General features: G+C 43.3%; 4 protein-coding genes across 21 annotated transcripts; 3 read left to right on the top strand and 1 right to left on the bottom strand.

Annotated features, from left to right (window-relative positions):
• The first annotated feature begins 30,784 nt into the window (after window positions 1-30,784).
• PTGR2 (prostaglandin reductase 2) lies at window positions 30,785-93,517 on the top strand. Of its 7 annotated transcripts, none has more exons than XM_033953122.1 (11): window positions 30,785-30,894; window positions 40,060-40,146; window positions 44,407-44,525; window positions 50,718-50,909; window positions 62,969-63,139; window positions 63,619-63,828; window positions 65,880-66,001; window positions 68,088-68,175; window positions 76,086-76,125; window positions 82,128-82,227; window positions 92,918-93,513. In XM_033953122.1, exons 2-10 carry the CDS (start codon window positions 40,107-40,109, stop codon window positions 82,193-82,195), a joined length of 1,050 nt encoding a protein of 349 aa, XP_033809013.1. In that variant the 5' UTR covers window positions 30,785-30,894; window positions 40,060-40,106; the 3' UTR covers window positions 82,196-82,227; window positions 92,918-93,513. The 7 variants fall into 7 exon arrangements, with proteins under 7 accessions (XP_033809013.1, XP_033809011.1, XP_033809012.1 ...); XM_033953120.1 differs by lacking the exon at window positions 30,785-30,894 and adding an exon at window positions 30,919-31,021 and having other exon boundaries at window positions 63,619-63,804; window positions 92,918-93,517; XM_033953118.1 differs by lacking the exon at window positions 30,785-30,894 and adding an exon at window positions 30,925-31,021 and having other exon boundaries at window positions 92,918-93,512.
• An 11,329-nt stretch (window positions 93,518-104,846) lies between these two features.
• On the bottom strand, window positions 104,847-216,553 carry TMEM62 (transmembrane protein 62). Of its 5 annotated transcripts, none has more exons than XM_033952839.1 (14): window positions 216,365-216,553; window positions 196,288-196,399; window positions 188,900-189,037; window positions 182,384-182,429; window positions 167,984-168,125; window positions 157,977-158,101; window positions 153,699-153,821; window positions 143,787-143,942; window positions 143,348-143,507; window positions 140,494-140,607; window positions 139,280-139,364; window positions 129,062-129,166; window positions 114,298-114,416; window positions 104,847-105,723 (listed from the first exon to the last, which is right to left on the bottom strand). In XM_033952839.1, the coding sequence occupies exons 2-14, from the start codon at window positions 196,331-196,333 to the stop codon at window positions 105,397-105,399; spliced, it is 1,686 nt and encodes a 561-aa protein (XP_033808730.1). In that variant the 5' UTR covers window positions 196,334-196,399; window positions 216,365-216,553; the 3' UTR covers window positions 104,847-105,396. The 5 variants fall into 5 exon arrangements, with proteins under 5 accessions (XP_033808730.1, XP_033808729.1, XP_033808732.1 ...); XM_033952838.1 differs by lacking the exon at window positions 216,365-216,553 and adding an exon at window positions 211,262-211,478; XM_033952841.1 differs by lacking the exons at window positions 196,288-196,399; window positions 216,365-216,553 and adding an exon at window positions 211,262-211,478.
• UBR1 (ubiquitin protein ligase E3 component n-recognin 1) lies at window positions 209,670-741,590 on the top strand. Of its 4 annotated transcripts, none has more exons than XM_033952836.1 (47): window positions 209,670-209,688; window positions 223,183-223,439; window positions 225,604-225,682; window positions 238,718-238,828; window positions 261,982-262,103; window positions 272,937-273,078; window positions 283,419-283,481; window positions 303,629-303,752; window positions 304,788-304,895; window positions 305,031-305,119; window positions 332,026-332,124; window positions 339,368-339,525; window positions 350,516-350,615; window positions 363,823-363,951; window positions 386,040-386,220; window positions 423,668-423,729; window positions 449,471-449,581; window positions 454,203-454,268; window positions 459,950-460,051; window positions 473,567-473,630; window positions 479,233-479,357; window positions 493,042-493,094; window positions 495,403-495,505; window positions 531,279-531,327; window positions 536,747-536,901; window positions 569,785-569,884; window positions 592,801-592,910; window positions 595,650-595,739; window positions 615,205-615,386; window positions 616,071-616,276; window positions 617,733-617,826; window positions 619,924-620,076; window positions 621,072-621,169; window positions 621,956-622,049; window positions 637,388-637,536; window positions 643,401-643,456; window positions 654,174-654,270; window positions 657,283-657,350; window positions 677,502-677,652; window positions 680,860-680,947; window positions 698,247-698,380; window positions 698,808-698,916; window positions 701,291-701,347; window positions 709,432-709,509; window positions 720,022-720,192; window positions 729,347-729,448; window positions 739,815-741,590. In XM_033952836.1, exons 2-47 carry the CDS (start codon window positions 223,264-223,266, stop codon window positions 739,954-739,956), a joined length of 5,100 nt encoding a protein of 1,699 aa, XP_033808727.1. In that variant the 5' UTR covers window positions 209,670-209,688; window positions 223,183-223,263; the 3' UTR covers window positions 739,957-741,590. The 4 variants fall into 4 exon arrangements, with proteins under 4 accessions (XP_033808727.1, XP_033808726.1, XP_033808725.1 ...); XM_033952835.1 differs by lacking the exon at window positions 209,670-209,688 and adding an exon at window positions 216,572-216,709; XM_033952834.1 differs by lacking the exon at window positions 209,670-209,688 and adding an exon at window positions 216,702-216,814 and having other exon boundaries at window positions 615,211-615,386.
• Window positions 741,591-769,950: 28,360 nt separating this feature from the next.
• TTBK2 (tau tubulin kinase 2) lies at window positions 769,951-962,002 on the top strand. Of its 5 annotated transcripts, none has more exons than XM_033952139.1 (15): window positions 769,952-770,153; window positions 788,094-788,253; window positions 794,785-794,932; window positions 823,832-823,905; window positions 833,015-833,155; window positions 840,109-840,213; window positions 843,877-843,942; window positions 849,007-849,099; window positions 876,912-877,037; window positions 906,457-906,614; window positions 918,595-918,811; window positions 931,083-931,294; window positions 935,346-935,925; window positions 944,969-946,233; window positions 959,629-962,002. In XM_033952139.1, the coding sequence occupies exons 2-15, from the start codon at window positions 788,185-788,187 to the stop codon at window positions 960,101-960,103; spliced, it is 3,729 nt and encodes a 1,242-aa protein (XP_033808030.1). In that variant the 5' UTR covers window positions 769,952-770,153; window positions 788,094-788,184; the 3' UTR covers window positions 960,104-962,002. The 5 variants fall into 5 exon arrangements, with proteins under 5 accessions (XP_033808032.1, XP_033808030.1, XP_033808028.1 ...); XM_033952137.1 differs by having other exon boundaries at window positions 769,952-770,385; XM_033952140.1 differs by lacking the exon at window positions 769,952-770,153 and adding an exon at window positions 770,965-771,215.
• The last annotated feature ends 363 nt before the right edge of the window (window positions 962,003-962,365 follow it).

Below are 962,365 nucleotides of genomic sequence, written 5' to 3'. Positions count from 1 at the left end.
CTCTGTGAAATTATTATAGACCTGGGGTAGGGAACTCTGGTTCTCGAGAGCCGTATTCCAGTCAGGATTTCCCCAATGAATATGCATTGAAAGCAGTGCATGCAAATAGATCTCATGCATATTCATTGGGGAAATCCTGACTAGAATACAGCTCTCGAGGACCGGAGTTCCCTACCCCTGTTTATAGACAATCTTGTAAGGTTTTTCCCAAAGTTATGGCAAATAGCTGATGCTAAAATAAAGCAATATAAGGGCAATACTATAATCTAAGTGCCTGCTTTTTGCATCCTTTGCAGGCATAAATGTATAGATTAGTAGCAGTTATGCACATAACACTTAACTACCAGCAGGGTACCAAAGCACTATCCTATAACAGTCCATGTAAGTGACATCGCACATAAATTCATGGAGGGTACATTTATGGGCAGGGCTTCCAGTTAAACATGTAAACATACAGGATAGGTGATCATGGGCAGGGCAGGATTAATTCGTCGAGGGCCCCTAGGCACACAAGTCGAGGGCCCCCCTGCCCTGCCCCACCCCATCATGCGCCCAGGCAGAAACAGGAAGCTGCGTCAGAGGGAAGCTTTGTACAAGCAGCACCGCTTGCACAATTACAGTTTCCGTTGCCTTTCTTACCCACGTTGCTTGCTTGTCTTACTTTCCGTCGATGGGGGGGGGGGGGGCTGCATTGCCGATCGATGCTGGAGGGGTTCATCGCCGTTTGGAAAAAACAATGTTGATGCCCTCCTTCATCGGACCTCCTGATCATTTCGGGCCTTAGGCACATACCTACTTGGCCTATTGATTAATCCTGCCCTGATCTTGGGAGATAAATTTGCGTTTGGGCCCCTGGTTGGCAGGGGTCCCCGTGCCCCACCAGCAGAAGTGTTGCTTCACTGGTAACCACTGCACCGGGCTTCCCCTCATCACATGTTCACTTTTTGTGCTCTCCCACACATGCTCAGTTTTGTGGAAACTTAGCATGTACTGGGGGGCGGTGGCCACAGGTGACAGGTGCACTTCTGCCAGTGGGGTTGGGGACTCTCACAGTTCAAATATGTGAGGGGACAAAGAGTGATAGCAGGACAAGGCAAAGCTTTGTGCCCATCCCCCTCCACCTTATGCTCTGGCTCTCCAAAATTTGAGTTCTGCCTACATAATGCCTATACACATCCCTGCTGCACTTATGCTCCCTCAGTTACGCCTGGCTGGTGTTAATGTAGGCGCATACGTATTAGGCATACCGATGCTGTTTTATGCTAGTATTCTACAGGCTCATCCAGCCAGCAGACACTGCCAAAGGCCGCCAGCAGCAGGTCATGCATGCTGCCAGCAGCTGACCCAGAAGCCTTCCCTCTCCTGCCTACCTTCTTTCTCCTCCCACAAAGGACAAACAATAGCTTTCCCTTTGCCCTCCCCTAATCTGTATTTATTTGCAATGCTGCTTATCTAACAGTACAGCAATTTAGCCTGCCAGCTAACCTGCCTCCAGGACTTTGCCAGGCCACACCTCCACCTCAGGTAGCCTAGAGATCTTGGAGACAGGGAAGCGGCTGGCTGAATCTCTGCACTGTTAGGCTGGCAGCATTGCAGGCAAGTAAACAGATTAGGGGAAGGACAGAAAGTGAGAGAAGCTGCTGTTGGTTGGGGAGGGGCAGAAGAGATGAGCTTCTTCCTTTGGGAGCTGGAAGGGTAATTTAAAGAGATGTTCTGCTGGACTGGGGAAGAGTAGGAAGAAGGGAGGTACTTCTGGATTGGGTGGAAAAGGTGAGAAGGGCAGGTGATGATGGAAGGAAGGAGGAAAAGGTGCTGCTGGACTGGGGGTGAAGAAGAAATTAGGTGCTGCTGGACCTGAGAGGGAGAGGTGCTGCTGGCAAGGGGCAGGGAATGGAGGGTGGGAGAGAGGTGCTGCTGGACCAGGGGGAGGAAGAAGAAGGGAGGTGCTACTGGACCTGGGTGGAGGGAGCTGAGAGGAAGAAGTGCTGCTAGACTGGAGAGGGGAGGGAGGGAGGGATAGGTGCTACTGGATTCAAAGTGGGAGAGAGAAAGGTGCTGCTGGATTGACGGCAAGAGAGAGAGAGGGATCACAGGGGAAGGGATAGGGGTCCAGAGAGCAGATGTTGAATATAGGGGAAGCAAAGAGACTAGGTCTACGACACGAAGGGTAGATGCTGGACAGGATAGATAGAGATGCAGAGGGAAGATGGATGGTGGACTTGGAGAGAGAAGATAAGTTAAATGGACAGGACACCCTGCAAAGTCAGTAAACCCTCCCCCCCCTCCCCCTGAGAAAACATAGGGGATGCAGACCAAATTAAATGGAAAAATAAAATGCTCAGACTACAAAATAAGAAAAAATATTTTATTTTGGAATGTTTTATTTTGAATGCATCAATTGGATCATGTCATCTTTGATATCTTGCATTCCATTTCTGTTTCTCTGGTACTGCTGTATATGTGGAGTCTGACTCCTTGAGGTTTCCATTTCAAGTTTATTTGTTTTTTGTCTTGTTATCTCTATTACTGATCTGTGGACCTGTTTCATATTTGTTGAGGGTCTGTCTGTGTGACCAGGGTGTGGTCTTCCACTAGCATGTAGTTTCTGTGTTGAGATCTTGTAGCAGTTCCATTTGTTCTGTTTTCTCACTAGGTGGTATATTAGTGTTTTAGGATCTGGTGTAATGTGTACGATGCTATTTTTTCCATGTACAAGGTTGCTGCTCTTTGAGTCCTGGAAGTTAACACTGTTATGGCATAGTAAGAATCTAACTCCTGACTGGCTAGAAGATGGCAAGGGAGAGAAACAGAGAGGTCCGCCCAAAATTGGCTGTCTAGATACACCACTGGTGCCATTATAGGATGCTCTATGAACATCCTCAGGGTGCCTAAATGGAGGTTTCAGCTGTAGAATTGCATCCTTTCTGTTTCTCTTGAGGAAGTGGAGTGGGAAGAGAAGGAAATAGCAGACAAAAATAATACTGGATTAGATTTTATTTATTTATTTTAAAAATTTCTATACCATTTACAATTAAACTGTTAACAGAATATACATACATAATTTTAAGAACATAATAAAATAGACATACAAGAAAACCTTAAAAATTCATAGCTAAAAATGATAACATAACTTTACATAAGAATAAAACTTGCAAAAAATTAATAGCATATCATAGCTAAAATTAATAACGTAAGGCCAAAGGTATGCCTAAAAAAAAGCATCAACAAATAACTGCATTTTGAATAATTTTCTAAATATATCCTTCTCACAATAATTCCGTATCTGCCCTACCAAGGAGTTCCAAAACTTAACTCCTGCACAACAAAAGCTCTTTTTACCAGTATCAACCAACCTTGATTTCACAGTCGTCTTCAGTAGGCCCAAATTCTCAGAACCAAATATCTTTTTGGAATATAACTAGATATGTTATTTTTAAATAGTTCTGGAATATTTCCATACAGAAATTGATGACAAATCATTAAGGCTTTGTACTGTATTCTGAAGGCGACTGGTAGCCAATGCAATTTATGGAGAGAAGACAAAATGTGATCATATTTCAGGTTAAAGCTGATCAAAGTACATGGAAATAAAACAGAAAAATATTTGTGAAACAAATGCATCCAACTTTATTTTACAACCACAAGTACAATAGTATTGTCTCTGTAGGTAAACAGGCTCAAGGTACTCATTCTGTTTTGCCCCTTTGAAGGCTAAATACTAAGGGCTCATAATAATAATTAAAAAAAAAAAAAAAAAAAAAAGTCTAAAAAGTGTCCTAAATGGGTACTTAGATGATCAAAAAGCCTGATCGTCCAAGTACCCATAATCAAAGCTGGCTTTAGACGTATCTAAAACCAGCATAGGCCTTTCCCCTGCCTCTAAACGCATAGAGTGAAAAGAGGCATTTTTAGAAGAGGGGAAAGGGCGTGCGGTGGGCCAAACTACACCTAGGCGTACAGCAGGTATAACCAAAACATTTGATAGGTTGCCTAGTCGGCACTTATACGTTTTGACTTAAATCAAGTCAAAACAGGTATAAGTGCCGAAAAAGGGGCTGCTGAGTTGATGGCGGCTGGTGCGATCAACTCAGTGGCCCGGCAACCTACCCACCCCCCATGGCTAATCTCCCCTGCTGCGATGTGATCACTCCTCTACCCGAACTGCCGCAACCCGCGGCAGGAGAGATGTCCAATCTCTCCTGCCACATGTTGTGGCAGTTCAGGTAGAGGAGTGATCGCATCGCGGCAGGGGAGATGGCCAATCTGTCCTGCCGTGATGCATCACCCCCCGACAACGATCTGGGCAGGAGCCTCCTGCCCTGGCAAGCCGCAACACCCCCCTGACATCGGGGCAAGAGGGAGCCCAAGACCAACCCAGCCCATGTGCCTAAGTTCCCACCCACAGGAGGGGCCTAAGGCTACTGGGCCTATTTCGGTTGGCCCAGGCGCCTCAGGCCCCACCTGTGGACAGGCTTTGAGACGCCTGGGCCAATCAGATCTTAAGGCCAGCCATTCCGGGGATGGCTGGCCTGTCGGACGGACGGGCTTGGCACCTGTCCGTCTGACTAATGATTTTCAGATACGGGGAGGGGGGCTGTTCGGAGGGGCGGTCGTGGGGGCATGTGTCAAGGGCAGGAGGGCTTGGGCTCCCTCCTGCCCGGATTGTTGTAAGGGGGGGATTCTGTAACCGGTGTTGTTTTTGACAGACACCGGTTACAGAATCCAGCTTTTAGGCGAAGGACTGGCTCCTCCTGCGCCCAAAAGCTCTTGTTTTGTGAGTTAGGTTTTTTTAAGGTTGATTATATGGTGGTGGTCTGGGCGTTTAAACAGCTGAACGTAAAGGCAGGCCATTATAAAAAAAAAAACCTCCTTTTGGACATTTTTTTTGATAATGGACATTTTCCCTGCTTCTACTTTCAACGTTTAAGGCCTTAGGCCAAAAGGGGACTTAGACGTTTTTTTTTATTATGCCCCCTCCATGTACATACCAATTTCAGTCCTGGACTACACTGTAAGAAAATGGACTCTAAGTGGACCACCAGGGATAGGGTGCACATTTGCATACTGAATTATGTATGAGCTTAATTTCCTTTATTAAAATTAAGCTATCTAGGACATTTCTTCTGTGCCAATTAATTTACTTGGGCCTTTATGGGGGAGGGTTAAGGGAAAGATTTTGGGAATGGAAGTAAGGAAAGGAAGTAAAAGAGAAGATAAGAAAATCAGGGAACAAAGGAGAGAAAAGGAAGTGGGGGAAGGAATGGGATCCTGGATTGAAGAACAGAATCAGGAGAGAAGGAGGATCCACACAGTCCCACAGCTCTCTGATCTCTTCACTAATTCCCTCCCACTCTTTTGCACCTCTCTTAATCCTCTCAATTTCTCCCCACCTCCCCACCTCCTCTTTTTCTCACCTGCAACATTTCAGATCCCTTAACTCAACATTTTTACACATATGGACGCCGGGGGAAAAAAAAACATTATTTTGTGGACAGGCAAACTACTAGGACTGAAATTTAAAAACCCAGTTTCCGCCCCGTCTCCGCAAGCTTGGTCCTCGCAAACCATCTGATCCCATCCGCACAAGCCTCAGTTATGATTTTATATTGAATGTATTTTATTAAAGTATAAAAAGAAACAATATTCTGTACAATTGTCATTTTATAAATACAAATAATACAGAGCAAGGATCAACAAAACCCCTGTCTCCCCTCCCCTTCACATATATCCCCTCTACTATCAAGAAAACTGAATAAGCCAAATTATTACAGAATGCTACACAGAAATATCATGCTAACAGAATACCGCAGTCACAAATAGCAGGAATAGGGTTAGGGGAGTGCAACTAGGTCAGAGAGAGCCCTAAGCCACTGCCTGGACTTTGCAGTCCACAGTTATGTCTAACACCAGCTCTAGCAGGATATATATTTCAAATCTGATATATTCTAATCACAAAATAGAAATAAAATTATTTGTTTCTACATTTTGTTGTCTCTGGTTTCTGCTTTCATCTTCTTTTCACTCTCTTCCTTCCAGCGTCTGCCCTCTCTGTCTCTTCAATCCAGCATCTGCCCCTTCCATCTACTGTCTGCCCTCTCCCCCTTCCATATGGTATTTGTCTTCTTTCTATGCCCCTCTCCTCTTTCCATCCAGCCTGTGCCCCCTCTCTCCTTTTTACATGATTTATTCCAGCTTTACTGTTCTCTTCATTTTTATCTCTCCTACACCAGATCTAGCATCTTTGTCCCTCTCTATTTCTCTGCTGACCCCCTTACCATCTCATTCCTGTCTCTCCCCTTCCCCTCCTCTAATCTCCCTGCCAGCTGTTTCCTTCCTTTTTCCTTCTCCCTTCCCTCCTCCCCCGTCCAGCAGTAACTCTCTTCCCTTTCCCTCCTTCTCTCTCAGCAGCATCTCTCCTTCTCCTTCTCTCCAGGTCCAGTAGCAGCTGTCCCTTTTATCCCTTGTCCAGCAGCTTGCCAGACTCCTTTCCCTCCTCCCCTCCCACCAGCATCTCTCCTTCTCCCTCTCTCCAGGTCCAGTAGCAACTATCCCTTATTTTCCCTTGCCCAGCACCTTTCCAGACTCCTTTCCTTCCTCCCCTCCCAGCAGCAGTTCTCCTTATCCTTCCCTCCAGGTCCAGTAGCAGCTGTCCCTTTTTTTCCCTTGCCCAGCAGCTTCCCAGATTCCTTTCCCTCCTCCCCTCCCAGCAGCATCTCTCCTTATCCTTCCTTCCAGGTCCAGTAGCAGCTGTCCCTTTTTTTTTTTTTTACCATGAGCAGCAGCTTCCCAGCCTCTAACAGTGGTTTTCTCCCCTCCCAGTAGCTCTCCTTACTTGCCAGCGCAGCGATTCAGGAAGGCAGCCTCGGGTCCTTTGATGGGTCATGCCGCCTCTGAGGAAAGAGGAAGTTGTATCATCAGAGGCGGCTGCAACTCAGCAAAAGCCCCAAGGCTGCCTTCCTGAATCGCTGCGCTGGTACGTAAGGAGAGCTGCTGGGAGGGGAGAAAGCCATTGTCGGAGGCTCCCCATGATCTCTCCGGCCCTGCGCAGACTTCAGCTCGTTGATCTTGCCAGCCCTGTGCGGACCAGTAGGAAATTGCAGATGTCGATCTCGCCGGTCCTGCGTGGACCGGCAGGAATTTTCTGCAGACCGGCACCAGTTGGCGGACCGGCGGTTGAAGAACAGTACCTTAATTTACCTCCACCTGACCTCTCCTTATTCATTCTCCTCCTCCAGGCTCCTCACAACATAAATAAAAACAAAAACTTGTTTCCTCAGCAATTTTTTTTTCACTGCATAACTAAATTTTCTTTCAGTAACCCCATTTAATCCCTCTTTTACAAAACTGCAAAAGCAGTTTTTAGCGCAGGCTGGCACATTGAATGCTCTGTACTGCTTTCGACACTCATAGAGTTCCTATGAGTGTTGGGAGCGTTCAGCACATTGGCTTGCCCTAAAAAATGCTTCCATGGTTTTGTAAAAGGTGTGAGGGGTTAATGTTAAAAACAACAACAAAACACACTCACAAAACAGCTGCCTGCTTTTGTACTGCTTCCATGCTGGCTTTTAGGGGAGGTTTGCTATTCCTCTTTAGGTGCAACAGTGCCTTCTTCATGATGGCTTGACTCTTCCAGATCCCTGCTCACTTCCCTGGCACCATTGCCCCTTTGCCATTGCGACTTTTAATCACGCGCTAACCCCTGCACTAGCCGAAAAACTACCGCCTGCTCAAGAGGAAGCGGTAGTGGCTAGCACAGCCGGCAGTTTAGCGTGCGCAATTATGTGCGTTAAACTGCTACCGCAGCTTCGTAAAAGGAGCCCTATGTCTTTTTTTCCTCTCATGGTACCACACTTTCAAAGTTCTTTAAATCTCACTCTGCTACAAGGCTTTGTGAGATGTGGGTAGGGGGCCTCAGGGCTGGATACTTTAAAATTGCCATTGAAATCCTGTGGGTCATTGTGGTGCTGGTAAATTATCTGATTTGAAAACAGTGATCATTGTTGAAATTTTTCAAGCAAATTATTTTTGCAGAGGTCATTAGAGAAAGCAACTGACACATGTGCAGAGCCGGCAGGGGAAGCCCCAAACAGCTGAGCAGCAGGGGAAGACCTGAAGCAGCCTCCTGCTGCTTTGATGTTTGGGGCAGAAAGAGTATTTTATGGGCACAGATGTTGGGGCAGATTCTGTATAGGACACCGGTCTCAGCAGCCAATTATGAAGCAGCTAAGAATCGCACACATATCCTATACAGAATCATGTCTGCCCTAACGGACAGACACCTAACCTCCCCTTCCCAATTCTCTAACTGTCGCCCATGTCACAGGCACCAGTTACAGAATCACACCTGCCTTATTGAGGGATCCCTTGCCATCAGCTGATCATGGCAAGGGAATCCCCGACCAACTGATCTGGCAGGCTTCAGGGAGTCCTGCTGGCTCAGATGAGTGGGAGGAAAATACCCCTGCCATGATCAGCTGAGTGGTTGTGGCAGAGGATCCCTTGAAACCCCGACACCCGCCTGAAATGTCTGGCAGGAGGGATGCCCAATCCCTCCTGCTGCCCCTCCCCCCCCCCCCCCCCCCCCCGGTAGCTGCTGAGCCCACCTGAAGTTTCCTAGCAGGAGCGGTGCAAACTCCTTCCTGCTGCCACTCCCCTGGAGCTCCTGAACCCTCCCCCGGAAACCCCAACATCCCCCAACTAGCGACACCCCCCCGAAGCTCAACCCTCCTGACACCTCCCAACACCCCCAAACATCCAGACACCTACCCATCCCCCTAAGACCACCCTGACATCCCCTCACCCCCCCATACCTTTGACAAAAGAAGATCAGCCAGAGAGATGCTTATTTCCTCCGGCCAGCAGGCCTGCCTCTTCAAAATGGCAGGCCTTCCCCTTCCCAGTGCCTAAGGTCCCTCTCATAGGCCTCCTTCCCGGTGTATCCTGATGAGCTGAGCCTGAATGGAAGGGTTTGGAAGGGACTTCCTAAAGATAACCCTTTTGTTTCCAGATTGCAAGTAATGATTTCAAAAGGGAAAGAAATAAGCAAACAGTGTGTCTCAGTTAGGCTCCTCTCTAGACCCTAAATTTTAGCATTTCCACTTTGTGCTGTTATAAGGGCTAGATGAATTCATCAGTTATTGTCTTATTCATGCCACATGCTAAAGCTAGAAATTACAACATATTTATGCATTAAAAAAACCTTCCACTTAACCAAAGTACAGGATTGCATTTACAACACTTTCATGAATGAGAGGCAGAGCACAGGTCACTTGTTATACATGACTGAATGACTGTCACCTGGATCTGCTGCATTCTACTACTGGTGAATGCTGCAGCTAGTCACAGAGTACGAGGGGGTGATGAAATGTTCTCAGCCCAACCAACTTCTTAAATTCTGAGTGTTATTTTGCCACTGTAGCTGAAAAGAGTATTTTATTTTGCAAAGTGCCAATTTGCAGAATCGTAATGCTATGTTTTGACATTGTTTCAGATCATTGATTGAACCATGTCAAAGAAAAGTGTTGAATTTTCAAATGTGGAACTCTGAGCAGTCATGAAGTTCCTATTCCTGCAGAAGAAAACTGCAAAAGAAATCCATGAATGTTTGATAAAACCATTGATTGACAAATGCCCAAAGTGGTGTGCAAACTTTAAGCATGGAGATATCAAGGCCAAAGATACAAGGTCTGGGAGGGCGCAAACAGTGTCAACTCCTGAAATTGTTGACCATGTATATCACCTGATTATGGCAAATTGGCGAATATCGACTAAAACAATTGCTGAGACACTACAGATTTCCAGGGGATGTGTTGGGTGTATAATCCACGAGTTGCTAGGTATGCAGAAGCTGCATAGTGGGTGCCCAAATGTTTGAATGCCAACGAGAAATGTTGGCGAATGGACACTTCCAAGTAGATTTTGCAGCATTTTTTAGCAAGCTGGTGCCAACATTTTGGAATGACTAGCTACTGTTGAGGAAATATTATTACACCACAATGATCCTGAGACACAGTCCATAACATGGCAGCACTCAGATTCTCCAAAGCCAAAGAAATTCAAGACCCAAAACTCAGCACGAAAGGTCATGGTCACAGTGGTTTGGATTCAGGAAGGTATTGTAATGACTGATTATTTTCCAAGGGGCCAAACAGTTAATGCAAAATACTACTGTAACTTGCTGTGCCAATTAAAGGAGGCATTGAAAGAAAAAAGGAGAGGGAAGCTGTGGAAAGGAGTTTTCTTTTTGCAAGGCAATGCACCTGCTCACAAGACTGGCAAAATGATGGATGTTTTGACACAGTTGGGGTTTCAGTGCATAGACCATCCACCCTACTCACCAGATCTTGCTCCATCTGACTATTTTCTGTCTCCAAACCTTAAAAAGAGTTTGAAAGGGTGACAATTTTCGAGTGATTTGAAGGTGATTGCAGCAGCGGAGCAGTATTTCAGTGACCAGACATCAGAGAATTTTTGGGAAGGGTTGCAGAAACTTCAGATGTGATGTGCCAAGTGTGTTGAACTTAGGGGTGAATATGTGGAATGACTTGTAAGTTTCATGGCTCCATGTCATTCCCTTCTTGGTTGGGCCGAGAACTTTTACAGCATCCTCTCATAATTGGGCTCCAGTAACGCTTCATCACAACCAGCTCTCCATGACCAGCCCAGTTACCAGAAGGGAAATCACTGCCTCTCAAGGAAAACTGTAGCCACACCCTGTGGAAGGGGAACACAGAAGCAAAAGGAGAGGGCAGAATTAGTCATTACTCTTCAATCATAGTGAATAATAATAATCTGCATCAACATTCTTTGGGTCTGGGTTAGTAGAAGAAAAAGCACCTGAAGGGGACAGTTACTGAGTGAGGACTTGAGGCGTACACCCAAAAGAATAGTTTTCTCAGAATCTATGGTGCACCCTTGGTGGAAGCAGACTCTCCTTTTGTTATTTATTTATTTCAAACATTTAGGGCTCTTTTTACTAAGGTGCGCTAGCGTTTTTAGCGCACGCACAAGATTAATGCGCGCTAGCTGAAAAATTACTGCCTGCTTAAAAGGAGGCGGTAGCGGCTAGTGTGCACGCCAATTTAGCGCATGCTATTCTGCGCGTTAAGGCCCTAACGCACCTTTGTAAAAGGAACCCTTAAAATGTGCCTAAAAATAATTTCTTAGGCAAAATAACCCCAATGGAACCAGAAATATCTAACTATGCATCAACTGCGACTCACGAGATCATACTTCCAGCCACACCACTTTGCTCTGATTGTTCAGATGATGGGCCTACCTCAACTGGACTACTGCAACTCCGCCTACCTTGGCATCAACACCTCTCTCATCCACAAACTACAACTCATCCAGAACACAGCAGTTAGACTAATCTACAAATTAAAGAAATGTGACTCAATCACAACCTTCATCAGGCAATTACATTGGCTCCCAATATCATTCTGAATAATTTTCAAATCATCTTGTATCCTAAACCAGATCCCATATGGAAGCTCAGTAGCCCCTCTCATCCAATTATTCTCTAATGTTTGGTCGACATGCGGTGCTATTTGGCACGGTATTAATGGCTAAAAGCCCAATAACTTCCCATAACAACAAACTTCTCTTTGGACTCCTTTTACTAAGGTGCGCTAGCGTTTTTAGCGCATGCACAAAATTACCGTGTGCTAAACCGCTGGTGTTAAGGTCTAGCGCACGTGGCAATTTAGCATGCGCTATTCCACGCGTTAAGGCCCCAACGCACCTTAGTATAAGGAGCCCTTTATCATGACAAGAGTTGCCATTCAACTTATCTTGAAGAACTGGAAAAACTGGGAACGGTTAAATTATAATTTCTGGTGGGAATCTTTATGCCACACTTTTAAACTGGAACGTATGATTGCCTTACAACTGGGACATTATAGGAAATTTAAGGATGTTTGGGAACCATTGACAAAATTCTGTAAGGAGTGATCATTGATTTTGCCCTTTGATTATACACGTCCAGGGTGGGAGGGGGGTAGGGAAATACCTTTAATTTAATTTATTGTTGTTTGCAATTTTGTGTGTATAAAAGGGAGGGGGAAGAGACATGTATTTGTTATGAAATATAATTTGATTGAATTTAAGTGCTGTTTAAAGTGTAAAATGTCTGTATAATATGTTATACTTATTGTTAGCTTTAAAATGAATAAAGATATTTAGGGCTCTTTTTACAAAGCCGCGCTAGGGCCTTAATGCGCAGAATAGCACGCGCTAGCTGCTACCACCTCCTTTTGAGCAGGTGGTAGATTTTCGGCTAGCACACACTATAGCGCGCACTAATCCGGTGTGTGCGCTAAAACGCTGAGCGCACCTTCATAAAAGGAGCCCTTAATGTTTGGTCGACATAAAAAAGAATCCTTAACAGAATCCAACTAAATCTACCATCCACAAAAAAACTCCACTACAAGCGAATTTTCCACTCTATGCTAAAACTTATCTGGGTGTAAAAACCTGGAATGACCTACCAGAAGTTATCAGGACAGAGACAAATTACACTACATTCAGCTCTAGACTCACCTCTTTGCCAGCTAACAGTCTTAGTTTCTATGTAACTCCCCCTTCTTCTGGGTCCCCTCTCTTATTTCTCCATACCCCATTCCCTACTACTTTCCTCCTTCCTCCTTGATCTGTCGCCTTGAGCCTCTATAGATATGTAATGTAATGTAATGTAATGTAATTTATTTCTTATATACCGCTACATCCGTTAGGTTCTAAGCGGTTTACAGAAAATATACATTAAGATTAAAAATAAGAAAGGTACTTGAAAAATTCCCTTACTGTCCCGAAGGCTCACAATCTAACTAAAGTACCTGGAGGGTAATAGAGAAGTGAAAAGTAGAGATAGAGGAAAAATAAAATAAAAATAAACATTTTAACAAGACAGCATTGATCTAGATACTTTGGAAGGTAGAAGAGAGGAGAGAAGGAATAGATGCAGAAGGGAGAACCGTTGAACAGTAGAATTCTGGAGAAATTTAAATGATAGAAATAGAACAAAACAAAGACAAAAGGCAAAACAATAGATAAGATTAAAGATAGATCATAAGCTGGAAAGAAAAATAAAAATTTTTTTAAAAAACTTTGTCTTCAATCCACGGTTTCAGCGTCATTGATGAAGTGGACCAAGTAAGTTTAGGTGGAGGGATAACGTTTCCAGAAAAAGGGCTTACAGTCCCAAGATGCCTATGTCTTCTCCCCTGCGATGGTCTCCTATCCATGTATTCCTTCCCAGACACACTGCCCGTGTCTCAGCCGCTCCAAGGAGGCTGCCCCAGATGAGGCTCACGGTGATTGCAGGATTTTCTCCTCTGCGGGAAAGCCGCCCGGATCTGATTGTCGGTGTGTGCTGACGCCGCTGGAAGCTTGGTAGGTGACTCTCGGTGTGTTTCAGAAAGATTTTGGTTGTGTTTTGCAGATAGGCAACGGCAGTTATCGACATGAGAGGTTCCAGAGCATTGAGACATTTGCCAAAAATAGGGACCCAGAGTGGGACCTCCGAAGAGGGATGTCCGGATGAGACCAGTGAGGCCAAGTAGGCCTAAGACAGCAGGCCAAAATGATGCACAATTGGAAGATTAGATTAGAATAAAAAGTCTGTAGAGATAACTAAAGTGCTGGAACCTTTAGTTGCTTCACAAGATTAAGATTACAAATTAAAACCGAACTCAAAGTAATCAGAGACTTGGAAAAACTGTCTGATAGGCATCATAGGCATTGCAATCCAGAACAGGAGGAATGGGTCCATCTTGGTGTTCTAGTAGCCGAGAGGGAAGGAGAAGGTAGTTGAAAGTGGGGGATCAATGGCAAAGCCATGGTGTTTGCACCCAAGTTGCATTATTTGCTGTTTGGTTACAGGATGGGGGGAGGCATGGGGGGAGGGAGACATAGGTGAGGGCATTTAGAAAGGGGGTATGTTATCTTTTTCTAGAGATTGTTTTTGGTGGTTATTTATATGTGCTCTATTTTTTACTGTTTGGATTTCTGTTACTCAGAAATTAATTGAATAACAAAATTTATTGAAAAACCAAAACAAAACACCATACTAACATGCCAACAAAAACTGAAATGGTAATACCCCCTCATCCTAAAAAATAGATTTGATAAGCAGTGCAATTGTGGAACAGGAGAAACAGAATTACAAAAAAATAAGAACAGAAGAGACGCATATTTCACAAAGCTGATTTAAAATATGTTGTTATTTTCTACATTTGTTATCTGGCATTTTGTTTTATTTTGCTTTGCCTTTTTTCATTTTCTAATTGGAACTAGATTTCAATCTCTCTGTTCCACATTCCTGTTTTAATCTTTTTTTTCTGTTATTTTCCTGGGTCTCCTTGTAATTTCTCCATATCTGTCTCTGACATTGTCCCTGTCATCTATTTTTCTTCATTAATCTCTTCTGTGCCTTTCTACTCATGTGATTTAACCCTCATTCCCCCCTTCTCTCACTTTTCAGTTCTTATTCTTTCTTTGCACTTATCACCTATTTACCAGCTTTCTATCATCTACTTTCCAACCCTCCCACTGCCCCATCTCTCTTTCCCTAACCTCCCCCTCTGTCTTTCACCTATTTCCTAGTTCCCCATTTCTGGTGTCCATACTGACATTCCTACCAACTTCAAGCCCACTTTTACTTTCCTCTGACTCTCTTGTTCCTTCACCAGCTACAGCTCATTCCCTGTTACATAATCCTCCTAGCAAACAGCCCCTTTCTTCTCTCTTACTCCATAACCAGCTTCCCATATCTCCTGTGTCAGTTCCTCCCCAGACCTATTTCCCCCACTTCTCCATCTCTTTATAATGCCTCTCAACCCCTTTCCAGTCCAATTGGACATTCCTCCCTCTTGCTCACCCCTTTTCGTTATAAACAGCCCTCTTTACTCTCTCTATAGAGGGCATTCCCCAATTTCTAAAGCGTTCTAGAATCTAGATATTTTCCCCTTCTCAGTTCTTTCAGATGCTTTTCCTTTCTCCTCTAATCCTCTCAATGTTATTCCCCCTCCCCTCCACTCTCTCCCAGAGCTTTCTCCTAACTCTTGTGCTCCGGATTATTACAGCCTCAAAATGACCTGCTCTTCAGTGCTCCAGTACTCTTCACTGTGTATCCTTCCCATAGATGGATGTCATCTGCTGCTGTTAGGCCAGTCTTGTGATAAAAGCTACAAGATTTAGCAGCTTTCAGCATGAAAGGCCCTGCAGCATCAGGAGATGACATCCAATTAATTGTATCACCTTGGCTGATTGGAGGGGAGAGTGTTAAACAGATTGTGTACTGAGGAAGAGATCAGAGTCTGGCCCCAAGACTGAATGGATTTGACAGGGTTTGGGTCACCCTGAGGCTGATGTGATATCTAGAACCGGATTGGCAAAATATTTTATTGGGATGGAGCCTGACACCATATGGGGCAGCTATGCATCCCCCCTCAACCCCCAACAGCAGCTGGAGAAGTTCCTGTTGCCCGGGCTAATAAGTCTTGTGATAAGAGCCTCCTGATTTTGCAGCTTATGGTAAGACAATTTTACTCTGGTAATAGGAGATTATTCTTTTTTATTTTCTTTGTCTGCCAGGGGTGGGGAGAATAAATAAAGAACAGAATTGGGGGAAGTTGCATCAGGTAAATACAGTGCCTTGCTTTGTCTCTGTCCCTACAGTGGGGAGGGGGAGATGGGGGGAGAGGTTTAACTGGACCCTTCCCTGCACTACAGGGACTGCTTTGATAGTATTTATAAAACCACTTCTATTTATATACCATCTTTCTTAGACTTAGTCCAACTCAAAAGTAATTCATAAATCAAAATAATACATTCACAACAACATATGAAAACATAACACAGCAAAATTCAAATATATAGAATAGAAATATAGAATATTACCGGAATACTTTTCTATACAAAATACCAACAAACTACAAACATTTATGCATATTTTGTAAATACTCTTAATTTCTTGTCTGTCTTATTGTATATTACTAGACACATGTTGTAACATGCTCAAACCTGTGTGTGTGTGCCATGCATATTTGTTTTATAGGAGGGTGTTGGGGGTGGGGCAGGGCTGCCAACATTCTTCATCTCATAATTCCCACAGAAAAGCAGATTTTTAAATAAACACAATTTCAGCAATACGACTAAAACAATTGCAATATAAGGTTGGTTGTATGTGTGTGCTGAGAGTCGATGGTGCTTGTGTGGGTGTAGGCATTGGGCTATGTGGAGTTGTTTTTACATGTCAGTGTGTATTTAAATGGGCAAGGGGATCTAGCAAGGTACTTGGGACCTGGGTTGGCCACTGTTAGAAACAGGAAACTGGGCTTGATGGATCTTCAGTCTGTCCCAGTATGGCGATTCTTGTGTTCTAATGTATTTAGGGTGGCCATTTAAAATAAACACTTGCTTGAAGGCACCAATGTTCCAACACTAGACTGAAGTGTCCCAGAATCCAAAAGATATACATTTTGTTGTTTAACAGCGGTTACACTAAAGGAAGAGAAGCAGTGATATCAAAGCAGGTCTACTATATGCAGAAACCAAAACAAAAGAAACTGTGGAAAAAGATGTTCTTGATGCTTCTACGGAACAGTTTATTTCCATCTGGCACTTTTATCCACGTATCTTTACCATAGGACTTCAGAAGAAGACATTCTGTCGAAACACAGACCATGTTGGGTCCAGGGTCCAAAGCTTTTCAGCGGACTGCGTCCTAGAGGTCTTTATGTGGTTTGCCAAGTTTTAATATTATTTTAATATTAATAAAGTCCATCTCGGGAGCATCATTTCTCCACTTTGGTTTTTGTTTCTTCTTGAAAATATAGAAACAATCCACGTATGCATAATGTGAAGGGGCCCCAACACGGTCCGTGTTTTGACGAACACGCCTTCTCAGGGGTCCTATGAATATGAATGTTGATCTTTTCTTATGCTGCTTGACTTTGTCTTTGTTGACTTTTTCTTTTGCTTCTATATGCAGAACAATGCTGGATTTTTATAACAATTTCAGCTCAGCAATCAACTTCAAGCAGCCCTTTTACTACAGTGTGGTAAATGTTGCACTTCTCACTCAGTTATCACAGAATTTACTGTGCAGTAAGTGCAAAGGCTGTGTTGTAAATGCAGGGGGTTTGGCCACTCTCTGCCCTGTATTTAAAGGGTAAAGGGCATGGGACTTGATATACTGCATTTCTGTGTGGTTACATACAAAGCAGTTTACATATTTTAGACAGATACTTATTTTGTACCTGGGGCAATGAAGTGTTAAGTGACTTGCCCACAGTCACAAGGAGCTGCAGTGGGAATCAAATTCACAACCTTAGTGTGCCGAGGCAGCTGCTCTAACCACTAGGCCACTACTTCACCACACAGGGCAGAAGGTTACCACAGGGGCACCATGTTACATGTAGTGCATCCCACTCCCCTAACCCATTTCCCCACATATCTCCCTGACCCCCAACACAAGCCATGACCCCTCACCCATCAATCACTCCAGTCCTTCCAATGCTGGCAGTAGTTCCTCCTATCTTCACAATGTTGTAAGTGGACCTTGCTAGTGCAAACTCTGCAACCATGCCCTTTGTGCTGCCACTTGGGTCAGCATCTCCTCCAAAACAGAGACTACTGTTATGGTCTGATGCCAATTTGGAGGAGGTGCTGAAGCCATTTTGGAGGAGATCTGACCCAAAACAGCAGTGGATAGGGACTGTTGCCACTGGTAGGTTCATGTTTGGATTTCTAGACCCCCTAGGTAGGTCTTGGGAAGGGTAGGGAGAGGGTAGAGCACAGGAGGTGGGATTTTAGTGGCAGGGGTGGTCCTTTTCTGGAAGTGGAAAGGGTTTGCACTGGCAGGATCCACTGACATAATTGTGAGGATTGGGGAAGGCTAATGCCGGTTAGGGGAATTGGGGGTAGGAGGGGAGTTAGACTTGGGGGGGGGGCTGGAAGTCAGGCAGGCCCAGGGTGTGCTGCACAGCCACGGAAATTGGCAGTTGCACTGCTAAACTGCCAGTAGTTGGGTGTTGGGGTGGGGCAGGGCTGCCAGAAGTGCAGCTACACATACATCCTCTTCATGAAGTGGCAGTAAGTTTGGCTGCACTACTGGCAATCCTGACAACTGACACATGAACAGCCACACTCCCACCTGACTATGTCACACACAAATTTGGCCCACTCCCACATTAGGCAGCTAACAGACGGGTTTTATTGTAGCGGCTACCTTTTATTTTATTTTATTTTTCAATATCTTTATTAACAATTGCAAAGGAACATACATCCATGGGCAAACAGCCGGAACATAGCCATCGACAACAGTCGGGAACAACATAAAAGAGAAGGCCAATCAGAGAAATACACGGTACAAAGAAAAACCCCAGTAGTGCACGTCCATCACAATTGACATTTTGTGTTAAAACCCCCCCAATCAACCACACATCTGCCATCCCACGCCCACACCACAAACCTCACCAAGCACCCCCCTCACAGTCCATCCAGCATCCCAACAGCACCCACCCAGGCACACACATCCACACTTTTTATTTCTCTTTCGTTTCTCTTCTGTCTTTTCGCCCTGGTCCCTGGAGTTGCTGCATCTGCGGTGGTGCGGCTACCTTTTAAATGCAGGAGACAGTAGTAGAGGTCCACACTATTGTCTACCACATAGTAACACAGTAAATGACGGCAGATGAAGACCTGAACAGTCCAGCCAGTCTGCCCATCAGTTATTCTCATTAAAAATACATGATTAAATTAACTTGTCTCTTCTTTGATATTTCTGGGCCATAGAATAAAGTCCACCTGGTATTGCCTAAGGTTCCAACTGATGAAGTTGTCATCCAAGCTCACTCCAGCCTATCCAACCATGCTATTGTTTGCAGGATATCTGCTGTAAAGTCTGGCCTGTAACGTCCTCATGTTTCAAGTTAGTGGAGTTCCTATTGATGCCCTCCCCAGCTCATCCTACACCAAGTCACCATATATGGGACACAAACTGTACAAGTCTGTCCAATACTGACCTTAGTTCTTTAATTTATACCATTTGTTTTCTAATTAGAGATCCTTTGTGTTTATCCCATGTTTTTAAAATTCCATCACCGCTTTCCTCTCCACTTAGAGAAGATGGCTAGACAGGGGGGAGCATAAGAAAGCAGAAGGAAGATGCTGGGCATGGGGGGGCATAGGGATATAGAGGAATGATACTGTACACAGTATGAGATGAATAGATTAAAGCATTCCAGCAGGCTTTATTACATATGACATATGAGTCAGCAGAAATATTGTGTCTGTAACATGCAGAAAAAATGCTATAGGCTGAATATTTCTGGATATACAATTGTTTGCATTATGTAAGTCAGAATTTTTGCAGGGTGCTGTTTCCATATGGAAGAGATTCTCAAACACTGTACAATTGTGACACCTACTGGTCTGATGCAGGATGCACACATATCATATTTCAAGGTGAGTTACCCTCTGTGGTCCCTGTTCAAGGATGCCACTGAAACAGCAGTTGGGTGAAGATAGGAGGGGTGTAAAAGTTGGCTCCAGCTGGACAGGAAATTCTTTAAAAGAGCAGAAATAACAGCCTAGCACAGCATGGTTCCTTTTCCTGCAACGCTTAGCAACACAACCACCAGTGCGACTCCTGCTTTGCCCAGACCTCATCACAAAGGATCAGGGATGCACACTGCACCCCAGTCTAGGAACCCTATCCCTCTCAGGATGGATGTTGAAAATCTAACCCTGGTCCTCTTCCACATGCTGCCAGAAGTGACTGAAGTCCTGCTAACAGCTAGCCACTTGGCAACAAGAAAGGCCTACACTCTCAAATGGAAAAGATTTGACACTTGGTGCACCTCACCAGGGAAAGACCCCTTCACCTGCCCAATCCTGGCAGTCATCCAATACCTACTCAGCCTATCCACTATCGGACTGAGAACAAACTCCATAAAGTTACACCTGAGCACCATCTCAGCTTTCCACAATGAAACCAGAGGCAGGCTTCTCTCAGCACACGCACTTATGACCAAGTTCAAGAAAGGTCTGGCGAACTTCTACCCACCAGCTCGCCACTCCCTCCAGCTCAGGACCTCAGCATTATACTTCACAGTCTAACAGAACAACCCTTCAAGCCCATGAAGGACGCACATGTAAAATTCCTCACCTGGAATACAGTTTTTCTCATTGCTATCATGTCAGTGAGGTGCATCAGCGAACTGCAAGCCTTACTGACATACCCACCATACATGCAGTTCCTCCATGATCATGCGGTGCTGAGAACGCACCCAAAATTCCTCCCGAAGGTTGCCTCACGTTTCCGCATCGTCCGATTCCAAATGATTGTGCTCCCCTCCTTTTTCCCAGAACCACATGCTAGCAGCCCGAAACAGCTACTGTATACCCTTAACTGCACCTGAGACCTGCACATCTACATCCACAGCATATAACCATGGCAAAAAAGCAGCTCAGCTGTTAATCTCTTTTGACGCAAACAGCATCAAGGTACATTAGGTAGAGTGTGAATCCACCAGGACAGATAGGAAAAAATGCTTGAGTATCTGAATGTAAACCACTTAGGCTATAAGTGGTATATAAATACTAAAAATAAATAAATAAAATTGGGCAGGGTCATGAAAATAATTCCTCAATTATATTTCAGCAGAAAACAAATGAGTTGATGGAAAGTTAAAACATTGCAGATTCCTGGCTTGCAGTTGATTTTTCGCATCTTTGAACTCCCTATATAACACCAGCCTGTCTTTAATCCCTGAAACCCCAATAGAATTTAGGGCTTCTTTTACGAAGCTGTGTACGCAGCTTTATTGCACACACAATTTTAGCACGCGCTAACCCCCGCGCTAGCCGAAAAACTACCGCCTGCTCAAGAGGAGGCAGCAGCGGCTAGCGTTGCCAGCAAATTAGCACACGCTATTACGTGCATTAAACCACTAACGCGGCTTCATAAAAGGAGCCCTTAGTTCTGACACCTAGGATTTCAACCTCTGGGTTTTCATCTCAATAGAATTGATCCTCTGCTTAAAATCATCAAATTTTTATGTAGCAGAAAAGGAAAATTTACATAACTGGGTCACTGTGCTTTCAATCAATTCCTTGGTTCACAAGCTATACCTTTTTTTTTTATTCTTTATTTAAACTTTTGACATAATCATCAGTCAAATAAGAAAAAAATACAGTGTTAACAGAAATATTCCTTACAAGAATAACTTCTTACTGGAAATTTAAACAATGAAATAATAAGTCACAAAGTATAATTAGTTCTCAAAAAGTGATGGAGGAGTTGTAAATAGACTGAAAATTTAAAAGGAAACGTTAACAAAAGAAAAATAAGATGGAGCTAGTAGGTGTCAGAACATATCCTCTCTGAGCTTATACTTAAACAGGTTCACGTTGTAGTTACAGATTGCCCGTGGGCAGATATAAATCTAGAGAGCTGTGGTGGTTCATAGAAAAGATATCGGCTATCTTTATAGACCATAACACATTTACAGGGGTACCTCGAGACAAATGTTGCGTCCAACTGCAATGCCTGGGGTCTCAGAATGAGACATTGTTTCCTTCTCTTTTGTGTAGTACGAGATACATCAGGGAATATCCTTATGACATTAGACATAAAGGGAACATCTTTATATTTGAAAAATAATTTTAACATCCATTCCCTGTCTGAATCTATAGCGAACTGTACCAGCAACGTAGCTGTATCTTGCGCTTCAGTTTCTGACCTCTCTAAGAAATTTGTTAAATCCAAACAATCAGCAGATAAATTCTGCTGGTTAGGATTTTGAGATTGAAGTCTCTTAGGAAGGTAATAAATTTTTGAGAGAGGTGGATATGAAATTTCTGGAACCTTAAGAACTTCAGTTAAATATTTTTTAAACATGTCATGTGCTGATAAAGGAAACTTTTTTTGGAAAGTTTATAATCCAAAGATTACATTTCTTGGTGGCATTCTCCAGCATTTCTATCTTGAAATGAAGATTCCCACTGTCCTTAATCCAAGTTAAGCCTGGGTCTCAACTACTTTTACTCTGGAGCCATGTTCATCCACTTTGCTCTCAAGACATGAAACTTTATTATTTATATCCAAATTTTCAGATAAAACTGCTGTATAATGTTGTGAATGTTGCTGGAATTGAGTTCCCAAAGTGAGTTGCAAATTTTTAATTGCCTCCCAAAGCGTTTCCATATTGAATTCCTTCAGCCTTTGCATAGGAATAATACTGCTCCCCAAGCCCTCTGTAGGAAATAATGTACCTGTAGTCTCAGCAGCTTTCTTTTCTGTCAGGAGGAAAGCTCTAGTAGCCTGCTCCATCTCACTCTCCGAACGCTGCAACATTGTTGAAACAGCCTCCTCAGCCCTCCATGCAGAGCCATTATCCACACTCTGCTGGGTCAGGCAAGGAGCATCCCGGGCCGGTTCCTCCTCCATCTGTCATCCTGTTGCCTCGGGGTGAACCATAGGACTATGCTCCTCCGGGGACAAGGTGGTGCCCTCGAGAGAGAGATCACATGTTTCAGTCTGTGTGTCACTCATTGCTAAGGATCCTTCTGGTTGCTGAGTTCAGACTCCTCGTGCCACAAACGCGTCCATTGGCCCTGCCGTTACAGCAGATTCATCCGGGAAAACCCGGATCTTTGGTGTTCTTTTGACCATAAATTCCAGTCAAGGAAAATTATCTGCAGAACTCTGATGGCGTCTCCACGGCTGCGTTCAAGCCGCCATCTTGGGTAAGCTCCTCACAACAGCCTATATCTCTTTGAGGGACTCCTCACCTGACTCCTTACCTTCAGATGGCATCAGGTATCACATCTTTAACACAGCAGGAGAACCAGTTGATGCTGCTTGACCCAAAGCATTAATAGCTTGGAGATGGGGGAATCAACCTGATAAAACAGTTTTCCAAGGTCTAAACAGAAAGCTCCAGGTATAGGAGGAGTAAGGACACTCCTTGTACTAACTAAGGCTCCTGACAGACAACTGTGATGAATTAGCTGGAATGACAGGGGAGGAAGTACTAACAGCTCTTTTAGCCATGCCAAACATTTATATTTCCACAAGACACTTGTGAACCCAGTAAAAAGGCCCTATTCTTGATTTTCAACTTACCCATAAGGAATAAGAAAAAAAAAATACCATATGAAAAAGAACATCATAAGAAAACCCAAAGCTCTTTTAAATGCTGATTAAATCTATGATGATATCAGGGGTTACTTTCTGTGTTTCCCAACTGCTGTTTCAAATGCCATTCCAAGTTTAGCAGCTTTTCCACCTTCTCTCTACTGGAAACAGCCTTTGGCAAAAGCAACTGAAATCACAAAAATGTTCTTCTTTTGAAAATTTTATGCAAAATAAGAATTGGGGAATATTAAATTTTCCTTATCTTTCCAATGTAACTCCAGTTGCAATGTTTAAAAACTATTTGGATGAAGTTTTAGAGGTTTCAGATGCTGCCTTTCCACATATTAGTACGGCATATTTTATTGATAACTAAAAGCGCGGTCATATGCTTAGAGAATTTGACTATGGATGAAAATTGGACTTCAAAAGTCAGTTTCAAATCCAAATGACAGTCAAGTACTTTTAATATGAATACTAATAGAATGGGTTGGCCAGTGATTAGTGGATGACAGTTTTGAATAACAGTGGAGCTTGTGGGAGACCTGTGTGAAGAAAAGCTAAATACTGTCCAAGACCTGCATACGGGGATATCAGGTAACCCCCATCCTTGATTCCAATATTCCCTCCCAGATCCCACCACCATGACAAACCCTCCCCTAACATGACCATACCTCCCCTCCCAGAATCCCCAACAACAGAAGCCCACCCCCCATCTCAGTAGGCTTCCTTGGGCATACTTTAACTTCAGTGGTGGTCCAGTGGGTCTTTGGGGCAGAAGCAAAGCCCATTTGCTCCTGTCCCTGGCAGCTCTGGTTTAAAAATGGTGGCTGTGACCTCTAGCTTTGAATATTTACCCGCCATTCAAATTTCCCATCTAATGATATACTTTCTCAGTAGAAGTTTGTATATTTCATCTAGATCTTAGTTCCAAACCTAGAAGTTATTCCATGATTGTTTTAATGTTGTTGTTTTTTTAAATCTGTGTCACTCTTGTCATAGTTGGGAGCCTTTTCTGCTGAAATGAGCTCTTCCATATTATAAACTCCTATATTAGTATTTTTAAGTTCTGCTTTACATCTACCACTGGTCTGACTGCTACATCTCTTATAGATTAGCATTTGAGGTCTTCTGACAGTAGTCTTATCAGGCAAAGTAACACTATCTTGTTCCTCTGTATCTGAAGTCACCATTTCCGCATGGGCCCTTTTGCAGCCTGGGATTTTCTGCATTAGTTTTTGTTGTTTGTGGAGAGGCAGTAGGTTTGACAGCTCTTCTCAGTTTATTTCCTAAAGCTTCTTGAAATAGTTTAATTATCTTGTTCTACCAAACTGACCACAGAAATTATTTAGATGGGAGTACATAAGAAGATGGAGGAAGCTTCTGTCTCACACATCCTCTCTTCAAAATATCCTCATGACCCTTCCCTTGTCACTGTGCTTTCATCATGGAATGGAAATTACCGTACTTTCACAATTTGCCAGATTTACCCAAGTAACTAAGACCTAACCAAAGATCCCTTGGATTAAATGAATTCTCCTTTATATTTTAAAGTGGTCCCATGATATATTTACAATTAAATCTTTGTCTTCTAGATTTAGGTCTCCTATAGTTCCAACATCTTTACTCAGAGAATTCATCATAATGTTTTTATACCTTATTATAATCCAAACAGAAGAAATTGATAATAAATAATCAGGCTTCAGACTTCTTACCCATGACATCACTAAGCACATGTTTGAGTGACAAAAGCATAGTTTGAGTTTCAGAAGTAATATTCAATGTACAGTTGCACAGACCTTCGTTAATTTCTCCACACACTGTGTCTTTGGGAGATCTCTATTGTCTAAGGGCCAAATAATAATGATAATTCATAAGTAAATACATCTAAAAATCAATTTTCGAGACAAGCATAAATATTTATTGAAAGTCTAACAAAATATTCTGAACGTTTATTCTTCTTTTACTTCCCTTTAATAGTTACTTAATAAAAAGAATTATCTAAGAGCTTTTTCTCCTTGATTCTCATCAGTTCATCCTGCTGGTTCCTACAAAGGAACTGTAGATATTTTTACAGTATCACAATTCCTTCAACAACTGGTTGGATGTCATTTGCAGATCAGCAAAGCATTGAACCTTTTGTTGTTATCTTTATTTCCCATAATGCATTTTATGATTTTGTTTGGCTTTTATTTCAGTGACATGGGAAAATGATTTGAGCTCAGACAGATGCATTCAGTGCATTATTATTAGGGAGTTAAGGCAGAATCCTCAGTACGTTTAAATCAATATGCTTTTCACAGGTGGAAAGGCCTTATACATAGGGAGTGCTGTTCCTAGAAAACATTGAATAGAAGACCTACATTGGTTTTGCTTCAAAACTTGTCAATATGTTATGTTGTCTTTTTTTAAATTCATGCTCCTTTTCAGACAAGTTTGAGGATCAAAAACAGACCATATAATTAGGCTCCTGGGCAACCTCCCTTATTGTGCTCTTCAATGTCTTTTATCACTTCTAATTTGAAACCATCCGATGGCTGAGATAGCTTTAAAGCAAGTGAAAATTATTCACTAACATCCCACCAAGCAAGGACCCCAGGTGGGAAGTGCCATTCTGAATGTGAAGGACACATCATGCCAACCACAGATGTTATGCTATCAGTGTACAGAATACTCAACGGTTCATAGTCAGATGTGCGCAAGAGAAAAGCGCGCGGACAAATGCGCTTATCTGTCATTGAGCTGAATTGTCCTGCATGGAGTTGTCCTTGCACGCAATTGTCTTGCGCTCACTTGTCTTCGCGCATTTGTCCGCACGCTTTTGTCTAGTGCGCTTTTGACTTGCCACCTACTCAACTGCAGTACTACACTGCTTCACAATTTGGAAGAGTGTCAGTTTCACCACATAAGGCCCACTTATAGCATGACTCTGTGCATCAAGCTTCACAAAAGATCTTACATGACCAATCAGATGAGGAAAAGTCATAGATACCGGGACCCTTTTTAAAAAAAAAAAAAATCTTTATTCATTTTTAAACTTTCAATAAGTGTAACATAAGATACAGTTAATTTCTACTTTAACATCACTTCATATATCATCAAATTATTGGGACCCTTTTTAAAAAAAAATATCAATTTTATTATATTTCATCTTGAGTCAGCATTACTTAGGTCTGTACAAATAATCCCAAATAAGAACATCATCCTCCTGCCCCAGTCCCTAAGACATTCTTCAGCCATAACATTCTCAACAATTCAATGCAAACAAACTCATGCAACATGTCTTATTGAACAACTCATTGGTTTCATTCCCCCTTCCCTTGCCCCACTCCTCTTCATTCACCACTTTGCATCACTGTGAGGGTATAACCTTCTATATGCCCATTACTCTGCCAACAGAAATAACAATACCAGATACTTTGTTAATTCAGGGTTTAATCACATATTTTGCTGTTTCTGATTCTCTAACCATTTGATGTAAGGTGTCCAAATTTGCTAGAACTTCTCCATTCTCTCTAACCTTAGAGCTGTAAGAAAGAACCATTGCCACAGGAGGTTGTTCTACTTGTTTCCATGCTAACAAAATTGTTAGCTGTGCTGCAATTACCTCCATTTCAATCAGAATGGATTCTTTCTGGGTTACTGTGCTCAGGGGTGCATTTATTATACACAAAAAAACAAAGGAAGGAGAAAACTCCTATGTAGCAAACCTTGTCCCTCTCCTGCGCTGCACAACACGGGGAACACAACTGTTTTGCTGGACACCGCAAAAGGGCATAAATCTGAAGTATCCTGCCCTGAGTCCATATGAGTGGATTTTTTGCAAAAACGAAGCTTATCAAGGCAAAATATAACTTTAAATTCAAATCGGGAAAAACCAAGATGGCCATCGTAGGTGCAATTTAGAAAGAAAACCAGCCTGGGAAAAGCACAGGAACCCCCATAATGTGGTGATATCAGGGACTAGGGTAATCACCAAACTGCCCAAAAACCATCTTTAAGACTCCCCCTCAAATCATTGTAATAGGCTGTCAGTCACAGGACTCATTGTACTCATTATTATACTGTTGCCCAGTTTGCCAGCTTTCCTAATCTCTGTAAACATTTCTTCGTCTGTCTGCTTATTCTGTCCTGGGGGACAGCAGTACAGCCCTACCTATATATTTCTTCCCTTCAAACATTATATTTCTATCTATGTCATGAAGAATGCTTATTTTTGTTTGATTCAATTCCCTTTTTAACATCTAGTGCAACCCCCCTTCAATTTTATCTACTCCATCATCGCAATATAATTTGTACATTTCTATTTTTATTTCTCCAGTGTTGCAGTACATGCCAAGTTTAACTTCTTGGGGTTTCCAGTTCAATTTTTGTGTACATAATTTTATCTCTAATTTGTTCTCTATTTGGTGAGGATCTGTCAATGTATTAATAATGAAAGGTGGGGAGATTGGATGGGGAAGGGCCCTCCTCCTTTATTTTCTGATCTGGGCCTTAGCATATCTGACACTGGCCCTGACCCTTGTAGTAGCTGGTGGGGATACCCAAGCATCACCAGTTGAGGACCTCCTTTAAAGGCACTCAAAACTCTTTTCTACTAAGCTCTACAGTTAGTGGCAGCATCCTTGAGCTACTGATAACTAAGCATGTGTGGGGTGTTGGCATCTGTGGCTCAGGGACATTGCTGCTACCTGCCAAACTTGGTAAAAGGGAATTTTGGCCACCTTCGGAAGATTTTTGGCCACCTTCGGAAGCTTAGGGAACCTCATTAGCTAAAGTATTTATATTTTGAAGAGGAGCAGAGAAAAATTTGCCCACCCAAAATAGGCTAACTACACTACTGGCTGGGACATGTAATCTGTCCTGTCTGATCTGAAACCAAGAATCCTAAGTATCTCATCCCTAAAGGGGATTTATTATGTTCTATTTAATACAGTGCATGCTGGAAATGAAGAACCACTTTTGATGATGGATACAAGTATAGCCCACTAAATCCCCAAACAAGGTTTGAGGGGAGTTTACATATCAAGAAACTAATTAATTAATCAAGAAATTGAACAAAATTAAACAGTTATATACCAAAAGATCATAAAATAAAAAAACCTCACATATAAAGTTTATAGTAAAAATTTAGAAAAAAAATGTTTTAATATCTTGTAAAACTAAAAATAATTTTAACAAATCTGAATATTCAATGGTAATGTATTCCAACTTTTGACCAGCTGATATTTAAAAGACTTTTTAGAGAAATAACTTCTTTATCCCTTTAAGAATAAGATATTGCAAAGCACGCTTATAAGTTCCTAACATTTGTACAGTAAATATTGGATCAACTGGGTCAATGCCTTCCAATACTTTAAAAGCTAAACAGAATTATTTAAAAACTATTTGTGCTCCAACAGGAAGATCAACAAGCAGAGTGGTCACATGATCAAATTTTGACCTATAAAAGATTATTCTAGCAGCTGTATTTTTAATAAGCTGTATTTGGGTATTACTCACATATACTGTAATGAATTACAATAGTCTAATTGAGACATAGGCCCCCTTTTATCAAGCCATGTTAGAGTTTTTTTTATTGCTGGCCACTGCAGTAAAAGCTCCTACACTCCTATAAGAAGTTGAGTTGTATCATGACAACTTGAGCTGGAATAGTGTCAATATTCAGGTTAAATCAGAACACCTTGGATTTAGCCAACAAACTAATTTTTGTTATGCAGCTATTTATCTTGAGAAATGTAAGATCTATAACCTTACTCACTGGAATAAGTATAAAGATATCATCTGCTTAGGAATATACCTTCATCTGTTTCCAGTATAGCTCCAAATTAGCTCATATAGGTGTTGTAAAGTAATGAAGAACCCTGTGGAACACCACAGGGAGGTTAAAAAAAAAAAAAAAGAAAATTACGTCATCTTTGAACACCGAATAAAGTCTATTAAACCAGTGTATTGCAAACTGTGTGTTATGGCAGATCCCAGTGTGCCACGATACACGTGAGGATCTCGCAGTGAGAGGTACATCCTAGTCAGCTGGCACCTCTCCCTCTCCAGCACCCCCTTCCCACACACAGGCAGTAATAGGAGGCTCAGGGCCATGGCTGGAGAATATCCGCAGATTTCGATGTGATGATGCGCGTGACATCATTGCATCGATGTCCATGCACTTCCAGAAGATGCCCTCCAACCATGGCCCCACATTTAGTGTGCCACGGTTTCAAAACGTTTGTGGTATATTGTATTAAAAACTAACACTGAAATCAAGCTCAGATAAATTGAGAGAGTAACATATTATGATTAACCCTATCAACATGTCAAAATGGCCAACATGTCAAAATGAAGCAATACCATTTCTTTACCCTTAGACAACATATATCGAATTTCAATTGTTAAAGCCAGCAAAAGTGCTTCTATGTTGTAATAATTTCTAAATCCATATTGAGAATCATGGAGTAAATTAAATATTTGTATATACTCAGATAATTAAGAATGCATCACAAACTCTGTGTTTTGTGAAGAAAGGTATATGAGAGCAGTTTGAAAAGTTCAGTAAAAAAACAAGTTAAACAAATATATATTTTTTAAATTCGGCAAAACCTATTTTTCCAATGAGATTGAAAAACCATGAACTTTGGGATGGGTGTCAAAATAATATTTAAACATATAAAAATGACACTTTTCTTCAAGCCCAACAGGGCTACGCTAGAAATCTACAATAAAAGATCCCCCCCCCCCAAACACACCAAAAAATCCTATTATCTCATGGTATCCCTAAATAAGAAAGAGCACATCTTTGGCTTCATTTACATAAAATTGGAGGCAAAATTAATATTAATGATGCTCTGGCATTTATAAATAATTATCAAAGGCAGTTCCAGAAAATTGCTTTTAATATCTATTCATACCATGACAAACTAGTTTTCTTTTTTAGTTTAAGTAGTTTTTTTTTTTTTACAATTTCAGCATCTATTCCCCAAAATATTTTGAACCTACCCTATCCAGGGTTTAATTTGTAGATTAAACGGAAGTGGAACTATGATGACAGAAGGGCTTAATCAGGGCAGGGGCAGAAGCAACAGAAGAGGAACTGGATTATAGAGCAGGGTATTTGTTCTCTGTTCCATTTCAGGCACAGCTTTTCCTTCTTCATTTTGAATGCAAGCTGCCGGGAGCATAACCTTAATGCTCCTCTGGAGTCTGAAATGAAGTAGTGGAACTGCATATTCCAGGCAGGTCCCCCCCACCCCAACATAGGAACCAACTCTGGGGGAGCTTGAGCACCTCCCTCCCCATCAAATATTGAACAAATTCATTGATAGTGTTCAGAAAGGGATAATTTCCAATTAGATTTAGCACCTCCAGTCATTTAGAAAAATTGGATGTTAAGCCCTGACCCTAGTTCCTCAAACCATGTCTTTCGAACAATCATTCCACCATTCTTTCACCCCGAGTTCCTTATAGGCTTTATTTATTTTTATTTATTTATTTATTCAATTTTCTATACCGTTCTCCCAGGGGAGCTCAGAACGGTTTACATGCATTTATTCAGGTACTCGAGCAGTTTTCCCTCTCTGTCCCGGCGGGCTCACACTCTATCTAACATACCTGGGGCAATGGGGGGATTAAGTGACTTGCCCAAGGTCACAAGGAGCAGCGTGGGTTTATTCAGCTGTGCGCCTGCGCAGGCTGTACCAGTTCCTCTTCTTCAGCTCCATTACTTAGTTTACAACATCTGCGTTTCAACACACGTACTGGTAGGTAGAAAGATCCTGCCTCCCTTTCTCCTCTGCCCTGTGCCAGTTTGGTTTGTTTGTTTTTTTTCGACCTAAATGACGATACTATGGAAAGTTTTAAATAACTACTTGGAGAAGGAACTATTCGGTGAATAATAGAAATTTATCCTCAGCTAATTCAGAGCCTGTACTTTATTCGCACACGCAGCCGTCCGATACTTTTCTCGAGCAAAGAGGCCAAAGGGAGGGGCGCCGGAAGCGTGTTCACGTAGAGCGAAGCACCGCCTATTCCCGGGGCAGAAACTACTTGTGTGACGGGTGGCTATTTGCAAGTACAGTACTAAATCGGGTAGTTTATTAAAACATGACTAGTTATAATTTTGGTGTGCTGTGTTTTTGGAAATGTTCATGCAGTCCGTAGAAGGCGGTAGTTCGGCGAGAGGGGCTTGGGAAAAGCAAAGACACTATTGCTTGGCAGGGCAGGATTAATTCTTCGAGGGCAAAGTACACTGGGCCCCCCTGGCCTCATCTTCTTGTCACTCTCTTCCTTTCATCTTCTGTCCTGTTCCTCATCCAGAAATTGTCTGCCTCTCCCTTCCATCTCTTCTTCCCCCCCCCCCTTGGTGTGGCATCCATCATCTTCTCTTCCCTCCTCCAATGGTCTGGCATCTCTCTCCTCTCCCACACCCCCATGGTCGGGCATTTCACTCTCTCCTCTTCCTCCATCAGCATCTGCCCCCTTTCTCTCCCTCCAACCCAATTCCATCCAGGATCCTTCCGCCTTATGTCTCTCTCCTTTCCTTGTACCCCAATTCCATCAGCATCTGCCCCCTTTCTTTCCCTTCAACCCAATTCCATCCAGTATCCTTCCCCTTATGTCTCTCCCCTTCCCCTGCACACCAATTCCATCAGACCCTTTCTCTCCTTCCACCACCCTGCTCCCTTTCTCTTCCTCCACCACCCTTCCATGCTCCTTTCTCCCTCCCCCTCCAAACATTGCAGCTGACGGCTCTGCCCGCTGACGGCAGTGGGTTACCCCCCCCTGGCAACAACCCTCCCCTACGGCAACGGGCCCCCCCCTACTGCAACAGGCCCCCCCTGCAGCAACAGCAACGCGGCCGAATCTATTACAGGAAAGTTCCACGATGACTGCTTCTGAGCAAGTAAGTGACGTTGGAGGGGGATAGACCGGCAGAAGCAGTCATCACGGACCTTCCAGTAACAGATCCAGCCGTGTTGCTGTTGTTGTTTGTTGTTGCTGCGGGGGGGGGGGGGGGCATTGCTGTTTAAAAAAATAGCAAGGTGAGTTGTCCTCCTTCAGCGGGCCCCCTCACAGTTTTGGGCCCTAGGCACATGCCTACTGGGTCTATTGATTAATCTGGCCCTGATGCTTGGTGAAAGAAAATTTTTACCGCAGTCTTTGACTTAAGTTTCAAAGATTCAGCTATATAGTACCTGAGAATTGAAGGATAGCTAATATACTATTCGTATTTAAAAATGGACTCAGAGGGTCATATGAGATCACTGAAGCAAGTTCAGCAAAATGGTAGAAGCTATTCTGAAAAACAAAATTACTTGTCATTTGGAAAAATTAATAGATCCAGAACTATTTTTTTTGGGGTGGGGATGTTGTAAGGAGAGTGTGTACAGTAGTGCTGCCCGATTCAGGAAAAAAATTTTTGATTCAATTCAGCCTATTGAATTGGTTTTTCGATTCGATTTTCCTGCCCAATTTGGTGTTTTTTGTTTTGTTTTTTTCAAACATCCTGGTGGGCCTCTTCATCCCCTTTGCCTTCTCCTAACCACACTGGCGCTGTGGTGTAAACAAAAAAGACTTCCTCTCTCTGTTAAATCCTAGCTCATGTTTGTGGTCTAACACCAGCTCTGGCAGGATACACGTTTCAAATATGACATATTGTACTCACAAAACAGAAAATAAAATTATTTTTTCTACCTTATGGTGTCTGGTCATTATTCAAATTTGTTGGTCCCAGGCTCTGGTTGTCTTCTGATAACTTGCTTGCCAGGGTCTCGTTCTTTCTTCTTTCTCCGTGCTAACCATCTAACTGCCATCTCTGTCCTCCCCTTCCATTTCCCTTCCCTGCCCAGGAGGTCTGGCATCTTTCCTTTTTTTTTTTTTGTCTCCCTCCCCAGATCCACCTTTTCTTAACTACCCTTTCATCCAGCATCTCTCCCTCCTTCACCACCACCCCAGGGTCCACCATCTCTCCCTTTCTTTTCCCAACTACCTTCCTATCCAGTATCTCTATCCCCCCCTCCACACCATCCCTTGTGTCCAACTTCTCTCCCTAAATCCCAATACATAGTAACATAGTAGATGATGGCAGATAAAGACCCGAATGGTCCATCCAGTCTGTCCAACCTGCTTCAATTTAAATTTTTTATTTTTTTCTTCTTAGCTATTTCTGGACAAGAATCCAAAGCTTTACCCGGTACTGTGCTTGGGTTCCAACTGCCGAAATCTCTGTTAAGACTTACTCCAGCCCATCTACACCCTCCCAGCCATTGAAGCCCTCCCCAGCCCATCCTCCACCAAACGGCCATATACAGACATAGACCGTGCAAGTCTGCCCAGTACTGGCCTTAGTTCAATATTTAATATTATTTTCTGATTCTAAATCCTCTGTGTTCATCCCACACTTCTTTGAACTCAGTCACTGTTTTACTCTCCACCACCTGTCTCGGGAACGCATTCCAGGCATCCACTACCCTCTCCGTAAAGTAGAATTTCCTAACATTGCCCCTGAATCTACCACCCCTCAACCTCAAATTATGTCCTCTGGTTTTACCATTTTCCTTTCTCTGGAAAATATTTTGTTCTATGTTAATACTCTTCAAGTATTTGAATGTCTGAATCATATCTCCCCTGTCTCTCCTTTCCTCTAGGGTATACATATTCAGGGCTTCCAGTCTCTCCTCATACGTCTTCTGGCGCAAGCCTCCTATCATTTTCGTCGCCCTCCTCTGGACCGCCTCAAGTCTTCTTACGTCCTTCGCCATACTTTTTGGGTTCCTTTGTTATACTCAAGCACCTCTCTTTATCATATCTTTTGAAACTCCAGGACTTGAAGGATATTCCCAAGCATTGGGCGTAAGACATGGGGCCATTCAGTCTATTGGCAGACATTCCCAGTGGTCAGATTGTACAATATAATATCCCAGGAGCTTTTGCTGACACTGGATATGCCAGCACAATATAATGCTGAATGTTACTGACAGTTGACCTGCCAGTAGCTGTTGTGTGTGTGTGTGTGTGTTGTGTGAGTGTACGAGAGTTAAGTGAAAAGTTTCCAGCCTGACCAAGAAAGGGAGCAAGAGTAGCATCACAGTTCTATGGCTGTCCAATAGATGGTGTTGACAAACATCTATAGCTAGAATTTCAAGTCAGTCGGATGTATAATTTTGTCTTGTCAGCCCTTTGAAGTGAACAACTGCTTCACTTTATAAAAAATGGACAAAATTGATATTGCATTGTAATAAAATTCCTTCATTTGAAGGGAAAATCGACTACTAAAATGAAATTTGAGTTAGATGCAGTGTATGGTGATGTCTTCTTCATTTTCAATGGTGAAAGCATGGGTTGCTGAATTTAAATATGGCCGGATAAGTGTTGTTGATGAATGCTTCAGACATCCTAAAACAGCAACAACCGATGAAATGGTTGATGAAGATCACCAAATCGTTATGGAAGATCACTGATTGACCCTAAACTAGATAGCAGAGGCTGCTGGCATTTCATCAGAACATGTACACACCATCCTGTGCAATTATTTAGACATGAGAAGTTGAGTGTGTGATAGGTGTCGCGTTCGCTAACTATTGACAAAAAACAAGTTTGATTAGAAAGTTTGAAAATGTGTTTTGAGCATTTTAAGCGCAATTAGAATGACCTTTTGTGGAGTTTTGTGACTGTGAATGACACTTGGATTCATCACTATACTCCTGAAACAAAACAACAAGCCAAACAATGGAGTACAAGAGATGAACCGACTCCGAAGAAAGTGAAAATGGCTCCATCATCTGGGAAGGTGGTTGCGACCGTCTTTTGAGATTTCCACGTGATAATTTCATTGACTATGTGGGAAAGAGAAAACCATTAATGGCAAATACTATGCTGGCTTATTACAATATCTAAGCACCAAAATCAAGATGAAATGTCCTCATTTGGATCAAGAAGAAAGTTCTCTTCCACTAGGATAGTGCATCGTCTCACACATTAACAATCCCAATGACAAATTTGCATGAATTGCGGTTTGAATTAATTTGCTTTCCATCTACCATACTCTTTGGATTTGGTCCCGTGTGACTTCTGTTTCCAAACCTGAAAAAATGGCTGTCTGGGAAGAAAATTTCTTTGGATTCTGTAGTCACAGATGCTGCAAACTTTTTTTTTCCAGTTTAGATATTTTGTATTTTACTGAAGGCATGAAAGGTCTGGAAAAATGTTGGAGCAAACAAATATTTTGAGTTAAAAGGAGACTGTTGAAAAATAAATGTAATTTTCCCCCCAAAATGTTGTTTTCTTGATTAGACCAGAAATTTTTCAATTGACCCTCGTATGTCTTATGCCTATGTGCGGGACACACACACAACATACGCACAATAGCTGAATCCATTTTTTTACCTTTTTTATTAAAAAAAAAAAGATTCATATACTTCTTCTCTCCTGCCCGCGATCAGCTGAGCAGACAGGGGAGAAGAGAAGAGCTGCAATCAACTCCTTTCAGTTTTGCCCACTGTTGTTCTACTTTGTTGAGCTGTTCCCATCCAACTAACTCCTCCTTGAGTTATTCTTCCATCTTGACAGTTAGATCTTTTGAAGTCTAGACTAGCGATGGCGAACCTATGGCACGCGAAGGCCTTGCAGCTGGCACGCGCAGGGCCGCCATCAGGGCAGTACTACCAGGGGGTGCACAGGAGAGAGAGCTGAACGGGGACGATGGGGGACTCGCGGGGTTAAATATAACTCGAGCCGCGAGGCTCGTCTTCTACTCCGACTGCCCTGCCGCTCACACAGCCGATCGGAAATCTTCCCCGACGTCAGCGCTAACGTCGGAGGGAGGGCTTAAGCAAAGCCCGCCCTCCGACGTCAGGGCTGAAGTCGGGGAAGATTTCCGATCGGCTATGTGTGCGCGGCGGGACAGGCAGAAAATAGAAGACAAGCCTACGCGGCTCGAGCTACATTTTGCTGAGAAAGTTGCTCAGATGGGCTGGGAGACAAACGGGGAACACAAAAGGGGGAGGGAGTGCGTTTTGGACACAAGGCATGAACTTGGGAGAAAGGAAGGGAGGGAAAGAGATGCTGAGGTGGGGGAGGGAATGGGTTTTTGGACACAGAAGGCATGGACTTGGGAGAGAGGAAGGGAGGGAAAGAGATGCTGAGGTGGGGGAGGGAATGGGTTTTTGGACACAGAAGGCATGGACTTGGGAGAGAGGAAGGGAGGGAAAGAGATGCTGAGGTGGGGGAGGGAATGGGTTTTTGGACACAGAAGGCATGGACTTGGGAGAGAGGAAGGGAGGGAAAGATGCTGAGGTGGGGGAGGGAATGGGTTTTTGGACACAGAAGGCATGGACTTGGGAGAGAGGAAAGGAGGGAAAGATGCTAAGGTGGGGGAGGGAATGGGTTTTTGGACACAGAAGGCATGGACTTGGGAGAGAGGAAGGGAGGGAAAGAGATGCTGAGGTGGGGGAAGGAATGTGTTTTTGGACACAGAAGGCAAGGACTTGGGAGAGAGGAAGGGAGGGAAAGAGATGGTTGTGTACACGGGGAATAGAAGAAAGAAGAATATTTGGTCATAGTTGAGGGAGTGAGGTACAGACAGTGGCATACCAAGATGGGGGTAGGAGCGGTCTGCCCCGGTTTTACGCCCCAAGGGGGTGCACAGCTGGCCACCCTTCAGTGTTCTCCCTAGGCTGGCAAACTGCGTCTCTTTAGCCACTTGAGTGCCACCGCCGCCATTGGGAACAGGCCGGTGCCAAGTTCTCCCTGCTTTTCCCTGTGGGGCCGACCAACTCTCGCCACCCGCGTCAATTCTGATGTCGGAGAGGACGTTCTGGGCCAGCCAATCGCTGCCTGGCTGGCCCAGAACGTCCTCCGATGTTAGAATTGACGTCGAGTGGCGAGAGTTGGTCGGCCCCGTGGGGAAGAGAAGCAGGGCGAACTCGGCGCCGGCCTGTTCCCGATAGCGGCAGTAGCAGCCTATTCCCCAGTGGCGGTGGCAGCATTTTCCCAATGGTGGTGGCATAGGGGAGGGCAATTAGAAAGAAAGAAAGGGGGGACAGGGAGCCAAAAAAAAAAAAAAGAAAGAGGGCTGGATGAAACAAAGAAAAATGGGGCACGGAGAGAGAGAGAAAGACAGACATACAGAATGAAAGGGGGTATGGAGAGAGAGAAAAAGAAAGAAGGGGGCAGGGTGAAACAAAGAAAAAGTTTGGGGAGGGAATGAGGTCTGGAGGAGAGGAAGCATACAGGAGGCTGAAAAAAAGGGAAGAAATATTGGATGCACAGTCAGAAGAATAAAGTGCAACCAGAGACTGATGAAATTACCAAAGGTAGGAAAATGATTTTATTTTTAATTTAGTGATCAAAATGTGTCCGTTTTGAGAATTTATATATGCTGTCTATATTTTGCACTATGACCCCCTTTTACTAAACCGCAATAGCATTTTTTAGCGCAGGGAGCCTATGAGCTTCAAGAGCAGCGTGGGGCATTCAGCGCAGGTCCCTGTGCTAAAAACCGCTATCGCGGTTTAGTAAAAAGGGAGGGGGAATATTTGTCTATTTTTGTATAGTTGTTACTGAGGTGACATTGCATAAAGTCATCTGCCTTGACCTCTTTGAAAACCCGCGGAATATAAATGATAATTAACATTTTCTCTGCGTACAGCGTGCTTTGTGTTTTTAAAATTTTATTGTTGGTAGATCATTTTGACTTGGCCATAAAGGTAAGGGGGAGGGAGGGGAGCTGCTGAAAGAGTCTACCTTGACGTGGTTGCAGGCTTACAAATCTTTTGGTCAAAGAGTGCGGCGACAGAGAAAAGTATGTGTGTATTCGGCCCATGAATGAAATCATTAAAACATTATAAATTGCCAATAAATTGAAATGAAAACCAAAGGATTGTGAATCAAATTGATTCTCTGACAATACAAAGATTCCAACCTTTAAAAATGATGTTACATAGTTCAGGCAACTTTATAAAGAGTTTTTAGATACTAAAATCTTGTTATTAAGGTTTAATTGACGTGCTGGCACTTTGAGGAAATTCTTTGGTTTTGTGCGGCAGTTTGGGCACTCGGGCTCAAAAAGGTTAGCCATCACTGGTCTAGACCATTGTCTTGAATAAGTCCTTTCCTCCTGCATCATAATATGGAACCACGCCATTCTATGATCACTAGATGCCAAATGATTGCCACCGTGACATCAGAAACACTTTCCCCATTTGTAAGCACCAGGTCCAGAATAGTTCTATCCTGCATGAGTTTCATTACTAACTGCTGGAAATTTGAAAATTCCATACTTTTTGTTGACATGGTTCAATCGATGATATGAAACAATGTCAAAACAGCATTGTGATTCTGCAGATTGGCACTTTGCAAAATAAAATAACTCTTTTCAGCTACAGTGGTAAAATAATCCTCGGAATTTAGGAAATTGGTTGGGCTGAGAACTTTTCAGCACCCTCTTTTATTACATGTCTTACATTTCTGAGTTATTAACGACCTTGGGGCATTTCTTACCCATCCCCAGCGAGTTTAACTTAAAGCCCTCTTCTGTATATTAGTCAGTCTGTTAGGAAAGATGATTTATCCCTTCTTTGATAGATGGACACCATTTCTGCTCAGTGGCTCTTGGAAAATCATCCCACGAGCTAAAAAAACCAAAGCGTTCACGTTGACACCATCCACACAGCCACACATAGATGCAACTTTCCTCATTTGTCCTTCACCTATGACAAGAAGGATCAAAGCAAGCACTGCCTGTGCACCGAACTGCTTCATCCTTTGTCCTAGAGCCATTAAGTCACTTTTGATATGTTCAGTGAGATGTCTAGCCATATCATTTGTGCCAACATGGATGAGCAGCATAGGATAATAGTCCTTAGGCTTGGTGAGTCTCAGCAAGCTTTCTGCTGCATCTCAAATCTTCGCACCAATTTTAGACCAGAAATAAGATTGCTCTCTGTTAAAAAGTAATAAGTGACTTGGTGACTTCTTTAAGCTTTCAAGCAATACTAATGCTGCTGTGTGAATAGGGTTAGGTCTGTATACAGTCCACCTAAAGAGTGTAACTCGTTTTCCTATTATGGAGTGGGGATAAGAAGAAAAGCCTAGGTTAGGGTGATAATCAAGTTCTGTAAGGGAAGACAGATATCAGGTCTCCTATGAAAGATATATGAACTAAATTTATTTATTTAAAATTTTATATACCATACATTACTTATACGGTTTACATAATAACAGGCATATAATGTTAAATAAAACATATTTCAAACATTACAAATCACCATACTTTAAAAAGCAGTCAGCAGGAATCAATCACTTGGCTATTTTGCATGGGGTTTTACTAATGTGCATGGGTTGGATCGGATCAGATAGGAGATTGATAGGGCAGCAGTTTAGTGAATCGGGTCTGGAAACGATCGCAAAATCAGTAAAACTGGTTTTGTGACTGTTGGTACAAAATCGGAAGGTTTAGTGAATCTAGCTCTTTCTATCTCAAAGTAATCCCTTACTGTAAATCAAAAGGCAGGGGCAATGTCCATGTGCTGTGATCAGCCATGGGTGGACTCAACACATTATGGGCCCACTTATTCCTGCCTCCTTACTGCCGTCTTCCAACTTAAAGACACACGGGGAGCAAGGTGGAAAGGTCTAGGAGGAGTTCACATCCTGTCTTAGGACCGGCACAAAAAAGTGTACTATTCACTTATTATTTAGTTACTGCATTTGGACACTAAAGTTTTGTGCTAGGAAGCAGTGTGTTAAGCAGTAATGCATGGCTCTAATACTGACTTATTGCATTGGCCCTTCTGTGATTTTCTGATGTAAACAGGGTACAAAGCCAGCAGCTATTTAACTGTTGTTGGGATTATGTCACTTTTTCATATACCGTACTGTGATAGAATTGATCACTCACCATATGGTTTTGTGTTTGTTTATTCTAGGCCTTTTTTTAAAGTGGGCGGAGTGGAGGTCTGCTGCTGTAGTTGTAATGGGAATCATTCAAAGAGCTGTACTGCATTCACGGCCTGGTATGTATGTGTCAATAAAACCCCAAATACTCTGTGAGGCTAAAATTAAGTACTCGGCTTTGTGAAAAACAGACAGCTAGCTTTAGGGCCTTGAGACTCAATTGTCAGAATTTAAATTTATAGTATTACTCGCTTTTTTAACTTTAGTTGCCTAGCACCAGAAATCAGTGAACATTACGTCTTACTGTATTTTATTCCCATGACCTGAACCCTCCTTTGGTCTTGTCTACTCTTTATGCACCTACTTTGAGAGGCCTAGTAAGAATAGAAACTTAACCTTAGGAACTTGGTGAAAAATTTAAATTTTGCTAGATCTAGAGCTAGGTCTTTTTGAATATTGTGATTGTGTTAAGAGAGAGGGCTAGTAGTAATAGTTGGAATGACATTCTGCTTCTAGAAAAATTTGCCTAAGGTATAATAAGGAAGTGTTTTTGGATTGATTTAATTGTACAACATGCTTGAATTCTACCTCTCTCTCCATTTCCCCAACCCATGGATCCAGCTTTTCTTCTCATCTTTTCCTGCCATTCTCCTGTGGTCTGGCATCTCTTTCCCTTCCCCCCCTTCTATACTGCCATTTTGAAGTCCAGCATCTCCCTACCTTTCCCTACATTTCCCATGGTCTACCACAGGGGTCTCCAGCATGTGGCCCCTGGAGACCGAGCCAACTTTCATTTTTGGTTCACTCCACTGGAAGTGAAAGTGTATAATGAGTACAAAAACAGAGCATTTGTTTGCTCTGCAATTATTCTCTGCGGCTCGTTTGGAACTCACAGCTCACTGGAAAGGCATGCTGCTGCTGGACATGCAGAGAGTGCTTGCTCGGTTGGACTATTTATACCTTATGTCCAAGTTGACTGCCATTAGACATCATACTCTGCACCATTATCATAAAATGTGGGATTCTTATTTGAAATGGCATGGATTCCTGGGGAACATGGTGGTATAGTGGGGGCAATTTTATTTCTATATGTAACACCCACCTGCTAGCACTAACTGAAACCTGGATCTGCCCTGAATCTTAAAATCAACAAACTATTCTCAATATTAGATAACCTAACCTACATGAAGAAGATCACAAATGGTGACAACCCCTCTATTCCAACAGTCCCAGAACTAGCCAACTATTTTAAAACAAAGATCCAGGGGTCACGTGATGCAGTGCTAGTGTGCAGATTTGTCTACTCTGTGCTCTTGACCTCCGACCCTTATTTTGTTTTATTTTAAGGGAGTTTTTATGCAGATTGTGTTTTCATCACACTGCTACTGTGGGAACGCCTGCTGTTATATCCCTGGGAGTTCCATATTTGTATTATGTCGGTACAAGCTTCGAGAATAGAAAAAGACAAATCGAAGCACATGGAGGCCAAAATGGTGTCACGGGAGTTGATGGAGCCCTCTGTAAGCTCAGCTTGGTTCTCTGAGATTGTAACCAAAGTAAAGAATGCCATGTACTCTTCTTTGGATAAAAGCCTGCAAACCATTTCGGACAAACTTGAAGTAATGATTGGAATCTCTTACAAGATAATTTTCTGTCTGTTGCCAGAGAATTTTGGATTTGGAAGATAATATGATGCACCTTACCTCGCAGACTACTGACCTTTAAGCTCAAGAGCATGCATTGGAATCCAAGCTTGATGATCTGGAAAATCGCTCCAGGAGTGAAAACCTGCGTATGGTGGGGATCCCAGAGACTATTACAAACTCTGAACTGCGTGGCTTCTTGGAAACCTGGTTGGTGGACTCTGGCCTTACAGACGCAACAGAGCCGCTTCACATAGAGAGGGCCCATAGGCTAGGCCCGAGTTGCAAGCAGGCATGGAAGTCTCATGTAGTTATCTTCAAATTATTGAATTATGTCCACAAAATGGACGTTCTCAAGGCTATACGGACTCGAAGACCTCTCACTTGTGACAACAAAACGGTGTTGTGCTTCCAGGACTATTCCACACATTTTTTTTCTACTATGGAAAGCTTATGCATCTATCTGTGCTGAACTTTACAACAAACCTGTTGCTCTCTTATATCCAGCAAAACTGAAGATCTTCTATGATGGCACGAGCCATTTTTTCAACTCGCTGGATGTGGCTAAACTTTTCTTGCAACAAATGGCGTACCTTCTACATCTGCTATATGAGCAGCTACAGTCTGGACATTGGCTTTTCACTCTGCGATTCTTCCAGGGATGATGATCTTGGCAGGTTTGGGATGGTGTGTGTGGGGGAATGTGTGAATGAGACTGGATGTGTATATAGGGGGTGGGTTGAGAACTCTGCTTGATGTAACCTAGGAGCCTTGGGCTTCATTGTTGGACTATCATACAGGGGCCGGAAAGATTGCTTTGGCGGACTTGAAGGAATTACATCTACTCTTTCACAGAGTGGTTTATGGACCTTCTGCCTGTCCTGTACAAGTTCTACAGACCGCTTGCATGGGGTATATACTTTTCTGATGGATTGCTCTGACCCCCAGGGTTCATCTTTGATATCTGTCATGGACTTTGAGACTCACTGGTCATTTTTGGGGTTTCTAGATTTGGATCACTTGCTTCAGATATCCAACGGTACATCTGACAGTGTGTGCTTTTTCTTTTAGTTGTGTTTAAGCAATTATTCAGGAACTGTTAAATTGGTTCTACTGTGGGCGCTTGGGAAGGGGAGGAATGTTTGATGATTTGTGTGTGACTGGGTAGTTGAATGGATGGTTTTGAGAGAGTGTATTATTTACTTTTTGAGGCTGACGGAATTTGAGTTTGATAGATTGTGTAGTGGTGTGTTCTGCATAATGCTCCTGTATATTACCTATGTATAAAAGCCGGGGTGGGGGGGGAGGGACTGCACTAGAGTGCCTCCACAGGTCCTTTTATCAACATTGGTCCTGAGGGGAGGGTTTTACTAAGGGGTATGAGCTGTGGGATTGCAGTGGAGGCTACTGGTTTAGATTAGAGGGGGTTGTTTTTTCTTTTCTGATTTTGGGACTTTCTTCTGTTTCCACTGCTCTCAGACTTTGTTTGTCCATGAAAGGTTCCATTGGCAGAGCGGAAGGGGCTGGAGGCTGGGATAGCCCTCTTCCTGGTTGTATTCTTGAACTTTGTTTTTTCAACTGTTTTCCACCCCTATTATGTGATGCCTTTGAAATGTTTGTCTTGGAATGTTAATGGGATAAACACCTATAAAAAGGCAAAAAATTTGCAAGCTTTAAATCATCAACATGCGATGATTGCTTTTCTCCAGGAGACTCATTTGCCCGCTAGTAAACATGCCAAGTTTCAGCGCTGGTGGGTCATCAATTGGGGGCCCCTGCGGTGGGGTGGAAAGCAGGGGTCTTGATTTTATGATTCGTCAACAATGGGTTGATCCATATGGTCGTTTTGTAATCGCCAAAGTTACCCTTCATAGACAGCAGCTGATCCTGGGTAATATCTATGCTCCCAACACACATAACCAAAAATATTTTAATAAGCTTCCTCCAACATCAAAGGAAAGGCTTCCGGCTCAGCCGCAGCCCGCGGCTTTAAGCAGAGTAACGACTGCAGTTGAAAGGAGGAGGAAGCCGGTCAGAAGGTAAACACCCGCCGGAGGGAGGCACTTACTTTGGACATAGAACAGAGAGAGAGAGAGAAAAGGGAGCGTTGGGACACATGAGGGAGAGGGGCATGTTCAAATTCAAGATGGAGAGAGCACTAACTTCGGACAAAGGATTGAAGGAAGGAGGGAGGAGCATGAACCTGGGACACAGAATGGAGGGAGAGAGGAGAGCATGAGCCATAGGATGGAAGAATGGAGGGAGTGAGGGAAAGAGATGCTGAGGTGGTGAGGGATTAGAAAAGGAAAATTTGGTGTCTGAGAGAGAAAGAGAGATGGTGCACATGGGGAGATAAAGAAAGAGAATTGTTGGGCATAGGGAGGGCGAGAGAATTATTATACATGGTGGTAGGAGAGGAGTGAGGTAGAGATGCATGGGGAAGAGAGAGAGATGAGAGGGAGTAGTGTTGAATGTGATGGTGGAGAGGGAACAGTGGGATGGATGGAAAGGGAGGCAAGAGGGCCCTCAAGGAGGTGGAGAAGATGGGAAGAATACTAAGATGGGAAGAATACTAAGAATTCAACTTAAGAACAGTTTAAAAAAATGGAACCTGTTCTTAACCCGGGGACTGCCTGTAAATGTTAATATCAAATAATATGAGTAAATGACAGATAATGCTGGTGAAGAAAAAGAGGAGGAATACAAGACATCTACTGTTTGCTTTTACTTTTTCAGGCAAAAACAGTGAGCCGGTGGCAGAGAACTTCTGTGTGGAAGAGGCCAGCTTAGCAGATGGAATCACAGATGGACAGGTGAAAGTTCGGACTCTCTACCTTTCTGTGGATCCGTACATGGTATGTAAGGACTGTGAAAGAAGATTAGGATACTTTGTATCCAGGTTCATCCTGTCTGGTGGTAGAATGTATGGTATGGAGAGTGTCCCAGCCGTACTTAGTAGCTTCCTCCTCCTTTAAGTATCTAACTTAGCTGGAACCAGGGCAGTAGTATCTCATCGTGTCCTTTCCTTACCAGCTATCCAAAGATTTCTCCCTTCTCCCCATTTTATAATCCTTTCCAGAACTCTGTATTTATAGGTCCTTAGTCTGGTTGCTAGATGTTGCCGTTGCACAATGAATAGGACTCCCTCCCCCACTGGACAGTGAACATCCTTAACTGACCCAGGAAGTAATCCTTAGCTGTCCCTAAATCAAATTCAGGTCCTCTGCATGGCAGTGCACAGCCACTGGAAATAAAGAAGTAAAATTTAATTTAAGATGTAATTTACAGGCCGATGCTCGGAACTCCTGTGCTGTTATATACTCGTACAGCACTGGAGAATATTGCTGAAACAGCACTAAAAAATAACTTCTTAATGTTCAGAAATAATAGCATGCAAATCATATGCATGCTGTTAGTGCTGAGCATTTGGATGTTATTTTTTAGAACCTGCCTTACTCACGCACACAAGAGCTGCATGGTAAGCAAGGCTTGTGTGCATGCCCAGGCAGCGCCACAGGCTTGATTTGCATAATCTCAATATTTGTCCCTGTTAGGAGGGAAATGACTTCTCTCCCATAATCTCAACATTTGTCCCCACTAGGAGGGAAATGACTTCTCTTCCCCTGCTAAAAATAAACAGGCGAGTGAGAGCTGAATCTTCCCTTAGCCTTTGCAAATTGTAGCCATCTCCTGCAGCGAAAGGAAAGGGAAGAGGTCTTTACGCTGGCATACTAAATCATGAGCTTGCTAGCTACAACAGAGACAAATTCTTCAAATTATAGACCGGACACAATCTACCAAAATCCAATGCCAGGAGAGTGTGATATAGTGGTTAGAGCTACAGCCTCAGCACTGCTTGTGACCCTGGGTAAATCACTTAATCCTCCATTGCCCTGGGTACATTAGATAGATTGTGAGCCTGCTGGGGCAGATAGGGAAAATGCTTGAAGTACCTATATGTAAACCACTTTGAATGTGGTTGTAAAACTACAAAAAGGCACACATGTTGGTGAAGTTCTCTGAGTGAGCCTGCATGCTGGTACTATCCCCTAGGTATAGATCGTTTTTGTTTTTATAAACTACTGAGCATATGCGGACACCTTGTCTCCTGAGCTCCACCCCCTGGTTATTCCGTTGTATTTTTTTCTTTGACCGGTGCCTCACAGGTTGCAGCTCTCTCCTCTCCTTGCCTTTTCAGTCAAGAAAAAGAGGAAATCTGATTTATTAGCAAAAAATCAATTTAATTATTTCTTTAAAAAAAAAAAAGGAAGAGGAGATAGCCTTTCTCGTAGCTCTTACTTTGGCAAGAAGAGTTAGTGAATTGCAAGTGCTAGCCATCTATTCCCCATACTTTCAATTTTTCCCCATTAAAGTATTCATGCAGACTCATTCAAAATTTCTTTCAAAAGTTGTTATGGATTTTCATATTAATCAGTCATGGTGCATCTTTGTATACACAATAAAGCTCCGAAACATTTGATGGCTAGCATTCTGCCATATGAACCATAGCGTATGTTGCGCTCGGTGACTCACAATGACCTTCATATTCCGACAGTGAAACAGCTGTGGCTAGCCGTGTCTAGAGCTAGCCTATTTTTATGTGTGGGTCCTCGCGAGTGGAATAAACTTATGGGATATTTAGAACAGCAGTCTAGTTTGAGTAGTTTTAAGAAAATGTTGAAGAAACATCTCTTGTGTAAGATGAAATACGGTACTTGATTTATAGCTGGTAGTTTCTTTGTAATTTTAGGAGGCTTTACATATTATTATGTTACAAGAATATATAGACAACTAGTCATTAAGCCCATTAAATTAACGGGTGCTAAAATATATGTCTGTCTGTCTTTCTCCCTCCCACTGTCTCTCTCTCTCTCCGTGGCCCCCTTTCTCTGTCTTTCTGTCCCTATCCCTGCCCCTGTGTCTTTCTTCCTTTCTTTCTGTCTCCCTCCCTCCTGCTGTCTGTCTGTCATTCTTTCCCTGCATTTCCCTGTGCAGCTGCAACAGCATTTCCCTCTCCCTCCAGGTCCCTGTGCAGTAGTAGCAGCATTTTCCCCCCACCCCCCCTTCCCTACTCTTACCACGATGTGGCCTGCTCCTTTTGGCCCCTTCCCCTTCCCTTCCCACGGTCTAGCCTGCTCCAAGGGCCCCCTTTCCCTTATTGCGTTCCCCGCAGGCAGGCCCAACTTCTCCCTGCACGTTACCTTTTTTTTCATTCTGTTGCCCTCCCTCGCATGGCTGCTTGCCTGGTCCCATTGAGCGGCTCGCGGCTGGAGTCTTTTTTGTTGGCGCTTCTCTGCCCACCCCACGGTCTGGCCTGCTCCGGGCGAGTGTTGCATCGGCTCCTCTCGATCCCCGCCAGTGTCGGAAGCCTTCTCCGACACTGGTGCGGCTCATGAGAGGAGCCGACACCGCGATCTTGTGGAGAGCAGGGAGTCCAGCGCTGGCGGCCAGTCCTGCCGGCGAGTGTAGGTAGGTGCTGGGAAGCAATAAGGCTTGGGACTCGCGCATGTGCACTCCTACGGCCACGGACCTACATCTCACGGATCAGGGAAAATGGAACACGCAAGTAGGAGTGCGCATGCACGGCTAGGGTTTTATTATATAGGATATTGATGTTTGATTTGTTGTATTTTATGTGATTTTGTTTGTGTATATACTTTACTGCGACCCGCCTTGGGAAAGGCGGGGTATAAATAAAGAAATACAAATACAAACACCTGTTAGAAGTAAGTAACTTTGCTATCTCATACTCATACTCAAGGGAAAAGTCTTTGACAAACCATGACCCTTGTGTTTATAACTTAGTAAGCTTCAGGATATGTTTACAGAAGCCTGGATTTGGAGGCCGCCTTTGAAGGAGAGCAGTAAGACTCCCTAAAAAGTTGGTAGTGTTTCTCTTGTCACCTCTGTCCTATGCAATCCATCAGAAGCTTGAAGATGCCTCATTCACAAGCTGTGGTCTTTTAAGACCCATGGAATACTATCTGGGTCACACTTTCACATAGTAACATAGTAGATGACAGCAGCTAACGACCCGAATGGTCCATCCAGTCTGCCCAACCTGATTCAATTAAATTTTTTTTTCATCTTCTTAGCTATTTCTGGGCAAGAATCCAAAGCTCTGCCTGATACTGTGTTTAGGTTCCAACTACTGAAGTCTCCGTCAAAGCTCACTCCAGCCCATCTACACACTCCCAGCCATTGAAACCCTCCCCAGCCCATCCTCAACCAAACGGCCATATACTGACACAGACCATGCAAGTCTGCCAGTACTGGCCTTAGTTCTTCAATATTTACTATTATTTTCTGATGCTAGATCCTCTGTGTTCATCCCACACTTTTTTGAACTCCGTCACCGTTTTCCTCTCCACCACTGGGGTGGTGCTCTAGTTGCATGGTTACTACACTGCAGAAGTTTGTTGCTGGGTCAGTATGTAAATATCAGATGTGGTTACTAGCACCTGTTGGCTTAGGACAGGGGTAGGAAATTCTGGTCCTCGAGAGCCAGAGCCAGGTTCGGTTTTCAGGATATCCACAATAAATATGCATGAGATAGATTTGCATCTCAAGGAGGCAGTGCAAGCAAATCCATCTCATACATATTCATGGTGGAGATCCTGAAAACCTGACCTTGCTCCGGCTCTCGAAGACCGGAATTGCCTATCCCTGGCTTAGGATACAGGCTGCACTTTTTTGTTGATAAATGATATATTTTTATAAATGATATAGGGGCTGGGAGGCAGAAGCTTTACTAGGTGCAGATTACTTGGTTCAGTTCTTACCAGTCACATAGTCCAATTGGAAACTACCCAGAGCAGTTCATATGCAGTTGTAAGCCCTATAAATAGAGGCTTAAGACACTCAAAGTATACTTGATGGAAAGAAGAGATGGGGGGACTTGATAGATTCATTCAAATATTTGGCAGGCTTCAGTAAAGAAATATTTGAACTTTCATAGAAAGGGAAATTCAAGGGCAAGGGTTTATGAGAGATTTGTAGGGAAACATACGAAAACATGTTATTGATATGGTAATAAGTGCCTGAAATAATCTACCAGCAGAGGTAGTGATGAAAAAAACTTTTTTTTTTTTTTTTTTATTTTTATTTTTTTTATTTTCGCCAATCGCATGTCAATCATGCGACGGCACTGTTTGCAGAATTGCAACTTGTGTGAAAGGTAGGTGCTGGAAATATAGGCCAGGATTTTGAACGCCTACATTTCTGGCACCTACCTTTCACGTGAATCACATCTACAGATGTGCCTGCCAGTGCCTAATGGCATTTCTCGTGTTGGCCATACCTAATTTGGGCATAGGTTCCGGTAGGTGCCTTAATAGCTGCGATTACAGTGCCATCTTGGGAGGTGCAGGTAGGTGGCTACATTTTTGTTTTAAATGGGCTTTTAAGTAGGTTTTAAGGATGTGGGTCCTTAAAGGTGGCAGTACAACACCTACCGCCACCTAGCTTAAAGTGCTGTTTGTAGAATTGGCCCCCAAATACCTGCACTAAACAGGAACCTGAGTGCACTTGCTTTCGTACTCCTTCCAACTGCTCTGATTGTGCCTATGGCTGCCACCATCTTAAATTTAACCCTGTTGCTTAATCTTATGGAACTTTAGAGGGCCAAAGAGCAAAGAATACCAACCAATGGACAAAAAACAAACCCCTTCACTCTAAGGGCCTGGAAGACTATCTCATTGTATCCCATAATGCTCCTCCTTTCTGTTGTCTCCCAAAGGACAACTCCCTTTGATTTGTCCCTTTGGTGGCCACAAGTCTTCCCAATTTCTTCCTGTAGTTATCTTTTTGTTGAGGATGACATTGCAGGAAAGGGTAGAGCCAGAAGCAAATACAACAGCAGGTAAAGCAGCGTTTGCAGGAGGTACTGATGTTGAGGGAGACCTGATAGTTGGGAAACGAGACTTCTCCCCCCCCCCTATTGTTCTTTCCTTTTATGTCTTAACATACATACATACATAGTAAATGACGGCAGATAAAGACTTGAACGGTTCATCCTTCTCTTATATTCTAATACACTTCCCCCTCCCCATTCGCGGTTTCTGCACTCGCGATTTCACATAATCGCAATTTTTTTGGGGTTGGGGGAAAATTAAAAAACCCATATTTTTTACCTCCCTGCCGCCTTCCCGGCCTTACCTGGTGGTCTAGCGGGCTTTCGGGACAGGAGGATCTTCCTACGCTCCTGCCCCGTGCAGATCACCATGAGGAAATGGCTGTAGGGAGTTCCCGTCGTAGTCTCGAGAGACTACGGGAACTCACAGCAGCCATTTCCTCATGGCGATCTGCACGGGGCAGGAGCGTAGGAAGATCGATCCTGTCCCGAAAGCCCTCTAGACCACCAGGTAAGGCTGGGAAGGCGGCAGGGAGGTGGGGGTGGGTCAGAGCCGGATAATCACGGTTTTTCACCATTTGCGGTCCGGCTCTGCCCGTATCCCCTGCGAATAACGAGGGAGAAGTGTAAATACAATTGTAGTTCTGCCCTTCTTACCTTATGTATCTGTTAGTCTGTAAGTCTGTCAGTTAAACCCATTGTATTTAATGACTAAATTGGTATATGCTTATACCTTTTTTAAAATTTGTAAATCGCTTAGTAAAGTAAATAAGCGATCCACCAAGAAAAAATAAAACTTGAAACTTGAAACCTCTGTTTATAGTCTACTGTGAATGATATCACAGGAGGGGGGCAGAGCCAGCAGGTCCAAGTTTGATATAACAGTTGGTAAATCAAGCAATTACAGCTGCAGAATGGGGGCATCTAATGGAGAATTCAGATGGAGTTCTGTGCTGCAACTACATCAAGGATGGAGTGGCTTGAATAAATAACAGCAGCCCTAGTTTGGGGGCTACTTGGATTATACAAAATTTGTTTCATACCCTACAATAACACAGCATAATGTAGCATAAAATGGGAATTAGAGAATAAAGTTATTCCCAGAAAGTTTCTCTTTCTATTTTTTAATTATTTGAAAAATAAATTTTGAAGATATAGGTGCTCGCTATAGAATAATTATATCCTTATCCCACAGCGTTGTCGCATGAATGAAGACACAGGTGCTGATTACCTGCTACCATGGAAGCTGGGTGAAGCGGCTGATGGTGGAGGCATTGGGGTTGTAGAGGAGAGTAAATATGGAAGCTTTACTGCTGGAGATACCGTGTGTTCATTCAACTGGCCTTGGCAAACCAGGGCTATTGTAGAAGGAAAAATTCTTCAAAAGGTAAATATAAAAATTGATTTTCTATCCATATAATGTCATATATTTTTAAATCTCAGAATTTATTTAACTGGACTTGGCTGATACTTACAACCACCCTTTTCCAAAGCCGTGCAGCAATGACACCAAAACCCATTAATTCCCAATGGGCTTCAGTGCGATTACCATGGGCTGCCGCAGTAATAGGCTTAGTAAAAGAGGACCTTAGCAATGAGAGTTGCACACTGCCCTACGGAGACTTGGACATTACTTCTCCTTTTGTCAACAGGGACTGGGGGAGTTGGCACTTTTCATAGAGAAGGGAGTCTTTTATTTCAGCCCCTGACCAAGGACTGTTGCTGGGATAGTTGGATTGATAGGGGAGAAGAATATAAAAATTAGGGGGAAAATACTGGGTAGTTGTGAATGAAGGTACACGTGTCGAAGTGGAAGATGATATTTTCTTTCTCAAGGGACCCTCGGCCACAAGAGGGCACCCGCTCAAACTCAGGGGCAGAAAATTTCATGGCGACACCAGAAAGTATTTCTTCACAGAGAGAGTGGTTGATCATTGGAACAAGCTTCCAGTGCAGGTGATCGAGGCAGACAGCGTGCCAGACTTTAAGAATAAATGGGATACCCATGTGGGATCCTTACGAGGGTCAAGATAAGGAAATTGGGTCATTAGGGCATAGACAGGGGGTGGGTAAGCAGAGTGGGCAGACTTGATGGGCTGTAGCCCTTTTCTGCCGTCATCTTCTATGTTTCTAATGCGGTAGCCCAACAGGGATTAGCATAATGATAATAATAATAACTTTATTCTTTTATACCGCCATTACCAGAAGTTCTAGGCGGTTTACAATAAGAGAACTGGACAATCAGCAAAGTACAATCATGGTCATTACCCTGTTTAACCCTTTATTTGGCATTGTTGCTTAGAAGCAACATGTATCTTATATGGCTCTTATGGGAGATCTGCATCGTCAAATGCCTATTACTTGGCATTATTACACTCGTTCTGCATCAAATTACATGAAGCAGCCATTTCATCATCTGCCAATTAAAGGATTAATATGGCATTGCTGCCCTCGAGTTTCCAGTAACTCCAGTAAGTCACCATTTTGTGTTTCTTTTTATGTAACTTTAAATGTTTGGGCCCAGATGCACTAAACAATATTGGTAAGACTTTGTGGGTCCACTCCAATCCAATTTTTGACCGATTCTAAAAGAGCTATTGATGTACTAAAAATTTTGCATTCAAATGATTTGTATGGAGGTTCGTCATAATCCCTGTCTCTCCTGTCCGATTGATTGCTGTGAAAGCAATTCTCATACATGCACAGAGCCGGCAGGGTAAGTTCCGAAGCAGCCTTTTGCCACTCAGTGGTTCGGGACAGGAAACATTTTTTGTTTTTTCGTTTTTTAATGGGCACAGATGCTGTGTGTGTATGTGTGGGTTACACACGCACAATATCTGCTCCATAAAAAGGAAAAAAGGCCCGCTCCTCTGATGATAGCCCTCCCTGATATCCCCCCGACAAATAGGCACCGGATCCGACACCCTCTCTGCGGCTGCGAAAACAGCAGGAGGGATGCCCACTCCCCCCCCCGCGTAAGAAAAAATTGGAAGGAGGGATGCCTACTTCCTCCAGCCATGCTGATTTCCCTCCTCCGCATGAGAGAAAATTGACAGGAGGGATACCCACTCTTTCCTGCCATTGGTTGCTCCTCCGAACCGACCCCCCCCCCCCCGTACCTTTTTGTGAAGAGAGCAGGAGGGAGGCTTGGTCCCTCCCAGCTCTGAGGTCCACCGATCCAAGATGGTAGGCCTTCCCTGCCTTGGTGCATCATGTGATGTATGGGGAGGGGCCTAAGGCCCTGATTGGCTCAGATGCCGAAGGCCCCTAACAAGGGGCAGGACCTTAGGTATCTGAGTCAATCAGGGCCTTAGGCTTCTCCCTCTGTAGTGCCTGATTAAAGGGAAAATTTAAAAGGGCAGGATCAGTGCATGGTGACTCATCCAGGAGGTGTAGCTGACATCACTTTCACTTCTGAAGCACAGCTAACAAAAAAGGTAACCTAGTCCTCAAGTGCTCCTTATCCTGGAGAGGTGCTGAGTAGTGATGCCCAATGCGCCGATTTGAATTGATTCACTTCGGTAAATTGATTTGTTCCCTCCCAAACTTGCTGATTCAGTTAACAGCTCTCCCCCCCCCACTCCCCACCTCCCTTTAGGCATGACATACCTCCAGGGCTTCCTAAAGCAGCTGCAGCAGCAGCGGTGGTGGATGGCTAGCAGATGTAGGCTCTGAACAGGCTTGTTCATGGCCTTTCCCGTCAGGACTTCCCTCTGACGCGTCATCAATCTCCTTAGGAGCTCTGGACAGAGATAACTGGTTCAAATCCATTAAAATTTCATTTCTTGTGAGGGCTCCCTTTATGCCTTTGTTAAATGATCTGAGTAAACGTGCAGAACCCATTATTGTTGAACAGAGTATTATGCTGAGCCATTGTGTGTATGTACATTTATAAATTGTATACATAGAAACATGATGGCAGATAAAGGCCAAATGGCCTATCTAGTCTGCCCATCCACAGTAACCATTATCTCTTTCTCTCTCCGAGAGATCCCACGTGCCTATCCCAGGCCCTCTTGAATTCAGACACAGTCACTGTTTCCACCACCTCTTCCAGGAGACTGTTTCATGCATCTACCACCCTTTCCGTAAAAAAGTATTTCCTCAGATTACTCCGGAGCCTATCACCTCTTAGCTTCATCCTATGCCCTCTCATTGCAGTTTCCTTTCAAATGAAAGAGACTCGACTCATGCACATTTATATTATGTAGGTATTTAAATGATTCTATCATATCTCCCCTCTCCCGCCTTTCCTCCAAAGTATATAGATTGAGATCTTTAAGTCTGTCCCCATACGCCTTATCACAAAGACCACACACCATTTTATAAGCCTTCCTTTGGACCGACTCCATCCTTTTTATATCTCTTTGAAGATGCGGCCTTTAGAATTGTGCACAATATTATAAATGAGGTCTCACCGGAGTCTTATACAGAGGCATCAATACCTCCTTTTATCCCAGGACAAGCAGGCAGCTATTCTGAACCTGTGGGCGACGTCATCCAAGGAGCCCGGATGTGGACAGCTTCGCAAGCTGATTTGCTTGCAGAACTTGAAAGTTCGCGACTGCTGCACCGCGCATGCGCGAGTGCCTTCCCGTCCATGCAAAGGCGCGTGACTCCTCATTTCTCTCTTTTCCGCAGAGCCGAGAAGTTGTGTTTTCGACGCTCTGCGCTAGACTCAGTTCTAAATTTGGTGCCTTCTCTCACTGCGGCTCGTGTTTTCTTATTTTAAATTAGGGTCACTGTGTTTATTGCATGTTTTTTCTTTATTTTAAAAACAGTGGGGCCTGCTTTGCGGCCCCCGCCACCGGGTTTTGATTTTGCTGAGGCCATCTTTCCACCTTTGTCCAGGCCGGTTACAGGCTTCAAAAAGTGTAGTCGTTGCCAGCGCGTGATCTCCCTCACTGACCCACATAGATGTTGTATTCAGTGTCTCGGACATGACCATCATCCAGGTTGCGCTACTCTTCAACCTCAAGCTTGCAAACGTTGTCGAGTTCAAGTAGAGAAGCTTTTTGGCAGTATGGATCCCCTTGCCCTGGTCTCGACCTCGACCTCACATCCAGTCAAGCCTCTCACGGGGATTCCGCCTTCTGCCTCGACCTCGCCTTTGATCAAGCCTGCCTCGTTCGGGATGTCCTTGTCCTCGAGCAAATCTGCTAAGTCTTCTTCTGACGAGACACTTGCCTCGCTGCCTCCCTCAGGTCAGGTGCCAGTAGTAGTTATTAGAGAATGACACGGTGACGGTTTACCCGCGGCCACCGCATTTAAGCCGCGGGTCACCGCCGAAAACGGGGAAGAAAACTAGCAGTCGCTGCGGTGACGGGGACAAGGCCATTCACCGACCGCGGAAACGGTGAACAGGTTTGTCCCCGCGGGCCAATGTACCCCCTTCTAGGAACCGCTATTTACCGCCCGACGCCCGATTCACCCCCCCAGCAGGACCGCTCGCACCCCCACCCCGAACGACCGCTTGCACGCGCTCCCACCCGCACCCGCGATCGGAGCAAGAGGGAGCCCAAGCCCTCTTGCCCGGCCGACTCCCCGACGTCCGATACATCCCCCCCCCCGGCAGGACCACTCGCACCCCCACCCCGAAGGACCGCCGACTTCCCGACAATATCGGGCCAGAAGGGAGCCCAAACCCTCCTGGCCACGGCGACCCCCTAACCCCACCCCGCACTACATTACGGGCAGGAGGGATCCCAGGCCCTCCTGCCCTCGACGCAAACCCCCCTTCCCCCCCAACGACCGCCCCCCCCAAGAACCTCCGACCGCCCCCCCAGCCGACCCGCGACCCCCCTGGCGACCCCCACGGCCCCCCCACCCCCCTTCCCCGTACCTTTGGTAGTTGGCCGGACAGACGGGAGCCAAACCCGCCTGTCCGGCAGGCAGCCAACGAAGGAATGAGGCCGGATTGGCCCATCCATCCTAAAGCTCCGCCTACTGGTGGGGCCTAAGGCGCGTGGGCCAATCAGAATAGGCCCTGGAGCCTTAGGTCCCACCTGGGGGCGCGGCCTGAGGCACATGGGCCCAACCCGACCATGTGCCTCAGGCCGCGCCCCCAGGTGGGACCTAAGGCTCCAGGGCCTATTCTGATTGGCCCACGCGCCTTAGGCCCCACCAGTAGGCGGAGCTTTAGGATGGATGGGCCAATCCGGCCTCATTCCTTCGTTGGCTGCCTGCCGGACAGGCGGTTTTGGCTCCCGTCTGTCCGGCCAACTACCAAAGGTACGGGGAAGGGGGGTGGGGGGGTCGTGGGGGTCGCCAGGGGGGTCGCGGGTCGGCTGGGGGGGGCGGTCGTTGGGGGGAGGGGGGTTTGCGTCGAGGGCAGGAGGGCTGCAGTGCAAACATAAGCCTTTCATTAAGACAATCCTGGTTCGCTTTTCCAAGTTAAAACAATTAGAAAAATATTTCTGGAGTGCTGTAATAAATTAAAATTAATAGTGCTCAGAACCCCCAAGGTAACTTCAGGCATCATTTTGAAGCTGGGGGGGGCGGTCGTTGGGGGGAGGGGGGTTTGCGTCGAGGGCAGGAGGGCCTGGGATCCCTCCTGCTCGTAATGTAGTGCGGGGTGGGGTTAGGGGGTCGCCGTGGCCAGGAGGATTTGGGCTCCCTCCTGGCCCGATATTGTTGGGGAGTCGGCGGTCCTTCGGGGGGAGGGATGTATCGGACGTCGGGGGGGGGGGCATCAGGCTTTCAGGATGGGGACAGACCTTCAAGGGGGGACAGTGCAGGGAAGTCAGGGAATTTATATTAATTAATTTTTTCTCTGCGTGTTTTGTTTTTGTATAGTTATTAACTAATATTTAACTAAGTTTTAAAGTTTTATAGAATGTTTCCTTTATACGTAAATAAAGAAAAGTGAATGGGATTGCAGTGGCGGTGACGGGGCGGTGAATGGGGTGGCAGTGGCGGTGACGGGGCGGTGAAGAGGATGGTGAGACGGGGACGGGGCGGTGACGGGGATGGTGAGACGGGGACGGGGCGGTGACGGGGATGGTGAGACGGGGACGGGGCGGTGAAGGGGACCAATTTTTTCACCGTGTCATTCTCTAGTAGTTATCAAGCTACCGAAGAAGCATGTCTCCAAGCCAGAGAGTCGTTCTTCCTCGGAGACCGTTCCTCCACCAAAAGTCCCAGACCCTTCAGTCTCGGCGTCAAATTTGGAGGCCAGATCATTTTTGATTGTCAGTTGGGCAATATACTTGCCAAACTTCCATCTGCCTCAACTCTGCTTCCTGCAGTCCATCCTGAGTACTCAGCAGTTACACCTGCCGTCGAGTCCTTGGCTGGGTCTCGACCTGAATCTACTCACTCTATACAAGGAGTTGAGTCCTTGGGAGTGCCTCGAGAGGATTCCACACTCTGTATGCAAGGAGTCGATTCTTTGCGAGTGTCTCATCTGGAGCATGAGCACGCTATTCAAGGAGCCAAGTCCATGTCAGTGCCTCAAGATACCTCAACACCAGGAGTTCAATCTCTTGTGGTGTCTCGATCTTGATCTCCATCCTCTAGCCCTCGTTCCTCGCATAAGGCATTTCCCTTCCTGAGGCATAGGGCAAAGACTACTCGACAGTCGAGGCATCCATCGAGGCACGGATCCTCTTCTTGAGACACATTTCACCTCTCTATACCTCGGGCCTGTTCGAGGCTTTCTACTCTGAAGTCGAGGTCGCCTCCTCTATTGAGGGATTCTTCTCCTACTGAGTCGTCTCTTCCTGCATATTCAGGCCTAAGGTGTGAGTACTCCAGGGAAGCTTTACCTTCGTTATCTGCTCTTCGAGGTGCTTCGAGGTCACCTTCCCCTCAAGGCCAACCTACCTTGGAACAGATCTCCTTCTCGACTTTTCTATGTCAAATGAGTAAGGAGCTCTAGATTAATTTGGGCTCTGATTCCAAATACACTACTGAATATTTGGAGGAGATGGGTATGTCTTGACCTCCTCCAGAGTCTCTCAAAATACCCATTAATAGACTCCTCTCAAACTTTCAAGAGGAACCTTGAAACACCTTATTCCATTCCTGCTGTTCCGAGCAAGCTGGAATCCTGTTATAGAATGATCCATTGCAAGGGCTTCGAGAAGTCTCAATTATCACATCAGTTCCTTCTCGTGGAGTCCTCTTTGAAAAGGAACAATCCTTCCAAGGTTTATGCCACTGTCCCGCCTGGAAGAGAGGGCAGGACCATGGACAAGTTTGAACACCGTCTTTATCAGAATTCTCTGATGGCAACCAGAGTTTTGAATTACAACTTTATATTCATCTCCTACTTCAAACATTTGGTTGACACACTGCCTGCATATTTCAAGTATGTTCCTCAACACTGTCTTAACAGGTTTTCAGAATACCATTACTACTCTGAACCAACTCCGCATGCATCTCCTCCAGTCTTCCTATGATGCATTTGAGTTTTCCTTGAGGGTCACCACCTTCTCAATGGCCATGTACAGGCTTGCCTGGCTTCACACTGTTGATATGGATCCTAATCTACAGGATCGTCTCACCAACATTCCTTGTCAAGGCAATGACTTATTTGATGATTCTATCGAGGAAGTCACTAAGAAGTTGTCTGAACACGAGAAGTCATTTGCTTCCATTATTTGCCCTAAGCCTAAGCCTTCCACCTCTAAGGGTTTCAGGCCTATATCATCTTATCAGTGGCGTTTCCCACAGAGAGCAGTTCTTTAATCCACTGCGCCTACTAAGAAACCCCAACAGCAACAGAGGCAACAGAAACCTCAGACTTCTGCTGCACCTAAGGCCTCAGGCTTTTTGACCACCTACTACAGAGCATAACCTCCATCGTTCTGCCTCTGTCCTCTCCCCTTCCCATTGGAGGTCGTCTCCATCATTTTTACCAATGATGGGAGATCATTAGATCAGACCTCTGGGTGCTGTCCATTATCCGGGAAGGATACTCTTTTCGCTTCATCCAGGTTCCTCCAGATCTGCCTTCAAGAGAGTATCTTTCCAATCCATCCCAGACCGCCCTTCTTCTTCAGGAAGCTCAAGCTCTGCTTCGTCTCTGTGCCATCGAGGAAGTTCCACTGGAACAGCAGAGCCGGGGTTTTTACTCCCGTTACTTCTTAGTTCCGAAGAATATGGGCGAACTGCGACCCATTTTGGATCTCAGAGCCCTCAACAAATTTCTTGGCAGGGAGAAATTTTGCATGCTGTCTCTAGCATCATTATACCACCTTCTGGATCAGAACGATTGGTTATGCTCTCTAGATCTCAAAGAGGCTTGCCCTCACATTCCCATTCATCCAGCCTCTCGACAGTTCTTCAGATTTTGGGTGGGTAATCTGCATTTTCAGTACAGAGTGCTGCCTTTCGGCCTGGCTTCATCTCCAAGAGGCTCACCAAGTGCCTAGTGGTAGTGGCAGCAGCTCTGCGGAACCATGGCCTCCAGGTGTTCCCATACCTGGACGACTGGTTCATCAAGGATTCAACATCTCAAGGGGTTATTGTAGCGACCCAATGGACTACGTGGTTCCTACAAAATTTGGGGTTCGAAATCAACTTTCCCAAATCCCAGCTACAGCCCTCTCAGAATTTACAGTTCATCGGAGCTGTCCTGGACACTTTCTGACTCAGAGCATTTCTTTCTCAACAATGTCAGGATGCTGTCATTCGTCTCTGCCACAAGGTGTCTTCCTTGACTACAATTTCAGCAAGACACATGATGGTTCTCCTAGGTCACTTGACTCCTTTTGCCAGACTTCACCTCAGAATTCCTCAGTGGACCCTGGCATCTCAGTGGGTGCAAGCTTGCGACCCACTCTCTCAATACATTACAGTAACTCCTTCGCTGAGACAGTCTCTCCACTGGTGGATGCTCTCTTCCAATCTCTCCAGAGGTTTACTGTCTCAGACACCCCCCCATCAGAAGGTCCTCACGACAGATTCCTTGGCCTATGCTTGGGGGGGCTCATCTCGATAGTCTTTGTACTCAAGGCTATTGGTCCAGCACAGATTGTCAGTGTCATATTAATCTGTTGGAACTCAGAGCGATCTTCAGTGCTCTCAAAGCTTTTCAGCATCTTCTGCATGACCAGATAGTCCTCATTCGAATAGACAACCAAGTAGCCATGTACTATGTCAACCAAGCAGGGAGGAACAGGATCTCTACCTCTTTGTCAGGAAGCTCAAAGGTGTGGCACTGGGCAATCCATCACAACACCTTCATGAAAGCAGTCTACATTCAAGGAGAGAAAAACTGTCTGGTGGACAAATTGAATCGTCTTCTGCAACCTCACGAATGGACATTCAATTCCTCGCCTCTCCATCACATTATTTATCAGTGGGAAACTCCTCAGATAGATCTCTTTGTGTCTCCCCACAACCTCAAACTGCCTCAGTTCTGCTCCAAGATATACTCTTCTCATCGCCTCGAGGCAGATGCTTTCCTTCTGGAATGGATGAATCAGTTTCTCTATGCATTCTCTCAATTCCTGATTCTCAAGACTCTTGTCAAACTCAAACAGGAGCATTCCACCATGATTCTGATTGCTCCTCGGTGGCCCAGGCAACCTTTTACTTCAGCTCAGCAGCAGGGAACCAGTGCTTCTACCAGTTTTTCCCTCTCTGATTACACAGAGTCTGGGGTCTCTGCTTCATCCCATCCTGCATGATCTACACCTGACAGCTTGGTACCTCTCAACTTAACTGCCACTCTACAGTTTTCTCAATCTATATAGGACATTTTAGAGGCTTCTAGAAAGCCTACCACTAGACAATCAGAAATGGACTAGATTTTCTGCTTGGTGCACCATTCATCACAAGGAGCCTCAATCTACCTCCTTGTCTTCAGTTTTGGATTACCTGTTCCACTTAACACAATCAGGCCTCAAATCCACATCCATTCAAGTCCATCTCAGTGCAATTGCTGCTTTTCATCAGCCGATCGAAGGGAAACCCCTCTCTGCTCATCCTGTGGTTTCCAGATTTATGAAAGGACTTTTCAATGTCAAACCACCTCTCAAACTGCCTCCAGTAGTTTGGGATCTCAATGTTGTTTTTGCTCAATTGATGAAGCCCCCTTTTGAACCAATGGCTTTGGCTCATCTCAAATATCTCACTTGGAAAGTGGTTTTTCTCATTGCTCTCACATCTGCTCGCAGAATCAGTGAGCTACAAGCTTTAGTAGCGGACCCACCTTTCACAGTATTCCATCACAACAAGGTGGTCCTCCATACTCATCCTAAATTCTTACCTAAAGTGGTTTCAGAATTTCATCTCAACCATCTATTGTACTTCCAATGTTTTTTCCAAAGCCTCATTCTCATCCTGGAGAAACAGCTCTTCATACTCTGGACTGTAAGCGTGCTTTGGCTTTCTACTTGCAACGCACTCAACCACATAGATCTTCACCTCAACTTTTTGTCTCCTTCAATCCAAACAAGTTGGGACATCCGATTTCCAAGTGCACCATCTCCAACTGGTTAGTGGTTTTCATCTCTTTCTGCTGTGCTCAGGCTGGATTACATCTATAGTCGAGTCAAAGCCCATAAAGTCAGAGCCATGGCGGCATCAGTAGCTTTCCTTAGATTTACTCCTATTGAGGAAATCTGCAAAGCTGCCACTTGGTCCTCGGTTCATACTTTCACCTTTCATTATTGTCTGGATACTTTTTCCTGAAGGGATGGTCATTTCAGCCAGGCAGTATTACAAAATTTATTCTCCTGAATTGCCAACACTCCCACCATCCCCTTATATTTAGCTTGGAGGTCACCCACAGGTTGAGAATAGGCTGCCTGCTTGTCCTGGGATAAAGCACAGTTACTTACCATAACAGGGGTTATCCAGGGACAGCAGGCAGCTATTCTCACAACCCACACACCTCCCCTGGTTGGCTTCTCTGCTAGCTATCTAAACTGACGAGACGCGCGCCTTGCGTGGGCGGGAAGGCACTTGTGCATGCGCGGTGCGGCAGTCGTGAACTTTCTAAGTTCTGCAAGCAAATCAGCTTGCGAAGCTGTCCGCATCCAGGCTCCGTGGACGACATCACCCACAGGTTGAGAATAGCTGCCTGCTATCCCTGGATAACACCTGTTACGGTAAGTAACTGTGCTTTTTCTACTGGCCATACCTCTCCCTATGCAACCTAGCATCCTTCTAACTTTTGCTGTCATCTTTTCAACCTGTTTTGCCACCTTAAGATCATCACATACAATGACACCAAAGTCCCGCTCTTCTGTCATGCATATACATCTGTTTAGTGTAAATACATGTAACTGTATATTCACAGAAGGCTAATATAAATGCATTTAAATGAGTTCTTGAGAGTGCAAAAACTTTTTTTTTCTGGTTTTGTTTGTTTTTTCCTTTTCCCAGGGCTGGCCCAAAGGATATCTGACTCCCTAGGTGAACCTGAGCACTTATTCTTCCCTCAATATTGCTTCCTCAAAGCCCTGTTTCTAGCCCAGTAGCCTCCACAAACCTCCAATCCCTAGCTCCAGCAAACCTCCTCAGACTCAGCTTACCCACTTCTTTAACATAACAATTGCCATAAGGTTTATCAAGCCCATTATCCTGTTTCTCACAGTGGCCAATCCATGTCACAAGTACCTGGCAAGATCCCAAGGAATAAACAGATTTTATGCTGCTTATCCTAGAAATAAGCAGTGAATTTCCCCAAGTCATCTTAATAATGGCTTATGGACTTTTTGTTTTAGGAAATTATCCAAACCTTTTTTAAACCCTGCTATGCTAATTGCTGTCACAACATTCTCTGGCAACAAATTCCAGAGTTTAATTACACATTTTCTCCAGTATATATTAAATCTGTTACTTAGATTCATGAAATGCTTCCTTGGTCCACTCAGTATTTTATAGACCTCTATCATATCTTCCCTAAGCCATCTCTTCTCCATGCTGAAGAGCCCTAGTTGCTTTTGCCTTTCCTTATAGGGAAGTCGCTCCATCCCTTTTATCATTTTTGATCCCCTTCTCTGTACCTTTTCTAATTCCATTATCTCTTTTTTGAGATGTGGCGACCAGAATTGCATACGGTATCCGAAGTGAGGCTGCACCATAGAGAGATACAAAGGCATTATAATATTTTCTCTTTGTTTTCTATTACTTTCCTAATAATTCACACTCCCCTAGGGCAGGGATAGGCAATTCTAGTCCTCGAGAGCCGGAGCCAGGTCAGGTTTTCAGGATATCCACAATGAATATGTATGAGATAGATTTGCATGCACTGCCTCCTTGAGATGCAAATCTATCTCATGCATATTTATTGAGGATATCTTGAAATCCTGACCTGGCTCCGGCTCTCGAGGACTGGAATTGCCTACCCCTGCACTAGGGCTGTACTACAATCCCAACATCATGTGACTCTTCCTCAGAGTCAGTGAATATGGGCCTCCAGTGCTGCAATGCATTGTAGTAATATCACAGAGCCAGCCTTCCACTGAATGTTCTTATTTTTATTTTTAGCTTCATCCGGAACTTGTAGGTGGACATCTCTCTTACTTCCTGGGTGCAGTGGGGATGCCTGGGCTGACAGCCTTGTTTGGAGTAAAGGAGAAAGGGCATGTGACTCTGGGTGCTGGTCAGACAATGGTGGTCAGTGGAGCTGCTGGTGCTTGTGGCTCTTTGGCTGGACAGGTAAGCATTGTTCCAAGAGTTTGAATATCGATGATACAGGATTAATTCTCTGATGTACCCTTTAGGTGAATCTCTAAGAATGTTTATGAATTGGGTGTTCTGACTTTGATTCTTGAGCCCAGCTTCATCTGTTTGGCTGACATATCAATGATGGAGAAGAGACAAACATCAGTAAAACAGAAATATTTGTCCTTCATTAGCTACTGAAGAAAATGCTCCGTAAGGTGCAAGCACATACACAAGGCCCTGAATGTACCTTGTGTTATGTAAAGACATTTCCTTATGCTATCATTAGGTTGCAGCATCTCCAGATTAAATGCTATTACTGAACCATTGAATGTCAAATTCTTTCAGCTACTTCTCTTGAACCTATGAGACCATTGCCCTAACCATATTATGTTTTGCTTAGTTATAGAAGTGTAAATGTGAATAAATTGTATTGGAAATAAATATTTATTTGATGCTTTGTGTTCCTGTAGATTGGACGTCTTGAGGGCTGTTCCAGAGTGGTGGGAATCAGTGGCTCGGATGAAAAATGTTCCATTTTGGTGTCAGAGCTAGGATTTGATGCTGCTGTGAATTACAAGGGGGGAAACCTGGCACAGAAGCTACATGAGTGCTGCCCAGCTGGCGTGGATGTTTACTTTGACAACGTTGGAGGAGATGTCAGTGATATAGTAATAAGTCAGGTGACTTATTCTTCTGCCTTTTAAATAGGCCTGAGACAATAACTGGTATATTAACAGCTTGTGCAAAAATTGACTACTATTTCAGCCCCAGAATGTATTTTTCCAGTGCAATAGGGATAGTATGTTGAACCAAGGGTCTTGCATCTGCTCCTGAGAGTCTTGCAGGAGATACTGATTACTGTTTTCAGTACCTCCTCCTTCTCCCGGCTCTCTGCTTCCCCCAGTTAGTTATTATGCAAGTGAGCCTTCAGGAGCAACTTTGAACCGCTCGGTCTTTGTTTTTGTTTTTCAAGAATTTTTTTGTGGTTTTTTTCATGGGATTTGTGTTCCTGTTCAGCTTATGTAACCTCCTAGCCTGTTTGATCGCTTCTGTGTTCCACACGGAGAGACAACAACCAACATGTAATTTATAACACAAGACATTTTTTCACCAGGTTCCAATCCTTTTCTAGCTCTCCCAAACCCCTTATTGCAAAAATTCAAATTTATGGAACATACTTCTCCCTGGTCAGCCCGCTCAGAGTACATTTTTTTTTTAACATATTCTTGCTCATTTAGGGCAAGGGCATAGTTGGTTCTGTAGAATCAGTGTTGGGATACCAACTGCTGTAAAAGCAATAAGGTCTGTTTAAAAGTGCTTTTGCCAATAAGGAAGTGTAGCAAATACAATTTTTTTTTGAGAGGAAAAGGTTTTATTTCCCTTTCTCTGCATGTAATAGAGTAAATGGTACGGCTTGCTTCAATATTGCAACTATCTGCTATAATGAACTGCACTGAGCAGGAATTTGGATTTTTAAAGTCAAAGCAGCAAATTTTGAAAGGGTGTATGTGAGAGAACTATATGGCTAATAAAAGATTTGTACAGCATTACAGTTTGAACAGTGAATGAGGCGAGAGAGATCAGTAGAGACAGATGTATTGGCTAGAGCATTGTTTTTCAACCTTTTTACACCTATGGACCGGCAGAAATAAAATAATTATTCTGTGGACCGGCATCAGTCCGTGGACCAGCAGTTGAAGAACACTGGGCTAAGTTGTGGGTCAGATCCTGTCCACCTCTACCCAAAGTCCACCCCAGACCCTACCCTCATAATAGTACTAATTGCACCTTGCACGTCCCTTGCCTCATCTGGAAGCCTTCCTTCTGACATTGCAACATCAGACAGAAGGCTTCCGGTTCAGGCTTAGGATGCCCATAGGAGCCACTGCCCGTGGCTTTGTGCACTGAATCAGTTAGGAAGAGGGAGCTGGCTCAAAGATAACGCCGCATCGATCGTACCGTGGACCGGTGGTTGAAGAACACTGTTGTGGGCCTGATGCACATGCTGGCCCTGTGGACCGGCAGGAAATTCCTGTGGACCGGCACTGGTCCATGGACCGGTGGTTGAAGAACACTGTGCTAGAGAACTACCTTTGTGAACCCATTCAGGAATGGAGGGCATTAACTACTATTACTACTTATCACTTATATAGCGCTGAAAGGCATACGCAGCGCTGTACATTTTGACATTTACAGAAGGTTCCTGCTCAGAAGAGCTTACAATCTAACTTGGACAGACAGACATGACATATAGGGATTTGGTCAGCTTGTTCCAAGCATATGGCACAGCAAGGCAGAATGGATGGAGTCTGGAGTTGGCAGCTGAAGAGAAGGGCACAGAAAGGAGGGACTTATCAGCTGAATGGGGTGTTCAGGTGGTTCTCTCTCATAGATATCTGAAATTTTCTTTTTTGTGTTTGTGTTAGGCTAAATATTTTTGGGCCACTCAACATATCTCTCAAATAGCCCCTTTTATGGCCCTTGCAATATGACATAACCTGAATTTCCTTAGATGTTTGCATTTCAGAACCTCAAACAGTAGTAGGTGATTTGACTTCAATATTTTTAACATCTGCAAGCATCTCATTTAATGATCTAATTACTGCTTCACATTGAGAGTGATCTATCAGAGAAAAGCCAAGACCACCCATTGAATCTGGCAGCCTTTGCATATAGGTTTTTAATACATAATAGTTTTTGTTGTAACTTGTAGTTGTTAATTGATTAACAGATGAATCAAAATAGTCATGTCATCCTATGTGGCCAGATTTCCCAGTATAATAAAGATGTGCCTTATCCTCCACCTCTGCCATCTCGAACAGAAGCAGCACTGAGAGACAAGAACATCACAAGGTACAGTATCTTCCTGTACTCTTTCCTCTTATTTCTTTCTTGTCACCTGAGGGAATTAAATGGCAATTGTCAGCACACAATAAATAGCTTATGGTGCAGGGCAGGTGACAGTGCTTGCCTTACTAGGCAATGCATTTTTGGTACAAGCGGTTCTCCTGTAGTTTAACGTTTAAGAGTAGACTTTTTTCTGCTGCTGGGAATGTCTATTTTGCATATGTCTTTGTGATACTAGCTTGTCCTGCTTTCTTCAGCCTAGTGTACATGATTGATCTGATAACTTTCAGTTCATAACCCCATTCCCCACTGCCCACCAACCTAGCCAGCAATTAACCATTCCCCTTAACTGTTTCCATTGCATCCTATTTGTTTGTCTTGTATATTTAGATTGTAAGCTCATTTGAGCAGGGACTATCTTCTTCGTGACACGGTACAGTACTGTGTACGTCTGTTAGCGCTATAGAAATAATTATTATTAGTAGTAACTCAGCATTAAGACACAGTTGCTAAAGATACAGCTTATACAATGGCACATCTCCTTTAATTTACCTCTGACAAATAACAGCTTACAGCTTCAACACTGGACTGTCATTGTCAGTCCTCTCCCTGACCTCTGTGCCAGAAAACGTCTGGCCCATGTAATTCAAATATATGATATTTAGCCATGGCATACGGAAAGCAGGAAGAGTCGATCCTTGAGGGCTGCAATCCAGTCGGGTTTTCAGGATTTCTCCAATGAATATGCATGAGATCTATTTGCATGCACCACTTTCAATGCATATTCATTGGGGAGATCTTGAAAACCCGACTGGATTGCGGCCCCCAAGGATCGACTTTGACACCTGTGATGTAGAGGAAGAGTGAAAGAGATACTTGAAGAGAGAACTGTTGGGAAGAGAAAGGGAGAAATGGTGGACCTGGGGGGAGGCAGGGAAGCAGGCAGGCAGGGGGAGAGATGGGATGGGGGCAGAAGGGGAGATAAGTTGGATCTGGGGATGGAAGGGAAGGAGAAATGTTAGGCCTGGGGGTGGAAGGGAGAGAGAGATGCAGCATCTTTTTTTTTCCTTTCATATTATTATTCAGCATCAAGGGGGGAAGAAAGAAGAACAGAAAAGAAAGGGAGCAAAATGTTGGACTCATGGGGAGAGAGGAAGAGAAATGTGGTAATGGGGAGTAGATAGAAGGAAACAGGCTGGGAAAGGAGTGAGATGGGAAATGGGAGAGCTACAGGCTGAGAGAAGATGGAGAATTGAGAGGTAGCTGAATATTTTAAAAAAGAAGGGTGAGAGAGGGCGAGATTTGAGTGAACAGAGGCAAAAAAAAAAAGAAAACGCTAAGAAAGCTGAATGGGAAAAATCAATGTATTGGAGACAGGCATAAGGAGGGGATGGAACAAGAAAGAAGAGGAGAAAAAATGGACAGCAGACACTGGAAAGAGAATTAGTAGAAGATATACAAAAAGCAGAAAGAGAAACTGAGACCAAGATGATGGAAAACCAAAATGACCAGACAACAAAAGGTAGGAAAAATAATTTTATTTTCTGTTTTGTGATTATAATATGTCAGATTTGAAATGTGTATCCTGTCAGAGCTGGTGTTAGACAGCAAGCGTGAACTAGGACCTAAAAGAGTGGAAAAGTATTTTTTATTTATTTTGTTTACACCACAGAGCAGGCGTGGGGTTGGAGAGGTTGTAACCCAATACTTCTACTAAGACTAACCCCCTGTTCTATTAAACTGCGCTAGCAGTTTTTAGTGCAGAGAGCCGCGTTGAATGGCTTGTACTGCTCCCGACACTCATAGGAACTCTGAGCATTGGGAGCAGTACGGGCCATTCAGCGCGGCTCACCGCACTAAAAATGGCTAGCGCAGTTTTATAGAAAAGGCCCTAAGTACCTTAATAAAAAATTTGGCCCACAACTTAGCCTGTGTTTTAGATTTTAGCTCCTTATGTGATTGAGTTTGACACCCCTGTTTTAGAAGCTCCTCAAAACTAGAACACAGGAGACAAATTAAAGAGAATCTTGTTTTTGGTTACGAACAATGTTTGTGATATCCTTCTATTTTTTTACATGGTCTTTTATTCTAGGGACAGATTTCTGGTGCTGTGGTATGCAGATAAACATGAAGCTGGTATTCTGCAGCTCAGTCAGTGGGTGAGAGAGGGGAAACTAAAGGTACCAAAGACTATTTAATCTATAGGCCTTAATGATATTTTTTTCTTTCATGGTTTCTTGAATTTTCACAATGGCTGTGTATGACTAATGAAAAGCCAAAAAGGTCTGCCAGCTGAAGGACCTGAGTTCAATATCTGGCTCAGGTCTCCCATCCCCTGGTTGGTCAGAACTGACAATGCTGTGGAGGAATGCTTAGGAATATTCCCACTGGGAGAAAAGAATCGGTCATTGTACAATGGTGACACCTAGTAGTTCAATTTAGGAACTCTGATTGTAGAGGGTCTGAAAGAAGCTTCAGTTTATAACCCTCAATCAAGGGCCATTGCTGCATGACTGGGCTAGGTAAATTGAGATGGGATTAAAAAAAAAAATCACTCAAAATCATATTCAGGAGTGAGAAAGGAACAATCAAATTTCTAATCCAATACCTTTCTCATATTGTTTTAAATTCTTGAAATAGACACAAATTCATTGGAGAGCTTCTTCCTGCGAGGACTGGTGGGGATGCAGTGACATTCTTTAACCATTAATGAACCCTGCCCTGCAGCTAAGTAGCTTGATTTTTTTGTAACGTTTTAAAATCATCACGTTTAAAGCTGGTTTTTGAAGAAGCAAAGTTGTGTTTAGCGGGACAGGAGGGGGACCAAGAGCCGGTAAGGATTTATTCCCTTTCCAGTGCTGTTGTAAAATCTAGCAACGCATGGGGATCTGAGGCTCTCCCCTTAGCATAGTTTAAAGTGCTTTAAAAGAGCAGGAAGATGTTCTCCAATGAATTTGTGTCTATTTCAAGAATTTAAAACAATTTGAGAAAGGTATTGGATAAAAAAAAAATCCCCAGGTAGTTGTAGATCAGCGGTCTCAAACACGCGGCCCGCGGGCCGCATGTGGCTCTCCAGGTTTTATTTGCGGCCTGAGGTCTGGACGCGATCAACAGCATTTCTCTTCCCCTTTCCCTTCCTTTTAGAGCAGCAGCTTGTCTGGCTGTGGCTTGTTCCGTTCAAAGCCACGGGTTGGCGGCGCCTCGCACTATCCACTCCAGCATCGGAAGCCTCTGACGTCACAACATCAGAGAGGCTTCAGACGCAGATGTGGATCTCGCAAGGAGCCGCCACCTGTGGCTTTGAATGGAACGAGCTGGCCAGACACGCTGCTGCTCCACAAGGAAGAGAACGGAAGGGGAGGGGAAAGAGAAATGCTTCTGCTACATAGGAAAGGGAGAGGGAGGGAAAGGGGAAGAGAAATGCCTCTCCTGCACAACTATCTGAAATAGGCATAAGTTCCACAGTCCTAGACTGGTTCTCGAAATTCCTACGGTTACGCTCCTACACCGTTAACATAAACGGTACTTCATCCCCTCCCTGGAAGCCGATATGTGGAGTCCCGCAAGGCTTACCCCTCTCTCCTATCCTTTTCAATATTTACATGTCCTCTTTGAAACTCCTTCATCTATCCCCCCTGGAAACTCTCTACACCTATGCTAATGATATCCTCATCCTCCTTGAGACCGACTCGAACCTCACTAACCTCGCTGAGAACATATCCGCATGTATAATGAACCTTCAATCCTGGGCACATTCTGTACAAATGAAATTGAACGAGTCCAAAACAAAACTACTTTGGCTCGGCCCAATATTAGGTCATTTACCCACCTCCATCCCATTATCTTCCGGCTCCACTCTTCAGCTTGAGTTTTCAAGCAAAGTCCTTGGCATCATCATAGACTCCTCTCTCTCCTTCAATGACCACCTCAACTTCTTGGTAAAAAAATGCTTCTTTAGTCTTCATATGCTGAGGAAAGTGAGATCGTACTTTCATCATTCTCACTTTGTCGTCCTTGTTCAATTCACCATCCTCTCTAGACTGGATTATTCCAACTCCATCTATTTAAGCCTAACTAAAAAAAAACTCCATAGACTTCAGCTAATCCAGAACGCCACGGCCAAGCTTATTTTCGCTAAAGGCAAGTTCGACCACGTCTCCCCACTCCTGTCCAAACTTCACTGGCTCCCAGTTCACTCCAGAGTCCTCTTTAAATGTGCCTGTTTAGCTTTCAAGATCCTACATGGCATCCTCCCTCCCGTTATCCCACTCTTCTGGAACTCCTCTAACCCTAATTCCACTAGATCCTCCCAAAAACTGAAACTATCATTCCCCTCTGCAAAAGGTATATCCCGCGTAGGAAAACAAGGAACATCCCTCCCCTTTAGAACCACAGAACTCTGGAACAACCTCACATCCCCGCTCAGAATTTCAAGCTCCCTCCAATCCTTCTGCAAACACCTGAAAACTTGGCTCTTTTCAAAAATCTAACACCTCCCGCTCTTTGGTACCCTGTTCCTCTTTATCTTCCTAGCTCCTTTCCTATAACCCTTCATTGTAGCTCCTTTTCAACCTAACCCTGTAAACCGTGCCGAGCTCTACATTTGTGGAGATGTTGCGGTATACAAACCTAAAGTTTAGTTTAGTTTAGTTTTAGAAAGGGAGAAGGGAAATGCTGCTTCTGTTGCTGCTGCACCCAATTGAGGAAAGAGAGGGAAGGAAGGAGAAGGGAGAGGAGAGGAACAAGAGAAGAAGCCAAGTTCATGGGAGGGAGGGAAGGAAAGGAGATATCAGACCATGGAGGGGGAGGGAGAGATGCCAGGGCATGGGGGAAGGGAAGGAGACAGATGCCAGACCAGGGGAAAGGAAGGAAGGAGGGAGGGAGAGAAAGGAAGGAAAGAGATTCCAGACCATGGAAATAGGACGGAAGAAGAGAGAGATAGGAAGGAAAGGTAAGACATGGAAACGTAGATTTTGAAAAGAAAGCAGAAAAATTGAACATTAAGTTAATGCCAAAGATGGATGCAAGGCAGAAAGTGAAGACGTAGAGAAAAACAGTCAAAGGACAAGAAGGCCCTGGAAACATAGTTGAAAGCACAGAAAAATAAAGTCACCAGACAACAAAGGTAGGGAAAATGATTTTATTTTCAATATAGTGATTGAAATGTGCCAGTTTTGAGAAAGAAAAGATATTAAACTTTAAATGTGAGGGCTGCAGAAAAAATAAAGTACTTGGAGGGCCGCAGAAAAAAATAGTTAATGTCTTATTAAAGAAATGACAATTTTGCATGAGGTAAAACTCTTTATAGTTTATATATCTTTCCTTTTAACTGTTAAAGGAAAGTTTTATAAACTATAAAGAGTTTTACCTCATGCAAAATTGTCATCTAATATAATAAAACGCTAGGCCGCGCATGCGCACTCCCATCGCGTGGGTCCATTTTCCGTGAGCTGTAGCGACCCATAGGAAGTGCGCATGCGCGGCTTACGGTTCTTTGAAAGACACAGCGGTGGCTACTCTCACGATCCCCGCCTGCGTCGGACTTTCGACGCAGGTGGGGATCATGAGAGGAGCCACCGCCGCGTCTTTCAACTAAAAAAAAAAATACGGCAAGGCTGATGTCGGCCGCAGCGGCTGTCGGCGGCTGCAGGCCGCGGCAACTGTAGCCCGCCGCAGCCGAGCATAGAGACGGGACAAAGTTTTTTTCAACTTCTCAGAGACGCTGCAGCGGCTCCTCTCAAGAGCCGCTCCTGCGTTGGAGAAGGCGGCAATCGTGAGAGGAGCCGCCGGGAAGTTACACTGCTGGGGGCTCGGGCTGTTAGGTCCGTGCAGGCTCCTCTCGCGGTAAATAGAGGAAGAGGGAATGCTGCGGCTGCTGGACAGGGAAGTAGGGAAGGAGATAGGAAGAAAGACACAGGGGCAGGGAGAGAGACAGAAAGACAGACAGACAAAGGGGGCCAGGGAGAGAGACAGACAGAAAGACAGCGGGAGGAAGAGAGACAGAAAGAAAAAGATAGGGGTATGGAGAGAAACAGAAAGAAAGACAGACATATATTCTACCACCAGGGGGAGGAAGGGAGACAGAAAGAAAAGAAGAAAGACACAGGGAGAGACACAGAAAGACAGACAGACAAAGGGGGCCAGGGAGAGAGACAGACAGAAAAAGACAGCAGGACAGAGAGAGAGAGAGAGACGGAAATAAAGACAGACAGACAGACATATATTCTAGCACCTGGGCTAAAATACTAGTTTCTTTAATAAGAAATTAACTATTTTTTCTGCAGCCCTCCAAGTACCTACAAATCCAAAATAAGGCCCCGCAAAGGGTTTGAGTTTGAGACCACTGTTGTAGATGAAGGCTTATGGCAATAGATTCTAGTCTGGTTCTAGTTGTACTAAAAGATGAATAGATCAATTAAAGAACTTTCAGGTCAAAAAAAAAAAGTTGAAAAGTGCACACTTAAAAGGCATTTCTGTAACTCCATAATAAATCTTTTGGTTTCTTTTTTGGAACATTTGGTGGGAGCATACCAGGATTTTTCAGTTAGGGTTTCTCCTAAGTTCAGCAACTAATACACATATTGTCAGGTTATGCACTATTACCTATCCTTAGATACCAGTAAATCTAATTTAGATTTTCATCTAGAGGGTGAAGCTAAGGGGTGGGTTTTTTTTTCACTCCATATCCCCAGATGGGATATTCATTGCAGGTGCCCATAAAGCTTTGTTTTTACAGGGACAAAAGAAAAATATTTTTATTGAGACACGAGTGGAACAAGATCTGGGGATATTTGGGATGTGGGAGTAAACATTCAGGGTATCCCCCGGGTGGTTCACAGTGCTCTACTGCAGGAATGCGGCTTTAGAGCTTTACACAGGTCATATGTGACTGCTTCTTAGTTGCATAAAATAGGCCATTTACAGACAAATCTTAGCCTCAGGTGTAATTTGGAAAGTGCCACTTATGTAAATGCCTTTTGACTCTGCCTAGTCATTTTGGAAGAAGATTTGTGACTATATAAGACGGTTTCTGGGTCAACCAATAACCTTTTGTCCTGCAACTCTGTTGTTAAACCTACTGGGTTCTCATGGGATAAAAGGGAAAAGGCCTAGGCTTTTAAATTGGAAGCTTAGCTTGCTGGTAAGGAAGCCTATTTTGCAGGAATGGACATCAGCAAGGTGGAGAGCAAGTATTCATCAGTTGGGAGGCTCTGAATGCTAGCTTCTCTTTCAAATAAATGAACCATCTTGTTAATTTGGAATCTATACATACAATCCCTTTCCCGTAGGGCTCGTAGCTTGATTTTGAACAACTTGTGAGGGGCATCTAGATGCCCTAAGGGCTATGTATGCATCACCCACACCATTGAAGAAGGAAATTGTGAGGGGATGGGGGGAGGTGGTTTGGGAGTTTAAGTTAGGTTTTGTGAACTGTATTGTAGGGTTTTCTTAGAAGATGACTAGGGGCCCCAAGAGTAAGGGCTTCTGTTCCTCAAGGACATGAGATGTCAGGATATTTGTTTTATGTAACTTTTTGTGGAGATGAACCCTTATATACTTTCCATAGTCTGGTTAAAATAAAACATAGACTAAAGTTTTGAGGTAGAGAGGAGGCAGGTAGGTGGGGGGTTCAGTTCTATTGGAGTATAAAAAAATAAAAATGTAACCATTGCATTGTTTGTATATTTGTTTACTGAAACGTCAATAAAACAGTTTAAAAAAAAATAAAGACAGTTATATAAAATTCATGCCAATGGGTAGGTACCAGATACACCCAGTGCTGCAGTACCAGAGTGCACAACCTTAACACTGTCAGAACCCTGAGAATGGAAGCAACAAATCAAAAACCAAATCTACCTTCAATTTTTGGCCAGCCACATGCAGGTGGAAGGCTTCAGTTCTTCAGAGGCATGACTTTCAGTCACCAAGGACAAATGGATACTTGAAATCATATCTCAAAAGTACAGAATAAAAATCTCTAGCTTTCTCCCAATTAAACTTTTCAACAAGTCTTCCTTCCAGTATGTCAAGATTGTATCCTTGAAACAAGGATCTCTCACAAGAGTTCATGTGGTTGTTTCAGTATCTCTGCAACAACATGGCTCCATGTTCTATTCCCAGTTCTTATCCCCAAAACTTGGGGAGGGGTTCTCCAATCCATTCTAGAATTAAGAGAGCTCAACAAATTTGTTTGTCAGATGTTCAAGATGAACTTATTGGCCACCATTATTTCTTATCTCAACATCATGGCTTGGCATGGCAAGTCATAAGGTTCACATTCCTAAACCACCACTATCAATACAAGGTTCTTCCCTTTGGACTGTCTTTCATTCCTTAGATATTCACTGCTTTTGTTGAAAAAATTGAGACAATCTGAGCTCGATTTCTATAAATGACCATTTCTGTTACTCTTGTAGACCCAGTAATCTCCTTGAGAAAACCCGATATGCAAGGCGAAACGGGTCCTGTTGGATCGGATTGAGGAATCGTGTAACAGACAAAAAATACCACATGCTTCATAAAAACTAAGGGGCTTATAATAAGAAACAAAAAAAACCCCCATGTTCAAAAAGTGGCCTAAATCGGTACTTGGACAATCAAAAAGACAGATCGTCCAAGTACCGATAATCAAAGCTGGTTTTAGACGTATCTAAAACCAGCTTAGGCCTTTACCCTGCCTCTGAATGCTTAGAGTAAAAATACGCATTTTTAGAGGAGGGGAAAGGGCAGGAGATGGGCCGACCTGGACTTGGTCTAGGAAGATGGCCCAGTTGGAACTTATATGTTTTGACTAAGACCAAGTCAAAACGGGTTGTCCGAATAGGGGCCGCTGCCCAACTGAAGGCATCTCTCCTGCTGCGATCATTGCGGGGGGATTTTGTAACCGGTGTTGTTTTTGACAGACTCTGGTTACAGAATCCAACTTTTAGGCAAAGGACTGGCCCCTCCTTCACCTAAAAGGTCTGGGTTTGTGTGTTTGGTACTTGTGCGATTTTTTAGTTGGGAATGTGGTGTAGAGATAAATGTAGTGGCAGTCTGGGCCAGTAGATTGCTGAACGTAGGCCATTCTAAAAAACAAAACCAAACCCTGAATTTGGACATTTTTTTGAGAATGGACATTTCCCTGTCAGCATCTACTGATTTAGGCCAAAAGGGGACTTAGACCCTTTTTTTTTTTAATGCCCCTCTAAGTGTTCTTCTATTTACTTTACTGCACATGCATATTTTGCACATTAATATATTCTTGAAAAAATCGGGGACATATTAGCATTATAAATTTTTGTAATGACTAAGAAAAATTTGAAGAAGATAGCAATTTGAATATGCTATTTAGGTATTCTGAAAGTTTTTCTGGATCGTTGAATTAAATCCCCATCCACGAATAAGCCTATGAGATTGAAATGATCTTTGGTGTGGATTTCTGAGATCCTTTTCCTTCAGTTTTTGAGCTTTTTTCCTTTAAGTAAACCTTAATAGAGTATCTAGTGGAAGTGTTGGTTTACTCCACTTTCGCCTTTTTTGTGATATTTTTGAGACCTGAACCAGTGGACCATCCCAAATGTAACTGAAATTAAATCAGTAGAGTCAGGGAATAATGAAGAGCTCTCTACTATAGTACCTGAGGTCAGGAGTCTGAGGGTGGACTACGTTTGATGATCAGGAAAGGGGGAGGGGAGTTGAATTGGTTTTCTCACTCCAGAGAAGAACTGGCTTGGATTGTGTGATACAGTTGATGTTGATGAATAAAGTGTGTGTGTTGGATGGGGGTTGGATTCCTGTATAGCTGGTAATAAGGAAAAATAGTTTGTTACAGTGGTGTACTGGGTTTATTTGGAACTCCTCATAAAAGTAAAGAAAAACAAGCCATTGTTTTAGAAAGAAAGATAATGGATTTTGAGGTTACATATCTACACTGGGCATACATGGACCAAGGTCTCCATCATTGTCTGAGGATCCATTTCCTTTTCCACTGTTCCTTCTCTGCAGAAGCAGTAGGAGAGGCCCTTGAAATTGTTAGATCTGGATAGGTGACTTTCAGCAAACATATTAATATTAAATTCTTATTAATCAGATTTCATTTCACCAACAGGTTCGAGAGACTGTGACAAAAGGCCTGGAAAATATTGGTGGTAAGCTGCTTTATGGCTACTGTATTTTTTGCTCTATAAGACGCACCTGACCATAAGACACATCCTAGATTTAGAGGAGGAAAAAAACATTCTGAACCAAATTGTATACTAATATATACCAGGTTCTGCACCCAACCCCCCTCACTCCCTGCCAGGCTCTGCACCAAACCCCACACTCCTTGCCAGGCTTTGTACCCTGTCCCCCCTCCCCTCTACATCATTTTGCTAACTGAAATCTATTCAAAATAAACATGATGTTGGACCTTACAAAGGCTACTGAGGTCTATTTCGTAAAAATATATGAAAGAGCTTGTCTTACTGGAATATTTGATGGAGTGCCGAGCTTCTCTTGGGTGGGGGGAGGGGAAGGAGCAAGGCAGGGGCTGCTACCGACTTGGCCATTAGCTGTAGAGGCTGAAAGAGGGAAGGAAGGAGCTGCGGGAGCCTAAGTCAGAACCAGTTCAGGATTCAAGCACGGTCTCCCCCCAGATCAGATCCGAGCCAGCACTAATTGCAAGCCAGGCAGTGTCCCCCGACCTGGATTGGAGCCAGAGTCTGGCGTGGTCTCCTCTGATCTGGATCCTCCCTCCAAAACTGGTCCTGAGTCAGGTGTTGTCTCCTCCAGATCGGAGCGCTGCCTCTCTCCCTCCCCGATGAGCGGATCATGGGGCACTGTGGGCCAGTCCCGGCTACTTCCTGATTGTGCTGGTTGCTGGATGGTAGCCTCCTCATTATGTCGGGGCTAGTGGCACACAAGCGCGCTCCTGCATGGGCCCGCGCCACTTCCTGAATGGCTGCCGTCAGTTCTTGCGTGATTCACGAGAACTGATGGCAGCCATTTAGGAAGTGGCGCGGGCCCATGCAGGAGCGTGCTTGTATGCCGCTAACCCCGACATAATGAAGAGGCAGCTGTTCAGTGACTAGCACAATTTAAAGGTACTGCCAGGGTGTGTGTGTGTGTGTATATTCGCTCCATAAGACACATCCTTATGTCCACCCACTTTTTGGGGGAAGAAAAAGTGCATCATAGAGCAAAAAATACGGTAAATGACTTATTTGAGTTCACCTATAGCAATACAGGAAGCCCCCGGGTTAAGAACGAGTTGCGTTTCTAAAGCTGCTGTTAGGCCAGATTTGTATATAACTTGGAACATGTGAGAATCTGTATGTATTTGTGTGTATACTGTATATACAGTATGCAATCTGTAAAAAACATTAAAAAATAGTCCTTACAATAGTTTAAATGAAAAGATAGGAGGTTTTCACTTAACTTTCATTTCATCATCATCTTGCATACGTACTACTCCCCCCACTTTGGGCCAGCATCTCTATTCCTGACATGCTGAATTATCTTCCTTCCCCACCCTCCATAGTCTAGCACAGGGGTGCCCAAAAGGTCGATCACAAGGGCAACGCGAGTCATTCGCTGCCTGGTTGGCCCGGAATTTCCTTTCCGACATCAGAATTTATGTCTATGGGGGGGGAAGCTTGTGGGCCTGGTGCAGGCCTGGCTTTTGTGGCGTCGGTAAAGCAGGGAGAAATCGGTGGCAGTGGCTGCTGTGAAGCTGATCTTTGGAAAATGTAAATTTGATCATGTGACTCCTTTGCTTCAGAGTCTTCATTGGCTCCTGGTTTATTTTAGAATTCAATTTAAATGCACTTGTATTTCTTTTAAAATTCTACATGGTATCTTTAATCCTCTTATTCCTTTATTTTGGAATGTTTACCAATTCTCCTTTGCAAGAGGTATCCAACAATTTAAACTTCTGCGCTCCTGCCTGTCTCCTTTGCCGGACGGCTCTTCAGAGACTCGCAAGAACTGGCTGCAGCCAATCAGGGATCAGCGCCGGACCAGACAGGAACATGGACAGCATGCGCCTGCCTTCTGCGCTGCTCTGCCCGAACTGAAGAAGAGCCGTCCAGCGATGGAGACAGGCAGGAGCGCGGAAAGGGGACCTTAAAAAAAGGTACGGGGGGGTGGAAGGTATTCGTTCCATAAGACGCACCCTTATTTCCACTCCCTTTTTGGGTACTTCTAGTGCTGCAAACTCCCTTTTCCAAATGCTTGTATGATTCATAAATGATGAAGAATCCAATCTCATAATCCAACTCAGTTTCTCCAATTTATGGAGCCACTTGAATATCCATGTAACCAGAATGTACTTGTCAAAGGACAGACTCCAAGTTGTGATCACGCTTGTACAATAATCCTCCATGAAACAACCACTACTACCAGAAATATATTGCCCCTACTAGGGCACATTACAGTGGCAGTATATGTTGTTGCCTTACCAGACTACACGTGTGTCTACTTCCACTACATTTCAAGTTTCACTGAAATCAAAGGTAGCACTTCTTTTCGACAAAATCCATCTGCCTAGACACATCATGCTCTCTCTTCTTTGGTGGATCTAATCGACCAATTTCTCCAATGGGTGTCTTCTCCAAGTCTTCAGATCATTCTTACAACAGATGCCTTCCCAATGAATTAGGAGCTTACCTTTTGCAGTACAAAATGCAAGGCAGTGGCATCTCTAGATAGAAATAGTTGGAGTGGCAATGGGGGTGGGGGAAGCTAGTGACATTTCTGTATATCATAACCCTCTTTTCTCCCTCTTTTAAATTAGCAATAAAACACCACAGTCATCTATACATAAAAGAAACCCACCCTCCTCCAGCCAGTTTCAATTATTTAGCAAAACTGTCATAATTTTTGTTAGCTTCAGGTCTGTCACAAACTCTGTATTCACTTAACTGTGACGTTATGATTATAGTCTCAGGAACAGTACATGTTCTCCGGAGACAAGCAGGGGATATGCAGGCACACTTGTTGGTGATGTCTGCTGTCTGAGCCTGAATGCCGGTGCTCTCCCCTAGCTAGGTAAGCTTTAAGCTTACTGGGCATGTGCAGAAGTCCCTACATCTACAGCCCCTCCCCTCAGCTTGTTAGTTTTGTCTCTAGCAAGTAAAGAAATGAGATGAGGGGATGGAAGGCAGGCAAGTGTGGCTGCATTCACCTGTTGTCTATGGAGAACACCTGTTAACAGGTAAGCAATTTTGCTTTCCTTCCACTGCCAGACACTTTATGTGGTGACTGTACTGGATGTAGAGATCACTAGGCCTGAGCATTTTAAATTTTCAAATAGACCAGATACCCTTCAAAAAGACACTCAAAGCCTATATAGGAAACTTATCAAACCATAATAGTCCTATCCCACCTATGAAAGACAGTGCTATAAATGTTACACTTGGCCCTAGAGTACCAATATACCTGCTTTTGGGAAAGTACATTGTTACATTACATCACATTTCTAAACCGCATAACCTCTCAGATCAATGCGGTTTACAAGAAACAAGAGACTGGACAACCCCAGTGATCAACAGAACAATCATAAACACATTTAATTTCCAAGAAACCTCACAAATAGAGTTGATAGTTTTCTAAAGTGGGTATATGAACATGAGTGTGCAAACAGAGTACGTAGCTCCCTACCCCAACTGGCAATCTGATAAGCAAGCAAGCACTCCAACAACTTTTTATAAATACAACCTCAGACAGGAGGAAACATGAATAAAGATGTCAAACGCAATGGACTATCCACTCAAAAAAAAAAAAAAAGAATAAATCCAATAAATACTCAGGCGCTTGCCATATACAGCTTTATAACAGATGGTCTCAACTTTGAATAATACCAGGGCCTCAAATGGAGGCCAGTGGAGCTCTCTGTAAAATGGTGTAACATGATTAGACTTCCGCAAATCAAAAATCAAACGAACTGTCACGTTCTGAATTTTATGTAATCTAACTAAATTTATACATTGCCCAGCAAGGTGTACTGAATTATAATAATCCAGGGTGCTAAGAATCAAGGATTGAACCAAAATTCTAAATTAGCTAGGGTCAAAAATAGATTTAATAGTGCATAATTTCCACAGGATGAAAAAAACATTTTTTGACCAAGACAGAAGTAAGTACCTTCATAGATAAGTTTATATCTAGATGCACACCTAATATTCTAATTTCCGGCTCAATAAGGTATGTAGCTCCACCTAATGTTAAGCTACTCTCCAACATTCTATTTGAAGGAGAGGAAAAAAAAATTGGAACAAGATAGACTGTTACAGATTCCTACACAGACACTACATGCTAGCAAAATCCTTCCTCAGTTGCAGATGCAGAACATGACTCTTTCCTGATACAAAATAGGGGATCACAAAAAAACAGGCAGAGAGAAACTGAAGCCAGAGATATTCTGCATGTCATGCAACACCACAGAAATAGAAAGACATGCATGTCCTTCTGAACAGTGCAGATCGGTAGAAGAACACACTAGCAAGCAAAAAAGGCAAGGGAGGTGTCTTTTTTCAACCAACGATATAGTCTTTTATCTTCTCAATAAAGACTATATTGTTGGTTGAAAAAAGACACCTCCCTTGCCTTTTTTGCTTGCTTCTGAATAGTACAAAATAAAGACAACAAATATAAATTCTCAACATTGACATAATTCAGTCACTAAAATTAAAATAACAGCATTTTTCCTGCCTTTGTTGTCTGGTGATTTTATTTTTCTAATCGTTTTGTTCTCAGTCTCTGGTTTTACTTCCCTCTTAATGTTTCCAGGGCCTCCTATTCATTTGCTATTTCTTTTCTCAACTCCTTTCTTCTTCACTTCCTGTTCTATATCTGTTTGGCACTGATTTTTTGCATTTAATTTATTTCCATTTTTCTGTCTCAATGCTATCTAGTTTTCAGTTTCCCTTCTCCTTTCCCTTCATTTCATGTAAAACATATCTCCCCCTTTCCCTTCAGGTGCAGTGCCTTTTCCTCTCCTCCCACCCCCATTCCCTACCATGGGTCCAATCTCTTTCCCTACTTTTTTCCTCCTTTGTGATCTGGTTTCTCATCTTCATTTCATCTTTCCCCATTCTTTTTTGCCAGCACTGATCATTAAAATCTCCCTCCCCCCAAAAATGAACCAAATAAATTTACTTAGACCCACAAGATGTCAGAAAACTTTATAAATTTAAGTAAAATTTAAGTAAAATATAAAGTTGAATGAAAATTAACTCAAATTTTACAATTATACCAATTGCTGCTGAAATTTCAAAATCTTACAGCAGAATCTATTCTTGAGCTGCTTCAGAAAACTTAGGACTATGGCCCAGATTCACTAAAGATAGCGATTCAATCACTGTTGGCCGATTTCTGGCCAAGTTTGAAACAGTGATTGATTCACTATCTTTATTTCATGCAAATGATTTGCATGAGTTGCAAATCATTTGCATGTAAACTCCCCGACTCAATCACTCAGTGACCGATTGAGTTGGTGCAGCTCTGACAGTAGTGACAGGAGATGCAGCTTCCTGTAACTGCTGTCAGGGCTTCTGCTGTTTTTTTTCTGGTTTTTTTTAATGACAGAATATCTGGCCATTGGAAAAAAAAAGTAAAAATAAGCAGAGCCCCTCTGACTTGACAAACGTGGTGGCCCTGCGCCCCCAACAAAGAAAAAGGGAGGAAGGATACTCACTCCATCCTGCCATCGCCTGGCTTCCCGACAAAAAATCCCCACCCGAAAACGGCAGGAGGGATGCCGACTCCCTCCTGACGGCAAACACTTCCCCCCAACCCTGAAAAACCCAGCAGGAGGGGTGCCCACTCTATCCTGCCACTGACCCTGGACCCCCGCCCCCCCTCCCTGTACCTCAGAAAGTTGGGAGCAGGAGGGATGCTCAGTCCCTCCTGTTCCGTAGGCTTCCTGCGCTGCAATGTGGGCCTTAGGACCCACCCAGTGTATCATGTGATGCACGGGCAGGGGCCTAAGGTCCTGATTAGCTCAGGTGCCTTGGGCTCCTCCCTTGGGAGGCACCTGAGCCAATCAAGGACTTCCTTAGGGAGTAGCATAAGGATGTCCCTGATTGGCCAAAGCAATAGCTGTAAAGTCTGGACTTCAAACTGGAAGAGTGTGAAATGGATTTAAAAGCAACGTTTTTTCTCTTTTCAGCTGCTTTTCAATCAATGATGAAAGGAGGGAACATTGGTAAACAGATAGTGTTGGTTTCTGAAGAATGAATAGTGAGAATCTTGCTGCCTTAGCTCTGGAGGTATTTTCATCTGAAATTTTTTACCTTTTAATCAAAGAAGCCTCAACTAACTACCTGAAAATCTCCCTAATGTGGAGCTGCTAAGCTGGTGGTGTAGATGTGCAGATGAATTGCTTTTTCCTGTAGCACTGGATGATCCTTTTACAACAGTATTGAAACCAGATAACATGTCTTCCCAGCTGGCATACCTTACTGTGCTAGCCATAGGAGCCTGTTCTGTAGATGCTCCAGCACCCCCAATATTGAACAAACACCTTGACCGTGTACAGAGAGAGGTAATTTCCATAGGGTTTAGCACTCCAAGATAATTTTGAAAAGTTGGCTCCTATGATGCCAGCAATATGGGGTATAGAAATATGGTCCGTTCTTGTTATTTGTGGTAGTATGGCTACTGGAAAAATTCACGAACAACAAAATGCTGCTTGTATGGGAAAATAGAGGTTACGTTCAAGCAGTATATTTTGCACCTCAAAACTGCTTAAAGTGAATAATGGATCCTATGGGGAAAATAGGGTTAGTTTCCTGCATGGGATAAAACAATAGTAGAACACTTAGAATGTTGCAAATGTAATTTTTTATTTGCAGTACTGCTTATGCAATATAAGTAACATTCATAAACAAAATAAAAACTAATCTGGCATGATTTACCATTTTTAATTAGATCAGAAGTTCATTGTATGTTTTTTAGGAAGCTTTTAAAAACATTTTTATTTAAGAAATTTCTATCTTGAATTTGATTATTTTTGTTTATTGTATTTTAAGGAATTTGGTATTATATTATGTTTAACTGGGTCTGTTTCCAATAGTTGCATTTATTATGATTCGCCATGAACTTATAAGGGCAATGGCAGAATATATAGAAACATGATGGCAGATAAAGGCTAAATGGCCCATCTAGTCTGCCCATCCACAGTAACCATTATCTCTTTCTCTCTCTGAGAGATCCCACATGCCTATGCCAGGCCCTCTTGAATTCAGACACAGTCTCTGTTTTCACCACTTTTTCCGGGAGACTGTTCCACGCATCTACCACCCTTTCTGTAAAAAAAGTATTTCCTCAGATTACTCTGGAGCCTAACACCTCTTAACTTCATCATATGCCCTCTCATTGCAGAGTTTCCTTTCAAATGAAAGAGACTCGACTCATGCACATTTATATTATGTAGGTATTTAAACGACTCTATCATATCTCCCCTCTCCCGCCTTTCCTCCAAAGTATACAGATTAAGATCTTTAAATCTGTCCCCATACGCCTTATCACGAAGACCACACACCATTTTAGTAGCCTTCCTCTGGACTGACTCCATCCTTTTTATATCTTTTTGAAGGTGCAGCCTTCAAAATTGTACACAATATTCTAAATGAGGTCTCACCAAAGTCTTATACAGGGGCATCAATACCTCCTTTTTCCTACTAGCCATACCTCTCCCTATGCAACCTAGCATCCTTCTAGCTTTTGCCGTCACCTTTTCAACCTATTTGGCCACCTTAAGATCATCACATACAATCACACCCAAGTCTTGCTCTTCTGTTGTGCACATAAGCTCTTCACTCCCTAATCTGTACCATTCCCTCGGGATTTTGCAGCCCAAATGCATGACCTTACATTTCTTAGCATTAAATTTTAGCTGCCAAATTTCAGACCATTCTTCAAGCTTCGCCAGGTCTTTCTTCATGTTATTCTCACCATCTGACATGTCTACTCTATTGCAGATTTTGGTATCATCCGCAAAGAGGCAAATCTTACCCGACAACCCTTCAACAATATCGTTTATAAAAATGTTAAAAAGAGCAAGCCTAAGAACAGAACCTTGGGGCACACCACTGGTAACATCCTGAAATTCGCAGGGGTTTCGCAGTGTTCTCCCCAGAAATTTTTTCCAGCTGGGTGGCATGAAAAAGTAGCCGGGTGGGGCGGGGCAGGGCGGGGCGGGGAAATTTGGTAGTGGGGAAAATTAAATGTATACTATTTTTATTAGTTAATTATTATTATTTTCCAATGCTCGATATGACTTCCTTTTTTAAGGTTTGTCACTTGTGCCAGAATATTTTTACTAAATTTAAGAAGTATCCAATTCTAGAAGTGAATAATTAGATATTCACCCTCTTTCAAATAGTATAGAAGTTTAAAAAAGGGAAATGAGTTAATGAAGTCATTAGGTTCAATCTAACCATTTATTTCTGCATGAATTTAAACAACTAAAAAAAAAAGATAAATATAGCTCATCCAGTCATACAAGAAATGGCTGTACAACACCTCTAATAATGTTTTGATCACTAGGTTCCTTCCTGAGGTCTCACTGAGGATATGAAATAGATGCTATCCCCACTTCCAGACCTCTTCCACATAATTTATGGAGAGGTGTTACTGAGCCTTGAAGGACACCTGTGTGATTGATCTTTATCTGCTTCTTTTTTATTTTGCTGTAGTGCAAAGTAAGAGCTAGGGCAAAACAGTATAGGTAAAGATGCAGGTAATAATTAGCAATGTATTAAAAATATTTTATTTTTATTTGCTTATAATGTCATTTGAAAGCTGCTTGATGATAATACAACTTTAATTTAATTCTTTATAATGTGTGTGTCTATGTGTTGGGGGGGGACAACACCTACGTTAACAGTAAAGTTAGAATAGGATCATTAAATCCAGTGGTGTACCTAGTATATATGACAACCAGTGCCAATCATTTTTTTAACAACCCCCTCCTCTACATAAAAAAAGATATTTTTAGTAATAATCCATGAGTCACACAATAAAGGTGCATCTATGAAAAGGCAGCATCTTAAACACTGCAGTGAGCATTAGAACACCAACACACGCATTGTAAAACTAAACAAACCAGATCCTACACAGTCAATTGATCCTGTAGTCGATGCTAACAGAAAGCCATGTCCTTTTCATACACACAGAACACAGATACACCCTTGCCCAATATGGAATATTCACAAACTAAAAATAGAAATATGTAGACATAAGTTAAACTGAACCAAGAAACCAGACTCTGCATACAATGCAACACCACAGAAACAGTGACACATGTCCCCTAATGCTGTGCAAAATATAAAGACAGTAGATGTAAATTTGAAAAAAACTTCTACATAACAGTCACCACTTTACAAATTAACAAATTAACAAATAGAAATAAAATAATGAGAAATATGAAAATTCCATTTTATTGGACTAATCCATTTTTCAATTAGCTTTCAGAGGCCAAATCTTTCTTCAAGACAGTACAGTATACAGCTGTTATGGTATCCTGTCCTGACCTGAGGAAAGTGTTTATTCCCCCCCAAAATTGCCTTATTTCCATTTCCTATTGATAAATTTTAATCAATACAGTTACAATACTACTTGATTCTACCTAAAGCAACAACAATATTTTTTTTCTACCTTTTGTCGTTTCTGCTTTAGTCATCTTCTCTTCACTCTCTTCTTTCTATTCAGCATTTGTCCTCGCTCCCTTCCATGCAACATCTGTCCTCTCTCTTTGCCCCTTCCATCCAGCCTCTACCCTCTCTCTACCCCTTCCATCTACTGTCCACCCTATCTCTGCCCCTTGCATCCACTGTCCACCCTTTCTGCCTTTTCCATCCAGTGTCTGCCCTCTCTCTGTTCCATATGGTATCTTCCCTCTTTCTATGTCCCTTCAATAAACTCTATATCCTGTGCCCTTTCTCTCCTTTGTACATGATTTATTTAAGCTTCAACCCCTCTCCATTTTTTGTCTCCACCCCTCCCCTATGCTTTGGCATCTCTCTCTTCTCCCTTCCTTCCTTCCCACTCCACCCCATGGTCTGTCATCTCTGTCTCCTTCCCTTCTCTCCCCCCCCCTCTCCAGTATCTGCCTCCTGTCTTTCCCCTTTGATCCAGGCCTCTCTCTTTCTCTCCGTCTTTCTTCTGTGAGTGATCATGTTGATCATGAACACTGAATAATTCTTCCACATTCTCCATATCACTATAGTTTCAAGTTTCAAGTTTATTCAAAATTTGTTGAATCGCTTATTTAAATTTACTAAGCGATTTACAAAAACAAGAAAAATAGTACAAATACGAGGTTAGTTAAAATTTAATACAATGTTAAAAACATAAAATTGAAATTATACAGACTAACGGACATATAAGGAAAGAAGGGTAAAATTACATATGTATAAAAAAAAACAAAAAGGTGTAAGGTAAAAAAAACATGAGGTAAGGGAAGGTAATGAGGAGAAATATATAAGTTAAGAAAGGAATAGGAAAATTGGTTTCATATGTTAAATGCGTCCTTAAAAAGGAAACTTTTTAAGCTACTTTTAAACTGCTTTAAATCTTTTTCAGTTCTAAGATACAGGGGCAGGTTATTCCACAATTGTGGGGCTATGACAGAAAAGATATCAGCTTTCCACACAGAATGCCACAAGTCTCTATTTCTTGTGCTGTGTTTACATCTGCCAGCAGTAGAAACTTGTGAGACAGATCCCTTGGCAATACTACACTTTGGAGCCCTTTGACCATCTGGTTCTGTATGGCTGCAGGCTTTAAAGTTCTGTTTAATGGAGGAGACTGTCCAGCATACATAGTTGCATCACTCTTAAGGATCTGATCAGAGATTACATTAGACAAGGTGGTATTTTTAGGCATAGAAAAACAGGACATGTTCTCTTCAATCTGCTCTGATGCCTTCAAATGCCCTTTAATGTTCGTCTGATCTCGGGCTAAATCTTGCCTCCTGAGCTGATCTTCAAAGGAGAGTGGAGTGAGAGCCATATCGGCAGTGAAATCCGTTTTGGGCCGCATGTTGTGTAGGGCTGGACTAAGGCAAGTTGTAAGCTTCCTTCCATCGCTGACCTATCTTCCTTCCATAAGTCAGCAACGGAGGGAAGCTTACAACTCACTGCTCTTGCTTGCTTCGGGCCTTCCTCGTTGCCGTGTCCTGCCTTCACGAAAACAGAAAGTAGGCAGGACCCGGCAGCGAGGAAAGCCCGAAGCAAGCAAGAGCAAGTTGTAAGCTGACCTGTCTCCGATAGCGAACCCATGCTCCGGGGCGTGTGCATGCCCGACTTCCCTTCTCTTCCCCCCTCGGGACGTGACTTCCGGTTTCGGAGAGAAGCGGCATGCACATGTTAGAGCCCCGGAGCATGGGTTCAAGTCGCTTGCTGGCGTTAAAAACTTTAAAAAAAAAAAAAGTCAGGCTCCTGCGATTCAGGCTGTGCCGAGTCAGCCCGGTAAATCTCCAAGCCGGTGAGAAGGGTTTTTTAAAAAAATGTTGAGCAGAAGGCGGCAGCAGCAGCAGGATTGCGATCGAGATTACAGCCGGGCGCTCATCTAAATTAGCTGGGCGGAGCGCCCGGCTGAAAGGCCCTGGGGAGAACACTGGTTTCGTTCTCAGAGTGACCGCGAATGTTGAAAAACTGCGAATATTGGATGAGTACTGTAATCAGTGCGTGGAAGACAAAACACCTAAAACCCCTCATTGCCTGCTTGCCCCTAAACCTCATGCTCTCAGCACTCCCCCTCCTCCTCCTCTCTTGCTCTGGCCCCGTCCTCTCACCGGCACCAAACAGCTTCAACCAAATGAATGCAGTTCTTTCTCCTCTTCAGCTGAAGTGCCTACCTTCGGATATTATTGCGAGGCTCTCTCCTCTCTGTCCCACACATGCACGCCTGCCCATAGAATTGCTTGTCCTTAGCTGTCACTTCCATTCAGCAGCAATTTTACCTTCAGGGAAAATCCGCGAATTAGTGAGTCAGTGAATTTGGAGCCACAAATTCACGAGGGTATAATGCATAATGTAAAACTATACATAACAGTGCTGAAAAATAAATACAGTAATGTACTGTAAATACACCAAGGTTCTCTCACTATTAGAAGGTACAGTAACTCTGTTAAAAAAAATTGCACACAAAAGTACTGAATAATAAATACAGTTCTAGTGCAGTTATTCACCTCTAGTCGCAAATTGTGTATAAAGCATCATGTAACTTTTTTCGGCTCTGCCTCCTGTATCACTGGGCTGTGCTGCAGTTCCTCAAGGCCAAATGTACTAAACAGGATTGGTAAGATCACGTGGGTCCGCTCCGATCCTATTTTTAGCCGATTCTAAAAGAGCTATTGATGTACAAAGAGGTGCCTAGTACCCAATCACTAATATGGCGCAATAAACATGCCTGATTATACACTAAGATGTTAGGCACTCCAAAGCCACCCACCGAAGCAGGCCCCACTAACAGAGACCAACGCAATTTAGGTCTTCTTCCCCCCCAACAAAACCTGGACAACAGATAGTACAAGGCTTTCACATCACGTTTCAATAAAAACAGGGGGAGGCTCTGGAACACATAGAGCCATTTTGGGAACAAGATCAGTCAAAAAAGGTGAATTCTACCCAACAAAGAGAGCGGGAGATCCTGCCACTTAACCAGGAGCCGTTTTGTATTCGCCAGAAGTTTATCAATATTTAGACGACAAAGGCATGTGAGATCCATAGTCAGCCAGATCCCCAGATATTTAAAGGAAGGTCCAGCTTATCGCAACGGAAATTCACCCCTCCAGTGCTCCTGAAGATGCGCCGAAGAAGCCAAAGCCTTTGACAGCCAGATTCAGGGTAGAACCAGAAAAATCCCCATACTCATGTACACTCTCCAACAACATGGGCAATGAGCTCTGGGGGTCAGTCAAAAACACCAGGAGATCATCAGCAAACGCTACAAGTTTAAAGTGAGCCGCTCCCAGAGGTAACTCACGAATATCAGTATTCAACTGGATTTCATGCAGTACAGGATCTAGAGATAGGAAAAACAAGAGTGGTGACAGAGGGCACCCCTTCCTAGTACCACGGCGGATCCAGAAAGAGTCCGATAGTTCCCCATTGACCTGGATCTGTGCTACAGGATCACTATACAGTGTCCGGATCGCGTTAAAAAAGAAGGGACCCATGCCATATGTGCGAAGCACCACAAAGAGGTAGCCCCACCGCACCCGGTCAAATGCCTTCTCGGCATCAAAGCTAATAAGCAGAGAAGGGCTACCCTCCACTTGCACCCTTTCCAACACCAGCAATATTCGCCGGATATTCTTTGCCACCGGCCGGTCCCTGACAAATCCCACCTGTTGCTCTGAGACCACTTAGGGCAACACCCGTGCCAAGCGGTTAGCAAGAATTTTAGCCATTAATTTAGCCTCATAATTCAAAAGGGAGATTGGTCTATATGATTCTGGTAAGTGAGGATCCTTACCGGGTTTCAAGAGAACAATGATTTGTGCTAAATTCAAATACCGAGGGAGGAAGCCCTTGACAACACTAAGGTTGTAAACCTCTGCCAATACTGGTACGATCTCTTAACATAAGAGCATAAGAATTGCCGCTGCTGGGTCAGACCAGTGGTCCATCATGCCCAGCAGTCCGCTCACGCGGTAGCCCTCTAGTCAAAGACCAGCGCCCTAACAGACTAGCCCTACCAGCGTATGTTCTTGTTCAGCAGGAACTTGTCTAACTTTGTTTTGAATCCCTGGAGGGTGTTTTCCCCTATGACAGACTCCGGAAGAGCGTTCCAGTTTTCTACCACTCTCTGGGTGAAGAAGAACTTCCTTATGTTCGTATGGAATCTATCCCCTTTCAACTTTAGAGAGTGCCCTCTTGTTCTCCCTACCTTGGAGAGAGTGAACAACCTGTCCTTATCTACTAAGTCTATTCCCTTCAGTACCTTGAATGTTTCGATCATGTCCCCTAGAAAGCAGTGACGCAGGTTGTCCATCTGCTGCAGAACCTGGGGTGGATCATCAATTTTTGGAAAAGCCACCTGAAGCCAACACAATCCCTAGAATATTTGAGGTTCACTTCAACATGTTAGAAGGCCATTTTTCTTCCAGAGCCACACATACTGAAGCTAAGACAACAGATTTTGAAGATCTTGGCAGTTCCTGCTCCTTCAGCTTAGCACTATCCATAGGTCCTGGGGTTGATGGTAACAACTATAGAGGGTGTGCCGTGGTTGAAAGCTCATCTATGACCTTTCCAGGATGCATTATTGTACCGATGGTCTCCGCAGGATTCTCCCCAAATACCGTTGACCTGGAAGGCAGAAACACGTCAAAGTTTGCTTTGGTGGCTCTTGCTGAAGTTGTTGTCCATAGGCTTGCCTCTCTGCATATCTTCATGGATGATTCTGACAATAGATGCCAGTCTTTATGGCTGGGGGGTCATTGCAAGGGGCATCCAATTCAGTGCCAATGTTTACCCTCTCAAAGTAAATGGCCCATCAACAGATTAGAACTGAGAGCCATTTGTATGGCGCTGTGGACTTTGGAGAGCACCCTGGAAGGCAAAGCAGTCAGGATTTTCTCGGATAATGCCACAGCTGTGGCATATGTCAACAAGATAGGGAGGCACCAAAAGTGCCCTGTTGAAAATGGAGGCCCAGTTATTTTGCTGGGCAGAAGCTCTATCAGCAGCACATATAGTGGGCATGGACAATGTGCAGTTTGACTATCTCAGCTGGTAGACTCTCGACCCGACAGAATGACCTTTGTCCCAGCAGGCCTTCGATAGTGTTGAGTTGTTGGGAGCATCTGATGATTGATCTTTTGGCATTGGCAACCAACAAAAAAGTGTCTCGGTTTTCAGCTGAAAATTTAAGCCCAGTAGCATTAGCACGGACATTCTAGTACAGCCTTGGCCAAAGACAAAGCTGTTGTATGTGTTTCCCCCATGGCCCATGATAAGCTGGGTCATTTGCAGAATAGCAACCCACATGGGATTGGTAATTCTGATTGCTCCAGATTGGCTGTGTTAGCTATGGTATGCGATTCTGGTGTGGCTACAAAGGGACAAGTTTTTTAAGCTGCCACTTCAACCAACTCTTCTCTCACAGGGTCCAGTTGCCCTGGAGGTTCTGAAATGCTTTGGTCTTATGGCATGGTTCTCGAGCGCACAGCCTTAGCATGGTAGGGCTACTCAGAGGTGGTCATAGCTACTCTCCCAAGGTCTAAGAAACCAGTGACTGTCCCAAGCCTTTGCACAGGCTGCAGAATGTTTCAGCACTAATGTGCTAAGCTGAATGTGAAGCCCTTTAAGGCATTTCCCCAGATGGGCTTAAGGGCCTAGCAGTTGGTTCTCTCAAAGTACAGGTTGCAGACCTCTCGGGATCTAGAACTTTGAGAAAGTTTCTTTGGCCTCTCCTCTGGATGTGACCAGGTTTTTGAAGGGAGCGTTGCAGCTGCATCCTCCTGTGTGACAGCCATTTACAACATGGAACCTTAACATTATTCTGCATACTCACAGTAAGGCAAAATTTTGGTGGTGCTAGATGTTAGGAGAGTTCTCCATTACCTTGAGATGACAAATGATTTTCATCTCTCAGATCATCTCTTTCTTTTTTTTTTAACTTTCTATTTCAAATATTAAATTTAAACAATCACATTGCAATATAATTCTTAGAAATACAGAAACATGGTAACAATAATTCAGCAAAGGAAAATAATATTCAGATCATCTTTCTTCTAACAGGTACTAGTTGCCTGGGGAAGCCAGCTTCTAAGGCTTTAATTTTCAGATAGAGCCATGCAAATCTTTCTTCAGCGTATATTGGGTGTGGTAAAGAATCACCGATTTCTTTGAGAGCACACTCTACTAGGAGTGTATCGTCTTCATGGTGGAGTCCTGGGTAGTTCCACCCAAAGAGATTTGTAGGGCAGCTACATGGTCTATCCTCCATACTTTCATGAAATTTTACAGGATGGATAAAGCAGCATGACTGGCCGCTTTTGGGTCTTCAGTGCTAGCAGAGGCTCATCTGTCCTGCCCTAGACTCAGGGGAATGCTTTGGTATGTACCACTGGGTCAAGACTCATATGCCTTTTGCAGTAGAAAAGATTAGGTTAACTCGATAATCTTTCTACTAGAAAGGCATATGAGTCTTGAAGGCCTTGTGAGATTTCAATTAGCCTACTTACTGTTTCAGACATGTATGTCTTTAGTGCTGGTTGCAGTCAAGTAGGTGGCTTGTTCAGTTCCACCTTGTTATTTTGTTATGGTCCAATTGGTTCAATTGTAATCCGGTAATAACCATGCCCCTCCATGGTCCAATTGGTTTAATTGTAATCGGTTAATAACCATTCCCCTCCATTTTTATTTCTCCTCTTAAAAGTGCTTTGGTATGAACTGAGGAGCTACAGCACAGCCCAGTGATACAGGTGGAGCCAAAAAAAGTTATGATACCTTCTATATAACTTGTGATTAGAGGTGAATAACCACCCACAGGTTCATGACTCATGCCTTTATACTAGAAAGATGTAAGAACCTAATCTTCCCTAATGTACTGTACAGTATTGCATTACCACAGTTAGCAATTAGTCTGCTCATTAATCAACACAATGCATCATGGTTTTCTCACCTTTAAAAGTACAATTAGGGCTCCTTTTACAAAGCCTGGTAACAATTCTCCTGTGACAAATGCGCCAAAGTCTATGAAAATTGAATGGGTTTTGGTGCATTAGCTGTGCTGGGTCAAGTTATTGGGCTTTCTAAAAGGGGCCCTTATTGTGATCCCCATTAAGACAAAATAGTTCAGAGGTACTGTAGGATGCTACAGCGCAAATTGGGAAATGGATATATATGCTGACCTCTGTTTTTTGTTTCTAGTTCACCATTTGCATTATCCATAAATTTAACCACTTCTCCATCTTTTCCTTTGACTGATCATTAACCACAGATGTTTTGGAACTTTCCGGTGCAGCTTTGTGAACAGACAGATGAGTATCTTCCTCTTTTTGCTGTAGATGGCTTGGATTGTGGATTCATTCACATTGAACTCACGGCTATCAGTCGAAACAGACTTGCCAGAATGAAGCCTATCTAAAACACTTATATTCAGAGCCGTGACATGCTTCTTTCTCTTTGGAGCTGTACCTGCAGATGCTTGGTGGCCATTCTCTTTTGTGCTGTACCTGCAGATGCTTGTAACTCACTCTCCTTATTTGACACTACTTAAAAATTAAACAACATAAATCTTACAAATTTACCATTATTAAACTTTACTTTCACCGTTGGAAACTCTCAATACATTTCTTTTATCTCATTGGCACAAATATTGATTGCTTCATTTACAGTCACACATTTCACTCACTTTAGCTCTCCTATATATATTTCCTTTTACAATTATCTACACCAGACATGGGCAAACTATAGCCTGTGGGCCATATCCGGCCCATTTAGTTTTTTTAATCCGGCCTGCCAACCATCTGAACCCCGCCGACCATGAGCCCTACATACCTCCCTCCAGAGCAGTGTCGGGCCGGCAGCACTCTAAACAGGCTGCTTTGTGGTCTTCTCTCGGGAAATTCCCTCTGCCGCATCACTGATGATGTCATTAGTAACGCGGCACATGGAAGGCCTCGACGAGAGAAGGCTGTGAAGTAGCCTGTTTAGAGTGCTGTAAGCCCAGTAGGGCTTGCGGTCGGTGGGGTTCGGATGGGAGGGAAGGATAGAGGGTCAGCGAGGGTTCGGCTGTGCGCCGGGGGCTTTTCTGCTGCACAAGGGATGGGAGGGAAGGATAGAAGTTGGGCAAGGGTTCTCTTGCACAGGGGGATGGCAGAGATAGAAATATGCTTATCCAAGGAGCCCCGATGCGGACAGCCTCGCAAGTAGACTTCCTTGTAGAACTTTAGAAAGTTTGTGACTGCCGCATTGCGCATGCGCGAGTGCCTTCTCGCCCAACCTAGGGCACGTCTCCTTAGCATCTCCTCAGTTCTCAGTTTTCCGCGGAGCTGGGAAGTCCTCTATTCAATGCTCTGCATTAGACTTAGTCTTTTGTGCCTTCTCTCACTGTGGCTCATGTATTGTTTTTCTTACAGGGTCGCTGTGTTTTCTTTTTTTGCGTCTTTTATTAAAAAAACAAAAAGATTTAAATTTAACTTTTCTTTCATGTCACGGCAGGGCCTTCCCTGTGGCCTCAGCCTGCGGACTTCGACTTGGCCGTGGCTATTTTGCCTTCTATGTCCGACCGCCACAGGCTTTAAGAAGTGTAGCCGTTGTCAGCGCGCAATATCCCTTATTAACTCACATAGGTGGTGTGTTCAGTGTTTAGGGCCTGATCATTGTCTAGAGTTGTGTACTCGCTGTGCTACTCTTCAACCTCGAGCCATTAAACGTCGTCGAGTTCAGGTAGAGAAGATTTTTGGCGGTATGGATACTCCAACCCCGGCTTTGACTTCGACCTCGACTCCGAATCCAGTCAAATCTTCTACGGGGCTCCCGAGGACTACCTAGTCCTCGGCCTTAATTAATCCTTTCTTGTTTGGAAAGTCCTCGTCTTCGAGCAAATCATCTCCTGAGGAGCAGCTCTCCTCACTGTCTCCCTCAGGTAAGGTAGTTCAGCAGCCTCCTTCGGACATGCCACCCTTAGAACGGGTAGTCATGAAGCTGCCCAAGCACCATGTCTCCAAATCGAAGTGTCATTCTTCATCATTTTCCTTGGAGATTATAGCCACTGCAAACGTACCAGATCCTCAAGTCTCGTTGCCCCATTTGCAGGCTATGATTCAAGCTATTATGCATCAGGAGTTTGGTAGCATGCTTGCCAAATATACTCCTGCCTTGACTCTGCTTCCTGCAGTTCAGCCTGAGCATTCAGCAGTATCACAAGGAGTTGAGTCCTTGCCAGTGCCTCGATCTGAAACTATTCACTCTGTACAAGGAGCCGAGTCCTCAAGATGAACCTCCACACTCTCTATACAAGGAGCCGAGTCCTTAAGGGTGCCTCGATCTGAAACTACACACTCTATGCAAGGAGCTGAGTCCTTGTGAGTGCCTCGAGATACCTTGACACAAGGAGATGAGTCCTTTTTGGAGTCTCGATGTCTATCTCCAACTTCCAGCTCTCCATCCTCACATAAGGCCTTGCCCTTTTTGAGGCACAGGGCAAAGACGCCTTGATATCCATTGAATCGGGATCTGACTAGAGGCACATTTCTCCTCTTCATCTGCCAACATCGAGGCACAGGTCCTCGTCTTGAGACAGGTCTCGTTTATCCACACATAGAGACTCTTCAAGGCTTTCATCTCCTCCTGCAGAGCCTTTACACTCTTGCCGCTCAAGTCCTTCTCCTGCAAAGTACTCTACCCATTCTCTCAATGAGTCATCTATACCTGCATATTCAGAACTCAGGTATCAATACTCCCGAGAAGCTTCACCTTCGTTCTCTGCCATACTAAGTGCCTCGAGGTCACCTTCTCCCTCACGAGGCCATCCTTCTTTAGAGCAAGTATCTTTGTCTACATTCCTCCGCCAGATGAGTAAAGATCTGAACATCACTTTGGAATCTGACGTCAAGTACTCTACGGAGTATTTGGAAGAAATGGGTATTCCTCATCCTCCTAGGGAATCTCTCAGATTACCCATTAACGGACTTCTTTCTCAAACATTCAAACAAAACCTTGACACCATATTCCATTCCTGCTGTGCCTGTGAAATTGGAATCTCACTACAGGATGGTCCATTGCAAGGGTTTTGATAAGTCTCAATTATCCCATATGTCCCTTTTAGTGGAGTCTTCTTTTAAAAGAACCAACCCTGTCAAGATTTATGCCACTGTCCCTCCGGAAGAGAGGGCAGGACTATGGACAAGTTTGGCCGTCGTTTCTATCAAAATTCCCAGGGTCTTGAATTACAACTTTGTCTTTACTTCCTATCTCAAGCATCTGGTCAACAGCTTGCCTGATTTTATCAATATATTCCACAACATCGTATTCCAGAATTTCAACAGCTGACTCACACTCTGGCTCAACTACGCATGCATCTTCTTCAATCTTCATATGATGCATTTAAACTTTCCTTGAGGGTCACTGCTTTCTCGGTGGCTATGCATCGTCTTGCCTGGCTTCGCACTGTAGACATGGACCCGAATCTTCTGGCCAATATTCCTTGTCAGGGCAATGAGCTCTTTGATGACTCTATCAAGGCAGCTACCAAACGCTTGTCTGAACATGAGAAATCATTTGCTTCCATCATCAGACCAAAGCCTAAGCCTTCTACTGCTAAGAATTCCAAACCTCTTCCATCCTACCAGAGGCGTTTTCCTCAATGGGAAGCTCCTTATTCAAGAGTGCCCCCTAAGAAACAACAGCAGCAACAGAAAAGGCAACAAAAATCTCAGCCTTCTGCTGCACCTTCTCAGTCATTTTGAATACGTAGCACAGAGCATAACCTTAATCGTTCTGCCTCTTTCCTTTCCTTTACCTATTGGAGGTCATCTCCATCATTTTTACCAACGATGAGAACTAATCACATCCAACCTCTGGGTCCTCTCAATCATCAGGGAAGGATACTCTCTTCATTCTCCCTCAAGTAAGTTTTAATTGTTTTTATGTTATGTTAATATAACTATTATGTTAAGTTTCTTATTTCTTTTTATTATATTATGTACATCGCTTAGAAATTGTAATAGGCGTTCCATCAAAAGATTGAATAAACTTGAAACTTGAATTTCACCCAGATTCCTTCAGATCTACCTCCAAGAGAGTATCCTTCAAATCCATTGCAGACCACCCTTCTTCTCAAGGAAGCCCAGGTTCTTTTTCATCTCCGTGCCATTGAGGAGGTTCCTCTGGAACAGCAGAGCAGGGTTTTTTACTCCCGTTACTTCCTAGTGCTGAAGAATACGGGCGATCTGTGACCGATCTTGGACCTCAGAGTACTCAACTAATTTCTTGACAAAGAAAAATTTTGCATGTTGTCTCTGGCATCCCTTTATCCCCTTCTAGATCAGTACGATTGGTTATGTTCTCTAGATCTCAAAGAGGCTTACATTCCCATTCATCCAGCCTCTTGCCAGTTCCTCAGATTTCGGGTGGGAAATCTTCATTTTCAATTTACAGAGTGCTACCATTCGGCCTGGCATCACATCCCAGAGTGTTCACCAAGTGCCTCGTTGTGGTAGCAGCAGCTCTGCGCAAACATGGGCTCCAGGTGTTTCCTTACCTGGACGACTGGCTAATCAATGATTCAACATCTCAGGGGGTTATTGTAGCGACCCAACAGATTACGTGGTTCTTACAAAGTTTGGGCTTCAAAATCAACTTTCTCAAATCCAAGCTACAACCCTCTTAGACTTTGCAGTTCATCGGAGCTGTACTGGATACTGTGCAACTCAGAGCATCCCTTCCTCAACATCGTCAAGATGCTCTCATTCAACTCCGCCGGAAATTGTCTTCCCTATCTTCAATATCAGCCAGACACATGGTTCTCCTCAGTCACATAGCCTCTACAGTTAACGTGACTCCTTTTGCCAGATTTCATCTCAGAATTCCTCAGTGGACCCTGGCATCACTCTCTCAACACATTACAGTGACTCCCTCATTGAGACAGTCTCTCCACTGGTGGATGTTCTCTTCCAATCTCTCCAGAGGTTTACTGTTTCAAACGCCCCTTCATCAGAAGGTCCTCACGACAAATTCCTTGACCTAAGTTTGGGGGGCTCATCTCGATGGTCTCCGTAATCAAGGCCATTAGTCCAGCATGGATCGTTGCTGTCACATCAGTCTGTTGGAACTCAGACTGATCTTCAATGCTCTCAAAGCTTTTCATCATCTTCTCCATGATCAAATCGTCGTTATTCGGACAGACAATCAAGTTGCCATGTACTACGTCAACAAGCATGGAGGTACAGGATTTCTCCCTCTTTGTCAGAAAGCTCAAAAGATGTGGAACTGGGCAATCAATCACAACACCTTTCTGAAAGCAGTCTACATTCAAGGGGAGAAAAACTGGCAGACAAACTGAGTTGTCTTCTCCAACCTCACAAATGGACATTCAATTCCTCGCCTCTACATCACATTTTTTATCAGTGGGGAACCCCTCAGATAGATCTCTTTGTGTCTCCCCACAACCATAAACTGCCTCTCCTCACAGCCTCGAGGCAGATGCTTTTCTTGTGGAATGGATGAATCAATTCCTCTCTGCGTTCCATCCATTCCCTCTCATTCTCAAAATCTGCAAAGCTACCACTTGGTCCTCGGTTCATACCTTCACCTCTCATTATTGTTTGTATTCCTTTTCCAGATGGGATTGCCAACACTCCCACCAATCCCATTATGGTTAGCTTGGAGGTCACCCACATGTGAGAATATGCTGCCTGCTTGTCCTGGGATAAAGCACACTTTCTTACCGTAACAGGTGTTATCCAGGGACAGCAGGCAGATATTCTCACAACCCACCCACCTCCCCTGGTTGGCTTTTTAGCTAGCTATCTGAACTGAGGAGATGCGCCCTAGGTTGGGTGGGAAGGCACTTGCATATGCGCGGTGCGGCAGTCATGAACTTTCTAAAGATCTACAAGCAAGTCTGCTTGCGAAGCTGTCCACATTGGGGCTCTGGAGATGATGTCACCAATATGTGAGAATATCTGCCTGCTGTCCCCGGATAACACCTGTTACAGTAAGTTTATAGTTTAGTTTTATAGTTTATTTAAAATTTGATAAAACACTTTACAATATATTTTAAAGCGTTGTACAATTAAAATAAAAAATAAATAATGGGTAAAGACAATACAAGGACAGACATACTAAGGTGGGAAGGAGGAATAAAACAAAAGGGAAGTATGGAAGAAAATTACAATAAAAAAAAAATTAAAAACAGAGGGAAGAAATGAAGGGAAAAGATAGGGGAGAATTTTAAAATTGATAAGAAATAAAGGTGAATTAAGATTGTATAAGATCCCGAACGTACTGTGGGGCACTTGCTACATATTTTTGAGGACTATGGGAGCACTTCGGGGTTTAAGATCAATTTAGAGAAGACTGAAATGATGAATCTTACTTTAGGGGAGCCCCAGGTTCTGGGTCTCCAGCGCAAGTTTCCATTTAAATGGGCATCCAAGGGTATTAAGTACTTGGGTATTTACTTGCCCATGGATTGGATAAGCTATATGAGGCTAATTACGGGTTGGTTCTCCGGAAGATTCGTTCGGACCTCCAATGCTGGCATGGGCTTTGGCTCTCATGGGGGGGGGGGGTGCGTATCGCCGTCCTCCAGATGAATGTGTTACCCCGGTTATTTATTTTTTTCCCCAGACGCTTCCAATCCCTTTATCTACTCAGATGTTTAAGATCTTACAGGCAGAGTTTAAGAAGTTTATTTGGGTGAATAGAGCGCCTCGAATTTCCCAGCGGGTGATGTGGGCTGATAAGAGCTTGGGGAGGGAAAGGGGTTCCAAATCTTCACTGGTACTACCAGGCTGCGCAGCTAAGGATGTTATTGGAATGGGAATTGAGTCCCCACAAGTGGGGTGTGCTGTTGGAACAGTCCTTTGTACCTCAGCATAGACTGTCCACTGGGCTTTGGTCTTTACAGACGGTTCGCCAGTGAGAATTGGAGAATGACAATCCTTATATTTTACAACTTGATCAAACTGTGGGATAACCTGAAAAGGGAGTGTAATAATGGGGTGATAATTTCTACTTTGGCTTCTTTGCAGGATGAACCCCAATTCTTAGTAGGTAAAACCAACCCAGTTTTTGAGCGGTGGGGATAGCTCGGGCTGACCCACTTTCGGGACATTCTGCGTACCGGGACTATAATATTGTTTGAAACTCTGCTACGCATTCCAGGGGTGAGGGCAGAAGACTATTTGGCTTATCTTCAAGTGAAACATTACCTGTGGTTGGGATAAAACATCTCCTATTGCGAATGAACATCTAGAACATTTATGGGAGACTTTGCAGAAGGTGCCCAGGCCTATCTCCATTATATATAAATACCTCAGGGGGAGAGTCGTCCCTAATTTGGGTTTCTGACAACATTGGGAGAGGGACTTGCACTGTATTTTTACAGCTAAAGAGTGGGATGATATTTGTGCTGAGGTGGGTAGAGCGTCTGTTTGTGCATTGATACAAGAGAATGCATATAAAATGTTGAGTTGCTGGTATTATACTCCAGAACGACTTCATAAGATGTATCCTCAGACGTCGTCTGACAGTTGCTGGCGCTGTCATAATGCAGTGGGAACTTTTCTTCATATATGGTGGGATTGTCCCGTGTTGGTTCCTTGTTGGACGACAGTGGCGCAAACTTTGTCCCAATTGTTGGGGGGTCCTTGTACCAATTACTCCTCAAAGCTGTTTATTAGGGTTATCTACTACTTGTGTGACCAGATGGAAAACCCGCTTATTGAGAATGGGGCTGGCAGCAATTAAATGTCTCATAGCTGCCTATTGGAAACAGTCCCGGGTGCCTGATGTGAGTGAATGGAGGGTAAAGTTATCTTTGATGCAGAAGATGGAACTCTATGTGGCTAAACGCAGAGGTTATTATCAGCAACCATTACATACCTGGACTGTTATTGCTCAGAAATTGGATATTTAGGTGTATGATCCTATAGTACTTTTTACCTGGGGGGGTGGGTTGGTCTGCTTATATGGTTGTTAACATTGCTAATGATGTTTAGGAACTTTGTGTATGGCGGTGATGGTTCGCCACAGTTTCCTATGTGTTCCTTTGGTTGTTTCATTTTGCTAACTTCAATATTAAAAAAAAAGATTGTATAAGATACACCAAATATGAGTCAGATATATTAATCATATGCATCTTTAAAAAGGAAGCATTTTAAGTTGCTCTTAAATTTAGCCAAGTAACTGTGCTTTTTGGTCCGGCCCCTCTGTCAAATTTAAGAACCCATTGTAGCCCACGAGTCAAAAAGTTTGCCCATCCCTGCTCTACACTCCTACAAATTCATGATTGTAGGACCCCTGGGAAAGGTGTGTTCACCGCAACACAGACCATGTTGGTTCTTCAAGTCATATGTGGATTGTTATTGACTGCTTTTGATTTGAATAAATAAACCAACATCAAGAACATCATTTTCCACAGCCTCTTTTGTTGTGGTTTTTGGACTTTATTACTGTTGTGAAAGGAGTGGGTCTTCTTTTGTTGTGAACTAAATTTTCTAAAATCCTAAACAATGGCAGATGATGGCTTGGCCCAGGACAATTTATGGTGGAGTCTTCTATCAAGTAGTTTATTGGATTAGGTATACTACCTTTTGACTATAATATAGAGGATCACATGGGGACAATTTTTTCCCCATCCCCGCAGGAACTCAATTTCCCATAAGATTTGTCACTGTCCCATTCCTGTAAGCTCTACCTTAACCGCACAAGCCTCAAACAGTTATGATTTTAAAGTGTTTGAGGCTTGTGCAGATGAGGACAGGGCTTGAAGGGATTGGAAAATGAGTTCCCACGGAAAAAAAAATTGTTCCTGTGTCATTCTCTACTATAATGCTCAGCAAAGTGGTTTACATCATTGTAAATATGGTGGCTGGGTTGTTGATGAATCTAAAATCTTTTATTCACCACCATCCTTGTCTTGGTGAAACTCCATTGGTTGCCTGTGTGATTTCAAATTAAATTTCACTTGTATTTGAGTTTCAGGTTTTGTTTTGTGATGGTCCAGTATAATATTTGAGATCTCTCATGCAAGTACATGTACCCAAAAGTACATTTTGCTTTAACTTCTTAGTAAGCTCAGGGTGCAAGCTACTTGTCAATGATCTTTTTCAGTGATAGGTCCTAAATTATGGAATAATATACTACTGTATCTGTAGTTGGAGAGAGTACATTCCACTTTTAGGAAGAAGTTGAAAATTAGTTTGTTTTTTCCAAAGGTTTTTGACTCTTTAAGATTTATGCCATGCTTACTTAGTCTTTTGCTGGTGAAGCAAGTCATCCAATATGATTAAAAATTCTTTATTGATTTTCCAAACATCCATAATGTAAGACACAAATATATAACATATAATAAGTCAATAAAAGCACAACTTACAAATGTACAGAACCAATCATTTTATCCCCCCCACCCAATGCTTAATCAATAAAACACAGAAACATAGACTTTTCCAATAACCTTACCCTAGTCAGATTAATACTATCCTCCCATCCTCCTCCCACCTACCCAAATACTGAAAGGTCAAAATTAGGACAGTAATAGCCCCCCCTTCCCCGGATGTGTATGAAAACGGCATTATATCGATCCATAGGGGGCTTAACATCTAATAATGTTCCATATATTACCGCCTCATATGTCAGTGGAATTGATGATTCCAATATGTTGTTAATCTTACCCCATATTGACCTCAAAAAGTTAAGTATCAAAGGACAATAGAACAACAGATTCTCCAGTGTCCCAATGTCTAGATGACAGTACCAGCATCTATTAGATTTAAAACCGTCCAACTTTTGTAACCTAACCAGGGTCCAAAACGATCTATGTAACAAACCCCCCCCCCCACCATGTTTGTCTCAAAGATGCTGACGCTGTACATCTCATCCTCCCCCCAAATTTGTGGCCATCGAGATGCAGAAATATACTGCTTTATCTCAGTGCTCCAAATTTCTCAAAGACTATATTTTGGTTTCTTATTCAAGAATTCAGAAATTTATACCATTGGGCGGCCTGATGTCCTAGCAAATCTGTCTGGAAGCATAGGATCTGCAAGCTATAATGATCTTTAAGAGTTTGCCAATCAGGGAACCCCTTCTGAATGGCTTGCTTCAACTGCAACCACTTATAATTTTGTAACTTTGCAATACCAAATGCTTGTTGCAGTCGTGAAAAATCAAGCATTTTCCCATTTGATAGAACATCATCTAGTGTATGTATTTCTGCCTGCATCCAGTGCTTCCATGCGATCCCAGATCCGCCTATTTGAATCTTGGAGTTTAACCACAAGGATTGATAAGTGGATTTCTCTATTGGAACATCTGTTAATTTATTAATAAATTTCAAAGTTTTCCAGGTGTCCAATACTATTGTCCTTAACCCATCTGGGCAACTTAATACTCAACACATGAAACAATCGTAATGGGGATATAAGTTGCAACTCTACAACCAATCGGGAAGATTTTCCATGAGTTCGGGGAGGATCCAATACATACCCTGACGCAGTAAATAAGCCTGATATCTATGAAAATTGGGAACATTTACCCCACCTGCCACAATTGGTTTTTGTAAAGATACTAAAGCAATTCGAGCAGTTTTACCCAGCCAAATAAAATTTAGCAAGAATACTATTTAATTTCTTATAAAAGGACCCCTGAAAAAACACTGGCAACATTCCCATTTGGTAGCAAAATCATCATCTTAACCGTTTGTACTCTCCCCCACCAAGACATATGCAATGGGTTCCATTGCTCACACATTTCTGTGACCTTCAGCAATAAAAATATTTCATTTACTTTCATTGTCTCTTCCAACATTTTCTGAATCCAGATACCTAAATATTTTATACCCTCTTCCTTCCAAAGAAAAGAGAATGTATTAAATAATCCTTTTGGACAGTGTACATTTAGCAGAAGAACCTCTGATTTACTCCAATTTATTTTATATCCAGAAAATTTTCTGAATCAATCAAATCTAGTAAATGTGGAATGGTAGTGTCAGGATTCCTCCAATGAAGCAAAATATCATCTGCATATGCAGAGACTTTATATTTCCGACCTGCATAAGGAATACCCTGAATCTCTTTTGCCTGCTGAATAGCCAAAAGCAAGGGTTCCATAACAATATCAAACAGCAAAGGAGATAATGGACATCCTTGTCTAAGCAATAGCAAACCAATCTATTGCTTGATACATGAAGGCCTGATCTTCATGGCTTTTGTTAAATTTAACATGTGAAAAGCCAGCCTGGTGTTATTTGAAGGATGCCTTTGAGCAACAAACCCCGTTTGGTGCATACCTATAATATAAGCGAGAGCATTGGCCAAGCGCTATGCCAATAACTTGGCCAACAATTTCCCATCTACATTGATCAAAGAAATAGGCCTGTCATTTGAAACCAGCATGGGATCTTTATTTGGCTTCAGCAAAACAATAGTTAAAGATTCTGCCATAGTACCAGAAATGCAACCTTTAGTTAGTTGAGCCTGATATAAATTTAAAAGATGAGGCAAAAGGGTAATTTGAAATGATTTATAAAACTCTACAGTGAAACCATCACCACCTGGAGCTGATCCAACTCTCATGTGACATATGAATTTCAGTGTCTCTGCAGACATATGGGCTTACTTGAATTGTGATCCTGTCAAGTAAATGAAGCTAACAGCAGCAGATGAATCCAGAGCCCCACCCTTTCGGAATATCTGTGTTTGACTTCCCTCTCGAAAGGGGTTATAGTTGCAAGTTATGGTTGGTAGTAGTTTTAGGTTGCAATGTTTTTCACTTTTATATTGTTTATGGAATGCTTGGGCAAGGAACAATGCTAATTGGACAAGAGAAGTTCCATCCAGGATGAGCACCTGCAAATCAGTTCTCTATCTCCAGCTGCTAGGAATCACTTATCCATTTTCACCCTGGCCTTGGTGGAAATGGTGGAAAATTCTATTATAAATATATATATTTTTTCATAAACATTCAAACACAACCATGTCACATAATTATAATATCTTCTACCAAAACAATCCTTCTATTATATACACTGTCCTCCAATATTCCAGAACTTATCTCTAACTTCCTAAATGGTGGAATATACTAACCAGGCTTTGCCCACATACAGTACAGAATAATTTTAAGGAAGAAATTTACTAACTACAGAGCTACTGCTGTCAAGCTATCAGCAAACATTGAATGGTATATACACATTGTTGTAATCATTTTAAATTACTCTCAGGTTTATTCTTACCAGCATATAATACAGGCTAGCTGTGCAAAATCAATGTGTCAACTTATGCCATCTTATCTTCATTCTAACAGTGCAATACTGAGGACTTAATTTGTAGATTAAAAAAAAAAAAAGGAGTAGGATTGTGGAGCTGGGAAAGGCTTGGGTGGGCTAGGAGCAATAGGAGAAAAGGACTGCATTAGGGAGTAGTGACTGTTCTTTGCTTCCGCTTCACCACCTCCTGTTCTCTTGCTTCAGGCTGCTGGGAAAGAGCAGAATGTCCCTACTGCATTCCAGGCTGCATCCCATAAAATTAAGGCCCTGATGATACAAAAATTGAATTTCATAACTCAACCTTTTTGATAACTGGCAGCTAAAATAAAGTTATCAGAGTGTGGAAGGCCCACATTGGTGCAGCTATCAATAGAGTGTAACACAAATGCAGATGCAAGTATTGAAATAAAAATCCACAAAAACCTCACTGGACTCCATCCCACAAAAATGAGCCAGAAGTTCTTATAACATTAGTGAAATAGTTGTCAAGAACTCCGACAAGTTTTCATTTCCACAATATATATTTTCAGCTCTGATGAGCCAAGTGTCCAGGTCCTTTGGGTTAGAAATAGAGTCATCAGCACAAGCCAGGTTCTCATTGGGGACAAAAAGAAAGAGAGAATACCGTAAGTCTGTAGTAGAAAGTAACAGGAAAAGACCTGCCAGATCAGGAGTAAAAACATGAAGATGTGAATTGGTACTGATGAGAGTCGCCTCCCACTGCGGACATGGGAGCAAAAACTGTGACCCTGGCAACGAAGCAACAGGCACCAGCACAGGTAAGCCATCAAGGGCAGGTTAAAGAATGCCAGCTGAAAAGGAAAGAATAAGACATTAGCATGGAATTGCTTTAAAATATAAACAGTACCATCTAGAGTTTCATAATAAATACCACTTATCCTTATTAGCGAGATCAGTTAAGAATAGTCTATCTTGCTATGTCATAATAACTGACTTCATGTAGTACATAGTCCAATCAAATCTCACTCTATGAGGCCCTCTGTGACACTTCTGAAGCAGGCTGCTTCCATGGGTTCAAGGGATAGTATAAGAAGTTTTGAAAATAACAATGGCATTAAATCTGACATCAATCGACAAAATGAGGAAAAAATCAATTTGTTAAATAAACTGATATATCCAATGGTAGAGAACAAACTTGAATCAAGTATATTTAATTACCAGACCTCAAACACCCAATGCACTACTTTTTTACTTTTTTGTGCCCTTGCTGGGGTGATGTATTAATTATCGGTCTTGGTAAAGTGACAAATGCTTAATATTTTTTTGCTTTTAAATTAATTTCTTCTTTAATCACAGGCTCTATAGAATATAAATATACAGTGCTTAATCACTGTACCATTGGATTAAATCTGACATGTCTAATTTAGAAATACTAGACAATCCATAAAGTACAGATTTCATTTCAACTATTACTTTGTGGACTTGTGGGTTTTACTTGCACAAGTAAAAACAGCTGAGTATTAGGAAGCTTGAATAGTTATAAGAAGGATAAAAGGCAAGCAAGGAAATCAAAATAGAAGTTCTGTATCAAATGCTTGATAGCTGGTGAGAGAGGAATGCTGGTTTTCAAGGACAATATTTAAGTCGAGGTCAACTAAATTAGGTGGAAGCACGAATTCTGCAGCATTTATCTGGATCTGTGTATTTATATGAACAGTCATTTCTTGCACAATCTCTCTGGATGCTGAATGGATGGGATCTTGTATCTTATTAGCTTCAGCTGCAGGCAACTAAAAGATGATCCCTCCCCTTTGGGCTACCTGCCCGGGAGCTTCCTGTCTTGCCCAGTTTATTCTGCAGCTTCTCTGCATGCTATCATCTCAGTTAATTCTGCTCGTGATTTGTTTTATCTTCCTAGTCCTTTTTGATTTTTTTTTTCGCGGGTTTGTCCATGTGCTGCGGATCAACTCAGTGTGAATGATCCTTCGGCGGGAGATCGCAGACATTTTAAAGTTGTCTGCTTCTAGAGGAAGCTCTGTAAGCCTGAAACTACAGTAAGCCCTGTGGACAGCATGCAGATTGGATCAGGTCTCCAGGTTCGGGAGCCATCTACCACAAATGGGTAGAGTGCAGGCTCTTTCACACGATCTCCTGACTCAAGGCCCCATTCCATGTTCGATCCGAGTCCCTTTTGTCTTATGGCTTGGCACTTTAAAGGACTCACCTAGGTAAGAAGGGGTATTAAGACAAAGTGATCTCCACTCTCTTGGGGTCCCGCAGACTTTCCACTTCTCAGGCTTATGTGCGAGTTTGGTGTATCTTTGAGGGGTGGTGTATGGTGCGAGGAGTGGTTACTTTTTGTGCTTCCCTACCTAACATCTTAGAGTTCTTGCAGGATGGCCTGGACAGGGGCCTGGCTTGGTCTTCTCTCCGGGTTCAGCTTGTGGCCCTTTCAGCCTTTCATGGGTTATTATGGGGTCAATGTCTAACTGCCATTCCTGATGTCGTTCGCTTATTGCAGGCGGCCAAATTGCTCAAGCCTCCTGTGCGACTGTCTGTTCCCTCTTGGGACTTGAATCTGGTCCTGTCCGGGCTTGTGCGCCCACCCGTTTGAGCCTTTGGGTGCCTGTACGTTGAAGGACCTTACTCTTAAGGCGGTCTTCATGGTGGCTATTACTTATTTATTTATTTGTTCAATTTTTTAGCCCGTCCTCTCAAAGGAACCCAGAACGGGTTACAAGGGTTACAAAGTACATTCATAATAATTGAGACAGGACTGAGATGACATATTTTATATAAATTACAATAAAGACATGACAATAATATACAGTAGATAATTTACTTCTGCTAGACGTGTTTTGGAGCTGCAGGCTCTCTCTTCCTGGAGTTTTTCTAGGGAGCGGGTAGTGTTGAGGCCCGTTCCTTCCCTTCTGCCAAAGGTAGTTTCTCCTTTTCATGTCAATCAGTCTATGGTCCTCCTGGTCCTGGGTAGTCGGGCAGGTAGCGCAAATTGGATGTTGATCGAGTCCTTCGCGCCTACTTGCAGAAGACCCAGAAGATCAGGAAATCATATCATCTTTTTTCTCCTTATAGCGGGTCCTCGTAGGGGGGATGGTGCTTTCAAGGCTACCATTGCACCCTGGATCAAGGAGACTATTGCTTCTGCTTATCTTCTTCAGAAAAAGACTGTTCTGGAATTTCTCAAGACTCATTGCGGGCAGGCAGCTTCTTGGGCTGAGTCTTCGCTGGTGCCTCCTCTGGGTATTTGTAAGACGGCGTTCTGCTCTTCTCTACATTCTTTTGTCATACACTACCGTGTGGACGTTCAGGCGCGTCAGGACACGGTGTTCAGTGTGCATGTTCTGGTGTCGGCCCTTCAGGGGTCCCATCCATGATGGGGACTGCTTTGGTATTGTGACAGGGAAGCTCCTGTCCCAGTGAAAAGGACTGTTAAACCTCCCCAGCATGCATCAATGGGCTCTGGAAAACCCGACATGGACCCAGGACAACTGGCTCAGCCAGGAGTGAGAGAGAAAAGGCAAGTCACAGCACCACCCAAGAGCCAGATAGGGAGGGTACTGAAAACTAATAATTTCCCCTATCACTCCTTTCCCCAAGTCAGGGAGAAACCTGAGACCAATTTGGAGAGGGGTGGAGTCAGACCCCGGAGTTTGCAGGCTGGAAAGCCTCAAATGGGAAACAAGCAGAGGCTGCAGGAGAGAGGCTCAGCTCTCTGATTGGGAAAGCCAAACAACCCACAGTGATCCTAGCTTCCACTCATTGCCCAAGCCCCAGCAGGGACGTTTTGCAGGAGGCCAGCCCACAAGGAGAGGAGTATAACCTAATGGAAATGTTGCAGGGGAGCTGGCAGACATGCAGAGACGGGGATGAGATGTAAAGCCTGGAATGAATGTGGAAATGGAAAGCCAGGGTTCCCAAGAGTGTGAGTGGGAAATGTATAGTGACCCTGGGGGTAGTGTGTTTGGTGAGGACATGGACCTAGAAGAATATAGTGTGTGAGGGTCCTGTATTGTCCTGTGGAAAGAGTTTTCTTTAAACTTGAGCCAGAGCAGGGCTGAGGCAGCACTGCTTAATTAAGTGAGAAGGTGTCTGTAAATAACCCCGTATTCAGACTCCCTAGGAGCCGGAGATAAAGAAGACAAGGGTCACATCGGGTGGGCCTGGAGACCTCAAACTAAAAGGGAGGCATGGCCCTCACAGCCTGTCAGGCAGGGCTTGGGAGAACAGCAGAAGCAAAGTTAAGTTTGTTTATACTGGGACTGTGAAGTAGCTGAAACGTGAGAAAGCTGGCACGGGACGTGCTCAGATGTAAAGCAAGGAACTGTGGTCAGGAGAAACTGATAAACCCCAAAGGGGATATGGGACAGTGAAGGTACTGAACTACTGGGGGAATTTTGAGTTTTGGAATTTTGATTATTGTAGTGAAAATGGGCTATCCAGTCCCTGAGTTAAACCCAATATGACTCTCCTGGACTGAACTATATGAGAGTACGGGAAGCACCTGAGAGCGTCTAAGACAGTGATTCCCAACCCTGTCCTGGAGGAACACCAGGCCAATCGGGTTTTCAGGCTAGCCCTAATGAATATGCATGAGAGAGATTTGCATATGATGGAAGTGATAGGCATGCAAATTTGCTTCATGCATATTCATTAGGGCTAGCCTGAAAACCCAATTGGCCTGGTGTTCCTCCAGGACAGGGTTGGGAACCACTGGTCTAAGAAACCAAATTTGAATGTTTTTTTTCTTATTTTCATTTGGGAACACTAATAAACCTGATGCTGTTTTCAGAAATCCGGTATCCGGGTTTTTCCTGCACTTAACCACATAAAAGGCGTTACAAAATTCTTGCTTGCGGTCCGAGCCAGGTTTTCCTATTCACTTGGGGATTGGCCCGGCCACAGTATGTTCTGCTTGTAAGATTAACCCTATGATGGTCTGGAGAGTTGCTAAAGAAGGAGAAATTAGGTTCTTACCTGTTAATTTACTTTCTTTTAGCCTCTCCAGACCAGCATAGGACCCCACCCTTTCTATTGTGTTCTTGCGTGCAGATTTTCATTTTTCGATCGGTTTCTAGTATTTTTCTAGGGCTGGGGAAATTAAGAACAGCGGCTGTGGCTAGCGAGCTGTCGGGACCTTTGATATTTGCATGTGTTCCTTTGCATTTTTATTTGTGGATACTCCTGTTCGGAGTCTTGTTTGTTTTTCTGTATATAGTTCTTAGTTCTGCTTGGCTATTTGGCAGATTGAGGTAATTAGGGAGGGGTCACATGATATGTACAGTTCCAAAGTTTTGTCTCAATCTCCACCTGCTGGTCATGATGAGATATATGCCCGCTTGTAAGATTAACCCTATGCTGGTCTAGAGAGGATAAAAGAAAGTAAATTAGCAGGTAAGAACCTAATTTCTCCTTACCCTCTGCAGACCTTTATAAAAACTAAGGAACAAAATGCAGGGGGGAAAAAAAAAAAGGTAAAATGCTGTCCAAAAGGGATTTAAAACCTTAACTTGGTGTACTCCCTCCCTTCTGGGAGGTCAAACTAGAGTAATGATTGTCAGTTTGGTGCCCTTATAGCCAGGGAATCAGACATCCTACAAAGGCTCTAAAGCCATAACGCTTTCCTGCAAGTAGAGAAAAACATTGGCCCTAATCCCAGGCCCACAGATGAAAGCCAATCAAGTGTCCTGAGAGGGTTGAATTGTGGCGATATAGGGCTAGATTTACTAACCTGTTTTTCCAGGGCGATCCTAGCAGGCCCAACGAATTCTCCACTCTTGGCGTTCGGAGGAATGCCTTTAATCTGGCCGCACGGATCGCAAGTGTGCGATCCTGCGCATGCACAGACCATCTGTAGATGGTCTGCGTATGTGTCAAGACACTTCTGAGACGTGACTTTTTTTTAACTTTTTGTAGTCCAGCGAGTCCGTGGTTTTAACACACTTTAACCCGCGGGTTAAAACCACAGGCTCGCAGTGCAGGGAAGAGCAGGAGAGATTCAGGGCGGCAGGCAGGAGAAAACCGGGCCAGAGCAGGGCAGCGATATCGGGGCAGAGCAGGCAGGAAAGATGGGGATGAGCAGGATGGCAATTCGGGGCAGAGCAGGCAGGAGACATAGGGGAAGAGCATTGGGGCTGCAGGCAGGAGAGATTCGGGCAGCAGAGAGCAGGGCTTCAATGGAGCTGGAGAGTCGGAAAGACGTTTTCGACTGGTCCCCAGCAATCGCTTCTTGGGTTGATCGGCCAGCCCAAAAATTCTTTGGTGAATCGCATCCCTGTCTACTTTGCATGCACGGATTCGAAGCGGATCGCAGGAGAGGTTAGTGAATAGTGCAAGAGGGAAATCTGGTCGCAAAGGGGTCGCAAACCGATCGGTACATGATTAGTTTGCTTTGTGAATCTAGCCCATAATCCCTTGCAGCTTGCACAGATTCAAAAAGTTTAGGGGTGTGATTTCTGGAAATCTGCAACTTAGCTGGGTAAAGCAAGCTGAATTGCACATTAAGTTTAATTAGCTGTTCACATAGGGATGAAAAAGCACGATTGATACTATAGTGGAATAGTCCTGGAAACATAGAATTTTGGAGGATTGATACTCCAAGTGCTTGCCTGCAAGAAGAGCTTGTAAGATTTCCACTTTATGGTGGTAATTAAGTAGTTTCAAAATCGCTGCATGGGGACAGTCTCCCTTCTCCCTATGCGGGCCAAGGGTCCCGCTGTTGTAGAAAGTGCCAGGGATTTCACCAACCATATTTCCAAGAAGGACTGGAAATCTTTATCAGTGACAGATTCTGGCAAGCCAATTAGTCTCAAGTTATTTCTGTGTGAATGATTTTCCAAATTGTCTACTTTCACTTCTACTGCGTCCACATGTTTGCAGTCCTCCAACAATGGATGCAGTTTGACTTCCATAGCGCCTAACTATTCCTGCACCATCTTCATGTCCAAGGTTAGCGTGATATAAAGCACCGATCCATTACTTCTAATTTATCTATGATTAGTTGCAATTGCCGGCCAATTGTGAGCTCCACTACAGATTTCACCTCTGCTGTTATTTCTGCCGCCTGTTCCGAGCTTGGGGAAGGAGACAAAAGGAAAGCCTCCGTCATCTTCTATTCTCCAGACCCCTGTTTAGAAAGTCCTTTGAGGATTTTGCTGCCATCCGAGCCCCGTTTTCATCTAAGACCTCCACTTAGATGGTAACTAGTGTCCTCAGCCGCTGATAGCGGGTCAGTGTGAAAATATCTGGTGTGTAAAAATGTCAATTTTTCTGAGAGCGTCGGGAGCAGTCAGAACTGCATCCTCACCGCTTCATGTCCTCACCGGAAGTCTATGGGTGTGGGAGTTTAAAATGTTATTGTATTGGTTTATCATTATATGGTATTGTATTGTATATTTAACTTGCCTCTGTTTAGTGGGAAGTGTGAAATCAAATGGAAATTTCACCTAATGATGAATCAAGGTTGCGGTACACTTTTATATACGTATGGAAAGAGTTCAGAGTTTAAGTCCTGGGCAAGTAGGTGGGAAGGGAAGGAAGGGTGTTCAGAGATGTTTGGGGGTTGCATAGAAGAAAAATCGTTGTTGTTTGTTTTGAATTTTAAAATAAAAGAAAAAAGAAATAGAAGTGGTCTAGCCCCTAAATATATTACAGACCTTTTCTCATTCCCAACCAACAAACATAAAAGGAAAACACACCTGAAATTTATCTCCCCTCCGGCTAGAGGGTGTAAATATAAGAGATACCATCAACAACTGCTATCGTACCAGGCAGCCACATGAGGTAAAGACTTAGAAAAACTAATTGCTCACACAAACAACTATGGTGAATTCAGGAAACACCTAAAAACCTACCTGTTCTTGAAATACCTAGGTAACGAACCAGAACATCAGCCCCCCTCATAATACCACCACATACCCGACCCTGTAAATTGTAAACCCCAACCCTAATCACTAACCATGAACACACCATTCAATTCACACAAACTGTTGTTAATATTATTAATGTTGGAATTACCAGATGTACAATGCTATACCCTTTAATTCGCTGTATGTACAGTTTCTCTTTATTGTATTTACAGTTTCTCTTTATTGTAAACCACTTCTCTATATTGTAAACCGCCTAGAAGTCACAAGATTGTTGGCGGTATATAAGAATAAAGTTATTATTATTATTATTATTATAAATAAGAAAACAGGTAAATAAATGGGGGTGGGGTAGGGCATGGAATGGGGCAAGACCTGGGGGCCCAGTGTACTTGTGTGTCTAGGGGCCCTCGAAGAATTAATCTTGCCCTGCTTGTGAGGGGGACTTTAGCCCCTCAATAGCTACTTTATCAAAATAGCTCTTTAAGAGTCAGCCCAGGAGATTATGGCACCTCAGCCCATGATCTGCTCTGCCTTGGACCATGCCTTGCCTTCCAGCCAATTCCCTCCTCCCATCCTACTGCACCATCCTGCAAGATGAGGCTTCATATGCCAGCTGTCGCAAGGAGGGAGGACCAGAGTCAGTGTCAAGCAGCAGCATCATCGGAGGAGGGTTATGCTGCATTTCCCTCCTTTGATGCTAACGCTGGCCCTCCTCACTAGTGGCAGCTGGTCTATAAAATTGTACCCTATGGGGGCCAGGATCAGGCAGCAGTGTCAGAAAAGGAAGAAGGAGGCAACTTAACTTATGGGCTGGTGATGTCGCAGTCTGGATATTTGGTACCTTTTAGCGCCAGCACCCTTGTCCAGAGCCTCACCTGGTCCATAGGTTAAGCCAACCCTGCTTCAAAGGCTACTACGTATAAACTCTCAGTTTGGTTCCAACACACTGTGGCCTGGACAACCCCCGAGATACTCCTCCCCCTTCCCAAACCACAAAGTTTGGCGCATCTAGGCCTAGCCATTCCAAACTGATGTGGGAAACTCACACAAACAAAAACATTTGACCATATAATAAGCTTCTTTGCTCTAATGAAATGAGGCTAAAATAATCCATGGGTTATGCAATTTAAATGTTATCAATAAAAATATCAACAAAACTTCATCACTTAAAATATCTACAAAAGACTCTTGTACTTTTACTTTTTTCTTTTTAATATTTAAATGCATAATCCAAAAATTAGTGAAGTGAAAAGCTCAGACCCAACAACCAAACTCTAGTGAAGGAACAAGGAGCCAGTTGTTAAAGAGACCATCACAGCTGATCATCTCATTCCACCGCACACAAGCTACTCTTTAAAAAGCTGAACAGCGGTGGAGTTGCTAGGAACTGTCCCACAACTGCTCCGGTTTGATGAACAAAGAGAAATAAAAGTATCCCACATTTTGAAGGCTCTTTTTTTTTTATGTCTGAGGAACACTAAGCTATTTCAACTGCACTATTCAGAATCTGGTAGTTAAAAAGGAGGAAATAATTCTTACCTGTAGTACTCCTACAAAATATGTCACACTGCCTTGAAAGTACTGGCCGTTAACAATCACTCCAAATGCAAAACAGGCCCCAACGTGGCCATCTATTATCTCGCCAACAAACCAAGGTCCTGTAAAGGCAATTTAAAAACATGAAAAGCAGCAAGAATATTTATGGCATGAAGTGTCCTAAACATTACAGGTCTATGTAGAAAAGCCATGTCTTTTCATATGAAGATAAACATAACACTTGCCAAAACTCATTTTGGTGCCTCAAATGTTAGACCTGTTTCTGGGTATATCTGACCTGCTGATTCCAAAAATGGCACCAGTTTTCTCCTATCAGCTCTAGCTTTTGAGATTCATAACATGTGCCATATACCACTCTTCACTCTGCTCGCCCATTAAAAAATCTGGATATTCTAATATAGTGTTTATATCTTTTAAGTATGAAGAAAACATATTCAAAATTAAAAGAAAAGTGTACAACATAAAAATCTACCATTTCATACCAAAAGCACAAGTTTGATACATCTTGACACACAAGAAGCTCCTTTTGTAAGACTTCCAGGAGTGGGATCTACAAGGACAATCCCACATAAGATTCCAACAATAGTCTGCCATCATGTGTGCATCCCATCTTCCTTGGTATCTGGGCTTCCATTGTTTTTATGTCTTAGTAAAATCTTTTACCTTGCTCTTCACTTAAGTCACCAAGGTTCTCTGGCAAGCAATCTAAGTGACTGTGTAGTTAATGGATTTTAACACTCATTTTACAGCCAAGCCAGTGAAGTTTGCCTTCTTGCCAAGGGAGTTTTTCACAAGGACAAATGAAGACCAGGCACATGATTTGATTTATTTCATTGATGTTATGAAATGTGAGTCATTTATAAGTTGTCTGATCTGTAGACCATCAAAAATTTCTGCCTTCAGTTTTTCCATGGTAAGTCCAGGTAACATATGTGCTTATGTAGTCAATGCACGAACCATTTTTATTCAAAGCCTTTACAAATTGTTTCATCAGGCCTAGCTTTATATGTAGTAATGGCAGTACGATTCTCTTTTGCCCTACCAAAGGTTCACTGATTACATTTTGCCCTCCAACCACCATATATTCCATTTGAGGCCAATCTTTTTTGCCCAATATTCATGTTTGACTCTACTATCCCAAAGGCATAAAAAGCAATGTTACTTACCGTAACAGTTGTTATCCAGGGACAGCAGGCAGCTATTCTCACTAGTGGGTGATGTCATCCGACAAAGCCCCAATACGGACGTCTCACAAGCATGTCTTGCTTGAAGAAACTCAGAAGTTTCGAGATGCCCGCACCGCGCATGCGCCAGTGCCTTCCCGCCCGATGGTCCGGGTGTGTCTCCTCAGTTCAGGTAGCTAGCAGAGAAGCCAACCCAGGGGAGGTGGGTGGGATGTGAGAATAGCTGCCTGCTGTCCCTGGATAACAACTGTTACGGTAAGTAACATTACTTTATCCCAGGACAAGCAGGCAGGTATTCTCACTAGTGGGTGACCTCCAAGCTAACCTCAATGGGATGGTGGGAGAGTTGGCAACTTAGGAAAATAAATTTTGTAACACTGTTTGGCCAAACTGTCCATCCTGTCTGGAGAAAGTATCCAGACAGTAATGAGAGGTGAATGTATGAACCGAGGACCAAGTGGCAGTCTTACAAATCTCCTCAATCGGTGTTGATCTGAGGAAGGCTACAGAGGCCGCCATTGCTCTGACCTTATGGGCTGTGACCTTACAGGGAAGGGGGAATCCAGCCTGGGCATAGCAGAAAGAGATACAAGCCGCCATCCAGTTGGAGATGGTGCACTTCGAGACAGGGCGTCCCAACTTGTTTGGATCAAAGGAGACGAACAGTTGAGCAGTTCTGTGTGGGTTGGTGCGATCCAGGTAGAAAGCCAAAGCATGTTTACAGTCCAGAGTGTGAAGAGCTGATTCTCCAGGATGAGAATGAGGCTTTGGGAAAAACACTGGAAGTACAATGGATTGGTTGAGATGAAAATCAGAAACCACTTTAGGCAGGAATTTAGGATGAGTGCGGAGGACCACCTTGTCATGATGGAATACTGTGACAGGCGGGTCCACCACCAAGGCCTGAAGCTCACTGACCCTGCGAGCAGAAGTGAGGGCTACCAGAAAAACCACTTTCCAAGTGAGAAACTTCAGTGAAGCCTTTCTCAGAGGTTCAAAAGGAGGTTTCATCAGCTGAGAAAGGACAACATTGAGATCCCAAACCACTGGAGGCGGTTTGAGAGGAGGATTGACATGAAAAAGGCCTTTCATAAATCTGGAAACCACAGGATGAGCAGAGAGAGGTTTCCCTTGCAGAGGCTGATGGAAAGCCGCAATAGCGCTCAGGTGGACTCGAATAGAGGTCGACTTGAGACCAGACTGAGACAAGTGTAGAAGATAGTCCAACACAGAGGATAGGGAGGCTCGCTGAATCTCTTTAGAATTGGAAATACACCATGAAGAAAATCTAGTCCATTTTTGGGAGTAGCATTGACGAGTAGTAGGCTTCCTGGAAGCCTCCAAGACGTCCCTCACCGCCTAGGAAAACTGGTGAGGAGTTATGTTGAGAGGAACCAAGCTGTCAGGTGGAGAGACTGCAGGTTGGGATGAAGCAGTGATCCCTGATGTTGAGTAAGTAGTGAAGGAAACACTGGAAGAAGGACCGGCTCCCTGCTGCTGAGTTGAAGTAGAAGGGAGAACCAAGGTTGACGGGGCCACCGAGGAGCAATCAGAATCATGGTGGCACGGTCGGCCCTCAGCTTGACCCCAGAGTCTTTTGAATGAGGGGAAATGGAGGAAACGCATACAGAAAGCGATTCCCCCAATCCAGCAGAAAAGCATCTGCCTCGAGGCGATGAGGAGTGTAGATCCTGGAGCAAAATTGAGGCAGCTTGAAATTGTGGGGAGCCGCAAAGAGGTCTATCTGAGGCGTCCCCCACTGAGCAAAGATCTGATGAAGGGGCGAGGAATGTAGCGTCCATTCGTGAGGCTGGAGCAGACGACTCAAGTTGTCCGCCAAGACATTGTCCTTCCCCTGAATGTAGACAGCTTTGAGGAAGGCGTTGTGGCGAACTGCCCAATCCCAGACTCTGAGAGCTTCCTGGCAGAGGGAGGCCAAGCCCGTGCCCCCCTGCTTGTTGACATAATACATGGCCACCTGATTGTCTGTGCGAATGAGGACCACCATGTCGTGAAGCAGATGTTGAAATGCCTGAAGAGCATTGAAAATGGCTCTGAGCTCCAGAAGATTGATTTGATGGAGTCGGTCCGCACTGGTCCAGAATCCCTGAGTGCGAAGTCCATCCAGATGCGCTCCCCAGGCTTAGGTCGAGGAATCGGTTGTGAGGACCTTCTGGTGGGGAGGAGAGTGAAACAGCAAACCTCTGGATAGATTCGAAGAGGTCATCCACCAAAGTAGAGACTGCCGAAGAGCAGGAGTGACGATGATGTGTCGAGTTAACGGATCCGACACCTGAGTCCACTGAGATGCCAGGGTCCACTGAGGAATTCTGAGATGGAGTCTGGCTAATGGTGTCACATGAACTGTAGAGGCCATGTGGCCCAGGAGGACCATCGTGTGTCTCGCTGAGATGGACTGGCGAGAAGACACAGACTGGCAGAGATGAAGAAGAGCATCCATGCGCTGAGGAGGAAGGAATGCTCTGAGACGTATGGTATCCAAGACCGCCCCGATGAAGGGGAGCGACTGTGTAGGCTGTAGATGAGATTTGGGAAAGTTGATCTCGAATCCCAAACTCTGCAGGAACAGAATCATGGACAGGGTCGCCGAGATGACCCCCGATGCTGAGGGGGCCTTGATGAGCCAGTCGTCGAGGTAGGGAAATACCTGAAGACCCTGGTTCCGGAGTGCAGCAGCCACCACTACCAGACACTTCGTGAAGACTCTGGGAGACGACGACAGACCGAATGGAAGCACTCGATACTGCAGATGCAGATGTCCCACCTGAAATCTGAGGAATTTGCGAGAGGCCGGATGAATGGGAATGTGAGTGTAGGCCTCCTTGAGATCCAGAGAGCATAACCAGTCGTTCTGCTCGAGGAGGAGGTAGAGAGAAGCAAGTGTCAGCATGCGAAACCTCTCCTTGACTAGGAATTTGTTGAGGACCCTGAGGTCCAAAATGGGTCACAGGTCGCCCGTCTTCTTCGGAACAAGGAAGTACCGGGAGTAAAACCCCTGGTTGCGTTGGTCCACAGGGACCGGCTCGACGGCCCGGAGCCGGAGCAAAGCCTGGGCTTCCTGAAGAAGAAGAGCGGCCTATGTCAAGTTGGAAGGATACTCTCTTGGAGGGTGGTCTGGAGGGACCCGATGGAATTGAAGAGAGTATCCCTCCCTGATGATAGTAAGGACCCAGAGGTCGGTGGTTACGGCCTCCCATCGATGGTAAAAATGATGGAGGCGCCCTCCGATGGGATAAACAGGGGGAGGCAGAACGAGACTGGTTATGCCCTCGACAAGACAGTCAAAAAGGCTGAGGAGCCTTAGGGACAGCAGACGGTTGAGACTTTTGTTGAGCCTTCTGAGGAGGCTGCCGCTTCGCAGGTTGCCTCGCAGGAGGAGCTTGCCTCGGCTGATAACGCCGCTGATAGATCAATGGCGGTCAAGAGTGTCGAGACTGCTGAGGCTTAGGCTTCGGCCTAAGAATGGACTGGAAGGACTTCTCATGATCAGACAGCTTCTTCGTGACTGTCTCGATGGATTCATCGAAAAGATCCGCCCCAGCACACGGGACGTTTGCCAGACGGTCCTGAAGATTCGGGTCCATATCAATGGTCCGCAACCAGGCCAAACGGCACATCGCCACAGAGCAGGCCGCCGCTCGGGCCGAGAGCTCGAAAGCATCATAGGCAGATTGCATCAATTGAAGACGAAGCTGGGACAGCGAAGCAACCACCTCCTCAAACTCAAACCGAGCCTGGGACTCAATGTAGGGCGTGAATTTCCGAAGCACAGGTAGAAAAAATTCCAAGTAGGTGGCAAAGTGGAAATTATAATTCAGGACTCGAGACACCATCATAGAATTCTGATAGATGCGACGTCCGAACTTATCCATGGTCCTGCCCTCGCGGCCCGGAGGCACCGAAGCGTAGACCTGGCCAGGATGAGACCGCTTGAGTGAGGATTCGAACAAGAGGGATTGATGAGAAAGCTGAGGTCCCTCAAAGCCCTTATGATGCACCGTGCGGTACCGAGCATCCAATTTTCCAGGGACCGCAGGGATAGAGTAAGGAGACTCAAAGCACCTCATGAAGGTCTGGTCGAGGAGCTTGTGTAGAGGCAAGCGTAAGGACTCGGCCGGAGGACGAGGCAGGTGCATGGTATCGAGGTACTCCTTGGAGTATAGAGACCCCGCATCGAGAGTAATGTCCATGTCATCCGCCATCTGTCGGAGAGGAAAAGGATAGCTGCTCCGCCAGCGCCTGTCTTCGAGAAGGACTCGAAGAAGTCGAGGCTTCGGGCTCCACAGAAGCCTGTGAGCAACAAGGCGAGTAAAACACCTCGGGGTCCTCGAACTCTGGGCCCGGAGGAGGAGACCCAGCCGAAGCAGAATACCCCATCCAAGGCAATTTCTTCTGAGGCGAGACGGTCGAGTGTCGAGAGGAATGCCTCGAAGAGTGTCTGGATCGATACCCTTCACGATGCCTGGAAGGGAATCGAGCTCTCCTGTGAGCATACTGGTCCCCAGAAGCCTCCAAGGAGCAGATAGGACTCGAGGCCGTCGATCGCAGAGGCGGAAGAGTAGGGGCCTCCCCAGAAGCCGCCCAGGCTTGATAGGGGGTTCGGAAGAACTCGTCCTGCTTCCTGCTATGCCCAGGACTGGGAGGCCTCGAAGGTGGATGCCACACAGTGTCATGGGGCGGAGTAATAGGTTCCAAAGGAGGCAAGTCGCCAAGGGAAGCTCTCCTCGAGGGAATAGGCTCCAAGGGAGGCATATCACTGAGGGAGGCCTTTCTCGAAGGAATCGGTTCCAAGGGAGGCATGGCACTACCCGAGGATCGCCTCGACGAGCCGGACACCGCCCGCCGCTCCTCCTCGCCAAGCAACGAGGTCGAGCGGCGCGGGGGAGGAGGGGGGGCGGGCCGCCCCTCAGAGCCGGAACTGGGAGGTCACCCTGGATCGAGGCAATCAGCCGGGGACCCATGGTGGTCATGAGTTCCACAAACTGAGCCTCCAGAATGGACCTCAACGAAGCCGATATGGAGGGATCCGCACCAAAAGGGGGCCCTTCCGCACGGTCTCCGCGTTCTTTAGGTGCCGCGTGCTTTTGCTTGCCCGCCTTCGGCACTTTAAGCACCACCGGTGGAACTATAGGGGTCGATACCTGTTCCGAGGAGACGGAGGAAGGCACCGGCGCCGAGGTCGAGGCCGAAACCGGCGTGAACGAGGCAGGTTTCAGAAGGCCCGAAGCAGCCGGGGAGGCAGAGGGCTTCGCCGAAGGAGTCGAGGCACCAGTCGATGTCGAAGCTGAAGGATCCAACGAAGCTTCCATCTTGAACATGGACTCCCACAGCAGAAAGCGGCGCTTAAACGCTCGCGCCGTCAGAGTGGAGCAAGGCCGGCACGATTTCGGAAAGTGGTCCGGGCCCAGACACTGTAAGCAGCGTCGATGAGGGTCCGTGAGCGAAATTGCGCGCTGGCACTTGCTGCACTTTTTAAAACCGGTGATCGGCCGGGACATAGGCCGGAAAAGTTCCGCCGCAAGGTCGAAGGCGCGGGGCCCCAGCCACGCGGCCGACCCGGTATCGGAAGTAAAAAAATTTTTTTTTATAAAAGAAATCAAAGAAAGAAATAAATGCACGGGAGAGCCAAAAGAACCCAACCCGTGGCAATAAGAAGGCAAAAAAACAGATTCAATGGACACAGAATTGAAGTGAACTTCTCAGCTCCGCGGAAGAAAAAGAACTGAGGAGACACGCCCAGACCATCGGGCGGGAAGGCACTGGCGCATGCGCGGTGCGGGCATCTCGAAACTTCTGAGTTTCTTCAAGCAAGACATGCTTGTGAGACGTCCGTATCGGGGCTCTGTCGGATGACATCACCCACTAGTGAGAATACCTGCCTGCTTGTCCTGGGATAAAACAAGGATACCATATTTTTTGCTCCATAAAATGCACTTTTTCCCCACCCAAAAGTGAATGTAAATCTCAGTCTGTCTTATGTAGCGAAGATACAAAATTTGTACCCCCCTTAACGTTGTAAAACACCCTCCCACTGCCGCCCCTTTTCAAAACATCCCCCCTCCACCTCTCAGCACCGCCGCTGCACCTTTTCAAAATAACCCCCCTCCCAGCACCGCCACCACCATCTTCGCCGGTATCTTTTTTTAAACAGCCCAGTGGTATCCCTCGCTAGACGGCTCTCGTACTCAGGTCAGGAGCATGGATGTCAGGAGCAAGCGTTAATACGCTCCCGCTTGGGACTGCCGCTGCTTTCTGAATGGTGGCGTTAGTTCTCACGGGACTCACGAGAACTGTCAGCCATTCAGAATGCAAAGGCAGGCCCAAGCGGGATCCCGTAATGCTTGCTCCTGACATCTGCGCTCCTAACCTGAATATGAGAGCCGTCGAGGGAGGGAGGGATTTAAAAGGTACAGGTTTCCCTATATTTATTCCTTGCTTCCTAGAACCCACAGTTTGATTGTTAATACTTTGCCTGTTTGATTTGTTCCGAGTGGTGCAGGGTTTGTGGCCTTGAGGTGGCTTCTCCTCCCTTTTTTTTTTTTTTTTTCTTTCTTCTTTGGGAGGTCTTCTACATGATCCTTTGGAGCTCATCAGAGTACAAGGCCCTGAAGGTTCCGCTTCCTTCTTATTCTGACCTCCTTCTTTAGCTGAGTGGGGCAGCCTGCTCTTTTTTCTGTTGTCTTGTCAGTGGTATCTCTTTTGTTCTACTGACAGCATTTTCTATTGGGTTGGGTTTCTTTAGCAGCTTCTTCCGCTTTTGTATATTATGATCACTGTTGTGTGGGGGTTAGGAGGTGGGGGGACTATTGGGCTTGGGGGTTTTATTGCTGTATAGTTCTGTTGAACCCTAATGGCATCTGTATTCATTGTGCTTTTTTTTCTCTCTTTGGTGTGTTCAATCATAATAAAAATTGTTGTACGTTAAAGAATATGTAAATAAAAGGTACATGTTAAAAAAAAAAAAGGTACGGGGTGGGTATTTAAAAGGGTATGGGGGATGATTTAAGGTACTAGGGAACTACTTGAGGGGCATGGGGGATGATTTAAGGTACTGGGGGATACATGGGGGGTATGGGACCTGCCTGCCTATCACTAGGCCCAGGGCCGCCATCAGGGCAGTACTACCAGTCCTGCATTCAGGGGCCCGGAGCTGACAGGGGGCCCGGGCTCCCCCAGGGTCCTAGGCCACAGTCTAGAGAGGGGGCGGGCCGCCCCAGGTACACAGGAGAGAGCTGGACGGTGAACCCGCAGAGTTCAATACATCTCGAGCCGCGAGGCTCGTCTTCTATTCCTACCTGCCCTGCAGCTCACATATAGCCGATCGGAAGTGTTCCCCGATGTCAGCGCTGACGTCGGAGGGAGGGCTTAAGTAAAGCCTGCCCTCCGACGTCAGCGCTGATGTCGGGAATACTTCCGGTCGGCAATTTGTGCGCGATAGGGCAGGCAGGAAACAGAAGACAAGCCTTGCGGCTCGAGCTCCGTTTTGCTGAGAAAATTGCAAAGATGGGCTGGGAGGCAAACGCGGAACAAAAAAGGGGGGAGGGAGTGCGTTTTTGGATACAGAAGGCATGGACTTGGGAGAGAGGAAGGGAGGGAAAGAGATGCTGAGGTGGGGGAGGGAATGGGTTTTTGGACACAGAAGGCATGGACTTGGGAGAGAGGAAGGGAGGGAAAGAGATGCTGAGGTGGGAGAGGGAATGGGTTTTTGGCACAGAAGGCATCGACTTGGGAGAGAGGAAGGGAGGGAAAGAGATGATAGTGTACACGGGGAATAGAAGAAAGGAGAATTTTTGGTCATAGGGAGGGAGTGAGGTACAGATAGTGGCATACCAAGGTGGGGGAGGGTGGGGGGGCGGCCCACCCTGCCCACCCTGCCCCGGGTTTATGTCCCAAGGGGGTGCAGAGCTGGCCACCCTCCAGTGTTCTCCCTAGGCCGGAAAACTGCGGCTCTTTAGCCACTTGAGTGCCACCACCGCCATCGGGAACAGGCCGGCGCTGAGTTCTCCCTGCTTTTCCCTGTGGGGCCGACCAACTCTCGCCACTCGCGTCAATTCTGACGTCGGAGAGGACGTTCTGGGCCAGCCAATCGCTGCCTGGATGGCGTAGAACGTCCTCTCCGACGTTAGAATTGACGTCGGGTGGCGAGAGTTGGTCGGCCCCGCAGGGAAGAGAAGCATGGCAAACTTGGCGCCGGCCTGTTCCCGATGGCGGCAGTGGCAGCCTATTCCCCAGTGGCGGTGGCAGCATTTTCCCAATGGTGGTGACATAGGGGAGGGCAGGGAGAAAGAAAGAAAGGGGGGGACATTAGGATTGCTCAGTAAGGGGCCCAGAAATTTCTGATGGCGGCCCTGACTAGGCCTGCCAGCCTGCCTGTCACTAGGCTACTAGGTCTGCCTTGGCCTACCACTAGACCATCAGAGAAGGGACAGGGTACAGAGCTTTGCAGGGAGTGTGGGGTTGGGTGCAGAGCCTGGCAGGGAGAATTTGGTTCAGAATGTTTTTTTTCTTATACAATCTATTGTATGCTAATAGATCTCATGCATATTCATTGGGGAAATCCTGAAAACCCGACTGGATTGCGGCCCTCGAGGACCGACATTGGACACCCCTGATCTAGATATACTACATCAGGGGTGCCCACACTTTTTGGGCTTGCGAGCTACTTTTTAAATGACCAAGTCAAAATGATCTACCAACAATAAAATTTTTTTAAAAACACAAAGCACACTGTATGCATAGAAAATGTTCATCATCATTCCTATTCCAGGGTTTTTCAAAGAGGTCAAAGTAGATGACTCTAAGCACTATCACCTCAGTAACAACCATACAAAAATAGACAAATATACCCCCTCCCTTTTTACTAAACCACGATAGCAGTTTTTAGCGCAGGGAGCTGCGCTGAATGCCCAGCGCTGCTCTCGACACTCATAGGCTCCCTGCGCTAAAAACCTCTATTGCGGTTTAGTAAAAGGGGACCTTAGTGTAAAATATAGACAGCAGATATAAATTCAGACACATTTTGATCACTAAATTTAAAATAAAATCATTTTCCCTACCTTGTCTGGTGATTTCATGAGTCTCTGGTTGCACTTTCTTCTTCTGACTGTGCATACAATCTTTCTTCCCTTCTTTTAGCCTGTATGCTTCTTCTCCTCCAGACCTCATTCCTTCCCCCCAACTTTTCCTTCCTCTTCCCTGCCCTTTCTTTCTCTCTGCCTCCCTTTCATTTTTTTCTGTTTCTCTTCTTTCCTTCTGTATCCCTGCCTGCCCTTTTTCTTTCTTTCTCCCTGCCCTTCCCCAAGCCACTGCCACTGCCATTACCATCGGGGACCAGGACCCAAACATCACCAATAACAGGCCCCAAGCCCTCCCTGCTTCGGCCAACCAGCATTCCTCTCCCCGACGTCAATTCTGCCGTCGGGAAGAGGAAGGCTGATCAGCCCAAGATCGTGATCAACCTATTGGGGGAAATGCTGCCGGGTCCTGCCTTCGCGGAAACAGAAAGTAGGCAGGACCCGGCAGGAACAAGAACAAATGCTTCACTAACCTGTCTCCCGCATTAGCCCGTAGCGAACGCTTGCTTCAGGGCTCTCAACATGTGCATGCCGGCTTCCCTTCTACCCCCCCCCCCCCCGGACATAACTTCCAGTTTCGGAGGGAAGAGAACAGAAGCCGGCACACACACGTTAGAGCCCGGAGCATAAGTTTGCTAGGGGCTGAAATCTCCAAGCCGGTTTTTTGGTTTTTTTTTTTAATGTTCAGCAGCGGCAGATGACAGCTGGGCGGACCGCCCAGCTAAAAGGCCCTAGGGAGAACACTGGAGAGGAAGGCTGATAGGCCCGTAGATCAGGACGGCAACACGAGTGCGATCGACTCGAGTTGCCTTCCTGAGCTACTGGTCGATCGCGATCGACGCGTTGGGCACCCCTGTACTACATCAACAGGCTCACCTTTATGCACATGTTTATTCACACCTTCAAAGTCAAGCAAATTGTGACCAAAATCTCCCTCGGCTGAACCCATGCTGACTGCCTCATTAATCATGTTTGTCTAAGTGTTTCACAATGTTATTTTTTATAATCGTTTTCACCATTTTGACCAGCATTGAAGTGAGGCTTACCGGTCTGTAATTTCCTTGGATTTCCCCTGGAACCCTTTTTAAAAATTGGGGTAACATTGGCCACCCTCCAGTCTCCAGGTACTACAGACGATTTTAGCGACAGGTTACAGATCACTAACAGTAGGTAAACAATTTCATATTTGAATTCTTTTAGTACCCTAGGATGTATACCATCTGGTCCAGGCAATTTATCACTTTTTAACTTGTCAATCTGATATCTTAAATACACAGCTTTTTGTGAGCTTATGATAATTGTATTGAGGTTATTTTTTTTTTTTTTTTAATCAAGATCATCAGGGATCAGTGATATGTTTCTGCATCTATAAGAGTCCTCTTTCCCTTTGAGTTGAGCCTTCTGGTACTCAGAGGCTGCCAGGACTTCAAGCAAAGGTCCAAGGTGCTCCCCACAGGGAGAAGTAGACATAGGATATTTGGCTGAAGGAGGCAGGAAAAGAACCAGAGAGGAAACAAATCCTAAAATCAGCAGGCAGATCAGGTTCATTACATTGGACAACAAAGTCTTTGCTTCTTCAACACTCTTAGGTGTATCTTACAGATTTTTGGCTGCTGATCACAAAAATCACATTTAAAATTACGTATCACATATCGTTTTAACAAAAAAAAAAAGTAAATTTTTACAATTTCTTGTTATACTTTCAGGCTAATGCAATTAATTCTTAATATAGGCTTACTGCTCAATTGCTCACATTATACCTTGCTGGATATAGTGTGGGCATGTCCAGGCATACATTCAGGGCAGGTTGCATAACGTCCATGGAAATGATGCAGTCTGGGCATGCTTGTACATGGGCTCGATGGATGCTGCCTGAAAAGGCTATATTAAAGCAGTTTGCATACAGGGATAATCTTTATTACGTGTCTTGTCAGTTCAGATGTATTTGATGCTTCAAGGCATATATTGTCTATGTAAATAACTTAATTAGTAATCCAGTTAATTATTATTTACTATAGGATGATTTGTAACAGCAGAAATGTCTCACCAATGTTGCGATAGCTGCGATACATTCTGCTACATTTGTGGAGAGTACACGCTTAAGCCTCAAAGTACACCATGACTCGACTTGTTAAGAAAGCATACGAGTTGTATTTCGGTTGCAAGATTGATGATCAAGACAAACCATGAGCTCCTCACATTTTTTGTGCAAGATGTGCTGTCAGTCTTAGAGCTTGGCTCTGAAGCACTTGGAAGTCAATGCCATTTGTTATTCCAATGATATGGCAAGAACAGAAGGCTCACTGGATAGACTTACTTCTGTCTGACAAATGTATCTGGTTTCTCTGCTAAAAATAAGAAATCAATTGAATACCCCAATCTTTCTTCAGCCATGAGACCAGTGCCTTATGATGACAAGTCTTCCAGTACCAAAGTCACCAGAGAAATGGAACTTGAAACCAATGAAGAATCTGTAACGCACAAGTCAAGCACTGACGGTGACATTGATCCTGAATTTGAACCATGTACATCTGGTGAGCCTCATCTTATAACACAGTCAGAATTAAACGACCTGGTCAGGGACTTAGGTTTGTCAAAAGCAAAAGCAGAATTATTGGGTTCAAGACTGCAGGGATGGTGTTTGCTCTTACCAGGTATGAAAATTTCTGTCTTTCGAAGCCACCAAGACGATTTAACAAATTTCTTTGCACAGGTTGAAAACCTTTGTATCTACACTGACATCGAAGGGTTGTACACATGACCCACAGGAGTAGCATCTTTTTATTGATTCATCAGTGTTAAGCCTTAAGGCTGTTTTGTTACACAATGACAATATCTACCTGAGGATACCTACTGGCTATGCTGCACACATGAAAGAAACATATGAAAACATGGAACTGCTGTTAAAGCATATCCAGTGCACAAAGTACAACTGGAACATCTGCGATGATCTTAAAATAGTAGTTCTGTTACTTGGAATGCAGCTCGGATATACCAAGTACTGGTGTTTTATTTGTGAATGGGACAGCTGTGCTAATGCATTGCATTACATTAAGAAAAACAAACTGGCCACTCCATAAGAATTTGGTTCTAGGACAGAAAATGTCATACATGAACCACTTGTTGACCCGACAAAGATATTTTTGCCTCCTCTTCACATAAAACTTAGAGTGATGAAAAATTTTGTAACAGTGAGGAAACAAGGAAGGCAAAGGTTTTCTTTATCTAAGACAGATGTTTCCAAGAATAATTGACGCCAAGATTAAGGAAGGTATTTTTGTTGGTCCACAGATCAAACATGTCATTGATGACGAGAGATTTGAAGATTTGTTAGTTGACCAGAGAAAGTCACCTGGAAAGCATTCAAAGATGTTGTTGAGAATTTTCCTGGCTATTACAGACCACCAAACTATATTCAACTGGTTGACAAACTTCTTAGAGCAGGGCTGCCCAAGTCCGGTCCTCGAGATCTACTGTCAGGCCAGATTTTCAAGATAACCACATGAATGGATACCAAGAAGGCAGTGCAGGCAAATCTCTCATGCATATTCGTTGTGGTTATCCTGAAAACCTGGCCTGCCAGTAGATCTCGAGGACCGAACTTGGGCAGCCCTGTCTTAGAGCATACAAAACCATGAAGTGCAACATGTGACTGAAGATGCACTTTCTACATTCACACTTGAACTTCTTCCCTGAAAATCTTGGTGCATTCAGCAATGAACATGGCAAAAGGTTTCACCAGGACCTTGCCACTATGGAAAAAGATATCAGGGCAACTGGAATCCCTCAATGCTAGCTATTGTTGGATTCTGCAACAAGATGCACCAGACACTGAGTACAAACAAATCAGCAGAAAACCACTTTTAGCCACTATTAGAGCGTATCAGAAACTTTGTGCATTAAAACATGTTATAGTCAATTAAAGATACCATCGTGTTTTTCAAAATTCCTATGTGATACAGTCAGTGGGAAATTAGATTTATGTTTATTTTAAAGGGGTCTATCATAATCAAGTTTGTTTTAAGGAAGCAAAACTTTTGGAAAAATTTGTTTTCCAGTATTATCAGGAAACTAGCAGAGGTTAACCACTTATGTGCACTCTTATAGAATATTGCACTTATGCACACAAGGCCCATGTAACTGTATATGTGCAGTTATAGAATTTGCTTATTGATTTTTTTTTTTCTCTTTGTGAACAACTTTGGTGTTCCATGTATGAAAAGCAGTATATCAAATAATAACTGTGCATTTCCCTCCTCCAAAGGTAGCAGAGGGCATGAATCCAAGAATTAAAACTAGCTGAGATTTCTGCTAGACTATCATTTTCAAATGAAAATCACTTTCAGCATTTGGCAAACTGGAAAGAGGGGTGATGGAATGGATGCAGTTACAGCCTGTATCTTCATATTTGACTGCTTACCTAGAGCATGGCTTGCAAGCCCAGTACCAAAATTCTGAGCTTCTTACCTACAGCTGTGTATAAGCTGAGCAGAAGAAGTGGGTAGTATACACAGTTTGTCTTACTCATGACATGAAAAGAGAAGAAAGTCAAGGACACGAACCCTGGATTTCCTGAAAGATGAATAAAGCATTTAGAAACTTGTATATATAAAATGCATTCTCCTGTTCTTATATATTCATTTACACCAGTGTTTATGCAATCCAAGCATTGCATGCAGAAGCGTTAACACAAGACAAGCTGTAAATGCAGAACATATATTAGAATCACTGTTCAGCTCAGCATCGTAAACGTCTCCATTAAAGGAAAATTTTCAGCCCATTTCCATGGAAATGTTAAGCACTTTCTCCCTCCCACAGTTATAAATAGAACAATAAATATTAAGGTTCCTACTTATTCATGCTTAGCAGGCTCCATGGCAGGTAGCAATGATATGTATTAAGCCTTAGTAAATGGGTTCCTAAATATATATGTATTTATTGATATACTATTGTACTGCGTTTTGATTACATTTTTTTAAACATGCATGGAGTACTGGTTGACCAGTAGAAAGGTGTGACCCAAATGTAACAAGGTTTTTGAATTAGTCAAATTCTTGATTTCCCATAAAGACTCCTCTGAAGAGCAAAATCTAACACAATATTCAGCACTTTAAAGGCTATGTTCTCTCTTTGTTTCCGAGTATGTGGTGCATTGGTTAGAGCTACAGCTCCAGCATCCTGGGGTTGTGGGTTCAAATCCCGCACTGCTCCTTGTGACTCTAGGCAAGTCACTTAAGGACAAATTCTATAAGAAGCGCCCAAAAATTCGGCACCTAATTAGGCACTTCAGCGCAATTCAAGAAAAATTGGGTGCTGTTTAATGAATCACGTTGAGGGAACCTATTTTGGAGGCGCCCAAGAAATAGGCCAACTCTAGGCACAGCCAAAAGCTAGGCCCCTAGCTGGGCACTTAAGCACACTCATGAGCAACGATTCTGCAACAAGGCGCCTAACATGTAGCCATGCCCACGCCTAATGCACATAGCACCTTTTTTTTTTTTTTAAGGCTGCCTAAAGTTTTTAGAGGCGCCTTGTTGCAGAATCACTCTTTCATGATAGGGGCATATGTTTCGATTATTACTGATTAAAAAGCTTAATTGAGCTTGTCACTCAATTTAGATAGGCGCCTATCTAGATGGGCAGCTCCAAAATAGGTGCCTAACATTAGGTACCGGTTACAGAATTTGGGCCTTAATCCCCCAGTGCCCCAGGTACAGATAGGGAAAAATGCTTTTTTTTTTTAAATTTGAAATATTTTATTAGAATTTTGAAAACTAGTACAAGCAGAAAATGTGGATATCAACTCAAGCAAACTCCATATACAGTAGCGAAACATAATAATGTCTCAGTCAAAAATCACAAAAGAGCAACAACAAACTACAATAGAAAGAAATAGATATCCTCTCCAACTGAACTCCACATCCCCCACCCCAACACAGTAAACTGAAACAGCCCACAATGAAGACCCCCCTGTTGTTCCTTCAGGAAGTCGTCTCCACAGAACCAGTCCCCCTGGTGCCCCCTCACCTCCAGTAAACTTAAAGCAAAGTGTCCACCTTGTCCATAATTACAGTCCAGGTCCGAACAGAAGAGAAATAATGTCCGTTTTGCTTAGCAATCGAAAGCTCCATTGCACACATAGTGCGAAGCTTTAGAGATCATTCCAGAATAGTAGGGGGCTCTATCTGCTTCCAATGGCTAGCAATTAAACATTTGGCGGCCGCCAGTCCCCAGCAGCGAAGTTTAGTTTGCCAAGAAAAATCACACACACACTGTTTAAACTCAATAAACATTCCTGTGGTGCCGAAGGGATCACAAGTTGTAACAATTGTGATAAACAACCTACCACCCGTCTCCAAAAAAGCTGCAAAGGAGTGCAGTCCCACCAAACATGAAGAAAGGTTCCCAAAGCCACCCCACACCTCCAGCACATTGCAGAAGTCCCAGAATACATTTTATGCAACCAAGCTGGCGTATAATACCACCTAGTAAACATCTTATAAGCATTTTCCTGGATAAGAACACAAGATGAGGCCTTTCCCACCTCTATGCAAAGCTGGGTCCATTCCTGTTCTGAAAAGGAACATCCCAAATCCTGTCCCCACACTGCTTTATATCGAGGGTGGAAGGGAACAGAACCTCTAAAATATTGGTAAAGAACTGAAATGGGCCTAGGCAAACTCCTAAGCTTGATCCACAAATTTTCTAAAGGAGCGGAGGAGTGAAAAGACTCCCCCCCCCCCCGTCCATCCCTGAGAATGAATAAAATGTCGGGTCTGGGTGCTGTCCTCATTCTCAATCCTCGTGGGATCCTATTCAAACGACAATATTCTGTCAACGTGGCCGCATGTAAATCGGCGCGTACAACCCGTTTTTGTAAAGTCTCTATATGGTCCCAATCTGTGGGAATGGTTGCTGTATCTTCTGACGTAAATAAGTGAAAAGAAGCCAATAATTCATTAGCCTGTTGGCCATTGCATGAATGCGCTTCCCATACCATAGAAGCCATAAAGCGTGAAGTTGTTTAAACACTATGGTAGGAACCGGAATGGGTAACGTTTGAAATAAAAACAGTAAACGGGGCAGAATGTTCAATTTAATAACAGCTATGCGTCCCCACCAAGACAGCTACAACCCATTCCACCGCTGAAGGTCTCCCTGAACCTGTCTAACAATAGGAGCATAATTCAAAGCATACAGCTGAGACAGATCGCTCGAGATATGGATTCCTAGATATTTAATTGCCCTCGAGACCCACCAAAATGGAAACATCCCCGATAAACGAATGACATTATCTGCATTCAGAGCAACTCCCCAACAACTCAGATTTATCCTTATTAACAGTAAACCCAGACACTGATCCATATTCCCCAAAAAGTTTTATCAAAATAGGGAGTGAAAATTCTGGATCTCACACATACAAGAGCACATCATCTGCAAATAAGGTAATACGATGTTCCTGATCTCCAACCCAAACCCCTCTCAGCTCCATATGTTCCCAAATATGAATTGCCAGGGGCTCAATCGACAAGGCGAACAAGAGTGGAGAGAGAGAGGGCAGCCCTGGTGTGTTCCCCTTTCAATCGGAAAAAAGGCTGTATATCCCCCATTAACCCTAACAGTCGCCCGCGGGGCCCGATAAAACGCTTGTACCCAGATTAAAAAGGAAGCTCCCAACCCCATCCGCGCCATCACCTACCATAAAAATTCCCAACCCACTTGGTCGAAAGCCTTTTCAGGGAAAAATGCTTGAGTACCTGAATAACTTGTAATCCGCATAGAATTGTAGGATATGCGGAATATAAATAAATAAAACCTTAAAATCTCATACACAGGTCTGTGGCAAGTTCAGAATTACTTATGCAAAAATAAGAACAGGACATTAGTAATAGATCATCATTCTGCACATTTTTCAGAGATTAAAGCATATATCCATCAAGCTAAAAGTAAATTGTACAGAACACTGTATATTTATGCCTATTTGGGGGCAGGGGGGTTGGGAATATTTTGCTACTCATTCAGAATGAGTCTGGGACACTGCACCATGAATCTTGATGCATAACTAGCAGGAGATGATTTATCCCCTCACCTTATATGTTCTCCCAAAGTCACTTTAACTAGCACTGTAGCAACAGTCCTCAACTGAAGCCCTGCACCAAGGCTCCTTCCAAAACAACTAAGGGGCTCATAATAAAAAAACTTCAAAATTGGCCTAAATTGGTACTTGGATCATTGCAGTAGGGTGGGGGGAGGCAGTTACAGGATTCTGTAATTGGTGTTGTTTATTGACAGACGCCAGTTACAGAATCCTGCTTTTAGGCGAAGGACTGGCCCCTGCTTCACCTAAAAGGTCTGGGTTTGGGCGTTTGGGACTTGGGCGATTTTTTTGATCGGGAATGTGGTGTAGGGATAGATGTGGTAGTAGTCTGGGTCAGTAGATTGCTGAACATGCAGATAGGCCATTCTCCCCCCAAAATCCTCAATTTGGAATTTTTTTTTTTTTAGAATGGACATTTCCTTGCTGCCAACTTCAGCATCTACTAACTTAGGCCAAAAGGGGACTTAGATTTTTTTTTTTAAATTATGCCTCTCTAAGTATGATTTATATTGAATTGCTTTTAGGGGTGGATGAATCCATTTTGAACAGCGTGCTTTCCAGTCCATACAAAAAAAACAATGGCAATTCAAGACTATGAACTTAGGCCTAGCTTCACTAACAATAGCGACTCAATCACTGTTTGCCGATTTTCCAATATGCATGCAAACTCCCTGACTCAATTGCTCAGTGAGTGATTGAGTCGGGGCAGAGCCCTGACAGTAGTGACAGATGATGCATCGGGGCAGGGCCTAAGGCCATCACTGCTGCACAGGAGGGACTGAGCACCCCTCCTGCTTCCAACTTTTTAAGTGGGAGTGGGTGTCCGCTGGCAGGAGGGAATAGGCATCCCTCCTGCCGTTTGTTTTGGATGGGGGGGGAAGGAGCGCCGATGGCAGGAGGGAGTCAGCATTCCTCCTGCTATATTTTTAAGCATGGGTCGGGTGTTCGGTGGACCGGTGGGTGAGGGGTTGTTCGGTGGGTGGGCAGGGGTGTTCAGCCGGCCGCGGCATGTGGGGCCCATGGCAGGAATGACTGGGGGGGTTGACAGGTTGACCTGTCTTTTTTTTTATGGGGCAGATATTTTGCTTAACACATACAAAATATCTGTGCCATGGAAAAAATATGAATAAAAAAAAGACAGGCAGACCTGTCAAAAAACTGGCAGACCTGTCAATAACACAGTTACCGACAGGTCTGCAGCAATCGGATTTGACAATAATAAAACCCAATTCAAAATAGCCAAGCAATTGTTAGTGAATCAATCGCTTAGCTATTTTGCATGGGGTTTTACTAATTTGTATGGGAGGATCGGGTAGGAGATTGATTGGGCAGCAATTTAGTGAATCTGGTATGGGGTCAGGAATGATTGCAAAACCAGTAAAACTGGTTTTGCGATTGTCGCTAAGTTTAGTGAATTTAGGCCTAAACGACTAGAACAGCATCCATATAAATATTTTAAAACTAAGCAGGCGAGTTACTTATTCTAGAGTCAACAGAAAGCCATTGTAATGTAATCAACAATGGGGAGACCCTCTCAAATCTTCCCAACCAAATAATCAGCCTCGCAGCTTATTCTGCAAATAATAATAAAAAAAGGAACAAAATAGTGTGTGCTATACTTCAAAAGCTTTGAGGACTTAAAACTGACTGCCTTAACCTAAAAAAGAATTTCTTAGTTAATACTTTTGTTTGGGATTCAAAGGATAATTTAGAATCCAAAATGACTCTTAAAAACTTTGGAGCAATCCTTTATTGCCAGTGTCTCTCTCGACACCAAATCAAGGTCTTTTTTAAGGTAGGAGTTCATAAGCACCAAATCACATTATTTTAGTCTTCAGTCTATTCATTCTAAAAAAATTGTCCTGAGCCTGTACCTGATGTATGCTAAAGAAATAGTCTTAGAAATCCATCTTGAAATGACCAAGATTCTTTAGCACAAAAAGCTGATCTGAAAGACAGAAATCCATTGTCACCTCAAGGTAATGAAGACTTTTAACACCCAACAACGCCAAAGTTTTGTCCTTTTTCTTCAAACAAATGGTCTCCATGCGGAACCGGGGCACTTTCAGTGCCTTGTTGACAGACTTCAGATCCAGAATTGGTCTCCAGCTGTCTGATTCTTTCTTGGGCATGATCAAGTATTGAGGCTACCTGCCCAAGCCCAATTCTTCTGTTGGAACCAACTGGGGGTAGGCATCCTCTTGTTTTGGAGACTGACACAAGCACATGCAACAAAGGAAACCACTGTTGCCACCTTCAGCCCCAAAGCCAAGGTCTCAGTCTTTCTAGGACCAAATCCACCCTCCAATCTTGCGAATCCTTTAGAATTACTCCTCCATCACTAGACAGAGAAGTCCATTTGGTAACCTGTACTACCAGCAAACCCACTTTAGGCGGGACAAACTCCTCCTGAAAATCCGGAGCTAGCGGATACAACTTTGCCATAGTCCTGGCCATCCACATGGGACCCTTCGGGGCCTCCCAATGCTCCGTTAGTAATCTGTATTCTAAGGAAAAAAATGTGGTCTGGGATTTAAAACTGCTTATAACAAAATGTTAAGTAGTGGAGGGCTGCGGGGAGCTCCTGCTGAAGTGACCCATAAGAATTCTTTAATGACCTCTAAAAAAACCCACCAGTTTAAAAAGGCAGCACACCACTGGGACCTCCCCCTCGTCCAGGGCTATCACAGACTCCTGACCAGTGGCCCCTGCCAGAGATCCCAAATCTCCCAAAATTGAAGATTCATCTTGAGAGAGTAAAGACATTGATCCTGATTCCGTCATCCCATTCCTTTTCCAACTGGCCCTCTGGTTCCTGAAGAGGAACTTTCAGGGGGGAAGCCATGTGTTCCAAGGGAAAATCCCCATACTTGACAACCAACATTACCCCAGAAGGTACAAATGGGTCCCAATAGTCCATATAGGCAGCAAATAAATCCCTGAACAGCAAATAAATCCCTGAACAGGATGCCCTGGGGACACCTGCAAGGGATTCCCCTTGTCTCCCCATGGGCCCAAAAGCACCCAAGCTTTGCTGAAGACACTGAGTCACTGACCAAGAGCTGCAGGATGGAGATTTTCCCCATAAAATGAGTCACCTGCCACTCCATTTCCCGAGAGGAACCAAAGGGAGCTAAGCTCATGACTCCACCCCCCCCCTCACATACTCTGTGGTACATAGAATAAGAATACTCCTCATCCGGCCAACCAGTGCAAATCTGGTGTGAATCAAGGTAAAACAGCCTGAAAAGACCATATCTATCGATTGTAATCAAAATTGAGGTGTTTTTGAGGCAAATAGATGCTTTTAAAAATGGATCTAAAAATCCAAGATGGCTGCTACAGCAGTTTTTTAGCACCAAAAAAATAGCCCGGGGATCTAAATAAAAGTCCAAAAAATATGGCAAAGGGTTTTTGTTTGGAGGTGGGGAACCTGAATACAAGCCTCAGAAAACCCCTGAAACAGCAATTTAAGGATCCCTCCCCTCCCAATTTGCCCCATACACAATAATGGGCAATACTCACTGTACCTGCTTTAGCTCACAGAAAGGCTGGAAAGTGGTGGAGAATTACTGCAAATAAAGCCCAAAAAGGCCTCGATGACAACAGAAGCACAGTCATGAGTCATGGAGGATACAATGTCAATAATTCAACCACGAGTATACAGTTCAAAGTATGGTTTATTGATAGTAGCACTTTTTTACTCGTGCCCATCAACATTGCTTAGGACACCGTTTTTTGTCTCTGCTTGTTCTAAACATTTACCAGCGCCCAATGCACTATTCATGTGCTAGAGAAATTATCCTTCGAGACTCTTGACAAAGGTATTGATTCCAAAACACTGTTAGTTTTGAGTCTTCGCAGTGTTTTCCTGCTATGTCCAGTACTGGTTTGACATAGAGGTTGAAGAGGAGAGGTGATAGTAAGGCTTCCTGAGGCACTTCATAGTGGAGTGGTTTGGGTTCAGATAAGGATTTTCCTAGTAGGACTCTCTGCGATCTGTCGGTCAGGAATGAAGAGAACCATTGAAGTGCGTTGTCACGGATTCCAATGGACTTTGGCCTGGACAAGAGGAGAGAGTGGTTGATGGTGTCGAAGGCAGCACTGAGGTATAATAGTACCAGCAATGTGTCGTTTCTGTCATCTAGGATTTTCCAACAGTCATCTAGGATGTCCAAAAGCAGTTTCTGTGCTGTGGTTTTTCCTGAAGCCCGATTGGAAATTGGAGAGGGTGGCATTTGTCTCCATGAAGTCTTGCAATTGCATGATACTGTCTTTTCCAATATTTTTGAGATGAATGGGAGGTTTGAGACAGGTCTGAAGCTGCTTGAGTTGTCTGGGTCCATGGTTGTTTTTTCAGGAGTGGTTTTACTATGGCCGATTTCCAGCTCCATGGAACTACACCTGTCGTAAGGGACTCATTTATTAGAGATAGGATGGATTACAGGAATACCTCATTTGTGTTCAGGAGTGTAGTGGAGGGACAGGGACATGGGTCCAGGATCGAGGTTGCGGGGCATACGGAGTTGATTATGGTTTTGAGGTCGTTGTGGGAGATCGGTTTGAAACTGTTCAGGTTTTCAGTCTTGAGTGGATTGTCATCTTGGGCGGTCTCTGGGATGTATGGGAGTGCTTTGGGCTCCGAGTCCAGATCTGCGCGTATTTTTGATATTTTTTCATGGAAGAAGGTGGAGAGGGATTCGCAGTCTAGGTTCGTTTGCAGGGAATGCATTGGACCTTGGGATGAGGATAATAGGTTTTTTTTGTTATTGAGAAGATGGCCTTCAATCTGCTTGGGACCTTGGATCTGGCATTCACTAGGGCTGCTGCGACGTTGTGTGCAATGGGAGTGTATGTGTCAGTTTTGCTCATTATGAGGTTGTGGGTATTGACTGTCTTGGGCTTTGCGCGGTAGCAGCTTCTTAGGTCTCCATATTGGTCCTGGCCAGTGATGGTGGGTATGTGGTATACCATCACGGGGCGTATGAGTATGATGGCTAGAAGGGGGCACGGTGTATTGGCTTGATTGTGAGTGACATGGTCGAGTCTGAGCATGGTTTTTGGGCTGGTCCTCCTTGGGCCACACGAGGCCACGCAGATGGCCTTTGGAGGCAATTCACTTGCTTAGCTGCCCTTTATAGGGCTGAAGGGGAAAGCACTGTGAGTTCTGGGGAAGAAGCAGAGAGAAGGATGTCAGAAAGATGGAGTCTCGGTGCAGTGAGGGGGACGATTGACTTCCTTCCTCTCAATGTGTTGAAGAAGAAGGTGACTGCATGCTGCCACAGGAGCCCCTAAGGGCTGAAGAGGAATGTACTGTGAGCTCTGGAGAGAAGGGGTGGGGCTTCCCAGGATACTTACAGCTTTGAGCACCTCCCTCATGGAGGTGAACCCAAAGTCCCCTTTCAGTTACGTCCCAAAGCAATCTAGTTCCACTGGAATAGAAAACAAAGAAGGAGGGGGAACGACCCTACATACATTACACAATTCTGTTCTGCTCTGTAACTTAGAAACAAGAATTAGAACAATGAATTTGTACAGAACCACCTTAGAGAACCAACCTGCTGAGTGCAACTAGCACTAACAAATAAGGAGCCAGATGCTGAAGAATACACTTACATATACAGGATGTCTTCATATACAGTTATCTGTCTGACAGGAGAAGAGCTTCAGGCCTAGAATCTAAAAGTATCTGTATCAGAAAAGCAGGTGGAACACTATATACTGAGGGCAGGCTATACAGACTACTGAGAGGATTAACAGAAAGAAGATTATTTAGTTTAGAACCTAATCTTTGATTCTGTTACATCCACTCAGGAGCCCATACGTATGGTGACATACCAAAGCAATGGTTGACATTTAGGGAGGGACAGAAGATCCTGCCTGCATGACCGAGGAGCCAAAAGCAGTGTCCTCTCGAGCCGCCACATCCACTCTGTAAAATCTGGAAAAAGTATGCCGAGTAGACCAGGTAGCTGCTCTACAAATCTCTGTGAAAGGAACTGCCCAAGCCTCTGTCTATGAAGAGGTGATGCTCCTAGTGGAATATGCCTTGAGAGAGACCGGTGGCTGTTTACCACAAGCAATGTATGCTGAAGAGATGGTCATGCGAATCCATCCAGCTATAGAGGCCTTGTCTGCTACACTGGGACTGGCTGGTAAGCATGAACAGATGGTTGGAAAGGTGAAAGTCTTTGGTCCTTTCCAAGTACTGCATAAAATAAATGCATAATAATGGCATTAGCATGCATGGTTAGTATATGACTTCCAGAATTTGACCACAAATGTTTTAAATTTCCATTCCTTTGAGATGTTCCACATGACTTTGGTCACTTGTCGTTAATGCATTTGTAAGTGAGAGATTTAGGGGCTCATTTTCAAAGCACTTAGACACACAAAGTACCATAGAAACCTATGGTACTTTGTATGTTTAAGTGCTTTGAAAATGTACACAAAGTACATGTACATGTAGGGGCTCATTTTTAAAAGCACACAAAGTACCATAGGAACCTATATGTATCATACAAAATCATCATAAAGAACACGTCCTTTAAGGTGTTCTAAGAGAAAAATGAAATAGCCCATCTTACTTTTGAGCGCTGGCTTTCTCAGGTACCGAAAAGCAACAAGCACACCGACCTGGACTACCACCATCAGTACAAAAAATACTTGGCCCTGTGAACAACACATTTTAATTTGCTATTATTTATTCATTCATTATTAACTTGGAGATCAGTCAAACTTTGTTGTGCTAAAGTGGATCTTTTCATAAGGATTTTATATACATATGTATTTGTGTATGTATATAATCTATCTATATATTATATATCTATATCTCTATCTCTCTATATCTCTCACACACACATACATATATTAGGGCCGCACATTGTGATTAATAATTAATCACTTGTAGCTCACCTTCTGCTTCCCACACCCACCCATATTTTGGAATCCCTTCTCGGACCGTGGCTCTCTCCCCTCCACCCAGCATACCTCTGAAGCCAGTCTTCAGCCCTGCAGTAGATGTACCATAGAAAGCCTTTCACCTTTGACCCACCCCACTACTTCTGAAAACCAGAAGCTGCATCAGAAGGGGCAGGCTGGGTCAGAGGGAAAGTCTTTTCTATGGTACAGTTACTGCTGGCGCTGCAGGGTCAAAGGCTTCAAAGATACACTAGAAGCTAGGTGTGGAGAGAGTGAGCCATGATTGGGTCAGAGCAGGAGACATGTTGGATGGTGCAGGGGAGGGGGAAAGAGGTAAGAGAGACAAGAGAGAACCAGGGTAGGGCCAAGAGGGGAAGAGGAAACAGGGAGTAAAGCCCTTGGGAGGGGAAAGATAATGGACCTGGGATAGAGAGAGAGAGGGGGGAAAGAGAGAGAGAGGAAGAGAGAGAGAAGAGAGAAGAAGAGAGGAGAGAGAGAAGAAGAGAGGAGAGAGAGAGGAAGAGAGGAGAGAGAGAGGAAGAGAGGAGAGAGAGAGGGAGAGAGGAAGAGAGGAGGGAGAGAGAGAATATGGGAGAAGGGGAGGGAGAAAGGTGAACCTGGGAGTAGAAGGGGAGGGAGAGAGAGCTGAACCTGGGAGTGGCCCTTGGAGACCTGGGACCCTCCTTAGGGCTCAGGTCTCCCTGAAGCTGCAGTAGCAGAAAGGGAGGTGGCTTTGGTATCTCCACTAGCAAAAAAGTATGATACCTAATGTGAAGAAGAAATACATGACCCCCCAGTACCCACCAAAAGACTGCTGGTTATGCTCCATCTTTAATCATATAGGAAAAATAGATCAAAATATTTGTGTGAAGGTACCCACCATGATGTACAAATCAGAAAGGAGAATGAGGGATGACAGGAAGTCAAAGCTGAGAGACACATTATCATCCAAGGTAAACATGTGGCTTCTAGTATTTATTTTCCCACTTGCATCCTGAGGAGAAAAAAGAAGCCTGTCAGAGCAGCCAAAGGATTTCTTGTAAAGAAAGAGACATCAGAAGCAGCTCAATAGTTTTCAGGCCAAGATTAAGTTCTGCTAAAAGACCATGGGCTGACTCACAATCTTAAAACCATTATCAGCCAAAGCTTCAGGCTGCAAGGCATGATTTGAAAACAAAGGCTAGTGTATGAAAAGAAATATTTTTGTCTTCACCAGAGCTATTTTAAACATACCAATATTAAAAAGAACCCCCCCCCCAAAAAAAAAGGGAGAACAAAACCGAGGTTATTATAATGCCTTTCTTTATATCATTCCACAGTGCAACTGCACCTCAAATACTGCTTGCAATTTTGATCACTGCAACTCAGAAAAGATGTGGAAGGACATTTTCAATCTGATGTCTGTCCGAGTTTGGGTGTTGAGACACAGCCATACAAATCAAGTGGTGATAGACAAATGTTCAATATATAGAACATGTATCAAAAATGGGAGAAATATCTAAAAAAAAGAATGTCCAAATGCTGCATCACTGTTCATCACAAAACGTCTCCACATATGTGAAGATTCCCTACACAAAACATCCACTCTAATCTACTACAGAGAATGTTGTCAGTGACGTTAGGACATCCCCACAATATTTTTGTGTGTGTGTGTATCTATATATCTATATAGCGTAGCATGTGGAAAATGTTTCTTTCTGGGAGTGAGGAGATAAAGAGAAGCAGTGAGGAGAGAGAGAGAGTGTGAAAGAGAGGTGTTAGAGAATGACACATTGTCCGTTCCAGCCACAAACCGCAGTAAAACTGCAGGAACAGGTAAAAATTTATTCTGTTTACCACCGGAATAAGAACAAATCTTTTTTCTGTGGTAAAAAGCTTTGATCCTATGGATAACCCCACCCATTATCACAGCTCCCCCCCTTGAGGCTCCAGGCATCCCTACCCCCCTTGTGGCTCCAGAGCAAAATAATCGCGGCTCCAGGAAGCTACAGCCCCACCCACTCTCACTCGCTGGTCTAGCAGCTCCAGCTGGCTTCCCTCCCTCTCTGCCACTGGCATACACCTCATAGAAGAACAAACCGATCTCCACACAGGCCTGTTCAATGATGCTCATAGCCTTCCCTCTGCCAGGCCTCTCCTTATGATGCAACTTCCTCTTTTTGCATAGAAAGGAAATTGCATCATAAAGAGGAGCCCGGCAGAGGGAAGGCTGTGAACACTGTCAAGCAGGCCTGTGTGGAGATTGCCTTGCTCTTGCTCCTCGACAAGTCATTGCACCAATGAAAACAGTAAAACCAAAGAAGAAAGCTAACCCGTGGTTATCAGACTCTCTACAGACACTGAGACCAGGAGTGAGAAAGCTAGAAAGAGCTTAGAGGAAATCACAAACCCACGACAACATCTGATGGAGAGAAGTGAATCTGTATAAAAAAAGCCTTAGCTGATTAACCTCTTAGAAAACTCCACTAAAAGCCTCTTTAAAGTTTTCATGTCCTTCATATCCACAAAAGAACTAACAGCTGACCCCCAGATGCAACAACCAGACGCCAACAGTCTGGCCACCTACTTCCAACACAAGTTAAAAAGAGTCAGGGACTCTTTTAAACAAAGTTTGGATCAAAATGATGACCTGGATCACCAAGCAGTAGACATCTACGCAGGCATCCCAGCAGACAGAGGCTGGGATGAATTCCAACCGACCACCCTAAGCACAGTCTCAGATCTGCTGAACAGACTATCAAAGAAACGATGCTGCCTAGATGTCTGCCCATCACATTTGCTAGCTCATGTACCAACCACATTCACCTAATGGCTCACTGACCTCTCCATCCTCAGTTTAACACAGGGCAAATACCCAAATTCCTTATCTGCCCTGACATCAATCCTGAAAACAACAGTAACAGATTGCACTAAACATGAACATTTTAGGCCAGTAGTGGGAATCCTGTGGCCTGCGAAACTGATTGAGTTCTGTGTCAACACCCAGAATTTCTACAGAGAATGGAAGTGCCACACCAAACATGGCTTCAGATCCTTGCATAGCACAGAATCACTTCTACTGGAGCTGACTTCGAAGGCTAAGGCATATCTAAGCAAGGGCACATAGTCAATTCTTTTACAGTTCGACATTTCGGCAGCATTCGATGCTGAGGACCATTTGCTTCTATTATACAAACTTGGTGAGCTAGGCATAAGAGGCATGATACTGAAGTGGTTCACAGAACTCCTCTCCACCAGAACCTACGAGGTGAGAAAGGACAACGACAGGTCAAACATGGAAGGATACCTGTGGTGTCCCACAAAGCTCACCATTGTCCCCCTCTCTCTTCAATATATACCTAAATGCCCTAGGCAGGAAATTCGCAGACCCCCCCTAATCCATGTGCTCTTTATACCGACTCCTGTTAAAAAAAGCCTTCACCGAAACCACAATGCACATAGGACTAGTCACCCACAGAATTACATTCAAAATTATTTTCCTCACTTTCACAGTCCAGACCAATCACATCCCTTTATTCATCAATAGGCTGTTGATCCTATTTGAATCTTCATGTTCTCTTTGTTCATCACAGCAGCATCTTCTAGTAGTGCCCTCGGTTCGACAATTATTTTACAATACCACACGCAAGACTATTTATTCAATGGTTGCGCCTACTCTGTGGAATGCCAGATGATGCAGCACACTCATGATTTGGGAATTGTCAGGAATGGCCTCAGTGCTTAAGTGAACATACCTGAACCAGAGCCTCGATCCGATGTAATCCTGTGCTATAGTTGCTTGGATTCCACTTCAGCACATAGAGGGGGCCGGAGACATGAACAGCTCTCTCTGAAAACACTCCGTCAAGTTCGACATCCACAGATGTGATCGGAAATCGTGAGAAGGCTAGGATTCTAAAGGATGAGGGGAAACAAGAGATCTTCATAGCCCTTATAAAACTTAAATCTTGCAAGTAGTAGGGTACCTTAAACTAAACTAAACTTTAGGTTTATATACCGCACCATCTCCACAAGCGTAGAGCTAAGAAGTAGCATGTGATTTTGGATGCACACAGAACTGGAAGCTATGTCACAAAACCATACCATCCCATCCTCATTCAACAAGCTGATCAAATCACTATGCAAAATATTGTACATCCTGACCACAGATCTCATATATGAAGTTTTAAAGACCTGATGTGGGTGGAGTACTTCATTCTCCCCAAGGGCTCATGGGCAGAGCTTCTGTAGAGAGCTGACTTGGGATTGGTAATGAGAACCACAGGCCACTCATCATACTTTACATCTGCGAAGCTAAGAAGGTCATGGTCAAAGGCAAGGATTCGGTACCTAGATGCGAGAGGATGGAAAGACAATTGTATTAACTGTTAGGAGGATGGTTGAATTTCACCCTGAACTAGCTTAATGTATTCTCTTCTCTCCCCAACCATTTCTGAAGAAAGGAGTAAAGAAGCAAGAGGACCAATAAATGTAAAAAAACATTGCTCATAATAGAAAGACACTGGATTAAAGCAAGCATAGTGCAAAGTATTCCCGTCAGACAGACCTGCCTATGCACCTTACACTGACAGTTATAGCAGACCGCAGAGTAGCTATTGTAAAATTATTGCACTGGTTTCAAGTATCTTGAAAGTTTGCTAGAGCGGCAAGTTTTATCTGAGTGACCAAGCTCAGGCTAGCAGGCTTTATCTAAAATGACCCGTTGTCTGTTTTATATGTATTAAAGGAAGTCTCAGCCCCACCACTCAACCACTATGTTAATTCTTCATTGCGGGAAGAATTACGTGGCACCTCATCATTGGCTGCCTATATGCATTTTTTATCAAAAATTATTAATGTTATTTATATCTCCATGGTTCTAATATCATCTAATAAATATTTTTATTATTTGCAAAAAGCCTGTGTACTTAGCTTATTCATTCAGCCAACATCTGGGAGTCTGACCCGACATGACATGTTTCGCACTAAAGAGTGCTGTATCAAGGGTCTCCCGAGAACGCTCGTGTCATCCGACTCCACAATGTTTAAGAGAGAAAGATGAGGCTTCCTTTAATACATATAAAACAGACAACGGGACCTTTCTATACATAGCCTAAGTCCAATTGTATTTGATTGATGTATATGTGAGTGGACTCAGGTTAAAGAGACACTGAGTGCATATGCCATTGATTCTTGAAGGTTTATCTAAAATGAGGCATTATGTCTCCACACAAGCCTGCTATCAATACTATAAAAATATTTTTAACTCCCATTCAACATAAAATTACCTATGTCCATCCTATTATTGTCTCTGGCTCTTCTATGCAAGGACCATCTATTGCATGTTGAATGTAAAGCGCTATGTATGGTTTTCAGCACTACAGAAATCATAAATAGTAGCAGTAATAGTAGTAAATGACTTAGTTTGAATTATTTTAAATGAGCAGTCTGCTGAATCTGGCTTCTAACAGGCTGATATCAACCTTCCTCTTCTAAATAAAATTAAGATCTTTGACCGCCACATGAGCAGACTGCTGGGCACGATGGATCACTGGTCTGACCCAGCAGTGGCAATTCTTATGTTCTTATGTCCACATAAGGGAAGTATGTTCAAGAACTTTGTATCAATGCCAGAATCCACCAATCACAAGAAGGCTTAAGAAGTGGGTATATTTTTGCTACTCCTCCACTGAAGCAACAGATTATGGTGCTTCACTCTGTGGTCTCTAGTCTAGGTTTCATTTAGCTGTAACCATGACAATGGCATAAAATAAATTCCTTCTAATAAATAGTTTTGTTATTTGTTTAGACTTAGTTATTCTATTGTCCTTTGATACTCAATTTTTGGAAATCAATATGGGAGCAGATTAATGCAATACTTGAGTCATCATTTCCGTTAACATATGAGATAGTCATATGTGGTACATTGTTACATATTAAACCCCCCATAGATCGCTTTAAAAAAAGGTCGTCTCCTCATAATTATGACTGGAGTAGCAATGCAGATAACACAAAATTGGAAGAATTATGATCGTCTTAACTTCTCTTTTTGGTGGGCAAATTTATGTTCCACATATAGGAATGAGAAGATAAATGCAGATATATTGGGGCATGGTAATATATTTAAATTGGTTTGGGGCCCATTGGCATCTTATATTACATCAGGATAGTTTAATTTGGTTATTTCTATTCACATCCAAGGTGGGTGGAAGGGTGGGTGGAAATGTTTGTTATTTATGATGCTTATTTATTGGAAGGGAGGGTGGGATAAATGATTGTGCATAATTAATTGTAAGTTGTATGTGCTTTCACGCTTTATTGTCTGTTATTAACATATACATTGCACTGTTAAATTTTTGAAACTTAATAAAAATATTTAACATAGACTTAGTTCAAGCCTTTTCACTAGTAGTTTAGCTTGTGTGGATATTGAAAAATGCCATCAAATTTGTCAGTTAATAAGTAAAATCTGGCATTTAAAACTAAGCAAATTCCTAAAGATGTGATATTCTATACTGTGTCAGACAAAAGATGCATCAAGCCCAACATGCTATCTTTGATGTGAAGTAAAGGCTGTTTTGTTTACCTCTAATCTAATCTAAACCTTAAGTTTATATACCGCATCATCTCCATGAGTATGGAGCTCGACACGGTTTACAAGAACTTAAATAGTAGGTAGAGAAGAAAAAAAAGGTTTACATAAATTTATGTGTAGAAGGGAGGAGAAAAAGGGGGGGGAGGATAGAGTTACAATTTGATGAAAAGCCAGGTTTTCAATTGTTTGCGGAATAATTGGAATGACTATGAGACAGCATTGTATGTTCCAAAAACAGACAATATTTGTTTATTGTTAGCATAAAAACTTACAGAATTACAGCAGCAAAGGCATAGCAGAAAAATATATTGTCAGTTCAGAATATACAATGGAGAGAAGAACTTACATCCATATGCCTAGCAGGGGGCTAGCATGTCCCTGCTGGCATACCCAAGTGAATTTCTCTCTGGCTCTACCTGTGATGCACGTGTTTTTTATACAGAGAAATTCTTTCTTTATTCCAAAAAGTACATCCCTGAATTTTGGTCATGTAATTCCCTATTGGTACAAAAATATATACCTAACTATTCCTCCTCCCAGTCCACGCCTCTCTCTCTCACTCCCCCCCAGTAGGGGGCCCTTGCAAAAACAGAGAATTCTTGGTTAACTTTCTTCCTCCAGCTCTGAAATCCTTATCACCTTTCTGAGACTGATTTGTGGTTTTACAACTCTGTATATCTTCAGGATGGTGTCCTTGCAGACAGTCTTATGCAGAAAGTTGAAACAAAGATGCAAGGGTGACCTTCCAGCAGCCCAGTCGCTGGTTCCCATAGGCAAATGTCCAGCATGTTTTTAAAAAAATTCTGTCTTGGTATCGTCTTCTGCAGAGGATGTTGCTCATTATAAATGGTTTATGGCTTTCCAGGGTGCCTTGCATCTGTGAAATCATACAGCTCAGCAGAGCCTTAGAGAAGTATCCTCCCAGCAGGGAATGGAGACAAAAACTTTGTAGCAGAGGTCAGCTGGGTTAGCATTTCAAAGGATACATATGTTCACAAATAGCAAAGTCCAGGCTGTTCCATCTGGTTAGCTTGTAAAGGAAGGCTGCTTTAGGCTGTGGGAAAATATGTGTTAAAATGTCTGTAGTGTCCAGCATACACAAGTGAGGCCTGTATGTCCAGGTTATCCATCTCAGATGGTGGCCAGTTGAGAATCCAGCAAGATCCCAAAGAGTTGGGGAGGGGGGGAGATCAAAAGTCCAGTTGTGTTTTCAACATTTCTACAATAGTTATGCATGACATCTGTTTGTATATTCAATGCAAGCAGTACATACAAAATCAAATCTCATACATATGCCATTGTGGAAATCTTGAAAAGCAAACTGGATTATGGCCCTCAAGGACAATAGTTGCCCACCCCTGCCACAGAGTGACTTCATTCTTTCACTGCAGGAGCTAAGATTAACTTTCCCAAGTCTACTTTGCTAATAATGGTCTACTCTTCCTCCAAGAAGTAAACTTTGTTTTATTCTTTCCAAGCTAATTGTGTGTTTGTAAAAAATTAAACATAATGGGTAGAGAGTAAAAAAAACTTTTTGAAAATTTAGTGCCATGGGGCCAAAATTTGGCATGAGGAAAAACTGGTGAAAATGAAATGGTATAGGCTATGAATTTAATTATGTTGAAAACTTTGTACTAGAATAGACATTTTTAAATTATTTATTTTAGGTATTTATATACCATCTATCAAAATTATCTAAGCAATTTACAATTACCGTATTTTCACGTAGATAACGCGCACCCGTGTAAAACACGCACACGGGTATAGCGCGCGGAAAACACACATTTATGTACAGAAATTTTTATATACTGCGCATGCTGCCCGACTCTCCCGTCGCTGCCCGACTCTCCTTTCGCCCGCCCCGACTCTCCTCTGGCCACCCCGACTCTCCTTTCGCCCGCCCCGACTCTCCTCTCCCCCTTAGTCCTGTCCCCACCCTGAAAACCTGATGCCCCCCCCCCCACGTCCGATTCACCCCAACGCAGGACCTCTCGCACCCCCACCCCGAAGGACCACTCGCACGCACTTCCACCCGCACCCGCACCCCCACCCTGAAGGACCGCTCACACCCCCACAGCCTCCCGACCCCCCCCCCCATCATGTAGAAGCTCCTACCGGTGTCCTGCTGCTTTCTCTTGGCGGTCCCGGCCCTTCCGTGAGCCCTGCGCCTGCGCTGCTTCCTCTTCTAGCGGTCGCCCTTTTTCTAACTTCAAGCACTCTTGCCCCGCCGACTCCCCGACACGATCGGGGCAAGAGGGAGCTCAAGCCCTCTTGCCCCCCCCCGACACGATCGGGCAAAAGGGAGCCCAAGCCCTCTTACCCCACCAACTCCCCAACTCCCTGACAATATCGGGCCAGGAGGGAGCCCAAACCCTCCTGGCCACGGTGACCCCCTACCCCCACCCCGCACTACATTACGGGCAGGAGGGATCCCAGGCCCTCCTGCCCTCGATGCAAACCCCCCTCCCCCCCAACGACCGCCCCCCTCAAGAACCTCCGACCGCCCCCCAGCCGACCCGTGACCCCCCTGGCCGACCCCCACGACACCCCCACCCCCCTTCCCCGTACCTTTATGTAGTTGGCCGGACAGACGGGAACCAAACCTGCCTGTCCGGCAGGCAGCCAATGACGGAATGAGGCCGGATTGGCCCATCCGTCCCAAAGCTCCGCCTACTGGTGGGGCCTAAGGCACCTGGGCCAATCAGAATAGGCCTGGGAGCCTTAGGTCCCTCCTGGGGGCGGGGCCTGAGGCACATGGGCCCAACCCGACCATGTGCCCAAGGTTCCGCCCCCAGGAGGGACCTAAGGCTCCTGGGCCTATTCTGATTGGCCCAGGCGCCTTAGGCCCCACCAGTAGGCGGAGCTTTGGGACGGATGGGCCAATCCGGCCTCATTCCGCCAAGTGGGTTTGGCTCCCGTCTGTCCGGCCAACTACACAAAGGTAAGGGGAAGGGGGGTGGGGGTGTCGTGGGGGTCGGCCAGGGGGGGTCGTGGGTCAGCTGGGGGGGGCGGTCGGAGGTTCTTGGGGGGGTGGTCATTGGGGGGAAGGGGGTTTGCGTCGAGGGCAGGAGGGCCTGGGATCCCTCCTGCCCGTAATGTAGTGCGGGGTGGGGGTAGGGGGTCGCCGTGGCCAGGAGGGTTTGGGCTCCCTCCTGGCCCGATATTGTCTGGGAGTTGGGGAGTCGGCGGGGCAAGAGAGCTTGGGCTCCCTTTTGCCCCGATCGTGTCGGGGAAGGGCAAGAGGGCTTGAGCTCCCTCTTGCCCCGATCGTGTCGGGGGTGCCGCGGTTGGCTGGGGCAAGAGGGCGGGAGTGCGTGCGAGTGGTCCTTCAGGGTGGGGGTACGGATGCGGGTGGGAGTGCGTGCGAGCGGTCCTTCAGGGTGGGGGTACGGATGCGGGTGGGAGTGCGTGCGAGCGGTCCTTCAGGGTGGGGGTACGGGTGCGGGTGGGAGTGCGTGCGAGCGGTCCTTCAGGGTGGGGATGCGGGTACGGGTGGGAGCGCGTGCGAGCGGTCCTTCAGGGTGGGGGTACGGGTGCGAGTGCGTGCGAGCGGTCCTTCAGGGTGGGGGTACGGGTGCGGGTGGGAGTGCATGCGAGCGGTCCTTCAGGGTGGGGGTATGGGTGCGGGTGGGAGTGCGTGCGAGTGGTCCTTCAGGGTGGGGATGCGGGTATGGGTGGGAGCGCGTGCAAGCGGTCCTTCGGGGTGGGGGTGCGGGTGCGTGCGAGCAGTCCTTCGGGGTGGGGGTGCGAGCGGTCCTGCGGGGGGAAGGTGAATCGGACGTCGAGGGGGGGGACTATGTAAAAAAATTTTTGTACAACGCGCTCACACGTATATCGCGCAAGGTTATGCACGGTTTGTAAAAACACGTATAACGTGCGCGTTATATGCGTGAAAATACGGTAGGTACTCTAGCATTACCTTTATCTGTCTGTCCCAGTGGGCTCACAACCTATCTAAAGTACTAGGGTCCTTAATTTAATTATTTTAAACATTCATATCCTGCAAAACCAAAAATCTATGCAGGTTACAAAAGAAACAAACATACTGTAGTATTTTAATATCCGAGTGTGTTTGTTCACCTAACATACAATTCTTAAACTTCCTCAAAATACACAATCTCACAATTTAGAAAAAAAAGAAGTTAAATGTGGCATTTGAACCAGGGCTAGATAATGCCACTTTTACAGGTTGGAAGCAGGAAGGAAAATTGTTTTTAGAGTGCTATTTAAAACAGGGAGGGAGGACTAATTGCTTTTGAAGAACTTCAACCGCTATTAGGATCTAGATGGAATGGGGGAGGAACTGGTTTACCTATTGTCATCAAGTAAAACATTACACTGCATCCCTTGATATGGAGCAGTTAAAATAAAATATGGGGACACAGGTTAGAGAATTTTTAATAATATTTCTGAATAGGAGATGACTATATCCGAATTACATAAAGCCTTAACTAAATTTGAACCAAAGATTTGGGAGAGCAATGTAAAAAAATGGACAGGTGACCTGAGCAGTGATTTGGAGGATTGGGATGTGTTAGTTTTTAGAAATTGAGTTTTGCTCCAAAACAGCTGCATATTGCAGGGGGAATATAGAGTTCTATTATTCTTAAATGCGACAAGGAAGTCCATACATTCTGCCATGCCTTCTGGAGTTGCCAGAAGATAAAACAATTTTAAACAAGCGAGCTCTATGGGTACTATACTGGACACTAGGCCAATAGGCTCAGTTGAACAATTGTTATTGGACAAGCCAGGTGCTTTTCGGGGAAAAGATAGAAGGAGGCATAAACATGTACATTTCAGAGTTGGACATCTTTTGAGCCTCCAGCTTACTGCCATTGGCAGAACCAATTACATTAACATTTTTGTAAATGACATTGCTAAAGGGCTGTCTGGTAAGATTTGCCTCTTTGCAGATGACACTAAAATCTGCAATAGAATAAGACATCCCTAATGATGTAGATAACATGACTTGAGTGTGATAGTATGTAATGATCTTAAGGTGTCCAAACAGATTTTGTTGGAATCATTGTAAACCGAAGGTCTGCTATATTTATTTAGTGGGTGACTAGAGGCAGGGGGGCCTTGGCCTCCCCAATTTTGAACTTTATAATGACGCCTGTTTATTACGGCATTTAAAAGATTGGTTGTTGGGGGGAAGTCAATACACCCTTCTGGATTATGAGACAGCTTTTTATGCTCCTCAAGCTTTATATAGCCTATTACATATGCCTAGTAGAGATCTACCTGCACCTTTTTGGAGCAGTGTTCTTTTGAAATCTATGAGGGCAGTGTGGGGGAATCTAATTTGTAAATTGGGAGGTGATCCTAGAGTGACCAATCAGAAAACCATCAGGAAACTGAAATTGATTCAGAATACTGCCATCCGCCTCATCTTTGGCTTGAACAAATGGGAACACGTCAGCCCTTTCTACCATAAACTTCACTGGTTACCATTCGAATCCAGAGTCCTGTTCAAGTTCTCCTGTATCTGCTACAAAACAGTATTTGGAATGTCACCGAGTTACCTTAATCCACACTTCAATTTAAATTACAACAATAAGAGCTCCCGCAGAATACACCTGTTTGCCTTTCCCTCATTAAAATTATGTCATTTCAAAAGGTTCCTTGATAAAACTTTCTCCTTTCGGGCGGCTAAACTGAATCCATGGCTCGCCCAAATTGCATTTGATGCCCCCTCCTATCTTGACTTCAGAAAACAGCTCAAAACGTACCTATTTCACAGACTGAACTCCTAATGCATTGTACCACTACTATCTTTTTATTACCTTCCCTCATCACTCCTACCTTATGACCTACAACCCTTCCTGCCCTCTCTTATTTTGTTCCCCTTCTAACTGTTAACTGCAATGACTTCACTGTATGTATTTTTGATTAACTGCTGTGAACCGCCTTGAACTCTCTGGGTATGGCGGTATACAAAATAAATTATTATTATTAAGATGGAATATGGCTTTTCCTCCCAGTAATAACCCTGTATTTTTAGACTGGGATCGCTGAGGTGTTAAGTTTGGTGGAACATTTGTTGACTTTGGAGGGACAATGATTCTGTGAAGATCTATGAAATCTTGGTTTTAAGATGTAACTATTCTTTTGTATTTTAACATATGTGTATAAGTCGTGTTTGTTTTACTTTATGTATGTTACTTTTGTAATGCTGCTTAGGAATAGGAGGTTGACAAATTAAAAAAAAGACCTTACCAGTGTTTGGAGATAAGTTAGGAAGCTGCTGGGGAGATACTTTTGCTTATTGCCAGGTTAAGCCTTTCTTTCTCTTTCCCTCAATCAGAGGTTCCCAGGGGGTGTAGATTGGTTGAGGTAGAGATTGGGTGGGGAGAGGAGAGGAGATCTATATACAATGTTGAATCTTGGTTACCATAGACATTGTTCTTGTTTCCGCTTATCTTTGCTGCGCCTTGAACATACAGCTTTAATTAGAAGACACAGGGAAGTTAGGGATCCAATCCAGGCTCTTTACTAGGGGTGTCAGGGTTTCTGGATATAGCATTCCATGACCCTGCGAAGGGTCAGTTTGCTAACTCTGGAATGGAGTTCTCTTTCTGGGAGTTTGTTTCAATGCTTGTTTCAAATGTGGATAACTAACTGGCTCCCAGCTAATGATGATGATTAGTGTTGTTTCTTTGAGTTATATTGGTTTTTTTATGTTGATCTGCATTGCTTCTATTCTCCTGGGTGGGAGGGATGGGGTGTGGTGGGTTTAAGTTAGGATGAGGAATTATGTGTTTACTGAGATACAAAATATTGTTGGATTTTATCTGTTTTGAATTGCCTATTGTGTGTTGTACTTCAATAAAAAAGATTGAAACATAGATGTGTGGGGTGTAGGTTGTGGGACCCCTTTTCTATAAATGATGCCGGTAGCCTTTCCTACTGTGGTTACGATATGACAGCTTTATATTACCATCATTTACCATTGTTGTTTCTACAGATAAGAGACTATAACAACCAAGGTCCCTGGATAACTAGCTTGTGGGAAACATGAATTCTACCTTTCCTCTGGCAGAATGTAGGGGGTGGGGTTGAAGGGAGGGGGTGTGATGTTGGGATGTGATGTGATGCTGTTCAAAAATGTTTGATAGCTAGGTATTAACAGACATGTTGCTGCAATCAGGCAGTAATGCAAACTGGATGTCATGTGTGCAGTTATGTTGACATAATTTGTCATCAATAAAATTGTTTGAAAGTAAATCCAATCCAAAACGTTGAGTGAAAAAAACATACTTTGTTCATTGTATTTTAAATGTGCTGTTACTTTCATGAGTGTCCCTTGATTTCAATCCTATATATGCTCTGAGACTTAGGGTCCCCCCCTCTAGCAGAAACTTAGTTCTATGGGATTCTGACTAGGGTATCAGAAGATCTGGGCCTTCTAATGCGGGAAGAAAGCCCCTTCCCCTACAGCAGGAAAATGAAGATGTTTTAACAAGTACCATCATTGTCTAGCTTTTTGCAACTTTAAAATCACATACCTTCTATTGTCCATCCAGTCTCCCAATTCCAGTTCTAGAGTACCCTGTGAATGCCGGCTGTAGATAGTTGGTAAAATTCCTCCCAAAGTGTGTAGATGTCCACACAAATAGGCAGTAGCAGAGCTAGAGAGAAAACAGATAAAAATATATGCAAAATATACAAATTTATAAATATATACAAATAAATAAATATATGCAAAATATACACATACATACACATAAACACACTGAACCGAAACCCCCCCCACACTAAAACATTTATTGTATTTTCCACAGAACTCGGCCGATTCTTATGAAATTTAGTGCGTTGTGTCCTGAATGTAAATATTTCCCACTGTGCCATAACACTACCTTGTGAAAATGAATTGTTGCTATGGGATACATGTAGAAGCAGACAATGGTTCGTAAACAGTCTCTGTATCAAAATGGTTTTCACTGCAGAAGACTGAATTCTGATAAAGAATTTGGTACTGCTAAAAGGTTACAGCAGTTGACTATTGTTGAAAGAGTTCCCATAGAAGGGTTGGAACAAAAATGGCCTTGATGTACTGCTATGCAAGATCTGAGCAATGGGCACTGTGAATCGTTATCCAGGCAGTGGATGACCGCACTCATTTCATACACAAGAGCACATTGACGTTGGACATGTTCTCGTACTGAGCCAGGACATGCTGCAAACACACTGAACAACTTGCTAAATAGCAAGAGAAGCAGGAATAAGCTAGACAATTGCGATTAGGATAATTCATGACAATCTGAAATTGAAGTGTTTTAAAAAGCATCATGCCCCAGAGTTAACTTTATATAACAAAGACAAATGCCTGAAATGGTGCAAGCAGTCAGCTTCATCTGGTTTACAGACGAAAAGATATTTACAGTAGCTCCACTGATTAACACACAGAATGATCTCCTGTACGTGCATTCAACATCACTAAAGTGTGAGGCTAATGCCAAATGTCTACTATGGACCTGTTTGACCTTCAGCCAGTCAGTTATGATCTGTCGCAATCATGAAACTCAGATTCACAGATCTGTTCTTCATCAATCCTGGCATTACGATCAATTGCACGTACTACCAGGACATCCTCTTGACACAGAAGCTGTTGCCAGTGATCCGTCGCATGTCAGGAGACTACTTTATCTTCCAACAGGACAATTCCCCAGCACATCGGGCAAAGGACACCATAGAACTGCTACATTGGGAGACCCCAGACTTCATTGGTCCAAACTTCTGATCTGCAAATTCACCAGACCTAAACCCAGTTGACTACCGGATTTTGGGGCTGATACAGAAACGTGCAGTGGTGTACCAAGGGTGGGGCGGGGGGTGGTCCGCCCCGGGTGCACGCCTTAGGGGAGTGCACAGCCGGCCAGGTCCAGGTCATCCAGTGCCGGTCCACACAGGGCCAGCAAGATCACATTGGGGCCATCGGCAGCATCTGGGCTGCAACGGTGTTGAGCGGCATCGGTGGCCCTCCCTCCGTGACGCAATTCATGATTGGCAAACCCCCCCCCGCGTTGACACTTAAGATCGGCAATGGGCCTTCTTCTACCCCCGGCATCAACAGCCCTTCAGATCGGCAATGCGGTGCTCAGTCAAAAGCTTCCCTCTAACTGAACTGCCTGGTGGAAACCAGGAAGCTGAGTCAGAGGGAAGCTTTTGACTGAGCACCGCGTTGCCAATCTGAAGTCATGTTGATGCTGGGGGTAGAAGGAGGCCTGTTGCCGATCTTAAGTGTCATCGGGGGGGAGGGGGGGGGCATTGCCGATCTTGTTGCCAAAATCGGAAAGGTGAGAGGAAGGGAGTGGAGAGTAGGGTGAGAGAGAAGAGGGCAGATGAGGATGAAGTGGAGAGAAGGGTGAGAGAGAAGAGGGCAGATGAGGATGAAGTGGAGAGAAGGGTGAGAGAGAAGAGGGCAGATGAGGATGAAGTGGAGAGAAGGGTGAGAGAGAAGAGGGCAGATGAGGATGAAGTGGAGAGAAGGGTGAAAGAGAAGAGGGCAGATGAGGATGAAGTGGAGAGAAGGGTGAGAGAGAAGAGGACAGATGTAAGTGGGGAGAGAGAAGAGGGCAGATGATGGAAGTGAGGAGAAGGGAGAGCAAATGCTGAATGGAAGTGGAGAAAGAACACATACTGGATGGAAGGAGGGATAAAGAAAAAGGACATATGCTGGATGGGGTAAAAAAAATAGAGTTAGTGAGATAGTGGAGGGGTGAAGAAAAGGGGTGGCATTCTGTGGGTAGACACAGTGAAAAGAGGGAACTGAGGACTGCATAGTAAGAAATAATTTAATTTAGACGGAGGCAGAAAATAAAGAAGGAAGACCAGAGAAGGAAAGGGAAGAAAGAGAGATGCCAGAGAACAGGGAAGGAGACAGAAATATCAGATCTGAGCGGAGGAAATGAGAAGAGAGAGATGCTAAAAACCACAGGGGGGAGAGAAAGAGAGATGAAAGGAGAAAGATGCCAGACCATGAGGAAACAGAGGGAAGATGATGGATGCCAGACCAAAAGGGGGGGTCTAGAGGAGAGATGGCAGGGGGAGACAGACAGTTTCTGGAAGGGGCAGACAGTGGATGGAACGGGCAGATGCTGGATTGAAGAGATAGGGCAGACACTGGAAAGAAAAGAGTGAAAAGAAGATAAAAGCAGAAACCAGAGACAACAAAAGGTAGAAAAAAATCATTTTATTTCTATTTTGTCATTAGAATATATCAGATTTGAAATATATATCCTGCTAGAGACATAACTGGGGACTGCAAAGCCCAGGCAGTACTTTTTTAGCTAGATGGAAGGGGTAGAGAAAGAGGGCACATAATGGAAGGAGGGGATAAATAAAACGAGGGCACATGATGGGGGGAAAAGGATTGAGTTAAGGAAATACTGGAGGGGTGAGGGAAAGAGGTGGCGAGCTGTAGGTAGACAGTAAAAAAGGAAATTGATGAGAGGATAGTAAGAACATAATCTAGATGGATGGAGAGAATAAACTGAAAAGGAAAATGAGGGACAAAAGGGATTGCAGAAGAGAGGTGTGGGAGAAGGAAGGAGAGGAGAGAGATGCCAGACCAATGGGGGGAAAGGAGAGATGGAAGGGGGAGGCATACAGTTTCTGGAAGGGGCATAGAAGGAGAGAAGATGCCATATAGGGGCAGAGAGACAGCAGACAGTGGATGGAAGGAAGAGAGTAACAAGATGATGAGGAAAGCAGAAACCAGAGAAGACAAAGGTAGAACAAAAATTTTCTATTTATTTATTGCTTTAGGAGACATGTGTCACTGTTTCTTTGGTGTTGCATTGTATGCAGAGTCCAGCTTCTTGCTGGTTCAATTTAACCTTTGTCTATGTATTTCTGTTTTATCCCCCTTTTTACAAAACTGTGGAGCGTTTTTTAGCGCCAGCCGTGGTGGTAGCAGCTCTGATGCTCAGAATTCTATGAGCATCAGAGCTGTTACCACCATGAATAAAATCCACACTACAGTTTTGTAAAAAGGGGGAGGGGTTAGTTTGTGATGACATATTCCATACTAGGCGAAGGTGTTTTCTGTGTTCTGTGTTTTCGAAAGACATGGTTTTCTGTTAGGATTGATCTGTACTAGTCTGGCTTTAGTTTTACAATGGGTGTATTGATGTTGTACTGCTCAATGCAGTATGTAAGATGCTGCCTTTTCCTAGGTACTCAGGTAATCATGGTTTTTCATACAGATGGGGGAGGGTGTCAAAAAAATGATGGGCCCCGGGTGTCACAAATGCTAGGTACGCCACTGGAAACGTATCTACTAGTCAGCGTTATCTGACGTTGAACACCTTAAACAGCGCCTCATCTTTGGGCTGAGCTGAAGCAGTGTCATTGACAAGTTCATAGATCAGTGACGGCCAAATCTTCACGCAAAGGAAGTGCACTTCGAACATCTGCTTAATTGAAATATTTCTTTTTGACTACATTTTTCTGCAAGAAATACCACAACACTTTTTGTTGCGATTTATTCAGTTTACAATTCATTTTCACAAGGTAGTGTGGTGGTGCAGTGGGAAATATTTACAAAATTTTATATCAGCTTTATTCAGGACAAGACAAACTAAACTTCATAAGAATCGACGGGATTCTATGGAAGATAGGACAAAAATACATTTTGGTGTGTTTTAATAGAAGGGATACCACTTTGTTGCTGGATACTCAAGCACATCAGGAAAAATGGAGAACAGAACAAGAGCCAGATTATAAGGAAGATGAGAACAGAACTGCTTTTGTGCCAGTTATTGAGGGAATCAAGGTTTTACCTCATCACTGCTCGGATTCCTGGGGATGAGGACATGATAGTTGATGTTGGGTAGTGGCCAAACCAGACTGATTGGTTGCTGTGTTGACTTTCTTTCTCTAACAATGAAAGTTCATCCATTTGTCTCTGAAAAAGCAGCAACAAGTGAATATAGCATAATAATCAAAGCCTTTATCTTAAAAAGTAAAACATCCAAACCACACATTATACAGCTAATAAAAAATACAAATATATTTTCCTTGCATCTTGCCTTCAAAAGGGATGTTTTAAATTCTGTAGAAGTAAGAGGAGGAAGTGATATCACCGATGTGGCAAGTCGCTTGGCAGTGAAGCTCTGTCGGGGATGTGGTGAAATCAGTAAGAACTGAGTGATCGCAACACACTTTTTCCCTCTTTATACCTCCCCCAAGTGTGGAAAACTACCATGTTCACACGATGCCGCAGGGCTCGGTCCTGGGCCCGATTCTATTTAACTTATTCATAAGAGATATGACACAAGGACTTAGAGGAAACTTTGCAACATAGTAGGCAAAAGCTTATTACCTGATAATATGACACACGACCTACTGTTGCTGGAACAATGGTCAACTACTTGGCAGCTAGGCTTCAATGCTAAAAAATGCAAGATATTGCACCTGGGTAAGAGAAACCCGCGTAGAACTTATGTACTAAATGGTGAGACCTTGGTTAGGACCACGGCGGAACGCGACCTAGGGGTGATCATTAGTGAGGACATGAAGGTTGCCAATCAAGTGGAGAAGGCTTCCTCCAGGGCAAGACAAATGATGGGGGTGTATCCGCAGAGGTTTCGTCAGCAGGAGACCTGAAGTTATGATGCCATTGTACAGAGCCATGGTGAGGCCTCACTTGGAGTACTGTGTTCAGTTTTGGAGACCACACTACCGAAAGGACGTGCTGAGGATCGAGTCGGTTCAGCGAATGGCCACCAGGATGGTCTTGGGGCTCAAGGATCTCACGTATGAAGAAAGATTAAAAAAATTGCGGCTGTACTCACTTGAGGAAAGAAGAGAACGGGGAGATATGATTGAAACATATAAGTACATCACGGGACGCATCGAGTCAGAAGATGATATCTTCTGGCTCATGGGACCCTCGACCACCAGAGGGCATCCGCTGAAAATCAGGGGAGGGAAGTTTCATGGCGACTCCAGGAAGTACTTCTTCACCGAAAGAGTAGTGGATCATTGGAACAGACTCCCACTCCAGGTGATAAAGGCCAGCAGCGTGACGGATTTTAAGAGAAAATGGGATACTCACGTGGGATCTTTAAGGGAGTAAATTCAGGGGAGGGGATACTTGGAATGGGCAGACTTGGTGGGCTATAGCCCTTTTCTGCTGCTTTTTTCTATGTTTCTATGTTTCTATGATGCAAGCTTGATGCCTACTGGTTTGCTAATACCAGAACGGAAGCTGGGGTTGAGAAATCCGGTGATTCCCCTAGCACTTCTAAGATGCGGCAACCCCAGAGACGTAGGACCACATGGCACACACTGTGATCGATGAGCAGGCAACCAGTACTGAATTTATAGAACTCTTGGCTGGTCTTAAAGAGGACATATTTGCAATATGAAATACATGCCAATATTCGGCAAGCGGTGGTTGATACAAGACATACAAACACTCAATAAGAGAGACAGGAGGATGTGAAGGCTTAGGTCGATGAGATAGCAGAGGAGCTGGTGGATGTTCATTCTGACATTGAGATGCTTTTAAGTGGAATGGGTGGATCTATGGGAGAAAATAGAGGATCTGGAAAACCGGTCCAGGAGATGTAATTTGTGTTTGAGAGGCATCCTGGAAGAGGATAAATACAAAGATGTGTGGCAGGTGGCGAAAGACATTTGTGGTGAGCTGCTTAAGTTAGCAGATGGAGACCCAAATTGTCAGGAAGTGGGCATAAAATGAACTCATAGAGCCTTGGAAAGGCCACAGGTCAATCTGTCACAGGACACTGTGATTTGCTTAACTTTCTTCGGTGTGAAGGTGATTTTACAAACGAAGAGATGCCACAATAATTTTCAATGGAATGGACATATTACAATATATCAGGATTTAGCGGCAGCCACCTTGCATAAAAGTAAAATTCCAGGGGGGGGGGAAGGGGGAGGTTGCAAAATTTTTACGACAGGAGGGCTACAAATAATCAATGGTTGTACCCTTTCGCTATGCAGCTGATGGTTTGGATCCACTATCAAAAAAGTGAAAACCCCTGAGGAGGCCTGGAACGTGCTAACTGCTCTTTCACAAGAGAATCTGCCTGAGGTGGCCTGAAGAAGTGGTGGGATGTCCAAAGGAGGCACCTGAGCTACAACATGGCAGAGTGTGTGACCTGGGAAAAATGAGACAACCCGGCTGGGGGGCGCTGTACCGGACTGGCCTGGCTGAGACCGCCTTGTAAGAGTATGGTTTTCATATGGAAAATTACGTGACCATCTAAACTGGTGGACTTAATACAGCCAATATGGACATGGTTTGCTCAAGTATAAATGTTGGGGGGGGGGCATGAGTGGAGGTTGTGGATGATGTATTAGAGGGGAGAGCGTGGGGAGGTATGGGGGTTAACGTTGAAAAGGGATGATCTTTTTGGGTGGCCTTGTTACTGGGTGAGCCTTTCTCTGTTTGGGACTCTGATGCCTTTGATGGTAGTTGGAGTGTGGTATGGGATGGGTAAAGAAAATACACGAACATTTTGCTTCCATCAGTATGAGGAGATACAGGGAAGGAGGGAGATTTATAGTATAGTAGTTGGAAGGTGGCTGGGACAGCTGTGCTTTGAAAAAGATGTGTTGCTGGTGAACTGTGCGTGCTTCAACTCTAGATCCACTGGTGAAAGTGGTTACTTGGAATGTGGCGGGCATAAACTTGCCCATCAAGCGCTCTAAGATATTGCAGCACCTGCAGCGCAATAAAGCAGATGTTGTAATGTTGTAGGAGACTCATTTAGATTAGATCTCTACAACAAGTGTTACTACCACTGGCTGCTTCTAATTTAGTTGTGGCTGGGGATTTTAATGCTGTTATAGATCCTTTAATGGATAAAAAACCTAGCAAAATTATGAAATCATTAGGATTAGAGAATTTGGTACAAAATTGTGATTTGAAAGATATATGGCGTTGGGAATTTTCTTTTTGCTCCCAAGTTCATAAATCTTTTTCAAGAATAGATTATATATTCGTTTCAAATACCTTAGTTCAACAAGTAACACAAGCCTCCATTGATCCAATTAGTCTGTCTGATCATGGAGGGTGTGGATTAAAATTAAAATAAGTGATCAAGATAATAGTAGACCTGTATGGAGATTTGATAATACACTGCTTGCGGAACCAACTTCATTGAGGAGATTCAGTTAAAAATAAATTATATTTTCAAATTAATAATACAGAAGATATCTCTATGGAAACTTTATGGGATGCTTTTAAGGCAACCATGAGAGGTCAAATTATTTCATTTTCGGCACATATTAGGAAACAAGTTAAGACAATTTTCCAATTTGGAACAAGACATAAGGATTTTAGAATCAAAATTGATTGATAAATGGGAATACTCTACACTACAGGATCTCTTGAAAGCTAAAGGGAAATATAATGATATCTCTTCTAAACTGATAAGAAATGACATATTCTCAACAAGCTTTGTATTATGGAAATTCAAATAAGGCGGGAAGATTATTGGCAAACTATCTGAAAGCAAAAAAACAAAAATAGTGGTGGTAAAAGTTGAAAAAGGGAATACTCATTCTCAAATTGGATCAATTTTAAAACAATTTTTAAATTTTTATAAAGACCTGTATTCTTCTGAGCCTTATTTAGATAAAGAAAAGGATGGTTTAGAATTTTTAAATTAATTAAAGGACCATAAATTTCTGAGCATATAGAAGAAAAGCTTAGAAATGAGTTGCAAATAGCGTTGAAGTCCCTTAGAGTTGGATCCGCTTCAGGTGGTGATGGTTTCATAGTAGAGTTTTATAAATCATTTCAAAATATCTTATTACCTTATTTGTTAAATTTATATCAGGTCCAACTAACTAATGATTGCCTCATAGGTACTATGGCAAAATCCGTTACTATAGTTTTGCCAAAACCATAGTAAAGATCCCGCATTGGTTTCAAATTACAGGCCTATTTCCTTAATTAATGTAGATGGCAGACTTCTAGCTAAAACATTGGCTGGGCAAAAACTCTAGAATTGCTTTAGTATCTCTACAAAAACCAATTACAGAAGGAGGGGTAAATTTTCCCAACTTTTATAGGTATCATCAATCCTATATTATGCACCAGGGTATGTATTGGATCCTCCCAGAGCCTGTTGATAATATCCCAGATTGGTTATGGTTGGAATGGCGCCTCATGTTTCCTTTGCGATTATGCCATGTACTTAGTATCAAAATGCCTAGATTATATAAAGAAAATAGAAAATTTGTAGACACATGGAAAACAATAAGATATGTGAGTAATTTGTCACCTATTCCAATTCATAAATCAACAAATCAAACTATATGACTGAACTCCAAGATTCAAATTGGTGGATTTAAGGTCATCTGGAAGCATTGGTTGATTGCAGGAATACGTGTATTAGAAGATGTTATTTCTAATGTTAAACTACTGGAGTTTTCACAGTTGCAACATAAATATGGCCTTAATAATTAAACTCTCGCAGAATTCATCTGTTTGCCTTCCCCCCCCCCTAAAATTGTGTCACCTCAAAAGGTTCCTCGATAAAACCTTCTCCTTCCAGGCAGCCAAACTAAACTCATGGCTTGCCCAAATTGTACTTGACGCCCCCTCCTACCTTGACTTCAGAAAAAAACTCAAAACTCACTTATTCCACGAACAGAACCCCTAACACACCCTCACCTCCTTAATACCCCTCAATCCACCTGAACCTCCACCGTCCCCTCTTATTGTGCCCACCAAACCAATTTAACTGTCAACGACCGGTTTTTCCTGTAAATAAACTTTTTTACCTTACTATTGTACACTTATAGTATTGTAATTCCAATGCTTTTTTTCACTGTTTGTAATCTTAGTTAATTGTTGTGAACCGCCTAGAACTCTCTGGGAATGGCAGTATACAAAAATAAAGTTATTATTATTATTTGGTATGTCTATGAGGGTTAAGAGCCAAATATCTTTCAAAAATAATAAACTCTTACTTATTTTAACAGGAGTCACCCTACAACAAATAACATGTAATTGGAAAAATTGGAATAGACTAAATTATAGTTTTTGGTGGAATTCAGTGCGTCATATATATAAAATGGAGAGAACATTAGCTATTCAGAAAGGGAATTTTCAAAGATTCCAAGATGTGTGGGGGCCATTAACAAATTTTTGCAATGAATAGGTATTATTTTCCCTGATTTGTACAAATGAAAGAATGGGGTGGGGGGGGGGACGACTTTATTTTATGGTATATATATTATGAGGTATTGAAGGAATGGGAGGGAAAGGGATAATTATTTGTAATTTAAAGAATTGTAGAATTTCAAGTAATTTATTTAAGTCAAAATGGTATTATTTTTTATGCAATTGATGTAAGTTATAAAAATGAATAAAGAATTAAAAAAAAAAAAAGAAAGTGGTTACTTGGAATGTGGCGGGCATAAACTTGCCCATCAAGCGCTCTAAGATATTGCAGCACCTGCAGCGCAATAAAGCAGATGTTGTAATTTTGTAGGAAACTCATTTAGATGGGTGGAGCATGGGAAATTAAAATGCTGGTGGATGGGGGATTGTGTGGCAGCAGATGCGATAGGAAAGAAATGGGGGGTGGCAATCTTGTTTTGGAAAGGGGTAGTGAATAATATTAAACTATTGGAGTGGGATGGAGATAAGAGATATGTTTTATGCCAAGGGGAGGTGGACTGGAAGCCCATTCTATTTTGTTGCGTATATGCTCCCAATGATTATGATGTCGAGTTTTACTCGACTGACATAGCTTCTCATAAGATACTCCGATATGCTACGGATTGGGGGGGGGCACTTCAATGCAGTCTGGGATCCCCAAATGGATTGCACAGTGAAGTCAGGATATAGATTACTAGTGAGTACTAAAGGGCTAAAGAATATTTGGTTATTTGAATAACTTAGTGGATGTCTAGAGGGCGCTTTACCTGGAAGACAAAGCATACACACACATCTTCTGAGCCCATAACTCACAGTCTAGAATAGACTACTTGCTGGTCTCCAGATCTCTGTTTGGTCAGATTAGTAGTGCAGATATTGGAGAGAGATAGTGATCTCAGATCATTCCCTTCTAATACCAGCCACATCCAAGCATGAAGTAGGACTTCGCCCTAGCTGTGGGGTCTTTCCTTTAGCACTATATAAGAATGTTAAATTTCAAGAAAAAACTTAAGGCTACCTGGACATTGAGACCCCCCAGTGCTTTTCTGGGAAATGGCTAAAGCAATCCTGTGTGGTGAGATCATTAGCTATACAAGCCATATCCGCAAGATAAGAGATAATGAAATCTTGAGACTGGAAAAAGCTATGAGACAGGCACATGTAGCCTATGGACGAACCCATACAGTGGAAGATAGAGAGAGATATTTGGAGCTATTACATCAAAGGGTCCAAGAAGTATTTCACAAATACAGATTATATAGATATGGGCAGAAGGGAGGTAAAATGTTGGCACATCTGGTTGCCTCTGAACGGGGACATAGGAACATACTGTTGATAAGAAAGGAGGATGGTAAAACAGTTGCTGCGGATCAAGAAGAAGTAGTTCTCCATGTTATAAAAAGTACGCCCAAAGGTAAAGCTCCCAGGAATGAAGGTTTAAATATAGAATTTTACCAAACATTCTCAGATCTTTTAATTCCAAAATTACTGTATTTGTATGATGCAATGATCTTGGACGAATCCTGTAGAGGTTCTTTCTTGGAATCAACTATAATAGTGATCTCTAGGCCAGATAGAGATCATTCCAAAGTAGAAAACTATAGACCTATATCCTTAATTAACATAGATAATAAAATTTATGCAAAAATATTGGCTACTAGGTCACAGGAAGTACTTCCCATCTTTATTACATAGGGATCAGAATGGGTTTACTATTAATAGATTTCCCAGTGATAACTTATGTCTCTTCTGGAATATAATATCTCAGGTTGCACATTCTAGGGACTCTTTAATAGCACTTTCACTAGATGCTGAAAAATCCTGACAGGATTAACTGGGACAATCTTTTTAAAGACTCAGTATGGTTCGGCTTTAGCAAAAATTTTATTCGTATGATTAGGGTTTTGTACAATAGCCCCCCAAGCCTCCATTTTAGTTAACGATTTGCTATCCAAATTCTTTCCTCTTCAGAGAGGTACTAAACAAGGCTGTCCACTCTCCCCTCTTTTGTTCAATTTGGCTCTCGAACCCTTAGCTATTACTATTAAGTATAATAATGCCATTAGAGGTATTTCCATTAATGATTCCTCCTTTAAACTTTCAATATATGCTGGTGACATGCTATATACCTCTAGACTAAATCTCATATTTATTATCTTGCATTAATGAGTTTTCAATTTTTTCAGGGTATAAAATTAACTGAAGTCATCGTTATTGCCCTCAACTTCTTCTGTACTATAGCACCATACTTCTCATTTTGCTTTTAAATGGGAGCCTGATAAGATCAAATACCTGGGGATATAATAGAGCTAACGATAAACATTCTAGAATCCTGGTCCCCCCTTTTTCTTTCTTGGTGGGGAGAGCCGAAGCCATTAAAATGGTATTAGCTCCAAAGCTTAATTATATTTTTAGTATGATACAACTTCCACTTTCAGCTGGATTATACAAGAAAATAGATTAATAAATAGGTTTCTTTGGAGATCAAAACCACCCAGGAGGCTAAAGACACGAGAGGTACTAGGAAAGGTTGTATATACTTTTTGGAGACCTGGGATCCCTATCTTAGAAGTTTGAATCTGAAGGGCTGCAGTCTTCTGTTGAATGAATTGGGTTCATGGGATGGGTAGGGCAAGGTTGGGAGGGTTATGAGGAGAGCTGCTGTAGTACTGCATCTGCATCTGCTGGGGAGGATTTGGTAGATAACACACCATGTATGCAGGTAAATTAGGGAAATCCCTTTTCTTCAAATTCACTGAGCTTTGGAATAACCTCCCTGCCCCGCTGCGGAACCTAGGCTCATTCCAATTATTCCCAAAGCATCTGAAAACCTGGCTTTTCTCCAAAATGTAAAGCTATCTATTTAAAATGTAAAACTAGCTATCCTCTTCATAACCAAATTTCTTATTATGTCCTTCCCTCATTTATTGAATTACCTGTAAACCGTGCCGAGCTCTATCTTTAAGGTTTAGTTTTGTTTAGAGGTGTAGGATGACTGCTATCGGTGGTTCCATACTTTTGTGTTTGGGGGGAGGGTCTTTAATGGTTAGTGGTTTAGCATTATCATTGTTCCTCTTTTCTTGGGGGGAGGGGAGGTTGGATAGACTATTATAGGATATATATTTTGGAAGAGGGGAGATAATGGATGGGGAAGTTATAAGAAGTTGGGGAGTAATATGGAAATTCATTTAATGACTGGTCTGTTGTGCACTGCTAGCTATTGACTGATTGTAATTTATAATAGTTGACTTATTTGTTGCTGACTTGCACCTTTGTCATCAATAAAATTGTTTGAAAGATAAATTCTGCAGAAGTAAACAAATTATTTTTCACACTCCTGCCAACAATCTTACAAAGCTGCGCTGCACACTAAGGGGGGGGGGATATTCTATAAACCTACCAGCACCTAAATTGAAAAACACAGTTTAAAATGGTGAAAAACGATAAAAATAAAGCACTTATGAACACCTAAATAAAAGGCACTGTAATACTGTCCATGTAGGCACTTTAGGCCGAACACCAAAGTAGGCATGGCCAATGCCAGAAGTGGCGTTAGATGGCCTAAGCGCCTACATAGTTGCAATTCACGCAAAGATATGCACCAGAAATGTAGACCCAGAAAACCCTGGCCTACATTTCCAGTACCCATCTTTGCTGGGAGATCCTGAAAACAGTGCACAGCTTGCCATTAGCTGATTGCGGCAGGGGAATCCCCAGTCAGCTGAGTCAACAGAACTTCCCAAAGCCTGCTGACTCAGCCGATCATGGATTCCCCTGCTGCAATTAGGGCCTTATGCCCCTCCCAGTGCATCCCAAGATGGACTGAGAGGGGAAGGGCCACCATTTTGAAGAAGTGGCCCTATTGGCAGGAGTGAGTGGGCATCCCTCCTGCTGATGTTTCATCCAAAGGTACAGGGGTGTGTGTATGGGGTGTTGAGGAGTGTGTGGGTTGTCAGGCCTGGAGGGAAGGAGAGACGAAATGGGGATCTCCCTGCCAGTTCAATCGCAGCAGGAGAATTCCCGATCAGCTGAGCCGGAAGAACTCCCCAAAGCCACAGCATCAGGGAGTCCAGCGATCAGCTGATGGCAAGACCTGGACTATTTAGATTTTGAGGTGCAATTCTCTAACAGGTGCCATCATGTGATTGACATCCACTTTTAAAGTGGCAGCCAACTTTGGCACTGGTTAGACAATCCAGGCATAAATGCCAAGCCGCTCATTCTATTCCTATGGGTGGCTCAGCAATAAGCATGCACTGCTTGGTAGCGCAGCTTTGTAAAAGCCCACCAATATTAGGTACTATGTTGTGACAGGCGGAAGAAGAGATATGAAATACAAAGCAATGGGATATAAAACAGAGGGAAAATCCCTAGGTACATGCAAATGAAAGCTTATTATTATTATTGAGTGGAAGTATAAAGAAGCTAGCAAAAATATCTACATTTTGTAGCGTATTAATGGTGTTGGCACAGGACATGTATCAGTTCTCGCAGCATCAAAAGATTTGCGATCCTGTAGTTTACATCCATCCACTTTTCTAGTTACTGGGTGCTTTTTCCACTTGCTAATGAAACAGTTTTTGGTAAACAGACAGAGAGAAAACATTTTTTATTACTTTTCTAAGGAACCTTTTATGTTACCTTGTTCAAAATCCCAAAGAAATTGAAGGGTCTCTTGGGGCCTGGTGTCAGTGTGGCATCCACACAGATAAAAGAGTAATTTCCAAAAGGGGTTCTGTGAATATAGTGGAAAGAACCCTCTTTGCGCAGAGCGGAATATTTCCTGCCAAAACAATGGATACACTGAGAAACCTATGCAAGAGAAATGTGCTCCCTTCATGCCCCTTTTGAAGATATAACTTAGCTGTACTTATTCCCACACACATACAATTTGTGGTACCCATTGCTGATTATTTCTAAACCTCTTTATATCTAAATTTTAATTGTCTTTAAAATATTCTTCAAGAAAAATGGGAAACACTGACATTTGATTTCAGTCTGAGAACAGAAGTGAAATACATTTAGACACTCAAAGGCAGATGCTCAAAACTCCAGCTCTGTAAAGCTAAAGTGCTAGATCCAAACCAGTCTAATTTTAGTGACAGATGCTCAACACTACCGGCATGCAAATTATATGCATACTGTTGGTTTTGAGCAATTGTTGCTAAAGGATTAGAATTTTCTTGGACATGCCCACAAGAGCTGTGTGGCTCTCCTGCCACCAAGCCCTCCAGGAATGCCTCAATCGCCCCGCCCAAACCGATCCCCTCCACAAGAAAAATTCCTGGTGGTCTAATGGGCCGGTCTCTCAAGCTCAAGGACCTGACACTCCTCCCCCCCCCCCATACACACACACTTGCATCTGGCGGTTGGTGCAAACACTTCTGCAACCACAGTATGGCTGGGAAACATTGTGTCACTAAAGCTGTTACTCAGCTTCTGTCTCTGAGCAGACAGAAAATGTTACCCAAGCAGAGAAAGTTCCATGTGGAAGCTGTCTTCAGCTTGAATCTCTCATAAAGGCAGTAAAGGAACTGACAGAGGATGGGGGCAAGGCTGAGAAGCATCCATGAAAATGAGAGGTACATTGATGAAATGCTTCACGAGGCATCAACGATTTCCAGCAGTTTGAAAGAGCCGGCTGTGCTGAGGGAGGACAGCTGGACTCTGCACAATTGATACTGTGACTTCACCTGCCCTTGAATTGAAGAACCGATATGCAGCCCTGGAAATGAAAGAGAATGCTCTTTCCTCTCCCTGGGATGCTCCAAAGTTTGAAATCTCCATAGGAGGTGTAAGGTAGTGGTAGTTGGCGATTCCCTTCCGAGGGGTACAGAGGCATCCATCTGTAGACCATACATAATACCCCAGGAGGTATGCTGTCTGCCTGGTGCCAAAAACCAAGATGTTATGGAGAGCTTCCTGAGACTCATCAAGCCTAATGACTATTATCCAATGCTGCTCATCCATGTTGGCACTAAATTATACTGCTAGGTACCCCTCCAAATGTATCAAAAGTGACTTTGTGGCTCTGGGAGAGAAGGTGAAACAATCAGGTACACACAGGTGGTATTCTTGTTGATCCTTCCTATCAAGGGTACAGATCAGGGCAGAGAAGCTCACATCCTTGAGATGAATACATGAATGGTGTCGGAGAGAATTTTGGCTTCCTGGACCATGGGATGATTTTCCAAGGGCTGCTGAGCATGGATGATGTGCATCTATCAAAGAAGGGAAGAAGTGTCTACAACAGCAGACTGGCTAACCTACTGAGGAGGGCTTTAAACAAGAATTGTTGGGGCAGGGAGATCAAAGCTCCCAGGTGAATTTAAGCCATCACATAAATGAATCACTAAATACCTCTGCACAAATGGGAAAAGCGGGCAGTGTTTGGAAAGCAATATACAGTACTTTATACTAATGCTCAAAGTATGGGAAACAAGGTTCTGGATCTAGAGGCTCTGATAGAAGAGGCTGAGTTGGATTTAGTAGCTATCACAGAGATGTGATTCACGGAGAACCATGCCTAGGATATAATTATACCAGGATATAATCTGTTCAGGAAATACAGGTTAGGAAGAAAAGGAGGGGGGGAGTAGTGTTATATGTTAAGGATCATATTAAAGCCACACAACTGTAGGATCTGCAGGGTAAGGAAGAGGCACTGTGGGTCAATCTGGAAAGAGGGAATGGAAAATGTATTTACATTGTTGTGGTATTCAGGCCTCCTTCACAGACAGAACTGAAAAAAGATTTAATAGTAGACATTCAGAATATAGCTGTAAAAGGGGAAGTATTACTAACAGGTGATTTTTAACATGCCAGATGTTGATTGGGGTATCCTTATTGCGTGGTCTTCTAGAAGTAGGGAAATTCTGGATTCTCTACAAGGAGAACTGTTCTAGTAGGTGGTAATGGAACCCAAGTGGGATGGGGCTACACTGGACTTAGTGCTTACAAATGGGGAAAGTGTTTCTGATGTTACAGTCGGTGATCATCTGGCATCCAATGATCACTGAAGAGAGTGGTTTAATATTAAGACAGGTGTAAAGTGGGCTCATCAAAAGTAAAGATTCTAGACTTAAAAAAAAAAAAAACAACCCCAACTTTGTTCAGATAGGGGATTATGTCATGGAATTGTTATCTGGAAGATGCAGGAAAGCAGAGGGAAAAACTGAAAGGAGCTATTGTAAGGGCAACAAACCATTTTGTAGGAAAAGTAAGTAAAAGTAAGAGGAAAAGAAGACTGCTTTCGTTCTTAAAAGTAGTAGCTGAGAAGGTAAGGAAAAAGAGATTAACTTTCATAAACTACAAAAGATCACAGAGAGAGGAAGAAAGACAAAAATATCTGGAAAAGATAAGAGGTTGGACAGTAAAATTGGGAGGCAAGACATTTTTTTAGATATATTAGTGATAAGAAAAAGTGCAAAAGTGGCATTATGAGACTCAAAGGTGAAAGGGAGAAATATGTAGAAGCTGATAAAGATAAAGCTGAATTGCTTAACAAATATTTCTGTTCTGTGTTCACAGCTGAAGCACTAGGATTAGGAATAGGACCGAAGAAGACAAACACAAATAGGGATGGAGGTGTGGTAGATCCTGATCGATTTTCTGAGGATTGTGCTCATGAGGAGCTAGCTAAACTAAAGGTGGGCAAAGCGATGGGGCCAGATGGTGTACATCCGAGGGTACTAAAGGGACTTACATAGTAACATAGTAGATGACGGCAGATAAAGACCCGAATGGTCCATCCAGTCTGCCCAACCCGATTCAATTTAAATTTTTAATTTTTTCTTCTTAGCTATTTATGGGCAAGAATCCAAAGCTTTACCCTGTACTGTGCTTGGGTTCCAACTGCCGAAATCTCTGTTAAGACTTACTCCAGCCCATCTACACCCTCCCAGCCATTGAAGCCCTCCCCAGCCCATCCTCCACCAAACGGCCATATACAGTGTACACAGACCGTGTAAGTCTGCCCAGTACTGGCCTTAGTTCAGTATTTAATCTTATTTTCTGATTCTAGATCCTTTGTGTTCATCCCACGCTTCTTTGAACTCAGTCACAGTTTTACTCTCCACCACCTCTCTCGGGAGTGCATTCCAGGCATCCACCACCCTCTCCGTAAAGTAGAATTTCCTAACATTGCCTTTGAATCTACCACCCTCAACCTCAAATTATGTCCTCTGGTTTTACCATTTTCCTTTCTCTGAAAAAGATTTTGTTCTACGTTAATATCCTTCAAGTATTTGAACGTCTGAATCATATCTCCCCTGTCCCTCCTGTCCTCTAGGGTATACATATTCAGAGCTTCCAGTCTCTCCTCATACATCTTCTGGCGCAAGCCTCCTATCATTTTCGTCCCCCTCCTCTGGACCGCCTCAAGTCTTCTTACATCCTTCGCCAGATACGGTCTCCAAAATTGAACACAATACTCCAAGTGGGGCCTTACCAATGACCTGTACAGGGGCATCAACACCTTCTTCCTTCTTAGGGAAGTTATGGTGACTATGCTGGCTCTCTAGAGTTGGGAGTGGTACTGGAAGACTGGAGAGATTTTTACTTTATATGGCATTTCGGCTCCTCCCACTACACCCCAGGATGCAATGGGTAGGGGGAGGGCTGCCATTTTGAAGAAGCGGGCCCTGAGGCAGGAGTGAGAGGGCATCCCATTTGCCAGTATTCAATGCAAGGTACCAGGGGGGGGGTCAAAGGTTCCTGGTCCATAGGGTCAGGTGTCAAGAGGGGGAAGTTTCTTAAATGGGGGGGCTGGCCCAGCCCACTAGGGTTTTTTTTTTGAGGGATTGGCAGGAAGGGGGGGGATCAGCAGCATTGGGGGGGTTGGGTGTGGCTGAAGAGATTAGATCCACCACCGGACCAAAAGGGCCACCTATGGAGGGCTTGGGGGGAGGAGATCAGAGGCATTTTTAAGGGGTTCTGGAGGGGGTCCACTGGATCTCTGGAAATTTTTAGCGGGTCTGAGCTCTAGTCTTACTTTCCTGTCCATGCCTCAGCCAATCAGTGCTCAGGCACTGACAGCAAAGCAAGGCTACAAGAGCTCAGACCTGCTCTAAAAGTTTGCATACTCAATACTACCAGGTACCCCTGCGAACGTGTCAAAAGTGACTTTGTGGCTCTGGGAGAGAGGGTGAAGCAGTCAAGTGTGCAGGTGGTATTCTCGTCCATCCTCCGTGTCGAGTGTAAAGGCCAGGGCAGAGAAGCTCGAATCCTGGAGATGAATGCTTGGCTATGTGGATGGTGTCGTCAAGAGTGTTTTAACTTCTTAGACCATGGGATGATCTTCCATGGGCTGCTGAGAAGGGATGGTGTACATCTATCAAAGAAGGGAAGAAGTGTCTTTGCCAGCAGGCTGGCTAATCTACTAAAGAGGGCTTTAAACTAGAAGTGATGGGGCAGGCTGATCAACGCTCCTGGGTGAGTATAAGCCCTCAGGTAAGTAAATCACTTAATACCTCTACACTAGGGGTCTCAAAGTCCCTCCTTCAGGGCCGCAATCCAGTCTGGTTTTCTGGATTTCCCCAATGAATATGCATGAGATCTATGTGCATGCATTGCTTTCAATGCATATTCATTGGGGAAATCCTGAAAACCTGACTGGATTGCGGTCCTCAAGGAGGAACTTTGAGATCCCTGCTCTACACGGATGGGAAAAGGGGGCAATGTCTGGAAAGCAGTTTATACTAATGCTCTAAGTATGGGAAACAAGATTATGGATCTAGAAGCTGTGATGGAAGAAGAGGAGTTGGATATAATGGCAATCACAGAGACATGGTTCACAGAGAACCATGACTGGGATGTAGTTATACCGGCTATAATCTGTTCAGGAAAGACATGGTAGGAAGAAAAGGAGGAGTAGCGTTATATGTTAAAGAATATATTAAAGCCACACAATTGCAGGATCTGCAGGGCAAGGAAGAAGAACTGTGGATTAATTTAGAAAGAGGAAATGGTGAATATATTTACATTGGTGTGATATACAGGCTTCCTTCACAGATGGAAGAAGTAGATGGAGATTTAATAGTAGACATTCAGAATACAGTGGTGCCTCACACAACGAACTTAATTCATTCCAGGAGCAAGTTTGTTATGCGAAAAGTTCGTTATGTGAAACGCATTTTCCCATAACAATACATGTTAAAAAAAATAATTCGTTCTGCAGCATAAAATATGCTAAGATGACATAAAAAAAGATAAATTTGTCAAAATGGTGGTCTTGCTGAGGCCAAACTCTTTGACGAGGTCACACTGTTTTACCCCACATTCACTCCTTCTAATTATTTCCAGTTTCATTTCAACAGAAATCACCTTCCTGCTTTTTTTAGAAGCCATGATATATAAAAAATATTGAGTTTATCTTAAAAGGACGACTGTATACAGTGAGAGAGGGCAGTTAAGCGCAGTGACTAACGACTGCCTGCAGTGCCTGCGCGGAAGGATGCAATACATCGGCAGCTCGGGCGACTTCGTTGTGTGAAACGAAGTTCGTTGTGTGAAACGAAGTTCGTTGTGTGAAACGAAGTTCGTTGTGTGAAGTTCGTTGTGTGAAACGAAGTTCGTTGTGTGAAACGAAGTTCGTTGTGTGAAGTTCGTTGTGTGAAACGAAGTTCGTTGTGTGAATCAAGACATGAAGTTCGTTGTGTGCAGCGTTCGTTGTGCGAGGCGTTCGTTATGCGAGGCACCACTGTATATCTAAAAAATGGGAAGTCTTGCTATTAGGTGATTTTAACATGCCGGATGTTGATTGGGGTATCCTTATTGTAGGGTCTTCTAGAAGAAGGGAGATTCTAGATTCTCTACAAGAACTGTTCCAGCAGTTGGTAATGGAACCCACACGGGATGGGGTTATACGGGACTTAGTACTTACAAACAGGGAAAGTGTTTCTGAGATTACAGTAGGTGATCATCTGGCATCCAGTGATCACTGCATGGTACGGTTTAATATTAAGATGGGTATAGAGGGGGCTCATTGAAAAGCAAAGGTTCTAGACTTTTAAAAAAACTAACTTTGTTCGGATGGGGGTTTAAGTCAAGGAATTATTGTCTGGATGGGAACGTCTGGAAGGAGTGGAAATGCGGTGGGCAAAACTGAAAGGGCGATTGTAAGGGCGACAAACCTTTTTGTGAGACAAGTAAGTAAAAGTAAGAGGAAAAGAAGGCCATTTTGATTCTCAAAAGTAATAGCTGAGAAGTTAAGGAATAAGAGGTTAGCTTTCATAACAAAAGATTGCAGAAAGAGGAAGACTGGCAAAAATATCTGGAAAAGTTAAGAGAGGATGGTCTTGTAGTCAGGAAAGCAAAGATGCAAATGGAAGAAAAAATAGCTGACACGGTAAAACGGGGAGACAAGACATTTTTTAGATATATTAGTGATAGGAAGAAGTGCAAAAGTGGCATTGTGAGACTCAAAGGTGAAGGGGAGGAATATGTAGAAGCTGATAAAGAAAAGGCCAAATTGCTTAACAGATATTTCTGTTCTGTGTTCATGGCTGAAGCGCTGGAAGCGGGACCGCAGAAGACAAACGTGAATAGGTATGGAGGAGTAATAGACCCTGATCGATTTTCAGAGGATTGTGCTCGTGAGGAGCTAGCTAAAATAAAGGTAGACAAAGCAATGGGACCAGATGGTGTACATCCTAGGGTGCTGAAGGAACTTAGGGAAGTTCTGGTAGCTCCGCTGACTGACCTTTTCAATGAGTCTCTAGAGTCAGGAGTGGTACCGGAGGACTGGCAAAGGGCAAATGTGGTCCCTCTCCACAAAAGTGGAAGTAAGGAAGAAACAGGGAATTACAGGCCGGTAAGTCTGACTTTTGTGGTAAGCAAATTAATAGAAACACTTTTAAAAACAGAATGGTCAAGATTCTGAAATCCTGTGGATTACAGGACTGGAGGCAACATGGATTCACTAGAGGTAGGTCTTGTCAGACAAATCTGATCAATTTCTTTGACTGGGTGACCAGAGAATTCGATAGAGGATGTGTGCTAGAAGTGGTGTATTTAGATTTCAACAAAGCCTTTGACAGTGTTCCACACAGATATCTAATAAATAAACTGAGTGCCCTTGGGATGGGTCCCAAAGTAACAGACTGGGTCAAGAACTGGTTGAGTGGAAGGCAACAGAGGGTAGTGATCAATGGAGATCGCTCTGAGGAAAGGGATGTTGCCAGTGGTGTGCCTCAAGGTTCTGTTCTTGGGCTTGTTCTTTTTAACATTTTTATAACCGATATTGCTGAAGGGTTGTTGAGTAAGATTTGCCTCTTTGTGTATTGAATGTATAACCGACAGTTTTACAACACTGCCTAAATGGAACTTGGATGTTGTGACTTAGGCCATCTAAAACCAGGTCTAAGTCCACAGAAGGTATCCAAAGTGAACAGATAACCACTGCAGACACAAAGTACAGAACCCCACACACACTGCCCCAGTGATCACTGACCCCACCTGCACTCCCATAAAAATTGTAACAACAACTTTACATATCTGCCTCCAGAACATCAGCACCTGGAATAGGAAAACCTAGTAGAGCGGCACAAAGGTGGCTTAAGTGGTCTTGGGGTCAGGTTAGTGAACCATGGAGAGGAGGACCCAGGCCCATAAGCCACTCTAATCACTGCATTCATGGTGAAACATGTGCACCCCCCAAAACCCCCCAAACCCTTTTAGATAGGTGGGCCTAGTAGATTCTGGGGGTGTTTTGGGGGGCTCACCATGACCTATAAGGGAGTTGTGGCGAGATGTTTATGTGGAACTCTTTTTGTGAAATTCACCGCAGTGCCCTGTAAGGTACCCCACTACTCTGGTGCCATGTCTGGGTGTCCAGTCCTTCACTTTTCTGGACCCTCCCATGTCCAAAAGTTCTTTTTCTAGGCGTTTTTGACTTGGACGAATTTTTGGTCGAAAATGGGGTATAAAGATAGACGAATTAGTGGTCTGGATGATCAAATGGCTGGACGTACAATTAGACAATTTTCAGGAAAAAAAAATATTTTGGACTTATTTTTCGAAAATGGGCTTTTTACATGTCTGTCTTTGGGTGACTAGCGACTTAGGCCCAAAATGGACTTAGACATTTTTTTTTATTATGCCCCCCTCCATGGATTCAGAAAGAGAACTGTCATAACTTTCAAAAACTAAACTATGCATATGAGCCAAAGAATTAAGCTATTACAATGAACAGGAATGTTGGAATATTTGGAACGAAATCTATCAAATTTGGAGCACTTTCAATTACGCTTAGCTAGTAAAGGATTCAGATAAATATCTTCATATTTTCTATATCATAAGACAATATTCTATCATAAGAAAATAGAGCTGTTTTTCCAATGTTGAATGATCGATTTTAATGCTACAGAAATTTAAAAAATTAAACAGAGCAGTATTCTCATGTAAACGACATTTGAAAGTGTCAATGATTTACACGATAATGATTCTTTAATTTGTAAAATATTTACTATCTTGGACCAACATATGTTGAGGATAACTAAACATCAACACATTCAAAAATCGTATTCTAGAATCCCTTTTGTACTGTTGCAAGACCAACAAAGATCACATTGAGAGAAAAAAAAAAAGGATCAGTCAGATTCTCTAAAGCATAGTTACTTAACGTAACAGGTGTTATCCAGGGACAGCAGGCAGATATTCTCACGTATAGGTGACATCATTGACAGAGCTCCGGTACGGACCATTTTAAAAGTGCATTTCCACTTTAAGATCTTAGAAAGTTCACGACAGCCTGAACCGCACATGTGTGAGTGCCTTCCCGCCCGACGCAGAGCGTGTGGTCCCTCAGATAAGATAAGCCAGCTAAGAAGCCAACCCAGGGAGGCAGGTGGGTTGTGAGAATAAATGCCTGCTGTTCCTGGATAACATCTGTTATGGTAAGTAACTGTGCTTTATCCCAGGACATGCAGGCAGCATATTCTCACGTATGGGTGACCTCTAAGCTAACAGAAATGGGATGGTGGGAGAGTTGGCTGTAAGAAAAGAAATTTTTACAATATAGATTGGCCGAAGTGCCCATCCTGTCTGGAAAAAGAGACTCCAGACAATAGTGAGAAGTGAAGGTATGAACTGAGGACCAGATGGCAGCTGTACAGAGTTCCTCAATAGGAGTAGATCTGAGGAAAACCACAGAAGCTGCCATAGCTCTAATTTGTGGGCTGTGATACGACTCTCCAGTGCCAGTCCAGTCTGAGCATAACAGAATGAGATGCAGGCAGCCCAGCCAGTGGGAAATCGTTCTTTTATAAACAAGATGCCCCAGCTTATTAGGATCAAAAGAGATGAACAGTTGGGGAGATGTTCGATGTGGCTTTGTCCGGTCAATGTAAGAGGGCAAAGCTTGTGTACAGTCAAAAGTATGCAAAGCGAGTACTCCAGCATGAGAAAGAAGCTTAGGGAAAAACACTGATAAAACAATGGACTGATTAAGAGGGAATTCAGTGACAACTTTTGGAAGAAACTTTGGACGTGTACGCAGAACCACCTTGCTATGATGAAAAACTGTAAAGGGTGAATCTGCTACTAATTCTTGTAACTCACTAACCCTCCTGGCAGAAGTGAGAGCAATAAGGAAAACCACTTTCCAAATAAGAAACTAAAAATGAGTTGTGGCCATTGGTTCAAATGGGGACTTCATCAAACTGGAAAGGACCACATTAAGGTCCCAGGTGACAGGTGGAGGCTTGAGAGGTGGTTTCACATTGAAAAGTCTTGTCATGAATCTGGAGACCAAAGGATGAGCAGTAAGAGGTTTACCCTCGACTGGCGAGTGAAAAGCTGTAAGAGCGTTGACACAAACTAACAGATGTAGATTTGAGGCCAGAAACATACAGAAGAAGCAGATAATCCAACACCAAATCTACTGATAATGAAGTTGGATCATGATGATGAAGAAGACACCAGGAAGAGAACCTAGCCCACTTTTGTTGATAACATAGCTGAGTGGCTGGTTTCCTGGATGCATAAAGAATTTGACAAATAGGCTGAGAAAGATACAAATGAGATGGATTCAGCACGAGAGAAACCAAGCGGTCAGGTGTAGTGATTGCAGGTTGGATGTAGAAGTAATTCCTGATTCTACGTAAGCAGAGCAGGAAAAACTGGAAGAGAAATGGGCTCCCTGGAGCTGAAATGAAGTAGAAAGGAGAACTAATGTTGCCGGGGCCACCGTGGAGCAAAGAGAGTCGTGGTGGCTGGTTCTCTCTTGAGCTTGAACAGAGTTCTCAACATGAGAGGAAATGGAGGGAATGCTTATAGAAAAACAAACTCGTCCCAGCCAGGAGAAAGGCCTCTGCTTCTAGACGGAGAGGAGAGGAAAGGCTGGAGCAAAACTGGGGCAACCAGTGATTGTGAGGAGTCGCAAACAAGACCACTTGAGGAGTGCCCCATTGAACAAAGATGGACTGGAGAATTGCAGAGTAGAGAGTTGCGCGGGGACAGAAATCCCACCCGTCCCCACCCGTCCCCGCCAAAGTCCCACCCGTCCCCGTGAGGAATCCCTCCGTCCCCACCCGTCCCCGCGAGGAATCCCCTCCGTCCCCACCCGTCCCCGCGAGGAATCCCCTCCGTCCCCGCCCATCCCTATAAACTTCAGAAATAGTTATTTCATTTAATTATGCTACTGAATTAAAGGCTCTGGTAGAAACCCATTTACAAATAAGCAAAAAGACTTTATTAATTTGAAAATATTAATTGGGAAGAATACATACTTTGCAAACGGGTTTCTACCAGAGCCTCTAATGTTTATAAATTTTTATCAACACAACTAATATACTACTTTATCCTGAAGCAAAATAAAAAAAAAGAAATATAATTCTTTTCCTACCTTTGTTGCCTGGTTTCTGCTTTCCTCATGTTCTCATTCAATTCCTTCCATCCACTGTCTCTCTTCCTTCTGCATCTTCCATTTGCTCTGTTACTGTGCCTCTCCCTTTCTTCCCCCTTCCAAATTGGTCTGGCACCCATCTTCTTCTCTCCGCTCCCCCCATAGTCTGGCATCTGTCTTCTTCCCTGCCAGCGTCTTCTCCCAACTCTCTCTTCCCCATTTCCTTTCAGCGTCCTTCTCCCCCCTCTGTCTTCCACATGTGCTTTCAGTGTCCTTCTCCCCCCTCTGCTTCCCCATGTCCTTTCAGCGTCCTTCTCCCTCTCTGTCTTCCCCATGGCCTTTCAGCATCCTTCTCCACCCCCCCGTCTTCCCCATGTCCTTTCAGCATCCTTCTCCCCCCTCTGTCTTCCACAAGTGCTTTCAGAGTCCTTCCCCCCCTTCCCATGGCCTTTCAGCGTCCTTCTCCACCCCTTTGTATTCCCCATGTGCTTTCAGCGTCCTTCTCCCTCCTCAGTCTTCAAGTGCTTTCAAAGTGCTTTCAGAGTCCTTCCCCCCCCTCCCTTCTTCCCCATGGCCTTTCAGCGTCCTTCTCCCCCCTCCTTCTCTACCGCCCCGGGTGCAGCACAGCCGGCCAGGTCCCCTTACTTTTGTGGCACTTCCCCGACCGACCGACAACAGCCCCGGTCCGATAAACCTCCCTGCCCTTAACCGCGAATCTAAATTACCTTCTTACAGCTGCTATAAGAAGATAATTTAGATTCGCGGCTACAGGGCAGGGAGGATTGTCGGACCGGGGCTGTTGTCGGTCGGTCGGGGAAGTGCCACAAAAGTAAGGGGACCTGGCCGGCTGTGCTGCACCCGGGGCGGTAGAGAAGGAGGGGGGAAAAGGACGCTGAAAGGCCATGGGGAAGAAGGGAGGGGGGGGAAGGGGGCGGGGTGTGGCGGGGTGGACCGCCCCCTCCCTTGGTAGCCACTCGAACCGCGAGGCTACTCTCCTCCTTACCTGCACTGCCTGCAGCACAGAGCCAAACGGAAGTCTTCCCGACGTCAGCGCTGACGTCGGAGGGAGGGAGGGCTTTGTTTAAGCCCTTTGTTTAAGCCCTCCCTCCCCTCCGACGTCAGCGCTGACGTCAGGAAGACTTCCGTTCGGCTCTGTGCTGCAAGCAGAGAAGGTAGGGAGAAGAGCCACGCGACTGAGTACATCCAGCCCCGCAGGAACCCCGCGACCCTCGGAGGCGTCCCCACGGGATCCCCGCGACCCTAGGGGGCGTCCCCACGGGATCCCCGTGACCCTAGGGGCGTCCCCACGGGATCCCCGCGACCCAAAGGGGGAACCCGCGGGTCCCGCGGGATTCCCGTCGTCCCCGTTCCCGTGCAGCTCTGTATTGCAGAGTTGAGAGTCCATTTATGAAGCTGAAGAATTCTATTGAGGTTGACTACTAGGGAATTTGTCTCCCCTTCAATGTAGACAGCTTTCAAGAAAGATTGCAAGCTGTCGCCCAAGTCCAGATTTTTTTTGGGCCTCCTGACACAACAGGAGAGAGCTCGTGCCTCCTTGCTCGTTTATGTAGTACATAGCTACTTGATTATCTGTGCGAAGGAGGACTTGAGGGGAGAGTAGATGATGGAAGGCCTTGAGGTCATAAAATCATTGCTGAGTTCCAGGAAATTGACGTGAAATTTCCGCTCCAGTACCCATACATGAGAATATGCTGCCTCCTTGTCCTGGGATAACATCATTTCCCCAAGCTTTTTGGGAAGTCAAGCAAAATTTTTAGAATGGCTTTGGAAGAATTTATAGAACAAGGATGCAGCATTTATGAGAAGGATAAGCATTTAAAGAAAAGATTCCACAAGGAGATTTGGAGAGAGGTTGCTTTTTTTGTTGTTTTTAGTTCTACACAGTATTCTTTCAAAGCCTGACAAATGAAACCAATTAAAAAATTGGTAATCTAGTGAAAATTAGTGCTGCAATAGAGATAAAGGATTTTAATTCCTCATCGGTTGTGAATTAAGAAATTAGCCAAAGGCCATTATCAGCATGCTAATTATGACAAATCAAAATTTCTGATAACAATCTTATTCCAAACTGGTAAATCACAGAAAGCCTCAATTTTTACTGTTTTACTAAGGTACGATTTAAGATCAATTACAAATGTCTATGGTGGCAACAAATACTGAATAAGAATTAATTTTTTAAATTGGTATCATCTCATGGATCAACCAAATGGGATTTGTTTCTAGAATCAGCCATATAGGGTTATGAAGCTATGTTGAAGAGACTAAGGGCTCCTTTTGCTAAGGTGCGCTAGTGTTTTTAGTGCGCGCTAACCACGCGCTAAACAAAAAATACTAACGCAAGCTCTATGGAGGTGTTAGCGTTTAGCACATGCACTAAAAATGCTAGCGCACCTTAGTAAAAGGAGCCCTAAAAGTTCATTAGAGGAGGAATAAAACCACTTGAAGTCCCGATTAAGAATGAAAGCATTGTGAAACTGAACAAAATTTTAAAAAATTAACTTTCCCTGCATCTTTAGGAATTTTAAAGTCCTAGATACTATATGGGAAGTTTTTTTAATTCCATAAGAAATGTACTACTACTACCAAACACCCTTTTAACTGCTTATTGCCACTCCAACCAGCTTGCAACTGGAAACTGCAAGGGGCAACATATCCCGCATACTGTTAACTACAGGGTCTGGAACAGTTTCAAAAGCAAGATGACTGGAGTGACACTGAGTGGCTAAAAGATATGTTTATGGTTTGCAATGTTATTCACAAACCGTACTTACATTACATTAATGACTTCTATTCCGCTTATACCTTGCAGTTCTAGGCGGATTACAGAGGAAGATAACTGGACATTTCCAGGAAAGGTTACAGGAAACAGTGCTAATTACATTGGCTGAGAGTTTGCTTGGAAAACTACAAAATTGTGAATACATAGTTGAGAAATTTCTTGGAAAATTACAAGATTGGGAACAATTAGGAGATGCTTTAGTTTTTCTTGATAAGTTTTCTGAATAGCTGAAAGGACATATAGTCTTTCAGTTTTAATAGCCGTTTTTATTTTAAGAGAAAAAAAAACAGTCTTGTGCCTCTCTGCTTCCTAATTCACGTTGTCAAGACAATATCCCAGACAACCTTTTTTCCCCATTGCAGAAAGTTGTTCTTTCAGATACAGTGCAACAATTTACCTGTAGTAATTCCGAAAACTCTGTAGGTCTGGAATATTGAATGAATCTACAAGAAAAAAAAAAAAAAAAAAGATGTGATCTTAAAAGCATTATTCAAATAAATGGTTGATTTGCTGAATACATTCATGGATAAAGCACAGTTACTTACCACAACGGGTGTTATCCGAGGACAGCAGGCAGATATTCTCACATATGGGTGACGTTATCCACGGAGACCAGCATGGGCAATCTGACAAGTGAACTGCCACTTTAAGTTTGAAAAACTTTGCAAGTGCCTTCCCGCCCACAGAGGCGCAAGGTACCTCAGTTCCATAAGCATGCTAAGAAGCCAACCAGTGGAGGAGGGTGGGATGTGAGAATATGTGCCTGCTGTCCCCGGATAACACCCTTTATGGTAAGTAACTGTGCTTTATCCTAGGACAAGCAGGCAGCATATTTTCACATATGGGACTCCTTAGCTTACAGAAATGGGATGGAGGGAGAATTGGCCAATTAAAAGAATAAATTTTGTAAAACTGCTTGGCCAAAGTGCTCGTCTTGTCTGGAATATGATTCCAGACAATAGTGAGATGTGAACTTGAGGACCAAGTAGCTGCTCTGCATATTTCATCTATGAGAGTGAACACAAAAATGCAACTGAAACTGACATACCTCGGACTTTATGTGCATGACACGACCCCCAAGCTGCAGCCCAGCCTGAGCATAGCATAAAGAAATACAAGCTGCAAGCCATGTGGAAACAGTCCTCTTGGTGATGGGCTTGCCCAGTCTGTTTGGATTAAAGGAGATGAACAGTTGAGGAGATGTCCTATGAGACTGAGTCCGTTATAAGTAGTATGATCCGTTATAAGTCCGTTATAAGTAGTATGATCATTTGCAATTCAAAGTATAAAGGGCCGTCTCACAAGGGTGTGAATGAGGTTTCGGAAAGAAAACTGGTTACACAATAGACTGGTTTAAATAAAACTCTGCAACCACTTTTGGTAAAGGTGGGTCTGACACCAATGCTTAAAGCTCACTCAACGTGCTGAAGTGATGGAAATTAAAAATACCACTTTCCAAGTGAGATGTGTCCGGAGACCATCCAGGTGAGCTACCCACGCATACATGGACGAGTCTGTGGTCAGAAATTTCTGATGTGGCAGTATTTGAAATAACAGCCTTTTGGAAAGATTGGAAGAATTCATCCACCACTGAAGAGACTGATGCAATGATGATGTGTCAGTAATCTGCTGGGAAAAAGGATCGAGAGCCTGAGACCATTGAGACGCTAGAGACCACTGAGCTGTTCTGAGATGAAGCCTCGCAAAAGGGGTAACATGAACTGCAGAGGCCATGTGACCTAAAAGCCTCATCATTTGCCTGGCTGAGATGGTTGGAAGATGAGAAACTTTATTGTAAAGTTGTATGAGGTTGTTTTGCTTTTGCTGTGGTAGGAATGCCCCGAGTTGTATGGTGTCGAGCAGGGCTTTTATGAACTGAAGAGTTTGAGAAGACTAAAATTGAGATTTTGGGAAATTGACTTCAAACCCCAAATGTTGAAGGAAAAGAATTGTTGACTGAGTCACCAAGCGCACCCTTTGGGGAGAAGTGTCTTTTTTCAGCCAATCGTCAAGATAAGGGAAAACTTGAAATCCTCGATCTCTTAGAAATGCTGCTACAATGACAAGGCACTTGGTTAAAACCCTTGGAGAGGAGGCCAAACCGAAGGGTAGAACCTTGTATTGGTAATGTTGATGAGCAATTCAAAATCGCAGAAATTTTCTGTGAGCTGGATGAATTGGAATGTGGGTATAAGCCAATCATTTTGGTCTAACAGGGGATATAAAGCTCCTCGAGACAAAATTTTAAATTTTAATTTTGATAGGAACTTGTTGAGGCTGTGAAGGTCGAGGATGGGGTGCAGACCTCCCGATTTCTTTAGCACGAGAAAATACATGGCATAGAACCCTTGATTCCTCTGAGAGGGGAGCACTACCTCTATGGCATTTAAGAGAAGCAAGGCCTCTATTTCCCAAAGAAGTAGGGACTTCTGCTGATGGTTGACAGTTGACTCTCTCAGTGGATGATTGGGAGGGATGGAAAGAAAATGGAGAGAGTAACAATCCTTGAATACTTTGAGAACCCAGGAATCTGTTGTTATCAAAGTCCAATGCAGGTAATAGATTTGCAAACGACCTCCAATGGAAGAAGAGGCTGTGAAAAAGGAACAGCAGCTATGCTCTCAAGAAGTGCGTAAAAAGACTGAGTAGGCTTCTGACAAGCTGCTGATTGAGGCTTTTGAGAGCGTTGCTGTCTTTTCTTTCTTCTTAGAGGCTGTCTAGAAACAGATTGTTTAGCAGTGTAACACCTCTGATATGAATAAGAAGGCTTGGTTGATTACCTTGAAATGGAAGGTTTAGGTTTAGCTTTTGGTTTAACTAGAGTCCCAACTAGTTTCATGCAATGTTAACTTTTGTTTAGCTGCTTCAATGAAATCCCCAACAGCTCATCTCCCAAACATGAAATATTGGCTAATCGATCTTGAAGAATAATATCCATGTTAGAAACTCTTAGCCAAGCCAGGCATCTCAAACCAACTGACATCGCCGATGCTCTGGAAAACTTCAGTACTGAGCAAAATGGTGGAAATAATTATAAAAAATAAAAAATTGTGGAACACATAGACAAACATGATTTAATGAGACAGAGTCAGCATGGTTCAGCCAAGAGAGATCTTGCCTCACCAATTTGCTTGATTTCTTTGAAGGTGTGAATACATATGTGGATAAAGGTGAGCCAGTTAAAGTGTATCTAAATTTTCAGAAAGCTTTTAACAAAGTTCCTCATGAGAAGCTCCTGAGAAAATTAAAGAGTCATGGGATAGAAGGCAAAGTTCAGTTGTGGATTAGGAATTGGATATCAGATAGAAAACAGAGGTTAAATGATCATTTTTCTCAGTGGAGGAGAGTAAACAGTGGAGTACCACAGGGATCTGTACTGGGACCGGTGCTATTTATCTTATTTATACACAATCTGGAAATTGGAACGATGAGTGAGGTGATTAAATTTGAAGATGACTGTTATTAAAACGCAAGTTGTTATAATGCATGTGCATTGTGAAACATTGCAGGCAGACCTTAGGAAATTGGAAAACTTGGCATCCAAGTGGCAGATGAAATTTAATGTGGACAAATGCAAAGTGGGAAGAAAAACTTAAATCACAGTTACAGGATGCTAGGGTCCACCTTGGGGATTAGTGCCCAAGAAGGGATCTGGGTGTCATTGTAGACAATACGATGAAACCTTCTGCCTAATGTGTGGCGGTGGCCAAAAAAGCAAACAAGATGCTAGGAATTATTTAAAAAAGGAATGGTTAACAAGACTAAAGATATTATAATGCCTCTGTATTGCTCCATGGTGCAATCTCATCTGGAGTATTGCATTCATTTCTGGTCTCCTTATCTCAAGAGAGGTATAGTGGTGCTAGAAAAGGTTCAAAGAAGAAATGGTAAAGAGGATGGAACTCCTCTCATATGAGGAAAGACTAAAACGGTTAGGGCTCTTCAGCTTGGAAAAGAGAAGGCTGAGGGGAGATGTGATTGAAGACTACAAAATCCTGAGTGGAGTAGAATGGATACAAGTGGATCGACTTTTCACTCAATCAAAAATTACAAAGTCTAGGAGACATTTTATGAAACTGCAGGGAAAAACCAATAGGAGGAAATATTTTCTCACTCAGAATAGTTAAGCTCTGGAACGCTTAGTGGCAGAGGTTGTGGTAAAAGCGAATAGTGTAGTTGGTTTTAAGAAAGGTTTGGACAAATTCCTAGAGGAAAAGTCCATAGTCTGTTATTAAGACATGGGGGAAGTCTCTGCTTGCTCTGGATCGATAGCATGGAATGTTGCTACTCTTTGGATTTTGGCCAGGAACTAGTGACCTGGATTGGCCACCGTGAGAACGGGCTACTGGGCTTGACGGACCATTGGTCTGATCCAGTAAGGCTATTCTTATATTCTTATGGAAGGCTGACCTTGCTATATATTGTCTAGTTTGTTTCAGAGTAGATATAATTTGCTGATATTGTGCAAGATGTTGCGAAGGAATAAATTGCTCACGATTAGGCACCTGTTTGACCAGCTGTTTCAAACAACAGGAAAAATTAAAATTGGAATTAAGTATCCTGTTAGCCAGCATGGTATTTTGGCAGAGTCTACGTCCAAATCTGTCCATAGTCTGGCCCTCACGTCCTGGAGGTGCCGAAGCATAAACCTTAGTCGTAGAAGATTTTATAAGGGTCAATACTACCACCAATGACCGACATTGAAGCTGTGGCCTATTAAATCCTGGACAAGCAAGAATCAAGCTTTTCCAGAGCCACCGCAATGATTAAAGGCATTTCCTAATTCTTAACCAAAGTCTCTTTGCGAATGCCATGAAGTGGTAGCTTAAGGAGTTCTTTAGGAGGTTCATCATAATCCACAGCCTCCAGTTAGTCCACACTATAGGCAATGTCAGCTTCCAGACTAACAGGCAGAGCTTTGCTTAACTGCCCGATGTACCTTGTAAAGGATAGTCTTTTATGAAGGAGATTTTCTCCTAGGAGGTAATTTCTGTGGAGACTGTTGTGAAGAAAGGCTACATGACTCAGGATCAAACAATGCAGGCGAACAGTCTGAGAAATAAGTCTGAATCATAAAGAAGGTTTGGAGATGGAGAACGTCGAACGGTGTCCATGAGAAGTCTTCCGACGTCGTCAGTACTGATCTCTCGAAAATGAGGATCAACGCATATCTCGTTTATGCTTCAATGCTTGGGAAAGACGAGAATACCTTGATGAGAAATGTCGATGCCTTGAAGGTGAACATCGATGAGATCTGGAACAACGATGCAATGAACAATGACTGGATGGTGAACGTTGAGAAGAGGAGTGACGATGCCCCACAGATCGATCGATGCTCTACTGTACAGCTGGCAGTGGTACCTTCAGGCCTCATAACGCTATGCTCAAGCTGGGCTGGTACCAAGTGAGTAGACTGTGTCATCGGCAGCAGCTTAAACACATGACCAAATGCCTTCTGGAAAAACTCATTTTCCCCAAAATGAAGGCACCAATACTAAAGGCTGAACAGCTGGTACAAATGGTGCAGCAGGTTGCCGCGGAGTGGGTGACCTCGACAAGGAAGCACACCTTGGAGGAGACACAACCTGTGAAGCAGTGGCGTCATTGTTTGGTCTGCATCGACTGACCTGATGCTGTAGAGACCTGTGACACTGATTGGGAAGCAGAAGACTTCTTAGTAGGCTTCCCTAAAGCTGAAATGTCCTGTGATGCCGATGTCTTCGACGTTGATGGCTGCAAAGACTTGGCGGCATCCATGGATACACTGAACAATCTGCTTTGGAGAAAAACAAAGTGTGAATGAAAAAATGATGTGAAACGAAAAGCTACCAACCTTAAGAAAAGTCGATAACAAAACGAAAACACTGTAAGCCTCCTGCCATGAAGACGGGAAAGGACCTCAATGGAAAATATTGAGAAATTCAGGAAAAAAAAAAAAGTCAAAATGACAGTAACTGAATATAAATGAAAAACAAAAGCGAAAAACTAGAAGAAAAAACAAACAAACAAACAAAAAAAAAAACAACCCGCAAAGCGGGAAGGCAAGGAAAACAACTGAACGGAGTTTAGCTGATGCGAACTTCTTGGCTCTGCGGAAAACAAAGAACTGAGGTACTTCATGCCTCTGCGGATGGGAAGGCACTCGTGCATATGCGGTGTGGGCAGTTGCAAAGTTTTTCAAACTTAAAGTAAGTTTGCTTGTCAGACTGTCCATGCCGGGCATCACCCATATGTAAGAATATGCTGCCTGCTTGTCCTAGGATAAGATGACCTTTTTCTGCTTCTTAAAAGCAAGTCAGTCAAAAGAGCAGAAAAGTCAGGGAAAGGATGGTGGAATGTGGCCAATCCAGGTCACTAATACCTGTCCAAAACCCAATGAGTGGCGCCACTAGGTGTACCCTCTAACCAAGAGGTTGACCTCAGCCAACCCCACCCCACACCCAGCTCAACTGCAACCTTACAGAGCAGAACAGGAGCCAGCACCACCAGAAGCTGTACAGGTTATGTTCATACATCTGCTGAGATAGAGAGAATACTGAAAGCAGGCTGCTCTGCCATTCTCTCTAGCTTCACTTGGGCATAACCCGCAAGTCTCTGGAATGATATGTGGAACAAAATGGAATTGTGTAAATGTTTTCATGTACTCTACACATTTACCTGAGCAGTTTACAAAAAAGATATAGACATCCACCTCTGCTCTGCCTGAACTACACTTTCTGTGCAACTAGTTTTTACACACATCATGAGGTCATGTAATTTTTTTAAAGTCCTTTTCTACATTCAAAACAGACTTTCCATGTGGAAAACATTTTATAAAATACGTCTTAAATGCTTTTGTTATTCAAACCAGAATCAGCTAAAATCATCAAGGACCAAATACAAAGAACACTCTCTCTAAATGTAATGTTTTTACCATGATTCCCTCGGATGTCTAGCCACTTCCACTTTTCCATAGCCTTTGACTTCTTTAGGATGGTTTGGTACATTTGCCATTCCATCTCAAATTGATCAGAGCCCAATTTATCCTTTGTTTTTGAATCTGTCAGGTCCCCTGGAAACAAATCAAATTTATAAATTATAATGCATACTAACTCTTATAATTATGTTTTTATTCTTTTTCCATTTATCAAACAGATACAAGTATCCTAATTATTCAATACAAATACGAACAGCATCATGAGGGTAAGTACTAAAATTATCTACATCAAGTCTGCAAAATAGTGCCATCCCTCCGCTGGCTAATTACAGAGGATCAGGCCATCACAACATTCATGTATTCTTTTATGTTTGATTAACTTATGCCATGTTCTTTGCAATTCTCTTCTCACTCCCATCTCCTTGCTTTTCTATACACACATTCTCTGTATATCTCTTTCCATTCACACTTATTTACATCTTTTTTCAAATACTTATGTCGCTATGACGCAATTGAAACTCTTGCATATGCATTACAGCACATGTCATTAATCTTCCTATCATGCATGCCCACTACTTTCTCATGTTTAGTGGTTACAAGAGATTCTCATCCGTAAATCCTTCACTGACTTAGTGTAGTTCTTTATATTCTGATTTTCTTTTCTAGCACTGCTGTTGTCAATTCTAGCTTTGCCATTTATATTTTACACTTCACATCTAGTAATAACAATAATAATAATAGCTTTATTTATATCCCGTCATAGCTTTTCAGTTCAAGACGGTATACAATAAAGGAGAGGTACAATGTGGATACATGTGTGGGAAATAAGGTACATGAGAACAGTGAAGTTACAGGGTTGGCTTAGAGAGGGAGAGGGTGGGCAATAGAGTGGCGAGATGTAGGGGGAGTAAGAGGAGGGGAAGAATGGTGAATTGGTCTGGAAGGTGAGGTTGGAAGGTCAGACAAACTTCTCGAATAAGTGGGTTTTCATGTTTTTTTCTGAAAGATTGGTATGATGGCAAATCTAGGAGAAGGTTGCTTAGGGTATTGTTCCAAATGCCTGCTTGGAAGGGCAGGGTCCTATCCAGGAATCTTTTGTAGTGGCATCTCTTGGGTGTTGGGAACGAAACATAATGAATATAAAATTCCTTTTAATTTCTTCTTCAAAAATGATTCTGCCACAAAATGTTGGAAAATCTATTTGCAACTGCAAAAACAAAGCTTGGCATAAGAAGAAACCACAGCTTCATCCCACTCAACAAAAGTGAGCTTAAAATGGCAGAATATCTGCAGATGATGCAGCAATAACAGTAAAAGTGAAAGAAAAGAGTGGAATTTCTATACAACAACTTATGTGTGATCAATACATTGCTGCTGTTTATGTTTGGGAAGGGTATTTAGGAACCATCTTGGAACTCTCTCAAGAAAATGCAGATATATCAGTTAACTTTATGCAACTGAAAGGTCCTGCGGGGTCATTTTCCTGACCAAGTCACAAAGACGAATGGTGGGTACCTGTTATCCATGTGCTCGTGATTGTTGATGTTTTGACTGCAACCAGTCATCAGAACTAGAGCAATGAATGACACAGTGGCTATCCGCGGGTAACCCGCCGAAACGGTGGAGGGGAAAAAGTACTCACTGCGAGCACGGGGACAAGGCCATCCACTGCCCCATGGAGCGGTGAATGGCCTTGTCCCCGCAGTTAAGGGAGGGAAGGCGTGCAGTCACTGATCACGCGTGGCCCCCTTCCTACCTACCTACCTACGGCCAAATCTATCTCCCTCCCTCCCCCTTACCGTCATGGCACTTTCGTAAAAAACTTCCTGAAGCCTGCCTGCCTGCAGTCGTGTGTGTGTGTGTGGGCGGAAGCTTCTCCTCTGACGCAACCGGAAGTTGTGTCAGAGGAAAAGCTTCCGCCCACGCGACTCCAACTGCAGGCAGGCAGGCTTTGCCGGCTTCAGGAAGTTTGCTGTCTTTACAAAGAATATTTTTGCTTGCTTCCAGTTTTGCAAGCCAAGCTAACTGATGGAGTAGTTAGATAGAGCATGTTTCTTCTTTAATACATCATCACAAAGGGCTCATTTAGCATTCTGCAACCATAGCTGCGCTGTCCTCTGTTTGAAAGGGAAAGAGCAAAGCTTTGATTTTTGGCTAGAGCCGTCCTGCCTGCCATAATACTCTGAGTGACTTACAAGAAATGCAGGTATGAAACATGGTCATGGCGGTAGCGTATTGATGCCGTACCATTTGGAATCATTTTCAAGGACAAATTGTTTTATAAGGTGAATGAAGGTTTGAACCTACTACAGAACAGTTGGCTGCAAGTAAATAGGATACTTAGATAGATTTAGAAACAAGACATCAGATGGCAAACCCCTTCGACGCAATTGTAGGCAGGCAGGCTTCGCCGGCTTCAGGAAGTTTTTTACAAAAGCGCCATGAAGGTAAGGGGGAGGGAGGGAGATAGATTTGGCAGTAGTTAGGGAGGGAGGGGGCCGCGCGTGCAATCGGTGACCACGTGCCTTCCCTTCCTTAAATTTCAATTGTCTGCCAATGTGCCACGAAGGTAAGGGGGAGGGATGGAGATTCTCGGGCTGCTGAAGGGCGGTGAGGTGGTGAGAGGGAAGGGTGGATGCTGAGGGGACAGGGCGGTGAAGGGGCCGGTGGCCGGTGATAGGGCGGTGATGGGGACAGATTTTTTCCCTGTGTCATTCTCTAATCAGAACCATCTGAACAAAGGAGATAAAAAAACTTTTTTGAACTTTAAATAGCTCTTATTGGACTCCTGAACTGATGCAGTTGCTCATGATGTCTATTAAAATAAACCCAGACGACAATTTTTCAGAATTAGGAATTTTTGCTTTTATCTTTTTTATGGATAGCTTGGGAGAAGGAAAATTAAACTGGCATCAAATTAAAAGGATTTTTTTGCACTTTGTATCGATGTTAAGCTTATTTTTGTACTTTCACATGATGAAAATTGCCTCCAATATGGACTCAGAGTATGCAATTTTCAGTGAGGTATATCAAGAAAACTGCATAAAATTCCAGCTGCATAAAATAAACATATAGTGCTAACTTTTTTTTTTTTTTTTACTAGTAGCACTACTTAAAAAAGTGCTACTAACAAATAAATGGGACTCGATAGCCCATCTCGACAGGCGAAGGTAACGTGGTGAGGGAAGGCCCGCGTGCGTGTCTGGCAGCAGGTTTGTGATGGTTCCTGGGGTAGTGGCGGTGCACTATTGGTTGGTAGGGCTTTTCCCGCCTAAGAGGAGTGCGGCAATTGGGAGCTCAGAGGACTCAGGGCTTACCTGGTCCTCTGAGGTAGCTTATCCCGCCCGCACTCCCTTTAGGTTTGCCCGATGGGCTGGTTAGGGTAGGACTTGGGGGATGAGTTGCGGGCCAGCAGAGGAGCCTTACCCGGGGGTCGGGTGACCATGGAGAATGGGGCATGTTTAGGACGTGCCACCCCTCAGATCCTTGCTGACATGGCTTGGTCAAGGGGCTATATTTTGAAATTCTACTGTACCACGGGATAATTGTTATGCTTGTTGTTTTGTTTGAACTATTAAAAATAAATAAACAGGGCTTTGGCTAAGTTTCCTCTAATAAGTGTCTATGTGGTAATATTATAAGGATTGGAGGGTGGAAATGGGGTGAAGCGTGCCTATCCAGATTCCGCTGTTATATATGAAAGCTTTTCTTTAATATTTTTTGGCACAATGGTTTGCTGAAAGTGGCATTTTGTTATGCGAGACTGAATAAAATCCCATTTTTGAGAACTAATATCTCAGAAACCACATGTCCCAGCTCAAAATGGATTGCAATTTTTGTATCTACATAAAATTCTGAATAATTGGTGCATATGTCACAGCTGTAAGACTCTTTTAACAACAGTTGCTCGTGAACTGTGCCACCCCATCCCTCCCACCTTGGATAAAAAACCAATTTCTCGAAAACCATTGAAGCTAAAAGTCTGACATTTTGCAGTTTTTCATCTTATATGCTGGTCTTAATTCTGGTAAATTATTAGCAATTTCTGAAATGGTGAGGTTTCCAAATTTTGGGTGTACCAACATGGAATGACTCCAAATGTTTGATTTGCTTAGGTAACATCAGATATGGTTTTTTATGACTAACAATGGGGTCCTTTTACTATGGTGTGCTAGCCAATTTAGTAAAAGGACCCCACTATTTGGAGAGTGGCAATTTATTGTATAACAGCCTTTTGCCCATTTTTTGTATTATCTGTTTGTTTATGCATTTGTTTCCAAGTTCTATTTGTTCTCTTGCATTGGGGGGGCCTAAAGCAAGGGAATTTCTGTTTTGGTATTTCTGGATATATTGCTTAAATTTGATTGTTATATTGCAAACAAGTTTCAAGTTTAATAATTGTTTTGATTAATCGCTTTGTCGAATTTCAAAGCGATGAACAAATTAAAATTACAATTTCTGGGGAATAATACAAACAGAACAATACATATTAACTTACAATATTAATAAAAAAAAAAAATTACGAAAACAAACTTAAAAACACAAGGAAGGAAGGGAGATGAAATACAAATCATTATAGGAAAGAACAAAAAAAAGGGAGAATACAAAATGAATAACAAAAAAACAGTGTAATATAATACAATAAAATATTCTAGACTGCAGTAAGTTTCATCAATTATCAAAAGCGTCTTTGAAGAGAAATGTTTTTAAGTTACTTTTGAATTTCTCAAGATTCTTCTCTTCCCTTAAATAAATTGGAAGGGCGTTCCATAACTGAGGTGCCGTAACAGAAAAAATAAATTGTCGTCTTGTATTGATGACCTTAAGGGATGGAATAGTTAATAAATTCTGTTCATTAGATCTAAGGGTTCTGATTGGGGAATATGGTATCAGTAATTTGTAAATAAACGCTGGGGTTTTATTAAGAAGAGTTTTGAAGGTGAGTATGCATAGTTTATATGTTATCCAGTGGGAGACTGGGAGCCAGTGTGCGTCTTTTAAAAGAGGTGTTACATGATCAAATTTCTTAGTTTTGGTTATAAGTTTTATGGAAGCGTTTTGAATGATCTGTAATTGTTTTATTTCATTTAAGGAGATTCCTTTGAAAAGGGCATTACAGTAGTCAATCCTGGAGATCACCAATGAATGAATTAGGATGTTAAGTGATTTAGAACATAAGAATTTTGAGATTGATCGAATTTGTCTTAATCTGTAAAAGGTTGTTTTAATAATATTACTAATGTGATCATGAAAATTTAGTTTGTGATCAAAGGTCACCCCTAAAATTTTGGTATTACTAACTAATTGTAGGGGAACATTTTTTATAGAAATTGGAGCAGTGAGGGAGAAATCGTCTTTCCAGGGGAAAAGCATTACATTAGTTTTTTTTGTATTGAGTGCTAATCTATTTAGGTCTAGCCAACGATAAATTTGATCAAGTTTTTCGTTGATCGCTATGATATCTGATGTTTTGTTAGCGTCCAGTGGATGTAGAAGCTGGATGTCGTCAGCGTAGGCAAAGACCTGGAAACCAACTGATTGACATAAAGTAAGCAGAGGGGCAAGGAAAATATTAAATAATAAAGGAGAAAGAATAGATCCTTGAGGGACACCATGTGTAGACTGTGAAGATTTGGACATTGAATCATTAAAAGAAACAGAGGAAGTACGATTTGTAAAATATGATATAAACCAGGTAAGTACTTGGTCTGTAATGCCTATTGATTGAAGTCTATCCAGAAGAAGTTGGTGGTCAATTGTGTCGAAGGCTGCTGAGAGGTCAATGGAAATCAATAGAACTGACTGGTGGTGATCTAAAAAGTATTGGATGGAAGTAGTCATACCAATCAAAGAATGCTCTGTGCTATGGTGATTTCTAAAACCGGTTTGGTTCGGGTGTAGGACATTGTTTTTTTCCACAAATTCTGAAACTTGATTAAACACGACTTTTTCAGTCAGTTTAGCCAAAAAAGGAATATTTGCTATTGGTCTGAAGTTAGATAAATCTCCTGAGCTAATTTTCTTATCTTTAATGATAGGACGGATGATTGATTTTTTCCATGTAGTTGGTACGATGTTTTGACTTAGACTTTCATAAATTAGCTTATGGATGAAAGGACCAAAAATATTAAAGTGACATTTGAGAATGAAGGGAGGGATTAGATCAGCCTTTGAGCCCTTAATGTTTATGGATTTGAGAATGGTTTCAATTTCGTATAGGCTTGGCATATTAAATTTTGAGCATTTTGAGTACAGTGAATCTGAATCGTATTGTTGAATTGCAAACGTTTTACATTGATTTACTGTAAAAGTATTTCTGATTTTACTAATTTTTTCAATGAAATAGTCAGCGAGTTCCTGAGCAGTTGGTGGAGGTGTAACAGTTTCTGATTGCTGTTTATTTATGTTTGATATTGAATTGAGAATGGTATAGAGAATTGATGGATTTTTAGCTTTCAAAATTTTGTTAGAATAAAATTTCATTTTTGCTTGGTTTATTTTTTGTTTGTAGAATTTGGATTGCTCAGTGAAACATTGAAAATTTATTTTAGTTTTTGCTTTTCTCCTCTTTCGTTCTGATGACCTTAGTTGTTTCTTAATAAGAGAAAGTTCAGCCGTGAACCATGGGTTCTGAATTTTGTGAGCTGGAATAATCTTTGTTTGCACTGGGGCTAGTTTGTCTAGTAATAATTTAATAGCAGCGTTCTAGTGATTAATTAAATCATCTATGGAATAAGTCGAAGATTCAGAAAAATCTAATTTAAATGTAGAATGAATTGAGTCAGAGGAGAGATCATTGAAGTCTCTAAAGTTTATTGATTGTTGTTTAATGTGGGGTTGTTTATGTGAGATAGTGTGTTTGATTGTTATTAAGAAATGGTCTGACCATGGAACTGGTAGACAACAATTTACTGAAAAATTGTTTCTTGCGGATGTAGTTATTAGAGCCATATCAATTGTGTGTCCTGCCTGGTGGGTCGGCGTTGTTAAAAGTGGATAAAGGTCTAATTGATTTATGTAAGAAAGAATAGTTTTAGTGTAATTGTTATTGGGATCATCAAAGTGGATGTTGAAGTCACCCAAAATTAATGGATTCAATGTAGAGCTACCAAAGTCAAACATTAAGGATTGAAGTTGAGTAGAATTATCAGTGTTAATTGGGGGTGGCAAACACATTATTATCTCACTTGTTCTTTCAAAATTCCAAAACTAGAAAGTTATATATATAAAAAAAGGATGTGAACCTGATTAACTTTTATAGACTACAAAAAATATAAAGTAAATGCAAAATGAAAGATAGCTCCCTGCTTTGCAAATTTTTTATATTTACAATCTAACAGCCATCAAAAGGGAAGAAACAAACATTGTGTTTCTAAATTCTATACCTGTCACCAGAATAAGGGATGGTTTGATAAAATCAATGCTTTCCATGCAGAACTTCTCAAAGTCTGAGGCTCGCTCGGGATGAAGAAACTTACTGATGTGCAAATCTGTAACCTGTGACCACAAAGAAGAAAAACTGAGAAGGAAGAAAAAAAGTTGCATATTATACAGGTTCACCTTTAAGAGTTACCACCTACACCACTTGTTTGGGTTCTTGTTTCATAGCTGGGAAAAGTGCAGCTTTTACTGCTTTGATATGAGATGAGCATATTTTGATTAGACAATGAGATTGTGTTACATACTTGTTAATACATTACATTAGTGATTTCTATTCCGCCATTACCTTGCGTTTCAAGGCAGATTACATAAGGAGTTATTTGTACATTTAGGATATTTTACTGAATTCTGGAAGTTATTCAATAAAAAATAATTTACACTATGAAGTTTTCCCAACCATTTGCTCCAGTGGGTGGCAGCGGTAGGTCAAAATAACTGCCCCCCCCAAGTTATGATAAGTACAGTTGTCATTGCCCCTCATCCCATTCTTTATGCTATGCCTGCCTTTTCTCTTTCATTGGCCTTCCTTCCATCTCTCTGGCCTCCATTTGTCTCCTGGTGTCATCATCTGTCTCCCTTTTTAAAGTAGCTAGTTTACTTTTTTTTGTTGTTGGCGAGGTCATACAACTTAATATTGCTTACTCCAAACCAGTAGGGAAGAGGAGGAAGGGAGCCAGCGAACATGTTCGCTGGCTCCATTCCTCCTCTCCCTACTGGTCATCAAACCACACGGCTACTACAAGGAAGCCCCGCCTACCATCCCCTGAGACCCAGCCAAGCGGCTCTTTACATTTTAAACCTAGCTGAGCAGCAGCCTCCTCTATCCCAGCAGGGAGAGGAGGGAGCCAGCAAACAAATCCCTGTAGAAACTAGAAGTTTCGAGTCAGCCGCACCGCGCATGCGCAAGTGTCTTCCCACCCAGCACAGGGCACGTCTCCTCAGTTCAGATAGCTAGCAGAGAAGCCAACCAAGGGAGGTGGGTGGGTTGTGAGAATAGCTACCTGCTGTCCTTGGACACCTGTTACGGTAAGTAACTGTGCTTTATCCCAGGACAAGCAGGCAGCCTATTCTCACATATGGGTGACCTCCAAGCTAACCAGAATGGAATGGTGGGAGTGCTGGCAATTTAGGAGAATAAATTTTGTAATACTGTCTGGCCAAAATGGCCATCCTGTCTGGAGAAAATATCCAGACAATAGTGAGAAGTGAAAGTATGAACCGAGGACCAAGTAGCAGCCTTGCAAATTCCTCAATAGGTGTAGATCTGAGGAAAGCTACTGAAGCTGCCATTGGTCTTACCCTATGGGCTGCGACTCTACTCTGTATGGGTAATCCAGCCTGGGCATAGCAGGAGATAAAAGCAGCCATCCAGTTGGAGATGGTACACTTAGAGATAGGATGTCCCAACTTATTTGGATCGAAGGAGACAAAAAGTTGAGGAGCAGTTCTGTGTGATTTGGTACATTCCAAATAGAAGGCCAAGCACATTTATAGTCCAGAGTATAAGGATTGAAGGATTGAAGTTGAGGATTGAAGTTAATGTATAATCCTTAGAGTATAATGATTCTCCAGGATGAGAATGAGGCTTTGGAAAGAACACTGGAAGAATAATGGATTGGTTGAGATGAAATTCCAAAACCACTTTAGGTAGGAATTTAGGATGAGTACGGAGAACCACCTTGTCATGATGGAACACAGTGAAAGGTGGATCAGCAACTAAAGCTTGCAGCTCACTGACTCTTCGAGCAGAAGTGAGGGCAATGAGAAACACCACTTTCCAAGTGAGATACTTCAGATAAGCCATAGACATTGGTTCAAATAGAGGCTTCATCAATTGAGTAAGAACAACATTGAGGTCCCAAACCACTGGAAGTGGTTTGAGAGGAGGTTTGACATTGAAAAGTCCTTTCATGAATCTGGAAACCACCAGATGAGCAGAAAGGGGTTTTCCTTCAATAGGCTGATGGAAAGCAGCAATTGCACCGAGATGGACTCGGATCGATGTAGACTTGAGGCCAAAGGTGGATAAGTGCAAAAGGTAGTCTAAGAAGATAAGGACGAATATTGAGGCTCCTTATCGTGAGAACAACACCACGTAGAAAATCTAGTCCATTTCTGGTGATAGCATTGTCTAGTGGTAGGCTTCCTAGAAACCTCTAAAATGTCTCTTACACATTGTGAAGAGGAGTTATGTTGAGAGGTACTAATATGTCAGGTGTAGAGACTGCAGGTTGGGATGAAGCAGAGATCCCTGACTCTGTGTAATCAGAGAGGGAAAAACTGTTAGAAGGTAAGGCTCCCTGCTGCTGAGTTGAAGGAGAAAGGAGAACCAAGGTTGTCTCGGCCACTAAGAAGCAGTCAGAATCATGGAGGGAATGCATACAGGAAGAGATTCGTCCATTCTAGAAGAAAAGCATCTGCCTCAAGGCAATGAGCAGAATAGATCCTGGAGCAGAACTGAGGCAGTTTGTGGTTGTGGGGAGCTGCAAAGAGATCTATCTGAGGCGTTCCCCACTGTGAAAAAATGTGATGAAGAGGTGAGGAATGGAGTGTCCATGCGTGAGGTTGCAGAAGACGACTCAAGTTGTCCGCCAAGCAATTTTTTGCCCCTTAGATGTAGACAGCTTTGAGGAAGGTGTTTCGGCAGATTGCCCAGTCCCAAACCTTCAGAGCTTCTTGACAAAGGGAGGAAGATCCCGTCCCTCCCTGTTTGTTGACATAATACATGGTGACTTGGTTGTTCGTCTGAATTAGGACTACCTGATCTTGAAGAAGATGTTGAAAAGCTTTGAGAGCCTTGAAAATCGCTCTGAGTTCCAACAGATTGATGACACACTAACAATCCGTACTGGTCCAGTGGCCTTGAGTACAGAGGCCTTGAGTACCGAGATGAGCACCCCAAGCGTAGGTCGAGGAATCTGTTGTGAGGACCTTCTGATGAGGGGGTGTTTGAAACAGCAAGCCTCTGGAGAGATTGGAAGAGAGCATCTACCAGCAGAGAGAGACTGTCTCAATGAAGGAGTGACTGCAATGTGTCGAGAAAGTGGGTCGCAAACCTGCATCCACTGAGATGCCAATGTCCGAGGAATTCCGAGGTGAAGTCTGGCAAAAGGAGTCACGTCTACTGTGAAGGCCATGTGACCCAGGAGTACCATCATGTGTCTCACTGATATGGAGCAGCAGGAAGACACTGTATGACAGAGTTGAAGGAGGACTTCCAGAGTCCAGATGCTGTTGTGGAAGGAATGCTCCGAGTTGGATAGTATCCAGAACAGCTCCAATGGATTGTAGATTCTGAGAGGGTTGAAGTTGGGATTTGGGAAAGTTGATTTCGAATCCCAAACTCTGTAGGAACCACATAGTCTGTTGGATCGCTACAATAACCCCTTGAGATGTTGAATCTTTGATGAGCCAGTCATCCCGGTAGGGAAATACCTGAAGACCATGGTTTCTGAGAGCTGCGGCTACCACTACCAGGCACTTGGTGAACACTCTGGGAGATGAAACCAGGCCAAAGGGCAGCACTCTGTATTGATAATGCAGATTACCCACCCAAAATCTGAGATATTGGCGGGAGGCCGGATGAATGGGAATATGAGTATAAGCCTCCTTGAGATCGAGAGCATAACCAGTCGTTCTGATCTAGGAGGGGATAAAGGGATGCCAGGGATAACATGCAAAATTTTTCTTTGACTAAAAATTTGTTGAGAACCCTGAGATCCAGAATGGGCCGCAGATCGCCTGTCTTCTTCGGAACAAGGAAGTAACGGGAGTAAAACCCCCCTGTTCTGCTGTTCCAAAGGAACTGGTTTGATGGCATGGAGGCGAAGCAGACCTTGAGCTTCCTGAAGAAGAAGGGCGGTCTGGGATGGATTGGAAGGATACTCTCTTGGAGGAAGCTCTGGTGGAACCTGAGTGAAATGAAGAGAGTATCCTTCTCTGATGATTGACAGCACCCAGAGGTCAGATGTGATTGTCTCCCATCAGTGATAAAAATGATGGAGACGACCTCCAATAGGGGGAAGATAGTTCAGAGACAGAACGGTGGAGGTTATGCTCTGTTTTAAACAGTCAAAAAGGCTGTGTAGCCTTAGGTGCAGCAGAAGGTTGAGATTTCTGTTGCTTCTGATTCTGCTGTTTCTTGGAAGGAGGGCAAGTATAAGGAGCTGCTCTCTGAGCAAAACGCCTCTAGTAAATAGGAGGAGGGCGTGCAGGCTTGGCAGGAGCTGGCTTTGGCTTAGGTCTGACAATAGAAGCAAAGGATTTTTCATGCTCAGACAATTTCTTAGTGGCTGCCTCAATAGATTCATCGAAGAGGTCATTACCTGCACAAGGAATATTAGCCATGCGGTCCTGAAGATTAGGATCCATGTCAATGGTACGAAGCCAGGCAAGGCGGCGCATTGCTACAGAACAAGCAGCCGCCCTGGCAGACAACTCAAAGGCATTGTAAGAAGACTGAAGTAGATGTGATAGAGAAGCTATGACTTCTTGAAATTCAAAGTGCTTTTGAGTATCTAAATAACTGAGAAATTTAGGCAAAAGAGCAATGAGGAACTCAAAATAAGTGATAAAATGGAAATTGTAATTAAGGACTTTAGAGAACATCATGGCATTTTGATAGATGCGATGTCCAAATTTGTCTATAGTTTCCCCTTCCTTTCTAGGAGGAACGGTAGCATAAACCTTGGAAGGATGGGACCTTTTCAAGGAAGACTCCACAAGTAGGGATTGGTGAGATAACTGTGAATTCTCAAATCCTTTGCAATGGAGAGTTTTATATCTAGAGTCTAATTTGCCTGGAACAGCTGAAATTGCATAAGGAGTCTCCAGGCATCTGGTAAAAGTAAGACAAAAGCTTGTGAAGAGGAAGCTTAAGTGACTCTGCTGGAGGCTGAGGAAGATGCATGACTGAGATACTCCTTAGACTATTTGGAACCAGAATCCAATTGAAGGTCCAAGTCAATTGCCATCTGACGAAGAAAAGAGGAGAAAGATGCTGATCCGCCAATGCCTTGCCTTGAGAAGGACTCGAGGTCGTCAAGGCAGCCTGGGTCAAAGATGAAGCTTCGGCAGGAAAAAAGGCATAAAAAAATAGGGAGACTTGGACAAAGCAATCGAAACCGCTGAGTCCTCGAGGTGTGGAAGTAGAGACCTCAATCAAGGAGTCAGTTGGCTAGTAGAACTGGAAGGTGTAGATCGAGGCTTCGTTGAAGAAGGAGGCTCTTTGGAAGAAGAGCTATGCCTGGAAGTATGCCTCGAGGAAGGCCTCGATCGTCGGTGAGAATGGTGTTTGGAAGCAGATCTTGAGGATCGAGGAGACTTCGCCCCGGAGATGGAAGCAGTCAATGCCACCAAAGAATGGATAAGGCTGGAAGCTGTGGATCGAAGCTCCAGAAGCTTGATGGAGGAACCTTGATGCACTTCCAAAGATTCTGCTCCTTGTATGGAGTGTGAGGATTTCTGTCGAGGAACTTGCAAAGAATCTGCTCCTTGCTTCACGTGCATAGATGCCAGACCAGACACTCGCAGAGACTCTACTCTCTGCATAGAGTGTGTAGGCTCAGACTGAGGAATAGGAAGAGGCTCGACCTCACGGGAGTCTGCAGAATGCTCAGGCTGGATTAGAGTAACAAGCTTCAGTCCCATATTAGTGAATTGCTTCTCTAACATGGTCTGGAAAGAAGTCGGCAAGGATGGATCCGCATCTGAAACCGGACCACCTGCTTTGGCTGGAGGTTCCACAGAGGCAGTGGAAATGTGCTTCAACTTGGAAGTCTTAGGCACCTTAAGCACCACCACTGGAACTTTCTGCTGAGCTATCTGACCTGAGGATATGGGGGAAGATACAGCAGATGTCGTCGAGGAAAGAGCCACTGCAAACGAAGAAGGTCTGATGAGGCTCAAGGTCGAAGCAGTGGAGGCAGGAGGACCCTTGGTCGAAGGCGAGACCGAGGTTGGCTTCGGAGTCGAGGAAGTGGTCGAATCCATCCCGAAGAGCTTCTCCACTGAAAGTAGATGACGTTTAAGGGCTCGAGGTTGAAGAATAGCACACTTGCTCGCATGACTTCGGGTGATGGTCTGGCCCAAGGCACTTGAGGCACCTACTGTGTGGGTCCATGAGAGAAATCGCATGTTGACATTGGCTATACTTCTTGAAGCCTGTTGCTGGCCGGGACATAGGAGGAAAAACAGCCGCCGCAAAGTTGAAGCCCCTGGGCTGCGGCCGAGCGGCCTGTCCCGGCAGCCGAATGGAAGAAATAAATTTTTTTTTTTTTAACTAGAAATAAAAGAAATACAGTGATTTGTGAAGAAAAAGAACACAAACCGTGGTGAGAGAAGGCACGAAGTAAGTAAGGTAAACGCAGAGAGTCAAAGAGGGACTTCTCGGCTCTATGGAAAACTGAGAACTGAGGAGATGCGCCCTGTGCTGGGCGGGAAAGCACTTGCGCATGCGCGGTGCAGCTGACTCGAAACTTCTAGTTTCTAAAAGCAAGCCTGCTTGTAAGGCTTCCGCAATGGGGCTCCGTCGATGACATCACCCATATGTAAAAATAGGCTGCCTGCTTATCCTGGGATAACATATTTGCATACCCAAGGATCACTGGCTGCAAATACAAGTCCTTTTTGGACAGGTCCTTCATGTTCCAAGCAAGCAAACAGCAGTTCTGGCTTGGTAATTTCATCAATGGAGCCAGGCTGACCTAAGGTGCCTTTCGGAGAGAAATTAAAACTGTACTGTTTGACAGATTCATCTCCTAAACAGAAGCCTCACCAAACTTCCTAAGTTTAATTTTCCCTCTGTCTATTTCTTGTGTAATATGTTGTTCCCTCATTTTCCACATTCTGCAACTCGTTGATTGTTCAGCTTCTATTCCCTGGTTGCATACATGAGAACCATATTTCTTACTCAAGTTTCTTATTTTCCTTTTATCTATTTCTTGTGTAATAAGTTGTACCCTCACTTCTTGCATTCTGTAATTCGCTGATTGTCCAGCCCTCTTCGATGTGAACCGCCTAGAAGTCATCTGACTATGGCGTTATAGAAGAATAAAGTTATTATTATTACCACCCTCCAGGTCCCGGCCAAGTAGCTCTTTAAAGGGTCATGTGACAGGCGGGCCACTGCCAAAGGGCCACATGTGGACCTTTGTGCGGACCAAGGCAGGACAAAAAGCCCTACCAAAATTCTACCTAAAGTAGAAGCAGCTCCTGAAGCTCTCTGCCTAACTCCAACCCCAGATCAGTATCAAACAAATTCTTGCTGCTAAATGAACTGAATAGACTTCGCCTTCTTCACTGAAACATGGCTCAAAGAAGCAAACTGCCCAGAACTCTGCCCCTTAAACTACAGTATCCTACATACTCCAAGACCTGGCAAAAGAGGAGGTGGCATAGCTCTAATCTACAAGAGTTCTTTTAATATATCCATAATTGACTCGGCCACCCTACCAGGCTTGGAATACAGGCAGTCCCTGGTTTAAGAATGCCCAACTTGCATCAGACTCATACTTATGAACCACGGTCCTGTTTTTCCCTTCCGTATCCCAACATGCCCCTCTTCCTCCCTTCCGTGTTCCAACGCGCTCTATTCTCACTTGTTTTTCTTCCGTGGACATTACCTCCTCTGGACAACTCCCTACCATACTTCTCAAAGCCATGGCCTGCATGCAGCCCACAGCTGACCCGGAAGCCTTCCCAGAGGCAGAACCCACGGCCCTGGCTTTGAGGAGAGAAGTACAGCATCTTAAAGATCAGTATCTCGCAAATTTTCCAGCTGGTGGCACACTAAATTCAGTGCCCCAGCTGGAAGGTATCCATCAATGTCCATGCATGGGCGGAGACTCATCTGGCCGCGATCCCACCGGTGGAGAGATCTGGGAGGTGCAGGGAGAAGAGGAGAGACGCTGGCCAGGAGGAAAGTCATCTGTGCTGGCTGACTTCCTACAGGATGTGCTTCTCGCTGCGAGAGGCATGTCCTGTAGGCAGGCAGCTGGCGTGGACGACTCTCCTCCTCGCCAGTGTGTCACGGCACACCAGAAATCTCAGGAGGCACACTGGTGTGCTGCGGCACACAGTTTGCGATATACTATTGTAGATGATCATAAGAACAGAACTGAACTATCACATCTTCAGGAAAAAACTGAAAACAAAACCTATTCTTTCCTTTCAACTCAGGGACCTCACCCTCTCTCCGAGACAATGTAGCAGTCATCTTCAAAACATTATATCTACTGTCTCACTTGCAACAATGTAACCTTTCCCTTATTGCAATAGTGTAACCTTCCTCTATCATGTGATGTAGCCTTTTTCCCTTAATGCTGCAAAGGCTTCTTTTCCAGGCCAGTCTTCAATCATTCGTCCATATGTAGTGAAAGCAACCCCCCCCCCACCACCACCAATGCATTTCCTTTCCAAAATAGCACATCAGGGAAGGAAGGCATTCCAGAACCTTTTAGTTCTCATTAATATTGAGAAATTACTACAAATAATTTTGGGTCAGATTCTCAAAACTTTATGCGATTTAAACTTTAATGTGGTGGTGATGGTTTCACTGTAGAGTTTTACAAATCATTTCAGATTACCCTATTACCTCATCTATTAAATTTATATCAGGATCAACTAACTAATGTTGCATCTCAGGTACTATGGCAGAATCTTTAACAATAAACTGGAATAAATCTGAGGTTCTTCCGCTAAATATTCACTGTCCAAAAGGATTATTTGACACATTACCTTTTCTTTGGAAAGAAGAGGGTATAAAATATTTAGGCATTTGGATTCAGAAAACGCTAGAAGAAACAATGAAAGTAAATTAAAGATCCTTATTGCTGAAGGTCACAGAAATGTGTGAGCAATGGAACCCCTTACATCTCTAATCTAATCTAATCCTTAGGTTTGTATACCGCATCATCTCCATGGTCGTATCTCTCTTGGTGGGTGAGAGTTCAAACAGTTAAGATGATGATTTTGCCTGTGGTTTACTACCAAATGGGCATGCAGCCAGTTTTCTTTCAGGGGTCCTTTTATAAGAAATTTATTTGGCTGGGTAAAGTTTATTTGGCTGGGTAAAACTACTCGAATTGCTTTAGTATCATTACAAAAACCAATTGCAGCGGTGGGGTAAATTTTCCCAACTTTTATAGGTATCCCCAAGCTCATGGAAAATCTCCCAGATTGGTTATACTTAGAATGGCAATTGATGTCCCCATTGAGACTGTTCCATGTGTTGAGTATCAAATCACCTAGTTATGTAAAAGACAATAGTATTCTAATTGACACCTGAAAAACCTTGAAATTTATTAACAAATTAATAGATACTCCAGTAGAGAAATCCACATATCAGTCCATATGGTTAAACTCCAAGATTCAAATTGGCAAGTCTGGGATATTCTGGAAGCAATGGATGCAAGCAGGGATTCGAACACTTGGAGACCCAGGAAACTACAGACCGGTGAGTCTGACCTCGGTACCGGGAAAGATGGTAGAGGCGCTGATAAAGGACTGCATCATTAATCACCTTGACGGACACAGTCTGAAGAGGACCAGCCAGCACGGTTTCAGCAAAGGCAGATTTTGTCTGACAAACTTGCTGCACTTCTTCGAGGGAGTAAACAGGCAGATAGACAAGGGCGACCCGGTCGACACTGTATATGTGGACTTTCAGAAGGCGTTTGACAAGGTTCCACATGAACGACTACTTCGAAAAATTGCGAGCCATGAAATCGAGGGTGAAATACTCATGTGGATTAAAAATTGGCTGGAGCATAGGAAACAGAGAGTGGGGGTAAATGGAAAATACTTGGACTGGAAGAGCGTCACCATTGGGGTGCCACAGGGCTCGGTGCTTGGACCCGTGCTCAACATCTTTATAAATGATCTGGACATAGATACAATGAGCGAGGCGATTAAATTTGTGGACGATTCAAAGTTATTCAGAGCAGTGAAGACGTAGGGGGATTGCGAAGATCTGCAACGTGACATAATCAGGCTCGAGGAATGGGCATCAACATGGCAGATGAGATTCAATGTAATAAGTGTAAAGTGATGCATGTCGGTAACAAAAATATCATGCACGAATAAAGGATGTCTGGGGCAGTACTTGAAGAGACCTCCCAGGAAAGGGACTTGGGAGTTCTGATTGACAAGTCGATGAAGCCGTCGGTGCAATATGCGGTGGGTGAACAGGGTGAACAGAATGCTAGGAATGATAAAGAAGGGGATCACGAACAGATCGGAGGTTATCATGCCACTGTACTGGGCAATGGTGCACCCTCACCTGGAGTACTGTGTACAGCATTGATCGCCGTACATGAAGAAGGACATGGTACTACTCAAAAGGGTCCAGAGAAGAGCGAACAAGATGGTTAAGGGGTTGGAGGAGCTGCCGTACAGCGAAAGATTAGAGAAACTGGGCCTCTTCTCCCTCGAACAGAGGAGATTGAGAGGGGACATGATCGAAACATTCAAGGTACTGAAGGGGATAGACTTAGTAGATAAGGACAGGTTGTTCACCCTCTTCAAGGTAGGGAGAACGAGAGGGCACTCTCTAAAGTTGAAAGGGGATAGATTCCGTACGAACGTAAGGAAGTTCTTCTTCACCCAGAGAGTGGTGGAAAACTGGAATGCTCTTCTGGAGTCTGTCATAGGGGAAACACCCTCCAGGGATTCAAGACAAAGTTATACAAGTTCCTGCTGAAAAAGAACGTGTGCTGGTAGGGCTAGTCTCAGTCAGAGCACTGGTCTTTGACCAGAGGGCCGCCGCGTGAGTGGACTGCTTGTTATGATGGACCGCTGGTCTGACCCAGCAGCGGCAATTCTTATGATGTTATCTCAAATGGAAAAATGCTTGAGTTTTCACAACTGCAATAAAAATTTGGTATAGCTAACTCTCAAAATTATAAGTGGTTGCAGTTGAAGCAAGCCATTCAGAAGGGGTTCCCTAATTGGCAAAATCTAAAAAATTATTGTAGTCTGCAGATTCTTTTCTTCTAGACAGATTCATTAGGACATCAGGCTGCCAGGTGGTATAAATTAATATCTGAGTTCTTGAAAAAAACAAAAAACCAAAAAAATGGTCTTCGTGACATTTGGAGCATTGAGATAAAGCAGTATATTTCTGTGTCTCGATGGCCACGAATTTGGACTTGGAGGATGAAATATACAGCGTCAGCATCTATAAGACAAACATGTTTTTTTCTGTTACACAGATCTTTTTGGACCCCTGTTAGGTTGCACAAGTTAGATAATTCTAAATCTAATAGATGCTGGCACTGTCATTTAGAGTAGTCGCAAAACCCAAAAATAAATGGGAGGTAGAAAAATCACAAAAAAGGAAAAAACCTCCCAAACCCCAAGAAATAAAACTAGATAAGGGGGAGAGTCAAGAGCAAGAATGGTAAAACTACTCAAAGCAATCTGCAATAAATTTTGTGTGCACGGAAGAGCCCTCAGTCACACAGCCACCCGCTGGAAACACCCAGGGGAAAAGGCTGTCACTGGCTTACACCCAGAAGAGTGTTAACTGTGAAACATCCCCGGGCTCTACTCCATGCTAATTTAAGTGATTACAATGCACCCAACAGTGCTGAGTGTGAAAAAATATATATAAAGAAATAAAAAAACCACACTCTACCATTCACTGCAATTGTCTCTACCCCTTATCCAGGGGGCCAAAGTACAGTATCAAGCGTCCATATCCAGCAAAGCTCAAAAAACCAACGGGAAGTACTTAGCTTCTCCGTGGAAACAAACAGCCAGCAGATGTAAATACGTCCAACGGGACTCCGTTTCGGGGGTGAAAACCCCCTTCTTCAGGAACGGCTGGACTGCGCTGTGAACCTCCAAATCATCCGGCACAGCTTAGATTGACAGAGCGGAAAATGGCATTTAGACATCGGGACACTGGATCATCTGTTGTTCTATTGTCATTTGTGGTACAATATTACATGTTAAGGCAAGCCCTCTATAGATCAATATAAAGGCCGTCTTTTCCTTATAATGACTGGGACAGCCATCCAGATGATCACCCAAAAATTGAAAAACTTTGATCGTTTAAATTTTTCATTCTGGTGGGCAAGTCTTTGCTCCAGTTATAGACTTGAAAGGATAAACGCTGATAATTTGGGACATGGAAATATATTTAATTTGATATGGGGCCCATTGACATCTTATGTTACATCTTTGTAATTGATTATTGATGTGAATTAGTTTTGGTTTATTTAGGTACATATCCAGGGTAGGGAGGGGGGGGGATTATTTTGGTCTTAGATTAGTTCTAGGGTACTTACATTTGGGGGTGGGTGACTGGATGGGAGATATTAGTAATTAGATTTGGGTATGGTTTCTTTGTGGTAATCTATGTTATTGTGTTTTATTGAATAATCATTGGGTGGGGGAAAATGGTTGATTAAAAAACATGTGTAAGTTGAATGTGCTTTTATTGTATTTTTATATGTTACATTTGTTGTATTGCACTATTTAAGTTTTAAAAATCAATAAAGAATTTAAAAACAAACAAACAAACAAAAAAAATTTAATGTGATTGGTAAACTGGTTTCCGATGGTTTAGCATGCACACATTTTAGCGGCGGATTATCAAAACAGCTTATTGTGGTCTCGAGCTTTCTAGCAGTCTCTAACACTGCCATGCAAATAGGCTCTTCAATACTGAAATGAGCACTCTGGTGGATTCTTCAATATCACTGAGCCATTCTCCAAGAGCAGCGTAGGCTTCTGGCAACAAAAATCAGCGACTGGTCTAGGGGTGCTGGTACAGTGACAGCATTGTTTATAACCCCAGCAGCGAGAGAGTTGCCACTTTTTCCTGCTGCCAAGCAACCCCCCCCCCCTTCCAGCAGCGGGAGAAATACCCAGTCTCTCCTGCTGCCTTACAACACTCCCCATGCCTCCGACGACCCGCACCCTTTCCCCCTTACCTTGATTTTAATCGCTGACCGGAGGGATGCCTACTCCCTCTGGCCAGCTAGTTCACTTCTTCAAATGGGCTTTCCCCTCGTTAGTGCTTCCTGGGATGCACCAAGAAGGGGCCTTAGGCTCTGATTGGCCCAGGTTGTTTAAGGCCCCTCCTATAGGAGGGATCTTATGTGTCTGGGCCAATCAGGGCCTTAGGCTCCTCCCCAGATGCATCAGCGAGGAGCCTAATGCTCTGATTGGCATAGACATCTAAGGTCCCACCCATAGGAGGGGCCTTAAACAACCTGCGCCAATCAGAACCTTAGGCCCCTTACTAGAGATGCACGAGGTAGTGGAAGGCCCATTTTGAAGAGGCAGGCCAGCTGGCCGGAGGGAGTAGGCATCCCTCTGGTCAGTGATCTAAAATCAAGGTAAGAGGGAGAGGATACAGGTTATTGGAGGCACGGGAGGGGGGGTGTTGTGTGGCAGCAGGAGAAATTGGGCATCTCTCCTGCTGCTTGGGGGGGGGGGGGAGTGTCACTAGGCAGTGGGAGAGAGTGGCCATCTCTCCTCATTCGGGGTGGGGTGGTGTTTGTGGCAGGAGAGAATAGGCATCTCTCCCACTACACGAGGGGGGGGGGAGTTGGCAGTGGGAGAGACTGGACATCTCTCCTGCTGTTGTGTTTTTGCATTTATTCTGCCCATGTGCTCATCATTATCACCAGTGATGGACACATGCAAATTTAGTGAGTCTTTGCTATTCTCTGCCAACCTCATTTGAATGAGCGTTTTTTGGAGAATGACTCGCTTTATTAAATCACCACCAGAACCGCTGCGATGGCAGTCATTTTTTAATGTGGATTTTTTGAGAATCTATGCCTTTGTTCAGCGACAAGTTTAATTTTTTACATGCATGCTGAACTCATAGGCGTCGGGAGGGGGGGTGGACTACAGGGGCTGTGGCCTCCCAAAAAATTGCAAATGCTTCAGTTCCTCCTTTTCCTTCCTTCCTTCCTCCCTCTCCTCAGTGGGACCCTGTGGCACCATCAACTCCAGACTTCCCCACACCTGCCTGCCTGCCTGTCCCCCTGGATCGCTATTATTTTAAATGTTATGGCAGCCGCAGCGCTATATCCACCAGATGAAACTTCTAACCTCGGCCTGCCCCAGAACTCTTCATTCAGCAGCGACTTCATGTTCCCGCCTAGGCGGGTGGCTGCTGCATGAATTGTTCCGGGGCAGGCCGAGGTAAGAAGTTTCATCTGGTGGATACAGCGCCAGGGCTGCCATAACATTTAAAATAATAGTGACCCGGGGTGGGGGGGACGGGGAAGGTGTGGGGAGCCTTCAACACCGCCTCTGAAATGCACCCTGCGGCCTCCCTACCTAATGATGCAACTTCCTTTTTCAGCCTGGACAGACCGCTGCACGAGGAAGGCCGCAGGCTGCGTTTCAAAGTCACTGCCGCAGCCGGCATTCCCCTATACCAAAAACGTGAGTGGAGGTGAAGGGGGAGGACATGCCGGGCCCGGATGCCCTCAGAGGATAGGGAAGAACAGAGGCTGCATAGGTTGGGGGTTAGGAAGGGAGGGAAAGAGATGCTGCTGGTGGGCGAGGGAAGAGAAAAAGAAAATTCTTGGACACAGGTGTGTGGAGTGGGAGATCCCAGCCAGTTGGTGGGAGGGAAATTAGATACTAGTCATTACATGCAACATGGTAAACCCAGGACTAGATCCAGTTGACAGCCTTAAAATAAATAAAAGAGAAAGCTTGGAACTGGCAACTCCTGCAAAGTACATCTCACTTCCAGTCAGGGGCATCAGGTGACCTCCGCTGCTCCTTGTGACTCTGGGCAGGTCACTCAGTCCTCCATAGCCCCAGGTACTTTAGATAGATTGTGAGCTCACAGGGACAGATAGGGAAAATGTTCGAGTACCTGATTGTAAAACCGCTTAGATAACCTTGATAGGCGGTATATAAAAACCTAATAAACTTGAAACTTACCTGTACCACCCAGAAGACATTAAAAGCCTCTGCACCAGGTGCCGGGAACTGCGACTGCCACCTCTGATGCTGTTTTGGCACCTCCGCAGTGTTGTAAAGGTCCAGTAATATCGCCATTACAGCCGCAACTAACAGCCCCGCTAAGATCTTCAACAACATTGTCCTGCGCTAAACCGGCATCGATCCAAATTAAAGAGCAGCAACTTCCTGCTTTATGACGTCGTCCGGGTCTACAGGACACGCGTATTCCATTACCAATGACCCCCTCTATGTCCTCATCTCTATGATCCAATTGGAGGATTCTGACCAGTCTGAATCAATGCAAAAACGTCTGCGATATTTGATATAACCTGGAGAGACAGCGCCACGAAACAGTAGCTTCTAGTGAAGGACTCCGAAGGAGACAAACTGCGTCTCTGTCTGCCTAGGAATTTTATTTTGCTTTCTGACTGTATCATTTGCATGTGGATGGATGTCTATAATTCATATTCTGAAGTAGAGCGCACAAAACGTGCTACAGTATGAAGGAAAGATGTAAGGGTATACAGTACTGTAGTCAAGAAACTTTCAGGAATGTCTAAGGAGGTGGGGGGATCACAAAAAAATCTGATCTGAATTACAGAGCTTCCAATTTAACCAGTTCCAAGAGAGATTTTTTTTTAAAGCTAGTCCTAGCCTTCTGTCAGATCTATCCGGATACATTATGGGACATACAGCCTAGAATTCAGTGGGTAGGAGACTATAAATCGGAGGTCACCTGATGCCCCTGACTGTGGAAGTGAGATGCACTTTGCAGGAGTTGCCAGTTCCAAGCTTTCTCTTTTTTTTTTTTAGGCTGTCAACTGGATCCAGTCCTGGGTTTACCATGTTGCATGTAATAACTTGTATCTAATTTCCCTTCCACCAACTGGCTGGGATCTCCCATTCCACACACCTATGTCTAAGATTTTTTTTTTCTCTTCCCTCACCCACCAGCAGCGTCTCTTTCCCTCCCTTCCTAACCCCCATCCCATGCAGCCTCTGTCCTTCCCTACCCCCTCCCAGCTTGTGCAGCATCTGTCCTTGCTCCCTTATAGTGTGACCATATGGCTCCAGAAAAAGGGGACGGATTGAGACATCCGGGTTTTACTTCCATTGAAAGCAACCAAGATGTCTCAATCTGTTCTCCTTACTTCCATTGCTTTCAATGGAAGTAAAACCCAGATGTCTCAATCCGTCCCCTTTTTTCTGGAGCCATATGGTTGTAGCATGTCCTTCCCTCATTCCCAACCCCAGCCCTCCCCTCTCAGCTGGATCCTACGGTATGACAGTCCCTGACTCCCCCACCTACCACCTCCCCGCTGCTGAAATTTAAAATCTTCGGGCAGTTGACGTGAAGCCAGCCTTCTGCCGTTGGCCTGCCCGAGAAGTGTTCTTTCTGCAGCACATCCTCTTTCCATGTAGGCAGGACGCTGCAGAAAGAAAATTTCCAGGGCAGGCGGGAGGCTGGCTTCGCGTTGGCTGCCTGAAAATTTTAAATTTCAGCGGCAGGGAGGTGGTAGGTGGGGAGTCGGGACTCAAGGAGGTTCTGGAGAGGGTTTCACCATAGTGTCAGGTGCACAGTCACTGCGGGCTGCATAAAACTAGAAATGCATTTCCTTTTCTGTTTAATAGAATACAAAGATGTCTGCAAAACTAACACATTTCAGACAATACTTTTTTTTTTTTAAAACTTTTGTTGTCTAGGGATTTATTTTTCCATCAAGTTGGTTCCAGTTTCTGTTTTTCTTGGCTTTTTCTGCGTTTCTTCCTCTTTCTCCCATTTCCCCCCTTGCTGCACAGGGAGTGGGAAAGGAGAGAGAGAAGGGGGGGATCCAGAGTGCATCTTTTCCAACCCCCTCTCCTGCCAAATGCAACATTTCTCCATCTCATCCTTTGGCTCCTGTAAAGCCTCCTTTGTCCCTCCCCACGGCCCAAATTTCTCCTTCCATCAACCCTCTCCACCACCATGTTCAACATTGCTCCCTCTTACATCCCTTTCCATCTCCCACCCTTCCCTTTCAACATCCAATATTTTTCCCTCCTTCCTCTCCACCACTATCATGTCCAACAATTCTCCCTCTACACATCTATGTCCAACAATTCTCCATTCCTTTTCCCTCCCCCTCTGACAGCATTTCTTTCTCTCCCTTCCCACTACCCCACCTGTGTAGCATCTCTCTTCTCCTTCTTTCCTAACCCCTCCCCCCAGCCCATGCATTTGTCCTTCCCAACCCTCTCCCAGTACGTGCAGTATTTGCCTTTCCCAACCTCGTCAAGCCCCTGAGCATCTGTCCTCCCTGCTTTCCCAACTCCCTATCCCCAGCCCGTGGCATGTATCAGTTATTTCCTTCCTTCCCCCCTAGCGGGACCGTGCCGCACGACTGCTTTCTGGCTTTTGACTTTAGACTCTAAACTCCTGACTTCCCCACTCCTACCTCCTCACTGGTGGGGTTTTTTTAAAAATCTCGGGCAACATCAAGATCAGCGTGCTGCCATCGGCCTGCTTTGGAATCCTTTATTCAGCAGCAGCCCACTTATGTGGAAACATGTAATCACTGCTGAATGACGACTTCTGGGGCAGCTGATCTTGTTGACGCAGCCCGGATTAAAAAAAACAAAACAAACACCGGTGAGGAGGCAGGTGTGGGGAAGTGAAAGTCAAAAGTTAGAAAGCAGTTGTGCAGCAGGGTCCCACTAGGGGGAAGAAAGGAAATAACTAATACACACCAACCAGTGGGGGAGCAGAGCCACTGCCAATTTTTGGGGAGACCACGGCCCCTGTGTCCCCCTTCCGCCTATGTTATAACCTATCCAATCTTACTCTTCCCTCATGTATTCTATTTTGTCTTGTCGTTTGAATTTGTTTTTTTTGTTCCCTTCCCCATGTTATATACAATAACAATATACAATTTGTTCCTTACCCCATGTTATATACAATTACAATTCCCTATGTTATATACAATTACAGTTTTTACTGTAAACTGCTTAGATTAACTTTGGTTTTATTATTAGTGGTATATGAAATAAATTGAAACTTGAAACTTTGCATTAGCATTTAAGAGCTAGCTGCCATACCCCAAACTTCCAGGTAAAGGGAAAGTTTCCTGAGCTCTCCTTCCTCCCACCCTGGTGGTTGGTGGAATAGGTCTTAGAGCAGAGGTGTCAAAATCTAGCCTGGAATGTAATTAGATTTGGCCTGTGAGAAAATACCCTTTCTGTTCCTTCCCTTTCTCCATCCCATTGTTCACCATCTCTCTCCCGGCTTCCCGGTCTCACCTTCAAAGCTGCCTGCAGAGGATCGCCGGTCAGCTGTAGGGATCCTAGCAGACTGCTGTCAGCCTTCGCAGCACGCTCCCTCTGCGGAGACTGATGGCAGCCTGCTAGGATCGCTACAGCTGACCGTCGATCCTCTGCAGGCTGCTTTGAAGGCGAGACTGGGAAGCCAGAGGACATTAGAAAGAAAGGGGAAAACATGCAGGCCTTCGGGGGGGGGGGGGGCAGGTGTAGAAATACACGAAGGGAGGGAAGGGGAGGAGTCCAAAGTGATGTGCATATGCCTGACTAAGGGTGGAGGGAGGAGAAGAAATAATAGGTCTAAAAACAGAGCAGAGGGAGAGAGATGGTGGACAATGGAATGGAGGGAGGGAAGGAACAGAAAGGGAGAGAAGTTGGATACAAGGGATGGTATGTAGGGGGGATAGAGATACTGGATAAGAGGATAGTTGGGAAGAGAAAGGGAGAGATGGTGGACCCTGGGGTGGTCAGGAAGGAGGGAGAGATGCTGGATGAAAGGGTAGTTGAGAAAAGGAGAGATGGTTGGATCTGGGGATGGTGGGGTACATCGCTGCAGCTGTGGGGATGGAGAAAAAAAAAGGAAAGGTGCCAGATATCTGGGGGAGGGAAGGGAAATGGAAGGGGATGACAGAGATGGAAGATGGATGGATAGCATCGAGAAAGAAGAAAATGACAAATGGGCAGGAGACCCTGGCAAGCGATTTATCAGAAGACAAAGAAAAACTAGAGCCTGGGACCAACATGATTTGAATAATGACCAGACAACAAAAGGTAGAAAAAATAATTTTATTTTCTATTTTGTGATTACAATATTTCAGATTTGAAATGTGTATCCTGTCAGAGCTGGTGTTAGACAGCAAGTGTGAACTAGGTTCTAAAAGAAAGGAAAAGTTTTTTTAATTCATTTTGTTTACATCACAGAGCTGGGGTGGGGTTGGAGAGATTGTAACCCTATACTTCTACTAAGCCAGTGTTTTAGATTTTGGCCCCTTATGTGATTGAGGGCTCCTTTTATTAAGCCACACTAGCGGGGTTAACGCACATGACTTTTCATCACGCGCTAACCCCTGCGCTGGCATAAAAACTACCGCCTGCTCAAGAGGAGGAGGTAGCGGCTTGCGCGCCGGCAGTTTAGCGCGCAGTATTATGCGCGTTAAACCACTAGCGCGCCTTTGTAAAAGGAGCCCTGAGTTTGACACCCCTGTAAAGAGGGTTATGTGTTGCTTTCTGGGAGAAAGCCTGCTCTCCCGATCCCTCTAATGGATTTAAGTGAAATGACCTGAGTTTGGGAAATGTGTGCTTTTCGCTGCAGGAACTGAATGTAAATTGTAACCCGTTCTACTACTAGTATTATTTATATAGCGCTACCAGACTCCACAGCGCTGTAATGTCACAAAGAAGAAGAAACAATCCCTGCTTGAAAGAGTTTACAATCTAAACAGCCAAGACAAACATACAGGATGTTATGGATACAGTTAAGGGGAACCGTTAATCAGCTGGCTGGGTTGGAGGGCAGAGGAGTAGGGTTAAGGATTGAAGGCTATATAAAAAAGGTGGGTTCTGAGCTCTTTGGGGAGGACAGGATATAAAACTAAACTAACTAAATGCATACATGCTAAGATTCACAGCTAGAACTCCTTTTCAAACAAATGCAGTTGTTTTTGGAAAAGGGAGATTACTTTCTCTGGAACCCAGATTCAATGTGGTCCATTTTGGAACGCATGTCTATTTACTGTCTCTCCACCGCATGTCACGACATGTCATTTTTGATCCCATTATTCTATGTACCTTATTGAATTCTGCCCATTCTTGAATAGTTGTGGGTTTTCTCCCCGCGACGTGCCAAGTTTAATCCTATTCCATGTAATTTCTGAAGTTATTTTGCCTGAAAAGTTATTCCTGAGCAAAAAAAGAGCTCTTTGGCCACAGAAAGCTATGCACACTTTCCTCCTCAGTTAAAAGAGCCTAGTAACCAGGCGCTTCAGATAAAAGCCACGCTGCCGTTAAGCACTTAGCTTCCCACAACTCTTTCCTGCCTTCTCTTCTGAAGACTGCCACTCTGCCGTGAACGAGCCGGAAGGCGTGATTGTCTCGCGCTGTCTCCTCGGCAACGGGTTTCCGGTTAGCTTGCAGGTAGGGGGGCAAGTATTAGTGATTTTCAAAATGGCGGACGAAGGGGATAGTAGGGATGGAGTGGAGAACAGTGGTGCTCCCGTCAACCTGCAGTCTATGGCTATGGTGAGTCTCGATAACGGACTGCAGGAGCTCCTGGATTCCAGTACTCTCTGTGTGAACTCTTTGTCGTAGGTTTAGAAATCCGTTAGACGTATTGCCTGGCTAAGAGAACTTGGCACGTCTGATTTCCTAGGCGGCATGATACTTATGAAGGGGTTACAAATATTTTTCGTCTTCTGCATGTCACGGATTCTCTTGGGGCATACGTTGCGACAGGGACTAGATTGAAAGCAGGAGTGTCCGGGTTGTTTTCGTCTCTTGTTTACGTTGTAGCAGCTGCTTGGAGAGGCTGTGGACGTAAGGTGTGAGAAGTTCTGGATTCTACTTTAATCTCCGTCTGCCCAAGCGCTTTATCATTGTTTTTTTTTTTCCTGGTAGCTTTGGAGGTGAGGCAAGCAAATGCTTTTATTGCAGCAGGTTATCTCCCCAGGATTGGCACTGGCAGTTTAACATCTGTGTAGGGCAGGACCGACCAATTACACTCCTTCTCCTGGCTCAAATATAAATACGTGGTTAAACCCTACACACACTTACCATAGTCTCTAAATCTAATAATGTTACATTAATATATAAGTGCAACCTTCCTCTCCTTCTGTTTTCATCAATTGCCCAATAGGAACTGTCCCTAATAACTTCCACAACTCCTAGCACCAGTTTGGCTGATAATTGCTTCCTGCCCCTAGGGCTGGTATTAGAAATGCAGATGTTTAGGGCTGAAACCTCAGATGGCCTCCCAACCCATGTCAGGCTATTCCTCCTTCAGCCTGAGGCAGGCTTGGAGTCCCCTATGTAGGGTTCAAGGCCCTTGCTCTGCCTTGTCTATTACTACTACTACTACTGTCGTTTTTATAGCGCTGCCAGACATATACAGCGCTGTACATTAAACATGTAAGAGACAATCCCTGCTTGAGAGAGTTTACAATCTAATCAAAACAGACAAATGGGATAAATAGGGATTAGGGAATTTCTCACAGAGGGAATGATAAAACAGACATTGGTAAGAGTTAGGAGTTAAAAGCAGCCTTGAGAAAGTGGGCTTTTAGCCTAGATTTTTGAACACTGCCAGAGAGAGAGCTTGATGTTTTGACTCAGGCAGTCTATTCCAAGCATATGGTGCAGCAAGATAGAAGGAATGGCGTCTGGAGTTGGCAGTAGAGGAGAAGGGTACAGATAAGGGACATTTTACCTGATGAACAGAGTTCCTGGTAGTGATGTAGTAAGAGGGGCCGGGAGGCGGACCGCCCCAGGTGCCCTCTTCATGGGGAGGGGAGGTGTTGGTGCCTCTCCCCCTCCCGGTGTACCTCTTTAAATGTTCGCTGGTGCGAGCAATATCTTCCCCTTGCTGCTCGCACTGACCTTGGCTCCCTTGATACAATGTCAGCACTATACAAATGAAATACATTTAAAAGGCATGCATTAAATCATTCAGTTAACATGGATATGATGCTCACAATAGCTGTGCAATAACAGTGAAGTATCTTAATAGGCATCCAAGGGCAAGTGCAGTTGAGATATGTAGGCAGATAAGATGGGTAGGACAAAGTCATTGTGATAAATGTTTGGCTAAATTGAAGGCAAATTATATGTGCAGTTTAATACAGTATGTGGAACTGGTCTAAAGAGCCAGGCTTTCACTTGTTTCTTGAAGTAGCGGTAGTCTTCAGTTAATTGTAGCCCTTCTTGGACTGAGTTACAGAGTGTTGGGGCTGCTTATGAGAAGACTTCCTTTGATGAGGGTACAGATAGTGATACTCCTTGACAGGACCTTAGAGGCCTCATAGTATGTAGAAGGCTAACTTATTTTGTAGGTAATCTGGCCCATTTTGTATGTTGACCTTGAGTATCAAAGATATTTAAATATGTCCTGTAGTGTACTAGTAGCTAGTATGGTTTTTGTAGAAAGCTGTGATGTGGCTATGCTGCTTGGTGTTGCAGCATTATAAATTAGTTGGAGCTGATGGAAGATTTTTGGTTTGACCAATAATATAGGGCTAAGATTATCATTCATTTGGGTTTCCCTGGACAAATCTTCTTTTTAGAGGACTGTGTAAGTGTCTACGCATTTTTTTAAAATTAGGGGAATTTGTGTTTGTCCAGGTTTTAAAACAACAAACTGCCCACCCCGCAATCCCACTTAGCATATTAATGCATCTTACCTCCCCTCTGAAATCTGGATGTCTTCCTCTCCTCTAGGCACTTCCTCTCTAGTCTCTCCCTCCTCCCGCGGTCTTCTAAGCCTCGGATTCGTTGCTGGTAATGCCAGTAATTGAGACACCTGCTGCTGGCTGGCTCCTGAACTCTTCTCTTTGCTGTGTCCGACTTACTTTGTTGCATTCTCCTGTTCCTGCGCAGGCGAGATGCAACAGAGAGAAGAGTTCAGGAATCAGCCTGCAGCAGGTGTCTCAATTACTACTCTTCCAGCAGTGTGCCTAGGAGTGAAAGCAAGCAAGCGGGGGCGCAGTAGAGAGAAATACTGGACTGCATGGCAGGAAAGAAGATGCTGCTCAGAGTGGAAGGAAGGAAACTGGCTTGAAGATCAGAATAGAGGGGAGGGGGCATAGTGGAGTGGAGAGATCAGATGAGGGAGAGGGGAAGGATATTAGGGGCATGAGAGAGAGAGTTTGCTGGGAAGGGGGTCAGCAGAGAAAGATGGAGAGAGAGAGACAGAGAGATACTGGCTCTAGTATAGATGAGAGAGAGAACAAATGCCATATAGAAGTGGGAGAGGGCAGACAGTGGATGGAAGGAGCAGAGAGAGAGGGCAGATGCTGGAAGGAAGAGAAGATTAGGAAAGCAAAAACCAGAGGAGATAAAGGCAAAATATGCTAGGTATGCCACTGTGGTCACCTGATCTACTGCCATGTACATATGGCTCAGTTTGTGGGGGTGGGGTCATGTGTCCTCTTTTTTAATTTTTTTGTCTTCACAATATAGTAGTCTAGATATGAGTTATCATGGTATGGATCACGATGGTCAGACTCATCTTTTTGACAGAGGGAGAAAAATTTTGAAATTTCTGCAGGTGATAGAAACAATTTGTAACGATTGTTTGAATTTGCAAAAAGATTCACCACTTAATTATCAATCAGTATCCCAGGATGCCTGACCTGTGATTTTACAGGGAGTTCATACTGTATGTCCCAAATGGTAGATGAAGTCATATCTCACTTGTGTTAGGAGCACACAATCTGTTTTACTTGAATAAAAGCAGAGCATTATTGTGTGTGTGTGAGGGGAGATTCCTTAGTTGCCCTGAGACAGGCAGTCAGTTTATTTAACGCTGTGAGTAAATCTGATTAAGTGATTCTGTTGCAGATACACAGGAATTCGTACTGTAGCTGTTGATTCCCATTTCCTGTGAATTGCAGAAGGGTATTGCTTTAAGAACTTGAAACTCTTCCCCTTCTGCAATGGAGCACAGCACCCTCCTCAGTTTTCCCTTCTGCAATCAAACTCGGAAGGAGTCTTTGGCTCTGTTCTGCTTTTCTTTGTCATTTTTGGGTATTTTCCGTCAGAACAGATCTCGTCCAACCACTGGGTTCTGGATGTTATCAGGAAGGGGCACAGGATTGTTTTCTCGGGCCCTTCCAGATCTATTCCTCGACTCCCCAGCCATTTGGCAGAAGAAGCAGGTGAGAGTCCAAGTGACAGTACAACAACTCTTAGACATTCATCATACCATAGAACCAGTTCCCAAAGAAGAATCGGGCTTGGAAAGTATCCCACTTTCACATGGAATGGTCTGTTCCGTCATAGCGGTGGTGGTTTTGTGAGAATTCCTTGCCTCTCTGGATTTGACAGAAGCATATTTTCACATCCCCATCTTTCCAGCTCACAAGAAATATCTGAGATTTCATGTACTCCAGCACCATTTCCAGTTTGTGGTGCTCCCTTTCGGTTTAGCCATGGTGCCACGCACCTTTACCAAGGTGACGGTGGTTGTAGTGGCCCACCTTCACTGGATGGGTGTCCAGGTGCATCCTTATCTAGACGATTGGCTGATCAGGGCCCCTTCTCTAGAGGACAGCAAGTGTGTGGCCCAGCAAGTGATGAGCCTCTTACAGGATCTGGACTGGATAGTCAACTTCTGAAAAAGTAATCTACAAACGACTCAGTACTTGGATTATCTGGGAGTCCACTTGGACACAGCACAGGGTCTTGCCTTTCTTCCCGAGCCATGCAAACAGAAGCTCAGGAAGCAAATCCTAGAAATTTTAGCCCTTTCGAGCCCCATGGCCTGGCAGTATCTGCAATAGAAGGAAAATTTTTTCCACTCAGAGAATAGTTAAGCTTTGGAACGCGTTGCCAGAGGATGTGGTAAGAGCAGATAGCGTAGCTGGTTTTAAGAACAAGTTCCTGGAGGAAAAGTCCATAGTTTGTTATTGAGAAAGACATGGGGGAAGCCACTGCTTGAGTTTTGGCCAGTTACTAGTGACCTGGATTGGCCACCATGAGAACGAGCTTGATGGACCATTGGTCTGACCCAGTAGGGATATTCTTATGTTCTTATGGCGGCATCCTTGGAAGTGCAGCCCTGGGCAAGGGCACTTTATTTATGTATTTTTTTAAATTTATGCATTTATTTATTTTATTTTATATCCTGTCCTCCCCAGAGAGCTCAGAACGGGTTACAAGGTACCATACATAATATTTGGACAAACGAGTTACATAATGACAATTAGTGAAAAGGGTTACAGTGACAATTGTACAGTATAGTTTAACTTCCTAGATTAACACTCACATATCCTAAATTAACATTCATAGATAACATGGTTTGATCATTCTAGATTAACATTACAGTTATATAATAATTAGTCCACAGATGCCTGACATTTATATAATACAGTTTGTTCATCCTAAAATAACATTCACAAATAATATGGTTTGTTCATTCCAATTTACATTTACAGGGGGAAATTGTGTCTGGGATACATGCTAAGGAATTAGGCATAAAGGTGCGTTTTTATTGCTTTCCTAAAGCTTACAAGCCCTTTGATGGATCTGATATGTATTCCAATAGTTTAGTAGGAAATAGGAGTAAGATCTATTTCTGGCACTTTGGAGTTGGAGGCCATGACCAGCGGATAGTTGTAGACGTGTTTCTACTTGGGAGCGGATCAGACTTCTTGGGAGTCTGTTCGTGACTTAAGCTGGAAGTTTGGCTGATATGTAGTTGGACGCCATTCTTTGTAAGGACTTATATACTAGTACTAAGCCTTTAAAGATGCAGCGTTTGGCTATGGGTAGCCAGTGTGCCACTGATAGTTCTTGGGATATAGGATCATAGCTGCGAAGGTTCTTTAGAAGTCTAATTCTGGCTGTCAAGTCCCTTGAATAGTGCAACTGTGTTCCTCCACCTGTTAGCGAGCGTGGATTCCAGGAGGGGCGGAGGCCTCCGGCTGGCATGTTGGGCCCAAGAAGCAGTCAGAAGAAACTGATTAGTCCAGGTTCCAGGCTTCTTGAGGTGGAGGCTTTTGCAATGGCATAGTGAATAACAGACTACCAGCCTGAGAGATCGATTTGGGGGGGCTCTCCAAAATTGAGTTTTGGGATGCTTGGAGGTTAGTCCTAGGTCCCCCTACCCCCCAAATCCTAAATTCACCCTTTTAATTTTTTCAGTGTTTCCCTAGTTGTTTTAGGTTTCCCTGGCTGTTTTAGGGCTAAAATCGCTCCCGTGGTGTCCATCTTGTATTTCCAAATTTGGATTTAAAAGCTTTTATCTGCCTCAAAACACCTTTATTTAAAAATGGGTAAGATGGACTCCTCAGGGCAGGATACTTCGGATTCGTGTCCTATTTGCAGTGGATGGCTATCTGAGCAGCATCCATGTTTCATGTACCATGTGGCACATAATGGGGGAGGCAGTAGCACCTACTTTAGCCCCCACTGCCCCTTCGGGGAGTTCTGGTTCCTATTCCATTTTGAGGATTGATTTTGTAAGAAAGTAAAGGCTATATTTAAGGACTTCTGCATGATATAGAATGGATTGAGGGAAATCTAGATTGTAAGGTTGGATCAGGAGGTGACTTGTAGGGTGAGTTTGTATTATTTTTATTGTTTTTACTATTTTAGTGTACCTTGCTTCAAAAGTGTTTGAGGAAGCACAGGATTTTACTAAACTGCAGCAGAGCTTCTTACTGTGGGCTGTCAAGGTAAATGCTCCGATGCTCATATGAATTGAATGAGTGTCGGAGCATTTACCTAGCCGGTTTGCAGTAAGAAAATCTTCCGTGGTTTAATAAAAGGAGCCCTAAATGTAGTAGTAGTAATAATTGGATGTTTTACTGTCTCTACTCACCTTGCCTCTTGTTCTTTCACTTTTGTCTTTTAAACTTTATTCTTCTTTGTGTTTGTTTTTGTTTTTTTCATAGTGGTCTGATGAAAGGATAGATTTTCATACAGCATTTTACCAACACTTGGCAAAATTTGTGCCAGGTATTTACCATGATGAAATGCATCCTGTGGCAGAGAAAGAAGAAGAGGTGGCTCAGATGCTGATTTTCACCCCTTTGGAATGGTACCTATTTAGAGAGGACCCTGCTATCTGTTTGGAGAAGATACAGCAGTGTGGAACACCCCAGCTTTGTGGAAAAGTTTTCAAAGGTGGTGAGACAACTTACTCTTGCAGGTGAGATGTAGGGCTCTGAGTTGAGTTTAAAAGTTGAGGGACATGTTCCTTGTACATAGTATCTACTGGTATGATACCACTTAATTCAGAAATAATTGATGTCATTACTTTGCATAGAGGCATACTTGCTGATGATTCATTGTTTTATAGACATTATGAAATAGGCACTTGATAAATGTATTTTGTCTTATTGTCCCTTTATATGAAAGAAAAATGCTGAAGTACTATTGCTTGACATTTTCATTTTTAAAAGAGAAATTATGATAACTTCCTCTCTCTCTCTCAATTTCCTTATTTTATCAATTTGGGCTGCTATTAGCATAGGTCCCATTTCATGCAATGAAATCTAATTACTAATCTATTGTAGCACCATTTAATTTTTGCAAGGGCGACTATGATAAAATGAGGAAAATGGTTAAAAAGAAGCTAAAAGGGTCTGTGGCGAAGGTTAGAAGTTTAAACTAGGTGTGTATGTTGTTTAAAAATACCATCGTGTATTTCATGTGTTAAAGGTGGAAATTAGAGAAAACGAGAACCGGTGTGGTTTAAAATGTGAAGGGAGTTACATGATGTCAAGCTGGTGAGCAGACATCACTGAAGTGAGCTCCCACAACTTCTCTCTATTTAACAAGTAATTTCCTCTCCTTTGCTACTTTCACCCATCTCATCTTATTGGGCACAGAGCTCTGACCCCACAGGTGACCTCCAAACTGCCACTACAAGAGAGAGTGACCGGGCCCGTGCTGGGGACACTAAGATGGCATAGGATGAGAAGGCCCCACCAATATCGGTTAGCTCAGCACGGGTAGCGGAGAAGGCCACTGAAGTTAAATTGATTCTGGTGGGGTCGTTGACCACTAAGCTGCAACCCATTTTGATAAATTAGATATGGTGGACACTAGACTGGAGGCTTTACAAGGTGAGTTTTCTTCGTACCAGCAGTGCCTCACCACCTTAGAGGACCATGTGCAGCAGCAGGCATTCTAAGAAAATATTGAGAATGTCGAAAACTGGTCTCGTCGGGGCAACTTGCGGTTGATTGGCCTTCCCAAAAGCATGAAGGATGGTGAGCTCCAATCTTTTTTGGAATCATGGCTTTCTCGCTCCCTGAATCTCCTGACTACCCATGAGCTGCTCCACATCGAAAGGACCCACCAGCTAGGCCCCTTGGGAGCTCCAGGCTCTCGAGACCACACAGTCATATTTTAAGTTGTTAAATTCAGCCCACAAACAAGATATTCTGAGGGTGATAAGGGCATCTGGGCCTCTTACCCATGAGAATGCCAGAGTATTGTTCTTTCAAGACTATTTGGCTGCCCTTCAAGCTAAGCGTAAGGCATTCATCCCTTCCTGCTCGATGCTATATTGGAAAAATATCCAATTTACGCTGTTGTATTCAGCGTGGTTGTGAGTATGGCATGAGGGGAACTCAATATTTTACCACAGCACCAGATGTGTTCCAGTTTGCCCAGCAGATTTCAGCCCCTGACCCAGCGTCTTGAGGTGGTGGGTATGGTGATCTGGTTGTCCATCGCCGGCTGAGGGAAGTGCAGTAATCTGGACCTGGACCGAATGTTATTTCCTTTTGGATTTGTTGAACTCTGGACATCGCATGTATACTGCCAAGTTCGTTAGATAGTCAGCACTTCACGGCACACAAAGAGATACCCACACACACAAGTTAAGGCTAATTATGCTGCTTTATTGGCTACATAAATTGCAGGGCAGTAAAATACTGAGCACAGCTGATATAGATTTAAATTGCGAGGCAAATATACAAAGCACTAATCTATTCAAAATAACATCACCATGATTGATTTATGACATCACCGTTTCTCACAGCTGACTGGGGAATCCTTTCCAGGCAGTGATAGACTGGATCAGCCAACCGTGGGAATCCAGCATGCTGACAACTGTTTTATTGAAAGGTTTTTGTTCTAGTATCTCTATTCTAAAGATGAATAGGAAGAAGTTGTTAAAATTGGCTGCTTTGAGCAACACGCTTGGACACTCTGTTAACAAAAAAAAAGATTTGATAGTAAAATGTGCTTCATCTGATTCTTGTTGATAGTATGAAGCTTAATATAATATTTAGCAATATGATTGCAAAATATTATTCTAAGGTCTAAATGTCTCATGCAAAATCTTTTTTTTCATTCTGCAGGGACTGTGCAATAGATCCAACATGTGTCTTTTGTATGGACTGTTTCCAGAGCAGCATTCACAAGAACCACCGCTACAAGGTACAAGTATCTTTTTCACAGTGTGAAATTTCAATGTGGCTTGTAATAAAAAATATGACACTGTAGAAGAAACTGGAAAGAAACCTCTACGATGAGAACACACAAGAAGTCAAAAAGAAGTCGTAGGACAGATGTCCACAGCTAAACTCAGGATCATCCAAAACAATCTTTATTGATAACAGCAATTGTAGATTTGACACCGACAGTGTTCAGCCAAAAAAGCCTTTGTCAAGAGTCTTAGCAAACCAAAATATAAATATATAAAACATAAATTAAAATAAAACATAAAATTAAAACATATGCATAGAACATGAATTAGAAATTATTATGGTATATTAAAAAATAATAAACACTACAAAGCTAAAAAAATTTTGCTTCTTGTCATAAAAAATAAAATGTAAAAATGAAAGGAAGCAGCCCAGCAGAAGTGCTGAAATCCAGATAATGTTTGTTTATGTTTATTAAAAACTTTATATACCACATAACGGCCTAAAAGGATCCAAGCGGTTTATAATGCATAAAATCACATTCATCAAGAAAAGGAAAGATTTCATACTTGGATTTAGTAGACTGAGAATGGTCCAGAGTTAGGCATTCTTGCGACTGTATAACAGCATTAGATAGGGATGGAATTCAGGATAGGTATGTATTAAATCTGAAGGTAACCTTGATTTTGTCTTGTGTGTAGTTTTGGGTGGTATTGAGAGGAAACTGTCAAAGTAATTGTATATAAGCTAACTATTGCCAAATGCTCAGTTGTGGAATAGCCCATGGTAGGATCAGTGTTAGGAGGAGGCAAACAGGGCAGTTGTTCTGGACCCCACAGCCTCAGAGAGCTCCATGATTCGGCATCTCTACTCCTTCTCCCCGATCTACTTTGAAAAGTATGCTGCCTGTGGCTGCCCTAAAGTTTTTTCTCTGCCATATTCTCTCAAAGTAGAAACAGGAAGTTGCAGCAGAGGGAAAGCTTTGGGACAGTAACAAACAATATATCAGAATAACTGCTGTACCAGTGACTCCCCCCCCCATCAAAGGAAATGATTTTCCAAAGTAGATTGGAAGGAAGGGAGATGTTGGACCATGAACTGTGGTAAAGAGAAGGGGGAAGAAATGCTGGGCTGGGTGGGGCAGTTTTAAGTTAGCTGGGGGGTGGACCTTAGGATGGGAGGGAGGGAAACATGCTGGCCAATGGGAGGGAGGAGAGAGTATAACTGTTGAACCTGGTGGGGGAGAGATGCTGGATCATGGGACAGGAGTAGGAAAGAATGGCAAGGAAGAGGGAGTAATGTCGGGTCTTGGGGGAAGGAGAGAGTAGGAGCAATGATGGACTTTGGGGGACAAGAGGAAGAAAGATGGGACCAGTGTCTCCACCCCCCTTTCCTCCTGCCCCCATTTTCTGACAAGAGTAGAGGGAGGGAAAATGCTGAATCATGTGGAAGAAGCCAAGGTGGCAAAGAGATGAATGAGAGGAGGGTAGTGAGTTATGGTGGTAAAATGTGGTAATGAGGAGTAGATGAAAGATAAAAGGGAATAAGACAACCTGTTCTTCTACAGTTTGATATATCATCTACATTTGATGCAACTGACCATTCTCTGCTCTTGTATAGTTTGAGCAAACTTGGTTTAGAGGTCATTGTATTAAAGTGGCTTGCCAAATTTCTGCAGATAAAGTAAGAAGGGGTGGTTGCAATTTTCCGGAGAAAAGCAGGGGAGATGCAGCCACACTTGTTGGTGAAGTCCTCAGACTGAGCCTGTGTATTGGTGCTTTCCCATAGCTACAGTAATATTAAGAAGATAAGAATAGCCTTACTGGGTAAGACCAATGGTCCATCAAGCTCAGTAGCCAGTTCTCACAGTGGCCAATCCAGGTCACTAGTACCTGACCAAAACCCAAGGAGTAGCAATATTCCATGCTACCGATACAGGGCAAGCAGTGGCTTCCCCCATGTCTTTCTCAATAACAGACTATGGATTTTTCCTCCAGGAACTTATCCAAACCTTAAAACCAGCTATGCTATCCGCTCTTACAACATCCTCTGGCAACATGTTCCAGAGCTTAACTATTCTCTGAATGAAAAAATATTTCCTCCTATTGGTTTAAAAAGTATTTTCCTTTAACTTCATCGAGTCTTTCTTTTTGATGGAGTGAAAAATCGATCCACTAGTACCCAGTCTACTCCACTCAGGATTTTGTAAACTTTAATCATGTCTCCCCTCAGCTGTCTCTTTTCCAAGCTGAAGATCCCTACCTGTTTTAGTCTTTCCTCATATGAGAGGCGTTCCATCCCCTTTACCATCTTGGTCATAGAAACATAAAAAGATGACGGCAGATAAGGGCCATAGCCCATCAAGTCTGCCCACACTATTTACCCACCCTCTTAAGTCTACTGACTCCCTAAAGTATAATTGTGATTATACTGTCACTCTACTGACCCGCTCATTCAGTCCTAGTGACCCTATCCCTTGGCATGACCTCGCAGGGATCCCACATAAGTATCCCATTTGTTCTTGAAGTCTGGGATGCTGCGTGCCTCGACCACCTGCACTGGAAGCTTGTTCAAGTGCTCAATCACTCTCTCCGTGAAGAAGTACTTCCTAGCGTCTCCACGAAACTTCCCTCCCCTGAGCTTGAGCGGATGTCCTCTTGTGGTCGAGGGTCCCTTGAGAAGAAAGATATCATCTTCCACCTCGACCCGTCCCGTGATGTACTTAAATGTCTCAATCATGTCTCCCCTCTCCCTACGCTCCTCGAGAGTGTAGAGCTGCAATTAACATAAGAACATAAGAACATAAGAACTGCCATCTCCGGATCAGACCCATGGTCCATCGAGTCCGGCGATCCGCACACGCGGAGGCCCAGTCAGGTATACACCTGATGTAGTTTTACCACCCATATCCCTCTATGCCTCTCATAAGGAGATGTGCATCTAATTTGCCTTTGAATCCTAGCACAGTGGATTCCTTAATAACCTCCTGTGGAAGAGCATTCCAGGCGTTCACCACTCGCTGCGTAAAGCAGAACCTCCTGACATTTGTCCTGGACTTGTCCCCCCTTAGCTTTAAACCATGTCCTCTTGTCCGTGTCACGTTGGACAGTGTAAATAATTTGTTTTTCTGCTCTATTTTATCGATGTCTTTCAGTATTTTGAACGTCTCTATCATGTCCCCTCGCAGCCTCCTCTTCTCAAGGGAGAACAGTCCTAGTTTCTTGAGTCGTTCCTCATATTCCAAGTTCTCCATACCTCTTATTAGCTTCGTTGCTCGTCTCTGCACCCTCTCCAGCAGTTTTATATCCCTCTTTAGTTTGGGAGACCAATGTTGGACACAGTATTCCAAGTGTGGTCTGACCATTGCTCTATAAAGCGGCATTATGACTTTCTCCGATCTGCTCATGATTCCTTTCTTTATCATTCCTAACATTCTGTTCGCTTTCTTTGCCGCTGCTGCGCATTGTGCCGACGGCTTCAGGGTCCTATCTATCAGTACACCCAGGTCCCTTTCTTGTTCGCTCTTACCAAGAGTTGCTCCTGACATTCTATACTCATGTTCCTTATTCTTACTGCCTAAATGCATTACTTTGCATTTCTCCACGTTGAACTTCATCTGCCATTGCTCTGCCCATTTCTCTAACTGATACAAGTCGCTCTGGAGTTCTTCGCTATCTTTCTGCGTTCTGATTGTCCGGCATAGCTTTGTGTCGTCTGCAAACTTAATGATCTCACTGGATATTCCGTCTTCAAGGTCATTGATATAAATGTTAAATAGGATCGGCCCAAGTACCGAGCCCTGGGGCACACCACTAGTCACTTTCTCCCAGTCTGAGAACTTCCCATTTATGCCCACTCTCTGCTTCCTGTTTTCCAGCCATTTGCCTATCCACCTGTGTATATCTCCCTCTATTCCATGGCATTGTAGTTTCCTGAGAAGTCTTTCATGCGGAACTTTGTCGAATGCCTTCTGGAAGTCCAAATATATTATGTCCACCGGCATTCCACTATCAATTTGCTTGTTCACGGTCTCAAAAAATTGAAGCAAATTCGTTAAACATGATTTCCCTTTCCTGAACCCATGTTGACTGGGTTTCAGCAATTCGTGTATATCTAAGTGCCGGACTATGCTATCCTTGATCAGTGCTTCAACCATCTTTCCAGGGACAGACGTAAGGCTCACAGGTCTGTAGTTGCCCGGTTCTCCTCTTGATCCCTTTTTGAAAATTGGCGTGACGTTCGCTATCTTCCAGTCATCTGGTATCTGTCCAGTTCTGATTGTCAGATTGGCGAGTTTTTGCAATAACTCTCCGATTTCAACCTTCAATTCCTTTAAGACTCTCGGGTGAATTCCATCCGGTCCAGGGTATTTGTCACTTTTAAGTTTGTCGATCTGGTAGTATATCTGGTCCAAATCTACTTCAACTGTGGTGAGGCTGTCTTCTATTACTCCACTAAACACTTTCACAGTTTCTGGTATTTTTGCGGTATCCTCCTCCGTAAAGACGGACGCAAAGAAGGAATTTAGTTTGTCCGCAATTTGTTTATCTTCCTTAATGTACCCTTTTCTTCCCTGATCGTCCAGGGGTCCCACCGCCTCTTTTGCGGGTTTTTTCCCTTTCACGTATCTAAAGAAGGGCTTGAAGTTTTTGGCCTCTTGCGCTATTTTTTCTTCATAGTCCTTTTTGGCATCCCTCACCGCTCTGTGACATTTCTTCTGATCGTCTTTATGTTTGTTCCATGCTTCGGTTGTTTTCATGTGTTTCCATTTTTTGAAAGAGTCCTTCTTTTCTTGTATGGTTTCCCTCACCTGTCTGGTAAGCCATGCTGGTTCTCCTTTACCCTTTGTTCTCCTTTCTTTGGAGATCCTCGGAATGTATAGGTTTTGTGCTTCTGTGATAGTAGTTTTCAGTAGGGACCATGCCTGCTCTACTGTTTCAAGTTTATCCACCTTTTTTTTGAGTCGTTGTTTCACCATGGCTCTCATACAATCGTATTTGCCCTTTTTAAAGTTAAAGGTTTTGGTTAAGGTTTTGGCACTTTTTCTATTCCCGATGTCAAGCTTAAAGATGATCACATTGTGATCGCTCGTCCCCAGCGGTGCCGTAACTTCTACTTCTTTTGTCGGTCCCGTGAGGCCATTTAGCACCAAGTCCAGGGTGGCGTTGCCTCTTGTCGGCTCTTTTACCATTTGTTCCAGGAAGCAATCCCCTAGCGCCTCCAGGAACTTGACCTCATTGCCGCAGTTGGAGGTTCCTAGTTTCCAGTCTATCCTCGGGAAATTGAAGTCTCCCAATATTATTACATTGCCCGTCTTGCATTCTCGTTTGATTTCCTCTATCATTTCAGAGTCAGTTTCATCCGCCTGTCCCGGGGGACGATAGAAAAGGCCAATTTTCGTGTCTGCACTGTTTTGGCCAGGAATCTTGACCCAGAGGGACTCTAGCTTCTCTTTCGTTTCCGTCGTAGCCACTTCAACAGATTCTACTCCTTCCTGAACATATAGGGCAATACCTCCACCTTTCTGCCCTACTCGATCTCTTCTATATAGTTTGTATCCCTGAAGTACTGTGTCCCATTTGTTTTCTTCATTCCACCATGTTTCTGTTATGCCAATGATTTCCAACTTATCATTTCTTGCTATTGTCTCTAGTTCCCCCATTTTGTTTCCTAGACTTCTAGCATTGGTATACATACATTTGAGTTCTCTTCGAGTTACTTTTTTGGACTTTCTGCTCTTTGCTGTCCCTACTGTTTCTTTCACGGTCTCCTTAACCGCTCCAGTGTTGTCTCCCTTATTTGCTGTGCGGTCATCCCCTCCTGTGTCTGAGTTGTCCCTTCCTGCTTTGTCATCCTTATTTGCTGTGAGTTCGTCCTCTCCTGTGTATGAGTAGTAGCCCATTGATCCTTCATCGGGGCATCCTGTTGTCCGTACCATCGACTGGTGGTCGACTGTCGGCTTTCCCCTATTTATTAGTTTAAAGCCTTCTCGATGGCCCTCTTCAAGTTGCTCGCCAATACTCTTGCTCCTTCCTTGTTGAGGTGTAGTCCGTCCTTTCTGTAGTACTTGCTTTTTCCCCAGAACGCCGTCCAGTTGCGCACGAAGTCAAAGCCTTCTTCTTCGCACCATCGTCTCATCCAGGCGTTAATAGCTTGCAATTCCCCTTGTCTCTTTCCATCCGCTCTTGGTACTGGGAGGATCTCGGAGAAGGCCACCCTCACCTCCCTGATCTTCAGCAATCTTCCAAGTGAGCGGAGCTGGCCCTTCATCTCTTCCCTGTCATACTTCCGTCCGCTCACATCATTTGTTCCCACGTGGATGAGCACAGCAGTATCCTCTCCCCCTGCGCTGTCTATGATCCTGGAGATCCTGTTGGCCACATCCTTGACTCTTGCTCCAGGCAGACAGGTGACGATTCTGTCCTCTCTTCCTCCTGCGGTGTGGCTGTCCACGTGACGTATAATGGAGTCACCTACGATGATCCCCATCTTCTTTATTCGAGGGTTCCTTGGGGGTCGTAAGTCAACGTCTACGGTATAGGGCCAGTCTTCTTCTTCCGGAGCTACTCTTGAATTTGGTTTCGTCTCTTCAGATGGGACCTCTCCCTGTGTTTTCTCTCTTCCTTCTTGTGTGTGGATGTCTCCTACCTCATCTTCGGTTTTTTCTGGATTTGCATGTGTGTCTTCTCTCCTCTCTTCCAGTCCGTCTTTCTGGGTATCCAGGGTACAGCTTTCCAGACCTGGGATTTCTACGTGTTGCTGATGGGCTTCCTCGATGAATCTTTCCAGTTCCACGATCCCTTCGCCGGTGTCGGGCTCCCCTAGCAACTTCTCCTGTATGCAGTTTTCCTCCTTCCTGGCAAGGAGTTCTTCGAGTTCCATCACAGTTCCCTCCAGCAGCCGAACTTGCAGTTTCAGGCTGTCCAGCTCCTCACATCGGCTGCAAATGTATGCCCTAGTCCCCGAGGGGAGGTAGTCATACATACTGCAGCCGGTGCAGAATACTGGAAAGCTCATCTTCTGGCTTCCGTGGGCGCTCATGTCTTGCTCTCCTTCTCAGTTGTGTGTGTCCTGCCCTCTTTATAGCAGTCCTCTTGTTGATCGCTGGTCTTGGTTGTGTTGGTGCTGTTGAGCTGTTTGAGAGTGCTTGTCTCTCGGTGTGCTGTGTGACTAGGTAATAATAAACAACAAACAAAAGATCAGTAGAACAATAACTGGATGTTACTTACGCATTGGGGCTCCCTGTTAGTCGGCCCTGCTTCCTGGCTCCTTCTGCAGGCTCCTTTGCAAAGGCGCTCTTGCTAAGGCGAGCGCCTTTGCCGCACGCCTTCGCCTGGCGCCGAACGGCTAGGCGCCGTTGGCTCCTCCCCTTTCAAGGGGGAGTCCGGCGCTGGCTCTGACGCGTTGGGGAGGGCGGAGCGAACTCTCGCCGCTTCCCCGAGCTCTGTCTCCTCTTCCCTCCGCTTGCTTTTCTGGTGCTCGGCACCAAACGCTGCCCCTCTCTTACCTGAAGCAAATCTTCAGGTTCGCTGCTCTTTTCTCCCTCAAAGCTCAGTCTTTCCTCGTACGGGAGACCCTTTAGCCCCGAGACCATCCTGGTGGCCATCCGCTGAACCGATTCAACTCTGAGCACATCCTTATGGTAATGTGGCCTCCAGAATTGCACACAGTATTCCAGATGCGATCTCACCATGGCTCTGTACAATGGCATCATGACTTCAGGTTTCCTGTTGACGAAGCTTCTCTTGATACAACCTATCATTTGCCGTGCTTTAGATGAAGCCTTCTCCACTTGAGTGGCTGCTTTCATGTCAGCACTGATGATTACTCCTAAGTCTCGTTCTGCCGTAGTCCTGGCTAAAGTTTCTCCATTCAGGGTGTAAGTTCTGCAAGGATTTCCGTTACCGAGATGCATGACCTTACATTTCTTGGCGTTGAAGCCCAGCTGCCAGATCAAGGACCAACTTTCTAAAGTACACAGGTCTTGCTCCATAGCATCCTGAAGATTATAGCCGTTTACTATATTGCATAGTTTGGCGTCATCAGCGAATAAGGTTACCTTGCCTTGAAGCCCTTGAGTTAGATCCCCAATGAATATGTTGAAGAGGAGTGGGCCCAGGACCGAATCCTGTGGCACTCCGCTGGTCACCTCCGACATTTTAGAGAGGGTACCGTTGACCACCACCCTCTGAAGTCTGCCACTAAGCCAATCTTTAACCCATGCAGTTAGAGTCTCTCCTAATCCCATCGATTTCATCTTGTTCAGCAGCCTGCGGTGTGGGACGCTGTCAAACGCTTTGCTGAAGTCCAGGTACACGACGTCCAAGGACTCTCCTGAGTCCAGTCTTCTTGTTACCCAGTCAAAGAAGCTGATTAGATTGGACTGACATGGTCGCTCTTCTTTGAACCTTTTCTAGCACCACTATACCTCTCTTGAGATAAGGAGAGCAAAATTGAACACAATACCCCAGATGAGGTTGCACCATGGAGTGAGATAGGGGCATTATAATATTCTTAGTCTTATTATCCATCCCTTTTTTAATAATTCCTGTTTGATTTTTTGGCCACCATCGCACATTGGGTGGAAGGTTTTATCGTATTGTCTACGATGATACCCAGATCCTTTTCTTGGGCGCTAATCCCCAAGGTGGACCCTAGCATCCGGTAACTGTGATTCAGGTTATTCTTTCCAATGTGCATCACTTTGCATTTGTCCACATTAAATTTCATCTGCCATTTGGACGCACAGTCTTCCAATTTCTTAAGATCTGCCTGCAATTTTTCACAATCTGCATGGCTGTAGTCTTAAATAGTCACTATAAGCAGGACGGGATTACTGCCTTGAGAAAACCGTAATAGATGAAACATGTTGGCTTAATATCCCTGCACTTCGAGCACTAAGCTAAGTACTTCTATACTTTATATATAGTTGAACAAATAAAATTAAAATAAAAAAGTAAAAAATACAGTTTATAAGAGTCCGATGAAGAGAGGACACTTAAAGCCATGGACTTTGAAAGTATTGAGTCCCTGGTGATGTCGCTGAGGACTGTTAGTCATTGGTATTGAGAAACATAATTCATAAACAGTTGCTTATTATCAATTTCTTTATGGCAAGATTCCCAAATTTTTTAGAGTTTGATGTCTGGTTACCAACCACCAAAATCATTGCATTCTAAAAATGCAGCACTGTTGAAAACAAAGGCAAATCCCAAGTATGTGGAAGCGAATGCTATGACCTTCTCATGTGCAGGAGTAAAATTATGGAATAGCCTTGTTGGCCAAATTTGGAAATGTGGTGATAGGAGTTCATTCAGGAAACTGCTGAAAACGTAATTATTTGTTGATGCATTTCTTTGAGCATTTGACCTATTGTAAGGATTGAATCTTTCTGCTTTTGCTTTTATCTGTTCTGACCTGTTTCAATATTTTATGTTTGCAACTCTATTGTAAACTGTTTTGGAATAAAACGGTATAGAAATTTTAAAAATAAATAAAAAAAAATCTTCCATCACAGCTTCTAGATCCAGAATGTTGTTTCTCATACTTCGAGCATTAGTATATCCAGAATCTTGTTTACCATACTTCGAGCATTAGTATATCCAGAATCTTGTTTACCATACTTCGAGCATTAGTATATACTGGTTTCCAGACATTATCTCCTTTTCCCATCTGTGTAGAGGATTTCAGTGATTTACTTACATGAGGACTTTGATCACCCTGCCCCATCACTTCTAATTTAAAGCACTCTTCAGTAGATTAGCCAGCTTGCTGCCAAAGACACTTCTTCCCTTCTTTGATAGATGCATACCATCCCTACTCAGCAGCCTTGAAAAATCATCCTATGGTCCAGGTAGCCAAAATGCTCTCGATGACACCATCCACTTAGCCATGCATTCATCTCCAGGATGTGAGCTTCTCTACCCTGGTCTTTACACTCAACAGAGAGGATGGACGAGAATACCACCTGCACACCTGTCTGCTTCACCTTCTCTCCCAGAGCCACAAAGTCGCTTTTGATATGTTCGCAGGGGTATCTGGCTGTATCATTAGTGTCAACATGGATGAGCAGCATCGGATAATAGTCATCAGGCTTGATGAGTCTCAGCAAGCTTTCCTTAACATCTTGGATTTTGGCACCAGGCAGATAGCATACCTCTTGCGACATCATGTCTGGTCTGCAGATGGATGCTTCTGTACCCCTCAGAAGGGAATTGCCACTACCTTATGCCTCCTAGCGGTCTCAGATCCAGTAATTTTTGGGATTTCAAGCTTTGGTTCTTCCTCTCCTTGGGATGCTCTCATATTCTCCACTTCCAGGACAGCATACCAGTTCTTCAGTTCAAGAGATGGGAGGGAGGGAGTCACAGTACCAATCTTGCAGTGTTCCATAATCTGAGTCCAGGTATCTTCCCTCAGCATAGCCTCTTCTTCCCCACTGGTAGAATCTTTGATGCCTCATGAACCATTTCATCGATGTACCTCTCATTCTCACGGATGCTTCTCGGTCTTGCCACCTCCTCTCTGTTCCTTTACTTCTTTCATGAGAGATTCAAGCTGAAGACAGCTTGCACATGGAACTACTCCATCTTTCTGTCTGCACCAAGACAGAAGTTGTAACCGGGGCAGCAGCTTTGGTGATAACGATGTTTCCCAGCTATACTGTGGTGCAGAAATACTTACACCTGGAAGAATAAAGAAAGGGCAGAAAAATCCTACCAAAGTAATGCCCTATTCTTGTACAAGATCCTCTGGAAGCTTCACCTGAGGGTAATGCATCTATTCCAGCCTTGGCTACAGAAGTTACAAATAAATAAATCCCCCTATGCTAGGTCATCTCTCTGGACACTCTCCTCTAAGCTCAGTTTGTTTCTGCAGCCTTGCTGTGAACTTCTAGTTTATTCTGCTCGTTATTTTATTTCTTGATTCCTAGTCTTTTATTTTGTTCTGTGTCGCGGGTATTGCCCAAGTGCTATGGATTCATTCTGGGGGAGTGATCCTTCAGTGGGAGATCGCAGACTTTTCCTTAAAGATTGTCTGCTTCTGGGGGTGCCCTGTTAGCAGAACCTGCAGTAAGCCCTCCAGACAGCTTGCAGATCAGATCGTGTCTTCATATCGGGAGCCATCTCCACCCAGGTTCGTCTGCTAAGGGGTAGAGTTCAGGCTGCTGCGGTTCTGTGGAGATACGCCAGGATCGGTACCGGACTGTGTGTCTTCCCTAAATCACCTGAGGGGTCCTGGTGGTTGTGATCTGAGGTGGCAGGGAAGGTGAGGGGGTCAGAAGACCTGAAAATCCAGCTTTATCAGCTCCTGAGGTACTGATCTCCCTTTGCTTGCACGGTGTATTGCTGGATGCCATTGAAATGCATTGCAATGGCAGCCAGCAATACACCGTGCAAGCAAAGGGAGATCAGTACCTCAGGAGCTGATAAAGCTGGATTTTCAGGTCTTCTGACCCCCTCACCTTCCCTGCAACCTCAGATCACAACCACCAGGACCCCTCATGTGATTTGCAGCACATGTCTCTGAGGTGTCTGTATGCCTCTGAGTTTGGCGATTTTGGGGGGTGCTGAAATCAAGGTTTTGGGTGGTTTCCTGCTTGCTCTGGTCACCCCACCTGTAAAATCACCATTTTTCACACTTCCCTGTGTTTTTCCTGGGCCGTTTTAATGCAAAATCAGAACCCACAGTGACCATCTTGGATTTTCATTAAAGTTTTTAAAAGTATATTTTTGGACTTAGAAGCTTCGTTTTTGCTCCAAACTTCACATATGGCCTCCTCAGAACAGAATGGCATGGATTCATGCCGTAAATGTGGCGGATGGCTGACAGATTCACAGCCGTGTATCACGTGCGCCATGGCCCATGAGGGGTGTGAACCGTGCGCGAGTCCTGCACTACCCCCCTCTGTAGAGGCTCTACCTTCCTCCGATTCCACCGGAGACACAATTGCAGCATCTGGGATGCCTAATTTGGGCGCGAAAGGCACTTCCATGAAATGCAAGCGCAGTTTCGGGGAAGAGTCTCATAAATCTGCTAAGCATTCCAAGTCTGAGTCTGGAAAAGAGAACTACAATGATATAACCTACTGAAACACAAGTTTACCTTTCCCAGACAGTAGTTCACAGGTTGCTGTGAAAAGCCATCTTTGCTAATATCTTTTCTAGTAGGTAGTTGTGTCATTCTGGAGCCCCACCCTATCTGTTTTCTCTTGCGCCTGCCTACTGTCTCAATCAGAAGATTTGAGTCCAAACTGAGATTTGGATGTCAGTCAAACCTTAAGGGTATAAAGAATAATCTATTGCTGTATTGCCCTGGGGTAATACTTGAGCTCCATAAATGTTTCTGTTTGGCATGTCTGTTTTGATATTTCGCCTGTTCAATGGCAATGTTTAACATGTTTATTATATTTTCAGAGCAGTACAGAATTATAGTTCAAGGAGTTTCCCTGTACCCCTTCTTCACATGTGTTTCTATATTAGGCTATCACCTGTTTTGGTATGAACTGAAGGGGGCAGCATAGCTCTCTAATAAAAAAGGAGGGATTAAAAAACTGGAGTAGATTACTTCTGCATGGCTCATGAGCATGGGGATATTACCTTGTCTACTAGAAAAGATATTAGCAAGGTAAGAACCTAATCTCTTTATATGGGTTAAATTCTCATAGATTGTTTTTTGCTTTGAATATCTGTCATTTGTTTTTGCTAGAAATGCGCAACATTGTAAACTAAACTTCCCTTTTGCTTTACATATACAATGTAGATTAATCATTTTAGAAAAGCATTGAAAACCCATCTTTTTTTTAATAATGTTTAACTGTTGTATTTATTTTTAATTTCTTTATAATTGTAGTTCCCTAGGATGAGGGATAACTGTTTTGTGAATCCTTGTTGAAATTTGTTGGTTAAAAGAAACAGTATAGAATAGATAAACATACAGTTTTTACTTTAAAATTAGATTAGACAATGCATTGGATTATATCAAATCCTGTACCAGTGATACACAACATTCATGAATTTTTCATACATAAGTGTATGTAATTTTTCAGATGCATACTTCTGCTGGAGGAGGTTTCTGTGATTGTGGGGACACAGAAGCTTGGAAGACAGGACCATTGTGTAAAATCCATGAGCCTGCCACTGGAATAGCTACAAAAGGGGTAAGAACATAACATGAAGAAATGATTTTAGAACTTCTTCCTCATTCTAATTTTTGTTGATAAGGATACTCTGACTTGACTTTAGGATAGGTGATCAATTAGTACATTTTTAAAATATAGATAATATACCGTGGCGTTTGTTTTCAAAGCATATGGATGTCTTAAAAAGCCAAAATGGATGTTCATGTGCTTGATTTTGAAGATCTGCAACGTGACATAATCAAGCTTGAGAAATGGGCATCGACATGGCAAATGAGGTTCAACGTGGATAAGTGTAAAGTGATGCATGTCGGTAACAAATCTCAGACTGAGTCAAAAATAATTGGGAGTGAGGAAAATACTCTCAAAAATATACAGAAGTGAGAGGTCAAAGTCAATGACAAAAATATAACTAGAAACAAGACTTCTCAATATATAAATCAAATAATAAGGCTTGAATATAAATGTTGAAAATATAATGCAATTTTTCACATACACTCAGATTTGTGTAATCCGACCAAGAGCCGTAGCTCCTATAGTCGAACTCACCGTCCCATCACTGTGTATGACTTTGATGTGAAAGATAGTAAGTGAGGCTACATGCTCTACTGATTAATAACTTTGTTCTCAATGCAATGAGAGGAGAAAACAACACCTCCACTTAGCTTTAAGGTGAATTAGCAGGTCCCGACATGGGCCATGTTTCGAGGGTCTGTTTCAAGGAACCCAAAGGAGAAATATTAGACTTCAAATGCCAGAGAAATGGGTGCTTGTGTGAATCGGACGACAACTTGTATTCTAAAAATAAAAATATAAATAACAGTCCTTAAAACATGCACTTCATAATGCTATAATATATTTGTGGTAAAACTCTAAACAGGCTGCACAGAAGAAGGGTACTTGCCATAAGTTGAAACGATCTCTTCTAATTGTTCATTACTATGGCGGCAAACAGATGCCGGTTTAAATGTCAGAGTGGAGTGTGCCCATGTCGGGACCTGCTAATTCACCTTAAAGCTAAGTGGAGGGGTCGTTTTCTCCTCTCATTGCCATTGAGAACAAAGTTATTAATCAGTAGAGCATGTAGCCTCACTTACTATCTTTCACATCAAAGTCATACACAGTGATGGGACGGTGGGTTTCACTATAGGAGCTACGGCTCTTGGTCGGGTAACATCTCGAGCACAAATACAGGATGTCCGGGGCGGTACTTGGAGAGACCTCCCAGGAAAGAGACTTGGGAGTTCTAATCGACAAATCGATGAAGCCGTTTGTGCAATGTGCGGCAGCGGCGAAAAGAACGAACAGAATGCTAGGAATGATTAAAAAGGGTATCATGAACAGATCAGAGAAGGTTATCATGCTGCTGTACTGGGCCATGGTGCACCCTCACCTGAAGTACTGCATCCAGCACTGGTCACCGTACATGAAGGACACGGTACTACTCGAAAGGGTCCAGAGAAGAGCAACTAAGATGGTTAAGGGACTGGAGGAGTGAAAGATTGGAGAAACTGGGCCTTTTCTCTCTCGAGCAGAGGAGATTGAGAGGGGACATGATCTAAACATTCAAGGTACTGAAGGGAATAGACTTAATAATAATAATAATTTTATTCTTATATACCGCCAAAGCCATGAAAATTTGAGGCAGTTTACAACAAGAAGTGCTGGACAATCAGTGAAGTGGTCACAGTATAAAGTCATCGAATACAAGCCATGGTAGTTCAAGGCAGTTAACAATAGGAGGAGCTGGAAATCAGCACCATACAAAGACATCGGATAACAAGCTTACAGAGTGAAAGAAGTGAAAACAACAAATTTCTTGGGATATCATCACCATACAAAGACATCGGATAACAAGCTTACAGAGTGAAAGAAGTGAAAACAACAAATTTCTTGGGATATCAGCACCATACAAAGACATCGGATAACAAGCTTACAGAGTGAAAGAAGTGAAAACAACAAATTTCTTGGGATATCGGCACCATACAAAGACATCGGATAACAAGCTTACAGAGTGAAAGAAGTGAAAACTAGCAAATTTCTTAGAATACAAATTGGTTAAACAAATTTGTTTTTACTGATTTTCTAAAATTAAAGTCGGATGAGGAATGCGGGATGATGTTACCCAGCCAGTCGTTCCATTTGCCTGCCTGGAAGGCGAGAGTTCTGTCCAGAAATCTTTTGTAGTGACAGTCCTTTATTGTTGGATAGGTGAACAGATGAATTTTACGAGTGGGCCTAATAGAACTAGCCAGATTAAATTGAGACACCAAGTATGTGGGGGCCAGGCCAAATGTTGATTTAAAACAGAGGGCAAAAAAATTTAAACAAAACTAGTAGATAAGGACAGGTTGTTCACCCTCTCCAAGGTAGAGAGAACGAGAGGGCACTTTCTAAAGTTGAAAGGGGATAGATTCCATACAAACGTAAGGAAATTCTTCTTCACCCAGAGAGTGGTAGAAAACTGGAATGCTCTTCCAGAGTATGTTATAGGGGAAAACACTCTCCAAGGTTTCAAGACAAAGTTGGACAAGTTCCTGCTAAACTGGAATGTACGCAGGTGAGGCTGGATTCATTTAGAGCACCAGTCTTTGACTTGAGGGCCGCCACGTGAGCGGACTGCTGGGCAGGATGGACCACTGGTCTGACCCAGCAGCGGCAATTCTTATGTTCTTATGAAATCTCCAAATTCTGATTTTACAAAGGCAGAATAAGGACTCAAAACACTGTGGTACATCCAAATAGTAAGGGGATGTTGTTTTGGGTGGGACTAGAGAGGGCCTGAAATCTGGATTTGAAACAGCAATTACCGAAGTGGAAGAAAAGTTCATGTCTAAAAAGGGGAGAGTGTGGCGTAGTGGTTAGAGCTACAGCCTCGGCACCCTGAGATTGTAGATTCAAACCCCATGCTGCTCCTTGTGACTCTGAGGAAATCACTTAATCCTCTACTGCCCCAGGTACATTAGATAGACTGTGAGCCCACTGGGACAGATAGGGAACATGCTTGATTACCTATTTATAACCCATTTGGAGCTCCTTTGGGAGGGTGGGCTAAAAAACTGAAAGAATGATTTAGCTCTGGCACACATACAAGTTACAGAAAGGTTCTCCGAGCAGCTTGTCCATTGAAAGGATTATGTCAGTGGTCTCCAATCCATGGTCCCCAGGCTTCATGTGGCCACAATCCATTCATGCTTCCCTAATATCCAGTGATTGCTACTGAGGGTAGAGAAAAGACCCCATGCTTCACTGGGTCGTATATGCTTGAATGATCACATCGATGTGCTTGTGCTCATGCACAAACGATAGTCAACTTGCTTCTCCTCAAGTGTGCATGCCTGGGTGTGATCATGCACATCAATGTGACCATGCAGTCGCACACAACCTAGTGGAGCTTTGTGGGGCCTTTTCTCTACCCGCTGTAGCAGCAAAACCTTCAGATGGTTCAACTCTGCTTCAGCTTAGCCTTGATTTGAAAGATTTGAAAATGCCATCGTCAGCAAACATAAACATGCTCTTCATCAGCAAACATAAACGTGCTCTTGATCACCTCCTATCAACTTCATTAAACATTCTCATGTTGTGATGTCCAACTTTCAGATAATACTTTACCCACATAATTCACTTTGAAAATGGTGGTCTCCTGAAGCCCATACAACCATATCCATCAGGTATGACTCAAAAAATGAGTAAGTGGGGCATTAAGAACAAATCAACTGGCAGCCTGAAGGGAAAGTTTGCAATCAACTTAACAAAATCCCAAAGATTAAATTGGTTGGATGATGTATGCTACCAATCAACTTAAATGAATGTCCCAAAACAGTGACATAAAGTGCTCATAAATCCAAAAGAACAATCATGAGTACAAAAAAGGTTATAGTCTTAACATCCTGTTATAGTCTTATCATCCAGCTCTAATCACAGCACACTCTTCAAATGTGATTTATTTCAATACACTGGTGAAACATATCACCATCATTTTATATTTAATATGTGATCATCAAAAATATTTATTTATTGGTTTGTGTGTAATAAACAGCCCTGACATGGACTGTTTTGCAGTAGCTGTTTTAGGAACCCAAAAATGCATTTCCAAAAATAACTTCTCAAAGAGCATTCCTCACTGCTGAACTTGATGCTACCTGGCTTCCTGTTAATGATTTCTGAAATTGACACAATTCTAATAAAATCCTTCAGCAGTGGTGCACCAAGGGGGAGGGGGATGTCCGCCCTGGGTGCACTCGGACCTCCCGCCCAACTCTGCTGATGCTTTCCCAAACCAACAGCAGAAAACTTTAAATTTGGCCATTATGAGACCTTCCTGCACCTCTCCGTGGCTGCTGGTCTACCCTTCCGACCTCGCGTCCTTGTTCCAGAGCAGAGTTGACAGCTGCGGGGAGGTGCAGGAAGGTCTCGCGATGACTGCATTTAAGTTAACATCCACTGCTGCTGGTTCAAGAAGCATACAGCAGCAGTGGGGAGATGAGGGGGCAGGATACTGGATGGTATTGGGGTGGAGGGAGAGAGCAGGATGCTGTATGGAAGGGTGGTGGAGGGAGAGAGGGCAGATGCTGATGGGAGTGAGGTGATGGGAGAGAGAGAAGGGGGCTGACGCTAGATGGAAGTGGGATGACGGGGGAGAAAGAAGGAGGCCTGACACTGGATTGAAGTAGGGTGACGGGGGTGCAAGGAGAATATGCTAGATGGAAGGGATAGAGAAAGAAAGCACTTGCTAGATGCGAGTAAGAAGATAGTGAGATACTGGAGTGTGAGGGAAAGAGGTGGCAAGCTGTAGGTAGACACAGTGAAAAGAGGGAACTTGAGGACTGAATAGTAAGAAAGTTTTTAATCTAGACAGATAATGAAAATAAATTGAGAAGGAAGATGAGTGAAGAAAAGGGAAGGGAGAGGAAAGTGAAATGCGAGACCATGGTGGGAGGAAAGTGAAGTGAAGCAGAGAAGAGAGATGCTAGACCATTGGAGGAGGAAAAAGAAGATGGATTCCAGACCAATGCAGATGGAAGGAGGAAGCAGACAGTTTCTGGAAGTGGCTTAGAAGGAAAGGAGGTGCCATATGGAAAGGGCAGAGAAAGCAGGCATTGGATGGAAGGAAGAGGGCGACAAGAAGATGAGAAAAGCAGAAACCAGAGACGGCAGAAGTAGAAAACTATTTTCTATTTCTTTTTTTGCTGTAGGATAGAGTAGTATTGTAACTATGTTGATAAACATTTATAAATAGAAAATGGAAATAAAGTGATCCTTTTATTGGACTAATTTCAATACAACATGTGGATTTTTACTAAAAATCATGTTTTTCATATGGAAGAGGGGGTGTTAAAAAAAGGGCTCCGGGTATCGCATATGCTAAATAAGCCATTGTCCTTCAAGACCCCATTAAAGCTTTAGAAAGCAGTGTCTCTTAATTCTGCACTTCAAGACCCCATTAAAGCTTTAGAAAGCAGAGTGTCTTAATTCTGCCCTTCAGGACCCCATTAAAGCTTTAGAAAGCAGAGTGTCTTTTAATTCTGCAACAGTGATGGCAATCTGATATGTTTCTTTTTGAAAATGCTAACCTGAATGAATCAAATTAAATTACAACCTTTTTTTGTGTCTGATATGTAATTATTGCTCTGTTTCTTATCTTTTGGGAAAGGAGCAGTCTTTAAAGGCAGCTAATTTGATTTTGCATGACATTGTGTACATCTGTTTAGTCTTTGTGGATTGATTTTCCGTTTTAACCATACTAATGATGCTCCTTGATAGTGGTTAATGGTAAAATTGTGTCTTGATATCATTTTTGAAAGGCAGTTTTATATCCTGCATTTTAGGTCGCTGGTTGCAGTGTTCCCTCTAAGCTGTGTGCATGTGTGCATGCACATAGATCATGAACCCTGCACACACAGAAAAACAAAGCATGCAGAAGAAAATATAATACCGAGGACATTTAATTAGTTATTAGCAGTTCAGAGAAACTGAATTTCCCTCAGTGTACATACTAAACTAGCCCAGAACTTTGTGACACAGAGAAAAAGTAGTTCTATCTGATTTGCTATTTAAGGGCATTATGCTGCCTCAGAGCACTAAATATTTCTCTGTCTCCAGCAATTTTCTTAGGATGTGAACTAGACATTCTTATACTGGATGATATAAAATAAAGCAAATGAAAATGGACCTTTTAGTAGCTGCTTTAATCACTGGTTACCATGTGATATTATCCCAACTTCTTTCAGCATATGCCAGTGATATGCTGAAATGAAAAAAGGGCAAAAATTGCTGTCTGGGTTTCATTTGAGAGATCACACTTTCAGTGACTAGTTGTCAAAACCTTTGAAGAAACTGTGTCAAAAATGGAAATGTTAGAGAGGCATCAATCATGTCGGGAAAGGAGAGGTATGATAAAGATGTTTAAATACCTGTGTGGCATAAATGCACATTGGGCGAGTCCCTTTCAATTGAGAGGAAGCTCGGGAAAAGAGTGGTGAATGCTTGGAATGGCCTCTCGGTGGAGGTGGTGTATCTGAATTCAAGCTAGCTTAGGATAAGTATGTTGGATCTCTAAGGGAGAGGATGGCGTGGTTGGGCAGACTAGATAGGCCATATGGTCTTTATGTCCCTCGTTTTTCTATGTCCTCTTTGATAGAGCTCCACACATCACTAAATAATAGTACCTAAAGTGCACCCTCATATTGGGCTCTTTATGGGGCTGCAGTATGTTTCAACTGTGGGATCATTATATTAATTCTCACCCCCCCCAATCTCAGATGCTAATGGTACAGCAACTGACATGTAAAATGGTTATTGGTATCTCATTTGTCAGTTTAGTAGGATGAAAGTAGAGCAGGTTTCAGAAAGCTGAAAGCCTATGAATTGAATGTTCTTATACAATTCTGGTAGTCTTAACTAGTGGATAAAACCCTCATTAACTGCAAGAATTGTAGAGAGCCCACTACAATATTTTCTAGGATGAACTCCACCCCTCTCACTCTCTACAAATGAGTAGTTATAATAATAATAGACTTTATTCTTATATAGAGCCCTGCCATAAGTTCTGAGCAGTTTACATAAAAGAATACTGAACATTCAGTGATACATACAGACAATTAAAAAACCCATCAAATTTACATAAGAATGAACGCTATACATTCAGTGAAGCATACAAACAGTTTATCAAGTTTCACATTTTTTTCAAATAATTTAGTTTTTAATACCTTCCTAAAAGAGTAATAAGATTCAGCTAAGGGAATAAGAGAGCTCAACCAAGCGTTCATTTTCCCTGCCTGGAAAGCAAACATTCGTTCATGAAGTCTCTTATATCGAACAGATTTTAAAGATGGATACATAAACATGTTGTTATTTCGAGTATTCCTGTTAGAATTGTATATTTTAAACTGAGAGGAAAGATATTCAGGAGCTAAGCCAAATAATGCTATGAAACAGATACATCCAAATTTAAACAAAATTCTTGCCTCAAAAGGCAACCAATGTAGCTTTTGTTTAAAAGGACTCACGTGATAGAACTTTCTTTGACCGGAAATCAAACAGACTGCAAAGGTTGTTCAGACCTTCCAAATTGCAAGGTTTAATTGCATAAGTGCTCCAGAAATTGAAGCTGGAGCCACCTCAAGCCTCCATGGCCCAGTGCTCGGTCATGAGCAACACTAAGGAGCAGAATACCTGTTTTTCCTTGCATCCATAGAAATTGACGGCAGATAAGGGCCACGGCCCATCCAGTCTGCCCACCCTAATGACCCTCCCCTGCCTTTACCCTGCGAATAGATCCCACGTGTTGATCCCATTTGGTCTTAAAATCAGGTACGCTGCTGGCCTCAATCACCTGAAGTGGAAGACCATTCCAGCGATCAACTACCCTTTCGGTGAAAAAGAATTTCCTGGTGTCACCGCGCAGTTTTCCGCCTCTGATTTTCCACGGATGTCCTCTTGTTGCCGTGGGACCCTTGAAAAAGAAGATATCCTCCTGTGCATCGATGCGGCCCATGAGATACTTGAACGTCTCGATCATGTCTCCCCTCTCTCTGCGCTCCTCGAGCGAGTATAGCTGTAATTTATCTAACCGTTCTTCGTACGGGAGATCCTTCAGTCCCGAGACCATCCGGGTGGCCATTCTCTGGACCGATTCCAGCCTCAGCACATCCTTACGGTAATGCGGCCTCCAGAATTGCACACAGTATTCCAGGTGGGGTCTCACCATGGATCTATACAAAGGCATAATGACTTCAGGCTTATGGCTGACGAAACCCCTGCGTATGCAACCTATGATTTGTCTTGCCTTGGAAGAAGCTTGCTCCACTTGATTGGCAGCCTTCATGTCCTCACTGACGATCACCCCTAAGTCCCGTTCTGCTATCGTTCTTGTTAGGATCTCGCCATTAAGGGTATAAGTCCTGCATGGATTTTGGGTACCCAGGTGCATAACTTTGCATTTTTTGGCATTGAAGCTGAGCTGCCATGTCTTAGACCAGTTCTCTAGTAAGAGTAGATCGTGCATCATATTGTCGGGCATTGAATTTTTATCTATTGTGCTTTTGCCCACTACATTGCTTAGTCATCGGCAAATAATGTTATCTTACCTCGGAGCCCTTCTATCAAGTCCCTTATAAAGATATTGAATAGTATCGGGCCCAAGACAGAGCCCTGGGGCACTCCGCTGATCACCTCCGTCATTTCAGAGGGGGTGCCATTCACCATTACCCTTTGAACCCTACCTCTAAGCCAGTTACCAACACACTTCGTCAATGTGTCGCCCAATCCTATGGAACTCATCTTGCTTAGCAACCTGCGTTGAGGTACGCTATCAAATGCTTTGCTAAAGTCCAGGTATATGATGTCCAGGGACTCTCCAACATCTAGCTTCCCTGTCACCCAGTCAAAGAAGCTGATCAGGTTGGATTGGCAGGATCTCCCCTTAGTAAATCCATGTTGATGGGGATCCCGTAGGTTCTCTTCACTCAGGATCGTATCTAATTGGTGTTTGATAAGAGTTTCCATTAGTTTGCTCACTATTGATGTGAGACTCACTGGTCTGTAGTTTGCCGCTTCTGTCTTGGAGCCTTTCTTGTGGAGTGGAATGACGCTAGCCTTCTTCCAGTCCGACGGGACGCTACCTGAACTAAGGGAGAGGTTGAAGAGCGCTGACAGCGGTTCCGCCAAGACATCACTCAGCTCCCTGAGCACCCTGGGGTGCAGGTTGTCCGGTTCCATTGCCTTGTAAACCTTGAGCTTTGACAGCTCAATGTAGATACTGTTGGGTGTAAATTTGAAATCGCTAAATGGGTCAACTGAGTCAGCCCTTGTCTGTAGCTGAGGGCCATGCCCCAGTGCTTCTCGGGTGAAGACAGAGCAGAAGTATTCATTTAACATCTAACGCAGCTGGAAAAGTGGGCCGAAAAATGGCAGATGAGCTTCAACGTGGGGAAATGCAAGGTCATGCACGTGGGGAAAAAGAACCCGATGTTCACATACAAAATGGGGGGGAACACCACTAGGGGTTAGTAACCTGGAGAGAGACCTGGGAGTGATGGTAGACGCAACACTGAAGGCATCGGCGCAATGCGCCACAGCCTCTAGGAAAGCAAACAGAATGCTGGGTATCATTAAGAAGGGTATTACGACCAGGACGAAGGAAGTTATCATGCCGCTGTATCGTGCAATGGTACGGCCGCATCTGGAGTACTGTGTCCAGTACTGGTCACCGTACCTCAAGAAAGACATGGCGGTACTTGAGGGAGTACAAAGAAGAGCAACCAAACTGATAAAGGGAATGGAAAATCTCCCATATACCGACAGATTGAAGCAGTTGGGACTTTTCTCCCTGGAGAAGCGAAGACTTAGAGGAGACATGATAGAAACCTTCAAGATCCTGAAGGGCATAGAAAAAGTAGACAGGGACAGATTTTTCAAATTAAGGGGCACCACAAGCACAAGGGGGCATTGGGGGAAATTGAAAGGGGACAGGTTTAGAACAAACGCTAGGAAGTACTTTTTCACTCAGAGGATGGTAGATACATGGAACGCGCTTCCAGAGGATGTTGTAGACAAGAAAACACTAAATGGTTTCAAAGAAGGTTTGGATAGATTCCTAGAAGAAAAAGGGATTGGGGGGTATAGATAGGTATAGACCATTGCTCAGGCAATGGGCCTGATGGGCCGCCGCGGGAGCGGACCGCTGAGCAGGATGGACCTATGGTCTGCCTCAGCGTAGGCAACTTCTTATGTTCTTAACAGTTGGGCTTTTTCTGAGTCCTTTTCCACATAGTCTCCGTCTGGTTTCCTAAGACGTACTATTCCCCCTGAGTTTTTACTTCTGTCACTGATATACCTGAAGAATGATTTATCTCCCTTGTGGATGTTCTTTGCTAGAGATTCCTCCATGTTGAATTTAGCCTCCCTGACTGCTGTTTTGACAGCTTTTGACTTGGTCAGGTATTCTGCTCTGGAGTCCTGTTCCCTTGATTGTTTGTAAGAGATGAATGCTTTTTTCTTTTCTTTGATGAGGTCTGAGATCTCCGCAGTGAACCACTGTGGTTTATTGTTTCTACGGCGTTTACTTACTAACTTAACATAACGGTTTGTCGCTTCCTGTATGGTAGCTTTCAAAGTCGACCACATTTCTTCCACACTATCGGTTTCTGCTTGGCTTTGTAGCATCTGGTGAACAAAGTCACCCATCTCTTGGAAGTTTGTGTCCTTGAATTTGAGGACCTTGGTCAGTGTGGCAGATTTAGTGAAGCCTTTCCCAAGATTGAACCATATCATGTTGTGGTCGCTGGAGGCCAATGTGTCTCCCACCGAGACCTCTGTGACACTTTCACCATTGGTAAGCAACAGGTCCAGTATTGCCTGATCCCTTGTTGGGTCCAACACCAGTTGCCTGAGACGTGCTCCCTTCAAAGAGTTTAATAGCCTCCTGCTGCTGCCGGAAGCAGCGGTAAGTGTGCCCCAATCCACATCAGGCATGTTGAAGTCACCTAACAATACTGTGTCCCCACGCAAGGTGATATTCTCTATATCTCCAATCAATTCCATATCCAGGTCATCCTGTTGTCTTGGGGGTCTGTAAACGCCAAGATACAGGCATTTGTCCTTCCCTCTGGCCAAATTAACCCAAAGGGATTCCCCAGTGTACTGGACATCTGTGATTCTTGTGACCTTAATGTCATCCTTTGTATATAATGCTACACCTCCTCCCAATCTGCCCTCCCTGTCCGGGCGAAGCAGGTTGTAACCTGGTATGACCATGTTCCACCCATGGGAGTCTGTGAGCCAGGTCTCAAATATTGCCGCCACATCCAGGTCGGCATTCCTTATTTCTGTTTCCAGATCCAGTATCTTGTTTCCCAAGCTGTGTGCGTTAACGTACATAGTCTTCCATGTTGCGTTTTTTATTACGTCTTAGTGGGGATATTCCTGTTTGAGTTATTTGGACACTTTTAGCATTATTCACATATTTTGTATTCTCCCTAGACCCAGAGCTATATCTTGTACCTGACCTGGACTCCCCAGACCCAGAGTTACAGTGTGTACCTATCCCAAATACGGAAATGTGTGTATCCTGTGGGGGAGTTCCCGCATGGGCTACTTGAACTCCTTTCACACAATTTGCAATGTGTGTACCCCCGCTGGACCCAGGATTACAATGTGTACTGCCCTTAGTCCCGGAATTACAGTGTGTACACTCCCCCGACCCAGAATTGCAATGTGTACACCTCCTAGATCCAGAATTACAATGTGACCCAGAATTATAATGTGAACATTCCCTAGACTCGAAAGTGTGTATACTACTTAGCTCATCCTCAAAAAAGTATTGACAGTTTAGCACACCAGGTAGGTAATTTGTGCCCGTACCGTCCCCCAACTTACCTAGTTTAAAGCCATGTGAAGTAGGTGGGCTAGACGGTGTCCAAGGACGTTCTTCCCTCTTCTGGTCAGGTGTAACCCGTCTTGTCCCAGTAGTCCTTGCAATGCTTCTCCATGGTGCAGGAACCCGAAGTTCATCTCCTTGCACCATCCCTGCATCCAGTCGTTTGCCCTCTGGATGCGATCCTCCCTGGCACTTCCCTTGCCCCTTACCGGGAGGATCAAGGAGAAGACCACCTGCGCATCCATCCTCCTCAGCTTCTCACCTCAGGTAAGCTGTTCCAGAGATCAATAAGATGTTAACAGATCACTGAGATGTCCCCAAGGGCTGTTAGGGAAGCTAAGACCATGGCTAAGCTCTACCCAATGATACTGAGTTCCAGCAGCGATTTTCTATGTCTAAAGTGGATTCTCTAGTGGCGCAGGTTACAAAATGAACTTCACTCCGTAGCGAAGGGGGAGTAGTCCTCAAGGATACAAAGGACCATAGCATAGACTTTGTCATCAAAAGACAATTTGAGGCTGCTGTGCTTGGGCTGAAAGCAGCAGTGACAGCATCTTATATTGCCCGGGCATGCCATTCTTGGCTTAGCCAGGCTGCGGATCCGGAGAGCAACATAAATCCCTACTTCTTATGGGAGGGAGGTTGATTATTCTGTGGATGCTCTTTATGACCTTTTTAGGATGTTTGGTAAGGTCTCTGCTTATGCCATTTCCGCCTGCAGAATGCTGTGGATTAGGCAGTGGTCAGAAGACTTGGCCTCCAAGGCAGTGGGCTGGAGACTTGGTCTCTAAGCCTACTGAGCAAACTACCCTGAGCAAACTACCCTTTAAAGAACAGTAGCTGTTTGGCAAGGGCCTGGATGATCTCATTGTGAAAGTAATTGATGATGTTCTTCCAGTAAAGTCTATGACCATTCTAAATGTAAGGCTTGATTCTGGTCTTACAATGAAGTTGCAAGTAACCCAAGACAATATAAGCATGTTTTGCACAAATGTATTTGTTATACCGATTAAAACCCATGCTATTACCATATGATTTTCGTACAGTAGTCCAGGCAATGGTTCTGTCAAGACTTGATTACTGCAATGCCCTGTACCTTGGAATAACAAAGACAAGGTGCAGGGCATTACAGGTTGCACAAAACACAGCAGCAAGATCGATAATGGGATTGTCAAAATATCATGAAAGACCATAAACTAAAACTGAACCCAGAAAAAACAAAATTCATTCTTCTCGAAAAAAATAAAACCCTAACCATAACAAACCTAGTAATAAACTCAATCACATACCCCATTCAACCCACTCTAAAACTTCTGAGAATGATGATAGACAGATGCTGCACCATGCAACCACAAAACAATACAGAAATCATTCGCGGTCATGAGAAACCTAAGGCAAGTTTGAAAATTCTTCGTCAGAAAACAGCTTATGGTCCAGTCCCTAGTCCTAGGTCTCCTTGACTACTGCAACATCCTATATCTCCCCTGTCCCGCAACAACGATAATACAATTACAAACAGTACAAAACACATTAAGAAAACATGGCCATGTCACCGAGGCATACCTCGACTCATACTGGCTTCCAATTCAAGCAAGAATGCTATTTAAATTCTACTGTCTATTATTTCAATCCATAAATGGTGACAACCCAGCCTACTTGAACAACCGCCTAATCCAAACTACCACAACCAGACACAGGAGAACCCAGACACCATTCACATACCCTCCAATCAGAGGCATCAAATGGAAAAATCTGTACAATGGCCTTCTAGCCACACAGGCAGAAAAACTAGACCACAAACTCTCCAATCTACTAATCACAACACCAGACTACAAAGCTTTCAGAAAATAAATAAAAACCCTGCTATTCAAGAAATCCATGAAGAATAACACCGTATGAAACATTTCAATCCTCTGAAACAACCCGCTCTACTCTATTATACCTCTGGACATGTCCAGAAATCCTCTTCTGTAATTCGCCTTGAACCGCAAGGTAATGGTGGAATAAAAATCACTAATGTAATTTAATTTTGCCTCATCTCCAACAATTGCACTGGTTACCAGTTGTTTTCAGAGTACAATATAAAGCAGTAATGATTTATCATCAATTCTTGTATGGAATCATACCAGAATTGTTTAAAAATAACATGCTTAGTTATTTATCAAACAGATCATTATCCCAGGACAAGCAGGCAGGTATTCTCACTAGTGAGTGATGTCATCCGACAGAGCCCCGATGCGGACGTCTCACAAGCATACTTGCTTGAAGAAACTTCAGAAGTTTCGAGATGTCCGCACCGCGCATGCGCGTGTGCCTTCCCGCCCGATGCACCGGGCGCGTCTCCTCAGTTCTTTTCTTTCCGCGGAGCTGAGAAGTTTTGCTTCAACTCTCTGCGCTGAATGAACCCTTGTTCTTGCCTTCTAGTGCTCGCGGTTTTGAGTTTATTTCTCTTATTGTGTGTTCTATTCTGTCGTTTTCTTGTTTAAAAAAAATATATATATTTTTTTCCACAGATTCGACCGGATCGGCAGCGTGGCTGGGGCCCCGCTGCTTCGATCTAGCGGCGGAGCTTTTTCGGCCTATGTCCCGGCCTATTACCGGTTTTAAAAAGTGTATCAAGTGCCAGCGCGCGATTTCGTTGACGGACCCGCATCGACGCTGTTTACAGTGTCTCGGGCCTCAACACCTTCCGAAATCGTGCCGGCCTTGTTCCACTCTAACAGCACGTGCTTTCAAGCGTCGCTGTTTCCTGTGGGAGTCGATGTTCGCTATGGAGGCTTCCAAGGAACCTTCAGCTTCGACCAGCGCTTCGCCTTCGACGTCTGCATCTGCTCCTGCTGCATCAGGTCTTTTGAAACCGGCTTGCTTCGTTCCGGTTTCGACCCCACCTCCTGCTCTGGTGCCTTCTTCGGTCTCCTCAGGTCAGGTAACTCAGGAGACCGTTCCCCCGGTGGTTCTTAAAGTGCCTAAGGCTTCTAAGGCCAAGCACTCGATCACCCAGGACCGCGAAGACCGTGCAGGGGGTCCCACTTCAGATGCGGCTCCCCCCTTGTAGGCTTTGATGCGGTTGCTCCTGGAAGCCCACTTCCTCGAGCTCATGACTACCATGGGCCCCAAGTGGCTTGCCACAATCCAGCATGGGCATGCGGAACCCCCTCGTGGGGTCGAGCCACCTCCGCCTCGCCGCTCGCTCTCACTGCTAGGCTCGGAGGCTCGGTGTTTGGCTGCCAGTTCATTGAAGCGCGCTTCGCTTGGTGAGATGCCGCCTCTCGAACCCATCCCCGCCTCGGATGGAGATAATTGGGATTTGCCTCCGAGTAGCCAAAGCCCTGTGCGTCATCAGGAGGATTTCTTCCGGAGTCCCTTGCGTGCCAAGCCGTCTCTCAACCCGTGGAATGCTGCTCGAGAGGTGTCGACCCATCCTCCTCTTCGCTCTACAACCTCCAGCCCCATCTACTCGTTGGAGGCCTCTGCGGAGCCATCTTCGCGTCGTCGTTCCAGATCTCCTTCGAGACGGAGTGAGTGGTGCCGCTCCAGGCATTCTTCAAGGTATTCGTCCAGACATTCTACCGTCTCGTCTCAGAAGAAGCTTCCTCGTATGGTGTATTCATCTTCGGATGTCTCGCCTCCTCCGGGCCCGGAGTTCGAGGATATCATCAGGTCGTTCTCTCCTTGTAGATCCCATGTCTCCTTGGATCAGGAGGCCTCGACTTCATCGAGTCTGTCTCAGTGTCCTGTGTTGGCGGACCAGCTGTCTTTTTCATCTTTTCTGCGGCAGATGGCGGATGATCTCGACATCACCTTGGACTCGGGTTCCCGCTACTCCAAGGAGTACCTTGATACCATGCATCTGCCTCATCCTCCTGCTAAGTCTTTTTGCCTGCCTCTACACAAGCACCTCAACCAGACGTTCATGCGCTGTTTTGAAACACCATACTCCATTCCTGCCATTCCTGGCAAACTGGATGACAGGTATCGCACAGTGCACCATAAGGGGTTTGAGGGTTCCCAGCTCTCCCATCAGTCACTGTTGGTCGAGTCCTCCCTCAAGCGATCTCATCCATCCCAGGTGTATGCCTCGGTGCCTCCGGGCCGAGAGGGGAGGACCATGGATAAGTTCGGGAGGCGCATCTACCAGAACTCGATGATGGCTTCCCGAGTTCTCAATTACACCTTCCATTTTGCCACCTATTTGAAGTTCTTCCTTCCAGTGCTTCGGAAGTTTATGCCTTACATTGACTCTCAAGCTCGTTTTGAATACGAGGAGGTCATCGCCTCGCTGTCCCAGCTGCGTCTTCAATTGATGCAATCCTCATATGATGCGTTCGAGCTCTTGGCACGGGTTGCCGCCTGTTCCGTTGCCATGCATCGCTTGCCATGGCTTCGGACCATTGATATAGGCCCGAACCTCCAGGACAGGCTTGCCAACGTCCCGTGTGCAGGTGCGGATTTGTTTGATGAGTCCATCGAGACGGTGATGAAGAAGCTGTTGGACCATGAGAAGTCATTCCAGTCCATCCTTCGTCCGAAGCCTAAACCTACTCAGTCTCGACCTTCTCGACCACCCTTGATATACCAACGGCGTTACACTCCCAGGCAGGCTCCTGCTGCGAGGCAACCGGCGAAGAGACAGCCTCTGCAGGATGTCTCAACAAAAACCTCAGCCTTCTGCTGTTCCCAAGGCTCCTCAGCCTATTTGACTTTGCTATCCCCTGTCTTTTCAATTGGGGGTCGCCTCATCATTTTTACCATCGATGGATGGCTATAACCACCGACCTTTGGGTCCTTACCATCATCAGGGAAGGATATTCTCTTCAGTTCCATCGGGTCCCCCCGGACCATCCTCCAAGAGAGTATCCTTCCAAGTTGACCCAGACCGCCCTTCTTCTTCAGGAAGCTCAGGCTTTGCTCCGGCTTTGGGCCGTCGAGCCGGTCCCTGTGGACCAACACAACCGGGGGTTCTACTCCCTGTACTTTCTTGTTCCGAAGAAGACGGGCGACCTGCGTCCCATTCTGGACCTCAGGGTACTCAACAAGTTCCTGGTCAAGGAGAGATTTCGCATGCTGACCCTAGCTTCTCTCTACCCCCTCCTCGAGCAGAATGACTGGTTATGCTCTCTGGATCTAAAAGAGGCCTACACTCACATTTCCATTCATCCGGCCTCTCGCAAATTCCTCAGATTTCGGGTGGGACATCTTCATCTGCAATATCGAGTGCTCCCTTTTGGCCTGTCCTCGTCTCCCAGAGTTTTCACCAAGTGTCTGGTGGTGGTGGCTGCTGCACTCCGGAACCATGGTCTTCAGGTGTTTCCCTACCTCGACGACTGGCTCATCAAAGCTGCCTCGGCTCCAGGGGTCATCTCGGTGACCCAAAGGACTATTTGGTTCCTGCAGAGTCTGGGGTTCGAGATCAACTTCCCAAAATCTCCTCTGCAACCGACCCAGTCTCTCCCCTTTATTGGGGCGGTTCTGGATACTATCCAACTCAGAGCATTCCTTCCTCCACAGCGCCTGGCAGCTCTTCTTCATCTCTGTCAGTCAGTGTCTTCTCGCCAGTCCATCTCAGCGAGACACATGATGGTTCTCCTGGGCCACATGGCCTCTACGGTTCATGTGACTCCTTTTGCCAGACTTCACCTCAGAATTCCTCAGTGGACCCTGGCTTCTCAATGGACACAGGTGTCAGATTCTTTGACTCGTCACATCCTGGTCACTCCTGCTCTTCAGCAGTCTCTACGTTGGTGGATGATCGCTTCCATTCTATCCAGAAGTTTGCTGTTTCACACTCCTCCCCACCAGAAGGTTCTCACGACCGATTCTTCGACCTATGCATGGGGGGGGCTCATCTGGACGGTCTTCGCACTCAGGGCTTCTGGACCAGTGCGGACCGGCTGTGCCATATCAATCTTCTGGAACTCAGGGCAATTTTCAATGCTCTTCAAGCTTTTCAACATCTGCTTCACGACCTGGTGGTCCTCATTCGCACGGACAATCAGGTCGCCATGTATTATGTCAACAAGCAGGAGGGCACGGGATCGGCCTCCCTCTGCCAGGAAGCTCTCAGAGTCTGGGATTGGGCGATTCGCCACAACACCTTCCTCAAAGCTGTCTACATTCAGGGGGCGGACAATGCCTTGGCGGACAACTTAAGTCGTCTCCTCCAGTCTCACGAATGGACCCTCCATTCCAAGCCCCTTCATCAGATCTTCTCTCAGTGGGGGGACACCTCAGATAGACCTCTTTGTGGCTCCCCACAACTTCAAACTGCCTCAATTCTGCTCCAGGATCTACACTCCTCATCGCCTCGAGGCAGATGCCTTTCTTCTGGACTGGAGAAATCTCTTTCTATATGCGTTTCCTCCATTTCCTCTCATTCAAAAGACTCTGGTCAAGCTGAAGTCCGACCATGCCACCATGATTCTGATAGCTCCTCGGTGGCCCAGACAGCCTTGGTACTCCCTTCTACTTCAACTCAGCAGCAGGGAGCCATTCATTCTTCCAGTGTTTCTTTCACTGCTTACTCAGCATCAAGGATCTCTGCTCCCAGGGAGCCATTCATTCTTCCAGTGTTTCTTTCACTGCTTACTCAGCATCAAGGATCTCTGCTCCATCCCAACCTGCAGTCTCTCCACCTGACAGCTTGGTTCCTCTCAACGTAACTCCTCTCCAGTTTTCCAGAGCGGTGAGGGATGTGTTGGAGGCTTCCCGGAAGCCTGCTACTAGACAATGCTCTCTATGTGAAGATCAATATCCAAGCGACCAAAATGCAAGGGACCTGGGGAGAGGAAGAAGCGATATGGATCACTCTGAAAAGAGAAGATGCAACTTCTATCTATGTGGGTGTAGTCTACAGACCACCGACTCAATCGCAGCAAATTGATAAGGATTTTATTGTGGATATCCAAAAGTTTGTAAGGAAAGAGGAAGTTCTGCTGTTGGCAGATTTCAATCTGCCGGATGCGGACTGGAATGTTCCATCTGCGGAATCGGAAAGAAGTAGGGAGATTGTGGATGCCTTTCAAGAGGCTCTGCTCAGACAAATGGTGACGGGACCCACAAGGGAAAAAGCGATATTGGATCTGGTCCTCACAAATGGAGAGAGTATCTCTAATGTTCGAGTGGGTGCTCATCTGGGAAGTAGCGATCATCAAACGGTTTGGTTTGATATAACGGCTAAAGTGGAGAGCAGCCGCACGTTACTTAAAGTCCTAGATTTCAAACGTACGGACTTTAATACAATGGGAGAGTATCTGAAGAAAGAGCTGTTAGGATGGGAGGACATAAGAGAAGTGGAAAGACAGTGGTCTAAGCTGAAAGGAGCGATAAAAATGGCTACGGACCTTTATGTGAAGAAAATCAATAAAAACAAGAGAAAAAGGAAGCCGATATGGTTCTCCAAAATAGTGGCGGAGAAAATAAAGGCGAAAGAGTTGGCGATCGTGAAATATAAAAAAACACAAGAAGAGGAGTGCAGAAAGGACTACAGGGTGAAACTGAAAGAAGCCAAAAGAGAGATATGTCTGGCGAAAGCACAAGCGGAAGAACAAATGGCTAAAAATGTAAAAAAGGGAGACAAAAATTTTTTCAGATATATTAGTGAAAGGAGGAAGGTGAAAAATGGAATTGCTAAACTAAAAGATGCTGGGAACCGATATGTGGAGAGTGATAAGGAAAAAGCAAATGTGCTAAACAAATACTTCTGCTCTGTGTTCACAGAAGAAAATCCTGGAGAAGGACTGAGATTGTCTGGCAAAGTTACATGAGAAAATGGAGTAGATTCAGCGCCATTCACTGAGGAGAGTGTTTATGAGCAACTTGAAAAACTGAAGGTGGACAAAGCGATGGGACCAGAGGGATCCATCCCAGGATACTAAGGGAGCTCAGAGAGGTTCTGGCCAGTCCTATTAAAGACTTGTTCAACAAATCTCTGGAGATGGGAGTGATTCCTGGGGATTGGAGGAGAGCGGATGTGGTCCCTATTCATAAAAGTGGTCACAGGGATGAAGCAGGAAACTACAAGCCGGTGAGCCTCACTTCAGTTGTTGGAAAAATACTGGAAGTGTTGCTGAAAGAAAGGATAGTGTACTTCCTTGAATCTAATGGGTTACAGGATCCGAGGCAACATGGCTTTACAAAAGCTAAATCATGCCAAATGAACCTGATTGAATTTTTTGATTGGGTGACCAGAAAGCTGGATCGAGGACATATGCTAGATGTAATTTACTTAGATTTCAGCAAAGCCTTTGATCCAGTTCCTCATAGGAGGCTGTTGAACAAACTTGAAGGGCTGAAGTTAGGACCCAAAGTGGTGAAGTGGGTTAGAAACTGGCTGTCGGACAGACGCCAGATGGTGGTGGTTAATGGAAGTCGCTCGGAGGAAGGAAAGGTGAGTAGTGGAGTCCCTCAGGGTTCGGTGCTGAGGCCAATCCTGTTCAATATGTTTGTGAGTGACATTGCTGAAGGGTTAGAAGGGAAAGTGTGCCTTTTTGCAGATGATACCAAGATTTGTAACAGAGAAGACACCAAAGAGGGAGTGGAAAATATGAAAAAGGATCTGCAAAAGTTAGAAGGATGGTCTAATGCCTGGCAACTAAAATTCAATGCAAAGAAATGCAGAGTAATGCATTTGGGGATTAATAATCAGAAGGAACCGTATATGCTGGGAGGAGAGAAGCTGATATGCACGGACGGGGAGAGGGACCTTGGGGTGATAGTGTCTGAAGATTTAAAGGCGAAAAAACAGTGTGACAAGGCAGTGACTGCTGCCAGAAGGATGCTGGGCTGTATAAAGAGAGGCGTAGCCAGTAGAAGGAAGAAGGTGTTGATGCTCCTGTACAGGTCATTGGTAAGGCCCCACTTGGAGTATTGTGTTTAGTTTTGGAGACCGTATCTGGCAAAGGACGTAAGAAGACTTGAAGCTGTCCAGAGGAGGGCGACGAAAATGATAGGAGGCTTGCACCAGAAGACGTATGAGGAGAGACTGGAAGTCCTGAATATGTATACTCTAGAGGAAAGGAGAGACAGGGGAGATATGATTCAGACGTTCAAACACTTGAAGGGTATTAACGTAGAACATAATCTTTTCCAGAGAAAGGAAAATGGTAAAACCAGAGGACATAATTTGAGGTTGAGGGGTGGTAGATTCAGGGGCAATGTTAGGAAATTCTACTTTACGGAGAGGGTGATGGATGCCTGGAAAGTGCTCCCGAGAGAGGTGGTGGAGAGTAAAACTGTGACTGAGTTCAAAGAAGTGTGGAATGAACACAGAAGATCTAGAATCAGAAAATAATATTAAAAATTGAACTAAGGCCAGTACTGGGCAGATTTGCATGGTCTGTGTCTGTATATGGCCATTTGGAGGAGGATGGGCTGGGGAGGGCTTCAATGACTGGGAGGGTGTAGATGGGCTGGAGTAGGTTTTAATGGAGATTTCGGCAGTAGGAACCCAAGCACAGTACCGGGTAGAGCTTTGGATTCTTGCTCAGAAATAGCTAGAAGAAAAAATTAAAAAAATTTAAATTGAAACAGGTTGGGCAGACTGGATGGACCATTTGTGTCTTTATCTGCCGTCATCTGCTATGTTACTATGTAGTTTCCGCAGAGCTAGAAAGACGCATTTTCAACAACCGTTGAAAGTTTTTTCTCACTTGCCTTCCTGCTCTCGTGGATTGTGACTTTTTGTCACAGTTTATTTTTCTTTTCTTTTTTCCTTCAATATTAAAAAAAAAATCCCTTTTTTTCTTTTACTTTGCCGTTGCGGCCTTTTGGCCCAGGGGACCTTCTGGACCCATTTCGCCATCGAGTTCGATTTTTCTAAGGCATTCATCCCATCCATGTCCCGTCTGCCAACGGGTTTCAAAAAGTGCGGTTGCCTTGCTCGGGCCATTTCTGTCACTGATCCTCACCGCTGGTGCCTTCAGTGCTTGGGGCCCAAGCACCGTCCCAAATCCTGCTCTCGTTGCTCTTCCCTTCAGAAGCACACGTTCAAGAACAGGCTGCTTTAACAGCTCTTCGGTTTTTCTCATCTCACTCACTTCTGTCAGGAGAGTCAGTGAGTTACAGGCGTTGGTCACAGATCCACTCTTCACAGTTTTCCACCATGATAAAGTGGTTCTATGCACGCATCCTAAGTTTCTACCGAAAAGTTGTCACAAAGTTTCATTTCAATCAATCGATTGTTCTTCCAGTTTTTTTCCCTAAGCCTCATTCTCATGCAGGAGAAACAGCGCTACACACTGTCGACTGTAAACTCGCTTTTGCCTACTACATCGAAGGGACAAAGCCTCATAGAACATCTCCCTAACTCTTCATCTCATTTGATCCTAACAAGTTGGGTCATCCTGTATCCAAAAGGACAATTTCCAACTGGTTGGCTGCCTGTATATCATTCTGCTATACTCAGAATGGACTGCCTCTGGAGAGTCGTGTCACTGCTCACAAAGTCCAAGCTATGGCAGCTTCTGTTCCTTTCCTCAGATTCACTCCTATTGAGGAAATCTGCAAGGCTGCCACCTGGTCCTCAATTCATACATTCACTTCACACTACTGTCTGGAAACTTTTTCCAGATGGGATGGGCACTTCAGCCAGTCAGTTTTGCAAAATTGGTTTTCTTAAAGTGGCTAACTCTCCCTCCATCCCTTTTTAGTTAGCTTGGAGGTCACCCATGTGTGAGAATATGCTGCCTGCTATCCCTGGATAAGAGAGGGGTGTGGGGAAATTCCCCAAAACCATATAGCACAGTTACTTACTGTAACAGGTGTTATCCAGGGACAGCAGGCAGATATTCTCACAACCCTCCCACATCTCCTGGTTGGCTTCTTAGCTGGTTTATCTTAACTGAAGGGACCGCACGCCTCCATTGGGCGGGAAGGCACTCGCATATGCGTGGTGCGGGCTGATCGCAAACTTTCTAAATTTAAAGTTGTGTTCACTTTCAAGTGTCCGTACCAGGGCTCCGTTGGTAACGTCACCCATGTGTGAGAATATCTTCCTGTTGTCCCTGGATAACACCTGTTACAGTAAGTAACTGTGCCATATGGTTTTGGGGAATTTCCCCACATCCCTCTCTTATGTTGGCACTATAGGTCTTGCTAGAAGCTTTGGTACTGACTGAGGGAGTGGAGCTCATCCCAGAGTGATGAGAGATGAAGCATGAGAAGAAAATAGTGGGCTCTCTACAGTTATCGTGGCTAATGAGGGTTTTACCCGCTGGTCAAGACTACCATTCCTGTTTACAAGAAAAAAGATTAGCAAGGTAAGAACCTAATCTTTCTGTTGTGTTATGTTTTCTTCTAGTGTCATCTCAGTGAAGAAATTATAGCCCAGGCCAGAAAGGTGTTTCCATCTGTGATAAAGTACATTGTGGATATGACAATTTGGGAAGAGGAGATGGATCTTCCTTTAGGACTCCAGACCAGGTAAACAATACATGTAGTTAGAGTCCTACTGTTTGGTTTGATTTGTATATAAATCACTATTTCTATATTTGAGCTCTTAGAAACAAGGGAAAGAAGGAATCACTTCTACCTAGTTGCATTTCTGCCTTGTTGGGTTAACTTTTGAAGGAAGGTACTACAAAAAAGGTATACAATGCAAAAAAGTATTTACAATATAGATAACATCATTCCTCTGCAAAAGAGTTTGTGTGTGGATGGTGTAATTTTTTCATAGAACACTTTAAACCAGCTCTTGCCATTTCAATTATGGTTTATGGCTTTAGTTTATTTAATATACCGTCCTTCCTTAAACAGTAACAGTGATTTGCAATAATAAAATAATAACAGAACAAAACCACACAGAGAAAATGTTAAATGAACTCCAGCTATAATAGGAAAGAAAATTTTAAAAAAGTATATCACAGACTGTGGCTCTGGTAGACCCTCACGGAGCCAGAACAATTGTGCTCCACAGAAAAGGCCTTTTCAAAAAGTTATGTCTCTTAAAGATCTAAATTTAAGATAAACTGGCTCTAAATGGATTAAACTGTGAAGAGAATTCCACAAAAAAAAGTGCAACACAAAAAAAAGCTCTGTTTTCTGGCGAGTTCATAATGGACTGAATAAAGTGGAAGAATGTGAAATTGTCAGTCATTCAATGAATGTAAGGCTCTGGAAGGACAAGAATAGATAAGGTAAATAAACTGGATATTACAATAAATTGATTTGGAAGGTAGGATTTAATATTTTAGAAACATGATGGCAGATAAAGGCCAAATGGCCCATCTAGTCTGCCCATCTACAGTAACCATTATCTCTTCCTTTCTCTAAGAGATCCCACATGCCTATCCCATGCTTTCTTGAATTCAGACAGTCTGTGTCTTCACCATCTCTTCCGAGAGACTGTTCCACCCATCTACCACCCTTTCTGTAAAAAAAATATTTCCTTAGATTACTCCTGAGCCTATTGCCTCTTAGCTTCATCCTGTGCCCTCTCATTCCAGATCTTTCTAAAGAGATTCAACTCATGCACATGTACGCCATGTAGGTATTTAAATGTCTCTATCGTATCTTCCCTCTCCTGCCTTTCCTCTAAAGTATACATGTTGAGATCTTTAAGTCTGTCACCTTATGCCTTATGATGAAGATTACGCACCATTTTAGTAGCCTTCCTCTGGACCGACTCCATCCTTTTATATCTTTTTGAAGGTGCGGTCTTCAGAAATGTACAAATGTAATATTCTAAATGAGGTCTCGCCAGAGTCTTATACAGGGGCATCAGTACCTCCTTTTTCCTACTGGCCATACTGCTTCCTTTGCACCCTAGCATCTTTCTAGCTTTTGCCATCACCTTTTCAACCTATTTGGCCACCTTAGGAACTTCACATACAGTCACACTCAAGTCCCGCTCTTCTGTCATGCACATAAGTTCTTCACCATCTAAACTATATCGTTCCTTCAGGTTTTTGCAGTCGAAATGCATTTCTTAGCTGCCAAGTTTCATACCATTCTTTTTTTTTTTTTTTATTATTTATTTATCATTTTGTAAATAATTATCAAGTATAACTTGTACAGAAAGCAAAAATTTAAGTTTAAGGATACATAGCCATAATCATCATATTAAAGTCCAAAAATCAAAGAAACAAACGAATAATACATATCCATATTTTCAAAGAAAGACAAAAAGAAAACTCCATTATGTTACTTAAATTTTTAACTCAAGTCCGCTTTGAAGATCAAGATGTACAAAGGACAGTTTAAATTAAAAGAAAAAAAAAAAACAAATAATACTGAGATTAATCTAAGTTGAGCTCAAAGTTCCCTAGTAACTTCCCATCTAGGGCTAGATCTTATTATCCTTTTTCTTTTTCCAAGCGAGATAGTGACAGGAAGGTCACCAGCTGTGAAGGATCAAAAAAGACAAATTTCTGAGAAGAATAATACACTATGCATTTACATGGGTGACGTAAATAAAAAGTTGCCCCAATGGCCAACACCCCTGGCTTTAATAATAGAAATTCTTTACGACGCCTCTGGGTTTCTCTGGCAAGATCAGGATACATTTGTATCTGCATTCCTAAAAAGGTTTTCATTTTATTTTTAAAGAAAAGTCTCAGTAACCAGTTTTTGTCCGGGGCCAATGCCACTGTTAATATTAAGGTTGCTGGGACTGCGTTTTCAGTATTCGAGGATTCCAATATAGTAGACACATCCAAATTTTCCTGTTCAACCTCTTGCTGTTGTTTCCGTTGATTAGTAGGAAGATAATAAACTTGTGTAAATGGTGGTATCATATTTTCAGACAAACTCAAAATTTCCATTAAGTATCTTTTCAGCATCTCCCGAGGTGTAATCATCAAGACCTTAGGAAAATTTACCAATCTTAAATTATTTCCACGGGAAAAATTTTCCAAAGATTCTAACTTTCTTCTAAGATTGGTATTGTCCTTAATTATTGTTTCATAAATTTGTTTGGTCTTAATTGATTCCTGGTTAATGCTGACAATCTCTTTTCTAAGGTCTATTGTTTCCTTTTTTATTTCTTTGTCATGATGTTTTATTTCCCCTTCTATTTGATTTAATTGAGGTTTTAACAAATTAGGAATATTAGCAACCAGGTCCCAGATAGTTTCAAGTGTTACCTCTTGGGGTCTCTGAAGATGAAAGGAATAAGTTGTAGACTCTTCTCCCATTTCATACCATTCTTCAAGCTTCGCTAGGTCTTTCTTCATGCAATTCACACCATTCGGGGTGCCTACTCTATTGCAGATTTTGGTATTATCCACAAAAAGGCAAATCTTACCCAACAGCCCTTCAGCAAAATTGGTTATAAAAATATTAAAAAGAACAGACTCAAGAACAGAACCTTGAGGCACACCACTGGTAACATCCCTTTCCTCACAATATCCATTGTCCACTACCCTCTGTCATCTTCCACTGAGCCATTTCTTGATCCAGCCCGCCACTTTGTGGCCCATCCTGAGGGCATTCAGTTTATTTATTAATCATTTATGTTGAACACTGTTAAAGGCTTTGCTAAAATCTAAATACACCACATCTAGTGCACTCCCTCTACCCAATTCTCTGGTCACCCAGTCAAAGAAATTGATCAGATTTGTCTGACAAGAGCTACCTCTAGTAAATCCATGTTGCGTTCAGTCCTGTAATCCACCGGATTCCAGAAACTTCACCATTCTCTGTTTTAGAAGCATTTCCATTAATTTGCTTAACAGAAGTCAAACTTACTGGCCTGTAATTCCCTACTTCTATCTTACTTCCTCTTTTGTGTAGAGGGACCACATCCACCCTTCTCCAGTACCACTCCCGACTCTAGAGAGGCATTGAAAAGGTCAGTCAGCATAGCCACCAGAACTTCCCTAAGTTCCTTCAGCACCCTTAGATGTACACCATCCAGCTCTGTCGCTTTGTCTAACTTTAATTTTGCTAGCTCCTCACGAATACAACCCTTTGTAAATTGATCAGGGTCTACCACTCCACATTCCTATTCGCATTTGTCTTCTGCGGTCCCGCTCCTTTCTCTTCAGCCATGAACACAGAACTGAAATATTTGTTAAGCAATTCAGCCTTTTCTTTATCAGCTTCTACATATTCCTCCTCTTCACCTTTGTGTCTCACAATGCCACTTTGCATTTCTTGCTATCACTGATATATATTTAAAAAAAAAAAAAAAAGTATTGTCTGCCTGTTTTACTATCAGCCATTTTTTCTTCCATTTGTATCTTTTTTTTTCCCGACTTCTCGACCACTCTCTCTTAACTTTTCCAGATATATTTGCCTGTCTTCCTCTTTCTGCGATCTTTAGTAGTTTATGAAAGCTAACCTCTTATTCCTTACCTTCTCAGCCACTACTTCTGAGAACCAAAGTGACCTTCTTTTCCTCTTTCTTGCCTCACAAAAAGGTTTGTCACCCTTACAATAACTCCCATCCAGACAATTCCTTGACATAATCCCCCATCCGAACAAAGTTAGTTGTTTTTTGGTTTTTTTTTAAAGTCTAGAACAGAGATGGGGAGCCAGTGATGCTGTATGAAAAGAGGAGTTATTCGGTTAAAACATGAAGCATAAGAAAGAAGATGAATGGCCATATTCTGAAAGTCTGCAGTCTATGAAGCTGTTATTGTGGAAGTCCTGACAAAACACTATTGCAATTCTGAACTTTACCCATTCTGGTTTGCTAGTACCTCTTTATCCAAAAGGTGATGTCCACTGTTCCTCTTTGTTTTCACTGGGTAATTTGCTTTTAACTGGAACTGTCATTTACTGTTGTTTACTGCTGGTAAATTGTATAGTCTCTATCTGCATAAAAAAACACCCCAATTTGAGGAGTTATTCGGTTAAAACATGAAGCATAAGAAAGAAGATGAATGGCCATATTCTGAAAGTCTGCAGTCTATGAAGCTGTTATTGTGGAAGTCCTGACAAAACACTATTGCAATTCTGAACTTTACCCATTCTGGTTTGCTAGTACCTCTTTATCCAAAAGGTGATGTCCACTGTTCCTCTTTGTTTTTCACTGGGTAATTTGCTTTTAACTGGAACTGTCATTTACTGTTGTTTACTGTTGGTAAATTGTATAGTCTCTATCTGCATAAAAAAAACACCCCAATTTTGATTAAAATTGATAGAGATGGACTCCTTATTCTGTTTTACCCCTGATTTATGGCAGATTTGTGCTGGATGGCCAACTGAGGAGCATCTGTGTTTCACATACTGTTGGGCACATGAGGGGTTGGAACCGCAGGGCTTAGTCCCCTCTGGTCCCTCTAGGGCAATGCAGTCACAGATTGTTCATTTTTCAGGTCAAAAATCCCCCCTAAGCTGCCGAATAGCGACTCTGCCTCTTTGGTGAAATGCAGATATGCAGACTTCTTTGAGCCCACAGGAGATCAGGGGAGTCCCTGCAGGGGCCCTTAGGGCATCCTGTTCAGGGCTTTACCCCTCATTTTGTGAGTCTAATATCTGACATATTGGGGGTCTGCCTGCACTGTTTGGGGTCACGCAGGAGAGTTTACCCTCGCATAATGTGGTTCCCCCAACGAAGGTTCATCCACAGGTAGGCTGTGGCTGCCCTGGACCATGAGGAGGACCCGATGGTCGCTGCCTTTTCAAACCAGTAGTTCCCCTGGAGGTCATTACAGATTCCTTGCAGGAATTAAAATAGGAACCCCTACAGACCTATGCTGCTCAGCTTTCTGTCTTGAGCAGCTGTAAGTCTCAGACCACATTTTTTTTCTTTCACATCCAGATATTACAAATTATTGGGAGACTTTGGAATGCCCCTTGCAGGTTGCCAGTACTATGACAAAGTTGTATGCGATGGCTCCTGATTATCAACAGCTGTATGTCCCGCCTAAGGTGGATTCATTGGTAGCAGAGGTTACCAAACGTACCAGGCTGGATAGTGAAGGTAGAATGATTTTAAAGAAAGTGCAAGACCGCAGAGTGGATTTAATCCTCAGAAGGCAGTGTGAGGCCTTGGCTTTGGGCTTGAAGGCAGCACCTGCAGCTTCCTTTGTTACACATGCCTGTCATACTAGATTGCATCAAACTCTGTTGATAGAGAATGATGCCTATCCCCAGTTGCTTATCTTGGGGTTGGATTATATAACAGATGCTCTATATGATGTGTTTAGGCTCATGAGCAAGGTTTCTGCTTATTCTATCACCACCTGTAGAATGATCTGGATCAGATAATGGGCAGGAGATTTTGTTTCCAAAGGCACTTCTAGCCTTGGCTGCAGAACTTACAAACAAATCTAACCCCTCTCCAAGGACACATCCCTGGACACTCCCCTCAAAGCTCAGTTTGTTTCTGCAGCCTTGTTTCTAACTTCTAGTCTCTTCTGCTCATGATTTTTTTTCTCAATTTCTAGTATTTTATTTTATTCTGTGCTGCAGGTGTTGCTCAAGTGCTTTGGATTCACTCTGGGGGAGTGATCCTTCGGCGGGAGATCACAGACTTTTACTTAAAAATTGCCTGCTTCTGGGGAGTGCCCTATTAGCAGAAACTGAAGTAAGCCCCGTGGACAGCTTGCAGATCACATTGGGCCTCAGGGATCGGGAGCCATCTCACCCCAGGTTTGTCCACTAAGAGGTAGAGTGCAGGCTGCTGCGGTTCCATGGAGGTATGCCGGGATCGGAACCGGACTGCGTGTCTTCCCTGAGAGGTCCTGATGGTCGTTGTCTGAGGTGACAGGGAAGGTGAGGCGGTCAGAAGACCTGAAATCCAGTTTATCAGCTCCTGAGGTACTGATCTCCTTTGCTTGCACTGTGTTTTGCTGGCTTGCCATTGATCTTTATTGCAGCACATGTTTCTGTGGTGTCTGTGTGCCCCAGCGTTTGGCAATTTTGGGGGGTGCTAAAATTGGGCTTTTGGGTGGTTTCCTTGCATGCCCTGGCCCCCCCACCTGTAAATTTGTAAAATCGACATTTTTCACAGGCCATTTTAGGGCAAAATTGGCACCCACGGCAGCCATTTTGGATTTTCTTTAAAGTTTTTAAAAGAGTATTTTTTGGCTTAGAAGCTTCGTTTGTGCTCTAAACTTCACATATGGCCTCCTCAGGACAGGATGGCATGGATTCATGCCGAAAATGCGGCGGATGGCTGACGGATTCGCAGCCATACATCACGTGTGCTGTGGCCCGTGGAGGATATGAACCGTGCGTGGGTTCCGCACTACCCTCCTCTGGAGAGGCCTTTCCTTCCTCCAGTTCCACTGGAGATGTGATTGCGTCCGGGATGCCTGAAGTTAGCGCGAAAGGCTCTTCTGTAAAACGTAAGCGCAGTTCCGGAGAAAAGTCTCATAAATCTTCCAAGTCTGAGTCCTGCAGAGCGGCTCTTGCCGCCGGTGACTATTTTCCGCTGGAATTTGTGCATTTGATGTATCGGGCTTTTATGAGATAAGGGCTATGCCTGTCTCTCCCACTCAGACTCCTGTGCAGCAGTCTGTTCCACCTTTGGATTACAGCATGTCGATTTGTTCCTTTGCTGGAGCACCGGAAAGCCGGCGGCCAGTTCTCGTCATTGCTTTAGTTTCGGCTTCAGTCTGTTTGCCTTTGCTGATGCATATTTCATCAGCGGATATAGCTAACTTAGTAGATCTTGGGATACCCAGAACATAAGAATTGCCGCTGCTGGGTCAGACCAGTGGTCCATCGTGCCCAGCAGTCTGCTCATACGGTGGCCCTTAAGTCTCTAGGACCATATTTTGAGGTCTCTAGATGTGCGGTGTCTCCTTTTGAGATACCGGAAGGCCACAAATGACTTTCTGACTATATTTTTGCTCTGGCAAGCTCCGCGCGCCAGGGTCAACCTGGTCCAATGCTTCCATCTCTGGATGGATCTGTGCGGCCATTTCCGCTGCCTAAGTATCGCTGCAGCACCAGCAATCCTCTGCAGGTTGTTTGAAGGTGAGACCGTGCTAGAAAGAGGATGCAGGCCTTTGGGATGGCAGGGAGGGAAGTTGCGGTGGGCCCTGGTGTAGCAGTATGCTGAACTGAGGGTGAGAAGAAATAGTGGGCCTAAAAACAGAGGAGAGGAAAGAGCTATGGTGGACAATGGGATGGAGGGAGGAGAGGAACAGAAAGAGAGAGAAGTTGGACACAAGGGATGGTGTGGGGGGGATAGAGATACTGGATAGGAGGGTAGTTGGAAAGAGAAAGGGAGAGCTGGTGGACCCTGGGGTGGTGGGGAAGGAGGGAGAGATGCTGGATGAAAGGGTAGTTGAGAAAAGGAGAGATAGGTCCATCGCTGCAGCTTCGGGGATGGAGACAAAAAAAGGGACGATGCCAGACCTCTGGGGGAGGGAAGGAAAACGAAAGGGGAGGACAGAGATGGAAGATGGATGGTTCACATGGAGAAAGAAGAAAACGATAATGGGAAGGAGTCCCTGGCAAGCGAGTTATGAGAAGACAACTAGAGCCTGGGACCAACATGATTTGAATAATGACCAGACAACAAAAGGTAGAAAAAATAATTTTACTTTCTGTTTTGTGATTACAATATGTCAGATTTGAAATGTGTATCCTGCCAGAGCTGGTGTTAGACAGCAAGTGTGAACTAGGACATAAAAGAGAGAGGAAAAGTCTTTTTTATTTATTTTGTTTACATCAAAGAGCCAGCGTGGGGTTGGAGAGGTTGTAACCCTATACTTCTACTAAGACTAAGGGGTCCTTTTATTAAGGTGCACATTTTGCGTGCGCTAAATCGGTTAGCTTACCTTAATAAAAGGACCCCTAAGTATCTTAATAAAAAATTTGGCCTGAGACTTAGCTTATGTTTTAGATTTTGGCCTCTTATATGATTCAGTTTGACATCCCTGATTTAGATGGATTAATTATTAATTTATTTTGGGCGAGCCAATTTGTTAAGTATTTTAGTTTACCTTTTAATGTTGGAATGGACAAGAGGATCAATGATTGGGATTTGGTGAATTCTAAAGATTGAAGAAGAGTTAATAATGGAGAAAGGAAGATATTAAATAGAGTAGGAGAAAGAGTTGAGCCCTGAGGGACACCTGAAGGAAGATTGAAATTTTGAGAAGTATTTCCACTGAAAGAGACATTGTAAATTTGATCTTTAAGAAACGATTGGAACCATTTCAATACAGTATTGGTGATCCCAATATCTTGCAATCTGGTTAAAAAGATGGAATGATCTACTAAATCGAAGGATGCTGAGAGATCTAACGATAGAAGAAATACTGATTTACCTTGAGCTAAGTGCTATATAGGTTGTAATACCTAACAGTGTAGTCTCAATGCTATAATTTTTCCTAAAACTGTATTGATTAGGGTGTAAAACATTGGTTTTATCTAAAAAATCTTATCTGTGAACAATATTTTCAGTGATTTTTGCAACAAATGAAATGTTTGCAATTGGTTGATTGGAATATAAATTTGGTGTGTTTGCAGTGCCTTTGATCTTAGGATGGATGGTTGCTGATTTACGTGGAGATGGAACTTCACCTAGAGTTAAATGTTCTGTAATCAAAGAAGATAAAAAAGGCATAAGTTGTGTAATGGTGTGCTTTAAAATCAATGTTGGTATAGCATCTTGTGGAGATGTTTTTGGATTTATTGATTTAATAGTTGCATAGATCTAATGTGGTAAAGGAATGTTAAATGACCTCATTCTACTTAATGGCAGAGTCTCAAGGTTTTGAACAATAGGAGATAGAGAAATAGCCAGGTTTAGCATTTGATTGTGATAATTTATGACCTTATCTGTGAAATACTGAGCTAATTCTTGAGCAATAGGTCCTACTGGTTGAGTAGCTGGAATTTCTTTATTTGAAGTAAGATTTTTAAAATTTTTATATAATGCTGCTGACATGTATATATTTCCAGATGTTTGGTTGTCTCCTGTCAGACAGGTCTGAAGAGTGATAAGATACCTCCTCTATTGCGAGGAGGCAAATGAGAGACTTTGAGAGCTACATAAGTGTTAGTGCTGATTGCTCTCAGGTAGGTGGCTTGGTTGTTTCTATCTTGTTTAGTTTATGTTCCTATTTGCATTGATTTGTTGCATTTTTATCATTGCAGAACAGAGCAGAAGTGGTTGTTTGGGCAGTTCCCAGTGTCCTGCCACCTCATTTTTCCTCTTAGAGTGATGGCCAACTGCTTTGATATGAACTGAGGATCTACAACATAGCCCAGTGAGGTAGGAGATGGAGCAGAGAGAGAGAAAACAAGTAGATGATTCCTTCTACACAACTTGTGATTAGAGGTGAATAACACTGGTTCAAGACTCATACACCTTTCTACTAGAAAGAAGATTATCGAGGTAAGAATCTAATCTTCCCTTTGGTGGGGGAGGGGCTTGAGACCAAAGTGTGGGGGACACAACAATTTGTCCTGCCTCCGTCCTGCTTTCCTCCCCTCTCCTCTTCATGCCCCCTGCAACCCTCAAATTCCTAAAATGACGAGGGTCCCTAAGCCCCACCAGTGAAAGAGGTCCTCTAATGATAGCCTGGCAGTCAGTGGCACTTTCCATGGACCCTCAATAGAAGAGCAGAGCAGTCCTGGTCTTCAAACCAATGGAAATTTAATGTTAAACATACAAATCAATATGAAGACTTGACCCAACACTGGTTGTGTTTCGGTTACATTTTTCTTTTAACTGCACATATTTTCCCATATGTGAATTATTTCAGCTTATGAGCTTTTTTAGTGTGTGAATTGTTTCTACTTATGAGACTTTAAGACTCCTGAGGCAGACTTTGTATCCGCAACACGGCCATAGTCGAATCTTGATATTGATTTGCATGTTTATCATTAAATTCCCATTGGTTTGAAGACCAGGACTGCTCTGCTCTTTTATGGATTGCTTATTGTACATATGCAGAGGCTGACTTTCCCTATTTCTTGGTGGATTGCAACTTTTCACGGGCCACCTCTGTTGCATCACCTGACCCCTTAGAGCAATCATTGGGAAGGGGGCTGCAGTGGCCCATGGAAAGAGCCACCATCGAAGGACCTCTTCCATTGGAGGTGCTTGAGGAGACCTTTACCAGCCATAGCAGCAGATGGTACTGCAGTTTTGAGAGGCCTGAAACCAAAGTGAGGAGGCCAAGGTGCCCCCTCACCCTCCAGATCCTCCCCCAGCTATACAACTGTCGTTGGTCTTCTTGCAAAAAGTAAATCTATAGTAAATATCCCAGTTTCTCAAGTAGATTAATTTTTTATTCCAGAGGGAGGGAATTGCAAAGAGGAGTTTTGCAGGTCATCTACCTGCCAACCAGCTGTTTCAAAGGCATTCCTAGCTGATTTGATAAATATGAATTCTTTTTCCAGTACTGAGAAGACAGACAGTTACTACTGTGTCCTGTTCAATGATGAGCATCATTCTTATGATCATGTGATCTACAGTCTTCAGAGGTCATTGGCTTGTGATGTGAGAGAAGCTCAGTCACATACCGTAGCAATAGATAAAGAGGTATGTGTGTTGTATGAAATTTATTTCAGTCTCGTAGTGTGCTTCTGATTCATAGTTTGCTTCAGATAACTATTTTGGTATGAAATATGTTGGCTTTCTGATTTTAGGTTTTAGTTGATTAAACATCAATAAAACACCTTGAAGTTTAAAAAAAAAAAAAAAAAAAAGTTGTAAAATAATTGTTTATTGAAAGAACACTGGAAACTCCAAGTTCCCTTGGGGTTATTTCAGTATTTTCCTTCCTCTTTCCTTGGATTATTCACTCTATTATTGTGCCTTTTTAACACTGATCGGCTATACAAATGTATGTGATTCCACATTGCAAAGAACCAAGCAATGGCATTTGTGCTATAAAAACGCCAATAAATACTGATATTTTTAAACTTTCACATAATTCCTCAATATTTGGAAAAAATACCTAAATTTACAATTCTTGATCATCCTGCTAGACCCTACTAGTAGTGGTAACAAGCTTAACGTCCCTGGACACAGCTATGGCCTGTATCTAGTGGTTTGAGGTTGGCTGATGTAGACTCCTAGGAATCCTTCTAGTTGATTCTGGGGGGAGGGGTGGGTGGGAGGTGTTACTATTCTGAGCCTTGGCCCAAGGGCCTTCAGTCAGAAAAACTATCTGGCATAAGTTCTTGCAGGGTCTTGCCAGAAAGGATGTGCCTCTCCTCCTTTCCTTCCTCTGTAGAATTTTATTTTGGCCTTCCTTAATTTCTAAGGGAATAAAGTTTCTTAAAAAAATAAGTGTATCAGACATGTTAGGCCATAGGGATTAAATTACAGCAGAATCTTTCTCTCCCTAAACAAGAACTGGAACATTTCCTGGCTCTCTTGAAGCATAAGGGGACAGTCACACAAAGTAATGACTGCTTTTAGAAACATCTTTTTACTGTGACTGGAGTCATCTTCTCAACGTTCAGGGTAGGTTTACCAGATGATTCTAGGTCATGGAGGACAGGCTGAGCCAGTATTGGCTTTTGCTCCCAGTGAGTGCATTGGAAGCAAAACCAGGAATGGTTCAACTTGTCTTCCCATGACCTGGAGCCATCTGATAACCTTAATGTGGAAGAGGCCTCTGTTCTGCCGCAGTACCTCAGTTTTTGGTAGGAACAGCAGCCATTTTATTGGTGGGCTGCAATTCTTTCACTGGGTCCAAAGAGGACCATGCTCCTTTACTGCAGTGCTTGGGATTGGCCCCGTGCTGTAAGAGTTTTTGGTTTTGTTGAATTGGGAGAGGTAGGCACACAGGGGTCTTATAATCATTCTAGGACAACAATTCTTGCCTAGTTTTAGGTAGGCTGTGACTGGGCTCCAGGTCCCTGCTCTTTGTGGAAAGTATCTTAGGGTCTGGCTGAGTCCCTGGATCTTCTTGAGGTACCTTCTGATTGTTATAAGAACCCCAGGTCCATTGTTTGGGGGTCCGGACACTGAATAATGCTAGTCCAACCATCATCCTCTATGGGATAATGTTGGGGTTGGAGAGGATATGTTTGTGGTGATCTTTTCCTTAGAGACTGCTTGCTGAATGAAGTCTGGAGAACTGTCCCTAGTGGAAAGGGACAATTCCCCAGTAGTTTATTTCACTGGGAAGACCTAGTCGCTTATTGATCAAGTTGTTTTTGCTATCTTTATCTCCACAGATTCACGGTATTCTTCTGATTGTGATCCTATCCTGGAGGGTAGGAGAAAACCTGCTAAGGTTTTCTGTTTCTGTGTAGAATGGAAAGTCTTGGATTTGGTCATCAGGGGTTCTAAATTGAGTAATAAAATTGTACCCTTCTCTCTATGCAGATCTGGACCAGCTTTCTTGTGTCCTGAAAGTGGATGCCCTGGTGATGGCAGAGCCATAAGGATCCACAGTTTTAGTTGAAGGAGGTTCTTCTTTTAGGGATGCTCATTGCTGGAAAGTTGAGCTGCATTTTAAACAGGCATTTAGTTCAGTGGCTGTTGAGATCCAGGCAGCAGTTTATTGAGATTGTGTAGTTTAGGCGTTGGTATACTGGATTCAGCAGCTTCTGGTTTCATCAGAGGTAGCCAATTTGGAATTAAAGGTGGTTTTCGAAGCTGTTTCTGCCTCTTAAGACTTCATTTAAGTAAATTTATTTTCTGAAGTGACCTGCTTTTAGGGAAGATCTCAAAGTTAAGGATTTGGGCGAGTCCTAGCACCATCAAGAAGACAGGTCCTGTTTCAGTAAGGCATCCACTAGTAGATCTTGTGCCAGGGATGGGGGATGTCCTCGAATCTCTAACAAGGATTCTTATTCTGCTGCAGGCACACAGTGGTGGCATTCATTTTTCAAGACTAAGAGATTGGGAAGCACTGTACACTTCCTCAAAAAGTTCCCAGTAAAGGTCAGTGGGATCTCTTTACAGGTGGAGAGAGGGAGCAAACTTCTGTACCTTTGGAAGAAGACTATTCTTTCAGTTCAGTGGGTGATGGCTTTGATTCAGAATGGTTATGCTTTCAACTATAAATGTGCATGAGTCGAGTCTCTTTCATTTAAAAGGAAATTGTGCAATGAGAGGGCATGGGATGAAGTTAAGAGGTGATAGGCTCTGGAGTAATCTAAGGAAATACTTTTTTTTACGGAAAGGGTGGTAGATGCTTAGAACAGTCTCCCGGAAGAGGTGGTGAAACAGAGACTGTGTCTAAATTCAAGAGGGTCAGGGATAGGCACGTGGGATCTCTCAGAGAGAGAAAGAGATAATGGTTACTGTAGATGAGCAGACTAGATGGGCCATTTGGCCTTTATCTGCCATCATGTTTCTATGTTTCAAGTTTGCTAGTCCCATTTTAGATGCCTTTATAAGAACATAAGAACAGCCTTACTAGGTCAGACCAATGGTCCATCTAGCCTAGGAGCCCATCCTCATGCTGGCCAATCCAGGTCACTAGTACCTGACAAAACCCCAACATTCCATGCTACCGATCTAGGGAAGGAGTGGCTTACCCCATGTCTGTCTCAATAACGGACTTTGGACTATGAACAGTTAGTGTCATCTGCAAATTTAGTCACTTCATTTGTCGTCCCAATTTCTAGATCATTTATAAATAAGTTAAATAGCACCAATCGCAGTACAAATCCCTGCGGCTCTCCACTATTTACCATCCTTCATGGAGAAAAACAGCCATTTAACCCTACTCTCTGTTTTCTACCTGATAACTAATTCCTAATCCACAACTGAATATTGCCTCCTATCCATGACCCTTTAATGTTCTCAGGAGCCTCTCATAAGAAACTTTTGGCAAAAGCTTTCTGAAAATCTAGATGCACTTCATCAACTGGCTCACCTTTATCCATATGTTTATTCATACCTTCAAAGAAGGCAAGGCAAGATCTCCTTCCTCAGTTGAACCCATACTGACCCGGTCCCATTAAATCATGTTTGTCTACAATTTTATTTTTTATAATTGTTTCTAATATTTTGCCTCTTCTTGGTTTTAAAAGTATTTTCCTGAAGAGGGCTTTAAGCTAGAAGTGATGGGTCAGGGTGATCAAAGCCACCGGATGAGTATAAGCCCTCTGGTAAGTAAATCACTGAATACCTCTAAATGGATGAGAACATAACAGCAAATTTCTAGACCGTATAGCCATGAGTTCAACGCGGTTAAGAAAAGATTATGCTAAAGGAAAATAAAGAGAATGTTATGAAAAAATGCAAGAATATCTAGTTGATCAAAAATTTGGAGAAGAAGAAGGTTGTCAACAACTTTCTAAATGTTCATATGAAATAGATCTAGATAACAGTAGTTGGAAATATTTATCATAATACGCCGCCTGATAGGCAAGAATATGCCGTGATATTTCTTACTTTTACAGCCCTTAACTGAAGGAAACGTAAATAAAGCATGTGATTTCCTGCTATTCTTCTGTGACACTATATCAAACCTGTCAACAAGTTATCTTGGAGCAAGTCCGAAGGCTACTTTATAGTATAAACATCCCAACTTAAAGATTACCCGAGCCTCCACCAGAAGCCAATGCAGCTCACGGTATCAAGGTGTCACATGATCAAATTTCCTCAGACCACAAATCAATCTTACCGCCGTATTCTGAACCAAGGTCAGTCTAGCCATATTTTTCTTGGTGCTTTTCAGATAAACAATATTACAGTAGTCCAATAGGCTTAAGAGTAGTGACCGAACAAGGATTTTGAAAGCAGCAGCCTTAAAGTAAGGTTTAACGGTGTGTAGTTTTCATAAAGTATAATATCTTTTTTGGACTACTGTATCAATCTGATTCTTCTTGTCTGGCACTGATCAAGATCATCTCCCAGTATTTTAATTGTTGGACTTAATGTATATCATACTGAATTAATCTTGATTATTGGTTCAAAAGGGATCTTTTGAGACAAAAAAAAAATTTTTTTTAGTTTTGTCCTGATTTAATTTCAATTTAAATTCCTGCATGCAGGACTCCTTCAGAAGCAATACTGGCTCAATAAGAACATAAGCAGTGCCTCCGCCGGGTCAGACCGTAGGTCCATCCTGCCCGGCAGTCTGCTCCCGCAGCGGCCCAAACAGGTCACGACCTGTCTGAATCACCAGAAGGGGCTCCCTTGCCATCTTGATTTCTCATTGAAGTCCTATCTTCCCATCGAAGTCCTAACCCTCCGGTCTTGCACATGCACGACCTGGTTGGGTTTCTGTACTTATTACCTGGTTAGCTTTCTATACTTGTGTTACATCCCAGCTCCTCCCTCAGTATCCCACGATCCCTTTATCCCTCAGGAATCCGTCCAATCCCTGTTTGAATCCCTGTACCGTACTCTGCTTGATCACTTCCTCCGGTAGCGCATTCCAAGTGTCCACGACCCTTTGGGTGAAAAAAAACTTCCTTGCATTTGTTTTGAACCTATCTCCCTTCAGTTTCTCCGAATGCCCCCTCGTACTTGTTGTCCCCTTCAGTCTGAAGAATCTGTCCCTATCCACCCTCTCTATGCCCCTCATGATCTTGAAGGTCTCTATCATATCTCCCCTGAGCCTCCTTTTTTCCAGAGAGAAGAGCCCCAGCCTATCCAACCTCTCGGCGTATGGGCAGTGTTCCAGCCCTTTTACCAGTTTCGTTGCTCTCCTTTGGACTCTCTCAAGTACCTCCATGTCCTTCTTGAGGTGCGGCGACCAATACTGAACGCAGTATTCCAGATGTGGACGCACCAATAAGTTGGATACTATTGGGTAAAGCTCCACAACATGGGATGACTATTGTGATAGCATCCGCATAGCTGAAGAACTTTAAACCTGGATTACTCAATGAATGGCCCAGTGGAGAAAGATACACATGGGAAAGTGGGGAGCTCTGTGGAACTCTTCAGGGATTTTCCAGATAACAGAAGATGTATCATTGAATCTGACCTGATAAAGTCTTGATTTGAGAAAACTTTAAACCATGTGAGGACTTTACCCTGAATTCCCAAGGTGTCCAACAATTCCAACAATTTGAGATAGTCTACAAGGTGCTAGTCAAATCAAATTGAAGTACTAGAGCACTACTACTCCAACTTAAAAGACTGTTCAAATAATCAAGTAAAGTAGCTAAAGGGGGATCTGAAACTTGATTGAGAATCATGTAACAAGAAATGATGATCCAAATATTTTGTTAATTCTATTTGCACCAACCCCTCCATGATGGATGCTATTGGTCGATAATTTGATGGTTCCTTGTTATTTTTAATGATTGGGGTAATAATTATATTACCCTCTTGAGGGAAAATACCATAATCTAAGGAATCAGTTATCCATTCTAACACTTTTATTTGAAATCCTGGAGGAGCACAAGACATAAGATTAGCAGGACAGGAATCTAAGATTTAGAATATCTGCAAAAAAGTTTGGTAAAATCTACCCACTCTGGGTTGTCAAAAGTGGACCATATTAGATCTACATGAACTTCATCTCGAACTCATCCCAAACAATCTCTCGTATTCCCCGGGCATGGCAAGCATGAAGCTTGTAAACCCGTAATTTTAGAGCTGAAGAATGTAGCCAGGTCATTTGCGGTGGGTAGTGGCTGTTGGGATACTTGTAGGTTTTTTGTTGTATTAAACACCTTATTCACCAAATTGAATAGTTTTTTTATATTAATGTTGGTAGTGCCTACCTGAGTTGAAAAGTAAGCCTTTCATTTTTCTTTTCTTTTTAATTTATAAATTCCAACCTCTGTCCGCCATCTTTCTTTATCTGTAATTAGTTTAGATTTTAACCATTTTCTTTCAAATCATCGCACTGTCCGTTTCTTTCTAATAATTCAATTCTTGTTTATTCAGTTTTGCTTTCGGAATGAGTTTTTTAGCCCATCCTAGAGTAAAGTAACAAATAAAATGGTCTGACTAAGGTGTAGGTTGCCATCTTATCATCCTTCAGATAGATTTTTCCTGTTACTTTAGATTTAGTATTAAGTGAGACTGAGGGCCTGTTTTACAAAGCTGCACTAGCGGCTGCAGTGCGGTAACAGCCCCGAAGCCCATAGAGATTTAAAGGGCTTTGGGGCTGTTGCCGCGTGGCAGCTGCTAGCACGGTTTTGTAAAACAGGCCCTAAATCTAGGTGGTGACCTCCTATATGAGATTTAGAGAATTGTGGCAATGCGTAATCTAAGGAGGACAGAAAAACTTTGAAATCAGTCACTTCCTGATTATCTTCTGATTCCAGAGAAAGATTGATGTCGCCTAATAGCAAGCTTTGGGCGGTAACTAGAGAGTTATCCTCTATAATAAAATCATAAGTGTGCATGCGCACTTAGGACGGCGTGTTTCCTGACAGTGTGCTGTGTCCCTCCGTGCTGAATTCCATTTTCGAACATGGAGGCAGGAAACACGCTGGCGACTCCCACCTCCCGCCCTCACTCACCGCCACAGTGCCTCCTCACTACCGCCACTGATTCGGAACGGGGAGTTGGGGGGGCTCAGTTGCACTGCCAGCATCTTCTTCTCCCCCCTCCTCCCTCTCGCCTGCTCACCCGCCCGCAAAGTGCTGTGCCGTGCTGCCGCTGGCCTCGCCGTCTTCTCTCCACTGTGGCCCGCCCTCTTACAACTTCCTGTTTCTGCTAGGGCTGGCCGCAGTGGACAGAAGATACCTTCACAGCCGGTTTCCTGCAGATGTGCGTCGCCCCCGACAGCATAGCAAGCAAGCAGGAAATAAAACTACCGTGCCATTTCCTGTGCTCGCACTGCTGGCCCTCTTGCTCTACACTGCCAGCTCCCAGCACACACGTTGCACCTCCAGAGCCGACCTATAGAGCAAGGAAAAAGACGCGCGGTGCCGAATGTCTCCTCACAGAGGGCCTATCACGGTGGCTCCTATCAGACGCACATCACCCCGTTCAAAGCTGCAGAAGCCAGGAAAACAAACACACATCACCGAAGCCGTCCCTCACACTTCAGGCAGTGCCGGCTCCATGAACACGCACCTCTCCGGTTCCAGCAACAAAACTACCACAGCAGGCCTAGGAGCAGTGCAGGCGAGGGGGAGAAGCAGATGCCGGCAGGGAAGTGGGGGGGGGGAGGGAGGGAAATGCTGCTGGTGAGAAAAGGGGGCTGGGACTGGAAGCTGAAAGGGAAAAGGTGGGAAAAGGGGGCTGAGGGCGGAGTAAAAATGAATTTGGAGCTCGGGCTGAAAATAGGGGACATGTGAGGGAAGGAGGCTTTACTAGCACCCGTTAATGTAATGGGCTTAATAAACACTAGTTAAATATAAAATCATAGAAAAACTTTGACCGAGGTCCACTGACCAGGTGGAATATAACAAAGCATGCAATTAAGGCAGTCTTGCAAATCCTTTCTGTTCAAGTTTCAAGTTTATTGAAATTTTGATATACCACCATATCAATTTATATCAAGGTGGTTATACATTTTAAAATAAGATAAAATAGGGTAAAATTAACATAACATAATTTTAACAAAAAAAAACCCATACACGACAAAACAATAACATACTCGACTGGACAAACGGGTACGAGTGGGAAAAAATGGGGAGAACTACAATGATTAAAGAAAAGTAAGGTATAAAGCAGGGCTGCCCAAGTCCGGTCCTCGAGATCTACTGGCAGGCCAGGTTTTCTGGATATCCACAATGAATATGCATGAGAGAGATTTGCCTGCACTGCCTTCTTGGTATGCAAATCTCTCTCGTGCATGTTCATTGTGGATATCCAGAAAACCTGGCCTGCCAGTAGATCTTGAGGACCGGACTTGGGCAGCCCTGGTATAAAGGTATAAACAAAAGGAAGGGGTTAAAAACAAGTAAGTCCAATACAAGCGGACTCATAAAAGATAAAAAAAAATTTTTAATCCTTAAAAGGACATTTATACTTGAAAGGCATATTTAAAAAGGAATGTCTTAAGAAAAGATTTAAATTTCTCAAGATTAATTATCTCTCTTAGAGCATTTGGTGCCGAATTCCAGAGAGTTGGGGCAACTACTGAAAAGATAGTGTTTCTTCTAGTATTAATATGGTTCAAGGTTGGGATTGCTAATAAATTTTGCTCCAAAGAATGAAGAAAACGCGATGTAGTGTACGGAATCAAAAATTTATTAATGAATTCTTGCTGTACAGAGTTTCTTGTTTTAAAAGTCAATAATAGAGTTTTATAAATGACACGGTGATGGATGGGAAGCCAATGGGCTTTTATCAGAAGAGGTCGAATTTTTTGGCCTTGTAAATGACTTTTACTGCTGTATTCTGGATTATTTGTAGACATTTTAACTCTTTTTTGGTAATACCATGGTATAAGGCATTGCCATAATCCTGACAAGAAATGACTAATGAATGGATTAAAGTATTTAAAACCGATATGTCAAGAAATTTAGTTAGTTTTCCATTTTTTTTCCCTACAGCATTTTGTAGGGGTTTTCCTCCCAGTCGGGTGATTTTTGGCTGAGTGAGGTTAAATGATGGCTAAATGGCTTTGAACCATCAGCCTGCATAGCTGAATCTTTCCTGATGAAGCTCGCATTCGAGTGAAACCAGCTGAGAGCTGTTTATATCAGCTGAGTTACCTTTTAAGCCACTCTGTATAGCTAAGAGCTGTTAGTACCGTTACTACAAAAAAAGCTAAGTATTCAGTTTTTTAAGAAGCAAAAAAAACCCCCAAATATAGAAAAATTGAACCATTAATGAAAAATACTTTATTGTGACAAGTGCCAAAACATAAAATACAAGAAGGGTATATGAGACCAATGATAGTTCACTAAGTGACCGTTTTGACTGGACTTGTTCCAAAGGCATATAGCTGTGAACACTTGAGGTCTTCCCACCTTTCAAAAAGATACATACAATTCAAAACAAAATATATATATATATATATATATATATATATATATATATATATATATAAATTGTTAAAGTCTATGGTCTTCTGATAAAGATTCCTTCCTATTTTCATCTTAAATGTAGATACATAGCTGATATCTAAATTTGCAGTCGATTGAGACACCATTATCCGTCAGTGTTCTCTAATTAAGGCATCTGCCCTGTCAATGTCTATTTGTCTTTGATGTTGAAGAGCGACCAGAACAACCTTTGTTGGTTACACCTGTTCTTCCTGCTTGAAATCTTTTTACCCATTCATGCACCTTTCATTGATTCATGGTGCTATGTCCATACTGAGTCAATATCCGAAAGTGAATTTCCACAGGTTTCAATTCCTCTGCCCAAAAAAAGCACACTACTACATGTTCTTTGATGGTGCAATCTTGCAATGGAGCATCCATGTTTCTGACCTTGTGGTTACAACACGACTAAAGGCTAAGAGCTCCTTTTACTAAGGTGCACTAGCATTTTTAGCGCACGCAGCAGATTAGCGCGCACTAATCTCACGCTACGCGGCTAGAACTAAAGCCAGCTCAATGCTAGCATTAGCGTCTAGCGCGCGTGGCATTGAAGTGTGCGCTATTCCGCGCATTAATGCCCTAACGCAGCTTAGTAAAAGGAGCCCTAATTGCTGCACTGTGCATGGATGAACTATCCAACAGGCCATGACATGTGTTGCATTTCTCTAGCTCTTTTCTGGTTATCGCATAATTTAACAGTTGCCTTTAATTTTCAATTCACCCTTGTATATATGTAGGGATATTTTAGATTCTTTCCTTTACAAATTGAGTACTGATTTTGGAGTAGGAATCCTCTCTTAAAAGACTGATTTTTTAAAAATGGATTATCCGATTATATTCTTTTCTCTTCTACACATTAAAAAAATGTAATTGTTTCCTTTTATTTCATTGTATAATTTGATGCCTTTGCCTTAACTTGACTTTTCCTTTAGAAAATAAGACTACTGTTTAGAAGAATTTCATGTTTTCAAAGTTTATAGTATTATTTTTCTTTTAAAAAAGGGACGGAGGGCTGTTAAAGGAGGTAACTTTATGGATTGTCAAGAAGTGGAAGATGACATCAAGGTAACATTTATTGTGTCATGCTTTCAGTTTAACACTGTTTTATTCAGCTCTCTACTTAATATATGTTACTGACATTTTAGAAATACTACAGGAAAAAAAATGTTATGAGGCTGATTACTTGCCAGATGTTGATTGGGGGTATCCCTATTGTGGGGCCTTCTAGAAGTAGGAAGGTCTTGGATTTTCTACAAGAAGATCTATTCCAGCAGTTGGTAATTGAACCCACGCAGGTTGGAGTTATACTGGACTTAGTGCTTACAAATGGGGAAAGTTTTCTGATGTTACAGTGGGTGATCATCTGGCATGTGGTGATCACTGCATGGTACTGTTTAATATTAAGATGGGTATAGAGCAGGGGTGCCCAAACATTTTGGGTTTGTGAGCTACTTTTAAAATGACCAAGTCAAAATGATCTACCAACAATAAAATTTTAAAAAAACTCAAAGCACATTGTACACAGAGAAAATGTTAATTATCATTTATATTCCGGGGTTTTTTCAGAGGTCAAGGCAGATGACTTTATGCAATGTCACCTCAGTAACAGCTATACAAAAATAGATAAATATACCCCCTCCCTTTTTACTAAACCGCAATAGCGGTTTTTAACGCAGGGAGCTGTGCTGAATGCCCTGCGCTGCTCTCAATGCTCATAAGCTCCCTGCGCTAAAAACTGCTATTGCGGTTTAGTAAAAGGGGGCCATAGTACAAAATATAGACAACAGATATAAATTATCAAAATGGACACATTTTGATCACTAAATTGAAAATAAAATCATTTTTCCTACCTTTGTTGTCTGTGATTTCATGAGTCTCGGTTGCATTTTATTCTGCTGACTGTGCATCCAATATTTCTTCCCTTCTTTCAGCCTGCTGTATGCTTCCAGACCTCATTCCCCCCTTCAACTTTTTCTTCCACTCTCCCTGCCCCCCTCCCCTTTCTTTCTTTCTGTCTCTCTGTCCCCCTTTCTTTCTGTCTATCTTTCTCCATGCCCCTTTCTTTCTGTCTTCCTGTCCCCCCTTTCTTTCTGTCTTTCTTTCTTTGTCTCCCTGCCCCTCTTTCTTTCTGTCTGTCTTTCTCTCTCCTTTCCCCCTTTCTTTCTGTCTCCCTGCTCCCCCTTCTTTCTGTCTCCCTGCCTGCTCCCAAGCCATTGCCGCCGCCATCGGGGAACAGGCCTCCAAACCGCCGCCACCATCGGGGCACAGGCCTCCAAACCACCACCTCCCCTTCTTCCCCTAGGAGCCACAAACACTACCTGTCACAAACTGCTGCACAGAACGGGAGTTTCTGCATGTATTTCTAAGGATGGTCCCCCCCGAGGACATCAATGAAGCGAAAAGGCGTTCGATCGGTTCTCTCCCCCCCCCCCCCCGAATCCTTCCTTCCTCCCACTTCTACCCTCTGCACCGCCGTCTCCGAGGGTGCTCGTGACTGATCCCCCGGAGCTTGCGCTCTCTGCCGCTTCCTGCCCCTCTGCAACTTCCTACTTCCGGTGGGGCGGCCCGTGGCAGAGGGGAAAGCTCTATGGCTGGCCTGGGAATCCCTGAGAGAAGGTAGGACGGTGGGGGGAGTGGGAGAGAGGCTGACTGAGTGACTGGCACCGTTCCGTGCAGATAGTGAGTGGAGCTGCTGGGCGTGCGAGGACCGCCAGGATGCTTCGGGTCCATCTGCCTCTTGGGAAGCAAGTAAAATGCAAAGGCAACGCGATCGACTTGTGTTGCCTTTGCGATCTGCCGGTTGATTGCGATCGACTTTTTGGGCACTCCTGGTATAGAGAGTGGGCAAAACTGAAAGGAGATATTCTAAGGGTGTTAAACCTTTCTGTGAGGCAAATAAGTAAAAGGAAAAGAAGGCTGCTTTGGTTCTCAAAAGTAGTAGCTGAGAAGGTAAGGAATAGAGAATGACACGGTGGTTGTTACCCGCGGCTAGCCGCAAGTAGCCGCGGGTAACCTGCCGAAATGGGGAAAGAAAAAATAGTGGTTGTTGCAGGGACGGGGACAAGGCCATTCACCGCCCCGTGGAGTTGTGAATGGTCTTGTCTCCGCAGTGAGGCAATCAAGGATTGCGCGGTCCAGCAGCCCCCACCCACCCAATCGTAGCGTTCCGCCATCTCCCTCCCTCCACCTCACCCTATATGCAGAGTTTGCCGGCTTTCTTTTTTGCCCAGCCGCACGCTTTCAAAAAGCCACGCATGCGCGGCTGCTCGAGTTGTTCAATCTTCTCCTCTGCAACTTCCTGTTTCCGGTTGCGTCAGGAGAAGATTGAACAACTGAGCAGCCGTGCGTGCGGCTGGGCGAAAAAGAAAGCCGGCAAACTTGACATCTAAGGTGAGGTGGAGGGAGGGAGCTGACGGAACGCTGCAATCGGGCGGGAGGGGGCTGCTGGACCACGCAATCGCATGTGTTCCCGGCTCACACTAGGAAGGAGGGAGTGAAAGGGAAAGAGATAACCGCTTTGAACCTCACGGTATAGCGGTATACAAGAAATAAAATTATTATTATTATTATTCTGGGCCAAGGGGATGAAGAGGGAGAGAAAGAAACCCAAAGCAGGAAAGAAAGGAGAGGACAGGCAGGTGAGCCAGATGCTGGAAGCAGTGGGGGGGGGGGGGGAGAGAAAGAGGGAAAGAAGCTAGATAGGGTTGAAGAGAAGAGACACATTGGTGTGGAAGAGGAAGAGAGGGGAAATCTGGACACAGGAAGGTAACAGAAACAGAGGGGAAATTATGTGCATGGGGGCATAGGGACAGAGACATAAAGGGGACATACATGCCATGGGGATGGTATATGGACACATAAAGGAGACATACATGCCATGGGGATGGTATATGGACACAGATACATAGGGGAGATATTAGAAATGGGGAAAATAGGAACACAGAAGTGAGATTGTTTGGGGACTGAGCTCGCAAGCTCCAGCAGCTTGCACAAATTACATTGTAATGTGCCACAAAAGTAAGAGGGAGGGAGGTAGATAGATAGGCCGTTCGAGAGGAGCTGAAGGGTAGTAGAAAGGAACTGATGGTGAAGGAGGGAGGGAAGGGTGGTGGTGGAAAGGAATAGAACAGACATTGAAGGAGGGTGGAGAGGAACAGACCCTGAAGGGAAATGTGGAAGACAGAGTGGGGAGAAGACGCTGGAAGGGAAGAAGACAGATGCCAGACTATGGGGGAGCGGAGGGAAGAAGATGGATGCCAGACTAATTGGGGGGGGGGGTGAAGGGAGAGGCACAGTAACAGAGCAAATGGAAGACGCAGAGAGAAGACACACAGTGTATGGAAGGAATTGAATGAGAAGATGAGGAAAGCAGAAACCAGACAACAAAGGTAGAAAAAAAAAATTCTATTTATTTTTATTTTTTGCTTTAGGATAAAGTAGTATATTAGTTATGTTGATAAAAATTTATAAACAAAGCCCCGCCAGCTGAACATCTCTTTCTCTAGTTCAGCAACCAGAATTTTGATTTATAAGGAAGGAATAAGCTAAATATTGCAGTACTGAGGCTTATATGGATGCTGCGGGGACGGTGATGGGGCAGTGAATGGGATGGCAGTGACGGTGACGGGACGGTGAAGGGGATGGCGGTGACGGTGAAGGGGACAGTGGGCTGGGGACGGGGCAGTGATGGGGACAGATTTTTTCCCCGTGTCATTCTCTAGTAAGGAATAAGAGGCTAGCTTTTATAAACTACAAAAGATTGCACAAAGAGGAAGATAGGCAAAAATATCTTGAAAAGTTAAGAGAGGCTGGTTGAGTAGTCAGGAAAGCAAAGATACAAATGGAAGAAAAAATAGATGACACAGTAAAACAGAGAGATTACATCTTTTAGATATATCATTGATTGATAGGCAGAAGTGCAAAAGTGGCATTATAAGACTCAGTAGTGAAGGGGAGGAATATGTAGAAGCTGATTTTAAAAAAAGGCTGAATTGCTAAACAAATATTTCAGTTCTGTGTTCACGACTGAAGAGCCAGGAGCAGGACCCCCAGAAGATAAATGCAAATAGGGATGGAGGAGTTGTAGACCCTGATTGATTTTCAGAGGGCTGTGTTCATGAGGAGCTAGCTAAATTAAATGTAGACAAAGTGATGGGGCCATATGGTGTACATCTGAGGTTGCTGAAGGAACTTAGGTTCCGCTGACTGATTTTTTTCAATGCTTTTCTAGAATTGGGAGTGGTACTGGAGGACTGGAGAAAGGTGGATGTGGTCCCTCTACATAAAAGTGGAAGTAAGGAAGAAGTAGGGAATTACAGGCCAGTAAGTCTGACTTCTGTGATAAGCAAATCAATGGAAATGCTTTTAAAATAGAGAATGGTGAAGTTTCTGGAATCCTGTGGATTACAGGATCAGAGGCAGCATGGATTCACTAAAGATAGGTGTTGTCAGACAAATCTGATTAATTTCTTTGACTAGGTGACCAGAGAATTGGATAGAGGCAGTGCGCTAGATGTGGTGTATTTAGATTTTAGCAAAGCCTTTGACAGTGTTCCACACATAACATAAGAACATAAGAACTGCCTTCTCCGGATCAGACCTTCGGTCTATCAAGTCCGGCGATCCGCACATGCGGAGGCCCTGCCAGGTGTACACCTGGCTTAATTTATAGTCCACCATATCCTTATATGCCTCTCTTAAGGAGATATGCATCTAGTTTGCTCTTGAAGCCTAGGACGGTCGATTCCGTCATAATCTCCTCTGGGAGGGCATTCCAGGTGTCAACCACTCTCTGAGTGAAGCAGAACTTCCTGACATTAGTCCTGAACCTGTCCCCCCTTAGCTTCATTACATGTCCTCTAGTCCGTGTCAAATTGGACAATGTAAATAATCTTCTCTGCTCTATTTTGTCGATTCCTTTCAGTATTTTGAAGGTCTCGATCATATCCCCACGCAGTCTCCTTTTCTCAAGGGAGAACAATCCTAGTGTTATAAGTCTGTCCTCGTATTCCAGTTTCTCCATACCCTTCACCAGTTTTGTTGCTCGTCTCTGCACCCTCTCCAGCAGTTTTATATCCTTCTTTAGGTAGGGAGACCAATGTTGGACGCAGTATTCCAAGTGTGGTCTGACCATTGCCCTATAAAGCGGCATTATAACTTTCTCCGATCTACTCGAGATTCCTTTCTTTATCATGCCCAACATTCTATTTGCCTTCTTTGCCGCTGCCGCGCATTGTGCCGACGGCTTCAGGGTCCTATCTATCAGTACACCCAGGTCCTTTTCTTGTTCACTCTTCTCCAGAGTTGCACCTGACATTGTATACTCGTATTCCTTATTTTTATTGCCTAAATGCATTACCTTGCATTTCTCCACATTGAACTTCATCTGCCATTTCTCCGCCCATGTTTCTAACCGACACAAGTCGCTCTGGAGTTTCTCTCTATCATCCTGCGATCTGATTGCCCGGCATAGTTTTGTATCGTCTGCAAACTTGATGATCTCACTGGATGTTCCTTCCTCCAGGTCATTGATATAAATATTAAAAAGGATCGGCCCAAGTACCGAGCCCTGGGGTACACCACTAGTCACTTTCTCCCAGTCGGAGAACTTCCCATTTATGCCCACTCTCTGCTTTCGGTTTTCCAGCCATTTGCCTATCCACCTTTGTATATCCCCCTCTATGCCATGGCTTTGTAGTTTCCTGAGAAGTCTTTCGTGTGGAACTTTGTCGAACGCTTTCTGGAAGTCCAAGTATATTATGTCCACCGGCTTCCCACTATCAATTTGCTCGTTCACGGTCTCAAAAAATTGGAGTAAATTCGTCAAACATGATTTCCCTTTCCTGAATCCATGTTGATTGGGTTTCATCAAGTCGTGTGCGTCCAAGTGCCGGACTATGCTATCCTTGATCAGTGCTTCAACCATCTTGCCAGGGACAGACGTAAGACTCACAGGTCTATAGTTGTCCGGTTCCCCTCTCGATCCTTTTTTGAAAATTGGGGTGACGTTCGCTATCCTCCAGTCGTCCGGTATCTGTCCAGTTCTGATTGTCAGGTTTGCAAGTTTTTGCAATAACTCTCCGATTTCAACCTTCAATTCCTTTAAGACTCTCGGATGAATCCCATCCGGTCCAGGGGATTTGTCACTTTTAAGTTTGTCGATCTGATAGTATATCTGGTCTAAGTCCACTTCAACTGTGGTGTTTAATAAATAAACTGAGTTCCCTCGGGATGGGCCCCAGAGTGACGGACTTGGTCAAGAACTGGTTGAGTGGAAGACGACAGAGGGTAGTGGTTAATGGAGATTGCTCTGAGGAAAGGGATGTTACTAATGGTGTGCCTCAAGGTTCTGTTCTTTGGCCTGTTTTTTTAAAACATTTTTATAAGTGATATTGTTGAAGGGCTGTCTAGTAAGATTTGCGTCTTTACGGTTGATACGAAAATCTGCAATAGAGTAGACACCCTGATGGTGTGAATAACATGAAGAAAGACCTAATAAAATTTTGGAACAAGAGGTCATAGAATGAAGGAGAAAGAGAATAGTCACATGAATACAGTAATCTTCGAAAAGAGTAATGGATGCATGAAAGTCCCCCCCTCCCCCGTTGTAAAAAAGTATGCTGAATAAGAAATCAATACATATTCAAAAGCTTAGATGGCACTTTTGTGATTTATAAAGGATGTACCGTTACCTCAATAATGTAAAGATATCCAAATACTCTGGATTTTTAGAAATTGTTAGTTCTTGTACAATCCCACTCTGTTCCTGGACAATAGGATATGCATCACTTGTCGCAAGACTGCTTGTAGGAAGCCTCATTTACATAATTTTTAAGATCTTCCCCATCGGCCATCCACATATTCTTGGACAATGCCACAGTAGTAGCTTACGTCAACCTGCAAGAAGGGGAGGGGGCACTAGGAATGTCTCCCTGAGCATTGTCGCAGGTCAGGCCCCTGATATGTGCATCAGGCCATGCTAGCTACGACGAGTAATGGAATAGTGTGTCCCCTATGACCAGGGAACCCCTCAGGACTAGTATTTCTAGGCAACTGCCTAGGGTTATTGTCTCTGGTAAGTATTCCTTACCCCAAAGGAGAATACAAACAAAAAGGGCAAATTTTAAGTTTTATTCTGATCACCGGTCAGTCAGTAGTCATAGTGTTCACCTCTCTTCTGCACAAGCAGGATTGCACAACTTGGCAGTTTCCAAAACAGTAAACGAGGCAAATAAAAAAATACAAACTTTTATACTTGTCAGAATGGCTCAAAGTCTAGCAGCTGCTTCTGGACTTTGGAGCTATACTACACAAGTCCTTTTCACCAGAGCAGTCTACAACTTGAACCAATTAGCCCATGTTTGTAATCCACACCAAAAAAGCAAAAATTAAGCAGTAACTTCAAAAGGAAAAATATCTGGCAGTACAACTTGGCTTTTCCCTTTTATGCACAGAATAAAGTGCTGCTTGTTTGTGGGTAGAGCTGAGCTCCATGGAACTCAGGATGGGAGAACTCCAAACTTGCAAATATTTATTTTGCTTATACAGCAAAGACTACAGAATAATTGCTCACCCGGATTATATTTATGCAGGTTTTTTCCCCCAAGCATGGAGTTTCCCACCAGTGTCTTGAGCAAAGTAGCTCATACACACACCCTTACTCAATAAGGTGCACATAAATCAAAACATGTTTAAAAACTTGAATCAAAAAGAAAGGTATGTTAAACATGTTCTTACAGTCTGCTCTAGCTGCTTCAGCTTTTGGAAACAGCCCTCACCCAGCTGTTGCTGTGCTGACCAATTTCCAGCTGGTTCAGCCAAAAACTCAGCAGTGAAAACAAAATACAGAATGCAAATGAGGCTTCTCACAGTTCCGTTTGAAAGCACTCTTAACACTCCTAGCTTTAACAGCCTGGTTTCTCAATAGCAGTAAAAACCCCAAAATGGAAAAACAAAATAAAAGTTCCCTGGCAAACAAACAGTGTCAGTTCAAACCTCACATTCCTCAGCATCTTGTGTCCATAACCTCTGTGCATGTTCAGGTTTCATTACTAACTCCAGAGTGTCCATAGCTTCCTCTCCTTTTGCCTGCACCATGGTGGGAAAGAAGACAGCTCCTCCTCTTCCACCATCTCCCAATCCTCACTCCTGTTCTGGTCTGGCTAGAGTGAAGGAAACCGGTTCTCCCTATATGTCTGCATCCTTTCCTGTCTCACTAGCCTCTCATTAAGCTGCTCATAGCCCCCCCTCCCTCAGCTTGGAAAGGGGGATGGGACTAAGCTGTCTAGGAAACTGTGTGTGTCTTTCTCTAGCTCCCTTGTCCTGTGTCTGTCTTAAAGGGACAGACTGTGGTTTAGGCACTAACCCTCTAACTGGGTTTAAATCAACTCTGGGATGGCAACATCCTTTCTGCCTTTCCTTATCCTGCCAGTCCCTTTCTGATTCCTCCTCACTGGTGAAGGGGTAGTCAGATTCTGGATCTTGGTGAGTGGTCTCTGTCCTGACGAGCATAGTGGATAGGTGGGGTCTCTCTACATTTGATCTCATGGCATTGACGACCAAGAAGAAAGCAGATTGGTTCTTCAGTTGACTTTTCGAGATTGGCAGCAACGGCCTGGATGCTATCGTTCAGCCTTGGCCCTGGGAAGATCTCCAGTATGTCTTTTCTCCATGGCCCATGATTGGGCATCTGCTGAGAAGGATAGCTGCTCACAAGGGTTCGGTGATCCTTGTCGTGCCCAACTGGCTGAGGAATCATGGTATGTTGATCTGGTTCAGCTCCAATGTTTATTGACCTGTGTCCACTGTTTAAATTGTTGATGTTTATTCTACATTTCTTATGATGAGCAAATTAGACTTATTTGTCGGGGAGTGTCCCCATGGGAACAGGGGTTTCGGCTTCCGTGTCATTCTTGTCTCTTCACACAGGGTCCGATTGTGCTACAGGATCTGAACCGCTTTGGTCTTATGGCGTAGCTGTTGAGTGCACAGCCTTAGTTTGTAGGAGCTATTCTTCAGCAGTTGTAGCTATCCTCCTGTGCAGCAAGTAGAAGTCCAAGGAGATGTTATCAGGTGTGGTGCAGCTGCAGGCATGTGGATCCATCTGTTCTGTCAGTTCCTCGTATTCTGGAGTTACTTCAGGATGGCCTCACGAAAGGCCTGGCAGTGGCTTCCCTCGTGTCTAGATTGCCATTCTTTCTTGTCTGGACCCTGTGGCCCTGAGGGGCTCTCTAGTCTCTCATCCGGATGTCATACATTTTCTGAGGGGTGCCCTGAGGCTTCCGTCCCCGAGGCAGCTTCACTGTCTGGCTTGGAATCTAATCCTGGTTCTCCGCACTCTGGCTCTTCTGCCTTATGAGCCTTTGGAGCAGGCGTCCTTAATGGATATTACAATCAAGACTTTGTTTTTCTGGTGGCCATTACCTCTTCCCACAGTGTTTTGGAGCTTTAGGCTCTTTCCTGCCAGGATTGCTTTATGCATATTATGTATTCCAGCATGGTGCTGCGCACAGTTCCCTTCTTTCTTCCGAAAGTGGTCTTGGGTTTCCACATTAATTAGGAAGTTCTGCTTCCTGCCTTTAATTCCTTGGGTTTGAGAGAGCAGGATTGGGTGTTGCGGTCCCTGGATGTGCGCAAAATCTTGTTGTGGTACTTGGAGGTTACAAACGGGTTTTGTCTCTTTGACCATCTCTTTGTTCTGGCTGATCCTGCCCACAAGGGTAAGCCAGCTTCCAAGGCTACTATTTCCAGATGGATCCATATGGCCATTTCCATTATTTACCTAGTGGCCGAAAAAAGCCCCCCTTCGTGGTGAGAGCTCATTTTACCAGAGGCATGTTTGGCTCTTTGACTGAGTAGTTGATGATCTATTTGGAAAATAAACCACTAGTTCTAGAATACAGTGTGGATTTGTAAGAAAGATTAGCAAAGGTAAGAACCAAATCTTTTGTTCTAAAATCACCATGGAACTAAAAATAAACAAACCCCAAACCTAAAAAAAACTGTCCAAACATGCTGTAGCAAAAGAGGCTGTAGCTGGAAGTTTTGTGGAATTTTTTCCCCTCCCTCCTCCTTTTTTGCCTATTCTGCTGCTTACCTCTTTGGAACCCTGGAGATCACAGCCCTGCAGTCTCCTGGGCCTTTGTACAGGAGCAGCACCTACTGTTCAACTCTTGTGTGCAGGGCTTTCATTATGATACTTAACACAAATAGCTTGCATATAATTTGCATGCTGTTTGTGCTGAGCATCACTGAAAAATGAAAATTGCTCTCAACCCAGTGTTTTTCACTGGGTTGCCAAAGTTCTGTGCATCTAGCCCTATGAGTTTATCTTGTTGGTCAGACTGGACGGACATACAGGTCTTTAATGCCATTATCTAATATGTGTTTTAGGAGAGGACAGGAGTGATTAGGGATCACTTTCATCCTTAGCCCCTAGAAACCGGAGAATAACCCCAGTAGGTCAAAGGGAAGGTAGCTGATGTGCTTGAGGGTGGGGGATAATTTTTGATGTGATTTGGAGTGGGAGGGAGAGTTGATAATCAATAGAAAGAAGATTGACTGTGTTTTTGTGACTACCTTTTGAGGCTGTTCTTGCATCAGCAGGTAGGATGAGTGCATTGACATTATCTGTCAATGCCTTTATCATAGGCTAATTGTCCTGTGTGATAAATGCAGGGCAGATGTCTTTGCACTCACTGCATTTTAAGTTTTGTGACTAATGTGTAGACAGTGCAAAATCTTATCACACTTCAATAAAAAGTCCCTACGTTACTAGGCTGAAACTAGTTTATTTAAAGCAGGGGTGTCCAACCTTTTGGCTTCCCTGGGCTGCATTGACTGAAAAAAATGTTTCTGGGGCTGCACAAATGCGCAAATGCTGCAGCAAGACAGAGGAGGGATCCGGCAAGATGGTAAACACCCGGGGGCAGCAGAGGAAAACACTGCATCGCCCTCGACCGGGGCCGTACAAAATACTTCACGGGGCCACATGCGGCCTTTGGGCCGCAGTTTGGACACCCCTGATTTAAAGAATATCTCATTGTTATCCCAGGACAAGCAGGCAGGTATTCTCACTAATGGGTGAAGTGATCCAACGGAGCACCGATGCGGACGCCTCACAAGCAGTCTTGCTTGAAGAAACTCGAAGTTTCGTGTTGCTTGCACCGCGCATGCGCGAATGCCTTCCCGCCCAGCATAGGGCGCGTCTCCTCAGTTCTTACTTTTCCGCGGAGCCGAGAAGTCAATCTTCGACTCTCTGTGTGAAGTTTTTTCACTTGTGCCTTCTAAAGTCCGCAGTTTTGGGTTATTTTTCTCTTAATCGCTGATTTTCGTCATTCTTTATTGTTTAAAAAAAAAAAAAAATTCTTCCATCCATTCGACTGGTCAGGCCATGTGGCCGCAGCCCCGCGGCTTCGATCTTGCGGCAGAGCTTTTCCGGCCTATGTCCCGGCCTATCACCGGTTTTAAAAAGTGTGCCAAATGCCAGTGCGCGATTTCGCTTACGGACCCTCATTGACACTGTATTCGGTGTCTCGGGCCTGAACACCTTCCGAAATCGTGCCGGCCTTGCTCCACACTCACCGCACGTGCTTTCAAGCAACGTTGCGTCTTGTGGGAGTCGCTGTTCATGGAGTCCTCGACGGAGCCGTCCTCATCGAAGGGGCCTTCACCTCTAACATCATCCATGGCTCTCCAGCCTCCCGCCTCTGCGGCCCCGAGTCTCCTCAAGCCTGCGTTGCTTGTGCCGGCTCAGACTCCAGCGCCCGCTGCGATGCCTTCCTCTGTCTCTCCAGGTCAGGTAGCACAGCAGCCCATTCCACCGGTAGTACTAAAAGTGCCCAAGGCTTCTAAGCCCAAGCACTCACACACTGCCCCTAAGGAGCGCGAGGCCCGTGCAGGTGGTCCCATTGCTGATGCAGATCCATCCTTGCCGGCCTCGTTCCAGACTTTACTGGAGAAGCAATTCATTGAGCTCTTCACCACTATGGGGCCTAAGCTTCTCTCCCAAATCCAGCCTGGGCACACGGAGGCCTCCGGTGCCTCAGCGGTACACACACTCTCTAGAGGGAGCAGAGTCTCTGCGAGTGTCTGGTCTGGCATCGATGCATGCATCGCAAGGAGAAGAGTCTTTGCCCATGCCTCCGTTGGAACCGATTCACTCGATGCAAGGAGAGTCTTTGCGAGTGCCTCCATTGGAACCGATCCACTCGATGCAAGGAGCAGAGTCTTTGTGAGTGCCTCTGTTGGAGCCGATTCACCCGATACAGGGACTCGAGCCTCTACGAGTACCTCGGGGCAATCCCAGCCAACCACCTCTGCTTCGATCAAACGGTTCCAGCCCCATCCACTGGGGGCCTCAGCGAAGATCCACTCGCCTCATCCATCGAGGCCGGTTTCCAAGCTCAGTTCGCATCATCGATCGAGGCATTCATCCAGGCACTCGTCCAGTCATGCCTTGCCTCATCGGAAGCAGACTTTTCTGGAGTATTCCCCACCGGCTACTTCACCTCCTCCGATGCCGGAGCTTGAGGACACGCTGGGATCTTTATCACCACCTCATTGGATCCAGAGGCCTCGATGTCCTCGAGTCCTTCTCGAAGCCCTGCTTTGGCCGACCAGCTGTCCTTCTCCTTGTTCCTCCGGCAGATGCCAGCTGATTTGGACATCCAACTGGACACAGGGTCTAAATTTTCGAAGGAATATCTGGAGACTATGCACCTTCCTCAACTACCTGCTGAATCCCTCAAGCTTCCTTTACACAAGTTGCTGGATCAGACCTTTGTGCAGTGCCTTGAAATACCTTATTCCATCCCCGCCATGCCGGGCAAGTTGGATGCCAGGTACTGCACGGTGCACCATAAAGGGTTTGATGGTTCCCAACTCTCCCATCAATCCCTTTTGGTGGAATCCTCACTGAAGTGGTCTCACCCCTCCCAGGTCTATGCCACCGTTCCACCTGGTAGGGAGGGCAAGACCATGGACCGATTTGGCAGGAGAATTTACCAGAACTCCATAATGACTTCCAGAGTTCTGAATTACAACTTCCATTTTGAATTCTTCCTGTCTGTACTCCAGAAGTTCATGCCCTATCTGGACCCCAGAGCACAGTTTGAGTACCAGGAGGTTCTGGTCTCATTGTCCCAGCTCCGGCTACAATTCATGCAGTCCTCCTACTATCGGCTCGGGCTACAGCATGCTCGGTGGCCATGCGCCGACTGGCGTGGCTCAGGACCATCGACATGGACTCCAGTCTCCAGGACAGGCTCGCCAATGTGCCATGCGATGGTACCGGCCTCTTCAATGAGTCCATCGAGGTGGCGACCAAGAAGCTCTTGGACCACGAGAAGTCTTTCCAGTCCATCCTACATCCGAAGCCTAAGCCTGCTCCTCCTCGTCCATCACATCCACCGTTGATCTATCAGCAGCGTTACCCACCTAAACAGGCTCCACCCATTCGACAGCCTGTGAAGAGGCAGCATCCCCAAAAGCAGCATCAGAAGCCTCAACCATCTACGGTCCCTAAGGCTCCTCAGCCCTTTTGACTGTCTCATAGAGGGCATAACATCTGCCGTTTTCAGTTGCTCCACCGATTGGAGGTCGTCTCCATCACTTTTACCACTGATGGACGACTATTACCACCGACCTCTGGGTCCTTTTCATCGTCAAGAGGGATACTCTCTTCAGTTCCATCAAGTTCCTCCAGAACACCCTCCAAGAGAGTATCCTTCCAACTTGACCCAGACCGCCCTTCTTCTTCAGGAAACTCAGGCTTTGTTGCAGCTCGGGGCTGTTGAGCCGGTTCCTTTGTCTCAATAGAACAAGGGTTTTTGCTCCCGGTACTTCCTTGTTCCGAAGAAGATGGGCGATCTGCGCCCCATTTTGGATCTCAGGGTGCTCAACAAGTTTCTGGTCAAAAGAAAAATTTTGCATGTTGACCCCCTCATTGAGAAGAATGACTGGTTATGCTCTCTGGATCTCAAGGAGGCCTACACTCACATTCCCATTCATCCGGCCTCACGTCAATACCTCAGATTCAGGGTGGGACATCTTCATCTTCAATACCGAGTGCTTCCTTTCGGCCTGGCTTCGTCACCCAGAGTCTTCACCAAGTGCCTGGTAGTAGTGGCCGCAGCACTCAGGAACCATGGTCTCCAGGTGTTCCCCTACCTGGACGACTGGCTCATCAGGGTTTCAACGTCTCAGGGAGTCGTCCTCGTGACCCAGAAGACGATTTGGTTGCTGCAGCACCTGGGATTCGAGATAAACTTCCCAAAATCCCATCTCCAGCCTTCCCAGACTCTCCCCTTCATCGGAGCTGTCCTGGATACAACCCAACTCAGAGCGTTCCTCCCTCCTCCATGCCTGGAAGCTCTCCTCAACCTTTGTCACTCAGTGTCCTCTCGCCCGTCCATCTCAGCGAGACACATGATGGTTCTTCTAGGCCACATGGCCTCCATAGTTCACGTGACTCCTTTTGCCAGACTTCACCTTAGGATTCCTCAGTGGACGCAGGTGTCCGACCCTCTGTCTCAACACATCCAGGTCACTCCTGCTCTGCAACAGTCTCTTTGTTGGTGGAATCTATCCAGAGGTTTGCTGTTTCACACACCTCATCATCAGAAAGTCCTCACGACCGACTCGTCGACTTATGCTTGGGGGGCTCATCTGGACGGTCTCCGCACCCACGGTTACTGGACCAGTACGGACCGCCAGTACCATATCAATCTCCTGGAACTCAGGGCGATTTTCAATGCTCTCAATGCCTTTCAACATCTGCTTTGTGACATTCGAACAGACAACCAAGTCGCCATATATTATATCAACAAACAGGGAGGAACGGGATCGGCCTCCCTCTGCCAGGAAGCTCTGAAAATGTGGGATTGGGCGATTCGCCACAACACCTTCCTCAAAGCTGTCTACATTCAAGGGGCGGACAATGCCTTAGCGGACAACTTGAGTCGTCTTCTACAACCGCACTAGTGGACTCTCCACTCCATGCCCCTTCATCAGATCTTCTCCACGCCTCAGATAGACCTCTTTGCTGCCCCCCACAACTTCAAACTGCCTCAGTTCTGCTCCCGGATCTACACTCCTCATCGCCTCGAGGCTTTTCTTATGGACTGGACAAATCTCTTCCTATATGTGTTTCCTCCATTCCCTCTCATTCAAAGACTCTAGTCAAGCTGAAGTCAGACCATGCCACCATGATTCTGATTGCCCCACAGTGACCCAGATAACCTTGGTACTCCCTTCTACTTCAACTCAGCACCAGGGAGCCTTACCATCTACCAGTTTTTCCCTCGCTACTTACACAGCATCAGGGATCTCTGCTTCATCCCAACCTGCAGTCTCTACACCTGACAGCTTGGTTCCTCTCAACATAGCTCCTCTCCAGTTTTCTCAACCTGTGCGAGATGTCTTGGAAGCTTCACGATAGCCTGCCACTCGACGATGCTACCACCAAAAGTGGACCAGATTTTCTACTTGGTGTTTTTCTCATCATCATGAGCCACAACACTCCTCCTTGTCTTCAGTTTTGGACTATCTTTTGCACATCTCTCATTCTGGCCTCAAGTCAACTTCAATACGGGTCCATATCAGTGCAATTGCTGCTTTCCATCAGCCTCTTCAGGGGGAACCCCTCTCTGCTCATCATGTGGTTTCCAGATTCATGAAAGGACTTTTCCATGTCAATCCTCCCCTCAAACCGCCTCCAGTGGTTTGGGACCTCAATGTTGTTCTCTCTCAGCTTATGAATCCTCCATTTGAACCTCTTAACAAGGCTCACCTGAAGTATTTCACTTGGAAAGTGGTCTTCCTCATTGGCCTCACTTCTGCTAGATGAGTCAGTGAGCTTCAGGCCTTAGTGGCGGATCCGCCTTTCACAGTATTCCATCATGACAAAGTGGTCCTTCGCATTCATCCGAAATTCCTGCCTAAAGTGGTCTCTGAATTTCATCTCAACCAATCCATAGTTCTTCCTGTGTTTTTTCCGAAGCCTCTTTCTCATTCTGGAGAATCATCTATTCACACTCTGGACTGTAAACGTGCTTTGGCTTTCTACCTGGATCGCACCAAACCACACAGAACTGCTCCTCAACTTTTCGTCTCCTTTGATCCGAACAAGCTGGGACGACTTGTATCGAAGCGTACCATCTCCAACTGGATGGCGGCTTGCATCTCTTTTTGCTATGCCCAGGCTGGATTACCCCTTCCCTGTAAAGTCACAGCCCATAAGGTCAGAGCAATGGCGGCCTCTGTAGCCTTCCTCAGATCGACACCGATTGAGGAGATTTGTAAGGCTGCCACTTGGTCCTCGGTTCATACCTTCACCTCACACTATTGTCTGGATACTTTCTCCAGACGGGATGGACAGTTTGGCCAAACAGTATTACAAAATTTATTCTCCTAAGTTGCCAACTTTCCCACCATCCCATTGAGGTTAGCTTGGAGGTCACCCACTAGTGAGAATACCTGCCTGCTTGTCCTGGGATAAAGCAATGTTACTTACCGTAACAGTTGTTATCCAGGGACAGCAGGCAGCTATTCTCACGTCCCACCCACCTTCCCTGGGTTGGCTTCTCTGCTAGTTATCTGAACTGAGGAGACACGCCCGGTGCATCGGGTGGGAAGGCACTCGCGCATGCGCAGTGCGGGCATCTCGAAACTTCTGAAGTTTCTTCAAGCAAGTATGCTTGTGAGACGTCAGCATCGGGGCTCTGTCGGATGACATCACCCACTAGTGAGAATAGATGCCTGCTGTCCCTGGATAGCAACTGTTATGGTAAGTAACATTGCTTTTTGGATTAAGTGGACATCTAAGGCCAGATATGTGCCTATTGGAATAAGAACAGAATTTAAGAATAGCCATACTGAGTCAGATCAGTGGTCTATCTAGCCAAGTATCCTATTTCCACAGTGGCCAATCCAGGTCAGAAACTCAAATAGTGCATAAGAATATAAGAATTGCCGCTGGCGGGTCAGACAATGGTCCATTGTGCCCAGCAGTCCGCTCACCGCAGCAACCCTTAGGTCAAAGACCAATGCCCTATTTGAGTATAGCCTTACCTGCGTACATTCTGGTTCAGCAGGAACTTATCTAACCCTTTCTTGAATCCCTAGAGGATACTTTCCCCTATAACAGCCTTTGGAAGAGCGTTCCAGATTTCTACCACTCTCTGGGTGAAGAAGAACTTCCTTACGTTGAATAACACAGTGGATGTTTCCTCCAGGAACTTGTCCAAACTCTTTTTGAAACCCAGCTACACTAACTGCTGTTATTGATCCCAAATAGTAGCAACATTCCATGCTACCGAATCCAGGGTTGAATTAGGAAATTTTTGTTTGAAATTTTTTTTGGCCACTGTATGCTCTGGCAAGAATAGCTTTTGAGTATAGAACTCTGTGAATTAATAAAAATGAGGTAGATGGTGACAGAGAATGACACGGGGAAAAAAATTTGTTCTTGTCTCTGTGAGCTCGTCCTCGCCCTGTTCCTGTGAGCTCGGTCCCCGTCCCCGCGAGCTTGGTCCTTGTCCCCGCAAACCATCTGATCCCATCCGCAAAAACCATCTCCCTTCTGTGTTCCTATTTTCCCCATTTCTAATATCTCACCTCTGTATCTGTATACTCCCTCCTGTGTCCGACATTGCCCCCCTGTGTCCAGATACCATCCCCATGTATCTTCCCTTTATGTCTCTGTCCCTATGCCCCCATGCACATAATCCCCTCCATATATCTCCCCTTTATGTCTCTGTCCCTATGCCCCCATTCACATTTCTCCCCCATGTATCTCCCCTTGATGTCTCTGTTCCTATGCCCCCATGCACATAATTTTCCTTCTGTTATCTTCCTGTGTCCAGATTTCCCCTCTCTTCTTCACCAATGTGTCTCTCTCCTTTCCAACCCCATCTTGCTTCTTTCCCTCTTTCTCCCCCCATTTCCAGTATCTGGCTCACCTGCCTGTCCTCCTCCCTTTTCTCTTTCCTGCTGTGGGTTCAATATTTGTCTCCCTCTTCATCTACTTGGCCCATCATCTCTTTCCCTTTCACTCTCTCCTCTCCTTCCTACTGTGAGAGAACATGCGCGGTCACCTTATGTGCTGAATTTAATTTTTTTTCTCCCAGCAAGTTGCGCACGCAGCTGCTTCAGTTGAATCTTCTCTTCTGACACAACTTCCTGTTTCCGGTTGTGTCGGAGGAGAAAATTCATCTGAAGCAGCCACGCGCGCGACTTGTTGAAAGCGTGCCACTGGGAGAAGAAAAATTAAATTTGGCGCATTAGGTAAGAGTGAGAGAAGGAGGGAGGGAGATGGCGGAGCGCGGCAATCGCACAGGAGGGGGCTGCTGGATCGCGTGATCCATGACCGCGTGTTCCCTTCACTGCAGAGACAAGACCACCGCTCCACGGGGCAATGACTGGCCTTGTCCCCGTCTCCATGCCGACCACTATTTTTTCGCTCCCCGCTTCGGCAGGTTACCAGCGGCTAGCCGCAGGTAACAGCTACTGTGTCATTCTCTGGTGACAGATAAAGATGAAAAGAGCCCATCCAGATGAGTTTGGCTCACTTTGAGTAGAAGTGTGTACAATTGGTATTCTTCCTCTTTGTCTTCTACCAAATATCTCAAACCTTTATTACATTGCCTTCTACTTTCAGCCCAAGCATGGCCAAAATCTGCTGAAATGATAGCCTCTACCACCTTTGTTAATGGACCATCTGATGTCTGACCATTCAGAAGAACCCATGCAAACCCATGCCATGTCCTATTAAGTATTATAATCCCACAGACACCAAGCTTGGAGAGGCTGCTATAAACAAAAATCTAGCCTCCCTATGTTCATATTAGTTCTGATACTAACCTTAATATTTGTTCAAAGAATGGCTTATATTTAGAACAATTAAATGCTTATGCAAATGAAGTTGTTGGTCTTAGTTGGCATAGGTGCTTTCCAAATTGCCTGTTTCTTTTTTCCAGGGTGGCACTTTGTGTTATGTGACCCTTTATATATAAAGATATGATAAAATTCCTTATCCAATACTTAATACTATATTTGGTTACTAGTCTTTAAGCCCATTACATTAACGGGTGCTAGAATATATGTCTGTCTGTCTTTCTTTCTGTCTCTCTCCCTCCCGCTGTCTATCTTTCTGTCTGTCTCTCTCCCTGGCCCCCTTTGTTTGTCTGTCTTTCTTTCTGTCTCTCCCTCTGTGTCTTTATTCCTTTCTTTCTGTCTTCCTCCCTTCTGCTGTCTGTCTTTCTATCTGTCTCTCTCCGTGCCCCCTATGCAGCAGCAGCATTTCTTTCCCCCCCTTCCCTGTGCAGCAGCCATAGCAGCATTCCCTCCCCCTCCATTTCCCTATGCAGCAGCATTTCCCCCTCACCCCACTTCCCTGTGCAGCAGCAGCATTACCTCCCCCTCCATTTTCCTGTGCAGCAGCATTTCCCTCCCCCCACCCCACTTCCCTGTGCAGCAGCAACAGCATTTTCGTCCCCCCACTTCCCTGTGCAGCAGCTACAGCAGCATTCCCTCCCCCTCCATTTCCCTGTGCAGCAGCATTTCTCTCCCCCCACCCCACTTACCTGTGCAGCAGCAGCAGCGGTATTTCCCTTCCCCTCCATGTCCCTGTGCAGCAGCAGCAGCGGTATTTCCCTTCCCCTCCATGTCCCTGTGCAGCAGCAGCAGCAGCATCATTTCCCCCAACCCCCCTCTTTCCCTTCCTACAGTCTGGCCTGCACCCTTAGTCCCTTGCCAACCCCCTTCCCTTCCCGCGGTCTAGCCTGCAAGATTAATTTGAGCCTTGATGTGGCGGCTTCTCTCACGATCGCAGCCTGTGTCAGAAGCCTTCTCCGACGCAGGTGCGGCTCGTGAGAGGAACTACCGCAGCGGCTTTTAACTTAAAAATAAACTTCGGCCGGTAGAGCCGTATTTACCGGATGGAGGACTGCATGAGGTGGGGAGCAGGGAGGCGGGCATAGCTAAGCGTGCATGCGCACTCCTGCTGGCCAGGGACCTAAGGATCATGGCTCATGCAGGTAAGAGTGCGAATGCGTGCTTAGCATTTTATTATAGTAGATATTTCAGTCTTAATGTTCAACTGCCAACCAAATTTTTCTTTGAGTGAGCAGTGTACTATTTCATCTTCCAGAACTTGCATTCTGGTTCAAGATTGATCACACACATTATTTTAAACACAAATGGTTCTTTTCCAGGCTCATTCAGAGAATGTGTCTTTACGCCAGCTTCATACTGAGGTATTGCATACAGATGTTATGGGTCATCAGAAATTTGCATTACGGTTTGGTTGCTGGTTGAACAAGCTAATGAGTTATTCAAGTAAGTACATATTAAGTTTGACCCATAAAATGCTTCCATACTGGATAATGTGCCCATTTTCTCTTGCCACCCTATATGTTGATGATATTTAAACGTTCTTTATTCATTTTCAAATTGAACAGCAAGTGCACAAAAGAATATACTATACAAGTTATTTCACAATAGCACATTACTCTCTACCACATAATATTCTAGTGATATAATAACCCCCCAACCACCCTTTATCACATTTTCAGTAAGAATAAACACACATATTATATATCATATTTTAACATATTATGTTTAAATTATTCCCAACACCCCCCCTTTAGTGTGCTAACAAGAAAAACAAAACAAAAAGAAAAGGAAGAGAGAAGAATCGATGACTATTCACCACAATATGTTGCCAATTGCCCCCATATTTTTATAAAGTTAGTATATGTCCCTCTTTGTACTGCTATTGCTCATTCCATTTTAAATATATGGCATAATGAATTCCACCAAAATGTATAACTAAGGTTTCTGTGATTTTTCCAATTATTGGTTATATGTTGGATGGCAACCCCTATCATAACTAATAAAAGCTTGTTGTTATATGATGATATTTGACTCTTTTTCCTCATCATCATGCCAAATAACACTGTATCGTAAGATAGTGCAAAATGATTTTCCAATAATAAGTTCACTTGAGACCAGATTGAATTCCAAAATATCTTAATATAGGGACAATAATAAAGTAGATGATCTAATGTCCCAGGTTCCAGATTACAGTGCCAGCATTTATTGGATTTAGAACTATCTATTTTTTGTAAACGAACAGGGGTCCAAAACGCTCTATGTAATAAAAAAAACCAAGTTTGTCTCATAGATGCTGACACTGTACATCTCATTCTCCAAGACCAAATTCGTGGCCATTGAGCTGCAGAAATTTGATGCTTGATAATGATATTTAAATCCAGTTAAAATTAAGGTTGCTGCTGCTTTGGAATGACAAAAGCAAAACACTGAAATTACAAATTAAAGCAAAATATATTTAATTGTAAGTTTCATCTTTAGGTGACTTCCGCCAGATCTTCTGTCAAGCTTGCCTCAAACAAGAGGCTGGTTCTGATGAGCCCTGTCCCATCAGTAGGTTAATGCTTTGGGATGCAAAGCTTTATAAAGGTGAGAATGTATATGAGGCTACAGTATGACTGAACTGTAGCACAAAGTTTGTCATTAATATTGATGTTAGAGTTCATTCACTTATTGGTGATAATTGATAGACATTAAAAAAAGATTTTCTTTTTAACTTCCCAGGAGCTCGAAAGATTGTACACGAACTGATCTTCAGTAGCTTTTTCATGGAAATGGAATACAAGAAGCTATTTGCTATGGAATTTGTAAAGGTAACTGAAATATCAGTTGTGTGTGTGTGTGTGTATATATATATATATATATATATATATATATATATATATATATATGTGTGTATGTGTATGTATGTGTGTGTATTTCCAGTGCAATAGGGATGGTAGGCTAAATGATAGTTATCCATACCTGCTCTTGAGCATTCTGCAGAAGATGTCAATCACAGCTTTTCAGCTCCTTCTCCTTCTCCCCAGTCTCTGCTGCCCCTACAGTTCTTTCTTTTGCAGGCGAGTATGAAGATGTGCTGATTTGCTACTTTTATTTCTTTATTATTTAGGAGTTGTTTTTTGGGGGGGTTTATTTAGGGGTTGTTTTTTTTAGTTGTTCACGGTTTTTACGCAACTCAAGCAACTGCTGTACCTGTTTGGAGCAGACTAGTTTGCAGCTGGCAGGTGAATCCTTCGGGAACTTATACAGACAGCAAGCTGAAGATTTGTGGAGCTCAAGGTATTGGGCCCTAAGCATTTGCTTACTTCCTTGACTCGGTCAAGAGCTTGAGCGCAGGCTGTTGGGCATCAGTACTGTTCCTTGAGGTGCTCACAGTTCTTTCTGCGGTTTTACCCTCATTTCTTTTGGTGTTCATTGCAACCTGAGGTACAGGATCAGTTCGACTGGCAGCCCGAAGATCTTGACATGACAGCTGACCAGTGGCTTGAGGCAGAAAATCCCTCCACATTCAGCTTCTCTTTCAGGGAACTGAAGCAGGCTGCAGCACCATTTTCCTAGCACATGGTCTGTGAGTACAGACTGTGATAACCTATAGGAAAATCAGAGAGGGGGGTCTGAAAAACTGTGTTTTGACTGTTTCTGCACCTAGTGCTTTGTTCCCCCTTCTCTAAAATCCAATTTTTGTGGTTTTTGGTCAGCTCTAAAGCATTTTTAAACCAATTTTGGTGCCAAAATGGTGCTGCGATGGCCATATTGGATTTCTCAATTTTTTTCTAAGTTCTCCAATTTTTGTAAAACATGTAGTTTTGCCTCAAAATCGACCGAGATGTAATCTAATATAATCTAATCTTCCATTTGTGTGTCGCACAAACCTGTGCAGACTCTATGCAACTTACAGTGAAAGGAGAGAGAGGGGAAAAGGCAGGGGGGGGGATTGAAGGAAAGGCTTGAGAGAAGAGGGAAGATAGAGGGGCATAAAGATTTAATTGTCGAAGAGAAGAGTTTTAAACTTCTTCCATAATAAGGTGTAGCTAGTTTCCAATCTGATTGCATCTGAGAGGTTATTCCAAGTATTTATTCCAGGGAGGTAAACATGGAATGGAAGATTCTCCTGTAGTGAAGATTTTTTTTGTAGATGGCTTGTTTAGTTGCATTCTATTGAGGATTCTCCTAGAGGTAAACCAAGCCGTTGTGAATAGTTGGATGAGGAGGCGGCTGAGTTTCCATGAAGTATGTTGTGAAGGATACATGATACTTTGAAGTTTATCCGCGATGGTATGGGTAGCCAGTGTAATTGTTTGATGTGGGCTATAATCGACTCATTTATTAAGATTGAATATGAGTCTTGCAGCTTTGTTCTGTATGAGCTGGAGTCTGTGGATTAGAGTAGTGTTAATTCCCGAGTAAGCGGAGTTATGGTAGTCTAGTTGAGGCAGGACCATCATCTGGATGATCAGAGCAAAATGATGTGGGTGGAAGTATGGCTTGGTGAGTCTTGGTTGTCGCATGGTGAAGATGGTCTTTTTTCGGAGGTTAGAGATTTGTGGTTACATCGTAAGAGTGTCATCTAGGATGCAGCCTAGTACTTTGGAGGATTTCTCCATTGTGAGGGTGATGCTAGATTGAAGGGTGATACTTATCAATGCGTTTTGCTGAGTGGTGTGGAAGCAGATGGCTTTGGTTTTGGTGCGTTTAGTTTTAGTTTGTTGATAGTTGCCCAAGTTTGGATTTTTGCTACGTTGTTTGAGATTTTTTCTGTGATGTTTGATTGGTTACAGGTTATGGAAATGAGGAGAAAAATGTAATCTGCATAAGACAGTATGTTTTCATCTTCTAGCTTGATGTGTCCATGTGAGCTCATAAACAGGTTAAATAGGATAGGGGATAGCAGGGAGCCCTGTGGGATCCCACAGAATGCCTTCCTTGGGTTGGAGAACTCTCCATCCTTTTTGACTGTATATTCCCGGTTCTGTAAGAAATCGGTGAACCATTTCAGTATTGTCCCTGTTATTCCAATTTCTGATATTTTGGTCAGGAGCAATTGGTGGTCAATAGAGTTAAAAGCTGCGGAGATATCAAACAAAACATAATAGAAAATTTCTAGACAGCATAACCCTTAGTTTAATGCGGTTAACAAAAGATTATGCTTTGGAAAAATACAAGAATAGTGTGATATACAGAAATTTAGTTAACCAAGAATTTGGAAAAAAGCAGAAGTCTTCAAAAGTTTTCTGTAATGTTCATAAGTTGTGGATTCAATCAATAATGGACGGAAATCTTTATTGTAATAAGCTTGATAGGAAAGACAATGCCCATAATGTTTCTTACTTTTACAACCCTTAACTGAAGGGGAGCGTAAATAGGGCATGAGATTTTCTACTCTTCTCATGTGCCATGATAACGAATCTATCAACAAGATATAATGGGCAACACCAAAAGCGACTTTATAATATAAGCATCCCAACTTAAAGATCACACTGGATTCCACCGGTAGCCAATGCAGCTCAAAATATTAAGGGGTCACGAGGAGTAATGCTTGTCCATTCGTGCTTAGCAGTTGTTTGATTTTAGTGATTCGGGTGATGATGAGGAGCTCAGTGCTGTGTTGTTTTCTGAAGCCATATTGGGATGGGTGAAGGCAGGAGTGTTGTTCTATGTATGAGGTTAGCTGTTTACTTACATGGGTTTCTAGGATTTTGCTGAGTATCGGAATGCCAGCGATGGGCCTGTAGTTTGAGGCAATGGTGAGATCGGCTTGGATTATTTTTGGTATAAGGGTGAGAGCTATTTTTCTCATTTCTTTGGGTAGATGACCGTGGTTCAGGGAACTGTTTAGAAGATTAGTGAATATAACCTCAATACTATATAATCCACTCAAATGGAGGGGTCTAGAATCAATACTCCTCTAACTATTGATGTGGTTAATTTAGTTAATTCAGGAAAAGGCCTCAGAGTTTAGGAGCACTACACTATATCATATCATTGACTCGTATTGTCAGCGTAGTTAGGGTCCACACAGATACTCCACAATTCAATCATTGGCCAAAAACCTGCTTTTGTACTTTTTTATATCTATTTTTAATATTTTTTTAATTTATCAATTTTACATTTTAACAAAATCAAACATTTTGTACAGAAAGATTATATAAATATAACGCCTTATAAAGACAAATAAGAAAAATACATTTTCAGTAAACTTCACTCTATTCACACATTCTCAAGTCCTCAATTGATCCAAGCTTCTATGAGTGAATTCAAAGGAATAAACTTTAAACCAAATAAGAAAGACGGTATCTGATGACTGATTCAAGAGGCTTATATTTCTACTAGTGTTTAAGCCCGTTACATTAACGGGTGCTAGAGTAGATGTCTGTCTATCTTTTTTTTTTCTTTTTCTCTCTCTCTCCATGTACGCTGTCTGTCATTCTTTCTGTCTGTGTTTCTCCCTGGCCCCCTGTCTGTCTTTCTGTCTCTGTCTCCCTGGCCCTCTGTCTGCCTGTATTTCTCTGTTATGCCATGCCTGCCTGACTCTCTGTGACCCCTTTCCTATGTCCTTAGTGCCCCCAGTGCCACCTTCCTATGTCCTTAGTGTCCCATCCTATGTCCTTAGTGACCTCAGTGCCTCCTTCCTATGTCCTTAGTGCCTCCTTCCTATGTCTTTAATGTCCCTTCCTATGTCCTTAGTGCCCTCAGTGCCTCCTATGTCCTCAGTGCCCCCAGTACCACCTTCCTATGTCCTTAGTGTCCCATCCTATGTCCTTAGTGCCTTCAGTGCCTCCTTCCTATGTCCTTAATGCCCCTTCCTATGTCTTTAGTGTCCCTTCCTATGTCCTTAATGCCCTCAGTGCCTCCTATGTCCTCAGTGCCCCCAGTGCCACCTTCCTAAGTCCTTAGTGACCCCTCCTATGTCCTTAGTGCCTTCAGTGCCTCCTTCCTATGTCCTTAGTGCCCTTTCCTATGTCCTTAGTGCTCTCAGTGCCTCCTATGTCCTTAGTGCCTCCTATATCCTTAGTGCCCTCAGTGCCCCCCCACCCCCAAAGCCAGCCAGCCTGCCTGCCTCCCTCCCAACCCCCCTGTACAGTAGAACCTATCATTTTTCTAACCCTCCCTCCCATTCCCCTGTGCAGTAGAACCCTTGAAAGCAGCATGTTTCCATCTTCCCCCCCACCACTACCGCCGAAGTGCAGCCGACCTCACTTACCCTCCCATCCGACCCTCCCACCGCGAGGCGAACAGAAACCTCCTGACTCGAGCAGCAGCCGCAGCACTCTAAACAGGCTGCTTCGCGACCTTCTACTGCCCGTGATTCCCTCTGCCGCGTCACCGGCAGAGTAAATCAGGGCAGTAGGCCGCGAAGCAGCGTGTTTAGAGTGCTGCGGCCGCTGCTAGTCAAGAGGTTTGTTGGGACCTTGGGAAGGGAAGGGGGCGGCCAGACCGCGGTTGGAGGGTCGGATGGGAGGCTCAACGGGGGTTCGGATGCGCCGGGGAGGGGGGGAGGGGGGGCGAAGATGACGACATTGGAAAGGCTCTGGACCCGAGCTGGGAGGAAGACCGGCGTTTGCTGAGGCTGCAGCTTCCTGGAGACTGCGTTCAGCTGCCCAGGAACCCCGTTGGCCTGCACTGAACACTCCAAAGAGGGGAGCAGAAGGAACTGCGGTGGCGACAGCGGTTTCTTTCACAGTGAGCGAGGGGGTAAGCTCCAGAGTGTTCCCTGCCGCTGCGTTCTAAAATAGAATCCGGCCACAGATCACACACCACAGCGGCAGGGAACACGAAACTCTAAGTGCGCATGCGGCGCTTAGAGTTTTATTATATAGGATTTTAGCAAGGTATTATTGTTCTTGTTCCTTCCTTTTCCAGGCACTTCAGAGTCAGGAAAGTTGTAAGTTGGGCCAGTTCATAAAACATATATTTATTATCTCGATACCTTATTACACATTTACATGGAAAACGTAGGAAGAAAATAGCACCTAACTGAGCTATACCAGGTTTCAATAGAAGAAATTGACGTCTACGATTTTGAGTTTCTTTACTAACATCAGGGAAAACTTGGATTTTCAAAACTAGAAACTCTTTAGATTTATTTTTAAAGTTTAATATTTTTATTAACGGTTTTCAACAAAAATACAATATATATTAGAACAATCAAGTAGATACATATCCAGTAATGAGATATAGTTGTTGAACAGATACAATCACTAGTGTCAAAACAACACAGAACAAGAAGAAAAGAGAAAACACAACAGACAACATCCACTTTTCTTTTTTTTAAAAAAATCTTTATTCATTTTCAGAAATTACAACAAGTGTACAATAATCACTCAGAAATATATTAATTAATCACTTGACAATCTTATTTGTAATCCTCCAAATATATAAATATAAAAGAATCCCATCCCTCCCACCCATATATTAATAATTAACAATTATCAATTATTGTCATTAGCTTCCTTAGCTTCAAGAACGCCAACTTTGAGGGTATGGGGGATTTCATCCATCAAGCACTACAAAACCGAGCAGGAACAGATAACGTAGAGGAACTGTGGTCGACTCTGAAAGCTACCATTCAGGAGGCAACCAATCGCTATATAAAATCAGTGAGTAAACGGCGCAGGAACAATAAGCCACAATGGTTCTCTGTGGAGATCTCGGACCTCATAAAAGAGAAGAAAAAAGCGTTCATCTCCTAAAGCATACAGGATCTCAGGACTCTAGAGAAGTTTATTTGACTAGGGCAAGAGCCGTCAAAACAGCAGTTAGAGATGCCAAATTCCGAATGGAGAAAACTTTAGCAAAGAACATCAAGAAGGGCGATAAATCCTTCTTCAGGTATATTAGCGACAGGAACCGCAGCACAAGCGGGATAGTACGCCTTAGGAAACCAGACGGGAACTATGTAGAAGCAGACTCGGAAAAAGCTGAACTGTTAAACGAATACTTCTGTTCGGTCTTCACCCGCGAGGCGCCGGGTTCCGGCCCTCAGCTACAAAAAAAGGATGGCTCAGTAGACCTGTTTAGTAATTTTAAGTTTACAACAAGCAGTGTCTACTGTGAGCTGTCAAAACTCAAGGTTAACAAAGCAATGGGGCCAGACAATTTACACCCCAGGGTGCTCAGGGAGTTAAGGGACGTCCTGGCGGAACCACTATCCGCGCTCTACAATCTGTCCCTTAGTACAGGTAGAGTCCCGTTGGACTGGAAAACAGCTAACGTCATTCCACTCCACAAAAAAGGTTGCAGGACAGAGGCTGAGAACTACAGACCAGTAAATCTCACATCAATAGTGAGCAAACTAATGGAAACTCTAATCAAATACCAATTAGATAAGATCCTGGATGTGGAGAATCTACGGGATTCCCGTCAACATGGATTTACCAAGGGGAAATCCTGCCAATCCAACTTGATCAGCTTCTTTAAATGGGTGATGGGAAAGCTCGATGTTGGAGAGTCTTTGGACATTGTATACTTGGACTTCAGCAAAGCATTTGATAGTGTCCCACACCGCAGGTTGTTGTGCAAAATGAGTTCTATAGGATTAGGTGACACTTTGACAAAATGGGTTGGGGACTGGCTTGGTGGTAGGCTTCAGAGGGTGGTGGTGAACGGCACCCCCTCCGCAACGACGGCAGTGATCAGCGGAGTGCCGCAGGGCTCGGTCTTGGGCCCGATCCTTTTCAATATCTTTATAAGGGACTTGGCTGAGGGGCTTTGCGGTAAAATAACGTTATTCGCCGATGACGCCAAGCACACAACGGACAATATGAAACACGACCTACTCCTATTGGAGCAATGGTCTAGGACCTGGCAACTGAGTTTCAATGCCAAGAAATGCAAAGTCATGCACCTTGGCAGTCAAAATCCATGCGAGACTTACACCCTAAATGGCGAGATCCTAGCAAGGACTGTTGCAGAACGGGACTTAGGGGTAATCATCAGTGAAGACATGAAGACTGCCAATCAAGTGGAGCGGGCTTCATCTAAGGCTAGGCAGATCATAGGATGTATACGTAGGAGTTTCGTCAGCCGCAAGCCTGAAGTCATTATGCCGTTGTATAGATCCATGGTGAGGCCCCATCTGGAATACTGCGTACAATTCTGGAGGCCTCATTACCACAAGGATGTACTGAGGCTTGAGTCAGTCCAGCGAATGGCTACCCGAATGGTCTCGGGACTCAAGGATCTCCCGTACGAGGAACGGCTGGATAAATTACGGCTATACTCACTCGAGGAGCGCAGAGAGAGGGGAGACATGATCGAGACGTTCAAATACCTCACAGGCCGTATCGAGGTAGAAGAAGATATTTTCTTTTTCAAAGGTCCGACGGCAACAAGAGGACATCCATGGAAAATCAGGGGCGGGAAATTGCACGGCGACACCAGGAAATACTTTTTCACCGAAAGAGTGGTTGATCGCTGGAATAGACTTCCACTTCAGGTGATTGAGGCAAGCAGCGTGCCTGATTTTAAGAAGAAATGGGATCGTCACGTGGGATCTCTGCACAGAGCTAAATAGGGGAGGGTCATTAGGGTGGGCAGACTAGATGGGCCGTCTTTTTCTATGTTTCTATATTCCCACCCCCCCTTTATCTTAACCAATACTGAGGTGTTTAAGATGTCTGATCATTAGAATAAATAATCAATGGTCCCCAAATCTTTTAAAACGTATTATAATCCAGCAGGGGAGAACACTTTGAAAGAAGCGGTGCTAACGGCTCACCGAGACCAGCAGCAGTATCGGGAGCCCCTCTCCAGCAGGGCACCTGATCAGTTACACCCCTCCCCCAATCCAGCAGGGGAGAACACTTTGAAAGAAGCGGTGCTATCGGCTCACCGAGACCAGCAGCAGTATCGGGAGCCCATCTCCAGCAGGGCACCTGATCAGTTACATCTCTCCCCCGATCCAGCAGAGGAGAACACTTTGAAAGAAGCGGTGCTAACAGCTCACCGAGACCAGCAGCAGTATCGGGAGCCCTTCTCCAGCAGGGCACCTGATCAGTTACACCCCTCCCCCGATCCAGCAGGGGAGAACACTTTGAAAGAAGCGGTGCTAACGGCTCACCGAGACCAGCAGCAGTATCGGGAGCCCCTCTCCAGCAGGGCACCTGATCAGTTACACCCCTCCCCCAATCCAGCAGGGGAGAACACTTTGAAAGAAGCGGTGCTATCGGCTCACCGAGACCAGCAGCAGTATCGGGAGCCCATCTCCAGCAGGGCACCTGATCAGTTACATCTCTCCCCCGATCCAGCAGAGGAGAACACTTTGAAAGAAGCGGTGCTAACAGCTCACGGAGACCAGCAGCAGTATCGGGAGCCCTTCTCCAGCAGGGCACCTGATCATTTACACCCCTCCCCCGATCCAGCAGGGGAGAACACTTTAAATATATATATTTTTATTTCTTTTGATACTTATTTCTTATCTCTATTTTTTTATTTATTTTACTTATTTATTTATAATTCTATCTTTAAATTTATTTATTCATTACTTGGTGGAATATTCATTTCTATCTCTATCTCTGTCTTTATATTTTATCTTTATTTTTCATAAATTGTCTCTTCAGGTACTTTAGTTAGATTGTGAACCATTGGGACAGTTAGGGAATTTCCAAGTACCTATCTTATTTATTTTTATTTATTGTATCTTTTAATGCATTCATTTTTGTAAACCGCTTAGAAACCTCACTGTTATTAGCGGTATATAAGAATTAAATTAAAAATTAAAATTAAAAATTAAAATTAAATAATTACCTTGTTGCATAGCAAGCACCCTTTCCATTTTATAAATATGGCATACTGAATTCCACCAGAAAGTATAATTTAGTTTAGTATAATCTTTCCAATTTCCTGTAATCTGCTGAATGGCAACCCCTGTTAATATTAATAGAAGTTTATTACTATTCGCTGAAATTTGGCTTTTAAATCTCATTGATGTACCAAATAGTACAGTATCATATGAAAGGCCAACATGATTTTCTAACAATGAATTAATTTGGGGCCAAATTAACTTCCAAAAGGCATTTATATAGGGACAGAAAAATATCAAATGATCTAATGTCCCAGCTTCTAAACCACAATGCCAACATCTATTGGACCTTGAACTATCCAACTTCTGTAAACGAACTGGGGTCCATAAAGCTTTGTGCAACAAAAAAAATCAAGTCTGTCTCATAGATGCTGCCCTTGTAGTTTTTATTCTCCAAGACCAAAAATGTGGCCATCCACTTTTCAATAATACTCTCCATAATATGCCAGTATAGAATGACCCGTACAAATATGGGGTAACACAATCAATAATCCCTAAATTAGACGGATTGGAATGAGTCACAAAATGTCAGTGGTTTCCAGATCTTATCGAACTTCGAAATATGCCTAAATTTTACAGCATAATACCTCTCATATCTCGCCACCATATATGTCATTCCACCACATATTGTAAGATAGATTAGAAGGATTTTTCCAGTTCACTAAGATAGACTTAATAGTGAGTAGAATCAAACAATGCAACAGTTTACCAATATCATCATCTATTGGCGAAAGGAGACCATGTCTTCCATACACGACTATAGCTAGAGTGATATTTTCCTCAATTCCAGTTATCTTTTTGATGGTAGTCCAGGTAGAAATCCAAAACGTATGAGTTATGGGGCAGTGGAAAATCATATGATCAGGAGTTCCGATATCGGTGTGGCAAGGCCAACACCTATTCTGGTTCATATTTGGCAATTTTGACAATTTATACGGTGTCCAGAATGCTCTGTGCAGCAAAAAGAAAGCAGTCTGAGAATTAGAAGCGGCATGTAACGAGTGAGTGGACTCAGACCATATTTGCTCCCATGTCACAGTGTCAAGTTGTCTTCCAGTGTCTACACCCCAAACATCACGTATCGCTGCCGATTGCGTATATTTCTCATGAATAAGGAATGTGTAACAAGCAGACACTTTGCCAATTCTGCTTAGTGCAATACAATTCGACAACTGTGACAAGGTTGACATTTTGAGGTTAAGCGAGGTCATGTCAAAGGCCGCTTTAATAGAATGACATAATTGGAGCCATCTAAAATGTTGCGTGCTCGGTAAGTGGTAAAAATCCTATAATTGCTGAAAGGATAGCCAATGTTGATCAACATATAATTGGTTAAGTGACCAAATACCAGCTTTACTCCATAAGGGCCAATTAATCGGTTTCCCATTAATTAGTATTTTTGGATATTCCAGATGCATAAGTGTAGTGAGTCATTAGTTCAATTTCAGATAGTGCGATTTTAGTGGAGTGTGCAGGTTCACTTTTACTTCCTGGTGTGATGACAGCATTACGCAAATCCATATTTTACATCTGAAGTACTTCAATCGCCATCCATGATGGCAGATTTGCTCTATCTTGATTATGTAGCCACACTGCACCTTGTCATATGAATGAAGTATGGTAGTCATAAAAATTGGGAAATTTCACCCCACTATCCATGAAATCACCTTTCAATTTTTTAAGACTTATTTGAGGCGTGGTATTGTTCCATAGGAACATAGTGAGTACAGAGTCAATTTTCTTGTAAGTAGCATCCTTCAGATAAACTGGTAACATGCTGAGTATATAATTTAATTTAATTTTTAATTTAATTTAATTCTTATATACCGCTAATAACCTACAGCTGCCTAAAATCGGGACGCACTTTTAGAGAATCAGGGCCCTAGAGTCTAAATTGATAAATAAATGGGAACACTGTACTCTATAGGCTCTATTAAAAGCAAAAGGTAAATATAATGAAATATCTTCAAAATTGGTAAGGAAAGATTTGTTTTCCCAACAGACTCTGTATTATGGAAACTCAAATAAGGCGGGAAGATTATTGGCAAACTATCTTAAAGCGAAGAAGAGCAGAACAAAAATTATTGCAATTAAGGATGAGAAAGGGTATACACATACTCAAATTGGTAATATTTTAAGTCAATTTCTAAATTTTTATAATGACTTATATTCTTCCAAACCTTATGATAATAGGAAAAGGGATGGAATAGAATTTTTGAGGTTAATTAATGGACCGAAGATTCCTGATCATATTAAAAGAAGTTTAGAGGAGCCTATATCATTAAAAGAATTTGAAACAGCGTTGAAGTCTCTTAGAGTTGGATCAGCTCCAGGTGGTGATAGTTTCACAGTAGAGTTTTATAAATCATTTAAAAGTACCCTATTTATTAAATTTGTATCAGACTCGACTAACTAATGGTTGCATTATAGGTACTATGGCAGAGTCATTAACTATAGTTTTGCCAAAGCCAAATAAAGATCCCACTTTGGTTTCAAACTACAGGCCTATCTCATTAATCAATGTAGATGGAAAACTTTTGGCTAAGATATTGACTTTACGCTTAGCCAAGGCTCTCCCTTTTATTATCGATATGTACCAAACTGGGTTTGTTGCTAACAGACATTCATCTAATAACACCAGATTTGCTCTTCATATGTTGAACTTAACTGATCCAGCCTTTTCTGTGTTCTTGGATGCAGAAAAGGCCTTTGATCAGGAGGAATGGACCTTCCTGTATCAATCTATGGAATGGTTTGGAATAGGTTCAGGATTTATACAAATGATTCAAACATTGTATAGCTCCCCTGCTGCTAGATTGTATATTAATAATAATTTTTCAAAACGTTTTAGTTTGCAGAGGGAGGTTAGGCAAGGCTGTCCCCCTGTCTCCATTGCTTTTTGATATTGTATTAGAACCCTTGTTATTAGCTATTCAACAAATAAAGGAAATACAGGGTATTCCTTATTCAGATTGGGAATACAAGGTCTCTGCGTATGCAGATGATATATTGCTTCATTTGAGAAATCCTGAAACAACCATTCCATGCTTACTTGAATTGATTGAGAAATTTGGAAAATTCTCAGGTTATAAGATAAATTGGAGTAAATCAGAAGTTCTTCCACTAAACGTGCATTGCCCAAAAGGATTGTTTGATTCATTTTCTTTTGTATGGAAATAAGATGGTTTAAAGTATTTAGGAATTTGGATTAAAAATACGCTGGAAGACACAATGAAAGAGAACGAAAAATCTTTATTGCAGAAGGTAACTGAAATGTGCGAGCAGTGGAATCCTTTACATCTTTCTTGGTGGGGGAGAGTCCAAATAATTACAATGTCTATGGTTTGTTATCAAATGAGTATGTTACCAGTTTTTTTAAGAGGGTCCTTTTATAAAAAGTTAAACAGCATTCTTACCAAATTTATTTGGTAAGAATCGCTCTAGTATCTTTACAAAGAATCGCTCTAGTATCTTTACAAAAACCAATTACAGAGGGTGGGGTAAATTTTCCCAATTTTTATAGGTATCATCAAGCCTATATTTTGTGCCTGGGTATGTATTGGGTCCTCCCAGAGCTCATAGATAATACCTCAAACTGGCTATGGTTGTAATGGTGACTCATGTTTCCTATGTCATGTTCTCAGTATTAAAATGCCTAGATTGTATAAGGAAAACAGAATATTCATGGATACATGGAAAACATTACGATATATTAGTAATTTAACATCTGTTCCAATACATAAATCAACAAATCAAACTATATGGCTAAACTCCAAGATTCAAATTGGTGGATTTAAGGTCATCTGGAAGCATTGGATGATAGCAGGGATACGTATTTTGGATGATGTTATTTCAAATGGTAAACTGCTTGATTTTTCACAATTGCAATATAAATATGGTCTCAATAAATCGCAAAATTATAGATGGATGCAACTGAAGCAGGCCATTCAGGCGGGGTTCCCTAAATGGAAAACTCTTAACAATCAATATAGCCTGGTGTTCTTATGCTTTCAGGTGGACTTCCTGGGACACCAGGCTGTACAGTGGTATAAATTGATAAATGGATTAGTTAAAAAGAAGCCTAAAAATGGTCTTAGAGATATTTGGAGCATTAAGATTAAGCATCAGATTACTGCATCTCAATGGCCACGAATTTGGTCTTGGAGGATGAGATCTACAGTGTCCACATCTATGAGACAAACTTGTTTTTTTCTCTTACATAAAGCTTTTTGGACCCCAGTTATATTGCAAAACTTGAATAGCTCTAAGTCTATTAGATGCTGGCATTGTAATCTCGAAGTTGGGACTCTAGATCATTTTGTTATTCTACTGTCCCTTCATTTTAGCCTTTTGGAAATCAATTTGGGGCCAAATAAACTGTTTATTGGAGAATCCTGTGGCTCTATCTTATGATACAATTCTATTTGGTATGTCAATGAGAACACAGAGTCAAATTTCATAAAAAAATAATCAGCTTTTATTGATTATGACAGGGGTCGCCATACAACATATTACATCTAACTGGAAAAATTGGAGTAGACTCAACTATTGTTTCTGGTGGAACTCATTATGTCATGTCTATAAGATGGAAAGAACAATTGTGTTACAAAAAGGAAATTATAATAAATTCAAAAGAGATCTGGGGGCCATTGACAAAATTTTGTAATGAGTAAATACCATTTTTCCAATACAAGTATAAATGCAGATGAACGGTGGGGGGAGGGGGTTTGGGTAAATTTTGTTTTTTTGGTTAAGATTTCTTCTTGGATATATTTGGTTTGACATAATGTGTAAGGGGAGGGGGAGTGATCAATTCAATTCTTATATATTAAGGTTAAATGATAAGAAACTTAAGTGATGTATACATTTCAATATGTCAATTAATTATACACTTGTAAGAGGAAAAATGAATAAAGAATAAAAAAAAAAGAATTACAAAGGGATCTGAACAAACTAGAGGAGTGGGCGACGAGATGGCAGATGAAGTTCAATGTAGAGAAATGTAAAGTCTTACATGTAGGAAGCAGAAACCTGAGGTACAGCTATACGATGGGAGGGACTTGGGCATAATTGTGGACAAAACAATGAAGCCGACGGCACAGTGCGCAGCGGCCGCTAAGAGAGCGAATAGAATGCTAGGTATAATCAAGAAGAGTATTACAACCAGAACGAAAGAAGTTATCCTGCTGTTGTATCGGGCGATGATGCGTCCGCATCTGGAGTACTGCGTCCAATATTGGTCGCCATACTTTAAAAAGGATAATACTTGAGAGGGTTCTGAGGAGAGCAGCACGTTTGATAAAGGGTATGGAAAACCTTTCATACCCTGAGAGACTGGAGAAAATGGGGCTCTTTTCCCTGGAGAAGAGGAGAATTAGAGGGGATATGATAGAGACTTACAAGATCATGAAGGGCATAGAGAAAGTAGAGAGGGACAGATTCTTCAAACTTTCGAAAACTATAAGAACGAGAGGGCATTCGGAAAAGTTGAAAGGGGACAGATTCAAAACCAATGCTAGGAAGTTTTTCTTCACCCAACGGGTGGTGGACGCCTGGAATGCGCTTCCAGAGGGTGTGATAGGACAGAGTACGGTATTAGGGTTCAAGAAGGGATTGGACAATTTTCTGAAGGAAAAGGGGATAGAGGGTATAGATAGAGGACTACTACACAGGTCCTGGACCTGTTGGGTCGCCGTGCGAGCAGACTGCTGGGCACGATGGACCTCTGGTCTGACCCAGCAGAGGCACTTCTTATGTTCTTAAGTGACTCTATATTCTGGTTTTTCTCTTGTTTTCTATCTGTGCCATGTCAAACTGCCGGAACCAGGACCGGAAACCATCCAAACTGCCGGGACCAGGACTTTAAGATTTTGCATAGTTAGTTACACTTAGAAGATTAGTGAGCCAGGCATTGATTTGGTGAGGGGCATTTGAATGAAGGTATGCCGGGCAGTTGTCTAGATAGTTTTGATATCAGTTTTTTAGTATCAGGGATAGATCTCTCTAGTGAAGGAGGTCCAGATTTGGTTAGCTTTAATGGGTTCAGAGTGCTCAGGAGAGTTAAGTTGGGGAGTGTTTGGGATGTTTGAATTTGCAACCTCTGTTTAGACCAATTTGATTTTATTGAGGAAGAAGTCCGCTAGATCCTGTGCTGACAATTTGTTTGTGTGGTTTGCAGATTCTTGGTTCAGTGAGGATATTAATTGTACCAGGAGGAATAGTTTTTTGCTGTCAGTTGTTTTGTTTCCTAGTTTGTTGGCGTAGTGTTTTTTCTTGGCCTTGGAAATATTAAACTTATATTTATTTATTGCTGGTCTTAGGGGTCTTTTGGTCCTTAAAACTAATAAATTTTGCCCTATTGGAAATCATAGGAGGGACCTACCTAGACACTACCAGGTCTACCCACTGCACTCATACAAAGACCCACTCATTCACTTAACACACAAAAACCAAGAAAGAAAGAAAGAAAGGAAAAAAAGTGGAGAAAAAGCCTCAGTTCATCTTCATATGGCAAAAAACTCTCCACTTATAAACAACTATTAAGCAAGGTCCAAAATGTATCAGTTCACTCAGCAGTGAGAAACACTATGGTAGCCCTCGTAGGAACCACCTCAAAAAAACTTTAGCGCGCCAAATTACAAAACTTCCAAAAAATGTGAGTAAAGCAAGCACCACATATTTGAGTCTCAAACACAGTCAATGGTAAGCAGGAAAAAACAAACAAAACACATAGCTGCAGACGGTGTCCAGGCTGTCTTCCATGCATCCAAAAAGTGCAAGCTTGCCTGGCCCCACAGCCACTCTTTCCAGAAAAGAGTGGCTTCAGGGCCAGGCTGGCTTGCACTTTTTGGATGCATGGAAGACAGCCTGGACACCGTCTGCAGCTAAGCCCTTAGCTATTAAAATTCGTACTAGCTCTGAGCTACGAGGTATCCTCATTGGGAACAAGGAGTACCGTATTACCTTGTTTGCAGATGATATCTTGCTCTTTCTGGACCAGGCTCCTCGCCACCTTCCAGTGGCGTTGCGTCTGGTGGCTGAATCTGGTGCCATTTCAGGTCTTAATGTGAACTGCATCTGTTATAAACTGCATCTATAGCCTGTTATAATCTGCATCTGTTATATCAGGGGTGTCCAATGTCGGTCCTCGAGGGCCGCAGTACAGACGGATTTTCAGGATTTCCCCAATGAATATACATGAGGTCTATTTGCATGCACTGCTTTCATTGTATGCTAATAGATCTCATGCTTATTCATTGGGGAAATCCTGAAAACCCGACTGGATTGCGGCCCTCGAGGACCGACATTGGACACCCCTGTGTTATATTCTGCATCTATAGCCTGCTAAAACATGCACTGACTGCATCTAAAACCAGCCACTGCATGTACAACCTGTTACTACATGTTATATGTATAGCCGCATGTACAACCGGCTATTGCATATTTAGCCTGCCACTGCATATATATCCTGTGCTACTCCATTACTGTTACCGCATGTATAGCCAGCTACTGCACGTCTAGTCTGCCACCACTTACATAGCCTGCTCTGCCCATCACTATTACCGCATATATAGCCTAGCACCTCCTCAGTCTGCATCTCACTATCAGCACTAAACTCTCCTCCCTCCTGCCTGACAAGCTTTGCCCAAACCCTCTCTCACTAGCTTTCCTTGCTCCCACCATGAAGCCTCCCTCTTGGCTCCTCCTTCTACTTCTCTGCTCTTTCACCAATACTTCCCACTGCCAAAAACCTCTCCCCACCAACCTCCCCGACTCCACAAACTCAAACAACACCTGCCCAGGCCTCAGAATCCCCACACTAGTACGCACTAGAACCCACCATTTCAAAAAACACCGAGGAATCAATCACACCTCTTTAAAGCCTGTTCCTCCAGCCAACCTACCCAACCTTACCTCTGACTCTCTCACCCCTGTCCCCACACTCTACTGTAATGCCAGATCAGTCCGCAATAAGACCCAAATAATAAAAGGCCTACTCGGTGACTCCGATCCGGGTTTCATGTGCATCACAGAATCATGGATCGAAAAAGATGATTCATTCACACAAAACGAACTCTGCCCCCCCTGGCTACTATGGCTTCTTCTCACCCAGAATCAACCGGAAAGGAGGAGGCCTGGCTCTGCTTTACAAATCATTCTTCAATGTTCAGCTCCTTGAAAGGGCAGCCATACCTCATTAGAATTCATGTTAGCTTCAGTTAATGATGAACTTCATCTCTAGGTATCTTGTTACTTTAACGCCCTCCTACCCCCTGGAATAAATCCTCAGAACTCGTTCTCGAGACTATAACAAGAGCCTTCCTAAAATTCCAGAGACTACTGATCATTGAAGATATTAACCTCCACCTAGATGATAACACCAGCAAGGACACAACTGAATTCAAAGACTTCCTCACCTCCCTAGGCTTCACTGCTCCTTCGCCCACCCCTACCCACGATAAAGGACATACGCTAGAAATCATCAGTTTCCTCGACCTGACTGAGCACAAAACTTCTGCCAAAGAGGCCCGTTGGGAACATGTCCCATGGTCTGACCACCTTCTAGGCTCTTTCTGCCTCCCCATTTTCATGTCTCATCTAGGCATTCCATCCGGGCCCACAAACTATATCACCTACCGCAAAAAAATCACGAGTGAACTGTTCTGGACCCAATTTCTTAATCAATTAACCCCTTTTCCTAAACATGCTGACCCAGAGTCCAACTGGCATAACTGGGTAACCCTTTCCGGGACTACCTACCGCGCTCTTGCCCTTTTATCTACAAAACCTATCTCCCACTCCCACAAGGCTCCCTGGTATCTTCCATACCACAGGGAATTAAAGCAGAAATGTCGAGTCCTGGAACGTAAATGGAAAAAAATCGAAATCCCTCAGACAGACAATCCTGGAGAGATAACATCAAGTTCTATAACACAGTATTAAAAAAAAGCAAGAAAGAATTTCTATGGAGATAAAATCACCAGATCAAAAAATCAAAATAGTACACTGTTCTACATCTGGCAAAACCTAACCTCAAAAAATGACTCCACTTTTCCCCCTTACCCCCCATCCGCAAACAACTTAGCCAAATTTTTCAATGAAAAGATTTCCACCATAAAGAGTTCTTTCCCCCCTAGTAGTCTCTTACAAATCTCTACCTCCCAACAACTCCAACCCTATCCCCGCTGATAGATCCTGGACTACCTTTGAACTCGTATTTGATCTCCAGATCTCTAAACTCTGTCTCAAACTGAAATCCTGCAAATGCATCCTAGATCCTTTCTCCTCCCACCTTTACGAAAACATTCCTGCGCAGGTCATCTCCCTTACTAGACTTATTAATTCTGCTTTACTATCAGGCCTGTTCTCCACAGAAATGGGACACATTGCCTTGTTACCCAGACCTATTCTGAGAAAAGCCGATCTCGACCCTTCCTTACCATCTAACTACCGCCCCAAAGCAAATATCCCTCTACTTACTAAACTTCTAGAAGCCATAGTCGCTACCCAGCTCTCTTCCTACCTCGAAAGATTCTCCATTCTCCATCCCTACCAATATGGCTTCAGACCCAGCTTCAGCAACGAATCCCTCCTAGTTTCCCTAATTTCAAAGGTGCAACAACTACATTCGCGTAACAAATTCGCTGTCCTATTACAGTTCGATCTTTCTGCTGCTTTCGATGTCGTCCACCACAACATACTACTTTACCAACTTTCCGAGATAGGAATTGACTCCATTGTCCTAAAGTGATTCTCAAACTTCTTACGCTCTCGCTCCTACACCGTCAACACAAATGGCACCATGTCCACTCCTTGGACACCAACTTGCGTGTCCCTCAGGGATCACCCCTATCCCCTATTCTCTTTAACATTTATATGTCCTCCCTGAAATTCCTTCAACTATCCCCCCTTGAAACAATCTACACATACGCGGATGACATCCTTGTCCTCCTCGAGACAGACCAGAACCTCACCAACCTCCACGAGAACATTACAGCTTGCATAATGAGACTCCGCTCCTGGTCCCTCTCGGTACAGATGAAACTAAATGAATCAAAAACAAAATTACTCTGGCTCGGCCCAAAATTAGAACACCTTCGCATTACCCTCAGGCGATGCACTGCAGCTTGAATTCTCATGCAAGGTCCTTGGCATCATTATTGATTCTTCTCTCTCCCTCAACGACCACCTCAACTCCTTGGCAAAATCGTGCTTTTTCAGCCTCCACATGCTGAGAAAAGTAAGATCCTACTTCCGCCAACAACATTTTGCCGTCCTTGTCCAATCCATCATCCTCTCCAAACTAGATTACTGCAATGCAATTTACTTAAGCCTATCAAAAAAAAGTCTTCAAAGACTCCAGCTAATCCAGAATACTGCAGCCAAATTGATCTTTACAAAATGCAAATCTGACCATGTCTCCCCACTCCTTGCCAAACTTCATTGGCTCCCAATGATCTCCAGAATTCATTTCAAATGTTCCTGCCTGGCTTTTAAGATCATTCATGGCATCCTTCCTCCCCTTTTCCCACTATCTTACAACTCCTCAAGTCCCGACTCCTCCAGAACCGCTCAAAGGTATAAACTAGCCTTCCCCTCTCTACTCGGCATTCACTATGCAGGTAAACTGGGAAAATCCCTTCTTTTCAAAATCACAGGACTTTGGAACGACCTCATCATCCCGCTTCGGAACTTGGGCTCCCTCCAATTATTCCGCAAACAACTGAAAACTTGGCTTTTCACCAAATTGTAATTCTATCCTCCCCCCCTTTTCTTCCCTTCTACATATAAGTTCATGTCAACCTTTTCCTTCTCTACCTATATTTTTAAGTTCTTGTAAACCGTGTCGAGCTTCATATTCGTGGAGATGATGCGGTATATAAACTTAAGGTTTAGATTAGATTAGATTAGAACTGCGTGAAATCTGAACGGCTACCTCGGATGGGATGGGAGCCTTGGCACGATACGCTGCAGATTCCTCCTGTGTGTAAGCCAATGCGTTACCTGGGCATCTACCTACACACGAATCCTAGGGTTATGTATCAAAGTAACTTTGTGGCTGCTATAGATAAAATTGGAACCTGCTGTACCGCTTGGCGAGATCTTCCATTGTCCTTGCTGGGGAGGGCAGCCTTGGTTAAAATGATGCTACTACCCAAACTTTTATACCCTCTTCAGACGGTACCTTTTTGGGTTTGCAATGGGACATCAGCAAAGTGCGATCTCTTTTCACTACCTTTCTTTGGCGCCACCGCTCGGCACGTATTGCTTACACAAAGTTGACCCTTCCCAAGAGGGAGGGGGGTCTGGGTCTTCCCGGTATTCACGCATATAATGTAGCGGCCCTTATGCATTTCATCCACAAGGGTGTGACGGGCACCGCCCAGTTCTCTCCTAGAGGATGGCTGGCAGGTTGGTGTGCGCCCTTTACCTTCCTCAACCTCCTGCACTCTCCTCGCGGTCAGGGGGGTGACCTGTCATCCAAATTGCGATTTCTGCACCTTTTCATCATGGCATGGTGGCGCAGGGTGCAGGATCCGTCTCCTCTTGCCTCTCCCTTCCTGCAACTGCAGGGTAACCCTGGTTTCTCCCCGGGCCTTGGCAACTCTCTTTTCGTGGCGTGAGCATATTGGAGAACCTCTCTCCTCTCCTACCTGATTGATCGGGATACTGGCATTTTTTCCTCCTTTGCTCAAATCCAGGCTCGATGGGTTGTCCCTCGTCAGCAATTTTTTGCCTATCTGCAAGCCCGGCATTATTTTCAAAATCTCCACCTACAGTATGGCACGGGGTGGATGGGCGGTTCTCTCGATGAGTATCTCCTCTCTGTCCCGGCCTCTCAAAATTCCCTCTCCGTGTGGTACAGGGTGGCCCGTTCTTCTACCCCTCCGGGACACCTCACTCATCTTCAGGATCTGTGGAACTGGGATTTGGCGACCTCCTATACACCCGATACCTTTGTAGAGCTTTTTTCCACCTTACATGCTTATGTGAAATCTGCGGCTTGGCAGGAGACTCAATTCAAGATTCTTCATAGGGCTTACATCACTAAGGAGAGGGGTGCTCTCATGGGTCTATGGGACTCATCTTTGTGCACTAAGTGCAACCAGGCACCTGGGACGTTTCTGCATTCCTTCTTGGAGCGTCCCGAACTCTCCTTATGGAACTTTTCCTTTACACAGCTTCACTTGGTCTTGCAGTGTGACTTGGAGTGGGATTACGAGACGCTCCTCTTGGCCGATCAAACCTTGCTAGAAGCACAGGGCCTCACTGTACCTCAGTGGCGCTTTATTTATTTGACCCTGTTAACGGTTAAACGAACCATTTTACAGTATTGGACCCAAGACGGGGCTATTTCCCTGGATTGTTGGCTCACTAGGATGTCTGAGTTGGCCCGGTTTGATTTTTGTTATCAAACGCTCTACCAGTCTGGAGGTTCGGACGTATCTGGCTTTATGGAGAGCGTTCCTGCGGCTACCTCTAATCTCCCGACATGTGGGGGGTAGGGGGCGGTGGTCTGAAAGGGGGAATGTGTGTGACATACTTGATGGGCTGATTGTTTGTTTGTATGGTTGAGTTGGATGGTGTGGATGTTGCCCCACGTTTTGGGGATTCGTAGGGAAGTGACTTACATACAGAAAAATTTATGGGGTCACTGGGGGAGCCGGGATGCTTTGCTACTAGATTATGCGGCAACAACGGTTTGGAGCTTTCTATCCATCGCTGATTTTTCTCTTAGCAAGAAGAGGGAGCTCAGCTATGTGATTTCTTACCCTTTTTTCAACCTGTATCACTGATTTTATGGTTTACTCTGGGTGGGAGATCTTGGACATCTCTTCTCTTTCTCTTTCTTTATTGCCTATGGATGCTATGTTGTTCATAATTCCTATGTTGCTGGTGCTTGCTTTGCCTTACTCGGAGCCGCTTCTGTTATACATTTGTTATGCTTTTGTTTATCCTGTATCCTGTTTGTTCCTCTGGTTGACTTTAATAAAAATAATTTGCAAAAAAAAAAAAAAGATTCAGAATAAAACAATTTTTTCTACCTTGTTGTCTGGATATTTTGTTTTTCCATCATCTTGGTCCCAGTTTCTCTTTCCAGTGTCTGCAGTCTATTTTCTCTCCTCTTCTCTCTTGTTCCATTCCCTCCTTATGCCTGTCTCCAACATATTGATTTTTTCCCTTTCAGCTTTCTTTAACTTTTTCTTTTCTTTTTTGTCTTTGTCCACTCAAATCTTGCCTTTGTTCTCACCCTTTTTTAAATTTTCAGCTACCTCTTAACACTCCATCTTCTCTCAGTCCCTAGCTCTCCCATTTCCCATCTCACTCCTTTCCCAGCCTCCTATTTCCTCTATCTACTCTCCATTACTACTCATCTTGTCATTTCCCTCTTGACCTCATCCACATGGCTCACACTTTCAGAATCCCTCTCTCAACTGATCAGGCTATATTTCCCTGTTCCTTTCTTTCCATCCCCTAGCATCTTCTAATCCCAACTTTCTTTCCTCCTGCCCTCCCATGGGTCTATCTCTCTTCCTCTATCCCCTCTATGGTCAACATTTTGCTCCCTTTCTTTTCTGGGGTTTTTTTTCCTCCCTCCTTGATGCTGAACAGTGAAATGGAGGGGGGAAAATAGAGATGCTGCATCTCTCTCTGCCTTCTTTCCACAGGCCTAACATTTTTCCCTCCCTCCCATCCCCAGATCCAACTTCTCTCCCTTTCTCTTCCCATCCCATCTCTCTCCCTGCCTGCCTTCCCCGGGTCCACCATTTCTCCCTTTTTCTTCCCAACAGTTCTCCCTTCAAATATCTCTTTCCCTCTTCCTCCACACCAACCCAGTTCCAGCTCTCTCTCGCTCCTCTATTTCTAGCCCCATAGGCTCTCCCCCCTACGCCCAATCTGGCACTTCTTTTAATACCCTCCTCCTTTGTACTTAAAAAAAAGAAACAGTCCAGGAGGCTTCCTTGGCCCAGCATGTTTTCCCCCTTCTCTCCGCACCCAGTTTGTCCTCCCCCTTCTCTCCACACCCAGCATGCTTTCCTTCTCTCCGTGCCGATGTTAACCTCACTTTCTTGCAGGCTGAAAAATCTGCCGTTACCCGTGGCTCCCCTTCCTGCTTTCTATCTGCCGCGGTCCACCCGGGCGGAAAGAGGAAGTTGCATCATTGGAGACAGACCACGGCAGATTGAAAGCAGGAAGAAGAGCTGCGGTTAATGTTGCTAAATTACTGCCAAGGCGGGTAAGGGTGACATCGGACTGGCGCGGAAAGAAGAGGGAATTCATGCTGGGCTACAGGGACAACCCAGAGCCTTGGAGATGGGCCGTGAGAAGGGGAAGCTCCTGGACCATGACTCCAAGGCTTTGGAGCATCAGTTGGGCCGCACGAAACACCTTGCTGGGCCGTGGGTTGGACACCCCTGATCTAAACAGATAATTGATTCTTGAATAGGAATCATGAACATGTGAATAATAAGTAAAGTAAAGTCCTTTTCCCCTATGATGCGCCTGCCAACTATCTATTAGATTCAGCACATCTAAAAATTTGTGAAACTTCTGCATTGAGTTCCACCAAGGATCTAAAGTCAAATTCCCTGCCTGTTAAGAGCAATCCACCTTTTACTTCCAATATCAGACTCGGCAGAATATACAAAAATGCCCCCTGATTAGAATTAGGGGCATACACTGTCACCAAAGTTACCAACTCCCCATTAATGGTACCTTTCTAAATTAACCATCACCCCTATCATCTCTCCAAATATGTTCTGGAACCACCTTCAAATGCTGAGCAAATAATAAACCCACCCCCGCCTTCTTTTTCTCCGTGCAGTTGGAAACACACACTCTGGGGCATTCCTTAAAATTAACAAAATTTTCCCCTGTTTAAAAAAATAAATGTGTTTTCTGCAAAAATCATATATCAACATGTAACCATTTAAGTTCCTTAAGCAATAACTGCTGTTTCCTCAGAATGTTCAGACCATTCACATTGAAGCTATAACACCTCAATGAGGCAGCATCACTTCCCATCATAGCCCCAGAAAGATAAGATACCCATGACATTGATGAATAACAAACATAGTACAGTATGGTATAAGACCTGCCCAAAAAGAATGAACCCCAAACCTCCCAATACCCAGAGCTCCTCCCCCTCTCCCCAGATACTCCCTCTCAACCCCATCACATAAACCAACCCTCCCACCCCATTCACCCAGCCATCCCCTACCAGATACCACCAGCTCCTCCTAGACTTCAGGCAATGGCCCAGGCCCTTAATGGCTCATACATCCATCCATTCGCACACAACACTCAACCTCAACACCCAGCACCTCTCATACAGCATTCAGGAACAATCAAACACTGTACTAAGAACTAGAGAATGACACAGGGAAAAAATCTGTCACCGCCCCGTCACCGGCCCACCATCCTCTGCACCGCCCCGTCACCGCCGTTCCCTTCACCGCCCCGTCACCGCCATCCCTTTCACCGCCCCGTCACCGCCACTGCCATCCCATTCACCGCCCCGTCACCGTCCCCGCTGCATCCATATAAGCCTTAGTACTGTAATATTTAGCGTATTCCTTTCTTATAAATCAAAGTTCCTGCTGCTGAACTAGAGAAAGAGATGTTCAGCTGGCAGGGCTTTGTTTATAAATTTTTATCAACACAACTAATATACTATTTTATCCTAAAGCAAAAAATAAATAAATAAATATAATTTTTTTTTCTACCTTTGTTGTCTGGTTTCTGCTTTCCACATCTTCTCATTGAATTCCATCCATCCACTGTGCGTCTTCTCTCTGCGTCTTCCATTTGCTGTTATTGTGCCTCTCCCTTAACCCCCCCCCCCCCCAATTGGTCTAGCACCCATCTTCTTCCCTCCGCTCCCGCATAGTCTGGCATCTGTCTTCTTCCCACTCTGTCTTCCACATTTCCCTTGGGGGTCTGTTCCTCTCCACCCTCCTTCAGTGTCTGTTCTATTCCTTTCCACCACCACCCTTCCCTCCCTCCTTTACCATCTGTTCCTTTCTACTACCCTTCAGCTCCTCTCGCGTGGCCTATCTACCTTCCTTCCTCTTATTTTCATGGCACGTTACAATGTAATTTGTGCAAGCCACTGGAGCCTGCAAGCTCGGTCCCTGTCCCATCCCCACAAACCATCTCGCTTCTGTGCTCCTATTTTCTCCATTTCTAATATCTCCCCTATGTATCTGTCATTGCCCCCCCTGTGTCCATATACCATCCCCATGGCATGTCCCCTTTATGTCTCTGTCCCTATGCCCCATGCACATAATTTCCCCTCTTTCTGTTACCTTCCTGTGTCCAGATTTCCCCTATCTTCCTCTTCCATACCAGTGTGTCTCTTCTTTTCAACCCCATCTAGCTTTTTTCCCTCTTTCTTCCCCCCCCCCCCTGCTTCTAGCATCTGGCTCACCTGCCAGTCCTTCCCTTTCTTTCCTGCTGTGGGTTTTTCTTTCCGACTTCATCCCCTTGGCCCAGAATCCTTTTCCCTTTCACTCCCTCCTTCCAATTTGAGCCGGGAACACTAGCGATCGCACGGTCCCCGCAGCCACTACCTGCCTGCCCAATCGATCCTAGTGTTTAGCCAGCTCTCTCCCTTCTCCTCACCTTAGTTTATAGGTTTTCTTTTTCGGCGACCTGCACGCTTTCCCAAAGAGCCGCGCACGCGCGGCTGCTCAGTGTTCAATCTTCTGCTCTGCTGCAACTTCCTGTTTCCGGTTGCGTCAGAGCAGAAGATCGAAACTGAGCAGCAGCGGCTCTCTGATAGCGTGCGGGTCGCCGAAAAAGAAAATCTACAAACTAAGGTGAGGAGAAGGGAGAGAGCTGGCTAAACACTAGAATCGATTGGGCAGGCGGGTGTGAGCTGCGGGGACCGCGCGATCCTTCATGCCTCACTGCGGGGACAAGACCATTCACCGCCCCGCGGGCGACTGCTAGTTTTCTTCCCCGTTTTCACCGAACACTCAATACAAAGCTTATGAGGGATGAAATTTGATGCGTACAGGGGCCAGATCTCAAGCTTCAGCCGTCCATTCGGTCTGGTAATGTCACCGGAAGTCCCTTATCAATTTTTCTAAGCGATGTACAATACTCAAAAATGGGGGGGGGGGGGACACAATTACATGTATGGACAAACTCAGACAAAACAAACACAAGACTGACTCAGTGATCAGGAAAAAAGGGGAAGGAACTGCAATGGTTAAAGAACAGAAGAACATGTAAGGGAAGTACAATTAGGAGGTGTTTGGATAAAATCAAAGCAAAGCTGAGGATTAAAATTGATCATGGTTAAGGCAAAGGAGAAAAAAGATGTTTGACGTTGACCGTGTTTGGTTCTTAGGTTTCAAAAGCATCCCTAAAAAGAAAACTTTTCAAGGTTCTTTTGAATCTATCTAGTACTGTTTCCTCCCTAAGGTAGGCTGGTAAGGAGTTCCAGAGTTGGGGGGCTGTAACAAAGAACATTTTGGTGTGCCGCATATTAATAACTTTCAAGGATGGGATGGATAGAAGGTGTTGTTTGTAAGCTCTTAGCAAGGACCATTTATTACATGTTAAATATACAGTGCTGCATAAGCCTTTCAGCACTATAGAAATAGTAGTAGTAGGTATAAAATTAGATGGTAAGCCATCAAGGGACAGGAAAATATTTATTGTACTGGAATGTAAGTCATCATGAGCTATTGAAGAAGGTTTAATGTTTCAGTATACAGTTTTACATATTTATTTTTGTAGTTTTAAAGCAAAGGCTTGGAATTGTTAGATTTTGGGTATTTTAAAATTATTTTATTTCAGTTTTTAGATGTAGTATTCACAAATTCATGAATTTAATGCCAGCTAAATACAGAGTATTTTCAAATTGTATTCAATTGATGTAATTTACATAAATTTTTTTTACAGTATTATAAGCAACTGCAGAAAGAATATATTGATGATGACCATGATAGAAGTATCTCTGTTACTGCTTTCTCTGTTCAGATGTTTACCGTTCCTACATTGGTATGTACTGTATATTTAATCAAAAATTGTCTATAAAATTCTAGAATAAATGTTTTCTCAAGAATATGCTGAAAATATGGATAGGTTCAACAAAATACATAACTGAGATACCTTTTTTATTTTCTGTTAGAATTTAAATTGGATTTTCTCTTTATTTGTTCTCATTCAGACCCTTTTGGGAACCATATTGCATTATTTTTTCAATAGGGTCTGAATGGCATGTTTTAATCTTTGTGGAGAGTTAGCTCATGTGATCTTTTTTTGTTGTTGCTATTTCATGAATGTCATCTTGGTGTTCTTCTCTTCGTATCTTAGAAAACCCTTGGTAGGATTTTTTGACTATTTCTTAATTTTTGGATGACTATGATTTGCACTGTCCCCAGCATAACAAATGATATTAATCTGATTTTGCTGTGACCATTTTTACTCGGTATCTCAGAAATAGAGGAAAAAGTGAGAAATAGTAGAAAGTGTAGAAAGTGAGAAATGATGCCCTTTTGTGTGCTTCTGCCAAAAGATGACCTCTTTTGGCAGATGAGCACTGGAGGGTTGTGCTTTTGACAGGCTCCAGCAGAGCATAGCCAAAATCAAAATAACTGTCCTGGATGATCTACCTGTAGGAGGGAGGCTGAATATTTTCCAAGAAAGGTTGCCCATTGTAACATCAGACTGGTGAGTTTTGCAGATAGTCCAGGTAGGTAGTCTCAATTGGGATTAATGCCCTCCAAATTGCCTAGTTTTAGCTTTAACTCTCAGCATTGGGATGATTTTCCAAGGGCTGCTGAACAGAAATGGTGTGCATCTATCAAAGAAGGGAAGAAGTGTCTTCAGCACCAGACCGGCTAACCTACTGAAGAGGGCTTTAAACTAGAATCGTTGGGACAGGGTGATCAAAACCATAAGGTGAGTATAAGCTCTCAGGTAAATGAATCATTAAATACCTCTACACAAATAGGAAAAAGGAGCAATGTCTGGAAAGCAGTATATAGTATATACTAATACTTGACGTATGGGGAAAAAAGTTCTGGATCTAGAGGCTTTGATGGAAGAGGATGAGTTGGTTTAGTGGCTATCACAGAGATGTGGTTTATGGAGAACCAGGACTGGGATATACCGGGCTATAATCTGTTCAGGAAAGACAACGTAGGAAGAAAAGGAGCGGGAGTAGCATAATATGTTAAAGATCATATTAAAGCCACACAATTGCAGGATCTACAGGGTAAGTAAGAGGCACTGTGGTTCAATCAGGAAAAAGTGAATGGAAAATGTATTTACATTGGTGTAATATACAGGCCTCCTTCATAGACAGAAGTGGACAGAGATTTAATAGTAGACATTCAAAATATAGCTGTAAAAGGGGAAGTATTATGCTGTATATTGATTGGGGAATTCCTATTGTGGGTCTTCTAGAATCAGGGATAACCTGGATTCTCCACAAGGAGAATTGTTCCAACAGTTGGTAATGGAACCCATGTGGGATGGGGCCATACTGGACTTGATGCTTACAAATGGGGAATGCGAGTGATCATCTGACATCCAGTGATCACCACATGATGTGGTTTAGTATTAAGACAGGTGTAGAAGGGGCTCATTCAAAAGTAAAGGTTCTAGACTTTAAAAAAAAAAAATTTATTTTGTTGATGGGTGATTGCATCAAGGAATTTTCTGGATGGGAACATCTGGAAGACGTAGGAAAGCAGTGGGCAAAACTGAAAGGAGCTATTGTAAGGACAACCTACCATTTTGAAAGGAAAGTAAATAAAAGTAAGAGGAAAAGAAGGCCGCTCTAGTTCTCAAAAGTAGTAGCTGAGAAGGTAAAGAAAAAGAGGTTAGTTTTCATAAACTGTAAAAGATCACAGAAAGAGGAAAATAGGTAAAAAAATATCTGGAAAAATTAAGAGAGGCTGAATTGCTTAATAAATAGAGATGGAGGTGTGATAGACACTGATCGATTTTCAGAGGATTGTGTTTGTGAGTTGCTAGCTAAACTAAAAGTAGACAAACGATGGGGTCAGATGGTGTACATCTGAGGGTACTGAAGGAATTTAGGGATGTTCTGATGGCTCCACTTGCTGATCTTTTCAATGCTTCTTTAGAGTCGGGATTGCTACCGGAGAAATGGAGAAAAGCGGATGTGGTCCTTCTCCACAAAAGTGGAAGTAAGGAAGAAGTAGGGAACTACAGGCCGGTAAGTCTGACTTCTGTGGTAAGTAAATTAATGGTAACACTTTTTAAACAGAGAATAGTAGTTTCTGGAATCCAGTGAATTAGAGCAGTGTTTCACAACTTCTTTAAGCCAAGTACCCCCTAAGCCTAACAAATGCCAACTGAGTACCCCAGCCCAAGCTCCGCCCTTGACCTGCCCAAGCTCTGCCCCTGACTCCACCCCCATAATAATAGTACTAATTTTAATGCAATTTCTTCCATCCATTTTTCATATACACACAATATAATCTTATTAATTAATTAATACGTAATGGTAATCACAAAAATAAAAAACCACAAAGCACACTGTATGTAGAGAAAATGTTAATTAGCATTTATATTTGGTTTTTTCCTAGAGGTCAAGGCAGATGACTTTAAGATATGTATGTCACCTCAATAACTATAGAAAAATAGATAAATCAGTGCAAAATATAGACAGCAGATATAAATTCTCAAAACTTGACACATTTTGATCACTAAATTAAAAATAAAATCATTTTTCCTACCTTTGTTGTCTGGTGATTTCATGAGACTCTGGTTGCACTTCCTTCTGACTGTGCATCCAGTTTTTCTTTCTTTCTTCTCCTGCACGCTTCTTCTCCTCCAGACCTCATTCCCTTCCCCAACCAACATCTCTCTCTCCTCCATGAGTCCAACTTTTCTTCCTCTCTCCTCCACCCCTATTGGAAACAAATCTTCCTCTCTCTATCTCACTGTCCATCTGTCTTGAGAGATCCAGGCATCTCTCCCATTTCCTCTACTGCCACATCCAACATTTCTCCCTCTTATCCCTCGGATCATGTGCAGCATTTTTCACCACTGCCCCATGCCCATTTTCTCCTTTTATCAACCCTCTGCAGCACCATGCCACATCTTTCCCTCTATTTCTTATGTCCAACATTCCTTCCCCCTATCATCCCCTTCAATCTGTCCTTCTGTTCCCTCTCCACCACCATATCCAACATTTCTCCTCTCATCCTTCTCTCTCTATGGATCTCTACCTCTCTCCTCTTTCTCTCTATGCCCAATTTTCCTCTTTCTTCCTTTCCCTCTCACTCACACACTGATGTCCAACAATTTCCCCTTCCTCCCTCTCTTTTGTGCTCCATGTTCAAGCCCCCCCTTCCTTGTGTTGAGTTCGTACCCCCTCCCCTTCCCTGCCTTCCAGCTGTTGTCCAAGAATCGTACCCCTCCAGTGTCCCCAACATGCTCCTTCTCCCTCCCCCCCACTCCTTTCTCCTTTTGTCCTCTTACTTATTTGAACCGCACTGCTCCTTCTGCCTTTAGCGGCTTTTTCGTGGGATGCACAGCAGACAGCAATTTACATACTGCACGTGGCTGATCCACAAGCCTTACCTCCGATGCCTTACCCTGACATTGGAGAGATTTCCAGGTCATCTACATGCAGCGTGTGAACCGCAGCTTACTGCATGTCCCCCCAACAAGCCGCTGAAGGCAGAACGAGTGAGGAGGTTAACTAGGAACGCCACCCCCCCCACCCCCCCCTACCGCTGACCCAGAAGGCTTTCCTCTTTCCTCTGACATCAACTCGGCTTCAGGAGGGAGAGAGGAGCAGCGAACCCTAGTAGTGGGTAGAGCGGGAAGCAAGGAGGGATCGGCTTCGATAGGCAGGGAGGGAGGGCAGACAGGGATCTCCGAAAGCGGCTTCAGTGAGCTGTAAGGTGGTGGTGGTTGCAGCTTTGATGGGTGGGCAGGGAATATCCTCTGCAGTGGCCAGACTGTATACCCCCAGCAAGCGGCCCGTGTACACCTAAGGGTATGCATACTGCGTGTTAAGAGACAATGGATTACAGGACCTGAGGCAACCTGGATTCACTAGATGCAGGTCTTATCAGACAAATCTGATCAATTTATTTGACTGGGTGACCAGAGAATTGGATAGAGGTAGTATGCTAGATGTGGTGTATTTAGATATTAGCCAAGTCTTCAACAGTGTTCCACGCAGGCGTCTAATAAATAAGCTGAGTGCCTCAGTATGGGCTCCAAAGTGATGGACTGGGTCAGGAACTGGTTGAGTGGAAGACAATAGAGAGTAGTGGTCAATGAAGATCACTCTGAGGAAAGGGATGTTGGGTCTGTTCTTTTTAACATTTTTGTAAGTGATATTACTGAAGGGCTGTTTGATAAGATTTGCCTCTTTGCAGATGATACCTAAAACTGCAATAGAGTATACGAGTACCCTTGATTCTGTGAATAACATAAGGAAGGACCTAGCGAAGCTGGAAGAATGGTCTGAAATTTGGCAGCCAAGATTTAATGCTAAGAAATGAAAAGTCATGCATTTGAGCTGTAAAAACCTGAGGGAACTGTACAGTTGAGGGGGGTAAAGACCTTTTGTGTACAAAAGAAGATCAGGACTTGGATGTGATAGTATGTGATGAGTCAGGTGGCCAAACAGGTTGAAAGACGACTGCGAAAGCTAGAAGGATGTTAGGGTGCATAGGGAGAGGTATTGATACCCCTATAAAACTCTCGTGTGCAATTCTGGAGATCACACCTTCAAATAGATACAAGCAGGATGGAGTTGGTCCAGAGGAAGGCTACTAAATGGTCTATGGCCTTCATCACAAGGCATATGGTGTAGTGTCCTGCTTTTGCATCCGTAATTGACCACTGAGAAAATGAGTGCGTGGACAAATCTGATCTTCATGCTTAGATGTCTTTTGAATCCTGATTGGGATTGGTCCAGCTTGGATGAGTTTCCCAGGAAATCTGATATTTTTCGGCATGCTAGTTTGTCTACTAGTTTTGATATCCACGGCTGGTTAGCTACCGACTTGTAACTGGAGAAATTTTCTTGATCTTTTTCTCTATTCTTCAGTATGAGCTTGATGACGGAGAGTTTCCATTTAAGTGGAACTTGTCCGGACTGTAATGAGTTGTTGACGAGGTCAATGAGGTAGGAGAGTCCTAGTCCTTGGATGAATCAGGGAGGTGTTGAGGGATGGTCTGGATTCAATCTTCTCAGTAGTTTCTTCACTTGGATTTCTGTGATGGTTACGGACTCTTCCATTTTATCTTAGTCCGTTGTCTTTCTGTAGATTTCTTATTTTCTCAGTGAAAAAGTTGCTAAATTCTTTACTGGTTAGGGAGCATTTGGTGTAATGTTTGGTTCCCCAAATATGATGAAAAGGTGTCTGTCAAATTCTCTTGGCTTCTAGGAGGGATTCTTCTAGAATTTTCTATGATTTTTAACAGCCAGTCCATAGATCCATTTTCCTGTCCCATACAAGAACTGCCCGGATATCTTCGTTCACCTGGATATCTTCGTTCAAAGTGGTTTTGAGCTTAATAAACAATTTTAAGGTTCATCTCTGTGCATCTTCCATTTGTCAGCAGCAAGCAGAAAGGAAAAGCACCTTTGTACAACATTTAGTTTGTTTTTACATGAAGCTTGCTTTTATTGAAACTCCAATCAAGCCATCTTCATTGACTTAGAACCTCAACATGCAACTGTGAACTGGAATACCTAACCAGTAGGGTTATAATTTCGGTGGATGGTATGGACGGGCAGACTAGATAGGCTGTTTGGCCTTTATCTGCCATTATGTTTCTATGAAACCATCACATGTATGCAGCTCATGGCTCTTTAAAGTTCTGAGCTTTTGAGAACTTATCTCAGGTTTTTCTGTCCAGGGCGCCATTGGTTAAGAAAATAGCTAAGTAACTTGCATAACACCACTGGTGTAAATATGAGCATGTATATTAATACATTCTTGTTGAGACTTTCATTTTTCCAGAGAAAATATTTTAAGAATGTATGCTAATTTACTGATTACTGTGAATATTATTTTTGTATATCATCACTTCAAGATGTAAACTCAAAGTGCAGCATATTTCTGGTCACACAGGATAACAAGAATTAGGACGAGTATTATGGCTATGATAACAGTGTAACAGAGCCATGTTACTTGCCTTGCAACTATAATATGGAGGTACATCAGAAATGACCATTTGCTGTTTAATTCTATGTATTGGTTTCTAGTGTTTCAGCAATGTTTATTGATGAACTGTTGCACAATAAAAGTTATCATAGCTTAACCATTTATCAATTCTGTGTCGTCATTATTCAACCTGGTCTTTACCTCCCCCTACCAACTATCTTATGACAAGGCATAGAGTATTCAAATATCTATTGAACTTGTAACACATCATGCTAACTTATTTTAACAGTAAACTATGATCTCTCGTATGCAGCTGTTGAATATACAGCTCCCATATCTTCAGATACTGGCACTTCTTTTCATGAGTTCTTTTATTAATAATAATAATTTTATTCTTATATGCTGCCACATAGTTCTAGGCGGTTCACATCAAGAAGAACTGTACAATCAGTGAAAAAATACAATTAACATAAAAATATGTTAAAATCAAAGTTGATTATGCCAGTGCTAATAATCTGGTGAGCTACAAGCAGTCCAGTATTAGAGCACACATGTGCCACCAAGCATGTTTTGCGGCTCAGCATCCTTGCCGCATTCCTCATAGGCCCACGGGTGCCTGGTAGGTCCAGCATCATCTGAGTCGCAGTATCAATGAAAGGCTTGCCTCTATGTATTTCTCAACACAGGTCCAGAACCCTCGGACCACAGGACAAATGTATGGGTTTTTAAAAAACATGAAAAAATTAAAAAGAAAAGAAAATTTGTAGCACCCCAGCTGGTATTTATAGCACTTATAGGAAGAGAGCAATATACTGTAGCTAAAATTTAGTAGTATAAACTTTTTGTGAAATTTTAGTGCCTAACGTTTAGATATAAAATAGTGGGAGATAATTTTAACTCAGTTAACGTTGGAATCAATAATGTTGAATAGATTTAAAGGTGAATTCAGGGTATCCAAAAGGGTAAATGTAGATTTCTAGCTAGCTGAAAAAGGATATAGGTCTCTAACTATGGAATTCTACATTCTGTACCATCTTCACACATTTCTCTCCCCCACAATTGCTAGTATAAGGCTCAGAGAGATATTGTTTAAACAAAGCAGATTTACCTAATAAAAAGTTTCAACTATCTAGGCCCGCCATCTCATTGAAGAACAGAGTGTCCTAACTGTCATTGCTGAGACACTGCTTGAAGTGCTTCCAGAGTACCTGGATGGGAACAACAAGTTCAACTTTCAAGGTTACAGCCAGGACAAGCTGGGCAGGATAAATGCAGTCATCTCTGACCTCAAGTAAGTGAATATTATATAGATACACAGAAAAATGAAAGCCGGTAAGGAATATATAGCTTATTCAGTCTTCCCATCCATGTCCTCTACTCTTCCCTTCACTCCCTTAGAGAATGTAGTTGGTGAGGCCCCATTTGGAGTATTATGTTCTTTTTAGAAGCTGTATCTTGTTAAGGAAGTAAAATGGCGCAAAGAAGTTCAGAGAGAGGCAACGGAAATGGTACAGTATAAGTCCAGAAATCCGGATGGCAGAAATCCGGACTGCCTGAGAATCCGGACCATTAAATTACAACATCCAAATTGCTTAAGAATCTGGACTAAAGTACTGCATACAATCTTCTTCCCTCCCAGCATCTCTCCCTCCCTTACTTGCTCTGCCTGTGGCTCCCCCTGCCCCCCATATACCTTTTCAGACCTAAGCAAGATTTCTGTGCTGTATCATCATCAGCAGACTTACAGGCTGCCTCTGGCCTGCACCAGGCTTTTCTCTCTGACCTATCCACTCCTTCTGATGGGGCCCCCCCTCCTTTGGGCTCTGGCATTTTCCTAAGCTTCAGAGACAGAGGTGAGATTATGCTGGCTGATGAAGAGAGATGAAGAGAGAGAGAGAGATGCTGAATTTTTAAGGTACTGCCTAAGATTTCAGAAAATCCCCAAATCTTGACTTACCCAATTCCCAAGCAGTCTAGATATTTGGACTCGTAATGTGTGGGGTTTGTGCCACAAAACGTATGAGGATCGAATTGATGACTTGAAGATGTACATTCTGAAGGAAAGGAGAGATAGATGATATGATACAGACATTCAAATTTTTGAAAAGTATTAAATATATAAACAAACCTTTTCCAGAGGAGGAAAGGTGATAGAACCCCAGAGGACATGAGTTTTGATTGAAGGGAGCCAACTTAGGAATAACGTCAGGAAGTACTATTCCACACTATCCCACACGTTTTTTAATTCTGTTACCATTTTCATCTCCATCACCTCCAAGAAGGGCATTCCAGGCATCTATAACCCTTATAGATGCCTGGAATGCCCTTCTTGGAGGTGATGGAGATGAAAATGGTAACAGAATTAAAAAAATGTGTGGGATAAACAGAAAAGAATCCTGTATGGAAGGCTTGGAACCAAACAAGCTTAGCTGTGATTAGATGGCAACACCAGTAATTGAGAAGCAAAGCCAGTGCTTTGCAGACTTCTACAATCCTGATTATGACTAGAGAAATTTGGAAATCACATAAGGGCTGAAATCTAAAACAAAGGCTAAGTCGTAGAAATGCTGGCCAATACCCATTTTACGCAAATACAAAATTTTTATTAAGATACTTAGTCTTAGTAGAAGTGTAGATCCTCCCTCACTCTGAGACACCATTCCAGCGATCCACCTGGTTATTTTCACCTCATAGATGTTACCATACTTAATCCCAACTTTATTCAAATAGTCATTCTAGGCATAGGCAGTGGAACTTTTTTGTTTGGGGGGGCCCCCTAAAGCTCCACCCCAGACCCATCCCATCTCAGTTCCAGACCCCGCCTCCAAAACAGTACTAATTGTAATACCATTTTTCCATTCATTTTTCAAATATACAGTACTCACAATATAATCTTATTAACACCACATAATGGTTAACCACAAAATTAAACTACACAAAGCACACTGTATGCTTCTCAACATTTGTTCCTACCAGAACACCTGACCTTGGTCATACATTTAGAACACAGATAACCCCCTATGCAAATACGGGACCGCAAACTAAAAGTACTAATATACTGTGTACAAATGAAGCCCTAAGATGCATGCAGTACAACCTCAGAGAAATAGAAACAAATGCGTTTCTTCCTGAACAGTGCAAAATATAAACAGCAGATGTATATTCTCAAAACTAACACAATTCAATCAATAAATTGAAAATAAAATAATTTCCCCTACCTTTGTTGTCTGGTGAGTTTTATTTTTGAAACCATCTTTTCCCAGTCCCTGGCTGCACTTTCTTCTGTCTGTTTCTCTTAACTGTGTATCCAGGGCCACCTTATCCATTTACTGTTTTCCTCTCCTTCACTTTCTGCCCTATGTCCATCTTTAGCATTAACTTTTTTTTTTTTTTTTTATAATCATTTTTATTAAATTTTTTGGGTATATACGTTTAAGTATATCACTGGTCTTATTGAGGTAGAAGATGATATTTTCTTTCTTAGAGGACCCTCGGCCACAAGAGGGCACCTGCTGAAAATAAAGGGCGAGAAGTTTCATGGCGACACCAGGAAGTACTTCTTCACCGAAAGAGTGGTTGACAATTGGAATGAGCTTCCAGCACTGGTGATCGAGGCCAGTAGCATGCCAGATTTTAAGAACAGATGGGATGCTCATGTCGGATCTCTAAGAGGGAATGGGACATCAGAGTGCGATCTCTCAAAGGGTAGCTAGGAGGGTGGGTGGGTCAATAGAGTGGGCAGACTTGATGGGCCTTGGCCCTTTTCTGCCGTCACTTTTCTGTGTTTCTAAGTTTAAATTCAAACAATACAACAACATACCAACAACAACTAACAAGAGAAAGAGCAGGAACAGTCAGGTCATTTGCGTTGTTCCTGCACGAAGACCCACAGAAACCAACCCCCCTCCCACCAGAACTCCAGTGTCAAAAGTTCAATAAAGAACTTCGAGCTCTAGGGGACAATCCCTCCCAAATGGGAGCCCATATTCTCCTGAATTTCCTCCATGGCCCAGGATCATCCCTCCGAACATCCAGATATTCAAATTTCAACAAAGTAACAATTCATTTCTCCACATAGTAACTTTTAACATTCAACTTTCTTCCATTTTTCTGCTTTCTTCTCAAAATCTATCTACTTTTCTATGCCTTCTCTTATCCCAGGACAAGCAGTTTGCAAACTTTCTCAAGTTCTTAAAGTGGCGATGCGCTTTTAAACCTGTCCATACTAGAGCGCCATGGATGACATCATGTAGGTGATGATTCCAGGTAGTGATTCCAGGTCTATATCAAAACGCTGGTCTACTTCCTATCGGCATTTTTCATGTAGAAATTGATGCTCTCCATTGAGGCATCGATCCTCTTCATCGAAGTATCGATGCTCTCCATCAAGGCATAGATGCTCTACATGGAAGCATCAACATTCATCCCATGCTTCTAGATCCAAAAGATCTTTGCGTCGTTCATCCTCATCAGATCAGTACCGATGACATCAAGGAAGCTCTTCTCGACGCTCACCGGTCTCTTAAAGCTTCATCTTACAGAGACTCACCTGGGGTTCACGAAGTTGATTCTGATCTCTCTTGTCACCATACTGACACTGAGTGTGAGCCTACATTATCTGCTCCTCTATAATATGGTATACCTTCAGATCCATCGCCCCTCCTCCTCCTAGAAGGTGGTCTCCTTCTGAAGGACTTTCCTTTACTAAGTATATTAGGCCTGCAGCACAACTTGCCAACAGGATAGGCAGTCCTGCAGCCAACCACGCTCCTGTCAGCTGGAGAAAGGGTCCTTTTCGGGCTCTTTAAATTGCTGGGGAAGCCGTGGAGGAGATTTGCTGCCAGTGCTGCCTGCAGCACAACTTACCCACGGGACAGGCAGTCCTGTAGCCAACCGCGCCCCAGTCAGCTGGAGAAAGGGTCCTTTAAGGGCTCCTTAAATTGCTGGGGAAGCCGTGGTACACGGCCCACGGTCATGAGTCCAGGGCTGTGAGTCCGAAGGTGCGTGGTGTCCCTTTTGAGCCCCTTCGGAGCCCAAGAGGAGCAGTTAGTGGGCCAATATCGAATCCTACCACTATGGGCAAAAGGAAAGCAAAAGTTACACCATCTATTTCAGTGGCGGGTCCTATGGATTGCCATCTTTTGGTTCCTTCTTTGCCACATGTGGAAGAGCAGGTAACTTTAGATATTAAGGCCTCCTCATTATCCTCTGGGTTACCATTACCACCTCCTTAACCATCACATCTTGTTGGGAGAGTGGAGTCTTCCCCCTTGCAGGAGGAAGCGGCTTCTTCCCTACAATTATCTATATTGTCTGGACTGGAGATTTCAGGTCAATCTTTACCCGGAACAAAGGATCTGACTCCTGTGCAGATGGTTATGGATCCAGACTCTAATGTTCTCCCTAAAGATAAAGTTATCATTTTAAACGATGTATGGATGAGTGTTGACCGAATTGAGTCTTCTTTACAGAATACTGTTTTGAATATGTCAATTTTCATCTAATATTACTGTTAATGAGCATGAAGTTCAATTGGCTGAAACAGGTAGCAAGCTAGTAAAACTAGATCAAGCAGTGAGCAATTTGCAGAGTAATGCTACTTCTAATATTAAAGATTCATGCTAAAATAGAAAAATTGGAGAATTCCTTAAGAGCTAAAAACCTTTGTTTTAAAATTTTCACGTTACACATCTTTCTCCATTAGAGCTCCTAAGAATGTATATGAGGGAGATATTGCAGTATGCTAATGTGGAAACTTTTGAACCTGATAACCTCTATTACATTCCAAGAGCTGCTAAGGAAATAGCAGAGAAAGGTGAAATGGTTAAATTAGTTTCACCAGATAGCTTGAACATATCACAATTTCTTGAATCATCAAAGGACATAATAACCAAACGGGCAACACTCCTGGTGGCTTTCAAAACAGAGATAGAGAAATAGGCTATTTTGAAGCAAGATCTGTTTTATGGCCAACGGATAATAATTTTCCCTGATGTCTCTAGACAGACTCAGTTCAAGAGGAAGCAGTTCCTACTGTTTAAGCCAAAAGTCTTAGCAGTGGGTGCGACCTTTTTCTTAAAATTTCCTTGCAAGTTCCTTATCTCATATACAAGTGATAAATATATGTTCCTAGATCCGGCCCAATTAGAAGATTTTATTAAAGATAAACTTTTGTTGAAAGTTTAAAGCTTTTATTTTTTCAGTGTAGGAGGGTGTTTAGTGACATAGTATAAAGTAAACCACAAATTATGCATGTTAATGATGGTAATACATAAATAAATTTAAATTTCCTAGATTGGGGACTGGCAACCAGTATAATGCGGACTAGATCATTGATGATGATTATTTTTCCTTATTTTCTTTAAGTGTATTTACATAAGAACATAAGAAGTTGCCTCCGCTGAGGCAGACCATAGGTCCATCCTGCCCAGCGGTCCGCTCACGCGGCGGCCCATCAGGCCCATTGCCTGAGTAGTGGTCTATACCTATCTATACCCTTCAATCCCTTTTTCTTCTTGGAATCTATCCAAACCTTCTTTGAAACCATTTAATGTTTTCTTGTCTACAACAGCCTCTGGAAGCGCATTCCATGTATCCACCACCCTCTGAGTGAAAAAGAACTTCCTAGTGTTTGTTCTAAACCTGTCCCCCTTTCAATTTCTCCGAGTGCCCCCTTGTACTTGTGGTGCCCCATAATTTGAAAAATCTGTCCCTGTCTACTTTTTCTATGCCCTTCAGGATCTTGAAGGTTTCTATCATGTCTCCTCTAAGTCTCCGCTTTTCCAGTGAGAAAAGTCCCAACTGCTTCAATCTGTCGGTATATGGGAGATTTTCCATTCCCTTTATCAGTTTAGTTGCTCTTCTCTGTACTCCCTCAAGTACTGCCATGTCCTTCTTGAGGTACGGCGACCAGTACTGAACACAGTACTCCAGATGCGGCCGCACCATTGCACGATACAGCGGCATGATGACTTCCTTCGTCCTGGTCGTAATACCCTTCTTAATGATACCCAACATTCTGTTTGCTTTCTTTGAGGCTATGGCGCACTGCGCCGATGCCTTCAGTGTTGCGTCTACCATCACTCCCAGGTCTCTCTCCAGGTTACTGACCCCTAGTGGTGTTCCCCCCATTTTGTATGTGAACATCGGGTTCTTTTTCCCCACGTGCATGACCTTGCATTTTCCTATGTTGAAGCTCATTTGCCATTTTTCGGCCCACTTTTCCAGCTGTGTTAGATCCTTTTGGAGATCTTCGCAGTCTTCCCTGGTTTGAGCCCTGCTGTATAGTTTGGTGTCATCTGCAAATTTAATGACCTCACACTTGGTACCCGCCTCTAGGTCGTTTATGTAGATATTGAACAGGAGCGGTCCTAGCACCGACCCCTGCGGAACTCCACTCGTGACCCCTTTCCAGTCTGAGTAATGGCCCTTTATGCCAACCCTCTGCTTCCTGTTTGCCAGCCAGTTTTTGATCCATCGGTGGACCTCACCTTGCACCCCGTGGATCCATATCTTCTTAAGCAGTCTCTCGTGTGGTACCTTGTCGAAGGCTTTTTGGAAGTCAAGGTAAATGATGTCTATAGATTCCCCTTTATCCACCTGGCTGTTCACCCCCTCAAAGAAGTACAATAAGTTTGTGAGGCATGACCTGCCCTTGCAGAAGCCATGTTGACTCGGTTTTAGCTGCCCATTTTTTTCGGTGTGTTCACAGATGCTGTCTTTAATCAGTGCCTCCATCATCTTTCCCGGGACTGAGGTCAGGCTCACCGGCCTGTAGTTTCCTGGGTCACCCCTTGAGCCCTTCTTGAAGATGGGCGTAACATTTGCTATTTTCCAATCCTCCGGGATCTCTCCGGTTTTTAAGGATAGGTTGTATATCTGTCGAAGTGGCTCCGCTATTTCGTTTTTTAGTTCCTTGAATACCCTTGGGTGAATGCCGTCCGGACCTGGCGATTTGTCGCTCTTTAGTCTATCTATCTGCCTGAGTACATCTTCTTGGCTTACCTCTAAATTGACCAGCTTATCATCTTGGTCTCCTATTGCGATCTCCTCGGGTTCCAGAATGTTGGTTGTATTCTCCATCGTGAAGACTGACGTGAAGAACTCATTTAACCTGTCAGCTATCTCTTTCTCTTCTTTTACTACTCCCTTTCTGTCTCCATCATCCAATGGTCCCACTTCTTCTCTTGCCGGTTGCTTCCCCTTGACGTATCTGAAGAACGACTTGAAGTTTGTTGCTTCCTCTGCCAGTCTCTCTTCATATTCTCTTTTTGCTTTTCTAACCACTCGGTGTTTTCTAACCACTCGGTGTTTATGCTGAAGTTTGTTGATATTCACAAATATTTGTTATTTAATTGTAACAAATAAGATAAACACATTTTTTTTTTTTTTAAAAAGAGACTTTCCTTTACTAAGTATATTAGGCAGTTGGGAAAGGCTCTTCCAGTCAAATTGGAAGCTGGCACTGAGTCCAGAGCAGAGCTCCTTGATGCCTTAGATTCTCCCGAACTACCCTCCAAGAGAATCCTCTTTCATATCTCCACAGACATCCCTTCTTCTTCAGGAAATCGAAGCTATACTTTAACTAAATGCCATAGTAGTAGTTCCCCCTTCTCAGAAAAATTAGGGGTTCTAATCCAGGTATTTCTTAATTCCAAAGAAGACAGGAGGTCTTTTTCCAATTCTTGACCTCCAAGACTTAAACAAATATCTTGTCAGAGAGAAGTTTCTCATGCTATCTTTAGGGACACTGTACCCTCTTCTAGAATGAAATGATTGGCTATGCTCTGTAGACCTCAAAGAGGCCTACACACACACATATCCATACATCATGATCATAGAAAAGTTCTGCATTTTTGAATAGCTCATCAACACTTCCAGTACAAAGACCTGCCATTCAGCCTAGCTTCTTCTTCAAGAGTATTCACCAAGTGGCAGCAACCTTACTTACTCACGGGTTTCAAGTGTTTCCTTATCTGGACGATTGGCTGATAAAAGCTACATCTCCTTAAGCAATATACTCGGAAACACAGTTGACGATAAACTTTTCTGCAGCTTCTAGGGTTCGAAGTCAACTTTCCAAAGTCACAGCTTCAACCCTCTCAATTATTGCAATTCATAGGAGCACTACTTGACACTATTAGTCTGTGGGCATTTCTACCTCTACAAAGACAAGACACCTTACTTCATCTTTGCAATCAGATCTCCAATCTGCAAATCATCTCCTCAAGACAAATGATCTGTCTCATAGGCCACATGGCATCCACAGTTCATGTTACCCCCTTCATATGAGTTCATCTCAGATCAGCTCGGTGGACTCTAGCATCTCATTGGTCTCAAGCTCTCAATCCCTTATTCCAAAGGATCACAGTCACCTCACCTCTTTTGTCAATATCTTCCGTCAAATCTTTCCAGGGGTCTGCTATTTCATGTACCCCCACATCAGAAATAACTTATCACAGATGCATCCATGTATGCTTGGGGAACTCACCTGGACAATCTCAGGACACAAGGTCAGTGGTCTGCTCAAGAAAAGATATTCCACATCAACCTGTTAGAGCTGTGGGCAATTCAAAATGCTCAAGAGAGTCTTTCCAACCAAGTCCTCTTTGTTCGAATGGACAGTCAAGTAGCAACTTACTACATGAACAAACAGGGAGGAACAGGCTCTCCCCCTCTGTGTCAAGAAGCCAAGCACTTTTGGAACTGGGAAATTCCTCGAAACGTATTTCTCAAAGCCATATATGTGCAAGGCAAACAATACTCTAGCTGACAAGCTCAGCAGATTTCAACAACCATATGAGTGGACTCTCAACTCCAAAGTATTGTACCACATCTTCTCACTATGGGGGACTCTTCAGATAGATTTGTTTGCGTCTCCTCTCAACAACATATTGCCTCAATTCTGCTCCAGACAGTACTCTCCTCATCGTCTCGAAGCAGATGCATTTCTTCTGGATTGGACAAACAAGTTCCTTTATACATTTCTGCCAATCTCTCTCATTCTCAAGGTCTTAAGCTCAAGCATGAATCAACCACCATGATCCTGATAGATCTTGGCCCAGACCTTGGTTTTCCCTTCTACTTTAGATAAGTGTCAAGAATCCAATTCCTTTACAGATCGTTCCATCTCTGCTCACTCAGAGTCAAGGATCTCTTTTATATCCTAATCTGCAATCTCTGCACGTGACAGTTTGGTACCTCTGGATCTGACTTCATCAGATTTCAATCTTTCTGAATCATTACAAACCATTATAGCTGCTTCTAGAAAGCCTTCTACCCAGCAATGCTGTCAACAGAAGTGGACACACCAAGAAGCTTCCTCCTGTTCTCTTCCTTTAGTGTTGGATGACCTTCTCCATTTATCCAATTCTGGACTGAAAACAACTTCGGTCAGAGTTATCTCTGTGCTTTCCATGTTGCTGTCAACAATAAACCTCTGTCCACTCATCCTCTTGTTTCCAGGTTTACGAAAGGACTTTTCAACTCCAAGCCTCTGCTCTAGTCACCTCCAGTTGTCTGGGATCTTGATGTAGTCCTAGCAGTTTGATGAAATCACCATTTGAACCACTGGCATCTACTCATTTTAAGTTTCTCACTTGAAAAGTAGTCTTCCTGATTTCTGTCACGTCTGCCCGAATAGTGAATGAACTTCAAGCGTTGGTTCCTGACCCACCATACACAGTATTTCATCATGACAAGGTGGTTCTTTGGACACATTCTAAATTTCTTCCAAAAGTAGGCATGGAATTTCACCTAAATCCATTCATTGTGCTTCCAGTTTTCTTCCCAAAGCCTCATTCTCATCCTGGAAAAACAGCTCTTCATTCATTGGACTGTTAGCGTGCCTTGGCGTACTACATACAAAGGACTAAGCCACACAGGACTTAACCTCAACTGATCATCTCCTTTGATCCAAACAGACTGGGCCAGCCTGTAACCAAGAGAGCTATTTCAACATGGCTAGCGGCCTGTATTTCCTTTTGCTATACTCAGACTGGGCTGCAGCTTGAGGGACGTGTTACAGCACACAAAGTCTGAGCTATGGCAGCCTCACTAGCTTTCTTACGTTCCTCACCCATTGATGAAATTTGCCAAACAGCTACTTGGTCCTCAATTCACACATTCACATCTCACTACTGTTGAGAATCCTATTCCAGATGAGATGGACGTTTGTCTCCTTTCCATCGCAGTAAGCTAGGGAGTCCCACATGTGAAAATATGCTATCTGCTTGTCCTAGAATAAAGCACAGTTTCTTACCATAACAGGTGTTATCCGGGGACAACAGACAGGTATTCACAACCCTGTCACCTCCCCTGGTTGGCTTCTTAGCTTGCTTACAGAGCTGAGGTACAGTGAGCCAACGTTGGGCAGGAAGGCACCCGCGCATGTATTGGTGCGGGCAGTCGTGAAGTTTCTGAAAACTTAAAGTGCAAATACACTTTCACCACTGTCTGTACCAGGCGCCATGGATGACGTCGCCCACATGTGAGAATATGTGCCTGCTGTTCCCGAATAACACCTGTTAAGGTAAGTAACTGTGCTATCTCTCTCCCTGTGGCAGGCAGACATCTTGACCATTAGTTATTCTCATTAAAAATACATGATTGAATTAACTTGTCTCTTCTTTGATATTTTTGGGCCATAGACTAAAGTCCACCTGGTATTGTGCTAGGTTCCTAGGTAGACTACCCTGTGACAAATAGACTAAGTTCAGTGATATGTAGCATATATTTTTGTGTGAAGAGAGAAAGACCTCACACCAAACCCCACAAAAACATTAGTACTGTGGGTCCCTTTTTTCTCCTCACACAATATATGTGAGGTTTACCGTTGAGCTCGATCTCTTGATTAGATTTTCTTTTCCTTTATAATCACTCAATTTATATTTTGATTGAATTTAGATTGCTTTGCTATTCCTCTTTGAAAGAATCTTTAAGACGAGAGGGACATGATTAGAAAAAAGATGAATGATTTAGGCATCTATAGACTGGATGAGTCAAAATGTCTCACTCCCCCCTGCATAGTCAGTTCATTCTAGATTCCTTAATAACACAATGACATAAAAGCTAAATTGGTTTCTCTATAAGGCTACTGATGTGGTCTCCATATATGCTGTTCCATTCTTACATCTGTGTGCTTAGATGTATTTTTCCTTTGATTTTTGAGGGTTCTTATGATAAGATAAATCCTAAGCATAGGAAAAGTTCTAGGCTTGTGGCCTATCTATTATAGTAATGTGTGAAAATAAACTTCTCTGTGATCGATGTTTCTGGGACAGGTATATTTTAATAACCAGACCTACTACGTGGACAGATATATTGAGGTCCCGGTTTTTAGAAGGGTTTCGTTCTTTCCTGAAGATTCTGTCCTGCATGCAGGTATGTTTTCAGCTTTTTCTTCCAAAGTCTAGCAAATTTAAAACATGCTCTCATAACTGCAATATATACCTCCTGTTTTAATGTACTGCCTTCTCTCTGAATTTGCCATATCCATATTGTTAAATGTGATAAAAGACTGGTATGATTGTAGCTTTTGTTGAGTTATAGGAATTAGTGATGCAGTGTTTCATTTCTATTTTTGTGAACAGTATGCTTGCAATAAGTCAGCCAACAGCATTTGAAAAGAGTGAATTCTGCCGTGGATAGATGTACTTTATTTACTGATGTGACAACATGTTTATGCATCTTGAGGGGAACACTGGGCCCTGTCAAAGTTAACATGTTTCTGTTGCGGATATACACGAGTCCATACTTGAGCTGTTGATTCTCATTTCCCACGAACTGCAGAAGGATATCCCTTTAAGAACTTGATAACTTCACTTCTGCAGTAGAGCACAGCACCCTCTTCAGTTATTCCTTCTGCAAGCAAACTCAGAAGGTGTGTTTTTCTCTGCTCGGTTTTTTCTTCATTATTTTCATTTTTTTCCGCTGAATTTTTTAAGTTCCTTGTGGCTTTGGTGCTTGGAGGTCCCCTGCTCAGGTATACTCTGCAAACAACAGTCCATTAAAACACAACAATGTTTCTGTAATATGTGAACTAAAATACAACCCACCCGCTGCCAATACAAATGGACTTCCCTACAGGTCCACCATATGTGTAGGAAATCCCCCCTGCCTACAGTTGCACCAACAACGATCAGAGCCCACCTGAAAAATAGAAAACAGCCGCTCAGAGGTATAATATCACCTGTAATACATTTTATAGCAATTTTCTATAAAATTAATGGATAAAATCAATTTCAACAACTTTTGATACAAATCATCCCCACTAGGCAAACTAAGCCCGACAGGCAAATCTTGTTCCCAGGCCAATTTATAAGGGTCAATAGGGGATTCCCTTTTCAACAAAGCCCGATACAAGCGAGAGAGTCACCCCCTCCCAGCCCCATCCCGGAGAGCTTGCTCAAGCCAAGTGTCGCCCAACGAGATCTCCCAAAAAGCCCACTTGTAAAGATAAGTAGATAGAATCGGGAAAGATCCCAGAGGACTGGAAGGTGGCGAATGTTACACCAATCTTCAAAAAAGGTTTGAAGGGAGATCCGGGAAACTACAGACTGTGAGTCTGACCTCAGTACCGGGAAAGATGGTAGAGGTGCTGATAAAGGACCGCATCATTAATCACCTTGATGGACATGGGCTGATGAGGACCAGCCAGCACGGTTTCAGCAAAAGCAGATCTTTTTTAACAAACCTGCTGCACTTCTTTGAGGGAGTAAACAGATAGATAGACAAGGGCGAACCGATCGACATTGTATATTTTGACTTTCAGAAGGCATTCGACAAGGTTCCGCATGAACGGCTACTTTGGAAAATTGTGAGCCATGGAATCGAAGGTGAAATACTCACGTGGATTAAAAACTGGCTGGAGCATAGGAGAGTTGGGGGTAAGTGGACAATACTCGGACTGGAAGAGCGTCATCAGTGGGGTGCCGCAGGGCTCGGTGCTTGGACCCATGCTCTTCAACATCTTTATAAACGATCTGGACATAGGTACGAAGAGCGAGGTGATAAAATTTGCAGACGATACGAAGTTATTCAGAGTAGTGAAGGTGCAGGGGGATTGTGAAGATCTACAACATGACATAATCAGGCTCGAAGAATGGGCATCGACATGGCAGATGAGATTCAACGTGGACAAGTGTAAGGTGATGCATGTCGGTAAGAAAAATCTCATGCATGAATACAGGATGTTCGGGGCAGTACTTGGAGAGACCTCCCAGGAAAGGGATTTGGGAGTTCTGATCGACAAGTCGATGAAGCCGTCCGCGCAATGTGTATCGGCGGCAAAAAGGGCGAACAAAATGCTTGGAATGATAAGGGGATCACGAACAGATCGGAGAAGGTTATCATGCCGCTGTACCGGGCCATGGTGCGCCCTCACCTGGAGTACTGCGTCCAGCACTGGTCACCGTATATGAAGAAGGACATGGTACTACTCAAAAGGGTCCAGAGAAGAGCGACTAAGATGGTTAAGAGGCTGGAGGAGTTGCCATACAGTGAAAGATTGGAGAAACTGGGCCTTTTTTCCCTCGAGCAGAGGAGATTGAGAGGGGACATGATCGAAACATTCAAGGTACTGAAGGGGATAGACTTAGTAGATAAGGACAGGTTGTTCACCCTCTCCAAGTAGGGAGAGCGAGAGGACACTCTACAAAGTTGAAAGGGGATAGATTCCGTACAAATGTAAGGAAGCTGTTCTTCACCCAGAGAGTGGTAGAATACTGGAACGCTCTTCCGGAGTCTGTCATAGGGGAAAACACCCTCCAGGGATTCAAGACAAAGTTAGACAAGTTCCTGCTGTACAAGGACCTATGCTGGTAGGGCTAGTCTCAGTTAGGGCGCTGGTCTTTGACTAGAGGGCCGCCGCGTGAGCGGACTGCTGGGCATGATGGACCACTGGTCTGACCCAGCAGCGGCAATTCTTATTTTCATATGAATCCCTATCCGCTAAGCCATATTCCTCCTGCAGAGTATGAAAAGAACGCATAGACTGATTTTCCCAAAGTTGTCCTAACATGTGGAGACCTGCCGGAATCCAGGAATGGCGAACAGAGTCCTCCTGACCTGGTGAACCGGCAGGCAAAGCTACTATAGCCATAAGAGAAAAAAAAAACTTATGCTCCGGAAACATCCGTCTGTGAACCGCATATCAACATTGTAGAACAGCCTGCAAATATGGATTAGGTGTTTTCAAGGCCAAACACAGACGAGCACTCGGCACCCAAGGTAATATACATAAAGACACCTGCAGAAGAAAGTTCTGTTCAAGATGGATCCAAGGCCTATTTTCATATGTGACCCACATGACCACTTCCTGCAGTAAAGCTGCCTGATGGTAAAGCCGAAAGTTGGGGATCCCCATACCCCCTTCCAATTTAGGCTTATATAAAATACTCCGGTAAACTCGTGGCGGCTTCTTCTGCCAGATATATGCAAAAACCTTATGCGATAAGAGACGAAAAAACCATCAGGTAAGAGAATGGGAAGAGCCAGAAAAACATAAGTTGAGGCAAAAGCATAATTTTAATAAACGAAATGCGGCCAATCCAGCTAAGGTTCAAGCCCTCCCAACACTCAAGATCAGCAAACAAGGCATGCAAGCGCTTTGGAAAATTATATCTATACAAATGGGTATGATCTCAGCAGTAAGATTTACTCCTGAATAAGTAATAAAATGGGCAGCCCAAGTAAAAGGAAAGGCAGACACTAGGCGCCGTCTGCAAAGTGATATTTAAAATTTCCGACATGGCCATATTTACCTTAACCACAACAGGCAAGGACCGTTCCGGGTCACGCAAAAAAAGCAAGATATCATCTGCATATAATAAAATTTTATGTTGATAGGCACCTAAACAAATCCCCTGAATCTCCTCCTGATGACGAATCCGACTCGCAAAAGGTTCCATAGAGAGCGCAAAGAGCAGGGGGGAGAGAGGGCACAGTCTTGGCGTGTCCTACGTGCCAAAGTGATAGCTGGTAATAAAGTCCCATTAAGTTTGAATCGGGAGAGAGGGGCGTCATACAGCAATTGAAGTCAGCCATAGAAACGCAGGCCAATACCCATTTTACGCAAATACACCCAACTCACCCGGTCAAATGCTTTTTCAGCGTCAAGGGATAAGATGAAAGCAGGGAACCCTCCCGACGAACATGCCACATCAAGTGTAAAGCTGATTTAATTTTATCAAACGGTTGTCATCGGAAAACAGAACCCGCTTGATTGAAATGAACTAATTGTGGCATATAGGCCTGTAATCTCAAGGCCAAAACCTTAGAAAAGATTTTATAATCAACGTTGAGCAGCGAGATTGGCCTATATGCTGCACAAGAGGATGGATCTTTACCCTTCTTATAAATCAACGTCACTGCTGCAGTACACTAAGTGGAAGGTAATGGATGGGTCGCATCAAAATGATTAAATACGCAAACCAAAACTGGTACCAGCAACGCTCGGAAAGCTTTGTAAAATTTATTAGAAAACTCATCTAAACCTGGAGCAGTATGCAAGAAGAGAGAATGTACAATGTCCTCCAATTTAGCTGCAATGATAGGTCTAGATAGTCAAGCTGCTTCCCCCTCAGAAAGAGCCTCTTAGGGGATCTGATCTAAATATTCCTCAATCTCTGGCTCCCAAGAAGCCGGGTTCTCCTGATAAAACTCAGTATAAAACTGCAAAAAGGCATTCCCCATATCCCATATGGAAGTACAGCGGGCCTCCTTGGAATCAATGATATGGGAAATATTGTTGCTGGTGGCTCGAATTGTCAATTTATGGGCCAAAAGCTTACTGCCTGTATCATTATATTCAAAATGTTCTTGATGTGTCTGCCGCAAGGCTACCTCAGTGCTAGCCAATTCCAGAGCCTTCAAATCCAGATGTAATTTAGCTAATTGAGCATTATCCTGGGCTGATCTACGGTGCCCCTTGACCCGCAACTCAAGATCATAAAGCTCCTGTCTTTTGGCCAATTCAGCTTTCATTTTTTCCTTGTTAACATGGGCCTGCAAAGCAATTATTTTCCCCGAAGTACAGCTTTTAATGCTTCCCATAATAAAATGGGATCAATATCGTTAAAATCATTCAGTTCAAGATAGTCTGTAATATCTTTAGTCAGTTGAGTCACAGCAGAGGGGTCCGCCAATAAACTTATCATTAAAGCATCAGTAAGCAGCTGGACGGGACCCCCTATCTCCCACTAACTCAAACTTATCTGCCAAAATAGTAGGATGGATCTCACAGCGCTGTATGGAACGACAAAAAGTCCCATCCCCAACCCAGTAGTCAATGCGAGAATCGGTATTATGCACAACAGAATGATATGTATAATCGCATTCCCTAGGATGTTTAAGACGCCAAAGATCCTGGAGTCGCCAATGTAAAAGCAGAGTTTGCAAGCCTTTACGAGCAGCTGGCGCAACTGAGGACTTACAAGAGAAGCTATCATAGAGAGGATAAAACACCAGATTACAATCTCCCCCCAATAGCAATAAACCCTCTACATATGGTTGAAGGGTTTCATCAAGATGGGTGAAAAACTCCCCCTTTCCTGAATTAGAGGCATAGAGATTACAAAAAGTATATACCTGACCAGCAATAGACACACAGAGCAAGATATAACGCCCCTCCATGTCTCGTATCTTTTTCAACACTTGTATCTGTAAACTATTGTGTAGAAGAATAGCAACCCCCCTAATTTTTTTAGTCTGTTGATTGGAGGCAAAATAAATAAAAAAAAACCCTCGGGGGACGCAACAATTTGAGCTGTTTGGCATGCCAGCTCCTTATAAAGGAGATGACACTTCATTAGGACATTAAGCCTCATTACATTAATGGACACAAATTTCAATGCGCACATATGATCACACACAAAACGAAACCCCAGCCATAAACTCTATCAACCTCCCCCCCCAAATACCACAAGATTATCCCCCCTCCAACCCCAACCCTTAAAACTCCCCACCCATCTCAAAGTCCCACACAAGAGAGCACTAACACAAAGGACAAAAAAAAGCACACTCCTGTGATCTTAGAAGTAGAGAGCTGCACGGGAACGGGGACGACTGGAATCCCATGGGACCCGCGGGGATCCTGCGGGTTCCCCCTTTGGGTCACGGGGATCCCATTGGGACATCCCCTAGGGTCGTAGGGATCCTGTGGGGATGCCCCCTAGGGTCATGAGAATCCCATGGAGACCCCCCTCGTGGTCTCAGGGACCCCGCGGGGTTCAATGCAACTCGAGCCCCGAGGCTTGTCTTCTTTTCCTATCTGCCCTGCACAGCACACATAGCCTACCGGAAGTCTTCCCCGATGTTAGCGCTGATGTTGGAGGGAGGGCTTACGCAAAGACTGCCCTCCGACGTCAGCGCTGACATCGGGGAAGACTTCCGGTTGGCTATGTGTGCTGCAGCAGGGCAGGCAGGAAATAAAAGACGAGCCTCACGGCTCGAACTCTATTTGGATGAGAAAGTTGGTAATTTGTTGACAGATATGGGACAGAAGGAGATCAAACTTGGGAGGCAAACGCGGAACACAAAAAGGGGGGAGGGAGTGCGTTTTTGGACACAAGGCATGAACTTGGAAGAGAGGAAGGGAGGGAAAGATGCTGAGGTGGGGGAGGGAATGTGTTTTTGGACACAAGGCATGAACTTGGGAGAGAGGAAGGGAGGAAAAGAGATGCTGAGGTGGGAGAGGGAGTGCGTTTTTGGATACAAGGCATGAACTTGGGAGAGAGGATGGAGGAAGGGAGGGAAAGAAGTGGGGGAGGGGAGTGCGTTTTTGGACACAAGGCATGAACTTGGGAGAGAGGATGGAGGAAGGGAGGGAAAGAAGTAGAGGAGGGAGTGCGTTTTTGGACACAAGGCATGAACTTGGGAGAGAGGATGGAGGAAGGGAGGGAAAGAGGTGGAGGAGGGAGTGCGTTTTTGGACACAAGGCATAAACTTGGGAGAGAGGATGGAGGAAGGGAGGGAAAGAGGTGGAGGAGGGCGTGCGTTTTTGGACACAAGGCATGAACTTGGGAGAGAATATGGAGGAAGAGAGGGAAAGAGGTGGGGGAGGGAATGCCTTTTTGGACACAGAAGGCATGAACTTGGGAGAGAGAAAGGGAGGGAAAGAGATGGTTATGTACACGGGGAATGGAAGAAAGGAGAATTTTTGGTCATAGGGAGGGAGTGAGGTACAGATGAGAGGGAGAAATATTGTGGTGGAATGGACAGATTGAAATGGATGCAAGAGGGAGGAATGTTGGACATAGTGGTGAAGGGAATGTAGTGAGAGATGCGGCATGGTGCTGGAGAGGGGTGATAGAAGGAGAAATGTTGGGCATGGGACTGGTGGGCAGGGGCGAAAGATGAGAAAGGTATAAATGCTGGACCATGGTAGGAGGAACCAATGGACAGCAACAGAAGAATTTACAGAAGATGGGAAAGCGGAAAAAAGAAACTGGGACCAACTTTATGGAAAAATAAGTCTCCAGACAACAAAGGTAAAAAACGGAATTTATTGACTAAAATATGTTAGCTTTGGGAAATGTATATACCAGATGTCTTTGTATTGTGTTCAAAAGAAAAAGAAATGCATTTCTGGTTTTATTTCTACAGTGTTGAAGTACTTGCTGACCCTTGCTGTGACTGGTAGGGATCCCCAAGCACCGCCAGCAGAGGACCTCCTCTAGAGACGGCCAGAACTCCCCTCCACCAAGCACAGCAGTCGCTGGCAACATCCATGAGCCACCGAGGTGCCAGCATCTGTGACTCAGGGACGCCACTACTGCCTGCCAAGCTTGACAAAAGGGACCCCCGGCCAACTGCAAAGGAAGTCCTCAGCTGACAGTTTGTGGGTTCTTATCAGCTGAGTATTTATATTTTATATTTACATTAGAGGCTCTGGTAGAAACCCATTTACAAAGTATGTATTCTTCCCAATTAATATTTCCAAATTAATAAAGTGTCTTTGCTTATTTGTAAATGGGTCTCTACCAGAGCCTTTAATTCAGTAGCATAATTAAATGAAATAACTATTTCTGAAGTTTATAGGGGCAGGCGGGGACGAAGGGATTCCTCGCGGGGACGGGTGGGATTTTGGTGGGGATGGGTGGGGACAGGTGGAATTTCTGTCCCCGCGCAACTCTCTACTTAGAAGGTAAGGGCCCTTCTCCATGCGCCCTCCCACGACTAGCAAGTAGAGAATGATACGGGGACCGCTTACCGTGATAAACCGCAGGTCACCACAGTAAATTCGCAGGAATGAAGACATTTACAACTGGTTTACCGCAGGAATGGGGACAAGACCTTTCACCGCCCCGTGGGAATGGGGACAAGACCTTGTACCGCCCCGTGGGAGCGGTGAAAAGTCTTACTCCTGTGTTAAAAAAATTGTGCCCGTGTCAGACTCGGCATCTTCTCCCCAGCTCCCCTTGCGCCTATTTTACCTTCAGGAGCCAGCCATGCCACAATGAAGACAGAAGGAACCTAAAACCAAAGCCTGTAACCAATGTGATTTGAAGAATAAAATTACCAGACAATAAAAAGAAAAAAATAAATTTATTTTACATTTTGTGATTAGAATATTTCAGATTTGAAATATATATCATGCTAGAGCTGGTATTAGACATAACTGGAGACCGCAAAGTCTAGGCTGTGCTTCTTTAGTTTCCAGCTGGCTTAGGATTCTCTCTCTGACCAGGGAGCAGTTGCCCTTGTTGCACTCCCCTAACATTATTCCTGCCATGTGTGACTAAAGTATTCTGTTAGCTTGATTTTTCTATGTGGACCTGTTCAAAGTATTATATGGATGATATAACAGAGTTCACAGGCTTGCTCAGAATCATGGAGGGGAAAACTGGGGCGAACCCCAGAGGAAAAACCACCTCACAGTCCAATCATCGCATGGACAAGTAAACCAGAGGTTATATCAATTCATATATGTTTTTACGTTGTGAAAACACTACGGTTTACTATAGCTTATAGTCAAAGAACCCGTTCAAAGCTGTTAAACTGCGCGTTGCGCGCTTCTCTATGTGAGACAACAGTCCTCTGTCGGAATCTCCCTTCGCATGAGTCTTTCTTTTAAGATTTTTCCTGTGTGTTCCCTGAGGCAGGACCAAAACATGCATGTCGGAACTCGCAAGCTGCAAGCTAAGTTTGCCTAAGTCCTTTGACTATAAGCTATAGTAAACCGTAGTGTTTTCACAACGTAAAAACATATATGAATTGATATAACCTCTGGTTTACTTGTCCATGCGATGATTGGACTGTGATGTGGTTTTTCCTCTGGGATTCGCCCCAGTTTTCCCCTCCATGATTCTGAGCAAGCCTGTGAACTCTGTTATATCATCCATATAATACTTTGAACAGGTCCACGGAGTGATTTTTCTTCAGTTCAACACTTGTATTTTTTTACTCCTGTTACATTGTCTGTAACTGGTCCCCTTTCCCGTATTTGATTTTTCTATGTAGCATTCTGTAGTAATTTGGTTTGTTCAGTTTTCACAATAGTGAAGGGGATATTTGTGAAAGGGAGGGGAGATGGGTTTGTTGAACCTTGCTCTGTTTTATTTGTGTTTATAAAATGACAATTGTCAGAGGAGAAGCTTCCGCCCACACACACGTGATTGCAGGGCAGCACAGGCAGGCTTCGCTGGCATCAGTTTCTTTTCTAAAGTGCCACGAAGGTAGATTTGGCTGGAGGTAGGGAGGGGAAGGAAAGTTTCTTTACGCCTCGAAGGTAAGGGGGAGGAAGGGAGATTCTCAGGCCACTGAAGGGCAGTGAGGTGGCGAGAGGGAAGGGTGGATGCTGCGGGACAGGGCGGTGAAAGGGACGGCGGGAACGGGGTGGTGAAGAGGACAGCGGGTTCGGGGATGGGGCAGTGAAGGGGACGGTGGTCCGGTGACGGGGCAGTGACGGAGACAGATTTTTCTCCTGTGTCATTCTCTACTAGCAAGCCAACCATCCAACTGAATGGAGGTTCAATATGTAACTCTCTCTGAGCCACTAAATAAGGCATAAAATAAACCCTAGTGCAAAATGAAGCATCTCAAACCCAGGCCATACAGTTAACAAGTTGTGCACAAGTGGCACAGCACAAGAACTGCAGCACACAGTGTTAAAAGATCAGGCCAACATTAGACCATTCTGTTCAGGTGCCAGGCTGTAGACTCAGCTCCAGATCCAGCGAGTGACGTATCAGTTGTGCACCCTCCCGGCAGGTACACTGCCAACGAGGTTACGATAGCCAAGGCCTACGAAGACGACCACCAGCCAACCGATCCGGGGAAGATGGAGTGGACTCCTGGAAAGATCTGAGAAGCCTCTGATAAGGCTTTCACTGTACGCAGAGAGCCCTCCAAGTAGAAAAGAAGAGCAAAAGGATGACGCCATCAATACTTTATTTTGTTATGAACCAAATAGCGTAGTAGAAGTTTCAACTCTGCCCTCCATCTCAGGGTCACAGCAGACAAGTCTTGATAAATCTCAAACTCCATTGAGTCCCATTTAAGCACAGGGAGAGATCGGGCCTTCTGTAGTATAGCTTTTTTGGTTTTGAAATCTTTAAAACAAACCACTATATCTCGTGGCTTATAGCCCCGGGGGGTAGCTGAAGCTCTGTGAGCACGGGGCTCTGGATCTGTAGCCAAAAGTAATAAAGCTATTTGTTGAGCCACGTTTTCACAGTTCATATAATCTGCGGATTCCGGTATTCCCCGGATTCTTAAATTGGCCCGCCTGCTCCTATTCTCAAGATCTTCTAGTTTGTCATAAACATATACTTGCTGTGCTTGCATATCTTTTGTGTGGGAATCCACCACAGTCAACACTTCCTGCTGTACCTCCAAGGAAGATTCCACATCCCCCACTCGATTACCAAGATCCGCCATTTCCGATCTGAGGTTCCGCGCCAGCATGTTAAATTTGACACGCTGTCTCTTCATATCAGTGCAGATTTCTTAGAATAAGTGCCAAACTTCAGCCAGGGGATCAGTTGGGAGAGGAGAAGAATCCTCCCCCGTAGCTGTTTCAGGCCCCAGCGGCGGAGCAGCCACACTTTCTCTCTTCAGCGCCATCTTAGAGGGGTCAGCGTTCCAAATGCAAAATCTTTTAGTGTTTTGCGTGCAGAATGAGCCATAAAGTCAGCTGTAGTCTCCACAAAGTTGAAAAGGCTAACTAGAGAGGGTTAGCCGCATACGGAGGCATACGGAGCCGAGCAGTCACCCGTCCATTCAGCCCAGTGACGTCACTTCCCCCCCGACTGACCTTTTCAATGAGTCTCTAGGGTCAGGAGTGGTACCAGATGACTAGTGAAGGGCGGATGTGGTCCCTCTCCACAAAAGTGGAAGTAAGGAAGAAGTAGGGAATTACAGGTAAGTCTGACTTCTGTGGTAAGCAAATTAGTGGAAACACTGTTAAAACAGAGAATGGTCAAGTTTCTGGAATCCTGTGAATTACAGGACCAGAGGTAACATGGATTCACTAGAGATAGGTCTTATCAGACAAATCTGATCAATTTCTTTGACTGGGTGACCAGAGGATAGAGGATGTGTGCTAGATGTTGTGTATTTAGATTTTAGCAAAGCCTTTGACAGTGTTCCACACAGACGTCTAATAAATAAGATGGGTCCCAAAGTGACGGACTGGGTCAAGAACTAGTTGTGTGGAAGGCGACAGAGGGTAGTGATCAATGTAGATTGCTCTGAGGAAAGGGATGCTACCAGTGGTGTGCCTCAAGGTTCTGTTCCTGAGCCTCTTCTTTTTAACATTTTTATAAACAATATTGCCGAAGGGTTGTCAGGTAAGATTTTCCTCTTTTCGGATGATATGAAAATCTGCAATAGAGTAGACACGCCGGATGTTGTGAATAACATGAAGAAAGAAAGACCTTGAAGCTTGAAGAATGGTCTGAAATTTGGCAGCTAAAATTTAATGCTAAGAAATGCAAGGTCACACATTTGGGCTGCAAAAACCTGAGGGTAGAGTACAAATTAGGGAGTGAAGAGCTTATGTGCAAGACAAGGGCTGAACTTGGGTGTAATTCTATGTGATGATCTTGGGGTGGCCAAACAGGTTGAAAAGTTGATGACGAAAGCTAAAAGGATGCTAGGTTGCATAGGGAGAGAGGTATGGTTAGAAGGAAAAAGGAAGTATTGATGCCCCTTTATAAGACTTTGGTGAGACCTCATTTAGAATACTGTACAATTCTGGAGGCCGCACCTACAAAAAGTTATAAAAAGGATGGAGTCGGTCCAAAGCAAGGCTACTAAAATGGTATGTAGTCTTCATTATAAGACGCATGGGGACAGACTTTAAGATCTCAATCTGTATACTTTGGAGGAAGGGCGGGAGAGGGGAGATATGATAGAGATGGTTAAATACCTACGTAATGTAAATGCGCATGAGTCGAGTCTCTTTAATTTGAAAGGAAACTCTGTAATGAGAGGGCATAGATGAAGTTAAGAGTAATCTAAGGAAATACTTTTTTACAGAAAGTGTATAGATGCATGGTACAGTCTACCAGAAGAGGTGGTGGAGACAGAGACTGTGTTTGAATTCAAAAGGGCCTGGGAAAGACACGTGGGATCTCTTGGAGAGAGAAAGAGCTAATGGTTACTGGGATGGGCAGACTAGATGACATTTGACCTTTATCTGCCTTATAGCTAAAAGTTTTGTAAAAATTTTGTAGCCCATGTCTAAGAGGGAAATTGGTCTGTAAAAGCTACATTTGTCTAGATTTTTCCCAGGTTTAGATATCAGGGTCACATAAGAACATAAGAATTGCCGCTGCTGGGTCAGACCAGTGGTCCATCATGCCCAGCAATCTGCTCACGCGGCGGCCCTTTGGTGAAAGACCAGCGCCCTAACTGAGACCAGCCCTACCTGTGTACGTTCCAGTTCAGTAGGAAGTTGTCTAACTTTGTCTTGAATCCTTGGAGGGTGTTTTCTCCTATGACAGACTCCAGAAGAGCGTTCCAGTTTTCTACCACTCTCTGGGTGAAGAAGAGCTTCCTTACGTTTGTACGGAATCTATCCCCTTTCAACTTTAGAGAGTGCCCTCTCATTCTCCCTACCTTGGAGAGGGTGAACAACCTGTCCTTATCTACTAAGTCTATCCCCTTCACTACCTTGAATGTTTCGATCATGTCCCCTCTCAATCTCCTCTACTTGAGGGAGGAAATAAAACAGTTACCATTATGAAGGAAGGGATGGTTAGGGCTCTATAATCTTAATAAGTAACATTTTTTAAAGAAATTGGAGAACATTTATTTTTATCATTCATTCCAGTTTTAACTGGAATTTGTTGCCAGAGTACATGGTGAAGCTGGTTACCAAAGCTGGGTTTAAAATGTTTGGACAAGTCCCTGCAGGAAAAGTCCATAAAACATTATTAGCCGGATAAACTTGAGAAAGTCACTGCTTATTTTTAGATATGAGCAAAAAGGACTTGCAAATATGTAGGATCATGCAGATACGTTTTGACCTGAATTGGCCACTTTTGGAAATAGGAGTTGGGGCTTGATGGACCTTTGGTTTGACCCAGTATGACATTTATTCTTACTGAACAACAAATATGTTTTGTGTTGGTTTCCTTTGCAGGGTATGGAGGAAATAAAAAGACAAGTTGGTCAGCACATTGAGGTGGATCCTGATTGGGAAGCAGCCATTGCAATCCAAATGCAGCTAAAAAACATTCTTGTGATGTTCCAAGAGTGGTGTGCCAGTGATGTGAGTAAAATTTAACAAATTTTAATCAGTTCTTGTTCTTTTACTGATAGTATAGTTATTTATTTATATACCCGCTGCAAAACTTATTTCTGATTTGACTCTAGAAACTTTTATTACTATACTGTACATAATGAATTGTTCGGTCTTCTGGTTTCCCATTGCTGTTCGCATTCCCAAAAATCATTTAGATCAGATTAGAGAATGACATGGTGACAAAATTCATCACTGTTCCCGTCCCCACGGATAACCGTGGGAAATAATCCCTTATCATTTTCTAGTGTCTATTTCAACCTCAGTCCTTCTACACCAGCATTCTTCAGAGCAAAACTTGCAGGTCAGTGGTTGTGGACATTCATACTCTGATTCTTCCCTCTCTCCTTAAAGAATGACATGAAGATGGTTTCCCGCGGTTATCCGCGGGGAAGGGAACGGTGATGAATTTTGTCACCGTGTCATTCTCTAGATCAGATCTCTTCTAATTTTTTAGGGAAACACTCTGAATGATAGACTACATAGTCATAAAAGATTTGGTTTTATAACCACACACCTACCGTATTTTTCGCTCTATAAGATATACTTTTTCCTCCCCCAAAAAGGAGGTGAAAATAAGGGTGCGTCTTAAGAAGCGAATGTAAAAAACCCCCAAAACAAAACCTGTACCTTTTTTTGCCATCCCGGTGGTTCAGCGCGCTTTCCACGCTCCTGCCTCGGTGCTCCTGCTCTCTTCCGGCACTGTCAGTGGCACAGAGGTGCATGAGGCAGGTGCATGCTTTTTGCTTGCCTGCTTGGTCCCGCACTGCATTCCGAAAGGCTGCCTGTCAGTTTTCGCTGGATGAGAACTGACAGGCAGCCATTCGGAATGCAGTGCGGGACCAAGCAGGCACGCAAAAAGCGCTCGTGTGCCGCTGCCGGAAGAGAGCAGGGGAACCGAGGCAGGAGCGCAGAAAGCGTGCTGGACTGCCAGGATGGCAAAAAAAAGTACCCAGGGAGGACTGCCTTTGGACTGGCTGGCTGGCTGGCTTGGCTAGTTGGCTGGCTGGCTTGAGGCTGGCTGGCTGGCTTGAGGTTGGCTGGAGGCTGTCTGATTGGCTGGCTTGGGGTGGGGTGGGTTGGCTGGTTGCCTTGGGATTGGCTGGCTTGGGGGTGGGTTGGCTGGCTGCCTTGGGGCTGGCTGGCTGGCTGGCTGGTTTGGCATGGCTGGGGGCTGGGAGCTGACTGGCTGGCTGGCTTGGGGTTGGGTTGGCTGGCTGGCTTGACACTGGCTGGCTGGCTTGACACTGGCTGGGAGCTGGCTGTCTGGCTGCCACTATATGTGTCTACCATTAGATGTGCCCACCACTAGACGTGCCCTATTCCCTGTCCCAGCCTACTACTAGACACCAGAGGGGGGACAGGGCACAAGGCACACCATTTGGTTCAGAATTTTTTTTTCTTGGTTTTTCCTCCTCTACAGGTGGATGCGTCTTATGGTCAGCTGTGTCTTATGGAGCAAAAAATACGGTATATGAGAAATTAAAAAAGTGCCTGGTTTATAAGAGCATCATAGGCACCTATGTGCCTTTATAAAATAGGTTCCCAGATTCACTGCCAATAGTGAACAAAAGCTAGTGTACAAATTTGAATTTGTTTCAAAAATGGTATAAATCAGGGGTCTCAAAGTCCCTCCTTGAGGGCTGCAATCCAGTCGGGTTTTCATGATTTCCCCAGTGAATATGCATGAGATCTATGTGCATGCACTGCTTTCATGCATATTCATTGGGGAAATCCTGAAAACCCGATTGGATTGCGGTCCTCAAGGAGGGACTTTGAGATCCCTGGTATAAATAGACTTTTTTATTTTCTGTTCTTATAATATTGGTGTTCCTTTCTTACTTTGTTTTGTAAACTGCACTGATGTTAAAGCGAAGAGCGATATATAAATAATAATAAAAATAAACATATATTGTAATTCCACATCCATTTCACCCAAACGTTACCCTGGGAATGCCTAAATGTTTACACCATAAATATCTTTATTACTGGTTGTATAGGTGCAAAGTTTTTAGATACCTTTTACTTTGAAGATTTTGTCTGGAAAATTACTTGCATGTGTTGCTTTCTTCCATAAGAACATAAGAACATAAGCAGTGCCACCGCTGGGTCAGACCACAGGTCCATCCCGCCCAGCAGTCCGCTCCCGCGGCGGCCCAACAGGTCACGACCTGTCTGAATCACCCCTTGGTTTCAGTACCCTACGATCCCTTTGTCCCTCAGGAATCCGTCCAATCCCTGTTTGAATCCCTGTACTGTATTCTGCCTGATCACTTCCTCCGGGAGCGCATTCCATGTGTTCACGACCCTTTGGGTGAAGAAAAACTTCCTAGCATTTGTCTTGAACCTATCCCCCTTCAGTTTTTGTAGTTACTTTTTTTGGGGAGGGGGAGGAGGTATTTGCAGGCAGGAGGGAGTAGGCATCCCTCCTGCCGTTTTTTTGGAGGGGAGGGGGGAGTTATTTGCGGGCAGGAGGGAGTGGGCATTCCTCCTGCTGTTTTTTTCAGGGGAGGGGGGGAGGTATTTGCAGGCAGGAGGGAGTAAGCATCCGATTGTGCCACATTTGCAACCAAAATTTGCCGACAGGTCTGAGCTGTCATATCATTACTTTCTGATCATTGCCTGAGTGCTGATAGGCTCAGGCACTACCATGCAAATGTAGTATAACGAGGTAAAATCTGAGTCCTAATCAGCAGAATCTTTCTGCTGACAGTTTGGACTTGACTAATTTCCTGGAGAGGTCGGATATGGATGCCCAGGTCCCTGCAACATTACTAGTTTCTCTTGTTATTGACTCAGATAGGGACTGGTTGCTAAAACTGTTTTTTAGATACAAAGAGGTTTCCCCCCACACTTCATCCAAGCTCCGCACTATAAAACAACGATCACTAAAAAAAACTAGCCTACTCTCACTACTCCCCAAACGAACTCCCCACCCACCAGAACTTACGAGGTTTCTACCTAAACATAAGATCCATGAGAAACAAATCCATCCTGATCAAAGATTGGCTGAACAAAACCAAACCAGACTTTTTTCTACTCACAGAAAACTGGCTACTATCTGACAACGACATCATTATCAAAGACTGTCTTCCCCCAGGCTTCAAGATTCTAACGCTAGCCAGAACCAGGGGAAGAGGATTAGCAATAATCTTCAGAGACCACCTAAATTGCGCTGTTCGTAACTCCAAATCGTCGCCCTACTTAGAGATATTAGCAATATCGCTCACTTCAAAATCCCTAACAGCCTCTCTAACAACTATTCTGTTTTATGTCCCACCAAAAAAATGGAACCTAGCCAAGGAGGACTTTGTGGAATTTTTAATAACCAACTCATTATCAGGCCCATACAACTTACTATGTGGAGATATCAACATTCACCTAGAGCAGGGGTGTCCAATGTCGGTCCTCGAGGGCCGCAATCCAGTCGGGTTTTCAGGATTTCCCCAATGAATATGCATGAGATCTATTAGCATACGATGAAAGCAGTGCATGCAAATAGACCTCATGTATATTCATTGGGGAAATCCTGAAAACCCGACTGGACTGCGGCCCTCGAGGACCGACATTGGACACCCCTGACCTAGAGCAATCAGACTAACTAGAAATATCAGATCTCTGGTTACTTATCTCCCAATTAGGCTACTTCATACCACCCCCAACCAAAACCCATCAAAAAGGTCATCAGCTAGACCTGGTGACTTTCTCCTCCAATGAACCAACCAACCCCAAATTCTACTGGAAAGAAGACAATTGGTCAGACTCCCTATGGTCCGACCATAGACTATGTAATTTCACTATTGACTGTCAACAAAAAACCAGCAAAAACAATAACACAAGAAATAACGAAACTCAAACCTCTAGAGGTAAGATCGACCCGACAGAATTCTGGTCCCACTATGAGAATATCATAAATCAGAACGCAGAATCAGATCAATTCATGTCCTCCTGGACTGAAGACAGCACTAACATTCTAAACAAAATTGCCCCCATAAAAACCCACAGAATTAGAGCCACAAATCTAGAGGAATGGTTTGATTCTGAGCTACTACTGCTAAAGAGGGACCTAAGAAAGAAAGAGTATGGACTAAATCTGGTACTCAGAAACACAGGGTTATATGGAGATCAAAAGTAAAAATCTACAAAAACCTCACCAAGGAAAAACGAAAAAATTTCTACGCCCAAAAAATAGGAAACGTTACAACTAACAGTAGAAACCTTTTCAATCTGGTCAATGACCTCTACAACCTCAAGACACTCACCGATACCCAGGAGGAACCCACTTTAACAGCTAGCACCCTAGCAGACTTCTTCAATTCCAAGATACAAAAATTAAGATCGTCAATAATTGCCCCGCCAATCCCCACGGGCACTTTCCAATCCTACATGACACAAAAATATTCAACTCTGACCTAGGGTCCAGAACTGACCTAAGTTGGAACCATTTCAAAACCATAGACTGGCGATCCTTCAACATACACTACAACAAATATAATAACTCCTACTGCAAACTGGACACCTGCCCCCCAAATGTCATGAAAACTGCTCCTATCCACTTCAAAGTCAACATGCTGACATGGGTCAACGCTTTACTAGCCGCAGGAAATTTCCCAGCAGAGCAAGGCCACATCCTGATAACTCCAATCATAAAAAATTCAAAAGAACCTCCCAACATCCCGTCTAATTACAGACCTATCGCCAGCATCCCGCTAGTCACCAAAATAACAGAAGGGGCGGTAAATGCAGAACTCACCACATATCTGGACAAATTCAACATCTTACACGGCAACCAATCGGGCTTTCGCTCTGGCCATAGCACCGAAACCATCATAGCCTCTCTACTTGACCATCTGCACTCACTCTTCAGCCAGGGTTCCAGCGCCCTGATCTTGCAACTTGACCTAAGCAGTGCCTTCAACCTAGTCGACCACACTATTCTCCTAGACTGCCTTGCACACATCGGCATCTCCGGCCAGGTTCTCAACTGGTTCCAAGGGTTCCTTAGAAATAGATCATACAAGGTGATCAAGAATGACTCTCTCTCCCACAGCTGGGCCAATTCCTGTGGAGTTCCCTAGGGCTCACCCCTATCCCCCACCCTGTTCAACGTCTATCTCGTCTCCCTGGGAAACCTCCTACACAGCCTCAATCTTAAATTCTTCATTTATGCAGATGACATCACGATAATCATCCCACTAACCAGTTTCACTCTAGAGCTACTCAACTCACTATCAAACTTACTCAGGCAGATAGAACTCTGGATGCTATTCTATAGATTAAAACTAAACTCTGACAAAACCAAATTCTTCCTGGCCACCCCTAACGACAAAATCAAAGGTACCTCAATCCAAGTGAATGGATCGGACTTCCCCCTAGAACAGGGGTGTCCAATGTCGGTCCTCGAGGGCCGCAATCCAGTCGGGTTTTCAGGATTTCCCCAATGAATATGCATGAGATCTATTAGAATACAATGAAAGCAGTGCATGCAAATAGATCTCATGAATATTCATTGGGGAAATCTTGAAAACCCGACTGGACTGCGGCCCTCGAGAACCGACATTGGACACCCCTGCCCTAGAACAAACCCTAAAAATACTGGGAGTCACCCTAGACAAACACCTATCCCTTGAGAAACACACTGATCTTACCGTTAGGAAAAGCTTCTCGGCACTCTGGAAACTCCGCACCATAAAAAAATACTTCGATGACAACTCTTTCCGCCTATTAGTACAATCCTCCATTCTCAGCATCCTGGATTATTGCAACATCATCTATCTAGGCTTCACGAAGAAAACCACTATGAGACTAAAACTAATTCAGAACACCGCCGTCTGCCTTATATTTGGCTTAAACAAACGGGAACACATCACCCCTTTCTACCATAAACTGCACTGGCTGCCATTTGAATCCAGAGTCCTATTCAAATTCGCATGCCTCTGCTACAAAACTGTATTTGGTTTATCTCCAAGCTACCTCAACCCTCACTTCAAGCTAAATCACAACAATACGAACTCTCGCAGAATTCATCTGTTTGCCTTCCCCCCCTAAAATTGTGTCACCTCAAAAGGTTCCTCGATAAAACCTTCTCCTTCCAGGCAGCCAAACTAAACTCATGGCTTGCCCAAATTGTACTTGACGCCCCCTCCTACCTTGACTTCAGAAAAAAACTCAAAACTCACTTATTCCACGAACAGAACCCCTAACACACCCTCACCTCCTTAATACCCCTCAATCCACCTGAACCTCCACAGTCCCCTCTTATTGTGCCCACCAAACCAATTTAACTGTCAACGACCGGTTTTTCCTGTAAATAAACTTTTTTACCTTACTATTGTACACTTATAGTATTGTAATTCCAATGCTTTTTTTTTCACTGTTATTAATTTTAATTAATTGCTGTGAACCGCCTAGAACTCTTTGGGAATGGCGGTATACAAAAATAAAGTTATTATTATTATTATTATATAAAGTGAAGATGTAACCAGATGTGTGTTGGCCTACCCAGAAAAGGAGAAAACAGTTTTTGCTTTTGAGACTGCAGGCTTTGCAGTTAGGAGCAACCTTTGTTTTGTGCTACCCTTGCAAATGTGTACTAGTATATCAACAGAATAGATATGATTTTTATGAGCCGCAGCATTTATCCAAATTTATTGCTACCTCGTCACTGTGAGGATTGAATCCAATAGTTCTGCTCAGTGATAAATGGTTCTGGGGTTATCAAGCCGAGTCTTTATTTTTAGTTATTCGTATGATGTTTCTCAGTTTCCAAGTTTATTAGGTTTTTTATATACCGCCTATCAAGATTATCTAAGCGGTTTTACAATCGGGTACTCAAGTATTTTTCCCTATTCTTTAGCTCCGTTCTCTGTAATTGTGGACTACCAATACTTTGATAAGTTGTTTATTATCCTTAAAGTAGGGATCAAGTGTTTTTGACCCTTTATGATGAAAATGATTTCAGTTCACTGTATTTTTGCTTTTTGACTGATATTATTGTTAAATTTTTGAAAATTCTTAATAAAGAATTATTTTTTTTTAAAAAAGCACTTCTAGCGATTCTCTGTCATCGCTGACGGATTAACATAGAAACATAGAAACATAGAAAGATGACGGCAGATAAGGGCCATAGCCCATCAAGTCTGCCCACACTATTTACCCACCCTCTTAAGTCTACTGACCCCCATAAAGAATAATTGTAATTTTACTGTCACTCTACTGATCCGCTCATTCAGTCCTAGTGACCCTATCCCTTGGCATGACCTCGTAGGGATCCCACATAGGTATCCCATTTGTTCTTGAAGTCTGAGATGCTGCGTGCCTCGACCACCTGCACTGGAAGCTCGTTCCAATGCTCAATCACTCTCTCCGTGAAGAAGTATTTCCTGGTGTCTCCACGAAACTTCCCTCCCCTGAGCTTGAGCGGATGTCCTCTTGTGGTCGAGGGTCCCCTGAGAAGAAAGATATCATCTTCCACCTCTACCCGTCCCGTGATGTACTTAAATGTCTCAATCATGTCTCCCCTCTCCCTACGCTCCTCGAGAGTGTAGAGCTGCAATTTGCTCAGTCTTTCTTCGTACGGGAGACCCTTTAGCCCCGAGACCATCCTGGTGGCCATCCGCTGAACCGATTCAACTCTGAGCACATCCTTACGGTAATGTGGCCTCCAGAATTGAACACAGTATTCCAGATGCGGTCTCACCATGGCTCTGTACAGTGGCATCATGACTTCAGGTTTCCTGTTGACGAAGCTTCTCTTGATACAACCTATCATTTGCCGTGCTTTAGATGAAGCCTTCTCCACTTGAGTGGCTGCTTTCATGTCAGCACTGATGATTACTCCTAAGTCTCGTTCTGCCGTAGTCCTGGCTAAAGTTTCTCCATTCAGGTTGTAAGTTCTGCAAGGATTTCCGTTGCCGAGATGCATGACCTTACATTTCTTGGCGTTGAAGCCCAGCTGCCAGATCAAGGACCAACTTTCTAAAGTACGCAGGTCTTGCTCCATAGCATCCTGAAGATTACAGCCGTTTACTACATTGCATAGTTTGGCGTCATCAGCGAATAAGGTTACCTTGCCTTGGAGCCCTTGAGTCAGATCCCTAATGAATATGTTGAAGAGGAGTGGGCCCAGGACCGAACCCTGTGGCACTCCGCTGGTCACCTCCGACATTTTAGAAAGGGTACCGTTGACCACCACCCTCTGAAGTCTGCCACTAAGCCAATCTTTAACCCATGCAGTTAGAGTCTCTCCTAATCCCATAGCTTTCATCTTGTTCAGCAGCCTGCGGTGTGGGACGCTGTCAAACGCTTTGCTGAAGTCTAGGTACACGACGTCCAAGGACTCTCCTGAGTCTAGTCTTCTTGTTACCCAGTCAAAGAAGCTTATTAGATTGGACTGGCATGACCTACCCTTGGTGAATCCATGTTGGCTGGGATCCCGGAGATTACCCTCGTTCAGGATCGTATCTAATTTGTACTTAATTAGTGTTTCCATGAGTTTGCACACTATTGAGGTGAGGCTTACCGGTCTATAGTTCGCAGCCTCAGCCTTGCAACCCTTTTTATGTAGAGGAACGACGTTGGCTGTTTTCCAGTCCAACGGAACTTTCCCCGTACTTAGTGAGAGATTGAAGAGCACCGCCAACGGTTCTGCCAGGACATCTCTCAATTCTCTGAGCACTCTTGGGTGTAAATTGTCCGGTCCCATGGCCTTGTTTACCTTTAGCCTTGCCAGTTCGTTGTAGACGTCCCCAGGAGTGAACTCAAAATTCTGAAACGGGATTCTCTATCATTGCTGAGTGATTACATAACATTGTGCCACATTTGCAGCCAAAATTTGCCAACAGATCTGAGCTGTTGTATCATTACTTTATCCCAGGACAAGCAGGCAGCATATTCTCAACAATGGGTGACGTTACCGACGGAGCCCCAGTGGACAGCCTCGAAAACAGACTTGCTTGAAGATCTTTGAAAGAGCTTCCGAGTGCTGCACTACACATGCCCGAATTAGGGCACGCATCTCCTGTGAGGAACTCAGTTCAACGTTTTCCGCGAGAAGTCCTCTTCTTTTCAGCTCTGCAGCCTCATTGCCTTCTCTCACCATGGCTTTTTTATTATTTTACTAGTCTTTAAGCCTGTTACATTAACGGGTGCTAGAATAGATGTCTGTCTGTCTGTGTTTCTTTATCTCTCTCTCCTTGGCCGCTGTCTGTATCCTTCTGTCTCCCCCACCCCCCCGAGCAAAGCTGTCTGCCCCCAGCACCCACCTCCCCCCAAATGTCTCTCCATGGCCCTCTTCTGTCTTCCCACCCCAAAGCAAAGCTGTCAGTCCCCAGCACACCTCCCCCCAAAGCAGCCCCCTTTCCCTATCTCTCCATGGCCCCTTCTGTCTCCCCCCAGCACACCCCTCCCCCCAAAGCAGCCCCTTTCCCTCTCCCTGTCTTTCCATGGCCCCTTCTGTCTTCCCCCCAGAGCAAAGCTGTTTGCCCCAAGCACACCCCTCCCCCTAAAGCAGCCCCCTTTCCCTCTCCTGCTGACTCTCTCTCTGGCCCCCTTTTTCTGTCTGTCTTTCTGTTCCTCTCCCTGCCCCTGTATCTTTCTTTCTTTCTTTCTGTCTCCCTCCCTCCCGCTGTCTGTCTGTCATTTTTCCCCATTTCCCTGTGCAGCAGCAACAGCATTTCCTTCCTATCCCCCCTTTCCTGTGCAGAAACAGTAGCAGCATTTTCCCCCACCCCCCCTTTCCCTTCTCTTCCCTTCTCTTCCCTGCTCCGTTCGGCCCCTTCCCCTTCTTTTACTGCTGTTGTCCTGCTCCATCTGGCCTGCTTGTGACCCTCCCACCGCCGACAAACCTCGGGGCTCCAGCCGCGGAGGCAGCACTTTAAACACGCTGGTTCGCGGCCTTCTACTGCCGATTTCCTCTGCCGCGTCTGTCTCCGATGATGTCATCAGAGACGCGGCAGAGGAAATCGGCAGTAGAAGGGCGCGAAGCAGCATGTTTATAGTGCTGCCTATGCTGCTGGACCCGGGAGGTTTGTGGAGGAGCAACGGCCAGAGCGGGGCTGCTGTCCACCACTCGGTTGCTGCCACTGGTGCTGCCTACGCCGCTGGAGCCGGGAGGTTAGGAGAGAGAGAGAGAGAGAGAGAGAGAGAGAGCACAGTCGCGCGCCTCCAGCCCCCGCATGCGCCCTGAGGTTTAGAATGTTGCCACAGAAGCACACCTCAGGGCGCCAGCGCTCACGAATTTTCAAGAGCGCATGCGCCTCTAGCATTTTATTATTATTGATATTTAAGTCGCTATGCTCGCGTTTTCCATTTTTCTCCTTTAAAAAAACAAACAAACAAAAAGGTTTATTCGAATTTTTCTTTTTTCATTCAGGTCAGCCTAGGCCTGGCCGCTCACCTCGTTTGGTACGTTGGACTTTATTTTTTCTATGTCTATGCCTCTTACCGGGTTCATAAAGTGTAGGCAGTGCAACAAGACCATTTCCATCACCGATCCCCATAGTCGGTGTATTGTTTGTTTAGGTCCTGCACATTGTCCTGACACTTGTCTGCGCTGAGCTACCCTTCAACTTCGGGCCTTTCTTTGACGCTGTGCCAATTTTCTTCAAGTTTTTGGCACTATGGACCAACCGTCTGAGAAGGCCTCGACTTCGGCTTTGGGGACGGCCTCGACATCTAAGTCCTCGACCTCGACGCCAGCTTCTGCCTCCACTAAGGCCTCAACCTCGACACCCTTGGTCTCGAAGGCTTCGCCGACATCTCTTCTGAAGTCGTCTTCGACGGGTAAGTCTCCTCTCTCTCCTTCAGGTACGATCTCTAAGAAGCCCCCAGAGTCTCAGGCATCCCAGGCCGTATCTACAGTCCTGCCAGCCGACTCAAGACCTCCAGCTAAGCGTGCCTCCAAGCATCAGGAATACTCATCCTCAAGATCGCCCTCCTTGGAGCGCACTGCTGCACCTTCGAGACCTGATCCTTTTGTCTTGGTGCCTATGTTCGAGGACATGTTGAAAGCCATTCTAACCACTCAGATTTCCTCAATCGTGGCTCAACTCCTTCCGTCCTTGACCCTGCTTCCTTCGAGCCAGCCTGAGCAGCAGTCTGGGATTCCTGTCGTTTCCTCGGAAGCTTCGCCGGTTTTCATCCAGTGACTCTTCACCTACTCCTCGGACAATGTCTCCTCAGCCTCGACCGAAGCATCGCTCAAGGAATTCGTGGCATCTAGCTTCAAAGCTTCTTAAACAGACATCTCTGCAACAGAAACCTTCGCCTTCTTTGGATACTGAGACTTCTATGCTTCGTTTATCCAAAGCTACCGAGACTTCTTCAAAATCTAAGCATAAGTCTTGCAAAGCTAGTATACCAGCTGCTTCACCTCAAAGTCCATCGAGGTCGAGGACTCGTCCATCGAGACCGCCTCCGAGGGAGTCTTCTCCTCCTGCTTCGACCCACTCTGTGCCTCGAACCCCGGGGACCTCTCCATCGAGGAGTTTGAAGCGCAAACACTCACTAACTCCGCCTCACGCAGGTAGTTCAGCTTCCTCAATTACTGTGCGTCTGGACTCTGAACCTTTGTCTCAAAATTCTAGAGAGGCTTCTCCGTCCTACTCCTTTGTTCCTTGGTCTCGCACTCCTTCTCTGGAAGTTGCCTCGACCTCGAAGTCTGCTTCTTTTGCCAGATTAGTCTTCGACATGGGACAAGCTCTTCAACTGGATCTTCATTCTGATTCCAAGTATACACCTGAATACTTGGCCGACATGGAGTTGCCTCATCCACCCAAGGAGACCTTGAGGCTCACTATGACAACAGTGTTGAAGCAAACTTTCTTCAGGAATATGGAAACTCCTTATTCCATTACAGCCATGCCATCTAAGTTGGAATCCAGGTATCACACAGTACCTTGCAAAGGCTTTGAGAAATCTCAATTATCCCACCAGTCCTTGGTTATAGAATCTACTCTAAAGAAAGCTCATCCATCTAAGCTCTACGCTGCGGTTCCTCCAGGCAGGGAGGGCCATTCCATGGACAAGTTTGGCCGCAGGTTATTTCAGAATTCCGTGATGGCTAACAGAATTCTTAATTACAACTACACTTTTACTGCTTATTTCAACTATTTCCTCAAGTTGATGCCTAAGTTCTACCCGGCTCTTGAGGAGCAGAGTCTTCCTGAATTTAAACAGATCATCAAAACTCTGTCTCAACTTCGCCTCTTCATGCTGCAAGTTACATACGATGCCTTTGAGCTTATTTCTAGAGTCTCTGCCTTTGCTGTAGCCATGCGACGTCTAGCCTGACTCCGTATTGTTGATATGGATCCCAATCTGCAGGACCATCTAGCCAACTTACCTTGCCAGGGGAGTGAACTCTTTGACAATTCTATTGAAGCTGCTACAAAGCGCCTCTCTGAACATGAGCGCTCCTTTGCTTCCTTGATTCGGCCGACTGCTCGGACATACAAGCAACCATCACGTCGTTATCCTCAAAAAACAACACCAGCTTTCTCCAGGCCTCTGCCTAGAAGGCCTCCACAACAACAGAGACAGCAGAAAGCACAGACTCCTGCTGCGACTAAACCAGCTCAGTCTTTTTGACATCCCCAGTCTGAGCATGCCAACCTCCTTGAATCCAAATTCTCTTCTGCCCATCGGAGGTCGTCTTCACCATTTTTATCACCAGTGGGAGATGATCACCTCAGATCTCTGGGTTCTCAACTTTCTTCGAGAGGGATACTCACTTCATTTTCTTCAGGTGCCTCCAGATCGCCCTCCAAGAGAGTGTCCTTCCAATTCGTCGCAACTTCCTCTTCTTCTTCAGGAAGCTCAAGTTCTTCTTCGCCTTTGAGCTGTCGAGGAGGTCCTCTAAACCAACGGGACATGGGCTTTTATTCCCATTATTTTCTAGTTCCAAAGAAGACGGGGGATTTGCGACCCATTCTGGACCTCAGAGCCCTCAACAAATTTCTAGTCAAAGAGAAGTTTCGGATGCTATCTTTACCAACATTATATTCCCTGATGGATCAGGGAGATTGGCTATGCTCTCTGGATCTCAGAGAGGCTTACACTCGTATCCCGATTCATCCAGCCTCTCGCAGATATCTTCGATTCAGGGTGGGGAATCTTCATCTACAATACAGAGTTCTTCCTTTCGGACTCGCCTCATCCCCCAGAGTCTTCACGAAATGTCTGGTGGTGGTGGCTGCAGCCCTCCGTGCCCAGGGTCTTCAAGTTTTTTCATACCTGGACGACTGGCTTATCAAGGCCCCCTCTCAACAAGGGGTTATTGCAGCGACCCAACAGACTATTACGTTCCTCCAAAATCTGGGGTTCGAAGTCAACTTTCCAAAATCCCAGCTGACCCCAATCCCATCTTTGTCAGAGCAGCATATATTCAAGGTCAGCACAACTGTCTGGCGGACAAATTGAGTCGTCTTCTGAAACCACACGAATGGACACTCAATTCCTCGCCTCTACGTCAGGTCTTTGCTCATTGGGGGACTCCTCAAATAGACTTCTTTGCCTCTCCCCTCAACAATAAGCTACCTCAATTCTGTTCCTGAATATACTCTCCCCAGCGTCTAGAGGCAGATGCTTTCCTTCTGGATTGGACAGGTCAGTTTCTCTATGCCTTCCCTCCATTCCCTCTGATTCTCAAGACTCTTGTCAAACTCAAGACCGAACATGCCACCATGATTCTGACAGCTCCTCGGTGGCCCAGACAACCGTGGTACTCTCTTCTACTTCAACTCAGCACCAGGGAGCCTCTGCTTCTACCAGTTTTTTCCTCTCTGCTTATTCAGAGTCATAGAAACATAGAAACATAGAAAGATGACGACAGAAAAGGGCTACAGCCCACCAAGTCTGCCCACTCTTCTGTCCCACCCCATCGAGTCCGAGTACTAATGACCCAGTTCCTTAGCTCGGTCATTAGTACTCGGACTCGATGGGGTGGGACAGAAGAGTGGGCAGACTTGGTGGGCTATAGCCCTTTTCTGTCGTCATCTTTCTATGTTTCTATGTTTCTATGACTCTGAATAAGCAGAGAGGAAAAAACTGGTAGAAGCAGAGGCTCCCTGGTGCTGAGTTGAAGTAGAAGAGAGTACCACGGTTGTCTGGGCCACCGAGGAGCTGTCAGAATCATGGTGGCATGTTCGGTCTTGAGTTTGACAAGAGTCTTGAGAATCAGAGGGAATGGAGGGAAGGCATAGAGAAACTGACCTGTCCAATCCAGAAGGAAAGCATCTGCCTCTAGACGCTGGGGAGAGTATATTCAGGAACAGAATTGAGGTAGCTTATTGTTGAGGGGAGAGGCAAAGAAGTCTATTTGAGGAGTCAAGGGTCCTTGCTACATCCCAACCTGCAGTCTCTAAACAGCTTGGTACCTTTCAACCTAACTGACTCTCTACAGTTTTCTCAGTCTGTACAGGACATTTTGGTAGCTTCCAGAAAGCCGTCCACTAGGCAGTGTTATGGCCAGAAATGGACTAGATTTTCTGCTTGGTGTTCCACTCGCCATATGGAGCCAATGTCTACCTCCTTGGCTGCTTTTTTGAATTATTTACTTCACTTATCACAGTCTGGACTTCAGTCTACATCTATCCGAGTCCATCTTAGTGCGATTACTGCTTTTCATCAACCTCTTGATGGGAAACCTCTGTCTGCACACCTGTAGTTTCCCACTTTATGAAAGGACTTTTTAATGTTCATCCACCATTCAAACCACCTCCTGTGAACATAAGAACATAAGCAATGCCTCTGCTGGGTCAGACCTGAGGTCCATCGTGCCCAGCAGTCTGCTCGCGCGGCGGCCCAACAGGTCCAGGACCTGTGCAGTAATCCTCTATCTATACCCCTCTATCCCCTTTTCCAGCAAGAAATTGTCCAATCCTTTCTTCAACCCCAGTACCGTACTCTGCCCTATTATGCTCTCTGGAAGCGCATTCCAGGTGTCCACCACACGTTGGGTAAAGAAGAACTTCCTAGCATTGGTTTTGAATCTGTCCCCTTTCAACTTTTCTGAATGCCTTCTTGTTCTTTTATTATTTGAAAGTTTGAAGAATCTGTCCCTCTCTACTCTCTCTATGCCCTTCATGATCTTGTAAGTCTCTATCATATCCCCTCTAAGTCTCCTCCAGGGAAAAGAGACCCAGTTTCTCCAATCTCTCAGCGTATGAAAGGTTTTCCATCCCCTTTATCAGACGCGTCGCCTTCCTCTGAACCCTCTCGAGTAACGCCATGTCCTTTTTAAGGTACGGCGACCAATATTGGACGCAGAACTCCAGATGCGGACGCACCATTGCCCGATACAATGGCACGATAACTTCTTTCGTTCTGGTTGTAATACCCTTCTTGATTATGCCTAACATTCTGTTTGCCTTCTTAGTGGCCATTGCGCACTGTGCCATCGGCTTCATTGTCATGTCCACCATTACCCCAAGTCCCTTTCTTGGGTACTCTTATTTAATAACATCGCTCCCATCGTATAGTTGTACCTCGAGTTTCTGTTTCCCACATGTAATACTTTACATTTCTCAACATTGAACTTCATCTGCCATCTCGTCGCCCATTCCCCTAGTTTGTTCAAGTCCCTTTGCAATTCTTCGCAGTCCTCTTTAGTCCAAGCTCCACTAAATAGTTTGGTGTCGTCTGCAAATTTTATTATTTCGCACTTCGTCCCTGTTTCTAGATCATTTATGAATATATTAAATAGCAGCGGCCCGAGCATTAAGCTCTGCGGGACCCCACTCGTGACCCTCCTGTTGTCTGAGTAGGCCCTTCACTCCTACCCTCTGTTTCCTTCCCGCCAACCATTTTCTGATCCATCTATGTACGTCTCCTTCCACCCTATGGTTCTTCAGTTTCCGGAGTAGGCGTTCATGGGGCACCTTGTCAAAGGCTTTTTGGAAATCTAGATATATAATGTCTATGGGGTCTCCTTTGTCCATCCGTTTGTTAATTCCTTCGAAGAAGTGCAATAAGTTCGTTAGGCACGATCTCCCCTTGCAGAAACCATGTTGGCTGGTTATCAGAAGTTCATTTCTTTCAAAATGTTCATCAATGTTTTCTTTTATCAGTGCTTCCGCCATTTTCCCTGGAACCGAGGTCAGACTCACCGGTCTGTAGTGTCCCGGGTCACCTCTTGATCCCTTTTTAAAGATGGACGTAACGTTGGCTATATTCCAGTCCTCCGGGATCACGCCTGTTTTCAGAAATAGATTGCAAATTTGCTGCAGTAGTTCCGCTATCTCCTCTTTTAATTCCTTCAGAACCCTTGGATGGATTCCGTCCGGACCCGGGGATTTGTCAGTGGTCAGTGGTCTGGGATATCAATGTTGTCCTGGCTCAATTGATGAAGCCTCCATTTGAACCAATTGATAAGGCTCATCTCAAATACCTTACTTGGAAAGTAGTTTTCCTGATTGCCCTCGCGTCTGCTCGAAGAATCAGTGAGTTACAAGCTCTGGTTGCGGATCTACCTTTCACAGTTTTCCACCATGACAAAGTGGTACTCCGTACTTATCCCAAATTCTTGCCTAAAGTTGTGTCAGAAATTCTTCCAGTATTTTTTCCAAACCCTCATTCTCACCCTGGAGAAGTGGCTTTTCATACTTTGAACTGCAAGCGTGCCTTGGCTTTCTACTTGCAACGCACTCAGCCTCACAGAACAGCCCCTCAACTTTTCATCTCCTTCGATCCAAATAAGTTGGGCCATCCTGTCTCGAAGCAAACCATTTCCAACTGGATGGCTGCTTGCATCTCTTTCTGCTTTTCTCAGGCTGGCCTCCCTCTGTAGGGTCGAGTCACGGGCCACAGAGTTTGAGCAATGGGCAGTGTCTGTAGCTTTTCTCAGATCAACTCTTATTGAGGAAATCTGCAAGGCTGCCACTTGGTCCTCGGTTCATACATTCACCTCTCATTACTGTCTGGATACTTTCTCCAGAAGGGATGGCCATTTTGGCCAATCTGGTTTGCAACATCTCTTTTCTTAACTTGCCAACTCTCCCTCCATCCCATTATGCTTAGCTTGGAGGTCACCCACTGTTGAGAATATGCTGCCTGCTTGTCCTGGGATAAAGCACAGTTACTTACCGTAACAGTTGTTATCCAGGGACAGCAGGCAGATATTCTCACAACCCACCCTCCTCCCCTGGTTGGCTTCTTAGCTAAGTATCTGAACTGAGTTCCTCATAGGAGACGCGCGCCCTAACTCGGGCGGGAAGGCACTCGTAAATGCGCAGTGCAGTACTCGGAAGCTCTTTCAAAGATCTTCAAGCAAGTCTGTTTTCGAGGCTGTCCGCTGCGGGGCTCCGTCGGTGACGTCACCAACTGTTGAGAATATCTCCCTGCTGTCCCTGGATAACAACTTTTACGGTAAGTAACTGTGCTTTCTGATCATTGCCTGAGCGCTGATTGGCTCAGGCACTGACAGGAAAGTAAGGTTTGACAGCTCAGACCCCCTCCCCATGCAAATTAAAATAAAAAAACAAACAAACCCCAAATTGAAGATCTGCAGGAGAGATACCCACTCTCTCCTGCTGTGTTGCACAATCAACCAACACTGCTAACCCCTCCCCCTCCACAATGGGAGAGATGCTCACTCTCCTGCCATCGCCCAACCCCTGACAACTCCCCCCATGCCTCGGTCTCAACCCCCCCCCAATAGCGGGAGAAATACCCACTCTCTTCCGCCATTGGCCAAAAACCCCTGACAACTCCCTTTGTGCCCCTGACTCTACACCCCTCCCCCCACACTGTGAGAGATGTTCCAGCGAGCCTACCCCTTCCCAGTTCATCCTGGGATTCACCAGGAATGGGCCTAAGGCTCTGATTAGCCCAGGTTACATAAGGCCAGCCAGAGGATAGGCATCCCTCCAGCCGGACTTCCTGAATAAGGTAGGGAGGAGTGGGGGGGAGTCATCGGGGGCACATGGGAAGTTGGGGGTATTGAGAAACGGCGGAAGGAAGTGGGCATCTCTCCCGCTGCATGTGGAGGGGGGAGGTGGGTAGAGTCGGGGGACTGTGTGATCATGGCGGGAGAGAGTGGACAAGACATCTTTCCCGCTGCCATGGGGGGTGGGGTGTTTGACTTCGGCATGGGGAGGGAGTGGGCAGCTCTCCTGATGCCGTGGAGAGGTGGTGGTTTGCTTGACTATGGTGGCGGGAGGGAGTAGGCATTTCTTCCGCTGCTGTGGGGCGGGGGGGGGGGGGAGTGACCAGCAGCAGGAGGTTGCAGGAATCCCACCTGCTGATTTTAGATTAGATTTTTTAAAAAATTTCTGCATTTATTCTGCACATGTGCCAACAGCTATTACCAGTGATGGACACATGCAAATTTAGTGAACCTTCACTACTCTCCGCCAGCCTCATTTGCATGCAGTTTTTAGAGAATGATTCATCTTTTTGAAATCGCTACAATAACAGCTGCGACAGCAGCCCATTGGTTTTTACCGCAAAGTTTTGAGAATCTAGCCCTATGTTTCTAACAATTACTTTCAGCTAGCTTTGATATAGGATACTGAGGTGTTTGAAGACGCCATCAATCTTCTATAAGGGGAGTGAAATCACCTCTGAGCAGTATAATCTTAATATCTCATCAGAATAGGCCAGTTCTTGATATACTGCTCAAAATATAGAAACATGATGGCAGATAAAGCCCAAACAGCCCATCTAGTCTGCCCATCCGCATTAACATCTCTTCCTCTCTCTGAGATCCAACATCCCTATCCCACGCCTTCTTGAATTCAGTCTGTCTCCACCACTTCCTCTGGGGAGACTGTTCCACACATCTACCACCCTTTCTGTAAAAAAAAGTATTTCCTTAGATTACTCCTAAGCCTATCACCTCTTAACTTCATCCTCTCATTCCAGAGCTTCCTTTCAAATGTAAGAGACTTGACTCATGCGCATTTATACCACGTAGGTATTTAAATGTCTCTATCATATCTCTCCTCTCCCGCCTTTCCTCTAAAGTATACATATTGAGACCTTTAAGTTTGTTCCCATACTCCTTATGGCGAAGACCACACACCATTTTAGTAGTGTTCCTCTGGACCGACTCCATCCTTTTTATATCTTTTTGAAGGTGTGGCCTCCAGAATTGTACACAATATTCTAAATAAGGTCTCAGCAGAGTCTTATACAGGGGCATCAATATCTCCTTTTTCCTACTGGCCATACTTCTTCCTATGCACCCTAGCATCCTTCTGGCTTTCGCCGTCAACTTTTCAACCTGTTTGACCACCTTAAGATCATCACATACAGTCACACTGAAGTCCCATTCTTCTTTTGTGCACATAAGTTCTTCACCCCCTAAACTGTACTGTTCCATCGGGTTTTTGCAACCCAAATGCATGACCTTGCACTTCTTAGCATTAAATTTTAGCTGTCAAATTTAAGACCATTCTTCAAGCTTCGCTTTTTGAAGGTGCAGTTTCCAGAAGATATCCATTATAGAGTTCCATTTAACATCTTTTGGAAGCAGCTTGGTTCCATCTGTTCTTTTCAGAGCTGCTACAAAATTATTTTTATGGAAGTATGTAGCAATTTCAATGATAGTCTTTATTTCTGGGACACTGAAGTCTTTGGCTAAGAGGTGCATCAAATGAGCACTACAATCTTATGTTACTAGCTCTGGTATTCTCTTCATGCTATTCTAAATTTCTTCTCATCTTGTATACACTTGTAGCATTGTCTGACTAAACTGCGTACTACACATTTGAATTTTTGTTTACATATTATTTTAGATTTTGTTGCTACTTACTACTACTACTACTACTACTAATCATTTCTATAGCACTACTAGATATACACAGCACTGTACATCAAAATAGAGGCAAAACAGTCTCTTCAAAAGAGCTTACAATCTAGATAAGACAGACAAACTGGATAAGAAGGTGTATCAATACACAGTGCTCCTGTAAGTATTCTGCTGTATGTGCTATTCCTGAGGTGTCAATTGTTTCTACAAGAAAGACATTCTATTCTTCTGTTATGCAAGCACATACAACAGGATTGTTGTGGACATTACTCCATCCATCAAGACTTGCCAAAAAATTTAAATACGACCATAAAATATAATCACTGCATGAATATATAGCGTCATGCTACATAATTAAAAACTAATCCTTATTTCATGATGAATAACTTTAGATAGATTTTTCCTCAAAAAAGCATTTTATTTAAAAAATTAATCCAGTAATTATAAAAGTCTGATTTGTTTTAAAAGAATCGTTGATTTTTATCCAACTTGGCCCTGAACGTTTTTCTCTAACTCCATCTGCTGGCTGGAGAACAAAACTTTCTCCTTTGGACTGGTAGGACTTGAGCAAAGGAAATTGACAGGTAGGTCCACATTTTACCTTAGGAGTAGTAAATAAAGGGCTAAATAACTGTTAAAAAATCATGCTGTACTTAATTAAGGTTATGTCATTAATAGATTTTAATTCTTATGGAATAGAACATTGGGCCTAAACAAGCGTTTAGGCGTTGGATTTCAGCAAAGCCTTTGATACAGTTCCTCATAGGAGGCTGTTGAACAAACTTGAAGGGCTGAAGTTAGGACCCAAAGTGGTGAACTGGGTCAGAAACTGGCTGTCGGACAGACGCCAGAGGGTGGTGGTTAATGGAAGTCTCTCGAAGGAAGGAAAGGTGACTAGTGGAGTCCCTCAGGGTTCGGTGCTGGGGCCAATCCTGTTCAATATGTATGTAAGTGACATTGCTGAAGGGTTAGAAGGAAAAGTGTGCCTTTTTGCAGATGATACCAAGATTTGTAACAGAGTAGACACCGAAGAGGGAGTGGAGAATATGAAAAAGGATCTGCAAAAGTTAGAGGAATGGTCTAATGCCTGGCAACTAAAATTCAATGCAAAGAAATGCAGAGTAATGCATTTGGGGATTAATAATAGGAAGGAACCGTATATGCTGGGAGGAGAGAAGCTGATATGCACGGATGGGGAGAGGGACCTTGGGGTGATAGTGTCCGAAGATCTAAAGGCGAAAAAACAGTGTGACAAGGCAGTGGCTGCTGCCAGAAGGATTCTGGGCTGTATAAAGAGAGGCGTAGTCAGTAGAAGGAAGAAGGTGTTGATGCCCCTGTACAGGTCATTGGTGAGGCCCCACTTGGAGTATTGTGTTCAGTTTTGGAGACCGTATCTGGCGAAAGACGTAAGAAGACTTGAGGCGGTCCAGGGGAGGGCGACGAAAATGATAGGAGGCTTGCGCCAGAAGACGTATGAGGAGAGACTGGAAGCCCTGAATATGTATACCCTAGAGGAAAGGAGAGACAGGGGAGATATGATTCAGACGTTCAAATACTTAAAGGGTATTAACGTAGAACAAAATCTTTTCCAGAGAAAGAAAAATGGTAAAACCAGAGGACACAATTTGAGGTTGAGGGGTGGTAGATTCAGGGGCAATGTTAGGAAATTCTACTTTACGGAGAGGGTGGTGGATGCCTGGAATGCGCTCCCGAGAGAGGTGGTGGAGAGTAAAACTGTGACTGAGTTCAAAGTAGCGTGGGATGAACACAGAAGATTTAGAATCAAAAAATAATATTAAATATTGAACTAGGCCAGTTACTGGGCAGACTTGCACGGTCTGTGTCTGTGTATGGCCGTTTGGTGGAGGATGGGCAGGGGAGGGCTTCAATGGCTGGGAGGGTGTAGATGGGCTGGAGTAAGTCTTAACAGAGATTTCGGCAGTTTGAACCCAAGCATAGTACCGGGTAAAGCTTTGGATTCTTGCCCAGAAATAGCTAAGAAGAAAAAAAAAAAAATTTAAATTGAATCAGGTTGGGCAGACTGGATGGACCATTCGGGTCTTTATCTGCCGTCATCTACTATTTTACTATGTTACTATGTTAATCTTTTATCTGTATTACACAGTTTAGTTTTCCAAGGAATATACTGTATATGCACAAACAAGAGTGCATATACAGAATATACATACACATTTTGTCACAATACTTTCATTAAGCCCTTGGGGTAATCTAAATCTTTTTTGTTGTTGTTGTTTCCTTTAATTTTGCTGCAGATATTTGTGTATTCATTTTTTTTGTAATTCTGTAGGAAGAAGTGCTGCTGAGAGCTTACAAAGAATGCCATAAAGCAGTAATTCAGTGTAGCACCAATACTTCTTCAAGAGGAAAGGTATTACTTCAGATGTGTGGCTATTCTCTAGAGGACCGACCTTACCTTGTGTCTGCGGATCCAGTCAGCATACATTTGCCACTCACCAGAACACTTGCTGGTGAGGCATTGCTATATTATTTATGGACTAGTCTTATAGCCCGTTACATTAACGGGTGCTAGAATATATGTGTGTGTGTCTCTCTTTATTTCTTTTTCTCTCTCTCTCTCCTTAGCCGCTTTCTTTCTTTCTGTCTTTCTTTTTCCTTGGCTGTCCATCACCACCCCTTGCCTGCTCCCCCCTGTCCATTCTCCCTTCCTTTTACCTCCCCTGTGTCCACCACCACCCCTTTACAGCTCTCCTTATGCAGCAGCAGCAGCCCTTCTCCCTTTGTTTTACCTCCCCCCTGTCCAGCAGCACCTTCCTTTTCCCCCTGTCCAACATTAGGCCTCCGTTCCTTTTTCTTCACCCACCCCCTGTCCATCAGCACCTCTTTCCTTCTCCCCCTGTCCAGCAGTAGGCGTCCCTTCCTTTTTCTCCCCCCCCTCTTCCTTCTTATCCCTATGATACAGTTACCTTGCTCTGCCCCTGATCAGAGGTTCCCGACAGCCGCCCAGTTGCACCCATTGGAAAAGTTCCTTCTGCGGCATCCCGCACCCCTCCTGACGCGACTCCCGCTGTCTTTCTTTCTGTCTGTCTCTGTCCCTGGCCCCCTTTGTCTGTTTGTCTTTCTGTATATCTCCCTGCACCTGTGTCTTTCTTCTTGTCTTTCTGTCTCCCTTCCTCCCTTTGTCTGTGTGTCCAAAGCAGCATTCCCTCCCCCTCCATTTCCCTCCCCCCACACCAGTTCCCTGTGCAGCAGCATTATTGTTTCCTCTACCCCCTTTCCCTTCCCACAGTCGCGACTACAAACGCGGGCCCGAGTCCTTTGCCGGCGGCCCCCCTTCCCTTCCCTTCCCGCGGGTCCGAGTACACATGGCGATTCAAGCAGCGTGTCCAGCAGTCTTCACACGCTGCTTCGGGTCCTTCTACTGGCCTGATTTACTCTGGCACGTCTGGAGCAAATCAGGGTAGTAGAAGGGCCCGAAGCAGCGTGTGAAGACTGCTGGACACGCTGCTGAAATCGTCAGTCGGGGCCGCGGTAAGGGAAGGGGGGGGCGGCGGAAATCTTCTTCTACCTTGCCTCTCCTCCACCGTCGGGAGTCAGTGCCAGGAGCTTTAACGGCTGGTGGTTCCGCGTTGAAACAATTGCGTGGCTCTTTGAAAACTGTGACGCTGCTGGAGCCGGGAGACGACGGAGAGGGCAGGGGGTGAGCCGCGCATGCGCACTTCCTAGCTACAGCTCACGGAAAACGGACCCACGCTTAGGAAATGCGCATGCATGGCTTACCGTTTTATTATATTAGATATTTGTTGTTAACAAAGTAGTTCTTCAACCAGTTACATTTAAAAAAATAGCTGAAAGTCATTACATGCTAGTTAGTTTCCCTTTGCATTTCTGTTTACCGCTATCCTATTAGTCTCAGTTTGGGTGCTGCAGCATCAGTTTTCAGCTGAAGGGCATCAATCAAGGCTAATTACAAGAGAATGTCATGGGGACAAATTTTTCCCTGTCCCCGTGGGAATTCATTTTCCTGTCCCTGCTCCATTCCTGCAAGCTCCGCCCTCATGTGCATAAGCCTCAAACACTTTAAAATCATAAGTGTTTGAGGCTTGTGGGGTTAAGGCAGAGCTTATAGGAATGGGACAGGGACAGCGATAAAACTCGTAGGGACGGAACTGGATTTTGCGGGGATAGGGACAAATTTGTCCCAGTGTCATTCTCTATTGCTTACATCAGGGCTTCCCAAAGTGTGAATTGTGACTCTAAAAGGAGTTGAAACCTGGGCAGGCTCCGTATAAACTTAGTCAGCTTGTGCCTCCATAGGGTTATGTGTTTTCTGTGGCCGCTATAATGGGGTAATAACCACAGAAAATTTGATAAGTGCTTGATTACAGAGCACAGTAAGTTATCATTTTGCTTTAGAAGTAGAATCTTCCTACTCCTAATTCCTAAAAGTATGAATTAGATCAAGAAAACCCAAGTAGAGCTGTAGATGTTCTCTCAAACTGGTATTAGTTCCATGGAGAACAATTTTGAAAATACATTTACATGGATGAATTATATAGCTGCTGTTTGATAAAAAATTTTAATTGCAATTAATCACCCCTTTAAAAATGTTGATTGCAGCTATTTGTATTTATCAGTGTCTGGATAGTATTGCTCAGTATCCCCTCTGACCTGATGTAGCACTATCTGAGCTGTTAAGTGGATAGTGGCAATACCCAGTTAGCTAAATGGATAGTGGACTGAATATTGGAAGGGGAGGTAGCTTTCCTTAATCTGTCCCCTCCAAAGAGCTTTCAGGCCTCCTAAAGCTCATACTTCCCTAGTTCATCCATCCTCATCCTGACAATCTCCCATCCTCCCTGTAGGGCTCCTCTTTCTCCCCCAGGGCCTAACTTAGGGAAGCCCTTGTGGTCTAGGGTAGGCTGGGCAACAGCAATTTGCAGTTGCTCCTAACCCTGCTGTTTCTGGGTTCAAAGTATCAATTCTTACCCTTAGCAGTAGTATTGCAAGACTACCACTACAAGTTGCAGCTGCCATTTTGAACCTGGAACCAGCATGGGCAGAAATTACAGGAGATCGCTCTTACCCAACTTACCCTAGACTACCAGGGCATCCTTAAGTTAGGCCTGGGCTGCTTATATGGGGATCTTTTTGAGAGGGATGAATAATGTAAAGACTGTGGGAGTTGGTATTTATAGCTTTAATTTTATTGCCATTAATTGCAAACGTTTATAGTGATTAATCAGTAACACTAGTAGAAAGCATAGCAGTTTACTATATAAATTGGCCATTTAGTGTGGGTAAGATTATGCACACTGAATTACAGTGTTCTTACTTTTATCTACATTCAGATAAGATCCAAGGGTTATGTTTAGTTCAAGGCAGGAAATTGAGATATTTTCAGTTTTGCATGTGTTATTTTCAAGGATTAATTTCTGAGGAATGGCTTGAAATGCAGTTCTGCCATTACTTTTTAGATTCCAAAACCAGCAAGACTGTCTTGATCTAACCTCTCCCTTTCTGTTTTGCTGGGAAGAGGCAGGAAGGGGGTGAGCCTGGAACAACTACCTAACCTAGACCCTGTTCTCCAGTTGTTCCTCCTTTTTCCTGTTCCTTGTGACTAGTCTCTTTTTGTGTCTATTCCCAGAACGTAATCTAACAGCCGAGGGTCTATTGGGACGAGGTTTTTTTGTCTAGAAGAGCAAGATGTGCTTGTGGAGGAGCTGGACCTGTGGGGAGCTTTCCAGGATCTTCTTGGGGGGTCAGATTCCGCCAGCGGTGGGTTTGAGCGCTTGCCTGCTGGCGAAGATGCGTCTGTAGTGCGCTTTTTTCTTCAGGATGTGCTTCCTGAGCTAATTCTTCTGGTCTCCTCTGTGTTGCACTTTGAGGACACCGTGTTGGAGCCCCTGCATACAGTGGACCCCTTGCTTAAGGTGGTTCCCTCTGCTTCCCACTCTTTTCCTATGCAGCAGGATTTCGGGATATTATGCTCGTATAGTGGCTGGAGATGCCTTTTTGTTTTTCACGCTCCATGGCCCGCCTGTACTATATTCCTGAAGGGGATGAGGACTCTCTGCAGTCGCTGGTGGTTGGAGTCCCTCCTTAAATAGAGTTTTTTTGTTTTTTTTTAATTTTATTTCCCATTTCCTATTGTATTTTCCTTTTATGTATTCTTTCTATAAAAAATTGTATTTCTGCCCCGTTTTCCTATTGTTTTAATGGCTTGAGTTTGTCTCTTTAGTCCTGGTTTGTCCAATAATGAATACATATATGTTTATAATGCAGATATGTTTGTCTTCCTGTAATTTTTAAATACTTTGTTCAATGCTTTGTACTGCTGGATAAGTGTTCAATCAAACACTTTGAATAAACTTTGAAGCTTTAAACTTTTGATGTGTCAGCTCTGGCGGGCTGGTGGCTTGGGCATGTTTTCGATAGGCCAAGCATGTGCTTGACAGTAAATCTGAGGATTGGGAATTGGTGAAGCACGAAGTTGCCAAAATTGAATTGGGTGCTTCTTACCTTTCAGATGCCATGTATGATCTATTGTGAGCTTCTGTCAAGTTGTTGGTGTTTGAAGTGGCAGCAAGCCGTACCTTGTAGATTTGCGCTTGGTCGGCCGATATGGCATCCAAAGCTAAGTTGACTAAGTTCCCATTTAAGGGATCTTTCTTGTCTGGTGAGGACTTGGACAAGTTGGATCAGACTTTAACTGAATCTAAAGTGCCTCGTTTGCCTGCGGTTAGGCCTAGGCTGCTGGCTCGGGGTGGTGCTGCTCGTGGGCGTGTTTTCTGCCGCTTCCGCCCTGGTCGAGGGACCGCCTCTTTCAATCTCCTGGGCTTTCTAGAGGCAGGTTCTTTCAGCACTTGTAGCCCTTTTGAGGGGCCCGCCGGGGTGCGGGTAGCGCCTCCGCCAGGTCCCCTGCAGCCCATCCTGCTCAATGCCTCCTGCCCTGTGCCCGTCTTGGCTTCGGTGGACACCTGGCTATGTGATTTTTTTATCCAAAGTCGGCAGAGATCACATCAGATCAGTGGGTTCTGGAGGTGATTTGGGACAGCTGTGCTCTGGAGTTCGCCCATTCTTTGCCAGATCATTTTCTCACTTCTCCCTCGCAGGTGGTGTGGAAGCAACAGGTCTTTCACCAGACCCTTTAAAAGATTGTTGGATCTCCACGCGGTTGTTCCAGTTCCCCCTCAGGAGTGGGGCACAGGTTGGTACTCGATTTACTTTGTAGTGCCAAAGAAAGAAGGGACTTTTCAGGGTCAACAGGGCTCATCGCATGCCTTCCATCCAAATGGAAACTCTGCGGTCTGTGATTCTGGCGGTTCAGCCGGGGGACTTTCTGACCTCTGTCGATCTGACGGAGGCCTACTTGAACGTTCCTATTAGGGCCTCTCATCATAGTTTCCTGCGTTTTTGCGATCTTGGGGCAACACTATCCATTCTGTGTGCTTCCCTTTGGTCTGGCCATGGTTCCGGACGTTCACCAAGGTGATTGTTGTCATTGTAGCGGCATTGCGAAAAGAGGGCATTCTGGTTGATTCAAACAAAGTTGTTCCAGGAGAGCACCCAGGTCACGGCTCGGGTGGTGAAGTTTCTGCAATCGCTTGGCTGGGTTGTCAACCTTGCCAAGAGCCGGTTGTCTCCTTCTCAGCACCTGGAGTATCTAGAAGTTCTGTTCGACACCTCCTTGTTGGAAGGTCTTCCTCCTGGAGACCCAAGTGAGCAAATTGCAATCTCAGATTCGCCTGCTTACGGCGTCCCGGTGTCATTGGGCACAGGATTTCCTCCAAGTCTTGAGGTCGATGGCGGCGGCTTCCCTAGACTAGACGTGGTGAGGTGGGCTCATGCCATATTTGCGTTTGTTTTCTGTGGTCCTGCCCCTGACACTTCAGCCATGAACACAGAACAGAAATTTTCGTTAAGCAATTCAGCCTTTTCTTTATCAGTTTCTACATATTCCTCCCCTTCACGTTTTGAGTCTCACAATGCCACTTTTGCACTTCTTCCTATTGCTTATATATCTTAAAAAAAAGTCTTGTCTCCCCGTTTTACCGTGACTACTATTTTTTCTTCCATTTGTATCTTTGCTTTCCTGACTGCTCTTTAACATAATGCTACTATATCCAGCTCATCTTTTTCCATCACAGTTTCTAGATCCAGAATCTTGTTTCCCATACTTTGAGCATTAGTATATACTGCTTTCTAGACATTGCACCTTTTCCCCATCCATGTAGAGGTAAGGTATTCAGTGATTTACTTACCTGAGGGCTTATACTCACCGGGAGGCTTTGATAACCCTGCCCCATCACTTCTAGTTTAAAGCCCTCTTCAGTAGAGTAGCTAGCCTGCTGCTGAAGACACTTCTTGTCCCAGGACAAGCAGGCAGCCTATTCTCACATATGGGTGACATCATTGACGGAGCCCCGATGCGGAAGCCTCGCAAGCAGACTTGCTTGTATAAACTAGAAGTTTCGAGTCAGCCGCACCGCGCATGCTCGAGTGCCTTCCCACCCAGCACAGGGCACATCTCCTCAGTTCTCAGTTTTCCGCGGAGCCGAGAAGTCCGTCTTTGACTCTCTGCGTTTAACTTTGTTACTTCGTGCCTTCTCTCACCGTGGTTTGTGTTCTTTTTCTTCACGACTTGCTGTGTTTTTTCTTTTATTCTTTTATTTCTACTTTAAAAAAAAAAATTTCTTTCTTCCATTCAGCTGCCGGGACGGGCCGCTTGGCCGCAGTCCAGAGGCTTCGACTTTGCGGTGGCTGTTTTTCCTCCTATGTTCCGGCCAACAACAGGCTTCAAGAAGTGTAGCCAATGTCAGCATGTGATTTCTCTCACGGACCCACACAGTAGGTGCCTCAAGTGCCTTGGGCCAGACCATTACCCGAAGTCGTGCGAGCGCTGTGCTACTCTTCAACCCCAAGCTCTTAAACGTTGTCTACTTTTATGGGAGAAGCTATTCAGGATGAATTTGACCTCATCCTTGACTCCGAAGCCGACCTCGGACTCGCCTTCGCCCCCACTGCTTTGACCTCGAGCCTCATCAGACCTTCTTCGTTTGCAGCAGCTCTTTCCTCGACGACGTCTGCTGTATCTTCCCCTGTATCCTCAGGTCAGATAGCTCAGCAGAAAGTTCCAGCGGTGGTGCTTAAGTGCCTAAGACTTCCAAGTCAAAGCACATTCCACTGCCTCTCTGGAACCTCCTACCAAAGCAGGTGGTCCAGTTTCAGATGTGGATCCATCCTTGCCGGCTTCTTTCCAGACCATGTTAGAGAAACAGTTAATTCAGTTCCTTACTAACATGGGACCGAAGCTTGTTACTCTAATCCAGCCTGGGCATTCTGCAGACTCCCGCGAGGTCGAACCTCTTCCTATGCCTCAGTCTGAGCCTACACTCTCTATGCAGGGAGCAGAGTCTCTGTGAGTGTCTGGTCTGGCATCTATGCACATAAAGCAAGGAGCAGATTCTTTGCAAGTGCCTCGACAGGAATCCTCACACTCTATACAAGGAGCAGAGTCTTTGGGAGTGCATCGAGTTTCCTCCATCGAGCCTCTGGAGCTTCGATCCACAGCTTCCAGCCCTATCCACTCCCTGGTGGCTTGGACTGAAGTCTCCTCGATCCTCGAGATCTGCTTCCAAGCATCATTCTCACAAATGATCGAGGCATACTTCAGGCATACCTTTTCTTCCAAAGAACGCCCTTCTTCGACTAAGCCTCGATCTACACCTTCCAGTTCTACTAGACCACCGACTCCTCGATCGAGGTCCCCACTTCCGCACCTCAAGGACTCAGCGGTTTCGATTGCTTCGTCCAAGTCTCCATGTTCTTTTGACGCCTTTTTTCATGCTGAAGCATCATCTTCGACCTCGAGTCCTTCTCAAGGCAAGGCATTGGCGGATCAGCTATCTTTCTCATCTTTTCTTCGTCAGATGGCTGTTGACTTGGACCTTCAATTGGATGCTGGTTCCAAATACTCTAAGGAGTATCTCGAAGTCATGCATCTTCCTCAACCTCCAGCAGAGTCACTTAAGCTTCCTCTTCACAAGCTTTTGTCTCAGACTTTTTCCAGATGCCTGGAAACTCCTTATGCAATTCCAGCTGTTCCAGGCAAATTGGACTCAGATATAAAACTCTCTATTGCAAAGGATTTGAGAATTCGCAGTTATCTCACCAATCCCTACTTGTGGAGTCCTCCTTGAAAAGGTCCCATCCTTCCAAGGTTTATGCTACTATTCCTCCTGGAAGGGAAGGGAAAACTATGGACAAGTTCAGACATCGCATCTATCAAAATGCCACGATGTCCTCTAAAGACTTTAATTACAATTTCCATTTTGTCACTTATTTTGAGTTCCTCATTGCTCTTTTGCCTAAATTTCTCAGTTATTTAGACACTCAAAAGCACTTTGAATTTCAAGAAGTCATAGCTTCTCTATCACAGCTCAGATTACATCTACTTCAGTCTTCTTACAATGCCTTTGAGTTGTCTGCCAGGGCAGCTGCTTGTTCTGTAGCAATGCGCCGCCTTGCCTGGCTTTGTACCATTGATATGGATCCCAATCTTCAGGATCGCTTGGCTAATGTTCCTTGTGCAGGCAATGACCTCTTCGATGAATCTATTGAGGCAGCCACCAAGAAATTGTCTGAACATGAAAAACCTTTTGCTTCTATAGTCAGACCTAAGCCAAAGCCAGCTCCTGCCAAGCCTGCAAGCCCTCCTCCTATTTACCAGAGGCATTTTGCTCCGAGAGCGGCTCCTTATACTCGCCCTCCTCCCAAGAAACAGCAGACTCAGAAGCAACAAAAACCTCAACCTTCTGCTGCACCTAAGGCTACACAGTCTTTTTGACTGTTTAAAACAGAGCATAACCTCCATTGTTCTGTCTCTGAATTATCTTCCCCCTATTGGTGGTCGTCTCTATCATTTTTACCACTGATGGGAGACAATAACATCCGACCTCTGGGTGCTGTCAATCATCAGGGAAGGATAGTCTCTTCATTTCAATCAGGTTCCACCAGAGCTTCCTCCAAGAGAGTATCCTTCCAGTCCATCCCAGACTGCCCTTCTTCTTCAGGAAGCTCAAGCTCTGCTTCGTCTCCATGCTATCGAACCAGTTTCATTGGAACAGCAGAACAGGGGTTTTTGCTCCTGTTACTTCCTTTTTCCGAAGAAGACGGGCAATCTACGGCCCATACTGGATCTCAGGGCTCTCAACAAATTCATGTTATCCCTGGCGTCCCTTTATCCCCTCCTAGATCAGAACGACTGGTTATGCTCTCTGGATCTCAAGGAGGCTTATACTCATATTTCCATTCATCCGGCCTCCCATCAATATCTCAGATTTTGGGTGGGGAATCTGCATTATCAATACAGAGTGCTATCCTTTGACCTGACTTCATCTCACAGAGTGTGTTCACCAAGTGTCTGGTAGTGGTAGCCGCAGCTCTCAGAAACCATAGTCTTCAGGTATTTCCCTACCTGGACGACTGGCTCATCAAAGATTCAACATCTGAAGGGGTTATTGTAGCGACCCAACAGACTACGTGGTTCCTACAGAGTTTGGGATTCGAAATCAACTTTCCCAGAGCTGTTCTGGATACTATCCAACTCAGAGCATTCCTTCCGCAACAATGTCTGGAAGCTGTCCTTCAACTCTGTCATACAGTGTCTTCCTGCTCCTTCATATCAGCAAGACACATGATGGTACTTCTGGGTCACATGGCCTCCACAGTACACGTGACTCCTTTTGCCAGACTTCACCTCAGAATTCCTCAGTGGACCCTGGCATTTCAGTGGACGCAGGATTGCGACCCACTTTCTCGACACATTGCAATTACTCTTTCATTGAGACAGTTTCTCCGCTGCTGGATGCTCTCTTCCAGTCTCTCCAGAGGCTTACTGTTTCAAACGTCCCCTCATCAGAAGGTACTCACAACAGATTCCTCAACCTACGCTTGGGGCGCTCATTTCGATGGTCTCCGTACTCAAGGCCACTGGACCAGTACAGATTGTCAGTATCGCAGCAATCTGTTGGAACTCAGAGCGATTCTCAAGGTTCTCAAAGCTTTTCAACATCTTCTTCAGGACCAAGTACTATTTCAACAAACAGGGAGGGACGGGATCTTCCTCCCTTTGTCAAGAAGCTCTGAAGATTTGGGACTGGGCAATCCGCCAGAACACCTTCCTCAAAGCTGTCTACATCCAAGGGGTGAAAAATTGCTTGGCGGACAACTTGAGTCGTCTTCTTCAACCTCACAAATGGACACTCCATTCTTCACCTCTTCAACACATTTTTTCACAGTGGGGAACATCTCAGATAGATCTCTTTGCAGCTCCCCACAACCACAACCTGCCTCAGTTCTGCTCCAGGATCTATTCTCCTCATCGCCTCGAGGCAGATGCTTTTCTTCTGGAATGGATGAATCTCTCCCTGTATGCATTCCTTCCATTCCCATCATGGGTACCACTTTACAGGCAATAAGCAATATTAAGATTCTAGGGGTTATCTGCTTGGATCGTCTATTATTATTATTGTCTACAACCTCCGTTTATATAGTTTTCCCTGGATTCTTCCCCTTTTCCTCTTATTGAGGATGAGGTTCTTCTGCTTAATCTTTATTTATTTTCTTCCTTTGCCTCTGCCCCCTCTTATCAGACAGTATAGTATACCTGATTTTCTTGCGAGGCAACCGACATTTATGTTTCCTGAGAGGCATTTATGTTTCCTCCATCCCTTTACTAAATCTAGGGAGTCCCACATATGATAATATGATGCCTGCTTGTCTAAGGATAAAACACAGTTACTTACCATAGCAAGTGTTATCCAAGGATAGCAGGCAAATAGTCTTATAACCCACCCACCTATCCTAGTTGGCTTCTTCACTTGGGCATAGAAATGATGACCTCGCAAGTCAGCGTTGGGCAGGAAGGTACTTGTGTATGAGAAGTGTGCACAGTCTTGAAGCTTTGCTAAAAGCTTAAAGTGAAGGTACACCTTACGACTATCTGTTCCATGGATGACATCATCCCACATGTGAGAATATCTGCCTGCTGTCCCTGAATAACACCTATTATGTTAAGTAACTGTGCTTTTAAATGGGAGGAATGATTGAGCTCCATAAATGTTCAGGCTGTTATGTTCATGTTTAACTTGTATTTTTCTTACATTCATTGTTTCTCTCAGAGGTTTGTCAATGTTTTCACTACTTTACTATTTGGGTAGTGATTGTTTTAAAATTCTGAGCAGATTAGATACTTGGTGTTGGGGGGTATTCCCCCCATACCTGTCCTTCTGTGCTTTTCTGTAGGGCTTTTGCCAGCTTTGGTACATACTGAAGGGTACAGAAGAGACTGGGGAGAAGGAAGTGGATCTGAAAAGCTGTGATTGACATCTTTTGCAGAATGCTTGCAAGCAGGCATGGACCATCCCTATCTAATAGAAAATATATTATTTATTTTATTTTATTTCTTCCATTTGTGCGTTGCACATACCTATACAAGCTCTAGGCGACATTACATAGGAAGAGGTTAGAAGAGGGTAGGGAGTACTAAGTAGGTCAGGAAGGAGTGGAGAGGAGAGAAGTATGTAGAATATTCCATAGATAGGAGCACCATCTATGTAAATGGTATCTAAATGAATTAAAGTAATATGTAAAAAGGAATAGAATGGAGGAACTGTTAAACAATAGAATTCCGTTAATAAAATAAAAAGAATAGGGGTAAAAACAATGGAATAAAATTTAAAATAATTCATAAACTGGAAGCAAAAATTGAAAACCAAAATCAAATAAGTCTGCCAAAAGTCCAATTTCCTGAAGCAGCTCTGTTGCCTCAGCATATTTTAAATAATCCCAATGGCAAAAGTCCAGACGGGACAGATATCAGCTCGAGCTTTCAAGCTGCTACAGCCCCGACTCATTGCTTCTAGGCAGAAGATGCACAGAGATAGAACAATCCAGTGCCGTGCCGCACTGCTCTCCATGGGCAGCGGATGCTTATGGGCAGCTTCTGAAGAATACAGCACTCTGCCTCTATCAGACAACGGGAGGAGGAGTTCACGGCACGGTCCCACTCCATGGATCCGGAGACACCACCAGTGAGAGAGCAGACACCGCCCCAACCTAGACAACCACCAGCAGCGATCCACTATGCCTCCACTGGCCCCACCTCCAGCAATGATCTCCCCGCAGCGATCTCCAGTCACCATACGCAGGTAGGAAGGGCCTCTGCTGAAAATGAACCATTCCAGGTGTTTAGGTTAGTAGACAGTTATGCTGTGATTCTTTAACTGTCAAACTCCTCCTATCCAAGATGTTTTCTGAATCGCCCGAGTGAAAATTAAAAGAAAAAAGTACAGAACCCTGTAAAATTATGAATAAGGTAGATGAAAGGAACAAAATAAAGTAGAAACCAACAAAATAAAACTAAATAGAACTAAAAACTTAAAAATATGAGAGAGACACTGTGAAGCCCAAGTCTTACTCAGGCAACATTCTAGAACCTAATCTCTTTATAGGGAATGGCTATTTTCATTTACTTTTGAGCACTGTAGAAAATTAATAGGTAGCAGATTTACATCAAATTAAAGAATATATATATTTTTTTCACTGTAGTTAAGCTGTAGAATTTGTTGCCAAAGAATGTGGTCAAGATATTGAATATAGCTAGGGTTTGAAAGGGGTTTGGATAAGTTTCTAGAGGAAAGGTCCATTAAAATTAACCAAGTAGGCTTGGGAAATGCTGTGTTTGTCCCTAGGATGACAAAAAAGAAATACATTTTTGTGGAATCTACTGGCTATCTCTTAGTGATGTAGATTGACCACTGTTGGAGAACAGATACAGGATTCATTAGATCTTAATCTGAGCCAGTATGACACATCTATGCTGTGTTGTTTCTCAGTGCCATGTAATGTTCTCGAGCCTCCATTCTATCTCTAGGATAGATGAAGAGCCACCCATCTGCAGAGGTAGGTCACCAGATTTGCAGATCAAAAGTGCTTACTCTTTCCTTTTGGGAGGTACTGGGAGTGGTGCTCTGATCTCTTGTTGGAATTAACTCTTCACATAGCAAATAAAGAAACATTTAGGGGAGTAGCAACATGGAGGAAACAGCAGGCTACCACCCACTTGGAACAAGAAAGGGTGAACTCACAAATAATATAAAGACGGACAAGTATATGACAACTACTGAAGCTAATGTACTGTAATACCATTATTGAAGCTTATATATTGTAACACCTTTACTGAAGCTCTTGCAGACTGCTCAGAATTGACTCCCCAGTCATTAGTAGTGGTATAGAAGCTTCCAATAAACAATAAATGTAGTGGCTAGGGTGTAGAGAATGGGGAATATTGAAAGAAAAGTCATGTTAGCAGTATTGTATTTTTTATTGAATTGCAATAATGAATTTTCTTAATTAAATTATATAATTTATGATGTGAAGTACTCTTGAGTCTTGGGTATAAATGTGAAAAATAATTTGCAAATTAATATACATTCCAGTAGTATGGACAGCTGTCATGCATATGCTATCACTTATTCCTGTGCAAACAGCATATGATTCCTTATGGATGGGTTATGTACCCCAACTTGCGAGTTGCTTGCAGAAGACATCAGTCATTTTCTCCTCTCCGCTCCCTTTTCTCTCTGAGCACTGCACCCTTTCCTCAGTTTTAACTCTGCAAGCAAGTTGAGAAGATGTCCTTTCATCTGTTCTGCACTAGAATTTTTATTTTCGCGTTTTAATTTGATCCTTTTGAGGCTTACTCTCTGAGATAGCTCTGCCTGGGAGAAGGATTAGACATTGGGGTCTGCAGCCAGGAGAACCACATTTTTGAAAGAGTACCTGTCTGGCCAGCCTATGTTAACTCTTGGGAGCTTGGGGTTAGGTCCCCTGGGAGCAGTGCTTGCCCCTGTGGAGTCAGGTGCTTGAGTGCAGGCTGATTTGAACCTGCAACTGGCCGGGAGGCTTGGTGGAGGTTGGTTTCGCTGCCACCTTTCCCCCCCTGAAGAATTGTGTGGGAATCTGAGGGGGTCGAAGGTTTCAGGTTTGTGGAGCCTTAATAAAATGCAGCCAGCCCAAAGAGACAAAGCCGCTAGAACTACCCTTGTCTGAACAGAAATGCCTTCTCCATTTCCAGCTGCACAAGGTAAGTCTGTAAGTACAGCTCATTACTCTCTATGGGAAAATTAGGGTGGGTCTGATATAAGCAAACTAAAGGTTTCTGGGGTTGTCCAAAGGGTCTTTTGATTGTTTTAGAACTTTTGATTTTGCTCACATTGGCTGGTTTTTGGTATCAAAATGCTGCTGTGGTGGCTATGTTGTATTTTCCAATTTTATTTTAAAAGTCTCCTTTTGCCTCAGTATTGATAAAAATCAATTTTTATGGACTCCTCAGGTGGTTTAGACCCTATATCATGCCAGCTTTATGCTGCATGGTCGACTGGGGAGCGTCCTTGTCCTGTGTGCTTCAGTGTACGTGAGGCAGTGGTGGGCGCCATAGGTTTAACCCCTTCTGATCACTCCATGGTTAGGACAGTGGTCTCAAACTCACAGCCCAGGGGCCACATGCAGCCCGTTAGGTACTATTTTGAGGCCTTCGGTATGTTTGTCATAATCACAAAAGTAAAATAAAACAGTTTTTGTTCATATGTCTCTTTAGCTATGAATTACAATATTATTATTAAGACTTAGCCAAAAGGAAAGATTTATAAACTATAAAGAGTTTTACCTCCTGCAAAATTGTCTTTAATAAGACATTAACTATTTTTTCTGAGGCTCTCCAAGTACCTACAAATCCAAAATGTGGCCATGGAAAGGATTTGAGTTTGAGACCACTGGGTTAGGAGGAGCAGAAAGCTCAAGATCTGGGTCATAAAGCCTTGTTAGAGCCTCTAAACCAGGGGTGGTCAACGAGGGCCGCAATCCAGTCGGGTTTTCAGGATTTCCCCAATGAATATGCATGAGATCTATTTGCATGCACTGCCTCCCATTGTATGCAAATGGATCTCTTGCATATTCATTGGGGAAATCCTAAAAACCCAACTGGATTGTGGCCCTCATTGCCCACCCCTGCTCTAAATCATGATTCAGCATTGCCAGCAAAGCGCCTTTGCGCAAATGCCCCAGACCTTGAAAGGAGACATGTGATAGACCGACAGAGGTCCCCAGAAGTTCCAGGTCAGGTCTTTGATGCTCATTTTGTGTCTTTGATATATGCAGCTTACCAGAAGCACAAAGGGTTGTTGGCTCCATCTGTAAGCCAATCTGTCAGTGCTCAGAGGAGTTTTCTTCCACAGTCTTGTGGCAGCTGTTAGAGCTGCTGGAACCAGAGGTCCAGTCAGAAAAGGACTGGGATGATTTGGGGTCGGATGCAATTCCATTATTTTCCCATCATGTGTCCTCCTTGGAGGATTCTAGTTTTCAGTTTGGGGCAGGTAACCAGAGGTCGATGATAGCCCTAGACCAGGGAGAGGATCCGATGCTGTGCAGGCTATTTAAACCGGTGGATCTAACTGAGGTTATTACGGTCTCTCTGTGGGAGTTGGATCTAGAGACCCTGCAAGTTTCTGCTGTCCAACTATCGCTGCTAAGTAGTACAAAATCAAAGTCTACGTGCTTTCCTTCTCACCCAGATATTACCAGGATGATAACAGAGCATTGGGATGCACCAGAGGGTACTCTCTTGGGGTCCAGGGTGATAATGAAATGATATTCTATGGTTTCTGATTTCCAGCATTTGCTTATCACACCTAAGGTGGATTTATTTATTTTATTATTTATATACCACTTATATCCTAAGTGGTTTACATTCAGGTACTTTATCATATTTCCCTATCTCTTCCGGCAGGTTCAAACTCTATCTAATGTATCTGGGGCAATGTGCCCAGGGTCACAAGGAGCAGTGAGGGATTTGAACCCACAACTTCTCTGCCTATTGAAGGAGGAGTATTCCTGAAGGATTTTCAGGATCGCAGAGTGGACTTAGACCTCAAAAAGCAGTTTGAAGTGTTGCCCTTAGGCCTTAAAGCTGCAACTGTGGCTTCCTGCCATAAGATGCTTCGACAGCCCCCCAACTTCAGAAGGAGCCGGATGCCCTCCTGTGATACTTGCCAGGGTGGACTATATGGCGGATGCCATTTATGACATGCTCAGAGTCATGAGTAAAGTGTCAGTTTATACAATTTTCCGCCTGCAGAACTCTTTGGATCAGGCAGTGGGTGGGAGATTCGACATCTAAGGCTTCCTTGAGCAAGCTCCTTTTCAAGGGTCAGATGCTTTTTGGAAAAGGGCTGGATAACTTGATGACCAGCGCGATGGATCATCGTCCTAAGTCCTTGGTGTACAGTAAACTAAGAGGTTTCTGCAGTTCCAGTTATGGTTTCTTTAGCGGCTATAGAAAACCACTTTATGGGTCTGCAGGTTCCTCATCCTAAGGGCCCTTTCAGGGCTCTAGACAGAGGTTTGGATGTTCCAGGAGACAGAGAAGTTTAAGTGTTTTAAAAAAGTTATTAAAACATCATTTTTTCTGCCTTATGAAGTATGGTAGTTGAAACTGTAGTTATGACATGACTATACAGCTGTTCATTTATTGATGTATGTTATTGAAAAGAAGGAGAAATAATTGTATAGTAATTTTGGTTTATGATATTAGTTGTTTTGACTGTATGGATTTTCCTTTTTTTATGATGGTATTTTTATGTTGTAAGTTAATTTTATTGTGTGTATTTTATTGTACTCCACTTTGAGAAAGGTGGATTATAAATAAACAGAGTAGTCAGGGTCTTCTTCAGCAATGCCACAGCCGTGGCGTACGTCAACAGGCAAGGGGATCCAAGAGTACTGCTCTGCAGGCAGAGGACAAATTATTGTTTTGCTGGGTGGAAGCCCATCTGCAGGCCATCACAGCTGCTCATGTAGCAGGAGTGGATACTAAAGTGCCATATGAGCCACTGTCTGATTCATCTTTCATGGATCTTGCCATGAATACGGTCTTCTTGATCACGACTGCTTTGGCTAGAAGAGTCTCGGAACTGCAGGCGTTATCTTGTAGAGAGCCTTTCCTCAGATTCACAAAGGCATTGTCTTTGTGCACCATGCCTTCCTTTCTGCCAAAGGTGGTTTCAGCATATTATGTCAATCAGGAAGTACAGGTTCCTGCTTTTCAGCCCACAGGCAAGAAGAAACAGGACAAAGTATTGAAGCTGCTGGATGTCAAGAGAGTTCTTCATTATCTTGAAGTGACACATGAGTTTCGCCTGTTGGATCACTTCTTTGTCTTGACCAATGCTAGCCATCAGGAAAAACTGGCCATAAAGTTTCTATTGCCTGATGGATCTGCATGGCTATTTCTTCAACATACATTGGCTGTGGAAAGCAGTCACCAATTTACCATGAAAGCTCACTCAATTTGAAGTGTAGCTTCTTCCTGGGGAGAGTCAAGGGCAGTGCTGCCCGAAGAAATTTGGAGGGCAGCCACATAGCACAAAAGGACGGGGCTTTTGGGTCGTCTGTGCTGGTCACAGGCTCATCTGTCCCGTTCTAGACTCAAAGGACTACTCTAGTACATTCCATCCATAAGGAATCGCATGCTGTTTGAGCAGAAAGGAAGGATTAGGTTCTTACCTTAATAATCCTCTTTCCTGTAGAACAGCATACGATTCCTTACGCCTCACCATTGTTGGTCTGTAGGCTGGGAAGAATATCCAGCAGCTTGGCATGAGGCAACCAAGGAAGAGAAAGAGAATCCTTTGAATACCTAGAGCCGAGATTGATATCAGCACATTTTGTTTTGTTAAGAGCTGTACAAGTATTTGTGCTGGTTGTACACAGGTACACAGATTTCTTTCTCCACCATTATTTGTTGCTCTGTTGGGTAGTTGCTTATTATCTCTTATTTACTATTTCAGAACAGATCAAACTTATCTGGATCGGGGAATTCTGCCCCCCCCCCTTTGTTTGCATTTCCTCTCCTAGGGGTTCTTACTTGCATTGGTACAGACTGAGGAGAGAGGGCATTGCCCAGAGAGACAAAGGGATGGGGGGAGGGGAGAAAGAAATGATTGATGTCTTCTGCAAGCAACTTGCAAGTTGAAGTATATCTCATCCGTAAGGAATCGTATGCTGTTCTACAGGAAAGAGGATTCTCGAGGTATGAACCTACTTCTTCCTTGTATTGTATATTACTGATTTGAATGGTAACATTTTTTGCATGCATTTTACTCTGTGGATCACTGAATGTAACTGGTAAATGTGTTTGGCATTGGAATATTTTCAGGCTTGTGAGTAACATTAATCATTTAAATTATGTGATCTTAAAAAGACTTGTTTCCTCATTAGGGGCAATATACATGGTGTCTGGAAAAAATGGAACCCCCAACATCTTCCCAAATAACCCAAAAATGTCTTACTAAATCAGAAATTTCTGCTTGAAATTCAAGACAGTTCTGAGTATTTATTTTTTATTGACATTTTAAATTATAGACTTCTACAGAAAAGAGAAAAACAATGATTCATATAATTTTCGTAGGTAATTATCCCTGATCTGATGTCCACTATATATAGGAAGATTCAAGTTTAGGAAAGCCAAAAGAAGAAATAAACTATAAAAGTAAAGCAAGCCAAAAACATGAAGATCTCAATTGGGAGATATATAATAGAATTCAGGTATTTACTTCTACCGTAATTTTATGGGAGAGGAAGTCCTATCTCCACTCTCTTTCTCCATCATTCCTCCAGATGAAATAAAGAATAGCAGGATGCAACAGCAAAAACATTTTTCTCTTCTGAATTTTTCTTGATATATCTGGGTACATACAAATTCTGTAATTTACGGAACCTTTATTACAATGTCTGAAATACAAATATAAAAATCAATCTTTATCAGAAATCAAACTACACGTAACTATCAGATGTTATGGATTGACCCAAGAACATAAGAATTGCCGCTGCTAGGTCAGACCAGTGGTCCATCATGCCCAGCTGTTCGCTCTCATGGCGGCCCCTAGGTCAAAGACCAGTGCCCTAACTGAGGCCAGCCCTACCTGCGTATGTTCCGGTTCAGCAGGAACTTGTCTAACTTTGTCTTGAATCCCTGGAGGGTGTTGTCCCCTATAACAGCCTCTGGAAGAGCATTCCAGTTTTCCACCACTCTCTGGGTGAAGAAGAATTTCCTTACGTTTGTATGGAATCTATCCCCTTTTAACTTTAGAGAGTGCCCTCTCGTTCTCCCTGCCTTGGAGAGAGTGAACAACCTGTCTTTATCTACTAAGTCTATTCCCTTCATTATCTTGAATGTTTCAATCATGTCCCTTCTGTCTCCTCTTTTCAAGGGAGAAGAGGCCTAGTTTCTCTAACCTCTCACAGTACAGCAACTTCTCCAGCCCCGTAACCATTTCTGAGTCTAAATTTTCAAGCAATGCAAAAGCTCTAAAGATTCCAGAGCTTGTATTTATTTATTTATTAAAAAATTTATATACCGCAGTGTTTTCCCCAGAAATTTTTTCCAGCCGGGTGGCATGAAAAAGTAGCCGGGTGGGGTGGGACGGGGAAATTTGGTGGTGGGGAAAATTAAATGTGTACTATTTTTATTAGTTTATTATCATTAATTATTTTCAAACCTTTTTTAAGGTTCAACACTTGTGCCAGAATATTTTTATTAAATTTAAAAAGTATCCAATTCAGGATCCTGCAATCCTAACAAAAATTTTAAATAACAATTATTATGACATAAACCAAGCACCACAAGTATTGTCGCTGTCAGGAAGAAAAGTGAAAACAATGAAAAAAAAATATGGGAAACCTAATGAAGAAAAAGAAAAAAATATTCCTCGTCATCAACAGCAGATGAATCCAGAAACTAGTAGGATTACATCCATCAAGTTTCAGCTTTGAAGGTACACCTGGGCCCTCCCAGTGTCCCTATCTCACCCTCTTCAAGTTAACACCTGGAAACCTCCCAGGTCCATTACTCTACTAGATGTGGTGCCTTCTGGACTACAGGGATTCCTCACAGCTCCTGGATTCTACGGTGGATTTTGAAAGATATTTCTGTGGCTTAGGCCTCAGAGGAGAAATGTTCCTGTGGCTTAGGCCTTAGTGGAGGAGAAATGTTCCTGTGGCTTAGGCCTTAGTGGAGGAGAAATGTTCCTGTGGCTTTAGGCCTCAGTGAAAGAGAAATGTTTCTGTGTCTTTAGGCCTCAGTGGAGAAATATTCCTGTGGTTTTAGGCCTCAGTGGAGGAGAAATGTTCCTGTGGCTTTAGGCCTCAGTGGGGGAGAAAGATTCCTGTGGCTTTAGGCCTCAGGGAAGAAAGGTTCCTGTGGCTCAGGCCTCAGTTGAGCTGCGGGATGGGGGCTGTACAGTGCCATTTTGGGGGGGCAACACCTGGCTCTCAGGTCCCTTCCCCCTCCCCCTTTGAAGAACTTGGCTACCTAAGTTCCATAAGCTCACTTGTTCTGTGGGCACGGGGCTACAGAAGTCACCATTCTCTTTGGAGAGGTGCCGGTGGGAGGAGTTTGTTACTACTTTGTTGCGTAGTCGCGCACGAGCAGTAACAGGCCCTGAGGGCGGTCAGCCAAGGCCCTTCCCTCCCGCCACGAAAGAGGGAGGTGTCACTGCAGTTGCCGGTGCCACCGCTGTCAGTCTTTCTCCTCTTGGAGGAGGGATACCGCCTCCGGCAGTGATTCCTTTGCCCTCACTATTCAGCAGGCCCTAGTTGAGGTTGGCCTTGACTGGGGCACCATTTCACTGGCAGCCTAGTGTACCTTGTTTTATCCCGGCCGGCTGACAGCTGGGGCTAGGCTAGTTGTGGGCTAGCTGCAGCTCTTTCTCTCTGGATCAGAGTTTTTTCTTTCCACTCCTTCTGGGTCATTCATGTGGAGGAGTGGGCTAAAAGTTGGATCAGATATCTCAGTGTCTGATGTTGTTGCAGTATCTATTTGGAGGCTCTGGGAAAGGCACTTGTCACTTCAGGGCCCAGGTACAGTTTTGTTGTATTGCTTCTCCTCTGGCATTCTTCTTGACTTTGGTCAACAGTTTGCCTCCTGAGGGAGCTGTATAGATTTGCACTTCAGAGGCCTTCAGTTAGAGGAGGAGTCTTCCCTTGTCCCGTTTCCAGGCTTGATGCCCTAGACCCTTGCGAGGAAAAGGTCTGGTCTGCGGTGGTGCTCATGGGTTTTGACATCAGCTAAGGACCATTGCCAGGTATGATGGTTCCATTCCACAGGAGGATATTTGGGGCCTGTCAGATATGATGGGAGGCTGCTTTGCACTCATTCTATTCGTGGGATGTAGCTGTGTTTTCCACTCATGGTGCTTTCAGGCAAGGATGGCTCCTTTTCACATAGGCTAGGGAGGGTAGCCTCTGTATGATCGTGGGTAACATACTCTCTGGAATGTAGAATCTCTTTGGACACGTGCTACAGGGCAGGATTTGGGGGCGAGGGATTTCCCGTTCGCTTCTTTATTTCCCTCTCTACGTTTGGATGCTTTGATACATCTCACTAGTCTCTGGATTCATCTGCTGTGACTAAAGGAAAGAAAATTATCAGGTAAGGACATAATTTTACCTTCAAAGCCAACTTGCATATGCAGAAGGTGTCTTCAGTTAAATATTTATTCTTCTTTTTTTCCTAGAGGCCCAGTTGTCTACAGCTTTCCCATAATCAAAGTCCTCAGGATCTGGGCCCTCCAAGGAGATCAGCATGAGATTATTTAGCGTGCTTTGATTCATGCGATTTCTCAAACATGACTTGATCATTTTAAGGTCAGAAAACCCCCTTTCACATTCAGCTGTGCTCACTGGGACCACTAGCCCAATATGAGCTAGTTTGGCTAAATTTGGAAACGACTCTTTGAGCTCTAATGTTGTTGCCATTTTTAGTAAAATTTGTTTTGGATTGAAGTCTTTGTATGATTGACTTCTGATCATTTTTGATGCAACTGTCCATTCTTGCCTGCTACTTTCATATTTTAAAATTGGAGGGCTACCATTTTTAGAGTAATGAGCAAAAAGAATTTCAGCAGACTCGCTTGAATCGTGAGTTTCTGCATTGAAAATTTTTGAAAAGCTGGAAATAATTGGCATGTCAGGGAATCTTGCATCTAGGTGCTTGACAACTGTCTCTAGGTATTTATCATATATTGCAATTTTGAATGCCATTGCATCACTCTGTGTATAGACAGTGCGGAGATCTGACCATTCTTCTGCCAGACAAAGATGAAGGCTTTGAAAATATCTCCCAGGAGTGTCTTTCAACTACATGATGGACAATTTTGTGGCGAGCAAAATTGGCTCAATTTCGGTAAGATTGACATCTTGCCTTTACCAAGCCTTAGATAAGTTGGACAACAAAGGTAATACATCTGAATGCATCATCAGAGAGGAAATAAAATTGTACGTTTTAATACATCTGCTTAATTCTTCAGCTGTGATGTCATTTCGTTCAGTGGCCTCTCTTTCCAGCGCAGCTATGACACTCATCATGCACTGTCGTAGTTACTGTACTGCAGAGGCATGAGACAGCCATCTAGTGTCACTGGCCATTTTCAGCTTAATCTGGGGAATGTTCAGAATATTTTGCATTTCTGTTAAACCAGCCATCCTAACTGAAGAATTTTGGAAGAAATAGAACAGCTGCCTTAAGTTGTCATTCAGTTTTGTTAAATAAGGTATGGCAGCTGCTGCTTGGGCACTTGCAAGGACCAATCAATGGTTTACACAGTGGCAGTTGACCAAGAGTCCAGCTGTTTTATCTTTAAGCAGTTTTGCCACACCTTTCTGTTTCCCAATCATAACAGCTGCTCCATCTGACCCTAGTCCAACCAGATTAGCAGTTTTCAAGCCTAGTATGTCCATAGTCTCACTCAGTGTGTTGGTTATAGTCTCCGCTTTGCCATCACTCATATTGCGGGTGATAGAAAACTAATTTTGACCTGTTTAGTGACCTGGCAAACAAATTTAATGTAAATAATTAATTGTTTTACAACTGAGATGTCTGTGGTTTCATCACACAGAATACTGAAAAAATTTTCAGCGTGCATATTTTTCAGTATGTTAGACTTTATTTCTGATGCTAAGACATCCAGCAGCTCTTGCATTATTCTTTCTGAGGTGTAATGTGCATTTTTACCAACATTGAGATGTTGTAAAAAGGAACAACCCATTTCTTTACAGTGTTCCAACAGCTTTTCAAACAACGTTGTATGTGATAACTCATTTTTTGCCAACCAATACATGGATCTTAAAGCTCCCACAAAGGCATCTCTCTGTAAGTTATTTAACATAGATACAGATCTTTCAATTTGACTGATTCCAGTTTGCTCTAGTACACGTTTTCCTAAAAGATCAGAAGAAGACTCAATGTGTGTTTTACTTTTTTCATGGTCCAGCAAGCTTTCTTTTCGAATTCTTGTGCATGGCACATTTACCCAAGGTAACTCCCTCCTTGGGAGGTGTTTGTTTGAATATTTCATGAACAATGAGCACCACATACCATTTTCTTTGATCATTAGCCAATCAAACTCTTTTAAACCATTGTTTGTTTATGCTGGATAAGAGGTGCTTAGATTTATCAATTGGCAGAGTGTGTGCTGAAAAGATTTCCCCTGATGGACCAGCCTCTGCAATGTCTTTGTCTGAAATTGCCACATCAGCAGTTGACGCTGCACCTTCATTGGTTTGTGGCGACTCTTTTCTGAAATAACTGAGCAGTGTTGTTTTCTGAACACTTTTTTTTACTCATGTTGGTAAAATGAAAAGTACCTATGAATAAGACTTTTGAGTGGTAATGTGGGAGCCTATTGGTTATTCAGTGCACACTTACACTACGGCAGGGCAAGATATGAACAAAAAAAGGAATGGCAGATGTGCCACTTTAACAGGAACCAGTGAGTGCTACAAGGATTTTTATTTTTTGCTCGTCTGGGCTTAACCTGTCCCAAACACTCTGTGATGAAAGAAGAGGGAAAGGCATAGCCAAGTTTGGCCCTGGACTCTTTTTTTTTTTTTTTTTCCGCCCTTTCTGGAGGACCTACTGCTATTAAATATTTCTATAGCGTTCTCAGATGTACGCAGCACTGCAGAGTCACAAAGAGGGAAAAGCACAGCCAAGTCTGGCCCTGGACTCTTTTTTTCCCCTTTCTGGAGGACCTACTGCTATTAAATATTTCTATAGCGTTCTCAGATGTATGCAGCGCTGCAGAGTCACAAAGAGGGAAAAGCACAGCCAAGTATGGCCATGGACTCTTTTTTTCCCCTTTCTGGAGGACCTACTGCTATTAAATATTTCTATAGGTCTACCAGACAACGCAGGCTGCACAGAGTTAAAAGTAAGAAAATAGTCTCTACTTGAAAGAGCTTACAACTTTTTTTCTCTCCAAAAATTTAATATTAAATTTTTCTATAGGTCTACCAGATAACGCAGGCTGCACAGAGTTAAAAGTAAGAAAATAGTCTCTGCTTGAAAGAGCTTACAACTTTTTTTTCTCTCCAAAAATACCCTGCTGAAAGCACAGAGGGAAGTTAGAACCATCAACCTAACCCGCCCAAAACTTTCTGCCTGGTCACTCAGCACAGTGGGAAACAAAAGTTCCGTCGTTGAAGGGGCAGACCTTTGGAGCGTGGGCGAAAATGTTTTAATAGGTCGATGTTAAAACACTATGCAAATTACCCTTCCCTGCTCACGGTGAAGGTGTAGGGGCGGGGAAGGGGTAATTTGATAAGGCGTTGGACCAATCGAAATACAACCCCTTGGCGCGCTATGAAAATTACCCCTTCCCTGCCCGTACTCCACCATGAGCAGTGGCGTGATTCATGGAAAATCCTTTGGTCGCTAATGCTGGTTCTTCTGCTCATGCTCAGTTAGACCTGATCTGGGCATGTGCAGAAGAACAGGCATTATCCGAAGTTTGCGTGCTGAATTAAATGCTGCTGAAGTTGTGGTTCAGGCAGGAAAGGTATGTTTACCTTCAAGTACGGGGTGCAGGCAAACCGGAAGAAGCAGGCGCTTGACAATTCATGCGCGAACCACTGCTGAGTCGCGAGTCCGATGTCAGATCCTGGAACCGGTCCGGCTTGGTCTCTGCAGCTGCAAAATGGCAGCCGGGCGCTCACTTAAAGTAGCTGGGCGATGCGCCCGGCTGGAACACGCTAGGAAGAACACTGTACCGCATACAACTATGCGGTTTTCATATCACATACCAAAGTTACGCCGATCTTCAAAAAAGGTTGTAGGGGAGACCCGGGAAACTACAGACCGGTGAGTCTGACCTTGGTACTGGGAAAGATGGTAGTGGCACTGATAAAGGATTGCATCATTGTTCACCTTGACGGACATGGTCTGATGAGGACCAGCCAGCACGGTTTCAGCAAAGACAGATCTTTGACGAACTTGCTGCACTTCTTTGAGAGAGTAAACAGGCAGATAGACAAGGGCGACCCGGTTGATGTATATCTGGATTTTCAGAAGGTGTTTGACAAGGTTCCGCATGAACAACTATTTCGGAAAATTGTGAGCCATGGAATCGAGGGTGAAATACTTATGTGGATTAAAAACTGGCTGGAGCATAGGAAACAGAGTGGGAGTAAATGGACAATACTCGGACTGGAAGAGCGTCACCAGTGGGGTGCCGCAGGGCTGAGTTCTTGGACCCGTGCTCTTCAACTTCTTTATAAATGATCTCGACATAGGTACAACGAGAGAGGTGATTAAATTTGCGGACGATACGAAGTTATTCAGAGTAGTGAAGACACAGGGGGATTGAGAAGATCTGCAACGTGACATAATCAGGCTCGAGGAATGGCCATCGACATGGCAGATGAGGTTCAACGTGGATAAGTGTAAAGTAATGCATGTCGGTAACAAAAATCTCCTGCACGAATACAGGATGTCCGGGGCGGTACTTAGAGAGACCTCCCAGGAAAGAGACTTGGGAGTTCTGATCGACAAGTCGATGAAGCCGTCCACACAATGTGCTGCAGTGGTGAAAAGGGCAAACGGAATGCTAGGAATGATAAAGAAGGGGATCACGAACAGATCGGAGAAGGTTATCATGCCGCTGTACTGGGCCATGGTGCACCCTCACCTGGAGTACTGCGTCTAGCACTGGTCACTGTACATGAAGAAGGTACTACTCGAAAGGGTCCACTTTGAGAGGACAGCAGTGACTTCGAGCTGCACCGATATCAGCGGGCAGATTGCGAGTCCCCCTTCCAGCAGGGCGTGAGAGCACGGCTCCGCCCCTCCCCAGATCCAGCAGGGGAGCACTTTGAGAGGACAGCAGCGACTTCGAGCTGCACCAATACCAACGGGCAGATCGCGAGTCCCCCTTCCAGCAGGGCCTGAGAGCACGGCTCCGCCCCTCCCCTGATCCAGCAGGGGAGCACTTTGAAAAAACAGTAGCGCTAACGGCGCGCAGCTGTTCGGTGCGCCGACAAAGGCGCATGCGCCTTAGTACGGGCCTTGCGAAGCGTCTGTGCGAATACGAAACCCAGACCAAACGAAAAGCTTCCTAAATACCACCAAAAGGATAACAGGCAGCTGCCTCTAGAATCCAAAATTACAGCCTGCAAGTTTAGCCTTTTCAACCTGTATAACCTATACATACTGTCTGCATGTATAGCCTGTATAACCTATACATACTGTCTGCATGTATAGCCTTTATAACCTATACGTACTATATGTATAACCTGTATAACCTATACGTACTACATGTAACCTGTATAACCTGCATGTGTGGCCTATATAACCTGCAACAAATATAGCCTGATACTGCATGTAGAGCGGTACAGTCTGTTACCACACATATAACCTATCACCGCACGTATAACCTATCACTGCATGTATAGCCTGTTACCGCCTGTATAGCCTACTATCGCAAGTACAGCCTATCATTGCATGCATAGCCTGTTACCGCATGCATAGCCTGTTACCTCACATATAGCCTGTTACCGCATATATTGCCTTATACCGCATGTATAGCCTGTTACTGCCTGTACAGCCTACTATCGCAATCATAGCCTATCACCGCATGCATAGCCTGATACCACATATATAGTCTGTTACCACCTGTATAACACAAGGATACAAGGGTGCAGCTAGGTAAGGACCATAGCAGCTAAACAGATAACACAGCTAATAAAGGCAGACACACAATACACCTCCAGGCGGACCCAGCAGAAGCACAACACCAGCACCACCAGGCAGGCCCAGCAGACATACGGCCAGGAGTACCCAGCAGACACATAACCAGACAATCCCAATCGAGCACACAACAAGCAGTCCCAGCAGACAACACAGCAAACCAGATTAGCAGTTAACAGTAGTAGTCACACAAACAAGCAGACCCAGCAGACAACAAAGCTAATCAACTTTGCAGTTAATACAGCTAAACAAGCAGTCACCACCAGACAGACCCAGCAGACAATAAGGCTGACTTGCTAACAAAGCGGGCACAGACTGGATGGACCATTCAGGTCTTTATCTGCCGTCATCTACTATGTTGCACAGCTAACTGGCTAGCAGGCAAGAGATAAGCTCAAGAATGTCAGGGAAGACTAGAAGCACCAAGACTGCAATCAAAACCAGCGTTCCGGTTGCAGAAGAGATTCGGAGGACGGCCACAGTCTCAGCTCAGACTGAGGAGGATTCTCGACAGATGACGGAGGTCTCTGTGCAGACCAAAGCTGTGCCCCAGCTGAAGACTTCGGTCTCTGTACAGACAGAAGGATTTATCCAGCTGAAGACTTCAGTCTCTGTGCAGACAATAAGAGTTATCCAGCAACAGCCAGACGGAGACATCCTGCAAGAGTTGATGAGTCTGAGGGAAGAAGTGCTATGCCTAAGAAGTATCCGGGAAGATGAGGCATTCATCGATGAAGTCCTCCAAGAACTTTCCCAAGAGTTGTCCCGAGAATCCCAAGTCTCCGAGCAGGCACAAGAAGACAGGACCATCTTCGAGAGACACGAACCGACAAGAACTACACCATTGAAAGTAATGGCTGAGGTGCAAGAAGAGGCTAGAGACTTGACACCTGGCAGCCAGTCACCTCTGCAAGGAAACACAGAAGGCCTTCCTCTTCTTCTTCATACAAGCACAGCAGCCTTACATCAACCCCACAGATCACCTTGAGGAACAGATTCCAGCTCCTACAGGAAAGACCTGCCAATGGAATTCAGGAGGATATCCTGGAGGGTGATCTTGAGGCCCAGAGGAAGACCCCGACTCCAGAAGCAACGGATCAAACCCCCCCCCAAAAATAAAAGTGCAGAGTGGTTGTCATCGGGGACTCCCTGCTGCGAGGCACCGAGGGACCAGTATGTAGACCAGATCTACAATCAAGAGAGGTTTGCTGTCTGCCAGGAGCCAGGATCTGTGATGTGATCACCGGCTTAGGAAGACTGATCAAACCCCAAGATCACTACCCGATGCTCCTCATCCACGTTAGGATGAATGACATCGCCAGGAGAAGATACCTGAAGACTTTAGAGCCCTAGATGAGAAGCTGAAAAAGATAGAGGCACAAGTGGTCTTCTCCTCCATCCTTTCAGTAAGAGGCAAGGGGAGAGCTATGGAAGAACGTATCCAGAGGACAAATGAGTGGTTACGCGGATGGTGCAGAGAGATGAACTTCAGCTTCCTGTACCATGAAGAAGCACTTCAAGGTCTGCAGGGATCAGACGGGCTACACCTGACCAGAAGAGGGAAGAATGTATTTGGACGACGTTTGGCCCGCCTGCTTTGGAGGGCTTTAAACTAGGTGAGCTGGTGGAGGGGTCTCACTCTCATCCTGGTAGGGTAAATAATCACTCAGTCTTTGAGTCTAAGGTAAGTATTTGCGCCAAAGACAGTAATGAGGGGAACAAACTAACTCGTAAAGAAAAATCTCCATGCAGACTGGACAATAATGAGGGGGACAAACTAACTCGTAAGGGAAAATCTCCATGCAGACCGGACAAATATAGAGCATGGACGGCTAGATATGTTAATACACATAGTTTGGGCAATACTGAGGGGGACAAACTAATTTGAACGGGAAAATCTCCATGCAGACCAGACAAACATAGTGAATGGACGGCTATGTACGTTAACGCACGTAGTTTGGGCAATAAAATTCTAAAATTGTAAACAAATGAGAAATGCTGACCTAGATGTGGTGGCGATAACAGAAGCCTGGTTCTCAGAGTCCAGTGGTATAACTTGCTCCGCTGAGACAGAGAAGGCAAAACTGGAGAGGGGTAGCACTGTACATCAGAGAGGACATCAAAGTTACCAGAGTAATAGACGTCAAGTATAAGGGGCAATTCCTCTGGGTGAACCTTGCCAGGGGCAATGACAAATGCCTGTATCTTGGTGTTGTGTACAGACCTCCAAGATAACAAGACAATTTAGACAAAGGATTAATCGAAGACATAAGAGACCATCACTCTGCGTGGAGACACTGTGCTGTTGGGAGACTTCAATATGTCTGATGTAGACTGGAACAAACTTAACGCTATGACCAGCGGCAGCAGAAGGCTACTAGCCTCCATACAGGGAGCATGCCTCAAACAGATGGTATTGGAGCCCAACAGAGATCAGGCGATTCTGGACCTATTACTCACCAATGGAGACAGTGTCACAGAGGTTTCGGTAGGAGATGCTTTGGCCTCCAGTGACCACAAAATGGTGTGGTTTCATCTCAGGAAGGGAGTCACTAGGTCAAATACATCGACAAAGGTCCTTAACTTTAAGGGAGCTAACTTCCAGAGCATGGGAGATTTTGTTTATGAGGCGCTGCAAAATCAGGACACGACAGACAATGTGGAGGTACTGTGGTTGGCTCTGAAATCTACCCTGCAGGAAGCAACCGACCTCTTCCTAAAAACCGTGAGTAAACGAAGGAGAAATAATAAACCCCAGTGGTTCTCCACAGAGATCTCGGAACTAGTAAAGCAGAAGAAAAGAGCATTTGTATCCTACAAACAATCACAACGACCGGAAACTAAAGAAGCCTATCTGGTGAAATCTAGAACTGTTAAAACAGCAGTCAGGGATGCCAAACTTCGGATGGAATAAAAAATAGCTAGGCATGTTAAAAAAAGGGATAAATAATTTTTCAGGTATGTTAGTGACAGAAAAAAGAACACAGACAGGATTGTGCGCCTCAGAAAACCTGATGGTAACTATGTAGACTCAGACTCAGATAAAGCCGCACTACTCAATGGTTACTTCTGCTCGGTCTTTACCTATGAGGCGCTGGGATCCAGACAACAGCTGCAGACAAGGGAGTGCTCGAAGGACCCGTTCTGGGATTTTGAATTTACCGCGAGCAGCATCTACCATGAGCTATCGAAGCTAAAAGTGAACAAAGCCATGGGACCGGATAATCTACACCCCAGGGTACTTCGGGAATTGAGAGATGCCCTTGCAGAGCCATTAGCTGCGCTTTTCAATCTTTCTCTAAACAAGGGAAAAGTCCCCTTGGACTGGAAGACTGCTAACGTCATTCCGCTCCACAAAAAGGGATGCAGGTCAGAGGCTGAAAATTACAGACCGGTGAGTCTCACATCGGTAGTGTGTAAACTTATGGAGACATTGATTAAAAACAGATTGGATATGATTCTGGATGACGAAAGGCTGAGGGAGCCCCACCAGCATGGTTTTATGAAGGGAAGGTCTTGTCAATCCAATCTGATAAGCTTTTTTGACTGGGTAATGAAACAACTGGATAGGGGAGAGTCCCTGGATGTGATGTATTTGGACTTCAGGAAAGCCTTTGATAGTGTCCCACACTGTAGGTTATTGAACAAAATGAATACAATGGGACTAAGGGAAACATTGACTGCATGGGTTAAAGACTGGCTCAGTGCTAGGGGTGGTAAATGGTATACCTCAGAAACGTCGGAAGTGACCAGTGGAGTTCCGCAGGGCTCGGTCTTGGATCCGATACTATTTAATATCTTTGTACGAGACCTGCCCCAGGGACTTCGAGGTAAAGTTACATTATTCACCGATGACGCTAAGCTATGCAACGTAGTGGACAGCGCAACCGTGCCCGACAATATGAGGCAGGACCTACTTTTACTGGAAAAATGGTCTAGTACTTGGCAACTGAGCTTTAATGCCAAAAAGTGTAAGGTTATGCACCTTGGTAGCGGTAACCCCTGCAGAACATACACCCTGAATGATGAAACCTTAACAAGAACTGTCGCAGAACGGGACCTGGGTGTAATCATCAGTGAAGATATGAAGGCTACCAATCAAGTGGAGAAAACTTCAACCAAAGCTAGACAAATGCTGGGTTGCATCCGAAGAAGTTTTGTCAGCCGAAAGCCTGAAGTTATAATGCCATTGTACAGGTCCATGGTGAGACCTCATCTGGAGTACTGTGTTCAGTTTTGGAGGCCGCATTATCAGAAGGATGTGAAGAGGATGGAGTCGGTTCAGCGAATGGCCACTAAGATGGTATCAGGACTCAAGGATCTCCTGTATGAAGAACGTCTAAGCAGGCTGCAGTTATATTCTCTCAAAGAACGCAGAGAGAGGGGAGACATGATAGAGACGTTCAAATATCTTACAGGCCGTACTGAGGTGGAGGAAGGTATCTTTTTCCTTACAGGTTCCATGGCAACAAAAGGGCATCCGCTCATACTCAAGGGTGGGAGACTTCATGACGACAAAAGGAAGTACTTCTTCACCGAAAGGGTGGTTGATCGTTGGAAAGGTCTTCCACGTCAGGTTGTCGAGGCCAACAACGTGCTCGAGTTCAAGAGATGATGGGATAAACATGTGGGTACACTCCAGGGAAATGCTTAAGGAGAGGGTTCTTTTAGGGGGAGGGTTCTTTGAGTGGGCAGACTTGTTGGGCCGATGTCCCTTTTCTGCCGTCATACTCTATGTTTCTAAGATGGTTAAGGGGCTGGAGGAGTTGCCGTACAGCGAAAGATTAGAGAAACTGGGCCTCTTCTCCCTTGAGCAGAGGAGATTGAGAGGGGACATGATCGAAACATTTAAGGTACTGAAGGGAATAGACTTAGTAGATAAGGACAGGTTGTTCACCCTCTCCAAGGTAGGGAAAAAGAGAGGGCACTAAAATTGAAAGGGGATAGATTCCGTACAAACATAAGGAAGTTCTTCTTCACCCAGAGAGTGGTAGAAAAGTGGAACGCTGTTCCGGAGTCTGTCATAGGGGAAACACCCTCCAGGGATTCAAGACAAAGTTAGACAAGTTCCTGCTGAACCAGAACGTATTTAGGTAGGGCTAGTCTCAGTTAGGGCACTGGTCTTTGATCAGAGGGCCGCCGCTTGAGCGGACTGCTGGGCACGATGGACCACTGGTCTAACCCAGCAGCGGCAATTCTTATGTTATTATAAAATCTTGTTTCCCTACGATTATCACATATAACAAAGACATGTCTAAACAACATCATTAATTGTCCCTGTTATAAACAGGGATAGACCGCTAATTCAATCAATTCAGAAATACAAGCAAGCTTTAAATCATACATTGCTGTCAAAATAATTCTAAAAGGCAATTATCAATTGAAATATACCTTAGCATAAGAAGGCATTGGCAAATAATTGAGTTTTCAGCATTTTCTTAAAATTCATCCTCCCCATGCAAAACCACAGGATACTAGGCAAGGCATTCCATAGTTCTACGCCAGCCACAGATACCACTGATGCTCCAATCCTAGCATGCATAATCGACATTCTACCCTCCAAACTTAATTTCATCCCATTTACATCTCTAAGCTCTCTTCTTGGTTTATAGATCTCAAAGAATTCTTGTAAGATCTTTGGGGATGTATGATACAATGTCTGATGTATAATCATAACAATCTTAAACTGCACTGTTTGTTGAATTGGTATATAATAGTGCTGCCCGATTCACGATTCAAATAAGTGAATCGATTTGAATCGATTTAAAACAAAAAAAAAAAATTGGCTTCCCGATTCACTCTGACCCTCACCCCCTAAAGCAGGATGGGCAACACTGCCTCTTGCTGGCCGGCGCTGCAGCTCCTGCTTTAGAGAGCGAGGGGGGAGTGAAAGTCGGGAAGTGCTGCAGTGTCTGGTTTCCCCCCTGGCCTCCCGCAGCTACCTTTACCTGATTGCAGCAGAGAGCAGCCTGCGGAAAGGATCGCGGGTACTTAGCGATCCTTGCAGGTTGCTATAGCCTCAGGAGCTGTCGTCCTTCTGCCGCGGTCCCGCCCCTCCTCTGACATCAGAGGTAGGATTGCGGCAGAGGGACGACAGCTCCGGAAGCCTATGGCAACCTGCATGGATCACTAAAGTACCCGAGAAACTTTCTGCAAGCTGCTCCCTGCTGCAGTCAGGTAAAGGGAGGCGCGGGAGGCCAGAGGGGAACACACAGGCCTTCCGGGGGGGGGGGGGGGGCGGTCCTTTGATGGGGAGTTGCAGTCCTTTGCGGGGGAGGGGGAGACAGGTTTTCAGGGGTGTGCAGGCCTTCAGGGGGAGACAGTCCTTCGGGGGGAGGTACAGTTCTTCGGGGGGGATCAGGCCTTCAGGGGGGACAGGCAGGCGTTCAGGGGTGAGATGTAGGCCTTCAGGGGGGACAAACCTCCAGGGGGAGGTGCAGTCCTTCGGGGAGGGACAGGCCTTCAGGAATGGGGTGCCCTTCAGGGGGGACAGACCTTCAGGGGAGGGGGCCCTGTTGTAGAAGTGCACGGAGGGAGGGAAGAAGGGGGTTCAAAAGAGATGTGCATATGCCGGACTTTGGGGGGAAGAAATAATGGATCTAAAAACAGAGGAGTGGGAGAGAGATGGTGGATAATGGGATTTAGTGAAGGAACAGAAAGGAAGAGAAGTTGGACACAAGGGATGGTGTGGAGGGGGGGGGGGATAGAGATACTGGATAGGAGGGTAGTTGGGAACCGAAAGGGAGAGGTTGTGGGCCATGGGGTGGTGGGAAAGGAGGGAGAGATGCTGGATGAAATGGTAGTTGAGAAAAGGTGGATCTGTGGATGGAGACGAGAGAAAGGAAAGATGCCAGACCTCCAGGGGAGGGAAGGGAAACGGAAGGGGAGGACAGAGATAAAAGAAAAGAAGGAGACCCTGGCAAGCAAGTTATCAGAAGACAACCAGAGCCTGGGACCAATAAGATTTGAATATTGACCAGACAACAAAAGGTAGAAAAACTACTTTTATTTTCTGTTTTGTGATTACAATTTGTCAGATTTGAAAAGTGTATCCTGCCAGAGCATTTGTTAGATCGCAAACATGAGCTAGGATTTAACAGAGAGAGGAAAAGTTTTTTTTGTTTGTTTATTTTGTTTACACCACTGCGCCATTGTGGTTAGAAGAAGGCAAAGGGGGGTGAAGAGGCTATAAAATAAACCCACCAGGATGTTTTATAAAAACACCCAATTGGGCAGGAGAATCGAATTGAATTGAAAAATCGATTCAATAGGCTGAATCGAAGCGAATCAAAATTTTTTTTCATGAATCGAGCAGCACTAGTATATAATAAAACTTAGTCACAAGTGGAGTCTTATCTTCAGGAATCCCCAAAACGTTTTACAAAACATAATAATTTTCTTAGCGGATAAAGAGGCAAGGAAAATGTAGAATTTTCAGATTTTAGCTTTTGACTCTGTTTTCCAATGCCTCCATTTTCTTTTACAGAAATAGATTTCAGATTTTCCATATTAGCGATACAATATAGAAACATAGAAATAGATGGCAGATAAGGGCCACGGCCCATCTAGTCTGCCCACCCTAATGACCCTCCCCTACCTATTTTTGGTCAAGGAAATCCTTGGCTCATGAGTAGTATCTCTATTTTGTAATATTTTTAAAGCAACACCCATCATGTTAATTTTTAAGAAAAGAGTCCTACCCAGATTGTTTATAACTTGCCAGATAGTAGCTATTATAAAGGAGTCAGGACATGGTAAATGTAAGTATGGAAATACTCCTGTTGTAGCTAGAGTTATTGGTGAATGCATTCCCGATGTCTCTATATTCTATACTTCTAAGGGGAGGGGGGAGAGACTTAAATCACCCCTCTTCCACTGATGAAACCACATTGCTGCTAGAATAACCAGATAGCAAGAGCCCTGGAATCTCCTCAGGTCTTCAAGAGCTGCTCTGATATCAATTTATCTGCCTGTGTTAGGTGCAATTCCTTTGATCACAGCTATTGTAGTAAGAAGGCTCTGAGCCTTACTCACAGGATGTGGCTGCAGTGGGGTGGGAGGAATCTGAGCTCTACAGTCAGATTGATCAGCTCCAAGAAGTTCTGCTTGTTCTTCTTTATCAGGCATCTGCTTAAGTGGGACACATGCAGTGGAGCTGACTTCTCTTGATTTCAGGCGCTGAACATGGGTCCATTGTCACTCCAGGTGGTAAGGTTAGGGAGCTCAGATGGATAAACCCTCATCTTTCCTTTTTACCATTTTGAGTAAGTTAATTTAGAGGAAGAAGTTAGTATCTTAATGGCACTCGGGTATTGGCAGCCATCTTGGTTCCCCCTGAGTACTTTTCTTTTTAATAGATTAAAGCTCCAGTACTCTGAGCTCATAAAACAGTTGACCTCTTTAATTAATGAAACCTCAGAATCCGTTGAGCCAACAGCTCAATGGTATCAAAGACTTTGTGAATGTGTCTGAGTTGAAGGAGGATGCTTTGAACATAAATTATGAATTAATTTAAAAAAAACCCTATTATACTAAGAAAAACCCTATTATACTAATGTATATTCAAAGGTCATACTAAATAAACAATTGCAACGTATTCTGAAACTGTGAATGGGGTCCTCTTTTTTTCTGGACACTATAAATATTATCTTAGTACTAGTTAACATTAACTATCCGTGCATGATCCTTCTGTGAATAGAATTGTAAAATCACATTGCTTTTAGGAAATGCCTAAAAACATATCTATTCCTGAAGTATCTAGGCAGCTGACCCGTACAATTCTTTCTCCTCAATAACTGATCCCTAGTAGTGTTGCCCGATTCAGGAAAATAATTTTTGATTCGATTCAGCTTATTGAATTGGTGATTCGATTTGATTTTCCTGCCCAATTGGGTGTTTTTTTCCAAACATCCTGGTGGGTTTATTATATAGACTCTTCACCTCCTTTGCCTTCTCCTAACCACACTGGCACTGTGGTATAAACAAAATAAACAAACAAAAAAGACTTTTCCTCTCTCTGTTAAATCCTAACTCACGTTTGCGGTCTAATACCAGCTCTGGCAGGATACACGAAATCTGACATATAATCACAAACCAGAAAATAAAATTAGTTTTTCTACCTTTTGTTGTCAGGTCATTATACAAATCTTGTTGGTCCCAGGCTCTGGTTGTCTTCTGATAACTTGCTTGCCAGGGTCTCCTCCTTTCTTCTTTCTGCATGCTAACCATCCATCTGTCTTCCCCTTCCATTTCCCTTCCCTCCCCAGGAGGTCTGGCATCTTTCCTTTTTTTTCGTCTCCCTCCACAGATCCACCTTTTCGTAACTACCCTTTCATCCAGCATCTCTCCCTCCTTCCCCACCACCCCTGGGTCTACCATCTCTCCCTTTCTTTACCCAACTACCCTCTTATCCAGTATCTCTATCCCTCCTCCACACCATCCCTTGTGTCCAACTTCTCTCCCTTTCTGTTTGTTCCCTTCCTAAATCCCATTGTCCATCATCTCTCTCCCTTTCCAGTATTTTCAGACCCATTATTTCTTCCTCCCCTAAGTCCGGCATATGCACGTCACTTTAAACCCCTCCTTTCTTCCCTCCATGTACGTCTATACCAGGGCCCCCTCCCCTGAAGGTCTGTCCCCCCCTGAAGGCCTGCACCCCACCCCTAAAGGCCTACCTTTCCCCCCTGAAGGTCTGTGCCACCATCCCTAAAGTCCTGTTTCCCCCTTAAAGGTCTGCATCCCACCCCTGAAGGCCTGTCCCTCCCTTTGAAGGCCTGCATCCACCCAAAGGCCTACCTGCCTGTCCCCCCAAAGGCCTGCACCTCCCTCTGAAGGCCTGTCTCCCCCCCTCTGAAGACCTGTCTCCCCCCCTCTGAAGGCCTGTCTCCCCCCTCTGAAGGCCTGTCTCCCCCCCTCTGAAGGCCTGTCTCCCCCCCTCTGAAGGCCTGTCTCCCCCCCCCCTCTGAAGGCCTGTGTGCCACCCTCTGAAGGCCTGTCTCGCCCCCTTAAAGGCCTGCATCCCACCCCTGAAGGCCTGCCTGCCTGTCCCCCTTGATGGCTTGTCCCACCCCCTACTCCGAAGGACTGCTCACACCCCCCCTGGAAGACCTGTGTATTCCCCCTGGCCTCCCACTGGTGTCTGGCTTCCCCCCTGGCCTCCCTGCACCGTTTACCTTAAAGAAGCAGCCTGCAGACCAGATCGCGATGCTAGCGATCTTTGCACTGCTTCTGAGCTGTTTCCTCTGCTGTGGTCCCGCCCCTCCTCTGACGTCAGAGGCAGGATCGCAGAGAAAACAGCTCAGAAGCAGTGCAAAGATCGCTAGCATCGTGATCTTATCTGCAGGCTTCTTCTTTAAGGTAAATGGTGTGGGGAGGCCGGGGGGGAAGCTGAACACCAGGGGGTGGAAACCAGATGCCAGGGCGGGAAGCCGACAGCAGCACTTCCCGACTGATCCTCCCCCCTCGCCCTCTAAAGCAGGTGCGGCAGTGGCCGGCCAGCAAGAGCAGCGCTGCCGCTCCTGATTTAGGGGACAATGGGGGAGGGTCAGCCGAATCGGGAAGCCGATTTTTTTTTTGTTGTTGTTTTGAATCGATTCGAATCAATTCACCCGAAGTGAATCGGTGAACCGATTCGAATCGTGAATCGGGCAGCACTAATCCCTAGAGCTGTTAATCACTAGCTTTCACCTCTGTTAAGTCCAATCAATTTGTACCATCTTTTAATCTTTGTAAACCGCATAGAACGTCACGGACCTGCGGTATATAAACTGTTATTATTATTATTTACTATTTTCTCTCCTGCTGTTATCATTTAGGTCTACATGCACATCTTAGCAGGACTGGTATTTTCTCAAGGCTACATGAATTTGTCACACCTGTAAGTAGATTTTACTTCTAACTTAACTGGACAATTATTGACAGTTGAATTACATTGCTTCAGATTTGTTATAACATTAAGGGCTCCTTTTACAAAGGCGTGCTAGCGGTTTAACTTGTGTAATAGCGCGTGCTAAACCGCTGATCGCATTAGCCGCTACCGCCTCCTCTTGAGCAGGCGGTAGTTTTTTGGCCAGCGTGGGGGTTAGTGCGTGATTAAAAGTCGCACATGCTAAACCCGCTAGCGCTGTTTTGTAAAGGAACCCTAAGTGAACCTCAGAAAATTTAAAACAGTGAATGGGCCTTACCACTGGTGTAGGTAAGCTGTATTATGGCCTCCCATAGGTTTTCCCTTGTATCTGGGGCACTATAGTCAGATTCACCTGTCTTGCTCATCTGTCTGTTGTGGCTCTTATCTCATGCTCTCTCTCCCCTGCAGCCCATTTAAGCAAGGTCTGGCCCTAACTGATTAAATCATATACATCCCTCACACACACATTGTACATACAGTCTTGCAGCATCTTGAGAGCTTAGAAACTGTTCTTTAGTGCCCTGAAAGTCTGTCAGCTGCAGAAGCAAGGAGTCTTGGTTTTTTTGTTTGTTTTTTAAAATTCTTTATTGATTTTCAAACTACAAATGTGCCATAAATAAATCACATATATATACATTGTATAATAAGCGCGACAATCTTACAAATATTACTGCAACAAAGAAATTTCCCCCTCCCTTCCAGCTAATATACAAACAAATCAAACCTTTATGAAACCATTCATAAAATCACAAAATTCCATTCCTCTCCCTTACCCACCCCCCGATAAATACTGTTCTTGACATTGAGCTGTTGGGTTAATTGATGCACGTTCTTTCAAACTCTGGAGAGTCTTAAAGGGGAAGTCGCACAATGATCTAACAGATTCCTATGTACATCTTGATATCAGAATGAATGTTCTGCTACACATATATACAGGAGTCCGTGCTTTAGCTGTTGATTTCCACTAACTGCAAATCAGAAGAAGGGTGTCACTTTAAGATCTTGAACTCCTCCTCTTCAGTTTATCCTTGTGCAAGTGAACTCAGAAGGTGTGTTCTTTTCTGCTCTGCTTCATTTTAGTTTTGCTGTCAGTTTTTGAAATTTCTGCATGACTTCAGTGCTCGGAGGTTCTCTTCTTGAGCTTACTCCACCAGGAAAAGGATTCAGTTCCATGAGGGTTGACTGCTGCTCCCAGGACAATCTCATTGAGCTATCTGCTTTGTATCCCTTCTGGAGCTTGGGGTCTGTTCCCCTGGTAGCTGCTCGCCTGCTGTTTTAATCAGAGGCTTAAGCGCAGGCTGTGGGGCCCTTCTGTAACAACCCTCTAGGTATCAGGGAGCCAGCTGTGGCTTCTCTCCCCAGTACATCGCAAAGACTTTGGAAGTGGCAGTCTGTGGTTGATGTCCATCTGACCGGCAGTCAGAAAATCTTCATTGATGGACTTGTGCTGAGCTATTTCTAAGGCAGAAATCCTTTTCCAGCAGGTAGACTGATTTAAGCTGATAGGCACCAGAAGTCACAGTGAGTACTTCCATTATCGGGGGGAGGGGGGTCCTGAAAAATTCATTTTTAAGGGTTTCGGAGAATAGGATTAGGTTCCCTCCATCCAAAACCCTAAAATTGCAATTTTTACTTTTGATTTAGCTCCAACGGCCTGTTTTTGGCACAAATTTTCTGGTGGGGGCCATCTTGGTTTTTTAGCACTTTTTTTAAACTTCCTTTTTCTGCCTCAGAACCATAGAGATGACCTCTCATGAATGCCCCAGGTCATTCTAGGCCAGAATCCTATGTTTTTTGCGCAGATTTATCGGTTGAGGAGCAGCTGTGTTTCACATGCCGGAGGATATGAGAGGAAGGGGCGGGAACTTCAAGATTGGCCCTTATTCAGTCTTCCAAGGCCTTGGAACCCCCAAAATACTGGAAGATCCTGTCTAAGGGGAAGAGAGCCTGCTCAGGTCTGAGCAGCGAAGGGGTGATACTCAAGCCCTTGGTGACGGACAAAACTCCTATTCCCCAGTCAAGAGCTGTGCAAGGAGCCTTGGGTCTTCTGATGCAAGGCTTTTCCGATTTTGACAGCCTTTTATGGAAGGCCAATTTAACAGGACTGGGAAACATTGTGCTGCCTATGGGTGCAATGGCTTCACCTCAGGGAGATCCTTCTTCCAAGCTGGCATCTCCGCCTCATACCACACTGGCTCCTAGTGTCGGTGACCCTTGGGAGCAGAACTGGGATGATTGGAAGTCTTTCTGTTTCTTTATTGTCATATGACTCTTTGGTGTCTATAGATGATTTCGGTAGCTAGGAGGCAGGATTGGCGGCAGATCACTGAGATCATCCCTCAGTGCATCACCTTTTCAAATCAGTTTCCATTTCCAGGGTCATTTCTAACACCCTCTTTACATTGAAGCCTCAATGCCTAGCAGCCCTCTACCTCACAGTGCTCTGTTAATTTGTGGCACTTATGCACAAATGGCCTTTTTCCTGCTCATTCAGATGTCACCTCCTTAGTCATTGACCAATGGGAATCGCCTGAAGGCTCCCTAAAGGTGGCCAAAGCTCTATATCTATGCTCTATTCTATGGCTCTGGACTTCCGCACCTATTAAGAAGCTTCGGTTTTCTTCCATTCTTCCATAAACTCTTGAAAACCACTTTGGAAATTAATTTTCTTTAAAATCTTTTTTCTTATGGTTCTTATTTGTTTAAGTTAACTATTGTAAACTGAGTCGAGCTTTCTTAGAATGAAGACTCAGTATATAAAGCCAAGCATTAGATTAGATTAGATTCCATATTAGCACAAGTGACCAAGCACACTGCCCTTCATAGAGAGGGTGGAGTGATGCTAAAGGATGCATTTAATATTGAATAGACGGTCCCTGCTCAGAATAGCTGACAATCTAATATGGACAGACAGGACATCTTAGAATGCACAGGACCATAAGGTGATTGTGCTTAAAAGACAGTTTGAAGCGCTGGTTTTGGGTATCAAAGTTGTATCAGCTGCCTCCTTTGTGGCAGTTCAATCAGATGTAGCCAAAATGACCATCACAGAAACACCCCCTCTTGATACTTCTGACTACCCCATAGAACCCATTAATGCAGACCGAAAATGGGCGTCATTCTCCAATATGTCCACCACTGATACAAAAAAAACTAATATCCAAACTGTCCACATGCAGCAGCCTCCTGGCAACTGCCCCTCATATCTCCTCATGGCCGCACCTGAACGAATCATCAACTAGATCACCAATCTCCTAAATAGCTCCCTAAACCATTGCTATTTATCTGAAGTAATGGGAAAATAGCACTCACCCCATACCAAAAATATCAAATGCAGATCTCTCGGCAGCCTCAAATTATAGGCCCATTGCCGGCATTCCCATTCTTTTTTTTTTTAAATATCTTTATTCGTTTTTACATTATGCAAACAAGTGTACAATAATTCAAGTCATACTATACATTCTTCACTTGAAACTCTACATTCATTTTATACCATAAACTATCTCCCCTCCCTCCCTTTCCATATATTACCTCTCATAATGTCATATAACCCACCCATCCCTCCTCCCCCCTACATATATTTAATGGGGATAAATATAATTATTTATTTATTATAATACTCAATTAATGGTCTCCACACCTCTTTAAATTTCTTATAATAACCTCTCTTGATTGCCAATGTTTTTTCCATTTCATACACCTGACAAATCGAACTCCACCAGAAACAATAATTCAATCCTCTATAGTCTTTCCAGTTATGTGTTATATGTTGGATGGCAACTCCTGTTAAAATCATTAACAGTTTGTTATTATTCGATGAAATTTGACTTTTGGCCCTCATAGACATTCCAAACAAAACTGTGTCATATGATAGGGCCACAGGATTCTCTAACATACAATTTATTTGACCCCAGATCAATTTCCAAAAATTATTAATAAAAGGACAATAAAATAATAAATGATCTAGAGTTCCAGCCTCAAGATGACAATGCCAACATCTATTAGACTTAGAGCAATCCAATTTTTGTAAGCGAACAGGGGTCCAGAGTGCTCTATGCAACAGGAAAAACCATGTTTGCCTCATAGACGCAGACATTGTACATCTTATCCTCCAAGACCAAATACGTGGCCATTGAGATGCATTAATTTGATGCTTAATCTCAATGCTCCAAATATCTCTAAGTACAGTCCTTGGTTTTTTATTTAAATATCCAGATAATGTTTTATACCACTGTGCGGCCTGGTGACCCATAAAATCTGCCTGGAAGCATAAGAATTCTAGAGTAAAATGAGTATTTAAAGACTTCCATTCAGGGAACCCTGCCTGAATAGCCTGCTTCAATTGCAACCACTTATAACTTTGTTTTTTATTAAGTCCAAATTTATGTTGCAATTGTGAAAACTCCAGCAGCTTACCATCATTAATAACATCATCTAAAGTACGTATTCCTGCTTCAATCCAATCCTTCCAGACAATCATAAAACCGCCTATTTGTATCTTGGAGTTCAGCCATATATTTTGACAAGTAGATTTTTGAATAGTAATAGGAGTTAAGTTGTTTACATACTTTAATGTTGTCCATGTGTCCATTAATATCCTATTGGTTTTCCTTATTCTAGGCATTTTAATGCTAAGCAGATGACGAAGCCTGATAGGAGACATGAGCTGCCACTCCAACCATAACCAATCTGGAAGCTTCTCCATGAGTTCTGGGAGGACCCAATACATACCTTGGCGCAATATATAGGATTGATGAAACCTATAAAAATTTGGAAAATTTACCCCTCCCTCCTCAATTGGTTTTTGTAAAGTCACTAGAGCAATTCTTACAGCTTTACCCAGCCAAATAAATTTACTAAGAATATTATTTAACTTTTTGTAAAAAGACCCCTGAAAAAAAACTGGTATCATTCCCATTTGATAACAAACCACAGGCAATATCATCATTTTGACAGTTTGAACTCTTCCCCACCAAGATAAATGTAAAGGATTCCATTGCTCACATAACTCTGTTACTTTTTGCAATAAACTTTTTTCATTCATTATAATTGTCTCATCAAGCGTGTTTTTTATCCATATACCTAAGTATTTTATTCCTTCTTCTTTCCAAATAAAAGGTAATGAGTCAAATAATCCTTTTGTGCAATGCACATTTAAAGGAAGAACTTCTGATTTAGTCCAATTTATTTTATATCCTGAAAACTTTCCAAATCTTTCAATCAAAACCAATAAATTTGGAATGGTTGTTTCCGGATTCCTCAAATGAAGTAATATATCATCCGCATATGCAGAAACTTTATATTCTTTATCTTTATGCGGTATACCCTGTATCTCCTCCTCTTGTTGAATAGCTAATAATAAGGGTTCAAGCACTATATCAAAAAGTAAAGGAGACAAAGGACATCCCTGTCTAACTCCCCTTTGCAATTTAAAACAATCAGAAAAATTATTATTGATATATAATCTAGCAACAGGAGAGCTATACAGAGTTTTAATCATTTGTATAAATCCCGAACCAATACCAAACCACTCCATGGCCTGATACATAAATGTCCATTCCACACGATCAAAAGCTTTCTCTGCATCTAGAGACACAGAAAAAGCCGGATCTCCAATTTCTTTTGTTAAATATAACATTTGCAATGCCAATCTGGTGTTATTAGAAGAGTGTCTCTGAGCAACAAACCCTGTTTGATGCATACCAACTATGTGAGGAAGAGCTTTTGCCAAACGTGTAGCCAAAAGTTTGGCTAATAATTTACCATCTACATTTATCAATGAAATAGGCCTGTAATTTGAAACCAACATGGGATCTTTATTTGGCTTCGGCAAAACAATAGTTAATGATTCTGCCATAGTGCCTGATATACAACCTTTCTTTAGTTGATTCTGATATAAATTTAATAAATGAGGTAAAAGAGTATTTTGAAATGCTTTATAAAACTCTACCGTAAAACCATCACCACCTGGAGCGGTCCCTACTCTAAGAGATTTCAATGCTGTTTGTAATTCTTGTAAAGATATTGGATTTTCCAAACTTCTTTTTATATGATCAGGAATCTTCGGACCTTCAATATTATTTAAAAACACTATACCATCTTTTTCTTTATTTAAATAAGACTCAGAAGAATACAGGTTTTTATAATAATTTAAAAACTGTTTTAAAATAGGACCAATCTGAAAATGAGTTTCACCTTTTTCATCTTTTATTGCATTCAATTTCATCTTTCTTTTTTTCACTTTAAGATAATTAGCCAATAATCTTCCCGCCTTATTTGAACTACCATAATACAAAGCTTGCTGACACATAATATTTTTTTTAGCCAAATTAGAAGAAATCTCATTATATTTATATTTTGCTTTTAATAAAGTTTGCAACGTAGAATTCTCCCACTTATTAATCAATTTTAATTCTAAATCTTTTATTTCGTGTTCCAGTTCCGTAAATTGCTTATTTAATTGTTTTTTAGAATAAGCTGAAAATGATATAATTTGCCCTCTCATCGTTGCTTTAAAAGCATCCCATATTATTTCTGTAGATATTTCCTCTGTAATATTATTTTGAAAATATTCATCCATTTTTAATTGAAATTCTTCACAAAATTTTGGATATGCAAGCAATGCATTATTAAATCTCCATACAGGCCTACCATTATCCGGGTCATTAAAATTTAAAGAAATCCACACTCCTCCATGATCTGATAAAATTATTGGTTCTATAGAGGCTTGTGTAACATCTTGTATTAGCCCATCAGAAACAAGAATATAATCAATTCTAGAAAAAGATTTATGAACATGTGAATAAAACGAAAAATCTCGATCATTAAAATGAAGAATTCTCCATATATCTTTTAAATTGCAAGAATTTATAAAATTATCCAACCCTAAAGATTTTAAAATTTTACTAGGTTTTTTATCCAATAAAGGGTCCACAACAGCATTAAAATCTCCTGCTACTATCAAATTATTAGCAGCCAGTGGTAAAATTATTGGTTGTAGAGTTTTAAAATATTCAATTTGATTCGAATTAGGTACGTACACATTAAATAGCGCCACAGTATTATTGCCCATACTCATGTTCACATGCACCCATCTTCCTAATTTATCTGCTTTCACCATATTAAATCCTGCTGAACATTTTTTATTTATTAAAATTGCTACCCCAGCTTTTTTCCCCACCGCCGGTGCAAAAAAGCAATCTCTCACCCAATTACCAATTAGCTTTTTTGATTCATCTCCATTAAGGTGAGTCTCCTGTATGAAATAGACATCCGCATTTTGTTTTTTTAAATATAGCAATACTTTTTTCCTTTTTATCGGGTGGTTGAGACCATTAACATTTATTGAAAAAATTTTTAAAGTCATTATATCAAATCAAAACAATAATCAATAATATTCTTCACATCAATATTATAACCTCTTTTCCCCTTTTTAAAATTATTATTAGAACCCATCCCCTCCCCCATACCCCTTCCCATATTCTTAATCCCCTCCCCCTCCCATCCCTCCCTTAAATTACTTGCCAACTTTGAAACGCACACCTTGACTAGGCAATAGATAAACTCCCCACAAGCTATATTTATAATTTTAAAACCATTAGCCAGATCATTATCATATTAAAATGAATATCATTTTATCACACAAGACTTCTTTATCAAGGATTACCTCTTTTTTTTTTTTTTTTCCTTTCCTTTCCCCCATCTCTCATGAACCCTCCCTTCTCTACTCACTCATTTCCATTAAGATATTATTGAAATACATAAATAATCACACCAAATTTTAAAATTACATTCATCCAAACCACATCCATCTTTCATGTCAGATTACATCACATTCCCTCAAGTTAAATATCACTTTTAAATATTATTAAATATATAATGGAAATCTTTTTTCCTAACTTTTCCTATTCAAAAAGTCAATAAATTCCCCAAAACAACAATTTTTATCCCTTTAACATAACCCTCCTAACATTCCATATCCATTTCCACACTAGCATATTTGCTACCCTTTTAATTTCCACTCCATTCACAACATTCTCTTATATCATATGCTTTATATTATAACATCCAAACTTTCCTACATCCTTCGCTTTTACCAAAACTTCTAATTAATTTTTTTTTTTTTTTATCTCCTCGTATATCCACCATTATTTATATTAAGTTCAGACCAATTTTTATCCCAAACAACAATATTATGACTCTTGTTGCATTAATAGATTTGCAATTTTAAAACTATAGTCCATACATAACAACAAATTTCCTTTTCTTGTAATAAGATGCTATATGTCTCATAAAGTCTCATTTCAAATCTCCTCTTGCTTGCAGATCCATATCAAATTCTATCCTCTCACACTACTGTTTATACATTCTCAGTCTCATCTTTTGATCCACCTTAAATCTCCTTTCCAATTGTTTTGCATAAAGATTTACAATGACCACAATTTCAAACTTGTGGTGCCAATCATAGATCCTTCACATTCTACATATACAAACCCTGTTCCTTTTTTTTTTTTTTTTTTTTTTTTTTTTTGACCATTGTAGCTCTGTCATTTTTATTTTAAGGTCAGGTCAACTATATACCAGAACCATCTTCAAAAAATCCTCTGCTGCATTTAGAGAATTTCCATTACAATGTTTTATTCCATATATCACAGCTGACTTCCCCTTTTAAGCAAATGAAAATTGTAAGGCTTACAAAGTCACAGTCTAACTCTCATCTTGTTTGCAGATCCATTCTATTTAATGTCCTCTTGCTTGTAGTTTATATCTTCTCAATACTATTTAGAACTTATTTCCTTCAATCTGTTTTGCACAATCCTCTATCGTTTCTCAGTCTGTCTGTCCAAACAGCAAGTCAGTACAATCCATCTTATTAACCTCTGTCCTTTAAAAGGTCTGTAATATTGCATCTCTTATACTCTTGCAGGCTACATTCCATTTGCCTCATGACAAGATAGAATGTGGAATGTATTTGAAATCCAACTGCAGCCATGCCTTCAGAATCCTATTAACTCTTTTTTTTTCTTTTTTCTTCCTTTAACATAGAAATTTCCAAACAAAAATAAACATTTCAACCAAGAACACAAATACTTCCATCCAAGTCTCTATTAAGTAGCCATTGGTGATTCACACTGCTCCAAAAACTCCTTAAGTTTATCTGCAGTATCAAAATTCAAAGTTTTATTTTTATAAGTGACCCGCATAGTTGCCGGGTATATGAGCCCATATCTAGCTCCCAGACTTCTCAGCTGTGGTCTCAGGTCTAATAGCTGCTTTCTCTTTTGTGCCGTTGCTCTGGCAAAGTCAGGCACTATGTAAATCTTTGAATCCTGACACTTTAAGTTTTTATTTTCTTTAGCTAATTTAATTATTTCAGCTACCTGTTGATATCTAAGTAGCTTAAAGATCAGTGGACGTGGTCCTTTTTGGCTGTTTGATAATCTCGTTGGGACCCTGTGTGCACGTTCTATTTCCAATGGAAACTTGTTTTGCATCGGGAGCACCTTGGGCAAAAAATTAATCAAAAATCCAATCGGATCCGACTTTTCAATTCCCTCCGGGACCCCAAGCACCCTTAAATTGCTCCTTCGTTCCCTATTGGACAAATCTTCCAGCTCCCTTTTCAGTGCTTCAATTTCCTTACTGTGTTCCATGTGCTTTATACTTTCCTCCTCACACTTTTCCACTCTTTTCTCAATTTGATCCACTTTCAATTCCATTGCTTGCAGTTTATTTGATAAACATACCACCTCTTCTTTCACTTCTTTTATATTTTTAGCGCATTCCAATACTATTTCCTTTACCGCCTGTATTTCCTTCATTATGTCTTTATTTTCTACATCCTCTGGCGGCAACGGAACTGACATCGGTGAAGCCGTATCAAGTTTCGATCGCTTCCCGCTTCCTGAGCTGCTCCCCGCCGCCAAATTTTTGTTTTGCTTTCCCGAAGCCATTATCCACCTCTACCTCACTTTTCAGAGTGAAATTTGAATTTTTTCTGGCTATGATCTCTGTCAAATAGCTTGTCTTCACAGAGCAACTCCACTACCCAGCCATTTAGTTCCGCTCCAAAGCCACGCCCCTCCGGCATTCCCATTCTTACCAAACTCCTTGAAACCCACATAAGCAAGCAACTTATAACTTACATCAAACAACATTCTTGTCTTCATTTGTCCCAGTGCGGATTCTGACAACAACACAGTACAGAACTTCTCATCCTCACCCTAATCACTAAAACCAAACAATTAATTTAGTGTGGGCCGCTAGGCAATACTCCTTCAATTCGCATTTCTGCAGCCTTCAATTCTGTGGACCCACCACCTACTTTTAACAAAACTGTCAGAGTTTGGAGTAACAGGTACAGTGCTAAATAGTCCAGAAGAATACCTGTACTATGATCCATTTCCAATGCAAGACGCCAAAGCTTTTCTAACCCCACGCCGATACCAAATTGGTATTGATGCTGGGGGAAATGATCCCTATGGATTCATGGAAATAGGAATTGAATTTACACGATCAGTGGCTTTTACATAGGCTCCATCACACAGAAGAAACAGAGCATAATATTGAATATGGCACATCAGCAACTAATCTTTTCCTTATCCTATCTGATACTATAGCTGACATACTGAATATAACTGAATGTTATGTATGTGGAGGAACCCACATGGGAGAACATTGGCTTGGGGAAGCACAAGAAGAGGATGTCACTAAATCTTCTTCCTTTAAAGTATGTGGTAAATTTAATCTATCCAATTGCTAGAAAGTATAGCCGCTGTTCCCCTTTCTCAGTCTTTTCCTCAACCAATCGGAGCTCGTCTACAATTTAACTATCAATGTTGGACTCTGATAACAACTGACCTGTGGGTTCTCAAAGTCATCAAGGAAGGTTACTCTTTTTATTTTGTCATTATACCTCCAAATCATCCTCCAGGAGAGTCCTCTTTCAATCCTCAGCAGATATCCATTCTTCTTTGGGAAATAGAGGCTCTGCTTCAACTAAATGCGATATAAGTAGTACCCCCTTCTCAGAAAACTCAGGGGTTCTACTCCAGGTATTTTCTTATCCCAAAGAAGATGGAAGATCTACATCCAGTTCTCAACCTCCAAGACCTCAAAAAATTCCTAGTCAAAGAAAAGTTCTGAATGTTGTCTCTGGGAATGTTATATCCGCTATTAGATCAAAATGATTGGCTATGCTTTCTAGACCTAAAAGAGGCTTATACCCGCATATCAATTCATTCTGCTCACAGAAAGTTTCTGCGGTTTCAGATAGCCCATCAACATTTCCAATACAAAGTTCTGCCCTTCGGTCTGACCGCCTCTCCAAGAATGTTCACAAAGTGCTTAGTAGTAGTGGCAGCAGCTCTAAGAGCTCAAGGGTTCCAAGTGTTTCCCTATCTCAATGATCAGCTCATAAAAGACCACTCCTTTAGGGGTACTCTCAGCAACACAGTCAACCATCCTATTCAACAGTTAGGGTTCGAAGTCAACTTTCCAAAATCTCAACTTAACTCTCTCAAACCTTGCTCAACACCATTCAACTCAGGGCGTTCCTGCCTCAGCAAAGACAAGACAATTTGATTCAACTTTGCAATCAAGTCTATCATCTTCCATCCATCTCAGCCAGACGAATGATGACACGATTAGGTCACATGGCGTCTACAATTCACGTTTCCCCTTCGCGAAACTTCAGCTCGGAACAGCTCAGTGGTCCCTGGCCTCTCAATGGTCTCAAACTCTCGATCCACTCTCAAAGAAAATTAGTCACATCATTACTTCGTCAATCTCTGCAGTGGTGGATGAATTCCTCAAATCTTTCCAAAGGGCTGCTGTTTCAAATTCCTTCACATCAGAAAGCTCTGACCACAGACTCATCCAAGTATGCTTAGGGAGCTCACCTGGATGGTCTTCGCATACAAGATCACTGGTCTACTCAGGAACAGAAGTGCCATATCAACCTCTTAGATCTCAGAGTATTTTGAAATGCTCTGAAAACTTCAAAACGGTATTTCCATTCAAGTCTTCCTAGTACGCACGGACAATCAAGTTGTGATATATTACATAAATAAGCAAGGAGGTACAGGTTCTCTGACTCTCTATCAAGAGGCTGAGAAGATTTGGAACTGGCCAATTGTTCGAAATATATTTTTAAAAGCTGTTTATTTTCAAGAAGCGTAAAATGCTCTTGCTGACAAATTCAGCAGATTTCTTTGACCACATGAGTGGACGCTCAACTCTCCAATCTTGCGTCAGATATTCTCTTTTTGGGGGATTCCTCAGATAGACCTATTTGCATCCCCTCATAGTCACAAACTGCCTCAGTTCTGTTTCAGACAATATGCTCCTCATCGCCTAGAGGCAGATGCTTTTCTCCTGAAATGGACTGACAAATTCCTTTATGCGTTTCCACCAATTCCTCTCATTCTCAAAATGCTAGTCAAACTCAAGCGACAGTCAGCCACCAATGATCCTCATAGCTCCTTAGTGGCCCAGACAACTATGGTTCTCCCTTATATTTCAGTTCATTATCAAGGATCCAATACCCCTGCAGATCTTTACATATCTTCTCATGAAAAATCAAGTGTCTTTTACACCCAAATCTACAGTCGTTGCACCTGACAGCTTGGTACTTCTCGGGATGACTGCAGCAGATGCTGATCTTTCTGATCCTGCCAGAATCATTTTAGATGCATCCAGAAAACAGTCTACATGGCAGTGCTTTCAACAGAAGTGGACACGGTTTTCAACATGGTATACTCTTCATCATCAAGATGCCTCATCCTCCTCCATATCTTTGGTGTTGAATTACCTTCTCCATTTATCCAATTCAGGTCTTAAAACCACTTCAGTTAGAGTTCACCTTAATGCTATCAGTGCTTTTCAACAATAAATCTCAGACTTTTTTTTTCCAGGTTTATAAAAAGACTTTTCAATATCAAACCACCTCTCAGACCGCCTCCAGTGGTTTGGGATCTTAATGTTGTTCTCACCAGACTAATGAAGCCTCCATTTGAGTCCAATGTCTTATACTCATCTTAAATATCTCACATGTAATGTGGTATTTTTAATCTCCATCACTTCTGCATGTCGAGTGAGTGAGCTTCAAGTGTTGGTGTCGGATCCACCTTTTACAGTTTTTCACCATGATAAAGTAGTTCTCCCCACCCATCCTAAATTCTTGCCAAAAGTAGTCACAGAATTTCACCTGAATCAATCGATTGTACTTTCAGTTTTATTTTCAAAGCCTCACTCTCACCCTGGAGAAGCAGCTCTTCATACTTTAGACTGTAAACAAGCCTTGGTTTATTACTTACAATGGACTAAGTCACACAGATCATCTCCTCAACTGTTCATCTCCTTTGATCCTAACAGGTTGGGCCGGACTGTAACTAAGAGAACTATTTCCACCTGGTTAGGGGTCTGTATTTTTCTGCTATGCTCAGGCTGGGCTGCAGCTTGGGGGTCATGTAACAGCACATAAGGTCTGAGTTATGACAGCTTCAGTTGCATTCTTATATTCCACTCCCATAAATGAAATATGCAAAGCAGCTACTTGGTCCTCTGTTCACACATTCACATCTCACTACTATCTGGAATCTTATTCCAGACAGGATGGTCACTTCGGCCAAGCAGTATTACAAAATTTATTTTCTTAATGGCCAACTCTCCCTTCATCCCATTGCAGTAAGCTAGGGAGTCCCACATGTGAGAATATGCTGCCTGCTTGCCTTATGATAAAACACAGTTACTTACCAGAACAGGGACAGCAGGCAGATATTCTCACATCCCACCCACCTCCACCTCCCCAAGCCTACGTTGGGTGGGAAGACACCCCCGCATGCGCAGTGCGGGCAGTCACAAAGTTTCTTAAAACTTAAAGTGACAGGACACTTTTAATACTGTCCATACCGAGCTCCGTGTATGATGTCACCCACTTGTGAGAATATGTGCCTGCTGTCCCTGGATAACACCTGTTACAGTAAGTAACTGTGCTGTATAGCACCCTTGTATATCCCCACTTCAGTAACTAACCAAGAATCCCTTTAATATTGCTTAACATATCCCAGTGTGTCAAATCGATATAAAGCTTGGTCTCCCACCCCGCCTTGATCGAGCACAGATCTTGGGACTCGCAAAGTGAGTCAGAGTCTTGTGTAGCGCTGATACCGAAATATGAGAAGCTTCCACTCCTTCAAAAAACATTCGAAGACGAGGACCTAAAGAAGGGAGCAGTTGAGTTTTCGGTAGAGATGCTATATAGTGCCTAACCTGGTAGAATGCAAACGTGTCACCCCACTGAGTCCCCAACTGAGGCACAAGAGAAGCCAAAGGGACTAACTGACTCCCTCATCCAAGAGATGCTCTATGAGCAAAACACTACCAGCTCCCCATCACTCAAAAACTGGATTGTCCATCCCAGGCTCAAAAGCAAAGATCTCACACCAGAAACTCCCATGCCATTCACATACATTTCAAAAGAACACTGGCGCGGACTCTCTGTGGAAGGGCTGCCCATGGTAGGAGTAATAAAGCAAGTCTAGAGTGTGGGACATAGAAGGCAGATTCAAGAGAAGTTGGGGTATATTGATGCTCTCCAAAGAGCCAATCTTTCAAATGGCATAACAGACAAGCCATATTTTAAAGGCCCAAATTGGGGCAACCTAACCCCCCTCTAGCCCAGTCCCCCACAAGATAGAGATGTTGTAGCTTAGGTTTTCGTCTGTTGCAACAGAAATGGAAAAACAACCAATCTAATTCCCTCAAGTCTCTCTTCAGTAACTTCAGAGGCAGCGCGTACAGCACATAAAGCCACCACTGAAAGATAACCATCTTAATGTGATTCTACCTAGAAGGGTAAGAGGAAGATCCTGCCACTGCTCTAGCTGGGCCCATGGGTTCTGCAAGAGCAATGGAATATTGACTGAATAAAGCGTATTCACCTGTGATGGGAGCTGTTTTCCCAGATATCTGAATGATTCTGTTGCCCAACGTAACGGAAAAGTGGGACCCCACTGACAGTACAAAGCTGCTGAGGATGGCAACGCCTTTGATTTAAAAAGCTTCAGCCAAAAGCCCGCAAAATCACTATATTATCCCAGGACAAGCAGGCAGCATATTCTCACTGATGGGTGACACACCAACAGAGCCCCAGTATGGACACTTTAGAGGGAATTGCACTCTAAGAACTTAGAAAGTTCTGGCTAGCCTGCACCATGCATGCACGAGTGCCTTCCCGCCCGACGTAGGTGCGCGGTCCCTTAGTTTCCGCGGAGCTAAGAAGTTGCGTTTCAACAGCTGTTACATTTTTTTCTTCGCTGCCTTCCTGCTCGTGCTGCATTTTTTTCTTGACTTTTTTGTCTCTTTATTTCTTTATCTATTAAAAAAAAACAAAAAATAATAATAAAACTTTTATTTTTTTATTTTTTGTTTTTCCGGCCGTGGCCCGGCAGAGCCTGTTGCCACGATTCAAGCCTCGACCTTTGATTTTGCTGTGGCCGTGTTTCCCTTCATGTCCCGTCCACAATCGGGTTTCAAAAAGTGCCAACTTACGGATCTGCATCGCTGGTGCCTCCAGTGTTTGGGTCCAGACCACAGGGCTGATTCCTGCACCCGTTCTTCTCTTCAGAAGGGGACCCTCAAAAACCGTCAGATTCAGCAGCAGTTATTGTTCGGCTCCGGTATGGAGGGTGATTCGACACTGGCTCCGACGTCAGCTTCCATGCTGAAATCAGCGTCACATCAATCGACACCACAAGAATCTTCCTCGGTGTCGCAGCCAGTAGGTAAGCCTGCTAAGAAGCCTTCCCCTACCCAATCGGGCCCTAAGATCGCTTCAGCAGTGAGCCAAATCCTGCAGACCTCGAGGTGTCCCAAGAAACGCTTAGCTCCTATTGAGGTGAGTGCCTCGTCATCGGCCTCCTCATCTCCGGAGCGCAGAGCGGCACCAAAGGTACCGGCGAAAAAGCAAGCGGTACCTGTGCAGTCTCTGGATGACAAAATTGCAGCCATACTGCAAGTCCAGTTAAGGGAGCAGTTACAACATATACTCCCTGCTTTGCTGACACCGGCTCCCCCAGTGCTGGTCCTGTCTGAGCCTTTGATATTGGCATTGACCCTTACAGCACCGGTTCACTCTGCCTCTTTAGTATCGATGCCAGTCCTTTCGGATGAGCCTGTTTCCTCGGTACCGACCTTTGCGGACCTTTGGTTGTACCGCCTCAGCAAAGGGTTGTTTTGGTACGCCAGGCCCAGGGTCAATGTTGGAGCCAGTTCGACATCGTTCTTCTTCCCATACCTCCCCTGATGCGATGTCGATCAGATCAGGGAAATCGGTGTGGAAGACCAGAAATATTGAGACTTCGACTCCGGATTCTCGGGGTCGATTACCACCAGTGCAAGACCCAGATCTCTGGGATGACTCTGAAGAGCCTCTTGTGACAGAGGATGAGGCTTCTTCTGATGAAGATCCTTCTTCTCAAGAGCCTGTTCCTAAACCAGAACAGACCTCTTTTTCAAAGTTTTTGAGGGAAATGTCACAGACACTTTCTATCCCTCTAGAATCTGATTCCAAAAAATCTAAAACATTTTTGGATGTATTGGATTTTGATCAGCCTCCTAAGGAGTTCCTCAAGCTCCCCCTTCATGACATTTTACGGAAGACTTTTTATAAAAATCTTGAAACTCCTTTGACGGTACCTGGTGCCCCTCATAAGCTTGACCCCTTATATAGAGTGATTCCTATCCTGGGCTTTGACAAGCCTCAGCTTCCTCATGAGCCCCTCCTGGTGGAGTCTACTCTGAAGAAGTCAGCTGGGGCCAATGTATATGCTTCTGTTCCTCCTAGCAGAAAGTTTAAGGCCATGGATCGTTTTGGCAAGTGTTTATATCAAAATGCCATGCTTGCCAACCGGTCTGGTAATTATGCTTTCCTTTTTTCCTTTTATTTCAAGCATTTGGTTCAGCAAGTGTCTGCCCTTCAGAAGTATCTTCCTGAGAGCAAGGTTCTTCTTCTACAACATTCCAATTTGTTACAACTGGAAGTTTTTGGTACACTCAATTCAAAGGTGTCATAAACTTACATCTCGAGCTACCGCCATGGCTGTGGCTATGAGGCGCTTAGCTTGGCTTTGGGTATCTGAGCTGGATGTTAACCATCAAGATCGTCTGGGCGATGAACTTTTTGGGGAATCCTTAGATACTACTACCCAAAAATTATTGGCTCATGAAACAGTCTTCTTATCAGAGGCAACAGTCTTCTTATCAGAGGCATTTTACTGCTCGACCTCTGCAGACCTCCCAGCCTCAACCTCGTAGACCACGGCAACAACAGCAGCAGCAACCATGCCAGCAGCAGAACAAGCAAGCTGCACAACCCAAAGCTGCTCAGCCTTTTTGACACGTTTCTACGGCACGTAGCCAGTCTTCTCATTTCTTACCCTTACCCTTGCCCTCAGCCCATCGGGGGTCGCCTTCAGTTATTTATCAACCGTTGGGAACTCATCACCTCAGACCTTTGGATCCTCAACATCATTCGTCAGGGTTACTCTCTCAATTTTCAGACTCTTCCACCATACAGTCCTCCAAAAGAGTCTGCTTTGAACCCTGCACAGTCTTCCCTTCTTCTGCAGGAGGTACAATCTCTTCTACTGAATGCCATTGAGGAAGTTCTTCTTGATCAGCAGGAAAGATATTTTATTCCAGTTATTTCTTGGTCCCCAAGAAGACCGGAGGACTGAGACCCATATTGGATCTCAAATATCTCAACAAATTTCTAGTGAAGGAAAAGTTCAGAATGTTGTCTCTTGTGCTTCTTTATCCTCTCCTCAATCAAGACGATTGGCTATGCTCCCTAGATCTCAAGGAAGCCTACACCTATTCATCTGGCTTCCAGGAAATACCTCAGATTTCAAATCAATCATTGTCATTACCAATACAAGGTACTCCCCTTCAGCCTGGCATCTTCTCCCAGAGTATTCACAAAGTGCTTGATTGTAGTGGCCGCATCTCTTCGTTCTCATGGCCTCCAAGTTTTTCCTTATCTGGACGACTGGTTAATCAAAGCTCCTTCATCCCAAGAAGTGGTCTAAGACCATTTCTTTCCTTCAGCTTCTGGGATTCGAGGTCAATTTCCCCAAATCGCATCTCATTCCGACTCAGTGTCTTCAGTTCATTAGGGCAATCCTGGACACTACTCTCATGAGAGCATTCCTCCCACCGGATCGTCGTCAGACTCTCATCCGTCTCTGTCAACAAGTGTTTCCATTTCAGACCATCTCTGCCAGACACATGATTGTTTTTCTAGACCATATGGCTTCCACAGTTCATGTCACACCATTGGCGAGACTTTATCTGCGTACTCCTCAGTGGACTCTGGCTTCCCAGTGGTCTCAGGCGATGGATCATCTTTCACAGCACATATCTGTGACATCGTCTCTTCTGCAGTTGCTTCAATGATGGTTGACTCCTCCAATCTTTCCAGAGGTCTTCTTTTTTATCTTCCTCCGCATCAGAAAATCATCACGACAGATGCGTCTCCTTATGCATGGGGGGGGGGGGGGGGCAAACATAGACGATCTGCAGACTCAGGGTCTTTGGACTGCCAGGGAGCAAAAATTTCACATCAATTTCCTAGAACTCAGAGTGATGTTTTATGCTCTCAAGGCATTTCAACATCTTCTCTGTCCTCAAGTCCTCCTCCTTTGCACGGACAATCAAGTAGCAATGTACTATATAAACAAGCAAGGAGGCATGGGTTCTCTCCTGTTGTGTCAGGAGGCCCAGAAAATTTGGTCTTGGGCGACAGCTCATAATCTGTTCTTGAAGACTGTCTACATTCAAGGAGAGAAGAATTCACTAGCAGACAACCTCAGCAGAATCCTTCAACCTCATGAATGGACTCTTGACTCTGTAATTCTCCAGTCCGTATTTGCTCAATGGGGCACTCCACAGGTGGACTTATTTGCAGCCCCTCACAATCACCAATTGCCCCAATTTTGCTCCAGACTTTACTCCTCTCCGTCTGGTGGCAGATGCTTTTCTTCTGGATTGGATTAGTCAGTTTCTATATGCCTTCCCTCCACTTCCCTCTCATGTTGAGAACTCTGTTCAAGCTCAAGAGAGAAGCAGCCACCATGATTCTCATTGCTCCACGGTGGTCCAGACAACATTGGTTCTCCCTTCTACTTCAACTCAGTTCCAGTTCCAGGGAACCCATACTTCTGCCAATATTTCCTACTCTGCTTACTCAGAATCAGGAATCACTTCTACATCTCAACCTGCAGTCTCTACACCTGACAGCTTGGTTTCTCTCGGGCTGAGTTCTTCTCAATTTATCTTCTCTCAGCCTGTTCGTCAAATTATTGATGCCTCCAGGAAACCAGCCACACAGCAGTGTTACCAACAAAAGTGGACTCGATTTTCTTCCTGGTGTTTTCTTCATCATCATGATGGCAGTGGAATTGGTGTTGGATTATCTACTGTCTTTGTCTGACTCTGGTCTTAAATCTACATCCATTAGAGTCCATCTCAGTGCTATTACTGCATATCATGAACCAGTACAGGGAAAACTTCTTACTGCTCATCCTTTGGTATCCAGTTTCATGAAGGAGCTTTTCAATGTGAAACCACTTCTCAAGCCTCCACCTGTAGTCTAGGATTTTAATGTGGTCCTTTCCAGTTTGATGAAGCCGCCATTTAAACCAATGGCCACAGCTCATCTCAAGTTTCTTACCTGGAAAGTGGTCTTTCTTATTGCTCTCACCTCTGCCAGGAGGGTCAATGAGTTACAAGCACTAGTAGCAGATCCACCTTTCATAGTTTTCCATCATGATAAGGTGGTTCTGCGCACACATCCAGAGTTTCTGCCAAAAGTTGTCTCTGACTTTCATCTCAATCAGTTGATTGTCTTACCAGTTTTTTTCCCTAAGCCTCATTCTCATCCTGGAGAAGCGGCCTTGCATACTTTTGACTGTAAACGAGCTTTGGCTTACTACCTTGATCACACAAAGCCACACAGAACTTCTCCCCAACTCTTCATCTCATTTGATCCAAACAAGTTGGGGCATCCTGTTTCCAAGAGAACGATTTCCAACTGGCTTGCCGCCTGCATCTCGTTCTGCTATGCTCAGACCGGACTGGCACTGGAGAGCTGTGTCACAGCCCATAAAGTTAGAGCTTCTGTGGCTTTCCTCAGATCTACTCCTATTGAGGAAGTTTGTAAAGCTGCCACCTGGTCCTCAGTTCATACCTTCACTTATCACTACTGTCTGAAGTCTTTCTCCAGGCGGGATGGGCACTTCTGCCAATCTGTATTACAAAATTTATTTTCCTAATGGCCAACTTTCCCACCATCCCATTTTCTTAGCTTGGAGGTCACCCATCAGTGAGAATATGCTGCCTGCTTGTCCTGGGATAAAACATAGTTACTTACCGTAACAGGTGTTATTTTTTTTGGTTGTTTGTGAGAATGACTGTAAGGGTTTGGATGTGAATGATATCAGTAGAAATAGTGTGTTTGACGGTATAGATGGCAAGCAGGGAGGGGGTGACGGATGGAGGGATCTGTCCAATCTCTTGCTGGGGTAGATCTTCCTCCAGTGACTTCTGGCTGCGAGAGTGGGTGATCAGCCAGAGGGGAGGGTGAGCTAAACACGAAAGGTTTCCACACAGTTCTAGTCAGCAGAATGTGACTCCCTCTTGTTGGGATCCTGGAATGTTAATTGTCTTAATGATAAAGGTAAATGCTTAAAGTGGGATGTGGTTCTGTTACAAAAAACGCATTTGGGCCCGAGGGTGAACCACTTGTTACAATCTTCTTCTTTTACGGTTTCTGGAGTTCATGGTCCTGAGGGTAGAGGGTATAGCAATTTTTATCCGCTTTAATTGTCCCTTTATCTTAGAAGATTCTTATAAGGATGAACATGGGTGTTGTTTAGCGATAAAGGGGAAATTCAAGGGTCAGCAAATCACCATTATTAATGTCTATGCTCCTAATACCCACCAAGATGATTTTTTGGGGGGCCCCTCAGGATCCCCTGGAGTCCTTTGGTAATGGGGCCATTTTCTTTTTTTTTTTTTGGGGGGGGAAGATTTTAATGTAGTACTTAACACCAATTGGGAGGGGGAGGATATAGTCAGTCTCATAGGAGGGCATTACTCTGCTTGATTAGTGGTTTAGAATTAGTAAATGCTTGACGTTTGCAGCACCCCACTCAGAAGGATTTTACTTTTTATTTCCATGCAAAACAGACTTATACCAGGATTGATCTGTTTTGGTGTTCACAGCAATATTGGAGTAATATTAAGGAAACTCATATAGAACCTATTCAGATTTCTGATCATTTCCCTATCTGGTTAGAGGTGGAACTAGGTGGACTTCCTACTTCATTGTGCTTTTGGAATTAAATGATTATCTCTTAGGGGGACCTGAAAGTATGTACAGATCTTAGAGGTCATACAATGTTACTTAGAGGATAATAATATTGGAGAGGTGTCTGATAGTTGTCTGAAATACTTTGAAAGTTGTTTTAAGGGGCATATTATTAAATTGGGGGCTCAAAGGCATTTGGGTCTGTTAGAGCGCTTGGTGTTTTTGGAACAACAACTTAAACGTAGGCCCTCTGCAGGGTTGTGGTAACAATTGAAGCAAACTCGAGCAGAACTGACTGCTTTGCACATTGATAAGTTGGAATTTAGGCATAAACAATTGAAGCAGCATTTTTAAAAATACAGTAATAAGTCAGGGTCTATGCTAGTGAGGTATTTAAAGATCAAGGGATGTAATAATGTCCTGTATTATACGGATGCTGAGATTAGAGAGGAATTCTATTCTTTTTATAAGGCTTTGTATGCTGACTGACATTGAGGAGCGGGATTTACCATCTGGTTATCTGGACCAGGTGCTCTTACCTAAGCTGTCGCCAGAGGTCTGTGGTAAGCTTGATCTTCTGTTATCGTGTGCAGACATTGTGGCTGTCATTAAGGCCTTAAGATCTGGTAGTGCACATGGACTGGATGGCTTTACTCCTCAGTTTTATAAGATCTTATGTAGAGAGGTTAGCCCTCTTCTATTATGGGTAGGTAGTGGGTTGCTGGCAGGCAATTCATTGCCGTCCAGTATGAGGGAAGCCGGGATTTCAGTCCTGCTTAAACCTGGGAAGGAACCTGCTTCTTGCACTTCATATAAGTGATCGAGGCCAGTAGCGTGCCAGATTTTAAGAACAGATGGGATGCTCATGTCAGATCTCTAAGAGGGAATGGGACATCAGAGTGGTATTTGGTATTTGAAAAAAGTATAAAGGATCATTGGGCATTTCATCTTTGTCCTCTTTTAGATTTGAACCCACTTTCAGGTGGGCAAGGAAGGGGCAGTATTTTTATGCTGGGAAAAACAGGGTTTACTTAGGTTTCGTCAGTTTTTAGATGTGGGTGAGATGGTCCCCTTTGAGGAGTTGTGAGATTTATATTGGTTATTTCCTGGTGATGTATTTCCTTATCTACAGATTAAATATTATATTTCTAGTCAAGGGGAGGATCCTGATGCCACTGAAAAACTGCAAAATTTGTGTATGGCCTTAAACAAATTGAAGGGTCCTATTTCATTATTGTATAGATTTCTTTAGTGACAGTTTGTAAAAAATATAAATTTATGTCATCATGGGAATGGGATATGGGTATTGAGCTTACTCATGAGTGGAAGAGTGTTTCTTCAGGTTTCTAAATTTTCTCTTTGTGTGTTAATGAAAATGCTTACAAAGTTCTCACTCGCTGGGTATTACACTCCAGATTGTCTTAAGGCCATGTTTCCTAGTGCTGCCACTAATGTATGTTAGAACATAAGAACATAAGAATTGTCGCTGCTGAGTCAGACCAGTGATCCATCGTGCCCAGCAGTCTGCTCCCGTGGCAGCCCGTAGGTCAAAGACCATTGCCCTAACAGACTAGCCTTACCTGCGTACGTTCCGGTTCAGCAGGAACTTGTCTAACTTTGTCTTGAATCCCTGGAGGGTGTTTTCCTCTATAACAGCCTCCAGAAGAGCATTCCAGTTTTCTACCACTCTCTGGGTGAAGAAGAACTTCCTTACGTTTGTACGGAATCTATCCTTTTAACTTTAGAGAGTGCCCTCTCGTTCTCCCTACCTTGGAGAGGGGAACAACCTGTCTTATCTACTACGTCTATTCGCTTCATTATCTTGAATGTTTCGATCATGTCCCCTCTCACTATCCTCTTTTCAAGGGAGAAGAGGCCCAGTTTCTCTAACCTCTCACTGTACTGCAACTTCTCCAGCCCCTTAACCATTTTAGTCGCTCTTCTCTGGACCCTTTTGAGTAGTACCGTGTCCTTCTTCATGTACAGCGACCAGTGCTGGACGCAGTATTCCAGGTGGGGGCATTTCATGGCCCGGTACAGCGGCATGATAACCTTCTCCAATCTGTTTGTGATCCCCTTCTTTAATCATTCCTTGCATTCTGTTCGCCTTTTTCGCAGCCGCTGTGCATTGTGCGGATGGCTTCATCCACTTGTCGACCAGTACTCCCAAGTCTCCTCTTTCCAAGTTTCCGAGTACCACACCAGACATCCTATATTCATATATAAGATTTTTGTTACCGACATGCATCACCTTACACTTATCCACGTTAAACCTCATTTGCCATATCGTGGCCCATTTTTCGAGCGTGTTTGTCACTTTGCAGGTCTTCGCAATCCTTTTGCGTTTTCACTACTCTGAATAACTTCGTATTGTCCACAAATTTAATCACCTCGCTCGTCATACCAATTTCCAGGACATTTATAAATATGTTGAAGAGCACAGGCCCAAGCACTGAACCCTGTGGCACTCCACTCGTGACTCTTTTCCAGTCCGAGTATTGTCCATTTATCCCCACTCTCTGTTTCCTATCCATCAATCAGTTTTTAATCCACGTGAGTATTTCACCCTCTCTTCCATGGCTCACAATTTTTCGAAGTAGTCGTTCATGTGGGACCTTGTCAAACGCCTTCTGAAAATCCAGATATTCATTGTCGACGGGCTCGCCCTTGTCTATCTGCTTGTTTACTCCCTCGAAGAAGTGCAGCAAGTTCATCAAGCAAGATCTTTCCTTGCTGAAACCGTGCGGGCTGGTCCTCATCAGATTGTGTCCATCAAGGTGATCAATGATGCGGTCCTTTATGTTGGCAGTGTCTGGTTGAGAAAGGCAATTTTTATCATATAGTAGTGTTTAAGCCCATTACATTAACAGGTGCTAGAATATATGTCTGTCTGTCTTTCTTTCTGTCTCTCTCCCTGCCCCTGTCTCTTTCTTCCTTTCTTTCTGTCTCTCTCCCTCCCGCTGTCTGTCTGTCTTTCTTTCTGTCTCTCTCCCTGGCCCACTTTGTCTGTCTGTGTTTTTTTCTCTCTCCCTACCCCTGTCTCTTTCTTTCTGTCTGTCTCTCTCCCACTTTCTTTCTGTCTCTCTCTCTCTCTCTCCCTCCCGCTATCTGTCTTTCTTTCTATCTATCTCTCTTCCTTGCCCCCTTACTCATGAGTGGAAGAGTGTTTCTTCAGGTTTCTAAATTTTCTCTTTGTGTGTTAATGAAAATGCTTACAAAGTACAATGTAGCATCAATATGACCTACCTGATGAAGTTTCTTGCAAAAAAAAAGACAAAGCCAGCGGAGAGAGCATCCTCACACACCCCATCCAGTCTCTTATTCCTTACATATTGCACCTAGAAGTCACTGCGGGCACACTTGAAACATATTGCAATCAATCCTTCACTGCTCATGCATTTACACACTCACAAACATGCTGCATCTGTTTCTCCATCTAAGATAAAGCACTCAGCTAATTTACACATGTAGTTTCACAGTCAGTAACTGGCCTGATGCATCTAATTCCAGGAATATATTCTTATAAATTCAAATCATAAATTAATACAGAGTTTCTCAACCTGCGGTACGCGTACCCTAAGGAGTACACAGGCTGACCGCCGATTCCTCCCTGCCACCCACCACCGCCTGCCCGCTCCATTTAATTATCCCCCACTGCTGCTGCAACTGTCTGTCTTTCTGTCTCTCTCCCTGCCCCTGTCTCTTTCTTCCTGTCTCCCTCCCGATGTCTATCTTTCTTTCTTTCTTTCTCTCCGTCTCCCTCCCGCTGTCTGCCAATTGGGCAGGAAAATCGAATTGAAAAATCGATTCAATAGGCTGAATTGAATTGAATCGAAATTTTTTCCCCTCAATCGGGCAGCACTAGTATATATGTTTTTTTGCAACAGAGGGGGGATTGGGGGTATTTGGGAAAGTTTGGTCAATTTTTTTGGAATATATTTACTGTTTTTTGGTTTGGTGCATCTGTGCCCCCTTGGGGGCTGTTGTAAAGAATTCGTTATGCCTAACAAAATAGTTAATAAAACTTTACTGAAAACAAAAAATAAAACCTTAAACATGAACAAGAAATCTCATTTTGAGTAATTTCATATTTACACACATAAATATGGTATGTTGTGCTATATATGTTCTTGGTAGCAGGCAGTCTCAGATGTAGCGGTAAAATGTTCTAGTTACTAGTTTATGTTCCACTGTACTTTTAAGAAGGCTTGTTACAATCTATTTCAGATAATCAGGGCCAATAAATCTTCATCATATAGCTAATTTATACACCAGCCCTGATGGTGTAAGACCTTCATTATATAAGACTATACTATTTAAATGGTATGTTTTAATCATCAGGAGGAATTTCAAATAGATCTGCTGATTGAATATCCCCTGCGCTGTCTGGTGTTAGTTGCCCAGGTATCTGCGGAGATGTGGAGAAGAAATGGACTATCTCTAATAAGCCAGGTACAGAAGCTGTTATGAATATAATTGTACATTCCTATATAGCACTCCCCTGAAATTCGCGGGGGTTCCGTTCCAGGAACACCTGAAAATTTCAAAAAACTGCGAATATGGTTTTTCAGCTGATCAAAGACAGGAGAGGGCAGCTGGGGCGCTGGCGGGTGCTTAAATTGTACTTACGAAGCCTGGCACATTTTCTGACCGCCTCTTCCTGGTATTAAAGTCATCAGGAGCTGCTTTGGCACGCTATGTGGCACATCAAAGCAGCTCCTGATTGGTGTAACCATGACTTCAGTACTAGGAAGAGGCAGTCGGAAAATACCACAAATTACTGAGTCTGCGATTTGCGAACTGTGAATTTGCAGGGGTTTACTGTACATAAATTGGTTATTAAAAGTCTACATCCTTTTCCAATGTGTTCTCATTTTGTTGTCTTACATCCTGGAAGTAAAATGAATTAAAATGGTGTTTGTTCTGTTTATCCACACACCCTACACTATAATAGCCAAATGAAGAAAAATAATCCAGAAATACTTAGAAAATGGAATAGAAAAAAATCATGGACTAGCTTGGTTGGATAAGTGTCCACTGCCCTTGTTTTTGTGTATTTAGTTGCTTTGAAAAGCACACAGAAAGTGAATAGGTTCCACCTATATTTAAATTGTTCTGAATTACAGGACTGATTCAACATTTCTGGTGGCATATTTCTAAGCACAACCAATCTTGATCACCAAAGTGGTAGTAAAAGAATTCCTGGACAAAGTTTGTGACAATGCACAAAAGCACAAGAAATCTCAATTTAAATACCATTTGAAGTATGCAGAGGAACAAGCAGAAGATACTGTAACCATGTGGCATAAAATGTGCTTTGATGAAACTGAAATAGAACTTTCTAGATTGAATGTAAAATGTTGCAGTGGATGACAAACCCAACACTACATGCCACCCAAAGAACATCATCCCTACTATTGGTCAAAGCAATAGCCAATAAGGGACTTCCTAAGGCTCAGCCCTAAGGAAGTCCCTGATTGGCTCAGGTTCCCCTGGCCCCTCCCAAGGTAAGAACCTGAGCCAATCAGGGCCTTAGGCCCCGCCCTGTGCTTCGCTTGATGCGCCGGGGCGGGGCCTAAGGCCTCAGAGTTGTCATGGGAGGCATTGGAGCAGGAGGGGTTGAGCATCCCTCCTGCTCCATTAAAGGTATGGGGAGAAGGGGTGTCTGGGGAGAGTGGCAGGAGGGAGTTGGCATCCCTCCTGCAGTTTGTGTTTTTGTGGGTGGGACCGGGCCGGCCAGAGGGAGGGAGGTGGGCCGGGCCCGGCCAGACCAGGAGGGGTTTAACATGGCAGGAGAGAGTTGGCATCCCTCCTGCCTTTTGTGGGGCATCAGCACAGGGGAGGGCATCGCAACTTTTTTTTTTTTTTTACTTTTTTTTGGGGCAGGAAACCTGGGGGGAGGGTAGCGTCGGGTGGTTCCAGGAGGGAGTGGGTCACCTGGGGGGAGGGGGTGCTTTCAGCTGTTTTTTGACAGGCCTGCCTGTCTTTTCTTTTTTTTTTAATAGGGCAGATATTTTGCTTGTGTGACACACGCAAAATAACTGTGCCATGGAAAAAAATGGATAAAGACAGGCAGGCCTGTCAAAAAACCTGCAGACCTGTCCGTAACGCAGCAGTCTGGTTTGCCAATAGTAAAACCCGATTCAAAATAGCCAAGTAATTTTAGTGAATCAATCACTTGGCTGTTTTGCATGGGGTTTTACTCATTTGCATGGGAGGATCGCGATCGGATTGCTGCAGGCATTAGTGAATGGGGTTGGAGGGAAATCTAGTCGTAAAGGGCTCGCAAACCGATCTGAGCCTAAGGAAGTCCCTAATTGGCTCAGGCCCCTCAGACCCCTCCCAAGGGAGGAGGAACCTGAAGCGCTTCAGCCAATCAAGGTCTTAGACCCCTCCCTGTGCATCAGATGATACGCTGGGGCATGGCCTAAGGCCGCTATTGCGCAGCTGCCCGCGAGGGTGCAGGAGCAGGAGGACTTCGCGCTTACTCCTGCTCCCGAAGATGGAAGCTTAGGAGCAGGAGGGACTGGGCACCCCTCCTGCTCCCAACAATTTAAAAAGTACGCGGTGCGGGTGGGCCGGGCCTGACCTGGGGTGGGCTGGTTGTGGGTAAGGCGGTGGGGCCGGTCGGGGTTAATTCAGGGGAGGTGTCGGGCTACTGCAGACTCTCCTGCCTGCTCGCTCCGACTCTCCTGCTCTCTGCTGCCGTTGCCCCGCAGTGCAGGCCCACTTTAAAACTATGGGCTTGCATTGCAGGGAACGGCAGCAGAGAGCAGGAGAGTCCAGCGAGCAGGCAAGAGAAATCAGAGCAGGGCAGGCAGGAGAGATTGGGGCCTGGGGGTGTGTTGGGGGGTTGTCGGGCAGGGCCGGTGTAGGCTCTTCTGCCTGCCCTGATCTCTCTTGCCTGCTTGCTGGACTCTCCTGCTTTCTGCCGCTGTTCCCCACAGTGCAGGCCCGCTTTAAAACCACGGGCTTGCATTTCAGGGAACGGCGGCAGAGAGCAGGAGAGTCCGGGAGCAGGCAAGAGAGATCTGGGCTGAACCCTAACATCAGTGACAGAAGGCTGCTTCTCCTGTCACTAATGGCAGGGTGTGCGCATGAGCGGGGATCGCTCTCTACTGATCCTGGCCGTGGGTAGGGGGCGTGTTAACGATCGTCCCCATTTAATAATAATAATAACAGTTTATATACCGCAGGATCGTGAAGTTCTATGTGGTTTACAATGATTAAAAGATGCTACAGATTGAGTGAATTTAACAATGTTCTGCCAGTTTACAATGATTAAAAGATGCTACAGATTGAGTGGGTTTAACAAAGTTAAAAGCTAGTGATTAACAGCTCTAGGGATCAGTTATTGTGGAATGAGATTGTGCAGGTCAGTTGCCTAAGTACTTCAGGAACAGATATGTTTTTAGGGGTTCCTAAATTCCCCATAAGCTTGTTAATATAAAAAGATACGCAGGCGTGTATAGAGAAAGGGAGTCTCACACCTCTAAACCATACTCTTGTAAAACATCAAAGGAAAGCATTTGTGTCTCCTCTCAAAGTGTTCCAAGGAATGTAAGCCTTCTGTGATCCAATGGTGGCTAACTATTTTCTCCCTGGGGAAAAAGCTGGCAATGAAGCTATAGTTATTTGTGTGAAATATAACCATTCCGGGAACATTTGTTTATGAATTGTATAGGAAAATAATATAAGGAAAGAGTAGAAATAACTCTACATAACAACAAAAAGTCTACTCTCTTCTGGAATCTGAGAGGTAATGGAAGACCAAAGCAAGAGAAACAAGCCAAGTGGAGAAAAAGACCTCAGTTAAAACCCCAAAGGACTAGGGAACACTACAATCCAAGTACATAAATCATCAATACAAGCACAATAAGTGATCACATAAGTTATAGGTCATACCAGACAGTAAGTATGGACTGTAAAGAAGGGTTAGGGAGTTTCATAGCCACCTGTATCTGCTCCATTGGAGCCCAAGGCAATTTGAAATCTGTAGAATAAACCTCTGTTCGCTATATATCAATGGACGATCCTCATAAGTTAACCACATTACTATTTCCTGTAGTAGCGCTGCCTTATAGTACAGGTAAAAATTTGGTATCCCTATCCCCTCATCTAATTTGGTTTGATACAAGAACGTACGGCAAACATTTTGCGTGACAATTGACGGAAGAAATCACTTGGTATGGCAATGGGAAGCACTAAAAAAAATACAGTAATTTGGATAAAATCATCATTTTTATAGCTGAGATCCGGTCTATCCAACTGAGATTCAAACCCTCCCATCTTTCTATTTCAGCAAACAGTTTGTGTAAATGTTCTGGATAATTGACTTAAAAAATTATGTATGGTCTGCAGTTAAATTAATGCCCCGATATTTGATAAAATGGGGTACCCATGTGAAGTCAAAGCTAGCTTGTAGCCACTGCACCTGCATAACATCTAAGGTCACATTCAATATTTCAGATTTTGCCATATTCACCTTAAATCCTGACCGTCTGCCAAACTCCCCTAATTCTCTGAGGACATGAGATAAAGATGTCTTCAGGTTCTGCAGCAAGAGCAGAATATCATCTGCATCGAGCAGTATTTTATATTGTTGAGCCCCTAATCGAATCCCCTGGATATCTGCTTGTTGCCGAATACGACTCGCCAGGGGACACCCCTTGTCAACAACATTTATGTTGTTTCTGGGAGATCATGTTGGGCTTTGTGTCAGCAATGAAACTCATTATTGTTATGGAAAACTATGGGCTTCTTTTACGAAGCCGTGTTAGCGGTTTAACGCGCACTAATTTGCCGGCCGTGCTAGCCACTACCATCTCCTCTTGAGCAGGCAGTAGTTTTTTGGCTAGCGCAGGGGTTAGCGCGCGCTAAAAATGTGCGTGCGATAAAGCCACTAACACGGCTTCGTAAAAGGAGCCCTATGTTTCCTTTCTGCTAAAAAAAAATCTGGCAGCTCTGCAAAACTGTTTGTAAAAATACTTGGTAAGGTATATGTTTCCATGATTAATCTGTTACCTGTACAAAAATTAATAAATGCTTTCAATTGTTCTTTTATTTCCTCCAGGTCTTTTATTACCAAGATGTAAAATGCAGGGAGGAGATGTTTGATAAAGATATCCTAATGCTGCAGGTAGTCTTTCTCAATTTGTTAATATGTTTAATGTTACAAAAAGATGAATTATCCTTTTAATCAGATAAGAAGTTTATTTAAATTATTTCTTTATTTTCAGAATTTCAAACTTTGGATTACGAGCATAATCCGTTCCAGGAGCATGCTCGTAATCCAAAATGCTCATTTATCAAAGCGAGTTTCCCCATAGGAAATAATGGAAACTCGCTTTGATAGGCCCGTTTCGATCCTGCGTCAGGGAACCAAAAATCTGAATTCAAAATGTTACTCCCAGGGTGACAGATGTCTTTAGCTTTAATGTTGATCCAAGAGTCTCCAAAATAGGAAGGTGTTTCAACTAATATAGTAATTCATTTAGTACAGTGATAAACATTCAACGCTCTATGGAGCTTCTCCGTTTCACTGTATAGAAACAGCTTCTTCAGGAGCAAAACCACATTTCACATTTAAATACCAAGACTTTCTATTTACAAAGTCGGGCCAAAATTCTCATAATTCGAAAAAGAAAATGCTGACAAGGAGGAATTTACCATCCCCACAGGGGAACAGCACAAAGCTGTGGTTCTGAGACTTTATTTCCAATATAAAGATTTAATTTTGGGGATCAAAATGTTATGTTATTTCTTAACCTCTGCAGAGTCACACAGCTCAGGTAATGGCCATTATCCTAGGACAAGCAAGCAGCATACTCACATGTGGATGACATCATCCACGGAGCCCGATACCAACAGTGGTAAAAGTGTATTGCCACTTTAAGTTTTTAGAAACTTCACGACTGCCTGCACTGCACATGCATGAGTGCCTTCCTGCCCAACACTGGCTTGCAGTACCTCAGTTCTTCATTTTTCATGTTGGAAAGGAGTGCTTTTTTCTGGACTCTGTCCAATGCACGTTGCCTTCTTGTCAACATATTTCTTTTTGACACTTTTCTTATTTACTTTATTATCTTCTTCAGTCTTTTAAAAATATATATATCTACATAAACCCCCTTTTTTGTTTCTTTTTTATGCTTTGGAGTTTTTTCCCCTCTTCTTTTATCACCATTGAGTTTAACCTTGCCGCCAATATTTTTCCATCCATGTTGAAACAATTGAGCGGTTTTAAAAAGTGCTGTCTGTGTCTGTGCCCTATCTCAATCACTGAACCGCAAAGTTGGTGTTTGTGGTGTTTGGGCCCTGAGCACCGGGAAAACACCTGTACTCTTTGTTCCACCTTACAAAAATGTTCATTGAAGGCTCGTTGCTTCCAGCAGGAGAAGCTGTTTGACTCGTCAGTAGACTCTGTGGATAAATCCGAGCCTTCAGTTCCAGCGACACCAACATTGGACATCATTCTTGCATCGGTGAAGCCTGCTAAGAAGCCATCCTCTTCCCAGGGAACGTCAGAGACCTCTACAGCATTGAGTTCCTCGATGCAGGCCAAACGATGCCAACACTCTCCTTCAGTGCAGGCTGTCTCTCCGTCAGGGCATGCATCCTCATCAAGGTCACTCACCCCTTGACACCCTGCCACACTGATGGTACCGGCTGTTGTGCCAAGGTTATCGGTGCAGATCTTCAGGGAACAACTCATTGAGTTTTTCCAAAGGGAGCTCAGTTACATGTTCAAATTGCACTAGACACCGGTGTTTACATCAACTCCCTCGGTACCGGTCCAGCCTAAGCATAGCACTCCAAGGCCCCACGGTACCAATTCCAGGTCTACACTGAGACTCCAATCTACTTCCTATTGGTGTTCTTCCATTGGATATCGATGCTCTCCATCGATCCTCTTCCTTGAAGCATCGATGCTCTACATCGAAGCATCGTCGTTCTCAATCACGTCGATCCTATACTTCTAGGTATAAAAGATCATTATGTTGTTCCTTATCTTTAAGTTTCAAGTTTGTTAAAATTTGATAAAATGGTAATCAAAAATCTAAGCGTTTAACAATAAAAATTTTAAATGGGGAACAATTAACATACTTATTAATGACAAGACGTAACTTACATGAAAACAAAAGGATAGTAGGGAGAAATACAATTTTAAAAAGAAAAGAGTACAATTAAGTTTAAAAACAAGAGGGCAATGGGAGAAATCATACCGGTATTGAGTGTGATTACTACAGAAATCGGTAGGGTGGACCCAGAGATCCTTTAGCATTCATATGCATCTTTAAAGAGAAAACATTTAAGGTTTCCCTTAAATTTATCTAAATTTTTCTCAGACTCATGAAGTTGACGCTGATCTCTCTTGTTACCATACTGACTCTGAATCTGAGCCTACTTTATCTGCTTCTGAATCATATGGTATTCCTTCAGATCTGTCTCCTTCTAGAAGAAGGCCTCCTCCTGAAGGACTTTCATTTACTAAGGCTCTCCCTGTCAAATTAGAGGTTGACACTGAGCCCAGAGCCTTGATACCTTAGATTTTGATGAGTCTCCTAAGGAACTTCTTAAGTTGCCTTTACATGGTCTCCTCAAAGAGGCACTCTTTAAAATTTGGGAGACTCCTCTTTCCGTCTCTATAACTGCATGAAAGATTGATTTACTTTACACAACAATAGTCTTTGACAAGCCACAACTACAACATCAATCATTGCTTGTGGAATCGACCCTTAAAAAAATCCTCCAGCCCTAGGGTTTATTCTTCTGCCCCACCAAGATGTGAGGGTCGTACTATGGATAAATTTGGTCACCATCTTTACCAAAACTCTGTGTTAGCTAACAAAGTTCTTAATTACAACTTCTATATGTCTTTTTACCTTAAACATCTTGCAAAGAAGTTGGCTGATTTTGAGCAACATATTCCCTCAGACCGTCTTGCAGATTTTCAACAAACTATGCACAGTCCCCTTCAAATAAGAAAATATATGGCAAGAACGGCATTTGAATTAACATCTAGATCATCTGCTATGAGGTGTCTTGCTTGGCTGCGATTTTCTGACATGGATATTAATCTTCAACATTGCTTAGCCAACATCCCATGTCTTGGTGAAGAACTCTTCAGCGACAGGATAGAGGCATCTACTCAAAAGCTTACTCAACATAAGCAGAATTGGAATTCTTTAAATAGATCTAAAGAGTCAACAATCTAAACCTTCTCCAAAATCTACTTCTTATTCCTATAAGAGAAAGTATCTGACCACATCCTCTTCTTCGAAGCCTTTGCCACAGAAGAGACAAAAACAACAGAGACCTCAAAAGTCCCAGTGTTCGGTTCCTCAGAAGCCATCTTAGTCTATTTGATGTGCTTCTAGAAAACATGGCCAACATTTCTCCTCAGCCTCTTCCCCAACCCATCGAAGGTCGACTTAATTGTTTCATCGACGCTGGACACTCTTCACTATGGACTCTTGGGTCCTTAAAGTCATCAAGGAGGGTTACTCTCTCCATTTTGTAACCATTCCCTTGAACCACTCTCCAAGAGAGTCCTTTTTCACATCTCAACAGACGTCCCTTTTTCAGGAAATCAAAGCTGTACTTCAACTAAATGCCATAGTAGTAGTTCCCTCTTTTCAGAAAAATCAGGGGTTCTACGCCAGGTATTTCCTAATTCCAAAGAAGATGAGAGGTCTTCATCCAATTCTCGACCTCTGAGACTTAAACAAATATCTTATCAGAGAGAAGTTTCGCTTGCTATCTTTAGGGACAGTATACCCTCTTCTAGAACAAAATGATTGGCTGTGCTCTCTAGACCTCAAAGAGGCCTACACTCATATATCCATACATCTCAATCGCAGAAAGTTTCTCCATTTTCGCATAGCTCATCAACACTTTCAGTACAAAGTTGTGCCATTTGGCTAGCTTCTTATCCAAGAGTATTTACCAAGTGCCTAGTGGTCATTGCACTAGTGGTCATTGCAGCAACCCTACGTATTCACGAGTTTCAAGTGTTTCCATATCTGGACGATTGGCTGATAAAAACTGCATCTCCTCAAGCAGTCCACTCCGCAAAACAGTTGACAATAACTTTTCTTCAGCTTCTAGGGTTCAAAGTCAGCTTCCCAAATTCATAGCTTCAATCTTCTCAATTACTGCAATTCATAGCCCTATTCGACATTGTTCATCTACAGGCATTTCTACCTCAACAAAGACAAGACACTTTGCTTCATCTTTGCAATCAAAACTCCACTCTACAAACCATCTCAGCAAGGACAGATGATGTGACTATTAGTTCACGTGACATCTACAGTTCATGTCAATTCTGACGTCGGAGAGAAAGTCCGTGCCTCCAATGTCAGAATTGACGTCAGGGGTAAGGCTTCTGGGCCGGCATTGTGCAATCGCTGCACCTGCTTGGCCTTTCCCTTCCTCTATTTGCGGCAGCGGGCGACGAATAGCAGCAGCAGTGGCAGCCGGCCAGCGAGAAACACTGATCTAACTAAAGTAATAGGGGGGGGGGGGGTTGGGGTATTTACTCCATAGGAGCAGATCTGTGGTAAAATCCGATGACAGTAGCCTATGTTGATAATTTCCCCCTAAATAGCCAAAAACTAGTATTAAAAATAAAGAACTTATTAAACAACTAAAGAAAATTCTTAATAAACCCTCAAAATATTTTAAAAAATGTTTTTACAGACTAGTTTCTAATCAAACCCCAAAGGTTTGCGTAACACTCCCCCCCCAAAAAAAAAAACCATAGTTTTATAGTGCGGTAGAATAACAATCATTTGTTACTCTTCATTGGAAAAATGTATTCCATAGTGGAGGAATATAAAATTTAGTTGTGTTTTTTGGGGGAGGGGTGCAGTTACAGCTTCTATTTTTTAATAGATTTTTTTTTTTTTGAAGATCATTTTTATTAAGGAGTCAACAAGGGAAACAAGCGAAGTGCATGGGTAAGATAAAATAGCATCCATCGAGAATAATACAATGTGCACTAACAAAAACACTGAGCGTTGCAATAAAACACAGGGATATCCAAGAGCAAGAGCAATCCGTCTCCCGCATCAGCTCCAGAAATTTTTAATATAACATGCCCACCCAAAGCTTCCCCTTCTCAAAGGACTGCACGCACACCACACTTTTCAATAGATTTTATACCTATATTTTAACTTTGCAGACTGCTTTGGTATCTATATTTGAAAAGCAATATATTAAATAGAGATCAACTGAGTTTTGATTTCAGATTGGGCACCAAAACTCATCCAAAATCTGTGCTACTACACTGATTTCTCCCCCCCTTCCTCCTCCCCCCCCCCCCCCGCTGTCCACTGCCCTGCCTTATGCTGCCAAGACTTCCTGTAGACATGGTAGCTAATTTAAAGTAGTAACAGATAGCAACAGGCAGAACAGCGAGCAGGAAAGAGTAGAGTTCTTTCATGCCTCGGAAGAGGCTATTAGATCACAAACAGTTTTTCCTGGATCTTATTTACATTCTAGGTATACCGATAACTTTTAATTTTCATTTAGGTAGAATGTCTAAAGTTGATGATTTCAAGTCCGATATTAAAAAATATGTTTTCATTGTGCAATTACTGAATCAAATGGTTTTCTACTATGGCATTGTGGTTATTGTTAGGGGTGACAACTGGTAGACAAATTTAGACCTCCTCTTCCATGAATGAAGACTCATGGCGACAGAATCCCAGCACTGGGTTTAATTAAACCGGAAGAGAAAGAAAAAACTACCAAACCAAAAAACTGAATTGGAAACCATTCATTTCTAAATTATGACTAATATTCTGGAATCTCTGACAGATTGGTGCTTCCCAGATGGATCCAAACAACTTCCTGTTGCTGCTGCTCCAAAGATTTGAACTTTATGACATCTTTAAGAGGATAATACCTACCAAAAACATGGTGAGTTTTATAGCTTTTGTTAGTTTGATATTCATGTGGTATACTAGGAACTTATAAATGTATAGTAGTAAAATTCTCCAAAGTAGCATGTTCACCCTACTTGATCCTGCTAAGTCTTCTCTATCTTGAACATTTATCTCCCTAGCCCTAGCTGCAACAAAAACATTAACCCAAACGCTGCACACCATTTCTATCATTATTAATCTCATCCTTAGCAACAGATGGATCTTGATCTTTCTGCTAAGCAGCTTTTTCTGTAAACACTGGAAGTCACTCCCATACCTGTTTTCTCTTTTGCATCCAGCCAGGCTCAATCATTTCACCTTCACAAGTTAAAGAACGTGTAGCAGAACACAGGGCCTCCTCGCCTTATGACTCACATGATTGAAGGCCGTTACTCTGAGGCCTAAGCAGCTGACGATGTGTATGCTGTGGGAACTGGAAACCGTGAGACAGGGTTTCTTTCCTGTGTGGCCCACAAGGACAAACAGAGTACTTCTTCCTGTGTGACCTGCACGTTCTTATAATGACAGCATCTATTTCATTACCTTGCAGTGAAAAATTCAGGTACCATGGATTGATGGCCACTGATCTTCTTCTGTCTCACTAAAATCTCACAGTGGGGTTCTTCCTATCAGTCATTAACACACAATTTTCCTATAAGCATATAATATGGATTTAAAAAGCACACTACACTAGTTCTTGTTCACCTCACCAGTTTACGTTTATTCTTAACTTGATATACTGCTCTACTACTGAAGCAACCAGAGTGGTTTAAAATAAATAAATACAGTTTAAAACAAAAAGAACTTCATAAATTGATAGTCCAGCACATAGAATCACACCACAATCCATGCAACCAATACAATAAAACAGTATAAAAGCATTATAAATATAATTAATTCAATCAACATCCACACCAATGTATTTTCCATACTAACTCCCGGGAAGTGAAACAGCAAAAGCCTTTTGAAAAAAGTAATCTTTAAATGCTCTTTTAAAATGTAGCACTGATTGCTTCTTACCCAGCTCTCTAAGTAGCACATTCCATAATGTTGGTGCCAGATAATAATGCCACCTTCTGCATCACCTCGAAACACAAGTGCTTAAACTTGGAGCAAAAGACTTCAGCCCAACGTCAGATTTCGACCCAGCGTGTAGCATGCCACCAGGTAACATCCCTTCCCCAGAAAGCTTAGAGCCTAAATAGATACATGAGAGAAATATAAAGACTGACGAGATAATCACTTAAAGCATAAGTTTTAGTCATAGTCCTAAGACCATTATAAAAACACAAAAAAAGCTTTGAAATTAAACTGCTAGATTCAATCCTTGCTGCCTTTTATCCCTGCTTCCCATAGATCCAATGTGATCTGTTTTCCTTTCAAATTATCATTGTCCAGCACCCTTTATATGTGGCGCAGTGGTTAAAGCTACAGCCTCAACACCCTGAGGTTGTGGATTCAAACTCATGCGGCTGGCTCCTTGTGACCCTGGGCAAATCACTTAATTCTCCCCTTGCTTCAGATACATTAGATAGAATGTGAGCCTGCTGGGACAGATAGGGAAAAATGCTTGAGTACCTGAATAAATTAATGTAAACCGTTCTGAGCTTCCTTAGGAGAACGATATAGAAAATTGAATGAATAAATATGACTAAAAAGAACTTCTGAATCAGAATTAATCGCCACCAGGAGTCATTAATTTTACTATAACACCTATGGAGCAGCACTTCTTCTAATTAATATATTTACCCTCTATATTAGTGTGTGGTTCTGAGTATCTGCTATAGAGACTAGTTTTTTTCAGTGTTAAAAGTTTAACTCCCGCCTAAAACCTAGGTGAGTTACAAAAAAAATACATAAAATCTTATCACATACATCTCACATCAACAAAAGCATCATCCCATTTCAAAATTCCAACTCATATTGTTTAACACAAAAATGCCTGCACAAATAGATGAGTTTTGAGTACGGTAGTTTGGTAAACGCAAGGTACCTGGCAATCTATTCCACAATCTTGTGGCAGCCACTGAGAATGCCCTGTTGTAACATATTGCACAGTATCAATTACCAATCACCTAGCTGTCTCAGATTATAAATTTCTACAAGGTATATAAACAGTTAATGCTTGTTTCAAATACCATAGTACTATCACAATACTTTATACTGAACTTTCCAACCAATTGGCAGCCAGCATAGCCATTTCAAGACTGGAGTCATGGAAACTTACCAATTTACTCCTGTCAGTACACTTGCTACTGCATTTTGAATTACTTATAATTTACATCTTGCTATTCCTAAGTATAATGCATTGCAGTAATCGATCGTACAAAGTATCAAACTGTATAAAACAATCCAAAAATCACTCATTGCTATTAAAGGTTTTAATCTCCTCAATAAATACAATTTGTAATGTAATTTGAAAAAAGCTGACTGCACAACTTGTGCCACTTGATCTGTCATAATCAATTGATAATCCAGTGATATTCCTAGTAGACACAATTACTTTTTCACATGAACTGCATGATCTCCCAGTTGCAAAGCAGTAGGCCAGTGCATCGCATCACACCATTGCTTCCTAGTATCAACACTTCTGTTTTTGCTACATTCACTATCTTCATCCATTATTTAATTGCATCCATGCAATCATTCAACTGCTCAACAAATCTCAACCCCAAGGTAAAACAGGAAAAAAAATTGCACATTATCAGCATAAGGTCGATAATGAACATTCAACTGCTCAAAAATCCTCCCTACAGGAGCCTTGTACATTAAAAATGGAGAACCGAAAGGGCTAAACCTTGAGGGCACCCCCTCGCAAAATACCCACATTCATAGATATTTCACCTCCTGATTTACATGTAGCTACTTATGAACACACTTAAGATGTTTGTTAAAAATTTAAATAGTTACAAAATAAGATTCTATTACACTCATTAAATAAGTTTTTAAAGCCTTACAAAATATTAAGTACATTTGAATTCCACACTATCACTCCCTCATATAAAAAAGAAGAATCTAAGTATGATTTATATTAAATTGATAATTCAGTTTTAAATAGCACTCTTTCAAGTTTCAAGTTTATTAAATTTTACTATACCAACTATCAGCAAGTATCTAGCCGGTTTACAAGTTAAAATAAGATAAAAGATAAAACTAATACAATATATAAGATAATTTAAAAAAAAAATTAAAATAGGGGATTGTGAACATTTAGACTCTAACTAGACATACTGGAAAGTGATGGTAGGGAATAAACAGAAGGAAGTGAAAAAAAATTACATAGTTCAAAAAAAAAAAAAAAAAGGGAAGGATGAAACATAAGGAATGGGATCGCTTCTTGAAAGCAATTGAAGTATTGTAGAATAGATTATACTTAGGAGCAAGAGAAATAAAAATGTTTTTAATTTAGTCTTAAATTTATCAGTTGATTTTTTGTGGTGAATATGGGATGGCAATGCGTTCCATAGGGTAGGAGCGACTACAGAAAAGTTAGTCTTTCTCGTATAGAAAAATTATTTAATTGTGGGAACAGATAGCAGGTTTTGATCGGCTGATCTAAGGGTCCGTGATGAGCAGTAAGGGATTAGAAGTTTGTCTAGAAAAGAAGGTTGGTGGGTAAGTCTAATTTTGAAAACTTGCATAATTGTTTTATATGTGATATGGTGGGTTATAGGTAGCCAATGAGCCTCTTTCAGGAGAGGTGTGACATGGTCAAATTTTCCTAACTTGTAGATAAGTTTAATGGCTGTATTTTGTATGAGTTGGAGTCGCCATAGTTCTTTCTGAGGGAGTCCATTGTAAAGAGAGTTACAATAATCGAGGTGAGAGATGACAAGTGGATGAATTAGAGTTGTGATAGCTGCAGTATCGAGAATAGATGATAGAGAGCGTATAAGCCTTAGTGTGTAAAAACAAGTTTTTACTACTGTACTGATCTGATCATGAAAGGTAAGATTCTTATCTAAGGTAACCCCAAGTAGTTTTATTTTGGTTTCCATTTTTATAGGATGAGTTTTGATGAGAATCTTTTCATGAATAGTTTCGTTCTTTTTGTAGGAAAAAGTAGGCTACTTGACTTATTGATATTTAGAGAGAGTTTATTTGCATAAAGGCAATGGCAATTCAAGGCTGTGAACTAAGTGACTAGAATTGCATCCATTTAAATATTTAAAAACTAAGCAGGTGAGTTAAAACTTTATTCTGGAGTCAAAAGAAACCCATTGTAATGTAATCAAGAGCAGGGAGGCCTTCTCAAATCTTCCCAATCAAATAATCAGTCTTGCAGCTGTATTCTGACAAAAACCACAATCTATTCAATAATTTATTTTGTAAGTCTTCCATATAATGAATTACAATAATCCAAAAAAGGAACAAAATAACTTGTGTTATACATCGAAAGCTTTGATTACTTAAAACTGATTGTTTCACTCTTAATTCCCTTAACTTAAAAAATAATTTTAATATTTTTATTTAGGCTTCGAAGGACAATTTAGAATCCAAAATGACTCTTAAGAACTTTGGAGCAACCCTTTATTGACAATGTCTCTCCTAACACCAAATCAAGATCTTTTTTTTAGATAGGAGTTCATAAACACCGAATCGCTCTATTTTAGTCTTCAGTCTATTAAATTTCAAAAAATTGTCCTGAGTGCTTTAATCAGACTGAGCAATAATATCTCCTAAATGTATCAGATTATCTTCAAACTTGTTCAGAACTGAACACAAGAAAAAAATATCACCTGCATATGAAAAAACGAACACACCTAATGCTGTCAAAACATTTCTCATTAAACAATGATGGGAAACCCTGTGGAAGCCCACAATCAGCTTGCTGATCAGAAGACATATCAGTATTTTCCTTCCCTCATGTAGGCCAATGTGGTTGAGCCCATTCCACCGATGACTCGCCGGTACCGGTCTTCCTCAAAGATGCTACTATTTCTTCAGCTTTAACTTCAGCTACTCACAACATCGGCTTCCGCTGCCTGACTCTGCTTCTTCAGTCTTAACCAAATTTTTATATAAAAATTTTTTACTTCTTCCCTTTTTGAAAGAGATTTTCTCTTTTGATTAGAGTCTCCATTTTCCCCCCTTTTCAGGGGCTTCTATGAGACTTATTTTATACACAGTGATTCCTATTTCTGCGTTTGATACACCTTACCTTCTTTATGAATCGCTAGTGCAATATACCTTGAAGTCTTCAGGATCTAGTGTCTGTATACCTGCTGGTAAGGGCAACATTCAACTTACGTCAGCCTTTTTTGACGTGTTCCTTCAGAGCATATCCTCAAAATTAAGACGTTCTTTTTGGTGTTGCCATGGAAGGAGAGTTGACATTCCTACTGAACATCAAATTGATTGATAAACAGTGTCGTGTTCTGCTGCTTGACTCTGCCTTCTCAGTACTTACAGGAGCATCAATGAACATTGACTTTTTCTGGCTGGCAGGAACTAACAAGGGTGGAGAGCCTATCATTTAGTTTTCCTATCACTACATCTCTTTCCTTGTTTTTGCTGTGATACAGGATCAACCAGATGTATTCGTTCCTCACTGCTTTCCACTATTCCACTAATGTTGGAGGGTGTCTGCTTGGAAACATCCAGACTATTCCTCAGTTCCCTACATCCCTTTATACTTTATGCTGAATGTTTGGGAGTGGCAGTAGGGGAGGAGGAGGCCGCTCAAACCTTTTAGGATCAAATTCTTCTCCTAGTTTTGATCGCAGCATTTTTTCATCTTTTATGTTTTGGGTCCTTTAGCCTTGGGATTTTTCGTCTTTCTGCCGCTATCTAGCTCTTGACATCCTTAAGTTCTAGGGGTCTGGAATTTTTTTTTCTCCTTACCACTTGATTGGTTTTCACACCTTTCAGTTCTGCTGTTGTTTTTGACCCAGGTGCAATATTCTTACTCTTCCCGACTTTTCGCTCTTTCGGTTTTAGGGAAGCCTCTTATTTTCTTTCATTCCTTAGGGCTTCCTGTATGTGCTTGTGCTTTTCAGTCACCTAGCACAGTTTGTACTATCAGGCCCTTCTTAAGGACTTTCATCTTTTTAATATTAAGAAGGAGTGCTTGCGTTTTATGGTTCCAACATTCTGTTTCTTATCGTCTTCGGATTTTTCTTTTCCCGTACGACTACTATATTTCAATTTTGACGGTGATTCTACCAAGGGTCTTCAGTATTTGGCCTCTTCTATATTGAGAGCATTTCTTCTTCTGAAACAGGCAAAGCTCTCCTTTGCCTGTTTAAATTTGAACATTTTTTGCATGGCACTTGAAGGTTTCTCAGGCCACTTGACTTCCATGTGACATGGTCTATGAGCAAGACTCCGCCTTTATCCTATCCACTGTCCATTTGCCACCACTAGCAAGGCTACATTTTTGCACTCCTCAGTGGACCCTTGCTTCTCAGTGGTCTCAAGCGACAAATCGTCTCTCACAACAGATATTTGTGACATCATCTCTTCTGCAGTCGCTTCGATGGTGGATGACCTCTTCCAATCTATCAAGAAGTCTTCTTTTTCACTTACCCCCTTATCACAAGGTCATCATGACAGATGCATCCCCTTATGCCTGGGGGCTCATATGCATGATCTTCAGACTCAGAGTCTTTGGAGCAGAAATTTCACATCAAAAGGTTACGATCAGTTACCCCAAGTCCAGATTTTCTGGGCCTCCTGATATAACAAGGAGAGAGCCCGTGCCTCCTTGCTTGTTGATGCAGTACATCGCTACTGGATTGTTGCGTGCAAAGGAGGAGGACTTGGAGGCAGAGAAGATGATGGTATGCCGTGAGGGCTCAAAGCGATTTTTTATGCCCTTGAAATTCCCACTCCATATCTCCTATCCATAATTCCCTGCTCTGCTCCCCAATGCTCTTCTATTCAATCACTAAATCTCAGACATCATCTACTTTGTACCTGCCCCATCCCCTAATTGTATCCATCTTCTGATCTGTCCTCCTACACCCCTTGGTCATCTTCTGCTTTATTTCCTTTCTCCCCCTCACCCATAGTCCCATTTAGTTCCTACTCCATTCCCTGTTGCCACTCATACCCATCAGCTCCATCCACCTTCTGTTCCACGCCTCATCCACCTTCTGTTCCTTCTCCCCTAGTCCTATCCATCTTCTGCTTTCCAGTGTCTCCTGTCTATTTGACTTTTTATTTTTCTCTGTCCACTGTTATTCCCTCTGTGTCCCTTTCTGTCCTGTCCAGTAGCTCCACTCCAAGGCACCACTCTTGCCTGTTCCCTTTATGTTCAGTATCTGTCCTCTGTGTCCCTATCCCTTCCTCTGTCCCCATATTCTGGCCCCCTGTCCAGTAAATATTTTCCCTTTCTCATCCCAGGACCAATATTTTCTCTTCTCTCCCTTGTCCCCACCCCATGGTGCTGCATATTTCTCTCTTCCCCTCCCTTCATGGATCCACCATCTTTCTCAGTCTCCCCTTCCCCCCACATTCCAGCATCTGCCTCTCTTTCCCTCTTCCCCCTCTATTCCCCAAAAGCTGTCCTGTGATAGCATCTCTCCCTACTACCCCCCCCCCCCCAAAAAAAAAGCCATGGGTGCTTCTCTCTCTCTGTCTTCTTCCATTCAGCCCCCCCTTCTCCCCGCGGGTGCTTATCTCATCTCTCTCTCTCAACCTCTTTCTATGGGTCTCCGCTCCTTCCCCCTCCTAATGACTTCTTATCTCTCTCTCCCCCCTTACAGACTCCTTCCTGAGGGGTCTGGTATAGTGGCAGTGCAACCTCATTCTCGTTCTGCTACCCCCCAGGGAGTCCAGGTATCGCACTGCAGTTCTTCAGTAGTCGGACCCCTGCCAACTTCAGTAAAGTGATCCTGCTGCCTTCAGCCTGCCCTAGAAGCCTTCTCTCTGATATCACTTTCTGTTCTCTCTTAGGCAGGACGCTGCAGAAAGAAGGCTTCCAGGGCATGCTGAAGGCAGCAAGCTCACTTTGCTGATATTGCTGGTGGCCTGACTATTGAAGAACTGCAGCAAGGAGGGGGCTTATGGGAGAGAGTGATATCCGTGGGGTGGTTGGAGAGAGAGAGGCCAAGCTAGGTAGTGACAAGATAGCAAGCCCCGTAAACTATGCCTGTGGTAAGAAGTTTAACTTATGGGTCCTTAAGCACCAGCACCCTGGACCAGAACGTCACCTGGTCCATAGGTTAAGCTGGCCCTGTTCTTAGTTTAGTTGAACCTTATCAGGTAGAAGGTATAGCCTTTAGTTCAATTCAAGCAGGACCTTCTTCTTTTGAAACTTCCCATCAAGCTGCCACCCACCACTTCATGTCATAGGACCTCAGTTTTATTCTAACTCAGCTGATGTTAGCTTTTTTTGACCTACTGGATACCTGCCATTTGAAGTACTTTACTTTACACAATTAAATGTTGCACTTCACCATGTAAGCTTAAGACGAGTTACAATAAAACATATAGGAAATGTGCATTATTACCTGGAGGGTCTTATTTAATGGTGTTTGCTTTAGCTCACAGAGTTAGTGATCTTCAGGCTCTAATAATGGATCCACTTTACACAAGATGTTTCAACAGTAGAGTGGTTCTATATATCTATCTAAAGCTCCTTCCTAAGGTAGTGTTGGATTTCCTCCTTAACCAGTCAGTAGTCCTGCTAACCTTTTTTTTTTTTTTTTTTTTACTACTACTAAGTTTCATGCTCATAAAGACAAAAGTACACTGCACACCTTTGAATTCTAAAAGGACATCAGCCTTGTATCTGGAGCAGACTAAAGCCCATAGAAAGTCCATCTAGCTTTTTATTTCTTTTCATCTTAACAAAATGGCAGCTGTTGTCAAGAAGCACACATTGACTAAATTGGCTAGCAGACTATATTTCCTTCCTTTATATCCAGGCAAGTCTGACACACAGCTCATAAAGGCAGAAAAATGATGGTGTTGGTAGCCCACTTGAGGCTGGCCTAAATAAAAGAGATTTGCAGAGATGCAACTTAGATTTCTTTCTGTGGGGATTATAATTCAATTCCAACCACTCTGGGCCCCTTTCATTTTAGTTTTAGGCTACCTCTACCCTCCCTCCCCCCAAAAAAAAAAAACAACAAACTTTTAAATAATTCCTATTGCCATCTAAAAAACATTTGGAATGTTTGCTGTTTGCAGTAGCATGAATGCATGAATGCAGTCTTGTAGCTAGGGAGTCCCTATATGAGGATTCACTTATTTTGCTTGTCTTCAGAGAAGATAGTTTCTTACCTGTAGCAGGTGTTATCTAAGGATATCAAAATAAGAATCCTCACAACCCTAAGGAGTTATATTCTTAAAGCTGGCAGTGGTTTGAGAGGATTCTGTGCAACAGAAAATGGTGGGAGTAGAACTCTGAAGTTCTGGAAAGTTTTGGAGGATACTTCCCATGTAGGCTGCATTGGATTATTTCACTGCATATATGAGGATTCTTTTTTTTAAATTCTTTATTCATTTTACATCTTACAACAAGTGTATCATAAAATAACATTTAAACTTATACAATATCACTTGATTCTCTATCAATTTAACTTAAATCATAATATTTAAACCCTCCCTCCCAATCCTACTAATTCATATGTAGTACATATTTCATATAATATATTATATGTTCTGTCCTATTAATCTAATCATTTAATTTCAAATCAGAAATCCCCCCCATACTTTGCAATTATACCTATTAGGGAAAAATGATAATCCAATAATTACTCATTACAATATTCTATTAATGGCCTCCAAACCTCCTGAAAGTTATTAAAATTACCTTTCTGCAAGGCTAACATTCTTTCCATCTTGTACATATGACATAATGAATTTCATCAAAAACTATAATTTAATCTATTCCAATTAAATGTAATCTGCTGAATGGCAACTCCTTTCACAATAAGTAATAGCTTATTATTCTTTGCAGAAATTTGACTTTTCTTCCTCATTGACATTCCAAATAATATAGTATCATAGGATAGAGCCACAGGATATATATGAGGATTCTTATCCAGTTTTTTTGGACAGTACCTGCTTCAGAGTAAGTAACTGTTTTATTTGGAAATGTAGTTGAGACATAGTGGCGTACCTAGTATATGTGACACCCGGGGCCCATCATTTTTTGACACCCCCCTCATCTATATGAAAAATATGATTTTTAGTAACAATCCACATATCTCACAACAAGAGTGTACCTAGGAAAAGGCAGCATCTTAAACACTGCAGTGAGCACTAGAATACCAACACATACATTGCAAAACTAAAAAAGCTAAACAAGCCAGTTCTTGCACAGCCAATTAATCCTGTACAGTCAATGCCAACAGAAAACCTTGTCCTTTTCATACACACAGAACAGAGATACACCCTCGCCCAATATGGAATAATCACAAACTAAAAATAGAAATATGTAGACAAAAGTTAAACTGAACTGCCAAGAAATCAGACTCTGCATACAATGCAGCACTATAACACCACAGAAACAGTGACACATATCCCCTAATACTGTGCAAAATATAAAGACAGTAGATGTAAATTTGAAAAACTGATACATAACAATCACCACTTTACAAATTAACAAATAGAAATAAAACAAATAATGAGGAATAAGAAAATACCATTTTTACATTACATTACATTAGAGATTTCTATTCCGCCATTACCTTGCGGTTCAAGGCGGATTACAAAAGAAAAATGTTGGGTTACGATGGAAGCACAAGATACTCGGATCTGTGAAAAATCAATAATATGGCGAAACACACTTTCACAAGAATAAAGATATGGTAATGTCATGTAAAGAATGTAGGAAGTGCTGCTTCAGTTCCAAGGAGAAAGTTCAGATTGAACTGGAGGAAAAGCCTCAGATAAAGGCCCTCCCACCACCACAATGGTGGAAAAAGGTGGTCGGGTGATAACCTCACTGGCAAAAACCTCCGTTGTACTCCCAAATGAAAAAACTGTAAGCAGGGCTGTCTATGCTTGATAGAAGAAAAAAACTTTCTACTTATCTCATTGATCGGTACACCGACGATGGCCAGCGTTTCACTAACTTGCTGCCTCAGGGTGTATCAAAAGTCCGATCAAAACTTTAAGCAGGATGCCGTAACGTCTCATCTTTTTGATCAGATGAGACGTTACGGCGTCCTGCTTAAAGTTTTGATCGGACTTTTGATACACCCTGAGGCAGCAAGTTAGTGAAACGCTGGCCATCGTCGGTGTACCAATCAATGAGATAAGTAGAAAGTTTTTTTCTTCTATCAAGCATAGACAGCCCTGCTTACAGTTTTTTCATTTGGGAGTACAACGGAGGTTTTTGCCAGTGAGGTTATCACCCGACCACCTTTTTCCACCCTTGTGGTGGTGGGAGGGCCTTTATCTGAGGCTTTTCCTCCAGTTCAATCTGAACTTTCTCCTTGGAACTGAAGCAGCACTGCCTACATTCTTTACATGACATTACCATATCTTTATTCTTGTGAAAGTGTGTTTCGCCGGGTTACGATGGAAGAACATTTGTCTTTCTAGAGAGGTAAAGAGTAGGTTAAGTAGTTTCTGTGTGGTGGGAAGAGGGGGGGAAGGGAGGACGGTAAATTTGAAGTTAGGGCTGTTTCAGGAATTTCTTGAAGAGTGTAGTTTTTATTTCTTTTCATAAGCACTTCAGCAAGGCGCTACAGCAGCAGTATAACATCGCTGGAAAGGTGCTTGAATTTTAATCATAACACATTGCATGGAGCAAGGATTCTTGCTTCTACTGGAGTGGCAAATGTTATGGCTCTACAAAAGCTGTTTAACAGTAGACCACTTATCTGAAAAGGTCAGTTCACGGCTCCAACATAGTCTGTGTTTCGCTAAGCTACATCAGAAGCCGGAAGGATAAGCTTTTTATATTGATTTTATTTGCAGTGTGCAGTGCCTGAGTCCTTTAGTCTACACACTTGATGTTGAAAAAAGATGCCCTGGGCGATTTTATTGGACTAATCCTTTTTTCAATTAGCTTTCAGAAGCCAAATCTTTCTTCAGAACAGTACAGTATACTGCTGTTATGGTATCCTGTCCTGACCTGAGGAAAGAGGTTTAGTCCCCCCCAAATTGCCTTATTTCCATTTCCTATTTATAAACTTTTATCAATACAGTTACAATATTACTTGATTCTAAGTAAAGCAACAAAAAAATCTTTCTACCTTTTGAAGTTTCTACTTTAATCATCTTCTCTTTGCTCTCTTCTTTCTAGACAGCGTTTGTCCTCTCTCCCTTCCATGCAACATCTGCCCTCTCTTTGCCCCTTCCACCCAGCTTCTGCCATCCATCTCTATTCCTTCCATCCACTGTCCACCCTCTCTCTCTTCCATATGGCATCTTCCCTCTTTCTATGTCCCTTCAATAAACTGTATATCCTGTTCCCCTTCTCTCCTTTGTACATGATTCATTTCAGCTTCACCCCCTCTCCATTTTTCTATCTCCACTCCCTCCCCTATGCTTTGGCATCTCTTTCCCTTCCTTCCCATTCCACACCATGGTCTGGCATCTCTATCTCCTTCCCTTCCCTCCCCTCCCTCCATCCTCTGGCACCTCCTCTCCCTCTGGTCTGGCATTTGTCTCCTTAGTTTTCCTTCCCTCCCCCCATGCCCTAGCATCTCTCTTCTCTCCTTCCAACTCTCCCTCCATTATCTGGCATCTCCTCTTCTTCCTTTCTCTCCCTCCCTCCTTCCTTCCTTTCCCCTGGTCTGGCATCTGTCTCCTTCCCTCCCCCCCATGCCCTGCCATCTCTCCCTCCCCCTCTATGATCTGGTATCTCCTTTCCTTTCCCTCCCTTCCATGGACTTGGCATCTCTGGTTCCTCTCCCTTGTCTTCCTTCTCCCTCCTTCCCTCTCTCGCCTCTTCCCTTCCCTGTGCAGCAGCAGCATTTCTTTCTCCCCCCTTCCCTGTGCAACATCAGCATTTCTCTCTTCCCTCTTCCCTGTGCAGCATCAGCATTTCTCTCTCCCCCCTTCCTTGTGCAGCAGCAGTATTTCTCTTTCCTGCCCTGTGCAGCTACAACATTTCTGGCTGGTTCCTTGCTGCAGCTGGTTTTCCATTCAAAGCCGCGGACGTCGACACCTCACACAATCCACGGCTGTGTCAGAAGCATTCTCTCTGACTTCGTGACATCAGAGGGAACACAGCCGTGTATCGCGTGAGGAGCCGACGCCCACGACTTTGAGCGGAAAAACCACTGCTGCAGGGGAGCCGGCCAGAAGCTAAACACTCGCCGGAGGAAGCACAAGCTAGGCCGCGAACACCCCTCATTTAAAGTTTACTGCCGCTGCTGTTGGTTAAGGAAAACTGCAGCGGCAGAATAGGGAGGGTGGCTGGCTGTGCACCCCTTTGGGGCGTGCACCTGGGACGGACGTCCCCCCCCTTTGGTAAGCTACTGCTGAGGCACAATGCTGAAATACTGTTGTTCCTTTCTTTTTTGTCTTGGAAGGAAATCTTTGAGAGCAGATTTGTGTTTGCAGTTTGTTCTAATTTTTTTGTTTTCCTTTAATTGTTCAGAATTTGACAAAACAACGCAACACATTAATAGAAGAGATGCTGCAGATTTTAATTTATGTTGTGGGTATGTATTGATTGATTTTATTGCCATCAGATTCATAATTGCACCCTTTTGTTTGTGAAGTGGCTTGCTGCTTTTCCTTCTGGTATGTCTGCATCAGGCCTCAAGAAGACATTAGGGTTACCTGCATCAATAATAACTTTATTTTTTCTATACCACCGCAATCTTACGACTTCTAGGCGGTTTACAGTGAAGAGAGCTGGACAATCAGCGAATTGCAGAATAGAAATAGCGAAGAAGTCACTGAACAGTCAATGAATTACAGAATACAATTAGTGAAAAATACACATATTTCTCAAAGTTATCAGCATGTTGTTAATAGTTTTAAATGGTATCTGATTAGGAGACAAATCTAACGAACAGAGCTGTCTTAATTTCTTTCCAAAATGCGCCTTAGGTCAACCTGGTTCTGTTAATGTAATTGCCTACAGCTGTACAAAGAAGCAGGTTAAATTTATTAAACCAAAATCATGAATGCGGTTAATGTTACCACCTTGAACCAAACCAAAGGACCCGACACGGTTCGTGTTTCGGTAAACACGCCTTCATCAGGGGTCCTAATGAACCAAAATAAAACAACTTAAATTATACATAGAAAATACATAAAAAATAAAATATATAAAAAATATGTGCATATATGTATGTAAAAATGTGCAGCCACTATCACAAGTGTTTGAATCAGAGTCCAACCTGGATGATGTTAAAGGAGAAAAATGACGAGTGTCATGCAGAAAGTTCAGTGGTAACCATAAACATGATGGAAGACAGTGAGCAAAGTGCTGAAAAAACATGCAAATATACAAATATATGTAAGCAAGAAAGTAAAAGATATATAAGCTGAGGATATGTATAATGCCAACCTACCCAGGTGGATAAGGTATCAGATAAAACCGCAGACAAAAAAAAACCTGTAAAATTGAAACTTAATTAATCAAATAACAGAGAAACAAAAAAATGGACATAAAGGCATATTTGTAAGTCCTAGAATTAAAATCAACAGATAAATTCTAAAATGTGGGGGGCAGCACAAAAACTAACAGAAACTAACAGGTAACCCTAATGTAGATTAAAATAAGCTGAACCTAAAAAGATTGAATGCCTCAAAAGACCTAAAATAGGAATGATTGAATGCCTCATAGGACCTAAAACAGGAATGATGATATATTGAGCAGTCCTAAAAATATGAAACATCAAGGAGATTTAAAATAAAAGAGCAACATAGAGGCACGGTGCTAAAAAAAGGGGGGAGGGAAGGAAGGGGAGGGGGGGAGAAATGGGTAAGTGAGAAGGAGAGGACCTAAACAAGAACATCCCAGCTGTAGGTACAGGGATGACAAAAAGTGGGAAATGTGCATAAACGCATTCAATCATTTTAGGTTCAGCTTATTTTAATCTACATTTCTGTTAGTTTCTGTGCTGCCCCCATATTTTAGAATTTATTTGTTGATTTTTTTGTTTCTCTGTTATTTGAATTATGATTAATTATGTTTTAACTAGTCTTTAAGTCCGTTACATTAACGGGTGCTAGAATAGATGTGTCTGTCTGTCTGTCTGTGTTTCTTTATCTCTCTCTCTCTCCTTGGCCACTGTCTGTATCCTTCTGTCTCCTCCCAGGACACACCTACCCCCCAAAGCAGGCCCCTTTCCCTCTCCCTAACTGTCTCTCCATGGTCCTCTTCTGTCTCCCCCCTGCGAAGGAGGGCAGGGCAAAGCAGGCTGCGGTCCCGGCTTGAGGAGTCGATCCTGTGATACCATTGGGCCGTCAAGTAGGCAGGGCTGTGGGGCCTGGGTGCAGTGGGGAAGGGGGGTCTTGCCTGGCCGGGGCCAGCCGAATCCCCTGCTCTCCTAAGTGGCGGCCCCTCACGCCACGCCATCTAGCGCATGCGCACTCGTGCCGCCACATCCCGACACATCGACATAAACAAAGCTGCAAGACACTGATATACCAAGGTTATAAAACCTTACCAAGTTGTTTGTACAGTGCTAGCCACATAAGTGCACGGAGGCAAGTTTGCGAACTTAATTATAAAACTTTGTATATAAAGTCGTGAGTCATAGACTGATAGTCTTTATTTTTATACTTTTAGAATTGTTCTTGGTGGTTCTTCTGGCCAGAGGAAAGGACAAATGCCTGTACCTTAGCATAGTATACAGACCTCCAAGGCAACAGAAAGACCTTGATATGGAATTAATCGAGGACATAGAGAATATCACCTTGCGTGGGGACACAGTATTGTTGGGTGATTTCAATATGCCTGATGTGAATTGGAACACACTTTCCTCTGCGACCGGCAGCAGCAGAAGGCTATTAAATTCTATAAAGGGAGCAAGACTCAAGCAAATGGTTTTGGAGCCAACTAGGGATCAGGCGATTCTAGACCTAATACTTACCAACGGAGAAAATGTCACAGAGGTCTCGGTGGGAGACATGCTGTCATCCAGTGACCACAACATGGTATGGTTTAACCTCAGAAAAGGTTTCACCAAATCCAACACATTAACTAAGGTCCTCAGCTTCAAGGACACCAACCTCGAGAACATGGGGGAATTCATCCATCAGTCGCTGCAAAACCAAGCAGAGACTGATAATGTAGAGGAAACGTGGTCAACACTGAAAGCTACCATACACGAAGCAACAAACCGATTAATAAAATCTGTAAATAAACGACGAAGAAAAAACAAACCGCAGTGGTTCTCTACGGAGATCTCCAACCTCATAAAAGAGAAGAAAAGAGCATTCATCTCCTTCAAACATTCAGGGAAGCAGGACTCCAGGGAAGACTATCTGGCCAAGTCAAGAGCCGTCAAAACGGCAGTCAGAGAGGCCAAATTGCAGATGGAGGAGAATCTAGCAAAGAACATCAAAAAGGGCGATAAAGCATTCTTTAGGTATATTAGTGATAGAAACAGGAACACAGGAGGGATAGTACGCCTTAGGAAACCGGACAGGAACTATGTAGAATCGGACTCCGAGAAGGCTAAACTGTTAAATGAATACTTTTGCTCAGTCTTCACCCGTGAGGCGCAGGGATCCGGCCCTCAGCTACCAACAGGGGATAGCTCGATAGACCCGTTTTGCAACTTCGAGTTTACGCCCAGTAGTGTCTACAGTGAACTATCCAAACTCAAGGTTCACAAAGCTATGGGGCCAGACAACATACACCCCAGAGTACTCAGGGAGTTAAGAGACACCTTGGCGAAACCACTATCAACACTCTTCAATCTCTCCCTTAGCAAGGGAAGAGTCCCGCTAGACTGGAAAACGGCTAATGTCATTCCACTCCACAAAAAAGGAAGCAGGACGGAAGCTACGAACTACAGACCAGTGAGTCTCACATCAATAGTGAGCAAACTAATGGAAACTCTAATCAAACACCAATTGGATACGGTCCTGAACGAGGGGAATCTGCGAGATCCCCTTCAACATGGGTTCACAAAGGGGAGGTCTTGTCAATCTAACCTGATCAGCTTCTTTGACTGGGTGACGAGGAAGCTGGATATTGGGGAGTCCCTGGATGTCATGTACTTAGATTTCAGCAAAGCATTCGATAGCGTACCACACCGCAGGTTGTTGAGCAAGATGAGCTCTATAGGTTTGGGTGATACCTTGACTACATGGGTGGGGGACTGGCTAGGAGGTAGACTTCAGAGGGTGGTGGTGAATGGCTCCCCCTCCGAAACGACAAGAGGTGATCAGTGGAGTACTACAGGGCTCGGTCTTGGGCCCAATCTTATTCAACATCTTCATGGCTGAGGGGCTTCAGGGTAAATTAACGCTATTCGCCGATGACGCCAAATTATGCAGTATTGTAGACAAGAACTGCAACAGGACCTGACATCAAATCCAAGACCGATAGTATGGCACACGACCTCCTCCTACTGGAGAATTGGTCCAGGACCTGGCAACTAAATTTCAATGCCAAAAAATGCAAGGTCATGCACCTTGGCAACAAAAATCCATGTAAGACTTACACTCTTAATGGTGAGATCCTAGAGAGAACTGTAGCGGAACGAGACTTAGGGGGAATCATCAGTGAGGACATGAAGACTGCTACTCAAGTGGAGAAAGCTTCATCTAAGGCCAGACAAATCATAGATTGCATACGCAGGAGTTTCGTTAGCCGTAAGCCCGAAGTCATAATGCCATTATATAGGTCCATGGTGAGACCCCATCTGGAATACTGTGTACAATTCTGGAGACCACATTACCGCAAAGATGTGCTGAGACTTGAATCGGTCCAGCGAATGGCCACACGGATGGTCACAGGGCTCAGGGATCTCCAGTATGAGGAACGGCTGAATAAATTGCAGCTCTACTCCCTAGAGGAACGCAGGGAGAGGGGGGACATGATCGAAACATTCAAATACCTCACGCGCCGTATCAAGGTGGGGGAGGATATCTTCTTCTTCAAGGAACCCACGTCAACATGAGGGCATCCGTGGAAAATCAGGGGAAGGACATTGCATGGCGACACCAGGAAATACTTCTTCACAGAGAGGGTGGTGGATCGATGGATAGGTCTTCCGATACAGGTAATTGAGGCCAGCAGTGTGCCTGATTTTAAAGCTAAATGGGATCGAAAGGTGGGATCTCTTCACAAAGGGAGGTAGGGGAGGGTCATTGGTGTGGGCAGACTTGATGGGCCTTGGCCCTTATCTGCCGTCACTTTCTATGTTTCTATGGTCTTATATTTTGGATATTTTTTGTTATACTGTGTAGACCTCTTTGGGTTTATCATTGATTTATGATTGATCAGTTTTGCACCCTTTGAGGATTTTCTGTGTAAATAAACTGAGTTCTTAAACCATATGTGTACACATATGATAAATGTTAATTAATGAGTATCCTGAAAACCCCTTGAGATTCAGGGTTCTGTATCGGTGGTTTAGCTTTGTTCATTGATATTTTCCTAATTCTCCTTTTTATAATGAATGCTATACAACAGGACCAAGTATGTAAATGTAAACATGTCTGTTTAGGGCCATAAAGAGGCCTGGTTTACAGGGTGCCCTCAGTGGATATTCACTGGATATTTGTTTGCACTTTGCTATGAAAACCAAACATGATTGCTAACCTTGAAGACCAGAGCTAAGAGCCTTGACTGTAGTACTGTTTGGTTGTGCCAAGTGAAATTACATATGGTATCTTACTGAAGTACACTAAGATAGAAAAAAATTGCTAGCATTCTGAGGGTGATGTATTACATTAATACACAGTATTTTTGTTGTAATAACTTGACAACAGTGACCTTCATCTGACTTTTGAAATTATTTTCCTAACTTGGATTATCCTGTGTAGGACGGGTTCTTAACTCAAGGCGCACCAAGCCAATTTGGTTTAAAGATATCCATAATGAATATGTTTGAGTCAGATTTGCATACAATCAAAGCAGAGCATGTAAATTTAATTGTGTATATCCATTGTGGATCCTTGAAAACCAGACTGGCTTGGTGTGTCCCAAGGACTGGGTTAAGAACCCCTGCTCTGTAGATTTTTCCTTTCAGCTAAATCTTGTTAAGCATTGACAGAGAAATATACTTGTGTACCTTAATCATAAGAACATATACCTTTAAACTTTCTCTTTTTTTTTGTTTTTGCTTCAAGGAGAGAGATATGTGCCTGGCTTGACTCATGTGACCAAGGAGGATATTATCATGAGAGAGATAATCCAGCTTCTTTGCATTGAGCCAATGGCTCATAGTAGCATTGCAAAATGTTTGCCTGAGAATGTGAGTATTGCAAAGTTTTTGCAAGGTTTGGGTAATGAGATCAACTTTGCTGGGTATCAAGTTTGGAAGGGAGTACCATGCTGCTTTTTGAATCAGTGTGTGAATTGATAAGAGAGAGGACTATTTTTTTTGTACTGTGATTACCCTAAATACCTGTTTGTTTTTATAAGCAGTTAAAATCTTATTTCTGTTTGGAGGTGGTTGATATTTTTTTTTAGGGTTTCCAAACTACAGTTTTTCATGCACACCTTAGAATAAGGATGCCAAACATATGGCTCCCACAGTCAAAGACATCAAGTACCAGATATTTTATTCTAGGTAAGGGAAAGTCATTCTGCCTGATCTACCATAGTTCAAAAATTCTCTTGGTAGACTCTTATCAAAACTGTCAGCCACCCTAGGTCACGAATTACACTTTCAATTATACCTTTCAAACCTAGTGAGAAAATGCTTCTTCATTTTGATCATGATTTACTCTGTTAAGAGACTGTTAGGAAAGCACTATCAATCATGATACATGTATTAGTAGTGAATTGTCTTGATTATTGGAATACTTTATTATAAGGACTATGAACTGTTGATATTAGGTGTTAACAATTGTTCAAAATGTAACAATAAAAATCATCACAGTTGCTCATAAATTCAACCATGTCACCCCTTTTCTGAAAGATGAGCATTGGATACTTATTTCTTCAAGAATCCTTTTTAAGATATACTATTCTGGACTAGCATTATTTTCATCTTGTCTATCAATATCTTACATTTCATGTAGACATACGCATCACTATGGGGAAGTAAATGTTACCTTACAAAAATGACTTGCCACCCCATTTTCTTTGCATCTGCCTGAGAGATATAACATGAATCTTTCCTTCCACACCCCACAGAGTCTGATAGCTCCCCATTTCCCCGCCTCCTCCCGCTCCTTCAGTCCTCCAGGCAGGCAGACAGTAGTATCAGCAATGAAAGTATGCAGGTTCTCTGTGCAGGGTCTTACTTACATGGAAACAGAAAGTTGTATCAGAGAGAGATAGCTTCTGGCGTAGCCAAAGGCAGCATGCTTTTATCACTAATACTACTGGCTGCCTGGAAGACTGGCGGACTTAAGCACAGAGGTAGGGAGAGAGATACTGCACATGTGGTTGGGTGGGAAGGGTAAAAAAAAGATGCCACATCACAGGGGGCAGGGATAGGGAAAGAGATGCTAGACTGGGGGGGAGAGAGAGAGAAGCAAGAGATCACTCATTTGAGATGTGGAAGAGAGAGTGAGAAAAGATGGACCCATGGATGGATGGGGGGGGGGTTGGGGGGGCAGAAAGAAGGATGCAGGAGATACAGTACTGTGGAGAGTGTTCAGGTGAGAGAGGAAGAAATGCCAACTCTGGGGTGGGAGGACAGGTGAGAGGATGGACACAGGTGGGAATGATGTGGACATAGAAGGCCAATACTGAACATGGAGAGAATAGATACAGGGCCACAGAGGAGAAGGATGGGGAGTGAGGACATAAGGGGAATAGGTACATGGACATAGAGGGGAGGTGCTGGCCAAGACAGACAGGGACACAAAGGGAATGACTATGGATATGGAGAGAGAAGAAAAGTCAAATAGACAGGAAACGCTGGAAAGCAGAAGATGGGATTAGGGGGTGTGGGTGAGAGAACGGAGCAGAAAATGGATAGTGTTAGAAGGTAGGGAAAAGTGAAGGGCAACAGATCAAAAATGGATATGGCTAGTGGGAGAGGAGAAGGGGAACAGAGCAGATCATCATTGTGACTTGGTGACTGAATGGGAGAATGTTGAAGAAAAGAGCAAGGAATTATGGATAGAGATGGCATGGTAATTTCAAGGGGATAATGATTCTTGGCAATTGTTAGGTATGAGTTGTCACTGAGTTTCATCTCAATCGATTGTTCTTCCAGTATTTTTTCCTAAGCCTCATTCTCATCCTGGAGAAACACCTCTTCATACTCTGGACTGCAAACAAGCATTGGCCTAAACTATTTGCAACGGCCTAATCACATAGATCATCTCCCCAGCTTTTTGTCTCCTTTGATTCTAACAAATTGGAGCATCCTGTTTCCAAAAGAACGATTTCCAATTGGTTGGCTGCTTGCATCTCGTTTTGTTATACTCTGGCTGAGCTGCAACTGGAGAGTCGTGTCACATCCCATAAGGTTCGAGCTATGGCAGCTTCAGTGGCTTTTTTCTACTCTACCTCTATTGATGAAATCTGCAAAGCTGCTACTTGATCCTCAGTTCATACTTTCATCTCTCATTACTGTCTGGAATCTTATTCCAGACAGGATGGGCACTTCGGCCAAGAAGTATTACAAAATTTATTTTCCTAAAAGGCCAACTCTCCCATCATCCCATTTTAGTTAGCTTGGAGGTCACCCACATGTGAGGATATGCTGCCTGCTTGTACTGAGATAAAGTACAGTTACTTACCATAACAGGTGTTATCCAGGGACAGCAGGCAGATATTCTCACAACCCACCCACCTCCCCTGGCTTCTTAGCTAGCTTACTGAACTGAGGAGCCACGCGCCTATGTTGGGCAAGAAGGTATTCACGCATGCGTGGTGCGGTCAGTCGCAAACTTTCTAAAGTTCTTAAAGTGCATGTACACTTTAGCAGGTGTCCGTACCAGGGCTCCATAGATGAGGTCACCCACATGTGAGAATATCTGCTTGCTGTCTCTGGATAAGTTACGGTAAGTAACTGTGTTTTGCAGTTTATGGGCAAAATCAGTTGGGGGGTGTCTGAAAAACCTGTTTTTTGAAGGTTTCTGCCACATCCTGTAGGGTCTTCCAGCTCTAAAATCCTATTTTCTGAGGGATTTTTAACATTTATTATCCCAGGACAAGCAGGCAGCTATTCTTGACTGATGGGTGACGGCACCGACGGAGCCCCGGTACGGACACTTTTAGAGTGATTGCACTCTAAGAACTTGGAAAGTTCTGGATACCGCACCGCGCATGCGCGAGTGCCTTCCCGCCCGACCCCGGCGCGCGGTCCCTCAGTTTTCTAGTTTCCGCGGAGCTAAGAAGACGCGTTCACTTCAACGGCCGTTGAAGAGATTTTTTCACGCCTTCCCGCTCGCGTAAACCCCCCTTTTTATAATATAGTTTTCTTTATTTCTTTATTTCTTTTCTTATTTTCTTAAAATAAAATAAAAATAATAATTTTTTCTCCTCTTTTTCGATTCGGCCCGGCGGGGCCTGTTGCCACGATCGAAGCCTCGGCTTTCGATTTGGCAGAGGCTGTTTTCCCGTTCATGCCCCCTCAGCCCGGTTTTAAAAAGTGCCAGCGGTGCGCTAGACCAATTTCGCTGACAGACCCCCATAACTGGTGTCTGCAGTGTCTTGGTCCTGACCATCGAGCATCTTCTTGCTCCCGCTGTGCAACTTTAAAAAAGAGGACCCTCAAAAACCGCCAAATCCAGCAGCGGATCCTTTTCGGTGCCGAGATGTCCGACTCCGCAACTCCGGCACCGACATCTGTTCCACAGTCGGCTCCGACTTCGTCGACACCGCGTGATTCGACGCCGGTATCGCATCCCACAGGTAAGCCGGCTAAGAAGCCTTCCCCGTTGGAGCGTCCTCCGGTCTCTACAGCAGTGAGCCCAATCCTGCCGACCTCGAGGCGCCCACGGAAGCGCTCCGCTCCGATCGAAGTTAGTCCCTCGACATCGGGCTCTTCTTCGGAGTGTCGAGCGGCACCCAAGGCACCGCAGAAGAAAAAAGCGGTGCCGGTGCCATCCTTGGACGAGCGCATCGCCGCCGTTCTGCAGGTTCAGCTTAAGGATCAACTTCAAAAGCTGTTTCCTGCTCTCTTGACCCCGAACCTTCCAGTTCCAGTTCGGTCGGAGCCTCCGGTACCGATAGAGGAACGCCCTCTCTTATCGGCATCCAATTTATCGGTACCGGCACTTACCACATCGTCATCGATGCCGGTTCTAGCTCCTGAACCTAGGTCTCAGCACCAGGCGGTACAGACCACGGTACCGATACATCAGGTTGCATCGCCTGGTACCGTCTCTATGAGATCGGGCAAATCTACACATAAATCCCGACACGTAGAGCCCTCCACACCTGAGTCTCGACACCACTCTCAGGTTAGAGACCCTGATTTGTGGGGAGATTCAGAAGAGCCCTTCCTATCTGAAGGAGAATGCTCTTCCGATGAGGAGGAACACCTGGTGGCAGACCCTCCTTCTAAACAGGATTCCACCTCTTTTACCTCCTTTTTGAAGGAGATGTGTGAATCCCTGTCAATTCCCTTGGAGGCTGAATCCAAGAAGTCCAAAGCATTCCTTGATGCTCTGGATTTTGACCAGCCTCCAAGGGAATTCCTTAAACTTCCTCTCCATGATATTTTACGAGAGACATTTTATAAAAACCTTGAAACTCCCCTGACTGTGCCAGGAGCTCCTCGTAAGCTGGACTCTCTATACAGGGTAATCCCCATTCCTGGGTTTGACAAGCCCCAGCTCCCACATGAATCTCTTTTGGTAGAGTCTACATTAAAGAAATCAACGGGGGCTAATGTGTATGCTTCAGTCCCTCCTGGCAGAGAAGGGAAATCTATGGACAAATTTGGCAAACGGCTTTATCAAAATGCCATGTTGGCCAATAGATCAGGAAACTATGCTTTTCATTTTTCTTTTTATTTAAAGCATTTGGTCCAGCAGTTGTCTTCATTTGAACAATTCCTTCCTGATCGTAGAAAACCTTCTTTTCATTCCTGTGCTTCCTCTCTCCTTCAGTTGAGGAAATTTCTTGTCAGGTCAATTTATGACACCTTCGAATTGACTTCTAGAGCCACGGCTATGTCAGTGGCTATGCGCAGGTTGGCATGGCTCAGGGTCTCAGAGCTAGAGGTGAACCACCAAGACCGTCTAGCAAATGCTCCTTGTCTGGGGGATGAGCTGTTTGGAGAATCCATGGATTCAACAACACAAAAACTGTCGGCTCATGAAACCAGATGGGATACTCTTTTAAAGAATAAAAAGAAGACTCCCCCTGCTAGACCGTTTCGCCAACAATCGGCATACCAACGCCGATTTGCTGCTCGGCCTTTACCTCAGCATTCCCAACAACCTAGGCGTCAGCGACAGCAGCAACAACGTCAACCACCTAGGCAAAATCAGCAACAACAGGTGAAACCTCCTCCACCTCAAAAGTCTACTCAACCCTTTTGACGTGTTTCTCCAGAACATAGCCATTTTGCCTCCATCAGTTCAACTTCCCCTACCCATTGGAGGCCGTCTCACTTATTATCTCAGCCGTTGGGAGAACATAACATCCGATCAATGGGTTCTCAACATCATCCGCCACGGCTACTCTCTCAACTTCCAAACACTTCCATCTCAAAGTCTACCAAGAGAGTCTGCTTTGAACACTCCCCAGGCTTCTCTCCTTATTCAAGAGGTTCAATCTCTTCTTCTTCTAAACGCTATCGAAGAGGTTCCTCTGGACCAGAAGGGGCAGGGGTTTTACTCCCGTTATTTTCTGGTTCCAAAGAAGACAGGAGATCTCAGACCCATCTTAGATCTTCGAGATCTCAACAAATGTCTGGTCAAGGAAAAATTCAAGATGCTCTCTCTGGCCACTCTTTACCCTCTTCTCAATCAAGACGACTGGCTATGTTCCCTCGACCTCAAAGAGGCATACACTCATATTCCAATCCATCTAGCCTCCAGGCAATACCTCCGCTTCATGATCAACAACTGTCATTACCAGTACAAAGTTCTCCCCTTCGGTCTTGCCTCATCTCCACGAGTATTCACCAAGTGTCTAATTGTGGTAGCTGCTTACCTACGCTCCCATCACCTTCAGGTGTTTCCTTACCTGGACGATTGGTTGATAAAGGCCGACTCATCTCAAACAGTTCTCCTGGCCACCAATCAAACCATCTTGTTCTTACAGCTTCTGGGGTTCGAGATCAATTTTCCCAAATCTCATCTACTCCCCACTCAACGACTTCAATTCATTGGAGCGGTGCCGGACACAGTCCTCATGAGAGCATTCCTACCGTCCAACCGTCTTCAAACTCTCCAATCTCTGTGTCAGCAGGTACTTCCACGACGTTCCATCTCTGCCAAACAAATGATGATACTCTTGGGTCACATGGCATCCACAGTCCATGTCACCCCCCTCGCACGTCTTCACCTGCGCATTCCTCAGTGGACCCTTGCTACCCAGTGGTCACAAGCGACGGATCCTTGCTCACGGCACATATCTGTGACATCATCTCTTCGTCAGTCTCTACAATGGTGGTTGATATCCTCAAATCTCTCCAGAGGTCTTCTATTCCATCTACCTCCTCATCAACTGATCATCACCACAGATGCCTCCCCTTATGCCTGGGGAGCTCATTTGAACGAATTCCAAACTCAAGGTCTTTGGACAGTGCAGGAAATGACACATCACATCAATTTCCTAGAACTCAGAGCGATGTTTTATGCCCTCAAGGCTTTCCAACATCTTCTCTATCCTCAGGTCCTTCTGTTGTGCACAGACAATCAAGTGGCCATGTACTACATCAACAAACAGGGTGGGACAGGCTCTCGCCTCTTGTGCCAGGAAGCCCAGAAGATTTGGACTTGGGCCACAGATCACCATCTCTTTCTGAAAGCGATTTACATTCAGGGAGAGCAGAATTACTTAGCGGACAAGCTGAGCAGAATTCTCCAACCTCACAAATGGACACTCGATCCCTTAACTCTTCAGTCCATCTTTGCTCAGTGGGGCACTCCTCAGATCGACCTTTTCGCAGCTCCTCAAAATTACCAGCTGCCTCTCTTCTGCTCCAGACTATACACTCCTCACCGTCTGGCAGCGGATGCATTTCTCCTCGATTGGTCCAATCTATTCCTGTATGCCTTTCCTCCGCTGCCTCTCATGTTACGAACATTGTTCAAGCTCAAGAGGGAAGGAGCCACCATGATTCTGATTGCCCCACGGTGGCCCAGACAGCATTGGTTCTCCCTTCTACTTCAACTCAGTTCCAGGGAACCTTTTCTGCTTCCACTGTTTCCTTCTCTGCTTACGCAACAACAGGAGACTCTTCTACATCCCAACCTCCAGTCTCTGCACCTGACAGCTTGGTATCTCTCGGGCTGACTTCACAGGATTCTCTTCTATCTCAGCCCGTTCGTTCTATTCTGGATGCTTCCAGGAAACCAGCCACTCTGCAATGTTACCATCAAAAGTGGACACGGTTTTCATCCTGGTGTCTTCTTCATCATCATGATCCCACGTCCCTTGCAGTGGAGACCCTTTTGGACTATCTACTTTCTTTGTCTAACTCTGGTCTCAAAACTACCTCCATCAGAGTCCATCTCAGTGCTATTGCTGCATTTCATGAGCCCATCCAGGGAAAACTCCTTTCAGCTCATCCCCTAGTCTCTAGATTCATGCGAGGTCTTTTTAATGTGAAACCACCTCTAAAAGCTCCTCCTGTGGTCTGGGATCTTAATGTGGTTCTCTCTGCTTTGATGAAGCCTCCTTTTGAACCCTTAGCTACTGCCGCTTTCAAGTTTCTCACTTGGAAGGTACTTTTCCTCATCGCTATCACCTCTGCCAGGAGGGTCAGTGAGCTCCATGCACTGGTTTCTGACCCACCTTTTACAGTCTTTCATCACGATAAGGTGGTTATGCGTACACATCCAAAGTTTCTCCCAAAGGTTGTCTCTGAATTCCATCTCAACCAATCTATTGTACTGCCTGTTTTCTTTCCAAGACCTCACACTCACTCTGGTGAACAGGCTCTTCATACTTTGGACTGTAAGAGGGCTTTAGCTTACTATTTAGACCGTACTAAACCCCACAGATCTTCGCCCCAACTTTTCTTATCTTTTGATCCTAATAAGTTGGGACGCCCTGTTTCTAAACGTACGCTATCTAATTGGCTCGCAGCGTGCATTTCATTCTGCTACTCTCAATCCGGACTGGCACTGGAAGGTTCTGTCACGGCCCATAGAGTTAGAGCTATGGCAGCATCTGTAGCTTTCCTCCGCTCCACGCCTATTGAGGAAATCTGCAAAGCTGCTACTTGGTCCTCAGTTCACACTTTTACATCACATTATTGTCTGGATACATTCTCCAGACGGGATGGTCACTTCGGCCAATCTGTTTTGCAAAATTTGTTTTCCTAATGGCCAACCTTCCCACCATCCCTCCTTTTGTTAGCTTGGAGGTCACCCATCAGTCAAGAATAGCTGCCTGCTTGTCCTGGGATAAAGCACAGTTACTTACCGTAACAGGTGTTATCCAGGGACAGCAGGCAGATATTCTTGCGTCCCACCCACCTCCCCGGGTTGGCTTCTTAGCTGGCTTATACTAACTGAGGGACCGCGCGCCGGGGTCGGGCGGGAAGGCACTTGCGCATGCGCGGTGCGGTATCCAGAACTTTCCAAGTTCTTAGAGTGCAATCACTCTAAAAGTGTCCGTACCGGGGCTCCGTCGGTGCCGTCACCCATCAGTCAAGAATATCTGCCTGCTGTCCCTGGATAACACCTGTTACGGTAAGTAACTGTGCTTTTAAGTCTTCCTGCAATATATGTTCTTTTTGTGGAAAACGCAGGAAGCGGGCAATTAGATCATGCAGTCTCCCTGGCTGCGGAGTGCCCAAAGCCCTGTGAACTCTCACAAACTCAAGCTCCAAAAGGTCCCCTTCTGGTTCCATGGCTTGCAGAAATTGTTGGCATACCATTTGCATGAGCTTAGATGTGTCTCGATCCTTAAGGGATTCCTGCACACCCCACACTCTGAGATTGTTGCGATAGGCTCTATTTTCCCCATCCTCAATCTTCAATAGCAAGTCCTTGGTATTAAGTTAAAGCTGATCACAGCATTTTTGCAGCCCCAGTATATCTTGGTCATGCGTTATGACATTTTCCTCAAAGTCATTCAAACTCCCCATATCATCCAGCTTCTTATGCAAGCCCTCTATATCGACTTTAAGGTCGTGCCATATATCAGATAGAGAATATTTCAAGGACAGCATCCAACGATTCAAGTCCTCCTTACTTGCCAAATTGATTTCTAAATCCGAGGAGCCACAAGTTGTGCGGTCCTCCGCCGTGCAATTTTGCAGGTGGACCCTAGTGCCATCTTTTGCGCTGAAGATCTGCAAGGCTCACTGGTGCGAAAAGCAAAAGTTTGCTAATCTGGGTGCTGTTTTTTGTTCGCCATCGAGCAGGCACAGGCAGTCGGCAAAATTATTAACTATATTTATGTAAATGGAAAAGATAAAGGGATGCTAATTTTGCCAAATATACATGGGCTGAGACGGAGCTCAAGGCTTACCTAACCATGCTGCTCAGTGATGTCATCGGAAGTTCTCTTTGCTCATCAGTTTTGATGCAGAGAAGGCCTTTAATCAGGTCTTTTGGAATTTTTTATTTACCACCTTGAAACACTACAGCTTTGGGGGCTTTTTCTTGGATGCCATTTCTGCACTCTACGCTTCTCCTCTAGCTTCCATTTGGGTCAATGGGGTATTCTTTGATTCCTTTGAAATCAAACGGGGCACTCACCAGGGATATCCATTGTTGCCCCTCTTATTTGTTTTAACTCTGGATCCCCATTTTACAAACCCCTGTTGTTTATGGGATTCATATATGTGTGTCTGAGTTCAAGGTTTCAGCTTTTGCAGATGATCTTCTGGTTCATGTCACAAATCCGAAGCTTCTCTATGCACTTTGCTGGTCGTGATGGTGGAATATGGGGGACTTTTCAGGATTCAAATTGAATTTGGATAAATCACTGGCTCTTGCAATGTTTGGAAAGGTGAGAGAAGGCTGGGGGGGGGGAGATTGTTTCTGATGAAATGGCCTGATCATTCCTTTCAATACCTTGGAGTGCAACATCTACTACACAGCTTAAAGAGATCAACCTGACTTTGTTGATAACTAATACTTGCCAATATTTGGATAGTTGGAAATTTTTCCCTATTTCCTTTCATGGTAGAATTCTTTATTCAATATGATAGTTTTCCCAAAATGGCTTTATGTCTTGCAGCTTTTGCCTATCCGTTTGTTGAAAAAAGAATCTCCAAGAGTTGTATGGCCTTTTGTCTAGATTCTTTTTTTTTTTTTTTGGGGGGGGGGGGTAGGAAGCCTTGCATGGCTTTCCTTTTTTTTGTTGGGGCCTTGGTCCCATGGTGGGATGGATATCCTGGATATGCAGAAATATAATTAGACATACTTACTTTGATATCTTGGAGACTGGATCTTGGGCCAGGAGACATATACCTGCTTTGATTATGAACTGGTTTATATCTTCCCTGGCACTTGCGCACTCTTCTTCAGGCTCCTCGGCCCCCTCTTCCTCTCCATTTGCGTTCTTGTTTCTTGCTGTGCTCCCAGCGGGATACTTGAGTGGGATGCCTGGGGTGTCTGACCAGCTACCTATCCAAGGTAATCTCCAATTTTTACCGAGTCAGGAGAACTCCACTTTCCGGAGATGGGCCCATCTAGGTTTGACCTTACTATCTCATGTTCTTCGAGCTGATGGTTCCATGCAACCTTAGATGGATCTACATCAGAGGGATGGGATCTTGGCTTGAGATTGTTTTGCATATTTTCAATTACAACATTATGTGAATTCTTTGAATGTGGCTGGTTTACTATTTGGATTGGATAGTAAGCTTGTAAGCTTAGAGACTTTTTTTATAGGTTTGTTGTTGATGATCTCGTATTACTCTGTTGCACAAGGCCTTGTACTTTATCTCTCCTGGTAGATCCTGGGATTCCTTGTGCATCAGGTGAGTGCCGGATTGTTTGTTGCCCCAGAATTTGGACATGTGCTGTCTTATCGAATATATAAATGAGTTTTCCACTCCATGCTTACCTTCCTAGGAGTCAAAACTTGGAATGGCCTTACAGAAAAGACCGGAACTGAACCTTGCCATATCATCTTCCGAAGAAAACTGAAAACCCATCTGTTCGATACTTAATCTCTTTTACCCTCTCTTCTCTCCCTTTCCCTTCCTCCTCTCTCCCCTCTTTTTCTCTCCCTCTTACCTATCCACCTCCTCTCTTTCCCTCTTTCTCTCCCCTCTTACCTCTCTTTACAGTTGCCTTGAGTTTGTATAGGTATGAGCGACACACAAATAGAAGATTAGATTAGATTAGATTAGATATTCCATCTCTGTGTTTGCTGAGCTTTGTGAATGCCAGTTTAGGGTTTTGCACTGGGCATATTTTATGCACATCCAGCTATTTAAGTCTGGCTTATTGGCATTGTCTCAATGTGAGTGGTGTCAACGAGAAACAAAGTCTTTCTTTCATGATTTTTGGAGTTGCTATGTGGTCAGGGCTTTCTGGAGACAGGTGGTGCAATATTTGGAATGACTGTTGGGACGGTCTAGCTCCTTTGTTCCAGCAGGCTGTCTGCTAAGTAAATACGAGGCCTTCCAGTTGCCAGTTGGCTCTGATAGGCTTTTCTTTCGGAAAGCTGCTTTATTGGCAAAAAAAAGGTATTTTAGGGGTTTGGACTTCATCAATCCCCCCATCTTTTTGGATGTGGCATAACTGCCTATATGCTCTCATGCTTTTAGAAAGAGGTCAAGTGCATGCTTCCTTAAGACAGAAAATTTTTTTCCTTTATATTTTGGGTCTTTATATAAATTATTTGCCTCATAGGGCTTGTAGTCTAATCCTTAATTTCCTGCAAGTCAGGAGATGCTTTTTCTATTGGATTGCTCCGTGATTATAGCTTCTTTAGCTGTCACCCCTTTCTTCTATTCCTCCCCCCCTTTTTTTCTCTTTTTTTCTCTCTTCTTTCATTTCAATTACTTGGTGTTGTGGGGGGGGAGGAGGGGGGTAGTTGAATTGCATATTTATATCATGGATGATGCATAGCATGTTTGGGTTTCACTTTGTTTGCTTGTGCACTATCATCAATAACAAATTGTTATACTTTAGTCTTCTACAGTTATAAAATTTGATGCTAGGAAATTTTGAGGAGTTTTGTATCGCTGAAACATTGCTATTTGTATTTCTGTTGGCTGTTTTCTCATATTGGATTCATTCCCTGCTAGCAACAATAAAAATTGTTTGAAATTAAACATAAACAAGATAAGTAGGGGGTTAAGAACATACAGCCATACTGGATCAGACTGATAGTCCATCTAACCCAATGTCCTGTTTCCAAAAGTGGCTAACCCAAGTTATAGTACCTGGCAGAAACCCAAATAGTAGCAACCATTCATGCTACCAATCCTAGGGCAAGCAGTAGTTTCACCCATGTCTGTCTCAATAGCAGACTATGGACTTTTTTTCCAGGAACTAGTCTAAATCTTTCTTAACCTTTTCCTATTGTGTGTCCCGGTTGATGGGACATTCCAAAAAATGTTGTTGCCATCGTATGTCCCATGGCATGGGACATAAAGTACACCTTCTACCTATCATTTGTCCCATCTATTGGGCCATTGTGTTTACTATAGCCGTAAATGATAACGGTGAATAATTCAAAAGTTTGCTAAAATAATTACGATTGGAACCAGCGTAACGTAAAATTTATTACGATAGGAAAAGGTTAAACCCAGCTATGCTTATCGCTGTAACCAAGTCACCTAGCAATGATTTCCAGCACTGACGACTCCCAGATCCAACCTTTCCACACCAGATATCTCTACAGAGATTCAGGCCCAAATTTCAGCTTGTCTGTCTGACATTGCTGCTTGGATGTCTCACCACCATCTAAAACTGAATATGACTAAAACCAAACTCCTTATTTTTCCACCTAAACCCCCCTCCCCCTCCAATTCTCTATTTCTGTGGATAATACTCTCCTCCTCCCTGTCTTGTCAGCTTACAACCTTGGGGTAATCTTTGACTCCTCTCTCTCCTTCTCTGCTCAGATCCATCAAACCGCTAAAACCTGTCGCGTCCTTCTCTATAATATTACCAAAATCCAACCTCTCCGAGCACACTACCAAAACCCTTATCCATGCTCTCATCACCACTCACTTAGACTACTGCATCAACAAACTTCTCTCAGGTCTTCCACTCAACCGTCCATCTCCCCTTCAGTCCGTTCAAAATGCTGCTGCACAACTCATATTCCGCAAGAGCCGTCACATTAACATTACCCCTCTCCTCAAGTCACTTCATTAGCTCCCCATCTGTTTCCAAATGCAGTTCGAACTCCTCTTACTGATTTTCAAGTGCATTTACTCTGTAGCCCCTCAATATCTCACCTCGCTTACCTTCCCCTATGCTTCTCCTTCCTGTGAACTCCATTCATCAGATAAGTTCTTCCTATCTGTACCCTTCTCCTCCACCGCCATTTCCAGACTCCATCCCTTTTTTTTTTTTTTTTTTGCCACATTGTATGCCTGGAACAGGCTGTCAGAGTCAATACGTCATGCTCCGCTTCTAACGGTGTTCAAATCCAAGCTAAAAGCCAATTTTTTGAAGCTGCTTTCAACTCTTAACTCACTATTGGATACCTATACCCAATGTATCATTCCTTCTGCCAGAAACTCCCCAACTTTGAGATATCCCATCTGTCTGTTCAAATTAGATTTTAAACTCTTCTGAGCAGGGACGGTCTATTAAATGTAAAGTGCTGCGTATGCTTTTCAGCGCTATAGAAATGATAAATATTAGTTACAAAGTGCCAAAAGACTGTGCTTCTTCAGTAATATGTATATATTTTATTTCAAACAGGAAAACAATGATACTGGATTGGACAAGGTTATCAATAAAATAGCCATATTCAAGTAAGATTCCTAATCATATTTTAATTTACTTTAAAATGCTTCACATAGTAAAAGTGTTATTTTTTTCCTGTATTTGGGGAAAATTCAAGTGTTGAACAAAAATAGGGAAACATGCTGCAATCTTGCATTCATTTTCCATGTGCTGTTTTGAAATAGCACATTTTTGCCCCAAAGATTGAATTTCCTGCAACTTTTGAAAACAAAAATTATTTCCAGAAAATCTTGAGCAAGTAAAGATTTGCATAAATATCACTCTTGAATTTTTGCCCCATTCTTAAAGTTTGTTGTTCACACTTCTAGTCAAAAGTCCAAGTGTCTTTTACAGACAATATTTGCTTATGTTAATTTTCATCTCCCTAAAGTTGAATATCAAATCTCGGTCAAAAGATTTGCTATTTAAAAACACTGTAAGCAGACATATGTTTTTTTAATTCCTTTTTTGGGGGGGGAGGGGGGGTTATATTTATGAACCAAGTGGAACAAATTATGTGATCACTCATCTTTGTGACTTAAAATGTCTGGGGGAAGAAATAGATTATTTTTAGAAATAAATTCTGATGAATGATTAGGATATCAGAAGATAAAGACCTTTAGTTAGTTTCAACACCTAACTTGTAAAGCCAATGAAGTCATTATTCCTGGTACAGTGAATTTGCCACTAAAAAGGCAATGCTCCATAGTATCATGCTTAGTTCCATTTATGTAATTCCAGACATATTAGCAGTTAAATTGTACTGAGATGCTAATGTTCTACTAGATAACTTACAACAAGTTTGAGAGCAAAGTTAAATAAGTCTGGACATATTTTGCAATTTCTTTTTGGTTAATATGTCGGAGAACACTGAAAATATGAAATGAGTTATGATGGGGAAGCATTTATTTATAAGACAAAGATAATAAGTAACTCATGAAAATAAAAAAGGAATCAAAGTCAAAGTACTTTGTCACATCTAAGTTGGTGTCACCTGAGAAAAGAAAACAATCCTCTGAAGAAATGTATGCTGCTTCATGGATAAAATTAAAAAATATTTAACTTCATCAGTGTAATTTCAAGTACATGAGAGGCTAGTTTTAGCCTGACAACAATGACAGTAAACATAAGATGGGAGAAAATAAAGAGGTGTAGTGATCTTCTGTTCAACTGAATATAAAGATGCTTGTAGATCAACAGAAACCAAAAGATCATACTTGCCTGTGTCTAAGTATAGCTTGACTTCACTTAAGAAGTCAGTAGTTACTAAGGCCTAGATTCTCAAAATGTCGCGTTAAAAACTGATGAGCCACTGTCACAGCCGTTATAGTAGCAATTTTTTTAAAAATGAGTCATTTTCCATAAAATGCTCATGCAAATGAGGTTGGCGAAGAGTAGGAAGATATGCTAAATTTGCATGTTCCCATTATTTGTGATTGCAATGGACACATGCACAGAATATATGCAAAAAAAATCCAAAACACTCAACAAGCCACCAAAGTCAAGCAACCCTCCACCCGACAGCGGGAGAGATGCCTACTCTCTCCTGCCACTAAGCAACATCCCCTCAGCAGCAGAAGAGATGCCCACTCTTTCCCACCGCAAACAATCCCCCCCTGCAGCGAGAGATGCCCATTCTCTCCTGCCGCAGACAACTCCCCCCTCCCCCCCCGGTGCCTCTGACGACCATTATCCTCTAATCCTTACCTTTTAGAAGGCTGGCCGGAGAGATGCATATTCCTTCCAGCCAGCAGGCCTATCTCTTCAAAAATGGTGAGCCTTCCCCTCCCCAGTGCATCCTGGCTGCTTTTTGGCAAGTTTTTGCAAATAACATATTAAGTTTATAAAAGTATTATATATGTTTGTAAATTAAAGTTTGCTAATTACATAATTATATCAAATTATGCTATAGAATATTTCAGATTTTCACAACAATATGCAAATCACTCCACGCTATAGGTATATATTCTTCACCACAGCTTAGCAGATAAATAATTTTTAATGTCCTCAGGAAAAAACATTAGGAAGCATCAGGAAGCGTTAGCGGCAAAAAGCTCCATAAATTGATATCTTGTATATCTGGAGTGCCGCTTCTGATGGCTCTTTAAACACTAGTTGAGAGTTTTTTCCTGAGGATATTTAAAATTATTTATCTGCTAAGCTGTGGTGAAGAATATATACCTCTAGCAATTGGAGTGGTTTGCATATTGTTGTAAAAATTTGTACTATAGCAAATCTGAATATTTGTTCAGCTGGTTTAATGATAGGATGTTTCAGAAGCATGAGAGTATTGTTTCAGAATTATTCAAAATTCCTATCTTGTTTCTGGTTGCTTAGGAAGCCAGGTGTGTCTGGCCATGGAGTTTATGAGCTGAGGGAGCAATACCAGAAGCAGTTTAATATGTTTTTTTATCACTACTCGAAGACACAGCACAGCAAGGTGAGATATGAGATAATAAGAACAATGCTACTTTAATGAAATAGAAACCAAGACTTCCCAGTGTTACAAGAAAACTGCACATGTTTAAGCCAGGGCTTGCACTTTTTCTGCTTTATAGGAGAGGGGCACCTTAGTGAAAGGTAGTTGATTGGTGGAGAACAAAGAAACCCATAATCAGAGAGAACTGGAAAATCACAGCCTGCAGTTTAAAAAAAATTCCATAAAACTCTGCCTCTGAGAACTTGAGATCAATAACTTTATCTTAATGTGATATCAAACTTCAATTTGGAGTGTAGAATTTTTTATAGCCTTAATACTGTAAATGTGATTTGTCATTTTCCCTTTAAAATGCATGAGTGATAGCTGATACCTCTGCCAAGTTGTTCACTAGCTATTCCATTGTTTAAATTTTATGGAGCCAGTGAGTCTAACAGATTCCACAGCCCAATGGAATTAGACAATGGAAGAGCTAGAGCACACCTGCATTGAGAAAGGTGGTGCTGGTCATCTACATAGATTAGAGAGCATTGCTTAAAAATTGCTCTCACTGCTCTGAATCTTCTCTCTTAATTTCCTAGTTAAGTGACCACCTGGTTAAATTACAATGGTAAAGCGGTATGGGACTTGATATATTGCTTTTTCTGTGTGGTGTACACAAAGTGGTTTGCATGGAGCAATGAAGTGTTAAGTGACTTGGCCAGAGTCACAAGGAGCTGCAGTGGGAATTGAGCACCCTGAGGATGTGCAGCTTGAGGCCTTGTTGCATGGAGTTGAACAGCATTGCAGGCTTTATCCTATCTGAAGAAGACATTGAATGCATGACATTTCCACAATAAAGTGCAGATAAAATACTGTTCAATTTTTTGCATAAAATGTATTTTTATCAATGTGCATTGCTGAATGTGAAAACATAAAAGTTATAGCTATAATACCAAGAAATTTGCTCAATTTAGCAAAAATAATAGCAGATTTTAAGAAAAACTGAACTTTATATAATCAGTGGCTTTGAGGGATCCCTTGTATGGGCATTATAAAAAAAAAAAAATTAAATTATTTTCTGATCATCCACAATCAAATTCATGGGAAAAACTTCAATTTGCAGTTTTTCCAACTTTAGGTTTTTCTGGACAACCCTGGGGTATAGTTATCCAAGTTCATGAGCCAGTCCTTTATGATGAAGTTATTTCCTGTTAAACCTGGATGTTAGGGAATGTGTAGAAGCCCTGAAGACAAGCGCTCAGGTTTCTTCCTGGGCTTTATTAGCACATGGTCTGAGAGAGAGTGAAATGTTAGCTTGATCTTCTGCAGCTAGAGTTTGTGAGGCGGTATACAGCAAGTACAGTTCAACAAAACTTACAATTTTATTAACAGCATAACAATAGTAAAATGACCAAATATAAATACAACAAATGAGATAAACTGAAAATCAGCAAATTGAAACTTAATAGGAATACCATGAAACAGTATCAATATACTTACTTAACAGCATTGAAATATGAGGGATCTTCAAAAGGTTTCCGTGCTTTTATTTTTTAAAACACTATTTATTAAATATCTGAAAAGCAAATTGCATCACTTTTTCACATAAGGTGAACTGACTTGCCTGATTGACTAGTCACATGTTTGTTTATGAAAAGTTTTAACCATACTTCGATTTATCAATAGCATGGTGAACAAAATATATAAAAACAAGAAACAAAAAGAATGCCATTTAAAATAGGAAAGCAAAGAAAATATAAACCAGAAAAAAAAAAAAATTAAATCCAAGTAATCTATAAATCTAAAAAACTAAAAACAAAACAATTTTTGTTTAAATCTTGTTTAAATAGTTGCCAAAAAGAAACAAGATCCTAACTCACCAATCCGCTCATAAAAATGCTGAACCAAAAAGATGCGTCGTAACCATTGACATTAATTTTACATAAGATAACTCAGAACGAATTATGACTGGGAGGGAATTACACAGGCGAGGAACTACTGCAAAAAAGGCAGACTTCTGTGTAGATGCTAGATATACCAAATGAACAACAGGTAAAGCAAGTTGGTGAGCAGTCAATGAACGTAGACTACGAGAAGGCTTATAGGGAACTAATAATTTTCCTAAATAGTATGGTTGACCTGATTGTAATGCTTTATATGCAAACGTTAAAGCCTTATGCATAAGGCAAAGTTTAACAGGTAGCCAGTGATATTCCTTTAAAAAGGAGAAATATGATCATATCTTTGAGCATTAACAAGGACTCTGATAGCAGTATTTTGGATAGTTTGCAGTTTCTTAATTGAAACTGATGGCAAACCAACATAAACAATGTTGCAATAGTCTAATTTGGAAGTGATTAGAACATGAATGAGAGACTCACAGCTCGAGGTCACGATGTAAGAATGAAAAGAATGAATCTTTTGTAAAGAATAGAAACAAGATTTCACAACTGATGAAATTTGTAAGTAAAATGTGAGTGCGGAGTCCAAGCAGACACCTAAATACTTCAAGTGATTTGAAAGTTTTATGGGTTGAGTATCCAAAAGAGGTGACAAAGATGGTATTTGTGATGAACTAGTGACCCACATCCCAATTGTTTTCTGTGGATTCAAGACCAATTTATTTTCATTTAAGCAAACAATCATGACATTCTACGACACGCCCTCTTACCACTTCTCTGACCTCAACCATTTCCCATGAAAATATGAAAATGCAGAAACTTTTTAAAGAACCTTCGTACATGCAAAGGTATTTGCTGCAGACTAACTCTAACCACAGAATTAAGAAGTTACTGGACATATTTTTAAATACTTTATTTTGCTATAACATGTCAGATAAGTTTAAACATTGTTGAAGAGACTTCATTTTACATGGATAAAAGCCCAAACTTCAGTAGAAGTCATATACAAAGTATCAACCTTCTCATTTATTTATAAAGTGCTACAGGATGAATAAATAACGCAAGATTCTAAGCATTATTTGAATTTCCATCTCTTATGCTTTCCTAATCATCTAGAATTTTTATCAGCTGATCTTTTGAGGAAATATTTAGAGGAAAATTCCAAAAGATTCAATTCTCCTTTTTTCCAAGGCTTATTTTATTGTCTTAAAACCAACAGGGAATTACATACTTGATTATATACTAGGACTAAATAAATACTCCTCAAGCTTCTGTGGCCAATCAAGGTCCAAAGTACCTAGCAGGATCCCAAAAGGTAGGTAGATTGCTTGCTGTTTATTCCCAGGTATAAAGTAGAAGATCTAAAGGCGAAAAAACAGTGTGACAAGGCAGTGGCTGCTGCCAGAAGGATGCTGGGCTGTATAAAGAGAGGCGTAGTCAGTAGAAGGAAGAAGGTGTTGATGCCCCTGTACAGGTCATTGGTGAGGCCCCACTTGGAGTATTGTGTTCAGTTTTGGAGACCGTATCTGGCGAAAGACGTAAGAAGACTTGAGGCGGTCCAGAGGAGGGTGACAAAAATGATAGGAGGCTTGCGCCAGAAGACGTATGAGGAGAGACTGGAAGCCCTGAATATGTATACCCTAGAGGAAAGGAGAGACAGGGGAGATATGATTCAGACGTTCAAATACTTGAAGGGTATTAACGTAGAACAAAATCTTTTCCAGAGAAAGGAAAATGGTAAAACCAGAGGACATAATTTGAGGTTGAGGGGTGGTAGATTCAGGGGCAATGTTAGCAAATTCTACTTTACGGAGAGGGTAGTGGATGCCTGGAATGCACTCCCGAGAGAGGTGGTGGAGAGTAAAACTGTGACTGAGTTCAAAGAAGAGTGGGATGAACACAGAAGATTTAGAATCAGAAAATAATATTAAATATTGAACTAGGCCAGTACTGGGCAGACTTGCAGGTCTGTGTCTGTGTATGGCTGTTTGGTGGAGGATGGGCAGGGGAGGGCTTCAATGGCTGGGAGGGTATAGATGGGCTGGAGTAAATCTTAACAGAGATTTTGGCAGTTGGAACCCAAGCACAGTACCGGGTAAAGCTTTGGATTCTTGCCCAGAAATAGCTAAGAAGAAAAAAATAAAAAAAAAAATAAAAATTTAAATTGAATCAGGTTGGGCAGACTGGATGGACCATTCGGGTCTTTATCTGCCGTCATCTACTATGTTACTATGTAGTGGATTTCTTCCCTGAACTTATTTAAACCTTTTTTAAAACTAGCTTCACTAGCAGATTTTATCACATCTTCTGGCAGTAAATTCCAGAGTTTAATCATGTGTTGAGAGAAAAAATTTATTTCCCAATATTTTTATATTAAGTTTTAAATTTTTATTTATTACAAGATCGAGAAACAGGCTGAAATCACCATACTAATCAATAAAAATAGAAAACTAAATTTTAAAAAAAGATCAAAAGTGCACATTTAAATAGAAAACTTAAACAAAACCAATTTCAAAAGTGCACATTTTGGAGAGCAAGATAAAAATTTAAGGCCCCCTTTTATCTAGCCTCATTAGATTTTTTTTTTTATCATCGGCTGCTGTAGTAAAAGCTCCAACACTCATAGAATTCCTATGTATGTTAAAGCTTTTTCTACAGTGGTCGGTGATAAAAAACCTAAAACTGCTTGATTAAAAATAGACAAAATAATATAAGGGAGAAAACCCCTTACCATAGAACTATAAGTATATAATGGTACTTCCACTTTATCATCACATCTTCTGACTTAAAAACTTTTCAAGAATAATCAAGGCAATAAAAGAAAAAGGCCCAGTCTCAAGGACTGCACAGATAGTTCTGGAAAACCTTGCTCCCCAACCAGAAGCAATCTCAGCAGACAGGATCTGGACAAACTTCCCAAAGATACAATGGTCAGACTTGGACAGGCTTTACAAAAAATACAGCAAATCCTCATGTGACCTGAACAACTGTCTACAGCTTCCACCAAATTTAAAGCTAGCCTCACACTATGGCTTCAAACTACACTAAGGGAAGGTCATTTCCCATTGGAATTAGGAGAAATCATAATTACTCCTATCCTGAAAGATCCCAAAGGTCCTATAGACAATCCTGCAAACTATAGACCAATCGCCTCAATCCCACTATACATCAAACTAACAGAAGGTCTTGTCGCACAACATCTCTCCAACTACCTTGAAGACCATCACATACTGCATCCATCACAATCTGGATTCAGAACTAACCATAGCACAGAAACTCTACTGGTATCACTATTAGACACAGTCCGACAACACCTCAGCAAAGGAAACAAGCTGCTTCTCATTCAACTCGATTTTTCTGCTGCATTTGACCTAGTTGACCATCCCACACTACTCCAGATATTAGACGCAATAGGAATCTCAGGTAATGTTCACAACTGGTTCCAAGACTTCCTTAAAACTCGAACATACAGAGTCAAGTCAAAAGAGCACCTATCCGACCCATGGTCAAACCCATGTGGAGTACCACAAGGATCACCATTATCACCCATATTATTCAACCTCTTCATAGCATCCCTCGGCATAACCCTAGACGCCCTAAACACAGTATCATTCAGCTACGCGGATGATATAACTATCCTCCTTCCCTTTAACATTCAAGACCCCTTATCCACAAACCACCTGAAAATAATAATGGAAACGGTAGAAAAATGGATGTCAAGTCATAAACTGAAACTAAACTCGGAAAAAACTAAATTCCTACTACTAGAGAAGGAAAAAAAACATCTTTCACAGAACTGGAATTAAATACAATCAAGTACCCAATGCAAAGCACACTCAAGATCCTGGGAATACAACTAGACAGAAACTGCAGAATGCAGACTCAAATCCACAAAAGAGCATTCTTCACAATGCGTAACCTAAGAAAAATAAGAAAATTCTTCAACAAAGATCAATACAAGATATTAGTACAATCCCTAGTACTAAGTATTATAGATTACTGCAACAGCCTCTACCTATCATGCCCAAACTACATGATAAAACAACTACAGACTGTTCAGAACACGGCCCTCAGACTCATCTACTCCCTCGGCAAATATGACCACATCACCAATGCATACCTAGACTCACACTGGCTACCAATAAAAGCAAGATCCCAGTTCAAATTCTACTGTCTACTATACAAAGTAACACACGGAACAGCTCCCAGCTACCTAAACAACAGACTATACCATAACCTCTCACACAGATTAAGGAGAACTCAGAGCCTATTCATTTACCCCCCTCTCAATGGTACACGACGAAAGAAACTATACGACAGCCTTTTAGCGACACAGGCAGCAAAGATTGACACTACCATCTCCAATCTACTGATCAAATCAACAGACATTAAAGTATTCCGAAAAGAAATCAAAACTCATCTCTTCAAAAAACACTTCCCATCATCTTAACCTCACTATAGCACTAGAAAATAATCTCACGAACACCACCACCACCACCATAGCAATACCTCAACATTGTACAACTCACTTCAGAATCCCGACTGTATTATTTCTATTCATCACAACAACCTATCACTATCTACTATTTGCTTTCAATTTCTCCTGGAAATGTCCAGACTAACATTTGTAACTTGATACATTCTTGATTCTATGTATTGTAACGCTCCTGGAAATGTCCAGTCTTCTAACTTGTAATCCGCTTAGAACCGCAAGGCACAAGCGGAATAGAAATCACTTATGTAATATAATGTAATGTAACTTGTCCAGTTCCCAAGGAATCGGTACCAAAATGATGGAAGCTGATAGTAGAGGGGGAGGGTTTCTGTTTCTGAAACTATGTGAAGCACATTTTGAGAGTATTGGGGAGACAGAGCCACCTTGTTGAGTCACATTCTTTTTCTTTTCATTTTATAAAATTACACTTGATTAAAAAAAGCACATTTTCATAATAAAGTACAGAGGAAATAGAAATAAAGCCTTCTGAAGAAAATAAAGAGTGCTACACAGCTCCCTCCCCCACAACAAAAAAAGAGAGAGAGAGAATGTAGACTTCAGCAAAGCTTTTGATAGCGTCCCGCACCGCAGATTGTTGAGCAAGATGACTTCAATGGGATTGGGAGTGACATTGACGACATGGGTCAATGACTGGTTAAGCGGTAGAATCCAGAAGGTAGTGGTTAACGGTACCCCCTCCAATACATCGGAGGTGACCAGTGGAGTGCCACAGGGATCGGTCTTGGGACCGATCCTTTTCAACATATACATAAGAGACCTGACTCAAGGGCTTCAAGGTAAAATAACCTTATTCGCCGACGACGCCAAACTATGCAACATAGTAGATAACAGCACCCTGCCCGACAGTATGGAACAGGACCTGCTCTTATTGGAACATTGGTCCTCGACTTGGCAGCTAGGCTTCAATGCCAAAAAATGTAAGGTCATGCACCTTGGCAGCAGAAACCCGTGCAGAACTTACACTCTAAATGGTGAGACCTTAGCTAGGACTAGGGCAGAGCGTGATTTGGGAGTAATCATTAGTGAAGACATGAAAACTGCCAAGCAGGTGGAGAAAGCTGCATCCAAGGCTAGACAAATGGTGGGATGCATCCGTAGAGGTTTCGTCAGCCGGAGGCCCGAAGTCGTCATGGCCCTGTACAGATCCATGGTGAGACCTCATCTTGAATATTGTGTTCAATTCTGGAGACCACATTATCAAAAAGATGAGCGGAGAATCGAGTCGGTTCAGCGAATGACCACCAGGATGGTCTCGGGACTCAAGAACCTCCCATATGATGAAAGACTAAATAAACTGCAGCTATACTCGCTCGAGGAACGTAGAGAGAGGGGAGACATAATTGAGACTTTTAAATATATCACGGGCCGCATCGAGGTGGAAGACGATATCTTCTTTCTTAAAGGACCTTCAACCACAAGAGGTCATCTGCTGAAAATCAAAGGCGGGCAATTTCATGGCGACGCCAGGAAGTATTTCTTCACCGAAAGGGTAGTCGATCATTGGAATGAACTTCCATTGCAGGTGATTAACGCCAGCAGTGTGCTCGATTTTAAAAAGAAATGTGATATGTATGTGGGATCTCTAGCCGGGTGAAGTCTGGGGGTGGGTCATTAGCGTGGGCAGACTTGATGGGCTGCAGCCCTTTTCTGCCGTCATATTCTATGTTTCTATGTAAAATCAATAAATTCTGGAATCTAGAAAGATATTTCATAAGAAATAAAAGAAGAGTGATTATCACATAGCTCAAGCCCAAACCCTTCAATTTTTCTCACACTGAATAAGCACAGGAAGCTTCTATCTTTTTGCTTTTGTGAAAACCTTTAGTTGGTCAAAGTCAAAAGCCACATACTTAGCTGAAATAATCACAACACATTTACAAAGAAATCGGAGCAAGAATTTACTCCAAGTTGTCTCATTAACATAATTTTTTTCCTATTCTCCTGTATGACTTTAGCTAAATCTTCAAAAAGCAAAGCTTTATGACCCATAAATAACTTGGATCTGTGGTGAAAAATAGTCTTAATACAGGTTTGATTATGATCTTGAACAAAAAAATAAGAGTTACGTGGTTAGGAATCTCAAAATCAGCGTATTCTAAGACAGCTCTTCCTCAGCCAGTTGAAGATCACCTCTTCGCCAGCTTGAGAATTCCCTGTTAGTTTTGAGGCAATAAAATAAGCCTTGAAAAAAGGGAGAATTGGATCTTTTTCCTCAAAATATTTCCTCAAAAGATCAGCTGATAAAAATTTTAGATGATTAGGAAAGCATAGGAGATGGAATAATGCTTAGAATTTTCCTGTGTGTCATCTCTTTATTCTTGATAAAAGGCAACCTGTTGCTGAATTGTTTGCATGATGCTGGATTTTTGTTGTTTGAAGACCAATCTTGCAGTACATTTATACTATTGGTTTTGTATTCCACAATGCTTTGTGGACTTCTGATGCAGGCGAATGTGCCGAAACATAGCCTGTTTCATAAGAACATAAGAATTGCCATACTGGGACAGACCAAAGGTCCATCAAGCCCAGTATCCTGTTTCCAACAGTGCTCAATACAGGTTCCAAATTTCTAGCTAGATCCTAAATAGTAAAACGGATTTTATGCTCTTAACCTAGGAATAAGTAGTGGATTTCCCCAAACCATCTCAATAATGGCCTATGGACTTCTCACTAAGCTAACTGATTTCACCACATTTTCTGGCAAAAAATTCCAGTGTTTAATTACACATTGTGTGAAGAAATATTTTCACTGGTTTGTTTTAAATCTGCTATTTAGTAGCTTCATTGTTTTTTTGGAAAGAGTGAACAAGCAAATCAAGTTTCAAGTTCAAGTTTATTTTTAACTTAATGAATCGCTTATTAAATTTTACTAAGCAATGTACAAATTAAAACAAGTAAAACATAATTTACATCAATGTAATCAGTAAATAATATGGGTTAAACAGACTGACATACAAACTTACAGATACATATGGAGAAGAAGGGCTGAACTACAATTATTATTAGGTATAGAAGAGGACATAAATGGTAAAAACAGTAGGAAAAAGGGGGAGTAAAAAGTTGGGGTTTTTTTTTTTTGTTTGTTTTTCTTTTTCTTTAGAGAGAAAAGAAAAAAAAAAAAGTAAACATTAAATATATTTATAAATTAAAAGCGTCTTTAAAAAGAAAGCTCTTCAGTTTGCCTTTAAAATGGTTTAGGTCATTTTCATCTCTAAGATACTGGGGTAGGGCATTCCATAATTGTGGAGCCATTACAGAAAAAATGTCATGACGACGGGTTCCAATAATTTTCAGTGAGGGAACTACTAAAAGTTTTTGGCTAATGGACCTAAGGGAACGAGATATCCTATGCGGAATGAGTAATTTATTAATATATTGAGGCTCATTTGAAGATAGAGTTTTAAAGATTAAAAGTAAGATTTTAAAGGTAATACGATGACTGACAGGGAGCCAATGGGATTCGATCAAAAGTGGTGTAACATGATCGTATTTTTTTCAGTTATGTATCAGTTTAATGGCAGTATTTTGTACTATCTGGAGACGCCTCTTTTCTTTTTGGGTGGTATTTACTAATAAAGAATTACAGTAATCTAGTTTTATAATAATTAGTGAATGAATCAATAAGTTGAGAGATTTTGGCTCTAAAAATGTAGAAATAGAAGGAATCATACGCAACCTACCTTTTCAACTCCATTCTGTATTTTATAGACCGCTATTATATCACCCCTCAGCTGTCTCCTTTCCAAGCTGAAAAACCCTAGCTGCTTTAGTCTTTCCAAACCTCTTAGTCCTGCTAGTTCTAAGCAATGCATTTGATAACTCTGGATGCTCTCCTTCAAACTAAAGCTCAACCCAGACAAAACAAAATTCTTTCTAGCCACCCCCAAAGACAAAATCAAAGACACCACAATCCAGGTGAAAGGATTGGTTTTCCCACTCGAACAAACATTAAAAATACTAGGAGTCACGCTTGACAAACATCTATCCCTAGAAAACCACACCGACCTCATTGTCAAGAAAGGCCTTTCAGCACTCTGGAAACTCCGTACCATAAAGAAATATTTCGATGACACTGCATTTCGACTATTAGTTCAATCCTCTATCCTCAGCATACTGGATTACTGCAATATCATTTACCTAAGCTCCACAAAGAAAATCACCAGAAGACTAAAACTGATTCAAAACACAGCTGTCCGCCTCATTTTCGGCCTGAACAAATGGGAACACATCACCCCCTTCTACCACCAACTGCACTGGCTACCCTTCGATTCCCGAGTCCTCTTCAAGTTCGCCTGCATCTGTTACAAGACAGTATTTGGTCTCTCACCAAAATACCTCTCCCCACATTTCAATATGCATTGCACCAACAAGAAATCCCGCAGAATCCAGTTGTTTACCTTCCCCTCCATAAAATCATGCCAGCTCAAAAGATTCATCGACAAAACTTTCGCCTTCCAGGCGGCCAAGCTGAACCCTTGGCTAGCCCAAATGATGCTAGAGGCCCCGACCTACCTAGACTTCAGAAAACTTCTCAAAACACACCTCTTCCGCGAACAAGACCCTTAGTCCTTACTCCCCGCATACACTCCAACCCCCCCCCACCCCCACCTCCCTCTCCCCCCCCTCTTCTGATTTCCCACTCCCTCCATTTTATCCTCTAACCCAACTACGATAAACCTGTGACTCCTTCCGCGCTACCTGCAATTCCATTAAAATTTTTGTAAATCCGGGTTCAGACCGGATCCTAATGTAACGAATGTAAACCGCCTAGAACTCTCTGGGTATGGCGGGATATAAGAACCTAATAATAATAATAATAATAACCATCAACCATCTACTCCTCCTGAACAAACTGGTCGAAATTGGAATTCACAACCTCGCCCTTCAATGGTTCTCCTTCCTAAATCAAAGATCCCAACAAATACAATGGAAATCAACCTTATCGAAACCAAAACCCTCCACTATGGCATGCCTCAAGGAGCCCTACTCTTCCCATTGCTATTTATATATCTGACCTGTCCTTGACATAGCCATGAAGCACTAAATCCAAATTCACTCCTTCGCTGATGACATCTAATTATACCTTCCAATAGGAAAAAAAAAATGACACCCAAATCACAACACTCTTAATCTAACAGAAGTTTAAAAATGGATGACTGTCAACAAACTTCAGCTGAATGCATACAAAACCAAATTATTCTGGATCTTTCCATTATCCTCACTCTCTTGGGATATGGCCTCACTAACAGCCAAGGACAAAGTTCATAGTCTCAGAGTAATAGTCGATGCCAACCTCTCACTTTCTGCCTATGTCTCCCAGGTTGTCTCAACCTCACTCTACTACCTTCAACAACTTTGGAAAATCCAAGTATACTTCACCGAAGCATATTTTGCATAACTCCTCTGTGCATACATTTTATTACTTATGGACTATTGCAATGCACTATTTATAGGTCTATCTAAGAGGAACCATCAGCACCTGCAATGCATACAAAATGCAGCGATCCACCTTCTAAAATACCTCAGCATTAGAGACCACATCACCCCTGTACTGGCCTCAGTCCACTGGCTGCCCATATACAAATGCTGCATATTCAGAGCCTTAACCTTAGCCTTCAAATCCTTATATAATATGATTCTGAGATACATGCAAGACAAAGTTCCCAGCTTATACACCTAATTGGCTGCTTAGATCACAAGGAGAAAGTCATCTGACGATCACATCTGGCCACTTGCTGTCACATGAAAAAGCTAGTAGAAAATCATACTTGCATGTTATACCCAAACTCTGGAACAAAACCCCACAATCGATCCGATCACTGGATTCACTACTAAACTTTAGGAAGGCAGTGAAATCCTATCAGTTTACTTAACGCCATCAGACTAACATCCACAACTAAGAATCTGCATAGGACCCCTAAATTCTAGAAACTGCAGTAATCTGCAGATGCTAAACTCGGTTGCTCCCATCTCCCTCTCAGGAAACCCTGATTTAAACTAAACTAAAACTTAATTTTATAAACCGGGTCTTCAGCCAAAAAGGCGCTCAACTCGGTTTACAATAATGTAAATACAGTACATAAATATAGAAGAAGAATGTAATTTAGAATGGCTTAGTTTTCAAAGTGTTTAATAAACAAGAAAGTTTTCAGAGCTTTCTGAAATAAAATGAAGGGGCCTAGACTTCTAAGTGAAAAGCGGTAACTCATTCCAGAGCTCAGTTAGTTTGAAAATGAAAGAGTGGCTGAATCTCTTGAAAGTTTTATTTTTACCCCTAAGGGAAGGAAATGCAAGTTTTAATTTATTTGAACTCCTAGTGAGATGAGATCTGTGTACATTCCAATCTAAAGGAACCAAAGTAATAAAAACGCCAAAGAGAATTTTAAATGCAATACAAATGCACTTAAATTGAATTCTAAGATACACTGGAAGCCAATGTAATTCCTTGAGCAATGGGGTTACGTGATCTAATTTACTCTTACCAAAAATGAGCTTGGTAGCGGTACTCTGTATCAATTGAAGTCTCTGCAGACTGACCTTTGAGAGACCCAGGTACATGTGAGTTGCAATAATCCAACCGCTCTCGCTCTTCTTAAGATACAGAGGCTAAAGAAACACTATTTAACAAGAGAATTTAGCTGATCCTTAAATGTAAGAGATGAATCAATAACAATACCCAATATTGAGGAGGAAGTGACGTCACTCAACCGAATGGCAGGGTGAAGTGTGAGCTCCATAGGGGCTTTGAGCTACAAGTGCATAAACAACTTCCCGCAAGCAGCATTACTCCAATATTGGTCGCCGTACCTTAAGAAGGATATGGCGTTACTTGAGAGGGTTCAGAGGAGAGCGACACGCCTGATAAAAGGGATGGAAAACCTCTCATATGCTGAGAGATTGGAGAAACTGGATCTCTTTTCCCTGGAGAAGAGGAGACTTAGAGGGGATATGATAGAGACTTTTAAGATCATGAAGGGCATAGAGAGAGTAGAGAGGGACAGATTCTTCAAACTTTCGAAAAAATAAAAGAACAAGAGGGCATTCGGAAAAGTTGAAAGGGGACAGATTCAAAACGAATGCTAGGAAGTTCTTCTTTGCCCAACGAGTGTGGACACCTGGAATGCGCTTCCAGAGGGCGTAATAGGGCAGAGTACAGTACTGGGGTTTAAGAAAGGATTGGACAATTTCCTGCTGGAAAAGGGGATAGAAGGGTATAAATAGAGGATTACTACACAGGTCCTGGACCTGTTGGGCCGCCGCGTGAGCGGACTGCTGGGCATGATGGACCTCAGGTCTGACCCAGCAGAGGCATTGCTTATGTTCTTATGATTGCGGACACCGGGTGGATGTGAGTGTATGGCGAGTCGCCGGTGATTGGAAAAGTTCCGTTTTACTGAAGCAGTGAGTGGCAAACGGACTATGAAGGGAGCAGCGTTGCCTTCTGTGCAAACAAGATGGCGCAGTCACCAGGAAAGTCTACGCAGCCGCAGGCCTCTGCTCTTCCAGACGAGAGTACCTCTGCATTAAAAGCGACACTGGAGGTTTGGTTTCAAGATCTCAAGGCTGAGATGAAGGGGGTAAGAGATGATGTTAAGATGGCGATGGCTGAGCTCCAGGCAGAAGTTGAGGAGTTGGGAGGCAAGGTTGAGGCCTCCGAGCAGCATGTGTCCCGTTTGGCGGTTACAGTGGAGGAAACAAAGACGGCGATGGCCCAGCATGTGAAGGAGATGGCAGATCTACAGGCTCAAATCGAGGACCAGGAAAACAGGTCACGCAGGAACAATCTACGCTTTAAAGGAATACCGGAGGATGAGAGGCATAAGGATTGCAAAGCAGTGGTGCAATAATTTTGTAGTCAACTGTTGGGACCTGATGAGACAATGGACTCTGTGGATATTGTCCTTTTGTGGACCCATCGTGGTTTGGGAGCGGGCAGATCGGGCGCTCCTAAGGGGACTTTGGGGACTACTTAGTCAAGGAAAAAATACTCCAAGCAGCCCGAAAACCTTCTCAATTTCAATGGCATGGGATTATAGTGGGAGTCTATCAGGACCTGGCATTAATTACACTGCAGAAACTTCAGACCTTCAAAGAAGTGACTCAAGTGCTAAGAGCAGAGGGGCATCGTTATCGATGGTTGTTCCCGTTTGGAGTGTGGATGACTGTTAATGGCAAGTCTCGCCGGGTGGACAGTGTGGGAGATCATGGTGGCATTGAAAGACCTGGGTTGCAATAACTTGCCTTCTGAACTGGTGGTGGTGACCACCTTGAAAGGGGGAAGGTTGGGGGAGCCCTGGCGTACTGTCACCAAATCCACTAAAAAGTTGCCTCCTATGGAGAACTGAAGAATTGGTAACATCTGGAATGGATTGTAGTGGACGATTGGAAAACAGCCACTTTCGACACAGTCCCTCCTTCCTCCACCCCTCAAGCAAGAGAGATTTATCCTGCACTGCTCATTTAGGAACCTTGCTCTCCTCAGCTCATTCGAGTGCTACTTTTTTTTTTCTTTTCTCAGCCCACTGCTGGTCGTCGAGGGGGAAGAAGAAAGGGAAGAAAGAGGGAAAGGGAAGGGAAGAAAAAAAAAATGGGGCGTGGCCTGATTGCCGCGGTGATTACACATATGGTGTAACGGCTCCTTACACCTGCACCTAGTTTTAAATTAAACCGTGCTATTATATCTTATATTTTTATACAATCGGAGAGAACTTGATGCAAAGAACTTTAATTTGTATCTGAAACCGAATATCTCGGAGTTATTGAACTCGTCTGCCTAATAAACAAAACAAATCAGATCGCCACAACTGGGGTCCCTGTCGACGCTTGTTGGTAAGTGAGCCCTCTTTTAGTGCGCAACAATCCGTCATGCCAGTAAAATCGTCGAAAACGCCGAAACACAAAATTGACTACTCCATGCTCAAAATGGCGGCATCACCAATTCCCACTCCAACCTCGATACACTGGAGTGAATGGGCACAGGAAATTTCAAAAATGGTCACTAAATCCTTGGAAGATAAACTTCATAAATTACAATCAGCAGTTGACTGCATTAATGACCGCTTTGAAACACAGGCTGGCCGTATTACAGCAGTAGAACAGAGGATATCTGAAAATGAGGACGCAGTACTACATGAACGGGAGCGTGTGATTAGTTTACAGACCCAGGTGACAGCACTGACAGAACGTTTAGATGCTCAGGAGAACCGTCAGCGTCGTAATAATATACGAGTAGTGGGGCTACCTGAGCTCCAAGCAGACCAAGACCTCTATCACTTCTTCCAAGTTTGGCTACCAAAGCAACTTGGCCTGGTGACCCCAACGTCTGGTTTTTTATGCGAACGGGCACACCGTTTGGGCCAACGTACAAGTGATAACAACCACCCGCGAACAACGATTGCTAGATACATCAACTGGAAAGAAAAGGAGCTTATCATGCAAGCTTTTCGGAAATCTGGCCGGCTTGAATATAAAGGACAAAAATTGCTACTATTCAATGACTACTCTTTACATGTATCCTCCCTTCGTAAGGCGATGACACCACTATGCTCCATACTTCATCATCGAGGAGTGCGATTTGCACTTATATATCCTGCATCCTTACGCATTTGGCATGATGGGAAATCACACACCTTCACAGACACAATAACTGCTCAACAATTTATAGATTCTATACCTGTGACAGTAGCTGGCGGCGCCCTGGCGATGGATCCAACGGTCTAACTCCTCTTATTTTTGCATCTTTTAAACCTACCTTAGATTGATCAATATAGAGATATGACATCCTGCTTAGATAGCTCCAAATTCACTGTCTATTTTGTCTATTCATCTTCTTATAATTCATAATGAATTGTATATACTATGTCATATATTCTGCTAAATCAAGCACACTAATCTCAAATTTTCTATTATTGAATAGGTGTGGAATTTATTAGTTGTTCCATATGTGTTATTATTCCGTGGTCACAGGATCACATTTAAAATGTTTTAAAATATGTAGAATAGTGTGGTCCATTCTTTTTCTGACCATATACTATGCTGATTTCTTTTCTTTTACTTTCACACTTTTTTTTATCTCTCTTCTTCTTAGACAGGAGTGTCTGCCCGAGCTTACAATTATATCAATTATTTTTCTGGACAGAGGAGATATAATCTATGATTCAACAATATATATCATATATTATGGCTGATTTACATGTTTTTTCCTTTAATGTGAATGGTCTTAACCATCCCATTAAAAGGAAAAAGATAGCTAATTATGTATCCAATAAACATCCTGATATAATTTATTTGCAGGAAACCCACCTCCTACCCGCTGCTGCCTCGAAATTTCAACTAAAGGGATTTTCAACTCACTTATATTCCCCTGCAACTCATCAAAAGAAAAATGGTGTGTCAATATTTTTCAATGATAAACTATTTCCCGTTATTCACAATTTTAAAATAGACACTGAAGGAAGATGGTGTCTAGTACATGCTGCGATACACTCAACTAATTTTATTTTTCTTAATATATACGGCCCGGTCAAAGACCACCCAAACTTTTTCAAAGAGCTTCAGCTGGTGATAGTTGAATTTGATACTTGTTCTCTGATATTGGGAGGGGACTTTAATCAAATTCAAGATCTATATATTGACAGATCTTCTTCTTGTAAACCCTCCAAATCCAAGTCTTTCACAGCTCTTCATGCTTTAAAGGATGCCTTTTCTCTCGTGGATCCTTGGCGCTTGCTTTACCCGAAAGGTAGAGAATACACACATTTTTCACCTCCACATAATACATACTCGAGAATCGATTATTTTCTCTTATCCCCTTCTCTTATTCAAGATCTCACCAATACCATTATACATCCAATCTCTCTCACTGATCATGCTGCCATCTCTTTATATATATCCATCTCAGCCCCACATAAGGAATCCCCCTCATGGCGGCTAAACAACGCCTTACTGCTAGACGAGGAAATTATTGAAAAAATCAATTCTTTCACTGCGGAGTTTTTTGAAAATAATTCTAAAGATCCTGAAATTTGTCCTTCCATTGTCTGGGAAGCATACAAAGTAACCCTTAGAGGTGAATTGATTAAAATTGCCTCTTGGAAAAAGAAACAGTCCATGAGAAAGGAAAAAGATTTAGAAAACTCCATCAAAACCTTAGAATTACAACATATGTCTAATCACATACATGACCCAAATACTTTCCAACGTATTCAAAATCTTAAATATGAATATAATACTTTAGTTTCATATATAGCTAGGCGTGATATTTTTATCTCTAACTCTGGACATTACATGGGAGATAATATAATGGGTCGTCCTTTGGCCAGATACCTTAAAAATAAATCTAAAAGACTACATATAACGGCTATTCAAAATTCATCAGGTCAATTAGTCAAAACCAGATCTCTAATTTCCTCTCAATTTGAAAAATTCTATACTTCTTTATACCAATCCGAATCTACCACTCCTGAAGCAGATATAGACTCATTTCTTACCTCTTTAACTCATCCGACCATTCCAGAATCTGTTAAATTGGAACTTGATTCTCCAATAACTATATTAGAAATTGAAACTGCCATATCTTCCTTACCTGCTGGGAAAGCCCCTGGCCCAGACGGCTTCACGAACGAATTCTTTAAGCAATTTCGCACCCTACTAGCTCCTCATCTCCTTAAATATTATGACTTCCTCCACTCCACTCCGGACAAGCAATTCAATTTCACCGAGGCCACCATTGTAGTAATCCCTAAACCTGACAGAGATGACACTTTAGTTAAAAATTTTCGCCCCATCTCTCTCCTCAATTTAGACTACAAGATAATGGCAAAATTACTTGCATTAAGACTTACCAAAATAATCCCATTGCTTATACATAAAGATCAAACAGGGTTCATTAAACAAAGATATATAGGAGACAACCTGCGCCTATTTCACTATATTAACGCTCATGCTAAAACAATGTCAGACCCTGTAATAGGCCTAGCTATTGATGCTGAAAAAGCCTTTGACCGAGTGGAGTGGCCTTTCCTTTTCCATGTCCTGAAGTGGTATAATTTTGGCCCATTTTTTACAAACTGGATAAAAACGCTATATCATCAACCCACAGCTCGTATTAGGATTAACAATTCTTTATCCAATAAATTTCCCCTCCATAGAGGTACTCGACAAGGCTGTCCTCTCTCACCATTACTATTTAATCTAGTGTTAGAGCCACTCCTTTCAGCTATACGACAAAGTCCCTCAATTAAAGGTATTCCCTCCTCTGATCGAGATTTCAAATTAGCAGCTTATGCTGATGATGTTTTACTTTTTCTGAGAGACCCTTTACTCTCCCTTCCCAATCTTATTCACATTATCACTCAATACTCCCTCCTTTCCGGATACTCTGTTAATTGGGAGAAATCAGAGATCTTCCCTCTAAATGATAATATACTTCCATCAGATTTGGCTCATTTTCCTTTCTCATGGTCACATGAAGCTGTGAAATACTTGGGGATTTTAATACATAAAGATTCGGTTCATGCTCAAGATCTTAATATATCTAAAGTCAAAAATCTAGTTCTAAACACTACATCTCGATGGACTCCACTCTTTTTATCCTGGTGGGGTAGAATTGCATCCATCAAAATGACTCTGGCCCCTCAAATTAATTATATCCTTTCTATGCTCCCTCTGTTATGCCGGAAATCATTATTTAATTGGCTAAATATGAAAATATCTGAATTCATTTGGAACAAGAAAAAACCTCGAATTGCTCTCGCCAAACTGAAAGCCTCTAAGATCAACGGTGGTCTCAACTTTCCTGATTTCTATCACTATTATATTGCTTCATTAGCCAAATATGGAGCTTACTGGCTCACTAACTCCTCCACTCAAAATCTTCCCCCTCAAGATCTTCCTGCCTGGTTTGAAATGGAATGTTTTTTATGTACGCCTTTACACATCTCATGCTTACTAACGGTGTCAATACCAAGGCACTTAAAGAGATACTCTTTATTGGGTGCAACGCAGCATGCTCTTTATCTTATAGATACATTGACTGAAATCTCAGTTAATGTTAGTCCACTCATGTCCCTTTGGAACAATCCCAAAATTCAAAATCACGACAAATCTCTATCATGGAAAAGGTGGCAGCGGGCAGGTATATGGTTTGTCCATCAATTGTCTACCCTCAACTCGTTAGTTCCATTCGATATACTGTGCTCTACATACTCGCTGCCTCCTTCTACTTATTCACAATGGCGTTCTCTCACTGGAGTGTTGCCTTCTTTGCATATACGATTTGACTATATGACTTCCAAAAATACTATTTACAACTGGTCTTCTCTGTCTCTATTAAAAGGCAAGGCGATATCATCCTTCTACAATATTTTAAGAGATCACTCCTTCACTTTTTCACCTCACTCTATGAAGCACTGGGACGCTATACTTACCACTCCGCTTTCTGACATTGATTGGGAGCTTTTCTGGTCATCGACAAATCGCCCGCTTTTATCTTCTAGAGTATCACAATCAATGTACTTTCTTATGTGGCAGGCAATATGGACCCCACTTCGCATGTGGAAAGCTAACTTAAAGCAAGACTCTGTTTGCTGGAACTGCTTGAAAGAGGAAGGAACTCTTGATCATATGTTATTTCATTGTACTCTAGTCCGCTCTTTTTGGACCTATGTCTGGAACACCATACAATCTATTACTAACTGCTCAGAAGAAATCTCTATAGACATTGTAATCCTTCGCTCTCAACACCCATGTTTCACACAATCAAATTGTCCACCTAAACTCATTGATACCATGTTGGTGACTGCTCTCATGCACATTCTTAAAAATTGGAAATCACCCTCGCTATTAGATTATACCTTTTGGTGGAACTCTCTGAGTATGTATCATAGATTTGAATCCTATGCATATGAGAAGAGAGTTACATTCCGAACCTGCATGAACTTGAAATACAACAAATCTCCATGGTCATTCTTAGACTCCTATGTACGCTCATCTTCTTAGACACTCCTGTTATCCTTTTCTTCTCCTCTCTTCTCTCTTTCATTCTTCTTTCCTTTTTCTTTACTGCTCTCTCTCATCTTTATCTTATATATCCCTTACATACATTTTTAATAACTGGAGCCTTTGCTCCTATACAGTTAAACATAGATTTATATATTTTATATACAGAAAGCTTTATTTTGTTTCTATGTACTTTAAATGATTCTTGTATCCTTTTAAAATACTTAATAAAAATTATTGAACTTAAAAAAAAGGAAAAGGGGGTTGGAGTAGTCCCCACTCATAACCGTGAAATTTTGGACTATTGGACTTTTTGGTACAGTGCTTGGGGGAGGTGGTGGTGGATAGTGGGGGATGACTCTCTGGCCTGTATTGCGGTTTTTTGAGGGATGTGTGAATAAGGTCAGGGAGTAAGTGAGGGGGACATGGAATCCTTGGAGAATGTGGGGTTGTTTGGAAGGGGGGGTTCTTTTGAAATATGGCTGTAGAGTATGTGGTTTCTGAGTGGTTTGGGGTATTTGAGTGAGGAATGGGAGTTGGTGGGTTGGGTACAATTGTATTATTGCATTCATGTGTGGGAGATGCTAACATATCTATTGGGGGATGTGAGTAGATGGGAAGTATGGGGAGACAGATGCCTTTTGGGGATACTTCAATCTTTCTCGATGGGTGTTCTGGGCTATACTAGATCAGCATGTGTGGGGGGAGGGGTAAGGGGGTTGTGGGGAATACTATGGGTTCTGATGGGGGACAACGGGAGATGAGGGGGGGGACGAGATTCACTGCGGATCGGCTCCTGAAATGTTAATGGGTTGAACAGTCCAGGGAAAAGACGTATCGTTTTCAGGGAACTGAAGAGATTGCGCTGGGACATATGCATGTTGCAGGAGACACACTTGAGGCCTAGGGATGCTGCTTTATTGCAGCATCCTGCTTTTGAATATGTTTGGACACATCAGGGACAGAATACATCTAAAAAAATGGATGGGATTGCGATTTTGGTAAAAAAAGGACTGGGACTAATAATACATCAGGTGTATAGGGATCCCCAGGGGAGATGTTTAGCTTTGTGAGGGACACCGCAGGGGCAACGGGTGACACTAGTGAACATTTATGGTCCCAATGTGGATCAGGCTGCTTTCTATCGACACTTAAAGGAAGAGTTGCTAGAGTTACTTCAGGGGGTGGTGTTTATGGGGGGGATTTCAATGTTTTCCTTGATGGAAGATTGGACCATTCCAAGGGGGGAGGGAGATCTCAACGATGGTCAGTTCGTGCTTTCCGGGCATTCATGCGTACCCTGGGTTTAGTGGATTGCTGGCGCCTTCTGCATGGGACTCAACGAAATTATACTAATTTCTTACATGAATAGATGGGCTTTGGGTTCATAGGAACCAATGGGACAAGATTAGGGAGGCTGAAATTGGGGTTATTCAAGTTTCAGACTATGCTCCGGTTTCGGTGGATTGTGATGGAGTTGGGGTAAGGGGAGGAACCCGATATTGGAGACTCAATGACTCGTTGCTTACCGCACCTGAGGTGGTGGCAGAAGTTATTCAGATTATAGACACATATTTGGAGTTTTATGATACAGGGAGGTGACTGATGGGATCCGATGGGATGCGTTGAAATCAGTGTTGCGAGGCGTTTTTATAAAGTGAGCCAGATTTAAACATCGTAGAGCTCGAGCACAGTTGGGCTTGCATGAACGTTTGATATCTTTGGAACTGGATCATAAACGATCCCTGGATCCTCAATTGTTGATGCAGTTACGTCAGGTAAGGGGAGAATTGGCTCAGCTTCAGATGGAAGAGTATAATCATATGCGCGAGTGGTTTCGGTCTACCTTATGTGATCATAGTAATAAGTGCAGTGCCCAATTGGCTCGCTATATTAAAATAAAACAGGCAAAAACCTCTATTGCAGCAATTCAGGATAGGAGGGGGGATTTGCAGGTCAAGGATGTGGCCATAGGGAAATCTTTTTTGGATTTCTATCGATGCTTAGATGGGGTGGTTGTGGAGGTCACTAATTTTTTGGATGAGGTTTGCTTGCCAGTCCTGTCTCCCAAGGAACAAGTGCAACTTAATGAACCGATCACATTGGGGGAGGTTTTGGGTGTAATCAGGGGATCCGAGCCTGGGAAGTCACCTGGACTGGACTGGATGGTTATACGAGCTGCTTTTATAAGAAATTCGGAGATCAGGTGGATCCACTCTTGGTACATATTGTGAATGGGGTTCAACAGGGAAATCTCTTACCTGGTACAATGGGAGAAGCGGGTATTGTGATTCTCCTAAAACCAGGGAGAGATCCGTTAAACTGTAGTTCTTATAGACCTATCTCCCTGTTGAATGTTGATGCAAAAATTGTTGCTAAGGTATTGGCCTTATGTCTGGGAAAATTGCTGCCAAGGTGATTCATATGGATCAATCGGGGTTCATTCAACGGAGACAGGAGATAATATTAGGCGTACTTTACACTTGATGTGGAAAGTGAAGCAGAGGCAGGACCCTGCGGTATTAATGGCGGTTAAGATGGAGAAAGCCTTCAATCGGGTATCGTGGGACTTCCTGTGGGTGGTGATGGGGAAAATGGGAATTGGAGAACCGTTTCGTGAATGGGTTCAAGCATTATATCATGCCCTGAGAGCATGTCTTCAGATCAACCAGGCAAATACTGACTTCTTTTCAAGGCAAGGGTGTCCCTTATCCCCCTTGCTTTTTGCACTCTCCATTAAACCATTGGCGCTTATGATACGGCATCATCCGACTATCAAGGGGATTTTGGTGGGGGGGATAGAACATCATATAGCTCTCTTTGCTGATGATATCCTACTGTACATAGTAGAACTGGAACATACAATGCCTTTATTATTCCACATTTTTGAGGAGTATGGGCGAGTTTCTGGTTTTAAGATTAACTTAGATAAAAATGAACTGATGAATCTTACACTTGGGGAGCCCGGGGTAGTTGCTCTTCGACGTCAGTTCCCCTTTAAGTGGGCAGCCAAGGGTCTTAAGTACCTGGGTATTTATTTGCCTGGGGACATGACTTGTTTATATGCTATGCACAGAAAATAGGAGAAGTCAAAACAAACAGCAGAGAACTGTTCAAACTAGTGAACAGACTAACAGATACTACACAGACCCTAAAAAATCACAATGAACAGATATCAGCGGTCAACACCCTCGCCAACTACTTTAGCAAAAAAATCATAGACTTAAGAGCCTCAATACCTTCTCCCTCACCAGATTTTGAATTCCAGTTCAAACAACAGGAAGGGGAGTCCAGTGCTGATATGATCTGGAATCAGTTTGAGCCCCCTAATTGGAACAATTTCCTCACCTTATTCAACAAATACGCCAAATCGAACTGTCTATTAGACGAATGCCCATCTATGATCATGCAAGTTGCAGTACCTGAATTTAAAAGGGACCCATTTAATTGGGCAACATCCACTCTTAAAAGTGGAACATACCACGAGTATATGGGACATATACTGATCACACCCATCCCCAAAGACCAGAAGAACTCAATCTCACTGACGTCCAATTATAGTCCCATAGCGAGCACCCCCTTGTTCACCAAACTGCTGGAAGGGCTGGTCAACCTGGAACTAGTAGACCACCTAGATAAATTCAATCTCCTAAATGAACACCAATCAAGCTTTAGAAAAGGATACAGCACCAAGACAGTCCTAGGCTCTCTCCTTAACCATCTATATGACCTCTTCAGTAAAGGCACCAGCGCCCTGATCTTACAATTAGACTTTAGCAGTGCTTTTGATCTAGTGGACCATGAAATAATGCTAAATTGCCTAGACGCAATGGGTCTATAAGGAAGAGTTTGGACCTGGTTCCAAGGCTTCTTAACCAAAAGATCTTATCAAGTGGTCTACGACGGGAATTATTCTAACTCTTGGAATAGCCCTTCGGGAGTTTCTCAGGGTTCCCCTCTATCTCCCACCCTGTTTAATATCTATATCTCCTCCTTAGGTCACCTACTTCAAAAGCTAAACCTAACATATTATATATATGCAGATGACATCTCTATTCTAATACCAATGACCAACATGCCCAATGTCACCTTAAAGCATATCTCCTACATCATGACTGAAATTGAACAATGGACTACCAACTTTAAACTGAAACTAAATTCAGAAAAGACAAAAATTTTCTTGGCAAGCCCAAAGGACAAAATCACTACAACAACAATACATCTAAACGGTCACGATCACCCAATATCTAAATCTAAAAATACTAGGAGTCACCTTAGATACCCATTTGAACTTGATCGAACACACAAATTCGGTGACAAAAAAGTGCTTCTCCATGCTTTGGAAACTGAAAACCATAAAAAAATATTTCGACCTTCTATCTTTCAGATTACTGGTACAGTCATTGATACTATCCACCCTAGACTACTGCAACATCATTTATGTGGGTATACCAAAAAAAAACGTGAGAAAATTGAGAATAGTTCAAAACACGGCCGTCCGCTTAATATTCGGACTAAAGAAAAGTGATCACGTTAGTCCCTTCTACAGATTGCTGCATTGGTTACCAATTGAGGCAAGAATTCTATTCAAATTCTCCTGCTGTTATAAACTGGTGTGGGGAATGGCCCCCAACTACTTACTACCTCATTTCGAATTTTACTCCCCCATGAGGATAACCAGAAATCACAACCTGTTCGCCTATCCGAAAATCGCAGGCTGCAGATATCGAATCTTCCTGGATAGAACATTCAAGTTTCAAGCTAGTAGACAGCAAACTTGGCTAGGCTACTTCATTGATGGCGCCAGGTTGACATACGGCGCCTTTCGGAAAGAATTAAAGATCACTTTGTTTAATAAATTTATTTCCTAACCAGACTATCTCCCCCCGGATCAAAGCTACCACTCATTATACTAAATTCATTACCCCTCATTATCACTACTCTGTATTCTCTGACTGTACAATGTCTTCCTCACAACTTGTGCTCAGTTATGCGCTGACTTCTAACTATATGCAATGTAATCTGTCAAAATTATATTGTAACCTATGTAAATCTACTTCACAATTTGTACTCAGTTATTCGCTGACTTCTAACCATTTGCAATGTAATATGTCAATATTATATTGTAACCTATGTATATCTTTCTTCTTGCCAATTTGCACCATGTAATCACTGACCACTTAGTGACCTCTTCTCTATTTGTACACTGTAATTTGCTGACTGTACAGCTATTCTTCATTGTGAACCGCCTAGAAGTCGCAAGATTATGGCGGTATAGAAAAAATAAAGTTATTATTATTATATGAGGTAAATTATGGGCTGGTTATCCGACAGATGGCAGGGGCTTTGGCTCTCCTGGGGGGGGGGGGGAGTATAGCGGTCCTCCAAATGAATGTTTTGTCCAGGTTGCTCTTTTTGTTTCAGACTCTGCCTGTCCCCATTCTGGTGAGGACATTTAAGAGGTTACATGCAGATTTTATTTGGCAGTATAAAAAGCCTAGAATTTCTCAGAAGGTGATGTGGGCAAGTAGAGTTCAGGGGGGGAAGGGGGTCCCCAATCTTCAATGGTATTACCAGGCAGCCCAGATGAAGATGTTATTGGAGTGGGAGCTGGGTTCTCATAAGTGGGGGGGTGTTGTTGGAACAGGCGTTTGCACCTCAAGGTAGTTTGAATAAATGGCTTTGGTCGTCTCAGACAGTCCAACAATAGAAACATAGAAATTGACGGCAGAAAAGGGCTATAGCCCATCGAGTCTGCCCATACCAATGACCCACTCCCTGATTCTTACTCTCCTAGAGATCCCACATGAATATCCCATTTTCTCTTGAACTCTAACACGCTGCTGGCCTCAATCACCCTCTGAGGCAGCTCGTTCCAATGATCTACCACCCTTTCAGTGAAGAAGTACTTCCTCGCATCACCCTGAAATTTCCCTCCCCTGATTTTCAGCGAGTGTCCTCTGGTTACTGAGGGCCCTGTAAGACTGAAGATATCATCTTTCACCTCTATATGCCCAGTAATATACTTAAAGGTCTCAATCATGTCCCCTCTCTCTCTTCGCTCCTCCAGTGAGTACATCCGCAGTTTTTTTAACCTTTCTTCATACGTGAGTTCCCTGAGCCCCAAAACCATCCTGGTAGCCATTCGCTGAACCGACTCAATTCTCAACACATCTTTTCGGTAGTGTGCAATGGAGATGGATAACCCTTATATCTTACATTTAATCAAGTTGTGGGCTGATATGAAAAAGACTTGTAATAATGGATTTGGGTATTCCACTTTTGCTTCTTGTGGGGTGAGCCCCAGTTCTTGGTGGGTCAGACCACTCCTGTCTTTGAGAGGTGGGGACAGTTGGGCTCGCGGCGTTTTCGTGATTTTTTTGAGGAAGAGGTCTGTGCTCTCTTTTGAGGCTTTGCAATACACCAATGGGTTACGGGCAGGAGACTATTTGGCTTATATGCAAATGACTCATTATTTGCGTGCTAGGGGGTGGGATCGGATTTCTCCTATTGAGACTGAACAATTGGAACAATTATGGGAGACTTTGCAGAAGGTGCCCAGGACAATATCTGTTATCTACCAATACCTTAGAGGGCGGGTGGTCCCGAATATGGGGTTCCGCCGTCACTGGGAGCGAGATTTGCATTGCACATTCACATCTAAAGAGTGGGACTCCATTTGTTTAGAGGTGGGTAGGGCGACTACCTGTGCATTGATACAAGAGAATGCATATAAGGTATTGAGTCGGTGGTATTATACCCTGGAGTGGCTTCACAGGATGTATCCCCAAGCCTTGGATACTTGTTGGCGCTGCCACCAGGGTGTGGGAACATTTCTTAATATTTGGTGGGAGTGTCCTGTGTTAGCCCCTTGTTGGGAAGCTGTAGTGGGGGCCCTGTCACTCATGTTGGGGGTTAAGATTCCAGTCACTCCCTTACATTGTTTATTGGGGATGTCTAACAACTGTGAGTTCCGATGGTAAACCCGTTTAATGTGAATGGGGCTAGTGGCGATTAATATTATAGCCAAATATTGGAAGCAATCCCTGGTTCCAGATTTGAATGAATGGAGAGTGAAAATATTTCTGTTGGGGAAAATGGAATTATATGTGGCTAAACGTAGGGGTTATTATTTGCAGTCGATATATACCTGGAGTGTTCTTACTCAGAAATTAGCTTTAGAGGGGGGGAGGGGGGAACATTGATCTTAATGTGTATTACCAGTGTTGGAGGGGTGGGGGGGATAATACTTGGTTGTTTGAAATGTGCATGTTCTTCAGCTCTGGAGATCACCGGTGGTTGGTGGTCATTTACTGTTTTCTATATGAGCACTTAATGTGTTGTATTGCTTGATTTCTTTGTTTAAAACTTCAATAAAAATTTAATTTGGAAAAACAATACCCAATATTAGTGAGGAAAACTCAATTTTCAGAGATTCTCCTAAGGTCACAGTTGAAGGAAGAGAATCTAACTTTGGACCAATCCATAAAACTTTGGTCTTAGAAGCATTCAATTTCATCTGGACCATCATCACCCAGGACTGAAGCTTAGCAATGCAATGGATAATATTGGGGGTTAGATTAACAAGATCTGGGACAACCTCAAGTAACATGAAGATATCATCAGTTTATGTTAATAGAGTTTCCCGAATATTCAAGTCATAGTATTTCAAAGTACTCATGTAGATGTTAAATAAGATTGGAGACTATGGGGAGCCCTGGGGAACACCACAACGGTCCCTTTCCAAAAAGACTAGGACTTGGGACTCAGACACCAAGTCAAATGAGTGTCAGAAACGATCTGCTGGCGTCAGCATTAAACTACCCTTAATATTTGAAAAAAGTCCAAAGTCCACTGTAGAGAAAGAATTCCTAATGGTAACGATTTTATCTTAAAAAAAGAAGCAAGATAATCTGCAGAAGGTGGTGAAACCTGAAGAGATTTATGGTCATGACTTGTTAATGTATGCCAGAGTTTAAATAGAGTCCCACTTTAGTAATTAGAATTGGCGATTTTACAGCCATAGTAGTTTTTTCTTGCCTTTCTCAGCTCAGAATTATATTTTCTTATAGTGAGCCTCCAATTAAGTTAATCTAAGTCTAAATTAGATTTCTTCCATTTAGGCTCGAGTTTCCTACATGTTTGCTTGAGTTCTCTATAAGATGGTATAAATCAGGGAGAATTTCTAACATGAGTAATTTTGCTTCAAATTGTTTCCCCATCATTATTTGCGACCGGGACTGTGGTGTGGGGTTTACAACACCCAGTAGGATGAGCAGATTACACTGTAATGTCTGTGAAAACACTTAAGAGGCTGCAATTGAGGTCGCCTCGTGGAAGACAAAATGGCGGAGGCTCATGGTTCAGTGGGGACCTCTGTAGGAGCAACTTGGATCGCTGAAGTAACCACGGAGGTAATGGCCACTTTGGAGCATATTGTAGACAAGCAACTCTTCCTATTGATAACTAAGCTGGAGCGCTTGGAAGAGAAGTTAGATGGTGTGAATCGGGAGCTGATTAACTTTCAGCAGCGAGTCAGTGATGTTGAAGATCAGCTGTGAGGCTTGGACACAGTGCAAACGCAACAGCAGCAGCTTTTGAAGGCCCTCAAAGATAGACTAGAGGACTTAGAAAACCAAACAAGAAGAAATAATTTGAGAATTGTTTGACTATCGGAAGCAGTGACAGATGGGGAGCTCCATGATTTTATAGAAACTTGGTTGACCAGTGCCCTGGCCTTATCGTCTAAGTTGGGTTCTCTTTATGTTGAACATGTCCATAGGCTTGGCGCATGACAGCCTCCTAGGCCTTGGGTAGTTATCATCAAAGTCTTGAACTATATGCATAAGCATGCGATTTTGCAAGCTTTATGAGGTAGCTAAACTCTGCTCCAAGACATCAAATGGGTCCTCTGTTTTCAAGACTATTCCTTGAAACTGGCTCAGCAACGTCTTTTGGTCCTGTCTGTTCAGCGTTTGCCCATAAAGTTAGTTTTGTGCTGTTGTACCCAGCATGGCTCCAGGTTCACTACCAGGGCAATGTTTAGGTTTATGAAACTGCGGCAGAGACCCATACTTTTGTGATGACTGTGGAAAAAGCTAGAGGTCCTGAAGTCGCCACATGAAGAAGCAGTACTGGCCTGGAGACTTGTGAGCAGGAGTTCATCGGGGAGAAGCTCCCTTTTGGGACATTTTTTTTTCCCTTCTTTTCTCTGCCTTGGGTGGACCTAGGTTCGCTGGACACTATGTGAACTTGGTTGTGTGGAGGACTGATTGTATATGTGCTTGGATTGTTTGTTGTGTGCTTTGGTGTATGTGGGGCCTGGACATTGGATGGCCTGCTGCATTACCAGAGGTTACCTATTTTTTATCGTCTTGGTGATGCCTTGCAAGTTTACCTGCTGATTGGTTTATGCCCTGGAGACTTCGGGGATTGAACATTGTCAGAACTTTGGTGCTTAGCACTGTTTTGGGGTGGAGTTACTCTGATTCTTGCTGGGAGTGGGCTCCCCAATGGTGTTGAATCTTTGATTTGGACTACCAAGGGAAGGCTTGTTGGACTGTGGGTGTAATTTGTTTGTGGGGATACATTGTTTAGTTGGGGTTGTAAATCTTGCTTATGGTCAACTTCCTTTGGCCTGTATGTATGGTGTATCCTCCACCCAGAGGGTCGGGATTATACACATCTATCCAAGTCTCGTATTTTTTCTACGGTGGCGGCTGCAGAGATAGGCTCCTACATGATTTCAGATCATGGTTGGGTGTGGTTAGATTGGGAGGGTCAGCCTGGGAGACAGTGTAGTTACTATTGGTCCTACCCTCTCTGGATGCATAATGATCCTAGATTGAGACATGTGGACGATCCAGTATTATATTTGGAAGCAGCAAAAGCTGTTCTCTATGGTGAGATAATTGGCTACACTCATATGGTGCATAGATGTGGAGATTAAGAAATTCTTTGTTTATCTAAGCAGTTGTGCCTTGCTAGGAAGCTGGTGTTAATCCAAGTCCAATGAATAAGGGTATCCTATTATCTCTGCAGGTTAGTCTTAATGAGAGATTGCATCAGAGAATGAAAAAATCAATGACCTACTGCTGATATCATCTATATACCCGTGGGCAGAAATCTGGGAAACTCCTTGCACGTTTGATCTCCCTGAAGGAGGCTAGGCAAAAAATATTGATGGTTCGGTCAGGGCAGGGAGAAAAGATCACTTCAGATGAATGATTTGTGAGGTGTATCGGTAGTTTTATTTGCAACTATATTCCTCGCCTAGGGAGGGGGGTTTGCCTGAAGCCTTATATTTGGATATCGCTTTGCCATGCCTCGCATGCTCACACTTGAATATGTTAAATTCCCCTTTTCATGAAGCTGAGGTAGTATTGGCCATTGGTCAAAGCTCTTGTTTAAAGGCTCCTGGACTGGATGGTTATAGAGTTGAGTTTTATAAGCTTCTGAAGACATGAATGGTACTACCTATTGTTCAAATGTTCAATGTTATAGTTAATGCTGAGGTGAGAATATCTTAATGTAGTGCAGATTTTGGTGCTTCTTAAACTTGGGAAAGATCCTACGTGCCTGCTTCTTATAGACCAATTTAATTGTTGAACTTTTAAAGTTAAATTATTGACTAAAATCATTGCTAATCGACTTGCGAGAATTCTTCCTGCACTGCTCCATGAGGCTCAGGTAGGGTTTGTCCACAGTAGGGCAGTGGCTAAAAATTTATGCAAGATTTTGGCATCTTTAGAATATCAAGCTCGCAAGGGCATCCCCTCGCTTTTAATAAGTTTTGACACGGAAAAAGCGTTTGATTTTGTAAGGTGGAATTACTTTTATACAAGTTTAGAGGCTTATGAATTTGCTCACAGGTTTGTATCTATGCTTAAGGCTTTGCATGCTTCCCCCAGAGCTATTCTTTTAGTTAATGATATATCGGGGCACAAGACAAGGATGTCCGTTGTCTCCTTTATTTGTTTGATTTCTGGATCCCTTAATTAGGGATATTTATGCTAATCCTGATGTCCAAGATGTGGCTTTGGGGGAACATTGCTTCAAGCTGGTGGCTTTTGCTGTGCATTTAACCAACCCTCAATGATCCTTGACAGAACTTTTAGGAAATCTTAAGAAATCTGGAGACTTTGTAGGATTGCATATTAATTATTCTAAGTCTGAGGCTTTACCATCATCGAATAACCTTATGTAGCAGTGGAGGTCTGTCTTTCCCCTTCACTGGGCCACAGAGTCCTTTTGCTACTTGGAATTCAACTGTCAATGGAGACTAGACAGTTGTATCTGTTGAATGTTCGATGAGCTCAAGTGGAAGAATTGCTTTGATTAAAGCTAGTAGTCTTTCTGAAGTGGCTATACCTGTTACAAGCACTGCTGATTCGTTTATTGTGGAAAGATCTTCAGACTCTGGAACATGTCCTTTCATAATTCTGTTGGGCAGGTGTCAAACCGAAGTTGAAATATGCTTATCTGATAGGTCATTGGGGGAGGGGATGGGTCTTCCCCATTTCGGACTGTATAAATCTCGCCTGCTTGTTACGGCACTTGAAAGATTGGATACTAAATAAGCAACAATTTACCCCAGTCTAACTGGAGGGTGTCTGTTATGCCCCCTGTAGTCTGTCTGCCATCCAAGCACCTTCCTACAGACTTTCGGTCTAGTATATTGCTTCAGGCTCTCAGAGATGGGTGGAGAATTTTGGTGAAGCGTTTGGGCGGTAATCCACAGTTTACAGATCTATTACCAATTAGGGGGGGATCCCCTGTTTCAGCCTGGGCTTGATAATTGGGTGTTTAAAGCTTGGGAGGTATAAGGATATGGGTGTCTGGAACATTTCTTGACTGTTGGAAGGGTGTTTCATTCCTTAGAGACCTTGCAGGTATCTTTAGGGCACCATAGGGGGGATGTTTTTGCTTACTGACAACTTAAACATTATGCAAGCGCCTTGTCGAGGACTGAGTTGAAACAAAATATGGGCAGTTAAATTTGAACTTTTTTCCTTAGTGTTGCTGAATTTAGTACTTCAGTGTCAGCACTTCATAGGGCTTTATGGCTTTTGGAGAAACACACTGATTTCTGGACACTCAAATTGAATTGGGAGAGAGATCGTCATTTCCCACTGACTCATTGGGATCCAAGTAGAAACATTACTGGAATACCAGGTTTGATAGTGGGAGCTGGCCTGTGGGAGTGTTATTTTCAGTACTTTTTAAAGCTTATTTTAATCAGGTACAGTTGTTTAAGATAGGGAGTATTCCTAGAGTACTAGCCTAATTCCTTTATCCATTCTTTTTGAACCTTCTGAAAGGTACAAAGATTTTGGATGCATATAGTTAAGTATTTGAATTCTTTGCTAGGGAAGGGTGACTGATTTGGTGCAAGGATTGGTGTTCAATATGCCGAGGGTCTTTCAGAACCTGTTTAAAGGGGGTACCTTACTGTGCCGTAAAATTAGCCTTCTAGCTTGAAAGCGTATACTGCAAAGTTGGATGTCTGTGGAGACCCCCCCCCCTCCTCTTACTGGCATTAGAGAAATCTGGTCCATGTTTTAACCACTTGGGAAGCCAGAGTAGTGGAAGGTTATCTGAAAAGTAGGAAACATTTTTTCAGTACCTGGGACCCTTATATACATTTTCTATGTTCAAGAGGTCAGAATTTATTACTTAGCACGTTGTAGTCTGGTGTTGCATATTGGGTGGGAGGAACAGGAGATACCACGTTTCTCTTTCTTGAAGAGGGCTAGGGAGGGGAGATGGGTATGGTTACCTTGAGGGAATATAAAAGTTCAGTTCTCTTGAGACTCCTAGATCGGGGCAGAAACCTTGATCTCTTTGTTGCAGGGAGGATGGGGTTAGGATGGGGATAGGGAAGTTGGGATTTGGGATAGTTTGTGGGATGGATAGGAGGGAGGACGTGGTAGGGGGATGGTTGAAGAATGTGGGTAGTTTATAAAATATTGTTGATGCTAGTAATTGCTGCCTGTAGTTGCCTATTTGGTCTATGGTTGATATACTGAAGTTTCTGGTTTGTATTTGTATTCTTTGTACTGATCTTTAATAAATATGATATATAAACTAAGCAAAAACAACATAACTTTGTCTCACTTATGCCTCTAACCATGTATCTTTCTCCTGTTTATATTCCCACCTTTTTGTATGGAAACCTCTATTCAATTGTATCTGGGACCAGGGGCCACTTTCTGGAAAGTCTGGTATTAACTGTAACCTGAATTGATGCAAAACACAATTAGCATTGATTAATTAGTGTCTTCTTATACTTTATCCTTATATCTTCTCCCTTACATACCTTACCCCAATTTCTTTTTGCACCATATATTAAACACCAGCAACTGTAACATACCAATGAATATATCAAGTATGTAACTGTATCCTGTTCTGTATTATGTATGTAACTCTGTAACCTGTTCTGAGCTTTTCTGGGAGGACGGGCTATAAAACCAAATAAATAAACAAGCCCCAACTCAAAGCCTACTGTACCTTTCTGGTAGTCTAGTGTTGCATTGGAGCAGGAGTGATCTCCACTTGCTCCTACATTTGCCTTTCCTGTGATAAAAATGTCTGCTGTGACTTCAGTAGCAGTCTCATGAGATTGCTGCTGGAAGTTGCCACAGCCACTTTTACCATAGAGATGGCATGGGCAGGAACAAGTGGGAATCGCTCCTGCTCCAGCATACCACTAGAGAGGTATGGTAGGTTGTGGGCGGAGGGGGCTCATCTGTTTAGAGGGAAGGAGAGAGGAAGGAACTAAGAGTAAGCTGTGCTTGTTCGGGGTGGAAGGGAGTGAGTCAGTGAGTGAGAATTCTGCTGGTTCAGGGGGAGAGCTGGCTGCAGTGATGGCGGCAGAAGAGGAGAAGGGACATTATGGGGAGAGAGGGAATGGTAGAAATACCAGATATCATGGGGTGGCATGGAGGGAGGTCTTCAATATAAACAGTTTAATTTTTTTGATGCCTTTTTTGACCAAAAATATCTGTTTATATTTGAATATACATGGTACTTGAAAAGATAAATAATAAACAATGCAAAAGTTCTTCATGATCTGAAAGGGATTTCCTTTTTTAAAAAAACCCCAAACTTCATGTTTGTTAGGTAGCACCAAAGTATACATGCCAAACATTGCAGTATAAATACATTTAGGGAATGATTTTCAAAACTATGCAGGAGAGTATATAGTAGAATCTTTACATCAGTTCTCAAAGGGGAAAGCTTTTCACTTGGAAAATTTCTCAAAAAATCTTTGTGCAGAAGTTTGTACTTGCTTTTGTGTGGGTTCTTATTCTATGATAGACATACGTAGGTGGGGGAACAGGGACAAAACAGTCTTATTGCCTTTTCCAATTTATCCTAATCCTGAGCCCACTTTCTTTTACCCCACAAATTAACCCTCCCCCCTCTTTTACAAAGCAGTGGTATTAGCTCCGACGCTCATAGAAATTTTATGAGCGTCAGAGCTAATACCACTGCAGCGGTGATAAAAAAAAGCTTAATGTTGCTTCGTAAAAGGAGTCCTAAAGTAGGTGCTTTTGATCTTATACATGATTACCCTTCAGAGTGGCCAATTTTCATGCAGCCTGAGTAAATGGCTTTTGAATTTGTCATGTTCTGTTTTTTTTGTGCCTTTTACATGTTGTTGGGTTTTTTTTTCTCCACCAGGACCTATGCAAATACAATATATACAGAAAAAACTTTGTTATAGGTTCCCTGGAAGGTTCTTACTTCCAGAAATATATGAACAGGAAGACTGATTTTTTTTATTTTTTATTTTATAACCATTTTTGGCAAAAGCCAAATTACTTTAAACTGTTATCAAGTTTGTGCAGATTGGACAGTTTTCACCTGCAAAAGATGCTTTGAACTATGTCCAAACAGAACTCTCAAACTTGTATAGAAAAGTTATGGAGATCAATCTGTATATTCCCTATGTTCCTACTTTCACTGGTACTGTTCTATATAACAAATGTTTCATTAGAGATGTGCATGCATTTGAAACAACATGGCAAATGCCAGTGATATTTACCACGTTTCATGTTATGTTTAACCTGAAATGACAGGAAAAAAAATCTGAAAGTTTGGAAAGTTCTTGTGTTATCAATAGTTTGTGCATTGGTGCTCAAATAAAGCACACTATTAACACTATTACCCTGAAATTAAAAAAAAAAAATATCAGATAAAACAAATCCTGTAAATTACATAAAAAACTAAACAAAATGAAACTATTTGACCAGTGCACCCCAATATGTTCTATGAAAGCACACTGGCGAAGGAACAGGGGACTATCACATGTTGATACTTTGTGTTGTTCAGATGCCTTTTTGTGTAACATTTCAGTAACTGTATAATCTTATAGGCTGAACATATGCAGAAGAAGAAAAGAAAGCAGGAGAACAGTGATGAAGGTAAAGAATAGCTGGTATGAGGAGATTTTTCTCTTGTTTTTGACTGAAATATCTGGTGTCAGTTCTCAGGATGAAGAATTAAGGAGATAATTTTAAAACACGTTGGCCCATATAAACCTGTATATGGGTTATGTTCTCAAAAAAGTAGAGAGATGCTCATACTTATAGAATGTTCTATAGGCATATCCTGGACATAGAATGGGCAGAGAAGGTATAGAATTGTCTCTAATGTATTTTATTAAAATATTTGTATGTGCTAGTTCCTACCAAAACATATATTACTCCCATTGCATTTCCTATACTTTGTCCTACTCCAATCAAACTGACCAACACCATGCGTTTTTCTACCTTTTGGACAGTGAATTCACTTGCAGTCAAAAATTTCCTCAGTGGTTAAATCTTGTTTTCATTCACTCAGGCTAATTCGTTCCATTAGACTTTACCTAGACCAGTCTTCCTGTGCAACCCTTCTTATGTACTAAGTGGCAAATTCTAGAAACGGCGTCCCGATTGTAGGCAGCGGTTGGTATCCTATGCTGTCTAACTAGCCAATGTACATTTTCTTTAAAAAAAAAAAAGGCCACCTACAGTGTAGGCTTCTGTCACAGGTGCAGGGAGATGCCTGGAGCACTTAAACTTGTCCAATGCTAGGCATGGGCATGGTTTCACCAGGAAGTGGCCTTGAATGAGCTTAAGCGGCTCCCTAGGGCCGTGATAGGCACCAGAAATGTAGGCCAGCAAAATTCTGGTTTACATTTCAAATAGATACAGCCGCTAAGCTGATTGTGGCAAAGAAATCTCCCTTACCCTTGCCCCCCTCCACACACCCATAAGTCAGCCATCAGGAGGGATGCCCACTCCCCCCTGCCGCCAACCCCAAACACCCCCCTCCCTGACACTGTCCGCTGCAGGAGGGATGCCCACTCCCTCCTGCTACTGACCCCAGTGATCTCCAGAACCCCTAACACTCCCGAAACCCCCCACCTTCAATTGGCAAGAAGGATGTCCACTCCCTACTGCTGCCAGCCTCGTCAATCTTCTGAACCCTCAACACTCCCCAACACCCACTCAACATTCTCTTACACCCCTGTCACTCCATGACACTCCCCAACACCCACCTGACACTCATGACATCCCAGCATCCCCCATGACACCTCCTGAACTCCCCCCCCCAATGATAGGGGCTTTGGGTATCTGGCCAATTGGAGAATTAGGTCACTCCCAGGGTGCACTGGGAAGGAGACCTAAGACTCTGGTTCTGCCAGATGCCTAAGGCATCTAGGCCAATCAGAGATTTAGACTCTTCCCCATTTATTTTGATGTATTTCCTTTCGATAAATGTTGTTTATCCCAGGACAAGCAGGCAGCATATTCTCTACATGTGGGTGACGTCATCTACAGAGCCCCCAGCGGATGTTCTCGCAAGCAGACTTGCTTGAAGATCTTCAAGCTTGCGAGTGTACCGTGCATGCATGAGTGCCCCTCCCGCCCGACCTAGGGCATGCGTCTCCTCAGGGTGGCCTCAGTTCTATGTTTTCTGCGGAGCCAGAAGCGGCTTATTTGTTTTATTTCGGGTGAGTCGCTGTGCTCGTGTCTTTATTTTGCTTTCCGTGTCTTTTTGACCGGGTTGACCGGTCTTGCTTTGGCCGCCTGTCCTCGTGGGGCCACGGTCGTCTTTTCTCATATGCCCCAGCCTCGTTCAGGGTTTAAGAACTGCATTAGGTGCAACCGGGTGATCTCCATCACCGACCCCCATCGTTGGTGTGTGGAGTGCCTGGGTGCGGAGCACCGCGCTGAATCGTGTCCACGTTGCGCAACTTTACAACCGCAGGCTCTTCGTCAGAGGGTAGCCAAGATTCTCCAACTCTTTGGCCCGATGGATCCAGCGGGACAGGCCTCGAGCTCGGCCTCAGCACCGTTGTTGGGTGCTTCGGCCTCGAAGGCTTCAGCCTCAGCTCCTCCTACTACACCGGCCTTAGGTAAGTCTCCTCTTCCCTCCTCAGGTGTGCCGGCAAAGAAGCCTACCTCGGAGTCTCACTGGGTGCCACCTTGTCGTGATCTCATACAAAGCATGCCTCCTCACATAGGGAATACTCTTCCTCGAGGTCGCCCCCGACCCAGCCTCACTTGGCCTCGGTGCTTATGTTCGAGGACATGCTTAAGGCTATCCTTACTACGCAGCTTTCCTCGGTTGTGAGCCAACTTCTCCCGATCTCGACGCCGCTGACCTCGGTCTCGTCCCAGTCTGACCAGCCTGAGCGTCCTTCTCTCGGGTCTAGGGGCTGTGCCCGCAAGACTCACAGAGTCGCCTCGAGCGATTCTTCATCCCCTGATTCGGGGCCTGTGACTTTCATCCTCCACCTTATCGTGGCTCGTCCCTTCCAAAAAAACTGCGGTCTTCTCCACCCCTTCGGGGCCGGTCTCCAACAACAAAGACCTCGGCTATTGGAATTGGAAGCTGGTTCGCTTTCCCTGACAAGCTGGTGGGCGCCTCCCAGAGGTCCTCTTCGAGGCCTCTTGGGGAGTTTTCATTTACTCCGTCTTCGCCAAGGCTGCGCAAACTAGTGCCTCGGACCCGGGGTCCTCCCCGATACACCTTTCCCGGGGTCGTTCCTCGATGCAGTTCCGCAGTCAAGCCTCCTCGATCTCCCATTCGCGAGATTCTGAGGTTCCGGCCTACTACTCGAGGGAAATTTCTCCCACTTTCTCTGCTGACCCCAGGTCACGATCGGGGGTCCCCTCCAGAGGATGTACCTGCTTCTTCTAGAAACTCCTCCTTTGCTCGTTTCATTTATGACATGGGTAAGGCCCTAAATCTGGACCTCCAGTCTGAGTCTGTTATACCCAGGAATACCTGGCAGAGATGGGTGTTTCTCATCCTCCTCGTGAGGCGCTGCGTTTGCCTCTACATCAGGTTCTTCGACAGACATTTCTCCAAAACCTGGAGACGCCTTATGCGGTTACGGCCATTCCCTCCAAATTGGAATCCCGTTATCGGACGATCCCGGTCAAGGGGTTTGAAAGTTCTCAGCTTTCTCACCAATCCTTGGTGGTTGAGTCCTCCTTGAAAAAGACCAACCCCTCGAAGGTGTACGCTGCTGTCCCTCCGAGATGGGAGGGCCGTACGATGGACAAGTTTGGTCGCCGCCTTAATCAAAATTCGATGATGGCAAACCGTGTCCTGAACTATAATTTTATCTTCATGTCCTATCTCAGATTTTGTGTGGAAGCCCTCCACTCCTTTCAAGCGGACTGTGCCGGCTTCTCAGCGTCAGGAGTTTTGTCTTCTTGAGGAGACTCTCTCCCCGCTCCACCTCTATATGTTTCAGGCGGCCTACGACGCTTTCGAGTTGTCCTTGAGGGTCACGGCCTTTGCGATCGCCATGCATCGCCTCACCTCGCCTGGCTCAGGATTGTCGCTATGGATCCGAACCTTGCGTGGGTCATGAACTCTTTGACGATTCAATTGAGGCGGCCACTAAGTGCCTTTCGGTACACGAACAGTCCTTCGCCTCTCTGGTGAGACTTAAGCCGAAGACTCCTCCGGCCAGGCATTAAAAATTTCCTCTTCGGAGGTATCCACAGAAATCTACTCCTGCATTCTCTTGGCCGCCTGCGAAGCGGCCTCAGCCTTCACAGCACCATCAAACTAAGGCCCAGCCACTGGGTCGTCTTTTTGACAATTCCTGTCCGAGCCTGCTGGCTCCCTTCCTTCTAAAGCTTTCCCCCCTTCCCATCGGGGGTCGTCTCCAACATTTCTATCCTCAGTGGGAAAGTCTTACGACAGACAGTTGGGTCCTTTCCATTGTCCAGGAAGGATACTCCCTTCACTTCAGTCGCGTGCCCCCAGACTTTCCGCCAAGAGAGTTTCCTTCTGCGAGATCCCAACTGCCTCTTCTCCTGCAGGCAGCTCAGGCCCTCCTTTGCCTTCAGGTGGTTGAGGAGATTCCTCCGGATCAGTAGAATATGGGGTTTTATTCCTGACATTTTCTGGTATCCAAGAAAACGGGGAATCTGCGTCCGAACCTGGACCTCCGAGCCCTGAACAAGTGTCTGGTCAAGGAACAGTTCAGAATGCTCTCCCTTACTACGTTGTATCCCCTGATGGACGAAGGGGACTGGCTGTGCTCGTTGGACCTCAAGGAAGCGTACATGCACATTCCGATACATATGGCCTCTCGCCGGTATCTGAGATTCAGGGTGGGGAATCTCCACCTCAAGTATCGTGTTCTTCCCTTCGGTTTCGTAGCCTCTCCGAGGGTTTTCACGAAATGCCTGGTAGTGTTGGCAGCGGCCCTGCATCTCCGCAGGCTACCGGTGTTTCTCTACCTCGACGATTGGTTGATCAAAGCGTCCTCTCGCCAGCAGGTTCTGTGAGTGACGAATCAAACCATTTTCCTCCTTCAGAGTCTCGGATTTGAGGTGAACATTCCCAGATCTCACCTCTGTCCATCCCAGTCCCTCAAGTTCATCGGAGCGGTCCTCGACACGGTTCGCCTCTGCTCTTTTTTGCCTCAGCCTCGTCAGGAGACCATTGTCTGCTTGTGTCAGCGGGTGGCCCTCCGGGGCTTGGTCCCAGCTCGGCTCATGATGGTCCTGCTTGGCCACTTGGCCTCAACTGTTCATGTGACTCTTTTTGCCAGACTTCACTTCCGCATTCCTCAGTGGACGCTGGCCTCTCAATGGAACCAGGATCGGGATCCTGTCTCTCGTCTCATTGTCGTGACTCCTTTGTTGAAGCAGTCTCTCTGCTGGTTGATGCTCTCTTCCAATCTTTCCAGAGGTTTTCTGTTTCATGCTCCTCCCCCGCAGAAGGTCCTCACGACAGACTCGTCGGCCTTTGCTTGGGGGGCTCATCTGGATGGTCTTCGCACTCAGGGTCTTTGGTTCAGTGCCGACGCCTTTGTGACATCAATCTGCTGGGCGGGCGGGAGGGGCACTCGTGCATGCGCGGTACACTCGCAAGTTTGAAGATCTTCAAGCAAGTCTGCTTGCGAGAACGTCCGCTAGGAGACTCTGTAGATGACGTTACCCACATGTAGAGAATATCTGCCTGTTGTCCCTGGATAACACGTGTTACAGTAAGTAACTGTGCTAAACTGCTTTGCTGTACTTTCAAAGGGCAGTCTATAAGAAATGTAATTTTAAAAAATCATATATATTGTATATGCAAACTTCTGATCTGAAGCAGGTTTAACTTTTGTGCAAAAGCTTTCAGAAAAGCAATTTTATAAAGGTACACAGGCAAATATGTTGCCTCCATAATCTAATCTAATCTAATCTGGGAGTTATGAGTCACACTATGCCTAAAAAGGTTGAAGATGTGGCTAGCTAAATCTTGATGACATCAAATAAATTTTATACTATATTTCTTGCATATATTTGAATTTCTTTTATACATTTATCCTTGGCTTTTTAGCACTCCCACCTCCACCACCACCTGAATTCATGCCTGCTTTCAGCAATGTAGTGAACCTCCTACACTGTGATATCATGATGCATATCCACCGAATCATCTTGCAAAGGGCAATAGAGTTGGACTCCTCTTCATGGACTGAAGGCATGATCCAGATGGTATGCTGAAGAAATAGTTACATTTTTTAAAAACTTACATTAATGGCATATTGTACTCAAAAATTGCATGTATTTATCCTAATTATGTCTCTCAAAGGGAACTATTTAGTATTATGTTGGTTTGTCTGGTTATTAATCATAGTGTTCCCCCTCAGTTTGTTTTGTATAAGCAAGTTGCTCAGAAGTGTTTCTGATTTGCTCTGCAATTTTAATATTTTTGGGTATTTTTTTCCTCAGTGTTTGTTCGGAGGCTCAGTTCTCAGAGGTTACCACTTGTTGGGACCTCTGCCTGGAAGAAGACACAGACTAGCTGCAGAAGTCTGCTGCTAGCAGGATCAGCTCTTCGGGGAAACCTAGCTAGCCAGTCTACTGGTATTTTTTTTATAGCTCAGAAGCTATCCCCTGCGTAGCTGCTCGCATCCCTGATATAGTCAGGAGATTGAGCACAAGCTGTTTGGGCTCCTTCTCAGCTCAACTGAGATTAATAGTGGGCTGGCTGCGTGGTCCTCCCCCCTTTTGTGATGAGGTTTCCGAGGGTTGAGGCTCAGTCCGATCTTGGTCCGACTGACAGCCTGCAGACCAGGTTCATCCAGCGAATCTGTGAGGCAGATCTCTTCTCCATTTGTTCCAGCTGAGTTTCTATGTTGAAGCAGGCAGGCACCACGTGGGTCTATTATAGCCTATGGGGAAAATTGGGGGGGGGGGGGGGGGGAGTTCTTCAAAAGTCATTTTTTAAGTTTTCTTCAACCAGAGACTAGGTCACTCTCCTCTAAAACCCCTTTCTGTATTTTTTTGTCCATCAGACAGATCTCCACTGGTCATTTTGGTGCGATTTTCCTGGTGGCAGCCATCTTGGTTTTTAAACAAACTTTTTCTGAAGTCTCCATCTGCCTCAAAACCCTCAACTTTGCTTAAATTTGACAGGGATAGACCCCTTCAGGCATTTTTACCCCTATATCATGCCAGGTTTGTGATGGCTGACTGGCCAAGGAGCATTCATACCACGCATGCAGCGTAGCTTGTGGGTGAGGGGCAGAAGCTTTGGGCTCAACCTCCTCTGAGTTTTCCAGGGCTGGGGATCCACATGAAGGGAAGAGACCCTTTCCAGAGCCCTCCGAAGGTGAATTGGCCAAGCGCAGACACATGGGGACCTCGGAGCCCAGGAGCACTGGCAAGGGGTCCCTGCCAGGATCCTCAAGAGGCACCCTGGCCAGTCGAGAACATAGGCATGGACTAGGAGATTCAGTCTGACATAGACTGGGAGGATGGCAAGTTCAATTCCATGTCACTATCGTCCCAGGATGAAATTTCACTGGCAGAGTCTGGTTCAGTGCTGGAGAGCAGCTGTCAAGAAGTGGCAGTGGACCCTGGACCAGGGGGATGACCCCATGGTGTGCCAGATTTTCAAAGCCATAGCACTTTCCAGCATTATTTCTGTCTTGCTGAGAGAACTGAAGCTGGAAGTTCCTCCAGCTCCTTTTTCTCAGTGTTCAGTTAAGAGCAGCTCTGTTCAGTCAGAGTGCTTTCCTTTGCATCCAGACATCACCAAGTTGGTCACATACCACTGGGAGTCTCCTGAGGGGTCACCTACTGGTGTCCAAGGCTATGTCCAAGCTTTACCCGATGGCTTCAAATTTCCAGCAGCAGGTCACCAAACATACCTCCCTGCCTAATGAGGGTGGTGTGATGTTAAATGATTTGCAGGACCATTAAGTAGACTTGCTCCTAAAGAGGCAATCTGATGCTTTAACCTTAGGGATTAAGGTGGTATCTGTGACTTCTATAATAGCACATGTTTGCCACACACATCTGTCTTGAGTATCAATCCCGGAGAATAATGGGGATCCCCAAAAACTCCTGTCTGGGGTGAATTATATAGTGGATGAATTATATATTGGACTTCATCAGACTTATGAGCAAGGTGTCAGCCTATGTGATCTCCGCTGGGCAGATGCAATAAAAATGGTATGCTAAACCTTAAGATACTCTGTCCATTTTTGTGAGTGTACCTCAGAAAGATGTCAGTCACAGCTTTTGAAACCTCCTACTTCTCCCAGGTGTCAGCTGCTCCCATCAGTTTCTCTTTCTATAGGCGAGCAAGAAAAGTGTCTTCTGATCTGTTCGGTTTATTTCTTTTTTTTATTTTGCGACATCGGCTGAGTACAGTGCTAAAAATAGCGGCGTTTTTGGCTCAAAGTAAGGGCTTTCTTAACTAAAAATGATGGTGTCTATATTAAAGGAGGCATAGCCCCTGATGAAACTAGGAGTGAAACGGTTGGGCAGCCGTCGGGCATAAAGATAAGTGCCTTTCCTTTACAGCACTCTATGCACTTTATAATTTATGCAGAGCCGGAAGAGAAAATTAATTTATATAAAAAATTTTTTTTGCACATTCTACTTGCTAAGACCAATGATGAAAACACCACCCCAGTAAGAGTACGAATAGAAATATTAAGTAGTACCTTGGGTGTTTGAGGTCTAGCGGAAAAATCCATTTAATATAGTTTTGTCCTCATTATCTGGTGTTATTATCCGATACTACTCATCCACACTGGCACTAATGCCAGGAACCCCTACAAACGTATCAAAAGTGACTATGTGGCTCTGGGAGAGAAGGTGAAGCAGTTAGGTGTACAGGTGGTATTCTTGTCCTTCCTCCCTGTCGAGGGTAATAGCCAGGTCAAAGAAGCACACATCCTGGAGATGAATGCGTGGCTAAGTGGATGATGTCGAGAGCGTTATGGCTTCCTGAACTATGGGATGATTTCCCAAGGCTACTGAACAGGGATGGTATACATCTATAAAAGAAGGGAAGAAGTGTTTTTGGCAAGAGGCTGGCTAATCTACTAAAGAGGGCTGTAAACTAGAAGTGATGGGGCCAGGTGATCAAAACCCCCGGATGAGTATAAGTCCTCAGGTAATACCTGAATACCTCTACATGAATGGGAAAAATGGAGGGGGAGCATTGTCTGGATAACAATATATACCAATGCTTGAAGTATGGGAAACAAGGTTCTGGATCTAGAATCTGTGATAGAAGAAGATGAGTTGGATATACTGCATGCTATTTAAATTGTTAAACGGAGACAGCCCAATCTACCTAAACAACCGCCTCTACCAAACTACATCACCCAGACATAGAAAAACACACACCCCTTTCACACACCCTCCAATCAAAGAAGTCAAACGGAAAAAACTGTATGACGGACTACTAGCAACACAAGCAGCAAAACTGGATAACCAAATCTCCAACCTACTGATAACCACCCCCGAATACAAGATCTTCAGAAAAAAAATAAAAACGATACTCTTCAAGAAATCACTGAATCACTCTTAACATATCAATTACCTTCCATCCTCCTGCCTTCACCCCACCCCACAGATACTACCAGTTCTTTTCAATTTCTCTTGAATTCACCAATGATCTTCTACTGTAACCCACCATTTATATCTCTTTTTGTAATCCGCCTTCTCAACTTCTCTTGAATTCACCAATGATCCTATATTGTAACCCACCATTTATAACTCTTTTGTAATCCGCCTTGAACTGCAAGGTAAGGGCGGAATAAAAATCTCTAATGTAATGTAATATAGTGGCATCATAGAGACGTGATTCACAGAGAACCATGACTGGGATGTAGTTATACTGGGCTATCATCTGTTCAGGAAAGACAGGGTAGGAAGAAGAAGAGGGGGAGTAGCATTATATGTTAAAGGTCATATTAAAGCCACACAATTGCAGGATCTACAGGGCAAGAAAGAGGCACTGTGGATCAATTTGTTAAGAGGGAATGGTAAATATATTTACATTGGTGTGATATACAGGTCTCCTTCACAGACGGAAAAAGTGGACAGAGATTTAATGGCAGACATTCAGAATATATCTAAAAAAGGGGAAGGATTACTAATAAGTGATTTTAACATGCCAGATGTTGATTAGAGTATCCTTGTTGTGGGGTTTTCTAGATGTAGAGAGATCCTGGATTCTCTACAAGGAGAACTGTTCCAGCAGTTGGTAATGGAACCCAAGTGGGATGGGGTCATACTGGACGTAGTGCTTACAGATGGGGAAAGTGTTTCTGATGTTACAGTGGGTGATATCTGGCATCCAGAGATCACTGCATGGTACGGTTTAATATTAAGACGGGTATAGAGAGGACTTATTCAAAAGTAAAGGCATAGACTTTTTAAAAAATTAACATTGAACAGATGGGGATTATATCAAGGAATTGTCTGGATGGGAATGTCTGGAAGAAATAAAAATTCAGTGGGCAAAACTGAAAGGAGTTATTATAAGGGTGACAAATCTTTTTGTGAGGCAAGTAAGTAAAAGCAACAGGAAAAGAAGGCTGCTTTCGTTCTCAAAAGTAGTAGCTGAGAAGATAAGGTAGCTTTCATAAACTACAAAAGATCACAGAAAGAGGAAGACAGGCAAAAGCAAAGATACAAATGGAAGAAAAAAATAGCCAAAATGGTAAAACGGAGAGTCAAGATTTTTTTTTAGATATATCAGTGATAGGAAGAAGTACAAAAGTGACTTTGTGAGACTCAAAAGTGAAGGGGAGAAACATGCAGAAGCTGATAAAGAAAAGACTGAATTGCTTAACAAATATTTATTTTCTGTGTTCACAGCTGAAGCGCCAGGAGCGGGACCACAGAAGACATACGCGAATAGAGATAGAAAAGTGGTAGATACTGATTGATTTTCAGAGGGTTTTATTTGTGAAGAGCTAGCTAAATTAAAGGTAGACAAAGCGATGGGGGCCGGATGACGTACATCCAAAGGTGCTGAAGGAACTTAGGGAAGTTCTGGTGGTTCGGCTGACTGACCTTTTCAATGCTTCTGTAGAGTCAGGAGTTGTACCAGAGGACTGAAGAAGGGCAGATGAGGTCCCTTTACACAAAAGTGGAAGTAAGGAAGAAGTAGGGAATTGCAGGCCAGTAAGTCTAAGCAAATTAATGGAAATGCTTTTTAAAAAGAGTGATGAATTTTTTGGGAATTACATGACCAGAGGCAACATAGATTCAATTTCTTTGACTGGGTGACCAGAGAAATGGATAGAGGAAGTGCGCTAGATGTGGTGTTTTTAGATTTTAGCAAAGCCTTTGACGGTGTTCCACACAGACATCTAATAAATAAATTGAGTGCCCTTGGGGTGGTCCCCAAAGTGACGGGTTGGGTCAAGAACTGGTTGAGTGGAAGACGACAGAGGGTAGTGGAGATCGCTCTAAGGAAAGGGATGTTACCAATGGCATGCCTCAAGATTCAGTTATTGAGCCTGTTCTTTTTAACATTTTTATAAGTAATATTACTGAAGGGCTGTCATGTAAGATTTGCCTCTTTGCGGATGATACCAAAATCTACAATAGAGTAGACACCCCAGATAGTATGAATAACATGAAGAAAGACCTAGCGAAGCTTGAAGACTGGTCTGAAATTTGGTAGCTTAAATTTAATGCTAAGAAATGCAAGGTCATGTATTTGGGCTGCAAAAACCCGAAGGAATGGTATAGTTTAGGGAGTGAAGAACTTGTGTGCACGACAGAAGAGCAGGACTTAGGTGTGATTGTATGTGATGATCTTAAGGTGGCCAAACAGGTTGAAAAGTTGACAGTGAAAGCTAGAATGATGATAGGTTGCATAGGCCAGTAGGAAAAAGGAAGTATTGATACTCTTGTATAAGATTCTAGTGAGACCTCATTTAGAATATTGTATACAATTCTGGAGACCACACCTTCAAAAAGATATAAAAAGGATGAAGTCAGTCCAGAGAGAGGCTACTAAAATGGTGCATGGTCTTCGTCATAAGGTGTATGGGGACAGACTTAGATTTCAATATGTATACTTTAGAGCAGGGGTGTCAAATGTCAATCCTCAAGGGCCGCAATCCAGTCGAGTTTTCAGGATTTTCCCAATGAATATGCATGAGATCTATTTGCATGCACTGCTTTCATCATATGCTAATAGATCTCATGCAAATTCATTGGGGAAATCCTGAAAACCCAACTGGATTGCAACCCTCGAGGACCAACATTTGACACCCCTGCTTTAGAGGAGAAAGGTGAGAGAGGGGAGATATTATAGAGATGTTTAAATACCTATGTGGCGTAAATGCGCATGAGTCAAATCTCTTTCATTTGAAAGGAAGCTCTGGAATGAGAGAGCATAGGATGAAGTTAAGAGGTGATAGGCTCAGGAGTAATCTAAGGAAATACTTGTTTACAGAAAGGGTGATAGATGTGCCTCCTGGAGGGAAGTGGTGGAGACAGTGGCTATGTCTGAATTCAAGAAGGTATGAAATAGGCATGTGGGATCTCTTAGAGATAGGAAGAGTAAAGGTTATTGCAGATGGGCAGACTAGATGGGCCATTTTGCCTTTATATGCCATCATGTTTCTGTGTTTCTACTCTGCATGCTTAGAGATGAGCAGATTTTAAATTTGCAGCTGGCAGGTTTATCCTTAAGGGACCTGTTTCAGCCAGTCTGCTGAAGATTAGTGAAGCTCAGGGTCCATTCCCCTGGTGTTTGCTCACCCCTTTGACATGGTCAGGGGTTGAGCGCAAGCTGTTTGGACAGTAATAGCATTTATTTGGGATTCGCGTGGTGCCAGCTGTGTTTCAACTCTCCCTCCCTGTGAAGGTCTGACTGGCAGCCTGAAGATCCTGGCGAAGTGATTGGAATGATTGGAAGCAGAGGACCTCTCCTAGAATAGCTACACCTGAGAGGAGCTGAAGCAGGAGACAGTAGCACCATTTCCCCAGCACATGGTCTATGAGTAAGGCTGTGACAGCCTGTGAGAGAAATTGTGTATGGAGTGGGGGGGTCATCTAAAGCTGTTTTTAACTATTTTCACAGCTAGGGCCTTGGTCCCCCTCTCCTAAATTTTTTTTTTTTTTTTTGGGGGGGGGGAGGGTAGGGGGGTTGAGGTATTTACTCAGCTCTGTGGTGATTTTAAGTTGTTTTTAGTACTCAATTTCTCCAGCAGTGGCCATCTTGGATTTTCCTGATTTTCTTTTTCTAAGTTATCAAACTTCACCAAAACACCTCATTTTATTTTCAAAGTGCCAGGAATGAAGTCCTCTGACTTTATTATCCTTATATCATGCCTTATTTGTGAAGGATGGAGGTAGAAGAACACCTTTGCACCATGTCGAGGGAAGTAGGGAGGCAGGAACTTCAAGTTAGCTCCCATGCATCCACTGGGACATGGCACACAGCTTTTGAGCCTGTTAGAGAAGTGAAAATTTCCTCAGGAGCCCCGTAACAGCAGCACGCAGAACTGGTGCAGAGGCTCTGCTGCTAAAGAAGAGTCATCTTCTCCCTTCTAAAGGGGAAGGAGAATTGCCTACTAAGGTCTTTACTCCAGAGTTCATTAATCTGATCTGGCTGGCATATGTACATGGCCAAAATATGCAATATAAGTCCGCTGAAGAGCAACCCTAAATGCACGCCTCTAAGAATCCTCAGAGCACTTCTTCAGTGGGAGTGGAGCTTCTCCCTGGCTCTGATTGTCAGTTCAGTCTTGTTCCTCTTAGTGTCTCAATGCGAGGCCTCCCTGATGGGAGATTTGGCCTCCTACGTTGAGGATCAGGATGGAGTCTAACTAGAGTTACCCAGAACCATACGAAAAGCTGGCATTTTTATAGAAAAAACTCCACAAAATACTGCACCATGTCCTGCACACTATCCATTCCATTAGCGCCCCCTACAGCCCACGAACGAGTGCCACTCCACAAGTGCCAGAACCATTCAGTAACCCTCACCTCCCCTCCCCAATCCCCCCTCCCCCCCAATGGTACTCTCCTCCCCACCCCACCTATACTCACCAGTACTCTTGCAGCTCAATTAACTGAGCGCCCAGATTAGGACACCCATCTTAAGACCGTACTGCGGCCCTTTGGATACAAAGCTTGCAGGTACGACTCCCAGATATTCAAAAACAACATCTTTCGCTTCCTAGCCCCACCGGCATCTCATGCCTCCCAGATGGCCATCTGATGCAACTGGTTCCGCCATGCCAAAATGCCGAAGGGTCAGGGACTGTCCAGCACTGAAGAATACATTTACTGGCCTGTAAGCTCATCTTCCTACACAGAGCCTGACGCCCCCTAGGCAAATTACTAAAAGCCTCTGGCATATCCAAGACAAAGTGGGCCGGGGTACTACGCAAGGCTCTCCCAATTAACCCTGACATGTAGGAGATTATACGCCTTCAGAAGCGCTGGATAATGGGGCTGGACCAAAAGGCATGTCCCAAAGTGTGTGCCCCCCCGTCCCACATTTATGACATAGTGGTGTAGGGAGACCCCCACTGTAATACAACTGTATACGAGTGTAATAGGCGCGTAAGGTCACCCGATAATATGTTTCCCGCAACCAAGCACACAGGGTCACCCCAGGCATCGCCCGTAAGGTATAGGCTACATCCCATTGTCCCAAATTAATCTGCAATTCCCCCTCCCATTTACCCCGGATGTTCTGCTAGTCCTTGGCTGGTTGCAACTCTTGCAAACCAGCATGAAGACACCCCCTCCGCCCGAGCAAACAACTCCCACAGCCTGGCCCCCAATGCAAGCGCAATTGTGCTCTATCGAGGGATCCCACATAGTGTTCCACTTGATGACATGCGAACTGCGCTCCCCAGGTCTCCCCCACCTTCGTTAGCAAATCTGCTCGGGTCAACAGCTCCCTATCATCCCCCAAAATATGTTCTAAACTTGTAACTCCTCTCGCTCCCCAAGCCAGGAACTCCCTGGATTCCCTACCCGGAGGAAAGGCCGGATTACCCCGCCCCTCCTAGGGCGTGCACAAGCCAATGCTAGGCCGCTTGCAATGTGCTAAATAATACACTTGGTCGGATATAAGAGGGTAATGCCCTCCGGGGGCTATGTAGTAACGCAAACACATCATAGGGAGTAAAAAACTCACATTCCATCCGAAGAGGGGTATAGCTGCTAGACTTATTTACCCAATCTCCCAAATGACGAAGCAAACACGCATAATTATAGACCCGCACATCCGGTAAGCCTAACCCCCCTCTATGCCAATTCCCCAGCAACTGAGACAACTGCAATTTCGATTTCTTGGCTGCCCAACAGAAACGAGTAACCCCCTTTATAAAAAATAGGTAAGTCTTTTGCAAGCACAACAGCATAATCTGCAGAACATACAGCCATTTGGAAAAAATGAACATCTTAACCATGCAAATGCGGCCCATCAGAGAAAGGAGTAATGCCCTCCACGTATCCAGCAAAAGCTCCGTCTGTTGCTGGAGCTTATCCACATTAAGACGATACAATCTGGGTACCCGCATGGTCATCAAAGTCCCCAAGTATACAAATTGCCCCGGCGCCCATGTCAATGGAAATCCATTCCCCCAGAGGGCCTGAACCGCCAAAGAAAATGCTAACGCCTCTGATTTATCCAAATTTAAGCGGAACCCTGCATAGTCACCATATTCTTTAATCAAGTCCAACAAGGCCGTCAAGGAGGGCAAAGGATCTGTAAGGTGTACTAAGATATCATCCGCAAAGGCCGATAGCTTAAAAGAAGTACCTCTGATGTCGAACCCCGTATAGGCGGTATCACATAGATATCCCGAATTAGGGGGTCCAATGTAAGTACGAACAACAACGGTGATAAGGGGCAACCCTATCTCATCTCCCTAGAAATTGGGAATCGGTCCGTTTCAAAATCCTTCAGCACTATTCTAGCCTGTGGTAGAGCATACAATGCTCGCACCGCCGATACAAAAAAAACCCATCAAAACCTTAAGCCACTCAAGTATAAGAACATAAGCAATGCCTCCACTGGGTCAGACCCGAGGTCCATCGTGCCCAGCAATCCGCTCACGCGGCGGCCCAACAGGTCCAGGACCTGTGCAGTAGCCCTCTATCTATACCTCTCTATCCCTTTTTCCAGCAGGAAATTGTCCAATCCTTTCTTGAACTCCAGTACCGTACTCTGTCCTATTACGTCCTCTGGAAGCGCATTCCAGGTGTCCACCACACGCTGGGTAAAGAAAAACTTCCTAGCATTCGTTCTGAATCTGTCTCCTTCCAACTTTTCCGAATGCCCTCTTGTTCTATTATGTTTTGAAAGTTTGAAGAATCTGTCCCTCTCTACTCTCTTTATGCCCTTCATGATCTTGTAGGCCTCTATCATGTCTCCTCTGAGTCTCCGCTTTTCCAGGGAGAAGAGCCCCAGTCTCTCCAATCTTTCAGTGTATGAAAGGTTTTCCATGCCCTTAATCATTCGTGTCGCTCTCCTCTGGACCCTCTCAAGTATTACCATATCCTTCTTAAGGTACGGTGACCAATACTGAACACAGTACTCCAGGTGAGGGCGCACCATTGCCCGATACAACGGCAGTATGACTTCTCTCGTTCTGGTCGTAATACCCTTCTTAATAATACCCAACATTCTGTTTGCCTTCTTTGCGGCTGCTGCACATTGTGCTGTTGTCTTTGTTGTTGTGTCCACCAGTACACCCAAATCTCTTTCAAAGTTACTTCTCTCTAACACTAATCCCCCCATTTGGTAGCTGAACATCGGGTTCTTTCTCCCTAAATTGAAAAGCGACAAATCACCAGGCCCGGACGGTATCCATCCTAGGGTAATGTAATGTAATTTATTTCTTATATACCGCTAAACTCCGTTACATTTCCCTACATTGAAGTCCATCTGCCATTTATTCGCCCACTCCTCCAGTTTGTTTAGGTCCCTTTGTAGGTCATCACACTCTTCCGCATATCTAACCCTTCTACAGAGTTTAGTGTCATCCGCAAATTTGATAACTTCACACTTCGTCCCCGTTTCCAGGTCATTGATAAATACATTGAACAGCAGCGGTCCGAGTACAGACCCCTGCGGAATTCCGCTCGTGACCTTCCTCCAGCCCGAGTAGTGACCCTTCACTCCAACCCTCTGCCTTCTGCCTGCCAATCAGTGTTTGACCCATCTGTGCACGTCCCCTTCCACCCCGTGGTTCCACAGCTTCCTAAGTAGCCGCTCATGGGGTACCTTGTCAAAGGCCTTTTTGAAGTTGAGGTAAATGATGTCTACGGGTTCCCCTTTGTCCAACTGACTATTTACCCCCTCAAAGAAGTGCAGTAAGTTTGTTTGGCACGATCTTCCCTTGCAGAAGCCATGTTGGCTCGCTTTCATCAGCCCATTTTTTTCGATGAGCTCTCAGATGCTGTCCTTTATCAGTGCTTCTACCATCTTGCCCGCAACCGATGTCAAACTGACCGGCCTATAGTTTCCCGGGTCTCCTCTTGACCCCTTTTTAAAGATAGGTGTAACATTTTCTATCTTCCAGTCCTCCGGGATCTCTCCAGTTTTCAAGGATAGGTTGCAAACTCGTTGGAGTATTCCCGCTATCTAATTTCTTAGTTCTTTTATAATTTTAATGTACCCTATTGTCTATTTTTCTGTAAACCGCTTAGAATCCTAACGGAGTTTAGCGGTATATAAGAAATAAATTACATTACATTACCCTAGGATGGATACCGTCCGGGCCTGGTGATTTGTCGCTTTTCAATCTATCTATCTGTTGGAGGACATCCTCATGGCTCACCTCTATTGTTATACCACCTAGTAGGGAGATATACAATGTTATTCTGTGATGTTTATTAGCTATCTATTTATTATTATCACAGCTCTATATATACCAATTAAATTAAATTATTATTAGTGAAGTGTTCAGACCAATACCCATAAATTCTGTGATCTCACTGAACTGGGGTACATTTGGGACCATCATAACACTTCTATTGTCCCTTTGCCAGCCTCCATCATCTATATAACTAGTAAAACTCTTTGGAATTCATTATATATACTTGTGAATAGATTTCTTAGAATCACACTTATCTTGATGGCTGTTCCAATAGGCTTGGCTTTATTCTCTGTAACTTCCAGCTGCAGTGAGGTAAAGTGCTTAAATCATAAAGTGCTTGTGCTTATAGTGTTTACTATTGACTTCCGTGTTTGCTAAAGATCAAATTTAAGATCAAATTTTAAGATCAAATTTAAGATCAAATTTTAGCAAACACGGAAGTCAATAGTAAACACTATAAGCACAAGCACTTTATGATTTAAGCACTTTACCTCACTGCAGCTGGAAGTTACAGAGAATAAAGCCAAGCCTATTGGAACAGCCATCAAGATAAGTGTGATTCTAAGAAATCTATTCACAAGTATATATAATGAATTCCAAAGAGTTTTACTAGTTATATAGATGATGGAGGCTGGCAAAGGGACAATAGAAGTGTTATGATGGTCCCAAATGTACCCCAGTTCAGTGAGATCACAGAATTTATGGGTATTGGTCTGAACACTTCACTAATAATAATTTAATTTAATTGGAATATATAGAGCTGTGATAATAATAAATAGATAGTCACCTCTATTGTTGACAGTTTTTTTTCTTGGTCTCCATGGAAGATCACGTCGGGTTCTGGTACACTGGATGTGTCCTCGCTTGTGAAGACTGACGAGAAAAATTTGTTTAACCTGTCGGCTACCTCTTTGTCCTCCTTTATCACTCCCTTTCTGTCTCCATCATCCAAGGGTCCTACTTTCTCCCTCGCCGGTTGCTTCCATTTAACATATCTGAAGAATGATTTGAAGTTTTTTGCCTCCCTGGCCAGCCTCTCTTCGTATTCTCTTTTCGCTCTCCTAACCACTTGATGACACTCTTTTTGACTTTTCCTGTGTTCTTTCCATTTCTCCCCAGTTTGGTCCTTTTTCCATTTCCGGAATGATTTTTTCTTGTCTCCTATCGCTTTCTTCACCTCATCGTTTATCCATGCGGGATCTTTTGCTCGGTTTTTTTTTGCACCCTTTTCTAAATCTGGGGATGTACATATGTTGTGCTTCTTGCACTGTGCACTTGAATAGAGACCAGGCTTGTTCTACGGTTTCTGTTTTTCTTGAGCTCTTTCTGAGTTTTTTCCTTACCATTGCTCTCATAGCATCATAGTTCCCTTTCTTGAAGTTGAACGTTGTCGCTGTGGTTCTCTTCCCTTTTGCTCTACGTACTTCTAATTTGTACTGGATCATGTTGTGATCGCTGTTTCCCAGTGGTCCTACTATTTCCACTTCCTTTGCTGGTCCCTCTAGTCCATTGAGGATTAGGTTAAGAGTGGCATTCCCTCTTGTTGGTTCCTTGACAAGCTGATCCATAAAGCAGTCCCTCACAGCCTCTAAGAATTCTGTTTCCCTTGCACAGTTCGAGTTTCCAATACTCCAGTTTATCCCGGGGTAGTTAAAATCTCCCATTACTGTCACATTCCTTTTGGTGCCTTCCCTCCTCAATTCTGCTGCCAGATCTTTGTCGTTTGCTTCCGTTTGTCCAGGTGGACGATAGTATAGACCCAATCTTATGTCAAGGCCATTTTTTCCAGGTAATTTTACCCATAATGACTCCAATCCTTCCGCCTTTGGTTCTATATCCACTGCGGACGAGGGAATGGTGTCTTTTATGTATAGTGCTATTCCTCCACCCTTCTTGTGAGTCCTGTCTCTTCTATAGAGTTTGTACCCTGGCAGTACTACGTCCCATTGGTTATCCTCATTCCACCATGTTTCCGTGATTCCAATGATGTCTAGGTCCTCTTTTTTGGCTTTGACTTCTAACTCTCCCATTTTGTACTTTAGGCTCCTTGCATTTGCGTACAAACAATTTAAGTCCCGGTCTTTTCTTTTCTCTGCTGGTTTTTCATGTGTTTTGCTCCTCTTGCCATCCCCTATTTGGGCCGCCAGTCCTTGATTTCTGCTCCTTTCTTCCTCATTTTTTGGTGCATCCTTTTCGTCTGCAACCTGATTTTCCGATTTCTCCTGTTCCTCTAATTTTATCTGTTTGCCCTTCTTGTTGGTCAACAGTTTCTGTTGTTCGTCTCTTGCTTGTTCCCAGCATTTTTCCCGCTCAGTATCTTCTTTGGATACTCTTGTCTGAACCGTCGACGTCAGGTCGACTGTCGGCTTTCCCCTTCTTCTCAGTTTAAAGCCTGCTCAATTCCTCTCTTGACGTTGTTTGCTAGCAGCCTCGTTCCTGCCGTGCTCAGGTGTAGTCCGTCCCTCCTGAAGAGCTTGTTCTTCCCCAAAAAAGTTGTCCAGTTCCTCACAAAAAGGAATCCTTCTTCTTTGCACCATCTCCTCAACCATACATTTATTACTTGTAGCTCAGTCTGCCTCTTCACGTCTGCCCTCGGTACTGGCAGAATCTCTGAGAATGCTATCTTCTGTGTCCTCAGCTTCAGCTTCCTTCCTAAAGAAAATCCCACAACTCTATCAAATGCCTTTTCGGCATCAAAGCTAACCAGCACAGATGGAAGATTGCACGCTGCCCGCTGTTCCAAAGGCAGCAACAATTTTCTTACATTTTTAGCTATGGTTTGGCCTTACAAATCCCACCTAGCTTCGTGGATAAAGGAGGGAAACACAGCAGCCATCCGCCTTGCCATGATTTTCGCTAGCAGTTTAACCTCCATATTTAATAAGGAAATAGGATGATAGGAGCCTGCTGTTTCAGGGTCTTTATGCGGTTTAGGCAACAAGATGCGTGCTTTGTTCATACCCTCCGGTAAAGCCTCTGTGCCAACCATGCTATTAAACATCCAAGCGAGCGGCTGGATGATCTCCTCACCTAAGATTTTATAAAATTCAATGTGCATGCCATCCTCGCCCGGTGCCTTCAGCAGAGGACTGTTCCCTATGGCCCAACACACTTCCCCTGGCGTTATTGGTGCATTTAGACGCTCCCTGTCTGTCTCAGAGATACAGGGCAACGTTATCCCATCCAAATAGGGCCCTGCCGGTACTCTCTCTTCTGACAGGGGGGCATAAAGGTTCTTAAAATAGCAAAAAAATATATATCTCCGATCTCAGAGTCTGTTGTAACTCTCTACCCCTGCTCATTCCTCAGGGCCTGAACTCTACGTGGGCCTGTCCTGGTAGAAACCAGGTGGGTCAGTAGTTTCCCCCCCTTATTCCTATATCTATAAAGCTGGTACTTATAGTAAGCGAGGGATTTGTGCGCCCGCTGATATAGTAGGGAATTGAGGGCCACTTGATATGCCATCAACTCCTGTTTGTGCATGAGGTCGCCAGTCTGGCCATAACTCCTCCGGGCCCTAGCAACATCCCTCTCCAAACACAGAATTTCCCTATCTCAAGCTTTTTTAACGTGACTACTATAATTAAGAGTATCTCCCCTCACCACCTTCGCCACTTCCCAGAATAAGAAGGGGTCCCCTTCTGCATGAGCGTTATGCCTTTTGTATTCATTCCATGTACCCAGCAACTGTTCCTTATAGTTCAGATCCCTATACAATGCAAGCGGAAATACTCAGCGCCACTTCCCCGGAGGCCCCCCTCCTTCTTGCCATGTCACTTGAATCCAGGCATGATCAGAGATTGTATAGGGACCTATCTCTGCCTGCTCCAGCTTCCGAAACACCTGTTCCGTCACCCAAATATAATCTATGCGGGTGCGTATCGTGTGCCCGGGACATATGGGTGTCATGCAATATCCTCCAGGGGTCGATTAATTCCAGGATATCACTAAATTTTTGAAGCTCCCTCTCCCCTACTCGATGTAGAGCACCCCCGGCCCCGTGCAATCCAAACTAGAGTCACAAACAGCGTTAAAGTCTCCCCCAACAATCAGGGAGACTTTGGCGAAGGGCAACAACAAGCGAGTCAATTTAGCATAGAATTCCAGGTCACTTTCATTAGGAGCATAGACACAGCAAAATACCATGTCCTGCTGCGCGATCACCCCTCTTCAGAGCACATATCTGCCCTCCCCATCCCTAGCCAAAATTTGTAAATTGAATAAGACCAGTATTGAATGGCGCCAGTATTGCCCGGTGGAGTGGTGTGATAGCTTGAGAAGCATGGCAGGTCTGGAAAATGTGCATTGGGAGCAGTGGAACCATCACCCCTGACGCAGCGATACGACGCGAAACAGAGGGTTCCCCATTGGGTGCAGTGGCTGCCTGGCTTTATTGAAGCAGCCAGTAGTAGCTAAGTGGTTTTCCTCTAGTTGTTTTTTTTTTTATTTTTTATTTTTTTTGCTCTTTCATGCTATGTACTGGACCGTATTGCTATAGTTTTCACTTTATCCACTGATATCACCATTTTTGGGCGTGAGTGCCCTGGCGTGCTGTTTTGATATCGCTCTGCAGGCTATTACAGTTGCTTTTTCTCTGTACATTTTTTGTCTTTCATGCAGGAGTGGTGTTTTCTAAGGAGTGGAGTTTTTTGGTCAAATGAAGCTGAACTGAGGCCTTTTTCTTCAATTCTTTTTCTTTCTCCTTGTATGGTGTATGGTTGATGAGTGTATGTGAGTAAGGCCTTTTAGTGTTGCAGAGGGTGTATCTTTTTCCATATATGGTTCTGATTTGAGTTGTTGTTTGGAATTTATCCCCCCCACATTCCAAGTTACAAAATTAATAAGGATCCACTGCCATTAACCACCCCACATACTCCACCATCAGTACCCTTGGGACCCAGTCACCCCAGCCCATAACCAGGCCCCACCAGTGCATCAGCTGACCATCCAGTACCAAGTCTGGGCAGAGAGTACCATCTCCCCCCCCAACTCCCAACCCCTCCCCCTCTACCCCCCCCTCTAATTTCCCCCTCCCCTATATCCAACCCAAAACTGCATCTCGAGACCATCCGAACGGATCTCAAGATCCCCTGAGAAAGAAGCAACTCCACCACCCCAGCCACCCCAAGCACACTCCATCCGGTCCCCACGACAAACAACCCTCATCAACAGACCTCCGTCCCTCCCTTCTACACACACCCAGTACACAAGCACAACACAGCCCCCCATAATAGATCCCCTGGCCAGATTGCAACAGACTGCCCAGGCCCACCATGCAGGCCCCATGCTGGCAGCTGCCCTCTATATCACTCCTGACCCTCCTCCCGAATCCCCTCCGCACACAGATTCCCAAACCTATCCGCCAATCCTCCCCAAATCACATTCACCTAGCACACACACACACACCCCCCTCCCAATGAAAGACCCTACAGCCACTGAACAGCACAAGCCGTCCATTCCAACAGGTAATCCAATGATGTCAGCAACCCTCTCACGTTGGTTGTCCCAGTGGCTCACTGCTTCCAGCACTCCGCGCCATCACTCCTCTGGTCTGTCGCCGCCATCCAGAAGGTCCAGCTCTCTCCTCCCCTCGCTCTCCAGCAGGTCCCCTCTCAGGAAGGTTTGGAGCATCAAGTTCTTATAGCACCGGGGGTCACGTGATGACGCTGAGCTGAGCGGCGGCTCCTGGCTCGAGCTCCGACCCTCTCGCGCCCTAATCTCTGCTATTTAAAGCCTTTTCGCCCTGCTCTTCTGAGTTTTGCCGGCGCACATAGAGCGGACAGCAGTGGGGAGCTAACGGCTGCTTCGGCGGCTTTCTGCACCGGTTGCCAGGCGAGTTATGCCTGTGAAGACCCCGCGGCCGACTCGAGCCCACCGCGTGCATGGAGCACCTAAGATGGCGGCCGGAACTGTGACCCCGCCGAGAGTGCTACTTCAAGAAGACGCGGTCCAGGAGCTGACCCGCACCATATCGGCAGCGATTGATGAGCGGCTTACTAAGCTCCAGGCAACTGTGGAGGATGTGCGAGATTGCCTGTAGCGACATGGGCAGCGCCTCCAGAACGCGGAGTCTCGCATCGCCACCCAAGAGGACCGCTCTGGAGTGCTGGAAACGCAGGTCCGGAACCTGCAGGCTCAATGTGTGACTCTCCATGAGCGACTGGAGGACCAAGAGAACCGCGGCCGCCGCAATAATATTCGCCTGGTGGGCCTGGCAGAAAATATACGTGACGCTGAACTGCGCGAGCTTGTGGAAAGGTGGCTGCCTGGCGCTGTGGGTTTTACCCCGGAAGGATCCCGCACCTTGGTAGAGAGGGTGCATCGCCTGGGTCAGCGCCGCGAGGGCGAAGGCAGACCTCGACCTGTCATTGCCAGGTATTTGAACTTTGCTGACAAGGCCCAGGTCATGGCGCTGTATAGGAAAAAGGGCACGTTGGAACGGGAGGGTGCTAAGATCCTACTCTTCAATGATTATTCCGCCGAGGTGGCTGCTCGTCGGCGCGCCCTGGCACCTCACTGCACCGAGCTTCGCAACAGGGGCCTCCGTTTCATGGTGCAATACCCTGCGCGGGTCCGGGTCTTTGAGGCCGGGGGACCAAAGATCTACGAAGATGCGGAGGCGCTGCAGGCTTTCATCAGATCTCTGGCACCCATACCTCCGGGCCCTTAATCAGTTCATCAGCTACTCAGCTTGGTTTTGTTTCCCTTTGACGTTCTTCTGACTCTGTGTTTACGGATGTTGATGACTGCACCAGGGGTCGGTTGGTACTGAGCTCTAGCCATGTGCCTCCCTTTCGGGGGGGCACTGCAGCCTCCCATGGCATCCTCCTCTGTCCAGTTCTGAGCAGCCCTGCTGGATGCTGTTGGAGGATACTGCCACCATGATGCACTGGCTGCTACCTCAGTTTGGCATTTGCCCTGGCTGTGCATAGCCAGATCCTTGGACTGGTCTGCTATATCTCTCTTTTGCCTGCAGAGATTCCGGATACTGGACCTTGGGTATTTGAGATATCAATCTATGCCCCTTGTTTCCTGTTGTGTTTTGGTCTCTTTTGTTGCCCTTGGAATTGTTCCCGGGGGAGGTTTGCTACTGTGGGTGGGGTGTTTTTCTGAGGCTGTATGGGTCTCTTTGCGCGAGGGGGTTGGGGGGGGCTTTTTGATACATGTTTTTAGAATGGGGATGGGGTTGGTCTGGGTGTTGGGTGGGTAAGAGGGGGGGTAGCGAGAGGGAGAGCGGGAGGGGTAGTGACTGTATAGTATGGTGGGTTCTGATTGTGTGGGGTATGCTTGGGTGTGTTTGTTGGTGTGATCGGCATAGAGGGTGGGGAGGCGGGGTTGGGTGGGGGGGCAGGGTTCCTCCAGTTCAGTGGGGTGTGTGGGGTTACATTGCCGGTGCTTGGGGGTTTAGCTGGGAGACCCTCGGGGACCTTGGGAGGAAAAGTTGGGACGCTGCGTTAGTGCTCAGTTCTTCCCATGGCTATGGCTGACTTGATGTGTCTTACGCTGAACGTGGCGGGCATCAACTCGCCAGTAAAGCGTACGAAGGTTCTGTCGTTCTTGAAGAAGGAAAAGGTCTCTGTGGCTTTCCTACAGGAGACTCATCTCATGGCATGCGAACATCAGAAACTGCAGCGTGACTGGGTGGGAGAAGTAGCAGCGTCCTCTTATTCATCTCGACAACGGGGGGTGGCTATACTCATACATAAAGCGGTGATGTCGATCACACAGAGAGTTATCAGGGACCCTCAGGGCCGCTTCGTCATCTGGGTGGGGACTTTGAATGATAGACCTGTAGTGCTCTGTAATGTTTATGCTCCTAATATCTACACTCCCTCCTTCTTCTCTACTTTAGGGGCCCAATTACTAGCATTGCCAAATTATGAACTTCTGGTGGGCGGGGATTTCAACATCACTAGCGACCCTTCCATTGACTGTAAGCCCCCGAGACCAGTGGCGGCGGACAATGAGCGTCGGGGGGTGAACCTCCTGATGGGAGAGCTGGATCTACAGGATGTGTGGAGGGTGTATCATCCTGGGGAGGTGGATTTTACCTTTTTCTCAGGGGTCCACCACTGTCATTCTCGACTGGACTATTTCTTAATCCCCTCTCGTTCTATCGGGCGGGTAGTGCGCACCCACATACTGGACGTCCCTTTTAGCGATCACGATGCTGTGACTGTGACTCTCAAGTGGGGAGGTGGATCTCTGAATGACCGTATTTGGCGTCTCAATCCATCCCTGTATCTTGACGAGGAATTTCACACCTACCTAATCGAGGAGTGGTCTAAGTACAAGCTAACGAATGAAGGGTCCGAGGTCTCGGATACCATATTCTGGGAAGCGGCAAAGGCTTATCTCCGCGGCTGCATAATAGCCTATTCTATTCGCAAGCGCAGGCTTAGGGATGCGGAACTCACGTCATTGGCAAAACAGATGAGGGAATGCCGATTGTATCTTCTGAGGCATAGCTCCGAGGAAGCTCGACAGTCATATCTCCGGCTGCGCAAACAAATTGATGCTCTCCTTTCTGAGCGGGCTTTAACTCATATTGATGTGTACAAGTTTCAACTTTATAGGTGGGGTAATCGAGCGGGGAAGCTCTTGGCCAATCTGGTTCGCCCGCACCGGCGCGCTGCTTGCATCTCCCATATTCGGGACGCCTCGAATGTGTCGCACTGGACGGAGGCGGCTATTCAGACCCAATTCGTACGCTTTTATAGTGATCTCTATAGCGCGGGCGCTTACGATATAGAGCAACGTGATAATTTCTTTCGCGACCTGAAACTCCCTACCGCATCTGAGGTACACCGAAACTTACTCAATGCTCCTATTACTTGCCAAGAGATTTCCGCGGCCATTGGTCATCTGAAGCTTGCTAAGGCTGCAGGACCGGATGGTATGGGACCCGAGTTCTATAAGATCTTACAACATCATGTGGGCCCTGCTCTCTGCGCTATGTTTGGGGATATGCAGGCCTCGGATAGACTTCTCCCGGAGCAGAACCACGCCCATGTTGTGGTGCTTCCTAAACCGGGCAAGGACCCCACCGGGGTGGGCTCGTATAGACCCATATCCCTGCTCAATCAGGATATGAAACTCCTCACGGCTATCTTGGCTAAGCGTCTGGCTCAGGTTGTCCCCTTGCTTGTACATCCTAACCAGGTGGGCTTTGTGCCCGGTCGTTTCTCTTCGGCTAACATCCTTAAGGCGTTGGTGGCTTTGCGGGAGGGCAGGGGTCGATCGGGGGACGACTTGCTGGCCAGTCTGGACGCTGAAAAAGCCTTCGATAAGGTTGTTTGGCCTTACCTCTTCTGGGTCCTCAGCCGTTTTGGCATCACAGGCTCTTTTCTTGATTGGGTGGTCCGTTTGTATACGGCCCCTACCGCGCAGCTCCTCATTAACCGACAACGTACGGCCTCTTTCCCTTTGCGAAGGGGCACCCGGCAGGGGTGTCCCTTATCACCGCTGCTGTTTATACTTTCGCTTGAACCGCTGGCGGCTAAGATACGTGATGCCCCGGGTGGGGGCGGAGGTCTGCAAGATTACCATGTTTGCGGATGACATGCTGCTTTTTGTCAGCAATGCCCGGGATTCTATCCCTCGCATCACTTCCTTTATTGACTCTTTCGGTGCTTTCTCTGGACTGTGCATCAATTTCAGCAAGTCTGAGGCGCTCCCGGTTACTGCGCCATGTGCATCGCGAGCTTTGCCTTCCTTCCCTTTGCGCTGGGCGACGGGGGAGCTCAAATACCTTGGGATTTTTCTTAGCGCTGACTGGGCCGCGGTTTATCGCAGTAACATCGTCAATCGCCTTGCCCAACTACGGGATGCTTGCCATCGATGGGGTGAGCTCCCTTTGTCGCTCTTTGGTCGTATTGCCTTAGTGAAAATGGTCCTGTTGCCTAAGATTCTCTACCCTTTACAGATGATTCCCTTGTGGGTGCGAGCGTCCGAAGAAAGAGCCTACAGGTCCTTTGTTGGCTCCTTTATCTGGCGAAACCGGAGGGCCCGCGTGGGGTTTTGGAGACTTACGCAGAGTAGAGCCCGGGGTGGGTTAGCGCTCCCGGATATTCGGTTATATAATGTCGCGGCCCTGATGCGATGGGTGCATGAACTCTACACGATGGGTTCGCGCTTTGCTCCCCTGAGATTGTTCGACTCCTGGGTGGCGCCGCACTGCGCGCTGGCTTGTCTTGACGTCCCTGGGTGGCGGCGCCCCAGGCTGGGCTGTAATTCTCTTTGGCTGGATCCGCTGCGGCGCGCGCTGCTCTGGTGGCGGCGTCAGATAGGGGGAGGACCGCGGGACAACTGGGCTTTTCATTTTGTTCGGGGGAATCCTGAGTTCCAACCGGGTGTGGGTTCGGCACGTGGCCTGGAGGCCAGTTTTGGACCTGGCTTCTGCCTGGGACATATTGCAGCATTGACTCCCGAGAATGGGGTGTTCCCCTCTCTTGCTGACCTCCGCCGTCACTGGGCTCTCCCTGACATGCCTTTCTTTGCTTATTTGCAATTACGCCACTTTTACGAGACCTACCGAAAGGGCGCCCCTACTGGCGGCGGTCTCTTGAAGGTTGATCACATCTTTTTCTCTCTCCCCGCCTCTATGAATTCCCTCTCTACTTGGTATAGGATGGCACGGGAGGAACGGCCGGACCCCTGACTCCTTCATTTGGCTTCTCAGTGGACGGAGGAGCTCGGGGAGCAGGTCGGGGTTGAGATGTTGGTAGCATGCTTTGCCAGCATCCCTCGTGGGGTGCGCAATGTTTCCCTACAGGAGATACAGTTTAAACTCCTACATCGCACATACTTCACTGGGGTACGGGGCAAGAGGGCGGGCCTGTGGGATTCTGACCTTTGTGTTAAATGTCACCGTATGCGTGGCACCCTTATTCATATGATACTAGAATGCCCGCAGCTAGCAGCTTACTGGACTGGGGTGTTGGAATTTCTGACTCGGGTTGTGCAGTTGCCTTTTCAGTGGTCCTATACACTTATTCTCTTGGGGTGTGAGGGAGAGGTGTTAGACCAGGGCCTTAGTCTAGAGCACTGGCGATTTCTCTACATTGCTTTGCTGGTGGCCAAACGTGGGGTGCTCCGTCTCTGGATGGCTGATGATGCGCCTGAGGTACTAGTATGGAAGCGCTCTATGCTTGAGGTGGCCCGCTGGGAGCTCCGTGTTCACTCGGAACCGTTGTCGGCGTCCCGGCGCCTGTACCGCTCTCTATGGGATGCTACTATGTTGGAAATTGGCTCTTTGTGAATGCCTATGTGTTTCACCCACACTCACTCACTCTCTATGGGCTGGGGGGGGAGGGGTTGTCTGGCTTTTCGTTTCCTTGGATGGTTGATAGTATGTGTGGATGTCTGTTGGTATGGTTGGGGCGTGAATGGAGACTGGAAGGGTTGGTATGCCTGAATAGGTTGGGTTTCTGGGGTTCTTTCTCTGTGTTTCACTTGGGGATTCTGTTATATTGAAAATGTTGATTTGTACTGCTCAGCTTATCCGCATTATGTGCCCTTTGCTTATGCGGGCTGTGATGGGGTAGTGCCTTGCCTGGCCCTGGATGGGGTCTGGAGGGGATGGCTATCCCTCCTCCTCTGAGGGGGTGCTCTCATGGTTGTTTTGCTTGAGGTTTTGCCCGATATCGGTCCTGACTGTAATGCAATGTTATTCTTGGCTGTGCAGTGCTTTTCTGTTCAATAAAAATTATTTCAAACAAAAAAAAAAAAAAAGTTCTTATAGCACCGACCAGGCCTCTGCCACTGTATGAACCCGTCTCATCGCGCTCCCCACCGTCAGTACCAGGGCAAATGGGTAAAGCCACCGATATCAAAGGCCCTCTCTGCGAAGATAGGTGGTCACCGCTTGCATATCCTTCCACTTCTGCAAGGTGGCTGCCGCCACATCCTGATAAATGTCGTGTTCACCAGCCCTGTCCCAAGGCACCGTCCGCCTCCCACTGACCAGGGCCTACGCTTTGGGGCCTTCCCGCAATGCCTCGGGTACTTCAGAGTAGCAGGAGTATGGCTTCAGAATGGTGCAGTTGTGCGATCATGGGGCGCGGAACTCAGCTGTCCTGCAGCCATCAAGACGAGTGCCCACCCAAAATTGCGATGATCAGCTCTCCAGTCGGCCCAGCCACTCCGGCGCGTCCTGCCTGCCGCTCACTACCACTTCCAGAGCGTGCGCACTCTTCTGGTTCCAGGTGCAAGCAGAGGGGGTGCACGCCTGACAGATGTTCCAGCACTCATGTAGTCACTAGGCCGGGGATCGGTCGTTCAGAGGCGATCCATATAGATCACGTTCGCGCCTCTGATCAAGTGTCACAGTACCCGGGGGATGTTGCCCCCTCTAGCCCTGATGGAGAAGCCACTGCGCCGCCTCCAGCATGCAGGTATTTGGTGTTTTGTGGCGGCTGAAGACTGAGCCTCTTCACCTGGCTGCCATCTTCGCTGGTGATATCACTTCCTTTGTGGTTAGTTTCTTAAAAGTCCAAGTGGCTAGTCTATCTAGTTTTCGAGGTCAGTTGAAGAGAGGTTCTTTGGCCTCTCACCCGCATATTTCCAGGTTTGTGAAGTGAGCAGTGCATCCACCTGTGCGTCAAACTTGTCCTTCATGGAACCTTAACCTCATGTTGAAGGTCCTAAGTAAGGCCCCATACGAGCCCCTACAGAAGGCCATGCTGATGGACCTCACTGTAAAGATGGTTTTCCTGGTAGCAATTGTTTTCGCTAGAAGAATTTCAGAGCTTCAAGCCTTGTCATGCAGGGAACCATTCCTCAGAATCATGGAGGCGGAAGTGTCTCTGCTTATGGTTTCCTCCTTTCTACTAAAGGTGGTGTCAGCGTTCCATTTAAATAAGGAAGTCTCGACTACCAGCATTCCAGGCCACAGGCGTAAAGAAGCAGGACAAAATGCTACCATGGCTAGATGTCAGAAGGGTTTTCCTTCATTACCTGGAGGTGACCAGTGATTTTCAGTTGTCAGATCATCTCTTCGTCCTAATGGGCTCTAGATACAGAGGAAGACTGGCCTCAAAGACCTCAATTGCCAGTTGGATACAGGCCATATAGAACAAAACAACAAACCCTACTCCCTGTTAGTGTACTGGGCTATTTTCAAAAAGCATATATAGCTATTTCAAACAAACATTCTTAATTATTTCAATATTCTCATAAGTTCTTTAGCAGGGCGCCACAGCAGCGATACGACGTCACTGACACGATGCTTAAATTTTAATCACTTTCTGTAATAGCACTTAGTTCTTCATATACAATGTATTCTTTATGAGAATCACCATTCAAATATCCAATGAAAGTGTATATTACATTACATTACATTAATGGCTTATATTCCGCCTGTACCTTGCAGTTCTAAGCGGATTACATCAAAAAGATAACTGGACATTTCCAGGAGGAGAAATACAATTAAAGACGTTGGACCTAGTACATCAAAAAGATAGCTGGACTTTTCCAGGAAAAGGAATACAATTAAAGGCGTAAGGTCTAAAACAATTTTGAAGTGAGGATGCTAAGAGGGGGCGAGAGGGGAAAAGGAAGGGGTTAGGACATTTGGGTGAATTTCTTGAATAGTAGGGTCTTGATTTCTTTGCGGAAAGCCTTGAGGTCAGTTGAAGCTGTCAGTAGGTTGGTGATGGTGGGGTCCAATTTAGCTGCATGTGTTGCTAGTAAGTTGTCATACAATTTTTATATACTCTACTTAGATCTCATAAAACCAATCTTTGCCCACGATCCTCAGACGTACCACCTAAGGCTCAAACCTTTCATTGTCCCAGGCTTTAAGTACTATTTCCTCACTGGATCACGTTATTGCACTTTAATAAATATTTCACTAAATAACTTTAAGCTTAGCGTTTGTGTTTTTATCTTTACTTATCTTGTATGTGGTCTTCCTTTCAGGGATAGCGGTGCCAACATGTTTCACCCAAACGTTTTATCAAGGTCACTCATCCCTATCGATAAACAGAAAAAAACTCCTTATGATCTGGTTTAAGCTCTCATAAACCTTCCCCACGCTAAAATCTAACACTACAGACAAAAAATTAAACTTCTCATTCATTGTCCCCCCTCCCCCATATTTCTTACCTTAAAGAAGCTTTAGTGCCACTCCACTAGACTTACATCTACTGTCATGGTCGCAGTGTCTTTCTCTACCCTATTTAAATCCCTCCCGAGTTAGTCAGCTGACGGTTACATCATGACTCATACCGTCAGCGTCCCCAGCCCAGGTGCGGATTCTCTTAAAGCAATAACGCTCATTAACGCACTATAGTACCTAAAACCTGACAGACTGACTCCCCAAACACAGCCCCCTTTATATTAAAGTGGCCCATTCTAACTCCATATTTAATCCCTTGGGGATAACCATATTTAATCGATAAATCCACCTTTGTTCAATGAAATTCAGTTTTTCTTCCCAGTTTCCTCCCTCCCTCATCACCTTATTTGGTCAATAGTATGTTGTTCTTTAACCCAATGTTGCACCAAAGGTGCTTGTAGAGCCCTTGTGGCTATCTAGACTTGTGCTCATTTAGGCGTATTTGGATAGGACGTTTTGTACGCCCCACATATACCAGTTTACAGGGACATACAATTATATAGATTACTCTACCTGATTTCCAATTTGTATTGCCATGTGACATAATGATACGCTGTGTCTGTGGATCTTGGCACTGGCTTCCCTCAATGGTGCTACTACACCATTGGCAATGTTGACATTTCAAATGGGCCTCCTGTCTTTCCACAGGAAAAATATTTCCCTTCTGTTGTCCCAAGATAAAAACATAGAAACATAGAATATGATGGCAGAAAAGGGCCGGTGGCCCAACAAGTCTGCCCAATCAAGATCCCTCCCACCCTCGAAAAAAACTATCCTCTATTATACCTCTGTAGCGACCCCATCTGTTTGTCCCATCGTCTCTTGAAGTCTAGCATGCTACTGGCCTCGACTACCTGACGTGGAAGACCATTCCATCTATCAATCACCCTCTCGATAAAGAAGTATTTCCTGGTGTCCCCATGAAATCTTCCTCCCCTAAGTTTTAGCGGATGTCCTCTTGTCACCGTGGGACCGTAAGAGTAAAGATTTCCTCCTCCTCCTCGATGCGGCCCGTTATGTATTTGAAGGTTTCTATCATGTCCCCACTTTCTCTGTGCTCCTCAAGCGAGTATAAGCGCAGCCTGCTCAGACGATCTTCATATGGAAGATTTTTGAGGCCTGAGACCATCCTTGTGGCCGTTCTCTGAACCGACTCAATTCTCTTCACATCCTTTTGGTGGTGTGGTCTCCAAAACTGGACACAGTACTCCAGGTGCGGTCTCACCATGGATCTGTATAACGGCATTATAATTTTGGGCTTTCAGCTGATAAAGCTTCTTCTGATGCAGCCAAGCATTTGTCTAGCCTTTGCTGAGGCTTTCTCCACCTGATTTGCAGCCTTCATGTCTTCACGGATGATTACTCCCAAGTCCCTTTCTGCTTCAGTTCTTGTTAATTTTTCTCCATTTAAGGTGTATGTAGTGCAAGGATTCCCCTATAGTCCTCCCTTTTCTGAAGGCAAACATGGAAGTGACTTCAAAGCCCTTCAGGGTTTGTAAAATGGGCCAGTGTTGTTTAATAAGGGACATTGTCGTTCCAGTTGCATCTGAGTAGGGCAGGACGCAAATTATTCTTTCGGGTTCCTTCTGATGTTTTTCTATGGTCCGGTTTTCTTGGAGCAATAACTCTTATTGTGCATAACGGGCTCTCAAATAAGCCTTATGGATAGCCCCTTCTGGATACCCCTGTTCTCGGAACCGTTCTTTCATGCCTTCTGCCACCACTTTAAACTCCTGTAACATAGAGCATACCCTTCGGGCTCTCAAGAACTGACTAACTGGGAGACTGCATTTCAGCTGGTAGGGGTGAAAGCTAGAAAAATGAAGAAGGGTGTTCCGGGCCACCAGTTTGCGATACAGGGTGGTTGTAATCTGATTTCCCACCTTACCTATCAAATGTCCAAAAATTTTATTTGTTTAATGTGAAAAGTTGCTGAATTTCTGATGTTAATCCATTCGATGAAGACTTCAAGTTCCTGCTTTGTCCCATTCCATAGAAACAAAATGTCATCCAGGAAGCGCTTCCACAGGGGTACATAAGTTTTATATTCCTCCAACGGATAGATCTCCCATTCTTCAAATTGCCCCACAAAGAGGGTGGCCACTGAAGGGGTCAAAGTGGCCCTCATGGTCACCCCCTGTGTTTGTTGGAAATATACCTCCTGATGTTCAAAATGATTTTGAGTGATCATTCAACTTGCTAGTTGCATTAAGAACTCCATTGATATTAATTATTCTCCTTCTCTAGCTCCCAGCGTGTCTTCAATAATTTGTAGTGCCCCTCTTTGTTGAATCCGGGTGTATAGGGACACCACCACATATTTTCAGACACCTGAATGTCTTCGAAGAATAACCTTGGTAGATGAGATGAATCTTTAAGAAAAGAAGCCACCTTTATTGCTTCTTTTTTTCAGGAAAACATCTATGAATTTTGAAAGGGGTTCCAACAAACTATCTCTAGTGTTGACAATAGGTCTTCCTGGTGGTTTCTTCAGCTCCTTATGGATCTTGGGTACAAATTGGATCCTCTGACTGACACTTCCATACGTTTTTTCAACTTTTCTATCTGTGGAAGTGTCAGTTAGAGGATTTAGGCACTGCACCTAAGCATAAGAAAATACTCAAAAAAGCTCTCTAGTCCGGCTTCCTGATGTAGCCATTGCGAAACACAAACTTTTGTTGAAGACGAGGAACATCTCTTCAGATAAGTGGTCTACTACTCGTTATCTGTAGAGCCATATTATTATTATGCAGTGGAAGCAAGCATGCTCCATTGAAATGTAATGTGATTAAAATCTAAGCATTGTGTCAGCGACATCATATCGCTGCTGTGGCACCCTGCTGAAAAACTTATGAGCACATTTAAATATTTAAGAATGTTTGTTTGAAATAGCTGTACAGTAAAACCTTGGTTTGCGAGCATAATTTGTTCCAGAAGCATGCTTGTAATCCAAAGCATTCGTATATCAAAGCGAATTTCCCCATAGGAAATAATGGAAACTCAGATGATTTGTTCCACAATCCAAAAACTTGAATACAAAATGCAATACGTACTTGTATTGCAAGACCTCACTCATTTAGAACAGTCACTACACTCTTGCAGCATCAGAGAGAGAGAAGAACCATCTGTTCAGTTACTTGCAATCCAAGATTTTACTGTATATGCTTTTTGAAAATAATCCATTACACTAACAGGGAGTAGGGTTTGTTGTTTTGTTCTATATTGAAGTTTTACCCTTCCTGAAATTTAGATTTCCATTAAAATCCCCTGTGATCTTAGGGACATTTGGAGCATTAAGATTAAGCATCAAATTACTGCGTCTCAATGGCCACGAATTTGGTCTTGGAGGATGAGTTGTACAATGTCAGCATCTATGAGGCAAACTTGGTTTTTTCTGTTGCATCGAGCTTTCTGGACCCCTGTTCATTTACAAAAGTTAGATAGCTCTAAGTCAAATAAATGTTGGCATTGTCATCTCGAAGCAGGAACTTTAGATCATTTATTATTCTACTGTCCATTCATTTTGGCTTTTTGGAGATCGATTTGGTCCAAATAAATTGTTTGTTAGAAAATCCTGTGGCTTTATCCTATTTTATTTGGAATATCAATGAGGAAGAAAAGTCAAATTTCTGCAAAGAATAATAAGTTATTACTTATTATGACAGCAAATTACATTTAATTGGAAAAACTAGAATAGATTAAATTACAGTTTTTGATGGAATTCACTGTGTCATGTATAAGATGGAAAGAGCGTTAGCGTTGCAGAAATGAAATTTTAATAACTTTTAGGAAGTTTGGAGACCATTAATAGAGTATTGTAATGAATAAAATATCATTTTTTCCCAGTTGGTATAATTGTACAGGGATAGGGGGGTGGGAGGAAGTTTAATTATATATTGATGGGTTGGATTACTAGAGAATAATATATATATGTAATCACATGTGTAATAATAAGGTTGGGAAGGAGGGATTTATTTTTATTTTTAATTGTGAAATTAATAATGATAGATACTCAAGTGATATTGTATAAGTTTAACTGTTATTTTCTGACACACTTGTAAGATAAAAAAATGAATAAAGAATATTAAAAAAATTCCCTGTTCAGATGGATACAGGCGGCAATTTCCTCTGCTTACATAGGATGTGGTAAACATCCACCAATTTCCTTGAAAGTGCTTTCTATTGGAAGTGTTCTATAATAGCACTAGCTTAACTTTTCACCAAGGGTATACAATCAATATAGACCAAGTCAAAGGGTGAAACAAACCTTAGTCACCCCTTAGTGCCCTGGAATACTCATAAATTTTACCCCGATCCTCAGCGACACCACTTGGAGCTCAAAACAATCTCATTGCTCCAAGCTTTACGTGTCAAATCGTCACTGGATCGTTTATATTGTGATATTTATATCTTTGATATTTATATCTTTCAAATTTTTCTTAACTTTTGTATATTCTATATGTGTAAAACTTCAATATTCACATTTTGAAATAATTTTAAGCATATCACTTAGCTTAGTCATGTGGTCTTTGGCAGGGGATTAACACCCCTGCCAAAGACCACATGACTAAGCTAAGTGATATGCTTAAAATTATTTCAAAATGTGAATATTGAAGTTTTACACATATAGAATATACAAAAGTTAAGAAAAATTTGAAAGATATAAATATCAAAGATATAAATATCACAATATAAACGATCCAGTGACGATTTGACACGTAAAGCTTGGAGCAATGAGATTGTTTTGAGCTCCAAGTGGTGTCGCTGAGGATCGGGGTAAAATTTATTAGTATTCCAGGGCACTAAGGGGTGACTAAGGTTTGTTTCACCCTTTGACTTGGTTTCTATTGGAAGTGTGGCATCTTTATGGGAGGAGTCCAGAACAGTTTTGCCCCAAAATATTTATAGGATAGATACATGGTCCATTTACTAAGTTTTACAGAGTAGATGTGGCAGCAGAAAGGGACTTCAATTTTGGGTCCCTGGTGCTAGCAACAGACTCTTCTATCCCACTATAGGCTGAAAGGACTGCTCTGGTAACTTCCTCTAGTTCAGGACTCATGTACTTTTGTACTGGAATGGAAGATTAGGTTCTTACCTTGATAATCTTCTTTCCAGTAGAAAAGCACATGAGTCCTGAAGCCCACCCTATCAGTTTTCTGGGTTGCCTGCTTTTAGCCTCAAACAGGTATATGGCTGTAGAGGCTTGTCTAATCGCACTTAAGCAAGACAAAGCAATGCAAAGTTACAGCTTCCAAGGGTTGGGAGTGTCTATGCTGGGTTGCTCTTGACAAAGTCAGAGCCAAACAAGAGTTAGTGCTGATTGCACTCAGATAGGTGATTGTTTTCATTCCGCCTCATTAATACTATGTTGCATTTTTTAATGAGTTGTGTTTTCTTGCAGAGCAGATCAAAAGTTTGTCATCAGGGATGTTCCCCATGCCCCTCATTATTATTTCTCCTCTTTCAGGGGTTATCTCTGCTTTGGTACAAACTGAGGAGAAAGGGCACTGCCCAGTGATGCAAGAAGGCAGAGTTGAAAATATAGATGATGCCTTCTGCATATCTCACAGGTGAAGATGAACTACTCACAGGTTCAGGACGTGCACTTTAATATTGTAAAAAAGACTATCGAAGAACACAATAGTCTGTTAAAAAATCCCAATCAAAGTAATAAATACAATTCAAGAAATTTAATTACTTTTGTTGCATAAACTAGTGGCAAGTCATGGAAGCGTTTGCCACCTTCAGTTATCTCAGAGTAATTTTAAATGTTTTAGGAAGGCTTTAAAGACACATTTAAAGACCTTGGGGTGATAGTGTCCGAAGATCTAAAGGCGAAAAAACAGTGTGACAAGGCAGTGGCTGCTGCCAGAAGGATGCTGGGCTGTATAAAGAGAGGCGTAGTCAGTAGAAGGAAGAAGGTGTTGATGCCCCTGTACAGGTCATTGGTGAGGCCCCACTTGGAGTATTGGAGTATTGGAGTATCAGTTTTGGAGACCGTATCTGGTGAAAGACGTAAGAAGACTTGAGGCGGTCCAGAGGAGGGCGACGAAAATGATAGGAGGCTTGCGCCAGAAGACGTATGAGGAGAGACTGGAAGCCCTGAATATGTATACCCTAGAGGAAAGGAGAGACAGGGGAGATATGATTCAGACGTTCAAATACTTGAAGGGTATTAACGTAGAACAAAATCTTTTCCAGAGAAAGGAAAATGGTAAAACCAGAGGACATAATTTGAGGTTGAGGGGTGGTAGATTCAGGGGCAATGTTAGGAAATTCTACTTTACGGAGAGGGTAGTGGATGCCTGGAATGCGCTCCCGAGAGAGGTGGTGGAGAGTAAAACTGTGACTGAGTTCAAAGAAGAGTGGGATGAACACAGAAGATTTAGAATCAGAAAATAATATTAAATATTGAACTAGGCCAGTTATTGGGCAGACTTGCATGGTCTGTGTCTGTGTATGGCCGTTTGGTGGTGGATGGGCAGGGGAGGGCTTCAATGGCTGGGAGGGTGTAGATGGGCTGGAGTAAGTCTTAACAGAGATTTTGGCAGTTGGAACCCAAGCACAGTACCGGGTAAAGCTTTGGATTCTTGCCCAGAAATAGCTAAGAAGAAAAATAAAAAAAATTTAAATTGAATCAGGTTGGGCAGACTGGATGGACCATTCGGGTCTTTATCTGCCGTCATCTACTATGTTACTATGTATGTTACATTTATTTAAAAACTATATATTCTTAGGATAAAATTGTATCTCTTTCATATAATCATTGTTATTCCTGTAAATTGTTTTTATTTCTTTTATGTACTGCTTTGAACTTGTTATAGGTATTTGCGGTATACAAATAAAGTTTGTATTGTATTGTATTGTTTTGCTAAGGCAGATTTTGCATATAGTTATTTTATGAATATTAATATTCCAAATACAACACCTTTGAATAGATGCCTACGTTTTCAATTGTAATGTATTTACTGATATGTTATCGGTTGTATCTTGCAGTACAACAGTATGTAGGATCTCCTGCATCTTGCACTGCTATAAAAGGCTGATGAGAATTGTGCAGTGATCCAAATAGTTATCTGTTTTCTAGCATTTAATCTATTGTTCTGAAATTCTGTGTTAAGTTTAATTTCTGTCTTTTTACAGGTGCTTCATCTTATTGCTTTTGGTTTACTTGAAGAGAAGCAACAACTGCAGAAAGCTTCTGAGGAAGATGTGACTTTTGATTTTTATCATAAGGCATCGAGTAAGTATAGTAGCTAAAGAAAATGGAAATTTTTACATGGCCTGTTTCTGTGCCATGATGATCTGTAACTTGATAGAGTGAATTATTTAAAGTTGTCAAAAAAACATAATTTATTCTAAACTAACATGCCTGAAATAGTTTAAAATTATGCATTATGAGCTGGATTCTATAAATGGCATTTATCATCAGTTAGGCCTGGATTCTGTGACGGACGCCCGGGAAGGGTGTTTTATACAGAATCAGGCCTAGGCCCACCCAAAATAAACACAATTCTGTAACCGATGTCCATGTTACAGATGCCGGTTACAGAACAGGGTTCAAGTTTCAAGTTTTATTAAATTTGATAAATCGCTTATTGCATACTAAGCGAGTAACAATTAAAAATATATTGTATACAATCTTAAAAAGAGGGGTAAGAAAACACTAACTGACAATACAGACGATCTTAGGTACATAAGGAAAGAACAAAGGTGGGCAAAAAGTTACAAAATTGCTGTTTTTCAGGAGAAAAGAAAGCGAAAACCAAGTAGAGGGAAAAACATTAGGATTGGGATAAAAATAATTATTTTAAAAATTAAAAGAAAACTTTAAAAAGAAATATTTTTAAGTTGGTTTTAGGATCAGGATAAACTAGATAAAAAAAATTATTTTAAAGATTAAAAGAAGCTTTGAAAAGAAATGTTTTTAGGTTGGTTTTAAATAAATTAAGATCTTTAACTTCTCTTATATATAAGGGGAGAGTATTCCAGGTAAGAGGGGCCGTAACTGAAAATATGTCATGACGTCTGGTTCCAATGATTTTCAAGGAAGGAACCATAAGCAGCCCTTGTGTTGTAGACCGCAGGGAACGAGTCGAGTTATATGGAACTAGAAACCGGTCTATGAATTGTGGTTCATTAGTGGATAATGTTTTAAATGTTAAAAGTAGTATTTTGTATGTTATTCGTTGATTGATGGGAAGCCAGTGTGAGTCTATTAAAAAGGTGTTACATGATCGTATTTTTTACCATTGTGAATAATTTTAATTGCGGTATTTTGGATTATTTGCAAACTTTTTTTTTCCTTTTGAGTGATATTTAACAGAAGTGAATTACAGTAATCTAATTTAGATATGACTAGGGAATATATTAAAATGTTTAATGATTTCGGTTCTAGGAACTTAGACATAGAGCGAATTAAGCGCAAATGATAAAAGCAACATTTAACTACATTGCTGATGTGCTCTTGATAAGAGAATTTGTCATCGATGATAACTCCTAATAATTTTAATGATGATACTAACCCAATTGGTATATTGTCTATTAAGAAAGGAGCCGATAATTTTAATCCCTGCTTCGTTGGGAAGAATAAGGCCTTGGTTTTTGTTATGTTTAAAGCTAGTTTATTTTGTGAGAGACAATTTTTTTATTTTTTCTAATTTTTGATTGATTAGAAATATTTCATTAGGATTTTCGGGATTGAATGGGTGGGTCAATTGAATATCATCTGCGTAAGCATAAGTGGTGAAACCTATAGATTGACTTAGACTAAGTAAGGGTGAAAGAAAGATGTTGAACAGCAACGGAGATAAAATGGAGCCCTGGGGGATTCCATAGTTATGTGAGAATGCTTTAGAACTTGCGTTATTAAAGTGTACCATAGAAGATCGGTTTGATAGAAAAGAAGTAAACCACTGTAATGATAAATCACAAACGCCTATATTTTGTAATCTGTCTAAGAGGAGAGAGTGATCGATGGTGTCAAATGCTGCTGAGAGGTCAAGGGAAAAGAGAATGACCGAGTTATGATGGTCTAAATTATAGATGATGTTTGTGGTAAGGCCTATTAGTGAATATTCAGTGTTGTGATTTTTCCTAAAACCGGTTTGATTGGGATGCAATACGTTAGTAGATTCAACAAAGTCCGACAGCTGGTTAAATACCACCCTTTCGGGTTACTGTAGACTGGGCCGCTATACTTATCACAGCAAGGGATCTCCCTACCGCGATAAGTATAGCAGCTGCCAGTCCTCCCACCCCCGTATGATCGCGGAAGGAGGGAGCCCAATCCCTCCAACCTGATGACAGCCCACCTACCCCCACATACGATCGCAGCAGTAGGAAGCTCAACCCCTCCTGCCCCATGACCGCCAACCCTTTCCCGTAGATCACTGGCAGGAGGGTGCCCAGACCCTCCAACGAACCGTCCCCGAACCCCCCCAATGAAATGCCCCAACCCCCCTCCCCAGACACCTCAATGACCCCCCTTCTTCCCTCCCCCCCCGGGCTCACCAAGCAAGTTGGCCAGCAGGCCCATCTCTATCCAAATGAGGCAGGCCCGCCCCGCCCCTCCCCAACCCACAGGAGCCTAGAGTCTGATTGGTTGGGGCCTTAGATACATTGGCCTACATTGTAAGCGTCTCCTGCTCTACTAGGGAGATGCGTAGGGCTGCCTAGGTTTTCCTAAGGCTACCGCCTAGTCTTAGGCAGCCTTGCGGGCCTCCCTAGGCTCCCGGAGGCACCTTCAATATAGGTGGCCTGTCTGGGAAGCATTTTTTTAAAAACATGTGTTTCGATTGGCTGATTAGATATCTGTAGGACGCCTACAGCTGCCTACAATCGGATCGCAGTTTATAGAATCCGGGCCTTAGTGCCTTCAAAAGTGGTGCCTGTCGTGTCAATCATGCAAGAATTGCATGCCAGTGTCAAATATAGGCCCTGGAAATGTAGGCCAGAGTTTAGAAGGCATACATTTCCAGCATCTATGTTTGATGTGAATTGTGTCTATGGAGGCGCCTAAGGTAATTTCTGGCATTAATCATGCATTCTTCGACATTAGGTACCTCCGTGGACATGATCATGGCACTGTTTTTTGGAGGTGCTGGTGGATGCCTACATTTTTTTAATGATTACTTTTTAATTGTTTTTAAACAATGTAGTCAATTGCTGTGCCAATTAAAAACAAACTAATTAAGTTAATCAGCGGTAGGACATCTACTGCTGTCTAACTTATGGTGCACTTTAGAGAATTGGGGCCTATTTATTTATTTATTAGGATTTATTTACCCCCTTTTTTGAAGAAGTTCACTCTAGGTGGTGCACAGCAAGAAGTCAAACATAAGCAGTAGACAAGTACAGCAGTAAAGAAAAAAAAATAATGTATCATGGTACATGATTATACTGATGGTGGCATGCTTCTTTTGTATGAAGGAGAGAGAGGATAGCAATGAAACAAAATTATCATGCACTAAACTATACTTAGCACTAAAACTCTCACAGAATTTTTTTTGTGTGTATGAATGAGTGAAAGTTAGCATGCCCTCTGAAATGCCTTTTCTTTACATGTTATATGTGGGGTTTTTTATCCCGCCATATCCTCAAGAGTGGAGATGGTAAGCGTCCTCTCTTCTAGAGTGGAGTTCAAGATAGGTTACAGATATTTTTTATATTAGATATAGGTATGTACAGTGTCAGATATAATTGGTTATATTCCTAGCAAGATTTCTAAAATTGCAGATATAAAGTTATATAATGGTACATATAACATGGAACAGATTTAGGTTATACATCGATAGGAATTCTAAAACAGTAGATTATACAACGGTATTTTCTGAATATGAGAATAATCTTATATTTTGAGGTTTGGTTGAATCTTGTAAGTATTTCAGAAAAAGTCATGTTTTCATAGATTTTTTTCAGAATAAGTCATATTTGAATTTGAATATTGCATGAATCTGTGTGGGGAATAAATTGCATATTTTTGCTATTTGATATTTGAATGAGATGTGATGAATCGTCTTGTAGTTTACAACTTTGAGAGATGGAAAAGATAGTATCAATCAATCGTTGTTTCAATGTTCTGCAGATCTACCTATTCTACAAATCTGAGAAAACTGTCAGGAATATCTCCCAGTAGAATTTTACATTTTAGACTGCATATCTTAAATTTAATCAGTTTTTCTATCAGGAGCCAGTGTAGTTCTTTAAACAGTGGTATGACATGATTAAATCTCTATTTGTAAAATAATTTCACTGGAATGCCAGTGAGTAGTGCATTACAAAAGTCTAATAGTGACAGAATCATTGATTGATCCCAAACTCTGTACTGTTAAGGGAGAAAGTATGGTCTGACTCTTCTTAGTTGTAGTGTAAAGAAAGACTTTTGAACCAAGTTGTTAATATGATTCTCAAATTTCAATGAGCTGTCTAATTTAACTCCTAGAACAGTGATTCTTAAATCTGTTCTGGGAGACCCCCCCAGCCAGTCAGGATTTCTCGATATTGAGGCTATCTCCATTTTCTAGTACAAAAGGCATATGAGTCTTGAATCCAGTTGGTTATTCACCTCTAATCGCGAGTTGTGTAGAAGGAATCATCTACATTTTTCAGCTCTGCCTCCTGCATCCCTGGGTTGTGCTGTAGCTCCTCAGATTCTCCTTCTACATGCAAGTTGAAAGTGCCTTCTTAATCTACTCTGATTTTGGTTTGTTATTTTTGGTTTTTTTATCCTGAATTTGAGGCTTTTGATGCGTCAGTGGTTCCCATTTTGCCTAGGGCAGCTCTGCATTGGAGAAGATGGATTCTCCTGTCAGAAGTCTATAGCTGTGAGAGCAACCCTTTTACAGGATACCTACCTAGCTGGCCTGCACTAATGCTTTTGGAAGGCTCAGGGACCGGTCCCCTAGTAGCAAGGCTCGCTTCTGGTTATTACCAGAGATTGAGCCAGGCTGTGTAGCTCTGTATCAGTTCAGTTCTTTATTGGTAGCTGGCTGCATCTCTCCCCCCCCCACCCAAATTAATGATGTGTGTGGAATAGAGAATGACATGGTGACAAAATTCATCACCGTCCCCGTCCCCGCAGATAACCGCAGGAAACCATTTTCATGTCATTCTTTAAGGTAAGAGGGAAGAATCAGAGTATGAATGGCCACAACCACTGACCCACAAGCTTTGCTTTGAAGAATGCTGGTGTAGAAGGACTGAGGTTGAAATAGACACTAGAAAATGACATGGGATTATTTCCCGCGGTTATCCGTGGGGACGGGAACGGTGATGAATTTTGTCACCGTGTCATTCTCCAGTGTGGAACTTTGGGGGTCTGGAGCTTCAGACTCTTTCAGGATCTTTACTGGCAGCTCAAAGAAACAAGCACTGGGACTCTTTTTCATGCTTGTCTGATGCAGAAATCTTCTCCATTGCCAAGTGCTGTGAGCCATTCATCTAGCACTGCAGTCATTGGAAAACACCCTGGAAAGCAAATTGATCAGGGTTTTCTCAGACAAGGCCACAGCTATGGCATATGTCAACAATCAGGGAAGCACCAAGAGTGCTCCATTGAGAATGGAGTCCCAGTTGTTTTTTTGTAGGACAGACTGCGTACAAGCTCTATCAGCAGCACATGTAGTGAGAGTGGACAATGTGTAGTCCGAATATTTTGGCCAGTAGACCCTGGACCCAGGAGAATTGTCTTGGTAGGCCTTTGACAGCATTGTGAAGTACTGAGGGCATCCAACGTTTGATCTGAGGATGTTGGCAGCCAACAAAAAAAAGTCTTTCTGTTTTTCAGCCAATAATTTGAGCCTGGAAGTTCCGGTATGGCCACTCTAGTACAACCTTGGCCAATGAAAGGTTTGTTGTATGTGTTTCCCCTGTGTTCCATGATAGGCTAGGTAATTCAAAGAATAGAGGCCCACCTGGGATTGGTAATTCTGGTTGCTCTAGATTAGTGGGCTCAAACTTAAACCCTTTGCAGGGCCACATTTTGGATCTGTATGTACTTGGAGGGCCTCAGAAAAAAATAGTTAATGTCTTATTAAAGAAATGACAATTTTGCATGAGATAAAACTCTTTATAGTTTATAAATCTTTCCTTTTGGCTAAATCTTAATAATAATATTGTAATTTATAGCTCAAGAGACATATGATCAAAAAACTGTTTTACTTTACTTTTGTGATTATGATAAACATACCGAAGGCCTCAAAATAGTACCTATCGGGCCTCAAGTTTAAGATCATTGCTCTAGATTGACCACATCAACTATGGTATGTGGAATTGGATCTGGTTCGGCTACAGGGGGACAAGTGTCTCAGACTTCCACTTCATCCAACTCTTCTCTCACAAATTGCCTTGAAGGATTCAGATTGCTTTTGAGCTTATGGCATGGCTCTTAAGTATTGTGACAGGGAAGCTCCTGTCACTGGTTTAAACCCGGTTTTAAACCCTGCCATGCAAAGGGCTGTTCCTATTCCTAAGCCCAGGAAGCTGCCCATTAACTCTGTTCCTAGTGTAAAGAGCCACCAGATAGGGCAAGGCAGAGAGAGAAGGACAGAAACCACAATACCTGATTTAGGGCACTATAATCCCTTTTATAATTCCTTGGGCAGTTCTCCAGTAAAACCTCTGGTAAAGAAAACTGGCCCAGGAAGGGTTAAGAAAAGGGGTGGAGCTGACAGGCAAGACGAACCCAGAGGGGGAGTGAGAAGAAGCCTGCAGCATAAAATCAACACAGCTGGGAACACTCAGGGGAACTCAGGAACTGAAGGAGAGAGACAGCCGTGCAGAGCAGGAAGGAAACGGCTAGGAGCTTTTTCTCACAGCCCAGGGCTAGAGAACACGCTGTCACACAGCTCTCTCGAATTAACAAACCCCTGTTTCCTAGGCAGAGGCTCAGGGGAAGAGAAAAACTTCCAGAGCAGGGCTGGCCGGTAGCTGCCTCTGAGGGGAATTCCTATCCAGCCTCAGAGAGCGGGGAGTCCCTAATGGAAATAGAGGGAGAGGTCTTTGAAGGAAGCAAAATGGATTGCAGTTTGGCAGCCTGGGACCTCCTAGCTAACTACAGTCAGTAAGGTAATGAATGGGGGAGGGGAATGAAAGTTAACGTCTTTCAGTGCAGCATTCTTCATCCCTTAGGCAGGACTGTAAGGAAGTGTGAATGTGAAAGGGGGAGGAGGAGGTGCCCCGTGTGAATTAAAGCCCGAGAGATAGGCCTAGCAGAAAGAGTGAAGGAGGTGAGAACACTAATTAACCTCCGGGGAAAAGCCTGAACGGGAATTCAGTATAGAGAGCTGCACGGGAACGGGGACGACGGGAATCCCGCGGGACCCGCGGGTTCCTCCTTTGGGTCACGGGGATCCCGTGGGGACGCCCCTAGGGTCGCGGGTTTCCCGTGGGGACGCCCCCTAGGGTCGCGGGGATCCCGTGGGGACGCCTCCGAGGGTCGCGGGGTTCCTGCGGGGCTGGATGTACTCAGTCGCGCGGCTCTTCTCCCTACCTTCTCTGCTTGCAGCACAGAGCCGAACGGAAGTCTTCCCGACGTCAGCGCTGACGTCGGAGGGGAGGGAGGGCTTAAACAAAGCCCTCCCTCCTTCCGACGTCAGCGCTGACGTCGGGAAGACTTCCGTTTGGCTCTGTGCTGCAGGCAGTGCAGGTAAGGAGGAGAGTAGCCTCGCGGTTCGAGTGGCTACCAAGGGAGGAGGCGGTCCGCCTCGCCACACCCCGCCCCGGTTGCAGCACAGCCGGCCAGGTCCCCTTACTTTTGTGGCACTTCCCCGACCGACCGACAACAGCCCCGGTCCGACAATCCTCCCTGCCCTGTAGCCGCGAATCTAAATTATCTTCTTACAGCAGCTGTAATAAGGTAATTTAGATTCGCAGTTAAGGGCAGGGAGGTTTGTTGGACCGGGGCTGTTGTCAGTCGGTCGGGGAAGTGCCACAAAAGTAAGGGGACCTGGCCGGCTGTGCTGCACCCGGGGCGGTAGAGAAGGAGTGGGGAGAAGGACGCTGAAAGGCCATGGGGAAGACGGGAGGGGGGGGGGAAGGACTCTGAAAGCACTTGAAGACAGAGGAGGGAGAAGGACGCTGAAAGCACATGGGGAATACAAAGGGGTGGAGAAGGACGCTGAAAGGCCATGGGAAGGGCGGGGGGGAGGACTCTGAAAGCACTTGTGGAAGACAGAGGGGGGAGAAGGATGCTGAAAGCACATGGGGAAGACAAAGGGGTGGAGAAGGACGCTGAAAGGACATGGGGAAGACGGGGGAGGGGGATGGAGAAGGACGCTGAAAGGCCATGGGGAAGACAGAGGGGGGAAAAGGACGCTGACAGGACATGGGGAAGATGGGGGGAGAAGGACGCTGAAAGGAAATGGGGAAGAGAGAGTAGGGAGAAGACGCTGGCAGGGAAGAAGACAGATGCCAGACTATGGGGGGAGCGGAGAGAAGAAGATGGGTGCCAGACCAATTTGGAAGGGGGAAGAAAGGGAGAGGCACAGTAACAGAGCAAATGGAAGATGCAGAAGGAAGAGAGACAGTGGATGGAAGGAATTGAATGAGAACATGAGGAAAGCAGAAACCAGGCAACAAAGGTAGGAAAATAATTATATTTCTTTTTTTTTATTTTGCTTCAGGATAAAGTAGTATATTAGTTGTGTTGATAAAAATTTATAAACATTAGAGGCTCTGGTAGAAACCCATTTGCAAAGTATGTATTCTTCCCAATTAATATTTTCAAATTAATAAAGTCTTTTTGCTTATTTGTAAATGGGTTTCTACCAGAGCCTTTAATTCAGTAGCATAATTAAATGAAATAACTATTTCTGAAGTTAATAGGGACGGGCGGGGACAGAGGGGATTCCTCGCGGGGACGGGTGGGGACGGAGGGGATTCCTCGCGGGGACGGGTGGGGACGGAGGGAATCCTCACGGGGACGGGTGGGATTCCTCACGGGGACGGGTGGGGACGGGTGGGACTTTGGCGGGGACGGGTGGGGACGGGTGGGATTTCTGTCCCCGCGCAACTCTCTAATTCAGTAACCTGACTTTACATAATAGCCCTGAACTTTTGGGTGGGGACTTTAAACCAGTAAGCCAAAGGGTGGACGGTTCCCCAGCCCCTACCCCATGAGCACAAGGGTAGTGGGGGCATTATACTTCAGGTTGGTCAGGTGAGAAAAGCTTCCTGAAGTATCCTCAGGCACAACTGCTGAAGCCTAAAAGAAAGCGTTTTTGTATATTTTTGGTTTATTTGTCTGAAGGGCAGTTTGGACTCTCTCTAAAGGAGAAGCATTGCTTATGTACTATTTGTTTCAAGTATCCTCAGCCGAGGGGGGCTATTTAAAGACCCAGTGCCTTGAACTGGGTAATAAAAGGACAAATTGTGAACTCTCCAAAGTTAGCAGTGTGTGTTTCCTACTGGGATTGTCCAGGGGGGTCCTCCGGGGAGCGCTCAGACATGCGCCTGGGGCGGGAGCCGGGTTGCCAGCGCTAGGCTTATCCCTGGCCCCACCACAATATGCAGCCTTAGCACAGAAGGTGCTAAGGCTTGGAAAATGTTTCAACACTGGTGTGATAAGCAGAATGTGGAGCTTTTTAAGCCTCTGATATCCATGGTCCTAGAGTTTCTTCAGAACAGTCTCGAAGAGCCTGGCGGTGATTTCTCTCAAAATGCAGGTGGCAGGCTTCTCGTGCTTTTGTGTTCAAGTGGAGAAAGTTTCTTTGGCTTCCCATCCTGAAGTACCCAGATTTTAGAAGGGAGCGTTGTGGATGCATCCTCCTTTGTGACAGCTGTTCTCAACATGGACGTGCTTAAATTGATGTTTTATGTGTTATGTATTCATGTATTGAACTTTTGAAGTATGGAAAATCAATAAAGAATTATTTAAAAAAAAAATATATATCTTAATATTGTTTTGCAGGCCCTCAGGAAGGCTCCTTACGATCTCTTACAAAAGGCATCACTCATGGATCTTGCCACTAAAATGTTTTTTTTCTGGTAGCTATCACCTTAGCGAGAAGGGTCTCGGAGCTGCAGGCTCTGATGTGCAGAGAGCCTGTTCTCAGATTTACGGCAGCTGGCACCTCACTGCGCACAGTACCTTCTTTTCTGACAAAGGTGGTCTCAGCCTTCCATGTAAATCAAGAAGTCCAACTGCCTGCGATCCATACTATGGGTTTGAAGTACAAGGAAAATGTTTTGGCGTTCCTGGATGTTTGGAGAAGTTTTCTCTGTTACCTTGAAGTGACAAATGATTTTCATCTCTTAGATCATCTTTTTGTACTAATGAGTCCTAGCCATCTGGGGAAGCTGGCTTTTAAGGCTTCCATTTTAAGATGGATTCACAAAGCTATTTCTTCAGCATACATTGAGTGTGGAAGTAACCACTGATTTCTTTGAAAATGTGGCTTTTTCATGGGCAGAGTCCTGGGCAATTCTGCCTGATGAGATTAGTAGGGCAGCTACATGATCCACCTTCCATACTTTTACAAAGTTTTACAGGGAGGATATGGCAGCATGACTGGATGTTGCTTTTGAGTCTTCGGTGCTAGCAGCAGGCTCATTTGTCCCTTCCTAGACTTGGGGGACTGCTTTGGTACGTCCCACTGCTTTAAGACTCATGCCTTTTGTTCTAGAAGGGAAGAATAGGTTCTTACCTCGATAATCTTTCTAGTAGAAAGGCATATGAATCTTGAAGGCCTACCCTGTCAGATTTAATTTAGCCTGCGTACTATTTCAGACATGTATGTATTATCAGATGTTTGGTTTTCTCCTGCCAGACAAGTTCGAAGAGTAATGATTTAATTCTCTCTTGCAAAGAAGCAAGAAAGAGACTGTGGAACTGCATAAGTATTAGTACTTGTTGCACTCATGTGGGTAGTTTGTTCCACCTTGTTTTAATAATAATAATAGTTTATATACCGCAGGACCGTGAAGTTCTATATGGTTTACAATGATTAGAAATGTTACAGATTGAATGGAATAAACAAAGTACAGACTTAGTGATTGATAGTTCTATCGATCGTTTGTTGAGGACTAAGATTGTATAGGTTGGTTTCCCAAGTATTTCAGGAACAGATGTGTTTTTAGGCATTTCCTGAATTCCCCATAGGTAGTAGGCATGAGCAATTGTTCAAGGTCTTTACCCCATAATGCTGTTTTAGGTTATATGCCTATTAACATTGATTTGTTTAATTGAAATCATTGCAGAGCAGAACAGAATTGGCTTTCTCAGGGAAGTCCCTGTGCTCTTCCTGGTTATTTCTCCTTTTATACTGGTTGACAGCTGCTTTGGTACGACCTGAGGAGCTACAGCACAGCTCAGGGATACAGGAGGTGTAACTGAAAAATATAGATGATTCTTTCTATACAACTTGCAGTTAAAGGTGAATAACCCACTGGTTCAAGACTTGTATGCCTTTTTACTAGAAAGAAGATTATCGAGGTAAGAACTTAATCTTCCCTTTCAGTTTGATTATGGTATTGGGTGTACTTGTGATCTGAATCAAAGTAATTTGTTTTTTTCAGTTTTTAGTTTGATTGTATTGTGTTGACTGTTCCTGTCAAGGCTCCAGATAACTTGAGAGACAGGTTTCCTAGATTCAGGTCTGCTGGGATTAGGAGGAGAATGTTATCTGCATATGAGAATATCCATTCTCTCAGGTTTAAGGTAATTGAAGTGAGCATGGTCATAAGGATGTTATATAGCAGTGATGAGATGGGATCCATCTTTAAATACTCTTATCTCCTGTTTGTCAGAAAGCCTTGGAAAATTTTAGGACTATACGTGAAATTCCTAGTTCTGATAGTTTATTTAGCAGTATTTACCATATCAAATTGCATTAATATCATTTGTTGGCCCTTACAAGAGCTACTCTTACCCTGATTATCAGGTCAATCAGACTTGTTTCTGTGCAGTTAGAGTTTCTAAAACCTTGAGACAGTAGCAGCAAGTTCCAAAGTATGATATACAGGCAGTCCCCGGGTTAAAAATGAGTTCTGGTTTTAAACCGTTCTTAAGTTGAATTTGTAAGTAACTTGGATCCTGTACAGTACATAGTCTATAAACACATTAAAGAACCAGTCCTTTTTTTTTCACCCCAACTTATAAGTTTATTCATTTGTTACATCTACTCAGAAGTTCGTTCATTTTCAATCCATTCCCACGAACCATGTTTAGCAGAAGTATGTCACTCAACTTTTAGCACCTCCCATATTGCCAGTGGAGTGTAGTGCCCACTTCAGTTTTTCCTTCTGCAAATGAACTATGCAGACGTGTTTCTGATCTGTTCTGCTTAGTTTTTCTTATTTTCAGTTATAAGTTCATGTTTTCTGAGGTTTTGGTGCCCTGACACCACATATTGAGCTAGACTGCAGCTCGCAGGGCAAACTTTCAGTTAGATCTGTGGAGCCAGCCTGTTGTGTGCCACTTAAGGGCTCAAGGTCTGTTCCCCTGGGAGCCAGCTCACCTTTTAAATTTTTCAAAGACATGAGTACAGATTGTGTATTCCCCCCCCTTCCCTCCCCACCCCCTGCTCACGCTTCCAGGTGTAGTGGGGGTGGAAGTCTCGGGCAGGGTCGGTCCAACAGGCAGCTCAAAGATTTCCTGGTTCAGAGTCATTTATTTTAAGCTTCTGAGCTTTCCATTCTCTCCAGCTGCAAGGAAAGCTGACAGTAAGGCACTTTCACAGACTATGTGTACAGCCTCATTATTTACTATGGGAAAATCGGGGGGAGAGAGAGAGGTCCAAAAACTTCAGTTTTTAGGATTTCTGGGGTCAGGGTTCAGGTCCCCCACTTCCAAAGCCCCTGTTTGTGGTTTTTATTTTTCAAAAACGTCTCCATGGGCCGTTTGCTAGTTAGATAATAAAATTTGCTGATGACACAAAGTTGTTTAAAATTGTTAAATTGCAAGAGGATTGTGAAAAATTGCGAGAGGACCTTGTGAGACTGGAAGTCTGGTCTTCAAAATGGCAGATGACGTTTAATGTGAGCAACTGCAAAGTGATGCATGTGGGAAAGAGGACCGAATTATAGCTATGTGATGCTAGGTTCTGTGTTAGGAGTCGCTGGCCAGGAAAAGGATCTAGGTGTCATTGTTGAGGATACGTTGAAACCCTTAGTGTGGCGGCTGCTAAGAACGCAAATAGAATTTTGTGAATTATCAAGAAAGGAATGAAAAACAAAGATGAAAATATTATGCCCTTGTATCGCTCTATGGTACAGTCACACCTTGAATACTGTGTGCAGTGCTGATTGCCATATCTCAAAAAAAATATAGCGAAATTAGAAAAGGAACAGAGCGACAAAAATGATAAAAGGGATGGGACAACTTTCCTATGAGGAGAGACTAAAGTGGCTAGGGCTCTTCAGCTTGGAGATGAGACGACTTGGGTGACATGAATAGAGGTCTTTAAAATAATGAGTGAAGTGGAAAAGGGTAGATGTGAATCACTTTCTAAAAATACTAGGACTAGGGGATATGCAATGAAGCTACTAAGTAGTAGATTTAAAACAAACTGGAGCAAATATTTCTTCTCACAACATGTAATTACCGTATTTTCACGCATATAACGCGCGCGTTATACACGATTTTACAAACCGTGCATAACCTTGCGCGTTATACGCGTGAGCGCGTTTTACAACTTTTTTTTTTCAATCCGATCGGCATCCCCCCTGCGAACCGGCATCCTCCCCCCCCCGCTCGCATCAACCCCCCTCCCCCGCGATCCTACATCCCCCCAGCACCAAACATCTTTTACCCGATTGGGCACCGGCACCAATGCACAGGACGTGCCAGTGCCCGAAGATCCTCCCTCGTTGGTTTGGGCTGGGCTGGGCTGGGCGGTGCGATGCAGGAGAGATAATCCTTCTTCCTGCGCCGGGCTGGACTAGGCTTTGAGCATTTGCGCATGCTCAAAGCCTTCTGGTCTCGCTCTCTCCGAGATTCTCGGAGATTCTCGGAGAGAGCGAGACCAGAAGGCTTTGAGCATGCGCAAATGCTCAAAGCCTAGTCCAGCCCGGCGCAGGAAGAAGGATTATCTCTCCTGCATCGCACCGCCCAGCCCAGCCCAGCCCAAACCAACGAGGGAGGATCTTCGGGCACTGGCACGTCCTGTGCATTGGTGCTGGTGCCGGTGCCCAATCGGGTAAGAGATGTTTGGTGCTGGGGGGATGTAGGATCGCGGGGGAGGGGGGGTGACGCGAGCGAGGGGGGAGGATGCCGGTTCGCAGGGGGGATGCCGGATCGGATTGAAAAAAAAAGTTGTAAAACGCGGGTAAGCGAGCGGGGGGGGGGGGAGGATGCCGGTTCGGAGTAAGCGGGAGGAGGTTTTAGCATGCGCGGTATACGCGTGTGCGCGCTATATTAAATTTTTTAAACATAAATTTGTGTTCCCCGCGCGCTATACCCGTGTGCGCGTTTTACACGGGTGTGCGTTATATGCGTGAAAATACGGTAAACTCTGGAATTCGTTGCTGGAAAATGTGGTGAAATCAGTTAGCTTAGCAAGGTTTTTAAAAGGTTTGGATAATTTCCTAAAAGAGAAATCCATAGGCTATTATTGAGATGGCTTGGGGAAATCCATTGCTTATTCCTAGGATAAGCAGCATAGAATTTGTTTTGGAGCTTGATGGACCTTCAGTCTGTCCCAGTATGGCAATTCTTATGTTCTTGTTGCAATTTTTCTGGTGGCAGCCATCTTAGATTTTAAATATTCTTTTTTTTTCTGAAGTCTCTATCTGCCTCAAAACCCCTCAATTTTTACAAACATTGACAGGGATGGTCTCCTCAGGATGTGTTGACACCATTTCATATGAAGTTTGCACCTGATGGCTGGCAGAGGAGTATCTATGTATCCCATGCTGTTGCAGAAGGGAGGGGCGCGAACCTTGAGCTTAGCCCCATCTGTGTCATCCAGGACTGGGGAACTGCTGTGGAAATAGCTAGAAAGTCCTGTCCAGAGCCCAAATTTAGCAAAGGCATGAAACGCAAATGCGTGAAGTTTCTGGAACCCATGAAAGCCCAGTCAGACGTCCTGCAGGGTTCGTTTATCTCCCCTTCACAAGGATTCTCCTCAGAATTGTAAATTTCATATGGAGAGCATTTTTAATAGGGCATGGACATGTGGCACAGCCTGAAAGTGCACTGCAGGGAGCATCTTCACTTCCTGTGATTTTGTTTGTGTATTAAAAACTTTATATACTGCATAACGGCCTAAAAGGATCCAAGAGGTTTACAATGCTTAAATCACATTCATCAAGAAAAGAACTCCATTAAAAGTAAAATAAAAAAAGGAAAGATTAAGAGCAAAAGTTAAAATTTTTCTTTTTCTCATAAATATTATAACAAACTACATCTCAATAAGAACCATTCTAATGGCAAAACAATAAAACACTCAAATCTCAATGAACCATAATTTATACATACAGCTAAAAATTCTCCATTACAAAATCAATCATTACTATAAACACAGATCACAGTCCCTAACTCTATTCTAATTTGAGAAAGACAATTGAAAAAAAAATATGCTTTTAAATGTCTTTTAAAATTTATATAGGATTCTTCTTTTCTCTTGTCTATGGGCCGGCCCCCAGTTCCAGCAACCACTTGGAGCTGGACTGGCAGAATTGGAGATCAGACTCCATGCCTCTTGTATCTCAGGGCAAGAAGACAATCCTAGAAGAATCCAATTCCCTGTTTGAGTCCAGCAGCCAAGATGCCTCTCTGGCACTCGACCAGGGAGGTAATCCTTTGGTCCACTAGCTATTCAAGTCAGTCTCTGTCCACCATTTTATAGTGGATCCTATTAAGGAATTGAAGCTGGAAGCACAGCTTTCTCAGTGCATGGTCATAAGTGGTTCCAATGCTCAGTCTTCCTTTTTTCCAGCACATTCGGACATTAGTTATTCAGCATTGGGAGACCCCAGAAGACTCCTTAAGGCATGCAAAAGCTGTGCCCAGGCTCTACACAATGGTACCAGAGTTCCAGCAGCTGTTTAGCCAGCTAAAGGTAAACTCTGTGGTGGCCCAGGTCACCAAATGCATGGCTCTCCCGATTGAGGGAAGAGTTATGCTGAAAGATGTGCAAGATCACAAAGTGCCAAAAAAACTCGGATACTGTAAAAAAAACAACTATAATAGATAAGACTTCCACATTGATCAGATGCACACTGTCTGATGGTATTTTGAAAAGCAAAGTGCAGGGTGAGATTGCAATTCTCAATGGAGGAAAAAGCCTCAGACAAGGGCCCTACCACCTCCACAATGGTGGAATAACGGTGGTTGAGCGTTAACCTCACTGGCTGAAAAAACCTCCTTTAATTAGAAGAACACTGCACTACTTAAAAGTATAATCAAAAAAATGTGTATATACTGTGTGATAGATGAAAATATCAACTTATCTTGGTTGATTGATACACCGACGGTGGCCAGCGTTTCACTATTCAGCTACCTCAGGGTTTCCGATCAAAACTATAACCAGATAAACATCAAATTAAAACTGGATCAGTATATATCTTCTCAGGGTAACAGTAAAAACCGATACAAGACATACCTTTAAATCGGATGCTCAATGCGTCTCAGACATCCAAAGATGGCTACAAGGCATGCAGACTGGGTTTAAATCCTCCCGATATGAAACCGGAAGTGCAGAACGTCAGTCTTTAAATACTCTTAAAGACACAGAACCTCCTATAGCTGGAGGACAAGTCAAATTGCAAAGATGGAAAAAGACCCCTTCGCTAACCTATGTGAACTACAGAAACTAGATTGTATGTGTTTTTTTCTTTTTATATTAATTTTAATTTTGTTTATATGCAAATTTTAAAATAGTGCCACCTCCTATGATGGAATTTACTTCAATTGCCTTAAATTCAATGGTGAGATTAAAATGCAGACACGTTCTTTCAATAAAAGGCACCCCACTCCAGCTTTTAGTTAAGACCTTCCGGTTCTTCACTATTCAATTTGTGGATCCAAAACTGCTCTGCTCGCAAAAGACGTTCAGCTCTATTGGTGCTATTTTCTTTGATATGATCTACGACATAGCAGGGTAAGTCATAAACGTGTGGTTCTGTTCCAAGCAGAGCAAGACTAAAAGAGCTTGCACTCTGTTATTCCGTATGCAACTCTTGTGTTCTGTAACTCTTGTTTTTAAGGGACGAGTGGTCTGGCATTCATAGATTTTTGCACATGGGCATATAAACACATAAACCACAAATACAGATGTGCATGAAGTCATCTAAGATTAAAAATCTGTCCCGTACGAGGATGCACGAAAATGTTCGTGAGTTCCAGAAAGTGGACATAACTTTTAAAGAGACAATTTGAACATAGTAACATAGTAACATAGTAGATGACGGCAGATAAAGACCCGAATGGTCCATCCAGTCTGCCCAACCTGATTCAATTTAAATTTTTTAATTTTTTCTTCTTAGCTATTTCTGGGCAAGAATCCAGAGCTTTACCCGGTTCTGTGCTTGGGTTCCAACTGCCGAAATCTCTGTTAAGACTTACTCCAGCCCATCTACACCCTCCCAGCCATTGAAGCCCTCTCCAGCCCATTCTCCCCCAAACGTCCATATACAGACTGTACAAGTCTGCCCAGTACTGGCCTTAGTTCAATATTTAATCTTATTTTCTGATTCTAAATCCTCTGTGTTCATCCCACGCTTCTTTGAAGTCAGTCACAGTTTTACTCTCCACCACCTCTCTCGGTTGCGCATTCCAGGCATCCACCACCCTCTCCATAAAGAAGATTTTCCTAACATTGCCTTTGAATCTACCACCCCTGAACCTCAAATTATGTCCTCTGGTTTTACCATTTTCCTTTCTCTGAAAAAGATTTTGTTCTACGTTAATACCCTTCAAGTATTTGAACATCTGAATCATATCTCCCCTGTCTCTCCTTTCCTCTAGGGAATACATATTCAGGGCTTCCAGTCTCTCCTCATACGTCTTCTAGCGCAAGCTTCCTATCATTTTCGTCACCCTCCTCTGGACCGCCTCAAGTCTTCTTACGTCCTTCACCAGATACGGTCTCCAAAATTGAACACAATACTCCCAAGTGGGGCCTTACCAATGACCTGTACAGGGGCATCAACACCTTCTTCCTTCTACTGACTACGCCTCTCTTTATACAGCCCAGCATCCTTCTGGCAGCAGCCACTGCCTTGTCACACTGTTTTTTCGCCTTTAGATCTTCGGATACTCTCACCCCAAGGTCCCTCTCCCCGTCTATGCATATCAGCTTCTCTCCTCCCAGCATACACGGTTCCTTCCTATTATTAATCACCAAATGCATTACTCTGCATTTCTTTGCATTGAATTTTAGTTGCCAGGCATTAGACCATTCCTCTAACTTTTGCAGATCCTTTTTCATATTTTCCACTCCCTCTTCGGTGTCTACTCTGTTACAAATCTTGGTATCATCTGCAAAAAGGCACTCTTTTCCTTCTAACCCTTCAGCAATGTCACTCACAAACATATTGAACAGGATTGGCCCCAGCACCGAATCCTGAGGGACTCCACTACTCACCTTTCCTTCCTTCGAGCGACTTCCATTAACCACCACCCTCTGGCGTCTGTCCGACAGCCATTTTCTGACCCAGTTCACCACTTTGGGTCCTAACTTCAGCCCTTCAAGTTTGTTCAACAGCCTCCTATGAGAAACTGTATCAAAGGCTTTGCTGAAATCCAAGTAAATTACATCTAGCATATGTCTTCGATCCAGCTCTCTGATCATCCAATCAAAAAATTCAATCAGGTTCGTTTGGCACGATTTACCTTTTGTAAAGCCATGTTGCCTCGGATCCTGTAACCCATTAGATTCAAGGAAGTACACTATCCTTTCTTTCAGCAAAACTTCCATTATTTTTCCAACAACTGAAGTGAGGCTCACCGGCCTGTAGTTTCCTGCTTCATCCCTGTGACTTTTATGAATAGGGACCACATCCGCTCTCCTCCAATCCCCAGGAATCACTCCCTTCTCCAGAGATTTGTTGAACAAGTCTTTAATAGGACTTTGTTTTTCTTCCAGAACCACACAAGCTGTGAAACTCAAGACACCAGATCCTGGAGATTTTGGAACTACCAACTCTTATGGCTTGGCATTACCTGCAGGTACTAGGCTCCATGGTAGCGACCATAGAGGTGATTCCTTGTACAAGAGCCCATCTGCGTTCCCTGCACAGCACACTGTTAACACGTTGGTTGCCTCAGAATCTCCAGTCGAAAGTTCACCAGAGTCTTCAGTGGTGGTTCTGACCGGAGTCATTATCCGGAGGCCTCTCTCTGCATAGAGTCTTGGGTGATCCTGACAACAAATGCCAGTATTTATGGTCATTGTGAGGATCATCCAGTACAAGGGCGTTGGTTGCCCTCACAGAGTGCATGAGAGCCATTCAGTTGGCTATATGGTTGTTCCATTTGTGACTGCAAGGCAAAGCAGTCGGTGTCTTCTCTGACAATGCCACAGCTGTGGCGTACATCAACAGACAAAGGGAACCAAGAGTACTCCATTGCAGATGGAGACTCAATTGCTGTTTCACTGGGTGAAAGCCTACCTGCAGGCCATCACAACGGCTCCTGTAGCATGAGTGGACAGTGTCCAGGACGATTATGTCAGCTGCCGGACTCTGGATCTGTGGGAATGGTCCTTATCCCAGAGAGAATTCAACTACATTGTGAAATAATGGGGGAGGCCAACATTCGATCTCATGGCCTCAGCAGACTACAAGAAAGCTCCTCATTTCTTTTGCCTATCAAAATTGTAGGCAAAAGTACAATATTAATAAAAATAAGGGGTACAATAGTTTAAACACAATTATCTTCAAACAACAAACAAACCATACAGATTATACATGGTCAGAGCGGCAGCATAGATGCTCTAGTACAACCTTGGCCAGTAATGTAGTTCCCCCCATGGCTGATGATAGGCTGCGTCTTTTGCAGGATAGCGACCTATCAAAGATTGGTAATCATGGTGGTCCTGAATTGGCCGTTGTCAGCATAGCTATCGCTACCATTCAGCATTTTTAGTTGGCATTACTTATGTCAGCGAAGGCCTATGGGAAATTATATCAATCTGATTCTGGCATGTGAATGCAGATAGACCCTGAGGGCAGGGAGACTGTTTTAAGTAGCCCTGATTGATATGTTTTAAGTAGCCCTGATTGAATCATGATTAGCTAAAAGGTGTTAATGTCTGATTAAGAGGGTGCTTAGGACAATGGGTCCAGGTGCACAGATAACTAAAGTTAATCAGAAACTATTGTCAGAGACATACTGGACCATAGCCTATTCTTCGGCTGTCTAGCACAAGTTTACTAAGGAGGGGGAGATTTAACTTCTATTGAAGCTCAATAGTTTTCTATATTCAGAATAAGATTCCAAGCTATAAAAGCCACCTTTCTGCAACACATCTGCAGCTCTAGCTCTCTCTCTCTTTCTCTGTCTATCCTTCTCTTTATCTATGGAACACGAAGCTTGGACCATCACCCCATCCCCCTTTTCTCTCTCTCTGCCTTTCCCTGGAACTTCAGGCTTCTATGTCTCTCTTTTCCTCTGAACTCTGTAAGGCTGGGAAACTGCGTTGCTCTCTCATTAATTGTAATGCTTCATTGTAATGCTTATAAATATTGCTTTTCTGTAAGACTATTTCTATAATATATTCTTCATGCAATCACCTCTGTGTGCCTCTTTGATTCTACTTCCTGGTGAATCATCTGTGAGGGAACTGAACCTGGGACCTGGCGTTTGTAAGGGCGCCTCTCAAGTGACCCCACTGTGGGGGCCACTAACAAACCTTACAGCTGTGTCATCCTTGGTACGTGGTTCTAGTCCATTTGGAGTGAGACAGTTATCTTAGACTACTACTATACCAGGATTTTCTGTCCCAGGAACCCATAGCCCTAGAGAATTTGTAATGCTTTGGGTTTACAGCATGGCTGTTGAGCATGCAGCCTTAGCACAAACAGGATATTCAGATATGGTTATCACAACTCTTCTACAATCAAAGAAGCCAGTGACTGTAGCGTCCTATGTGAAAGTTTGGAAACTTTTTTAGCATTTTTATAAGGAGAAACAGATCCCTTATGGGCTCCCATTTCTGAGGTTTTATCCTTTCTGCAGAAAGGTCTTGAAAAGGGCCTGGCAGAAAGCCTCTCCTTAGATTCATACAAGCACCACGTGACTTCCTGTCTGCCGAAGGTGATTTTGTTGTTTCATGTCAACCAGGAAGTGCAGCTTCCTGCTTTTCAGCCCACAGGCAAAAAGAAACAGGACAAAGTATAAAAGTTGCTGGATATCAGGAGAGTTCTTCTTCGTTATCTGGAGGTGAAAAATGATTTCTACCTGTTGGATCACCTATTTGTCTTGGATCAGTTCTAGCCATCGGAGTAGGCCAGACTAAAGCTTCTATTTCTCAATGGATCTGCAAGTCTATTTCCTCAGTGTACATTGGCTAAGGAAAGCAGCCGCCAGTTGGCCATGAAAGCTCACTCTACTAGAAGTGTGACTTCTTCCTGGGCAGAGTCCAAGGCAGTGCCAAATGATGAAATTTGTAGGGCAGCCACATGGTCTATTCTGCATGCTTTTATAAAATTTTACAGAATGGATGGGATGGCACAAACGGATGGGGCTTTCAGGTCCTCTGTGCTGGACATTGGCTCATCTGTCCCACCCTAGACTTAACGGACTGCTCTGGTATGTCCCTTCCATATGGAATTGTATGCTGTTTGCACAGGAAGGAAGGATTAGGTCTTACCTTGATAATCCTCTTTCCTGTAGAACAGCATACAACTCCTTATGTCCCGTCCTGTCAGATGTCTGTTATAATAATAATAATAATAGCTTTATTTATATCCCATCATACCTTTTCAGTTCAAGACGGTGTACAACAAGAGGTGCTGTAAGTACAGCGAGGTAACATCAATTAGATTTTGGAAGGGATAGATAGACAGTTAAGTGGCGGGGTGGCATGGGTGGGAGGGAGGAACGTGTAAGAAGAGGTAGATGTAGTATTGATTTGGGAGATCAGGTAAATTTGTTGAATAGGTGGGTTTTCAGTGATTTTCTGAAAGAATGGTATGTTAGAGAGTTCTGGATTAAGTCACTTAAGGTGTTCAAGATCCCTGCTTGAAAGGAAAGTGTCTTGTTGAGGAATCTTTTGAATTTGCATCTTTTGGGAGAAGGAAATGAGAACAGTAATGTTATGCGTGAAAAGCGGAGTTTGTCCTGCAGGGTGAGGTGTTTCAAGAGGTATGTGGGAGCGAAACTGAAAAGAGTCTTGAAGCAGAGGCAAACAAATTTGAAGATTATTCTGGCTTTGATAGGTAGCCAGTGAAGTTTCTTGTAGTATGGGGTGATGTGGTCAGATTGTTTCAGGCCAAAGATAAGTCGAACAGCTGTGTTCTGGATACGTCTCAGTTTCTTGATGGTTTGCCTTCACTGCTTGTAGGCTGGGAAGAATATCCAATGGCTTGTCTCAAGACAGCCAAGGAAGAGAAACAGAGTCCTTCGAATACCAGCATATTAGAGCTGAGATCGATATCAGCACATTTTGTTTTGCTAAGAATTATACAAGTGTTAGTGTTGGTTGCACTGAGGAAGGTGGTTTCTTTCTCAACCATTATTTGTTGCCCTGTTGGGTAGTTTATTAACTTTTATTATTGCAGAGCAGATCAAACTTATCTAGATCGGAGAGTTCCTTGAGTCCCCCCCCCCCCCCCCTTTGGTTGCATTTCCTCTCTTAGGGGTTCTCACTTGCTTTGGACTGAGGAGAGGAGGTGCTGCCTAGAGAGACAAGGGGGCAGAGAGAAGAAATGATTGATGTCTTCTGCAAGCAACTTGTGAATTGAGTTGCTTTACCCTCCTTAAGGAATCGTATGCTGTTCTACAGGAAAGAGGATTATTGAGGTAAGAACCTGATCCTTCCTTATACTTCACTCATAGTGTGTACACTAAGGTGTAAACTGTAGTGCAAAGTAGCTGAAAATCCATGGGAAATCCTTTGGATGTTTGATAATTCTTATTTTTAACTATTGAACATTATAAAAGACTATGAAAGTAAAAGGAATCGCACAGGCTTGTAGAAAATCTAAGTGTACACATGTTTCTTGTAGAAACTGATAATATTTCCTCATCTCCATTTTTCCCTTTCCCTTGCACAGGAGCAGGAAGTTCATCACCAAATGCTATGAGCATATTGATGCTTCTGGAAAAAATGAAGAGTATTCCACAACTGGATGCACAAAAGGACATGGTCAGCTGGATACAGCAGGTAAATGAGATACAACAAATTCTTGACCTGCATGCTGTCTTTAACTGAGAAATATTATGGTTCTTCATTCATTCTTTTTTCCCTAGTGTCTCTTTTGCAGATAATTTACAGACTTACTAATTCCAGTGATGTTTACAGAAGCTTCTTGGCAGCTGAGTGAGATAAGAACATAAGAATTGCCATACTGGGATAGACTGAAGGTCCATCAAACCCATTATCCTGTTTCTAATAGAGGCCAACCCAGGTCCCAAGTACTTAGCTAGATCCCAAATAGTAAAACAGACTTTATACTGCTTATCCTAGGAATAAGCAGTGGATTTCCCCAAGCTGTCTCAATAATGGCCTATGGACTTCTCTTTTAGGAAATGATTCAAACCTTTTTTTAAACTTCACTAAGCTAACTGATTTCACCACATTCTCTGACAACGAAGTTCAGAGTGTAATTACACATGTGAAGAAATATTTTCCAGTTTGTTTTAAATCTACTACTTAGTAGCTTCATTGCAAGCTCCCTAGTCCGACTATTTTTGAAAAGAGTAAACAAGCAATTCACATCTGCCCTTTCCACTCCACTCAGTAATTTATAGAGCTCTATCATATCACCTCTGCGTCATCTCTTCTCCAAGCTGAAGAGCCATAGGTGGGGTAAAGAAAAAGAGGCTGGTCAGGCACTGGGCTATGTGGTTGATCAGATGCAGGTGCAGTACTTCCTCCTTTGTAGCAAAGATGTTCTGAATATAACACAGGGGGTGGTATGGACAACTTGTTTATATGCCAACCATAAGGGGTTTTTGTCATGGGGACACGAGCTCAGAATGCCAAGTACAGCTTGTGCTGTGGTAGCCACTGAGGATGCTCAGGTTGTGTGGCTTCTGCCACAGTGAGGTGTGTCAAGCATATGGAAAGTCAGTGAAAATTCAGGCCAGCTCTGGAGGGAGGCTGGTTGAGTAACCTAGTGGTAAGAGCAGCGGCTTGAGAACCTGGGGAAGTAGGTTCAATTTCTACTGCAGCTTCTTGTGACTCTGTTGTTTTGTTATGTTTGTCCTTGGGAGAGACAATCCCCCCTCACACACACAATGTTTACAGAGTTGGCAATGCATGTAAGGCCTATACTTAATTGGTAATTTAATCTCAGTTCTAATTTTAACCTCAAGTTTAATTGGATATAAATTGAATTAATATTATTTTGATTAAAATACATGTCTGTGTATGAGTTATTGGCATAAAATACCCTGTATGTTGGGACGCAGCGCAGCGTGCGTGTACTCACTTGGTAGAGTACAGGCTTAGGATGAGGGAGGGTGGCTGACTGGGATACAAAGCTGGAAAGGAGGGTGACTGGCTAGCTGGCTGGGGTACAAGTCTGGAAGGTGAAAAGTGTACCTGAATGACTCATTTTCACCTACTACTGAAAATGGTATGACCTAAATATAAACAAAAGATTCATAGGTGCAAGGATGTGGGAGTTAAGCCTAATAATGCTTTGTAGTATTTATCAAGAATAGAGATTAAATGAGCCTTGCATTCACAACCAGTTGCAGCATAGCTTTGAGAAGATATCGAGTTGTAGGTGAGCTTGCTCCCTTGAAAAAATACACTTCCTCCCCCTTCACACACACTTTTCAGTGATCCTTTTTCAGCACTCTTTTACTCATGCATGATTCTGTTTGTTAGCACCCTTTACCATCATGTTTTCTGTCCAACAAGGGAGCACTACTTCATGCTATGGCTTCTTCTAGCTGGAAGGCCTTGCACATTCAAATCAGAGGCAACTTGTTTAGTAGAAGAAGTGTGTGAAATAAAGCACTGTTGCTCTCCTACATGGGTTGAGGACATCTGGTTAAAACTGAGGGTAGTGCTTCCCCCAACATGATGTGTGGCTTGCTTGTGGTCCTTATGTGCTGTCAAGTTCTGTTCATGTTTTTTGGATAATATTGTTCATTTCCCCTAACATTTGGCAGAGAAAAATACTTAGTTTGTGTTAGATTTAGTATGCTCTATGAGCATTCTCAAACACACACAAAATCTCATATCACATGTTCTCCTATTAAATCCGTTTTATGGTACTTGCATGGAGCTCTCTGGAAATACAGTCTTGAGATGGAATGAAGTGTCTTCCAGTCAGAGTCTTCATCTCGTAACTGGTTTTCTTGAGTTCATGATTAAGGGTATCACGAGTTCAGGTGAAATGAAGGAGATAAGAATACACCAGTCTTTTTGCTGCAGGTCTCACATTTACTGTCAGGTCAATTCATCAGACTGGGGCTGAGGGTAAGGAAAAGCAGGCCCTTGTTTTCCACTGATGGCAGGAGGTACTTGCTTCAGGAATCAGGATGGGTAGATGATATGCAGGTACTTGAGGGCTTTTTAGCTGGTTTGGGGGGGGGGGGTCTGAAGAAAAGAAGGAAAGAGCTTAGCTTCTTCAAAGTGCATTTCATAAATATTAATTGTAATATTATGAAACCCAAGTATTTATGGGTTTTCAGATTATTTAGTGTATTGGTTTTGTTCTTTATATAATGTCTTACCCATGAAAATCATAGAACTGACCAGGGTGTCACAGGTTATTCACCCTAGACTAGCATTTTCTTTCTCTATTCTACAGTATATATCTTCTTAAGGTACTGCCTTAGGTTACTGGGATTGGATTCTCACTATAGTAATTTTTTTTCATATTCCATGAGAGAATAGAGAGTAAATGTCCTACTTTCCCTGATGATTGTTGTACTTTACTTCCAGATGTTTGATACAGTGAAACATTTAAGAGAGAAATCCAGTGTAACAGTAGTAGCCACTGCATCAGGAACTGAGGTCATGAAAGGAGATGAGGTAATAAGTCAGCAGAAGTTAAAAGGGGAAAACCTTTGTTCTTTGTAACACTTGAATGTTTCTTGCTATGGTATCTGCTGTGTATATAGGTCTTTTCTGCAAGACTACATTTGTTGTTAGAATTCAACACTTGTAGAAAGGAAGAAAATATGATTTTTCATATTCTGATGATTATTCTACTTTGTGATGTAACTTTCTCTGGCACCCTAAAGCATTGCATGTATAGTAATTCATTTGAAGAAAAGTAAGGTTAACTTTTAAAGATAACAGAATAAAAGCATAGAGCAGAATATATAGATCTGAATCCTGTTTATTAAAATTAGAGCCCTTGGACTGCCGTGATTCTGTGACAATGGGAAAGGCCATAAAATACAGCCATTTTAATGGAATTTCTCATATGTCATTGTAGACGGGGGATTGTGGAGCTGAAGAAATTTAACATAACACAACATAACAATCAACTTATATACTGCAGGACCGTGAAGTTCTATGCGGTTAACAAAAATTTACTGAAAAGATACACAATTAAATAGAATTAAGAATAAAATGCACAGGGCTTGGTCAAGAGGTTGGGACACTTCAGATCGTTAAGGAAGAGTCCTAGCTTCCATTTCGTTGTGCTAGATAGAGATATGATAAATATAATATATAATTGAAGAGTTTTAGTTGCAATACCTTTAAATATTTAATTATTGGTTATGAATCACAATAGTATATAGCATATTTATTATCATCAGGAATTATTTGTTTATTTTATATAATGATTATATATTTTATCTGATTGTACATTTTTGGATGAATTGTCTGGAATGTATGATGTATGGATGTTGGTTATACTAAATTTAAGGTATGGATGTTTTATTTTCATAGTGAAAGTAGTTTTATTGGAATTTCTCACTAATTTTTGGGGGGATATTAGGTAATTTAATGTTGTATTTATATCAATATCTTATTTATATGTATATTTATATTTATATATATTTATATTTATATTATTTTAAGGTCATGTGGATATATCATTTCTGTTATATATACTCAAGATGGATAGTATTTTTTTAATTTAAATAAATTAATAGATTATTGTAATAGAGTATAATTATTGGGAATATTGGGAATGAATTTTAATTTATGCATATAGATAAGAACTGATGAATTTTGGGAATATAAAGTATTCTGAAATGGTAGAAGTATTTTATTGATATGATATTAATTAATTATTTATATCAATCAATTATGAATTTTATTAGGAATGTAAAATTGAATTTATGAAATGAAACATTAATTTAGGTTAATATTTATTTTATTGATTAAGAAGAGTAATTTTTGATCTATTATTTAATGAACAGAAAGATGTAAGTAAGAATATAGTTTGCCTAGGGTGGGGGGGGCTTTGAGGTTACTATTCCAATGTGTGTTCTTAGGCAGTCATTATATTGGGGGGGGGTTTGGGAGGGAATAGGGTGGAATTTTTGTTTCGTTTGGGGATGGTTTTGATAAGGATTATTAAATCTTTTGGTTTACAGAGGGGGAGGGGGATTGAGGGATTATTGAGTGTTCTAAAATGGGAATTTTTTCAGATTTTAGAATTGGAAATAGGGATGATGATGTCTATGTTCATGTTTCAAAATTTATTTTATTTGTTTGATTTTGTTTACTCATTATATGTTTATTCATCATGATGTCTTTTAACGTTTTTTCTATTAATGTCAATGGCCTTAATCATATGATCAAAAGCAAAAAAGTATTGTCATTTTTAAAAAAACAGAATGCATATGTTTATTATATACAGGAGACTCACCTAAATTTGATTGAATCACAGAAATTGGAAGGAGGGTGGGTGAAGAAATGGTTTTTTGCTCCGGCTATAGGTAAAAAAGCAGAGGGTAGCAATTCTCATTAATAAAAAATGTAAGGCCAATTTTAAGTGAGTAAACTCAGATCCACATGGTAGATGGTTACACGTAGATATGAGCTTGGGAAATAATACCATGATGTTGTTTAATGTATATGCCCCTAATTCAAATCAACAAGATTTCTTTAAAACTTTACAGAGGTTGTTACTCCCACTGGCTACTTCTAATTTAGTAGTGGCTGGAGATTTCAATGCTGTGATGGATCCTTTAATGCAGGGGTGTCAAAGTCCCTCCTCGAGGGCCGGAATCCAGTCGGGTTTTCTGGATTTCCCCAATGAATATGCATTGAAAGCAGTGCATGCAAATAGATCTCATGCAGATTCATTGGGGAAATCCTGAAAACCCGACTGGATTCTGGCCCTCGAGGACCGACTTTGACACCTGTGCTTTAATGGATAAAAAAACAAGTAAAAATATAAAATCTTTAGGGTTAGATTATTTGGTTCAGTCATGTGATTCAAAAGATATCTGGCGTATTCTTCATTTTAATGATCAGGAATTTTCATTTTGTTCACAGGTTCATAAGTCTTTTTCAAGAATTGATTATATTTTTGTTCCAACTCATAAAGTTCAACATGTGATTAAAGCTTCAATTGATCCAATTATTATATCTGATCATGCAGGAATATGGATTGAATTACAATTAGATCAACCAGAGAATAGTAGACCTCTATGGAGATTTCATAATACATTGCTTATGGATGACAAATTCTTGGTGGATTTTAAAATACAAATTAGTGAATTTTTTCAATTCAATTTATCAGAGGATATATCCATGGAAAATTTATGGGATGCCTTTAAGGCTACTATGAGAGGTTTTATTATCTCATATTCTGCTTATATTAGAAAACAACTTAAAACTCAATTTTTAGATTTAGAAAAATAAATTAAATTATTAGAATCTAAATTGATAAATGGGAACAAGACACATTGCAAGCTCTTTTAAAAGCAAAAGGTAAATATAATGAATTAGCTTCAAAAATGACAAGGAAAGATTTGTTTTCCAAACAAACAATGTAATAAGGAAATTCTAATAAGGTGGGAAGATTATTGGCAAATTACCTTAAAGCAAAGAAAAAGAAATAAAATTAATGCAATAAAGGAATTATAAATAATCAAATTGGACAAATATTAAAACAGTTTCTAAATTTTTATAAAGGCCTGTATTCTTCTGAGCCTTATATAGAGAGGGAAAAGGATGGATTAGATTTTTTAAATTTAATTATTGGACCAAAGGTTCCTGAGCATATAAAATGGAGTTTAGATGAGCCTATATCTCTAAAAGAATTAGAAACAGCGTTGAAATCTCTTAGAGTTGGATCCGCTCCAGGTGGTGATGGTTTTACGGTAGAATTTTATAAATCATTCCAAAATGTCCTCTCACCTCATTTATTAAATTTATATCAGTCACAACTTATTAATGGTTATATTAAGGGTACTATGGCTGAATCATTAGTAATTGTTTTGCCCAAGCCAAATAGAGATCCCACTTTGGTTTCAAACTACAGGCCTATCTCTTTAATAAATGTGAATGGTAAACTTTTGACTAAGATTTTGGCTTTACGATTATCAAAGGCTCTCCCTTATATTATTGATATGCACCAAATTGGTTTTGTAGCTAAAAGACATTCTTCTAATAACTCTAGATTAGTGTTGCATATGTTAAATTTATCCAAAAATTTGGCTGATCCGGCTTTTGCTGTTTCTTTAGATGCAGAGAAAGCTTTTGATAGGGTAGAATGTAGTTTTATGTATCAAGCTCTAGATTGGTTTGGTATAGGTTCTGGATTTATACAAATGTTTAAACATTGTATAGCTTCCCTGTTGCAAGATTAAACATTAATAATACGTTATCTGAGCATTTTCAGTTGCGGAGGGGAGTTAGACAAGGTTGTCCTTTATCTCTGTTGCTATTTGATATTATATTAGAACCCTTATTGTTAGCTATTCAACAAGCAAAGGGGATATTAGGTATTCCTTATTCTGATATGGAATACAAGATTTCAGCATATGCAGATGATATTCTGCTTTATTTGAGAAATCCAGAGACTACCATTCCATGTGTGTTGGAATTGATTGATACATTTGGTAAATTTTCAGGTTATAAAATTAATTGGAGTAAATCAGAAATTTTACCTTTAAATGTCTATTGTTTAAAAGGATTATTTGATTCTTTTCCATTCATTTGGAAAGAGGATGGATTTAAATATTTAGGTATTCAAATTAAAAATGCTATTGATGACACAGTGAAAGAAAATGAAACATTTTTATTGAAAAGAGTTACAGAGTTATGTGAGCAATGGAATCCTTTACATCTTTCTTGGTGGGGGAGAGTTCAGACTATTAAAATGATGATTTTGCCTGTGGTTTGTTATAAAATGAGTATGATACCAATTTTTTTTCAAGGGTCCTTTTATAAAAAGCTTAATGGTATTCTTACGAAATTTCTTTGGCTTGGTAAAATGCCTAGAATTGCTTTAGTATCCTTGCAAAAGCCAATTGAGGAGAGCGGGGTAAATTTTCCAAATTTTTATAGGTATCATCAAGCCTATATTTTACGTCAGGGTATGTATTGGATCCTCCCAGAACTCATAGATAATGCACCAGATTGGTTGTATTTAGAATGGCGCCTCTTGTTTCCTTTGAATTTAGTTCATGTACCAAGTATTAATATGTCTAGGAAATATAAGAAGAACAAAATTTTAATGGATACATGGAAAACATTGAGATATATTAGCAATTTAACACCTATTCCAATTAATAAATCAACTAATCAATCCTTATGGATAAACTCCAAGATTAAAATAGGCAGATATCAAGTCATTTGGAAGAACTGGATTATTGCAGGTATTCAAACTCTGAATGATGTTATTTCAGATGGTAAACTGCTTGAATTTTCACAATTGCAACATAGATTTGGTCTTAATAATTCACAAACTTTTAAGTGGTTGCAATTGAAGCAGGCTATTCAGGTGGGTTCCCTGAATGGAAAAATCTTAACAATCAATATAGTCTGGAGTTCCTATGCTTCCAAGCAGATTTCCACATCAAGCCGCATTGTGGTATAAATTATTATCCCAGGACAAGCAGGCAGGTATTCTCACTAGTGGGTGATGTCATCCGACAGAGCCCCGATACGGACTTCTCACAAGCATGTCTTGCTTGAAGAAACTCAGAAGTTTCGAGATGCCCGCACCGCGCATGCGCCAGTGCCTTCCCGCCTGATGGTCTGGGCGTGTCTCCTCAGTTCAGGTAGCTAGCAGAGAAGCCAACCCAGGGGAGGTGGGTAGGACGTGAGAATAGCTGCCTGCTGTCCCTGGATAACAACTGTTACGGTAAGTAACATTGCTTTATTCCAGGACAAGCAGGCAGGTATTCTCACTAGTGGGTGACCTCCAAGCTAACCTCAATGGGATGGTGGGAGAGTTGGCAACTTAGGAGAATAAATTTTGCAACACTGTTTGGCCAAACTGTCCATCCCGTCTGGAGAAAGTATCCAGACAATAATGAGAGGTGAATGTATGAACCGAGAACCAAGTGGCAGCCTTACAATCTCCTCAATCAGTGTCGATCTGACGAAGGCTACCGAGGCTGCCATTGCTCTGACCTTATGGGCTGTGACCTTACAGGGAAGGGGTAATCCAGCCTGGGCATAGCAGAAAGAGATACAAGCCGCCATCCAGTTGGAGATGGTGTGCTTCGATACAGGTCGTCCCAACTTGTTTGGATCAAAGGAGACGAAAAGTTGAGGAGCAGTTCTGTGTGGCTTGGTGCGATCCAAGTAGAAAGCCAAAGCACGCTTACAGTCCAGAGTATGAAGAGCTGATTCTCCAGGATGAGAATGAGGCCTTGGAAAAAACACTGGAAGTACAATGGATTGGTTGAGATGAAAATCAGAGACCACCTTAGGCAGGAATTTCGGATGGGTGCAGAGAACCACCTTGTCATGATGGAATACTGTGAAAGGCGGATCTGCTACTAAGGCCTGAAGTTCACTGACCCTGCGAGCAGACGTGAGGGCTACTAGAAAAACCACTTTCCAAGTGAGAAACTTTAGCGGAGCCTTGCTGAGAGGCTCAAAAGGAGGTTTCATAAGCTGAGAAAGGACAACATTGAGATCCCAAACCACTGGAGGAGGTTTGAGAGGGGGATTGACATGGAAAAGACCTTTCATAAACCTGGAAACCACAGGATGAGCAGAGAGAGGTTTCCCTTGTAGAGGCTGATGGAAAGCCGCAATAGCACTCAGGTGGACTCGTATAGACGTAGACTTGAGACCAGACTGAGAGAGGTGTAGAAGATAGTCCAAAACAGAGGATAGGGAGGCTCGCTGAGGCTCCTTAGAGTTGGAAACACACCATGAAGAAAATCTAGTCCATTTTTGGGAGTAGCATTGACGAGTAGCAGGCTTCCTGGAAGCCTCCAAGACATCCTTCACCGCCTGGGAAAACTGGTGAGGAGTTACGTTGAGAGGAACCAAGCTGTCAGGTGGAGAGACTGCAGGTTGGGGTGAAGTAGAGATCCCTGATGCTGAGTAAGCAGTGAAGGAAACACTGGAAGAAGGAACGGCTCCCTGCTGCTGAGTTGAAGGTTGTCTGGGCCACCGAGGAGCTATCAGAATCATGGTGGCATGGTCTGACTTCAGCTTGACCAGAGTCTTTTGAATGAGAGGAAAAGGAGGAAACGCATACAGAAAGCGATTTCCCCAATCCAGCAGAAAGGCATCTGCCTCGAGACGATGAGGAGTGTAGATCCTGGAGCAGAATTGAGGCAGCTTGAAGTTGTGGGGAGCCGCAAAGAGGTCGATCTGAGGCGTCCCCCAATGTGCAAATATCTGATGAAGGGGCTTGGAATGGAGTGTCCATTCGTGAGGCTGGAGAAGACGACTTAGGTTGTCTGCCAAGACATTGTCCATCCCCTGAATGTAGACAGCTTTGAGGAAGGCATTGTGGCGAACCGCCCAATCCCAGACTCTGAGAGCTTCCTGGCAGAGGGAGGCCGAGCCCGTGCCCCCCTGCTTGTTGACATAATACATGGCGACCTGATTGTCTGTGCGAATGAGGACCACCATGTCGTGAAGCAGATGTTGAAACGCTTGAAGAGCATTGAAGATGGCTCTGAGCTCCAGAAGATTGATTTGATGGAGTCGGTCCACACTGGTCCAGAGTCCCTGAGTGCGAAGACCATCCAGATGAGCTCCCCAGGCATAGGTCGATGAATCTGTCGTGAGAACCTTCTGGTGGGGAGGAGTGTGAAACAGCAAACCTCTGGATAGATTCGAAGAGGTCATCCACCAAAGTAGAGACTGCCGAAGAGCAGGAGTGACTATGATGTGCCGAGTCAACGGATCTGACACCTGAGACCATTGAGAAGCCAGGGTCCACTGAGGAATCCTGAGGTGAAGTCTGGCAAAAGGCGTCACATGAACTGTAGAGGCCATGTGGACCAGGAGAACCATCATGTGTCTCGCTGAGATGGACTGGCGAGAAGACACCGACTGGCAGAGGTGAAGAAGAGTATCCAGGCGCTGAGGAGGAAGGAATGCTCTGAGCTGAATGGTGTCCAGAACCGCCCCGATGAAGGGGAGAGACTGGGTAGGCTGTAGATGAGATTTGGGGAGGTTGATCTCGAAGCCCAAACTCTGCAGGAAGTAAATAGTGGCCAGGGTCGCCGAGATGACTTCTGGAGCCGAGGGGGCCTTGATGAGCCAGTCGTCGAGGTAGGGAAATACCCGAAGACCCCGGGACCGGAGTGCAGCGGCCACCACCACCAGACACTTCGTGAAGACTCTGGGAGACGAGGACAGGCCGAACGGAAGCACTCGGTACTGCAGATATAGATGTCCCACCCGAAATCTGAGGAACTTGCGAGAGGCCGGATGAATTGGAATGTGAGTGTAGGCCTCCTTGAGATCTAGAGAGCATAACCAGTCGTTCTGCCCGAGGAGGGGATAGAGAGAAGCCAGGGTCAGCATGCGAAATCTCGCTTTGACCAAGAACTTGTTGAGGACCCTGAGGTCCAGAATGGGTCGCAGGTCGCCCGTCTTCTTCGGGACAAGGAAATACCAGGAGTAAAACCCCCGGTTGCGCTGGTCCACAGGGACCGGCTCGACGGCACGAAGCCGGAGCAAAGCATGAGCTTCCTGAAGAAGAAGGGCGGTCTGAGTCAAGTTGGAAGGATACTCTCTTGGAGGGTGGTCCGGAGGTACCCGATGAAATTGAAGAGAGTACCCTTCCCTGATGATAGTAAGGACCCAGAGGTCGGTGGTGACCGCCTCCCAGCGATGATAAAAGTGATTGAGGCACCCCCCGATGGGAAAAACAGGAGGAGGCAGAACGAGGTTGGTTACATTCTCCAAGAGACAGTCAAAAAGGCTGAGGAGCCTTGGGGACAGTAGACGGCTGAGGCTTTTGCTGAGCTTTCGGAGGAGGCTGCCGCTTCGCTGGTTGCCTCGCAGGTGGAGCTTGCCTCGGTTGATAACTCCGTTGATAAATCAAGGGCGGTCGAGAGGGTCGAGACTGCTGAGTCTTAGGCTTCGGCCGAAGAATGGACTGAAAGGACTTTTCATGATCAGACAATTTCTTCGTGACTGTCTCGATGGATTCGTCAAAAAGGTCCGCCCCAGCACACGGAACGTTTGCCAGTCGGTCCTGAAGATTCGGGTCCATGTCAATGGTACGCAGCCAGGCCAAACGGCGCATCGCCACAGAGCAGGCAGCAGCCCGGGCCGAGAGCTCGATGGCATCATAGGAAGATTGCATCAACTGAAGACGAAGCTGGGACAGTGAAGCAACTACCTCCTCGAACTCAAAACGAGCCTGGGACTCGATGTAGGGCGTAAACTTCCGAAGTACAGGAAGAAAAAATTCCAAATAAGTGGCAAAGTGGAAATTATAATTCAGAACTCGGGACGCCATCATAGAATTCTGATAGATGCGTCGTCCAAACTTATCCATGGTTCTGTCCTCGCGGCCCGGAGGCACCGAAGCATACACCTGGGCTGGATGAGACCGCTTGAGAGAGGATTCGACCAGAAGGGACTGATGCGAAAGTTGAGGACCCTCGAAGCCCTTATGATGCACCGTGCGGTACCGAGCATCCAATTTTCCAGGGACCGCAGGGATAGAGTAAGGAGACTCAAAACATCTCATGAAGGTCTGGTCAAGGAGCTTATGCAGAGGCAGGCGCAGGGACTCGGCTGGGGGATGAGGCAAGTGCATGGTATCGAGGTACTCCTTGGAGTATCGAGAACCAGAATCGAGGGTAATGTCCAGGTCATCCGCCATTTGTCTTAGAAACGAGGAAAAAGACAGTTGGTCTGCCAGCGCCAGTCGTCGAGAAGGACTGGAAGAAGACGAGGCCTCGGGCTCTACAGAGGCCTGCGAACAACAGGGTGAGTGAAAAACATCGGGGTCCTCGAACTCCGGACCCAGAGGAGAAGACCCAGCCGAAGCAGAGTACCCCATACGAGGCAGTTTCTTTTGAGGAGAGACGGTTGAGTGCCGAGAGGAATGCCTCGAAGAGTGCCTGGATCGATGCCCCTCTGGATGCCTGGAGGGGGATCGAGACCGCCGGTGAGAATACTGATCCCCAGAAGCCTCCAAAGAGCAGATAGGACTCGAGGCCGTAGATCGGAGAGGCGGAAGATTCGACGCCTCCCGCGACACCGCCCAGGCTTGATAGGGGGTTCGGAAGAACTCGTCCTGTTTCTTGCTATGCCCAGGGCTGGGAGGCCCCGAGGGTGGATGCCACATTGTGTGATGGGGAGAGGTAATAGGCTCCAAAGGAGGCAAGTCACTAAGGGAGGCCTTCCTCGAGGGGATCAGCTACAAGGGAGACATTTCGCTAAAGCAGGCCTTCCTCGAGGGACCGGCCATCGACCGTCGCTCCTCCTCGCCGAGCAACGAGGTCGTGCGTCGCGGAGGAGGAGGAGGGGCCGCCCCTCGGATTCGGAACTAGGAGGTCACCCTGGATCGTGGCAATCAGCCGGGGTCCCATGGTGGTCATGAGTTCCACAAACTGAGCCTCCAAAATGGACCTCAACGAAGCCGATATGGAGGGATCCGCACCAAAAGGGGGCCCTTCCGCACGGTCTCCGCACTCTTTCGGTGCCAAGTGCTTTTGCTTGCCAGCCTTCGGCACTTTGAGCACCACCGGTGGAACTGTAGGGGTCGGTACCTGTTCCGAGGAGACGGAGGAAGGCACCGGCGCCGAGGTCGAGGCCGAAACCGAAGTAAACGATGCCGGTTTCAGAAGGCCCGAAGCTGCAGGAGAGGCAGAGGGCTTCGCAGACGGAGTCGAAGCACCAGTCGATGTCGAAGCCGAAAGATCCAACACAGCTTCCATCTTGAACATCGACTCCCACAACAAACAGCGGCATTTAAACGCACGCGCTGTGAGAGTGGAGCAAGGCCGGTTCGATTTCGGAAGGTGGTCCGAGCCCAGACACTGCAGGCAGCGTTGATGCGGGTCCGTGAGCGAAATCGCGCGCTGGCACTTGCTACACTTTTTAAAACCGGTGATCGGCCGGGACATAGGCCGGAAAACCTCCGCCGCAAGGTCGAAGGCGCGGGGCCCAAGCCACGCGGCCGACCCGGTGTCGGAAGGAAAAATTATTTTTATTTTTTTTTGAAAAGAAATCAAAGAAAGAAACAAACGCACGGCAAGAGCAAAAGAATTCAAACTGCGGCGATGCAGAAGGCGAAAAAACGGGTTCAATTGGCGCAGAATTGAAGTAAACTTCTCAGCTCCGCGGAAGAAAAAGAACTGAGGAGACACGCCCGGACCATCGGGCGGGAAGGCACTGGCGCATGCGCGGTGCGGGCATCTCGTGGGGTTCCCTGAATGGAAAAATCTTAACAATCAATATAGTCTGGAGTTCCTGTGCTTCCAAGCAGATTTCCTAGAACATCAAGCCGCATTGTGGTATAAATTATTATCTGGATATTTGAATAAAAAAACCAAAATTTGGTCTTAGAGACATTTGGAGCTTTGAGATTAAGCTTCAGATTTCTGCATCTCAATGGCCACGAATTTGGTCTTGGAGGATGAGATGTACAGTGTCAGCATCTATGAGGCAAACTTGGTTCTTTTTGTTGCATAGAGCGTTTTGGACCTCTGTTCGTTTACAAAAATTAGATAGCTCTAAGTCCAATAAATGTTGGCACTGTAATCTGGAACCAGGGACACTGGACCATCTACTTTATTATTGTCCCTATATCAAGTTATTTTGGAATTCAATCTGGACTCAAGTAAATTCTTTATTGGAAAACCATGTTGCGCTTTCCTATGATGCTGTTTTATTTGGAATAGCTATGAGGAAAAAGAGTCAAATATCGTCACATAACAACAAACTTTTATTAATTATGACAGGGGTTGCCATTCAACATATTACCAATAATTGGAAAAATTACAATAATCTTAATTACACATTCTGGTGGAATTTGTTATGTCATATTTTTAAGATGGAAAGAGCAATAGCGTTGCAAAAAGGGAATTATAGTAACTTTGCAAAGATTTGGGGGCCATTGGAAAAGTATTGTGATGAATAGGAATCAATTCTTTTTTTTTCCTTTTCTTTTTTTTAGATTTATTTATGCACACTCAAGGGGGAGGGAGGATTTGGGGTGAAATTTAAAAGCTATGTTTATAATAATTGTATAATATAGTATAATATATTTTGTTGAAAAATTGACGAAGGGTGGGTGGGTGGGAAGGGTTTTATCTATTAGATTTTATGTGTTAGATATTACAGTGCTATATTGGAATTAATTTATGATATATTTTTGTGCACTTGTTATTTGATTTAAAAATGAATAAAGAATTACAAAAAAAAAAAAAAATAGAATTAAGATTAGATGACCAGATAATTACAGGTTTCAGGTTTATTAAAAATTTGATATACCCCCTTATTAAAAATTCAAAGTGGTTTTGCATAATATAAAAACAGAGTATAATAAAAATGTACATTAAAAACAAATTACAAACAATGCTACAGACAATCAAACGCACTGACGAACATAAACTTACCGATACAAGATGGAGAAGGGCAGAAATACAGAAGTTTTGCTGAAAGAAAGGATAGTGTACTTCCTTGAATCTAATGGGTTACGGGATCCAAGGCAACATGGCTTTACAAAAGGTAAATCGTGCCAAAAGAACCTGATTGAATTTTTTGATTGGGTGACCAGAGAGCTGGCTCGAGGACATATGCTAGATGTAATTTACTTGGATTTCAGCAAAACCTTTGATACAGTTCCTCATAGGAGGCTGTTGAACAAACTTGAAGGGCTGAAGTTAGGACCCAAAGTGGTGAACTGGGTCAGAAACTGGCTGTCGGACAGACGCCAGAGGGTGGTGGTTAATGGAAGTCGCTCGAAGGAAGGAAAGGTGAGTAGTGGAGTCCCTCAGGGTTCGGTGCTGGGGCCAATCCTGTTCAATATGTTTGTGAGTGACATTGCTGAAGGGTTAGAAGGAAAAGAGTGCCTTTTTGCAGATGATACCAAGATTTGTAACAGAGTAGACACCGAAGAGGGAGTGGAAAAGGATCTGCAAAAGTTAGAGGAATGGTCTAATGCCTGGCAACTAAAATTCAATGCAAAGAAATGCAGAGTAATGCATTTGAGGATTAATAATAGAAAGGAACCGTATATGCTGGGAGGAGAGAAGCTGATATGCACGGACGGGGAGAGGGACCTTGGGGTGATAGTGTCCGAAGATCTAAAGGTGAAAAAACAGTGTGACAAGGCAGTGGCTGCTGCCAGAAGGATGCTGGGCTGTATAAAGAGAGGCGTAGTCAGTAGAAGGAAGAAGGTGTTGATGCCCCTGTAGAGGTCATTGGTAAGGCCCCACTTGGAGTATTGTGTTCAATTTTGGAGACCGTATCTGGCGAAGGACGTAAGAAAACTCGAGGTGGTCCAGAGGAGGTTGACGAAAATGATAGGAGGCTTGCGCCAGAAGACGTATGAGGAGAGACTGGAAGCCCTGAATATGTATACCCTAGAGGAAAGGAGAGACAGGGGAGATATGATTCAGACGTTCAAATACTTGAAGGGTATTAACGTAGAACAAAATCTTTTCCAGAGAAAGGAACATAATTTGAGATTGAGGGGTGGTAGATTCAGGAGAAATGTTAGGAAATTCTACTTTACGGAGAGGGTAGTAGATGCCTGGAATGCGCTCCTCCAGCTCCAGTCTAGAGCAGAAGTCTGAGGGGCTCTATTCCATATAGACTTATTGAAGGAGAAAGTTTTCTGAATTTCTCTAGGATCCTGTTTTCTTTTCCTGGACAAGACCTACTACCTCCACTCTCAAGCTTTTCAGAACGGTCCTTGGGATATTCTTTGTCATGAAAAATCTTCCATTAGTCTGACCATCAATACATCAAGGTCTAACAACTATCATTCCAAACTTTGTGTTAAGGAGTCTTAGGCATTAAGGTTTCTAACACTTTATTGCCCAACACACACTCTACCTAATGTACCTTTGCCTAAATTGGTACCCATGCAACTAACACTTCATGGATCTATGACACTATTAGTACAAGAGCTCACATTGCCTAATGTGCCTTTTACAATGTTTGTACCAAAGCTTCCTGACTGACTGTACCCGTACCAAGATTTATACCAGCACCACCAGCACCTTTGTCAGTATTGGTACTAACGATATCAAAACCTAATGTGCTGTTACCAACAATGGTATCACCATTAGCACCACATAATGTACCTTTGCCATTATCACTACTAGCGCCTATATACCATTGCCAATATAGGTACCAACATTACCATCATTAATGCACCTTTGTTTATATTGGTACCAGAGCTGCCATTGCCTATATATCTTTGCCAGTATTGATACTGACACTACCATTATTAATGTACCTTTGCGAATATTGGTACCAGCACTGCCATTGTCTATGCATCTTTGCCAGTATTGTTACTGACACTACCATTATTAATGTACCTTTGCGAATATTGGTACCAGCACTGCTATTGTCTATGTATCTTTGCCAATATTGGTACCGACACTACCATCGCTAATATACCTTTGCCACTATTGGTACCAGCACTGCCATTGCCTATATACCTTTGCCAGTATTGGTACCAACAATACCACCACCAATATTTGTAGATATTGGTACCAGCGATACCATCTGTACATTTACCAACAGTTTTTCTGGCAACATCACCCCGAATCCTTGGCTGTTATGGATCAAATATGACCTCTTCATAATAAGCACTTTGATTCATCAGTTTCACAATTACTTATGAGAACTTCATAAGACTGGTCTGCTCACTGAAGAAATATGACCACATCACAGAGGCATACCACGACTCACACTGGCTCCCAATACAAGCGAGAATACACTTCAAATTTTACTGCCTACTATTTAAAGCAATAAACAGAGACAGCCCAGCCTATTGGAACAAACGACTACCGTATTTTCACGCAAATAACACGCACCCGTATAAAACGCGCACACGTGTATAGCGCGCAGAAATCACGATGATAAGCACAAAAACTTTGGTATAACGCGCTCACGATTATACCGCGCATGCTGCCCGACTCTCCGTTCACCCCCCTGACTTCCGTGCACTGCCCCGCCTCTCCGTGCGCTGTCCCGACTCTCCGTTCACCCCCCCTGACTTCCGTGCACTGCCCCGCCTCTCCGTGCGCTGTCCCGACTCTCCGTTCACCCCCCCTGACTTCCGTGCACTGCCCCGCCTCTCCGTGCGCTGTCCCGACTCTCCGTTCACCCCCCCCTGACTTCCGTGCACTGCCCTGACTTTCCGTGCGCTGTCCCGACTCTCCGTTCACCCCCCCTGACTTCCGTGCACTGCCCCGCCTCTCCGTGCGCTGTCCCGCCTCTCCGTTCACCCCCCCCTGACTTCCGTGCACTGCCCCGCCTCTCCGTGCGCTGTCCCGACTCTCCGTTCACCCCCCCCTGACTTCCATGCACTGCCCTGACTTTCCGTGCGCTGTCCCGACTCTCCGTTCACCCCCCTGACTTCCGTGCACTGCCCCGCCTCTCCGTGCGCTGTCCCGACTCTCCGTTCACCCCCCCCGACGTCCGATTCATCCCCCCCCCCCGGCAGGACCATTCGCACCCCCACCCCGAAGGACCGCCGACTCCCCGACAATATCGGGCCAGGAGGGAGCCCAAACCCTCCTGGCCACGGCGACCCCCTACCCCCACCCCGCACTACATTACGGGCAGGAGGGATCCCAGGCCCTCCTGCCCTCGACGCAAACCCCCCTCCCCCCCAACGACCGCCCCCCCCCAAGAACCTCCGACCGCCCCCCCAGCCGACCCGCGACCCCCCTGGCGACCCCCACGACGCCCCCACCCCCCTTCCCCGTACCTTTGGTAGTTGGGCCAGAAGGGAGCCCAAACCCTCCTGGCCACGGCGACCCCCTAACCCCACCCCGCACTACATTACGGGCAGGAGGGATCCCAGGCCCTCCTGCCCTCGACGCAAACCCCCCTCCCCCCAACGACCGTCCCCCCCCCAAGAACCTCCGACCGCCCCCCCAGCCGACCCGCGACCCCCCTGGCCGACCCCCACGACCCCCCCACCCCCCTTCCCCGTACCTTTGGAAGTTGGCCGGACAGACGGGAGCCAAACCCGCCTGTCCGGCAGGCAGCCAACGAAGGAATGAGGCCGGATTGGCCCATCCGTCCTAAAGCTCCGCCTACTGGTGGGGCCTAAGGCGCGTGGGCCAATCAGAATAGGCCCTGGAGCCTTAGGTCCCACCTGGGGGCGCGGCCTGAGGCACATGGGCCCAACCCGACCATGTGCCTCAGGCCGCGCCCCCAGGTGGGACCTAAGGCTCCAGGGCCTATTCTGATTGGCCCACGCGCCTTAGGCCCCACCAGTAGGCGGAGCTTTAGGACGGATGGGCCAATCCGGCCTCATTCCTTCGTTGGCTGCCTGCCGGACAGGCGGGTTTGGCTCCCGTCTGTCCGGCCAACTTCCAAAGGTACGGGGAAGGGGGGTGGGGGGGTCGTGGGGGTCGGCCAGGGGGGTCGCGGGTCGGCTGGGGGGGGCGGTCGGAGGTTCTTGGGGGGGGGACGGTCGTTGGGGGGGAGGGGGGTTTGCGTCGAGGGCAGGAGGGCCTGGGATCCCTCCTGCCCGTAATGTAGTGCGGGGTGGGGTTAGGGGGTCGCCGTGGCCAGGAGGGTTTGGGCTCCCTTCTGGCCCGATATTGTCGGGAAGTCGGCGGTCCTTCGGGGTGGGGGTGCGAGTGGTCCTGCCGGGGGGGGGGGGGATGTATCGGACGTCGGGGAGTCGGCCGGGCAAGAGGGCTTGGGCTCCCTCTTGCTCCGATCGTGGATGCGGGTGCGGGTGGGAGCGCGTGCGAGTGGTCGTTCGGGGTGGGGGTGCGAGTGGTCCTGCTGGGGGGGGTGAGTCGGGCGGGGTGGGAACTATGTTTTAAAACTTTCGTATACCGCGCTCACGCATATAACGCGCGAGGGGTATGCGCGGTAGGTAAAAACGCGTATAACGCGCGCGTTATATGCGTGAAAATACGGTAGTTCAATCCACCTCAACCAGACATAGGAGAATCCACGCACCATTCACACACTCTCCAACCAAAAACGTCAAAAGAAAAAAGCTGTACGACAACCTCCTAGCCACTCAAGCTGCAAAACTCGACCCACAACTCTACAACCCATTGACCACGACCACAGACTACAAAACCTTCAAAAAAAACCCCAAAACCCTTCTAGTCATAAAACACATAAAACCAAACTAACACCTGCATCATCTGCAACTACTACATATGAACTTCTAATATCATGTCAACTCAGATGTAATCCTTAACAACTCTAAAGAAATGTACAAACTACTCCGAACAAACCATTTGTAAACCGCCTTGAACTGCAAGGTAATGGCGGAATAGAAATCCCTAATGTAATGTAATGTAACTTTATTTGCAGTACAGGACAGCTCTCCTGGAGACTATTCAATCTCAACTCTTTCTGTCACACAGAAGCCTAGACATCTTAATTCATATATATGAAAACTCTCCTATTTTACATTAAACTGACGGTTTCTTTAATTCTGTGGGACTAATTACATCTCACAGAGCCTTAGAGCAGTGTTTCTCAAGTCTGTCCTGGAGTACCCCCTTGCCAGTCAGGTTTTCAGGATATCCACAATGAATAGGCATGAGATCGGTTTGCATATATTGCCTCCATTCTATGCAAATCATTTCCATGCATATTCATTGTGGATCTTTGTCAGGTAGAAATTGACGTTTCAGCCACTGTGCTGTGGCTTTCTTCATGGTATGCTCTGAAGTAGTTAACATAAAAGAAACTACTTTTCAAGCAAGGTGTCTGATGGATGAAGTTGAGAGTGCTTTAAATGGAGGCTTCATCAGAGTGGAAAGTACAACTTTAAGGTCATAAGCCACGGGAGAAGGCTTAAGAGGTGGTTTGTATGGTAAAGGCCTTTCATGAATTTGGATACCAAGGGATGTACAAATAATAGCATTCCTCATATCTCTCACATCATCTTGGCAAGTCAGTGAACCTCAAGCGCTTGTGTCGGATCCTCCTTACACAACGTACTACCATGATAGGATGGTTCTTTGCATTCATCCCGATGATCATATCCAAATTTCATCTGAACCAGTCCATAGTTCGATCTGTCTTCTTCCCAAGGCCACATTCTCACCCTGGTGAATAAACTCTTCACACAGTGGAATATAGACGTGCTATTGCTTATTACTTGGATCATACCAAGCCTCACAAACACTTCCACTCAACTGTTTTGTTATTCAGTCCAAACAGACTTAAGAACATAAGAATAGCCATACTGGATCAGACCAATGACCCATCTAACCAGTATCCTGTCTTCATGGAGGCCAGTCCAAATCACAAGTACCTGGCAAAAACCCAAATAGTAGCAGCAGGATAACCTTTTCAACATGATGGGGATTTTTTTGCTCAGGCTGGGCTAATTCTTACAAGCCGTGTCATGGCACATAAAGTTCGACTAATGGCTACTTTAGTAGTCCATCTGCACTTTACTCCTATTGTGATCATCTGTAGAGCAGCCACCTAGTCCTCAATTCATACATTTACATCCCACCATTATTTGAAGAATCATTCCAGATATTTTGTCAGTTTGACCAAGCAGTTCTACAAAATTTATTTTCCACTTAGATGCCAGCATCCTTCCAACCCTCTTGGTTTTGCCAGGCTCATTGTAGTTGTCAATAATCCTCTTCGCAGAGGCATGATCCTGGCAGCTAAGGAGTTCCACATGTGAGAATATACTGCTTGCTTGTCCTCAGATAAAACATAGTTACTCACCTGTAGCAAGTGTTATCTGAGAACAGCAGGCAGATTTTCTCATAATCCTCCCTCTTCCTCTTGTTGACTTCATAGCTTTGTTACTAAACTGGTTATCCCACGAGCTGACGTCAGACAGGAAGGCACCAGCTCGCACACTGTACGGGCACTCTTTCAAAGTGACAGTACACTTTTTGACTCTCCTTGCTAGGGTTCTGTGGATGATGTCACCCACATATGAGAATATCTGCCTGTCCTCGGATAACACCCACTCGCTACAGGTGAATAACTATGCTATTTCTGTGATGAAATATGCAAAAACACATGCAGCTCACAAAGTGCTTTTTGTGAAAACTCAAGTTTGCTGCTTTGCAACTGGGTAATTCCATATCAGTTGATTATAATTTCAAGGAGGGTCCACGCTAGAGATCTTCCACAGATATAAAAAGGTGGCCCAAATAAAAGGCTGCTAACTCTGGACCTGGTTGAGATCATGCCCCCCAAACTTTGGATATCTTAGAGGTCCCAATCTATCCCCTGAAAAATTTTCAGCAATTTCCGAGATGGTCAAATGGGGAGTTCTGGACCTCTTGACCTGGAATGACCCAACTGTAAACTTTTTGCATGGTCCACTATCTGCAAAAGTGTCTTTAAAATTAATATTGATCTGCTAGAAGCAAAATCTTGCAAAGCAGCCCTTTAGTGTTAAATTTTGGGAGGGGGAAAAGAGAGAAGCTTTTGTACTCAACTTCTTGAAAACAAACTAGATAGCTCTAGGGATAGCCAAAAGATAGCTGACATTTACATAAAGGTGTCTACCCAGCTTATTTGCTTGGATAAATGTAGCCATCTAGAGTCAGTGATGCCATTTATCAAGGTGGTGCAGACATGGCAGGAGCAAGTGATATGCTCAAGGGATTTTTAAAAAATAGGGCAACGCTGATATATAAGAATAGTATAACTGGGGTAGGTATATACACATTTATGGGCAGTGTGGTAGGAAAAGGTGGTGTGGGCTTGCCTCACAGATCACCAGAAATTTGGCAAAAATGATTTGGAGAGCATTTTACCAACTCTTGCAGTCCCAAGATCAGAGACCACCATTGCACATTACTATGACTATGGAGGCACAAACTAATTTCCTGTGAAAGTTTGCTGTAATACTAATGCTACCTGCAATACATCAATTGTATTATCTTGAATATTTTATGATTTACCATTTTCTGCTTTTCCTGGAATTTTCTGTGAGGTACAGAATACCCAAGACAAGGAGAAAAGGAAAAGGAAAGCTGAGGCAGCCAGACTACACCGACAGAAGATCATGGCCCAGATGTCAGCACTACAAAGAAATTTTATTGAAAGTCATAAATTACTTTATGAGACTACAGGAGAGACTCAGGAAAGAGTCAGTACCACAGCTGAAGAAGAAAAGTAAGACAAATGAAATTCAAAAACTCAAATATCCAATATATGTCAGGTGGAGTTTGTTTTCTTTTTGTCAGTTGCTCCTGTATTGTGGAGCCAATGTCTTTTTGTAAGCACTGAAAGCTTTTTTATTCCAGCAAGTGTTTCCAATGGACCTCAGTTGTTAGTTTTGATATTTACTTTTCATTTTATGGTGTTTATTTTTGTACAATTTTTATTATATTTATTTTTGCCCCCTAGGGTCTATTTTTTGGTGGGGGGGGGGAGTTTGGTTTAGTGTGCTCAATTTTGCTACTTGATTGTAAACTATATCAATGTTTTTAAAGAATAGCAGGCTATAATTTTTAAAAAATAAATATATCATGATTTATTTCTTTTACATCTACATTGCAGTCTCATCAGCAATGTGCAGGCAAACCTGTATCTTCTGTGTTCTCCTTTTATTGATAGAATATGAATATAGGAGGTGGTAGACATGTTTGAGTAACTGTTTGAAGGAAAGTAGTATGAATGCTTATTGCTCTCCTGAATTTGTTATACAACAGTTATCTATGTACTGATTTGGCCAGACTTTTTAAATCCCTGTTCTTCTTTTTGCAGACCTCCCCTTTCAGTTTTTTAGTATGCTCTATGGCTCTTGAATAGTGTTAATTGTTTGCTTATCTTTAATTCTGTCTTTGGCTCTAATAGTACACCTGTGGCTATAGATTACTCAAGGATAGCCTTGGGACCCAAGCGAGATCCATTTATCCCTAAAAAAGAAGTCTTGACTTGCATCTTGTGTCAGGAGGAACAGGAAGTGAGAGTGGATGCTGATGCTATGGTCCTGACAGCCTGCGTTCAGAAATCAACTGCTTTAACCCAGAACAGAGGGAAATCTATTGTGCACTCAGGTGGTACGTATTTGTGTTCTGCTACTTTCATGAGATGCTTGCTTGCATCCTAGATTTACTTTACTCATAATAGTTCATTGTTTCATTAGCAGAATAAGGGTGTTATAGGTTCTAAAGGAAGTTAAACTTGTAAAGTGTAGTTAATATTTTCCTACGGATTTTGTGGTGACACCCCTCCACATACTCATGAAAATCTCATTCCATATATGTAATCTTAGTTTTATAGTACTATAAAAACCTTATATTTTATAGAGTTTTTCAAAGGGACAGCATAAATATGTCTAGATATATGCCACCTTATAGACTGTGTTATATGATTAATATTATATGCATTTTAAACCCAAGTTAAATTGATCAAAAACTCATCAAATATATTGCTGCCAGACATTTGATATATAGATACATGCCATTTTTACAGCATATGGCAGTATGTGCAGTGCTCTCCCCAGGATATTTTGATTGTGAGCCACCCAGATGATTTTATTGACCAATCCGCTAACATAAGTACATAAGAATTCCATACTGGGTCAGACCAATAGTTCATCTAGTCAAGTATCCGTGCTTCCATTGCTTTGACATGAGAATACTGAAAAGCTATGCCTGCACGGTGCCCTGTCTAGTCCAGATCTTGCTTTTGATTGGCTCTATCTCCCATTTCCTGGTTGGCAGACATATTGCTTATTGGTTTTGGATAGGTCTGGTAGGACTCCAGGAAAGAAAATTAACAAGATCAAATTTCACCATAATAAATTCAATACTGGGTGCAGTCTGCTTTAGAAAGCAGAAGAATCAAGGAATCACAGAAGAAAACATATGAAAGTAATGATATTTCAAATGCATTTTTAAAAGGCATTTTTTAGATAATTTCCTATAGGAAATGACTTGTTAAAAGTTGCTCTAGGGCTTTAATATGGTGCTAGATAGAGGTGGGTCTGAAAAAGTAAGCATAAATATTTCATTTCCAAATCTGAGAACCTGCTCTTCATACTTCTAACTTGCATACTTTGCAGCTGCAAAGTATGAGGGTTAAAAAGAAACCAGTGGCATTTTCACAGGGAGCATCTCAGAAATTTGCTTAGTTTATTATATTTTTTTATATACAGTACTGTTTTTCAACTCCATACCCGAGTGGCTTACAATGTAAATACAAACATAATTTTAAAAAATTGCAATCAAAACACACAGAGCAATATATTTATTAATAAATATAAAATAGATTAGTATGACAGACCTCATCTGTTTGAACCCTTACTCCATCTGCCCAATGAACTTCCAGGCTTTATCCTCAATCTTAAACTGTTATGATCTGTTTCAAAGTTTCCTTTCATAAATTGGCTTTCAGGACCAGGCTCAAAATTGCTCTCTTAAGTTTCAGTTTCTAAGTATAGTTATTTTACACTAAAGAATAAATTCATCATGTAACTCAAATGTACATTTGTATACTTTGCACCTTTCTCAGAAACATTTGATCCTCATTTCATGGATCCTGACTTGATCTGTGGGACCCACACAGGTAGCTGTGGTCATGTGATGCATGCAGCTTGTTGGCAGAAGTAAGTGGACATGATTTTCTATTCATCTATCTGTGCAAAGCCAGATTAAGGCATAGGCAAACTAGGCATGTGCCGGGGTGGGGTCAGATGTGCTCAGGATTCAGGGAGCTAAGATTGCCAACTGTCTCAATTTTTTCAGGACTCTTAAAAAGTTGTAAATTATATGTGTCAAAGCCAGAAGGATAGTTAAGTGTGGATATTTTTCAGAGTTTAACCCACTACATCTTTGTGTTTCTCCCTTCAACTACAGAGGCTATAGTAGGCTCCAGCCAATGGGAAGGCTGCTTTAGTCACAGGAAAGAGGGGCTGAGTTGCAAGGGTTGGGGGGAAAGCAAAAATGTGCACATGGTCTTTGGAGAGAATCAAAACAAGTGAGTATTTGGGGTGGGGGAGAGATGGCTGCAAAAGAGTAGGACTAAAAAATGGGGGGAAATGTGAAGGGTTTGCTGTTGGCTCAGGAAAAGGAATGGCAGCAAATGGCAGAATTTACATGATGGTAGGCCATTCAGGTAGGGTTCCCCGAATGGAAAAATCTTAGTGATCGGTATAGTTTGCCGTTCTTGTGATTTCAGGTGGACTTTCTGGGACACCAGGCTGCTCAGTGGTACAAATTGATATCTGGATTTTTGACTAAAAAAACAAAGACGGGTCTTCGGGGCATTTGGAGCATTGAAATTAAGCATCAAATTTTTTTTTTAAAAATCTTTATTCATTTTCAAATATTACAGCAAGTGTATAATGTTCAAACAGAAAAAACTTTAACTAATCACTTGACAATCTTACTTAAATTCCTTCAAATATATAAATATAAAAGAATCCCTACCCACCCACCCATATTAATAGTAACCAATTATCAATAATTATCTTTCACATTCCCACCCCTCCTATATCTTATCTAATACTAAGCATCAAATTACTGCATCTCAATGGCATCTATGAGACAAACATGTTTTTTTCTATTACATAAAGCATTTTGGACCCCGGTTCGTTTACAGAAGTTAGATAGCTCTAAATCTAATAGATGCTGGCACTGTCATCTTGAAGCTGGGACATTAAATAATTTGTTATTCTATTGTCCCTTGATTCTTGCTTTTTGGAAATCAATATGGGGTCAAATAAATTGTATGTTGGAAAATCCAGTAGCATTATCGTATGATACTGTGCTGTTTGGCATGTCAATGAGGGCTAAGAGCCAAATATCATCTAAGAATAACAGGCTTCTACTTATTATGACAGGGGTTGCCATACAACAGATTATGAGTAATTGGAAAAACTGGAAGAGACTTAATTACAGTTTTTGGTGGAATTCTTTGTCACATTTATAAAATGGAAAGGACAATAGCCACACAGAAGGGGAATTTTAGAAAATTTCAGGAGATTTGGGAGTCATTAACAAAATATTATAATGACTGAATATTATTTTTCCCCTTAAAAATGCACATCCGGGGGGAGGGGGGGAAAGGGTTTTTTGGTTTGATTATTAAATAAGATATGTAGGAATGGGGCTTATGGTAGATTTTCTTGAATTTAAAAAATGTTATTGATTAGGGGGGAGGGGGATAAATTCTGATGTGGATTTTAACAGAATATTAAGTGCTGTATTTGAGTTTAAAATGTTATATATGCTGTTACACTTATTGTAAGTTTTTAAAAATGAATAAAGAATTGGGAAAAAAAAGAAAATTGCTAGATTAAAAAAAAAAAAGAAAAAGAATCAAACATGTTTTCTCAGAGGTATGATCCTGGCAACTAGGGCTGTCCCACCTGTGAGAATATGCTGCCTACTTGTCCTAGTATAAAGCACAGTTACTTACCTGTAACAGATGTTATCCAGGGATAGCAGACAGATATTCTCATAACCCTCTCTTCCCTAGCCAATGTTGGGTGGGAAGATGCTCAGGCATTGGCAGTCTCTAGACTTTTAAAATGACAGTACACTTTTGCATTGTCCTTACCAGAAACTCCATGGTTGACGTCACCCATATGCGAGAATATTTGCCCTCTGTCCTCAGATAACACCTGTTATAGTTAAGTAACTGTGCTTTATCTGTCTTCCATTTTGGTATAAACTGGCATATCTCTTATTGAATGTTACAGATATTTTGAAGCGATGAATGTAAATTCTCGCCATCGCCTGCATGTGGAACTTATTTTTGACCTGGAGAATGGAGAGTACCTCTGCCCACTCTGCAAGTCTCTGTGCAATACTGTGATTCCCATCATTCCACTGCAAGCACAACAGATAAATAAGTAAGTGCCTTCATTTTTAATAGTATAGAATGAGTCACTGAGTTACCTTTTTGTCAGACATCAGTGACCACACTACAAGGCTCACACCATTTCAGCAATACCTCAAGATGCATTAACATTCAGGTACTCCAGGTATTTATCTGTCCCCAGAGGTCTTATAATCAAAGTTTATACCTCAGACAATTGGAGGGTTAAGTGACTTGTTCAAGATCAAAAGGAGCAGCAGCAGGATTTGATCCAGGCTTCTTTGGTTGTCAACCCGGTGCTCTAATCACCAGGTTATTTCTCCATTCAACGGTGACTGAGTTTTCCACTTGGCTATAGATATAGTTATATATCTAGAGACAGAGAGATCTATTTCCATAGATAAGTAGTAATTCAGTAAATATACAGGCACATCTATGTATGTATGTATCTATATCGATATACAGATTGATAGATGTTGAGTTATATACATTTCTGATAGCTATAGCTAAGTATTGAGGATGGAGAAAAAGTAGCAAAATCGCCCCTTCCCTGAAATGCTACTTTGTGATTTGCATCATTTGTTTATACTGGAACTGCTTTATGATTTTATGGCAGCAATCTTTCATCTTTCTGGTTTTGAAAAAAATAAGTGCCTGATTGTACCATCTCCATCCAGGAAACTGGTTTCTTGGTCATTCAGGAGAACCTCTTTGTAAAAGGAAATAGAGAATCGTTTGTGGGAGGGTTATTGCTTTTGTTAGATATGATTTTTTTGTGTTTGTGAGAAAAATCATTTAGGTGCTGTGCACTTCCATAAGAGTGTGCACTTTTTACTTCTGGCCCCCAAAGTTTTACAATCAAGAAATTATGTTTGGTTATGATTAAGCAAGCCTGTCAGTCAAGAGAATTAGAAAATTCTTTATTAAAATAAACTCCTTTTAGTCTAATCACAGCGTCACATATTTTTCTATTTGTGTCTGCTTCTTTTGTCTTTTCATGTTAAACTTATGCTGCTTGTTCTTCCTTAGTGAGGATGCAGACACTGTATCTCAACTTTTGACTATGTCTCACTGGTTAGAAGTTGTGATGGCAAGGATTTTGGGCTGTAGTGTAAAAAATATGACAGGTTTGTATTCTACTGTTTATTTCATTTTCTGATCCAAAATTTTAATTGGCTATATAATGAGTTCTATCATACTTGGAGACTGCATTAGTGTTTGTCTTTATGAAGAGCAGCAGCTTGGATAACTGGCAAGGAGATTTCCATTATATCTCAATCTAAGCCTTAACCCATATGCAGTGGTGTAGAAGGGGGGGGGACGGACTGCCCCGGGCACCATCTTGGTGGGGGCACCATCACTTCTCCACCCACATACCTCTTCAAAACTTCACCGGCGCAAGCAGCATCTCCTACCTGCTGCTTGCGCTGGCTTCTGCTCTGCATCTGACATCACTTCATGGGTGCAGGACCGAGAAATGACGTCAGAGGGAGGCTGACATGAGCAGCAAGTAGGAGATGCTTCTTGCTGCCAGCGAATATTTCAAGAGGTGGTTAAGGAGTACAGGGGGGCACAGCAAGGCAATGTTGGGCGCCTCCTTCCTTCACTGCTCCGCTGCCCATGTGGCTGCCTAAGTTAAAAATAACAACAAACAAACAAATAAAAAAATACTTTAGGATATTAATATGTTACATTGTTAGATCTTGTTAATAAACTAAAATAAAAATTACAATACAATAACAGTATCTAAGCCAGTATAAAGATAATTAGATAAAGAGATCTTTGAAATCGGTATGTGCATATAAATATTGTAATAACGACTTACATTTTATATCAGTAGTAGCATTCATTTCCATATATTTATTTTGAATCTTAATTGAAAATTTTTCTGTAATAATATTGTTTCTCTAAAGGTGAAAATCAGCAATATCCAGTTTTAACTGATGAGGAAACCAGAGATTCTTCTGTGGATTTTCACTCCATACTAAGCTATGGTGTACAGCCCTCGTAAGTTTTCCTGGATAGAATTAATAGCATTGAGAATGTTGCTGCTTTGGGTAGAAGCAGTTCAAAAATTGAGCCTTCTCTAAAAGGAAAAATGTCTTTAATCTTTCTCTAAATACCTTTCAGTGTTTTATAGTGGCATTTTTGTTTCTTGCTGTGTTTCCTGCTTGAACAGTGGCCAACTTATTTTTACCCAAATACATAAGTTATTGACATAGGTTAACGTCCTTCCTTAAAAATGTATATATTTTTCATGAAATTCACTATGGGCATGTATTTTAAATACAATATTTAATTTTGTTTCAGCTTTTTAGCAAGTTACTCAAAAAAGTAAATTAAAAGAAAATAATTATTTTTTCTCACTTTCCTTCATAATTAGAAATTGTTGTAGCTGGACAGGATCCCAAAATATAAATTCCTTTTCATGTAACTTAATTATACACTTGAATGGAAATTTTAAGAAAAACATAGCTTCAAGAGCCAGAACTCTAATCAAGGACTTACTTAGGAAGGTGCCTAAGGAAGTCCCTGATTGTCTCAGACAACTCAGGCCTGAGCCAATCAGGGCCTTAGGCCCCTCCCCATGCATCACATGATGTACCGAGGAGGGACCTAAGGCCCAGTATCATCACGAAGAGAAGAGGAGCAGGAGGTGTTTTCAGTACCTTCTGCTCCCAACTTTAAGGTACAGGGCACGGGGGCCTGGAGAGTGAGGGTGGCAGGAAGGAGTGGGTATCATTACTGTCTGTTTTTTCAGGGAAGGGGAGGGAGTGAGCATAGGTGCCTTCGTGGCAGCAGAAAGTGGGAATCCCTCCTGCCTTTTTCTTCAAGGGGGGGGAAGGTAGGGGGGAGCTCTTTCCTGGCAGGAGGGCGTGGGAATCCCTCCTGCCATCTTTTTGGGGTTTGGGGGGGAGGAGGAACAGTGGCTCAGGGGTGCTAGTATAGGATAGATGGTACGTGTTTATGTCAGCGCAGAACATCTGTTCCATTAAAAGAAAGCAGAAGCCCTGAAAGCAGTAACAATAGGCTCCTTCCCCTGTCTCTACTGTTAGGGCTCTGTGCATGTGTCAATCACTCACTGAGTGATTGAGTCAGTGGGTTTGCATGCAAACTTGATAGTGATTCAATCGCTGTTGGAAAATTGGCTAGAGAATCGGCCAACAGTGATTGAGTCGCTATCTTTAGTGAATCTAGCCCTTAATCTTTCAAACACATTACACAGCAAGTAGTCTTTATCAGGAAGGTTTACAATGAAATAAGATGTTATCTGAGCTTTGCAAAAATCAGGCTTGAAACTTCTAAGCAAAAGGTTTAGCAGCTCAGTTACAAATGAAGTACACTTTGGGCTAGATTCACTAAGCCCACCGATCAAGTCCCGACCACTTTGTGACCACTTAGCGACCTGATTTCCCTCCAACCCGATTCACTAACCTTGTGGCCGATCATCCTCCAATCCTATCCGATCCTGCATACAAATGAGGGGAAACAGCATGTAAAGTAGGCAGGCAGCGATTCAATAACAAAAAACTGGAACACCAAGTAGACTGGCCAATCAAGAAACAAGCGATTGCTGGGGACCAGTCGCTCACGTCATTTCCAACTGAATCTCCTTCTCTCTGCCCTGATTGCCGCCGTGCTTCAGCCCTGATCGCCACCCTGCTCCAGCTCCAATCGCCGCCCTGCTTCTTCCCCGACTCTCCTGCTCTCTGTGCCTGACTTTCCAGCTCTCTGTCCCCGACTCTCCTGCTCTCTACCCCGATCGTCGCCCTGCTTCTGCCTCAACTCTCCTGGCCTTCTCCCGCAGGTTTAAAGCAGGTTAAAACCACAGGCTCAATATAAAAAGAAAAAAGTAAAATAAAAAAAGGTCGTTGCTCTGTAAGCATGTGCAGACCATCTACAGATTATCTGTGCATGCGTCAAGATCGTTATTCAGCGATCCGTGCAGTCGGTTTGGGGCGTGATTCCGAGCATCCTCATTTGCATGAGGACGCTTCATGAATCAGCCCCCCGCCCATGGATCGGATTGCTCATGGATCCGGTCCGATCTGTGGGCTTAGTGAATCTAGCCATAAATCTCCTTCCTTGTTTGATTAGTCAGCTCTGTGCACAGGCTGCCGAGCGCAGGAAAAAACGTTCTTATACTATTTGCATAGCAGAATTTTAACAGTATCCTTTTAAATATCACTACTTTAAGGACTGATATCCATACCTTCTGGTGAAACATATATTTCTTCAGGATAAGCAGAGGTATCCATAAACTCCTCTGTGGAACATAGTAGATGACGGCAGATAAAGACCTGAATGGTCTATCCAGTCTGCCCAACCTGATTCAATTTTAATTTTTTCTTCTTAGTTATTTCTGGGCAAGAATCCAAAGCTCTACCCAGTACTGTTCTTGGGTTCCAACTGCCGAAATCTCCGTCAAAATCTACTCCACTCCATCTACACCCACCCAGCCATTTAAGCCCTCTCCAGCCCATCCTCCCCCAAACGGCCATATACAGACACAGACCGTGCAAGTCTGCCCAGTACTGGCCTTAGTTCAATTTTTAATATTATTTTCTGATTCTTGATCCTCTGTGTTCATCCCACGCTTCTTTGAACTCAGTCACAGTTTTACTTTCCACCACCTCTCTCGGGAGCGCATTCCAGGCATCCACCACCCTCTCCGTAAAGTAGAATTTCCTAACATTGCTCTTGAATCTACCACCCCTCAACCTCAAATTATGCCCTCTGGTTTTACCATTTTCCTTTCTCTAGAAAATATTTTGTTCTACGTTAATACCCTTCAAGTATTTGAACGTCTGAATCGTATCTCCCCTGCCCCTCCTTTCCTCTAGGGCAGGGGTGTCAAAGTCCCTCCTTGAGGGCCACAATCCAGTTGGGTTTTCATTTCCCTAATGAATATGCATGAGATGTATTTACATGCACTGCTTTCATTGTATGCTAATGGATCTCATGCATATTCATTGGGGAAATCCTGAAAACCCGACTGGATTACGGCCCTCGAGGAGGGACTTTGACATCCCTGCTCTAGGGTATACATATTCAGGGTTTCCAGTTTCTCCTCATACGTCTTCTGGCGCAAGCCTCCTATAATTTTTGTCACCCTCCTCTGGACTGCTTCAAGTCTTCTTATGTCCTTTGCCAGATACGTTCTCCAAAACTGAACACAATACTCCAAGTGGGGCCTCACCTGTGCAGGGGCATCAACACCTTCTTCCATCTACTGGCTACGCCTCTCTTTATACAGCCCAGCATCCTACTGGCAGCAGCCACTGCCTTAGATCTTCGGACACTATCACTCCAAGGTCCCTCTCCCTGTCCGTGCATATCAGTTTCTCATCTCCCAGCATATATGATTCCTTCCGATTATTAATCCCCAAATGCATTTCTCTGCATTTCTTTGCATTGAATGTTTTGTTGCCAGGCATTAGACCATTCCTCCAACTTTTGCAGATCCTTTTTCATATTTTCCACTCCCTCTTCGGTATCTACTCTGTGTGTGGGGAACAATGTGGGGGGCTCGGTTTGAGTCTGAGAAATCCTCAGTCATCTCAACATCCCCACTGCAGCCCATGAGAAGGGAAGTCTCTCTCCCTTCCTTCACCTGCAATGCCTGCTGTCTGTCTTGCCTGTTCTCTCCTCCTCCCCCTGCTCTCAGGGCTCTGAGCTTATGTGGATCCAAACCCCACCTTTCTCTCCTGGGAAAGAGGCTTGGCTCTAGCTCATCCAGGCACTGAGACTGATTACTTCTACTGGGACCAGAGTTGGGGTTTCCTTAAAGGAAAATGTTTCCAATTCCTATAACCTTTACCAGTTTTTCTAAGGTAACTACACTAGTAAGGTACCTTCTGCTAAGGAATATTATATTAATGAGTTTCATTTTCTAACTTAGAATCTGAGGGTTATTGGGCCCATTCCAATTCCTTACATCTCACTTGGTCAGCACTTCTGACCAGAGACTGAGTTTTACCTTTCATAAACCCTGGAACAAAGCCAGAGCTGGCTGTGGGGTTGTCACAGTATTAGCTACCCAGTCACCCAGGTGTCACAAGATGCAAACATAGTTGTAATCCTGAATACTGGGCAGCTCTAACCCCCCCTCCAAGGCCATTCCCCCACCATCGTCTGAAACTGTATCTTAGGTTTCTTCAAGGCCCAGCAAAATGTGGTAAACAACTGTTGCAATTTACGCACATCTTTACGCAGCAAACGCAAGGGCATATAGCTCTGAAGCATATTGAGCCACGTTGGTAAAATAATCATTTTGAGAAAACTAATATGTCCTATCAAAGAAATCGGTAACAACACTTATTTGTATACCACATTACCTTCCAGTTCTATGCAGTTTACAGCTCAAAGAAGCTGAAACAAACTCAGGAAATACAAATTTATATAAATTGTCAGATTCAAATCTCTTATAAGAATTTATCGAATAAGTATGTTTTCAAGAGTCTTCTAATATGTTGATAAGATACTGCACTGGCTATCAACTGACTAAACTCTTTATCTCTGACTGCTGCCTGAAATGAAAATAGCCTATCAAGGGGGGGGGGGAGCCTGCAATGCAATGCACGAAGATGGTGGCTTAAACGCATCGCTCCTTCCACTCAACGAGATTTAAACTCCTTGTGCCATTCCATCTTGAGAGGAGGATTTGATAATTAATATAACTACAGAGCAGAGTGACAGCTTCAAAACAAAATAAAATTGAAAACGCTTTCTGGTCCCAAAACAGTAGGAAAAGAGTAAAGCAAGATTTGCCGACGCCACTGAAAGTACCGCTAGAGAATGACATGGTGGCTGTTACCTGCGGCTAGCTGTGGGTAACCTGCCAAAATGGGGAGAAAAAAAGTGGTCGCCGCGGTTACAGGGACAAGACCATTCACCATTCCTTGGATCGGTTAATAATGGTCTTATCTCCGCAGTTTAGTGAGGGAATGTGCGAGATCCCCAATCATACAGTTCAGCAGCCTCATCCCTCCTTCCTCCCGATTGCCGCTGTCTGGGCATCTTCTTGCCTCCCTGGTGATTCTCCGAGCAGCACAAGCCTTTAAACAAGTTGCGTGGCAGCTGCTTAAAACTTCTCCTCTGACGCAACCAGAAACAAGAAGTCGGAGGAGAAGTTTCAGGTAGCCGTATGTGATTTGATGAAAGGCTTGAGCAGCTCAGAGACAGAAAAATTAAAATCGTTAACGAAAGTGAAGGTAAGGGAGGAGGGAGATGCCCGGACTGCGGCGACTGGGAAGAAGGGGGCTGCTGGACCCCGCAGGGCGCTGAAGTGAAGTAGAGAGAGAGGGGTAAGGGATAGAGGAACAGATGTTGAACGGAAATGGTTAGAGAGAGTGGGGAGCAAACGCTTCCTGGAAATGGGTAGGAGAGAGAGTGGAACATGCTGGAAGGAAGTAGAGGGGAGGGAGGGGCAGACGCATATTAGTGGGTAGGAGAGAGCGGAGAGAAGATGCTGCATATTAGAGGGGAGGAGTGGTCCTTGCATAGACCCCTGGGGAACCCTACTATTTACCCTTCTTTATTGGGAATATACTTTGGAAGAAAGGTGGGAGAGGGGAGATATGATAGAGACGTTTAAATACCTACATGGTATAAATGTGCATGAGTTGAGTCTCTTTCATTTGAAAGGAAGCTCTGGAATGAGACAGCATAGGATGAAGTTAAGAGGTGATAGGTTCAGGAGTAATCTAAGGAAATACCTTTTTACAGAAAGGGTGGTAGATGTGTGGAACAGTTTCCCGGTAGAGGTGGTGGAGACTGTCTGATTTCAAGAAAACCTGGGATAGGTAGGTCACCGTCCGTAGGTGGGATATCTTAGAGAGAGAAAGAGATAATTGTTACTGTGGATGGGCAGACTGGTTGTTCCATTTGGCCTTTATCTGCCATCATGTTTCTATTTAACCCTACTCATGGTTTTCTATCTTTCAACCAATTTTAATCCATAATAGGACATTGTCCCAGGACAAGCAGGCAGCATATTCTCAACATATGGGTGACGTCATCCACAGAGCCCCAATGCAGACAGCCTCACAAGCAGACTTGCTTGAAGAACTTTCAGAAAGTTTGTGACTGCCTCATCGTGCATGCGCGAGTGCCTTCCCGCCCAACATAGGGCGCGCGTCTCCTCAGTTCTAAGTTTTCCATGGAGCTGAGAAGCCCTCATTTCAAAGCTCTGCGCGAGAGTTAGTTCTAAACTCGTGCTTTCTCTCATCACGGCTTGTGTATTTTATTTTACAGGGTCACTGTGTTAATTTCGCATTTGTTTAAAAATAAAAGTTAAAGTTTTATTGATTTTCTTTCGTGTCACAGCGGGGCCTACTCCATGGTTTCAGCCTGCGGACTTCGATTTCTCCATGACCGTGTTCCATTCCATGTCGGTCACAGGGTTCAAGAAGTGTAGCTGGTGCCAACGCACAATCTCCATCACTGACCCACACAAGTGGTGTGTACAGTGTTTAGGACCTGACCATTGTCCGAAGTCGTGCAACCACTGTGCTACACTTCAGAAGCGAGCCCTTAAACGTCATTGAGTCCAGATAGAAAAAATATTCGGGGGAATGGATCAGCCTTTACCTAAGGCCTTGACCCCGATTTCAGCCCCGACCTCGACTTCAGCAAAGTCTTCTATGGGACAAACACCTTTAACCTCGACCTTGGTTAAACCTTTCTCGATGGGGAAGTTCTCATCTTCGGGGAAATCAGCTAAGTCTTCTCCTGAGGCGCTGTTATCCTCACTGTCTCCCTCAGGTAAGATAGTTTAGCCAACTCCTCCGGACATGCCACCCTTAGAACCGGTGGATCCGAGGTTCTCCAGGAAACATTTCTCCAAATCGAGGAAACATTCTTCCTTGAGGTTGTCTTCTTCGGAAACTGTAGCTACACCAAATGTACAAAATTCAGTGGTCTTGGTGCCGGCTTTGCAGAATATGTTGGAAACTATTCTGCATCAGGAATTTGGTAACATGCTTGCCAAATTAACTCATGCCTCAACTCTGCTTCCTGCAGTCCAGCTTGAGCACTCAGCAGTATTACAAAGAGTCAAATCTCTAAGAGTGCCTCAAACTCAATCTACACACTTTATGCAAGGAGTTGAGTCCTTGAGAGTGCCTCGACATCATTCTACACACTCTGAACAAGGAGTTGAGTCCTTAAGAGTTTTGAGATACCTCTACACAAGGAGCTGAGTCCTTTTCAGTATCTCAACATCGTTCTCCGACTTCCAGTCCTACCTCTTCACATAAGGCGTTGCCCTTTTCGAGGCATAGAATGAAGACTCCTCGACATTCATCTTCGAGACTGAATTTGATTCAATCACGGGACAGTGATTCGAGGCATGCTTCCCCACATCACCTGATGAGGCATCACTTGAGGACCAGGTCTCCTTCTCAAGACAGGTCTCGCTTATCGAGGCATCAAAACTCTTCAAGACCACCAACTCCTTTGTTGAGATCTGTGTGAAATCCTTTTTTTATTAAACAAAGAACACAGCAGAAACAACACCAGCAGAAAATCAGGTTTACAAGTTGGGGCAAACTCCATGGAAGACTGTGTTCTGATGTCCTCCATGGTCACAAATGGACACAAACAGAATTCCCCCCATCCCCATAAACCCCCCCATACCCCTCCAACTAACAGAAAGAACTACCATCCACAGACAGCGTAAGGAAATCAAGCAGGTAAGGCAGAGTACTATTGTAATCTATTCAAAACATGGCTGCGATTCAATGGTGACAAAGTGTCCAAATATGGAGTCCAGGTGTCTACAAAGGCTTTACTGTGGCGGCTGTCGAGATCTGTTGCAGAGCCTCACCATTCTCATCAGTTGAGTTCTTCTCCTGCGAGGTTCTCCTCACATTCCAGAAGTGAATCATCTTTGCCTATGGACTCAGATCTCAGTTATCAATATTCAAGGCTTCACCTTCATTCTCTGCTATGAGAGGTACTTCGAGAGGTTCCCATTCACCTTCTCCTCAACGAGGTCATTCCTCTTCAGATCCAGTATCTTTTACCAAGTTTCTATGCCAAATGAGTAAAGATCTTAACATCACTTTGGAATCTGACTCAAAATACTCATCCTCCTAGGGAATCTCTCAAATTAGCCATGAATCCCATCCGTTCTCAAACTTTCAAAAGAAATCTGGATACACCATATTTTGTTCCTGCTGTGCCAGCAAAGTTGGAATCTAGATATAAGATGGTCCATTGTAACGGATTTGAGAAGTCTCAATTATCCCATCAGTCTCTTCTTGTGGAGTCTTCTTTAAAAAGAACCAATCCTACCAAAGTTTATGCCACTGTCCCTCCTGGCCTAGAGGGCAGGACCATGGACAAGTTTGGTCGTCGGCTGTATCAAAATTCGATGATGAGAAACCGAATTTTGAACTACAACTTTGTCTTCACATCTTACCTGAAGCATTTGGTCAACGCCATGCCTGAATTTTTTCAAGTAACTTCCTCAACATTGACTTCCAGAGTTTCAATGCATGCATCACACTCTGGGTCAACTTTGCATGCATATGGTTCAAGCTGCATATGATGCATTTGAAATGTCCGCTAGAGTCATTGGCAATACGCCGGCTGGCCTGGATCCGCACCGTAGATATGGACCCGAATCTACACGATCGCCTGGCTAACATCCCATGCAGGGCAATGAGTTGTTTGATGACTCTATTGAGGCAGCTACCAAGTGCTTATCTGAGCATGAGAAATCGTTTGCTTCCATAATCAGGCCAAGCCTTCCACAATCAGGCCAAAGTCTTCCACCGCTAAGGGTTACAGGCCTACTCCATCCTATCAGAGGCGTTTTCCTCAGAAGGCAGCCACTTATTCAAGACCGCCTCCTAAGAAACAACAGCAGCAGCAACAAAGACAGCAAAAACCTCAGACTCCTGCTGCATGCAAGGCCTCTCAGTCTTTTTGACCATCTAACACAGAGCATAACCTCAATCATTCTGCCTCTGTCCTCTCCTTTTCCCATTGGAGGTCATCTCCATCATTTTTACCAACGATGAGAGCTCATTACATCCAACCTTTGGGTCCTCACTATCATCAGGGAGGGTTGCTCTTTTCATTTTATCCAGATTCCACCAGATCTTCCCCCAAGAAAGTATCCTTCCAACCTGTCACAGACCACCCTTCTTCTTCTGGAAGTTCAAGCTCTGCTTCGTCTCCGTGTCATTGAGGAAGTTCCTCTGGAACATTAGAACAGGGGATTTTACTCCCATTACTTACTTGTCCCGAAGAAGACAGGGGATATGTGGCCTATATTGGATCTCAGAGCTCTCAACAAATTTCTTATCAGAGAGAAATTTCGGATGCTGTCTCTAGCATCCTTGTATCCCCTTCTAGATCACAACGATTAGTTATGCTCTCTGGATCTCAAAGAGGCTTACACTCACATTCCCATTCATCCAGCCTCTCGCAAGTTTCTCAGATTTTGGGTGGGGAATCATCATTTTAAGTACAGAGTGCTACTCTTTGGCCTGGCATCATCTCCCAGAGTTTTCACCAAGTGCCTAGTAGTAGCAGCAGCAGCTCTGCGCAACCATGGTCTTCAGGTTTTCATATACCTGGACGATTGGCTCATCAAAGATTTAACATCTCAGGGGGTTATTGTAACGACCCAATGAACTACTTGGTTCCTCCAAAGTTTGGGGTTCAAAATCAACTTTCCAAAACCCAGCTACAGCCCTCTCAGACTCTACAGTTCATTGGAGCTGTACTGGACACTGTGCAACTCAGAGCATTCCTTCCTCAACAGGATGCTCTCATTCAACTTTATCAACAAGTATCATCCCTCACTTCACTCTCTGCGAGACACATGATGATTCTGCTAGTTCACATGGCCTCTACAGTTCACATGACTCCTTTTGCCAGACTTCAACTCAGAATTCCTCAGTGGACCCTGGCATCTCAGGGGGCGCAGGCTTTCGACCCATTTTCTCAGCACATTACAGTGACACCTTCGTTGAGACAGTCTCTCCACTGGTGGATGCTCTCTTCCAATCTCTCCAGAGGTTTACTGTTTCAAATGCCCCCTCATCAAAAGATCCTCATGACACATTGCTCGACCTACACTTGAGGGGCTCATCTCGATGGACTCCTTACGGACAGGGAGAGGGACCTTGGGGTGATAGTGTCCGAAGATCTAAAGGCGAAAAAACAGTGTGACAAGGTAGTGGCTGCTGCCAGAAGGATGCTGGGCTGTATAAAGAGAGGCGTAGCCAGTAGAAGGAAGAAGGTGTTGATGCCCCACTTGGAGTATTGTGTTCAGTTTTGGAGACCGTATCTGGCGAAGGACGTAAGAAGACTTGAAGCGGTCCAGAGGAGGGCGACGAAAATAATAGGAGGCTTGTGCCAGAAGACATATGAGGAGAGACTGGAAGCTCTGAATATGTATACCCTAGAGGAAAGGAGGGACAGGGGTGATATGATTCAGATGTTTAAATACTTGAAGGGTATTAACTTAGAACAAAATCTTTTCCAGAGAAAGGAAAATGGTAAAACCAGAAGACATAATTTGAGATTGAGGGGTGGTAGATTCAAGAGCAATGTTAGGAAATTCTACTTTACGGAGAGGGTGGTGGATGCATGGAATGCGCTCCCGAGAGAGGTGGTGGAGAGGAAAACGGTGACTGAGTTCAAAGAAGCGTGGGATGAACACAGAGGATCTAGAATCAGAAAATAATGTTAAATATTGAACTAAGGCCAGTACTGGGCAGACTTGCATGGTCTGTGTCTGTATATGGCCGTTTGGGGGAGGATGAGCTGGAGAAGGCTTCAATGGCTGGGAGGGTTTAGATGGGATGGAGTAGGTTTTAACGGAGATTTCGGCAGTTGGAACCCAAACACAGTACTGGGTAGAGCTTTGGATTCTTGCCCAGAAATAGCTAAGAAGAAAAAATTTAAATTAAATCAGGTTGAGCAGACTGGATGGACCATTCGGGTCTTTATCTGCCATCATCTACTATGTTACTATGTTACTCAAGGCCATTGGTCCAGCACAGTGAAACTCTTTCAACTATCCCCCCTGGAAACAATCTACACTTATGCAGATGACATCCTTGTCCTCCTTGAGACTGACCAGAACCTCACCAACCTCCACGAAAACATTATAGCTTGCATAATGAGACTCTGTGCCTGGTCCCTCTCGGTACAGATGAAACTAAATGAATCTAAAACAAAACTACTCTGGATCGGCTCAAAATTCGAACACCTGCCCACACTTTTCACACTACCCACAGGCGATACACTACAGCTCGAGTTCTCATGCAAGGTCCTTGGTATCACTATCGATTCCTCTCTCTCCCTCAATGACCACCTCAACTCCTTGGCAAAATCATGCTTTTTCAGCCTTCACATGCTGAGGAAAGCTAGATCCTACTTCAGCCAACAACACTTTGCCATCCTTGTCCAATCCATCATCCTCTCCAAACTACATTACTGCAACGCCATCTACTTAAATCTATCAAAAAAAAGTATTCTAAGACTCCAGTTAATCCAGAATACTGCAGCCAAACTGATCTTCTCAAAACGCAAGTCTGACCATGCCTCCCCACTCCTTGCCAAACTTCATTGGCTCCCAATAATCTCCAGAATCCATTTCAGATGTTCCTGCCTGGCTTTCAAGATCATTCACGGAATCCTGCCTCCTCTTATCCCACTGTTTTTCAACTCCTCCAGTCCCGACTCCTCCAGAACTGCCCAAAGGCTTAAACTAGCCTTCCCCTCTCCACGCGGCATCCACTATTCAGGCAAACTGGGAAAATCCCTTCTCTTCAAAATCACAGGTCTTTGGAACGACCTCACCACCCCTCTGCGGAACCTGAGCTCCCTTCAGTTATTCTGCAAAAAACTGAAAACCTGGATTTTCAGCAAATTGTAGCTCTATCCTTCCCCCCTTTCTCTCCCCCCTTCTACACATAAGTTCATGTAATCCTTTTTCTTCTTCTCTACCCACTATTTTAAGTTCTTGTAAACTGTGTCGAGCTCCATTCTCATGGAGATGATGCGGTATATAAACTTAAGGTTTAGATTAGATTAGATTAGATTAGATCGTCAGTGTCACATAAATCTCTTGGAACTCAGAGCAATCTTCAATTCTCTCAAAGTTTTTCAGCATCTTCACGATCAAGTAGTCTTCATTCGTACAGACAATACAAGTAGCCATGTACTACGTCAACAAGCAGGGAGGAACAGGATCTCTCCCTCTTTGCCAGGAAGCTCAGAAGGTTTGGAATTGGGCAATTCTTCATAACCCCTTTCTGAAAGCGGTCTACATTCAAGGAGAGAAAAATTGTCTGGCGGACAAATTGAGTTGTCTTCTCCAACCTCACGAATGGACGCTCAATTCGTCACCTCTCCATCACATTTTTTCTCAGTGGGGGACTCCTCAAGTAGATCTCTTTGCATCTCCCCTCAGCAACAAACTGCCTCAGTTCTGCTCCAGGATATACTCTCCTCACCATCTGGAGGCAGATGCTTTTCTTCTGGAATGGACAAATCAGTTTCTGTATGCATTTCCTCTCATTTTCAAGACTCTCATTAAACTCAAACTACAACATGCCACTATGATTCTGATAGCTCCTTGGTGGCCCAGGCAATCCTGGTTCTCCCTTCTACTTCAACTGAGCAGCAGGGAGCCATTTCCTGTACCAGTTTTTCTGTCTCTGCTTACACAGAGTCAGGGGTCTCTGCTTCCTCCCAACCTGCAGTCTCTACACCTGACAGCTTGGTACCTTTCAACGTAACTGCCAATTTCTAGTTCTCTCAATCTGTCAAGGACATTTTAGAGGCTTCTAGGAAGCCTACCACTAGGCAATGTTATAACCAGAAATGGACTAGATTTTCTGCTTGGTGTACCATCCATCACAAGGAGCCGCAATCTACCTCCTTGTCTTCAGTTCTGGATTACCTGTTGCATTTATCTCAATCAGGCCTCAAAGCTACATCTCAATCAGGCCTCAGTGCAATTGCTGCTTTTCATCAACCTATAGAAGGGAAACCCCTCTCTGCTCATAATGTGGTTTCCAGATTTATGAAAGGACTTTTCAATGTCAAACCGCCTTTAATGGTTTGGGATCTCAATGTTATTCTTGCTCATTTTATGAAGCCTCCATTTGAACCAATGTCTTCGGCTCATCTCAAATATCTCACTTGGAAAGTGGTTTTTCTCATTGCTCTCAAGTCTGCTCGCAGAGTCAGTGAGCTACAAGCTTTAGTAGTGGACCCACCTTTCACAGTATTCTTTCACGACAAGGTAGTCCTCCGTACTCATCCTAAATTCTTGCCTAAAGTGGTTTCAGAATTTCATCTAAATCAGTCTATGTTCTTCCAGTGTTTTTCCAAAGCCTCATTCTCATCCTGGAGAAACAGCTCTTCATACTCTGGCCTGTAAGTGTGCTTTGGCTTTCTACTTGCAAAGTACTAAGCCACACAGATCTTCTCCTCAACTTTTTGTCTCCTTCAATCCAAACAAATTGGGACATCCAGTTTCCAAGCGAACCATTTCCATCTCTTTCTGCTATGCTCAGGTTGGACTGCATCTAGAGGGTCGAATCACAGCCCATAAAGTTAGAGCTATGGCGGCATCTGTAGCTTTCCTTAGATCTACTCCTGTTGAAAAAATCTGCAAAGCTGCCACTTGGTCCTTGGTTCATACATTCACCTCTCATTTTTTGTCTGGATTCTTTTTCCAGACGGGATGGCCACTTTGGCCATGCAGTTTTACAAAATTTATTCTCCTGAATTGCCAACACTCTCACCATCCCATTCTAGTTAGCTTGGAGGTCACCCATATGTTGAGAATATGCTGCCTGCTTGTCCTTGGATAAAGCACAGTTACTTACCATAACAGGTGTGATCTAGGGACAGCAGGCAGATATTCTCACAACCCACCCACCTCCCCTGGTTGGCTTCTTAGCTGAACTGAGGAGACGCGCGCCCTACGTCGAGTGGGAAGGCACTCGCTCATGCGCAGTGCGGCAGTCATGAACTTTCTTGAAAGTTCTTCAAGCAAGTCTGCTTGCGAGGCTGTCCGCATCAGGGCTCAGTGGATGACATCACCCATATGTTGAGAGTATTTGCCTGCTGTCCCTGGATAACACCTGATACAGTAAGTAACTGTGCTTTACCTCCTATCCCATGACTTTCTAATTTCTTCTGAAATCTTTCATGAGGTACTTTGTCAAAAAATCCAAATACACAATATCGACCAGCTCATCTTTATCCACATGTTCACCCCTCCAAAAAATTGTAGTAGATTGATGAAGCAAGATGTCCCTTGAATAAATCCATGTTGGCTTTGTCTCATTTATCCAAGCTTATGTATATGTTCTGTCATTTTGTTCTTCCTCACATTATCATAGTCTCCTTTTTTAAAGTTAAATGCTATTGTGTTGGATTTCCAGTGTGAACTTACTCTAAGGATTATATCAAATCTGATCATGTTATGATCACTGTTATTAAGTGGCCCTAGCACCATTACCTCTCACACCAATTCATGTGCTCCACTAAGAACTAGGTCTAGTATTGGCTTTGCCTCATGTTGGTTCCTAAAACAGTTGCTCCATAAAGCAGTCATTGATTTTATCAAATAATTTTATTTCCCGAGCTTGCCTTGATGTTATATTTACCCAGTCAATATCGAGATAGATGAAATCATACATTATTATTGTTACTCAGTTTGTTAGCCATACTAATTTCTGATAACAATTCAACATCTGTCTGTTCAGGTGGATGGATGGTAGTACACTCTTATCACTCTTTTTCCTCTTTACCTATGGAATTTCCACCCATAGGGATTCCAAGATGTGTTTCAGGTCCTATAGAATTTTTAGTCCTTTGATTCAAGGCACTACTTAACATATAATTCTACACCTCCACCAATTCGATCCACTTCAATTTAGTTTGTACTCCAGTATGACAAAGTCCCATTGGTTATCTTTCTTCCACCAGACCTCAGAGATGCCTATTCTAACTATCTCTTCATTTAGTGCAATATATTTTAACTCTCCCTTCTTGTTTCCTGTAGAGCAAGGGTGTCAAAGTCCCTCCTCGAAGGCCGCAATCTAGTCGGGTTTTCAGGATTTCTTCAATGAATAGTCATGAGATCTATTAGCATACAACAAAAGCAGCGCATGCAAATAGATCTCATGCATAGTCATTGGGAAAATCCTGAAAACCTGACTGGATTGCGGCCCTTAAGGAGGGACTTTGACACCCCTGCTGTAGAGGTACCTTCTAAGCACCACTATAAAGCTATTTAGGAAGTAGGAACACTCAGTGCCACTTCAGACTGATTCTCCTTTCTTGATTTTACTACACAGTATCAGATATTCTAAGAGTATTAAGGAAATGCTGATTCTCTTTGCCACCACATCTTATCGTGTTGGATTGAAAGTTCCTCCCAATGAAGCAGATCCTCGTGTTCCTGTGATGTCCTGGAGTACCTGTTCTTTTACCATTCAGTCTATAGGTAGGTAATATAGATGAGATGTTTTAAGATGAATAGTTTCTTTGCAAATTTGTATTTTGTTGAATACAATTGTAATATATAAATTATAAAACCTAACAAATAAAGATCTCAATCTACCAGATAAAAATGGAGGAAAATAGCCTCAGAAAGCCAGAGGTGATCTTGTGCCACATAGCACTGCACTTTAACTCCTCATTTCTAGGACCGGATATCTTTCACAGGCAAAAAAAACTCTCCATATACATTTTGACACAGCGTATGATATACTGAAAAAAGTAGGAAAAAACAGACACTTATCTTTAATCCCAATGGGTCCCCCCTCAGGGCATCCAAGTGCTTCATTTGAAAAAAGAAACATCACACGCTGAAAAGGTAGAAAAGTAACCCAAGGCACAGCCACTTGGAAAAACTTGTTTATGTGACAAGACTATCAAAATAGGAGTAGCAACTAGCTCAATAACACCTCTGTGTAGTTCTCAAATGAATTTCATAATGGCTTGCCGCTGTAAAAAGATGCTGTAACAAGATACCGCCTTCTTCAGGGAGGAGCTAGCTTACCCATTCATAAAGAAGCCGCCCACTGAATACTGTTGTTTAAACCGATGGGTTCTCAAGTATTTAAGGTAAAGATCCATTTTTGTTTGCACTGCCACAAAAGTTTTGACATGTCACCACCCCGTGAGGACAAAATACTTTGTCAAGAGCAAAACATTTGTAGTCATCAATAGAACGTTGCACAGCGATGCTATGTGCAACAAGTGGGGCTCCTGCTCTCATCCTAGTAACATTAAAAACATAAGAATTGCCGCTACTGGGTCATGCCCAGCAGTCCACTCACGCGGTGGCCCTCTGGTCAAAGACCAGCGCCCTAACTGAAACTAGCCCTACGATGCTCATTGATATCTGTGTTTAAAGGGCAAATAGTCTTCCCCACGTACAGTTATTTGCATTTTAGAATATAAAAAACGTAAGAGGGTTTACAGTTTGTCAAATGTTGACATCAGTAGGTCTTCCCATCAAAGGGATTCACAAAATTGGATATCTCAACCATATTGTCATAAGACTTGCAGGAACTGCATATACCGTGACAACCCTGAATGGTATTTGTTCCCCTGGGAGTGATGACAGGTAATTGTGCTGGACTTAATAGTTCCTTCAAATTTTTATGACTGGAAAAAGTAATCCTCAGCCAGTGATAACTAAACAATGGATGCGATTTTATAATATCCCAATTCCTTTTGAGGTGAGCAACATGCTTCTTTGAAGAATTTGCTTGAGAAATTTAGAGAGAGTATTCGTAAGACATTACTACTCCCAACAATTAGTAATTATTCCAAATGGAACAAAACACCTCTTTGGACTAACAAAAACAATATTCAGAACATCACAATGGGATAAAATACAGTTCCATCTCGACGCCAACTCACCATCACCCCCCCCCCCCCACACACACACACACACACACACATACACACATATTGCAGACAGAATGCTTAAACCTACAACTGGGAACCTATCCACTTCAAGCCCATCACCTGACTCCATCCTAGACCCCTGTCTTCAACACCTAATGGCTGCAAAAGATGCCTTTACAAACTCCATCCTTCCCCTCATCAACACCTCTCTGCAATCAGGCGTAGTACCCATAAACTGGAAATCATCAATTATCCCCTCTCATGTCTTCTTTTCAAAGAATATATTTAGAGATCTTTGTCTGTCACCGTACACTTTATGATGAAAACCACTGATCATTTTAGAAGCCTCCCTCTGGGACTGACTCCATAAGCATGCACTTGTGGAATATTGAGCACACACCAGAGAAGCTATTCAGGTCTGCAGTAGTCTGATTGTTGCCGTTCAGTTCCCTGGTCTGATCACTTTCTGATTTCATTGACATATGTTAACCCATATATTAAACCTAATACTAAGCAACAAACAATTTCTTTCAGGAATTTTACGGAACTCTCATCCGATACAATACAAGCTACATTTAAACTAGATTTTTCTGAATCAGCTACTACTTCAATAGAGGATTTAACCAATTTGTGGAATAGAGCTATTCAATCTACTTTAAATAAGCTTGTTCCAATACAAAATAAAATCATCTCTGCTCGTAAAATTAGTAACCCTTGGTTTACCGCAGATCTTCTACTCCTAAAAAAACAATTAAGATCTCTTGAACGAAGATGGAGGAAGGATAAATCCCAGAATAATCTTATGACATACAAGGAACATGTGAAAATTTATAAAACAAAAATAAATCAAACCAAAATGAAATACTATTCCGGAAAAATTTTAAAAGCTAAAAACCCTTCTATTCTTTATAACATCCTCAATAAAATAACATCGAATAATAAAATACAATATGATTCAAGTAGCAGAGTTCCTACAGCCCAAGAAATTGCTGACTATTTCACTGAAAAAATTATCAACATTAGGAAATCATTCAAAAATTTACCACTTTCAAGTGATTCTGAACAGACTAATCCAGATTTACTATCCTCTAAATGTTCAAAATTCAAAATGCCTAGCATAAATGAGATTGAAATTATTCTAAAAACTCTGAATATCAAAAGTTCAAAAGCTGATCACATACCACCACTAATTCTTAAACAATATTTTGACATCTTTGGGCCTTTAATTCATGTATTAGTTACAGAGAGTTTAAATCAACATACGGTGCCCTTGGATTGGAAAAAATCATATATCCGTCCAATTATTAAAGAAAAAAATGTAGATCATGATGAACTGTCTAACTATAGACCAATATCTAATATTACATTTTTTGCAAAATTAACAGAAAAAATTGTTTTCAACCAAATTTCAGAGTTTATAGAACAAACTAATGTGTTACATCCGAATCAAACCGGTTTTAGACAACACCATAGTACAGAACACTCCCTTATTGGTATGACAACTTCTATTCAATATTTCTTAGATCATCATCAATCGGTGCTGTTAATTTCTCTGGATCTTTCAGCAGCATTTGATACGATTGATCACTAGTTACTCCTTGCTCGACTTCAATCTATTGGGGTTACAGATGAAGTTCTAGCCTGGTTCACATCTTACTTTAGTGATCGTACATCTACAGTTATTTTCAATAATTCTTCATCCCTACCTTCTCAGATTTCACATGGGGTTCCACAAGGATCTATTCTTTCACCTTTGCTTTTTAATATTTTTCTAGCACCACTGATGACATTATGCCAATCCGTAGGATTTCATGTTTTTGCCTATGCCGATGATATACAATTATTGCACCCCTTAAATAACAATAACATAAGTGAAATTTCGGCCATTAATGGAAAACTTGATCAAGTTCATCATTGGCTAGATAAAAACAGACTGGCACTCAATATCAAAAAAACCAATGTTATGCTATTTCCTTGGAAGGATAGTTTTCCTCTTGTTTCTCCAATTTCAATTCATAACGCTCTCCTACAATTAGTTAAAAATACAAAAATTTTAGGGGTAATCTTTGATAATAAACTTAATTATCATGATCATATCAGTAACATTGTGAAAACTACCTTTTATAGGTTACGTAAAATTCGTTCCATCTCTAAATTTCTCTGTCCCAAAGCACTTACTATATTGATTCACTCTTTGGTGATGTCTAAAATTGATTACTGCAATTCTTTATTCAAAGGAATTGCATTATATGAAATAAAACAACTACAAATTATACAAAATACAGCTATAAAATTAATAACTAAGTCTAAAAAATTTGATCATGTAACACCTCTCCTCAAAAAGGCTCATTGGCTTCCTGTTATTCATAGAATCACTTATAAGTTATGCATAATTATTTTTAAAACTCTAAACAATAAGACCCCTGCATTTTTATTTAGGTTACTTATTCCATATTCTGCAAAGAGAATTCTACGATCTAGCGAACAAAATCTGCTATCTATTCCTTCATTAAAAATTATTAATACGAGGAGACAATTTATTTTTTCATGTACAGCACCGCAGACTTGGAACGCCCTCCCTATTTTTTTACGGGAGGAGAAAGAGTTTGGAAAATTTAAAACCGAGTTAAAAACCTTCCTTTTTAAAGATGCCTTTACAACATAATTTTATTATTGGAGTATTATATTTTACTTTGTTATACCTGTGTTACCTATTTCCCTTTTGTATTTTCCCTCAATGTTTCTTCTTTACTTTATGAATTGTATTTCATCCCTCCTTACCCTATGTTTAGTAATGTTAAAATTAAGAGCAATTTACCATTATTTAAGAATTTGTACGTATTGTATTGTTTTCTAATAATTGTAAATTTTATAGTGTACATCGCTTAGAATGTTTGATTAAGCAATTAATCAAGTCACCTAATAAACTTGAAACTTGAAGCAACAAAAGAGCAGATCCAAGATAAAATTTATTTATTAAAAAATTTATATACTGCATATAACTATACGGTTTCCATATCACATATATAAAATCTTGTTTCCCTGCGATTACCACATATAATATAGACATGTCTAAACAACATCATTAATCGTCCCTGTGGTCCACGTTTTGCCCAATTAGGTCTGCCTCAGAGGTAAGAACAAAAAACAATATAATAAAAAATAAGATTTAAAATATCCAATAATAAACACAATAGAATGTGAGGAATCCAGGTAAAACATAATGTGCACTAACAGATATAAACATACTATTAGATATAAAAGTGATACTATGTATTTATCAATTGTATTTTAATATTTTGTACACTTTATGTAAAATTTGAAAATAAAAAATAATGAGGAAAAAAAAAAAAAAAAACATACTAATGTAAAACCAAATATATCCTCCCCCCTTTTACAAAACCACACAAGAATTTTTTAGCTCTGGCCGGCGTGCTGAATGCTCTGCGCTGCTCCGATGGTTACAGAGTTTCTATGAGCATCGGAACAGCGCAGAGCATTCAGCATGCCAGCCAGTTCTAAAAACTTCTTATGCGATTTGTAAAAAGTGGGGAAAATATTGATGGACAAATGTGTGCCATGCAACAGAAGGTTACAAAATAATAACTAATAAATGAAATAGTAAAAATGTGTACACAAACTAAAGACTAATGGGGCTTGCAACCAGCTTGTGAGACACCCCTTTAATAGATCTTTTTGCCACTGCTTCACAACAACAAAGTACCTCAGTTCTGCTTCAGACTAAGATCACATCACAGACTAGATGCTCTCCCCATGCATGGGGAGGAGGGTCTTCTGTATATCCTCCACTACCTCTTATAGCAAAACAATTCTGAATCTCAAACAGAACTAAGGAACCATGATTCTAACTGCTTCTTACTGGCAATATGGTTCTCTCTTGTAGAACTTTCCCTCAGAGATCCCTGTAGACTGGAATTTTTTTTTTTTACAATAACAACAAAGGATCCCAGATACCTGCTATACCCTCTCCAGTCCCTAGCCCTCATGGCTTGAATTTCAAACTTAGTAGACCCAAAATACTATTAATTTTTTAAAGGACAAAGATTACTTTTCATTCTAAATTCAACCCCCTAGCATGTATATCAAGTGGCTAATTCTACAAAGCCTTTTTTAATAAAATGCTTCCTCAGGAACCAAAAATGCTGACAGCTGAATGTAATCCATTCCTGCAAAATAAACTGAAGCATGGTCCTTCAAAAATGAATAGTTTTTGGGACACTTCTGATATTATGAAGCCACTATTTTAAGAAACTCTTTTGGTCTACTTGTACAAAATATTTCTATGCAAATCTGATTTTGACAGGGTTTTTATTTTTTGAATATTATAGTTTGGGAGCATCAATGCTACTGAATATATGTGTTGAATGAGAGGTGAAATACAACTGTCAATGCTGCTGTGTTTTGTCATGTTCGTTTTTTATTTTTCAGAAAACCTGCTAGCAGATGCCGAAAAACCTTTATTTGGATCTCTGCAAAATAGACAGGTATAATCCACAGTAGAAAAACTCGCTTATGCAACAAGCATGTGATTTCCTATCATCTTTCCTAAAAAGCTTTTAACTTGTGCTGCCATTCATATACAGATTTTAAATGTGAAGTGAGTAATATTTTTGCTCAGTCTAGTTGTAGAAATCAAGGCGGCAATATCCAAAAACATTTATGCAGTTAGCAATCTAGTCTAAATCTTAGATTCAGGGCCGGATTAATGGGTAGGCCCAGTGTGCCGTGCCTAGGGCCCGAACTTGTCAGGGGGGACCCACTGAAGGAGGGTAAACAACAGTCGACGCAGCAATTTTTTTTTTTCAAACGGTGACAGCCCTCCCCTCCCCCCCCCTGCATCGACGGCAACTTTGGGAAAGTAAGATTGGCAAGGCGGCGGGCCCCCCTCCCCCAGCATCAGTGGCAACCATTATTTTGCAAGCGATGCTCAGACCAAAGCTTCCCCTCTGATGCAGCTTTCTGTTTCCGACTGGGCAGTTCGTGTCAGAGGGAAGCTTTGGCCTAGCAGCAGCACCGCTTGCAAGATAACGGTTGCTGATCTTACTTGCCGACGGGGGGAGTCACGAGCGGTGTGCCACAGGGATCGGTGCTGGGGCCTTTACTCTTTAACATATTCATCAATGACCTGGAAAAGGAGGCAAAGTGTGAGGTTATAAAATTCGCAGACGATACCAAACTGTGCGGCAGAGTTACGACCAGGGAGGAGTGTGAGGACCTACAAAGGGACCTGGACAAGCTGGAAGACTGGGCAAACAAATGGCAAATGCGCTTCAACGTGGACAAATGCAAGGTCATGCATATAGGGAAAAAGAACCCGTTGTTCAGCTACAAATTAGGGGGGGTATTGTTGGGAGACAGCAGACTCGAGAGAGACTTGGGTGTGCTGGTGGATGCATCACTGAAGCCATCTGCACAGTGCGCAGCAGCCTCGAAAAAAGCCAACAGGATGCTGGGCATCATAAAGAAGGGCATAGCAACCAGAACACGGGAAGTCATCATGCCATTGTATCGAGCGATGGTGCGTCCACATCTGGAATACTGCGTTCAGTATTGGTCGCCGCACCTCAAGAAGGACATGGCGGTACTTGAGAGAGTCCAAAGGAGAGCAACGAAATTGGTAAGAGGGCTGGAACACTGCTCATACGCCGAGAGGCTGGATAGGCTGGGGCTCTTCTCTCTGGAGAAAAGGAGGCTCAGGGGAGATATGATAGAGACCTTCAAGATCATGAGGGGCATAGAAGGTGGATAGGGACAGATTCTTCAGACTGAAGGGGACAGCAAATACGAGGGGGCATTCTGAGAAACTGAAGGGAGACAGGTTCAAAACAAATGCAAGGAAGTTTTTTTTCACCCAAAGGGTCGTGGACACTTGGAATGCGCTACCGGAGGAAGTGATCAGGCAGAATACGGTACAAGGATTCAAACAGGGATTGGATGGATTCCTGAGGGATAAAGGGATCGTGGGATACTGAGGGAGGAGCTGGGATGTAACACAAGTATAGGAAGTTAATCAGGTAATGAGTATAAACTAACCTGGTCGTGCATGTGCAAGACCGGAGGGCTAGGACTTCGATAGGAAGGCAGGACTTAAATGGGAAACCAAGGTGGCAAGGGAGCCCCTTCTGATGATTCAGACAGGTCTTGACCTGTTTTGGGCCGCCGCGGGAGCGGACTGCTGGGCGAGATGGACCTGTGGTCTGACCCGGCGGAGGCACTGCTTATGTTCTTATGTGATGCCGGGGCCCCAGGCCTGTTGCCGTTTGAATAAATTTTACAATGACGTGTTCATTTTAAGATAGCTCATTAGGAATTACATTCTAGAAAACATTAGCGGGTGAGTCCATACTGCATAAGATATATTTATTATTTCAGGTATTTAAATAGATAACTTTGTCTGTTTAAGCTGCTAAACAGCCCAAATTATCCATTGGTCTTGAGGGGAGAATAAGTTATCTGGTGTCTGTACTAGATGCCTGCCAAATAACTTATGTATCCAGGTTGGCATGCACAGAACAAATAACTGTTTGAAGTTATGAGAATAGTTTTATAACAGGTCACCTAGGCTGGTAGCTGGAGCAGGTGTCTACAGTATTTGTAGCCTATTTCCTAAAGACACATAGGTGCCTTCACTCCATATATGTGCTTTTTCAGCAATTCTGCTTGGACAGATAGGGTCACTGAAAATATGCTGAAATTCAAGGTCCTTGAACTGATTGGAGCTTAAATCTGATTCTCACACCATCCTGTGTATTTGAGTAAAGGCTGACCAATTTTAATAGAATAGAACAGTTGGGTAGGGGGGAAAGGGTTATAATTTCTACTTTAATGGATTATATGTATAAGAATGTCAAGTGCTGTATATTTTATTAGCAATGTAATGTTTTAATATTAATCACTTGTTTATCAGTTATAAAATGAATAAAGAATTTTTTTAAAAAAAAGAATAGAACAGAACATAAACTTTTATTTATATACCTCTATACACCGTGAAGTTTAATGTGGTTAACAGGAGTTAAGAACATAAGAAGTTGCCGCTGCTGGGTCAGACCAGTGGTCCATCGTGCCCAGCAGTCCACTCCCACGGTGGCCCCCAGGTCAAAGACCAGTGCACTGAGACCAGCCCTACCTGCATACGTTCCAGTTCAGCAGGAACTTGTCTAACTTTGTCTTGAATCCCTGGAGGGTGTTTTCCCTATAACAGCCTCTGGAAGAACATTCCAGTTTTCCACCACTCTCTGGATGAAGAAGGACTTCCTTACGTTTGTACAGAATCTGTCCCCTTTTAACTTTAGAGAGTGCCCTCTCGTTCTCCCTACCTTGGAGAGGGTGAACAACCTGTCTTTATCTATTAAGTCTATTCCTTGAATGTTTCTATCATGTCCCCCTCTCAGTCTTCTCCTTTCAAGGGAGAAGAGGCCCAGTTTCTCTAATTTCTCATCTAACTGAAGAAATTGTACATAAAATATAAATATGCAATTACAAATAACAGGAATACAAATAATAAAGAACCATGGTAAGGTCGGAGTTGGGAACAAAGGAAGTAGGAAATACAAGGAGAACTCAAGGGATGGGCAGAGGTAGGGTTTCAGTACAGGTGTAGATACAGAGATCTGAGAGGGCGGGTGAGATGAGAGGGCGGGTAGAAGAGTAGAGAGAGTCCATAACTAGAGCATTTTTTCTTTGTCTGGAGTAGCAGGGAGGGTGTAAGATTTAGTGAGCCACTGGGAATTTGTTGAACAGAAATGTATTTCGTCTTCACTTGAAATGCTTGTATGAGGTAGAAGATCCAATAATGGGGAGGAATTCCTGGCTTTAGTGAGCTGCTTGGTAGGATAACAGTTTAGCTCCACAGAAAAGCAATCCAATGAAGGTCTAACTAAGTGTGGAGGATTGTGTCTCAGATACCACCAAAGGGATCATAATGGCTTTCACCCTTAATTTGTGTGGCAATGGTTATCTTTCACTGACACTCCCCCACACTCCTTACTACTCTATAATAAATAACGTTGTTACTCTTAAATAATCTAATTTTTTATCAAAACTTTTCAGATTAATAAATTAATTTATTTGTTGTTTGAAACTTTTTTAAAAATTGTTTTATTTATTTTTATGCCTTTATTTTCATATCAGGAATCAACTATAATCTAGCTACTGATTATTTTCAACATACAAAAAGCACTTTTACTTATCTTTGCTCTGTGTTTTTAGCAAAGGGCCCAAACTGCATTTACACCAAAAGGTGGCTGACATTAGTAGTACCAATGGTCCCATGTCACTGCACATGGCGGCTTTTCCAGGGTCTTTAATAGTCGGATTCTAAAACAAAAGCAAACAGTTTAGGAAATTAGATGATAAAATTTTAAACTGTGATTATCGTATTACTCACTTATTTGCATAGGGCTCTCCTCCTTCAAGCTTAGAGTAAAACAATTTAAAATGGTGCTTATAACGCTAAAGACGGTAGTACATGCGCACTCACTGTCACTGATGTGGATATTTCCAATTGGTGCAGCACAAAGAAACTCCTGTTCACAGAAACTCCTACCTCCCACTTTTCAGAAATACCCTGACCAATCGCAGATTGTTCAAACCAAATGGATGTACAGTTTTTAATTTATGAATCCAACGTAACTCTTGCTGTTTGAGCCTTTTAATTCTGTCTCCTCCTTTGAGTATTTTAGGCTCTTGATCTATCGTGAAGCATCATAGATCTTCAAACTTATGCCCCTGCAATTGACAATGTTCCACTATAACCTCAGATCTCTTTTCACACTTAAAATTAGATTTGTGTTCTCTCATCCATACGCATAAATTTCTAGATGACATCCCCACATATATTTTTTTTTACATGGGCATAGAATGAGATAAACAATAAAAGTTGTCTTTCAATTTGTGAAATTCTTGAGTTCACATTGCACCCCATCATTAGGGTTCACAAACTGACTGCATTGCATGGTAACTTGGCATATATTGCAGGATCCACATTTATATTGACCCCTCACTTCTTTTATTTTGCTGAGATTTGGACTACGATTCACCTCCTAGAGAGGCTGTGACTGTCCCTCTTCACAAGATCTTGAGCGATGTTTAATTTGGACATTAATAAAGGTTTCATTGCATCCTGGTGGCTTTGTTTGATTGGTGGAAAGTCCATTGTCCCGTCCCACTGTTTTCTTTTTCCTGCTTTGCCTGTATGGGTATGTATCCTCCTGGACTTTTTGTGGTTCTCTATGCTCATCTCCCATATTCAGTCATACTAGCTCTACGCAAGCAAATATTTATGGTCCTTGAAGCTACCAATGAAGAAATGGAAGCCGAGATGAAACGAGAATGCAAAAGCAGTAACATGATAATTATGGGAGACTTCAACTATCCTGGAATAGACTGGAGTCTTGGAAACTCCAAATGTGCTAGGGAGGCCAGATTCCTGGAGGCTATACAGGACTGCTTCATGGATCAGCTTGTCAGAGAACCGATGAGAGGGAATGATACACTGCATTTAATCCTAAATGGACTAAGAGGACCTGCAAAGAAAGTGGAAGTAATGGGATCGTTGGGAAACAGCGATCACAATATGATCAAGTTCAAAGTTGAAGTAGGAATACCGAAGGGAAAGAGAACCACAGTGACAACTTTTAACTTCAAGAAAGGAAACTACGAAGCGAAGAGGGTAATGGTAAGGAAGAAACTTAGGAACAGCTCAAAGAAATGGCAGACTGTAGAGCAAACCTGGTCTTTATTCAAGGACATGGTGAGCGAGGCGCAAAATCTGTATATCCCCAGATTTAGAAAAGGGTGCAAAAAGAGACGAATAAAAGACCCGGCGTGGATAACTAAAGAAGTGAAGAAACGAAAGGTGATAAGAAGAATTATTTCAAGAAATGGAAAAAGGGCAAAACCGAGGAGAACTGGAAAGAACACAGGAAGTATCAAAAAGAATGTCACCTCGTGGTTAGAAAAGCAAAAAGAGAATATGAAGAGAGGCTAGCCAGGGAAGCACGAAATTTCAAACCGTTCTTTAGATATGTTAAAGGGAAGCAGTCGGCTAGGGAGGAGGTGGGACCGTTGGATGACAGAGATAGGAAGGGAGTGGTGAAGGAGGAGAAAGAAGTGGCGGAAAGACTAAACATGTTCTTTTCATCAGTATTTATAAAAGAGGACACATCTAATATACCAGAACCTGAACAAATCTTCAAAGGAATCCAAGCAGAAAAATTAACATCCATGAAAGTAAGCCTCGAAGACGTATACAGGCAGATAGAAAAATTAAAAACTGACAAATCACCGGGCCTGGACGAATCCACCTTAGGGTACTGAAAGAACTAAAGGAGGAAATAGCAGAACTACTACAGCAAGTCTGTAATCTATCCCTGAAAACAGGCGTGATCCCGGAGGATTGGAAGACAGCCAATGTTACGTCCATCTTTAAAAAGGGATCGAGAGGTGACCCGGGGAACTACAGACCGGTAAGTCTGACCTCGGTTCCAGGGAAAATGGCGGAAGCACTGATAAAAGATAGCATCGAGGAGCTTCTAGAAAGGAATAAACTTATGATAACAAGCTAACATGGCTTCTGGAAAGAAAGATCGTGCCTAACGAACTTATTGCACTTCTTTGAGGGAATAAACAAGCAAATGGGCGAAGGGGCCCCCATAGACATTGTATACTTGGATTTCCAAAAAGCCTTCAACAAGGTACCCCATGAATGCCATGGAGTGGAAGGAGATGTACATAGGTTGATCAAAAATTGGTTGGCGGATAGGAAGTAAAGGGTGGGAGTGAAGGGCCACTACTCGGACTGGAGGAGAGTCACGAGTGGTGTTCCGCAGGGGTCGGTGCTTGGACCGCTGCTATTCATTGTATTTATAAATGATCTAGAAACAGAGACAAAGTGCAAAGTAATAAAATTCACAGATGACACCAAACTATTTAATGGGGCTAGGACTATAGAAGACTGCGAAGATTTACAAAGGGACCTGAACAAACAAGGGGAGTGGGCGACGAGATGGCAGATGAAGTTTAATGTAGAGAAATGTAAAGTCTTGCACGTAGGAAACAGAAACCCGAGGTACAGCTACACGATGGGAGGGCTGCCATTGAGTGAAAATATCCAAGAAAAGGACTTAGGGGTAATAGTGGACAAGACAATGAAGCCGTCGGCACAGTGCGCAATGGCCGTATGAAAGTGAATAGAATGCTAGGTATAATCAAGAAGGGTATTACAACCAGAACGAAAGTAATTATTCTGCTGTTGTATTGGGCGATGGTGCGCCCGCATCTGCAGTACTGCGCCCAATATTGGTCGCCGTACCTAAAGAAGGATATGGCGATACTCGAGAGGGCTCAGAAGAGAGCGACACGCTTGATAAAAGGTATGGAAAACCTTTCCTACGCTGAAAGATTGGAGAAACTGGGGCTCTTTTCCCTGGAGAAGCGGAGGCTTAGAAGGGGACATGATAGAGACTTACAAGATCATGAAGGGCATAGAGAAAGTGGAGAGGGAGAGATTCTTCAAACTTTTGAAAACTACAAGAATGACAGGGCATTCAGAAAAGCTGAAAGGGAATAGATTCAGAACCAATGCTAGGAAGTTCTTCACCCAAAGGGTGGTGGACATCTGGAATGTGCTTCCAGAGGGTGTGATAGGACAGAGTACGGTATTGGGTTTCAAGAGGGGCTTGGATGATTTCCTAAAGGAAAAGGGGATTGAAGGGTATAGATAGAGGATTGGATGATTTCCTGAAGGAAAAGCGGATTGAGGGGTATAGATAGAGGATTCTATGCAGGTCCTGGACCTGATGGGCCACCGTGTGAGCGTACTGCTGGGCGTGATTGACCTCTGGTCTGACCCAGCAGAGGCACTGCTTATGTTCATCTGCGGGGTTTCTGCACGGAGACTAAAGAACTCAACAAGACAATTCAAAAACCATCTCCCAATCCCACCCTATACCCTCCCCCCCACCCACCCTCTCCAGTACTCCAGTGTCTAAACGCCAAAAAAATTCAACAGGGCACTTTGGGCTCCATGGGACAAACCATCCCAAACAAGAGCCCAAATGGCTCGGAACTTTGGGTGTCTCTTTTTATTAGGTTCAGTATGGTCATGTCCTTGAACTTTCTGTTCCATACTTCTCTTTAAGAAACTCTCCAGACTTCTGTGAAGACTGGATGTGATTGAGAAAGTGAACTAGACAGCAAATTAGCAAAGGCAAAAAGATGATGCTAATCCAACTTGACCTCTCCGCAGCATTTGACCTGGTCGATCACTCCATACTGCCTCAGATACTGGACACCATTGGGATCTCAGGCAAGGTCTACAATTGGTTCCAAGGATTCCTCAAATCAAGAACCTACAGGGTAAAGTCCAATAATATCAAATCAGAACCATGGTCCAACCCATGCAGAGTTCCACATGGATCACCTCTATCACCTACGCTCTTCAACCTCTTTATTTCCTCCCTTGAAGCCACTTTAGATAACTTAAATGTTACATCCTTCAGCTACGCAGACGACATCACCATACTCCTCCCCTTCGACCCATCAGAGCCCACCACTACAGCAAAACTGGAAATAACCCTAGATGCAGTGGAAAAATGGATGGTAGACCACAAACTGAAACTAAACTCAGATAAAACAAAATTACTTCTGCTCGAAAAGGCCAAAACTCCCACTATTACAGAACTGAAAATTAAAAACACCAAATACCCAATACAGCCCGAACTCAAACTCCTAGGAGTAACGATAGACAGATGCTGCACAATGCAGTCCCAAATCAATAAAACATCCCAGAAAGCTTTTTTAATTATGAGAAATCTACGTAAAATAAGAAAATTCTTCGACCCAGCACAATTCAGGCTAATTGTCCAATCCCTAGTTTTAGGTCTACTGGACTATTGCAACTCCCTCTATCTACCTTGTCCTGCCAACATGATAAAAAAAACTTCAGACTATACAAAACACTGCCCTCAGACTGATCTACTCCCTGAGAAAATATGATCATATTACAACTGCCTTCCTAGACTCTCACTGGCTACCTATGCAAGCACGAATTCAATTCAAATTCTACTGTCTATTATTCAAAGCATTAAACGGCTCCGCCCCCCCCTATCTAAACCAGATCCTCACCTCAAGACAAAGAAGAACTCCGAACCCTTTTGCCTTTCCTCCACTTAAGGGCACCCAGCGCAAAAAGATGTTTGATAACCTTCTAGCGACGCAAGCAGCAAAACTTAACTACTCCATCTCCAACCTGTTGACGGCAACGGGCGACTTCAAAACTTTTCAAAAAGAAATCAAAACCCTACTTTTCAAAAAATTTATCCAGATATCTTAACCCAACCCTTCCCCCTCCTCCTAGATAAATTCTCCTGCAAAACCTCCACTTAAATAATCTCTTCCTCCCCAAAACACCAACCAAGTATTCAGATCCCTGAAATGTAACTTAATCTTATTTGTACTCTAACTGTAATCTATTTGTTATATCACACAGTAACGTACAGTCAATTTAATATCCAATTTGCAAGTTCTTCCAGAATTAATCCAGGTACCTCTCCTCCCTTGTAACAAAAAAAAAAACACAAAAAACAAAAAAAAACCCAAACTGTTGTAACTTCACTGGAAATGTCCAGTTAGCTCTTTTGTAATCCGCCTTGAACTGCAAGGTATAGGCGGAATAGAAGTCCCTAATGTAATGTAATGTAATTTATTTTGAAGCCAATCTATCCTGGATGCAAGAATAAGGGCACTGACAAAACGCTTCCTGGTATTCCCTTTCCCTTTGTGATTTTGTATGATGAGATTCTGTCTTATATTTTGAAGAGCTATGGGAGTTTTATCAAGCTATTTTGGACTGCTGCAGCAATGTCCTGGTGCCAGTAATTCACTCTACTGCTTTGATTACTTTGGAGAAGGAAAGGAACACCTAGCAGGGAAAGTCCAAGAACAGCACTTATAAGACTCCATAACACCTGCAGGAGATAGAGACTTTAGCGCTAAGGCAGAAACATGTTGAGGAGAAGCCCCAGCATCTGGTGATCTCAAGGTTGAAGGGGGAAAACCTTTTTAATCATTTAGCTAGTTTCTTTGAGCCATAGTATAGTGCACACTGATTGGTTCCAATAAGGGATCAATTAGCTAATCTATTTTCTGAAGCTCTGGCTACTTCTACAGATTTCTTCAAACAATGATTTTCCCTGATAAGTTAGAGCTCCAATTTGATTTTTTTTTCTTGTAGCATCTAATGAGCTAAATGATCTCAATATTTTTCTGACCTGCTAGAACGGAGGTCACTTCTCATGATTGCTGCTTTTTATAAGCTTTTTTTATTCTTCAAAAATTCATAGACCTTTTGGCCTGTAGACTTTCTTGCCCTTAGTGACATCTGGGCACATTTTCCATATTTATTCACATGGGCCCAGACAGTAAACACTCAGACTGTATATATCTCTTTAGATGTTGTAATATAAGCTGAGATCTTTTAATTCCTGTTTTTTTCCTCCATTCTGAAGAAAACTTGAGCCAAATTGAACTCAATTTTTGTGACAATGTAGATGAAGGAACTGAGAAACTCAGCTGACTGCTTTGGTAATTAAAATGAAACTGAAGTATTCTAAAGGCTATTAAGCAGGAACTCTTGCACATGCTCACAAACCATTTCCAAAGGTTTCTGAATAATAACACGGGGACAAATTTTTTCCTATCCTCATTTTCCCGTTCCGTCCTCTTTAGTTCTTGTCCTGTCCCTGCCCCGCAAACTCTGTCCTCATCTGCATAAGCCTCAAACATTTTAAAATCATAATTGTTCAAGCTTGTGCAGTTAAGACTGAGCTTATAGGAATGGATCAGGGACAGCAACAAAACTTACAGGGACAGGATGGGTAAATCCTGTGAGGTCAGAGAAAAATCTGTTCCTATGTCATTCTCTATTTCTGAACTTTGGGTCAGTGGATAGGTTCAGCTCTGTCATGTGGAGACATCACCCACATGAGTTACCGTTGTGATCCACATTTAGTTGTTTTGAAACTGCTTATCCATGGAGATAACAGGTAAATGATCTTTATACCTGTGGCAAGTTTTTTGTTTTGATAACTGGTCCAGAAAACATGAGTAAAAAAATATGCCTGGTCTTGCCCAATGTGGACATTTTGATAATTGCCCCCATGGTGACTTAGAGTGTGTTTTCTTTTCTCTCATGAATTCTAGAGCAGTGGCCTTAAAGCATTAGTAAAGTTTGCAGCAGCTCAGAGGATTACATCACCACAAAGCCTAATTCAGAAACATCTGATCCGTTTCCTGGCAGGTAACAAATATATATATATATATTTTTTTTTTTCTTTGTTTGCACCTCTTCTCAAGCTAGAATTTTTCAGAGACTTGGTTGTATTCCACTGTATACAGTTTATGCATAAAACACTTTGGACATTGCAGCCAATATTGAAAACCAGTTATGTGGTCAGCAGTGGGTGTTGACCATTTAAGTGGTATGTGCTAAAATTGCTGGTCCAAGGAACATAGGTGCCTACTTTTTAAGTACATACTAATAATCATCCAAAACAACAACAACAAAATATATATATATTCTACTTATATATTTATTTATTTTCTAGCTGCATCAGCCAAATCATAATAAAATTATTTCAGTTCAGCACAATTTAACAAAAGAGTTTGATCAGCCATTTCTGGGAATATACAATATACAGAATAGAAGATTACAAACAATAAGTATTAAAAACAAGAGATAAAAAAATTCTAATAAAAAGAACTATTTTTCAGTAAGAAGAAATGTTTTAAAATGATGAAAAGCAAAACATTAAGTTCTGTTCTGAGGGAAAAGGGCCATGTATTCCATAATTTTTCAGCTTGACAGAAAAATATGAACAAAAAAAGGCTTTTATTTTAGATTTTTAACTGTTGGATAATTGAAGCAATTTTGCTGTCTAGATTTTATAGCTTTATAATTAATAGAGCATGTGGTAAGTTGGTCCATATACGATGGAGCTAAACCAATCAAAATTCTGTGAATAAACAGCACTTAAATTTGATATATTATTTATAAAAGTGCATACATAGGGAACATGCACTTACTTTATTGTATCAGTTGTCGTAAGGAAAGTTACGATAACTGGAATAGAAATGAAACAATCCTTCCGCAGTTAGGGCAACAAAGATTATATATTGGACTCTATACATGCTCATGCAAAATGTGTTCTTAAACTTAACTATATAACAAAGGAAAATATTTATTTTAGCAGATCTTTTACCAGTCTATCCAGGAGATGTGACAACACTCACTCATTATTCATTGTTCAGTCTATTTTTATTCTACAGTAATGCAGAGTTCAGCTAGTCTGTGTTACAGCAAGCTGAAGTCTGCCTCTTAAAGAATGATTTATACAGTTCCACTGATTGCCAGGCATTGTATCTTTTCCTTAAAAATGGAATGTTAAGAAAAAATAAGAATAATTCCAAATCTAAATACTCAGGAGTCAATGTTCAAAGTAATTTAACTGGGCAGGAGAGGCTTGTACCTGGCTATATGCTAATATTCAGTGGCACTTAAACAAGTAGTGCTGTGGAATATCAGCACTGACCACTCCCCATACTGTCTGGATAGTGCTCGATCTAGGTGTGGAGCAAGCACTTATCCAGGCACCAGCAGTAATTCCATGTCAGTGCCTAGATAGCAAAGTGGGCAGATAAGACCACATAAAAAGTGCTGTCTTTGTACAGTTAGCTATCTAGGCACAAGCACTGAATAATGTCCAGTGCCCAGGCAGTATCCAGGTGATAACCTGAAGAGTTCTGCAATCTCCCCTTCCTCCCGCATTACCCTCCCCTCGATTTTAGTACTCCTCTCCCCACGAACACTGGTTCCCCCTCCTAAAATACCTCGGGCTTACATTTATAATCCCTAGTGGTCTAGGACAGTGGTTTTCAACTCAGGGACCACCTGATCTGTCAGGTTTTCAGGATACCCACAATGACTATGTATGAGAGAGGTTCATGCAATGGAAGAAATGCATGCTAATACATCTCATATTCATTGTGGATATCTTGAAAACTCGACTAACCACATGGTTCCTGAGGACTGGGTTGAAAATAAGTGGTTTGAGTACAAAAGGCAGGAGCAATCACCCATTTTGCTTCTGCCCATTGCATTTCCAGCTTCAAAATGGCTGTCCCTATCTCTAGCTGCAGTCTTGTGATATTAGTGATAATGCTCGCTAAAAGTCGCAGCAGCCATTTTGAAGCTGGAACTGTGGTGGCTAGGAGCAGACAGGGATAATTCTAGCCCTTGGTACCCTAGACCAGTACTTTTAAACCTGTCCTGGGGGACCATCAGCTAGCCAATTGGGTTTTAAGGGTATTCCTAATGAATATGCATAGGCAAATTTTCATGCTTTTTATCTCAGTTATATGCAGTTTTCTCACTTGCATATTCATTAGGAATATTCAGAAAACCTGACTGGTTGGTGGTCCACAAAACAGGTTTGAGAACCAGGGTCCTTTACCGCAGGCATTGTAAAGGTAGGCCCAAACAGAGGATTTACAGAGGTGAGAGGGTTTTGATTGGAGGAGAACAATGTTCTTTGGAGGGCCCAATGCTCTTTAGACAGGACTCGGCCAATGTTCATCTTGTACTCACATAAATGTCTTATGCGGGTGCTTGGCTGAATCTCGTTTGGATCCACATAAGTATTAGTAGCTGTCTCCTACCCAGTTAAGTCTGGATATTCAGTGCCGGTTCCCATATTTGTCCTATCATTGAATATCCAGGTCTAACTTAGCCTGTGACAGTAAGCATGCACATACTTGCATCTAAGTATTGACTAGTTAGTATTTTAAGACTTCTAAATTTGAAAATTTACTGGATTTTGAGCAACACTTATTCCGGTTCTAATCTATAATATCCCTGCTAGTGCTGTAGTCATGGCTGCTGATCAGAGATCGTAGTTCAAGATTCTATGATAATTTTGTAATTGAATATTAGTCATTTTAATCATTGTCAGGCCTTTCAAATTACTTTTTATTCTCTTATTTAATTTGTTGTACTTCTTCAATATATTATATGTAAGTCTTAGTTAAAAGTGATATGTTTCAGTATTGTGTAGAATTGTTCTTTGAAGGTATATTTCTAGAATTAATTTTGAAAAACATTTTATATGTTAGTTGATTTTATAGTATTCTTAGTTTCTATACTAAAACTGAGTGTTCCTGTTCTGTAGCTCCACTGTATTCTTGAATTTAATCTATTCTAACATAAACAATTTATTCAATGAATCATAACATATGAACGCTTTTTTGTTCCTAGTTTTACTGCCAAGCATAAAAATAGAAGATACTCCCTCTCTTCTGTCTATAGATATCTTTCATATTTTGGTAAGTTTTGTTTTATTTTCAGCTTAGCATTTTAGAAATTAACCTTATTGTATCTCTAACCATTCCTTCAAATTGATGATATCATTTGTCAGTTCAAACCACCATATTCAGTTTTGAAGTATTGTTTTAAATACATTTTTATTAACCATTTTGAAAGAGAAAAAATACAGTCAACAGCCTCAGTCTGGGGCAAGAACAGCACCACTGTGTCATGAAAATCAAAAATAATAATAAATGAAACATATATGTACAGTGCATAACCCATATACAAAACCTAACTTCCCCTCTCCCAGTAGTACACAAATAATTCTGCAGTGTTCATCAACAAATTTTTATATAAAGAAAATAACAATATGAAGCAGCATTAATATCTTATTACATTTTCACTGAATTGTACCTAATTAAATCTAATTGTATCAAAAGCTTGTGAGTGGGATCAAAACAACCATGATCTTTGTCAGTCAATTGCTCCAGAGCTATTGAAGAGGTCAGTTTCAAGCGCCAGTCCAACAATGTCAGTCTACTAGATTGTTTTCATTTTAGCGCCATAACACACTTAACAGCTGCAAACCAAAGTCTATTAAAATGTGTTTGCCAGTGGCGTCCTCTCTTATTATGAAGACCGAGTAAACACACCCAAGGATCTAACAAAATGGAAGATCCTAAGCCCTTCTCCATAACTCGGGTGACAGAAGACCAAAAGTGTTGTATTTTCTCAAAGGACCACCAGATGTGGAAAAAGGTACCTTTGCCCAACAGGCAATGCCAACATATATCAGTAGCAGAGTGTGGAAACACATAGCCTGTATACAATCAGGATTATAATACCTATGGGTAAGAATTTTATAAGCATTTTCCTTAATTGAAACAACAATCAAAAACAGCAGAGACAGAACAAAAAACCAACAAAAAAGAAATTTAAAAGAAAAATCAACAAAGGCAAAATAAAACAAAAGCAGGACAAAGGAGACAGCACAGAAGATGACCTAACTGGCCGCCATCTTGTTGGAATATTCATTTCTATCTCTATCTCTACCTCTGTCTTTATATTTTTATCTTTACTTTTCATAAATTGTTTCTTCAGGTACTTTAGTTAGATTGTGAGCCTTTGGGACAGTTAGAGAATTTCCAAGTACGTATCTTATTTATTTTTATTTATTGTATCTTTTAATGCATCATTTTTGTAAACCGCTTAGAAACCTCACGGTTATTAGCAGTATATAAGATTTAAATTAAATTAAAAATTAAATTAAATTAATCAGCACACACCTCGAAGATTTGGAAACATCAGGAAACACTCTTTTCCATTCAGGCTTGGAAAGTTCAATACCCATATCATTTTCCCTAGAGACCATAAATTTGTATTTCAGGAATGTACGATTGTTAAAGAATCTATACAGCAACGAAATGGGACCCTTCAATTTACCTAAAGCCATACATAAATTTTCTAGTTTTTCAGTATCATCGGGGTCTTCCTGGAGCCAACCTTTCTTAACTTGCAAGTAAGGGAAAACATCCCCCGGGAGCAACTGATATAGATCTTGTAGCTTCTCAAATGGGATCATCTTCCCTACATCTAGTAATTGTCTAAAGCAAATGAGACTCCCAAGTTCCTACCGGGAGAATACCCCCTACTCACCCGCAAAGTTGGTTCAAATCTGATAGAAGAAAGTGAAGGCACCCTGAGACCCACTGAATTTCTGTCTCGCCTTTCGCCATAACCCCAATAGATGGCTGACATAGGGGTTAATCAAAGAACCCTTCTTCAGGAGAGTCCCAAGATGTGTGGCCCAGAGAAGATGGTGTAGGGGAAGTGCAGGAGTGCTCGCCTGTTGTAACAAGACACTTGGTTTATCCGGGGAAAATTCCCAATCAAATAGCTGCATAAGATGGGCCACCCAATAATACCACACCAAGTTTTGCATCCCCCTGCTCCCACCATTCACAACCCTGCCATAAAAATGAGCGAGGCAATCTTGGAGAACTATTACCCCACTCAATCCAAAAGAATTCCCTTTGGAGTACCTCTAGGGCACCCCTAGGAACTGAGATAGGGAGGGATTTAAAAGAAAAAGCAACCGCAGCAAGATATTCATCTTAAGCACTGTGTTCCTCTCCCATCAGGACAGCCACAGGGAGCGCCAATCATTCAAATCTGTTCTGATGTGACCCAACAAGATCTCATAGTTTAGAGAATTGCATAATCACAGGTAAAGACTGCTGGGGCTGGCTAACAGGAATGTACGATTGTTAAAGAATCTATACAGCAACGAAATGGGACCCTTCAATTTACCTAAAGCCATACATAAATTTTCTAGTTTTTCAGTATCATCAGGGTCTTCCTGGAGCCACCCTTGGCTAGTGATAAAGAGCTTAACTTGCAAGTAAGGGAAAACATCCCCCGGAAGCAACTGATATAGATCTTGTAGCTTCTCAAATGGGATCATCTTCCCTACATCTAGTAATTGTCTAAAGCAAATAAGACTCCCAAGTTCCTACCGGGAGAATACCCCCTACTTACCCGCAAAGTTGGTTCAAATCTGATAGAAGAAAGTGAAGGCACCTTGAGACCAACTGAATTTCCATCTCGCCTTTCGCCATAACCCCAATAGATGGCTGACATAGGGGTTAATCAAAGAACCCTTCTTCAGGAGAGTCCCAAGATGTGTGGCCCAGAGAAGATGGTGTAGGGGAAGTGCAGGAGTGCTCGCCTGTTGTAACAAGTCACTTGGTTTATCCGGGGAAAATTCCCAATCAAATAGCTGCATAAGATGGGCCACCCAATAATACCACACCAAGTTTTGCATCCCCCTGCTCCCCCCATTCACAACCCTGCCATAAAAATGAGCGAGGCAATCTCGGAGAACTATTACCCCACTCAATCCAAAAGAATTCCCTTTGGAGTACCTCTAGGGCACCCCTAGGAACTGAGATAGGGAGGGATTTAAAAGAAAAAGCAACCGCAGCAAGATATTCATCTTAAGCACTGTGTTCCTCTCCCATCAGGACAGCAACAGGGAGCGCCAATCATTCAAATCTGTTCTGATGTGACTCAACAAGATCTCATAGTTTAGAGAATTGCATAATCACAGGTAAAGACTGCTGGGGCTGGCTAATAGGAATGTACGATTGTTAAAGAATCTATACAGCAACGAAATGGGACCCTTCAATTTACCTAAAGCCATACATAAATTTTCTAGTTTTTCAGTATCATCAGGGTCTTCCTGGAGCCACCCTTGGCTAGTGATAAAGAGCTTAACTTGCAAGTAAGGGAAAACATCCCCCGGAAGCAACTGATATAGATCTTGTAGCTTCTCAAATGGGATCATCTTCCCTACATCTAGTAATTGTCTAAAGCAAATGAGACTCCCAAGTTCCTACCGGGAGAATACCCCCTACTTACCCACAAAGTTGGTTCAAATCTGATAGAAGAAAGTGAAGGCACCTTGAGACCAACTGAATTTCCATCTCGCCTTTCGCCATAACCCCAATAGATGGCTGACATAGGGGTTAATCAAAGAACCCTTCTTCAGGAGAGTCCCAAGATGTGTGGCCCAGAGAAGATGGTGTAGGGGAAGTGCAGGAGTGCTCGCCTGTTGTAACAAGACACTTGGTTTATCCGGGGAAAAATCCCAATCAAATAGCTGCATAAGATGGGCCACCCAATAATACCACACCAAGTTTTGCATCCCCCTGCTCCCCCCCATTCACAACCCTGCCATAAAAATGAGCGAGGCAATCTTGGAGAACTATTACCCCACTCAATCCAAAAGAATTCCCTTTGGAGTACCTCTAGGGCACCCCTAGGAACTGAGATAGGGAGGGATTTAAAAGAAAAAGCAACCGTGGCAAGATATTCATCTTAAGCACTGTGTTCCTCTCCCACCAGGACAGCCACAGGGAGCGCCAATCATTCAAATCTGTTCTGATGTGACCCAACAAGATCTCATAGTTTAGAGAATTGCATAATCACAGGTAAAGACTGCTGGGGCTGGCTAATAAAAAACAAGATATCATCCACAAACAAAGCCAACTTGTGGTGCTAAGAACCTACCTGGAAACCCTTTATGCCTTGCTTATCCCTGATCCTGGAAAAAAACTAACAAAATACTACTAAAGGACAAGAGAAAAACACATTACACTAATCTAATAAGCAAAGAAACCCAAGATACCAAAAAACTATTCCAAATACTAAAAGACCTAACAGACACCAAACCCTACATGACCACTAACAATACCCCACTCCCTCAGCCATCCTCTTAGCAGAACACTTCAAGAACAAAATTACAAATGCCAGAGTCATCCTCAATTGTACCCCATCCCACCTAAACGAGCTCACAATTCCTCCCACAGATAAAGAATCAACTGCAGCTGATGGAACATGGTCTCAATTCCCCAACATACAATGGTCTGAATTCAATAAACTCTACAAAAAGTACAGCCATGCATCCTGTGACCTTAACCACTGCCCATCATATCTCCTTACAACCTCCAGCACAAAATTCCATACTCTACTTCTGCAGTGGATACAAACCATGTTTACTGACGGCCTTTTCCCAATTGACCTCAGCAAAATCATCATCACCCCAATCCAAAAAGATCCAAAAGGACCAACAGACCAACCATCCAACTACAGACCCGTTGCCTCAATACCTCTATATGTCAAATTGACAGAAGGACTAGTAGCCAAACACCTCACCAACTATCTAGATGACCATAATATACTTCACCCCATGCAATCTGGCTTCAGATCCAACTTCAGCACAGAGATATTACTAGGCTCCCTCATTGACACAGCCAGACAACACCTCAGCACAGGAAAAAAAATGCTTCTCATACAACTAGACCTTACCGCAGCATTTGACCTGGTAGACCATGATATCCTACTGCAAATTTTGGATGCAATAGGCATCTTAGATAAAGTATACTCTTGGTTTGAAGGCTTCCTGAAATCCAGAACATACAGAGTAAAATCAGATAAAGAAAAATCTGAACCTTGGTCCAACCCTTGTAGCGTACCACAAGGATCCCCATTATCCCCCTACTCTCTTCAACCTATACACTGCATCTCTCGGAACATACCTGGATAATCTAGGCATCACCACCTATAGTTATGCAGATGACATTACCATTCTCATACCTTTTGATCAACCAAACACCACCATGACAAACACACTACACCGAACACTAGAAACAGTAGCAACCTGGATGAAAGATCACAAACTCAACACAGACAAAACTAAATTCATCCTCCTCAAAAACGACAAAGTCCCAACCATAACCAATATAGAAATTAACACAATCAACTATCCCATTCAAACTACCATAAAACTACTAGGAATGACTATAGACCGATGTTGCACCATGCAACTGCAAATAAATAAAACAATACAGAAATCCTTCGCAATTATGAGAAACCTAAAACAAGTCAGGAAATTCTTTGAAAAAACACAATTCCAGCTTATAGTACAATCCCTAATCCTAAGTCTATTAGATTACTGCAACATCCTCTACCTCCCCTGCCCTGCTAGAATGACTAAACAACTACAAACAATCCAAAATACAGCTCTGAGACTCATCTACTCCTCGAGAAAATATGACCATATTACAGAAGCATACATCAACTCACATTGGCTACCAATCCAAGAAAGAATACTATTTAAATTCTACTGTTTGGTATTTAAAACCTTAAACGGAGACAGCCCAACCTACCTGAACAACCGCCTCATCCAAACCACCTCAATCAGACATAGAAAAACACACATCCCATTCACACATCCCTCGATCAAAGAAGTAAAACGGAAAAAACTATACAATGGCCTCCTGGCCACTCAAGCAGCTAAACTAGATAACGAAATCTCCAATCTACTGATAACGACACCAGACTACAAGACGTTCAGAAAAGAAATAAAAACTATACTCTTCAAGAAATTCCTGAAACAGACATAACCTCAGAAAAGAAATAAAAACTACACTCTTCAAGAAATTCCTGAAACAGCCCTAACTTTAAACTTACCATCCTTCCTCCCCCCGCCACACAAAAACTGCATAACCTACTCTTTACCTCTCTAGAAAAGACAAATATTCTTCCATTGTAACCCAACGTTTTTCATCTCTTTTGTAGTCCGCCTTGAACCGCAAGGTAATGGCAGAATAGAAATCTCTAATGAGCTAAAGGCTTGACAGATAGAGCAAAAAGGCTTGGAGATAGTGGGCATCCTTGCCAGTCCCCCTTTGAATATGAAAAATAGAAGAGCACCCCCCATTCACCTTCACCCTTGCCAAGGGGACCTCATAGAATTTCCGTATCCAAGTACAGAAACCTTCACCCAGTCCCACCCTCTGCAATACCTGCCATAAAAAGTGCCACCAGATGCGGTCAAAAGCTTTCTCTGCATCTGTTGATAACAACAAAAGTGAAGAGTGGGCTCTACATGTGTCCCATAACACATGGAGTGTTCTACTAATGTTATCCTCACCTGATGTTTAGAAACAAAACCAGATTGATCAACATGTATTAAAGAAGGGAGGACAAGAGCAAGACTGTCCGCTAAAACTTTTGCTATTAGCTTCACATAAATATTAAGTAGAGAAATGGGCCTAAAGGAAGAATAAGCTGCCAGATCCTTCCCAGACTTAAGCAAGACCGAGATCCCTGCTTCCTGCATACGAGGGGGGAGAGAATTACCTACCAATAAACCGTTCTCTACCCATACCAACAAAGGGCTCACATCCCCACAGAAAAACTTGTAGAAGCCGGGGGAGAAACCATCCAGGCCAGGTGCACTGCCTAGTTTTAAGGTTTTGATAGCTGTTGTAATTTCTTGCAATGTCACACGGAGATCAAGCTTAATGCAATCCTCTGAAGACAGTCGAGGCAAGCGCACCTGGTCCAGATAAGATAATATAGGTTCTTGCCCTCCAATAGAGGAGTCAGTATATAAAGTCTTATAATAAGAATGGAAAGCATTCTGGATTTCCTCATCCACATAGTGGAGAGTAATCTTATGATCTATAATTTTCTAAATAACTTGTGTTGCCCGTTTATTCCACAAGTACCTCCCTAGCATGGTTTCAGATTTATTACTATACTCAAAGGATCATTGTTTAAGCTGTTGCTGCTGAAAATCCAACTGAACCATTTGCAAAGCAATCAAGTCCGCTCTGCCACAATTGAAAAGAAGGTCGATTTTTATGTTGACGTTCTAGAAAAACCAACCGCTCCAGCAAAGCCAGATGCTTCTGTTCCCATTCCCACTTCTTCCTGGCCCCCCATTTAATAAGGTGTCCCCTTAAAATAGCCTTTAAAGCATCCCAAAGACAACTGTGATATATGTTGCCAGTATAATTGTCCTCTACATACATCTGAATTACTTGTTTAAGGTCATCACAAACAATCTGATCCTCCAGAAGGAAATCACTTTAATTTCCAGACACGCAGGGGAGGGGGAAGATTCCCCAAATCTACCTCCATCCATATAGGGGAATGATCAGAAATCTGGATATGCGCAATATGAGTTTATTTAAAGGAGCCCCAATAATGCCTCGAGCGCCATAACAAATCAATTGTGATATAGGTTTGTTTGGCATGAGAATAGAAGGTAAAATCTTTTTGAGTAGGGTGATGTAGATGCCAAACCATCTACAAGTTCTAGACTATCAATCAAGCAAAGTAAAGCCCCCTTATGCACTCGACTGTTTTCTCCCCCTCCCTTAGGATGGTCCCAGTTGGGGTCAGGCACCACATTAAAATCACCCCCTCCCCCCCAAAGAAAATACAGCTCCAGTAACAAAGGTTTCCAGGGGTTCACAAAGAGATTTGAAAAAGGCACCTTGATGAGTGTTAGGCGCATAAGCATTAATAATAGTGACTTGCTATCCTTGTAATTTCTCCTTAATAGCTAAACAGCGCCCCTGCCCATCCCTATACAAATCCTACAGTATAAAAGGGCAGGAGGGGTGTGTTAAAATCACAAGGCCCAAGTTCACCCTTTCCTCTCTGGACCATTGACCTTCTGAACCGAAAAATATGGAAAATGCAACAGGTGAAGTTCCCTAGAACTCAAGCATGTTTCCTGTAAAAGAACCACATTCCACTTTAAATGTTTAAGCTCATTAAATACAATGCTGCATTTACCTTTATCATTAAGGCCATTCACATTCCAGAATCCCAATAATAGAGTTGGGGCCCTCTGTCGCTGACTTCTAAAGCCCGAACTCCCTTTATTTCCTTCTCCCCTTTGCCCCCTGATGGCTAAGTTACCCCCTTCGCATCCAGGGAAAACCCAGGAGGAAAATTCACCCCTGCAAGAGAAAGAATAGACCCCCCCTTATGCATTTTCCTCCTCTTCCATAATATCCACATACATATTGCCATACACTCCATTATCCCATCCCACTATTATGTCCAGTAACACTGAATCTATCATACCATCTCTTCGAAGTCCCAGAATAGAGAGACCACAGGAAAACTAACCAAATGTGAACCAAAGTTCCAACTATATATCATAAATCAGGCTGTAAGTTCAGTCCCTCATTGGCGTCGCTGAGTTTTAACTCCTGTAGCCTTACGCCACCTCATGTCAGGGGTGGGATCTACAGTTGTAGGCCTGGGGGGGGCCGGGCGTCCATGCTTGGAAGATTCTCACAGCCCAACTCCTCCAGGGCCCTCCAGGCCTCAGCACATATCTGAGCACGTTTAGAGTGTCCAGAAACAGTGATGAATATTCCAAAAGGAAAAAGCCACCGGTAGCATAGGTTATCAGCCCTCAGATAATGAGTCACTCTTAACATTTCTTTCAGTTTCAAAAGTGTAGATTTCGCCAAGTCTTGAAAAATAGCAATCTTTCAATTATCCCAAATGAAGTCACATAGAGCATGTGCATTTTGTAATACGGATTCCTTAATCCCAAAATCCGAAAAGCAAACAATGATATCTATCGGTTTAGTGTCCCCTTGGGGTTCCAAGCTACAGTGGATTCTGTCAAACTGAATGTCGGGCAGAGGATCCCCATTCGATCTTTGTTCGTTCGCTTGTAACAAGAAGTGGCACAATTGCTGCACCTCCTTTTTATATTCCCAATATTGTTCCAGCTCCGGTATCCCTTTAAATTATTCCTTCGGGATCTGTTTTCAAGATCTTCAATTGCATCAAGGAGTGCTGTGTGGTCTTTAAGAGCCGCTTGTTCTGCTAATTGAAATGTCCGATATTGTACTTCCATCTCATCTAGTCTGGTCTCCATCAACTCCACACCAAGCTCTCCAAGGTCTCTGCGGATTTCTGTCAATGCTGCCTGCACGTCCGAGCGCACCCCCTAGCATCTCTGTCTTTAGAGCCTGGAACCAACAGATAACAACTTTTTTAGTAATTTTATTTTCCTCGCCATTGCTGGCACTCTCTGACTCAGCCTCCAAATCCAATGGCTCAGGCACCATCTTTTCTCCCATGTTGCTGGTCTTTTCCACCTGCGCTCAGCAATTTTCATTATTAAGCACCGTAAATTTTAACTTCTCAAGTTTCTTCTGAGACAACATCTGTTCCTAGTAAACTCACTTCACCTCAGGAACTGAATTTGGGGGGAGGGGGGGAGAAGCCTAAAACTTCAAAATAAGAACTCTCTCAATGGAGCTGAGGAATCAGCTGTCCATTCCCTAGCAATGACGTCACTTCCTCCACAGTTTTGCATTTTTAAAAACTTTTTCATAACCTCCAAGTTCACTTATACTTTCTAAAATATTGATCTTCTTTGTAAGGCCTTATGCAGGCTAGGACAAAACTGTATATGCTCACAAATTGTTAAAAATACGTACATAAAAAGTCTTTAATAAATATAATTTGAAGACCCAAGAGGGCTACATTTTGACACTGAGTTAATACACAACTGAAAACAAAATGAAACATAAATAACATAAATATTAGTCACAAAATGATAAAATCACATATCAGAAAAACACAACACCATGTCCAAACATCACATATGATTTTTGAAAACACATTTCAGAACTTATGAATCACAAACAAGTGATCAATATATAGTATAAGAATATTACAAAAGAACATTACATACTGTATGTATGCTGCTCTATACCCAAAGAAAACATTTGCCACTAAAGAGACAAACAAAGTCATACAAAGATTAGAAGAAATTCTTTCCAATATGTCTCAAAATACTTATAGGCAATACTTGATTGGCAATCTTTTAACAGCCAAAGCCATTATAGAAGATACAATGTTTATATTAGATTTTTTTCTTTTTTAATCTTTCTAAAAATTCCATGTTTTGCATCAACAGACAGAACCTGACCAGATCATAAGTTTCCTCTTAACTCTTATGCGCTCACAATGCAATTAAAACCAAGTTATATTAGGACTACTAATAGGACAGACCACTAAAGATCATTGTTATATATTTTTTATGCATGATTTTGTTTAAACCCTTGGAGTAAATAGACTTTTTTGGATTTCTAAAAGGAAATGCTGTATGAGATCTGATGGGATGATGCCAGTCAAATCATATGGTGGGGAGGGTGCTGCTTTAGAATGACAGACAGCATCTAGCATTCTGTCTTATATGTGATTTTAGCTCTTTTTGCTTAGTTCTATTTCAGAATGTATGGGACAAGCCCTTTTGATCTTATCGCAATTTTGTTTCTGTGATTTGTTATTTTTAATCAATATTCTTAGAATTCTTCCAGACCAGCCTAGACAGATGCGTTATGCACTCTTACCAGCAGGTAGGTGAAGACTAAGAACTACAGAATTCTGATGGAGCCTATAAACTAGCTATGCAGTCTCTCCCAGAGTCTGTATTTCTCAATCTCCCAGTAGGAGGTAGAGTTGTGAGCTAGAGAATGACACGGTGACTGTTACCTTGGGTAGCCAAGGGTAACCTGCCGAAACGGGAAAGAAAAAAAAAACTAGTTGCAACAGGTACGGCGATAAGGCCATTCACTGCCCCGTGGAACGGTGAATGGCCTTGTCCCCGCAGTTAAGTGAGGAAACGCGTGCAAGATACTTATCACCCCTCACAATTGCATGGTCCAGCAGCCCCCTTCCTCATGATCACCGTGGTCTGGGTATCTCCCTCCCTTCCCCTCATGCTTGCTAGCGATTTTCATTTTTCTGTCTCCGAGGGCACGAGCCTTTAAACAAGTCACGTGCGGTTCCCTGAAACTTCTCCTCTGATGCAACTGGAAACAGGAAGTTGCGTCAGAGGAAAAGTTTCAGTTTAGCCGCATGTGACTTGAGGAAAGAATCGGGCTGCTCAGAGACAGAAAAATGAAAATTGCCAGGGAAGGAAGGGAGATGCCTGGACCACAGCAGTCGGGAGGGAGGGGGGATGCTGAACCACGTGAAGGGTGCTGAAGGGAAATGGAGAGAGAGGGGGAGGGGAGAGAGGAATAGACGCTGAAGGGAAATGGGTAGGAGAGAGGGAGAAGATGCTGAAGGAAAGTGGGGAGTGGAGAGAGAGGGGAGCACATACTGGATGGAAGGAGAGGATAAAGAAAAAAGGGCTCATGCTGGATTGGTGAGACAGATATCAGATATGAGGGGAGAAAATGATGGGAGAGATGCTAAAAACCACCTGGGGGAGGGAAGGAAAGATGGAAGGGAAGAAGACAGAGATGCAAGACTATGGGGGGAGCGGAGGGAAGAAAATGGGTGGCAAACCAATGGTGGGGGGGGGGGGTGGAGGGAGAGATGGAAGGGAGAGGCACAGTAACAGAACAGATGCCATATGGAAAGGGCAGAGAGAAGGCAGATGGAAGGAATAGAATGAAGAGAAGATGAAGAAAGCAGAAACCAGACAACAAAGATCGAAAAAAATTATACAGTATTTCTTTTCTTTTCTTTTTTTTTGCTTTAGGATAGAATAGTATATTAGTTGTGTTGATAAACATTTATAAACAAAGCCCTGCTAGCTAAAGATCTCGTACTCTAGTTCGGCAGCCAGAACTTTGATTTATAAAATGACTATTGTACAGAATATTGTTTCTTTTTATTCTTTAATAAAATAAGTTCAGTATAAAATTATTCGAGGCTAATGCGTATGGGATCAGATGGTTTGCAGGGATGGGGCGGTGACAGGGACCGAGCTCGCGGGGATGGGGATTGGGCAGAGATAGGGACAAATTTTTTCCCCGTGTCATTCTCTAATGTGAGCCTGTTCAGTGTTGACTGGTGGGGGAAGGGGAAGATGGAGTTTTTCAGAACACAGACCTGGATGCACTAAAAATGATCGTTAAGACTGTGTGGGTCACTGTGGGCCGATTTTTTTATTTTTTTTGTCCAATTTTAAAAAGGTGATCAATATTCCAACAAGTTTCATGTAATTAAGTTTCACAGAGGCTTGCCATAATTCCATCCAATCAGTCATTGAGAAAACAACTTTCACACATGCTCAGAGTGGCAGGGGAAGCCCCGAAACAACCTCCTGTCACTCAGCTGTTTAGGGCAGGAAGACTTATTTTTCCCCTTTTTTTTAACGGTATGGTGTGTGTGTGTGTGCCTGCCCCCTCCCCCCCGATGATGGCTACCCCCCATGACAGCCCCTGAAAGAAAAAAGGCAGAAGGGATGCCCACTCCTGCCTTGGAAACCTGTACTCCCATGCTCAGGAATTCCACTGCGAAGTTTCCAGCCACCTGAACCACAGTGCGCTCCCACCCAACCCCACTCCCCACGAAGATCACTGGCAGGAGGGATGCCCTCTCCATCCTGCCTCGGCCACCTCACACATACCCCGATCCCCTCTCAACGATGTCTCCCCCTCCCCATCAACTCCAGCGGGAGGGATACCAATTCCCTCCTGCCTCTGCCACCTGGACCACCCCCATACCCCTGACTGCCCAAATCCTGGACCCCACCCCCCACATCTCCATGCTCCTCCCCCCCAACAAGGCCCCCTCCTTCCACCACCCCACCAACAAGTTTCCAAGAGAGAGCCCTGGTGGACTGGGGGAGTTGGGTCCGAACTCCCCCCCAGCTCAAGCACACCCACCTAATCCCCATTCTCATACCTTGTTGTAGAAAGCCAGCAAGAGGGATGCCCACTCCCTCTTTCCATATAACTATCTCACACAAAAGAGGCACCTAATTGCAGTCGTCTTATTCCATGACTGAAAAATGCTCAGAACCGATGTTGGTAGAAAGACCACAACCGGGGTCATGCTTTCTTAGTCTATCATAGCACAAAACAGTCTGTATGCGTTGAAACTTACACACATTGTATGCGTTGAAAACTTGTTAATTCAATGTATTGAATTAATAAAGTAGAATATCTTGCACTTAACTGAAGCAGATTTATAAATACCACATAGGTTCTGATGCGTTTCGCCAGATTGGCTTCCTCAGAGGACCCACTTTAACGTTCAATTTAACCAAGTGGTCAACTTCTTCCTCTAATAAGAAGTGTCATTAGAAGAATGAGAAGAAGAAGTTGGCCACTTGGTTAAATTGGTAGGAGCCGGTCTTTTTTGCTCATGTTTATTTTTCAATTCCCTAACCCCCTACTTTAAAAAAAAAAAAGTTCTTAATTTTCTGTTATATTTTTATCAATACTTTTAAAATTTCTTACCCTCCGTTTGTATTTTCGTTGTATGTATCCTTTACTATACTTATTGTAGTTCTCCCTACTTCCCTTATGTATTGGTATATCATGTCCATCTGTGTTGGTTTTAGTTAATAATTAAGACCCTGTTTTAATTATAAATCGCTTTGAATTAATGATATTGCGATGCATCAAAATTTTAATAAAACTTGAAACTATCCTGTTTGTATGTTTGATTAGATTGTAAACTCTACTGACCAGAGACAGTCTCTTGATAAGCAGTAGTAGTAGTAGTCTAGTAGCACAACAGAAATAAGCTGTAGTAGTAGTCTAGCATTCACAATTCAGTTTTCACTATTAATTTCTTTTTCATTTCTCAAATGTATTTAGCCTCATAGCTTTAGCATCATAGGTTCTGCTGAGTGTTTTCTCAGCACAGTTTCAGCTTTAATTCATCCAAGTTTAGGCTCAACCATGCTTGGTGGCTTGAAGTCAGCCAAACTTAACGGCTTGAATTCACCAGCCTTAGCCTCACACATTTGATTGGCTTTAGCTTCACATGCTAGGTCCACCTTATTGGCATACGCTAAGTACAGTTTATGTTCATGGGCTACATGGGCCTCAGTCTCAGTTTTAGTGGAGCATAGCCTTTTCACTTCTCTGTGTAATGCAGTTGGCAAAGAAGGCAGTACAGTATTCCCAGTGGTGTACCAAGTGGGGGCAGGGGGAGGTGGTCCACCCCAATACACGCTCTAAGGGGGTGCACAGCTGGCACACTGGATCCAGGACCTCTGGCCCTACTCTGCTGCTGCTACTTTCCCGAACCAGCAGCAGCGGTAGTAAATTTTAAAATCAGCCATTGTGGTACCTTCCTGCATCTCTCTGCAGCTGCCAGTCCTCCCCATCCGATGCTACTTCCTTGTTCTGAAGCAGAGCAGCAGCCGTGGAGAGGTGCAGGAAGGTCCCATAATGGCTACATTTAAGTTTACAGCCACTGCTGCTGGTTCAAGAAGCATACAGCAGCAGTGGATAGGTGAGGGAGAAGGATACTGGATGGCATTAGGTTGGAGGGAGAGAGAAAGGATCAGGATATTGGTATGGAAGAGTGGTGGAGGGAGAGGGAAGTGGGATGAGGGGGAGAGAGAGGGCTGATGATGGAATTTGGGGTACAGAGGGAGGGAGCGACAGAAGGGGAAGGAATATTGGATGGAATTGGGTTGGAGAAGAGAGGGGACAGATGTTGATGGAAGAGGGGTGAAGGGAGAGAGAAGAGGCAGATGCTGTTGAAGTGGGGTGGAGGGGAGAGAGAGAGAAAGGGAAAAGACATTGTATGTTAGTGGGGAGGAGGGAGCAGATGCTGAATGGAAGTGGGAAAGAAAGAGAGAAAGAGGGGAGCAGATGGAAGTGTGGAGGAGAGAAAGAGGGGGAGCAGACACTGAATGGAAGTGGAGAAGTTGACAGACGCTCGATGGAAGTAGAGAGGACAGAGAGAGAAGATGCTGGATGGAAAGGGTAGAGACAGAGTGTACATGATGGAAGGAGGGGATAAATAAAAAAGGTACATGATGGGGGAAGTGGTTATAGAGTTAGTGAAATATTGGAGGGGGTGAGGGAAAGAGGCAGCAAGCTGTAGGTAGACAGTGAAAAGAGGGAAATTGAGGATTGGATAGTAAGAGAGAATTTAATCTAGATAGATGCAGGCAATAAATTAAGAAGGAAGATGAGGGAAGGGACAGGAGAGAATGAAATGCCAGATCATGGCAGGGAAAAGAGAGGAGAGAGATGCCAGACCTTTAGGGGAGGGGAGGGAAAGGAAGAAGATGGTTGCCAGACCAATGGGGCTGGATGGAGAGATGAAAGGGGGAGGCAGACAGTTTCTGGAAAGGGCAAAGGAGAGAAGATGCCATGTGGAAGTGGCAGAGAGAGGGCAGACAGTGGATGGAAGGAAGAAAGTGATGAAAAGATGAGGAAAGCAGAAACCAGAGCCGACAAAGGTAGAAAAAAAATTTCTATTTTTTTTTTGCTTTAGGATAAAGTAGTATTGTAGCTGTGTTGATAAACATTTTTAAATAGAAAATGGAAATCCTTGTATTGGACTAATTATAATACATTTTTGACTAATTTAGAGACCAAAACCCCCTTCCTCAAGCCAGGACAGGATACCGTAACAGCAGTTTACTTTACTGACCTGAGGAAAGAGGTTTTGGCCTCTCTGAAAGCTAATTGAAAAATGTATCCACTGTAATAAAACCCTTAGTGCGCATGTGCACTTCAATCTCCGTACTCCGTGCCGCACATGCGCAGCGCCTGCCTCAGCTGATTTCCTGCCCTGATCTCCAATGCCGGCTGACTTTCTGCCTTCTGAGTACGCTGCCAAGGACGCCTCTTCTTCTTACTCCCAGACCAGCAGCGTCAGCAGCCGTGGTTTCAACAAGCAGCCGCGGGGCATTTGCTAGGCCAGCCCACTTCGATAATGCGAGGTGGGCCGGCCTAGCAAAAGCCCCGAGGCTGCCTGGCCTAGCGGATGCTGGACAGGGAGAAGGGAAGAGAAAAGGGGTACTACTGGACAGGGGGGAGGTAAAAGTAAGGGAGAAGAGCTACTGCTGGACAGGGAGAGCAGAGAAGGAGTGCTGCTGGACAGGGGGAGCAGGAAAGGGGTGCTGCTGGACAAGGGGGAGGTAAAAGGAAGGGGCTGGATGGTGGAGTAGGGAAGGAGTGCTGCTGGACAGAGGTGAGAAATAGAAAGAAAGACAGACAGCAGGCCAGGGAGAGAGACAGAAAGAAAGACAGACAGGGAGCAGGGAGAGAGACAGAAAGACAGACATACAGAAAAAAAGAAAGAAATGTCTAAGTCTACACATCTATTCTAGCACCCGTTAATGTAAAGGGCTAAAAAAACTAGTTAGTCCAATAAAATGGTATTATCTTATTTTCCGTATTTTTGTTTTATTTTTATTTGTTAATTTGTAAAGTGATGATTGCTATTTCTCATTTTTTTCAAATTTATATCTGCTATCTTTATATTTTGCACAATAATAGGGGACATGCATCACTGTTTCTGTGGTGTTGCATTGTATGCCAAATCTGTCTGCTTTGTGGTTCAATTTAACTTTTGTCTGGATATTTCTATTTGTAGTTTGTAATTACATAGTCTATACTGGGCGAGGGTGGTTCTGTGTTCTGTGTGTACGAAAGACATGATTTTCTATTAGCAACGACTGTGCAGGATTGATCTGTAGTAGTTTGGCTTGTTTAGTTTTACAATGGGTGTATTGGTGTTCTGCTGCTCACTGCACTATGTAAGATGCTGCCTTTTCCTAGGTACACTCTTGTGTAACATGTGAATTATTACTAAAAATCATGTTTTTCATACAGAGGGAGGGGAATTAAAAAAAAAAAAATGATGGGCCCTGGGTGTCATATATGCTAGATATGACACTTGTACTTCCTAATAAATAAATACAATTTGCTGAGAAAACTATATCAAATGGCTGGGTATGGCTTCTGTTCCAAGGACCTAACTTATAACAATTCAATTGTTTGGCTTCCCAGCTCACCAACATTTTGCCTTCCAGAAGACCAGTGCATTTGGAGTCTCTATTTGAGTTATCTTTTGCAGCTTTGTAACACAGCTGCACCTAATCTAGTCTTTTCTATCTTTGAATGCATGGGCTCACCTGATCTTAATTTCACAACCTAGCCAGGCTTTAACGTTTTGGATCCATTTAAACTTTTCTTTTAAAATTAAGCTGAGCTTCTTCTCTCAGCCTCCTTTCATCTCTGGGTTTTTGTCCTCTCTTTTCAATTCTTCATGTCAAGTGGCTTAGCCTAATGGTTTAAGTACATATCTTGTAGTACCAGATGGATTTTCAATCTTTTCTCTATGATTACCTTTTGTCATGTTATGGACCAGAAATGTTTTTTTTCTTTTTTGCAGAGCAGCTGGGATTTCTGTGTGAGTGTTTGCATTACTGTCACTTTTGGTAGGCAGCTGCCTTTTTGCTGTAGAGTTTTTCTTTTTCAGTCTACCCTACCTAGGTTAATTCTTTCTGAGTCAACTTTTGCCCTCAGGGCTTTTGCAAAATCTTTCCTTCATGGCCTCTGTGGCATTTCTCCTTCCAAAAGATGCAGTACCTTGAGCAGAGGTTCATAATACAGCTGGTCTCTACCTTTCACCTTTAGATGAACACCGCAGTTTTGTTATACAGCTCCCTTTGGCATGTTTTCCAGATCTCTTCTGGAAGTTTTGATTGTGATTAAGCCCTAGCTCCTATTTGGTAGAGCTCTAATTCAGCACATTCCTATAACTGCTGATGTGGTGGTACAACCATACAGTGTTTTATTGCAATTTTTTATACCAATAGAGTATGCAACATTTTCCTTATATGGTTGATTCTGTTTGCCCGAAATGGTCAAGGGGGCCCGATGAAGGAGGCCATCAACATTGTTTATTCCAAACGGCGATAGGCCCCTACAGCATCGATTGGCAATGCGGGCCCCCCCTGATCAGCAACACGGGCCTCAACCCTGATCGGTAACGTGCCCCCCCCCCCCCAATTGACGGAAAGTAAGACAAGCAAGCAACGTGGGTAAGAAAGCTTTCCTCTGATGCAGCTTCCTGTTTCCGCCTGGGTGCATGGTGGGGTGGGGCGGCGCAGGGGGCCTAGTGTACTTGTGTGCCTAGGGGCCCTCAACAAATTAATCCTGCCCTGGATGCACAGTCAGAAGGAAGCGCAACCAGAAACTCATGAAATCACCAGACAACAAAGGTAGGAAAAGCTTTTTCATTGAGATTGCAATGCTTTTTACAATCCAGCACTACACTCGTTCGGGCATTTGTTTTTTTCCTTTAATGCTGTTTGTTGCAAAACCTTATCTACCATGGACCTCTGAGGAAGGTTTGTTGTCCGAAACACGGACCGTGTCGGGTCCCTCGGTTGGTAATAAGGTTGTATATACCATTAGAGTTTGAAATAAACAGTGCCTGCATCTTGTACATAGTCTGCAGTTGTTTTTGGTTTTTGATGATCTAGCTGCCTGCATTTTTGATTATTATCTCCGCAGGGAACTTGTTTCAGCGTACTTCTTTTGGGGGGGGGGGTGCTCCCTTTTGGATGGAAGTGTTTCTTTTTGTTACAATAAAAAAAGTGATAGAGGAAGCTCCATTCATAGAAAGTAAACAAGGGCCCAAAGAGTGTTGTACAGCTTGTTTTTAGTAGCAGATTCTCTTGTCACAGTTCTTGCTGTTTGAGGAAGATGATTCCTTTCTACAGTAGTGCAGCATTTCTGCACATCGTGTGGGATGTTGAAGCCATATGTCTGAGAATATTTGTTGGTTCTTATTCTATTTGTTAGTTCTTTTCTCTTGTTACATTCATACTGATTCTGGGGAAGGGGAGGGACAGCAGCTAAATTATAGGCTCTACTAGAATTTTGTAGCTCTAAGTTTCCACGCACATGCTGGTAGGAGTGCATAACCCATCCATCTAGGCCGGTCTGGAGGGACTAAAGGAAACTAAATTATCAGTTAAGGTCTAATTTCTCCTTAGCTTTTTTTCTGATTTTTAAAAAATGTAGTATTCTTTTGTGTTCTCTTGCTTCTGATGTATAAATTTAAATATGTTCTGAAAAAATCTTTTATAATGTCTTAATATTGTATTGTGCTTGTCCATATGTGGTTTGATTTATTTACTAGGTTATCATTGTGTAGCTATCTTGTTTCATTATATTTTTGTTAGTTGTTGTGTTTTTTTTACCTGATTCAGCCTTGAGGTGAAACATAGCCAGATCAGGTCTTCAATTTGTATTTATTTATCAAAGACTTTTTAATGTATTTTAAATAGATTGTGTGGTAATACTTTTTGTGGATTTATTGGTATTGTATTACCCAACCTCTCTTGTTTTCACCAAAATAATATATTGGCCAAAAGAATGTGTATTCATGGATTCTACATGGGTTATCATTTTCTTCTATTAAGGTATACTCCTGTGACTAAGAGGTTTTAGGCTGTTCTTTAAAACCAAAATATCATGCCTTCCAGCTTTTGGAAGTTACTTTAAAAATAATATAGTTTTTGCTCATGTCTTCCTCTCCCCTCCCCACCACCACCAATACTCTGCATTGATATTTGCCTATAACATTGCCTAGGTGACTGCACAGATTTATTCTAAACCATAATGTTTCAGTCTAGTACAGAAAGTTGGATGGTAGGCCAGATAAATTTAAATAGGTCCCATTAAGAAGGGTTTAGTGCAGGGGTGTCCAACCTGTGGCCCAAGGGCCGCATTCGGCCCCATGAAGTATTTTGTGCGGCCCCGATCGAGAGCGATACAGAGTTTTCCTCTGCTGCCCCCGGATGTTTACCGTCTTGCCGGCTCCCTCATCTGTCTTCCTACAGCGTTTGCACGTTTGTGCAGCCCCAGAAAAATATTTTTCAGCAAATGCGGCCCAGGGAAGCCAAAAGGTTGGACACCCCTGGTTTAGTGTATCTTAGTCACTAGATATTATCGCAGATTTTTTTTCTATATATCACAATGTATTTTTGCTCTTTGTAGGTTTGTTCTACAGTCCCTTAGCACATTGTTTATTTTTCTTTTTAACAGGTGGGTGTTATATTAGCTTTTCCTTCTCTGTACTGGGAGGACACAGTAGAACTAGAGCCCTCTACCATCAGCTCTTCCTATAATAATCTTTACCTTTTCCATTTGCTCACCATGGCTCACATTGTACAGATTCTTATCAGTTCTGCCACAGGTAAGAGAATGAACCCCAGAGGTGACCTCTTCCTCCCCCCCTTTCTGATCCTAGCTCCATTTATTTGTTTAAACAGACATGTACATGTAGAGACATTGGCCCAGATTTACTAAAGATAGCGCTTCAATTGCTGTTGACTGATTCTCTTTCCGATTTGCAAACAGTAATTGATTCACTATCAAGTTTGCATGCAAATGATTTGCATGGAGGTGCAAATCATTTGCATGCAAACTCACCGACTCAATCGCTCAGTGAGCGATAAGTGCAGAGCCCTGATAGTAGTGACAGGAGAAAAAGCCTCCTGTCAGTGCTTCTGCGGGGGTTTTTTCCCCATTTTTTTTAATGGCACGGATATTTTACGTGTATTAACACACGCAAAATATCTGCCCAATAAAAAAAAAGAAAAGCCCTCCCCAACGACCCATGACAAAACACCTCCCTCCTTCCCCGAACAAAAAAAATGCCCCTGCCAAACTTATGGCAGGAGGAGTACCCACTCCCTCCTGCCACCATACGCCCCCTACCCCCGCAGATAAACTATTAAATATGGCAGGAAGGATGCCCATTCCCTCTTGCCACCAAATGTCCGCCGCCACCAACGAATGGCAGGAGGAATGCCCACTCCTTCCTGCCAGTGGAGACCACCCTCACTCACCCTCACCCCCTGGTAACTTTAGTTGGGAGCAGGAGTCGTCCCTCCTGCTCCTTTGTCGGCTGCCGCTGTCTGCAATGCATTCCTTAGGCACCTCTCCATGCATCATCTGATGAACAGGGAGGGGCCTAAAGCCCTGATTGGCTCAGATGTCTCAAACCCCTCCCCTCAGGTGGGGTCTTAGGCATCTAAGCCAATTGGGACTCCCTTAGGCTCCCTCTGAATCCCTGATAAATGAGGGAGGAGCCTTAACTCCTCCCCCTTGTATCCGGGATACATAGAAACATGATGGCAGATAAAGGCCCAATGGTCCATCTAGTCTGAACCTAAGGGAGTCCCCAATTGGCTCAGACGCCTAAGATCCCACCCAAGGTGAGGGGTTTGAAGCATCTGAGCCAATCAGGGCCTTAGGCCTGCATTGGAGACAGCGGCAGCCAGTGGAGGAGCAGGAGGGATCCCTCCCAATTAAAGGTACCGGTGGAGCAATGGGGGGGCCAGGGAAGAGTGAACATCCCTCCTGCCATTCATTGGCAGATGGCATCTGGTGGTAGGAGGGAGTGGGCATCTGTCCTGCCATAAGTTCAGCAGCAGCAGAGGCATTTTTTTTGGTTTGGGGAGGGCGGGAAGGAGTGTGTGGTTTTGTCGTGGGTCATTCGAGAGGGCTTTTCTTTTTTTTTTTAATTTGGGCAGATATTTTGCATTTATAATACCCACAAAATATCTGTGCCATTAAAAAAAAAAAAGAAAAAAAACCGGCAAAATAGCCAAGCAAATATTAGTGAATCAATCGCTTGACTATTTTGCATGGGGTTTTACAAATTTGCATGGCCAGATCGGAAAATGGGCGATCGAGGGGAAAAACACACAGTGGGCCGTTTTGTGAATCGGGTTGGTTAGCAACGACAATCGCTGACTTTAGTGAATCGGGGCCATTGGCTGTCTAGTAATGCATGCACACATGTTATATGGACAGGACACACACATACATTTAACTGTGTTTGCACGCAGTTAAGCCAGCACCCCAGCATCCACGAGGAGGACTATTTTTCTTGAATTTCAACTATTTATTGCAAGTTTAAGCAAAATCATCACATCATGTAGTAATGACCCGGAAGTGAGGGTGGGCTTCTGGGTCAACCGCAAGCTGCGTGCCGGAACCAGCAGTTGCGGCTTTGCGAAGTGCGACTGGGATGAGAGATCTGGCCAAAGGAGGTAAACACTCGTGAGAGGCACAAATTAGGTACCGTGAATGGAGGGAAAGATGACAAGGGGCGCGTTGGGACACTGAAGGGAAGAAGAGGGGTGCATTTTGACAGGAAGGGAGGAAGAAGGAGCCCGTTGGCACAGGAAGGGAGAGGCAGGGACACAGAAGGAAGGGAGGGAGCACAAACTTCGAACAAAGGAGGGAAGGAGCTTGAACTTGGGACACAGAATGGAGGGATAGAGGGGAGCATGAACTTGGGACATAGGATGGAAGAATGGAGGGAGTAAAGGAAAGAAATGCTGAGGTGGTGAATAGAAAGGGAGAATTGTTGGGCATGGATGTCTGAGTGAGAGGGAAAGAGAGATGGTGCACATGGGGAAATGAAAGTGGTGAATTGTTGGGCAAAGGGAGGAAGAGAGAAATATTGGACATGGTGGTGGGAGAGATGTGAGGTACAGATGCATGGGGAAGAGAGATGAGAGGGAGAAATGGAGGAGATGGAACAGTGGGACAGATGAAGAGCGAAAGTAAGTGTAAACCAATCTTTTCTTTCTATTTAAACTACAGTACTTTATTTTGAGGACTATTTCTTTCATGTTTAATGTTCTTTAATGCTTTTATAAACTATGTACTGTACAGGATCCGAGTTACATACAAATTCAACTTAAGAACGGTTTAAAAACAGAACTCGTTCTTAACCCAGGGTCTGCCTGTATCCCCCACTTAATAGAATACGTCTATTGATAGGTCAAGGAAAGAAGGTGCATAAAGTGATTTAATTTTCAAACTGCTGTGTGCATGTACTTTGCATCAGCTCTAAAACAGGTACAAGATATGTGAGTACAAAAGTGCCTATTGTATGATTTTTCAAAGGAAAACGCTCTATGGCTATTCCCTTTAAAAATTTGCTTCCAGGCTTGTACCAATAGGCCTACAACTGCAAGCACTGGAATAATCTTCCACAACAGGTAATTGAGGCAAGCAGTGTGCCAGATTTTAAGAAAAGATGGGATTGGCATTTGAGATCTCTTCATGGAGGTAGTTAAGGGGTGGGCCATTAGTGTGGGCAGACTAGATGGGCCGTGGCCCTTTTCTGCCGTCATGTTCTATGTTTCTATGTTATATTTATCATATCACTATTGTGTTGTACTTTGCTAGAGTAAACTGAGGAAAGAGTGATTCCTACTTTTGTCCAACAGGTTAAAATAGACTTAGTTATTCAATGGCATGTTTTTCATGATCATGCCATAATTATAGACACATTCAAGTGAATAGTGTTATATTAGTAGAATGTGGGAACTGTGAACAAAGTCATTCTTATTATACTGTGATGGTGATATTTTGTTTGCAGACTGCCCTCCTGCTCAGGTACAAGATGAAAGTGAGGAGTCTAGCTCAGCTGCAGCTCTTTGTAAAGAAGTGTCCCAGTATACCAGCGGGTAAATAATACTCAAGCAATTATACAATGGTATCAAGAAAAGGAAAGTGTGGGGGGGGGGAGGTTGCCTCTTGAATTTCCATAAAATATGGTTAATGTTACCTAAGAATAGATATATACGTATATTTTTAAGTCTACAGATCTATTTAGTTGCTGTTCAATTGCAAAACCAGGTGAAGGATTTTCTTTGCTTGTTTGACTGATAATACATCTCTATTGGGAAAAGTATATGAGGGGCTGCTGAATAGTTCTCAGCACAACCAAGAAGAGAATGATGTGGAGCCATGAAAGTTGCAAATTATTTCATACTTTTGTTGACACTTCATTTCAATGATGAAACGAAAAGTGTCAAGTGCTCAAGAAAAGGATCAGGGTGTCATCATAGATAATACGCTGAAGCCTTCTACCCAGTGTGCGGCAGCAGCCAAGAAGGCAAACAGGATGCTAGGAATTATTAGAAAAGGGATGGTTAACAAGACTAAGAATGTTATAATACCTCTGTATTGCTCAATGGTGCAACCTTACCTTGAGTACTGCGTTCCGTTCTAGTCTCCTTTTCTCAAAAAAGATATAGCAGCACTGGAAAAAGTTCAAAGACGAACGACCAAGATGATAAAGGGGATGGAACTCCTCTTGTATGGAAAAGAGACAGCTGAGGGGAGATATGACTGAAGTCCACAAAATCCTGAGTGATGTAGAACAGGTACAAGTGGATCGATTTTTTTTTTTTTTTTTTTTACTGCATCAAGATTCACAAAGACTAGGGGGACACTTGATGAAGTTACAGGGAAATATTTTTAAAACCAACAGGAGGAAATATTTTTTCACTCAGAGAATAGTTAAGCTCTGGAATGTGTTGCCAGAGGATGTGGTAAGAGCAGTTAATGTAACTGGCTTTTAAAAAGGTTTAGGCAAGTTCCTGGAGGAAAAGTCCATAGTCTGCTGTTGATACAGGCATGGAGAATGCTGCTACTTTGGGGGAGGGGGGGTTGCCAGGTAGTTGTGACTTGGATTGGCCTCAGCAAAGACAGGATACTGGGCTTAGATGGTCCATTGGTATGATCCAGTAAGGCTATTCTTTTGTTCTCTTCTTGGTTGGGCTGAGAACTTTTCAGCAGCCCAAAGTACATGACACAGTACCTAGTATGGACTGGAGACAGAAGAAGCACATAGGAAAATGGATGAATTGACTCAAATGTAAAATTTGTAAGTATAGCAAAATAAACACAATTGTAGTAAAACTAAATAATACAACTAATACAAAACTCCTCCCACTATGATGTGCTAGATATTAGCAATACTAAATAATCAATTTAAATTTACACTCTCTTTATAAACAGTGAGCAACTGGTGCATGTCTGTGTTTTAGAAAGCACACACTATAAAAAAAAACTAATGAGGAGGAAAAAGCCTCGGATACCTCCCTTTCCCCTTCAGAAATCAGGCGAAAGGTTGATAGTGTTGTGAACCTCATTGGCATAAAACACCTCCTCTGCTAGTATAAATAGCTATGTGCGGTGCAAACAAATATAACAAAGTCACAATCAAAATGCACTTATCTTGTTTTAGGGATCAGATATAGCAACAAACAAGCAAAGAATCCAACAACACTGCAATAGAATATCGAATCGAAGAACAAAAGCAAAAACTGCATGGATGGTGTACAAGACGCCAAGTCTTTAATAAATGTAAATATAAAAACAGTCATAAAACAGTTTGTATCCAAAAGAGGTTGATGAACCAGGACCCGACACGGTCCATGTTTCAAAGAAACACTCCTTCCTCAGGGATCCAAAAATGTATCATATACAAGGAAACCTTATGGATACAAACTGGAAAACAGCGATGTGGTGAACAACTTAACAAGCTGTGTAAGCTCTTAAACGGTGCAGGACGATATATACAGATATACACCAGTTGCTCACTGTTTATAAAGAGAATGTAAATTCAAATTTGTAAGTCACAACAGTGTTGTGGCTCTGAATTTGCTCAATAGTCATAAGCACATACAGCTTCTTTACTAAAGTATGATAATTTTTTGCACTTACCATGCTTGAACAGTCAAAATAAACATGTAAGTGTAGAAGTTATATAGCAACTATTGAATGTGTGTCCAAAATGTTTTTTACTGCATGTTAGGTTTAGTTGCAATTAGTGTGGATGCAGTTAGTGCCTCCTTTTGAGAATAAATGCGGTAGCCATGTTGGCCCACATTAAAAGTTAATAAAAATGGATGATTTTAATATGCCAGATGTTGATTGGGGAATCCCTATTGTGAGGTCGTCTAGAATAGTGTTTCTAAACTTATTCAAGCCAAGTACCCTCTAAGTCTAACAAATATCAAACATGTATCCCTGACCAAGCTCTGCCCCAGACCCCACCCCCATAATAATAATATTAATTGCAATGCAATTTCTTCCTTTCATTTTTCATATACACACAATATGGAACTCCTCTCGTATGAGGAAAGATTAAAATGGTTAGGCTCTTCAGCTTGGAAAAGAGACGGCTGAGCGGAAATATGATTGAAGTCTACAAAATCCTGAGTGGAGTAGAACGGGTACAAGTGGATCGATTTTTCACTCCGTCAAAAATTACAAAGACTAAGGGACACTCACTGAAGTTACAAGGAAATACTTTTAAAACCAATAGGAGGAAATTTTTTTTCACTTGGAGAATAGTTAAGCTCTGGAACGCATTGCCAGAGGTTGTGGTTTTAAGAAAGGTTTGGACAAGTTCCTGGAGGAAAAGTCCATACTCTGTTATTGAGAAAGACATGGGGAAAGCCACTGCTTGCCCTGGATTGGTAGCTTGGAATATTGCTACTCCTTGGGTTTTGGCCAAGTACTAGTGACCTGGCTTGGCCACCATGAGAACGGGCTACTGGGCTTGATGGACCATTGGTCTGACCCAGTAAGGCATGAACGAGTACTTTGAAAAATTGCGAGCCATGGGATTGAGGGTGAAATACTCACTTGGATCAAAAAATGGTTGGTGGATAGAAAACAGAGAGTGGGGGTAAATGGACAATACTCAGACTGGAAAAGCGTCACCAGTGGAGTGCCTCAGGATTCGGTGCCTGGGCCTGTGCTCTTCAACATATTTATAAACGACCTGGAAATTGGAACAACGAGCAAGGTGATTAAATTTGCAGACGATATGAAGCTATTCAGAGTAGTGAAGACGCAGGGGGTTTGCGAAGACCTGCAACAGAACATAAACACGCTCGAGAAATGGGCTGCGACATGGCAAATGAAGTTTAACGTGGACAACTGTAAAGTGATGCATGTTGGTAACAAAAATCTTGTACACGAATACAGGGTGTCTGGTGCAGTACTCGGAGAGATCTCCCAGGAAAGAGACTTGGGAGTACTGGTTGACAAGTCGATTAAACCGTCTGCTTGGAATGATTAAGACTGGGATCACAAACAGATTGGAGAAGGTTATCATGCCGCTGTACCGGGCCATGGTGCGACCCCACCTGGAATACTGCATCCAGCACTGGTCACCATACTTGAAGAAGGACACGGTACTACTCGAAAGGGTCCAGAGAACAACGACTAAAATGGTTAAGAGACTGGAGGAGTTGTCGTACAGTGAGAGATTAGAGAAACTGGACCTCTTCTCCCTTGAAAAGAGGAGACTGAGAGGGGACATGATTGAAACGTTCAAGATAATTAAGGGAATAGACTTAGTAGATAAAGACAGGTTGTTCGCCCTCTTCAAGGTAGGGAGAACGAGAGGGCACTCTCTAAAGTTAAAAGGGGATAGATTCCTTACAAACGTAAGGAAGTTCTTTTTCATCCAGAGAGTGGTGGAAAACTGGAACGCTCTTCCGGAGGTTGTCGTAGGGGAAAACACCCTCCAGGGATTCAAGACAAAGTTAGACGAGTTCCTGCTGAACTGGAAAGTACGCAGGTAGGGCTGGTCTCAGTTAACGCACTGGTCTTTGACCTAGGGGCCACCAAGGGAGCTGACTGCTGGGCACGATGGACCACTGGTCTGACCCAGCAGCAGCAATTCTTATGGTCTTATGTTCTTAATCTTATTAATACATAATGGTAACCACAAAATTAAAAAAAAAACACAAAGCACACTGTATGCAGAGAAAATGTTAATTATCATTTATATTTGGAGGGTTTTCAAAGAGGTCAAGGCAGATGACTTTAAAGTATGCAGTGTCGCCTCAGTAACAACTACAGAAAAATAGACAAATATAGTACAAAATATAGACAGCAGATATAAATTCTCAAAACTGACACATTTTGATCACTAAATTGAAAATAAGATAATTTTTCCTACCTTGAGTCTCTGGTTGCACTTCCTTCTGACTGTGTATCCAATTTTTTTTCTTTCTGCTTCCTGTACGCTTTCTCTCCTATAGACCTCGTTACCTTCCCAAGCCAACATCTTTCTCTGTTCCTCCATGAGTCCAACTTTTCTTCCTTTCTCCTGCACCCCTGTTGGCAACATGTCTCCCTCTCTTTCTCTAATTCTCTCCCTTGCAAAGGGAGTGGGGGAAAGAGAGAGAGATCCAGGGTGCATCTCTCCCACCCCCTCTACTGCCACATCCAACATTTCTTCCTCTTTCATTCCCTGGATCATGTACAGCATTTTTCACCACTGCCCACCAGCCCCATGCCAATTTCTCCTTCTACCACCCCTCTCCAGCACCATGGCACATCTCTCCCTCCATCACTATGTCCAACATTCCTCCCCCTTGCATCCCCTTCAATCTATCTCTCTGTTCCTTCTCCACCACCATATCCAACATTTCTCCCTCTCATCCTTCTATTCCCCATGCATATATACCTCACTCCTCTCTCTATGGCCAATGTTCTTCTTTCTTCCTTTCCTCATATGCACCATCTCTTTCCTTCTCACTCACACATTCATATCTAACAATTCTCCCTTTCTATTCCCTCCCTCCCTCCTGTGTCCCAAGTTAGTGCCCCCTTCCTCCCTCCCTCCTTCCCTTCTGTGTTCCATGTTTATGCCTCCTCTCTTCCTTCTGTGTCCCGAGTCCGTGCACCCTTCCCTGCCTTCCAGCCTTTGTCCCAAATTCATGCTCCTTCCCACCCCCCTTTCTCCCTTTGTCCCACAATCATATCCCCTATCTCCCTTATTTGCTCGCTCCAGGGCCACACTCGCTTCCTTCAGGGCCGTCCATCTGGGCTGCTCCTTCCTGCTTTCAGCCACACAAGGACACGGGCAGCAGCTCGTACACGCTGCACGTGGCTGACCCTCTGACGTCAGCTCTGATTCCAAAATGTTGGAAAGAAGCTCCTAAAGACCTTAAAGAAAAATTGACATTTTTTTCAAATTACCATCCCATTGCCAATCTTCCATTCCTAGCAAAAGTCACAGGAAAAAATAATTTTTAATAACTATCCGAATTCATAGAAAAGATGAATGAATTACACCCTAATCAAACGGGATTAAGAACAAACCACTCTTTAGGACATTCCTTGATTGGCCTAACAACCACAATCTTATACCATCTGGATCATCGGAAATCAGTACTATTAAGGTACTATTCGATTTAGCCCCTAAATATATAACTGACCTTTTCTCTTTCTCAACCAATAGACATAAGAGAAGCCCACACTTGAATTTTGTTTCTCCACTGGTTAGAGGATGTAAATTTAAGAGACACCATCAACATCTTTTCTCAAATCAGGCAGCATTATGAGGTAAAGATCTGGAACAATTACTTATGCTTGCTAATACCTATGAGGAATTTAGGAGACACCTAAAAACATATATTGTAGCGTGGCCGGTCCTCAGAGCTTGCAGTAACCGGCTCACGCTAGCAATATTCTCCTCCAGCGTGCTTCCTCAAGAAGGAGGAAGTCCCTGTTGTACATAAACTTATGTGAAAAAACAGGATGGCCTCACACAAGTAAGTAATGAATAACAAAAGTCAAATTTATTGTTCAATTCACAAATCAAAGTAAAATGCATCCAAAGAAAAATGTATTCAAAGAAAAAGGTCTTTGGCAAAAACATACCACATAATATGAAAGAAACCAGCCTGGTCTGGATCATGTTCCAAAGTTCCCTAGCAATGTCCCAGGTGGAATAAAGTCCCTTAATAGTCTTTAACTCCTCCAGAGTCTTATTGGTAATTGGCAAACTCTGTGTGCTATACTGCACTGTCCAGCCTCAGCAAATGCAGCAACAAACATTGGCAGATTTGTCAAAAGGGTTCTTTGGTATTCCAAAAGAAAAAATAAATTCACAAACTCTTCACTATGACACAGTGTAAATCCTGTCCCAAACTTCCAGGATATTCACACCTGTTTGCTGAAGTTTTGTTCCACAGCAGCTCTTGATAAGCAAGAGGAAAAAAAAAACTTTCTCACAACAGCAAAACCCTTATCTAGCATATCTTTCATTCATTAGCAGACTTCAAGCAAATCCTCAGGTTCAACAGAAAAGGAAACATTTCACAAAACTCAGCACACAAAAAAAACAATTCCAAATTAATCAGTTTCCATTTCTTCACCCATTCCCACCTCAGGTAAAGTGCTGTACTCCATAGCTTCACCTTCAGGATTTACCAAGCTTGTATTCTCTAGTTCAGTGTCCAACATCTCAATGTCCCTTGGCTCAGGGGGACTAGGAGACTCCTTCCACATGAGAGCCTCTCCTCTGTCTCCCTTCCTCTTGGTCAGCCAGCCCTCTAAATGCTGCCAAGCTGCTGTACCACGCCCAGCCCTACTCCGGGGCTGAACTTCCTTCAGCTGTGTTTTCCTTCTCCCCTGCTTAGCCAGCTTGACACAAAATGGAGGATTTAAAGAGCCCTGACCAGTTTTCATCAGGCTGTGTTCTGCCTCAGGTTTAAACACAGCCTGTGCTTCCTGATCTTGCTCTTGTCTATCAGGGATAACATGGTCAGCCCGGACTAGTTTCAGGGAGTGATTTTTGTGACTCTTCCCTGGCACAAGGCCGGCATTGGACTCGGGCTTGTGACAATATGTTCCTGAAGTACTTAGGTAGCTGATTTGTACAATCTTTCCCACAATAACTGATCTCTAGAGCTATTAGTGACTAGTTTTTAACTTTGTTAGTTCTACTCAATTTGTAGCATTTTTAATCATTGTAAACCACATAGAACTTCATGGTCCTGCAGTATATAAACTGTTATTCTATTCTATTCTATTATTCTACTATTAATATCCCTCAACCTCTCAGCTGCATTTGACATATTGATAACTCACTACTCCTACTTTTCTGAACGATCCTCAAAAGTTAAAATTGATAAGATCTCTTCTGATTTATTTCAACAAAATTACGGCATACCACATAGTAACATAGTAGATGATGGCAAATAAAGACCCGAATGGTCCATCCAGTCTGTCCAACCTGATTCAATTTAAATTTTTTAAATTTTTTCTTCTTAGTTATTTCTGGGCAAGAATCCAAAGTTCTACCTGGTACTGTGCTTGGGTTCCAACTGCCAAAATCTCCGTTAAAACCTACTCCAGCCCATCTAAACCCTCTCGGCCATTGAAGCTCTCTCCAGCCCATCCTCCCCCAAACAGCCATATACAGACACAGACCATGCAAATCTGCCCAGTACTGGCCTTAGTTCAATATTTAATATTATTTTCTGATTCTAGATCCTCTGTGTTCATCCCACGCTTCTTTGAACTCAATCACCATTTTCCTCTCCACTACCTCTCTTGGGAGCATATTCCAGGCATCCACCACCCTCTCCGTAAAGTAGAATTTCCTAACATTGCTCTTGAATCTACCACCCCTCAACCTCAAATTATGTCCTCGGGTTTTACCATTTTTCTTTCTCTGGAAAAGATTTTGTTCAAGGCATCGCCCAAAAGGAGATCAAGCGTTTGCAGATCATACAAAATACAGCTATCAGACTTATCACAAAAGCAAAAAAATTTGATCATATCACTCCTCTACTCAAGGAGGCCCATTGGCTCCCGGTGGCCCATAGAATTATCTATAAGCTCTGCCTACTTACATTTAAATCCCTTCATTTTAAATCTCCGGCATTCATTTATAAATTACTAATTCCTTATTCTTCTAACAGAACTTTAAGATCAGATAAACAGCGATTATTAACAATTCCTTCATTAAAAATAATTAATACACGTCGACAATACATCTTTTCAGTAACAGCGCCCCAAACCTGGAATTCTCTCCCTATCTATTTACGTGAAGAAACTAATTTGGACAAATTCAAAAGCAATCTTAAAACTTTTTTATTTAATGACGCTTTTATTATTTAAATTTATTCGGTTTTTTTCTTTTATATCTTTGCAAGTTTCAGAATCGATTCATTTTAATATTTTTCCCTTTTATCCCACCCATATGTGTTTTCCCTTATTTGTTTTTCAATCTGCTCAAATATATTGTAAATTCTCCCCCTACTTACCCTAATGTTTCCGATTTGTCTTGTAATGTAATTGTTCTGTCGTGTTTGTTTGTTTTTTTGTAAATTTTATATATTGTAATTTTAAACTTGTGTTAATCGCTTTGAAATTGATAAAGCGATCAATCAAATATATATTAAACTTGGAAACTTGGAAACTTCTACGTTAATACCCTTCAAGTATTTGAACGTCTGAATCATATCACCCCTGTCCCTCCTTTCCTCTAGGGTATACATATTCAGGGCTTCCAGTCTCTCCTCATACGTCTTCTGGCACAAGCCTCCTATCATTTTCATCGCCCTCCTCTGGACTGCTTCAAGTCTTCTTGCGTCCTTTGCCAGATACGGTCTCCAAAACTGAACACAATACTCCAAGTGGGGCCTTACCAATGACCTGTACAAGGGCATCAACACCTTCTTCCTTCTACTGGCTACGCCTCTCTTTATACAGCCCAGCATCCTTTTGGCAGCAGCCACAGCCTAGTCACACTGTTTTTTCGATATTGTATGGCTTCACAATAACGGTAATATGAGAAGACTATAGGTGATAGTTAGCGTTATATATATATATATATATATATATATATATATATATATGCTTTCCCTGTAAAGACACTCACTTCCTATCAACACCTGTCTATCTCAAGTCACACCACTTCAAATAGTACATACTGTAAAATCTTAGGTATAACGTTTGACAAAAAATTAACTTATCAAATCAGCTCTGTTGTACAAAGCTTCTTCCATCGATTTCAAATGATCTGCTCGTTGGCAAATCTTCTAGAACCTTTATCTTTGAAAATCCTCATACATTCTCTTGTTATATCAAGAATAGACTACTGTAATTCTCTCTATAAAGGAATCACACAAAAAGAACTAAGAAGATTACAAATAATTAAAAATAAGGCAATTAAACTCATAATAAAGACAAAAAAATATGGCCATATAACACCATTACTGATAAAGGAACACTAGTTTCATATCTCCCTACAAATAACCTCTAAAATATTATTACTGATCTTTAAGACCAAACACTCTTACAAGCCAGAATTCATAAATAGATCACTCAACCCCTACACTCCTACCAGAATACTCCGATCCCAAAATCAACATCTCCTAGTAACACCATCACACCAACAGATAATATACGATACCACACGTTCTTTAATCTTCTCAGTCACGGTCCCACAACTTTGGAATTTAATGCCTACTCACCTTGGGAAGAATCAGCACTCAATAGATTTAAATCAAACCTAGAGACATTCTTGTTCCAAAAATGCATTTGACCTATAACATCCTAATATTGCCTCTTCTCACAGATATAATCTTCCCTTTCCTTATGAACTTACCCTTTACATCTTTCTTTCCTATACAATATAGTACTTCTCCCCCTGTTTCCCTCTTATTTTAACTGTTTGCTTCTTATGTCAATCAAATGTATAATTTTAAGTAAATATGTGTCCTGTAATGAATCCAGTTTGTATATCACACAATTATATAATTTTATTGCTGTAAGCCACTTAGAAATTAGATAAACGGGATAACATATTTTTAATAAACTTGAAACTTTTTGTGAGGCAAGTAAGTAAAAGTAAGAGGAAAAGAAAGCCACTTTGGTTCTTAAAAGTAGTAGCTGAGAAGGGAAGGAATAAGAGGTCAGCTTTCATAAACTACAAAAGATCGCAGAAAGAGGAAGACGGGCAAAAATATCTGGAAAAGTTGAGAGAGGCTAATCAAGTAGTCAGGAAAGCAAATATACAAATGGAAGAAAAAATAGCAGACACGGTAAACGGGGAGACTTCATTTTTTTCGATATATCAGTGATAGGAAGAAGTGCATAAGTGACATTCCCGCGGTCCCAACAAACGACCTTACTCCAGTGAAGGGAAAGAATATGTAGAAGCAAATGTTATAATAAACTTGAAACTTGAAGCTGATAAAGAAAAGGCTGAATTGCTTAACAAATATTTCTGGTCTGTGTTCACGGCTGAAGTGCTGGGAGCGGAATCACAGAAGACAAACGCGAATAGGAATTGGAGGAGTGGTAGACCCTGATTGATTTTCAGAGGGTTGTGTTCATGAGGAGCTAGCTAAATTAAAGGTAGACAAAGCGATGGGGCCGGATGATGTACATCCTAGGGTGCTGAGGGAAATTCTGGTGGCTACGCTGACTGACCTTTTCAGTGCTTCTCTAGAATCTGGAGTGGTGCCAGAGGACTGGAGAAGGGTGGAAGTGGTCCCTCTCCACAAAATTTGAATAAGGAAGAAGTGGGAATTGCAGGCCAGTAAGTCTGACTTCTGTGGTAAGCAAATTAATGGTAAAGCTTTTAAAAAAGAAAATGGTGAAGTTTCTGGAATCCTGTGGATTACTGGATTGGAGACAACATGAATTCACTAGAGGTAGGTCTTGTCAGACAAATCTGATCAATTTTTTTGACTGGGTGACCAGAGAATTGGATAGAGGATGTGCGCTAGATGTGGTGTATTTAGATTTTAGCATAGCCTTTAACAGTGTTCCACACAGGTGCCTAATAAATAAATTGAGTGCCCTCGGGATGGGCCCCAAAGTGATAGGCTGGGTCAAGAACTGGATGAGTGGAAGGCAACAGAGGGTAGTGGTTATTGGATATCATTCTGAGGAAAGGGATGTTACCAGTGGTGTGCCTCAAAGTTCTGTTCTTGGGCCTGTTCTTTTTAACATTTTTATAAGCAAAATTACTGGAGGCTGTCAGGTAAGATTTGCCTCTTTGTGGATGATAACAAAATCTGCAATAGAGTAGACACTCAGGATGATGTGAATAACATGAAGAAAGACCTAGCGAAGCTTGAAGAATGGTCTGAAATTTGGCAGCTAAAATTTAATGCTAAGAAACACACAGTCTTGCATTTGGGCTGCAAAAACCCAAAGGAATAGTACAGTTTAGTGGTGAAGAACTTAAGTGCATGACAGAAGAGTGAGACTTGTATATGATTGTATGTGATGATCTTAAGGTGGCCAAACAGGTTGAAAAGGTGACGGCGAAAGCCAGAAAGATGCTAGGGTGCATAGGAAGAGGTATGGCCAGTAGGAAAAAGGAGATATTGATGCCCCTGTATAAGACTCTGGTGAGACCTCATTTAGAATATTGTGTACAATTCTGGAGACTACACCTTCAAAAAGATATAAAAAGGATGGCGTCGGTCCAGAGGAAGACTACTTTTTTTTTTTTTAATAATTCTTTATTAAATTTTCAGATCTTAGAAAAAGTGCATTATAACATACATGACATAACCATAAGAATTAAGCACTTATAAACATTCAGAAACAGTTTATCAATACCCAAAAAATACCCTCCTCCCCTCCCAACCACCCCAGAAAAGATAAAAAAAACAGAGAATCATTTAAACATATATCCACTCTCCTTCCCCCCCGGATGTGCAATTAATATTTCAACAAAAATTAAAACTATAAAAATTCTACAAAAGACATCAATGGGCCCCATATTAATTTGAAAATTTTTGTGTTCCCTGACAAATCAGCATTCATTTTTTCATATTTATACATTAAACATAAATTTGCCCACCAGAATGTAAAATTAAGATGGTCCCAATTTTTCCTGTTGCGCGTAATCAACTGTACAGCTGTACCCATCATAATTAAGAAGAGTCGTCCTTTATATTTATCTAACGGGGCCTTAACATGCAACACAGTTCCACATATCACTACCTCATAAGTCAAAGGGATAGCAGACTCCAAAATATTATTAATATGTCCCCAAATCGACTTCCAAAAACTCATTATTATAGGACAATAAAACAGTAAGTGATCCAATGGTCCTATGTCTAGATGACAGTGCCAGCATCTATTAGACCTAAAATTATCCAACTTATTCAATCTAAGCGGGGTCCAAAAAGAACGATGTAACAAAAAAAACCCAAGTTTGTCTCATAGATGTTGACGCTGTATACCTCATCCTCCAAGACCAAATACATGGCCATCGACATGCAGGAATATACTGCTTAATCTCAATGCTCCAGATGTCTCTAAGAGTGTTTTGGGGGTTTTTATTCACAAGTTCAGATATTAATTTATAATACCTGGTGGCCTGATGCCCTAGCATATCTATCTGAAAGCAGAGGAACTACAAGCTGTACTAATTTTTCAAGTTTCGCCAATCAGGGAACCCTTTCTGAATGACCTGCTTCAGCTGCAACCATTTATAAAATTGAAATTTTGAAATACCAAAAGATTGTTGCAACTGTGAAAAATCAAGCAATTTTCCATTTAATATGGCATCATCTAATGTTCTTATGCCTGCCTGCATCTACTTCTTCCAGGCAATTTGTATCTTGGAGTTCAGACATAAGGATTGACACAAAAACTGTTCTATAGGAATTTCAGTTAACTTATTAATGCATCTCAAGGTCTTCCAAGTATCCAGAATAATATTATTGTCCTTAGCATAACTAGGTAGCTTAATATCCAATACATGAGACAGTCACATTGGGGACATAATTTTCCTTTCCAAATATAGCCAATCTGGAAGATGTTCCATGAGCTCGGGCAGGATCCAATACATACCCTGATGCAGAATATAGGCCTGATGATACCTATAGAAATTTGGGAAATTTACCCCTCCCTCCACAATCGGTTTTTGTAGAGATGCTAAAGCGATTCTAGCAGTTTTACCCTTCCAAATAAATTTGATAAGAATACTATTCAATTTCTTATAAAAGGACCTCTGAAAGTAAATTGGCAACATACCCATTTGGTAGCAAACCACAGGCAAAATCATCATCTTAACTGTTTGGACTCTCCCCCACCAAGACAGATGAAGACTACTAAAATGGTGTGAGTTTGGCATGTTGATTGGGGAGTCCCTATGGCGGGGTCTTCTAGAATAGTGTTTCCCAACTTCTTCAAGCATATGGGAACAGAACTAAAGTTCTCAATATGTATACTTTAGAGAAAAGGCGGGAGAGGGGGGCTTATGATAGAGATGTTTAAATACCTAAGTGGCGTAAATGCACCTGAGTCGTGTATTTCATTTTATAGGAAGCTCTGGAATGAGATGTTTTAGGATGAAGTTAAGAGGTTCAGGAGTAATCTAAGAAAATTCTTTTTTACAGAAAGGGTGGTAGATGTGTGAAACAGTCTCCTAGAGGAAGTGGTGGAGACAGAGACTGTCTGAATTCAAGAAGGCGTGGGATAGGCACATGGGATCTCTTAGAGAGAGGAAGAGATTATAGTTACTGCGGATGGGCAGACTAGATGGGTTATTTGGCCTTTATCTGCCATCATGTTTCTATGTAAAAAGTAAAACAAATTTTGGAGGAAAAAGGTGATAATCTTCTTTCTGTCCTAGCCTGAGTAAGGAGGTTTTAGCTTCCAAAGGTTAGTCATAGAAACATGTATTAAGTAAAAAAATGTATTAAGTTAGTCTAATAAGGTATAACCTTATTTTCCAAGTAAAAAAAACCACGTATTTTTTGCTCCATAAGACGCACCTGCCTGTAAGATGTGCCCTAGATTTAGAGGAGGAAAACAAGAAAAAAACACATTTTGATCCGAATTCTCCCTGCCAGGCTCTCACCCAACCCCACATTCCTTGCCAGGCTTTGCGCCCTGTCCCCCCTCACTGTCAGACTTTGTACCCTGTCCCCCCTCTGGTGATCTAGTGGTAGTCCGGGACAGGATGGGCAGGGACAGGACACAGGGCAGACAGGGACAGGGCTCAAATGCTAAAAGGATATCAGAAATGGCACAAAACAAGGGTGCAAGTGGACAAAGCATATCTCAGAGCATGTTACAGAGCAATCGTCGATAGAAGAGGGCATTCAGAAAAGTTAAGAAGGGACAAATTCAGAACCAATGCTAGGAAGTTCTTCTTTACCCAGAGAGTGGTGGACACCTGGAAAGCGCTTCCAGAGGGTGTGATAGGACAGAGTACGATATTGGAGTTCAAGAAGGGATTAGACAATTTCCTGAAGGAAATGGGGATAGAAGGGTATAGATAGAGGGTTACTATACAGGTCCTGGTCCTGATGGGCCGCCACGTGAGCAGACTGCTGGGCATGATGGACCTCTGGTCTGACCCAGCAGAGGCACTGCTTATGTTCTTACAAGAAATATTACAAGGCAAAGGATTAATCAAAATGCATATCAACAGAACCAAAGCAGCAGAATAAAAGGGCAAATTAATAAAACATACCACAAAGCATATCATAGAGCAAAGGATCAATTAGAATGCAATTAAAGTCAGATCACCAAACACAAGATTAATGGAACAAAACATATCTACTAAGCAACCATATGTGGACTAAAATATAAAATGTAAAATAAGATATTTAAAAGTATCAGAGCACAAGATAACAGATAAGTTAAAACACAGTAGAGGCCCAGCTGACCAGAAGTTAAAAAAAATGGGCTGTCCCAGGCAGTAATTAAATTAACAGAGCATGCTGAACCCATCAGAATTCCAGTGAAATAGAGCATAAACACAGAAGACAAACACATACAGGATCAAAGACCCAGAGCAATAAAGCAAAATACTGAAGTGTGGTGCCCAAAGCTAATGAAAAACTAGACGAGACCCGCATAAGGCCAAGGAAACGCCATCGACTGCAAACCAAATCGGATTTCTCCATGGTGCGACCCAGGCTGAAAATGCTTTGGGCTTCCTTTCTGGGGGATGCCGACTCCAGCTGTATCAGCAATCAGTCCCCCTTCGGCGTCAGTGAAGCCCTGGCCTCTCCCCTGCTTTCTTCCATGCTGTTGGCCGCTACGCTCAGATGATGATGACAGTTGCACGCTGCCTCCCTTTGGGTGGAGTCTGCCCTGGGATCGCAAGCGTTGATAAGCTTTCTCCCCTCTCTGCTGCCATCCCCGCCCTGCCGTGCTGTGCCTCCTAGATGTCTGCGGCAGTCTCCGCTGTGTCAGCTGAGAGCGTCCTGAATGCCGATCTCCCACTTCGCCCGATGAAGTGTTGCGGGCCCAGGCATTAGCACGCTTGTGTGCCGCTTGCCCTGAGACAGCCCTCCAGCGACCACCACAATTTAAAGGTACCGCCGGGGGTGTTGTGTATATTAGCTCCATAAGATGCACCCTTAATTCTACCACTTTTTGAGGGGAAAAAGTGTGTCTTATGGAGCGAAAAATACGGTAACTTCTTGAGGAAGTACTAAATACACCCATGTTAAGTGCACAGGTGAAGTGGTGTACTACCCTGGGCTAATTATTCTGGGCTAACTGCAATGTGCAGTTCACACCCAATCTTGGCCTCAATTCCACCCAGCTACTGCTCCATCCCGGGCTAAACAGCACAAGATTTGTAGCACTATTGACTGTTTTTAGCATACAATAGCTATTCCCATGGGGCAATGTGGATGGTTAGCATATTAACTCCCATGCTTACTGCTTAGTACAGTTCAGTAAACATGCCAAGATTCATAGAGATTCATGCACAGAGAAATAATTTGAAAGGTATAAACTAATCTCTTCATTCTTTACTGATGATATAATGTTGGATCATTACAGCAGGTTACCCATTACTTTACCTTTCATTACTCTTACAAATTTTCTATGCCATCTTTTTCTATCATCAAAGCAGTAAGGAACTGATGTTCAAATGCATGACTAAAAAGATAATTTAATTGTTTTCTTAAATTTGATAAGAGAGCTCTGAAGTTTGGGGCAAGGCATTCTAGAGGAGTAGTGCAAAATATGCAAATGCTGTATGTTGTGTGCCCTCTCTGGATCCTTGAAGGTAGAGGAATGGAAAGAATATTGGAGATGGAGAGAGATTTGAGAGGAGTTAGAGATAGAGTTTTCCTATGGCTGACTCACCAGGAAAGAATTACCCATACCATGTGATATCCATATCAGAAAGTCTAAAACCCTAATAAATACAAAATATCTACCTTTTCATTCCATATACACCTGGATTCTGTTTCCCTGTTTTCCTGTGACAAGAATTATCAGAGAGGAGGAAATATAATTGGTGAAAGGGGTAAGAGGTATAGGGTCAAGGGCAAAAGGTGAGGGATGGGGGCTCAGGCATGTTTCATTAAAAGAAAATACCATTATATCATGGATGACTGACATTTTATGTGTGTATAAGAGGTTTTATAAAATTTACCCATATTATATGGAAAAATGTGCTCAGTGCCAAGAAAGACTTATATTTTTGTGCAACCTCTATGCACACATTTTATATGCTAGCAGTTATGCTTATTCTCGAACCAGGTGTAAATATGTCTGTCTTCAGCAAGTTGTGGTTACGTTTACCTCTATACATACAGAAGTGCCCAAGTGTCTTTTTTAAAATAGGCACCTTCCCTGCTTGGAAACCTAGGTGACTTGTTATAAAATTATGTCTTTGTTTCTCTTTTTCTCCTGATCCTCTTTGGCAGAAAGGGGACAGAGAGGTGTGGTCATGCTCCACCATGCTTCCTGTGATCCTTTCTGGTGGCAGAAATGGTATTGCTATTCCGGTGTCTTCTGTGTGTCACCTCCAGATGGAAGAAAAGGCAGATCAATCTAAAATACCTTCCCATCCCCCTCTTCTTCCTCTAAGTGATATACTGTAAATTCAGATATACAAATTTTTCTCTGAATTCTAATTGCCAGCTGTCAAAATCGACTTTCTATTAGGTCACTAGCACTTTGAAATCCTGGCATGACTTATATTATGAGATAAAATTAAATAACATTTATCGTCCCATCTCCTTTACAGGTAAATGTGTAAGAAGTTACCATATCCCTTTGAAACAGTGTAATTGTAGTATGATGTAGCCCTGAAAGATGGAGGCCAAACAGAAGAAAAAGAGATAGAGGATGGACCAGTGAATGAATTTTTTCAATTTCTCAGCATTTTGTTTCTAAAATGTACTCCACTCTCTCTCATTATCTTTCTTTTAGCTGCTTAAGGCAGGATATCCCAGGCTGGTATCTATGGGACTGTGTGAAGAAGGGGATAATACCTTACCTCCGCTGTGCTGCTTTATTTTTCCATTATTTGCTGGGCGTGACACCTCCTGAAGAGCTGCAGTCTTGTGAGTGCAAGGGATAGAGCTCTGAAAACTAAATGAAATATTAGTTGTACTATTTGAATATTGAGCTAGCCCTTGAGACTGAAAAAAAGAACACGGACAAAGGAAGAGTTTATAATGGTTGATCTTTGGAGAAAAAGGCACATTAATTTTAGTTTTAAACACTGGCCTATTTAAATCTGTATTGTAATTTTATGCATCTGTAAACACTTCAAATCATAGCGAAGTTGTGAAGGAGAAGGAATTCCATATTGAGTATCTGAATGTGAACCACTTAGGCTATAAGTGGTATATAAATACTAAAATAAATAATAAAAAAATATTTCTAGGAAAGAGAAACAGGAGTTTATTCAGACTTGCAAAGAAAGAGCATGAATTGGATACTTGTAAGTGGGACTTGAAGTACTCATTCTGCCTTTTTGTTTTGTAGCTTCACAAGAAAGACACTTCAAGGCACTTTGTACTTACCTGTCACTGCCTACAAATCTGTTCCTGCTTTTCCAGGAGTACTGGGACTCTGTTAACCCTATGCTCCAAAGGTAGGGATATAAAGAAATGAACAGACTTCCTGGATTGAGAATATTTGGTAGTGGTTACTTAAAAATTATAGTTAGTTGCCTATAGTTACCAGATTATGAACTTTTTTTTTTTTTTTTACTGATAACATAGCCTTTCTATAGACACATACAAAATGTTGAAGTCTGCAAGCCAGCACGATATCAAAATATTATAAGAATATAAGAATGTCAAGTGCTGTATATTTTATTAGTAATTTAATGTTTTAATATTAATCACTTGTTTGTCAGTTTTAAAATGAATAAAGAATTTTTTAAAAAAAAGGAATGTTTTGATTGGTGGGATAACAAATTTTAATAAAACTTAGAACTTGGTGACTAGAGAATGACACGGTAATCCGCAGAAACAGGGAGGAAAAAAAACTGCTCACTGAGGGTAAGGGGACAAGGCCATTTAGCAGCCCTCCTCACGATCGCAACACTCCCTCCTACCACCAGCAGCAAAAAAAAACATTCAGGTATCTCTTCTCCTTGTCAAGCCATCTCCTTCCCTTCCCCTCACCTTCATGGGCGCTTTTCAGAGTTTTCTCTTTCTGAGGTGTCCAGACATAATAACCATTCTCACAAGTCCCATGCGACTGCCCCAAAGCTTCTCCTCTGACGCAAGCCGCCCAAGCAGAAACAGAAAAGGGCATCAGAGGAGAAGTTTCGAAGCAGTCGCATGGGACTTGTGAGAATATTGATGTGTTCAGACACTTCAGAAAGAGTAAACTTTGAAAAGCACCCGTGAAGGTGAGGGAAGGGAGGAAGATGATTCAGTGGTGCTGAAGGGAAATGGAGAGAGGGGAAAGGGTAACAGATGCTGAAGGGAAATGAGGAAGGGAGAGAGGGGAGTAGACGCTGAAGGGAAGTGGGGAGGGAGGAGAGAGGACAGATGCTGAAGGGAAGTGGAGAGGAGAGAGGAGCAGATGCTGGTTGGGAGGAGAGAGAGGGGAGCAGACACTGGATGGGAAAGGATAGAGAGGGGAGCAGACTCTGGAAGGAAGTGGAGAGGGGAAAGAGCAAATGATGGAAGGAGGGGATAAAGAAAAAAGGCACATGCTGGATTGGGGGAAGAGGATAGAGTTAGATACTGAAAGGGGTGAAGGAAAGATGTGGCAAGCAATAAGTAGATACAATGAAAGGGAAATTGAGGACTGGAAAGTAAGAAAGTAGGCAAGAGGTAGAAAAAAATTGAGAAGGAAGAGCAGAAAAGGAAGGTAAAGGGAGAGGAAAGAGAGATACCAGAGCATTTGGGGAGGGGGAAGAGGCAGATACTAGATCTGAAGGAAGGAATGCAGGAGAGAGATGCTAAAAAAATCACCTGTTGGGGTGGGTGAAGAGAAGAAGGTAGAGATGCCAGACTGGGGTGGCGGAGGGAAGAAGATGGGTGCCAGACCAAAGGGGGGAGGTGGAGGGGGAGAGATGGAAGGGAGAGGCAAATAGTTTTTGGTAGAGGCATAGAAATAGAGCAGATGCCATATGTAGGAGGCATAGAGAAGGCAGACAGTGGATGGAAGGAAGAGAATGACAAATGATGAGAAGATGAGGAAAGCAGAAACCAGACAACAAAGGTAGAAAAAAATGCCTTTTTTTTTTTTTTTTCTTTAGGATAAAGTAGTATTGTAGCTGTGTTGATAAATGTTTATAAACAAAGCCCTGCCAGCTAAAGATCTCTTCCTCTAGTTATGCAGCCAGACCACTGATTTCTAAAATGACAATTGTACAGAATATTGTTTGTTTTTATACTTTAATAAAATAAGTTCAGTATAAAACTATTCAAGGCTTGTGCAGATGGGATCAGATGGTTTGCGGGGATGGGGACCAAGCTTGCAGGGACAGGGTGGAGATGGGGACCGTGCTTACAGGGACAAGGTCTGAGTTCGCGGGAATGGGGCAGAGATGGGGACAGATTTTTTTATATTCTCTATTGGAAACTTCTTATAACTTGGTGATTCAGTCCCTATGTCAGGCCTTCCATACCTGTCTCAGTTGGGATTACATTCACAGCTTCTTGGGAGTAAGAGAGAAATTAGGCTTCTTGCCCAAATGATGACACACAGATAGATGCCAGATAGAGGATCATTCCTGAAATATCCAGGACCAGTGCAGCCAGGATCAGAGTAGGTATGTTTAGGTGGTGAGGGGAAGGGGTGAGGAATTAAATATAAAGTAGGGGGGAAATTGGAAATTGTGAGTGAAGACTTGTGGTGCCAGAATGCTAGCTTTGGTTCCATTTTAGTTGGAATTGCAAAGGAGCAGAATATAGCTATTTTATCAAAAATGTCTTTTTAAATGCTCTCAAAAAAAGAGTTTGTTGTCAAACCAAATACTGTATACATTTTTTACCTTCACACAGGTGGTGCTCTGATTCTGCTGTGCTGAATTTTCTGAAGGGGAAAAGCAACTCACTCAGGTTGGTTTCCTTTTTTCAGGGAACCTTGGAGATGTTAAGTATCTGGTTTTGAGTAACTTGGCTGAAGGGGTTTTTCTTTTTACCAGTATGTTTCTGTGTAAACACCTTCATTAAAGAAACAATATACCGCAGCCCCCTTTACAATTTTTCCCTGTTTGTAATACCTGTCATTTCTGAGAGAGCCATAAATTCTTTTTTGTGAAAGTATACTTGTACTTTTTGAAAATTGTTGCAAAGTCCATGAGTTAAAAAGTACCTATAAACTTTGGGCTCCTTTTACTAAGATGCACTAGCATTTTTAGCGCATGCAGGAAATTACCACATGCTACGCTTCTAGAACTAATGCCAGCTCAATGCTGGTGTTAAGGTCTAGCGCTCACGGCAATGTAGCACACACTATTCCGCGCGTTAAAGCCCTAGCGCACCTTAGTAAAAGGAGCCCTTTGTCTCACTATTGACAATTTGAAAGTTGCCCCCACAGATGAGTTGTCAGTTCACTCAAGATGAACATCAATTTCTATATCTTCTGCCATTACTACATGACATTTTTATTTTATAGGGGATACTTTACAGGGTTAATAGAACCATATATGAGTTAACTAGTATCCATGTACCATTCATTCTACAGCTGACCATACAAAGAAATAATTAATTCCAATGGTCCCTTGCATAACTAGCACCACTAAGATTATATCTCACATAGAAGAGAGGTACACAAACCTATCTTTGAAGGCTACATATAGACTTGATGATCAGAATATCCATAATGAATATTCATCAGGCATATCATTTGAGAACCAGATTATTTTCATTGCTTTGAATTTTTTTGTGGACCTTCAGCTGGTTGAAAATCAAGAGTTCATTTATACTTTGATAACTTGACCAATAATCATCATTTGTCCGATTTTCTTGGTTTTTGAAATATTATAAATCTTATAAATAGCTATGTTGAAAATCACTTTAATTCCACTTCAATTTTCAATCAATAATAGTATGCTTATCTTTTTCTTTTTTTGATGATAGAAAGAACTAGACTCCTGACATAGAACTATGTTTGCTCTTTGCTGCATCAGAGGAGGAGTTTCTGCAATAACAAATTCTTATTATAATGTTCTCCTTGAAGTCTAGATTATTGTAATATTGTTTATTTTGCAGGTTATCAAAAAATGTTTACGTAGATTCCTACAATCCTGGACTTACAGAGTAAAGTCAAACAAAGAAAATCAGAACCATGGTTCAACACCTGGGCGTACCCTAAGGATCGCCTTTATCTCCCATACTCTTCAACCTCTACATTGCATCCCTCGGCACTTGCCTAGACAAATTAGGCCTAACCTCCTATAGCTATGCAGACGACATCACCATTCTCCTTCCTTTTGATCAACCAGCGCCCTTCATGATAGACACACTACACAGAACACTAAAAACAGTAGCAACATGGATGAAAGAGCACAAACTGAAACTGAATCCAGATAAAACAAAATTCATCCTCCTCGAAAATAACAAAACCCCAACCATAACAAACCTAGTAATAAACTCAATCACATACCCCATTCAACCCACTCTAAAACTTCTGGGAATGCTGATAGACAGAGGCTGTACCATGCAGCCACAAATCAACAAAACAATACAGAAATCATTCACAATCATGAGAAACCTAAGCAAGTTCTAAAATTTTTCGACAGGAAACAATTCCAGCTCTTGGTCCAGTCCCTAGTCCTGGGTCTTCTAGACTACTGCAACATCCTCTATCTCCCCTGCCCCGCAACCATGATAAAACAATTACAAACAGTACAAAACACAGCTCTGAGACTTATTTACTCACTGAGGAAACATGTCCACATCACAGCGGCTTACCTCGATTCACATTGGCTTCTATTTAAGACCATAAACGGAGACTGCCTAGCCTACTTGAACAACCGACTAATCCAAACAACCACAACCAGACAAAGGAGAACCCACACTCCATTCACGCACCCTCCAATCAGAAATGTCAAATGAAAAAAAATGTACGATGGCCTCCTGGCCACTCAAGCAGCAAAACTAGACTACCGATTCTCCAGTTTACTGATCACGACCCCAGACTACAAAACCTTCAGAAAAGAAATAAAAACCTTCTATTCAAGAAATCCTTAAAGACAAACTAACACAGCAAGAATCATCTCAATCCCCAATAGCAACCCGCTCCACTCCATAATACTACGGGAAATGTCCAGATAACTCCTTATGTAATCCGCCTTGAACTGCAAGGTAATGGCAGAATAGAAATCACTAATGTAATTGTTTGATTGATTTTAATTTAAAAAAGTCAGATTATGTCGTTCCTTATTTTCTTAAATTACACTGGCTTCCAGTTGAGGCTAGAGTAATATTTAAATTTGGTTGTATATGTTATAAGGGGTCACATGGTCTCACACCCAATGTGGACCATTTCATATTTGCTAATTTAAGACATTAAACAGTGCACTCATGCTCTATTTGTTTTTCCATCTGTCAAAGGTTGTCTATATAAAATATACTTTCAACAGCTTCTGTTGTTTGAGCTGCAACTTGGGATAAAGATTTTAGTTGTTTTGATAGCAAGTTCTGGCTCCTATCAGAATTTTTGAAATTACTGAAGACTTGCTTATTTGCAAAATTCTTGGAAGATTAAATCATTGTATTTTACTGTGACTGTTCAGTTTTTACTTCAATTTTGTTACCTTCCTAGAAATTTAAGGTACTGCAGTATATTAATATAATTTTATTTTATGTTACAACATTATTCTTTAGGGGATATTCTGGTGGCACATTATAGACACAGTACAACAGGGATGGAAGAAAAGGAACTATGAGCGCTGACTAAATTATAAGGAACAAAAAAGGATTATTAAATTGAATACAGTTCAACCTAAAGGTCTCAATGAAGAACTTGAATGGATGATGTTAGTGTAATTCTATTGGTCATCTGCAATTGTGTGAGAATGAATAAATGTCAGATGCCGTCTCCATTTTTTCAAGGAGAGATTCATTATTGGTACCTGGAAATAATAAATTTATTTATTTAAAAAATTTATATACTGCTTAAAATTCTAAGCAGTGTACAATCAACATACAAAATAGATAAAAACAGTACAACACATTAGTTATTAACACTGAACAAATGTCTTTGCATGAAACCTTATTCATAATCTCATATAAATGCATCCACAAGCAAATGTGTTTTCAGTAATTTTTTAAAACATTTCTAGGCCTACACAAATGCAATTGACCTCAGTGTATTCCAAAACTTCACACCTGCTACTGAGAACATCGACATCCCAATTCTTACATGTGTTATAGTACATGCCCTATTTAAGGCTAATCTCATAGCATATTCTGATCGTAACTCTCTTCTCGAAGAATATGGTTTTAACAAGTCCTGAAAACAATCAGGGGCCTTATGGTATGGAACCTGGTATACAATGGATAATACTTTAAATTGAACTCTTTGCTGTATTGGAAGTCAAAGTAACTGCCTCACGATTGGCGTTATATGGACCTACTGAGGAACACCTGTAATTAGTCTTGCTGCAGAATTCATCAGTACCTGCAATGCCCTGTTCTTCATTTTCACTACTCCGAGATAGAGCACGTTGTGTAATCTAACTTACGTAATATCAGCGTTTGTACCACAGTACTAAAATCATACGGCAGTAACATTTAGCTTTAGCCTATACAGCATTTGCAATTGTGCATAACCCAACTGAATAGTCTTCAAGATTTGATACCCCATTGTTAATGCAAAGTCCAACCATATCCCTAATACCAACATTTCCTTTTTCACAACTAACTCATTCCCCAGTACAGTTAACTACTCTAATTCAATCTGTTCTTTATCTATCCCTACTAGCATTACTTCAGTTTTTTTGAACATTCAGCTGTAATCCATTCTACAACACATGCTATGTATAAATTTAGTAGCAGCCCAATACTTTGAATATCATTTCCCACAGGGAAAAAGAACAGTATGTTGTCAGCAAAGGTTGGTGAAGTTATTTTATTGTAAGAAGATGGTTATGGACTTCAAGGAGAATGTTATAATGAGAATTTGTTATTGCAGGAACCCCTTCCCTAATGCGGCAAAGAGCAAAATATAGCACTATGTCAGTCTCGTTCTCTGTATCATCAAGAAAAAGATAAGTGCACTATTTGAAAATTGAAGTGGAATTAATAAGATTTTCAACAAAATTATTTATAAGATTTATAATATTACATATACCAAGAAAATCAGACCAATAATGATTATTGATGAAGTTATCAAAGTGTAAATGAACTCTTGATTTTCAACCAGCTGAAGGTTCACAAAAAAATTCATTATAGAAATTTGAGATGGGATTATGTCTAATTTGAATTAGAACATGTAATCCAACAAGGAAAATACTTATTTATATTGGTGGAGATTTTAATTTTCCTGGATTAATAGTGTTTTTGAGACCACATTATTTGTGTTATTTTATAAGGACACATATGTACCTAAGTGCATTTATAAAATTATACCAAGAAAAGTAGACACACACATTTACACCTGTCTGAGGCAGGTAAGAACATAAGAATTGCCGCTGCTGGGTCAGACCAGTGGTCCATCGTGCCCAGCAGTCTGCTCACGCAGCAGCCCTCTGGTTAAAGACCAGCGCCCTAACTGAGACTAGCCCTAACTGAGTACGTTCTGGTTCAGCAGGAACTTGTCTAACTTTGTCTTGAATCCCTGGAGGGTGTTCTCCCCTATGACAGACTCTGGAAGAGCGTAGCAGTTTTCTACCACTCTCTGGGTGAAAAAGAACTTCCTTATGTTTGTTCTCCCTACCTTGGAGAGGGTGAACAACCTGTCCTTATCTACTAAGTCTATTCCCTTCAGTACCTTGAATGTTTCAATCATGTAACGATCATGTAACGAATCTGCACAATCTCGCCCCCCAAATCTGATCCCGTAAACTGTTAACCACTAATCTCTAACTATGAATGTTCCATTCAATTTGTAGAATTTTCTAATTCATTGTAAACCGCATTGAATCTTTCTAATTCATTGTAATTCATTCTAATTCACAGAATCTTTCTAATTCATTGTAAACCGCATAGAACTTCATGGTCCTGCGGTATATAAACTGTTATTATTATTATTATTCCCTCTCAGTCTCCTCTGTTTGAGGGAGAAGAGGCCCATTTTCTCTAATCTTTCACTGTATGGCAACTCCTCCAGCCCCTTAACCATCTTAGTCGCTCTTCTCTGGACCCTTTTGAGTAGTACTGTGTCTTTCATGTACAGTGACCAGTGCTGGATGCAGTACTCCAGGTGAGTGCGCACCATAGCCCGGTACAGCGGCATGATAACCTTCTCAGATCTGTTTGTGATCCCCTTCTTTATCATTCCTAGCATTCTGTTCGCCCTTTTCGCCTCCGCCGCACATTGCGCGGACGGCTTCATCGACTTGTCAATCAGAACTCCCCAAGTCTCTTTCCTGGGAGGTCTCTCCAAGTACCCCCCGGACATCCTGTTTATCCCAGGACAAGCAGGCAACATATTCTCTACATGTGGGTAACGTCACCGACGGAGCCCCCCTAGCGGACGTTTTCACAAGCAGACTTGCTTGAAGACCTTCAAGCTTGCGATTGGCCCACGCATGACCCTCCCACCCGATCTAGGGCATGCATCTCCTCAGCATGGCCTCAGTTCAATGTTTTCCGCGGAGCCAGAAGCACTGCTCCCTTGCTGCACGCGATCTCGTTGTTCCTCTTGCACCGCGTCTTTCTTTGTTATTTTTGTTTGAGTCGCTGTGCTCGCGTCTTTGTTAATTATTTGTTATTTTTGTGTCTTTTTGACCGGGTCTCCGGTCATGCTCTGGCCGCCTGGCCCCGCAGGGCGGAGGCTGTCTTTTTTCTTATGTCCCGGCCTTGCACCGGGTTCAAGAACTGCACTAAGTGCAACCGGGTTATCTCCATCACCGATCATCATCGTTGGTGTGTGGAGTACCACGCTGAGTCATGTCCGCATTGTGCGACTCTACAACCGCCGGATCTTCGTCGGAGGGTGGCCAAGATTCTTCAACTTTTCATGCATGATATTTTTGTTACCTACATGCATCACTTTACACTTATCCACGTTAAACCTCATTTGCCAATTTGATGCCCATTTCTCGAGCTTGATTATATCACGTTGCAGATCTTCGCAATCTCCCTGTGTCTTCACTACTCTGAATAACTTCGTATCGTCCACAAATTTAATCACCTCACTCATTGTACCAATGTCCAGATCGTTTATAAAGATGTTGAAGAGCATGGGTCCAAGCACCAAGCCCTGCGGCACCCCACTGGTGACGCTCTTCCAGTCTGAGTATTATCCATTTACCCCCACTCTCTGTTTCCTATGCTCCAGCCAGTTTTTAATCCACATGAGTATTTCACCCTCGATTCCATGGCTCGCAATTTTCCGAAGTAGTCATTCATGTGGAACCTTGTCAAACGCCTTCTGAAAATCCAGATATACAATGTCGACTGGGTCACCCTTGTCTATCTGCCTGTTTATTCCCTCAAAGAAGTGCAGCAAGTTCGTCAGACACAATCAGCCTTTGCTAAAACCGTGCTGACTGGTCCTCATCAGCCCGTGTCCGTCAAGGTGATCGATGATGCGGTACTTTATCAGCGACTCTACCATCTTTCCCGGTACCGAGGTCAGACTCACCGGTCTGTAGTTTCACGGATCTCCCCTCAAACCTTTCTTGAAGATCGGTGTAACATTCACCATCTTCCAATCTTCTGGAATCTTTCCCGATTTGATCGACAGATTGGCTATTAGTTGAAGCAGTTCAGCTATGGTCCCTCTCAGTTCCTTGATGATCCTCGGATGGATGCCATCTGGTCCCGGGGATTTATTGCACTTAAGCCTATCAATCTGCCTACACACCTCCTCTAGACTGACTGTCAATCCTGTCAGCTTTCCATCTTCATTTCCAGCATATAGCCTGATGGGTTCTGGTATGCTGTGTAAATCTTCTTCGGTAAATACAGACGCAAAAAATGTGTTCAGTTTGTCGGCAATTGCTTTGTCCTCCTTTAACGCTCCCTTTATTCCATGGTGTTTGTATATGTACTGGAAATAAAGGAGCATATGCCTATTTTATAAAGTATATGCATAAGTGCCAATTTCTACATCTGGGAATATATGCAGTTAATATACCTTGTAAAAAATAAAAATAGACACTTTGGAGGGGATAATTTTATAGGAGGGATTCCTATGTCCAAATAGCAACAAAGCGCCTATTTTTTAAAAGCAACAAAGCTTATTTTATGAAGGCACCTAGAAATCTTATCAGAACTATTCCCAATATTAGACAGACATATGTGCTGAATTTGGTATAAATGAATGCATGTTCTTTATCTGTACCTGAATATTTTATATAAAATGCATGTATATCACAACTCCACATGTGTTATGCCTAAGTTGTTCTGAAAATGCCTACATGCAGCATGTACTGAATAAGCATGTGTGATCTTACAGGCATGTGTAAATATAGGCATATAAACAGCCACACAATTTTATACAAGGACTTTTCCACAAATAAAACTGGCTTTATATATGGAATAATCTGTATAAAATTACCCCTGGTGACCATAAGCAGCATTGTTCTTTCAAATTCATGACAAGCATACAGTGAATGTTATAACTCTTTCACTGGGTAACAGTAGCCTTATATTGTACATGCAAATACCCTTAGTCAATTTTATGATAACTCAGTTAAGCACATAAAACAATGTTCTACATACTGATGTCTGTTATAAAATTCTACACCCCCACCACCACTACCACCAATAGCCATAAGCAGAATGCAGACATGCTGGATTCAGGAAGGATCTGGGGACTGTTGAGGTAATTGGTCTAGTAGGGATGGTATTTATACAATGGGTAAAGCCACTGGTAGTTTTCATGGAGTTTCATGGTGATAGAGTCCAACAGAAACAAATTTTGACGTGAGTAGGGAGAAACTGCAGAACTAAAGATAATATATATTTTTAAATGTTGCAGGCCAAATAAAATTTTGTTTTTCCTTGTTAAATATTTCACTTCCTAGGTATCCTAGGAAAAGAAATACTTTAATTGAACTCCCTGAAGACTACAGTTGTCTCCTAAATCAAGCCTCTCAATTCAGGTAAAAAAGCTCTTCTTTGTCTCTTTTTACAGGCTTTAATTGTAGAGTTGCTCTTCCTGTAGTTAGCATGATGGTATCTTATCATGGAAAATTTTCATTGACTAGACTCTTCTCACAGTCAGGCTTGATTGGAACCCCAATCTATTTTCTGTTACATAAATACAGTTGTCTGTACGTAAGGTGATCAATCCGTGCTCACAAACTTCTTGCAGAAGGGTGTCAGTCACATCTTTCAGTTCCTCCTCATTCACCAGTAGCGTATAGTGCCCTCTTAAGTTTTTCCTTCTGCAAGCAAACTGAGAAGTTGTGTTCTGATCAGCTCTTTTTGTTTTTTATCACTTTCTGGTATTTTTCTTACATTTTGGGAGGCTTTGGGGCCTGAAGACCCCATTTTTGGGGCTACTCTGCTTGGAAGAGTTCATAGAGTCCACAAGGGCAGGCTGCAGCTCGCAGGGCAACCTCCAGGTATAGCTGTTGTGCCAGCCTGCTTTGTGCTTCTACAAGGCTCCAGGGTCCATTCCCCTGGGAGTCATCTTGCCTTCTGATTTATAAGAGGCTTGAGCGCAGGCTTTGGGGCCCCTTTGGGTTTCAAGGAGCCGGCTGCATTTTAATCTCTCTCCGTTATGCCGTGAGGATCTGTGGGGGTAGAGACCTATGTCAGCATTTAACTGACTAGCAGCCCGAAGATCTCCAGTTGTGGACTGTTTCCTGCAAGGATTTGAGACAGAAAGTTCTCCCCATTCAGTCAGGTTGCAGCAAACTGATAACAGACAGGTACCAGCAAAGCACTGTGAGTACATCCCATTATTCCCTAAGGGGGAAAATCACCATACTTTCTAATATTAAATTGATGGTGTGTCTTGGTAAGAAATAGACTGGATCAACTTACTTTAAATTATGTGGTCATAACGGAGTTCACACCGTTTAGGATAAAATTATTCAGACAATGCCAGTTCAACACTTTGCTGCTGCTGCTTCTCTTGACAGCCTCCTTTTGTTGCCGCTGCTGCTTGTGACGTAGTAGAAATCTCATAGGTTACTAAGTGCCAGCTTCCCTATATTCTACACAATGGCAGCAGCCTTCTTGTTTGAAGCATGGTTGTGGCATCCTTAGAGGCTACATAATATAATCCACATGGGCCTGTAATCATATAGCATATAACATTGGTACTACAGTATAATCCTGTTATAACGTACTTTAAGGGTCCTGGCAAAACACTCCGTTCTATCCAGAGTTGCATTTTTTTAAAGCTTTATTTAGGTCAACTTGAAACAGCGTACAATCAATGAACAACAATCACTGCACAAGCATATCGGCAACATCAATACAAAACTCAGCAAAACATTGATATGGCACGAAATGATTGCAAAACCAGAACACTAAAAGATATTCTAAATCATTATGTCGTACTGTACTGGAAAGAAAAATAATCTGTCATTTTCTTCTGGGCTGCATTTTTTTCCTAGGTTTTAGTGATGTACGCATCAAGTTTTCCAACGCAGTTCATCAATACGTCTGCTTCAGGGGGGCGTGGCTTGGACACGCATGAGGAAGGTCGGCTAACAGAAGAGCTCCGTGAAAAAAAGTCCTTGAAAGAACAAAAAAGTTACTAAAAGTGGAGATTTAAGAATTATTTAATGATAAATAAAGAAAAAAACGCGATGGCTTCAGGAAAACAAAATAAAAATGATTTTGCGGTCTCGGGAAGCAGCAAGAGAGCAAAGCCTGAACAAGAAATGGGATCAAAAACAGGAGATCCAGAAGTAATGAAAGAATTGAAAGAAATCAAAGAAATGCTTTTACTTCTTACTAAAAAAGTTAACAATTTAACTGAAGATGTATCCACGTTAAATAAAAAAATGGATTTAATGGAGTTAAAGTGTAATGACATGGAAGAAAGATTAATAACAGCTGAAAAAGAAATTTCTAACAACATAATTGAAAAAAAGAAAATTGATTTGCTTACTAAAGAGTTGGAGGATCAATCGAATCGTGAAAGAAGGAGTAATATTCGTCTGATTGGTCTCCCGGAAGGAGCAGAGAAAGGAAATCCGGTGGCATTTATAGAAAATTTACTACCTAAACTACTTCCTCTAAAAACCAAGTACCCCATAGAGATTGAAAGAGCACATAGAGTGCCTACAAAAAGATCAGGAAGGTATCAAGGACCGAGGCCACTGATCTTTAAACTGTTGCGCCACCAGCAGGTTATAGAAATTTTTCAACTCGCAAAACAAAATAAAGGATTACAATTTCAAGATGCCCGCATTCATTTTGTTCCAGACTTTGCAAAAAGTATGGCGATCAAAAGAAAAAAGCTCCTGGACTTGAGACCACAACTAAGAGAAATGGGAGCAAAGTTTGGTATAGTATACCCGGCTAATATGAAAGTAACTATTGCAGATAAAACTTTAACTTTTGACAATGCAGAAGAGCTACAAAAATTTATACAAAGCCAAGAATTACCAATGTCACCTTAATTTATCTTTATTATAGTTATATTATTTTAACTGGGAAAACTTTTATTCTATTTTATGATATACACTTATTAAATAATATTGTTTACCCATAGTAACGATTTAGAATGTTTTTAACCTTATTCAAAATTACACTTCAACGATCTTTATGCTAATGATATGGTCTGGCTAAGTATTCCATAATGGAATGAAACAGTTAAGGTATCAGCTGAATTCTACTGATCTCAATTATAATTTTTAATATTAGGAAAAACTGTATGCGAATTGAATGTAGGATGGAGCTTCCTTCCTTTAAAATAGCAGTAAGACTATTTGAACTATATGCATGTGACTAATTTAACCCCTAAAGCAAATTGAAAAGATAATTAGTATTTCAACATCTTTACTATTCTTTAATACTACAAATACTACAAATCCCAGACATCAATGCGAAAGAATCTGCGAATAAGAAGACTTCACGAAACCGGAAAGAGGACTTATAAATAGGAGGTGTTATTTTCTCGAATGGATATTAAAGAATTACTTCGGTGTATAATAAACTATTAAAATAAAATATGAATGGAACAGAAGCAAAGACCAACTTATATCTTAAAAGTGAACAACGATGAAAAACAGAAATCACCTGGAATACAACAAAATGTGATAAGAATATTAAACTGGATATAAAACTACAAAGAGGCGGTGAAAGAAGAAGGAATGATTTTCTACGAAGAAGGAAGTACTGGACATTAAATATTAGTAAATAAAGAGCATGATATAAGAATAAAAGAGACTTCTGCGTTTGAAGGGGGGGAGCTCTGGAATATAATTTTTTTGTCGCATACTTAGCTTATACCTTTATATCTTTTAATCTTTTCATGTTATTAAAGATTAATATTATAGAAAACAGTATATGATTGGGTTTGACATAATGAAAGGTTATTTCATTTTATTATATATAAATATAATATGAATATACAATGTGATATTTTTAAATTTATAAAATTAAATATATTTACATAAGACTTAAATTAATGTCAAAAATAGTAATGGAACATATAATTTGATATACAGGAACCATAGAAGGGAACTTAAAATATAATCTATACTATATGATTTATTAGATTTAGATTAAAATAAGGGTGTATTGAATAATAGGATAATAATTTAATTTAAAGTCTATATTTAACATAAAATCTCAACCGGATTTATAGAGATATGAAATGTCAAGGAAGATATTAATTATCTTTAAAATTACTATAATATATATGACTTATTTGTGAATCTTAACAGATTTGGACTTTCAGGGAGTATTTTTTGATACCGATCTAATATGTGTGTTGCCAAGTGTGCACTGCTATTTATTAGGGGGGAGGGAGGGTGGGATGGGAGGAGAGGGGAAATGGGAATGGGAAATTATATTGTTACAATGTATGGATATCTGATCGTAAAACTTATATTACATTCAAATCAAAATAGTTCTAGAATTTTAAATGGATATTAAAATATATACAATTAATGTCAATGGTTTAAATCATCCTATCAAAAGAAACAAATTATTAGGATTTCTCCATAAGCAAAACGCCGATATATACTTTATACAAGAGACTCATCTCTCAGATAATGAATCTAGGAAGTTAACAGGGGGTTGGATATCAAAATGTTTCTATTCACCTGCTTTAGGAAAAAAGGCTGGGGTAGCGATCCTGATAAATAAGAAATGCACTGCAAACTTTAAATTAATAAATTTTGATCCTTCAGGAAGATGGGTACATATTAAAATGGATTTGGGAAGTACAACCCTTGATTTATTTAATCTTTATGCTCCTAATTCGAATCAAAAGGAGTTTTTCAATCAAATTCAACAATTATTATTACCACTGGCTGCTTCTAATTTAGTAGTAGCTGGAGATTTCAATGCTGTAATGGATCCACTTATAGACAAAAAACCAAGTAAAATCATAAAATCTTTAGGACTAGATAATTTAATACAATCTTGTAATTTAATAGATATATGGCGTATCCTTCATTTTAATGATCGGGAATATTCTTTTTGTTCTCAAGTCCATAAATCTTTTTCAAGAATTGATTATATATTTGTAAATAATAACATAGCGCAGCATGTATCAAAAGCAGTAATTGATCCCATTATAATTTCAGACCATGCTGGTGTGTGGATTAACCTTCAGAATTACAATATTGATCAATTTAATTCAATATGGAGATTTAATAATGATTTATTAGCAGATTCGAAATTCTTAGAAGATCTTAAAGCAAAAATGCAAGAATTCTTTCAACTTAATACTTCTGATGACATTAATATAGAAATTTTATGGGATGCTTTTAAAGCAACAATGAGAGGAAATATAATTTCATATTCAGCTTTTATTAAAAAACAACTTAAAAAACAATATGAAGATATGGAAAAACAAATAAAAATTTTAGAAAATAAATTAATTACAAAATGGGAAAACAATACATTACAAGAGTTGTTAAAAGTAAAAGTTAAATATAATGAGATTTCTTCTCAAATTGTGAGGAAAGATATTTTCAATAAACAAGTACAATATTATGGCAATTCAAATAAAGCAGGAAAATTATTAGCAAATTTTCTTAAAGCAAAGAAAAGAAAATCTAAGATTATTGCAATTAAAGATATACAAGGTAACACACATACCAACACAAAAGATATTATAACACAATTTCTTGATTTTTACAAAGAATTATACACTTCTAATTCTTATAAAAATAAAGAACAAGACGGATTAACTTTCTTAAATTCTTTTATTGGACCGAATATTCCGGATCATATAAAAGGAAGTTTAGAAGAACCTATATCTTTAAAAGAAATAGAAACAGCATTGAAGTCTCTTAGAGTTGGATCCGCTCCAGGTGGAGATGGTTATACTGTTGAATTTTATAAATCATTCCAAAATATCATATTACCATATCTGTTAAATTTGTTTCAATATCAAATAAAGAATGAAAATATATCTGGTACTATGGCAGAATCGATAATTATAGTCTTACCAAAACCAAACAAAGATCCTACTCTGGTTTCAAATTACAGGCCTATTTCGTTATTAAATGTGGATAATAAATTAATGGCTAAAGTATTAGCATTAAGATTGGCAAAAGCTCTTCCTTTCATTATTGATGTACATCAAACAGGATTTATTGCTAAAAGACATTCATCAGACAATACTAGACTTGCATTCCACTCATTAAATTTAGCAAAAAATATAAATGATCCAGCTTTTTTAATTTCTTTAGATGCAGAAAAAGCTTTTGATAGAGTGGAATGGAATTTTATATATCAAGCTCTACAATGGTTTGGTATAGGATCCGGTTTTATTAAAATGATTCAGACATTATATAGCTCTCCTGGAGCAAGATTATATATTAACAATAATTTATCAACTAGATTTAACTTGCATAGGGGAGTTAGACAAGGATGCCCTTTGTCTCCATTACTTTTTGATGTTGTCCTAGAACCTTTATTAATTGCAATAAACAAAACTAGGGAAATAAAGGGAATCTCGTTTACCAGTTTTGAATTTAAATTATCTGCATATGCAGATGATATATTATTATATTTAAGAGAACCGGAAATTACTATTCCATGTATGCTTAATTTAATAGAAAAATACGGTACATTTTCTGGATATAAAATTAATTGGAATAAATCTGAAATCCTCCCAATTAATGTTCATTGTACCAAAGGATTATTTGATCCATATTCATTTATTTGGAAAGAGGATGGAATAAAATACTTAGGAATTATGATCAAAAATACAATTGAAGACACAGTCAAAGAGAATGAAAAACTTTTATTGAAAAAAATAACAGAAATGTGTGAGCAATGGAATCCATTACATCTTTCTTGGTGGGGAAGAATTCAAACAATTAAAATGATGATATTGCCTGTGGTTTGTTACCAAATGAGTATGATTCCAATATTTTTTCAGGGGTCATTTTATAAAAAACTTAACAATATTCTTACAAAATTTGTTTGGTGTGGGAAAAGACCAAGAATCGCTTTAGTATCATTACAAAGACCAATTATGGAAGGGGGGGTAAATTTTCCAAATTTTTATAGGTATCATCAAGCCTATATTTTAAGACAGGGTATGTATTGGATCCTCCCAGATCTCTTAGAAAATGTACCAGATTGGCTGTATTTAGAATGGCGGCTCCTGTTCCCTTTACATCCAGAACATTTAATTTCTATATCAATGCCCATAAGATACAAAGAACACAGAATCTTATTAGATACTTGGAAAACATTAAGATACATAAATAATCTGACACCAGAACCAATTGCTAAATCTCTAAATCAATCAATATGGGTAAACTCCAGGATCAGAATTGGCGGAATTAAAATCGTCTGGAAACAATGGATAATTGCAGGAATAAGAACATTAAATGACGTCATATCAGAAGGTTCCTTGCTTAGTTTTTCACAATTGCAAAATAAATTTAGACTAAATAAAACACAATTTTTTAAATGGATGCAATTGAAGCAAGCCATTCAGGTAGGGTTCCCTGAATGGAAAGTTCTTAATACTCAATATAGTTTGCAAGTTTTATGTTTCCAGACGGATTTCTTGGGTCACCAAGCCGCAAAATGGTATAAATTAATAAATGGATTTCTAAATAAAAAAAAGAAAACTGGACTTAGGGATATTTGGAGCATTGAGATTGGACAGACAATTTCTGCATCTCAATGGCCAAAATTCTGGTCCTGGAGATTAAGATTAACAAAGTCAGCATCTATGAGTCAGACATGGTTATTTTTATTACATAGAGTGTTATGGACCCCGACGCGCTTGCAAAAGATAGATAATACTAGATCTAATAGATGTTGGCATTGTAAAATAGAAGTAGGGACATTGGATCATTTAATTTTTTTTTGTCCCTGTATAAAAGCTTTTTGGAATTTAATTTGGCCCCAAATAAATATATTACTAGAAAATCACGTTGGTCTCTCATATGATACCATATTATTCGGTACTGCAATGAGAACACAGAGTCCAATATCAGCAAATAATAATAAATTACTTTTAATATTGACAGGAGTTGCCATGCAGCAAATCACACAAAATTGGAAAGATTTTACCAAACTAAATTATACATTCTGGTGGAACTCGGTATGTCACATTTACAAAATGGAGAAAATTTTGGCTTTACAACAAGGAAATATTAAAAATTTTAAGAAAATATGGGATCCATTGACTAATTATTCTAGAGATCAGATATCTTAACACATTGATAATAGTAATATAGGGTTAGGGTGGGAAATATAGATATTAATATGAAAGAAAAATGGAAAAACAATTAATAGGGGAAAGGGATGAATATTTATGATATTATTTTGTACATACATATATATTTTATTATACATTTTATATTATGTGATTCATGTATTGGAAGAATGAAAATTCTATAAATAAAAATTAAAAAAAAAAAAAAAAATACGTCTGCTTCAACAGCATCATTACCATTATGTTCAATGTAACTCTGCTATCCCATAGACCAGATTCATGTCAGAACCAAGCCACAAGAATGTTAATTTGATCCTCAAATGCACCACTCCACGTTCAAACTATTTCATAATGTTAAGTTTGATGTGCAGAATCTTCCTTGGATCAGTTTGTTTTTGAATAATTTAATACATTTTAACTTAATTATTCTAAATTTTCATTAAAGCTTAAGAAATATTTAATCAAAAAGAGTTAGCTTTAGTATTGTGGTCGCTATAAGGGACTGCTTGTGCCAACATGTTTCGCGATAAAACACTTTTTCAAGGCTAGGTCCCTATCAAGAAACAAAGCCAGATTAACAGGGCACACATACTTAATAACATCTAAAGCTCAATGTCTTAGTTCATCCACAAAACATAATAACTATTAATATATCATTTCTTACTTAATAATGAAACGCCATCAGTCTTGACCACTAACTTTTTACAAGTAAAGATGGCGGCAGTTTGATCCACTCACTTTTTAACAACCCCCCGGAGAGACAGCTGAGAGAGACGTGCTGACGTCTTCCCTCTAATGTAAATGCCAACTCGCAGGGGAAAACTCTTGAAACTGTCCCTACCTCACTCAAACAAACCAGAGCGCTAGTCAACTCAAAATTATAGTTTTTTATATCTAGTAAAATATCTCCCAATACATCCTGGCTGTTAAGAAAGTTGCCATTACATTTAGATTAAAGATCCCCATTCCAACTCCTCATTAAGTCCATAAGGAGCCACCTTATTAAGGTTATAAATATGCTACTGTTCTCTAAAGTTTAGTAACTCTTTGTTCGAGTGAGGCAGGGACAGTTTTTATAAACAATATTGCTGAAGGGCTGTCGGGTAAGATTTGCCTTTTTGCGGATGATACCAAAATCTGCAAAAGAGTAGGCACCCAGGATGGTGTGAATAACATGAAGAAAGACCAGACGAAGCATGAAGAATGGTCTGAAATTTGGCAGCTAAGATTTGATACTAAGAAATGCTAGGTCATGCATTTTGGGCTACAAAAACCCAAGGGAACGGTACAATTTAGGGGTGAACAACTTAAGTGCACGACAGAAGATCGGAACTTGGGTGTGATTGTATGTGATGATCTTAAGGTGGCCAAACAGGTTGAAATGGTAATGGCGAAAGCTAGAAGGATGCTTGGGTGTATTGGGAGAGGCATGTTCAGTAGGAAAAAGGAGGTATTGATGCCCCTGTATAAGATTCTGGTGAGACCTCATTTAGAATATTGTGTACAAATCTGGAGGCCACACCTTCAAAAAGATATAAAAAGGATGGAGTCTGTCCAGAAGAAGGCTACTAAAATGGTGCATGGTCTTCATCATAAGGCATATGGGGACAGACTTAAAGATCTCAATCTGTATATTTTGGAAGAAAGGTGGGAGAGGGGAGATATGATAGAGACGTTTAAATATCTACATAATGTAAATGCGCATGAGTTGAGTCTCTTTCATTTGAAAAGAAGCTCTGGAATGAAAGGACATAGGATGAAGTTAAGATGTGATAGGCTCAGGAGTAATCTAAGGAAATACTTTTTTACAGAAAGGGTGGTAGATGCATGGAACAGTCTTCCAGTAGAGGTGGTGGAGACATAGACGGTGTTTGATTTCAAGAAAGCCTGGGATAGTCACGTGAGATCTCTTAAAGAGGGGAAGAGATAATGGCTACTGCGGATGGGCAGACTGGATGGGCCATTTGACCTTTATCTGCCATTATGTTTCTTGTCCAATTTATCTGTCTTGACTAGATTGTAAGCTCTTTTGAGCAGGGACTGTCTCATCTATGTTTTGATGTACAGTACTGTGTATGTCTAGTAGTGCTATAGAAATGATTAATAATAGTAGTAGCAGCAGTTCCACTACACATGAACAAGTGCCTTCCTGCCCAACATGCGAGACAGGACCCTCAGTCTATTTTTGTCCTAGGAGCAGGGAAACCTCCACATCTTCCTCAATGGGCATTATTCATCAGCACCCCTGTATGAGCAAGTACTTGCCAAGGAACTTTGCCCTTCTCCAGGCCCATGTAGTCAAGCCTGTCCTAACAGGGCAGGAAGGGCAGAGATTCTGTTCCAGGTATTTGTCATGGTCAAAAAGACAAGGGGCCAGAACAACTATCTTTCGACAATAAAAAAAAGTTCAAGATGGTTTTCTTAGGCACCCTCCCCATGATTAAGGAAAAAGATTGGCTATGCTCTCTGGACTTAAAGGATGCATGTACCCACACCCAATACTTCCCAGTCATCGGAAATACTCAGATTTCTAGTAGGGAAGCAGCACTACTTGTACCACATCCTATCATTTGGCCTCGCATCCATACCCAGGTTGTTTACAAAATGTCTTTCAATAGTTGCAGCATCACTAACCAGACTGAAAGTTCATGTGTTACCCCTACCTAGACTGTTTGCTCCAAATTAAAATATTTGTGTTTGTCTGAAATGACCTTAAAGTGATCATAATTTTCTAGTTTTCTGAGACTAGCAATCCCATATTACAGCCTTGATTTTGTTTCCCTCTTTTCAGATGTCCCAGGTCATCAGATGATGAACAAAAGCATCCTGTGCTTTGCTTATTTTGTGGGGCAATGCTGTGCTCCCAGAATACTTGCTGCCAAGAGACTGTGAATGGGGAAGAGCTGGGAGCCTGCACTGTTCATTCTCTCCATTGTGGCGCAGGAGTATGCATGTTCCTCAAGTAGGTAATCCGTGCTAGTATAGAGGGAGCATTTTGATCAGATGGCTTCTGTTTATTTTGGAGCGCTAAAGGGATAATGATTTGTTCTCAGCCAGTTTCACAAGGATTTGCTTGTTTAATAAAGGTCTCTTTATAAGCTAGACCTAAAAAGAAAGGAGTAACCTTTTCCCAAAAGCACAGAGTTTGGTTGTTAATGTCTGTGATGGAGTGTATAAGAAGCTAAAAACAAGAATCAAAAATCAAAACAAAATCATAAAACTGTAGATGTAAGACTAGAAAAATATGTCAATTATCTCTTGTGGAAGGAAGAAAGCCTCAGATCATGTGTCCATTTTCTCATGCCAGCCCACTGGCCAGTAAGCTAATGTGGGCATCACTTTCAGTCACTGGCGATCCTCCACCACCCTTAATTACTGTGCAAAAATCATGCTGTGCAAACTTGCATTGATAATATATAAATAATATTAAAAGTGTAAAATCCACTTATCTTAATAATGTCAGGCAATTTGTTTTAGACTCATTCTGATTCTGACGAGCTTGTTTCGAAATATCTTCCTCAGAGAATCAGAGAAACCATAAAGTGTTTGTAATAACAAAGCTGTATCCCAACAGCTCACACAGCCCAAGTCACCTTACATATCCTTAATAATAGCATCTGTATAGGAAGCTGCCAGTCCTCCCTTACTTTAAGAGGCCTGGATCTAGACTGCTCAGTTGAGAGTGTGTGGTTCATTCAGTACAGTGAAAACCACAGAGCAGAGACAAACCAGAGAGGTCCAGGAAAGACAGGAGCAGCCCTCAAGCATAGGTTTCACAACCTGTATGTAAAGTATCAGAAGACTAGCTAAGGTTGAAAAAGATTTTTCTTGGAAAACTGGGAGAGTCCTGATACTTTGTTGCCAGACCTGGGTTTGTTTAATACTGAATTTAACTAGTGTACATAGTGATTTTGGGACCTAGCAGAAGCCAGTCCTTTTGCAAAGATCGCAAATGACTTGCCAGAGGTTTTATTTTCACTATTAATTTACCACACCTTTAAAGTGAACAGGCTTCAGTACATATTGTTTGAGTACATCAAACAGTGATGCTGCTGTTTTTCCCAGGACAAGCAGGCAGCCTATTCTCACATATGGGTGACGTCATCCATGGAGCCCAGATGCGGACAGCCTCGCAAGCAGACTTGCTTGTAGAAACGTAGAAGTTTCGAGTCAGCCGCACCGCGCATGCATGAGTGCCTTCCCGCCCAGCGCAGGGCAAGTCTCCTCAGTTCTCAGTTTTCCATGGAGCCGAGAAGTCTGTACTTTGACACTCTGCGTTGAACTTCATTCACTTCATGCCTTCTCTCACCGCGGTTTGTGTTCTTTTTTGTTGCAAATCGCTGTGTTACTTTCTTTCTTTTCCTTTTTTTTTTTTAAAAAAAGAAGACTTTTAATTTTTTTCTTCAGTGACTGACTGGCAGGCCAGGCCGCGCGGCTGCAGCCTGCAGGCTTCAACTTCGCAGCGGCTATCTTCCCTCCTGTGTCCCAGCCAGTCACAGGCTTCAAGAAGTGTAGCCAGCGTGCAATTTCTCTCATGGACTCATTCCGCTGGTGCCTCAAGTGCCTTGCTGTACTACTCTTCAACCTCGAGCCCTTAAACGTCGTCGTCGAGTTTTAGTGGAAAAACTCTTCAACATGAACTCCTTGGTGACACCCTCGACCTTGAGTGCTACCTCGGTCCCGCCTTCCAGCGAGGGTCCTCCTGCTTCCACTACTCTGACCTCAAGGCTTATCAGACCATCCTCGTTTGGATCGTCTTTAGCCTCGAGTACACCTGCTTTATCTTCCCCTGAGCTCCCTTCAGGTCAGATACCTAAGCAGAAGGTTTCTGCGGTGGTCTTCAAACTTTCCAAGACCTCCAAGTCTAAGCACATTTCCACTGCCACCTTGGAGCCTTTAGCCTCAGCAAGTGGTCCGGTTTCAGACGCGGACCCACCTTTGCAGGCTTCTCTCCAGACCATGTTGGAGCAGCAATTTGTTCAGTTATTGAGCAAATATGGTTCTGCCTCAACAATGCCTCCTGTAATCCAGCCTGGGCAATCGGCAGTTTCCCGCAAGGTCGAGTCCCTGCTTGTGCCTAGAGCTGAAGCTTCACACTCTATGCAAGGAGCAGAGTATTTGCAAGTGTCTGGTCTGGCAACAACACACTCTATGCAAGGAGTAGATTCTTTGCGAGTTTCTCAATAGGAAACCTCACACTCCATACAAGGAGCAGAGTCTTTGGGAGTGTCTCAAATGGAACCTTCATACTCTGTGCAAGGAGTAGATTCTTTGTGAGTGTCTCAATTAGGAACTTCACACTCTATGCAAGAAGCAGAGTCTTTGCGAGTGTTTCAACAGGAATTCTCACACTCTATACAAGGAGCAAAGTCTTTGAGAGTGCTTCGAGATTCCCCGATCCATTCCACTATGTTTAGATCTACAGCTTCTAACCCTATCCATTCATCAGCATTGCCTGTTTCCATACTTAGGGCGAAGTCTCCTTGATCCTCGAGACCTGCTTCCAGACACCACTCTCATTGCCAATCGAGGCCTTCATCGAGACATCCATCGAGGCACAGATCTTCTTCTAAAGAGCAGCCTTCGTCTAGGCTTCATTCCAGCCCTTCCAGCTCTTCGAGGCCTTCAACTCCTCGCTTGAGGTCACCGCTTCCGGACCCTGAGGAATCAGCTGCTTCCATTGCCTCCTCCAAGTCTCCATATTCTTTGGATTGCCACTTCTCCAGAGAGGCTTCACCTTTGTTCTCGACATCGAGTCCTTCACGAGGATCAGCTGTCTTTTCCTTCCTTTGTCAGATGGCTGATGACCTGGACATTCAGTTAGATCAGGGGTCTCAAAGTCCCTCCTTGAGGGCCGCAATCCAGTCGGGTTTTCATGATTTCCCCAATGAATATGCATGAGATTTATGTGCCTGCACTGCTTTCAGTGCATATTCATTGGGGAAAACCTGACTGGATTGCGGCCCTCCAGGAAGGACTTTGAGATCCCTGAGTTAGATGCTGGTTCTAAATATTCTAAGGCAGTGGTCTCAAACTCAAACCCTTTGCGGGGCCACATTTTGGATTTGTAGGTACTTGGAGGGCCGCAGAAAAAAATAGTTAATGTCTTATTAAAGAAATGACAATTTTGCATGAGGTTAAACTCTTTATAGTTTATAAAACTTTCCTTTGACAGTTTTACCTTATGCAAAATTGTCATTTCTTTAATAAGACATTAACTATTTTTTTCTGCGGCCCTCCAAGTACTCTATTTTTTCTGCAGCACTCACATTTAAAGTTTAATATCTTTTCTTTCTCAAAACTGGCACATTTCTATTACTAAATTGAAAATAAAATCATTTTCCTACCTTTGTTTGGTAATTTCATCAGTCTCTGGTTGCACTTTATTCTTCTGACTGTGCATCCAATATTTCTTCTCTTCTTTCAGCCTCCTGTATGCTTCCTCTCCTCCAGACCTCATTCCCTCCCCCAACTTTTTCTTTATTTTTCTATGACTGTCTTTCTCTGATTCCTTGTCTCATTTTTTGCTTTGTTTCTGGCTCCTTGTCCCCCCCTCTTCTTTCTTTTTTCCTTCTGGCTCCCTGCCCCCCCCCCCCTTCTTTCTTTCTTCCTTCCTGCCCTCCCTCATGCCACCGCCGCCGGGGAATAGGTTGCTGCTGCTGCTGGCGCTATCGGGAACAGGCTGAGATCTCCACGGGGCCGACCAACTCTCGCTGCCCGACGTCAATTCTAATGTCGGAAAGGACGTTCCGGGCAGCCAGGCAGTGATTGGCTAGCCAGAACGTCCTCTCGACGTCAGAATTGAGGTCGGGCGGCGAGAGAAGCAGGGAGATCAAAGAGCATGATGCCGGCGGTGAGAAGGGAAGTGAAGCAGTTGGGCACCCCTGCTCTAGATGAGCCGCAAGCCGCACTCTATGAAGAATAGTGGAGGGTGACCAGTTGTGCGGACCGCCCCCCCCCCTTGTTACGCCACAGGAGCAGCAGCGTATCTGGCCGGCTCATTCCATTCAAAGCTGCGGGTGGCGGCTCCTTGCGAGATCCGCGCCTGCGTCTGAAGCCTCTCTGATGTTGTGATGTCAGAGAGGCTTCCGATGCAGGAGCGAATAGCGCAAGGAGCCGCCAACCCGCGGCTTTGAACGGAACGAACCGGCCAGACCCGCTGCTGCTCCAAAAGGAAGGAATTATCCAGTCCAGACCGCGGGCCGCAAATAAAACTTGGAGAGCCACATGTGGCCTGCGGGCCGTGTGTTTGAGACCGCTGCTCTAAGGAGTATCTCGAGGTCATGCATCTACCTCAACCTCCTGCAGAGTTTTTTAAGCTTCCTGTTAATGAGCTTTTGTCTCAAACTTTCAAACATTGTCTGGAGACTCCTTATGCTATACCTGCTGTTCCAGGCAAATTGGACTCGAATTATAGAACTGTGCCTTTTAAAAGGTTTGAGAATTCACAATTATCTCATCAGTCCCTCCTTGTGGAGTCCTCTTTGAAAAGATCCCATCCTTCCAGGGTCTATGCTACAATTTTGTCTTCGTTACTTATCTCAAGTTCCTTATTGATCTTCTTCCAGGTTTTCTGAAGAACCTGGATCAACATAGACATTTCAAGTTCCAAGAAGTCACTGCTACTATGTCACAACTCAGATTGTATCTTCTCCAGTCATCTTATGATGCCTTTGAGCTGTTGGCTAGGGCCTCTGCTTTTTCTGTAGCAATACGCCACTTGTCCTGGCTTCGCACTGTTGCCATGGATCCTAATCTTCAGGACCATCTGGCTAATATTCCTTGTCAGGGCAATTACCTCTTTGATAAGAGGTTCCCACTAAGAAGTTTGAACATGAAAAATCTTTTGCTTCCATTGTCAGACCACAGCCAAAGTCAGCTCCTGCAAAACCTTCACGCCCTACTTCAGTTTTCCAGAGGCGTTATACTCCAAGGGCGACTCCTTACACTCAAGCTCCTTCCAAGAAACCGCAGCAACAGAAGCAACAGAAACCTCAGCCTTCTGCTGCACCCAAGGTTTCGCAGCCTTTTTGACTGTCTAAAACAGAACATAAGCTCCATCGTTCTGCCTCTGTCCTTCCTTCCCCCATAGGAAGTCGTCTCCATCATTTTTACCCCTGATGGAAGACCATTACATCCGACCTCTGGGTGTTGTTAATAATCAGGGAAGGATACCCTCTTCATTTCACTCAGGTTCCACCAGACCTTTTTCCAAGAGAGTATCCTTCCAATCCATCCCAGACCGCCCTTCTTCTTCAGGAAGCTCAAGCTCTGCTTCGTCTCTGTGCCATCGAGGAAGTTCCCTTGGAACAGCAGAGCAGGGGGTTTTACTCCTGTTACTTCCTAGTTCTGAAGAAGACAGGTGATCTGTGAACCATTTTGGATCTCAGGGCTCTCTACAAATTTTTAGTCAAAGAAAATTTTGCATGTTGTCCCATTATTGGGTATGTTCTCTGGCCTCAGATTTCGGGTGGGGAATCTGCATTATTACTACAGAGTGCTACCCTTTGGCCTGACTTCATTTCCCAAAGTGTTCACCAAGTGCCTGTTGGTGGTAGCAGCAGCAGTTAAAGAACCATGGTCTCCAGATGTTCCCCTACCTAGACAACTGGCTCATCAAAGATTCAATATCTCAGGGGGTTATTGTAGCGACCCAATGGACTATGTAGTTCCTACAAAGCTTGGGATTCGAAATCAACTTTCCCAAATCCCAACTTCAACCCTCTCAGAATCTACAGTTCATCGGAGCTGTTCTGGACACTACCCAACTAAGAGCATTCCTTCCACAACAACGTCTGGAGGCTCTTTTTCAACTCTGTCATATAGTGTCTTCCCGCTCTTCAATCTCAGTGAGACACATGATGGTACTACTAGGTCACATGGCCTCTACAGTACACGTGACTCCTTTTGCCAGACTTCACCTAAGAATTCCTCAGTGGACCCTGACATCTCAGTGGACGCAGGCTTGCGAACCACTCTCTGGACACATTACAGTCACTCCTTCATTGAGACTGTCTCTACGCTGGTGGATGCTCTCTTCCAGTCTCTCCAGAGGCTTGCTGTTTCAAACGCCCCCTTATCAAAAGGTCCTCACAACAGATTCCTCGACCTACACTTGCGGGGCTCATCTCGATGGTCTCCATACTCAAGGCCACTGGACCAGTACGGATCGTGAGTATCACATCAATCTGTTGGAACTCAGAGCGATCTTCAATGCTCTCACAGATTTTCACCATCTTCTTCACAACCAGGTAGTCCTCATTCGAACGGACAATGAAGTTGCCATGTACTATGTCAACAAACAGAGGGAGACAGGATCTTCCTCCCTTTGTCAAGAAGCTCTGAAGGTTTGAGACTGGGCAATCCTCAACACCTTCCTGAAAGCAACCTCACGAATGGACACTCCATTCCTCGCCTCTTCATTACATTTTTTTGCAATGAGGAATTCCTCAGATAGATATCTTTGCATCTCCCCACAACCACAACCTGCCTCATTTCTGCTCCAGGATATATTCTCCTCATCGCCTTGAGGCAGATGCTTTTCTGCTGGAATGGACAAATCTCTTCCTGTATGCATTCCCTCCACTCCCTCTCATTCTCAAGACTCTTGTCAAGTTGAAGAACGATCATGCCACCATGATTCTGATAGCTCCTCGGTGTCCGTGACAACCTTGGTACTCCCTTCTACTTCAACTCAGCAGCAGGGAGCCATACCTTCTACCAGTTTTTCCGTCTCTGCTTACACAGAGTCAAGGATCTCTACTTCATCCCAACCGGCAGTCTCTACACCTGACAGCTTGGTACCTCTCAACATAACTCCTCTTCAGTTTTCTCAACCTGTAAGAGACATAGGCTTCTAGAAAGCCTACCACTAGACAGTGCTACCACCAAAAATGGACTAGATTTTCTACATGGTGCATCTCTCATGATAAGGAGCCTCAAGATTCCTCCTTATATTCTGTTCTAGATTATCTTTTGCACTTATCCACGTCTGGCCTCAAGTATACATCAATCCGAGTCCATCTCAGTGAAATTGCTGCTTTCCACCAGCCTATTGAAGGGAAAACCCCTCTCTGCTCATCCGATGGTTTCCAAATTTATGAAAGGACTTTTCAATGTTAAACCTCTCTCAAACCACCTACAGTGGTTTGAGATCTCAATGCTGTTCTTGCTCACTTGATGATTTGAACCAATGTCTGCGGCTCATCTGAAGTATCTCACTGGGAAAGTGGTGTTTCTCATTGCCCTCACATCTGCTCGAAGAGTCATTGAGCTGCAAGCTTTAGTTGCTGATCCATCTTTCATGGTGTTCCATCATGACAAGGTGGTTCTTCGTACTCATCCTAAATTCTTACCTAATGTGGTTTCAGAATTTCATCTCAACCAATCCATTGTTCTTCCAGTGTTTTTTCCAAAGCCTCTTTCTCACCCTGGAGAAACAGCTCTTCATACTCTGGACTGTACACGTGCTTTGGCCTTCTACTTGGAACGCACCAAACCACACAGAACTGCTCCTCAACTTTTTGTCTGCTTCAATCCAAACAAGTTGGAACATCCAATCTCTAAGCGTACCATCTCCAAAGGGATGACGACTTGGTATCTATTTCTGCTATGCCCAGACTGGACTACATCTACAGAGTCGAGTCACAGCCCATAAAGTCAGAGCCATGGCGGCTTCAGTAGCTTTCCTCAGATCCACTCTTATTGAGGAAATTTGTAAAGCTGCCATCTGGTCCTCGGTTCATACTTTCACCTCTCATTATTGTCTGGATGTTTTCTCCAGACGGGATGGCCATTTTAGCCAGAGAATATTACAAAATTTATTCTCCTAAGTTGCCAATGCTCCCACCATCCCATTCTGGTTAGCTTGGAGGTCACCCATATGTGAGAATAGGCTGCCTGCTTGTCTTGGGATAAAGCACAGTTACTTATCGTAACAGTTGTTATCCAGGGACAGCAGGCAGCTATTCTCACAACCCACCCACCTCCCCTGGTTAGCTTCTCTGCTAGCTATCTGAACTGAGGAGACTCGCCCAGCGCTGGGCGGGAAGTCACTCGAGCATGTGTGGTGTGGCTGACTCAAAACTTCTACGTTTCTACAAGCAAGTCTGCTTGCGAGGCTGTCCGCATCCGGGCTCTGTGGATGACGTCACTCATATGTGAAAATAGCTGCCTGCTGTCCCTGGATAGCAACTGTTAAGGTAAGTAACTGTGCTTTCTGTATTCTCTAGATATTGTCTGAGAATACTTTTATCCACTTGAGGGAATGCTTTCATTAACCATGTCTAATATAAATACCAACTATGACAGAACTCTTGCTTTCCAAGCAAGTCAACAGAACGACTGGCTAGGCAACATCATCAAGCACTCCTCATCCTATCTCAACTTCAGAAAACTAGTTAAAACCAACCTGTTTAACCGATTTGTAACCCAATAACTCTTAAAGCCTTATCCCTATATATATGTACTCGATGTCCCTACAATGTGACTTTTACTCTGTCTCTTTCCCTCCAGCATGCAACTTTCAAATTCAAATAAAGATAAAGAACAGAAAAGGCCTTGACTCATAGAACTTTGTTAAATAGGAATCAGGTTCCTGCGTATGTAATGTTAGTCCTAAGAGCAGGCAGATGGTAGTGATTAACATTTTGTTAACCACAACAAGCATTAAACCCTGAAATTCAGTGCCAGGCTATGTCTGGACTTTGGCATTAAATTTCAAGGTTTGCAGAGCTAGCTAACGCATAGCCGGTTGAGTGCAATATTCAGCACTTAACCAGCTATGGATTACCGCGTAAAGATAGCACTAACTTTTTATGTGGTCCTATTTATGTGGTTAGCCTGGCCGGTTAAATGCTGAATATCAGCACTTGACTGGCCAACTCCACCCCGGAACACACCCAAAATAGTTTGTTTTCAGTTCAGAGATAACTGGTTATTTTCGGTGGCGCTAACCAGTTAAGTGCTACTGAACAGTAGTGTTTGGCCCTGAACAGGCAATTTAATCACCCAGGCACTGTTTATGGCTGATTATATCATGTTGAGGTGTAGTAAGACAAAAGGGATACTTGTTTCAGTTTCTGTTGACATAAGACTTGCTTTTTTATTTTGTACAGAATCAGGGAATGTAAAGTGGTACTGGTAGAAGGTAAAACACGAGGTTGCTTGTATCCTGCACCATACCTTGATGAGTATGGTGAAACAGACCCTGGCCTGAAGTAAGTGTCTATTTTTATGTTGCTGAATCGAGCAGTATTTGCTGTTGCCATCTGTTGTGTGTCAGCATTATGAAATACTGACCAAACCTCATATTTTGTTTCTGACTTTAGTCATGTTTTCCCAGAGACAGTCTTGAATACTGCATCAGACACAGTTTGTGCCTTCATTGTAAACCAAATTTAAGGTCTTGCAATGGCTTTTATCTTGGATACTAGTAATGGATATAGGACTAGTATGACCTTATGTAAATATCATTCTTATCTAGTTTAATTTTATTCAGAATAATTTCTTTTAAAAAATATCAGGTTGTAAAGTATCAGAATTGGTCGCCAGTTTAGTGCATTGCAGTATTGTCAGTGTACTTGAACTTCCAAATTATTCAGCATCCATAATTCAGTTGATCTCTTGGTGCATTGCAGTATATGACTGTCAGGACTCATCTAGATAAATCCCTTGCACCCATCTGGGACTGAGCCCTTTGCCATCTAAAGGTTCCATTAAGCACATATACAAGTATAAGCAAGGGTTTCTGGGGACACCAAGAACTTACTACAACCTGAGGACAGAGTTCCCAGAAAGAAATCCAGAGCTGGATTAAGGCACAGTCAAACTAGGTCTGCCTCAGGCCCAGAATTTTAGGGGGTGGGGGAGATCTGTCTGATGTGCTCAGGATTCTAGAAGCTAGGATTGCCAAATATTTAGATTTTTTTAGGATCTAAAAAAGTTTGTAAACTACCAGTCTCAATGCCAGAAGGATGCCTTAATATATGGATTCGTTATTTTTACAGTTTAGCCCACTATAGCGCACTAAAGTAGTGCTTCTCAACTTCTTCAAGCCAAATACCCCTTGTCTAACAAATATCAACTGAGTACCCCCAACCACTGACCGCCCAAGTTCCTCCCTAGACCCCACACCCAATACTAATTGTAATGCAATTTCTTCCATTCATTTCTCAGATAAACACAATATACACAGCATATATAAATTCTTGTACAATCCTTCTGGAGGCTAAACTTGTGGGTAGTGCATCTATTCCAGCCTTGGCTGCAGAACTTAGAAATAAAATCAACCCCCTCTGCTTGGTCACCTGTGCGGACACCACCCTTGAAGCTCAGTTTGTTTTTGCAGCCTTGCTGAGAACTAGTTTCTTCTACTCGTGATTTTATTTCTCATTTCCTAGTCTGTGTTCTTTGGGTATTGCCCAAGTGCTGCGGATTCACTCTGAGAATGTTTCTTCGGCGGGAGATCGCAGACTTTTCCTTAAAGATTGTCTGCTTCTGGAGGATGCTCTGTAAGCTTGAACTGTAGTAAGCCCTCTAGACAGCCTACAGATTGAATCGGGTCTCTGGGATCGGGAGCCATCTCTCCCCTGGTTCATCTACAGAGGGGTAGAGCGCAGTCTGCTGTGGTTCCGTGGAGGTATGCTGGGATCGGAACCAGACCCCTGAGGAGTCCTGGTGGTCGTGATCTGTGGTGATGGGGAAGGTGAGACAGTCAGAAGACCTGAAAAATCCAGTTTAATCAGCTCCTGAGGTACTGATCTCCCTATGCTTGCACTGTGTAATGCTGGCTGCCATTGAAATGCATTACAGCACATGTCTCTGTAGTGTCTGTGAGTCAGAGTTTGCCGATTTTGGGGGGTGCTGAAATCGGGGTTTTGGGTGATTTTCCTGCATACCCTGGTCACCCCCACACCTGTAAAATTGTAAAATCGCCGTTTTTCGCGTTTTTCCTAGGCATTTTTAATGCAAAATCGGCACCCGTGGCGGCCATCTTGAATTTTCTTCAAAATTTTAAAAGTATATTTTTTTACTTAGAAGCTTTTTGCTCCAAACTTCACAGATGGCCACCTCAGGACAGGATGGCATGGATTCATGCCTTAGATGCGATGGATGGCAGCCATGTATCCCATGCACCGCAGGCCACAAGGGGGGGTGAGACATATGCAGATCTCGCGCTCCCCTCCTCCTGAGAGGCCCTAACAGAAAGACACTTAAGATCAAAATGCATTCTTCTGTCCTGAAGATCCTGCAGGACAACCCCTCCATCTGAGGATAAAGAGGTACACTTGGTGACCTGAACCACAGCTGAATCCACCGTCAGTGGGACCAGGCGCTAGTTGAAGTCCGATGCCATGGGATACAACTTTGCCATGTCCAAGGATAAGGGAATCCTCCAGGGACTCCCAGACCTCTAACAGCACTTCTGCCAAACCCGCATTGTCCAGCAAGGAGGCGGACAGCGGAGGCTCAGGTTCCATGTTTCACAGTGACCCAGAAATAAAGACGGGCAGGCAGCTAGTCTTGAATAGCCGGCACACCGCCTGGTGATCTGCAAGGTCTCGGAACCCACTGTTCTGGGTATCACCCAGATCCGCTAAGACATTTCTGCTGATTCCGTCGAAGAAACAGGTGACAGCAAAGGCACAGACACTCAAGCAGAAGCAAGGGCAGGGACGAGCCGCCTGCTTTCTAGTACCCCAGCAAAGGAACAAATCGACATGCTGGCATCTGAAGGTGGAACATAATGTTGTACTGGAGTCTGAGTGGGAGAAACAAGCAAAGCCCCTTTTACTCTTTTTTTTTTTTTTAATACAGCCAGATAACTCAGATCCACAAAATTTGGGGAAAAACAGTCACCGGCGACTGGAACCGCTCTGTGCGTCTCAGAACTCACAAGATTAGCAGACTGAGGAGACTTTTTCCCAGAACTGCGCTTGCGTTTCACAAAAACGCCATCTGCGCCCAGTTTAGGCATTCTGGACGCAGCAATCGCAACTCCGGTGGTGGCCATTTCCTTGTGACCTGGGCATGTCTGAATTTTTTGACAGATGCACTCTATGGCATCTTGAACTAAGCTGGGAGCTTCTTCATGGTCCGCTTGGCAAATGACTTGGATTCACCAGTGGTTGGGTGCTACTTCAGCTAGAGGCTACGCTGAGCAGGTTCCCTTTTAAAGGTTCGATCCTGGTTGGCCAAGGTTTGGATGACCTTATGGCCAGTGTTCAGAGCCGTAAACCTGAGGTGCTCCCTGGCTCTAGACCTCGTCCGACCAGGGGTGTGGGAGGTCAGATTTACGTCCCTTCCAGCGCACTTCTCAGTTCACCAGACCTCCAGTGGCAGGACAGCGTTTCAGAGCTCTCTCCAGTCCTCGCTTTGGAGGTGCAGCTCGCCAACAGTTTTCCTACTCCCAGCTTTCTGCCCCTCCCTAGAGATGCCAGGTCTCTGGCGGGCCCCCCCCCAGTTCGGGGGGGCAGCTTTCAGCCTTCCTTTCGGAATGGCAAATGGTAATCTCGGACCAGTGAGTCCTTGACATGCTCAGGGAAGGCCTTTGACTACAGTTTTTCCAGCCTCCACCGGCATTCTTCCTGTCCCCTCCCGTGGAAATTCTGGATAGGACTAGCAAGGTGCAAGCCACGGTGAAAGGGGAGACTTGGTCTCTGGGAGATACTCGATTTACTTCATCATACCAATGAAGGACTCCAAAGATAGCAGACCAATTCTGAACCTGAAGGCAGTGAACTCCTTCCTGCGAGTTCGGTGTTTCCGGCTAGAAACTGCACATTCAGTGGTGGCAGCAGTGGCTCCCAGGGATTTTTTGGCTTCCTTGGACCTCTCGAAAGCATACCTTCACATCTCAATTTTTTTATTTTTTTCCCCCCCCCAGATCATCGGAGGTTCCTGAGGTTTCATGTTCTCGGGAGGCACTTCCAGTTCGCGGCATCACCCTTCTGGTTGGTGTCGGCGCCCAGATCATCCACAAAAGTCATGGTGGTGGTGGCTGCCCATCTGCACTCGGTGGGTGTGCTGGTCCATCAGTACCTCGATGACTAGCTGATCAGAACTCCCTCTTTGGAGGAAGGCTGCTTGGCGGTTTGCCAAGCGGTGACTGCTGAACAGTCTCGGCTGGGTGATCCATCTCAAGTGTCGCCTCGAGCCGATGCAGGACTTGGAGTTCGTGGGAGTCCGGTTCCATATGGCCAGGAACCAATTGTATCTAAAGGAATCCGGGAAGTTCAAGCTTTGGAGTGCAGTTCAGGACATGTTAGCAGCTCCAGCCCCGATGGCCTGGCAGTATCTGTAGGTATTGGGTCTCATGGTGGCGACCACAGTTGTGATCCGTGGGCATGAGTTTGAATCCATCCTCTTCAGTTGTCCCTTCTATCTCAGTGGAATCCTCAGCGGGATGCACTGGGGTGAAGTTGCCATGGTTGGCGACAGCACGCACCTGGTAACTCTTTACAGAGGGCTTCCTCTGCGCGTCTTAGACTGGGTGACCCTGGAAACGGACGCAAGTCTCTCCGGTTGGAGAGCAGTTTGCCAGTCTGTGCCGGTCCAGTGTCAGTGGACTGCGTTGGAGAGCAAATGGTTGATCATTCGGCTGGAGATGCGTACGATCTGTCTGGCTCTGCTGTGTTTTCAAGGGAATCTCTGCGTGTTCTCGGACATTGCAACGGCAGTTGACTATGTCAACTGTCAGGGAGGCATGAGGAGTCCCCTGCTGAGCCTGGAGGCTCGGATGCTCGTTGCCTAGGCAGAGAAGCATCTGATGGCCTTGTCCTCGGCTCATGTGACAGGAGTGGACGATGTGCCAGTAGACTTCCTCGGTTGTCAGATTCTGGACCCGGAAGAATGGTCCCTGTCCGGGCTAGCGTTCAAAGCCATAATTCATCGGTGGGGTCGCCCCGCCTTCGATCTGATATGGAAATGGAAGGCAGACAGGTTCTTCAGCCGACAACAAGAGGTCAGCAGAGCAGGGCTCGGTGCTCTGGTTCAACAGTGGACAGAAGGGGAACTTCAGTATGGCTTTTCCCCGTAGCTCTTCTCCCTTCCTTTTACCTCCCCCCGTGTCCAGCAGCACCCCATCCCTGCTCCCACTGTCCAGCAGCAGCCCTTCTCCCTTCATTTTACTTCTCCCCTGTCCAGCAGTACCCCTTCACTGCTCCCCCTGTCCAGCAGCAGCCCTTCTCCCTTTGTTTTACCTCCCCCCTGTCCAACAGCACCTCTTCCCTGCTCCCCCTGACCAGCAGCAGCCCTTCTCCCTTCCTTTTACCTCCCCACTATCCAGCAGCACCTCTTCCCTGCTCACCCTGTGCAGCAGCAGGCCTTCTCCCTTTCCTTTTATCTCCCCCTTGTCTAGCAGCACCTCTTCCCTGCTCCCCCTATGCAGCAGTAGGCCTCCCTTCCTGTTACCTCCCCCCTGCCTAGCAGCACCCCTTACCTGGTCCCCCTGTCCAGCATCCGGCTTCCATTCCGTTTGCGTCTGACCTCTTGTCCACCTGACAGCACCCGCACGACACCCTCCAGCCGTTCCTGTTCAAACCACCACCACCGTAGCTCAACTGCCTGCACACGCCGACAGCAGCCTCAAGCCGCCGTGGCCTGCACGCGCTGACAGCTGCCGCGTGCCTAAATAGAATACGGCCATAGAAGGACACAGCACGCTACAGGGATCACAAAACTCTTAAGTGCGCATGCGCGCTTAAGGTTTTATTATAGAGGATACATTTAAGATGTGCTATAGACCAGTGTTCTTCAACTACCAGTCCATGAAGGATTTGGGTCCCCGCAGCAACAAAAGATGTCGGCATCAGCTGACATGTAACTTCCTGTTGGGACTCCTGCCTTCCACCGACTCATGCTGCGTATGCCTCCTGCCTTTGTCTCTGCACCCCTAGACCAGCAACGGCAGCTTTTTGTGCTTTTAACTTCGGCTAGGCCGGCCTGTTTCGATGATGCGATGTGGGCCGGCCTACCAAAGGCCCCGAGGCTGCCTCATGAAACCGCGGATAAACTGCTTAGGGCAGACGTGTCAAACTCTGTACCACGAGACAATTGAAATTCGCAATTAAGCTGGCCCGCCAATGGGGGAAAGCAGAGGAAGGCACGGTGGGAGCACAGCGTGGAGTCACGAAGTGTGGAGGCCATGAAACTGGAGGTGCGACTCCACGCTGTGTGATGCTCTGCTCCCGCCACACCTTCCTCTGCTTTACCCCATCGACACTCGTAGTCACTTGCACAACAAGGGCTACAGCACCATGTGTGGGAACTGCAGTCCCCGGAGACCTGTGTCAACATGCACTGCCCATGCGGAATGGTGACCACCTTCGTTGAATACGCGGAGGTCAGGACCGATAGGTCTCCGGGACTCAGGAGAGAGAGTGTGTGTATGTACCTGACCAGCGCTGAGGTCTGGTGTCCTACTAACCTCCAGTCCGCCTTCCCTAGAACCCACCGGCACCATTCTCCCATTAGTCATGCCGTCACAGGCTCTGCTCCCGTTGGTTGGTCGTGCGGCTGGGCAAACGCAGGGCAGGAAAAATGAGCTTCGATTGCTAGGCTAACAGAGGCGTTGAGTGTGAGGGAAGAAAAATCTCAAGTAGAGCAGGTAGGGCCGGGGACATGAAGTTGCCTAGGCCTGGAAATGAGGGTGAGGCAAGGCATAGGTAGCGGAATGAGGTGGGCTACAGGTACCATGGTCCTACCAATATTTTGCCCAGGATAGCATCAGCTACCGGAGAACTAGAAACAGGGCCCAACACCCATTCATGACCTCTTCTCCCTTCCCTACCCCCTCCCGTTCAGTGGTTGGCTGGATCAGAAATAATAGTGAAACTTGCTTCCATCAACGCATATGTTATTGCTGGTTTTGTGATAAATTGTATCAAGAAACAGCATGTCTGCTAAGTTGTTGAAAATCTTACACTTATTGTAAAATTTTCTAAATAAAGATGTTTTAACTCTCTCCTAATACCCCAATGGCTTGCAGCATTTGAAGACCAGAGTTGCTTACCTCGTCCAAGTTTTTAATTTTGGCCCATCACAGAGCTAGTGTGGGGTTGGAGAGGTTGTAACCCTATACTTCTACTAAGACTAAGGGGTGCTTTTATTATGGTGCGTGCTAAATCGGTTAGTGTACCTTAATAAAAAGACCCCAAAGTATCTTAATTAAAAATTTGGCCCATGACTTAGCCTATGTTTCAGATTTGGGCCCCTTATGTGACTGAGTTTGACACCCCTGGCTTAGGGGCAGCTGTGTGCCGAAGTTAAAAGCACACAGAGCTGCCGCTAGCCTAAAGAGAGGAAACATTTCCTGGAGAGGGAAGGAGGGAAGGGAGAAGGGGTACTCCTGTACAAGGGAGAGGAAGGGGAGTACTGCTGGACAGGGGAGAAGAGAAAGGGAAGGAAAGAGAGTTACTGCTGGAAAAGGGGAGGAGGAAAGGGAGAAGGGGTACTGCTAGACAGGGAAGGAGGAAAATAGGAAGGAAACAGCTGGCAGGGAGATTAGAGGAGGGGAAGGAATCAGGATGGAATGGAGAGATCAAATGATGGAAAGGGGAGAGACAGAGGAATGAGAAAGTAGAGAGAGATTGATGCTGGGAAGGGGGTCAGATGAGAAATGAGAGAGGGACAAAGATGCTAGATCTGATGTAGGAGAGATAAAAATGAAGAGAGCAGAATGAATCATGTAAAAAGGAGAGAGGTGGCACAGGCTGGATGGAAAGTGGAGAGGGGCATAGAAAGAAGGCAGATACCATATGGAAGGGAGAGAGGGCAGACAGTGGATGGAAGGGGCAGATGCTGGATTGAAGAGACAGAGGGTAGACGCTTGATAGAAGAGAGTGAAAAGACGATGAAAGCAGAAACCAGAGATGACAAAAGGTTGAACAAAATAATTTTATTTCTATATTTTGATTAGAATATATCAGATTTGAAATATGTATCCTGCTAGAGCTGATGTTAGACGTAACAGGGGAGTACAAAGCCCGGGCAGTGCTTCTTTAGCTTCCAGCTGGCTTAGGGCTCTCTCTGACCAGGGGGCAGTTGCCCTAGTTGCACTCCCCCTAACACCATTCCTGCCATGTGTGACTGTGGTATTCTGTTAGCATGATATTTGTGTAGCATTCTGTAATAATTTGGTTTATTCAGTTTTCTTAATAGTAGAGGGTATATACGTGAAGGCGAGGGGAGACAGGGGTTTTGTTGATCCTTGACCTGTATTATTTGTATTTATAAAATGACAATTGTACAGAATATTGTTTCTTTTTATACTTTAATATGTTCATTATAAAATCATAACTATTTGAGGCTTGTGCGGATGGGATCAGATGGTTTGCGGGACTGAGCTCGCGGGGATGGGGCGGCAATGGTTTTGTGGTTTGTTTGTTTTTTTTATTTCAGTCTTAGTAGTTTGCCAGTCCACAAAATAATTATTTTATTTCTGCCGGTCCAAAGATGTAAAAAGGTTGAAGAACACTGCTATAGACTATAGAACTGAGGTAGGAGTAACATATTAACCTATGGAGCACTTGATTTATCCCCATCCAGTCGAGACAAGGCCAAAAAAGCAGTTAATTGTTGGGGTTCGAAGAAAGCATATTTAATTGATCGATGGCAAACAATACACTTACAAGAAGTATCTCCCTAGGAGTTAACATTGTGAGCCTAGGAAAATTAATCAGTCTCAGATTATTGTTATGTGAGTTATTCTAAAGCATTCCTACTTTCTTTCTAAGGTTTACATTGTCTTTAATTAGAGACTCTTGAAGTTTAGAAGATGCTAAGTCTTGTTCAAGCTTCTGAACCATGGATTTAGAAGCAATCATGTTCCCTTTTAAATCTTTTAGCTCTTTAGTATGTTGAATTAATTTACCTTCAATATATTGGAAATTGGGGCTAATAGTCTTGCCAAAGTTTGCCACCAGGTCCCATAAGGACTCCAGGGTCACTTGAGAGAGCTTTTCCCAGAATATAGGTTTTTGTTGAGTGTAAACATGCTCACCCTCAAGAAAAATTCCTTGGTGTTGCTCCTTCTGACTTAATCCACCTCCCATAGTTGAACAAGCCCCTGATTCTCCTGCAGAGACTCCCTGAATAGGGAGCTCTGCCTCCATGCTCTCCGGTGTAATGCTGGCTGCCTCAGGAGAAAGGGCCTCCCCCAACTCCGGGGTTTCCTCGCCCCTTGGAGAGCTAGTGATGTGAGGCTGCGGGGATGACACTTGCACGTCAGGACTAAGGGTGGTATCCGACCCAAGAGGAGCAGCTCCTGTCTCGCCAAGCCCCGGCACCCTCAGTGGGCTAATCTCCGACATCATCACAGAGACTCCCTGCATTCGCCACACTAATTCTTTGATATTGCTGAAAGTCGGCACTCTGGTGCACCACGAGGCGCCAGCAACGCTCCTGCCTCTCCTTTTCAGTATCCCAAGGGGAATATCAGGCTACTCAGGCCACCAAAGAAGAAAAAAGAGCCAGGAATAGCGTGGTTCAGGTGCGTACTTCTCAGCACTTCTATTCAGCAGCCATCTTGGATCCCATTCGAAGGGGGAGATACTGATGGAAGGGGAGAGAGAGTGTGGAAACTCTGGATGGAGAGAGAGAGAGGAGGCAGACGCTGGATGGAAGAGGGGAGAGAAATGAACAGATATTTGGGGGGAGAAAGACAGAAGGGAAATAATAATGGAAGGAGAAAGAAAGGGCAGATATAGGAAGCAAACACTGTATAGAAGGGAGAGAAAACAATGGCAGAGTTAGTGAAATACTGGGAATAGGGGGAAGTAAAATAGGAGAGGGAAAGAGATGGAAAGCTGCCAGAAGACCATAAAGAAAGAGGGAATTTGAAGACTAGATAGTAAGAATGAGTTAAATCTGGACATAGAGTAAAAAAAACCAAAAGGTAAAGGAGGAATGAAAAATCCTGGAAAGAGACTTAATACAGAGGAAAGCAAAATCAGAGAAGTTAATGGCCAGAAAACAAAGGTAGAAAAAATTATTTTATTTTTAATTCAGGATAAAGTAGTATGGTACCTGTATTTATAAAGGTTAATAAATATAAATAGAATTAAGATTATATCTTTTCATTGAACTAATTTTAATACATTTTTGACCATCTGTCAGAGACCAAAACCTCCTTTCATAGCTCAGGACAGCTTGCTTTCTTGACCTGGGGAAGGAAGTGTTGGCCTCTAAGAGCTAACTGAATAATGTTTTTAAGTCCTTTCAATAAAATAACTTATTTTCCATTTTCATTTATATTTGTAATTTGTAATATACAGTGTGTATAATATCAGGGTATAATGGAAAATTTTTGCTCACATCAACTTAATCCTTTGCTTGCAAAAAAAAATTTGCTGATATGAATTCGGTCCTTAGAGGGAACATTGGCCAGAGTCTACCCTTAGTAAAAAGAAAAAGAATTCTGTCAGGTTGTTTGTCTTCATTCAGTATTTCATGCTAGGTATTATTGTTGGCAATAAATGTTGGCCTGCCATAAAAAAAAACAATTAATTGCAGAGAATGGGACCAAGAGTTGTGCATCTATTTATATGTCCTTAAGTTTAACAAATGATTTTGTTTCCTTTCAAGGAGAGGCAATCCCCTACACCTATCTCACGAGCGGTACCGAAAGCTCCACCAGCTATGGCAACAGCACTGCATCATAGAGGAGATTGCCAGAAGCCAGGAAATCAACCAAATCTTTTTTGGAATAAACTGGCAACTTCTATGAAGCCAGACTTCATTTTACTTCATAGACTGACAAACACAAGGCCTTTAAAAGGGGAAGGGGATGATGAAAATTATGTCAAAATCTTTGGGTTGGTTGAAAATGAATACTTTGAGTGGAGCGAGCTAAGTGATCCTGAGTCTTGGTGCACATATTGAAACAGTAAAATGTGCCATGTAGTAGGGCCCTTTACAATCAGAAATGACCAATAGAGTACCTTGTTGCTATAGAAAAGTTAGGATCAGAAATAATATAGGCCCTCTTTTACTAAGTTACTAAATGCTCCGACACTCATAGGAATTCTATGCGCTTCAGAGCAGCATTGGAGCATGTAGCGCCCCGAGCTGTGGTAGAAACCTCTACCATGACTTGGTAAAAGGGGGGGGATAATGGGCTGTGTAAGTTTTTGAGGAATTTTGCTTATTTGTCAGAAGAAGCCAGTTTGTTTTCCCAGACTTGTACAAAACTCAGAACATCTATCACAAGTATGTCCAGAATTTATAACAAGATTGTCAATATAATTATCTGTGTTCAGTACTGCACACTATTCATATTCAGAGCATAACAGTGCATGGGTTTTGTGGTAGGACTAAGCTTCCAGTGCTTCCTTAAATTGACTGATATTAGCCAAGGCCCTTGTGGTGGTCAATATGAAAACTATTTCCAAGTCTACATTAGCAAGGGAGATAATTTGTCAAGTTATGTAATACCACAGTATATATTAGCTACATAAGTATTCCCCTCCCTTCCCAAATTGTCCACCAGGAAAAGGCATGTAAAAATAACACTTAAACACCTCCCTTACTTCCTGAACTGCTTGAAGATCTAATTGCCATCAGCCCATTGTCCCAAAACTCCTTACCTTGTTAGGCCAAACATTTTATAACTGCGAGTTCAGAGGTGGAGCATATGCAGATGTGCCACAACAGTCCTGTTCTCAAATATTTATTTCCAGCTGTTTGAATGCAAGTGGCACAGTTTGACTAAAAGGCTCAGGTACACACGATATGCAGGAAGTGGATTGCATGGAATGCTGCTGCTTTGATTCTTAAATTGCTGAACCAGAACAGCAATACTGAGACCCATGTATTGTTGTTTGAGGCAAAGGAAGCTTATGTAATAACCAAAAGTTGTTTTTAGAAAATATCTTCCAATCTCCCCTTTTGTAAATTTCCACAGCTTATTTCTTTTCATTGTGAGAGTGGTCTTCCTGGCTAGAGATTGCACCACTTTGTTGGTATGTTGACAGGACCTTGTCCTTCAAGTACATAGGAAGAAAATGACTGTAGTCTTAAAAAGATATTTTTAGTTTAGTTTTGTGTTTTTTTTGAGAACTTATGGGAGAATCCAAAGGTCTGAATTCTTGCTGCTTTTTTGCCCTTCTATCTAATTTTCCAAAGCCCCAATCATTTAGTATATACTGCAGCTGCTTTTAAGTAAATAAGAATATATGTATATATACATATGTAAAAAATGATTGTACTAAGAATTTGTTCATACTCTGTATACAGAGAGCAAAATGTGTGTGTTTGGGATTTCTTGATGTATTGTTTTTGCTTATCCTGACCATGTACTATAAGGAAGGGACTTCTGTGGTCCTTGTCTTCCGCTTGTTAATATAAAGGATTTTCTCTCCATGATTTTGTTTTCTCCTTTTTTCAGCTAGATATTCTGTAAGAAAAATAACAGTTCATTAAATTATTACTTTGAGATGGAAATTCAGGTTAATGTTGGAATTCCTACCTAGAGGTGAAGCTTTGCAAGTTCCAGCTGTGCACCTGAATACCTGAAGCTTTGTATTGAATAAACAAGTTTCACAAGTTTATTAAAAATTTGATATCCCGACAAATCAGACTTCAAGGCGGTTTACATATTAAACAGAAGGGGAAACAGAGAAAATATTAAAAAATAAGCAAATATATGCTTTATAAATAAATACAAAATCACAGACTAAACAGGAAAAAAAGGGAAGAACTACAATTTTAAAAAGTAAAGAGGGGGAGGGAAAGAATGATGGGAAAGGGAGACTTGTGGCCGGCAAAAGTCCATCCTGCCTCAAAATTCAGCAGCAGAAGTAGATCCCTGGACATTGTTGGGTGTTTCTCCCTCATGATAATTTCTGAAACCATAAATACATACTTTTGAACTTGGGTGATTCCAGTTTGGTTGAGAATGGCTCCTCATCTGGCTAATGTGAATCCATCCAAGATGTTGCCTCATATTTTAATTTCACTTACTATAGTACAGCCTAATAACATAGTAAGGATGGCAGTGAAGTACCAAGTCCCACCAGAGGAAGACTCCCAGCATATCCCTTCTTCCTCTGTCCCCCCCCCCATAATGGTGGGGGTCTCTTAACAGCACCCCCCAGTACATCTTAAATCTTTCTTCTCTGGCAGTGAGCAGGAACTCCCTGCTCCACTATTCATGCTGGCCCTGAGCTCTTCCTCTGATATAACATTCTGTTTGTGAGACCAGGAAATTACATCAGAGGGAAGGCTCAGGCTGGTGCAAACAAAGAGTAGGAGTCCCTGTTCACTGCTGGTGAAGAACAGAAGGATTTAAGAGGTACTATGCCACTAGTCTAGCCATTACAGTGAATTTTCTTGACCAGTAACTAGATACAGTAAAATATTACTGCGAGTCTTGAATCTGGCCAATCAATGTCACTGAAGAATAATGACTGGTTGTTCATTGTTTCTGCAGGTTCGCTAACCCTGGCCAGTCTAAGGAGCAAAGTTCTAGCCCACGAATCACACTCAGGTTCTCAGTTTGGTACTGAGCCAAAAGACCAGCTCTTCTGCAAGTAAATTTTCTAAAATAGCAAATCAGCATAGTCTTGTATTTCAGAGCAATGTAGTTTGGTCATGTGAGGAAATATTTAGTTGATTTTATGATGATATATTTCACATTTCAAAATATAAGCAGTTTGCAGCAAAAGGTTAACCTCTGGAGAGGAATAAGAACAACTCATCTAGTGAGTTCTAGGTTACAATCAATTCCTTTTAAAGTGGGTAAAGAATAATTAATTAATTCTTAAAATACAATAGGAGGGGAGGAAGTGTGAAGAGAGAATGGGACAAAGTGTGAGATTGCTGAAAAGAGGCAGTAATGAGCACAAACTATAATAATTTAACTCTCCAATTTCACAGAAGGGAAAGCTTGAATAAAATAATTATATAGTACTTATGATTTTTAAAAAGACTCTGGCCAAGGAACATAGTTATATGGTTTCCTATACTAGCAACATTTACCATAGCTGAGCTCCATTTTCAGAGTTAGGAGTGCAGCCTTTGAAAGAACACAAATATTCATGTACTACTGTTCTCTCAAACCATATTCCATATCTTAAGGGACTTATTATCCATCTAATCCCTTATTAAGGTTCAAAGCGGGCTAACAAAAGAAGTCATTGTTACAATAACCAGGAATTACAATAAACATAGAAATCTATTGTAAAACTTTTGGAAACAAATATGATTTCACCAACTTTCTATAGCAGGGGTGTCCAATGTCGGTCCTCGAGGGCTGCAATCCAGTCGGGTTTTCAGGATTTCCCCAATGAATATGCATTGAAAGCATTGCATGCACATAGATCTCATGCATATTCATTGGGGAAATCCTGAAAACCCGACTGGATTGCGGCCCTCGAGGACCGACATTGGACACCCCTGTTCTATAGTAAAAATAACATACAGAAGAGTGGATTTCATTTGGCAAATTATTCCAGAGTTTCACTGAGGAATACATAAATGAATTTGTTAAAAATTATATTTAACATTTTTAATGGGGGGAATCCTAAAAGCAGGTAATTTCACCTACAACTTTCTCTCAACAACCCTAACAAATCAAAAAAACTAATTAATTAGGACAATGGTCTCCTAAAATTTTAAAAATTAAGCACACCACCTTACTACTACTACTATTCATTATTTCTATAGCACTACCAGACACACGCAGCACTGCACAGAGTCACAAAGAGTAAGAAAACAGTCCCTGTTCGAAAGAGCTTACAATCTAAACAGGCAAGACAGACAAACAGGATGTCATGGATACAGTTAAGGGGAATGGTTAAACAGCGGGCTGGGTTGGAAGGCAGAGGAGAAGGGTTAAGGATTGAAAGTTATATCAAAAAGATGTATTCGGGCCTGCACCAGAAACCAATGTAGTTATCTAAACAAGGTGGAGATGTGGTCAAACTTAGGCTTACAATAGATCAATCTAGCTGTTGTATTCTGAATAAACTGAATCCTAGATAATAATTTAGTAAAACTACATAATTGACAACCAAACAATAATTTATAATGGTCAGGAAGAAAATATGAATGTATCAAACATAACTGTTCAGGTCTAAAAATCTTTCTTGACCAAACTGTCAACCTAAGGCTTCATTATCAATGAGGAGTCTAGGATCATTCTTAGGACTCTTGATGATTTTTTCTACATGAAAGCTGGGTTCCCTCAGAGTTTGAGATGAACCGTGGAATAATATTCAAATTCAGGCCAAACAAAGAATATTCATTTTGTCAGTGTAAGTTTGAGTCAAATAGATGAAGACCATATGACAATTTTGTTAATGCAATTAATAACTCTGCTATAAGTAACCTGCAAATCTTGATGAGCAGGGACCAATAAAAAATGTAATTGGTGTAGAATAATTGTTTCCCTACATTCAATACAATTTGACTGAGTGATTTTCATATTATATAAAAGCGGAGCAATAGGCGATGTTTGTGGGACACCGCAAGGTGGTACCCAAGGAGATGAAAAAATGTTATCCTTAAGCACTATATTTTGCCTATTTCTCAGAAAAGAGATGAACCATTTTAACCCAGTACCAGAAAGACTCACTTCAGATAATTTGCCAAGTAAGATGTAATGATTAACTGTGTCAAAAGCTACAGAGGTGTCAAACTAAAAGAACCATCTTGCCACCTCTACACAGCACTTTCCTCACTTTTAGATGTCAAAGCCAATAACAAAGGTTTGGTGCTATGGAAACTTTGAAAGCCATTCAAGTTTCAGCTATCTAAATCAGATAACTGGAGTTCTACCACAAATTCCAACAATTTTGCAAGAAAAAGTGTATTTGCTACTGGCCTAAAGTTTGAAACCTGTGCTAAATCTGCATCAGACTTCTTGGGAATGGGTGTAAGAACAATTTTACTCATAGATTAGGGAATGCCATCTCAGATGTCACATTATATTGATGATAAAAGCCAACCAGTCTAGCAATTCTAAAGTTGGATCGTTCAACAAAATAAGGATGGCACATTGTCTAAAGGACAATCAGTACTTGACAACCTATTTATTAGGGGTTTCAAAAACTCAAATAGGTGTAAACAGACCATTTCCTATTTACTGGTATGTCCATTAGCTCATCAGAAATACTTGGAGGGGCATAATCAAAAAAAATGTCTTAAGTCCCCTTTTGGCCTAGGCCCTAAAAGCTGAAACTAGAAGCAGGAAAAATGTCCATTCTCAAAAAAAACCATCCAAAATGAGGGGTTTTTTTTGAGAATGGCCTACCTCTACATTCAGCTGTTTAAACACCCAGACCACCACTACGTCTACACTTACAACACATTACCAACCAAAAAACAGCCTAAGTCCCAAATGCCCAAAACCAGAACTTTTAGGCGAAGGAGAGGCCAGTCCTTCGCCTAAAAGCTGGATTCTGTAACCAGTGTCTGTCAAAAAGAACACCGGTTATAGAATCCACCCCCCCCCCAAGCAACGATCGTTGCAGATGGCTCATCTCCCCTGCTGCGATGGCAATCACCTGAAATGCCGCGAACCATGGCACTTCGGGATGAGGATCGTGGCAGGAGAGATGAGGCATCTCCCCTGCTGCAATCCTCACCCCGAAGTATCGCGGTTCGGGGGGGATCGCCATCGTGGCAGGAGAGATAGCCAATCTCTCCTGCTGAGACGCGACCCCCCCACCCCCCCGATCTGATCCGAGCAGGAAGAAGCCCAATACCTCCTGCCCCGATGCATCCCCACTCCCTGATTGGATCCGGGCAGGAAGGAGCCCAACCCCTCCTGCCCCAGCGACCCCCCCCCCTGATCAGATACGGGCAGGAGGGAGCCCAACCCCTCCTACCACGGCGACCCCCCCCATTCCCCCAAACCAATACAGGCAGGAGGGAGCCCAACCCCTCCTGATCCTGATCCTGATGTTCCTTGCATAATCTGCCTTTATTCATCAGCACCTCATATTTTCTGGTACCTATTGTGGTCAGAAGTGCTTCCCTTTACCACCTGCGGTGCTTCTCTGGCCACTTTGATGCAGATGGCAATGAAATTATCACAAAAAGGAAACTCCAAGCCTTCATTGGGGAAATCCAAGATGGTGGAGGCCTCCCCAGCTTCTCTCTCACCAAGCTCAGAGTGGGCAGCAGAGATTACGGCAGAGGTAAAGTCCGCTGTGGAACTTACCCCTGGCAGACAACTGCAACAAATTTTAGACAAGATAGAAGTAATGGACCAGCAGTTTCTGGCACTTACCACAGACATCAAGGGGGATGCAGGAGAGAGTCGGTGCGATGGAAAATGTGCTGCAGCTTTGATGGAAGATTGCAAGCATACCAACAACAGATTAGACCTGCTGGAAGCGAAGCTTGACAATTTTTAAAAACGGTCACATAGAAATAACGTACATTTGATCGGCTTACCTGAATCCTTTTCTGATAAAGAACATTTTGAAACATTTCAAAAAGAAATCAAAACCCTGCTTTTCAAAAAATTTATCCAGATATCTTAACCCCTCCTTCCCCCTCCTCCCAGATAAATTCTCCCCCAAAACCTCCACTTAGGTAATCTCTTCCTCCCCAAACACCAACCAAGTATACAGATCCCTGAAATGTAATGTAATTTTATTTGTACTCTAACTGTAATCTATTTGTTATATCACACAGTAACATACAGTCAATTTACTATCCAATTTGCAAGTTCTTCCGAAATTTATCCAGCTATCTCTCCTCTTTTGTAACAAAAAAAAAAAATTGTTGTAACTTCACTGGAAATGTCCAGTCAGCTCTTTTGTAATCCGCCTTGAACTGCAAGGTATAGGTGGAATAGAAGTCCCTAATGTAATGTAACTCAAAACTTTTCTGGAGAAGTGGTTGGTGACCTCCTTGGGCCTTTCAGAGGTATCTGGGCCCTGTATATTGAGCGGGCTCATCGGATTAGAGTGCAACAAGATGCCAGTGAGCGCCCTTGAACTGTGATTCTGAAACTGCTCAATTGGGGGTGTAGCTTGACGCGCGCACAAGATGGAGGGCTGATCGCGACGCTCCTCTAACCGGGGCAACGGTTTGAAAAATTGAAAGTACCTTTAGGCTTTCTTTCCCGAAATAGTAATATTTGATTCAGGAACATGGCGTGTACGCGGCAAGTGAAAATTGATGCGGCTTTCGCGGTTGCAGGGATGGCAAAACGTGTCAAGCATGATCAGGTGACGCCGTCTAAAGCGCTGCTTCCTGAGGAAGTAACGGAAACTTTAGATAAAAATGAGGTAATGGCAGAGTGGCGAAACATACAAAAAATGCTTCAGGACAACGCAACTAAAATTACTGAAGTAAAAGAAGAAGTCTTGAATATTAATAGGCAGTTGGAAGTAGATAACCAAAGAATGTCTATACTGGAGAATAAAATGGATCAAATGGAACTGAACACAACCCGATGTAAAGCGGATAGCCAAACTATTAAAGAAATGCAGAGACAACTTGAAGACTATGAAAACAGAGGAAAAAGGAAGACTGTGAAAATTATTGGCTTAGCTGAAGGTTTGGAAGAGGGGAATGTTATTCAATTTTTGGAAAACCTGTTACCTAAGTTATTACAATTACATTTGAAACAGCCCCTAGAAATAGAACGAGCACACAGGATTCCATATAAACGGTCAGCAAGTCAAATAAGACCAAGGCCTTTAATTTTCAAACTCTTACGTTTTCAGCAGGCAATAGAGATATTAAACTTGGCTAAAGTGGACAAAAACTTGAATTATAAGGGATCCAAGTTATTATTCGTGCCTGATTTCGCAAAAAGAATGGCGAACGCAAGAAAGCAGTTCCTCATATTAAGACCTCAATTGAGAGAAAAAGGGCTTACTTATGGTTTATACTATCCTGCAAAAATGAGAGTGACCAGTGGAAATAAATCCTTATTTTTTGATGATCCAGAAAAATTTAAAGATTTCTTATCAAATAATGAACCAATGTCTATGTAAAGGAATTGGATTTAATAATCTGGACTGAGTGATGTTTTTTGGTTTCTGGACATGTGATTAGAACTGAAGAGGGACTTGAAGAGATTATAAAGGAAAAAACTATGAGTTTTAGATGTAACACAAAATAATCATACTGTTTCTCAGAGTGATGACATAAGATACAAAGGTTTGATATTGAGGATGGATTGGAGCTAACAGAGAATTCAAACCCTACTGTTTCAAGAGGAGTTCAAAGAAGAAGAAACATTCTAAGAAGAATCTTAGATCTGGACATAACCTTTTATTTTCTGTTAGTAGAAATATTCTGGCAGTGCAAGATAAAGTGGAAAATAAGCTTTTCCATATGCATTAGGACTCAAAGATGATAGCCAGACTACTAGAAATAGAGATGTAACAAGGTGATCTAAACCAGTGTTTTTCAACCTTTTTACACCTATGGACCAGCAGAAATAAAAGAATTATTCTGTGAACCGGCATCAGTCCTTGGACCGGTGGTTGAAGAACACTGGGCTAAGTCGTGGGCCAGATCTCACCCATATCTACCCAATCTCCACCCCAGACCCCACCCCATAATAGTACTAATTGCACCTTGCATGTCCCGTGCCTCATCTGGAAGCCTTCCCTCTGATGTTGCAATGTCAGAGAGAAGGCTTCCGGTTCAGGCGCAGGACATGCGTAGGAGCCACTGCCTGCGGCTTTGTGCACTTTGTGCAGTTAGGAAGAGGGAGCTGGCTCGAAGATAACACCGCATCGATCGCACCATGGGCCGGCGGTTGAAGAACACTGTTTTGGACCTGATGCACATGCTGGCCCTGTGGACCGGCAGGAAATTTCTGTGGACCGGCATTGGTTCATGGACTGGTGGTTGAAGAACACCGATCTAAACTATTCATAAGATCCGGAGTGACGATATCTTAGTCAATTTTAAAGGTTGTAAAGATTCTACATGAAATAGAGTATCACCTTTTACAAGAATCTAATTTATAGATGATTTTTGACTCCCTTCATCTCAATGGCAGGATTATATTCTGAAAGGAATTTCTAGATCAAATATACCTGAGTAGGTTTTATTAGTTGGGTTTGTCAATAATATCTGAATTTTATTATTAAAACTTTTAAGTTGATGTTGGGAAGAAATAAAAGGTCTCTTCATTCATTACATGAAAGAAATTTAAATATGTATTTATTTATTGGTTATTGATATGAATTGTTTGTCATACTAGATATAGACATATTGATATTTAAAGTAGTTATGGGTATAAATTAATTGTGAATATATGGTTAAAAAGGAAAAAGAGAAAAGAAAAAATAATTTAAAAAAAAGTGAGACATTTTAGATAAAGATGACCTTTATTAAATATTTAATGTACTTGTTTTTGATCTAGGGTGGGAGAAATAGAAAGATATGAATTTCTAGGAAGTAATATATAAAATATTAATGATAAACTTAGACTTTCTAAGGGGAATTTTAATTGATTTGACTTGCTGTGAAGTTTCTTAATTTTGAATATTAAAAGGTTTTAGGATGATATATTGGGAAGGAAGAGATACCTTGTGATAATAGCAATTAATGGGAAAATGTATGCTCTATGAACTTATTCATTTTTTTATATATAAGAATGATTTAATAGGAAGAGGGCTTTATGAAATGTTTCTTAAAATGAATGAATAGGGATTTTATTGTTGTATGGGTGGGTAATGAAAGAGTATTTGAATGTAACAACTAGAGTATAAACTTATTAATTTTTAGCATGGATAAGGGAAGGAAGTTATAAAATTGCCTGGGGGAGAGGGTATTGTGATTACTAATCTTATGTGTGTTCCAAGGCAGTCAATATATGTGGGAGGTGAGGGAGGGAAAAAGGTGGGGGATTGGTTAAATGAGGGTTTGGGGTAGTTTGCAAGGAAATTTTTATTTTTAAAAAATTTAAAAGATGGGTAATGGTGTCTATTCATTGTAATTTAAATAAATCTAAATTTTCATGTTGGACTATATTTTTGGGAATAAAAATTTATAATGGAGATTCAAATTTTTTCATTAAATGTTAATGGTCTTAACCATCAAATAAAAAGGAAAAAAATGCTGGCCTTTTTAAAGCGAAATCTCAAGAACTCAAACAAGGAAGAGACCCAAAGCAATAACAGAAATAATCTTCCCTGACCCTAAAGCAAGGGTGACAGTATATATACCCGCAGAAAGAACCCGAGGATGTTTCACAGTTTATGCTCACATGAGCACAATATTGTGACAGCTAGCGTGTCAGGGGTTTATGTATACTCCCTACGGCAAGCTGTGTGACTGAGTTATTTCTGTGGGTATATATACTGTCTCCCCCTCACCCTTACTTTAGGATCAGGGAAGATTATTTCTGTTATGGCCTTTTTAAAGCAACAGAATGCTGATATATATTATATACAGGAGACACACTTATCAATGATAGAATCAAAAAAGTTAGAGGGGGGTTGGGTGAAGCAATGTTTTTCTGCCTGTGCAATTGGGAAAAAAGCTGGGGTTGCCCTACTAATAAAAAATGTACAGCTAATTTTCAATTGATTGATGTTGATCTAAGGAATAGATGGATACATGTGAAAATGAGCATGGGAAATAATACCCTGGAATTGTTTAATGTGTATGCTCCAAATTCGAGTCAAGGTGAATTTTTCAGAGTTGCAACAAATAATTCTCCCACTGGCTGCTTCTAATTTAGTAATGGCTGGAGATTTTAATGTTGTAATGGATCCATTATTGGATAAAAAACCAAGTAAAATTATGAAATCATTAGGATTAGATAATTTAGTGCAATCTTGTGATTTAAAAGATATATGGTGGATACTTCATTTTGATGATTGGGAATTTTCATTTTGTTCACAAGTTAATAAATCTTATTCAAGAATAGATTATATTTTTGTCTCAAATCAAATAGTACAACAAGTGACAAAAGCTTCCATAGATCCAATCATTTTATCTGATCATGGTGGTGTATGGATTGAATTTAATTTCGATGAACAGGAATATAACAGATCTGTATGGAGATTCGATAATACATTGATTGTGGATTCAAATTTCCTTGAAGAATTTAAATTAAAAATGATTGAATTTTTTCAAATTAACATTTCAGAAGAAATTACCATAGAAACATGGGATGCATTTAAAGCTACCATGAGAGGTAATATTATTTCATATTCGGCATTTCTTAGAAAACAACTTAAAAAACAATTGTCTAATTTGGAAAAAGAAATTAAACAGTTGGAATCTAAACTAATTGATAAGTGAGAGCAAAATACTCTACAGGCTCTTTTAAAAGCAAAGGGCAAATATAATGAGATATCTTCAAAGTTGATAAGGAAAGACTTGTTTTCCCAACAAACTCTGTAATATGGAAGCTCAAATAAGGCGGGAAGATTATTGGCAAATTGTCTTAAAGCAAAGAAAAGAAGAACAAAAGTTGTGGCAATAAGAGACGAGAAAAGTGATACATATACTCAAATTGGAAATATTTTAAGTCAATTTCTAAATTTTTATAAAGACCTATATTCTTCTGAGCCTTATGAAACTAGAGAAAAGGATGGATTAGAATTTTTGAATCTTATTGAAGGGCCGAAAATTCCTGAACATATAAAAAAAAGTTTAGAAGAGCCTATATCATTAAAAGAATTAGAAACAGCGTTGAAATCTCTTAGAGTTAGATCCTCTCCAGGTGGTGATGGTTTCACAGTTGAGTTTTATAAAACATTCCAAATTACCCTATTACCTCATTTATTAAATTTATATCAGTCTCAACTAACTAAGGGTTGCATTAAAGGTACTATGGCAGAATCATTAACTATAGTTTTGCCAAAGCCAAATAAAGATCCCACTTTGGTTTCAAACTACAGGCCTATTTCGTTAATCAATGTAGATGGAAAACTTTTGGCTAAAACATTGGCTTTACGTTTAGCCAAAGCTCTCCCTTTTATTACTGATATGCACCAAACTGGATTTGTTGCTAAGAGACATTCATCTAATAATACCAGATTGGCTTTTCCATATGTTTAATTTAACAAAAGCCATGAATGATCCAGCTTTCTATGTATCTTTGGATGCAGAGAAAGCCTTTGATCGTGTGGAATGGACTTTCATGTATCAGGCATTAGATTGGTTTGACATAGGTTCTGGATTTATACAAATGATTCAAACATTGTATATCAGAGCGTTTTAACTTGCAGAGAGGGGTTATACAAGGCTGTCCATTATCTCCTTTGCTTTTTGATATTGTATTAGAACCCTTGTTATTAGCCATTCAACAAGCTAAGGGGATACAGTATTCCTTATTGAGATCGGGAATATAAAGTTTCTGCTTATGCAGATGATATACTGCTTCATTTGAGAATTCCAGAAACTACCATTCCCTGCTTGCTTGAATTGATTGAGAAATTTGGAAAAATTTCAGGATATAAGATAAATTGGAGTAAATCAGAAATTCTTCCACTTAATGTGCATTGTACAAAGGGCTTGTTTAACTCATTCTCTTTTATTAGGAAGGAAGATGGATTAAAATATTTAGGAATTTAGATTAAATATATGCTGGAATGAAAGAGAATGAAAAAGAATACAATGAAAGAGAATGAAAAATTTTTGATAAAAAAGGTTACAGAAATGTATTAGCAATGGAATCCTTTACATCTTTCTTGGTGGGGGAGAGTTCATACAATCAAAATGATGATATTGTCTGTGGTTTGTTATCAAATGAGTATGATACCAGTTTTTTTTCAAGGGTCCTTTTATAAAAAAATTAAATCGTATTCTTACAAAATTTATTTGGCTAGGTAAAATGCCTCGAATTGTTTTAGTATCTTTACAAAAACCAATTATGGAGGGTGGAGTAAATTTTCATAGGTATCATCAAGCCTATATTTTACACCAGGGTATGTATTGGGTCCTCCCAGAGCTCATGGAAAATACTCCAGATTGGCTATGGTTGGAATGGCGACTCATGTTCCCTTTACGTTTATCCAAACTATAAAGAATTGGTATTAATGGTGATGATCTGTCCTTAGATAACCCTGGAGGTGATAAAGAAAAATGTGCTTCCCAAGATAAAAGGAATTAAAGAAAACAAGATGAATAAAAGGATCAATCAGTACGGGCCCAGTGCCCTCGTTACAACCATTGGCCCCGGGCAGGTGTTTATGAAGTGACAAGCACTTAGAAATAAATCTAAATAAACCCTGCCCCGTACATCATATTATCCTTATGTTATATGTAATTTGTATACAAAAATATAAATATACGTTACAAGATAATCGGGAGCACAATCATCCCCAGATTAAAGCAAAAGGAGAGAAAATCACCCCAAAGAAAATCTCCCTGAAACCTAATACAAAAAAGCAGCTTCAAAGCAGGTTCAAAGCAGCTTGATTGTGCCGCTGCCGAGGTTTACTCTGTCCTTTATATTTTAGGACTTGGCGTTAGAATTTTCAGTCAGTTTACTAATCTTTTTGATTTTCTTGCTCCCTCCTGACGAGGATATTGAAACAGGACCTGTCGAGCGAGCAAAACGAGTAGTGAACATCATTGAAGAGTGAGCAAAATGTGTAGTGAACATTATTGAACAGCCCTTTTGACTGCATGGGACTGAGTGATTTAAGCATAACGGCGAATGGACCAACAGTTATGACTCTTCATTGAGTGAACTCATACGAGCGGGACTGATTAACGAGCGGAATTGAACAGCGATGATTGGTGAACTTTGAACTTTGTCCCGCTTTGGATTTACTGAGCTAAGTACTTTTCACTGTTTTTCACTATTTTTTATCATTTTCACGAACTATTTGTGACAGGTGCACAGGGCTCACTGCGCTGTGGTCTGATGGACGAGACTGAGGATATTATATTGATACTTATATTTGTCTTTGTTTTTTGACGATTTTTGTCACTTTTTGCATTTTGGTTTTTTCATTTTCACATTTTGTGTGTTTTTTTGTATTAGGTTTCAGGGAGATTTTCTTTGGGGTGATTTTCTCTCCTTTTGCTTTAATCTGGGGATGATTGTGCTCCCGATTATCTTGTAACGTATATTTATATTTTTGTATACAAATTACATATAACATAAGGATAATATGATGTACGGGGCAGGGTTTATTTAGATTTATTTCTAAGTGCTTGTCACTTCATAAACACCTGCCCGGGGCCAACGGTTGTAACGAGGGCACTGGGCCCGTACTGATTGATCCTTTTATTCATCTTGTTTTCTTTAATTCCTTTTATCTTGGGAAGCACATTTTTCTTTATCACCTCCAGGGTTATCTAAGGACAGATCATCACCATTAATACCAATTCTTTATAGTTTGGATTATCGTTGTTATTGGTATTCATATTTATATTTTGGTTTCTTTTTGGCCCTTTTCGTTTATGTCATGTTCTCAGCATTAAGATGCCTAGAATATATAAAGAGAATAGAATATTAATAGATACATGGAAAACATTACGCTTTGTTAGTAATTTAACACCTATACCAATTCATAAGTCAATAAATCAAACGATCTGGCTAAACTCCAAGATTCGAATTGGCGGATTTAAAGTTGTTTGGAAGCATTGGTTTATTGCAGGTATACGGATTTTAGGTGATGTTATTTCAAATGGTAAGCTTGATTTTTCACAGTTGGAACATAAATATGGCCTTAATAAATCACAAAGTTTTAGATGTTTGCAGCTGAAGCAGGCTATTCAGGAAGGGTTCCCTGAATGGAAAAATCTTAATAATCAGTATAGTTTGGAATTCTTATGCTTTTAGGCGGGCTTTCTGGGATACCAGGCCGCACAGTGGTATAAATTGATATCTGGATATATGAATAAAAAAACAAAGACAGGTCTTAGAGACATTTGGAGCATTGAGATTAAGCATCAAATTAATGCGTCTCAGTGGCCACGAATTTGGTCTTGGAGGATGAGATGTACAGTGTCCGCATCTATGAAACAAAACTTTTTGTCACATAGAGCATTTTAGACCCCAGTTTGATTATAAAAGTTAAATTCCTCTAAATCTAATAGATACTGGCACTGTAATCTTGAAGCAGGGACTTTAGATCAAAGAGACAAGGGGAATTGCAAGTAATCAACGCCTGGATGAGACGATGGTGCGAAGAAGAAGGCTTCGACTTCGTGCGCAACTGGACGGCGTTCTGGGGAAAAAGCAAGTACTACAGAAGGGACGGACTACACCTCAACAAGGAAGGAGCAAGAGTTTTGGCAGGCAACATGAAGAAGGCAATCGAGAAGGCTTTAAACTGAAAGATAGGGGAAAGCCGACAGTCGACCACCGGTCGATGGCACGGATAGCAGGATGCCCCGACGAAGAAGCCAAGGAAAACTACTCCTACACAAGAGAAGACGACCTCACAGCCAACAAGGGAGAAAAAGCAGGAAGGGACAACTCAGACACAGGAGGGGACGACCACACAGCAAACAAAGGTGATAACACAGGAGCAGTAAAGGATATCGTAATTGAAACTACAGGGACGGCCAAGAGTAGAAGGTCCAAAAAGGTAACACGAAGGGAACTTAGATGTATGTATACGAATGCTAGAAGTCTAGGTAACAAAATGGGGGAACTAGAGACAATAGCAAGACATGACATATTGGATATCATTGGCATAACAGAAACATGGTGGAATGAAGAAAACAAATGGGACATAGTACTACAGGGATACAAACTGTATAGAAGAGATCGAGTAGGGCAGAAAGGTGGAGGTATTGCTCTATATGTTAAGGAGGGAATAGATTCTGTTGAAATAGTTACAACAGAAATGAAAGAGAAGCTTGAGTCACTCTGGATCAAAATTCCTGGTCAATATGGCGCAGATACGAAAATTGGCCTTTACTATCGTCCCCCAGGACAGGCGGAGGAAACTGACTCAGAAATGATGGAGGAAATCAAACAAGAATGCAAGACAGGCAATATAATTATATTGGGAGACTTCAATTTCCCAGGGATAGACTGGAAACTAGCAACCTCCAACTGCGGCAAGGAGGCCAAGTTCCTGGAGGTGCTAGGGGATTGCTTCCTGGAACAAATGGTAAAAGAGCCGACAAGAGGCAACGCCACCTTGGACTTGGTCCTAAATGGCCTCATGGGACCGATAACAGAAGTGGAAGTCATGGTTCCACTGGGAACGAGTGATCACAATGTAATCAACTTTAAACTTGACATCGGGAAAGGGAAACATGCCAAAACCTTAACCACCACCTTGAACTTTAAAAAGGGTAAATACGATCGCATGAGAGCCATGATAGAAAAACGACTCGAGAAGATGGTGGACAAACTCGAAACGGTAGATCAGGCATGGTCCCTACTGAAAAATACTATCACAGAAGCACAAGATCTCTACATTCCGAGGATTTCCAAAGATCGGAGAACAAAGAGCAAAAGAGAACCGGCATGGCTTACCATACAGGTGAAGGAAGCCATAAAAGAAAAGAAGGACTCTTTCAAAAAATGGAAATGCATAAAGACAACCGAAGCCTGGAACAAACATAAAGATGATCAGAAGAAATGTCACAAGGCGGTGAGGGATGCAAAACAGGAATATGAGGAAAAAATAGCCCAGGAGGCCAAAAACTTCAAGCCCTTCTTTAGATACGTGAAAGGGAAAAAACCTGCAAAAGAGGCAGTGGGACCCCTGGACGACCAGGGAAGAAAAGGGTACATCAAGGAAGATAAACAAATCGCAGACAAACTAAATTCCTTCTTTGCGACCGTCTTTACGAAGGAGGACACCTCAACAATACCTGAAGCGGAGAAAGTGTTTGCAGGAGAAATAGAAGACAGCCTCACCACAGTTGAAGTGGACTTAGACCAGATATACTATCAGATCGACAAACTTAAAAGTGACAAATCCCCTGGACCGGATGGAATTCACCCGAGAGTCTTAAAGGAATTGAAGGTTGAAATCGGAGAGTTATTGCAAAAACTTGCAAACCTGACAATCAGAACTGGACAGATACCGGACGACTGGAGGATAGCGAACGTCACCCCAATTTTCAAAAAAGGATCAAGAGGGGAACCGGGCAACTATAGACCTGTGAGTCTTACGTCTGTCCCCGGCAAGATGGTTGAAGCACTGATCAAGGATAGCATAGTCCGGCACTTGGACGCACACGACTTGATGAAACCCAGTCAACATGGATTCAGGAAAGGGAAATCATGTTTGACGAATTTACTCCAATTTTTTGAGACCGTGAACGAGCAAATTGATAGTGGGAAGCCGGTGGACATAATATACTTGGACTTCCAGAAAGCGTTCGACAAAGTTCCACACGAAAGACTTCTCAGGAAACTACAAAGCATAGAGGGGGATATACAAAGATGGATAGGCAAATGGCTGGAAAACCGAAAGCAGAGAGTGGGCATAAATGGGAAGTTCTCCGACTGGGAGAAAGTGACTAGTGGTGTACCCCAGGGCTCGGTACTTGGGCCGATCCTTTTTAATATTTATATCAATGACCTGGAGGAAGGAACATCCAGTGAGATCATCAAGTTTGCAGATGATACAAAACTATGCCGGGCGATCAGATCGCAGGAGGATAGAGAGAAACTCCAGAGTGACTTGTGTCGGTTAGAAACATGGGCGGAGAAATGGCAGATGAAGTTCAATGTGGAGAAATGCAAGGTAATGCATTTAGGCAATAAGAATAAGGAATACGAGTATACAATGTCAGGTGCAACTCTGGGGAAGAGTGAACAAGAAAAGGACCTAGGTGTACTGATAGATAGGACCCTGAGGCCGTCGGCACAATGCGCGGCAGCGGCAAAGAAGGCAAATAGAATGTTGGGCATGATAAAGAAAGGAATCTCGAGTAGATCGGAGAAAGTTATAATGCCGCTTTATAGGGCAATGGTCAGACCACACTTGGAATACTGCGTCCAACATTGGTCTCCCTACCTAAAGAAGGATATAAAACTGCTGGAGAGGGTGCAGAGACGAGCAACAAAACTGGTGAAGGGTATGGAGAAACTGGAATACGAGGACAGACTTATAACACTAGGATTGTTCTCCCTTGAGAAAAGGAGACTGCGTGGGGATATGATCGAGACCTTCAAAATATTGAAAGGAATCGACAAAATAGAGCAGAGAAGATTATTTACATTGTCCAATTTGACACGGACTAGAGAACATGTAATGAAGCTAAGGGGGGACAGGTTCAGGACTAATGTCAGGAAGTTCTGCTTCACTCAGAGAGTGGTTGACACCTGGAATGCCCTCCCAGAGGAGATTATTGCGGAATCGACCGTCCTAGGCTTCAAGAGCAAACTAGATGCATATCTCCTTAAGAGAGGCATATAAGGATATGGTGGACTATAAATTACGCCAGGTGTACACCTGGCAGGGCCTCCGCGTGTGCGGATCGCCGGACTTGATGGACCGAAGGTCTGATCCGGAGATGGCAGTTCTTATGTTCTTATGTTCTTATGTTCTTATTATTCTATTGTCCCTTTATTATGACTTTTTGGAAATCAATTTGGCCCTAAATTAATTGTTTATTGGAGAATCATGTGGCATTATCCTATAATACGATTTTATTCGGTATGGCAATGAGAACAAAGAGCCAAATTTCATCAAAGAATAATAAACTTTTAATGATTATGGCAGGAGTCGCCATACAACAGATCACAAGTAATTGGAAAAATTGGAATAGACTTAATTATAATTTCTGGTGGAATTCAATATGTCATATTTACAAAATGGAGAGAACAATAGCTATACAAAAAGGGAATTTTAATAAATTTAATGAGATATGGGGACCATTAACAAAATATTGCAATAAGTAGATGCCATTTTACATTCTAAATACAATATAAGATAGAAGAGATGGGAGGGGGGAATTTGAATTTATTAAACAAATAGATCATTAGGAAAGATTATTGATATGAAACATTTGATTGAATGTAAGAATGAAAGGGAGGGTGGGATGGGATAAAATTATTATATACTAATATTATAAATGATAGAATTTCAAATGATGTTTTAATTGACAAATGTTTAATATATATATGTATTTGTTGAAAAATGAATAAGGAATTATAAAAAAAAAGAAAGAAACTGCTCAATTATAGTGACAAAGTGGAAATCCTGCAAGCTCTTCATGCTGGCAAGTTGTTGGAACATCAAAATGCAAAAAATTTGTGCTTTCAGTATTATTCAGCTACTGTGTCAGCAGCCTACCACGCTTTGACATCTATCTGCGCTCAACTGGTTAAACTCAACATGCATTTTAATAATTATTTATTTTTTATATACCGTTATACCAAAAAGTTTGAAGTGGTTTATAACAAGGAAGGTTAATACATGCAGTGTGAATAGAAATAACATAAGAGGTATAATAAACAAATAAAATTGGAATAGATCAGTTAAAACATGAGATTATTTTGTAAAAACACGGAACGTATTAAGACATCAACCTATCAAACAGATGGGTCTTTAACAGTTTTCTAAAATCAAAATAAGAAGTAGCCTCTAACATAGTTTTTCCAAGCCCCGTATTCAGTTTAGCAGCCTGGAAAGCGAAAGTTCTCTCAAGATTTTCTTATAGTGACAGGATTTAATAGAGGGATAGTTAAACAGGTTAATCCTACGTGTACTCTTGTTAGAATGACTCAAGAGAAAATGGAGAGCAAGATAGTCTAGGAACATACCGAAAACTGCTTTATAACAGATATTAAAGTCTGCTTTACCCAGCCAAATTGTGAATCGTAAAGAATGGCACCCCGAAACTTTTTGATTGTTCAAGCCACGAAGGTATACATTGCCACATTGCAGCCTTTAAAGAATGCTTAACCTCTGTTTAACATGTATATCTATACTGCGATGTGCATGGTTTATTATATTACCGGTACCTGTTTTTTATTTTAATTTTGAACAGGGCACATGGCCTATGGAAAAGATATGTTTATGTTTTTGGACCAATACGCTGATGGCCTGCTAGTGGCCTCGCTTGGAGCATAATGGGGTGGGATGGTGGTCCAAAGTAGCCAGCACTGCATGCTCTAGTAGACCTCGAACTGACTGACTATTGGAAATTCATGAAGATATTGGTACCGCCATATGTAGATGCTCAAGAGAAGTGTTTGTTCTTTGGAAGAATTTACTGTATGTTCTTGCCTGTCTGTTTTAATATTATGATTGTATTTTGTAACCCGCCTAGGAATAGGTGGGTAAGAGATGTTTAAAATAAATTAATACTATTTGAGGGATGGAGTGATTTCTCTTTCAGCCTTCCGATGGAGTAGACTTTGCCTATTTTGCCTGCCATATGATCTGATTCACTGATCTTTTGGATTGGCGGGGGCTTTATATACCGGGTCATCTTTTAAAAATAAAAGCTTGACTCGGTTTATATAAGATACTTACTGAAATGAAGGGTCAAACATAATTTACAAAAATAATAAAGACATTATTACAAAATCCACAAAGACTTTGTTTTCTTTATATTATTATTTTTTCTTTTTGTTCTGTTTGTTGCCTTTTTTGATCTGAGGGAAGATGGGGGTCCTCTTTTGGGAGCTGTGAGGGGAGGCACTCACTTGTGAAAACACTGCATGTCTTCTTTATTATGCCAGATATGGGAGGTTTTGGGGGGGGGGAACGTTGGAGCTCTGGGAGGAAGTGTAGCACCTTTATTTGCTCTGTTTATGGTTTTGGGTCTGGGAAGGTGGAGAGGGATGGAAGGGGGTAGTGGGGGGGGACTAATGGTTGTAGCTGGGGTAGGTGGGGGTGGTGAAGGAGGGCTTGCAGGGTGTGTATGGATGGTGGTGTAATTAGTTGTGTTTAGCAGGGTGCTTGTGGTTTTCTTCCTGGCTGATGACTTTGAAGGGAGGGGGCTGCAACTGGGACATGCTTCAGGAAACCCATTTGGGAGCTGATGAACATGCTAAACTGCAAAAATGGTGGATGGGAAATTATGTAGCCTCCTCGGCACAGGGTAAAAGGGGTAGGGTGATTATTCTTTTTCGCAGGGGGCTCATCTCTCAAGTGGACAAGGTCTGGCCAGACTCAGAGGGGTGCATTGTCCTCTGCAGAGTAACAATTCATCATAAGTCCGTGGTGCTCTGCAATGTTTATGCCCCTAACAAATATGACAGCCAATTTCTGAGGTGTTTTAACTATGACCCTTCTTGATACGTCTAATCTAATAGTAGAGGGCGATTTTAACTCAGTGTGAGACCTACAATTGGATGGATCGAGGGTGGCAGGGCAATACTCGGGGAATCTCCTAACTAAGCTGTGTCAGGCCTTGGACTTGGTGGATATATGAAGGTTCCTTAATCCTACAGATAGGGAGTATACCCATATTTCTAGAGTCCATTATCTAGGATTGATTATCTGTTGATATCTACCTCTAGGGTGTCCCATATGGGAAGGGCGGAAATTGACCCTAGTGAGATCGCGGATCATGCTTCTGTGTGGGTAGAATGGGAGGGTCCTGAAGCAGGAAGGGGCAAAGATACTTGGAAATTCCCATTAGGTTTATATGCCAACCAGGGTTTTTGACACTATCTATTGACTATGTGAAAAGAATATAAGCTGGACAATGCGCACAGTAGGAGAACTCAGTTCTTTTCTGGGAAGCAGCCAAAGCTGTTTTAAGAGATCACAATATTAGTTATGCTAGTCATAAAAAGAAGGCCAGAGAGAGAGCTATTCTCCAATTGGAACGTCAGCTATAGTGAGAGCAAAAGTGCTTTGGGCACACTCACTTATCAGTAGACAAAGAAAAATTGTTGGCAACTCAGGTGGAACTTAACACTCTACTTCAACAAAGAGCAAAGAAATCCTTGACTTATTACAGATATCAGCTTTATAAATATGGGAACTTGGGGGGCAAGCTCCTGACCAGGTTGGTGAGGGTGGCAGAAGGACATTCCCCTATCTTTTAGGTATGGGGGTGAATGGACAGGAGGATATTGATTATCAACAAATCTGTCAGATTTTCCGAGATTATTATTCCACACTTTATGGGACTTCTCTGATCTCGGGTTTGGAGAGTTCCATGTATCTAGATAATGTTCCTTTGCCAAAGGTAGCGGAAACAGACTTGGACAAACTTAGTGCCCCTGTTATGGTGGAAGAAGTGGAGTGGGCCATTTCACAGAGTGCTGTGTGTAATGCCCCTGGAATGGATGGCTTTAGAGCAGAATTCTACAAACTTCGTCAGAGTGAAGTTGCTCCCTCTCTGACCCAGATGTATAATGACTATATTGAGATGGGAACCCTGCCGATGGGTCTCAATGTGGTTAGGATAGTGGTTCTTCTTAAGGCTGATAGGGACCCCACACTTCTGAGTTCCTATAGACCTATTTCGCTTTTTAATTTTGAAATGAAACTCTTAGCAAAGGTGCTGGCCAACCATCTAGCCCAGGTTATTCCTTCTTTAATTCATGACTCTCAGGTTGTCCTTGTGCAAGGGAGATCTATAGTCAAGAACATGAGGCGGATTATTATGTCCCTAGAGAAAGTTACCAGGGAACAGAGGCCTTCTCTGTTAATCAGTTTTGATGTGGAGAAGGCCTTTGATAGAGTATGTTGGGACTTTTTATTCTCAGTTCTTCAGTCTTATGGGTTTGAAGGGGCAATTTGTACAAGCCATCCGTACTCTATATAAAGAATTGGTGAATGGTATAGGTTCTCCTCAGTTCCCCATTTGTCGAGGTACCAAGCAAGGCTGCCCCTAATCTCCCCTTTTATTTATTTTAATTTTAGACCCTCTTATCAGAGAGATCATAGCCACGCCAGATATTAAAGGTGTGGGAATAGAAGAGCAGGAGTTTAAGCTTGTGGCCTTTGCTGATGATTTATTGGTACACATTCAGGACCTCACAGCATCTCTTCCCACGTGGTTAATGTTTATTCAGGAATATGAGGATTTTGCAGGTCTGAAACTGAACTTGGATAAGTCTGAGGCCTTGGCCCCAGTGGAGAATTTGAGAAAAGTATGGGGGACCTCTTTCCCACTTAGGTGGGTGGACCGTTCATTTCAATATTTAGGCATTCAGCTCCTCCAGAACATCAGATTCTTTATAGCCTATTAATGTTCAACTTTTGATGATAGACACTAATCGCCGTCTTGACCAATGGCTGTGAAGGAAGCAGTCAGAGACAAGAAGACTTTGTTTAAGGAATGGAAAAGGTTCCAGAAGACTGGAAAGTGGCGAATGTCACACTGATCTTCAAGAAAGGTTCGAGGGGTGATCCGGGAAACTACAGACCGGTGAGTCTGACTTCGGTACCGGGAAAGATGGTAGAAGCGCTGATAAAGGACCGCATCATTGATCACCTTGACGGACACAATCTGACGAGGTCCATCCAGCATGGCTTCAGCAAGGGAAGATCTTGCTTGACGAACTTGCTGCACTTCTTCGAGGGAGTCAACAGGCAGATAGACAAGGACAAGCCGGTCGACATTGTATATCTGGATTTTCAGAAGGCGTTCGACAAGGTCCCACATGAACGACTGCTTCGAAAAATTGCGAGCCATGGAATCAAGGATGAAATACTCATGTGGATTAAAAACTGGTTGGCAGATAGGAAACAGAGAGTGGGGGTAAATGGACAATACTCAGACTGGAAAAGTATCACGAGTGGAGTGCCACAGGTTTCGGTGCTTGGACCCGTGCTCTTCAACATATTTATAAACGACCTGGAAATTAGTACGATGAGCGAAGTGATTAAATTTGCGGAAGATATGAAGTTATTCAGAGTAGTGAAGACGCAGAAGGATTGCGAAGACCTGCAACGTGACATAAACATGCTCGAGAAATGGGCCGCAACAGGGCAAATGAGGTTTAACATGGATAAGTGTAAGGTGATGCATGTTGGTAACAAAAATCTTATATACGAATACGGGATGTCTGGTGCGGTACTCAGAGAGACCCCCCAGGAAAGAGACTTGGGAGTACTGGTCGACAAGTCAATGAAGCTGTCCGCGCAATATGCGGCAGCTGCGAAAAGGAAAAACTGAATGATAGGACTGATTAAGGGGATTACGAGCAGATTGGAAAAGGTTATCATGCCACTGTACTGGGCCATGGGTATGCCCCCAACTGGAATACTGCATCCTGCACTGGTTGCCGTACATGTAGAAGGACACAGTACTGCTCGAAAGGGTCCAGAGAAGAGCAACTAAAATGGTTAAGGGGCTGGAGGAGTTGCCATACAGTGAGAGATTAGAGAAACTTGGTCTCTTCTCCCTTGAAAAGAGGAGATGAGAGGGGACATGATCGAAACATTCAAGATAATGAAGGGAATAGACTTAGTAGATAAAGACAGGTAGTTCACCCTCTCCAAGGTAGAGAGAACGAGAGGGCACTCTCTAAAGCTAAAAGGGGATAGATTCTGTACAAAAGTAAGGAAGTTCTTCTTCACCCAGAGAGTGGTGGAAAACTGGAATTCTCTTCTGGACGCTGTTATAGGGGAAATCACCCTCCAGGGATTCAAGATAAAGTTAGACAAGTTCCTGCTGAACCAGAACGTATGCAGTTAAGGCTAGTCTCAGGGCACTGGTCTTTGACCTAAGGGCCGCCACGTGAGCAGGCTGTGGGCACGCTGAACCACTGGTCTGACCTAGCAGCGGCAATTCTTATGTTCTTATGTACACTTATCCTTATTAGTCAGGATTAACCTTTACAAAATGATTATATTCCCTAAATGGTTGTTTGTGCTTCAGGTCCTCCCTCTGAAATTGAAAGCCAGGGATCTTTCTCATATCATTAGAATGATTTGAAAATTTGATTGGGCCACTAGGAAATCCAAAATTTGTTTCCTCTTACTGTCTGGCTCTTGAAATTCAGGCAGCTTGGGTCTCAAGATTTATGTTTAAATTATTTTTATTAGAGCCAACAAGAAATCACAGATAAACGGTACTCCAGAAAACAATTTTTTTTTTATACCAAGCCCCCCCCTTCTTCCCCTCCAATCCAGAGTCCCCAACACCATCCCTAGAAAGGATATCAAAAATCAATGCAAAAGACCAACAGGAAAAATGAGTAAACACAATCAACAATTCAGAATGTAGCTTATGGTCCAGAAGGGTTCCCATGTAGCTGTAAAACGCTCTCCCCGCAAGGTAGAGACACCCCGAATTTCCCAAGTCAGCAAAGTAATCAACTGAGTCTGCCACAACGAGGTAGTAGGGACATCATGGGCCAGCCATTTAAGGAGGATACATTTTAAAGCAGACAAAATGAACCATTGGAGAAAGGCACTCGAACCCGGCTGTCTCGGATGATATGAGGGAAGGACTCCAAAAAGCAGCAGAGGCGAAGATCGTATGATCACCTTCCATCAAGATTTATAATATTGCATGTCTCCTTAGACGTGTTGCTGATTGGTTCAGAGGTACTGATCACTACAGCCCTTTGGAGCTGGAGAGTGCTTTTGTAGTCCCTTATTTTAATTTGATTCTGCAAGCTCTCTGGAGGCTCCTGCCCCTGGATCTCAAATATAGCTGGGTTGCCTCACCATTGCCGGAGGCATGGCGATTCCTGGTGTCTCGCTTGGGAGGCACCCGCAGATCTCTACTCTATTAGCCATTACAGGGGAATGTGGCTTTCCTTCCGGGTCAAGAGAATAGGGCATTTCAACTTTGGGAAGAGGTGGATATTTTTCTTCTCAAACATCTGATTAATCCTGCAGGGACTCTGATTAATTATGCAGACTTTTCTCGCAGGGTGGCTCCTAATTGGGGAGATTGCTATTCCTTCTGTCAACTTAGGGCTAGATTCACTAAGCTCACTGATTGTGTCCCAACCAGTTTGCGAGCCTTCTCTGACCCCGACCTGATTCATTAATCTTCTATCCAATCCGAACCCAATCCGACTGTACATGCAAATGAGAGGAAATGGCATGCAAAGTAGAAAGGCAGCGATTTACTAAACTGAAGAAGGAACACTGATTGGGCTGGCCGATCCAAAAAGAAGCGACTGCTGAGGACCAGTAGCTCACGTCCTTGCCAACTGTCCTGCTCTCTGCTCTGAAATCCCAAAAAAATAAAAACAACCAAATAAAACATTTTAAACACATCTGCTCTCTGCCACCCTGTACCTGCCAACTCTCCTGCACTCTGCTGCCCTTCCCTGCAGTGCAAGCCTGTGGTTTTAACCCGCGGGTTAAAAGCATGTTCTGTTCCTGGCTGCAGTGTGTGTTCTGTTCCATAAGTACAAATATCAGGAATTTTGCTTTTTATCTTCACATGTTTCTTACAAGGCTGTGCTTAGAATGCCAGGAATCCTGTTTTTTCTACTCTTTTTTTTCAGAAGCCTAAAAGCATGTTGTGTTCCATGCCCTCCCTTCCTTGTTTTGACCTCGCATGTGCGGAGAGACAGTGCATGCACAGACCACATCTACAGGCATAAAAGTCTGAGCATGCATCTGGATCGCTCTGCAGCAATCCGTGCAGTTGATGTGAGGCATGCCTCCAATCGCATTAATTTGCATGAGGAAACATAGTGAATCAGTCGCCCGGGAAGACTCGGCCAGTGAATCTAGCCCTTAAACACTACTATCTCTCTCTGGACAATGAATTTTAATTTTGCATCAGCAGTTTAGCCTCACAATAATTGTAAAATTGCATATTAATTTTAAGATAATATTACCAAACCAAAGTGTTCTCCCCTTTAATTTTAAAATAAATTATAAGAGGAGTGCATAGTAAATTCTGGAATCAGGGCTGGCTCAAGGCATTAGCTAGGTGGCACTGGCTTATAATACCAAAAGACTGTCTCACCATCTCAGCCTTCGCAATAACATGTTTTGCTCTTACTACTGTGCTCTCTTCTTTCCATGGTCTCTGGTCCAATTTGGCCCATTTTTGAATGTGATTTGTCTTTTTATCAATTTTTCCCTCAAACAGAGGAGATTGAGAGGGGACATGATCAAAACATTCAAGGTACTTAAGGGGATAGTCTTAACAGATAAGGACAGGTTGTTCACCCTCTCCAAGGTAGGGAGAACGAGAGGGCACTCTCTAAAGTTGAAAGGGGATAGATTCCATAAAAACCTAAGGGAGTTCTTCACCCAGAGAGTGGTAGAAAACTGGAACATTCTTCCAGAGTCTGTCGTAGGGGAGAGCACCCTCCAGGGATTCAAGACAGGGTTGGACAGATTCCTGCTGAACAAGAAGTGCGCTGGTAGGACTAGTCTCAGTTAGGGTACTGGTCTTTGATCTGGGGGCTGCCGTGTGTGCGGACTGCTGGGCAATTCTTATGTTCTTAGGTCAGCTTTCCCACTCTAAAATTTATGAAAAGTTATTTTACCCTTACTACTCATTTCTATAGCACTACTAGACTTATCCAGTACTGTGGTGTAGTAGTTAGAGCTACTATAACCATGCCAAATTGTAACCTGTTAACTGTATATTATGTGTGTTAGCCTTTAACCCATTCTGAACTATTTGGAGAGGATAGCATTGAAAACAAGATAAATATATACATACAGCCTCAGCACTCTGAAGTTATGGGTTCAAACTCTATGCTGCTCCTTCTGACCCTGGGCAACTCACTTAATCCTTTACTGCCCCAGGTACATTAGATAAACTGTGAGTCTTCTGGGACAGATAGGGAAAATGCTTGAAGTACTCACCTGCATGTATATGCTTTGAGTGTGATTGGAATATACAGTAAGTCCCAGTCCCCATACCATTATATATAGGTACTTTATCTGTCCCTAGGGGGTTCATAATCTAAGGTGGTGGTGGTGGGTAGGGGTTGTACATGGCATAATGGAGGGTTAAGTGACTTGGCCAGGGTCATATGGAGCCCTAAGCTCAATAAGAACCAACGTTTGAACATAAGAATTGCCGCTGCTGAGTCAGACCAGTGGTCTATCGTGCCAAGCAGTCTGCTCCCGCGGCAGCCCTAAGGTCAAAGACCAGTGCCCTGAGACCAGCCCTACCTGCGTATGTTCCGGTTCAGCAGGAATTTGTCTAACTTTGTCTTGAATCCCTGGAGGGTGTTTTCTCCTATAACAGCCTCTGGAAGAGCGTTATAGTTTTCCACCACTCTCTGGGTGAAGAACTTCCTTTCGTTTGTACGGAATCTATCACCTTTTTCCTTTGGATCCCTTGTTGATACGCAGTATATATAGATTTTGCACCTTGGTGACTGTGTCCTTAAAAAGGGACCAAGTTTGCTCTAGTGTTTTTACAGTGCTTATCCTCTTCTTAATCTTCTTTCCCACCATGAGTCTCATCCCTTCGTAATTCCCTTTTCGGAAGTTCAGTGCCGTGGCTGTTGTTCTGGATCGATGTTTCGCCCCTGTGTCCAGGTCGAAGCGGATCTTGTTGTGATCACTGTTTCCTAGCGTCCCTTATACTTCTACACCTTGTGCTGGTTCTCGCAGTCCATTTAAAATTAAGTCCAGAATTGCATTTCCTCTTGTATTTTCTTTGACAAGTTGTTCCAGGAAGCAATCGCCTACAGCATCCAGGAACTTGGTCTCCCTAGCGCAGCCGGAGGTGCCTAGGTTCCAGTCTATCTCTGGATAGTTGAAGTCACCCATGATAATTGCGTTGCCTTCCTTGCAGTTGCATTTAATCTCGTCCGTCATTTCTCCATCAATTTCTTTGGACTGGGGGTCGGTAGTAGATGTCGATCTTCGTTTCCAGTCCATTTGTTCACAGAATTTTGACCCATAGAGACTCTAACTTATCTGTCTGTTGTGGCGTGTTCTCTCCAGTAGATTCAATTCCCTCTTTGACGTATATGGCAATGCCCCCACCTTTTTGAGCCACTCTGTCTCTGCGGTATAGTTTGTATCCCGGTAACACAGTGTCCCAGTTGTTTTCCTCAGTCCATCATGTTTCCGTGATGCTGATGATGTCCACGTTATCTTTTTGTGCCATAGCTTCTAATTCACACATCTTATTCCTTAGGCTCCTTTTGTTTGTGTACATACACTTGAGTTTGCGGCCTGTTCCTTTCTTGCATTTCCTTGCCTGTGATCCGGTAAGTCTTCCCCTCTATCTCACTGCATGGTATCCTCCAGGTATACTGGATCCCGAACCATCGATTCTCTCTCTCTCGGTCAACTGTTGGCTTTCCCCTTGCTCTCTCTTGCCTTCTATTGCTCCTTCTCCTATTCTCTGCTCTGCTTTTCTCTCATTGGAAAATATTTAGGAATGTGAAACCTAACCCACAGTACTTTGCTTAATATTTGGGGTGCTCAGCATCCACAGAGCTGGTACTTAATTACAGTGGACAGACATCCTCAACTCCTTTTGTATGTATAACTCCAAACAACCTCTAAGAATTGAAGAAGAAAAAAAGAGAAAGACTTTGGACTCCTAAAATTATGTATATTTGCTACTTTCGATAATAAATTAATACCATCCTATCTCTACTATATTTATGTATGACCTCGTTGAATAGCTCTCAAATTATGCAGTAGTTTCAGAATATCTGCCTCTCAAAAAAATCAGTAGAGCGCCTGCTTTTTAGAGTCGTACGAACAGCATCAAGGAGCACCAGAGTTATTCTTATGAATCAAAGCTAGTCGCTGATTCCCGAAACGCTTTGCACAGGATACCATTAAAAAATACATTTCCCAGAAACCCTTTATCTCGCGCGTCTGCGCACTGTCTTTTGTGACGCTTCTCCAGGTAACGGCGCTCTCTAGCAAACCTGAATACAGCGATATTCAAAGATGGGCGGAGACAAAGAACTTCTCCACCTTTTTTTTTCCTCTGTGATCGACGGCAGTCGGAACCAGTCTTGTCTCCCAGGCTACCGCATTCTGTCCAATAACGAGCAGCTAACGGGAGAGGCGTTTTCAACGAAAAAGACACAGAGAGGATGGGTGGGACTAGCGGGCGGAACAGGCTAGAGTGCGAGAGTCTGTTGCGAAGGTAGACAGTGACGTAGATACTGCTGCAGTGATGGAGAGCAGACGCTGGAAGTGGCAGCGGGGTTAAAGTAAATGGCCCACAAAACGCCAAATAGTTAAGTTACAAATAGATAAAAGTGTGAGTGCAAGGCAGGGTTACCCAGACTGCTTAAATGGCTGGGTCGAGAGGCGCTCGTTGCGCGTCTTCGTTCAGTTCTGGTTAGCCCCGCGGGGGATTTGGATGCTTTTTTTTTTTTTTTTTTCCTGGAGGACCAAAGGCGAATGGCTGTTCCCTGCCCGTAACGGGCGAAGACCGCTGCTGCTGGTGTATAGCTGGAGCAGCTGAGGTAAGTAGCGATGTGATCTCGGAAGGGGGAGGGCAGGTATTGGCTCGAATCTCAGCGGCTAGAATGCAAGGCTGGGATTTCTTTTAATCATCCTTCTGTCCGTCTCATTACCGTTGATGCAAAGGTGTCTTTGGTTCATAGGAAGTGGCTTGAGACCGACAGGGCACGTTGTGTCAGCTCTAGTCTTGAGGGCTTGCTGAATTGAATTTGCTTTTTCCTTTTTTTTTTTTTTTTTGCCATTGACAGAGGCCGTGTCTGCTATTCTCATTATTAAGGCGGTCAGTGCTGCATATGTAGAGATGGGTTACTTATGTGCCAAATGCCCGTGCTAGCTTTTTCTGTGTCATGGAGCTGTTAACGGTTTTGTCTTTGTGTGCGAGGGAATGCAGTGTGGGGTGACAGGTTATTACTGTGGAACCATTAAGAACAGTTGCATCAGTCTTGGAATTCAGATTTGTCAGGCTAGGCCGGGCGCATGTGTTGAGATCCAGTTAAACTGCACCTTCGTCCCCTCCCCTCATTAATGCACAAATGGCAATAAAACGGGGAGGTAACGGAAGGAGGAGGAGAAAGCATTGAAGGAAGAGAACAAAGCTGGATTGCTAACCTTGAGGGTGTGAGCAGTTGTAGTAGTATACAGCAGCGGACTGTGTTGATGTGAACTATAAAGTGGGACGAATACTGGCCATTCTTGCTTTATGTACATTGATTTGTTGTTTCGATTGAAACCCATGCTCTTCTCCGTTTGATCTTCGAGAAGTTGTACGAGCGATGGTGTTATCTACGTTGGACTACTGTAACGCCTTATTTCTGGAATTAGCGAAAACAAGGTGTGCGCTGCAGATTGTTCAGAATGCAGGGGCATGGCTGGTTTCTGGGGTTTCTACATTTGCTCACTTAACACCTGTATTGCAAGCAGCAGCTGTATTGGTTACCAGTGATTTTTAGAGTACAACATAAAGTGATATCCATTTGTTCATCAACCTTGAATCATCCAATACAATTCTGTTTTTTTTAAATAGACAGTGTTTTTCGTCCAAGTAGATCATTAAGAATAGTGAGCACTATGTTGGTGGATGTAGTTGTGCAGCCAAGGTATGCTGACACAAGAGCATCCACTTTGTTTTGCAAGATTGAGAATGTGGAATAGTCTGTTGGGTCAATTACAAATGTATGCAGATATTTGGGTTAAAAAAACTTTTTAAAGACTCAACTTTTTGCAGCAGCATCTTTATAACTAGTAGAACTATTATGTACAGTATAATAAGGAGGGGACTGGTGTAATACAGAGGCAGTTTTGATGTCTGTGAATTTTATTCTTATGTATGTAGTTTTAAACAGTATATACATTTTAAATATAAATAAAATTCTAGTGTGATAAGACACACTATTCCTGAACATGTGAGTAGTCAATCCTTTCTTGGGAGAATTCTTATAGGGAGCTTCATTAGCATTCTTTTACTACGCCTCCCATCCTTCAGGGCTGTCCTCCAGTTCCTGAGTTGTGTTTCTACAAGCGAGATGGTAGGAGCTGGTCTTTTCTGCTTGTGTTTATTTTTCAATTATATTTGGGGGGTTTTGGACCATTTGCAAGGCTTTTTTGTGTTTCAGAGGATCCCACTCTTGGGACAGCTCTGGCTGCAGGAGAGCGCACACTCTGAGGTCAAAGGTTTGCTTCCAAGGGGCAGACTGTCTTGCAGTACACTCACTTGGATAGCCTACACTACCAGTTCAGAGGCTCGGGGACCATTCCCTTGGGAGAAAGGCTTGCCCCAGGTTCACAGTGGGCTTGAGTGCAGACTGAGTGGCTCTGTGGCAGTTTTTCCTCCCCCATTTGCGTGCATGTGATCCGGTAGGGGTTGAGGTCTCCAGCCGATTCGTTGGGCCTGAGGTAGTCAGAAGATATAAAGCAGTCCAGATTCCAGGCTTGTTGAGACAGAGGTTCTCACTGTAAAGCTGTTTGCAGCTTCCAGTACCTACTGTAGCATGGCACAGTGAGTAACAGGCTGACAACCTGGCAAACAAAATGTGGGGGGGCCTTTAAAATTGGTTTTTGGGGGTTCTGGGGTTAGTTAGGAACCTCCAGTTCTAAAATCATTAATTTTTATTCCCCAGTGTAGTTCCTCCGGCTGTTTTTGGCTCTAAAATTGCTGCTGCAGCCATCTTAGATTTTCAGATTTGAAAATAAAAGCCTCTATCTGCCTCAAAACACCTAGATTTTGCTTAAAAACAGGTGTGGTGGACTCAGGCCAGGATACCTTGGATTTATGCCAAGCTTGTGGTGGATGGCTGTCCGAGAATCATTCATGTTCCACGTGCCACATGGCAGCCACTGTCATAGCCTCCTTTGGTCTCTTGGGGGGGGGGATGTTACTTCTCAGTTGATCCGAAAACCCAGCAAAAAGTACAGATTTGAACTGGGGAGCAGCACAATTGTGACGCAGCCACAAAACCCCAGAAAAGAGCTCATGAGCGTCTGCAGGGGCTGTTTGGATATTTTGGTCAGGAGTTTCCCCCTGAATTCATTAATACAGGGGTGTTGAACTCAGTACCATTAAGGGGCTGAAATCAAAATGCATGCTAAGTCGTGGGCCAGACCCTGCCCAATCTTCGCCCCAGACCCCGCCCCCTTAATAGTACTAATTGTAACACCATTTTTTCCATTCATTTTTCATATATATATATATATATATATATATATATATATATATATATATATATATATATACATATACATACACACACACACACACACAATATATAATCTTATTAATAACACATAATGGTTAACCACAAAATTAAGCTACACAAAGCACACTGTATGCTTCTCAACATTCATTCCTACCAGAACATAGATAACCCCTATGCAAATACGGGACCAAAAACTAAAAGTACTAATATATACAAAAGAAGCCCTAAGATTCAAGACTCTGCATGCAGTACAACCCCAGAGAAAAAGAAACAAATGCATTTGTTCCTGAACAGTGCAAAATATAGACAGCAGATGTAAATTCTCAAAATTGACACAATTCAATCACTAAATTGAAAATAAAATCATTCTCCTTACCTTTGTTGTTTCCCTCCCTCCATGCAACTAGGTGCCTCCCTCCAGTGGGTGTCTTACCTTCTGGACGGCTCCTGCCTGGACATTTTATGCGGCCAGCAGTGCGATGCGGTGTTTTCATTGCCACCTCCTGTGTTATCTTCTAGCCGATTCCCTCCTCACTGCCGCAGTGTGCACAAAGCCATGGATGGTGGCTCCTTACGCATCCCGCGCCTCATCTGGAAGCATTTCCTCTGACATTGCTGTGCACACTGCAGCAGTGAGGAGGAGGGAACCAGCTAGAAAATAAAACACCGGGGATGGCAATGAAAATGCCGCATAAAACGGCCAGGTGGGCTGGATTCAAAGACTGGGACGAAATGAGTCCTATTTCAATGCCTGAACTCTTCCAGTCGGGGTCCTGTGTAGCAGGAGATGCTGCTTCATCTCTAGGGAAGCCAGATCCGGATCAGGTGGAGGCCCCTGATCTTAGGGAGGACCAGACTGTGCACATGGTGTTTAATTAAATCTTCAGCATTTTTGGACGTGATCACTGAATCACTCCAGGAAATAAACACAGTGACTCCAAAGTCCTCTGCTACACTGTGCTCACTTATGAGCAGTACAATGGCACAGATCTCCTGTTTTCTCTCCATAGAGATATTACCAAAATGCTCACAGATTATTGAGAGGTCCCGGAAAGGCCCCTTCGAGTCATCAATGCCATGGTAAAGTTCTATCTAATGCATGCAGAATTTAACTAGCTCTTTGTTCTTCCGAAAGTGGATTCATTGGTGGCGCCTTCCCAGTGAAGCTGGCATGGTATTAAACCGAGGCTGGATTTAATTCATAAGAAGTTCTTTGATGCTGCAGCCTTGAATTTGAAAGCAGTTGCGGTAATATCTTTTGTTACCCGGGCTTGCCACTCCAAGTTGTGCCACGATCCGGAGACTATGGTCAGGAGAGATCTCCAGTTTTTAATGTCTGGAGTGGATTATATAGTTGATGCTCTATATGACTTTTCAGAGTTGTGAGCAAAATGTCTGCTTATTCCATTTCCACCTACAGGATAGAAACATAGAAACATAGAAATAGACGGCAGATAAGGGCCACGGCCCACCAAGTCTGCCCACCCCAATAACCCTCCCCTACCTTTCTCTGTGAAGAGATCCCACGTGGCGATCTCATTTTGACTTAAAATCAGGCACGCTCCTGGCCTACAGTGGAAGATCATTCCAGTGATCAACCACCCTCTCGGTGAAGAAGTATTTCCTGGTGTCACTGTGTAGTTTCCCGCCTCTGATTTTCCACGGATGCCCTCTTGTTGCCGTGGGGCCTTTGAAAAAGAAGATGTCCTCTTCCACCTCGATACAGCCCGTGAGATATTTGAACGTCTCGATCATGTCTCCCCTCTCTCTGCGTTCCTCGAGTGAGTATAGCTGCAATTTTTTTCAGCCTTTCCTCATACGGGAGATCCTTGAGTTCCGAGACCATCCGGGTGGCCATATGCTGGACCGACTCAAGTCTCGGCACATCTTTGCGGTAATGCGGCCTCCAAAATTGTACACAGTACTCCAGATGGGGTCTCACCATGGATCTATACAATGGCATAATGACTTCGGGCTTCCGGCTGACGAAACCCCTACGTATACAACCTATGATTTGTCTAGCCTTAGATGAAGCTTTCTCCACTTGCTTGGCAGTCTTCATGTCCTCACTGATGATCACCCCTAAGTCACGTTCTGAAACAGTCCTTTGTAGGATTTTACCATTAAAGGTGTACGTCTTGCATGGATTTTGGCTGCCCAGGTGCATGACTTTACATTTTTCGGTATTGAAACTGAGTTGCCAGGTCCTGGACCAGTGCTCCAGTAGGAGTAGGTCGTGCACCATACTGTTGGGCATTGAGTTTCCGTCCGGCCCTGTGCTTTGGTCTGACGTGTTCCTGCCTACTACATTGCATAGTTTAGCGTCATCGGCGAATAGCGCTATTTTACCTTGAAGTCCCTCAGCCAAGTCCCTTATGAAGATGTTGAATATGATCGGGCCCAAGACCGAGCCCTGCGGCACTCCACTGATCAACTCCGTCTTTTCGGAGGGGGTGCCGTTTACCACCACCCTCTGAAGCCTACCTCCAAGCCAGTCCCTAATCCATGCTGTCAACGTGTCTCCTAATCCTATAGAGCTCATCTTGTTCAACAACCTGCGGTGTGGTACGCTATCGAATGCTTTGCTGAAGTCCAAGTTTATGATGTCTAGGGACTCCCCAACATGCAGCTTCCCTGTCACCCAGTCAAAGAAGCTGATTAGGTTAGATTGGCAGGACCTCCCCTTAGTAAATCCATGTTGACGCGTATCTCGTAGATTCTCCTCGTTCATGATTGTATCCAATAGGCGTTTGATTAGAGTTTCCATTAGCTTGCTCACTATTGATGTGAGACTCACCGGTCTGTAGTTAGCAGCCTCCGTCCTGCATCCTTTTTTGTGGAGTGGAATGACATTAGCCGTTTTCCAGTCCAATGGGACTTTACCTGTACTAAGGGAGAGATTGAAGAGCGCGGATAGCGGTTCCGCCAAGACGTCACTTAATTCCCTGAGTACCCTGGGATGTAGGTTGTCTGGCCCCATTGCTTTGTTAACCTTGAGATTAGATAGTTCAAAGTGGACAGTGCTGGGTGTAAACTCGAAATTTCGAAATGGGTCTGCCGAGCTATCCCTTGTCTGCAGCTGAGGGCCGGATCCCGGCGCCTCACGGGTGAAGACTGAGCAGAAGTATTCATTTAATAGTTCAGCCTTTTCAGAGTCCGATTCTACATAGTTCCCGTCTGGTTTCTTAAGGCGTACTATCCCGCCTGTGTTTCTGTTTCTGTCACTAATATACCTGAAGAGGGGTTTATTGCCCTTCTTGATGTTCTTCGCTAGATTCTCCTCCATTTGAAATTTGGCCTCTTTGACCTTTGTTTTGACTGCTCTTGACTTGGCCAGATAGTCTTCTCTAGAGTCCTGCTTCCCTGATTGTTTATAAGATATGAACGCTCTTTTCTTTTCTTTTATGAGGTCTGAGATCTCTGCAGAGAACCACTGTGGCTTATTGTTTCTTCGCCGTTTACTTACCAATTTAATAAAGCGGTTGGTTGCTTCTTATATGGTAGCTTTTAGAGTTGACCACAATACTTCTACATTATCTGTTTCTGCTCGGTTATGCAGTGCCTGATGGATGAAATCCCCCATGCCCTCGAAGTTGGCGTCCTTGAAGCTGAGGACCTTGGTTAATGTGTTAGATTTTGTGAAACCTTTCCTGAGATTGAACCATACCATGTTGTGGTCACTGGAGGCCAACCTGTCGCCCACCGAGACCTCTGTGACACTTTCTCCATTGGTAAATATCAGGTCCAGTATTGCCCGATCCCTTGTTGGCTCCAATACCAGTTGCCTGAGTCGTGCTCCCTGAATAGAGTTTAATAGCCTCCTGCTGCTGTTGGACGCAGAGGAAAGTGTGGTCCAGTCCACATCAGGCATATTGAAGTCACCTAACAATACAGTGACCCCATGCAAGGTGATATTCTCTATATCCTCGATTAATTCCATATCCAGGTCATCCTGCTGTCTTGGGGGTCTGTATACTACACCAAGGTACAGGCATTTGTCCTTCCCCCTAGCCAGATTCACCCATAGGGATTCCCCTGTGTACCTGACATCTGCGATTCTGGTGACTTTAATGTCATCTTTGGTATATAGTGCTACCCCTCCTCCCAATTTGCCCTCCCTGTCTCAGCGAAGCAAGTTGTAACCCGGTATGACCATGTCCCAGCCATGGGAGTCCGTGAGCCAGGTCTCGGATATCGCCACCACATCTAAGTTGGCGTTCCTCATTTCCGTCTCTAATTCCAGGATTTTATTTCCCAAGCTGTGAGCGTTGACGTACATAGCCCTCCATGTTATATGTTTGCTATGACTCTGTGGGGATATTCCCGCTTGAGCTACTTTGACCTCCTTAGTGCAATTTGCTATGTGTGTACTCCTCCTAGACCCAGAATTACAGCGTGAACTTGTTCCAGGCTCAGAAATGTGTACACTATCCCTCGACCCAGAATTACAATGTGAACCTAGCCCAGATTCGGCAATGTGTGTCCCCATCCCAGCCCCAAACCCAGAAATGCAAAGTTTACTTACCTCAGTCTCAACAAAATATTTGCAGCTTTGCTCACCTTGTAGGTTAATTGTGCCTGTACCCTCCCCCAACTTACCTAGTATAAAGCCCTGTGAAGTAGGCCGGCTAGTCGGTGTCCAAAGACGTTCTTTCCTCTTCTGGTCAGGTGTAGCCCGTCTGGTCCCTGTAGTCCTTGTAATGCCTCTCCATGGTGCAGGAACCCGAAGTTCATCTCCTTGCACCATCCGTGCAGCCAGTCGTTAGCCCACTGGATGCGATCATCCCTGGCTCTACCCTTGCCCTTCACTGGGAGGATCGAGGAGAAGACCACCTGCGCATCCATTCTCCTCAGCTTCTCACCCAGGGCTCTAAAGTCCTCAGGTATGCTCTCCGGGGTGTTCCTGGCAGTGTCATTAGTTCCGATGTGAATGAGAAGCATGGGGAAGTGGTCCTGGGGCTTGATGAGTCTGTCCAGACAAGCGATCACATCCCGGATCCTGGCCCCTGGCAAACAGCAAACCTCTCTCGATAGCAAATCTGGTCTACAAACTGGTCCCTCGGTGCCCCTCAGCAGCGAATCCCCAACAACCACCACTCTGCGCTTCTTAGGGGGAGGGGGCGTACTGTTGTTTCCGGAGTTGGATGGATCAGACAGTGGACAAGGAATTCTTCCTCTAACGCGACCTTGAGTTTGGGAGCGCATTGCAGAATAAAGCAATACAAGTTTTCTCGGACAATGCAACAGCGGTAGTCTTTGTCAATTGCCAGGAGTGACCATTGTGAATCAGTGGAGGCGTCCGACATTCGATTTGATGACATTGGCAGCCAACAAGAAGGTGGTTCAGTTCTTTAGTCAAAGACACAAGCCAGGAAGCAAAGGCCTGGACTCCCTGGTACAACCCTGGCCAAAGGCAAGTCTTCTTTATGCCTTTCTTTCGTGTCCCATGATAGGCTGACTTCTGCACAGGACCATGGTACAGCAGGGGCTGGTGATTCTAGTAGCATCATATTGGCCGAGGTGTCCATGCCATGCAGATCTGGTACATCTGCAAAGGGATCAAAGTCTCAAACTTCCCTGTCATCCTCTGCTTCTCATGCAGGATCCAGTTGCCCTGCAGGATCCAGAACACTTTGGTTCTTGAGCATGGTTCTTGAGCACATGGCGCCAGTGCATAAAGGCAAGTCGGATGGAGTGGTCTCCACCCTTCTAAGATGTACGAAGAAGGCGTCTATAGCAGCATATGCAAAAGCCTGGAAGTGTTTTCAAACTTGATGTGCTCAGAGGAGTAAGGACCCGAGCTCTGCACTGATCTCTATAGTACACGCCTTCCTGCAGGAAGGTCTGGAAAAATGCCTAGCGCTTGGCTCTCCTGTTTTTGGCCTAGAATCAATAAGAGTGTGTGGCGCAGTGGTTGGATCTACAGCCTCAGCACCCTGGGGTTGTGGGTTCAAACCCCGCGCTGCTCCTTGTGACCCTGGGCAAGTCACTTAATCCTCCATAGCCCCAGGTACGTTAGATAGATTGTGAGCCCACCAGGACAGATAGGGAAAATACTTGAGTACCTGATTGTAAAAAAAAAAACCCGCTTAGATAACCTTGATAGGCGGTATATAAAATCCTAATAATAAATCCTAATAAGAGTGCCATAGCCACACATCCAGATGTGGCCAGGTTTTTGAAGAGTGCATTACGCCTCTGACCTCCAATGTGACAACCTTTTCCAATGTGGAATCTTAACCTGGTCCTCCAGGCGCTCATGAGAGTGCCCTACAAACTTCTGGAACAAGGTTCCCCGATTGACCTCACCATGAAGATGGTGTTTTTGGTAGCGATTACCTCCACCTGACGAGTGTTGGACCTTCAGGCTTTGTCCTGCAGAGTTCCAATTCTCAGAATGTTGGATTCAGGTGTGGTTTTATACACTGCCCCATCTTTCTTACCAAAAGTGGTTTCCAGGTTTTCTATCGATCAAGAAGTCCGCTTACCTATCTTCACTTCTTTGGGAGTGAAAAAGAGTATTAAAAATTAATACTAATATTGATTCTACACTTTAAGGATATATTTTTAAAACTCAGCTTATTATGGGTTGTCAACAGTAGCATATTCCAGAAATGAGACACCGAGTAAAACACTTGGATGTTTGCAGTTACTATATCAATTGGGCAAGATTGAAATTAATGCATTTACAAGAATTAAAGAGTATTTCAGCCAACTTTTGAGGACCATAATGGAGGACTTAGGGGTCCATGCATTACAGACCATTGTTCTACTGTATTTAAAACTAATGAGACCGTTTTAATTTCATGATTTACCATATTTTTCGCTCTATAAGACACATCTGACCATAAGATGCACCTACATTTAGAAGAGGAAAACCCAAGAAAAAAAAATTCTGAACCATATGGTGTACCCTGTCCCCCCTCTGGTGGTCTAGTGGTAAGCCAGGACAGGGCAGGCAGGAACAGGGTACACCATTTGGTTCAGAATTTTTTTTTCTTGGATTTTCCTCCTCTAAATGTAGGTGCATCTTATAAAGCAAAAAATACTCATTGCCGCCCCAGGGGTTTTACCTTCTGGCCAGCTCCCTTCTCACTGTCACAGTTGTTTGTGCACAAAGCAGTGGGCGGTGGCTCCTCGCACATCCCGCGCCTCATCTGGAAGCCTTCCCTCTGATGTTGCGACGTCAGAGAGAAGGCTTCCTGTCCAGGGACAGGATGTGCGTAGGAGCCTCCGCCCATGGCTTTGTGTACAGAAACAAATGTGGCAGTGATGAGGAGGGAGCTGGCCAAAAGGTAAATACCCACCAGAGGGAGGCACCTAGTTGAGGCACAGAATGGAGGGAGGGAGAGGGGCGTATTGGGACTCAATAGAGAGGGAGTACAAACTTCGGACAAATGATAGGAGGAGGGAGGGGGCATGAACATAGAATGAAGGGAAGGAGAGAGGGGAGCATGAGCCATAGAATGGAAGAATGGAGAGAGTGAAGGAAAGAGATGCTGAAGTGAGGGAGGGAATAGAAAGGGAGAATTGGGTGTCTAAGAGAGGGAAAGAGATGGTGCACATGAGAAGATGAAGAAAGAGGAGAATTGTTGGGCAGAGAGAGGGAGGGAGAGAGAATTATTGGACATGGTGGTGGGAGAGGAGTGAGGTAGAGATGCATGGGGAAGAGAGAGATATTAGACCACTGGAATGGGAAGGAGAGAGAGATGCCAGACCACGGAATGGAAGGGAAGGAGGGGAGAGAGAGATGCCAGACCGCAGAAAGGAGAGGAGAGAGATGTTAGACCTCGGGAAGAGGGAGAGAAGGAAAAAGAGATGCCAGACCATGGGAGAGGAGAGCGATTCCAGGCTATGGGAAGGGAAGGAGAGGAGAAAGATGCCAGACCGTATGAGGGGGAAAGGGGGAAGACAGAGTTGTCTGACTATGGGACTGACTATGTTGTCTGACTATGTCTGACTAGAGCAATGGTGCATAGGGATTTGGGAGAAAGGGAGACAGAGGGAGGAGATGGTGCACAGCAATGGATGTGGCAGGGAAGAGATAAAAAGAAATGCTTCTTATGGATAGATGGGAATAGGGGGGGAGAAGAAAGGGAGGAGCTGGTATGCATGGATAGATGGGAAGGCAAGACACGGAAAAGTAGATAGATTTTGAGAAGAAAGCAGAAAAATGGAAAAAAGTTGAATGTTAAAAGTTCATGCTAAAGAAGGATGTATGATCCAAACAGACCGTGGATTTTAAGTTACAGTCCACTTGAGGGGGCAATACTTTCAAAATAGAACAAAACACAAAAAAAACCCTCATTAATGCTGGGCAAGTTTCTCAAATAGTATCTTCATATAACATTTAGAGGCTTTTAAATATTTAAATGTGCTCATAAGCTCTTCAGCAAGGTGCAATGTCGCTGGAAAGGTGCTTGAATTTTAATCATAACACATTGCATGGAGCAAGGATACTTGCTTCTACTAGAGTGGCAAATGTTATGGCTCTACAAACAACAACATCAAGTGTGTAGACCAAAGGACTCAGGCACTGCACACTGCAAACAAAATCAATATAAAAAGTTTATTCTTCCAGCTTCCCGATGTAGCGTAGCGAAACACAGACTGTGTTGGAGCCGTGAACTGACCTTTTCAGATAAGTGAGCTACTGTTAAACAACTTTTGTAGAGCCATAATTATATTTCCATTTGGTGCATAGGGCGTTTTATTTCGCCTCCAGGGTTTGGCTATAACACCTCTCTGAGAATCTATTGACTGTACTGCCTTTTTGTTTGTATCTTTGTAAGTTCCTCTGGCAGAATTTTTTGGAGTTTTCGAGTGGAATGATTAAAATTCAAGCACCTTTCCAGCGACATTGTACCGCTGCTGTGGCGCTTTGCTGAAGAGCTTATGAGCACATTTAAATATTTAAAAGCCTTTAAATGTGTTATGAAGATACTATTTGAGAAACTTGCCCAGCACTGATGAGGGTTTTTTTTGTGTTTTGTTCTATTTTGAAAGATGGACGTATGGCAGAAAGTGAAGGAGAGAAAAACAGCAAATGGATAAGGTGGCTGATACCCGAGATGAGTACAAATAAGTTTTTGATTATTTATACAATTTAAAAGTTTGGATCATTGTGACCACAAGAGTGTTTCAAAGTGCAGTGATTGAATTTTCAAAGACACAGCCTATGGGGTATTACCCCGCTTGTGATCTTTGCACCATTCATTTGTTTCTGAGCACTATCTACACTTCAAAAGTGGTGTTATATAGTTAAAATGTGGGTGGGTTTTTTGTATTTTATATTTTGCACTGTTCGGGAAGAAATGCATTTGTTTCTTTTTCTCTGGGGTTGTACTGCATGCAGAGTCTTGAATCTTAGGGGTTTGTTTGTATAAATTAGTACTTATAGTTTTTGGTCCCGTATTTGCATAGGGGCTATCTGTATTCTGGTAGGAATGTTGAGAAGCATATAGTGTGCTTTGTGTAGTTTAATTTTGTGGTTAACCATTAATAAAATTATATTGTATGTGTGTGTATGTGTATATATATATATATATATATATATATATATATATATATATATATATATATATATATATATATATATATATATATATGAAAAATGAATGGAAAAAATGGTGTTACAACTAGTACTATTATGGGGGTGGGGTCTGGGGCAGAGATTGGGTGGGGTATGGCTTGCGACTTAGCATGTGTTTTAGATTTCAGCCCCTTAATGTGATTGATTTTCACACCCCTGCCTTAGCAGATCCTTACTCAGCACCTCTTCAAAACAAGAAGCAGTTGAGGTCTGGGTTACCTTTTTGTTAGTAGTTTTAAAGTGATGTCAGCTTCACCTCCTGTATGAGTCACCCTGCACTTATCCTGCCCTTTTAACCTTTCCTTTACTCAGGCACTATTGTTTAACTCACAGGTGTCAAACTCAAGGCCCGTGGGCCAAATCCAGCCCACCTGGCCGTTTTATGCAGCACAGTGTTGCGATGCAGTGTTTTCATTGCCACCCCCAATATTATCTTCTGGCCGGCTCCCTCCTCCTCACTGTTGCAGTGTGCACAAAGCCACAGGCGTCTCCTACGCGCATCCTGCACCTGAACCAGAAGCCTTCTCTCTGACGTCGCAATGTCAGAGGGAATGCTTCCAGATATGGCGTGGGACAAGCGAGGAGCCGCAGCAGCCGCCCACAGCTTTGTGCACAATGTGGCAGTGAGGAGGAGGGAGCTAGCCAGAAGATAATACTGAACACCGGGAAGTGGCAATGAAAACACTGCATCACACTGCGGGCCGCATAAAACGGCCAGGTGGGCTGGATTTGGCCCACGGGCCTTGAGTTTGACACCTGTGAGTTAAACAATAGTGCCTGAGTAAAGGAAAGGTTAAAAGGGCAGAATAAGTGCAGGGTGACTCATACAGGAGCTGGTCAGAAGGTAAGACACCCGCTGGAGGGAGGCACCTAGTTGAGGCACAGCATGGAGGGAGGGAAACAACAAAGGTAGGGGGAATGATTTTATTTTCAATTTATTGATTGAATTGTGTTAATTTTGAGAATTTACATCTGCTGTCTATATTTTGCATGGTTCAGGAAGAAATGCATTTGTTTCTTTTTTTTATTCTGGGGTTGTACTGCATGCAGAGTCTTGTATCTTAGGGTTTCCTTTGTATATATTAGTACTTTTAGTTTTTGGTCATGTATTTACATAGGGGTTATCTGTGTTCTGGTAGGAATGAATGTTGAGAAGCATACAGTGTGCTTTGTGTAGTTTAATTTAGTAGTTAACCATTATGTGTTATTGATAAGATTATCTTGTGTGTGTATACATGAAAAATGAATGGAAAAATTGGTGTTACAATTAGTACTATTATGAGAGTGGGGTTTGTTGTGGAGACTGGGTGAGGACTGGCCCGCAACTTAGCCTGTGTTTTGGATTTTGTCCCCTTAATGTGACTGAGTTTGACACCCCTCATTTAACTGAAAGGCAACTAAACAAAAGAGCAGTTTAACTGCCTAACTCGGTGTCACGCAAACTATTCGGAGCCGCGGCACTCTAAACGGGGGGTCGTGGCTGGAGGGCACCCAGAAGTGTGCGGATGTCGATGCGATGACATCACACTGACATCTGTTCATGCATGAAGGCCCTGTAGACAGGCCCTGAGCCACCAGTGGGGGTTGCTCAACAGAAGAAGCATGGAGAAAAGGAGAGGGATCGTGGCTGTCTACAGGATGTGCTCTCCATGAGAGGCACGTTCTGTAGGCAATCTGCCAGTGTCACGCAGCACACAGTTTATGATTCACTGGCCTAACTGAAAAGACCTTTGCAAAAAATTATGCTATGTAGGGCTACTTTTTCTAGCTGTACTTTAAACTAATGTTAAACACTAAACAAAAACTTTCCTATGCTCTGAAATGCAACCTAAAATACTAATCTTGACTAGAACACTTTTTATAAAATCCTAGCAAAGACTCTAAAGAAGTGTATCAGAAACTGTGCTGTGGCACACTAGTGTGCCTCCTGAGATTCCAAGTGTGCTGTGGCACACTGAGGAGGATGAGAGGCACCGGCCAGCTGACTTGCCTACAGGATGTGCCTCTCGCCGCAAGGTACATCCTTTGGGCCAGAGATTCTCAACATGTGGTGCAGTGCCATTGCAGCTGCTGTCGTGCATCTCCCAGGACTTCTGCCTTTCTTGTCTTCTTGCCCTATCCCCAGACCAGCAGCAACAGCTCTGTGTGGTTTTAACTTCGCCAAACAGCTGCCGCTAGCATTAGTTTAGCCGCTGTTTCATCAGGCAGCCTCAGGGCCTTTGCTAAGCTGGCCCACTTCGATGATGCAACTTCTTTTGTCAGTCAGGCAGGTCTAATAAAGGCCCTGAGGCTGCCTGATGAAACCGCGTCTAAATGAATGCTAGCGGCAGTTAAATGCACACAGTGAGCTGCTGCTAGAGAGAGGAGGGATACTGCTGGAGAGGGGAGGAGGGAAAGGGAAGGGAGAAGGGGTACAGTTGGACAGGGGTGTAGGGAGAAGGGGTACTACTGAACATGGGGAGAGGTGCTACTGGACAGGGGGGAGGGAAGAAAAGGAAGGGAGAAGAGGTGCTGCTGTACCTGGCAGAAGGGGAGGGAAAGGAAAGCTGCTACACACTGGAGGGGCGGGTGAGATGGGGGGAGAGCATATTAGTTGTGATTAGGGTTGGAGAAGAGAAGGAAGGAAAATTGTTGCAGGAGGAGTTACAGTAATGAGAGAGGGAGAAATGGACATGGAGTGGAGGAGAGGAAGAAATGGCGCATGGGGAGAGAACATTGGTTGGGGGTGGGAAGGAAGGATATCACTCAAAGGAACAGGCAAGGAGAGAGAGAAAGTGTGCAGGAGGCTAACAGTGTTGGACTCATGGAGAGGACGAGGTGGATGGTGAGGATAGAAAGTAGAGAAGGAGAGAGGGCAGAGAGTGAAAAGTTGGAGTGATGGAGGGAGAGAGAGAGAGATGTTGGTTGGGGAGGGAGGGAGTGCCGGAGGAGAAGCATGTGCGGAGGAAGAGAGAAAGAAATGTTGGACTGGTAGGGGGACAAGAAAGGAGGAAGGAAAGGGAGATGGACTGTAGGGGGCAGAAATGGAGAAAGAAATGTTACACTTGGGGGGGGCGGGGGAAGGAGAGATACCATGGAAGGGACGGAGGGGAGTCTGGTAGCGCTATATAAATAATAATAGTAGTACTGTAGTAGTAGTAGAGAGATGCCAGACTGGGAAGGGGGGAAAGGAAGGAAAGAGATGTCGGACCACTGGGAGGGAGGGAGAGATATGTTGGACTACTGGGGAGAGAAGGAGAGATGTGTCAGACCATGGAAATGGGGAGGGAAGGGGAGAGAGAGGAAGATAAGACATGTAAAAGTAGATTTTGAGAAGAAAGCAAGAAAATTTGAATGTTAAGTTAATGCCAAAGAAAGATGCAGTCAAATTATCACAAAATCCCCTGATATAAACCAAGAAAGGTGGGTAGCACTGAAAACAAATTGCCACAACCCTACAAACGAGGGAAACAACGTTATTTGAATATATAAATATAAAATAAATGTGAGGCTATGGTGCACTTATTACCAATGCTCCTGGATTAACACATTGGAGCGGGACTGTCTCTCAAGCTACGCTGTGCACTGGTAATCAGCGCACCATAGCTTTTACTATTGCATTGAGGCCTCACATTTATTCAAATAACGTTGTTTCCCTCGTTTGTAGGGTTGTGGTAATTTGTTTGCAGTGCTTCCCCCTTTCTTGGTTTATATCAGTGGATTTTGTGATAATTGACTCTTTTGATATTCCCCTTTGGGTACTTTGTATTTTTAAAGATAGATGCAGGGCAGAAAGTGTAGAAGAAGAGAAAAACAGTCAATTGATAAGAAGGCCCTGGAAACATAGTTAAAAGCACAGAAAAATAAAGTCACCAGACAACAAAGGTAGGGAAAATGATTTTAGTTTCAATATAGTTGTTGAAATGTGTCAGTTTTGAGAATTTATATCTGCTGTGTATATTGTGCATATATGAAAAATGAATGGAAAAAAATTGAATTACAATTGGTAAAGGAGGCAGGATCTGAGGAAGAGCTTGGGTGGGCTAGGGTGGAGTTTGGGAGGTCTGTAGTTGGGGGAACTTGGTTGATATTTGTTAGACTTAGGGGGTACTTAGCTTGAAGTAGTTGAGAAACACTACTGTAGACAATCAGCTGGTGCCGGCACCTCTCCTTTCTGTCCGGCCCTCTTCCCTGCTGGCACCCCCTACTGGCATCTCAGGGCCTGTCTGGAGGGACTCAGTTCATGCTTGGACATCAACATGATATCACACATGCGCGTGATGTCATCACAGCAATGTCCATGCACTTCCGGGTACCTTTAGCCGTGGTCACTACCTTTAGGAGATGATTCTGGAATCTTCTTAGAGCATTACCTATTGCTCACAGCTCTGGAAGATTGATATGAAGGGTCTGTGTGGTGAGAGACCACATTCCCTGAGTGTAGAGAACTCCCCATCTAGTATTGAAGCATGCATGGCTAGAAGTTTTTGGTGGTAAGGGGGATGAAAAGGAGACCCCGGTTAAGATTTTATGCTATCATCCACCATTGAAGAGTGCCATAGATCTGTGGTGATGAACTAGAACAAAGAGGGATCACTGTGTTGATAACGTCCACTGTGGAATTCTGAAGTGAAGGTATATAAATGAGGTCACATGAACCGTTGATGCCATGTGAATGAGCAGGCATAACATCTGGTGTGCAGAAGGTTATTTGAGGGTGGAGATTTCTTGACACAAGTGAATGAGATTTCTTTCTGTCTTTGTCTTTCTTTCTTGTGGTGGTGATAGAGGAAAGGAAGGGAATGGAGAGAGACTGGCCTCACAGATAGAGGTTGGAATGGGTGATAAGGGGAGGAATAAGGACAAAGAGGGGTAATACTGGACAGAGTGGATAGGGACGCAGAGAGAAGATGATGAACATGGAGAGAGAAGAAATGCCCTGGCAAGAGAAGAGAGAATAAAGCAGCAACCAGACAACAAAGGTAGAAAAAGTAATTTTATCTTCTATTTATTGTTTAGAAAATGTCAAGATTATGCAATGTACATATGCAAGAGCTGGTTTAAGACATGGATGGGCCTACGAAAGAAACCTCACACATTAGCCTTAAATCTCCAGCTTAGCAGTAGCACATCTTCAGCTTTGGGGAGGGCCATCTTTGGCATATCTGCAGTCATTTCATAAGGTGTCATAACTGCTGAAGTAGACTAGATTTTGTAAAGAAGCTCTTTATGTGGTGGTAAGGAGAGACAAAAAATGTAGTACTTTCACAATAAAGGTTTCTAGCATTGTATATTGTAAGCAGGGCAGGACAGTGTGAGATTACTTGCTTACTTTCATTTCATTTATTAGACTTTTATTCATGCAAACCTAAATGGTGTGCATAACATTAAGTGCAGGACACATGTGTTAGCTATTGAGAGCTCTTATTCTGCTGTTTTTCTCTAGCTTTGGGTTAAATGGAAGACACGTCTGGAAGCCAGATTATCAGTACTGACGTACGCTCTGCATAACGGTTTTGCCATTACATCAGATTGCAATGAGTGGAGGAGGAGAGCAACCTGACATCTTATGTGTGGGAATCTTGGTCAAGGAAAGATGGAAAGTAGTAAGTATTTTTCAAAGCTCTTTTTGTATAGTATGTTAATAATCTTGTTAATTTCATATCCAGATGCTGCTGAACTGCTTTATGCAAATGACTTCTATGGCTGATAGAATTTAATGTTTAGGAATGAAAAATGCACAAAAACAAAGTAGCTAAATCAAACTTCTTTGAAGAATAATAAAGAACAAAATAAGTCATTAAATTCAAGTCAAATTACTATCTTAGGTCATATTCATAATGACTTTCATCCTCTAAATACCACATACTGTTTAATCAAATACCTTTACTGCAAAAAAAATCACAGACATCTGAAATATTCAATTATGTTCAAATTTTCATCTCCCCAAATTAGACATAGGCGTACAGTAATCCCATATTAAATATCTGAGTTGTCAAACAGTTCATATCACCCAAACTCATCATCCTTCCTGAAGAGTATATTATAGGGGGGATTGGATTTATTTCACACCTTTCTTAGAAAACCTGGAGAGCTGATAATCTAGGGAGCTGATGCCATAAAGTGTGCTCAGGCTTTGTACATAGTTAGCACTAGCTGGAATTGGGAGTGCCCTTCCTGGTAGATATCCTTTGTGATTTATTGAAAATAACCTCCTATTCTGTGGCCTTAGTTGTAGCAGCCTAAAGGTGGTTTTGGCAGTGCCACTAGGTGGTGGACTTGTTCAACAGTGTGTTTATGACAGCTTGCCAGATTATCTGACTAAATGCCTGATATAGTACAACCCATCAAGAGCACTGAGATCTGAAAATCGTCAGCTACTTGATACAGAGAAATCGCATAGTGTACGATATGTGCAAATTAAAAATCATGTTTTTCTACTGCGGGCCCCATTCTTTGGAACGCCATGACTGGTATTTTACGATTTTGTGGAAACTTGTTGCAGTTTAGAAAACTGCTCAAAACTTATCTTTTTGTATAGCCATTTCTTTGTTACCAAGATGACTAAGACATAGATTTTGTAACTTTGACCTCTTCTCCTTTCCCTGTTTTACACTTGGTCTTGCGAAGTTGTATGTATTTAAGACTGTGTATGTGAATTGTGAGCCGCTTTGGTTAAAAGCAGATTATAAATGTTGTTTTTAAATAAAAATAGCTTCTAAGAAGTGCCTGAGTCAACTTTCCTTCAGGGGTTGTCTGCTTTTTGGGGAAGACCTGGAAAAGCTGGTCAAAGAACTTGAGGAGGTTCACCCTCTCCAGCTCCCCAAGTTGCATCAGAAAGGTTTCTGGCATGTAAGGCTCATAGGTGTCCTGGGTTCAATTTAAGGCCCTTAAGCCCTTCAAGCTGGGGTCCTTTTTTGTGGTTCTAAGAGGTCATGAGATTCTGGAACTTCCAACTCTGCTGAAGGCTTTAAAAGTATATAGTGAGGGTATGTTTGCTTGGATGGGAGCAGGATGGCCCTCTTTAGCCACAAATGGGCCCATGTAACCTCGGTTCCTTGAAGAGATCAGTTAGGTTCCTGCAGTTTGCTCATCCAGTGCACAATACCTTCATGATCTCGGCCTGGATCTTTACAGCAAGCCACAGGGGATCTCATTCACTCTCCTGAATCTGCTAGATCTGGGTACAATAGGACTAGTGCTGCCTTCAGAGTTGGGGCAAAATCACTGCTCTATTTATTTTATGGTCCAAAAGAAAAGTGGCTCCTTTTGGGTCATTATTGACCTAAAAAGGGTCAATACTTGTCTCAAAATCCCACACTTTCAGATAGAGATGTTACAAGTCTCTGTCTATGGCAATCTTGTAAGAAAAATGGGGAGACCCAATGATCCACAGTGAAAACAATCCACCGATGAAAACAAAAACTGTGGCTACAGATGTTCTGAAGATAATTTATTAAACACTGACATATAAAACCATGAAAATTCAATTAAAAAAGTACAATGATAAAAATACTGTGATAAAAATCCAACCGGACCCTACACGGTCCGTGTTTCGGTGAACACGCCTTCCTCAGGGGTCCAATGGTTTGCAACCTCACATATAAAGAATTGGACTGAAAACAGTCTATTGTCTTTTAAACATGTGAGCAAAAAACACCGCAGACAAGCTGAAGTAGCAAAAAAATGCTAAGAAGGACCCCTGAGGAAGGTGTATTCGCTGAAACACGGACCGTGTAGGGTCCGATTGGATTTTTATCACAGTATTTTTTATCATTGTACTTTTTAAATTGAATTTTCATGGTTTTATATGTCGGTGTTTAATAAATTATCTCCAGAACATCTGTATCCACAGTTTTTGTTTTCATCTATGGCAATCTTCTGACACCTTCCTGGATCTTTTGAAAGCTTACCTGCATATTCCCAGCAGGGTAGGTATTTTCAGAATGTGGTTTCAGGATAGAAAGTAGTGGGTAATACCCACACAATGTATGCTGATGGTATAGCCTCTTTGATCCACTGAGATTGCCACCACCACACAAGCACCTCTGGACAACCTGAATAGCTGATCTAACTGTTGAAACACCTCAGTCGTCTTTAGATAATAGTACAAGGATCTGTGCATATCCAAACTATGCCGAAGCCCCATCTCTGTCTTCCACCTCTTGAAAAACCAAAAGGGATATTCATTGATTAATATGAAATTGAGATACCACTTTGGGCAGAAAGGAAGTGACTGATTGTATCTCTACGTTTATCATGCAAAGTATCTCTACGTTTATCATGCAAAATAATCGGAAGGGTTCTTGGCATGACAAGAGTTTGCAATTCTTGAAATCTTTCTAGCTGCACAGATGGCCACTAGAAGCACAGACTACATAATATCTTTCAATGATGCTTCCTTAAGAGGTTCAAAAGACACCTGCTTCAAAACAGAAGGCAATAAATTCAAGTGCCATGGTAGAATCACTGTCTTTGTGGGGATCTCTCCTTAATGTAGCCTCAAGAGCTGTGCCACAAGAGAAAATGGATACATGTTTTGCATCTGGATCAGGCCCTGAATTAGGAACCCTTGGTAAAATTAATGGATCCTCCACTTTGAGCCTCCTGGAATCTTTGTACCATAGTCTTCTCCACCAACTGGGCCCACCGGCTTTACAAGCTCCCAGTATCTCTCCACTTTTTGAAAAACCTAGCTTAGCAAATTCCACAGAAGAAATATATATAATAGGCTAAAGCTAGGCAATGGGTTGAATTGGTGCTTCTGAAAAGTTTTGGAGTATTTGCATTTTTAGCTGTTGCCATGAGGTCCATGACTGGCCTCACAGTCTCTGAATCATAGGCCTTATCTGCCAGATTCTAGTTTCTTGGGTCCAGTGTATTCCTGCTAAAAAAAATCCACTTAAGAATAGCCACACTGGGTCAGACCAATAGTCCATATAGCCAAGTATATGGTTTCCACAGTGGCCAATCCAGGTCACAGTACCTGGCAAAAACCCAAATAGTATCAATATTCCATACTACCAATCCCAGGGTAAGCAGTGGCTTCCCCCATGACTATCAATGGCATTCTATGGACTTTACCTCCAAGAACTTGTCCAAATCTCTTTTAAACCCAGCTACATTAACCACTCTTACCACATCCTCTGTCAATGTGATCCAGAGCTTAACTATTCTTTGGGTAAAAAAAAATTTCCTCCTGTTGGTTTTAAAAGTATTTCCTTGTAACTTCGAGTGTCCCTTTGTCTTTGTAACTTTTGATGGAGTAAAAACTTGATTCGCTTGTACCTGTTTTACACCACTCAGGATTTTGTAGACTTCAATCATATCTCCCCTTAGCTGTCTCTTTTCACAGCTGAAGAGTCCTAACCTCTTTTTTTTCAATTTAAATCTTTATTCATTTTCAATCTTACATCAAGTGTACAATCAATAAAACATTACAATTAAACACATCACTTGATAATCTTTCTAAATTGTCTTACAATACATAAAATTACCACCCTCCCCACCCATCATTCCTCTATTATTTTCCCAATATGAATAATAAAATATACCTCTCGCCCCCCCCAAACATTAAACGGTGTAAAGTTCAATAGCAAATGGTGTTTACTCATTACAATAAGAAGTTAATGGCTCCCAAATTTTATTACATTTCTTATAGTTCCCTTGTTGTATAGCTATTGTTCTTTCCATTTTATATATGTGATGTAATGAGTTCCACCAAAAATTATAATTGTCTACTGTAATTTTTCCAATTACTTGTAATATGCTGAATGGCGACTCCTGTCATTATCAATAAAAGCTTATTGTTATTTGATGATATTTGACTCTTTTTCCTCATTGACATACCAAATAGTACTGTCCTAACCACTTTAGTCTTTCCTCATTTGAGAGGAATTCCATCCTTTTTATCATCTTGATCGCTCTTTGAACCTTTTCTAATTCCGCAATATCTTTTTTGAGTTACCTGAATTCTGCTATATCTTTTTGAGTTACCTGAATTGAACGCAGTACTCAAGGTAAGGTTGTACCATAGAGTGATACGGAAGCATTATAATATTTTTAGTCTTATTTACTCCATGCTGCCTGCCCCACCTGCTGAAGTCGCTAGGGATTCCTCTCCTCCCTCCCTTCCAAAGTCAATCCCTACAATGTCAGAGCTGATGTTAGATGAAAGCTTTCTGGGTCAGCGGGGGGTGGGAAAGGTTCCCAATTATCATGCCGCTGTACCAGGCTATGGTACGCCCCCACCTGGAACACTGCATCCAGCACTGGTTACTGTACTTGAAGAAGGACACGGTACTACTAGAAAGTGTCCAGAGAAGAGCAACTAAAATGGTTAAGGGGCTGGAGGAGTTGTTGTACAGTGAGAGATTAGAGAAACTGGGCCTCTTCTCCATTGAAAAGAGGAGACTGAGAAGGGGACATGATCCAAACGTTTAAGATAATGAAGGGAATAGACTTAGTAGATAGAGACAGGTTGTTCACCCTCTCCAAGGTAGAGAGAACAAGAAGGCACTCTCTAAAGTTAAAAGGGGATAGATTCCGTACAAACGTAAGGAAGTTCTTCTTCACCCAGAGAGTGGTGGAAAACTGGAATGCTCTTCCGGAGGGGAAAACACCCTTCAGGGATTCAAGACAAAGTTAGACAAGTTTCTGCTAAACCAGAACGTACGCAGGTAAGGCTAGACTCAGTTAGGGCACTGGTCTTTGACCTAAGGGCCACTGCGTGAGCAGTTTGCTGGGCACGATGGACCACTGGTTTGACCCAGCAGCAGCAATTCTTATGTACCTCCTTGCCTCACTCTATCCTTCAGCGGCTTGTTAGGATGACGTGCAACCAGTTGTGGTTCACACTCTGCACCTAGCTGACTTAGAAACCTTCTCTCCGATGTCAGAGCTGATGTTGGAGGGAAAGCTTGTGGGTCAGCCACGTGCAACGTGTGAATCGCTGCCTGCACATCCCCCCAACAAGCTGATGAAGACAGATGGAGTGAGTGCGGCTTGAACAAGTAAGGGTACATGATCTTTCTGGGACAAAGGGAGAAAGGAGGGGGGAAGGAGTAAGGGGCATTGGAGGGGCATGATTCTGGGACAACGGCTGGAAGGCAGGGAGGGGGCATGAACTCGACTCAGAAGGAAGGGAGGTGGCCTGAATATGGGACACAGAAGAGAGGGAAGAAGGGGGCATTAACTTGGGACATAGGAGGGAGGGAATAGAAAGGGAGAATTGTTGGGCGTGAATGAGAGGGAAAGAGATGGTGGCACATGGGGAAAGGAAGAAAGAGGAAAATTTGGGCATAGAGAGAGAAGAGAGTTAGAGATGCATGTGGAAAAGAAGAATGAGAGGGAGAAATATTGAATATGGTTGTGGAGCGGGGACAGAGGGACTGATTGAAAGAGATGCAAGGGGGAGTAATATTGGACATAGTGATGGAGGAAGAGATGTGGCATGGTGCTAGAGAGGGGTGATAGAAGGAGAAATAGGCATGGGGTTGGTGGGCAGTGGTGAAAAATGCTGCACATGATCTGGGGGATGAGAGAGGGAGACGACATGGACTCATGGAGGGACAGAGAGAGATATTGGTTGGGGAAGGGAATGAGGACCAGAGGAGAGGAAGCGTGCAGGAGGCAGAAAGAAAGAAATATTGGATGCATTGGATTCAGTCAATGCAACCAGTGACTCATGAAATCACCAGCCAACAAAAGTAGGAAAAATGATTTTATTTTTCAATTTAGTCCATTTTGAGAATTTATATCTGCTGTCTGTATTTGCACTATATTTTTCTGTTTTTCTATAGTTGTTACTGAGATGACATTGCATATTTTAAAGTCATCTGCCTTGACTTCTTTATTATGTATTAATAAGATTATATTGTGTGTATATGAAAAATGGATGGAAGAAATTGCATTACAATTGGTACTATTATAGGCGTGGGGTCAGGAGCAGAGTCTGGGCAGGTCTCAGGCGGAGCTTGGGCAGGGGTACTCGGTTGATATTTGTTAGACTTAGGAGTACTTGGCTTGAAGAAGTTGAGAAACACTGTTTTAAATAACCAGTGACTAGTCAACACGGCCAATAATATTGTATTCTTCTTTTTTTACTCTTGTTTTACTTTCTCCACTTTGTTTTATAGTTGAGAAAAATAGGAGGTGGAGGATTTGGAGAAATCTACGATGCTTTAGACTTGCTCACCAGAGAAAATGTTGCACTAAAGGTAGAATCTGCCCAACAACCAAAACAAGTCCTGAAAATGGAAGTGGCTGTGCTGAAGAAACTCCAAGGTATTTCAGATGGTTTTGGTTTTTTTTTTAATCTTACTTATCTTATCCATATTTTATATTCTGTTCTAGTCTACCAGATCAGGTCTCGTTCCACCCCCCCTCCCCCCCGCTTAAAAAAAAAAAAAAAAAGACGGTACGCTCCAAATTCTTCTTGTTCAAGATCCTAGAATATAAGGTAGTTTAAAACTGGTCATACCGAGTTGATCATTTGGTAATAAACTATGTAAAAACTTACAAGGGAACTCTTCAGATCAGCATTCAAACTTGGTGCTGGTTGTTTAGTTTTAAATACTGACTGCTACAATTAAGTTATTCAGCACCAAATATTATTGCAGTGCCATTATCCAGCACCAGATATTCTTGCAGAACAGGGAGTACTGCTACCATCTAGATAGTAATGATATTCAAACTGTTTCCCTATGAGTTATCTGGATAGTGATATGAATATTGTCACTCTCCGGAAAACTTGTTCTGCTCATGCATTGAATATTTATGACAGCAGTAGCTAAGGTATTTATATATGTAGATTACCTCAAGAGTCTTGTGAACAAACTGAACATGCTGAAGTTAGTGCTCAAGTTAGTGAACTGGATTAGAAACTGATTTTATCCCAGGACAAGCAGGCAGCATATTCTTAACGCATGGGTGACGTCACCGACGGAGCCCCGGTACGGACACTTTTTCTAGAAAGTTCTAGTTGGCCGCACCACGCATGCGCGAGTGCCTTCCCGCCTGACGGAGGAGTGCGTGGTCCCCAGTTTCTTCGTTTCCGCGGAGCGAAGAAGACGCATGTGTTTTCAACGGCCGTTGAAAAACTAATTTTTGCCTTCCCGCTCGCGTATTTTCTCTTTTTTTTTCTAATTTTCTTCTTCGGATTCCCTTTATTTTTGCTTTCAAAAAAAAAAAAAAAACAACTCCTCGAGTTTTCCTTATTTTTTCAGGCCGGCCCCGGCGGGGCCTGTTGCCACCATACAGGCCTCCGGATTCGATTTTGCGGAGGCCGTGTTTCCCTTCATGCCCCCTCAACCGGGCTTTAAGAAGTGCAAGCGGTGTGCACGCCCGATCTCTCTCACCGACCCGCACAATTGGTGCCTCCAGTGTTTGGGTCCAGAGCATCGGGCTGACACCTGCACCCGCTGTGCTACGCTTAAAAAGCGCACTTTAAAAAATAGGCAGATCCAACAAAATATTTTGTTCGGTACCGGATCTGCCATGGAATCTGCCACGACGTCGACGGCACCTCCAAAGTCGGCACCGACTACGTCGACACCACCGGATCCTTCTTCGGGGTCGCTGGGCCCAGGTAAGCCAGCTAAGAAGCCTTCCACTTCTCTAGAACGCCCTCCTGCCACGGTTGCGACGCCAACCCTTCCGGCACCGCACCGAGCCCGTAAACGCTCCGCGCTCCGATATCGGTGAGTGCCTCGTCATCGGCCTCCTCATCGCCGGAGCGTAGAGCGGCACCTATGGTACCGAAGAAGAAAAAAGCGGTACCGGTGCCCCCCCCTGGATGACCGCATCGCGGCCATACTCCAATCCCAATTACAGGAGCAGCTGCAGCAACAACTACAACAACTGTTGCCGGCGTTGCTGGCCCCGCACCTTCCGGTACAGGACCGGTCCGAGCCTCGCACTGTCCCATCGGTGTCTACCCCCTCGGTACCGATTAATACCTCCATGCCGGTACTCTTGGCTGAACTGCCTACAGTGCATGCCCGTGCCGCTGCCGACCCTTCCCGGTCCCAGGAACGACATTAGTCTTCCTCACCCGGTACCGCCTCGGTACGCTCAGGCAAATCTCTCTCAAAGACCCGCCATACCGAGCCTTCCACACCGAAGTCCAGACGTGCACACCCCAACGTTAGGGACCCGGACTTATGGGAAGACTCCCCGCACGGTACCGAAGAGGACGCTTCGTCAACCGACGAAGAACCCTCCATGGCCGACACCATTTCCAAACCGGAACTGTCCTCTTTCTCTAAATTCCTTAGGGAGATGTCAGCAGCTCTTTCTATCCCATTAGAGTCCGACTCTAAAAAGTCTCAGGCTTTCCTCGATGCCCTAGACTTTGAGCAACCTCCCAAAGAATTTTTGAAGTTGCCCGTCCAAGACATCTTACGAGAAACTTTTTATAAAAACTGGGAGACTCCCCTCACTGTTCCCGGGGCCCCTCGCAAACTGGATAGCTTGTCATTCCAATCCCAGGGTTTGACAAGCCTCAATTGCCCCACGAATCTCTCCTGGTGGAGTCCACCTTGAAAAAATCTCAGGGTTCCAGTGTATATGCTTCCACCCCTCCTGGCAGAGAGGGAAAAACTATGGATAAATTTGGTAAGCGCCTTTTCCATAATTCAATGTTAGCAAATAGAGCAAACAATTACACCTTCCACTTCTCCTTCTACATGAAGCATCTGGTGCAACAACTCTCCTCCTTACAAAAATATCTTCCGGAACGTAAGGTCCCCCTCTTCCAGCAGCATATTTCCAGCCTCCTCCAACTCAGGAAGTTCATGGTTCGCTCCATTTATGACTCGTTTGAGCTGACCTCTTGAGCATCTGCCATGGCTGTTGCTATGCGCCGTTTGGCCTGGCTGAGAGTCTCTGACCTTGACGTTAATCACCAAGACCGCCTGGCTAACGCACCTTGTCTGGGTGACGAACTCTTCGGGGAGTCCCTAGACTCGACAATCCAGAAGCTCTCAGCACACGAGACCAGGTGGGACACTCTGGTCAAACCTAAAAAGAAGACTCCACCTGCTCGCCCCTACAGACAACAGTCTTCCTACCAGCGCAGGTTCTCGGCCAGACCTCTCAACCCGCCTCAGCAACAGTCTCGCCGTCCTCGTCACCAGCATCAACCTCAGGCTCGATCGCAGTCTCATCAGCCTGCCAAGCCTCTTCCTCCATCAAAACCATCTCAACCCTTTTGACTCTTTTCTCCAGGGCATAGCCAGTCTCCCACCATCGCTACCTCTTCCTCAGCCTATTGGAGGACGTCTTCAGCTCTTCCTCAGCCATTGGGAGGTCATCACTTCGGACCAGTGGGTCCTCAACATCATTCGCCACGGCTACTCTCTCAACTTCCAGACTCTTCCACCAGACAATCCTCCAATCGAGTCTGCTTCTCACTCCTCCCAATCCCTCCTCCTCCTGAGGGAGGTCCAATCCCTCCTTCTTCTCAATGCCATCGAAGAGGTGCCTTCGGACCAAAGGGGTCAGGGATTCTACTCCCGCTACTTCCTGGTTCCCAAGAAGACAGGAGACCTTCGTCCCATCCTCGATCTCAGGGACCTCAACAAGTGTCTGGTCAAGGAGAAGTTCAGAATGCTCTCCCTTGCCACGCTTTACCCTCTTCTCTCTCAACACGACTGGCTATGTTCCCTGGACCTCAAAGAGGCCTACACTCACATCCCAATCAATCCAACTTCACGTCGCTACCTACGGTTTCAGATACAACACCGTCACTATCAGTACAAAGTGCTCCCCTTTGGCCTCGCATCATCGCCCAGGGTGTTCACCAAGTGCCTTATTGTGGTGGCGGCCTTCCTCAGGTCTCACAACCTCCAGGTGTTCCCCTACTTGGACGATTGGTTGGTGAAAGCACCTACGTCTCCACTTGTGCTACAGGCCACTCATCACACCATCTCTTTCCTCCATCTCCTGGGGTTCGAGATCAACTACCCCAAGTCGCATCTGCTTCCCTCACAGCGACTTCAGTTCATTGGAGCAGTTCTCGACACCACTCTGATGAGGGCGTTTCTCCCCTCCGACCGACAACGGACCTTGCTCCACCTCTGTCGTCAGGTGCTCTTTCATCATTCCATCCCAGTCCGGCAGATGATGGTCCTCCTGGGCCACATGGCCTCGACGGTCCATGTACTTCCTCTGGCGCGACTCCATCTCCGAACGCCTCAATGGACTCTTGCCACCCAATGGTCACAATCCTCGGACCCTCTTTCTCATCCCATCTCTGTGACATCGTCTCTTCAGCAATCTCTTCAATGGTGGTTGAACTCCTCAAATCTTTCCAGGGGTCTACTCTTTCATCTACCCCCTCACTCCATGACCATAACCACAGATGCCTCCCCCTATGCGTGGGGAGCTCACCTGGGAGATCTTCGCACCCAGGGACTCTGGACCCCTCAGGAGCATCAACATCACATCAATTTCCTGGAACTCAGAGTCATGTTCTATGCTCTCAAGGCCTTCCAGCACCTTCTCTACCCTCAGATTCTTCTCCTGTGCACAGACAACCAAGTCGCCATGTACTATATAAACAAGCAAGGCGGCACTGGATCTCCCCTCCTCTGTCAGGAGGCCATCCGCATATGGACCTGGGCCACGGCCCACAGTCTCTTCCTCAAGGCTGTCTATATCCAGGGCGAACAGAACTCCCTGGCCGACAATCTCAGCCGCATCCTTCAACCTCACGAGTGGACTCTGGATCCTCCCACACTCCGCTCCATCTTTGCTCAGTAGGGCACTCCTCAGGTGGACCTCTTTGCAGCTCCTCACAACCATCACCTGCCCCAATTCTGTTCCAGACTCTTCTCTCCTCATCGTCTGGCCCCGGATGCATTCCTGCTCGACTGGACGAATCGGTTCCTCTATGCCTTTCCTCCCCTGCCTCTGCTGTTGCGGACGTTATCCAAACTACGCAGGGACAGAGCCAGCATGATTCTCATCGCTCCTCGGTGGCCTCGCCAACACTGGTTCTCCCTCCTGCTCCAGCTCAGCTCCAGGGAGCCCATTCCTCTCTCTGTGTTTCCTACTCTACTTACGCAGCAGCATCAGTCTCTACTACATCCCAATCTGTCCTCGCTCCACCTGACAGCTTGGTTTCTCTTGGGCTGACCTCTCCAGAGAATCTGTCTCAGCCTGTCCGTCGTATTTTGGATGCCTCTAGGAAACCGGCCACCCTCCAATGTTACCATCAGAAGTGGACCCGGTTCTCCGTTTGGTGTCTACTACATCATCACGATCCCACCTCATTGGCGGTGGAAACTGTACTGGACTATTTGCTCTCTCTCTCCGACGCTGGCCTCAAATCTACCTCAATTAGAGTCCACCTCAGTGCCATCACTGCGTTTCATGAGCCTATCCTCGGAAAACCTCTCACGGCTCATCCACTGGTTTCCCGGTTCATGAGAGGCCTCTTCAATGTCAAACCACCTCTGAAGCCTCCTCCAGTCGTCTGGGACCTGAATGTGGTTTTATCTGCCCTCATGAAACCTCCATTTGAGCCTCTTGCCACAACTTCACTCAAATTTCTTACATGGAAGGTGCTTTTCCTCATTACCATCACCTCTGCTAGGAGGGTTAGTGAGCTGCATGCACTGGTTGCCGACCCACCTTTCACTGTTTTTCACCATGACAAGGTGGTTCTGCGTACCCATCCTAAATTCCTTCCCAAGGTGGTCTTGGAATTTCACCTCAACCAGTCCATTGTGTTGCCTGTCTTTTTCCCTAAGCCCCATTCTCTTCCTGGGGAACAGGCGTTGCACACGCTGGACTGTAAGCGTGCCCTTGCATACTACCTTGACCGTACCAGGGCTCACCGCTCGTCCTCTCAGCTCTTTTTGTCCTTCGACCCTAACCGTCTAGGTCGTCCTGTCTCTAAACGGACGCTTTCCATCTGGCTTGCTGCCTGCATTGCGTTCTGTTATGCTCGGGCCGGTCTTTCACTGGAAGGTGCTGTCACGGCCCACAGGGTCAGAGCTATGGCTGCTTCTGTGGCTTTCCTCTGTTCCACTCCCATCGAGGAAATCTGCAAGGCTGCCACTTGGTCCTCAGTTCACACGTTCACTACTCACTACTGTCTGGATACCTTCTCCAGACGGGATGGACACTTCGGCCAATCTGTGTTACATAATTTATTTTCCTAATGGCCAACCATCCCTCCTCCCTCTCTGTTAGCTTGGAGGTCACCCATGCGTTAAGAATATGCTGCCTGCTTGTCCTGGGATAAAGCACAGTTACTTACCGTAACAGGTGTTATCCAGGGACAGCAGGCAGATATTCTTACATCCCTCCCACCTCCCCGGGTTGGCTTCTTAGCTGGCTTAGCTTAACTGGGGACCACGCACTCCTCCGTCGGGCGGGAAGGCACTTGCGCATGCGCGGTGCGGCCAACTAGAACTTTCTAGAAAAAGTGTCCGTACTGGGGCTCCGTCGGTGACGTCACCCATGCGTTAAGAATATCTGCCTGCTGTCCCTGGATAACACCTGTTACGGTAAGTAACTGTGCTATCTGGAGGATGACAGAGAGAGGTGGTAAATGGAATTCACTCAGAAGAATGTGAGTAGTGGAGTGCCTCAGGGATTGATACTGGGCCTGTTCCGTTGAGTATATTTGTGAATTAAATTGCCAAAGGGTTAGAAGGAAAAGTTAAGATTATACACATCGATCTCGCACACATGGAACACTCTCCAGAATTGATTATATACTTACTACAAAAAATACCTTCCTTAATATAGATTCGGTGACCATTGGCCCCTCTGTAATTTCAGATCATTCTATGGTCTGGGTAGATGTGAATGTGGGCTTTGGTTTGCGGAACCCAGCTCGTTGGCATTTCCCTAGTTAATTGTTTATGGATGCTCCTTTTAAAGACTACCTAAAACTAAACTAAAGTTTAGCTTTATATATCGGGTCATCAAACTAAGGAAGCTCGACTGAGTTTACAACAATGAAATAGGAACTGAAAAAGATAAAAATAGAAGTTTCAAAAAGATTAATTTTCAAAATGTTTAGCAAATAGGAAAGTTTTTAGAAATTTACGAAAAGATTGGAAAGGATTGGGGTTCCTCAGAGTTAAGGGGAGTTCATTCCATAGTTGCGAAAGTTTAAAGACCAAAGATTGACTAAAGATCTTAACTCCTTTAATTCCTTTTCTGGAAGGAAGGGAGAGTTTAAATTGTTGGATGCCTCTTGCATAGGAGAATCTGTAAACGCTCCATAATAAAGGAATGAGGGGCATAAAAATACCATGTAAAATTTTAAGAGATACAAGCATATTTGAATTGAATTCTAAGGTAAACCGGGAGCCAATGAAGACTCGGGAGCAAAGGGTTCACAAGGTCAAATTTACTTTTTCCAAAAATCAACTTTGCATCAGTATTCTAGATTAATTGTAATCTTTGGAGACAGATCTTTGTAATGCCAAAATAAATAGCATTACAATAATCTAGTCGGGATAATATGATTGATTGAACCAAAACAGAGAAGTGTTGATGATGAAAAAGATGTCTAATCTTCCTCAACATTCGTAAACTAAAAAAGCACTTCTCGAGCAAGGAATTTATTTGATCTTTAAAGGTAAGAGAGGAATCAAAAAGGACTCCCAATATCTTAGAAGAGAACTCAATCTGCAAAGAGGCCCCAGATTCCAGAACTACAGTAGGAGGAAGACAGTCAGGTTTTGGGCCTAACCATAGTTTAGTTTTAGTTGTATTAAGCTTCATCTGGACAGATATAGCCCAAGCTTGAAGTTTGGAAATGCAATGATTTACTTTAAGAATTAAATTGGTAATATCTGAATCAATCTCAATCAGTATAAAAATATCACCCGCATAGGTGAACAGCGTTTCCCAAGCTGACAACTTAAAGGTATTCAGTGTAGTCATATAGAGATTAAATAAAATTGGAGAAAGCGGAGAGCCCTGGGGAACCCCACAAGGAGGCTGCCAGGAATTGGACATATCACTGTCAATATTAACTGAATAAGATTGAGACAGTAGAAATTTAGAGAACCAATCCAAAACAACCTGATGAAAGACCTATATCTGAAAGTAAATGAAGTAAAATGTTATGATGTACTTGATACAGAGAAATCGCATAGTGTACGATATGTGCATACTAAAAATCATGTTTTTCTACTGCGGGCCCCATTCTTTGGAACGCCATGACTGGTACTTTACGATTTTGTGGAAACTTGTTGCAGTTTAGGAAACTGCTCAAAACTTATCTTTTTGCACAGCCATTTCTTTGTTAGACCTATACTTCACCATATTGATCATGTTACCAAGATGACTAAGACATAGATTTTGTAACTTTGACCTCTTCTCCTTTCCCTGTTTTACACTTGGTCTTGCGAAGTTATATGTATTTAAGACCGTGTATGTGAATTGTGAGCCGCTTTGGTTAAAAGCAGATTATAAATGTTGTTTTTAAATAAAAATAGCTTCTAAGAAGTGCCTGAGTCAACTTTCCTCCAGGGGTTGTCTGCTTTTTGGGGAAGACCTGGAAAACTGGTCAAAGAGCAGAGAGCTCCCTTCTCAATTTTTGAAAGAAGAGAAATCAATAAGGTTTCGGTACTAAAATTAGAATGAAACCCAGAAGAAATGGAAAGATATTTTGGATTTTAATGGCCAACATTTACAGGAACCCGAATTGTTTTGGAGTACGGCTAAGGTGGTACTTAGGGGGGACTGTATTGCTTATTTTATAGCTAGAAATCGTAGGTTATCGAGGAGCATTCTGCGCTTAGAGCAGGAATTGGTGGTGGCCAAACATAACTACAATAGTCACCCTTCCCCTACTACCAAGGAAACACTGATTTCTACTAAGACAGCTTTAAATTCCCACATACATGAACGCACTGAAAAGATTTTGTTTTACCAGAAGTTTAAATATCATCGTTATGTTAATCGATTAGGCACACTTTTAGCTCTTTGATGAAAAGAGCGAAGGGACAGCAATTTATTTTGGGTGTCAAAGATGGCGCCGGGACGCTCCAACATAAATCAGAACATATAGAAAAAATATTTCTTGATGATTTTCAGAACTTTTATGCAGCTTGGGATCTGGTCTCCAGCCCTCTTATAGCAGACTATTTGGAGGAATCTTCTAGCTTACCTCAGTTGACAGATTTAGATAAAGAGTCTTTGAACTCGCCTCTTACTATTCGGGAATTGTAGAGGGTGATTCAAATACAGCACAATTATTCAGCCCTGGGCCCAGATGGCTTTACAGCAGTTTTATAGGCTAATGTCCTCTCATATTTGTGCACCACTATGGGACTATTATGCTTACGTTATTGATAGTGGCAGCTTTCCCCTGGGGGTTAATGAGGCCTTGATCACCTTATTGAAACCTGGGAAGGAGGCATCCTCGCCTGAGTTATACTACCCTATCTTGCTCCTTAATGTGGACATTAAAATATTAGCTAAGATTTTAGTGGACTGGCTCTCGCATCTCCTTCCTCAACTTATTGGCACTGAACAGATGGGTTTTGCGAGAGGCAGGCAGTCTGTGCTGAATGTCTGCAGGGTGATATTGACTATGGCTCACGCTCACCATCCTGATATACCCATGCTGTTGGTTAGTCTAGACGTGGCCCGAGCTTTTGATCAAGTAGATTAGACTTATTTGTTTGGGGTGCTTGATTATTTTGGGGTGAATGGCTGGAATACCAGAGCATTGCGGACCTGTTAATTAATGATCAGATTACGGCATCTTTTCAGATAGGGCTGAGCACTATACAGTACATGGATGTCCTTTGTCTCTGTTTTTATTTCTTCTGTATTTTGAGCCTTTCTTGAGAACGATTTTGAAGGTTTCGGACTTTCAGGCATTAAGATCTCTGATTACACTATAAAGGCTTTGACGACTTATTTACACTCACCCAGCTATTTCATTCGACAGCAAAACTTTTACAAGCTCTTGAGGAATTCTGGTTATATTCGGGGTTCTCTTTGAACTGCCATAATTCTAAAGCCCTGGCTATCCAGTACAGGACAATTGGGAGGGTGACTTTTTCTTTTTCATGGGCCAAAAATTCCACTAAATATTTGGGGAGTCTGGTTACCCCAGGATCTTACTACACTAAATGTTTGTAACATGGACCCTTTATTGGTTGATACCTTACAAACTCAAAATTTGGTCCTCGTTTCCTTTATCTACAGCAGGTCGAGTAGCCCTGTATAATATGGTGCTCTTCCCAAAATGGCTCTACAGATTTCAGGTTTTGCCACTTTTACTTTCACATTCGCACTCTGTACAAATTACAAGGGGCTCCAACGATTTATATGGTTGGGGGGGGGGGCAAGTGCCCGGGTATGACATATATCAGAGCTTGTTTGCCTAGAGAGCGGAGAGGCTATAGATTGCTTAATATTCCCTGGTATGCGATGGTCTGCCAGATGAGACACATTAATGTTTGTTATAGAGCAGCCCGCTCTCACTCCACTCTCCTGCCCGTGGGTGTTCAGCTATTGTGCCAGCACTGCCAGTTTCTGAAACTGATAGGAACCAGCCCCGAAGCTTTCCAGCAGCTGTGTTTCATTCCATCTGCCACAACTTCCTGTTTCTAGTAGGGCGGGATGCGGCACATGGAAAGAACGGGACATTGGAGAAGCAAAGTTTTGGCAGAGACGCTGGTAGGATGCAGATAGTATGTGGAGATGGAGCATTTGTGAATGAAGGAGAGAAGTCAGGCTGCGGACAGGGGAGACTGGAAGAAAGAGGAAGAGATGCCAGGCCCTGGGGAGGGGGAAGACAGAGTGAGAGAGACAGAAAGATCTGAAACTCTGAAACAAAGGGGAGGCAAAAGAGAGAGGAGCAGATGTTGGACTTGGGGTGTCTAGAAGGAAGAGAGAGAAAGAGACTGCAGAGAGGTGGAAAGATTCTGGACCAAGGAGGAAGGAAGGAAGGAGAGAAAGAGGCAGATAAAGTCCTGGAGAAAAGGAGAACAAATGCTGGACATTGGGGGGGTGTAAGCAGAAGAAAGACAGAGAAAGAGCGAGGCCTGGACCAAAGGGGAAAGACAGGAGGCAGATGCTGGACTATAGGAGGTGCAGACAGAGGGGGTGCAACAGAGAGATGCAAGATCATAACAGAAGAGGGAGATTGAGAGACCTGGACCCAAAAGGGATAGGGCTGGATTGTGAAAGAAATGTTGGATGCATAGTCAGAAGGAAGTCCAACCAGAAACTAATTAAATCACCAGACAACAAAGGTAGGAAAAATGATTTTATTTTCAATTTAGTGATTGAAATGTGTCAGTTTTAAGAATTTATATCTGCTGTGTGTATATGAAAAATGAAAGGAAAAAATTGCATTACCATTAGTAAAAGGAGCAGGATCTGGGGCAGAGCTTGGGTGGGTTTAGGGCAGAGCTTGAGAGGTCTGTGGTTGTGGGAACTTAGCTTGAAGTAGTTGAGAAACACTGCTGTAGGCAATCAGCTGGTGCCAGTGCCTCTCCTCTCCCACCCTCTTTCCTGCTGCACCCCCTACTGGCATCTCTGGGCCTGTCTGGAAGACCTCTGCACATGCGCAGATGCTGACGTGATTATGTCTTGCATGTGCGTGATGTCATCACGGCAACGTCCGTGCACTTCCGGGTGTCTTGAGCCATGGCCACTACCTGCGGCCCTCGCTACATTTTCTGACTTCGTTTCGGCCCTGGATCATTTTTGAGTTGTTCAGGTCTGGTATAGAGGAATTCCATATTTTTCTGACACTAGGTTGGAGTTATCAGTGCTTTCTCCTTATCATATCAGCTTTTTATTGCATGTATTGGCTCTGGCCCTCTGCTCCGTGGTGACAATGTATCCAATATTTGCCCCTGTGTGGCAGACATGGCGCTGGGTTTGTCATTGTCTTAAACTGTCATCAGCTGTTTCTCCTTTTCTCCTGATTCAGGAGAACTGTAACTTTCTGGCAGGGCTCCAGAACTCACCCTTTCAAAGGTGGGCTCAAATGGAATTATGTATCTTTTTCACTTGTTTACAGAATCTGGACATTATGCCTCTTTTGCAACTTTACAACATATCTATGGCCTTCTGGAGATGGACATTTTTGCATATTATCATTATGTCCGTTCATTACCGGCCTGTCATTTAACTGAAGCTTGTCGGGAAGCTCTCTCTGAAATGTTCAGTCTCTCAGCTCAACAACAAATCCCTATGCAATTTCTCCAGGTGGGAATACAGGACTGTCAATCTGGCATTAATTTGGAGATTTTTGACGACATCCTGGAAAGAAGATCTTCATTGCTCTCTCAGCACAACATCTCCAATGAGCGTTGAAGTCTTCAAGAAAACTATTGGCTAACATTGTTGATTGGGAACTACAACTTAAGATCATCTTATGTCTTTATATTCCACCTATGCGAGCTTACCAGATGGGCATCACCCCATCTCATGGTTGCCCTAAGTGTGCTCAAGCCTATGCATCGCTGGGACAAATGTTTTGGGCTTGTCCACAAATTGTTCAGTTTTGGAACCATTTGGAACAGTATTGTTTTTACTCTTTGGGGCAGGAGATGGACTCCAACACCTATAACCCTTTTTGGGATTTATACAATAGCTTCTCCCAAGCCCAAATGACTATCAGTATTTATGGCCAGAGCGGTCTTGATGGGATAGAAGGCCATTCTGTCCAACTGGTTATCTAATGACCTGCCGACCTATAGCCAGTGGTGGTCTTTCATGATTGTACATGCCTCTTTGGAGCGAAGGCAGTTTGGGGATCTGGATACTATTGAAGTGCGTCGTTTTTGTTTGATTTGGGAACATTTTTGGATGGATCTCACCAGATTATTGATCATTTGCAGCAGATTATTGACCATTTGCAGCTGATTATTTCTTTCACGTGCTCCTTTAATGTTTGGTTAGTGTGGGGGGTGGGTATATATGGTGCGTGTGTAAAGGAAAACTGTTGTATTCTGTTTTGTATATTGTATTGCACTTTGTAATTCAATAAATACATGTAAACATAAAAGGGGAAGTTTGCCTTTTTGAGGATGACATGAAGATTTGCAGCAGAGTGGACGCCATATAGGGTGTAAACAACATGAGATGCAAAACTTAGGTTCAAACAATTTTTATTGATGCAAATAACAGCAAATACAATACCAGGGCACCCCAAGGGTGCACAGCACAAACAATGATGCATCATATACAATAAGATATCAATAATATAACAAGCAGGTACAAAAGAAGAGAAACGGCAACTAAACTCCTCCCCCTTTTCTAATCTATGCAGGGCAAGCGAGAACTGAGGGGGCGGAAAGGCACTCCGAGGCCCTGGACTCTGATGAGCCCCAAAGAAGCCACACCAGCCCCCCTCCACCTAATCCCACAAATCATACCCGTGACGAAGTGCCAGAGCCTTGCAATACACCCCCCCCCCCCCCCGAGATGCAAAACTTAGAAAAATGGTCTAATATTTGGCAGTTAAAATTTAATGCAAAAAGAAGTACAGTGTGTTGAAATTGAGGAAGTAGAAATCCAAAGGAGCTGTTTGGGATAGAGGAGGCAAGATGCTGAAGTACATAGACCAGGAGAGGGATCTTGGAATGAGAGTATCTGAGGATTTCAAGGTGGTAAAAGTGATAAGGTGATAGCCAAACCCAGAAAGATGCTAGGTTGCAAAGATGGCAAAACCAGCAGAACAAAAGAGGTGTTAATGCCCTTGTACAGGTCAATGGTAAGGCCATAATATTGTGTTCCAGTGCAATAGGTGAGACATTTTAGACCATAGGGTTATTTCCTCATGACCGCAAGCTGCAGAAGGGATCCTCTCCAGATTTTTCACTCTGCCTCCAATGTACTTCACAGACTAGTTTAGCGCTCTCCTGCAGTCTTTCTCTTCTGTATGCATACTGCAGCTGTGCATGTTCTGCTCTCCTCCTTTTATTGGTTGTTGTTTTTTTTTTAACTGATTACTTTGCTTTTGTCAATAAATGTTAAGTATACAACAAAACAGGAGTGCAGGGACTCTTCGGCACTCCCCACTTCAAGTGTCAATCCAAAGAAAGCGATGGATACAACAAACAATCAAATCCCCACCCTTCCCCCACAACAAGCAAATCAATATCCACATATCAAAAACCAGAGTTACGTTTCCAAGTTTCATAATAATGCCATAGAAACATGACGGCAGATAAAGGCCAAATGGCCCATCTAGTCTGCTCATCCGCAGTAACCATTATTTCTTTCTCTCTCCGAGAGATCCCACGTGCCTATCTCAGGCCCTCTTGAATTTAGACACAGTCTGTTTCTACCACCTCTTCCAGGAAACTGTTCCACACATCTGTCACCCTTTCTGTAAAAAAGTATTTCCTCATGGCCAAAAAGTATTTCCGTCACTTGTAGGTCTTTTTAGCATCCTTGGCCTCCCAACCCATCAATTCATGAATAGAAGATCTCCAACCCCAATAAGAGGGAGAGCCCTCTGAAGTCCACTCTTTCAAAATAGATTTCTGACCCAGAATACAAACCTTTCAGACCCAAAGTCTAGGTCCCCATCCCCAAATCTCACAACGGAGTAATAAGCCCAGCAGAATTACCCTCCGGAGACAAAACCAAGGTCTGCCCCAAGACATGCTGGATATATGTCCCTGCCCACTTCCAAAAGGAGTGAATGACAGGACAAAGCCAAAAAACATGAAAAAAATTAGTCTCCTCTAGATTATACTTCAGACAAAGGGGAGACTGGGCATAGCCCATTTTATGAAACTGGGAAGGTGACACATATACTCTATGAACAACCCTCAAAGTACTTTCCTGTAGCTGAGTACTACGAACTTCAGAGGAAATACATTTTATATTAGCCCAGACATCCCAGGCAACCACCAAACCACCCAGATCACCCTCCCATGTACTATAGAGTTGTGAAAAATCTTTAGCGGGTTCCAAATCTAGCAGATCCTTTTGAATAGCTGCAATAAACAGAAACCCATGAGCAGCCAAGTCAAAGAAGTGGTGTAATTTAGGCCCCAGAGGAAAGCTCATAGCCGTGTTTTCCAAGAAAAAGAAATAATGTTTAAGTTGACAAAAGGCATAACAATCGCCCCATCTAGTGTCTACTCTGCTAGAGAAATCCGCATAAGTGATCAGGGACCCCGCTGGGGTGGTGAGATGCTCAAGGAGAGTGAACCCTGCCTCCTCCCAGTGCTGAAAGGCCTTATTTTCCCTCCCCGGCAGAAAAGCTACATTGCCCCTAATGGGCAGCAGACAATGAGATCTGTGGATTGCCACCCAACCCCAAGACCAAAAACTTCCACTCCTCCCACAAAGGTGAAACCAACCAACTAATTTTAAGATGCCGGGTCAAAAGCCGCCGAGGAGCCTGCAATAGAAAACTGATTCGGCCACATACCGAAGAAGACACGCAATGTTATAAAGCTTGAGATCAGGGAGCCCCAAACCTCCAGAACCCCAAGTGCCCAATAAAAAAGGGAAACAAATCTTAGATTTCCTATTGGCCAAGCAAAATTTACGTACCATCCGATTGAGACGCGAGAGATCCCTGCCCTTATCTTCAACGGGAGGACCTGAAACATGAATAGCCATTTAGGGAATATTATCATTTTGTACAAATTTATCTGACCCAATCAAGACAAAGGCAGGTGTTGCCACTGCTCAAACCGACATTTAGTGTCCTCTAACAAAAACTGAACATTAAGCATGTACAGATCTTCAATATTTTGGGGGAGCCGAATGCCCAAATACCTAAAAGAGCCATCTGCCCAGTGAAGCGGAAAAGAAGCCCTCCACTCTTGATGCAAACTGCCCACTGGAGTCAGGGCCTCAGATTTGTCCAAATTCAATCTGAGACCTACAAAATCTCTGTATTCCTGAATGAGCATCAAGAGCGCAAGGATAGATTCTCTAGAGCAGTGTTTTTCAACCGCTGTTCCGCGGCACACTAGTGTGCCGCGAGATGTTGCCTGGTGTGCCGCAGGGCCGCCGGGCCCGGAGCTGACAGGGGGCCCGAGGCAGGGGCGCCAGTAGCTCGCCAAGGCAAAGTGAGTCGATCACCCAGGACTCACTTTGTCTTGGCGATCTAATCTATCGGGCCAATCAGTCTTCCTCTCCCCGACGTCAATTCTGCAGTCGTAGAGGAAGTTCGGGCCAGCCAATCACTGCCTGGCTGGGCGGAACTTCCTCTCCGATTGTAGAATTGACGTCAGGGAGAGCATGCGTCGGCGTCGGCTTTGGGGCCTGTTATCCATTGGTGGGTCCTGTTCCCCGATGGCAGCGGCAGTGGCAGTGGCTTGGGGAACGGCAGGGAGAAAGAAAGAAAGGGGGCAGGCAGGGAAACAGAAGGAAAGAAGAGAAACAGAAAAAAAGAAAGAAAGGTCAGGAAGAGAGGAAGAAAAAGTTGGGGGAGGGAATGAGGTGTGGAGGAGAGAAAGCATACAGGCTGATAGAAGGGAAGAAAGATTGGATGCACAGTCAGAAGAAGAAAGTGCAACCAGAAATCACCAGACAAGGTAGGAAAAATGATTTTATTTTAAATTTAGCAAAGTGGAGGCAGTATTACCACAGTTTTCAAAGGAATTTGCCCAAATAACTTAATAGTTAACTGGGTAAATTCCCAGAGATGAAAACTTCCCTTCACTTACTATGCACAGTTCTGAATTTATATCTGCTGTCTATATTTTACAATATGGTCACCTTTTACTAAACCGCAATAGTGGTTTTTAGCGCAGGGAGCCTATGAGCGTTAAGAGCAGCGCTGGACATTCAGCGCAGCTCCCTGCACTAAAAACTGCTATTGTGGTTTAATAAAAAGGATGGAGGGTATATTTGTCTATTTTTGTATGCTATAAAAACCAAATACAGAGAGAGACTGAGAGCTGTTGATGAAGAGCTACGTGTGTATCTTTCTTCGATTCCAGCCAGAATATCAGCTTTGTGTTCAGCCAAACAGGCGCAGGTTTCGCACTGAATAAAGTATTTTATAATTTTTATTTCGTAATAAAGTAATTATAAAATACTTTCTTTGTGTTTATTTGATTCCTATTCAAGAGAATTACTTTATATATAGTCAATATAGGCAGAGAGTTAAATTTTTTAACATTTTCTAATGGTGGTGTGCCTCGTGATTTTTTTCATGAAACAAGTGTGCCTTTGCCCAAAAAAGGTTGAAAAACACTGCTCTAGAGTTCAAGAGGTGCACTAGTAAATCATCAGCAAAAGCTGCTATTTTAAATTTGTGATCACCGATGTTTACCTCATTGATGTCTGGCATATGAATGATTTCCCGTAGAAGGGGGTCTAAAGTTAAGAGGAACAACAGGGGCGATAAGGGGCAGCCCTGTCGGGTACCACAGCAAATAGGAAATTGAGAAGAACTCATACCATTCACCCTATGACATACCCTGGAGTCCATGTATAGTACTTTAAAGGCCTGGACAAAGCCACTCTCAAATCCATAAGCCTGAAGGGCTGAAAACAAAAAAAAATCCCAGCGTACTCTATCGAAGGCCTTCTCCGCATCAAAACTGATGAGCAGAGAAGGCCTCTGTTCCCTAGTCACCACACGTTTGTGTGTTAAATCCCATTTATTCTAGGCTTTTGGGCTCTGTTGTAGGATACTCATGACAGATTAAGGTGCATTTAGCAAAACATAAAAGTAGAATACATACTAGGACTATGTTGGCCCCTTTAGTACCTCACTGCATGGAAAATAAACATTTCTTCTAGGATTTAACATGGTTTATTATCAAACAGATTCCAGCTAATTTTAGAGGAGATAAAATGACCCGCATACAGTAGCATGAGCAATTTTGGATAGCTAAGATCAATTCTGTCCAACTGAATGATCTTAATGAGTTAGTTGAAAGGAATATTTATTTATTTAAAAAATTTCTATACCGTTTTAACAGTGTACATAATATGATTATGTGAGCTAATAGGATGTGAGTCACAAGAACAACACTGTTTTTTTAAACTTTTTCTTCAGTTTCAAATTCCCCTTTCCCTCTGAGGAAATGCAGGTGAGTGCTTTAAATTGGTTTATTTTTCTCACCTGCTTGAAATATGCTGTATAATGTCACCTCAGTGCATGACATCCCCCATTTTCTAGCCCGTGTCAAGTAACAGCGTGTAGCTCAGCACTTCTGAATTTTTTGCTTTAAATAAAAGAAAAAAGAATTGCTTCGTAGGGTTTCTGAAGAAGGGACATTTGGCCCTGAAACCAAACCTGGTCGAACAATTTTCTTTTGCTTTAAATGACAGAGATTGAGATTGTTAGAACTGAAGAAAGTGTTAGCACTCACTCATGCTTCACTTTAAATTTGGGTTACTATCACGGGGCTGTGTTTATGGACATTGAAAGAAACTTCATGGATAGTTTCACTAAATTATCACATTTATGTTAGCACACATGTGAACTCCTATGATGGTGTACAGCTGGAAAAGGGAGTTAAGTATTTCACTATATATGTAACCGGAGCCAAGTTGAGCAATTGAACTGAGGCCCTTCTATATGGAGGATCTGGTTTCTTATAGCTCTTTAACCCACACTGAAGATTCACTTCATATTAGTTTGAGATGGTTTTGAAGTTTCTTTTTGAACAAAATTCCTGTTGATACATTTTTGCACTCTGCATATTACATTGTATCTTTGACAGTATCGTAGGGTACTGGTAGGCAAGCAGGAGTGAACTCAGCAGTGCTTGGGCCTCAGCTATTGGCAACACTCTGGGTGTGGCAGGGCAGTGAAAAGAACCACCACAGTTTGATAAATACCAAAAGATCTACAAACAAGTACGGTATTTATATTAATTAATCCCCACCCCCCAAAAAAATAAAACTGATCAGTTAACCAATTTACAGTACAAAACAGTGTCTTATATACCGCATTTTTCTAAAAGGAATCTATGCGGTTAAAAATAAGAGTTAGATCAAGTTCTTGAAGTTACATTTTTAAGACCGATCTTGTGGTTGTTAGGGAGGAAGAGGTGAAAGATGGGAGAATGGCTATTGAAAGAAGATATGTGTTAAGTTTTTTCCAGAAGTCAAGGTAAATGATGGGTTGTCTTGGGTATGTTGGCAGTTTGTTCCAGATAAGAGGTCCTTGGTATTCAAAAGTGACCTCAAACATCTTCTTTTGATGAACTTGTCGAGGTCATGGGAAGGATAGTTTGAAGTGTTGTGATTCCCGTGAATTGCTCGCCAGTTAAACAGCTCCTGCATGGTGTAAGAATCAGTCCACAGATGCTGAAGTCTTTCCACTGGTGCGCTTAATGGAATGCTTGTATTCTTAAGAATAAACACTTTTTACAGTTGGATAGTGCTAGAAACTGGATATATTATATGCAGCATCATTCAAAGAGAGACCTAGCTCCGACTGCACAGCATTGTCCCCTTTTATTTGAGTCATAGAAGAGGAATAAGCTGGTGTTTTCACTGGAAGTTGGTGCTGCATTAGGAATTGTGTTTGCAGTGTCAGTCTGAGCCTTCATTGCTTGCATCAGCAAGTATTTGCCATAAGCTCTGGCAGCATCTGACTGGATCTAACACAGCTTGAATTGTGGATGTGAAACATTTGCTACTATCAAATCTTCCTTAGTTTCAAGTGGACCAAAGCGCTTAATGATTCTTTCTATTCATTAGAGCAACAACAAGTGGGTTAACAAATTTGAGCGTTACTTCTCCATGAAGCAGCCAAAGTTTGCTGTTTCTTTGGCAGAGATTCTGATGCATTACCTGAACAAAACCTAGACATTATGTAGCTTTGCTATAGAAATTATATACTACCGTGTTTCCCCGAAAATAAGACAGTGTTTTATATTCATTTCGGGCCTAAAAGAGGCACTAGGTCTTATTTTTGGGGTATGCACATAATCATCTCTCTCTTCCTCTTCACCTCAATTCTTCCTCTTTCCTTTCTCTCCCCCCACATATGCAGCATCTTTCCTCCCCACCCTCGCATCCCTTGTGCAGCAGAACCCTTGAGCTCCCCCACTGCGCAGCTGAACCCTTGTTGACCCTCCATCATTCCCTCCCTGCTGACCACGAGCCCTACCTTCAACCGAAGCAGTGTCGGGCTGGCAGCATTCTAAACAAGCTGCTTGGCCTTGTTCGTCGGGGATTTCACTCTGCCACGTTACTGATGTCATCATCAGTAACGCGGCAGAGTGAAATCCTCGACGGATAAAGCTGAAGCAGCCTGTTTAGAGTGCTGCCGGTCCGACGCTGCTTCGGTTGAAGGTAGGGCTCGCTCACGGTCAGCGAGGAGGGAAGGATGGAGGGTCAGCAGGGATTCGGGGGGAGCACAGGGGAGGGCAGGTCGAAGAGTTGCCGGCAAATCCCAGGACTAGGGCTTAGTTTTGGGGTAGGGCTTATATTAAGACCTACCCCGAAAATGATGCTAGGTCTTATTTTTGGGGTAGGTTTTATTTTCGATGAAACATAGTACTGCTATTGATTATTTCTATAGTGCTACCAGACTTACACAGTGCTGAGCAGAGTCACGAAGAAGACAGTCCCTGCTTGGAGCTTACCAGGACGCCATGGTTACAGTTAAGGAGAATGGTTAATCTGCTGCCTAGGTTGGTGGGCAGTGGGGATAGGGGTGACATGAGTGTAGCGAGGTTGGTAGAAGATGAGTCGTGCAGCAGAGTTTTGTACAGATTGAAGGGGGAGAGGCTGCACTGCAGGAGACCAGTTAGAAGTAGATTTAAGTAATCAAAGTGTGAGATTAAAAGAGTGTGGACAAGGGTCTGGGTAGTGTGCTCAGAGAGGAAGAGGCAAATTTTGGTGATGACTTAGAGATAGAAGCGACAGGCCTTAGCAGTTTGTTGGATGTGCATAGAAAATGAGAAGTTGGTATCGAAGAAGACTCCAAGGTTACAAACAGAGGAGACTGGAATGATGACTGTTATTTACAGAGATGAAGCCTGGAGGAAGAGGAGCAGAGGGTTTAGTAGGAAAGAAGAGCAGCTCAGACTTGGATATGTTTAGTTTCAGATGACGGCAAGACATCCCAGGCAGCAATGTCAGCCAAATGAGCTGAGACTTTTTCTTGGAATTTAGGTGAAATTTTGGGTGTAGAGAGGTAGATCTGGGAGTTATCAGCATATAGATGATACTGGAAACTATGGGAGGAGATCAGGGCACCGTCGGAAGAGGTGTCGAGAGAGAAAAGAAGAGGTCCTAAGACAGAACCCTAGGGTAAGCCAACCGCTAGCAAGATAGCAACAGAGGAGGACCCATTTCATAAAAATTTACATTCATCTCTATGTAATTCCATTACCATATTGTTATTATAAGTGTAGTTTCGTTATTAATGAAATTAAAGCTTAAGCAAAAACCTATTGCAAAGAGCTTTTGTATCATAAAGTAGTTATGGCTTCATTTAGAAGATCTGGTATTTTTAATATAGTCATGATATGTCTAGTCTGCAGAAGATATCTTCATTTGATAATGAAATTAGAGAAATTCACATATATAATTAGAAGATTTTCTAGCAGCCTGTAAGATATAACACCATGGAAGATTCTAATAATACTGTTCAAACACAGAACTTATTGCCACTTTAAAATGTTCTTTGTCTGCACAGGGCAGAGAGTTATAATATAATCACAATTATAACAATTATTAAGAAAATACTAGTGTGGGTTCACTCATAAATTCAATTATTCATACAGGTACTGAAACTTTAAAGAAACTAACATCATTTTAAGATTCAGCACAAATTTTCACCTTGGGAAAAAGTGCTTTGGTGAAAAAGTAAAACTTGTTATTATAAACTCATTGTGGCACATTTCTTGTAGAATTGCCTTATAATAATAATGTGTGTCTGATAATTTTGAGCATAACTGGCAGATATTTCCCCTTCTTAGTTTGGTGTAGGTGTCGTTGAAATTCCTCATTCTCTTCAATGTCATGGGAACAAAAAGCACAGTTACTTACCGTAACAGGTGTTATCCAGGGACAGCAGGCATATATTCTCACATGTGGGTGACGTCATCTACGGAGCCCCGGCGCGGACAGCTTTTCAAGCAAACTTGATTAAAGTTTCAAGTTTGCACACTGCACCACGCATGTGCGTGCCTTCTCGCCCACTAGAGGGCGCATCCCACCTCGTGGTCCTCAGTTCCATAACTAGCAAGGAAGCCATCCCCGGGGAGGCGGGCGGGTTGTGAGAATATATGCCTGCTGTCCCTGGATAACACCTGTTACGGTAAGTAACTGTGCTTTATCCCAGGACAAGCAGGCATGATATTCTCACATGTGGGTGACCTCCAAGCTAACCAAAAAAGGGCAGGTGGGAGGATGGCAATTTAGGAAAACAGATTTTGCAAAACTGACTGGCCAAACCGGCCGTCACTCCTGGATAAAGTGTCCAGACAGTAATGAGAGGTGAATGTATGAACCGAAGACCAAGTGGCAGCCTTACATATGTCCTCCATCGGAGTGGATCGGAGGAAAGCTATCGAAGCTGCCATCGCTCGGACCTTGTGCCCCGTGACTCGACCCGGGGGAGGAAGGCCAGCCTGAGCGTAGCAAAAGGAAATGCAAGCGGCCAACCAGTTAGACAGAGTGCGCTTGGAAACTGGGTGCCCTAATCGATTGGGATCGAAGGACAAAAACAATTGAGGAACCTTCCGATGAGGCCTGGTGCGTTGAAGATAAAATGCCAACGCCCTCTTACAGTCAAGCGTGTGAAGTGCCGTCTCGCCAGGATGGGAGTGGGGCTTCGGGAAGAACACAGGAAGGACAATGGACTGATTGAGGTGGAAGTCAGAAACAACTTTAGGTACAAACTTAGGGTGGGTGCGGAGAACCACCTTGTCGTGATGAAAGACAGTGAAAGGAGGGTCCGCAACCAAGGCTTGCAACTCCCCAATCCGCCTGGCGGAGGTGAGGGCAATTAGAAACACCGCCTTCCAAGTCAGAAATTTCAAGAGGGACTTGTTGAGTGGCTCAAACGGGGGTTTCATCAGTTGAGCCAGAACCACATTCAAATTCCACACGATAGACGGAGGCTTAAGAGGGGGACAAACCCTGAGTAACCCTTTCATGAAGCGTGTCACCAAGGGATGGAGTGATAGAGGGCGTCCCTCCAGAGGTTGGTGGAAAGCAGAAATCGCACTGAGATGAACCCGCACCGAAGTGGTTTTCAAGCCGGAGCGCGACAAATGAAACAAGTATTCTAAAACCGAGGATACCGGAACTGATACCGGATCCAGGTGAAAAGACGAGCACCAGGTGGAAAACCTGGTCCATTTCTGCGCATAGCAAAGCCTCGTCGAGATCTTGCGGGAGGCTTCCAACACCTCCTTCACCGATTGAGACAGGTCCGGAGGAGTCAGGGAACAAGAAACCAGGCTGTCAGGTGCAATGACTGCAGATTGGGATGTAACATGGATCCTTGACTCTGAGACAGCAGAGAAGGAGAGACAGGCAGGGGAAGAGGCTCTCTGGCACTGAGCTGGAGCAGCAGGGAGAACCAGTGCTGACGCGGCCACCGAGGTGCTATGAGAATCATCGTGGCCGTGGACGATTTTAGGTGTACCAACGTTCGCATGATCAGAGGGAACGGAGGGAATGCATACAGGAACCTCCCTTCCCAGTCGAGTAGGAAGGCGTCCGCTTCCAGACGGTCCTGCGAGTACATCCGAGAACAATATAGTGGTAGTTTGTGTGTCTCCGGAGAGGCAAACAGATCCACCTGTGGCGTTCCCCAGCGAGCGAAGACCTCGCGTAGAACTGCTGAGTGTAGAGTCCACTCGTGCGGTTGCAGAAGTCGACTCAGTTTGTCCGCCAGGCAATTCCGTTCTCCTTGGATGTAGACCGCCCGGAGGAAGATGTTCCGGGAGGCCGCCCACTCCCAGAGGCGAAGAGCTTCGGAGCAGAGGGGCCATGACCCCGTTCCTCCCTGCTTGTTCACATAATACATTGCCACCTGATTGTCCGTGCGGACGAGGACCACCTGGTCCTGCAATATGTGAACGAAGGCTCGAAGTGCTAGGAAGATGGCTCGCAGCTCTAGCACGTTGATATGACACTGACGGTCTTCTGACGACCACAGGCCCTGCGTGCGAAGACCGTCGAGATGGGCTCCCCACGCGTACTCCGAGGAGTCCGTGGTCAGGACCTTGTGAAAAGGCGGAGTGCGAAACAATAGCCCCATGGACAGATTTGAAGAGTCTGTCCACCAACGCAGCGATTTCCGCAAGGGCGGAGTTACCGAAATGAGGCGAGACACCGGGTCGCACTCCTGACGCCACTGGGACGCGAGGGTCCACTGAGGGATCCTCAGGCGTAGCCTCGCAAACGGCGTGACATGTACCGTCGAGGCCATATGGCCCAGCAGCATCATCATGCGCTTGGCCGACACCCTCGATAGTTGGGAGACCTGGCGGCTCATCCGTACCAAGGCTTCCAACCGCTGGGTCGGCAGGTAGGAGCGTAGGCGCACCGTGTCCAGCACCGCACCTATGAATTGAAGAGACTGCGACGGTCTCAACTGAGACTTTGGAAAGTTTATCTCGAACCCGAGAGTTTGCAGGAAGGCAATAGACTGTCGGGTCGCTGAGATAACCCCCTCCCTGGTCGGGGCTTTGATGAGCCAATCGTCCAGGTAAGGGAACACATGGAGTCCACGTGACCTGAGGGCTGCTGCAACCACCGCCATGCACTTCGTGAATACTCGTGGGGACGCGGCCAGGCCGAAGGGCAGTACCCTGTACTGGAGGTGGAGGTCCCCCACCTGGAATCGTAAGAATCTTCGACAGGCGGGGTGCACCGGAACATGGGTGTATGCTTCCTTCAGGTCGAGGGAGCACATCCAGTCCCCTTCCCCCAAGAGGGGGTACAAAACCGGGAGAGATAGCATTCGAAACTTCTCCCGGGCCAGGAATTTGTTGAGCTTCCTGAGGTCCAGTATGGGGCGCAGGTCCCCGGTCTTTTTTGGGACCAAAAAGTAGCGGGAGTAAAACCCCGTACCCCACTGGTCCTTGGGGACCGGCTCGACCGCCCGAAGCTTCAAGAGGGCTTTGGCTTCGGTTATAAGGGTCGGTAGCTGCGAACGGTTGCAGGGGACTAAACTTGGGGGACTGTCCGGCGGCGAGGACACAAAGTTGAGCGAGTAGCCCTCGGAGACGATCCGGAGCACCCAAGCGTCTGAGGTAATCCCGGTCCATGCCTCCCGGAAGGACCGAAGGCGGCCCCCGATAGGAAGGGGTTCCTGAGAAAGTGCGGAGGGGAACCCGCCCCGTCCGCTCAGCCCGTCAAAAGGAAGGCGTGGGCTTAGAAGGGCCCTGCGCCTGGGCTTGGGTTTGTCCCCCTCTGCCTCGCTGAGACGGACGTCTCGGAGGCGGTCTCGAGAAAGCCGGAGTCGACTTCTGAGGGTATCGGCGCGGCGGAGGCCGAAAGGGTTTCTGCGGCGGGGGCCTAGGTTTGGGGCGGACCAGGGATGCTAGAGAGCGCTCCTGTTCCGACAAGCGCTTGGTCGCCGCATCCAATTACTCGTCGAATAACTCGGACCCCACACAAGGCAAGTCTGCCAGGCGTTCCTGCAGGTTTGGGTCCATGTCGAGGGTGCGAAGCCAGGCCAAGCGGCGCATGGCCACCGCGAGGGCCGACACCCTCGAAACCAGCTCAAAGGCGTCGTACACTGCATGGAATAGGTACAACCGCAATTGAGACAGGTTGGACATAAACTTGTCGAATCCTGCTCTTTGGGAGTCCGGTAACGAGTTTCGATATTGAGGAAGGTCCTTCACCATACCACGCAAAAAGGAGGAAAAGGTGAAGGCGTAGTTTAGAACCCTGGTGGCCATCAGGGAATTTGAATAGAGGCGGCGGCCAAACTTGTCCAGGGTCCGCCCCTCCCTGCCTGGTGGAACCGCCGCAGAAACCCGTGAGGGCTGTGATTTTTTAAGAGCAGACTCCACCAGAAGAGACTGGTGTGAGAGCTGCGCCTTATCGAACCCTTTAGGGGGAATCGTCCTATACTTCGATTCCATTTTTGAAGGCACAGACGTGACTGTAAGAGGGTTTGACAAGTTCTTCAGCCAGGTTTGCAGAAGGACACTGTTGAGAGGGAGTCTAGGCACCTCCCTAGGAAGAATGGGGAGGTCCTGTTCCTCCAAAAATTCTTTGGAATACCGAGAGCCTACCATCAGGTCAATCCCCAGGGCTTGGGCCATGTCCTGAACGAAGGATGAAAATGAGGACGGCCTAGCCTGGGGAGAGGGGGTTCTCGACCGCCCCACCGAGGAGAGGGGGGAGGCCTCATGGGAATAATGAGGATCCCTAACCGATCCCGAATCCCAGGATCCCCTCTCGAGGGCCCTCGAGGGGGAAGGGGAAGTTGTCCTCCTCGCAGAACCCTTGGGTGAGGACCCCGGGGTTCGTGGGACACTCTCCCGTTTCCTCGGCGAGGCGGCCCGGGAAGACTTCCCATGGGGTGAGCGGAGGAGCCTCGGGTTGTCGAGGCGCAACTCCGACACCTGCAACGCCTCGCCCCCGAACGACAAGGAACGGTCGCGCCGAGGCGAGCCTCGGGGCCGCTTAGATTTCCTCGATCGACGCCCCGTCCGAGGTCGCGTCGAGGGCGAGGCGTGTCTGGAAGACCCGGAGGAAGAGGAGGAAAGACAGCGCACTCTGCGCAACTTTTCTTTGGGCCTTACACTCCGCTCAGGGGGTTCCCCCGAGGTCGAGGTCCGGGGCGGGGCCGAGACCGAGGTGAACGGGGTCCCAGTACCTGAGACCGAGGTCGCCGAGGCCGGGGCTCCCGAGGGAGCCGAGGCCGGGGCCTCCGAGACCGAAGGCGTCCAGGCCGAGGTCGAGGCCGCCGGAACCGCAGCACGCTGCAACACTTCCAGGGCTCCCGACAGCTCCGATGAGATCAGAGCTCGGAGGAGATCCTGGAAGGCCGGAATCCCCACGAAGGTGGGGAGTTCCGAGTCCGGGGCACACTCCCTGGAGGGCGACCTCGGTCTCGAGTATTCCCTCGGGGTGTGCGGAGTCGAGGTCCGATGCGGGGCCGGGGTCGACCCACCCGCCTTGGCCTGACTCGAGGATGGCTTCTTTGCTGAAGGGGATGGAACAGAGGACTTACCCGAAGCTTGCTTCACTGACGACGCCTTCGAGGAAGAGGGCCGAGGCGAGGCCGAGGCCCCCGAGGACGCCGAGGCCGAGGTCAAGGCCGGGGCCGGAGCCGAGGCCGACGTCGAGGCCTTAGGCGGCGCGTCGATGGCGAACAATTCGGCCATTCTTGCCTTACGGCGACGGAGGGCCCTGTTTTGGAAGGTAGCACAGCGATCACACGAGTCTGTCGGATGTTCGGGCCCAAGACAGACAATGCACCACCGGTGAGGGTCAGTGATGGAAAGCAACCTCTCACACCGGCTGCACTTTTTGAATCCCGTAACAGGACGGGACATCCACGAAGAAAAAGAAGAAGGCCGGGAACGTACCGACGTCCCGCGGCCACGGCTTCCGGGAGCCCCCGGAACCCGACGAAAAACGAAAGACTTTTTTTTTTTTTTGAAAAGAAACGAAAGGAAAAGAGTACCGCGAACTAGTTCGAAGGAAAAAACAAACTAAACGCGGCAGCTAGAAGGCAAAAACACTGGAGCTCAGATCCACAGGGCTTTCTTGCTCCGCGGAAAAATTTGAACTGAGGACCACGAGGTGGGATGCGCCCTCTAGTGGGCGAGAAGGCACGCACATGCGTGGTGCAGTGTGCAAACTTGAAACTTTAATCAAGTTTGCTTGAAAAGCTGTCCGCGCCGGGGCTCCGTAGATGACGTCACCCACATGTGAGAATATCATGCCTGCTTGTCCTGGGATAATTGGCAATTCTCAGGTTTTTGACTTCTGCAGTCTATGAAACCCTGTTTTCCCTAATGATATGCCCATGAAAAGATGCAACAGTCCTGAGGTGGTACTTTTCTGCAGTACTCAATTTTTATTTGTTGAGAGTGGTTTACCACTTGCTGTAAAAATTGAACAAATGTTTTGTAAGGACCACAAACTTGGTGAATTCCTGGGACATAGTCATTCCCTGGATGTCAGTATGTTACATCATGCCCTGTTCTCCAGGTCCTCAATCTGATTGAAAAGTTCCAGATTAATGACTTTCAGCTCCCTAAGACACTGCCAAAATGATCTTACCTTGCTTCTGTCTTTTTTTTCCCCCCCCCAAGCCTCTGCCCCTTATCTGCCAAATTGGCGTCTAGTTCCTGAATAAAATCTGGAGCTCCCCTTTAAACCTGCCTGTTAGATTTAAGATCCTAGAACCATAGTGAGATTTGTCCCTGCAGGGTGTGCCTCAACCTCTTGAGCATCTGTATTTGTAAGTGCCGTCCCTATCTTCAGGGTGGCATAAGTACTACTGCTGCATTGACCAGTTTTTCAAATCCCATGGGGCTCAACCTACTTCTCAGTACAAATAAATGGTTTTATCTGGGTGGACATTACAGTAGAAAATGTAAGCAGCTATCCTAAAAGATGACATCAATATTATGAATTTTTTAAAATTTCAAATATTTCCATATTATCCAAACTGGAAGGTCATGCAAGGCAGTGTACAGAATGTTAACTAACATTTCTTAAAGTTTACACACACATTTTGCAAAAATTTTATTTTTATTCTATTTTATTGTTTTTCCAGAAATCTGTCACTGTTTATTACTAACAACCGGCCCCTTTTACAAAGCTGTAGTAGCAAGTCCCGGTGTGGCAAATACGACATAGCCCATAGGAACTGAATAGACTGTCACATTTGCTGCGCAGAAATTGCTACTGTGACTTTGTAAAAGGGGCCCTAAATCGGGAGAAAAAAAAAGATTCCTAATTTTTATGGCTCCCGAGTAATGGTACATGGCATGCTTTGGTAGCATCTACTTTTAAATTTAATTTTATAAGCAACTGTTTGTATATTTAAAATGTTTCTTTATGTAACTGTAAAATCTAACTAACATACTATAAAATAGTCCACAGGGCTCCTACTAACAAATATATACAAATTAAAAATGTGAATTAAAACAAGTATCTTGGCCAAAATATTTTGAAATAGTTACCATTATAGTATTGAAATAAAAGGTCTGGAATAATGAACCAATTAACAGATATTAATTAAATATTTCCTTTTCTCAGTTGTCATTTTATTTTGATTGTTTTTTTTTTAATATTTATGTATAGGGAAGGATCATGTATGCAGATTCATAGGCTGTGGAAGGAATGACAGATTCAACTATGTAGTCATGCAGTTGCAGGTGAGGTACATCAAAATGATTCAGTTTAAATTTATTAGGCATATGATTTTTCCTTCTAAATTTACTTACCATATATACTCAAATATAAACCAAGATTTTGGGGCCAAATATAGGCCCAGAAATGGGGGTCGCGGTTTATATTTGGGTCCTGCCCCCCTCCCGAACCTGTTGCAGGCCTGCCATGAAACCTGGTGGTCCAGCAGTGACCACGACAGGAGGGATCCCTCCCTTCTCCTGTCCCAACCAGTTCTAAGAATTTTTATCTCCCTCCCACCTCCTCCGCATATCTTTACATAGAAACATGATGGCAGATAAGGCCAAATGGCCCATTGAGTCTGCCAATCCACAGTAACCATTATCTCTTCTTCTCTCTAAGAGATCCCACGTGCCTATCCCATGCCTTCTTGAATTCTGACAGTCTGTGTCTCCACCACTTCTTCTGGGTGTTCCACGCATCTACCACCCTTTTTGTATAAAAAAAAAAGTATTTCCTTGGATTACTCCTGAGCCTATCACCTCTTAACGTCATCCTAAGCCCTCTTATTCTAGAGTTTCCTTTCAAATGAGAGACTTGACTCATGTGCATTTACGCCATGTAGTTATATAAACGTCTCTATCATATCTCCCCTTTCCCACCTTTCCTCTAAAATATCTATATTGAGATCTTTTAAGCCTGTCCCCATACGCCTTATGATGAAGACCACACACCATTTTAGTAGCCTTCCTCTGGACCGATTCCATCCTTTTTATATCTGTTTGAAGATGCAGTTTCCAGAATTGTACACAATATTCTAAATGAGGTCTCACCAGAGTCTTGTACCAGGGGTATCAATATCTCCTTTTTCCTTCTGGCTGTACTTCTTCCTATGCACCCTGGCATCCTGTTAGCTTTCGCTGTCTCCTTTTCAACCTGTTTGGCCACCTTAAGATAATCACACCCAAGCCCCGCTCTTCTTTCGTGCACATAAGTTCTTCACCCCTAAACTGTACCGTTCCTTTGGCCCAAATGCATGACTTTGCATTTTTTAGCATTAAATTTTAGCTGCCAAATTTCAGACCATTCTTCAAGCTTCGCTGGGTCTTTCTTCATCTTATTCACATCATCCAGGGTGTCTACTCTATTGCACATTTTGGGATCACCCATAAAGAGGTAAATCTTACCAACAGCCCTTCAGCAATATCGCTTATAAAAATGTTAAGAACAAGCCCAAGAACAGAACCTTGAGGCACACCACTGGTAACATCCCTTTCCTCAGAGCAATCTCCATTAACCATTACCCTCTGTTGTCTTCCACTCAACCAGTTCTTGACCCATCCCGAGGGCACTCAGTTTATTTATTATATGTCTGTGTGGAACACTTGCAGGCAGGAACGAAGGAAGGTCGCTCCTGTCGCCTTTCACTGTTAGACCATCAGGGATACTTAAGGTATGTGGAGGAGGTGGGAGGGATTCCTTCTGTCCCAGCCACCGCTGGACCACCAGGTCTCACGGTAAGCCAGGTCGAGGGCCTACAAGTCATTGGGAGGGAAAGGGGACAGGGAAGGGAGTGAGTGAGGGGGCTGGATGCAGAACCTGGCAGAGCAGAAAGGGAGGAGGAAACAGAGTGAAGAGCCTGGCAAGGCATTGCACTTGAATATTAACACCCCCCCCCCCCCCAGTTTATATTCCTGTCAATCTTTTTGGGGGGAAAATGGTTATATCAATTTATATTTGCTATAAGGTATCCTGCCTTTTCCACTATAACATCAGATGCTGTCAATATGCTAATTTCATTTATAAATCTGGGGATTGGCATTGGGGTAGAATAAGATAAGATTTTATTTGATTTTAGTTTTTTTGTGAATTATTATGCATAAAATATATTTATTGTCATGTGAACCCCAGTAGCTTAATGATTAAAACAGTGGGTGGTAAACTAGGGAAGTCAAGATTCAAATTTCATTTCATGGCTAAGGAACAGTATTTCACCATCTGCTGTCTGAAGTACAAACTGAATTTTAAGTCATCTGAAGCATGAAAATACTGTACCTTACTCTACCTTGCCTTGAACATAGGTTGGGAAAAATGAGTAATTCTAAAAAAAACAACATTCTGTGGGTATTGTAGATGTCGCTTGTGCTAACCACCTAAATGTAAATAATGAATGTGATCTTGCAGTGTACTTACAATAACTTTGTATATATGCTCAAGCTTAATGTGTAATTATGAACAGCACCGCTACACATTTACAAACAGCGCAGCTATAATCTTCATGCAGGGCTTAATCTTCAAAAACCATTAGTAGCTTGAGAAAATACTTCTTGTGATAAAGCTAATATCATCTAAATCATACAGTGTCCTTGTGGGTTGCTGTATGTGGGTCAGTCCTCGATCCATTAAATTGCATTTCAAGTCAATGGTATTGCTGCATCAGGTGTTGGCTACTCTACTTGTTAATCATTGGGTTCAACAGCATCATATGGAGCAAGATCTATATTGGAGAGTCTTTGATTAAAATAGAAATGGGCATAGAGGGTGGAGATATAGATTCCCTACTTAACTACAAAGAGCAGAATTGGAATTATGCTGAATTAGACTGACCTTCCTTAATCTGAGAACTCATCTGGTCTTCCTTAAGTTGGGAAGCTGTTGTCTTTAGCTCTTTTGAGCTTCCTGTTGTGATTTTAAACATTTCCTGTTAGGATGCCCTTAGCATACAGATGAGAGGTTTAGGGCATATTTCAGGTAGTGCCTGCTACTTTATACTCTGTTTTTGTTACATTGTGTGATATTTTTTTTATGTTTGTTGCAGCACATTTGAATTATGTACTGTATATAATGGAAAAATGATTTTTGATTAGTCTGAGGCTTCTGAAGATTATATCCTGCATGAAGATTGTAGCTGCACTGTTTGTAAAGGTGTAGCGGTGCTGTGAGCGTTGAGCATATGTACAAGGTTTGGAAGTAATTACTCCCATCAGTAAGAAAAATTATTTGTCCTGATCAACTTACTTCATTGTGTGTAATAACAATAAGAAATATGCTTACTTCTGACACCATTCAATCAATATAATCTAAGGAAAGTTAGCTTTGATATTAGGCCAAGAATTTCTTTTTCTTTTGATTGCATTGCTTTGACAGGAAAGAAGATAATTTGATGGAATGCATGGTTTGAAAAGTAGCATTAAAAGATTGATATAATGTCATTGATAAACCATGAAACTGCTGTTTAGAAGTAAATTTTTAGGGGCCAGTTTTCAAATGGAATTCACCAGCTGCCAATGAATGTATAACTCTACTACCTGTAAGTTTCCATGCCCTATACAGAAAAGGGGTGCTCCCCAACATAATCAAAACTGTGAAGTTTCAAGTTTACTATTTGAAGGGTGGTCATGGATAACTCATCTAAGTGGCTTACAATCTGTCTTTATTTCTCCTATTATTTAGTAGTGAATGAGAAAAAGAGGTGGAAGAGATGACCTATGAAATTATCCAGATAGCAGTGATTTCATTGGCTATCCAGATAATCTATACATTATTGGGGGTCATTTTCTCATTATTCAAATTGCACATGCAAATTGGGCACATGCCTAAATTTGCACACAGAATTTTGAGTGCTATTTATAAAATCTGGGTGTATGCCAGTGTTGATTTCCAGCCCTTTGAGGGAGGAAGCTTCCTTGATGTTCCAGGGCCAGGTGTAGGCCTAACATAAGAATATCCATACTGGGTCAGACCAGTGCTCTAATTAGCCCGGTATGTTTCCAACAGTGGCCTATCCAGGTAGCAAGTAGAAGGCAGAAACCGAAATAGTAGCAACATTCCATGTTACTGATCCCAGGGCAAACAAGCAGTGGCTTCCCCATATCTATTTCAATAACTGACTATGGACTTTTCCTCTAGGAACATATCCAGACCTTTTTTAAACCCAGCTATGCTAACCGCTGTTACCTACATCTTCTAGCAACAAGTTCCAGAGCTTAAAATTCATTGAGTGTCCCCTAATCTTTGAACTTTTTGAAAGAGTAAAACATTGATTTCTACCCATTCTACACCACTCAGGATTTGTAGACCTCAATTATATCCCCATCAGCTCTCAAATCACTCTTGCTTAATACTTTTATGAGTCATATTCTGCGTGCTCCTGGGTGTCTGCAAAAGGACCAGAGGTGGTCTTAGAAGAGAAATCTACTGGTCTACTTTCAGATCCTTCCCCTCCGCATGAGATTCCCTCTTTCTTTGATTTTTGAATGGGAGATGGCCAAGTTTGTCCAATTTCCGATGGAGTCCAAGGATGAAAACAGAGCAGAAACTTTGAATATCCTCAAGTTTGACTCCCCAAAGGAAGCTATGGCAGAGCCTGTACACAAAATCTTTAAGCAAGTACAGATAAAGATGTGGGAGACCTCTTTCCCTTCTTCTCTGTACAGCAAGTGAAAAAAAAAGTTGTTTCTATGTACAAAGAGTCCAGAAGGCTCTGAGATTGAGAAACTCCAATTTCCTCGCTATTTCATGGTGGTTGAGTCCACTCTGCAGAGAGTTAAGAATATGAAGACTCACTCTTTGGTGCCTCTGGGGAAGGAGGCAAGGATTTTGGAGTCTTTGGGGGAAAAATAGCTATGTACTAATTCTTCAGGAACATGTAGTTGTGAAAAAGATGGCAGAGGTTCTGCGCCATGAAGACATCCTTTTTGGGGAAAAGTGCTAAAGGTAACAAACCTCATCAAGCAGAGGCCCGACTATTTTCAAAGATGTAAGTATCTTTTAACATCTCACCCTTCCTAGATGAATCAGGGTTCTTGCTCTAGCTAGATACATCTGAAGACCCAGAAGTCCCAACCAGCTTCAAATCAAGGGATGAGCAGAAAAAATGAAAAAGGATCTGCAAAAGTTAGAGGAATGGTCTAATATCTGGCAACTAAAATTCAATGCAAAGAAGTACAGAGTAATGCATTTTGGGATTAGATGGTTAAGGGGTTGGAGGAGCTGCCGTACAACGAAAGATTATAGAAACTGAGCCTCTTCTCCCTCAAACAGAGGAGATTGAGAGGTGACATGATCGAAACATTCAAGGTACTGAAGGGGATAGACTTAGTAGATAAGGACAGGTTGTTCACCCTCTCCAAGGTAGGGAGAACGAGAGGGCACTCTCTAAAGTTGAAAGGGGATAGATTCCATACAAACGTAAGGAAGTTCTTCTTCACCCAGATAGTGGTAGAAAGCTGGAACGCTCTTCCGGATGCTGTTATAGGGGAAAACACCCTCCAGGGATTCAAGACAAAGTTAGACAAGTTCCTGCTGAACAAGAACGTGTGCTTTTAGGGCTAGTCTCGGTTAGGATGCTGGTCTTTGACCAGAGGGCCGCCGCGTGAGCGGACTGCTGGGTATGATGGACCACTGGTCTGACCCAGCAGCGGCAATTCTTATGTTCTTAGAAATTGGAAGGAGCCATATGTGCTGGGAGGTGACAGGCTGATATGCATGGATGGGAAGAGGGACCTTGGGGTGATAGTGTCCGAAGATCTAAAGGCAAAAAAACAATGTGACAAAGTGGTGGCTGTTGCCAGAAGGATGCTAGGCTGTATAGAGAGAGAGGTGTAACCTGTAGAAGAAAGAAGGTTTTGATGCCTCTGCACAGGTCGTTGGTGAGGCCCCACTTGGAATATTGTGTTCAATTTTGGAGATCGATAAAAACGGTAGGAGGTTTGCACCAAAAGACATATGAGGAGGGACTGGAAACCCTGACTATGACCCTAGAGGAAAGGAGGGTCAAGGGAGATATGATTCAGACTCTCAAATACTTGAAAGGTATTAACCTAGAACAAAATCTTTTCCAGAGAAAGGTAAATGATAAAACCAGAGGGCATAATTTGAGGTTGAGGGGTGGCAGACTCAAGAGTAATGGTAAGAAATTCTGGTTGATGCCTGGAATATGCTCCCGAGGAAGGTGGTGGAAAGAAAAACAGTGACAGAGTTCAAATAAGCATGGGATGAACACACAGGATCTCTAATCAGAAAATAATAGGTATATATGGAAGGAACTAAGGCCAGTACTGGACAGACTTGCAGTCAGTTTCCCATATATGGCCATTCAGATGAGGACGGGCTGGGGAGAGCTTCGATGGCTGGGATGATTTAGATGGGCTTGAGTGAGCTTTGATGGAGACTCCAGTAGATGGAACATAAGCATACTACCGGGCAGAATTCTGGGGTTCTAGCCCAAAAATATCTAAGAAAAAGGACCATTTAAATTATTAATTTTTAGAGCATGTACGTTTGGGCAGACTGGATGGACCATTCGGGTCTTTATCTGCTGTCATTTACTATGTTACTATGTTATGTTACTATGATGGCAGATAAAGTTCAAATGGTCCATCTGGTCTACCCACCCACAGTATCAACTATCTCTTCCTCTCCCTAAGGGGATGCTACAGGGCACTTGCCTTGGTTAGAGAGGGCCCCAGGCCTCCCTGAAGCTAAAGAAGGCACAGCTGTACTGGGCTTTTGGATACCCTTTCACATCTGCAACAGATTGCTAAATGAAGAAAAAGCCGTAATCTGAACCCTGAGGGAGGATCCGGTCCTGGCCATCTTGCAAGAACTCCAAGAGGTGAGGCAAAGATACATGAAGGGGAACAATACCACGTGTGGAACACCACTCCTCAAAGAGACATCAAACTCATACATAAGCCCGAGAGATTGAAAATCTCCGAGAGCCTAAGAGGGTGGAGATCACCTTATCTAAATAATCTTTCTTAGGCATTCCCTTTCAAGAGCCAAGCCGTAAGACAAAATGGACCTGCATTGGACATTGGAATGGGACCCTGAGTCAAAAGATTTGGCAAGAAGGGCAGCGGAATAGGATCTGCCAATATAAGATGAACCAGATCTGTGTACCATGGGTGCTTAGGCCAATCCAGAGCCACCAGGATCACGCGGCCTGCGTGCTGAGCAATGCGAAGTAGAACTCTGCCCACCAGTGGCCAAGGAGGAAAGACATACAGCAGGCCATCTTTTTGTCCAAGACTGCACCAGAGCATCCAGACTCTCAGCCTGGTAATCCATGCGATGACTGAAGAACCTGACTGCTTTGACATTGACACTTATGGTCATGAGGGCCATGACCGGCTAGCCCCAGGCCTGAACAATCAACTCGAAGGCTTCCAGGCCAAGACACCACTATCCAGGATCCAGTACACACTGACTGAGGAAGTCCACCTAGACATTGTCCACTCCCACTATGTGGGAAGCCTAGATGTCCAGAAGATGACGTCTTCTGCGCAACCAGATGACTCTTGGTTCCCCCCTGGTGATTGATGTAAGCCAAGAGAAGCCGAACTGACTTGCCCTTCAGCAACGCTTGGAAAGCAAATAATGCCAACCAAATGGCTCTGGTCTCCAGAACATTGATCGACCAGGACCCTTCCTCCGGTGACCAGCTGTCCTGCGCCAAGCAACCGAGACATTGAGCTCCCCAACCGAGGAGAGTGGCGTCCATAAGAAGCACTGTCCACTGGGGCTGATCCAAACTCACCCTCTGAACCAGATTGGAAGACTGTAGCCACCAACGCAGACTGTGACGAACTAACCCCCAAAGAGGGACTGGAGAGTTCAGATCTTGAAACTGCAGAGACCATTGCTGAAGGGTAGCATACAGAAGGGGACGCATGTGAGCCCAAGCTCACCTGATCGCTTCCAGTGAGGCCGCCATTGACTCCAAGACCTGCAGAAAATCCTGCACCCAAGGGTAATGACAATCCATCAGGAAGCGAATCTGCGACTACAAATTCAGTACCCAGGCCTCGGGAAGAAAGAATCTTCCCAAGCTGGCGTTGAAGAGAACTCCAAGCACTGAAATAGTCAACCGGCATTTGAACAAGTTAACCCCCAGCCCAGCGACTGCTGGAACTCCACAACCCAAGTCGTGACCCAGGAGGTCTCCTGAAAGGACTTTGCTCAAATCAGCCAGTCGTCCAGATAGGGTGAACCAGCATGCCTTCCTTGCACAAGGCCGCTGCCACCACCACCACCACTACCACCATAATCTTGATGAAAGTCCACAGAGCTGAGACCAGACCAAAAGGAAGCGCACAAAACTGATGGTGTTTTCCCAAAATTACAAAACAAAGGAATCTCTGGGAGGCCCAAATCAGAACATGGAGGTAGGCATGGGGGCGGGACTGACAATTAATAGATGTCCCCTTTTTGATGAAAAAAAATAAATGGTCACATTATATATGTCATAACAAAAAGTGATTAATCAAATCTTAATAAACTTGAAACTTGAAAACTACATGCTTCTGAAATGTACCATAACACAGTGCTTGTCAATCTTTATATGGCTGGCAGCCTGGCACCTCTTGATAGCAGCCAGATAAAATTGTGTGACACCTCCGCCCTCCCCCGCCCCTCCTGAGGTACAGAATAATGATGTATCTATGAAGAGCCCATCCAGATCATGACCCCAAATTTAGTTTTTTTAAAAAATGAGGTCCTGACCCACAGTTTGGGAAGTTTTGCTATTACCTTTCATAGCTTAACTGCAAATGCTTATCTGTCCCTCTTCTCAAGAATCCCACCCACCCCATACAATTTTACCTCATCCCTTGGGATATTCTACCTGAGATACACTTCTAAATTATTTATTATAGTTGTATACACTCAAGGTGCCAACATTCCCAGAAAGGGTTCCCACATGTTAAATATATATTTTTTATGGTGTGTCCATGCTTAGACTTCTAAGGTGGCATCCTTTCAGGTAAAAATACTAGCAGGATATGAAATTTTAAACCCAAGCAATTTGTGAGCAGGTTTAATTTTAAGAGGCTTCTGGGCACAGCATCAGAGAGAAGCCTTCAATTTAAGATTGCTCAAAATCACTTAGGTCAGAAATTTTGTTGGGCAGTTACTGATATCAGAATATCCTGCTCTTTTCTGACAATTGAGCAAGAAGGCTGCTATCTGTCTGCAGAACACAGAATCACAAAACATTATATTCCTAATACAGCAATGAACCTGTTTTGCTTATGCTATACTTTACTCTTGCAACAGGGTAATGGGTAAAATAAATCATATCTATTAAAACTAATATTACATGTTATACTAAAAATGTATTGTTGGGATTACCAGGGCAGAAATCTAGCAGATCTGCGTCGGAGTCAATCCCGGGGAACTTTTAGTATCAGTACGACCTTACGACTGGGCAAGCAAATCCTGGAGTCTATTGAGAGCATCCACTCTGTGGGATTTTTACACCGAGATATTAAACCGGTGAGTAAGACCTCTGAGATATGAACAATGCAAATTATTATTCTAGCTTAATTCAGAAAGTTTACAAGCTGGTAGAAATGTGTATCTTTTGTTTTAGGCAGTCCAAAATTCAGCTAAGTACTGCTTGGCTGCAATTGCAAATAAGTCTGAGATTTCTAGATTTCTGACCCAAAAATCCTGTTAAAAAAACACTCATTTAAGAAAAGGCATTTTTTTGTGGTGATAAATGCCAGTTGGTCTTCAATTTTTAAGCTGGGGCCACTTGTGAGAACTGTTAGAAATTTCAATAAAGACATTTTTAAAGATGGGGTTGGAGAGAGAAGAGCATAAGAAATAACTTGGTGCATTTTTAAAAATTATGGACTGCTTCAGCACAGATGTCTACCTTTTTACTTGTCTCAGAACTCAACATATTGTATTTGTTTCTGCTCTAATGCACTCATTCCAGAAACAGATGCTTATCCACATCCTTAGTAACTTATTTTTGAAGCATATGGACATCTCAGAATGTCCCAATGAACTTCCATGTGCTTGAAATGTCCAAATCCCGATTTTGCAAAAACAGAAAAGGGACGTCCAGCAAGGGGGCATGTTTTTTAGGTGGGACCTGAGAGGGTCCAAAATCCAGGTATACATCAACAATAACTGAATGGAAAGAAACATCAAAGTTTATTGTTTATTGAAAGCTTCTATACCACTACTAATAACTGAGGAGTCAATTCAGAGTGGTTTACGTGAGCTTCTGTAATTGTGATACACTACATGAGATTCTGTAATTGTGTTACAATACACATTCGATTCTGTGATGGTGGTATAATACAGAGTTAGAATGTTTAGGTGATGGTTTCAAGATAGATCAATACAGGTAGGTTGGGGTTTGGGGTTTTTTATGACTGTACAGTACAGAATACTCTCTATTTTGGATCCCTAAGGAAGGCGTGTTCAACTGAAACACAGCCCATGTTTGGTCCTCTTTAGATATATGTGGATTAAGATTTTATTACTTTCATCAAGAAAATTTTGAATAAACTACAACCAAGGTCCAAGAACATTGAGTTTCCACAATCTTGTTTGTTTGGAGCTGTTCTTTCTCTGTGGAAACTTGAGTCTTTTTTTTTTTTTGCTGTGCATTCAGGAGACAACAATAAAAGGTTTTGGGTTTGTTTTTTTTCTTCATTATTTAGATTAGGTCTTTCCTATTGATAATGGTGTTCTTTTCTTGTTTTAACTGTTTTTATTGTGTTTTGTAAGCCACATTTTTCTGTTGTAAATTGCGGAATATCAAATTTTAATAAACATAAACATTTCAGGTACAGACATGCATAACTGGCGTGCCTAGGTCCTGAACACCAAGACATTTCCTGCCCACTCTGCTCTAAATTACAGAAGTCACGTAAAGCCAGGAAATTGAAGTACAAAAAAATTTTCAGGTCAACTTCAGCTGCATCAAGACTGCTGGCAACTTCACCACCCAATGCTCAAAATCCAGCAACTCCAGCATCGACACAGACACCAATGGCATCACAGCACATTCCACCTCTTCGTCGGTGTTGCCTGCCTCAGGGGAAACTTTTAAGAAAGCTAAGAAGCATAAACACTTCTCCCCCTTCAAGCATGCTTCAGCATCATCGCCTTCGACACAAGAATTGGCACATTGATGCCAAATTACCTTTTTTACAGTTGGTATCTCCTCTGAGGCGTGCTTCGATATTGAGGTCCCCAATGCCTCGACACCCAACACAGCATGCACCTAATGTATCTTTGTCAACATCGGTACCGGTGCCATCTCTGCAGGAATAGCTTCATATGCTGTTGCAGAAAGAACTAGCTGAGCTATTCTAAAGGCGCTCTGTCAATTTCTACTTCCACACTCTCAGCCTCAACTCAGTCCTAGCAATGCCCAAGAGCTTCATCAAAGCATCAAGCTCGGATGCCAAGACATTGAGGATTTGCATTGAGAACTGTATTGCCATTGAAGAAGTGCAATTCATCTTCCTATTCTTGACAATTCTTTTTACATTCATCACGACACTCGCCTCAATGCTCAAGTTGATCTCCTTGACACTCTCCTCGACATCGATCTCAATCTACAAGTTCTGACATCGAAGTCTATGACTCTGACTTGTCTATGCACTCTTCAACTGACTATCCAGAGCTATCATCGGATCCATCTCCACTATCACCTTATTGAAGGTCACTAACATAGTCTATCCTTTACAAAATTCATACGACAGATGGAGCAAGCACTCCCAATAATCATGGAGTTTGAGTCAGAGTTTCAAACAGAGCTTATGGATGCCTTTGACTATGTCAAATGATGTCATGAAGGAAGACTTATTTGAGAGCTGGGAATCCCTACTTTCTGTCCTAGTGGCTCCACACAAGTTGGACACATCCAATCTTGCCCTGGATTTGACCAACCATAACTGCAACACCTGTCTTTGGTTGTAGAATCTGCCTTAAAAAGAGCAAATAGTTCCAGAACTTATACTAGTACCTGCCTCTGGGAGAAAAGACAGAACTCTGGATAAATTTGGCCGCAGAGTATTCCAAGGCTATGCTGGCAAACAGAATATTAAACTACAACTTTTGCATGATGTTCTACAAGAAGTCTCTCATCCAAAAGATGTCCCATACGCCCGTTGTTTTCCTATGCATTCTTTTCAACATCTAATACATGATCTTCTAGAGACCAGAAAGTACATGGTGTGCTCTGTTTGACACGTTTGATATTACATCTTGAACTGCTCAGTCTCCATTGCTATGCAAAGGCAAGCATGGTTAAGGATAGACATTAATGTCTCTCTAACATACCCTGTACAGGGGATGATTTATTTGGAGAATGTATAGAGAAGACAACACAAAAGATCAAACATCATACTGATTGCATGACAACCTTATCCTCCTCAAAATTGCATCAGCTTCAGCAGCCAAGGAAATACTCAAATTCCTCCAAGCACTCCACCTATTAGTCAAGGCATAAGTATCACTAACCTTCTGTGTCCACTTGACTTACCACTCAAAGATGCCTCAGACAACAGAGACAGCAGAATATTTCTTGACTCTTCCAATGCTGGTCCCTAATAACATTGGGTCCTTCAGGTAGTGAGTCAGGGCTATGGCATTCATTTACAAAAGAAACTTCTGAACCACCCCCTAAAAGAGTCTCTCTTCAGCTTCCAGGAAAAGACCTTCCTTTGCCAGAAGCCCATCTCCTGCTCAATACCATAGAACAAGTTCCTCTGCAGGAGAGGTACTGAGAGTTCTACTCAAAGTATTTCCTTATAACGAAGAAATCCAAAGGTCTCTGTCCAATTCTAGACCTCTGCGCTCTCAACAAATACTTGATGAAGAAGTCTCTGGGAATCTTATTACCACTATTAGAGAAGGACAACTGGTTATGCTCTCTCGACCTGCTCACAAGAAATACTTCCATTTCTGAATGGGAACTCATCATTTTCAGTACAAGATACTTAAATTTGGTCTGGCATCTGTACCCAGAATATTCATGAAGTGCTTAGTAGCTGCATTCCTTTACTCATACAGTTTTCATGTGTTCCCTTATCTGGACAACTAGTTGATCAAGGTTTCCACTCCTCAACAAGCCATGAATGCAACGCCTAGTGATTCATAGTCAACTACCAGAAATCCCATCTAGAACCAGCTCAAACTTTAGAGTTCATTGGAGCCCTCTTAGACACATGGCTTTAATATGTCATGCTCCATCTCTAGCAGTATTAAAATCCAAGCTAAAAGCCCCCTTTTTAAAAGCTGCTTTCAACTCTTAACTCCCACTCACTGTCAGATACCTATATTCATCATATCATTCCTTCTACTATAAACTTCCCAACCCTGAGATGTCCTGTCTGTCCAAATTAGATTGTAAGCTATACAAAACCCAAAAATTGCTATTTTTTATTTTTGCATTTAGCTCCAGCAGCCAGTTTATGGTGTGGTTATTATTATTATTATTTTTTTTAATGGCAGCCATCTTAGATTTTTGGTGATCTGATTTTAAACTCTTTTTTCTGCTTCAAAACCACTTGTTTTTGTAAGTGACTACCTCTGATGGATGTCCCAGGCATTTCTACTCCTAAATCCAGCATTGGTTGCACAAAGTTGCTGGTTGAGGAGTGGCCGTGTACCATGTGCTGCAGGAGGAAGTGGTGGGAGCTTTGGGCTTAGCCCCCAGTCAGTCCTCCAAGGCCATGGAACTCATGAAATCCCAGATGAACCAAGGAGCGATGGGGTGAAATGCAAGCGTGTGGTGACAGATGATTCTGTGCCTCTTTTCCAGTTGGGTTGTGCAAGGAGCCTTTTATGGAAAGCTTATTTAACGGGACCGGAAAGTGCTGTGCTGTCAGTGAGCGTGCCTTCGCCTAGGGGGACCCTTCTCCCAAGCAGGCATCCCTCACGCCTCACACCATGCCAGCTCCCAGTGTCTGTGAATTTTCAGAGCAGGATTAGGATGATTGGAAGTCCCTTTCCATGCCTTCGTTATTGTAGGGCTCTTCTGCAATTCTGGATGATGTGGGATCCCTTTTGAGGTCCAGTAGCCAAGGGGCAGGAACGGTGGCGGATCACATTGATAATCCCTCTGTGCATTGCCTTTTCATGTCAGCTTCAGTTTCCCATGTTGTTTCTGACACCCTGTCTATACTTAAGCTCAACGGCCAGCAGCCGTCCCATGTATAGCACTAATGGACAAATTAACTTTTTTCCTGCTCACCCGGATCTTGCCTCTTTGGTCATTGACTGGTGGGAGGCTCCTGAAGGCTCTCCTAAGGTGGCCAGAGCTATGTCTCAGCTCTATCCTATGGCTCCAGACTTCCAAAAGCTGTTTGTACAACTGAAGGTGGACTCTGCAATGGTGCAAGTGACCAAGCGCACCTCCGTTCCTAGTAAAGGTGGCGTAATGCTGAAGGATACACAGGACTATAGAGTGGACACAGTCCTGAAAAGACAGATTGAAGCGCTGGTTTTGGGTATCAATGCTGCAGCGACTGCCTTCTTCATAGCACGAGCCTGCCATACCAACTGCAGACTAGTCCCTTCGAGCTTGGGGACTCCTGTCCCCACATGTTTAAGGAAGGGCATGGATTATGTGGTCGGTACTTTTATGACATCATTAGAGTCCTGGGTAAGGTTGTATTCGGTGTATCCCTTCACTTCACAGCTCCATCTCTGACTGTTGCATATCTCCACTTGAGCATGCAACAGAGCTCCATTTCTGGATTTGGAGCGCAACTCCTCTTGTGGTTACTGCATAACTTTATCTCTACATGTAGAGCACATAACTGTACTGCATGGCTCCATTTTTGGACGTAGAGGGCAGCTCATTTTGTCTGTGTGGCACAATGCTATCTCTAGTTGTAGAGTGCAGCTTTGCCTCTCCATACAGCACGACTCCAGCTCTGTCTGTAGAGCGTATACCTGCTACATCTCTAGATGTAAAACATATTGCTACATCTCTGGATGTGGCAAGTATTGCAGCCTCTCAGGGCAGTTTGACTCCATCTCTAGTTGGGGACCATAATTCCGCCTGTCTGTGCAGTATGGTTCTTTTTCAGCTGATATTGCAAACCTTAGGTGCTTCGGCAGTCTGGGTGCCTCTTCGGACTTAGTGGCATGGCCTTGTTTTGATTGGTGGACCATGATTTGGTATAGTTAAGGAACACAGTTTTCTATCATACAGTTGCAGGCCGCCTTTAGTGTAGCCTTGCTCCTCTCTTGGTGCTTCTGTTCCATTTTGCTTAATTAATTCTTTTTCTAGCGGTTGGAGGGCTGAAGTGGTTTTGTCTCTTGCCCTTTGTGTGGCTCAACCTCAGTGGAGGTGGGGGGAAATTTTTCTCTGTACCGAGATGGTGGAGACAGCAGTCTTCTTGCCTTCCAGTTTAGATGTTGCTTGGATTCTTGGGGGTCTAGACTCTAGATACTAGCTATCCTGGTGTCATCTGTAGATCATTCATATTTAAAATTTTTCTCATTCCACCCCTTTGGAGAATTGACTGCTTTGCTGCATCCCACTTTTCTCTGGATTCATTTGCTGCTGATGACAAGGAAGGAAAAATTATGTCGTTCTTGATGGTTTTCTTTCCTTTAGTCACAGCAGATGAATCCAGAGTCCCACCCTTGTTGCTATGTTTCTCTTGTCTTCCATAGATCAGGGATTTTCTGGCTGCTTTGAATTGCATTCTTGTTGGCTGCATTTCCCAGGGCTGTGAGGAGGAAGCTCTTTGCCTCAGGGCATTCCTTGCCTTTTTTCTGCTTTGTTATGAGAAGTACTGAATAACCAGGAAGCTCACCATCATCCTACATTACATGGCAGAGCTCAGTTGGGCTCTCTATCTCTGCCTGCTGATGGATAGACATAACCCACTCATCTCTGGATTAATCTGTGGTAACTAAAGGAAAGAAAATTATCAGGTAAGACATATTTTCATAATTTTCTAACTTTTTTCCCCCCTTCTGAGGACACTTAACCTTACCTGAGTTCTAGTTTTTGTCTTCTGCATTAGAAAAGCAAAACAAAATCCATATTTTGTGAATTTCTAGAAATTTGAGTTGCTATTCAAACCAATTCTAAAAGCCAATCAAATGCTTATGATAATTTAATTGCAGGTTTAGACCTGTGTGTTCTGAGTAGACACTAATGTGATAGGAGCACTGCCCCTTAGTAAACACAGATCTTCTTTGCAGCAAAATAATGTAAGTTGATTTAAAATTGTCATTTGTAAAAACAGCTCATTTCAAACTTCAGTCAAGTTAAAGCAGAATCATACTTACTTAAGGGAAAAATATATCTGTCTTTCTAATCTTTTAGTTGATAAGTATTGAGTAGACTTGGGTTATACTACAAAAAATATTGCCCCAGGTGACAACACTAGTGAGTTGACAGGATTATGCACATTGAAAGTTATTAAAATTATGTAAATGCTTTTTTATTTTTCTAGTCTAACTTTGCCATGGGACGTTTCCCTAGTACCTGTCGAAAATGCTACATGCTGGACTTTGGCCTTGCTCGACAATTTACAAACTCATGTGGGGATGTGAGACCGGTAAGAATTCCTTACAGGTTTGGAAAATAAGTAAATGAGCAAACACAGATGTTTTGCATTGTTTCATATTACATACAGTTTTCAGCATCTAAATTTGGAGAAATGCATTTCAGGAAATATAGTGGCAGTGGAAGATAGTTGGATTGAAAATGAAAATAAAGAAAACTGCTCAGAAAAAATTAGAAATTGTTGAGTTAATGCAAAAGATTAAACGTCATATCTCCTTAACCCCACTACTGAAAAAACCTAATCTAGACCCATCCACACCATCCAGCTACCGTCCAATAGCAAACATCCTTACCAAGATGCTAGAATCCATCATATCCACTCAACTATCTTCCTACCTTGAAAAATTCACTATTCTTCAACCCTACCAATACGGCTTCCGTCCCAACTTCAGCACCGAATCACTTCTGACCTCCTTAATCTCAAAAGTTCAACATCTCCATTCTCGCAACAAGTTCGCCGTCCTTCTTCAATTCGACCTCTCTGCAGCTTTTGATGTCGTCCATCATGATATCCTAATTTACCAACTCACCGAGATAGGCATTAACTCCACAGTCCTTGACTGGTTCTCAAAGTTCTTACGCTCCCACTCCTACACAGTCAACATGAAGGGCACTTCTTCCTCCCCCTGGAATCCGATATGGGGAGTCCAACAAGGCTCACCTCTCTCTCTTATCCTTTTCAACATTTACATGTCCTCCCTTAAACTCCTCCATCTCTCCCCACTTGAAACACTTTACACTTACGCAGATGACATCTTTGTCCTCCTCGAGACCGACCGGAACCTCACCAACCTCTCTGCGAACATATCCTCATGTATATCGAACCTTCAATCCTGGGCCCACACTGTGCAGATGAAACGGAACAAATCCAAAACAAAACTTCTCTGGCTCGGCCCAAAATTGTACCAACTGCCCACCTCCATCCCACTGTCCTCTGGCCCCACCCTGCATCTTGAATACTCAAATAAAATTCTGGGAGTCATCATTGACTCCACACTTTCCTTCAACGATCACCTCAACTCCCTAATAAAAAAATGTTTCTTCAGCCTTCACATGCTAAGGAAAGTGAGAACCTGTTTCCATCAAAAACACTTTGCCGTCCTTGTCCAGTCCACCATCCTTTCCAGACTGGACTATTGCAACTCTATCTACCTAAGCCTAACAAAGAAAAACCTTCAAAGACTCCAGCAGATTCAAAATGCCGCTGCTAAGCTTATCTTCTCAAAAAGCAAATTCGACCACCTCTCACCACTTTTGTCCAAGCTCCACTGGCTTCTGATAATCTCCAGAGTCCACTTCAAATGTGCCTGCCTTACTTTCAAGATCCTACATTGCATCCTCCCCCCTTTTATTCCTCTTTCTTGGAATTCCTCTAACCCCAATTCCACCAGATCTACCCCAAAACTGAAACTTTCCTTTCCCTCTCTAAAAGGCATTTCCCTTGTAGGAAAACTAGGTTCCTCCCTCTCTTTCAGACTCACTGAGCTCTGGAACAACCTTAACTCCCCTCTTAGGAATCTGAGCTCCCTCCAACTCTTCCGTAAACATCTGAAAATCTGGTTATTTTCAAAAATGTAACTCTTCCTCTCTCTGGTTACTCTGTCCTAAATTTTCTCTTAATTTTGTCTTTTCCCTTCACTGGAGTTCCTTTCTACCCTAACCCTTGTTAACCGTGTCGAGCTTTGCAAATGTAGAGATGATGCGGTATAAAAACCTAAGGTTTAGTTTAGTTTAGTTTAGCCGCGATTCACGGCAACATAGGTGACTGAAATGTAGATCCGAAAAACCCTGGCCTATATTTCAATGGCCTATCTGTGCTGCCGTGAGATGCTAAAGTCAGGCTGCAGCAGCGATAAACTGATCATGGCAGTGGACATTATCCTTGACCAGTTAAGCTGGTAGTGCTCGGCTTTGGAAAGTCCTGCCAGCTCAGTTGATGGGGGTGGGGGGTGGGAATATCCATGCTGTGATCAGCTGAGCGGCTGTAGCAGGGACCCCCTGACATTAGTAGGAGGGATGCCCATTCTCTCCTGCTGGAACCCCCGAAGCAACCCTCCATCCACGATAGACAGGAAGGATGCCCACTCCCTCCCCCCTCTTGAAACCATGACCAGCCCCATCCACCAATACCCCCAAATCCCCCAACAGCCCCCTCACCCCCAATACCTTTTGTAGCAAGGCCGGCTGGAAGGATGTCTACATCCTTCGGCCATTAGGCCCAAGCCTTCACAATGGCGGGCCATCCCCTTCCCAGGATGCATGGGGGTGGGGCCTAAGTCCCTGATTGGCCCAGGCATCTAAGACGCCTGGGCCAATCGGTGCCTTAGACCACCTTTCTATTCACTGATCCAGGCATATAGAAAAGTGCATCTTTCTTCACTGACACACTAGTGAATAGTATAATTAATGTGACTTTATCCTAGTGCAAAAGCTTTCTCTTCTTAAATACATAGACACAAGCAAAACTGACTTTCCCAGGGTAAAATCACATTAATTAAACCATTCACCAGTGTTTCAGTGAAAGAAGCTGCCTTTTTCTATATGCCTGGATCAGTGAATAAGATTTTGAGAATATGTGCTAATTTCAAACAATGGACTGATTTGTACTTCCAGTAAGTCTGACTTTTTATTCTTTGATTTGAGTATGAGAGGTTGAGCATTTTTATGAACTATGCAGAGCATTGATGTCACTAACATGAGAAAGTGGTTAAATATGGCTGCAGAGAATGGTGAGCCCAGTTTTTTCTGTTTTGAGCCATTTGGTGCAATCCCTTTGAGGGTGAAGAATTTAGTGTTTGGCAAAGACTGCTGATGGAGAATTAATGTCGCAGCCCTTGATAAAGCTGTTTTGCTGTTTTGCTTTTTGTTAATTTGAGATAAAGAATACAGCTGGACTTTGCTTTTTTCAACTGTTATGGTTGTGAGTTGTGAATGATTTGGGATTGTGTCTATGAAAACTGTGCTTAGACCAGGGGTGGGCAACTTTGGTCCGCGAGGGCCGGAATCCAGTCGGGTTTTCAGTGCATTGAAATCACTGCATGCAAATAGATCTCATGCATATTCATTGTGGAAATTCTGAAAACCCGACTGGATTCCGGCCCTTGTGGACCAGAGTTACCCACCCCTGGCTTAGACACATTTTTGCATTTTTTTTTTTAAGACTGCAATAGAGTGATATACTTAAAGTGGGGGGTTTTTGACCAATGACTGGAGAAGCTCCTATATATAAAATATATACAGTCTCATAAAGTTGTGACTTCTTGGTGCAAGGTATTTGAGGTCTTTTTCGCCACTATTTGAAACTTGTGCAGTCTCTATTGATATAATTGCTAATTTGACAGTACCATTGAGCCAGTCTGTTGGACATACTGCTATGATAATCCAGAATAATATTTGAAGGATAGAAAATGAAACATTCTTTTTCCTCTTTTATTGTACCAAAATTAAATCATGTGGCTTACTTTTCTTGCATTTTTTTAGTTATCTAATTTGTTACTGGTGCACTAAGGAGGGATAATAGTGAAAGCAAGTAACATCAAATGGCTCATAGAACATTTGTCTGAACTTAATAATGGAAGTGGAAACAGCCATACCAAAATGATACTCGTAGAACCAGCTGGTTGTCTTATTTATTCCTTGTGTTTTTCTATTATAGCCACGAGCTGTAGCAGGGTTTCGGGGGACAGTGAGGTATGCATCTGTCAACGCGCATAGAAATCGGGTGAGTCTGACTATTGAGTTTGTAGTCTGAACTTTTTTTATTAACCAGTGACTGATAACTTTCAGTTTGGCATGCATTTACTTTGATTGCTTCCTTCTGTACTACATTTTCTCTATTCTGCTTTAAACGTAGACCATTTGGATAAGTTACATAAAAACATAGAATATTTGGTCAGAACTAAACATTTCTTAGTATTCTCAACACTCCAGTCCAGAACTTATAGGTTTTGCCCATCAATTTCCAAGTGAAGACAGAGAACAGAATTGTGCTGCATAAGATTGGGCACCTAAAAACGTTAAGTATTTGTGTTTTACATTTTCAAACAAATGTCAAGAGTATGCACTATGTGCATATAGTGCACGCTCTCTTTAAAGAATGTGCACTATTTACATAGTGTTCATCCTTTCCCAATATCCGTACATTCATAACTGTTGTGCATGCTTTGTAGTAACATAGTAAATGACAGCAGATAAAGATCACCCAGTCTGCCCAATAGTCACACTCATGGTTAAATTGTCTTTTCTTTAATATTTCTGAGCAATAGACCATAGAATGTCTGGTACTATCTTTAGGCTCCAACTGCTGGAGTTGCCATTGAAGCCCACTCCAGCCTATGCTAATCATCCTGTCACTAGAGCTTCTATCAAAGTCCTCCCTAGCTTATCCTAAACCAAATCGTCATATAGGGACACCATATATATTGTTGGGAAAGAGTGCACACTATGGCCCTGATTCTCAAAACGCGTCTAAAGTTAGGCGCCGTTTAGATGCCTAATATAGGCGCCCTTTGTAGAATCACACTCAGCGGCATTCAGCACTGTTTAGATGTCTAACTTTTTAGGCGTCCTTTAGAGCATTGATTCCCAACCCTGTCCTGGAGGAACACCAGGCCAATCGGGTTTTCAGGCTAGCCCTAATGAATATGCATGAGAGAGATTTGCATATGATGGAAGTGATAGGCATGCAAATTTGCTTCATGCATATTCATTAGGGCTAGCCTGAAAACCCAATTGGCCTGGTGTTCCTCCAGGACAGGGTTGGGAACCACTGCTTTAGAGAATCAGGTTTTAGGTGAGATTTAGACATATCAGCTTCCAGGCAGGTGTCTCTGATTGCCCTATGATATGACAGCTTAGCAGATCCCTAAGCTATCGTAACACAGGGCAGTCAGAGACATGCCTGGAAGCTGTTATAGCTCAATAAGTAAAAACCCTGTGCTCCTCTTGCAGAGGTCATAAGTTCAGCTCCCCCAGCACATATTTTAATTGTGGAATTCTACCTTGCAGGTGCACCTTGATGATCTCACAATGAGGTCACCATTGTGCAGCTGCAAACCTCCATTTGCAATGGAGTAGAAGCCATGCTAAGGTCTGTATCTGTATTTATTTTCTGTTTTTAACCTTTTTGCAAATGAAGTTATGTATGCAATCTATATATTTTTGTCATGTGCTTTATTTGCTGAATCTACCTATTTCAAGAATGACCTCATTGGCGCAATCTTTAGTGAGAAAAAGGGTAGCTTTTTAGCAAGAAACATAAAGCTGGTTTTTTTCATGTGCTATGTTTCAGTTAATGGATCTTTTCCTCTAATTAGCAAATACCATTACTGTTTGCCCAGAAAAATAGAAGGCTTTTCAGAAAAATAGAATGTTTTTCATCTTTGTATTGATGTGCCCTGTTTGTGGTGGTTTATTAAATGTATTTTGAGCTTAATAAAGCAAAAATTAAAACCCAGAGTGCTATTTAGCAGATCGCATTAAAGATGGCGATCCATCCATAGAACTCGGATCTATTTGAAGCCCAAATTAGGTCGCACAGTGTTATGTAAATGAATCAATGGACACCTAAATTGAGTTATTGCCCAAACCACATCCATTCCATGCCCATGCCTATTGAGTTAGGTGTGAGTTTTAAACCTGGGCATCCATGAAATTGTGGCTGCGTCTGCAAAGTGACATCTACGTCCTTTGGATGCCTAAGTACCAATTATCGCTTGTTAAGACCCTTAATAGGTTTAATTAATTCTATGAATATAACACATGTATGATATTTTTTGATTTCAATATTTGTGAAAAGGGTGGGTGGGGGAGGGAGATAGTTTATATATTTAAGATGACAATTGAAAGAATTTCAAGTGATGTATATGATTCAATTGATGTAATATTGTGTACTTGAAGTAAGATGAATAATGAATAAAGAATTGGAAAAAAAGACCCTTAATTGGCTCATTAATCACTTAGATTGGGTGCCTAATGCACGCCTAACTTTAGTCATGACTTAGGCACCCTTTATAGAATCGGGGCTCTGTGCAAAGAGTGTGCTCTGTATGTGCATAGAACACACACTTGACAGCAAATGGCATTTGCTTCAAATTAATGTCAATCCTTGTTGCTCTGCCCTGTGCGGCTCCTGGAATGCTCTGTTGAAATTGCTTTTGAACCAGTACTCTTTATCAGTTGAACTGCAAAGAAAATTGTTTTGGTTTAACCCTCTTGGCAAGGGAGGACACTCGGTGGTGGTTGGACTCTTTCCCCACCCTAATCCCTTTATTTCTTTATTTTTGACATTCTGTTTATCATACAGGTAGAAGTTAAAAAAAAGAATAAAAACTTAGCTATAAAAAAGTGGAAACGTACATGATACATTAGGAAAGAATGGGAAGGAAAAGGTAATAAATACATCGAGATAAAAATATAAGAGGGAAATGGGAGAGGGAGGTACAATTAGGCTGGGGAGGTCGCTTATAAAAAAAAAAAAAGCGTTTTGGTTGCCTTAAAAATTCTGTAAAGGATAACTGAATTTCAAAGGAAATAGTATTTACAAGGTAAAGACGTCTTTAAAGAGGAACGTTTTAAGTTTGGATTTGAATTTATCTAAAGAGTTTTCTAAACGAAGATCAGTGGGGAGAGCATTCCACAGTGTGGGAGCTGTGGCTTCAGGATGGCTATCGGCTGGGGCTAGCTTCTTTGGATTTCTTAGTGGTTAACTCTTAGTATGAATGCCAGCCTGTTGGGTTGCAGGCTCATTGTGGGGCCCCCTCCATTCAGGGGTAGTGAACTCCCGGTCCGCTATGTTAGGGAACTTTTTATCTGGAGCTTCGGAAATACAAAAGGGCCTTAGATGCCTGGACCAACCAGAATCTTAGGCCTCCCTCCAAGTGCATTCTGGGATGTGCTGGGAGTGGCCTAAGACTCCGATTGGCCAGATCCCTTAGGCTACCTTCCTGCTGTTGATCTTCGTTTAGGGGGAGTTCCGGCAGGAGGGATTGGGCATCCCTCCTCATGGTGATCTTCGGGGAATGGCGGCAGGAGGAATTGGGCACTCATCCTGCCGTGGACATTCAGGGGGGGGTCAGGGCTTTGTGGTTTCCAGCAGGAGGGACTGGACATATCTCTTGCTGACCAACTTCATGGGGGATGGGTTCCCTGCTGCAGCTGCTAAACTGATTGCAGCAGGGAGATTCCCTTACCGCAGTCAGTTTAGCAGCCACATCTATTTCAGGTGCTTATCGCGGCCCTAGGGAGACACCTAGAGTTGCCTAAGGCCACCTACGGGCGAAACCACGCCTAGCCTTGGGCAAGCTTAGGTGGCCCTACACGTCTCCCTAGGCTCGCAAAAACCCCTACAATGTGTGTGGAGGGGTTACGTGCCTCCTGATTAGCCTATCGCCACCTATAATTGGGACGTCGTTTTGTAGAATTTGACTTGTGCTTTTTTTGTTTTGTTTTGTTTCTTCAGACACAGACATACCATTCTGTGCATTAAAAATGCAAATTTCCCCTGATGTAGCAAAGACAACTCAGAGACTTTGCAAACAATTCTTGACCTAGAGTTATAGCCATAGAGGCTTTATCCCTGTTAAAATTTCCTTGCCAATATATTAAATATAAAAATGAAATTTGTATTTTCTTTGAGCCTTCACAGTTCTAGGCAACAAAATGGTGGTTTATGGACAAGCTGTGGAAACTATGCCTTTGGAGAAGTCGTTGGCATAATGTTTGCTAACCTCTCTGTATGATACGCTATATCTCTGAGCTCTAAGGATTGTTTCTTCTAGTGGGTAAAAAATTCCCTATATTATTTGATCTTTTCTCCATTGAGGACTGGTGTATAAGTGGTTTAAGTTTCTTTAGTGTTTTTTTAGTTGTTAATTTTTCCTGGTTACTACTAATTTTTCAACTTCAAGAAATGTTTTGAATAGAAATATTTGAAAATTCAATTTAAAAAAGAGCCAGAAACAAAAATGTATTTTAGTTAAATATTAAAGATCTCACCTAGCTGAAAGTGATACATTTATAGAATTCCTCACTGTTCTCTGTCCACACGTAGCCCAGAACTGAGTAGATGGCAGACCAACTACTTGAAATATTTAACTGAAAACGGAAGACAATGTTATAATCCCCTGAAGACTGAGACTTATTTTCATACCATTGCTAATAGTATTTAACCCTTTCAGGACCAAGGGACATATTTGTCCCATAACTTTAAAATCCTATAAATTTTGATTGGGATAGTCTACAGTTCTAAATTTGATATGTACGGATTCCATATGATACTGCCTTTATGTAAACAAACTGGTTCCGACATTCATTCATTAGCGTCGTTGCCAGATTGACGAGAAGATTCACTTGCCACACTGTCCATAAGCCAGAAGTGTGATTTAAAAAAAAAAAAATAATGATATTTCACAAAAAAAATCAATTTTTTGGCATCTGCAAGCCCTTTTTACCATAAAAATGTCATCAAAACCACAAAAATTGGCCTACGATCCTTATGGTCCTGAAAGGGTTAAAAAAAATCAAATTCTCTTCTGTTTTAGTGCTGTTAGTGTCTCAAAACATCTTGTATCCTATTTACTCACCTAATTGAATCATCTTTCAATGGTGTATTCGACATGAATTGAAGTTGATTATTGCTTGCTTTATTGTTTAACAATGCTAGTAATTTCAATACAGCAGGAATTTAAACACACATTTGGCTTCTTAAGCAATAATTTGCGCAATATTATTGAAGGTACAGGAATTTTATGGAATACAAGCTGAATACTGTATTTCTTGGTAACAGGAGATGGGACGACATGATGATCTCTGGTCCTTGTTTTACATGCTGGTAGAGTTTGTGGTTGGACAGCTACCTTGGAGGAAAATAAAAGACAAGGTAAATTTGCTGAAAATAGAATGTTTTGTCAGATATTGGCAAAAAGTTACAATAGTACTCAAACTTTTTCCAAAGATGATCCCATTTTAACATTTAAATTTCACATGGCCCAGATTGATGATAAAAACAAAATCTATTACATATGCACAGGAGTCCATACTTTAGCTGTTGATTAACACTTCCTGTGAAACTGAAGAAGGGTATCGCTTTAAGATCTTGAAATCCTCCCCTTCTGCTGTTGTGAACAGCTCCCTCCTCAGTTTTTCCTTCTGCAAGCAAACTCAGAAGGTGTGTTCTGATCTGTTCTGCTTTTTTTTTTCCCCCAGGTATTTTTCCGTCGTTTTTTTGTAATTCTTCGTAGTTTTGTAGTTCCCTTCTTAGGTTTACTCCACCATGGAAAGGACACGGTGCTAGATTCACTAGCCCCCCCCCCCCTTACCTTTCCGATACATGGCCGGGTGACATTCACAGCAAGTCTTCATGCAAATTGGCGCAGTCGGAGGCACGCCTCACACGGATCACTGAAGAGCGATCCCAACGCATGTGCAGACAGTACAAGCGAGGCCAAAACAAAGGGGAGGGGGGGTTTAACAGCAAAGGCCCTGCTGCTCCAAGAAAACCCCCCAAAACATGCCTCTGTTCCTGGACTGTTGCTTTCTCGTATGGAAACCTGTCTTGAATTATTCTGGTCTACATGAAAGGTTTTTAAAATTTTTGCTTAAGAGTAACAGAGCATGGTTGCTTATACTAAAGTTGTTTCCCCCTCATGTACAACCCACAAACCGCAGGATCCAGACATATGTATTCGGACAAAACATCAGCAGAGTGTACTCGAGAGCCCGTGGTTTTAACCCACGGGTTTAAAGCGGGGCTGCAAGTTGATGGGGTGGATAGTGCTAGGGGGGAGGGGTGGAGAGTACCTGGGAAAGGTGGGGGGTTAGTTCTGGGGGGTGAGGTTCTTTGGCAGTTGGATTTTGGTCTGTGCTGTTGGGTGGGGGAGGGGGGTATATGGTTTTGTATGTTTATATTCTGATTACAGTTCTCGGTCAGAGTGGAGGGAGGAACGATGACTGGATTGCTCCAGGGCTCATAAGAGTCCAGGGCCCTGGTATGCGTTGTTAGTGTCTTTGGACCTAGGTCGTTAGATAGTATAGTTAGGTAGGTGATATAGCATTTTGTATCTACAAAATGTTGATGATTATTCTCTTTGTTGTGGAAACTGCTTCATTGTTCCTTACTCACCTTTGCTATCATCTGTCTGTTTCGGATGTTTTGCTGTTTTCAACAATAAAATCGTTTGAGGAGGGCATGGCTTGGAGCTCGCAAGATGGAGGCATAACCGTAGCGCTCCTCAAGCCCAGGCAATTAACTGAAAAGTTGCAAAGCTTCACAAACTCTGTTCCTTCCCAAAAAAAGAAGAAAACCCTGTTAGAGATGGCGGCAGCACGTCAAGGGAAGTCGGACACGCCAGGCACATCAGGCGGGACCGCGAAACGGTCAAAGCTTACACAGCTGACGTAGTCGAAAGTGCTGATTCCTTTGGAAGACGAGGAGGTGCCTAATAAGGCAGATACTATGGCGGAGTTGATGAAAATTAAACTAATGCTGCAAGACAACGCAAATAGAATAATGGAAGTGAAAGAGGAAGTTGTGAGTTTAAACCAACAGATGAAGATCGCTAATCAAAGAATGACTCAGATTGAAAACAGAGTCGAGCAAGTGGAGGTTATCACACGCAAGTGTGAAACAGGAAGACAAACTTATTGAATTGCTAAAGAGGCAACTTGAAGATTATGAAAATCGAGGAAAGAGGAAGAATATAAGAATAATTGGATTGGCTGAAGATTTGGAAGGGGGGGATGCTGTCCAGTTCTTGGAAAACTTAATATCCAAGATTTTACAGTTGAGTTCACAAAGGCCGTTGGAGATAGAACGGGCACACCGAATTCCATCAAAACGTTCAGCAAACCAGGTTGGCCCAAGGCCCTTAATTTTCAGAGTGTTACATTTCCAACAAGCTTTGGAAATATTAAAGTTGGCTAAATCTGATAGAAATTTAAACTATAAGGGCTCAAAGTTGCTGCTAGTGCCAGATTTTGCAAAATCAACAGCCAATACAAGAAAGCAGTTCCTTTATGATGAGACAGCAGATGAGAGAAAAAGGGCTCACTTATGGATTATATTATCCATCAACAATGAGAGTTACAAGTGGGAATAAGACTTTTCATTTTCAAGATCCTGAAAAGCTAAAGGATTTTTTTTACCAAAGTCTGAACCAATGTCTACTTAACTGATCATAGTTTAGTTGCTTGATCATAATAACATAATATTGTTTATTGTTATAAGACTGGAAGAGTTTGGAGGAAAAAATACTGGAAGTTTTACTGAGTGCTGATATAGTTTGAAAGAACAAAAGAAAAAGGGGAAAAATCAATCATAAAGCAGATAATCTTTAAATGGAGATTACAGGATTTTTAAAATAATGTTGCTTATTTTCAAAACACTAGCATCTAATGAACCTCAATTTATATCTAGATTTCTAATCCCACACAGTACTCAACGTCCACTTCGTTCATCTGGTCAAAATCTGTTTTATCCCAGGACAAGCAGGCATGATATTCTCACATGTGGGTGACGTCATCTACGGAGCCCCAGCGCGGACAGCTTTTCAAGCAAACTTGATTGAAGTTTCAAGTTTGCTATGCTGCACCACGCATGTGCATGCCTTCTTGTCCTCTAGAGGGCGCATCCCCACCTCGTGGTCCTCAGTTCAGTTTTTTCCGCGGAGCCAGAAGCCCTGTGGAAATTGTGCTCTCTTTTTTGTGCCTTCTGACACCGCGTCTGAGTCGTTTTTCTCGGTCGCTGTGCTTGTTTTCTTTATTATTTTATTCGTGTGTTCGTTTCTCGTCAAAAAAAAAACCAAAAACAAACATTTTCATCGGCTCCGGGGGCTCCCGGTAGCCGCGGCCGCGGGACCTTGTTCCGTTCCTGGCCGTTTTTCGGTTTCATGTCCCGTCCTTTGACGGGCTTTAAAAAGTGCACCCGGTGCGATCGGCTACTCTCTCTCACCGATCCCCACCGGTGGTGCTTACTTTGCCTGGGTCCCAAGCACCCCACCAATTCCTGTCCCAGGTGCTCGACTTTTCAGCCTAGAGCTCTCCGCCGCCGTCGTGCCAGAATGGCGGAGCTCTTTGCTGTCGACCCCGTGGAGCGGGCCTCGACGTCGGCCTTGGCTTCGGCCCCGGCCTTGACCTCAGCCTCGACTCCCTCGGCCTCGCCGAGGCATTCTGCTTCCTCGAAGCCGGCGTCCTCAACCTCGGAAGTCGACAGGGGGTAAGTCCTCTCTTCCTTCCTCAGCTCCGACTGCGAAGAAGCCATCCTCGGGATCCTCGACGGGGGTGGGTGGGTCGTCCTCGGCCCCGCCCCGAGCGTCGAAGTCGGGTGCCCCGAGGGAATACTCGAGACCGAGGTCGCCCTCAAGGGAGCACCCGCCGGCCCCGGATCTACCGGCCATGATGGGGGTCCCGGTGTTTCAGGACTTGCTCTGTGCCCTCATTGCCTCGGAGCTGTCCGGCGCCTTAGCGCACCTGCAGCTGGCTTCGGACCCGAGTGCCCCGGCTTCGGCGGCATCGGTCTCGGTGCCCTCGACTTCGGCCCCCGGGGTGGATCCGGCCTCGTCCCCGACTTTGCCCTCGACCTCGGTCGACCAACCGGATCGGAGTGTGCGGCCTCGGGACAAGGTGCGGAGAGTTCGGAGGATCTCTTCCACCTCTTCCTCGTCGAGGTCCTCCCGGGGCTCCTCGCCCTCGGGTCGGCCTCGGGCGAAGCGCCGGCCGAGGAAGCCCAAGCGTTTCCGCGGGTCTCCTCGGAGGCGCGGTCGCTCCTCGCCGACCGGGGCCGAGACGCTACGTGTCTCGGAGCTCCGCCTCGATAATCCGAGGCTTTTCCGCTCCTCCGAGGTTGAGCGCTCGAGGGAATCTTCGCCGAGATGGAAGGGGCGTGCCTCGGTGCCCCATACCCCGGGGACTTCCCGCAGGGGTTCCTCGGGGCGTGGGCGGTCCCCGACCCCGTCGAGGTCGCTTGGTGCGGCTTCTTGGGGTTCGGGGTCTGGCACGGGTAAGGAACCTCGTTACTCCCGTGAGGCTTCCCCTTCCTTCTTGGCGACAAGGATTTCTCGATCTCCCTCTCCGCCTTCGAAGTCCTCCTCCTTTTCGAGATTTGTGCTTGATATGGGGAGGGCTTTGGACCTTGATCTGGCGTCAGGTTCGCATTACACGAAGGAATTTTTGGAGGAGCAGGATTTGCCCTCTCCCCCTAGAGAGGCTCCTCGGCTGCCTCTCAACAAGGTTCTCCACCAGACCTTCCTGAGGAACTTGGACTCCCCTCTTACAGTCACAGCAGTTCCATCAAAGATGGAGTCTAAGTATCGCACAGTCCCTTGCAAGGGCTTCGATAAAGCGCAGCTGTCCCACCAGTCGTTGCTGGTGGAGTCGGCGTTGAAGAAGTCCCAGCTGTCTAGGGTCTCTGCGGCGGTCCCCCCCGGGCGGGAGGGTCAGACCCTGGACAAGTTTGGTCGTCGCCTCTATTCCAACTGCATGATGACTGCCAGGGTCCTTAATTACGCATTCACCTTCTCATCCTATTTAAGGCAGATGGTGAAGGCGTTGCCCAGGTATTATGGGGTCCTGCCGGATTCCCATAAGGGGGATTTTGGTACCTTTATGGCCAATTTGTCCCAGCTGCGTCTCTACCTTTTTCACGCAGTTTATGACACGGTTGAGTTGGCCTCTCGGGTATACGCCTTTGCGGTGGCGATGCGCCATCTCGCGTGGCTTCGTACCCTGGATATGGACCCGAACTTGCAAGAACGTCTGGCCAATCTTCCATGTGTGGGCTCCGAGTTGTTCGATGAGTCCTTGGAGGCAGCGACCAACCGCTTGTCAGAACATGAGCGCTCTATCGCCTCATTGGTCCGTCCTAAACCCTGGGCCCCGCCGCAGAAGCCGTTTAGACCGCCTCCGCGGCGATACCCGCAGAAGTCTACGCCGGCTTTCTCGAGGCCTCCGCCCCGGCGTCCCCCTCAGCAGGGCAGAGCGTCCCAACCAAAGCCTCAAGCGCAAGGGGTGTCTAAGCCGACTCCGTCTTTTTGACGTGATGCGCGGTTGGGGGCGGGCCCCCTCCGCACTGTCGAAGGATCCCCTTCCTATCGGGAGTCGATTGCAGACCTTTCTTCCAGCCTGGGCCAAGATCACGTCGGACGCTTGGGTGCTCCGGATCATCTCCGAGGGTTACTCGCTAAACTTCTTAGCCTTGCCGCCAGAACATCCGCCGGGGGCTTCTCTTGGCTTTCGAGACCAGCTTCCTCTTCTCCTGTCAGAAGCCAGGTCCTTGTTGAGTCTCCGGGCGGTGGAGCCAGTGCCCCCCGACCAAAGGGGACGGGGTTTTTACTCCCGTTACTTTTTGGTCCCGAAGAAGACTGGGGACTTGCGCCCCATTCTGGACCTCCGGAGGCTCAACAAGTTCCTTGTCCGGGAGAAGTTCCGTATGTTGTCCCTTCCAGTCCTGTACCCTCTGTTGGAATCGGGGGACTGGATGTGCTCACTGGACCTGAAGGAGGCATATACTCATGTTCCGGTGCATCCTGCCTTCCGCAAGTTCCTCAGGTTTCAGGTGGGGGGGTTGCACCTCCAGTATCGGTTCCTCCCCTTTGGGCTGGCTTCGTCCCCTCGAGTCTTCACGAAGTGTATGGTGGTGGTCGCGGTAGCCCTGAGATCTCGGGGGCTGCAGGTCTTCCCCTACCTGGACGATTGGTTGATCAAGGCGTCCTCCAAGGAAGGGGTTATTTCAGCGACCCGTTAGACTATCATCTTCCTTCAACGTCTGGGGTTCGAAGTGAACTTCCCCAAGTCTCAGTTGTGCCCGGCTCAATCCCATCAGTTTATCGGGGTCGTGCTGGACACGGTTCGCCTTCGTTCGTTCCTCCCCCCGCCACGGTTGGAGGCCCTGCTTCGCTTAAGTTGACAGGTTTCGCTGCTACCCTCAGTTTCGGCGCAGCGCCTGATGGTACTGCTGGGCCACATGGCGTCAATGGTCCATGTCACTCCGTTTGCCCGTTTGCACCTGAGGCTTCCTCAGTGGACCTTGGCCTCCCAGTGGCGTCAGGATCGGAACCCTGTCTCCTCCCCTATAACTGTGACTCCTTCCTTGAGACGCTCGCTCCGTTGGTGGACCAACTCTTCCAATCTTTCCGGGGGTTTGCTCTTTCTTGTTCCTCCGCATCGCAAGGTCCTGACCACGGACTCTTCGCAGTACGCGTGGGGAGCTCATCTGGACGGTCTACGGACTCAAGGTCTATGGTCGGCAGAGGACCGGAGTTGTCACATCAATGTTTTAGAACTTCGTGCCATTTTCCTGGCTGCTCGAGCGTTCTGCCACCTGCTACACGATCAGGTAGTTCTCGTGCAGACGGACAACCAGGTGGCCATGTATTATGTGAACAAACAAGGGGGAACGGGCTCTTGGGCTCTGTGCCGGAAAGCCCTGCGCCTTTGGGAATGTGCGGTCTCCCAGAACGTCTTCCTGCGGGCGGTTTACATTCAGGGAGAGAAGAATTGTCTGGCCGACAAACTCAGTCGTCTTCTCCAGCCACACGAGTGGTCGCTAAACTCCCGAGTTCTGCGCGAGGTCTTCGACCGCTGGGGGACTCCTCAGGTGGATCTGTTTGCCTCCCCGGAGACTCACAAACTGCCCCTCTATTGTTCTCGGATGTACGCACCGGACCGTCTCGAGGCAGATGCCTTTCTTCTCGACTGGGGGGGGGAGGTTCCTTTATGCGTTTCCTCCTTTTCCTCTGATCTTGAGGACGCTGGTTCATCTCAAGTCGTCCAGAGCCACGATGATTCTCATTGCGCCTCGTTGGCCTCGTCAGCACTGGTTCTCCCTGCTCCTTCAACTCAGTGTCAGGGAGCCTCTGCTTCTGCCTGTTTTTCCCTCTCTGCTGTCTCAGAGTCGGGGTTCGCTGTTGCATCCCAATCTTCAGTCTTTACATCTGACGGCTTGGTTCCTTTCCCCATGACTTCACAGGTTTCTCAGTCTGTGAGGGAGGTTCTGGAAGCCTCGCGCAAGGTCTCGACTAGGCTTTGTTACTCTCAGAAGTGGACCAGATTTTCTTCCTGGTGTTCCTCGAACCATCTGGATCCGAGTTCGGTTCCGGTGTCTTCGGTTCTGGAATATTTGTTGCATTTGTCCAGGTCTGGGCTGAAGACGACTTCCATTAGGGTGCATCTCAGTGCGATTGCTGCTTTCCATCGGCATCTCGAGGGTCGGTCTCTCTCTCTTCATCCTCTGGTGGTTCGTTTCATGAGGGGTCTAGTGAATGTTAATCCTCCTTTGAAACCTTCTCCTGTAGTTTGGGATCTTAATGTGGTTTTGGCTCAACTGATGAAACCTCCTTTCGAGCCTATTGACAAATCTCATCTTAAGTTTCTCACTTGGAAGGTGATCTTTTTGCTTGCGCTCACGTCCGCTCGGCAGATTAGCGAACTGCAGGCTTTGGTTGTGGACCCGCCCTTTACTGTGTTCCATCATGACAAGGTGGTTCTTCGCACCCATCCTAAATTTTTACCTAAGGTTGTGTCTGATTTCCACCTCAATCAGTCCATTGTTCTTCCGGTGTTTTTTCTGAAACCCCACTCTCACCCGGGGGAGGCGGCACTTCATACGCTTGACTGTAAGAGGGCGTTGGCTTTTTATCTTCAACGCACTGAGTCTCATCGGAAGGTTCCTCAATTATTTTTGTCCTTTGATCCTAATCGATTGGGACATCCTGTTTCCAAGCGCACCTTGTCCAACTGGTTGGCTGCTTGTATTTCCTTTTGCTACGCTCAGGCTGGTCTCGAGTTGCATGGTCGGGTCACGGGACATAAGGTCCGAGCGATGGCAGCTTCTGTTGCTTTCCTCCGGTCTACTCCGGTGGAGGACATCTGCAAGGCTGCCACTTGGTCTTCGGTTCATACTTTCACCGCCCACTACTGTCTGGATACGTTGTCCAGAAGCGACGGCCGGTTTGGCCAGTCGGTTTTGCGTAACCTGTTTTCCTAAATTGCCATCCTCCCACCTGCCCGTTTTTGGTTGGCTTGGAGGTCACCCACATGTGAGAATATCATGCCTGCTTGTCCTGGGATAAAGCACAGTTACTTACCGTAACAGGTGTTATCCAGGGACAGCAGGCATATATTCTCACAACCCACCCTCCTCCCCGGGGATGGCTTCTTTGCTGGCTATGGAACTGAGGACCACGAGGTGGGGATGCGCCCTCTAGAGAACAAGAAGGCATGCACATGCGTGGTGCAGCATAGCAAACTTGAAACTTCAATCAAGTTTGCTTGAAAAGCTGTCCGCGCTGGGGCTCCGTAGATGACGTCACCCACATGTGAGAATATATGCCTGCTGTCCCTGGATAACACCTGTTACGGTAAGTAACTGTGCTTTCAGTACCCTCTCTGAAAATTATAGGAACAAGAAGATCAGATATGTTCACAGTGATGGGACCTCAATGGTGGAACGCTCTGCCTCAACATATTAGAATTGAAAATGACATCACAATATTTAAAAAATTTTTAAAAACCTATCTATTTAATTATGCTTTTAATATCTAAAACTTTTATATTTTTTAGAGAAGCTCCTAACTGTGCTATGGATTAATTACCCCTTCCCTTTTGTTTTTTCCTTTTTTCTACCAAAAATTGAAGATTGTAACTTAACTTTTTCCCTTCCCGTTTCATGTCTGTATTTTATGTAATTATACTGTTAAAATGTTAGTTTCTCTTTATTATTCTTTACTTGGATTTTGTACATCGCTTAGCAATTTTAATAGGCGATTCATCAAATGTATTAATAAACTTGAAACTTGATAATGCATGGAAGAAAGAGGTTATTTGCAAGAGGAACATTCAATATTGATTGTTTGCACTTTAAAACATTTACATAGACATGGAAAATACTTTAGAACTATATTATTCTTGGAGAGGAAAGTTTAAGGTTGATTACTTGATTTAGTCATATTTATCAAATGAAATTCAATTTTGTCAGCCTGTGATTCTTCGAGATGAATTTTACTTACAAGTTACAAGAAAAAGAAAAGGGATATTTTATCTTTAAAATTTACAGTATATGCTTGAGATGGGATCTTTTTATTTAATGAATTTAAAAGTTTTTACAATGAGTTGTATTTGATTTATTGAAAATTTATTATATACAGTAGCATGAGATGTTGTAGAGTAAATGTCATGAATTATCTGTAGTATTAGATTTAGACAGGTGTATATTGAAAATAATGAGTTAAATGTTAAAGATTGAATGCGAATATACTTTTAATAACAAAGAAAATATGGGGTTTTAATTTCAGGTAAATATATAAGGATGAACTTATTTTAGACATATTCACTATTAATTTAGGGGGAAGAGTTTAAAGTAATGAATTTCAAGGAAGGAAGATATAATTGTTGCTTAATGGTAATTAGTTAGATTTTCTAGGGGAAATTCACATAATTGATTTGGAGAACAAATTTATTAATTTATTGTAATAGTTCATATGGACAGTAATTTCATATAAATGATACATATTTTTATTGGATATTGATATAAGACCAGTGCAATTAAATTAAAATTTTTGGATATATTGGGTTGAATTTTAGGGTACATGGGAGTGGGTGGGTATAGTGATGGGGAAAAGAGGAAATTAATGGTAAATGAATGTTTTATGAAATTATTTATTGTTTTATTTTATCTATATAAATATGAAGTTATTTGATTTTTATTATGAGATATTTAACTTTATATTCAATAGAAAGAGAAATAGGTGTTTTGAAAATTTCTTAAAATGAATAAGTATAGATTTCATTGTCATATGAATTGGTAATGAGAGAATAATTTATAGTAAGTTTATTAATTTTAAGTTAGGATAGAGGCAGGAAGAGATAAAGTTGCCTGGGGGAGGGAGTTTTGAGATTGCTAATCCAATGTGTGTTCTAAGGCAGTCATTTTATGTGGGGGGATGGGGAGGGAGAGGGGAGGTGTTTTTGTTAAATATGGGTTTGGATGTGCAAGGGGAAAATAAACTTACTGATTTATTGGGAAGCATTGTGATACAGGGGAATTATGATTCAGTTGAGGCGTTTGTTGATTTGTGGTATCTCCTACAGTCCCTTTTTAGTACAATATTAAAATGGAGAAGAAAATATTTTCGTTAAATGTAAATGACCTAAATCATCCAATAAAGAAAAAAAAATACTTTCCTTTCTGAAACAACAAAATGCAGATGTATACTATATTCAAGAGACTCACTTGAAGGCCACAGAAGCTAAGAAACTGGAAGGGGGTTGGGTTCAGCATTGTTTTTTTGCCCCGGCAGTAGGGAAAAAGGCAGGGGTAGCTATATTGGTGAATAAAAAATGTTCAGCTACTTTTAAAATGGTGGCTTCAGATCTATTAGGAAGATGCATGTGGAAATGAGCCTGGGAAATACTGTGCTATTTAATGTAAATATTGGTGCTATTTAATGTATATGCCCCAAATTCGAAGCAAAGTGAATTCTTTAAAACTCTGCAACAGTTAATACTACCACTGGCCGCTTCTAAGTTAGTGGTGGCTGGGGATTTTAACGCTGTGATGGATCCAGTGATGGATAAAAAACCTAGTAAAATTATGAAATCATTAGGATTAGATAATTTTGTACATTCTTGTGATTTGAAAGATATATGGCGGATACTTCATTTTAATGAACGGGAATTTTCCTTTTGTTCTCAGGTTCACAAATCCTTTTCAAGAATAGATTATATTTTCGTTTCAAATCATTTAAGTCAGCAGGTAACACAAGCCTCCATAGATCCAATTATCTTGTCGGATCATTGTGTGGGTTAAGTTTAAAATTGTTGAGCAAGATAATAACAGATCTTTATAGAGATTCGATAATACATTGTTAGAGGATTCCAATTTTCTTGAAGAATTTCAGTTAAAAATAAATGAATTCTTCCAAATTAATGATTCAAAAGAACTCTCAGTGGTGACAATATGGGATGCTTTTAAGGCTACCATGAGAGGTCAAATTATTTCATATTCAGCATATGTTAGGAAACAGCTCAAAAAACAATTTTCTAATTTGGAACAGGAAATTAAAGTTTTAGAGTCAAAATTGATTGAAAAATGGGAACAAACTACTCTACAGGCTCTTTTAAAGTAAAATGTAAATATAATGAAATTTCTTCACAATTTGTAAGGAAAGATTTGTTTTCTCAACAGACCATGTATTATGGAAGTTCAAATACGGCGGGAAGATTACTGGTAAATTATCTTAAAGCAAAGAAAAGAAAAACAAAAATTATTGCAATAAAAGATGAAAAAGGTGATACTCATTCGCAAATTGGACCTATTTTAAAACAATTCTTAAATTTTTATAAAGCTTTGTATTCTTCCGAGCCTTATTCAGACAAAGAAAAAGATGGTTTAGAGTTTTTAAAATTAATTAATGGTCCAAAAATTCCTGATCACATAAAAAGAAGTTTAGAGGCTCCTATATCACAAAAAGAGTTGCAATCAGCGTTGAAGTCCCTTAGAGTTGGATCCGCTCCAGGTGGAGATGGTTTCATGGTAGAGTTTTATAAATCATTTCAAAGTACCCTCTTAGTTCATTTATTAAATTTATATTAGACCCAACTTACTAATGGTTGCATTACAGGTACTATGGCGGAATCTGTTACTATAGTTTTGCTGAAGCCAAATAAAGATCCCACATTGGTCTCAAATTACAGGCCTATTTCTTTAATCAATGTAGATGGTAAACTTCTGGCTAAGACATTGGCTATACGATTGGCTAAGGCTCTCCCTTTTATTATTGGTATGCACCAAACGGGATTTGTTGCTCAGAGACATTCCTCTAATAACACCAGATTGGCTTTTCATATGTTAAATTTATCAAAAGCATGAAAGATCCCAGCTTTTTCTGTTTTCTTAGATGCAGAGAAAGCTTTTGATCGGGTGGAATTGGTTTGGAATAGGTTCAGGATATATACAAATGATTCAATCCTTGTATAGTTCCCCTTCCGCTAGATTATATATTAATAATAATCTCTCTGAATGTTTCAATTTGTGGAGGGGAGTTAGACAGGGATGTCCCTTATCTCCTTTGCTTTTTGATATTGTATTAGAACCCTTGTTGTTAGCTATTCAGCAGGTGAAGGAGATACAGAGTATTCCTTATTCAGATCGGGAATATAAGGTCTCTGCTTATGCGGATGATATACTGCTTCATTTGAGGAATCCTAAACTAAACCTTAAGTTTATATACCGCATCATCTCCACGGATGTTGTGGAGCTCAGCGCGGTTTACAAGAACTTAAAATATAGGAAGAAAAGGGAAAAAAAAGATTTACATGAACTTATATATAGAAGAGAAGAGTAAGGGGGGATAGAATTACATTTTAGTGAAAAGCCAGGTTTGCAGTTGCTTGCGGAATAATTGGAGGGAGCCCAGGTTCCGCAGCGGGGTAGTAAGGTTGTTTGAAAGACCTGTGATTCTGAAGAGAAGGGATTTTCTCAGTTTGCCTGCATAGCGAATACCGTGTAGAGAGGGGAAGGATAATTTATACCTTTGGGCGGGTCTGGTAGAGTCAGGACTCGAGGAGTTATAAGATAGTGGGATTAAGGGAGGAAGGATGCCCTGAATGATCTTAAAAGCCAGGCAGAAGCATTTGAAATGGATTCTGGAAATCACTGGGAGCCAGTGAAGTTTGGCTTGGCTAGGAGTGGGGAGACATGGTCAGACTTGCGTTTTGCAAAGATCAACTTGGCTGCAGTATTCTGAATTAGCTGGAGTCTTTGAAGACTTTTTTTTTGATAGGCTTAAGTAGATGGCATTGCAGTAGTCTAATTTGGAGAGGATGATGGATTGGACAAGGACGGCGAAATGTTGTTGGCGAAAATAGGATCTTACTTTCCTCAGCATGTGGAGGCTGAAAAAGCATGATTTAGCCAAGGAGTTGAAGTGGTCATTGAGGGAGAGAGAAGAATCGATAATGATGCCAAGGACCTTGCTTGAGAACTCAAGCTGCAGTGCAGCGCCTGAGGGTAGTGCGAAGAGGGTGGGCAGGTGTTCTAATTTTGGGCCGAGCCAGAGTAATTTTGTTTTTGATTCATTCAATTTCATCTGTTCTGAGAAGGACCAGGAATGGAGTCTCATTATGCAAGCTGTAATGTTCTCGTGGAGGTTGATGAGGTTCTGGTCTGTCTCAAGGAGGACAAGGATGTCATCAGCGTATGTGTAGATTGTTTCAAGGGGGGATAATTGGAGGAGTTTCAGGGAGGACATATAGATGTTAAAGAGAATAGGGGATAGGGGTGATCCCTGAGGGACACCGCAAGATGGTGTCCAAGGAACGGACATGGTGCCATTTGTGTTGACAGTGTAGGAGCGAGAGCGTAGAAAGTTTGAGAACTACTTTAGGACGGTGGATTCAATTCCTATCTCGGAAAGTTGATAAAGTAGTATGTCGTGGTGAACAACATCGAAAGCTGCAGAGAGATCGAATTGTAATAGGACAGAGAATTTGTTATGAGAATGTAGTTGTTGCTTCTTAGAAAATAAGGAAACTAGGAGGGATTCGGTGCTGAAGCTGGGTCTGAAGCCATATTGGTAGGGATGGAGGATGGAGAATCTCTCTAGGTAAGAAGAGAGCTGGGTGGTGACTATGGCTTCTAGCAGTTTAGTTAGGAGAGGGATATTTGCTATGGGGTGGTAGTTAGATGGTAAGGAAGGGTCGAGATCGGCTTTTTTCAGAAGAGGGGACAAGGCAATGTGTCCCATTTCTGTGGAGAACAGGCCCGATAATAAAGCACAATTTATAAGCCTGGTAAGGGAGGAGATGGCCTGCGCGGGAATGTTTTCATAAAGGTAGGAAGGGAAAGGATCCAGGATGCAATTGCAGGATTTCAGTTTGAGACAAGAGTTTAGAGATCTGGGATTCGGATACAAGTTCAAAGGCAGTCCAGGATCTATCAGCAGGGATAGGGTTGGAGTCGTTGGAAGGAAGAGAATTGTAAGAGACTGCTGGGGGGAAAGAACTCCGTAAGGTAGTAATCTTTTCATTGAAAAATTTAGCTAGGTCGTTTGCGGATGGGGGGGAAAGGGGAAAGGTGGAGTCGTTTTTTGAGGTTAGGTTGCGCCAGATGTTGAACAGTGTACTATTTTGGTTTTTTGATCTGAAACAACCATTGCATGCTTACTTGAATTAATAGAGAAATTTGGAAAATTTTCAGGTTATAAGATAAATTGGAGTAAATCAGAAGTTCTTCCAATTAATGTTCATTGCACAAAAGGATTATTTGATACATTCACCTTTCTATGGAAAAAGGATGGAATAAAATATTTAGGCATTTGGATGAAACAATGAAAGTGAATGAAATTTTTTTTACAGAAGGTAACAAATGTGTGAGCAGTGGAATCCTTTACATCTTTCTTGATGGGGGAGAGTCCAAACTATTAAAATGTGGTTTGTTATCAAATGGGTATGTTACCAGTTTTTTTTTTAAGGGGTTCTTTTATAAAAAGTTAAAATGGAAAGAACAATAGCAATACAAAGAGGGACATATACCAAATTCATAAAAATATGGGGGCCATTGACAAAATACTGTAATGAATAAATAATATGGTTTTTCTTCTTTTCTTCATTTCAAGATTTTTTTTTTTATGACACACATAGAGGGGGGGTAAGGAAAATAATTTCTAAATAATATGTTATAATATATTATACAATATGTAATGTATGAATGAAAAGTAATAGAAGGGTGGGGGGAGGGAGAGGGGATAAAATTTATTTAGAACATAATGTATTAAATATAAAAATGTTATTGAATATTCATTAATTGTATTATAACATGTTGCATATTTTTTGTAAAATTTGAAAATTTAAAATATTATATTAAAGTAATAAAAGGGTGGGGGGAGGGTGAGGGGGAAAATCAAATTTAGATATATAATGTATTAGATATAAAAGTGATAATATATATTTATCAATTGTATTTAATATTTTGTACACTTTATGTAAGATTTGAAAATAAAAAATAATGGAAAAAAAAAAAAAAAGTTAAACAGTATTCTATCGAAATTTATTTGGCTGGGTAAAATTGCTAGAATTTCGTTAGTATCTTTACAAAAGCCAATTGCGGAGGGAGGGGTAAATTTTCCAATTTATATAGGTATCATCAATCCTATATTTTGTGTCATGGTATGTATTGGGTCCTCCCAGAGCTCATTGAAAATCTCCCAGATTGGTCGCGGTTAGAATGGCGACTCAAGTTCCTTCTGCGACTATGTTATGTTCTTAGTATCAAAATGCCTAGATTATATAAAGAAAACAGAATTTTAATGGATACATGGAAAACCTTATGATATATCAACAATTTAACACCTATCCCATTACAAAAATCAACAAATCAGACTGTATGGCTTAATTCCAAGATTCAAATTGGCGGATTTAAGGTCATCTGGAAACATTGGATGATAGCAGGAATACGTATTTTAGATGATGTTATAAATAATGGTAAGCTGCTTGATTTTTCATAGTTGCAGCATAAATTTGGACTTAACAATTCACAAAGTTTTAGATGGCTGCAACTGAAGCAGGCTATTCAGGTGGGGGTACCCTGAATGGAAAAATTTAAATAATCAGTATAGCTTGGAATTCATATGTTTTCAGGTGAACTTCCTAGGACACCAGGCCGCACAATGGTATAAATTGTTAGCTGCATTTGCAAAAAAGAAACCAAAAACTGGTCTTAGGGACATCTGGAATATTGAGATTAAGCACCAAATTTCTGCGTCACAATGGCCACAAATTTGGACTTGGAGGATGAGATGTACATTGTTGGCATCTATGAGACAAACATGTTTTTTTCTGTTACATAGAGCATTCTGGACCCCGGTTCGTCTACAAAAGTTGGAGAGCTCTAAGTTAAATAGATGTTGGCACTGTCATCTCGAAGCAGGGACTTTAGATCATTTATTGTTCTACTGTCCTTTTATTATTGCATTTTGGAAATCAATATGGGGCCAAATTAATTGTTGGAAAATCCATTGGCATTGTCTTATGATACTATATTATTTGGCATGATTATGAGGGCTAAAAGCCAAATATTACCTAAGAACAACAGGCTTTTGTTAATAATGACAGGAATCGCCATACAACAAATTACAAGCAATTGGAAGAATTGGAAAAGGCTTAATTATAGTTTTTAGTGGAATTCATTGTGTCATATGTATAAAATGGAAAGGACATTGGCCATTCAGAAAGGGAATTTTAAGAGGTTTCAGGAGATTTAGGAACCATTAGCAAAATATTGTGACATTTAAATAGTTTTCCCCTTTAAATATGCACATCCGGGAGGGGGGAGGTGGAGGGATGATAGATTAATGAATTTTGAATAATTGATATGGGCTGATAATAGATATTTTATGTATAGACATGGAATTTGATAAGGAGGGAGGGGGATTCAATTCTGAAATGGATATTACAAGAATATTAAGTGTTATATTTGAGTATAAAATGTTGTATTTATTGTTACACTTATTTTAAGTATTGAAATTAATAAAGAATTGGAAAAAAAACCCCCAATAAAATCGTTTGAAATAAATCGGGGCTGCACTACGATGTGTTCTGGAACAGAACAGAACATAGTGCAGCCCCGCTTTAAACCCGTAGGTTAAAACCACAGGATCGCAGGGTGGCAGAACAGGTTTGTTGCTATTTCGGAGCACCTATTGGCCAGTTTCCCCCTATATGTGCACCCAGCAGGATCAGTATAAATATATTTTTTCTACCGCTTTTCTGGGATGGAGGGTGGGTGGGTGTAATTTTGTGCACTGACAGTCCAGAGAGGCAGAGCGGCAGAGATGTGAGCAACTGGTCCTCAGCAGTTGCTTCTGTTTGGATCGGCCAGCCCAATCGGTGTTCCTTTGTTGCTTTAGTGAATTGCTGCCTTCCTACTTATGCAGTAGAAATCAATGGCTTTGTGGCAAGTATTAAATAACAGTCCAAAGCAAACCAGCTATCTTGCCATGTATAACTCCAAATGCAAAGAACTAAACTTTGATATATAGACACTGGGGATATCTCAGAACGCTACTCTGAAAGATATCAACGTAGCAGCACTCCTCACTGAGTTCACCCTGTGTATATCGAACCTAATATTTTATTTATTTTTTCTTTTTATATTTTATAGTTCAACTCGTAACTTGTCATGAAAATTTTCTTTAAACATATTAATTTTATAAATATTTCTTCATCTTTTTTGCTTATAAAAACTTCATCTTATTATTAAAGCATTCCATTTTCAAAAATTCACTTGGATAATGCACTTATCTTATATATATCAACTGTGTGGCCGCACTGTTCCCCACCAACGCGTTTCGCCTTCTTCAGGACGGGGCTAGTGCTGCAACTACACCAAAAAACACACAGATTACCTTATAGTGTACTTACAAAACTATACAATTCAATAAAAACCAAATACACCAACCTGTTGGCTTACACCATTCCTTTCTGCGGCCATTCTAACATTCAAATATGGCCACGGCATTCCTTGCAAGCTATTTATATCCCACCCCCATGACATCAAAAGACACACACCAATCAGCAGCATTCTTCCTAAGTGTCATGCTTCTTGGAACAACCCCCAATCACTAGAAAACAAAAGCAAAAACCTAAATGGAACCCAAAAAGATTTCTTTGGCTACCGAACCCACTCATTCAGCTAAAGCCATCCAGTCACTCATTTCATTCAAATCTCTAGGTTGCATGCTATTTAACTCATGCATCCAGCGTAGTTCTTTTAGGTTTAACATACGTTCCATTAGTGAATTTTTGAAAATGGAATGCTTTAATAATAAGATGAAGTTTTTAAAAGCAAAAAAGATTAAGTTTTTAAAAGCAAAAAAGATGAAGAAATATTTATAAAATTAATGTTTAAAGAAAATTTTCATGACAAGTTACGAGTTGAACTATAAAATATAAAAAGAAAAAAAAATAAAATATTAGGTTCGATATACACAGGGTGAACTCAGTGAGGAGTGCTGCTACGTTGATATCTTTCAGAGTAGCGTTCTGAGATATCCTCAGTGTCTATATATCAAAAGTTTAGTTCTTTGCATTTGGAGTTATACATGGCAAGATAGCTGGTTTGCTTTGGACTGTTATTTCCTACTTATGCATGCATTTTCCTTCATTTGCTTGTGCGGATCGGATCGGGTGCGGACAGGATTTGCCTTAAGGTTAGTGAATCGGGTTGGGGTCACAAACTGGTCGGGACACAATTGATGGGCTTAGTGAATCTAGCCCCCAGTCCGTGTAGGTGGACTGCAGCTCCCAGGCCAATTTCATCAAGGACCTGTGGAGCCAGCCAGCTTTTGTTGCCTCTTCAGGAGCTTGGGGTCCATCTCCCTCCTGAGTAAGAACCCCCTGGGTATCAGGAAGTCAGCTGTGTGAGGAATCTTAAGAGTGCATGATCGTGGTCTGCATCAAGGTCGGCATCAAGGTGATTTCTGAGGCAGAAATCCTTTCCCTGCAGGCAGGCTGATTCAGACAAACAGGCACCGGAAGTCACAGTAAGTACTACCATGGAGGTTTGTAAGTTTTTGTTTTAGAGGTTTATGGGGTCAGAATTTGTTTTCCCCTCGTACAAAACCCTAAAATCACTATTTTTTTTGTCCTATCTCTAACCACCTATTTTGGGGGGTGTTTTTCTTGATGGCAGCCATATTGGATTTTTTTAACATTCTGTTTTAAACTTAGTGTTTTCTGCTTCAAAACTACTTGTTTTTGCTAGAGCTTACCCCAGGCCTTTCTAGTCCCAGTTCCTGCATTTTTTTGCTTACAGTTGCCAGTTGAGGAGTGGCCATGTAGAGCAGTGGTTTCCAAACCTAGGCCCATTGGATTTTCAGGACAGCCCTAATGGAGCAGATTTGCATACCTGGCACTTCCATTATATGCATATCTCTCTCATGCATATTCATTAGGGCTATCCTGAAAACCTGACTGGCCTGGGAGTTCTCCAGGACACGGTTGGGAACCACTGATGTAGAGAATGACATGGTGACAAATTTGTCCCCGTTCCTGTGGTTAACCACAGGAAAACTATCTCTGTGTTATTCTTTAAGGAGAGAGTGAAGAATCAGAGTTTGAATGGGTACAGCCACTGACCCTCAAGCTTTGCATTGAAGAATGCTGGTGCAGAAGGTTGAGATAGACACTAAAGAATGACATGGGATTGTTTCCCATAGTTATTTGCAGGGACAAATTCTGTCCTGTGTCATTCTGTATGGCCGTGTTCACGTGCCGCAGGACATGGGGGGACGGGTCAGGAGCTTTGGGCTTGGCCCCCAGTCAGTCCTCCAAGGCCTTTGAACCCCCAAAATCCCAGAAAATCTTGTCTAAGAGGAAGACATTTTGCTCGGACAATTTGAGCAGTGATGGGGCGAAACATAAGCTCTTGGTGGTGGATGAATCTCCTCTTCAGTCTGGGGGTTGTGCAAGGAGTCTCAGGTCCCCTGATGCAAGGCTTCTCTGATTTTTGGCAGCCTCTTATGGAAAGCCTACTTAATTGAACTGGGAAGCACTGTCTACGGGCACGCTGGCTCCACCTCAGGGGAATCCATCTCCCATGTAGGCATCCCCCCTCTTACCACACTGGCTCCCTGACCATGACCCTTCAGAGCAGGACTATAGTATGATTGAAAGTCCCTTTCCAAACCATTATTATCGCAGGGTTCTTCTGGATGATGTGGGATCCCTTATGGGGTTCAATAACCGGGGGCAAGAAGACCTTCCAGTTATGCTATGCCAAAGAGCAGGTAGAGCCTTAGAGGACTCCTGTTCCGGTGATCCTTGCTTTCCTGCAAGCCAGTCTCGAAAAGGGCCTTGCAGTTTCATCTTTCAAAATGCAGATAGCTGGTATCTCGTGCTTTCAGGTTGGAATGGCCTCCAGTCTTTGATTTATCACACAGACATGGTTTTTGAGGGGGTTTCAAAGACTGAGACCACAGTTGCACAAACCTTTCCCATCTTGGGACCTCAATGTATTCCTGAAGTGGCTTTCCTGTGCTCTGTATGAGCCTCTGATGGAACCTTACCTGCTAGACCTTATGGTCAAGATGGTATTTTTGGTTGTCATAGTCTTGGCAAGAAGAATTTCAAAATTGCAGGCCCTCTCTTGCAGGGAGCCATTTCTCTGTTTCACAGAGTCGGGTATTTCTCTGTGCACAGTCTCTTTCTTCCGAAGGAGGTTTACACCTTCCATGTCAGTCAAGAACTTTGTTTGCCCACCTTTCAGCCTAGGGGTTCTGCCAAACAGGACAAACATTTGCGCAAGCTGGATGCACACAGGGCCCAGCTTATTTACCTGGAGAGGACTAATGACCCTAAGCTATCTGATCTTTTTGTGCTGACCAGTCACTCGAGATGGAGCAGGCCAACTTCCAAAGCTTCCATTGCCAGATGGATCCGCATGGCGATTTCGTCTTCCTATATTTCCTGCAGGAAATAACCTCCTATTTCTCTTGCGGCACATTCCACAAGAAGTGTAGCGACCTGGGCGGAGTCCCAGGCTGTTTTGCCTGATGAAATCTGTAGAACTGCTACTTGGGCTACTCTTTATTCCTTTACACAGTTCTACAGAGTGGATGTTGTTGGCTTGAGAGAGTGCTGCTTTTGGGTCCTCTGTTCTGCAGGCAGACTCATCTAGACGTATGACACTGCTTTGGTGCATTGGCTAAAGTACAGACTCCTGTGTATATGTAACAGAACGACAGATTAGGTTCTTACCTCATTAATCAAGGTTCTGTTAGGATACACAGGAGTCCGTACTGCCCTCCTTGTGCAGATTTTTTGATTTGCCTGATTTCTGCCTCAGACGTTGCCAGTGTCCATTTCAGGACCTCTTCTATTGTATCTAAGATTAAGCAGAGACGTTGTTATAGGAAAGGGGGTTTTATTTTCTCTTTCCCCTTGGGAGGATTCTCTAGCCCCTTCTAGTTGCACTTAGCAGATTGGCTCTTAGTTACTCATGTGAGTGATTTACTGTTCACTGTTTGCTTGTTAATTGTTTATTGATCATTGTTCTATTTTCCTAAGTTTCAGAGCAGAGCAGAATATCTGTGTTGCTGGGGAAGTTCCCCATACCTCTCCTCCTCTTTTTTTCTTATGTTCAGTGGAGTTTGATTGCTTTGGTACCAACTGAGGAGGGAGCTGTTCTCTACTGCAGAAGAGAAGGAGTTCAAGATCTTAGTGATACCCTTCTGCAGTTTCTCAGGAAGTGTGAATCAACAGCTAAAGTACGGACTCATGTGTATCGTAACAGATCCCAGATTATTGAAGTAATATCCTAGTCTGTCAATAGCAGAGCTCCACTCCAAACTCATTATTCATTCCCTTTCCATTTATGCAAAGCATGACAGCTGAAAATGGTGCCTTCCCACTTGCACAGAAAGTGGTTCCTCCCAGTCCAGCTGCTGCTGCCACTCCTTCCCACCTCTCCACCCTCCCACCACCTGAAGGCCCTCCCTGGTCCTACCCTTAAATGCCCTGGTGGTCTAGTGACCTCTCCAGGCAAGGGCGATCACCAGTCATTCTTGCTTCTACCAGTTCCTTAGCCAAAATGGCTGCTGGGACTTTATGCAGCAGCTCATGAGACTGGTTTCAATCTCAATAACATGGAAATCTCAGCCAGTTTGGCTAAAGAATCAGCAGGGGCAAGAGCAATGGGGATTATTCTTGTCTGGAAAAGACCACTAGATCACCAAACCATTTAAAGGTGGGGGAGGGGGGGATTTCGGGCCAGTTTCAATTTTGAAACTGAAATTTGACCAGCCTCTATAAGGGCTATGTGACAGTGTGCACCCAAGGGCCCATTATTTTCCATGGTTTGCCAGTGCAACAGGAAGCTCACACTGGAGGGGAAGGGGAGGGATAGGACCTGTGAACACTTACCAATTCACAGGATGCCTGTCACTGCTAAGCTGCAAAGATCATTTGGACAGAGGGAAGGTAGGCAAGAAACCTATTTCTGTTCCCAGACTTAGCCACAGGAAGAGGTTTGACTTCTGGCATTCTACACAGATTGAGAAACACAGTATTGACATACTGAAAAGTTGCAATGCTGGGAAAACAAACCAGATGTTAAAGACAAGAATCAATTTACACAAGCACCACATCAGACACCACACAAAGCAAGCTGTGGATAAGCATTTTTCAGGACCAGAGCATTGCATCAAAGACCTTGTGGTCAGAATACTAAGAGAACATTTTAAACCAATCTAGGAATCTCCAGTGCTCAATGTCAATGTCAAATGGTATACTGTATTTCTCGCTCCATAAGACGCACCTGATCATAAGACGCACCCTATATTTAGAGGAGAAAAACAAGAAAAAAAAATCATTCTGAACCAAATTCCCCCTGCCAGGCTCTGCACCCAACCCCACACTCCTTACCAGGCTCTGCATCCTGTCCCCCCCTCTCTGCCAGGCTCTGTACTCTGTCCCCCCTCTTTTGGTCTAGTGGTAGGCCGGGACAGGGCAGGCAGGCCTAGTGACAGGCAGGGAGGCCTAGTAGCAGGCAGGCATGTCATATGCCCTGATGTCTCTTCTTCCCGCTTCATGTTCTGGTATCTCCTTTCCCTCCCTCCATCCCATGGTCTTGGCATCTCTTTTCTCTTCTCTCCCTTCTCTGGTCTTCCTTCTCCCTCCTTCCCTCTCTCTCCCCAATTGGGTGTAGCAGCAGCATTTCTCTTCCCCCTCCCCAATTGGTTGTAGCAGCAGCATTTCTCTTCCCCCTCCCATATTGGGTGCAGCAGCAGCATTTCTCCCTCTCCAATTGGGTGCAGCAGCATTTCTCTCCCCCCCCCCAACAATTGGGTGCAGTATTCATAATTTGCTACAGGCTAAGGTGTGAGATAGGGCAGTGATGGAGGGAAGCTTACAACTTGCTGCTCTTTCTTGCTTCGGGCCCTCTTCTCTGCCAGGTCCTGCCTACTTTGTTTCCACAAAGGCAGGACCCGGCAGTAAGGAAGGCCCAAAGCAAGCAAGAGCAGCAAGTTGTAAGCTTCCCTCCGTCGCTGCCCTATCTCCTACCTTAGCCTGTAGCGAATTAAACCCATGTTCGGGGTGGGTGTCGGCTTCCCTTCTCTTCCCTCCCCCCTCGGGACGTAACTTCCAGTTTCAGAGGAGAATAAGGGAAGCCGGCACGCACAGTGTTACCGTTAGAGCCCTGGAGCATGGGTTCAAGTTGCTTGCTGGCGCTTTAAAAAAAAAAAAAAAAAAGTCAGGCTGAGGTGGAACACTGAACTTTTGGCGGCTTTTCAGGCTGTGCCGAGTCAACCCGGGGAATCCCTAAGCCGGTGAGAGGGGTTTTTAAAAACATTTGAGCAGCGGCGGCATTAACAGGATTCGCGACCAAGATGACAGCCAGGCGCTCAACTAAATTAGCTGGGCGGAGCACCCAGCTAAAAGGCGCTAGAGAGAACACTGGCCAGACCGCCGGAGGAACGGGGGAGGGGTTTTGGGTATTCCCTCCCTAAGACGCACCCTAATTTCCATCCACTTTTGGAGGAGGTAAAAGTGTGTTTTATAGAGCGAAAAATACGGTGCTTTTTAATATGATTGTTACATTAGGACCTCTGAGAAAGGCAAAGATAGCCAAAACACGGACTGTAGGATCCAGTACAAGTCATGGTTTGTATGTCCTAAATTGTTACATGCATGAGCAATTGATATTATATGGACTTTTCATACATTTCATGTTTTGTGTTTATATTTTAATTTTTATGCCAATAAATTTCTATTATTTTACAGTTCCTGTGAGATCCAGAGACTTTTTGTTCCTTCTTTTTTTTTTTTTTTTTTGGATTCACTGCTAGGCATAGTTCACAATGGAGGTCTAGAGGGAGCAACCTTGTTCTTTGATCCCTCCCACTGATGTGGCTCCTGATCCACAATTTGGGAGCCACTGGGCTAAGCTAGTATTGGGCTATAGTAACTATTCTGTCTAGCATTTTTGCAGCATCAAGATTAACTTGATTCTTCCAGATATCAAGCTGTCTATTTCTAACCCTTTTATTTCCTCTCTTGGTTTTTATCTGATTTTTCTTCCTTTTTTGTCCTAAAGCTTTTTGGATCAATTTTTCATTGAAATCTATCTGGCTAAGCAAAGATATAATTAGCTAGATCCTACATGGTGACATTGTCACCTTGCAGGGTTGCCATATTTGGTGAACTGGATTCATATGCTGACCAAAAATTGGGGCAATTCTGGAGGTATTCTGGAGAAGGCTTCTGACTTTACTTGCCAGTGCTGATCTAGTTTAACTTTATCACTTTATCTTGTTAAGTAAGATGCACAGCACTCTTTTGAAAATTAGTCTCTCTTTTTTTTTTTTTTTACTTATACTTTAATGTTTGAAAAAAAGGTGTGGACTTTCTGAAATTGGTCACACGCTATTTTTAAAGAATGTCCTTTCCTGGTTTATAGTTCAGTTTTTGCAGTAATCATAATACACCTGAACAGTACAGCAGTACTCCAGTGAGCTGCTACAATGGTAGCAGCAACTTAAAAAAATTAAACACTTATGGTAACTTAAGACTTGCCTTCTGAACTATTTAAAGTTTATGTAAACATGTATAGAAATGGTTTTGTTTAAATGAGGCATTATAGCTTTGCCACTTTTCATTTGAAAGATTCTGTAATCAAAATAATACACTGTTAAAATTGTACAGTAAGTGTGATTTGAAAGGATGTTAAGATGCATGGCAGATTAGCTCAGCTTATATTTTGTAATTACCATATATACTCAAATATACTGTAAACCCAATCAGAATATAAACCAAGGAACCTTTTTTCCCCAAAAAAAAGCGGGGGGGGGGGGGGGAGGGGGAAGGTAGACTCAAATATAAATCAAGGGTTTATATCTTAACTATGGTGGTGATCTCTCTCCTCTCCCCTCCCTCCTCCGACGCAGCAATATTATCACCTTCCCTGGCAACCAACATCCTTGTGGATGTGGTTATTTATACAGTAGATGTAGTTATTGATAGTCATTGGTCATGTGTTAGTACCTAACTGTTTGTGTGCCTTCACTTGTACATTTGCTTGCGTCATGTGAAGACAGCCCTGAGTATTCATGTTTTGTGGACTATTAGTGGTGTGGAGTGAGGGGAGAGTGCTGCAGGATTGATGTGCAGCTGTGTTGGTACCAGCTAACAGGCCTCTGGCACAAGACAGATCTGTAGGTGACCTATATGTATTGGTACCCTGTGCATGCTATTTATACAGTGTCTGGGTTACTGTATAAGTTGGGAGGGCATGTCCTGTCCTTATACTGCTGGAATTTCACTGATTGCTTGTGAATGGCTTTATGCCAGTTGAGCATTATGGTGCTTTTGGTGATTGCTTTGGGATAATAGATGAGTGCATGATGTTAGGGGAGAACACAACCTACTCTTCATCTCCAAGATCCTGGAAAAAACTATGCTAACCAATTGCATTCCTTCATTGATGAACAAGGAGCCCTATTCCAGTCGGGATTCAGGAAATTCCAGTCAGGATTCAGGAAATTCCACAATACTGAAACTGTCCTTCTCGACATCATTGATGACTGCTGGAAACTCATGGATAAGGGTAATGATGTTCTTTTGGTGCTGCTGGCTCTCAGTGCGGTGTTCAACACTATTGACCATCCTTTCCTCATTGAACAGCTCTCAGAAATTGGAATCTGAGACATTGAGCTATGATGGTTCACCTTTTTCCTGAATAACAGATCCCAAAATGTTCTGCTCAACGACTCGCTATCGAAACCAAAACCAATCAGATATGGTGTCCTGCAGGGGGCTCTGCTTTCCCCCCTATTATTCAATCTCTACATTAGACTTGTCCTAGACGTAGCCCACAAATTCGCAGATTCACTCCTTCGCAGATGATATCCAACTGTACCTACCGCTAGGAGAAGCCCGTGAAACCCTTGATTGTGAAACTCCTAAACTGCCTCTCAGAAATCAAAAACTGGATATCCGTCGTCAAATTACAGCTGAATGCCTCCAAGATGGAACTCCTTTGGATCCGCAAAGAACGCTGCAACCGTACCCGTCCCTTGCTTTGCTGGGACTCGACTAACATAACTGCGAAAGACCAAACATGCAACCTATAAATACTCCTTGACGGCAACCTGTCGCTTTCCAACCATATCTCTCAAGTGGTATCTTTCTCATTTTACTACTTGCGTCAACGCCGAAAAATAAGGAACTACGTTTCAGAGTCTGACTTCACCCAACTACTCTGTGCCTTAGTACTCTCCCACATGGATAACTGCAATACGCTGTTCAATGGTCTCGCGGAGAAGAACATATGACATCTCCAGCGAGTACAAAACACGGCAATCAGGCTTCTAAAAAACCTCCATGCCCGCGCCCCTGTCTCCCAGGCTCTAGCGCTGACTCACTGAATGCCCATAGCCAAATGTTGTGTCTTCAAGGGCTAGCGTTCAGATCCTTTGAGGACATGGCACCGGGCTAAGTGACAGTTAAGCTTCCTCCATATATGCCGAACAGGTCCCTCCACTGCCAGTATGAAATACACTTCAAAACACCCCCTGGTCATGCCTTCAACTGCAAATTGCTAAACGACGTTCCTACTCCCACTTCATACTGAGCCACTGGAATCGACTGCCCCTGCAAATCAGATCCCTTGAAGGACTCCTCAACTTTATGAAAGCAATGAAAACATACCTCTTCACCTAACTTCCCTGCCCTTGATTAATGGATTACAAAGAAACGTATATTGTCATGTAAGGAAAACTTGTACTGAAAAATCTGGCACTGCAACTAAGGCAAATCTAATCTGTAAATTGTCTGTGTGTGAAGTTAGGATAAAACTTGTACTGGAAAACTTGCACTGTAAGGATAACTATGACAAATTGTAACCTGTAAACTGTATATTAGTATTAGACCCCTAGTATGTATCAAATTAGGATAAAAACTTGTATCGTAAACTTGTACTGAAATTATGGCAAATCCTGTTAACTGTATATTGCGCATATTTAACATGTAACCCGTTCTGAACTCTTTGGGGACAATGGGATAGAAAACTAATTAAATAAATAAATACCTTGCCAAGTTCTCCTGACTTTTTGCCTGGCAGCCTTCTGTGCCTGCAGAACAGTTGCATTCGATGCAGGGCACAGAAGCTTGCCAGGAGGTTGCTCTTCAAGGAGAAGTTATTCTCCCTCCTGAAAGTCATATGACACAGACATGTTGCCTGAACTCTCCTCCACCTCCCTGCCATTCTTACTGCTCCAATGCTCAAGAAAGTTGACATCATTCTCTGTACTGGTCCAGTGCAGGGTCTTGAGCATCTGCACATACTCAAGGCCTGCCGGCTCTCTTAGTTGCGACTTAAATAGTAGATAGATATTATCCCTCCCCTCCCTTTCATAAACAACAAATGGCGTTTGGTGGCCACCACAAGCATGATGGTTTTCATAGCTGGCATGACAGGTCAGTTGATAGGAGCACCATTCTCAGCCTTAATGGAGATTTAAGTGACTTGCCCAAATTCACAAGGCACCACAATGGGATCTGTACTTGGGCTCCAACCATTAGGCTACTTTTCTGCCTTATGACTTAATCATGACAAAACACCTCTCTAAAGAATATTATATTTAATCAACATATAGAGAAGTTTGAAATATTTTGCATTTTATATCTCTGTTTAATGTTTTATAGGAGCAAGTAGGTTCTATTAAAGAGAGGTATGAGCACCAACTCATGTTGAAACATCTCCCTCCTGAATTCAGCGTATTTCTGGACCATATCACTATTTTAGATTATTTTACAAAGCCTGATTATCAGGTAAGTGTCTGTTTTGATTTTTAGGGGCATATTCCCTAGGTCCTTAAGATTCTACTGATTAATAATTTTAGTAGTAATTTGGATTTTTTTCTAACATAAAACCAGAATGCTAAGTGTATTTGCTATTACAGCAGTCCTACATCTGGCCAACCTGAACATCAGAAATGTGATTAACATTAAACCTAGATTTGGGGATTTAGCTTCTAAATTTTTGCGGTCAGTTTTTCCAAATATTATTATAGATGCAGAGATATGGTCTTGCAGCCTATCTGTATATTCACCCAGCAATCTCCAGGGTGACTCGCAGGTCCACCCCGATCCACACAGGACTCTCTGCCCCTGCTGTCTAGTGCTCCCACCAGCCATGTTTTATTTTGCTTTCTCCTATTTCCAGTGCCTTTAGTACACTTTCTCATCATGATACTGACTTTTCCCATCTCAAACCACTGCATACCTCAAGCCCATATTGTCCACTTTCTGCTTTTATCACCTCGCCATCCCTTTTGTCTTTACCTTCTTTTCTGCTCTCAAGCTTCAACATTTTCTTCTTTTTATTCAATCTTTTCCATTGTCTGAATGCATCTCATCTTCATTTCTGTCATCATGCATCTCCTACTCTTCTCCATACTTTTGTTCCTTCTCCTTCTTTCTGTTGGGGATATCAATCCTAATCCTATACTTCCAAATCAACTCTCACCCTACCTGTGCAGGTCAAATGACAATGCCCCCAGTGTTATTTCTCTTCCTCTCCTTTCCCCTTTTCTGCCTTTCTCATGTGCCATGTGGATTGTCAGCTCTGTCTCCAACAGACTTGCCTACATCCGTGACATCTTTATTTCTCATATTCTTTATCCACTTGCTCTACAACTACTAAATGATATAGGAATAGTAGAAGATGTTTTTAATTGGCTAATTGGTTTCCTTACTCCGAGAATTTATAGGGTGAAGATGTCAAGAGAAATATCTGACAGCTAGAGAGTACAGTGAAGGGTCTAATAGGGCTCTTCTCTTTAACCTTATTGATGTCCACCCTTGACAAATTCTTGATCCATTTAAACTAAACTAAACTAAGCCTTAAGTTTATATACCGAATCATCTCCATGGAAGCGGAGCTCGACACGGTTTACAAAGCTTAAAAATACAAGAAGAGAGGGGAGAGAGAATTTACAAGAGCATATGAAAAGAGGGGAAGTAAGCAGGAGATGTTATATATTAGAGAAAAGCCAGGTTTTCAGTTGTTTTCGGAACAGTTGGAGGGAGCCCAGGTTCCGCAACGGGATAGTGAGATCGTTCCAAAGGCCCGTGATTTTGGAGAGGAGGGATCTTCCCAGTTTGCCTGCGTGGGGGATGCCATGTAGAGAGGGGAAGGATAGTTTATGTCTGTGGGCGGATCTGGTGGTAGCAGGCGTTAGGGCGAGGAAGGATAGAGGGATTAGTGGCGGAAGGATGCCATGAATTATCTTGAAAGCCAGACAGGAGCATTTGAAGTGAATTCTGGAAAGTACAGGGAGCCAGTGAAGATTGGTAAGTAAGGGGGAGACGTGATCAAATTTGCGTTTAGCAAAAATCAGTTTGGCCGCAGTATTCTGGATGAGCTGGAGTCTGTGAAAACTTTTTTTTTGTTAGGCATAGGTAAATGGCATTACAGTAATCGAGTTTGGATAAGATGATGGATTGTACCAGGACGGTAAAGTGTTTTTGGTGGAAATAGGATCTAACTTTCCTCAGCATGTGAAGGCTGAAAAAACATGATTTTTTGCCAAGGAATTCAGGTGATCGTTGAGGGAGAGGGAGGAATCGATAATGATGCCGAGGACCTTGCTTGAGAACTCAAGGTGAAGAGCAGGACCTGTGGGCAGGTGTACTAACTTTGGGCCGAGCCAGAGTAGTTTTGTCTTTGATTCATTTAATTTCATCTGAACAGAGAGGGACCAGGCATGAAGCCTCATTATGCAAGAGGTGATGTTCTCTTGGAGGTTTGTAAGGTTCTGGTCTGTTTCGAGGAGGATAAGGATATCGTCTGCATATGTGTATATTGTTTCAAGGGGGGATAGTTTGAGAAGCTTCAGGGAGGTCATATACATGTTGAAGAGGATAGGGGATAGGGGAGAACCCTGTGGGACCCCGCAGGATGGTGTCCACGAAGCGGATTTGGAGCCATTTGCATTGACAATGTAGGAACGTGCGCGAAGGAAGTTTGAGAACCACTTTAGGACAAAGGAGTCTATTCCTATCTCAGAAAGTTGGTAGATTAGTATGTCGTGGTGCACGACGTCGAAAGCTGCGGAGAGATCGAACTGTATCTTTTTACATATATGCCTAGAATATTACTGTTATAATGCAATTTTGTTTATTGAGAACTTCTATACTGCTACTAATGACTAGAGAGTCAATTCAGAGTGGTCTACATGAGCCTTTGCAAATGCACTACAATACTTGAGCTTCTGTAAAGGTGTTATGATAATGAGCTTCTGTAGAGATGTTACCATACAGTCACAAAGTGCTTTTCTGAGGTGTTACAATACATGGGTTTCATACAGAGTTGCAGAGAGCTTCTGTGAGGTGTTACAATACATGGGCTCTATACTGAAATACACGGAACTCTGTGGTGGAGTTACAATACAGAGTTATTAATACCGGCATGATTATGCCATAATCCATCATCCTACTTATGTTATTGGCACATATTTATACCAAATCAATCATCCTATGTATATACACATGTAAAACTGGGTTTACTGTTGCCGCTAAATACTCTATACACTTTTTACACACCTTTTAAGGAGGTTGGCCATTTCAACTAAATATAATCTATTTATATGCATCCCTGAAAATTCTAGTTTCTTCTCTCTGAGAACTTCATAATTTCAGTTGAAGTAGTTTGAGAAAATGATAGTCTTTATCCCTTTCTTGAATATTCTGGTGTTCTTTTCTAGCTTTAATTCCTTCGGTAGGGCATTCCACCATGTCGGGGCCATTACCGAGAACATTCTTGCCCTGGTGCTTTTGTATTTGATGTTTTGAAGGAAGGTATTTATAGTAAGGACTCCTGGCTTGTGCACAGAGTATGCCGGGATATATGGTTATTTAGTGTGGCCACTAGGTATTGCTGTTCCAAGAGGGTGAACAGTTTTGTGTGTCAGCAATAGGATTTTGAATTTCACCCTGCTCTCAATCGGAAGCCAGTGTAACTTTTTCATTAGTGAGGTGGCACTTGTCTGTCTCAGTTTTCCTAGTAGAAACCTAGCTGCAGTGTTTTGTGCTATTTTGCTCTGTCTGATTATGTATTTTGCTAAACCGAGGAGGGTTGCATTGCAGTAGTCAAAGATTGTGAGTACCAGGAATATTATTATATTGGACATTGCTCGGTGGGAGAGGAAGGATTTCAGTCTTCTAACCCAGTAGAGCTTGCCATAAGTGTTTTTGACCATGCGTTGTATCTGCATTGTCATATCTAGGCATGGGTCCAGCCATACACCTAGGTTTCTGACCCCATTCTTGGACAATTCTACAGTATTGCTGTTTAGTGTTATTTGGAAGCCGGGGCATTTCCTCCCCATTTGTTTATGAGATGGAGTTCTTTTCTTTGTTGGCTACTAGGCCGTATGCATGAAACCACCTAAAGATTTTCTTTAGGCCCATCTCGATCATGTGTTTTAGTCATCGTGTCGTGTGGCCTCAGCAGTATGATCAATTGGATGTCATCTGTATAAATGTAGCATTCCCACCCCAGGTTTCTGATTAATTTTCCGAGTGGTCGGAGGAAGATGTTGAACAGCATGGGTGAAATGGCAGATCCTTGAGGTACCCCTATGACAGTTTCTTTCCAGTTGTTGTTATCCCCTTGCCATTCTACCCTCGTTAGTCTTTTAGATAGAAATGATTCTATCCATGGCATGGCTTTTCCTTCAAGGTCTACTCTGCAACGTGATTTTAGCAGCGTGTGTTGGACTAGGTTGAAAGCCATCAATAGGTTTAGGAACCCCAGCAACACGTCTTCACCATTTGCCTGGTGTTTAAATACAGAGTCCTGCATCGCTACTAGTACGATCTCCATGCTCGACTGTTTTTGGAATCCTGATTGGGCTTGGTGTAGTTTGGATGAGTTTTCCAGGAAATCTGATATTTGTCGGCACACTAGTTTAATAGTTTTGACATCCACAGCTGGCTTGCTACCGGTCTATAGTTGGAGAGGTTTTCTAGTTCTTTTTCTTTACTCTATGGTATGGGTTTAATGATGGAGTGTTTCCATTTAAGCAGAACTTGTCTGGATTATAATGAGTCTTTGATGAGGTCTGTGAGGTGGGAGAGTCCCGGGCCTTCGAGCTCTCTCGTCGGCTGAATCGGGCAGGTGTTGAGGGATGGTAGTCCCGGTTTCAGTTTTCTCAGTAGTTTCTTTACTTGGAATTTTGTGACGGGTTCAGACTCGTCCATTTTGTATCTGGTTTCCCCTTTGTGTTTGTCTATAGATATGTTGTCATTTAGTCTGTTGTCTTTCTGTAGTTTTCTTATTTTCTCAGTGAAGAAATTGCTACATTCTTTACTGGTTAGGGAGCATTCGGTGGCAGTCTTTCTGTGTTTTTCCTAACAGTCTATATAATAGTAATAATAATAATTTTATTTCTTATATACCGTTATACCATAAGTTCAAAGCGGTTTACAATGGGAGTCGTGCAGTGAGAGAATGCATTGTTTACAGCAAGAGACATATGTTTACAACAAGATACATATGTTTGGAACTCGGTATAGAGTTTTGGTTGAGTTTCCAGCTTTGAGAATCTTTTTTGAGAGATATTCTCTCTTTTCTTGTCTTCCTAATTTAGGTTCAGTTGATTTTGCACCAGGCTTTTCTAGTCTCCTCATCGTTGTCTGATTTCCTCAATTTTTCTTTTCTCTCTCATAAGTTTCATGATTTCGTCTGAGGGGATGAATCCATCTTTTCTTTTCAACTATCTGGGACATCATGCTACTAATGATACAAAATTGTATGGAGGTAATAAGATAATGGGCATCCACATATTGCTTTAAGCTGAATCAGGCAAAACAAGGCTGCTTGTACTCTGAATTTGAAAAATTACAAGATAATGATTAAGGGAAAGGAATTTACTCCAGAACCTGGTATTAGGTATCTCTAAAAAGATATAGCGGAATTAGAAAAGGTTCAGATTAGAGTGACCACGATGATAGAGGATGGAACTCCTTTCATATGAGGAAAGATTGAAGAGGTTAAGGCTCTTTAGCCTGGAAAAGATAGCCTAGGGGAGATATGATTGAAGTCTACAAAATCCTGAGTGGTATAGAATGGATACAAGTGAATCGATTTTATTTTATTTTTTAAAATAAATTACAAAGACTAGGAGATACTAGGAGACACTCAATGAAGTTACAGGGAAATACTTTTAAAACCAATAGGAGGGAAATACAAGGGGGTGCTGAAAAGTTCTCAGCCCAGCCAACTTCCTAAATTTTGAGTGTTTTACTACTGTAGCTGAAAAATATTTTATTTTGCAAAATGCCAATTTGCAGACTCGTAATGCTATGTTTTGACATTGTTTCAGAACATTAATTGAGCCATGTTGATGAAAAGTGTGGAATTTTCACGTGTGGAACTCCAAGCTGTCATGACGTTCCTATTCCTGCAGAAGAAAACTCCCAAAGGAAATCCATGAATGTATGATGCAAACATTGAGTGACAAATGCCTATCATACTCCACAGTGAAGACGTGGTGTGCAAACTTTCAGTGTGAAGATTTCGAGATGCAGCAAGGTCTGGGCCGCCTCAAACCGCCAAATCCTGAAATTGTTGACCATGTCCATGACATGATTTTGCCAGATCGGCAAATATCGGCTAAAACAATTGCTGAGGCACTACAGATATCCAGGGAATGTGTTGGGTATATAATCCACGATCAGCTGGGTATGCAGAAGCTGTCAGCCAAGTGTATGCGCAAATGTTTGAATGTTGAAGAAAAATGATGTCAAGTGGACATTTCCAAGTTGATTTTGCAGCATTTTCAGTGAGATGGCACATTTTGGAACAACTAATTATGGTTGATGAAACATGGTTACACTACTATGATTCTGAGACAAAATAACAGTCCATGCAGTGGTGGCACTCAGGTTCTTCAAGACCAAGAAAATTCAAGACCCAAAAGTCAGCAGGAAAGGTCATGGCCACAATGCTTTGGGATCAGGAAGGTGTTGTAATGATTGACTATATTCCAAGGGGCCAAACAGTTAATGCAGAATACTACTGTAACTGGCTGTGCTGATTTAAAGAAGGCATTGAAAGAAAAAAGGAGAAAAGCAGCAGAAAGGAGTTCTCTCCCAGATCATGCTCCATCTTGATTATTTTTTGTTTCCAATAAGAGCTTGGAAGGTTGACAAGGTTAAAAAGAGTTTGAAAGGTTGACAATTTTTTAGTGATTCGGAAGTAATTGTAGCAAAGGAGCAGTATTTCTGTTATCAGATAAGAGTATTTTTTGGAAGGGTTACAGAAACTTCAGACATGATGTGCCAAGTGTGTTGAACTTAAGGGTGAATATATGGAATAACTTGTAAGATTCATGGCTCTGTTATTCCCTTCTTGGTTGGGCTAACTTTTCAGCAACCCCTCTTATTATTTTCACTGAAAGAATAGTTAAGCTGTGTAACAGGTTTGAGTCTTAATATGCAGAATGTCCTATAAAATGAAGTAACTAAGGCATATTGGGAAGTTTTTCTTTTTAGATTACTTTAGATTAAAAGTGCAAGCTATTAGGGTATCATATTTAGGGTATCATATTCTCGACATGTGGGTGACGTCATCCACGGAGCCCCGACGCGGACAGCTTTTCAAGTAAACTTGATTGAAGATTTCAAGTTTGCTGGTGCTGCACCACGCATGTGCATGCCTTCCCACTCCACTAGAGGGCGCATCCCCTCCTTGTGGTCTTCAGTTCTTAGTTTTCCGCGGAGCCAGAAAGCCCTGTCGTTTTTCTCTCCGTGTTTTTGTGCCTTTCTTGCACCGCGGCTTCTTTGTTTTATCTCGGAGTCGCTGTGCGCCTTTTTCTTTTTTCGTCTCAAAAAAACCAAACAAACAAATTTAACAACCGTGATTTTTGGACTTCAGCATCCGGGGGCTCCCAGATTGCCGTGGCTGCCTGGCTTTGCTCGGCTGTGGCCGTTTTTTCCCTCTATGTCCCGGCCTCTTACCGGGTTTAAAAAGTGCAACCAGTGCGGTTGGCTGTTGTTGATAACCGACCCGCATCGGTGGTGTATCTTGTGCCTGGGGGCTGACCATCCAACCGACGCTTGCCCCAGGTGTGCTACTTTTCAGACTCGTGCCCTGTGTTGTCGTCGGGCCCGCATGGCTGAACTTTTTGCTGGAGAGCCGGTGGCTCCAGTCTCGGCCTCGACATCGGCCCCGGCCTCGACGTTGGCCTCGAAGACCTCGGCCCCGGCTAAGACCTCGACCTCGAAGGGATCAGCCTCGAAGACTTCGGCTCCAGGTAAGTCCCCTCTTCCTTCTTCAGGGTCAGCGCTGGCGAGGAAGCCAGCCTTGGAGTCTCCGGCCGTCCATGGTGGGAGTGTGCTCCCCCCGGCCTTGTCCAAGCCCTCCAAGTGTGCTGCCTCCAGGGAATACTCAACCTCAAGGTCGCCCTCGGTGGAATGCACTGCTGCACCTGATAGGCCTTCGATGGTCTCGGTGCCTGTGTTCCAGGATATGCTGCGGGCCTTGATATCCTCGGAGCTCTCCTCAGCTTTGGCCCGTTTGACCCCGGCCTCAACCTCGCATCCGGTAGACCAGCCTGAGCGTCCTGTCGAGGTCCCTCGGGGCAAGGTGTGTCGGACTCAGCGTCTTTCTTCCTCCGACTCCTCGCCTCGGGGCGTTCCTCGCCTTCGGGGCGCCCGAGGTCGAAGCGCCGATCGGAGCGTGCCTCGACCCCATCTCGCAGCTTGGCGAAGCGGCCCCGGGACTCTCCCCCGAGGCGGGGCCGGTCTCTGGGTCACTGGACTGAGGCTCTCCGGGTCTCGGAGTTGTCCTTATCCATCCCCCGTTTAAGTCGCCGGCCCGGTCTGGGGCTCCGCCCTGGGGGGGCCGGGGCATTGAGAGGCTCCCCCTCTGTGTCCCGAGGCGTGTCGCCTCAGCGGCAGGCCTTGGTGCCTCGGACCCCGGGGTCCTCGCCTCAGGCGTCCTCGACCCCACCGCGTTCCTATAGTGGAGCGTCCTGGGGTTCTGGCCGGGGTGACACTGATAGGCCGCTTCACTACTCTCGGGTGGCCTTGCCCTCCTTTTCAGCGGCGCTGAATACTACTCGCTCGACCACCCCTCTTGAGGATCGGTTGGAGGGTCGCCCATCTTCCTTCACAAGGTTTGTCCAGGACATAGGGAGAGCGCTCAATCTTGACCTCCAATCCGACTCCAAGTATACCAATGAGTTCCTGGAGGAGATGGACCTCCTTTGTCCTCCTCGGGAGTCTTTGCGGCTCCCTTTGAATCCGGTTCTGCGCCAGGCTTTCTTTCGGAATTTGGAGACCCCTTATGCGGTCCCCGCCATTCCGTCCAAAATGGAGTCTAGATACCAGACTGTTCCATGCCTGGGGTTTGAGAAGGCGCAGCTTTTGCACCAGTCTTTGCTGGTTGAGTCTTCCCTGAAGAAGTCTCATCCCTCTAGGGCAGGGGTGCCCAACACGTCTATCGCGATCGACCAGTAGCTCAGGAAGGCAACGCGAGTCGATCGCGGAGCCCATCCCGGGCTCCGTGATAGACTCGTGTTGCCGTCCTGATCTACCGGGCCGATCAGCCTTCATCTCCAGTGTTCTCCCTAGGGCCTTTTAGCTGAGCGGTCCGCCCAGCTGTCATCTGCTGCCGCCGCCGCTGCTGAACATTAAAAAAAAACCAAAAAAAACCGGCTTGGAGATTTCAGCCCATAGTGAACTTATGCTCCGTGGCTCTAACGTGTGCGTGCGGGCTTCCCTTCTCTTCCCTCCGAAACCGGAAGTTATGTCCGGGGGGGGGGGGGGAGAAGGGAAGCCGGCATGCACATGTTGAGAGCCCTGAAGCAAGCGTTCGCTATGGGCTAAGGCGGGAGACAGGTTAGTGAAGCATTTCCTCTTCTTGCTGCCGGGTCCTGCCTACTTTCTGTTTCCGCGATGGCAGGACCCGGCAGCATTTCCCCCAACAGCTCGATCGCGATGCTGGTCAGCCGAAGCAGGGAGAGGTTGGGGCGGTGTCGGCTTTCGGGCCTGTTATTGGTGGCGGTTTGGGTCCTGGTCCCCGATGGCAGTGGCTTGGAGGAGGGCAGGGAGAAAGAAAGAAAAAGGGCAGGCAGGGAGACAGAAGGAAAGAAGAGAAACATAAAAAAAAAGAAAGGGAGGCAGAGAGAAAGAAAGGGCAGGGAGAGAGAAAGGAAAAGTTGGGGGAGGGAACGAGGTCTGGAGGAGAGGAAGCATACAGGCTGAAAGAAGGGAAGAAAGATTGGATGCACAGTCAGAAGAAGAAAGTTCAACCAGAGACTCATGAAATCACCAGACAAGGTAGGAAAAATGATTTTATTTTAAATTTAGTGATCAAAATGTGTCTGAATTTATATCTGCTGTCTATATTTTACACTAAGGTCCCCTTTTACTAAACCGCAATAGAGGTTTTTAGCGCAGGGAGCCTATGAGTGTCGAGAGCAGCGCTGAGCATTCAGCGCAGCTCCCTGCGCTCTAAAAACTGCTATCGTGGTTTAGTAAAAAGGGAGGGGGGTATATTTGTCTATTTTTGTATGGTGGTTACTGAGGTGATAGTGCATAGAGTCATCTGCTTTGACCTCTTTGAAAAACCCTGGAAAAGGAATGATAATTAACATTTTCTATGCGTACAGTGTGCATTGTGGGTTTTTTTTAATTTTATTGTTGGTAGATCATTTTGACTTGGCCATTTTAAAAGTAGCTCGCAAGCCCAAAAAGTGTGGGCACCCCTGCTCTAGGGTCTCATGGGTGTCCCGCCGGGCTGAAAAGGGAGGACCATGGATAAGTTTGGTAGACGCCTCTACCAAAATTCCATGATGGCCAACCGGGTCTTGAACTATACCTTCACGTTCACCTAGTATCTGAAGGTCCTGGTCAAGTCTTTGCCTGCTTTTCAGGATGATTTGCCCGCCTCTCGTCGTGCGGAGTTTGGGCTGCTGGTGGACTCTCTTTTGCAGCTTCGTCTGCATTTGTTCCATGCCGTTTACGATGCCTTCAAGCTTTCCTCTCGAGTGTCTGCCTTTGCGATCGCCATGTGCCGTTTAGCGTGGCTTTGCATTGTTGATATGGACCCCAACTTTCAGGACGCTTAGCGAATCTCCCCTGTGTGGGGAACGAGCTCTTTGACGACTCGATTGAGGCGGCCACTAAGTGCCTCTCAGAGCACGAGCGGTCCTTTGCGTCCTTGGTGCACCCTAAGCTGAAGCCCACTCCTTCGAAGGCGTATCGGCTGCCGCCCCGGCGGTACCCGCAGAAGTCTACACCTGCCTTCTCTCGTCCGCCTCGTCGACGCCACTGGCAGCAGCGGGCTCCCCCTAAGCCTCAGACCCCTGCTGTGTCTAAGCCCGCACCGTCTTTTTGACTGGCTGAGCGGAAGGGGGCGGGCCCCCTCCGCTTCAGACTTCGCCACTCTTCCTATTGGGGGCCGTCTCCGGGCGTTCTACCTGGCCTGGACCCGCATCACTTTGGACACGTGGGTCCTCTTCTTTGTCGGAGAGGGATATTCGCTGAACTTCCGGGAGTTGCCTCCGGACAATAATAATAATAATAACAGTTTATATACCGCAGTACCGTGAAGTTCTATGCGGTTTACAAAAGATTAAGCAAAGATACAAATTAATTGACTTTAAGAGGGGTGGAAGAAAGAAAATTAATAGGACAGGAAATCCATTGTTGAGGAGAAAGTGATCAATAGGACAAGTTAATAACTATTGTTTATTAATATATTCATAAATGATCTAGAAACAGGGACGAAGTGTGAGATAATAAAATTTGCAGATGACACCAAACTATTTAGGGAAGCTCGGACTAAAGAGGACTGTGAGGAATTGCAAAGGGACTTGAACAAACTAGGAGATTGGGCAACAAAATGGCAAATGAAGTTCAACGTTGAGAAATGTAAAGTATTGCATGTGGGAAGCAGAAACCCGAGGTACAACTATACGATGGGAGGGATGTCATTGAATGAGAGTACCCAAGAGAGGGACTTGGGGGTAATGGTGGACAGGTCAATGAAGTCGACTGCACAGTGCGCAGCGGCCGCTAAGAGAGCGAATAGAATGCTAGGTATAATCAAGAAGGGTATTACAGCCAGGACGAAAGAAGTTATCCTGCCGCTGTATCGGGCAATGGTGCGCCCACACCTGGAATACTGTGTCCAGTTTTGGTCGCCATACCTTAAGAAGGATATGGCGTTACTCGAGAGAGTTCAGAGAAGAACAACACGTCTGATAAAAGGGATGGAAAACCTTTCATACGCTGAGAGATTGGAGAAACTGGATCTCTTTTCCCTGGAGAAGAGGAGACTTAGAGGGGATATGATAGAGACTCCTCTATTTATACCCTTCTATTCCTTTTCCAGCAGAAAAATGTCCAATCCTCTCTTAAATCCCAGTACTGTATTCTGCCCTATAACGTCCTCTGGAAGCGCATTCCAAATGTCCACCACACGTTGGGTAAAGAAGAACTTCCTGGCATTTGTATTGAATCTGTCCCCTTTCAACTTTTCCGAATGGCCTCTTGTTCTTTTATTTTTTGAAAGTTTGAAGAATCTGTCCCTCTCTACTCTCTCTATGCCCCTCATGATCTTATAAGTCTCTATCATATCCCCTCTAAGTCTCCTCTTCTCCAGGGAAAAGAGACCCAGTTTCTCCAATCTCTCAGCGTATGAAAGGTTTTCCATCCCTTTTATCAGACGTGTCGCTCTTCTAGGGTATAAATAGAGGATTACTGCTCAGGTCCTGGACCTGTTGGGCCGCCGCGTGAGCGGACTGCTGGGCAAGATGGACCTCAGGTCTGACCCAGCAGAGGCATTGCTTATGTTCTTATGAGGGGAGAGAGGTGAGTGGATCAGTTGTCTAGATGCTTTAGGAACAGGTTTTGTTTTTTTTAGACGTTTCCTAAATTCCTCATAAGTAGTGGGTGAAAGCAATTGTTCTAGGTCTTTACCCCACGATGCTGCCTGGTGTGAGAGAAGGTGTTCATGGTGTTTTTTCAGTTTACAACCTCTCACTGGGGGGGAAACGAAGTTGGAATGTGAGCTTCTCTTGTGTCTGTTGGCTGAGAAGGAGAAAAGGTCAGTTATGTATTTAGGGGCAAGTCCGTGTAGTGCTTTAAAGCAGAAGCAGGCGAATTTAAACTTTACGCATGCCTCCATCGGCAGCCAATGCAACTGCCGGTAGTAGGGTGTCACGTGGTCATATTTCTTTAGCCCAAAGATCAGTCTAACTGCTGCATTTTGCATCAATTATAAACGTTGCATATTCTTTTGGAAAATTGCCAAATAGGCGATGTTACAGTAGTCAAGTAGACTTAGTATGAGGGATTGGCCAGGGTTCTGAATGCCGATGTATCGAAATAAGCTTTAATGGATCTGAGTTTCCAGAGAGTAAAGAATCCCTTTCTGATTAAGGAGTCCACCTGGTCTTTCATGGTTAGGCATTGATCCGGTCTCTTTCGAATCGAGCGCAGCTTCCCTTGCTCCTTCTGGAGGCTCGGGCTCTTCTTCGTCTTCGGGCTGTGGAGGAGGTTCCCCCTTCTCAGCGGGGGCAGGGGTTTTACTCCCGTTACTTCCTGGTCCCCAAAAAGACCAGGGACCTCCGTCCTATCCTGGACTCCGGAAGCTGATCAAGTTCCTGGTTCGGGAAAAGTTCCGGATGCTCTCACTTCCTGTTTTGTATCCGTTGCTGAACGAGGGTGACTGGATGTGTTCCCTTGATCTGAAGGAGGCCTATACTCATGTGCCAGTTCATCCGGCCTGTCGCTGGTTCCTTCGCTTTCAGGTCAGGGACCTGCATCTGCAGTACAGGGTCCTCCCGTTCGGGCTTGCTTCCTCCCCGCAAGTCTTTACGAAGTGCATCGTGGTGGTGGCAGCGGCTCTGCGGTCGATGGGCCTTTAGGTTTTCCCATACCTCGACGATTGGTTGATCAAAGCCTCGACGAAGGAAGGGGTTATTTTAGCGACCCGTCAGACTATTACCTTCCTTCAACGTCTGGGGTTCGACGTGAACTTCCCCAAGTCTCAGTTGTGCCCCTCTCAGTCCCTTCAGTTTATCATGGCCTTGCTGGACACGGTTCACCTCCGGTCATTCCTGCCTCCCCCTCGGCAGGCCGCTCTCGTGCGGCTGAGCCAGCAGGTTTCCCTACGGACTTCGGTCTTGGTCAAGCAGATGATGGTCCTCTTGGGACGCATGGCCTCCACCGTGCATGTCACACCGTTCGCGAGACTGCATTTGAGGGTCCCTCAGTGGACTCTGGCCTCTCAGTGGCGGCAGGATCGGGATCCTGTTTCTCATCGCATTGCGGCGACTCCCTCCTTGAAACGCTCGCTCCATTGGTGGACCAGCTCTTCCAATCTTTCCAGAGGTTTGCTTTTTCTCGCTCCTCCGCATCACAAGGTCCTCACGACGGACTCCTCGGCGTATGCTTGGGGGGCGCATGCTTGGGGGGCGCATCTCAACGGGCTGCGTACGCAGGGCCTTTGGTCGAATGCGGACCGCTGTTGTCACATCAATTTGTTGGAGCTTCGGGTCATTTACAATCCCTTGGTGGCCTTCCGACATCTGCTTCAAGATCGGGTGGTCCTGGTACGCACGGACAACCAGGTGGCGATGTATTACGTGAACAAGCAGGGGGGTACAGGTTCCCTGTCTCTTTGCAAGAGAGCTCTTCGCCTTTGGAATTGGGCGTTCCGCCGCAACATCTTTCTTCGAGCGGTGTATATCCAGGGCGAGCACAACTGTCTGGCGGACAAGTTAAGCTGCCTTCTACAGCCGCACGAATGGTTGCTCCCAGACTCTGCGACAAGTGTTTCTTTGGTGGGAGACTCCGCAGATAGATCTCTTCACCTCGCCCTCAATCACAAGTTGCCTCTGTTCTGCTCCAGGGTGTTCTCCCTGGACCGTCTCGAGGCCGATGCATTCCTTTTGGATTGGACGGGCAGGTTCTTGTATGCGTTTCCTTCCTTCCCGTTGATTCTGCGGACTCTTGTCCATCTGAAGACTGCCTGTGCCACCATGATTCTGATCGCCCCTCGATGACCTCGGTAGCCCTGGTTTTCCCTGCTTCTTCAACTCAGTGTCAGGGATCCTCTGCTTCTGCCTGTGTTTCCTTCTCTGCTGTCTCAGAGTCGGGGTTTGCTGTTGCATCCCAATCTGCAGTCTCTTCATCTGACGGCTTGGTTCCTTTCCACTTGACACCTTCCCTGGGGTTATCCCGGTCGGTGCGGGATGTTCTGGAAGCCTCTCGGAAGGCTTCTACTAGACAGTGTTATGCCCAGAAGTGGACTAGATTCGCCACGTGGTGTGCTTCAAATCAGGTGGAACCTTTGTCTGCTTCTTTGTCTTCGGTTTTGGATTATTTGTTTCGATCTGGCCTCAAGACCAATTCTGTCCGTGTACATCTTAGTGCATTTGCCGCCTTCCATCGGCAGCTTGATGGGAAGTCGCTTTCGGTCCACCCCTTGGTTTCTCGTTTCATGAGGGGTCTCTTGAATGTCCATCCTCCTCTCAAGCCTTCTCCGGTGGTTTGGGATCTCATTGTGGTTCTCGCTCAATTGATGAAACCCCCCTTTGAGCCCATGGACAAAGCTCATCTGAGGTTCCTTACTTGGAAGGTGATCTTCCTGCTTGCCCTCACGTCTGCTCGCAGGGTCAGTGAGCTGCAGGCTTTAGTCGCGGACCCACCTTTTACTGTTTTTCATCATGACAAGGTGGTCCTGCGAACTCATCCCAAGTTCTTGCTTAAGGTGGTGTCAGATTTTCACCTTAATAAGTCTATCATTCTTCCGGTGTTTTTTCCTAAGCCCCATTCTCTTCCTGGTGAGGTGGCGCTTCATACTCTTGACTGTAAGAGGGCGTTAGCGTTCTATCTCCAACGCACCCAGTCTCATCGGAAGGTTCCTCAATTGTTCTTGTCTTTTGATCCTAATCGGTTGGGCCGTCCTGTTTCCAAGTGCACCTTGTCCAACTGGTTAGCTGCTTGTATTTCCTTCTGCTACGCTCAGGCTGGTCTCTCGCTGCATGGTTGGGTCACGGGACATAAGGTCCGAGCGATGGCGGCTTCGGTCGCTTTCCTCAGGTCCACGCCCATTGAGGAGATCTGCAAGGCTGACACTTGGTCTTCGGTTCACACTTTCACCTCACATTACTGTCTGGATACTTTGTCCAGGAGCGACGGCCAGTTTGGCCAGTCGGTTTTGCGCAATCTGTTTTCCTAGTTTGCCAACTTCCCTCCGTCCCTTTTTTGGTTAGCTTGGAGATCACCCACATGTCGAGAATATGCTGCCTGCTTGTCCTGGAATAAAGCACAGTTACTTACCGTAACAGGTGTTATCCAGGGACAGCAGGCAGATATTCTCGCAACCCTCCCACCTCCACAAGGGAGGTGGGAGGCATGCGGGAAGGCATGCACATGCGTGGAGCGGGAAGGCATGCACATGCGTGGTGCAGCACCAGCAAACTTGAAATCTTCAATCAAGTTTGCTTGAAATGCTCCGTGGATGACGTCAACCACATGTTGAGAATATCTGCCTGCTGTCCCTGGATAACACCTGTTACGGTAAGTAACTGTGCTTTACATTCACAGTTTGATATCACTAATGCAAAATGTTTGTAAGGGTTACTCCTCTTTTGAAATTGTACTGGTTTCCAGTCCAATTTAAAATATGCATTTTTCGGAAGGGTATTTTTTGCTATAACTTTGTGTTAGTACATCCATTATGAGGTACCATCCTATGATCTTTCCCATTCATAAAACTATAGCATCAGTATTTCTCTCATTTGATCTCTCTCTACTACCATCTTTCTTTCCCCCCCCTCCTAATGTACTTCCCTTTTATGTACTTTTCTTTAAAAAAAAATTGTATTTCTTCCCCCCTTTCCTAATGTTTCCCTTGTTCAATTTACCCCTGTTGGTCTAATTATAAAGATTATGTATTAGTGATTTTTTTTTTTTTTTTAATTTCATTTTATTTCTGTAAAACGCTTTGTAATTTGAAAAGCGTTTAATCAAATTATTTGAATAAACTTGAAACTTGAAACTTTTTATACGCTATTTGATGTTGGTATGCTTCCTAAAATTTTATAACAAAATTCAATTTAAAACAAAAATATATGCATTTTTTATTTCAGAATTATCTCTGATACTGCTCCTCAATAATCTTTCTTTCGTCTGGTAGATCTTTTTATAGAAAGGAGTCCCTTTAATAAGCTTTGCTAAGAAATGGACTTGGGTGCCCTTATGTGGGCATTTCCAGTGCATGGCAGTGAAAAAGAGCTTTTTTTCAATTTGTTTCATTAATGGCTGGGCACTAATTTTAGCATTAGCACAAGGCCATTAAAAAAAAAAATTGCTGCAGGAGCACTTACAACCTCCTATTTATGTGCCATTAAGAGTTTCTGCATTATGGATATATTGCGCATGCGCTAGCTGACTGGATCATCCACATCCATTTTCTGCTCCTGACATGCTTTCATTAAAAATACTGCAATTAGTGCACAGATGTCAATAAAAGGAGAAAAGTTAGTTTCTAGCAGAATTTTTACTTGATCCTCCTAGAATCACTATGAGACTTATGGGCCTGCCCACCCCTAGGTTTGCGTCTCCATATATAGACAACACAATACCATTAATAATACTTACCACTCAGTCACATAAAGGTAATCTTGTATATTGTTAACCCTATTATACACCTGTTCATACCCATTCCAACCAATCAAGATGAGTTTTATTCAGCGTAATAATTACGGTGCTGTAGGTCTTGTCCCGTTTGTCTTTAGCTTGCTAGTATAAAAAAGGAACTCAGCAAACTTAAGCAGGAATTGGAGGCAATTAGATCAGCTTCCATCACTACACAGAATAATACCAATTTACCACTACTGCCTCAAAGAATAAAACAACCCAGGAATAGATGGGTCATAGGCTCAGGCAGATTACAACATGTGGCACAGAAACATTCTCCTTTACTGTTGTTACCCTACATAATTCTTTTGCTGCATTAGAGTATTGAGGTGCAACCAGAACCAATGAAAATAGTTCAAGAGTAAAGACACCCCCAAAGCACTGATAAAGAAGCTCAATCTAGAAAACTCTTGCTGCAATGTTCTATTATCAGAGGCATTAACTTTGGAACACAGTTCAAGGGGCCCATCAAAGTGAAATGTTTTCTAGGATCCTCAGCTACCAGGAATACTGGACAAATCTATATATATAAAATCGGAGGTGTGTATGTGCTGCGATCACGCAAAAACGGCTTGACCGATTTGAACGAAACTTGGTTTGCAGATCCCTCACTACGTGGGATGATATGTTCTGGGGATCTCGCGGCCCACCTGCACACGTGGGCGGAGCTACAAACATAAAATCAGATTTCACCCATTCATGTCAATGGAAAAAATGTAAAAAGCTGCCATTCTCACAGTAATTCAAAAACGGCTTGACCGATTTGAACGAAACTTGGTATGCAGATCCCTCACTACCTGGGGTGATATGTTCTGGGGGTCTCGCGGCCCACCTGCACACATGGGCGGAGCTACAAACAGAATATCAGATTTCACCCATTCATGTCAATGGAAAAAATGTAAAAAGCTGCCATTCTCACAGTAATTCACAAACAGCTTGACCGATTTGAATGAAACTTGGTATGCAGATCCCTCACTACCTGGGGTGATATGTTCTGGGGGTCTCGCGGCCCACCTGCACATGTGGGCGGAGCTACAAACAGAAAATCAGATTTCACCCATTCATGTCAATGGAAAAAATGTAAAAAGCTGCCATTCTCACAGTAATTCACAAACGGCTTGACCGATGTGAACGAAACTTGGTATGCAGGTCCCTCACTACCTGGGGTGATATGTTCTGGGGGTCTCGCGGCCCACCTGCACACGTGGGCGGAGCTACAAACTGAACATCAGATTTCACCCTTCATGTCAATGGAAAAAATGTAAAAAGCTGCCATTCTCACAGTAATTCAAAAACGGCTTGACCGATTTGAACCTACCTTGGTATGCAGATCCCTCACTACCTGGGGTGATATGTTCTGGGGGTCTCGCGGCCCACCTGCACACGTGGGCGGAGCTACAAACAGAACATCAGATTTCACCCATTCATGTCAATGGAAAAAATGTAAAAAGCTGCCATTCTCACAGTAATTCAAAAACGGCTTGACCGATTTGAACGAACCTTGGTATGCAGATCCCTCACTGCCTGGGGTGATATGTTCTGGGGGTCTCGCAGCCCACCTGCACACGTGGGCGGAGCTACAAACAGAACATCAGAGTTCACCCATTCATGTCAATGGAAAAAATGTAAAAAGCTGCCATTCTCACAGTAATTCCAACTACCTGGGGTGATATGTTCTGGGGGTCTCGCGGCCCACCTGCACACGTGGGCGGAGCTACAAACAGAACATCAGATTTCACCCATTCATGTCAATGGAAAAAAAGTAAAAAGCTGCCATTCTCACAGTAATTCAAAAACGGCTTGACCGATTTGAACGAAACTTGGTATGTAGATCCCTCACTACCTGGGGTGATATGTTCTGGGGGTCTCGCGGCCCACCTGCACATGTGGGCGGAGCTACAAACAGAAAATCAGATTTCACCCATTCATGTCAATGGAAAAAATGTAAACAGCTGCCATTCTCACAGTACATCAAAAACAGCTTGACCAATTTGAACGAAACTTGGTATACAGATCCCTCACTACCTGGGGTGATATGTTCTGGGGGTCTCTCGGCCCACAACTCTATGTTGCTTGCTCAAGGGTGGGTTCACCCAACAATTTATATGTTCTTGCTCCTGGAGGTGAAACTAAAAATGTTGTTTATAATCACGTTTTGCGTTAGTTGTATTGTATTCATTTTGTCAAATATTTCACATTATAATTTGAATATTGTACTTTTTATTAAGCTGTAAAAAAATAATTTCATTCACCACTATAAAGTATCTTTATTTGAATCCATTTACAGTTTTATTGCTATAATTAAATACCCGTGCAACGCCGGGGCATCAGCTATATATATATAAAATCGGATGTATGTATGTATGTTCCAGCATAACTCCGAAACGCATGGACAGATTTCAACCAAACTTGGTATACATATCAATTGCTATCTGGGAAAAAAATACTGTGGGGGTGGGAAGGGGATGACATGTAAAGACTCATCGAAAAAGACAGATATTGCTTTGACTAATGGTGTGAAGCTTGGGGAATGATGTCACACAGTCAGAATGATGTCACAGTCAACAGTATATAAGGAAGTGCCGCTGTGGTGTGGTGTGGTTAAGCCGAAACTGAAAATTTGTGTGATGTTAATCCTCAAGTGAATGTTCCTGAAGGGAATTTATATCCGGGCAACGCTGGGTGATCAGCTAGTATAGACTATAAACAGAGAAAAAAAGCTAAGGATTCTAACACTATTTTCTACTGGGAGCATTGACCTAGACAATAATGCCCCACTTTTGTAGTGCAGAAAGCTGTCTGCAAGCTGGGGAAGAGGTTAAAACCTTTGATAAAAATGTAGCTTTTTCTGAAGTATTAATTACTTATGGAATGGGAGAGGAAAGGTTACAGAATATTAAGAATTTAATAGATGGCTCAAAGCCTGCTGTCATGCTGTAGAAATAAGTAGTAGTAGTAGTCACCAAGAAAGTTTTAAGTACACAGGATGGGGCAATACATAGAAAACAAAAAAGACTATAATTTTATTTCATTGTGGCAGGAAAATTGTTGAGAAATTCAATATATTTCTTGGCATTTAAACTAAGTGAGGGTGGCATATGGAAACAGATCAATTCAGGGAGTCACCCCCCCGGCAAAAGACAAGATATGACAGTAGTAAAGAAAGCAATATAAATAACAATCTTAACAATTCACTTCTTAGCAACACAGTACAAGATGGGACTAAGCAAAAAAACTGTACAGAAAATGATACTGCCACTGAAATGTACAGTCGACTCCACCTAAGTGCACGTCAGTTAAGCGCACGCTTCGGTTATCCGCACCCAACCACCATGGTACCTACTGTTTTTTTACATTAAAGTCAATGTACGTAAACTCCAGATATTTGTAATTCTGATAAGCACACAATCTGCTTATGAGCACTGATGTCATAGGTCCCACCTCTGTTCTTTCATTTACGTTCACTTCGATTAAAAGCAATCACTTTCTGACGGGATGAGCCACATGTTTTGGAACAAGCAGTCTAGGCCTGATCAGAACTTTCGGAACTGCACCATGGCGTTGCATGGACAAGGATCATTGTCTTTGGCTGAATGTGTCCACCATGCTGGACAAAAAGTATTGTCTTTGGCTGAACATGTCGATGTCTTAAAGAGACTTGACCAAAGGGAGAGTCAGGTGTCTATTGCAAAACATTACAGCGTTCATCCTAGCCAGATTCTTGGATTTACAAAAAAAAGCAAACCATATTGAAAGACTGGCAAAACAGCAATTCTGCCAGAAAACAGAAAAGAATTGGGAAGGCTGGAGACGTTGAACAGGCATTGCTGCGATGGTTTGCTGAAGCTAGAAGTCGACAACTGCCAGTCAGTGGACCTCTGCTGATGGAGAAAGCGGCACAGTTATCTGAAGAACTGGGCGTAGAAGTCTTCAAAGCAACAAATGGATGGTTAGAGAGGTGGAAAGTTCACAACGGCATAAAATTTAAGAAGCAGTATGGCGAAAAACAAAGATGTGGATGAGTTTAGTGCAGAAAGATGGGTCATGGAAGTGTTGTCATCAGTCATTGGTGGATACGAACCATGTGATTTTTCAATGTCAATGAGACGGGCCTGTACTGGCGTGCCATCCCTGATGGAACATTGACTTTCAAATGCAGTGAAGTTTTTGGCTTCAAGGTGCCAAAGGAACAATTGACATTGCTGCTCAGTTGCAATATGGATGGTAGTGAAGAGCTCGAGCCACTGGTGATTGGGAAGAATCGAAATCCTCGGTGTTTCAAAAACATTAAACGCCTGCCTGTTGAATATGAAAGCAACAAAAATGCATGAATGATAGCAACATAGATTGAATGGTTGCAGAAGCTTGGCAATGACGAAAAACTAACCAACATCAAACTCGTGTTTCTGCCGCCAAACACAACTTCTTTGATCTAGCTGATGGACCAAGGGATAATTGCAAACTTCAAACATCATTACAGGTCACTCATCCTAAGATATGTGATAACAGTGATTGATGCAAGCATGGAATCCAGCCCCCGAGCTGCTGAGCTCGTGAGAAAAATGTCAGTGTTCAACTCTCTTCATATAGTATGGGAGGCATGGATTCGAGTCTCATCATCAACCATTTCAAATTGCTATCGACGGGTGAGCTTTGTTCACGCATCTGATAAGACAACTGAAGCTAAGACTTCGTCCTTTGAACTCCCAGTTGGACTCTCGTTACAAGAGTTCGAGCTTTATCTCGCCATTGACAACGATGTGCCCACCTCTGACACCACTAATTCTGATACCTGTACAGTCATAAAGGACACTGCAGACAACTAAGAGATCTGATGAGGACAGAGATACTGCTGCTGTCATCACGTTTACAGTGTATTGCATTAGACGGAACAGTGCTTTTTCTATAACTGAATCTTATTACATTGTATTCGGTGTGTTTTTTGTTGAATAAAAGTTTTATTGCATTTGACTACAGCGTACTGTGATTTTTCATGACTAAAAAGTGGTACTCCGATTAAGTGCACACTCCGTTTAAGCACATGTGGCAATCCGGTCCAAAGGGCTTGCACTTAAGCGGAGTCGACTGTAGCTGGAAAGCATTGACCACAAACGCTCATAGTCTAGGCAACAAAACTCATGATCTGCAAGCCCTGATTTTAGAGGCAGATTTAGATATTGTTGCTATCACAGAGACATAGTTTATTGATTCTCAAGAATGAGATGCAACCATACCAGGGTATAATCCAATTCCTGGTTAAGATCAAACATAATATTGATAAGACTATTATCGAGTTACAGTCGCACTTGCAGTTGGTAGAACTCTGGCTACATGACATTTTCATGAAGCTCAATGTCACCAAAACCCACATCCTTCTTCCATCTGATCACCCTTCTTCTGATATACCGAGATCCTTTAGGATCAACAATTTCCTTATTGCAACAGTTGATAAAATGCGCAATCTTGGAGTGATTCTTGACTCCAGCCTGTCCAGGATAGTTTCTGTGGTTTTCCACAAACTAAAAGTTGTCAAAACATTTGTGAGATACTCTCCTTCTTTAAATTTTTCTCAATGGTTCAGGCCCTTGTTTTTCCCTGCTTTGACTACTATAACAGCCTTTTAGTAGGAATCTCGAAGCAGCATCTGAGAACCCTGCGAGTTGCTCAAAATGCCACTGCACGTATCATCATCAAAACTGCGAAGCATGGCCATATAATCACAGCTCTTATCTAAGTTTCCAAGTTTATTCTTAATTTAATATACCGACCATCACAAGTATCGGGCCGGTTTAAAATATAAAAAATTTAAAATATCTTAAAAAGTTAAAAAAAAAAAAAAAAATATATATATATATATAGAAATAAAAATGGAGTAGTGAAGACCAAGACAGAGAATCATCTTCAAGCTTCTATGCCTGACCTATAAAACTTAGCCCCTGGCCTATCTTCACATTGTTACAATGATACCAACCTACCGGGACACTGTGTTCCTCGGTCGATCTTCTGGAAGGTCCCGTCCTCGCAACTATTATGACTGGAAACTTACAGAAGATCTCTCTTCAGTATTGTTGGAACCAAACTCTGGAACACTCTGCTCACAATTCTTCATACAATCTCTAGCTTTGGAGTCTTCTAAAAAGGAGCTTAAAACCATTCTCCCCAAGGGTATTCTCCTGCTAACCATCTTGGATTGATTCCTGCACTGTAAATTTCACTTGCTGTCTGTTTTCTCAAATTAATGCTGTGTGTATTAATTTTAATCCACTTAGAACATTGGATAGTGCTAGGGTTACCAGATAGTACTAGGGTTCTGGATTTTCCCGGATGGCTTTTCAAAACCTGGCACTTTGCCGGGTTTTGAAAAGCTTTCCTGTCAAAATCGTGTTGGGAAGGAGCATCTGCATTTGCTTGGACGCTGTCTTGGGGCATAACACAGGCGGGTCGGGAAGGGGGGGGCATGGCCATAGGTCCGGATTTTCCTTCGGAAAAATCTGGTAATCCTAGATCAGGGATCTCAAAGTCCCTCCTTGAGGGCCGCAAAACAGTCGGGTTTTCAGGATTTCCCCAATGAGCATGCATTGAAAGCAGTGCATGCATATTCGTTGGGGAAATCCTGAAAACCCAATTGAATTGCGACCCTCAAGGAGGGTCTTTGAGACCCCTGCCCTAGATAGTGTGGAATAGAAATATAAAAATAAATCTATTTTGGAAGGATAAAGATGGTTGAAAAGGTGTAAGATTAGCTCTATATTTGAGAAACAACATTAAAGCAACTGAAATGCAGCGGACCTGGAGAAAGGAAGAAGTGATATGGATCACCTTGAAAAGAGAAGATGGTTAAGGGGCTGGGAGAGTTGCCGTACAATGAGAGGCTAGAGAAACTGGGCCTCTTCGCCCTTGAAAAGAGAAGACTGAAGAGGGGACATGATCGAAACATTTAAGATATTGAAAGGAATTGACTTAGTAGAGACAGAGAGATTGTTACCCTCTCCAAGGTGAAGAGAACGAGAGGTCATTTGCTAAAGTTAGAAGGGAAAAGATTCCGTACAAACATAAGGAAGTTCTTCTTCACCCAGAGAGTAGTGGAGGTCTAGTATGCTCTCCCAGAGGCTGTTATAGGGGAAAGCACCCTTCAGGGATTCAAGGCAAGGTTGGATAAGTTCCTACTGGAACAGAACATATGCAAGTAAGGTTAGACTCAAATAGGGCACTGGTCTTTGATCTAAGGGCCACTGCGTGAGTGGACTGCTGGGCACGATGGACCACTGGTCTGACCCAGCATTGGCAAATCTTATTTTCTTATGAGACAGTCTACATGAGTTGTCGACAAACCTCCAATGCAATCAGAGCAGCTTGATAAAGATCTGATTGTAGATATCCAAATATTGGGAAAGAAAGGGGGAGGAACTTTAACTTAGAGATTTCAATCTGCCAGACGCAAATTGGAAAGTTCCATCTGTGGATTTGGAAAGTAGAGAGATTGTGGATGCCTTTCAAATTGCTCCTCTCAGACAAATGGTGTTGAAAATATTGCGGCACTAGAAAAGGTTCAAAGAAGAGCGACCAAAATGATAAAGTGGATAGAACTCCTCTCATATGAGGAAAGACTAGCGAGATTAGGGCTCTTTAGGTTAGGGCTGAGGGGAGATACGATTGAGGTCTAAAAAATCGTGAGTGATGTAGAACAGGTACAAGTGGATCGAGTTTTTTTTTTTTTTTTTTTTTACTGTATCAAGATTTACAAAGACTAGGAGACACTCGAAGTTACAGAGTAATTCTTTTAAAACCAATAGGAGGAATGCGTTGCCAGAGGATATGGTAAGAGTAGTTAATGTATCTGGTTTAAAAAATGGTTTAGACAAGTTCCTGGAGGAAAAGTCCATAGTCTGCTGTTGATAGACATGGAGGAAGCCACTGCTTGCCCTGGATGGGTGGCATGGAATGCTGCTACTATTTGGTTTTTTGGCAGGTACTTGTGACTTGGATTGGCCTCCGTGAAGACAGGATACTGGGCTAGATGGACCATTGGTCTGACCCAGTAAGGCTAATCTTATGTTCTTATGAAGGAATAATGCTAGATCTGGTGTTCACAAATGGGGATATTGTGCCTAATGTGAGTTTGGTTTGATATATCAGCTAAACTGGAGGATAGCCACTCAAAGCTCAGAGTCCTGGATTTCAAACATTCTGACTTTTTAGTAAAATAGGGACGGGAGGACACATGAGAAGTGGAGACAGTAGTCCAGGCTGAAAGGAGCTATAAAAATGCCATTTGAGGAAAGTAACTAAAAGCAAGAGAAAAAGAAAACTGATATGGTTCTCCAACCAACTGGCTGAGAAAACAAAGGCAAAAGAGTGGGTGTGTATGAAATACAAAAAAAAAACTAAGAAGAAGAACACAAAAAGAATATCGGATAAAACTGAAAGAAGTCGAGAGAAATATACATCTGGTGAAAGCACAAGCAGAAGAACAAATGACTAGAAGCGTAAGGGGGGGAGATTATTTTTTCAGGTATATTAGTGAAAAGAGGAAGGCTAAAAATGGAATTGTAGACTGCAAGATGATATGGGCCACTATGTGGAGAGTGATAAGGAAAAAGCCAACATGCTTAACAAATATTTCTTTGATAATGGAAGAAAATTCTGGAGAAGGACCACAATTGACTGGCAAAGATTAGAGTGACCTGGGGACAAAGATTCATCTTCATCCCCGCAGTGAAATGCATTTTTTATCCCTGTCCTCTCCCCATCCCTGCATTTTTCATCCTCATCCCCTCATTTTTCAATAAAAGTACAACTTATGAGGCATGCTGGGTCCTGCATTGTGCACCGAAAGCCAAATATCAGCTCGATACCAGTGATATTTTAGTCTAGACAATAATTTTAGTTCCAATTATTCATACACCCCAGCTCCCCAGTCCATCTTGCTGTTGTCCATGTGAACAGTAATGTTAGCAGTACTGTAACAGAAATTCTGAGGTTACCGGCAACCATAAAATATGTACCTATTAATGATTTAGATAGGTTGCCAAATGGCCACCGGGCTTCAGCTCTTCTAGCCTTTAATTTTCTGTTGAGTATCAAACATTAGGTATTACCTTATTAGGCATTATTTTATTAGCAGAGCAGTAGGCTCAGAATCAGGGAAGTTGGGGTTCAGTTCCCACTGATGCTCCTTGACATCTTGGATAAGTAACTTAAACCTCCATTGCCTCAGATGCAAAACTTAATTGTAAGCCCTCCAGGGACAAAAATATGTACTGTACCTGAATGTAACTTGCCTCAAGCTATTACTGAGAGAGATTTGGTGTAAATCCAATACGAGGCAGATAAAACACTACATATCACTCAGGACCTACACAGCAATTGCAACATACCATAATAGCAGTAACTTCCACAAGTCACATTAACAAGGACTGACTTAGGAAAAGACAGCACTACAGTGGGTGCTAGAACATCAATACACTGATTGGAAAACTAAACAAACCAGGTTAGTACAAATTAATCCTGCAATCAATGCTAACACAAAGCCATGTCTCTTGCTCACACATGCAGAACACACCCCCTCACTCAGTATAGAATAAGTAACCAAAAACTAATAATGGAAATAAAAATTAAACAGAACCCCCAAGAAGCCAGTCTGTATACAGTGCAACCAGTGACATAGTGAGGGTAGGAGGTGCCTAGGGAAGTGGTGCCGCCGCCCTCTTCTCTGCTCTCTGCTCCCTGCCCCTTCCCACCTCCCTCTGCCATGCACATGATGCCCCTTCACTTCCCTGGAGCTTTTTAACATCCCTGGCATGAGCAGCAACTTGCTGCTCACACTGGTCTCTGCTCTCCCTCTGGTCTCCTGTCAATGAAGGGATGTCAGAGGGAAAGCCAAGGCCGGCTTGAGCAGCAGGTTGGTGAAAAGCTAGTGTTACGGGAGGTGGGAAGGGAAGGCACACACATAGCAGGAAGGAGCCGGGGAGGAGAAGTGGTACTGGTGCCTTCACCAAGACGGTGCCCAGGGCAGTTTGCCCCCCCCTTACTACACCACTGCGTGCAATATTAGAGAGAGAAAAACTGATGCATGTGCTCCCGTACTTTGCAAAATATATAGATAGCAGATGTAAATTTTAAAAACTGACACATTCCAATCACTAAATTACAAACTAACAAATAAAACAAGAAATGGAAAATACCATTGTATTGGACTAAATACATTTTTCAATTAGCTTTCAAAAGCCAAACCCCTTTTTGTTATGGTATCCTGTTCTGACCTGAGGAAGGTAGCTTTGGTCTCTGAAATTAAAAAAAAAAAGTAAAAAAAAAGTAAAATTAGTCCAATTAAAGACACCACCTCATTTCCATTTTCTAATTTTATTTATTAACACAGCTACCACACTACTTTCATCTTATTTTAACTACCTTTGCTTTTTTTTCCCGCAATTGTAGCCCCAGTCTGGTTTCTGCTTTCCTCGTTTTCTCTTAACTCTCTTGCCAGGATTTCCTGCTTGTTACTTTTCTCTCCTTTCACTTGTTTCCATTTATTTTCTGCCTCTACCTAGATTAAATTCTATCTTACTATTCAGTCCTCAATTCCCTCTTTTCACTTTGTTTACCTGCAGCTTGCCACCTCTTTCCCTCACCCACCTCCATTATCTTATTAACTCTATTCTCTTCTCCCCCCCATGTAGCATGTGACCTTTTTCTTTATCCCTTCCTTCTATTCAGCATGTACTTTCTGTCTCTACCCCTTCCATCCAGTGTCTGAACCCACTCCTTCCCACTTCCATCCAGCATCTGCCCCTCTCTCTTTCCTCCCCACTTCCATCCAGCGTCTGCCCCCCTCTCTCTTTCCTCCCCACTTCCATCCAACGTCTGCCCCCTCTCTCTTTCCTCCCCACTTCCATCCAGCGTCTGCCCCCTCTCTCTTTCCTCCCCACTGCCATCCAGCGTCTGCCCCCCTCTCTCTTTCCTCCCCACTGCCATCCAGCGCCTGCCCCCTCTCTCTTTCCTCCCCACTGCCATCCAGCGCCTGCCCCCTCTCTCTTTCCTCCCCACTGCCATCCAGCGCCTGCCCCCTCTCTCTTTCCTCCCCACTGCCATCCAGCGCCTGTCCCTCTCTCTCTCCACCCCACTGCCATCCAGCGTCTGCCCCCTCTCTCGTCCCTCCCCACTGCCATCCAGCGCCTGCCCCTTCTCTCCATCCCCATTGCCATCCAGCGCCTGCCCCTTCTCTCTCTCTCTTTCCATCCAAAGCACTTCCATCCAGCGCCTGCCCCCTTCTCTCTCTCCATCCAAAGCACTTCCATCCAGCGCCTGCCCCCTTCTCTCTCTCCATCCAAAGCACTTCCATCCAGCGCCTGCCCCCTTCTCTCGCTCCATCCAAAGCACTTCCATCCAGCGCCCGCCCCTTCTCTCTCCATCCTAAGCACTTCCATCCAGTGCCTGCCCCCTTCTCTCTCTCCATCCTAAGCACTTCCATCCTGCGCTGCCCCTTCTCTCTCTCTCCCCCCATCCAAAGCACTTCCATCCAGCGCTTGCCCCCTTTTCTCTCTCTCTCCCCATCTAAAGCACTTCCATCCAGCACCTGCCCCCTTTTCTCTCTCTCTCCCCATCCAAAGCACTTCCAGCCAGCGCCTGCCCCCTTTTCTCTCTCTCTCTCTCTCCATCCAAAGCACTTCCATCCAGCGCCTGCCCCCTTTTCTCTCTCTCTCTCCCCATCCAAAGCACTTCCATCCAGTGCCTGCCCCCTTCTCTCTCTCCATCCTAAGCACTTCCATCCTGCGCTGCCCCTTCTCTCTCTCTCTCTCTCCCCCCATCCAAAGCACTTCCATCCAGCGCTTGCCCCCTTTTCTCTCTCTCCCCCATCTAAAGCACTTCCATCCAGCGCCTGCCTCCTTCTCTCTCTCTCTCTCCCCATCCTAAGCACTTCCATCCAGCGCCTGCCCCCTTCTCTCTCTCTCCCCATCCAAAGCACTTCCAGCCAGCGCCTGCCCCCTTTTCTCTCTCTCTCTCTCTCCCTCCCCATCCAAAGCACTTCCATCCAGCGCCTGCCCCCTTCTCTTTCTCTCCATCCAAAGCACTTCCATCCAGCGCCTGCCTCCTTCTCTCTCTCTCTCTCTCCATCCAAAGCACTTCAGCCAGCGCCTGCCCCCTTTGCTCTCTCTCCATCCAAAGCACTTCCATCCAGCGCCTGCCCCCCTTCTCTCTCTCTCTAAACCACTTCCATCCAGCGACTGCTCCCCACTTTCTGTGTCTCTCTCTCTCTCTAAACCACTTCCATCCAGCGCCTGCCCCCCATTCTGTCTCTCTCTCTCCATCCAAACCACTTCCACCCAGCGCCTGCCCAGCTTATGTTTTGATGGTTGTAATGTTTATCTTTGCTGCTGTTAATGCATATTTTCAATAAAGATTTGAAAAAAAATGTAGAGTGATCACAGGCTACTGCATCTTGTTCTTTCTTAGGTTTTGGTACTTGAAATAAGGTGATGAAACTTATAGTTATTACCAACTCTTTTTGTGTTTGTGGTTTTAGCTCCTCACTTCTGTATTTGATAACAGCATGAAGACATTTGGAGTTGTAGACAGTGACCCCTTTGATTGGGAGAAGAGTGGAACAGATGGTTCCCTGACAACAATAACAACTTCAACTACTCCCCAACTCCATACACGTTTGACTCCTGCTGCTATTGGGTATGTGCATCAATAAATATGTATTGTGCCACCCCCAAAAGAAGCTAACTTATAAATACCTGTTCAGAGTGAACTGCCTTTTTCTTTGAGGACAAGCAGGCATTATATTCTTACATGTGGGTAATGTGATCCATAGAACCCAGTACAGACACTACCAAGTGCACTCACTTAATATTTTTAAAGGCGGTGCCTGTACATGTGCATGCTGGTGCCTTCCCACCTGATGTTGGCTCATGAGACCTGCAGTTCTTAGTTTTCTGCAGAGCTGAGAAGCTGTATTTTCAGTGTTTTCTTCAGCGTTTTTAAACGTTTTGATTTATGAGTGCTTTCTCTTCTTTATTTTTCATATTTTTCTGTTATGCTTTTTTATTTTTACCAAGTTCCTTCATTTCTACCAATTGTGGTTTAATTTGGTCAACTTTTTCATTTTTGTGCTTAAGTCCTCTTCAAGCCCTTTTTTCTTCCTGGGAGCATTGATTGTTTTTAGGTTACATTTTACTTTAGCTCTCTGGCCTTTGAGCCCTTTGACTTGACATGGAGGGGAAAATAGCTAATGCAAAGACTATACTGAGCAGCAATGGAAAAAAAATGCTCTCTATGTAATTGGACTATTTCAGGCTCTGACCCGCATAATTATTGTGCCCAGTGTGTCGATCCTAATTGATGGGACATTAGCTGTGTCCTATTACCTGTATTTCCCCAAAAATAAGACAGTGTCTTACATTAATTTTGGGTCCAAAAAATGCATTAAGGCTTATTTTCGGGGTGTCTTATTTTTTTTTTTCATTCCTTCCTCTCCTCCACCCCAATTCTTCTTTCCTTCCCCTCCATGTGCAGCATCTTTCCTCCCCTCTCACCCATCCCCTTGTGCAGCATTTTTATATCCCTCCCTCCCATCCCCCCTGTTCAGTAGAACCCCCCTTGACCCTCCCACCGTGAAACTCACATACCATACCTCCGAGGCCTCCAAAAACAGCAGTGGCGGTAGCACTCTAAACGGGCTGCTTTGTGGCCTTCCCCGTGCCGCATCACTGAGGTGTATGGTATGTCAGTCTCATGATTGGAGGGTCGGTTGGGTTCTGCTGCACAGGGGGATGGAAGGGAGGGGTAGAAAGATGCTGCACAGGGGGATGGATGAGGATGAAATTAGGTTTTTGATTAGTTTGTAAAGTATGTTATATGTTTACACAACAAATTTGTTTTATGTCATTTTTAACATTGTACTTGTTTCATTTATTAATACATGTCATTTTTATTGTACATCGCCTAGCAAATTATATAGGCGATTCATCAAGACTTAATAAACTTGAAACTTGAGAGGGGAGGAAAGATGCTACACATGGATGGGAGAAAGCACTGCCACTGCTGCTGCTTTAGGAGGCCTCATAGCGGAGGTATGGCGGGTCTCACCAGGGTGGGGGTCACTGAAATGACGAGTCCGATTTTGGTTAATCAGGCAGCACTAGTGTCAGGGATGGAGTTGGGGAGTGTCGGGGACATTTGAGGGGGACTTCATGGGTTGATCTTAACTAGGGCTTTTTTTTGGGGTAGGAATTATATTAGGAACATCTTTAAAAATCATGCTAAGGCTTATTTTTGGGATAGGTCTTATTTTCAGGGAAACAGGGTATTACTACTATTTATTGTGTATAATAATAAATATAATACTGAGGGTGAATCAGAAGTTAAAGGCAATTGTTAAATTATGCAATAACCAAAACAGAGCTTGCAAAATGCAACATATGTACTCGTATATAGCCTGTTGGATAGTTCATCCACGCACAATGCAGAACTTGGTGTTTAGACGTGTGGTAGTCTCGAGGTCAGAAACATAGACACTCCATTGCAAGATTACACCACTGAAGAACAACGTATAGTAGTGCGCTTTCTTTGGGTAGAGGGAAATCTGTGGAAATTCACCATTGGATATTGACTCGGTATGGACATAGCACAATGAATCAACAAAAGGTTTACGAGTTGGTATAGAGGTTTAAAGCAGAACAACAGTTGTAACCAATGAAGGTCGTTCTGGTTGCTCATCAATATTGTACACACAAAAGCACATTGACAGGGCAGACGCCTTGATTAGAGAAGACATGGATATGTATTTTTAGCGTCAATTTTATTGATGATGACAAACAACAATCAAGACGTTCAGTTAGTAAAACATCCACACTTTCACAATAAATCAAGTAATAACAAAGCTCCAGTCATCAAACATTTATAATTATATTATATTCCCTTTTCCCCATCTCCCCCACCCCCTCCCTGCAATCCCATCCCTACAATCTGTGAAAAGAAACACACATGATATTAAGTGTGTGGCGCAGTGGTTGGATCTACAGCCTCAGCACCCTGGGGTTGTGGGTTCAAACCCCGCACTGCTCCTTGTGACCCTGGGCAAGTCACTTAATCCTCCATATCCCCAGGTACGTTAGATAGATTGTGAGCCCACCGGGACAGAGAGGGAAAATGCTTGAGTACCTGATTGTAAAAACCGCTTAGATAACCTTGATAGGTGGTATATAAAATCCTAATAAACTTGAAACTTGAAGTCATCTTCTTGTCTGTATCCCACAAACAATCCAGGGACCTGGGCACTTATAGCCCCTGAACCATAGAAAGAACCAGTGGGTATGATGACCTTGAGAAAGAACTTATACTGTTAACACCAAAAGAGACAACAAGGCCCTTCAGATTTGCACAGAACTATATAGTGTAATATAAAACCATAAATACCCTATCTGCCGACTTACAGAAATCAGCCCCTCACTCTACCAACCCCATGTCTCCATCTTAACAGCTAGCTCTATGACATGGCGTGAAAGAAAAAAAAAAACCCTCTAATAAGTAGACTTATAAATATATATATCCCCTCTTCCCTCTAAAGGCTTACGGAACAGAGAAAGAAGGATCCCCTAGCTGATTCAAGATGTGCCCACAAATTCTAGGAGATAGCAAATGTATATATGCTCCCATATAAAAAGAAAGTGACTTTTACTTTTAAAAGTCAGACGTACTTCAGTAAGTTCCATCGTCAAATGGGCATGAAATTATTCTGCCAATGCCAAAAAAAAAAGGGGGCATTAGATTGTGTTTAATATTGAAGGATACATTTCATTCCCACTATGCAAGCTATCCTGATCCATAATCTGGGGCCCTTCCCCTGGATTCTCAAGGCAGAGCCTTGACCTAACAATATACCCCCCATATGTAATTGAAGAGGTTGATGTAGTAGTCTTTCCAAATACCTCACAACCTGCCGCCAAAAAGCCACAATCAGGCCACATTACCACAAAACATGGATCAGAGAATTTGGTGCACCCTGATATTTCGCACACAAGGCAGAACCCAAAACCCCCATGTTATAAAGTCTATTTTGGGACACACATGCCCGAAAGAGAATTTTTATATTGACATTCCCACAATTCTGCTGAGCCAACCCAATATGGAATGGAGCGTAATAAAGCAAGAATATTCTAGACAGAAATAGTAGAAGCCAAATCAACACACCAGTGAGCATCTAGGGCTGAAAGGTCTTTCAATGGCAACCCCTGTAGCAGCTTTTTATGATACAGTGAAATGGAGGGGGATAAGTCAGAAGGAAAGGTCAACAGATTCCAAATAGTAGTAGCCACAACCAACATCTTTGAATTAGGTGGTAAGGAGATATAATGCTGAAGTTAAAAATAGATGAAACTATCTGTTCAAAGTCGACAAAGGACCTCGTAAAGATGCAAAGATCAATAGGTTTTCCTCCCTGGACACCACATGCTGCACTAGACTTAAACCCTGTAAATGCCAGGTCAGAAAACTAGGGTTTTCCATGCCAGGCAGGAATCCTCCATTGCCCCTCAAAGGGAGTAAACAATTACAGCGAGGGGAGAAGTGGCCCCAATGGATCAACATCCCCTAGAGTCCACACAACGAACTAATTACAAAACTGATTCTAATATGTGGAAGTAGGGCCCTAGTCTCTGCATTTAACACATATAAATAAAAAGGGGCACAATAAGCACTCGCCATCTGCAATGGGAAAAAAAGTTCAGTAGAGTTAACCCATTCTCCCAAATGGCACACCAAGCAAGCCATATACAATTTCATATCTGGTAAACACAAACATCAAAGAAAATTTCAACTTCGCCTTCTTCCTCCCACCCACCCAACAAGAAAACCGAAGCATTCCATACAACCACTGGAGATCCTTAGCAAGTACAAGGGAAGAGTCTGCAAAAAATATAACCATAGCGAACATCATAATTTTAAATAAACTTATACGTCCCATTACTGACAAAGGAAGAGCTGCCCACTATTGAAAACGCTGCTTGGGAATAGTCAAGAAATGGGACACATTCAAACAGTAAATCTATTTGGTATCAACACACACACAGACCCTTAGCTATTCAAGAGAACCTACCACCCTGCGCAACACGCTGGCCTGAGGTACAGACTTCTCTCCCAAGGATGCACTAAACTGGTATTCCGATTTAGTGAGATTTGAACCCAGAGAAATCTCCATACTCCCTAAAGGTTTCCAGTTCATAAAATGTGCCAAAATATCATCTGCAAAGACTGAAAGTTTTAAAAGTCTCCATGCCCAACTTCACCCCCTCTATCTCCAGATGGGCCAAAATATCTCTCAGTAAAGGATCCAGACCAAGACAGACAAAAGTGGGGAAAGTGGGCACCCCTGCCGAGCCCCCAGGAAAAAAAAAATTGGCCTGCCTTACCCATTCATTCTAATTCAGTTCTGTAGATGGCATTACTCACATGTTAGAATATATGCTGCTGTCCTTGGAGAGCACCTGCTACAGGTAAGTATCTTTGCTTTACCAGAATATCCTTTTGAAATTTAGCTTCAACAGATTGCCCGTGAAACCTGTCATAATTTTTTTCTTAAAGAAATTGTTTATGGGGTCTGGTCTTATCCCAGGACAAGCAGGCAGCATATTCTTTACGCATGGGTGACGTCACCGACGGAGCCCACGGTACGGACCTTTTTACTAGAAAGTTCTAGTTGGCCGCACCGCGCGTGCGCGAGTGCCTTCCCGCCCGACGGAGGAGTGCGTGGTCCCCAGTTTCTTCGTTTCCGCGGAGCGAAGAAGACGTGTGTTTTTCAACGTCGTTGAAATACTCCTTTTGCCTTCCCGCTCGCGTTCTTTTTTCGATTTTTTCACCTTCGGGTGCTTTTTTCTTTCTATTACAAAAAAAAAAATTCCTTTCTTTTGCTTTATTTTTTCGTTCCTGCCCCGGCGGGGCCTGTTAGCACGATCCAGGCCTCGGGGTTTGATTTTGCGGAGGCCGTGTTCCCATTCATGCCCCCGCAACCCGGTTTTAAGAAGTGCCAGCGGTGTGCACGCCCGATCTCCCTCACTGACCCACACAATTGGTGCTTACAGTGCTTGGGACCGGATCATCGGGCGGATTCCTGCACCCGCTGTGCCACTCTTAAAAAACGCACTTTGAAGAATCGTCAAATCCAACAAAATCTACTTTTCGGCACCGGCCCGACTATGGATTCGACCTCTTCATCTGCGGCACCGTCGAAATCGACACCGACCACTTCGACACCGCCTGAGTCGACATCGGCGCCCCCGGCGCCAGGTAAGCCGGCTAAGAAGCCTTCCACCCTTGAGCGCCCTCCCACTTCGGGGACGACACCAGTCCTTTCGGCTCCACGCCGAGCCAAAAAACGCTCCACTCCGATTTCGGTGAGTGCCTCGTCATCGGCCCCCTCATCGCCGGAGTGTAGAGCGGCACCCATGGAACCAAAGAAGAAAAAAGTGGTTCCGGTGCCTCCCCTGGATGACCGCATTGCGGCCATCCTCCAGGACAAGTTGCAGGAACAACTCCACAAGCAACTTAAGCAGCTCTTACCCTCTATCTTGGCACCGCTGCTCTCGGTACCAGACCGGCCCGAGACCCATACCGTCCAACCGGTATCCACTCCCTCGGTACCTATGGACTCCTCCATGCCCATTCTCTCGGCACCGCATCTCCATTCCCATGCCGAGGCTATGGCATTGACGACGACCGATCCTCCTCGGGACCGGGCAGGGCACCGGTCTTCCCACGACTCTGACCGGCACCGTACTTCTCGGGACCGAGACAGACATAGGTCTACATCACCTGGTAACGTCTCGGTACGCTCAGGCAAATCTTTGTCTACAACTCACCATGCCGAGCCTTCCACTCCAGTCTCTCGACACGCACATACCGATGTCAGAGACCCGGACCTATGGGAACAATCCCCTACCGGTACCGAGGAGGATGCATCGTCGTCGGATGAAGAGCCTTCGGCACCCGATACCGCATCTAAACCTGAACAATCTTCCTTCTCTAAATTCCTCAGGGAGTTGTCGGGTGCTTTGTCTTTGCCTCTGGAATCTGACTCTAAGAAGTCACAAGCTTTCCTGGAGGCATTAGATTTCGATCAACCTCCCAAAGAGTTCCTAAAGTTGCCCGTGCATGATATCTTACGGGAAACTTTTTATAAAAATTGGGAGAACCCGCTGACTGTTCCTGGGGCCCCCCGTAAATTGGACAGCCTCTATAGGGTTATACCAATCCCAGGATTTGATAAACCCCAACTCCCTCATGAGTCTCTCCTAGTGGAGTCCACTTTAAAAAAGACTCAGGGCTCCAGTGTCTATGCCTCCACCCCTCCTGGCAGAGAGGGCAAAACTATGGACAAGTTTGGCAAGCGGCTCTATCAGAATGCCATGCTTGCCAACAGGGCAAACAACTACTCGTTCCATTTTTCATTCTACCTCAAACATCTGGTAATGCAACTCTCCGCCATGCAAAAGTACATGCCAGAGCATAAGGTTCCACTTTTCCAGCAGCACATCTCCAGCCTGCTTCAACTGAGAAAATTCATGGTGCGCTCTATCTATGACTCTTTTGAGCTCACCTCCCGTGCATCTGCCATCGCTGTGGCTATGCGCCGTCTGGCCTGGCTCAGGGTCTCTGATCTGGACGTCAACCATCAGGACCGACTAGCCAACGCCCCATGTCTGGGAGACGAATTATTCGGAGAGTCCCTGGATACCACCACACAGAAACTCTCCGCCCATGAGACCAGATGGGATACTCTCATTAAACCAAAGAAAAAGGCTCCTCCTGCTCGTCCTTACAGACCACAGACCTCATATCAGCGCAGGTTCTCCGCTAGGCCGCTCAATCCACCTCCACAGCAACCTAGGCGGGCCCGCCAACACCAGCACACCCAGCCTCGTGCCCAGTCTAATCAACCGGCCAAGGCTCTTCCTCCTGCCAAACCATCTCAGCCCTTTTGACTCCTCTCTCCAGGGCTTAGCCAGTCTTCCACCCTCATTGCCTCTTCCTCAGCCGATCGGAGGCAGGCTTCACATCTTCATCAGCCGTTGGGAGGTCATCACATCGGACCAGTGGGTCCTAAACATCATCCGCCACGGCTACTCTCTAAACTTCCAGACTCTTTCACCAGACAATCCTCCCGTAGAGTCTGCTTCTCTTTCAACTCAAACCCCCCTCCTCCTGAGGGAGGTCCAATCCCTCCTTCTACTCAATGCCATCGAAGAAGTACCTCTGGAACAAAGGGGCCGGGGATTCTACTCCCGTTACTTTCTGGTTCCAAAAAAGACAGGAGACCTACGTCCCATTCTCGACCTCCGGGACCTCAACAAGTGTCTCGTCAAGGAGAAGTTCAGAATGCTCTCCCTTGCCACGCTGTACCCTCATCTCTCTCAGAACGACTGGCTATGTTCCCTGGACCTCAAGGAGGCCTACACTCACATCCCAATCAATCCATCCTCACGTCGCTACCTACGATTCCAGGTGCACCATCGCCATTATCAGTACAAGGTGCTACCTTTTGGCCTGGCATCATCTCCCAGAGTGTTCACCAAATGCCTCATTGTGGCGGCGGCCTTCCTCAGGTCCCACAACCTTCAGGTGTTTCCCTACTTGGACGATTGGTTAGTGAAAGCACCTACGTCTCCACTTGTGCTACAAGCCACTCATCATACCATCTCTCTCCTCCATCTTCTGGGGTTCGAGATCAACTACCCCAAGTCGCATCTGCTTCCCACACAGCGACTTCAGTTCATCGGAGCGGTTCTCGACACCACACTAATGAGGGCGTTTCTCCCCTCCGATCGTCAGCGAACTCTGCTACGCCTGTGTCGTCAGGTGCTCCTTCATCACTCCATTTCTGCCAGACAAATGATGGTCCTCCTGGGCCACATGGCCTCGACGGTTCATGTGCTTCCCCTGGCACGACTCCACCTCAGAACACCTCAATGGACTCTGGCCAACCAATGGTCACAGACCTCGAATCTTCTTTCTCATCCCATCTCTGTGACATCGTCTCTTCAGCGATCTCTACAATGGTGGTTGGACTCCTCAAATCTTTCCAGGGGCCTTCTTTTTCATCTGCCCCCGCATTCCATGATCATCACCACGGATGCCTCCCCTTATGCATGGGGAGCTCACCTGGGAGACCTACGCACCCAAGGTCTTTGGACCCCGCAGGAGCGTCTCCATCACATCAACTTCCTGGAACTACGAGCCATGTTCTATGCTCTCAAGGCCTTCCAGCACCTTCTTTGCCCTCAGGTTCTGCTTCTGTGCACGGACAACCAAGTTGCCATGTACTACATCAACAAACAGGGCGGCACCGGATCTCGCCTCCTTTGTCAGGAGGCTCTTCGCATTTGGACCTGGGCCACGGCCCACAGTCTCTTCCTCAAGGCTGTCTACATCCAGGGCGAACAGAACTCCCTGGCCGACAATCTCAGCCGCATCCTTCAACCTCACGAGTGGACTTTGGATCCTCCCACGCTCCACTCCATCTTTGCTCGCTGGGGCACTCCGCAGGTGGACCTATTCGCAGCTCCTCACAACCATCAGCTGCCCCAGTTCTGCTCCAGACTCTTCTCTCCTCACCGTCTGGCCCCGGATGCATTCCTGCTCGATTGGACGGATCGGTTCCTCTATGCCTTTCCTCCTCTACCTCTGATGTTGCGGACTTTATCCAAACTCCGCAGGGACGGAGCCACCATGATCCTCATAGCTCCCCGGTGGCCTCGTCAACACTGGTTCTCCCTTCTACTTCAACTCAGCTCCAGGGAGCCCATTCCTCTACCTGTGTTTCCTACTCTACTTACACAGCAACATCAGTCTCTACTACATCCCAATCTGTCTTCCCTCCACCTGACAGCTTGGTTTCTCTCGGGCTAACCTCTTCAGGAAATCTGTCTCAGCCGGTCCGTCTCATTTTGGACGCCTCCAGGAAGCCGGCCACCCTCCAATGTTACCATCAGAAGTGGACCAGGTTCTCCTCTTGGTGCCTCCGTCATCATCACAACCCCACCTCCTTAGCGGTGGAAACTGTTCTAGACTACTTACTCTCCCTGTCCAACGCAGGCCTCAAGTCTACCTCAATCAGAGTCCATCTCAGTGCCATCACGGCATTCCATGAGCCTGTCCTAGGAAAACCTCTCACGGCTCACCCTCTGGTTTCCCGATTCATGAGGGGCCTCTTCAACATCAAACCACCTCTGAAACCTCCTCCGGTCGTCTGGGACCTGAATGTGGTTTTGTCTGCCCTCATGAAACCTCCCTTTGAGCCACTTGCCACAACTTCGCTCAAATTTCTGACATGGAAGGTTCTTTTCCTCATTGCCATCACCTCTGCCAGGAGGGTTAGTGAGCTTCATGCACTGGTTGCCGATCCACCGTTCACTATCTTTCACCATGACAAGGTGGTTCTGCGCACCCATCCAAAGTTCCTTCCAAAGGTGGTCTCAGCCTTTCACCTCAACCAGTCCATTGTTTTGCCTGTGTTCTTCCCGAAGCCTCATTCACATCCCGGAGAACAGGCATTGCACAGTCTTGACTGCAAGCGTGCCCTGGCTTACTATCTCGATCGTACAAGGGCTCACCGCTTGTCCCCTCAGCTCTTCCTGACCTTCGACCCGAATCGTTTGGGTCGACCGGTCTCTAAACGGACGCTATCCAACTGGCTTGCAGCTTGCATCGCGTTCTGTTACGCTCGGGCCGGTCTGTCACTAGACGGTGCTGTCACGGCCCACAGGGTAAGAGCTATGGCCGCTTCTGTTGCTTTCCTCCGTTCCACACCCATTGAGGAAATCTGCAAGGCGGCCACCTGGTCCTCAGTTCACACATTCACTACTCACTACTGTCTGGATGCTTTCTCCAGACGGGATGGGCACTTCGGCCAATCTGTACTTCAGAATTTATTTTCCTAATGGCCAACCATCCCCCCTCCCCCTTTGTTAGCTTGGAGGTCACCCATGCGTAAAGAATATGCTGCCTGCTTGTCCTGGGATAAAGCACAGTTACTTACCGTAACAGGTGTTATCCAGGGACAGCAGGCAGATATTCTTATGTCCCACCCTCCTCCCCGGGTTGGCTTCTTAGCTGGCTTATACTAACTGGGGACCACGCACTCCTCCGTCGGGCGGGAAGGCACTCGCGCACGCGCGGTGCGGCCAACTAGAACTTTCTAGTAAAAAGGTCCGTACCGTGGGCTCCGTCGGTGACGTCACCCATGCGTAAAGAATATCTGCCTGCTGTCCCTGGATAACACCTGTTACGGTAAGTAACTGTGCTTTGTCACTGAAGCCAAAGTACTCTGTGTTATAGGGAAATCCAAGTTCAGAGCCTCTGTTTGACAGGACCCAGCTGAGGATGCAGTTTGGAGAAGACTCCTATATAGCTTGGGAAGTGGAAGTATCTCCTGCAATATCTGGGAAGAGTTAGGAGTAGAAGAGGATCTAAAGGATTAAAAGACCAAATAGCTTCAAAATAAGCTATTTATTTTCAGTAATCTTTTCGGCAGATACTTTTTTTTTAAATTTATAGTCCATATGGGCAAGGTGATCAAACTTTGCTCTTGCAAAGCCCAAGACTGGAAAATAGCCTGGGTTGCAACAGATTGAGAAGGGGAATTCATCAAAGAGCACTAAGCACATTTACACACTAAGTACTAAAGATATCCATAGGAATATAATGGGCATCTTTAGTGGTTAGCATGTGCTAACACGTTTGCATCCTTTGAGTTCCCCCCTGAATTGAGTCTTGCAAAGGAACTGAACTAGAGAATATTTGAAAGACTGAGACATGCTGGGAAAGGTCTTAACAGTTATCAACACTAGTGAATTTTTATCATTTTCTAACTTTATGTATTCTAAGATAAGCTTTTTTTGTCTTCAAATCAACAGCTATTCAAAATAGTTAATATAAAAAAATTCTTGATAGATAGTGGAGGGAAAGGGATTGGGACTTGAATACCACCTTTTTGTAGTTATATAACCACACTCAAAGCTGTTCCCTATCTATCCTAGTGGGCTCACAATATTTCTAATGTATCTGAGGCAATGGAGGATTAAGTGACTTGCCTAGGGTCACAAGGAACAGTCAGAATTTTCTTTGTAAAACACATTTTGTGTTTTATGCTAGCAAATATATAAAACTGCTGCATACATTTAATCCAGCAAATGCCGTTGCTAGCAAACTTTTACTGCCAGTAACTAATAGCCAACTGTCACCTCCTCGTACATCCAACAAGCAATATGGAACTTCTTAGCATACTTAATTATCTTCACACTATCTTCACAATATTTACAGTTGATTATTCAACAAAACTTGAAAATCAATTCAAAAACTTATCTTGTAGATAGTGCAAGAGAGTCGGTAGCCGACATAGCTATTTTTCAATTCCTGCATCAGGGTAAACAAACTCCTTCAGCACACACTTTCTTCTTGACACCTCTAGTGGGGATATACACGCTCAGCCATTTAATGTCACCATTCATTATATCTTGTACACATTTTCATAGATAAAGACTGAGAAATGACTGTCATATGAAGTGATTTAAATACTTTTGTCACTTGATTTAAAACAGATTTTTTTTTTATAAATGTAATCTGAATGTGGTTTTACCTAACACTTGCTGTATATCTCCTTTTGTAGAATTGCCAATGCCACACCAATCCCAGGAGATTTGCTGCGAGAGAATACAGATGAAGTGTTTCCAGATGAGCAGCTTAGTGATGGAGACAATGGAATCCCAGCCGCTGTCACTCCAGAGAAGATGCCTGGTTCACCGGGACATCATCATTCTCAGGAGAAGGATGTCTGGGAAGAGATGGACGCCAACAGGAACAAGATTAAACTAGAACTCTGTAAGGTATGCAAATATGAAACCCTTTCATTACTAATTTGAAACTGCACATTAGTAAATGTTATACTGAATTAACAGTTTACTAATGAGTATTCAAAATATACTGTAATGTATATTTATAATGGACTTTAGTATCCCTGCCCCTGAAGGTGAAACTACTAAAAGGCAAATCTTAATGAAATCTCTATGTTGAAAATGTGTATAATCAGCCATGACAACATACATCTGCATCCCCCTGCTCCCTCCCCAACCATTATCCTTAGACAAGCAGTTAACTATTGAAAAATACATATAGATGAAATTCATGCAACTAAATCTCTCCTACCTAGTACATCATTGCTTTCTTGCGGTAATCCTGCCCCCAACTCTAAAATTACTCCCAACCCAAGATCCAGAAAGTTCCTCTCTTGCAGATCCACTGAAACCTTCTGCTCTAGAATTATGTGATCAGTCCCCAAGCACTTATGTAATTCTCAGCTTGAGAGAAACTACTTGCTTGACTACTGTAATTCATCCTGTTTGGCAACTGAGCTGTTTGATACTTTTAAGATGATATCCATAGACAACAGGATAAATTGGACACAAGCCTTTCTGTCTTTCCAGGAGTTGATGTGAATTGAAGTAAATTCACAGAAGTGCAATTTATTAGGAAGGTCATACACGCTCAAATATTTTATAGTACTACCTAGCTCAGAGATTTAATTTGTTCCAGCACTGTCAGATGTCACCCACTTGTGTGTCTTATTTGCCCTGATGTCTATGCAATATATTTATTACAGATAAGCAGCTTTGTTTTATTTGGTACATAAATATTATGGAGTTCATAATCTAAAAATAAAGATGTCCAAAAACAGTCATAAGCTGGCACTTGGACGTCCAATTGCCGATTTTTGAAGCCAACTTTCTGGATGTCTAGCAAGGCATTTTGCCTACTGTATGCCCAGAGGTCTGGGGGGGGGCATTTTGGGAAGCATGTTGGGGGCAGATTTTGGATGAGTTAGACTTGGATGTCATGTAGCAATAATCAAATCTTTCACAGGATGTCCTAGATGGAACTTAGACGTTTTGGGCTAGACCTGGTTTAGAAGTGTCTAAGTGCCACAAAGATACCCAAATTTACCAGATGACCACTTGATTGATTAAGTAATGAGGCACCCCCCCCCCCCCACACACACACACACATATTCTCCCCCGGTGGTTACCCCACAAAGATCTAAATGAAACAGTACATACATGTCTCTAAAAAAACAGCACTTGGTATGGGAAAGCCTAGTAGAGCAATAAACATGTGTCTTAAGTAGCCTGGTAGATGGGTTAGTGCAGTGGTTCCCAACCCTGTCCTGGAGGACCACCAGGCCAATTGGGTTTTCAGGTTAGCCCTAATGAATATGCATGGGGCAGATTTGCATGCCTATCACTTCCATTATATGCAAATCTCTCTCATGCATATTCATTAGGGCTAGCCTGAAAACCCGATTGGCTTGGTGGTCCTCCAGGACAGGGTTGGGAACCACTGGGTTAGTGAACCATAGCGAGGAGGACCCAGGCTCATAAGTCACTCTTACTACATTTATGGTGGAACGTGTGAGTCTGCCAAAACCCTACTCAACTGCTGTAATCTTTTTTTTTTTTTAATTGTGTAGTCTATTTGTGTGTCCCAGGTTCAGGCCTCAGAGGCCGTAGGAAGTAAGATGAGACAAGAGCCAGGTGTTGCATAAAAAAGTATATTTTAAAGGAATAGGCTTTTACAAATAGAGTATAAATTAGATTTAATGCTCCTGTGTGTGTATGTCTATCCTGCCTTCCTGAATGAATGAGAGCAAAGCAGAGAGCCTGTGCCATGCCTGAATGAATGGTGGATGTATAGGTGTGAAGAAGGAGAAAGAAAGAAGAATGAGCAAGAAAGAAATGCAGGTGCTGCAGCCGGTCTTTATAGGTTTGTTTGTTTTAAAAATAGTATCTTCCATTATCTTCTGTTCTCACAATTTGGTATCTGTTTGAAACAGTGGCTCTGGTATCTGGAGTCATTCTATGTCTGAATTCCTTGAGCACCTGTCCTTATCACATCTGTTTGAAAAGCCAGGGCTTTGCAGGATACTCCCCAGTACTATGCAAATAGTGTTTTGTTAATCTCAAGTACAGTGGTGCCTCGCATAACGGACGCCTCGCACAGCGAACGCTGCGCACAACGAACTTTATGTCTTGATCCGTACAACGAACTTCGTTTCACACAACGAAGTCGCCCGAGCTGCATCCTTCCGCGCAGGCACTGCGCTTAACTGCCCTCTCTCCGCCTGGTTCCCTCTTGCCCCCCCCCCCGACTCCCCGACACGATCGGGGCAAGAGGGAGCTCAAGCCCTCTTGCCCCCCCCCGACTCCCCGACACGATCGGGGCAAGAGGGAGCTCAAGCCCTCTTGCCCCCCCCCGACTCCCCGACACGATCGGGACAAGAGGGAGCTCAAGCCCTCTTGCCCCCCCCCGACTCCCCGACACGATCGGGGCAAGAGGGAGCTCAAGCCCTCTTGCCCCCCCGACTCCCCGACACGATCGGGGCAAAAGGGAGCTCACGCCCTCTTGCCCCCCCCGACTCCCCGACACGATCGGGGCAAAAGGGAGCCCAAGCCCTCTTGCCCCGCCGATTCCCCAACTCCCCGACAATATCGGGCCAGGAGGGAGCCCAAGTCCTCCTGGCCACGGCGACCCCCTAACCCCACCCTGCACTACATTACGGGCAGGAGGGATCCCAGGCCCTCCTGCCCTCGACGCAAACCCCCCCTCCCCCCAACGACCGCCCCCCCCCAAGAACCTCCGACCGCCCCCCCAGCCGACCCGCGACCCCCCTGGCCGACCCCCACGACACCCCCAACCCCCTTCCCCGTACCTTTCTGTAGTTGGCCGGACAGACGGGAGCCAAACCCGCCTGTCCGGCAGGCAGCCAACGACGGAATGAGGCCGGATTGGCCCATCCGTCCCAAAGCTCCGCCTACTGGTGGGGCCTAAGGCGCCTGGGCCAATCAGAATAGGCCCGGGAGCCTTAGGTCCCTCCTGGGGGCGGGGCCTGAGGCACATGGGCCCAACCCGACCATGTGCCTCAGGCCCTGCCCCCAGGAGGGACCTAAGGCTCCCGGGCCTATTCTGATTGGCCCAGGCGCCTTAGGCCCCACCAGTAGGCGGAGCTTTGGGACGGATGGGCCAATCCGGCCTCATTCCGTCGATGGCTGCCTGCCGGACAGGCGGGTTTGGCTCCCGTCTGTCCGGCCAACTACAGAAAGGTACGGGGAAGGGGGTTGGGGGCAGTGTTCCCGCTAAGCTGCGCTGGCGTGCGCTTGCGCACAAAATATTACCTCGCAGCGCACAAGTTTCTCGTCACAGCGCACACAGTGTAGAGCACAGTTCTTCAACCGGCGGACCGGTGCCGGTCCGCAAACAAAATCTTGCCGGTCCGCGAAGGATTCGGTCCCCGCCGCAACGAAAGGCCGGCGTCAGCTGACTTGCAACTTCCTGTTGCAGTCGCTGTGCCGGGACTCCTGCCTTCGCCGGGACTCCTGCCTTCCACCGCGTTTGCCTCCTGCCTTGTCTCCGCACCTCCAGACCAGCAGCGGCAGCTGTGTATGCTTTTAACTTCGGCACAGAGCTGCCCCTAATCAATAGTTTAGCGCGGTTTCATAAGGCAGCCTCGGGGCCTTTGCTAGGCCGGCCCACATCGCATCATCGAAGCGGGCCGGCTATCAAAGGCCCCGAGGCTGCCTCATGAAACCGCGCTAAACTATTGATTAGGGGCAGCTCTGTGCCGAAGTTAAAAGCATACACAGCTGCCGCTGCTGGTCTGAACTCTTGGGCCGCTGAAGGAGGGCAAAAAGCAGCTGTCCTGGAGGTTTCCCTTCCTCTCGCCTTTACAGGTTCCTTTTTTCCACCTTTTTTTTTTTCCTTCAAACGGCAACGGGCCCCAGCATCGACATCAATCAAGTAAGTTCCACTGTCAATCAAGCGGTTCTGCTCGGCCAAAGCTTCCCCTGTGACATGAGCCACCCTCAGGGGAAAGAAAGTGACCCACAAAGGTGAGGGGAAGGGGGGCAGATGATGGAAGTTGGGGGGGGGAGAGAGAGAGAGAGAGAGAAGGGGCAGATGATGGAATGGAGGAGATGAGAGAGAGAGAGAAGGGGACAGATGATGGAAGTGAGAAGAAGGGAGAGAGAGCAGAAGGCAGATGGATGTCAGTTGAGAGGGGAGAGCAGATGCTGAATGGAAGTGGGGAAAGAACACATACTGGATGGAAGGAGGAGATAAATAAAGGGAAGAAAATAGTAAGATAATGGAGGGGTGAGGGAAAGGGGTGACAAGCTGTGTGTAGACACAGTGAAAAGAGGGAAACGGGACTAAATAGTAAGAAAGAATTTAATTTAGATGGAGGCAGAAAATAGAGAAGGAAGACCAGAGAAGAAAAGGGAAGAGAGAGTAGAGAATGATCAGATCTGAGTGGAGGAAATGAGAAGAGAGATATGCTAAAAACCACAGGGGGGAGGGAAGGATAGAGATGCCAGACCATGAGGGGAACAGAAGGAAGATGATGGATGCTAGACCAAATTGGGGGGTGGGGGGGGGGGCAGGAGGAGAGATGGCAGTGCTTCTTTAGCTTCCAGCTGGCTTAGGGCTCTCTCTGACCAGGGGGCAGTTGCCCTAGTTCCACTCCCCTAACACCATTCCTGTCATGTGTGACTGTGATATTCTGTTACTTGATATTTGTGTAGCATTCTGTAATAATTTGGCTTATTAAGTTTTCTTGATAGTAGAGGGGATATATGTGAAGGGGAGGGGAGACAGGGGTTTTGTTGATTTTGCCCTGTATTATTTGTATTTATAAAATGACAATTGTATAGAATATTGTTTCTTTTTATACTTTAATAAAATATGTTCAATATAAAATTATAACTATTTGAGGCTTGTGCGGATGGGATCAGATGGTTTTTGGGACCGAGCTTGCGGGGACGGGGCGGCGATGGTTTTTAAAAAAAAATTTCAGTCTTAGTAGTTTGCCGGTCCACGAAATAATTATTTTATTTCCGCCGGTCCATAGGTGTAAAAAGGTTGAAGAACACTGCCTTAGAGAGTTTCCCTTTGTAAATTTTCCTGTTACACTATACGGACTAGAGTATGTCCCCATGAACCTACAAATCTTAAATTCAGTTCCATAACTGGCCTGGAACTTAAGCTGGCCTGATGCCTTGACAACATATTTATTTGGCTCATAACTTGCTGGCGCCCGATATTTTTAGCTCACAGTGAAAAAAGTTTGCTCACAACACCCGCCCGCTTAGAGGGAACACTGGGGTGTCGTGGGGGTCGGCCAGGGGGGTCGCGGGTCGGCTGGGGGGGCGGTCGGAGGTTCTTGGGGGGGGGCGGTCGTTGGGGGGAGGGGGGGTTTGCGTCGAGGGCAGGAGGGCCTGGGATCCCTCCTGCCCGTAATGTAGTGCAGGGTGGGGTTAGGGGGTCGCCGTGGCCAGGAGGACTTGGGCTCCCTCCTGGCCCGATATTGTCGGGGAGTTGGGGAATCGGCGGGGCAAGAGGGCTTGGGCTCCCTTTTGCCCCGATCGTGTCGGGGAGTCGGGGGGGCAAGAGGGCTTGAGCTCCCTTTTGCCCCGATCGTGTCGGGGAGTCGGGGGGGCAAGAGGGCTTGAGCTCCCTCTTGCCCCGATCGTGTCGGGGAGTCGGGGGGGGGCAAGAGGGCTTGAGCTCCCTCTTGTCCCGATCGTGTCGGGGAGTCGGGGGGGGCAAGAGGGCTTGAGCTCCCTCTTGCCCCGATCGTGTCGGGGAGTCGGGGGGGGCAAGAGGGCTTGAGCTCCCTCTTGCCCCGATCGTGTCGGGGAGTCGGGGGGGCAAGAGGGCTTGAGCTCCCTCTTGCCCCGATCGTGTCGGGGGTGCCAGGGACCACACGGAGTCACCCACCGTACCACCCGATTCGGGTAAGCGCAGGTATCGGTGGGTGGCTTATTTGCGGGGGGGTGCCTTATTTTACATTTTTTTCTAAAAAGGGGGGGCTGTCTTATTTGATGGCCCTGCCTTATCATCGGGGAAACACGGTAGAAAAAAAAAAAAAATGAACAGTTAAGTCCCAGTTTTTGCCGCTGAGACTCTGCCCTCTCACTGTAAAATTAGACTCTACTTAGTCTGGCTTTAAATTTAAAAAATGTGTGTTGTTTTAAAAAACAATTATGTTTTTAGATGTATCTAAATAAAAATAATAACCAAAAATTTATCTTTTTTTATGTCATCTTAGCATATTTTATGCTACAGAACGAATTATTTTTTTTAACATGTATTGTTATGGGAAAACGCGTTTCACACAACGAACGTTTCACATAACAAACTTGCTCCTGGAACGGATTAAGTTCGTTGTGTGAGGCACCACTGTACTGGTCTTTTAGGAGTCATTTAGTGGCATTCTAAGGTCTTTTGTTAAACTGAATGGGCAGGAGCCATTCAGTCTCTCTGCACTAACATTCCCAGGGTCAGATTTGTTTAGCATAATATCCCAGAATCCTTTTCTTGCACTCTGGACACAGTCAGCACACAGTAATATAATACTGACAACTGCCATATAGGTGCCACCTGAAGCCTTAAAGGCTATTGAGGTGGTAGATAGGTGGGTATAATAGGTTTTTGGGGGCTCACTATAAATTATAAAGGGGTTATGGTGAGAGGTATATCTGTCACCCTTTATGTGAAGTTCACAGCATTGCTCTCTAAGGTATGCTACTGCTCTTTTGGGATGGCTCTGGCCAGTCCATTACAATGGAACTCCTCTTGTATAAGGTAAGACTAAAGAGGTTAGGGCTTTTCAGCTTGGAAAAGAGACAGCTGAAGGGGAGATATGTAAAAAGTCTACAAAATCCTGAGTGGTGTAGAACAGGTACAAGTGGATCAATTTTTTACTCTATTAAAAATTACAAAGACTAGGGGCACTCAATGAAGTTACAGAGAGATACTTTTAAACCAATAGGAGGAAATATTTTTTCACTCTGAGAATAGTTAAACTCTGGAATGCATTGCCAGAGGTTGTGGTAAGAGCGGATAGTGTAGCTGAAAGATTTGGACAATTTCCTGGAGGAAAAGTCCATAGTCTGTTATTGAGAGAGACATGGGGAAGCCACTGCTTGCCCTGGATTGGTAGCCTGGAATGTTGCTACTATTTGGGCTTTTGCCAGGTACTTGTGACCTGGATTGGCCACTGTGAAGACAGGATACTGGGCTAGATGGACCATTGGTCTGACCCAGTAAGGCTATTCTTATGTTCTTAATGCTTGCTCCTCCTACATCCAAATGTCTCTCTTGCATTATTAGATCCAGCTAAACTGAAAATCAAACACCAAGGCAAATTGCAGTTTTTTCTTAAGCCTCAAGAGGTTCAGCAGTTTTTACAACAATATAATATTTTGGACATGATTTGGACTTGGATGTTTCTGTGGTCAAAAATGGGGTATAAAATTAGATGTCCTAAGGTCGGGCAGCCTTTGAATGTCCTGACGTTTAAGTAGGCGATGATAAAAAAAATAATTATGGACATATAGCACCATTTGAAAATGGATGTTTCTGAGCTTCCAAATTTGGAGGCAGGAAAGACTCAAATTGGACTTAGACATCCTTTTTGAAAATGGCTCTCCACATAATAATTTCTGCCCATACAACAAACCTATTTATTTTATATGTTCCATATACTCTGATCCAAATCATCTTTATATGTAGTGGTATATACACTGTTTAATTCGTATATGACCTATTATAATAAACCATCCTTCAGAATACTGTAGTGGTTCTTATTCGTATTGCCATGCCTCTTTGTCAGTTGAATGCAGAAAATACCAGTTCTCCTAGCCAATCCTTTATTACTCATTTGTTGAAAGACATTTGTACATTTTTAATCCAAAAATAAATAAGGCATCAGCTCTTAGCTATGCAACCAAGCAACAAGAACTGGAAACTTCATTGTAGCTGTTTTGGAGGGAAAAGACCTTAGGAGCCTTTTATTGTCCAACGATTGCTGCAAGTAGGTCTTTAGTTAAGAACATCATAATAGCATTACTGGTGGCCAGTGGTCCATGTAGGCCAGTAGCCTGTCTTCACGGTAGCCAATTCAAGACACAAGTACCTGGCAAAAACCCAACTAGTAGCAATATTCATTTCAACTTTAGATCTAAAAACCTCTTAATTCAACTGTGATCTCAATACTGTTGCCAGCAGAAGCCTTCCTTTTCACTCCCACCCTTCATCATGGAGTCAATTTTATAACTATTCACAATTTCTGTGAAAAGCAGACCAAGAAATAAATAAGAACATAAGAACATAAGCAATGCCTCTGCTGGGTCAGACCTGAGGTCCATCGTGCCCACCCATCAGGTCCAGGACCTGTGCAGTAATCCTCTATCTATACCCCTCTATTCCCTTTTCCAGCAGAAAATTGTCCAATCCTTTCTTAAACCCCGGTACCGTACTCTGTCCTATTACATCTTCTGGAAGCGCATTCCAGGTGTCCACCACACGTTGGGTAAAGAAGAACTTCCTAGCATTTGTTTTGAATCGGTCCCCTTTCAATTTTTCTGCATGCCCTCTTGTACTTTTATTATTTGAAAGTTTGAAGAATCTGTCCCTCTCTACTCTCTCTATGCCCTTGATGATCTTGTAAGTCTCTATCATATCCCCTCTAAGTCTCCTCTTCTCCAGGGAAAAGAGACCCAGTTTCTCCAATCTCTCAGGGTATGAAATGATACATATGAGGTCACATGACACTATGGTGCTGAGTAGATATTAGTGCTCTCAGCTCCATTGTCCTCAAACCCTTTTAGCCCTATTAATGTATCAGCTTCTGGATGCTTTTTATCAAATTCGATCACTGAATCCAGGCATTGAAATATGGTACAGGACTACAAAACTGCAGAAAAGGAGAAAGACTGTTAATGGAGGTGAGCACAAGATGGTGGATTCAGCAGGACCTCCTTGCACAGCGGGATGACAGCATAGATGACAGAATTAACAGCAGAGATCACTGCAATTGTGAAAGCCTTGCTTAATTGCAAATTACAAGCTAGAAAGCATAGATGAACAACTAGAAAATCTTATCCAGGCCTTTTACTTGGTGGCACAGTGCCTAGACACCTTTTATGCCTTGTACATATTCATTGAATGTCTAGCCTTACTTTGTTGTGAACCGCCTAGAACTGCTATGGTCTGGCAGTATATAAGAATAAAGTTATGTTCAAATATATTTTATTGAGCTCAACAGAGAAAACAAGCATCAGCACAAAAGGCATCAAAAACAAGCTCAAGTTATATCAAATGAACCCACAACATCCAACAACCCGTCCCCCCAAACCATCCTCCCCTATAAGAATAAAGTTATTATTATAGTGGCCGTCTGACTCAGGAGAACCAGAGACTTAACAAAATGTGCTAGCTCTTAGAAGATAAGACTGATGATGTAGAGAATCACAGCTGGTGTAATAATTTACCTTTAATTGGTTTGCTGGAATCTGTTGCTGAATTGGAGCTTTAGGAGTTTCTGGAAATGTGGCTGTTGTAGGACTTTCAACTTTTCAACGCAATGGGTCCTCTTAGAATTGAATGGGCCCACAGTATCAGACCCTGTTATGACTAAAATCAACAGCCCAGAGCAGTGATTTTAAAGCTGCTTAAATTTGTCCATAAAGAGGAAATTTTGAGAGCCATATGAGTGGGTCAAACACTGGAATATCAGACTCGCAAAATGCTTATGCTTTTAAGATTACTTGGGTAAAGTAACAAATATGAGAAGTTTGCTCCCTTGTGATCTGTTTGTGCAGACAAAAGTCTCTTTTGCATTAGAACCCGCTAAACTGAAAATCACACATCAAGGCAAATTGCAGTTTTTTCTTAAGCCTCAAGAGCATCAGCAGTTTTTAAAACAATATAATTTTTTCCTGCACAAGATTCCGAGGAGGGAATAACCTGATCTTCTGAGACAACTGGATGCTTCTTGGAATAATTTAATGTTTAAGCCTTGCTATCATACTGTGAGCTGGAAACCTGTTGTATTTGCTTGAAGCTTGCTCATATTCTTCTGCCATTGGCAAACTACTTATAGATAACAACTTGTTGTGAGCCTGCTTAACTGGGGCTCAGATGACTGTCCTTTACCATAACGATCTTAAGGTCTGGTTTATAGTCATAGAGAAACCAGAGGGGACTGACAAGAAGTTCTCTTGTGTCTCCCTTCTCCCACTCTTTGCTGCATAAACATAGAGCTCCTTTTATCAAGTTACGCTAGCGGTTTAACGCGCGTAATAGCGTGCTTTAAACTGCCGGCCACGCTAGCCGCTAATGCCTGCCTTGAACAGGCGGCAGTTTTTTGGCCAGCGCGGGGGTTAGCGTGTGATTAAAAGTCACGTGCGCTAAACCCGCTAGCGCGGCTTGATAAAAGGAGCCCATAATGTCTCTTGATAAGTGATTCTCATTGAGCGATTAATGGTTTGATAGTAATGCTATTTTGAATGTACAGATGATTGGTTCTGTTTTATTTATATGTGCATTTAACTTTCAAAAAGGAGAATATGATAAAATGAGTGGTTAAAATATGGTTAGAGGAACAGGTGCAAAGGTCAAAATTTTACATCAGGCTTGGATGTTGTTCAAAAATGCCATCCTGGAAGCCCAGACCAGATATATTCCATTAAAAAAAAAAGTGGAAGAAAGGCCAAACGGCAACTGGCATGGTTAAAAAGTAAGGTGCAATGTGTGCAAACAGTGGGCCTAGTAGAAAACAGCCCAAAGTCTTCCTTTTCTCTTACCTATAAAAAGAGGAGTATACTACATGCCACAGAAGGTATCAAACACCCCCTGCCCCCCCCTCCACTTTTCAGTACAGGCATTTTCATGACAAAATGTATCCAAATTAAGAGTTTGAGCTAATTTCTTATATTGGTTTGGAGTGGAAAGTGAGTAGGGCCTGGCTTGAAGAGGAAAGGGAAAGAGAATGTGGATGAGAGGAAGAGCAGGGTGGGAGAGGGACCTCTCTATCTGCATCCTTCATATCCTTTCCAAAGTATTATAAAACCTCTTCTTTCCCTTACTTAATTGTCTTTCTTCTCCCACCTGAGATACTGTTCCAACTGTCCCTTGTCCCTTTCTAGTCCTTACTCTCTCCTGCCCCTTCTGATCTATCCTACTCCTTCCTCTATCCCTATCCTCCTGCTTTTCTCCCTTTCCTGCTCCACTTATGATCATCCTTCATTTTTCCCTCTAGCCTCTGTTCTCTTTCTTCCCATCACTAAAGCCTCCTGTTCTCTCTCCTGCTCTGATACCTAAGATCACATATCTCTTGCACTCACCAAGCTCAGTAAATAAATACCAGTGCAATACAATAAATACCAATACACAAGATAGTATATGTGAGGTGGAAATTGAAATATCCAGGTTCAGGCAATCAGTTTCCCTGGTATTTTATAAAAGGCTTTGCCAGAGGCTAGAGCAGGAGTGTCCAACCTCAGGCTTCGTCAGGTCAGGTTTTCAGAATTTCCCCAATTAATATGCATGAGATTTATTTGCATACAATGGAGACAGTGCTTGAAAATATATTCATTGAGAAAATCCTAAAACCCTGAGTGGATTGTGGCCTTTGAGAACTGAGGTTGGTTACCCCTGCACTAGAGGTTTATGCTCTTTTTGGCAGCTTAAGTCCTACCAATATTGTACTGTAAGATTAGCACTAGGGGTCAGCTGGCACAATTTAGAACCTAGCACTAGAAGGCGCAGAAATAACTGGGATTGCTTCTGCCCCCTTAAAGACACCAGAGAGAGCCTCCGGTAAGACCCCGGGGGGGAGCTGGCTTTTGTTTGGAGGAGATTCAGAGATGTTATCGTGGTGGGGGGGAGGAGTGTCTTGCACCTTCCCCTTCAGGCTAGCATTTACGTATGCTTTGGTTCAGATGTTAAGGCTGAAGCAGAGATTTTTAGGCCTCCTCTGTATTCCCCTTGTAGAATGGAATATACAGCCTACTTGCACCACACCCCCCTTAATATCTGAACCTATTGTGGATTTCCATGTGTGTTTGTAAATAGCATCTTTCTAAAATCACTATTTACACATACAGTTTGCTATTAACATATGGAAATGCTTCTAAAATAGTCCCTTTTAATGTGATATTCATGTATATTAATGAGATACTAATTGATCATGTATAGATGTTTGCCACTTTGGGCTGTGAGTACTGCCAAGAGATTATACAGTTACTGTTTTATTTTTCCCCACAGGCTGCTACAGAGGAGGAGAACAGTCATGGTCCAGTAAATGGCAAGCTTAATGCACTAAGTCTTGGCTCTCCAATTCGTGTGCGCTCAGAGACTGCCCAGCCTGACAGAGATGTTCCATTACTACGCAAATTGCGTTCTATACACAGTTTTGAACTGGAAAAACGTCTAACCCTGGAGTCGAAGCCAGACACTGACAAATTTTTGGAAACTTGGTACAGAAATTTCAATTTACTTAAAACAGTTACATTTATGAAGACAGCTCTCAATCCACATTTTTTCTTAAGTTATCAGTGTGTAGCATACACACAAGTAGTAGCTGTGCCATGTCCATTCAGGTTGTGAATAATGGTGTTTCATGAGTCCTCCTGCAATAATTTATGGTTAGAAGATAAGTTACTGTACTGAATTAGACAAAAGTCCATCAAGCCCAGTAATGTTTCCAGTAGTGGTCAATCCAAGTCACAAGTACCTGGCAGGATTCTAAAAAGTAGCAAGGTTTCATGCAGCTAACCCCCAGGAATAAGCAGTGGCTTCCCCCCAAGTATACCTTAGTAACAGTTTATAGACTTTTCTTCCAGGAACATGTCTAATTATGCTGCTGTCTTTCTTGATAAAGGCAAAACTGTGATGATTTATACATGATTTTACAAAATATTTGTCGCTGCCTATGGAGAACAGTGAGATTGTCTATATGCTTTATGTGTGTATTTTAAAATATCTTGTATGTACTGTATATATGCATTTCTAATTACAGTACCACATTTGCTATTTTCTTTAGGAATGTTACTTTCATATGCTGAATCAATAAAGTCCTAGCTTTGAGATTAATGTTCATTTCTTAAATAAGAGAGATGTACCTTTGAATTCTCTGAGGACATGTGGGTGATGTTCCATGATTTATCACCTCTCTTCTCTCATACTTATATAATTCCACTGGAGTTCCGTTCCTTCCCTAACCATGTAAACCATGTCGAGCTCCATCTGCGGAGATGATGCGGTATATAAACCCAAGATTTAGATTAGATTAGATTAGATTAGCATGATGCGGGCACTGCCATAGTGCACTATCACTATAAGTCTTTGAGGCAGTGCCCCTACCGTACATGCACAGGTACCTTTCTGCCGGATGCTCGAGCACAGGAGCAGCAGTCAATCTGGTACTGTGGACCAGAGTTGTTTTTCTAATCTCAGCACATCAAACATTTTTTTTTACCACTTTCACCATTCACTACTGTTTGGAGCAAAATTCCAAATGGGATAGCTGGTTTGGAGAAGCAGTTTTGCATTTTTAATTTTTGAATGTCAACTCTACCCTCTGGCCTTTTTTTCTCTGCCAGACTTATATTTTAGTTAATTACCAATTTGATACCTGTAGCAGGTGTTCTTGCATCCATCATTTCTCCCCTAGAGTTGGCTTTCCTACTTAACTGCTGGTCTCATGCTTGACAACACATTATGGCAGCACTGGGCTCCGTAGATGTCACCCATATTTGAGAATATATGCCTGTTGTCCTTGGAGAATACTTGGTACAAATAAGTAATTTTGCTTTATGGAGCATTAGGATAATTATGTTGTCTTTGTGAGCTCTGTCCCTGTATATCTTTTTATATATATATATATATATATATATATATATATATATATATATTTAAATTTTTTATTAATTTTTCAATAACAACAACACAACACCACCACTATAGTCATCAATAATACAAAGCTCAAGATCTAGTTCCCACAACCACAAACAAGCCCTGCCCACACAACAAGATAAGATAAAATTTCCCCCCTCTCTCCCCCCCGCATGCAGTCTACTACACCAGGCCAAAGGAAATAATTCAACCATATCTTTCTACAGAGCATCCAATTTTTCCCCCAGCAGTTTCCAGGTATGTATGCGAAACACATAGTTAATGCAATGCTGTGCCACAGAAATTTCCATTCTCCCCAAAGACACCACTTTATTGGTCCACTCAAGATAAGGGGCAAAACTACTTTTCCAGGATTTTGCAATTAAGCACTTAGCAGCTGCCAAACCAATACGGGTGAGTTTAGTTTGCCATTTATGTTCCCCACTATTATACAAGCCCAACAGACAGCCTTGTGAGCTAGCTATCATTGACTTATCCAAAAGGTCAGACAAAGCATAAACTACTTTCTTCCAAAAAGGGTGCAAAGTCTGACAATCCCACCAAATATGTAAAAAATGTTTTCACCGAAGTATTGCATCGTCATCATTTATCCGACACATTAGAAAACATTCTATGCAGATGATCTGGGGTATAATACCAGCTGGTCAGTACCTTATAAGCATTCTCCTGAACTAGAGCACAAGAGGTGGCCTTATATACTTCCCCACAGATAATAACCCATTCTTTAGAAGTAAAACTCTGCCCTAAATCCCCTTCCCAATGTGTCATGTATGGAAAATGAGACAAATTTAGTCCTCTCCAATATTGGTATAATATAGAGATTGGCCTAGGAACCTTCTGCAACAATAACCAGAGATTCTCAAAATTTTACCCCTGAACTGGTACTCAAAAATCCCAGCCCTGGGCCTTGATAAAATGTTGTGCTTGACAATAAGCCAAGTAATCTCTCTCCAACACCCCATATTTCTGTTGCAGTCGTTCAAAATAGAGTATCCCTTCTCCCATCAGATCATGAAAGGTAAATATTCCCAATTGCACCCATGTGTGAAAGACCCTATTTTCACGCCCTACCACAAACTGAAGCTCATCTCGTATTGGTGCCAGAGAAGACACTGAGGAGCCATTCCCCAACCTATCCCATACCCGTTCCATAACAAGATAAAGTGCTTTAAAAATGGGTTATCAATACTCTGAGCCCAGGGACGAAGTGGTCCTGAGGTCCAGAGTCGATGTTTAAGTGGACCCATTCCCCCCATGTCTGCTCCAGTTGTATGTCCCTGTATGTTGAACCTTCTTTATCTTTTAGTATTCAGGTTTCAAACACCTCTTGTCTCAGTTTTTTCTTGGTAATAGTCTAACATATAGGTAAGGTCGGAAAACTGTTTTATGTAAAATTAATTTATATTTGTTTTTTTTTTTTTTTATAAATCTTTATTCATTTTTATCTCATACATCAAGTGAAGATACACATATTAAATCAATTTTTACAAAACACTTGAAATTACAATCATATAATCTTATAGAATAAGAATAAATACCCCCCCAATGATCAATACTTAATTGACAATATTATACATATATCCCATCCCTATCCAAGTATAAACTATTCATGTGCTTAAGATGTCTTCTCTTATTCTAATTTATATTTGTTAATGTACAAAATTATTGAAAAACTTCAGAATATTTCTCACTCCTGCAAAGGTTTCTACCAATGAACTGCCAGAATAAATGGAGGGAGGAGTGATATTGTGCTTCTATGATGCATACATGTGATATGTCAAGACATTTTCCACCAGCTTTGCAAAGTAAAATCAAGATTTTTATGTAACAGGCTGATCTTTATGAAAGCTTGCATAAGCAGTGAAAAGTAGAAAATAAATTATTAGAATTTATTTATTTTTATTGAAAGTGCTTGCCAAAATCCTTCATTGTAGAATGGCAATCAACAGGATTTGGATGAGTATGAAGAAGTGAATAAGCAATGTGCCTCAGGTCAAGCGTGATGACTGCTATGCAGAACCAAGCGTGTTGATTTTGTTTTCTTAATGAAGTTGGTTTTGTTTCCTGAACGTACATCACCTTTTAATAGGATTTGTGTGTATTAGCTTATCTTGTGGAAAGTTTTTTTCAAGTCCAGTATGTCTAAGAATCATTGCTATTTTGAGGCAATAGCATTTCACCTCTGAGTGTTTTCATGAAAGTTCAAGATCGTTAGTTTCTGCAGTTCTTGGCACTGATTGAGTGAATGTCTTTGGTGTATTACATGTGTGCGCATGATGATCATGAGATATTTGATGGCTTCTCAGATAGCTCAGAAACTATACATAACCTTTTGATTGAATGTAAATTTATCGTAAGCTTATTGAAGAAACTTAATTACCATTAGCTTTGTCAATTACAATACAGTTCTCAAGAAAGTTTTTGATAATGTATTTAAGCCTATTATAAATGTGTCTATATGGAGGTTGAAAACCATTCATATTGTAGATTAAAATTGGTTGAAAATGAGTTTCTATATTGGAGGGTGAAAGTTAAATGAGAAGTGTAGTGTACTTACATATATATTTGATCTAGTCTTAATCTGAGGTAACTGTTTGTTTCTATTTTGCTAAGCTTGGAGAAGATTCAGAAAAACTCAAATGTTGGGAAGGAATCTACTGCTGCTGCTACTTTGCCTCCTTCTTCTCATCCCTACAAGGTTGTTGCTCCCTCCACAACTGGACGACTTGACCATGTTTGGCATTATGATGATGAATATCTTCCTGATGCCTCTAAACTTGGCTCTGTCAGCTCCCCAGAACATGGTGATGGTGTGATTAGCAATGGATTTGTAGCTATCAACTTAAGCTCCTGCCGGCAGGAAGTAGACTCTAAGGACTGGGTAATAGTGGACAAGGAACGTGACTTGAAGGATTTCAGGACTGGGACTCAAGAGCACAAAATAACTGGAAGTCCCTCAGAGGAAGAACCTGAAGTGCTCCAAATTCTAGAGGAGTCTCCTCAAGAACAACATCTCAAACTGAGTTCTTGGACTGACAATGTCCACATCAAGAGAGATCCTTCAGGATTACCTGGAGCTGTTTCTGGGACTTCAACAGAAAAATTAGAACTTACGGCAGAAGCTGCAGGCCAGCTACTTCCAGTAACTCTAACAAGTCCAATGGAAGCCCAAGCTGAAGGAGCCCTTACACCGGTAAGGATACTATTTATAGTAGAATAAGATATTCTCTCTCTCTTCCTTTATGGACTACAAGGGAAGAGGGACAGCTATCAAAAAATATTAAATTACCAGAATGTACACCCCTTGACACTAATGCCAACTTTAGTCTTTTCTGTTTAAAGATAATAAATTCTATATTCAGAAACTGTGGAGTAGGCCACAGCCTTAGTTTGTCTAGCAACATTAAATGCTTTTTTCTTCCCCCTTTTTTCTTTTTTCCATCTTTTTTACTCTTACCTTCTGTAACTTGATTATTTTTTTTTTTTGGTTTTCTTTCTGTGATTTGGAGTCCCAGGTCTCTTCTCATAAATGGTCAAAATTGATTGTTGAGATAAATAAAATTAATCACCGGCATCCCTCCTGCTGCAGACAGTGTGGAGAGGTTTGGAGGTGGCAGTCGGAGGGAGTGGGCATCCCTTCTCCTGGCCGACTTGCAGTGGGGTTTGGGGGTTCTCTGCCGCAGCAGAGATATTTCCTTGCCACAATCAGTTTAAAGGCCGTATCTATTTAAAATGTAGGCCAGCATTTCAATGGCCTACATATCAGGCGCTTATTGCACTAGGGAGATACCTAGTGCTGCTTAAGCTCGCCTAAGGCCACTTCTAGGCAAAACCATGCCCAGCCTTGGGTGAGCTTAAGCAGCTCCCTGACCCACGACGCACACCTACAGTGTAGGCAGCCTGCCTCGGGTTGTTTTTTGTAGAAAATATGCATCCCGATTGGCTGGTTAGACAGCGGTAGGTTGCCTACTGCTACCTACAATCGGGACGCCATTTATAGAATATGCCCCTTTGTGTATAGAAGGCTGTCTTTCATTTTGTTGTCCTTTCCTTCCTTAGTGGGAATGAGGTGGCAAGCTGTACTAAGGTTGTGTTTAATGAAAATTGAGCTGATTTATGGTTTTTAGAAAAGCTTGTGATGAATGGTTGCTGCACTGAGATTTGGAGGCAGCCAACCTTAGGTATGAAAAAAAAATTGGATTCCCTCATGCCCAAAAAAGACGGAGGGACTACATCCTATCCTAGACCCGAGGTTCCTGAACAAATATCTGCTCAAAGAAAAGTTTAGGATGTCTACACTCGCATGGATACATCCATGTCACAGGAAGTATCTTAGATTTTGCGTGGGGAACCAATACTACCTGTATCACATATTGCCCTTTGGCCTCACATCAATTCCACAAATCTTTACAAAATGCCTTGCCATAATCAGTGTGTCTACACTGACTGGGCATATATGAGTATAGGGCATATATGCATGCCCATGATTGGCTTGTCAAGAGCACATCCAAAGACTAAACTCGGGAAGCTATGCAGAGAACCATTTGGGTGTTGGAGATTCAAGGGTTCATTCAACTACCCTAAATTCCTGTCTTCTGCAAGTTCAGCAACTGGAATTAATTGGAGCCCTGCTAAACATGGTTCAAGCATGGGCCTTCCTTCTGTTTATCAGGGCAGAGGTGCTGATAGCCATTGCCTTTCAGCTTCACCTCAACCAACAGCTTATAGCTCGGCAGATGTTGAGATTGTTGGGTCACATGGCCTTTATGGTACATCAAAAACCAAAATATGTACCAATACAAAAAATATGAGCACTAAAAACTGGTACTGTAAAAATACAATCCCCACCAAATAAATCTGAACCAACAATGGTATGAGAGAATGCATCACCAGCTAAATCCTACAAACAAGATATGTAGGTAAATTCAAAAAAATCAAGAAAAGCAATAAAACTGAAGGCACTGTTCAGTATGAGCCTGTATGAATCCTTGTGTTGACCAATGGCTCCGGGCAGGTATTTATTGAAGTGGCAAGCACTTTAGATTGAGATCTAAATAAATCCTGCCCCGTACATCATCATGCCGTTTGTATAATATAATAAACAAGCTGGTGCAAATCAAGTGCAAAAACGCTACCAAAGAGGTACCAGAAGGGGAAAATGTAAAGTATGAAGGGATAATAGAAAGAGCCCTTACGAGAGAACACTTATAAAAATATATCAATCCTAAATAGCAGTGAACTGAAAACCGGGGTTAAAAATCAAACCACAAAATCCCCCGGAAGTCCAAAAACTCCACAAAACAACTAATGTGAAAATCAAAATAGAAAATGAAAAAAATGTAAGAAATGTGAAAAATAAAATACACTGCGTCCCCCGATAGAAGACAGAAAGTGTAAAAGTGTCCACAATCAAATATAGGAAGTGCGTGAGAAAACAAAGGGACTAAAACTAAAAAATCAAACAGAAAAAATCACTAGCACGCCAGCTGGAGCGACCCTAAAGTTCAATCAAGGGACTAATTTGTAACTCACTCAGAAAGAGGGCAGAAAAAACTACCCTCTACACATCAAAAAGTGAAATGAGTACTTAGCTCAAACAGCTGAGGTAGTCAGTCAATGGCGGATACCTAATCCGTACTGTATGTCCAGGAAGGTTCAGCTGCAGTAGTTAGTCCACACTAAATTTCCACTTTGCATGCTGTGTCTTCGACTGTAGTCACTGATCCGCTCTCTTGTTCACACTCTCCACTCGACAAGTCCTGTTTCAATGCCCTCATCAGGAGGGAGAAATAGTCACCAAAAACAGTAAATAAATGGATGTCCAAGAAACCAGAACCTAATCAAAGGTTCAGGACGCCCACGGGCCGCGGCACAATCACGCTGTTTGATTTTTTAGTTTTAGTCCCTTTGTTTTCTCACGCACTTCCTATATTTGATTGTGGACACTTTTACACTTTCTGTCTTCTATCGGGGGACGCAGTGTATTTTATTTTTCACATTTCTTACATTTTTTTCATTTTCTATTTTGATTTTCACATTAGTTGTTTTGTGGAGTTTTTGGACTTCCGGGGGATTTTGTGGTTTGATTTTTAACCCCGGTTTTCATTCACTGCTATTTAGGATTGATATATTTTTATAAGTATTCTCTCGTAAGGGCTCTTTCTATTATCCCTTCATACTTTACATTTTCCCCTTCTGGTACCTCTTTGGTAGCGTTTTTGCTCTTGATTTGCACCAGCTTGTTTATTATATTATACAAAATGGCATGATGATGTACGGGGCAGGATTTATTTAGATATCAATCTAAAGTGCTTGTCACTTCAATAAATACCTTCCCGGAGCCATTGGTCAACACAAGGATTCATACAGGCTCGTACTGAACAGTGCCTTCAGTTTGATTGATTTGCTTGATTTTTTTTGAATTTCCTTACATATCTTGTTTGTAGGATTTAGCTGGTGGTGCATTCTCTCATACCATTGTTGGTTCAGATTTATTTGGTGGGGATTGTATTTTTACAGTACCAGTTTTTAGTGCTCCTGTATGGTACATGTCACACTCATAGCACATCTCCATTTGAGAGAGACTCAATGGACCCTAGCTTCCCAGTGGTGTCAGGCCTTAGGAAACTTAGCAGATGTCATTTCTGTCACTCCCACTCTGAAAGAGTTGCTTTTGTGGTGGATGTTTCAATCCAATCTGATCTTTGAACTTTTATTCCCTATTCCCCTCCCCACAACACTTAGTCAGATGTTTTCAAACTAGACTGGAAAGCTCACAGGAATGGGCTGCACTCTCAGGAAACTCGGATTCACATCAGTCTCCTAGAGTTGAGAGCCATTTGAAATATGTATTCTAAAGGCTTAAGAAATCGGCTATTGCACAAAATTATTTTCAGCCAAACAGACAACCAGGTTGCAGTGTACCATGTCAACATGCAGGGAAGCACAGACTTATACCGTTTGTGTTGGGAGATGGTCAGGATATGGTATTAGCCCTGTTTCATGACCAGCAAAGACAAAAGCCTGGTGGACAAACAAAGCAAAGAAATGCAACCGCACAAGTGATCCCTGTATATAAGTATAACCCACCAGATCTCCCATGAGTGGGGCACTCACTTGGTAGATCTTTTTGCCACTCATCTTGGCAACAGTGTTCCTCAGTTCTGCTCCAGACTGAGGTCACACAGCAGACTAGTGTGAATCTTCTAAAACCTCTTATGGTGAAGGCCTTTGCTGAAACTCAGGCAGAATCTGGGAACAATGATACTCATTGCCCTGTTCTGGCCAAGACAGATATGGTTCCTTCTGGAATTAACAGAAAACCCATGGAGATTAGATTGCTTTGCAACTCTCATTACTCAGAATGAGTAGGCTCTCTTGCATCCCAGCCTTCAATCACTAGCCCTCATGATTTGATTTTTGAGAGTGTAAAGCTTGCATCCCTCCCTTCTCTCCCCCCCCCCCCCCCCGACATAACTTCCGGTTTCAAAGGGAAGCCGGTACAAGCACACGTTAGCCCCCGGAGCATAAATTCTCCAAGCTGGTTTTTTTTTTTAAAATGTTGAGCAGCGGAGGCAGCAGCAGAATTCAGGAGCAGGCCAGTCAGGAGGGGAAAAAAGAGAAGGGAAGAAGGGAACCCGCTCTGCGATCGACTGGGGTCGCCTGAGTGAGCGACCTGTCGATCGCGATCGACGTGTTGGGCACCCCTGTTCTATACCTTTCCAAGCACATCTCACAGGATCCCACAGTCACCATGTTGAAGAAAAAAAAAATTCAACATAAGAGAATTCTTCACATGCTCATCTTCTAATGTGGTGTACTTCATTCAGTGCAAAAAGTCAAAGAAGGGTGCTATATTGGCGAAACAAACCAGATGAAAAAGACTTGTATCTAATCAGATATCATAGTAAAAATTGCAATACCAACCAGGATGTCACCTTTGTCAGACAGCACTTTGGAAAATTACATGGCACCAATGATTTTAAGGTGTCCAAGCCAGGTGAGAATACTAAAAGGAAATTTTAGGACAATCCAAGAACATAAGACTTTGAAATCAAAATGATAAAATATTTTGATACCCACCACACAGGACTTAACAAGGACCTTGGCTTTCTTTCGCATTACAAATTAATTTAAACTGCTTTGTCACCTCCCCATCACCCATTCATATTTTTCTGTCTCCTAAACACCCAGCCCTCTCTTTGTATTTCACTCCTCCCTCTTCCTGTAATAATGTCACTGGAATGCTTTCATGCTTCACTTATATATACTGATATTTGTCAACATTTGCTTATTTCTGATGTAAAGAAGAAGGGGTTACCTTCAAAAGCTAATTATAAAATGTACTGTTAGTCCAATAAAAAAACATATCCCTTTATTTCCTTCTTTTTTTTTTTTTTTTGTTTTGTTTTATTTCTATATATAACCTTTAAAAAAATGAACCTGATGGGTAGGAAGACAAAATAGGGGAACAGAAATGTTTAAGGATTAATTTGGTGGATGTTCCAGACTTAATAACTGAAACTTAACTAGAATACATAATTTTAACTAAATAACATCTGCATGAAGCAGTGATTTAAACATGTAGTGTTTGCATTCCAATTAGCGCTAGACACATTTTTGAAAAGAAATACAGGGAGTCCCCATTTTACGAAAATCCAACTTACATCGGACTCATACTTACGAACGGAGCCCATCCCTCCCGAGTCCCAGCGCACCTCTCTCTCCCCCTCCATTCTGTGCCCCAAGTACGTGTTTGCCTTCTGGCTGGCTTTCTCCTGCTTCCAGCCCACAGTTGTTTCTCTGCACAAAGTCATGGGTCAATGGCTCCTACGCACGTCCCATGGCTGAGCCGGAAGCATTCTGCTGACGTGGGAGGACCTTCCTCCGATGTCAGGGGAAAGCTTCTGGCTCAGTCACAGGACACACGTAGGAACCGCTGCCCACGGCTTTGTGCAGAAAAAGATCTGTGGCTGGAAGGAGGAGGGAGCCTGCCAGAAGAAGGTAAACACCTGCTGGAGGGAGGCACATACTGGAGGGAGGGAGAGGGGCGCGTGGGACACAGGAGGGAGGGACTTGAGAGGGAGCACAAACTTCGGACAAAGGATGGATGCAAGGAAGGAGAGAGAGGCAAGAACTTGGGGCATAGAAAGGAGGAACGGAGGGGAGCATGAACCATAGGATAGAAAAATGGAGGGAGTGAAGGAAAGAGAAGCTGAGATGGGGGAGGGAATAGAAAGGGAGAATTGAGTGTCTGAGTGAGAGGGAAAGAGAAATGGTGTATATGGGGAGATGAAGAAAGAGAAGAATTGTTGGGCATAGAGAGGGAGAGAAATTATTGGACAAAGTGGTGAGAGAGGAGTGAGGTAAAGATGCAAAGGGAAGAGAGAGATGAGAGGGAGTAATGTTGGATGTGGTGGTGGAGAGGGAACAGTAGGATGGATGGACAGGAATGCAAAAGGGGCCTCAAGGAAGTGGAGTAGGTGGGAAGAATACTAGGATCCGAGTTACATACAAATTCAACTTAATGATTTTAAAAAATGGAACCCGTTCTTAACCCGGGGACTGCCTGTAAATGAATATAATCTTCAAGTCATTGCATTAGCTCCCTATTCACTTCCACTTGATATTTCAAAGTTCTCGTGCATTCATTCTGTAACTTCCCTCTCTTTGTCATTTCCCCATATCAGGCACGTCACTTTTATCCATGGCCGCCTTATACACCATCAGCATCTGACTGTGCTTTTCACTACTCACCACTAAACACTAAGAACAGACGTCTGAATTTTGCATTGTTTCAACTTTTCTATTTGGGTTTCTATATCACTGTTTACCTAAGACACCAAGAACCGAGTGGTTTACAACATAAATCAAATTACAAAAGCAAAAACATAACTCATGTTGAGCTCAAAGTACAAAATACACGTGCATAAAATGTTGTCATCTATTAATGTAAAGTAGAATTAGCATCACAAAATATATGCTTTTGAACTAATGTATTATCTCTACATGCACTAAATCATTCATTCAAAAGCGTTGTAGAGAATTTTTACTTTTGAAACCTGGAGTTACTTTGCTGGGAGCGACATTTTACTTGAGATATCCTTGCAAGTGTATTATTTGCTACCGTTCAGTTAAATATGTTGGTTTTTTTTTTAACCTCATCAGTTAACTGCTTTTCTGGCTTTGTCTCAACTGGATAAAGAGGAGTCAACAATAGCTCAATAGTTTATATAAGCTGTTCATCACGTCTCAGTCCTGTCTGTAATTTGTCCTTTATAACAATTGTTTTTTTTTCCTTTTTATCGCTTGATGTAATCTTGGATCACATTTTGAGGACTTGAGTTGGGTTAGTGGCAAGAATTTTCTTTTATATTGATTGTGATTCATATTGGATATAAGTTATATCTCTACTGACCAACTTTCTGTACAAGTGAATACTTGAATGTAAATTTAAATATCTATAATAAGTAAGTTAAAAAAAAAAAAAAAAGATTATCTACTACTACTATCCAGTCATGTCTGACCCTTGGATACTCTGTAGGCCAGTCCTCACTGTGCTTCTCTGTTTCCACAGCTTCTATCAATTGCTTGAAAGAAGCTCCCATGTCATTCTTGATGGTATCCAGCCAACAGGCCTTTGGTCTCCTCTGCTTCCTTTTACCACTGACCATTCCGACTAGCACCTCCTTTTCTATTGAATTCATCCTCATCACATGTCCAAAATAGGTCAGTTTCTGTCTCGTAATCTTGCCTTCCAGGGACGACTCTGGGCTTATATGATCCTAACTGTCCATGGGATTCGTAGAAGTCTTCTCCAGGACCACAGCTCAAAGGGATCAGTTTTTCTTCTATCTGTTTTCGTGAGTGTCCATGGCTTACAGCCATATGTCGCAAACATGAGGTGGGTCATAGAAAAGGCAAGGGAGTATCAGAAGAAGCTCTACCTGTTCTTCATTGATTACACCAAGGCTTTTGACTGTGTTGAGCATAACAAGCTTTGGAAAGCACTGAGTGAGGTAGGAGTGCCAGTGCACCTGATTATATTAATCAGATCATTCTACTACGATTAAGAAGTTACAGTGCGACCAGGTATGGAGATACAGAATGGCTCAAGATTAAAAAGGGTACAAGACAAGGAAGCATCCTCCCTCCTTTTCTTTTCAACCTATCAGAAGAAATCATGAGGAAGCAGGACTTAGATGATTCAAGTGATGGGGTGAAAATAGACAGAAGAACCATCAGCAATCTGAGATACGCAAATACTACCCTCCTGGCAGAGAGTGAGAAGGACCTCAAGAAGTTGATCCTGAAGCTGCGAGAAGAAAGCGAGAAGATGGGACTTTACCTGAACATCAAGAAGACCAAAATCATGACTCCACCAACAAAGTCCACATAAAGATCAACAATGAAGAAATAGAAGTGATTGACAGCTTCATTTTTCTTGGGGGTATCATTAATCACAGTGGCAGTTTGACAGCAGAGAGCAAGCATCGATTAGCACTGAGGCATGTAGCCATTATGAGCATGGATCAAATATGGAAGTACAAGGACGTCTTGGTCACCATTGAAGATTATCATATATTTCAAAAAAGATGAATCCAATGCTATACAATGCTATAATAGCAGAAATTAGTCATTAGTAGCTGTATCTGTTTGGGAGTATGCTTGTAAAGAATAAAGACTTTTGACATGTTTTGTTTCCTCAATGTGGTGGTTAAATTTTTAAAAATTGTATTATTTTTATTATATTTGTGGGGAAGTGTTTTAAGTTTTGTATAAGTAGGAGTTTTTATTTTCTCATTTTTATAACTATAAAAATGTTTCCAGTAAAGTTCACATTTTAAGAAAAAGTCAACATATCAAGTCAGTGAAATTTCCTCTGAAATAATTATTGCTTTATAGGATGGAAACAAAGGAAAGAGTAAGATAAGCATGACGGATTTTGTATCTTGTCACTAATTTCATAAACACTGAATTTAATGTAGTGTCTTAAACAGTAAGTTTGATAATTATGCCCAATAACTTTTAAATCTACTATTCTTTTTACAGAAGCTATTTTATCTCTATCCAGAGCAGACTGAAACAATTTGCCAGCATGGTTATGCAGACATTTAAATATTGACTTAGTTTTAATAATATATTCTAGTACTTAATAGATTTTGAGATACTGTTATCTGTAAACCTTGTTTTTGATAGCAATATTTATTTGTATTTGTTTGTGTTTTTTAATGTAGGTAACAATACCTAGACCTTCTGTAACATCCACACAATCTGCTTCTGAGAGCTTTCATAATGGCCCTCTTTTAGAGAAGAAAGAGATACAACCCATGGAGCACACAGTGGAACTTTCATCCCCTCAGGAGAACTTGACAGGATTGATGACATCAGAAGGTGTCTTGAATAGTGGTGTCTGCCGAAAAGATCTTCAGTTTGAGCAGATCAATCCTGAGGTATTTCAGAAAGGCAGGCATATTTCAGAATGTGTCAAATCTCAAGAATGTAGCCAAACAGACTTGCTTGAACAATATAATGAGAAGCGATTGGAAAGAGATTATGGAAGCCCTTCATTAGACCCTAAAGAAAGACATCCAGTTGACTCTCAGAATGTCATTGAAAAATTAAACAAAGGTCAGTGTTTAACAGAGGATTCACCTCCTCTTCCGAATTCAAAACTAATAAAGGAAGAGCCTTCATTTGCTAGTAAAACATCTATAGAGCCACGATCAAGAACTTTCTGTTCAGTGCCAAATCATGAAACACTGAAGTCACTGAAAGCTAATGCTGTAGAAAATTCTGCATTAAAAGTTGTTGGCCAGTGTAGTGTTGGAACAGTAACCCATTTGGTCATACAAGAAAATGGATTCCATTATGACAATAAAGACCTTGATAATAATGCTGAATTTTCCAGCCAAAATGTAGATCTTCCTCTTCCTTTGCTCTATGGTGATGAAAGAGAAAAAAATGGCCCCAAAAATGAAGAACTTTTAAAATTCATTCTAGAAAATGAGAACACTCAGCAACAAAAAAAGGATTCAGTCAGGACACCTTTAACCATCAGGCAGAGCCGCATCCCAATATTAGCACAAGAGATAGACACAGCATCTGAGTCATCCTCTGCTGTCTCAGCAAAGGAGAAGCTGCTTCAGAAGAAGGCGCATCAAACAGATTTAGCCAAACTACTTATGGAAAAAAGGCAACTCAAATCTCTCTTTGAACTCTCAAGTGCCTCTGATAAGTCACTTGACGAAAAGGTGTCTCCTATACCTGTACCATCATCTGAAGAAGATCCATTTTCATTTCCTAAGTTAACAGTAGATCAACAAATTGGCAGGCAAGGAGAAGATGGCCCTTTATCACCAAGTAACCCTTATTCCAGAAGGAGCAAAATTCCAAGGCCAGTATCATGGGCTAGCAATGATCCAGTCAGTTCTGCTTCAGCTCAATTTCTTCCTCATCCACCACCTGGAAAACCACCAACAAGGCCTGGGGTAGAGGCCAGGTAAGATAAATAAACAGACTAAAAATGTGTATTAATTGTGAATTATTTTTTCATTGCCAACTTTTTTGAAAAATATATGCAGGATTTTAAGAGCAAATATACATTCAATATTTCACTTTGAAAGTTATCACCCGTAAAGAATCTGATCATTTACATCTGCTAATTTGGATATATTTTCAGAATAAAAAATGCAAGCATGCTTTGTAAAATGCAAAAATAAGCATTTAATTTCAAAGTGTACTCCTGGAATACTCTTTCCCTCCAATCTCACAGTGGGTAAAAGTATATGTGATAGGATATGACACATACTTTTGCCTACTAATACAGCAAGCCATTTTATGAAAGTCTACTTTTGTAAGTAAATCACTGTCTTAGCAGCAAAAATGACTTTGAAAAGTTGTTCTCTAAGTATCGTTAGATGCCTGTACAAATTTAACACATATAAACAGTATGTTTTTACCTTTGTTTTTCATAACAAAAAAATGTGAACCCCCAGTTCCTTTGATATGACATTTCATTTTCAGAAAAATATATTTGATACATTAGAAAGTTGTGGCTATTTAATTGTGCATATTTGTTGGGTAACTTTAATAAAGCATGTTGCAGTTGAAACTATAGTCATGCATAAAGCCTTCAAATCTTCTCTTATGAGAGTCTAACCATAAAGAACTAAATGGCATGAAAAATATATCTCAAGTAAATAAAATGCTTCTTCCTTAGCATCAGCAGCAGATGAATCCAGAGACTATCAGTAGGTCGAGATAGAATATTGATTTGCAGGTGCTCTTCTTGGATGGAACTCCTCCTGGCCAAACACTATGCTCTATCTCCAGCAGGCGGATGGATACCATTCTTCTAGCTCCTGGCTTCTTCTAAAATAGCTCTTAGCTCCTGTTTTCTCCAATTGAGCTTAGGGGTGTCCAACTGAGCGGTGCCGGCTTTAGGGGCTACATCTGCCCCTCCCCAGGTCCCTTCCCCACCCTTCCCTGCAACTGAGGGGTTCTTTGTATCTCTGACTGAATTCCTTCTTTCCCATAAAAAAGAGACCAGCTTTTGAAAAGGCAGTTGCAACATTGTCATTTCCTGTTGGAGGTGCCCTGGAATCTTATATCCTGCCGAATCCTCATTAATTAGAGTTCTAGGCGGGTTACAGGCAGCATATTGTTACACAGAATTTTGTATAAAGTTATATATGTTACAAAGAATTATGTTACAAAAACTTATCAAATTGTTATCAATTCCTGAGCAACTTCAGCTACCAGCGCTGACAGGAACTGTAAGTGGTGTGTGTGTGTCACTTTAAATTTTTATTGCTGTCAGTTATTTTTAGATGTGGTTTCATTTTCGTTGTGCTTTCATGGCAGCTGAAGCTGTTAAGTGGTGTTCGCGCTATGGGATACAGCAAACTCCATCTGGGGTTTGGCTGGCTGCTCCAACATGCCCGCTGTGGATTCCATCATGGTGTCTGAGGGCACTTCATTTTCCCACGCAGTTGAAGCGTGTTCGCATTCTTCTTCCCTCTCAGCAGCTCCCATAACATCCCAAGCCTCTTCTCCAGTTGATGAGATAGCTGACTGCAGCTGAATTTTCGCGAAGTTTAGGGTCAGCTGTTTTACAAGGGAGCATCTGGCATGGATATGTCTCAGTCAGTGTACTTAGCTATGCCTTTTTCTCCTAAATTTGTGCTCTTGTTGCACAGGGCCTTTTTACTTCAGGGTTCTAAGCCTACTCAGCCTGTGACTGGTTTATTAGTAGACTCTTCCCAGACCATTGCTAACCAGCCTTCTTTTAGCTCTGGACAGAGTCAGCAGGGGACTAAACTGTACAGGGTGGTTTCCATGGCTGAGGAGGGCCTGCTGTTAAGCCCAGATCTCCCTGACTTTCCCGGGTCATTGGATAGGATTTGGATTTGGGGGAGGTACTAGTGGGTAAGCCAGCTGATCCCACGGCATTGCACCTGTTCCATAGGGAGGAGCTGGCCAGTTTTATTTCTAAGGCTTTACAGTCTTAATATTTCACAAGCTGAACCTCAAGTCATCTATGGCTATTAACCCTCTCTTGGCTGGCATGAGAAAACCTCAAGCCTCTCTCAGCATGTATTAGTGGCTGTACAATCGTAATCTGTTCAGGAGAATGCCTCATGTCCCCGAACTGGATAATGGTCACCACGGATGCCAGCCTGACAAGATGGGGGACTCAATACCTTCAGTCCTCAGCACAGGGTACCTGGACTCGGGAGGAGGCTCAGTGGTCCATCAACCAGCTGGAATTGAGAATGATTCATAAGACTCTGTTGGCATTCCAAACCTTGATAAAGGGCAAGAAAACCAGAGTGTTATTGGACAGTGTCACAGTGGTAGCATATATCAAAAAGGAGGGGGGCACGAGGAACCCTCAGCTGGTGCAGGAAGCATGAATACTTCTTCTTTGGGCAGAAGCTCATCTTACTCTACTGTTCACCTCTCACATTGTGGGAAAGTCCAACATTCAAGCAGACTTCCTCAGCAGAAATCTGTTAGATCCCAATGAATGGGAGCGTTCACACGAGGCATTCAGTCTCATTGTGCAAAAACGGGGTCTCCTGGAGATAGATATCATGGCCTCGTCTCGCAATGCCAAACTTCCTCGCTTCTTCAGCAGGCACAGGGAGAAGGAGTCCGAGGGGGTAGATGCGTTAGTTCTTCCGTGGCCTCCACAAAGTCTTTTGTATGTTTTTCTCCCTGGCCAATGATAGGCAGGGTGTTACATTGCATTGCTCACTACACAGGGACAGTAGGCTTAGTTACTCCGGATTGGCCATGCCATCCATGGTATGTGGATCTGATGGGCTTAACGATGGACGATCCATTATAGTTTCCAGTGACGCCAACACTTACTTGCACAGGATCCAATACGGATGGAAGACTCCTCCCATTTTGGTCTTATGGCCTGGCTATTGAACAGTTGTGGCTGAGAAGTAAAGGATATTCCGAGTAGGTTATTTCTACTTTTCTCAAAGCCAAAAAGAGATCTACATCTGCAGCTTATGCATGTGTACAGAGAGATACTTGGTGTACTCAATAGGGTGTATCAACATTTCAAGCTTCTCCATTTTGCATTCTCTCCTTGCAGGATGAAGTGTCCAAAGGACTGGTGTATAATTCCCTTAAGGTGCAAGTGGCATCCATTGCTTGTTACAGAGGTAGGGTGTCTCGTTCTTCCTTGGCTTCTCAGCCAGATGTGGTCCAGTTCCTGAGGGGGGTTCAACACCTTCATTCACCTTTGAAGAAATCCTGTCCGAATTGGAATCTCAAGTTGGTATTTTCTAGCTTACAAGGACCTCCTTTTGAGCCTTTGCATAAGGCAGCACTCAAGGATGTCACCCTGAAAATGGTCTTTTTAGTGGCCATGGCATCAGCTCAACAGGTGTCAGAATTACAAGCTTTATCATGCAGAGATCTGTTCTTACACTTCACGGAATCAGGGGTCTCTGTTCAGATGGTACCTTCTTTTCTTCCTAAGATAGTTTCGACCTTTCATGTTTCGACCTTTTTTTATTATAAACTGCTTAGATTTGCCTTCTGGGTTTATTTTTGCTGTATATTAAATAAATTGAACTTACACTCAATCAGTCTCTCTGTCCCTTTCTGGAGGAGGACTATGGGTCTCAATTTAGTTTCCTGCGATTGTTCAATGTTCGTAGAGTACTCATGCACTGTCTTCAGATTACTAATGAGTTTAGACATTCTGATCACCTTATTGTGTTGTTCTCTGGATGCAACAAGGGTATGGCAATGTCCAAAGTGTCAGTAGCCCGATGGGTCAGAGAAGCTATTGCTTCCGCTTATTTGTTGGCGGCTGATCTCCATGCTCACTCGAACAGAGCAGTAGCTACTTCATGGACTGAGTCCAGGGGATTCTCCTTGGAAGAGATTTGTAGAGTAGCGACATGGTCCTTCACGAACAAATGTTCTAAACATTACTGGTTAGATGTGGCGGTGTGCGCAGAAACATCTTTTGGCGCTTCAGTTATTGCAGAGATGATGTTCACTTCCCACCTGGCATAGGGAATGCTTTGCTACATCCCACTGGATTCATCTTCTGCTGATGCTAAGGAAGAAAAAATTCTGTTCTTGCCTGCTAATTTTCTTTCCTTTAGACTCAGCAGATGAATCCAGAGCCCCACCCCTTCTTACTATCTGCTTTTGGTTTCCTCGTGGGACATTCATGTTTCAGTTGGTAGTTGGCTTCATTTCTTGTGTTTTGTATTTGACATTGTTTATGGGAAAGGAGATTTTACTTATACAGTTTTGTTATTCCTGAAGCTTTGGCAAGGAGCGATACTAATTGGCCAGGAGGAGTTCCATCCAAGAAGAGCACCTGCAAATCAGTACTCTCTATGTCTTCCTGCTGGTAGATGTGTGCTATCCCACTTGTCTCTGGATTCATTTGCTTTGTCTAAAGCAGGGGTGTCCAACCTGTGGCCCGAGGACCGCATGCGGCCCAGTGAAGTATTTTGTGCAGACCTGGTCGAGGGCAATGCAGTGTTTTCCTCTGCTGCCTCTGAGTGTTTACCGTCTTGCTGGCTCCCTCCTCTGTCTTGCTACAGCGTTTGCGCATTTGTGCGGCCCCAGAAACATTTTTTTTAGCCAATGCGGCCCAAGGAAGCCAAAAGGTTGGACACCCCTGGTCTAAAGGAAAGAAAATTACAGGTAAGAACATACGAGGGTCATTTCATAAATGCACACAATTTTTAAAAATTTACATGTTTCATTTTTTTTTTTTTTTTTCAAGTATTTCTTTACAATCCTTCAATATCGTCTCCCTGCTTTGCAATGACAGCGTCCCAATGTCCTGGAAGCTTCATTATTCCATCCAAGACACCGTTTTAGTTCAGTTGCCGAATGGCTCTGGTACCAGCGGAAGAAAGCTCTTCCAGAGATGCAAAACAATGTCCACGCATAGGTTGTTTCAACTTTGGAAAAAGGTCAAAGTTTGGTTTTCTCAAGTCTGGACTGTAGGGAGCATGAGGTAACACATCCCAACCGTATTCTTGTAGTTTTTCAATGACATTCCCTATGTGCGGTGAGCGTTGTCGTGAAGAATGAGTAGCCCAGCCAAGAGCAATGAGGTAGGGTTTTGTGCATTTTTTTTACAAAAATCATGATAATACATTGCTGTGACACTTCTTCAAGGAACTTTGTGATGATGATGCCTTCATGATCAAAAGCAAAAATCATCATTTGTTTGACTTTTGAGCTCATTGAAATTTTTTTGGTCGTGGAGAAGATGGAACTCTCCATTCGTCATTGAAAAACTACAGGAATACGGCTGGGAGGTGTTACCTCATACTCCTTACAGTCCAGACATAAGTCCACCAAACTTTGACCGTTTTCCAAAGTTGAAACAACTTATGCATGGACATCATTTTGCATCCCGGGAAGAGCTTTCTTCCGTTGGTACCTGAGCCATTCGGCAACTGAACAAAAAACGGTGTCTTGGATGAAATTATGAAGCTTCCTGGACGTTGGGACCTCAGTCATTGCAGAGCAGGGAGATTATATTGAAAGATTATAAAGAAATACTTTGAAAAAAAAAAAAAAACATGTTAAAAAATAAATAAATAAATAGTGTGCATTATTTATGAAATGACCCTCGTAAATTCTTTACAAACCACAATAGAAACATCAGTTGTGATAGGGTTTTTTTAGCTGACATATTGCTATCTCTTTGCAGCTCCCACTAAATTCAGTATGATTTTCCGGAAATTCACACATTTTGTGGTATACAGGGCAAGGGTATTAGGCAGCGTAGCAAAACAGTTTCATGCTCTCCCCAATCTCCTAATTAACTTTGAGGCTACCTCTGATTTTGATAATTAAACTGAAAAATCTTGATTATACCAAAAGAACAATTCTGTAAAAGCACAAAATTGGACACCATATATTTAAATATAATGGGGGTAATAATAAAAAACAAACAAACGTCTAAAAAGTGTCCTAAATGGCTACTTGGACGATCAAAAAGACTGATCGTCCAAGTATCCATAACCAAAGCTTGTTTTTAGACGTATCTAAAAACAGCTTAGGCCTTTCCTCTGCCACTAAACGCACAGAGAGAAAAGAGGTGTGTTTAGAGGAGGGGAAAGGGCGGGCAGTGGGTGGGAGGTGGGCCGACCTAAACCTAGGCGTACAACAGGTATAACCAAAATATTTACAGGTTGCCTAGTCGGCATTTAGACCTTTTTGACTTAGACGTAGTCAAACCAGGTCTAAGTGGCAAAAAAGGGGCCGCTGAGCTGATGGCCGCTGGCGCCATCAGTTCAGCAGCCCAGCAACCTACCCACCGCAAGCATCGCGGCAGGAGAGATGCCTCATCTCCCCTACCACGATGCCATCACTCCTCTACCCTTGGGTCACAGCAGTTCCGGTAGAGGAGTGATGGCATTGCGGTAGGGGAGATGAGGCATCTCTCCTGCCGCGATCCATCACCCTCCCCCCCTCGCAATTAACATCAGGCCAGGAGAGAGCCCACGCTCTCCTGGCCTGCGACAACCCCAGAATCGAGTGGGCCAGGAGAGCCCCGAGGAAGATCCCCTGGCCCATGTGCCTCAGGCCTCACCCCCAACCCGGCCCATGTGCCTCAGGCCCCACCCCCAGGAGGGGGCCTAAGGCTCCCAGGCCTATTCTGATTGGCCCAGGCGCCTTAGGCCCCACCTGTGGGCGGGGCTTTGGGACGGCTGGGCCAATCCGGCCCCATTCTGCCGTTGACTGTCTGCCGGACAGGCGGGTTTGGCACCCGTCTGTCCGGCCAACTTGAAACAAAGTACGGGGAAGGGGGGGTCGTGGGGTCGGCCAGGGGTTCTTGGGGGGGAGGTCGTTGGGGAGAGGGGGGGTTGCTTCGAGGGCAGGAGGGCCTGGGATCCCTCCTGCCCGTAATGTAGTGGGGGTAGGGGGTCGCCGGAGCCAGGAGGGTTTGGGCTCCCTCCTGGCCCATTTAAGTAGCGGTGGGGGGGGGGTCGCCGGGGCCAGGAGGGCTTGGGCTCCCTCCTGGCCCGAACGAGTCACGGGGGGGAGGAGGGGGGGTGGTTGCCTGGGCCAGGAGGGCTTGGGCTCCCTCCAGGCCCATTCAAGTAGCGGCGGGGGCATCGCCGGGGCCAGGAGGGCTTGGGCTCTCTCCTATCCCGATGTTAATCGGTGGGGCAAGAGGGCTTGGGCTCCCTCTTGCCCCGATATCGTCGGGGATGCCGCAGTTGGCTGGGGCAAGAGGGCTTGAGCTCCCTCTTGCCCCGATGTTGTCGGGAGGGGGGAGTTCTCGGTTTGACATGGCAGGAGGGCTTGGGCACCCTCCTGCCTGGATGGTTGTGGGGGGGGGATTCTGTAACCGGTGTTGTTTTCGACAGACACCGGTTACAGAACCAGCTTTTAGGCGAAGGACTGGCTCCTCCTTCGCCTAAAAGCCCTTTTGTTGGACGTTTGGGGCTTAGGCGTTTTTTTGTTTCATTATGGCTAAAAAGTGTAGACGTCGTGTAGGTGTACTTGTAGACGTAGTGGAGATTAGGCGTTTAGGCAGAGGAAGGCCATAATCAAAACAAGGACGTTTGTTTTGGTTATTGACACTTTCCCTGCTTCTGCATTGAACGTTTAAGGACTTAGGCCAAAAGGGGACTTAGACGCTTTTTTTGATTATGCCCCTCCACGTGTGTAAGTAATATGTAAAAAAAATATGAGGGACGTTAAAAAAACAAACAAACCCAAAAAACCACTTGCCTAGATAAAGGGCCAGTTGTTTTAATCTAAACCATCCACTAACCAATTTACCTTTAACTAATGTAAAAAAATATATCAAATCAACCAAAATAATTTTTTGAGTGGAACCTTCAGTGGCAGCATATTTCAAACAAGCAATTTAGTTGTTTTAGCTTATCGCTCGCCTTTGTCATCAGTCCCCTTTTTATAGATATATAGATATAGATATATATAGATATATAGTTATAGATATATATGTAAATATATAATTAAATTTTCTAATGTTCTTCTTATTCGTCCTGTTTTAATTGTAATACGTCAATTCAAGCAATATGAAACTTGCACTTAGCATAATTGTCCACACGGATCCACTGCCAACATTGCTAATGTTTTTGCTTTCTTCCTCAGGGAAGTGGTCTGCTGTAAAAGAATCATAGAACAGTTATACTGTATATTGCACAATTAAAAAGAACTCTCTTAACAGTTGGCTTTTACTTGTAACATTAAAACTGCACTGTCAAGTATATCTTGAAAATTTTCTTAACAAATCTTCACTACTTGGCCATTGAATATAGTGTGTTCTGCCCCTTTGGCAACATTGGGTGGATTGAAATCACTCTTGGGAAGACATGAAATGGTGAATATTGGACAGTATTCAATTAGGGTGGCAGGGTGGGGATGCTGAACGACTATTAAAATACAAAGAACAAAGATGGATCATTCAGTTACAGAACATGCACCCAAATGGACTGAATGCTGAGCTGGCATGATAGTCACTGAAATGACTGGTCCACAGCCACTCTTCTGCTTATCAGGTTATTTTGCCGGGTCATGTGATGCACTCATATAAGAACATAAGAGTAGCCTTACTGGGTCAGACCAATGATCCATCAAGCCCAGTAGCCCGTTCTCACGGTGGCCAATCCAGGTCATTAGCACCTGGCCAAAACCCAAGGTGTAGCAATATTCCATGCTACCGAACCAGGGCAAGCAGTGATTTCCCCCATGTCTTTCTCAATAACAAAGTATGGACTTTTCCTCCAGGAAATTGTCCAAACCTTTCTTAAAACCAGCTACGCTATCCGCTCTTACCACAACCTCTGACAACGTGTTCCAGAGCTTAACTATTCTCTTGAGTGAAAATAATTTCCTCCTATTGATTTTAAAAAAGTATTTCCCTGTAACTTCAAGTATCCCCTAGTCTTTGTAATTTTTGACAGCGTGAAAAATCGATCCATTTGTACCCGTTCTCCTCCACTCAGGATTTTGTAGACTTCAATCATATCTCCCCTCATCCATCTCTTTTCCAAGCTGAAGAGCCCTAACCTTTTTAGTCTTTCCTCATACACGAGGAGTTCCATCCCCTTTATCATCTTAGTCTCTCTTCTTTGAACCTTTTCTAGTGCCACTATATCTTTCTTGAGATAAGGAGACCAGAATTGAAAGCAATACTCCAGATGAAGTCACACCTTGGAACGATACAGGGGCATTATAACATTCTTAGTCTTATTAACCATCCCTTTTAAAATAATTCCTAGCATCCTGTTTGCTTTTTTTGGTCACTGCCGACTGCCCATTGGGCACAAATTTTCATGCTTGTGGTATTGCGGTATACAAAAATTAAGTTATTATTATTATTATTATCATCATATTGTCTATGATGACACCCAGATCCTTTTCTTGGGCGCTAACCCTCAAGGTGGACCCTAGCATCTGGTAACTGTGATTCGGGTTATTCTTCCCAATGTGCATCACTCTGCATTTGTTCACATTAAATTTCATTTGCCACTGGGACGCCCCATCTTCCAATTTTCTAAGGTCTGCCTGCAATTTTTCACAATCCACATGTGTTTTAACAACTTTGAATAGTTTAGTGTCATCTGAAAATTTAATACGAAGCTCAGGATGACCCTTCCATTGTATGCAAATAGATCCAGGCACCTCAGACCAGGCCCGCCTCTATCTAGTGCAGGGGTGCCCACACTCTTTTGGCTTGTGAGCTACTTTTAAAATGATCTACCAACAATAAAAATGCTAAACAAATATTTATGTTCAAATCTGTTTTTTATTATACAGCAAACACAGAATACAAAAATACAAAGCCAACAATAACCAACAAACACAAGTAGCATAGAGAAAGACAACCTTCCCCACCCATAACCCACAAAACCCCCAGGGACCCCCCCCCACTTCAAAAGATTAACAGTACCGTTGGCGACTCATGATAAATGCAAAGGTACTCCCATCCAAAGGAAGCTGGAGAGAAACTAACTTTCAGACTGTGCATCTAAAATGAATCATTGTTCTATGATTTGTTTACAGCAGACCTCTTTCCTGAGGAAATAAGCAAAACATTGGCCATGTTGTCAGTAGTTCCATGTGGACAATTAAATTAAGTGCAAATTTCTTATTGCTTGAATTGAAGTATTACAATTAAAGCGAGATGAATAATGGAATAAGAAGGACATTTGAAAAGGGGACATAAGACATAAGAATTGCCACTGCTGGGTCAGACCAGTGGTCCATCATGCCCAGCAGTCCGCTCACGCGGCAGCCCTTAGGTCAAAGACCAGTGCCCTGAGTCTAGCCTTACCTGCATATGTTCTGGTTCAGCAGGAACTTGTCTAACTTTGTCTTAAATCCCTGGAGGGTGTTTTCCCTTATAATAGCCTCCGGAAGAGCATTCCAGTTTTCTACCACTCTCTGGGTGAAGAAGAACTTCCTTACGTTTGTACGGAATCTATCCCATTTTAACTTTAGAGAGTGCCCTCTCGTTCTCTCTACCTTGGAGAGGGTGAACAACCTGTCTATCTACTAAGTCTATTCCCTTCATTATCTTGAATGTTCCGATCATGTCCCCTCTGTCTCCTCTTTTCAAGGGAGAAGGGGCCCAGTTTCTCCAGTCTCTTACTGTACTGCAACTTCTCCAGCTCCTTAACCATTTTAGTCGCTCTTCTCTGGACTCTTTCGAGTAATACCATATCCTTCTTCATGTATTTCGTCCAGTGCTGAACGCAGTAGGGGGCATACCATGGTCCAGTACAGTGGCATGATAACCTTCTCCAATCTGTTTGTGATCCCCTTCTTAATTAGAAACATAGAAATAGACGGCAGATAAGGGCCACAGCCCATCTAGTCTGCCCACCCCAATGACCCTCCCCTACCTATCTCTTTGTATAGATCCCACATGTCTATCCCATTTGGCCATAAAATCAGGCACGCTGCTGGCCTCAATAACCTGAAGTGGAAGACTGTTCAAGCGATCAACCACCCTTTCAGTAAAAAAGAATTTCCTGGTGTCCCCGTGCAGTTTCCCGCCCCTGATTTTCCACGGATGCCCCCTTGTTGCCGCTGGACCCTTGAAAAAGAAGATATCTTCTTCCACCTCAATGCGGCCCGTGAGATACATGAATGTCTCGATCATGTCACCCCTCTCTCTGCGTTTCTCGAGTGAGTATAGCTTTAATTTATCCAGCCGTTCCTCGTACGGGAGATCCTTGAGTCCCGAGACCATCCTGGTGGCCATTCTTTGGACCGACTCAAGTCTTTGCACATCCTTGCGGTAATGCGGCCTCCAGAACTGCACACAGTACTCCAGGTGGGGTCTCACCATGGATCTATACAATGGCATAATGACATCAGGCTTAAGGCTGACGAAACTCCTGCGAATACAACCTCAAACAAGTAACTCGTTCGGCTTTGGGAGGGGGATGCGGGCGGGGAGAGAGGGAGCGATTCCTGGCAGCGGTTTCAGCGGGAAGACAGTCAGGCAGGGAGGGATCCCCAGCAGCAGTGGCTTCTATTGGTGGGCAGGGAATATCCTCTGTGGCGGCCAACAGGCGGCCTGCAAACCCTTACTGCATGTTGAGAAACACTGATCTAAACCATGGCATAGTGGTAACTCCGCTTCTGAAGAATTTGTATTTGCTTTCTGTTACCAATAGAGCACAATTTAAAGTTGGTTGCTTAATTGTCAAGGCAGTTAAGTGTTGAGGTCCCTTTTACCTTGGGGAATACTTAACCCAATCCATTGTATTCCAACCTGTTCCTACATATCTCATGATGCCACTTCACTATAGTCCATTCTGTCAAGAAAGTGAGAACATCAGTGTTCCCTGTGTTTTCTCATGTTGTACTACTAAAGGAACTCTAGATGTATATTACTGGTTTTTATAGCCAAGATTTCAGACCACAGTTATAGGTGGAGCCTTTATAATTCTCTATCTAGTCAACAAAGATTTTCAAGTTGTAGTGAAGGATGTGTGTATTTATTGATAGTTTGATTTGCACAAAGTGTTTTTTTATGTTTTTGTTTTTTTAAGATTGTGTTACCAGGACCTTGAATGTTTAGCAGTTCTCAAATTTTATTTTTCTTATTATTGTGATGTGATTTTTGAAATCTATTGCTCTTGTATTAGCATATGTTGGTTTGCATTTTTTAAAAGTTATTTTAATTTAGTAAATTAGTTTAATTTTTTTATTTTATGAATGTATTTTTTATTTTTATACAGTACTTTGTCTTGAATGAAGTGAGAAATTAGCTTTCAATTACATATTTGAAAGCAACCCATTCTCCCTGTGAATAAAAATATATGCTATTGGGCCTTTGAGTTAGTGGAACTCTCATGATTTATTATTTTGCTTTGACTGCAGTTATTTTTGCTGCTCTTCAGCACGTGGTACCCTTGGCTGCTGCCCAGGCTTCTAATAATTAGGCAGGCATGATGAGTAAAGAAAAATGTCATTGTGCTAGAGTTACCTAGAACTGTCTCCTCACTCATTTGTCCTCCAGGCAACCACACAAACACAGTACAAAAACCATCATATGGTCAAAACCTGGTTACAGTTTTATTAACTTATACAGTAATAACATTTTCACCAAGCCACAGTCACCAAGCATACCCCTTTCCTTTTGTTGTATAGACAGCTGCTAGCAAGGCAGATCCTCTCAACAATTCCATGGACCTTCACCCAACAAGAAAATCCATGTTGCCCCTATTCCAACCCCTCCCATAGTACAAGCTGGAGACTGTACTGGGCTGACATGGCCCCATCCATGTCATATGAGCCCCACATGGTGAGTCCCCCACCAATCTTGGTCTCAAATTCGGCATTACCCTGTGGCAGCTACGAGGCCCCATGCCCAAGTGAACCAGGACACCCTAGGGGCCTGCCTTGGATGACTGTTGCAACAGTTTCATGTTTCCTTACCCATAAGAACAAAACTATCCAACTTTCTCTCCTTAAAATGCTCTAAATTCAACACATCGAGGGGACAGTGGGTGGATGCTCTAGCTGAAGTGGCTCAAAATTGAGGACCTTCGACTATCAACACAACTACTATCTCCCCTTAACTCAATCCCCATGAGCTCCTTCCAAACCCAATCTCACTAACTTTTATTTCCCTTGCATTGGCAACATTCAAAAATTGAACCATAACATTTTTCCCACCCAAGCTTCCACCGTTGTCTGATAGTCCCCCACCCCCACTCAAAGGATCACAAGTTGTTAACTCCAGCTTCAGGGGCAAGCCTGTCACTTTTTCTAATCTCAGTAGTACAGAAAAGTGTATGTTTAAAAATATTTGCTAATACTGTGTATATAGATTTTTATTTTTTATTTTTTTTAACTTAAATTGTAACCTGAAAAATTATTTCTTTATTTAAAGGTTACGAAGATACAGAGTGCTAGGAAGTGGCAGCTCAGACTCGGATCTTTTCTCTCGCCTTGCTCAAATCCTAAATGGATCTCAGAAAACAAGAAGTTTCTCTCAGTCTAAAAGTCCAGGATCTCACAGCCCGAAAACTCCACCCAAAAGCCCTGTCATTCCCCGACGCAGCCCTAGTTCCTCACCTAAGAGCTCTTCATTACCCCGTACTGCCAGTTCTTCATCCTCAAGGGCTGGGCGGCCCCATCATGACCAGAGAAGTTCATCTCCACATCTTGGACGAAGTAAATCCCCTCCAAGCCTTTCAGGCTCTTCCTCTTCCCGGAGATCCTGTCAGCAGGAGCACTGCTGCAGTAAACAGAACAAAAATGGCTTAAAAGGAACTGGCAGCTCCCACCATTCAACAAGCAGTAAAGTCATTCGTGGGAAATCCTCCACTAGAGAGAACAAGGTGTCCAGTAAACTGAGCAGATAGTAATCAGGTGCTGTTACTGGTATGCCAGGTGGTTAGCTTCCTAATCCTGATACACTTTGTGTCTATGTACTCTAAATGACAAAAAAATCAGTGTTGGTCTTCACTTTCTCAAGAAGGTACACTTAAAATAATCTTATCCATAAGAAAACGTGTAACCAAGTAGCCAGATATTGCCTAAAAGCAGACAGCACACAGATCAGGACCGGTTTTTTACGAGGTAAAAGAGTTGAAGACAATGGCAGGAATGTAGGAGATTTGTTAAACAATGATGGTCTCTAAAGTGACCATTCCATTATTTCTAATTTTGTTTGTAGCTTTCCAGAAAAAAGGAAAGGTTTAAATGCCACTGCCTGAGAGGTTCTTACTGCTCCAGCGTGTGTTAAGATAGAGTAGGATGGTCATGAAAGAATAGTGAAATATTTTAAGCATTTTAAGTATGTTAGCTTTCAAACCACCCTTCTTGAACTACCCAGTGCCTGACTCCGAAAGTCTTCTTAAACTTCACATTTCTTGGTCTGCTGTGAATTGTAGCCTATAAATCACAAGTTATAAAACAATGTTAAACATTTTCTTAATGGAGTTGGGTAGCACACTTGGGGGGGGGGGGGGGGGGGTTAGAGGAAATGAAAAACATCTTAGCCAGCCAGTCTGTAATGTCATAGTTTTTGTTTTCCTTGAGGTCCTTGACCTTTCTTTCATGTTGGTAGAGTCCTATAATGTGTTATATAGCCCAAAGCTGCAGAGGGACACATTCTAGAGTTTTGACAACTCACTAGTTAGCTATTTACTTGGAGATGCTCAAAATGTATCAGCATTCTCAAGAACAAAAATGAATTTGTAGTAGTGCTAATAATCATTTTCATATGTCTAGTTGCTACTGAACCATACTTTGTCACGATGACGAATTGAAATCAAGTTTAACTGATTTCCAAAGGCTTGTTGGGAAGGGTAGAGGGTCTCTATTACAATCTGGATCTGTTGCCACATATAGCATTTATGTTGATGATGATCTTCTAAAAAATTTTTATATAGCAATTTTTGTGGCTGTGCTATTTTAATTCACATATTAAAATAAGGTGGTAAAATCTCACAGTAATTCCCACACATTTCACCACTGAGTCAGGGAAGCTATTTTTGCTTGCATGAAGTGGCATTGTCAGCTTAAACTACATTTCCAGCTAATTACTTAAGAGGAAACATACTCCATCCTTTTCAATGTTTAATTTTCACTTTAAAGAAGATTATGAGAAGCTTATAAAACTACCTTCTCTAAGACGTCTGGAATTTATAGATGGTCATCAGAACAAGAATATGCAGACAATAGAGTATATATCAGTATATCAGATTTTAGGTTTGTGGAAAACTTTCATTTTGTTCATTGTAGTCACATGCCTGCTTCTCTGACTGTGGTTTTTGTGAAATGTTTCTGCTGCCAAACCAGTACCTGTGGACATCAAAGTCAAGTTTGTGCACTCTAACAAGTATGTAAAGGAAAGCTGCATTTCAATTAGGCCAGTCATGATGAACCTATTCTTTTCTTGATCCTTTTGGTTAGTCTATGTTAGAATGTTTTATAACTATTAATGTGCACACTGTTTCCCCATATGCAATGTAACGCAACAGAGAATTTTACTCTGGGGGTTTTCAAGCACTATAGGTGAATGGAATCTGATATAGATACCATCTCACTGTCATAAAGTTACTAACATTGGAAAGTTACTTTGTATTATATTGTACAATAGGTGCTAAACAATAATTGCATGTCCTCATGGTAAATTATATAATATAAATATTTATAAATATATATATATATCATATACATATATAAATTCACAAGTTTTATCATTCTGCATATATAATTTATGGACTTCAGACTATAAACTTTTTTTTTGTTACAAGCTTGAACATATAGCCTTGCATTTTTTTTCCTGGTATGCAAAAAAAAATTGTTTTATTTATTGGAATTTATTAACAGCCTTTATGAAGAGATTCACCCAAGCCGGTTTTACATTGAATATGAGTAATTGGGTACTTAAGCATTTTCCCTGTCTGACCCCTTGGGCTTACAATATAACTGGTACCGGGGGTAAGTGACTTGCCCCATGGTCACAAGGAGCAGTGCTGGGATCAAACCCACAACCTTTGGGTGCTAAGGCAGCAGCTGTAATCACCAGGTTACTGCTCCCTTTAAATTATAACACTAAGATCACTCTTGTACAGAAGAAAAAAACCAAACACCAATTTAAAATAATGAGAAAACAA

Source organism: Geotrypetes seraphini, chromosome 7 (genome assembly GCF_902459505.1).
Source record: "Geotrypetes seraphini chromosome 7, aGeoSer1.1, whole genome shotgun sequence".
In the NCBI taxonomy this organism is placed as follows: domain Eukaryota; kingdom Metazoa; phylum Chordata; class Amphibia; order Gymnophiona; family Dermophiidae; genus Geotrypetes; species Geotrypetes seraphini.
This window is presented reverse-complemented; position numbering and strand designations above follow the sequence as displayed.

Coding starts and splice junctions, on each gene's coding strand:
- PTGR2 (XM_033953118.1), top strand. CDS start 30,970: ATGACGATACTATGGAAAGTTTTAAATAACTACTTGGAGAAGGAACTA. Junction 31,022..40,059: donor CTTGGAGAAGGAACTATTCG/GTGAATAATAGA, acceptor TGTTTATTCTAG/GCCTTTTTTTAAAGTGGGCG. Junction 40,147..44,406: donor TGTACTGCATTCACGGCCTG/GTATGTATGTGT, acceptor TTACTTTTTCAG/GCAAAAACAGTGAGCCGGTG.
- TMEM62 (XM_033952838.1), bottom strand. CDS start 211,420: ATGTTGTTGAAGATCTTAGCGGGGCTGTTAGTTGCGGCTGTAATGGCG. Junction 189,038..196,287: donor ATCCCTTATTCTGGTGACAG/GTATAGAATTTA, acceptor ATTTGTTTCCAG/GGGACCTGACAGATTCAAAA. Junction 158,102..167,983: donor TCTTTGGGATTTTGAACAAG/GTAACATAAAAG, acceptor CTGCTTTTTCAG/AGACAAATGGATGAACTTTC.
- UBR1 (XM_033952833.1), top strand. CDS start 216,740: ATGGCGGACGAAGGGGATAGTAGGGATGGAGTGGAGAACAGTGGTGCT. Junction 223,440..225,603: donor GAGACAACTTACTCTTGCAG/GTGAGATGTAGG, acceptor TTCATTCTGCAG/GGACTGTGCAATAGATCCAA. Junction 620,077..621,071: donor CAAGCACAACAGATAAATAA/GTAAGTGCCTTC, acceptor GTTCTTCCTTAG/TGAGGATGCAGACACTGTAT.
- TTBK2 (XM_033952139.1), top strand. CDS start 788,185: ATGAGTGGAGGAGGAGAGCAACCTGACATCTTATGTGTGGGAATCTTG. Junction 935,926..944,968: donor CTGAAGGAGCCCTTACACCG/GTAAGGATACTA, acceptor TTTTTAATGTAG/GTAACAATACCTAGACCTTC. Junction 946,234..959,628: donor AGGCCTGGGGTAGAGGCCAG/GTAAGATAAATA, acceptor CTTTATTTAAAG/GTTACGAAGATACAGAGTGC.